This window comes from Podarcis liolepis (genome assembly GCF_965112155.1).
Source record: "Podarcis liolepis genome assembly, chromosome: 9".
In the NCBI taxonomy this organism is placed as follows: Eukaryota; Metazoa; Chordata; class Lepidosauria; order Squamata; family Lacertidae; genus Podarcis; species Podarcis liolepis.
The window spans coordinates 16,614,498-17,767,930 of NC_139564.1; the positions used below are offsets into that span (position 1 = coordinate 16,614,498).

The 1,153,433-nt window shown below is 43.0% G+C and overlaps 3 protein-coding genes and 2 long non-coding RNA genes across 21 annotated transcripts in view; 4 read left to right on the forward strand and 1 right to left on the reverse strand.

The window, feature by feature from the left end:
• Positions 1 to 34,400: 34,400 nt before the first annotated feature.
• On the forward strand, positions 34,401 to 102,487 carry MMRN1 (multimerin 1). Of its 4 annotated transcripts, none has more exons than XR_014515530.1 (9): positions 34,401 to 35,249; positions 54,955 to 55,074; positions 59,767 to 59,873; positions 71,623 to 71,733; positions 74,007 to 74,180; positions 83,038 to 84,990; positions 97,523 to 97,672; positions 101,225 to 102,282; positions 102,328 to 102,487. XR_014515530.1 is itself a non-coding variant. In XM_083458600.1 (8 exons), exons 1-8 carry the CDS (start codon positions 34,711 to 34,713, stop codon positions 101,644 to 101,646), a joined length of 3,576 nt encoding a protein of 1,191 aa, XP_083314726.1. In that variant the 5' UTR covers positions 34,416 to 34,710; the 3' UTR covers positions 101,647 to 102,487. The 4 variants fall into 4 exon arrangements, 2 of the variants coding, with proteins under 2 accessions (XP_083314726.1, XP_083314727.1); XR_014515531.1 differs by having other exon boundaries at positions 34,403 to 35,249; positions 74,010 to 74,180; XM_083458600.1 differs by having other exon boundaries at positions 34,416 to 35,249; positions 101,225 to 102,487.
• A 1,674-nt stretch (positions 102,488 to 104,161) lies between these two features.
• LOC310686033 lies at positions 104,162 to 106,286 on the forward strand. The gene is made up of 2 exons (XR_014515662.1): positions 104,162 to 105,423; positions 105,572 to 106,286. It is a non-coding gene; the product is annotated as an uncharacterized lncRNA (long non-coding RNA).
• A 17,748-nt stretch (positions 106,287 to 124,034) lies between these two features.
• LOC310686045 lies at positions 124,035 to 216,798 on the reverse strand. The gene is made up of 5 exons (XR_014515676.1): positions 216,677 to 216,798; positions 149,684 to 149,793; positions 147,638 to 147,714; positions 127,185 to 127,282; positions 124,035 to 124,545 (listed from the first exon to the last, which is right to left on the reverse strand). It is a non-coding gene; the product is annotated as an uncharacterized lncRNA (long non-coding RNA).
• Positions 213,528 to 918,129, forward strand: CCSER1 (coiled-coil serine rich protein 1). 8 transcript variants are annotated; one of them, XM_083458653.1, is made up of 11 exons: positions 213,528 to 213,963; positions 216,582 to 216,711; positions 339,215 to 340,607; positions 342,330 to 342,517; positions 395,638 to 395,731; positions 422,944 to 423,064; positions 514,970 to 515,180; positions 562,180 to 562,257; positions 588,020 to 588,103; positions 633,625 to 633,702; positions 913,788 to 918,129. In XM_083458653.1, exons 3-11 carry the CDS (start codon positions 339,257 to 339,259, stop codon positions 914,271 to 914,273), a joined length of 2,691 nt encoding a protein of 896 aa, XP_083314779.1. In that variant the 5' UTR covers positions 213,528 to 213,963; positions 216,582 to 216,711; positions 339,215 to 339,256; the 3' UTR covers positions 914,274 to 918,129. The 8 variants fall into 8 exon arrangements, 7 of the variants coding, with proteins under 7 accessions (XP_083314779.1, XP_083314782.1, XP_083314780.1 ...); XM_083458656.1 differs by lacking the exon at positions 913,788 to 918,129 and adding an exon at positions 641,010 to 641,331; XM_083458654.1 differs by lacking the exons at positions 213,528 to 213,963; positions 216,582 to 216,711 and adding exons at positions 216,940 to 217,342; positions 770,565 to 770,610.
• Positions 918,130 to 1,118,533: 200,404 nt separating this feature from the next.
• GRID2 (glutamate ionotropic receptor delta type subunit 2) overlaps positions 1,118,534 to 1,153,433 on the forward strand; it is an 818,982-nt gene continuing 784,082 nt past the window's right edge. For all 7 annotated transcript variants that reach the window (XR_014515533.1, XR_014515534.1, XM_083458633.1 and 4 more), the window contains exon 1: positions 1,118,534 to 1,119,532. Coding sequence is in view for 5 of the 7 variants with exons in the window: in XM_083458633.1 (XP_083314759.1) it covers positions 1,119,445 to 1,119,532 (88 nt within the window). In the remaining 2 variants the exon portion in view is untranslated. The remainder of the gene's footprint in view (positions 1,119,533 to 1,153,433) is intronic.

The window sequence follows — 1,153,433 nt, forward strand, 5'->3', positions numbered from 1 at the left end:
TGGAGATCATTCAAAGATGCCTCCTGTGGTCTGAACTGGTGGAGCCCTGCAAGAGCTGTAGCACATGGCAGTTTTGATTTGTGCATTTGGGCACTTTTATGCCACCCAAATTACCCCATTCCTCTAAAATGTGCCCTCATTTCCAAAGCTGTGAATGGAAAAAACATAAAGGCATGGGCTTGCCTGTTCGTCCAATGATACAGAGCTAATGAACCAAGGGTCATCTAGTCCAATGCCCTGCAATGCAGGAATGAAGTGATTGAGAAATGGGCCGCACACTCTTGTTCACCTCCTGCCTCAGCTATGAGCTCATGGCTGAATTACTTTAGGTAAGCTGCTTTCTCCCAGCCTCAGCTTTAACTCTCCAATCTGCAGAATGGGGATAAAGTTGACTTATTTTAAGACAGGGGTGAATTGCAGCTTCCGCCATCCCTGACCAAGCATTGGTCATGCTGGCTTGGAATTGAAATTCAAGAACAGGTGGAAGGTTCCAGGTTTAAGAAGGAACTGTTGTACAGATCACTGAGATAATTGATGGGAAATGCTTTGGGCACATAGCAACATTTATATCACAATTTTCCTAAGTATAACTCATAGTTTTGTCCTTTGCATTTCCATGAACGAAACAAAGTTTGAAGTGCAACCGTTTACAGGGTCCATTTCTACAAGAGCACTGATAGGATTTATTATTTTTACTGTTTATTTATTTACTGTTTACTGTTTATTTACTGTTTATTTTAAAAGATACAGGTTGAGGATGGGAGGACAGATCCTCAGTAGTATTAACCCCCCCTTGCCAGGTACTTAATAATAATAATAATAACATTTTATTTATATCCTGCCCTCCCCAGCCGAAGTCGGGCTCAGGGCGGCTAACAACAATAAAACAGTACAAAAGTACAGCTTAGAGATATCAATCTTCTGTTTCCTTCATTGGCATCATGCTGAACTATTAAACCGTCTCCTTCTGCATGACCAAACCAGGTCAGATGTATTGGTAGCCATCAAAGGCCATCAGTGCTCAATTCCAATTAGATATTTTCAGCGAAGATACTGCATGTCACTTCAGTGCTAAAGCACCTCCTGTCTTGATTATTGGTAAACAAATAATATTATTAATCAGGGGAGATATTCAACTGAATAGTTGCAAAAACAGAATGACTTCTGCTTGGGCAACAGACCTGTTTCCCCCAGTGGCGTCGCAATGGGGGTACGGGGTGCCCCAGGTGCCATGTCTGGGGGGATGACAAGAAGGCACCCCACTGGAGCTCACCCCGCCACAGCAGCACAAGCAGCCATCGTGTCGCTGCAGCCGCATTGGCAGATCCTCTGTTCGTGGCTGCAGCCACGAGCAGAGGATCCTGGTGCCAGCGGCAAACCGCTATGTACAGAGCATGTGCAGTGTCACACAAATGCGCTGTACTTAACGCCGCCACAGATGTGCTGTACATAGCGGTTTGCCACCGGCACCGCTCCCGTGCTGTATGGACAGCCATGGGATCCCTCCATCGCACTACAGCCGCATGTAGAGGATCTTCCGTTCGCTGCTGCAACTGCGAGCAGAGGATCCTGGCACCATCCATACAGCGCTGGAGCACCGGTGCCGGCAAACCACTATGTTCAGCGCATGTGCGGCGTCACTACGTACGGCGCACGCGTCGTGCGTAGTGACACTGCACATGTGCCCTAAGTAGCGACACCCTGCCCCGGGTGTTGCAACGCCTTCGTTCGCTCCTGGTTCCCCCTTCTCCTCCTTTGCCCCCCCAAAATCTGTTCTAGTTTTTTCTTGACCTTCTGGAGCAGGTTGGGGATAGCATGGGGTGTCTGGAGAGAAATGGAAGTCCCATAGTGTACAGTAAGTGGAATTAGTTCCGCTTGTGCAATTATTTCATTGAATACCACTCACATTCTTTAACTTTCCCCGTTGTTTGATTATAATTCTTCACATTGCAAGCAAGCAGTCATGTTCTTTTCTACATCACACAAAGTTTAACTCTTTCCCAAAGAACTCAGCAAAGTTTTCTATAGTTTCCTTCTCCATGTTCCTTCTGTCCTCCGTTTTTTAAGCAAAGCAAGTTCTCTTCCCGATAACAAAGTCATCCGGTAGAGCACAGCAACTAATCTTTCAAGCTTTATATAACCACCTCCTGTAGCCCTCTGTGTGTTTTTAAAGCAATTGTCTTACATAAATGTGTTTCATCTGGCTCTCAGGCAGCTCAACCATCAGGCAAGGGAAGGGAAGGAGTTTGAGGGAATATTCTTTTCTCTCTAACATGCTGGGAAGAGAAAGGATAAGAACTGTAATTTTTCTTGGTGGTTATTAGACAAAACGGTAGGAATTGGTGGATTTGTCATTTTTGGTTTTTCTTGGTTTCTCATTTTTCCAATGTTAAGTTCAGTTCTTGACATTTCCACATCAGTTTGTGATATACTTTTTTTTAAAGAGTCCTAATGCTAGTTCATCAGCATTTGGGTATGAATTTCGCCTTACACGTTTTGCTCTGCAATTTTGCCCAGTGTACACATTTTGCAGAGCAATTTCCCCTAACCTCTAGGTTAGATTTCTGCAGTGCTTTATATGTGTGGCTGCCTCTGGAGATGGTTCGGAAACTTCAGTGTGTGACAGATATAGGCTTCAATCCTATACACACTAACCTGGGAATAAGTCACACCACTGAACTCAGTGGTACTTTCTTCTGATTAGACGTTCCTAGGATCACACTGTTATTGGTGAAGCATACTTATTTTTCTTGAACAGTTTTAAACATTCTGGAGTATGAGATGTGGGAAAGGGAGAGGAACATATCTCCACAATTCAGCTTAATTTACATTTTATTTAAAGTTCAGTGCTCACAAAACCTCGTGTCTTCAGAAAGGTTGAATGTCTAGACTGTAATTATAGCTAGTCTCCCTGGCGTCTGGTACTTCCAGATAGCATCCCTAACTCGTGGGAGATGGTTCTCTTTTATTAAAAACCATACAAGATTCAGGCCATGAAAATGTATTTAAATGCAACTAAAATATGCAGTCCTCCCACCTCCCACTTGGTTTGACATAGGAAGCTGCCTTATTACAAATCATGATTTTGTCCATCAAATTCAGCATCATCTCCAACAGGTATGGGGAACCAGCAGCTCTCTAGATGTTGCTGGACCCCCATCCATTTCCTCCAAATGACCATTGACTGTGCTGGCTGGGGCTAATGGGGGTTGGAGTCTAATAACATCCAGAGGGGCCAGTGGCCTACAGCAGCCAACCAGATGCAAATGGAAAACCCACAAGCAGCACCTAAAATTTCAAGAAGCACAAAGAGGCCTCTCCACTGGAGGGGAGAGTGCTCTAGTGTCCAACCCTCTACTTGAGGTCTCCCACAGATGTCTGGGTGACCACTGGGTGACCACAGGATGCTGTTCTTAACAGGTATTCAGAAGCATGTTGTCTCTCGCTGTGGAGGCAGAACATAACCATCAAGTTAATTAGCCACTGATAGTCTTATCTTCCAATGATCTCCAGGTTTCAGTCAAGGGTTTTCCCCAGCCCAACTTGGAAATGCCAATAATTAGACATAAAGGATGTGCCTGAGGTCTATCCCTTCTCCCTTGCTGCATGCCAGTGGCTGTGGAGCTCAAGTGTGAAGAGCATTTGCTGAAGCTGATGAGAATTGTATCTCAAGTCACCAGGCTGGTGGGAGTTGTAGCTGGAAGGCACCTAGTTGGTAAAGGCTGCATTGCTCCAACTGTGCAGAAAGCAGCAGTGGCCAGCACAAGGGCAAGAAAAGAGACCTACAAAAAGGTAGATCTCTTTCTGAAATCATTGACCCTTAATTCCCAGTAACTCTTTTAAAATTTGTGTGACTGATGCATAAGGGATAGATAGCCCCAACCTCTTCATGTCTACTCAGAAGTTGGTTCTATTGAGATTAATTGGGTTTACACCCAAGCAAGTATGCACAGGATTGCAGCCTTACTTCCACCAACTCTGCCGTACCACTCCCCTCCTTTTTTAAACAATTACCTAACTGAAAACCCTAAATGCCGCCAGAAAGCCGATTTGCTTCTTTTTTGCTGAATTGTATTCTCAACTAACAAGATCTCTAGGGAACTGAGAGAACAATTTACTTCACTGGTTTTTCAGTGTTCTTCTCTCAGGGGAGGAGAAGCATATTCCTTAGCACAGTACAATAGAGAAATCTAGATTGCACATACAGATTCTAGGATTTAGATATAGATAAGTGCTTGTAATACCCCTTGTCCAAGCCAGGCCTGTAACTTCTACATAAAACAGTAGATGAAATATTCAAACATATGAAACAATGTGAAGTGCTGTTAAAGCCATCCAAAAGCACGTACATGGCAAATGTGCTGGGCGAGCCCTGCGAAGATGTGCATGAATGCATGTACACACTGTTAATATTTCCTGCACACCAGGAGCATATCTACACAACAGTGTGCAGTAAAGTGGCAAAGCACATAGATAACGTCCGCGGTTCAATTCCAGCATCTCCAAGAAAGATTCTAATATGAAATCAAGCTTGCAACCAGTGTAGACCAGTGGTAACCAACATAGCTGTTGCTGCACTCCAGTTCCCATCATCCTTGGCCATTGGCTATGTTGGCTGGGGTTGATGGCCGTTGTAGTCAAACAACAGCTAGGAAGACCCGTGTTGGTTATCTCAAGAACCCAGTATAGATGACTCTGAACTAGACGGACCAATAGTCTGACTTCACACAGCGCCAGCTTCCTAGGGATGCCAACTTTTCATTTCAAAAATTCTGGTCCATGAGCAGAGCTTTAGGGGGAAACCTGAAGCTGGTTGTGGGGTGAATCCTAGTGGACTCCATAGCAGCAGCGTGGATGCCAAAAACTTTCTGATATATGCATAGCTCATAGGAAGAGCTTTGTCTTTGCTCCTGAAGCTGGCGCTCAACAATAGAAGAAGAGTTTGGATTTGATATCCTGCTTTATCACTACCCTAAGGAGTCTCAAAGCGGCTAACAATCTCCTTTCCCTTCCTCCCCCACAACAAACACTCTGTGAGGTGAGTGGGGCTGAGAGACTTCAAAGAAGTGTGACTAGCCCAAGGTCACCCAGTAGCTGTGTGTGGAGGAGCAGAGACGCGAACCCGGTTCCCCAGATTACAAGACTACCGCTCCTAACCACTACACCACACTGGCTCCCATAGGATGTGCTGAGCTTGAGTTCTGCTGTAAAATAGGAAGCGTCACAGGCAAGTGGGTTGGAGAGCAGCCCCAGCTGCCAGTCTGAGGTGGCCACATTCTTCCGTCACCACCACTCCTCTCACAGCTGTGAGGGTGGGTGGCTGCTGGCTGAGGGAGGTAATACATGTGCTCTGCTGTCTCATCTTCCAGCAGCGAGCGAAATGCTAAGCTGGGGCTAAAATTCAACAACCTTGCTTCTGAGTGCACAAGGGCCCTAGCTTAATTATTGTTGTTGTTGTTGTTGTTGTTGTTGTTGTTGTTGTTATTTATACCCCGCCCATCTGGCTGGGCTTCCCCAGCCACTCTGGGTGGCTTCCTAAAAAATATTAAAATACTGTAATACATCAAACATTAAAAGCTTCCCTAAACAGGGCTGCCTTCAGATGTCTTCTAAAAGTCTGGTAGTTGTTCTCTTTGACACCTGTAACCTCGCTTCTCGCAATGAGGGAACCGGCAGAAGGCCCTCGGTGCTAGACCTCAGTGTCTGGGCTGAACAATGGGGGTGGTGACGCTCCTTCAGATATACTGGACCGAGGCCATTTAGGGCTTTAAAGGTCAGCACCAACACTTTGCATGTAGAAGGTCTCTGGTTCAATCCCTGATTCTGCCTGTTTCAATTTGCCTGGTTCAATCTCCAGGCAGGACTGGAGACCCTGGTCTGATATCCCATAGAACTGCTGCCATAGACAATACCTAACCAAATGGATCAGACTTACTAGGTTTTTCTGTAAACATACTGCTGATTTTGACCAAAAGAAAATCCAACTTCTCTCAAAAATTGTTGGCAACCGAGCTCTACATATGACCTTTCTTCAAAAAATCCAGGCTATTGTGCCAAAGTTAAAAGCAAAGCAGATCACAAACGACAAACAACCCAGCCAGTCTGCTTCCCTTTCTTCAAGTTTGATGAGAACTTTAAGAGAAGTCCCCTTTCCTTGTGACCCACAGGAATGGTCGTTCTCAGAGCTGGGGCTAAGACTAGGCTTCCAATACTAGCAATAGCTTTTTCCCTCTAGAGCAGTGATGGCCAAACTTGGCCCTCCAGCTGTTTTGGGACTACAACTCCCATCATCCCTAGCTAACAGGACCAGTGGTCAGGGATGATGGGAATTGTAGTCTCAAAACAGCTGGAAGGCCAAGTCTGGCCATCACTGATCTAGAGGATATATAATGAGAAACAAAAAATGGAGTACAGACCCGAAGTGTGATTATACACTTTAATATTGACACGGATGGAAGAATTTAGTCTTATTCAGTATGGAGTAATGGTGGTGGGAATTAACAGAAGTAAAATTAAAAAGAAAAAAAATATGGTTAAATAAATTAACAACAACAACAACAACAACATAAAATTATCTTGGACTTTTCATAGGAAAAAGAAATGAATGATTCTGAGGCACCCTGACTTAAATATTGTCTAACAGAAAGTGGAGAAGATGGATGTTCACATGGACAGAAGGTTTTAAATAACCATATTTTCTTTTTTTCATGTAACTGGTGGATTAAAAACCAGGAGTTCTTTTTTAAATCTTTTGCTAATGTTCCTTTTTCTGTTGTTTTCTTTATTTTATTATTCTCTCTTCCTCTTTTTCCTTTCTTTATTTCTGTTGTTGCTTCCATTCCCTTTGCTGTTTCTCTCCTTTGTTTTTTATTTATTTCATAGCTGAAGATGCTGCTGAACTCAAACTCCCATCAGTCCCAGGCAGCATGGCCAAGGAGCAGGGATAGTGGGAATTGTAGTTCAAGGGTTTCAGAGGGCATCTCAGTGGCTATCATGGGCTTAAGGCATTAGTTGGTCCCAATTCTTACCTTCCGCTTGAGAATAGTGACATTTTGGTCCTTGTGGTTCCCTTGCCTGAATGGACCCACTCCTTTTTTGCTCTCCTGCGCGTCATGTCCACACACTGCACATACAGTCTGACAACAGAGTGACTGCAGCGTCTTGCAGAGGGAGCCTTCATGATTTCCACATAGCCTGCTCTGTTCCAGATCAGTAGACTATGGACAGACAGAACAGAAAGCTGGCTCTGCGTTTAAAGCTGTCCGGGGAAATTGATAGTTTTGAAGAAATGAAAGTGATGCTTCTCAGCCAGATTTTATTCACATGCCAGGAGTTGTGGGAGGTCCCACTTGGGCTTCTAAATTGGTTTTCAGAAACCTGGTTTGAATTTCAAATATCCCAAATGCGAAAGAGTTCAGTGTTTTTGGTGGATAAATGAATGAGATTAGGACTATAAAGTATAAAGAGTGTGACTTTCTGTGATTCTGTGCAGGCACAGAAAATGAACATTGGTACTCAGCAGAGTATCTAACATCCTTAGAAGCTCAGCTTTCATTTTGCAAAAAGATAAGTTTCCAGCACCTCTGAGTCTAGGCTTAAAGGTATGCATTGCATTAAATAAAGATTTGCAAGAAAAACCTCAGAAGCCAGGAAAGAGTAAGGGAGCAGGACCACTTGTTAATTTGAAATTAATTTGATTGGTGCAAGGAGGGACATGTCAGCATGTTGCACAACATGCATGACTGACATCAGCATGGCACACAATGTGCCTGCACAGCATGTAATGTGTGCACATGACATCAGCACATCGTGTGGTGTATTACCCCTACCCCTAACCCCCCTCCAAGGATATTACAGGAGAGGCGACTTACAGGATTTTGTATTATTTGTGTGAGAGCTGGACCATAAAGAAAGCTGGTCGCCTAAGAATTGATGCTTTTGAATTATGGTGCTGGAGGAGACTCTTGAGAGTCCCATGGACTGTAAGAACCTATCCATTCTGAAGGAAATCAGTCCTGAGTGCTCACTTAGGCTCCAATACTTTGGCCACCTCATGAGAAGAGAATACTCCCTGGAAAAGACCCTGATGTTGGGAAATATAGAGGGCAAAAGGAGAAGGGGACGACAGAGGATGAGATGGTTGGACAGTGTTCTCAAAGCTACCAGCAAGAGTTTGACCAAACTGCGGGAGGCAGTGGGAGACAGGAGTGCCTGGCGTGCTCTGGTCCATTGGGCCACGAAGAGTTGGACATGACTAAACAATTTGTGTTTACACTCTCCCCCCTTCTAGAGGGAGTTTCCAGTTATTTTCTCATCATTCAAAGGAAGACGGTCACATTAGCCATCGGCCCTCCAGGAGCAGCATGAAAAGGCAGAAAATTCAGGTCCAATTTATGATGGTTGCATTTTTACTGTCAGGGAGGAGGGGAGAGGCACACGTGGGAGGCCTTGTCTCTTTTCTGGGGTGGTGGGCAGCAACATATCTTTGACGAGCCCTTTTTATGCAACCAAATACCCCTCTTTGCAAATCTCCACCACCACCCAAAGAATCCCTGGAAGAGGACCCTTGTTGCCCTCCCACAAATGAGACTGAAGAGTTTAGAGCTATTTTGCTTTAGTTTCAGATATAAGCTCTATGTGAGGCACCTCCAGACAGCAGATTTCAAGTTAGGTAGAAACTGGAGTTTATCCATCCGCAATATATCATGTAAGGTCTTGACCTCCAAGTGTGGGAGAGACCCATGGGCTGTCTGTTGGGATACTGCCAGGGAGACAAAGTCCATCATGGCCCCACGTCGCCTCTGGACGTCCATCGATCTCCCGTAGACACGCAGTATCAGCAATTAGTGACACGAGCTCCAGAAACAGCTTGCCACATTCCAGAGCTGATGCACGCTCTTATCAGCAGATAATGCACAGCAAAAGATGCACGCAGGAGAGCATTATTTAAGTTTATTCAGCGTTGGTCAGAACAAAGAAAGAACATGACCGCCTGCTTCAGTGTTCAGGCACCAAGAGAGAAACGAAAGCAACAGAAAACATAAACTTCCTGTGAACAGGAAATATGCAGACTCTGTGACTCACAAAAGCCTGCTCCCTTTCAAGGTGGAACGGAAATATACTAACACTGTCAACAGCAGTAGCCCACCTTGGATAGACTTGCCCATATTTTGTGTACACACACACACACACACACACACACACACACACACACACACTTTTATTGGGGGTTTTTAACATATCATTTCCAACAATCATATAACATAACTTCATATCTTACAAAATGTTTTAGACTTCCGTCAACACCTCTGTAATTTTTCGTTCTTTATCACTTATTCTGCATTTCTTAATTTCTCTATTACTCTTAATTATCATTAACTAATAACTCTCCGAGGGACGTGGGTGGCGCTGTGGGTTAAACCACAGACTTGCCGATCAGAAGGTCGGCGGTTCGAATCCCCACAACAGGGTGAGCTCCCGTTGCTCGGTCCCTGCTCCTGTCAACCTAGCAGTTCGAAAGCACGTCAAAGTGCAAGTAGATAAATAGGTACCGCTCCGGCGAGAGGGTAAACAGCATTTCCGTGCACTGCTCTGGTTCGCCAGAAGTGGCTTACGCCGGCTCCCTCAGCCAGTAAAGCAAGATGAGTGCCGCAACCCCAGAGTAATCCGTGACTGGACCTAATGGTCAGGGGTCCCTTTACCTTCACCTTTAATAACTCTCCTCATAGTCTTTCTTGCAATATTTCAAATAGTCCTCCTTACAAAACTTCTTGCAGTCCTACTAGCGTAATTTGTTCATTACAATTATTTTTCAAATAGTTCGTATATTTACTCCGACTTGCCCATATTTCCAGGACGCTGATGGCATGCCTGCTATTTTTACCCTGCTTTCTGATTTTCAGTGTCTTTCCTTTCCCCTCCCAGAAGGCTGAGGAAGTATGGGATGCCAGCGCTCTCTCCCTGGCATTCTGGGATAACTGGAGCGTAGGATTGCTCTGCCCCTTATTGATTCCCAAGCCAACTTGCTTGATGATATAAATCAAGCCACCCCCACCTTGACCCTGTGTTGTAAAATATTGAATCGGTTCCCCCATGATGCACTAGATAAAATTAGATCGTTGATGTCATTGAAGCTCACCCTGCTCACCCCAGCCGGGATGTTGCTCTGTGATTTACGTTAATCATTTTCATGGAGTCAGTCCAGCCCTTTCGAAATAATGACAGCCTTACAAGTGCTTAAGGAAAGCATGTCAGGGAGACTATTGTGAGTGATGTGCTAAGGATAAAGCACCAGACAAACCTCTTCTCGTTTTTGATGGTGAATGCAAACCTCCCCCCAAATACCCATCCAAATGAAGAGAATAATCATGGAGCAGAACATAACAGTTCCTGGTTTCTAAAATGAGTGCTGCTGGTGCTCAGAATGACAGGGACATAGGAAGCCCCTTAGCACCACCAGAAAGGGCTGGGAGAGTCCAATTTTAAACCCTTGGGAGCTGCTGTCAGTTATTGCAGCAGAGACTTTCTGCTGGCCACTAGGCAATGGATTTGTTCACCTGACTTGCCTCACCCTCCAGCCCTAGGAGACTTCACAAGAGAGCTGTTTTCAGAGGAAGGACTGTGAAGGTTGAGAGGCTTTGTGCTGGCCATCAGGCAATGGCTTTTTTCCAACCCTAGAATTCTTTCCCAAACCATGACTTTAAGAACAGCAGAAGCAGCTGGGAAGAGAGAACACGTGTTCAGGGAGACTTTAAGGGAATTCACACATTGCGTTCAACGGGTGTGTGAACTTATGTACACCAATAGCAGAAATGTATACTCATACAGTTATCATCTCATGTAACGAGTGTACGGTTTGTGCACAATAGCTGAGGTGTACACATCAACAAGTGTACACTCTTTCACACAAAGATATGAAGAGAATGATTGTACCTGCATTCAGTATAACACATGAACAAGCCATCTGTTTTAGCTGAAATAGGCTGAAATGGAGACAACCTATAATTCCACCCTGAAGAAATTCCAGTAGTCTTATGAGAGGGTGTTTTTTGTTTCCTCTTAAAGTTCATCAGATCTAGGGTGTCTTCTTTGCATCACTAAAAGTGGAGGATAACATAAGATATGGATTTGTATAAAATGTGCACTTGCTAATTTATATGTCTAGATGCAGATTTTGAATCTGTGGACCATCTCCTGTTTGCTATGTCTGAGAACATTTGCTCATCTTATTGTCAAGCTTGTAGCTTCCTTTTAAATTCCTAGGATGTTTCACCTGAGAAGAAACCTTCAAATTTGCTTCACGTTTGACTTTTGGTGAAATCTGGTGGCAGCAGAAGTGTTATGTGGAATACCCCTTATTTTGGATGCCCTTGAAATCCCCATAATGTTTTAACAAAATTAAAATATCCAAAATAGTTCCATTTTCAGTTTATGCAAAGTTTTTGGTGAGTATACTTGAGTATATAATGAAGCCCAATACCCCCCCCCGGGCAAAAAAAATCCTGTGTGGCTGCAATTGTAAAACTCTTACAATAATAAAGGTCAATCTGACTAGTCAGGTTGTTCATCTTATTTTCCCCACAGGAAATTCTCAAAGCAAACCCCCCCCCCCCACATAAAAGGTCTGAAAATACAGACAGGGAAATTTCGTAAATAGATCTTTTCATTTTGGAGGCTATGATTGAGAGATACGCCCCAGAGTTTCTTGGAACAACAATGAAGATACTTCAAGTGAACGGAAAGTTTCTCCAGGGAGGCTTTAAAATTGACTCCTTTAAAGTGAGTATTGATTCTTTTAAAGCCGTGATGTAGTAAACTACCATAATGGATTTGAAGGACCAGCAAAATACCAGAGAAATAAAGGTCAAAGGCTGAAATCCTAACCTTGATTACATAGGATTGTAGCTAAAATGTGTTAATTCTCCCCACCCTTCCATAAATAAACCTTCTTGGATCGCCATGATGATGTGATTAAGGCCCAGAACAAATTTGGTACAGCAGATCCGTGATTGGGCTCTCAACCCCTTTTAACTCAAAAGCAGCTGCAATGAGTTCCAATTTTGAACAGAGCATTGTTGCTTCAGAAGGTGGTGCTTAGCTTCTCCCCTGCCTGGCCTTGTTTTTCCAACCCAGATTTCTTACTGAAACTGCTATTAGCCCGGTGGTTTTTTAGGGGGAGGGGCAGAAGGGGTAGGAATAATAGATACTTGTATTATCATGCCGGTTCCCCACCCCAGCAGAGCTAATAGCAGCTCTGGGTGGGTGGGGTATTTAAAGTAGGAAAATGACACACGGGAAAGTGATTAACCACCTATTCTGTCCTCAGTACTGCTATGCTAATCAACATCGAAACTATCACTTTTTCTTTTAAAAAACCACACCCGTGTCTCAGACATAAGACACCATGGGAAATCAAATGTCCCTATGGCACGTGCAATTTTCCCGTGGCAACTGAGATCTTTGTATGGATCCTCGGTGATGACATTTTGCTTCTGTCAGTCAAGTAATTGGAAAGAAGGCTGGGAGAAACTTTTCTCTGACTCAGATTGGAAGGCCCAATTAGTAGTGCCCAGGTCATCTAGTACAACTCTACTCTTGGTACCTTTGCTTTCTGAATATAGGATTTTTTTTCCTGGCATGGTGCCCACATTGTGGATTTTCCTCCATAGTGGGCACATTCTCTTTTTGCTTCCATTAAACTGACATGCTGTCAGGCTTCGGGGAATCGAATCCCTCCCCCTGTGGCAGTAATTAAGTCAATCAAATTAAAAGAGCATTCTTACCAGATAGTTTCTTTAATAATCACAGCGAGAGACAAAGGAATGCATATCTCTCTAAAAACGATGTTGCCCCCAGTAAAGGTTCACCCCCTTTGTCCCCATTACTCAACATCACTCCTACGTCTGGTAATCTGAGCTTGTTGTCTTTGCGTTTTCTGTTCCATCACTCTCAGAGCCCGTCGAGTCCTAGGCGAAGGGGGGGGGTCAAGAATGCTGTCCAAGGACACTGAATCTGCCAGCCGTCTCTCCCCTGGTGTTTTCCTCTTCTAGCTGCTCCTCACCCAGTATTTCCCAGCTCCCCCCCTCCGGACTATGCCCCTCTGCAAACCACTGACCTAACAAGCCACTCTGTGAACGTATTAGCGCCAAGTGTGGCTCAATGAGAACTTACCACCCCCCCTCAAGAGTTCAGACAGCTGCAGAAAATTATGATTCTATCCTAATGAACCTGAAGCATATTCTTTATATTCACTCCACTTGCTGTATCTTTTCAGCCTGAACATTGCTCAACGGTCCTTTTTACCCAAACTAAGCCTTATGTTTCACTTCCACTATGTGGCGAAGAGACAGATAGCAGAAGCAGCTATAAATTCAAAAGATGGCAGATCTTTGAAGGCCACAGTCTTTTACCTAGGTGTGCTGGTCCCGGGGGGGGGGTTACCGTGAGGCGTGGTCAGAGTCTGGTCCTGGGACGAGGGTCTGGAGACTGTCCACCAAGGGCGAAGCAGGGTCCAAAGCAAGAAGCTGGGCGTGGCCGGGAACTCCGGAAAAACAGGTCTGGGTGCTGGCAGAAACAGGTTTCCAACACCGTTGCTCCCGCAACCTGGGGCTGGCCTGACTGGCCTTTATCTCCTCGGGGCCTAGGGCAGTCCCGGCCCACAGGTGACTCACCTCTCCTGGCCTTAAGGCAAGCACTCCTCCTGATAGAACTTAGTTCTCTCCGCCTCTCTGCCCTGAGCCTCTGCAGCTCAGGAGAGGCTGGAGGGTTACTGGACCCAGAGGCCGCCTCACCTTCCCCTGACAGGGCTGGGAGAGGAGCACCTGCAGGCAATGGGTCCTCAATCACCCCCGGAGCCAGAGTGGATTCATCTGGTGTCTGCTCCTGAGGATCCGACACAGGTACGGGCCCTTCATATTCAAGGCCCTGCCCCGGCTCAGCCGGCCCTGGAGGCGGGGACTCCCGTGCAGGCTGGTATTCCTCCGGTTCAGCCTCTGAATCAGATTCCCAGGCCATCACACTAGGAGTATGTCCCACCGAATTCTGTGTGCTTGACTTCTAAGCAGAAATGCACAGGGTTTCACGGTACAATATGTTCTGAGCACATATCAGTGGAGTCTGCTTGCAAATGCACTGATCCAAGGCAGCTTCACATTTCCTTATATGGTTGCTGCAACGAGTAACCATAGAATCATAAAACTGTAGAGTTGGAAAGGACCACAAGGGTCTTCTAGTTCAACCCCCTACAATGCAGGAATCTTTTTCACAATGTGGGGCTTGAACCCACAACCCTGAGATCAAGAGCCTCATGCTCTACCAAACTGAGCTATCCCTGGTGATCCATTGCTTCGATTTATTATTATGTTAATACTCCACTTTTACCCCCTCTACAATTCTGTGAGACACATTAGGCCAGGCATCCCCAAACTCGGCCCTCCAGATGTTTTGGGACTACAGTTCCTATCATCCTGACCACTGGTCCTCTTAGCTAGGGATGATAGGAGTTGTAGTCCCAAAACATCTGGAGGGCTGAGTTTGGGGATGCCTGCATTAGGCTTTGAGATAGCAACTGGCCCACCCCCTTTTCCTTCCTCCTCTGTCCTTTGGACCTTTTGCTTGTCCAAAACTAACTTCCATTCCATTTCCAACAGACAACCTTCCTTTCCTCTTCTAATGTATGGCAGAAACTCCCCCTGCCCTGGACCAACACAAACTTACTTTCATGTATTTCATTTTCCCCCAGTTAACAAAGCATCCACTCCCTTCTTGCTACTCTCCTTAGCCAGCCACTAATCTCTGCCCTCACTTTTGCCTTCTTCTAAGCATCCGTTACACTAATTGCATGGCTTCCAGCCATGTCAGGGGATTTTAGAGGATTTAATTCTAGGGGTGTGCATGTGGGGCATTGACCGCTGGGGTGGAATTCACTCATTAATTCTGGGATAGTACATGATGAGTGCAGTGCAGAATGCCTAAAGGAGTCCCTATAGTTCAATGGGGTGGGGAAGCGCTGTGTGAGGGGTTCTCTGTCTGCTCCAAACCAGTATGATTAAAAATAATGGGCTGGCAGAGATGGAGAAAAAGACAAATGTGTTGCTGTGGAGAAGAGGATATAGGCCAATGGGATCAAATTAAAGAAAGGGGATGGTAATCAAAATTTGGAAGAACATCTGGGTGGTGTGAGATGTTTGACAGTGGAACAGACCAGAGGGGAGTCTGGGGGAGTTTGACCAGTTTGCTCACATTGGCTGTTAAGCTGAGAGGGCGCTGCAGGGGGTGCCACAACAGTGATGTAAAATGGAAGGCAAAAGGTGGGGTGGGGACACCAATTTTTGGTATTGCATAGGATGCTGCTAAAATTTGAAAGCCCAAAGTCCACCACCAAACAGACTGTCTTGAAAGGTGGTTGCATGGACTCATTCAAATTTGTTTAGCAAAGGACGGGTGGTCACCCATCTGGGATGCTAGAACAGCAGTTGCTATATCATATTTTACAGCCCTTTTAAACAAACAATTCCATTTCTTTTAGGTAAGTCTAAAAAGGTAAAGGTAAAGGGCCCCTGACAGTTAAGTCCAGTCGCGAACCACTCTGGGGTTGCAGCACTCATCTCACTTTACTGGCCGAGGGAGCCGACGTTTGTCTGCAGACAGTTTTTCCGGGTCATATAGCCAGCATGACTAAGCCTCTTCTGGCAAACCAGAGCAGTGCACAGAAACGCTGTTTACCTTTCCGCCGGAGTGGTACCTTTTTATCTACTTGCACTTTGAAGTGCTTTGAAACTGCTAGGTTGGCAGGAGCTGGGACCGGACAATGCGAGCTCACCCTGTCGCGGGGATTCAAACCACCGACCTTCCAACTGGCAAGCCCTAGGCTCAGTGGTTTAGACCACAGCGCCGCCCGTGTCCCTTAGGTAAGTCTACAGTTGTTTAAATTGCAGTACACACACACAGTTCAGATTTTAAAACAAAACACTTCTGGGACATATCTAGGACATCAAGTAATCTGAGCCAACATGCCGAGGATTTTATGCATGCATACCCTGTTCAGACATTACAACTCTGCATGGACATCAGGTGGCAAAATACATTAGCTGGTGTTTTGTGAGGGACGGTATCAGAAAAAGGAAACGATACCTGTTTCAAAGGGTGCGATGGACTTCATGTGAAATTGGAGGAGGTGAGCACTTATCCATTCTTCTGTCCACCATTTTCCCCAACTGACATGTCCATCTGGGGAAAGCTTAAGCACACACACCATTTGCTGTGACCTTTGTGCAAATTATTTATAAAAGCCTTGCCATCTTTGAAGCATAAAAGGGACAACCTGTTTTTCCAGTTCTTTTCTTGCCACCAGATCAGAGGTGTCATCAGGGCAGGCGTTGTGGGGGGCAGAAGTCCGGGGGCCTACTCTGCAGAATGAGGGCCCTCCCCAAATGCAGTGCTGATGGTTTGCCATACTTTAAAATAGATTTACTATCTATACATTCCCATCTCAAGAGTCCCCTTTGCAAGACCCGGAAGTCCAGAGGTTATAACCGACCACTGGATCAAACATCTGGTTTCAGCAATAGATATGCATTTTGGTGACTACAGATGAGCGGGTTGAAATATGGAATTTGAAGGTTAATACAGTGGTACCTCAGGTTAAGTACTTAATTTGTTCCGGAAGTCCGTTCCTAACCTGAAACTGTTCTTAACCTGAAGCACCACTTTAGCTAATGGGGCCTCCTGCTGCTGCCGCGCCGCCAGAGCCCGATTTCTGTTCTCTTCCTGAAGCAAAGTTCTTAACCTGAGGTACTATTTCTGGGTTAGCAGAGTCTGTAACCTGAAGCGCATGTAACCTGAAGCGTATGTAACCCAAGGTAGCACTGTATAGACAAACAAACCAAAACTCCTTCTAAGCTATTTATGGTTAAATTTCACTAAATCTCTTGGGGAGGTGGGGGTTATAAATTAAAACGTATACATACATAACAATTTTTACCCATTTCTGTTGACAATCTGTGTTTTTGAAGAGAGAGAATTGTGATTGATCTGTTTATAAATCCTGTTGGTTCTGCTCTGTTCTAATATCGATCTAATAAATTAGCTGATGGCTAAATTAAAAATAAAACTATAAATCATTCTGGCAATTAGCACAAGCTGCTTAATGTGTGACCTGTGTTGCAGTTTCCATGCCAAATATGCGCTGTAACTGTTACTTTCATTTATGAAAAAATGCCGTGGAATGAGTTGCTTTAGCAGTATTTTATTGCTTCCAAAAAGGAAAGCTTAAAGATGTGTTTTACAATGAAATTGCAGCAGGCATCAATAATTTATTTTGATATTTCATTCACTTTTTAATTTCATTTAATAAAATGTATATCATTAATAACATAAATGTTATATTTATTAAATCTCTACACCACCCTTCATCCAAAGATCACAGGGCGGTTTACAACATAAAACCACAGAGTAATATCCCCCCCAACAATTTAAAAGGCCGTGGATTTAAAGAATAAAACATTACATTTTAAGGTGTACACTGAATATGTATTGTATCTGAATGCATGAAGTGCGGTTGCAGCAAATTCACATTTGCAAAATTCGTAGAAGTGCATTGAACAGAAAATGGAATTTGGTATGGTCAGCACACCAATCAAATCTATAGTCAGTAGCAAATCTGGGTTTACCACCATCTACTGTTGGGGTTGTTTTTATTTATTTATTTAATGTTGAGGGTCGTATTCAGTCGCTACCTGTAAGGCCCCGCATACTGGCCACCGAGATGGCAAAAGACAGCAGGAATGTTTTTTCTTTAGACTCATCTACATTATACATTTAAAGTAGTATCATACTACTTGAAGCAGTCTTGGCTTCCCCCCAAGAATTCTTGGGAACCGTTGTTTTTAAAGGTGTGTTGTAGAAGTTGGTCCTTCAGTTACCCGGGTCCCAAGACATTGAGATTAAAAAGTGTGCTATAATATTATTACCGTATTTTTCGCTCTATAGGACGCACCGGACTACAAGACGCACCTAGTTTTTAGAGGGGGAAATCAAGAAAAAATATATATTATCCCCCCCCAGCCCCAAAGAGCAGCGGACAGGCTGTGTACAGCCTGTCCACTTCTCCCAGAGCTTCTCGGGGCTGCAGGGGAAGCCCGGGTTCGTCCCCAGCCCCGAAGAGCAAAGAAGCCAAGACAGCATGCGGGATCCATCCCGCTAGCTGTCTTGGCTTCTGCCATAGCCACACAACCTCTCCAGCTGGGAGCTAAACCTCTCCAGCTCGGCTAAAGAAGCTAAGGCAGCGAGCACAATCCATCCCACTCACTGCCTTGGCTTCCTCTTTAGCCTTGCGCAGCCTCTTTAGCCCTGCACAGCAAGCGGGATGGATTGCACTCACTGCCTTGGCTTCTTTAGTCTTGCACAGCCTCCCCTGGCTGGAGAGGTTGTGCAAGGCTTTTCAACGAGGAGGGAGAAGGGACTGACTGGCTGCGTCAGTCCCTTCTCCCTCCTGGGGATAAGCCCACAAGAGCCGCGTGAAGCTTGTGTACGGCTCTTGGGGGCTTTTCCTGCCTGCCTCCCCCCCCCTGCATTCGCTCCATAGGACGCACAGACTTTTCCCCTTAGTTTTTAAGAGGGAAAAGGTGCGTCCTATGGAGCGAAAAATACGGTATGTATCATACTGCAAGGTCTTGAGATACACTACCATATCCACCATCCCTCTTCCTGGATCTTGTCCCCAAAGACAAGACCAACACAAAGCCAGAGGCATAGTTATATGGGGGACACCTGATTGCAGAGGTTCCCTAGGTATTCCAAATGAGATGGTGCAAATCCTCTGTGGTGTCCGCCTTTTCCACCTGGGTAACTTCATCACACTGTGAACTTAGCATTTCCCAGAGCCTTTTCTCTTTAAGGCTCCATCTTCACGCACACCCCCAGTTACCATAACAACCTAATGCAGCACATTTCCACTCCTTGATCTCAATTATAGTGTCTTTTCAAATCTGATTACCCAGTTTAACTAATAAACTGCTACATCCAAGCTGCTGGCTACTTTTATGTCTGCAGTTTTATTCAGTTTGATGGTAGAAGGCCGTCTTTTCATGTCCTCCCGAGCAAATTGGGAGGTGATGCTCAAAAGAGGCAATTCAAATTAAATTTCCATGCTGGCACACACATACACTGGCAACCCAGAGCATGAACTAGCTTCCTGAAAATGAGAACTGAAAACAAGCCACGTATACCAGCTTATTTCACATATTGGCTCCTGGGTTGGATTTTAACTATTAAATTAAAGGTCTGAACCATACTGGCAAATTAATTGGTTTAATAAAAGGGTTTTGTACAGCTCGATTCACTTCTCTCAATTCTTTGCGGTATTTCCATTTCTATTTCTTGTTCTGCTGCACTTTTCTTTTTTGGTATTTGTCTGTGTGGAACAATCCCATTTCTGACACCATGTGTTGGCGGCTGAAACTTGTCTAATGATTGAGGCTCCACACAGGTGATGGTAATACCTTTGGCACCAGCTTGGCTGCAGGACTTGCAGGAAGGAGGCATATGATGCGCCACCCAACTGTCTTAGGGGCTGCCCTCTGGATTTGTGTACGGTTTATTCCTTAGCCTTTTTTTCTTACAAGATGATGTGCTGCAAGGCAGCAGGGTTTACTCCTGAATATGCTTTCTCTTGAATAAGCATGGCCACAAGGCAGCAGAGATTTAGGATCAGAGTTTTCCTTCACCTAGATGGGTCACCTTCCCAGGTTGGTGAGCCTCATCTGCCCCACAGGTCCCTCAACAGAACATGCAGAAACTGCCTTCTTGACTACTTAAAGGTAAAGGGACCCCTGACTGTTAAGTCCAGTCACGGACGACTCCGGGGTTGCGGCGCTCATCTCGCTTTACTGGCCAAGGGAGCCGGCGTTTGTCCGCATACATCTTTCTGAGTCATGTGGCCAGCATGATCAAGCTGCTTCTGGTGAACCAGAGCAGTGCACAAAAACACCATTTACCTTCCCACTGGAGTGGTACCTATTTATCTACTTGCACTTCGTGCTTTCAAACTGCTAGGTTGGCAGGAGCTGGGACCGAGCAACAGGAGTTCACCCTGTTGTGGGGATTCAAACCACCGACCTTCTGATCGGCAAGCCCTAGGCTCTGTGGTTTAGACCACAGTGCCACCTTGACTACTTACACTAAAGAGTATTAAAAACTTGGTTTGCTGGTCCCAGCTGTACTGTGGCTGCTTCTCGGCCTCTGAGGGTACTGCAATGTCTCCATCCCCATTCACCTGCACTTCACCCTAAGTCTTTTGGAGAAAGACCATGAAGACGCTGGGAAAAAGTTTCTTCCTGAATCAGAATGTGGCATGACACTGTTTTAAATGACTAGTGCAGATGGGGCCTAAATCTGCACCATCTTCTGTATCACAGTCCTTCTCCCATTAACATTCTCTTCAGTGTTTGAGAGGCACCTTCCACTTGCAAATGAAATCCTTGTTACTAATTTTGCAACGTTTAAGGATCCGTTGTTCAGAAACTCTCTGCTTGTGCGTGTCAAGATGGAGCCCAATATGTGAGGGGTCAGGGCAACCGATCTCATTTGTTCATCCAGCTTCTCCTAGCTCCTAGCAGAAAAAAACAGAATGTGAACCATTGAAATAAAATGGAGGGCTTTCATCATTTTCTTACAAGTAGGAGTACAAACCAACGTATGCTGTGCTTTGCCTTTGTCCTCGGCTTTTACTGTGAGAGGTTTAAAAATACCAAGGAGCAGGTTCATTTAATAAGCTCACTGTCGTCATTTTATCACAGCCCTGAACTTAACTGAGCACACATTTTGCTTGAGGTCTCAAAGCGGAGCTTTTCTGGAAATGGAGAGTAATTTATTGGGCAGGGGAGGATATTTTGCTTGCATATTGCATTTGACATTTCATTGTTAAATTATTTTATTGCAGCGGCTCACTCAGTTTTATTGGGACATTTCAGTTAATCCTTGGCACTATAGCTATAGACAGCTAGGTGATAGATTTAGGTCATTCAGCAGTGACCTCATTATTTTGCTAAAATGGGATCCCCTCAGAACATAATGATGGGCAACGTCTTGTGATCCAGTTGCCATGAAGAGGCCACATGGCCAACATGATACCCTTCTTGCTGAACTACAGCTCCCAGTTGCTGACCACTGGCCGTGCTGGCTGTGGTTGATGGGAGTTGTAGTCCAACAATGTTGTCTGGAGGGCAACACTCCCCTTGAACTCTACAGGTCATCCCCAATCAACATGGAAGGCTTTCTTCCCACTGCCTAACATTTCTGCTGGCAACTTGTGGCATCGGGGACACATTATCATGTGTGTAAGTATAATAAAAATTTCTGTCTCAGAAATTCCAGACCCCTATCCCAATCGTCTTCAGACTCTGTTGATTGAGAGCGTCTTAACCTGCAAAGTTAGTTCATCCGACTGTTTCCTATATCTCACCATTATGAGAAAAAGCATTAGATCTGTCAGATGTTTCTTGCAATATTCACCCTTCGATGGAGGGTGCTTAGTTAAGAAAAAGAGACATCCTTGACTCTTTGACGTAAAGGCTTAATATGTACTCATCCTCTTGAGTGTGTGCCGTTCAACACAGCTAGTAAATAAAAAGCAACTAAGGTTTCCTGCTAGACCAAAAATATTGATTTTTATAGGCTCTTTGCCTTCCTCGCGGTGATACTGAGAAGTGGAAGGCAGTGATATATGGAACCTGGGAGGGCCAGAATCTCTATAATATGGTTCCTGATTTATGTGTCTGGTAACAAGTGCCGTAACCATGCCAGCGCAACAACCCCATCTTTTATGAAGCCTCACATGCTTCCAGCCACAATCCCACCAGCCCTTAGTGAGATGTGTGTTTTCTTCGACTGTCTCTCCACAGGCAGAAGATGGACACTGGTAAATCATACGAAGAGAGGTCATCAGTAAATCCAGATGAAGAACAAATAGGATGTGCTTGATTGTAACAAGAAATCACGTGCTGTTTGCTCAGGAGAAATGTGCTTTCACCTGCTTGAAAGAAGAACGGCCAGTTCATGAATAATGAAAAGGAGGAGTCATGGATCCACGCCTTTGTACTCTGCTTTCCATGTGAGAAACTGGGGTTTCTGTTTTGTGGTTCCTCCCTCCAATCTTTTCCTTTATGAGCTCGAGAGAATTATTTTGCCTCAAGCTTAAAGATGAAGAGTGGGTATCCTGAGCATGGCAGCATCTCTTGTGACACAAAGCAGAAGGCATCAGTGCCTCTGATGGCGGGCAGGAGCTTGAAGTACATTAGACACCATGAACAGCCACGAGTGTGAGCTTTTTCTTAATAAAAAACCTTATTTCCCGCCATCAACCTGATGTAGGAATGCGCGAGAAATTTAATTTGGTTCACACTGAAAACCAAATCTATCGAATTTGCATTTTCAAAACAATATGGGAACTGAAAAAAAGCTATCCTTCAAAAACGTGCACATATCTGAAATTTTGTGATGCGGTTCTTCAACCAATGTATACAAAAATGGATATATTAGTGGAAAGGGTGCCTAAAAATGATTGTGTTCACAAAGATAAAAATGTATTACATTAGGAGGAATTCCTTGCGAAAATGTGTACATTAGTCAAAATTGCATACAAAATTGTGCTTAGGAGAAATTCACACTAAAATGCTGGTGAATTTTCATGGGAACTGCAGTGCTTTAGCTCTATCAATTCTCAGAACTCCTAACCCCACAGCTTCCAGGATTCTTTGGGGGAAGTCATGACAGTTTCAAGTGCTATGATACTGCTTTAACTCGATAGTGCAGCTGGGTCCTGACTTTACATAGCCTTCTTGAACCATATTAGAAACAATATTGCACAAAGAATGAGCTTGTCTATTATGCAAAAGAATAGCAGCCAAATAGTTGGTATCTACTGCACTTTCCCACATTCTGTGCTTCTGAGGCTGATCATATTCAAAGCCAGCATTTGTTTCTCCATTAAATATGATTGAGGAAGGTGGTGAATGAAGAATAGTCCAGAAGAAAGACTTACGGCATATTTTATCATAGAAGTAACAAATCAGAGAAGGGCAGTGGCAGCGGAGGGGAGGGGAAAGGATCAATTACTCTTGTTATCCTTCCACTTCCAAGCATAGGCAACAGTAACTTATTTCTTATAAAGTTTGATGGACTATTCCATTTTATTAGTACTATTCATCTTTCTGATGCTATCTGATGTCAGCATCCTCACTCCTCTCCTTTGGAAAGTTAGCACTGATTGCAGGATTGTGTGTACATATTGTTGTTAAGGTTGTGGGGTGTCTGGACTCCCCCTTCTAATTCTGGGCCATGCTTCTAATTCCAGGGTGCCAGACATGTTGAATTTAACATGTTAAACTATAACCCAGGCTGGCTTTCTGATGAAATCATTGCCTTGAGAGATGGACCATTAAAAAAGCGCAAAGAAATGGCTGATGAAGAGACTCTCTGATTCAGAAAGCAAAGGGGGGGAAACCCCTCCCTGAGTTAGCAGAGACAAAAGGACAGAGTTTCAGGAGAGAGGGGCAGAACTGCAGTGTGCAGTGAGGTAGGTGGAAGGAGAAACAGTTGCATTTTGCAAGCTGGAGCGGAGGGGTTGGCAAGCAGAGCATCAGGTGGGCTTCCTGTTTTATGTTGCAGAGAGGGTGAGACCCGATGTTTGGGGTCTCCTGGAATCTGAGGCTGCAGCAATGGAAGGAACAGGGCCCTTGTGGGAATGTGAATGTTCTGCATTCTCTCCATTGTAGACTCAGGTTGTATATATGTGTAAATAAACCATATACTATAAAGACACCACAGTCTCTGCTGTGCCTCATTGTCCAAAAGGAAACTCAGCCCCTGGTAAACATGCCTGGTACCCCTGGAATCTCACACCGCTCAGAGATTGGGGTGGCTTGTAACAATATGAAAGCTAAATGACTGACCCTTTCCAATAACTTCAGCTAGTTTGGAGGATCATATCTCATCTTTTGCTAGCCCAAAGAGTTGCTTTACCCCTTTCTTTGCAGAAGCCACAATTAAACCAGGAAGCCTCTAATTAACCATAGTTTCCTGTTCTGGTGGAACCAGGAAACTATAGTTGCCAGCTTCAGAAAAAGCCAGGATGTTTAAACTAGCTTCACACTGTGCTTTAATATCTTGGCTTGTTTGAAGGCTGGCAACCATAGCATGCCTCTGAATACCAGTTGCTTTTGCTCACTTCCTGCTTCTGGGCTTCCCAAAGGCATCAGGTTCACCAATGTGAGAGACAGGATGGTGGCTTAGAAAGCTCTTTGGTCTGATCCAGCCGGACTCTTCTTAGATTCTTGTGAACTGTGGCCCATACATTACCATCTTATAAACAACCTTTGAACCCAGCTTCAATTAATACACAACTTTTTTGTACTCCCTCCTTTCTCCAAACATATGGTTTCATTTCTAGTCATCGGTACTAAGAAATGACGTTGGTGCTTTTCACAGTTCCCATCCATGCTGGGTGTGGAAGGACAGGGGAACCCCAAAACCCTTTCCAGAAACTTATTGCACCAGCTTGCATTCACTTCCCTTTCGTAAGCAGTAACTCCATCGTCTTAAGAAATCCTGTGTTTTATCTTTTGAGTGTTGCAATGGTGTTCAGCTATATACTATCTATTTTCTAAACCTCCTGCAAAGATCAAAATGTTCTCACTTCTCTTTTCATAAGAAGGGGGTGATGACATGTGATTGATTTATTGCTCAGATAAATCAGATAAATTCTTGGCGTCCAGCCCGCTTCGGCTGCTCTCGTGGCCAGGCCCCAGACTTCAAAGGCCACATTCCGAGGTTCTGAGCAAAAACGCAGAGATCAGCAGCGGCAAGAGAAAGCTTCAAAAACTCCAGTGCTTGCTTCAGTGTGCTCAAATAAAGTCCACTCAGGATCTTAGCAGCTAAAAGCAGTTTTATTTACAGCAAACTATCCATTGTCGAACAGCATCGTGAAAACACGTCCACTCTCCTCAAAAGCGAAAGTAGAGAGTCAGAACAAAGACTTGAGAGACTCGGAACTGACGTGGAGTCTCCCCCCTCCCAACAGTAGGCAGGGCGTACACTCTGAGCTGTTTAACCCTGTAAGCTCAGGTTCCCTTCACACCCCCTCTCGTCCTGCGCTACTGTGGGGAAAGTATGTACAGAACTTACCCCCAACTCCAAACCACCACAAAACTCCCCATGACGCTGGAAGCTTAAAGGTTTGGTAAAGCCATCGGCCAAGTTATTGTGACTGGCACAATACTTCAACCGGATCAAACCTGACTGAACACTCTGACACACATTTTGGAAACGTATGTCCAGATGCTTGGTTCTGGCCTTAAATTGCGCAGATTCAGCCAATTTCAAACAAGGTTGATTGTCTTCCCAAACCGTGATGGGCAAGCTACAATCTCCATAGATCTCTTGCACCAAGCATCTATAGAACTCTAGTTCCCGGCACAAATCTGACAGTGCACTGAATTCAGCCTCAGTAGAAGACAGCGCAATGAGACTTTGCTTCCGGGACTTCCACCCAATTAGTGACTTCCCAAACTTTACCACCAACCCAGACACAGACTTGCGGTCCTGTAAATTCGCCCAGTCACTGTCCGCATAGCATGTGAGCTTCGCCTCACCTTCAGCTGGCAGCTTAAGACAGAAGTCTTTGGTATGCTGCAGGTAGCGCAGTACCCGCTTGATACCGTGCCAAGCACTCACACTGGGCTTTGACGCTTCCCTACTTAGCAGGTTGGTAGCAAAGGCAATGTCCGGTCTGCTCCATTGGGATAGATACAACAGACTACCTAGAGCTGACTGAAAGAGCTCAGCATTCTCGAACTCTGCACTTTCTGCTTGCTGGCTCTCTTTCACGAAGTTCGTCTCCATGGGTGTCCAAACTCCTGCACAATCGGACATTCTGAACTTCTCAAGCAACTGCTCAATCTTGCCTTTCTGACTGAGCAAGAAGCTACCATCCTCAGTTCTCGCTATCTGGACACCTAGGTAGATCTTTACTGCACCCAGGTTCTTAAGCTGAAACTGTTTCCCTAGCTCTTTGGCAAACTTCTGTACCTGTTTGTCTGCCTTTCCAATATGGATGATGTCATCAACATAAAATAAAACCAGTTCCTGTGAGTCTCCTGATCCTCTAAGAAACAGGCAACTGTCAGCAAGACTCTTCCTGAAACCTAGCTTCTCCAAAGCTTCATTCAGGCACAAGTTCCAATTCCTGGCCGACTGCTTCAGGCCGTAAATTGACTTGTGTAGTTTCCACACAGTACCTTGCTCAATGCCCTCAAACCCTGGAGGAGGAAGCATGTACAGATCCTCCTGGAGGTCTGAGTTCAAGTAAGCAACATCCACATCAAAGTGATGCACCAGCAACCCTCTTTGTGCAGCGATGGCCAAGAGCAAACGTAGAGATTCACTCCTACAGGTGGGAGCATAAACTTCCGTATAATGCAACCCCCTGCGCTGCGTGAATCCTCTCGCCACTAATCTGGCCTTATACTGCGGTTCTCCTGTCGCTGTGGGCTTAAGACGGTAAACCCAGCGGCTACCCACTGCCTTTTTGCCCATCGGCAACTTCGTGAGGGAGAACACACCTAAAGACTCCATTGAGTTCATCTCCTTCTGCATCGCCTCATGCCATTTTCTGGCTTCTTCCTGAGGCAGTTTCTGAACATCCTCAAAACTCTCGGGTTCACACTGTGCCATTCCGACCCACACGCTAGTGACGGCAAACCTATCAGGAGGTTTCCCCTTGGTCGTCCGAGTTGATCGACGCAGCACTACTTCAGGAACCCCCTCTGACCCACTAGGGCCAGCCAGAACGTCCTTGGCATCAGAGAGCTCCCCCTCTGACTTACTGCGCCTTCTGGACTTCTCAGCCGAACCTGTGGGGGAAGATGGAGCACTGCGTTGCTCAATCTTCACAGCCTTGGGAGAAGTTCTCCCCTCTGCCTGCACTGGCTCTGGACTCTGAGCCACAGTAGCAGGTTCAACCTCTTCCTCTTCTTCATCAGCAGAGTCAAGCAGACTCTCTGACAGGATGTCAGGGTTCCCATGTATCCTTGCCCAGCCACTCTGCTCACAGAATTCAGCACTGTTGCTGAGCAGAATCCTGGACTGATTCCCTGACGGATACGCAAACCTCCAACCCTTGGTCCCTGGCTCATACCCACAAAAAATCATCTTTTGGGACTTGGGTTCACCTTTCTTGCGTTTGGCTTTTGGTATCAAAACCCACGCTTCACAACCGAATACACGAAAATAGTGTATTTTCGGTTTCTTTCCATGCAGCAAAAAGTACGGGGTGTCACCTACCACTGAATTGAACGACCTGTTCAGAATAAAGTTGGCCGTTCGCCAAGCCTCTCCCCAAAAACGCTGTGGGAGCCCGGCATCAAACAAAAGAGCTGCGGACATCTCCCCTAGAGTCCTGTTCCGTCTTTCCGCAATCCCATTCTGTTGGGGACTGTGCGGAGAAGTCAACCTGTGTTGAATCCCCTTTTTGCGGAAGAAACTTTGCAGTGCAGACCCGGTGAACTCCCCACCCCGATCGCTCTGAAAGTTTTGCACCCGTGTGGAAAACTGCAGTTCCACAGCCGCAATCCAGTCTTTGATTAGCGGTGCAGCTTCACTTTTGTGTCCGATCGTGAAGGACCAGGAGTTGCGCGTATGGTCATCAATCAGAACCAGCGCATATTTGGCTCCTCCCATACTGGTCACAGCCATCGGCCCAGACAAATCTGCATGAATTAACTGAAAAGCCCTAGTGGTCACCCTCTCAGACCTAGGGTATGTGCACGTTTTCACCTTTGCGGACTTGCAAGCTCTGCAATCTAGAAACTTAGCACATGATTTCATTTTGCACCCTTGCGTATACTCTGGGATCTTTTTCACTGACCCCCAGGACACGTGTGCCATGCGTCTGTGCCAGAGGTGAGCACACGCATCATGAACTGGAACGTTGGCACACTGTGCTTGCGCCTCCTCCGCGTCACCTGGACCTGCAAAAGAAGCATTCAATACAAACAACCTGTCTTTACATTCAACACTGACTAGGTGCTGTCCATTCTTAGAAATAGAGCACTTATTGTCTTCAAAACACACTCTGTAGTTCTCAGCAAGAAGTGCGCTGACAGACAGCAACGCGCAAGACAGTCCTGGAACAACATAAGCCTGGATTGAATCCTGTAAGAAAGAACAAAACAGTGAGCCAGTCTGTGTGAGCGGGTGTCTAGTTCCATCTGCTAAACAGACAGTCTTCCCAGAAGTTACAGAGGTGCAGTTCTCTAGGACTCCTGCAGATGGCACTAGATGATGGGAAGCTCCACTGTCTATGACAAAAGTCAGCACAGCATCCTGTTGACAACTCTTGACTGTAGCCATAGACGCTGCCAAATGTTTATGTTCAGTGTCTCTGCCAGCTGCCTTCGGCTTGCCTTTCCCACGCTTTGAAGAAGAGCCCTTTATCTGGTTGCTACGGGAGACGGCCTTCGGCTGTTCCTGTGCCTCCACTGGACATTCTCTCACCAGATGGGAGGGGGAGCCACAGCGATAACAGCGGCGGCGCGTAGCAACAGCTCTCACAGCTCCCTCTTCAGCCATTCCTTTGTTCCCAGCACCCCCACCTTTGGGTGCACAGCCTGGGCCTGCACGCTCCCCAGCACTCTGGTTGCGGGCCTCAACATCACACGGCCCCTCGGAGACAAAGCAGCTACTCCCAGCTGTAACTTCAGGAACACGGCCAGCAGCAGCCTCTGAGCTCTCAGCTTCCTCCCTGCTCTCGGCTTCCTCCCGGCCCTGGGCTCCTGCTGAGCTATCACACAGACTCCTCAGCACCTGCCAGGCGGCCTGAGCCGACTCAACGCCCTCCAGGTGGGGCAACAGCATAGCGTCCACACTTGCTCTCAACATGCAGAGCTCTCTTTGCATTCCCTGCTCTCTATCTTCCAGCAAAGCAGCCTCCAGATCTGCTACGCCATCCTCAGCAGCAACAGGCATGGGTGGGGCCGGCTCCTTCTGGGCTATACTCCAGAGCCCTGTGGCCAAAAACCACCCCCTTATTCTTCTAGACCAGATATCCCAGGACTGGGCTGTGAGCTTTTCAAATGGGACATCATAAAAGTCCTGGAGCTCAGCCATCTCCTCCCCCAGTGCTCCCATTGGGGCTTTGAAGTACTCACGCGTACCAGCCAGCTTCAACGGAGAGGCTCCCAGCGTCCCTTTGCAGCACACAGCATTGCAGCCAGCCTCCCTGCTTTCTCCCAGGCAGAGCCTCAAAGCAGGACTTTTGCCTCCGGCAGCAAAATCAGCAGCTTCTCAGCACACAGCACTTCAAAGCTTTCTCTAATTGCAGTAACTGACGTCCATAACCTGATAACATGTGATTGATTTATTGCTCAGATAAATCAGATAAATTCTTGGCGTCCAGCCCGCTTCGGCTGCTCTCGTGGCCAGGCCCCAGACTTCAAAGGCCACATTCCGAGGTTCTGAGCAAAAACGCAGAGATCAGCAGCGGCAAGAGAAAGCTTCAAAAACTCCAGTGCTTGCTTCAGTGTGCTCAAATAAAGTCCACTCAGGATCTTAGCAGCTAAAAGCAGTTTTATTTACAGCAAACTATCCATTGTCGAACAGCATCGTGAAAACACGTCCACTCTCCTCAAAAGCGAAAGTAGAGAGTCAGAACAAAGACTTGAGAGACTCGGAACTGACGTGGAGTCTCCCCCCTCCCAACAGTAGGCAGGGCGTACACTCTGAGCTGTTTAACCCTGTAAGCTCAGGTTCCCTTCACAGGGGGGGGGAGGTATTACATTATCAAAATATATTACAACCAAAACAAGCCCTGGTACTTTCCCCCAACTCTTTGTGCATATCCATATACAGTGGTACCTCAGGTTACATACGCTTCAGGTTACAGACTCCACTAACCCAGAAATAGTACTTCAGGTTAAGAACTTTGCTTCAGGATGAGAACAGAAATTGTGTTCTTGCGGCGCAGCGGCAGTGGGCGGCCACATTAGCTAAAGTGGTGCTTCAGGTTAAGAACAGTTTCAGGTTAAGAACAGACCTCTGGAACGAATTAAGTACTTAACCCGAGGTACCACTGTATTAAAAGAGGATTAGATCAATTCATGGAGGAGAGGGTTATCAAGGCCTATGAACCACGATGGCTGTGCTTTGCCTCCACAGTTCGAGGCAGCAATGCTTCTGAATACTAGTTGCTGGAAACCCCATCTCCAAAATTTGCAATACAGTTCTCCAGAAAGTGTTGTGTACCAAAAATGCAAATAAATGACTATACATTGGTGAAAATAACACCAAAATGCATTATATTAGAAGGAAATGCTTTGCAAAAATGTTCATGTAAACATAGATGACAAGAAAAGTTTCATGACGACTTCTTTTTCATTAAAAAATTGCCAATTGATGTGGAAATGTGAACTAAATTGAAAATTGGAAAAATGCAAAGCTGAGAGATCCTAGTACTGAAAGGAACCAAAGCTGTGGTCCTCCTCATGGCTACCCTATTAGAAGAGAAGAGTTTGGATTTGATATCCCGCCTTTCACTCCCCTTCAGGAGTCTCAAAGCGGCTAACAATCTCCTTTCCCTTCCTCCCCCACAACAAACACTCTGTGAGGTGAGTGGGGCTGAGAGACTTCAAAGAAGTGTGACTGGCCCAAGGTCACCCAGCAGCTGCATGTGGAGGAGCGGAGACGCGAACCCGGTTCCCCAGATTACGAGACTACCGCTCTTAACCACTACACCACACTGGCTCTCTTATGTGATACTGAAACCTTGAGGTGAGTAAAGAAGGTGTGACCTGCTGTGAAGTTGCATTTTCAATGAAGAACAGCTAAGAAAATGAAATAAAACCAAAACTGCCCCACAGATTCCCTTGTTGTTCCTCATCTCTTTCAAAACCCACAGAGTCTCTGCAGGGACTCTGGAAGAAGAAGAAGAGTTTGGATTTGATATCCCGCTTTATCACTACCCGAAGGAGTCTCAAAGCGGCTAACATTCTCCTTTCCCTTCCTCCCCCACAACAAACACTCTGTGAGGTGAGTGGGGCTGAGAGACTTCAGAGAAGTGTGACTGGCCCAAGGTCACCCAGCAGCTGCATGTGGAGGAGCAGAGATGTGAACCCGGTTCACCAGATTACGAGTCTACCGCTCTTAACCACTACACCACGCTGGTGTCAAAAGGTCGACACCAACCCTGCAGGGTGGGATCCTAGAGCGCTGAGCTCAGTAATCAAGCTGGCCATTGTCTCCATGTCAGGTCCATGTCTAGGAGACATATGCCAGCTCCACAACACACCAAACACCCCTTCCCCCTTCTTTTTCTGGATTTCTAATTGTGGGCTTAATTTCCATCCCTTCCCTTCTAAAATTGGGGGGAAGCTCTGTCCCCTGCACATAAGTTCAGATTGCTATAGCATCTACTTTGAGGTGTGCTTGAAATGAAGGGTAATTGATTGTAGCCTCGACTGCCGATCGGCCACCCTGAAATGCAGGCCTCTGGGCTTTTACTCCCCTGTCCTATTGTTATGTACTGAGTTGAATAGGATCGAAAATGCAGCAGTCTGATTGGTCCTAGAACAAAAGGATCCAAAATGCAGCAGTCTGATTGGTCCTAGAACAATAGGATTCAGAATGCAGCAGTCTGATTGGTCCTAGAACAATAGGATCCAAAAGGCAACAGTCTGATTGGTCCTAGAACAATAGGATTCAGAATGCAGCAGTCTGATTGGTCCTAGAACAATGCAGCAGTATGATTGGTCCGCAGGAGCCACCCAATCCATCTCCAGGTGGAAGTGAATCCACAACCTGATTGGCCTACAGGAGAATCCCGTAATTAGCCAATCACATGCAGCCCATTGTGTAAATAATGTATATAAAGCAGATATTGTGGGGGGACTTCTATTCCTCCTCACCACTATGAGCTGAATAAAGAAAATGAAATCCACTCTCGACTCCGAGTATATTTCACCTATTAAATCCTGCTTTCCCCCCCTCCAGACTGCCCTGTTACTTTTACCTACATAGCAATTACCCTTTTGTGGAGGTGTCTTCCAGGCTCAGAAACCTGAGTGTCTGGCTTCTGAAAGCACAAGGCCACATACGCATGAGGAATATGGGGCATCTGGCTCCGTTGTCACTGTCCTGGCTTCCTTCCCGTTTTGCCCAGCACATTATCGAACGTTACAGCTGTAACTTAGCGCAGCAGCTCTGCCCAGCTAATCGGAGTTGTTTATGTCTTCAGCAGCCTTCGCCCATTCCTGAGAAGTGTCGCTAATGAGATGCTGTCAGCTGCAGGGATGTGAGGAACCTCTTCCACTCGCCGTGGATAATTCAGGAGTCCACTTCAGCAGCTGCCCAGACTTGCTCAGAGAGAAGATGACTGCCTTTCAGTTACAATTAGTCCGTGCGCTCCACAATCTTTGGCAGGCTGCAACAAAAAGGCCCGCTTCTCTTTGCATTTGATCTGAATGACTGCGCCAGATTCTGGTGTTTTCACTTCAGTACCAAGCTGTACAGTGGGATGCAGATTGGGGAACTTCTATAGTTCAGCTCCATAGAATGCCTGCTTTGCATTCACATGACCTCAGGTTCAATCCCTGGTATCTCCAGAAAGATCCTTGACTGAAACCCCAGAGACCTCCTGCCAGTTTGTGTTAACAAGACTAGGCTAAACGGATTCACTATAAGGCTGCTTCCACGTACCTATGGGACCGCCTCTCCTGGTATGCCCCGCGGAGGACCTTAAGGTCCACAAATGACAACATTTTGGAGGTCCCAAGTCACAAGGTGGTTAGATTGGTCTCAGCTAGGGCCAGGGCCTTTTCAGTACTGGCCCTGACTTGGTGGAGCGCTCTGTCAGAAGAGACTAGGGCCCTGCGGGACTTGACATCTTTCCGCAGGGCCTGCAAGACAGAGCTGTTCCGCCTAGCCTTTGGTTTGGACTCAGTCTGACCCTTATGTTTCCCTCCCCTTATGGTTTTGATCTATGGGCTATTTTTAAAATGAGGCTGCATTTTAAACTGCATTTTAACCTGCATTTTAAATTGGTCCCCCCCCATTATGTTTTTACTGTAATTTTACTGGTGTTAGCTGCCCTGAGCCTGGCTCTGGCCGGGGAGGGCGGGATATAAATAAATTATTATTATTATTATTATTATTATTATTATTATTATTATTATTATTACCTGCCCTCTCAACACCAGCGATGCTGCAGCTTCCCTGGATGGTGATAGGGTGAGGTGAGGAAGGGCAGTGGTGAGGTCAGGGCTGTATGGGTGCACAGAATCACATAATCATAGAGTTTGAAGGGCCCCCAAATGCCATCTAGTCCAACCCCCTGCAATCCAGGAATCTCAACTAAAGCATCCATGACAGATGGCTATCCAACCTCTGCTTAAAAACCTCCAATGAAGGAGATTCCTGTGGGAGTCCATTCCACAACTGAGTGGACTCTATCAGGAGGTTGTGGACCAGGGCCAGATTTAGAAGCCCTCAACACTTAAAAGATTTTGGTTCCCCCATATATATCTAATTCAAAATATAAACAATAATAAACCGTAAAATAACGCCCCCCCCCCCCGGAAATGAAACAAAACCTACAGTATGATGGAAAATAATTGTTATTTGTGTATACAGTGGTACCTGGGGTCAAGTACTTAAGTACTAAATTCGTTCCGGAGGTCCGTTCTTAACCTGAAACTGTTCTTAACCTGAAGCACCAATTTAGCTAATGGAGCCTCCTGCTGCCGCTGCGCCGCAGGAGCACGATTTCTGTTCTCATCCTGAAGCAAAGTTCTTAACCCAAGGTAATATTTCTGGGTTAGTGGAGCCTGTAACCTGAAGCGTATGTAACCTGAAGTGTATGTAACCCAAGGTACCACTGTACTTCCACTTTATTTATTTATTTACTTTTTATTGTTGTATTTTAACTCCATTTATTGTGGGAGCCTTTTTTTGGTTCAGCTGCACCATGCGGTCTATGGTGAATTCGGCAATGGAAAATTTCTGTGGCGCCCCCTTTCCCTTGATGCACATTTTGCTTAATGGTTAATCCAGCCCTGTTATGGACTGGAGGTTTTTAAGCATATCCACTCTGGCCTCAAAAGAGTGCAAAAACAGCTACAGTGTGAGCAGGGCATCTGGGCTATTGTGGCAGAGAGAACAGAGTAGTGACATGTGCTCCTTGGGAGCTGTTTTGCATGTGCTTCAGCATAGGGATGTGGGACTTTAGGATTCCATCATATTGCGCAGGTCTCTCATGTTCTTTGCTGCTAACCAACGTCAAAAGGAAGTTACTCAGCACTTCTTATTCCCCACCCATCCCCCTTGAAGCGGTTTCATGGACAGTATATTTCCACGTTCTCATTGTGCCATTATTCCTCATCCTGTAGCTCCAACAAAGGCAGCCCTCTTTGCTTTCCCCTACAACTTACTGGCTCCAGAGCTCCAAGAGGTCGCAGGTCACAGAGGAATCCATCGAAACAGGAAAGGGAGCTTCCTCGGTCCAGCTTCAAGCACTCAAAAACCTGTTTCCTCTCTCCGCCACAAATAAAATCCCCAACCGGGGATTCACTGCAGGTTCATTGTGAAAGCGGCGGCTTTGAGACAGGGAAGTATCCAGAGTCTTCTATATATGAGAGAGTCGCTGCAAAGTTCTCACAAGCCAAGAGAATGAGGGAGGTATTCTTGCTGCTGAGCTTGCTGGTCTTGGGATGCAGCAGTGCAGAAGTCGAAGCAACCAGCGCACCTGCGGTGGAGAGCGAAGCGGAGAGCAGCCACCTGGGCTTGACTTCACCTGAAACGCAGGACCTCAGAAACATATTGGCAACCTCCCTGCCTCCTACTTCAGAGAAGCCGGATGCTTTGCTGAATGCAAGCCAAGAGGAAGGTGAAAAGCACAGCTCTCCTCTAGCCACGAAAGAGGCACAGGGGTTGCAAACTCCATCAGAGCAGAAGACACCCTTGGCCCTTACCGTAACTCCTAGCCCAGGGAATAACAGTGACGGCGGTTCTCCCAACGGGAAGCGATTCATCCTGCCTAGCAATGCAGGGGTTCCTCCACCATACCATCCTTGGAATCGCCTTCCTCCAAAGGAAGTTTCTGAGAAAAACCAAGGGACTATGGTGAGCAGGTCTTCCAGACACTCAGAAGATAGCAGCAAGCAGAATGCAGATCTCAAAAAGCCCAGCTTCGAAACCACCAGAGGAAAGTAAGCAGAACTGTTTAACTCTTTCCCCCCCTCCTCTTTGCTCATTGTACCTAGAGAACCCGACTCAACTCGTGGCATCCTGTGCAAGGCTCCTTCTAGTGCTGAATTTGGCCTGAATTCCTGGGATAAAGGCCTGGAAGTCCTGGAATTCCTGGGATAAAGGCCTGGAAGTAAGGTCATAGCTAAAGAGGGTTGGCTGCTCCAAATTGACAAAGTGCAGTGATGGGAGGAGTGGCTGTGATCCTGCAAGTAGTTACACTGTTTAAATCCTGTTGATTTCATCGGGAGATAAAGCTTATAGACCTACGTGCAGGATTTCAGCGAGAGTCTGTAGTGCAAGGTATTGCAGTATTAAAAAACAAAACAAACAGAAATTTAGTAAAGGGGAAGAGGGGTTTAGGAATGTCCTGTCCTGTGCAGTACCTGGTAACTGACAAATGCTTTATTGTTGCATTGGCAACATACAGAGAGAACACAGCAAGCCATTGTTTTGAGGACAAACCATGGTTTAGAATCCTAGATCCAAGTTACGGTGGCCAAGTTATGCACACGCTGACCACACCCCTCACAAGCCCTGCTTGGCACTCTTGACTGTATTTGCCTGACTTGAATACATAGTCTTGCTTACCTGAGTGGAGGACCTCTCCTCTTGGGATGTATAGGGTGTTCGGGGAGGGGTGGTAGGGGTTGAACACACATTGTTCTCCTTCTAGATAATATGTCGACCTTTGGTCCCCACCTGACACTCAGCTCTCACCTGTGGCTCCCAGAAGCTGTCTGCATGCGACAACAGCCACACCCCAGGAATGGCTCCATTTGGCTGGCTAAACCAGGTGAAGATAGGCAATGGGTTTTGAATGCTCGGTGAGTTGGAGTTGAGAGCCAGTGTGGTGTAGTGGTTAAGAGTGGTAGATTCGTAATCTGGGGAACCGGGTTCGCATCTCCGCTCCTCCACATGCAGCTGCTGGGTGACCTTGGGCTAGTCACACTTCTCTGAAGTGTCTCAGCGTCACTCACCTCACAGAGTGTTTGTTGTGGGGGAGGAAGGGAAAGGAGAATGTTAGTCGCTTTGAGACTCCTTCAGGTAGTGATAAAGCGGGATATCAAATCCAAACTCCTCCTCCTCCTCCTCCTCCTCCTCCTCCTCCTCTTCTTCTTCTTCCCCTGCATGAGGAGACAGGCTCCAGCAGACTGAGTGGACAAGACCAATAGTGGGTCCAATGGTCAAGAAGGCGGTTTTTGTATGTGCTGAAGTGAGGGGCAGATGGGGCTTTTCACCCTGGGAAGGTAGCAGTCTAGGAGAAGGAAAACTCTGATCCTAAACCTCTGCTGCCTTGAGGGACATCTTTGGGAGAAGTAAAGGCTAAGGAGTAAACCCTACACAGATCTGGAGTGGAGTCCCTTAGACCTACATCTCCTTCTGGCAACTCCTGCAGCCAAGCTGGTGCCAAACGTATTGCTCTGCTTTCCTTTGGTCTACGTGGCTGAGAGTTGGGTCTTGTTGTCTAGGCAGCCCAGGACCTCCATACACATGGCCCAGGCTTGCACCCCAGAGAGGTCACTTCTGCTAACACCACAGTTTGACTTCACCCTCAGAGGCACCCTCCACTGTCTCTCAAGACAGATAGATGCCAGCAACCACTCTCTCCTCTAAGAAACTTAAGATATGATACACATGGCTGTCTATTTCTCTGTCTCCCAACCTTTATCCTCAAAGCAACCCTGAGAGGTAGATTATGTTGCGAGGTGGAGATTGGCCCAAAATCATGCAGTGAGCTTCATAGCTCAGTGGGGTGTTTGAACTGGTGAACAGTCCTAACCAGATGCTCTTATCTAGAATTAGACAGATGACATCATTACAACTCCCATCCTCCCCAGGCAGCACGGACAATGGTCAGGGATTCATGGGAGTTGGAGTCCAACAACAGCTGGAGGGCACCACATTGAATACCCTTGCTCTAACCACTACACCACACTTCTGGGTGCTAATTCTAAGTTGTTTAAAAATCTGAGTCATTTAGCTGCTCTCAGGCCAGGGTTGCAATCCAACGAATGCTTCCTGGAGAGTACATTCTATCTGACCTAGTGGGAGCTACTTCGGACATGCATGGAACAGCTCCAAAGAAAGATGGATGCAACCCATTCTAATCACCCACTTTTTTATTTTCAGAATGCATTTGCCCGAATTACATGAATAACGACTATGTGGCAAAATTAAGCCATTTGTTCAGATGGTATGTGCAGGGACAATGTGTACAAATTATGAGAGCATTGAAATGCTTAGTGTTTCCCCCATGTGCATTTTTGCTGTTTTTGCCTGCTGAAATAATAGCATTATATTACAGAAATAAATTTAACACTATGAACCAGACCGGATATTAAAGGACTATAAGCCTGGAGATGAATCCAGCTTTGGAAAACATATTAAAATGTTCCGGAAAGCAGCAGAAGCCCACGGCTTGCACACTCCCATGTTTTGTAGAGACGTGGTAGGCTCCACAGGGAAACAGATGCAATGCAGGGTGTTAAGCAGGGGTACACAGGACAAAAGAATTTGGTCACTGCAACTTCTTTAGCCCCTGACTGGGGAAAGTGTGATTAATGGAGAAAGTGAGTAGAGAAGAGTTCTTCTTCCTCTCTCATAGAGCTTGTGGACATCCAGTGGAGATGATTGTTAGGTGTGCAGGACAGATCAAAGAAAGATTTTTTTCACAGAGTTAAACTATAGAACTCCCTGCCACTTGGATGACTCTAATAGAGGATTAGACAAAGTCTTGGAAGCCAAGGCTATTAAGAGCTACTAGCCATGATCTATTATCATGCTATTATCATGCCTTCCATCAGCTTTGCTGAAAAGCCACAAATGTTTGACTTCTTTCTAAATATGTCCACTGCTGCTGCCGCTGCCTATAAGGCCTCTGTAACTATAAGTGAGAGATTGAGATGGCGTTTTTTCCTCCTCCCTCCCCAGTCCCTTTTCCTTTTGTGAGGGCAAGGACTTTCTCGTTGATATTCGAAAGCTGCCCTGGGAGCCTTTTTGCTAGCTCTTTGCTCCTAGTTTAAGTATTCTGTCTCCCCCCTAAGCACAGAATAAGTCAGTCTTCCCTCAAGCAGGTGTTTTCCAGTTCTTTTTGACTGCAACTGCCACAGTCCCAGTGAGAATGATCATGTTGGAATGGGCTGATGGAAGTTGTAGTCAAAAACCTCTGGGAAGCACCAGGCTGGGGCAGGCTGCAATCAGGCCCCTTGGACCTCTCAGGTGCAATTACATTACAAACATTCCAGGTAACCTGACAGCCTTTCCTTCCACCACCTTTTCATGCACAGGGAGAAGGAGGTGCGATACAACCTGCCGCAGATAAATCAGAGCTATTTTTTTTAAGGGGATGTTAATTGCAGAAAACACACACCCGGTGGCTTACAAAACACACACAACCAAATCTAAGTACATGTTTTCCAAGCTTCCCTCACACGGGGAAGATTACTGGGTATCATCGTGACATCGTGTGCTTGTTGAACAGTGTGGGAAACATAGAGCCAAGAATCTAATTTGTCTCTCAAGACTCCTTTGACTGTGAAGGTGATGTTTAGCTATGAGATTATAATCACAGGGGGAGAAATATTTCTTTCTAATCTGGACCATCAATAGAAGCCTGGCAGTGGGTTGTGTTTGTTTTTTGTTTTGTTTTTGCCACCTTCCAAAGTGCTGCCGTTTAACATGAAAGCAGAGAACTCTTCTCTCTGAAAGCTGCCAGAAGTGTTCCTACTTTTCTTCTTGCTTCACTTCCAGCACCAAATTGTAGACTTTAAGAACTTTTCTGCACGCACGCTTCCATTCACACAAGGTATCCTAATGCTAGTGAAGGCAAGGTCTTTTGTTCCAAACTCCTCGACTCTAGCGATGCATCACAGCTGCTTGCTGTGCTTTGCAGAAGACGCACCTGCCTCATCCAGCGCCATTTGCATAATGAATACCTCACAGATGAGAAATTTAATGAACACTCCCCCCCCCCAAAAAAAACCCAATGTGAAGAAAGGCCTGTGATAAAGGTTTTTAGAAAAGGAAATGCGTCAAGGTGCATCCTTATCTTCTGAGAAGTAGCTTCTTATGTTGCCACCTGTTGGAAGATGAGAGCAATTTTTCATGCTAAGGAGCTCAAATTGTGCATGTTCTCCTGGTTAGGAGTCCCACACCTTAGAGCTAAAAGTTCCATCATCCTCTTTAATAATAATAATTTTATTACCTGTCCTTCGCCAACAGGTCCCAGAACCAAGTTACAAGAAGTTAAAGTTCAGTATTAAAATCAGTTAAAACAAATTGCAGTTACAAGGGGCTAGGGAGGGTCCTGAAAACATACTTTTAGAACTTTATTGTCTCAGAAAGTGAGGATGCAAGAGGGGAGGGTCAAAGTTTCAGGAAGCCCCCTCCTTATCTGCCTCCACACATCCTTGTCTGTTTCGTGGTCCAGTCACTAGGGATGGGCAAATCGTCAACTTTGGCTTCTCCTAGCTTCACATTTAAGATCAGTGCATCCTATTTCTCCATCTGTTTGTGATTTTTTAAAATAAAAAAACCAACTCATTAGAAATTTGTTAGGATCTTAGGGTACATTTCCCCTCTAATGCACACATTTTGGTAGGCATTTTTTTTACAGGCAATTCCCCCTAATATGGAACATTTGGGGATGTTATTTTCACTTAACATATGCAATTTAATGCAAGCGTTCCCCAAATATACAGATTTGTGTATACTTCTTTTTGCTCAGGAACCACCCTGTAAATCTTTGAGAAATGCAGATTTTGCAGGAGAATGGCATTTCTGTCCACATACAGTAATGTAATGGGAAGTGCAAACCAGGTAGGTCTGCATTAGAGTGCAAGCTGAACTGAATTTCTCCCCTTTCCTTACTTGACGCAGGAACACAGGAAGCCAACTTCTACTAAGTGACAATTGATATATCCAGCTCAGTTTTGCCTACACTGACTGGAAGCTTCTCCCTTGGATTTCAGGCTGGGGTCTCTCCCAGCCCCACCCTGAGATGCCACGGATTGAAACTGGCAGAAGCTATGCCACAGAGCTATGGCTCTGCCCCTAATAATAACTCCAGAGTGCCCAGATGAATAACCCTTTCTTTTGCTTGGCTTCAAGGCAGCATCATGCCTTGATAGCTGAAGCCAAATCAGAGTGACGGTAATGCATCCTATTCAGGCTCTGGAATCTTGAACAGATGAAGAAGTCTTCTAAGTACATAACTGGCTCCAAGCTGATTTTAGCCCCTCTGCTAATTGCCAGAGTAACTCCCCTTGACCTTGCAAGCCCAAGAATAGGCTGGAAAAGAGAAGCGAGTGTCCTTATGACCTGCTCTTTCTGTAATTTGTGGTCCTTATGGTTTCTGTGTTTCATATAAGTGCAAAATTGCAATTTGATTTTGTTTTTAATTTTTATTGATACAGCAATAAAAAAGAAAAAACACAAACACCAAATTACACACAGGAATAACCATAAACACATAATTTTCTTAACAAACAATAAAACATATATTGGTTTTAACTCTAAAGACCCAACCTCCCGTCTATTCCATATTTCGATTTCATATTACTTATTGCCAATACACACTTTTATCATAATGAAATCCCCTCTATACAAGATTGGATCCAAAAGCTGACAGAATATGCCAAATTAGACGGTCTATCAGAAAAAATAAAGAATAAATCAAAAAGGAATTGTTTCAAAATGGGAGGTTTTCAAAGAATATTTGAAAAATAAATATAGTAGTTTAAATTCTGTTGCAGCATTCAAGGAACTTCAGTAATAGTTGCAAAGTAGATATAAAAAATTAGATATATTAAGAAAAACTTTAATTATGCAAAATAGCAATTTGATTTCCTCCCCACCCCCTCATAATCAAGCAGTAAATTGTTGTAAACTGCTCTGTGATCCTCGAATGAAGGACCGTACGGATATTTAACTAACAAATAAAATCGTATAAAGTAAATCACTAACTAGACATTGTACCCTATCCTAAGATCATTACGATGAAGGGTATTTCAAAAATAAATATCGAGTAAATAAACACATTTATTAGCTCAAAACCTGCATGCCAATTCACTGCCTCAAAGCTTCTGCCTTAAACACCATTCATGTGTGCACACTTGTCTCGAAAACAGCAGTGGTTGACTCCCACATTAAATTTAGCAGTAAAGTAATTCCCTGTTGCACTGTTTACATAGTGGGTTCAGTTTTGCTCAAACCACTGCTGTTCCTCTATTTTTATGAGCCTGTCAATGCTGAAACCTACAATCACTCGCTCCCACCCAGCGTCACAGTCGCCCTGTGAATGGCACCATGGCAGCGCCAGGTGGCTGCTATATTAAATTTCTACAATCCAATACAAAATGAAAGGAAAGCACTGGGTGGCTTTGCCAGGGCTGTAAGAGCATCGCTTGCCTTGTCCTGACTCCATCAACCCTCCCCTGCCCACACTTGCATCAGGAAAACAATACAAGGGTGGCACCCATCGAAGTTGATCGGCCAGTGCAAAGACTTTTGGCTGTGCAGTCCAACTTTCTTTTGTTCTCCTCTCCCCTTGCAACCTCTAAATCTGTTCTTGGTTTTCCCCAGTTCTCTGGAGTAGCTTTGGGGAGGGCATTGGGGGTACATGAGGAGGGAAGAGGGAGGAGAGGTTTCATTTCACGAGTGCAAATCCTTGCACTATCAGATCTGATTCGTTGCCTACCACCCTATGTCTGTCGCATCAACAGCAAAGTATTATGGAGACCCAGTAAATACTCAGAGTCCCACTTTTGAGGCTGGGTCCTGCAAGGGGATCTGTTGCCTCCAGCTCTATTGCCATAGTTGCTCCAGAGGTGATGGAAACAGCAAGAGCATCTTCACACAAACCTTAGCAAAAGAGGTACCCCAAAGAATCTTGTTCTTTGGGGCTAGACCAAGTCCAACACAGGACTCCAGAAATGGCTTGAAAGCAGTAAAGAGATTTGATAGCTGAGCACTGATACTTCAGGTATCAAGAGCAATACCCATTGCTTAGAGGTCAAACAGGGGAGTCCTGTTGAACTCATGCTCTGCTTGCAGGCTGCCAGTAGGCATCTGGTTGGCCCGTCTGAAAACCTGATGCTTGGCTAGCCGCTAGACAAATCCAGGCTCTTCTGGAACCAAATGGCAATTATAGCAATCAAGGGGATGGAGCAACTATCCTCTGATGAAAGGCAACAGCATTTGGGGGCTTTTCAATCTTGAAAGCCGATGGGTTATGGCAGATTTGATAAAAAGTATATAAAATTATGTACGGCGTGGGAAAAGTGGACAGAGAGAAGCTCATAAGACTAGACCCTTGTGTCACCCACCCAAGGGAAATATACTCGGAGTCGAGAGCAGATTTCATGCTCTTTATTCTGCTCATAGTGGTGAGGAGGAATGGAAGTTCCCCCAGAATGTCTGCCTTATATACATTCTTTACACAATGGGGCCCACGTGATTGGCTAATTCCGGGATTCTCCTGTAGGCCAATCAGGTTGTGGATTACCTTCCACCTGGAGCTGGATTGGGTGGCTCCAATCAGACTGCTGCATTCTGAATCCTATTGTTCTAGGACCAATCAGACTGCCTTCTGGATCCAATTCAACTCTGTACATAACACCTAGGAAGCTGAATTTTAGAACATCCAAGACAGGTGAAAGAAATTTCTTCTTGCAAAGGCAGGTCTAGGGGAGCACAACCAGTGTGGTCACACTGGGTGCAGAGCTTCTTGGGTGCTACAGGGGGCGGATTTTGGTGTCACACAGAGTACCACGGAAATTTGAGACCCCCGAGGTCTCCGAGGTCCCCACTGCTTGAGCAAAAGATGGCTACTGTGCTCATGTCCAGCTTGAAGGCTTCCAAGAGGCCTCTGGTTGGCCAATGTGAGGGCAAAATGCAGGACTAGGTGGGCCTTTGGCCTGATACAGCAGGACTCTTGTGTTTTTGTCATGAGGTGGAAAATGTCGCCCTGGGTGGTAAAGTAACCACCATTTAAAAATAAAATAAAATGACAGCATCCTGGATACAGGAACCAGATGATTCACCGTCCAAACATTATAGCTGCTGCATGGACAAAGGGAACAAGTGATGAGAGAAAAGAAGCGTTTGCCACAATGTAGTACAAAGTGTCAAGGCCTCAAATCCTGCAGAAAACACATGTTATTTCCTTTCCATGTTATTAGTTATGTAGTACAACCTGTTCTGGAGCAGAAAAGCACATTTTTGGCAGGGGATCCTGTGAGGCGACTCATACCTGAAACCTTTAACCACTGCTTATGGTTTGGCCTGGTATTCCTAATCTGCCTCATACAGTGGTACCTCGGCTTACATACGCTTCAGGTTACATATGCTTCAGGTTACACACTCTGCTAACCCAGAAATAGTGCTTCAGGTTAAGAACTTTGCTTCAGGATAAGAACAGAAATCGGGCTCCGGCGGCGCAGCAGCAGCAGCAGGAGGCCCCATTAGCTAAAGTGGTGCTTCAGGTTAAGAACAGTTTCAGGTTAAGTACGGACCTCCGGAACGAATTAAGTACTTAACCTGAGGTACCACTGTACTGGGTCCGTCAGATATGAGGGATAGATGGGTTTGGTTCTCTAAGCAACATTTAAAGAAATAAAGGCCATTTAAGTTATTATTGTTTTTGCTGGATGCTACAGAGGTCCAGTTGTGAATTGTTATGCCTGTTCTGAGGTGTTCTCAATGTGAGATCTTCCAGATGAGACCTCCTAGATTTTTATTGTGTTAATAAAGTCCAACTGACCCCAACCAGAAACCAGGCATTTAATGTCACCGGTCCTATGCTGCTACCCTCGCTTTTACTTTCTGTTGATGACTTTTCATTTATTTTTAAAAGCCAGCAGGCCTAAAAAATATATTATTGAGTGGCTGGTCTTTTAGTGGTGGTCCTGTGTCGCTTTTAAAGGGTATTGTCTATGCCGCTGTACCCCCTCCCTAATGTTTTGTGATAGGGCAGTATTTAAATACTTCTACAAAGAAATACATAGCAGAAACTGCACCCCTTGTCCACATGGTGTGGAGATGCCCAGTTAAAAGCCCCTTTTGAGTTAGTTTTGGAAACCACACTACATTTCAAAAGCATGTATGGTTTTGTTATAAAGGTAAGCTAAAGATAAAGGACCCCTGGACAGTTAAGTCCAGTCAAAGGCAACTATGGGGTTGCGGCACTCATTTCACTTTCAGGCTGAGGGAGCTGGCGTTTGTCCACAGACAGCTTTCTGGGTGATGTGGCCAGCAGGACTAAACAGCTTCTGGCGCAATGGATCACTGTGACAGAAACCAGAGAGAATGGAAATGCCATTTACCTTCCCGCCACAACTGTACCTATTTATCTACTTGCACAGGTGTGCTTTTGAACTGCTAGGTCGGCAGGAACTGGGACAGAGCAATGGGAGCTCACCCCGTTGCAGGGTTTCAAAGCGCCCACCTTCTGATCGGCAAGCCCAAGAGGCTCAGTGGTTTAGACCACAGCTCCACCCGCGTCAACAACAACAACAAACATATTGTTATTATGCCCTCATCTGAATGGGTTGCCCCAGCCACCTGGGCAGCTTCCAGCAAATTAAAACATCAAACACTGTTTATTTACATCACCCACTATTTGGAATTAACCTCTGAATCATGGGCTATGGGCATAAGGAAGAGATGCTCTCAGCCGTGTTGTATTTTCCATAGGCTCATCTTATGCTCAGTATCATCAGCATGGTAACCCTTTGGCATGTGCTTTGAATGGATATCAGGCAGGCATATACCATACTGGCATTTAGGCCCCTGATTAAAACTCAGGCTTTCCCCTGAGAGGTGATCTGTTTATGTTTGATGTTCTCAATGGATCTGCTGCTTTGTGATAATATTCTTGACGTGTTCTCTGAATGCAATGTTATTGCTGATCTTACATTTTCATGGCTGTGATATCTTTTGATGGTACAGGGTTTTTTATTTTATTTTGCAAATAACTAAATAAATACAGTGGTACCTCTGGTTGTGAATAGGATCCATTCCGGAGCCCCGTTTGCAACCTGAAAGGAACGCAACCTGCGTCTGCACACATGCAGGTCGCCATTTGCCGCTTCTGCGCATGCATGTGACATCATTTTGCATGTCTGTGCATGCGCGAGCGGCAAAACCCAGAAGTAACCCTTTCCGGTACTTCCGGGTCACCGCAGGACGCAACCTGAAAAGACTTAACCTGAAGCAAACGTAACAAAAGGTATGACTGTAACAGGGATTCCCCAGCAAGGCTTGCCTGGCTTTTATCGTGATGCACTGTTGAAAAAATCATCTCAATTCAGAATTGCTTCAAAGAAAAGAAACTTCAGTTTTAAAAGGGGGGGGGGGAATCCTCCTATGTAGCAAGTGCAAGTCTTCCTCATGATCACTTTGCAAATGAGTCCTTGCCTGAAACAGTTGCTTTGGCATAAAACAGACACCAAAGACTGCTCCAAATGTTATGACTGTTGGAAGATCTCTTTTCCATGGCAACCTTCCACATGGAAGCAGAACCTTCTATACACACTTCTTAACCCATGTGATTCCTAAGGAAAGGGCACCAGGACTCCACAGAAAGTGTGATGCTCCTGAGTCAAGCGCTGTGATTTGCTGGACAAGCCCACAGTAAGAAACTTTTATACGTTGCTGCTTCTGCGTAATGCGCTGGCAGAGTGACAAGCTTTCCCTCTGTTTGAAACAGAGCTGAACCAAAATAGGAATGGATGCATATTGTTATTAGTTTTCATGTTATTACATTTCTATCCCACCTTTCCTCAAAGTGGCGTACATGGTTTTCTCTCCACTCTCCATTTTATCCTCACACCAACCCTGTAAGGTCACACTGAGAGATGGCAACTGGCCCAAGGTCAGCTAATGAGCTTCATGGCTGAGCAGGGATTTGAACTCTAGTCTCCAAGGTCCTAGTCTGACACTCTAAACCACTACGCCACGCTGCCATCTGTCCATTTCAGTTTGTGGGCCCACACAAAGTCAGGCGTGGGTGCAATAACTGACAGGTGATGGCTTAAACATGACCACAACATTATTAGGTTGCAGAACAGTCAGTTGTGGCGTCGTTCTGATGGTTGATGTTGCTTTAGCGCTGAGGGCTGGCCTCGTGGCCCCAGCAAGGGGGCATGCGCCTGCCCCAGACACATGGCACATCAAACAGTGGCAAAGCCTGGCTACATTTTCTAATGGATCAAGGGTAAGGAGCCTGCAGCCTGGGGAGAAAATCCAGCCCCGGCTCTGCTTTGCATGTTTTTGGGTGATGGGAGCTGTCTTTGAACTCTAATCCCGAGAGGTGTTTGAGTGCATTTGCGTAGAAAGTAGCCTACCTTTTGTGTAAAGGTAAAAGTTTCGTGGGTGAGACATGGGTGGTGCACAGAGACTAGGACTTGCCAATCAGAAGGTTGGTGGTTCGAATCCCTGGGACGGGGTGAGCTCTCGTTGCTTGGTCCCTGCTCCTGCCAACCTAGCAGTTCGGAAGCACGTCAAAGTGCAAGTAGATAAATAGGTATCGCTCCGGCGAGAAGGTAAACGGCGTTTCCGTGCACTGCTCTGGTTCGCCAGAAGCGGCTTAGTCATGCTGGACACATGACCTGGAAGCTGTACGCCGGCTCCCTCAGCCAATAAAGCGAGATGAGCGCCGCAACCCCAAAGTCGGTCACGACTGGACCTAATGGTCACGGGTTCCTTTACCTTTACCTTTAAAAGTTTCATAATTGGCTCCAAACACTTTTGCCTCCAACCCTGTCCACCACTCCCTTGTGGCCCTTGGGAAGTTGCACAGAAAGGAATGCAGCCTTGGAGTGGAAAAAGTTTCCCTGCCCCTGTGATAGGCAATGGAGGCATACCCCCCCCCCCAGTGCAGCCCTCCCCGCAGCCACTTTCATCTGGTGATGTTTGTTCACCTCTTAGAGAAAGAATTCTCTCTGAGCTGTGTGAACAATAAAATTGCATAAGACAATATATGTTAAAAAAAAAACACCCAGTGCATTAAAACAGCACAGCAATTAAATTCAAGGCAAACACACATCCAGAGCACAGCAGGAGACAAACGGCGCATGCATTGCTTATCCATTAAAAACTGTGCTTTCCTCCCACATTTCTGCTGCTGTTCAGACAGCAAGTTCAGCCGCCCCATCACACACTATTAATTTATCACTGTGCTTAGCATGCCATTAGGTCTTCCGCAGCTGCAGGGATTACAGGACCTGGTTTGTTTGTCGCTTGGTTTTTTTGTTTGCAAATTACCTGTGTTTGCATGACATGCAATATCAACTTGCATGCAGGGAAGAAATCTGGGGGTTATTGAACCACACCACTGTAAGCATGATTTTGTTGTTTCTCCTGCTAAGAACATAAGAAGAGTCTGCAGGATCAGGCCAGTGGCCTATCTAGTCCAGCATCCTATTCTCACTCGTCCTGAGGTTTCCAGCAACTGGCGTTCAGAAGCATACAGAGTCTAATATAGTGGAGGTACTATTAACTGCGTTCCAATGCTGTGGGAGCAGAGAACTCAAAAGGAGAAATAGCTCTATAAGACACTACTATGACACCATAATTCAACTTCCTGTTGTTATTAATATGATTATTATTGAATATAAAATTATAGAATTAAATACAGAATTAAAATATAAGAACTTTTTTTTCCAAAGCCTAATATAATAATATTGAGAGACTGATATGCTTGTGTGTTAGGGAAGGTTGCCATCTGCTGGGTAATTTTAGGAACACATGAACCATGAGTCATCATTGAATTGTAGAGTCGGAAGGTAGTCCAACTCTCTGCAATTCAGGAATATACACCTGCCCCATACAGTGGCGTAGCGTGGGGGGTGCAGGGGGGGGCCAGCCGCACCGGGCGCAACATCTGGGGGGGCGCGCTCGCACTCTGCCCCTACCTGCCCCTACCTGGCTCACTCACTCTCTCTCACTGCAGTGCTGGCTGTGCGAATCCGATCCGAGCCGCTGGGTCGCCGCCCACTGTGGAGGGGGTGGGTGCCAGGTGTGCGGTGCGGAGAGAGAGCGAGGGACTATCTTGGGGAGGGACAGTGCAGCAGCCGCCCAGCGCAGCGCTGAGCACGGGAGAGAACCACACCAGACCAGACCAGGCAGCAGCAAGAAGAAGCTGGCAGCGGCGGCAGGTTAGGGGTTAGGGGGGGCAAATTACTTGCCTTGCCCCGGGTGCTGACAACCCACGCTACGCCACTGGCCCCATATGGGGTTTTAACCTGCAACCTTGGCATTATCAGCACCACACTCTAACCAACTGAGCTACTGGTTTGATAGGAATTTTGAGGTCTTAGATATATGTTAAACATTCATACCAACCAAGCACGTACATAGATCAGCACAGGAAGACCGACCTGAAACCATTTTGATTCCCAAACTGAGCAAATGTTTTCTCTGCAAGGTCAAAGGAAAATGGGAAAGCCTCCCCATTGTCTTTTCCTTCACAAATCCTGTCTTAAGATATGAATAGCGTGCGAGGCTGTGACCTGGCTCAGGAACTAAGTATTTATCATTACAAAAGACTGGCCAGGCTCGCGAAGCTTTCCCCACCACTTACTTCAAATGCACACTAGAAAAAGACCAGCCTGATAACTTTTAAAAGATGCTCCGAAAGTGCTCGGAGCCTTTGACACCTGAGCTGTACATTTTCAGAACCCATCCCGTATTTTGTGGTTGCATTCTCTGTAATTTGGAAACTTTAAAAGCTGTTTTAATGTTGCGTTTTAAGTTGCTGTGACTCATTCTCTGGCCTTAGGGTGGGCAATAAATTTAAAGGAGGAGGAGGAGGAGAAAGAATATCAACAATAGTATCAGCAACTAGTGCAAATTCATAAAGGGAGCTTCAACACACATTATTAATAAGTGGGTAGTCATAAGGAATTGCTGAGAGAAAGTAGGGGGAAGTGCTGTTTTTGCTTCTGCCCCCCCTTCATTTCCAATACAATTAATTGATTGTTGGGGGTGGGATCAGGGAAAACTTTATCTGAAGTGAAACTGGGCAAAAACCACCCCGTTTTTTGGAGGGTCACTTGTCTCTTGCAAAAATGAGGGGGGGTTCAGAGGCCCCCATGTTATATGGCTGTGGATGGGTTTCTGTTGTGTTTTACCATGATGGATATGAGTTGATAGAGGGTAGGGCTGGGCAAATACATCGCTCTTGGGCCAGATCTACACAGATATAAAAAACGCTATGGAAATGCCATGGAAGAAAACCTGATTTTTTTTATATATATATATATATATGCAGGTTTTGGTGTCTTCGGGTGTCTTCCCGTGTAAGAGTTGGGGTGTCTAGGCGACGTTTCGACGAGGTCTCACTCGTCATCTTCAGGCTGGTGCTTTCGGCTTCTTGTTACTGGAACAGAGCAGGATCTCAGTGTTTGAGTTCCTATAAATACTGTTGAGGGGGTGTGGTGTATAGCCTCCAACGCTCTCTGTTCCAGTAACAAGAAGCCGAAAGCACCAGCCTGAAGATGACGAGTGAGACCTCGTCGAAACGTCGCCTAGACACCCCAACTCTTACACGGGAAGACACCCGAAGACACCAAAACCTGCATTCCTGTACCCGTGAAAATCTACGAAAGCAAATATATATATATATATATATATATATATATATATATATATATATATATATATACACACACACACACACACACACACACACACACACACACACAATTAGCCATTGAGCTTTACACCGCCATCTGGTGTCACATTTTTGTAATGCACTTATAATGTTATAATTGCAGCTGTGTAGCTGACTCCCTATTTTCTCTCTCATTTTCGAAGTCTTAAATCCAGTTCTTCTTTGCGGTTTGTTTGTTTTTAATTTAAAAATTCCTCATGAAAATTAATCGGCATCTGAATGCATCAATGTTTATCTTTTCCTAAGATACACATTTTCTATGCAATTTTTGTGTCTATATGCAATTTTTTTTGCATACTTTACCACATTGTATGGCTCCTGGCCAGCCCAATCCCTGCCAAGCAGTGCACGAGATTCTAAGGTGTCTTGGAACTCAACCAGGGCCTGTGTTCTGTTGGGGGAAATGAGGCGCGTTGGAGTCTGCGGTATCTTTGAAATACGATTTCTTTACACATACTTAGACTGGAAGCTTTCAATGGAGAGTGAGTTCACAGCATTCACATCTCAGGAGCAGCCCATCCTTCACAGCAGCACAGCACTGGATTCTCAGACATCTCCATGCTTCTTTCCCAACCTGCCAAGATGGTTCTGGCCTTCAGAGCAGCTCAGAGTCCTTCTTCCCCAACCTCTAAATTTCACATCACACACCCACCTCCTTGGCAACCTCGCCCTCGCCAGCAGAGCCTCCTGCCTGGTTGATGGCTTCCACTGATGAATTAATGACTTTCTCCCCCCACCTTTTGTCACTTTTAAAGACTTCTATCCCAGACCTTGGCCTGGAAAAGTAGCTTAGCCTGACATTGTCCCTCCCATACTCCAAATATTACCTGAATCCTAAAGGTAAAGGGACCCCTGACCATTAGGTCCAGTTGTGGCCAACTCTGGGGTTGCGGTGCTCAACTCGCTTTACTGGCTGAGGGAGCCGGCGTACAGCTTCCGGGTCATGTGGCCAGCATGACTAAGCCGCTTCTGGAGAATCAGAACAGCACACGGAAACGCTGTTTACCTCCCTCCTGGAGCGGTACCTATTTATCTACTTGCACTTTGACGTACTTTCGAATTGCTAGGTTGGCAGGAGCAGGGACCGAGCAACAGGAGCTCACCCCTTCGCGGGGATTTGAACCGCTGACCTTCTGATTGGCAAGCCCTAGGCTCTGTGGTTTAACCCACAGTGCCACCTGTGTCCCTCTGCCTGAATCCTATCCTTCCTTAATTTCTAACATTACCTAACATTCTAACCCTTGCACCCCCAAACTCTGCTACATCAGACCTGAAAAAATGTGCATTGTTTGCTTGAAGAATTGCATTGCGAAATTGGAAGAAGTGTGGATTTTGAAGGAAGGCTGTGTTTCTTATTCATGTTGTTTTGGAAAGTTTGGATGAGGTAGGCTCCCCTTCAGACCTGCAAGCTGGAAGGAGTCAGCCTGGAAAGAGAGCCAGTGTGGTGTAGTGGTTAAGAGCGGTAGATTCGTAATCTGGTGAACCAGGTTCGCATCTCCACTCCTCCACATGCAGCTGCTGGGTGACCTTGGGCTAGTCACACTTCTCTGAAGTATCTCAGCCCCACTCACCTCACAGAGTGTTTGTTGTGGGGGAGGAAGGGAAAGGAGAATGTTAGCCGCTCTGAGACGCCTTCGGGTAGTGATAAAGCGGGATATCAAATCCAAACTCTTCTTCTACCTCACAGGTACAGGCAGGAATTCAAGGCATTTGCTCTTGGCAAGAATAATGCTACTGTTATAGTGGTGCCCCGCAAGACGAATGCCTCGCAAGACGAAAAACTCGCTAGACGAAAGGGTTTTGCGGTTTTTGAGCTGCTTCGCAAGACGAATTTCCCTATGGGCTTGCTTCGCAAGACGAAAACGTCTTGCGTTTTTTGCAAGTTTGTTTCCTTTTTCTTAACACCGTTAATACAGTTGCGACTTGACTTCGAGGAGCAACTCATAGAACGCGGTGTGGTAGCCTTTTTTGAGGTTTTTGGTGATTTTTGAAGCTTTTCCAAAACTTTTCCGACACCGTGCTTCGCAAGACGAAAAATTTGCTAGACAAAAAAACTTGCGGAACGAATTAATTTCATCTTGCGAGGCACCACTGTACTAATAAATCCGGCGAAAGATGTTCTCATTTCGCATTAATAAAACTTCACATGACTGGCGCAGTGGTGGGGAGATGAAGAGAATGGGGGCACCCAGCCAGACTCAGCCAGGGTGGTCCAGGGATGCTGCAGGGATGCAGGCTGAGATCGATGGCTCCAAAACACACCAGCTTGTACCCAGTTAGGGCCTGTGCTGCCAACTGCACCATATGTGCAGAAGGTAGAAAAGTCTAGCCAACCCCTTAAGCCAGCAGACACTCCCTTTGGATTCTAGCACCACAGCCCGCCCTCCTAATATTCTTTTGCTAATGAGCATTCGGATTATCTCATTTCCCCCCTATCCTTGCAAGCTTGCTTTTAAAAAGAAAGGATATGGGTTGTTGGTTCTTTCCCCCCTCCTTCATCACCTTGCTTTCCCAAATGATCATTGTTATGAATGATCAAGGCTGGCTCCACGGGGCGATTTGGTCAAGGCATTTGCCAAGGCCCCAAGGCAGCTGCTCCAAAACACATCAGTGTCAGCATGTAATCGATGAGTTATGCCTGCCTTGCCAACTCTGGCATATGCACGGACGTCTAGCCAATGCAAAGGACCCATCATCAGGACACCGTCATCCGTTTTTACCGTGTACCCAGGAAGATTGGAGGCAGCCGGAGAGAATTCTCAGGCAGCAATACTCTGCCTCTTCCAGCCATGTGGGGTTTGTAGGCAGAGTGTTAGGCTTGAACTGGGGAGAACCTGGGTCCAAATCTCCGGTTGGTTGTCAGGCTCGCAGGGGACTCTGAGGCTGTGTGTCAGCCTGACCTACCTCCCTGGACCGTTGTGAGGACAAAGTTGTGGTGGCGGCGAAACAATGTTTAATGCCCAAAACTCCTTAGAGGAAGTGTTATGGTTAAAGCAGGCATGTGGAAACCTCAAACAAAAGGCTTCAAAGTTCATTTGAAAATGTGTTTTCTTGAGAGAGAAGACATTTGGAAAAGTTATTTTGTAAGAAAATATGTTTGAAAATACACATTTAAATGTGCATTTAAATGCACATTTTCATACAAAGTTCTTTTTTTTTTAAGAATTCAGATAAATGTGGAAACAGGATGAAATAGTGAACAGAGTTAAAAGTGTTAGATAGATGATTCACTCATTCCAAGCCTGATCAAGCAAAATAATAATAATAATAATAATTTTAAAATTGCCATATGCTTTTTTTCCTTTTCCTTTTCTAACTCGAAGGGAGAGATATTTACCTCCCTCCCTTCCCAGCTAAACACATGGAAAGTGTGTGTGTGTGTGTGTGTGTGTGTGTGTGTGTGTGTGTGCATCTTATCTGCTGCAATGTTAGAACTTTCTCTGAAATGCAACCCCAGTGGTGTGATATTCATAATATTGATGATAATGATGATGAAGATGATGATAATAACAACAATGGTAAATTATTATAGCACATTTTTATTTCACTTAAATTGCTTCTTTCTGACAACGCCAGAAGGGAAAAAAAGGAGCGAAAGGGACAGGGGAAAAGAAAATTACCCTCAAATCACATCTATAGGTTTACTGCAGGGAAAAGACCCAAACAAAGCTTCATACAGAAATATTGATTTTTATATACATGCATACCAATTAAAAAGAATTATTGCCCTGCTGCAGATCCCCTGGAGCCCCCACAAAGAATGGAAAAAGAAACACTAAAGGGACTAAAGGGGAAATGCATTGGCTCTGAAAACCATTACTCAATAGCTGAAGAGCGACCTTGTCAGAAAGTGAAAGCACAGCAGTATCCTTGCATTCCAGGGACAAACCCAGGATGGGGTGGACTTTAGTCTTTCAAATTTGAGGGACATCCTATGCAAGGCTGAAGTTCAGCACCCTCTCACCTTTCGTTCTGCTCAATTTATTCTGTCCTTGTTGAGAAGCCCTGCAGCGCCCCCTAGACTCAGCACCCAGGTCGCGCTGCCCTAAATCTGCCTTCGCTCTGGTGGCGACTTTGAATGGGGTCTTGGAGGAGTTTGGATTTGATATCCCGCTTTATCACTACCCAAAGGAGTCTCAAAGCGGCTAACATTCTCCTTTCCCTTCCTCCCCCACAACAAACACTCTGTGAGGTGAGTGGGGCTGAGAAACCTCAGAGAAGTGTGACTAGCCCAAGGTCACCCAGCAGCTGCATGTGGAGGAGCGGGGAAGCGAACCCGGTTCACCAGATTACCAGTCCACCGCTTTTAACCACTACACCACACTGGCACCTCCAACTCCTTCCGTCTGCATATTGTCACCAGAGTCATCACAGGTTGTTCCGAGAGAAGGCCAAGCTCTCCAGGCACCTTCCTATGCCTGCCTCATCGCTGCAGTGCAATGTATCACATTAAAAGGAAGGGAGATGCGTCGCCAACAAGGAGACAGATTTGCATAAAATTATGCAAACTGCTTATCTAGATATCCAGATGCAAATTTGGGGAAAAAATGTAGAATTTAACTAGAAATGCAATTCATCTTCCCACACAGTGACCAGGTATCCTCATGCCCACCTAGTTTGCCCAGGTGATAACTGTTGATGGGCAACTTCAAGTCTCCTTTGACTTTCCCTTTGTTTGGTCCTTTTATCCTTTATCCAAACCTTCAAATAGAGGACTGCCCTCTGTAAACAAGGACACACATCTTCCCTGGCAAACAGCTGCATCCAGGGTGGAGCCACTGGGAGGCTTGTTGACCTCCCTCGTTTAATTATGGCTATTTTGTAGGTGGAATTCAGAGCACAGTGAGGACCAGCAACTTGTCCATGATACTCACGGCATATGTAGCAACAGACAGTCACAGCATGGAGTTCCCCCAATTCCCATTTATCTTTTTTTTATTTATGATATCAATTGTGTACAATTTTGCTTTCCCTCCCTCCTATTTACGCAGGAACTGGTGTGCCTACGTTCACACAAGACTCCAGCCCACCATCGTGGTTGACAACATAGAAACGTATGCATCGGGCAGAGCCAAGCCATGTACCTGGATTGCAGGACCCTGCGGATCAAGGTATAGCTGTCTTCCACCCTACCTGTCCCAGTGGATGCCGGTTTTTATAAGCTTGCAAAGTGATGAATTGGAGGACTGGTCCATTGCAGCACACAGTCCTTTTATCAGGTAGAAAGTGATTGGCCCAAGGTCATCCAGCTGAACTTCATGGCTCATGACGGATGAGAACCCAGGTATCCCTCACCAACATTCAATGTACGAACCTCCACACAATCCTTTGCCAGCTAATTGTTGTGTGACTTTCAGCTGATCCTAATAAAATGGGTATTTTGCCATGTAACAACTTGAGAAGGGGCCTGCTGGATCATAGAACTGTAAAGTTGGAAGGGACCCTGAGCATCTAGTCCAATCCCCTGCAATGCAGTTATCCCATACAGGGATCGAACCTGCAACCTTGGCGTTATCAGCACCACGCTCTAACCAGCTGGGCTATCCAGTCAAAGGCCAAAGGCCATTGAGTCCAACATAGTGTTTTCATGATGGCCAACCAGATGCTTATAGGACTTGAGCGGGAAAGCCCTTTCCCCTCTTGTAATTCCAGCAGCTAGAATTCAGATGCTCCTTCTCTCTCTCTCTCTCTCTCTCTCTCTCTCTCTCCTATCTAACACACACACACACAGAGAGAGAGAGAGAGAGAGAGAGAGAGAGAGAGAGAGAGAGATCAGCACAGCTGCCTACAGACTCTTTGTGTGAGCGTAACTCCATGATGAATTCCTTGTGCATTTCAAAACTTACTACTGCACCACTGGTGAATTTCCCCCTGTACCTTACAAACCTGTTCCAAACACTCACCATTTCCCACTAGGTGGCAGGTTTGCATATACCTAAGAAACAACAGAGGCATCGGAGCAATTTAAAATCCAGACCATCTCCTCTCATAAAACTCATACCCTTTTTTTTTTCAATTTTCAAGTCTCTCTTGCTCAATCTGAGATATTCTCTGACCAAGAATGAGGAGAGAAAGAGAGAGAGAGATTGATTCCAGAGCCATTCTGTATTTCAACTGGGCATAGATTTGTGTCTCAGAATCTTTTCTTCTTTGAGTCAAGTCAGGCTATAGTATTAGTTTTAGCTCAGATTTTAACTAAAAGAGCTGAGTACAGGATAACAGATTTACAACCCAAGGCAATCTGAACAGTTTATTTATCCTTGCAGATCAATATATATGTGAAAGGGACTTTAAGGCATGATGAGGAAAATCCTTTGAAATACTCAGCTGGCAAACGACTTCTCTTTACAATGGCATGGTACATTCACGTAATTTTGCTTACTCATTAGCACATGGTAGTCAGGAGTTTCTCAACAGGAGTTTCAGCATCAAAACCAACACTCAGTTCAAGCATAGCGGTGGGGTTATTTCTTACATCCGAATGCAGGAACAACCACATCTAAGAAGGACCCTCTTTGCACATTATGCTTTGTTCTGCTTATGTTTTAAGGTAACGTGTGAATTAGACTGGACTCCCCTTCATTGGAGGCTTTTAAACAGATGGCCATCTGACAGGGATTCTTTACCTGTGATTCCTTCATTCAGGGAGTTGGACTAGATTTCTCTTGGGGTCCCTTTCAACTCTACAATTCCATGATTCTATGTGATGTACATGTGCTTATATCATAAAGATGATGGCTTTTTTCCAGGCAAGCGTTTCATCAATAAGGGAAAGGGAAGCCCCAATCCAACAGGGCTTATGTGGGAGAGCAGCAGCAGCAGCAGCAGCAAGTGAGCCTTCCAGGTCCTGTTACTCTGCCCATGTGAAGACTTTCTTGCCAGCCCAGTCGCCTCCCAGTCATCACTATGAAATCCCACCTTCTTCCACAGAAGCCACATTGTAATAATACCTCTGTGACTCGCCTTCCACACATATGTCCCTATTACAGACATATCCTTAGAAACAGCCAAAATAATTTACAAACAGTACAAGCGCAACTGAACAGAGGTTTTAAAAAACATACAAAACAAATGCCTGAGGCACAGATCTTTTCATTCAGCTGGAAAACCTACTGACAGCATATAATTGCTGTGAGGTTACTGCTGTGGTTTTAGCATGGATTCTAAAGCCAAGTTTTGTGTGTTTGAGTTTTTAATCAGGCTCAGCATAAATGGATAAAATGGATTATAATGTATAACAGGCATTGACTGGCAGAGGACAGCAGATGCCCTTCCACTAAGCTACAGTGCCTTCCCCAAACAAACATGGCTGCTGTACTACTTGAGCGCAAAGCCATAACTCACACACCGAGATGTGTGGACACCAGGTGCCCACAACTTGTGTTTTGCATTGTGAGATTCACTTGGAGAGCTATAGCCTTTCAGTATTCACCAGGGATAACTAAGTGCCCTCCAGACTAACTAACATGACCCATGGCCAGGGCTGATGGGAGATGAAGTCCGACAACATCTGGAGGGCACAATGATGACTATGACTGGCATGGGCATTATAAGGCAGTTGATGTCCTGCAAGTTCCTTGCCATGCATTCCAGATGTCAACACCACAAGTGTGTGTGCTTCTGCATCGAAGGCCTTCTTAGGCAGACCCCTTTGGTAAGAAATAAGTAGGAAGACACCTAAGTAGCAGTTTGCTTTCAGAAATCTCTGCGTTAATTATGTGTTCCTCTAGAAAACCAAGAAGGTTCCCGGGGACTCACTTGAGCGGAAGCGTTGAGTGGACATGAATATTTTGGAACTGAATTCCGTGCTCTTAATGACACGTATTTGCTGGGCTGCTTATTCATAGTCATGCTGAAGCGCAAGGCATAATTTTAGCTACTTAAAAATGAATATTTACCCAGTTTGCCCTTAGCCCACTGCACTCCCAAGCACTCATTTTTGCCCCCGCGAAGGGAATGAAAATTCAAACAGAAACCTCTGTGGCAAGGACTACAAATAGGATGGCTTTTTTATGTAATTTGCTTTTTAATTTAAGTTGTTGTTTCCCTCCTTTCGTTTTTAATGAGATTTTCCTTCAAGTAAGGAATGAGCACCGTCCTTTCCTATGGCATTTGTCACAGTCTTCTGGTTTCTCGAGGAAGAACCTGCAACCTCCTTTCTCTGCTTCATAAAGCACCTGGAGCAAGGACAAGTCAGACCAACAGAACATGATCCATGCCAGGGATGGGGAACTTCTGGCCTGGGCTCCACAGATGGCCCTCTAAGCTCTCTCTGTGGCCCCTGGGACTCCCCCCAAGCCACACACCCTTATTGGCCCTGCTTCCCACCTGCTTCTTGCCCTCCCAGATTCAAAATCACTGAGCATATTAACAAGAGGGGTTGGTGGCTATGAAACTGGATTTCAGGCAGTGCACATTGGGCTATTACGTTTTGCAGGGTTTAGGTTTTATTGTGTAAATGCAACCAGTGCGGGAAGACTTGGGTTAAAGTGGGAGGGTGTAATGGACTGGCAGGAGTCGGAACAATGGGAGGCACCATCTGGGGAACCCCCAAAGGTGAGAAGGCTCAGAGCCAGGGGGCTGGCGCTGGGATGACAGTGAGTGGCCAGAGGGAGCAGCCTGGGAGGAGGAGGTGTCGGAAGATGAAGAGGCAACAGGGTTTAATGAGCAGGGAGAGTCTGTGGCAGAGAGCAGTCCAGAACCAGAGGCAGAAGCGGAGGCTGGAGAGGAGGGTAGCCACGAAGCAGTGGTGGGTCATGCTTGTGGGAGGCATAGGTGTCCCACCCATGCTGCAACAAGCATGAAGCAGGAGGAGCAATGACAGGTATGCAGGCACAGTCTCCGATTGCTTGGAAAAAGCCCTGGAGAGGAGGAGACATAGCTGACTGTTGGGAGGCAGGAGCCTTTAGTCTTGGCAACTGCCTCATAAGGGCAAGTTCTACGGGAAGAGTTGCTGTACTCTCTAGACTTGACATCCTGAGCTGTCTTGTTTCTTTGAATAAAGACTTAACTTCACTGAAACTATGCAAGTTATTGCTGACTGGCTCCTGGCATCTGCTCCTGACAGAGGGGGGATCCTCGGGATTTGGTTTGTACATTATATAAGATGCTGACATCTACTATTCACCCCAAATTTCTGCCTTCCAGAGACATGAAGGAGTGCCCTTTCTTTCATGAACGTGCCTGAGCATTAAGAAAAGCCCCCATGGCTCTGCTTTTAATCTCTTTGGTGTCGATGGGTGGATGTTGACAGGAAACAGGGCCTTTTCAGTTGCGGCTCTTCATCTCTGGAAGACTCTCCCCAGAGACACCCCCTTCATTTCTTTATTTTATTTTTTGGTCAGATAAAACCTATATAAGCTGCCCAGGCCTTCTAATAGCTTGATATCTTTTTAGTGGGTTTATATTGCTTTCTTATTGCTCTGTTGTATCTTGTTATCTTTGTGGGATTTTTTTATTATAAAAAATATGGTTTTAACATTCCATTGCCCAACTTTGGAAGCTGCTCCAAGATCTTTCGCTGAAGAGTGGCTAAGTATTTTAAATCAATGCCTACATAAATAAATAAAACCACCCCCCTGCCTCAACTCTTAATTTCAGCTGTGCTCCTGAGGTCTTTATTTTCACTAGGTTTGACACGAGGCTGTTCTGTAAAAGCGTTTGCTTGTGGTCTTGTACAGGACGCAATCAATAGACTTCAAAAATAATCCCTCAGTGGCCTATTACTGATGTATCATCCTGTATCATGTCCATTCATCTGAGACAGAGCCCCGCTAACGTTTGCTTTCCAAATCACCTTGCAGCTCCCAGTCAAGGACTCGCCAAGCTTACAGGGTCAAACATATGATAGTGACATCACTGGACTGGAAGTGCTGCCCCGGATACAGCGGAGCAACGTGCCAGCCCAAAGGTATGGGAAGCGATGGAAATATTAACCCTTCCTGGCAAGCAATCTGACCTGGCTACAAAATGGCTGGAAGCAGGAGGGAATCTGCTTGCAGCAGATGGAAATGGAAGCCCTTCCAGATCAGGTGTGGGGATTCTCTGGCCCACCAGATGTTGCTGAACTACAACTCCCATCATCCCATGCTTGTCAGGTACAGTGAAGGATGCTGTCACGTTAGCAATGTTGTCGGTCTGTTTGGGTTCTGGATGTTTAATGGGGGTCACCTTTGAACAGGCAGCAGAATGTCTTGGATTGGCTCTGCGGGAGTCTTGGACAAACCAGGAAGAGTCTGGTCTTAATCCCAGCTGATCCTAATAAATCAGGCACAGCAAAGGAATGAATCTTCAGTATAGTATCACAGCCGCCAACTCCTAGGGGCCGAGGCACTTTTGCCCCATCCCAATTTATTTTCTGAGGGAACTGACCCCCCTCAATGTTCAGAGGGTTTTCATCTCCACCCCATGGCTCCTCAGAATGTCATGCACAAGTTGTCAGGATGTCATGTGATGCTGGCCACATGACACCAGGACATTGCATTGGACCCCCTCAATCATCCGGAGAAGATGGTGCCTCTGGTTAGTACGGTGGTTAGTTTGGCCCTAGCAGAAGAAGCCTGTCTGGTTCAAAGAACCATTTCATAAAGTAATTACTCAGCAAATGCCTCTTGTTTAAAAATTAATCCCCCTAGAGTAGCTTGACCCCCCTGACTTTTTAAGGTACGCTGTCTCTGAATGTATTTCAGCCAGAGGGCATACATTTAGACACTCAATCCCATTCCCATTGAAGTCAAACTAAATTTATAGCCGGGGCTTCATTTGGATTAAGATTGAGGCAGATGGCAAAATGCCACGCAGACTATTGCACCGACCTTGTGTGAAACATTGCCTGCTTGAGACAGGGAGTCCTGTATTTTACGACTGCGCCCGTGATCAAACATATGGCAAGTGTGTCGTGGTTTAACAGGCTTGCGACTGCTATTACTTGCTCGTGGCCTTATACAAGCTCCCCTTGAAAAATAAGATATGGCATCCACATACATATTTTAAATGGATGAATATTACAAGAAATGCCATTAGCTGCGGTAGGGAACTCAATCATCGGCGGTAGAGAAGAGGCTGTGATTAAAAATTTATGGGCAAAAATGTAGAGAAGTCACTGCCGTTCGCATCTAAGAGAAGGAAATCTTAATACTGGCGGCGGCAGCACGGGAATCCCCTGTGGAAACAAGAGTCTCTCTTATACATGGCTGAAAGAAGGTAGATGTTTTGGATTAACTCTAATGGGGACTGTTTGTTCGTCATGCTTTTACATCTGGGATCGCAGGCAACATGGATCTAAAATGTTTTCAAGGCTTCATAGAATCAAAGAATGGTAGAGTTGGAAGGGACCTCCAGGGATCATCCAGTCCAAACCCCTGCAATGCAGGAATCTCAGCTAAAGTATCCATGAAAGATGGCCATCCAACCTCTGCTTGAAAACCTCCAAGGAAGGAGGCTTGTTGCTCTTGTTATTACTGGGCAATAGCCACAGTTCCATGAGCATGAGTTTGATCTTGGGCTTCAGGTTTCCCTTTTGCCCCCCAACCCAAAAAAGAAAGCCTACTCTGAAGGGTTGGGAGATAATCCAGAAGAAAATAGGAGCATAGGCAACCACCTGACCATTGGTCCATCCATCTCAGTATTGTTTGCACTAACTGGAAGCAGCTCTATGGGTTTTAGGAAGGGATATTTAGCAACCCTACCTATAATAAATAATAATTTTTTATTTATACCCCACCCTTCCCCGTTCAAAAACGGGGCTCAGGGTGGCTAACAACAAATTTAAAACACTTAATTGATGCAACAAAAAACAGCATAAAACACAAATAACAATAAATTCAGAATTCAAAAATCAATTTAGGGGGAAAATCCATCCAATAAACATTAGGTGATGACCAGGGCTAGCTGGCTAAATTAGTCCAATTTGGGCTAGTGTGGAAACCAGGGGAGAATTAGCTGTGGGATCCCAGAGCAGGTAATCTTCATAAAAAGGGGAGGGGGAAGGAAGGAAGGGGAATAAAAGATCAGGCTAAGTTCAAGTTGAAAGCCAGGCGGAATAGCTCTGTCTTACAGGCCCTGTGGAAGGAGGTTAAATCCTGCAAGGCCCTGGTCTCATGGGACAGAGCATTCCACCAGGTCGGAGCCATCACTGAGAAGGCCCTGGCCCTGGTGGAGGATAATCTAACTTCCTTAGGGCCTGGGACCTAGAGATACTGGGGATTGAACCCAGAGGCTTCTGCATGCAGAGCATGTGCTCTGCTACTGAGCAAAGGCCCTTCCCTATGGGAAGTTGCAGGGGCCAGTCCAAAAGGAGGGGGCAACCAGAGAAAACAACATTTCCTTGCTTCACTTCCATGTGCTCTACAGGACGGAAGGTCTGCTTACCTGAACAGAAGGGATGTGCTGTATCCAAGCCATAGCAACCACTGTGATGTCCACCGTGGATAAGCAGTGCCTTGCTGGGAAATTTTATTGGGATTGATGAACTTGAGGTTGTCCTTCAGAGGTGCTGATTGGCTAAGACAGGGATGCGGAACCTGTGGTCCTCCGGATGTTGTAGGACTACAACTCCTTCCAGCCCCAGCCAGTGTGAGGAATGGTCAGTGGGGGTGATGGGAGTTGTAGTCCAACAACATCGGGAGGACCACAAGTCTAAGGTCACAGTACCACTGAAAGGAATGAGGGCTCCACAAGGGTATGGAAGAGCACACATCTTCCTAGTACATCTTCCTGAGGTTAATATGCCTCCCCTTCAACCATTTTTCTGGCCCACAATCTACCTATTAACAAAATGGAACACTAATGTGATAGTCCCTGCATCTGAATGAACCCTGAGCAGGTGCACACAGGTCAGCTAGTCAGAGTCTTCCTCACTATAGTAAGAGGTATTGAATTTCTATTTAAATTATATAGTTTCTAAAGTTGCATTTATGCATATAAATCAGGGTATGAAAATTTTAGGAAAGCCCTCTTCTTTGATGAAACATTCCTCCTTCTTTTTCGGCAAGGCACCGTGCCCCAATTTTGAAATTTGCTTCTCACCCACCATGTTGGCATCTCTCTCTCTCCCCCCTGGATGCAAATTCCAAATGGCAACAGGCCTTCAGATTCTGAAAGCCAGCAAAGTTTATTTAAGCAAAATCTCAAGGCAGGCTTGGAAGTTTCTGCTCAAGTGAGAATTTCAAGTGAAACTAGAAAAGTTAAAGTAAGACAAGTGAAATTTATTGGGAAGGTTCTGTCTTAGGAGCTACAGAAAACATAAATGCATGTTGCTAGCCCAAATGTGCTATGGATGTTTCCTGCCTCTTACAGTATTGGGAGTTGGAGTCTAACATCTGAGCTCCAATACGGCAGAATTTCTCTTTGGCTTCCCAAAATTTCAGAGGTCTGCTGCATAGTAACTCAGAGTGGGGCTTTCTGTGTGACTATCCCACTTCTGTGAAAAAGAATTCCTCTACTTACTGGGTACAGCTGAATACATGTTTGTTTTGACAAGTTTTTCGAGCTCAGTGAAAAAGTCTCTGCCTTTGGGGTTCATGTTGTGTTGTTTTTAAACCAAATCCTCAGTTGTTTACATGGTTTTTAAAAAACTGTTTTTTAGTTGTCTTTGCGGTATTTTTGCAAATTGCCTTGGGACCCATAGAAAAGGCAACTAATTAACTAATTAAATATAAATGTTTTGTTATAGTGGTGTTTTAGCGACTGTTTTTTCTTTTCCCCATGGCACAAGCTGTCACTTATGTGTTGTTTTTACCTGTATGGGCCTATGGCCGTAATAAATATTATCTATCTATCTATCTATAAATGTTTCTGAAAACCCACGTGGGAGTCCTTTCAACAGAACCTGTTTTTGTCAGGTGCAAAGAATTTTCAGTCCTGCGACTAATTCTAAACAGAAGACGAAAAGCTCAACATTTATAGACTTTTCCCAGTAGATGGCTGTATAATGTTCACAATAACAGGAGGCCAACTGCAGTATAGAGCAGCAGACAAAGGAGAAGAATTAAGAGTCTACAAGCCCGTCTACAAAATTCATTGGGGATTTATTAAACCGGTGTAAGCAGTCAATGAAACGACTTCTAAGGGGAATCACACTACTTTTAGATGTGCTCCCCATTATCAGTCGCTGTTGCAGAATGAGAGTTCCCAGAGTTCTCCGGGAAGAGGGATGGATGGTTCAACCACCCTGGGAACTGTAGCACCCTTAACAAAACACCACTTTCCAGCATTCTTTGGGGGAAGCCATGACTGTTTAAAGTGGTATCCTAGAGCTTTAAATATGTCAGATAGAATAATCATAGAATTGTAGAGTTGGAAGGGAGCTTGAGGGTCATTGGACTAGATGACCCCCCGCAAGGCAAGAATCTTTTGCCCAACATGGGGCTCAAACCCACAACCTGGAGATTAAGAGGCTCATGCTCTACCAGCTGTGCTAACCCAGGTGGTATGTTGTTGTTGTTTAGTCGTTTAGTCGTGTCCGACTCTTCGTGACCCCATGGACCAGAGCAAGCCAGGCACTCCTGTCTTCCACTGCCTCCCGCAGTTTGGTCAAACTCATGCTGGTAGCTTCGGGAACACTATCCAACCATCTAGTCCTCTGTCGTCCCCTTCTTCTTGTGCCCTCCATCTTTCCCAGCATCAGGGTCTTTTCCAGGGAGTCTTCTCTTCTCATGAGGTGGCCAAAGTATTGGAGCCTCAGCTGCAGAATCTGTCCTTCCAGTGAGCACTCAGGGCTGATTTCCTTAAGAATGGATAGGTTTGTTCTTCTTGCAGTCCATGGGACTCTCAAGAGTCTCCTCCAGCACTATAATTCAAAAGCATCAATTCTTCAGCGATCAGCCTTCTTTATGGTCCAGCTCTCACTTCCAACCCAGGTGGTATAGCCTAATATATTTTAATTGGAACATAGGAAAGTGCCATAGAACATATTTTCCTCTATCTAGCCCCATATCGTCTCCTCTGAACAGCAGCATCTCTCCGTGGTCTCGGGCAGGGATATTTCCTGCTACCTAGTCATTTGAATTGGAAATGCTGGGGTTTAAAACTGTGACTACAGAATGAAAAGCAGGCACTCTTTCTGTGAGCTTTGGCACCTCCTTGAAGAGCGGACCTGAAAAATACGAAGTGCAAGAGATACAAAGAGGAACTTATCAGATGCATGCTCACCCCAGAGTCACGATTGGCTGCAGCTATTAACTGTACACTCAGTGGCAAACCCATGCTTGCCTCTGGGTATTATGTGAAATAGTCCACCTTTAAAGGGTGCGTGCGAAGCTGAAAGGAAGAGAGGGGATTGTGAAATCTGCATCATATCTCAAAGCAGCCACCTAGCTGATTTAATTAGGAGGGTGCTGCAAGGATTGACTGGGGGGCGGGGGAAGCACCTTCACATTGGCAGCCCGTATATTTGGGAACAAAAGAATGGTAAGCGGAAGAATAAAAGGACATCCATCAGGTGGCCCTTTATCGCCGGAGAGTAACTGATTCCCCCCGTCACAGATTGTATCGTCACGCTGCCACCTGATAAATCCTATGTAATTAATTGGGATGAATGCAAGTATTTAACTCCTGTTGACAGCTACGGCCTTATGAAGATAACAGCGGCCACTGAGAATGTGAGCCGAGCCTCCAGCTTACATTGCAGCCTTGACTGCTGCTATGATAGGCTTTGAGGACAGCTAGATCTCACACGCCCCTGTGGAGCACCTAATTGTTGCTTTCTGCAATTACAGCAGATAGAAGGTATTTGTGTCATCTGGAAGGCTTGTTCGTCCTGGGGCTCCTGCATTTTGGATACCGTCATCCTATCTGTCAGTCAGGAAGGACGCGAGCCTGGGAGGTGCCTGAGAGTCAGCTAGGAGACACCTGCCAAAATCTTGTCTGACCCAGACCCTGGAAACACCTCTTCTGAGAAAGAGGCTTGGGGCCCTGATAAGAGCCCCAGTTCAACAGAAACTTGGAGAAATCCACAGTGGTTCAAAGGCAACACAAAGAGTCTCATTGCCACAGGATTGCATCCTCCTGGCCCCTCATCCCACCTGGCTGCCTTAGTAATCAGGGGTCTCCTAAGGAGGAAGGGTCCACATGGGATGAAAAATCTAGGGGCAGCTGAGGCAAAATCTGGGGCCTGATTCTGAAGAGCCCCAGTCTGCACAGGTTCCCCTGCAACAAGCACTAGCTGGGCCGAGTCAGAGGCTTGAGCCTGCCCTGGCTCCAGATGTGGGGATTACCTCGTTGCCTTCAGCTGGGCCATCACTTACAGCTACTCCACTACCGGTTTGGTCAGGAGAGGCTGAGGTGGCCTCTGGGTCTAGTAACCCACCGACGTCTCCTGAGCTGCAGAGACTGAGGTCTGAGAGAAGGAGAGACCTGAGTACTCGCAGGAGGAGTGCTCGCCTTTGGGTGAGACAGGGAGGTGAGTCAGTACCTGCCACTACCCCAGCAGAGATAAAAGGCTGCTGGATAAAAGGCCCCAGGTTGCGGGAGCAATGTTGCTGTTTGCCAGAACCTGCCTGTGATCCTGTGCCTGACCTTGCCTGTTTCCTGCCTCGTGTCCTGCCTTGGTCCTGTCGGACTGACTCCTCGCGGAACCCTTGGATTTGGGACCGGACCTGGACCGCGTTACTTGGGTTACCCCTGGGCCCAGCACAATAGGAACACAGGAAACTTCCTTATCCTGAGCCGGACCACTGGGCCATCCACCCTACCTGAGGATTCAACCTGGGACATCTCATGGACATCCAATGAGGCTGAATGTTGGAAGATTCAGGACAGATGCAAGAATGTACTTCTTCATGCAGCACATAATACAACTATGACACTCACTCCCACAGGAGGCAATGATGCCCACCATCTTGGATGGCTTTAAAAGAGGATTAGACAAAGTTGTGCAGGCCAAGGCTATTAACATCTACTAGCCGTGATGGCTATGCTCTGTCTCCACAGTTGGAGATGCTGGAAACCAGAGGGGAGAAAAATGCTCTTGTGCTCGGCTCCTGTCTGAGGGTTCCCCGCAAGCATCTGATTGGCCATTGAGAGAACAGGATGCTTGACCCGATGGGCCCCTTCGTCCTGATCCAGCCGGCTCTTCTTATGTTAGCCAGAGTGGCTAACAGCAGGCAAGATGGACCAGCTGTAAAAGGCATTGCCTCATATATTCAAAGTACTAGAGGAGGAAGCGACAGAGACAGAAAAAGTGCAAATGTGGGGTGCCTTCAGGAAACTTAAAGCTAGGTCCACACCTTCGAAATGCGGAAACGCACAAATGCTGATTGAATCAGAGCTTTTAAAATATCCTCTTTGCAACTGCTTGATCCTTCAGGTGACAGAGATACTAGATTTTTGAACTGGGTCCCAATATTAAGCTGCCTTTCCTATAACAAACAGCAGAAGGAGTTAGAAATCATGTCAACCGAGCGACAAACCTCAGCTCCCTTGTCTCTTTCTTCCTGGCAACCCTGTGACCCCCGAGGCATTTATCTGCAAACAGCAGCAAGCCCAGTGGATCTGTTGAAACTAAGATAAGAGGGCAGGGATGGAGAGTCAAACTATTTTCCTTAATCCTTTTGTACCTAGAGAAAGGTCCCCCTCTTTATTTAAATTCAGTTTAAGGTCATAGCTGAGATCCATGGTGACTTTTCTCTTTCTTCTTCCTCCCGTGCCCCCAGCAAACTCTTTCACTAGGCTCTAATATTTAGCAACCTTCTGTGTAAATATGTTGCTGTATGCTTTGCAACCTACCAAGCGAAGCACTGTTCACTCACCATGAATGGTGGTTCTCCAGGGGCTCAAACCTTCTGCCTTTGCTGCTGCTTGGGACTGTAAGAAGAGAAGGCTTCTCCGGCACCTGGCAAATGGCAATTTATATCAGGGGTTGTGCATTTGCCTTGGACTTGGGGGATCAGAAGTTGGGCAGGATGGTGTACATTGTAACTTTTTTGAGAGAGAATAGGCATGGTGACACAGAAAGACGTTCAGTGGTAGAGCATTTGCCTTGCATGCATAAATTCACAGGTTCATTTCCTGGCCTCTCCAGGCAGGGCTGAAAAAGACTCATTTTCTGAATGGCACTGAATCTGCCATTCAGTGTAGGCAATACAGAGTAGGACTGAAAAGGCAGATGATGATGATGATTTATTTATACCCCACCCATCTGGGGACCTCCCAACAGAATTAAAAGCACAATAAACCATCAAACATTGAAAACTTCCCTAAACAGGGCTGCCTTCAGATGCCTTCTAAAAGTCAGATAGTTGTTTATTTCCTGACCTAATGTGAGGGCGTTCCACAGGGCAGGCACCACCAAGAAGGCCCTCTGCCTGGTTCCCTGTAACCTCACTTCTCGCAGTGAGGGAACCACCAGAAGGCCCTTGGAGCTGGACGATGGGGGTGGAGACGCTCCTTCAGGTATACTGGACCGAGGCCGTTTAGGGCTTTAAAGGTCAGCACCAACACTTCGACCTGTGCTCGGAAATGTACTGGGAGCCACTGTAGGCCTTTCAGAACTGGTGTAATGTTCCTACCTGCTGCTTCCAGCAAGAGAACTGCTGCGCTGATCATTCCATGGAGATCTGCCAATTCTACTTTCTCTCAGCTTCTCAGCTTTCTGAGCTTAAGTTTCTTTTGGTTCATTTTCACACCCATTTGCATTTAAAAAACAAAAACGAAAAAACAAAAGATGTCTGCATGGAAATCTGTACACATTTAGTGTGCATTTCCAGATTAGACGTGCTTATTTCATAGGATAGCTGCATTGCATCCTGGTTCAGAATTTGCAAATTAGATAGGTCCACATTAGTATCTGCCCTGGATGACTTTCCCTCCACCCCCTAGGCTAGTGCACAATATAATTTTTCTCACAGTGACTGCTTTTTCTCCCCTGACCCACCCATGGGGGCTGCTTTCTGCCTGCAACAAATGAGTGATCTGACTCTTCTACCCTGAGCGGAACATAGCATTTTAAATGACAGCACAAGCTAGTGAGATGGCCAAGGTTCAAAACTACGTGGCTCATGATACTGATTTTGCCAGCATGTAATGCTCATTTTTAGTGAGCACCCTTCATTTGAAATCCTTCCTCTTTTCATAATTCCAGCTGGGATATATTTCAAGGATACGTGGAGATTTTGCTATGGCTCCGCATTCATCCTTCTTGGTGCTCAGAGCCAGCAGCCGCTGCTGGTGCCTGCTCAAATGCCAGCTACTCTCAACTGAAATGTGTATGACTTTGATTGATGAAATTACAAATGGGGATATATTTACAGAAGGATATCTCCCCCCCCCCCCCGACAACAAATGTGCTCAGAAATGTCCCGTGTGTGTGGCTGAGGTGGCTCACAGCTCACTGGTAGAGCTCTTTCTTTACAAGCAAAGGGCCTGAAGGTCAATCTCTGGTATGTCTTTATATGGCTGGTAAACATCTCTGTCTGAAGCCACAGAGAACTGCTGCCAGTCAGCTTAGAATGAGCTAGTTAATGAGATAGAAACTGCCCATCGCTGGCATATGGCCCTTGAAAGGTTGTCCCAAAAGTAATGCGGCCCTCAGACTGCGAAATATTCCCTACCCCTGCTCCAGGGCATTGTGGGAAATATATGGTGTTTCCAAGATGCCTGCCCAGTGCTCATTGGAGCATTGCTATTGCCTATTACCAGATAAGTCCTTCAGGGTCCATGGGCACCTACCAAAGCACATTATGTCAACAGATCCCTCAAACTGAGTCTGGCCTCCCCCTCCTCTCAGTATCCCAAAACAGCTATAACAGCTGAGTTCTGATTTGCTTGATACAACATGCACCTTGACGTCTCGACTGGCAATACAGAAATCCCAAGCATTGCAGCTTGGTGTCATCCTTACCATTGTAGTGAGATGTGCTGTGTAAACAGTGCAATAGTATATGCACAAATAAATGATAACCCATTTCCATAAAACAGAAAACGCATTGCCAGCACTGTGGCAATTTACTGTAGAATCCCTGCTGCTCACACTCACTGGAAAGGGCCTCTCTGAAGAGATCAGTTCAGAGTATTCTCAAGTATCTGGAGTGCAATTTTGTTCCTTCGTTATTAAAAATGATATGGTTCTCTTGCATGCCCCTTGGGTAACTGCTGAATACAGATTTAATTATTCTTCATTCTTATCTAGAGCACAGAGAGTGATATTATTAGTGATGATGGGCAAACTCCCCCTGTCTCGATTCAGAATGAGCTTGAGTAAAATGCTATATATATTTTCAAGATTGCTGGATAAATTATAGGAAATGCATCACTTTAGCTTGATTCTGTTTTGAGCTGGGCTCCATCGCACACTTGACAATGTCACTAGAAGCTTTACTAGTCCCACAATGAGAGATTATAATGTATCTCCCTAGAGACGGGAAGAACAGGGACTGGGACCAGGTGACCAGTGTGTGCCTATTTGGTCTGCTGTCCAGGTACTGACTGTTGATGGGCATCTTCAAGGTCCCTGATGCTCTCCTTTCTTAGGGCTCTTCAAGTTTAAACTGGACGTGGACTGGACTGCCAATCAAGTCAATAGCAACCTGACTTAATCAAACTAAAATTGACATTATTTGTCCTGCATTAGCGACTGGGTGGATAGTGCCATTTTGTAGCTTAGTCACTAGGTGGCACTGGACTTAGATGCATCTGAGCGGAGTCAGTTCTGTTCTTGCTTAAGAAGAGAGATAATAGAGTTCTCATCTATCTTCCAGAAGAGTGTCCTCAGCATTCAGTGACAATGAGAACTGGAGTTTTCAAATCACAGGCATTTTCAGGTTCCCAAATTCTCTCTCCCTCTCTCTCTCTCTCCATAGAAAGTCTGTTATATTCAGGAATGCTGAATTAACTGTACGCTGCCCTCTTAAATATAAACTCCCCTTTTCATGTCTTCTCTTAGAATAGGAAAAACCTTGCTGTGGGCCTGTGCTTGGGACATCAGCCAGGGAGCGGCACATAACCTGGTTAAATAAACCACTCAGTTTTCCATATCTGTGTGTGGAACCTGAATCCCATAGTGAACGTTTCACAGACAACACAAAGGTCAGCTAGGTTAGTCCAAGCCTCAGTAAGATTCTGTCTCTCTGTCCCCCAAAATTCCAGCAAATATCCACCCCCAAGTGTGCTGCAGATTTACATCTAGTAGCTCAGAAATCCGCTGAGCATTGTGAAAGGGCATAGCTGAATTCCAGATCTAAACCTCGCACACTTCCATGGCATTCCTAATACGGGCCCATTACCTGGATTACTCTTCCCCATGATCACTGGAGCTGAGCAATGGGCACGATGTAATTACTATGTGGGGCTTGCTCTATGCCCTTCTTTAAGCCTCCACTTCAACATTAATCTCGCCGCTCTCCAAGTGTTCCTAATGATAAGGGAGGGCGAACCTTGCATTAGCACGAGCTCCTGCAAATCACAATCAATTGCAACCTGAAGGAGACACTTATAATCCTCTCTGGTAAGAATTAAAGCCATTCACTATCCCCCACCAATATGGTGGCATAGCATGTGGTCCAGATGGGCAAAGCAGCTAACTCGGGAATCAGCACAAACGATTAGGATTTAGCTGACTAAGAGCTGGGGGGCACCGGAGTGCACCGGCGATGATATTGCCGCGTACTGGGTGAATTAGTCACGCCGAATGTTTCGCTCACCCTTATTCTTCTCCCCCGTTTTAGCCCAACAGGATCAATTGCTTCTACACAGCAACCAAGCGGAGAGCAACGCAGCTGTCGGCGGGGGGACGCCAGGGAGCCCAGAGCAGCAACAGCAGGATCCCAGCGACCCAGGTCAGCGGTTGTAATTACTGCAGTCCCTAACACAATCATTGTCAACACTATTTATTAAAACCAGAACAAAAGAAATCCCCCCGGCCACTGAAAGCGATGTGATGAAGCATTGGAGTCTCTTGCAATCTTGTTTTCCTTTGTGGGGTCTGCTCAGAAAGGTGAGGGGGCAAAACAGAATATTGATAGAGAATGGGCTTACACGGGCACCGCCGCACTTGGTGGGAAATTCATTTTCCAGGACGACATTATTGGATACAACAGCCCGATAAGGAACAACAAAAGCAATATAAAGTCAGGGGCTGCGGTGACATATGTTAAATGATTGCTAATGGCCAATCTTTTCTGCTGGTGGTTCCAGGGCCAGGGGCAAGGGCTCGTATAATCCGGCCTACACTGCAGCCAGGGAAGGGGACACCGTCAGGTGTCTTTCTCCTTGAGGTCTCTGTCTGTTCTCTCCAGGTGCATGAAGGTTGCGGGCAGGGCTACAGATGCAAATCCATGAGCAGAGCAATGAATGGGCATACATAACAGAAAGGAGCAAGGGCTTCGGCTTGCCTTGTCCTCTCCTTCTGGGTTCTGGTGCAGATTCGGGGAGAATGCAATGGGTAGTGATGACAGTGGCAAGGTGAGGACATCTGGACCAAGGGGCCTGCAAAACTGGGAGTGGGCACTGGCTGTTGGTTACTGTTACCATTATTTATTAAATCCGTAGATCACAGGGCAGTTCAAAACATAAAAATGCAAGACAAAAAAAACCCCGAAATACATAATAAAAACAAGAACAGAACAAACCAATAGCCCCCCTTGCCCTTGCCCCTACCCAGAAACACATTTGAAAGGGTACGGGATGTTAATCGGCTGAACACCAGGTTGAAGAGGGACATTTTTACCTGGTGCCTAAATGAAGGTGCCAGCTGAAGCTCCCTGGGGAGATCATTCTACAAATGGGGGGTCACTGCAGAAAAGGCCTGTTCTTGTGTTGCCACCCTCTCTTGCGGAGGAGTCACACAAAAGGCCTTAGATGATGATGATAGAGTCTGGAATGGTGCACATGGGAGAGGCACTCCTTGATGTACTGTGGTTCTTAGCTATTTAAGGCTTTATAGGTCAAAGCCAGCACTTTGAATTGTGCCCAGAAACTAATCAGCAGCCTGTGCAGTCGGGCCAGGATTAATACAACCTGCTCCATCTGTGAGCAACTTGGCTATTGAATTCTACACCAGGTGAAGTTTCCAAACCATCTTCAGAGGCAGCCCTATGCAGAACATGTTGCAGTAATATAACCTAGAGGTTACTAGAACATAGACAACAGAAGTTAGACGCACTTGTGCCACCAGCTGAAGCTGATGGAAGGCACTCCATGCCACTTGAGGCCATCTGAGTATCAACAACAGCAAAGGACCCAAAAGAACCCCCAAGCTGATTCCATTCAGTGGTCCAGAGATAACAAGCTGTGCTTTTTTGTGGTGCAATCTACTGTTCGCAGAAAGGCAGCTAGATCAATTTTGGGGGGTAAAATGCAGGAGTATAATGCCTTTGTTTAAACCAGAGTTCAGATAACTCATGCCCAGGGGCCAAATATGGCCCTCAGAATTCTTCCTAGGCCATGTCCCTTTCCCAAACCCCTGGCTATGCTCCTCAATAGCCTCAATCTGCACTCTCCTCAAGTGCTTTTGCACAGTGGATATGTCCTTGATCTGTGATAATGCATTTTGCATGCCTAGATGGAGGATAGGGAGCTGGAGTATGCAAAAGTCTCTGGTTTTTACTGTACAGAAGAAAGAGTCTTAGCTGCTGCTTCACCCATTTTTTCCTCAGGTCCCAACCACCATGGGCTTGTGGCCCCCAGAAGATTACCCACAAGGGAATGAAGGCCAAAGGGGGGGGGAGGCTCCCCATCCCTAATTTAAAAAGTAAAACTGAATCCTCCATAGAAAACTAACTAGGTGGAAGAAAGCTCCACTTAGGCTCATTAAATTTCTCTTAACTATTCCATATACTCTCCTGGAATTATAACTACTCTATAATGAATATGGATTATTCAGCAATTATTTGCTGCTGTGCTTGTATGAATGTCACTCATAGCTGAAGATACATGACAAAAATCAGAATGGCCCATTCTTATTAATGACTGCAGAAACTTTTCGTTTCTGGCAATTGCTCATGGAATTTGTTTCTGTGCTTGCTTTTTTTTTTTTTGGCAATTTAATTTAGTGACTTTCTTTCTTCCCTCTCCTTTTATTCCATTCTCCCTCCCACTAACCCTGACCTAGCAGTTGCGCAAAAAATGAATGAGCAGATTAGCAGCCAGGAGATGAGACTGACTTTGCTACAGAAGAAGGTTGACAACATTTCTGCCGTCGTGAGTGATGTGAGCGAGACACTCTCCTCTCTGGAAGGCAAAATCAATGAAGATAAGGGCAGAGACTTCCAGGCTTTTCTAAAAGGTAAAAGAAAGAAATTAATGCAATCACTCACCCAGTTAAAAGTGCCAGGGAAAGAGAAAGAGGAGGGAAAAGAGAGAAAGAAACTATTAGAAATGGACTTAGGCTGTCCTGTTCCATTATTCCACATTCTGCCAGGGAAGTACGTTTTCCTTTGTTCTGTTACTTAAAAAGAAAGAAGAAGAAGGAAAAAAAGGTGATTGGGCGTACCCCACAAGCCAAAGTGTTGAAGGTGGAATGATAAAGCCTTTAGCGCTCCTGTCATGGATGCTCATCCCATCCCTGGACGAACAGGTTGCGCAGAGTTTTTGTAGTTGTGTACGTAAGCGCCCCCTCTCATCTTAAAACAGTAAGTAAAGGGACATGACTAGGCATATTTGGGTCAAATCAGGCCACAACTATATTGACTACAGGTGTAAAGAGGTTTGGTATAGGTGTTGGGTAAAGCCACCACTTCCTGCCCACTCACTGGGGTCAACCAGAAGTGAGGGTGTCCTATGATCAACATCAAATAGCATCTCCCTCGCTGGATTGTCACCTGGGGAGTGCTGTGGCCCTAACCCCCATCTGGGCATCTGGACAGAAGCCGCTCCCTTGGACCCCTTTAACGGGACACCTCCTTTCTTTCAGAGTTGTGATGATTGCTATGAAGAAGGTGAAAACCACCAAGTTGGTGCCAATTTGCCAAGTGGGAAAATTCCTACCCGTCCCCAAATATAGCAGCCGACAAAATCCATAGCAAGGTCTTCATCACCAAACACAGCAGCAGAACAGAGAGGGAGGGTGGAGGATCCGACGACAAAGTGGCTGTTGAAGTAGGAGGTGGGGCCCTTTTTATTCAAAGGGGCGGATCCAAGAGAAGCCTGTGGGCCCAGTTGGGTCCGCCCCCTGGGAATGTCTCACTTTCTTGCCCACCCAGTTTCATGAGTAGGCAGAATCCACAGTCTGGATGGCAAGCTCAGCTTAGAAGGACGTGCTGCCACGCATGTGATTACAAGCGAGCACATTGCATCTGCAAAGGCCCCAAGTAATGTGCTGTGTTAAGTTGTGGGTGAACATATCAGACGACACAGGGATTCTTCAAACAGCTCTTCTTTATTCAGAGGCCAGAACAGAACTGAGCTGAAGGGCTCAGTCAGCCTGCTTATATAGAACTCCAGTACAACGTTACTGTAGCAACTTTCTAAAACTATCCAATCACTGAACGTCACTTTCGATCCTTCATTTGCATAACTATCTACAGTATCCCCCTGCTGGCCCAGGGTGAGAACTTCAGTACATAACATGCTGGATCTTCATTCAGCAGTTCGCTTTGTTTGTTGTCAACTGAATTTTGTCCCTGGGTCTTCGTTGTGCTGCATATTGTGTTCGAATGTCTATTGCCTTTGAGTAGTAATGCAGAAATAGCATACTTTTGAGCCTCTAAAAGCCCCTTGGAGACATCTTCATGCATTGCAGGTCCATTCCTTACTTGCCTCAGCAGTTTCAGAGCTCTGGATACTGCTCTCAAATAGCCCTGCTTTTCCCAGTCATATTTAGACCACCTCTCCCATCCATCCTGTTCCTCCCCCCACCCCCATCCTGGTGCATTTTATTGCTATGTGGCATTCTTGACCCTTGGGTATACGTCCAATATGGCTTCGAACATTTTCCATTTCCTGTCAGCTTCCTTCCCATCCATTTTTGTGTGTTCCCTGCAGGTTAATCTGTTACTTGCAACATGTACCTCTGGAAAAACCACTGTCAGATCTTATCCCACTTCCTTGCTGCATTTGGATTCACTTAAATTGTCAATTGCACAGTAAGGTTCTATGCTCACGCACAAAAGAAAATTACTATGATCATATGAAACCCAATCCATTTGACCCTTTGAAGACAGCAAGCCATGATCTACTTGCAGAAATTCCCAGATTCACAATCCCTCTGTGAACCGCTGCTATGCTAGAAAGAGCCTCTGTGTGTGTGTGTGTGTAAATTGTTGGAACCCCATCAAAGAAATACAGAATCATAGAGTCAGAAAGGACCACAAGGGTCATCTAGTCCAACCCCCTGCAATGCAGGAATCTTTTGCCCAATGTGGGGCTCGAACCCACGAACCTGAGATTAAGAGTCTTATGCTCTACTGACTGAGCTACAGCCTTATCTTCCTTCCCCTGTATTGCAGGAGGTTATACTAGATGATCCTCAGGGTTCCAACTCCATGATTCTGTGACATATTTCCAGCCTTTCCATGGAAGGCTTAGCACAGTTTACATGCTTCTCTCATCCAAACACAGATCACTTCCACACTCACTTGTTTCAGCAGTGCCCCAGCATTCTGTGTTCCTAAATCATTCACTGATACCAAACTTCCTGACAGATTTGTATCATTGGCTCCATAGAGGCAGCATTTTGCTTTAGATGCTTTTAAAATGAAATTTCCTTCCCATGTTACATCTGCTTTGTCCCAGGCTAACCTCGGATCCACTCCCTGTCTGCTGGCTTTCTCTTTGATTTATGTGAGTTATTTACAAATTGCATTATCCTTCTGACCACTTTGTTTTATGAAAGTGCTACTATTAGCTTCTTTTATTAGCTTTTCATTATAAGCCTGGGGACTTGACGGGACTTGATCCTTCTAGTAGCGCACACTGTGTGTATGTGTGTGTGTGTGTGCATGGAGACTGTGCTAGTGAAGTAGCATTGTGATTTTTCCTTTGAAAAGGCTTCCTTTTTCTGCAGCATGTTTGGGTACTGCTCTCTGCATTGTTCTGCCAGCCTTGCAGAGCAACACTACTATCAACAGAAGATTGATTCCCAACCTCAGCATCTCTTTCCCTCCAGCTCCTTATCCCCCAAAGGAAGATTTATTTCAACTTCTCTATATTCTTCTTTTACCATCTTTATGCCCGCCCCTACAGTCCAGTGATTACTTTCAATTTTCATGCAGTCCTAGCATGATTGCAAAATAGAATCCTGCAATCCTGCAACAACAGAGATGGGTAAGTTATGGCCCTTCAGATATTGCTGGACTCCTGTTCCTATCATTCCTTGACCATTGGCCATCCTGGCAGGGGCTGATGGGAGTTGGCATCCAAAGGAACTGTGGGTATTCCGTTGTGGGAATGCCCACTTCTCTAGCCATATGTCCCAAGGTTTAGATATGTGCTTCACTCTTTCCTTGTTGAAACTATTCGCACTTCCTCATCCTTCATTTTGGCCAGAATGTGCCTCTAGAATGTAGCCTATTTCATTTTGTCTTTTTTTCTTCTTCATTCCTGCTCATCTATGAGTTCTAAATTCATTCTTTCATTCATTCATTTATTGAATATGATTGATACATAAAATTGCATAAAATGGTCATATGAAGATGCCAATAAAATAAATAAAATGATCAAAATATAGGTAAAACCAACAGAGTTTAACAGCAATATACACGATGAAATAACCTGTCTGGAGAAGCTTGCCTGAACAAGAGTATTTTTAGCAGGCATCAGAAATGGTACAAATGCAAGGTCTGCCTGATATTAATGAGCTGGAGTCCAGAACATGGGTGTTTGGTCATTCCCAGAATTGGTGAGGCTCATTTGACAACAGTGAGAAATCAAGCCTTGAGTGTCATCGGCCCAGTCCTGTGGAACACCCTGACAATAGAGATTCAGCAGAGATTAAATCATGATTTATTGTTAAATTGCTTTTGGATTTTTCCATGGGAAGAAACAAACAAACTAATAGTAAATTTTTAAATTAAAAAATGGCCCAGTAAATTGTCATTCTGGGCACTCTCTCCCTTTCTTCAAATCACACTACTGTATCTATAGAATTTACTAATCGGTGTATCATGATTCTGGATTCCTGGATTGCAGAAAGTTGGACTAGATGACTCTCCGTATCCCTTCCAACTCTACCCTACAATTCTGAGATTCTATGAGAGCTTAGCCTACGCTAATGTAGCCTAAGCCAAGCTTGGAGGCCTCAGTGCCTTTCTTTACTTAAGAGTGCCCTTCTACTTCTTGCCTTCCTGTTTTCTGCCTGTATTAGATTTATGCTGGATCTGTCCCGCCTTCTGCATTTGTTCTTTGCAACCTTCCACCCTATTTTCAGAGATGACCTTTGCATAACCTAAGGGGACCTCTGAACCGTCCTCATTCCTCTCCATCCTTCCATTAAAAGTCAAATTGAGGAGAGCTGGGAGAGAGGGGGGTGATGACTTCTGCGAGCCTTGGTGGGTGGCAGGAGGATGAATGTCTAGCTGTGACATGCCACCATTAAACTCAATGAAGATACATAGCTAGGCAGAAAGAACAATGAGGTTGCTGCTGAATGAAAGAGCCATGTAAGCTTGACCCTAGTCATGGAATCTCTCACTTGTTTTCTTGCAAACAAGAAAGAAGGGAATGCCCTGGCAGTTTAAGAGAATATTCAATATGTGATTTCTTTTCATATGGAAATTAAGAGAGAAGTGACAACTGTTTTGATGTTCTTCTTTGCATTTTTGGGGGGAAATACGAAAACACCTGTAATCCACCTTGTTTTAAATGAATGAGTACATGGCCAAATGATGCGCGTGCCACCTTATGAAATCGCATCTTTAAGAAAATCACCCTCCTCCACCACCTACTTCCCATTATATTACTCAGCTGGAAAACCCTCTGGCAACCTCTTCATCTAAGCAGCAGAAGAGTTTGCTGGGTTATTTCACAAGATGCAATATGCATGTCAAGACTGACTTCTCTCCCACCCTCTTTCCCTAAAAATCTGCTGTTATTCTTTGGCTTTGCTGCTTTTTCAAACAGAAACACACGCAAGTGCTCAAAACTCAACTGCATTTCAATAACTATTATCGCTTCCAATGCAGCAGCCCCTTATATAGATAAATTTATCAGAAGAAGATCACTGTGTTGTTGTTTAAAAAACTCAGCAACCTCAGGACGTTTCAAAAGATGCCATCTAGGAGCACATCTGCCACCTGCAAGAAACAGACAAAAGAGGACTTTATCTGGCTTTGTTCCTTGCCATTCCATGGCTGCTTGCTCCATTGCCACATGCTTCAGATGACATGCTCTCAGCCCCCTTAACACACTGCAGCTCCCAGAATTCCTTGAGGGATGCCATGACTCTTTAAAGGGGTATCACAGTGTTTTAAATGTATGGTGTAGAAGGGGCCCTGGTCACATGCTGAGTTGTCAGTGTGTTAGAGAAAGGGAGAGGGCAGAGAACACAAATTCATTTTGGCACAGCTGCCCGGAAGTTGTTGTAGTCGTTTAGTCGTGTCTGACTCTTCATGACCCCATGGACTAGAGCACGCCAGGCACTCCTGTCTTCCCCTGCCTCCCGCAGTTTGGTCAAACTCATGTTGGTAGCTTCGAGAACACTGTCCAACCATCTCGTCCTCTGTCGTCCCCTTCTCCTTGTGCCCTCAATCTTTCCCAACCTCAGGGTCTTTTCCAGGGAGTCTTCTCTTCTCATGAAGTATTGGAGCCTCAGCTTCAGGATCTGTCCTTCCAGTCAGCACTCAGGTTGATTTCCTTCAGAATGGATAGGTTTGATCTTCTTGCAGTCCATGGGACTCTCAAGAGTCTCCTCCAGCACCATAATTTAAAAGCATCAATTCTTCAGCGATCAGCCTTCTTTATGGTCCAGCTCTCACTTCCATAGTCTACAGATAGAGTCTACAGACGGAGAAAACTCCTGGGTGTACAGATAGGTGTACAAAGCCCTATGCAACTTGGGTCCAGAATACCTTAAGTATCATCTCAGTCCCAACATATCCAACTGATGTCTGGGGAGTTCTGTTTCAGATGCTGCCTCAGCTACAAACTCAGTAGGTGGCCTCAGGCAAACCACTTTATCTCAGCCTATATGGGGGCAAGAACAGCAGCCTACTTCATAAGCTGCTGTAAGAATTGCTGAGGTGAAGTGCCTGGAGCCCTTGGAGCACCATGAAGCTTCCCTTTCAGACACTGAGCTCAAAGTTTCCTGCCTTCCTTTGTGCACTTTGTTGCACTTGTCAGCTGAAATATTTTGCTGTACTTGCATTCGGGTTAATGTTTCGGAATAAGGAGAATTGGGCCAAGGGTCTTATAAATCTAGGCTGTCTAAACACTGAACGCTTTGTTAGAGGAGAGCAGGATAAGTAAACAAGTACAAAGTTATGGGTTTTAGTGTAATTCTTCTCATCTTTCAGAGCTTTTCTGCCTGTAGAGCCCCACAGAAACATAATCTTCTGAGGAGATTATTTCATTTTAGTTCAGGGTGGCTTTTACTCTGTTAAACAATTAGTGATTGTTTAAGTTTCTTTAGCCAATTAGCACTGATTTAGGATTTGGCAAGAGATGAGGGAATTCTTTAATTGACCCCCACAAGACAAGTCTTTGTTTCGACATCATGTGGTCACATGCAATTCCTGTCACAAATCCCTCCTTGTATTCTGATTAGTTAAACCTTCTCTTTCTTCCCCTTTTCTTTTTCTGCCTCAGGTTAGGTGAAAGTTTGCAATTTTTTTGGTCATGTTGTTATACAGTACTAATGATTATACCAGCTTAAAACCTCAATTTCTACTTAGTGTATTATAGAATATTTCCCACGAAGCATGCCAAAGTGATTTACAGTATAATTAAAACGTATATTAAACAGTTACATCTATAACAACATTTTTTTTAAAAAAAACAACACCCCAAAGCAAATGAAACAACAGCACCTACATAAAATCAAATTTAGATATCAGCTGGGATAGACCTCCATTGAGAAGACGAACATCTTTAGCAGATGCCAAAATGCAATAGAGAAGGCTTCTGTCTGATATAAAGTGGAAGGGAGTTCCAAAAGTTCCAATTTCGGTATCATGCGGAATTATGATGGTATCTGAAGGGTGTTTTGTACTGCAGAATGCAGCAATCAGTTGAGTATGTTGGGAGTGGGAGGATATTTAAAGTATTCTGGTCCCAAGCTGTATATGGCTTTGTACACCAATGCCTGGATAGACAGAGAGATAGATCATAGATGAAAGATATAGATGGATATACATTGTTTTGCATTTTCCTTTCCATGTGATAGAGCATTATTATTATTACTATTATTTTTAAAAACTGCTATTCAACCATATTGTCACTTTAACCCATAATCATTGGTATTAAAGACGCAGCTGAATAGATTGAACTCAGATGCCTTTCTAAATCAAAGCTAATTCATCTAAATTATACTTGTTTGTTGTGTACTCTGTACGCTAACTGAAGAGGGTTTTCTCACACAGGGTGGATAAAAGTGTATATAAATACATACATCTGCCACTGTGTTGTTGCATTTAACTAAATATGAGCACTGCAGGTGCTTGTCACTCATACTCAGAAACTAAATATTCAAGATGGCTACAGTTATTGCCCCCTGTTTCAGCCCACACGTAGAAGGGAATAGTGAAATGTCCCTTATTCCTTCTAATATGGCTTTCTAATTCTTCAGTATGGAGTTCTTGACCTTTGGAGGTGTGGGGGATAATATTGCTCCTGCCACTGCTGCTTCATTGCCACTTTCCTGCGGAGAGTCATTGTGGTATGGCAGGAGATGCCAATGTAGTGCCCACCAGATCTTGTTGGGCTACAATTCATTTTACCTTGCACATTAGCCGTGCTTGCGAGCTGTAGCATCTTAAGAAATTTGTTGGGTCACAGCCTTTTGTAGTCTGGAACACGCTTCATCAGACCCATAATAATATGGGGGTTGACAACCTTTTTGGAATGCTGGGCACATTTTGAGAGAGTACTGGGGGCGCCACCCACAAAATTGCATCTGGGGTAGCGGTGGCATCGCACAACATTAAAGAGACAGCCGTCTCCGACAACCTTATGCTCACCATCAGAAGTCAGCTGTGACCTGCTGGTCCTGCTTCTGGAGATCACAAAATATTCATTTTACACATGTGTGCATGAGAACAGAAATTGTGCTCCGGCGGTGCAGCAGCAGCAGCAGGCCCCATTAGCTAAAGTGGTGCTTCAGGTTAAGAACAGTTTCAGGTTAAGTACGGACCTCCGGAACGAATTAAGTACTTAACCTGAGGTACCACTGTACCAGTATCACTGCTTAGAAGGTGCCTGCACATTTTGGCCCATAACTTTCTTTCTAGGAGAGCTAGAGACTTGATTTATTTACATTTTTTAAAAAAAAAAAAAATGAAAGTTCAGAGTCTGGGGCACAGTGCAAGACTTTGGTAACACCATGGGGTCCACAAGCACTGGGTTGGTGACACCTGATTTAATAAGTAGATTCCAGCCTATTCAATCTTGGGCCACAAAAATGTGTCTGCCTTTAAGGCATTACAGAATGCTGCTGCATGCTCTCCCCCCCCCACAAAAAAATTTCGCTTGCACCCTCTTGAAAAAGGCAGGGCAGACTAGCTCTGTTTTCTTTTTCACTCCGAAATAACAAAATTCAGGAGGTGCTTTCAGTGCTAATTAGGTGGCTGACAATTAAAATATCTTGAGAGCCTCTGCTGTCTTCCTGACAGTCCACCGTTTTCCTGGAAAGTTAACGGTGTATCTGCCTGAGTGATAGGTCTTTTAAATCTATGGTCTACTAAGCTAGAAGCCATGGTTACATTTCACCTTGTCATAGTAGTCTATAATTGCAGGGAACAGCATATTATGGCTTCTCCCTCAGGACAGCAAAACTGATTAAAAGGATGAGAGCAACTAGCACAAGCACTATTCAAACACAGAACCCTCTTGAGATTCAGCAACTGAAATATTCCACCGCATAAGAGGTAGGGAGAGTGTGATTGCTATACAAACATAGATACATACATAATGCTTAAGTATTGAATTTTTGCTCCCCTTTCTTTCCAACCTGCTCTTTATTTATTAAGGCATTGTGTCTTCCCCCCCTCTAGATCTCAAGTCCAAAAGCATTGCTGAGCTAGTCAAAGAAATTGTCAGAGAGCAGGTGAAAGCATCCCAGAGTGAAACACAAGAGACAGTGGCCCAGATTTTCAAGATTACGTCTGGTCTGTCTGCAGATCTTGAGAACATCAAACAAATGATCAAAAGCTTGAATGCTTCTCACAACAAATTGGCTGCAGATATAGAAAGCAGGCCCACGAGGATAGAAATCCTAGATATAAGGACCCAGATCCTCCATATTGAAGAGGATATAAGCATTACATGTGAGAAGCCAATTGAAGACCTGCAGGAACATCAGAGGTCAATAGAAGCAGCCTTGGAGCATCAAAGTTCAAGGAGCAACATATACTATGAATCTCTGAACAGGAGTCTGACTCAAATGAAAGAAGTGCATGAACAGCTGTTGACAGCTGAACGGATCTCAGACCAGAACATCCCAACAGCAGGGAACTCAATAACCGATAACCTTACAGATTACATGGTTGGTCTTCACGAGAAAGTGAAAACACAGAGTCTGATGGTTCTGCAGCTCTATGATGACCTCAGAGTCCAAGACAGCAAGATCAATAACCTCACCGTAGCGTTGGAGATCCAGAGAGATAACTTACATGGAGAGTGCAGCAGCATATTGTCCAAATGCCGGCGGGACTTCCAAACACGACTGAAGGGCATGGAAGAGAACATGCACTCCTTAAATAAAAGCATGGAGAACCTTGTGTTTCCCTTGGATGATAAGATGGACAAGATGAACGAGCAAATTAATGACCTCTGTTACGATATGGAGATCCTCCAACCCTTGATTGAGCAAGGGGTTCCCTTCAGCCTTACATCGGAATATGAGCAACAGATTGCAATGGAAGCTATAAGCAGAAAGCTGGAAAATTTAACCAGTGTTGTGGCAGGACTAAGTTCCACCTCTGAAGAACTCGTCAAAAGCAAGAAGGAGCTTAAAGATGAGGCTCAGGCTTACAATGAAATCTCTGAGAGGCGTATTAATGAATGTTTCATTTTAATAGAGGATGGCTTAAACAAGACCATGATGGTTATCAACAGTGCCATTGATACTATCCAGGATAACTATGTGCTCAAAGAAACATTGAGTACCATGAAGAATGAAACGAAGGCCTGCTGCAGTAGCGCTGAGAAGATGGAAAGCATATTGACATTAATACCTCGGTTTCAAGAGATGAATGAATCCCTTCAGGTGCTAGTCAATGAGAACAGGAAAGGTGTCTTTACTTCAAACGCCATCCATTCTTCTTCTTCATCATCTGGTGATCTCAGCATAGTTCGCCATAATCTAAATGCAACATTAAACCTGCAAGAGCATCATCATGACATTGGCCACCTGGATGGAAAGGGGTCACGCTCCACTCAGGAACATGAAGATTATGAAGGTCGCCTGGCGGCAGTGGAAGCAAAAATAGCCAAGTTTTTAGCAAACAACTGCGTCACAGTAAGAAACATCAAAGCTGCTTCCACGGAAAAGGATAAAGTGATCTCTCTTCAGGTTCAGGCCTTGAGTTCCAGAATCAGGGCGCTAGAAGCCAAATCCATACGCTTCTCTGTGACCATCCCTGTGTTAAACAAGACTGCCTATGAAGCACGGAACTTGTGTGAGGTTGTCTCAGGAAGCCTGAAGGGAATGAATGCCAGCATCCCCAGGTTATTGAAAGCCGCTCAACCAGACAACTTGCTATTTCAGAAAGGCTTGCAAGAGCTCACAGAATCCATGCTGGAGGTCAAAGCAGGAACAATCCTATCTAATCTAACCTGGTATGTAGACAAGTCCCTAGATGAGGCAGTGGACACTATTACCAAACGTCTGAAGGCAACTCCTCCTGTTTCTAAAAAGCCACTGCCAGTGAAAAAGATCCCAGTGAGCACAACCGCAAACCAGGCTGGACGAATGCAGAGAAACACAGACACTGCTTCAGAAGCAGGTAAGGCTTTCTAATACTACTACTAGTGGCGTTGCCCAAACTTGCAACTTATCCACACGGATTTCTGTAGGGACATAGGAAGATGCCTTATGGCAGCCTTTCTCAACCTTTGGGTCCCCAGATGTTGTTGAACTACAACTCCCATCACCCCTAACTAGCAAGGCCAGAGCTCAGGGATGATGGGAGCTGTAGTCCAACAACATCTGGGGACCCACAGGTTGAGAACCACTGCCTTATGGGAAGTCCATCTAGGCCAGTATTGTTGACACTGGTTTACACTGACTGTCCAAGGTTTCAAGCAGTGGTCTTTCTCAGTCCCATGTGGAGATGTCAAGGGTTGAACCTGGGACCTTTTGCATTCAGCACCTGTGCTCTGCCAGTGAGCCATGGCCCTTCCCAGCCGCTATAAGAATCAAATATTATGTTCTTCAAATGTTCTCGGTGCGGAGAATGAGATTCTGCACGTGAGCAGAGAGCCCTGGAAGCCAAAGCTGTAATTTGCACTGGGAGCAAATGTTTTTCCTCCCAGGAGGGTGTGAAAACATTGCATCCCCCTGGTCCACTTGGAACTAGCTGGCAGAGGCCATAACTAGTACACATAAAGCACATCACGCCACCACCAACATTTTGAATCCAGTTAAGTCCCAAGTTGAAATCCCCAGCAGATCTAGGTGGCCCCATAGAGCTGCCATCACTGTCACTTGTGGGAATGGTGAAAAGGTGGGGGCCCCACAATTCCTGTGTGTGACATTGGCATCGCTGTCAGGAGGGCAACTCAGTGGGATCGCCCCATTGCACCATTTGGTCCTGTGGAATCTCTGTTCTTGTGTTGTCTGTTGAATGAATCATAGAATCATAGAATCATAGAGTTGGAAGAGACCACAAGGGCCATCGAGTCCAACCCCCTGCCAAGCAGGAAACACCATCAGAGCACTCCTGACATATGGTTGTCAAGCCTCTGCTTAAAGACCTCCAAAATAGGAGACTCCACCACACTCCTTGGCAGCAAATTCCACTGTCGAACAGCTCTTACTGTCAGGAAGTTCTTCCTAATGTTTAGGTGGAATCTTCTTTCTTGTAGTTTGGATCCATTGCTCCGTGTCCGCTTCTCTGGAGCAGCAGAAAACAACCTTTCTCCCTCCTCTATGTGACATCCTTTTATATATTTGAACATGGCTATCATATCACCCCTTAACCTCCTCTTCTCCAATGGTGATGGCAGAAATTAGGCTTCACACAGGGGTTGGTAAATTAACTGCTGTTTGTGGGGCTTTAGTTAGCTCTCTGGCAGGACTCTTGATGTAAGGCTGCAGAAGGGTCTCACCAAGGGAACAGAGGAAGTGGAGGGTGTGCAAGGTGGGTTGTGCTTAAGGAACAGTGTACAGTTAATTCACTGTGGCTGAACAGCGCATTGTTCCATGGTGCTCTGGGGAAATCTAGTCAAATTGTTATGGAGTGTAAGGATGGAATTTGCATCCAGGTCCCTAATTTAGTAGGAAAGGATTGAGTGCGCTTTGCAAGGACTGTGGAAATATGGAATCCACGTCAATCCAGACCAAATTAGCACTAGTTTTTATACCGACCAAATAATCTGAGCTCAAATTTAAAACGATATTTCAGGAGAGAAGCCTTTGACAAAATGACATTGTTTTGTGCACAATAAGGTAAATTGGTGAACGGCAAAGGCATTTTTATTCTTTTATGTCCCCCGTCATCTTTTTCTTTATTTCCATTCCTTCCACCTCGGTGCACACGCTCAAGACATGCCTCGAGTCAAGTGCTTGCAGTTCATCTGATAATCAAGCACGCAGGAAGTTTAAAGTGGATTGGGGCTTCAATAATGTTTCCACTTTATTTCATATCTCGCTGCTTACTCATTCTGCCTTAAACCGCTGGAAGCATTTTCTGCGCAGCAGTGAAACAGCAGAAGTCAGCAGCTGTGTGGATGAAGTGCCTCGGCCTTTTTTGTGGGCAGAACAGCATCTTTCCATGCGAAACTTTACCATGTTCCAGCCAAAGCTGCTCCTTCACAACAGGCAGTATTGCATTCAACGCGTATATGTGACAAAGATTATTTCCAGGACAGTGGGAAGTGGGAGTGGAAATATGAAGCTACCTCAGTCCGCTGGTCCATCTAGCTCAGTATTCCTTATTGGCTTCCAAGGATCTCATGTAGGAGTCTTTTTTCACAACTGATACCTGACATTCTTTACTGGAGATGAGAGGGGTGGAATCTGTGCTTTTTTGTTTGAAAATCATGTACAGTGGTACCTCGGGTTACATACATTTCAGGTTACATAAGCTTCAGGTTACAGACTCTGCTAACCCAGAAATAGTACCTCGGGTTAAGAACTTTGCTTCAGGATGAGAGCAAAAATCGTGCTCCGGTGGCGCGGCGGCAGCAGGAGGCCCCATTAGCTAAAGTGGTGCTTCAGGTTAAGAACAGTTTCAGGTTAAGGACGGACCTCCGGAATGAATTAAGTACGTAACCAGAGGTACCACTGTACTTCACCAATGACCTATGGCCCAATGAATTGTTGCAGTGTTTCCAGAATATGCTATTCGGTTCATAGATTCATAGGATTGTGGAGTTGGGAGGGATCCTGAGGATCACTAGCCCAATCCTTTGCAATGCAGGAATATGCAGCCGTCATATACAGGGATCGAACCTGCAACCTTGGCTTTATCACCACCACGCTCTAATCAACTGAGCTATCCAAGTGAAGAGAATGTGCTCTTTTCTCTAGGTCAGGGGAGCCAACACAGTGCCTTCAAGATGTTGCTGGACTATAACTCTCATCATTCCTGACCATTGGCTGTGCTGGCTGAGACTGATGGGAACTGGAGTTCAACAATATCTACATTGCTTACCCCCATCCCTAAGTTCTTGCATAGCCTGCTGGTTTATGGTTCCCTATTGGTGCTTCCTTAATCAACGCTCATGGCCCATCGGGGAAGAAAGTTGTACTAACTTGCAAGGTGAGGGTTGAAAGGAGCAGGTTGCATGTTTTAAAATATGGGCAGAGAAGGAAGAAGGGCCATGAGCTTTTGGAGCTGGCTAGCCAGAGCCTAGGGCTTGCCAATCAGAAGGTTGGCAGTTCGAATCCCCATGACAGGGTGAGCTCCCGTTGCTCGGTCCCTGCTCCTGCCAACCTAGCAGCTCGAAAGCACATCAAAGTGCAAGTAGATAAATAGGTACCGCTCTGGGGAAGGTAAATGGTGTTTCTGTGTGCTGCTCTGGTTCGCCAGAAGCGGATTAGTCATGCTGGCCACGTGACCTGGAATCTGTACACCAGCTTCCTTAGCCAATAAAGCGAGATGTGTTCCACAACCCCAGAGTCGGGCACGACTGGACCTAATGGTCAGGGGTCCCTTTACCTTTACCTTAGCAATAGGCAGTCATGGTGGAGCTCAAGAATGCTATATGCTTTTGAGCAGACTGCTACTGCTATGTCTCTAACTCTGTGAGCGAGTGCACCTACCTAAGATGGTTGGATAGCACCTTGTACGCCTCCTTCCAGCAACTCCTGCAGCTAAACTAGTGCCGAACATATTGCTCTGCTTTCCTTTGGACCACATCCGTGAGTCATCTGGGAAGCCCAGGACCTCCATACACACTATCCAGGCTTGCACCCCAGAGTGGACATTTCGGTGCTGTTATTGCAGCTGTTTGACTTTACACCTGAAGACACACTCCATGGGCACCTGAGACAGACAGATGCCAACAACAAGTCATACCAGAATTGCCAAATTATCTATCTGGAATCCTTATACCAGAGTTCCAGCTTTGTCTGGGCTTCAATCAGAACTCTCAGACAGAGGGGGAGAGTGGTGGAAAACCCCTCCAATCTTACCATCCTCCTGCCACCTCCTCCCCTTTGTCTCTTGCAGCAGGGCTACACCTGAAGAAACCGTCACAGGAGGAGCACACCACTCAGGTTTCTTCCTGAGCAATTTCTCCCCTGCTTCAACAGACACCTGCTGTCTATCGCACCACCTAGCCTAGTTTAAACAGGTGGAGATTCCCCTTTCTCTGCTCTCTCTCTCCCAACCCCTTCCCCTCAGCGTTTTTCCACTCTAATTCCCCAGCCACACTGCCAGCAGAGAGCAGCCCGAGATTTACATATTCATTCATTAATTAATAGTATTTATGTGCCACCCATTAACCAAGTACCCTGAGCAGCTTACGGTAACAATAAAAAAACCATATAAAGGTACAATTCTAAACCGCAAAGTAGAATGCATAATGCAGCATTAAAAATTTCAGCAGCGGCAGCAGAGAATAAAAAGAACCCTCTCCGATGACAATTCCGAGCTTTACCTTGGCAAACTGAGAGGGGAGGAGGTGATCTCCTCCAACACTCTGCTGCTGTTGCTATAGGTGGTGTTGCTGTGGGGATGGTGGGGGCAGGGAGGCGAGGGGACCAGCCCTCGATGGGTCAACAAAAGCTTTAAGGCAAAGAAAACCACCTCTCTCTTCAGCCGGTCTGACACTCTCCCACTTTTACTACATGGTAGGAACTGATTTCAGGCTCCCCACCACCCGGGGGGGGACCCCGTTGGCATTATAAGCAGTGCACTGCCCTGATAGAGATGTCAGAGGATTCCATCAGAAATGAAAATGGGAGCAGAAATTCCATGGGGGTTCAGGGAAACATGAGATGGTTTGGTGGGCTGAAGCAGGAGGCAGGGACAGAAGGGGCTTTGCCCCCCTCAATATTTGCTGGCAGGGGGCCAAGCCCCCACCCCAATATCGAGGGGCCCCAAACACACCAGCCTCCAGCCTGCAAACAGCCTCCCTCTGTGCTCCCCATTCCTTCCGCTGATGCAACATCGCAGATGCATCAAGCGTCATGCACACGATGTCACACTCACACGACATGTACTGGGCCCCCAATCTTGGGCAGAAGTAATGCCTCTGGTACAATACCTCTTGAAACAGTCGTGCCTTTCCCCCCAAAAAAATCCTGGGAGCTGTAGTTTGGTCAGAATGCTGAGAGTTGTTAGAAGACTCTATTCTCCTTACAAAGCTATACCACTGAGCCTCTTGGACTTGCTCATCGGAAGGTCAGCAGTTCAAATCCCCACAACGGAATAAGCTCCTGTTGCTCTGTCCCAGCTCCTGCCAACCTAGGAGTTCAAAAGCACACCAGTACAAGTAGATAAATAGATACCGCTGTGGCAGGAAGGCAAACAGTGTTTCTGTGCACTCTGGCTTCTGTCATGGTGTTCCATTGCACCAGTAGTGACCAGTCATGCTTGCCGCATGACCCGGAAAGCTGTCTATGGACAAACGCCAGCTCCTTCCACCTGAAAGCGAGATGAGCGCCATACCCCCATAGTCACCTTTGACTGGACTTAACCGTCCGGGGGTCCTTTACCTTACACTTCTCAGAATTCCCTGTAAGGTGGGATTGATTCTTAAACCACTCTGTAAACTGTAAGTCTGTGATTCTAGATTCAGGTAGGTAGCCGTGTTGGTCTGACGCAGTCGAAATAAATAAGAAAATAAGAAAATTGTCCAGCAGCACCTTAGGGACCAACTAAGTTTGTTCTGGGTGCATTTTGTGTGCATGCACACTTCTTCAGATTCTTCTGTGAGTACTCTTAATGAACTACAGCTCCCAGAATTCTTTGGGTGAAGACACAACTGTTTAAAGTGGCAGCACAATGATTTAGATGTATGGTTTGAATGTGACCCTAAAGTCTCCCATGAACAGCTTGCACCTGGGCAGCAGACTGAGCAGGCACATACAGGTCCACACTTACCCATTATGCTGAGGTGTATTTCTATTTAAATTCTAGTACATTATGTCTAATGTTTGCATGGATAGATATAAATTAACACATGCACATTTTATGTAAATTGGTGCCTTCTCTTTTGGTGATGCCAAAATGGACACTCTAATTGCCTATCTTCATTCTCTCTCTTCTCTAAGGTAACCCATTTTCACAGATTTTCTTCCAGCGTTAGTCTATTTCTCTTTGAGAGAAGGAGAGGTGGACATATAGGGAGAAAGAGCAATTGGAGGTCAGTGCGAGGGAGAGGCTTGAGTTTTCTTTTTCCAATTTTTTTTGGTCTCCAGGCTTTCTAAACCACTTGCCGCTCTGACCCCTAAACCTTCCCCCCTTCTACTCCCATAGTCTGAGCCTCTAGAAACCCAACAAGCCTTCTGGGAGAAATGGAGGCCACAAAATATTTATTCATTCTTACATTTGCGCCTCACTATTCCACTAAAGAGTCTACATGGTTCTCCTCCTCTCCATTTTATCCTTGCCATGACACCCCTGTAAGGTAGATTAGGCTGGCCTGGCCGAGTGAGCTTCGTGGTTGAGTTGCGATTCGAACCCTGGTCTCCCACCGTCCTAGGCTACCCAATATGCCACGCCGGCTCTCAAAAATGTTTAGCTGTAAATGCCAACCGCATCCGGTGGCGTCCCAAACACCGAGGCGTCCACTGTTGCTTTGTTGTTGTTCGGTGCCAAAGCGCCTTTGTGAACGTCTTTTGCACTCTGAGTTTTAATTGCGAGAGATTGATCGTTACCCTAATTCAGTTTGACTCTCCATGCTTCAACTTTGCATATTCAGTGCAATAGGGCAGGAGACAGATGAAAGGGGTTTTTGTTGTTGTTTGCAATTTAGCGCAGAGGGAAAGCACTGACTCTGTCTCGGAAAAAATGGAGTAGCTACAAGAGCAGCAACTTCTTATTGCTGCAGTACCAGGGGCCCTCCCCAAACCGAACTCTTGTCAGTGGGAGAGAGGGCAGTACATGCCATCCCTGCTCATTCAGTCCTTAGGTCCCCTTAGGTGATGGACAAAAATAAGCCGTTCGGCCATCCTGAAACAAATTGAAATAGCTTCCCATCATTATTACATTGGTTCACAGACTATTGAGACAGAGGCAATGTGGATCTTTTATTTACACAGAGCTGATATGTGGCACACTGGCGGCCTCAAGGCATCGCCACACGATGCACATAGCATCCCCTGCAACATCCCCTCAAAAAGCTCGACTTTTGTGTCTGAATTTTTTACTTTTTGAAATATGGCAACCCTACTCTACCCCCAATAACCAGACAACATTCCACGTTGTCTGAGCTCCTTTCGGATTACTTTTGTCCTCTCTCACACATCTCTTTCCGTTTCCCGCTACACACACCACTAAAGAGGATGGCACCATTTGAGCCCGGATAGCTCAAAGCGTGGTGCAGGTTGCAGGTTCGATCCCCGTATGAAACAGCTGCATATCCCTACATTGCAGGAGGTTCAGCGGTTCTCAACCTGTGGGTCCCCAGATGTTGTTGGACTACAACTCCCATCATCCCTGAGCTCTGGCCTTGCTAGCTAGGGGTGATGGGAGTTGTAGTCCAACAACATCTGGGGACCCACAGGTTGAGAACCACTGGAAGGTCCTTTCCAACTCTACAATTCTGTGATTCTATGTAGAGGATAAACTCCATATTAGTATGTAGAACAAGTGGGACCTGCAACAAAATGTTGCAGTATGAAATCCTCCTGATCAGTGTTCCAGTCAATCCACAATAACCACGTCCAAGACACTTTGTTTCATTCCTGTTCCAACCCATCCATTTCTCTCTCTCTCTCTCTCTCTCTCTCTCTCTCTCTCTCTCACACACACACACACACACACACACACACATGCACACACAAAGCCAGTAGCATTCTATGGCTACTGAGCATGCTCAATCTTCATTGGGCTGTCTTGAGATATGGTTCCTCACCCGCTTTTTTGGTTTCTCACTCCCCCTGAAAAGCAGGACAGATGATCACACTAGAGAGGATAGGCCAAAGAGGGCTTCAAATGATGTAAAGGAAATTCACCTTAGTGTGGTACAGTGGTTAGAGTGTCAGACTAGGACCTAGAAGACCAGAGTTCAAATCCCCACTGAGCTAGAAGCTCATTATTGTATACAATAAATCTCTGTCCACAGAGACACCTAGATCACTGTTTTGGGTTTCTCTTTATCTTCATCATATCTTCATCTCTTTATCATATGGAAGTTGCAAGTGCCAGGGGTGTGGCTTTAGGACGCTGCCTAGGGTGGTAGTTGACATACTGCCCGAAAAAGAGGATATGCACCACTGTAAAAGAGGACCACCAATCTGCATAGAATTTGCATGTGCTAATTTATATGCATCTAAATGCAAATTTGAAAATAATTAGCAGAATTTGAATTTCACAGAAGGGAAGCCAATTACTTACCCATGCAAATCACTCCCCTCAAATCTTTAAGTTGATTTGCACCCCAATAAAATCACCCAAATAAGTTCTTACTCAATTAATTTATCACCGAGATCATCCAGAAATCAATCTGAAATCAATTTCCCTTTATTAACTACCCCCATTCAATTCAATCATCACATCATTACCCCACTAATAAAATTCAAAATAAATAGGGCGCACATTGTGATTCCCTTCAGGTGGTAGGGGGGGATTTTTATTGCTAGTCAAGGTGGCCAGTGGGTGGTCTATCTTTTCCTTTTCTGTCCCCACCCACATTAAAATAGAAGGCAAATTAACTCGGTGTAGGGGCAACAAATTCCCTGGAAAGGAAATGAAAATTGCCCTTCTGAGACGCAGACGTTGAGGTTTCAGCTCACAGAGCATCAGCAGTGAGTCTTTCTTTCGGCTCAAGTAAGTGGGGGGAAAGAAGAAGGAGAAAGCTGTACCATCCACTGGCACACCATCTCCTCCCATGTCTCTGGCACTGGACATAGGGAAAATCTATTCCTGGATATCCATTTAAATATTGGGCTATTTCATAGGAGAGAGGACACCTTACCATGCTGTCCCTGCCCCACTCCTTCATCCATGCGCTAGCATACACTTGCAGGAGACTAGAATGCACATTTATGTATCACAACAAAATAGGAAATGCATCGCTGGTGAAGAGGGTGGATATTTACATAAAACTTGCGTATGCTAATCTATGTGCGTGGGAGCCAATTTAGAAAGTTATTTCTGTATAGGCATAGCTACAAACTTAGAAATGATGGCTGTCATTTAAAGAGAAATACAGCACATCTCCATAGTGGGGAAGAGAGTGGCTAGGGGGCTCATGTGCCTGCTCAGTGCAGTTCTAAAGTCCTCACACTTCTTTCTTTTGGTACTTCTTCTTTACACCAGACTTGGGCTGGACAGCCCTTCAAAGGGAAGACTATCCTACAGGTCACAGTAGTGGGGATAAGCTGAAGAAGGGACTCAGAATGATGTCAAGGAGATATAATTTAGCTTACACTTTCCCCATGTTGTTGTGTAGTGGTTAGAGTGCCACACTAGGGCCTGTGAGACCACAGTTTCAGCCGGTGGGGTGAGGACAGCCCAACCCAGCCACTGCTCCTCAGCCTAACCTACTTCATAGGGTGGTTGTGAGGATAAAACGAGGGGCGCAAGAACCATGCACTCCTTGGAGGAAAAGGCAGTATATGCATGTCATAAATACATAAATGTGATGGGATTTTTGTTGCTGCTGCTGCTGTTATCAGGCAGCCTTAACCAAGCATTTTCCTTCCAGATGTTTTGGGCCACAACCCCAGCTGGCTGGAGTTGATGGGAGTTGTACAGTGGTGCCTCAGGTTACATATGCTTCAGGTTACATACACGTCAGGTTACAGACTCCGCTAACCCAGATATAGTGCTTGAGGTTAAGAACTTTGGTTCAGGATGAGAACAGAAATCGTGCTCCGGCGGCAGAAGGCCCCATTAGCTAAAGTGGTGCTTCAGGTTAAAAACAGTTTCAGGTTAAGTACAGACTGTCGGAACGAATTAAGTACTTAACCTGAGGTACCACTGTAATCTGAAACATCTGGAAGGAAAAAGCTTGGTCAAGGCTAAAATGAGGCATCTCCCATTTATGTGACCCTTACCTGTGGCCTGAAGCCATGCTGTCCAAACCTAGGTTTGCCCCCACAGTGAGAATATGCAGTAGCTCCTGGTGTGTATGTTGATTTCCTCTAATCTCTGGGCAAACCCTAAATATGAAGCTAAGTGAGGCAGCTTTTCCTCTTCTCCTCTTAGCACTCGAACTGCACTCCTACATTGCTTTATCCTGAGCCTTATTGTTGTGATAGATGAGATGCAATGTGTTCGCGGGGGGAAAAGCGGCGAGAGAAAATAATTACTTAAGTCGGACAGAAACTCCTTGGCGTGTTGCAGTCCATAAACCTCATCTGTCTACCCCCAGGAGCAGTGTGTTGTGGGGGGGAGGTCTCCCCCACTTTGCACAAAGCGCACAAAGCTTTGCATTCAGCCTGGCAAGCTCAAATCCATCACCGTCGAAGTGCTGCGACCGAGGAGCGCCATGGCATCTGAAATGACTGGGCTGGAAATTAAAGATAGCTCAGAGTGCCGATGAAGTGCCTGTGAAAAGAGGCAATTCCACACATCTGCCGGCAATCAGTGCTTATTCTGAAACACCCTTTTCATCACCCCACACCTAGCCTGCTTCTTGAGCGTTCCTGGGCTTTCTTTCCTTCAGGTTTCAGAGGCCGGCCCACTTGGCAATCTCATCGCAAGAATGTGCATACCCCTATTGTCACTGCGTAGGACTCTTAAGAGCTGGAATTGTTGAATAGTCTCCGGCAATTCAATTTGTCTAATCCCCAGATGACAGAGAGCTGTGATTTACAGTGGACAGTTCAAGGGGAAAGGGGAATTGTCCATCACACTTCAGCCCGGTTTATCCATGGCATAGAATTCAAGCGATAATCAAGTTTTACTGTGATTGTACCTCTTCAGTCTGTAGGGATGCGGGTGGCACTGTGGGTTAAACCACAGAGCCTAGGACTTGTCAATCAGAAGGTCGGCGGTTTGAATACCTGCGACGGGGTGAGCTTCCATTGCTCGGTCCCTGCTCCTGCCAAACTAGCAGTTCAGAAGAACGTCAAAGTGCAAGTAGATAAATAGGTACCACTCCAGCGGGAAGGTAAACGGCATTTTCGTGTGCTGCTCTGGTTTGCCAGAAGCGGCATAGTCATGCTGGGCACATGACCCGGAAGCTGTACGCCGGCTCCCTTGGTCAATAAAGTGAGATGAGCACCGCAACCCCAGAGTCAGCCACGACTGGACCTAATGGTCAGTGGTCCCTTTACCTTTACCTTACCTCTTCAGTCTATGGCAGGTGGGATAAATCTTTGGCCCTGCAGATCCTGATGAACTGCAACCCCCATCGGACCCTGCAAACATGACCAACGTCCAAGGATGATGGGAGTTGTAGTTCACCAACATATGGAAGATTTCCCACACCTGGCCTACAGATAGAAGCAGAGCCAGCCGGCCTTTGAAGTAGGGTGAGGTAGCTGCCTCAGGCGGCAGAAGCGCAAGAGATGGTGGTCCACCTGCCCCACCGCTTCTGCCACCAGCAGAATGCCCCCTCTCACTGGAAGCGTTCCAGTGTGTGGCGTTGTCTTCCCCACCCCACAGTGATGGGGAGGGGACATTCCAACGCACTATGTTGCCACTCGTCTTCCCCACTCCTGGGGCAAAGAGGTGAGCATCAAAGTCTTGTGGAAATCTCACCGAGTTTGGCAAGCATGTGTATGTTCTGGCATGCAGAGGAAGTGGAGGGCAGCAGTGTGGGGGCAGGAAGCGGTACATTCCTTTTTTCTCCTCAGGTGGCAAAACAGGGTGGGTCGCCTGTGTAGAGGAGCTCTTTAGTACTTGCTAGTTTGTAAGGTGGCAGAGGGACAGGCACACTTACCTCTGCCATGTCTATAATGCATTATCTCTACACCAATGGTGGCCAAACTTGGCCCTTCAGCTGTTTTTGGAATACAATTCCCATCATCCCTAGCTAACAGGACCAGTGGTCAGGGATGATGGGGATTGTAGTCCAAAAACCACTGAAGGGCCAAGTTTGGCCACCACTGCTCTACACAGACACCTGCTTGTGTTAAGAGCCTCCTTCTGCTGAAGTACACAAATGGTATGATTCAGGTTTCTGTATGCACAGATGCCCACCTCACATGGCATATTATGACTGGTAGAGCCTTTGCCCAGTCTTTAATTTCAAGATGCTTCCAGCTCTGCCCTAGGATAATTGCATAGCCTGGGGCAAGCGACTCAAAGGGAGGTCCCCATCTGTAAAATGGGAGCAGGATTGTAAAGCGCTAAGTAGCATATAAATGAGGGATAAAATACTATTTGACAGTATGTTTGGACATGGAGGCTGGGACTGAGCGCTTCCCTCATGCCTTGGGTTGGCAGAAATGAGGAGCAATTAGCCAGTCGAGACCCAGTCAATGGCAGCAAGCAGTGTCTGACTAAATTCCCCAGTGGCAAATAATATTAAGCAAAAACACCACTACCACACAATCCTGGGAAATGGTGTAATTTATATGCAAATAAACAATGGCGGTTGTCTTTCTCCCCATATCGCCTCTAACTTGAGATTCAGATACAGCTAGGGAAGAGTTGGGGTAGGAAGCTACAATCTGGAAGTCTTTGCAAAGCCTTCCCCGAAAGCTCCTTGCTTCTGTGCCTTCATGTCCTTCTCTCCCATTCAATGCAGGTGATTATCTGAGCTGCAGCAGCTCCCCGTGCCAAAATGGGGGGACCTGTGTCAATGAGAGGAAGAGCTTTGTCTGCGCTTGCCGCTATCCTTTCGGAGGAGCCAACTGCAGCACGAAGATGGTGGCGGAAAACGCTCCTACAAGTATAGGCGAGTATAAGTATGACCTAAGCCATCCCTTTGCCTGTGCCTCTTCTGCTATAGATCAGAGATTACAAGACCCAAGTTCTCTCTCCTAGTTCCTCTCGACAAAAGCTCCCCAGTGGCAGAGTCATGGCTTTCTCTCTCTCCTTTAAAGCACTCGGTTCATGATGAGAGTCCGCAATCCCCCCGTTTTGATGCGTCCCACATCACAAAGTATAAAATTTGATTTCTTTCACAAGCCTGTCCATAAAAATAATAATAATAGCAAGCAGCTCTATGGAGGGATTGAACAAGATGGTTGTCAGCCGAGCAGCGCTATCATAAATAGGCCAGAGCAAGCTGGCAATTTTTTTGTTACAGAGGCTGTGAAATTGCATTATTGGGAAATTACGCGTTTGACTAAGGCTGCGCCTTCCATTTCAAAATATAAATAAATAAATAAATAAAGGCAACGGACATTCGAGGTCTGTGTGTGCCGCAGAAGTTCCTTTCTCACATTCCCTCAGGAGGGGAGAAAATGGAATTGGTGCCTCTTGCCTGTGGTTCTTCATGAGTTCAGGAAAGGGTGTGAATCGCACTAGTTTATGTACAATGAGATGCATGTTGGCTCTGTTATGTACTGAGTTCAATAGGATTCAGAATGCAGCAGTCTGATTGGTCCTAGAACAATAGGATCCAGAATGCAGCAGTCTGATTGGAGCCACCCAATCCAGCTCCAGGTGGAAGGGAATCCACAACCTGATTGGCCTACAGGAGAATCCCGGAATTAGCCAATCACGTGGGGCCTACTCTGTAAATAATGTATATAAGGCAGACATTCTGGGGGAACTCCCATTCCTCCTCACCACTATGAGCTGAATAAAGAGCATGAAATCCACTCTCGACTTTGAGTATATTTCAGGCTCCATCTGCATAAAAGGGATCTCTGAAAAAGACTCATGCCTTCTTCGTGCAGCACATAGCTATGGAACACGCTCCGACAGAAGGCAGTGATGGCCAGCATCTTGGATGGCTTTAAAAGAGGATTAGACAAATATAATCATTTCACCATGTTGCTTGTTACATGTTCTCAGCACCATAGGTGCCGGCTCCCTGGGGTGCTGGGTGCCCAAGTACCCACAAAATTCCCCACGAAGGGGCCAGGCACCCACAAATTTCGGCCCAGAGCCATGCACACTCAATGGCACACACGTCCCTGGACACCCAGGGTCGTGGGGCCATGCTGGCACTCCTGCTCAGCTCCTTTGGACCATTTTGCACAGTGTGCAAGCAACAACTCGGAGCAGACACCCAATAGGGAGCCACAGGGAGTCTCATGAGGACAGGGTCAGTTCCAAGGTGGGTCCCTCCTTCATCACTTGGCAACCCTGGCAAACGTCCCTGAATGCAGAAGCAGCAGTCAGTGGCATCAGCCCTCCGATAGATCCACCATTTTTCATTTCCCACCGTAACTCCAATGAAGCATCATTCTGGGGCATTCTGGGAAATTAGAAGAGGAGCTCCCAGACTCAGCTGCCCAGGGCAGTCATTGGGGATGGGGGTAGAATCATAGAATTGTAGAGTTGGAAGGAACCATGGCGGTCATCTATTCCAACAGTGTGGGGATACCTTGTGTTTGATCACAGTCACATCTTCCATTTTAGGCATTCACCTCAAATTTATTAGATGTCTCCCTCCCAAAGTGATTTATGAAATGTCCCTTAAGTGAGTTACAACATTTGTAACAAAAATAATACAGTGGTACCTCGGGTTACAGACGTTTCAGGTTAGAGAAGCTTCAGGTTACAGACTCCGCTAACTCAGAAATAATACCTCGGGTTAAGAACTTTACTTCAGGATGAGAACAGAAATCATGAAGCGGCAGCGGCACAGCAGCAGGAGGAGGCCCCATTAGCTAAAGTGGTACCTCAGGTTAAGAACAGTTTCAGGTTAAGAACGGACCTCCGGAAGTTCTTAGCCAGAGGTACCACTGTAATGTGGGAGGAATTTGTGTCTGGGTTTGAGCTCTTACACCAATATAGACTCTGCTCGGCCACAAATCTTCAGTTGAGCCATCACAGTGACGCTTGCTATAAAAATGAGCAAGCTGAGATTTGCATTCGGAATACATGAAATCTGTGTTTTATGCCTCTCTCAGCCACAATTTTGTCGTTTCTCAATCATTTTTTTTTACAGTGGTGCAGGCATTGGTTTATATGCCACGGCTGAAGGAAACGAAACAAAGGACATTTTTATTTCCCCATTTATTATTATTATTATTATTATTAAGCTTCCAAATCTCTCCAATCTTTGCTTGTGAGCAAAATTTTGGGCATATGCAAGCATGTTACATTTGCAAAAATCTGTGACACAGCCATTGGGGGGGAAGAGAATGGCATGAAAGCTTTTCTTCTTAATAATGCAGCACAGTCAAGACTGAAATTTCCTTGCTGTTTCCGAAAAAAAGAAGCATTTTTTTCCCCTATTGGTGCGTTTGACGCTAATTGTGGAGAAAATTGCTTTCTATACAGTACTTAAGAATTCATTCCGCTTTTCTTCTTTAGCTTCTTGAGAACTTGACAGGAGGCCTGGGGGGAAAGTTTACAACCACCCCTGTGTCTGCAATACAGAGTTGATCCCATTTAAATAGGCAATTCCGCTTGAGGAGAAAACAACAAAAGGCAGATCTGGATGTTATGGCAGACGTGGGGTGAACGTCGAAAATAGCAGCCCTACGTGTAGATCTTCCTGCTCGCCTGTACTTACACTCGCTCCGTAACATGACAGCATTGTGCTGGTTTCCTCACCTTCTTGCTTTGTACTATTGGCTGCTGTGGGGCAGGCAGCAGGACGGAGTTCACAGTGAGGTAGAGGAGGGAGAAGGTGTCTTATCAGCCCAATGTATTTCAAGTCTTATAACTCTTCCTCAGGCATAAAACAGCTAAACCAAGGATAAGTGGTTGTGACCTTTAAACCCCTAAATGGCTTCGGCCCTGTATACCTGAAGGGCCGTCTCCATCCCCATCACTCAGCTCGGACACTGAGGTCCAGCACCAAGGGCCTTCTGGCAGTTCCCTCACTGCGAGAAGTGAGGTTACAGGGAACCAGGCAGAGGGCCTTCTCAGTGGTGGCGCCCGCCCTGTGGAACGCCCTCCCAACAGATGTCAAGGAAATAAACAACTATCTAACTTTTAGAAGACATCTGAAGGCAGCCCTGCTCAGGGGAGATTATAATGTTTGATGTTTTATTGTGGTTTTTATCATTTCTTGGAAGCTGCCCAGAGTGGCTAGGTCAACCCAGTCAGACATGAGGCATATAAGGAATAAATTTTTATAATTATTAACCATTAGCTATGCTGGCTAGGGTCAGAGGAGATTTTAGGATATTGCAACTTCGAGGTCTCCTCAACCTTCATTTCTGAGTTTCATTGGATGTTATAGGGAAGATGGAAAGAAATACTCATTTGTCCGGCAGTTTCAATAGCAGACCCATGATTGCCATAACATCTAGCTTCACTCAATGGTTCTAGCAAATGTGCTTATCTTTGCATTATGTTTGTCCCCCCCCCCCCCTTGCAGATTTTACAAAAGGATCTTACAGATATGCACCAATGGTGGCCTTTTTTGCTTCGCACACCTACGGAATGAATACTCCTGGCCCTATTCGATTTAACAATCTGGATGTCAACTATGGGTCTTCCTATGTCCCAGCAAATGGACGGTTCCGTGTGCCATACCTTGGCATTTATGTCTTCGAATACACCATTGAATCAAACAGCCCGCTTCTCTCAGGCTACCTAGTGGTCGACGGAATAGACAAGCTGGGCTTTCGGTCTGAAAACACAAAGGAGAACAAATACCTGGAGAGAGTGGTTACAGGAGATGCCTTACTGGAACTGAACTACGGGCAAGAAGTCTGGCTCAGGCTGGCAACAGGCTCTATCCCAGCCAAATACCCACCTGTCACTACATTTACTGGCTACATATTGTACCGCACATAAATTCCATTCTATAGAAAAGCGGTCACCCACAATGGAAACTCTTCTCCTTTGCTTCTAATAAAATTAACTCTTGTTTGAGGCTGCCATCTTTTCTTTTAACAGCTGCATGATAGGCAGAAACGAGGCATGAAACCTCTTTCCCAAATCAGCATCTTCGTGCTGTAGGAAGCAACATTCTGCCTGCCACACAGATGTTAAAAGCAGGGGAGGCCTTGTGGAAAATAGGTGATGAGGCCCATCTCATTAGATAGGAGTTACCTGAATGTCAAATTTTGAAAACGGCCAGCTGTCCCATTGCACCTTTGATTGGCAAAATGGAAGTATTTGTAAATAGGTCTCCCATAGTTCTAGGCACCCCATCAGCTGAATGTCTTCAGTATGTCCATTATTTTTATGCAGCTATTTTGCACCAGTATAAAAGAAATGTACAAGAAGTTATGCATGTTATCACCATTGTTTAAGTGAATTTGATTTCAGTTCCTTTCAAGATTCATGTGACGCAGGCCACCAGTGGGTAAAACTTAAGCCTTGCTTTTATGGTCCACCAGCCAGTTGTACAATAGTGGCTCAGGGTGGGGGCAGACATGTTATGTACTGAAATTCTCACCCTGGGCCAGCAGGGGGATACTGTAGATAGTTATGCAAATAAAGGATCGAAAGTGACGTTCAGTGATTGGATAGTTTGTATGCAAATGAAGGATTGAAAGTGATGTTCAGTGATTGGATAGTTTTAGAAAGTTGCAACAGTTACATTGTTCTGGAGCTCTATATAAGCAGGCTGACTGAGCTCTTCAGTTCAGTTTCTGTCTGGCCTCTGAATAAAGAAGAGCTGTTTGAAGAATCGCTGTGTCGTCTGATATGTTCACCCACAACTTAAGACATACACTAAGTTTTTAGGGACCTCTGAATGCATGCTTCACTCTGGAACTGAGCTTACTGCCCTGTCACACAAGGATTCATTCCTGGATTCCCTCCCATTTTCCTTCAGTTCAGCCTTTCACTTCAGCGTGTGGAAAGCTTTTTTGTTGTTGCTCTTGTCAAGCTACTGAGATTCCAAAACACATGTAGTGCCTACTGCAAATCACTCAGTAGATTCCTTCTGTCCACCCTGTCCTGGCATAGCCATTTGCTCATGTACTAGGCAGATCATGACGGCACCATTTTCTATTTTGGGAGGAAGCTGTTGGGATGGCGGGTGCCATCGAGCTGGGAAGGGCACCACCTTTGTCATTGGAATGGTTACATAAACAGACCAGCAGAATGAGACTGCATCACTGGGAGATTTTCCCAACCCAATGGGTCCACTTCTGTGAAAGGGGCGTGCTTAGGAAGCACCTAAGCTTTGGAATCCCGGGTCCAAAATGGCCAGATATCATTAGGTTTCACTCTTCATTTAGTTACATACAATACTTAGTTGAAGAAGCAATGTGCACATAGGCCAAATAAAACCATGCCTGCATATATACTCAATTGGCTTCTGTTTAGTCTCACCACTACCCTTTCATTTTTCTTTGTTCATACCCAAATTTGTAGCTGGTCAGACATGTAAGGTATTCACATTTTACTTTGAAAAGATTCCATCTAAACAGCAGAATTCCAGGAAGTGTAAATTCTCTGTAATTGCGAACGTCCTATAAGTTTTTAATAAATTGTGCGGTGCACACTGAACAGATTAAGAAATCAATCAGAGCACAAAAAGAAATGTGATGCTATGAGACAACTGAATGGAAGTAGTCAGGGCCAGGCCAAGACATTTTGGTGCCTGAGACAAGAGAGTGCCCACTCCCTGGTCCATGTGCAGAAACCAGCTGGGCTGCCACTTGAACCTTAACACTAGTGATGGAATAGTGTCATCCCATGCCGCCTGCCCAGCACCTCTTTCTTGAGGGGTACACCTCCTTCTGCCGAATGGTAGGGCCGGCCCTGATGGTAGTTTCTCTTGCTTTAAAAATAGCAGCAATAATTGTTGAGGTGGGGAGATATATATATATATATATATATATATATATATATATATATATCCTAATTCAAGGGCGTTATATGGTTTACACAGTACACCACTCACAGGGGAGAGCTTTGATGAAAACCTGATCAACAATCCATATATTTAATCTGCGGCTCGTAAATTAGACAATTAGTAGCACCAATTAAGGGGTTAACACATTCATTCCCCCCTCACTTCCTGCTGGGTCATATTCTCTGATAATGAATCCATGATGCCTAAAATGTTTGGCAAAAAAAAAAATGGGTGGGAGACTGCGGCAAAGGAACTGTATATTATTTACAACTGCTGTTGAGAATAACACTGGCTCAGCTCATGCTTTGCTTTTTTAATCCTGTCTTCTGTTTATAAAAGTAATCTCCAACACACCATGAACTCTGAATATATATATATATATATATATGCTTTCGTAGATTTTCACGGGTACAGGAATGCAGGTTTTGGTGTCTTCGGGTGTCTTCCCGTGTAAGAGTTGGGGTGTCTAGGCGACGTTTCGACGAGGTCTCACTTCCAACCATTTCTTTCATCAGCTGCACCTTATCTTTCTGTAAATACTTAAAATCCCCCATTTGTCACTAACCTATCCTAGCGTATCATTGAATTTTATCAAATGTCGTGCCCACATGGCTAAATCCCTCCCCACCCCTTGTATGACTTTGTCAGTTTAATAACCTGTTTAGCCCTCTTTATTCCTGCCATGGATAGGGCTAAATAGCGTGGAAATTACTCTGCGGATGAAATTCAAATGACCCACCAGAGACTGCGTCTCTCTCTTTAAATATGACTTTCACTGCCCTTCCTGCCCTCCCTGCTTAATCCTTCAAGCCAGGTCTCCATCTTCAGAGTTGCTAATTGTTTTCTTCTAAAGTCCATTTCTTGATAAGGCTCTCTTGTTGTATATTTTCCTCCCTGATACCAACAAATTTCGTTTCCCCAGAGCAGACCTATGACCTATAACCCTTTCAAATAAACGCATTTACTGAGAGTATACCTATAATGAAAACCACACCCAATTTGCTTATTGAAAAAATAACTCCTATACACACTTCTCCATAGTTGTCCTCTTGAAGCTTGTTGGTTACGAGTAATAATTTAACAGATGGCTATTAAGACAGCATAATGTTTCTAAGAGCGATGCAAGTCTTTTGAGAGTTCTGTTGGACACATCTTTTTATTATTCTTCTTCTTTTGGAATAAACAAGAATTAACAAAACCAAAAAAACACCACATCTGCAGTCTTTGTCATGTCGCTTTGTGTACATAACACACAGCAAGCACAATTTGTGGACACCTCCAGGTCCCCAGCATTAATTAATGGCCCCTTCAAATTAAGGCATCCCCCCAAAAATGAATATTGAGCAAATTGGCTTCTGGCTCCTCCTCCACCACCTATTAACAAATGTTACGTCTTCAACTCCTCCTCCCAGTCTGTTCCATCTCCCCCCTCTGACCGCACATCGCCTTCTTCCCTTGGGGGTTCCCCAGCTGGTGCCTCCCACCAGTCCTCTGCATCCAGCCAGTACATGACCACAACATCCCCTTTGCAGATGTCTCTGCTAACATGCAGTTAGATATAGGTAAGAGGTCCCATCACCCCCTGGAAAATAGAAGGGGAAGAAATGGAGGCAGTGAGAGATTTTACTTTCTTGGGCTCCATTATCACGGCAGATGGTAACAGCAGTCACAAAGTTAAAAGACACCTTCTTCTTGGAAGAAAAGCAATGACAAACCTAGGCAGCATCTTAAAAAGCAGAGACATCACCTTGCCAACAAAGGTCCATATATACACTGAAGAAGTGTATCTGAAGAAGTGTGCATGCACACGAAAGCTCATATCAAGAACTAACTTAGTTGGTCTTTAAGGTGCTACTGGAAGGATTTTTTTTATTTTGACTATGGCAGACCAACACCTATCTGTAAAAGGTCCATATAGTTAAAGCTATGGTTTTCCCAGTAGTGATATATGGAAGTGAGAGCTGAACCATAAAGAAAGCTGATCGCCAAAGAATTGATGCTTTTGAATTATGGTGCTGGAGGAGACTCTTGAGAGTCCCATGGACTGCAAGAAGATCAAACCTATCCATTCTGAAGGAAATCAGCCCTGAGTGCTCACTGGAAGGACAGATTCTGAAGCTGAGGCTCCAATACTTTGGCCACCTCATGAGAAGAGAAGACTCCCTGGAAAAGACCCTGATGTTGGGAAAGATTGAGGGCACAAGGAGAAGGGGACAACAGAGGACGGGATGGTTGGACAGTGTTCTCAAAGCTACTAATATGAGTTTGACCAAACTGCAGGAGGCAGTGGAAGACAGGAGTGCCTGGCGTGCTCTGGTGCATGGGGTCATGAAGAGTCGGACACGACTAAATGACTAAACAACAACGACAAGAGGGGCCAGCAGGAGATGTTATGTTATTTCCTGTTCCCTGCACATGAGAAGCTTATACTTCTTCTCTTCTTTGGCAATCACTCATAGCCAAGTAAGATTGTCTTCCATGAACACGGTCTTAACAGTGGGAGAAACTTATAAGCACAGCCTGAATAAGTCTATAGTTTAATATGGTCCCTGCCATCTATTGGTGATTCTGCAACAATACATAACTCCATTAATAAAACTCCATTAATAAAAAATAAAATAACTGGGATGGTGTCTGTTGTTCTTAAGCAAATTATAGATGCTTTCAGCATTGCTGGATCCCAAATTGATCTCGACTTGAATTCTGTGCTGATTTTCAGCTGGCAGTGCAGAGACACTGAAAGGAGAAACTTCTTTTGTCTGCTGATGTTCCCTTATCGGAAGGAACTAATTGGAGATCGTAAATCGCTAACAGTAAGCTAAGCCCAGCTTGCTGTGTCACCCATCAATTGCAATCCCATTAAAACAGCCCTATTGCAGCACACATCATCAGGTGCATAGAGATGCATTAGTAATGCTGTCTCTGTGGCAGCTGGATAAACCTTAGCATAATGCAAAGGTGATCGTCCCCAGCCCTGTTCCCATCATGATTAAGGATGGGGAGGAATTTGGTTTAGTTCACATTTCAATGTGAATCCATCTATTGGCACGTCCCAAGAACTAAAATGCAGCTGTCCTTCCAAGTTCACACCTCTGAATTTTGCAATTCAGTTCTAAAAGGAGAAGAAGAAGTCTATATTAGAGGGAAGTATGCATGGAAATGCAGACATTCATGTGGAAATGCAGCACGCCAAAAATGCATTAAATCAGCTTGCAAAAATGTGCACATTACGACAAAGTTGCATACAAAAAAAAAATGTACCTATTAATGAAAGGCACATTGAAATGCTGGTGAATTTTCAGGAGGATTTTTTAAAAATCCACAAACTGATGCAGAAATGTAATGAACTGAATTTAAAATGGGATAAATATCTGACCATGCACATTGCTACCAAGCCACACCCAACTGCAGATGTGGCTCCCTTAGTGCTGTACCATCAACTAGTGAACCATCCTAGAGTGTCTCCCAGAATGGCACCACAGCCCATTTCCTTCCTGGGTCCAGCTCACTTCTTTTACCATTACAGCAAGTCTAGGAACAGGGAAGGAGGGCTACTAGGCCTATCGACACCTTGGTCTCAGGAAGCATTTGTCATTGACCATAGCTGCAGATCAATAAAATCGGTCAGGCTAACCATTATGCAGAAGAGAGTGAAATCAATCACCCCAGCTTCCTGCAGATCTTTCTCTCCACCTTCCCAGCTTCCCCATTGCTACTGTCTTTAAGCATAAGTGCAAATAGCCTCTCCTGCAGCACATTCATTTTATGCTTTCCCTGATAATCCAAGTGTGAGCGCTTATCTCTTCCCCAAAGCTCAAAAAACGGTAGCCAAGTCCGGCATCCGGCACATAGCAGGCTGCCTCCTCTGTATATTTGGATAGCCCAATTACCATGGCAACATTTTTATCTGCTTTGGCTTTGACAAACCCATCCAATTTATCGTGGCGCTTTGCACGATTCTTTCCTCACTTATGCCAAGTGAGCCATCCTTGAAAGTGTTTGTCAGCATGTCACTTTTCCAAACACTTTGTTGCAAGCTGCAGGTTTTACAAGAAGCAAGAGATCCTATTTCCCTGGCTTAACAGTACCAGTTGCACACTTTATTTACAAGCCCCCAGTAGTAAAAAAATAATAATAATGAAAGAGAATGGGTGACTTTGAACATAGTTATCTGGACAGATGGCTACCTTCATGGAATAGAGATGTGCAAATCTGTCAATTTCAGTTTCTCTTAATCTCTCCTTTTTCAACTCTTCAGTTTTCCACATTTCTTGATCAGTTTGTGACTTTTTTAAAAAAAAGTCCTCCTAAAAATTAACCAGCATTTTATTTCAAATTTCTCCTCATATACACATATCCAATTTTCCTAATATACATGTTTTGCAAAGCAATGCTATTATTATTTGTCACTTTTTTTAAAAAAAAGTGAATTCAAAGTGACTTTTAAAACAACCCTTAAAATCAAGTATAAAAATCAGAGTGAAAACATCCTAAAATGCTCACCAAAAATGTATATAGACTCATAGAAATGTAGAGTTGGAAGGTACCCTGAGGATCATTTAGACCAACCCCTGCAATGCAAGGATCTCAACTAAAGCATGCATGACAAATAAATAAATGATGCTCCACACATATATATTAGCTTCACTAGTATGTGCATTAGTAAGCACACTTTAACTTGATATATCCAGTCTGGTATACACTGCTTGACGGGACTACTGCATCTCAGAAGTCAGAGAAGTGCAAATTTTGTAGGATGGCTGTGTTTTGGTTCACATATTGTTCTGGAAAGCATGAATCAGATTTACCTTTAAATGTAAACTGCACTGGATTTATCCCTCAACCTATCAATTCTTAAGGAAATCATCCCAGAGTGCTCACTGGAAAGACAGATCCTGAAGCTGAGGCTCCAGTACTTTGGCCACCTCATGAGAAGAGAAGACTCCCTGGGAAAGATCCTGATGTTGGGAAAGATGGAGGGCACAAGGAGAAGGGGACAACAAAGGATGAGATGGCTGGACAGTGTTGCTGAAGCTACCAGCATGAGTTTGACCAAACTGCGGGAGGCAGTGGAGGACAGGAGTGCCTGGCGTGCTCTGGTCCATGGGGTCACAAAGAGTCGGACATGACTAAATGACTAAACAACAACAAAACTATAGAAAGAATGGAGCCAATTGCAATATGTGGAGCCGTTCTCAATAACAAAGCTAACCTCCCAAGAAAGAAAAACCTGGAGGCTGTGATTGTGACAAGTAAATAGATGACAATGTGAAACACTAATTTTTGTAGTGAAAGTTGAAATGAACTTGATGGGATGTTTGTTACATTTATTTAAGAACACTGTGAAGTGTATGCCAGCAGGGAAACAAATCCCGGTGTTGCGCATTCTTACCATTGCAAAAATTCCGCTTACCTTCAGCGATAACATGGGGTTGCAGTACAGCGATGCCCCCAAATTCTCTACTGGCCCTTACAGCTGGGTCCCTCAGCTGGCAGAAGATGCAACAGCGTCTCCCGCCAGCTGAGGAACTTTGAATTTGGCCCGACAGCAGATTAGCCTATAGCAGGCGGGTTTGGGGACGGGCATGCTCTGGGGGGCAAGAGCTGAGTGGGCCCCTTGAGGACTTCACTCAGGTCTGCTCCCCAGGGGTTAAAAGAGTGCCAGTCCCTCAGCTGACACTCAGTCTGGAGACCGTGGAAATGTAATCAAAGACAGAACTGATTATTAAATGGACTGCACTTAATGAAGGATTCTGAAAACTACAAAAATCTAAATAGCCAGGCAATTTGGTACATTAGACAGATGATTGGTTTAAAGGTTTAGAAACAGATTCATGCTATTATGGAATGTTAGAGGAAAAGATAAAAATTGTAAGGTAATGCAAGGTGTAGATGGAGATGTTCACTTCCTTATTCCCTTACAGGGAAAGGCTCTAGCTCAGTGCTGTAGAAGTAGTCAGTTCACTCCCCACTCTTCAGATAGGTCTGGGAGTGACCCTGGCCTGAAAGCCTGGAAGCCACTGCCCATCCATGTAGACCAGGGTTTCCCAAACTTGGGTCTCCAGCTGTTTTTGGACTACGATTCCCATCATCCCTGACCACTGGTCCTGCTAGCTAGGGATGGTGGGTGTTGTAGTCAAAAAACAGCTGGAGACCCAAGTTTAGGAAAGCCTGGTGTGGACACCACTGAGCTGGGAGGACCAATGGTCTGACTCAGTAGAAGGCAGCTTTCACAGTTGCCATGAGTAATTGACTAACATTGCGTGGGTGTGGCTTCAAAAACTAATGGTTGGCGCAAGTTGGATGTAGAGTAAGTGGCAATGTGAAAATGCCCATTGACCCATCTAAGATCAGTACTGTCTACACTGAATGTAAGAGGAGGAAAAACTGTTAGGATTCTTGCTCTGATCCTAACAGAAGCTGCATGGTACAGTGGTGATTGTCTCTTATGTTTTAAACGTTTCAGATCTGTCCGATGAGTTGCTAAAACCTCAAGGACGGCCCCTCCCCATATGAACTGACCCAGACTCTGCACTCATCATCCAAGGCCCTCCTTTGTGTGGCTCCTCCACATGAGGTCTGGAGGGTGGTAGCACGAGAATGGGTCTTTTTGCTGTGGCTCCTTATCTGTGACCTTTAAAACTATGCATGAGGGGGTATTTTTGTGTTTTTATATTGCGTGAATTGCAGCACAGCTAAGGGACCAGTGCCTAAAAATGATTCCTACAGCCCATTTCTGTGAGGGTCAATTAATTAAGTAGCACCATCAGCACTGCATGTTTTGACTGACTCAGCTGGCATAAGCAATGGAAAGAAGACATGACATCTCTCCGCTCTTTTGAGTTCATAATCTGAATTTTAACAGGCAGCTGACAGAGGGAGGGTAGCTGTCTGGCTACTGATAACTTTCTGGGGCCACCAAGCTGGGCCCCACAGGTCCAAGACACTGTGGAAGCACAATGGTTACAGCACCTGGCATCCCTCCTCAGGCACAAGACTCCACATTTTCCATGGATAGTTTCCTCTCTCATTCTCCTATCCAGGCCTGCATAATTTGCAGGGTTCACCAAGATAAAGACAGCCGACCAGTGACTTGATCATATATATACTGTATATACAATGGTACCTCGGGTTACAGACGCTTCAGGTTACATACGCTTCAGGTTACAGACTACGCTAACCCAGAAATATTACCTCGGGTTAAGAACTTTGCTTCAGGATGAGAACAGAAATCGTGCTCCGGTGGCGCGGCGGCAGCAGGAGGCCTCATTAGCTAAAGTGGTGCTTCAGGTTAAGGACAGTTTCAGGTTAAGAACAGACCTCCGGAATGAATTAAGTACTTAACCCGAGGTACCACTGTATGCTCCTTTTCTTCCTTAGCAAAACCAGGGAGTTATTTACATGCTGGATATGACACACTACAGCTGAGGAGGCTTCAAGGACAGGATGGCCCACTGACAGAAAACATCCAACCGTGGCTAAAGGAAACCACTGCTGGTTGTATCTGTATGGTGCTGGTCCACCTATTCTCCATGTGCGCTTCAGGAAGATGGTAAGAAAGGTTGACTGTGTGAATAGTCCCCATTTGATTCCTGAGTCACCATTAGAAACTTGGTTCTATGTGCTTTCAAGGAAATGTTTCGAAAGCAGACACGATTTAAACACAACCCCCCCCCCCACGTCAAGGAAAGACGCCATTTCTCTGAGCCTTGGATCTCTTCTTCATACACAACAAAGCTCTAACGGGAGAAGGGAAAAGTAGCAAGTATTATATTAGCATTGTTAATTACGTGCTGACAGGGTACTTTGCATTTTACAAGACAAAGATAAAGACGCAGGTTCCTGGCCTGATGAGCTTGTAATGTAAAAATCAAACTCTCATCGACTGATCGTACTATGAATGTATCACCCAGTTACCTAGCAACTTCCAAGACCTGATTAACCCTTTTTTTAAAGGGTGTGAAACGTACAACACTTCGGAAAGTGAATTCCCAAGTGATTTTTACCTAATCTTACGCATGTCAGCTTTGTGCTTTCCCTGTCCTCAACCAACGGTTAACAGGAACTAGCCCCGACTATTAATCAGAATGTGATATTAACACCCGTGTGAGCAACGCCCCCCCCCCCAATTTCCCTTTTCTTCTCTATTACAAGAAGACCTTGAGATTATTTATTGTTCTACAGAGAAGTTTTGTCGTAGTTTTCAGTCCTTCCACACAACTCATTTGAGTTTGTTCACTCATTCGTTTTGCAGCGTTCTCCCCACCTGGTTGCTTCAGGACTGCTTGAATTTCTCCATCTTGTGTTGGCCCACGGATTATGTAGATACCAGCATCAGCTGGCAGGTAAAGGTGGCAGAGCTTACCTGACTTCATGTCACCAGCATCGCTGGAAATTACTGGGCAAGAGAAAGGATGAGATGAGGCAGTGGCAAGGTCAACACAGCATAGTGGTAGGTGACCTTTGACCCCCTGCTGTGAACTTGATTTAGACCTCCTATTTGCATTTGGGGGGAGCTCTCATTGATGAGAGTCAGAAATAGCTTCTGTTGAAATCTCCTCTTTGGATCAGGATCGAAGAGTCATGATGACCTTATTCCTGAGCAGTTGCAAGAAGCGTAAGAGCCAACTCCTAGGGGCCAAGGTCCCTTCAGCCCCACAAATAAAATATTTGAGGGGGCTGGATGCTTCCCAAAGTTGATGGGCATTGCCATTTAAATGGTGTATGTGCACTGTGTCTCAGGCACCATGTCATTTTATCCAAGTTGGCACCTCTGACAAGAAGCATTTTCCAGAGAGCACAGGTTTGCAGCAAATTCAGCTGCTGAGAAGGTGAAATCATATCTCAAAAGCTATTCTATTTATTACTGGGATATGTGTGGAGCTTCCCCTGAATCACTTAGAACTCCACAGAGGCCCTTTGTCAACACCATTCAACACAAGAAGGTTCATATGGCCATGCCAAGGTTGCAGTGGAGAATAGGAGGTCCAGGACAGTTCTTGACAGTAGGTAAAAAAAGATAAGGTCAAGGACGCCTGGACGGTTAAGTCCAGTCAAAGGTGACTATGGGGTTGTGGCACTCATCTTGATTTCAGGCCGAGGGAGCTGGTGTTTGTCCACAGACAGCTTTCTGGGTCATGTAGCCAGCATGACTAAACCGCTTCTGGTGCAATGGGACACCGTGACAGAAACCAGAGTGCATGGAAATGCCGTTTACCTTCCTGCCACAGCAGTACCTATTTATCTGCTTGCACTGGCATGCTTTTGAACTGCTAGGTTGGCAGTAGGTACCATAGAACGATATGGTCCATCCTAAGATGCCCAAGCATGTTGGCCTTAGGATACCAGCCCTGCTGGTTCAGGAAGGAGCCTAAGGAACCTGGCACACGCACACACGCACATGCACACACGCACCACTTTTCCTTTCAAGAAAAGTTAGCTGAAGGGAAGGCACCAGTTGTCTCCAGAAGGAATCCTCCTACAGAATGGGGAAGAAATCTCTATTGAGCTGCAGCCTTCCGCCTTGTTATCTGGAAGCAAAGGCAGGAGGGATAGCAATTAAAAACTCACATGACAAAATTGATAGACGCCTCGAAAAAGAGAGAGAGAGAGAGAATCACTCTCCACACTATCTAAGCAATCTGACCTCTGCAAATTGCCTTGCAGAGGTGGGGAGGAAGAGTTCAGTGACTCATTACTGTAGTTCTTATCTATTTTTCAGATCATGTAAAAGCACGTGAGGGAAGGTTGTTTATGATTATAGCCATGCTTTCTGCTTATATACTACCCAAAGGCAACAACACCTATTAAGTCTCAAGATATAGCACTAAATTCTTTACTCAATATGGGAAGCAACTTGTGTATTTCATTGGCATTGAGGAGGGATGGACAAATTTGCCAAGTTTGATTTCTCTCAGCTTCTCATTTTCAGGCTTAAGATCAGTTCGCCTCATTACCACATAGGTTTGTAAATTCTTTTTAAATGCACATGAACATTCATACACTTTACTCCTAACATACAGATTTTTGCATGCAATTTTGCCTTATATATATAATCTTTGCAAGCATAGAAGGCTTTTTCCTTGCTTTTGTGCATGTTATTTTGTGTTCCCTCTTCCACTAATACATGCAAGTTTCTGTGTATTCTTTGGTTGGAGAACTGCATTGTAAAATTCAGAGAAGCAGAAGTTTTGAAGAAGAGCTGTGTTTTGGTTAGCATATGGGCTCAGGAAGTATAATTTTTGTAGGCTCGGATTAAAATGCAAACTGAAAGAACTCCCCCACCTCTTAAATTGACAGCATTCAGCATGTGTGATGTCACAGGGACATAGGAAGCTGTCTTACACTAAAACCATTGGTCCACCTAGTTCCATATGGGCAGGCGCAGACGATGAGCTAGCGAGAGGTGGATGAAGAGGCTGGATGTGCTGCCCGAGGCAACTGCCCCACCTTGCCTCATGGGTGGGCCAGGACTGCCACCACTGTTGCTCTACCACTCCACCTTCCCTTTAAAATATGTTAAGACTATATTGCGAGCACAGATTAACTCCTATTAATAGGATGATGGCACGCCTTAGATACCCACTGCAGCTACTTGATTGGCATCCATTTCTTCAGTATCAGATCACCTTACGCATTGCAAATTCTATTTTAGCACTCCGGACAGTGCCAGAACTGCCTGTCGTGGAGAATCTCAATATGGAGCTGCCGCGCGAGAGATTAGCCATGGCACAGATTCCTTGGCAAGTGGATGCTTCTTAGAAATAACGGCATCCCAGCCAAGGCACTTAAGCACATCCAGATGGTGATTAGCCAGCCTCCTCAATCGCCTGCTTTGCTGCTGAAGGGAAGGCGTGGTTCCATAAGACAGGGCAATTGTGATGCCAACATTATTACCCTGTGCGAGAACAAAAGGGACCAGGGAGGGTGAAACACCCCCGTGTGAGATCTCCCTTCACAAAACTGCAGAGAATCCATTATGCAGTGTCACTGGAAGAAAAAAACAACCCCAATCCATGCATGGTCTACAAATGCAGAAGAATGAGATGGTAGGATCCTGAGGCAAGATGGAGGGTGGTACTACATGAGTAGAAAATGCTTCCGCATGGGGGAAAGAAACTCTGCAAGTAGAAAGTGAGGACATCAGAGAGACATGTTCCGGTCTTTTTCATGCTGTGCTAATTTTCTACTTGCAGAGAATTATTGCAACGTAGGGGAGCATTCAAAGCTATGATTCCCAAGTTGCACTCTGAAGCTCCTTCTTCCATCGTGGGGTTCTACAAGCTCTTTCTGCTGCAGGCAGATGGCTATGCCTTGTCCAGCCAGGGTCAGCTAAGGCGGCAGCCCCACAGACAACCCCACCTGCCCCACCGCTTCTGTTGCTGGTGCAGAAGTCGGTTCCAGTTCTCTGTCAGCGACGGAGGGGGCAGGGTGGGCAGAGAAGCAATACTGGCGGCAGGACAGGACAAGGTGGCACTTCCTGTTTCGCCACAAGTAACAAAATGGGACACGGCACCCCTGTGTTCAGCTGAAGAACAAGTTGCTCCAGCTGGTGCAAAAGGCTGAAGCTAGATTGTTGATAGAAACAGACTGCCACCAGCCCGTAACTCTGGTGCTTAAAAACTTAAACTTAGCTGCCTATATGCTCCTCTACCAGGATGAAGTTTGTTGTATTAATTTACAGGGCCCTTAACAGCTTAGGTTTAGTACAGGCTTCCTCAACCTCGGCCCTCCAGATGTTTTGAGATTACAATTCCCATCATCCCTGACCATGGGTCCTGCTAGCTAGGGATCATGGGAGTTGTAGGCCAAAAACATCTGGAGGGCCGAGGTTGAGGAAGCCTAGTTTAGGAATCACTATTAATGGTACCCCATGGTTGGCATGCACAGCTTATAATCACTAGGAGTCATGTATTGTATGTCCAATTTTATGGTACTTCCTTCCAGTCAAAGTCAGACAGACCCTCTCCCTATTGAACTTCCAGTGGCTACTGAAGACCTTTTCTTATTATTATTTCAGCAGGCATTTTAATCAGCAGGCATTCTGATTTTATAGTTTTAACATATTTATATCCTTATTGTATAAATTTACTGGGATATTCCTTTTAAGATGACTCTAATGAAGCTTCACATTGTCAAAATAAAGGGGCGGGACAAAGAAATAAGAGCAAACATGTAATTAATGGATTTCTTGTTGAAAACCAGAGACACAGAATGAAGCTCATGTTAATCCAAGTAATTCAAAGGGATGATGCAAGCTGGTTTTTTATCCTGTAGAAAGAATACATTTATCCTATATATCATGTATATATCCTTCCCAAAGCCACAGTAAATGTAGAAAAAGAAGACGACACATGTCATTAAAATCCAGTTAAACCACTTAGGTGGAAATAAGGTTTAGAAGCCCAACCTACTAGCAAAATCCAGTATAAACACCATGTCAACACTTCCAAACTGTGTGGGGTTCGATAGTGGTGCCAGTGTGGTGTAGTGGTCAGAGTGTTGGACTAGGAGCTGGGAGACTAGAGTTCAAATCTCCACTCGGTCATGAGATCCACACCCTCCAACATTTCTCCAAGGAAAATAGGGACGCCCTAAGGAAAGTGGGACATTCCAGGGTCAAATTAAAAACCGGTACGACTTCTGTAAATCCGGGACTATCCCTGATAAATAGAGTCTGGAAACCCACTAAGGTGAACTTGTTCCCGCTCACTTTCTCAGATAACCTGCATTGGAGGGGATTGGACTAGATGATCGTCAGGGTCTCTTCCAACTCTGTGGTTCTGTAAATATCTCACAGCTGTCCATGGAGGCACAGGTCAATTCTGTGTCCAGGGCAGCTGTTTATCAGCTCCATCTGGTATGTAGGCTGAGACCCTACCTGCCCGTGGACTGTCTCGCCAGAGTGGTGCATGCTCTAGTTATCTCTCCTTTGGACTACTTCAATACGCTCTATGTGGGCTACCTTTGAAGGTGACCCAGAAACTACAACTAATCCAGAATGCAGCAGCTAGAGACCACATAACACCGGTCTTTAAAGACCTACATTGGCTCCCAGTATGTTTCCGAGCACAATTCAAAGTGTTGGTGCTGACCTTTAAAGCCCTAAATGGCCTCGGTTCAGTATACCTGAAGGAGCATCTCCACCCCCATCGTTCTGCCCGGACACTGAAGTCTAGCGCCAAGGGCCTTCTGGCAGTTCCCTCACCATGAGAAGCCAAGTTACAGGGAACCAGGCAGAGGACCTTCTCAGTGGTGGCACCCACCCTGTGGAACACCCTCCCACCAGATGTCAAAGAGAAAAACAACTATCTGACTTTTAGAAGAAATATGAAGGCAGCCCTGTTTAAGGAAGCTTTTAATGTTTAGCAGACTGCTGTATTTAAATACTTTGTTGGAAGCTGCCCAATGTGACTGGGGAAACCCAGTCAGATGGGCAGGGTATATATAAATTATTATTATTATTATTATTATTATTATTATTATTATTATTATCATCATCATCATCATCATCATCATCATTATTATCTCACAAGGTTGTTGTGGGGATAAAATGGGGAGAACCATGTATGCCACATTGCGCTCCTTGGAAGAAAGGTGGGATATAAATGGAATAATATAGGGAAAGAAAGAATGAAAAAGAAAGTTTAACCCCATGACAGAGGGCAGCACCAAGCTGTCTGTGTCCTCACTTTCCCTGTGCATGGCTCATTTTAATAAATATATAAAATAATTTTTACAAGGATATTTTATGACTCAGCTGTCACAAAGGTGATGGAAGGCTTTCTCCCAAGCTACAGACTTTGCATTTCTTCCTCACTAACAACTGCAGCTGGACCATAAAGAAGGCTGATCGCCGAAGAATTGATGCTTTTGAATTATGGTGCTGGAGGAGACTCTTGAGAGTCCCATGGACTGCAAGAAGATCAAACCTATCCATTCTGAAGGAAATCAGCCCTGAGTGCTCACTGGAAGGACAGATCGTGAAGCTGAGACTCCAATACTTTGGCCACCTCATGAGAAGAGAAGACTCCCTGGAAAAGACCCTGATGTTGGGAAAGATGGAGGGCACAAGGAGAAGGGGATGACAGAGGACGAGATGGCTGGATAGTGTTCTCGAAGCTACAAACATGAGTTTGACCAAACTGCGGGAGGCAGTGGAAGACAGGAGTGCCCTGCACGCTCTGGTCCATGGGGTCATGAAGAGTTGGTCACGACTAAACAACAACAAACAACTGCAAGCATTAAATGCATATTCCTCATTCACACACACACACACACACACACACCACATCTTTCTCAAAAGCTGCACTTCATTGGGCCATGGCCACTCTTTTGTGCAACTGCATTTTAAAGCTTAAAAGTCAGTTTATTTTCCTCTGACTAGTTGCACTAATTACATAATAGAGGTGGCATGAATAAAGCAAAAGGTGGCATTAGGACGTCAACAAGGAGATGCTAAGGGGAAGTGAAAGAAAATAATAGATCAACAGACATAAAGAACTTTTATTGAGCACTAGAGGGGGAGAATTGAAACGGGTAAAAAAAAATTGCCATTCAATGCATCACTTCCTTAAAAAAAAATATCTGAATCTCTCTCTCTCTCTCCCTTTTCATGACAAGACGTGGATGGCTGAGGAGACATGCAATGCTTTTATCGGGAGGGATGGAAAGAAGATAAAAAGAGAAAAGTGTTAACTTCTTTTGTAGAAAAAGAAACACACATTTTTGACAGCGGATGTCTTAGCACAAGCAAGGAAAACATTGTTTTTGGCTGCTGGATATAAATCTGTAGAGGTAAAAGCCCATTGCATTGTGAGTAGAGTTGCAGCATATCTCTTCTTCTGCTCATTGAACAAAGATAATTGGCATGGTAATTAATTGGTTGGGCAATGTGTATCTCTGGAGTGTGTGCATTTGTATACTGTGTGTGTGTGTGTGTGCGCAAACACATTCTATTTGTCTTAAAATTAGGGGTGTCGCCTTTTCTCCTGGCAGCCCCTCCCCCCCAATTAATTGATGTAGCATTTTCTTGCACTGATAGGAGAGGGGGACTCCACCTGTTGAATTTCCCCAGGTTATTGTATAATAATGCAGCTATTGCATGCAAATGTCAATGACACAAGAGCTATGCTAGTTAAATAAAGCTCTTGAAATGGGAGCAGCGTCCGTTGCCAGAACAAGAGAGAAACTGCAGGATGTAGAGTCCAGTCCTAACACATGAAGTTAATGGGGGGATTAGGAGCTGGCACACAGCCCGTTTCGTTGGCCTCTGTTGTTGGAGAGGACTGCAGCTGTGTCATGGCGGAGGCCCCAGCTTTGCCCAGGCAGGTGGTAAGCTCCTCCCGATGGTTCTCCCACTGGTGGCAGGCAGCAGCAGCAAACTCTGAAATGGGACGTGGGTTGGAGGCTTGGTATCTGCTGGACTCCATTTCAATCCTGCAAATCAGGCCTTGCACCCCAAACAATCTTTGAAAAACTGAAGCATTTGTTTCCCCATCACTTTCCCTACTGCATATAGCTCAGATTTTGATTTCGGAAGTCCGTTTGTCGAGGCAAAGCACCAAACCCATTTTAATGGCACAACCTGAATGTGCTGGTACACGACTGAATCCCACCACAGACAGCCTGGCAGCGTCCAAGGTAATAAAAAATAATAGATTCTAAATATGCAAACGGCACTACATTAATGTTTAATAGCATTCCCATTTGTACAAACTTATTCTCTCCCCTTTTTTTTGGTCTTAATGTTGCCTGGCCCATTTAGAGAAATATATGAAATGGAATTGCATTATTTTCTAACCGGAGAGGATGCAATGAAATATGGGTCTGCGCACATAAAGTACAAAGCTACCAGGGTTGGAGATGCTGATGATTTGGAACTGGGTGGTGTGTTCTCCCCCCCCCCCCGCTTCTTCACCCCCCCCCCCAAAAAAAAGAAGGAAAAAAAGAAGACATCTAATTTGCTGCTCTTCTAGTTAAAATCATTGGGAAAAAGTGCTGACAATGACAGGCCAGAAACAAAGCTGCTTCTCAACTAACAACCTTAATGAGAAATTTTCTGTCTGGGTTTTGATCTCCCCCCAGCGTGAAGGCTGCCCTTTTGCAGACTTGCATTCCGATCATGAGCTCATGTATGCTGATAACAGCGTGCAGCCAGCCTCGACGTTGCTGGGCTTGTCTATTGTCGGTGATGGTATTGATTGTAGGCACGGTGTCATCCACGAACCTTGATATCTCCTAAAAGCAATGAAGGAAATCTTATTTTGTGCAGCATATCTAGACTTTTGCTCGTAAGTCCGTTTGCAACCGAGAAAACATTGCCGAGATCCTTTGGTAACTGTGGGTTATAGCTTGTTTGGTGATTATTCTAGGGGCTGCAAGGCTGGATTGGAGCATATGGGGGTCCTAAACTCTGCAACCGTATGCCCACTTACCTGGGTACCAGTCCCATTGAACTCAATAGGACTTGCTTCTGATAATATATGCAGACTTGCAGTGGTTAAATGTGCCCCTCTATTAATCAAGCTATTGATTGTATGTAATATATTATTTTACACAATACCATGCTATACCAAACCATACCATACCATATATCCTATTTGATTATATTATATTAATATAAGTACTGGTGGGGAGGGATGGATATCAGGAAGGAAGGGACCTCAAGAGTCATCTAATCTAACCTCCCGCAATGCCAGAATCTCAACTAAAGCAGTGATGACAGATGGCCACGCAACCTCTGCTTAAAGACCTGCAATGCTAGTGTGGTAGCACTAAATGCAGTTATGCATATAACAGGTTTGTTTTCAGATGCTGCTGGACTCCAGCTCCCATCCTTCCTGACCATTGGCCATGCTAGCCAGGGCTGATGGGAGTTGGAGTCCAGCAACATCTCAAGGGCCACAGGTTACCCACAACAGCAGCTTCAGGGAGACCAAACAGGATCAGGGCTGCAGCACCTGGAGAGGGGAGGGGTTAATTCTCATCACCTTTACAGAAACATCTGAAAATGTTTCCACCTCAAAGTTTCTAGGAAGCTTCCAGGAAATGATGGCAATGTGAATTTCCATCCTGGGGTTTACTAGCAGCATGTAGGGAAGGGTTTTGTTGGATCACGTGGAGGGGATGAGGGGAAATAAGCTGGTGGTGTGAATAGATGTTTCGAAGAAAGATCTCCTTAAGAATCACTAAATCTACAATTTCCTACTCAGAGTAGACCTATTAAAGTTAATGGACATGGGAAGCTTAAGTTCATTCATGTAAGTGGGTCTACTCTGAGTTGTTGTTGTTGTTTAATTTTTTATTTCCAAAACCGAAAAAAGAAAAATTACAAACATCAAATTCATTTTCTAACATAAACCTATTACATAATTAACTAAATTAAAATATACCTAATTACTCTAAACTTCTCTTTGCTGTATACAAATACAACACAGTTAGAAATTTTACATTAAAGCTTTTATATTATAAATAATATTTCAAATTCCCCTTCACCCATGTGTGATCTGTCTCACTTTTTTTTTTTTTACTTCTTCCGTCTTGTTGTGTTGTTATAATTTAATCATTGTTCAGTGGGTCTACTCTGAGTACAGCACAGCCTTGTTTCTCATGCTGCCCTAGTTGCTGGTGGCAAAATGAAAGGGTCATTTTGGCCATCATTCTCCCCAGTCCATTTTGACCTCACGACAACCCTGTGAGGTAGGTTAAGCAGATGGCCAGAGAGGGGAGGAGAGAGAGAGACTTGCCAAAGTTCACGCAGTAAGCTTGTGGTAGGAGTTGGGAGTGGAGGACTGGAACACCACACCGCTGGAATTTTGCCTATGGCTATTGAATGAACTCAGGGTTGGGGCGAAATTTGAACCAGAGGCTTCCTGGTTCCCGCTTGGAGAGGCTGTGCTACACCCCATCACACCGGCTCTCAGCTTTCCGTTTGCTCTGTGATCAGTTACATGCTGCCTGCCAACAATTGTAAATGATCACCAACCAGACGAATCTGACAGACTCTTCCCCGGAGATTCATGAACTGTGCTTTATAGCAGGCGGATGCACCACACCATCAAACTCAAAGAATGTAAACTGGGCGGCGGGGGGGGGGGGAGATGATTACAGCTGGAGCTGTGTGGAGAGGGAAGGAGGGGGGGGCAGAACAGAAAGAAACTGGAATAGAATGCATATTCGATTGGCAGCAGCATGGCCGGAGCTAAGGGTTGATGTGTTTGGGCATCTGCTGAGGGACAATACCTCAGCTGATGCACAGTGGCAAAAGTCCCCTCCAACCTGCTTGTTCACCCACCTCTGCCTCTCTCTCTTCCAGGCAGTGTTGGTGGTTCTTACGGAGGGAGCAGACATCCCTGACTGCTTGCTCATTTCATCTCTGAGCCAGTGTAGTGGTTAAGAGCAGTAGACCCGTAATCTGGTGAACCGGGTTCGTGTCTCTGCTCCTCCACATGCAGCTGCTGGGTGACCTTGGGCCAGTCACACTTCTCTGACGTCTCTGAGCCTCACTCACCTCACAGAGTGTTTGTTGTGGGGGAGGAAGGGAAAGGAGAATGTTAGCAGCTTTGAGACTCCTTTGGGTAGTGATAAAGCGGGATATCAAATCCAAACTCAAACTCCTCCTCCTCCTCCTCCTCCTCCTCCTCCTCCTCCTCCTCTTCCTCCTCTTCTTGTCTGTCAAGCAAGTAGATAGGACCAAGAAGCAATGAGGAGATGAAGAGGAGCAACAGGTAATAAGGGTAGTGAATTGGTAGTGAAGGAGAATCACCCATGCAGGGTTTCTTACCCAAGGACTCTTGCATTTCCATCCCACTGTTTCTTCAAGCAGCTCAGGGAAGTATATAGCCTGTGGTTCTTGCCCTCTCCATTTTATCCTCACAGCAAGGTAGAGGCAGAAAGAGTGACTGGTGTAAGGGCATCTGGTGAGTTTCATGGTTGCGTGGGGATTTCAACCCTGATCTCCCAGGCCCTTGTCCAATACCCTAGCCCCTTCCAATGATGTTGGAGGATTTCCCCTCACATATATCTGCAAAACTATCCCACAAACTCCATGCGCACCAGGATTAAATTAGTTTAATGCAGTAGTGAAGAATTGGATTCAGCTAGTGGACCAGATCCTTATCTCCCCAGGCTCCATGAGCCAGTTTTGACAAGTCTGTGTAACCACCTACCTGTCATTCTGCTGATGTCATGATGATAGCAGGTGATTGGCACCTGTCCAAGTTCAAAGGAGTTTGCTGTAAGTATCCATCAGCTGATGGATCCATTTGAATCCATTTGAAGATGTGCTTTCAGTTGCATAAAATGAGGCTGAGAGCTACAGGTTGCCCATCCCGATATATGTGTGTGTGAGAGAGAGAGATCATTGCACGTGACCCAAAGAATTCCTTCTCCAAAAAAGGCAGGTATTAATAGTTGAGGTGAAGGAAAGAGAGAGACAGAAGGTGCAGTTAGGCAAGTCCTTTTACTGGAAATTGACTTCCTAAAAAGCTATCTCCTCACATGCTTACTTGTTTCCCATTTTGTAGGACCTAACACAATAATAACAACAAATCTCCACCAGAACAAGAAAGAGCGGAAAACAGATGTCAGAGGAGAGAGCCAACAAAAGGAATGAAAGCCACTGCGCTATGCTGAGCATTGCAAAGTCCATGGGTTTCCACATGCAAAACAGGAAGTGACAGAGGAAGAACATTGTTTGGCAGCTTTTCTCAAATCAGATGAAAAATGGGGAAAGACTATGGGATTCAGGAGGGGTGGGCAAGGACGACAGGAAACAAACCTAGTTTACTGCTTAACAGGCAAGAATTTACACCATTTAAAAACTTCCGCAAAGATCACAGCTTATCATGAAATATATTGTATGCCTTGCTGGGTGAGACCAATGGGCCTTTCCCCCAGTATCCTGTCTCTGTCCAGAACCAGGTGTTCCAGATGAAATGTACAACATTACATGCTATTGACAACTTCCTATACATTTCCATCTCCCCTACAGTCATAGGCTTATGTAATTCTTAAGTATGAAGGGGCTGGCAGATTTATTCTATAATGCACTTAATCAGTTTTCATTGACTGACCTCCATTCTTCCCCACCCCACCCCTTTTAAAGTATTATAATAAAAAATAGTTTCTGTTCATTTATTATTATCATAACTGCATGCATAATTGTATCACAAAATGAATAAGAACAAACAACAAAACCTGACCCCTTAATAATCTTTTAAACATAATGTTACTAATCAAGAATTTACCCAAATAGAATGCTTTAAAGTTTCCTACCTGCTACAGTCAGGGGAAGAAGAAAGGGAAAAAAATCAATTCAACATTCTCTAAATACAGAAATATCTAATCTCTAGTCCAAAATGGTTATTCCAAGCCAAAATAAAGCAATGTCTTTAAGAAGAGAAAATAATTTGTCCATATCTTATCTAAACCGTTACCTAAATCACTTAGTTTATTCATACATGGAACTTCTAATGCTTTCTGTAGCCATTCTCTAACAGATGGAATTGTTGAATTTTTTCCCCAATATCATGCCAAGGTAATCCTTGGTGCAAGTAAAAGGTTGACAATCAAAATTTCACACTCTTTGAAACATTTGCATACAATATTCTGCATTTTCTCTTACATTTTACTTGAATTTTCAAGATGATTTCAACAAATAGACCACTCGCATTCTTCCAACAATCTTCCTGTTTATGTGAAATTATTGATCATTGGTTGGCACATTTGCCATAGAAACACAGGGAGTCTAAGTCTTTGCTTCAAGCCTGGCATTCAGCAGATCAGAAAGTAGGAGGATGCTATCTTTAAGAGTCTCCTGCAGCTAATCAGAAGCCATACCTTGGTTTTTGAATGGTTCCAGGAGTCAAACCAAGGTACCACTGTAAATAGAAAATACTACATCAAATTAAAGTGATCTCATGCATGCTTAAAACATGTCATGGGAAATGTGGGTTTGTCCACCTACCCCTGAAAACAGCAACTCCACAGCGTCTCTCCTGGCAGCAAAAACAAAACACAGGGCTGACCCAGGTTATTTTATTTACTGGACAAGATGGTCCCCAGTCATTTCACATACTGAAGCTGATCATAGTAGCAGCTGAATCTTATTTCAAGACTGGAGATGAAACCACGCTTTCTACCACACCAGAGAGCAGGAGGCTGGTTTATGATTAAGTCACTTGGGACACATGACTCTGTACTCCAACATCTCATCGCCACTCCCCAGCATCTTCTGCCTCACCCTGCCTAACGTTAGAGCTGGTCTTGACAAAATATTTGCCATCTTAGCATTGTGGCCCGAGTTTCCCCTAGAATCATAGAATCATAGAGTTGGAATAGACCACAAGGGCCATCGAGTCCAACCCCCTGCCAAGCAGGAAACACCATCAGAGCACTCCTGACATATGGTTGTCAAGCCTCTGCTTAAAGACCTCCAAAGTAGGAGACTCCACCACACTCCTTGGCAGCAAATTCCACTGTCAAACAGCTCTTACTGTCAGGAAGTTCTTCCTAATGTTTAGGTGGAATCTTCTTTCTTGTAGTTTGGATCCATTGCTCCGTGTCCGCTTCTCTGGAGCAGCAGAAAACAACCTTTCTCCCTCCTCTCTATGACATCCTTTTATATATTTGAACATGGCTATCATATCACCCCTTAACCTCCTCTTCTCCAGGCTAAACATGCCCAGCTCCCTTAGCCGTTCCTCATAAGGCATCGTTTCCAGGCCTTTGACCATTTTGGTTGCCCTCCTCTGGACACGTTCCAGTTTGTCAGTGTCCTTCTTGAATTGTGGTGCCCAGAACTGGACACAGTACTCCAGGTGAGGTCTGACCAGAGCAGAATACAGTGGCACTATTACTTCCCTTGATCTAGATGCTATACTCCTATTGATGAGGCCCAGAATTGCATTGGCTTTTTTAGCTGCCGCGTCACACTGTTGGCTCATGTCAAGTTTGTGGTCAACCAAGACTCCTAGATCCTTTTCACATGTACTGCTCTCAAGCCAGGTGTCACCCATCTTGTATTTGTGCCTCTCATTTTTTTTGCCCAAGTGCAATACTTTACATTTCTCCCTGCTAAAATTCATCTTGTTTGTTTTGGCCCAGTTTTCTAATCTGTCAAGGTTGTTTTGAAGTGTGATCCTGTCCTCTGGGGTGTTAGCCACCCCTCCCAGTTTGGTGTCATCTGCAAATTTGATCAGGATGCCCTTGAGTCCATCATCCAAGTCGTTGATAAAGATGTTGAATAAGACCGGGCCCAAGACAGAACCCTGTGGCACCCCACTAGTCACTCTTCTCCAGGATGAAGAGGAACCATTGATGAGCACCCTTTGGGTTCGGTCAGTCAGCCAGTTACAAATCCACTGAGTGGTAGCATAGTCAAGACCGCATTTTACCAGCTTCTTTACAAGAATATCATGGGGCACCTTGTCAAATGCCTTGCTGAAATCAAGGTAGGCTACATCCACTGTGTTCCCTTCATCTACCAGGCTTGTAATTCTGTCAAAAAAACGAGATCAGGTTAGTCTGACATGACTTATTTTTCAGAAATCCATGCTGACTATTGGTGATCACAGCATTCCTTTCTAGGTGCTCACAGACTGTTTGCTTAATGATCTGCTCCAGAATCTTCCCTGGTATTGATGTCAGACTGACTGGGCAATAATTATTTGGGTCCTCTCTTTCCCCCTTTTTGAAAATAGGGACAACATTTGCCCTCCTCCAGTCTGCCGGGACTTCGCCTGTTCTCCAGGAATTCTCAAAGATGACTGCCAGTGGTTCTGAGATCACATCTGTCAGTTCTTTTAATACTCTTGGATGCAGTTCATCTGGCCCTGGAGACTTGAATACATCTAAACTGGCCAAGTATTCTTGTACTATCTGTGCCTCAAGCTCCAGCCAATGAAGTGAAGGAGGGCAAAGAACTTGGAGCGTGACAACATCAAGTTGGACTTTTTTTTAGTAGACTTTTATGGGGAGTAGGAGGGGGAACTAGAGAAAAGGAGAACACTTGGACCTTAGTTTCATCCTTGAACTTGGTTAGCAAACTCCAGCCCTGAGAACAAGACTTCCATGGCTCCTGGGAAATGAAGGACCACAGCTGCAAATGATCTATCTGAAAAAGTGTCCCTCTCTGTGCTCTTTCATGTGGACTTGAAGCAAGAAGGGAATAATTAGAGGGCTTCTGCCAGCAGATCTGGGAAGTTGCAGCAGGACATATAGAAGGAGAAGGCAGTCAGGAGGTGTTTGCCAGCAGACCACAGGGCAGTTTACAACATAAGAAAATGGAGGGGTTGAGATTACACAGACATGTGTGCCTGATATCTACAAGCCATTTGGGGAATGCAGATCCTACTTGAAATGGTCAGTTCGGCGACTGCAGTCCCACAAGAATAGTAGAGATACATTTTCCTCACTTTTGATTTAGTGCTGCAATAAGTGGGAAAAGATGCCATCTGGATATAGCTTAAGGTCAGCAGGACTGAAGCTGTTCAGGACTTTCTAGGCCAAAGCCTTGTACTTTGAAATGCGCCAGGAGGCCAATGGTGATGCTGAAGCATGGGTTCAATGTGATTCCCATATTTTCCTTCAGAAGTGAATCGCAGCAAGGGACAGGTGCTAAAATAAACCAGAGGAAAAATGAAAACGTACAAACTATATACAGTCATTCATCTTCTGGCAGCCTGGGCGAAGCACAAGCCAGTGTCAATTTAACGAACTGAAGCTTTAACAGTGCCTTTTGAACTGCTTGAATTAACAAAATCAATCCTCATAAATTAAAGTATCATTGATCTATGATACAATTAAGTCCTATAATCCCCCCACCCACACACACACAAAAAAAAGCAAAAGCTATCAGCATATGCCGTGTCACCAAGCTACTTCCAACACTGAATTTTAACCACTGTTGGCTACCTCTCATGCCGGTCTGTGTAAAATTCCCATCTGGCACATGAAATGCTCACATTAGGATACAGTATTCCACTCACCCTCACTCTCCCCCTCCCATACACACCACCTCCATTTTTCAATTTAGGCTGACATCTGCTGGCCTAAGCTAATGGTTAGGCAAACAATGCTGAATGCAGCCCGGTTTCAGGAGGCATTTCTGCCTTTTGTCATTTCTGCTTTGAAACCACAACCAAACCTCTTAATTACGTAGGAAATTCACATGGAATAATAATTTGGGAAGCAGCAAGGGATGAACAATACCAGCCGATGAAAATGACGTTGACATAATGAATTATATGCATTGCAAATACAGCGCACTGTGTCCTTAATACAGAGAGTCAATAGGAACCATCATATATTGGCCAATTAAGCCTATACAGAGAGGGGCGATTTAATGGTACCATACTGGGGGTCATAATGGGAAGTCAGCACACACGCCCCCTCTTTTAACCTTTGCAGTCAGACTAAGGGAAGGGGGAGTGGCCTTTGTGGCTGGCAATGGCCTAGAGAGGTTTGATCCGACAGAGGGTAATTTAGGACAAAATGCTTGCCTTTCAGCCAAGTGCATGGGACATTTCCGGCAGTAATTAGTGGCAGTCCAAATGTAGAGGAACTAACTATAGAGAGAGACCTATGGCAGAATGACTGACAGGATGCATAAAAAAGCACAATTTCATGACAAGAAGATTGAGTCCAATGCGGCCAATGCGGCTTAAATCCCCAGTACTAAAAAGCCAAATAAGAAGTTCTTTAAAAACACACCCAAATATCATCAGGTCAAGTTGATATATACAGGTATACAGTGGTACCTTGGGTTACAGACGCTTCAGGTTACAGACTCCGCTAACCCTGAAATAGTACCTCGGGTTAAGAACTTTGCTTCAGGATGAGAACAGAAATCATGTGGCAGCAGCGGGAGGCCCCATTAGCTAAAGTGGTGCTTCAGGTTAAGAACAGTTTCAGGTTAAGAATGGACCTCCAGAATGAATTAAGTTCTTAACCCGAGGTACCACTGTACATCTATAAGGAACATAAGAAGCATTTGCCAGATCAAACCAAGCACATTTCTAGTCCAGCATCCTCTGGGCAACCCTGATGTCGATAAGAAGCCCACAGGTAGAGAGTCGCCCAATGAGAGAAAGAAGGGAGAGTCAGTTCCACAGTTCTTGCTTTGACATGAGAACTGAGCCCAAGAATAGTGGAACATTGTATTCAGGCTGGCTCTGGACCTTGTGCACCTTGTCTTGGGACTCCTTGCCCTCCCTCTGCTGAACCCCCTTGGCAGATGGTCAGTTGCAAGACTTTTGAAGTCCATGTGGGCACCCCCATCCACGGAGAAGGTCATGTTGAAACACTCATAGTCAGAGAGGTGAGAGTAACAAGGCCAGAATGCCTTTTTGTGAGAGGTGGGACTCTCCTCCGGCTAAGTGGCTCATACACTTTTAATAAAGGGAGTTTCATCAGGTGTAGCTCACACCGTTTGTGTAATGCTGAGATAAGAATAAGAAGAATGTATTACGATCACACCCAACTGTATGCTCTCTTTGTTTATTTAACTGTTATACATGGAAGCTCTGTTGTTTTAGTTCGGCGGAGGGAGGATTGGTTGCTCTCAGCCATGCAACTATTCTGTTCAGAAGTCAGCATTTGCCATGTTTGGGCATGTGCTCAAAGAAAGACGTCTGCAGCAGTGGGGCAAAAGCCACATACTGAATTCAGTTGGCCACAGATTTACAGCACAATCTTATGAGGTGAGGACTTTTTTTAAATAATAAAAAAGCATACTGAAGCACAAATGTGGAGAACTGAGAGTAAGACTGGAAAAATGAGAGAGAGAAAGAAACAGAAAAGGACATTCACCTATCCCTACTCAGAAGTAAACCTTATTGTGTTCACCGAGGCTTACTCACAGATAAAGTATCTATAGAATTGCAGTTTTAGAAGTCAGACTACTAAAACTTCACAATGGGTCCAAAAGCTGAAGTGATCATTTGAGAAAGCCATCAAATATGTCATAGGTAAAGGTAAAGGTACCCCTGACTGTTAGGGCCAATCGCAAACAACTCTGAGGTTGCGCACTCATCTCGCTTTACTGGCTGAGGGAGCCGACGTTTGTCTGCAGGCAGCTTCCGGGTCATGTGGCCAGCATGACTAAGCTGCTTTTGATGAAGCAGAGCAGCACACAGAAATGCCGTTTACCTTCCCACCTATTTATCTACTTGCACTTTGACGTGCTTTCGAACTGCTAGGTGGGCAGGAGCAGGGACTGAACAACGGGAGCTCACCTCATCGCGGGGATTCAAACCGCCGACCTTCTGATCAGCAAGCTCTAGGCTCTGTGGTTTAGACCACAGCGCCACCCGCGTCCCCCCAAATATGTCATATGCCAAACCGAATTCAAGTGATCAATGTGATTTCTTTTTTTAAAAATAAAATTATTATTAATAATTTTTTATTTGTACCCCACCCTCCCCGGCCGGAGCTGGGCTCAGAGTGGCTAACATCATACAAATAATACAATAAAATATCTTTCCACCTACGTTTATATGACACCCCCTTATTATTTTAATCCCTCTGATCCACTGTGATCTGCAACAGTTTTGCAAGCTGGTCTTGGGTTTTGCTATCTCACAACCTTTGAAGCAGCAATACCAGGGATTGATCTGAGGACCTTCTGTATGCAAGACATGTGCTCATGCACTGAACTGCAGTCTCAATCACAATAGCCAGTCACGAAAAATAAATGCAATACCTCTATTAATGCCTTCTGACTTCATATCATTCCTTGCTTGGTTAGCTATGAATGGGCCACTGAGCAAGCACTTTGAATGCCTCTCGAATGCGACAACATGCAAAATGAGCAGGGTCTGTTTCAGTAGCGTTATTGTCTCTAGGAACGGCAGGAAACAAACGTCTCAGAACAGAAGATCTACGCGGCCCTCTGCTTTGCGGCTTGCTTCTTCCAAAGTGATGCAGGAAACAGAGTGCTTGCTCAGTTACTTTTATCCCACTTTGCAGACACATATGTGCTCCCAAAATGGCTCACATCAATAAAAAAATAAAAGGAGATACAAGCCCTTCCCTCAGAGTCACAAATGAAAAAGACAAGGCTTCTAAGGGAAGGGGAGTGTGGTCGAAAAGTTAGAAGAGGGAGATCAGTTGGACAAGGTCAGAATAAAGTCATTTATGCAGAAGCGGATGTTAGAGTTGATGAGAGTGAAATCCCTGATCTAGACCTTGTGCAGAGTAGAAAATGAATTTGCTTTCCACCACAAGAATGAATTACAAAGTTGTACTGGAAACAGTCTTAAGATAGTTACAAATAAACATTACAAAGATACACAATAACACATTGTGCTTAAACAAGTAAGCAATGCTGCCCCATCAAAATTACAGTTCAGTAATTTTCCTCTCTCTGATCCCAGAGAGAGATCCTATGCAATCATCTTGTTTGATCACCATCGCTGAATTTTGCATCTACTGCTACTGGCTCTACCAACTAACAAAGGCTTAGTTCACAGGTTTCATTTCCTGCTGTGAGAGGCCTGCAGCTCAGAGCGCTGGACAATATAAAAACACGGAAATAAATAACATAGTAACAAACATAAACAATACCCCCACCCCAACAGTTTAAAAGGTAATAGATTGGGAGGAGAGGAATGTTTTCGCCTGGCATCTAAAGATATGTAATGAAGGCATCAGGTGAGCCTCCCTAGGGAGAGAATTCCAAAAGTGGGGAGCCACTGCAGAAAAGTCCCATTTTTCATTTCAGGGCTCTTGTGGAGGCACACAAATCAGGGCATAATGTGATGATCGCAGGATCCAGGGTGGTTCATGGGGAAGAGGCAGTTCTTGATGTATTATGATCCTGAGCCACAATCAGTGAGAAATAATTTTGAACTGCGATTAAGGAATCAAAGAATGGTAAATCTTCAGAACCAGATTGGTTCTGTGTGGAGTACTATAAACACTTCTCAGAAAATCTTTTTCCACACTTATTGGACTTATTTAGCACTATTCTTTCATGAGGACAGATTCCAGAGTCCACAGAATGCTACTCATTCCTAAACTAAAGATATTAAGCAATTAAATTCCCATAGGTCTACCACATTGCTTAATGGAGATTATAAGTTATTTTTACTACAATTCTAGCAAATAGACTCAACATATTTATACCATATCTCTTGACCAAGGCTAGTCTGGTTTTCTGTTGTGTGCAGGCCCTATCTGACAATTACTGAATTTTATTCATTACTGCATAAAAAATATATCTGCCAGGAATTATATCGAGGGGAGGTGCCAGTGGGCCAAATTTATGACTCTTGTTACCCTGCTAGAAATGGATCAATTTCATTCCTTTGGAAGATTTATTCAGTGGTGAGCATATTGGGCCTGTTCAGATGGAACGTTTTAGAAGAATTTTTTAGGGAAGTTAAAATAATTTGAGTATGTTTGGTAGTGTGTTTAAGGAAAGTCTCACATGACTCTATTTCTCAGTTGCAAAGTCTGTTACCTAAAGACCTATCTATGGGAGTCTGTCTGATATGATTCATGGGTATATTTCTACAGGTTAAAGACTTCCCTATTATCTATGAATTAAAGCCCAATCAATCTCTCGTGTTGTTTTATTCAAATGAGCGCTCATCATTCCCCATTGGTTTTTGTCCCTCTCTCCCTAGACATCATACTTCCGCCACTTGCTCAATATTATCCCAAATGTACTGATTGACATTAAGCTACTTGGGATGGACAATGATCATTACTAATATAAAAAAATGATTCATGGCTCCCTCACATTGCTAGTGCTTTAGCACTCATGTGGACACATCTGAGTTCAGTCCTGCTGTGTCTTCAATGCCCTCCCATCTTCTGGCATTATTACCCAGCATGAAACATGGTGGATCGAGCAGTCCTGTCCTCACCCTGCCACCCCAGACACCAGAGACCTATGAATGTCTTCATGGTCAACATCTAAATGATAAAGTTATTTCTGTGACACCCATGCTAAGCAAAATCCTTTAGCGTAATGCCACAATCTATAATCTTTGAGAATTCTTGGAGAGCAGGCAAATGTTGTCCCCATCTTCAAAAAGCGGGGGGTTAGGGGTTGGGGAGAAGATCCAGGAAAGGTCCTAGAACCGATAATTAAACAGGCAACCTGTGAGCACTTAGAAAAGGATGCTGTGATTATGAAGACACAGCATGGGTTTCTCAAAAACAAGCCATGCCAGACGACTCCCATTTCTTTTTCTGATGGAGTTACAGGCTTGGTTAATCAGGGGGATGCTGTGGACATAGTGTATATTGACCTCAGTAAGGTTTTTGACAAAGTTCCCATGATATTCTTGTGAGGAAGCTGGTAAAATGTGGGTTGAAAGAAGTAACTGTGGATTTGTAGCTGCTTCACTGACCGAACCCAAAGAGTACCCATTAATGGTTTCTCATCATCCTGGGGAAAAGTGACAAGTGGGGTGCCACAAGCGTCTGTCCTGGGTCTGTTGTTGTTCAATGTATTTATAAATGACTTGGGAGGGGATGCTCATCAAATCTGCAGATGACACCAAACTGGGAGGAACTGCCACAGAAGACAGAATCGGAATTCAAGATGACCTTAACAGATTGGAGAACCGAGCCCAAATTTCCCGTGCAGACAGTAGTATTCCAAATAAAAATACCACAAGGGGATCCTGTGATAACCGAAAGTATTATTTCTGTCTGTGTGCAGGAGACACCATGGTGAACCATGGAAAGGAGATGTTGTTAAATCCCTAATTGAACTGTGTGTGCAAAATGACTACCGATGCACATTAACATTTCTGAAGTTGCCATGGGAATGAAATTAGAAGTTAAGCAGTAAGGTATGTGTAAACACATCCATAGATTTTCTTGAACTTCTTTTGCAGCAGAAAGCGGGATGGTGGGGGGAGTATTGCTAGCCCATCCATCAGGTCGTATTGACACACTCAGTTGGAGAGAGGTTTGTCTGGCAAGGCCGTAAAAGGCAGAGGCTCAAAGGGGTGGAATGTCACGTCTAGGGCATTTCACATTACCATAGAATCCCAGAATGGCAGAGTTGGAAGGGACAACACAGATCATCTAGTCCAACCCCCTGCAATGCAGGAATCTTTCACCCAATGTGGGGCTTTAACCCACAGCCCATGAGATTAAGAGTCTTATGCTCTACCAACTGAGCTATCCAAGCTGCTAGTGTCCCATTTACATGCATGTTCTGACATCAGTGCAGGAGTCAGTCCAAATTACTCACTTTTTGCATGCCTCTTTTGAGTTTGGGGATCTCATTCTGCTCTGACCAGTTTCCAATGCTCATAAGCTTTCCCCTGCAACTCCTATAATGATAGACTGTCACCATCAGCTCCAGTCTTTTCTAGACATTGTTACTGTGGATTCTGGTGTTGTCTGTTTGTCAAACATTTGAAATTTCGATATTTGATATTTGACACCTGACATCCCATATTTGACTTGGACAATGTGTGGCATTTGACAGTCTGCATTTGCTACATTATAAGTTGACATTTGATATCCAGTGTTGACATTCAACATATGATAATATGGAGGAAGAATATTAGAGAATGGATCAATTCCAAACAGCACTAGGATGTTCTGTGGGGCAAATATAGAAGAATGAAGAATTCACTTATTCTGGGAAGTGTGACTTCAAAATTAAAATGTATGTGTAAGAATGCATCATGCACCACTGACTGGGTAAATATTAATACCGTAAGTTTCTATGTAGATATTTTTCTTTAATTGCAACAGTGGGCTTGAGAATTAATATTCAGTGCTGGTTACATACCAAGAGGTCACAGTGCTGTAACATTTCCCCCCACTTAGTATAAATCAGTCAGGGGGTATTCCAGCTTTAAATCACCTTTATGGATTGCCACAAATTTCCATGGTCAATCCAACTGCCCGGTCGAATTTCAACAAGTCCTATTTGTATTTCCACACTTCCTATTATTTGCAATGATTTGCTTCAGCCTCAGATCTCAGGTGGTTTTTGTACATTCTCATTAAACTCAACACTGAATTGCATCATAGGTCTTGTAGTCAACAGGTGCTCAACAACAGGTCTATTTAGCTTGCAGTTACATAACACCAACAGTTTTGCATATATAGTTTAAGATGACAAAGCAGTTTTGCAACTGTGACCTAAGAAGAATGTGTGTAAGAATTGCACTAAGGTTGTAGTTCTATGTACACTTCCCTGGGAATAAGCAGCAAGGATTTCTTCTGAGTAAATGTGCATAGAGTTATGCTATCAATGTTTTGTGCAACCTCCATTTGCCCAGCTGGTGTACTGTAGAAATCTAAAGGAAGCAACGTCAGCTTTAGTAAGTCAGCCTGGCATTTCAGAAGACAATTCTCTGCTAGCAAAATCCTAATTCCTATCCTGAATCATGTCTTACACAGACTTCAGAAAAAAATCTCTATAAAATGTCGTGACAGGCACTGTAGTTCAGTGAACAGCTTGTTGTCGAGCAGAGTTCAGATTGCATCTTAGTTATGGACTTACATTGCCCTTGAATAAGTCACTCAGCAGCAGTTCACTGTTGTTAAATTGGGAATAACTGGGTCCCATTATTTGGTGATCATGGTATCTCCCTTGCCAGGTAAGTACTTATCTGGTCCCATTATTTCGGGGCAATCCTGTCACCCCACCACCACTTTGCCCCTCTGCTCCAACAGTTGCTTACCACCCCCTTCTGCCCCCATAACACATGCACATGAATGCACACGAGGACCACAGTGACTCCTACCACACCACCTCCAGCCAAATTTCCTAGTAGTGGGACTCAGAACATCCAGAAACAGGTGCCGTTTGGACCATATGACGCAGAGGAGGGAGCATGGCTGCAAGGTGAGAGTGCGGCACCAAAAACCGTGCGTCTTTTGATCCTGTACTCTGGTGGGAGCCAGCTGACTCTCGCTGAGCTTGGGAGCCAAAACAGGACATCCTGGGAATTCTGGGATGTCCCAGTCAAATCAGGATGGTTGAGGGGTATGCAGCAAGTCCCCAACCCTGGCTCAGCCAAAGACACACCAGTGTAATTTGCTCATCCTAGTTCACCTGAAACTGGCCAAGCCAATGGCAGAAAGAGACATAGTGTGAATGTGGCAGGGGTAATACCAGTCAGATGACCTGGCCGACTGGCATAGAACAGTTTTAAAGGCTTATTCTCCTTTTTTCAGGCTTAGACTGAGCAGCTGCACCACTGGGTGGGGTTTGGATCTGGTGTAACTCTACACTGGCTTGATTTGCGCCAACTTGGCGCTGTGGTCTAAACCACAGAGCCTAGGGCTTGCTGATCAGAAGGTCAGCGGTTCGAATCCCCGCAACAGGGTGAGCTCCCGTTGCTCCGTCTCTGCTCCTGCCCACCTAGCAGTTTGAAAGCATCTCAAAGTGCAAGTAGATAAATAGGTACCGCTCCGGCAGGAAGGTAAACGGCATTTCCATGCACTGCTCTGGTTCGCCAGAAGTGGCTTAGTCATGCTGGCCACATGACCCAGAAGCTGTACGCCAGCTCCCTCAGCCAATAAAGCGAGATATGCGCTGCAACCCCACAGTTGTCCGCGACTGGACTTAACGGTCAGGGGTCCCCTTTACCCTTTACTGTTCATGGAGTTGCTCCCTAAGTGACTTTCTTAACACAGTCATTGCAAGGATGAAGCAAATAAAGGCTGCAAAACATGTTGAACACAGAAAAAGGAAATTAAGAATTCTTATTCAATAACAGCAGCCATTCCATTAACTTCAGTGATACTGTGGTGAATTATGCGTTCACAGGTCTGCTGTAGAGGTTTCCTTTATTTTTGGAAAATATAAGTTCTAGTCAATTCACTCAGCTGGACTTAAAACCAGAGTAAGAATCTGGCCAGCCGAATTTGGACCACACTCATGGCCCAAGGCAGCTGAGGTGCTCACAAAATGAAGCCATTCTCTTGGCAGGCATGCTCTGACCTGTGCATTAAGCCCTCTGTTTACAATGCTGGGTCGACTGGGTGCTTGTGTGCGGTTTGGCAGCTGCAACAAGCCCACAGGAGGAAAATCGCCTGAGCCAAGGAAGAAAGGAGTGAAATTCCCAATTAAAAGCTCCAACCTGCAACAGCTGCCCTCCCTTCCAAGGCTTTGCAACTTCACAGAAGTGAGAGTAACAGTGGGGTTTTCCTCTCGCAGTTACCGAGATCACGCAGCTCTCTTGACATTGACGCATTCACGGCCCTCGCTGTCTTTTACAAATGACACCTCTGACAATTATAAAAGCCTTAAGCGCAGGTAGATCTTTTCTTCTATAAATATCAATGCAATTTTCTCTCTGGCACATGGAACAGGGTGGTATTTTCACTCTCCTCTGCCTGGCTGAGCTCCCGTGTTCTGTTTAATTGTTAGTCAAAAGGGAACCGTGCTGGCTTTCTTTAGACTTTATGGCTCTCAGGCTTAAAGGGTTCTTCTCGAAGCCTCTCCTCCGCTGCCCCCACCCCCACCCCAGAAGCCCCCCGGATCCACACAAACATTTAATTTACAAAACTGACACATTAGCTCCAATGGCCTGCGAGAATAAATGAATAACGCTGTATGTTCGTTTGCCATACAACAGCAACATTTTCTCAAAGATTGTTTTTAATTGAAACCATTCATCATGTTGAATGTGGAACGTATTCATTAGAAAGCAGTGCCTTTGGAAAGGATGGGAGGCTTAGGAGATCACCAGTAATAGGAAATGAAGGGCCGCCTCACATCGTTACTTCCTCCAACATGGAGATTAATACACATGGCGGGGATGTGTGTGAAACGCAATGCGTTAGCGCTACTCAACTATATCTATTTCACTCTGGGCTGGCGCACCAGGAAGCCCGTTAGGAGCAAACAGTGCAGATTAACGGCGCTTGGGACAAGGACACCACAGAGCAGTGTAGGGTCTCTGACACATTGTTTTCGCAGGGGTTGGAGAATTGCTTGTGTTTTGAATACCCTAGTGTAACATTAGCTCTGCAACTTTAGGAGGAAATCCCAATTGTACTGCAAATAAGATGAAAATTCTTCTTAGGTTTCTACACGGGTATTAATCTTCATGCAGTAGGCCAAAATCGGTTGATACCCACTCCAAAAATCTCATCTGGTGGTCTAAATGGCACCCTTGGTGGTAGGCCACTAAACCTGTGCTAGTTAAATGCAGTTAAGCAGTGCATGTAGGCGGGGGCTCGCTAAAGCCATCCAATTCTCTCTCCCTCCGATAATGTTTGCTCAGAGTACCCAGGCCAGCCAGGTGAAAAGTACTGTGATTCAAGAATGGGATAAAACACACAATGAGACAAAGAGATACACATACATGGGGTTGTGTGTTCCCAACAGAAATGCTGAGTCAGATCATTGGTCCAACTAGCTCCATATCATCTATGCTGAGTGGTAGTGGAGTTATTTCCTAGCCCCACATGGAGATGGTGGGGATTGAACCTGAAACCTTCTGTGTGCAAAGCTATCACTGAACTATGGCCCTGTTGGAGCAGTCAGGAATCTTTTTCAGCTGGAAGAATATGGCAATGGCTCCACCACTTTTCATATACATGGAAATGTTCAGATCAGCCTGGACTGACTTTTGAGAAAACGGCCCTTAACCCAGATTTTGAGCATCTACTTTTCCCTCCTCCAATTGGAAGTCCTCATGATTCCTTGATGTCATCCATTTCATGAAGCTCAGGTTAGCTCCTGATCCCTTGCCTGATCTTATTTAGAGATATATATTTTTTAATTTAAAAAACCACCCAGTGTTTAACACTCATCTTCCCTTGACATTCATACCAATCTGCCGCTTGAGCAGGATCCTTCATATCCCCCTCACATCTCACTTTTACTGAAGTATGGTTGGTTACCAACTTTTGTGAAACCCTAGATGTGCAAAGAAAAAAAATGCTACTGAGAAATGTCATCAATCCTATCAAAAGTATCAATTCTCTTATGGATGTTTGGCTTGAATGAGACAATCCAGATTCTCCTCAAGCAGAAGTTTGATGGCAACTGTAATAACAGGAATGCTTATGCCAAAAAGAAGAGGGAAAAAGTAATGAGAGATGAAATGGCCCACCAAAAGAAGAAAATACTAATTCCAACTGAAATAGAATAACTAATGCTGAAGACAATATGATGCAGAGACCTAGCTCACATTCGCCCAAGTGATAAATGTGAAGCCTGACTTCAAGGTTACTAAATAAGTGCACTGTGTGAAATGTCTATATGCAATTCATCATGTCAATGAACAGCAAAGAGCCACTTACATCCCAGCCTGTCATGCCATATATTAGACACAAGACACAGATGAACCTAAGCAAAACATATCTCGTTGTCTTACAAAGGTGCAATCAGAAGTAAGGAGGATTTTAAAAAATAAATAAAAATCATTGAATTGTTTACACGGTAAGCTCTCCTGCTGCGGCAGGACTTTTGACAATAAATAAAACAGTAATTAGACTTATTGAAAAACGGCACATGTGAAACATGAAGTTTGGGAAGGGGCCACAGTTCCATGCTTTGCATGCAAAAGTTCACAGGTTTGATCTGTGGCATCTCCAGGTGGGGCTAAGAAAGAACCCGCTCTTAAATCCTGGAGAGCTACAGCCGGTCCGTGTAGACAAGACTAAGCTAGATGGGAGTTGGAGTTGAGAGTTGGCAATGTCCAGGGACAATGGAGTGCACCTCTAGGGGTGAAGTCAAACCGCTGTGACCCCCTGTAGTGGAAATGCGGAAGACAATTGTATTTTGAGGAGTTAGGTGGCATGTCCCTTTCCCTTTAACATCCCCAGTTTGATTCTTGTGTTTCACACACCTGTCGGGAGTTTCTTGGGTTCTTCTGTGTTGCAAATGTTGGCTGGATGCCCGGCTGCAGGTAGTGGGAGACTCTCAGCTGCTCTGTATTAATTCCATCTCAGGGTCCTGGGCTAATCATGAGTAATGCCAGGTGCACTTGATTACATCAAGGCAGGCTATAAAAGCCATAGGTGGGAGGGGTCCGGAGAGCTTCTGCCCAGATCAAAGGACCTGATGATGGGAGACCAACGGTCGGGGTCTTTCTCCTGCTGGTCTACCTGGGGCTCCGGGCACCTGAAGGGGAAATTGGGTAGCCCCTGTCGGGTATGTTTTACGTTATGCTTTGTATGCTTGCTGTTTATTTGTTAATAAAACTGTTTTGGTTTCTCTTCCACCTCCTCATTCCTTTTGTCCTGTTATCTTTGAAAACTGCTGTATTTGGCAGCACATCCCCTCAGGGCGCAAGCCTGGGCAGTGTGTATGGAAGTCCTGAGCTGTCCAGATGACAAGACCCTCAGTTTCACTGATGTGGTCCAAATGAAATCACAGCAATATGGTTGGCACCAGCTTAGCTGCAGGAGTTGCCGGAAAGCGGCGCACAAAGTGCCATCCAACCACCTTAGGGACTCCACTCTGCATTTGTGTAGGGTTTACTCCTTAGCCTTTTCTTCTCCCAAATATATCCCTCAAGACAGCGGAGGTTTAGGATCAGAGTTTTCTTTCTCCTAGATGGGCTACCTTCCCAGGTTGACGAGCCCCATCTGTCCCTCACTTCCCTCTACGGCACGTGCAGAAACTACCTTCTTGACCATTGGAGCCACTATTGGTCTCATCTGCTCAATCTGCTGGAGGTTGCCTTTGCATGCAAGGGCAAGTCCCTAAGTCACCAAGGGTTTGAGACCCACCAGCTACCCTCAACTGGTTTCGCCGGCCAATCAAAGCCATTTCCCAGGATGTGGTTCAGTATATGGCAGCTTCCTATTGTCCCTAAATTTCCAAACTAGCCCAAGGCATCCAAAGCCAAGCCAAGATGATGATGATGGTGATAATTTATTATTTATACCCCGCCCATCTGGCTGGGTTTCCCCAGCCACTCTGGGCGGCTTCCAACAAAGTATTAAAATACAGTGGTCTGTTAAACATTAAAAGCTTCCCTTAACAGGGCTGCCTTCAGATGTCTTCTAAATGTCTGGTAGTTGTTATTCTCTTTGACATCTAGTGGGAGGGCGTTCCACAGGGCGGGTGCCACTACTGAGAAGGCCCTCTGCCTGGTTCCCTGTAACTTGGCTTCTCGTAGTGAGGGAACCGCCAGAAGGCTCTCGGCGCTGGACCTCAGTGTCCAGGCAGAACGATGGAGGTGGAGACGCTCCTTCGGGTATACTGGACCGAGGCTGTTTAGGGCTTTAAAGTCAGCACCAACACTTTGAATTGTGCCCGGAAATGTACTGGGAGCCTTGAAAATGTCTTGTAAGATACAATGGGAGGCCAAGAGGTTGAGACCAGACTGTAGAATTCATACCATGTTTTAGAGACAACTGAAGAAGAAGAAAGACAGACATAAGGATTAGAAGGAAAGGCATGGAAGGTCAGTCAGCAACAGATCATGTTTTGATGGCTCTGCTCTGCTTTGAAAGAGGGCTGAACAAATGCAAGGGGAATAAGGCTAGCTGTGGTTGCTAGCCACAGTGGTTGTGCACTGCCTCCAAGGTCAGAAATAATAATGCTTCTGAATACCATTTGCTGGGAACCACAGGTGGAGAGAGTGCTCCTGTGCGCAGGTCCTGCCTGAGGGTTTTCCACACGCATCTGGGTGACCCCTGCAAAAACAGGATGTTGGACGAAGTCCACCATTGACCTGATCCAACAGGCTCTTCTAATGTTCTCATGAGATGAACAACATTGTTTTTGGCAGAAGACGAACTGCGGTGGAAAAGAAACAGTGCTGCATGCAACAAATATAGGATGGAAACGGGAAATGATGCCTTATTATATCCCATTCGTCTCACAAACATTTTACATTGCTGTAGCCTGACCAAAGGCCTGTTACATTTGTGTAGCCCATGGCCCACGTGAGTATTGCTGACTATCTGCTGATTAGGCAAGAAGGTGGCCTCGCTGCCCTGCATTTAGCTGATTAGATGGCCATTGCATGGCCAATTGAATGCAAATGAAAGATAAATCTATAGGACCGTGAAGGCTTTCCTGAGACTAGCTTAGGGGGAAATTACTTTTTGTTTCCTCTGAATCAGAGATGCACCGATGGCTCAAAGACTCAACATAACAGCCCCTGACATTTTTACCAGCTATACCCATTGAGCATAATAATAATACCTAGCATTTATGCAAATGTTCAGAGCACCTCACATCCTTTAAAGGATGATCCCCCAAACTCTTCTCATCCAAATTTCTCCCCAGATTTTGGAGTTCTGAATTACCCTGTCTTGTTCCCAAAGTGGAAATAATGCATTTAGGAATCTTCCATTGTTCTGTCTCCACAGACTCTAATTTTGTATATGGCATTATGTGTGCACAGTTTGCTTTAATCTTAGATTGCTTCAGTTCATTTGATCGTTTTGTGCCTTCAGCATTTCCAGTGTACTTGTGCATATTGGAAAAACACTCCGCCAAAGCAATCTTGATGGGATCATATACAGTAACTGATTATGTGATTTATTATGTTTTGTTCTTGTATTCCTGTATTTAGACTTCGATTTTTGTGTGAACCGCTTTGAGCACAGATTTACTTGAGGAAAAATGCAGTATATATAAGTAAATGAACAATGACAATGATTGCATCAATATCCTTTTGGTGTGATGGTTTATTTTATTAGATTTCACTGTTTTTAATATATCTGTATTGCTTTTATATATTTTGAGCTACTTTGTGAAGGCCTAGGGGCTTGTTACCAGATCTTTTCATGTGTCAATGCACACATGACCATGAATCTGTATCTTGCGTGTATATTAACAAAAAAACACTAATTTAAGAAATTACCAATACAAATCTTTGTATTGATCTTTTTTCATTTACAGTATTTTTTTAATTTCACAAGATTTATATATAACCACTTGATTGTAATAAAACTTCAAAGTGGTTTACAAAGAGATTTAAACAATAAAATTAGCAGTTTTAAAAAAAGGTGTTCAAAACAACTAAACATTTTAATAAATGAAAACCAAAGATGAGCTAAAAACTATGTTAAAACACATGCCAACCTACTACAGGTCTGGATAAAGGTAAAGGTAAAGGTACCCCTGCCCATATGGGCCAGTCATGTCCGACTCTAGGGTTGTGCGCCCATCTCACTTAAGAGGCCGGGGGCCAGCGCTGTCCGGAGACACTTCCAGGTCACGTGGCCAGCGTGACAAAGCTGCTCTGGCGATCCTGCACCAGTGCAGCACACGGAAACGCCGTTTACCTTCCCGCTATAAAGCGGTACCTATTCATCTACTTGCACTTAGGGGTGCTTTCGAACTGCTAGGTGAGCAGGAGCTGGGACCGAAAGATGGGAGCTCACCCCGCTGTGGGGATTTGAACCGCCGACCATGCGATCGGCAAGTCCTAGGCACTGAGGTTTTACTCACAGCGCCACCCGCGTCCCCAGGTCTGGATAGGCCTGCCTAAACAAACATGTTTTGTCAATAGGCAGGGAGATGAAGCATCAAAAGATTGATTTCTTACCAATGTGGAACTAGTATTAAGGGGCTTCTGTAACATTGCCAGTTCTGTAGATAAAACTGCCTGGGTGGGCATATCTGGGGTAAGGTGCCAACTTTGTGCGCTATGGACAGGTTTGCATTAGCTGTGATTGCCTTGTTTACTTTAGAGGCTTTAGTAATGAACAATGAAAATCAATACGTGGAGAGTCTGCAATAACCAGCACTGTTGTTGTAATTGCAATCTTTATTAAAGAATAAAATGATTACAGATTTTTTTTAAAATGGATTTGTGGTTTTCACTGCTCCTTCAAAAAGATAACAAATTGGAAAAGGGTTGATAAATACACAGGCTGCCCCCCACATTGCTTGGGTCACAATCCTAGATGTTATTGTGCAGAAGAGAGAGAGAGAGAGAGAGAGAGAGAGACTAGAGGTGGAAAGTTCTTAAAGGCTCACCCTTGCTATGGCAAGATTGACCAAAAAATCCAAGAAGAGGCTTCGCCCCCCTCCCTCCTGGTAAAACACAGCGACACCAGTGGAGGGAGGTCAGTTATGGGCCACCAAGCCTCCATGCCAACCATTACTGGTCCCACCACAATCTGTGAATTGGGTGCATCTGAAAAAGAGCAGTGTGGCGCATGGAACAGGCTAGCTTCTGAGACAAACCAATTTGGAGATGCCAATGTACCCAGTTAAATGAAAATCTTATCAGTGAACTTCAACAGGGATTTGAAAAGAGGTGTTCACAGAGGTCCAAGATAGAACATGAGTTTGGCGACATACCAAAATACATCTATTTATTTATTTATTTATTTATTTCATTTATATGCCACCTTTCCTCCACAAAGAACCATGGGACACATATGGGTTTCCACTCCCCATTTTATCCTCACAACAAGCGTAAGAGGTAAGTTAGGCTAATAGACCATGACTGGCTCAGAGTTACCGAATGAGCTTCCTGGCTGAGTGGGATATTGAACCCTGGTTGCCTGGGTCCTATTCCAACACTCTAACCACTCTTCTTCTTCTTCGGCGATCACTCGTAGCTGAGTAAGATTGTCTTCCATAAACACGGTTTTAACAATGAGTCCGTAAGTGACTGTGGAGGCCAATTCTGGACCCACACGTCCTTCCACAGTGGGGACATTGGTTTCCAGGCAGGAGTTGATCACTGTGTGGATTTGCCAAGTGTGCCTTCCTCCCTTGCGTCCTGAGTTTGAGTGTCTTCAAAGCCCATGACACTTTGGTAAAGGCTGTTCTCCAACTGGAGCACTTGCAGGCCAGTGTTTTCCAGTTGTTTGTTTTTATACTACATTTTTTTATATTTGCCTTGAGACAGCCTTTAAACCTCTTTTGTTAACCACCGGCATTACGCTTTCCATTTTTAAGTTTGGAATAGAGTAATTGTTTGGAAGACGAGCATCAGGCATCCACACAACATGACCAGTCCAACGAAGTTGATGTTGAAGAATCATTGCTTCAACACTGGTGATCTTTGCTTCATCCAGTACACTGATATTAGTTCGCCTGTCTTCCCAAGTGATGTGTAAGATTTTTCAGAGACACCGTTGATGGAATCTTTTGAGAAGTTGGAAATGGCGTTTGTAAGTAGTCCATGTTTCACAAGCATACAGTAAGGTTGGTAGTACAATAGCTTTGCAAACAAGCATTTTGGTTTCCCTGCGAATGACCCTAACCACTACACCACACTGGCTGTCCAAAAAGACATGGGGCTTTTCAAGTGGTCATCTGTCTGTGTGGGAGCTTCAACCAAAGAGCCTGCAGGATAGTTCAGTAGGTAGAGCACAAGACTCTCAATCTTGGGGTTGGGGGTTCGAGCCCCTTGTTGGGCAAAAAAGATTCCTGCACTGCAGGGGGTTGGACTAGATGACTCTTGTGGTCTCTTCCAACTGTACAATTTTATTATTACCAGACAAGTAATTACGCTTGCTTTTTTCTGCACTCTAGAACTGAACAACTGGTGCAACTCGGAAATTATGGATGTCAGACCTCTCTCAAAGAGGAAAAAGGGGGAAGCTAGTGTTTCCACACACTTTGATCATAAATGCATCCTCAACAAGCAGCACTAAATTACACTCATCCTTTCCGGAATAAATTTGACGCTGAAGCATTTGCGGGCCTTTTTTTGGCACACTCCAGCAACAACTGGATTGCTGCTATGGCATGAGAGGAGCTGTTGATCTCGACAACCTCAGCTAATTGGCCATTCACGCCGGTAGAAAGTCAGCCACGGCCGTCCTCGTTAAAACAGAAAGCCATTCGAGCACCAGGCGCTCCAAACATCTAAACACGGCTTTGGCGGATGGCCCTTGATGAGGGGAAGGAATAAGAACTCAGGCGGGGAGGAGGAGGGTTCGTCTTGCGCCTGTCTGTGGGAAGTGTTTACGAGAGCGCACTCTGAGAGACACGCATGGCAGGCATCTTTAAGCCAATCCGACTGAACTGATCAAAGTCCTCAGGCAGCCGACAAAAGCAGTCAAAGGGGCAAACGCAGAAACAAAAGCTGCAGAGTATGGGAGTGGAACAACTGCAATACAATACAACCTTATTAGAGTTTTGAGTTTTCTCTTACATGGGGTGGGGGTGAGGACTAAGGCTGCCTCTGCATGGTAGTTTATCCCATTTCCCCGACATTTGCCTCACTGTTAATTTCCGTATTCTTTTTTGAGATTTCACATGACATAAAAGTCACATCTATATTCCACTATAATGGAATAAAGTGCATGGTTGTTGTTGTTGTTGTTGTTGTTGTTGTTGTTGTTGTTGTTGTAATTTATCTAATGCCCTATACCCAGGGGTCTCAGGGCAGCTCACAGAATAAAATCAAGATAGAAAACTATAACATACCTAATAAAAATAAAAATAACAACCCAACAGCCCCCACACACACCCGCAACACACAAAAACACATTTTAAAAGGGCTTGGGATGTAAATCGAATCAACCAAGGGCCTGGTTAAAAAGGAACATTTTTTTGCCTGGTGCCTAAAGGTGTATAATGAAGGCGCCAGGTGAACTTTGCCAGTGTTCATTTCCACGTTATTTGATTCCCGCCCGCCCCCCCCACAAATCCATTTGTAGCCTTTTTAAACTGGAAAATTGCAGGAGTAAGGTGGTGAAACCAGCTCTGTAAGGGTGGTATACCAGCTCTGCCTTGACAGCGGGAGGTAGAAATGCTTTTGAATACCAGTTGCCGGAAATCCCAGGTAAGGAGGGTCCTCTTGCGTTTGGGTGCTGCTTGCAGCTTTCCCCACAGTCATCTGGCTGGCCACTGGCCTGATCCAGCAGATTCTTCTTATGTTCTTAAAGTACAAGTTAATTTCCAAAACCATAATCAATACAGAATGGCTCAACAGAAGAGTAAGCAGTCAATCAACATCCCAAAAAGCCTGGGTGAGAAGGTAAGCCTCAGCATGCCTCCTAAGCATATACAGAGCTGGCACCAGGCACAAACCTAAAGATAGGGAGTTTTGGGGTCTGGGTGACACAGCAGAAAAGGCCCTGTCACATGCCAGCACCTCCGAGGGCAATGCAATTGCTAGGAAAGTCTCCCCTGCTGATCAGAGTGGTGCATGCTGTAGTTCTCTTCCGCTTGGACTACTGCAATGCACTCTATGTGGGGCTACCTTTGAAGGTGACCCAGAAACTACAACTAATCCAGAATGCTGCAGCTAGATTGGTGACTGGGAGTGGCCGCCGAGACCATATAACACCAGTCCTGAAAGACCTACATTGGCTCCCAGTATGTTTCCAAGCACAATTCAAAGTGTTGGTGCTGACCTTTAAAGCCTTAAACGGCCTCGGTCCTGTATAACTGAAGGAGCGTCTCCACCCCCATCATTCAGCCCGGACACTGAGGTCCAGCTCCGAGGGCCTTCTGGCAGTTCCGGGCCTTCTCGGTGGTGGCGCCTGCCCTGTGGAACGCTCTCCCATCAGATGTCAAGGAAATAAACAACTATCCGACTTTTAGAAGACATCTGAAGGCAGCCCTGTTTAGGGAGGTTTTTAATGTTTGGTGTTTTTAATATTCTGTTGGGAGCCGCTCAGAGTGGCTGAGGAAACCCAGCCAGATGGGCAGGGTATACATAAATTATTATTATTATTATTATTATTATTATTATTATTATTATTACTCCTGGGCCAGCCAGTATAGGGGGAGAGAATTTCTGAATTGTGACTGGAAGTAGGCAGCCAGTACACCATCCTTGTCTTTCCTCCTTTAAACAAAATTAGTTTGTCCAAAAAATGTGCACATTTAAAGCATATCCTTTCCTTCAAATAATTCTGGCCACTGTAGCTTACCACTCACACTTGCCCCGTACCTAGAAAGCATGGATCCAAGCAGTTTTCTACTTCACACATTGGCACATGATCCCAATGCATTGCACACGACCCTCTCCCTGGAGAGTAGATGCAACCCCCTCCCTAGGGATCTATAGCCTTCCCATTCTGCTAATCTTTGAAATCAGCTGAATGGGAAGAGTGAAGGTCTATGTGCAAAAGCCATAATTAAAATGTCACCTGTTTGGTGATGGTTTGTGTCTGCTCTCTGCGCATATGCTTGACAATGACATGCTATCTTTAGAAAGGAGACGATTCTGCAAATCAAAACAAAACAAAGCGTAAACACCAACGCCTGGAGGAGGGAGGGCTCCCTTATGGACGGAATGAAGGATTGATAGAAAAGCTGCTTAAAAAGCAAAGTTATTAAAGCCCAAGATAATTCATGAGACAATTATAGCCAGAAGCCCCCTGCTGCATGGTGACAGCAAGCTGGAAAAAGTAAAACCAAGTACTGGTGACCCAATGGCCTCCCTTCCCCTAGAAATGCCTTGCACTATTATGCTTTGGGTGGCTCTATTTGCATTTTTCATTTGCTTCCCATCAGGATTCCTGTAGAGATCAATAAATACATTACGTGCCGGGAGGGAAAGCACTGGATTCTAGCTTGGGTGGTGTGTTTTGTGTGAGTGAGTTCCCCCCGCCCCACCACCCAGCTTTCGAAAACCTGTTCAGAAAGAGAAGTAGGAGAAGCTTGTAAGGCAAGAGCATTGTGGCTGGAAGAAAGAATAATCAGGACTTGGCTATGGTTTGAATTCTTCGTGAAAAGAGGATTTGGTAAGGGTGAAAGAAGTGAAGGAGATCACCAGTTCGCCATACAGCGGAAACAAAAGTTCTTAGCTTCTGGCAATTTCGCTTTCTTTCCAGGAAGCTAAAGCAACACATAAGGAGAAAACACAGTGGTCGGATCTGTGTTTTGTATACAGAAGATTCCAGATTTAGTCTCCGAAATCTCCAAGCTTGAGGATGGAGGTAGCAAGACCAGAAAGATGTGTGACTGGAAATGTCTCACTGGACTGATTGAACAGTCCTAAACTAAATGGACCATTGGTTTGACTTGGTAATACAAGGCGGTATCATGCCTTTATACTGTTCTTGACATGGATTGTCTGGCTGTCTTCGGCAACATAGCCGCAGATTCAGGATTTTACGCAAGGAGTAGATGGACCAAAAAAAGCTGGGTCATTGTGGTAGAGCAATAACTGTGGTAGAGCAATAGCTTTACATACAGAAAGTTACAGGTTCAATCCCTGGTAGGGCTGAGAATGTTCCCGGCCTGAAACCTTGGGAAGCCACTGTGACATGCTGGAGGTGAAATAGTTAAACAGGTTACCCTATCAGAACCCAGAGGGGGTGGAGTCAGAGGGACTATAAAACCAGCTGGAGGGGGAGTTTGTGGGGGAGTTCGTTGGGAGTTGGGTGGTTGGTTGGAGTGGGAGTGAATTGGGATAGAGTCTGTGGGTAGGTTGAGTTAGTGTAGCAAAATAGGCTGAGTCAGGAACAGTTAGGGGCTAGGCAGACAAGTAAATATCGGAGAGGTGGTTTAGTGAGTGAGAGCAGGTAGCGAAAGTTATAGGACTGGATAGGCACCCCATGATTGTAATTGACTGATACTGTTTGTGAAACCACACGCTTGTTAAACTGCAATAAATAAACAAAAGTTTATGTTTCAATTTAACCCTGAGTGGACTCAGTATTGTCCCAGGTAGGGCCTGGGTGGCGGTCACAAGAAATAAAGTGGTGGCACAGAGATCAATAGACGGTGAAATGTCCGAGGACCCAGTGTGATCGCCACAGCCACTGTCAGTCGGTGTAGACAAGACTGAGTTAGATTGACTAACGGTACAAGGCAGCTTCTTATCAGAAGATTGGGAGTGAAGGGTCATCGATGTGCAGATGACACCCCATTCGATGTGCAGATGACACCCCATTCGCTCTCTGAATTGGGACAGGCGGTTGAAGTGTCGAACTGGTGCTTGGAAATGGTGATGGGCTGGATGTGGGCCAATAAACAACTCAGGCTCCAAATATGTGAAAGACATCACCTTTCCTAAAGAACCCGTCAGGTGTTAAGACTGGCAGAGGAGTTTCACCACTCTTAGAATCCCCAGGGAGGGGGTGGCTGAGGTATCCTCTGTGGCAATCCCCAAGTTATGGAACTCCCACCCCACAGAGGTGTATCTGACATCTTCACTATACGGCTTTTAGCAAAGGGAGAAGACTCACCATTTTACCCTGGCCTGTGACTGCTGAAATGTGTGTGGTTTAAGTCCATCCTAGTCCCGTGACTGATTTGTGGGAGAGAGAGGGGTTTGGTTTGTGAACCAGCCTGAGATCTGCAAATGATGAAGAAGAAAAGTTTGGATTTGATATCCCGCTTTACCACTACCCTAAGGAGTCTCAAAGCGGCGAACAGTCTCCTTTTCCCTTCCTCCCCCACAACAAACACTCTGTGAGGTGAGTGAGGCTGAGAAACTTCAGAGAAGTGTGACTAGCCCAAGGTCACCCAGCAGCTGCATGTGGAGGAACGGGGAAGCGAACCCAGTTCACCAGATTACAAGCCCGCCTCTCTTAACCGCTACACCACACTGGCAGGTATACAAATTTAATAAATAAAACTGGTATTAATGTTGACTTTTAAATTGTTGTAGCACTCCCTGAGACCTTTTACATCCTATGTCCCATGCCACAAAAATTCACCGCCCACCGATAAATAAAATAGATCGGGGATGAAAGATGCAGGAGAGAATGTCGATGTGATTCTGAAGTGGTTTCATTGCATTCTGCTGCCGCAGCTATTTTGTTTAAGTGTGTGTGTGTACTCCATTGCAAGGCTCACAATGATCAGAGGGAGATGACAACATTGAAAATAAATTCTGATAGAATAATCTCCTTTGTTTATCCAGTTGCCTTTAAAGGGGTGGGGGGGGAAATGCCTCTGTACAGGTAGGAAATGCAAAACAGAGACCTGCAGGTCAGCTATTCTTCACATCTTAGAATCACGACATTTTCTCCAAAGAGCATCTTCTGACACAATGCTTTCAGGTCAGATAAGAATGGCAACCTGTGTCAGTCAAAATCTTGCAAGGCTCAGAAAATCCCAACTGTTTATCTCCCCCCACCCTCCACTTCTCTTTTGTTCCTGCGCTCATAGCGTGAAAGAAGCAGTAACTTTTCATTTTCTTTGCAGAGAAGAACAAATGCAGCACTCCAAAGTGAGATATCCATTTGAAAACGCTTCTTACTTAAACAATAGCCAGCGCTTTTGCTGAATTTAATTTTTCTTTAGGTTTCAACATCACCATATAAAAATATCCTCCTAGCACTGACTTTGCTTTCAAACAACTTCTTTTAATGTGAATTCTTGTGACTGAAAGGTGGGATCAAGACACTTTGAAATTCAAGCTTGTTTTCTAAAGTCGTCACCTCAAGCTGCATGGAGTTGCTGTTAGAGACTTTTAGAAAAGGCATGTAGGAGCATTGTAAAAATGACAAGCCGCCTCTTTTTAAAGACTTTGGTTGCAATCTTGTGGCATAGCCACTTACCTGGGAATAAGCCCTGTTGATTTCACAATGGAGTAAACATGTACAGTGGTGCCTCGCAAGACGAAATTAATTCGTTCCGCAAGTTTTTTCTTCTTGCGAGTTTTTCGTCTTGCAAAGCACGGTTTCCCATAGGAATGCATTGAAAATCAATTAATGCGTTCCTATGGAAACCGCTTGCCAGGCTGACGGTGCGGAGAAGGGCTTTTCTCCCCACCGCAAGCCTTCAGGACAGGTACGGGAACAGAGGGGAAGGGGCGCAGCGCTTCTCCTCTGTTCCCGGGGCTTGCGGTGGGAGGAGGGTTTTTCCTCTCCACCGCCAACATTCAGAACAGCATTCTGAATGTTGACGGTGGGAAGGAAAACCCTCTTCCCACCGCAAGTCTTCAGGACAGCCATCCGAAGGCTGGCACGGGGAGAAGGGCTTTTCTCCCCACCGCCAGCCTTCGGAGCAGCCTTCCGAAGGCTGGCGCGGGGAGAAGGGCTTTCCGCCCCACCGCCAGCCTTCGGAGCAGCCTTCCGAAGGCTGGCGCGGGGAGAAGGGCTTTCCGCCCCACCGCCAGCCTTCGGAGGAGGTCCGAGGACAGTGGGGAAGACGCGCTGCGCTTCCCCACTGTCCCGGAGATTTCCCTATGGGCTTTCGTCTTGCGAAGGAAGCCCATAGGGAAATTCGTTTTGTGAAGCGCCTCCAAAACGGAAAACCCTTTCGTCTAGCGGGTTTTCCGTCTTGCGAGGCGTACGTCTTGCGGGGCACCACTGTATAAGGTTCTGCTGTGAAGCAACAACTGCAGAAATAGATGTTGCCTTCATTGTCCCTCTTGAATGGGTGGGTAGTGTGTTGCTGTGTAGCCCTGTCCTTCAATCTCAGCTTTGGCCCCTCACACACCCTTGAACCCAATTCACCTCTTAGCTATATACAGCGGCAGCTGCAAAAACTGCCACACTTTCAGGCTCCACCTCCCAGTGGTAGGATATTCAAACGGTGAAGGATGTAACCACACAACCACACAATCTTTGTGCATTCAAAAGAACATGCATGGGCACAAACCCTGTAGGGGGGAATGGGTGCCCTGGCTCCCAATCATGTCTTTGCATGCCCCATAGCCATCTATGCCATCCTTCTCACACTGAGTCGGAGTGTCTGAAGGAGGCTTCTAACCATGTTCGGCTGGATGCACTTAGAAGCATCTTTGTAAACAAGAGCCCTGATAAACCAGGTTTCCTGATCCAGAAGCTGTTCTAAACCAAATGTGGACAGGAGCTTCTTCAGAAGAAGCTCAATGGAGGGAGGTTGGAGTGAAGTGCATGGAGATGTTGAGAACAGGACGGTCATGCACATTTTTTGGGGTTCATGAATTGGGCTGGAGTTATCAGCCCATTGCATATGGTGCAATGGCAAGCTAAGGAGCTCCTCAATGTGGAAGTGGGTTTTTGGAAGCTACCATGTCACCTAGATAGATTATGAATTGTGCACCTTTCCTTCATTATTTGAGCTATTGTAAAAAATGTTGAAGGGACACAGGTGGCACTGTGGGTTAAACCACAGAGCATAGGGCTTGCCAATTGGAAGGTCGGAGGTTTGAATCTCCACAACGGGGTGAGCTCCCGTTGCTCAGTCCCTGCTCCTGCCAACCTAGCAGTTCGAAAGCATGTCAAAGTGCAAGTAGAAAAATAGGTACCGCTCTGGTGGGAAGGTAAACGGCGTTTCCATGCACTGCTCTGGTTCGCCAGAAGCGGCTTAGTCATGCTGGCCACATGACCCGGAAGCTGTACGCCGGCTCCCTCAGCCAATAAAGTGAGATGAGCGCCGCAACCCAGAGTCATTTGTGACTGGACCTAATTGTCAGGGGTCCCTTTACCTTTACCTAAAAAATGTTGAAGAAGGGGTTGTCGCTCAGAACTTTACTCCCTACCATCTCCAGCTCAAAACTCCAGCTGAGAATCGACTTGCAAAACCAAAAACTGCTTTGACCTTGTATACCAACAAATGGAAAAGAGCGGGAGGTAGAGAAGGGCCTCCCACAAAGGACTTGAAAGCCAAGGCAGGACAACAGAAGAGCACTGAGGTTGCCAATGCAAGTTCCATTGAACTCAATGGGGGTTGCTTCTGAGTCAACATCCACAGAAACGCACCACAAACTGATTCATTTGCTGGTTTCAGCTGATTAATGACCGCAGCTTGAAAATAAATAAAAAAGATATGGTGTGCATTAAATCATGTCTCGTGAACATACACAGTATAGTGATGTTATTATTTTTATCTGCACAACTGATTTTAAAATCACACTGATTTTAAATTATAGAATTGGGAGAGGAACTCTGATTTATGCCCCTGCCAAACTCATGAACTCTGGGCTGATACCTATCCAGTTTTTCAAGAAAACCATTCAAGAAAAGGGGTTCCGAAGCCTTAAAAATCCCCCCTCCATCCCTGCAAGCTACTAAATTCCAGCTACTGAATCTATTTGTATTCAGCTACTGATTTGTTTATACATAAGTATGTCTTACATTGAACATGTTTTAGAAAAAGATTAATGGCTTGACATTTCACATGTTTCTGTGAGCTAATGTGTCTTAAACTGCGTAATTGTCCTTTTCCGTAATTATATCACAACTCTGACCATCAATTTTTCAGGGGGAAATGTCTTTGCAGATGTAGCTTTTCTGAATAGCCATGCTGATCTTTCTCCTTTTTCTTGCATCTATTATTTAAAACAGTGCCACTTTTGTATGTCTCTCTGTGTTGTGTGTGTGTGTTGGGGGATGTTAAAAAGAGCATCCACGTGTTCCATATCTTAATTCAGAGCCTTTTCAAAAATAAAACCTGTGTCTACTGAAGAAGGAATTGTTGTGTTCAGTTTTAATAAGTGTCAAGCACCACGGCTACCCTACAGTATATTACTAAAAGAACCAATTACATGCCATTGACTCCTTTCATGCTACAGTTTACCTTGATCAGAAACTGATGACTTGCCTACTGCAGACAGGAGAAGAAAGGAAAAGCAAAAACTCCTTTTGAAATAATCCTCATTGATTTCTTCTCTAATAACCATCCATTTATTGCTCAACTCGATTCCTCCATCCTCCTTCCATGTGCATATAGGGAACGAGAATATATTCATATCCTAGTTTGATCCTTCTGTGTTGTGAACCTATACGCCCTCCCCCTCCACCCTGCATGCTTTCATGCTGACCTTGGAGCAGGGCTGAGTTAATGATACAGCGCAGTCTTGAAATTAGCCACTTGCCCAAGGCAAGTAGCAATTCCTTCCAGGTGAGTAGCTTGTCAAACTCATTTGGCACACAGGTATGTGCAAGCTGGCCTTGATACACGCATGCGCTGCTGTTCACTTTCTCTCTCTCTCTCTCCATGCTGCCCTTGGGTGACCTCATCAAATCCCATGGTTTCCAGTAGCCCCACCCCCGCCCTGCTCCCATTCATATGAGCAGAGTTTGCACAGAGTTGGCCCAAGGACTTCATCAATCAAATGACTTCCTTGATTTATTAACATGTATTTTAGAGGGACGCGGGTGGCACTGTGGGCTAAACCACAGAGCCTAGGGCTTTCCGATCAGAAGGTTGGCGGTCCGAATCCCCGCGACGGGGGGAGCTCCCGTTGTTCGGTCCCTGCTCCTGCCAACCTAGCAGTTCGAAAGCACATCAAAGTGCAAGTAGATAAATAGGTACCACTCAGGCGGGAAGGTAAACGGCATTTCCGTGCGCTGCTGTGGTTTGCCAGAAGCGGCTTAGTCATGCTGGCCACATGACCCGGAAGCTGTACCCCGGTTCCCTCGGCCAATAAAGCGAGATGAGTGCCGCAACGCCAGGGTCGGCCACGACTGGACCAAATGGTCAGGGGTCTCTTTACCTTTATATACACATACAGTGGTACCTCGGGTTACATACGCTTCAGGTTACAGACGCTTCAGGTTACAGACTCCGTTAACCCAGAAATAGTACCTCGGGTTAAGAACTTTGCTTCAGGATGAGAACAGAAATCGTGCTCAGGCGGCACGACAGCAGCAGGAGGCCCCATTAGCTAAAGTGGTACCTCAGGTAAAGAACAGTTTCAGGTTAAGAACGTACCTCCGGAACGAATTAAGTACTTAACCTGAGGTACCACTGTATATATATAATGTCCAGTAGCACCTTAGAGACCAACTAAGTTTGTTCTTGGTATAAGCTTTTGTGGGTATCTGAAGAAGCGTGCATGCACATGAAAGTTTATACCAAGAACAAACTTCGTTGGTCTCTAAGGTGCTACTGGACATTTTTTTAATTTTTTAATATATATTTCTAGCAGTTATGAGAGCCTTTGCACCCCCAAACTCCAGATCTATAACAATATGATGCATACGACAATGCCATATTCTAAGTCTGACCTCCAGTCTCTCTAGCTCTGTATTGTTATGCATTGGCTGGCAGAAGCTGTGTGGGGTTTCAGGCAGGAGTGTCTCCCAGCCCTGCCTGGAGATGTCAAGGACTGAACTCTGCATCCAAGGCAGAAGCTCTTTGCCTGAGCTATGGCCCTTCCCTAAATGACATCACTCCTCTCACCTAAGGATGCAGAGTGGGGATGGGTCAGTACACAGTGTTTATCAGGACACAGAGGTAAATTTTACTAGATGTAATGCAGAGGGAGGAGCTCAATATTTGAAATACTGTTTGGGGCACATTTCTTGCAGTAATTAGTTCTGCCTTAATTACCTTTTTCCCCCCCCTCTCTCCTAGGTGGCTGATAACAGCATTTATTTGGCTCTGCTAATATGAAATACTTACTAATTCAATTGCCCACTTCATTTATTAATGTATCTGTATTCCTCAGTTATCTCTCTTCTGCTTTTCTGTTATTGCTGTCATCCTTATTAGCTGGCAATAAGTCATTAGGCATCTCCTCCTCCTCTCTCTTCCCCTCCTCTTGCAAGCTGTTACCCATTTGCTATGTTTATTTTCAATCCCTTCAATTTGCTCCACTTTTCCAATAGTTTTTTTTTCCTTTCAAATTATGGTATGATACAAGATGGCAGTGTTGTTTTTAGGTGTGTGGGTGTGTGGGTGTTTTTTTAAAAAAATCCCCCATTCCCCGCATAGCAGTGCATTCTTTTATTTTTATTTATTTGGACACCTCTTAAGATATCGTAACCAAATTTTGCATGATGGTTCCGAGATCAAGGAGCAGGCTTCAGACTATGTTCAGATACAATTAGGGACCTTTTGAATGGTGGGCTGAACCTTTCCAAACTGCACTGATGGTTTCTGGCACCAAGGAGCAGGTTTCGGTCTATGTTCAGATGCAATTGGGCGCCATTTTGAATCAAGATGGTGGACCGAACCTTTCAAAAATTTTAACCACCAATTTCTAATGATGATGATGATGATGATAATATTTCTACCCCGCCCATCTGGCTGGGTTTCCTCAGCCACTCTGGGCGGCTTCCAACAAAAGATTTAAAATATACATTAAAACATCAGTCATTATAGAATCATAGAATCATAGAATCATAGAGTAGGAAGAGACCACAAGGGCCATCGAGTCCAACCCCCTGCCAAGCAGGAAACACCATCAGAGCACTCCTGACATATGGTTGTCAAGCCTCTGCTTAAAGACCTCCAAAGAAGGAGACTCCACTACACTCCTTGGCAGCAAATTCCACTGTCGAACAGCTCTTACTGTCAGGAAGTTCTTCCTAATGTTTAGGTGGAATCTTCTTTCTTGTAGTTTGGATCCATTGATCCGTGTCCGCTTCTCTGGAGCAGCAGAAAACAACCTTTCTCCCTCCTCTATGTGACATCCTTTTATATATTTGAACATGGCTATCATATCACCCCTTAACCTTCTCTTCTCCAGGCTAAACATGCCCAGCTCCCTTAGCCGTTCCTCATAAGGCATCGTTTCCAGGCCTTTGACCATTTTGGTTGCCCTCCTCTGGACACGTTCCAGTTTGTCAGTGTCCTTCTTGAATTGTGGTGCCCAGAACTGGACACAGTACTCCAGGTGAGGTCTGACCAGAGCAGAATACAGTGGCACTATTACTTCCCTTGATCTAGATGCTATGCTCCTATTGATGCAGCCCAGAATTGCATTGGCTTTTTTAGCTGCCGCATCACACTGTTGGCTCATGTCAAGTTTGTGGTCAACCAAGACTCCTAGATCCTTTTCACATGTACTGCTCTCAAGCCAGGTGTCACCCATCTTGTATTTGTGCCTCTCATTTTTTTTGCCCAAGTGCAATACTTTACATTTCTCCCTGTTAAAATTCATCTTGTTTGCTTTTGCCCAGTTCTCTAATCTGTCAAGGTCGTTTTGAAGTGTGATCCTGTCCTCTGGGGTGTTAGCCACCCCTCCCAGTTTGGTGTCATCTGCAAATTTGATCAGGATGCCCTTGAGTCCATCATCCAAGTTGTTGATAAAGATGTTGAATAAGACCGGGCCCAAGACAGAACCCTGTGGCACCCCACTAGTCACTCTTCTCCAGGATGAAGAGGAACCATTGATGAGCACACTTTGGGTTCGGTCAGTCAGCCAGTTACAAATCCACTGAGTGGTAGCATAGTCAAGACCGCATTTTACCAGCTTCTTTACAAGAATATCATGGGGCACCTTGTCAAATGCCTTGCTGAAATCAAGGTAGGCTACATCCACTGCGTTCCCTTCATCTACCAGGCTTGTAATTCTGTCAAAAAACGAGATCAGGTTAGTCTGACATGACTTATTTTTCAGAAATCCATGCTGACTGTTGGTGATCACAGCATTCCTTTCTAGGTGCTCACAGACTGTTTGCTTAATGATCTGCTCCAGAATCTTCCCTGGTATTGATGTCAGACTGACTGGGCGGTAATTATTTGGGTCCTCTCTTTTCCCCTTTTTGAAAATAGGGACAACATTTGCCCTCCTCCAGTCTTCCGGGACTTCGCCTGTTCTCCAGGAATTCTCAAAGATGACTGCCAGTGGTTCTGAGATCACCTCTGCCAGTTCTTTTAATACTCTTGGATGCAGTTCATCTGGCCCTGGAGACTTGAATACATCTAAACTAGCCAAGTATTCTTGTACTATCTCCTTAGTTATTCTGGGCTGTGTTTCCTCTGCTGAATCATTTGCTCCAAATTCTTCAGGTCGGGCATTGTTTTCTTTATCAGAGAAGACTGATGCAAAGAAGGCATTGAGGAGTTCAGCCCTTTCTGTGTCCCCTGTTTGCATTTCACCATCTTCTCCTCTGAGTGACCCCACTGTTTCTTTGTTCTTCCTTTTGCTACGAACATACCCATAAAAGCCTTTTTTGTTGCTTTTAACCTCTCTAGCAAGCCTGAGTTCATTCTGTGCTTTAGCTTTTCTGACTTTGTGTCTACACGTGCTGGCTATTTGTTTGAATTCCTCTTTGGTGGTTTCCCCCCTTTTCCATTTTTTGTACACATCCTTTTTTAATCTTAACTCAGTTAAAAGTTCTTTAGATAGCCACCCTGGCTTCTTTAAGCACCTTCCATGTTTCTGTCTCATTGGTATTGCCTGACGTTGTGCTTTTACTATCTCCCTCTTAACAAACTCCCAGCCATCATGAACTCCCTTTCCTTTTAGTATTACTGTCCATGGGATCTCACCCAGCACTTCCCTAAGTTTTATGAAGTCGGCTTTCTTAAAGTCAAGAAATTGAGTCCTAGTATGCTTGGCTGCTCCTTTCCGCTGTATAGTAAACTTCAGAAGAGCATGATCACTCGCGCCTAATGATCCTTCCACTTCTACCCCACTAACCAGGTCATCAACATTGGTTAGGACCAGATCTAAAATGGCTGTTCCTCTTGTTGCTTCTCCCACTTTCTGGACAATGAAGTTGTCTGCAAGTTAAAAACTTCTCTAAACAGGGCTGCCTTCAGATGTCTTCTAAAAGTCAGACAGTTGTTTATTTCTTTGACATCTGATGGGAGGGCGTTCCACAGGGCGGGCGCCACTACCGAGAAGGCCCTCTGCCTGGTTCCCTGTAACTTTGCTTCTCGCAGTGAGGGAACCGCCAGAAGGCCCTTGGAGCTGGACCTCAGTGTCCGGCTTGAACGATGGGGGTGGAGATGCTCCTTCAGGTTCAAAAGTTCACTGATTTTGTTGTTGTTGTTTCTTGGGATCCCTGAAGAAAAGTGGGCACAAGGCTGCTAGTTCTCTCTAATATCAACTGGCTGAACCAGAGGAAGTAAGTGATGCAACGCTGTCACTATACTATCAGACTGGAACAATTAACCAACCCAGATTGCGTCTCCTGGGTGGTGGTTGTTTTTACCGAGGCATTCCTTGTGGCCTCGTCAGTAAATGCGTGGCTGATTGTCTCCCCCCACCACCCCCAAACACTGAATCCTGATTGATGGTAGGTGTCAGGCAGACACAAGATACAGGAATGCTGCTGGTAAACCTCCCTCTAGGGAGTCTTCTCTCCACTGTTGCTAATTCCTTTCTACGACTGTGAGTGATCAGATTGAAACCCAGAAGGAAGACCTCCCTCAAAGGAAATCAGCTTCACCTTCTCTCTCATCTCATCTCAAGCCCGAGTGCCTACATTTGACTGTCTTCTTTTCACTCTGCCTTCTGCAGCCAAGTATAAGTATGTATCGTTGTTATAAGTCCTTTCCATCATTCATCCAAATCACAAGGTAATTTCATTTATCCTCCTTTCCAATCCCTTTTCCTTTGGCCTCATGCCTTTCAGATCATAAGCTTGAGCCAGGGACTGCCTTGTCTATATTTGCAAGGTACGCTGAAAGCCTTTTTTGGCTGAAGAGTGTGACACAAGTGCTTTAAATTAGTAAAAGGTAAAGGGACCCCTGACCATTAGGTCTACTCGTGGCCAACTCTGGGGTTGCGGTGCTCATCTCGCTTTATTGGCCGAGGGAGCCGGCGTGCAGCTTCCGGGTCATGTGGACAGCATGACTAAGCCGCTTCTGGTGAAGCAGAGCAGCACACAGAAACGCCGTTTACCTTCCCGCCGGAGTGGTACCTATTTATCTACTTGTCCTTTGACGTGCTTTCAAACTACTAGGTTGGCAGGAGCTGGGACCGAGCAATGGGATCTCACCCCATCGCAGGGATTCGAACCGCCGACCTTCTGATCGGCAAGTCCTAGGCTCTGTGGTTTAACCCACAGCATCACCCGTGTCCCCATTTAAATTAGTAAATAATAATAAAAAGGCAGGTGCAAGTCAAAGTCTGCAATCCTAGAGGTGCTCACTTGGGGTGAGTCCCATTGAAATCAATGATATAAAGGATCAGGCTGCATTATGCCAAGACAGGCCACTGGTTCATCTACCTCTTTAATGCCTACACTGACTGGCAGCAGCTTTCCAATATTTCAAGCTGGGGTCTCTGCCAGCCCTACTTGTAATTGGTACAGAATAAATCTGGGACCTTTTGCATGCAAAGCATGCACTCTGCTACTGAGCTATGACCTTTCCCCAAAATGCCACCTAATGGCCGCTGGAGAAATACAATTCTACCCACAGCTAGGATCCCTACTGCTGTGTAAAAGTCTCATAAATGTATAAGTCTTGCTGTGTATAAGTGTTTGTGCCACCACCATGGGCGTAACTGGGCATAACGTAACTGGGCACAACGTAAGCAGCTCCAAGATTTGCCTTCTTTCCACTTTTTGGTTGAATGTGTATCACTCAAAAGCAAACAGTTGCCAGAATTACTGGTTATAAAGGAAAAAATTGCAAAAAAGCAAGCACAAAGTCACACACACACACCTTTTTTTAAAAAAACAGCTCCCGCAAGTCAAAGAAAAGAAAATGGCACGGGAGAAATTGCAGCCATTTAAGCTTTGCATCCCCTGGAACTGTGTCAACCTGTTCAGAGTTGCATAATTACATGCCTTGCCTTTTTGCTGGCACCAGATTTGGGAGCATGATGCTTTAGAGCAGACCCGCATTCAGGAAGTTGTTGTCTCTAATGCCAGAGAGCAGAAGCCAAACAGGCGAGCTGCTGTCTTGCTGCTTTATGCAGCTCCCTTGCCAGGAATGACCTTTTCTATTCTAAACAATCTTCGTTTCTTTCCCCTCTCCCTTTTTACAAATGCTTCCACGCACTCCATGACTTATTACAATGGTCTGCACTGCCAATGCTTTGTGCAAGGTATAAATTAGGAATGAGCCTATTTCACTGCATCGCCTCCCATTCCTGTTCCGTGCATCCGCTCTGCTCCAGATTCCAATCCACCTGCCTTCTCATTTAATTTGGATAATTTATTTGGGAACTGATGCAGGTGCAATTTGCTACTGTTTTGTATTTGTCTATCTCTCTCCCACCGCCCCTTAGTTTTCTGGTTACTGGTATGCTCCAAAGCATATGCACACAGACTGACTCACACAGCACACAAAAAGGGATCTCACTGCTGCAATTGTATGGTCACACTGAGATTCTTTTCTTTCGCACTGTGATTAAAACAATGTACATTATGTCCTGGTGTTCACAGTTCCTGAAAATGCAGCAACACATGCCCTAGCAACATCTAGATTAGACTGGATTACTGCAATGACCTCTATATGGAACAACTTCTAAATGGAGTCTTCAGAAACTACAGTTTGGCCCAGAATGTGATAGCAGGGATTATAGTGGACAGTCACCATCACTCATGGGATCTTATTGTAGTTGACCAGCAACACGTCTTTGTCTGTCTACTCCATGAGACGTCCGGAGGGTGGGAACATAAGAATGGGCCTTTTCTGTGGTGGTTCCCCATTTGTGGAATGCTCTCCCCAGGGAAGCTCCATATGCGTCAGGCAAAAATGTTCCTCTATAACCAGGGGGATACTGTAGATAGTTTTCACTCAGGTCCACATATCCAAATAAGGGATTGAAAGTGACATTCAGTGATTGGATAGTTACAGAAAGTTGTTACAGTTGCATTGTACTGGAGCTCTATATAAGCAGGCTGGCTGAACCCGTCAGTTCAGTTCTGTTCTGGCCTGTGAATAAACAAGAGCCATTTGAAGAATCGCTGTGTTGTCTGATATGTTTACCCACAACTTAACAGGTTCGTTCTGTATTTCAGATTCTTATTTTGTATTTTTATGCTGCCAACCACCTTGTGATCTTCAGATGAAGGGTGACGGTATATAAATTTAATAAATAAAAATAATAATAACAGCTGTGCTGCTTGTTAACTTGTTGCCAGGCAGTGCTTTTTTTCCCCTGGGGGTGTTCAAGGATATTCAGTACATACACCTTTTTTCTAGAAGAAAAGAACTGTTGCCAGGCACTAGACAAAGGGTTGGTTCTTAGGGTTTAAAGCCCTAACTTGATTGCTTGCGTCCTTCCATTCCAACCAGCTTGCTCAGCAAGATCTATTTGGGAAGCCTTTCTCTCTGCCCCACCTAAAGTGTGGAAGTGGTTGGGATGGGAAATAGGGAATTCTCAGTGGCTATACCATAGAACACTTTGCCCCATGGAACTCAGGTGCCTTCATCCGTGATTGACTTTTGGTGGCTTGCAAAAACTATTTTTTAAAAAAACTAGGGATGTCCCTGGAAAATAGGGACACTTGGAGGGTCCGCCATTGTGGCTAGTAGTCATTGTTATCACATTTTTAATTTGTGGTTCTTATATTGTTGCTATTGTGGTTGGATTTTGATACTGCAGTTTTAATTGATGCAAGCAATATTGTGCAATACAAGGGAGGGAGGTGTGTGTGTTGTTGTTTTTAAAGTTATATAAGTCATAAAGAAAGAAACCATTAGAAAGGCACTGAGAGCCGTGAGCAGAAAACTGCAACAAACCATGCATACCCAGGGATTTCAACCAAGTCCAGAAAACAAAAGCAGAAGACTGACAAGTTGTTGCATTGGTGCTGCTCCAGAAACAAGGTCAGACAAGTCAGAAACAAACCCCAGACTCCAGAGAAAAATTCAGATGGGGATAATTTCGTAAGAACCTTGTGTCAATAGCTCTGTGTCAACATATGAGGTTAATTGGCTTGCCGTTCCTGAATGGTAGGCTGGCACCCACCACTCAGCCTTGGGAGCCTTATAGGATGGGCAACTGCAACCAATATTAAGGCTCATGTGTCATTCACTGTTGCATGGAATTCTGATAGCCGCAGCTTGTCTCGCACTGGTTGGGAAACCTGCATTTGAGGAAATCACCCCTTCTACAATATTCAGGAGACTTGATTGTGTATCACTGTGAGGTCTGTGTGAACTGTAGGTGGGTTCCTACGAGGCAAGACACAGTGAGAACAGCAACAACCTTTATTGGACTAACAGAGCTGGACAACAGGGGCAAAGCAACTGCTTACATACATTTTTGAATGGGCCACTCCCACTCCCAATGTGATTGGCTGTCTAAACTTCCAAGCTGCGAATCATGACTCAGAGTTTAAGGGCCAATGGCAGAGGCCCAAATCCTGAAATGTTCTGTGATTGGGTATCATGTATCGAATCAGAACACAAGGGCTCAGAATCCTTAGTCCAGACTCGAGCTCAGGCAAACACAGACCACTGAAGACATCACACTGTGGTTCTTAGCTTACCTTGGCCTGCTTCTTTTTGCACATAAGAAAAACCTGCAGGATCAGGCCAGTGACTCATCTAGTCAATCTAGGAGTCTTGGTTGACCACAAACTTGACATGAGCCAACAGTGTGACGCGGCAGCTAAAAAAGCCAATGCAATTCTGGGCTGCATCAATAGGAGTATAGCATCTAGATCAAGGGAAGTAATAGTGCCACTGTATTCTGCTCTGGTCAGACCTCACCTGGAGTACTGTGTCCAGTTCTGGGCACCACAATTCAAGAAGGACACTGACAAACTGGAACGTGTCCAGAGGAGGGCAATCAAAATGGTCAAAGGCCTGGAAACGATGCCTTATGAGGAACGGCTAAGGGAGCTGGGCATGTTTAGCCTGGAGAAGAGGAGGTTAAGGGGTGATATGATAGCCATGTTCAAATATATGAAAGGATGTCACATAGAGGAGGGAGAAAGGTTGTTTTCTGCTGCTCCAGAGAAGCGGACACGGAGCAATGGATTCAAACTACAAGAAAGAAGATTCCACCTAAACATTAGGAAGAACTTCCTGACAGTAAGAGCTGTTCGACAGTGGAATTTGCTGCCAAGGAGTGTGGTGGAGTCTCCTACTTTGGAGGTCTTTAAGCAGAGGCTTGACAACCATATGTCAGGAGTGCTCTGATGGTGTTTCCTGCTTGGCAGGGGGTTGGACTCGATGGCCCTTGTGGTCTCTTCCAACTCTATGATTCTATGATTCTATGATTCTAGTCCAGCATCCTGTTCTCACAGTGGCCAACCAGAGGCCCGTGGGAACCCAACAATGAAGACATAAGAGGAACAGCACTTTTCCTGAGCTTTCCAGCAGCTGATGTTCATGCACAGTGCCTTCCAGACTGGAGGAAGGACATGCCCATCAGAATTAGTAGCCATTGATGGGCTTATCCTCTGTGCACCTTTGTTTCTGATTTCCCTCAGCCTTTGGGGGATTTTTCATTTGACCTTCCTACCTGGCCCAAACCTCTGCCCTTCTTTCTATCCATTCACCAGCTTCCTGCCCGCGTTTCTGTTGCACCCTCCTGCCTCCCCACCAGCCTGGATTAAACACAGTGGCTGTGTTTGATCGCCACTGTTGGAGGCGTCGTGCCTCTGAATACCAGTTTCTCAGGAATACAGAAGCAGGTGAGTGCCTTTGCACCCCTGTCCTGCTTGCAGGCATCCTATGGACATTTAGTTAGCCACTGTAAGAACAGGATGCCGGATTAGATAGTCCTTTGGCCAGATCCAGCAGGGCTCCTCTTGCGTTCTGCATCTGAGCCTATTTGACGCTGACGCCCCTGAACTTGCACACGCCATTCACATCGCAGCAGCTGGAGATACCAAAATGTTTGTCGCCATGGGAGGTCTCATTTCAGCTGAGCTCCGAAGCTACAGCATACTCATCACAGTGGTAAATCCAGCCTGCTTCCAACAAATATATGTTTTACCCTGTGTTTTTAGCTCGCTTGCCACGCTGCATAACCGAGCATATCTTTATGAGAGGCTCCTTATTTGCTTAATCCTCTCCCTTTGATACTCCTTCTTTCTCTTGCTCTCCTTCTGTTCTATTAACCCACTTGCGCTACCAGCTGAGTCTCAGCATTTGACAACGAGAAACGGGTGTTTGCAAATACAATTTTTTTCCCCTCAGCCCCAATCATCATAAAATTCCTCCATTGCCTTTTTCGCTTTGACATGCATTTTCACCTTAGAGAAGTCGCCATAGATATATATATGTATGTTTTGCTGGTATAGATGGATAATAAACTATTCTGACCTAGATTCTCCTCCTCCCCCAGTTTTTATAACGGAGCCCGTAAATGGATGTGACAAGATAATATTCTATGACTACAGCTTCCTTGACATCCGCTGTGCAAAATGCCTAAAATACCCACACTTGGACTGAACACTGATGCCGGTGGATTGCAGACGGGAAGTAAATCTACCTTCCTTTTGTTTTTCTTTAATGTTATTGAGATGATGGTGTGCGCATAGGAAGGCACCTGCTTCTTGCCATAGCTCAATTGAAAGGGCAAACAGTTGCAAAAGATGTATAATAGAACTAAATGACAGGGACTGTGCATCTTGAATTGCTGTGTGGAAGGAGGAATTTTAACAGCTATAGCTTTTCTCCATTTCTGGGAGGGAGGTCACACACACATACAGGCGCGCACACACACACACACACAGAGAGAGAGAGAGAGAGAGGCAGAGTGTTTCCAACCATATTACTAGGGAGTAGGGATGGTGAGAAATTCAGCTCAGTTCCTAGTCCATACTTTCCAAAACAATATGAATGAATGAATGAATGAATGAATGAATGAATGAATGAATGAATGAATGTTTATTATTACAGTGGTACCTTGGGTTACATAAGCTTCAGCTTACAGACTCTGCTAACCCAGAAATATTATCTCGGGTTAAGAACTTTGCTTCAGGATGAGAACAGAAATCGTGCTCCGGCGGCACAGCAGCAGGGGGCCCCTCCTTAGCTAAAGTGGTGCTTCAGGTTAAGAACAGTTTCAGGTTAAGAACGGACCTCTGGAACGAATTAAGTACATAACCAGAGGTACCACTGTACAGCCAAACAGCCAGGGCTTATTTTCTTTTTTTTATATATAAATTTTTAATTGGTTTTTCACAATTTTTATAAAGACAAACATTACACATCACAAACAAACATATAAACAAACATGTATAATTTCAAAATCTTTTTTCTTAAACCCTATTTCAGCGACTTCCCCATACCTCCCCTTTCTGCATCCCAGGTTCCAAATTAATTTCAGCAAATCCTACCCCTTAACTTTATCAAATTTTCCTTAATCTTTTCTTTTACTTAGTCTTTTACCGCTGTAATCCCCTTTTTTCCTAAAACCTCGACATTTTAGCATTCCTTGATTTTACAATATTTCTTAAGATAATTTTTGAATTTCTTCCAATCTTCATCCGCCGTCTCATTCCCCTGGTCATGGATTCTGCCAGTCATTTCTGCCAGTCCCATATAGTCTATCACCTTCGTCTGCCATTGAGCCAGGGCTTATTTTCAGCTGGAACTCACTGGAACTGAGTTCTGGCTTCTCTATGTTGTGTTCTGGCGGCTCTGCAGTGTTGTGGTGCCATCCGTCTGTGAGGTACTCAGTGCTGTATGATAAAGGCGTCGGGCAGTGTGGGGCTTGGGCTGCGCTGCGGAGGTGGCAGGGTGATTGTGGCAGCATGGTGGCGGTGGGCAGCAAAAGTTTTTATTTCTTCCCTGTGGCAGTGGGGTGAGCGGGCAAAGTCCTCCCCCTAAAAGGAGCTCAACAACTTAGGGGGGGGGTGTTCCTCCCTAAAAAGAGGTCAACAAGTTCCGGCACCTCTTTATCTAGAAAAATAAAGCCTGACCAAAATAACCATGATAACCATAAAATAGCCATCTTCCAAAATCTGTACTTCTCTAAATTTTGCTGTGCAGCTCTCCAACTGAGATACATGCACAAAAATGCATAAAAATATAGCTGCATATGTCAGTGAAAATAACATGCAAGGAGGCATTATATTAGTGCAAGCTGCTCTGCAAAAAATGCGTATATTGGGTAACATTGCATACAGAAAATAGGTATATTAGAAGAAATTCACATTAAAATGATTAATTTCCACAAGGCTTTCCCCCTCACTCAACTTCAAAACTTGGAAATTCTTTCACATGACACACACCTCCCCCCATTTGTATACATGTAGTCACAACAGGACAACATGTCTCTATACACACCAGGATGGGACACCAGACGGATGGGGATGAGCTGCTTACACTTCTTCGCTCTGTTCACTGGGCCTGTGTAGACAGACAAGAGATCTTTTCTAGCAGCTTCCTGTCTATGGAATGCTCTCCCCAGAGAAGCCCATCTGGCCCCAACTTTGTCATTTCAGCAACATGCAAAGATTTTTGTTTTTGTTGTCCTGGGCATTTGTGTTGCGCAAAGAATTGCGCAAACAATTGAACAAACAATTAGAAGTTTTTACTCTTGATTGTGGCGCTCTGGGTTAAACTACAGAGCCTAGGGCTTGCCGATCAGAAGGTCAGTGGTTTGAATCCCCGCGACGGGGTGAGCTCCCGTTGTTCAGTCCCTGCTCCTGCCAACCTAGCAGTTCGAAAGCACGTCAAAGTGCAAGTAGATAAATAGGTACCACTCTGGCAGGAAGTGGTTCATCAGAAGCGGCTTAGTCATGCTGGCCACATGACCCAGAAGCTATACGCTGGCTCCCTCAGCCAATAAAGCGAGATGAGCGCTGCAACCCCAGAGTTGGTCACGACTGGACCTAATGGTCAGGGGTCCCTTTACCTTTACCTATAGTACGTTCACATATTTTCTGTTACAAGCTGCTAACCCTGATGGCTGTTTTCCACCTCAACTCACAGAAACAGTATGCTTCTTCATACTTGTTTCTTCAGCCAGCTGCGCCTCAGCTTCACGATCTGTCCTTCCAGTGAGCACTCAGGGCTGATTTCCTTAAGAATGGAGAGGTTTTATCTTCTTGCAGTCCATGGGACTCTCAAGAGTCTCCTCCAGCACCATAATTCAAAAGCATCAATTCTTCGGCAATCAGCCTTCTTTATCAGCTCTCACTTCCATACATCACTACTGGGAAAACCATAGCTTTTACTATACGGACCTTTGTTGGCAAGGTGATGTCTCTACTTTTTAAGATGCTGTGTAGGTTTGTCATTGCTTTCCTCCCAAGAAGCAGGCGTCTCTTAATTTCGTGGCTGCTGTCACCATCTGCAGTGATCATGGAGCCCAAGAAAGTAAAATCTCTCACTGCCTCCATTTCTTCCCCTTCTTTTTGCCAGGAGGTGATGGGACCAGTGGCCATGATCTTCGTTTTTTTGATGTTGAGCTTCAGACCATATTTTGCGCTCTTCTCTTTCACCCTCAATAAAGCGTTCTTTAATTCCTCCTCACTTTCTGCCATCAAGGTTGTGTCATCTGCATACCTGAGGTTGTTGATATTTCTTCCAGCAATCTTAATTCCGGCTTGGGATTCATCCAACCCAGCCTTTCACATGATGAATTCTGCATATAAGTTAAATAAGTAGGGAGACAAAATACAACCGTGCCGTACTCCTTTCCCAATTTTGAACCAATCAGTTGTTCCATATCCAGTTCTAACTGTAGCTTCTTGTCCCACATAGAGATTTCTCAGGAGACAGATGAGGTGATCAGGCACTCCCATTTCTTTAAGAACTTGCCATAGTTTGCTGTGGTCAACACAGTCAAAGGCTTTTGCATAGTCAATGAAGCAGAAGTAGATGTCTTTCTGGAACTCTCTAGCTTTCTCCATAATCCAGCGCATGTTTGCAATTTGGTCTCTGGTTCCTCTGCCTCTTCTAAATCCAGCTTGCACCTCTGGGAGTTCTCGGTTCACATACTGCTTGAGCCTTCCTTGTAGAATTTTAAGGTAAAGGTACCCCTGACCAGTCCAGTCGCGGATGACTCTGGGGTTGCGCTCTCATCTTGCTCTATAGGCTGAGGGAGCCAGCGTTTGTCCACAGACAGCTTCCGGGTCATGTGGCCAGCATGACTAAGCTGCTTCTGGCAAACCAGAGCAGCACACGGAAATGCCGTTTACCTTCCCACCAGAGAGGTACCTATTTTTCTACTTGCACTTTGACATGCTTTCAAACTGCTAGGTGAGCAGGAGCTGGGACCAAGTAACGGGAGCTCACCCCATCACGGGGATTCGAACCGCCGACCTTCTGATTGGCAAGCCCTAGGCTCTGTGGTTTAGACCACAGTGCCACCCGCGTCCCTTCCAGATGACAAGGTACCATTTCCCAAATTCCTTTTGCTCAGCAACTATCCAAGGTGTGGAACCTTGCCCTTCTGGTCCCCCTCTCAACGGAAGAGAGATTGGAATACCCATCGCTTGGCAAAATAATAAGCATGATACATGATAATAAGGCCTTTGTGCAATTGAGATCATTTGTTTGGTACCAGGGAATTTATTATCCTTCCCTTCATCTGAGCCGCACTTGCTTCCTCACCACTCAAAATGAGGTTACAATTCCTTAATCAGAGTAAACTAGCAAATGAAGCCAGTTGAGCTTTATTATATCCCTCCTTCCATATTTTTCTTTTTCATCCTCCGTCTGGAAACACTGACATAATTCCTGTCTTCCAAGCTGCAGAAGCTGTCACCGGGAAGGAACGGCCAGGGAAGAGGAATTAACTTTTTCAACCCTTGCCTACGAAACCATATCTAGAGTTGTAGGATGAGGACAATAAATCCCATCTTATTATCTCACGCATGAAATGTAACTAGGCTAATGACCATATGGATCAGACTAATGCGAGCAGAGTTTAATTTAGTAAAGGCATGAATAAAATTGAAAATTCTTACTTAATTATCCAGCAAAGGAGCACATAATAGCACCGGGTGCAACAGGAGTCATCTTTTAAGCGGACTTCCTAACGAAATGAAGCCTAGGGGAGATGAAAGATATATTCCGCGGCGTGTCTGTCTGCGCCTTTATAAATAAAATGCCTTTGAATTTGAAAAAGCTTTGGCACAGAGGTGTCCAGGAGGACATTTTGAAACTGGCCTAGCCAGGTTGTTTACCACCTGTCTCTTCTCTTTTTCTGCTTGTCCTCAAATTTAGGCAACAAGCCATTTTACATTTGCATATATTTCAATTCATTTACATGTAAATGAAGAATGACAGGATCTTCTCCCAGCCTTCAGGGGGGTGACCATATTAACCTGGCTAAAGGTTCCCGACCACCACCAAAGTGGCTTAATTTATATGACAGTAGAGTTGACACTCGATTTGACTGAAGCATTATTTGGAAGTAAGTTTGGAGGTTCTTGCTTGGGTGACCTAGAGAGGACACTTAGAACTCTCAGGACACTTAGAACTCATGGTCATTCAATGATGCTGAATATTGGAAGATTCAGGACAGAAAAAAAGAAAACACTTCTTCATGCAACCTATTTTGCATTTTTATGCTGTGAACCACCCTGTGATCTTTGGACGAAGGGCAGTATACAAATAGAATACATAATAAAATAAATAACAGCTCATAGTTAAACTACAGTATAGAACTGTGTCCCTCAAGAGGAAGTGATAGCAACCAACCTACATGGTTTTGAAAGAGGATTAGACAAATTCATGGAGGACAGGACCATGATGGCGAAGCTCTGCCTCCACAGTTGGAGTGCTTCTGAATATTCAGTGCTTCCGAATACCTGTTGCTGGGTAACCACAGGAGGGAAGAAGGCTCTTGAACTAGAATCCTGTTTGTGGGCTTCCCACAAGCATCTGTTGGGTCAGATGGACCACTAACAGTGAAATATCTGGATGTAGGATTAGAAGCCAGTTGCCCCAAGAAATACTCTGTTTGACTTATATGTTTATTAGTATAAAATGGCACAAAACCTGTTTAGATTTGCTTCTCCAACTGTGTAAATCATGAGTGGGAGCATTAAGCCCAGGGGCCAAATGCAGTCCTTTGGGCTTTTCTATTGGGCCCCCAAGTGTCTCACCATCCATACCCACTTCAGACAGTGTGATAAATAACAGTGTTTGGTGGAAGATGAACTGCAGCAGAACAGAAACACTGCTGCATGCAGTGCATATGGGAAGGCAGGGATGGAAAGCAATGCCTCCTTGCATCCCTAGAAAGCATACAGGCCACCTAGTCACAGTCTTCCCCACTACAGTGAGATGTATCACATTTATATTTAAGCAGTTTTAATAATTCCTAGATTTGCACCTATATAAATTAGCATCTGTGTCCTCTTGTGTCCTCTCTCTCTCTCTCTCTCTCTCTCTCTCTCTCTCTCTCTCTCTCTGTGATGTGTGGACACCCTACTCCACACCTGAATTTTAGAGCAACCCATGTCACCCACATGCTAACATTTATTTATAGAACCTCGAGGGCTGGCAGGGGAGGAAGTGCAGCCAGGCTGAAGTTCATTGAAACTCTACAGTTTTGTCTTCTCTGCTATGCATGCATAAGTAATTACTGTGTGAATACAGATTAAGGCCTTTGCAAATTCAAGGATTATCAAAGCACTGGATCTTTTTTCAACTCTGCATTTGTCGAGAAGAAAAGAGCAATTCCTCCTAAAGCCCTACGATAAACTTTCTACAGGATTAAATAAGCAGGATCCTAAAACAAGGTCAGGGTCATGGGGAAGGTGGTCGTTAGTCTTCAAGGAAGAAATTCACATCATCCTTTTTTACAAAAAGTTTGCACTGGTGCAAACAGGCTTTCAGGTACAGAATTTTTTGGGTATCACTCACTTCCGCAGGAATGGGGACATTGGTCAAGTCTGGGCATAAGGAACAGCAAAGTGCCGCATTGTCTATATTGAATTGCTTGGTGACAAGTGATAGTAGCATTCAGATGCTCCTTGCAGACTTCACCTGAGCCACGCTTGCCTCCCTGCCACTCAAAATGAGGTTACCATTCCTTAATCAGAGTAAACTAGCAAATGTAGGGTTGCCATAGATCCTGAATTTCCTGGACATAGCTGGGATTTGGCCATTAGAAACAGTGTCCGGGCAGAAATCACTGAAATGTCCGGGAAAATCCGGACATACAGCAATTTCCTTTCCCCCCTTAAAAGTAGTTTATTATATCCATTCCTTCCCTCACTCTACCTCATAGGCACCGACTCCATGGGGCTTGAGGGGGCCCGAGCCCCCTCAAAAATTCGTTTTGGGGGGGGGCTCCGCCCCCCCAATAATCTCCGGCGCCCCTCCAGCAGAGCGCCATCGCCGCCCCTCCCCCAGCCCAAAATGCACAGGGGCGGGCTGCATGCCTCCTGCCCTCCCTCCCGAGCAAAAGCTCCACCCAATTTCCGCTCCGGAGCTGATTAATAGGCGCAGCACGCTCTCCCCTATTCGCTCACGAGGAGGCGGCGCCACTTTATTTGCATATTCATGAGCTTATTTATTATTCATGAGCTTTCCCGGGCCCCCCCCAATATTTTTATAAGTCTGCGTCCCTGCTCTACCTGGTCCACAGCACAGCACCACAAATCCAGTTCAGAGTGAGAGCACAAGCACTGCCCTCACTCTGAATGGGTGGGCACTTTCCCCTCTGTTCATGCCTCTCCAAACTGGTGAAAGTGGGTGCTTATCACTGTTTGGGAAAGCCTTCCTGAAAGGTGGCTAAACCCAAATGTGAATTGACCGTTACAAATCTAACACCATAGGCAGCTATTTCTTAGCTGTCTCACATCACCTCTCAAGCAACATATTTCTGTCAGGCCATTTTACACATTCAGCTGCCAGTCATCAGGTGTCAAGCGAACATGAAATGTGCAAGCACAGGCAAATCAAGCTTTGGGATGTTTGCAAAGGGTTACATCTTCTCTGAATGTGTTTGGAAACCTCTATTCTCTAATACAGAGGGGGATTTTTCTTTCACCGTACTGCCCAATGTCCTGGGGATCTTGATAGTGCATGAGATCTTTACTTCAAACACTTCAGAATAATTACGCTTATCAATGACCTTGACTAAGAAGGTTAGATCCTTTTCACTCATCTCCTGGTTGAGTGTTATCTTTTTCATGCAGCTTACATTAGCACTCAAGTAATCCATACAGTGTAATTAGCATGGAGTGGCCATAGGTTTTATATCCAGAAGGGGGAGGAAAAAAAAAAGGTGTGATTTCTCTAGTGTGTTTTGTTTGACTATCGGCTAATTGACTCCGGTCCCATCATCAACACCACATATAGATTACAACAAAGGCAGGACAGATGATAATACATGCAAAACACCCAGGGTAGTACTCTATTGTTCGGCACTATCAATACTAATACGAACTAATTTGCTCGCCAAACCTTAACTTCAGGGCTTTGCTTTCCTCTGCTACAAAGGCTCCATAAATGAAGGGTATTAAGGAGATCAGACCTCAGGGAGGACTAGATTGGGGAGCCTGTAAAATCTGTAAAGATGCCAGTTAAGCCATCTGTTAATAATGCTACTGCAATTTATTATATTCCAGGCCTGGAAACGCAAGAAACTTGGAGTTGAAAGAGCTTCGCCATCTAAACTAGCAGGTGTGGCATTTCAGATTCCATTTGTCTATTGACAGCCGGGAGTGGGGGGGGGCAGATTTTAGGTAGGGGGGGGGCAAGACTCAGCAATGTTCCACTCTTGGATTAATTCCATTATATTTCAAATAGTGCAGCAAACACACACACATCAATATATTTTAAGAGCCTGAGCTGTGTTTATTTTCTTTATTATACATTCCTACAACGACAGCCAATGTTATCAATGGGAAAAGAGGGTATCCTTTTTAAAGTAAAAAGTACATTGATTGTTCCACTCATTTTTGCATCCGGCCCTGTCATCCACCAGCATGTGGCCCCCAGAAAGTTGACCAGAAGGAAATGTGGCCCGTGGAACCTGAAAAATGTTTATCAGCCTTTTCAATGGATTTGCTGTACTTTCAGCATGCGCACCAAGCGCACAACAAAGCTCACCAAAGTGTGTATAACATGAGTTAAATACTCAGTGAATGAGCAAACTACGAAGATAGAAGATCCAGAGAAACACACACGCACACACCCATCCTCCCTAAGGGGTGTCCTTGCTATAAAACAGTGGTTCTCATTCTGTGGATCCCCAGATGTTGTTGGACTACAACTCCCATCATCCCTGAGCTCTGGCCTTGCTAGCTAGGGATGAGGGGAGTTGTAGTCCAACAACATCTGGGGACCCACCGGTTGAGAACGGCTGATGTAAGAGAACTGCATGCAGTAAGCAAAGGAGATGGAAATGGAGGGGATGAGTAGAGAAGACTCCTTGTCTTTGTTTTCCTATTGCCTCCTGAAACTAGACATAGGCACCCAGAGCTGTGTGCACCTGGAGGGTGGGGTGAGCATCCCCCCAGGGGGGTGCCACATGTGGCGAACAGTGTCCCACAAGGGGTACTGCAAGTGGCGGCCCAGGGGGGCGGAATGGCAATGTCACCCCCTCTCAGGGATGGCACCTGGGGCAGACTGCACCCACCGCACCCACCTTCTTCTGCCACTGGACCTAGCAGAGCCAGGTTCTTTGCACAGGAAGTTCTGGCTACATTAAAAAGAGCATGCAGTCCCACCTCAGTCATTTGGCTGTGCCTGCTGTTACAGTGAACACCTTTTGGCTCTTCATCTGCTTGAGAAAAGGTTAGGACAGAAGCCCTTGCCTTTGAAAGTGTTCTGGCTTCAGCCGAGCCCAATATTCGCAGCTTCAGTGTTCAATGGGTCAAGTGAGTGAAAACCTTCTGTCTTTTTAATAAGTTTATCCAATTCTTCAAAACGTTAAGAAAACAAACAATAAAAACATGCCATGCCAACTAATCTTATCAGGGCTTTCAGCTTGGATGTAAATAGAAATTGCAGAGTATTCAGATCTCGTATCAAGATGACAATTAGCTAGCCAAGAGATACCCACTCCATAGCATGGTGTGGGTCATTGGGTGCTTTATTATTTCCATTAATAAGGCTGATAAATGGCTACCACTCAGTGTCAAGCTGATCATGAGTGGTCCCCATAGGCGCCGACTCCATGGGGCCTGAGGGGGCTCGAGCCCCCTCAAAAAAATTTTTTGGGGGGCTCAGCCCCCCCAATAATCTCGGGCGCCCTTCCAGCAGAGCACCGCCGCCGTCCCCCGCCTCCTCCCCACCTGCTCCCTCGCCAGCCAGCCAGCCAGCCGCGCGCCCTAGTCGGAGAGCCCCGGCCGTCCCCCGCAAGATTAGGGAATCCCCGGGGGCGGGGGCTCCTGCCTCGCTGCTTCGCAGCACCACCGCCACTGCCAAGGCACTGCCGGGGGGAATTTCCTTCCTCCTGGCGGTTTCAGCCCCCGCGAGAACAGGGGAATCCCGACTAGCCACACCTCCCAGCCAGCCAATCGGCTGGCTGGGGGGGCGTGGCTTGCCCTATTTAGGGCCGGAGCCACTTTATTTGCATATTCATGAGCTTATTTATTATTCATGAGCTTTCCCGGCCCCCCCCCCAATATTTTTTATAAGTCCACGTCCCTGGTGGTCCCTGAGTTAGCCCACCCACGGAAGGCAGCTGAAGGACTCTCCTCAGCCTTGAAAGCTGCTCCATTGTCAAACTTGCATAAGCCAGCTAAAGTCAGCTTCCTGACCAGATGGAAGGCCAGTGTTTGCGGGATATTTAAAGTGCAGTCAAAGCAGTGATTCATATATTGCTAGATAGGCACATGATGGGAGCTGAAGCTCAGAGTTTTCCTGTATGTTTGCAAGAGAGAACTCTGTGAGAAACACTCCCACAGTGCCCTGACATTCTCCTACCTGCCTCGGCACATCCTCTCTTTCTCCTTTTCCATCTTCATCACCAAGCCAGAAATGTGAAAACATCTGCTACATCAGACACTATTTTAAGCCTGCCTGAACAAAGCTGCTGTGTCTGTTACTCTTCAACAAGTATTCTGAGTGAGTAAAGACCTGACGTGGGTGGCGCTTGTGGTCTAAACCACAGAGCCTAGGGCTTGCCGATCAGAAGGTCGGTGGTTCGAATCCCCGCGATGGCGTGAGCTCCCGTTGCTCGGTCCCTGCTCCTGCCAACCTAGCAGTTCAAAAGCACGTCAAGTGCAAGTAGATAAATAGGTCTGGCTCCGGCGGGAAGGTAAACGGCATTTCCGTGCACTGCTCTGGTTCGCCAGAAGCGGCTTAGTCATGCTGGCCACATGACCTGGAAGCTGTATGCCGACTCCCTCGGCCTATAAAGCAAGATGAGCACCGCAACCCCAGAGTCGGTCACGACTGGACCTAACGGTCAGCGGTCCCTTTGCCTTTAAAGACCTGATGGCTTATGGGAGGCCACTATGAGAACAGGATGGTGGACTTGATGTGCCTTTAGCTGGATCCAACAGGAATCTTATGTTCACAGAACTCCCAGTATGATGCCTGGATCCAAACCCTTTCCAGTAAAATAAAAGCAGCCGCTTGTGACTTAAAGCAGTATCTTGTGACTTAAAGCTGTGTCTTGTGACTTAAAGCAGTATCTTGTGACTTAAGACCTAAGTTAGAAGCAGAAGAAAACATGGGACACTTTAAACAGATTTGCCTGAATGAAAAGATCCCCTGTGTATTAAAGATGATGGCACCAATTTTATTTAACTCTTAAAGACAGTGGAAGAGTTGTCTCCTTCCGTGGCCCTTTCCTCAGATCCCAGAGGCTGCTGATTCATCATGAAATGTTCACTATTTATGGGCCAACGCTATGCTCCTTCCTGAAGGCTAAACATGAATCTGCATCCCACTGAAGTCCTTTTAATTACATTAAAATGTATGTGCATAAAACCGAAGGGGCCAGCATAATTCCTTTTAGTTCCCAGAGGCCGAGTTGCATAACATTGAGGCAGTGAAAAGTCTTTAAGTGTGGGGATTTATGCACATCAGAAGGAGGAATGAGATTAAATATCATTTCCTCTCCTAGTCACCTACAGTTAATGAAGAATAGCCATCGGAAAGTAAAAATTCTGGGGCCACTACTGCGGCCGAATACCCAAGTATAGAAGCAACCATATATGGACTGTGTCTGTGTTCCTTCAGTATTGGGAACAGCGGCCTGAGAGTCTGTTTACATACATCACATGGATGGAATGCAGACTCAGAAACCCAGATTGGATGAACACAAAGAAGAAAGGAGATTGTTGCATTTAGCTGAAAGCCAATGGAGAATTGGAGGAGAACAGGATCATATCAACATCTTACCTATTGCATCAAATTACCATTTCTGATTCTGGAAACACAATAATTGTGCTGCCACACAAATTGCTATCCATTACTATCTCCGTAGATCATAGGAACATACAGTTCACTATTGTCTACATTGGCAGTGGCTCCCTGGAATATCAGACAGGGGTTCTTCCCAGCCCAACTTGGAGATGCCAGGGATACGACCTGGGGCCTTCTGCATGCAAAGCAGATAGCTCCACCACAAGGCTACAGCCCTTACCTACCGAGTCTATGATTAGTTTATGCCTTGGCTATTCAAAGCTTCAAAAATGGTGGATGGAGCTTGGAATTATCCAAGCAACATGTCTACCAGGCTTACTTGCTACTTAATCATGGCATCCTAATCTTCCTCTGGTCTCAATTTGGCATGTCCTCCCTACAGCCAGTACTCACCTTGCTGGAGTCGGGTGGTTACTGCTTTCTGATGGTTGTTCCCCACCCCTCTCCATTAGCATCAAAAGAATGAGCTCAGGTGCAGGGCTTGGCCATGTGGTTACTTCCTGCACCCAATCTTCTGTCCATTAATATTGGAGATATTTAATTTAATGAGCTGCAAAACAGCACAAAGTTACATTTTATATATGCCTCGCATAGTTCAGCCTGGTGTGTTATGCCCTCTTCCAGGATTCACTATGGCTTTGATCACTGTCATCAGCTCCGTATCAGATGAACCAAGACCAAATCTCTGGGTTTGGGGTCAGCACACAGAGGTTCCAAAATGACAGCTAAGAGATGTCAGATTTAGTACAAGAAAATGCTCCCACACCTTCATTTATCGTGGAAATGGAAATATTTTGACAGTCAGTTCTTTGGATCACTGAAACACGGTGCTTGAAGAAATTGCATCTGCCAAGTTCTCCATCTACACAAATGCAAGACAGAGAGACCTCTGTCCTCTTGTTAGACGCACTTATATTTATTTTTATTTGTGTATTTATTACATTTATGTCCTGTCCTGTCACTAAAATTATGGACTAGGTGGCAATGAAATATGGAATAAAATGCCAAACCATCAAATACATAAAAACAAGGCAGGGAAACATATAAATAAAATCAATGAAACTGATAAAAAAACAAACAGTTAAAGTAATTGCGGCGTATTTGCAACAGCCATCAGAAGTTGCTTATGGCCAAAGGCCTGTTAGGATAAGACAACAACAATATATGGAGAGCCGCAAGTTCATTCTCCCTGTTCTAAGAGATGCTGGCTGAAATACTTTGGGTCCCTCATACTGGAGAGATCTGCAAGGATGTCATTGATTCTTGATTGGGAAGAAATACCAATGGATTTCACAGAATCACAGACACAGAACTGTAGATTTGGAAGGGACCACAAGGATTGTCTAGTCGAACCCCCTGCAGTACAGGGATCTTTTACCCAATATGGGACTCAAACCCACAACCATGAGATTAAGAGTCTCAAGCTCTACCAACTGAGCTATCCCTCAGGGCATGACCATCATTACCTTTCACAGAATCATAGAATCTTAGATTTGGAAGGGACCTAAGGGTCATCTAGTCCAACCCCTTGCAATGCCAGAATCTCAGCTAAAGCATCCATGGCAGATGGCCATCCAACCTCTGCTTAAAAACCTCCAAGGAAGGAGAGTCCATGACCTCCCAAGGGAGACTGTTCCACTGTCAAACAGCTCTCACTGTCATAAAGTTTTTCCTTATGTTTAGTCAGAATTGCCTTTCTTTTAACTTGAAGCCATTGCCTTGAGTCCTACCCTCCAGAGCAGGAGAAAACAAGCATGCTCCCTCTTCCATGTGACAGACCTTGAGATATTTGAAGATGGCTATCAGTCTCCTCTTTTCCAGGCTAAGCACACCCAGCTCCTTCAAGCACTCCTCATAAGGCTACGTTTCCAGACCCTTGATTGTCTTGGTTGCCCTGTTCATCAAACTGTCCTTCAAAATCAAGGCAACGTGTGAAAAGTAGGCATGAGCTCATGTGAAATAAGAGGCAGAAGACACTCAGTACTTGTTCCTGAGTCATCTGTCACTTTGTAAGAGCACAACAGTAAGTACGTCACTACGGCCCTCCTTGTCCATGTGTCAGGGACTGGATATCGGAGGAGCAATGGTGGAGACCGCCTCCCCCTTCTCCTGAACCTTCCCGAGAAGGGGAGGACAGTATAGATTTGCAACGGTGGTTTGCAGAGGGTCTCAGTTCCAAGAGAGAAGTGGGGCAAAGATGGGAAATAATGGGAGAAGCAGAGCAGGAACCGCTGGCAGACATGTTATCACTAGACCCCCTCCCCTTCTCCCAGATCTTGGTGAGCAATGAAAGTAGGAGAGCAGAGGGCTAAGAGACAATTGGCCCTAGGCAGCCACTGTAAGGGAGGTGGAGCTGTTGACAACTGAGAAGGGAAGGGGGGGAGGAGATTACTCGGAGCAATGCCATTGCCAAAGAGGCTGCATTTCTACGCCTCTCTCTGTGAATACAGTGGTACCTCTGGTTGCGAACGGGGCTCCGGAACATGAGCAGAACGCAACCCACGTCTGCGCGTGTGCGGGTCACAATTCGCCGCTTCTGTGCATGCATGTAACGTCATTTTGTGCGACTGCGAATGCACAAGCGACAAAACCCGGAAGTAACCCTTCCAGGTCGCCGCAGGATGCAACCTGAAAACGTGCAACCTGAAGCAAACATAACAAAAGGTATGACTGTACTGTATAAAACACATTGGTAAGGGCATCTTGTCTTTCCATTACTGGCAGCCTGCCGTAAGGGAGGGGGATCGGATCCCCTGAAGCCTGACAGGGTGTGTGGCAGTGAGCAGCCACCAGCTGCACACGGATGAGCACCAGTGCACAGTGGCGCACAGTGGCGGGCAGGCATGAGCCAGTAAGGTGGTGCGCAAGCAAATGGCATCGGTGGCAAGAGTGGGGCTGTTGTGAGGAGGCAAGCAGTGGTGGCGGCAGCAGATGGAGGTGGGAGGATGTTCCAGTTTCTTCTTGGGAAATGTTGGAGCGTATGCAAAGGGGAACGGGGATGGACTGCAGTGCAGCCTTGCCCTCTCTGTTGTAGCTTGATGGAATGGCTGCTGTCTTGTTACAGGTGATGGAGGTGGAAGCCTGGCCTCTCAACCTTGGTGATGATGGAGGCTCTACATCTCTTCCCTCGACAGGTGTGTATACACACACACCATTGTGATCACTGCACTCTTTGCTTGTCTCTTTTCTCTGTAACATGCTTTTAAAAAAAGTGAGGGATTGCAGGGGACAGCAAACCTTTTCAGCAGGGGCCGTTCCACTGTCCCTCAGACCTTGTGGGGGGCCGGACTATATTTTTTGCGGGGGGGGGGGGATGAATGTATTCCTATGCCCCACAAATAACCCAGGGATGCATTTTAAATAAAAGGACACATTCTACTCATGTAAAAACACGCTGATTCCTGAACCGTCCACAGGCCGGATTTAGAAGGCGATTGGGCCGGATCCAGCCCCCGGGCCTTAGTTTGCCTACCCATGGATTAGGGAGATGAAGAAATCAGGCCCCACATTCATGTGCAAATCCCAGTGTGCTGGCATTTCCTTCCAATAGGAGTTTGGGCCTCTGAGATGGGTAAAATCATATGCAACTGCTGATCTACATTTCAAGTTGTCATTCAGGCAGAGGATTAGGGCAGTGGATTCCCCACCAGGCCGTAAACGTAGCTGGATTTGCCCACATGGGAGGAACACCGAAGAGAAAGATGCAAACGAAGGATATATCCAGAAGGCAAAGATATTGCTGCTCCACATATGACTAAAGAATAACATTAAACATGAAGCGTGCAATGATTTCTTCCAGGATTTGCAAACAGCCTCAGTGGCATTTTTCTTGAGAATTTCTGCGGCTTCGTGGAGAACTCCCGAGTCAGTGTTGTAGGCCTTGCAGCCATGGGGGGGAGGCTCTCTTTTTTGCTTTTCAATTATTCCCCCCGTGTACATAACTAGTTGGATTCTGTTTATCACTTTGGTACCTACTACTAATCCCCATAGGCAGAGTAAGTGGGATCTTATCTTTCAGTGTTTTATTAGTCTCAGCTTTTGGTCTCCTCAAGGAATATATAATGAAATGACACCCTGCTCTGCCTATATAGATTGCTGAATTACAGGAAGACCTGCCACTGTTATGTCAATTTGACTCCGAGCTAACTTGTCCCAAAGGCACAGAGGGACAAAAAGAAAAGAAAAAATAGGTGTAATGGATCAGAAGGGAAACAGAACATACCATGGCTAAACAGCTATTCCCCTCAACAAAGACTTCAGTGTGTTTTATACCTCTTTGTTGAGTAGGGTTGAGGCAGAGAGTTGAATTTATTAACATTTAAGGATGAACCTACCTAATTCACACTTTTACAAAGCCACACGAGAACAGAAACACAACCGTCACAATTCCTCTGACTTTTTGCAATGTAGTTCTCTAGCCAAGTACTGTAATGTGTACAAAAATGTATATACTAGAGGTATGTATGTGTAAACGTGTATATATTTAGTGAAAATAACGTGCAAAATTACATTACATTGGGGAAAATCCCTTGCAAGAAATGTCTGTCTTAGGCAAAACTGCATACAAAAATGTGAATTTTTGGGGAAGTTTGCACTAAAATGCTGTGAATTTTTTTGATGACTCGAATGGATGAAGCTGATTAGCTAAACCCATTTCATTATGGCTTTAGACCTGGGCTTGGTACCAAAATGGCTTTGGTCACCCTGACTGATGGACTATATGCAGGAAAGGGACAAGGGAAGAGTGACCAAGTTGGATCTCCATGATTTCTCCATGGTCTTTGAAAGCATTTGGTTCTGTGGCTTGGGAGCTGGAGATACCATGGTGCTTCCATTCTCGCCTGCAGGACTGATACCAGAGAGTAACATTGTGAGATGTCTGCTTATCTTCAGGGCCCGGTTGAAAGCGTCAAGGGGTGGAGCTGTCCTGATCTCCATGTACCCTAAAGTGAGCTTCATGGAAGAAAACTAGGCTATAAATATAACAAACACATTCCTGCAAGCACTGCATGTTATAGTAGCTAGAAAATGGGACAGCAACTTTGAATGACAGCAACCATTTTTGAGTAGCAGCACACCTTATAGTTTTGGTCACAGGTTCACAGCCACTCTTTTTGAGGGAACTTAGCAACCAGAGCAGTGTTCATCCATATTAATCTGATTTTGTCAATTTCTTGCAAGAAGGTGGTTCTCTTCCTCCGCCACTGCTGCCTCAAGGAAAAGAAGATTCCTTAGACAGAAAAACCTGTTGGAAGCCCAGACCTTTCATCTCGAGAAAGGATTACAGCCTGAACCAAACAGTAAAGCAACAATTAAATATAAAACCTCAGCATTTTTAAGAACAAAGTTAAGGATATCTCACATTGACTCAGGCACCAGAAAGATGGGGAATTGAAAGCTAAGGCCTTAACAGATGTGGCCCATGATCAACAACGATAATAGGAAACGTCACAAATTGTTGCTTCTTTACAATTTACCCTCCATGCAACCAACATTTCAGGCCCAAATCCATATGGGAAGCAAGGAGTCACTGAGAGAAGGAAAAATGTCCCATGTTGTCCAGGTCCTGTATGAAGCATCTGAGTCCTACTGTACTACTAGAGGAATTCTCCTGTGATTTCACCCAAGTCTATTTGTCGCTTACGTCGTGACCTTGACATTGTTTGGCCTTGCTTTTCGCCAGTGTGGTGTGGTGGTTAATAGCGGTAGTCTCGTAATCTGGAGAACCGGGTTTGCGTCTCTGCTCCTCCACATGCAGCTGCTGGGTGACCTTGGGCTGGTCACACTTCTCTGAAGTCTCTCAGCCCCACTCACCTCACAGAGTGTTTGTTGTGGGGGAGGAAGGGAAAGGAGATTGTTAGCTGCTTTGAGACTCCTGAAGAGGAGTGAAAGGCGGGATATCAAATCCAAACAACTCCTCCTCCTCCTCCTCCTCCTCCTCCTCCTCCTCCTCCTCATCCTCTGCCTCTGCTTCTGTCGAAAGATGTCCCATCCTACCCCTTCCTTGAAAAAGCGAAGCATTCCATCTGTGGCTACTGCAGCCCATTTCCTTATTCCAAGATCAGACCTGCCCATGAACTCTTCTCAACAAGGCAGGAGCGGGCAAGCACAAGCAAGAGACATATTCTTCAGAAGGCATTTGCTCACTGAACCAGGAATGGCTGGCTGCTGAAGTTTGGGAGTGAAATCCATCTTCCACTTGCCAGTGATTATAGCGAAAGCCCCCTACAGTCCTGGGTATGAAACAATAAAGCGGTTTTCCCCTTCAGCAGCCCCCTGCCCGCTTCCTCTGCTACAAAGGTAAGTATTACATTAAGTCTCCAGACACTTACAACCCTCTGATTCCGGACTGACATATGGCTTAATTATATACTGTTTTGCACTCCCTGCGTCCCTGAGTGGAAGGAAGTTCCAAAGAAGCATTGAATGGAAAGACTCCTGTAGGATTTGTAGCGTTTTGTTATATCTATTTGTTCAGGGTTGTATATGGCGTGTTTTATAACAAACAAACAGAACAGGGTGGGAAACACAGTAAGTGAACAAACTAGCTGTGTTAGGGCCAATCCACATTAGGTTTTTGTAAATGAATACATAAATGGTCAACTTTAGACCCTATCAAACAACCCCAAGGCTAGAGGACTATAGGCTTCAGACATATGGCTCTGGCCACGCCCAGAAAGAAAATACATTCAATGAGGTACTGAGCTGTGAAGTATCTCACCAATCGGGTGGGGAGGAATTTGATTCATTTTGTAATTAAAGGTGAACTTTCTGAAACAACAGGCAAACTGCAGCACAGCAATTCTTCGAAATTCACACTTTTCTGAATTTGGCTATGCCAACCAATGCGTACAAAGCTGTGTATATGAAGTTAAAGTGCACATACAAATGCATGCATTAGAGAAATCTACAAAAATGCAAACGCAACACGCTGGCTAATAACTGTTAGTGAATATATAATAGGTTATGATGTCATAACCGATTATATATTCACTAACAGTTATTAGCCAGCGTGTTGCATTCGCATTTTTGTAGATTGTTACATTTTGCAACACAGGGATTTGTGTTTGCATTAGAGAAATAGCATACAAACATTCATGGTGTTAGTGGGAACTGCTTTGCAAAAATGTGCACATTAAGCAAAATTGTACATGAGAAAGGCTGTAGGAGGAATTGGCACTAGAATGCTGCTGGGCCTTCATAAGGATATTTATATATAACAGATGCAGAAATGTGGAGAAGCAAACGTAATACTGGGAGAAATGAGAAACTGAGAGAAACCAAAATTGACATATTTACTCATCCTGATTGGAAAGTGGACAGATTTCTACATATACAGTACGAGTGGGAACCTAGAATAAAATGCTGCAGCGTAAATTGCTCCTTGTCAAGGATATGAGCAATTCCCCAACAGTCAGTATTCCACGGCTACTGACCCCAACTCACCTGCATAGAATCCCCCTTAACTAGGGCTGCCATACTTCTGCGAATTGGGCTAGGAAACGGCATCCAGGCAGATTTTCGGCAAATTGGCAAAAATGTCCTGGAAAAGTCATGTATGGCAGGGGGTGTGTGTGGGTGTGTGTGTTAATACAGTGGTACCTCAGGTTAAGTACCGGTACTTAATTCATTCCAGAGGTCCGTTCTTAACCTGAAACTGTTCTTAACCTGAAGCACCACTTTAGCTAACGGGGCCTCCTGCTGCCGCCGCGCGATTTCTGTTCTCATCCTGAAACAAAGTTCTTAACCCAAGGTACTATTTCTGGGTTAGCGGAGTCTGTAACCTGAAGCGTATGTAACCTGAAGCGTATGTAACCCGAGGTGCCACTGTCTGTGTGTGTGTGTGTGTGTGTGTGTGTGTGTGTATAATCATTTAAAAATTCAAAAAAAAGTCAAAAGCTCAACAACTTTGAACCACCCACCCCCTTTGTCCGGATTTTCACTTTGGGGAATATGGCAACCCTCCCCTTAACGATTTCTTGTAGTTCCCCAGGCCAGATGATACTGCTGTCTTGTGTGTACTTCTTTGGCTCTATGAGCAATACTTACAGCCTGAACATTGGGAACAGAATGGTAAACCTACCTTTGAAAAATTCTGCTAAAATTGGAGACAACCAGCTTTTAATACAGGAGCTACAGTCACTGGGTTTTTTCCCCATTTTCTTTTAATGGTATCATAATGACATCTCAGATACCTACACAGACATGGTTACTAATAAATATCTGCTTTGTTGTATCTTGCAAGCACTTGAGTTTTTTGGGTGTTTGTGATAAAGCAGTTGACATATTTTTAAAGCATTTTATCACCAGGAAACATTTCCATATACTTTTTTACCTTAAAAGCATTGCAGTGCTTCTTAAAGCATTATACCTAACAACAACATATGTTCAAGATTATTCTGTTCTGCCTCATTTATTTATTAGTTCTCTCTGCCTGGACTGCTAGGATTTGGGCCTGGAATCCAGGAGAAGTTGTAGACTGGACCACCTCTGATAATATGATCATATGTTATATATTGGCATGACAAAAAGAGCAGTTAAGACTTAAGACCTGCATTTATTTGTGAAGGTAGATGTCGCATTCAAACTGGCAATACTTAAAAGGTGTTTGACCTTTTGGAAGCATTGACCTTATGGAAAAGTTGAACCACAAACTGGGACTAGGAAGAGAAACCAAGCACAAACACACATTTGCTGGAGAAGGGTGGTGCTTTTTTCTCTCCATTCACAAAACCAGGCAAAGGGCCTTCTCGGTGGTGGCGCCCACCCTGTGGAATGCCCTCCCATCAGATGTCAAGGAAATAAACAACTATCCACTTTTAGAAGACATCTGAAGGCAGCCATATTTAGGGAAGTTTTTAATGTTAGATTCCCCCCCCCCCCAATTTTTAATATTATGTTGGGTGCTGCCCAGAGTGGCTGGGGAAATCCAGCCAGATGGGCAGGCTATAAATATATTATTATTATTATTATTATTATTATTATTATTATTATTATTATTAAACCAAGTACCAGTTCCAAAGTTTTATATACTAACTTGTGAATTGCTTAGTAGGGACAGGTATAACAAATGTATATCGTTATAAGAAGAGATGTAATTTCAGCAATCCTGTATGTGTATGTACAAGAATACAGGTTTTCTGGGTGTTTTCATAATGTGTTTTTTTTTGGGGGGGGGTCTGTAGCTTTGTTGGGTATGGTTTGCCTTTGTTTCAAGAATATATATGTGATGGTTCTGAAAATAATACTAACACGTTAAAAAAAGAGACAAACTAGCAATACAAATTCCTCTATAAGTCTTTTTGTTTTTATTTTTGTTAATAATAATTTATTCATATAAACACATACAAAATACAGTAAAAGTAATAAGTCCAACCAATACAAATGCATGCAGAGGTAGAAAAAATAAAACGAAGATACAGTGGGGAGGTTGGGAGCAACTGAGAATATAATACACTGACAGCATTTAACTATCACATATTAAAAAGGGAGTTAGTCTTCAGACATGATGAAAGCAGGGTTGAAATCCTGAACAGTGAACTACCACCCGTTTCTGGTTACTGTATGGCTAAGGGAGTACTGTGTATACACAATGCCCTCAAACTTATTTGGATATCGAGTTGTAATCCTGTTCTTTCAGTTCTTTGGGAGGAATAGCAAATCATTCTGATGACAGTAGCGGCCATCTGTATTTCCAAGCTTTGGCGGGGGCAGGGACACCCTTGTTCCCGATATGAAACACCAGCTGAGCTGTAAAACTGGATTTCCTCTTCTCCTAACCTGATGGGAGCCCCGCTGTGCTGTTGTCATTAGCCTGCGTGGCAAGGACAGGCTTTCAGGCAGTGCGGTTTTTAAACAGGCAGCACCACTCTGCTGCATTAACTAGTGCAAAATTGATCCATCCCTTTAGCCCCCGAAAGGCGGCACGTGGAAAAACCAGCCAGAATTACTTTCCAGAGCCTCGACGTGAACCTTTCACCCACATGCTGCAATTGAGATGTTTTGCTAATGGTTGCAAATCCGGCTCTAAATAGCTTCTCTTTTTTCCCCACCGGCAGTGGCGTGCGGTGAGATTTTTCGTAGGGGAACAGTTGGGGCTAGCTTGCAAGGGCGATGGGTGGAGGGGCAATGTTGCGCATGTGAGCATCACGCCTCCCTAAGATGGGCAGAAGCTTCCTTGGCTTTGGGAAGGAGGCACCAGGGGAACATTTAGGGCAATAGTTTTCAATCCATTCAGTCCATGGTACCCCTGACCAACCACATTCTTTCTGCAGCTCCCCTGTGGGAGCCACCAAGGGGGCGTAGCAAGGGGGGTGCGGTAGGTGCGGTTACCTATCTGTAATTATTATTATTGTTGTTGTTGTTGTTGTTGTTGTTGAGTAAACGCTACACAACAGAAGTGGCAGGAGAGGTTGTGTCAGCATATTTACAAGCAGTTTATTCAGCGTACCTCAGACAAGAGGAAAAACATGTCTTCTCCCTTTCATGTCCAAGCAAGCAGCATAAGCAATAGCTATACACAAAACGGAAGTTCCCAGCAAGCTGTGCTGGAGTGTAAACAGGCATGTGACACACAACAGTCGTGCCTGTTCCTCTTAAGGTTGAATGGAATATTCTAACAGTGCCACCCCAGGTGCCCGAGAGGCTTTCTCCGCCGCTGGAGCAACTTACACTGAGATTCCATTGCAGGACATGTTAGTGGGAACTCCCCTGTTCTGCCCCAGCCATGTTCTGCCCCTACCCCTTTTGACACAGCTTTTGGCCTGTGTGTAATTGGGAAGTACATGCGTCAACAGCACGCAAGAGGGGAGGTTGGTGGCGGCGGCGGGGGGGAACCACATACTCCACCTTGAGTGCCCTGCAGAACAGATGGGATATCTTGAGGATGATGGACACTCAGCAGCCCTACATGCACGAGACACAACCAAGCAGGAAGTTCTCCTGCGCAAGCCCCTTTCAAATCATTGGGAAGCCAAGCAATGCTACTGCTCTGCTGGGCCGAGCTAACACACTCAACATGGAATCCCCTCTATTAAAACCCACACACCACACGGCTGCTTGTATGCACTGTTGGGATTTACTTGTGAGTAGGAAGCAGGAATCAGAGCAGCCCTCCCTGTTGGGCGGGAGGATGCGGGTGGCACTGTGGTCTAAAACCACTGAGCCTCTTGGGCTTGCTGATCAGAAGGTTGGCGGTTTGAATCCCCACGATGGGGGTGAGCTCCCATCGCTCTGTCCCAGCTCCCGCAGTTCTAAAGCATGCCAGTGCAAGTAGATAAATACTGTAGGTACTGCTGCAGCGGGAAAGTAAATGGCGTTTCTGTGCGCTCTGGTTTCCGTCATGGTGTTCTGTTGTGCCAGAAGCAGTTCAGTCGTGCTGGCTACATGACCCAGGAGGCTGTGTCTGGACTAACGCTAGCTCCCTCGGCCTGAAAGCGAGATGAGCGCCACAACCCCATAGTCACCTTTGACGGGACTTAACCGTCCAGGGGTCCTTTACCTTTATTTATTATTACTAGTGGTGGGCTTTATAGCCACGAGGGGCAATTGCTGGGAAGGTGTGTGGTCTCCATCCTTCTCTCTCCCTCCACACCACAGCCCAGCGGTTGCTTTAAAACAGAGCGCAGTGCCCACTCGTTCCTGCCCACCCTCTCCCTTCCACACCAGAGTCCAGCTGCCACGAGGGGAAGCACATACTGAGTGGTGCTTTAAAACAAGGCTGGAAAGGTGCCTTTCCAAATTGAGAGTGAATGGGCAGGAGGGAGAGAAGGAATCTCTGATTGGAAGACAGCAATCAGCACCAGATTAGGTGGAGGCCTCAGGTTGAGCTGGGGAGAGCGAGAGAGTGAGAGAGATTTGCAGATATCCTGGAAGGACCTGACTGGAAGAGGGGGAGAGGGCCTCCGCCACACCCCTGACCAATCATTAGGGCACCCAAGGGTGCTGGGCCACACAGGTTGAAAACCTCTGATTTAGAGGACTAGCCTAGTGCCCCTAGTCTACTGGCCGCACACCACTGCCCACCAGTACTAATAATATGCCAGTTTCATGGATCACAGCAAACATGCTAAGTTTATTAACAAATGCTGTTTGAGACAGTGGGTATCATTGAGCCAGAAAGGCATCCCTGATAAAAGGCACAGGCAATTTTAGGGGTGATGTAGTCAAGCCATAAAGGTAGCAGAGACAGAAATGAAGATATTGTAAGGTGCACACTCTCTCTGTGTGTTACTTCCTGGGCACTGCTTTCCTGCTATGAATCTTACATCAGGTTAGGGAACCTGCAGATTCAGACCCACAAAGTGTCCCTATTTTCCAGGGCCAGTCCCGGATTTACAGAAGCCATCCCAGTTTCTGAATTGACCATGGAATGTCCTCTTTTCCTTAGGATGTCCTATTTTCATTGGAGGAAATGTTGGCGGGAACTGGAGTTATGCGACCCCAGTGCCAAGTAACTATACAACCTTTGGTGATGCAGGAATAAAATTTAGAATTGGAACCCACGGAGGGAAGGAAGGAGGACTCAAGGTTCGAAAGAACCCTTTTCTTTTTTTAGTGTGCGAAAATGTTATGTTTAAGGTGTATAACCTTTATGTAAAACTAATAAAAAATTATATAAAAAACCAAAAACTATACCACTTTTGGAAGGCATCTGAAGGCATTCTGTACAGTTGTACCTTGGTTGACGAATGCCTTAGGAGCTGAATGTTTTGGCTCCTGAACGTCGCAAACCTGGAAGCTCCTGCAGCCAATTGGAAGCTACGCCTTGAAAGTCGAAAGGACTTCTGGAGCAGATTCTGTTTGGCTTCTAAGGTACGACTGTATAGGGAAGTTCTATTTTTTAAAAAGGTTAATTTTTTAATTATTATTATATATTGGAAGCTGTACAGAGTGGCTGGGACCACCCCACCAGATGAGTGGGGTATAAATAATAAAATTATTATTATTATTGTTGTTATTATTGTTATTATTGTTATTATTGTTATTATTGTTATTATTGTTATTATTGTTATTATTGTTATTATTATTATTATTATTATTATTGAATAGGACATCCCTATTTTCATTGGAGAAATATTGGAGGGTATGGCAACCTGTTCCCACATCAGTCAAACGTGAGGCTCGCAAAAAGGACCTTGCGGCAACAGCTCTCTCCCCTCACCTGCATTCCCCAGCAACTGGTATTCAGAAGCATGCTGCCTCCAAATTTAATTTAATTTACTGCAATCTGATCTGATGCTTCCAATGGCCCCTGGGAGATCTGTGGCATCTTATGGCTCCCCAGGGCCCTAGGACTGCAGGGTAAACAATTTCGAAATGTATTTTTATATTTGCTGTGTGCACACAAAGGAAGGTTGGGGGGGTTAAAAGTGTCCGTTAAATAAGACCAGGCCCTTTAATTACATGTTAGTTTTTGGCCTTGATATTTAGACATGAGTGGGTACCGTGCTTTCCCCCCCCTCCCTGCCGACCTTTCTTGCCTGATTTCCTCAAGGAAGCAAATAAAATAACACTGTCAAATATTTGTCCCATGCAGATTTTTTTAATGCTTCAGGCTGTAGAGAAGTTAGGGTCCAGCCCCTTTCACCACCCCAACTGTAATTCTGAGCTGAGCATATTAAGCCGGGCTTCCACTATATTTCCTGAAAAGGAATAGTCTGCAATTTGCCGTTTTTCATTAACTGACTGTAGTTCTCCCCCGGTATCTTCTTGAGCAGATATGATGAAATAGACAAACAGAGCTGAGCGGTGCTGAGTCAAGCGCCTTCCCATTTATACAGCCCATGAATGAAGATAAGTTGCGTCTTAAGGAATGCACAGCACCAGATCCATCACATCCCAGGGAAATGCATATACTTGCCTCCTGGATGCAGTGTTTAAATTATAAATGAACTATAACAATTTAAGTATCCCCTATGAATTAATCTGCTATTGCATCCAAACAGCCCTGATTATTACAGTCTCGTTTTGTGCATATATGGACACTGCCCATTTGTGTAACATAATCAAGGGGCAACATTCATCACCAGACACTTTAAAATAGTTTATTCTGGATTCACGTACAAGGGTGGCAGATGAGCTAATAAATAAGTGGGCTTCGGAAAAAATTGCTATGCACCGCCATAAGAAATATCCGCTGTTTATTCTGCCTGTTTAAATTCAGAATGCTATTGCGCCCTTATCCATACCGCCCTTAATTAAAGCTCAATCATTAATTTTAATTATAAACCACCCCGTTTTTAGGAGCCAATGTTCAGCTGCATTCCCCCCCCCCCCCCGATGGCCCCTGGCTAAAATCTACAGCTCAGGTTTTCACCTGAATATGTTAGCGAGACGTATTTCTTCTGTGGCACAGCACTAATGTGTGCAAGACTATAAGATGCCAAGGAGTGCGCACATAAGCAAAAGAGAAGATTGTGTTTCTGGTCTTAGGAGCTAAATGCTGCTGTTTTGTTTTGAAGACAATGAGAGCTGGAAAGGGGAGAGAACGGATAAGCAGAGAGACGAGAGAAACCCAAGTCATAAGAGGAGAGGAGGCAAGCAAGCAAGTAAGCAGTGGAGCATACAGGGCTCTGAAACATAGGATTTTATGAGCGGCCGGAGGGAGGGCAAACATTCACAATTGTTGTTGAGGGAAGGAAAAATACAGACCTAGCACACCCTTCATTTAACTTCAATGGCTCAGTGGTAGATGGAGGCTGTGGAGTGCAGCAGCATTTAAGGAATTGTGCTTGGTGCAGAGTCAGCTGTAGGAATCAAGGGAAGTGTTATGAGGAGAGCAACCTTCAGCGCATTGAGCACAAAAGTAAAGTGTAAAGACACAAGCCACACTCACACCATACATTTGAAGCATGTTGATACTACTTGCAGCAGTCATGACCTCCTCCAAAGTATCCTGGGAACTGTAGTTTAAGGGTGCTGAAAGGGGTTAGGAGACGCAGAAGTCCCTGGGAAGAAGGACTGGTTGTTAAATATACCGTATTTTTTGCTCTATAAGACTCACTTTTCCCCTCCTAAAAAGTAAGGGGAAATGTGTGTGCGTCTTATGGAGAGAATGCAGGCTGCGCAGCTATCCCAGAAGCTAGAACAGCAAGAGGGATTGCTGCTTTCACTGCACAGTGACCCCTCTTGCTGTTTTGGCTTCTGAGATTTAGAATATTTTTTTCCTTGTTTTCCTCCTCCAAAAACTAGGTGCGTCTTGTGGTCTGGTGCGTCTTATAGAGCAAAAAATACAGTACATTCTAGGCACACTTTGTTTAGTCTATGCATTTTGGTTTAGAGAACTGCACTGCTTAATTTGGAGATGTGATGTTTGAAGGGACGACTGTGTTTTGGGCCATGTATTCTTTGAAGAATTAGATAGATTTGCCTTTAAATGAGAACTGAATTGAGCTCCGCCCCCATCCCTGCCCAGAACCACCAAGAATTGTGACAAGTGCAAGGTTCCATCTCCCTGGCCCATTCCCATGCCACAAACACTGCCAGCAACCAGTAGAAAATAGCATAATTCTAACTTTCTTTGTGTAGCAATAATAAGCCACTGTCTCTCCTCATCATGATTCATTTTATACACATGGCTTGATTTAATGATGTATAGAGTACAACAAGGCTCTAGCATTTTTATGTGATTATATACTCTCTTGTCTGTCTCGGAGTTATTTTTTGCCTTACATATTTTTAACTTGTCCTAAGATTAATCATTGTAATGGTGATTGACATCATAAAGATGTCCAGCACGGCAAACGATGAATTGCCGGTTCAGTTGGATATGTTTCTATATTTATTTATTTCAAAACCCTGCCCTGTTTTCCTTTCCTTTCTAAATGAATTCAAAGTGGCTTATGAAATTGCATAATAATAATAATAATAATAATAATAATAATAATAATAATAAACAATAAACACAGTGATAAAAGCAAACATTCCAATTGACCAGGCTTCTTATCCCTGTGCTGAATACCATTCTTCCAACGAGGAAGAATGTCCCCTTCAGACTTAGCTAATCAACTTGTCAAATTGGGAGTGGCATCAGTCCATATGATGTCGTTAAGGAAGTAGGTCTCCAACCCTGCATATTTCTGCAAGTTCCTTTGCATGTTCAGAAATGAACACCTTGTGATCCCATCTTACAAACAACAAAAGAAGCTTCCTTATACTAATTCCGATCATTGATCCATCTAGGTAAGTACTGGCCACAACTGATTGGCATCAGCTCTCCAGAATTTAAGAAAGGATTCTCTCCCAGACCTACCTAGAGGTTCCAAGAACTGAACCTGGGACCTTCTGCAGACGAAACAGATGCTCTCCTGCTGAACTACAGGCCCTTCCCCATCCTTTCAGGTTACCTGAAAATAATTATTTCCTGTGACCTGACAAAGACCTTTTCAAGGTACAGCTGAGAAATTGTACCAAGGCCCCTTCCTCCTCCCCATCCACAGACATGCTTTCCGATTTATCTTATGTGTAATTAGAATGAAACTGCCTGTGAAAAGATTCATTATCTTTCTCTTTAAGGAGCGAACATGCTAAAGATTATGTGAGTGTATTTTTCCTAGTAGGGGGTCTCATCTTTACACAAACTTGAAGGCAGAGAAGACAACTGTAGTTCTTATCTTAGAAACAAGCCTGGGAATTGGCTTTGGAAGCTGAGATTCTACTCCTTTCTTCTACTCTGGGAGATGAAGTGAGCCATGCTAAAAAGAAAGTTTAACAGGTTTTCTCAGCAAGCACCAAGGAACCACCTCTGTATTGTTGACAATTTAAACTCCCGAGTTAAAAAGATGCGGGGGAGACATTACACTGGAATATTTTTACACCTCAGAGCTGAACATACACATTGTAAATAATGACTGCACTACAGTGATTTGCTAAGGAGATGCTTGCTACTGCATAATAAATATCGAAAATGAGATCATTTTTATCCAATTATTTTTGTTCATTATATTCAAGCCACAGTCGTAAGCACATTTTCTAGGGGCTAAATCTTATTATACTCAGTGGGATTTACTCCTGAGTAAACATGTTGAGGATTGGCATCCATCTGCCTCTAGAGACAATGGAATGTACCTCCGGGAGTGAAGTCAAACCACTGTTAGCAGTACCAAAATGACCTTCCTAGGAAGCAAGCCTTGGCAGTATGTCTTGGGCTGCCCAGACGACAAGACCCCCTCTCAGCCTCACTGATGTGGTGCAAAAAAAGCAGTGCATTATCTTAAGTTGTGGATGAACATATCAGTCAACACAGCGATTCTTCAAAGCACTCTTGTTTATTCACAGGCCAGAACAGAACTGAACTGAAGGATTCAGCCAGCCTGCTTATATAGAGCTCCACTAGAACGCAACAGTAACCATTTTCTGTAACTATCCAATCACTGAACGTCACTTTCAATCCCTTATTTGCATATGTGGACCTGAGTGAAAACTATCTACAGTATCCCCCTGCTGGCCCAGGGTGAGAACTTCAGTACATAACACATTACGTTTGGCATCAGCTTGGCTGCGGGAGTTACCAGAAGGAGATGTACAAGCTGCTAGGTAGGAGAACAATAGCCAGAGTAGTGTGGGTGAGCTGAGCTGGGACCAGGCTGGAAGATGGATACACAGAGGTATGCTTGCTCTATGCTGGAACGAAAACTGCAACTAACGGAGAAACAAGATCTGTTGGTGTGTTAATGCTATGAGCCCATCCCATCTTATGCTCAGGCTGTAAAGATGTGGAAATAAAACCATATATCCCAAAGTCTTTGCTGCCCCTCATTCCAGGGAAACCAAACTCTGGGTAAGCGCTGGAACCCCTGGGATCTCACACTACTCTGAGATTTGGGTAGTGCACAACAATAATTTCTTGGTCTTTAAGTTGCCACGAGACTTTCTCTAGTTTTATATACAGTTTATGGATTTGATCAGATTGTTTTATGCTGTATTTGAAGGTTGTTTGCTGTTAGCCATCTTGGGCACCATTGTGTGGGAAAGGCAGGCCGCTCATTTAAATAAAACCCACGATAATATACAAACCTTGTATCTGTTTCCAAGCACAGCCACTGTGGTGGCAGATGTCTCTGAAGGAGAGTGCAACAGCCTCCCTTATTTCCATCAACTCCCAACTCCAGAGGCAACTTGACTTGGAGCCATCATTTTTGGAATGTCTTGTTAAAACGATCAATTCAGCTTTATCATTAAACAACTTGGATCTTTTCCCATTGTGAAGTATCGATGGCAGAAACTTCCTCACCATGAAAAGAACCCACATGGTCCTTTCAGATAAGTCCTCCCCCCCCCCACTAATTAAAGTGGGGGAGAAATGGGTGGTAATTGCACTCACTCATTACTGGCAAGACGCCATGTGTGGATCATGAAATGACATATCTCCTCCTGTCTATTTGTGGAGCTTGTTTTTACAAACTCAAGTTAAACTCTCTTTCTCTCTCTCATACACACACAACACAACAACCCCACATAATATATGTAAGAATACTATCTGTGTCAGAAAAAAACGAAAACCAGTGTTGTTATCTTTAGGGAGAGTTATAATTATTTTTCCACTAAAGGAAAATAAGGCCAAGAAGCTTGCTTTTATGCCTTTCTACATCGTTGCACTCCAGCTCGTATTTCCATTCTCATATCCACACTTCAAACAAAATGCATTAGCACTTCTGCCACCGTCCGCTCCCCCTCCCCTTTTCACACCATTTAGGGTGCAAAAGTAAGTCTGAGGCTGACAGTACAGCCTAACCTCCAGTTTTAGTCAAACACAACCTAGGTTATCAGAGCTAATTCAAAAATCTTCACATGTGTGAGCCCTGTTGGGAAGTTTAGCAATTTCCCTCCCCCAAGACACACACACACACTTTTGGTTTTGCATGGGAGGAAAACACAGCCTGTTAGTGAAACGATATGAGATCATCTTTCTGTCTGCAGCAAGGCAGCACAGAGGAAAATGGAGCTATTTCTACTATTCACAGGAAAATGACTTTCTATTGTATGTGATTCTACATTGTGTTCCCACGTGCAGTTTTTTTTTTAAAAAAAGAATCTCAAGACTTTTTATTCATAAAAGGTCCTGTTAACGAAATTCAGTTTAGCATTTTGTCTGCTATTGTTGTTTCTAATTCTCCGGCAGCAAACAAAATGGGATGTAGGAACAGTGGCTGGAGATACTGGCTTTTCACCCATTTCATTTCAAGCAGTATTTAAGGCAAAGGGAAAATAGGCTAATTGCATTTCCACCTGAAAATAAGGTTGCTGTCAAATTTTAGAAATAAATGAAATGTGGCAACTTGGCAAGGACTCCTGGAGGGATATAACAGCATGCACAGGAAGTGTTGAGAGAACTTCTTCCCACACTGAGGCCTGGAATGCTTCTCAAGTTCTCCTCATCTAAATTGTCCCACAAATTCTTAAATTTATATGGAGCATTGTGCATGTACAGTTTGCCATAATGCTTGCTCTTTCAGTTTCTATGAATTTGCATATGCACATCCTATGGCTGTGGGCATGCGCATTAATAAAACACAGCACAAATTCTGGGTACAGTTGCACCAAGATTCTTTGAGTGTAGGTTTTCCCCCAGTGCACAGGAGTGTATATGCACATTAGGAAAACACTGCAGAAAAAAAAATTCTTGGTCTAGTGGTACATGCAATCACACAATAAGTTCTCCCTTGGCTATATTTTCTCTGTCTTCGTCTATTTTTCTTTCATTAAGTTAAGGTAAAGGTAAAGGGACCCCTGACCATTAGGTCCAGTTGACTCTGGGGTTGCAGCGCTCGTCTCGCTTTATTGGCCGAGGGAGCCGGCATACAGCTTCCGGGTCATGTGGCCAGCATGACTAAGCCACTTCTGGCGAAGCAGAGCAGCGCACGGAAACGCCGTTTACCTTCCCGCCGGAGCGGTAGCTATTTATCTACTTGCACTTTGACATGCTTTCGAACTGCTGGGTTGGCAGGAGCAGGGATTGACCAATGGGAGTTCACCCCGTTGCAGGGATTCGAACCGCTGACCTTCTGATCGGCAAGGATCTGTGGTTTAACCCACAGCGCCACCTGCGTCCCTTCATAAAAGTTATATACCACTAATTGTAAGGGGTAGGGGTGGGAATTCTATGTGTATATCAATGATGTACAGAGGCCAAAGGATGAAAATTCCCTGAAGTAATTGAAAGCTGGTCTGGATCCAATTCCAAAATGAAGTTTAGAATAAACTTCACATTAATCTGGAATTTGGAAGGTGTGGAATAAAGAGCAGAGTGAACCCATAGCACAAAAAAGGAAGAGAAGGGGGAAATCCTCTCTGACTGATGTGGGCTTGCTCTGAAAGCCTAGCACACTGTTGCTGCCCTCACTAGCTGTCCCCTTCCTCTCCTCAGTGCAATGACAACAACTAGTCAGTGAAAATATGCAGTAGTAATCCAAATGGGCATCATCATTGCAAATGTTGCATCAATGAATGGGAGGCAGCTGTGCACATGCATACCCTGTCCTCAACTTCCCTATGCGTATTGTCCTCTACCTTCCCCATCTTGAGTGGGAAAGGGTGCAGGAGGGGCCCTATTCATATTCACTAGTCAGTGGCAGAGTTACAGGTGAAACTAGAAAAATTAGAATATCGTGGAAAAGTTCATTTATTTCAGTAATTCAACTTAAAAGGTGAAACTAATATATGAGATAGACTCATGACATGCAAAGCATGATATGTCAAGCCTTTATTTGTTACAATGGTGATGGAATTTTTCAAGCTTCACCTGTAGCTGCATGGGCACCGAGAGCGGTGGCTCACGCTACCGCGCCCAGGGGCAGCAGGGCGAGCCCCCCACGGTCTGCCTTTTTGTCACACCCCTCAGAGATGGCACCTGAGGTGGACCGCTCCCACCACCAGCCCTTCCTACACCCCTGACTAGAGTGCAATGCCTTCCTGCATTGCAGGGGGCAAAATTGGATGGCCTTTTGGGTCATTTTCAATTCCACAATTCTATGATCCGGGAGCTAATCATGGTCCCCTGTGCAGAGGGTTCTACTTGCATTCCAGGGGCTTTGAAACTAGGACAAGAGTCAAATGTAGCCCAAAGGCTACAGGTTACCTACTTGTGTCCTAGACCACAGGAGAAGAGGAAGTGGGCAGGGAGAGAGTCCAGCAATTACCCTTAAGGGAACGCAGCACCGATTGGATCCCTAGCATGGCCAGAGAGCTTTCAATGCAGGGATGTGTTCAAATATCTGCACTCTGACATGGTAGTCCAAGGATGGTTGTACTGTGTGGGTTTCCCCCCTGAATGTAGGCATCAGCCTTGCACCCAACTATGAGACTCAGCATCCTGATGTTCAGCCCATGCTATCTAGATTACACTGTTCAAGAAGCAGAGGAGTGAGCTGTGTGTAAGAGGTGCCTTGAAAAGCTATGTTTCCAACGTATAATTACCTATACTTTTTGTGCACCTGCTGAGGTAAGAACCACTGCTTTAGCAGGTAGATCTGCTGGCATGACAACTCTTACAGAAGCATTTTTTAAAAAGAAAGAAAGAAACCCACAGAAAGGTGTGTTCTCCTGCCAACAAACAAGGCATAACTCCTCTTTATCATACAACTGTTGTGGTTTTTGCTTGATAATACTTACATACTGGAAGCCAAATCTACCCGCTGCAGAATATTCCATCATGTAAATAGGGCATATACACTTAGCAAGTGAAATGCGGTATGGCAGCTGAAACTCTATGTTTGCAACATCTCGATGAGGAAACGCAAAACCTTTTGTTCCAGGGAAATGAATGTTTTTCAAATCATCGTTCTGCAAGCGAAAAAGTCACTTCTGCCAGACTCACTACTGGTGGATGTAGTGAAAGGAAACCGGGTTTCCAAAACCAAATTTTCTTTTGCTCTGTGTAACCTGTCTGCCTCCCCGCAGTCATCACCTGCATTGCACTGCTGACTCACGTTCAGCTTGTGATCAGCTGAAACACCTAGGTCCTTTCCCCATGTACTGCTGTAATTTGACTCGTAAGCGAGTAAATAAACAAAAGAGCACATAAATTAGAGCCATGCAAATGTGCTTTTTATGTTCCTTGCTCTGGAATTCTGGGTGATCCCATCTGCAATACCAAAAGAAATGTACCTTGGTTTTAAGGCAGAATCACAGAGCTGGGCAGGAGCCCTGTAACGAAGGGATTTCAACTAAAGCATCCCTGACAGAGGGCCACTGAACCCTTGCTTAAAGACCTCCAAGGACAGCGAGTCCACCACCTTTCGAGGGAGTCTGTTCCGCTGTGAAACAGTCTTACCGTCAGAAAGTTTCTCCTGCTGTTTAGTCTGAATCTCCTTTTTTTTTAACTGGAAGCCATTGGTTCAGATTCTACCCTCTGGAGCCGAAGAAAACAAGCTTGTTCCATCTTCCATGTGACAGCCCTTTAGATATTTGAAGATGGCTATCATGTACAGAAACGTTTACCAAGTTAAGAGAGCATTTAGGAGCACAAATCCATGCAGCTTACCATTGCCCGAGGGACACAAACACTCACGCTTTTTAATTTATTTTTTTGTTAATGAACACACATTTAATATGCTGGTGCAGCTTACAAGTGGCAATGCTTATTTTCACGTCCCCATTTTTTTGTTTAATAACTATGCTTAGGAGTTATTTGACTAAGCTTCCAGGCATATATGCATAAAAACGAAGGCATGCAAATGTTAAAACAGGACTGTTGACACACGCCTGTGTAGTTTGGCGCAAGGTAGCATGGAAGAAGGCTGTTTTATTACCTTTATGCAATTTCAAGGTTGTCATGATAACTATGAAAATCTTATTCTAGGCCACGGCAAATAGGGGCAATAAATGTCAAGCAACCCTATTGCCATAAATTACCGGCAGCTCTGCAGATTTTGCAGGGCATTTGTGCATTCTGAGTTGCTGGATGCGGCGGATGTGACACGGAGACGAACTTCTTTGAAAACCTGCGAATGCCCTTGAACCTAGAAGCCAGCCTATAGGTTACCACCGCAGCATGCAACCATCAAGACTTTCTGTCCTTTTGAAAATAACGGCACAGGGAAAGCCAGCGTTTGATGTCACTCTCTGCATGTCTATGCATAGGGGAAACATCAATGGTGAAGCTATCTAGGATGACATTACAAAGCCTATCAGGCTCCCCGCTTCAGTATACATAAACTGGTCACCAGCTGTGATCTAGGTGAGGGAGGGGGAGCGAGAGAGCACACACTAGAGCATCCGTCTTTGTGCCTTCCTCTGAGGTCCCCACACTGAGCATATTCAATACTAAGGCTGCTGTTGAGCTGCTCTAGCCAGTTTTCAATGCCTTAATAAAAATGGGGGAAAACAAAACAAAACATAATATTCTTTAAAATGCCAAGGAATTTCTCCCACCTCAATTTGTCTCCAATTCAACAGGTACCGCAAGTTTTTTTAGTGCTTCAAAAATGTACAAAACCTCTTTGACTAGATATGACAGTGCCCCAAAACAAACAGACGCAAGTGAACTATGCCCATTGTAAGCGCATTATGCCAATGTCTGGCTTCTGAGAAGCAACTGGCTGCAATCCTGCATACATTCAAGCTGCTTAACAGCCACTGGTTTCAACGGCATTTAAGCACCTAACTATGTGCAGGATTGCAGGCTGCTGCAGTTATCGGTACCCAGCCAAAGATGCAGAGATGCTTTCCTTCGAGTTGTTCTGTATGCCAAGAGATAGCAGATATTTCTTATTTACTGCTTTGTCTCTGGAGAGCCTTCTGTAACTTGAATACTATCAACAAGACCTGACGGTTTCTAATCTAATTAACATAGCGTCTGCTGCTGTTGCTGCTGCTACTGCTGCCATGCCTTTGTTTCAAAAAGGAGGAAAGCTGACTATGTAAGTCAATCCCATCCATGCAACTTTTTAAGCTTAGTTTGTTTAAAGCCTCCATGGTGCTACAAAAGGTCCTGGATTTCATGAGGGCGTCTTTCCCCTGTGACATTTAAGGCATGGGAGGAGTCCCTGCAATACAGCTCCTTCTTATACTGCTGAGATTAGCACAGAGACATGGCCCCACCCACTTTGGGCTTGGCCGCCACCCACCACCAAATCCAGCCCCACCCATCATGAATGTGGTCCACCCTACTCACGTTTCCCCAAGGAAAGGCAACCTTCAATTTCCCCACCCGTTTTAAATGTAGTATTGCAACCTGACTTCACATCCCTTCCTACTAAAGGGATATGGTAACGTGCCCATTTTAGAGAAATAGCTACCTTCTTACCTTGGTAATCTTGGACCTTTCAGTTTCTCCTTACGGGTATCTCTTCTCATCTCTTATTCCCTGTGGACCAGCCATCAGACTCTGGTCTTGGGGGAGATGAAACAGGCTCCAGTGTTTGCAGGTCCACTCAAGACAGACCAAGGGTGGATCCATCTCCACTTGCAAAAGGAATAGTAAATCCCAATTGTGTTCAAGGAGCAATAGTGGGGTAGGAGAGCTGGGGGGGAAAACACCTGGCAACCAATGCGCCTCTTGGGTTTCAGATAGTACATGGGTAAAGGTAAAGGGACCCCTGATCATTAGGTCCAGTCGCGGACGACTCAGGGTTGCAGCGCTCATCTCGCTTTACTGACCGAGGGAGCCGGCATAATGTGGCCAGTATGACGAAGCCGCTTCTGGCAAACCAGAGCAGCACACGGAAACACTGTTTACCTTCTCGCCGGAGCAGTACCTGTTTATCTACTTGCACTTTGTGCTTTCGAACTGCTAGGTTGGCAGGAGCTGGGACCAAGCAACAGGAGCTCATCCCGTCGCGGGGATTTGAAGCGCCAACCTTCTGATCGGCAAGCCCTAGGCTCTGTGGTTTAACCCACAGCGCCACCCGCACCCCTGGGGAGACTAGTCTAAAAATCCACGTACATGGGTAGACTAGTCTAAAAACCCAGGGACCCAAGTAATGTATTTAGTATTAACTTTGGAGGTATATACTTGATTCTGACCAAACTAAAGTATAGATCAGGAGCGAAAATATACATCAGGAGGCTTAGCTTGGCTTTACACTCTTCCGCTTCCCCAAACTATTTTTTTTCCCAGTGACACCCCTGAACAGTCTTGTAGACACTGGTCTGGATGTGATGTCAATGCCTGGATGGAGGAATCTCCTGGGAACTCTATATATTCTGTGCTGAGTTTCATCATGGAAAAAAGGGAGGATTCAATAATGTGATAACGACCAACTACGTTTCACAGAACCATTTCCCTTCCCTGTGTTACTTCCCCTTGCATCCTAACCTTGGCCCTTAACTCCACCCCAGGACATCTAGAAACAAGCTGTTCATGCTCCTGATTGGATGCAGGAGTGGTCACAAGTAAATAAAGTCTACCTGGAAGAGGCAATAACTTTCCCCACATCAAAAAGTGGGAGCCTACCTGGGTTGCCCATTCAGGAGTAATCTCTGCAAATTGTGCAGATGGGTGGGACACTAGCATGAGCTGTATTTCCAATACACATAGGCCACTGGCAGTCAGATGGGCTGCCTGGCTGCATTAGAACTGCAAAAGAAACCACCTGGAAATATACATTTCCAAAAGCTTATCTTCATCCAGAACACCAAGCAGTTGACTGAAACAGACATCATTGTTCGACTCAAGAGAGATGCAAGTACGCAACCAGATTTTAAACATTCCTTTGTTTGTAACAGCTAAATAAGTTGCTCCTTTAAGGAGTTGATGGAGAATCTTGTGATGGTTCAGAGGTCTGCTGAGGTATGTAGATGCATTATGGTTACAAACGGAGAACTGTAGAATTAATTCCTGCATTGTTCAATAAACACTAAAATGAACACTGGTGCCATCAAGTCAGAGACTCCATAATACTACACTGATGATGATAACAAAAACTTATACTCCACCTTTTTACAATAATATACAAAGCAGCTTTCCCCCATGGTTCAGGTAAGCTGTGCACTAATTTTTTTGAGGTGTCGTATGTACATATCTGTTCATAATGGTTGTCATATCAGACTAAGACTGGGCTGATCCAGGGTTCAAATCTCCACTCAACCTTGAAGCGCTCTCTCTACGTCACAGGCTATCATACCCTCAAGGCTGTTGTGCAGATAAAATGTCTGTGTGCTTGTGTCTTTTTGCCAATGTGGAATTCAAGCTTCACCAAATGATCCATTTAATTCACAACAAATGTGGTTATTGCTCATCTATTGTGTAGGATCCAAACATCTCCCATCTAGGAAATCCCATCTCTTCATTATAGAGATGCAGCATTTTGAATGGCTGGGAAAGTGCAATTGTATTGCTGGGAATATGGGACATTTTGGCCTGGCTGGTGAAGCCACGGTGATCTAAAGTGCAGTCAGGAATGTGGTTCTATGACTGCAACAACCCACTTCTGTTTGCACTTTGAATGCTGAGTAAATGATTGCTGCTGCTGAGTGTATGTAGAGTTTCTCTCAGCTGCAGAGTCCATTGCAATCTGGAGCACTGTTGGGAGTATGGATGCATGGATATCACACGAGAGACACCTTTTGCACAATGCTAGCGGCAACACTGAGAATGAGCGACACACCACACTGCCATTGCAGTTGCACAAAGCTGTGTGATTCAAAAATCAGTACACATAGATGGACTGCCGCAGTCTCTGGAACTGGCTAATCTTCCTTCCTCCCTCGTCAGTTTCAAATGCAACTTGGCAGCTCTTGGAGGAAACTTCAGACTTTGCCTAGAGACTTCAGCTTGAATGGTCACAGAGCTCTGTGGCTGATAAACAGGGCTGTAGAAAGCAAAATTAAAACTCTGCAGCCAGGGGATCAAAGTTCTGAGGCGGGATAAGCTGAATTCAGTGAACATTATAAACCATGCAGCTCAGTACAATTTCCCTGTGTTCTCCTGCACTGAACTTCTACCTACTCATTCCTCTCCCTCCCCCCCCCCATGCATCTCACTGCCTGAAGGGACAAAAATATTATAGGCATCGCCATTGCTTATGAACAAGTGCCACAGAAGCAAAGAGTTATGCAGAGGGAGTGCTTGAAAGGACTGGTCTTTTCTGGGCTGGGGATAGGTGGGCAGGGATGCTATATTAACAACAAGGAGGATTAAGACATATAGTGTGGTGTGAAATGACAGGGATGGGTACAGGATCGTGGCAAGAAATGGAGTATGGCAATGAAATGCTGCGGTGGAGTACAAGGTTATTTGCAGAATACCCAGAAACCGAAATACCATATGTCATTGAAGCAGCTATTTGAAAGCTTTTCTAATAGGGGCTTTCTCTTGGACTTTTCAGGCTTAGGTGTCACCTTCTTATGAATGACAGCATTTCAGGGTCACTGGATTTGAAACATCGTCATTACAAGACAACTGAAATGTACTTCAAAGATTCGCCCGCCAGCAAAGAGGTGAGGCTGAACAGGATTCAATGGCCTAAGTCATTGGGAACTGCAAAGAGAGATGTGGAGAAACTGGGATTTTCTGGTGGCGAGAGGGTGTTTTTCGTTTTTTGCATGAAAGATGCATGCAAAACATTGAAAAGCACATTTTACATAAATGTGCACATTTTACATACAAAGTTCACACTAACAGCATACAATGGGATGGAACAGAATGCAACAAGACAGGATAGAGACCTATGACTGAGTACCAGAGAGACTAAAATGGGGCAGAATAGATGCCCATCCCATTCCTGTATGGGTCTGGGTTGACTGTGTTGCAGAGTTATTATGCCCTCTGCTTGCTTCCCCATTACTGAAGCGACCTCTCACTTTGACCTTGCAAAAAGCACAGGGAGAGATGTTCTTGCTTCATCTTTCCTTCCTCTTGTGTTTTGTCTGCCAAGAAATACTATCATGTTATTTATAGATATACTACTACGGGATATGTAAGCAAAACATCTGATGCATACACATCTGTTTGATGAATCAGACTTCACGGCTTCTGGAAATAGGAGGTGCGAAGCAAGATCGTATCTGCCAGGCCTGACGGTCTGGAGGCCAGAAAGCTGGAAGCAGTGAAGTTCTGAGCAAAGTCAGTGGACAGTAGAGACAGTTTGAGAGTACCTCAGCCTGTTTCCAATCAACAGGTTCCTCGGGGTTAAGAGCTAGGTTAGAATCTTTATAGGACTAGGTGGAACCCTTTGTGTCCATTGACCACCACTGAGTTCATATCAGCTACCCAGCCTTCCAGCTATCCACAGGGCTGAAGCACTGTGAAAAGCAAGCCAACAGGAAGCCTATCACTGTGGCACAGACAATGAGGTTAAGAATGGATGATTACCCCTGTGGTTGTCCCCCAAAAGTAGCAAGAGCTTTTGAAGGACTCCAATCAAACCAAACTGTTTTTACTATTAAATCATTTTGGGATGCTTTATGGGAAGCACTTAATTAGTTACCAATAACTGTCTCTCCTCATATGAACCTATCTGGACCCTTAGATCATCATCTGAATCCCTTCTTTGTGTGCCTCATAGAATCATAGAGTTGGAAGAGACCACAAGGGCCATCGAGTCCAACCCCCTGCCAAGCAGGAAACACCATCAGAGCACTCCTGACATATGGTTGTCAAGCCTCTGCTTAAAGACCTCCAAAGAAGGAGACTCCACCACACTCCTTGGCAGCAAATTCCACTGTTGAACAGCTCTTACTGTCAGGAAGTTCTTCCTAATGTTTAGGTGGAATCTTCTTTCTTGTAGTTTGGATCCATTGCTCCGTGTCCGCTTCTCTGGATGCCTCCCCCAAGGGACATCCAGAGAATGGCAACACAAGAGAATGGCCTTTTCTGTGGTGGCTCCCCACTTGTGGAATGATCTCCCTAGGGAGGCTCACCTGGCACCTTCGTTACATATCTTTAGGCCCCAGGCAAAAACTGTGAGGGTTATAATACAGGTCCTGAAAGACCTACATTGGCTCCCGGTATGTTTCTAAGCACAATTCAAGGTGTTGGCGCTGACCTTTAAAGCCCTAAATGGCTTCAGTCCTATATACCTGAAGAAGCATCTCCATCCCCATCGTTCAGCCTGGACACTGAGGTCCAGCTGCTTTTCTGTATGCATTTATAATTTTATTCTAACAAGAGCCCCACCTTAGGCCTCAGGCAAGCTCCACATGGGTCTGTCCCCATTCCGTCAGAGTGTCTCCACCAAACTCAGTGCTAAACCTTTAATATACAGTGGTACCTTGGTTCCCAAACAATGAAAACCGATAAGAGTTCCAGTTTTCAAATGTTTTCCGGAAGCCGAACGTCTGATGTGGCTGTCGGCTATTGTTTCCAGGGCACCTGCACCAATCAGAAGCTGCACCTTGGTTTTCAAACATTTCAGAAGTTAAATGGACTTCCGGAATGGATTAAGTTTGGTGCTTTTGTTTTTGCTATTTATTTTGCATTTTTGTTTTTGAGGCTTTTTTGGTTAATTTGTTTTTGTGACACTGTGGAACCCAGTTCAGCTACTGATTGATTGTTTGTGTGACTGCGGAAATGGATAAAAGCCCCCCATCCAAACAATGACTATCATCAGTGCAGGTAAGAAAATAAATAAATTATTTTTTATCATCTACAATATTGTCTTATATATTTTATAGTACAGTACATTGGTTATTGCTTTCATTTTATGGATCAGTGGTCTCATTAGATAGTAAAATTAATGTTAAATTGCTGTTTTAGGGGTTGTTTTTAAAAGTCTGGAACGGATTATTCCATTTTGCATTACTTTCTATGGGAAAGTGTGTCTTGGTTTTGGAACAGATTTCCGGAACGGATTAAGTTTGAGAACCAAGGTACCACTGTGCTTTTTCTCATGCTGATGATTTGGCTCATGGAATTGTCACCTGAAAAGCAGGTGTCTCCTTCTCTCAATCGCAGCACCTGTGGCCTCAAAGGCCTCCACAGAAGCTAAAGATTCTCCAACCTACACAAATTGCTGCGAGCTTGTTGCGTACCAGTCATAGCGAAAGGCAGATTTGGTAGGTCACCAGAAAACCACCCTGTCTGCTAGGATGATACGCAGGGACACTGAAGTGCTTCTTATTCCTGGATCAGTTCGAATCTGAAAATGGTTAACTTTGATTTGGCTATTGTGAAGTAAGTGGTGACTTTGGCTTTGATATTATGCAGTGGATCAAGTAAGAAGGCCTTTGGAAGGAGAATGCAGGGCGGTGAACTTAATGGTTCACAAAGCAGCTGACCAAGCTTCTTGTGGTCAGTAGATAAAAGGCTCCGGGAACTTCTAATTTAAGAAATGTAATTTCATGTGTGCAAATTCATTTTTAGAAACAGTTCTCTGTGCAAGTTTCTAAAGTTGTAAGCACCCGGGAAACGCTTTTTAAAACACTTGTCTCTCAACCTCCTCTTTCATGTTCCTTACATCTTGCATTATGCTGTGCTCCAGCCTCCCACAGCCTGATATGATTCAGTGGATGTTACATAATCTATGTCAGATTTATTATTCAGTAATACAAGGGAGAGGAGAACTGAGCAGCAAAATGAAGATAGGAGAAAGACGGGAGGGTTACTGCAGGTTAAGTACCTCTTAGAAAAGAACAACAGGAACCATTTCAATGGAATCAGTCTCTTTAGAGAGAATTATATGTGTGGAACCTGATTGCCTGGAGAGTGGAGGAGTGAGACCCCGACCCCACCAAAGTCAATGGGACTTTCATGAGCTTCAGTTTCAGTGGGGTCAGAATTTCACTCCACCTTTTAAACCACAATGCATTTTTAAAACCCACACCTCACCTATATTTCACAGTAATTGCAGCTGTTTTTACTCAAGGCTGCTTCTCTTTGCACTTTATAAATGCGGCATTATTAGAATGAGTGACACTTCAGAGTCTACATGTAAACAAAAACCTATTCTATGAAGGGTTTAGTTTTAGAAGCATAAACACAATGGGTTCCTTTGGAGACCTGTGAATAGCTGCCGTGTTTCCTTCAGCTCATGAGCATGCCAGGGAGCCACTTGGGTGCACAAATCATTCATACAAGAAATATTTACATGTATGCACATCCAACGGTTGTATCAAACTTAATGCTTAAACTATGGTTTAGGTCTGCCTTCCACACACTGGTGTCCTCCAGATGTTTAGGGCTACAACTTCTGTAAGCTCAACATCAAAAAAACGAAGATCATGGCCACTGGTCCCATCACCTCCTGGCAAATAGAAGGGGAAGAAATGGAGGCAGTGGGAGATTTTACTTTCTTGGGCTCCATGATTACTGCAGGTGGTGACAGCAGTCACGAAATTAAAAGATGCCTGCTTCTTGGGAGAAAAGCGATGACAAACCTAGACAACATCTTAAAAAGCAGAGACATCACCTTGCCGACAAAGGTCCGTACATTTAAAGCTATGGTTTTCCCAGTTGTGATGTATGGAAGTGAGAGCTGGACCATTAAGAAGGCTGAGCAAACCTATCCATTCTTGAAGGAAATCAGCCCAGAATGCTCACTGGAAGGACAGATCCTGAGGCTAAGGCTCCAATACTTTGGCCACCTCATGAGAAGAGAAGACTCCCTGGGAAAGACCCTGATGTTGGGAAAGATTGAGGACACAAGGAGAAGGGGACGACAGAGAACGAGATGTTGGACAGTATTCTCGAAGCTACTAACATGAGTTTGACCAAACTGCGGGAGGCAGTGGAAGACAGGAGTGCCTGGTGTGCTCTGGTCCATGGGGTCACGTAGAGTCGGACACGACTAAACAACTACAACGACCTCCGTGCAGCTGATGAGAGTTGTAGCCCAAAACATATGGAGGGGAATCAGCTTACAAAAGGCTGGTTTAGAGTTACATGCACGAACCTCAGACTTTTGACCTCCTCCTTCATCAGGTGTGGGCAGGATGCAGATGGGGACAGGCAAATCTGTCAATTTCCATTACTCATTTTTTCAGTCTTAAGTTCAATTCTCCACATTTCCACACTGGTTTGCATTTTTTCCTGTGATACTGACAACTCAACCATTCACTTCATGCCAGTTTGTAGTGTCCTGCAAATACTGTTTGCATGCCTCCAAAATATCCACAAGTCTTAAGAATTCACTCTATTTCATTTATATATGGGCTTGCAGTCCCACTAAATGATTCTCAGCATAACAACACAACAGAAACAATATTACAACTCCTTTGGTTCTTGATGGAACCATCAAGAAACACACACACACACACACAGAGAGAGAGAGAGAGAGAGAGAGAGAGAGAGAGAGGGAGGGAGGGAGGGAGGGAGAGGGAGATGTCTTTATATCATGTTGAAATTACTGTGGCCAAATGACTACATTCTTTGAAATTGTAGTTTTGAGTGCCATGTTGAAAAGCAACATTTTTCAGGACGCAACTGCAGATAGAGCCCTGATCCCTTGGACTGGAAAAGTCAAAAGGAACTAGATTGGTTAAGTCACATAATTGCATACCTTAGCTATGCATTGTGTAAATCCCTGGTCAGAAGAAATGCATGTGGGCTTTTTAGAAGAACCAGAAGCTAAGTGAGCAGTAACTTCTGCAACTGGCTTTCAAGTCCTTCTAGTAACATTAGAAGAAGATGGAGTATCGTGCCTAAACAGAGCGTATTTAGGAAGTGGGAGGAATTCTCAGCAATATTTAGAAGATCTTTCTTGGACACAATAAATATTAAAATGCAAAACAAAGACAAAAACAAACAGAAAGGTAGCAGATAAAGGAAAATAATTCTGGCCTAGCTTTTCCCCTGACAACGATACTTTTCTGTGTACAGAGATGTTGTGTGTATATGAGTAATATTCTGCCGTAACAACACAGGAAAAATCCTACTGTATCACATCAATGGTCCATCTGATTCAGCAACCTGTTTCGTAAGTGGCCAGCCAGATACCTATTGGAATCCCTTAAGTGGGACTTGAGGGCACAGGTGTTTCTCCCTAACAGTTGGCATTTAATGGCATAATTGTCTTTGAACCTTGACGAGTATCACGGGGGCTCCAGTTCACAGCAGACTGACCACCTGGGTGAGAATTTAGCCAATGTCTCCAATAATTACATAATAAATAGCTATAAATGTGTGGGTGAATATTGCGGAAAATGATGAGATAGCCAGCAGCATTGCCACGGGGATTCCATTACTGCTACTTTGCCATGAGGTGAGCATGCAGGTCCATTTTAATTGCCTCTGTTTCTGCACAATAAAGTTGTATGCAATTTTAAATATGCGTCACTGTTGCCAATTTTAAACATCTCTCTTACATTTATTAAACAGATCAAAAGAATATACAAACATAACACCCCCTCCTTCCAGCTGAAAATTCCAGTACAAATGTAAAGTTAATGAAGTCACTAGGGTACTGAGATGCATAAAAGTTAGACATACAATCTCAGAATGATCAGGGCCTTGAGAAATCATACACAGTCATTTGTGGTAAGCAATTGACCTAAGTAGGTGTGATTTTCCTGTGCCAGGAATGATTCATTTCATTCAGGGTTGCAAAATGAGACTCATTCAGCAACTAGCAAAAACTGAGAACAAACAAATATCACTTCTCCCTTTCTTAATTTTTTTTTAAAGCTTCCTTCCCTCACCCCCACTCCTGAGTGCAAAAGCTCGAATTGCAAACAGACTGTGTGGAATCTGGAATGATGAAAGATAACATTAATTTATGAATCATGATTAAATGAGACTCTGAGTTCATTGTCTTTGCCATCTGCATTCACAATGGTAAAAACATCCAAACTTTGTTTTATTAAAAAAAAAACCTTAAATAGTTTTCACTACTGCCCTTGTTTATTTAATTATTGCAGTATATGCAACATTTGAGTATATGAAACAGAGAAGGCAAAGTTTGCTGAGCATTCCCGGAATCTTCCGCACTATATCAGTTTGGTGTAAGGCAATGCTTTTAAGTTGGTCTAAGACAACAAGAACTACAAAATACACAAAGCAATATTTGTAGGTGGACAAGCATGGATGGCTTGCCTGATAAAAGACCACCTATTTTGCCCTTCATCAAACCAGATTCCTCTGCATCTATAGCATTTTTTCCTAGGGAGGCTATTTTGAAATGTGTTTACTGGGAAATAAATGCCACTGAACTCAGGGGAATTACTTCTGAGTAAACATGGTAGGAATTGGGCTGTTCCCTGCTCAAAGCCCTTCATGATGTCAGTGATCCTTACAACATCCCTCTAATGTTGGCCAACATTATGACCTAATCAAAGTTGGGTTCAATTCCATTCATGTCGGCAGAATGTAGGTATGACTAGCTTTAGCTAGATCAGGGTCAGTGCTGTGGAACTTTACAGAACAACAAACACAGAAAATATTTAGGGCCCTGCCACAAAGAGCTTACAATCTGAATTCCAATGGGGATGAGATATGGTGAAGAGATGGTGGTAACTGGGGAAGAACATGTAGTTTCACATATTTCAGCTTGGTTTGGTTTGGATTTCCAGTGGAAAATCTTGTTCTTTTTAATGACTATGATATACTCGTGTCTTATTTCTTCTCTACCCAGAAACGCCCGGCCAAATTTCCGCAATGAAAGGAAGCTGCTGTGTGGTTCTATGAAGAAAAAATCATTTCCAATAAATGACATCCATTCTGGTATGTTGGTTGCTGATGCTGTGGAATGTGGGGCAATGCTTTCAAAACAGGGATGGATGACCAACTGAAGAAGAAAATGGTTTTCTCCAGATAGGGGGAAGCTATAACAAATTTTGTTTGCTAAGAAGGGTATATGGTGTGTTAAGGGGTGGATAGTACCTCTGTTGGGGGACGCATTGTGCTCCTTCTGGGGTAATTTGTGTACCTTTGGTCCCAACCCTGCATTTAGCTCTCACCTGTGGTTCCTGGAAGCTGTCAACATGTGACAGAGGCCACACCCCAGGAATGGCTTTAACTCAGGCATAGGCAAACTCGGCCCTCCAGATGTTTCGGGACTACAACTCCCACCATCCCTAGCTAACAGGACCAGTGGTCAGGGATGGTGAGAACTGTAGTCTCAAAACATCTGGAGGGCCGAGTTTGTCTATGCCCGCTTTAACTGGCCAGCTAAACCAGGTGAGGGTAGCCAATGTGCCTCAAGCCCTCAGTGAGTTAGGGACTTCCCCAAATTGCATGTGGATTGAGCGGATGAGACCAATAGTGGGTCCAATGGTCAAGAAGGCGATTACTACACATGCTGTAGAGGGAAGTGAGGGGCAGATGGGGCTCATCAACCTGGAAAGGTAGCCCCACCAGGAGAAGGAAAACTCTGATCGTAAACCTCCATTCCCTTGCCAGATATCTTCAGGAGAAGTAAAGGATAAGGAGTAAACCCTATACAAAAAGACATTTGGGTGGCAGGCAAGCTGGTGCCAAATGTATTGCTGTGCTTTCTTTTGGACCACATCACTGAGGCTGAGATGGAGGTCTTGTCGTCTAGGCAGCCCAGGATCTCCATAAATACTGCCCAGTCTTGTGCCCCAGGGAGGTCACTGTACAATGCTGCTAATGCAGCGGTTTGACTGCACCCCAAGAGGCGTACTCCATTGTCTCTCGAAACAGACAGACGCCAACAACAACAAGGAAAAGAAAATGACTGTTCAAGGGTTGAAAGGAAGATTTGTCAAATTTAACATCTTTACATGGACGCCCCACCCCTGCAAAAAACACCAAAAACTATTACCTTGGTCATACCTGGGTGCACATGTTTTATTGATGTTAAACTTTTACAGTGGTACCTCTGGCTGCGAACAGGATCCGTTCTGGAGGCCCGTTCGCAACATGAAAAGCCCGCAACCTGAAGCGCTGTATCTGCGCATGTGTGCAGCGTGATTTGCTGCTTGTGCGCATGTGCAAAGTGCAAATTAGCACTACTGCAGTGAAACCCGGAAGTAACCGTTTCTGGTACTTCCGGGTCGCTGCGGGATGCAACCTGAAAAAACATAACATGAAGCAAACGTAACATGAGATATGACTGTACTGTTAAGCAGCACGCATTTTGTTATACATTCTGAGCACCTATGAAAGGATTGGAGTGAGCTGGAAAGTACACTGGTGGCCCCCGGACCAATCTCTGGAGAACAGAATGGCTCCTGGGGATGGGGGTCAAATTACATGTAACTTCTTTTGCTCAAAATGGCCTGTGATGGTGGCCAAATCAGGGGGTGGAGGGGAGTTTTTTTAAAAAAAATATATTATTATTATTAAACACACATTCACACCCACACTGTTTCTGTGGCTTTTTTCTCCCTCTGATAATCAATGTGGTAGAAAAGTTGAGAGTGCAGGATGAGGCCCTGGGGGGGGGGGCAGGTTATAAATCCCCACTCAGCCGTGAAGCTTACCAGATGACCCTGGGCCAACCTCTCAGGGTAACCTACATCGCAGGGTTGCTGTGGGGATAAAACAGGGAAGGGTGGAGAACCATGTACAGGACCCCGGAGGAAAAGGCGATATACAAATGTTATAGATAAATAGCCTTGTTGGAGGTCAGGAAATATCAAGAACAATACAGCTGCCTGCATTCCTCCCAGAGGTGAACAGCAGCTACTGGAGGAAGGTTATTTTGGCTTAGGGGGTGATGCTGAGGGAAGGGTTTTTGGGGGGTTTGTTTAGCCATTTCTTTTCTCTGTGTGGGCTAATTCCCTGACTTTAAAGAGCCCAATCCTCTACATGTCTACTCAAAAGCAAGTCCTCTTGAGTTTCATGGGGCTAATACGCAGGAAACTAGGAACACGGACTGCAATCAGTCTTCTCAAGCTGCTAATAGGCTTGAGGTAAAATCAAGTAAGTACCTGTTAGAACTGTGCTCTTAATGGCCTCTTGAAATTCTCTGCCCTATTAGTGGGCGAAGAAGTTGGGTGGGTGATTTTACCAGAGTGAGGAGAAATTCTTCAACCATTTATTGCTGGTGTGTGTGTGGGGGGGGGCTCACCATTAGCAGTGGGAGTAGCAAACTTTTTATCCTTTTAACCTAACGTTTTTTGCGGCTGCCAATGACAACAGAAGCAAAATGGCCGCCATTTTGAATCCTCCACAATGTCCTCGACTTGGAGTCCTTCCAAGGCACTGTGAGGGAAATATGGTGGCCATCACACACACACACACAAAAGATGGTGAGGAATACTTGGGGGATTTTTTTAAAGCAGCTTTTTATGGCTTTCATTTTCTGAGGGGAGGTGGGTGAGAAAAAGAAAATTCTCAAAAAAATTCTCTTCATGGTTAATAATAATGGGGGGGGGGGGGGAAACGGACAGGGAAATGTGTGCCAACCTCAACCCTATTCCTCCTGACCCCATTCTCCCCTTCCTCATAGATTGTTTTTAGGCAAAGGAAAATATATCTGGAGAACTGACTATGGATCCCTCACATCATAGTTAGTCTGTGAAATGCAGAAATTGTCCATGCCTGCTTTGGAATAAGGAGCAATATTGGTAGCAACATATACCAATACATTCGTGCCGGGAGCATATGCGGTGATAATTATTGAATGCGCTGAACTAGTGCACTTTTCCTCAGCTGGCGTTTGATTAGCTTTTCTTGTAGCTGCTTCCTGGTTAAGGAGGCTTTAAAAAAAAAAAAAAACCACCACAGCAAACCCTTTAACCACCTCACCTCCCTCACTTATGTACACATGCATATAAAACCCCAAGAGAGAGAGAAGACAAGGATAGTAAACATCCAAAGGTCATACAGATGCTGTTGTCTAGAAATTTTCTCTTCCCCTTGCACGGCCTGCAAAACACACAGACACACACACACACACACGTTTCATTCAATGGTTTTGGAGACAAGGAGTGGGAAATCTGGCGCATTCAACCCGCCTGTAAATTTTGATACTTTTTGCCCATGCAAAATATGGAAGGGTAAAAAGACCACAGCTTTTCACTCTGTTTCCACACCATAAGCACATTTAACCACCCTGCCAAAGAATCCTGGGAACTGTAGTTTAAAGCAGTGTTTCCCAACCGGTGTTCCGCGGCACACTAGTGTGCCGTGAGACACCGGCTGGTGTGCCGTGGGAGGAAGGCGGGCGAGTCGGGCGGTGAGAGGCGGCGGCGGCGGCGAGGATCCGCGTCGAGCCGGGGGTGGCTCCGCGGTGGTGGTGCCGAGCGGCGGGGCAGCGCGCGCAAAAGGGAGGAGCGCGAGACAGCGGAGGAGGAGGAGGCCGGCATGTCCGGGCAGCAGCAGCAACAACAGCAGCAGCAACTCCCGCCGCCGCCCCCTCCTCCGCCCGCTATCGCCGCCTCCGCCTCAGCTGCCCTCGCTCTGCTGCCTCCTCCCACCCCGGCAAGGGGGAGGGAAAAAACTTTCGCTTTTGTGCGTCCCTCCCGGCGTGACGCTGCGCGCTGACGTCACGGGGCGGGGCTTTAATGGTGGTGTGCCGCGAGATTTTTTTCCGGCTAACAGGTGTGCCGTTGCCCAAAAACGTTTGGGAAACACTGGTTTAAAGGTGCTGCGAACTGTAGCTCTCTGATGGGTAAACCTAAGCTCCCAATATTGTTTGAGAGTATATGTGTGCTTTAAATGTATGGTGTGTATGCAGTCCGGGTGAATTGATTCCAAAAACTCCATTACCCTTTACTCCCAATTTTGAGCCTGTCCTCCATGCAAAATATGGAACAGGGTGGGGTAGGGGGGAAGAATATAGCTTTTCACTCAGTTGATCCCAAACAACTGCTGTGGTTGCTGCATTGGGCTTCATGGTCACAACAGATCAATGCCGAAGAGAATGGCCACTCGCTGCATAAACCAGCAGTACAATCCTGTAAATATCTGTCAACCCAAGGAGTTCAGTGAGGCTTCTTGCAGAGTAAGGCTAGCTCTGGGTATTGCAACCCAATTGTCTGAGCCTCAGCTCCTTCCAGGTGACCTTGACTATGAAATGGCAAGGGCACAAGAAGGTCATACCATTTTATGCCAGAGCTAATTTGCAACAACCAGCACCTTTCAGGTTTACTGGATCAGAACCAATCTGGAATAGCCAGCATCCTCAGGTTTCCCCCGCCACACACAAAATGACCATCTTTTATTCTGAAACAGCTGACTTAACCCCTGCCTAGTCCTCAACTCGCAATCTATAATGTGGATTATTAAGAGTATTCCAGGAACACACAAACACACCTGAACCCTTTTTATAACCACCCTGACTGGAGCAAGCCTATTAAGGAGCAACTAATCTGCATTATTTCAGAGTTCACTCCTGAAGTGAAGCTGCCCAAAAGGTGTTATCCCCCCCCCCCTTTTAAGGATTTGCAAAGCTCCTGATTTTAGCACGCTAAAAAGAAAATGCAAACCAAGGCAGACACGCAAGAAAAAACAAACACGCAAACACACACACACACACACACACACACACACACACACGGGTTACACTGATTTGCTGGTCTTGGTTTCTTCTGCAGCTGTTGAAGCTTCTGCTGTGGCTTCAAGAAAAGGGAAGGAGGAGGCTGGCCTGGAAGCAGGAAGAAGAGAGCAAAAAATAATAATAAAAATGAACCTGTTCCACTCTCTGCTGACTCAGAGCTCAGAAAGGTGAGGCTTTCTTAAATCCTTCCTGTCAATCCCCTTCTTAAGAGGCTGATCCTGCGCTGGCGGCTGCTCTCCCCTCCCAAGCCGGCTCCGCAGTGCACTCCCAGCGAGGAGGTGGCACCGCGCAACCCCGCATGCAACGCGGCGCGCACAGCCCCACACTCTCTCTCCAGACACGCACCGCAAGCGCCTCCCCTTTCGTCCCTCCCCGCCGCCTTCTCCTCTCCCCGTCTTTCCTTGCCACAAGCAGCGCCGGCTGCCAATCCGCCTGCTGCTGCTGCTGCTGCTGCGTATCCTCTTCTGCACTCTCAACAGCAACAACATGAGTGCATGGGAAGCTCCGTTGGTTTCTTCTGCTGCAGAGCTTTTGCGCTGCTCTGGCTGCCTCTTGCTGGATTAATTGCTGCTGTTGCTGCTAGCCCTGGACCAAGGCTGGGGTGTGTGCGTGCGGGGTTTTTTTTTTTGCTTCCCCCCACCTCTCTTCTCCGTGGGCGCATATGGGAAAATTAAAAGGACCTCACCAACCACCACTTTGGTGGTAGGGAGCGGGGCGGCCAGGACGAGACTTCGCGCCCCCCTCCCCAGCACTCCGTGGCAAGAGCGCCCCCAAGACAACCACCAGCTGCCCAACCAGGTAGTAAATAACCTCCATGCGCCCCTGACTCGTGGCGCTGCTCGGTTTGGGAAAGCAGGGAAGGCACCCTCTCATAGGGCGGCGGGGAAGGGGGCGGCTAGGAGATGGAAGGTCAGGATTTTAGGAAGGGAGGAGGAGGGAGGCTGAGCTCCTCTGGGTCTTCCAGGCTTGCCCGCACAGCCAAGGAGGGCTGCGTTATTTTGGGAAGAAGCTTCCCATGCTTGCGATGTGGTGGTCGCGATTTTGCCTTGGGTGGGCGGATCGCGGAACTGGGGGAACAAGTGCACACGGGATCGAGGGCTGGAAAGTGGTGCAAAGGCTTGGTTTGTGTACTGTGGCTTTTCTGGTTTTTTTTTAAAGCTCGCTTCGAGTCCTGCAGGTAGATACGGGGCTGGGCAGGCGGTAGCGGCAGCTGATTGGGAGGAAAGGAGCTGGAGGAGGAGAAGGCGAGAGCTAGAAGCCGGTATGTTTATTGCACGCAGGGCAGCCGCGGCTACGAGGAAGGGCTCGCCGAGAGCCGCATTGCCTTCTTCCTGTACGCGCGAGGCGTGTTCGCTGGGATTGGACCGAGCTGGGCTCTCCTGCAAGTCGGCAGTGGCCGCAGCGGCGGCTGGGATTAGGGCGAGGGCAGGGCGCTTTGTGGCGGTGCAGTTTTGGGGAAGGGGCGAGGAGGGTGTGCGCGCGTGGAAGGCTCCAAGGCTTCATCGTGGACTTATGCAGGGGAAGAAGACGCCTGTTTTCTGGGGAGAGGGTTCCTTCCTTTCCGCAGCGGCTATGCAGCAGTAACATACATGCATACATATATATAGAGAGGGAGAGAGATTGGCAGCTGGGAGAGCCATGTGGATTCTCCAGCGTTGCCACATGGCACCTTCCCCGCCCCCACTAGACACTGTCACCTCTTGCCCCTGCCATCGCTGCGCCAGCCACACTCATCACAGCTATCGAGCTATTTGCCAGAGAACTGTTCACTGCCCATGCAATAAGACATGCTTGGGGTACATGTGTCATATTGCGGTGGGCATGGGGACGGTGGTGGAAGAGGCAGAACCGGTCATGATTTGTGGCTGGTGGCCAGCTAGATGTGGCACCAGGAAGAATGGTCAGTGGAGACTTTGTCACCAGAAGGGCATTGTGACCCCAAGGAAGTAGGGCAGCTCCCACTGCAGAAGGCAGCATGAAAGTGTGTGTGTGTGTGTGTGTGTGCTTTGACTGTGGAGCTCACACCTGTTTTGCCCAGGTATCACTTGGGGCTGAGTCTCGACCCAGTGTGGTGTGTCAAATAAAAGTCCTCACTGCCCAGTTCCAGTTTTTCATTCTATTTCATTCAACATAACATGAAGCAAATTCAGGCTGATGGGTTGTTGCAGAGAAGTGAGTTCCTGGAATAATATTTGAATGGGGAGACGGTGTCGACGGGTGATGACGCACTTGTTCCTGGATGGTTCCTTTTCGTACTCTGAACTATGATGCTCTACCTGCGCCATTTCCCATGGAGTATGGGAGCAGCTAGACATTGCAGCAGGCAGGGTAATTGCACGTGCAGTTTCAAGGGGGAAGAGAGACTTAGCATTACCCAGTGGTGTCTCGTAATGCATCATCTTAACACGAGCCACGAGGGTGGTGCTCTTTGGCGACTGTACTTTCCCAACACCATTAAGGAGAGACATCTTGCCAAGTAGTGGAGAGGATCGGTTTTCTTTTCCCATGGCGGAGCAGAGTTCCACTGAACATTCTTGTGGAACGGATTTCGCTCTGCTGGAACCTCGGAGATATATGAAGCCTGGAGATTCAAAATGACTAATCTATCAAATTTCTCCGTCGCAGTATTGCTCACCCTGCTCAGTATGCAGTAACTGTTGCCACATCAGCCCCTTTGTGAATCAGGCGGCGTGGGGGTGTTTTTCAGGAGGTCAGAAAGCATATTGGATAAAATGGAGGGGGAGGGACCGCTGCTCTGTGGTATAGAGAACATGCTCTGAATGCAGAAGGTTTCAGATTCAATCTCCTGAATCTCCAGGTTTGCTTGTTTTTAAAGATCACATACCAGGTGGCAGGAAAGTCCTCTGTCTGAGACCCTGATGAGCTACTTCCAAGTGACAGTACTGACCCAGAAGGACAAATGGCCTGCCCAGGTATAAGGCAGCTTCCAGTGCCCTTAATGAGATGAAGCAGAGAAAGGACGGGCCTGTAGCTCACTGGTAGTGCATCTGCTTTGCCTGCCAAAGGTCCCAGGTTCAATCCCCAGTATCTCCAGGTAGGGCTAGCAAAGGTCCCTGATGGAAATTCTGGAGAGCTGCTTCCAGTCAGTACTGAGCTTGATGGACCCATAGTCTGATTAAGTTTAAGGCAGCTTCCAAACAGTGGCAGATTAAACCCTGTGGGAGGCCCCTAGGCAGCTGAAATGGGGGGGGGGCTTGTGCATGTTCTCTAGTGGGATAGCATTGAACTAAGAAAGCTTGATTGTAATTTTCTTTTATGATCAAATCAATATTATTTTGGTCCCTTTGTGTGGGGCCCCTGAAAGTTGTGGGGCCCATAGGCTGGTGCCTGCTCAGCCTGCACTGCTTCCCATCTTCATAGAGAGCTAGGAAAGCCCCCCCCCCAATTGGGGAGGAGGGGTTCCAGGTAGATGAGGAAAGCAAGCACTGGCAATGCCCGGGTGACATTCCAAACGGGAGGATGTGGAGATGCAAGGTAATAGGGTAGGGGATTTTGGAACTGCCAGGGCAGGAGGCTTACAAACTGCTTCCATTCACAAAGTGTTTTGTAAATTTGAGGCTCTGCTGTATTTGCTACGCTCCCCTTTCAGCCTGACAGCATGTAGTAATCGCGCTTATTTTCGCCGATTTCCTTTTTCGTCATTTTCACAGCTGAATGTGACTACAAAACAATTGAAAAAAGCCGTCTCTCTTTTAAGAGGCGATTCAAAGCTAGACACATTCGTCTCTGTTCCCCCCTCCCTTTTTCCTGGTATATGTTGTACTTGAAGTGTTAAAATCCTCAAGAGACTGAGGTGGAGAAAGCAAGTGTGTGTGGGGAGGGGGATGAGGGGGTGGGAAGAGAGACAGACTAGGGGAGGTTTTTTTTACCAGCACTTACTTCAAACACTTTCTCTTGCTTATATATAAAAAGGGGATAAAAAGGAAGCATGTTCCAAAACCAGTCCAGGGCTATATGAAAGTGAAATATTAATGGGCTGGGAAAGCTTAGACAGCAGATAACTTTGCACAAAACCGTTTTGGAGGGATTCCGCCCTCCTTACAACTCCTTGTGGCATATGAAATTGTGTCTCTGTAGTACCAACGCAATTAAAAACTTCAGGGCTGCAGGATTTGTAATTATGGGGGTAGAATGATGTTGGCCAGTGGGTCATGATAGCAGATCTAATAATCTTTTCCATTGGAGAACATCTGTGATTTGAATTGTTTTTCTATTCTTGGAGGAAGCTGAAGACCAGATTGGCATGGAAGCGTTCTGAAGTGCCTTACCATGGGATTCCATTGAATTCCTTTGCAGGAAGCATTTGGCTTAGGACTTAGTTGCAACATAACCCCTTTCTGCTAACCTCACAAGTTCCTCAAGAGAGCAAGGTGCAGTAGTAACTACAGGAAGCATGAGACTGTCATTCTGATGAGACTCCAAAAGATTTATCCCCCTGGATAAATTCCAGCACTACATTTTATGCATTAAAATCCTCCTACGTGCTACTAAATTTATTCACTTACTCTGCCAGTTTCAAGATTGCTGCACTCTGTACTTTGTGGAACTGACTCTGGGTTGTATGCAGCTAAGCCCTATTCAGAGCAGACCTGTTAAAGTCAGTGAACCTAAGTTAGTTAGGTACTTCAGCGTGTCTGTTCTGTGTAGGACAAGCATTGAATGCCACCCATTTTGACGGTCATGACCCTGGGGTCGAATTCTCCTTCTTTAGAGGATGAGGGTTTGGAATCAGAAGGGAAATTGCACCCAGGACCAACCCCGGAAGTACTTCCAGAAGATGAGTCCACAGTGCCAGTGCCCTTCTAGTCCAAGGATGTCATAGAACTGTAGAGTAAGAAGGAACCACAAGGATCATCTAGTCCAACCTGCTGCAGTGCAGGAGTCTTTTGCCCAATGTGGGGCTCAAACCCATGACCCTGAGGTTAAGAGTCTCAAGGTCTACCAGTTGTCTCATTGCCACCCTTTGACTCTATCATGGAAGCCCCAGTACAGCCAAAGTTTCCCCTGCTCTGTCAGAGTAAGAGACTCCTGGAGCAAGGCTGGGCCTCTTAAACCAAAGAGGCATCTTTCAGTGAAGGTGGGACTTGCAACTGGGACAGAGCTACTCAGTCTAAGGCATGGGTAGGCAAACTAAGGTCCAGGGGTCGGATCCAGCCCAATTGCCTTCTAAATCTAGCCTGCGGACAGTCCAGGAATCAGCATGCTTTTACATGAGTAGAATGTGTGCTTTTATTTAAAATGCATCTCTGGGTTATTTGTGGGGCATAGGAATTGGTTCTTCTTCTTTTTTTCCAAAATATAGTCCGGCCCCCCACAAGTTCTGAGGGACAGTGGACCGGCCCCCTGCTGAAAAAGTTTGCTCCTGGTCTAAGGCTACTGCAATATCAGTGTGGTGCTTGCCTTGAGGGGCAAGCTGCACTTGCATCAGAACACTGACATCACTTTCACCTGCAGATGTCACATATGAAAAAAGGATAATGGGAAGTGATCGTCTCCCCGCCCGCCCCCCAAAGAATACAGCAACTTAGTGTTCTGGCAAAGCCCTTTAAGGAATAGGTGCATTTATGTCTTGGTGAAATTATTGGATTGGTCCGGCACTGGAGGATCTCGGGGCTATTTCAGAATGCATGGCATCTGTAAATATAGCTCAGAGTGGTAATTGGCTGGAAGACTGCCACTGAGGTTTAATCCTGAAGTTAATTTGGGTAAGAGTTTGACAGAAAGAGTGGTCTGGCAGATATAAAATACTGGATTTGAAGTGGTGCAGCAATAAAACTGCTGGCACTTTTTCAAAGCTAAGCTGGCTCTGGTGTGGTTTCACATTGGATGGGGGACTGAATGTTGTGATTCCTGCAATGCAGGTGGGTTGGGCTAGATGATCCTCAGGGATCCTTTCAGCTCCGTGATTCTAGGGTATGGATTCAAAGCTTTTCTATTCAGCTCCACTGAGTCTTTGCTCAAAGTTCTTCCATCTTTAAAATGGGGATAATGCCTAGTTACATTCATAGAGCTGTGAAGGTAGGTGAATAAGATAATGATGGATCAGTTTTGCAACTGAGGTTATCAGAAACGGAGACTACAAGACAACCCCCGGTGGACATTTAAACACAAGGTCTAAAGAGACTAGTGGTCTATCCCTCCCTCAGCATTGTCTATATCAGGGGTGGGGCTCTTGATCTGACTGGTGGGCCAGAGACAGACCCTTAACCTTACTCATCTTGCAGTCCACATTTGACAAGTGGGTGGGGCCACACACCTGTCAGTCACCTGACATTGCAATGAAGTCAGATGACCTGCTTCGGCCTGCATGTTTTGTAATCGATAGTGGTGTCTGCCCTGTGGAATGCCCTCCCTTCAGATGTCAAGGGAATAAACAACTAACTGACTTTTAGAAGACATCTGAAGGCAGCCCTGTTTAGGGAAGCTTTTAAGGATTGATGTTTTTTATAATGCTTTTAGATATGTTGTAAGCTGCCCAGAGTTGCTGGAGAAACCCAGCCAGATGAGCAGGGTATAAAGAATAAAATCATCATTATCATCATCATCTGCAAGCTAAAGCACAGTGCTTTGCAAGGTCCAACAGCCACTGGGCCTTGCAAAAGCCAGTGGACGTAACTTTGCAAGCTTTGATGATCATCGGTGCCTGCAAACTCTCTTTTGGCCCAGCTGCATGCATCTTTACCTGCCCCACACCAGGTGCCATATATGATGTATGGCAGGTGGGCGTGACTTGTCTGAAACAACCTGTGAGCCAAATGGGGAGGCCAGGTAGGAGTTTCTCCCCACTGCTGGTCTCCACTGGTGGGCAGTGTCTTTCCAGGAATTCCAGTATGAGTCTTCCCCAGCCCTACTTGGAAATTCCAAGGTTTGAACCACTGAGCTGTTCCCGATATGCACTACTAAATTTGTCTAAAAACTGTTGCTTGTAGACCATGGTCAGGACTGCATCCAGGCTACCTTCACGACTTAGACCCCTCCAGCTTGCCAACCCTCAGAACTATCACACTGAAGTACCTGGCTACTTTATGGTACTCTGGAGTTCGGGGCTGGCTGGTTACTCGATGGCTTTTCCATTTTCCACAGCGGCAATAACTCGTGCTCCCTTTCGTGCGCCATTGTCATTGAGATGTGCTCAATTCTGTTTCCTTTGGCTTCCCTGACTTCGTGACATGACATGTGAAATGCAGCGTGCATAAGCAGCTAGAAGTCGCATGCACAGGGCTGGGTTTGCAGTCGGCCAGTTTCATCCATATACATCAGCGAGGGCCTGTAACGCTGGGGTAATGGAAGCTATAGATGTATATTATACACACAATTGAATAAATAACAGCTTAGCTATTCACTAGTTAAATTTGGGGCCATGCATATGTATTGCTTCTCGCCTGCCTGTCGTACTACATGTCAGAGTGTATCGCTCAGATACGGCAAGCCCGCATGCTCCGTATGAGTGGCAAGCCTAGCAAGATTTCCCTTTTGGATTGTAACAAAATACTTGTGCTTTATGTAGGAGGCTATTGCTTTTATCAGAGCCGTCATCTGTCCTACACATGATAGTCAGTTCATAATAAAGCCTGAGGATTGGGTATGAGAAAGAAAGACTTGTAGGCTGAGATAGAGGAAGCACCACAGCATGCGCAAAGAGGACATCCTGGGGGGAAACGCAAGGGAGAAATTGCAAAAATATCTACATTAAAATCTCCCTGTCTGCATTATGCGGGTTTTTTTTTCCCCATAGCAAAAATTAATTTAGATGGAGGAAAACTGAATAAGCTGCTGTGTAAGAATTGTGAGAATAAATGGATTTCAACGCACACAATCACCCATCAATGATTTGTCTGTAAATATCTGGACTTTTTTATTTTTTAACCTTGCTCTAGACGTTGGAGCACCTTAAGATGGAGACAATGAGCAAATGCAGGTGAATTAAAATCCCAGAGTCCTCAATCAAACGCACATTAGCAATAACATTCGGGGAAGAAGTTAAGGGCATAGGAATTTAGGGAACTGTATTGTATCAGGATGTTGGTTTATCTAGCTCAGTGCTGCCTGCACGACTGGCAGCAACTCTCCAGGGTTTCAGGCAGGGCACATCCCAAGCTCTACCTGGAGATGCAGGGGGTCGAACCTGGGATCTTTTGCGTGCAAAGCAGGTACTCTGCCAATGAGCTACATCCTTTCTAAGTCTGGTTGAAGCTCCTTGTGTTGGTGAGACCAATTCATGAGTAGGAAAGCACAGTGGTAGTTTTGATGTGCTTTGAAAACCTGTGAAACCTGTTAATCACATACAAGCGTGGGCCAAAAGAAATGATGGTGCACATTGTGGGTCAGTGATGCCTCATATCAAACCACTTTTTGTTCTCTTGCCTGTCTCCAGATCCTGAGCCTAGGTAGAACTTGAAGAAATAAGCACAAATCTTCATTGTCACCCCTCTGGCACGTTTAAGGGGTGCAGAATTGAAGTGGAAGAGGCATTTTGGGGCTTAAAAATTCTCCCTCGTTTTTAGACTGTAGCTCAGTATTGGAATAAATGCTTTCCACACAGAAGGTCCCAGGCCCAGTCCTTATGGGTGGGGATGTCTCTTTCCTGAAACCTTGGAGAGATGTTGCTGTGATAATGAGCTACAAAGATGGACCAATGGTCTGACAGGAATGTGCTGGCCGTGACACTTGTTCAGTTGCTTCCAGTCAATGGGAATGCTTCTGTTGACTTCAGCAAAGGAGAGGTTTCAGCCTTGGAATCTCCCCCTCTATTAATCATTCTGCATTATGCAGCCACCTGTTAAAAGCAGAATCAATCGTCGTCCCTTTGCAAGCCATTTGTTACTGACTCCACCATAGGTTAATGATTGCCAAAAGAAGAAGAGGGAAATCGTTTCTTTCTCCCTTTTTTTGGAACGAGGCAGTGAAAGAGTCTGGGATGATGAACAGACTGTTGTGTCTCGGGGAAACAATGGAAGCAGCCTGCCAGTCCGGTTCAGAGTCCAGAATTGTGTTATTTCTAATCGCTGTCATACCATTTGCGTGCGTATGTGTGTGTGCTCAGTGTTCCACGCGATAAGAACACCGATTGAGGTAATTCATCTTCGAGTCATGGGAGACAATATGAAGGCTTTAGATAAGGGTGTGCTGTGCACATACAAGAATGCATGCTGGTCCAGAAGCATAAGATGTTCAAAGATGTTTGGTGCATTGGCACAGGGAGAACCTTTTCAATGGCACATTGTGTCTGCCCTGCTGCAGGAGCTGGAGGCAATATTTGCCTGGCATCAACTTGAAATGTCAAGTAGCTGCTTTATCAGTGTGTGTACAAGTTTCTGAAATGCAGTGAATTTGTATCTAATACTGCAGCATGCCTGCCAGCAGTACCTGTGCAGCTGGCTTGCTATATAATCCAGCTGAAGCAGACCTCAAAAGATAACTAACGTGCACTGAATTTTGGCAGTGGGGTGCTATTATGTTTCCATAGGCATGCAATCCTGGTTCGGATGTAGCACTGGACCATAGTTTAGTGTTACGTGAATGAGCCTGCAAAAGCATTGGGCTTGTATGCTACTCTTTTCTTTCTCCTCCTTCACTATTGTCCCAAGGAGGACATAGGAAGTTTGCTTTTGGGGACGGTGGTGTGGGGTTGAACATTAAACATAGCTTATTGTCACATCAAAGAAAGACAGAACTGTCTGGCGTAGGGGCGGAAAACATTTTTTTTCCAGCCCAATTGTGTGTTTATACAGTAGGCTAGTTTCTACACACTTGTACATCTGTCTCCATCCAGGGAAGCAAGAAGCATGATCAGAGTTCAGGGATACTTTTCAGCCAGTCAGTAACACTCAAGGAGAGTGCAAAAGAGAATCAGTAGGATGCATGTGGCTTGGGGAGCGTCCTGATCAGTGCTCTAAGACAGAGGTGTGGAACCTTAGGCCTGTTGGGCAGTTGTGGCCCACCAAACAACTCCTTTTGGTCCGCCAGGCCATTTTGGGAAGCCCAGGCCCACCCAACCTACACCTGACATCATGTGCAAAGGAAGGGCTTCAAAGAAACAATTGAGAACTTAAAGTAGGCTCCCAATGGTTCCTTTGCCAGAGCAAGGTGCACTCCCACCTGCCCATTGAAAATGCTCCTTGCTCGACGAGGGGGAAGTAGCAGCCATGCAATGGAGGCTGCTTCTCCCTGCCAGTGCTGTTCCTGCTGCCAGTGTGGTATAGTGGTTAAGAGCGGTAGACTCGTAATCTGGTGAACTGGGTTCGCTTCCCCGCTCCTCCACATGCAGCTGCTGGGTGACCTTGGGCTAGTCACACTTCTTTGAAGTCTCTCAGCCCCACTCGCCTCACAGAGTGTTTGTTGTGTGGGAGGAAGGGAAAGGAGAATGTTAGCCGCTTTGAGACTCCTTAGGGTAGTGATAAAGCGGGATATCAAATCCAAATTCAAACTCTTCTTCACTTCTTCTTAAACCTCTGGTCTCCAAAGGGCTTTCAGAAAGCCCTGCACAGCATTTTGAACCTCTGGTTTTCGGAGGTTTAAAGCAACAGCACAGAAATCCCTTTGTAAGCAGCCTTGTGCTGCTCTTTTATTTCTCCTAGGGTCTACATGAACCAAGAAATAGCCCTGAATCAAGCCCCAGGATGCTCTGTTACATGCAAGTGTTCTGTTGCAGATGTCTGGGAATTTGCCGGCAGACCACCTGATGTGGAAAGAGTTCCCTGAACATAAGAAGTCTTGAAAAAGTAACCACCCTGTTAAAGCATTTGGCATCCTGACAGGCAAATGAGTACTTAGCTTTTCTTGCCAGCATAGCACTTAACCATGCAGATATAATTTTGCAGGATTGAGTTTTGCATCCCCTATGATCTTATATTTTGCTGTTTTATGATTGCAGAGTTGGAGGGAACTAAGGGAGAAATTCACCCCACCTCCCATGCGCAGGAACAAGATTAATTAAACCTAAATTCTTTCTGACAGATATGTATCCAAACTAATTTTAAAAACTTGCTGTGTCTTGAGGTCCCGGAACCTTTCCCGATAGTATTTTTCAATTTGCAGCCTGTTCTTATGGGTAGAACTTTTCCCCCTGATATTATTTAATCTGAATCTTTTTCCCCCTGCCGTTTAAGCTCATTACTGCTTTTCCTATCCTCAGTAGCAATACCGAGCAACTGGTTACCTTCCTACTTATCACAGCCTGATACATATTTGAAAACATCTGTCATGCCTCCCTAATGTAATCTCTCCTTAAGACGCAACTCTAAACAGATCTTTCAATAGTTTTCTGTCTGCCATTTGGGCCTGCTCTGAGATGTGTGCTGCTCTTGGCTTTAGACAAACAAACTCAGTTCTCTGTGTCAAGAAAAAGCAGGATTCTGTGCCCTGCATAATATAATGCGGATTAAACAAATACAGGTGAAATTATTCAACCAGAATAATTTAGGTCTGTTGCTGTTACTCAGAAGTGAGGAATATGGAGCAATTAAGCGCATGATTCATCAGCCTTCTGAAAGGTTTGGGTCTGGTCAACACTTGGATAGGAGTACCTTGGAATACTCTGTGTGATGCCTTTAACTCCATACCAGGGGAACGGTGGCCTTGATAAAGAATTCAGGCCTGCCAAGTTCCACCTCCAATGACTGGAAATCCTTCTCATTCCCCCCACTGGATATTACATGTTCATAAACAAGTGGTGACCATTTTGCATGAGGATTGTGTTCTTGGCCCCTGTATGCATGCATAAACCCATTCCACCCCATTCTAACCCCTGTTCTGCCCTCTTCCGGGTCCAAAAGGACCCGTGCATTGGCTGTCGTGCTGCCTGTACCATAAAGTTTAATTTTTGTATCCATACGGGCTAGAAACTTACTTGTAAAAAAGCCGCTGAACTATGGCAGATATGAATATCTGTATTGCTTGGGTGGAATATACACAGCTATTTTCATAATAACATCACCAGTATGCATTGGACTGGGGAATTGTCAGGTTCTTTACCTACATTTTTGATTCCCTGTCAGCTCTGTGCTTTCAGTTAAGTCTTCAGTGCCCTCCCGCTTTCCTTCATTTGCTATTTTGAAAATGGAAAATTTGCAAGGGTGCAGATTAAACAAAACTACCTGTGCACAGAGGGTTCTATCCAATGGTGGCTTTGCACTAGGAGAAGCACTTTCCCACGGTAAGACAGGCTGTTAAAGATCCACTCACTGTGTCATAACTCTCCTTCCACTCCCAGATGACCAGGCAGAAAAAATGTTTTGTAAACTGGAAGAGAGTTTGTCTTCTCCTTCCCTCTTGCAGGGCACCAGAGTGCCGCAAATGACTAACACAGCAAGTGAATATTAATGCATTTTTGTGAAGCTGCTAGCTTTTATGGATTTGTTTGCAAGGCTAGTAAATTGTGTATGGAGGCTAATAATAATAATAATTAATAATAATAATAATAATTTTTTAAAAAAATTATTTCTAACCCGCCTTCCCCAGCTGAAGCCGGGCTCAGAGCGGCTAACAACAATAAAAGTAACACAGTTTACCTAAAATCATATGCAGTTCTCTTTGCTGGTGTGAATAATGTGAGAAGCAGTTGGCCTAGGCAAACTCCTGTACAAAAGACAAGAGAAAGGAAGCTCTGAATTGGGGGACTTTAGAGTGCAGGTTGCTTGTTTAGCTGGAGGAAGGAAAGGTTTTAAGTTTGCTCCTGCATTTTTCTGGAAGGGCTGGTATGTGTCCCTGGCACAGCTCCGCTTGCAGCCAGGCCTGTTTTGCTTCCAGAATTTCAGTGGCTGGCTTCCAAGTCTACTCAACGCACACGCACACACCCGTCTCAATACAGCAAGTGGCAGATGTGCAGCATGGAAGATAGGAGTTGACACTACCGTACTGTAGGCTCGTGTCTGCAACCATCCCGCACCAATTAAGAACTCTCTGGAACCCAGAACAGTTTTCTTTTTCTTTTTTTGCAATTTGTTTTCTGACTGAGAGTATGGAAAGAGATTCAGCATTCATGCCCTGGAGAAAACAGGGATAATAAGTAGAATTCACAGTATTATTATTATTATTATTATTATTATTATTATTATTATTGCAGTTGTAATTGTAAATACATGTGTTTTTATAAGTACAGTGGTACCTCAGGTTACATACGCTTCAGGTTACATACTCTTCAGCTTACAGACTCTGCTAACCCAGAAATAGTGCTTCAGGTTAAGAACTTTGCTTCAGGATGAGAACAGAAATCGTGCTCCGGCGGCGCGGCAGCAGCAGGAGGCCCCATTAGCTAAAGTGGTACTTCAGGTTAAGAACAGTTTCAGGTTACGAACGGACCTCCGGAACGAATTAAGTACTTAACCTGAGGTACCACGGTACTGAGCTGCATCACCGGCAAGATACCAAAGCCACATTCACACCATACATTTAAAACACTGCAATACCACTTTAAACAGCTGTGGCTTCCAAATAATTATGAGGGCTGTAGTTTGCTAAGGGCACTGAGAGTTGTTAGGACACCCCTATTCCTCTCCCAGAACTACAATTCCCAGAGTGGTTTAGCAATCAATTCGTCTTCCCATGAAGCTCTGTGATGGGAATAGGGGTCTCCTAACCTCTCTCAGCACCCTTAACAAACTACACCTCCCAGGCTTCTTTGTGGGGAAGCCATGGCTGTTCAAAGTGGTATCACTTTAGCACTTTAAATCACAAAATTGTAGAATGGGAAGGCACCACGAGGGTCATCTAGTTCAACCCTGTTCAATGCAGGAATCTTTTGCCCAGTGTGGGGCTTGAATCCATGACTGAGATTAAGAGTCTCATGCTCTACCTTCCTCTTTCAACAAACCTTTAAAGTGGAGGCCTTTATCTCACTCTTTATCTGAATTGGTTTAGAAACTGTATTTACATATTTTACATGTTTTACTGATTATGATTTTATTGCTAAATTGCTTCAGGACTTACTGAAGTTTTCAGAAACAGCCCAAAGTGCAATATATTGCAGGAATCCAAGGGAGAAGTTAGTTTCCTCTGCTTTAGCGCAAACCACAGTTTACCGTTGCACCAAAACCCAGCAAACTATGGTTTATACTGGCTGTCTAAGCCAGGATTGCCTTCCAGCTTCAAAATGTTTGAAGCCAAAAATATAGCAACCTGTCTGGTTTGTATGTAATGACAAGCCATGGCTTGCACTACAATGGAAGTAACAAACTGAAGTGGTGTGTGACCTGAGGTGGGTGGAATAAAGAGCATAGGAGGACAAGTCTTATTCTATTAGCTCACGCTATGGTATGCTGCTATATCTGAACTGAGCTGCTAAGTGACTATTCTCTTCAGCACCAGACAGTCCCAAAAATGAACAATACCATTGCAAAATAGCATTTTTTGCCCAAACAGCTTTTGTTTTGCATCTTGCACAACTTGGCAAACTGAAAGGATACAGCTTTTCCAAGAAGTTCTAAGTCATCAGAGAAAGATATGAGGAAATTAAAGGATAATCCTACAATGGTATGTGTGTGTTCTAATAAAACAGAAAACTTTATAACCACAGGACTACATCTAAAACTGGAAATGTTGTTGACTGCTGGGGTAGCAAGTTTGGTAATGAGGCCAAGAAAAAATGTGCACTCATTTAAGTATAAATAAGAGAAGTGCCTTAATACTTTTGACTGCTTTTAAGTGTGGAGATAAGATGATAGACAAATATCTCCAAACAAATAAGGATGGTCATTTTTTTTTTAGCTTACGGCCAATTCAGAAGCCAGTGAAGCTTGAGCAATTGCGTCAGTTGGCACATTCACTCATTCAGAAATAAGCTCCTTAGAAACCAGCAAGATTTACTTCCACCTAAATGTGCTTGGGACTCTAGTGTAGTCTGATTGATTTCGTGCCTGTAAAGTTTAAGGACAAAATTTGGATTTTAAGGTGGCATATCCTCTGTGTAAAGGTAAAGGGATCCCTGTCTGTTAGGTCCAGTCGCAGACGACTCTGGGGTTGTGGTGCTCATCTCTATAGGCTGAGGGAGCCGGCGTACAGCTTCCGGGTCATGTGGCCAGCATGACTAAGCCGCTTCTGGCAAACCAGAGCAGCGCACAGAAACGCCGTTTACCTTCCCACTGGAGCGGTACCTATTTATCTACTTGCACTTTGATGTGCTTTCGAACTGCTAGGTTGGCAGGAGCAGGGACTGAGTAACGGGAGCTCACCCCGTCTCAGGGATTCTGCCAACGTTCTGATTGGCAAATCCTAGGCTCTGTGGTTTAACCCACAGTGCCACCCTATCCTGCATGTAGGGTTTCACAAATAACCCACACTGGTCCTGTTTTAAATGCCCGAGCAGAATTTTCACCTGTCTTCCCAAGACTTGTTAGTACAAACTGGTTGCTCTACAACCCTTCTTTGCAGATTTCTTGAGACACTTTCCACATCGACTGCACTGTTCTGCATAGGAACTGCCCTGATCATTGTAGAAGAATTTGGAGAGTATCCTGTGCTGCACTTGTAATTCATGTGAGGTGCTGGCTAGAAAGGTAAAATTTCTTGAAATTAAGAAGCTATAGGATGTTGCTGTTGTTATTTAAAGGGACTTCTTTTTAAGGTTGATATACTGTATATGCAGTGCTTATTTACGTTATTAAACCTAAACTTGTTTTGTTGCTTTTAACAACATAAAATCCAGGGTCCTCAACCTTTTCCGGTTCTGGGTACATATGAAAAAAATCTGTTGATGCATCACAAAATAGAACCATTTCACAGAAGAAAAACTGTCAATGCTCAGTATCCTTCCCACTGGCATCTCAAGGTAGGACTGGGAGAGACCTCTGTCTGGAAATCTGTAGAGCCTCTGTCAACCTTTAGACTGTGCAGTACTGAGCTAGATGAACAAATGGTCTGAGACAACTCTTTGTTCATAAGAGGAGCAAAGATCCATCTATTGGCTGCTCCCTCCTGCCAATCTTGTGGTAGGGAAGAAATCCATTGTATGAAGAATTCATGTTGTTTTTCCTGGCCTGAATCTAGTGACAATCATTGTGTAATGCCAAGTTCTGATGCTGCAGGAGTTAATTGGTAATACAGTGATACAGACGCTTCAGGTTACAGATTCCGCTAACCCAGAAACATTGCTTCAGGTTAAGAACTTTGCTTCAGGATGAGAACAGAAATCGTGCTCCGGCGGCACAGCGGCAGCAGGAGGCCCCATTAGCTAAAGTGGTGCTTCAAGTTAAGAACAGTTTCAGGTTAAGAACAGACCTCCGGAACGATTTAAGTACTTAACGTGAGGTACCACTGTAGTAGACAATATTTTTTTTCAAGGTCATTTGCCTGATCTTCTCTTTTAAGAATGCCTGATGAGCTGCTGAGGAGTCCTAAGAACTGTACTGGAAGATCATTTGCTGTAGTGTATTCTAATTACCAAGTTAAATTTTAGCCTTCTGTTCCAGATTTATGGAAGGACCCCCCACATGCCTGACATTTAATGAAAGAAAATGAGCACACTTGTGTTCAGCAACATATCTAAGACTCTGCCTGTTCCTGTGTCCTGTTATTAATTTGGACCACCAGCTTGAAATATTTGCACATCTCTCTTAGCCATTGGGTAGCTGTAGAAAAATGGTTCCTACATAGATAAGCTTTGCACTGTTGCACTAATCACATTATTTCTTCCTGTTCTACCAGCACGGCAACTCATATGTTGTCATTGGTACTGGCAATGGGATTGGTCCTTGCATTTGTTAGAACTCTGTTGTGGAGTCCAAAGTGGCTTGTCAGTTCTTCTCATCTTATGATGCATTAGTCAGACCTGAGATATCCTCAGACTTGTCCATCGTCCTACGTGCCATTCTCAGACATGGAAGGTGCCCAGTGGTGCAGTTTCAGTGTCTGTCCTTCAGTTTGTAGAACTGTTCATGTGGAAACTCTCTGAAGTCAAAGTCTAATTTATTTTGGAGGAAGCATCCGAGTTTAAGTTTTTGTGATCGCTTGATGCCTGGAAAGAAGCAGGTGAGGTTTGTTGAAGGATTTGATTTGATTTCTTTAGCATTTTGGGTGGGGCGAGATGAAAATTGCTTTCATTTGCCACTCCCTGTCATATTTAACTGGGACATAATACAGACAGGTAGTAATTTCTGCAGGTGTTTTTTGTCTGTTTAACTTGCTGCCAAATGAATTGTCATTTCGGAACAGATCCAACCAGAAATCCCTCTAAATTCTTCTAGAAGTGATTCTGCATTCTCAGGTCTGATTTAAGCCCTGGAGACTTAGTCATTTGGCATATATTTACACAAAATAGGCTTGGTTCTTCTTGCTTCTATGAGAAGGTGTAACACCACATTCCTGAAAGATCAGGGCTCTGCACTTGTCTCCAGTTATATCTTTTAAATGCACATAAATATTGGAATGCAAAGAGGTCGAACCTGAGCTACAGCAAACATCACCTTACGGCAATCTTCGTCAACCAGCATTGGCTGGATCTGACAGGAGTTGTAGTCATAATCAGCTAGAGCCAGGGGTGGCCCTAGCCTAGAGTTTTGGGGGGCCCTGGGCAAGAGAGTCATTGGGGGCCCCTAAAGGTATGGAAGCAAGCCAGGCATTTCACTTAATTCTATCCATGAATCTACAGTGAAAGTATTTATAAATGTATATATAACATGTACATAACATTTCATGTGTACGTAACATACATAACATGTCATGTATACATAACAGATTCTTTGTGTTCAATTTTTATTACAACTAGAGCTGAGAATATTATGTAAACACATGAACAGAAGTCATAAGGTACCCCAACATGTAATGCTCTTATGTAAACAGAAAGACCCAAAACAAAACAAAAACACTTAAGAAAGCATATTGTATGATATCGTGGCAGGAGGGACAAATGGTGAATTGATGATAGTCAGTTCGCTGATAAACAGTGATAAAGTAATTCATTATTTAAGAGTCAATCCTGTGGTACAGAGCTTTGCAAACTTATCATGTTGGTGATACACTTTTTTAGACATACATCATTTCACAACACAGTAATTCAGTTTTCCTAGCAAACTGGAGTTTAAACTCCAGCCCCGGGAGGAGCACTTGCACGACACATCTACACACTGCAGCCAGCACACATGGATAGTTCTGCTCTAGTAGATCTAGTAGAATTATCAGGTAAGAGTCAGTTCTCTAGCAAAGGGCGATGATGATGATCAAGGAGATGGAGCAACACCACTTTGAGGAAATACTTCAATATTTGGGGCTTTTATAGTTTAGGGAAAAGGCAAGGAAGAGAAGACAAGACAAGACAAGACAAGACAGAGGTGTACAAAATTAGGCATGGTGTCTCTAGTGTTCTCACGACACTAGAACTCATGGACCTCCAAGGAAGATGAATGTTGAAAGATTCAGAACAGACCAAAAGAAAGTACTTCTTCATGTAGCATATAGTTGCTCTGAGTTTTGCATCAGTGATGGCCACCAACTTGGGTGGCTTTGAAGCAGGAGGAGACAGGTATGGGCAAGCCCTGGTTCGCTGATGTACGATTGCACTGGCACACCAGGTTGGTCTGACTCTTCTTTTGATCTTGAGCAAGGTGTGGGCCCTACCTCCCACCTGGTCATTGCGAAAGTCTTTTGCATAGGCAGTGGTGTGGTTAGGCTACGTTGGACTTAATAATGTTTTGGGGCCTCCACCTCTTTAGATGGATATGTGCATCATCTCTCTTGCTACTAGCCATGATGGCTATGTTCCCGAATGGCAATTGCCAGGAATCACAGGTGGGAAAAGAGCTGCTGTGCTCAGGTCCTGCTTGTGCAAGTCCCATATGCACCTGGTTGGCCACTTCAGAATGTGTTACCGGTAAATCTGCCCTTCTGCATTGGGGTGGGTTCTCCTGGTCATTCTTCCAAGTGGGCCCCCCGGATCCTACCCTGAATGACTGCCCTGTGCATAGCTCACCCAAACCACAGCAAATGGGCTTGGGTTGGGTCTCAGACCAAGAGTGTGGGTGGCACCCTTATGCTGATTAGTGCTGGGAGATATATCGTCCAAAACTGGTTTTGAAGTCCATATTGTGATATCGGTTTCATAATTTTGGACCTTGCAGTATTTCATGAATCATGATATGTGTTTGTGTGCTATGCAAAAATCACAATGTCAAGCCAGTCAATGCTTCTCTTGTTTCCCGCAGCCCCTGTTAACTCTGCTGTTGCAGCTCTCTGCCCCTTGCAGGGGGGCAGCGAATCACAAGAGCAGGCGCTGGCAAAAATCACGATGCAGGAAAAAACCGTGAAGTCAGCCAATGCCTCCACATAGCTCCATCCTTAATTCAGACATCACGATTTATTGGTATATCGTGATGTTCAACTTGTGATATATCACAGTGTTGAAAACCAGATATGTCCCAGCCCTAATGCTCATGGCTTAGACCATTATATTCATTCAAGGGCATTTCAGAGCACAATGGCACACAGCATCAAGTTTTACGCCCTTCAATCTATTTACACTGCAGAGCAAAATGTGTGCATTGTGCATTTGTTGTCTCCATCTCTTTCTTCTAATAATAAGGAAAAAAATTCTCTTAATTGCTTAGTTTATTATAGCTGGCATTTCATTTTGTATCACACAAAAGACAAACAAACCCTGTAGTTTATCTGTCTCCCCCCCCCCAATCTCCTTTTATTCTTTTTGCCATGGGAATTTTAATAAATCAATGACAATAAGAACACTTACTGGAAAGTAGTAGATGCTTGAAAATTACTATTTTTATTTCCCATGGGTTAACACCTGCACATCAGAATAGAATCAAGCAACATATTATGTACAGTAAAAGGTTTCTGGCTACTGAAATGAAGAAGCCAATCCATTATAAAACAACATTAACTCTTTGTGCGCTGCTTTTGCTCTGCTTTCTGTGGGAAGCTGCCCAATGTACTCAGTGAATTTTCAGGATTAGGGGTGGTTTCGATTCAAGTCCATTTCACCCCTCACTTGCGGAGGAAGAAAGGAACAAAGAAATCTTAAGTAGAATTTTGACTCTACAACACTAGCGACTGGATGTATTCCAGACGTTGATAGGTGTCGTTTTTTATTCTGCACTTCTTTTAATGGGGGCCAGGTGACCATCTGCCATATCATCTGGGGTAAGCTATGGCCAAAAGGTGCAGTTTTTATCCTGCACATATGCAGAATTGGGTTATTAAGAAGGTTCCTGGCAGCAGAACCCCTTATGCATAATTTTCCTGGCTTACAGAGAAACAAAGCTTGGATGTCCTGTAGCTCCTGGCAACTCAAGTGGCACACGCTTACAAAAGCATCAGTTTGAAAGCGCTCTGTACCTTTTCTAAAATATCTTCCACCTACTTTAAAGCTGTTTCCAGCGAATAGTGGGTTTGCATAAGAGTGGGTCAGCCCCATAGGACTAAGGAATGAGCTCCATAGCTTAGTGGGTAGAGCGTGAGACTCTTAACCTCAAGGACGTGGATTCGAGCCCCACATTGGACAAAAGATTCCTCATTACAGGGGGTTGAACTAAATGACCTTCGGGGGTCCCTTCCAACTTTACCATTCTGTGATTCTTAGAAAGAGCATGGACATACTATAAGAATGTGTCTTAATGTTTAGTTGTCCCATATCCCAATGTCCCAATACATGACAGTATTTTGTGTTTTCCTTGCCCATTGGCTGTGAGGAACAAATAGACCTCCTCATAATGTAAGGATACAGAATATGCTGAACTTTTCATATTATTATTATTATCACCACCATCATCATTTATTTATGCAGTGCCAACAATGTACATGGCACTATGCACAATCAGAATAAGAATTCTATCCCGAAGGGCATACAAGAAATACTACTACAAGAAATAATAAAATAAAAACCAATAGTTTAAAATGCACAATTCACAAGCCATTACATCAGCTGTGCTAAAACAGCCGCACCAGTCTGAACTCCTCCTAGTATAGGGTCAACAAGGCTTGATCAGCTGAGAGCCACAGTCGAGAGCCCTTGAGCTTGTTCCTCTGGGCGGTGGCACCCATAAATACCTGAGGGGTGGGAGGAACAAACACAAGCTTGGAATACAGGCTGAAGTTTCTCAGGTGTTTCCCTTCTCTCTCATTGCTGCCTTCTCCTCCAACGAGGTCTTATGGAGGGAGAAGGAAAAACTTGATTCTGGGAGTCATAGTCCTGTGGATGGGGGAGTGATTATTCCCAGAGTGGTGTAAAAACCAACCCTCCTTCTTGGGAACCTCTGGGAATCATAGCTCTGTGAGGGGAACAGGGGTCTCAACAAACTACAGTTCTCAGGAATCTTTGGGGTAAGCCACAGCTTTTAAAGGGATATCATGGTGCTTTGAATGCAAGGCACAGATGTGGCCCTAATCACATGCAAGTAGCCCTGACTAGCGTAACTGGAAAGGATATTTTTTGCTTCTGAAAAGCATTCAAGAGCCTAATAATGCCAGTTTTTTGAAGCAATGTGTTTTGGACCCGTTGGAAGGCTGAATTCATCAAAATCTTGCTCTGTCAGTGTCCTAAAAGTAATAAACAATATGTCATTAAAATCAATATCGACCTTGCTGGGCTTTTCAGAAACTACCGTACTACAGTTACTGAAAAGCTGGGTTAATCTCTGACTAAATCCATGAGTAATTTGGGCTTTTACTGTGTTTTCAGCATTTTTCCCTAGAAAGCATGCCACAGACAAGGGAGGAGAAATGTTAAAATGGGCAGCTTTAGCAGCAATCTCTGGGTTTTAAGTTCTTAGAAGAACATTGCATCTGGTTTCCAGGCACGGTATCTAACACCCTTTCTTGTTATTACTAGATTATAATGATTTATAAAATGGATTTGTTGCACAAAGAGAGGGAGGGAGAGAAAACGAGTTCTGCCACAAAATAGTCTCTTAAAATAGGAGTTTGTTTGTTTAGAATATTGAATCCTTCGTGGGACCAGCACATTTTGCTCCAGTTTCTTCCCCCTATTTTACACTGTGACCGGGGACTGAAGCATTAGTCTGCATAAGTCAGAACTGTGCCACTGGTTCTTATCTTTGGCCTGGTGGGCTATGATAAATGGCTCACAGATGGTTATGGACAGATGTTGAAAAGAAGAGGGTGAACAGTTCACTCGCATCCTATCCAGCAAAGGTCAGGTGGGAAGAAAGAAGTTTAAGCATCAGGCGCATGCCGTAGAGTATTTGCATTGAGATTCTCCGTCTGAGCATCTGTCTGTGGGAAACCCAGTTTATGTAGGAAACAGTCAGTGATTGCCAGGTTGGACGTCTGAGTATCTTCCCCTCCTGGCTGTACTGTGTCCTTGCTGCCAGCACTCAGCATGCTCAGGGAGGTACAGGGGCAGGCCAGAACCCCAGCAGCCACCACCATCGCTGTCAACAGGCTGCTGCATCTACCATAGCTCCTCCTGCTGGGGTTTGCCAGGTACCAGCCGGGTGCCTGCCCACCAGAGCATCTTACATGGATGGTAGGGGGTGGCTTAGTTGCCATGTTGAACAGAGCGGAGCAGGTCTACCTCTGAACTCAGCTGTGTGTTAATGCTGCTGGCCGCCAAAAGCCTTCTGCTGATTCTAAGGATGCTCAAATCAATATATTATTATCCTGCTTTGAGGATAGAACGAGGTTGACCATGGGTTAGTTCTGACAAGGGGAAGAGGGTCACATTTCCTGCTGGGTATACTTCTTTTTTAAATTTTATTTTACAGTTTATTTTGACAAAGCAATATCCATAAATAAATGAGAATAAAAATGTGCACCCCACAACTGAGACCATTCCATTTCATTGCAACTACCCATTGGGTAATCTTCTCAGGGTCATATGCCAGAGGGTAAATGGGTGGAGCAACAGATGCAAATTTGACCTTTCATTTAATTTCGCTTTTAGTTCGTATACTGCCTTTCTGTATTACCATGCACAAAGCGGTTTACGAGCTGAAGAACAAAATGGACAGCAAACATCACACACCTAATAACGATCTGATCCAATAAAAAAAAATCATAATAAAAACATAACTTTAAAATAAATTTATAGTAAATAAAGCAATATCCAAGAATCCATTAGAATATAACAGTAAACAGTAAAATTAAATATCAGCAAAGAATAATCAGCTTACATTTAATAATTACAGTAAACTAATCAATAAAAATAACGGTGAGTTACAATGCATAAAATACCACAAAACGTAGAAATCCATGTAAAAGGATCAAAATGACAAACAAGGGCATACAACTTATATTACACACACTCTCTCTCTCTCTCATTCTTTTTTTCAGCAGGCTAGTTTATTTACAAAGAGGTCAAGGTAGCATACATTTTTCTCCCCATTTTATCTTCACAATGACCCAGTGAAGCAGGTTAGGCTGAAAGACAGTGACTGGCCCAAGATGGCTGGCCCAGTGAGCTTCATGGTTTAGTGGGGACTTGAACCCTGGTTTTCTGGGTCTTAGTCCAGCCTTCTAACCACTACACTATCCATGCAGGCACTGATTACACCCAGACCTGACTGGCAGTAGTTCTCCAGAGTCTCAGGCAGAGAACCTTTCTCCAGACCTATCTGGAGATGTCGGGGATTGAACCTGGGACCTTCTGCATGAAAAGCAGATGCTATGGCTGTTCCCACTAATTGGCTCACCATTCCTTCATTCCTGCTCAGAGCTGTGCTCTGGAAAAGCCAGCTGCTGACTAAGGACGAAGATGTCTAAGTGAATTAATGTTTTGGAAGTCTCTGTAAGTGTTTCCTGAAAAGCTAGTGTGAGAGGATGCTCTTAATTGCTATTTTAAAAATAAATGTGTCAAGACACTATTTTTGGCAGAAAAACGTTCCCACGCATATGGATTCCAGAAGTAACACCTTTAGATTAATTTAAGTGGGACTTTCTGAGCCTGAATCTGAGAGGGTTGAACTCCTGTCCTGAACAATTGGCTGTGAGCAAATTCAGGACTTTTTTGGCCTCAGTTCCCTACAGTGGTACCTCGGGTTAAGTACTTAATTCGTTCTGGAGGTCTGTTCTTAACCTGAAACTGTTCTTAACCTGAAGCACCACTTTAGCTAATGGGGCCTCCTGCTGCCGCCACACCGCCGGAGCACGATTTCTGTTCTCATCCTGAAGCAAAGTTCTTAACCTGAAGCACTATTTCTGGGTTAGCGGAGTCTGTAACCTGAAGTGTATGTAAGCTGAGGTACCACTATACTTGCAAATTAGATCTTTGGTGTTCACTTGGTGCTCCTGTCATGGACTGTGAGATACATTTTTGTGACTATCAAAAGCGGGGAACCTTCAGCTGAACTACAACTCCCATCAGCCCCATCTAGCATGCCCAATGGGCGGGATGATAGGAGTTGTAGTTCAGCAACATCTTGAGGGCCAAAATTTACTGACATTTGATCATCAGGAAGATGGAGACAGTGTGCAGACAAGCAGCCAGTTATATGCAAATTGGAAGGTTTTTTTCTGTGTTTTGCACAGCATGTTTGTATGTCCTACCTGAGTGAAGCGTTGTGTAGTGGTTAGAGCATTCAGCCTGCTGCCTTTCAGATGTTTCGGACTCCAGCTCCTAACAACCCCAACAAGCATGGCTGACGGTCAGGGATGGGCAGGAGTTTTGGAGGGCACTACATTAGGGAAGACTAGATTAGTGCATCAGATGAGACCTGTTCAAATCCCTATTAAGAAATGAATATCACATGGGCCAGTCATAAGAATATAATGGGAGCCAGTGGGATCAAGCCAGAAGCCCATCTAGTCTAGCATCCTGTTCTCACAGTGGCCAACCAGATGCCTGTGGGAACCAGAAAGCAGGACTGAGTAAAAGAGCACTCCTGCCTCCTGTGACTTCCAGCAACTGGTGTTCAGAAGCATTATGGCCTCTGACCATGGACACAAAGCCTAGCCATCATGGCTAGGAGCCATTGATTGCCTTATTCTCCATGAATTTGTCCAGTCCTCTTTTAAAGTCACTGCCTCCTATGGGAGTGAGTGCCGTAGTTCAATGACACACTGCACGAAGATGTGCTTTCTTTTATGTGTCATGAATCTTCCAATGTTCGGCTTTATTGTATGTCCATGAGTTCTAGTGTTATATGAGAGGGAGAAAAACTTTTTTTCTATCCACTTTCTCCAGGTCATGCATAATGTTACAGTGGATGTTCGGGTTGCGAACGTGATCCGTGCGGGATGCATGTTCGCAACCTGCTTCTGCGCGTCTGCACACGCGCGAGTTGCGACTTGGCGCTTCTGCGCATGCGTAAAGTGCAATTTAGTGCTTCTGCGCATGCGCGACTGCCGAAACCCAGAAGTAACCCGTTCCGGTACTTCCAGGTTTCGGCTGTCCGTAACCCGAAGAAACGCAACCTGAAGCATCTGTAACCCAAGGTATGACTGTACTGTATAAACTTCTGTCATATCACTTCTTCCTTGCCTTTTCTATAAGCTAAAATCTCTGTCTCTCCACCCCGCCCTCAGGCTGCCCTGCCTTGTGGGTTTACTACAAGAGCCATGTACGCCAGCTCGAACCCCTTATGTTCTTACGAAAGGGACATTTAGGCAGAGAAACAAGCTGGCAGTCTGACTGGTTGGGACTCTATGCTCAGCAATATCGGAGAGGGAAGAGATTAGACTAGTGAGCAAGGTTGGGAAACGAGCAGTTTCTGCAGACAAAATGCAAGGAAGATACAACCCATGCAAGGTTACTCATCCAATGAACCGGAATGCAAAATGATCGGATCTGAAGGAAGTGGCTGAAATCTGAACAGGTGTTTAAACTATGTTTGCTTTTTCTGGCCTCAGAGGTTGGTGGCACATTTGCACGTCAGCAGACTATGTCTAGGATGGAGAATTGGCAGTTTCCTGTTCAGATCTACACCTACATTTATGTTAAACTGGAATGAAGCATCTGTTTCTGGTGCACAAATAGCAACATGCATTGGCACTACTGGGGCGATTATGAAGGTGCATGTATTGTTAATCCACCCTCTTTAACAAATTACTTTTGTTGTTGTTACTACATTCTTTTCCTGGTTGCCAGTACTACCGTATTTTTCGCCCTATAGGACGCACTTTTTCCCCTCCAAAAATGAAGCGGAAATCTGGGTGCGTCCTATGGGGCGAATGCAGGCTTTCGCTGAAGCTTGGAGAGCGAGAGGGGTCGGTGCGCACCGACCCCTCTCACCCTCCAGGCTTCAGGAAGACATCCGCAGCCTAGGCAGCCCTGTGGGAGGTCCCGCAGGGATGTCTAGGTTGCGGATAGCAGCCTGCCGCCTGGCACGAGGGGTGCCCTGAAGCAGAGCGCCCCCCGCGCCGGGCAGACATCCGCAGTGTGGGGAGCCTTGCAGGAGTTTCCCGCAGGGCTCCCCACACTGCGAATAGCAGCCTGCCGCCCGGCGGGCGGGGCGCCCTGAAGCAGCGCGCCCCTTGCGCCGGGCAGACATCGGCCAGCCCCACAAGCTCGGGGGACAGTAGGGAGGCACAGCGCCGCCATCCCGCTGTTCCTCAACCTGGTTCGGTTTCCCCGACCTGCTTTTGGTGGGGGGAAATAAAGGAAATTCCCCCCCCTTTATTTCCCCACCAAAAAACTAGGTGCGTCCTATGGGACGGAGCATCCTATGGGACGAAAAATACGGTATGTACTTCAAAGGGACAGGTAGGGTTTCCAACAAAGGATGCAGCTATATCATGATTCACATTGAGAGAATGAATTCACTTATCAGTGTACAGGATATAAGTGAGATAAAGTAGGGCTGTGCAGAACTGGTGGTAGCACAGACTCTGGAGAAGGAAGCAGGAGGGAGAAGTAGCTGTGGAAAGGCTGTTTGACCAGCTTTGTGGTCTTACATGAGCTTTTCAGCACGTGGGTCTTTGACGAAGGAAATTTGTTAACCTGTTGTCATTGTATCATATCAGGTGTGGGGGACCTTTGGCCCTCCAGATGTTGCTGAACCACAACTCCCACCATCCCTGGCTATCGGCTGTGATTTCAGGGACTGGCGTGAGTTGAAGTTCAACATCTGGAGAGCCTGAAAAACAGACACTCCCTTGCCTTTGCGGAGGTCTTCAACAATAAAGTAAAAAATCCATTCCTCTGCACTGCAGCAGCTGACTAAGGACGAAGATGTCACACAATAAAAAAACCACACAGTTACTATAAAATAGCACAAAGAACACCCCAGACATACTGCCTCAGTTTAAACTGACTGATACAGTCCCAACCTGTCAGGTTGCTATCTTTGTGTATTGTTTTACCTATGGGTTGGGTTGTGACTTATGTGCTTGTTTCATGCTTTGGTTATGTGTCTGTTTAGGTATAGGAGGGACATGTCAGTAAGGCTTATTCTCTAACACTGTTTAAGTGGAAGCATGTATGCATTTTAAATCTGAGGAATGCAAATAGTTGTTTATCCTTCCTATGCCTATATTTTGAGTGGGGAAACTCAGAAAAGCAGAAATAATGCTGACTCGCCACAAAAAGAAAAGAAATAACTTGCGAAGGGCCACAGGTGGGCTTGTGTAATTTTGGTCAAAGAGCTGTAGAAAATAATGAAGTTAATGCTCTGCGCTACCAGCTGGGAATTGGATTGGATATGTATAGCTTTCAGAACATGTCTGATGGGAGAGTTAAAGAAATCTCAATGATGCTTCAAAAAGTAGTCCCTGGCCTTCCTCTTGTAGCATGAAAGGGTCAATTTCATTGGTTGGGTTCAGACATCACACTAAACCGTAGTTTAGTGTGATGAGAATGAGCCATAGCAATCTTTGGGCTTATGTGCTCCTCCTCCTGTGTATCTGTGAGGAGGAGATCTGAAGCTTTTGCTTCCAGTTCAGTTCACTGTTGCTTATTGCAGCTTCTGAACCCTAAGTAGTTGCTAATGTTGTTAAATCATGTTTTGCTTAAACAAACCAGCTTTGTAGCCCATCATTTTTGGTTAGCTTGTTTCAAACAAATCATCATTTGTTGGTTTGAATGACGCAACAAGCTTTGGGTAAACTAAACTGGAAGCAAAAGCTTCTGAACCTTTCCCTGCAGCCACAACACGGGGACAGAGGGCTGGAGCCTGTGGCTTATTTTCACCACACTAAACTGTAGCTTAAACACAGCATCCAAGCCGAGCCATTGAATGATGATTCAGCAAAAGCCTTGCTGAATCTTTTGGTATCCAATCGGGGGGGGGGGCAGGGGAGAGAAAGCATGTTGAATTGTAACAAGACTGCAGAGGAAGGTTGGTTGCCTCTATATACTAGAGCATGGGTAGCCAAACTAAGGCCTGGGGGCCGGGGCCGGGGCCGGCTCAATTGCCTTCTAAATCCAGCTCGTGGATGGTCTGGGAATCAGCGTGTTTTTACATGAGTAGAATGTGTCCTTTTATTTAAAATGCATCTCTGGGTTATTTATGTGGCATAGAAATTCGTACATTTACCCCCCCCCCAAAAAAAATATAGTCCAGCCCCCCACAAGGTCTGAGGGACAGTGGACCGGCCCCCTGCTGAAAAAGTTTACTGACCCCTGTCTAGAGTCTGTATGCTAATAGAGAGACAGGTATACAAGCCTTTTCAATAGGATTTTAACTCTATCCATCTTTCATCCTGTTACAGATAGGTAGCCGTGTTGGTCTGCCATAGTCAAAATAAAAAAATTCCTTCCAGTAGCACCTTAAAGACCAACTTAGTTAGTTTTTGGTATGAGCTTTTGTGTGCATGCACACTTCTTCAGATACACAGATACATGTATCTAAAGAAGTGTGCATGCACATGAAAGCTCATACCAAGAACTAACTTAGTTGGTCTTTAAGGTGCTATTGGAAGGAATTTTTTTATTTCATCTTTCATCCTGTTGTGCTTCCCTCCTTTTCTTTTTTTACTTATGTGTATCCAAGGCCAACTGATGTGTGTTTGCAGCCCCAGGTTTATGGAGCAGTAATGGTTAACTCTTATTGTACCTGTATATATTGCCCCATGGAATACAGCAACTTAGTGGTTGCACTTGGGGCTTTAGCTAAGAAAACTGTGCAGGTGAAAGGGTTAAGCCTTCCCTTCCCTGCCCACGCTGCAGTCTTTTTCAAAACTGGGCCTATTTCCAGGTACATTTATCATTTAATGGTCCAATCACAGATTGCCCATATAGTTTGGCTTTTTACAGTGAATCTAAAAAAGGTGTAATCATTAGAAGGTACCTAGTTTTCACCACTTGATCTGTTTCTGCTGCTCCAGGAGGTAGGACCTGAACCAATGGATTCAAATTACAAGAAAGGTGATTCAGACTAAGCATTAGAACTTTCTGATGGCAAGAGAGCTAATTGAAATTAGAATTGACTCCTTCATTGTAGGTTTGGAGGTTTTAAGCTGTGATTCCTGCAGATCAGGGGGTTGGACTAGGTGACTTTTGGAATGTCTTCCAACTCAATAATTCTCTTATTCTATTAGGGTACTACAGTTATTTAAATCAAATGATGTGAACACTGTATTGAGGGAACCATAGTGATTCCCACTCCACCCTTTAATCCAAAGGTTGTTTAGATAAGAGGGGACTTCATATTTTCAAATGTCCTTTCCTTTCAGAATGGTGGGAAGTAGACAAGACCGCTATGTGCCAAAACTGCTTGAGAGTAACATCTTTTTTGGTTGGGGGGGGGGGCATCGTTCCTAGACAACAGACAACCCATATGTTGTTCCATGCCTTGGCGCAATGTGATGCATTAAGACTGTCTAGGTGTTGGTCCACTTTGCCAAAAGGAATGGAGGACATATGGCATGCTTAAAAAAAACAAGCTGTCAATGAGCTCCCCATTTATATTATGCTTAATTTTACAGGGATTTATTTTTATTTAGCATACGTAGGTGTTCTGTATGCTGTTTGATTCCCTACTATAACAGCACAGAGTAGCACCATAAAAGTATAATTATGTAAACTGCAATTAAATTAATATTTGGTTATAGTCAAGGTTGATGCATGATATCCTTTTGGACTGAGGCCATGTCTTTCATGTGGTTTCCATATCAGTTCTCTTTTGCTCTTTAGCCGTATGATTAAAAAAGAAGGAAGATAGCGGGTGGGGGGCAGAGCGAAAAAACGCTCGGTTGAAATACACTTCTAATGACACAGCTGAAAAGCTGAATATTTTAATGACTTTGAGACTTAAAAAAACATTACTCCACTTCTCCAAATATTGATTTTAGAAAATGTGGTTTTAAATACTTAATCAAATGAGAATCCGTGCTAATAACAAAACCCCTGGAACTAATGTTAATGGAAACAGGCTTTGCTGCATTCCCATGGAAACTAACTGTTTTTGAGGTGATGGGGAGGGCATTATGTGAGGGCATGTTGTAGGTGTCAGCTAAGGTGTGTGGTGCTGGGGCGGGGAGGGCGTAGACCCTGCCCTGGTCTTGGTACATTCCCAGAACTTGTCCTATTTAGATCTGATAACTGAATTGCTTTTATGAAGACACAAAAGAGCTCCATGTAACTCTCATCACTAGGGGGTGGGGGGAAGAAAGGATGAATAAGCATGCCTTACATGAGGCATCACCAACTTGGTGTCTTCTTGATTCCCATGAACACCAAGGCAGCACTGGCTGGGGTTGATGGAAGTTGTCATCCTAAGCAACTGGTGCCTGCTAGGCTGGTGAAGTTGTCTTATGCGAATAAGTGTTGGGAGTAGGTATGTTGGAGAATTCCATCAAAAATGGAAATGGGAGCTGAAATAGCCACAATTTGCATGCCTGTCCAAGGCCAGGAACGGAAACTAGACAAGCCAATGGGAGCAGTATTTGCGATCATATTTTTTTTTAGTCCTCAAGCATTACATAAATGTAATTCTACGTATCGTTTTTGATGTTTCCCTTCAATGAAATGCATCAAAATTTATTATATATTTATGTTAGTTTCAGCCTCTGCAGACAGTGAGACAAATTGTATAGGTTTTACCAGAACCCAACCTGTAGCGGAACAGTCACAGCACTGACTGTGGCAAACACAGGAGGGGGCTGAAATTGCTTACATTTCTAGTTGAGAGGTTCTGGGCTTAGAACTGCTTCCTCACTACGGATGCAGGAAGGCATTGTTCTCTGTTCTGCCCTCAGTGGGTCACATACAGCAATGCTTCCATGCTGCTGCAGTTCACCTTCTGCAAAAAAAACCCCCAACGTTATTCATCTCACAGTCTTCTGTGGCGAAATTACATAATTTAGCTGTGTAAGTTACATTGTCATTCTGTTATTTCACATAATTCATTTCAGTCCAAAAGAAACAGTCCAAACTGGGGGAAGTATAATTGATTACATATAACTTGTGGGCTGAAATCGGCAACAGTGAATACTGATCGCAGTGAATACTGACTCACCTGTGCTACCTTAATCTGTATCATGTAAATGAGGAAGGCAACTTGAGAGAAAATTATTGTCCTTTCTTTGACTGTAGCTCAATGTCAACTTGGAAATTAGTGGGATTGCGGTCTTTAATGTCCTCCTTGCACCCTTTTCTGCTGTTACAGTATTTTTAATCACAGTTCTGTTTTGAACTTTGCGTCACTTGTCTGTTTATTTTATTGTGCTGTTTGCCTCCTTGATCTTAATGCAGTAAACCTTATAAATAAAAATTAATTTATTTTTCTAGGGTTTAGAAGAGATGGAAGCCCTATTCAGGTATTAAACCCCATTAGTGCATAGGTGGGGGGGGGCATTATCCCTATCATCACCCCACTTCTTGCTTCACCTCCCCGCTGTCCACACATTGTGGAAATATATTGGTTGGGAAACTTTCTGGATGAATGCCCATAGGATCTCCCTGTGATCTGCAGTAAAGGTTTCAGATGATGGGGAGAGCCTATGCTGTATTTCAGAGCACTGATGTAACACAAGGGCTAAGCTAAGATGTTGAGCTTTGAATCAGGGAATTCCTGCTTAAAATTGTGTACAGTGGTATCTTGGGTTAAGTACTTAATTTGTTCTGGAGGTCCATTCTTAACCCGAAACTGTCCTTAACCTGAAGCACCACTTTAGCTAATGGGGCCTCCTGCTGCTGCCGTTCCGCCAGAGCACGATTTCTGTTCTCATCCTGAAGCAAATTTCTTAACCCGAGGTACAGTGGTGCCCCGCAAGACGAATGCCTCGCAAGACGGAAAACTTGCTAGACGAAAGAGTTTTCCGTTTTGGAGGTGCTTCGCAAAACGAATTTCCTATGGGCTTGCTTCGCAAGACGACAATGTCTTGCGAGTTCCTGCTGGTTTTTTCCTCCCCCCCCCTTTTCTAAGCCGCTAAGCCACTTATCAGCTGATCCGATCAGCAGATAAGCCGCTAAAAGCCGCTAAAAGCCGCTAATAGCCGCTAATAGCGCTAATCCGCTAATCCATCAATGGGCTTGCTTCGCAAGACGAAAAAACCGCTAGACGAAGAGAATCACAGAACGGAGTCTTTTCGTCTTGCGAGGCACCACTGTACTATTTCTGGGTTAGCGGAGTCTGTAACCTGAAGCATATGTAATCTGAAGCGTATGTAACCCGAGGTACCACTGTATTGGATTCAGTGGGTGACTTCCAGCTTTTTAGCATCACCCCACCTTTGCAATATGGGGGTGATCTTCCAGGACTACCTTACAGGGTTGCAAAGGTTACCAAGCTAATGCACATGAAGTGCTTGAACTTGGAAAAGGGCTCTATCAGTTTCAACAGGACTCCTTTTACTGGGATTCAGTTTTCTCTGTACAGCAAGATATGCTGCTTAGTAAACAATGAGGCAGGTTTTTTGTTTTTGTTTTTAGAAAGGTGTTGCTCAGTCCTTTTGTTTAAAGCCAGCTTTTTCATTTTTACGGAAGCAAGAGCCTGATTAGCTGATGATGATGATAAATGGTGATCTCCTGGGAAGTCAGTTCTAATGATAATTATTTTCTATCAAATTTGCAAGCTGAAAAAATTAGTCCTGTGCGTTTATTTCATTCCTGTTTGCAATCATTTCCTGTGCACCTGAGTTAAGTTGGGGAAGGGTTTTTCCTTTGCACACTTTTGTTGTTGTTGTTTAGTCGTTTAGTCGTGTCCGACTCTTCGTGACCCCATGGACCAGAGCATGCCAGGCACTTCTGTCTTCCACTGCCTCCTGCAGTTTAGTCAAACTCATACTGGTAGCTTCGAGAACACTGTCCAACCATCTCGTCCTCTGTCTTCCCCTTCTCCTTGTGCCCTCCATCTTTCCCAACATCAGGGTCTTTTCCAGGGAGTCTTCTCTTCTCATGAGGTGGCCAAAGTATTGGAGCCTCAGCTTCAGAATCTGTCCTTCCAGTGATCACTCAGGGCTGATTTCCTTCAGAATGGATAGGTTTGATCTTCTTGCAGTCCATGGGACTCTCAAGAGTCTCCTCCAGCACCATAATTCAAAAGCATCAATTCTTCGGCAATCACCCTTCTTTATGGTCCAGCTCTCACTTCCATACATCACTACTGGGAAAACCATAGCTTTAACTATACCTTTGCACATTAGTGTGTTGATATTATAACTTATTTAGGGTTGACTAAATGCAAAGTTGTTGAGCTTTTCTGGCAGATGTATGGCAACCCTAACTTATTGCAAAGTGTGGCGTGTAACAATCCTGGAAGGCATGGCTTGTTTTTGAGAATCCTATGCTGAGTCTTAGTCATCACAGAATCCTTTTCTAAGTGTTCATGGACCAACCATTTAATTATTAACTATTTACTGAGACCTTTCGTGGATACCATAGCAAGTACTGGTGGGCACACTGGTGTGGTGCCATGTTGACAACCCCTGCCATCATTCCTTCCTGTGATTTATAGCCTGCTATCCCCCCCAAAGGAGCTGAGAGGGGGCACAAAGAAATGCATGAATAGTGCTGAATGTGGTTCTGACTTGGGAAAGTGTGGAAGTGGTGTTTATGCTCGCAGGACTCTGCAGCTTAGTGCAAAAGTATTTTAATGGGAAGTTGTTTCGCAGCAGCGACTATCATCTGCGGCCAATAGAGTGCCTCTGAAACTGCTGAAAACTGGGGGTTTTCTCCAGACGCTTTGTAACACTTACATATAACACATGTCTGGACTTCCAGCTAGTGTCCCTTTTTTATTTTTTTGCTTTCCTTTTGTCAAATGCTTATTTCAACCCAGTTCTACAGCTGCACGCTCAAGAGATCCTAATTGCTTTTTTTATATAAAAAAAATCATAGCTATTTGTTAGGAGCAAGTGTTTATTTAGCTGTCAATCAGTGTAATGGAGCAATCAATAGGTTTGGCAGCCTTTCATAGATAAAGATAAGCTGTGGGTGGCACTGGCAGCAGTTTTTAGTTCCCATTCTTTCCCCCCTTTTTCTTTTTTAAAATAACCCTCATGAACATAGAGCCTTTCACAAATACATATGGGTTTCCTTCCTCATTGTGTGAATAACTGTAGATCAATAGTAATGTCAGGAATTACTGGTTCATGGCACTTCGCCTTGCAGTATTGCACATTGCTGAAGGAGTTCTCCACCTTGACTTTCAGGGTGTTCCTACACTACAGACCTAAGCTGACTTATTAGTCATCGTCTCACTACAGTAGTACCTCGGGTTAAGAATTTAATTCGTTCTGGAGGTCCGTTCTTAACCTGAAACTGTTCTTAACCTGAGGTACCACTGTAGCCAGTGGGGCCTCCCACTGCCACCGTGCTGCCATCGTGCGATTTCTGTCCTCATCCTGAAGCAAAGTTCTTAACCCAAGGCACTATTTCTGGGTTAGCGGAGTCTGTAACCTGAAGCATCTGTAACCCGAGGTACCACTGTACAGGGAACCTTAAGGAAGTATTGTTCTGCGAGAGAGTGAGGGATCTCTGTAATTAAAAAGTGTCAGGAGCAGAGCTTCTTAGAAGGAAACTAGAGCTGAGCCAACATTTCTTATTCTTCCCTGGATTCTCCCCCACTTAGATTTCCCCCCTCAAAATAAAGGAGAGCGCTCGCTTGGCACAATTTTCCGGCAATATGTTCTGCCATCCTGCTTGTGAGGACCTCCATTTCCACTCCATAATCAAATGACACTAGTTTGAGGACAGAGCCAGTTCACCTCAGGCCTCAGGGCCTGATCCAGCCCTCTCTATCTGGGCCTCAGGACTCTCCTCAGCCCACACCCCTCATTGGCCCTGCTTCGTAGCATTCTTGAGTGTTTTAACCTGGCTGAAATCATAGAATCATAGAGGTGGAAAGGATCCTGAGGGACATCTATCCCAGCCCCCTGCAAGGCAAGAATCTCAACACCCTGTACCCCATCCAATTTGAAACCACACCGGACCCTGCTTAGCTTTGAAAATGTGCTGGCAGTTTTATTGCTGTTCCACAATTCTTCTTGCCTACCAGTGGTTCCCAAACTTTTTCGACTTGGTGCCCCTTTGGTTTCTTCAACTCAGGAACTACTCAATAAAAAGCATGATTCACACTAGCAGTTTGCATTACCCGGTAAGGAAGATCCTAACGCAATGATTCAATTCAAGATAGTAATAAGTAATGGCACAGTTACTCAAAATACTATTATTATTATTATTTTATCATAGAATCATATAACTGTAGCATTGGAAGGAACCCCGAAGATCATGCACTGCAGGAATCTCAACTAAAGCATCCATGACAAATGGCCATTCAACTGAGATTCAGTATGTTTTCTGGTCTACACTTTAGTCCACGAAGTGCTGACGAGGCCAGTTCATGAAAACTGAATTCCTCAAGCATCTTTACCACTCACGTCCCTGACAGGTGCACGGCCAATGCTCTTTGATGACCTCCCATGCAGCTGATATTCAGCAGCTGATTTATTGCTGTAGACGTAAATTTCACCCTAGTGCTTATATCTGCCTATGTATATTTTGCTTGCTATTTCTTCTCTAGTCTTCTGCAGGCTCGGATGAACAGCTTTTATTTTTCTGAGATGCTTTTAAATATTTGATGGCTGTTTGCATCTTTCTGCTGAATTTTCCTTTTCTCTTGACTAATTTATTTCATGTTTAGCCACATCGTTTGCTCGCTGGACCTTTTAGAGGGGCAAATGGAAGCAAGGGTTAATTGTGACCTGTGAAGGCTACACCGGTTGAAGGGACCATGGCTCAAAGATAGAGCAGATGGTTTGCAGCAGGGTGGATAAAAAGCAATGGTTCTTTAAAAACAAAACAAAAAAAACCAATGGATTTTTAAAAATTCAAATCAGATTTTTTTGATTTAAATCAGATTTGTTTTATTTAAATCAGATTTTTTTAAAAATAAAATGCTTTTGCAGGAAAAATCTTTCTAAAGATAGTTTTCTATTTAAGTTTACATTATAGTCCAAAGGCTATAATGTTTTCTTTTTTCCAAAACTCTGTCTAAGTTTGTTTTTTTTAAAAAAATGTTTAACCACATCAGTTAACAAACATGGATACATATGCTTTAATGTTATTGCTTTAGTTAAATAAATTGTTTAAATTGTTATTAAGGAAATGGTTATTTTTCTTCTTCCAATAGAGTACAGCAGAAAAGTTGTCCAAATATAAAGAGTTAACTTATTACTTATTAAACCTCACAATAATTTCATAATTAGCTGTCTATTATTTCTAACAGTATAACCAAATCAGTAATTTTTGATATAACTGTAAAAACTGCTCTTAAAATTTATTATTCCAGAAATGAAATCTTCTTCTGGTTGTAAATATTAAGATGATTACCACCAAAAATGAGTCTTTCTGTGAAAAAAATGATTTAAACCAGGTCTTACTGACTAGTGATTTAAATCGATTTGATTTGATTTAATCAAAATCCACCCTGCTTTGCAGGCAGAAGGTCAAAGTTCAATCTCCTGCATCTGCAATTAGGGCTGGGAATGGCCTTTTTCTGAAACCTTGGAGAACCACTGCCAGTCAGCGTAACCAGTACTGAGCTAAGATGGACCAATGGTCTGACACTGGTTGGCCATCTCTCATGGATGCTTCAGTTGGGATTCCTTCTTTGCAGGGGGGTTGGACTAGATGACCCTCGGGGTCCCTTTCAACTCTACAATTCTACGATCCTATGATTTTGTATAAGGCAGCTCCCTATGTTCCTATTTCAGTGTTCTTGCACTAAGATTGCCTCTAGTGAGGTCCAGTGCACTGTTCCTGCCACAAACATCCTGTTTGTCGTCGTCCCCCCTTTTTTTATATATATAAAAAAGAGATTTTATTGCACTTTGTCGCTGCCTTACATTGATATTGTTGTAAATCACTCTGGAAATATTATTAGAAATATTTTAAACAAATGGAAAACTACAAAACCGGCTTGCGTTTCATATTAACCCTTTTCTGCCAGTCAGACTGTGGTGTCTACCTGCAAAGAAGAAGAAAACGCTGAGGCAGACTGAAGCAGGGGTTAAACAGGGTAGGGGGACTATTTAAAAGGCTGGATAATTTAATAAGCAGCAACAGCCTGAATAGCGGTGCAAGCAGAAGATCAAGGTTATCGTGCTGCACCATGTCGACCAATAACTGCCTGCAGCCAACAGCTCTCCTCCCTCCCTCAATACGCCCCTCTTCCGTCTTCCCCAGTGTAGAATTTCACAGCACATATCAGGCTGTTGCAGGATTGTTTGGACTCCGAGTGAGGCAACACTTGCATAGGAGAAATATTGAGACCAGTCTAACAGCGATGGGGCCCTGCCCTGCCCTGAACGCATTTCACTATCCACCTGTAATCACGGGTGGAGATACTTGTCTCGAAAGGATGCAGCCGAAGATTAATGTTTACAAAGCGTGCCAGAGATGCAAAGTGCTAAATACTGTTATGTTCATCCCACATCATTGCTGGAAACATCACTTTGGCATGCCCACTCTTGCGGAGGGAGGGGGAGAGCCACCGTCTGTTTTTGAAGGCGGCGAGGGGTTTGCAAGTGGATTAAGCACTCTTAATCTCTGTGACAGTGCAGATGGGTACCTGCCTGAAGTTGAGGCAGTGGCCTTTTGGCAGCAGGCTAACTGACTGTCTGGCAGAGGCTATTAGAAGGAGACTTAATCGCACAGCTGAGCAGACTTTCAAGGTAAAAGGAAAGCTGTTTATTCTCCAGCGTGTGAAAGGCCTTTGGATTAGGGAGCCTTGTAGCAGGCGGTCTCCCTTGACACGGAGGGAAGCCACCCGTTTTGTAGCATGACAGGGAAGATCTGGGGTGGAAGGAGCCCGAGGCAAAATAGCAGCAGACAGCATTCCAGTTCTTAGTACTCGCCTTGTTGTTTGTGTGGACTGCCGTGAGCGGAGAGGTGCTTTCTCTTGATCTGAAATTTATGAAGACAAACTGGATGGCAGCCCACCCCCCTCTCCATCCTCTGAAGGAATTGCTAGTCAATTATATGGGGCGCAGAGTGAGTCAGCTTTAAAGAGTTTCCCCACGCAATGCAGATGAAACGTGTCACGACTATGTCTAAACCTCTTTTCTTTTCTTTTTGCGATGCTCCCCTCCAAGGCAATAATCGTCAATACTATGATATTCCATTTCGACTTTATGCATTGGAAGTGAAGGGTAGCTTTGTGGTAGGGGTTATACATGCGGTGTGGTTTATTCCCTATATGTAAAGGGGAGGAACCCAAGTTAGATGTATACAGTTGACTCACAATTTACACAAATTTAACTTGCAAAAATTTACTTAGCCCAAAAAATTAAAAAGGGCAGGCATCCCAGGAGTTGGTGGAGTCTGCAATTGCACTCACATTGGTAGTGCTTTTGGAGGTGCAGAGAAAGTGTGTTTATATGTGATTTTTGGCTTTACACTCTATTCCTGGAACATAATTCCTGTGTAAGTTGAATTGACCATGTATGTCCCAGTACAGGGGGAATGAGGGAGGGGGAGAAGCACATGAAATTTGCAAATACACACACACACACACACACACACACACACACACACACACACTGCTATAAGAAAATGGGAGTTGACTTTTACAACCCAGCTCCCATTCAAGGACCCCTTGAGGTCTACAACTGGTTAGAGAAAACAAACTGAGATGGAACCAGGTGTCGCAAGGCAGGCATATTGCATATCTCTTGCAACAGATTTTCCTCTGCCCTTGCAAGAAGGTGAGGAGGAGCCCAAAACAAAAGTGTGTTGCCATTTTTAGGCTCTCGGATAGTAACTGCCCTGACACAGAAAGACCAACCCCCCCAAAATCAGATGCATCACAAAATGGGTTGTACGTGTAAATCAGATCATGCTCAGAGTTTAAGTTTCTCCAACATTTTTACATGTCTGTCAAACAAGATGCCTTGCAATACCTGATAATTGCTCTTCCTGTCCTGTCTTAGACATCCTTTTGAAGTGGTGGATACCTTGATTCCAGAATCTATTGTCACAGACCTGTCTCCATTTATACACAGAAGATACCCTTTGGGCATCTTCTTGGCCATTGAACAGATACTTGTCAAACCAGTTTGTGAAAAGGCTACCCATCAGGAATTTCCTGCTGTGTGATCTGAGAGGGTCTCAGATGTTGACTAGGGGCTAAACATGGCCTCAGTATTGCTCTAGTCTATGTACTGTGTTGGCCCAGGTTTTATTGAATAGAATTAGTATTTTATCGAGAAATTGGTGTGCTTCATTTATTTAAAAAAGCATGCATTTCCAGGGTGAACATATGTATAAGTGAACATATGTATAACACCAACAGCATTGTAAAGAACACAGAATGGTGAAATGGTATTGCGTGGGCAGGTGTGGAGCTTTGCAGGATGATGTTGCACAGCAAGAGAACCCCAAAGATAAGGATGATAAAACAATGGAACGGGGGATGGAGTGAATGGAGATTCTGTGGTTGCCTGTGATATTTCTGCAACAACATTCCATGTGGCAATTGTTGTCATCTTGCTTTCTTATGTTTTGCCTGGTATAGTAACACTTGCATGCCTAGGAAACGGCATGCCAGCTCTACATTTGCTGCGCGTTGTTGTAACAATTATGCAGCAGAACAAAAACCAAGACAGAATCCATTGATCTGTGAGGAAATGTACTAGGCAGAAACACAGCTGTTCCTGATTCTCATCTTCTCTGCTTCCTGTGTGAATGTCTTGCCTGCCTTTGTAGAGATTCCTGTTCTCAGACCATCACAAGGGAATGGGTGGCTGGTATATTGGTCCCTAGCTGATGCTAACTGCACACTCCCAACTGCTTGGAGACACATACCATCAAGCAGGGCTGGCCCACCCTTGTGACTGCCTCAGGTGACAGATCGCGATGTAAATCTTTCCCCCCTTGTTCCTGATGTAGATCTTCCCCCACTCCTTCTTCCCTGGAGGGGGGAGGGGGCACCCATTTTGGGGTCTGCCTCAGGTGCCAAAATGTCTTGGGCCAGCCCTGCCATCAAATGTTGTTTGTACACAATAAGCGTTCTTGCTCAAAAAAAGCACAAGGAAAGGAGATGTGGCCTGTGCTTTTCATGGAAGCAGTTCCTAAGAGTGGAGATGGTGGAGGCCGCCCAGAGCAATAATAATAATAATAATAATAATAATAATAATAATAATAATAATAATAATAATAATTTTTTATTATTTGGCTGAGTTTCCCCGCCACTCTGGGCGGCTCCCAATCACATGTTAAAAACAGTACAGCATTAAATATTAAAAGCTTCCCTAAACAGGGCTGCCTTCAGATGTCTTTTAAAGATAGGATAGCTGCTTATGTCCTTCACATCTGAAAGGAGGGTGTTCCACAGGGTGGGCACCACTACCGAGAAGGCCCTCTGCCTGGTTCCCTGTAACCTCACTTCTCGCAATGAGGGAACTGCCAGAAGGCCCTCGGCGCTGGATTTCAGTGTCCGGGCTGAACGATGGGGGTGGAGACGCTCCTTCAGGTATACAGGACCGAGGCTGTTTAGGGCTTTAAAGGTCAGCGCCAACACTTTGAATTGTGCTCAGAAACGTACTGGGAGCCAATGCAGATTTCTCAGGACCAGTGTGAAGTGGTCCCGGCAGCTACTCCCAGTCACCAGTCTAGCTGCCGCATTCTGGATTAATTGCAGTTTCCGGGTCACCTTCAGTAACTCATAACTCATTCAGTAGCCATTGTTTCTTTGCTTGAGTTAATTTGAGGAAATGCATTTAAGAGCCTGTTTGCTAAGCTTGAATAGGAAAACAAGAATAACCACACATCAAGACCAAATGAATACAATCTTAACCCCAAGCGCTGGTCCGGGCCCAGCTTTTAAACTGCTTGTGTTGGCAATCTGGCCAAGTTGTTCCAGTGTGTGCAAAAGTTGCTTTCATCAGCTGGAGACTCCAAAGTCCCTGGCACTTAAATTTCATACATAAATTGAAAGTGTGTTGAGACAAACCCACTGAGGTGGGTCTGTGTCGGCTGGTCCTGACCCCTAGCTCCATGCAGTAAGGCTTCTGCTTGCATTAGGGGGTCTTATCTGTACCTTCCAATTTTTCAGGGTTGCAATTGTGCAACGTGAATAAATGCACATTGTGAAGTATGTGCAGAGTTCCCCCGCCTCTGCAGACAGCACCTTGCATGTATGCAGGATAACATGGGAATAACAGACATAATCTCTCTCACACCCCCAATACACACTCCACACATTCATCTGTCCATGCATACAGTCCATGCACACGGGATGTGAGCTGCACTGCAAGTAAATGCTTCCTTCTCTCTATGTCCTTTTCCAGGGGTGTCTTTTCCTTAATCTTCATGCTTTCAGCGCCATCCTCCCCAACGTATGAAGCACATGCTGAGGATAAAAAACATATGTGCCTCCCTTGTCACTCTCAAGTAATTTGCTGTTGAACTTTATCCCTCATTAGCTATTTCACAGGAAAAGTCAGCATCAGCTTATCCTGAAATGTCCTAATGAGCACGGAAGTCTGATTTCTGCAGGACGGCTGTATTGCCTAGATTGGTGCGTGCTGGGAGACCTGTTGAGGCATTGCTCTGCTTTGTTGCCCCCATTTTGCTGTTGTAAAGGAAGGCTCCTACCATGGGGTCAGTGCTATATGCAACTCAATTTAGGAGGGGAAAGTAGGTTTGATGTGATCTATAGCAGCCTTGTATTTTGCTGTAGGAAACGAGGGATTCCATACAAGTGAGGTAGGTCACACCCACACCAAACATTTAAAGCACATTTAATACGCATTTAAAGCACATAGCTTCTCCCAAAGATTCATGGGGACTGTAGCTTATACCTCACAGAGCTAGAATTCCCAGCACTCTTTATGAACTACAAGTCCCCGGAATTCTTTGGGGAAAGCCATGAGTGCTGAAGGTGGTCTAAATGTGCTGAAGGTGGTTTAAATGTGCTAAAGGGGGTTGTTGCATGTTTGAGCCCCATAGGGCCACCTACATTGCAGTGGGTTGGACTAGATGACCCTCGACCCTTCAAAGGGTACATTTCTATGACTTGTCTGAGTGGGCTGAAGAAGGAGGGGCAGTTTCCATGCTTCCATGGCCACAGACCCCTATCCTTGCTTTATATCCAGCATGGAAATGGGCTGCCTAGCAGAAGAGCTTCCCCTGCTCTGCTGTCAAAATGTGTTGCAAGCTGGTAATTGTTGTGGGCTTATTTGCATGGCTGATCAATCGCTTCTCAGGTCCCAGGCCCTGGACCAGTTTTCGTGGGAATGTTGTGCAACTTGTCTTTCAAACATGTGAAGCACTAAAAGCTGGCGTGCCATTGTGGTTAAGGGCTGAACCCTCCATCCACACATGCCTATAACTTGATTTCCGTCCACATGAAGTCTCAGTAATGGCAGCTGGAAGTGTGATCTGCTGCAAGTGAAAAGCACTGAGTTTGGACTGATGTGAGGCAGAATGCAAGACAAGCGTATGATGTTATTCTGAAATTGGGTTAAGACGTCTAATGATTACTGGTGGCAAGAGTGCCTCTGGACATGTGCAGAGCACACCCCATCACTGAACAAATTCATTTACAGACCATCATTTTCAGGCCAGAAGCAGGACTTCAAAGCAAGCTTGAGCCCCCACACCCCCTCTCCTCTAGCCACACCCACAACTGCCCCTGTTTCTCACCCTGAGTGTTTTCGCCTAGCTGGCAAAAGTCGTTCAACTCTAGCAATGCCTCTTGTCCGGATGGTAGATAGAGACAGGTGTGTAAGTCTGTGTAGGAACTAGCCTACTGTACAAAGGTAAAATTTGCACTTCTCACACCACCCAGTTTTGCCTTTGGGAGATTTTCCAGAAGTTCCTACCCCAGCAGTATATTGAGATTATTGCTCCCTGGGGGCTGACAACATTCTTCTACAGAGGAAATGAATGCCAAGAGATCATAAGCCAGGGAGTGAGGCTTGAAACATTGGGTTGACTTTCTTTGTGTGGACAGGGGTTATTTTAGGATAACAAAATGAAGATTTTAAAAGACCCCTCTGTATTTAGATTATGCAAACAAACCCTGAGTGTGATCGTGAAAGGAACCAAAGATTCCTCCTCCTAATTTGCATGCTTTGTGTAATTGCTGGCGATGAGGGCATTAATTGATTTATTGGTGTGATTAATCAATTAATTCATTATTCACCATTTTAAATTGTAGATTTTTAATTGGAGCTGTCCCTTGTGAAAATGACGTTGAGTGCTGATGGCACTGGTCTATATAATTTATGTGCACCAGGCAGTGATTTTTCCAAACAATAAATGCCTTGTCTGGATCATTTAGTCTGAAGAAATTGTTATCTTCATTAAATACACCTGTATGGGCAGAAAGGCAGCAGCCACATTTTTATTGACAAATTAATCTGTTTATAAGCGAGGCAGTTAATTGAATAGCAAAGACTTGGGTGGATGGGTTTCCTTCACTTGCAGCGCCTGTCTGGCTGAGCGCCATATTTTTAAGATCAGAAAGGAATTTCCCCCCAGCTCACATTTGATCTTGGATTGTTTATTCTGTTGCGATTTCACCTCCAGCATCCTTTCTTGACGATTCTTACTTGAATTACATGGAATGATGCACTCTGCAGGCAGCTGGTCTTCAGCACACTTTCCTTCTATATACGGCATGCTCACCTTGTCCTGTATGTCACAGTAAACCATGGCTAGTTCCTTACCATGATTACACCTTTCTGGTCTGTTTTTGTTCTTCCTTATGTGTATAGGAAACAATGCATCATCCCTGAATTAGCATTACATCTTAGCCAGGGATCGTAGTTTGTTTTACTCCAACATTCCACAATTAGTAAATTAAGAACAAACCTTTGGACAAAAGGCCAAGCCACGGATTGTATTTTGTTTCCTCTCAGCACAAGTGTGTAGGAGCAAGAGAGACCTGTTAGGAGTATTCACAGTAAACCATGACCTATGGTTTACTGTGACTTCCAAACTGAGCTCATGAGACTGCATACGTAAAAGGTAGGGATGGGTAAATGTGTCAGTTTCTGTTTCTTTCAGTTTCCATTTTCAGCTTCAGTTCAGTTCTCCACATTTGCACCTCAGTTTGCCATTTTTTTTAAAAAAAAACAACTCATGGTGAAAAATTAATCAGTGAATTTCTCTTACATATTTTTGCAAAGCAGTTCCCCTAATTTTTTGCACATCATTTTCAGTAATATATGCACATTTTATTACATTCATTTTTGTACATGTTATGTGGCTGGAGAACTTCATTGCAAAATTCACAGAAGTGCAAATTTAGAATGGTATCTTTTTTTCAGTTCTTGTATTATGCCAGAAAGTGCAGATTAGGTTTGACATTAAATGAGCTGAATCTAATTTACCCACCCTCCCCTGCCCCCAGTAAAGGCACACTAATGGTTTTGGGTCCAAGGAATTTTGAGAAAATACTGGGAGCACCATACCCACTGGTTACTCCTCTCTCTCTCCAGCCCCCAGACATAAAAGATGAAAAGTATGTGGATGCACATGCACATTCTTTGCTTTTTCCAGTAGCACTGAAGCTGATTCTCCAGTGATCGCATGATTTTAAGCAGAGTCCCCTTCAACCCCCCCCCCCCGAGTTTTCATGCGTAGACTGTATAGTAAAACATCATAGACCTGGTGTGTGCCAGCATCAGGAAAGCATTAAGCAATGGCTTTTCTTTCATGATTTTTACACAGGATGACAACAAAAGCACCAACAAGTCACAGAACACACCCATGCGCACAGAGGTGACCTAGGATTTGATAGTGGTTTTGAGGGGATCCCTTGTAAAAATTATGAGATTCCATAAGGATCAGAACCTCAGATTCATGTTTTTGTGCCAGGGCAGGTGTGGAAAGTGCTGGATTCCTTCTTTTTATAGTGCAGACAGATGTGACCCATTATTTGATGGTGGTTTTGGTGGAGAAGGTGTTGAAAATGGGCACTTTCAAGAGAATTTGTCTTACAGGATCTGGCTTTTGTGACTGTTTGTGAGGAAAGAAAACTTAAGTGGCCAGGGGGATGAAGTGGGGTGGAGAGTCAGATGGGACAGGAGAGAGACCATCTTGCATACATTTTCTGTCTCTCCTGACCCATCTGATTCCCCACCCCACTTCATCCCCCTGGCCTCTTAGTTTTCTTCCCTCAATTCTCCCCTTTCTCTCCTACCTTCTGAGTTGCGCCTCTTTCTGCTCAGCTGCTGATCTGAGCCTCAAAAAAGCACATGGAACTGAAAGAGGAAGAGAGACAGACTAGTGCCATTCCCACTTCCTTCGCCTTTTCAAAGGGGAAAAACTAACCACATTCACTATCTCATGATGAAGCGGGGAGGGCAGTGCATTGAGCAAGGAGTGGCTAGGAAATCAGAGGCCTCACTGGTTGCGAGGGGAAGTCTTCAAGGGCAGCACACTGGTGACCTCAAGCATACATCAAGTCTAGAACTGAGCATTTGGTCAAAAAATACCTGGTCCATTAGCCAGTGAAATACCATTTTAAAAATGGCCAAGGGTTCTTAATTCACCTTATTTGAACAACCACAACAAAAGAAGATACATACTTTGAATATCAACAGGTTTGAAGCGCATGTTAATTCACAAAAGCAAATTACAAAGCTGTTACTGAGAAACACTGGTTTCGATCCTAACTTGCCCTCTGCAAAACACAAGGGCTCTGCAACTGGGGATAGGTAAATTTTGCTTTGTCTCTCGGTTCCTTGTTTCTTTCCAGTCCTGAGTTTAGTTCTCCGCATTTCCACATCAGTTTGTAAATTATTAGGCCCCCACTAACATCCCTCAACATTTTTGTGCAGTTTTCTCGTATTATACACCATTTAGTATGCAATGAATTTTTGCATGACATTTCCACTAATAAATGCATTTTTTTAAAATGCACACTTCACTGTTGTATATGCAGTTTTGAGCACTGGAGAACTGCACTGCAGAATTTGGAGAAATGCAAATTTCAAAAGAGGGCTATGTTTTGGTTTGTGTACCATTTCAGAAAGTGAAAATTGGGTAGGATTGCCTTTAAAGGCTGCCTGAACCAAATTTGTCTCCTATCCCTCCCCACAACTCCTAGGGACCTATTTGTAAGAGTTCAAAGGGGTGGAAGGACCCTCTTGATGGGATTCCTCTGTTGGGATGCACCCTCTGCCAGAGCTTGAGTTATGGTATACCAATGAAATCAACTTCCTTTAAAAAAATCTTTTTGTAAGGAATTATCATAACCTTTAGCCACGTTAGCTAAGTTTTCTAAAATGTGAACAATTCACTGAACGGTTCTTCTCTTTAGCTTTTATCCTGGAACACCAGGGTCAGTGGCCTACAATTGCAAAACTGAAAGAGAAAAGTAATTAAAGCAGAAAGCACTAGGATCTCATGTTTTATGCATCAACCAGCATCTCCAGCTTTTCAGCGGCTACTGTTTTTATCTTAGAACAGAATCCCAGCCTCCTACAAAAGTTTTGCAGAACAGGCAGCCAGAAGACATGGCAGTGTAGCCAAAGGACTGGTTTAGCATAGTGGCTGAAAGGCAGAACTACAAATCGGCATGTCCCTGGTTTGAATCTTGCCTCTGCTATTATCTTGCAAGGCAGCCTTAGGCTGGTGAGTCAGTCAAATTTGCCATCACGAAACTGCTAATAATAATATTATTATTCGTTGGAAGCTGGGTAGCTTCCAACAAATTAAAAACATTAAGCACAGTAAAACATCAAACATTAAAAACTTCCCTTCAGGTGTCTTCTAATAAACTGAGAGATACATAGATAATCCCACGCACATTGGGTCCCACTTTGTGCTGTGGGTTTTTGTCTGATCCTTTGAGCTTCTAAAGCAAACCTAGAAAACTTATATGTAACATATTTGTCCAGTAAATAACAGGTTCTCTACTGTCCATTATATCTCAGCCTGCATCTTTCCATGGTGCAGTAAGGAAGGTAATAATGATGATTTACTTTGCAGGGCTGTTATAAAGATTACGACTAGGTCCTGGGTGAGGAATCTTGTTCAGTGTGAGGGCCACAATCCCTTCTAGGCAATGTCTCTAGGGCCACATGATGGGCGGGGCCAGAAGCAAAAGTGGGTGGAGCAACCAGGTTAATTTTACCTTTGTACAGTAGGGTTCTTTGTAGACACACTTGCACACCCATCTCTGTCATCCAGCTGGGCAAGCAAGCATCATCAGAATTCAGTGACACATTCCAGCCAGGCAAAAGCACTCCTGGAGGACCTCTAGGAAGGCTGGCAAAGAATGTGACTTAGAGAGAAGGGGTGTGGGCTGAGACTCCTCATCCTTGAGCTAGATAATGCACAATCGGAACAACTGAAAATGCTATACAAATATATCTGAAGAAGTGTGCATGCACACGAAAGCTCATACCAAGAACTAACTTAGTTGGTCTTTAAGGTGCTACTGGAAGGAATTTTTTTGTTTTGACTATGGCAGACCAACACGGCTACCTATCTGTATGCTATACAAATGTTAACCATTGTTTTTTTGATGTTGATACTGGTACTTACTGGCAGGGAATATAGTAACTGGCAGGTCCTTTGCCACCAGTGAGAATAGCTCGTGTTCCTCTTTGGAGATGATGGCAGTTCTGGAGAGGCTTTGCTGTGCTTCTAACTTTTCCCTTCTGTACTGCAGCTTCACAGCAGTATATGACACCAGTGCTGAAAGCTTTGTGTTCGTTGCCAGTATATTACCTAGCTAAGTTCAAGGTATTAGTATACAGTGGTACCTCGGGTTAAGTACTTAATTTGTTCCGGAGGTCCGTTCTTAACCTGAAACTGTTCTTAACCGGAAGCACCACTTTAGCTAATGGGCCTCCTGCTGCTGCCGCACTGCCGGAGCATGATTTCTGTTCTCATCCTGAAGCAAAGTTCTTAACCCAAGGTAGTATTTCTGGGTTAGCAGAGTCTGTAACCTGAAGCGTATGTAACCTGAGGTACCACTGTATACCAGTACAGCCCTAAATAGCCTATGACCAGGTTACCTTGCTCTTTATATACCACCCTGATCACTGATCATCCAGAGAAGAAGCCCTCTGGAAGAAGTCCAACAGTTATATTTGTTTAGTTTTTACCCAAGCGAAGTCTTTTAGCATAGTGTAGTTAGCACCATTGATTTGGAACACTGTTCCTGTTGAAATCAGTCAGGCACCTGGAGTTTATTGTTTCGCCAAGCATTTTTAGAGAATTACTGTAATTTGATTCAGTATCAGCCGCTTGTTCTGCATGTTACAATTCCATTGTACACCACCACAATATTTTTTTAATGAGTTGGTGGTTTCTAAATATCCAAAGAAAGATAGAAAAAAAAGGAGGGGGGAAGAAGGAAATAAGGAAGGAAGGAAGGAAGGAAGGAAGGAAGGAAGGAAGGAAGGAAGGAAGGAAGGAAGGAGGAAAGGTAACCAGCCTCCTACACAACAGCAGTTTTGGCCTCACTGAATATTGAAGAAGAGATGACTGATAATAGGAGGAGGTAGGGTCAAGATATCTATTTGGCTGGCAATATTTGATTGCTCAATGGACAAGCATCTCTACTCTTGTCTGGTCCACGCACAACAAAGTTGAACGCGGCCTCATCTAACCATGTATAGTGTTGGCCCTCCAAATGCTTGACATGCACATTTATGCAGATGTAATCAGTCAGTTGACTAAAACTCTGTACAATTCATCCTCCCCCCCCCCCCCTTCTCATTAGGCAACATCCCTGCTCAAACTGCTTTCCTTTGTTTTCTCTGGGCCAGACCCATCAGATTCACATCAAATTTCACTTTCAATGAAATGATTCTCTAACGAAGCAGCCAACAGTCCCTTTCCACCCCAAGTGAACTCTGGCGGTAGTTAGGTATGGTGCCTCCTTGTCAAGCATAGGTAACAATAGGCAGGAATAAAGGCTCTTGCGTAGATTCCTTTCACCATAATCTGTAAGATTGCAGTGACCCCTTCAATCTGCTTGTTTAGATTAGGAGTCTTAAAAGGCAGAAACGAATGTGCTGCTATGATTGAGGTCATGTAGCGTAAAACCAGTTCTGCTGTAATAAACCTTTTGTGTTCAAACATTTTTCTTGGTTCAGGTATGTGAAAAACTTTGGTGTGTGTGTGTGTGTGTGGGTATGGGTATGTGAAATGATCTTCTTCTGTTTATTCCAGTTGGTGGTGACTGTTTGAAAATCTCAGAGAGAACACTATAACTGAAAGCATGAGATGGGGAATTCAGACTCGAGGTTCCAGTTACCTCACTGGTTTGCTTGTTGCAAATACATCCAGCAGACTTGAGGAGCAGGACAAAAAGAGGTGTAAAGGGTTTTGAAAGCTGTCAGTTCCTTGTGTCGCTTCCAGGGAGAACTTCTGTTGTAAAAATGAGATAGCTGGATGCAGTCTTTTGAACTGAGAGTGGCAAAGGGGTTTTGAAGCAAGAGGACAGCTGCAGGGAAACTTGTGGGATGACAGTTCATTCAATCTGGACAAGATCAGGTGTTGTACATTGCCACTCTTGTCAGATATACCGTACTTGGAGCAGCCATCTTAACATGCTATACCAATAGCATGTCCTTTCGTTGCTCCTTCACTATCAAGTTCGAATTACAGGACAGTGTTGTGCAGTTGGTGTGATGAGCCAATTCCATATTATAATGCAATCCTGTTTTGCTATTTCATTTTATTCGCTTTTATATATATATATATATATATATATGTTTTCGTAGATTTTCACGGGTACAGGAATGCAGGTTTTGGTGTCCTCGGGTGTCTTCCCGTGTAAAAGTTGGGGTGTCTAGGCGACGTTTCGACGAGGTCTCACTCGTCATCTTCAGGCTGGTGCTTTCGGCTTCTTGTTACTGGAACAGAGCGGGATCTCAGTGTTTGAGTTCCTTTAAATACTGTAGAGGGGTGTGGTGTATTGCCTCAAAAGTTCTGGGCAGAGGGGAAGTTCCCAGGCTAGTGTTCTTTTCTTCTTTTGTTCCTTAATTACTTGAGGGATATCTTGAGTGATTTCTTGAGTGATATTCTGAGTACCACTTAGGTGGGTCATTAGGTGTGGATTAGTTGCTAAAGCCTTCGTGTCTTATATATACACCCAAAATTAAAACAAATACCATTTGCTTTCCCCCTTCTCTGCAACCCCTTGACCAAAGACGTCTGAAGGCAGCCCTTTTTAGGGAAGTTTTTAATATTTAATGCTGTATTGTTTTTAACACTCAATTGGGAGCCACCCAGAGTGGCTGGGGAAACTCAGCCAGATGGACGGGGTATAAATAATAAATTATTATTATTATTATTATATAACATGTACCAAAATTATCTTTCTGATGGTATGCTTCATTAATCCCGTACTAATCACAATGGAGAGGCATGATTCCCATCCGGTTCCATTTTTTCCATATGTCACTCTTAATTTATGGGAAAGGAACCTGTGGCCTTCCAGAAGTTGTTGGCCTCCAACTCCAATCATCCCTAGCCACCTGGACTGCCTCAGGGCATCTTGCTACCAATCAGATTGGACCGTACTGGTCTGGGTGGACCAATGACATGACTCAATACAAGGATATGTAGTTGCTTTGGTGCATTCTTGTCTTTAGGTGTTTGAATTGCCCTTGATTCCTCACCTTAAACCGTAGGACTGATTTGTGTTTGCTGTTCTTCTTCGTTTATGTGCTGGGATATGCAGTCATATTTAAGGGGCAGCGCACGCCTCCCAAACAGTAAAGCCATGCGTCATATGTGGTTGAACCGTGCCTCATTCTCTTTAAAAACAGATCTGTCAAAATCAAGGCTGCTGCTCAACGCTGGCGAAGGAACACAACACCGGCTGTTCATGGTTGCCTGCCTTCGCTCCCTTCTCTCTCCCCCGCCTCAGTATTGATCTGAAGCCCAGCTATAAATCATTCTATATTTAAACTAAATCATAGAGCAAATAATTAACATTGAATCTGCCTCTACTGATACAATCTAATGTCTATAAATGAAGCGATTGGTGAAAACCAGAGAAGGCTAGATTTGAACAATAAGTACCGAGACGTCAGGCTGGGAAGCTGTAAAACTTGCTGTAAGGAGCAGCCGCATTGTTTGAAGGCAGGCGTTTATGGGCTTGTCGCGTACGTCTCATTATGACATTTTTAAGCACCTGGGTTGTCTTCAAGGATACTAATTAAACATCTGGCGCATATGTAAAAATTGGCACATTTATGCATAACATATGATAGATGTATCCCCTCCCCGTTCCTTGCATGTCTGAAATATTTTAATCATGATCAAAGTTCTGCATCTCAAAATTGCAATACAGCAACAGTAAGGTCATCTACTAGGACAGGGTTAGTCACTGTGGTGCCCTCCAGGACTGCAACCCCAATTGTTCCGGTCTACATTTTTATTTTTTTTAAATTTATTTAGAGCATTTGTAAAACATATACACACACACAAAACACATTTTCAACCTAAAAGGCTCCCCCCAGAGTGGCTTACATACAGTCAAACAAGATGGTCCCTGCCCCACAGGCTTGCAATCTAAAAAATGCCATGACACACAAGGGGAAAGGGACAGGGAGGGAGGAGGTGACTGATAAAGCAGGTCTTTCAGCAAAGCTGCTGGAATAAGCCTGCTTGAATAGGCTGCTTCTTAATTTTTAATTGTATCATTTTAATATGGATATGTTTGCTTCCCTGGCCTCCTTTGAGAGGCCAAAAGTGACTGGGGCTGATGGAGAAAGTGTGTTCTCCTTCATGGAGAGCACGTGTTGCGGTGGGGGCAACAAGGCATCCCTCTGTTGCTGGGCGGGTGAGTATAGATGGCCACGAATCTGATTGGGCTCCTCATCAGTCGCTGGGGAGAATTTGATGTAGCAACGTTGAGTGACTGATGAGGGGTTATATATTCCCTACGTGCAACGTTGAGCTTCCTCTTTTCGCTGCACGCATTGGATCACCCGCCCACCCTCCCTATATTTAGGGCTGTTCTCAATGACCTTGCTATGCCTGTCATGGGGTCATCTGCTTTGGGGCAGGGGCCTGGTAGGAATTTTACCATTTGGCTGATTGGCTGGTGCCATTTGGTTTTTGCCTACTGCGTAGCAAATCGTCACAACTTGTAAGGTTGCTGTTAGGCATTGGTTAAATTTGGCTGGTGGAGGGGGTATGGTTGGCTATGCCTGCCCCTCCAATGCTGCTACTGCAAGGGTATTCTGTTAAAGGAATCCAGGGGCTCGCCATGCTCTTGTCCAAACTTCTGTCAAGGGGCTAGGGCCGCGCAAGAGCCCCTGGGAGCATTTGGGGAGAGGGGAGGGCCTGGCACCCAGCTCTATTCTCTCCCCAAAATGTTTTCCCTTATTGACCTTTGTAGGCTTGCGGATGTCAGTTCTGTTCCTACCTCTAAGTGGGAACAGATAGTCATTAACCAATGCCTAAGCAACCACTCACATGCTGTAATCAATAAAGTTGTGGCCAAAATTATGCCAAAAAACAAATTCTGTGTCAATTGTGTCTTTATTTGAGGGTGTCTTGGGGGTCCTTGACACACAATTGCAGTCCAACAACATTGGAGGGCGTGCCATTTTAGGGGGTGAAACCTAATGACCCTCAAAGAATAATAGAATTTTTGCTGGAGTGGGTTTCTAATACAGTTTAATGCACGTTTTAACTTTTTAAAATGCCATTATTTACTCTAGCAGCTTCTTGCAGCTCCCTTGATTTCATTTCACGCAACCCAGCACAGAGGAGGGCATGCAAATAGTGAGAACAGGCAAGGGCTAAAGTGATATTCTAGTATAGCTAATGAAGACACCGCTTAGCAACTCCTGTGACCTATTGGATGGCAGGGCTTACATATATGATCTTTTATCTAAAGTGACATGTGGACATCTACCTCAGAGAGTGGCATGATTGGTTGACAGGAGTGTTATTTGTCAAAGCAGAGTCCCTCTCCCAGTAAAACATACCTCGAGCAAAACAGATCAATTCCTCAACTCTAACAGATGTGCTTGCTCCGTAGCATGCGAATAATTTTCTCTACCACAAAGGAAGGTGGTATCCAATAGCTCTCACTCTTTCAAATATTCACGTGGTAGGTTTGTGTTACTCAACATGAGTGATGTTAACATTTGCAGTAACCCCAGGTCTACATATAAATCCCATTCCACATGTATTCCAACCCGCCCCCCTGCTCCACAAGAACAACAACAGTCCTACAGGCTGCATTTTTATCCCTTGAACTGCTTGGATTTAAGATAGATATCAATCAACACCTGGATAGCTCAGTTGGTAGAGCATGAGACGTTTAAACTCAGGGTTGTGGGTTTGAGCCCCACATTAGGCAAAAGACTCCTGCACTGCAGGCGTTGACTAGATGACCCTCATAGAAGTGTAGAGTTGGAAGGGACATCAAGGGTTATCTAATCCAACCCGCCCCACGGCAATGCAGGAATCGCAACTGAAGCATCCATGACAGATTTTAAGCCCCCAACCTCTACATAAAAACCTTCAAGGAAGGAGAGTCAGTCACCTTTCGAGGGAGTCCATTCCACTGTCAAACAGCTCTTACTGTCAGAAAGGTCTTCCTGATGTTTAGTCAGAATCTCCTTTCTTATAACTTGAAGCCATTGGTTCGAGTCCTATCCTCCAGAGCAGGAGAAAACAAGCATACTGTATTTCATTTTCCATGTGACAACCCTTGACATTTTTGAAGATTGCTATCATATACTATATTTTCCCCCTCCAAAAATGAAGGGGAAATCTGTGTGCGTCCTATGGGGTGAATACAGGCTTTCGCTGAAGCTTGGAGAGCAAGAGGGGTCGGTGCGCACCGACCCCTCTCGCTCTCCAGGCTTCAGGAAGCTATCAGCAAGCCTGGGGAGCCCGCGGGAGTTCCCGCAGGGCTCCCCACGCTGCGGATAGCAGCCTGCCGCCCGGGCAGACATCGGCTAGCCCCACAAGCTCGGGGGACAGCGGGGAGGCGCAGCGCCGCCATCCCGCTGTTCCCCGACCTGGTTTTGGGGGGGAAATAAAGGGAAAAATTTTCCCTTTATTTCCCCCCCCAAAAAATTAGGTGCATCCTATGGGACGAAAAATACGGTAGTCTCTCCGTCTCCTCTAAACATACCCAGCTCCTTCAACCGTTCCTCATAAAGCTTGGTTTCCAGGCCCTTGATCATCTTGGTCATCCTCCTCTGCACACATTCTAGCTTGTCCATATCATTCTTTAATTGTGGTGCCCAGAACTGGACACAGTACTCCAAGTGGGGTCTAACCAAGGCAGAATAGAGTGGTACTATTACTCCCCTTGATCTGGACACTGTACTTCTGTTGATAGAGCTAGAATAGCATTAGCACATTTTGCTGCTGCATCACACTGTTGACTCATGTTAAGCTTGTGGTCCACTAGGACCACTAAATCCTTTTCACATGTACTACAAATAATGCAGGTGCCCCCATATTATATTTGTGCGGCTGGTTCTGCCTGTCTAGGTGCAGAGCCTTACATTTGCCCTACTGAATTGCATTTTGTTAGTTTGGGTCCAGTTCTCCAACCCGTTAAGGTCATTTTTGAATCCTGATTCTGTCTTCTTCTCTTCCAACTCTACAACTTTGTGATTCTTTTATTCACCTTTCCCTCCCATTATCAGGACTGTGAGAAAATCTTGACTGTACAAAGCCCTTGTAGACTTCATGCAAATTCTAACTCGAGAAGTCTCTATTGAAAAATCGACATACGTTCCATGAGAGGAGGACCTAGGTGTGAACCTGCAGTCACCTTGAGATATATCACGTAATCATGCCTCCTTGCAAAGAGAATTGATCAAATTACACTCAAGTGACAGCTGAAGTCACTGTATGCTAAATATAATTCTCAGTTGTTGCTGGGCAGCTAAGTGCAATTTGCATCTGGATCAAAGGATGGAACAAGTCCAAAATAAATAAACCTGCATTCATCTGGATGTTGTTGGACTCCCAACTCCCATCTGACCTGCTATCATGGCCAATGTTCAGGGATGATGAGATTTGGAGTCTAGGACTAACTGGAGGACCAGAAGATCGCTCTCCCTTACAGTATGATCCTTTACTGCTCCCATATGTTGTAGGACCCACCTTTTAAAAAAAAAGTGGTTGCAGCCTGATTGGCTATGGGAAATATTTAGCAAGCATCCTGGGAAATCCAGGCTTGCAGTCTCTTCTTGTTGACTTCTGTCCATTCCTCCTTGGTTCCTAGAAGAATCCCATGTGTTAGCCTGACCTGCTGAATCTACTTCACCTGTTTCCATCTCTGTCACCTTGTTCTACAGAAACGGTGTATCTGATTCTTGCCCAAAGCACTCTGACATTGTCTTTGCTGCTTGGATAACCTCGGGCTTCATTCTGCAAAGGCTATTGGACCTATCCTGGCTTTTCTTTCCAAGACTGTCTCCAATTCCTGGCTATGGATAGTGTGACCAAAGTATTGCAGAGGCTGTCTCTGTCTGAGTCCAGTTTAAACTATCCAAAGGGCTTGATCACGGGGCTTTGAACCTGGATAGGAGACTGAGCAGGTACATAATGCAATATGCTATATTCCTATTTGAATTACAATAATTATTCCTAAATGTGTATCTAAACATATAAATTAGCATTTGCACATTTTATGCAAATCTGTCCTGCTTATTCCTCTCTTCTTGCTATGCATTTCTTCTCCTTTTTTGGTGTTCTGGGCCTGATTCCTTCCAGTGTGTTCTCCTGGAAAACACATCTCAGCTGGGATCTGAATTTGCTGTTTCCTTGGTCCACTCTCAGTCTGATCTACTGAACCACAAGGCACATCCTGGCTGCCCCATATATTTTAAATTGCTATGGGGGTGGGGAGGGTTGGGGGATGTGGTTGGAGAGCTGCAGAGAGCTTTTGCATTTACCGTTCTGGCAGGATATTAATATTGCATTTGCATTAATATTGTAGTACTGAAGCTTTGCCTTCTCCTTTCTGAGGCAAATCTTAATAACCTTTTCCTAGCCTAGCCTCTGAAAACAGTGGTTGAGCCGCTAAGAAGGTTTTATTTTCAGTTCCAACTCTTGATGGGTTTCTGGGTAATTTTCTCATGTTTGCTTAATTTAAGCCCAATGGTGTCGGCTAAATTAAGTTGCCTTCTCAGCAAATTACTTGCCTCAGCTTCTTTTCCCCTACAGACGCAACTTGGTGACAAGTGTGTGTCACGGGATGACCTTCCAGCTTTGTGTGGACTGATCCGAATCAATCAGAGAGATTTTTTCTTGGCGATATGGAAACAAAAATGCAGAAGTCTATTCATTCTGCTGAAATGCTGCAGAATCAATACATACCTTTCCCCATCCTGTTCCTTTCGCTCCACATCCATTGTAGCCTGCCATTTAAATGACAAAAGGATTCCCAGGGACAGTTTTCCATTGGGGAGGAAACTGCTAGCATTTACAAAATAAAAACCTGTTAAGCTTTCTTCTTGGCAAATCCCAGTCTGTGTTAAATATTGTCAGTTTCTTGGCCTATAACTCTGAACCCATTTATTTATAGGATTCTTCCCTCCCTGCCTGCCTCCCTCTCTCTCTCCTCCCCCAGCACATAAACATCAAGGAATGACAGTTTTGTTTGGCACATTACTTGGAGCTGTGGAGATTGACCAATTGTTGCGGACTATGGAAATTTGATTTTCACTTTGTGGAAGCTCAGTACTTCCCTGGTGACTCTAGAATTATATCATCGCAAAAGCACTTTTCCTTTTTTAAAAATAAATACATAAAGATGGCAAAAAAGATAAATCAAAATGTTGGTTGAAAACAGCAACAAATAACCATAACGGCTTCTTAGAAAATTCATTTCATGGAACAGGCTATCTTTTCCCTTCCTTTAAATTATTTTTTTAAGGTTCTGTGCATTCAGCTAACAGTGTGAACCTGTGTGTGTGTATGTATGCATGCATGTAATGTGATACCTCTGCTGGAGGACACGCCATGCTCCTTCTGGGGTAGTTTGTCCACCTTTGGTCTCCACCATGCACTCAGCTCTCACTTGTGGCTCCTAGAAGCTGTCAGCGTGCGACAGCATTCACAACCTGGGAAACAGTTTTGACTGGCCAGCTAAACCAGGTGAGGGTAGCCGATGGGTTCCCCTTGCATGTGGAGACAGACTCTGGTGGATTGAGCGGACGAGACCATAGTGAGGCCCAACAGGGGCTTCCGGTCCCACCTGCCTTAATGGAGGTAGCCCCCATGACAGTGGGGGTTAATGGAAATGATTCATTATGTAGCTGTTGACTAAGGGATTATTAGTATAACTGAAATGTAACTGATATTAATTAAGATTATTGAACGCAGTGATATAAAATTGGAAATGCACCCAGTCCACCATGCGGGAAGCCACTTTAAAATGTATTAAGTGGAAGTTGATGGGCATTCTGATAAATGTACAATTTGGGAATTAATTGTTATTGTTATAATTTGGCTATTACTGGGGGTATGATGGAAAACTAATTTAAAAAAAATCAAAAACTATATAGTGAGGTCCAATAGTTATTGAAATTGAGACTGCAGTCTTACCCCCATTTACCGGGGATCAAGCCCCATTGAATTCAATAGGATTTACTTCTGTAAATCTGGTTGATGGTGGCTAAGATGGAACTAGCCAGTGTTAGAAACTCATATTTATAAGCTGGGCTCCTTAAGCCAAAGTTGCAGTTGCCAAAACAGAATGTCTACTTGCCATTTTGAGGCAAGATGGCCCTAAAGTCTTATTTTTCAAAGGATGCACTGACGGATTGATTCTCAGTTAAACGCCTGGCTAGTTCAGATGACAACCTTGAGCAAGGTTAGGAACTTTGAGAACGTAAAGAAGAAGAGTCACTTCGCCCAGGGACAGTCCATATATTGGCCTATTCTGACCTCTTTTTCTTAATGCTGACTGCTCCTGCTCAGGCTGCACAGGGAAAGCAATTTGGTTCAAAGCTGGTCTCCCAGGATTGAGCAGTTAGTATTAGCAGCAGAATTTGCCAATCAGAGTAGATTAGTAAGGGAAATTATTAAGCTGGTCTATTTTCTCAAAACTCGTTTCCCATTCTTTACTAATGCTAAAGGACCTCTGGAAGTGCAAACCTCTTTTTGGAGTGATGCCCTAACCTAGTGTGTCAAGAAAGTGTTCAGTACTGGTGAAAGGTCATTAAGCTCTGAAAGATGCAGACCCAGTTAGTTGTTGTTTTATCCATTCTTTATTTTCTGAAAATCAATTAAAATATGTATTTAAAATGCATACGTGGCAATCATAGACTTTGCCTCAACACAGCTTATATTTCTGCAGAGTAAGGGATAATTACCCAGTTGGATCACACTGCTCTTTCTACCAGAAACTCAGGCTTTAGGAAAGATGTTCCACTTTGGAGTCATCAATCAACTTGCTGCCTTTCTTATACATTGTGTTTCAAGGTAAAATAAGAGTTTTTATTAAAGCAAGATGGCCTCTTTGTAAGCCTTTGAAAGCCGTTTGTAGAGGGGGCAGTTATTGTCTTGGTCAGAATCCCTTGTGATGCTTACCTTGTTATGGTTTAGAGCAAAGTTACTTGTTGCAAGCACATCTTCTTGTCACAATTAATGGAAACCGCATTGATTTTGAGTTATATTCCGGGTCCAATTAACGTTATTCTTCTGTTTTGATCTGCATGCACATTTTAAAACTTGCTCTTTTAATCCAGCTCCATAGTCAGGATTTCGAGTTTGGGGGTTCTTAAGAAAGTTGCTCTTAGTGAGCCCCCTCCTTGCCAATATTACCAGTGTTTATCTTGCACCTTATCTTTCTGAGTCCAATTTGCACCACCTCTCAAAAGGAGAGGATGATTCCTGTGGAAGCTACCTCTCCTTGTCCTTTATTTCTCTCATGGTAACTCAGATAGGGCAGCTGAACAGGCAGCAATAGCAAGGAAAGGGGGAGCGGCCACAGCAGGGTGTGGGGTTCCTCCTATAGCCAACCCCTAATACCAGTTTTATTTAATCTGAAATAAATGACAATCTCTTTTCCTGTTGTTCTCAACACTGCAAATGCTCATTGTTTGCTGAATGATCTTTTGCTTGTTCCTTGCCATGTGTCATGGCATTGTTGTAAAACATGGTGCTTCATCTGTCGATAAAATGTGATACCCACACAACATCACAACCCAAGACATTGTGCAGTGCATTGTGCATTGCTTGCAAGGAGGCATTCACAATTGTGTGTGTGTATAAAAGAATTCACATTCACATTTCCTCCTGGTGCGACTTTATAATTTGATCACACTATGCTTGTACCTCCTTGTTCCTCAACTTTCTTCTGTTAAAGTAGCTTTCCTCAAGTAGCTTTTGTGGGGTATCTGGTACCCACCAGATGTTTTGGGGGACCACTCCTGTGCTGGCTCCCTGGGGCTTATGGGAGTTGTTGCCCAAATTGTGTGAAGGGCACCAGGTTGGGGAAGGCTACTTGGAAATGAATTCAAGCTGTAATATATTCAATTGTGATAAAAGGAAAAAAATCAAATTTTGGTTTTATGTAGTCAGTAAATATATTGGTTAGCTTATTGCTGCCACAAATCTATGACGGAGCCCGAAAAGACATTTATAAAACATTTATATGAAATCAAACTTTATATATATTGCCTGCAAAATGCTAAAACATCTATCAGGCTATTAGGTTTTCCCTCATGCTTTTAACTGCCAACATAAAGTATCCCTTTTCTAATAGGTGACATATTCTGACTTTTCAACTACATCTGATATAAAAGGAAGACATGTTCATTTCTCAATGTTGGAGTATGACTAATGTTGGATGCAACCCTGAATGTATCCACTTCTGTATCCACTTCCATATTTCTGTATCCATATTTGTGTTTTTGCACCTTTTTAAAAACAAAACTCGGGAGCTTCACTACAAACTTTGGAGAAATGCTCAGTCTCCTTGGTAACTGGTTCCGATGTAAAAGTCTGGGAGATGTGAAACAAGCAGGTTCCATTCCAAACGTAGACTGAACTAACTTCTTCATCCTTATTAAGATTACTGGTTGTAAGAACGAGTGCTTTGTTGAAGTGAGAATTGGTTGGGGGGATCTGATGCGGGTAAGATGGGTATGATTGTTGAATGATTGGGTATGTGAGGGTTTTGTTTTTAAATTAGTTCCGTATAGTGAGAATGTAAATGATTTTGGTGATTGCATTATTTACATTTGAGGTTTTTTGTGGGGTATCAATATGGTTTGATTCTGTGTTTTTTATTTGTTTTACTTATTTATAGATATTGTATAATAATTATATAATAATGTTACATTACTACTACTACTACTACTACGGTATCTGAAGAAGTGTGCATGCACACAAAAGCTTATACCCAGAACAAACTTCGTTGGTCTCTAAGGTGCTACTGGACAATTTTTATTTTATTTATACTACTACTACTCTGTCACTGCCACTCAATACTAATTTTGCCGCTCTTATTGCTTTGTGTTTTACTCTTTTTCTAAGCCACCTTGAACTATATGATACTATTAAACTATGGTTGCATAGTACAGTCTTGTACATGTCTACTCAGAACTATGGCCAATTGAGTTTGGTGGGAATTACTCCCATGTAATTGATCGCGGTGTTGGTGGCGTGGGGACCAGCCAGCCAGTGCCGTTGGTGCTGGCAGTCCTTAAGAGCTCCATGCGGCCGTGATGCTCGCCATCTTGCCTCGCCAGAGATCCCAAGGATAGGTGCCCTTAAAAAAATAAAATGAAACTCTAATTGATTTTAACTGAAAATAAGGGAGATAAAAGAGGCCAGGAATGTTTTTGATCACATATTCCATATTGTATTCATTGCCAAGCTGGTGCCCCCATCACCAGAAGTTTTGGACAAGGGCTGATGAGAATTGTAGGCACTGAACATCTGGAGGGCCACAGGTTAGCTTGCTTTGTTAAAGTTTCTTTTAACACCCCTGGTGACTGGATCACCTGATTTTAGCAACTGTGGGGTGAGGTGGATAGTGGTTTAGCAGTCAATCCCGCTTCACATGGAACTCAGGGAATACAGTGGTGCCCCGCAAGACGAATGCCTCGCAAGACGAAAAACTCGCTAGACGAAAGGGTTTTTCGGTTTTGCGTTGCTTCGCTAGACGAATTTCCCTATGGGCTTGCTTCGCAAGACGAAAACGTCTTGTGCTTTTTTCTTAAAGCCGCTTGAAGAGGCGCAGTTGCGACGGACCGTGCTTCGCAAGACGAAAAACATCGCAAGACGAAAAGACTCGCGGAACGAATTATTTTCGTCTTGCGAGGCCCCACTGTAGCTCCATGAGGAGAATGGAGGTCTCCTAACAACTCTAAGCACTCATAACATACTACAGCTGCCAGGATTTCTTGGGGGAACCCGTGACTGTTTAAAGTGTGTTAAACATATGGTCTGAATTTGGTCCAAGTTAGAACATGTTTAACTTGCAACAAAGGTGTGTGTGTGTGTTGATAGAATTGATAATAGGCATGTGTCTTCATAGTACAGTTTTCGATGCCTAACACATTTTCATTTAGGAAAGCCCTTCCGGGCCTTTAATTTGATTATGTATGTTTGCTTTTAATTTTACTATGTTTTCCTTTTTGAAGTCTGTTTTTATTGCTATTTTTTATTGCTATTTTATACCCCTTTATGTAAGCTGCTTAGAGAGTTCGATTATTGTTAAGTGGACATATGAATATTGTTAAATAAAAAAACAAAAGCACAGTTCAGGCTTAAGTTGATGTGTGTGTGTTTCCATGAACTGGAACGGACGATTGCATGCTGCAGTGGTTCCTGGGAAACTTGGGGTTGCATTTAAATTGCGGTTGTAAACTTGCAGGTTGTTAATTCTCGGGGGACTTTAACCATAAATGCCCATCTCTTTGTCTTCAGTCACGGCATCTTTGATGTGTATGATTTATAGAACAGGCAGGAGCAAGTCAGATTATTAGAGCAGAGGACAAAGGCTGGGTGATAGCTCAATTGCCTTTCAGAATGACATTGGAAGAGTGATAAAATATTAAAACAGTCAATCCAAAGGGACTGACATCTGGAAGACGTGTTGATGTAGGGGAGAAGTGGCATGTTAAATTCTCATCTGGTGAAACCTTTGCCTACCTTTCTCAACTTGAAAGTATTCCTGGGTTCTTCTTTCTTTCTTTCTTTCTTTCTTTCTTTCTTTCTTTCTTTCTTTCTTTCTTTCTTTCTTTCTTTTTGATTTAAGGAACGACTGTTTCTGGTTCAGCTCTCAAAAACAGCAAATTAGGTGTCTTACCTGCAGCCTGAGTTGGTACAGCCTGTGTGTGGACTGTACCAATTCAGATGGCAGGCAGGGAGTTAAATGATTGATTATAGCTTGGTAATGTCTACACTGAATGGCAGCCATCATTCTCCAGAGTTTCACAAAGAGGTGCTCACAAAAGAGACCTCAGCCCCACCTGGAATCTCTGGGGATTAAACAGGAAATCTTTTGCATGCAAAACATATAGTCTACCACTTAGCCATAGTCCTTCCGAATAGCAACAACCGTAATACCAAACACCTATTTATGCACATTTATGCTAGATGTCATGGAAAAGGGTTCTAGATCGGCTTCTCCCTGCCATATTCGTTAACTAGTTGTGGGAACATTCTTTTCACGGGGTAGCATTTTATTATATAAGCCTTCAACCCAAAACCGGGATGTATGTCTCCTGGGATGCGTTCCCAGGAATGTCACATGACCTACACACCATGCTCTCACTCTGAAAACGCGCTTTTTGGGGGCTAGAGCACGGCCCCCAAAATGGCCGCCATGATCTTGCGTGGAAAAAGGGGATGTCCTTTTCCGCCCTCAGGGCACTTGGCAGGTATGTGAGACACAGGCTTATAGCTTCAACTGCTCAGACACCAAATGATGATGATGATGATAATAATTTATTATTTATACCCCGCCCATCTGGCTGGGCTTCCCCAACCACTCTGGGTGGCTTCCAACAAAATATTAAAATATAATAGTTCATCAAACATTAAAAGCTTCCCTAAACAGGGCTGCCTCCAGATGTCTTCTAAAAGTCTGGTAGTTGTTTTTCTCTTTGACATCTGGTGGGAGGGCGTTCCACAGGGCAGGTGCCACTACTGAGAAGGTCCTCAGCCTGGTTCCCTGTAACTTGGCTTCTCGCAGCAAGGGAACCTCCAGAAGGCCCTCGGTGCTGGACCTCAGTGTCCAGGCAGAACGATGGGGGTGGAGACGCTCCTTCAGGTATACTGGACCGAGGCCAGTATACAATACACATTTTTTTAAGAGTCAAGGGTTGCTTCTCAGATTGTGTTATAACATAATAAGAAGCTGGGAAGGGGCCACAGCTCAGTGGTAGAGCACATGCTCTGTATGCAGAAGATCCCAGGTTCAATTCCCAGGTAGGGCTGGGAGAGACTTCTGCCTGAAATCCTTGGGAACTGCTGTCCGTCAGTGTAGTTAATACTGAGCTAGATTGACCAATGGTCTGGCTTGGTATATGGCAGCTTCCTATTGTCCTAACACATCCAATAACATTTTTGAGTCAACCCCAAATTTCGAAAGATGTCTAAACATGCGGTCTTAAGAGAAACCCTATGCATCTCCTGAGCAGCAGAATTGCATTCAGAGTCCTGCTGTTTACTGATCAGTCTTGGATCTATCTACTCTGTATTTGCATATCTTTTCAGACCATGGGAATGGTGTTTAGGATTCATTCCATGCTTTTAGAATGCAACATTAGTGATTATTCAAGTGTGAAATTCGGTAGCTGGCACACAAATTGCCATGTTGAGATTCTCACCTTTAATTGAAAAAAAAAGAGGAAGTAGTTTCTGATAAGTTTTGAAAAAGCGTGAGAGTTTGTGGAATCTGAGGAGGCAGAGAGGCCTTCAAGTTGTCTTTTGTGAAAAGACCTCAATGTCCTGCATGGCTCCTTTTCCTTTTCCTATTCTTCATTTCATTTTCATACAGCTCTTTCTCAACATGATGAGCCCTCCATTGTTGCCCATCCAAGTGCACACATTTGCCCCACTGTTGTCTTTGGTTTAGCAGATTTTGGAAGCACCAATGGTCTCGGTCGAGACATGTGCAAGTTATTCTGCAAGTTTATTGGGGCTCCTTCATCTTTTTCCCCCTGTCTGCACTTACTGCACTTTATTAGAAGTCAGTATATAAAGTCCCCCTGAGTTCTTCTTTGAGGACACAGTTCCATTCCTGAGCCTGTGCAAAATATTTTCAGGGGGGGGGATATATCTCTTGAGTTAGGAAGGAAGCTTTGGCACTCCCTCTTCAAAAGCAGAGGTTAGCCCTTTGCTTGTGCTCAGATGGATAAGGCAGGTATCTCCCTGCCCAGTGCTCTTCAGAAAAGTGGTGTCCAAAGTGTCCCACCATACACCATACATCCTTGTTCCATGTGAGGGATGGGAACCTATGGCCCTCCAGATGTTAGACTAAAACTCCCATGAACTCCATCTAGCAGAGCAAGTGGTCAGGAGCAATGGGAGTTGTAGTCCATCGAGAACTGGAGGACACCCCTGCTTTATGCCTTTTGAGCTCTAGTGACATGGCTCTCCCGCCTTCAGAATAGCTTGAGCAACCCTGTCACATCATTGACAGCAGGTTGTGGCATGATGAGACTCTGCACGTTTGTTGTACATGTTGCCACTTCATTAGACGATTGCTAGAATTAAGCAATACTTTTCCAGTTCATCCCTTCCCAGACCTAGGCTGGCACTGAAAAACAAAACAAAACCCAAGCACACACTCTCTGCCCCGTCTATCCATTGGAAAATGGTTCCATTAATTAGTGGCAGAGTTCAGATCCGTTGTATGTGGAGATCCTTCTAATTGCATACTCAGACCTGCCCACTTTCCTGGATGGTGACATTTATGAATTTATTCATTGAAATTGCCACGTATCATCTCATCCATGGAAATGCTTTGTGTCGGAAACACAGCTGCATTATGATTTCTAATAATACATGTTAATTGATAAATGATAGGCGTGATCTCTTGTTTGCACCTTATTACACTTCTGTATTGAGAACTAGAGGAATATATTTTCCTGGGGCGTAGGAGGTACGGCACGGAAAGAAAGGTGCTTTTGGGTGGCATTTCAAAAGCTGCGGGGCTAAGCCCGTTCACTTCAGAGAGTGGCAGTGAAGTCACCTCCAAGTTAATATGCTTAGTGCCTGGTAACAAGACCCTCAACACTTTATTTATTAAAATATTTAGTAAGTAGTTTTGCTCTTGGGTTTCCCAATAGTTTGTTTGGAAGAAACAAACCACAAGTACTGGTTTGATTGTAATAGTACTACTGGGAAGAAGGGAGGGTAAAGTTGGAGTACTTGGGCTAATTTGCCAACCTAACCTGGCATTACACCTGAATGCGGCCCTTGTATTGTTACAAAAGCCTGCCCCTTTCTCTGCCAAGTAGTGGCCAGAGTGCATGGGGCCACACACACACAGTCTTCCTAACATTATGCCTATGCGTAGGCATCCAGTGGCATCAGAGACAGAACATGCATTTGGGATGGCCAATGAAGGAAGGTGCTTTAGGAACATAGGAAGCTGCCTTATACAGAGTCAGGCCATGGGCTCATCCAGCTCAGCATGCACTGACTGGCAGCTCCAGGGTTTCAGGCGGGGAATCCTTCCCATGCCTCCCTGGAATCTAGGGTTTGTACCTGAGGCCTGCCTGCGAACCAGATGGTCTGTCCCTTTCTCCCCACACATGTTGTGCAGCAATCAGGGTAAGCATATTGTCCAGTCTGGCCCAATAACACTGATGAATGTGAGATTCAAAACAAGGAGGCGTTTTGCTTCCCTCCGCAGTTGGTCAGCATCTGCTACCATGAGAGCCGTCCCTGGCTTATTAGGTGGGTTCTTGCTAAATCTGAAAATTAATACATAGCAGTAGTTCATTAGCAAGGTACAGAAACCCAGGAGAATATGATGTATTGTATAAAATAAAAAGAGGACATGTCTGTACAACATTCTAGCCAAAGCAGAGTGGTGGGCTCTGCACGGCCCATCACAGAAACGCTCCTGGTGTGTGGGGGGGTTTCTCATTGATTTCTCTCTTGCAAGGTTAATAATTTATTGGAAATAACTGCCCTGCTACATCCACAGTAAGTGGTTCTTGTTGCTGAAAGGCGATAGGGAAAGGAAAAGAGGCAGGTGCATTGTTCTGCTGCCTGAACATGTAGCACCTATTTCGGATCATTTGAGTATTACCCTATTTACATATGAATCCTCCTTCTGATTAATTTTCTGTTAATTTAACACCTATCGCTTCACTCAGCCGAGCCTATTTGACTTCATACCTTATAATCGCACTGTGTGCTAGATGGACCTTTCTATTCAGTTTCATTTTAGCTTTTCCGTTCCCTGGTGGAAACCAGACCTATAATGAAGAGGATGTAATTCCCTCCTTTGTTTGGCAGAGATTTTCACCCAGTATTGAACGCTCCCATCCTATGCGTGCGTTTTATTCAGTCAGTATAGGTGCGCACGCTACTGTACAAAGCAATTAAGTGAAATGCTTTTAATTAAAATGCTCTAGGTTCTGTAGTTAAGGTTTCTATGGAGTTACATATTTCCCCTAAGGCAAATGTCACTTCCATTGATTCTTTGGCTGGAATCCACCGTCTACTCACATTTATAGCACTTAGGTTTATGTTGATTTACACCAGCCTTCCTCAGCCTGGTGAACCCCCAGATGTTTTGCACTCCCACTCCCCTCAGCCCCAGCCAGCATGGCTAATGGTCAAGGATGATGGAAGCTGTAGCCCCACACATTGGAGGGCACCTGGTTGTAGAAGCCTGCTCTAACCAGTCAGGACCCGCCCCCTCTCCTAGGTCTTTTAAAGCCACAACCTCTGAGTCAGCATCTTATTCTGAGCAACTTGCCTTTGGTTAGGGTAGCCATGTGTCTTACTTTACAGATGACAATGCCCTCTATTTAAATGGCTGCCATAAGTAGCAATAGCACATGAACAAATTGGCTTCTGCCTTTTGAGAAGGTGTTGCACAGGGGACTGTAAACTCACCAGAGCCTGTCTGGTCTTGTGCAGGATTTGGTTGTTTCCCTTTAAATCAGTGGCTCCCAACCTCTTTTTTTTGGTCATACCCCACCTAAGCATCTCTAAAATCCTGGTGCCCCTTCCCTGTGACATATAATTCTTATTATTCAAAAAGTGAACTCCTATTCATGTGGAGGAAGCTTAAAAGACCATTCACTGTTAATAACTCATTCTCGAATTCCCCCCCTTAAAAATCAAATTGCCCCCCCCGTGGGTTGTGTACCCCACGTTGGGATCTATGGCTTTAAATAAAGCCCCCTTCATGAATTGATCCAGCCGAGTATTCAAAATTCCCCAGGCGCCGGGTGCATTTTGCTACTGGGCCCGGGTACAACTGCGACTTCGTGGAGATATCTGGACGCCAAGTTGGTAACCACAGTTTGAAAACCTCTGCCTTAAAGGTAAAGGTAAAGGGACCCCTGACCATTAGGTCCAGTCATGGCCGACTCTGGGGTTGCGGCACTCATCTTGTTTTATGGGCCGAGGGAGCCGGCGTACAGCTTCCGGGTCATGAGGCCAGCATGACTAAGCCGCTTCTGGTGAGCCAGAGTAACGCACGGAAACGCCGTTTACCTTCCCACCAGAGCGGTTCCTATTTATCTACTTGCTCTTTGATGTGCTTTCAAACTGCTAGGTTGGCAGGAGCAAGGACCGAGCAACGGGAGCTCACCCCGTCGCGGGGATTCGAACTGCTGACCTACTGATCGGCAAGTCCTATGCTCTGTGGTTTAACCCACAGCGCCACCCGCGTCCCTGGTTAATACAATTTCCATTTCTGCTGTGTGTGTTTCTCCTTCTTGCATGCTGGGACAAGTGAACTGTTGTAAGAGCAGGCTACAGTCAAGCAACGTAGTTGAGATCGTGGAATTGTAGAACTGGAAGGGACTCCGAGGCAACAGATTCCTTCATTGCAGGGGTTTGGACCAGATGAACCTAGCGGTCCCTTTCAACTCTACAATTCTTTGTTTTTATCATTCACAAAACCAGTCCCTCCCTGCCCAGGTTGTTGAGTAATCTTAATGTTAAGAGCATCAGTAATGCCACTCTGAATTAGGCCAGAGGCTCATCTAGTCTCAGATGCCAGTGGGAAGCCCACAAAAAAGACCCGAGTGCAACTCAAACTACTGTTGAGCAGGCGTTGCTTGCAGAGAAATGCTTTGCACATGACTGGGATTCAGAAGGCTCTTCCCTTTTGTTTTCTTCTGGGTTACGCATATGTAACACTAGCTGCACCATGTAATCTCAGTGCTCTGCTTCCACTGTTTTATTGTGTCTTTCTTGTAAACATTTTGCTGGACCTATTTTTAATAGACAAATATAGCCAAGACCTTGTGATTCCAAAAGTTCATTAGCCAGTTTAAAAGACTGTATGCTTTTGCAATAAATTAGCTGCACATGTTCTGTTTCTCCAACCCCCTTTTTTGTCTTCCTTTATTTTATACGGAAGCAAATAAGATTTTCTTGTAAAATAAATTGGCTATTGTTACAGGAATTGATTTGCTATAAATCCAGTCTTTGGAAGCAAGCTATTTAAGCACCTGAGTTTGTGTTGCTAGACAATACAGTTCCAGTAATGCGTGGATTGTTCTTGGGTATTAGCAACAGATTAGTAATTACTTATGCCACAAAACTAATGAGAGAAATGATTGTGCTTGAAGGGTTTCCCCCCTCTCCTTTTGCTAAAGAATTGAGATACAGTAATTTTTCACTTGAGTAAATCCACAATAGTTTAGCCTTTCTGACCACTGTGAATTTAGTTTATCATCATTGATTCTGTAAAGATAGTCCTTATTTACTTGCTTACAGAAATGAAGAGAGGGGAGGGGAAGCAAAATAGTCTGTATTGACCCATTGCTATTCTCCGGCCATCATTGCAATTTGGCAATGCCGTTAATGGCTGCTCTGGCCTCCCCAGCTGAAAAATTCAATAGAAACGAGAAAGCAAGTCACAAGTCGCTGGATGTAAAAAAGAAAATGTTTCTGCTCCAGATGAATTACAACAGTGTAGATTCTTTCGAAGCACTCAGCCCACTGAGGCTAATAACACTACTCCAGAGTAAGTAGTTTGTGATAGCATTCTGTGGGAGAGATGGGGAAACTGTGATGTTGATGGATTCCCAGTTCTCATCAGCCCCAGACAGCATGGCCAATGGACATTGATGATGTAGCTTATCAACATCTGGAGAAACATGGGTTTGTCACCCTGGGTTATTAAGAGTGCTACAGTGTTGTGACATCGGCAAAGCTTGTACCCAGGTGTGTATTTTAAGCAGTGTTCGAAATTAGCCAGGCGCCAGGAGCATTTTTCACCTGGCTTTCGACCACTTGCAACCAAGTGAAGATTCATGGGTGCCAGGAAGGCGCCATCTAGAGGTTTGCTTTTTCTGCTCAGCAAGATTGGAATAGGCCAATATATATGCGGACTGTCGCTGAATCAAGTGACTTTTCTTCTTTTAAGTCCTCAAAGGTTGTCATCTGAACTAGCCAGGTGTTAAACTGAGAATCAATCACAGTCAGTTCATCATTTGAAAAATAAGACTTTAGAGCAGTCTTGCCCCCAAATAGCAACTAGACATTCCATTTTGGCAACTGTAACCTTGGTTTAAGGAGCTATTGGACGCTTAGCTTATATATCTGAGTTTCTGACACTGATTTTAAGAGCCCTCTAACTGTTTTCTTCCTCCAGAAGTAGCACAGTACAGTTTGGCAAAATTGGCCATGTGGTATTGCTTTAAATGCACGAAATGAATCTTCATAAAGAAAAAACAAGTATGATGTGAGGGACCCAGCTTTCACATTTGATTTTATTTTCCTTTATTCAGTCTCATTTATTACTCACGCACAAATTGGCAGGCTTTTCTATTTAAAATGCACAGCTTCCTTCCTTAGTGCAAAATATACCTCCATTCCCCAATACAACTTGAAAATGGAAGGGTGGGAGGGAATCTGTGGCCCTCCAGATGTTGCTGTACTACAAATCCTATAATCCCTGACTTGGACTGATGGGAGCTTCAGTCCAACAACATCTGGAGGGCCATAGGTTCCCCATCCCTGACCATTCTTTTATATTCATGCCCTGCTTGGGGGTTATTTCCAACATGGAAGTTTTTGCTGCATGGAATTTTGCCACATGTGAAAATTAGCACTTCCCAGTTTCAGGTTAGTTACAGGCATCGGTCCCAAGTTACTTCCAACCTTGCTGATCTTGAAGCCATGGCTCAGAGAGAGGGAGAGAGTGTACAGTGGTACCTCGGGTTACATATGCTTCAGGTTAAATACGCTTCAGGTTACAGACTCCGCTAACCCAGAAATATTACCTCAGGTTAAGTACTTTGCTTCATGATGAGAACAGAAATCGCATGGCGATGGTGTGGCAGCAGCGGGAGGCCCGATTATCTAAAGTGGTGCTTCAGGTTAAGAACAGTTTCAGGTTAAGAACGGACCACTGGAATGAATTAAGACGTAACCAGAGGTACCACTGTATATGATTTAGATGCAGGAGGTCCCAGGTTCAGTCTCTGACATCTCCAACTCTGAGGACCTTAGGAAGAAACAGCATTGGGGAAGATTGTCAAAGGCTGCGTTAGACCTAAGAGCTGCTGGCAGAGTAGCCAATACAGATTGTCCAATAGCCTGAGAATATACAACAGTATACAACAACTTCATATTCCACAACTTCTTTGAAATAATAAAGATTATGTATTTTAAAACACACACACACACGTATGTATGTATGTATATCTATTCACACACAATCCACACAAGTACATAAAATCTTGGCCTACCAAACTAGCTGAAATATTGTGCATTTACCCAAATGGAGAAAAAATTATCTTTCTGAATATTTTAGCAAACAAAATGAAAATCCTTCAAGCACAAACATTTTTATAATTAGTTTCTAGCATGGTCAATTACTAACTGGCTGCTAATGCTGCTTAACAATCCATGTGCTATTAAAATTCATTTCCAGTTGCAATGTGTTTATCACTGTCCCCAATTCACCAAAGCACTTAACCTCAAGCAAGCAAGTTTTCCAGTTGAAGTAAATGGGACTACTCAAGTGTTCACAGCTGGAACAGTTTTAATTATCTTGCTAAGGGCAGGCAAGTTTGCTATCTTGCATGACTGATCCATTAACAACTGCTAGATTTGCACAGATAACAGTACAAAATTAGGCAGTGGGCATCTCCTTCGACTTGGCATTTATGTATGTAACCTTGATTTGTGTGTATATGTGCATGTGTGCCCTCATGCCAGATGACTTAATCTGGGGTCCAAAGATCATCTAATGGCTTTCATAAACCCAGTGGGATTTTAAACATTTCTTTTTACACAACAAAACGCTCCCACTGTGGAGCTTCCTCACTTCCAAAAGCAGTTTATCATGCTGTTATGTTAAACATACAATAGCATCAATATACATGGCACTGTACAGAGTTTCACAGATGGTAAGCCACTAAAGAGCTTACAGTCTAAATTTTGACTGTGGGTAAGTCAACAAAGGAAGAGGAAGGAGATACAAGAGAAAATGCAATCATATCAACATAGAAGGGAGGTTTAAAAGGTCAAGTCAGAGTTCCCCATTGCTGTTCTAAGCTGACAAAAAATGGCATTGCAACTTTTGGATGAGTGTTCAGTGGTAAATGGGTAGCCACGTGGCAACTCACACATTAGTCCAAAAGTTGCAGTAGTCCCAAAGACTTCCTTCCAGCAACTCCTGCAGCCAAGCATTGCTCTGCTTTCCTTTGGACCACTTCAGTGAGGTCGAGGGGGGGCTTCTTATTGTCTGAGCAGTCCAGGATCTCCATACACAATGCCCAGGCTTGCACCCTGGGGAGGTCACTTCTGTGCTAATAATTTAGAGATGCATTTATTTTTTAAAAATCAGAGATTCATATGGAAGCGGAATGGCAATACAGTGGTGCCCTGCAAGACGAATGCCTCGCAAGACGAAAAACTCGCTAGACGAAAGGGTTTTGCGGTTTTTGAGCTGCTTTGCAAGACGAATTTCCCTATGGGCTTGCTTCGCAAGACGAAAACGTCTTGCAAGTTTGTTTCCTTTTTCTTAACACCGTTAATACAGTTGCAACTTGACTTTGAGGAGCAACTCATAGAACGCGGTGTGGTAGCCTTTTTTGAGGTTTTTGGTGATTTTTGAAGCTTTTCCAAAACTTTTCCGACACCGTGCTTCGCAAGACGAAAAATTCGCTAGACGAAAAAACTCACGGAACGAATTAATTTCGTCTTGCGAGGCACCACTGTATTACTCAACCAACAACATGCAAAAGTTACATGGACTGGAGGTAGATTTACCCATTCTGAGCTGCAGATGGTTTGTCTCTTGGTCGTTTTATGTCTAAGGGAGGCATTGGGGTGTCACAGCATTAGAGCTGCTCCCTAGCTTTCTGATAAGCCACAGCAGGGGAGAGTGCTTTTTGGCTTCCTCTGGTCATCTGGTTGGCCACTGTGAGAACAGAATGCTGGACTTCACGGGCCTGGTGACCTGATGCAGCAGGCTTTTCTCAATGCCTCATTAATTTCCTTACAGTGTCTGTGGCAAGGCCTGGGAAAATGGCCCCGGAAATGTGGTGCCAAGCACCACCCTATGTAATTCCTGGTTTGGTTTTAGCAGGATTTAATCAGCCAGGGTATGTTCTGGATTGCAGCTTCTGGCTGCAGTCCTAAATGCAATTACTAAGGAGCAAATCCCATTATGCTCAGTGGGGCCTACCTCTCCCTAGTTAAACTTAAATCCTTATGCCTGTGCAACTGTGTGTGCATGTATGCAGACTGTGTTTCCAAGGGCATTTCGGGAAGTATTGGCTGCATTTTAAAAATAGATTTCTGTCAAAAGCCCAATTTTGTGCTGGATAAAATGTCAGGTGATGCTATGAATATACTTGATATTAATTATGTCAGATTGTTTGGCGGTATGAATAAAAAAGAGAGCAGTGTGCGAATGCCTTAGCTTTCCCCTCCTGAAAGTCTGGCTGTGACATGTTTTGATTTGCTCACTGACATGATTCATTTTAGGATTCCTGCATTTGCAATGGAAATGAAACCTACACTGAAGTGGGTGCCCACGTAATCTTGTCTTGAGCAGTTTCTTTAATAACCTTCTCTGGACAGATGCCTCCGTTTGTAAATTACTTATGGCAGAATACTGTATAGTGCAAATGTAAATAATGTAGAATTCATAAGGGACCCTGTTTTGTTTCCTAACGGCATGGCATCGCCAGTGCTGGGATTGCGTAGGAAACTTATGAAGAGCTATCCTTTCCTCTGCCCAGCCTGTTTTAAAACCTAATTTCTGCAAAATGTTGCCATATAATGTCAGGCATGTTTGACCCACAGTTTCCTTCTCTTTTTCTCTTCTTGTCTCTTGCCGTGAAGTTCAGTAGTAGTCAGTTTACAAGATGCTGTCCTCAGGAACACAGCCTGTGTGCTTCATGGCTGTGGGAAATTTGTGGGAAAGGATAGTTTATGGTGTAGCACAGCACTTAAGCGACTGAGCTACAAACAAAGATGCCCTTTATTCGAATCTTGCCTCTGCCATAAACAGGCTAGAATACCTTGTGCATGCCACTGCCTCTCAGCCTCTGTCCTCTGTCTGCAAAATGGAGACAATAATACAGTGGTGCCTCGCAAGACGAAATTAATTCGTTCTGCGAGTTTTTTCATCTTGCGAATTTGTCGTCTTGCGAAGCACGGTCAAGTTGCAACTGCACCTCTTCAAGCGGTTTTAAGAAAAAGGAAACAAACTTGCAAGACATTTTCGTCTTGCGAAGCAAGCCCATAGGGAAATTCGTCTTGCGAAGCAACTCAAAAAACGAAAAACTCTTTCGTCTTGTGAGTTTTTCGTCTTCCGAGGCATTCGTCTTGCGAGGTACCACTGTACTGACCCACCCTACAGTGTTGCTTGTAAGAATTACACAGTAATGTATGTGAATTGCTTCAGACACTCAGAAGAACCACATCAATGCTCAGTATAATTTCTAAGGAAATAAACGGAAGTTTGGGGGGGGGACCTCCAGAATAGGGACAGGGGAACAGCCCTGGGACACGTGAAATGACATCCAAATAGGGATTAAGAAGGCTTAGTGGTCACAGAATGCTAACTGACATTGGGAGGTGGGCATGGCGAACCAGGGGAATGGAATGGTGTATCCTGAAGAAGAGCATTGCTGGCTGACTTGAACAGTAAGCACACTGCAACATTTTGTTGCAGGTCTCACTTGTGATTTATTATTGGGCAAGAATCTTGGCACATGCTCAGTAGAGTTCCCTGTTTGGACGTTATTTCACGTGTCCCAGGGGTGTTCCCCTGTCCCTTTAAGCAGGTTTCAGGCATGCCTGACCTGGATATAGAAGGAACAGGAAGTGTACTGGAAACTGATGCGCAGCTGATACAAGACAAAGACAGACTGACAGAGTGCCTTATGTTCATGGAACTCCCAATCAACGTGGGAGAGACACAGGTCAGAGATAGAAATTATACAAAGAGGTCAGTGTGCAGTTTGCTTGCCAAGTGTCACAAGTTCAAACTCTGACATCTGCAGTTAGAAAGAATCTTGGAGAACGTGGAGTAATGCTACAGGGTGGAATGGACCATTAGTTTGACACTGGATTGGTTTGCATCTGGTTTTTAAACCAGAGTTAAGCTTAGCTGCAAATGTAGGTGGTTCTCCCATCATCCTGCTTCTACAACTTTCTAGTGACATTTGAGTGTCTTGGTGGACAGAATGCAGAAGAGGCAGTTCTTTGACCCAGCTAGGGAATCTTTTGTTCTCATGTAAATTTCTGCATGATTTAGTAAATTCATGGAGCAGCCCTCTAAGTAAACACAATAGTAAACACCAGGCAACATCAATGTCTTTCCTGTCCTTTGCGTGTTTGCGTGTTTCTAGTGCTGAAAGGAAAACATAAAGCTCCCTGTAGCTTTATAATCAAAATCAACTTGTACTGTACACCTATGATTTATAGTCCAGTGAAGGTGGGAGCTTTACAAAGGCTGAGCTGAGAACAATTAAAGTCTGAGAAATCCTTGCGTCAACAAAATACTTAATGGAAGTGCATGTCTGTAGAGGAGGGGTCAGGAAACATCCACAGACTTCCTTAAGTTAACTTGTCTTCGGATCCAAGGCTTTGCCTAAGCTTAGCTTTCCTCCCAAGGAAGATTGGGATTATAAGTACCGGTATACGGTCATTATTTTTCACAGAATTGGGGTCAGCTGATGGAATATTTAGCTGGGTGGTGGGGCAGATACAGCATAAATGGGGGTTTGGTTCCTGGCAGAGTGAGTATTTGCATATAGCCACAATTACCTTTGATAATTACCTTTTGACGTCAGGGGAAGAGGGAGAAGGGCTTCCCAACTGGTGGCTTTCAAGTGCAGGGAGCCCTGTGGTGAGGCTCTGCCCACTTCTCCACTTTCCAGGAAGTTATAAACTTCTTTCCCAGTTCTCTTGCAGAGAAGTGGCAGGGATGACATTTTTAATGTGAAACTTTTCTCCTTCGTTCCCCGCAATAAGGCCTGCTCTGCCCTCTCACCTTCCACCTGTTCCTTCCTGCTCACCTCCTTGAGACCCCCTTCCCAGGCTTTTGAGGTCTTTCCCCCAATAAACCCAGTGGCTGAAACCAAGCACGTAAATTTGTGTAAGTAAGATGCACGACTGTACTGTAACCCACAATGGAAGTTTAGTATTTGAGGCTTGAGGGATTAGTGCAGGGTGCTAATCAGTTGAGGGATCTGGTTTGAGAATCTTCTCTTGCGCCCTTTGCAGAAGAGTTTGGATTTGATATCCCACTTTATCACTACCCTAAGGAGTCTCAAAGCGACTCACAATCTCCTTTCCCTTCCTCCCCCACAACAAACACTGTGAGGTAAGTGAGGCTGAGAGACTTCAAAGAAGTGTGACTAGCCTAAGGTCACCCAGCAGCAGCATGTGGAGGAGCGGGGAATCGAACCCGGTTCACCAGATTACGAGTCCACTGCTCTTAACCATTACACCACACTGGCGAAGGAGAGCAGGGAGAGCGTTCAGTTGCATGAAAATTATGGTGTGCATCTGTTAACCTCAAGGCGAAGGTTATGCCTTTGACATCACCTTCAGTTCTGCATGCGAGGGGCCAGGTCAGAGCAGTGCAGGCATGCTTTCCCTCCTACTCCACTAATTGCACATTAGTAATTGCAATATTCCAGAGGTTTATTAATCATCTCTCTCACTGCACTGCTGAATAAGGTTTTTTTCCCCTCCGCAACTTGTTTCTTTTAGCTTACAGAGAGTTGTTAAAGAAGCAGTGTTCTTTAACAGCCCTGTCTTCTGCTCATCGTGCTGGCGTCTCGCATGGGAGCAAAGGCAGCATTCAGCCAGCAACTGAGCACTGTGTCTTTGGGTTAGTGCACACATATTTTGATGCTATGCCTGGATTGAATAATCGTGTGATTTCCTTTACTAGGCAGAGCTTACATCTCCAGAGCCCCTGGTATTATCCTTCATAATGCCCTTACATGCCCATATCCCTTCTTGTTGCTAGGTCTTGTGTTTTGCGGATTTAACTTTTACCTAAATTTCATTTAAGCCTGCTTTATCAATTTAAGCGGAAACAAACCAATTTCGTGTTCAATTCCATTATTTATCATGTGTACTGTGTTATTGTCAGAACAATGTGCACTCTGTGCTCAGAATGTGAAAATGCATGCTGTGGTAAGTCATTTCTATGGTAAGAAAGGCTACATTTTGCAAACAGCATTAATTAGGAAAATACTTCTTAGTTCCCTTTTCAGTACCTGTACATGAGTCTTAGGGTGCTGGTTTTTGTTCTAGCACTATTGTTTTTATAGAAGGGTCCCCGTGGGTCATCCAGTCCAACCCCATGCAATGCAGGAATCTCATCTGTGACAAATGGCCATTCAACCTCTGCTTAAAAACCTCCAATGAAGGAGAGCCCACCACCTCTAGTGAGCCAGCGTGGTATAGTGATTAAGAGCAGTAGTCTCGTAATCTGGTAAACCGGGTTCGTGTCCCCACTCCTCCACATGCAGCTGCTGGGTGACCTTAGGCTAGTCACACTTCTCTGAAGTCTCTCAGCCCCACTCACCTCACAGAGTGTTTGTTGTGGGGGAGGAAGGGAAAGGAGAACGTTATCCACTTTGAGACTCCTTTGGGTAGTGATAAAACGGGATATCAAATCCAAACTCCTCTTCTTCTTCTACTGTCAAAAAGCTTTTACTGTAGGAACGTTCTTCCTAATGTTTAGTCAGAATCTGCTTTTTTGTAACTTGAAGCCATTGGTTCTGGTACTACCATCCAGAGAAGAAGAAAACAAGCTTGCTCCATCTTCCATGTGGCAGTCCTTTAGATATCTGAAGATGACTATCATATCTCTTTACGGTCTCCTCTTTTCCAGGCTGAACATATGCAGGCCCTTCAACCGTTCCTAATAAGGCTTGGTTACCAAGACCTTGGTCGCCCTTCTCTGCACACGTTCCAGCTTGTCAATATCCTTCTTAAATTGTGGTTCCCAGAACTGGACACAGTACTCCTGCTGTGGTCTATATTGAATGAAAGCTATTTGTGAGCCTCTGGCCATTCTTAAATAAAACAAAATAAAATGGAAGTTGAGTTACACATCTTTCTTTGTGCTCTGTAGTAGGCTCCATTTTAGAATATCATGACAAACTGACTGCCTTACATGTTAGAAGCTACATCAATTGAGGGGGGCCTCCTTTTTCAGAGAACGGGCCATGCAGGGGCCAGATGGCAGTGATGGGTGGGGCGGGGCCAGGGGAAAGTGGGTGGGGCAACTAATGCAAATTTTACATTTTGCACATACTCTCACACTCCTCACTATCTTCCATCCAAGCCGACAAGAGGTATTATAAAAGTTCAAGAACACATTTCAGCAGACATAAACACTCAAAGGGGGTGCAATGTACAGCTAATGAAAATCATAGCTGTCAACCTTCCCTTATTTGGTGGGAAATTCCCTTATCCCAGTGCCGTGTCCAGCTGCTGTCCCTTATTGATGATGTCCCTTAAATTTCCCGGGTCTCATGCTCGCCCGGCTCAGGAGGGAAGCAGCGGCTCGGGGTCCTCCGTCATGAAAGAGAGCATGCGCACGAGCTGTCGCATTTCCGTCTCTCCCTTTTCTCCCTCTGGGGCGCGTCGTGAGGAAACTGGTGGTGGCGGGCGGGCAACCCCTCTCTTGTGAGACTTCCACTGCGCTGCCAGGGGAAGCCGGAGGCGGCGGCAGCAGCGGCTGAGGAGGCGACCTGAGGGAGGAGGAAGAGGAGGAGATGGGGAGGGACGCAGAAGGCCGGTGCTTCAGCGGCTGCCACGGCGCTGCAGCCGCCTCATGCCAGGCTTGTGGGCGGCGTGGGCGAGAGTCTCTCTTCCTCTCTCTCGGGCGGGGAAGGGCCGATGGAACTCCTCGTGCCAGGACGACGGCAGCCCCGATGTGCTGCTTAGCATACCCTCCAATCAGTGCAGCATCTTAATGTAGTGATTTCCCCCTCTGCATCCCTTTCATAACTCTATTTTTATAAATCATTTGTCCAACCATAGTTGAAATTTTTACTACAAGTTTTCTGTCAATCCTACCAATGTATGTAACTCTTTACAATAACTTTTCAGATAAATTATAAACTTTCCCCATTCTTTATTAAAGAGGTCCTCTTCCTGGTTTTTAATTCTGCCTGTAAGCTTTGCCATCTCGACGTCGTTTATCAGTTTTGTCTGCCACTCTTCTTTGGTCAGCGTTGTAGGATCATCTAGTCCAACCCCCTGCAAAACACAGTCAGTCGCAGCAAAAGCAGCATGGCTCCATCAGTGCCGGATTTATGTATAAGTTAAGCAAAATCCCTTATTTTGGCTGCTGATCCCTTACTTTCGAGGCTGCTGGTCCCTTATTTTCAAATCTGTAAGTTGACAGCTATGATGAAAATTGCAGCCTAGGAGAGTGGATGTAGCTGAGCCACATAGCCAGACGGAGAGGCCTAGAGGGCTGCAGTTGGTCTCCAAGCCTGAGGTTCCCCACCCTTGACATAAATGATCCATAGAAGCTGTATTCAGACAGGACAGGGTGTGCGAGACTTCTGCACATCTGCACTTTGTCTGGGCTCAAGCCTGACCAGTGGCGTAGCGTGGGTTGTCAGCACCCGGGGCAAGGCAAGTAATTTGCGCTCCCTAACCCGTGGATTTGCGCCCCCTAACCCGTGGATTTGCGCCCCCTAACCCCCAGATGTTGCACCCGGTGCGGCCGGCCCCCCCTGCACCCCCCACGCTACGCCACTGAGCCTGACTCTTGTAAAACAGATATCATGGGGAAATGCTGTGTGGCCATGCAGAGTAAAAGAAAGGGGGAGGGAAGTAACTTGCTTTTTTAAATAAAAAAACCTTGTTGGTTTTCCCTTTGTGCTTGTGGAATCCCCCCCCCCCCCATTGCCGTCTTACAACAATGCCTCTCACTCAACAAGAAAGTGAGCAATGAGATTTTAGATGTCAGTGTCATCAGAGATATTTCTTTTTTACAGTACAAAGTCCAGATGATCTGAATAACTACATTGCTTAGAGGCAAAATATTTCTATCCCTGTCAAGAGTGATGTAGATGCCAATTGACACTTCGTGTGTAGAATTTTTTTTTAAAGAGTTAATATTATAGGGCAGTACAAAAAATGAGAGAATCATATTGTGCGGATGCAAGAAACAAAGGCTCTAGAAATTTTAATCAAGATATGTCTCTCTGTCTCCCACTCTGAGGAGTTAATCTTCCTAAAATAGCCCTTTTGATGCTCATTCAGCCCATTATATTGATCACTTCATTGCTTCTGAGACACGGTCTGCACCTCAACCATTGATCTTTGACATTGTAAGACTTCTGTGGAAAGATACACTAGAGTATAACATTGATTTCAGTTTTATTGTTCTGTACCTTTGGATTTTAAAACACCCACCTAAGTATGAATACTTACCAAAAAAAAATGTTTTGACTGAATTGGAGATTTCTTTTTCTCTTCCTTTTTTTTACTGTCTCAGAATCTCTAATTGCCACGAATAAATTCTGGAATAATAAATGAAGTAACATTTTATTTCTCAAAATAATAACCCTTCCTTTCACCCCCACCAGCTCCAGGTATTAGTTGGTGCAGAAAGGTACACGTTCTCTTTGATTCAGGAGTATTTTTACTGACAGATTATAATAAAAAAGCAAGATGGTAACAGTTATTACTATATTATAGGGTTGTTGTTGTTGTTGTTGTTGTTGTTGTTGTTGTTTTTTAAAAAAATAAACTATATTGCAATATAGTCAGGGCTTTTATTCAGCTGGAACTCAATGGAACTCAGTTCCGGCACCTCTCAGGTGGGCGCCATTGCCATTTTGAGTTCCAGCACCTCTTTGTCTACAAAAATAGCACTGAATATATATTTTTAAAGGCATTGATGAAGTGACCCTGTGTTAGATTGCAAAGAGGTAGCTAGCTCACTTCTCAGAAGTGCTATCCAAGCATTTGCTCTATTAGAAAATTAAGTTTATTTATATGAGATCATGCACAGCAATGTTCTCAGTACATTAGAACCTTCATGAGCCAGAGCTGCTGTTATTTGAATGTCACTCTGCAACTTTCAGCATTGGCCCTTTTAAGTGCCAAATTGCATATTGCTCCCTAATTGTTTATGGGCCAGAAGCCTTTCTCTGTGCTTGTGATCCAGATGGTAGGAGTAACATTTAAGTGACTCCGCCGTTGAGTCTACAACATCCATCATTCTAAACGAGAGGGACTGCTGCTATGTCTGGAGTGGCACTATGTACTCTGTTCTGGGTGTATTGCCAGGTTCCCATATCATGAAAGCTGGTTCCCACATCACATTAGGACATTCCCACCCCCACCTTACACTCACTGTGGGGTTTCTATTAACAGCAAGCATCCTAACAGGTGAACCATTAGATCATTGGTATGAGGTGCAGCTCAGATTTCCCGGGTCGGTTTTTGGGGTTGTAAAAGTTTCTGCCTTCGAGAAACTTGAAGGGTCTTAGCTCAGTGGAAGAGCATCTGCCTTGCATGGCAGACAGTCTCAGGTTCAATCCCTGACATCTCCAGGTAGGGCTGGGAAAGAGTCCTGATGAGTATCAGCCAATGTACATTGACAATACTGAGCTAGATGGACCAATGGGCTGACTCAATGTAAGGCAGCTCCCTGTGTTCCTCAGTTCCATATGCTCACTCCTTAAGGTGTTTAGAGGGATGCATAAATGTGGGGAAAGCAGCCAAAGGTAAAACCACAGCATCAGAAAACCAGAGTGAAATCTAGCCCAAAACAAGCTCTTTAAATTAGTTCACTTGTGGTGATGGTTTTATTGTTTTTAGAATCTGTGTATTTTGTAAGCAGATTCTAAATTTTACCTTCTTGTGCGTTGCTTTGATAGCTTTGGCTGTTAAGCGATTTCTAAATCTGCAAGTAAATAAGGTACTATGATTTCAGACACCTAGACTGCTCTAGTTTGATTAAATTGTGCTTGTTTCTGCTGGCCGATGTTCCTTCAACTTCTACTTGCTATTATCCATAATGCCATCCCAGTTCTGCATTCATCTACATTTTTTTTAAAATGCATCCTTTTAAAATACATATTAATATATGTATTTAATTATATATATATTCTTTAGTATTTAGTTGTGTGCATTGATACATTTAAACCGACAGGAACATGCAGAATCTTTTGGACAGGTCCAACTAAGGATGTGGATCAGGTCGTTTTATATAGGAACTCCAGCACACCCCTAAATTTCCAGTGGAAGTTTCAGAATTGTATCAGTAACTACTTTTCCAGCTCAAATCTCTGAGGTATCTCCAGGGCAAGGTGTTAAAATACCAAAAATCTGTACCTTAATCACAACCCGTTTCTTAGCATATGCTATACTCAATAGTAAGAAAACTGGATTTTACCCATTGACGCTTAACAGCGAGCAGCACATTGTTGCTAAACTAAATAGCCTTATTGATTTATTTGTTTGTGTGTCAGGTGCTAGGGGATGTTGTAAGCAGTTCAATTTGATGCCAGTCACTCACTTCAAGCATTGATGTTAATACTGGCACTACTCCAGTTCAGGTGGAAAAGTGAAGGTGAACTAGCCAAATAGTGACTTACTGTCAGCTGCTGTTATTATTTCTCTGCAAAAATCCCACACTCTTTGGAATGAACCCTTGCAATGACTTGCTATTTTGAAACTTGATGCAGCCAGAGAATTTTGAATGGTGTTGCATTCCCTGCAAAGCTAAAACACTGACTGCTGAGACTGATCTGTCAGAAATAGGACTCAATCCACCAGGAAGATTATTTTGCAAAGTCTTGTTGAAAGTAATGGGGACTTTCTTGAGAGTATAGGGGACTACCGTACTCAGTACAGGAGAGTAGACCCATGAAAGTTAATGGCTGTCACTGTACACTTAAAGCAGTGTGATACCACTTTAAACGGTCCTGGCTTCCTCCAGATAATCCTGGGAATCCTGTATTTTGTTAAGGGTGCTGAGAATTGTTAGGAGACTGCTATTATCCTCACAGAGCTACAGATCCCAGAGTGGTTTATATGTCAAACCCTCTTCCAAGGGAGGAATTGTAGCTCCCTGGGAAAATAGGACAGCAAGGATCAGGATTGCCATTCTATTAAATCATTGATGTGGCCACTTTTAGACAACGATGTGTAATCCCCGGCAAAGAGCTTTAAAAGGCACAGAAAAGGGCAAAAGGGAAAATTTCAGGTATGGGTTGGATCAAATTGCACAAGACAAGGGCGGGACAAACCAGTACTTCTCCCCACCCCTCCCCATTGCTGGACCTTTGCAGTTGTTTGAAGAAAAGAGATTTTTTAATATGATTCCTCCCACCCAAGAATTGACTTCGCCACTTCTGTGTCCTTCAGAAAACATATGTATATTTCTAAAATTCGTATTCTAGTACCGTCATTGCTTCCCTTGGGAGGAAAGGCAAAATCATTTGGGATGTTTTTGTTTAGGAAAATGAAGTAGGGGCAATTGCGTGGGTGTTTCTTTCTTGGCGTACTAGGACGTGTGTTTGTGCATGCTATGAACCAATGAAACTGATTAGCAGAAGGTGCAAGAGAGGGGAAAGGAACACACATTACTTCAAACAACAACAAGTATATAATAATGCCTTGAATTTACTGCCACATTAAGTGCTGAAGGTCAGTAGTCGAAATGGCTTTTTGAGAGCCTTAGACTAGGCTCTTTGAAGTTGCTGCCCTCTGGAAGTTGCAACCGAGTTTTGCTTCATCTTGTCGTTTGTGTGGAGGGGACAAACCATGAGCCAGGGTTCAGATGGCATGCTATGCCAAACCATGGCTTCGTTTACGGCAGCAGAGCAGCAGCAGCAGCATGACTGAAGGAGGAGCAAAATGGTGATGATCTCCTCACTGGGAGCCTGGATGCTCACCCATTGGTGCTAAGCCATGTTTTGGCTTAGCGTTGCCTACAAATTGGGTCACAGAGTATTTGCTACAAAATAGAACTGTTACCTAATGAACCTAGCTCTTATCTCTGTGTGCTGTGTTCCACCTACAAGCATTTGCTTGTACAAATACTTCACGGTAGGCAGGGTCAGTTGCCCTAATACAGGCGTGGTGAAACTTGGCCCTCCAGATATTTTGGGACTACAACTTCCACCATCCCTAGCTAACAGGACCAGTGGTCAGAGATGATGGGAACTGTAGTCCCAAAACAGCTGGAGGGCCAAGTTTGGCCATGTCTGCCCTAATACATTCTCTTCTCTGCTGCTGTCATATGAGGGTAGGAAGGAAGGAGTAATTTGACTAACATTTTGAGTGGACTGCATATCCAAGGATGAATTTGTCATCCAGCACTTGTTAACAACACTTGTTAAATACACATTTTCAATTTGAAAATATGGATGAGAATGAGGTAGATCTGTGTGGGGAGAGCTTCTGAACTTCTTAGATGTTCCTTCTGGTGTGCTATCAAGTTTACTCTGTGTGTTCTCACTGAAAATAATCAGAAATGCCGCATACTAGGGGTTCTGTGATTCCTGTTGATTTTCCATTAGGAGAACTAAAATTGATATTACTTGACAATAGCCTTTTTTTGGAGTGCTTCTAAATTTAGCCTAACAAAGGACAGAGGAACCTACGATAACAGCGCGGTTGGTGATTTTACAGCGAGGGTTCTTGGAAGAATTAGGTCTGAACTGACTCAGCCAAACATCCTGATTTGTCCTTGACACTCCTGCCTGGAAACTCTCTTGCCAAAAGACCCACTGCAACCTTAATCGCATCTTTAGTACCTAGCCAGAATGTAAAGGAATTAGCATATCACAATTGGCCAGAGTCCTAAACGCTAAGCTAATTACCCTTGAGCTCTGGTGAGTGCAGATTAAAGCAGACAATTGAAGCCACAAACATGGTGGCTCTGAGTTCCTCTGTTCTACAAATAGCTTTTGACTGAATGCCTGCCTATTCTATTGTAGGATACAGAGCTTGACCCTGACTTTTTCCTGCTACCCCTTGTTGTGCTAATAGTTGAATTTACACCAATAGAGGGAGGGAAGCTCCACTTGGGAGGTTGTAGGGTGTTGTGGGGTCCTTAAAGCTACCCAAACAAGCCTGCTCAAATCCACCGAAGTCCTACATTTATTTTAAACTGTGATTTTCATTATTTCCTGAATGTTTCAAACAGCTTTAAAAAACCCTTACTACCGATAATCTTACCGTTTTGCTGTTTTTTAAAACTGCTTCAGAGGGTGCTTAGTTTTTTGTTTTAAGGATCGAGCGGTATATAAATTGTATTTAAAAAATAAGGTTGTTTCCTCCATTCCTGTTGACATTGCTTTTACAATTGGCCTTGGGCACTTGTTGAATACTACCTGCAACATCAAAGCAAGGGGTGCCCCCAATAATGTTTGCTACCCAATGTTTGGTGTCTGCTTATTTGCACGTTTATAAGCTGCTTCACAATAGCAGCGACAACAAAAAAGTTATTGAGTTTTATCCTAACCCTGGTTGATGTTATCCTAACCCTGGTTATTTTAACCCTGGTTATCCTAACTTTGGTTGATGTCCTATTCAGTGGGCGGAAGGAGGAGCTCCATGCAGGTGGAGTGACAACATTCTGCTGGCAAGGCTGAATGGAGAAACTTAACTATGTATTTGAAATATAGCCTTCCTACCATCTCTACCAGGGGTCAGCAACCTAAAGCCCATGGGCCGGAAGTGGCCCACGGAGGTCGTTTGACCAGCCCATGAGCCACCCAAACCAAGGTGCCCAATCGCGCGCTGCGGTAAACCGGCACAGCACGGCGTGGGGACTTGCTTCTGTGGCACCAGAAATCGCGCCTGCACACACGCAGACACCGAAAATTGCGAGGGGGCGCACTCACATGCACACGCGATCCAGCCCACGGGGGGATCTCCATGGGACCGATCTGGCCCAGGCAAGATAAACCTTGCCACCCCTGATCTGTACCCCTTCCAGGGTGAGGTGCAGATAAACATATCACACAAGTCAACTATAAAACAAGAAAACACATCATCAGGATCAAAAGAAGGCAGTTCAAAACGGAGAATCGTTGAGTTGGAGTGTACCCTAGATGCCATCTATTTCAACCCCCTGCCTAATGCAGGGTGCAACTGCCGCATTCCTGATGGATGGCCATCCCATCTCTGCTTAAACATCTCCAGTGAGAGAGAGCCTCTGGTCTTCTGGCCGGCTGCAAATCTTAGGGAGTGACAGCAGGAGAAGGCTACTGCCTTCACACTCTGCTTGTGCATTTCACAGGTGCATCTGGGTGGCCACTGCAAAAAACAGGTGGTAGGACTGGATGCTCCTTTGATCTGATCTTATCCTATGTTTATAGGTGTGTCGATGTTTATAACCTATTTTATGGTTATAGCTGTGACTCTCTGCCTGTGTATGGTCTGGCTAAGTCTAAATTTTCCGTAGTCCATAGGGGAAATCATGTGTAGAAAGGAGCCTGCTTGCAAAAGGGGGTGGTAGTGGAGGATCACTTGTGCAAATTAACAGATTATGACATCTGTTGATACTTAATCTTCTGCAGAACCAGTCAGTTATATGTTCAAGGAAAGCCATTCCATGCATACAGGGTAGGGTGGCCACCTCCTACTTATTTGAAGAGCTGTCAGAGGGTAGTCCTCTGTCTATTTGAAGAACTATCTGGTCCAAATCTAGTTTAAAGACAACACACCCTAAGAAGGGAGAACAACAGTCTGAGTAGGCCTAGAAGTCATTTGGTCCCAGTCCAAATGTATTGCATGCCCCTCCCTTTATAGAAACTATTTCTAAAATGGCACCAACACACACAAATTAGATTATTATTATTATTATTAATGGAATTTGTTAGTCACTTTATCTTGCCTAGGGTAATGCGACTTACAACCAAACAGACAGAAAACCCACATACTGTTTACAGAGGAAAGGTTTTGTCTCGTGCCTAAGGATTGCATTTTTAATGCAAATCTGGGTTTATTTGGTGATACCTAAGTAGTCACCCTAATAGAAGGCAACCAAGGAGAATGGGGTGGGAGTCATTTTAAGGGAGCAGGAGTCTATGGAAGTTCTGTTTATTATTTTTATTGCTGGTCTGTTCACTTTCAGAAGGCTTATTTTTTGCCACTCATTATGCAGCCATGAATATTATTTGGCCAAAGTTTAATACTGTAATATTTTCCTTTTGGGTGTGGAGGGTGTGTCTTTCTGTCTTCTTTATACTGAGCGAAAGGAGGTGCCACAGGGTGGAGAGTCCACACCGATTAAGCTGCTTTTTGAATTATTTCCTTTTCCTAACCAAATAAGGCTGCAATCCTGAGCATATGCTTCCCTGGAACTAAGTCTCATTGAATTCAGTGGGATTTACTTTCAAGTGTACTTTCCTTAGGGGATCAAGCTGTAAATCTGTTAACAAGCATGTTGTCTTGTTTTTAAGACGAAACAAAATAAAGGAAATGTGTGATGATACAGTCCTGACTATCATCTTGAATCGTCCATTGTACATTGGAGCTCCAACCCATTTATGGCTTCCTCAGTGAGAAACTGTGGAACTGTGAGTCATTGCACTTGGCAGAGGCAAGCTGTTAACCCTGTCAAGGTGGCATCGGTTATAAATACATGGTGTAATAATGGTTAAGAGAATGTCGCAGTGAAGAGAGTAGTGGATGGGCCTTTTTTTGAGTGGAAACAGATGCCCTGTTCAAGTGTTTAAGTAACTTGAAAGCTCTGCACGATAGGGGGCGGTGGGATGATGCAGGAAAAAGTACACTAGCTGTGTTCTCCATCTCCCTCCATGAATCTATCTTGAGCCTTCTTCCAGTCAGTTTTATTGGCTTTGCTCTTGTGAGGGAGAGTAAAAAAAAACCCTCTGTCCACCGTCTCCTCACTGTTCCTCATTAGTACATATAAACCTCTTTTTTTCAAGGACCACCTGTCTCCATACGAACCTACCTGATCCCTGAGATCATCCTCTGAGGCCCTTCTTTGTGTGTCTCCTTCACAAGAGGTCTGGAGGGCAGCAACACAAGAACAGGCCTTTTCTGTTGGTGGCTCCCCATTTGCTGAAGCCTCTCCCCAGGGATGCCCACCTGGCGCCTTCGTTACATATCTTCAGGCACCAGAGAAAAACATTCCTCTTCAATAAGTCTTTTAGCTGATTGATACCTGTAGTGGTTTGGAGTTACTTGTGCGTAAACTGTCCCCTTTTTGGGGCTTGGCTGCCTGGGTTAAACCGTCCTGACTACACAGCCCATCTCAGCGTGGCTGCCTCAGTCGCTAGCAGAATCTGTCTGTGGGCGTTTCTTAAACCGTTGCCAGCATAAGAGTTGTTTGACTCCCAATCGTCTCCGCCTCTCATTGCGCGGGAGTCTCCTGCGCAAGGAGGGCGTGGGTAGTGGAGGACCAGGGCTCTCCTCACTGACTTCCAAGGAAGAATCCCGGAGCCCTTCCACCTCTTCTCCCATTTGCTCTCCTGGATCCTTGGTGTTACGCTGATTTCCTTCCCCCTCCATCAAGCTGCGTCCCCCCCTAGTGCTTGTACCTTCCCCTGCAGAATCGGAGAGCCTCTCCTTCGCCTGTTGCTCTGATGTCAGTTTCCTGACAATACCCAATGCCCTTTTAAAAGTGTTGTGGGAGGGGGAATTATTGGTTTGTTGTTTTTCTTATTTTTTACTATGTATTTTGTGGTTTTTACATTATAATTTTATGTTGTGAACTGCCCTGAGATCTGTGGATGAAAGGTGGTATACAAATTTAACAAATAATGCTAGTAACAATAATAATAGCTGGCTGGCCACTGTGATAACAGGATGTTGGGCAAGATGGGCAATTGGCCTGATTCAGCAGGGTTCTCCTTACATTCTTACCTGTTCTGTATAGGGGAGATACTCCAACCCAGGGGTCAGCAAACTTTTTCAGCAGGGGTCCAGTCCACTGTCCCTCAGACCTTATGGGGGCCGGACTATATTTTGAAAATAAATAAACAAATGAATTCCTATGCCCCACAAATAACCCAGAGACGGATTTTAAATAAAAGCACACATTCTACTCATCTAAAAACACCAGGCAGGCCCCACAAATAACTCAGAGATGCATTTTAAATAAAAGCACACATTCTACTCATGTAAAAACACGCTGATTCCCGGACCGTCCGCAGGCCAGATTTAGAAGGCGATTGGGCCGCATTCGGCCCGTGGGCCTTAGGTTGCCTAGCCCTGCTCCAACCCGTCAATCACTTTGGTTGCCCCATTTCTGTGCCTTTTCTAGCTCTGAAGAGGAAGAGACTAGATTGGCAGTGCATGCTGTTGAGCAGCAATTTAAACCCACAAGTGCTTGCATGCAACAAGGCTGTATCGGAAGCTGGCTGCGAGTTATCAAAGAAGTCCAAGCAGGATAAGGAAGGTGGGGTAGTGCCTACTTATTTCAGTTAAATGTGCCCTTCCTTGTGTCTTCAAGCTATTGAATGTTGTTTTCTTCTTCTTCTTCAGGCAGGCAGGTGAGCTTGAGTCACTTACATCCTACCAAGCTCCTCTGTTGTCCGCATCCCCCGACTGTGAAATAGCGGCCGCTCTGTGATGTTCTGTGTGCAGTGCATTAAGAATTAAATAATAGGAGCTTGTGGCAGGCTTCAGTTCTTAGATAAGAAGGCAATTTGAAAAAGGGGGTGTCCTTTTATTGTGTGGGGTGGGAGGATGGAAATGAAAAGCATACTGGGTGGTATGGAATCACTCTGCCTGGAGTCGGTGGAGATCAGATATTCCATGGGGAACATTTGTTTAATTAACTGTAGCCAGAAGTTGTGGAAAGGGTCAGACGTCATCCGGTGGGGCGCGATTGCCTTTCCTAGTTTGAAAGAGTCATCTTCATTTATGCGCTTTTAGGCTCTGCATCGCTCCTATGAGGCTCTTGTTTGATGTAATATTTATAGGTGATTATGTTACCCAGGTTATTCACTCTTTTACCACCTCCTGTGCCCTTTTATGTTGAAGGCACAACTATGCTCTGTAAAGGAAGAGGAATCCCCCCTTTCTCAAAGATGTGTCAGTCTTAATGGCTCTGCTATGCTATTGGGCCAAGTTCAAGATGTGAATGTTAGCGTATAAAGTCCTTAACAGCTTGGGGCTGGTTAACTCGCAGTATTGCTTTACCCCATATGTGCCCACTTCACTACTTGGATCAGCAGAAATGGCACTGTTATAAGTGCCGCATAGTACACTTTCCACATTTGCAAGAAATTGTCTTTTAGCATGGCACATCTACACTTTGGAACTCATTGCCTATTTACACCAGGCAGGTGCCTTACCTGTATTCTTTCCAGGTCGTACTTGAAACATAGCTGCTCAGCCAAGCCTATCCAGACAAATGGAGGCTACAGGCGCTTTAATCTGTTTCGAATGTTGTTAAATACCAGTGTATTTAAGTGTATTTTACTGTTAATTTTAATTACGTGGGGCTACCTTTGAGGGTGGGATGCAGGTGGCGCTGTGGGTTAAACTACAGAGCCTAGGACTTGCCGATCAGAAGGTTGGCGGTTCGAATCCCTGCTTGAATCCCTGCTCGGTCCCTGCTCCTGCCAACCTAGCAGTTCGACAGCATGTCAAAGTGCAAGGAGATAAATAGGTACCGCTCTGGCGGGAAGGTAAATGGTGTTTCCGTGTGCTGCTCTGGTTCGCCAGAAGCGGCTTAGTCATGCTGGCCAGATGACCCGGAAGCTGTACGCCGGCTCCCTTGGCCAGTAAAGCGAGATGAGCGCAGCAACCCCAGAGTCGGCCATGAGTAGACCTAATGGTCAGGGGTCCCTTTACCTTTACCTTTGAGGGTGACTCAGAAACTACAACAAATCCAGAATGCGGCAGCTAGTCCAGTCCCTGGGAGTGGCTGCCGGGAGCATATAACACCAGTCCTAAAGGATCGACGCTGGCTCCCAGTACATTTCCGAGCACAATTCAAAGTGTTAGGGCTGACCTTTAAAGTCCTAAATAGCCTTGGCCCAGTATACCTGAAGGAGCATCTCCACTCCCATCATTTGGCCTGAATGCTGAAATCCAGCTCCGAGGGCCTTCTGGTGGTTCCCTCACTGCAAGAAGTGAGGTTACAGGGAACCAGGCAGAGGTCCTTCTTGGTAGTGGTGTCCACTCTGTGGAATGCCCTCCTGTCAAGCAGATAAAGAATTATATGACTTTTAGAAGACATCTGAAGGCAGCCCTGGATAGGACAGTTTTTAATGTGTGATGTTTTACTGTGGTTTTATAATTTGCTGGGTCAAATTATTTGCTGGGGCAACCCAGTCAGATGGATGGCATTATTATTATTATTATTATTATTATTATTATTATTATTATTATTATTATTATTATCGTATTTTTCGCTCTATAACATGCACCCGACCATAACACGCACGTAGTTTTTAGAGGAGGAAAATCCGTAGGCATGCCACTCGTAGGCATTCCCTCCATAACACGCACAGACATTTCCCCTTACTTTTTAGGAGGAAAAAAGTGAGTGTTATGGTGCAAAAAATACGGTAGTTTTAGTTTTAGTTTTGGTTTTAGTTTTATTGTGTTTTTAATATTCTGTTGGGAGCCACCTAGAGTGGCTGGGGAAACCCAGCCAGATGGGCGGGGTTTAATAATAAATCACTATTATTATTATTTTAGTTTTAGTTTTGTAACTGCAATGAGGTTTTATTGCAAACAAGCAGTATATAAATGCTGCTTAACAACCAAACAAATGTGAGTGGAAACAAAAGAAGTTCCCACCCAGCCCTCTCTCATGTTCCAGGTGTGCTGCTACTTCTGCAGGGGATCTGAGGAGATTGCCTTATAATACTGAATCAGATCATCTCTTTACCCCAGTGACAGGGAGCAGCTTGCTAACGTTTGATAACTTTGCCAGCCCCAGCACCTGAGATCCCTTTTAAGTAAAGGTGTCAGGACTTGAATCAGGTGGTGATCTTCCACGCATGCAGAATGTGTGCACTTGCATCAAGGGACAAACTAGATCTTTGTCTGGGCCACTTAATGCCCTTTTCTTTAGTTCCATGTGAGGCAATTTAAACTAGGGCTGTGGGACTGAGGTAGTGATATGGGAGGCAGCGTGCTTCTAAATACCAGCTGTTGGAAGCTGCAGGAAGGTGTGTGTGCTGTTTTACCTGTCCTGCTTTCGGGCTTCCCATAGGCTCCTTGGTGGCCACTGTGAGATCAGGATGCTAGACTAGATGGGCCACAAGTCTTATCCAGGAGGCTGTTCTCTTGGGCCATTTCCCCAACTTAAATTGACTGCCTGCCCAGAAGTATGGAGTGGGAGGGAAGGAAAGAAGCTAGGTATGTTATGTTCTTGTCTAAAGAAAGCTAGATCTGGCTTTAGAGAAAACTTGATCTGGCTTTTTAAAGTTCTGGTTGGCACAAATAGATACAAAATCAGTTTTGAGTCCACACAACCTGCTCTGTAGCAATTGAATAGGTGCCCCAACCTCATCTGCATCTGGCACAGATTGACACAAATCAGCCTGATTTGGACCAGTTGCATGAGCCTACTATTTTCTCCTACATGACCTGGCAGCTTACTGTCTTCATTTTCAATAAGGCTCGGGATGGTTTCCTGAAATCCCCCTATTCTGTGAGCATCAGGAGACAGGAACAATGTTTTCCTTCAAATACCGGTACTTTTGGACAGCTCCTTTGGGGCGTATGCCAATCCAAAGCAGCAATGATATCCTTCTAAGGGTGAGGCCTTCCTCCTCCTCTAAAACAGGCTGCTTCCAGTGGAAAGAAGAAATCTTAAATTGATCTTGGTGATGCTCTGCACCATGTCTGCAAGAAAGGAGCTAGAGCGGTGACCAAGATGATGTTTTCCCTCCTTCCCCCCGATTCATATAACTGTACTGCATTGTAGGATCGCTGTGTTTTCTAGTACCAAAAGAGAATGTACTCTTTTGGTGTTTGCACTGTTGGAGGACTGAGCGTTGGAGAGCTTAATGAATGCAGCTCCCAGAGCAGAGCACCCAGCAATATCTTTAGGGTGGAGTGGGTCTGCTCAGCCAATAATCCTTGCTATGGAAATTGGAGAGGGGAAGATACAAGCACACTGCTGTCCCTCCCTCCTTTCCGTTGTAAAATGTTGGTACAGTAGCCATGCGTTGATGAACACATCCTGCCCTCCTTTTTTCTGCTCCCCCTGCTCCGAGATCCCACTGCTCTGCTTTCCCTTACTCAGCAATTGCTGATCCATTTCTCCACCATATGTTCAGGCAAAATGGCAGATGTGCCGTGTAACAATTAACACAGCCTTCTGATTTGGGAGTAACATTAGGATCATTCATAATTAATTTTTATCATCTCGTTCTTTAAGGTGCATTTTGTCTTTGGCTTACTTGTGCTCAGGCTTGCTACTTTGGCTATGCAGGTACTGGCACCCTCTAGCCGAGATTGGCAAGTGAGCCACTGTCCCATACTGACAGCTTCTAGGAACCACAAGTGAGAGCTGAGTGCAGTGTGGGGACCAAAGGTGGACAGACTACTCTAGAAGCTGGGTCTACCCCTCCCCTAACACCCCATACACCCCTGTTTTGGGAGTGGGTGGTGTTTAAAACTTTTGTTGTTTAGTTGTGTCCTGCTCTTCATGACCCCATGGACCAGAGCACGCCAGGCACTCCTGTCTTCCACTGCCTCCTGCAGTTTGGTCAAACTCATGCTGGTAGCTTCGAGAATACAGCCCCACCATCTCGTCCTCTGTCGTCCCCTTCTCCTTGTGCCCTCCATCTTTCCCAACATCAGGGTCTTTTCCAGGGAGTCTTCTTTTCTCATGATGTGGCCGAAGTAATGGAGCCTCAACTTCAGGATCTGTCCTTCCAGTGAGCACTCAGGGCTGATTTCCTTCAGAATGGATAGGTTTGATCTACTTGCAGTCCATGGGACTCTCAAGAGTCTCCTCCAGCACCATAATTCAAAAACATCAATTCTTCGGCGATCAGCCTTCTTTATGGTCCAGCACTCACTAATTCTAGGCCCTTTATAGATAATAAAGAAAAAGTTTTAGTTTAGCAAAAACACAAATCTCTGAAATTGTTTTATGTTTCCCTATGTCTGTGATTAAACAAAATACAGGAGGGTGGTTCAAATGATCATTCTGGCATGTTGAAGAAGTGCATCACAGGAGCGGGAAGGCCATATGGGGTACCTCTACCCCAGTACTGTCACGCACAGTGACTGTGCCTTCTCCCTATCTTTGCATTTAGCGGGTGTGTGGAGTGACAGTTGTATATATACAGTCCCTTTCACATTGTGGAAGCTTGCTTTGGCCAGTCAGGATCCGGCAGGCCCTTTAAAGCCATAACATTTGACTTGGCTTCTCAGTCTGAGCAGCTTGCCATAGGAACATTGGAAGCTGCCTTGTATCGAGCCAGGCCATTGGTCTATCTAGTTCAGTGCTGTCAACACTGACTGGCAGCAGCTCTCCATGTGTTTCAGGAAAGAATCTTCCCAGCCCTACTTGGAGACGCAGGCGATTGAACCAGGAACCCTTGACACTCAAAGCATATGCTCTGCCACTGAGATGTGGCATTTTGGTATTGAGAAGTCCATGCAGATGGAAAGCTAGGATGCCAAGAGGTGATGGGCAAGCTCCCCCAGGCTTGACTTGTATTTGGTGTGTGTGCATTGGCCCATTCAGTGTTGAGGGGAATATTTACTGGATATCAAGTTATTTTAGTAAGTTGTGTAGTGAATGATGAGATAATTGTGATGTCGTTGGATGTCTTTGCATATTTGGATCTAAGACCAGGTACTTGGTAGAATAGTTTGTCTTAACTTTGTGGACGTAGCTTCTTTGAATTGCCTTGTGTCTTGGCGTAATAAGCACTTTACACTAAGTTATGTGGGAAAGGAGTTTTCATCACTGTAAACTCTGGAAAAGGCTGGCAACTGCAAGGAGAAGAAGGTGCCTTGCAAGGTTTCCTGCTTGGCAGGGAGTTGGACTCGATGGCCCTTGTGGTCTCTTCCAACTCTATGATTCTATGATTCTATGATTCTAACTCTGCTGATCACACCGGGATAGGTGTGATATCCAAATGCGTCATTCACAGTGCCCCCTTGCTGTAGCAGCATCTCTCTGGAGCATTGTGGGAAATTTAATTGGTACCCCAACCTACCTGTTTTGTAATGGTGGGCCCTCTGGGTGGGCACCTCACAGTGGTTTGCCCTCCTAAGGCACTCATGCCCCACCAACTGCCCAAGGATGTGTGCCGTGTGTTGGCGCTGAGCCTGACACCAGTCTCCTAGTCATCCCTCTGCACCTCAACAGCAAGGTGGCAGCGGATGCTCCTAAATCGAACACAGCCCCCATCACTCCCCATATAGCAACTGGGGAGCTGTCTTTTGAAAGATGCTTTGACCTTTTTCTTGCGTTTAGAATGGGCAGCTCCATGGAAGGTACGTGTCGGGGATTAGAGCAAGTGAAAGCTGGGTTGCTTTTGTGGAAGTAAATGAGCTTCCTTATTATTTTTGAATGCAGCTCCTGTAACTCTGAATTTATTCCTGCAGTAAGCAAAGGCGCAGCTAGGCAGTAGAAGGGGGTTAAAGGTACCCCGACTCATTCTCTTTCATTAGGGCTTTTTGTCAGCGGTTGAGCAGCTGTGAGTTTTTGTTGTCCGTCTCTCCCACCCCCTCCCCGCCCTCAGCTTTAGATTTCCTAATATGCTTTTTTCAAGGAAGGCCAGAGGAGCACAGACTCCTCACACTTTATTTTCTTTGTCATATTTGGCAACGTGGCACGGAGACAAGCTCACAAATATTTCCTTTTATTAAGTGGAAAAGTGGATTCGCTTTCTTTGTCTCTTTCACTCAATTGTTTCTCCCTTTTCATTATCTGTGTCTCCTCTTAAGGCAACTCATTCAGAATGCATAAAACATTGGGGGCAAAGGAAATATTTGCTCTCATATTATAGACCTGAGCCGAGTTTACCCCACTTACACATTTGGTCCAAGGTTTCTGAAGAGAAGTGTCCCTCGCTTTCCCCCTGCCCCACTCCACTTTTCATTTGCACTCTTAAAAATGCAAATTTCCCCATCATTGGCATATTCCAAATTCTTCCATACCAGTGTGATTGAATTGCTGCATCCATTGTTTTTCATTAGGCTAAAATTGGACATGGCAACGACATTTATATTGGGGGGGTGGGTGGAAAAGAGGAAGTATTGCAGCTGAGGGTTTTGCTGCAGGGGGGGGAAGTAAGGAAAGGGTCTTTTTAAAAATTATTCCTTTTAATGACCTGTGAAATTTTGCAAATTTAGGTAAGTCGCATTATTAGCCTTGTCAGTTTCTTCCACCTCCTTTTCTGCAGCTATTCCTTTAAGGTTCAGAAGATTGGTTCACACATTCAGCTAATTCATGATGGAATTGGTGGGATGCACAGTGGAACACAGGGACGCGGGTGGCGCTGTGGGTTAAACCACAGAGCCTAGGGCTTGCCGATCAGAAGGTCGGCAGTTCGAATCCCTGCGATGGGGTGAGCTCCCGTTGCTCGGTCCCTGCTCCTGCCAACCTAGCAGTTCGAAAGCACGTCAAAGCGCAAGTAGATAAATAGGTACCGCTCCGGTGGGAAGGTAAATGGCGTTTCCGTGCACTGCTCTGGTTTCCCAGAAGCAGCTTAGTCATGCTGGCCACATGACCCGGAAGCTGTATGCCAGCTCCCTCGGCCAATAAAGCGCGATGAGCACCGCAACCCCAGAGTCGGTCACGACTGGACCTAATGGTCAGGGGTCCCTTTACCTTTACGTGGAACACAGAAACACAGGAAACTGCCTTGTACTGAGTCAGACCACGGACTCATCTAACTCTTTTTGCCTGCACTGTCTGGCAGCAGCTCTCTGGAGTTTTGTGCAGGAGCTTTTCCAATCCCTGTCTGGAGATAACAAAAATGAAGCTCGGGACCCTTTACAACTCTTCCATTATGAGAATCCCTTGGGTAGGGTCTATTCTTCCATAGATCTGATATATGGGGAGGAGGAGAACGCATGAGTTACATGCTCATGTATGTCCTTATGCAGAGAACATAAGAAGCTGCCTTATACCTTGCCAGACTCTTTATCCATCTAGCATGCTATCATCTAACCTTGACTGGCACTGGAAGCAACTTTCCAGAGTCTCTTTCCTATCACCTGTTGTCTAGCCTTTTAAGTCAAGATTCTGGTGATCAGAAATGTTTCATTCTGGGAGCGAAACACATGCTCTCCTCCTGAGCTGTGGCTTCTTCCTCTGCATCACACTACTGTGTTAGCTCATATACCATTTTAATTGAATCTCATAGATTACTCCTGATTTTCTGTCTCTTCAGTTTGTCACAGGATGTAGCTAAGCTGGGATAGTAACTTATCTTGCTGGGTGTTAGCAGTGCCCAGTTACTTGAATGCAACGGCCACAGCTGTTCATTCCTAGAATGCCTCAGAAGCAGTAATATCAGAATAGATTTTGTCATTGTTCTTTGGCATTGTTGTTAGCTACCTTAGTAGGGCAGGGTATCAATTTGAAAGAAACAACGCCACATCAGCCCCTGATTTTGGGGCACACCTAAGGGGGATCATGACTTTTGAAAGCTGGGAACGACGTTGTGGCAACGTAGGGCTTGCCCTCACTCGTCCTGCTACTTTGCCCTGGGAAAACCCACTGTTTATCTCTGAATCAGAACAAAGGTCTGTTGGGTTTTCTGCGGATTAACATTTGTTCCGATTCAGCAGCGAGTGGGGGAGATTCTCCGCCAAAGCAGCGGGACAATCTAAAAACCGTTTGCATCTGTGTCTAGAAAACAGTGGCCAAGCCCCAGGTGGAGAGTGGTGCAGCAGTAAAACTGCTAGTACATTTGCAAAGCTAAGCAGGGTCCAGTATGGTTTCAAATTGGACCATGTATTGATATTCCTGCATTTCAAAGAATTGGACTAGATGACCCTCAGGCACCTTCCAACTCTACAATTCTGTGACTCCCAGAAAACATTTCACACCTGTGTTTTCTAGGCACGGGACAAGCAGAAGTGTGGACGAACCCTTAAATATCCAAGGGGTGTGTGTGTGTGTAATGGTAGGAATATATGATTATCATCGTTAAAAATGTGCTTCTTCTTGACCATCCACTTTTCTGTGTTGCTCCGGACTGTGCCAAGGTAGCTTTAAATGAAACTCGCTTTTTGGGAAGAGCATGCAATAGGAAGGTGAAACAATATCTCTCTCTCTCTATTTTTGTAAAGGGGGAAAAAAGCAAGAGAGCAGAGAGGGGAAAATTGGTTTTGCAAGGGCTCTTACTACAAAGCACTCAACCTGAAGAACCAAGTCAAGGCAGATGATTGTCAGACCATGCAGCTCATCAGACCATGTAAAAGGTCGATCCTATTCTTGAAGCGAGAAGGATGAAGTAGATGCTCTGTCTTCACTTTGCTAGTTCACAGTCGAAGAAACAATGCAGGGGCGGGAAGATGATTGTAGAGTACAGTGCTGCTGCTTTAAAGTTAGGGCGGCTTTTCACTTGAGCTATAAATATCGGAGCACAAAATGCGTGCTCAAACCCATCAATTGTGAAAGGCTCACGTGGGCATAAAGAGCTGTTCATGTCTTTAAAATACACAGAAGCAGTGACCTGGATGGGATTGGGGACCCCATTTCAATCCCTTCTCGCCTCTTACGAAATCCTTTATTCACCTTAACCGACTGTTGTTCTTAAACTCTCCCAACCTGGTGCCCCTTGCTCAACATAGTCTACTTTTGGGGGCGCAGGACTCATCAATAGCCGTCTCAGCCAAAAACACCTGTCTCCCAGCCTGTTAGATTTCCAGGAGTAGCAGCAGTTGTTGCTTCAGCTTGGGAAGTGTTCAGACCTGTGATTCCCCCAGCTGTAGTGTGAAGTGTAATAATCCATTGTAGGTGTGCGAGTGCTGCATTTTATCTTCTTTCTTGATTTTCGTGTCAGCCTCTACATTGTGGTGGCGGCGGCGGGAAGCAGTGTTCAGCCTAAGTGTCCTATTCCCTTCTGGAACACACTTTAGTGGGTATGGCCAGAGCAAAAAGTGGGTGGAGCAATATATACCAGGCTTTTTCCCCCAGCCAGAACTCCCCAGAACTCAGTTCCAGCACAGCTCAGTTGGGCGCCATTGTTGTTATAAGACAACAAGGTGTTCATGGTGATTTCTGACATCTCTTTTTCTAGAAAAAATAGCACGGAATACACACACACACACTACAGTGGAATAATGTCTACACCCCCCCCCCCTTAATCCAGGAAAACTAGAGTCAAGCTGGAGCCAGGCAAAACCATTGAAGGAAGATGTGAAATAACACCACTGAGGGGTGTGGCTTGTGGAAGTAGGGTGTGGTTGGAGAGTGTGTGTGGTCTCAGGAGATTCCCAAGGGCCACATAGAAAGCCTGGAAGGCTGCATTTGGCTCCCTTGGGCTGAGATTATCCACCCCTTCTCTACAGCGTTCGAAACTCCCATTGTTCTAGGTGCATTTTGCAACAGGGAATTTCATTAAGGCAAGCAGTTTGTGAGCTCTAGGAGCAGTACTGCGCCTAAGATTTCAGATTAAAACTGCCACTGCTGGAATGAAAGGAGGACCCTTTTCTGCTTTCCCACTTCCAGCCACTCTCTAAGGACTGGAGAAGGGAGCCTTATAAGAGTATTAGTAGGGCGGGCAGGGGAAGTACAGTGGTACCTTAGGTTACGTATGCTTCAGGTTACATACGCTTCAGGTTACAGACTCCGCTAACCCAGAAATAGTGCTTCAGGTCAAGAACTTTGCTTCAGGATGAGAACAGAAATCGTGCTCTGGCGGCGTGGCGGCAGCAGGAGGCCCCATTAGCTAAAGTGGTGCTTCAGGTTAAGAACAGTTTCAGGCTAAGAACGGACCTCCGGAACGAATTAAGTATTTAACCCGAGGTACCACTGTATGGCTTTGTTTTTTGCAGTCTTCAGATGAGGACTAGACCATGTGAAAAATGAATGTAAGATTTTAGCTGCAGTTTGTTCATTTTCAGCTTTGTATTCCTTTTTCCAAAAATGTGCACCTAGACATTCCATTGCAGCACCCATAGCCTAGATTTAAGGTGCCATTTAGCTCCTAGCTTTCATATCTCAGTTTCTAACACTGCATCTCTACATGGTCTCTTTTCAAACACAAACCTGACTACATTCACACAGCAGTTTATTTTGTTTCCCAGGCGTTAATTTCCACATTGTATTTGAACTTTCACACACTGTAAAAGCCGCTTCCAGAAAATAGCCCATGCTTGGCACTCTTTTCTGTGTTCTTTGCAAATGGATGTTTACAGAAATGGGTTCTTTAAGTTTTCACGGTGTTCATCTTTATTTCTGGAAATGGCTTCTATGTCGTTTGAAAGCTCAAATTAATAAGTGGAAATGAACAGCTAGGGAAATGTCAGGAAAATGAAGCAAACTGTTGTGTGAATGCATCCTGTGTTTTGTAGGTCGACCACTTAGGTTAGAAAGAAACCAAAATGTGAATGCAAAATATAATTCCCAGACTCTAAGAACACAAAGCTAAGAGCCTGTGAAAATTTCATAATCTCTCACCTTGTGTGTTTCAATTTGATTTCATCCTCAATTACCACTAGATTAATTAGCGCAACTTGATTTGATGTTTACGGTCACACCCTCTTTCAAAAGTGTTTTCAATAACTTACCCCTTTCTGCAAGCATGCCAGCCAATGGGGACCTTCCTTGGGTTGTACTTCTTCCGTGCAACAGCCCAATCCTCCACTTCCCAGATTGCATAGGTGTTTCTCTTTGAATAATGCTACCTTCTTATCTCTTTATCAAGGAGGGAATGGAGGAATTTCAGTGGCGCTCCTATCTTTATAATGATTGCATTTGAATATAATTAGTGCCTGCAAAAGGTTTCCCAGTAGGACTTGGAAAATCCTTTTCAACTTATCAATAGCTAGATAGGTCTCCCTTACCTATGTCTTTCACAACAACACATTTTAGGCGAAGATAAAAATACAGTACTTAAAAGACATGGGAAATGACTTTCTTTAGCAACCTTTTAATCAGGATTCCATGTTCACAGCCTAAAGTGTGAAATCCTCTTTTATGCCTCTGATTTTGGGAACTGAGAACCATATGGTATCTTGGTTTTGCATTTCTTAGATCTCTTTAATTGCATCTGCATAGCAATTAGGCTGGTGCATAAATTTGAAAAAAAAAATGCATTCATTTGTTCTTGCTGTGTAAGAGTTTTTGTTTGGAAGCACTTAAAGTAGTATAATCAGAGTATGACTAGAATTTCAGTGTTTAAATATCTGACTTTTTTAATATTTAGGTTTCCATTTGTCTTTCTTTTCTGCATGGTGTGATTGAATGACTGCAACGAATCCTGGATCTCAACACCCACACCATTATTAGTAACTTTTAAATTACTGCTTAAGAGGATGCTCTGCAAAGTTGTTCTAATGTTAGCTGAAGGACTATAACCCCACTCCCAGACATCCAGTGGATGTGATGCTTTGCCAGAACTCCAATGGTTAATTCAAACACTGCATTTGTGCTTCCTCTGGCCTATGTTTGCTTATGAGGTGGATGGATTTTTGCCTCAGTATTGGCTTCATGTAGATACTGTATTTCAAGGGAATGTGAACTTGTTGCATGTACATGAATGCAAAATACGAAATGGCTTTTAGTGCGTTAGTCCATGGATCATAGCAAAATAAATAGAATGTGTGGCATTCAACAAAAGTAATGGACTTAGTAATTGAAAGTAATGGGCTAAGATTAATTGATTTCAGTGAGTCTACTCTGAGTATGATTCAGTTGAACGTCACCCAGTTTCTTTTCCAACACACACCAGAGTCATAGAGGTGGTATTCAGCTAAGTTTTAATCAGAGTAGGCCTATTAAAAGTGGTAGACCTAGCTTAGTGATGTTCATTCATTTTAATGGGTCAACTCTGCTTAAAAGTTTGTTGAATACACTCCTTGGCCTATAGAGATGTAAGAATAAAAGATATGCATATTTTGTTTTTTAATGTTTCCAATAACTTGGTCAAATCAAAGCTAATGATCATGACCTACGGGTACAGTAAATTTTAAAAGCCAAATGAACAAAAAACACCTCACAGCAATCCCAATCCAGCATTTTTTTTAAAAAAAGTTGGGTTATCCTATTAATATTTGAGAATGCAGGTGCAAATTTCTGCAAATGCTCATCTGGAGTTCTGTTCACTCCTGTTGGCTTTTTATTAGGGAGAAGAGGGAATGAAATGGACCTAATGAATCTAGTTTAGACTTAATTCTATTTTGAATAAACCACAAGCGGGAATTGGCTTTTATTCTGTGTTTGAGCTTCTGTGAGCTCCCTTATTTTAGATGTAGTGTGCCAGAGGCGCAATTCCTCCTGATAAATGTTTTTTCTAGGTGAAACTGATGTCCAGTACACTAGATTCATAAGAACATAATTCACCTGCAATCTTTTTACCCATTTTTTCCCTAATCACATTATTAAATGGAATTAAGGTTTTAGATTACTGCTAACCTAGTTAAAAGGTAATCCCAGGAGAGGTGGACCTTGTATTTGGAATATGTTGTTGGGTAACGGGGAATTGGAGTTGGTATCACAATCCATTTCACAACAAACAGCCCGAGTTTGAGAAATGGCAGATATATCATAGTATCCAATACCCTGAGAATAATTTATTAAGCCTTGACGAGACTTGATGTAAATGGTGATATAATGATTCCCCCCCCCCCTTTATAGCATCTTTATATGCCCTTGTATTTTTCTCTTCAGCTGTAGACATGTGCTACAGCTTGAATATTTATGCTAGCCTCGGCAGTATTTTACAGCAATGTGGTTAGAAGTGTCTGCAGTGATATTCTACATGAACCCTACTGTTCTAATCAAAGACTGATCCATATTTTAATTTGCTTAATGTTACTAAAGTATGAAGGAAAGATCTGCCTGTCATTACTACTACTGAAGAGGCTGGACTCCATATTGGCTGTGTTCTTTCGCTGCTTTCAGAAGCCTCTGAATGCTAGTTTCTGGGAATCACAAGTCTAAAAAGTGCTCTTGGGCTCAGGTCCTCCTTGCCTGGTGGGTCATTGTGATGAGAGGGTGCTGGGTGGGCCTTCAGCCTGATGCAGAAGAGCTCCTCTTGTGTTCCTGACAAAGTGCTGGCACAAAGATAATTTCATAACAAACAATTCCACTCAGTGCCCAGTTAGGTTGACCGTGAAAGGAACAACTTTTAGAAAGGGTCAAACCTCTTTCCTCTCACCATCAACCTAATTGCACCAGCGTTGAATAGAATTGTTTGGTTATGAAATGATCGCGTTGCCAGGAGTTTCAGCCAGAAGAGCAATACAACAGACCCAGGAAGGCACATCTGGGCCCTTTCTTCTCTACAAACAGCCTGTCCTTGCTGCACTGCCAGGTGTTTTCGAAACTCCCCTGTGAAGCTCCATAATTGCTTTGGAACTCAGTCAGGGTTTTAGGGTTATTGTGTTCATTTATTTACAAGTGGGGACCTGAAACAAAAGGAGCACAGTGTGCTTCTATTTAAGGTGCCAGCCTTACCCCTTTCCAACAGACTCCATTCCAATAATCTTTTTGGTTTCCCACTTCCCTATCCCTCCAACAGTCAGTTTGCCTTCCAGGGCCAGCATGCTCAGTATGCACTGAATTGTTTTTGAGGTCCATCCCAGCAGAATCCTATGTTTGTTCAGTTGCAGTTGGAACTCCATCAGCCCCAACCAGCAGGGATGATGACAGTCATGCTCAAACAACACCTAGAGGGGTACAGGTTCTGTTTCTTGAACCTAAAAGAAGGTGACCCAGAAAAAAGCCAAAGTGCTTCTTAAATATATTCTTTAAAGTTGCTTGATTGGAAGCCACTCTTTTGGGTCATTTTTGCACCAAGCCACTCTGATCTATTCCCGTTACAGAGTACAGATTCACCTGTCACATCAGTTTTGCAGTGGGGGGGGGGAGAGAATCATTTGAGCTTCTCTAAGAGTGTCGTGTGGGGATCACAGGTAGGAGTTCTTTTTACTAGTTGCACATCATACCTGTCTGATGGTTCATTTCTAGGCCCAATGTAGCGTGCTCATGTCAATGTTTAAAGCCCAAAATGACTCCGGTCCCAAATACCAGAAAGACTCCCTTGTTCCCTACACTCTTGCAGGTGTTTAGATCAGCAGTTGCTCCACTGCCCTTATATTGTTTCGTGCTTGGCAGGGGGTTGGACTCGATGGCCCTTGTGGTCTCTTCCAACTCTATGATTCTATGATTCTAAGTTTATTTTTTTGGGGGGGATGGCAGCTTGGGAGAGGGCATTCTCTGTGGCAGCCCCTAAGTTGTGGATTTCCCTCCTCACAGAGCCTGGCACCTTCATTATATAGTTTTACCTTCACATACGTGTCTTCACGACCACCGTATCCTTCTGACTGTAATTTGTTGTAACTTTTTTCAATATTGAATTTTTAATTGTTGTAATCTGTCTTGAGACCTGATCAGGAAGGGCAGATAATAATGAAATAATAGTAATAACTACTTCTATAACAGCAACAACACTTGCTCCCATCTCCTTAAAAATTCTGGCTGGATTGTGTTTCCAAGAACTTGGGGATATTTCTGACTTTCTCTTTTGTGTTCGTCGCTACCTATCTATGACTCAGTACCTTAAATTGCTACAAGATTCCTAGAATATTAAAGTCATTATAAATAGAGGAGGTTTTAGAAGTAATTTATAAGCTTTAGCCTGTAGGTTTTGAGGGTAACCTTTTGATTGCTGCCTCTCTCTCTCCTTTTGAAAACGGGAAGAATTTGCAGATCCATTCATGAGGAAGAATAAATTATCCATGTTACACTTTCTATTCATATTTTCATCACAGGCAATTTTTTTAATATAAAAGAAGAGGTTTATGGTTTAAGTTAAAAATTTCCTCCCTTTGAATCTTTTTCAATATTTTTAATTTGATTTGAGTTTCGCAGTTAATGCTTGGAGCATTTAGAACAGGTCAGCTAAATCTAACATCACCACTTAGTCAAAGGATTTGTGTCTATTTTTAATTCAAACTGAATCAGTGTGCTTTATCTCTCTCTCCCCCCGCCCCCCTCATTTTTAAAACAGATATTTCTAGCGTTGATAGGATATGACATACATCTGGCATTTGCTCATGCCAGGGAAATATGAAGATGACATGTTGCGGTGGCCTGGCCGAGCCCCAGCAGGGGCGCTGCCATTAAAATTTCCCAAGTGGCCCCAGTGTCTCAATTCAACTAGGACAAACCATAGTTTAGTGGGAACAAACAAATGTATGGGCTGTCAGAAGGTGGCTGCTTTGCTCTTCACTGGTTGCTTTGCCAATGTGCAGAGCTAAGTCATACAGGGTGGGTCTTTTAAAAGAGGCCCCGTGGAACATGTATACTCTGTATCCATGGGGCCTCTTTTAAAGGACTCGCCCTGTATAATTAAACCCCAAACCTGGGTTTGTGGTTTAGCCCTCCCAGGCAAATTGTTTGCCCGGCACAGCTAAAGAAGAAGAAGAAGAAGAAGAAGAAGAAGAAGAATTTGGATTTGATATCCCTCCTTATCACTACCCTAAGGTAAAGGTAAAGGGACCCCTGACCATTAGGTCCAGTCGTGGCCGACTCTGGGGTTGCAGCGCTCATCTCGCTTTATTGGCCGAGGTGGCCAGCATGACTAAGCCGCTTCTGGCGAACCAGAGCAGCGCACGGAAATGCCGTTTACCTTCCCGCCGGAGCGGTACCTATTTATCTACTTGCACTTTGACATGCTTTCAAACTGCTAGGTTGGCAGGAGCAGGGACCGAGCAAAGGGAGCTCACCCCGTCACGGGGATTTGAACTGCCGACCTTCTGATCGGCAAGTCCTAGGCTCTGTGGTTTAACCCACAGCGCCACCCGCGTCCCATCACTACCCCAAGGAGTCTCAAAGCAGCTAACAATCTCCTTTCCCTTCCTCCCCCACAACGAACACTCTGTGAGGTGAGTGGGGCTGAGAGACTTCAGAGAAGTGTGACTAGCCCAAGGTCACCCAGCAGCTGCATGTGGAGGAATGGGGACACGAACCCGGTTCACCAGATTACAAGTCCACTGCTCTTAACCACCACACCATTTTGGACTAAAGCATGAGCCCAGAGTTGGACAACATGCTAAGCTAAATCACAGCTTCATGCAGCAACAAATACAGCAAAGGGGCTGCAGTTTTCTCTCCAGGAGCCCGTACGTTTGCTTTGGGGTGGGGGGGTTGGCTTAGTGTTGTGTGCAAACTGGTCCTATGTAAGTGACACTGGGATAAAACAGTGGCTCCATCATTACATGGTTTGATTTCAGTTCTGCTGCCACCATGAGGAAAGCCCATTGGGACCCACTGGCATGGATGAGGGACTACAAGAGGGCACTCTGCTGTGGACCACCACAAATCCACAATGTGGACCACAACACATCCACATGCATTCTGATGTATACACTTCAGTACTCCAATGTTTTGGAATTCATATTTTCATATTTATGTGTTCATCAGAATCCTATTACACACTATTCTGCTGTCGAGAAGAATGTGCCTATTGCCATGTGAACTGAAATCAATGAAATTGCAAGTGTGATGTTCACAAACCCCAAAGGAGGCTATTACACTGAAGGAATGAGGAGAAGGGGAATGGGGGTCAAGGAGGTGGGGGGGGGGAGAGACAATTACACTTCTTTAATCTGAAAAGCCAGGTTGTTTCAGGTATACCATTTCAGCTTTGTGGATGGTGAATTGAATTCATCAAGTGCATATCAATGAATTTACTATTAGGGGCATTGCCAGTGAAATATAGCAAGGAAGCTTATTATAGTAAAGGCCACTTTGGGTATTTCTGGTGCAACTTGACAAATTGCTGCATTAGTTTTCCTTTAACCAAACTAGAGATGGGAGCCAACAAGTAGCTTGTGAGCTGTAATGGGACCCCTAGCCAATTTTAGTTGGTTCTCAATAGTCCAACCAAGATGTGATCAAACATTGCCTAAGATTTCATGCGCAACATGGGGAAAGATATGTGAGAAATGCTTTAATGTTGCACATTTCTCTGGTTTTTGTATGTGTCTTCCAATCCAACAACCACACAGATTGGTTGCACTCAGATGTAACTACAAACCATGGTCTGTTACAAAAGCGCACCAAGGTTATGCAGAGGCTCACTCTCCTTTTACTTGCACGCTGAATGTCCCAGGTAGGAATGGGAAGGACCCTTGCCTGAAATCCTGGAGAGCTGCTGCCAGTTAGTGTATGCAACGCTGGGCTAGATGGCCCGGCTCAGTATAAAGTGGTTTTCTATGTTCTTGCTTTGTTCAAAAGTTAAATGAGAAACTGGGAGCTTTCTTTCACGGATCACAGTGTAGCTTACCATCTCATCTGGGTCATGGGGAAGTGCGGTTTGTGCAAACCATGGTTTGTGCACACTGTGAAAAGGGGGACAGACCACTGCCAATCTACCAAAGGGTCTAAACCAGAGATATCCAGTGGGTGGGGATTCCTTGCATCCCACTTGTCCTTCAGTCGTGTTGATTGCTTTTTGTGTTCCTCCTCACATTGAGTTGCAACACCTCTCTGACAATGATGTCATCAGGTAATTTACTAATCAGGAATGCGATCTAGGCTGCAGCCTGACTGTGAAATTTGGCACACCAGCCATTGGGTGCCTAATATGGACGATGCACAATAAAATGTATAATGAGTTGAGTTCACATTGCACGGCTTATTCCAGGGCTGAGTTAATGACATTACAGTTGCGCTGCAGGCAGATTTTTGGGATCTGTGTCTTATCGCTCATTGACCCATGTGCAAGAAGAATACATGAAAGGCAATGAAGGAGCTTTTAGCAGCATGTGTGAAAATGCTTTGTGGCTTCTGTGTGACCAGAGTTACTTTTGAAGATGTAATTTAAGCAGCTAAGACATCGAAGAGGCAGCATGAAAGTAGCTCTTGTGCATCAAGGGTGAAATTTAGTTTGTCCCAGTGTTACCTAGCAGACGCTAAATAATTTGAGTTGTTGACAATTGAGCGCTATCTTGTTTTAGCACTTGTCCCATATATTATACAGTGTTTTAGAAAACTTTAAAAACCAAGCAAACAACAATGTTGGTTCTTAGGCAATACTTAAAAATGTTTGTGTTCTGGAAAGCAAATCATTTTTTATTGTCTGCTGGTGCAAACGGATGCAGTCTGTTGGCTATATCCTAAATATTCTATAGACCCAAATACTAAAATTGCTTTGTAATATTAAAAGTGCTAAGAAAGGCATACCACATGTTTGATTTTTTTTGAAGAAATGGGGAGAAACTGGAACCACTGCTCCACCTGGTGGTAAAGAAAAGCACAAGCAAGTCTTTTAAGTTAACCTGAAAACAGTCCATAATAGCTTATGCCGTCAGAAATGTTTTAGTCTTTAAGGTGCCAGAATACATTCTGGGTTGGTTTGTTTTTGGCAAGACTTGAATGTGATACGATTATGCTGCTGCTTCACCTGTGGTGGCACTTTCTCACAGCCATCTATCTACCTAAAGGTAAAGGGACCCCTGACCATTAGGTCCAGTCGCGGGCGACTCTGGGGTTGCGGTGCTCATCTCGCTTTATTGGCCGAGGGAGCCGGCGTACAGCTTCTGGGTCATGTGGCCAGCATGACTAAGCTGCTTCTGGTGAACCAGAGCAGCACATGGACCCGCCGTTTACTTTCCTGCCAGAGTGGTACCTGTTTATCTACTTGCACTTTAATGTGCTTTCAAACTGCTAGGTTGGCAGGAGCAGGGACCGAGCAACGGGAGCTCACCCCGCCGTGGGGATTCGAACCGCTGACCCTCTGATTGGCAAGTCCTAGGCTCTGTGGTTTAACCCACAGCGCCACCCGCGTCCCATTGTATCTATCTATCTGAAGGGAAATAGTCCCTCTGTCATAGGCTGGTTGGACACAGAGGAATGGTGGGAGGAACCACCAAGGGAAGAAGGCTCAGAACTAGTGGAGTGGTAGTGGGACAACGATGAGTGGTCTGAGAGAAGACTGGGAAGAGGAGGTGTCAGAAGCTGAAGAGGCAACAGGGCTGAATGAGCAGGGAGAGTCTGTGGCAGAGAGAAGACAGAATCAGAAGCTGCAGCTGAAGCAGGAGAGTGGGGCGAGGGAGGTCAAGAGGCAGAGAAGAGTCAGGATAGTGAAGAGTCACAGGTATCTTCTGCTCCTGTGGCAACAAGCTCCCCTCCCCCTCTGACTCCCAGACCCAGGAGAGGTATGAAACGGGAGAAGCAAAGACAGGCTGCATGTGGGCTTCGCCTTTGGTTGCTTGGGGAAAGCCCTGGAGAGGAGGGGACTTAGATGGCTGTGAAGAGGCAGGGACTTTCAGCTGGTTTTCATGGAGGAAGACACACTAGGAATGAGCTGTTCTGCTCACTAGGACTGACACTCATCCAAGCCTGTGGAAATCGTGTTTTTTGCTATTAACTCCATCTTTGAATGGCGTGAATACTGGCTGGCTTTTGTGACACGTACCAGGCTTTGGGAAGCCCCTTGCAAATGTGGGACTTGGAGTTGTGGATGTGGCTGCACTCAGTCTCGCAGCAGCGTAAAGCTCTGATTTTGCTAGTTCTGGGCCAATCTGTCCATTTATGTCTTGGCAAGAGGAAGCTTCCTTCACATCTTCTTTGTTAGCAACTCTGTGACATGCTCTGGCACCCGGAGGCAGCTCCGCTCAGCAGCATGCATGGAGTAATAGTGGATTGATTTGTTTGACAATGTACAAACAAGCATGCACTTTCCCCAGCCGGGAAACAAAATCAGAGAACTCTCATTGCAAAGTGGGCAAGGGATGTTGCATGCCCTTGAAACGTTTCTCCTGCTTTAATACACATTTGTCCAAATTATGTATTTATTATTTCATTTTTAAACAATAATGTTTGGGAGGTATGGAATTCATCAGGAATATCGAAGCGCTGAGATTGATGGAGAGGGGATTTACACCGACTGACAAATGGATTTGAATAATTAGGTTACTTATACAGGGGAGACTCTGCAGCAGCTCCATAGAGCATAATGGAAATTGGTTTCTTGAACTATCACTATTTCCCCATGCGAGTGTACATGTTTACAGACTCGGGGAAAATAAATAGGGATAACTTGGGGGGCGGGGGATAGAAAAAAAAGACATTTTGAATGGGTTTCCCCACTTCGGTGATTCACTGCCCAGGTAGGAGACTTAGCATAGGTTCTGATCTGACCTGTAGGAAGGGGCAACTGGGTCGGAAAGGCCTTTTACATGCTCACCCTAAGCCCCTCATCACCTCTTCCTTCCTGTTTTGTTTATGTTACACTGCAAAGCAGCCTGGATCAACTCAGTGCTCCCCAGAACTCCTTGAGGGCACCTGATTAACAATCCCTGCTGTGAAATGACATGTACGTGATATCTGCGTCATGTCACTGGTTGGCCGTAGCTCAGTGGCAGAGTATCTGCTTTGCCTTGCATCTAAAATGATGTACCGTATTTTTCGCTCTATAAGATGCACCCGACCATAAGACACACCTATTTTTTAGGGGAGGAAAACAAGAAATAAGAAGCCTCCTGAGCGAAGAGGGAGTGCTCCTCCCTCTTCGCTCAGGAGGCTTTGCGGGGCTATCCCTGAAGCCAGGAGAGCTAGCGGGATTGGTGCGCACTGATCCCGCTTGCTCTCCTGGCTTCAGCGAAAGCAAGCCTCCTGGCTTTCCCCCGGCCTCCCGCAAGAGCCGCACACTCTTTAAAGGGAGCGCGGCTCTTGCGGGCTTTTGCGGGAGGTGGGGGAAGGGACAGAGCCGCACGCTCTGTCCCTCCCCCCACCTCCCACAAAAGCCAGGGATGAAGGCTTCCCGCTGCCCTGCGGAGGCTTCGCGTGGCTAAACCAGAAGCTAGAACAGCGAGAGGGAGCGCTGCGCAGAGCTCCCTCTCGCTGTTCTGGCTTCTGGCTTAGCCGCGCGAAGCCTGCATTCGCTCCATAAGACGCACAAACATTTCCCCTTACTTTTTAGGAGGGGAAAAGTGAGTCTTATAGAGCGAAAAATATGGTAGGTGCGCAGACTTCATTTGTGGCTCGCCAACACAAGGAGCTTCAGCCAGACTTTGACAACTTTGACTGTCTTGCCAGAGTGGTGCATGCTTTAGTTATCTCCCACTTGGACTACTGCAATGCGCTCTACATGGGGCTACCTTTGAAGGTGACCCAAAAACTGCAATTAATCCAGAATGTGGCTGGTAGACTGGTGACTGGGAGTGGCCACCGAGACCATATAACACCGGTCCTGAAATATCTTCATTGGCTGCCAGTACGTTTCCGAGCACAATTCAAAGTCTTGGTGCTGACCTTTAAACTCCTAAACAGCCTTGGTCCTGTATACCTGAAGGAGCGTCTCCACCCCCATCATCCAGCCCGGACACTGAGGTCCAGCGCCGAGGGACATCTGGCGGTTCCATTGCTGTGAGAAGTGAAGTTACAGGGAACCAGGCAGAGGGCCTTCTCGGTATTGGCGCCTGCGCTGTGGAACGCCCTCCCAGCAGATGTCAAGGCAATAAAAAACTATTTTACTTTTAAAAGACAACTGATTTGGGGAACTGTTTAGGGAGGTTTTCAAGGTCTGACGTTTTTTATATTCGGTTGGAAGCTGCCCAGAGTGGCTGGGGAGACCCAGCCAGATGGGCGGGGTATAAATAATAAATTATTATTATTATTATTATTATTATTATTATTATTATTATTCAAAGAGCCACAGCTCAGTGGTAGAGGAAATGCTTTGCGTGCCGGAGGTCCCAAGCTCAGTCCCCAGCATCTTGGGGAAAAGCCTTGTCTGAAGCCCTGGAGAGACTCTGCTCGTCAGTGTGTTCAGTACTGAGGTTAGATAGACCAATGACCTGACTTGATATAAGGTAGCTTCTTAGTCCAGCATCCTGTCCTGACATCCTGTCCAACCAGATGCCCGTGGGAAGCCTGGAAGCAGAAGCCAAGCGCTAGAGCTCTCCACACTCCTGCTGTTCTCAGCAACTGGAATTCAGAAACATGCAGCCTCTGTCCATGTAGGCAGAGCACAGCTATCATGGATTGCCTTTACCTCCATTAATTTGTCTAATGCTCTGTTAAAGCCATCCAGGTTGGGGGGGGGGGCATCATTCTCACCTGTGGCAGCGAATTCCATAGCTTAACAATGCAATGTACTTTCCTTTTTCTGTCAAATGCCCATGAGTTCTAGTGATGTGAGACAGGGAGAAGAGCTTTTCTCTTTCCACTTCCTCTATGCCAGGGGTCAGCAAACTTTTTCAGCAAGGGGCCGGTCCACTGTCCCTCAGACCTTGTAGGGGGCCGGACTATATTTTTGAAAAAAACCCAAAACGAGTTCCTATGCCCCCAAAATAACCCAGAGATGCATTTTAAATAAAAGGACACATTCTACTCATGTAAAAACGCGCTGATTCCTGGACCATCCGGGGGCCAGATTTAAAAGGCAATTGGGCCAGATCCGGCCCCCGGGCTTTAGTTTGCCTAGCCATGCTCTATGCCATGCTGAATTTTATAAACTTCGGCCATGCCTCCTCTTACCTTTTATTCAAAGTTAAAGGTAAAGGGACCCCCTGACCATTAGGTCCAGTCGTGGCCGACTCCGGGGTTGTGGCGCTCATCTCGCTTTACTGGCCGAGGGAGCCGGCGTACAGCTTCCGGGTCATGTTCATGTGGCCAGCATGACTAAGCCACTTCTGGTGAACCATAACAGCGCACAGAAATGGCGTTTACCTTCCCGCCAGAGTGGTACCTATTTATCTACTTGCACTTTGATGTGCTTTCGAACTGCTAGGTTGGCAGGAGCTGGGACTGAGCAATGGGAGCTCACCCTGTCGCGGGGATTTGAACCGCTGACTTTCTGATCAGCAAGTCCTAGGCTCTGTGGTTTAACTCACAGCACCACCTGCGCCAAACTTAATGTGCCCCAAATGCTGTAGTTTTTTTTCTTAGGGGAGTCACTCCATCTCCTTGATCATTATGGGTGCTCTTTTCTGAACCTTTTCCAGCTCCACAATCTCCCTTTTGAGATGAGGCAACCAGAATTTTACACAACATTCCACATGTGGTTGCACCCTAGATTTGCCATTTTTGCATACGCTTCACCCATGTGTATGCTCTGGTAGCAGTACCAGGGGTCCCTGCATTGGCAATGCTGTCTGAGGGTGATAGAACTACCCTTCTTAAGCAGAAAATATATTGCCCACTAATAAAGCACTTTAATTTATTTCCCTATAGCAATTGCATTTGGATTCTTCTTGTATAGAAACTGAAAAGGGAATGATTTTTGTATGAATAACATCTGAAATTGCTAACCAGGTGGAGAAACTATACTGTATATTGTTCATTTGTTTTGCACCCATTTACATTAATTTAACATTGTATTGTGCTCAGACTGAGCGCTAAGAGATCAGCAGCGTATAATCCTTCATTAATCATACTCAGCAATTAAATGCTCTTTTAAAAATACTGTGTTTTGCTCATTATTTGTCTTTCTGTAGATGCTTCCAGTATCATCATCACAATGGCCTGATCAAAATCATCCTCTTCTCCCCCGCCCCTTAGCCGCAAACACAGACAATTAAGGGCCCTTCTGAAATGCTGCCTGCCAGAGAAATTAATGAATTAAACAATGCACTTTAGCTGCTTTTGTCCCTTTATCCAATAAAAACCCCGGAGTGACTAGGGAATCAGATCCATTGCTTAAATAATTTGTGGGCAGTATTGAAACCTGTAAGAACAATGGACGTAATGAGATTAGAGTTGGTGCCCGTGGTCCATTGCCTTCTATCTGCTGCAGTAAAAAAAAAACAAAGTCTTCGCCACTTTGAGAAAAGGGCATCGCAGTTCTGTAAAGACAAAGGAATGAAATAAAAAGACGCTTGTCTCTCGACCCTTAGGAGTCCTTGATCCCAGAAGTGGCTCCCTGCAAAGAGCTTCATAGTCTTAAAACTTAAACATCGCATTCAGAACAGAACAGAAGCCTTCCCACTTAACTTGAACTAAGTTTGATGTTTCAGTTTCGGTGACCGTAGGGAGGACGGCACGTCCACCTTCTGAGGCTTATGGTAATTGTTTTTAATTTTTTAGAGAGATAAGTCTTTTAATGTCAGCATTAAGCGTAATGGTTACAGTTTATATACACAAATCAGTTCTTTTATTGGAGCCCTGATAGAGGTCTGCTTAACAGTCTTGTAGGCTACCAGACCCTCTGCTTGCATCTTCACAGTTTGAAGGCCGAGATCAGACTAAGACAGTTCCCACAGTTCAGTTCAGGAGCTGCCCACGTCCAGGTAACATTCTTCAACATGTCCTTGCACCTGATGTTAACAATCCAGGCTTTTATGAGGATGCTGTTGAGATTGGCCACCAGCCCTCTGGAGTGATGCGGGAAGACTCAGAAGCAGGAGAGCAGCCAGACATTGGTATTATTGGCCATAAGAGGCTGCCAGGTATAAGATGGAAGGAAAGAGGAGAATGTAGGATAAACAATGGTGAGTAAGGAACCAAAGATTGGAAGGGAACCACCCTAGGTGAAAGGCAGTATACAAATTAAAAATAAACATTCCTTTGGGTATCCCATGTGTTGGCATGGGGATTTAAAATGCTGTTACTTTCGGGACCCATGACAGGAGGCAATTCAGAAAACCTTTTAATTTTTTAAAAAAATATATTGGTTCAGTGTTAGCATTACAATTACAATTTTATTACAAGTTCAATTTCAGTTTTGTTGTTCTTTATTCTAGAGGAAGCAAATTCAAGATAGAAATCGATTTTCATGCCAACTCTCTTTGTAGGTTCTGGTGTGCTGAAATAATTTTTATGGAGATATTAATGAACTGAGACACAACACCATGGTCACCATGCACACACTCTGAGACTCTAACTGTGGTAATTAAAAAAAAAAAGTTGGAGAACTATTGTTAAGACAGAATCCTTTGGCCCCATGCATAGTTAACATATGATTTCACAGGAGCTGCTTCTTTCCTGGTGTGATTCCCTTGCTGCTCAAAAGTAGGTATGTTTCAGACAACCATGTAGGTGGCAAGGGCCAATCATCTGGGACTTTCCCACCTAATGGCTGCCTTCCATCTTGACTGCTTTCTTTGTTCAAAGGATGTCAACAAAGTAGGAAAGTGTTCACATCCTGTTTTCAGATGGTTTCTTATGCACCAGTTGGTGCATCTGTTTTTAGAGCTTTGGCAGCAAGGGAAACCAATCCTTCTCACCACTGCATCATCCTCATATTTCTTCCCAGCGGCAAACGGAGCAAGCAGGGTTCAGCTTTCTGCTCATTTAGCCAAGTCATTTTTCCAGTTTTCGTGAGAAACACTGAAGGTCTTCCCAGAGAGATTCTGTCGGGATTGCTTGTATGATGATAAAAGCAGAGCCGATGGCATTATCTGCTGTATTACGCACGTTCCTTTGCTTCCTACTAGAATGGAGAGAGATTTCCATTCTCCCTTCCATCTGTGTTGGATTGCTAAAGGATAGCTGGGATGTGTAATACAGAAAAGACAAATGGGTGAAGAATTCACTGTCCAATGCATCTACATGGCAACTGAGGATGAAAAATAAATGGATATTCAGTTCCCTCCGTGAGCTGCTCCTTTTGCTCATTTTTCTTTACCATTTTGGAGATAGCTGAATAACATGGTGGAGGTCTGGGAGGGGAAGAAATGCGTAATATTCTATTTGGAGTTTGGGAAATGTTATTATCTCATAATTCTGAAGGTATATCTATTTCTCAATGGCCCCGTGTTGCTTCCTCCACGGATGGTGGACGTGTAGAAGTTGCCTGACTTCAGCTTCTGTGGGAGCTTTTCCTGCAGCACATCAGCTCTCTGTAGCAAACACCTGGATTTCATGGGGTTGAATAATGGTAGCCTGGTGGGTTGATCAGCCATCAGCTGGGAATGATGGGAGTTGCAGTCCAACAACATCTGGAGAGCACCTGCATTGACTACCTTTAGCTTACTTTCTCCAGCACTGAAACATTGCTGTGCAACCTGTTCTTAAGTGATCAAACAACATTATAATCAAATGCTTGTTTGCTTTTGATGACTTTTGAAAGCTTGTTTTCTTTAGTTTAAAGTTCTATAAAAGTGGGAGCGGTGGATGGTGGGAAGAGAATCAACTTTGTGTTTTGCTGCCAACGAAGCTGAAACCTCAATAGAATCCACCTCAGGCTTTATTCAAACATCACCAGTGGGGTTTTTTAAAGATTAGCCGCCATTTCCTGCCTTCGCCTTTCATCTGAAGCTTCAAAATTGCTTTACCCATTCTTGATCTTTGTAAATCCTGACACTGTCTGCTTATTAGAAGGAAGCGCATAGATCGGGATTTACAGACATTTAACGCAGGATCAAGGAAACACACATCTGTGTGTGATTCAAAAATGGTCTGCTTTATCCTTGTGACTAGCATTTTGAGGTGAGATCCCTCAAAAATAATTCAATGGTCACAGCCCAGAATTTGAGATTCCGCCCCCCAAACCGCATGCAGCCTGTTATGTGTGACTATACATTCCAAGTAGGGATGCAAGAATTTCCTTTCTGTGCCCCAAAGGGACTCAAACTTTTGCCTATGCTTCAAGGAAATGCATGTGCAGGGGCAGTGCTTTCTATGGCCTCCTAGTGAGCTCATGCAAAATCTTTGGGGGTGTGGGGGGACCTGTTCCTTCTTCTGCCACCACCATTGCTAGGGACCTCCCAACTTAACCTAGGGCAGAGGAAGTGGGATATAATGATGGCGGCTCCAGCTCCTCAGCGAATCCTTTCTCCCCACTGAGGACTGGGCTGGGATATGTCCTAGTATCTTGCTAAAGCTCTCCAGGGCAAAGTCACCAGTTTCTATTGCACCATGGTGATTGACAGTATAATAATGATGGTTAGCTGAAAAAGATGCTTCTCATTGTGAAGATACACTTGTCCTGACTGAGGGCTGTGCTGTACAACTAGATGTCCATGTGAGCAGAAACTTCCCTGTCTATTTCAGTGTCAGGAAAATGGCCCTTTGTCAATACAAATATCAGGAGGGAGCAAAGTTTTGACTCTTGCAAGCCTTCCCTTTCATTACCTCCCTAGTGCATAGCCTTCAACTATACCTATTTTAACAGGTACGCTGCTTATTTTCTCACTATGTGCAATGCTTGCTGGTGTGCACTGAATTCTCACCTTATACTGTCAAGTGTGGCATTCAAAAATACAATTTTGAATGGGTTGTACTGGGGTTTTGTTTTCGCGTGTGTGTGTGTGTGTTGCAAGTGTGATCAGCTTGAACGTTGAAGAAGCTTTGCATTTGTCAGAGAGATGTTACATCACACACAAATTAACTATTTGTAATGTATGCATGGAAGCATGCTTTCTGGATTTCAAAGCAATGGAACAGTCTATTTCAAAAATGTTCTGTGGGAGCAACAGTGTCTCCAGCATTGGCCTGTGTATTGTGTGGTCTTGCTCTTTCTGGATTGTACTACCTCAAAATACAAGTGAAGGAATCACATACTGGAACGTTTCCCACATAAAAATCTATCTTGGACTACTGCAACATGCTCTACGTGGGGCTACCTTTGAAGGTGACCCGGAAACTGCAATTAATCCAGAATGCGGCAGCTAGACTGGTGACTGGGAGCGGCCGCCGGGACCACATAACACCGGCTCTGAGAGATCTGCATTGGCTCCCAGTACGTTTCCGAGCACAATTCAAAGTGTTGGTGCTGACCTTTAAAGCCCTAAATGGCCTCGGTCCAGTATACCTGAAGGAGCGTCTCCATCCCCATCGTTCAGCCCAGACACTGAGATCCAGCACCGAGGGCCTTCTGGCGGTTCCCTCATTGCGAGAAGTAAGGTTACAGGGAACCAGGCAGAGGGCCTTCTCGGTGGTGTTGCCTGCCCTGTGGAACGCCCTCCCAGCAGATGTCAAAGCAATAAACAACTATTTTACTTTTAAAAGTCATCTGAAGGCAGCCCTCTTTAGGGAAGTTTTTAATGTTTGAAGCTGTACTGTTTTTAATATTCAGTTGGAAGCCACCCAGAGTGACTGGGGAAACCCAGCCAGATGGGCGGGGTATAAATAATAAATTATTATTATTATTATTATTATTATATCTGGATGTAGAAAAGTAGCGTGTCAGGGAAGAGGCCGCATTAGAGGTTTTTCTTCCCCTGACACTCTAGCATTCTACTGGCAGAGACATTTTGATGCTGTGTTGCACCTGCATTTCCTGTGGTACAGGCAGTGTTAGGAGGTGGTATATGATATTTCTGAAGACGGTGCTTGGCCCTCATGTTGCTTGGCCCTCAAGAAACTTAGTGGAAAAGTTGGGAACACAGTTATCTGAGATCACTTGTGTGCATGTTTGTAACTTACAAGGAGAGAGCATGTTTTCCCTCTCCTGGCTCTTCTTTTGTCTGCGTTCCTGATAGATGGTGTTTATCCTCCATAAAATGTGTGCAGCTCTGTCTCAACATATGGACAATTCATTAGAAGAGTAAAATCTTCTATGTAAAGTGCTTTGCCAGCACAGGCAGCCTCTTATTTTATGAGTGGAATAGAGACCTCTGAGGATCATCCTTCCCAGCGTTACGTTCCTGTAGGACGTAACATGACACGGTGCGCTCATAAGTCCTGACGAAGGTCGGAGCTGCAGTTTTCTTTCCCCTCGGGGCTGCAATTCCGACTTCTGGTTCCGTATGCATAAAAATAATTATGTCCTTAAAAAAACAACACATACCAGAGGGAATCCACGGTGTCTTGCTGAATTAAAACCGGCAGTGCCAGCAGTTAAAATAATGAAATAAAGTCTTCTGTGGCCTTTTTTGTTGTTGCTGCTGCTGAAAAAGCAGCATTTTGGGGTGCTTTTTTCATCCAGGAATGTAGCATGAGTGGGAGAGCTGATGCAGTACAGTTGTACCTCTGGTTACGAACTTAATTCGTTCCAGAGGTCCGTTCTTAACCTGAAACCGTTCTTAACCTGAGGTACCACTTTAGCTAATGGAGCCTCTGGCTGCTGCTGCGCCGCCGGCACGCGATTTCTGTTCTCATCCTGGGGCAAAGTTCTTAACCTGAGGTACTACTTCCGGGTTAGCGGAGTCTGTAACCCGAAGTGTTCATAACCCGAGGTGTTTGTAACCCAAGGTACCACTGTATATTATAAGAGCTGGGAAGCCCCTGGTTCAGGTTATCCCTCAGGCAAAACTCCATTTTAGGTGGTCTCTTGTGAGCGCATGTCTATGAAGCTCGATATCCCATCTTTATTTCACGCATTAAGGCTGACTCCAGGTTGCAGTGGGGGGTCTAGCAAAATCCTAGAGTACCTAAATGTAACATCGCTTGGGGCATTAGAAATTAAAACTGCATCTTGCCCTGGGCTATGTTGAGTATCCTAGGGCAGGCAGCAGTGCCGGTAGGTCCTGCTAGGACCAGTATTTGCTCCAGGATCCTGGGTTCCCCACCAGTTTTGATAGGGATAAACACAGGTTAATGTTTTGGCTGTTAAATCCAGAACTCTCCCCAAGCTCTTGATCAGCATCCTTCCCTTTCTCCATCTCTCTTTCCCTTCCCTTCCTCTGATGCAAAGTCTCTGCTGTTATGTTCACACCATAAAGCAGTATGATACCAATTTTTAAACAGCCGTTGCTTCCTCCAAAGAATTCTGGGAACTGTAGCTTGCTGTGGGTGCAGAAAGTTGTTAGTAGCTCACAGAGCTACTTTCCCTGTGAAGAGGGATCTGGGGAACAGGGGTCACCTAATAACTCTCAGCTCCCTTAATTCATCATAGAAACAGAAAGCTGCCTTGAAATGCCTACTGAAACAGGAAAGTGTTTGTCAAGTGGCTGGAGTCCAGTAGGGAGGGAGTCGTGTCGATTCTCGGTCAGGAGTGTACAGAGTTCAGTTTTATGCTTACTGAGGCACCATCAGAGCTCTACTCTCCCGTAGCCTGCCCTGCCCTTGCCTGAGATCAGTGCTTTTGTAAGGTCCACAGAAATAACCTATGAAGTGCACGGAAGGCTTGAAACAGCTACATGAATGCTGATTATCTGATGCACACAGCAAACACCCATCTCTTTCCAAGCTGAAATGCTGCAGATTGATTTCAGCAAAAGTGACAAGACGAAATTTGTGGAAATAAAAAAGGCTGCGGAAAAACGATTACGTTCAAATTAGCAATTGTTCGACGGGGGGCGGTGGTGGTACAGTCTTGCAGTAAATAAATGAGTCGCTTTTGGGGTGTTGGTTAGTGTCTCGTGCTCATTCAAATCCTTACTTAGCTGGGAAGCTCCCTGGGTGATCCTTGGGATGCCAGCGTCTCGCTGGTTCTAGCCTCCTCTTAGGAGCTTTTTAAGATGAGAATTGCAAAGCACTGTGCACAGTGAAAACCACCATAAAAATGACAAATAATGATGGGAAACTGGAATATGAAAAGACCTAACATAAAGTTAATTTCTTCAGTGGGAAATAAACAGACTCCAAAGCTTATGTGTGATTATTGAGGCAATTTCATTTTTTTAGCTGTGGCAGTTTGGGTTGGATATTGTTGTTATGTGTTTTTGGTTGCAGAGTTTGTGGGTGCCTGGATTTAGCAACTGCTGAAATTTAATCAATGCTTGGAGAAATAAACTGGAAGTCAGACCCTTAATAGCTGGGCTCAGCTTCCCATGTCCAGGCCAGCCTGATAATGGCCAGAGTCATTAAGCAAAAAAAGAAAAGAAAAGGGGGGGCACAGGGAGATGGGTGATTAACAAAGCAGAGAATCTGTGCCAGCTGGGGAATGGGTGAGCTCAGAATCAGGTAGAAGAGCAAAGGTGAGTAGCAGAGTTTCAGGACTGCAGTTCGCCCGGTGTGCTCTAGGAAGAGGTTTTCAGTCAGTAAGTGGTGATGTAATGGAGAAGCAATCTAGGTGGCTGCCTAGTGCAAAGTTAGGAGTTATGTGACTGGAAGAACAAGGCAAGCTGCAGGGCAACAGGCAAGATGTCAGATGTCTGCTTGAACCCAGGAATGAGCCTATGGGAGAAGCAGGACTCTCTTGGAGCGCTGTGCTCAGGTTGTATACATGTGTAAACAAACCATATATCATAAAGACACCACAGTCTCCTCTGTGTCTCATTTCCAAAGGAAACATGAGCCCTGGGTAAGCGCCTGGAACCCTGAAATCTCTCACTGCTGTGGAGATTGTGGTGATGTGCAACATAAATTATGTTTTTAAAGCTGGCCTTCACAGCTTTTATTCAGCCAGTTGAGACAGCCCACCAGACAATGCCTCTAGTTTTGCAATCCTAGGGAGGTATCAAAAACAGGAGGTTTATTGAGCCCTGGTGGCCTCCATACATGACTGGTGCGGTAAGTTTGGCTTGGTAGACAATATGTTATACAGCTTATTTCTGGCTTTAGTTCTCAGATTTAGAATTGACTTTGAAGATCGTTGCGTTGTTTACATGGGTATTTATTCTGAGGTAATAGTTCTGTCATTTTCTTTGACCTGTGGTTTTTGCTCTGTCATCCTCATCAACCTGTGGTTTGTTTAGACAATCGAAGAGAGTAAATAGATAGCTTGAGCTTGTAAAGAATTAATGTTTATTTAAATGTGCGCTGCAAAAGCCCTGTTGTACAAGGGATAAAGCAAGCCTTATCTGAAGGTTGATTTAATATCATGAAAAATAGTGGTGGTATGTTTGGAATGAGTAGTTGAAAAGCAGATTTTATTTTTTTAATTTTTTTAAAAAAACCCTTGTAAAATAAATTGCTTTATTAGAAAGATTGGGAAGATTTCCTAGTTGCATATTTTGTTTTCTTTTTCAAAACATCAGTTTGATTAATCTGTATTCAGATGTACTTGTTAGAATTTAATGCTGGCTGGGGAGCAGCTCTCAGGGGCGAGGTGAAGAATGAATTTACAGTACTTAGGTAGAGACGCACACCATTTAACTTTATAGAGCCTAGTTTGCCTGGTTTCCTCAATAACTCCCTTATGGGTTCTCTCTTCTATAGGCCCATTGAAAAAGTACAAATGGCTCTAAAACAGCCTTTGCAAACCAGGCACTGCCTACTGAAGTTTTGGACTACAAGTCCCATCAGCAACACCCAACACAACTGGGCAACACAACAGCACAAAGCATCTGGAGGGGAGCCTGGTTGGCAAAAGCTGCTCAAGAGAATCAGAAAGCTGGAGTCTCTCCATTGCTTATTCAGTTCTCCATGGATAGCTGCTCATTTTTTGTTTGTTTTGACTGATACGTAAAGTTAACTCAGTGTTTCTCAAACTTGGGTTGCCTGCTGCTGTTGGACTACAAGCCCCATTGTCCCTGACCGCTGGTGCTGCTAGCTAGGGATGATGGGAGTTATAGTCCAACAACAGCTGGTGACCAGAGATTGAGAAACACTACGTTAACTGTAGACATACTTTTAAGGGATAATATCTGAATACAGTCGTCCCTTGGTTCTTGAATTTAATCCGTTCTGGGAGTCCGTTCGACTCTTGGAACAGTTTGAGAACCAAGGCGTGGCTTCCGATTGGCTGCAGGAGCTTCCTGCACGCAATTGGAAGCTGCACCGAACATTTGGCTTCCAAAAATCGTTCGAAAATCAGAACACTCACTTCCGGTTTTTGATCGTTTGGGAACCAAAACATACGAGTTTCAAGGCATTCAGCATCCGAGGTGCCACTGTATCTGAATTTTGCTGTTTTTTCCTGAGCCTGAAAGCAACAGTAACACATCTCTCCTCTTCTCCACTCATACAGATTTTAACATAGGCTGATCCTGGCCAAGGAATTGAGGTCCTGATGGGGGACTCAGGATCGAGGCGTTCGATCATTGTGTCCCGGCTGCCAATATTCAGGAGAAGTATTAGCCGGCGGCACGATTCCCTCCCTTCCTCGCCTACTTCTAGCAATACTGTTGGTGTCCACAGCTCTTCTCCCTCCAGCACCAACTCCAGCTCAGGTAGCACCGGCAAGCGCAGGAGCCTCTTCCGCACTCCTTCCATCAGCTTCCACCACCACAAGAAGGGGAGCGAACCCAAAGCCGATTCTCCAGGGCAGAACGTGGGCATTTCGAACGGTGCTCAGTCTGGCCACGGCACTTTGCAGAAGCTCGGTTTGGAGGAGCACGTGAAGCACAGAGGGAGGCATTCGGTCGGCTTTGGGAGTTCTCGGAGCAAGAAGATCACCAGGTCTTTGACGGAGGACTTTGAGAAGGGGAGGGAGCCCTCAACCAATAAAAACGTCTTCATAAATTGCATAAGGTCTGGGAAGAATGAAGGGGACGACTCTGGCTTTGCAGAGGACCAAAGCAGGGCTTCTGTTAAACATTCCTCAAGGAAACTTCTCCCCAAATCCTTCTCGACACACTACAGGTTTTCAAAGCCAGTCCCTCAAAGCCAGTCCATTTCCTGCGTGCAGCCATCTTCTTGCTTGTTGGACATTAAGCCCAGTGTTGAAAGTGAGCCTGTGTCGGCGAAGTCTTCTTCCCCGTGTTCTGCTGACATAATAGAATGTGCAGGCAGCTCTTTGCAGTCGCCGCTGCTCTCTGCTGACCTGACCACGGTCCAGACGCCTTCCGAGTTTCTAGCACTGACAGAAGATTCCGTCTCGGAGGTCGACGGACTGCCCAACTGCGGGAATTTGCACGGGGAAGCCTTTGCCCACAATGTTTCTACCTCTCAAATCTTCCTCAATCCCATTACTGCTGCTGCTGCTGCCACTGCTCCTCCTCTTCCTCCTCCTGTTCTTTTAAGGAAGATGGATCATGCAGAAAGTGTTCCTCATTGTGCTGTTCTATCGCCCAGAAGTCACAGGGCCAGAAATGGACTGCTCAATGAAAATAGTGCCATATCTGAAACCCTCGATTCTAATCGAAACCATGCAAAAGTATTCTTGCAAGAGCTTCCTGCTAAACAGACCAGCCATCCCGAAGAAGCAAACTCAGGAGCTGAAGCACAATTAAAACCCTTTGTCTTAAACCAGGGGGAAGTAACTGAATGTTCCCCCAAAGCACAGGGACTACCTAGAGACCAACAAGAAGTTAAAGCACCGGAACATATTAGAGAAACCATCCCAGTAATTGAGTCAAAGATTATTCCTTTGTCTTCAGAACCGCAGCCTTTTCAAGCCCAGCAAGCATATGAAATAAAAGGTACAAATAATAACTTTTCTGTTGTCTCCTATATAACTGGGTGGAAGTTTAAAGTACCGTATTTTTCGCCCCATAGGGCGCACCGGCCCATAGGGCGCACCTAGTTTTTTTTTGGGGGGGGGAATAAAGAAAAAAAATTATTTCCCCCCCCCCAGGCGCGGGGCTGGGGTGAGGGAAGCCCGAGCTTCCCCCGACCCCAGCCCCCTGAACAGGCTGCTATCCGCAAGCCTAGGGAGCCCGACGGGAACTCTCATTGGCTCCCAAGGCTTGCGGATAGCTTCCTGAAGCCTGGAGAGCGAGAGGGGTCGGTGCGCACCGACCCCTCTCGCTCTCCAGGCTTCAGCGAAAGCCTGCATTCGCCCCATAGGACGCACACACATATCCCCTTCATTTTGGGAGGGGGAAAAGTGCGTCTTATAGGGCAAAAAATACGGTATATTTAAATGGCATTCAGCTAGGGGCTGTCGTCTAGGCCTTTGGTGTCTGTGGACTAAAGTTCCTGGAGAAATGTCAAATGATGGAATTATGGTAACTTCCACTATTAGGGCCCTGGAAGAGTTGGCACTTTTGAAATGGCACAGAGTAGTGGATCAATATTATAGAAAGGCTGATTTGCAGCCCAGGGCCCAGATGGACAAAATTATTGTGCAATGCTTGGGTGGAGAACCTGTAGCCTTTCAGGTGCTGTTGGACTCCAGCTCTTGCCAGCCCAAGCCAGCATGGCGAATGGTTGGGGAGGCTGCTGGGAGTTGTAGACCTGTACCATCTGGACAGTTGCTGGTTCCCTACCTCTGATCTCGTGTTGAAGGGTACACATTCAAAATAAGACAAAATACTTAGGGGGAGCATGGGAGGGGAAGTAAATTACTATTCCTATGGCTTTCACCAGAGTGAACATTTTCTGCTCTGCACATTTCTTCCTTCTCTCCTGCCTCACTTTCTGTCTCTAAGATGCTCTGAGTTTGCATTACCCCTTTCTCCTGATTATCACTGGAGTCCATTTTGTCACCAGTTCCTGTCAAGATACAGGCATATTTTATGAATATTAATCTGTAGAATTTAAAGAAGCATTCGCTTGATTTACTAGCATTTTACAAAATTCACTGCGGGGAGGGAAAGGTTTTTGCAATACTTTATTTTCTTACATTTATACTTCGCTTAGGGAGGAACAGAGGAAGTTGCCTTATCCACCAGCTGAATGGCAGTAGCTATCCAGGGTTAGAGACCAGGGAAGCTGGGGATTGAACCTAGAACCTTCTGCACAAGAAGTAGATGCATTACCACTGAGCTACGGCTGTTCCCACTGAACCATGGACTTTCGTCTGATTATCTTCCATCATGGAACCCAAGGAGGCGTACATGGGTGTTTCTAGGGGTCACCCATCCAGGAACTGGCAAGACCCAGACCTGCTTAGCTTCAACAAGATGGCAGCCTCATGTGCCTTCAGACCATACCCTGGGACCAGTACAACCCCTCTTGCTTCTTGTTGCCTTCTCAGGAAGTGAATTATATAATCCGCGAATTCACCCAATCCTTCAGCATGTATTGGTGTCCCTCCTGTACATTTCTTGTCAGAATGCAGTGCTGTGGGCCTCAGTCAAGTTTCAACCTGCCACAGCTAATTTTATCAGAGTAACATGGCTTTGAGTTAAAGAAATGTTCAATAGCTTTTGTGGCATGTGTGCTGACTGCATCTCTCCCCTCCCCCCCTCATCCCACAGTGAATCTTGCTAGTAGTTTTAGCCCATACCGAGAAGGAAGATTCATAGAAAAACGCCTGAGATCCTCCTCAGAAGGCACTGCTGGGAGCAGCCGGATGATCTTGAAACCAAAGGATGGAAACCCAGAAGAAATGAACAGCTTGAGAAAGCAGAGAACGGGGTCTTCCTCATCTAAAATGAACAGCATGGTAGGTTTGCAGTACTTTAGCATTTGGGGACATTTTCTTCAGGTGATCATTACTTCTTTCCCTCTTTTTCTTAGTGACAAATGGGAAGTGGGGAAAGTGACAGCTAATGTGGTATTGAAGTTTACAAAGGAATGGCAGGGTCAGGTAGTGCTCGACGAAATTTTCACAAGACGTAAAATACAAGTGGAAATCTGTAAGGAGGTTGTGGACTCCCTTTGTCTTTGTTTGCTATGCATGTTTTGAGCTACCATCCCTTCAGGTTATAATGCTGCCAGCTCCAAAGTTGATTTTGCCACTGTAACTGGCTCTGCTCCAGCTCTGAGCCTGACTCTGTCTGTGGACCACCTGCCCAATTTCCTGAATAGGAGTGTGAAGCTGGGGAACACACCACATGAGATCAGATTTGTCTTCTTTATTCCTTTAACAGGTACATGTGCCACACAGAAAGGTGCATGGGGTATTGAACAAGGTGCCACATTCGTCAAGGCTGAAAGGCCAGTAAGGGACCCATCTAGCCAATAGTGCAACCATGCTTAGTTCAAACAGACAGAGGTGTTACATGCTCCGAGTTCTCACATATGGGAGGTGGGAAGGCGGCCGACCTTGGAAAGGGGTTGCGCTCCCCTGGAAGGAGCAGGATCAGAACTTGGGGATGCTCCTGGATTCAACATTGTCACCCTTGCTGGCTAGGAGCGTGTTTTTTCAGCCCTGCCTAGTTTGCTGAGAGACAACTCTGTCGGGCAGAGAAAACTCGGCCAAGATACTCCATTTTCTGGTAACTTCCAGATTGCATTACTGCACTGCGCTCTACGCTTTACCTTGAAGCCAACACAGAAAAATCAATGGGTTCAAAATGCAGCAGTCAGATTACTAGCTGAGGTTCTCTCTCGATCTCCCAGCTGCACTGGCTCCCAGTTAATTTCCAGGCCCAATTCAAGGCAGTAAACGACTCAGACCCCAAATACCTGAAAGACTGCCACTTTCCCTACATACCCTCTTGGGTGCTAAGATTGGCAGAGTGGACCTTGTTGGTAGCTCCTCTGCACTCAGAGACTGTGTGTGTGTGTGTGTGTGTGTGTGTGTGTGTGGAGAGGGCCTTCTTTGTGGCAGCCCCTAAGTTGTGGCACTCCTTCCCCACAGTGGCTCATCTGGCACCATCACTGTACAGCTTCTGGTGAATGCAGAAGATATTTTTGACACTTGAGGGGTGTATATTTTGTTGGGATACTGCCAGGGAGGCAAAGTCCATCGTAGCCCCCAAGCCGGCTGCCGGACGATCCATCGACCTCCGGTAGACAGGCAATATCAGCAATTAGCGACACGAAGCCTCAGAAATAGATTGCCACATTCCTAGGCTGGTGCACACTTTATCAGCAGAATTCACACAGCGAAAGATGCACCGCAGGAGAGCATATTTACAGACTTTATTCAGTGTTGATCAGAACAAAAGAAAGACATGACTGTCTGCGTCAGTCTTCTCCGACAGACTGAGAAATCGAAAGCAACAGCAAACATAAACATCCTGTGAATAGGACATGCGCAGACTCTGTGACTCACAAAGCCTGCTCCCTTTTAAGGTGGAACGGAAATATCCTAACATATTTTTAGGTCCCGCCTTATTCCTGTTGTTGTAAGTTGTTGTAAGTTGTTTTAACGTTCCAACTCTCCCAGGGACCTCAGGGTGAATGGTGGGCAATGTAGCAATAGTAGTAGTTTATGAATGCTTGGTCCATGGGCCATTCACATATCAGATAAATAGGTACAATACAAGAACCAACAGTATGAAATACTGCACAAAATCACATTACCACCTAGAACCATATAAAAACCTACATCATAACGATACTACGTAAATCACATGTAACATATATAAACCTTACATATTGTAAGGGTGAAGTTTAATACAGATAAAAACATTAGTTTTTTAAAAATATTATGGTTAAACAAGAGCACCCTGAAAGCAGCCAACTGCAATCTCATTAATATCTCTTTCCTGGATTTCCATTGCAGCTAGGGCAAAAAGAGAGACCTTGTGAGTTACCCTAAGATCAGTGCCTGACAAGAGGTACAAAATCTTTTCTGGAATGGTATTGGAATATAGTGGGTAATACAACAACAACAACAGAATACAATAACATAAATAAAGCTAGATATGAACAGTGATCCATCTAGTATAACATCCTATTTTTCATACTGCCCAACGTCTCTGGGAAGCACCCAAGCAGGGAATGAACACAATAACCTCTCATTATTGCTCCCCGACAACAGGATGATTTGGAGGCACACTTGTACTCTGCCTGCAGGTTGCCTGCAGCTATCATTAGTAGTAGTCGTGGATAGACTTTCCCTCCATGAATTTTATTAATAGTTTGTTTGAGCCATTTAAACTCGTGGCCAGCCCCCATGTCTTGTGGAAGCAAATTCCACCACTTCATCTTGTGTATACCATGAGCACCTTACTACATTGAAGCATTTGTTGAAGCCAGGAGGGAAATGTTGAATACAAAATGGACTTGAAGACCTTTGGAAAGTTGGGAGAAACAGGAGGATTAAACTAGCCCGCAGTGGAGTTTGATGTTTTTCCTGAAGAGGGCAGCATTGCCTTTATTTTAATTTATGTTTATTTATTTTTTAAGCTATTTTTGTAAATATAAATACAGTAGCTGGAGTTATCCGGTTCTTGGCATCTCCGAAGAAAGTGTTTTGTGCTACAGATGTTTTGCAGCAAGTGCTCTTCAGGCACAAAAGAAAGAGAGCCCTTTAAGATCCTTTTTGTTTTGTTTTGTTTTGTGTTGTTTTGTTTTGTCCTTGTCACTGGCAGTAAGGGATGGCTTCCCTTTGCCCTGAGCGGCAAGGGAATAGCTGGATCCAGAAGGACTGATAAGATAGCAGGTTTTGTCAGAATGTTAAGCTAGAGAGCAAAATGGGACCAATGTTGGATGGGGGAAGACATGAAACAGTGTCTAATGTGTTCTTTCTCGAAACGTCTAACGTCTAAGTATTCCTTCAGGAGTGCCAGCCGTTTTGTAGATAGCCTCGGAACTTGAGCTTGGATGCACAAGCATCAAATGAGAGTATGTGTTTGAAATGGAGCCCTCTGTGCCTGTTGTCCATCGTAACCTAAGCTTATTGCTAGGAGATCAAGAGACTGATCGAGTCAATTTCTATGCCGCCTTTTCACAATGATCCATGCCGAAAGCAGTTTACAACAAGCACACACTTATTACACTAAGGAGTTTAGGTTGGAGGGGAGCCAGCAGGAGAAAGCAGTTCGCAAAACAAATCAATAAATTAAAAGAAGACAAGAACCAACATTCTAACAAACATAAATCTGGTGTTACAGATGAAACAATCCTGACTTACATATATAAAAAGAAAGTCAAAGTTGATGGATGTGGGTCTTATTACACTTCAGGGAACCTTGGCAGCTCGGCTTAGATATGGTTCAGAGGTGGGAGAGATCCCTGTAGCAATAAATTTATGACTCCTGTGCAAGAAAAGACCATAGGTACCATGAAATACTCCCCAATGCCCTTCACTCCCACTCCCCAATTATTCAATCTATTTATTGGAGTCTTTTACTTCCTGCTTGCTTTTGGTCATTATATCACATAGATGGTGGTTGGCATTTCACAACACCTGTTTTCAAAAGTTTCTTCCTTGCTTCTCTCCAAATGGTCATCCCTGCAGTAATTTACCAATTCCACAAGATGTCAATGTTACTCTTATTTTCTAATGCACATCTCTCAGACACCGAAAGCTATACACCCTCAGCATCGGAGAGAAATGTGTGTGAATTAGTTAGTCCAGGCAAGCACAAATGTTATCAGTATGAGCTTCTCCACACACATGGATTTGAGCTTTATTCCAGTTATTTCCTCTATCTGTCTATTTATCTGAAGGTATGAGTCAAGTTTGCTTCCACAACCTGAGGAGAGAAGGATTGCTACTTATTTTAGCTCAGGCTTTGCAGATCCAGCAGGGAAGTAACTAATGGGGTCCTCCCAGCGTGGGTATGTTTCAAAATAAAGGCAGCGTACAGGCCTGGCATCAGCAGGTTTGCAGGTTTAAAAAGGAAATAAAAACACACAACTGGCTCCATCAGGCCGCTATATTTGTTTTGGCCAAATAAGTTAGTTTAATGTAATTGAGGAATGTAATGTAATTGAGGAAATGGCTGCCACCTACAGCAATCTGAGGACAATCTGAGGGCCTCATGCCTTCATGAGCAGCCTTCCAGGAGCAACATGTCAGAGGTGGGCAGAGCCAGTGGTGAAAAGCAGACAGAGCAAAGGATGTAATTGTCACCTCTTGTACATTCATGCAGATGTGAACAAGTCAGAGGTCCGTCCCCCCATCCTTCCCTCCACCCAGTCAAGCAAGCAACATTATTATAATTCAAGGACACATTCCAGCCAAGCTAAAGCACTTGGAGGAAGGTACAAAGCAGGACTGATGAGGAGTGTGGCCTGGTGAAGACGTGTGGCAGTGGGAGAGCACTGAGGGCTAGACAGAGAAGCTTAGGTAAAGGTAAAGGGACCCCTGACCATTAGATCCAGTCGTGGCCGACTCCGGGGTTGCAGCGCTCATCTCGCTTTATTGGCCGAGGGAGCCGGCGTACAGCTTCCGGGTCATGTGGCCAGCATGACTAAGCTGCTTCTGGCGAACCAGAGCAGTGCACGGAAACGCCGTTTACCTTCCCGCCGGAGAAGTACCTATTTATCTACTTGCACTTTGACATGCTTTCGAACTGCTAGGTTGGCACAGAGAAGCTTACAGGGCCACATTTAGCCTGAGGTGCTCCACTGTTGCCACCAAGACACTGGGCAGCCTGTCAACACAGGAACACAGGAAGCAGCCTTATACTGAGCCAGGGTATTGGTTCCTCTAGCTCACACCAGGGTTTCCCAAACTTGGGTGTGTGTGTGTCTCTCTGGCTGTTTTTGCACTACAACTCCCATCATCCCTAGCTAGCAGGACCAAATGGCCAGGGATGATGGGAATTGTAGTCCAAAAACAGCTGGAGACCTAAGTTTGGAAAACCCTGGTCTACTTTGACGGACAGTGACTCTCAAGGGTTTCAGGCAGGACTTTTTCCTACCCCTGTTGGAGATGTCTGGGATGGAACTTGAGACCTTCTGTGTGCAAGGCAGGTGCTCTTAAGGTGCAGCCCTGCAAATGAAGAACACATCAAAATAGAGGACTGTCCCTCTGCTCCTTCCATCAGAGGATGCTCTTATGTAAAGGAGGGCACATGGCCGCCCTAACATAACTTCATTTCCCTGCCTGCAGCCAGTCTGCTTTCTTTCAGAGAGGGTGCTGTGGTTCCTGGTTAGGATGCAAGCTGTCACAGCTGCTTTGCTATGAAAGGCTGAGCTGTATATTATCTGATTGAGAACAACGCAGAGCTTGTAGGCAAGCAGCACTCTGGACCTCATTTATTTAATTCAGCACAGGGAGCACTAACTTTCAGGTGTTATTAGCATAAAAACACTGCAAAACAGCGGCCTGGGACTTGAGTGTTCTATGCGCTTCTAATTTTAAGGTCAACTCAGCCAGCAGCATTAACGCTGAAAGGCACTCTCTGGAAAACAAGAGCCTCTAGCCGAGTAGCGTTGTTGTCAAAAGTCAGATCTGCAACACTTCGAACATTACAAAATTCAAGGTAGTTGGAGGCATTATTTGATGCGAGGGTTGTACTCTGTGTGTTTTGAAACTGCAACAGGAAGCCTGTGGTGGAGAAGGGCTGGAGTGGAGTGGGACAGCACATGCTTTGAATGCAGATGGACTCAGGTTAACTCTCTGGCATCTTTAGGTAGGGCTGGGAAATACTCCTGTCTAGAAATGTAGAGAGACATTGCCAGTCAGGGTGAAGAATCCTGGCCTATGGTCTGACTGGGTAGAAGACAGCTTCCTAGGTTGAGGATCTTGGCACAATTCCATCTCTACTTCAGATTAAATGTAGTGTTTTATGTTTCATTAGCTGTGTAGTCATAGAATTATAGAAGGAACCGAACCTGCGTTATCAGCACCACGCTCTAGTCAACTGAGCTATCCAGTCCTGTTTTCAGATTCTGCCAAGTCCTCAATGAGGGTTGCACACACTGGTGGATTTGTTCCTGAAAGGAATCACAATCCAACCCATCCATGAGAATAATCAAGAGAATTCATTTGGGCATGGCTGGTGGTACTTTTGACACATATGCTTTGCTCATAATTGGTTGGTATTTTAACCCAGAGATGTATAAACTGTTAGTACAATTCATGCAGCTGTAGTGGATTTCCTCAATAAGCATACCACTGTGATGTTTGAAGTGACTTTACTTGGTCAAACAGTGGCCTCTGGAGAACTCACAAAAGTGGAGTCCACAGGCCTATAAATTACCTCCAAATTAGCTTTACACATGCCGAGAAATGAAGTCATGTTCTCAGAGGGAAAGCATGCCTGCAGTATCAGAGCTGGGTGCTTGATTCAGAGGAAGAAGAGAAGAGTTTGGATTTGATATCCCGCTTCATCACTACCCAAAGGAGTCTCAAAGCGGCTAACAATCTCCTTTCCCTTCCTCCCCCACAACAAACACTCTGTGAGGTGAGTGGGGCTGAGAGACTTCAGAGAAGTGTGACTGGCCCAAGGTCACCCGGCAGCTGCATGTGGAGGAGCGGAGACGCGAACCCAGTTCCCCAGATTACGAGACTACCGCTCTTAACCACTACACCACACTGGCTCTCAGCCAGAAGAGCAGAGTGCCTACTGTCTATCAAGCTAACTCATGGCTAAGTTTTCTCCGTACATACATTCTTGTCATATTCTTAATACAGTCTGAATAATCAGATTCTCCTAACAATATCCTTAATGCCGTCTGAGTAAGGGGAATCATCAGTTTCTGCTTACACAACTATGGCACACTACTGTTCAGGCTGCTTATAACCACACCATGGAAATCCACACCAGCATAAAAGCTGATGGTGATTCTCTGCCATGGTTAGAGTTGGGTGGGTTTGGCTTAGCAAGTCAGTTTTCCCCCTGTCAAAAACAAACAAAAAAGTAGAAGGCAACTGGAGATGAAGAGAGACAGTATTAAGAAAGAATAACATCCAGAAGGGAAGTTACATAAATATAGCTTGTCAGGAAGTAGAATATGTTTTGCTGGCCACCTTTCTGTATTCTTTACAGGTGTATTATTTGGATGGACACAGCAGACCAAAAGAATTAGAGAAAACAGTTTGTAGAAGGGCCACTGAGGCAGACCAGATTTCTAGAACTGAGAGGCAAAAAAAATCTACCAAATGCTCAGCAGATTTTGCAAGTGCAACAAGCTAACATTGAGCAGGTTAATATTTCATCCAACAGGGAAGTCTGAGGGCCATTTTCCCACCAGCTGGTAATATATGCACTGTTTGCAATAAAACCTGACAGTGGCTTCTGCAGGAAGCAATCTGATTTTGCTATGGTGTGCATAATGGCATATATACCTTCTATGTTTTCATTATTCACATCTGAAATGCTTTCCCTTGGAATGGAATAGAGATGTGCTGTTTCTGTCACCCCTTCGCAGGACAGATCTGACAGGTGAGGCAAATTGATCTCATTACCAGAGACAGATTTTAAAGAATCATTCAAAAGGAAAAGGGGTGGGGTGGGGATAGAGAAGGTAATGTAATTTCAGAGAAAATCTTGTACCACCTCGCCACTGTCTTCTTCTATGCCTACTAAATGTAGAACCCAGCTCCCCCAAAGGGCTTCACACAACATACAAACAACTCATGGAATTTAGTAAAAAAACCCCACACTTGTCAGAATACTTTTTTCTGGGAAGATTTATGAGCTTATTTGTGTGTGTACACACACACACACACACACACACACACACACATTTAAAAGTATATCCTGTCAGAAACCACAATATAAAGCAATTCACAATTCAGCCAAATCAAAATATTTGCAAAACACCAAGACTGGCACAATAACTATTACAAAACAGCCATCAGAATTAAAACATCAAAATACCAGAAAGAGAAAATATTGAGCCTAAGGCCTCTTTAAGCAGTCATCTAAAACAGTGAGGGAGATTTTCAGCTTATTGGCAAAGCATCCCACAAAGTGGGCACCAGTACAGAAAAGACCCTAGATATGGTCACTATCAAGCAGGCCTCACAGAGTCGAGGGATGTGTAATCCAGACCTCAGATGGCATGTGGGGAGGCTTATGTGGAAGAAGGTGGAACCCAAGATATGCTATTCCCAGCCATTAAGTGCTCAACACATTAAGTGTTAACATCATTAAGTGGTTAACATCAACACCTTGAACTGGGTCTGGAAGCAAAGTGGCAGAAGACTATTGATGGCTGCTAACCATGATGGCTGTGATTTGCCTCTGCAGTTTGACGCAGCAGTGCTTCTGAATACCAGTTGCTGGAAACCACAATAGTGCTCTTGTGCTTGAATCCTGCTTGTGGGTTCCCCCCAGTCATCTGGTTGGCCGCTGAGAGAACAGGATGCTGGACCAGATGAACAATTGGTCTGATCCAGTAGGCTTTCCTTATGTCCTTATGTTCAATGTTAGACTTCGTCATAGTAGGTGAACCAACTAGTAGGTGAGCCAACTAAACTGGGGTGCATGTCCTCACCACACTAGCTACCTGCACATCTGATAAGAGCACCACGTCAAGGAGTACCCCCAAGCTATGAACCTGAACTTTCAGGAGGGGTGAAACCCAGAACATTTTGTACAACAAACCAAAATCAGTCAGTCCACCCAACAGCTTGTTCTGCCCCATCCTGTCCTTCACAGCCACCAAACAGCGGTTCACTGCTTTGGTTGCCTTCCTAGGATCAGATGAAAATGTCAGATGAGAGTTGGGTGTTTTCTTGTGCCAAACTAATTGGCACTGAATTTGGTGGGTCAATAGTCTGACATGTTTGGAATGAAAGAAAGGCTACTTCAATGACCAGGTCAGAGAGGTTCTGAACAGCACGCAGTTTCACGTGCAATGCTCTTCCTCACCTCCAAGGGAGAAGCCCCCTCAAAACCAAGTTGGTTCCAACTGACTCTCCAACCAGACAGATTGGAGATGGGGGGGATGCTGGCTGTCAGATGCTGCCAGTACCAATAAGCTGTGACAGCACTGCTCAGCATGCTGGTGCCTTTGCTATGTTTATTTTTCAAAGAAGCAGAGATACATGAATACATATCTTGAACGTACATGAAAGGAAGATCCATCCATCCAGCTATGGTTCATTAATCATCATAAGCTCTTTTCTTCTTTTTCCTTTTTAAACAAGAAGGGGCATGGCATGAAGCTAGGATGTTGAGTGTCTGGGCTATGCTGAATATGATGCTTTTCACTTGGACTCCTTCGCATTTCTACAGGTGTCAGAAAAGAACCGAAGCAGGGGTGCTGTGCTTGCATATATTGGGGTGGGGGTGGAGATGGAGAAGCTCCATTAATGTACGATGTCTTGCATAGAGTTCAGCGTTCTCAGGGGCCTTGCATAACAAAAAGTGATTGTGGCATTATAAAATTTTGTCAAGTGTTACACTGGTTTCTTGAAGCATCTTTATTGCAGCACTGTAGGAGGCCTGTAAGGTCTGTTGGCTAAAGAAGTTCAAAGACGTGCAGTTTTTCGACGTTATTTATTTTTATATCCCTTCCAGCAGAGTGTTGGATAAAAGGGCTTTGAGATACTCTGTTCTCTGGTTTTGTGTTTGTGTTCCGTTTATGTAAAGAGCTAAGCCAAGGTTCTACCTCCTTGTCTTTTATCACTTCCCTGCAAGCTAACAGAAGGAGCTGCCAGTCCCAAGTCCTGCACCGGGCTACCTGGTGTGCCAAAACGGAGCCACGAGTCCATGACAAAATGCACCGCAGATGCTTTGAGAGGAATGGTGGTGCGTGTTTTGAAGTGTGGTGAACCAGTTCATTGATTCACACTATATTGAAATGGAAATGTGTCTTCCGTTTCAGCAGATCATTGGCTACTCACGTATTGAGCAGTGGCTTAAATTGCTTTATGCTCGGTTCATTGTTTAGGGGATATGAATACATAGCTGGGCTCCTGTTAGCTCTTCAGATTGTGTGGCAAACTGATGGAAGAGTCATAAGGACCCTGTTAGTGGAGGCGGAATAAGGTTGTATTTCTGCATCAAGAGAACGAATTTTCAGGGGGAAGCCTTTGAAATTTTGTCCTGTTCTACAGCCTTAGAAGAATGCAGCTCTTAGTCACAAAACCCTGCAAGTGTTTATAAAGATTGAGTACTCTTAAAGTACATAACCAGTCAATTCAATATATATCTTGAGACATAAATGTCCTTACTTATTTCAATTTAGTTAGAATATTATATTTATATATCCCATCTCGAAGCAATTTACAGTAATGAAGTGCAAAATGTGAAATGCATAAGGAATTCAATAAAACATTACAAATATAAAAGGCTAAAAGTTTTTTCAGACATGGGAGCAGATTATAACATAGCACCAACATAAAAGAAAACCTGTCAACAACAGTTGTGTTAACTAGTACCACAAAAATACTTTGGTTGGTATTCATCTAAGCTGTACTCAGAGTAAGACCATTGAAATTGATGAGCATGACTAAGATGCATCAATTTTACCATGTCTACTCTGAGTAAAACTTCATTGCATGCCACCCTTTATACCTAAAACCGTTTGGAGCAGCAGGAAATTTTGAATTTTAAGATAATATGAGATAATGTTCTGGGCACCCATCATAATATGGCTACCATGGGAGGCATGGTGTAACACAAAAATAGAGAGGCTACAGTTGCTCCTTCTTCCCTTGCACCCAGACACCCTCACACTTACTGTGTGAGGTCACCGTTGTCGTGCTAGTCCTGATTGTGGAGATCCCACAATAATGATGTACACACTCAGTAACAACAACAGGGAGCCTGTTGTCACACAGACAACACGTACACACAGTCACCACATACCTAGAGATCACAGACACACTTGCATCTCTCTTACTTCTCACTTCACATGTACATCTCTCCCCCTTCCTCTGCCAAAGAGCATCTCCCACTCTCTTACACAGATCAAACATACACAAACCATGCGCCTCCACCACTCCCTCTCCCACAGACCACACATGCATCCATGCCTCCCCCTCCCACAGGTGTCAGTGAAGGCATTCGCTGGCAGCAGGCTGACAATCCCTGACCTAAACAGAGCTTTTAAAAACAGTTCAAGATTTACAGTATAATACAGCAGGTGATACACTAAAATAGCACTGGGGAAAACCACAGCTTTGAAATGCCTGAGAAGGAAGCTGCGTTTTTCACTGGCGCCGAAAACTAAGTAAAGTTGGCACCAAATGCATCTCCAAGGGGAGGTCATTATAGAGGTTGGGTGGCACCATAGAGAAAGCCCTTTCTTGGGCCACCACACCTTCCCCTGGTGGTGGAACAACAAGAAAGGCTTCCCTGGCCAATCTTAAAGCATGGCAGAGCTGGCCCACCCATGAGGCAGAGTGAAACAGCTGTCTCAGGCGGCAGAAACACAAGAGGAGACACCCCACCATTTATGTCGCTGGAGAAGCAACTCAAGTAAAGGAGGCTTCAGCAGTGGCAGAGCAGTGCAGCATTGCTGCTGTGCCGTGTTGCTGCGGGTCTCTCCCTGCCCCTAGGGGTGGAGGGAGGCCAGTGTCAAAGCTCTTTGGAACAACTCAGGAGCCAAAACATCTTGGGCTGCTGCTGAAGCATGGGGAGATTGGCAGAGAGAGCTGTGTTCCACGAGGCTTTGAATTGGGCTCAGAAGCATATAGGCTTTTGAATCATATAGTTGGAAGGGACCCAGAGCGCCATCTTATCCAACCACCTGCAATGCAAGAATCTCTGTTAAGCATGCTTGACAAATGGCCATCCAACCTCTGCTTTAAAACTTCCAATGAAGGAGAGTCCACAACCTTCAAAGGGAGCCCATAATTAGTTTCCATAATTAGCATTTCTGGATTTACTTTAGTTTTTAATGTAATGGTAGAAAATGGCTGAACATTGTTATGGTTCCAGGTTAAAGCTAGCCAATGCCTTGTGTGCTGTGCAATGTTAACAGCTAGCCAGGTTTTCCTCAGTACCCCTTGTTCTTTCCTACACTTAATATTATTATTTCCTAACTTTGCTTATATGACAAGAACTTCAAACCACCCTGTTGAACCCCATCCAACCAATACCATCTAAATATGTCAGAGCCATATAAATCAGCACTTGCCAGCTGTATGCAAAATTTATGATATGGGTCTGTTCTACGGCCTTGTTTATGTGTTTGGTTCGGTTTCCATTTTTGATATTGCCACTTTCTGGCCTTAACCTAAGGCCAGTTTAGATACAGCACCCATGATTAATAATAGAATGGGTAGCAGATGCACTGCTTAGCTTCATTATTGCATGCAGACAATGAAAAGGAGCACAGGACATCCATACTGAAACTGAGCTCTTAAATATCACTTGCCAATTTTGTGACATCTCAACTGTGTCATGAAAGCAATCCCAGTTTTTTTGGCCTCTCTTTCCAGTCTGATGACATTTAAGGGCTAGCTTTTTGAAGGTAACACAGATCTAAAGCTCTGATCAGGACATCTTGGGCCTTTTGAGAAGGGTCAGGACAGTGAAAGGCTTCTGTATAATTTCATTTATTTTTTTACTGCCTGAAGGCATTTGAGTTGTACCTGTTTTCTCACGATCTCTTAACACTATTCCTTCCTACAGATCAGAATAAACATAAGTATTGCATGGTTGTTCACAGGCTATATTCAACGGGCATTCAGTTTGTGTAGCTGTGCACATGAATACTTGAGCTGTGCACTTGCACAGGTATTAACATGAAATGTTCAACGAGTGTGCACTCTGTGTGCTTGCATACTCAGTACCTAAGCCATACGAATCTGCAGGTGTATACTCTCACACAAACACTTTTGTAGAGAAAGTGGGTGCCTGTTTTCAGTGTCATGTGTGAACCTGCCTATAGTTGAAGCAAAATGCTACTGATTTCTTGTGTTTTTAGTTATCTATTCGCTTGTCACAATGTGATTTATCACTTAGGGCCAATCCAGAGTGCTACTGCCTGTGTTTCATGAATATTTCTGACAACATTTAACAGCATTCACCCCCCTCATTCAGTTGTTTAGCAATCCCTTCAAAAGTGTTATGTTTTTAGTGTTTTGCATAAATCTCTGAAGCGGGGCCCATTGGCCTGTCCAAGGAAAGGGCTGCAGACTTCATTTGGAACCAAAGACAACCCCAGGTAATGGGCAGAAGGGCGAGCCATTTGGGGGGTGGGACTGATCCCTCACTCTTGGAACATTGAGCATAAAATAAAACCATTACTTACTGTTACTCAGCTGAAATCTATCTTCCAGCTTCTCAAGTTTATTTCCCCTAAGAAAGAGGCTTACGTTTTTCTGCCTCATTCCAGGGTACCTTAGGTGTAGGCTTTTGGATTTACCTAGCTGTCAAGGGTGGTATATATATTTTTCATTCCAGCAAATGTTTATTCAACACTCTGCAGCCTCCCTGGCTACCCATGCTTCCCGATCTGAAAAAGGCCTATGGGAGGAGGTACTCCATGATGCAGGCACCCAGGAAGGCTGCAGAGTGTAGACAACCAGAGAGATGATTTGTAGAATGACACTTACAAATAAACTCTGGACATCTTCACAGTAAGCTAAGTACAACAAAAACCCTGCACTCCATAGAAATCTCCTCTCCTCTCTGATAAATGCAATTTCTTTTCTCATTATTGGATGGAGAATGGATGTGGCGCCAGGGGGTGGGAATTCAAGAGAAATTTTCAACACAGGGCTACTTACCGTAACACAAACGGGATTCAAGGGATTCCTTTGATGGAAATTGCTCCCTGAGGCTACATCATCTTTGCATGCAGAGGTCCCAGGTTCAGTTCCCAGAGTCCCACTGGTGGTAGGGAGTAGCAGGTAGGGCTGGGAGAGAACCGTGTCTGAAATCCTGGAAAACTGCTACCAGGCACTGTAGACAGTTCAAAGGTGAATAACCCAACAGTCCCAACTCAGTCAGTCAGTCAATCAATCAATCAATCAATCAATCATTCAATCAATCAATCAGTAACTTCCTATGATTCCAACGCCACCTCCCTGGCTCCTTTTTCTTAAATCTCATAAGATTTTTATAATTGGTTTTGCTAACAAATCTTCAATCTGTTTATTTGAGGCAGCTGCCCATCCCTGGTGCACAATTGCAGATACATGACTTCCCCTGCCCCCTGTAGTTGTCCTTGTTAGCATATAAGCTCTCTGTCCACACACACCCTTATATTATTGGGTGTTTTGCTAGAAAGTTAACTGCAGAATTCTACAACACATTCTCACCTGATTTAGGGCAGCACCAAAATATATCAGCACTCCAACTCAAACTATTGATCAGGCCATGAATACAAAGGAAAACTTAGCCCATAAAGGTCAAGTATGATTTCTTCTTGCGAGGTTGCAGTAAAATATTTATTTGGTGTCAGACAGATAATGTACTCTAGCTGCTTCGATAAACACGGGGAATTCAGAAGGTTGTTTTATAAGCATGCTGCTAATGAATGACACTTTTCAATTCCTGCTGCTGTAGCGAAGGGGCAACTTTTATTAATCCAAAATGAACAACTCCTACTCCTACAAATAAGGATCAAATACAAAGAGAAATGAAGCACAGATTTCTCTTTGTTACCTTTGATAATTGGGATGCTCACATGTTATATTCAGCAAGTATATGGTCTGGGTACCTTGTGTACCCAAGTAGCAGAACAGTGTATTCATACTGTTAATCACACATAAAGGTCAAAGAATGTGCAGTGTGTGTACCTGCGTACACAGCTAACTGCAAATGGGCACCTGTGAACATGGAAATAAATCTCTCTAAAGCTGGGAGGTTGGATAACTCTATGGTTCCAATTCTTCCAGACAATGAATTTTGATTTAGGGAAGTTAGATCCTAGTACCGTGTTAAGAAGGGCAACACTTTGGAAAACAGCAACCGCAAATAAACAGGTTAAATATTTGTTAGCAAAACCAATTATAAAATCCATATAGGATTTAGGGAAAAGGAGGCAGGGATGTGGTATTGGAATCAATAGCACGGAAGAAAGATTGAATGTGATTTGGTGCTTGGTAAAGAAATCATTATCAAGCTTATTGCTACAAGAAACCCAATATAATTTGTTGCTAGATGGTTAATTTCTACTAGACTTAACACATTTATTCAGGGCCTTTTTTCCCCAGCCGGAACTCAGTTCTGGCACCTCTCAAGCAAGTGCCCTTAGCATTCTAAGAGAACAAGGGAGACGTTCGTGGTGAGTTCCGGCACCTTTCCCCCCAAGAAAAATAGCACTCATTTATTAATTGATTTTTTTAAAATTAAAAAAATAAATGAGTAACTGGTTCAATGACAGGAACACCAGGGTTGGTGGGGGGTGGGGTGGGCAGGGTAGCAGCAAGATTGCAGATACACTGGATAACCAATCAAGCCTTCTTGGCAGTGTGCCTACACAGTCCTGACTTTGCTGCTGCGCTGCCTCACCCTTTCACCTTCTTGGTGAGCAGCAGTCATGCAGCTGGCAGAAGAGTGGTTCTGCAGCAGCACCCCACCATGTTGACTGCTTCTGTGTGCAGAAAGGTGAGGTGGGCAGTAGAGACTGCTGCTGCTTACATTTCTCTTGGTCTCCCATTCACGTACCTAGAACTCTGTGGAAATTTAAGGATCGCGGGAGCAACCTAATCAAGAGAACTATTTGAGCATGTACAGTCATACCTTGGGTTACAGACGCTTTGGGTTGTGCAATTTCTGGTTGTGCACCACGCCGAACCCAGAAATACCAGAACAGGTTACTTCCAGGTTTTGGCACATGCGCAGAAGTGCCGAATCAAGACCCGTGCGTGCGCAGATGCAACGTGTTTTTCCGTACGGATCACATTCGCATGTATGTGCTAAGGCTTCAGATCTTTCCTGAGACACATGAAAGCAGCCTTGTGCAATCTGGTGCTCCCCAGATGCTCTTGGACTAGAACTCCCATCACCCCGACCACTGGCCGCACTGACTGCAGCTCATGGGAACTGGAGTCCAAAATACTTGGAGGTGAAAGACTGCACTGAAGGCATGTGCCACCTCAGACCCCTGGACTGTCCAGGTTATACGTAAACATGAGGCCCATAGCTTTTTGCCTGTGTCTGATCTGAAGACCAGAGCGGTGGTTTATGGCTGCTGCAATGCCAAGCAAAGCCCAGGGTTAATTATCTAGGTTCAGCAGTGCCTGCATGGATTCTAGGTGACTGGAGGGCCCCCACAGTTTGGTCTTGCCCTGGATGACATGAAATTTTTTTTTGTTAGAGGCACTCCCAGAGCTAACCACTTTGCTCTTGTCTTCAGCAGTGGAATCAGACATTAAGGATTACAGAACTGCGTGGGAGAACTTGGCAGGCAAAGACTTCCATTTTGTAGCCTCTGAACTAGCAATCAGAAGCATGTCCAATGAAACAAGGAATTCACAATGGGTAACTGATACTATCAGATGCAGAAATCTTCCTAGCCTGGAGTGTTCTGTTAAAATCCCTTTGCTTGTTTCCAGGCTTAAGATTATAGGTTTCCCTCCTCTTTTTTTGCTGTCCCTTCTATAGTATTTATCTTGCTGGAAATCTGTTGCAAAATTAATTAATTCTTCCAGACTTCCTAATTTAGAACCAAAAGAAAACAGTTGTGTGTGTGTTTCCTTCCTTTTTCTGTTTTGCTAGCATCCATTGTGTTTCTTCGAATGAGTAAGAAGGCTGAGGCTTGATTCTTAATCATGACTGATGCCTTCATGATTAGCAAAGAAGCCTGCAATCAACCCAGGGAGATTGGCCGGCTGCTCTTTTGTTCATTTCTGTCCAGCCTTTTTAGTCGAAAGCAACCTGCCAAACGTGCTTGGCCGAGGAGGTAGCTGTCTCTGCAGCGATCACACTGAGAAAATACAAAAGCGCTGCTAATTACAATACAATCAAAGCGCAAGTCCCCAGGCTCACCATGTTCGCTACGTACAAATGAGATTTTCTTTTACCATGAACTCTTTCTATTAGCGTATGCCACCTCTCAAAGTGAACCCTGTGCACCGATGGTTGCGGGAGCACTTTCGGCTTGACAGTTTGCGTTAGCAAGCATGGAAAGAGGATTGGGTGGCGGCTGTGTCGCGAGCATGAGCTTGGAGCCTAATAAAGCCTGGCAGCTTTGTACCTAGGGAAAAAAATGCAAATGACTTGGAGAAGTACTAAATTGTCAGGCTGAGAGAGCCTGGCCATCTATGAAACCAGCTCAAGAAGCTACTTAAAATATGGTGGGGGAGCTGGTGGCTCCTGGTCTGAGTCGGGCATGCACAGCTTGTGATCCACCATGCTGAATGGTGTCCATCAGTCAGTGTGCTCTGCCAATCCCATTTTCCCAACTTCGAAAGACAGGCAGCAAAAAGGATGTCACATAGAGGAGGGAGAAAGGTTGTTTTCTGCTGCTCCAGAGAAGCGGACACGGAGCAATGGATCCAAACTACAAGAAAGAAGATTCCACCTAAACATTAGGAAGAACTTCCTGACAGTAAGAGCTGTTCGACAGTGGAATTTGCTGCCAAGGAGTGTGGTGGAGTCTCCTACTTTGGAGGTCTTTAAGCAGAGGCTTGACAACCATATGTCAGGAGTGCTCTCATGGTGTTTCCTGCTTGGCAGGGGGTTGGACTCTATGGCCCTTGTGGTCTCTTCCAACTCTATGATTCTATGATTCTAAAACCAGGGAGACGATGAAGCTGTGCATGGCTGGTAAGCTGTGTTCAACTTGGTGGATTACAAGTTGGCTCTTAACAGAGGTTTGATTCACAGAAATCAGCATGTGAAGCTTATAATGGCTTGGGGTTAGCTATATCCCAATAACAGGGGCTTCTGCACAATATCCTATTTCCCAGTGCGGGTGCCCAGCACCAGTTATAGGAGCAGAATATAACTGTCTGGTGGCTCCTTCTGGCTCTATCAGTACCAGTCCTCTTACATAAAAAGAGCATGGAAGCTAGAAATTAAGTGGTAGCCGAGTCAAAGTGAATGTATGGAGAGGCCTACTAGATTTATTCTAGGGGCACATTCCATAAGGAAATGAGAGATTGCCCAGGTCACCCTTGCATCATTGACCTCCCTCCAGTGCCCCACTCTTAGACACCTCTTATCAATGAGATGGATAAGGGTGTCGAACTCACATGATCTTGGGGTGTTCTTCCTATTCCTGATCAGGGACGGCACAGATTGACAGTAGGGAAGCAATAATGTTGCTCTGTTGTGCATTGTTTGGGCTGGGCATCTCTCCCCTTGCAAAACAGGAAATTATTCCAGACCCTTCCATCAGCAATGGCTTCCCTATTATCTCATCAGGCTGTTGAAGCTGGGCTTGGTTTGCAAATGTTATTTATGCACACATCATTTTATTTGTATGCCGCCTTTCAATAGTTAAAACCATGTTCAAGACAGCTTATAACATGGGGAAAAATACAAAAGTAGTCATAAAGAATTTATAAAACATCCAAAAGTACACAACCAAATTGAATAATTTCCACATAAATCATAAGATGTAAAATAAAGGTACAAAATAAACAAATAATAACAGCCTCCTCCCTAAATAATACCGCAGCCCAAAAATCTGTCCAGCAGCCTCAGCTTTTGTAGCTGGAGTCACTAGGAGCCCAACGTTCCCAGGCCAGGTTGAAGAAGGCTTTCAAGGCAGGGAGCAGGTCTTCCAGGACTCACAGCCACGATTGTATTGACTGGCCTTTCAGTGGGGAGGCATTTGTGTGTATATGTGTGTGGTGTGTGTGTGTGTGTGTGAAACTATACAAGCCCATTCTAAAATACAGAATAAGCGTATTCTAGTTTGCTGTGCAGTCCCCAGGCAACATTCCTCTCCTGGGATGCTAGCCTACCAAGCTGTCAAGCTGGCCAGCTGTGGAGAGGGGGACAGGCGATCCCAAATGCATCTCTGAGCACCTGCCTCTTGCATGTGGATGGTGCCATTGTACTAAGTGCAGGTGAAATGAGTACACTGTGAGTATACCTGCATGTGTATGTATGTGTTTTCTCTACCGTGGCAAGAAATGAATATGCATAGACTTGCCTCACTCGTGTCAAATGATTGTGCCTCCTGAATTTTTAACCAATCCAGGTATTGCAAAGTGCTATGATTGGTGACCAAGCATGTCAAATATATCCGTAGCGTCCCCCCCCCCCAAGTGATTCCCTGGAAGATTTGAAAGTATTAAAGTATGTTGTCAGTGATGAATTGCGGAGCAAAGTGCAGATGAGATGGTCAAAGGGCAATCGTAAGATCCGCTTCTGACATGGAAATTGCTGCCCCGCCAGACCATCCATGAGAAATGCATTTACATTAATTAGTTTTTAAGCAGGTGGCTCACATTTCTTTTTGTAACAGAGCAATTCTCTGAAGTGTATTTTCTCCAATAATGAGGAACAGGAAGGGATGTTTCCTTAAGCATTTTTTATTTCAGCTGAGCTTTCTTAACAAGCAAAGGGTATGTCCCCAAATAGCACCCCAGAAAGTACTGTATCTTCCTAACCTCCTCCCAAGGCATTATCAAAATGGCTGCTGGTTTGGGATCCAGTTGGTATCTCTCTGTTGAGAGTGGGGCACTGGAGGGAAGTCATTTCGGTGATTCCCTTTTTCCACTTCAGCCCCCTGCTCTCTCCAAATCCCACAACTCTTGCTTCTTCCCTCTGCTGAATGCCTTCAGTCAATGGAGAAACACCAGCTGGATATTGCCTAACACAATTACTGTTCTTTTACTTTTAAAGTCTTGGGTAGCTTGATCTCTGACTACTTGAGGGAACATCTTCCTTCATACATACCGTATTTTTCGCCCTATAGGACGCACTGGCCCATAGGACACACCTAGTTTTTTGGGGGGCAAATAAAGGGAAAAAAATTATTTCCCCCCCCAGGCGTGGGGCTGGGGAAGCCCGAGCTTCCCCCGACCCCAGCCCCCAGAACAGGCAGCTCTCCACAAGCCGTGGGAGCCCAGCGCTGGGCTCCCACGGCTTGCGGAGACCTGCACAAAGCTAAGCCTGGGCGCGCTGAGCTCAGCGCGCCCAGGCTTCAGCATGCAGGCAACTCTCTGCAAGCCGTGGGAGCCCAGCGCCGGGCTCCCAGGGCTTGCGGAGAGCTGCGCGAAGCCTGGAGAGTGAGAGGGGTCGGTGCGCACCGGCCCCTCTCGCTCTCCAGGCTTCAGCGAAAGCCTGCATCCGCCCCATAGGATGCACACACATTTCCCCTTCATTTTTGGAGGGGAAAAAGTGTGTCCTATAGGGCGAAAAATACAGTATATCTGCTTATTCGCTTTTCAGAGCTAGCCCAAACTTTTGTTGTTGCTTTAGCTAAATTAAAAACCCCATGGAATTTTGTGTTACTTTAGGTCAAGTAGCATAATGATACTACTTTAGATTATCAAGTGGTTACCAGGATAGTATTTCCTTATTTTCATTTTTAATATTAGTAATTTCAACTGCTGTTGGTTGTTAGTTAACCACATATATTAATAGTTCTCTCAGTTCTGAGTGCTGCTCATTCTGAGGATAAAATGTTACGGATCAGAAATAAGAGGGGAAGCATTGCCAGGCTTGGAGTAGAAGTACCAAAAATAAAAATAAAAATAGAAAAACTTTAGGAAAAAAGCCCTTAGTGGACAACTGCCCCCCAAACGCAGCTTAGTGAGGACTGAGCATGCTTAATGGACAGAAAATACCTTACTACCTATAGAGAGGAGATAAAATGGAAACCCAATAGGATGGTTAGAATGGAGTATCGTACATGGCTGAGTGGGTGGGGCCCTGAACAGCAGCACTTCACACTACAACATTTTGTTGCACGCTCATCTTGACTGGACTAAATCTTATCCTCAGATTCCTGGCCACCATTATTGGCATGAATTTGTGTTGTCATTTAATCATCCAGTGAATGAGGTGATGAATCCAAAAGTATCCCAAATACATTCTTTTGCTGAGGTAACTGCACCTCAGTATTTTGTCACCTCAGAGGATTAGCTACAATGGTTGAGCCAACCTTGCCCCTTGAAGCTTCTAGAAAGGCCCTGTGCTGTCCATATCAGAGATGAAGTAAACTACAACTTGGAGCACCAACTAAGTAGCAGCACCATTTCCATGGGATTCCCTTCCCCAAGAAAGCCCCACATACCCAATGAATTCAGAAGTTTCTGGAGATTAGTGAAGCTTCTCCTGGTCTTCTTATTACAAAAGGCAAATTGGGCAAATCTGCCCCCCGCCCAGCTTGCTGAAATCTATGGTTTGGACATTTTTTGTTGTTGTTGTTGCTGTCATCTTATTGCTTTTAGTTATATTTTGAAACTTGTCCTCTGTCTACCCAAATTGGACAAAGAGGAGAGATAAATTTGAATGAAAAAATAAAACCGCTTTTTACAGTTTTAAAGGCAAAAAAACCATAAAACACTGGCTGCATAGCAAACTTCTTCATTTTTTATTATAGAAATGCTCAAAACTCCTGCAGCTTGTGAATTTATCGAGTAGCTGGCAGTGAAGTTAACTGAAAGAACACATTATTCTTCACCGAATACTTTTGCTGTGGTTTGTGTGTGTGTGGAGATCTTTACTTCTTCTTTTTCCAGCGGAAGATAGCTCCGTTAAGATTTCTCCCCTCTCCTTTCACACATTTACCACTTCATTTTATATTCTCTTTATCTTTCTACAATGATTAAATACTGTGTTGTGGCACTCATGAGAATAATTTGGATGAGCAAAAGCATTACTAATAGGGAAAAATTGCTGCCTCCAGCAAATACTTTCCCTTATTATTCAAAGTGCCACCTTATGAGAACACAATTAATTTCAGATCAGAACCTTCCTTTAACGATGCACTCATGTAATGGTGGGCATGGGTCATTTGCTCTCCCAGCCCAAAATATCTGATGGGCAATGAGGTGGGTTTTCTCTGTTGCAGTTGCTTTGCAAATCCCATTAATTATAAGCTGTTTGTTCCAACCTTGTGGTGGTGTGTGCTTTGAGGGCATTGCAACGAGATGGACAAGGATGTCGAACTCACATGAGTTGGAAACCCAAACTCCCTACTTGGCAGATTCCCTCCTCCTTCCCCATTGCTAGGGAATCCCACTGATCTGTGGATGGGGCAGGACAGGTAGCTGGCAGGGCTGCCTCCCGTTCCCTGGACTTTTAAGGGCAAAGGAACATGTGGTCCATTCTTCCTCTTAGACTGCATCCTGCTGATGGTGCTCTCCACATCCTCTTGGCCTTCAACTGACAGCAACCCCGGTCCTGAGCCATTCGGGATTGTGGGGTTCACAGCAGGTGTGCCCCTGTAACCCCTGATCGTCCTTTGGTCCTGACAAACCTTTTTTGCTCTGGCTACCAGCTTGCCCAAAGCCTCCCAGCTCAGCTGTCACAGGAGCACTGACATTTTACACAGATCAGAGAAAGGCAAGGTCACAGCAGCTCACTTACACTTAGTAGATTTATTAAGGAATCCTAGGAATCAACAGGAAACAAAGGAGACTCATGAAATATGCACCCTTAGCCATTGCCCAGACTGTCTTGCATCTCCACCTTCACTGTATTTCCTCTGAGTCAGGCCCATCCCTCTATGGTGAGTCCCAAGGGACCCTCTCTGTCCTTCTTTCGGTTTCTGCTCTGTTATGTGAAGCATGCGCCTAGTTCTGGGAGTGGAGGCTGTCAGGGGTGGCCTGTGAGGAAGCTACTAAGTCTGACTCCTGTCTTTGCTCTGTGCTGGGGCACCAGCTTGTTTCCCCGTTTGCCTCACCCTCCAAATTCCCAGTCTCCAGTACCTTCCAGCTCTTTCCCCTCCTCTGGGGTGTGACCAGCTGTCCATCACCAGGATCCTAGATCTACCGGTAAATCATCTTCCCCTGTGCTTTTTCCCTGGGGGGGCTCTTGGTCAGGCAGGTTCCACCACTCCTCCTCATCTAGCCGGTCCCTGACATCAGTCCAGACAGCTGCCCACAGGGCAGCCCTTGTTGAATGGTTACTTTAAATGTAAAGGTTCATCATTGTTCCACTCCATGTGTATGTCTTTAAGGGGCCAGAGCAAGGGCCAGAGCAAGATAACGAGACCCAGCTTTACAGCTGTGTAACATAGCAGGTGCTGCTGAGTTGTATTTGATTAAGGTGTGTCAGCATCTGGGTAGAGTATATAAGGAGCAGCACCTAGCTCTCCCATTACCCTGGGGGATGGGTTGGTGGTTGGGTCTGGTTTGTTAATGTATTTAGTGTTAATGGAGTTTTTGTTTTTCTTATTAAAACCTTCAAGTTATTTTTGAGTCCTTTCTTTTTAATGCATGCTCTCCCCAGCAAGCTCTCTGCAGCGTTACTATACTGCAAAAAGCCAACATCTTTGGTTATGGGCCCAGCTGCTGAGTGGATGACTGCATATTTTTGGACTCTGAGAAAGGTTTGAAAACTCCTTCTCCTGTTAGCGTAGTTTTTGTGGGTCTGGAAGAGTTCCAGAATGGTTGACCGGGTTCCTGAAGCTAAGGCTCTGGTCTTTCCACAGCTGACAGATGAGAACTATAGTTTATGGTCTTTTTGGGTGGAGGCGCTTTTGACCTCTAGAGAAGTATGGACCTATGTAACTGATGACCCTCCTAACCCTGTAACTAATGCTTGGTCGAAAGGAGATGCAAAAGCCAGGGCGATAATTAATTTGGCAGTCAGCGACCAGCAAGTAGTCCATATAAGAAATAAGAAAACTGCCAAAGAAATGTGGGACAGTCTTGCAGCAGTGCATGTTAGAAAAGAGTCAGCGTCTGCATTGATGTTTTTCAAGCAGTTGTACCAGACGAAGTTGCAGCCTGGTGGAGATTTGGCAGCACACTTGAGACGTCTGGAGGCAATACGCGGCGAATTAATTCAAAGGGACATGGAGATACCTGATATTCAGTATGTTTTTATCATCCTGTGTTCCCTTAATGAGGACTTTGATGGTATAGCTAGCCAGATATCTGCCGTTCCACCAGCACAATTAACTGTGGAAGGGGTAACGGCAAGATTAATGGGCGAGTTGGATAGAAGGGAGGCTTGTGTCATTAGCACTCCTGTTTCCAGAAAGAATGAGGAACGCCATATGCAAACGTGTGGTGATACAACTGCATTTAAAGCTGCAAAGCGTTGTTGGTTCTGCAATAAGCAAGGACATTTTGCAAAGGACTGCGGAGCCAAAAGAAAGAAAAGTACTCCCAAGCCTGTTTCTGTTCGTCAATCACGGTCGTCAGCCCAGCAGCCGGCTTCGTACAGTAGAGACAGAAACGAGCCGCGAGCTTTTCACGCTCGGACAAAAGATCGTAAAAGAATTAAAGGTGCCAAGTGGAAGTCTTTTGTTATCGACTCAGGAGCATCGCAAAATATCTGCAATGATCGAAGCTTGTTTATTTCTTTCGAAGAGGAAATTGGTAATGTACATTTAGCCAATTCACAAGTCCTGCAGTCGCTTGGCAGGGGTACTGTTAAACTTGACTCTTTAAACATTACAATAGCGAACTGCATTTACTGCCCGTCAGTGGACAATTTATTGTCAGTAAGGTGCTTTGCCCGTCAAGGCATAACTGTGCGTTTCTTAAAGTCTATGTGTGAGTTTTTCGAGGGGAACAAACGTCTATTGTATGCCCGGGAATCTGATGGTTTATATAGACTGTATTTTCGCACCTACTCCCAATCGCATATAAATTGCAGAGCAGCACAGTTAAGCCAGGGGTTGAGGAATGTAAGACCACATTCTGGGTGTGTCCACATGGCGCACAGAATTCTGGGACACCTGAATTTTGCTGATGTAATTAAGACAAAGAATATTGTCAATGGCCTCAACTTAAAACCATGTAAATTCTTTATGCAGTGTCTATCCTGTTGCAAGAATAAGATTAAGGTTGCACGCAAGGGTAGGTGCTCAGATAGGAAAGTAACTGAGCCATTTGAGCGTGTACATTGTGATTTAGTTGGGCCACTCCCACCCTCATTAGGAGGTTCTAAGTACTGGCTTACTCTCATAGACCAGTATAGTAGATATTGTTGGACTTATGCAATAGCTGAGAAGTCCCAAGCATTTGAGAAGTACAAGGTTTTTTGCAACTGGGTAAAAACACACTTTAACAAACCAATTAAGAACCTGTTTTCTGACCGGGGCGGGGAATTTGTTTCTGAGGATTTTGAGAAATTTCTGGAAGCGCAGGGGACTACTCATGAGTTATCTTGTCCCCGAAGTCCCTGGCAAAATGGGCTTGTTGAAGTTGTGCAGCGTGACCTGCAGGCAGGGGTTAAAACTTATCTGCACGATGCTAATCTGCCCAAAGACTTTTGGGCTGAAGCGCTCCATGCCTTTTGTTATGTTAGAAATCGCAGTTATCATTCTGGTTTAGATGTCACCCCCTATGAGAAGTTGTTTAAAAAACGCCCTAATCTGAAATACCTACGTATTTGGGGTTCAGATGTAATTATGCATTATCCTGCTAAGCAGAAATTGGGTGAACGTAGTGTTCAGGGAAAATTAATGGGCTACCAGCAGGGGGCGTACAGAATTTACATACCAGCAACTGGCAAATTTCATATTACCAGAAGCATGATACAAACTGTAAATTGGAATAGGGTTGCTGTTTTCCAAGATACTGATGGTATAAATGATACTGAGGAAGAAGAGGAAGAAGCAGCAGCAGCAGGAGAAAATGGTGATTCTGAATTAATAGAAAAAGACAAAAAGCCTGTTGAATCTGATAATTTGTTTGACTTAAAGTCACAGGCACCCGAGGGGAGGTTAGATTCTCTTGAGTTTTCTGACCGTGAGCTTAGCCTACAGGCACCTCTTCAGTCTGACAATGATGATTTACAACCTGAAACTAGTAGTTCACTTAGTCCCATTAAGTCTGAGGAGTCTGACTCTCCTTCCGGACTGAGACGTTCAGATAGAAAGAGGCAGAAGCCACAACGTTTTGCAGATGAACATTTTAATACTGTGTATGCCAATAAGGTGGTTTTTGAGCCAAAAAGCTACAGTGATGTTCAGAATTTACCTATGCACCAAGCTGTAAATTGGTATAAAGCTATGAACTCTGAGATAGCTTCTTTAAAAGAGCATAACACTTGGTCTCTTGTACCACAAACCCCAGATATGAGACTTATTGATTCAAAATGGGTTTATAGAGTTAAAATGAATGATAAAAATGAAGTTGTAAGGTACAAGGCAAAAATAGTTGCTAGAGGTTTTCAACAAATTCCAGGTGAAGATTATGATTTGTGTTATTCACTAAGTGTAAAATATGAAACAGTTAAGCTTTTGTTAAAAGATGCATCACAATGTGGAAAAGCCCACTACGCAATGTTTCTCTGCTCTTAAGAGAGTGGTAATGTACCTTAAACATACCAAACATTATAGGTTGCAGTTTACAAGAAGCACTTCCAAAGGTTACACATGAAAAACATGTACAAAGTATGCTTTATGTTTTTGTTCCACAATGATGAACCGCAGGGGAAATGTTGAATGGTTACTTTAAATGTAAAGGTTCATCATTGTTCCACTCCATGTGTATGTCTTTAAGGGGCCAGAGCAAGGGCCAGAGCAAGATAACGAGACCCAGCTTTACAGCTGTGTAACATAGCAGGTGCTGCTGAGTTGTATTTGATTAAGGTGTGTCAGCATCTGGGTAGAGTATATAAGGAGCAGCACCTAGCTCTCCCATTACCCTGGGGGATGGGTTGGTGGTTGGGTCTGGTTTGTTAATGTATTTAGTGTTAATGGAGTTTTTGTTTTTCTTATTAAAACCTTCAAGTTATTTTTGAGTCCTTTCTTTTTAATGCATGCTCTCCCCAGCAAGCTCTCTGCAGCGTTACTATACTGCAAAAAGCCAACAGCCCTGACCACTGAGTGTGGGTGGCTACAGATAACCTGCTGTCCTTTCCAGTTATACTTCCTTGCCCTGACCAGACCCCTATCAAAATGCAGGGTGACGTCTTTGCTCGTTAATCACAGTTTGGAACATATGTGCACCCATATGGACACATGTTGTGTTGACATTGTATTTATTTTTTTGTAGCAGGTACCAAAGATATGAAGACAGTTTCCCATTAAAAACATGAAGATAACTTAGAAATTAATGTCCTTGTGTCTGGTACAACCACGGATGTATTGCCAGGGAGCAGGCACGAATTGTTTCTCTGATGTGCTGCTGCTAACAGTGGCGGTGATTTGCAGCTTTTAATTGTGGCTAAGCGCTAATATTTAAATTTGTACACCTTTGCATTGCAAAACAAATTTATGATGCAGAACCCTGAGGCTTAAATTGGAGGCAATTATCTTTAAGATACAATCACACTACCCTATTTGTCCATGCACAGAACTGTAAAAATTGTCCTTCAATTGTTGTGGTGCTTCAAGATGAATTTTTGATTAGAGTCCCATTCCCCCACCCCCTTTAATACAAACAGACCACTGACTGAAAATCAAAATAACTCTTTGTTGGGAAATGCATCAAGGTCAGGACAAAACAGGATTTCTGCAAATTGACATGGGATATTATTTATTTCCTCTGGGAGGTTAATGCACCTTTTCAATCACTGGATGGCAGCAAAACCCTTTTCTGAGACTGGAAACTTTAGCAGGGAAAATGTATCTGTATAACAGAAAGACAGCTTGATTCTTTTTTAAAAACATCATAGTGTAACAACGACTTTCAATTAAAGCATAAATTATGAGTTCCTTTATTCTCTACTAATAACTGAGAGATAATGTTTTAGGAGCACTTTAGCCAGAGGAATATAGCAAACTGGTTCCGTGTGTAAATATTCCTTTGCAGTGGATGGGGTGAGGGGAGAAGGTATGGAATTCGAATATTAATAATAAGAATAAGAATAGTTTGTTTGCTTCCTATGAAATATCTTCAGGCAATTTCACACTGCAATAAAAACATTTACAAAACAATTGCACATATAAAAACAATTAAAACAATTGCATATATTAAAAACAATTTCAAATCATGTATAGAAATGGACTGAATTTTTTAAAAAAACTCCACTTAGAAGGCTTGTTAAACGTCTTCAGCAGGAACCAGAATGGCAATAGAGGTGGTGCAATGGAGATATTGAGAAAAAGAGAAAGGGCAGGTGCTGCCACAGTGAAGACCTAATTCATACAGAAGAGATGTTTTGATAAGATAGTATCTGCAAATTAGCCTCTCCTGTGGAACACAGTGATCACTTTGGTGTATAAGGGACAATATGATATTTTAGTTATTAATATACCACCCTATACCCACAGGTCTCAGGGCCATTCTGGTCTCAGGTATTCTGGTCCCGAGATGTATAGGGGTTAATACACTAAAATTGGCACCTTTAACTTAGCCTGGCAGCCAGTTGGCAGTCAGTCCTCCAGCACCAGCAAAATAAGATGGCAATATTTTGACCCTGTGAAAAGTTCAGCTGACACATGTTGTATTAGCTGCAGCTTTTGGGTCATCCTTAAGTGCAGCCCCATGTAGACAGCATTGCAGCATTCCAATTTAGAGGTCGCCAGTGCATGCAATACAATGGTCAGGCTATCCCAGTCCAGAAATGGATGTAGCTGTCTTACCAACTACAGCTGCTAAAAAGCATTCCTAGCCACTGTGGAAACTTGGGCCTATAGTGACAGAGATGGATACAGGAGCACCCACCGGGTATGAACCTCCATCTAAAGCAGGCAATTAACCAGTTACCTGCACTTCGGAACCACTCACACACTGTGCCACTCACCCATATGATCCAGGGTTGGCTTGTTGGCCCTCATCCAGCCCACAACTGAGTCTTCTCCTGGTTCCTAAATTACAGAGAAGTAGAGCAGGGTATCACCAATGTACTGATGGCATCTTGGCCCAAAACTCCTATTGCTCACACTCCCCTGGCTTTATGTAGGTGTTAAATAGCATTAGAGATGATACCCTGTGGCAGTCCCCCTGCTCAACTGCCAGAAGGCTAAGGGATAGCCACCAAACGCTATTCTCTGAAACCGCCCCTGGAGTTAGAATCATAAGCAGGGTAAAACTATGTCCCTAGCGCCCATGTCAGTTCTGAGGATGCCATGAGCAAAAGCTGCGGAAAGAGCAAATAAGAATAACAGTCACAATACCCATGTCCTTCTCCCTATAAAGGCCATTCGACAGGGTTACCAAGGCTGATTCAGACCCATAACCAGACCTGAAGTTGGATTGGAATGGATCAGTTGGGGCTTCCTTATTGCATGAAGTCCAGGAAAAGAATTGTGTGTGTGTGTGTGTGTGTGAGAGAGAGAGAGAGAGAGAAAGAAAGAAAGAAAGAAAGAAAGAAAGAAAGAAAGAAAGAGACACTTTTATTTCTGCTGATAATATTGTCATAGCAAGGATGCAGCAAACCTGTGGTATTATGAAAGTGCCACTATCTCATCTCAGGGATTGGAAATGTCTAAGATCGCTCAGCGGTAAAGAACCCTGACAGGTAAATTACCATGACAAGTGCAATCCGTATGTTTAAAAAAAGATGTGGCAAAATGCTTAAAGAGCTGGTAGTGTGGAAACAGAAGGAAGTGAGACTTGCAGTAGTTAATGCTTTTTTCCAGATAAAGGAGAGAAAACACATAGACACACACACAGGAACACGAAGTCAAGAGAAATGAATGGCAAGCAACCGAGACCCATCCCAGTTCACATTGATAAACATCTGGAACATGGCAGAACGTCACACACACACACACACACACCTTCTATTTCAGATTAGCAGCCATCATTCCTGATTTTTCAATAAATCAAACTATTGAAGGAAGGGTAGATAGGCAAGTCACTCACTTGGTGGCTGGTTAGTGTGGTAACCAATGAAACAGCTTTCAGTTTGTGTTTTCATTTGATTATCTTTTTTAATATGACCTACCTTCTGGACAATTGGTGTGTTGCATATAAATAAATCTGAGCCGTATCAAAACCTCAGTGCAGTTCTTGTGCAATGCTCATCATTAGAAGGGAAATTTAACTTCAGCATTTAATTTTTAATTCCCTATTAAAAACAGCCCATAAAATAAAATAAATCATGTCTTTAACTCAACAGTTCCATGGATTTCAAATTTTTTTCTTGCTGATTAATCAGGTTAAACTGATTAAGTTAAATTATCTCCAAGGTTCAACTGACTGACCTACTAAACAAAGTTTATAGCTCTTTATATGTAAAAAGGTATGATCCAGTCATAGTTAAATAACTTTCCATGCCATAGATTTACGTTATACCAGGGGAGGGGGACTTTGGCCTGATAGTGTTCCCAGTTTGATTCGTGAGACCATTCCTTGCAATCCAATCCCCTCTCCCAAACCTGACATCATATGTGACATCTGGTACGGGGCAGGTACCCATTAGCTACAAATGAACAATTGGGAGCTTAACATAAGCTTGTTGTGCTACTTCTGCCCATCAGATTATGGGCAGTGGAATATGCCATGTTCCAATAGCCCAAAGCAGTTTGCATTGCATTGCAGCTGTTCCAATGAAAATTTTGACAGGTGGAGGAGACAACCCTTCTCTTTGCATGCAGAAGATCCCATGTTCTGCCTCTGACATCTCCAGGTGGCTCTGGTGAAAAACCATACCTCTGCCAATAATTGTTGTCAGCACTAAGATAGATGGACCAATAGTGTTAGGACTCAGGTGTCTTCCTGTGTGTTCCACTGAGTCTACTTTATAGACTTTTGGAGGAAAGATGTTTCTGTTGGTTTCTGCTTTCCTTCACTGTGCAGCGAAAGGGCTTGTCACGAGACAGGTGTTTACATTCCACAGTCTGTACTGTTGGAGTTTCTCACGGGAAAGGGAGGCTGGATGTGACGTACACTGGTTTCCTGTTTTTCTCTGTGTGATTCTCTCCGAGCTGTTGAGGAGAGAGGATGCATTTTCTCTGCTCCGGCAGAGGCAAGATGTCTTTCTGTAATATACCTGCTTTGAACTATAAATAAAGCAATATAGAGTATGCAGCACGTACTCCTCATCCTTCCGCTGGGCACGAGACTCTGCTTTAAATCAACATGTGGTTATGGGCCCAGAAGTCGAATCGGAGTGCCGGCAAAGGATCGGAAAGCAGAGGGACAGATCAGATCGGAATCTGCTCTGCGCGTAAAAGTGATTGATGAGGTATGTGCTACTGCTCCGGGCAGCCTGCCAGCTTCTAGTTAATTGCTTTATGGCTGGACTTTGAACTTTTAAAGCCGTTTTGCCGGGAACAGGCAAAAGGCTCCCAGGCACAAGTCACTATGCTGGGGAAATCGAAAGTAACTTTTAAGTGCGCTTTTGGAATAAAGCAGCTGCAGCAGTGACGCAGCAAGATTTAAAGCAGCATATATGACGCTGAAGGCTAATGCCAGAGTCATGATGGCCCTTCAGGATGCTTGTGGGATTCCTAAGCTCAACAAGAAAAACTACCACGACTGGGTTCTGTATGCAGAGGCAATTCTGCGGAAAGAGGGTTTGTTTGAGGTGATTACAGACACCCCCCCAGTTCCAGTTACAGATGCATGGGAAGCTAAAGATTCCAAAGCAAGGGGAACTCTTACATTGATAGTATCCCCAGAAGAGCTCTGTCTATTGCGTGATAAGACCTCAGCCAGAGAAATTTGGGACGCTTTGAGAGAGGCTCACTTAAGGACAGAAGCTGGATCTACTATGTTTTACTTTAACAAGCTGCATAATATGGCTCTTGCTGAAGGTGGAGATGTGCGTTTACATCTGATGGAGATGCAAAATCTGAGACATGAGCTGCAACAGAGAGGACTCAACTTTCCAGAGGCTGTGTATTCTTTCATGATACTACAATCTTTGGGTTCAGGTTGGGAGTCTGTTGCAACCCAGATTGCTGTGCAGCCAACCGCTCAGCTGACAGTGGACTATGTAACTGCCGTGATATTGAATGAAGCAGATCGCCGGGGTGCTAGCTGCATGGGCAAGGGGGAGTCTTCACAGACGTCATCCCATAGTGCAGTGGAACCACCAGATGGCGCCAAAGCTTTGAAGGCAGTGAAATGCTACTCGTGTGGACGTCTAGGCCATATGAAGAGGGAATGCAGATATCCCAGGGCCAAGACAGAGCAGCGCAGCGAAAGCTCATCGCGTGGAAAAGGCCGAGGCAAAGGCAAAGGTCCGGTGTCTAGGACAACGCAGCACAAGGCTATGGTTTCACGCTTCACTCCAAAGGTTGCAGAGGTCCAGAAGACGTCTAGATCTTTCTTCGTTGTTGATTCAGCAGCAACCCACCATATGTGCAACGATAAGAGACTGTTTGTGTCTTTTACACCGCAGGAAGGTGCGATTCACCAGGCGGATGACCACACTATTCCCAGTAAAGGCTACGGAACTGTTGTTCTTCACAGTTTGGACTTATCGATACAGAATGTGCTTTACGTGCCAGACGCCAAACATAATCTGCTCAGCGTTGGACAGCTGAATGAGCGGAACATTGACGTGTCCTTCAAGAACAAGAAGTGCATCATCACAAAGAAAAATGATTATGTATTGCATGCTGAATATGTTGATCGTTTGTTTGTTTTGTATTATGATGATGTTGTGCAGGATGACACTTGTTGCATTGCAGGTTCTAACAAAAGTTTGCATGCAGAATGTATTCATGATTTTCACCGAAAATTTGGTCATTTGCATTTTGAGGCAGTATCTAAAATGCCTGCCTTAGTTGAAGGTATGACTATTAAACCCTGCAGGTACCACATGAAGTGCAAAGCATGCGCAGCAAACAAGGTGAAAATGGCTGCGAAAGGTAAGGTGTCTAGTAGGCAAGCTACAGAACCATACCAGGTTGTTCATGCAGATTTGGTTGGACCACTAGCGCCCTCTTTGGGTGGCAATAGGTACTTCATGGTTCTCATTGATGCATTTTCTAGATATATTTTTGTATACAATCTCAAGCAGAAATCAGAGGCTTTTCCTAGGTTCAAGGAATTCTGTGCTTGGTTGGAAAATGTGCATGGTAAGAAGATAAAGACTCTTTTCAGTGATCGCGGGGGAGAATTCACTTCTCAGCAGTTTGAAGCTTTTCTGACTGAGAAAGGAATTCAACACGATTTGTCTAGTCCTCGCTCGCCATGGCAGAATGGACTTGCGGAACGGGCAAATCAGACATTGCTTCAAGGGTTAAAAACCTTGCTGCATGATGCCAATCTTCCAGAGAGTTATTGGGCCGAAGCTCTCTCATGTTTTGTTTACAGTTACAATCGCAGGTTATCTTCAGCGATTGGTTGTACCCCCTATGAGAAGATGTTTGGCAAGAAGCCATACATCAAACACATGAAGATTTTTGGTTCTGACATGTGGGTTCACTCACCACAAAACTCCAAGTTAGACAAGCGTGGATTGCATGGTATCTTTCTAGGTTATCAGAAAGGGTCTTACAGAATAATGATGACTGACTCTAAGACAATTAAGCTCACGAGAAGTGTTGAGTACAATGCAAAGTGGGGGGAGAATGTGGGAATTTTCCAATGTTATCCTGATGACGGTGATGAGACTGAGGATAGTCAAAAGCAACCACAACAACCCACTGATGAAGGTTCTGAGTCTGAATCTGAAACTGAATCGGGTGATTCAGAGGATTTCAAGAGTGCGAAAGCCTCTATGCGACCCTCTGAAAGCTCTGATCAGGAATTGGAGGAACCATTGTTCACAATAGGTCGTTTTTCTCCCAAGAAGGAAGAGGAGAGTGTTGAAGACTTAAGGCTAATTCGAAGGTCACAGAGAGCCACAAAAGGCAAACCTCCAAAGAGATTTGCTGATGAATTTGCTACGATAGCAGTAACAGCTGTTAAAAGCTCCAAGAAGGTATTTGAACCTTCAAGTTTCCAAGAAATCCAGGGTTTGGATTCAAAGGAAGCTGAGCCATGGTTAAATGCCATGAAGGCTGAGCTTGATTCCTTAGAAAGGAACAAAACATGGGAGCTAGTTCCAGTAGTTCCAGGAATGAAACTGCTTGGAAGCAAATGGGTCTTCAAAGCGAAGACAGATCAAAATGGCAAGATAGTCAGACACAAAGCCAGATTGGTAGCCAGAGGTTTTGCACAGGTACCAGGTGAAGACTATCACGAGACCTACTCACCCACAGTGAGATATGAGAGCATTAGGCTTATGCTCAAGCTAGCTGCAGAGGAAAATCTATACATAATTCACCATGATATTAATACAGCTTTTCTGTACGGATCTCTGGATGAATCACTTTATATGCTTCCACCTGATGGCGTACAGGTAAAACAGGGATTTGTTTGTGCTCTGAAGAAATCCCTTTATGGTCTCAAACAAAGTGCACGGTGTTGGCACACAAAACTCACTGAAGTATTGTTTTCTCTAGGTTTTCAGCAAGGGAAAGCTGATCCATGTGTATTTGTCAAAGAGGAGGGGCAAAAGAAACTGTACTGTTTGTTTTATGTTGATGATTTATTATTCTTTTGGAAAGATGTCGCAATGTACAATAACGCCCTAGCTCAACTGAAAGAGCACTTTGACATGAAAGATCTTGGTGAGGTAAACAACTACCTATCTCTGGAAATAGAGAAAGATCAAGATGGTAACATTCTAGTACACCAGTCACGGAAAATTGCTGATGTGTTAAGTAAACTAAACCTGATGGATGCTAACCCTGTAGACACACCAATGACAACAGGTTATCAGGTAGATGACACTGAAGAAGCATTTTCTGACACTACACTGTACAGAAGTGTGCTAGGCAAGCTAAACTTCATTGCCAGATGTTCAAGACCAGACATTGCTGTTAGCTGTAATTTGCTAAACAGACAAGTCAACAATCCTAGTGTCAAGGATTGGAAAGCTCTGAAACGCATAGCGCGGTATATGAAAGGCACTATGCATTAAAGACTGAGACTTAACAATCAGAAGTCTGGTGGTCTTGAGATATTTGCAGATGCAAGTTTTGGAAGTGACACTACAGACAGGAAAAGTACATCTGGAGTTTGCTACATGTACAATCAGGGTCTGTTTGATTGGTCATGCAAGAAGCAAACAACAGTTAGCTTAAGTACTTGTGAAGCTGAACTGAATGCACTGTCTTATTCACTTCAGGATTGTGAATGGTTAGTACAATTGTGCAAAGATATGAAAATTCCTGTCAAATGTCCAATCCAGGTTTACCAGGACAACAAAGCATGTTTGGCTTTGCTGAAATCTGAAGGTTGTAAGCAAAGCACGAAGCACTTGCAATTAAAATTGCAGCATGCTAGGGAATGTATTCAGAAGGGACTCGTAACGGTGTCCTATATGCCAGGTAATGAAATTCCTGCTGATGTATTGTCCAAGATTGTATCAAGGGATCAACACTGTACCTATGTGCAGAAGTTGGGTTTGTACTGATATTGTACGAACACGCTGCCCAGTGATGTTCACAGAAAGGGGGAGGATGTTGGTTTCTGCTTTCCTTCACTGTGCAGCGAAAGGGCTTGTCACGAGACAGGTGTTTACATTCCACAGTCTGTACTGTTGGAGTTTCTCACGGGAAAGGGAGGCTGGATGTGACGTACACTGGTTTCCTGTTTTTCTCTGTGTGATTCTCTCCGAGCTGTTGAGGAGAGAGGATGCATTTTCTCTGCTCCGGCAGAGGCAAGATGTCTTTCTGTAATATACCTGCTTTGAACTATAAATAAAGCAATATAGAGTATGCAGCACGTACTCCTCATCCTTCCGCTGGGCACGAGACTCTGCTTTAAATCAACAGTTTCAGAGGCTCCCAGAGAACATTTGTTTGCCACCACCAGGACATAAAACATGGTAGTGACAGTGAGGTGCATACTTTCCGCTGGGTGTGCCTCCATTTTTGACAAAAGTTCTTATGAGACATCTTGATCAGCCTTATTTAAAAGTACTTGGCTTCAGCTATGCTCATCATTTGCAAAGGAAAAAAAAATCCTCTGGCTACTTTCAGTCTCCAGCTTGATCCCATTCAGTTTGACTGCTCTTGATGATGATGATGATGATGATTAAAACCCCATTGTGCCCATCATTTGCAACATGGGCATCATTTTGTCTGGCTTGGATTTGTTTATATATTTCAGGCATTTTTATCCTTGCTCGTCAGCCAGGGACTTACAGGATTGGGGCTAGGGATGGGTGAATCTGTCAAATGGAGTGATTTATGTTTATTTGGAAGCTGAAATTAAATCTTTCTGCAATTAATTGTCTTGATCCAAGTTGATAAAGGCTGGTCTGTGCTTCCTGAAAAAAAAGAAAGAAATGCAATCAGTTGTTAAATATTTGAAGCTGGAAAATAAGCAGGCTGCATGTTGACTTATAAACAACATGGACAACATTCAAATGAATATCCTTTTTTTAAAGTCGTTTGCATAGGAGTTTCTGTTTGTTTTTCTGTATCTTGGAAGTCACTCTTAACAGCTATGAAGATGAAGTAGAGCGTTTAGTGGCTCTTTTCTAGAAATGCTTATGAATTATTTTTGAGAGTATGGGACAGTAAATAACTTTCAGAGGTATAAAAAACTACTGAGCTTATCATTTACCCCAAGCATTTCAAGTAAAGGGCAGTAAACATTCCAGTTAATAAGACGATGTTCCCCATCTACATTTAATCTTCAACCAGACGTGGAGTTTTTATGCTTGTGGTTGTGCAGAGGATGACTCATTTGGAGTCAAGATGTGATATGTTATTCAGTGGCAAGCTACAGAACCCCTGGCAAACACTGCAATTCACTTGGATGTATATTTTCATCTGGCTTCTTGTAATGGAAAAAGATTATGAGTTCCTCCCCTCACATTTTCCCCCCAGCTTTATGCAGTTTTGCTAGGTGGCAAAGATTGTGTCACTCACAATAAAAGGTGCTGCTTAGTTATGAGCAACTGAATTAAAATGGCTGTAGTCTAGTGCAGGGGTTTCTAAAGTGTGGTCTGTAAATCACTAGTGGTTGAACAAACTTTACCCAGGTGGTTTTTCGGTGGTGACTTTGCAGCCCAGTGTAGTCATGTTGTATGTGAAGAATGGTGTGTGCTTGTGTGTGTGAAGAATGGCAGACACAGGAGCTGCTCTGCCCTTCTCACAACCCAGCAGTCCACAACAAAGATGAATAGGTTGGAACATAAAGGTAAAGGGGGAGGTGTTGTTCTTGTTGTTTAGTCGTTTAATCGTGTCCGACTCTTCATGACCCCATGCACCAGAGCACGCCAGGCACTCCTGTCTTCCACTGCCTCCCGCAGTTTGGTCAAACTCATGCTGGTAGCTTCGAGAACACTATCTAACCATCTTGTCCTCTGTCGTCCCCTTCTCCTTGTGCCCTCCATCTTTCCCAACATCAGGGTCTTTTCCAGGGAATCTTCTCATGAGGTGGCCAAAGTACTGGAGCCTCAGCTTCACGATCTGTCCTTCCAGTGAGCACTCAGGGCTGATTTCCTTAAGAATGAATAGGTTTGTTCTTCTTGCAGTCCATGGGACTCTCAAGAGTTTCATCCAGCACCATATAAAGGGGGAGGTGGCTCTGCCTTAATCAGAGGAATAAAACCATTGCTGGTGTCAAAACACAGAAAGATCCCAACTAGAGAAAAGAGTCAACCTTGGGTTCCCAGATGTTGTTGGAGTACAACTCCCATCATCCCTGACCCCTGGTCCTGCTAGCTTGGGATGATAGGAGTTGTATTCCAACAACATCTGGGAACCAAAGGATGAGAAGGGCTACTATAGACAGTACTGAGCCAGATGGATCAATGGTCTGAACTGTTATACAGTCATACCTCGGGTTGAAGTAGCTTCAGGTTGAGCGTTTTCGGCTTGTGAACCACAGTGACCCGGAAGTAACGGAACGTGTTACTTCCGGGTTTTGCCGCATGCACAGACACTCAAAATGGCGTCACACGGAAGCGGCAAATCAAGACCTATACATGCGCAGACGCGGGTTGCGTTCGCTTCAGGGTGCGAAGAGGGCTCCGGAACGGATCCTGTTTGCATCCAGAGGTACCACTGTAATGGGACATCCTATATTCCCAGTATTCTCTAGCCAGACTGGCAGCAGCTCTTCCTGGTCTCTGCAAATGTCTTTCCCATCAACTGCTACCTGCTGGCAATGCAAGGCATTGAACCAGTGATGAGACCAGAATAATTGAAGGAGACTAAAGTGAAGTTGCAAAGTGGCAGTACAAACCTGGTGGAAAGTGGTCTCAGCCAAATTTTCACAGACTTAGATTCCCCCCCCCCAAAAAAAAACCCCAAACAAACCTGCATATAAAAAGGGAAAAGTTGTTGTCAAACCACTATTTTGTGGGCATGGAACCTTTTTCAGTTTGAGGGGCACATTTCCAGCCAAGCAACCTTTTGGGGGCCACAGGCCTGTAGTGTGTGGTGCCAGATTCAAAAGTGCGCAGAGCAACAAATGTATATTTTATCTTGGTACAGTAGGCTTCTCTCTACACCCACACAGAAACACCTCTGTATCCTCTAGCCAGGTAACCTTGAGACATGAGATTTCAAGGACACATTCTAGCCACGCAAAATCACTCATGGAGGTTGTGAAGCAGAGCTGGTGAGGGAAAAGGTTTGTGGCTGAGGAGGGACTGTGGCCTGAGGAGAGTCCCCACCACCCCTGCAAATTATATGAAAATAACGGGAAGCGCCTAAGCTTGGTGCTTTATCTTCACTGGTTTTCATTGACACCAAAGCTGCATGACTCAAACTTGGTGGATAAGTATACTGACTTTAGTTTTTTTTTTAAAGAACATGTAACTTAAATCCCAATATGCAAAATATTTTAGAAAGAAATGTAACGGAAGAGTTATAGCTTGCCCTTTCTTGCATGTAGCTCATATAAGATCAGTCTTCCTCACATATCACATAGTTAAACTGTGGAACTCACTGCCACAGGATGCAGTCATGGCCACCAAATTGGATGGCTTTAAAAGGGGATCAGACATATTCATGGCTATCAGTGGCTACTAGTCATGATGACTGTGCCCTGCCTCTGTGGTTGGAGGAGTGCTCTTGGGCTCAGATCCTGTTTGCGAGTTTCCCACAGGCATGTGGCTGGCCACTGTGAGATCCCGACGCTGGACTACATGGACCATTGGCCTGATCCAGCAGATTTGGGGCGCCGTGATCTTCTGCAATTTCCTACTGTGATCTCCCTTGGAAAAAGCACGTTTTGGAGCTCTATGCAAGATTGCTGCCTGGAAAAAGTTGTTTTTCTGGGGGGGAAATTGCGGTGCAAAACCTCATGAGAATGGTCTCTGCTCTTGTGAGAGAAAAAAGGGGATGTCCCAGTAACGCCTTAAGGGTATGTAACTTACCTGTGTAGGCCTTTCTTGAAGACTGGTTGAGCTCTTAGTTTTCAGGTCTGTGGTCCATTGGAGTAGACTCTTTTGCACATTTGGTAAACTAGCTTGAAGGGGAAATAACAAAATCCTCCCTGGGCAAAAACTGGATTCATCCCACACCCTTCCCGCTGCTGCTTTTATTCATAAGTGGGAGGAAGCATGTCCATAGGATGCTGCGGCGTGCAGCATATAGATAGAAGGCACAGAAATTAATAATCCGTGTAAGAGCATAAATTCACAATACAGCTTTCAAATACTGAAAAGAATATCCAGAATGTTTGCAAACACACAGCCTTTGAGTAGTTTGGGGTATGTGCCTCTAGGTATGTGTGCACCCACACAATCCATTATTTCTAATAGTTGAACAAAATGTTATGTATGTTTGCAAACAGACAGTAATAACTGATTTAAGGCTGACATTCATTTGTAACGATAATTTCCTGTCCTTTACATTGTTTGCTTTGCTAGTTAAAAACGGAGCTTTGTAAATGAAATTTCAAGTGACCCTTTCGCTAGAGAATTATTAATGCAATGTTATAATAGATACACTATTACTTAATATTATTGGGATTCTGTCTGTTTCCATAGCAACCATGGGCCTATGTCTGCTCCACTAGTAAACATGGTATTAAATCATTCCTTGATAAAGGCTTTTTTTCCTGAAATGTCAGACTTTCATCCTTTACCATGCTCCCCTCTCTCAAATGGCCTTTTGTGTGTGTGAATGTGATGTTTGTAAAGAATGAGATAACAAAACTAGTGTGGAAAGGACTCTTGTTAATAGCCTTGTCTATGTATATATATGGTAATAGGATTGGGGAAATGGACTGTACCACTGCAAGTGTGTGTGTGTGTGTCATATTTTTGAATTCTCTGTGTGAGAAACAAAAACAAACAAGCAAAAAACAACAACTTACAAATATAAAAAAACCAGGATGACAGACAAATGCCTGGGATAGAATTTTTCTCCCTGTCATGTCAGTTTCCTGTCATTATTTAAAAAATTAGATATACATATATAAAATACATACATAAAATTACATGGAACACTCCAAGCTGAGGTAACTGCCTCAGCAACAGATATTTGGGTGTCATGACAAGGCAGTAAAGCACTAGCTATTTACAGTGCAACATATATTTGCCTAAGTAAGTCTCATTGCAATCTTACTGTTCAACAGGATTGTACCCTTACTATTGTACCCCTTACCCCTGTTTTGTTTGGTTTGTTCATGCATGCATACTGTTCATTACTGTTTTTGAGCAGTTCCCTTGTTCCCTTGCATGGTTGGGAGGCTGCTCTTGGTGGGGCTACACTCCCTCTAAATGAGCAGATGGATACACAGCATGGGAGTCCTTTGGGGTCCATTGCTGTTGCTTGAGGCTCAGGCTGCCTCAGTGGCCCGGAGTGCCTCCCATCTGCTTCGGCTGATGGCTCAGCTGCAGCCCTATCGGGAAAGGGATAGCATAACTTCTGTTGTCTACGCCCTGGTAACCTCTAGGCTAGATTACTGCAACGTGTTATATATAGGGCTACCCCTGAAGACGGTTTAGAACAGGGGTCGGCAAGGTTTACCATGCCTGGGCCGGTTCACTCCAGCAGAGATTCCTCCATGAGCCGGATCGTGCACGCAGCCGCGATTTCCAGTGTCTGTGTCTGCGCAGCCGCGATTTCAGGCATCTGAGCATGCGCAGATGTGACTTCCGGCACTGCGAAAGCAAGTCCCCATGCGCAGCACATGGGGACTCGCCGAGTGGGCGGCTCGGTTCAGGGGTGGCTTGTGGGCCAGTTTAACCTGATTAATCACTTGTGGCCCATGGGCCTTAGGTTGCCTACCTCTGGTTTGGAAGCTTCAGCTAGTGCAGAATTCGGTGGCCAGGATGTCCTCCAGGGCAAGGTGGTTTGAGCATATCACATCGAACCTGCACTGGCTGCTGGTTAGTTTCTGGCCCCAATAAAAAACGCTGCTTTTGACCTATAAAACAGCACCTCAAGGACCACCTCTCACCCACATGAACTGACCCGAACCCAGCTATCATCATCTGAGATGCTTATTCGTGTGCCTCCTCCACAAGAGGTCCAGAGAATGGCCACATCGGAACAGGCCTTTTCTGTGGTGGCTCCCTATTTGTGGAATGTTCTTCCCAGGGAGGCTTGCCTGGTACCTTCGTTACATATCTTTAGGTGCCAGGCGAAAACATTTCTTTATAACCAAGCTTGTGGCTAATTCATTAATCTATAGCCTTTTAAACTGTGTGTGTGTTTGAGGAGGGAATGTTATTGTTTCATTTGTTATTATGTTATAACTTTTATGTTTGTATAGTGTAAACTGCCCAATCCTCAGAGTAAAGTGTGGTACTTACATTTAATAATTAAAATAAATAATAAATAGATACTAGACGTCTAATGATGTTCACCTGCTTGAATAATTGGTATTCTGGTTTCCCCCTACACACACAGTTGAGATCCCCACGTGCCCCAGAGGATCCCCCAACTCTCCAGGTCATATTTTGAGGGTGTAGAGGAGGAGGAAGAGGAAGAAGTTCTGTTGAACAAATGAAGTCTGCTCATTCTATGTTGGATCTTTAATGTCGTTGTGGTTGTTGTTGTTGTTAGGAACGGAGAGAAGTGTTCCTTCCTCTCAGGTGTCAGAATAACTTGTCTGCCAACAACAGTAGTACAAAGCAGGCTGTAACAAAAAAATGACCCAAATATATATTTTAGAGGACCTTGTGGTACCTCGGGTTACATACGCTTCAGGTTACATACGCCGCTAACCCAGAAATATTACCTCGGGTTAAGAACTTTGCTTCAGGATGAGAACAGAAATCGTGCTCCGGCGGCGCGGCAGCAGCGGGAGGCCCCATTAGCTAAAGTAGTGCTTCAGGTTATGAACAGTTTCAGGTTAAGAACGGACCTCCAGAACGAATTAAGTAGTTAACCTGAGGTACCACTGTCGCTGCAAAACTGGGTTTCTTTCTGAATGTGTTGTTGTTTATTAATTACATTTTGTTATGAAAAGTATAATAGCACTGAAAAGTGTATGTGTTTCATACATATGCTGTGAAATAAAATAAATATGCTCAACAGGGACTTGCTACCAATTCTGGCTCTCTGATGACTATATCTGCATAATACATGTACTTGCCTCATTTGCATGTCACATTCTTAGATGGGCATATTTCGTATTTAATTTTCAATAAGTATTATGATTAAAGGCATGCGAGAGTACAGAAAGAAGCTGCTGCCAGATCTCTTGGGTAATGATAACGTTTATGACAATCACTTGACATGAAGTGGATGAGGTACAATGGCAAGTTCATGAAATGGATTGCTATGGACAGTTCACCAAGCTCCCCATTTGTCACAGTCAAAAAGCAGGTTTGTGACATGCTTGTCACTTCTGATATGTACTGAGAGACAATAAAAAGCTGTCATGGGTGGTTGACAGTATGAATGGATGGAGAATTTAGAAGAGGGCAGACAGGAGTTGAGACCTAATGGAGATTAATTTTTTTAAACAATGTTACTTGACCTAATCTATCCCCTGAACAATATTTTGGTTCAACAGTTGCTGGTTTTCTTTCTTTCAATATAAGAAAGAAAACCAATATTTTCCTCAAATGAAAATATTATTTCCGATGGGCAGCTTTGCAGGAAACTCCTTGTTCTGTTTAGCTTTGAATTTCTAAATTCTTTATAGTGATGGTGGTTATGATGATATCTGTAATCTTTTAGACTAGCATAATCTATTTACAGTAAAATAGCAGCTTCCGCATGCCTCCAGGCAGACAGATACCTCTTTAAATTAATGTTTCAAATCGGTGAAATAGGGCTAAGAAATAGCCAGCTGTTGAGGTGTGATGCTGGAAGCATTTATTTAATGCTGTCCCATCTGTTTTAGGGCACTGGATTAGTGCAAGGTGTGCAGTTTGGCTTCCGTGTGTTTATAAAAAGGGTTTGAATTGATATAATTATTGTGAGGCAGTGCAGTATATCTACTGTCAGCATCTTCCAAATGTAAGCATAGGGAAAACAAGCCAGGCAATGCATAGTAGTTTTCAGCCCCATTGATTTCATGAGGGTTTTATACCCACTTACTTGGGAGTAGCTCTATTGAACTCAGTGCAGAAAGAAGATTTAATGGAAGCTCTATGTACATGCATGAAGTGGAGGCTCGTCCATTAGGGTAAATGGGGCATTGCCCCACCAACCCTGCCCTCAGCCAGTTGCTACGAGCAGTTCAGGGGGTGCTCAGCAGGGAGGAAGATGGAGACAAAACTAGAATGAATTGGCTATATTGATCTTTGGCTCCAGGTATGCCTGTCATTGACTCTATCTATTATTTGGGCTCCGTGCCTGCCACCCCCGCCCCAGTCCCAATAGGTAGCAGCAGCAGCTTGTTGTTGTTTAGTTGTTTAGTCATGTCCGACTCTTCGTGACCCCATGGACCAGAGCACGCCAGGTACTCCTGTCTTCCACTGCCTCCCGCAGTTTGGTCAAACTCATGCTAGTAGCTTCGAGAACACTATCCAACCATCTCGTCCTCTGCCTCCCCTTCTCCTTATGCCCTCAATCTTTCCCAACATCAGGGTCTTTTCCAGGGAGTCTTGTCTTCTCATGAGGTGGCCAAAGTACTGGAGCCTCAGCTTCAGGATCTGTCCTTCCAGTGAGCACTCAGGGCTGATTTCCTTCAGAATGGATAGGTTTGATCTTCTTGCAGTCCATGGGACTCTCAAGAGTCTCCTCCAGCATCATAATTCAAAAGCATCAATTCTTCGGTGATGAGCCTTCTTTATGGTCCATCTCTCACTTCCATACATCTCTACTGGGAAAACCATAGCTTTAACTATACGGACCTTTGTCGGCAAGGTGATGTCTCTGCTTTTTAAGATGCTGTCTAGGTTTGTCATTGCTACTGCTGAATAAATGGGTTTTCCACTTTGAATGGTTTCCCTTATCTGTGTTAGGAAGAAAGCAACACTGTCTCTTTGTAGTTATTTAAAGAACAGAGTTAGGACTTTGCCAATTAAATTTCTATCAAAGCAGTGCTGCAATGACAATTTGGATAGTGGGGTTAAACAAAACAAGAAAATGCATATAATAATAATAATAATAATAATAATAATAATAATAATAATAATATATTCTGAGATTAATCACAGTTTGGAAAAGTTTTTTGTAGCTCTTCAGAGTTTTCTGCAGCTCACCGAACAAACACATTATTTTAAAAATCAACAAGCAGGAAACAAAGTCGCATGCTTCTATATGGCCACAGCTAATAGCTGGGAATGGCTGGCTGGAACCCTGAATAGGAGCACTCCTTTCAATAGAAATGATACAGGCAGGTCCCTCTTTCCAAACATAATGCATTCCCAGGAAATTGTTCATTAGGCAAGTGTTCACATAACAAGCTGGCAATTTTTATCATTTCCTATGGGAACATTTCTAATGCATGATTTGTACATCTCTTCCCCCACCCCTCCACAGTTTCTTCCTGAGCCAGGAAAACAGAGACAAAGGAGGGGCATGCAGGGTGACTTGGATCAGTCTAATATCTACCACAGTGTGCAAGAAGAAATGTCATTGAGGTGGCTCTGATGACTTCTTTGCTGCTGCAATGGAGCAAAGTACAGGCGACTACCATATCACACAGGGTTTCCGTTCCTGGCCCCCGCACGCATCTGCAGAGTGCACATAAGCGCCCCCTGCCATGTTACATCTTGTCTCTGTTACACTCTTCTATCCCTCTTCTTCCCTCTTCCAGGTCCAAAAGTACCTGTGTTTCAGTGATCACACGTCATATGGACATGCCTAAAATGGTCGCTTTTGCATGGAAGCTTTTGAATGGAAGCTTTTGCAGTCTCCAGTATGTTCCACCTCATGATAATCATATCCTGTTACATAATGTGTATTTTTGGCTAAATTCTGATGCTATTTTATATTGTTGAGGTCAATTTATTGCATGCACGGCACTTTTATTTTATTAATAAATATTAAAGTTGGGGGGACATTGTGGTACACAAATAAGCCATACCATACTACCATAGCATATTTCTCTTTCTTCTGGGCCTTTGAGTACTACTCTTAAACTGTTTGTCCACAGAAACAGAAATGTTGAGTAACCAAGTACTGCAGGATTTATATTTTTCTTCTGACAACCTCTCATACATTTCACTAGAAAACATGATTATTTGATGGCTGCATTCAGGAGCCGAATACATTTAATCTGCTCACAGCATATGAAAGGCATCCAGAAAGCTTTACATTAGATACACAGAGGTTCTTGGTATGTCAGCAGTGAAATCAGCATTTTGTAAGTCTTCTTCCTATTTCCTGGTTTTCATGTAATTTTATTTTCTCTTTGAAGTCTGTGGAAGAGTCCAGAAGGGGAAGCCTTTCATTATGCCCATGAATTATTCAGTTATGGTTCTTAGCGTTAACATTGCTTTAAATGGCTTAAAGGTTTTCCATTTTAGTGTTTGCGGGCTCTTTTTTATGACTGTGTGCCATGCTTCTCAGTTAAAATCTTTGAATTAGTTGTTGCTAGAAACACTTTCAGTCTTTAATTTGTATGATTGTGTTCTAAAAAATGTGTCCAAAACATTTCTGTTATCTGTGGAAAATCTTTAGGCATATACCATAATATTGTAAGTCATGTGTTGGTTCTCATGGGCTTGGCCTGTAGGTAAAATAGTTGAAGGGAAGGCATATCTGTTTTCTCTTTAAATTCTGCAATCTTCTTCATCTTCTTCTTCTTGAAACATATAGCACTGTGTGTCACTGCTCTCTGGTGAAAGGCTAGATAGAGTTAGAGAGAGCATGAGAGGCTCTGTGAATTTCCCACTGTGCGAGATCATGACATATACAGTGGTACCTCGGGTTAAGAACGCAATTCGTTCTGGAGGTCCGTTCTTAACCTGAAACTGTTCTTAACCTGCTAGGTTCCAGGCCCAATTCAAAATGCTAGTTTTGTCACTGAGAGCTCATCATCCCTCATCATCCCTCACAACACTTAGAGGACCAGGAATTCCCCTATCCCTGCCCTAAACTGTTTGGGATCAGGGTATCTCTGAAAAGCTGCTTGTTTCCATTCAAACTTGCCATTGCCCATGTTGTCATCGGGAGTCCTGTTCCAGGTACCCCCACATCTTGAGAGTAGAGGTTTGTACAGCTTCTCATTGGTGTTACTGTGTCTGGAACTTCTTTCTCCAGGAGGTCTTATCTGAATGACATATTTTCTCCTTTCACAGGCAAGTACCTGTAAAGACATTCAGTTTGGGGAAAGCCTTAAAGGGGAACGCGTCACAATGCACTATTTTTTTCTCCTTGTTGATATTGATAGAAGAAACATTGGTCTAATACCTGTCATAGTTCCGATCTTGTGGCTTGCCTTTTAAGATTTTACAGTGTTTTTGTTTTTGTTTTAATTTTTCTGATCGTAAGCCTCTCTGGATGCCTATTGCCAGGCAGAAGGGTGACATTTTAAACAAACATATAAATATATTGATCTCTCCACAGACTTTTACCAAAGTCCTCAATGTGGCATTAAGATGAACATAAACTGAAATCTCCTTGCCTGTGGTTTTAAAAGGAAGGTCAAGTTTGACAAGAATTATGATATAATGATATAGATTATTTATCCATAAGGATAGCAAATTTGAATATGAATATAGCCAAAATTTACTGCCAAACAAGGATCCAGTTAAAAGCTGAATAACTTGTTAATAAACATCTAGTATTAATGGGATGTAGATTCATTATAATGTTTGCAATCAGAGCACAGAATGTCACAAGCATTAGTCAAGACTTTGTAACAATATTGCTGTAATTGGATGGTAATTTGCATCATTTGAATAAGGGAACATTGAATCATAGGAAGGGACAAGAAATATTTTGTCTGCTGACAATAGTAAACAAGAAGCAGCTGACAAAAATGGCAGAATAAGTTTGAGACCATATCAATCACTGAACAAATGAACAAGATCTGGATCAAAATCTGTAAACAATGTTGTTGGAAGACCTACAGCATGTAAGTTAAATAAATGTGGCTCCATGCTGCGGCATGTACTGTTCATTTATAGAAACAGCAACTTCAGTTCCCAACATATCTAGCTATTGCACAGCACTGTCAGTGTCCAAGACCAGTACCTAGTAAGCAGGGACTATCAATATGGAGCAAGTGAGCTGGGCATTAGGTGCTCAGTGCAAAATTAACAGCATTGGTGTGTCCTGGGACCAACTATCAGATGGGTTGCTACAGCAGCACTACCACAATACAAATGTATGGTCAACAGATAAGGAATGAGTTCTAAATGCATACTTGGGTTAAAGGTGGTTCCCAGCCCTGAAAATGTTGAATCTGCTGTTTTAGAGGATATTGAAAGACCTCATCACTCATCACTCCCAGCTCCTCCTCTCTCTGATCATCTGCTGGGTCCAAGACTTCTCTTTCACTCTGAGTAGACTATTCTTCCTGAAGACACATCTGCTGATAGAGCCTCCTGACAGCCAAATACCGTATTTTTCGCTCTATAACACGCACCTGACCATAACACGCACGTAGTTTTTAGAGGAGGAAAACAAGAAAAAAATATTCTAAACAAAACAGTGGATGTATGATTTTTGTGGTTCATGCTGTGGCCACAGACATGTGATCTGACGGTGAGTTTGGGGTAGCCCAATGCAAAAATCCTGAGGATCCATGTGGGTCCATGCTTTGTAACCACGTTTTTGCCCCATTGCGGCCCCATGAAACAGTGGGTGCGTGTGTGTTTTTTGTGCAGGCTGTAGCCATGGACATGCTATGTGATCTGATGGTGAATTTGGGGTGACCCAGTGCAAAAATCCTGAGGATCCATGTGGATCCGTGCTTTGTAACCACGTTTTAAGTGGGGAGGGAAGGAAAAGCACTCAAGGGACAAGGAGCACACGTGGGGGGGTGTGGAGAAGGGTGCTGCTAATAATGCAGGAGAGGCTCCTCTCCGGCTTTGCTCCTTTAGAACAAGCAGGCTCTGCATCTCTCCCTCCTCCCCAGCAAGGAAACCACGATAGTAACCACTCTGAGACAAATCAAGAAAAAGTGCGACCAACACTCTCCCCCAACAAGCACAGTGAGGTCAACACACACACACACACACAGAGAGAGAGAGAGAGAGAGAGAGAGAGAGAGAGAGAGAACTGGCCCTAAAGTTGCAGGGCGCTGGAAGTCGAAGGGGCGCTGGGGGAGTGAATGGGAAGCAAGAGGAAAAGGAGCCCTCACACACAGAGAGACACACAGTGTGGATTCTAAAATCGCAGGAAGAGTGAATGGGAAGCAAATCACACACAGAGAGACACACAGAGTGTGGATTCTAACGTGGGGAGAGTGAAGGGGAAGCAAGAGGAGAAGCAGCCCTCACGCACACACAGACACACAGAGTGTGGATTCTAACGTGGGGAGAGTGAAGGGGAAGCAAGAGGAGAAGCAGCCCTCACGCACACACAGACACACAGAGTGTGGATTCTAACGTCGGGAGAGTGAAGGGGAAGCAAGAGGAGAAGCAGCCCTCACGCACACACAGACACACAGAGTGTGGATTCTAACGTCGGGAGAGTGAAGGGGAAGCAAGAGGAGAAGCAGCCCTCACGCACACACAGACACACAGAGTGTGGATTCTAACGTGGGGAGAGTGAAGGGGAAGCAAGAGGAGAAGCAGCCCTCACGCACACACAGACACACAGAGCGTGGATTCTAACGTGGGGAGAGTGAAGGGGAAGCAAGAGGAGAAGCAGCCCTCACGCACACACAGACACACAGAGTGTGGATTCTAACGTCGCAGGGGCGCAGGGAGAGTGAAGGGGAAGCAGGAGGAGGAGAAGGATAGCTCAAGCACACGCGCGCGCACACACACACACACACACACACACACACACAGCCCCTACAGTGCCTAATCCAAAATCGGCCAGCAAAAAACTGCAGGCAGGGACAGAGAGCATGGGGTTGTTTTAAAGCAGCCAACTCCCGCTCTGCTTTTCTCCCTCCTCCCCGGCTCCGCTAGCTGACAGGAGCCGCTTACACCCGCTTTGCTGTTTCAAAGCGAGCCACGGACTGCTCACGACTGCAGCAGATTCCCCCGCCATCTGTAGGCATTCGCTCCATAACACGCACAGACATTTCCCCTTACTTTCTAGGAGGAAAAATCTGCGTGTTATGGAGCGAAATTTACGGTAAGTGATCCTATAGTGACTCTATAGTGACCAAAGGGCCCCATGTACATGAAATTGTATGTGTGCGTATGGCATGCAAAATATTGCTTGTTTCCTTTTCATTTAGCTGTTGTACTTTGATATATGGGCACATGCACAGTAAAGAGAAGAGCAAAGCGCATGCACAGCCACTGTCCTGGAAAACGATAGTCCTGGCTTCAAAAAGTGCTTTCATAGAATCATAGAGTTGGAAGAGACCACAAGGGCCATCGAGTCCAACCCCCTGCCAAGCAGGAAACACCATCAGAGCACTCCTGACATATGGTTGTCAAGCCTCTGCTTAAAGACCTCCAAAGAAGGAGACTCCACCACACTCCTTGGCAGCTTTGCTTGCTTATGTTGTATTAAGCCTTGCTCATACCATTGTTTAGCCCTGGTTGTGCTACTTGTGGAAGGGGATTCATACTGGAATCTTTGTTAGGATGTGTATCCCATTGAAAGCAGTGATGTGCTGAAAGGTACTCCCATTCAGATCGCTTTCAGCCTCTGATTCCACCTCCTTCCACTTAGCTTGGGCAAGAATTTTGGTCTTGTTTTTGATAACATGTTCTATTCTAACATGGGTTAGCTAACCTTTTTGGACCTGCAGCCACATCTGCAAGCCAGAAGCTGATGGGGCACTAAGGGGACTATGGGAAGCTGCCTTATACGAGTCAGGCCACTGGTCCATCTAACTCAGTATTGTCTACACCTGAACTTCATATCTCTCCCAGCCCTACATGGTGATCTGAGGGACTAAATCAGGGACCTTTTGAATGCAGAGCACGTGCTCTACCACTGAACCACAGCCCTTCCTGAACCAGTGGTGTATTTTCTTAAAGCTGGATAGCTCAGTTGGTTAGAGTGTGGCGCTGATAACGCCAAGGTTGCAGGTTCGATCCCTGTATGGGACAGCTGCATATTCCTGCATTGCAGGGGGTTGGACTAGATGATGGTCAGGGTCCCTTCCAACTCCATGATTCTATGATTCAAGAAGGGCATGGCTGACTAGCTGGAACATTGAACAGGAACCCGGAGAGTTAAAAATGTGTCTAATCATTGTAGAACCCTTGTAATCTGAACCCAGATTTTTTTTGGGGGGGATTTCACATCAGAATTGGACAATTACCAAGCATTTTTTCCAACTCCCTTGCACTCTGTAGGTGTAGCACTTTGAGGCAGAAATGAATGGAAGCCTTCCTTTCTGCAACAATGAACTGCAACACACAGACACTCATTCATTCTTTGTATACACATTCTTTGTTTGACAATTGTTTTTGTTTGAAGATCACACTTTAATGAAAGGGAACTGTCCCAAGATACGTTGTTGAGAAGAAGGGGCAAGAAGGGGCAAAGCAGACTTTGGTTTCATTCTCCTGCACCACAGGGGTTAAATGCAGTTTTATGTGCCAAAGGAAGACACTGGGAGGAAGAAAGCTGTGTTTTTAAAAGTTTCTAAGGGGCTATTCCAAAGTCAATGGAGAGTTTTATTAAAGCTTTTGCTGAAGCGTTTGTCTGCAAGCAGTGATTAAGTCTTCCAAGGGGGAAAAAAAGAAAAAAGAAAAAGAAAATAAAAGAAAGGACATGTCAGCATTCATCTGTCAGCCTATCTTTGGAACACAGAGAAATTTTGTTTCCTTTTCTTCCTCCTTAACTAACAAAGCAATTTAATGGGAATACTTTGAATTAAGGCATTGTATGGGCTTTTTCCATATGGGCTTTTTTTTAAAGGAGGAAAATAGAAATTGTCTTGTAATTCTCTCTGGATGTGCTTGACAGCAATAGTGTGTGTGTGTGTGTGTGTGTGTGTGTGTGTGTGTGTGTGTTGTTGTTGTTGTTGTTGTTGTTGTTTTTAAAATAAAGCAGTTGTAAAAGTTTTTGGAGTTCAGAACAAATTATTTTGTTAACTGTGATGAATGAAGGGGGCAGCATTGAGAAGGTCGAGAAGGCAGACCTCAATAGCCTGATGGAAATTTTGCCAAACATGGTCTTGGGTGGTCAATGTGGCTGCAGAGGTGCTGATAACGGGGTGCAAGCCTCCCCCCAGTTGAAACTGCACAGAGAAGGTTGAGTAATGTGCTGGCACGCTTTTTGACGGCTTTGTTATTAGCTATCCCTCAATCCGCTCACAATGCATGGTCCTCTTTTGCCCAGACAGGGTTCCCTTGCCTGAGACGGGCATTAGTTTTTGGTTAGAAGGCCTGTGCTCCAGTATATTAGACTGGCTGCAGAGATTTGTGGTGAGTGCTTTGCTGCATGCCCCTCATGTAGCAGAAATGGCATTGGGTAGGATATAGGTATAAAGAAGCATAAATGCAAAAGAAGCATTACTCCACGTCCCACGAAGTGTGACAGAATTCTGGATTGGAACCCATAGCCTGCAGGGCCCTTTCCAAGCGCAATGTGATCAGGCTACTGAGTCATGCTTCTCAGCGCCTGAATGTGAATTCATCCAAGATGTTTCCTGAAATCGCTGTGCTAGCTCCCACTGAAGAAAGAATGCAAAATTAGACAGACCCTTTGCCTGATCTAGTAAGATTTTTCTGACATCATTATTTTTAGCCTCCCTATCAATGCATCTAAATGCTTTTATAAGTTGCCTGGTTCAGACTGCAGTTTATGGATATTGAAGGACAATGCTGAAAACACCATATTAACGCTCTCTGTTTCAGAATGGTGCTTCATCATATTCTCCTTATTCACCATAGATGTATCTTTTTATTGAAAAAACATTTCTAAACAGTTCACTATTTTTTTTAAAAAAACTTTTAAGTATTCGTGTTTTAATCTGTTTTAAGTTTATTGTTATTTTAACTTTTTGAAAGTATGAAATTATTGTTGTTAATTCGTATTATTTTTTATCATGTTAAAATATAGATAATTTTTCAGTTTTTAAGTTTTAAGACAGAAAACCAATGGCACACAAAGATCGCATATACACAATGTTTTATCATTTTAATAAACCACTGCAAAGTTGTTGCTTTCTTCATAATCAGTTAGGGATAGAGATGGAATCTGTTCTAAATAGATTTAAATAGATTTGATGGTTCTGACCTGATCAAACTTTGCCTGCGTCAAACTATTCCTGCACCAGGCACCTTTTATGCTCATGCATGTTTTCTTTTTTAAAAAAATCAACAAATTATATGCAAAAATGTGCATATATTGTACATATAATACATATAAAAGAGTGAAGCCCATGTAGCACTATATTTTTGTAGCTTAATTGTATAAGTATTAATACCTAAGTATTTTTATGCAGTTATATGCATTGTTGTCTGGTTAAGTTCAGGAAACTTGGAGTTCATATGTGTATAACATGCAAGTAACAATGTGTAGAATAATAATGTATATAATATGCTATTATTGTTCACCACTTCTTATTGAGATCAGGAAGCAAGATGGCAATTAGATAAAATTAGATGAGGATAAGCTTATCACTGAGATTTTCTGAAAATCCCATCCACACATTCAGTCACCTTCCTAAACTGTTATTTTGTTGGCATACTACAGGATGTTTTGAATAACTTGGGCTCCTGTGACCTGGATGAGGATGACCTCATGCTTGACTTGGAATTCCTGGAAGAACAGCATCACAGGCGTTCTGGTAAGCCAGGCTGATGGGCCGCATTTACAACTTGTCTATTTCTTTTGAATGAGATTTTGCTGAGTGCACTTTTTAGGAAGTGAGTAGTAAAATACATTTCTTTTTTTTTTTTTAAGAAGGGAGAGTGGATTATATATTTAGCCATTTTATGGTCTGAATAACCTCTAGCAGTTGCTATACAGGATATCATTCTCTTCACTTGAGATGCTAATTTCTTGCTTAACCCTATTCATAATGATGCTATTACTGGAGATCAAGCTGTTTTTCTATGGATCACTTCCATAGGCCAGTTTTCAAATGGTGGACTTACTTACCTTGCAGAAGAAACCCAATTGCTTGGTAATTGGAGACACATTAGTATTCCATATGCTTTTAATGCCTAATGTCTAAAGGTCAGACCTTGAAAAACCATCTTCTTCTTTTTTTGGTCAACATTGTTATGTTGCTAAAACTTTTTTCTAACCAGCTTTTCCACTAATATTTTTTAATTGGGGTCATAATATTTGAATTTCTGTCTCCCATTTAATTCTTGTTTTGTAACATTTGTTAAATTTTATCTGTTGTGTGTTGCTTTGGCCATCTCATTGAATGAATAGTTCGCTGGCACACCAGCTCCCAAAATAACATTCACACCCAAGCATGCCAGGAAGCATCTATTCTTATTTGAATGTTGCATTGAGCAATAATCTCCAATAGAAATATTAGTTGTGTCTAATCTCTTCCCAGTGGACTGGTTAATGTAGAGACACCAGCTACCCCTGTCAAATCCTCAGCAAAATTTCCTCAGGTGGTGTTTGCTGGGCATGCACAACCACACAGTTTGCCTCTGTTTTATTTCTTTAATGGGTTCTAACTATATTACACCCAGGGTCACATAAACATGTCCGGGAAAAGGTAACATTACTTTGAGGCCGTAAGAGGGAGAACGGCAAACACAACCCTACCCATTAGTTCTGTGCAACTCTCTTAGCATCCTTTTTGTCTGGAAGGAGTTGTACAGCGATAATACATGGAGCCTCTTCTGATAGCAGATAATTGTTCTTCATCTCAGCACCATGAGTGATTGAATGCTCCAATCACACACCTGTCACAGAGATGCAGCAGAGGGATCTACTTCAGCAGAGGCAGAACCAGAGTAAGAATGCAGCTTGCATTCCATGTCTCTACAGGACCACCTGCTTCCACCTTTATTTATTTTTGTGATTGAATACCCCAGGGTGGTTTTTAGACGCAGGCACACACCATAAAAACAACGTAAAGCACAACTAGGCTTCACAGAACACAAAGAAAAGCATAGCGCAGACTTGACAAGGTCTAGGAAAATAACAAGGTTTTAACTCTATGCCGAAAAGTTAAACTCGACTCCAGGTAGGCCCCCTTGATGTTGTGTTTCCCCATCACTTTCCTTATTGCAAATAGGGTGATCTTTTGGCAAAGCGCATTGTACAAAACCACCCAATCAACTTTATTTGTGCAACCTGAATTTGCCCGTATGTGATTGATGCCCACCTGAAACTAGTGACAATCTGGAAGCACCCTAACTTTTGAAGTGCACAGTAAAGATATAAATGTCAAAAAGAAAAATTCCTTATGTATTAAACTTAAATAGCTATCTCTCTTGCTTTACACCTCACTGAAACTTTCAGCTCAAACAACAGCAAAAACATTTGGCTTGCATTTTGACTGGGTGGAGACTTTGGGACTCCCTCCACCTCCAGTAATAGGGATATTTCGAGAGGGAATTAATTTAAAACTTTGGGGGTGGGGCATGCCATCTGCTGGGGCAGCAACATATCTTTTCCCGCCAGCTCTGCCTCCTGTGGTTGTGAAGCTCCTCTTGGCACAGGTTACTTTTGAGATTTCCTGCAAATAGGGCATTGATTTGGTGGGAGACGAGGATTTGTCTTCAATGATAGGCTGGTCTTGTCCTAACCCCGCCCAACAACTTTTAAATGAATAGCCTGCATTTATGGTCACCTACCTTGCAGGACTTGGGACACGGGTGGCGCTGTGGGTTAAACCACAGAGCCTAGGACTTGTTGATCAGAAGGTCGGCAGTTCGAATCCCCGCGATGGGGTGAGCTCCCATTGCTCGGTCCCTGCTCCTGCCAACCTAGCAGTTCGAAAGCACGTCAAAGTGCAAGTAGAGAAATAGGTAGCGCTCTGGCGGGAAGGTAAACGCCGTTTCCATGCGCTGCTCTGGTTCGCCAGAAGCGGCTTAGTCATGCTGGCCACATGACCCGTAAGATGTATGCCGGCTCCCTCGGCCAATAAAGCGAGATGAGTCGGCCATGACTGGACCTAATGGTCAGGGGTCCCTTTACCTTTACCTTTACTTTGCAGGACTACTGTGGAAAATTAACAGTCTATTCTTTGTAAAGTTCTCTGTATGTGGCATGGGGGGAAATGCCGTTGTGTAGAAGTGCTAAATATTTACTTGTAATCCTTTGGTGCTTCCCACATTCTGTCAATACTGAAATGCTTTAAATTGAGCCTAATATAAAAGACATGATCCGCCTTAGGGAGTGCCTGTTTATTACACCACATAAATTAGAAGATTACATGTTTCAAATGCACGAAAGGAATTGTCGTGACAGCGTCGTACGGCAGGTTACTGTTTTTATAGGGTGGAAACCCATCAAGTGCTTGTGCATAGAATCCTAGCATTAGTTTAACCTTGTTTCTTCTAGTCCTTCCTATTTAAATGTGTCTTGTATAATGCAAAACATTGATTTCTGAACTGTGCCTATGTAAATGAAGAGCTCATACCTCAGTGATGAAAGGAAGGGACCATTCAAACAATTGTGTAAGGGTGGATATCATTTGTACATGGCCAGAACTCAATTACTATGCCCTCAAGTTTGAAAGCAAAAAGTCTGAAAGCAAAAAGCTCTGGGTTCTCCTAATGTGGATTAAAGTAAAATAAAGTTAGCTGCAGTTCAGATCCAACCTAGTTTGTTCTATGTGCCAGGAAAGGTAGGGATAAAAAAAGAATAAAAGACTAGGGTTCTGGTATATGGGGCCTCAGGTATTGGACTAGACCTCCCATCATCCTTGACTATTGACCATGCTAGATGGGGCTGATGGGAACTGGAGTTACTTGGAGAGCCATGAATTCCTCACTCCTGAAACAGATCTATGTGAGGCCTGATCACGGTAGATATTGCCTCTTAGTGCACTTAACAAAAAGTAAAAAGAACAAATCTGCCCTGCTCACTGCTTTGTTTTCCAAAATAGTGGTTAGTTCAAAATTAAAGCAAAAGCTTTTGATCTCCAAAAAGGCATGAGAAAGGGGAAGAGGGGAAGGAGGGTTTGCTAGCTGAGGCTCACCACAGCTCTTCTCATAGCAGAAAATAATTATTTCCCACTGTAGCTCAACCTGGCCAGAACTTCTTAAGATGAAAGGGATATGTTCAAAAGGGAAGCTTCTGGGATTCTAAAAATCCCAGGGGGACTCTAAAAATCTCTACTGAATTGCCCAAGGGTTAAATTAAGCTTTAAGTAAAGGGGAATCATTCTTTTTATAGTGCAGTAGATTAGATTGTGTATCCAGCTAAATAAACCCAATTATCTTCTGATCCAGCTCTACCATTATGCTATCAGATAACAGGGAGGGGGGGATAATATAAAGCTGTGCATGCAGTCTAATTGATTAAATGTATGTTTTCTAGTCTTGGGCAGCACAACTGAACCCAGTGCAACTACCGTAACTACCAAGTACATGAACACAGAATTGCAGGGCATTCTCACAAGCACTGGAATTGCAGCCAGCTTTGCCTGTGGAACTTGCATATAAAAAAATTAGCACTCTTTGTGGCATTTTTAATGACAATAAATAAATAAATAAACATTAAATGAATCTGGGGGTTTCTTGCTTTAAAGTTTAGTGTTGTGCCACTGTGTTCATTTAATAACACAGTATAATGAGCTGGCAGTGTAAAATGCCAGTGAAATAATTAAGGTCTCTGGGTTATTCTTCTGCCAGGTGTTCATATAATAGGTTTCTCCCACTCCTTTAGGCACATGGTAGGACAGAAGTGCTGGTTTTTTTTAAAAAAAGGTTTGTGTTGTCCAGCCCAACGAATTCCAGCAATTCCTTATTAACAGATCACTGAGAGATTCATCAAATAAGGGATGCCCTAAACTGGCCTGCTTGGTGGCTCTGAGGACATTATGAAGCACTAAAATTGCATTGCAATTAACTGTTCCTTTCACCTTGCTTTGGACCATATTATTCTGTTCCTGTTGAGGTTCAGCTCTTGTTTTGATGGGCTTTCAGTGGGACCAACTGCTCCTCACTGTGGCCAGCATTCCTTTTGAGAGAGCCAATGGCTATCAGGGGCAGCTGATCATTCTCCTCAGCTGTGGCTGCTTTATTTCCTGCAAGAGCAGGTGGATGAACAAGAGGCCAGACTGGGCCTAATCTTCATTGCCACCAATAAGGGAAACTGAGTGGTTGTGGACTCTGTTGCTGTTTTCTTCAATGCTGCTTGCTCTGTTCCTGGAGGCCATAGAATGTGTATCATCAGGCAACTGCTGGGTCCCAGTATTCCAGCAGGGTCCACTGCTAATATCTGCTCAGGGTCCACCCTTAAAGCAACATTTTTTCAGTGGGCAACTAAGTCTGGGATCCCTTCTTAAAATTTACCAGAATGCCGTAGAATGATTCTTCATTGGAGTCACTGTGAGAAATTATAATGGTGGCTACATTGGAGGGCTGCTATTGGCACCTGCTGTTTCCATCTCCAGGTAAGCCTGTTGGAGTTGCCAGCTGATGAAGGAGGGTCTCGCCAGAGAAAGCTTTGCTGAGGGTCCCCTCCACTTTGAACTGGCTCTGTCTGCACTCATCAGAGAGCTGAGCCTGTCTGCAGCCCTACAAGGAGTGCCCCATTTAGCTTTCTTGCTCTACGCTGTATGAGATAGTCAGATGTTGTTGGGAACATGTAAAAAAAAATAAAAAAATTAGTTGCGTGATTAAACAGCAAAATAACTCTCCCATGAACTGCAACTGTAGTTTGCACTGCTGCAGAGAGCCACATTAATCACCAGGCAATAACTATCTGGCCTATTAGAAGTGGGTGAGATATTTTAAATGTAACACCCCCCCCCCCCCGGTTTTAATGCATCTATGTGGGGTTGCTTGTAAGTTGCTTTGGAAGAGCACACCTATATGTTTCAGCCCAGTGGCACAAATAGCAGCTGCAGTGAGATGATTTTGTGTTACTGTTATGTTAAACATAATCTAATCACGCATTTAAAAATGAAACAGTGGGAGGTCCAGTTATGAACACCCCCCCCCCCTTCTAATTCTCCTTTTTCAGCGAGTGGAGATTTTTAAAAGTAAATTTGTTTAGGATTTGGATGTTATTCAGTTTAATAACTGGCAGCAACAATAGCAATAAAATTTACTTTTGAAAGGAAAAGTTTTATTGGACATCCTGGGAGAAATCTTATAAGCCAAATATCCCCTAGGCCGCTGTCTGTTGGTATACAGCCAAATGAAAGTGTTGGCGTAATGACCCAAGGATGTCAATTAGGAATTAATTAAGGAGTTGCTAAATTATTTTTGAGTCTGATGAACAAGGCTGGGTGGAGAATGCTGCAGTGATTTAGGGGTTCCTTCTGCATCTATAAATTAAACCTGGCAGTATTTGTTAATGTTTCTAGTAAGGAAGAGCGCAACTGAACTGCAACGGAACCCTAGTGGCTTTGACTATGAAATGTGTCTCCAGAAGAAAACATTCCAGAACTTAATAGATTGCTTAAAAAGACAATTGAGTTATGTTGTTGAATAAACAGCAGAGTGGGAATGTGGAGAGAGAGTAGAGTAGAATGAACACAGTTGCACAAGATTTCATCAAACTCTAGTGTGAGAAAAGACAAATTTGGAATGCATTTAATAGGTTATGGGGCAGGACTATATAGACAGAAGGAGGCTTTGGTAAGCCCCATTATCCCTTGGCCTAAACAACCCTCTGTCATGTGCAGCTTGGGGAATAATATGAATAGGGTTGGCTGGCAGTGTATATTATGGACTTTTAATGCTGTAAAGTGGTAGGTGTAATGTGTATGGGTTGCTCGTGTGTAAGCTGCCGCCTCTCCAGGCTTTGTTGCCTTGCTAAACCTTTCAGTCTGGGCAGCCCTTCACTTCGTGGCTGCCTTAGTCGCTAGCAGAATCGGTCAGTGGGCGTTTCTTAAATCTTTTCCAACATAAAAGTTGTTTGACACCCAGTCTCCTCCTACTCTCTCTGCGCGGAAGTCTTCTGCGCAGGGTGGGCGTGGGTAGCAGAGGACCCGTGCTCTCCCCGCTGGTGTCCGGTGAAGAGTCCTGGAGCCCTTTCGCCGATTCCCCCATCAGCCCCTCTATATCCCTGGTGTTGCGCTGATTTGCTTCCCCATCTGTGGAGCTGCCTCTCCTCTCCCTGCTGGGCCCTTCTCCAGCATCATTTGAGAGCCTTCCCTCCGCCTCTAGCTCCGATGTCAGTTCCCTGACAGTAGGGAACCATTAAGACACCTTGTTAGGCAGGACTTTGGGAAGGTTTGCCGTATGGAGCTGCTCAGATAATTTTATTGCCTGCTTTTCCATCTTCTTGAGGTTCTTTTTTTATTGCAATATTTTGCATTGCTTTTTTAAAAAATGATTTTTATGTAATATATTTCTGCTCTGGGACCGTATGGTGAAGGGCAGACTGTAAATAAGGTAATGCCTGAATGAATTGATCTCATTTATGTCAAGCATTTCTATTTGTCATGGCAAGCCAAAATAGCCACCCTTGGGCTAGAGAGTATCCTGTGGCCATCTAGACATTGGACTATGGATCCCATCAGCCTCAGCCAGTATGGCCAGTGGTCAAGAATGGTAGGAGTTGTAGCTCAGCAACACCCTTGCTCTGTATCCCAACATGTCTTGACTGTGACCTATGCAACACAAGCAAGAACATTTAGTTAGGGCCACTTAGATTTAACCCATTTTTATTAATCAAGGTTGTACTGCCTCTGAATCTGGAAGATCTACCCTAGCAATAAAAGCTAATTGCTACTGACAAGATTTGGCATAGGAGTAGATGTGATTGTAGCTTCTTTTCACAGTTTAAAACAATATTTTTAAGTACCAGTTTTCAGTTATATTCCAGATGGAGACAGTTACTTGGCTGATGATGAGTCTAGTTGCATTTCAATACTAGATACATGAGCCTCAGTCTATGACATCACTTTCCCAGTCATTTTTTGAATTACAGGGTTGCCATATTTCAAAAAGTAAAAACCAGGACACCCCCAAAATTGTTGAGCTAAGATCCAGGACAAATCGGACATTTTCCTTTTAGATATTCCAGATGTATGGCAGCCCTAGGTTACAAGGTCCAGCAAAATTGACCAAAGTAATAAATTCATGCATAATTCATCTGGATGCTCGTCTAAGTGAGCAGCATTTGTAGTGCAGCCATTAACATTGCAGGGAATAAGGTAAAGGTAAAGGTACCCCTGCCCGTACGGGCCAGTCGTGTCCGACTCTAGGGTTGTGCGCCCATCTCACTTAAGAGGCCGGGGGCCAGCGCTGTCCGAAGACACTTCCGGGTCACGTGGCCAGCGTGACAAGCTGCATCTGGCGAGCCAGCGCAGCACACGGAAACACCGTTTACCTTCCCACTAGTAAGCGGTCCCTAATTATCTACTTACACTGGGGGTGCTTTCGAACTGCTAGGTTGGCAGGCGCTGGGACCGAGCAACGGGAGCGCACCCCGCCGCAGGGATTCAAACCGCCGACCTGACAATTGGCAAGTCCTAGACGCTGAGGTTTAAATAATTCCACTATTCACACAGAAGTACTTTAAGCAAGCTATAAGGATAGAAGGAGTATAGCCATATCACAGGTCAGAAAACAATACAGCAGGAGGAAATAATCTGCCCTGGTTATTGTGGTGCAATTAGATATGAAATACGCATCTCAATATAAAAGTTTTACGATTATAATTTGACTTTGTGATGCAGTATCTTGATTAACACCAGTATTATCACCTGTCAATTACTAAAAAGCAATGCAGTAATTAAGCTCTTGCATCCTTCTGGAGGTATAGTATGCCTGTGTATTTTAAGGAGTTCAGCAAAAGCAAAGACCCATTGAGATGAAAAATATAATCTTCACAGGTGCCCTGGGGCAGAGAAGAGAGACACTGTAATGAGCATCTCCCTCATTACGACAAATTAAGATACAACCACATTTGCTTAAAACAATTGCAAAGAGTTTTCAATTTTTTGGACAATAAACTTTTAAGAGCGTACCAGGTGCTAATACTCTTTGTATCTTTCCCAGCTTGGGGATTTATAAAGAGCTAAGACAGCCTTTCTCATCTAAATGGAAATGCCCAGAAGCTGATTTGGTACTAAAAAGTCGGCTATCGGTTCTCAATAGTATGTATAACTAGAGAAGTTAAAATATGAACTTCATAGTTGCTAGAATTAATTTGCTTTTTACTTTCCAACACAGTCATTCTGAATTTATGGCAAAACATTCTGTTATCCCCTTTCTGCTTTATACTGTTCTGTTCGGTTGGGAATATCCAAAACTCTGCTGTGCTCGGGGAAACATTTTGTGATAATGGATTAATACTGGATTATTATTCTTAATGTTCCTGTTTCATCCTGAAGACACCTTGCAATATATATTACATATTCTGAAGAAGGGTTTTTTCCCCCCTTTCAAGTTCTAGTAAGAAAATCCTGGGGTAAGAAGCCATGGTCTGTCTGGATACAAAGCAGCTTCGTGTGCTCATATATTCAGCATTAAAATAAAGAAATTTACTATTTTTCTCTGAATAGGCTTTCCCAGATGTCATTGGGCTACAGTTGCTATCATGTCTGGCCATTGACCATGCTGGATGGGATGATGGGAATTGTAGTCCAACAATATCTACTGCTTATAGGTTCGAGAAGGCTGCTCAAAATGCTCAAGCTCATGACTGATAATAGGAAGTACTTTTTGCACAACTCACTTCATTACAAAATGGTGTATTGCTTACCTGCTGATTATTATTTTTTTAGGGAGTAGACCAGGCTTCCTCAATCTCGGCCTCCCAGATGTTTTTGAGACTACAATTCCCAGCACACCTAACCACTGGTCCTGCTAGCTAGGGATAATGGAAGTTGTAGGGCAAAAACATCTGGAGGGCTGAGTTTGAGGAAGCCTGGAGCAGACAAATTCATAGATGATAGATCTTTTTTCAGAGCAATCCTATCCATGTGTTCACAGAAGTGAGTTCCACTGTAAGTGTGTAGGAGTGCAGCCTTAATTATTTTTAGCTGTAATCACTAGACACCAGCAACAGTTAAAGGAGATGGCTGTCCCTGTCACAAGCCACTTGTGAGCGTTCCAGGGGCATTTATCACCATCAAACCTTATAAGACTTAAAGAGGAAAGGGATAAAAGCTAATAGTTAAAAGTGATTATAACTCACATAAAACAGATAGAAACAAAAGGCAAGCCGTTAAAAGCGACTATAAGGGAGGGGCATTTGATTGGCCCCCTGCTTTAAGGCAGGTGTGGGGAACCTTTAGTCCTACAGATTTTGCTGAACCAGAACTCCCATCAGTCCTAGCAAGAATGGGCAACGGCCAGGGAAGACAGGAGTTGCAGTGCAGCAACATCTGGTGGGCCAAAGCCTTCCGAAACACACTTATTTAAAAGGCTTATATTACTTTATGAATTGATGCATGTTTATCTATTTGCCTGCTGTAAACCACCTATGACATTTGCAAAGTGCTGTACCACATATAAATGAAGTAAACAAATAAATCTGTCTAGTGGTCTTAGATTTTAGAGGTTCTGTCTAAAATAATTGGTCTTAATTAGGCTTGATCCATTAACTGTTTTGCTGATTTATTTGGATGGCAGTTACTCATTTGTTACTTATTAACTCACTTAGCTATCAAGATCATAGTGTCTTTGTGAAGTTATTCCCACAGTTACAAAGTGTCTGACAGAAGTCTTAGGGTTGCATCCAACATATTCATATTCACAGTATGAATTAGTCAAATACTATCCTTATAGTCTGATGAAATGTGCAAACTTATGGATTAGTTTTTTTAAAGGAATGAATTTCATTCCCTTGCCTTATAATGACAGGTGTGTTTTTTTCTAAAACATTTCTTTTTCAAAAGAAGAAACCTGATTTAATAGGCAGTAGAATGCCTGCTGTCTGCACCTTAACTACCCACATATTCAGCCATGAATGCAGTACTTCTGGCAAATAATAATTTTCTACACCGAAAGTCAACTCATTCTCATCCAGTAAATATTTGAGGGGGAGAAATATATTCAAGCCACCCGCTTCACATAGACTAGGCAATGGCTCATTAAATATCAACATGGTACAGAGTTTGTTTCAGGAAAGAGAAGGGAAATATTCTTGTCTCCATTAAAAAGAACATAATGGAAATCTGTATAAAGACATATTAAAGCACTGTAACTGAACACCGCCAACACCGTCAAAGTGAAATAAGCTGGGGAAAAATCTCAGTAGTAAAGATTTAATATTTTATTTACACAGATGCCCACACACATATAGATATAGATTATATATACACACATGGGAGCTAGCTAGATGTAGAGTGTCACTGGTAAAACAAGAGACTCTGGAACTATTCTGTTGTGAAGCAACCAGCAATCGACCATGGAAAAGACTCCCCCTGCCTCAGGAAGTTTATGTGGGTAGAAAGAGTTTTTACATGACATTCACATCCCAGGATGACTCACCTGACCCTCAAAATGTTGAGTTTCTAATATGTGAATTGAGTTTCTAGGGTGTGAATTTCATATAAGATCTCTTCCAACCAATATATAACCTGTAGGGTGAGTCTTGGGTGTTGATTGGGTGCCTGGTCAATTGCTGACTGATTTGCAATAGATTGGTTCCCAAGTCTCTTGTCATACCACTGACACTCTGCATCTAGCTGGCTCTCTTGTGTGTATATACCTAATCTATGTGTGCAGAGGTGTCTGTGTAAATAGAATATTAATCGCAGAAGCATGCTGGAGGTAACATCTAGTACTACAGGCAGTGCTTTTCCCCTAGAAAAATAAGTGCCAGTACTCACCATGAAGTTGTTACAATAAGTGCCACACTTTTAACAACAAAAAAGAGAGGTGCCGGTACTGCGTACCCTTGAGCACCCCCTACAAAAAAAAAAGCACTGACTACAGGTATGATTTGTTATTATATAATGGGTAGTTTTTTGCCTATTGTATCATAACAAATGATTTTTTTTTGTTATTGTTTATTCCACTTATATTTACGGTATGTTAGATTAATGATACTCCAATGATTTTTTTGTGCGGGGTCAGACTTAAATGCATGAACTTCTATCCCTAAATTTAACTTGATGAAAATCCAAGGTGCAGATTGTGCATGGAGGTAAAGCTTAGAAAGGTGGCTGTCCTCAATTTGTTTGAGGAAGAACCAGGGGCAAGCAGATTCCCTTTGCCAGTTCCAACAAGCTAAACATCATCTGCTCCCTGGGTGGTTTCCTCTGCTCTTGCTTATACTAGGATAGCCCCAGTGGTTTGCCTGGGTACATTGGGTCCCAGCTAGTGGAATTATGGTTTGTAGGAGTACACTGGGTGACATCTGATGGAAATTGTCCACCAGATCAAAAACAGGTGGTATGTACATATATGCATGGCCTAGATTTTGAACTTTTCCCATGGAGATGTTTTCAACAGTAACAAGAGCATTCTATGTAATGAAAATATATTTATGTTGAAATAAAGAAAGACATGCAGCTTTTATGTAGAAAAATGGCATTATTTTAGATCCATAAAAGAGCGTACCTTGTAATTTTAGAGGGGATATTGAACATATAAACCCCAAACACTAATATTCAGTTCATTTCTTATATATCATCTCCTAGTAGGTTGATATTATATTAGAACTATAATAATGCTTGCAAGCTATTGCAGTTTATATTTGGATTATGTTTGCTTTGACTGTAAAGGGTTTGGTATAGACTGTTTGTAATACTGGTGGGTTATGGACCAGACACAATAATAATTCATTTTCTGGGATTTCTGCCTTTGAGACTTCACTGCTTGTCTTATACTCTAAGTCTCAAAGTGTAATATCCACTTTTATCCAAGGGTTGGCAAATACCTGGAATAGATAGGCAAAGAAAGTCAGCAACGGATTAGAGTCTGGTTAGCTAATCTGACAGTGAAGGAAAATGGGGGGGGGGGCGGAGAGGGAGGGAGTTCCTCACATTGAGAGTGCATGTGTGCACAAGCAAATCTAGAAGCTCTGTAGCAGACACTAGCATAGAATTGGTTGTCTGCTATTACCTAATTTTTTTGGTTAGACCCCTGCATTTCTTCATCTGAAGCTCCACATGGATGACATAGACATCAGGAAACCAGTTCTGGGCCTTCAGGGCTCCCAGTCTTCCACATAACACCAAGTACTTGAGATGAATAAGACAACACCTCCACTATTGCTGGCCCATCACCTAGCTTTTCTTGACTTGAGTAACTTGATGTTAAGAGCAGCACATTTTCAAGCTTGTCTTCTTGTGTGTGCTGCTTCAAGCCCATTGATCCTACTTGGAATGGAATTCCATTCAGTTTTTCTGGTAAGATTCTAGAAGTCATTGGCCCTTCTCCGTGTTCTAAGTCTCCCACCACCCACTTCTACAGTTGTGGATGTGTCCAATAAAGCCTGCTGTTTCCCATGTGATCGTAATTCTTTATTCTCCATTGGGAACCTCAACCTCGTAAGTAGCCGTTTGGTAATAAGTACTGGCTGTACTTTCAGACTCCATGTTGATGATGTAGTTCTGTGCATACAAACTGAACTGGCAAAGAAAGACCTCCTGTACTAGGGAAACAACATCTGTTTGATGGTGGAAATCTGTGAGTACTTGGACTGGAGGTATTCCCAATCTTGGATTTGGTCTGCTGACACCAGCAAATGACAGTCAGTCATTACCTGCACACTTGCTACCTCAGTCTTCATAATTGTACAAGTGTGTAGTTTAGGCAAAGGCAAACCTGGCCCACCAGATGTTTTGGGACTACAACTCCCATCTTCCCTAGCTAACAGGAACAGTGGTCAGGGGTGATGGGAATTGTAGTCTCAAAACATCTGGAGAGCCGAGTTTGCCCATCCATGCCTGGTGTAGTTACTAACTGGTGAACTGCCTTTTGCTGTTATCAGTTACTCACACCTGTCTGCTTGCACAGTGCTGCCTCAATAATTGTTTTCTGTTGGTTTCTGGTGTGGACAGGAATTCCATTCCCTTTATGACTTTTCTGTAGCGAAAGCAAATAGTTTAATGGCTGCTGTTTGAGAAATTTGCCTTTCCCCAATTGCCAAGTCTTATATGTGTCTCAATTGTGTGTGTGTAAATAGTGCCCATAGTTGAAAGCATTAAAAAAAAATAATTCCTGCCTTTTGAAGTCGTGGGAAATCACTATAGCAGATGAAATGTCTCTGTGCTGTTATGAAATGAATGAAATGTAAGTGGGAGGCTCATATCTACATTGAGGAAATGTTGTGAGCAAGTAAGCATAAATGATGAGAGCAAAAGCTGCTATTTTTGTACAGTAGATTTATCCTCTGGTAGTGATGGTGAAACTGTCTTGCTTTGAATGGCTCCTGACTTGGCATTTGTGGACATAATCTGTGAATGTTCGAAAAATAGTTGTTGTTTTAAATTGGCTCTCTTGTACTTTTGGAAGGACAATGTATTTTGTCATGTTGTTGGAAACAGATACCTCCCAGCTCTAATGAGGAACGATTGAGGGAGTTGGGTATGTTTAGCCTGGAGAAGTGGAGACTGAGAGGAGATATGATAGCCATCTTCAAATATCTAAAGGGCTGTCACATGGAAGATGGAGCAAGCTTCTTTTCTCTTGCTCTGAATGGCAGGACCTAAACCAATGGATTCAAGTTACAAGAAAGGAGATTCTGACTAAATGTCAGGAAGAACTTTCTGACAGTAATCTGTTTGACAGTGGAACGGACTCCCTCGAAAGGTGGTGGACTCTCTTTCATTGGGAGTTTTAATGCAGAGGTTGGATGGCCATCTTTCAGGGATGCCTGAGTTGAGATTCCTGCATTGCAGGGGGTTGGACTAGATGACCTGGGGAGTTTCTTCCAACTCTACAGTTCTCTGATTCTTTAATCCACTCCACCAATTACTCCTCATAATACTTGGGAGCCGCTGTAGATGGTGTTCTGATGCAATAAAGGCTGATTCACTGCAGTTGGATCTTGACGGGTGTGGTGAGGAGCAGAGATCACATGCAGGGTCTGAGAGACAAATAGACCACAGCATTCAAGGAGAAGAAGAAGAGGAGGAGGAGGAGTAGTTTGGATTTGATATCCCGCTTTATCACTACCCGAAATAGTCTCAAAGCGGCTAACATTCTCCTTTCCCTTTCTCCCCCACACCAAACACTCTGTGAGGTGAGTGGGGCTGAGAGACTTCAAAGAAGTGTGACTAGCCCAAGGTCAACCAGCAGCTGCATGTGGAGGAGTGGAGATGTGAACCCGGTTCACCAGATTACGAGTCTACTGCTCTTAACCACTAAACTACACTGGCTCTCAGCACATTTCTTTCATATTTTGAATTATCTGCAAAAGTCTGTTCATAATCCTGAAGTCCCAGAGTGATGGTTCAACAGCATTCTATGCACATCTGGTTTTATAAATTGTCAGGGAACTGACATCTGAGCCAGAGGCGGAGGGAAGGCTCCCAAGTGATGCTGGAGAGGGACCCAGCAGGGAGAGAGGCAGCTCATCAGCTGGGGAAGGAAATCAGCGCAACACCAGGGATAAAGGGGGGCAGATGGGGGAATCGGCGAGAGGGCTCCAGGACTCCTTGCCGGACACCAGCGGGGAGAGCACGGGTCCTCCGCTACCCACATCCACACTGCGCAGAAGACTTCCGCGCAGGGAGAGTAGGAGGAGACTTGGCGTCAAACAGCTTTTATGCTGGAAAAGGTATAAGAAACGCCCACTGACGGATTCTGCTAGCGACTGAGGCAGCCACGAAGTGAAGGGCTGTCCAGACAGAAAAGGTTTAACAAGGCAACATAGCCAGGAGTGGCGGCAACTTACGCACGAGCAACCCCTATATTCATTACATAAATATACAACATCTATAGACGCTTGGCTTCTTAAATGATGGGATACTTGCATTAATGCTGGAAGATGCCAACACACTGCCTGCCTGATATAGGTTTGTTGTTGTTTAGTCGTTTAGTCGTGTCCGACTCTTCATCACCCCATGGACCAGAGCACGCCAGGCACTCCTGTATTCCACTGCCTCCCACAGTTTGGTCAAACTCATGCTGATAGAGAACACTATCCAACCATCTCTTCCTCTATCGTCCCCTTCTCCTTGTGCCCTCCATCTTTCCCAACATCAGGGTCTTTTCCAGGGAGTCTTCTCTTCTCATGAGGTGGCCAAAGTATTGGAGCCTGAGCTTCAGGATCTGTCCTTCTAGTGAGCACTCAGGGCTGATTTCCTTCAGAATGGATAGGTTTGATCTTCTTGCAGTCCATGGGACTCTCAAGAGTCTTCTCCAGCACCATAATCCAAAACCTGATATAGGTATGTTAGTACAATTGGCTATGTGGTGGTTTCAAGCTCAGGCTGGTTGTTATTCAGGTTGCTGTTCCTGTTGTCTGCCATGCTAGCTCCTATGGCAGTGCACTGTAAGTCTTACACACATGAACTAGTGCTTGTCAGATAATGAGCTAAATGTTAAAAGACCAAGAGTTCTCCTCTCTGTCCAGTCCCTGAAGAGGAAGATGACTCTATTATCAAACCCTTGTAGTGACCTTATCATGATTTTCTCATACATATTTATTGGTGTCCTAGTGGTATTCTGAAAGGATTATCTCCTGTCACATTTTTAATGCTGTCTGCTGGTGAACACCTTTTAATTGCAGATATTAATTTGCATTCAAATGGGAGGCATCTGGTTCAGCTTTGAAGTAAAAGACAATTTACAAGCTTTCCAAATGGATAATCTGGCACAATTTCATGAAACTTTATTTATTATTTCAGATAGGCGGAGGCAAGATGAATACAATTGTCAGATTATATCCTCCTTGATTTCTAATTAACAAAGTTATGTTTTCGTTTTTTATTATTATTATTATTATTATTATTATTATTATTATTATTATTATTAGGGTTGCACTGAATGTTCACCTTGAGCCTGAACTTGTGAGTTTTTGAGGGAATGCTCCCCACTCCCAGATTTAATCCTTCTGTTGGCAAGTGTTTGTGGCCAAATGGTTTTTCATTCTGCTGCTGATTTTCAGCCAATTTTTTCTTGTTTGATTTCTCTGTTGACTGGGATTGCTAGTTAGGAATCATGTACTGAATATGATGATGTTACTGTGCAACTTATCAAATCTGACTGTGTTCTGATGGCTGTATGGGCAAATGAAACCCATGAAGACTGAGGGCAGCTGTTTTTGAAGGCTACATCAGGGATCACTCACTTTCACAGCCCCGTACTGATCACATGGGTGAATTTTCTGCACAAGTAGATTTTCACAAAATAGGTCCTCCTTTGGACTCAGTCCCATAATCTCCAACATGACGCAGTGGGAAGCTGGGACACCCATCTTTTGGAGCACACTCCTGTGCAAGGGTATGTTCCCCCCGCCCCCCCCCAAGATGTTCCAATTTAATTTAATTAGTTGAGGGGTATGCAGTCCTGACCCATTATGCTGCGAAATTACAATATATCCATTCTCTGTTCTTTAGAAGCTTCGTGGCTTGTAATCTTGAGTAATTGGTTCATTTAATGCAGCTGCAAAGTTTGACATGCATGTAATTTTACATGCATGTATAATTGTATTTGGGGGGGGGGAATAACTCATGGTATCAGCTCATGAGATTTTCCTTCTTACACTTCAGGCTAAGTGCATCTATATTATCGCAACCTACCTCATGCATCATCCCCCCCTCCCGCCCCCCTGCGTAACAGCCACAGATAACATTTGTAAGTAGAAGTAGGCAGCAACTATCAAATATACAAATACATGCTTTGCCAAGTAGCATGCAGATGCTTATGATAATTTAGTTCCTTAATATGCATTGCCGGGATTTCAAAGAAAATATAGCCAGCGATGAATTTTGCAACTTTAACTAAGGGTAGCAGGACACAAAGTTATCACGAAAAATCAAACCACTTTGCAGAGGATGAATTTACCATTATCAACTTATACCTAACAGATCACCTACACTGAGGCCTCATCAAATTGTTCATATACGTACCCATCATGTATATTCTAAACTTATCACAGTACTTTTCCAAACCAGTGACAAAATGCAGACATAACAGTAAATCAGGCATAGGCAAACTCGGCCCTCCAGATGTTTTGGGACTACAACTCCCATCATCCCTAGCTAACAGGACCAGTGGTCAGGGAATTGTAATGCCAAAACATCTGGAGGGCCGAGTTTGCCTATGCCTGCACTAAATCATGGTTTATTGTTACAGGAACAAGTCTGCCGAAGCCTCAACCTCACATTCTTTCCCTTCCCCTCTGTGCACTTGATAAGGAGCCAGAGAGTTTCCATACCAATCAAAGTTCCTTGTGACATCCAAACTTAGATAACTGAGGTTTGTTCTAACTATGATTACTGTACTTCAGTTCCCAGAATCTCCAGACAGGGCTGGGAAAAACCCTTCCTGAAACTCTGGAAAGCCACTTCCACAGGGTAGACAATATACAGCTAGGTAGATTAATGGGATAACTCACTGTAAGGCGGTTTGCAATGCTTCTGTTCTATGCTGTTTTGGTATTTCTCTGTTGACTGTGGTTTTTGTCATGAAAATAATTGTGGTTTTATTTTTGTTTGTAACATGCTTTTGGAAATGTTGATTAAGGAGCATGAAAAACATTTTGAAAATGCATCCGTCGATATAAATGGATGACTGCTGCATGTTGTGGTTTGAAAAACGAGACGTCTGAAGATATGTGAAGGGTTTCAGCTAAACTTCAGGAACAGTTGTTGAGCCAGCTGTAGATAGCAAGTTTGATCCAGTGTGAGAGGGGTGTGTGTGTGTGTGTTTATTTTTAACATATGCTACATTCTTGTGTCAGGGATTGTATTAAAAAAATGTGAAATGCACAAAACGTATGCCTAATTGGGCATTTTTATTTTTTTAGATCAGACCACACTTTCATAACAATGGCTGTCAGGAAGCATGAAAAAGTATTCCTCTGTTGCCTAATTAAGCCTTGAGCTTTAGTAAGAAAAGTAGCCAAACAATTAATTAATGATTAAAAATTAACTGTGTGTTCTCTCTATTGATTTATGTGGATAATTAATATAGCAGCATTATAAGGTGTACACTGTCCTTCAGATAACTGTTGTAATAGATGAATGTTTTGCATGAAATTAGTTAAAATCGGCATTATTATTTCTGGTACAGAATCATGGAAATGACAGCATGTAAGTACAAGGTGCCATATTCTTCATTTTATGTCTCTGTGTGCATCAAATATGCCTTAATAATGTGTGTTGAAGAATTTGAAAAAGGAAGCTGCTTTTATTTCTTTAAAGACCTGTCATACTTTTTCATGAGGATAAATTATTTGGGTTTGAAATGCTACTTAAAATTCCCCAGATGATGAGAATATTTCTAAGAGACTTGGGTCAGGTGTATGCTGCGTCGCACCAGTTAACATCATCCAGAGGTTACAATTCTGTGGAGGTGAAGACTATTTAAGTTGATGGTAGATAATACTGTTTAAAATGAGATGTAGAAAGCTCAGGAGAAGTTATTGCAAAGGGGGAGAAATCAATAGACAGGGAGATTGGTTTGAAAATCTCTTCTATTTTAAACTTCTCTGATTTTCCAGATTTGAACTAATACACCACAGAGTATCTAATAACAGCAAAAATTGTCACAATGGTATTGCTCAGCACCTGAAATGTAATTGCACTGCAATGTTCAGCTATGTGGGCATAGAAAAACACCACACACACACACACACACACACACACAGACACGGACACAGCTCTACTTAGGGCAGAGCTTCCTCAACTTTACATGTTGGTGACACACTTTTTAGACATGCATCATTTTGCGACACAGTAATTCAGTTTTACTAGCAAGATGGAGGTTAAACTAACCCAGACTTCCTCAAACTCGGCCCTCCAGATGTTTTTGGCTTACAACTCCCATGATCCCTAGCTAGCAGGACCAGTGGTCAGGGATGATGGGAACTGTAGTCTCAAAACATCTGGAGGGCTGAGTTAGAGGAAGCCTGATAACCTTTTTCTAGCAACGGAAGGTGCACGGGGAGTGTTCGTGCAACACACCTACACACTGTAGCCATCATACTAATGTGTCATGACACACAGTTTGGAAAGCTCTGGCTTAGGGCCTAATTAAGGAAATTTCTTTTCTCTTAAGCAGGTGCTTAAATTTGATATTTTCAAGGCAGGATGAGCCCGTGAGTGGCTTGTCTTTGAGTACATTGACTGCTTTCTCACATTAGCACTAAGTCATTGTTTAAGTATGGTTTCTTCAACAAACTATGCATCATCTCATAGAAGGAACAAGCAAGCCACAACTTGTTTCTCCAAAGGTTGTTATCCCACCATTCTCCTTTCTTTGTGCCTTTGCAGACTGGTGAGCATTTGGGGTTGGGTGGTCAAGCAAACAGCAGTGAAGCAGTGCTGTTGCTCTCATACATAATGCCAAACCGTAGTTAAAACAAACCATGGTTTAGTTGTGAACATGGCTCATTAGGCTGTGGCATGATCAGACCATATATTTTAATGAATTTCCTTTGTTTAGACCACATATGAGTTTGCTAATGAAATCATTACCGAATGTGTATCTTTATTTAGAAACTTTGGTTTGGTTTGATGCTTTTTCTTTTTTCAAGTTGTATTTAATATGAATAAGACTATGGGACAAACGTTTCTTCACTTCAGTCTGTTTACCCCACAATACACATTGCATAGAATGCATCTAATGAGAAGCTTCGCTTTTACTTGGATGGCCTTTGCTCTACATTATGAATGACAGTCCTGTGTTGGAAGTTGTCTTCTGTTTGAAGGGCTGTCCAGTCTTGGGCCAGATCATTCTGTTTCCTTTTTTGTATCAGTTCTACATGTGCTCCATCATAGCTCTCCTGTAATGGATTTTTTTTTTTAATGCATGAACAATTTGCAATTAGATTGAACGCCTTGTGTACACATTCTTCCCCTAAAATTCACATTTCGTATGGTTTCCCATGCATTTCCTCTTAAATACATACTTTTGTCTGCACACTGTATTAAAATACCAAAACTGCATCACAGAATTCCGAGAACTTCATAAGCCTATTAATGGTTGGGTTCCTATCTGCATATAAGTCTGGGACAAGCAGATTAGGACTGTTTTATTTAAAATGTAAACTGAACAAATTTATCTTCTATCCACAGCCCAACCCAACTCCATAAGGGGTTTGCCCCTTATTTCTGAATATTCCAGCCTAATATAAATGAGCACCCAAATTCTTTCAGAAGAAATCAACTCCATAGAACCTGGCAGATTGCTGCTTAGGATCAGTTAGAGAATACAATGGCAGTTAATTATTATTATTAATATTATTTACTTATACCCTGCCCATCTGACTGGTTTGCCCCAGCCACTTTGTGAAAGTGAATGTTCACACAATTAATGGGTTTGTCACTAAACATTTCCAAGCCCGCCCACCCAAAAGCACTGTTTCCAGCCAAGAAATTGGGAAATATTCAGTGCAACTCTAGGTGCAATAAGATGTGTAAAATTTCTAGAATTTGGAACATTTTGCAATCACCTTTAAATATTTTCTGTTAAACTGCTGTTCCTTGGACAAATGTCAAGTATCAGTTTTAGACATGTTCCTAAATTCCAATCAACTAAGATGGTAATTGCACACTAGAGATTAAATCATGTTCTTATAAGTAGAGGTTTAGTGAACTAATTAGTAGTATGTTCCTAAATAAGTTCTAATAATGTGTGTGATCATGCACTCCAAAATGCAGCTAAATGTGTTTCAATGAGGTCCAGTTTAATCTGGGCAATTAAATTGTTAGTAAATTCGGCTTGTGCATTATAAGCAAAGAATTTTCTGGTTGCCCACTGGAAATCTTCTCTCCTTGAGACTGGGGCAGTATGTGAAGTCACATGGACAGTGGTACCTCGCAAGACGAATGCCTCGCAAGACGAAAAGCGTACAAGACGAAAGAGTTTTCCGTTTTTTGAGTCGTTCCGCAAGACGAATTTCCCTATGGGCTTGCTTCGCAAGACGAAACGTCTTGTGAGTTCTTGCGAGTTTGTTTCCTTTTTCTTAAAGCCGCTAAGCCGTTAATAGCCGCTAAGCCGCTAATAGCCGCTAAGCCGCTAATAGCCGTGCTTCGCAAGACGAAAAAACCGCAAGACGAAGAGACTCGCGGAACGGATTTTTGTCTTGCGAAACACCACTGTATTTGTGGCTTGGCTCGTTTTTGGATTCACAAAGACTTAGATGGCTTGAAAAGTGGTACAACATGTAAAAAAAATAATGTGTCTGTGGTTTCTTTTTTTCTTTTTCTTATAGTAGGCAAATGGGCTTGAGCAATAAAAAAGAATGATTTCTAGCAACCATTAGGCACAGTTGCAGGAAAGTCCTGAGAAACAGACCAAAATGGGCAGGGGGAGACCTTTCCCAAGGGTAAAAATACATACTTGCACCATAGAATCATGATGTCCACAGCAATTTGGCAGAATTCCTTCTTATTTGGGCTCAGAGCTTTAATATACCACAGACACATATAGCTCACTGGCAGGGATTATGCCCCCCCCCCTTTTCATAATGAGCAGGCCACAAAACATCTCACAGAAAACGATGCTGGAAACATTAAACTGTGACATCTTCCTGCATAATAATAGCTCGATGAAACGTAATCAGGGTTGTCTTTTTCCTATGCTGCCAAACCAGAAGCACCAGCATCACATTATCTCAGGACCTACCAACCCTTTAATGATATATCTGCTCTAAGCTCCATTACATAATGATGTGACATTTTGATAGTTTAATGCTAAGTTGTTCTTCTGTACAAGCTGAGTATTGAAGAGGAAAAAGCCCCGTTGGTTGTGTGCAATGTATGGGAGCTCATAATGTGGGTGTGCTTCCCTGTTCTTTGGATCACACCATAGAAATGTTTTTAATGAATTCTTGTTCAATTGTGTATTGCCACTGGTAAACCTGCTGGCAAAGAGCTGAGCCGCACTGAACTGGGGCAGCTCCTAGTGCTATCTGTCATGGCTGCAGTGTGGCCAGGTGTGTCACAACCTCATGTGTGGTTGACTGCACAGATTTCCTCTACCTGATTGACAGACTGTCTCCTGGTGGAGTTTTGATGAAAGGGGAGAAACCAAAGCAATTGCTCCACGTCACTGTATAGTTGAGGTACTGAACTCTAACTCTCTCTCTCTCTCTCTCTCTCACACACACACACACACACACAGAGAGAGAGAGAGAGAGAGAGAGAGAGAGAGGAAAGATGGAGGTACTACTATTTCAGTAAGTAGAAAATGACTGCATCCTTGCACCCACTTCTTTCCTTCATATCAAATTTCCTTCGCAAATTAGTGTTGGGAATCTGAGATTAGATACCCATGCAGTGGAATTCGCCCCCAGTTCCAGTCACCACACCGAGACAGCTTTAGGTCCAAAATAGCAGAATATTTTTTGCAGAATATAAGGTTTCAGTAATAGAGTTCTGGACATTGATCTATACATACAACTTGTAGCCTTTGCAGATATATGCACACAAGTATAAAGTATTTCTGTTGCTACAGCAAATCAAAACGTTGCACAGACAGACTCATTCACTTCACAAGACTGACTCCGATACACAGACAGACTCACTGACCGAAGAGCTGACATTCCCCAATCACTTACTGTATTTTTTGCTCTATAAGACTCACTTTTTCCCTCCTAAAAAGTAAGGGGAAATGTGTGCGCGCAAATGCAGGCTGCGCAGCTATCCCAGAAGCCAGAACAGCAAGAGGGGTTGCTGCTTTCACTGTGCAGCGATCCCTCTTGCTGTCCTGGCTTCTGAGATTCAGAATATTTTTTTCTTGTTTTCCTCCTCCAAAAACTAGGTGCGTCTTGTGGTCTGGTGCGCCTTATAGAACGGAAAATACGGTATATAGTTGGCAGTGGGCCATTACCATAGCAACTGGCTTGGCTGACCATGCACCTGTTGGCTTATCTCCTGCATGGGGTGCTCATGAAGGAAATTAACCTCTGCATTTAGTTCCTTCAACAATTAGCACATCATGTTGAAATGGTGGGAGGAGGGGTAAAAGAGGAAGTTATTATTTATATATTGGAAAAAGTTGAATAAAAATAAAATCTAAAACCCACTAAACAAACAAAAAACAGACATCCACAGCTATAGGGAACTGTACTGTATATACAGTGTGTTTGTTTTCTTTTGTACAGTAGAACTTCTTAACATCCCCAGAGGTAATTGGATCCTTTTGATCCTTGTAGTTTTCACAAGGGTCTGGCCAAAACAGTAGCTTTATGAATTTTAACATTATTCTGGATGCTTGCATTGCTCAGTTGTGACAGAAATGTCAGCAAAACGTAAGTTTCAATGTTAAAGTAAATAATTTGCATGTATACTTAAGCTTTCCAGGATAAAGGTCATAGAAACATGGAGAGCAGTATAGGATGGAATATTAAAAATTGCATTACTTACACATTCAGGGGCAAGTATTTTTCTATACCAAGTATAGCATTGAACAGCTTGATTTCTTTATGGATTTCACCATGATGGCGGCAGCACAAATCAATTGTCCTTGGTATCATTAAATCCAGCTATTAGGATGATGTAAGTCAGCATTTTCTCCACTGGGATCCTTTCTTGACAATACGAAGTAGATATAACTGTATTCTTTCGTGACTATTGTGAAAGAAGGCAGGAAAACAGATAAAGCTTCATAGGATGTAATTCATTTGGTAGTAATGGTCCTATTACAGTAATTACAATTTTGTCATTGTGACTGCAGTGTTTAAAGAACCTGGCCTGTGGCTTAATTGCAGATTTATAGCAACTAACCCTTTGGGGATCATTGTCGTCTGTAATCGCATTCTCGTAACTAATGATTTAAAAAACAGAAGTTCTGTAGCAATTCCACTGCTGCTAACCACCATCAGTTTCATTTGCTTCTGTAATGTTGAAATGTAAGATAAAATATGGGCCTGTTAAGGGTGCTATGTATGTTTGTATGTATTAAATTTTTACCTTGCAATGCTCAGCCCGCATAGGGTCTGGCCTCCACCTGCTTAAAGCAGAAGAAGAAAAATAATTCTCTCTCTCTCTCTCTCTCTCTCTCTCTCTCTCACACACACACACACAGAGAGAGAGAGAGAGAGAGAGAGAGAGAGAGAGAGAAATAACAACGCTGAAATATCAATGTTTTTAATTAAAGTCCTTTGGTACCCAATAATTGGAAAACCAAAGGTCCTCCTCAAGGGCCATTTCCCCTTACCATCCCAAATGCTGCCTCCGTCAGCATCCATTCCCCTGTCTGTCTCTGAGGGGGAGATGGGTCAGCAAGGCTCCCTCCACCAGTTCAGCTGGGGCGGCTGTCATTTGACATATTTGCTTTCCCTTTTCCCTTTCAAATAATGTATTTTAGATTGTAAGCTGTGATTTTAAACTAGGAACTGCTTTGAGTGCTTTGGCTGCAAGACAGCACATAAATGTAGGAACTCAATAAATTGCAGCTCTTTCCTAGTCTGGATAAATTCTTTCATTTGGCATGGGTGCCTGGGAGAGCGCCTCAGAGGATGACCTAAGAACCTAGGCAGATGTACATCAGACAAGACCCTCCTTTATATGTGGACTAAGGTTGGCATATGAGGTGAGGCAGGTGGCTCCTAAAGAGGGAGTCAAATCACAAGTGGGGTTTGATATGCTGGGATCAGAAGTGGGGAGGGGCCTACTGCACTCATATCCTGCTTATGGGCATCTGATAGGTGTTTTGTTGGCCAACATGAATTAGGAGGCTGAACTAGATGGGCTTTTGGCATGGTCTAGCAGCCAGGCACTTTGTAAGTTTTAATTATTTTATAACTTTTTCAGTGACGCAGTGCCCTCTCCATAGAGGCTCCCCTGGCACCCACACTGTGGTCTGTTCAGTGCCAGTTGAAAATCTCATTTTCCGAAGCCATTAATTTTTATATATGGACGTTTTATTCGTCATATGATCCCATTGTGTGTTATAATACAATAAAACGCAACACTGTTTTAAACAATAAAGCAACAAACCAATAGAGGACATTCTTTTTGACAGCCTCTAAACTATCCTCCTTTTCTGTCTGACACTTTTATTATATAGCTTTCACCTTTTGCTGATAGCACATCACATTACTCTATCCAGCTATCCATTCTGATTGAAAATAGTTTTAGCTGCTTTTAATCTTGAATTTTTATATGACTCTTCCATGCAACTCTTTCATCTCTGCTTGTTGTTATTTATTACATTCATATCTCACCTTTCCTCTAATGAGGGAGCAGTTTTTCTTTTCAACACCCCGAGAAGTAGATTAGGCTGGGAATTAGTAGATTAGGCAGTTACTGGCCCAAGATCACCAAGTGAGTTTAATGGCTGAGTGGGGATTTAAAAGCTGGTCTTCCATGTCCTGCTTCAAGACACACCTGCACCTCACTTTTGTGAGTGTAAACATCTGCAGCAGGGAACCTTTTGTATCAGTGGAGGCTGTATATGCAGTTGAGAGCTACAGTGATTGGCAGAGGCTTCTCAGGTCTTCCCAACCCTACTTAGAAATGCCAGGGATTGAGTTTGGAACTTTCTGGGCTGTATTCAACTCTCTGCTTGTTGTTCTACTCTTGAGTACAACTACTGCTGAATACCACCATCTGTATGCAAGGCAGATGCTCTCCTGTTGAGTTATGGCCTTTCCCCACCAGTGTATTAGTGTATTGGTGTATTAGTGGTGTCAGCATTTGGTACATAAACTGTGGAGCCATGAATTTTGGTTGAACTTGAGGACGAAGAAGGGCTGGCTGAGTTGCTACTTGCGATTGAACCTGATGCTGGAGAACAGTGATAGCTAGAACATAAAGGTCAAGGTTTCCTGTATGTTTGCCGGGAGATCATGTTTAACAAATAGCAGAACACTGTGAATGTTACTCTTATACCATCTTTGCCCCAGGGAGGTGACTCAGTGGGCAAAAGCTATAGTTAAGTACATGATAAGCAAGCAATAATTCAGTTATCTCAGCAGGGTTGCTAATTAGTGTAGGTTGCATTGGTTTTTATTATGCTACGTACCTGACCACTGGGAACTGTGTGGAATCTCCCATCTACTTTCAGATACATCTAACAGCTGTCAGGTAGTTATGATTCCCAGATGTCTTTAAAAGAAAGAAAGAAAGAAAGAAAGAAAGAAAGAAAGAAAGAAAGAGAAAGAAATGGTGCTAATAATGCTAACCCTTTCAATCACAAGTTCACCTTAGGGGAAATCTTTATGTTTGTGCTTCATGATAGGTTTTCCTTGCTCACAGTTGATTATCCAAGATGCTTTCATAGTTTGGGCCTTACTGGAAAAGACTGAAAAGAAGGCTATATACTTCATAAATGAGAACAAAAATAAGCATGGCATTAGTGCAGAGCCTTTGACCCTGTTTTTGCCATACAGCTCCCAGCAGAGCAAGTCAACATAGCCAGTGATTGGGGATGATGAGAGCTGTAGTCCAACAACATCCGCAGATCCACAAGTTAGCCACCCCTGCTTTAGTGTCTTGTATATACTTTCACACACAAGATGTATGAATACACAAGTTCCTTATAACTGCAAGTATAACAGCCTTTTAAAACCCAATGTCTTCCATGATTTGTGGTATCTTGCATGCTGAAATGGCATCTGAGCTCTGAAATGTAGCATTCAAGAGTAGCTGAGGCTTTAATGTGGACATCAGGCACTAAGAAGCTACATATGTCAGGACTGCTTAAACTTCCCATTCTCCCATTAATTCAGAGCTGAAGCATGCAACCGGCAAACTTGTGCAGTGAACCTGTTGCTGGACTATATCGCTTCAGACAGTTAGTGGAGAAGCCCATGTTTAAAATAATGTCGGGAAGGAAAAGCCAGAAATGCATTGGTGGTAACCAAATTACTGTTATTTTGCAGTTTGCCGGGAAGATTCACACCAGTCTATAGTCTCGTGTGCTGCTGTGCTGCTTACTCCCATTGAACCAACTGCTGAAGGAAAGAAGAAGGAACAGCCAAAAATGACTGAAGTGACCAAACAGTGAGTGAGACGTTACAATATACTTCTGGTTTGCTTAGCAAAAAGTGAGAATAAGTTCTGCCTATCAGGATTCACACACTGCATCTTCCTCCACTTACTTCTCAGATAACTGACTTAACAAGCGCTTCTGACTGTTGCTATGTATAGCAGAAAATTTAGGTTGCACAATTAAAGTTGTTTTGGTGCTGTTGCACAACAACAGAGTGTCTTATGCAGCCACCTTAATCTCTGGATGCTTGCCTTTTCCGGTTTATAATACTATGGGCCAGGAGAAGCTTGACAGAAGATGGCAATAAACACCCTGATTTCTTGAAGGGATGTTTCAACAAAGAAGGGGGTGGCTTTCCACAGCTGGTGGCCCAGCTTTGAAACAGCCTCCACACCAAGATTTGGCAGAGCATATAAACTGTGGCGTTTTCTCCCCCTTGGCAAGCTAAATCATTTTCCTTTAGACATTGCTATAAAGTTGTTTTATGGGTGCATTGTTGTCGAAATTTTCTGCAGAAGAAATGGTTTTATATGCCTATGGTATATTTAGTTGTGAGCTGTGATAGCAAAAGTAGGGCATAAATTAATAAAGATAATAAAATATTATTATTCCCTGTGTGTGTGTGTGTGTGTGCGCGCGCACACACACACACACACACACACACTACAAAAGCACACTGAACTGACAGTTTCAATGAACACCTACCTATAACCCACAAGATCCCTTTTCTAAATAAATACAGTCAGGTTGGATTCTACCAGTACATCCATGAAGATAGGAATTTGGTTCTTGGCCGGTTAGAGCTCCCTTTAGACTGGCGTAATACTCAAAATGTGTAGCCCCTAGTCAAAATGTGTAGCCACCTGATCTTGTATTCATGCAGCAGATTGAATTACTGGGTGGATAATATGGGAAGAAGCACAATTAACCACTGGAAGACGAAAGCCCAGTGAATGATGTGAGAACCATGAATATCATGTTTTGTGTAGGATCAAGTACCTTGGCAATGCAGAACAAGTCATACTTGTCTCCCTGATCTCCCATAGTACTTACTTCCCCCAGTGCAAATTTGTATTATATTTCTCCAACAGCATTTACAGGTGAGTTCAGAGGAAGATGAAGCGGAAAGCTAATAAGCTAGAGACTTTGAACACTTCAAGCCTAGATTATATTTTTTTCACACATACTACCCTGCTGTATGACATTTGTTCAGAGTTGATTTGTTGTTTGAATTCATAGAAATAAAACAATTTTTAAAAGCGCACTGACATTTGGGGCAAACATTCCAAGTCTCCTTGGTGTTGCTATGGTGACAGTTCAGCAAGCCTCTGTTGAAGGAATGCGGATGCTAAAACTTCTTGTGAACTTTATTTTAGCTTGGTAGGAAGCGCCAAACATATTCATAAAAACACACACACACACACACACACACAAAAGCCCAGAGACATATTGAGATGGCTACATAATGGAAGGGATGTGTCCTAGCTGAGAACACCAAAAAAGGAAGCTAGTTTGTGTTCTGGAAAATAAAGCACTTCTAAGTGTGGCTGATCACAGGCTGCCAGATGAAAGCTCATGCTGCCTTGCAAGGAACAATCTAAGGAATCTGGAAATACGTAATAAAGGTCTCTTGTATGCTGAGGATTTCAGTGAGACTATGCTTTGTTGCTTGATGCGATCAGCGTTGACAAACCACAATAATAAAATGTCAGTGTAACAGAGTGCAGCTCCACTGAGAACTGATTCACACAATCTATTTTTGTCTCCGCCATTTCCATGTTTATTTTGAGTGAGCTGTTATGCTGCTTCTTCTCCCTGTAGAAGCCTGCCCCTCTCAATATCTCTGAGAGAAGGGCAGTGCATGGGGATAATAAGTAATAATAATAATAAATTTTATTTATACCCTGCCCTCCCCAGCCAAAACTGGGCTCAGAGCGGCTAACATCAAATATATGACAAATTACCATAAAATCAAGAAATCAATTAAAATACATCCTACATCCTAAAATCAAGTCAGAATCAAAGTAAAATCCAATCAGGATGCAGGAAAGGGCCTTCTCTTTGGTAGCGCCCTGCTTTTGGAATGCCCTTCTATCCCAGATACAGCCGATACCTACTTTACTTTCTATTTGGTGCCAATTTAAAATGTATTCATTTGCCCAAGCAGATTTGTGATGGTGCTGGGCATTTTGTTTAGACTCGGGATAGAGCAGAGCCTACAGTATTAAAGGAAATATAGTAACTGAAAACTTCCCACATGTGTTCACATATGAAGGGATGAGGTAACAAATCATAGTTCTGCTGCTGTAGGAAATTAGGGGTGAGAGACTGGATTCCTGGACATTAATCAGGAAAGCTCTTTTTTAATTGGAAACTTTATGTCTTGGCACTCCAGTGGCACCACGGCACTACTTTTGGTAAGTTACAGTAACTTTCCTTTGCAGTACTGCAAGTACAGTGGTGCCTCGCAAGACGAAATTAATTCGTTCCACAAGTTTTTTCGTCTAGCGAATTTTTCGTCTTGCGAAGCACGGTGTCGGAAAAGTTTTGGAAAAGCTTCAAAAATCACCAAAGTCTTCAAAAACCTCAAAAAAGGCTACCACACCGCGTTCTATGAGTTGCTCCTCGAAGGCAAGTCGCAACTGTATTAACGGTGTTAAGGAAAAGGAAACAAACTTGCAAGACGTTTTCGTCTTGCGAAGCAAGCCCATAGGGAAATTCGTCTTGCGAAGCAGCTCAAAAACCGCAAAACCCTTTCGTCTAGCGAGTTTTTCGTCTTGCGAGGCATTCGTCTTGCGGGGCACCACTGTAACAGTGACCAAGCATATATGATGCAATGGTACACGGTGCAGAGGTTTAAAAAGACTGGCAAAATTAAATATCCTGGGAGGAATTAAATGACATATTATATTCACCATAAAACTGGTGATGAGGCTGAAAAGCAATTCCAGAGAGTTTAGATTTTGTTTCTCTTAATTGGTGCAAATAACATGACTTAACTAGTTGAACAAAGCCCCTTCAGTTCTTCAGATGCCCAGTTTGGGAGGATCATGTAGAGGGCCCTAATGTAACCATGGGGCCATCAAAATGGAGTTACATCCAATTCAGCTTTTCATTCTGCTATTATTATTATTGCAATGAAGTTTTTGGCATTTTGGTTGTCACTGGTGAGGAATCACAAGCCATAATGATGTCAGGACATAGGGCAAGTTGGGGAGAGGGCGGGGCTTGATACAGAGCTGCCATTTTTTTAATAGAAAACTTGAGAGTTTTGCTCCTCCTTGAAAACTTTATCCCCATTCTCCAGGGGATATGGTGCATGCTGTTTCTGTTTGTAATCTAAATTGGTTGTATTAAGTCTTCAAGTGTGTGATTGATAGGTCCCGGGTTGCAAGGTGAGATGGAAGGAAGTAGATAATTAAGCTGCTTGTGCATTATCTGGGCAGAAACATCGAAAGAGCTGCTTTACTGAACAGGAGAGCACCTTATCAGATTTGTTATTGTAATGAACTGGTGATGCTTTTTATTATGCTGTGTGGCAGCTGTTAACACTCTCATAAAACATATTGCCAACCAGAATAATGCTAAATTGCTGTTCAAACACAGCTATCTGGGAAGCCAAGGTTACCTTGATGGCACAACAGAAATAGTCCACTGATTTACGCAGGTAGCACATTTCCTTCTGTATGGTATTGACTTGGCTACATCTAATCTAGCTCTATACCCAAGAACTTTAGAGCATTTTCACAGCCTTCTGGGTTTTGTGTGTGTGTGATTGCCCAGTGCCAGATGCACAGCTGATTGCAATTTTACCTGCCACATCCGGAAAGTCCTGTATTAATTTCCAGCATGCACTTGACCCCCTACCCCTTGGCATGGTGAACAGCAAGTCTTGGTAATGCTAAGCTAATTTTACGCAGATCTTTTTACACAATGGTTTTTGACAAAATGCAATGGGAGACCACACTGCAGAATTTTGTGGACAAAATAAATTTCATTTCCCCTGTTAGTGTTCAGAGTTGTGTGTGACCACAGGTGTGCATATGTGACACAGTATATGGCACCTTGGAAAGCTATGCTTTCATTTTTGATAAAATGAATTACTAGGCTTAATTAATGCAGGTAAAAACTTGTAAGCAAATGAGCAAGCCTGGAAAGTACAGTGAGATTAAGCGATGCTTCTAAGGCTCTGGGCCAATGGTCACTAAAGCCTAATCTTCTTGGAAATTAACCTGCATCTCAATGTGCATGATTTATTATTAAACACAGAATTTGGGTTAAGAGAATACATGCAGTTTTGTTCTTTTTTGGCAAAGGCAATCCTTTGATTAAAACAAGAACCATTCATTGTATATTTTGATTTGCTGAGTGACAGACTCGGCTTACTAAGGATGCTCATAAAGTTGGTTTGGCTGAGGTCCCGGTATGAGTTTTGAGGGCTCATAAAGCTGACCTCGTAGAAGAGGTGAACATTACAGGGCTCCTGAATTATTTTCCAGCTTGGATTAAAAAATGCTGCCTTTATAGAAGAAAGATTTGGAATGCTATGGTTTACGACTCCAGATCACATTTTCTGGAAAATTGACCAGTGGACTTGGCATTTATGGATATTTTGACAATTTGTCATCAAGTTGATTTAATAACTTTTCCCCTCTGCCTCTCATTCAAAATACAGAATACAGTGGTGCCTCGCAAGACGAAAAGAATCCGTTCTGTGATTCTCTTCGTCTAGCGGTTTTTTCATCTTGCGAAGCAAGCCCATTGACGGATTAGCGCTATTAGCAGCTTTTAGCGGCTTTTAGCGGCTTATCTGCTTATCGGATCAGCTGATAAGCGGCTTAGCGGCTTAGAAAAAGGGGGGGGAACCCGCAGGAACTCGCAAGACATTTTCGTCTTGCGAAGCAAGCCCATAGGAGATTCGTTTTGTGAAGCACCTCCAAAACGGAAAACTCTTTCGTCTAGCGAGTTTTCCGTCTTGCGAGGCATTCGTCTTGCGAGGCATTCGTCTTGCGGGGCACCACTGTACCTCGGTTATGCCCACTGGCCCACCCACTCTATTCATCCAGCCAATCTACCCAATTCCCTTTAAGCAGAACTCACCTGCCTGGGCTGCATGATGATTATCTAGTCCCAACAGTGAAGTAAGACATTGAGGAAGGTGCCTCTCTTATTTCTCCTCTAGTGCACTTGGATTGAAGGTTTGACAGGGGCCTGGCAAATTCATTTGGAAAAATAGACCAAACTATTTCTGTTTTTTTCATCAATTAGTTCCTTCTGAGTCAATCTAGTGGAAGTCTGTGTATAAGTTTCGAATGCTTGTCTGTCTTGCTAAGAGAAAAAAAGTGAATTGCTGGGGGGGGAATTATTTTTATATGTATTACAACATAGGTATGGAATGCAATATTCATTTAATAATAAAGTACCTAATCTTGCAATAAAGACTAAATTATTACAATTTAGGAGGGAAATCTCACTATTTAGTGTATCAGTTACAATAATTAATGAATAACACTCAAAAATATGGATATGTAACACTTTTGCCATATTTATGTTTCAAACTTTGCACCATAAGGCTACAGTCCTTATGCACAAATGCCTAGAATTAAGTCCAATTGAACTCAGCAGGGCTTACTTTTAAGTAGATAAATAAAGGATTGATCTGTATATCTTTTTTTGTTGTTTTGGAATTCAAAGTTTTTGGTATTAATGCTCATAATTAGTCATAAATTTATTGCTAAAGAGAACAAGGGAATCCCAACACAAAGACCTAATGATTTCCCTGCGAAATGTAAAGCCTTTGAGAAGCAAACTAAAAAATGATGTTCAATGCAAATTGTCACTGAGCCCACCCTTTGTAAACCACGTAGGAATATCTGGAGAAATTTAATGGACTACAGGAAAGAGCAGAAACACTTAAGCATTAATGCTATCTGTGAAAGTAGACAAAATTAATTTAGTAATTTGGAACGTTGCAGCATTTGAATTAAAGTTCCCTCTCAATAATTACAAATTAGGTTGCAGAAACAGATTTTCAACTCAGCTGTGAGGATTAATCAAATACATTATTACAAGATGCTGTTTGCGAGTAATAAAACATTATAAAATTGAAATAATGCAATATGTGCACATGCGCACAAAGAAAACTAAGACAGCTCTTTCATGAGACGGACGTGTAGTGGATTAACAACACAAACTTGTGCATGTCTACTTAGAAGTAAGCCCCATTGAGTTCAACTGGACCTACTTTGTCAAGTAAGGAGGGATGTACCATGAGGTTAATTATCTTGCCATGTTGTATAATAGGTAAGTTCCCCAGGCAGCCACAGCAGCACTGGAGCTGCTTGTAGTTTTACATTTTATTTATTTGTAAATGAAAAGATTTCTATACCGCTTCTCACCAATCTGATTTCCTATATAATAGAACAAAATCGAATAAAAAACAATAATTTTCGTTAAAAGCAATAAGATCACTTCCAGTTCTTGACTGGACAAAGTTCAATTTGTTAGTTCTGGTATATAAAGCCCAGTACGACTTGGGACTTGGATACCTAAAATATCATCTCTCCCCTTGTATACCTGACCAATCACACTGCACAGTGCAGAAGAGGGTCTTCTGCAGATACCAACTCATCAAGAGGTCTGCTTCCCCCAGATAGGAATTGGGTCTTTAGTGTTATGGCACCTATCCTTTGCAATATTAGACGGTTACTATCTCTGTTGACATTTTGGTGCCTACTGAAGACCTTCCCCTTCAGCAAGCTTTTTAAACTAGAGATCTTTCTCAGTCTGCATCTGTATTGGAATTGTTTTTAGGAGGTTTTATTACTGCTTGTGTGTTTGCCACCTTGGCTCCTTTGGAATGAAGGGTGGGATATAAAGTTAATCATCATCATCATCATCTTCACTTGATCTATATCCAGCTTCCTTTTCCTCCCAAAGGAGTCTGTCACAATGACCAGCGGCTTCCTGTGAGCAGGGCCAATTGGATGGGACTTTGTTTTATTGATTATAGTTTAGAAATTATTTATTATAATTGTTAAGAGTTAATTTCTGTTTAATTTTTATATGCTGATATTTAATATTATTCTATACTATACTATTGGATTGTTGAAGATTACTTTGTTTACTGGTCTGGTGGGTCTTTTTCGAAGCCGGGTTAACAGACCAGCTCTGCAACCACATTTTTGCTTTCGCTCTTTTCTCTTTCGCTTCTTTCGGCACTTCCCCCTCCAGACGACTATCCATAATAATAATAATAATAATAATAATAATAATAATAATAATAATAATTTATTTATACCCCGCCCATCTGGCTGGGCCTCCCCAGCCACTCTGGGCGGCTTCCATAGAAACCAAAAATACACTAAAATATCACACGTTAAAAACTTCCCTGAACAGGGCTGCCTTAAGATGTCTTCTGAATGTCAGGTAGTTGTTTATCACTTTGACATCTCGTGGGAGGGCGTTCCACAGGGCGGGCGCCACTACCGAGAAGGCCCTCTGCCTGGTTCCCTGTAGCTTTGCTTCTCGCAATGAGGGAACCGCCAGAAGGCCCTCGGCACTGGACCTCAGCGTCCGGGCAAAACGATGGGGGTGGAGATGCTCCTTCAGGTATACTGGGCCGAGGCCGTTTAGGGCTTTAAAGGTCAGCGCCAACACTTTGAATTGTGCTCGGAAACATACTGGGAGCCAATGTAGGTCTTTCAAGACCATAGAGATCCTGGAGGTCTTACTATGCAGTTTGGTATACAGTGGGACCTTTGAAACTCTCTAGTTATCTCTATTTTTCTTGCGAGCCCAATGTTTACCAGTTTTGTGCGTGAGTAGGTGAGGTATTGGGAGCTCAGAGCCGCAACGTATAAATGCGCTGCCATCTTGGAACTTCCATTAATAGCATTCCCTTTCTTTTTTCTCCTCCTATGAAGAGGCTGCATCCTTATGTTTTAATGTTGTATTTTAATCTTTTTTTAAATTGTATTTTAATCAACTTGTTTTTATTATTGGTTGTTAGCCGCCCTGAGCCCGGTTTTTGCTGGGGAGGGCAGGGTATAAATAAATTATTATTATTATTATTATTATTATTATTATTATTATTATTATTATTTGCTTATTTTAAAGTTATGTTTTATTATCACATTTTTGTATTGGATTAGATTGTTATAAGGTGTAAATTCTTTGTTTCTTCAGCTTGTAAACTGCCTTGGGTATTGTAAAGCAGAAAGACAGTATACAAATTAAAAGTGATGCTGCTGCTGATGATAACCATACCTGCTTCTCAGCTGGTTGATAACTGAGTTATGAGGGCAGTTGGCCGGCCCCATGTTTCCAGTGCTCAGAGGCTTACAGCCACCACTTTTGATTGCACCAGAAGGAAGCAGCTCCAACCGTGTAGTGGGTACATGTGAAAAACTGATATGTGGCCTATAGAAACAGTATATATATATTTTTTTTACCATACCATTATGGGATGAGTATTGTTTATAGAAGCCAAAGTAAATTTGTGATTTGCTTGTCATGCATCATTTTAAAAATGAGAACATTTTTGGAAAGTCTAAATTTCTTTTTCATTGTGGAAACCTTCACAAAGGCAATGCAGTAATCACTGTTTCTGCAATATACTGCTGGTGGTATTAAAAAAAGGAAAGATAACACCTGAAAGTGAAAGTAAGATAACATGCATTATATAGAAATTGAATATAACTGCTGGAGATATTTTCCAGAGATAAAAATGAAGCATACAAAATGACAGTGTGGAGTCAAATTCCTAATAGATGATTGCACCATTTAAGTGTTTTTCCAATTTCCTCAGTTAAGTAGAACATTGAAGTGGATGAGCAATTCTGTCCTGTGTGAGCTCTTTAAATCCATGCTTAAAGCTGAACAGCCTTACAACAGGAACAGAGATCACTTGGTCCAGTTATCAGGATCTTACGATTTGGCTTGGATGAATGCCACATGTAACTACTGATCCACAGCCCCAGGCAGAGGGCGTATTCACAGTATTCCAAGTGTCTTGCCCCATAACAGTCCATCTTTCTTGACATGGTTTACACTGAACTTTATGAGCCAATAATTTGACCCACTATGATGACCACTTACAGGGCCAGTCCTGGGATCAGCATCCTTTAGAGCTTGCAAAGGCCGCAAACCTAGCAAGGGGCCTAATGATTTTGGAGCTCCTGGTTCTGCTCTTCTTACTTGCTGGCATGGTCTATTCACTTATTTCTTCTAAGCAAGTGATCATGACGGATGGAAGAAGAAGGAGCAGCAGCAGCCCTGTTTCACTCTGGGTAATAATATGCATATGGTGACCATAGAGAGAGGACAAGTCACTGGGCAACAGCCCCAGTAAAGTCATGGACCTTGTCAGTGATGGGGCCCAACAAAATAAATAAATTCCTTCCAGTAGCACCTTAAAGACCAACTAAGTTAGTTCTTGGTATGAGCTTTCGTGTGCATGCACACTTCTTCAGATACACTGAAACAGAAGTTGCCAGATCCTTCTATATAGTGAGAAGGTGGGGAGGGGTATTACTCAGAAGGGTGGTGGGAATGGGAGATTGGCAGATAGCTGAGATGAGCCTGTTGACGACTCTTAACGACTGCAATAGGTCTTACAAAGTCAGCTTGCCCAAGCTGGAACTGGCCCTGATAATTGTGCATTCTCTGGTGGTTTCTTTCTTGCTGCCTGTGTCCATCAACTGCTGTGCACCATGGTATGTTTATTGAATACAGTGGTACCTCAGGTTACATACGCTTCAGGTTACATATGCTTCAGGTTACAGACTACAGTAACCCAGAAATAGTGCTTCAGGTTAAGAACTTTGCTTCAGGATGAGAACAGAAATTGTGCTCTGGCAGCGCGGCGGCAGCAGGAGGCCCCATTAGCTAAAGTGGTGCTTCAGGTTAAGAACAGTTTCAGGTTAAGTACGGACCTCCGGAATGAATTAAGTACTTAACCCGAGGTACCACTGCACTCATGTTTTCTCTCCCTAATGCTGTGCCAGTTCAATTTTTACTTTTTCTGTAAACCACTTTGAGGTTTGCTTTTTACAAAAAAGAGTGGTGTATGAGTTTATGAAATAAAAATAAATAGATAATTTGGGGGAAATGGGGAGAGTAATGGAGGATGGGTGGCAAAGCTGGATGGGGAGAGATTCAGGAAGGACAAAAAGGACATTCTTCATTATGTAACACATATTTAAACTTATGCTAGTGATGGTCACCAGCCTAGATGGCTTAAAATCAGAAAAAAATAATGAAGATTAAAGGAATCAATGGCTCCTAGTTATGACTTATATTATGCCACTGCCAGTATCAGGGGCAACATGCCTCTGAACAACAGTTGGGGAACCACAGTGGGAAGCCAGATGGTGGGTTACTCAACAGTCCTTTGGTCTGATCCAACATTAAAATTGTTAAGTTCTTAAATGAAATCCAGAGGCAGTGCAGCTCTGAATTTCAGCTTTGGGGAGATAACTACTGGGATGATGGCTTGTGGGCTTTCCAGAAGCAGGTGAACATTAGAAGAACTCTGTTAGTTCAGACCAAAGGCCTAGTTCATCAGTGTCCTGTTTCCTACACTGACCAATCGGCTATACCTGTGAGGAACCCAAAAGCAGGGCATGAGGTACATCTGCCTGTCTGGTTGTTGGAAATTGAATTTTGGGAAAGATGGCCTCAAGGTCTGAACCAAGAGGGCTCTTCTTTGTTTTTATGGTGCTGACTAGCTCAGCTTCTCCGTTCTCCCAGACAATACACGTTCTCTGCTGACTTCTGGTCGCACAACACATTTCCAAATTGTCTGTGAAAGTAACAAGATGCTGAGCTTAAGGATGTTTAGAAAATATATTTTTGTTACTGAACGTTTAAAAGACTATGCAAATGATATGAGATACCATTCAAATAAGAAACAATTAGCAAAGGACACAAAAGGTCAGCATCTGTTATTAAGATAATATGTTATGCCAAATGGTTTACATTCCATGGAGATATTCTAGCTAATCAAATTCTGCTGTGTTAGTTCAGCTTTTGATCCCTTGAAAATAACAAATAATAATCAGCATTGTAATATTAGGACTAATCTCAACTAATCATTCTTTCAAAAAGTTTCTCTTTTAAGTGATTCCAATTGCTGCAAAATGGCCAAGATTCTTTTGTTTTACATTACTGGTTAATTGTTTGGACTTTTCATATCAAGTATTCTGTAAAAGTCTGCTGTGAACATGCATATATTCCTACAGTGAAACAAAATAGTTTTCCTATAATTTACAGTCATGGGAAAAATAAAGTATGCTCTTCGAATTCTGTGGTTTCGCATATGAGGATATAATAACAATCATCTGTTCCTTAGCGGATCTTAAAATAGGTATATACACCCTCCAATGAACATATTGCACTGTGTCATTTATTTAACAGCCATGTGTTGTTATCCGTTAATACAGCTTAAGGTTTGGCCTTTTTACTGATACTACATACTGACTAACCATTTTTTAAGGAATTGGGTACTGTATATGGTGAAGAAATGGCTGCACCATTATAAAATGCCAACATTACAATCTTGACACTCTATCTTGCTTCACTGTGGTTTAAAATATTCTCTTCCGATAATGTATCCTATTGCCAGGTGCCACAGCAAATGGACGAAGGGTCCACTTTAACTCTGTACATACCAGTAAGTGAGGACTGGATTGGCACACTATTGTACTGCAAATCCCCTAATTAGTGACAGCAAGCAAGGGTTTTACTTATATTTTTGACAGCCTCTTCAAAAATGAAATGCCCAAAAGTACTAAAAGGAAATAGTTTTGCTTTATGTGCATATTATCCAGTAAGAGACAGTGACAATGAAAATGTACTCCTAACTTCTTCCTTTCACTTTCATAAATGAAAAGCAACATGCTCTGCTGTCATTAACTGTTCAGTTTCTGTTAATTGGTTCTCGTGGGAAACTTGCAGATTCTGGCTAACACAATTAACTCAAGCTGGTGTCAATTTACTCTTGGCAGAAAGCCCAGGTCTGCTTGACCTAGAAACTACTCACTCTGATTGGTTAACGACCAGCACTCAACTCTGTTATCAAGGGATTGCTAGCTCAGTTTGATGTGAGGTGTGTTAGGAGTTAGAAGTGCTGTGTATGGTTTTGAGAGAGAGAAAGAGAGGATTTATTTTGCTTTTATTTGTATGCAGAAACTCTGCTGGTTTTATTTTTCCTTTTAATAAATCCTGTAAATAGTTCTTCTGAGTCTAGCTGACTAGTCATTACCGCCTCAACTAGCTTCCTCGCTGTGCAGGAAAACTCTGCTACGTTTGGGCTAAAGCCAATAGGGCTATGCCTGACACTCCAAAGTTCCATGATTAACTACCGTTAAACCAATCACTTCCATGCCTGTAACAGTAAGCAATTTCATAGTAGGATGTAGGTATTTCTTTTAAGGTGCTTAAAGTATTTGGCATCTAGTTACTTTTTGTTTCCTTAAGTCAGTCCTGTTAAACATATTATGTTAATAGTTTATGTATTTCTGTATGGCAGGTAGAGGACCCAAGACTGTAAAAATAGTATCTTGCATAAGGCCATTTAGTGATTGAGGTAGGATTTGAACCAGGGACTCCTGATTTCTAGCTCAGCCTCTTTGCCACATGTGGTCCACTTGTTTACTCTATATCTCTGCACTAATTTATAAGCTAAAAAGGTAAAGGACCCCTGGATGGTTAAGTCCAGTCAAAGGTGACTATGGGGTGCAGTGTTCTTCTTGCTTCAGGCTGAGGGAGCTGGCCTTTGTCCACAGACAGCTTTCTGGGTCATGTGGCCAGCATGATTAAACAGTTTCTGGGGCAATGGAACACTGTGACGGAAGCCAGAACACACGGAAACACTGTTTACCTTGCCGCCACAGCAGTACCTATTTATCTACTTGCACTGGTATGCTTTTGAACTGCTAGGTTGGCAGGAGCTGGGATAGAGCAATGGGAGCTCATCCCGTTGCACAGATTCAAACTGCTGACCTTCTGATCGGCAAGGCTAAGAGGCTCAGTGGTTTATACCAGAGCACCATCTGCATCTTTTTCTTCCATAGACAAACAGAAAAGTTGTTATTGCAAGTGAACCAAGAACTATATGTGGTTGTAAAGCTTCAATAATTCATGTAACATGGAGGGATAATAAATCCTTCATTTCCCCCATGCTCACTGTAGAGATATTAAGGTATGATCTATGGTAATTTATGTCACTATGTAGCATCTATGTAACAGTGTAAATACTTGGTATAGCACAATGCTTCACAAAATATAAGAGTGCAGATCCATTGTAGTAGCCATTGGGAAAATGAAATTTCGTTCTAGTGCACTGCCAGTGCCAGAATACCTTTGTATTACAGATCTCTGCAGCCATAATTATTGTAAGGGGCACACTTCAGATTTTTAGGTGTACAACTGATATATGAACATGTTAAATTCATGATCATGCAGGTGCAGATATCAGAGAGACGGTGTTTGCTGTGTCTCCTATTTGAATATAAACTAACTGAAGGCAAACCTGTGTTGTTGTGGTAGAATGTGTGAAATTTTATGCCTTTGAGCATAAGTCAGTGGCAGATGAGGTGGCAAGTCAAGAGTTGCTGTGTCACTAACTGTGGAATTGGGCCAGGCTTCAAATTATGGTGTTTCAGGTGGCCCAAGGTTGATTGCCCACAGAACCTGGAGAAGCCTGAAAAATCTCACCGAGCCTGCTTCCTGAGCATGGCCTGCTGGAGGAATCAAGAGTTTTCTGGGCTACAACACCTGCTGGGTGGGGATGCCACAGAAAGGCAAAGAAGTGTTTGTCAGGAGTCCAGGGGGCTGGCCCTTTAAGAGCCACAATCTTTAGATAAAGGGGCAGAGTTTGGGAAAGATGGACTTGAGGCCAACATTCATCAGACCACAGTCCTCATACAGCTTCTGCTTGCTGGAAGATGTCCATGGATATTGCCTTGTACTTGTGGGTACCTGGTACAAGTGGGTCAAAGCAAATGTAACTGTCAATAGAAAAGTATTCATTAATATATTAAAATACTGTGGATTGAATACCTGGTGAAGCTTGATTGATGCTGGATCGAAGCCACAAAAGGATAGGTTGGAGGAACCCATTTTGCGTTATGATTTCATGCATCTTGCCTGAACACTACTATATTCTTTTCCACTTTTGTATTTAAAACATAAAGAAAGCAAAAGTCACAAAGTGTTTGGTTCAAGTGCTCACAACTCTTTCGGAAGCAGCATTTACCTCCTCACGTTGGCTTAAGCCACTGATCATTTCACTTTTAAACAAAATAGTTGATCAATGGGAGCTGAAATCAATTGAGGTTGCTCAGGCATGTCTGAAGGCAGAATATGATCTATCTATATTTAATTAAGTAAATTGGAATGAAACCAAAGTAGATTGTTGGTTGCACTGTCCAGGCAAGAGCAATAGTACTTCAGAAGTCATTTAGCTACAGCACTGTGGAAATCTAAGATAATAGAGCTATTGTTGGGGTTTCAACATTTATACTGCTCATTGAAGTCCAAATTGAAAACCAGTTTTTCATGGGCGAGTTGAATAGAGACAGAAGCATGGACATTGATTTCAGTCAAAAACTATTGCAGAGGCACTGCCTTTAAATACAAACCATTTACTTTTGTGGCACAGCATCTCTTTGATTAAAATTTCATTATGTTTGAAAGATAATTATCCTGCACTCAGTAAAGAGGAGAGTTAATTTGCATTTTATAGGGAGTTCACTTGTATTTTTTGCCATTAAGCATATCATCCTGACACTTAAAAAAATGTAGGGCTAAAATTAATATACCTTAAAAGTTTTTGATTAGTAACAACAACAGAAAGTACTGAGTTGTGCATGCAGATTTTCCACATGGGAATTCTGAACTTTATATCCAGTCTATGTAGTTGAATAAGAGCTATTTGAAGATAAAAACTTTCCTTGTGGCTGCAGGACTCTTAACACTAGAGATATTGCTGGAAGTCCATCTTCCTTGACTTGGAATAGAAATTTTGGTAAATTGTAATGGTAAGCTCCTAACCGTTTATAGCAAGTGGTGTATTCCATGTGTAAGGATTAGGGTCAGCAGAATGCATTCTGCAAGGCTGGGAGCATCCTGTCCCCTTGCTATAAGAGAAGATTTCAGGAGGATGGGGAGAAGGGACGTAACACACACACACACACACACACACACACACACACACACACACACACTTCTCACGCTCCAGAAATGTTTCTTAGCTGTACTTTATAGCTGTAAGGGCTGAGATTAAGGGCTGCCTGCCTTTGTGTGGAGCATTCTTAATGTGAGCTTCTAAAATCACTATAAGGCTAGCTGCCTGGAGCACTCCTCTTAGTGACTGGGGATGCACAGCAACAATTTGTTGTGTTTCAACTTACATAGAGTAATATTCAAATAGTGCCAGGCACTAGAGTTCATTAAAGAAAACACACTTGAAATGTATAGTGTACCATCATTACAGTGTGGTGAAGTGGTTAAGGGTATTGGACTTGGACCAAGAAGATATAGGTTCAAATTCCTACTTGGTCATGAGGCTCACTAGGTAACTTTGGCCTATGACTATCTCAGCCTGGTTGTTTTGAGGATAAAATGGAGGGGAAGGAACCCCGTATACTGCCTTGAGCTCTTTGGTGGGAAGGAGAGACATAAATGTGTCCCTATTCCCTTCCCCCATGTTTACGTAACTGTAAAAGTAACATCTCAAAAGTGCTTATGTTAGTTAGCTGTTACAGAGAATGGCAAATGTGATATGGATCTATTAGATCAAATCAAGTAATGTTTACATCCTTTTTTGTAATTTGTACAATTTCAGTTCATATTTTTTTTCCTGTGAAGAACTCGGCTGCATAAATCGGAGTTTTGTTTTTGCCTTTGGGCTTGCATTAAAAAGTATCCCTGGTAACAATGTTGCTGCCATTGTTGCTGCCACAAGAATCTATAATTAAATTTATCTAAATGTTCTGTGCCCATGACAGTAAGCGAAGGACGAGAATAACAATTATTTTCTACAATATCTCTTGAGATTCAGTCAGCAAACGTATGCTTCAATTTTGCCTGCATTTGTCTTTGTAAAGCTGAACAGAACATGGCAGGACAGCATTTTATTGGGGGGCGAGGGGGGAGAATTCCCTTGATGAGTTTTCTGGATGATAGGCCTATCATTATACACTATTTTCTCCTTTGTTTCGTTCCATTATGACAAGTAATCAACAGTCCTCCATTTGGCATCTTATGTGCTTAGGGATGACTTGCACAATAGAAATACCTTAAAATGTCACTTACATAAAGGAGCACAAGAGTATAATTCCAGTTAAGGAAGTGAAATGGAATTTGTAGCAGAAAAGATGCTGAATCAAATTGCATGGTATCTAATTTCCAAAGATAGCTGTTGCAGCATGCTGAGTAACTGCACTGTGTTAGCTGAAACAGAATCCGGACAAGTCTATCTTCTTCCTCCACTTCCATCTTCTTTTGGTAATTGCAGCTGACTGTACTTAAAACCATAGTCCTTGTCACAGTTTGCAAAAGGGCAGCATGGAGATAAAGGAACTGTGGGGTTTTGTGCTTAGCCCTGCTTTTGATACTTCCTCAAATGCTGGATTTGTATATATTAAACAGAGTCCCTTCTCTAAGTGCCTCATCTGAAGGAGGCTTTGAGGGTGACGGCAAGGAAGAGGGCCTTCTTAGTTGTGGCTCCCCATCTGTGAAATGCTCTCTCCGCTGAGGTCTGCCTTCATTGACATTGGCCAAGTAAAGACTTGCTTCCCCCCAGGCTTTTGATGGACAAAACTGATACTGTTTTATTGTTAGTTTGATGCCAAAGTTTCCTCAGGTTCTTACAAGGAAGAGAGCCCGTTTTGTGTGTGTGTTGTATGAAAAAGTGTTAGTGTTAATTTCCTTTCTTTGTTCCTATGGTATAATGTATTGCTGTTTATATTTTATATATAAGATGCTTAATAGGTTTAATAAATGGTTAGTAATAATAATAAATTTGGGCTCAGGGCTACATATGTGACACTGCAGACCGTTTTTTACCCATGTTCCTATTTTTCCTTCTTTAGAATTCATAGCTACTGTTCTTGTAGCGGGCTTGTAGGAGACAAATGAACAATGTTATACAGCAAAAATGCCAACTCCCCTTCAGTTTTGCATTTGTCTCCTTACATGTGTACAGCACCCATAAAAGTATTGTTAGACAGTTTCACAGCTGTAATTGTGGTGGAAATGTAGGTGTAGGATGTGTTAGCATTCAGTTTCCGAGGAATAGTTTTCAGTGTGGGAGGTGAGCCATCTCGTAAAGAGTGAATGGGGATAAGATGCTGTTCATTGAGAAAAAGGCTGGCTTTGAATTCCAGGTGCTTATTGGTCAGGTTCCCTCTGTTGGGTTTCTCAATGGTGGTGAGCTTCCCACTATGCAGCAGTGGAGCATTGCTCCAGAATGCTGTAGTGCTGAGGCCAAGGAAGCTCAAGAGGCATTTGATGGAAAGCAGGAGGACAATATAGAACAGGAGCTGCATGACACTTTGGGGAAAGATATTTGTTGTTGTTTAGTCGTTTAGTCATGTCCAACTCTTCGTGACCCCATGGACCAGAACATACCAAGCACTCCTGTCTTCCACTGCCTCCCCCAGTTTGGTCAAACTCATGCTGGTAGCTTCGAGAACACTGTCCAACCATCTCATCCTCTGTCATCCTCTTCTCCTTGTGCCCTCCATCTTTCCCAGCATCAGGGTCTTTGCCAGAGAGTCTTCTCTTCTCATGAGGTGGCCAAAGTATTGGAGCCTCAGCTTCATGATCTGTCCTTCCAGTGAACACTCAGGGCTGATTTCCTTCAGAATGGATAGGTTTGATCTTCTTGCAGTCCATGGGACTCTCAAGAGTCTCCTTCAGCACCATAATTCAAAAGCATCAATTCTTCGGCGATCAGCCATCTTTATGGTCCAGCTCTCACTTCCATACATCACTACTGGAAAAACCATAGCTTTAACTATACGGACCTTTGTTGTCAAGGTGATGTCTCTGCTTTTTAAGATGCTGTCTAGGTTTGTCATTGCTTTCCTCCCAAGAAGCAGGCGTCTTTTAATTTTGTGACTGCTGTCACTATCTGCAGTGATCATGGAACCCAAGAAAGCAAAAAAACACACCACTGCCTCCATTTCTTCCCCTTCTATTTGCCAGGAGGTGATGGGACCAGTGGCCAAAACCCCTTTTGTCTCAGGCCTGTGGAGTGAGACCAGGGTCACCTTAGGACTCTGTGTTCTGCTCAGTGAATGCGCAGATGGCTGAAAGTGCCCTCAGTGAAGGGCTGATAACTGTTCCAGCTCCAGCAGTTTGCTTCTCCTTTGCCTTCTGCCTTGGTGGGCATGAATGGCAACACAGTGGATGTTGTAGTAGCCTTGCCACTTCATGAAACCCCACCGCTCCACAGCCCAGCCCACTGGGCTTTTGATTTTAGCCTTAACGTGATACTGCTTTCTTGTGCTGTGATTATGCCTTGCATATTTAGTCATAGACAATGCTATGGGCAGCCCAGGACCTCCGCACACGTTGCCCAGGCTTGCACCCCAAAGAAGTCACTTTAGTGCTGTTGATGCATCAAAAACAATGTGAGAGGCTGCAGTTACAAGTTACTGGTCTCTGCAGCCACAGTGTGCACTGTGATTCTCCAGTGGTTTGGCTTTGCTCCTAGAGGCGCACTCCATTGTCTCTTGAGGCAGATGGATATTAACGACAACTGGAAAAATTAAATAAACATAAGTGATTATGACAGTCATCATAAAACAATGATAAATCTAGATGCCCTTCCAGCATATGTTCTGTTCTGTTGACTGTGTAATAATAATCCAGTAACTAACTAGTGTCTTTTATTCATTATTTACTTCAGCTTTATCTTCTTTGAAATTACACCACTAGCTGTTTTATGCAGAATGAAAGCTTTCAGGTTTTACTGTAAATTTTACAAGCATGTCCCCTATTCACAGACATACCTGGGGGATCTGTTAAAAATAATGATTATGTACCAGCTACTAAAATATTGCTGTAATTATGCTTCTTTATATAAAGTTGCAATATCTAATTGTACATGAATAAGTCATACAAAAATATTATTGTTGTTCTTATCATCATCGTTATCATTATTATTATTGCACAATACATCCATTGTAATGTCCTTTCGTTGATGTTTTCATTGTTGGACCTAAACTGCAGAACTTAAAACATAAAATACTCAAGTGGGGAACATTCCAAAAGGAAGATAATAAAAGAATAAGCGAGGTTTCCTTAACTAGGTGCCCTCCAGATGTTTTAGCCTACAACTCACATCGGTGCCAGCCAGCACAGTCTGAACAGCATAAATTCTTTATATGTTTTGATTGTTGTGGGGTGGGTAGGTGAGGAAGGGAGGGCAGGTTAGTAGGTGAGGATATATCCAAAACTGTTGGAATTGATAATAATATATCGGCTCTAAGCTATTTTATCTATCAGGGCTGAATTCTTTAATATTGTGGTCTTAAGTAATGATAGGATTAATACATTTGTACTCCGCAATTGTAAAAGAAAACCACATTTGCTTCATAATACAACCTTAAACTTAGCGCAGCATAATGCTATTTTAGAAGTACGAACGAAGTTTTCATTTAACGTATATACTGAAGTATAAGCCAAACCAAATATAAGCTGAGGCACCTAATTTTAGCACAAAAAACTGGGAAAACTTATTGACTCGAGTATAAGCCGGTTCACCACACCACAAACCTCCTGGTGGCGGCAAAGATGGCGGAGAAGGAGCAGCCCGAAAGGACCCTCACTCAAGTATAAGCCAAGGGGGGCTTTTTCAGCATAAAAAAATGTGCTGAAAATGTCGGCTTATACTCGAGTATATACGGTACTCTGATATCTGCCTATGTAGCTGTTTATATTTGATTCTGGTGTTTCGGGGCGGGGGGGGGGGAATGAAGAGAGCATAGCAATATTGTCTGATGAGCCAGCTATGGCGTCCTTAGTTTGATCTCTAGAATATATATATTGATTCCTATAGAAAAAGAATTAATCAGCGTTATGCCTGAAAGGCATAAATGTACGACTTACAGAAAACCATAAAAAAACTTTAAATAGCTGTTAGGAAAACAGCAAAGGCTACAGGAGAGATACCTACACATCAATTTACAATGCCTGAGCGAATCGTATCCTATAATAGGTTATATATGGGGGCCAATTTTTTGAAGACCATTCAGAATAAAGCAGCTAGGTTAGTGGCTGGTTTCACTGGCTTTCAAAGAACTTCAAGGGCTTCCATTTTGCTTACATGTGCAATCAGCATTGGAAACAGCTTTTTTGGATCCAATACTCTATATGTAGATTGGGGCCTCTGCCCTATAAATCAGAGTTGATACATTTTTGCATATAATTTGCATATAATTATGTAATATGCAAATATATGTCCTCCTTTGCAGGTGGAGTGGAAGGTCAAAAATAAACCAGGGGGCCACACATCTGATAAGATTTCTGAGAGGTGTCAACAGATGTTTTTCTAAAATTGTATTTCCACACTAGAAAAAGCTTAGCCTATTAAATTTCTGCCTGCCACACAGCTATTAAAAGTCCAAGAGCCCTGCTTCCCAGCAATGGAATTCCTGTACCATGCAAAGAATTCACATTTTGCGAGTTGTAAACCAGTTATGTTGTTGCTGGTGCTGCCTCACTTGATGTTAGGATGGCAGTGATACGCTAAGAACCGGACCAGGAGTGGTATTTCAAATGCGGAGAGCGGGGTGTGTGTGCAGTGATAGATGGGAGGGTCAATAGAGATTTAAGCTGTGTCGCTGCCAGGTTTCAGATGCTCATTTATGGATACATAAAGATTAAACTTAAAAGGGAACAAGTGTAATCTAAGTGTTAGGTTGTGGGTTGACATAGCAGACAACACAGCGATTTCTCCAAAGCAGCTCTTTATTTTGTAAGCTGGAACAGAACTGACTGAGGAGCTCAGCCAGCCTGCTTATATAGAGCTACAGAACAATTGTAACTGTTGCAACGTTCTAAAACTATCCAATCACTGAATGTCACTTTTCGATCCTTCATTTGCATACAAAACTATCCAATCACTAAATGTCACTTTCGATCCTTCATTTGCATAACTATCTACATTATCCCCCTGCTGGCCCAGGGTGAGAACTTCAATACATAACACTAAGCATATCTACAGTATTGTGAAAATAAAAAAATTCCTTCCAGTAGCACCTTAAAGACCAACTAAGTTAGTTCTTGGTATGAGCTTTCGTGTGCATGCACACTTCTTCAGATACACTGAAACAGAAGTTGCCAGATCCTTCTATATAGTGAGAAGGTGGGGAGGGGTATTACTCAGAAGCGTGGTGGGAATGGGTGATTGGCAGATAGCTGAGATGAGCCTGTTGACGACTCTTAACGACTGCAATAGGTCTTACAGGAAAAGGCAAGGGGTGAGAAGGTGAAAAATGGCTTAGTCATGTATAATGAGATAAGAATCCAATGTCTTTGTTCAGACCAGGTCTCTCCATGGTTTTAAGTTTGGTAATGAGTTGCAATTCAGCAGCTTCTCTTTCCAGTCTATTTCTGAAATTCCTTTGTAGTAAAACAGCTACTTTGAGATCTTGTATAGAATGTCCTGGGAGATTGAAGTGTTCTCCTACTGGTTTCTCTGTTTTGTGATTCTTGATGTCAGTATTGTGTACTTGATGTACAGTATTGTGATTATTTATCTATACCTCATAATAGATCCATTTCAATTGGGGTTTAGGCCCGACTGTGGCACAGAAACTGCTTTGGTCACCTCTGTCAGGAGAAAGACAGGGGAAATGTGTCCTTGTAAATTCTTTTTGACCCATCAGTGGCTTTTGTTACCAACAACCATGGTATCCTTCTGGAGAGGCTGTCCCGAGTTGGTAGTGGGTAGCATTGCTTTGTGTGGTTCCGGTCCTTCTTGGATTGTCGTTTCAAAAGGGTGATGCTTGGGGAGTGTTCTTTGGCCCTGTGAATACTTCAATGTGGGGTCCTTCAGGATACAATTTTATCCCCCATGCTGTTTAACATCTACATGAAACAGCTGAGTGGCGTCTTCTGTTCTTTTAATTGCTCACTTCCCCCAGGCAGTTACCTCACAAGGAAATTGGTTATGACTTAATTAACACTTAAGTAATGTTAATTTCCTAGGATTTAGAGATGTCTAATACACATTTTATGATGTCTGCCTGACTTAATTAGCTCTCACATATACTAACTCTAGGTGCTTTGAAGTGGCTTTCACACATAATCTAATACACATACGGGTCCAGCGACCAGTTTTAGCACACCAGCCTTAATTAAGTTCTGGCACTAACTTGATCCAGAATTTAGGATGTCTTGCACCCCAAAATTCCTTATAATATATTTGAAGAGTCAGGAGGATTTTGAACATCACATGGCAGGATAAGATAAAGGTACCCCTGACCATTAGGTCCAGTCATGACCGACTCTGGGGTTGTGGCACTCAACTCGCTTTATTGGCCGAGGGAACTGGCGCACAGCTTCCGGGTCATGTGGCCAGCATGACTAGGCCACTTCTGGCGAACCAGAGCAACGCACGGAAACGCCGTTTACCTTCCCGCCAGAGCGGTACCTATTTATCTACTTGCACCTTGATGTGCTTTCGAACTGCTAGGTTGGCAGGAACAAGGACCGAGCAACGGGAGCTCACCCCGTCGCGGGGATTCGAACCGCCAACCTTCTGATCGGCAATTCCTAGGCTCTGTGGTTTAACCCACAGCACCACCCATAGCATCAAACAAATATGTGCTGCTCTCCCAAGCCCACATTCCTATCATGTTTGCACTTCTGTCTCAGCAGTGTATGTACTGACTTGGTCATGTACACAAAATGCAAGATGGCAGGATTCTCAAGGATGTGCTGTATGTGGAGCCAGCTTCAGGCACCAGGCCCGTTGGCAACCCAACTCTGCATTACAAAGATGTCTGCAAACGTGACACAAAGGCTGGCAATATCCACAGTGCCTGGAGACAGGTAGTCAGGCATGTATCCACAGCAGTGACCAGAGGAGAAATACCGCTGGGAGGAGTGCAAACAGAAGAAGATCGATGGTGCACCTGTAGCAGCAAAACCAGGCACCTGCATCTGCTCTACCTTCAGTGAAACATGTCTCTCCCGTATTGATATCTGTAGCCACCTCAGGCTCTGTAACTCTCCAGTGGTTTGACTTTCCTCCCAAAGGCACACTCCTCCATTTTCTCCCAAGGCAGATGGATGCCAACCGCAGTAGGATTCATGTCAGCCATGTAAACATTTCTGTGGCCACATATACACCTCTCCATCTGCAATGCAGACAAGCAAAGAGGCATTGTTAGAGTCCAAGGACACATTCCAGCCCAACAAAAGCACTTGGGGAGAGTACAGATTAGGGCAAAGGAGGGTTTTATTCTTGCAGAGTGGACATGGCATTGGAGAATCCTAAAGGATGGGTAGAGAACCAAAGAGGTTCATTTGGCCCCTGGATCTTTGGTGCATCCACCCAGCCTTACAATTTACAAAATCCCGATGCCATATACCATCCTGGATTGTACCAAATGCTGCTTAGAAAGTTACCTGTACTAGCAGTAAGTCTACTTGTTACATTTTTGAGAACAGCACTACTGGGTTTTGCATTATATCCTGTCATAACAGTGCTCTGATTCACATAACAATTGATGCCACTTATATGTTTCTACACAACAGTTGTTAGATAATAATAATAATAAATAATATTAATAATAAACAAGCACACAAATAAATAAATTATTATTTTTATTTATACCCCACCCATCTGGCTGGGTTTCCCCAGCCACTCTGGGTGGCTCACAGCATATATCGAAAAATACTAAAATATCAAACATTTAAAACATCCCAATACAGGGTTCCCTTCAGATTTCTTCTAAAAGTCAGCTGGTTGTTTATTTCATTGATATCTGAAGGGAGGGTGTTCCACAGGGCGGGTGCCACTACTGAGAAGGCCCTCTGCCTGGTTCCCTGTAGATTCACTTCTCACAGTGAGGGAACCGACAGAAGGCCCTCAGAGCTGGACCTCAGTGTCCGGGCTGAATGATGGGGGTGGAGATGCTCCTTCAGGTATACTGGGCCGAAGCTGTTTAGGGCTTTAAAGGACAGCACCAACACTTTGAATTGTGCTTGGAAACGCACTGGGAGCCAATGAATATCCTTTAGGGCCGATATTATAGTCTCTCTCTCTCTTTCTCTCTCTCTCTGTGTCTCTGTGTCTGTCTGTCTGTCTGTCAATTCTTGAACTATAAGCAGATATATTTTGCAGAGCTTTTCAACAATAGAATTTCATGCCTAGCATTATGGAATAAAGTTCATAGTTCCCCAGACATAACTGTGAAGGGAATACTGTATGTATAAAAGAGCCAGATAGGCAGCAGTGGAGAAAATAAAGAGAGAAAAGGATTCTCTGTACATCTTTTATTTTGATCAGGAACTGGGCCAGAAGGATTGAGTTTTTCACCTTTTGCATTCATTTCATTGCTCATGTAGGCAAACCTACAATAACACATAGACTATGGATACCCATAATCCATCTGGGGAGGACGCTTGCTTTTCCAGCATCTCGTTACTGGGGTCGCTCTTACACATTTCAGCACACTGTTTTCTTTGGAACATTTCAACCATATGTATAATTCTACATCCATTGTGACAGCATTGTTATTCTCTTTATCATTTTGTTATGCTGATGGTGTTGCCTTTTAATATTGGCATCATCCAAGAACTCCCATGAATGTCACTGAGAGTTCTGCAGAAAGTGGTATGGAGTCAAAGTTGTCATCCATTTTAGTTCATCTTGGCTGCTCTACATTAGGCTTTGATGTACATCAGAGCACAGTTTGTTGTAGTTGATGGTTCTGCAAACCTAGCAGGGTCCAGTTAAACAGAGAGATTTCCTGAAATCAACCCCCCCCCCCCCTCACGGTTTTCACCATAAGCACCATCTATATTGTGGTCTTGGCTTCAACAATGGTGAGCAGCATCTCCCCCCCCCCCACACACACAAAGTAAGGGCAGAAAGCTGCCCCTCTAAATTGACTTATGATACCATGTGCCTTCGTTCACTTATGCTTTCTTCCTCACATTAGAGTCTTGTGGGGAGAAATGGTATTCACTAGCTACTGGGAGCATAGTTGCCGTTGCTGGTAAGTTTGATCAATACTTTCCATCTGTTCATAACCCTGCCCTCCAGTTTGCCAAAATGCCCCCTTCTAACTTTGCATCCTGTGAACAGTTGGATAAGTTTGGGAACATTTTGGCTCAGAAGTACTACTGCTATTCCTGTTTTTTTTTTTTTTAATTTCCACGTATAAAGCAGAAAGTAATTAAATGAACATCCAGAAATACAAGTGTCTAAAATGATTCTGAATATATAAGACTACATTTATCAAATGCAGAAAGCTAAGCACTTGTAAAATTCCCACTTGGCAAAATGTGATTTTACACATAATGAACTGTTGCGTTTATTGTACTTTTTATTCATGTACAATAAATGAAAGCTGTTGCTTCCATTTGCCATGATTTCCTTTGGAAGCAACAACTCCCAAGACAGCAGAACACCAAAGAAACTGACGTTTATAATTGATTTTGACACTGTCTCTTTTACAATATTGTAATGTTTTCAATTTCTGTCTATGTAAATTTGAAATGCATGAATGTGTTTAGCATATTGATTATGAAATTCTTTGTAATCTTTTCCCCCATAGCCTGAAAATTAGGCAGCAAGATAATAAATTGATATTTGTGTTTTTAGGATGATTGTGTATTATCTTCAAATAATCTTTGCACAGCAAAGTCTGGAAAGGTGGTGTCTACTTCTACTCCAGTTTTAAGTATAACTATTTGGCAGAAAGCCAGTGATAGCCCCACTGATTTTACTTCAACAGAAGTTGCACTTATTTTTGCCCACACATTGACAAGTGGTAGCTACTAGGTTGATGATTTTTCACTTGTAGTACAATCCTAGGTATAGTTACACAAAAGAAGTTCTATTTGTTTTCATTGGGACTCACATTATAAAAGCAGCAGCGTTGAACTATTCATAAATTCCTATAGTCACATTTACCTTCACCCAAATGCTTGCCAGAAGAAATGTGTCTTCACTTGTTTCTTAAAATAAAATAATAAAAGGTGGCAGCTAGGTGCACCTCTGTGGGGAGAACACTCCACAGGTTTGGGGACACCACAGAGAAGGCGCTTCCAGTTCCACCAGGGCTGCACATTTTATCCTGTGCTGATACCACTGGTTGGGCCTTCTCCACCAACCTTAAGGTGCAGGCAGGTTGGTTCCAAATATTGGGAGGCTTCCAAAATTTTCAGGCAGCAATACTTCCAAAGACCAGTTGCTGGAAACCACAGGAGGGGCGAGTGTTCTTGTGCTCATGTGGTTTCCCATATGCATCTGGTTGGCCACTGTGAGAATAAGATGCTGGACTAGAATGGGCCATTGGCCTGATCCAGCAGCTATTCTTATGTTCTTACCTAGAATATCCTTATGGTGTGGGACTTCCGGGTTGGCGCGACTGGCTAATGGCGGATTCCCTCCGAGCTCCGGAGGGAATCGGCTTAGCGGGGGGCTGGGTCTTGCCGTGCCGGCGACACGGGGACCCTCAAAAACCACGGGCACGGAGCCCGTGGACATGGTGACTCGGCGGGCACCGAAAGCGCCCTCCCGACTCGTGAAAGAGCCTTTTTAAAGGCTACGGATCGGGTGTCAGGGAGCGGCGTGGTGCTGTGAGTCCTCCGCTTCCCCTGCCGAGCGAAGCCGCATGCCATTCTTCGGTCAGCGCTGACTTCTTCCTACCAAATTTGGACTTAAAAGCAACAACAACCCGTGAGTAATTGGAAAATTGGATTACAATATTTTTGGTCTTGGATTTGGCACGAGCGGGGGAGCCGGAAAAAAAGGAAGTCCGTCTCCCCCCTATTGTAAACTGTGCAAAGCAAGGACTGTTAACTAAAGTTGCGGGAAGAATTGGATAAGGATACTAATTCCATGGATTTAAAACGACTAAGTTAATGTGCTGGAGGCTAGAGTTTACTTTGTTTGAAATTAAGTACCATTTTTCTCAAGCCCGGGAGCAACCCGTGTTAAGAGCCTGCCGAGGATATACAGGAACCTTTAACAGCTGTCAAACTAGCTGTCAAAGTTGGAAAAATTGAAAACTGAAACTCTAACCGATTAAATTGCTGCAAAATATTGAAAACAAAGAAAGATTGTTACAAACAAATTTGACTTTTGGATCGGAAGGGAAAGGAACACTAAGTAACCAGAATCCCTCTAGAGGGGATTCTTGGACATTACAAGAATGGAACTAAAAAAGGGAATACAGGAAATACGTGCTGGCCTGGAGAAGCTGCCTTCTCTCGTGGGAAAGTGGTTAGAGATGAATGAGAAAGGCCTTGTTTTGTCTACGAGCCCTTCAAACCCGAAGTTATCTGAAAATATACCAACTGAATTGGAAAGGGACTCGTTGTTCAAAACACAGGCAGCTGGACAAGGAAAAGAACCAAAGATTGAGGAGGAAAAGACATCTGCCAAGCAAGAGGAGCTGAAAGAAGGGATGGCTGAGACATCACAGAAGAGAAAAGAGAGACAGAGATCTGCTAAGAAGAAATTCAAATTGACCAAGGTCAAAGTTGGACTATTTGGGACATATAGTATGAAACAACGTTGAAGCACCATCTTTAAACAAGTAGGTCTTGTTGGAAGAATCATGGTCAGCATTGAGAAAATACTTCTTCGATCCTGGGAGTTAAGTATGAGAGACTTTCGAAGAAATCGGCTGAAAGGGACTGTGAGAGATTTGCGTGCCTCGGACGTAAGATCACCAGGCTAAAAAGATGGACTAAATGTATTTTGGTTAAGGATTGAAACCGGGGAGAGAAGGGTGGGATTTAACAGTCAGAAGGGGGTCTGTATCTTTTTTCTTTTTTTTTATCTTTTGTGCTTTTGCAGTATAAAAATTATAGGTTTTTTATTGTTATAAGAATGGGGAATTCGTGGAGGGGAAATAGTGGCAGCCTTAGGAAAGGTATCTTTTTTAGTTTTACGCTTACATTTTTGTTTTTTCTCTCTCTATATATAGGGTTAAGGTACATATCTTAATAAAATGCTAAGGTATAACAATGAACTAAAGTTTAATTTTACTATAAAAACTATTTTAATTAAATTAGGGTTAAGTGATTTTAATAAACTATGTTTCAGGATATTAAGGGGAAAACTTGCTTGAATAAATAATTGGACTTGGAAAACAATAAGGGGAGACGTGGGGAAGTGCTGAAAAGAAGTTACTGAAAATGAGTGTTAAAAGGTGGAAATTTTCTTTGCTGTTTTGTGTTGTTGTGTTTCTTTTTCTTTTTTTTCTGGATTTTCTATTTTTTTTATCTCTTTATCTCTCTTTGCTGCTTTGTTATTTGCAACCTTTTGAAAATTTAATAAAGATTATTTTATAAAAAAAATAGAATATCCTTATGGTGTGTATAGTGATGCGAAATGAGAATATTCTCAAGAATGAGAATATTCTAGAGAATATTCTCTGCTAGAAAATTCTCCTGAGAATATTCTCCACGAACTGTTACAACCCACATTTAAAAAACCTAGTAAATAATAAGTCAAGCTGTGATATTGCCAGTGTAAGTAATGAATAATGATTTTTTTGATCCAGTTACATTACTGGGCATTGTGTCATTCACCATTGGCAGTTCTGAAATGTGAGCTACAGAAAACATTTTTTTTTTAGTTTTAAAAATGCTATTCATTTAATTTGATGAACATTTGAATTTGTATGTATTTCAACTCTATGCAGTAGCCTTTTTCTATTCTGGTGTGACCTTATTCTTAGCAATTCTATACCCTTGGCCATACAGTGTGACGCCTCCCCCCCCCCCAAAAGTAGCTTTAATACTTTATACATTTACCTAGTACCTAGGCCTGCCTATACAGTTATGTGTAACAGCATGTGAGGTGGCCTTGATTTAAACAGCTGACATTTCTGTATTTTTATTTAGTGCCAGTAACTGGTTTTTGCAGTGCCATTTACCAGAGATTGACATACTGAAATATATTATCATATAATGATAATATATTTAATGTTAATGGCTTCTTTTTTTATATGTATGCATATAGTTGTGTTTATCAAGCTGTGTTTTAGTCACCAAAACAGTTATTAAGTGTTAGAGATATTAGAAGCACAAAATAGCCTATGCATTAAAATTATATCATTTTCAATGCATTAAAATGAATATTCTCTGATTTTAAATGAAAATTCTCTAATATTCTCATTAATCGAGAATATTCTCTAAAAGATTATTTTCGAGAATTTAACATCACTGGGTGTGTATGTATCTGTTTCTGAACTTCAAAAATGTGCTTCGTTAAACAATAATGAAGTTTGAATCTTTGATTTCTTTTTAAATAGCATACACCTAGTGTCACATTTCAGGTACAACAAACTGTGTTTCATAGTCCCTTCAGTCTGAGAAGCGGTTTGGTATGTGCCACAGGAGTGGGGTAGAATCACAGAGTTGTAGCGTTGGAAAGAACCCCAAGGGTCATTTAGTGCAACCCCTGCAATGCCAGAAGAGATATTGATTGAGAATTTCAAGCCCTAAGGCCCCTAGGGCATATTGAATTGATTGCACAGTTCTTTGAACCTGGTCAAATTGTGAATTTCTGAGGAGAATGTAAGAGCAACGTAATCAGAATTGCATCAAAATAAGTTCCTGACTTTTATAAAGGATCATTGAAAGTCCTTCACACATCAAATATGTGGTGGGTATTTTTCTTTCCTTTTTTGGTCAAATCCTTTCCTTTCCTAACTGTGTCTGTGACCTTTAACCTGTGATTTAAAGAAAACAATTACAGGCTTTCTGAAATCAGTTTTGCATAAATATCATTCTTTCCATTCTGCTTTGCCAAATCTGGATCTTGAGACATAGCTGAAGGTGCTGACTGAAGTGTTTTTGTCAAACAGCAGCAGCTGTTCAGCAGTTCCTATTGCTTGGCTAATGCTTCGGGACCAGCAGATTATTTAGATTTCATTAACATTTAATTAGCCCACAGCACCTATGTCTTACCAAGTGACAGATGGAGGAAGAGAACAGAATGGCCATCTTACCGTTGTTTGGTTTTTTAATTTACTATTTACAAACTGTTCTCCTGAGTGTTGCCCCTGTATCATAATTTGGCATGAAGCTATTTTATACCTTAATTTAATTGGCTAATGGACAGCAAAGCTTATGCTAAAAAGTAACACATCTTTGTAACACCTTTTTTTTTGGAAAAATGTTTGATAATGAATCAGTTGGGTGTCCTTCAACATGTCAGTTCCTTGCTAGGAAGTTATAAATGATAACCAACCCCTCCCCGCTCCTTCAAATTATATCTAAACATACAAATTATTGTAAGCTTCCAAACTCAGTGTGTGGATTGAAATGATATTGGTTACCTGTGTGATGTGATCAGCTGCATAGTTAATATAGATTAGAGTAATGAGTTTGGGGTTTCAGAGAGAAATGCTTCCTGGTGTAAATATGAAAATTGCTATCAATACTTTGGAGTAGTTAATTTCCAAAGCAACACATAATTTGTCTGTAATGTAGAACAGCAGGAAATTAATTCCCATGAACAATTCTGCCGACCCTGTAGTAATTAGAGGGTGGAGGAGGAATGTAATTGTATTCCTACTTGGGTTACCTGAATTCCAGGCTTCCTAGTTTCTAGTTCTATGGATAATAATCTCCAGTTCCTTTTTTTTTTTAGACTGAACATTGGTGGGGTAGAAATATTTACTGGAAAACACATTGTGCAGGTAGTCATCAGGTTTTGTTGTTGTTTCCTCAAGACTCACTGAAGCTTCCAGAAATCTCCACTGCTGTCCTAGAGGAAAGGGGGTATCTGTTGATTCATCATATATTCAAGGAATGTAATAAATACAAAGTACTGGTCCCTTTTAACTGGCACTGTCCCTTGACCTGCTTGTCATCTCCCTAACAATAGCAATCAACCAGTCAATCATATCTGGAAACAAAGAGTGCGTAATCATTCTGATAGGTTTGGAAATAAGGCATTTCTAGAAGCTTGTGGAAATTGCTGGAAGTAGCCTTCCCGAACTTGATTTTATCAGTTAATTGGAGTCATTCTGCTGTAAGTTACACTCATTTCCATCCCATTATTTTTGGCAATTAGTTGCAACAGCAGGTAAAAGCTGTGGGTGGGGGGGAAAGGATTTGTTTTATGAAATAGCTATTATTTTCTTTGACTGAAAATGGGTGACATGAAGGTTCAGGTCCCTGCAGGTAAACAGATAACAGGTAACAAGACTCCAAACTCTGTCAGCACTTTTGGACATCTAACCATCTATTTTTATTTTGTAAATGTGGCAGGCAGCTTGGGGGGTTGTGGAGGAGGGAGTCTGTTTAACCAAGCAAAGCTTTGAAAAGACAGGTGTTGCCGCTATCCAGCGAAGTCCAGTTGTAAGTGAATTCTCTCATAACACAAATGGCTACCTGAGAAATCATTGACAGAAACAGCAGCTTCCTTGCCACCTGAAGTCAGATGAGCTTCACTGTAGTTAATTTACAAAGCCAACTACACGCCATAGTTTATGAAGCTGATTTGTTTCAACTAAATTTAGTTAACGTTAAGTTCAAAAGCTTCAGAACACAGTGGAAGAGGGGGAACACGTGAGCCTGGGACTTGCTGAGGCTTAGTCCCATACTGAACCATGGCTTGGCAATCACCTAAACACAGGCACACTCTGCAGTCTGAAAGACAAATGCTTGTAAGTATCAAACACAGAGGTCCGCTAAATCAGTGATTGATTTATTCCATCTGCTGTTGTGAGGGACAGGAATCAATCCACCAGCCTTACATGATACTAAAATAGTAGCTTTGGCACCTTCATGGCACTGTGGCTCTTTCTGGTAATGACATTGGGTCCCCTTCTTCCATTCAGTAACTTGGGAACAGGATAGCAGTCCATGCAAATTTAGGCCATTAAAAACAAAACAAAACCTGCTTCAGTTCCTTCCAAGGATATATTCAGTGGGCCTGATTCCTTTTCAGGGCAAACAGTATGGCATTTCTATTTCCATAGTTTAAAATTCTTTGTTTTGTAGTTACACATTAATCATACACAGTATGCCAGGGTAGCAACATGCCATTATCAGTTTTCCTACTTAGAAAAACAAAACGAAAATAAGAATCACAGTGGTCCTAGCTTCAAGCAAGGGCTGGGGGTGAAAAAAACCAGCAGCATAATGTGTGCATAGTGACATGGAATTCCTTCCATCATGAAAGAAACAGAAGCCACTGAGATTTCTGTAGAAGAGAATGTGACCAGCCCAAAATTGCTGTCACTTCCCTAATATATGAGAAAATAGGATAACAGTATCCCAACTGAGTCCTCATCCTTTTTTATTATTTTATCTCTCCCAGTTATTTTCCTTCCTCCATTGCTAGGCTTGGTCTAAAGAGATTATTCTATCACTGAAAATATTATTATGACAACTCATAGCTGTGTCCCCTGGAGCATATTTGCACATAAAAATTCTCTGTTTTTCTGAAATTAATCTCTGTAAAATTGGATAGTAAACAGAAGCGGGAACGCTCCTGGAGAAAAAGCTGTTGACTCTAGCAATTACATGTGCCATTTTAGTACTGCCAAAAGGATGATCATGTCTCAAAGCTACAGTCTATAATATGTAATGTATTATTTCTCTTTCGGAAATCCTTAAACACAATAAAATTCTTTGCTTTTTCCTTTGTTCAGCAGCTGGATTTTTTTGTTTTATAGAAATGCTCATCCACTACTACTTTATGCTTTTATTTGACAAGCTGATTCGTAAAGCAGAAGTATTTCCGTTGGGCAGGAAATCAATGACTTTTGTTCTCAATGACTCCCATGAAGCTCACACAAGGGCAGAGGACTTGGGAATGCATGGGTGTAACTTAGTTGAATTTTTGGCATGAGATATTTAATAGATCTCTCTCTCTCTCTCCCTCCCTCCCTCTCTCTCTCTCTCTCTCTCACACACACACACACACACAAAACTGAAAAACAATCAAAGTTATAGTCACATGTTTTTGCTTAGCCATTTTCTAATTATTTTATTTAAATCTTCTCCCTACTTATATCAGAAACAGTCAGTGACAAATTACTGATAATTGGTTGTCCACATCCTCTTACTGGCCCTCCAGATTGCATCCAAATTGTTCTAAGTCATACAATATATAGTCACATATATATACACACATAGCTTTTTGCTTTTAATTTTCCAGTGCAGTTTTTAACTCACTGGAGGGTTTTGATTACACCAACAACCCCCCAATGCCTCACCAAATAAGAACCCACCCATCTGCAGTCTTGCTTGACAAAATGTAAGGTTATGAAGAGCCTAGTAGGCTTTGTTACCTGCCTGGTGTAATGTACAATGCCCATATTATAAGTGTGGCTTATAATGCTGATGGAATACTGATATAGTTAGGGACTCTCATATTTCTGCAGAGTGTATTCCCTGACACCAGTGAAACAGCCAGCCTCTGCATTACTACAAGCTGATAATCATTAGACCTTGGCAACGCTTACCAAGTTCTATTTGTTGATCTTAATGTCCTTAGTATTTCAGATGATCTGAACCAGAGTTATTTGTAAGTAAGACATTAAAACTGGCTCAGAGGCTAACAGGCAGCTGGGGCAGATCCCTTGTGCTTAAAATAAATCCATCAGTCTGTTTTGAGTTGGTTGGCATCCTTCTCTCTCAGGAGACAGTAGAGGAGTGCACCTTTGGGGGTGAAGTCAGACTGTTGAAAAGTTGTAGTGCCTGCTGCGACTGTAAAGACTGATAAGGGAGAGACAGGTTTCCTTTCAGCTGGGGCAAATGAAGGCATCCAGTTGTGCTGCTGCAGATGTACCACAGCATTTTTCTCTCTCTGCGCTCCTCTCAGCGGTCATTCTTCTGTTCTGAGTACTATTGTAGGATCTTGAATGCTATAGAGATGTTCTGTTATTAGCCATAGTGACTTATGTTTACAACAAGCTACAAATAATTACTTATTTGAAGTACTAATTAAAAAAACCAAAATTGGCAGTACTGAGATACATTTGCAGGTGTCGGACAACATGCTGATATTTTATTGTGTAAAGTTAAATTCCCCTGTCAAGACTGAAGAACAGAGATTTCATTAAAATGTCACAAATGGCTATCATCTGTTTGACCAAATTAATGGCATTGTGCAAGTATAAACTTTTCAAACCCACTTTGGAATAAGTACATAAAATTATACAAGACTCTTAAAAAGCAAAACATACTATTTTTTCATCAATTTTCTTTATCACCTTATTAAATCTCCCTCCTGACAGCTAAAAGGAAATTACAGTGATTTACAGAGTGAATCTTTATCAGTGGTCGACAGGCAGGAGGGAAAAAAACCTGATAAGACCATACAAACAGTTATTTATAATAGCATTTAGCTGGAAAGTGGCAGTCGCTCAGTATTTGATTTATGTAATTTTTCAAGGCATTGGCAATACCTTCTGCAGTCCATCAGGCACCTTTTTATGAGTCTGTTACTGAACTCTTAAAAGTGCATTGGCTCACTGCAGAAAGAGCAAACATGGAGTACTTTGGTTGTTGTTAACTGATACTGCAGTCTTACATCTGATGTATAGTAGACACTCTAAGCCAGCAAGAGTGATTAACATGTGGAAAATGGTTTCCTTGAATGGATACATGGGGCTCAAAGGTTTATGGCACGGGGAGCAACTTCTGCCTTGCACAGTCTTCCAGCACCTGCCGGTTTTTCCAGGTGTGAACTGCTTGCCTTTTTGTCTCAACCCAGCAACTGCAGGAATACAAACCCGTGAAGAAGCCTTCTCCAATTGGTGCTTTGGCTCCTGGCTGTTCCTGTTGTTGGGTTAACACCATAATTTGCCACTTCCAACTTTTGCTGCATTTCAAAGCCAGACCAAGATTTTGCTGCCTGAAGCAAAGGGCAAGATGGTGTCCCTTTTGTTCCACGTGCAGAAGTTAACTGGGCTGGTGGTTGAATCTTACTAAAATACTGCTAGTAGAATAACACACACCACCTGCATCCAGGGGCAGCAGGCCAGCTTAGAGGTCAAAATCCGTTTGTAAACATACTAGATCTTCTGTCATTCCCTTCATCTTTTGGGGGTTTACCTACCTAGAATGGGACCATCAACTGTGGTTTGGAGGACATGTCATTTGGGAAGATTGACTGAATGCCACCAATAAGCTGCAAAGGAGACTACAGGTTGACGCCTAACCCTGAAAGAAGCTTTTAAAAAATACATAGGCTAGAGCAGAAGGTTGTGTGACCATGCCTGACCACCATAGACTAAACAAGTGGTTTGATTTAACTACCAAGGGGATTTTGATTTCTGTTCTTCCATGGCAGTGCCCCATCCTCGCCCTTGACTAACCTTGCCTGATGCACATCCCAAACCTCTTTCCTGCCAACGTGGCTGAGGCATTTTAAGATAGTGTTCTGCTTTGTGATAAATATTTATTGTTTAATTGTCCCATTTTCTGTGCATTGTCTTTATCAACATTACTTAGAAATGTGACTAATTAAGAGTTATAGAAATGTTTTAAATGTCTGGTTCTGCATTATCTTCTCCACCCGACACACCAGGGACACTTCCAGACCCTCACCATTTTCAGGTGGGATTCAGTCACATACTGGAAAATTCAGATTGCACAATTAAAGTTAATTTGGTGCTCTGCAAAATAAGACGGTTCCCCCCACCCACCCACCCACCCATTGAGATAAGGAAAGCCATGGAAAAATGCACTGGAAAGTTCTAGGTAACACTTCTTTTACACAACACTAGATAACCTCCCCACAATGCTCAGAATGAGTGCTCAGTAAATAGTTGAAAGCGTCTAACTTACCGTACCTGCAAAGTTTGTGCAAACAAATCAGGATAAGTGCTTAATAAGGAGATCATCTAGCATCAACTTGGGTCTTTATTACCTGCCTGTAAGGTAGTGGTGCCCAAACTTTATTCAAAGAGAGCCAGATTTGATGAAGTGAAGGGCCGTGGGGACCAACCAGTTATGTTTACCCCAAGAAATAAACTGCCACAGGGGCCGGATTAAAGGATTAAACCGACCGGCGGGCCGGATTAGGCCCCCAAAATGGACTTTGGACAAGCCTGCTGTGGAGGTGTTATGCTGCTTTAAACAAACCTATTAGTTCGCATTTCTTTTGACTCCTCAAAAAAGGACATACTGCATATCCTTTGTGTATATTCATGTATCAGGTCAAGTAAACAATAATAACAACTTGACCCAAAGTTTATTGAAGTATTATTGTTGTTTTTAGAGAAAGAAGGTTTAAACGTTGGTGGATTTGCAGCTAGAATATTTTAGCATTCTCATCATGACATGACTTTCTTACAATGTCAGTTCATGCAGATTTCTTTTCAGATGTATCTCCTTGTCTTTCCCTGGGAGGCCAAATTAAAAAGAACCTGATCAAATTCAGAATAACACCCTTAGTAACATGGCTTCTTTCAGACACAATTTGAAAGGTGGAGGTAGCAAATATTGGCCGTCAAGGAGTATAGAGGGATTAAAGAAAGAAAGAAATACTGTTGTTTCTTTCTCATTTTCTTCTGCTCACTTGGGACCATTTAAGCTGGATGAATGCAAATCACTGGTGGTGTTTTCTGTTTCTTGAACTTAGACCAGCAGAATACATTAAGGGATAAAGAAGCAGATGGGCTAAAATAACTTCGATGTATTTGTACCTTCGATTTCCCGAGGGAAGTAGGAATTGTAAGCATTGAGCAGGCAATCATATACACTAACTTCTTTTGTGATTGCTTCTTATGCTGGATCACTGTATTGAATTAATTTGGTTGTTGCTGATTAGGTTACAGTAGGATTAAACAGAATTAAATTTCTTGCCTAATGCCAGTAACGACCAGTGCTTCATAACCAGTCAGTAAAGTGTAACTCGTTGTCCAAAAGCCCCTCTAAGTTTAAAGTGATCTATCTGTACAGTTCTTGTGGAAAACTTGCCAAATAGTTAACAGGTTATTTTGGTGGATTATATTTTCAGATCATGGAATCATAGGAGCCACGACCTTTAGCAGGAAGGAGTGATGAAAAGACTACCTGTGCCCCAAGTCTCTTCAGCTCCCTTCCTAGTGTCTCATAGTCCCTTGCTATGTGTGTGTCAGGGAACTGCCATCGGAGCATCAGGTGGTGGAGGGACTCAGGGAGGAAGAAAGAGACTCAACAGCTGAAGCAGGGACCAGCAGGGGGAGGAGTGGGTCTCTGAGGGAATGCGAGCAGGAGGGAGGGCTCAGGGAAGCTTCCAGCGAGAACAGTGGGGAGGTATCTGAGTCTCCCATAGGGAGACCCACACCTCGCCGGAAACTGTCACGCCGTGAGTCCAGGAGACGCGTTTCCGTTAAGGAGCTCCTTTGCTGGAAACGCTTCCGCAGACAGCCACTGTCGGACTCTACTAGTGACTAGAGCAGACATGTCTGAGGAGCTCCGTCACACACGGAGGTTTGTGGGGTCGCACAAACTCTGAGGGAGCACGTTTTTACGCACAAGCAGCTAATCAATCCCTAACAGCAGTCCGACAGTCTCTGTACGCTGCCTGTGCAAGAGAAAGCATCATGAGCGAACCAACCGGAACCGGAGGAGCGGGGGCTGGAGCTGGTCCAAGCTTGGAAGATAGATACTGAGCGTTGGAGGTCCAACTGGCGCTGCAGACGGCGAGGCTGGAGGAGAGAAGGGCTCAGGATGCAGACAAGAAGGGGAGAGCCACTCAATTCCCCAGAAAGGTACCAGGATTGGTGCAAAAATTTGGGGGGGACCCCAAGGATTACCATGCCTTTAGGACAGAGATGCAATATGCCATTAATGTGCAGTTCGATGAGTTCCCTGATGAGGAATCGCGAGTTGCTTTCGTAATTGGGCATCTTGAGAAAGGGGCGAGAGACTGGGTTCGACCCCTAATGGCAACGCACAATGACATACTAAAGGACACGAGGAAGTTCTTTCGTGCAATGGATATCATGTTTTCCAGCGATATTGAGGAAGGGGCGGTGCGCAGACAGCTAATGGCTTGTAAGCAGGGAAGTCGATGTGTCCGTGAGTACTGGACTGAGTTTACCATGCTGATTCACAGACTGAGTTGGGATTTATCGGCGGCACCCATTCAAATGCTATTTGAAGAAGGTCTTTCTTCGGCGGTGAAAGACGAGCTGTCACGGAGCCCCAGGGCGGAGTCTATGGATCAGCTGACCAAATCTGCGCTGACCATAGGAGCGCGGCAGGAGGCAAGAGCCTTGGAGAGGCGGGAAGGGAGAGGGGAACGTTGGAAGGAGTTCCGCATTCCAGACATTCCTGAGCCAGCTTTCCCGCCGGCAGAGCCGATGGAAATCGGAACAGCGCGCGCGCGCGCATTTTCAAAAACCAGCGAGGGGGCTAAGAAGGAGGGAAAGGGCCCCCGGAAATGCTATCTCTGCCAACAGCCAGGCCACTTTGCCAGAGTCTGCCCCCAGAGGAAGGAATGGCAAGGGATGGTGGGAGCTGTTGAGGGGGGAGAACAGGGGGGAACGGAGCAGGTAAAAGCCAACGCCTGGTTGCCACAATCGGGGCACTGCAGCCAGGCCAAAGAGCAGTGAAAGTGCCCGTGCCAGAAGCTCCTCGACCTGCTCTAGTGATTGAAGTGTCGCTAGAGCTGCAAAATGGGCACCCCCTAAAAATAAAGGCGCTATTGGACTCAGGCAGCTCCTGCAATTTTATGAGCAAGGAGTTTGCTGCTGAACACCAGATACAGACGATTGATGGCAGGGAGTTGTTGGGAGGAGGAGTCAGCTTGCAGACTGTCCCAATGATAATGAGGGTGGCAAGACACACAGAACTGATAGCGTTTAATGTGGTCACCCTGGGAGGCGCTCCCATTATTTTGGGAATGAGCTGGCTAGCTCTACATGATCCGCTGGTTGGCTGGCATCAAAGAGTGGTGTCCTTTGGTTCAGCACATTGCTTAGAACACTGCAAAGGGGAAAAGGGTTCAGCAGGGGCCCAAGCCACCCTAGCAGGGACTGAAGTAATGGAGAAGGTGAAGGTACCACCACAGTATGCAGATCTCAGCGACGTGTTCAGCGAGAAGGAAGCTGACCAACTACCACCTCATAGACCCTTTGATTGCCAGATCAATTTACTCCCTGGAGCACAGCTTCCCGTGGGCAAGTTGTATGCCATGTCAGACAGAGAAATGCAGGAGTTGCGAGGGTTTATTGACAAGAACCTGAAGAGAGGCTTCATCAGAGAGTCCAAAGCAGCAGGGGGTAGCCCAGTGTTTTTTGTGGACAAAAAAAACGCGGACAAGCCGAGACTTGTATGTGATTTTAGGAGGTTAAATGCAGTGACTGAACCGGTGGCTTTCCCTATGCCCAGAATTGATGATATTTTGACCAGGGTGAGGAAGGGAAAGATTTTTACAAAGCTGGATCTAAGGGGGGCGTACAACCTGATACGCATAAGGAAAGGGGATGAATGGAAAACCACCATGTTTACCCCTTTGGGGGCATTTGAATACCTCGTTATGCCATTTGGATTACAAGCAGGCTCAGCGTGTTTTCAATCTTTTATGAACCACGTACTGGGCCCTTTGCTCTACAAGAATTGCGTTGCTTTCCTAGATGATGTGTTGGTGTATTCGGAGAATGAGGAGCAACATGTGAGAGACGTCAGAGAAGTGTTGAGCAGACTGCAAGCCAACAGGCTGTGGGTCAAACTGGAGAAGTGTCGGTTCCATACCAAGGAGGTGGAATTCCTGGGGTACCGCCTGTCAGACAAGGGATTGGCCATGGATCCCGGCAAGGTACAGGCAGTGCTGGAATGGAAAACACCCAAAACCAAGAAGGATGTGCAGAGGTTCCTAGGGTTTGGAAACTTTTATCGTAAGTTCATCCGCAACTTCGCCCATCTGACGACGCCCATCACTGACTGTCTCAGCAGTAAAAAGAAGTTTGTATGGACGGCGGAGGCGGAGCGAGCGTTTGAGGAGCTGAAAAGGGCCTTCGCCTCTGAAGAACAACTTCTGCATGTGGATTTACGAAAGAAGCTAAGGGTTGAAACAGACGCATCTGACAGAGCCATAGGGGCGGTGCTTCTTCTGCAGCCGGGGAAGGAGGAGTCAGAGTGGCGACCGTGTGCCTTCTTTTCGCGAAAGCTGAACAAATCCGAGAGGAACTACACGGTGTACGACCGAGAACTTCTTGCTATTCATGAGGCGTTCCGGAGATGGAGGCATCTGCTAGTTGGTGCACAACATAAGGTGCAAGTGTGCACGGACCATAAAAATCTAGAGTATTGGAGAACTGCGCGAGTGCTCAACCAAAGGCAGTTGAGATGGGCCCAGGAGTTCTCCAAATTTAACTTTGAGATTTGTTACGTGCCAGGCCCAGAGAATGTTAGGGCGGACGCTCTCTCACGCAAACCTGAATATTTGGAGGGGGAGGGAGCACCCGAAGAAACCCATATCATTCCAGAGGACCGCTGGGTGTGTGGGGCGACTTTGGTGGGGCAAAGGGAATTGGTAGAGGGTACGGTGCAGGATGCATACGCCCAGGACAAACTCAGGGATCTCAGGAGGGAGGAAGACAAATCTGGTGGTTTTGAGGAGAGAAACGGGGCATTGTATTATAAGGGAGCGTTATATATACCTGAAGGGGAATTGAGGGAGAAGGTACTCAAGCAGCTGCACGATAGCCCCACAGCAGGGCATTTTGGGCAACACAAGACCATGTGGCTGGTTACCAGGGAATTTTGGTGGCCCAAGGTCAGGGAAGATGTGCGGGAGTATGTGAGAGGGTGTGAACAATGCCAAAGAGCCAAGGGGGAGAGGCGGGCGCCGGCTGGTTTATTAGAACCACTGCCCACACCTGAAAGACCGTGGGAAGCAGTGGCAATAGATTTCATGACTGATCTGCCAAGGTCTAGAGGGAAAACAGCCATCATGGTTGTAGTAGACCTGTTAACTAAAATGGCCCACTTTATAGCCTGCTCACATGCGGTCACAGCAGAAGAAACAGCCAAATTGTTTGTAGAGAATGTGTTTCGGTTGCATGGCGCCCCCTTGAGGGTGGTTTCAGACCGAGGGAAACAATTTACTTCCAGGTTCTGGAGGAAGCTCATGAGCTTACTGCATGTAGAGGTTAATTTTTCAACGGCCCGTCATCCAGAAACCAACGGGCAGGCGGAAAGAGCAAATGGGGTTCTCCAACAATATTTGAGGTGTTATGTTAATGACAGAGAGAATGATTGGGTGGAGAAGCTGGCGTTGGCAGAATTTGCCTACAACAATGCAGAGAACGTGTCCACGGGGATGAGCCCCTTTTTGGCTAATCACGGGTGCCATCCCAGAGCCTTCCCAGGGGGGGAGGGGGAGAACTGGAGCGTTCCAGCTGCAGAACAGTTCGTTGAAGAAATGGAAGCGATCCATCGCCAGCTCCAACTCAACTTAAACAGGGCTAAGGAGGAATATAAGAGGCAGGCAGACAAAAACCGAAGGGAAGGTGAAAGCATCAGGGTGGGGGACCAGGTGTGGCTGTCAACCCAAGGGTTGCCGTTCAAAGGAGGTTGTAAGAAATTAAGACCCAAAAGGCTGGGTCCGTTTGAAGTCATGCAGCAGGTCAATCCAGTGGCTTTCAGGCTCCGGTTACCGAACCACATGAAGCTGCACCCAGTTTTTCACAGGTCGTTGCTGTCACCGTATAGAGGAGACAGTGAAGGGAGGGTCACTAGGGGACCAGCAATGGAGGAGAAGGAACACAGCTACCATGTAGCGGAGATCCTCGATTCCAGGTGGAAGGGAGATCAAGTAGAGTATTTGGTAATGTGGGAAGGGGAACCGGAGTCGGAAAACACCTGGGTTAGGGCAGAGGATGTCAATGACGAAGTTTTAATAGAGACTTTTCATCAGAGGTTCCCACGTAAACCTCAGCCTGTAGCGAGGTTCCGAAGGGAATACTTTGCCACCACCGACGAGGAAGAGGAGTTGGAGGGGTTCCCAGATTCTGAAGAGGAAGAGGATTCAGCGAGCCAGGACGACGATCGATGGAGGGAATTGTTCGAGACGTCGGAAGATGAGGAAGATTCGTTTCGGGGTTTTAGCCCTTCACCTCCCAGGGGAGAGGAAATGGGAGGGGGTGAGGGGGGCCCTGGAGGGGAGGTGGATGTCAGGGAACTGCCATCGGAGCATCAGGTGGTGGAGGGACTCAGGGAGGAAGAAAGAGACTCAACAGCTGAAGCAGGGACCAGCAGGGGGAGGAGTGGGTCTCTGAGGGAATGCGAGCAGGAGGGAGGGCTCAGGGAAGCTTCCAGCGAGAACAGTGGGGAGGTATCTGAGTCTCCCATAGGGAGACCCACACCTCGCCGGAAACTGTCACGCCGTGAGTCCAGGAGACGCGTTTCCGTTAAGGAGCTCCTTTGCTGGAAACGCTTCCGCAGACAGCCACTGTCGGACTCTACTAGTGACTAGAGCAGACATGTCTGAGGAGCTCCGTCACACACGGAGGTTTGTGGGGTCGCACAAACTCTGAGGGAGCACGTTTTTACGCACAAGCAGCTAATCAATCCCTAACAGTGTGGCAGTATTATTTGGACCCACATGAATCAGAAAGACTTCACAACTTCTCTGTCATAGCGTGAATATTTGCACCCGGAGGACAGCACATCTCTCTTGACTTCCTGTTTCCTCCTTTCCCCTTAGTAGGGAGTCACCTATCACCATCACTCGCCTCCTCCTCCAGTGTGACAGCCTGTGTGGTGTAGTGGTTAAGAGCGGTAGACTTGTAATCTGGGGAACCGGGTTCATGTCTCCACTCCTCCACATGCAACTGCTGGGTGACCTTGGGCTAGTCATACTTCACTGAACTCTCTCAGCCCCACTCACCTCACAGAGTGTTTGTTGTGGGGGAGGAAGGGAAAGGAGAATGTTAGCAGCTTTGAGACTCCTTAGGGTAGTGATAAAGCGGGATATCAAATCCAAACTCTTCTTCTCCTCCTCCTCCTCCTCTGGGGAGTAGCAGGAATAATTCTATGTGCTGTGCCTTGTAAAGGCTTCTTGGAGTGTTCTGATGTATGCTTCTGTTGTTCTCGAGTCTTCCCCTCTTGTTTATTGGAGCTTATTTTGATATTGTTGGGATAAGTTGCAAAGGCCAATCTATAAAACATATGGGAATTTGATTCTTCCTGGAGACTTAGGAGAACGTATCTGAAATTTTAGAGGTTTAGGCCTCTAACAGATGTACATACCAGGAAGGGTGAGCATATTGTGAGTACCCACAGCCACCCCTTTCAGACAGATGCTTAAATCGGAGGTGAGCCAAAATGTCTCCCATAACATGTTTTTTTCTGAGAAATAGCCTGAGATTTTTCTAGTGCAGGATCTGCAAATTTGCTGGGGGGGGGCAGTAGTCTACAATGCTGCAACCCCCCCCCCCCCGATTGTGAACTACAAGCAATGCTTTTTACGCACTACACCACTCTCTTATTTACAAAAACACACCACACTCCAAGGCATGCTCTCACATTGAAAAACACACATTACTGTCACAAATGCACATTACACATGCATTCCCTCCACCATGGACCATGGCACACAATCGTCTTCAGCTGAGAAACTAGCCACCCCACTGTAGACATGATTATAGTGCAGCACATAGACCCAGTTAAACATTACTTCCATCTTGAGAAACACAAACACTCCCATTGCAGCTATACCCCAGGAGACAAACATGGGTGACATACAGTCGGATCTGATACAATCTATGCAGAAACAAATTCCACTGTGATCAATGGGGCTTACTTTTGAGTATATGTTTGCAGCCTCTCTTGTATACTTTCCTGCATGAGTTCCAGAGGGACTGCCTACTGGCTTTTTTGTTTGTGGATTATGTGATTTAAGAACATAAGAGGAGATCTGAGGGACCAGACCTTTCATTAGGTATGGCTAAAAACAGTGTTCATTTACTCCATATTAGGTTCAAACTGAAGATAAGTGAAACATCAGCAATATCCTAAGAATGTTTAATTGGATGGATACTTGGAGATGATGGTGAGCTAAAAGTTCTCTCTGGAGAATGCTTGTGTCAAAATGTGGTGACAAAGGTGCAAAGCTACTGTTGGTTCCACCATCTCCTTTGGGCCAGGCTGTAAAAGGTTCCATAGTACCTAGAAAAGCTCTGATGGGTGGCACAATGCAGATGCAATGGAGACAGTAAAACAGGTCTTCTTTGTCACCTACCTTCACTGTCAGGCTTGATAATGAGCAGTGTCCAATCACATTCATCTGGATTCTTCCTCCACTTGCCTTCAAGCTGTCTCCCAGCTTGTTTCATTGCTCTAAGCTCTGGTGTATGCTGAGGAAGGAAGCAGGCTCCTTGGAGTGGGAGACCAATCATGCTCCAGGCCATTCACATATTCCACAAATTCACCAGGGCTTTGATATGAGCACCAGTTATATCAACCCAGAAAACACCACAGAGCCTGTTGGGAGCCAACTGGATCCATCAGCCTCTGAGTCCAAGGGCAGGTCATCTTCATAGGTCTCCTGCCTCTCCTTAGGGGTAAAGGTGCTGAAAGCCCCATTATCTTCCATTGTCTGATTTAGCCTCATGATCCCAGAGTGGGCAGGTACCCTCTGATAATTAGTTTGCCCCCTTCATTTCCCGATTGTTGGGGTTAATTGAAGGTAATGTATTTTTCACATCCAAGTTATAATCACAAAATGAAAGCTACAATCCTAAATATGTTTCTTTTAGAGTTATTTCAGTGAAAACCCATAGCACTTCCTCCAGAGGAAACATGTTTAGGAGGGTTGTGTTAATGTGAAATATACTCTTTATTTCTCTTTGGTACGAAGCTTGTGCTTTGCCACTTTCCTCTTCTACTCCTTCCCCAGCATTTCAACAATCTTTTCACACAACTTTCTTATTTATCTTTACTAATAAGGAACTAATGCATTATATAAAGTCGTAACATTGTTTCTATATATCTTACATTAGCTTACGTTATTACAGTCCATTTCTTATCTGGTGCTGCGATTTGTTTGGCCTCTAGACACCAAGTTATATTGACTCTGAACAAATATGGAAAAATTACAGGCACAAGTCAGCTCTGTAAACAACAGTTGTAATTTAACTGCAAAATTGAGCACAACCTTGTACTTAAAAGCACCAGGCTCCTTCCCCCCCTCCACCCGCCCCAGTTTTCATAATAACACTATTTAAGATTGTCTGTCAGATCGCATTAACATCACTGGAATATTATCCTGTACAGACGAGAAATGGACAGTGGGAAGAAAGTGAGAAATTCATTCATTCCAGTTAAGTGGAGGACTGCTTATTCTTTTTTCTTTGCCCCCACCCCCAGATAAGTTATAACAATTGTGTCAATAACTGGAAAGCCGTCAAGCTTCATGCTGCATAATCAAGTTGCTTTGATGCAAATAAGAGCGCTGCTTTTTTGGATGTTCAGTTGTTACCAACTGAGAGAGCGTTTGGGCGTAGAGATCGACAGGGTGGTATGCGCACACACAACGAAAGCCAAAAGCATCCTTTTTTAAAAAAATGAAATAAAATAACAACTGTTATTTAGATGGGTTTTATATTTATAATAAAATCAGAAATACTGGAAGATGGCAGTTGAGAACTTTTGTGGGAATGTTATAAACTAATTGTGGACATTAATACAAACCCAGAGTCCTTTACTGTGCCTGGTTTATGGTCTATGTGTCGGCAGTGGGGGTCAGTTATTTCCCCCCGAAGAAGCAAGCAATGCACTAAACAAATAAAAAAGGCACATGAGCTTTGTTTGTAGCATCATTCCCAAGGGCTTTCTGTCCAAGGAATGCACTCTTGCAGCTGAGAGCACTGGCAAGAGTGTTGTTTATGTGTGGGTAGAGCATTTAAAATAAAGGTATCCTTGGCTATCTCATATCAAGGTTAAGACCACTCAGCCCCCAAATGTAAAAATAAAAAATAAAAAATCTGACCCCAAAAACTGGGACTGGATCTGCACTCACTTTTTAAACGTTATTAGAACAATATTAAAAACATTGTTCTAAAATGTCAAGAGGGGAATAGTCCCATTTGGTTTCTCTTTCGCTATATCGCTTTTTCGTTATATCCAAATGCAGTCTTCCTAAGACATCCATTGCACAGTGATAGCGTTCATGTCAACAGTGCTTTGCACTTTCACACCACTAATTGAGTTTGCTTATTGGGCATACAAATGGAATGTTTATCTGCTTTGATAAGGGTGAAGGAGCATTGTAAAATTTGATAGTACAAATACTTTTGATGAATGGATAAATTAATGATAGAAAATTAAATATAAAAACAAAATCAAGTAATCCTTCTTAGTACCCTGCTGCTGTTTGTCATAGTGAAATTTTAATTAACATTGAAAATCATGCAACTGTAGCTATGTGTTTTTCTGCTTAAACTTCAACCGTTTTTATGAGTAAACCGAATACCAGGTAAAGGAAAAAAGAAAGGCAAAGGGTAGTGGTTAGCAAAACAAATCTGTATATATTACTGTAGTGATGTTGAAACCCTTATTTGCTTTCTGTGGAATACAAATTTACCCAGTTTATGATGCTCACTACGATGAATCACTATCGTCTACAAAATTTTTCTAGAGCTTAGAATGAAAACCGGGAATCTGCAAGTGAGCAGGGAATGACATTTGAATTAGTCTATTTTCATTCCAAGTCCTAAACACCAAATGTTGCTTGCAAAGAACACAGCATCTTTCCTCGCTCAAGGCTGGAAGGTGTTACTGCACTGGCACCATAGGGACTGAGCACCTGTACCATTGTGGATCTTTGCTTAACTCCACTTGTACTAAAATTGGTGCTCAGAACTTGAACAAAACATAAAAGAGATTTTAAATCAATTTAGTCTATTACTACTGACATTACAAGTCAATTTAGATCTCTTGGGGAGGGGGGAGCTCTTCTTTAAAAATACTAATAACTGGTGAAACATTTCTGAATTGAGACCAGATGAAGTTTTCTGGGCACATAGAATAATTTGTAGTTGAAGGGTGTTTCGATTTGATATAGACCCACAGGTTTGGGACAAATAAGAACATTACTAAAACTCAATTTACAGTTATTAAAAATGGTGTGTGTGTGCAGCAGATTTGAACAAATGCCATATCCTGACCCAAAGCGGGGTGTTTAGAGAGATGATAACTACTCTGAGGCATCCCAAACCAAAACAGTATGTTTGTGATGCCTTGATGATTTGGATTTTTTTAAAAAAACAAAACAAAACAAAAACTGCAGACAAGTGCCTTCTAAAGGGGGGGGGCAACCTTACCATATACCGTATTTTTCGCTCTGTTGGACGCACCAGACCATAGGACGCACCGGACCATAGGAGGGGGAGAACAGGAAAAAAAATATTATTTTTTTCTTGTTCTCTCCCTCTAAAACAAGGTGTGTTCTGTGCGTTCAAGGTGTGTTTCACCCGAAGCCTCCAGAGCCCACTTTGTTCTGTGTTCAATACCACCCATGAGTACAGCTAAGGGGAGGGGGGCAGGGGGGCAGCTGCCCCCCCTAGATCAAGTAACACAATAGAAATACTTAACTGACAAATCACGTCGGATCTGCCCCTAATAATAATAATAATTAATTTATTATTTATACCCCGCCCATCTAGCTGAGTTTCCCCAGCCACTCTGGGCGGCTCCCAACCAAGTATTAAAAGCAATACTAAATCCTGGCTATACCCATGGTACCACCTAATGCCACTGAATTGGTGATTATGAACAAAACCACTGGAAGGAAAGATAAAAAGCTTTCCCCCCTCACCCCCTGAAACATCAAATTTCAAGGTGCTTAGCACAAGAATCCCTGGACTTACTTTTCTGAAATCTGTCAGGTTTCTTTTCTAGGGGCACTAATAGAAGCACATTGGCATTGCTTTTGTGAGTGCTGCCCACTCTGTTTTATCTCCTGCAAGATGTTTTATAGAACTATGGAAACGCATAAGGAACATTATTAACGTATGAGAAGTAACATTTTTTCATTCCTAGAATAAAAGGTGATGACAGTAGACTGCTTTTTAATTTCTAACATACCAGGTTTGTGTGGGCTGGTTTCTAGTTACTCATTAATGAGGCAAAAGCAAGCTGAATATGCAAGTGTATTTTAAAAATATTACTCCACAAGACCCAGGCTGAACCCTACCACCGAAGGCAAGTATCTGAGATAATGAGCTGTGACTCCAATTAAGCCTTGAAAGTGGTTTTCTCTAAAACTACACTTTGGAGTGTCTGTAGTTTTTACTTTCAACATCCAAATATTTAAGAGAAGATAATGGAGCAATTTTTAGGAAATATATCCAATAGTTGGTTGATAAATTGAAAATAGTGTCAAGTTAAATTAATTTCCCATTGTGCCATGTTAACTTTAAAAGACACTATTATTTCATTCTAGTTTACATTGTAAACTATTTTTAAAAATGCAAATACATAGAGAAATTATAGTAAAGACTCTATTAAGATATAATTTTAGAATAATTTCCTCACTAGCGCATTGTCTTATCTGCATTAGTGCTCATTATTTGGTTTCATGTTGGCTAATTATAATATTTCTGTCCCTTAAGACCCATTAAACGCATTCTTGTAGTCTCTCTGCATCTCACATATACAAATTCATCCCCCAATCACTTGCATAAGTTTAATTTATACTAAACAAATCCCATGGCTGTGAACCAAATTACATTTTTCTCATCCAAATTACAGCAAAAAAGACAATTGATCTATGAGATCTTGTCCCAAGTTCTTGTCGTGGTTGGTGCAAATATACCATTGCAACCAATTTAATACAAGTTGCCATATGCCTGTTGCCCTGGCAGATTTTCTAATACACTTTTTCATTTTTTTCAGTTCTATAAAATTTATCCTGACAATCACAAGAGTGGTGGTGCTGGAGGAAAGAAGGGTCAGTGAACATTTCAGTGTCCCAATTGTAGAGTTTAATACAAATCTAAAACACCTTAACATATTAAGATGTGGATGCTAAGCAGCATCACATTACCACAAGCTGTAGAGGAGTATAGCCCACACCTTTGAGACTCCTTTGGGTAGTGATAAAGCGGGATATCAAATCCAAACTCTTCTTCTTCTACTACTACAGTGTGGCAATCCAAGGACATACTTGGAATTTGACTTGTGACACACCTGCCTGAAAAGTTGGCCACTCCATTCAGTGCTTTGTCGTACTGCATAACCAAATTCAGTACCCCCCCCCCTCAGGAAGCTAGGATAGTGGCTCTGTCTCAGCCTGCCAGCCACTTCTGCCCCCTTGCAAGTGCGTAAAACATCCAGTTGAAGTAGACATACATTAACTCTTCTGCATGCAGCACTGGTAGGAAGCAGTACCTACAGAAATCGTCCCGTTTGTAACATCAATAAAAATGGTTACTTCTGGGTTTGGAGCATTGTTGGAACGGTGGAAGTGAAGGAACTATGTATTGTTACTCCTTCAGGCCTTCAGTGTTTGTGAAAAGGAGAAGAAACATATATTTTGAAGTCTTGCATCAGCCTCTGTTGCTGGTTGGTTGTGGAAATGTTGCTGCACCCCTTGAATAATCAGTAGCTGTAACGCTAACTTTAGTTACATTAAATATGGTAAAGTTTTGCATCCTTTTAGATGAGTTCAGTCCAGCAATCAACTTTATCTGGATTGACGAGACTACATGAATATTGTGTTAACAATACTTTCTTTTACAGCAGTTTTGACAGTCTGCCACGCCAAGCTTTTTCTAGTGTGATTTTAAAGTTGGCATTTGTTTATACACTGTATAAAAATGACATTGTTTTATTACCCTTTCCTTTATAAATTTTATGTGACTTGCCAGTGACTTTTCCAGATGGGCTGAGAGAGTAGCTGACGTAAAATGACTGAGAGCATTTGTTAGACAGATGGAAGGTGTCAGGTCCTTGCAGATCCCAACATGGTGCTCAGCAGGAGAGCTGATTTCTTGCGAGTCAAGGCCCCACTTCCCACGTGTGATGGACACATGGACACAAATATTTTAGGTTAATGGGCTAAAAAAAGGCCACAACTTTATTGGTTACAGAATGTGAGAGGTATTGGCTTAGGCATTGGATCCGAACAGACTATACTTGACTCCTGCCCGCTCTGCAGGGAGTCACATGAGTGTTAACAACCTGTAGGGGGAGCTTGTTGATGTGAATCAACTGAAAGCTTTCCCCTAGAGTCACCAGGGGTCATGCCATGGCCCTAGCCACCACCTGGGCATTGGACAGGGACCATGACTGCCGGATTCCTTTAAACGGAATACCCTTCAAGGGGAGGGGTAGGTGATGGCCACAACCTCCCCTCCAACACACAACACCAATTCCAATGCCTAACCTCCACCCAAGCCAAAAGGTTCGCCGCCAAATACCCTCACAGCTGCAACCAGCTCCTAATGCCCTTGACGATATCAGACAACCACACATCATTTCCATGATCGGAAAAATGAATGCCATCGTTGTGAAAAAGAGTGACATCGCTGAACCTGATGTCAGCGTTCTCAGTCACTTGGCCATCCATTGTGCCTACTTTATGGGCCACCATGCGATTCAAGAGTTTCCTGGATTTGTCAATGGCAACTGGGCAACGACTGCTACGCCAAACACACCTCTTCAGAAGGGAGTATATTGCTGCCAGTTCATCGAGGTCCTGTTTTATATTCAATAACAAGTTCAAGCGCTTCCTGAAGACCAAATCATTCTCTCCCAGCTGAAAGATCAAGGCGTTGGGAGGACCGGACAATGCTGCTTTCACCTTCACCAACGGTAACAACTCTTCCCAGTGTATACCACGTCTTGCAATCCAGGAAACTCGAACTCTTGCTGGCAATCCAAGACTGATGCCCAAGCCGCAGTCTCTGGAACACACCCGGCCCAATAGAACCCAGAAGCTAGATAGCTGCTATTATCTGTGGTGCCAAAAGGCCTTTCTGTGAGCAACCTAATGGTTTTTGCAAATTGCATCTGATTTAATCATGTCTTTGATTTTAAGTCTGTTTCTTAATACCGCTTCTTGCGAGGTTTTCAAAAACTATTTCTTTCCAAAGATTTCCCACAACAGAATCATTACTTAAAAAAAGAAAAGAAAAAAGAGTGAGCAGCAGTTCATTCATTGCAAGGGGTAGAAAAGTTAAGAAAGGCCCCAATAGATTAAGGTAATAAAATTACTGTAAATGAGTTGATTTTTCTTCCAGTTCAGTAAATCTGACTCTGTTCCATTGATAGCAGAAATATTGGGTTTCCTGCCTGTATGTGGAAAACAAGCTCGGGGTACTGATCATCTTTAGATCATCTGTAAATAGGTCATGTGTGTGAACTTTAATTATATGGAAAGATTTATTAAGAACATAAGCACGCAAACACACATAGGAATTGCATGTACAACCTGCATTGAGCAAATGATTTAGTTTCTATTGGTACTTTTTCAGACACAGTTCTTTTCAAATGGCTTATATGTGTGCAGCAGTTTTGCCCAACACAAGGAAGACAAATGACAGAGGCAGAAAAGGCAACAAATGAGGACACAAGGGTTGCACTCCACATTGTTAAATCAATAACAATATGGCCATTGCTTTCAAACCTGTTTAGCTGATGGTCATGTCTGTTACCTAATGGGGTCAGGTATCTAATGGAGCAAAAGGAAACACTTATCCTTTTCCTTTATTTGGCTTTTATCTGCTTCTTGCTTTATGAGCCTTTAAAAGTCACAGGTCCTTACTTATTTACCTTTATGACTGCCATTCTTAGGTTCCTATCCTTTAAATGGCTGCTTTACCTTGAATAGTTGTATGGCAGTCCAGAGGCAAAGTGGACTTGTACATGGATAGCCAATAAGAGACTCCAGGAGGACAGATTTTCCCAAGCCTAGTGGCCTGAGGTTGATCCAGCTTCCTCGCTACAGCATCATTTGCCATCATCGTCAGCACCTTGTAGGAAGTACCTCCCCATCCCCCCCAAGGCTCCAGGAATTGTCAGAAAGGGGTGCTTGCAAAGTCAAAAGTAGGAACGGAATACAGTCACACTGCTTCTTACCTTGCAAGCCTGGCTGCAATGCCTCAGTTTCATTGCAGAAGGTTCTGGAAGTGATCACCTATTTTCAACCTGTAGTCTAAGAGGGATCATGTGATTCTTCTAGACCCTGCCATCTTTCCTTGAATGGGATTGTACTTCATCACATAGTGGTTCTTCTGACTTACTTTGTTTGTGCTGCTCCCCACAAAAGCAAGGGTGCTTGCTAAATAAGAGGATGCCATGGGGACTTCATGCAGATTCCACTTCACCCCAGCAAAGTTTAGAATTCCTCCAGAGCCCACAAATTCAGGTTAGGATTTAGTATGAAGAAATAGTTTGTTGCATACAAAATTAGTGTGCTATTATTATGGCTGTTGTACATCAGAAACAGGGTACATGGCTTCTTTTGTATTAAGAAAGGACCGGGCTGCTGGTAGTAACAGTTAATTAAATTATTGGCCAGCAATAATAATAATAATAATAATAATAATAATAATAATAATAATAATAATAATAATAATTTATTTATACCCCACCCATCTGGCTGAGTTTCCCCAGCCACTCTGCGGGGCTTCCAATTGAGTGTTAAAAACAATACAGTATTAAAGCAGTCCAGTTTTTTCAACAAATCAATAAATAAAATATGAGCTTTTTGATATGCAGTCTTTTAAAATAATATGCAATCTCATAAGGAAACATAGGAAGTCAAACAAGTACTGAACATACTCTGGGGAGAGAATGGGTTGTTTTTATGTGGAAAGGAATTCAGATTTTTGCAGTTTACCGTGTATGAATCCCCCCCCCCCGAAATATTAGCATAGCCCTCATATAGGATGAGAAAGTGTTCACAAAATGTGAACTAGTAGAAGCTAGTTTGTTAAGAAGCTTAAGGCTTGCTGCACAGCTAGTAAATCATTATTGTACACTAATTGTATAGGGCTGTATGCCCCATAAACCCATTTCCCTTCTTTGGGAGAAAAGTTATGCCCATTATTCGAGTACCACCATGCATAAGGAATTGAGCTGGTGTTAGTGGCAATTACTCTGTGAAGAGCTTAATTATCCCTAAACCCACATTGTGCAGTTTGGCCGATTGCAAATTTTAACTGCCGTCAGTAAGAGTGGGAAATCTGTAACATTAACAAAAATAAGTGTTGCTCTTTGCTCCGAAGAAGTCCAGCTGAATGTTAAAAATCTAACAATACTTGCCACTAGTTTTCCTGGGGCAAATAATAAACTAACCAACCTGTCATTCCCCGGATCCCCTCTGGATTCCTTTTTTAAAATGTCTGCAAGTGTGGCTGGTAGAGACCCCTGCCTGAAACCCTGGAGAGCTGTTGCCAGAAAGTGTCGACAAAACTGAGCTAGATGGACCAATGGTCAAGTTTATTATAAGGCACCTTCCTGTATTCCCTAAAGTGGAAGTGAAGAGGAAGAATATTCTTGGATGTGCAGGCAAACTTGGAAAGTTGTGGTATTCTGTAAATCTAACCAACATGGATTACCCATATAATCCTTTGGTTCCGGTGTATAGAACATAACTGAACTGCCCAGCCTGTGACTACCAGCGGTGGTGGAGCTTGGGGTGTCAAATTTCAGCGGCACCCTGTGTGACACTAAAATTCAGCACCCTCACCTCTTGCCTTCCACTCTGCATCATAGTTGCAGCATCCCTGAGGCTCCATGCCTAGTGCAATCGAACCAATTGTGCTCCCCTAAATTTGCCTCTGCCCCAAGCCCAAACACAGCTACTGAGCCATGGCAAACTATGGGGTCTACATAACACCCTGTTTGTGCGGCCTGTTTTGAAAGTTCTCAAGAACAGAGCTGGCTTGTGTTTTGTGTTCACCATTGTGCAGGTTTGTCAGTATGGTATGATATACTTTTGGTACAGACCATCTGTACAGCTTCGTAAATATGTGTATATGCCTACAAATCGAGAATAATACCCTTACCTTGCCCCCTTAAAAAGGATAGAGTTACACCACCAATTGCTTGTCATCTAAGGAAAACGTATTGGCTTGCCAGTTACCATTGATTCTCCCCCCCCCCTCTTTTTTGTGAATCATCAGGGTGCTTATGGAGAGTGGTGATGTGAGAAATGTCAAGGCACCAATCACTTGGTCTTGCTGAAAGGTTTTGTTCACAGTGGGAAATCATTTTCCTCTGTAAAGCATTTTTTATTGCATAGCCCTGTGCTGCTGTCAGCATGCCGGCTGCTGGATCTCCAGGTTCAAGGCTGATCTTGAGTTGCTTCTTGCTTTCAGACTGGAAGCTTAATTTCAGCTTGCCTACATTATCCTGTAAAAATCATCGCCTTAACATAATTTTAAAGGCAGACACAATGGTTCTTTAACACTGCCCTAATGCATGAGTTGTACTTTGGAAGCAAGACACTGGTACATTCAGACATGGACATTGTAGTGCTTCTGTCCCAATTTCTAACATTTCTTGTTGCATTATTAAACTCTGACTTTTTGATAAATACACTCCCATGTCACACTAAATTTCATTCATACCAGTAGGTGTAATGTAACACAACAGCAAACAACATTAGACCTCTTGCCACAACCTAGCAGTTTGAAAGCACATCAAAGTGCAAGTAGATAAATAGGTACCGCTCCAGCGGGAAGGTAAACGGTGTTTCCGTGCACTGCTCTGGTTCTCTAGAAGCGGCTTAGTCATGCTGACCACATGACTTGGAAGCTGTATGCCAGTTCCCTCAGCCAATAAAACGAGATGAGCGCCGCAACCCCAGAGTCGGCCACGACTGGACCTAATGGTCAGGGGTCCTCTTTACCCTTTTACCTATGATTCTGTTGCCCCATGATTCATCCATGAAAACAGTGGGGGAGGGGACTGTATGCCGGAATACTGCCCCATGGTGTGACCCAGGGAAACTGTGGGGAAATTACAGTGCAAAACTCCTGTGATTTTCCAGTTTAACGGGATTGCAAACAGGGTTTTTTCCCCCTGTAAGCAATTAACATTGAAAAATCCTTGCTAAACCTCTGCAAGATTCTGCTAGGTTTCCAGAAGTGGCTTTTACAATATGTGAAAGATCACATAAAAGTTATCAAGATAGGAAATGGGAAACTAGAATAAAGTGCTGTCTGAAGGCAGCCCAGGTAATTCTGAGCTCTGAAATTCAGGGTAAAATTCTTAAGAGGATATTTTTGGAAGCATGCTAGCAATCGCTCATTGGCAACCCATCCATCAGGATGTACAGGAGGAGCAGAAATGTTTTCCTCCAGTCTTCCTCTTCAACCAATCTGGCTTTTGGGGAAAAGGTTCTTTAAACTAAAGTTAAAGACAGATTAGCTTTATGGACAACTGCCAGTTGCATGTGCCAGACTTATCTTTGGTAATTCTGATCTCAAAGAATTGGTGTTCAGCCATTTTCTCCTGGCTTCCTTACTAGCATTTTAAAGATACAATTAAGGAGAAGTTATGCCTTCTGAATCAGTCTTGGCACAGCTACTTTCCTGGAATTTGCCTCTGTGGAAAGAAGCAAAGACCCATATATTCAAGTTGTTGCCCAGGGCACAATAGGGATGGATATGCTGCCACAGATCACGTTGCAAGTTAATTAAGTAGGCCCTCTGAGGCTGGGGTTGTTTAGCCAATTAATAAGTGTGAAGCATAGTGTGAGTCTGTCTAGAATCATTTTAATACAATACAGAGCCAGGAACCATCACCAGAACATGCTTCTTTGAATGAATACGTTATAGAATGCATTTTTTATTTAGGCTTAAACCTCCTGAGTCCTTCACTGTTCCTTGTCACCATTGGCCTAAAGCAGTGCCTGAGGATCTGTGAAAACTGTACAAAAATTAACATGAGTGTTTCAGATACTTGCAATATGCAGGGAATTTGTTTCCTGAGTGGCCTGTTGTGAGAGGCATATGGAGATAAAGATAATCAGACAAGTCCACTACAGGAATCCTACCACTTATGCGGGGCTTACATTCTGGGGCCCCATGCACATAAGTGAAATTGCGTGAAGTGGGGAGCACCCTCTAAAAGCCTATTTCCCCCTGCTCTCCAGCTCTCTCTCCAAACTCCAAACTCCAGTCTCTCTCTCTCTCTCTCTCTCTCTCTCTCTCTCTGTGTGTGTGTGTGTGTGTGTGTGTGTGTCTCATCTAGAGCTTACTGCAGAATTCAGGTCTTTGAACTGGAGCACGGATGTCCTACTTCTTGTGTTCCTCTCAGAACAGAATAGCATCATCTAGGCTGAGGAAATCAGGTGACACCAGCGCGTCAATCTTATTTCACTATCTGTTATAAAGTTCCCAGATCTACCGCGTCCTCTAATTCTGTGTAGTTTGTGCTGCCAGGATACTGGGTGCCTGCCACAATGTACATAAGACTCTGCAGTGTGCATAAGACTCAGACTATTTGTCTGTTTGGCCTAGTATTTTCTATATTAACTGGCCATGGCTCACCCGTCTGCCAGAAAGAAGTCTTCTCTGTCACTTGCTGCCGCCTGATCCTTGCAACTAGAGATGCCAGAGTTCAAACCTGGAACGTTTTGCATGCAAAACATATGTTCTTTCATTGAGCTATGGTACTTGCTTGTCCTTGGACCTGCACAACTCATACTTGACTTCCAGGGGCAAGCCACTGTTCTCTTAGCCTCACACCCTCCTCCCATCTGCAGTATTGGGCTAGCCCAGCCCTCTCTTATGGAGTTACTGTTAATGATTGCTAATGTACATGGAGTGCTTTGAAGGCGCAATAAAGTGTTGCAGTAATAGTTGCTGTTTACTGAAATGAGAAGGGAAAGGAGGAAGAGAAAAGCACAGTGAAGAGTGGTCATTAAGAGTTAGTTTGACTCCGCTTTTAGTAGGGAGGATTCAAGGACAATGCTTGATACCAGTCTTGCATGCTCCTTGCAATCATGTGGTATCTTCACATTTATATATAAGTTGCTTTTTGTGTGTAATCACTGGAATCAGTTCCATGTGGTCATGGGGAAGATAAGGAAGAGAGGAGGATGAGTTGTTGTAAACAAGCATGTAATGTCCTACTTTAGGTACAGCTGTTTAGAGAGTAGGCATGGACCATGCATACAGAAAGCACAGGTCTCAGCTGTTCTTGTCAAGTAGACAGTTCAGCTCTACTGGCCTTGGATTGATGAATATTTGGTAAGGCTCCTCTGTATGCACACTGTCTTTATTCTTCTTAGTAACATGAAATCCTTTATGGGAGAAAGACTGAGTGAATAAGCTAGAGAGATCTAGCATGGATAAGCCTGTCCAACCATGTTGCGTACTGAAATAATGGTCTATCTCCACTGTCTACTTGTGGTGGCTTTTGTGTTTCAAGTATGAATAGTGAGGGCACATAGAAAGGCATCTTGCAGCTTGCTGTCCAGCTTTAGCGATTTCACTGTCTCCACTGATTCTTCTAAACTGATGTTGCTATTAATAAAACATTTGAGAGAGAAGTGTAGACATCCATTGGGTAATATTTTCTTTATATTTTATTTCCCTCCCATAATTAGATTGGGAATTATTGTTAACTGCAGATTAAGAAGCTCAGTAGATGATAAATATAAAAAAGTGCAAAGAAGGAAGAAAATTGCATGCTAATATTCTGGGATGGATGTTACACTAAATTTGCAACACATTAAATGTGCAACACAGGAAACTGAATTCTGCAATAAGGTTAGATCATGCAGATTCTTTTATAATGGATTGCTTAGCATTCAGGGTAGAATCACTTCTTCCAGAAACTGCAGTATTTTGCCACAGAAATCAGGGGAGGAGGGAAGCCATGAATTTAGAGAGAGGTGGTAGGATACAGTTATCAACTTTCTTCTTCAAAAGTAGTGTCTCCTGTAGATGGGGCTGGAGCCAGGTGGATCAAAGGCAGAATATGAAATGTCAAGGAGAGAGCAATGGCATACCATAATGGTCTCTGACACCACATGCTCTCCCCTTTTTCTGAGACGCTTCTGAGAAGACCTGGAAATACGGAGCCAATTACCAAGCAAGCTGGGAGGAGCTCTCACATCACTAAATATAAGCCACACTCTGCAGTGAGTGACACATACCATGCTGAAAATTTGGCTTCCATTTCACTTCATACTGTGAAAAGCTTCATCCTCACATACTGTGATTTCTGACCTCGGCCTCTAAGTAATTTCAGTGAGAAAAAGCTTATAGCTTTCTCAGATAGAGAGAAAAGAATATACATTTATGGGTCACTTGAAAAGCCCAAAATCTATTGAGAGTGCCACAAATCTCCCTGATGCCCCTTCATCCTAAATTTTACATTGGATTTCTGAATTGGCTGAAGGGTGTTGTTACACTCTATAGATTCCAACAGGCTTTCCTTGCCACATGCAGAAGTAGCTTGGGAACAGAAGTGGTTTCTGCTTGGGTCAATTGCAATTTATGCTTCTTGATTTTCTGTCACATCAGGCTCTTGCAGAATGTAGAGGATGAAGAATGTTGTTTATTGCTCGCTCCCTCCCCCTTCAAACTTTCTGAAGAAAATAATTTCACTACCTGAGTGGTGAAAGACGGCCAATTTAAAAATAAAAATGACAGACTGGGCAGCCCTCATTTCTCTTGCTACAGAAAACTTGCAGAGCAAAATGGGAATACACCTCAGGAATACACCTAGCATAAAGAAAAGTGGCTTGTTATTCATGAACACCTTTGGAAAATTGAGGACAGTTGCAAGGCATGGCTATTATTTTATTTATTTTTATATCCGACAACAAAATTGATGCGCAGTTCGTAGCATAATATAACAAATGGGATGATTGTGAGTTTATACCTCTGTAAATGCCAGCATCAGGCATCAGTACTAGTCAGCAGAAAATGCTCCAAAGTCTCTGTGAAGAGACGCTACATAACTTATACCTAATGAATTTAAGATGTTTTCACCCTGGGCCAGAAAATTCAAATGGTGCTCTATGGAACTAAATATATATACGTGGAAGCCTAGTTATTATGTTGGATTTGGATGGAAGCCTAGAAACAGTGAGTATGATCAAGTCAAATTTAAACACTTTTGGGTATCGTGAACTGAAACTATACCCCTTTACAATGACGTCATGCGGAGGCTGCAGTGTTGGAAGGCATTTGGGCGAATTTGGTGGAGCAATGAGCATGAATGGCGTGTGGGTGGCAATTATGCTGCTGGTTGTGGTTGATGCCATTCATTATGAGTTTAACCAAAAGCATAGCCGAAAGCATGTATTCTGGAATCTTATTGACGGTCGAGAACACAAACACCCATGGAACCACAAAATGATGTTCTCTTCAAACCTAACATTTTTTGAAAGCAACTTTCATCTCAGCTCTACTTTTATACCCTGTTAACTTTAATCAGAAGTTCAGTCTGTGCTTCAGTGTGTCCTTTTGAAATAATTGTGGGTAAAGTGTTTTCCTTTGGCTGGCTGTGCACCACGTTTACTTACACAGCATTGATGTAATTCCAGTTTAATTTACTATGGATAGGCTGTACCTTAAGAATTTTTTTCATAATGCTACTTGGTATTACCTTGCCAAGTTGCTGCTTGGAGAAATGTTTAAATTGGAAAGCACAAATATATCTACAAGTAACGGGAAAAGCTAAACAGGGGCTGGTGGCTTCCTGATAATAATAATTTGTCTGAAGCAAATATGTTATCCCCAAAGCGTCTGGAACTTAGGTAAGCTTTTTATCTAAGTTGTGGAGCAGTCAGAAGTCAGCAAAAGGCATAATTCCTTTTTAATTTCGTGTCACACTTCTGATTTCCCCCCATTTGTATACAGTATAGCACTGCATCAGTTCATCACTTTTGTGACATCATAACCAAATAAGGCACATGCAGTGTGGTGCTCTTTATAGACTTTGAATCGGAAGCAAACCTGGTTTACTAGAGCACTTCTTAGGTATTTATATTCTGCTATTAAAATATTAGTATACCACTAACTCACATATAATTATACCAGGGCACATTTATTATTAATATAGAACAATGTCCATAAAGCAACAATATCTTCCTGAGCTCTGATTGCTAACCCATCCATTCAATCAACTATTATATTCTGCTTGCATACCAAGATTCCCCAAGTCTCCATTGCTCACTCAGCCAAGGGAGACTTAAAGTGTTTTTCCCAACTTCTCACCTCTCAGGTAGAGATGGACAAATCGGACAATTGTAGTTTCTCTCAGCCTCACATTTCCTCAAAGTTTAGTTTACCACATTTCCTCAGACATTTTCAATTTTTAAAAAGTCAGCAGGAAAACTCACATGCATTTTTATGTTTGGTTCCCCTAATGCATACACTTTTGCAAAGCATTTCCCTATAGCAGAATGCATTTTGAACAGTATTTTTATACACATACACATTTTCTACCTACCTACCAACCTACCTACCTACCTACCATCCTATCATCTACCTGGTACAGTGGTACCTCAGGTTACAAACACTTCAGGTTACAGATGTTTCAGGTTACAGACTCCGCTAACCCAGAAATAGTACTTCAGGTTAAGAACTTTGCTTCAGGATGAGAACAGAAATTTCGCGGCAGTGGGAGGCCCCATTAGCCAAAGTGGTACCTTAGGTTAAGAACAGTTTCAGGTTAAGAACGGACCTCCAGAACAAATTAAGTTCTTAACCTGAGGTACCACTGTATCTGTCTATCATCTATCTATCTATCTACCTATCATATTTTTCAGTGCATTTACATTGAAAAGATTGGAGAGGTACAAACTTAAATTTTCATTAAAATGCACACAGGGCACTTATATCCCCCAGCCCTACTTAGGAGTGCTCAACAGCAGAATTCAGCTGCTCAGCTCAGTAGCATCTTGTAGTTGGTGGTTTGCGTCATGGAGTCCAATGCAAGCATTTTTGTTTGATTAAAAAAGAAAACTTTGTGGCAGACTGAAACCCCTTAACCCAATTTCATGTAAAAGTCAATGAGGGAAATAAACCTTTGAATTTTTTTTAATGTAATTATTTATAAAATCCTATACATGTTTACTCAAATGTCAGTCCCATTTAGGTCAGTGGGGTTTGCTCCCAGTTAAATGTGCATAAGATTGCAGCTGTAGGTGTCAAATGGAATGCAAAGCTGCTTTCACAATCTCCTCCCAAATTTTCTGAAAAATGAAACCCTATTTTGTCCACACATACTTGCCATTTTACTCCAAAATGTCAATGCTTTTTTTTATAAATATTCATAAGTTGTTTGCTCTGAGCACAGAACTTCACCATTTTCAGTTTTCAAAAGCTACCTGTCATTTTCAATGGGAGAAATCAAAATTTCACGAACACTTCCAAAATATCACATTTTACATATGAATATAAAATGTTTGGGAGGCACACTTCATAATGGATTTCTTTAGAGATATGTTACCTTAAGAAATGTGAGAACTGGCTTGTCTTAATGTATAAGAATTGGGGAGGGAGAGTCTATCTTGCAAGAATAATTTGTTATTGATTTCCCTCTGCTTCTGACATTTTAGTCTGATGCAAAAGATAGGATGTTATGGTCAGATTAGCTTTTTCATGAACCAGACTTCATATCTAAAGAAACCACAGAAAGTTTGTCTGAATGTCATCAAAATTGTTCATCCAGGAGCTAGGAAAAATAATAATGTCTATTTGACTTCTCAATTTTCCTTTTGCTAAAAAAGCAATACACTAACAAAAAGCATGTTTTCCCCTCTAAACCAAGAAGCATGTTTAAACAATAAAAAACTGGCCTCTGCCTACCCATGTTTTAAACGGTTACCGTATTTTTCGCCCTATAGGACGCACCGGCCCATAGGACGCACCTAGTTTTCAGGGGGGGAAATCAAGGAAAAAATATGATCCCCCCCCCCGCAGCTCTGGGAGCAGCAGACAGGCTGCACGCAGCCTGTGCACTACTCCAAGACCTTCTCCCTGCTTTTGCAGGAGGTGGCGGAATTCCCCCACCTCCCGCAAAAGCCCACAGGAGCCCCGCGCGACTCCTGCGGGCTTTTCGACCAGGAGGGAGAAGGGACTGAAACGGCCAGTCAGTCCCTTGTCCCTCCTCGGGGAAAAGCCCCCAAGAGCGGCGCGCTCTTTAAAGGGTGCGCGGCATCCTGCAGGCTTTTCTACGAGGTGGGGAAATTCGCCCCATCTCCCGCAAACGCCCACAGGAGGGAATTCTGCATGCTTTTGCGGGAGGTGGGGGAATTCCCCCATCTCCCGCAAAAGCCCACAGGAGGGAGAAGGGACTGACTCGGCCAGTCAGTCCCTTCTCCCTCTTTGGGGAAAAGCCCCCAAGAGCTGCCCCCCGATCCTCTGGGGCTGGAGATGGGGGGGAGCGCTGCTTTCCCACACCACCAGCCTCAAAGAGCAGACTCTCCTGGCTTCAGCGAAAGCAACGAGAAGCCTCCGGAGTGCAGGCTTCGGAGGCTTCGTGTTGCTATCGCTGAAGCCAAGGAGCCTGCATTCGCCCCATAGGACGCGCACACATTTCCCCATCATTTTTGGAGGGGAAAAAGTGCGTCCTATAGGGCGAAAAATACGGTACCCTGTGGAGCCCCCACCCCGCTATCTCCAGCAGGGATAGACAGAGGGAAGAACTGTCCTGCTATATCTCCCTCAGGGATTTAAGATGGCTAAACCCATTTTAGTTATGCTTTCTAAACACTTCTGAAAGAGATGTGCAAATCTCAGGGTACCTCAGACTGATTTGAAGGGTATGTGCCTACTGCATCCACCCCACCATCACCCCCTCAAAAAAATGTGCATGAGGCCATCACCCTGGTAGTCCCCCCCAATGATATGCCCCTACACAGGGACTGCAAATGTGAGCAATGGATAAAACTAGTTACTGGTTGTCTTGGATCTTGGAAGTAGAGACTTGACAGAGATGTCAATCATGCTCTGAACTGTTGGGACTTTGGGGTGCACAGATTCTTCCTTGTGATTGTTATTCTTCTGTTGCTCCAGCATAACTCATTACATAAGTATTTTATTGAAAACTGCCTTAAATTTCTTAACACTCTTGGAAGAGGAAGCAAAACAAGGTTAGTGCTCTAGGTCAATGCAGCTCCTGAACCTTCACTGGATCTTACATGAAGAAAATGCCTTTAGGACTACCTTACTCTGTATTCAAGCAGATAATATGGAAATATTGTGCCTGCTGCTCTGTGGATATTTGAAACATTCTTGGGCTAAATCATAGGGATTTGGGCAGAAGTACTTACTCCTTCAGATCCAGTGCAAATATCCAAAGGAACCAACTCTACACCAGCCCACGCAGGGCTCACCCACACTTCCACTTGTCTTGTACCTAGAAAGCATGGGTCTGAGTGGGTTTTCTGCTTGTCCCATAGTTTCTAGGCATGGGTCAAAGAGGTTTTACATTTGCTCCAAAGCTTCCCCATGGAAAACATGCTCCTTACCACTGAATCAGGGACACGGGTGGCGCTGTGGGTTAAACCACAAAGCCTAGGACTTGCCGATCAGAAGCTCGGCGGTTTGCATCCCCGCGACGAGGTGAGCTCCCGTTGCTTGGTCCCTGCTCCTGCCAACCTAGCAGTTCAAAAGCACGTCAAAGTGTAAGTAGATAAATAGGTACCGCTCCGGCGGGAAGGTAAACAGCATTTCTGTGCGCTGCTGTGGTTCACCAGATGCGGCTTAGTCATGCTGGCCACATGACCCGGAAGCTGTATGCTGGCTCCCTCAGCCAGTAAAGCGAGATGAGCACCGCAACCCCAGAGTCGGTCACGACTGAACCTAATGGTCAGGGGTCCCTTTACCTTTACCTTACCACTGAATCAGAGCAAACAGCACTCTGCGGAATACCCAATTGCTGTTTGGTCTGATTCAGCAGTAAACCATGGGAAGAGTGGTGGGGCAAATGGAGGTGTGGGCAACTGCTACAACTGTAAAATAGTGGAGAACATTCTCTTGGTCCATGCACCCTGTGAGCTAGACCTCTAGCTTTCTTTCATGGCTTTCCCTCTGCCTGCTTTTGTTAACAGCGTCTCATTTTGTTTTGCACATTCTTTCTATGTGAAGCATTTTTGTATTCCGCACACAGACACACCTCCACCATATAACCAGCCTCTGCCTATAGCAGGCCACTTTGACTCCCCGAACTGTTCCTCAAACTTCACATCACTAATGGCATAATTGGACTTGGTCCTTCCTTCCTTTTGTGTGCAGGTAAGCCTGCCACTTCAGAGGGAATAGGCCAGAAGCATGTGCCATTAGAAACAGAGTGGTGGCTTTACCTGCCACCATACTGCCTATCTCTCCCTTTGATTACTTGGTTTGTAGAACATATTGCTGAAATGCAAGCTTAGTACATGCATGACGAAAGAGCACCCATTGGAAATCCTGGCGGACTTCCGTCTTCCAACTGTGTGGGCAAATCTGCTGTTAATTATTTGCTGCTATCCTGCATTTGTGTCACTTGATATTTTCCCAGTTGTTTTTTTCCGCTTTTGCTACCTGGAGAGTTCCCACTGCCAGCCTGCTAGGAAACCTTTTTTTTATTGCTAAATTGATGACTGCATTTTAAAAGAGTGCAGCGTTTAAATATTTAAGCATGAAAGAAATGTACTCAAAAGTTTCCCATGACAAGGGAATCCTTTAAAGTAGATTACAGAGGGAGGCAGCCTAGCAGGGCTTTTTTTCTTAGAATCCCAGGAACAAAAATAAATGAAAAATTGGGATTTTTAAAAATGGACTGAACTGTGGTTTATAGCCACCCAACAAACTCAGGCCCCTTTCTTTCTCTCTCTTCTGGGTGACCCTAGAGAATGCCAGAGTGACATATCTGACACAGGCCTTAACATTTAGAAGAATAAAAGCATTTAGAAGTGCTTCACAAAATGGCTTTAAGTGAAACAAACATCTCAATGTTTTATTTAGACTGTCTACCAAATCGTGAGCTGCATCCTATGCAAGACTTTTTATTTTCTGTTTGCTTCCGAAATTATCTGTAAATGACAAGTGCTTTAGAAAAAGAGAGAATTTTTTTCTTGGTTCTGTTTCTTAATAAGTTGCATCTAGTCATTTCATATTGTAACAGCTTCTGGCTGACTTCCTGTTGTTATAAATCTTATTCAAGAGTATTGTCTATTAATAGCACAAATTGGTTGGACACTAGTGGTTTAGGAGATAGTTGGGCTTGTGTGTTTTTGAGTGGAAAACCATCTGAGCTTGAGAAGGGTGAGATACCACACCTCTTCCAGTTAAAAAGGAGGAGCTATTACTTCCTTTGATCTGGACACTAGACTCCTGTTGATGCCTAGAATAGCAGGTTTTGCCTAAGAAGTCAAAAGCAGCAGCAAAACAAATAAAAACCCCCATAAAGCTACTGCAAATTTACCATTATATTTATGCCTAGCTAGTACATTTGCTTCTTAGCATCAGTCTAGAGGTGGTTTCCAATCTCACGGTGACATGTGTGAGTACACACAGGAAACAAATGTCCACGTTACCCTTACGGTACATACAAAAGGGAGGTGCATGATCAATCACTTTGCTGCCTCCTCTCACTGACCTTTGCAACATCACTAATTCCTTCTCTCTTGCTTGATAATCAATATTGTGGGTGTTTGGAGGAGGGGAAGAGAAATGAAACCCCTATGGATGTTATCCACAAGTATAATCCATTTTGTCTCTTTCTTTGCTTTCCACTCCACCAAATGCAGAAGGATTTTTTTTAAAAAACAAAACAAAAACAAAAACACTAGGATGAGCAAGTACTCCACTTTAGTTTTATGTATTAATGGGACAGATTTGTTAGATTCTTAAAAAAAAAGTTTGTGGGACTTGAAGGTGACATTTATTAAATGATACCAGGTGTTCATAGGGTGATCTCCTTTTTTTTTCTAAGCCATTGGCTGGAAGCACGGGAGATGAATGACCTTGCCAAGGTTAGAGTTATTGATTCAGGCAGGTAATAAGGGTTTCAGCCACAGTCTCACTAACATTTGTTTCCATAGAAACAGGTCGGGCTTACTCTGCAAGTCAGATGAGACGATACTGACACTTTCAGGAAAGGAAAAGAGATAAAAGCCACACAAATCAGATTTTTTTTGGGGGGGGAGGGGGTTATAAATAAATCTTGGCATGGGAATGACTTTTGGAGTTTACGTGGGGTGTGAAGGTCATGTAGGCAAACCTTGGCTTTTCATGCATTAACGTCCACCCAGACCACAATTTAAGCACGGTAAGAGATGACTGCACACCACTGCAAGCAGCAGAGATTAGGAAATAACCTGATGTAGGCTAGAATTTCCTATGCAGAGCAATAAGTAACTTAGTTAAGCAGAAGGAGGTCTGGAGGGTGGCAGCATGAGAGCAGGCCTTTTCTGTGGTGGCTCCCCGTTTGCGGAATGCTCCGCCAGGGAGGCTCACCTGATGCCTTCAATACATCTCTTTAGGTGCGAGGCAAAAACATTCCTCTCCTCCCAGGCCTTTGGCTAATTATATGGCCTTTTAAACTGTGTGTGATGATGGGTATTGTTTTTGTTTGTTACTTTGTTATATATCTTTGTGTTTTTATATTGTAAACTCTTCTGTGATATTCTGATGAAAGGTGTTGTAGAAATTTAAAATGAATGAATGAATGAATAAATAGCTAAAGTAATAAGAAGAGGTGGCTGGATCAGGCCATTGATCCATCTAGCGTCTTGTTCTCACAGGACAGTTTCTCAATATACATGTAAAGCACATTTGACGTACATGGCTTTTACAGGAGGTGGGTCACTGATTATTACTTATAGGCAAATCAGAATTTTCTTGCCCTCATAAGTATTGCAGTTGACTTTGCAAACCATGACTTGACATAAACAAGCAAACACACAGGTTCCTGCAGTGACGATTGTGGATGCAGCACTTTTCCTCTGGTTTTGTCACAGTTAAGCTCTGGTCCATTTAAGTGTTATGCTAGACCCTCCAAGTGTCCCTATTTTCCAGAGACGTCCCTGGTTTAGAGAAGCTGTCCCCGTTTCTGACTGATACCTGAATGTCCCACTGTTCCTTAGGATGTCCCTATTTTCATTGGAGAAATGTTGGAGGGTATGAAGTTATTCAGCTCCCCCGAGCTGTCTAAAGGCAATGTTATAGAGGGAAGATTTGTTAATGTTTAATGTTTTATTATGTTTTTATATGTTGGTAGCTGCGCAGAGTGGCTGGGGAAACCCAGTAAGATGTGTGGTGTATAAATAGTGAAATTATCGTTATGGAATGGGACGTCCATATTTTCATTGGAGAAATGTTGGAGGGTATGTTATGTTTGAAACTGGGTTTATGATTTGCCTTGCTCCAGACAAACCATCAGCAGTAAACCAAGACCAAAACCTTGAATGTCTGGAGTGAGAAACTATAGGTCTAGGTTCAGATGTAATACTGAACCAGACCCTAGCTTAACTCCTTTCTGCAGCAGCAGAAAGGAGCACAGTGGCCACTATTTTCACACTGCACACCTGTATGTTTGCTGATTTGCACTAAGCCATTGTTTGGAGCTGCAAAAACACATTCAGATTTCAAGGCCTGAGTTTGGGTTGATTCACGTTGAGTAATTGTTTCCTGCTTGGCAGGGGGTTGGACTCGATGGCCCTTGTGGTCTCTTCCAACTCTATGATTCTATGAATTCAGAATCTTCAAGTGCCGTAATAGCTTCACATAATAAGATGCCTCAGATTGCTGGCAAATGGCAAACTGGGAAGAATGGGCAAGAAGGATTGCATTTATCTGAAGAATTCCTTGCGGGTAATCTCGAACAGAACTCTGATTTTATTCGGCTTGATTGTTTCCCTGAATTTTCCTTTGCATCACATTGAGAGGGGATCTCTAAACAGACATTTCTTATGTGCTAATGAGTTTGCTTAAAGTGAACTGCTCATAAGGCAATAGTTGGCTCATTTCAGCACAGCTTCTTGTGGGAAAGCAAAGTCCAAGAACAATTTTATTTTGCTCACATAGTTCTTGTTGTTTTTCAAAGAGAGAAAAGTAGGTGGTAAGCTCTCGGCTGTAGTTATGCTATTAATTCTCCTCCTTGGTATTCAGCGATGCAGTAACTGCAAGGAAAGGCATTTCAGCCAAAGCATTAAAAGTTACAGGAAAACAGGTGTCTTCAGTGCACCAGTTATATCTTCTGATCATTATCACTTTCCTTTGCCATCTCATTTTCGGATTTAGTTGAACACTTGTGTAGCTCTAACTCAGTCAGTGATCTGGGGCTTGAAACCACTGCTCTTTAATTTGCTCACATCATCCTATTCAGCCATCTCCCTTGCAAACATTTAGGTCTTTGTTGCTTTCCAGTGCTGTGTTGCGCAGAAAGCAACTGTGATATCTTTTGGTGAATGGTGACATTTTCTGAGGAGAACAGCAGAAAAAATGTCTATCAACAATTGCTGTCCTTTATGGGAATAATGATTTATTAGTCTTTTAATACTTGGATGTAAGCTGCAATTTCTTTGTGGGTATACTCTGTCTGGCAGTCAGGAGGACCATGATCTTAAATGAAACTTAGCACTACTGTGGAAATATTGAGAAGAGTTGAGTTTAATGGCTATCATCCAATTACAGATGTGTTCATATCATCAGCACACCTGTCTTTAGTGATCTTAGTATGTGTGTGTGTGTGTTTGTTTGCTTTGTGTGTGTGTGTGTGTGTGTGTGTGTGTGTGTGTGTTACAGGCAGCAGAGGTCTGAAGGAAATGATAGGGTCGCAAACTGTTTTAGGTTGTAAAACTAAATAAATGTCTGTATTTCTTCAGTTGCCCACACCACCATAGAACAGTGGTGTTTTAATTTTTGGTATTAGCAAATTAGTGATCCATTCTATTTTTTAGGATAGCTGCACCACTTAAGGTAGTAAATCACTGCAAGTAGTTAAACAAAATCACTGGTCTAAAAGAAGTGCTTTTCGAAAAGAGTTTCTTCTTTTAAGTTCTTCCTGTTTAGTAAGGAAGAGGAGTGAGGAGGAGGAAGCTTAAACACTTGCCAGACCAATTTCCTCAGCTGTGTATCATATGAGTAAGAATATTCCCATAACCAACAACTAGCTACATTGAAGTTGTTGTTGCCTTAGTAGATCAGGTAAAGACAAATTTTCAAGTGTTCACTCAATAAGCCAGCCAGGGAACATGATTTACTGGCCTAAAAGTTCCTAATGGCATCAGGATGCAATCAATGTAGAGTAATAAATGAACCCTTAACACAAGAGAGTTTACACAAAAATCCAGATAAATAAGCAATGATGCTACAAATTGCATCCTAAGCAAGAGGTAAAGGGGGATAACTTGAGCTCTTCTACTACTGTGGCATTAGGCCAAACTAATTGCTGCTGCTATATATAATTCAAACTGAGAGAAATTGAAATTCACACCTGTTCCTTTTAAGCAAGGGGAGGGCAAATTTCCCCCCATCAAAGAATTGGCACTGTAGTTTCCTCCTCATAGAGCTACAAATCTCAGCAGCCCATAACAAACTACAATACCCAGCATTCTTTGAGAGGGACAGTGCACTTTGAATGTGCTTTAAAGTTAGTGGTGTATATAAGTAGTGCTAAGGGTATTTGGGGTGGAGTAGGGGTGCAGACTTTCCACTTACAGTTATATCTCTGGCCTCTGCATACCTCTCTTCTTCCATGTGCTTTGATGATGGGAGTTGTAGTTCAGTAAGGTCTGCAAAGCCACAGATTGTCCACCTGTAGAGCAGACAATACATGGAGAAATAGTCTAACAGCACAACTTTATTAATTGTATTATTTGCATTTGTCGGCCACTTCTCAGCAACATCCAACAATTAGGTTTAAATCAGTAAAGTAAGGCAGCAAATATAAAACGAATGCACTCTAAAAATACCAGGAGAAACATGTGAATGAAAGCTCCACAACCGCTCACATAAAACACACCCACACCCTATGATGAACTAAAAATTGACTGGCTGCCATGAAAACACAGACTAGTAGCGATATAACAAATATTCAGACGCTAAGTGGCCTGCATAAAATTTGATGAGATACAAGATGTCAAAAGACCCGAGATGAGAACAACAAGGACAACAAGAACAAACCTTCTTGACTTGGTGCTGAAAACAGATTTATGTAGGCACTAAGCAGGCCTCTCTAGGGACAGCATTCCACAATGTAGAGGCCACTACTGAGAAGGCTCTCTCCCTCAGTACCTCATATTGTGATGACTTACTTGTCACCATAAAGAGAATCCCCACAAAAACCCATATTGCAGGGGTGGGCAACCTGTGATATCCCACATGTCCAGGAATCAGAGATGATAATAATTGTTGTTGAGGAACATCTGGAGGCCTTTGAGAGGGCTGCTGGTGTACTACCCATGGCCCTACGGTGTCCATAATTTCTTGACAGGGCAGGGCTGTTTGTAGCCTGTATGTGTCAAAGGTTACTCAGCTGGCGCAGATGGTTTTAAGCTGTGTTCTCATTCCCTGTAGTTATCCTAGAGCTGGGCGCACCGTTTATGCATTCCTTTCATCAACTGAATTTTACAGCATAAAGGTTGCGGAATTAAAATGTATAACATGCTTCCATTTTAAATGCATTGCTTTCAGAGAAGAATAGTTAGAACTGATCTACAGCATTACTAAGTCATCTTTATCCATTTTCTTTTGGATTTATATTGTTATGCAGCGGACGGTATGTCTGTGTTGAGTAAATGTTCTTACTTTTTCATTGTTATGAATTTGAGAAAATTATACTTCCTGATATGTAGCATAAATGATTTCTTATTACTTTTATTCTTGGAGCACTGTGCCTCATTTCCCATCAAACCAACTGCGTGGATATGCTGCAAAGGTGGCGGGGAGGGAGGGGAACACATTGCGGAGTTAAAAAAAATTCTAATTTGATGGTTCATTTCCTGAAATTATTATGTGTCTCGGAGGTAATAATGATCAGTGGTGTATGCATTGCTTGTTCAGGAGCGAGACAGGGGGCATCTTAAGATGTGTGGGTTAATATGCTGCTCAAACAGATAAACTCAGTCATAATGCAAAAAGTATCATGACTGACATTCTTTACACCAGGCAAGGTAGAGAACCGGATCACCCAGCATAGTTTCAGAACAGCCATTTTGTTGGCAGATAGAAAAGCCATGGCCACACAGGCATAGCTGTCTCATGCTGCAATCCTAACACGTTTACTCAGAAGAACATCCTATTGAATTTAATGGGGCTTTCTCCTAGCTATGTGGGGTTAGGATTGCAGCCGTAAGAAGGAGACACAGAACATAGGTGGGTGGCCAGTTTTCACTGTGAACCCCTATCATATCCTGATGGCTCGGGAGGTATGAGGATAGCAAAGCTGTGATAACGGGCAGTGGAAATGTGATGTGTTTGCTCCTCCAGCATAATTATTGTTACTTAGTAAACATCGTTTTTGATGCAAATGGACAACAATGCTCCTGAATTTCCGTAGCAAACTCATTCCGTTCTCCCAGTTGTTCTTTCTTTGGCAGGTTTCATTTTCTGGTATCTGTATTCTATATTATCTGGATCCAATCAATCTTGAAATGATAGTGGGTTATATGAACCTCGCAGAGTGCTTATGTACATGATCCTTAAAGTAAACTGAAAAGTGGCATGAGCTTGCTCAAAATAGAGAAGTAGATGTTGTTCATACTGATCAGCAGAATTCAGAATTTTGGAAGTAATGCATGTGTGCATTTCACCATGCCATGTTCCATTCACTGAGGCTTGGGGTGGGATGGGGGCAGTGTTACAAAATACCTATGTGCCTGGTGAAGCTGCCACGTCAGGGCATGTGCCCAAAACTCAGCATACATGTGCTGCTGGTGTAGCAAAATGTTTGAAAGACTGAGCCATGAATGCAAGAAATCCTCAGTTCAAATCTTGCCAATCTACAATACAGCAAGGTTAATGCTGACCTACTCACCTTGCATGTTTATTGTAATCACCACAACAATATAATGTATTACAAAATCTACAAATTCTCTAAAAGTGTTTGGGCAAATGCTAATGTAACGGGTTAATTTTGAACTTCATGTCAATTGCTGCTGGGGTCATTCCTTACATTATCTTTGCCACATTGCAGCTCCTTCCATGCTGCCAGGTTATGTTAGAATTGGCTGGCATCTGTCTCGGGAGACAATGGAGGAGTGTGCCTTTGGGGTTGGAAGGTTACAGTGCCTGCTGTAGAGGCCGATACCGGAGAGACATGTTGCAGATGAAGGCATCTGGTTGTGCTGCTGCAGGTGCACCATGGTTCCTCTCTCTGTGCTCCTCCCATGTTAGAAACTGTTATGTACTGAAGTTCTCACCCTGGGCCAGCAGGGGGATACTGTAGATAGTTTTCACTCTGGTCCACATATGCAAATAAGGAATTGAAAGTGACATTCAGTGATTGGCTAGTTAAAGAAAATGGTTACTGTTGCGTTCTAGCTCTATATAAGCAGGCTGGCTGAACCCTTCAGTTCAGTTCTTTTCTGGCCTGTGAATAAACAAGAGCTGTTTGAAGAATCGCTGTGCCGTCTGATATGTTCACCCACAACTTAACAGAAACCATGTGAAAATTAGACCTGTGTCATCATATCTCTTAAATGCCAAGGCTCTTTTATGTTAAATTTCACCAAACATGAAGTACTTACGGCTAATGTGGCTCTCACTTCAGTAGGACAATGTGGGATTGGAAGCATGAACTCCGTAAAAGATTATTTTATCCTGCCTCTCTTCATTCCTCCTGTTGCAACCATCTCATACCACCCACAGGCTCAAGCAACAATCATTCTCCCTTTAACCATTCGAATGCTTTTGTGGCTGCTGTGTTACTTAAAAAAGGAGCAGCATCTGGAATTGCTCTGACACATTCTGGATCGCTGTTTGCGCTCATGTGAAAACAAGTATCTGGAATCTAATTCTTTCCAACTTGAGGAGGTCTATATAATTGTCTATATTTTCCCTGTATCTATATGGATTTATATTGCTGAATTCCAGTGACCTTCCCTTGCCAAAGGAAGATACTAGCTGCTAGATACCATCTTGTAGAGCGCTTTGAAAGAGGCTTAGCAAGAGACTTAGCAATCAGCAGGTGCCGAAAGACTTGTACAGCTCTGCATAGCACTGGTGCCTGCAAACCCCCTTTTTGGTGGAACCAGGTTTCTACCTGCCCCACACCCGATGCTATCTACGATATCAGGTATAAGACAGGTCAACATGGCTTGGCCAAAATGACCCATTGAGCCAAATGGGGAGGCCTAACAAGCCTAACTAGGTAAGGCAGAGATCTCCCATCCCTGTGCTAGAAGATGCAAAACACTCTGTTAAAGCCAAAATTGCCTCTTGTAGTTAATGAAGCTGGCCTTAGTCTTGTCATAATTTCATTTTACACCCAAATGCAGTCTTAGTATGAAAACAAATCTCTAGTCAGCCCCCCGCTGTTTCCTCTTCCTTTGTGAAGATTTGTGCTCTCTTTTTAGCCTTGTGAGGCCCTCTGGCATACAATGCTCAACAGGCAATTTATATGCTGCAGGGGGTGGAGAGAATAGGGTCCCTCAATTTGAATTTCCAACTTGCATCCTTTATTCAGGGGAGTGTGTTTGGCATATTTTCCACAGGGAGCAAACTGAACCACATTGGCTTTATATTAATCCATTAAGAAACGCACCTTGATGGGCTCTTTGATATTTATTGTATAGAGTGAAATGAATTTTATTGCTGCTATTTTTATTGTAGTTACGCTGAACTCTGCTTTAAAAAATTGCAGAGGGATAGAATAGGTTATGGGAATTGCTCTAACAAGCCTAGGAATCCTAGGAGTGGGAAATGACGTTTGCAACACTGGTTTGGAAGATATTTATAAAACCGAAGGCTCATGGAGTTCCAAACACAGAGGCTATATTGTATGTTAAAACATTAGCCTAAAGGTAATTCAAAGCATTTATTGGATTTTCTACATTCATCAATACTCCTTTGGATACTTAACAAGTCGAGAATCACATAATTGTTCACTTTGGCAACAGTTCTCCTTTTAAGCCTTGCCTACCCACCCCTACCCCCCTGGGTGAGGCAAGCATAAGTGAGGCAGGCAAGAGTGAGAATGAAGTACAGTGAGAAGTACAGTGTGCTTAATTTCTGTTAAAAGTGGTTAAATCTTGAAATAGTTGAGCTCAGATGGCCATCACAGTGAAATATAGGAGGTTCCTGAGGCGGCTGTTTATTTATTCATTCATTCATATGAAAAAAAAAGTCTACTGCATACTTCTACTTCCCATGTACCACTCAAGGTGGCTTTCAACAATTTAAAACCATGTTGCAATTAACATTTATTTAAATACAGAAATTATAGCAAAAAATACGTAAACATTATAAAGCAACACTGGAAGAGAGAAACTAAAAGCCTGATGGAATAAAAAATGTCATTATCAGTTAGTGAAAGACACCGAGAGAGGGAGCCATTATGCTTCATGGGGCAGGGTGTTTCATAGTGTTGGTGTAGTCATTCAAGAGGCTTGTGTCTTGTTGTTATCAAAAGCTGTATCTTCATTGTAGAGAGCGGGTCTCACCTTTTGATATTCATTCCTCATGCATCTTAGACCTGAGCCATTTAGAGTTTTAATATGGTCCCATGATTCCTGTGCTAGAACGAAAACAACCATCAGTCACCCATAATTGTGGAAAAATAAAATTATGCAACTTATCTACGTTGTGCAGATTTATGTCACCCTTTATACATTCTGCTGTCTGTAGTGATGGAAAGGGATAATATCTGCTCACCTGCGGCTGTGGGTGGGTGGTGTTTGCTGCATAACGTGGCCACAGCTGGTCTGGGGAGCCCACTATCTTCCTGTGTGGCAGGGGGTGGGGATGGCCACCTGGCATTAAAGGCCGCAGTGCAGCACCTGCGTGGCCAATCAGGGGCAAGGGCATATGGGCTGCACCCAGCCCACCTCTGGCCTATTTAAGGGCTTGGCCAGGTACAGGACCTTTTAGATTGCTGTGGGAGTCTATGACTTAGAGGTAAGGCCTTTTCATCCATATATCCCAGATGTTATTCATTCTATTGTCCATAGTCACAGAAAGGGATAAAGTCCTGGACTTAGGTGCCAAAGTCCTTCCCTGACAGCACCACTGAGTAGAGAGATTTCTGTATATTCATGTTTTGTGGAGGTTTTTTTTTTTTAAAAAAAATAATAATCTTATGATAATAAAGCAAGGAACAAGTAGGTTCTGTATTCCTCTCTTCCCTCATTTGGCACTTAATATACTGCACATGGGAAGAATCTGAGTGTTCAGTGGCTTCTCCCGGTTGTTCCTTTTTTTAAAAGCTGTCATGGTCTGTGTTAGATGCAGTTAAGTTGCTTGTACTGTAAATTTCATTTCTGTTCCTCTTATCGATTGTCTTTTCCTTGAGTGCTTTGTCTTTTCCCCTTTCCCTTTTTTAATGGCACTGTGAGGGGTTTCTTTTTTTTTTATTTCAACTTCCACGCTCCAGTTCATTTTGAGAAGCCTGTTTTGCTGTTTATTTGTCTTTGCTTTCCAGTGATTAATTTTAGAAGGAAGCAGCTGTGAATAGTAAATTGGCAATACAGAGTGGCTCTGGGGCTTTGGCAGTTGGTAGGATTTTCAAAGTGTGGAAATAACAGGTGTCTCATGTCATCACAGGTTTGGAAAGAAGTTCTAAAGCAAAACAAAACAAAAACACCTACCATGCATTATTTCTCTCTTTTTTTTCCATACTCAGAGGCAACAGTTAATGAGTTATAGCGCTGTGGACATCTGCATATAGATGACCTTCAGCTCCAAATGTAATGCACTGATTACATTTCCCTCTCAGGAACACATGATATTTCTTCCCATTTTGTACTCACAGTAAGCATATATGGTGGATTAGGTTGAGATATTGTAACCAAGGTTAAGCAATAAACTGCAGGAGTGTGTGGATATATGAATCTAGGTCTCTCTCTACAGTCCAAACCCGCCACTCTATCCATCACATGATAAATGAAAACTAGCCTTTGGACTACACATTCCCTAGTAGTGTTCAATCTGCATGGAGAAGGGCTGTAGCTCAGCAGAGCACCTGCTTTGCATGCAGAAGGTCCCAGGTTCAAACTCTGGCATTTCCAGGTAGAGCTGCCTAACACCCTGGGGAGCCACTGCCAATCAGTGTAGACAATTAAGCTGGGTAAACCAATGGTCTGATTCAGGGCTTATCCATACTTCTTTTGTCCTGTTGTGTCCCCCCAGGGAAAACCACTCTTTAGTGCTCATCGGAGCAATCGGCAATTCAGGTTTCTCCTGGATGCTGTTTGTTCCGATCTATCACTAAAGAATGGACTTTCCTTTGGAAAGGAGCGGGGCAAGGAGAAAACCACTCAGACCCATGCTTTTTGGGAATGCCACAAGCGGAGACCCTCAGTATAACGTGGTTTCCTATCCTGTGTACAAATATATAATTAATATTGCAAGAACAAAGGTATGTGTGGCACATGCATTGCAGTAACTGCCCTCACTTTAAAAAATAATAATTGGCATTGTCTATCATGGTACATATAGACCGTCAAATGTAGATCCATGGGTTTTCTGTGGTCTGTGCCCTTACGGGGCTGATAGTGTGACGACTTATCCTTCTGCTACTCCCGGTAGGATCAAGGGAGCTTATATAAATCTCTGCTCTTGGAGATTTACGAGCTAAGCGATCTTCATCTTTGATAAATGATTCAACCCTTCTGTTTTGAGTTGAAAGAACAACTGGAGTGAAAGGCAGTTCTCTCTCTCTCTCTCTCTCTCTCTCTCTCTCTCTTTCTTTCTTTCTTAAATCACAGTTGCGTTAAATGTTATCAAAGCTCAGTACTTTCCCATAAATAGATTGTCAGTTGGGCCAGCTAAGATTTAAAATTTTCTAAAGTTCAGAAATATTGAGATATATTTCCATAATCAATGATGAATCTGAATGCTGTTCTTGTCTCCGGATGGCAAGGTGGAATGCTGCATACCCAAGGGCATATATTTGCAGGGAAGCAGATTTCTCAGAGAGTCCTAGTGTATTAGTATGATATGATAAACACAGTACAATATGATGTGGGAGTACACTAGCCACTGCAGTTGGGTTTTATTGTAATTGAGATAATTGGAATTCAAACAGTTTAACTGCAGGAATTCTGCCTCACTTAATCCATGGATTGTGCCCCCATCAGAAGATAAAATAACTTTGTTTTGTCAGACTTTTTGAGGAGGTTGTGTAAGCTTCATAGAATGGTTGAGGCAGTTCCCCCCTCTCTCGCTTTACTGGAAGAGTGTTCCAAGAAGCTCTAAATCTTGGGCAAGCTCTTAAGTAGTAATGAATGGGTGAAAAGTATCCTCCCTCACCCTCTGCACTTTTTATCTCTAATTGGATATTACCTGTTCATAATCTCAGATCTCAAATTCTGACTCTCAGCTTTGGAAGTTAATAGAGGGATCTTTGTTTTATAGATTTCTTTTATATAAATAAGGTGATTTACACTCCTAAGCACTTCAGAACAATGGAGGTCATTGCCTTTTCATAAATTAGATATAGGTCTAAGAGCTGAACTCAAAAGTATAGCATCATAAGAACAATGTTTATTATTCAAGCAGTGCAACTGCTAGTTGATACCTTTTAATCCCATTAGCAACTTCCCTCATAGGAAAAAACACAAGGCTTGAAGCTCTTATTTTTATGTCATTTTTGGACTGATCAATTGAGATGATGCTTCCTTCTCTCCTAATCAGATCATTTAAAATCTGTCAATGTCTTCAGTGGAGTATCTTGGGGTAGCAGGTTTGGCGTTTTTAGGATTTTAAATAAAACATCAATACTTTCCTTCCAGACTATGTGACATCAAGATAATAAAAAGGTTGAATTAATTTGCTATTTGCAATATCACTTTCATCATCTCTCCACAAAGCAGGTGCAAAACAGTATATTTAATATAGTTGACGGCCTTATCTTAAGATTTGAACTTTCTCCCTTAGTGGCAAGTGTCTCTCACAGAATTCGTCATTCGTTAGGGGCTGACATCCTCTTGGGGAAATGATAGCAGAATAGGATTTTTATCATTTCTCCCCTCTTTGTGTAGAGCCAGACTTTGGCATCCTTGGCTTTTGTTTCACAGACAATTGAATACAGATTGGGATCAGTGTTTATGGCAACAAGTATGAGGGGAAACCTTCCCCTTTGCTTCTAGGCAGCTTCTGTTATCTGGTTTGAAATGTCGAGTATTCTTCAGTGAGCTAAAAGTGAGAGCAAGAGATAACATTTATTGTGGCATAAAGATGGAGCCAGATATTTGCACCAAGGACATTGTTTCCTCCATATTCTGTATGGTGATTTTAATGAAATATCCCCTAAAATGATCCTGGAAATATATCTCTAAATATAGTATTGTTATGCATTGCATATTAATATTGCAGTTTCAAGGGCAAGATTCAGGCTGTTTTTACACCGTGGTTCTTGCACCTATTGTGTTTGTAATGGGAGTATGAAAGTTACATTGGTCAGAATGTACATTTGCATTATTCAACCTGCTGCCCCTTCAGTGTCTCTTTTGCATTAGCAACATGACAGGTTAAAGCAGAGTAAGAGGAAAGCAGTGCTTGGCAGGCTGGTGTGCTTCAGAAAGAAATAATAAAAAATACGATTTCTAAAACAGGCAGAAAAATCATTAAGTCTTTTGCCAAGACCCTCAGCAATTTTCAAGTGGTTCATGGAGAAAGTAAAGTTTGGGTACTACCAACTTAGAATATTCTTCTTCAAAGTAATCTTTTATAAATTAGAAGAGTCTGAAAGCATTCAAAAAAGCCTAAATACCACCAGCACTGCCCCTCCCCCACTCCAGATTTTTTTTTTTTTAGGGTATTGTAGAATATCATCATTATGCTCTGGCCCTGGGTAATTGTGTAATATGAGAACAAAGCAATTAGGTTAATTTACACACTTAATTAGTTTATTGCTTTTTTGTGTGTCCCCTAACATCTTTGCTGAAAATTAAGCTTTGATTCCATTAATTAATAAGCATGTGCACATTTTGCAACACCTGTCTGGAAGAAACGCTCAGAAACAAATAGGATGGGGTTTCATTTCCCACTCTAAAATCATTCCATACAAAGAATGATATCATACTGCTTTTTTTCAAATCCATTTGGACCAGCTTGGTGCAACCTTCAATGAGCAGCTCACTTTATTTCCAAGTTGTGCAGTGAGAAATGGGTTATCTTTTTCATCGCACAGCATGGAAATGTAGTGATCCGCTCATGGAGGAAAAGAGCAGACTGCATCACGGACAGCTTGGCAGCAGGACTGAGCCGGACTCAGGCTGTCTTCCTCTCTCCTGAGCCATAATCTCTGATCAGAATCACAATCTCCCGATTTCAAACTTATCACAAATTTCACAGCTATTGCTGAAGGAAATCAAGTGGGCGCAGGCTGTGAAAAGGGCTGGAGGTTCCCCATCCCTGAGTTAGATGTTTCTCCTCATTGCTTGTTTTTATTGATTAGTGGCACTTATGATTTAGAAATTCTGCAAAAAGACAGAATAGGCCATTGTATTTTAGGTACCCATTTGTAAGAACTCGATTGCATAGTGTGACTGTACCTACACTTCGTATTCTTTGTATTCTTCATTGTATTCTTTTCGGCACATGCCAAAAACATTATTGTTTTAACAAAACTACCCAGATGCTTTGAAATGCTGATGCAAATTTTAATCTGTTTTAGTCTTTTAACTTCGGGTATGTTTTAATGTTATGATTTTATGCTTTAATCTTTTTGTAAACTGCTTTGAGGTGTTGTTTTTTAAACAACAACAAAGTAGTGTATACATTTTATGAAACAATAAATAAAGTTATTATTTATATGCCACCCATCTGACAGGGCTGCCGCTGCCACTCTATACATCTTCCAGCAAAAGATAAAAACACACTAACGCATCAAACACTTAAGGCTGCAGATTTTGGAGGGTCATTGAGCAAGAACTCTCCACTGGCCTCCTTTCTTCAGTGAGTCTTCCTCTTTACTGCAGCCTTTCCAGGGAGCTCTTATTCATGGTCCTCTTGCTGAGCTGGGGACCCTCAAGAAGTCCCTGACCATGGCTGTCTGTACATCATACATTTAAGTGGGGTAATGCATATTGACTGGTAAGAAATCCAGGTCTAATCTTTATAATTTATTACAAATTTTGCTTTTAAATGCTACCCAAAAGTAGCTCTTTGTGAGATCTCTACCCCGCCCCCAAATTATAATCCAGGTGTTTGCAAGGATTACTTCAAAGCAAGGGGACTTTAAAGAGAGCTGTTCAATGTGCCATTACATGTGGATCAGCTCACAAAATGAGACAGCGGAAATGGTTGCAATATTATTTGGAATAAAAAAAAATGGGGTTGAGTAGCAGCTAATCAGGGTGATGGGTGACTGCAAATGGTTATGAAAGAAACTGCAAAATAGTAGAAGGCAAGTTTCTTTGTGGGCCTTTTTGCATCTTTGAAATGGTAGCTTTTGTATTTAAAAATTGAACATCACAAAAATTTGATGCACCACTACAGAGAACACCCTGCAAGACGGGTTGCCTGTAATGTCAACATTGTTGACACTTCAGACAGGAACATTCCTATTATTGTCATTCATGCTGCTTCCTCTGCTCTTTAAACTTTCTGAATCCCTAGCTGTTCATTCATCATTTTGTCAGCTGCTTGCTCCAGAATGTGCCCTGTGACCCTTTGTGGGTGGGCAGGCACATCTCCTCTGGACTAACTTGGGCTACACTCCGCAACAGCCCTGCAAGGACAATGATGGTGATGTTTTGGCAGAAAGTTTAATGATTTGACATTACAGACAACCTGTCTTTCATGGTCTTCTATGAAGGGTTGCACCACATTTTTGTGGTGCTTGATCTTTCTCTTTTTTAATGTGGAGGTGACCATTCGAAAGGATATTTTGGCAGAAAGCTTTGCCTGTCATTCTGTTCTGAAATAAATCATCATTAAGATTTCTTAATGGATTTTCAGATATCTGAGATGCTGTTAGGTTTGTGAACAGCAGTTTGTATTTGCGTATTTTTTAAATAAAGGTAAAGTGGGAAGTTTTGGGGAAGTATAATAGCTTAGTGGTGGAGCACATGCTTTGTATATATGATGTTTGATTTTCATTTAAACCTGGGGTGTGTAACCTCTGACCCTCTAGCAGTGTTAGAAACTGAGATATGAAAGCTAGGAGCACCTTAAATTTAGCTTATGGGCGCAACAACAGAATGTCTAGGGACACATTTCTATAACAAGAATACAAAGCTGAAAATGAATGAGCTGCCCCTAAAATATTATGTTCATTTTTCACATGGTCTAGTCCTTCCCCTGTCCATATGCTTAAGACAGTCTCTTCTCCAGTCTTCAGAGAGTAGCTGGAAGTGGGGAGGCAAAAAAAGGTCCTCCTCTCCTTCCACTCTGCAGTTTTAATCTGAAATCTTAAGCGCAGTACTGTGATCAGAGGTCAGAAACTGCTCACACTAATGAAATTCCCTGTCGCAAAATGTGCCTAGAACAATGGGAGTTTCGAACACTGCCATCTAGATGCTGCTAGATGACAACTCCCAATATCCCTGGCTATTAACCATGTTGAATAGGCCTGATGGGAGGGCTACAGATTTTCCATCACCGTTTAAGTATTTTAGGTTGCAGGGCAGGGAAAGACCTGTGCTTGAGACCTTGTAAAGGCTGCTGATAGTCAGGGTGGACAGCGGATGAGCTGGATGGACCAACAACCTTTACTGGATACATACAGTTACCTATGTTCAACACCTCAGCTGCACTGTAGGAAAATAGGAAATGCATATATTCCATTTTTGATACTGTATCAACGTTAGGAGAGTTTACTTTATAAAAAGGTTATACATAACTTGTGCTTCTCCATATAACATTTATTTCCATCTTCCCTCTCCCAAAGCTAGACAGATCAACTAAACAATGTCTTTTAAATAAATCAGTTTATCTGAATCTGATTTTGGTCTGTCTCTTGGTCCCTTCCAGCTCCACAATTATATGATTCTATGTTTCTTTGGAGTCTCACACAGTCCTAGGTTCTGTCGCGCCCCCCCCCCCCCCCCCCGCAAAGCCTTACTGAGATATTATCAAGCAGGCCTCCCTCATTTTTCCAGGTCTTACAAACTCAAAGGCTACCTTTTTAGTCTTGGTTACATTTGTGCCTGTCTGAGGTCCTTTGTGTGATATTTATTATCTTTCCACAGGTGCCCTGTAAATATTGCTTCCTCCAAAGTATACCTGGGTGGTAATTAATAGTTTGAGCCAGTTTGAAGGAAGGAAAATTTGACATGTAGCAATATAGGCAGCAAAACCTTCTGTTGGGTTTTATTAACAGTGTCAAAACCCCATGTTTTGCTAGTTGTTTTATTTAGCAGAATATGGCATACATTATGCAAATTCATATGCTTATTGATAGGACTGCATGTTTCCTGCATGCTTTGTTAAATAATAATCAAAGACTAATGCAAACTATGAAGTTGTTCCATTGGGGGAGAGAGAAGCGCTAGGTTTCAATCTTTTGAAAAGGAATTGACAAGTTAGCTGTATTTTTTGTCTTCAAATCCATTAAAGCTCCTCTTTAACTGACCATAAAACAGGACTTCACATAAAAGATCTTTTAACAATAACATTATCTTCTTACTTTTTTATACGATCATGAAATAGGATGGTTTTTATGGATGCAGTTTTCTTCCTCACTGATTAATCAAATTACTTATATTATGGATGTGAGGAATCTTCAGCAATTAGACACAACTCTTCTACAGTGAAACCTGTCCCTTTCTTTTTTACTGACTTAGCCATTCCATTGTCTCAGTTATTCATAAAAACCTCATGTGATGTCTTGAATATTTTTGAGGGTGTGAACAGGAATTTGCATCCAAGTGCAGATTCTACCCTTTACTTTAAATGGGTTGCACATTCAGGCTGTAATCCTACACTCACAAGTAAGTAAATCTCATTGAACTCAGTGGAACTTACTTCTGAGTAAATAAAATACCACTGCAGTATCTTTTGGATTAAGTTAGGCTAGGTTAATTAAATTTATATATTGCATCCTACTACAAAATGTCCTGAAGCAATTTACACCAGAGTAAAGGTACAGTAGTAATAATACATAAGCATGGTCACACTTTGGTCAGAATACAAAGCATTTGGTTGCTAGTGCTGCTCAAATGCCTTGGTAAAATAACAACAGAAACCAATCTGTGGATTAGTTTTTTGTTGTCAGTGGGATGTACATTGAATGAGCACCCTCATTTTTTACTCCCACTCGTAGAAGTGTTTGTGCATTCAGTTGTTAACAATCCCTTCGTAATAGAAAGCAAATTGGATACAAATGGATAAAAAGTGGATTTAGGATAGGGAGACATGAGTCAGTCAATTTTGGTCAGTTTCACTTTTATCCATTTTCAATCATGTTTGTTCCATTCCATTTTGTGTAATAACAAGCAGAATTAGAACTGTATTCATTTATATTACAAGCATTTCTTCCCTAAATATGGATGCTATATGCATGCATGATGTTATATGTTATATGCATTTCGATGTTTCTATTCATACCTCCCTAAATATTCATGTGGTACGCATGATAAATATACAGTTTTGTATGCAGTTATATATCTGTATAGATAGATAGATAGATAGATAGATAGATAGATAGATAGATAGATAGATAGATAACTGCATTTGGATACATGCATTAGTCTGGGAACTGTGAATTAGGTCAGTTCTGCATTGAAATGCAGACTCAATTTGGGATAACCAGTGGAAATACAATATCTGTGGTGGAAAATGAACCATGCTGGAAATAGTTTATTTCACCTCCTGAGTGAAGTAGAGTAAAGGGCTGAAATAACTATTTACACAGAAATATGTACCTCTGAAGTCACTGCCAATTCAGATTACTTTACCTGTTGATGAAAAGCAAACTGAATTGAAAGAGAATCATCAATCTCTGGCAAGACCAGGAGCTCCTGACATGACCTCTTTTCTGACCCTGAGTAAGCAACCCAGTTTTTATTTTTTGATGGATGGAATTCATTGCCATCAGAGGTAAGGCAAGTGGTGTCCATTTCTCCAGTTTAAGAAGGTGTGGTTTTTTTGGGAGCTTCAGCAGTGAAGCAGTTCAGACCGAGAACTTATATAATTGCTGGAGGCTCCACCTGTTATTGGCTCACAGACAGGCCTTGATTCAGGTGGGTGCTTACATGTACTTCCCCTGCCTCCCCAAAAGCCATGTGCAGTTAGCTGAGCATTTTGCTAGTGACCAAAAAACCTCCTTCTGGATTACCATCAACCCTGATCTTCTCTCCCTAGAGATGATGGTTAGGTCTCAGAGTCAGCCAGGGCAACTGCTGTTGATACTTCCAGTCTTGGACCACTGATACCTGGGTATAATGTAGGGGTTGTCATTTTTTTGCAAATTCATTCAATGAGGGGTCTTAAAATATGTTTCTGGGTAACTCAAATCTGATAATATTTTTTGAATGGACAACATTGATAAGCCAACGTTTGTTGAAGAAGCACATAAACTGCTTTTGGAAAACCTTCTGAAAATGTCAGGTAATATTAAATAAAAATAAAAATAATATTAATATAACTGCAAGAACTTGGCAATCATTTTTAATGATTTTATACAATTTTACACACACATTCTACTTGCCAAACAAAACCAATTTATATTAATTTAGCCCAAATAGCTTTTGAATTCCCAAGTCATATCACAATTTTAGCACCTCTCATTTTTGAAAGTTGAAAGTTGAAAAATTCAACGCGCTCTAACAATTTAACAGTTCTCAAAGTTGTTGGCAGTCCAGCAATATTTTGAGGGCTCTGTTTCCCCTGTTTCCCCTCCAAGGAAAACTCAGGTTTCAGGGCTGCTTAGGACTGATCTCTGGCAGATTATCACCAGAGAAAGAGCCTTCTTGGATGTAGTGCCCATTTATGGAATTCCCTCTGCAGTGAAATAAGTTCATGGCACCAGAATTAATGTTTTGGCATCAAGCTATTTAATGGATTGTTATTTTATTATGTTTGTCCTGTAAACATATAAACAAAACAAATAAATAATAATGGGTAGAAAGAGAAACATGACAGTTTCCAAATAAGCAAGATAGTCAGCAAGAACGGGTGGGTGAAACAGTGAAATTTATTCTAAACAGGAACAGTTATTTAAGAACAAGCATGTTAGGGTAAAAACCAGAAACCCGAAACTCTGAATCAGGCAAACCGGAACATGGTTTACTTTCTGCCATGGGAGACTCAAAGGTGGATTTGGATGCTGAAAAATGGGAAGGAGTAGAAAGTGGACGACTTGCATTGCTTGTTGTTTGTGGTTCTTGGTAACGATTACAGAATTGGAAAATGCAACACACACACATGCCTCTTTTCGTGAGATGCATGTTCTTACTTTTGGAGTCATTAGTCTCGATGTATCCTTGCTGTTCATTCCTGTTATTGGGTTATATGGATTTTTCTACTCCATCCATTCAATTGCTAAGCGAGCCTAGGCATTTCTTTCAGCCTGTATATTCCTTCGGACAAATGTTTTCTCAGGTTTTTCTCTCTAGCAACGAATCCACTTAATTAATTTCTGGTCTGTGTTTTAAATCGGACCATGAAAAGGTCATTGCAGCACTTAGAGTCTAGAAATGTGTGTGGACATTTTAATTAATGCAGTAGAGACCATTAAAACAATAGACTTTAGTTCCATGGATGTATTGAAAGAATACTTAGACAGATTAGGACCAAGTAGAAGTTGTTGGGTTTTTTTAAAGAAGAAAAATGTTCCATATCACAACCGGATTAGTGCAAGAATGTCCAACAAGTTGTCCCACTGAATACAAGTTGCTGGGATTCCGAAGTGGGGGAAGTTCTGTTGCACTCAGATCTTTCTTATGAGCTTCACATAGGCAACTGGGTGGCCACTGTGAGAACAGGATGCTGGACTAGATGGGCCTGATCCAGCAGGTCTCTTCTTATTTACCCTGCCTTGTTGTCTGCAACCAGTCTTCTGGGCTGAGTTCTTTGTCATCTGGGCTTTTTCTGATGTGTGAGGAGACTCTTCAAACTCACACATGCTGGAACAATTTTCTGCTTCTACTTCAATATGATGAAAGACAGATCAACCAGTATAGTGTTAATATTCAAGATGGTTGGAAATGGAAAGAATTGAAGGACTGGAAAGCTGGAACTGTAGAGTGCAGAAAGTTTTCTGTTATGCTCAATTTAAAGTTGTTTCATCAAGGCCTTTAAGAATGTATAATGTGGAAATTCTTCCAACTGTTTGGACATTTCTTTCCTCATGCAAAGTCTTTGATTGCAAACTTCAAAGTATTTGATTGCAGGAGGATTTCATCAATGGGTGGAAAACTGCACAACGATTTATAAACAACCCTTGCTTGGGCCATTATAGAGTGTACATTTGTGTGCAGTGTGTGCACATGCATGCATGCATATTCTTCTTTTTTTAACCTGATTTTCCTCTCAGAGGTGACTTTGAAAAGTCACAGCATGAAAATTGGCAATAAATGATGCTCAGTGCTAAAAGCTGTAAAATGTCAAATAACATGCACCTTACCCCATACTATGCATTTTAATCATCTAGCCTGTCTGTCATACACATTTTCAAAGTATTAGCCCTTAACAAAAAGGGAAGTGTGGAGAGCTGGGAAAGCTGATACACAAGCCAGTTAGACTTGGTTATTTGGACTTGGCTTGATTTAACTCCATTGACTTCAGTCAGTGGAATGAAATCACCATAATTGAACTTGAATTGGTTTCTGGATCAGAATGTAAATTGGCTTAAATCAAATTTAGTATTATGGAAATCCAAAGACCTACAAGGGAGAATGAGGGAAGAGGATTCCACAGTAAAAGATGTGAGGCACTACATCCAAGAAGGCTCTTTCTCTGGTGATAATCTGCCAGAGATCAGTCCTAAGCAGCCCTGAAACCTGAGTTTTCCTTGGAGGGGAAACAGGGGAAACAGAGCCCTCAAAATATTGCTGGACTGCCAACAACTTTGAGAACTGTTAAATTGTTAGAGCGCGTTGAATTTTTCAACTTTCAACTTTCAAAAATGAGAGGTGCTAAAATTGTGATATGACTTGGGAATTCAAAAGCTATTTGGGCTAAATTAATATAAATTGGTTTTGTTTGGCAAGTAGAATGTGTGTGTAAAATTGTATAAAATCATTAAAAATGATTGCCAAGTTCTTGCAGTTATATTAATATTATTTTTATTTTTATTTAATATTACCTGACATTTTCAGAAGGTTTTCCAAAAGCAGTTTATGTGCTTCTTCAACAAACGTTGGCTTATCAATGTTGTCCATTCAAAAAATATTATCAGATTTGAGTTACCCAGAAACATATTTTAAGACCCCTCATTGAATGAATTTGCAAAAAAATGACAACCCCTACATTATACCCAGGTATCAGTGGTCCAAGACTGGAAGTATCAACAGCAGTTGCCCTGGCTGACTCTGAGACCTAACCATCATCTCTAGGGAGAGAAGATCAGGGTTGATGGTAATCCAGAAGGAGGTTTTTTGGTCACTAGCAAAATGCTCAGCTAACTGCACATGGCTTTTGGGGAGGCAGGGGAAGTACATGTAAGCACCCACCTGAATCAAGGCCTGTCTGTGAGCCAATAACAGGTGGAGCCTCCAGCAATTATATAAGTTCTCGGTCTGAACTGCTTCACTGCTGAAGCTCCCAAAAAAAAAACACACCTTCTTAAACTGGAGAAATGGACACCACTTGCCTTACCTCTGATGGCAATGAATTCCATCCATCAAAAAATAAAAACTGGGTTGCTTACTCATATATATCACATAACTGGATCCATTCTAGCAACATTTGTTTTGTGGCATTATAGTGATGACCTGGTAAATGTGAAGTCCTTGTAGGGTTGTAGGGTGGGGGAGATTTGTACCATGGTGTAAAATCAGTATAATACTTATAAGTGTAATATAATTATAAGTGTAATCCTATACAGACTTGCTAGGAAATAAGCTCCACTCAACTCAGTGACCCTTTCTTCTGTCTAAACATGAAGATGTTTGCCCTGGATAGTTAGGGAGTTGCATCTGTCTAGAACGAGACTGCAAACTACTGTCCTTCCTCATTGCAAACATGGCAGACTCCTTCACTTCAGGCAGCCCTTGCCCACAGAGAACACTGTACTTGTTTGAATCACTTCGAGTCACCCTGTGCTCATACAAAGAACCAGTAGAAGTGTGGTAAAGAAAACTCTTCTCGTTGGAACAATCTGAACTGACTGAAATAAATTACTCATGGATGATTAAAAACCTGGGCTCTGTTTTACCCAGACACTGGCATACTGCAATTAAAGCGCTGCAAATTGAAATTCTTCATTCAACCCATGACAGCCAACCTGTATGCAACTTGTTGATTTGCACCACCACTTTAGAATGCTGTAGAGTCTCCTAATTGGCTATTTGCGGCCTTTCTTAACCCCACAGATGTCTTACTTAGGCATCTTTTTTGTGGTTCAGTCACAGAGTTAATCTGCAGACATATGCCGCTCAAATTCAAGAATGCCAAGGTTTAGAACAGTGCAGGATTTTCTGTGAAAATTGGTTTTGTGGATCACCTTGCTGTGGTGCATAATTTTAGAAAAGAAAAGTAGATTGCCATCATGAGGGTAGAGCCTCTGTCTGATTTTACCTTGTGCAGTCCTTGGATTTGAAAGTTCTTTGGAAATAATAAATATGCTTCTTATTAAGTTGTTGGTTCGGGATTTTACCATCAGGGTACTGCTTAGGAATCACTACAGTATTCCTAATCTAACTATGATTTTGTCTAAAGTTCTGTTTGGGAATGGACATCTCTGACATAATGCCCACTGTGGCCTTTTGATCTGCTGGTAGAGCTTTTCTGAGGCAGACCGTTTTGCTTGTCTCTCACTTGCTAAGCTGGTGTCAAGAAGTGAAGGCACTAGGAGCCCATTGTTTGTACTCCAGCTCATTCTCCTGTGGCTTTGTTGCAAGCCCTGCTGATGAGAACTAAGAAGATTAAGCTAAGTAATCTTTGAATCTTGGTGTCGGTGAAGTTTAAATTCTTATAAACTGTCAAACCTCATAAATATGAGGATCAGTAAGAAGGAAATAAAAATCCAGAAAGAGTGGCTTACTTATTTACCTACACACACACACACACACCTGTAAAAATTTCAGCAATATGATCTGATGCTCAGCTTTTTGGCTGACATAGGAAAGTCACTGCAATGTAATGTGCCATCTCATTTTGATTTGGCATTGCTTCTTAAATATATATATATTTGTTCTCTTTTCCACCCCTCCCCCCATTTACTCTACTTTTGATTATCCAGTTTTCCACTCCTTCAAGAAAGTACCTACAAACTTGTGTCGACTATCTTTTTGCATGTTGAGTATGTGGCAATGTCCAACCGTATGCATCTGGTTAGGATACATGAGAATATGTGCCTGGCAAAGTCATGGCTGATTGTGCTATGAATTAACCTAAAGAGCAGAAACAGAGAATCTAATTCATGCAGCTCTTGGTGGGATGAGGGATGTAGGGAGAGGAAGAGGAGAGAGAAAGATCAGAAATACAACATAGGGTGGCCATCTGTCTTACTTTACAGAAGAGAGTCCTGTAGTTGAACTGCTGTCCAAAGAACCTTAAGAAGGGGAAACGGGGTCCTTGAACTTGCCTATCAGTAGTCAGCACCTAAAAAGCAGTGAGCAAGAACACAGGTCACCTTTCTTAGAATCATATAATTACAGAATTGCAGTGCAGGGATAAGCAGTTGTTCCATACAGGGATCAAACCTGCAAGTTATTAGCACCACGCTCTACCACGCATCTTCCCTCCTATGGTGAGATGTCTGGGTTTTTGGTTTTTTTTAAAAAAACCACTATTAGTATCTATGCATATAACTTGGCATGTACAAATATGTGCCCACTTTTGTTTTTTAGTTATTAGATATTCCATTTGCTTATGGAACCGGTTGTAGGCATTGCCTCACCCCTGCTTAAAATATAAAATGTGGAACCACAGTAATAAGGAAGTACAACTGATGACATACAATTAAGCTTCACTGACAGAAAGATTTTCAGATTATTTTGTGTTTAATCTTCTTAGTTCACATCCACTGTACTTGCAACACTGCCTCAATATAATAAGAGTTTCAAAGTGTGATTAATATCCATGCTCTTGAGGATCATGCCGGGTGGGGGAGGGGGTGCAGCTAAAGACTGAATGAGGGACTTTCCAATAAATCCTTGCACATGTTTTACCTCCAAACTGCTGATAGAAAACCAGCACTTATTTAACATTATTATTACATTTATATCCCACCTTTCCTCTTTGGTGCTCAAGGTGCCGTACATCGTTGTCCTCCCATTCCTCTCTCTCACAATAACTTAAACTCTTGTCATGCTTTTTGTCCTTAAAACTTGGCGCCATTCATGTATTCATCTCCTCTTGTCCAGGGCTTAAATGGTGTTTACTTTTAATGATTTAAAGTATAGAGATATCTTTTAGAGTGCATAAAGGAATTGTGTTGTGCTCTTTGAAGGCAGATCCAAGCAAACTGAACTGGTATCTTCTCTAGGTCTTTCACATCTCCTTGAACAAAACTTTTCACTGCACTGATGTTTCATCTTATCAGGTTATAGAGCTCGCTTTACTTAAATAATTGGTCTTAAAATAGGGTCACAGGCAACCTACATTCGGTCACACCAGGGGACACCACCTAATATTTTATTTTGTACTTTATGAGGAAGGACATGATAAAGTAGGATGATAGAGGGCTTAGGTAGAGATTGGGAGGGCAAAGAAAGACATATATAATAAAAAAGAAAAGAAAAGCGGCTGTTATATTCTGGTGTATCTTGACTTGAATATATTCCCCTTTGTTGGCCTTCCATTAGGCAGTGATTTACTGTAACTCAGAGTCGGCCCACCCATGTGGTGGGCTGAAGCAGCCTCCTCAGGCAATGGAAGCACAAGAGGTGGTGCCCCACCTGCCCCTGCTGCCAGAAAGCCCCAAGAGGAAGGTGTTCTGGGACGCGGCCTTGCCACTTACCTTCCTCTCCCCTTGTGGGACACCCCCTGCCTCACGCCAGCTTTGGCAAGAGGGTGGTGTTCCATTGTTCGGCATTGCTTGCTTGTCTTTCCTACTCCTAAGCTAGGGAAAATGAGCAACAAGACCTTGCAGAATGTCCGCTCTCACTGTGTTTTTGGTGACAGGGGGCTGTTCTGCTGGCAAGGGAAGTGGTGGGTTGGGTGTAGAGTTGTGGGAGAGGAGACGGGGGTGGGAATCACATTCCTGTTTCGCCTCGTGGAAAAATGGTGTAAATCATATTTCTTGCCTGGAAGTACTATTTTTCTTCTTTCCCTTTTTCTTTCACTTCTTTATACGCTTAACTTTCTTATGTTCATTTTGGATCTCATTGCCTCTAGATTTATGAATCAGCCCCTCACACTCTTTTAAGCAGTTTTTGTGTGGTTAATCTTGTTACATACTGTACAGCTGCTGAGTTTTTATTTAGATGCTTAAGACATTAAGATGATGTAGCAGGTTGGGTTACTGGTGGTCTCAGATATGAAAAATTGAAGCTAACTTATTTAAATTACGGCATTCTCTCCTGAAAACATTAGTATTGCAGCTAATGATCTTAACTTATATCTTGACAGGAATCTTTCTCTGAAGTTGTCAAAGGAAGTGGATCGAGGAGACGCGAGGTGCCCTCGTGTCAGCCAACTGGCTAGCAGCCCATCGATGGAGTGGCCTTTTGCAGCCATCGAAGATGGTGGAGGGATGGAATCTTTGCCCTTCCGACTGATGATGCAAGACTGTACAGCTGTCAAAACATTACTTCTGAAAATGAAGAGGGTTCTCCAAGAGGTAAGGGTTTAAATGACTGAAAGGCTGCTGTTTTTCTATGTTAATGGTGATGGAAAATACCAGAACTAACTACGGGAGGTTGATCTTCTGACATTTGCTTTTGCAAACTATTGATTTGTTGATTTAAAAAACAAAATGTCCATAGCTAAATTGTCCATAGCTGTCCAATCTTGATCATGATTCTTCAAGCCCCTGTAATACATTGACTTTTGAGAAGAATAGAGGGAAATAAAGTGCTCTTGTTGACAGCATGATAAAACAAGATGGAAAACTGAAAGGGAAAGGGAATTGGAGGAGGGGTTAAGATTGGATAGGAATTTAAAGAGAGATTAACTGGTAAGTAAAGTTTAATGGAAGCAGGCTGACTTGACTGACAATGGTCCCTGGCCACATGGAACATTCATTGTACATTACTGTTCGTCACAAGGCAAAGCAGTCATCTGATCACTGAGCCATGCGACTAGATTGATTTCCATCTGCCTCTGATGTTGGCATTGTTTTTAAACACTCTATCAAAGAGCTTGGAATCGATCTCACTCAGAAGAGCAATTGGTGAGCTATGTAGCAACTGCTTCCATTGGAAACTATTTTGTGAAAGAGATTATGTCCTGTTTCAGCCATATGGTTAATGTGATGTATATGAACCTACTTGTACCTCTTCTCTCCACATGGCCAAAAGATCTGCTTCTGTTTTCTACTAAGCACAGTTTATTGTTTCTTCTCAATCAAGGATGACAGTCAGCCATGGTTTATCCAAACTAGCTAGAATCAGAAACCTCAGTTTGATCTTGAGTTGTTTGGCCATATCATAGTTCAAACTCACTGTATTTTTGTTTCAGTTTGGACATCATGCCAGAGGAAGACAGAGAAGGTTGCGGGGAGTAAACAAGCTTAGTTTAGTTTATGCAGAACTAAGCTTTCATTTAATACTGTGTTCGGACACAGCTGATAGGAATTCTCTTTCTACAGAGGTAGATAGCCGTTTCACAAATTAAAGTCAACACTTGATATTGCAGTTATTACATGATGAACATGCAGATATTGAAACAGTTTATATTGTGGATTTCCCCTCCATTATTCATATTTTACAGAGCATGGAGAAATCACTTTTATAAAGTTTCCTAAGATGATGTGAAGTGGGTGTCTAATCTTATTCCGACTATATGAGTTCAGAAACTACTCAGTTTTTCAAAATTAAAACAAAAATAGAACCAATATCTAACACTTTGTGTGTATGTTATCAAAAGAGTCTCAGTATTTGCATGGTTGTATCAGGATTGTAGCAGAAGGAGAGTTAAAGGAGGACACAGGCATTATGCTGCCGGAAAGCTATGAGAAAGGACACCAATGCTCCAGTTCACAACTCCCCCCCCCCTTTCCCCATCATAGCTTACTCATGATCAAGAGTATATTCATAAACATGAGGGCTAGTATTATAAAAAGTGAAGATCTCTAGAATCTGAACCTGATCATAGATTTCAACAAGATCAAGGGAGCTTCCCAATAGCCAGACAGGTATTTATTGTGGGACTGGTGTTCTTCTTTTATGCAAGTTTTTCACAGCATCCATTTGACGTCATTATCATTAGAATGCCAGCCTGTATTTTGCCTCCATTTAATATTGATTTACCCTTTCATGAGGAAAATCCTATATATATTTAAAAAAAGAATCAAAAGCACCTCTTGCCACCTACCCGTTTGCAATATCAAAACCGCCTGTTTACCGTATTGAACTCCTGTCCAGAAGCACCTCAACAGCTCTTTATTTTGGTGATAAGATTTGGCATTTTATATGAAAGGAGCTTTTAAGAGATTGGTACATCTCTCTGTCAGCCCAACAAATATCACAAATGACTGGCAAATTAAGAGGCAGTTATCAGTTTATGAAATCTCTCCAGGTTTCTTTAGCTAACCAAGTTTGTAATTAACCAGTATATTGTTACTGATTTATTCAACGTCTTCATTTAAAGTAGTCACTTCTTTTTTTTAATCAAGTAATTCATGCTGGAAATGGGTAATTCCTTCATTACATGCTGCTTTAACATGCATTGAGTGTGAATTTTACAATAATAATAATAATAATAATAATAATAATAATAATAATAATAAGGCATCAGATTCTGATAGTAGTGTAGTCGACTTGGCAGTCGGTTTATTTCTTTTTAATGTTTGTCTCCCATTTACAAACCAAACAGTTTGCCAATATATAGTTCACTATTTTGGCTTTCATTTGTAGATGCAATGTTGATGAATGATGACTGTGAAGATTTTGGAATGGGCTGCAGTATCAACCGTTTTGATACGGCAGACATTCCTTATGGAAGTTAAAGATCTTCCAGCAGAATTCAAGCCATTGTAATGGTTTGTGCTACTTGTTTTTCTGCCAGGCAAACTGTCTGAACAAAATATCTATTAAAAGAGACTTAGCTGTGGGTGCATTACAGTGCCCGCACCAGCAGTTACTTCTTCATGAACTGCCCCAGGCAAGTGAATGTGACCACAGAATCGATCCACAAGAAAAAATATCCCTCAAATATGAAACTCTCTTTCAAATCTGCTGCCCATCTCTCCTTGTAGTCTACTGGAACTTTGTTGGTAAGAAGTCAGGGTGAACTAGATGAAGTGATGTGTGGCACAATCCTATGCATGCTTACTCAGGAGTAAGTCCCACTGTTTCCAAGGAGGCTTCTGCCCAGAAAAGTGTACAGTACATAGCATTGTAGTTTTAACTGAGTATGTGAACTATAAGATAAAGGAGAAGTAGTTGTGTGTTTCAGGGAGGGAGAAGAACAAGAGAACATCCTTGCCATCACCTCAGATAGCAAGACTTGTCATGCTCAGCTTCCTTTTGAGGTAGCCCAGGGATCCACCAAAATGTCCCTTGTCCATGCAACAGTCAGAAAAGATGCATAGGCAGTAAAACATTGCTTAGTTACAAATAGTAAAAACTTCTAAACTATTGGTATAGAAAAATGCTAGTTTCAAACTCTGTTCTGGTCTGAAAATGAAAAAGGCTGGTTAAAGCCATGTCTTGGAACAACCAGCTGAGAGCTCTTTACATACTAAAATACACATGGAGAGAGAGAGATAACAAAGTGGTGGCCCATTTCCTCACAAAGTTTGAAGTCGTGGCATTGGCTAAGCCTGACAGGACAACTTAGTCTATGGTTTAGTCTCTCCATGCACTAATTAGATTCAAGCATGCTAGAGTTATATGAGTTATATGAGGCCGGAACCCACACCTTTAAAGCATGGTTAAACCTAATGGGCAACATGTATGAAGAATTAAAGATTGAGAGTAGCAGGTTGAAGGAGAATGAAACAGCAACATCTGCCTGCTAAATGCCAGGCTCACACCTGGGTCTTAACTTCTTCTCCAGCCCCTTTGACATATATATTTAAAGGTAGAAAGCATAATGATGTAGTTGTTTGCCTACTTAAATGCTTAAGTGGCTAGAACAGCACAAAAAATAAAGTAAAATCAGCCCAGTTAATTCCCACCATCATTATCTCAATTGTCCATTATTAATTTGCTATTGTTGGCCATAATAAAGCAGCCAAAATGAGCCAATTCCCCGACCGAGTTTGCTGTGCATCTATTGTTGCCTCAGGCTTGTCATTTCAAATACACCTGAGCTTTCTTGGCAAAAAGAGCTGATTGTCCCAATAAATTGGCATATTTTGGAGACTGTATTGCAAATAATCTGCAAGCAACCGGAAGATTTTTCACACACACAAAAGTCCAGGAAAGTGTGGATTACACTCCGTCCTTTCCATAGCCTGTGAGTAATTTTGAGCTAAATGATGTGCTGCTTAATGACAGCAGAGATAAAAATGTTCCTGATAATGAGGAAGACAAAGTTTAATAATGTTAATGATAACAAGGCTCCTAATGAGTTCCCCAACTCTGTTAATAAAAAGCAATAGGAAATAGAAGTGGGATAAGAAAGGAGGGCACTACAGACAGAGGAGTTCCCGACCCATCTTATGCAGTAATTGAATCTCCTAACAGCTTAATGGGATTGAAGGAATTAAAATGTCAAGTTGTCAAACATAATTTTCTAATGTGCAAAGCAACACTAACTATGTATGCAAGAACTTAAAAGTAACTCTGTCCCCTTTTTGGACTTCATCCATATCTAATGTAGATTTAAAATGGGATTGTGACACATGTTAATATGTTTCACTTATTCTCTCATTTTGCGCTTCCCTTGTTTTTGGTCCAGAAGCTGCTGTATATGCAGAATGCAGCCTCCTGGCTGCTACTGGGAGATTCCCATCAACACCTGTTTAAAGATCTAAACTTGCTGTTGGAATTCCCTCCCTATTACCATTTAGCTAGTACCACTGGTACTTTGTTCAGATTCCTGCTCAAGATACTTAAGACTCTTCATTGTCTTAAGGCTTTTCTGTTTACACAGGGCTTTTCTGATGTGTAGCTCGACCATTGATTATTGTGTACCACTGTCCAGATGTTGACTTAAGTATTTATATTCTGTTTTATGGATGTGTTATGTTCATCACCTAAATCCTTTGTTTAATGTACAGTATATAAGGGACATGGGTGGTGCTGTGGTCTAAACCACTGAGCCTTGGGCTTGCCGATCGGAAGATCGGCAGTTCGAATCCCTGTGACAGGTGAGCTCCTGTTGCTCAGTCCCAGTCCTTCCAACCTAGCAGTTCAAAAGCATGTCAAAGTGCAAGTAGATAAATAGGTACTGCTCTGGTGGGAAAGTAAACGGTGTTTTTGTGTGCTGCTCTGGTTTCACCAGAAGTGGCTTAATCATGCTGGCCACATGACCCGGAAAAACTGTCTGCGGACAAACGTTGGCTCCCTCGGCCAGTAAAGCGAGATGAACGCCACAACCCCAGAGTCGTCTGCGACTGGATTTAACTTTCAGGGGTCCTTTACCTTTACCTTTTATATAACTCTATAAATAAACAGGCTCACTTTAAAGTAGGCATGGGGACCCTGTGGTCCTCCAGATGTTGTTGGACTCCATCTCCCATCAGCCCCAGCTTGCATGGCAAATGGTTGGGGGTGATGGGAGTTGTAGTCCAACAACATCTGGAAGGCACCAAGTTCTCCTTCCTGGCTTTATGGGGCAATGTTGGAAAGTGGCATAAGAGGGAAAGAGAAAAACTCTGAAGCAGAATAATCTGCCTTTCTCCCCTGCAGATGAAATAGGGTCAAATAAAATTAATCACAACGTTTAATGTACAGGAGAGGAAAATCTCAGGCAAGGCTGGAAAGAAAAGGAGCAGTCAGAAACAGTAGAGTCAGAAATTCAAGGATCCTCTGGAGCAGCATTAGGGGAAGCTATGATGTAGGGGTTAATGTGTTGTCCTAGTACTATGGAGAGACCCAGATGAGAATTCCTTTCTCTATCAAGAAGCACATTGCATGACCTTGGGCTATTCATTATCTTGCACCCAAACTTACTACAAAATGTTGTTGTAAGGCTAAATTGGGACTGGGTTGGAATGGCTAGCTAGTAGCTATAATAACTTCACTTTGCTGTGTTACATTTAAAAAACTGTGCTTGAGCAAGTTATTGTAGTATGCAGATAAACTTACTGGTCAATAAAGCAGTCCTTATTTATTACCAGTAGACAATCTAGCTCCTAATAAGTAGAGACACTCATTAGCGGTGTCTAGTACCACTCATTAATTCTCTGTGCATCAATGCCAGATACCAAACAGCGAATGAGAACTGGGGAGACAGAGTTAATCTTTGTTTAATTTCACAATATGAACACTTCTCCATCCAGTGTCCAGATTCCTGTTTCATTTATGGCAGATTGCCAAGCAAAAGTATTCTTCTTCTGCGCTCATATCTGAAAGACAAGATTCTTCCCCCCACCCACCCACACATGTCTTATTTCAAATCTGAAGGCAGATAACCCACATGGATACAAAGATACTCTGAAGTATTGCTCCTGTTACCTCGACAGACTCTGAACACCACAAAGCAAGTTACCAACGATACAGCTAGATGACTACCAGTTCGCTTATCTCTGCAGAGCAGGACTGAGATAGCTAAAATAACTATCTACCCATGAATCTCTCATATCCTTGAATTCTTTCTTCTGAGAAGATAATTTTTGCTCTTTTGCTATGGAGAGCACTGTTATTTTTATGCTAGAGAAAAGAAGAAAACAGTGCTGGTTCTGTCTTTAAAATATATATAAAGCATATTTTTATGCCAGATAGAGGAAAAGGCCTAAAGTGGTGATTTTGTCCTGAAACTTTTATACTGTTTTATTGTTGTTAGCCGCCCTGAGCCCGGCTTCGGCTGGGGAGGGCGGGATATAAATAAAATTTATTATTATTATTATTATTAAATATATAAAGTGTGACTGTCTGGCAATAAGGAGTCCATTACCTTTTCCTCTCAGACCCCATTACTCATAATTCTTTTAATCTTCCCATGTTGTTTTTGCATACTAATTTGGTTCTTTATTGAGATTAGCATTTCATCACCCTGGGACGAATATTTGTCCTAATTACTGCATCAAACTAAATCGAAACAACTAAACTTCCTCATTTCACGTGTGTGTGTGTGTGTGTGTGTGTGTGTGTGTTTAGGGTGCTCCACACACACAACTACACGCCACTGGTGGTAGCATAAATATAACTTGTAGCATTTGTTTCCTTCACTGTTTATGATTACAATTTCAAAGGCATAAGTTGGGGAAATAGCTCTATCGGACAGACAGCTTGCCCTTGGTGTCCCATCAGTGACAATCTGATGCCAGATGACTATTGGCAAATATAAAATGTCTTTATTTCCTTCAGTATTGGGCTAGATGGATAAATATTTGATGGATAAATATGAGGCAGTTTCCTATGTTCGAATCTAATTCTGGTGCATAGGAAAACACAGGTTTCCCCTTCTTGAAGTCTGAAGGAATAATGCCCATTTCACCACCTCATTCATCTGCATTTACAGACGAAGTTTGCTGATACAAGTACCATGATCCAAAGGAACGTCTTACATAACAGGATTTCACATTGCAATGTAATGTTTTTGTAGTTTTCACTGCTTTAGCTTCCACAGCCTGTGAGGCAATGAGTATTATAAATTAATAGCTTTTGGACTGTGGAAACCGAGCACCACAAGCAACGCTAAAATACTCATAGAATTGAATCATAGAATTGTAAAGTTGGAAGGGACCCCAAGGGTTATCTAGTCCAACCCCCTGTAATGAAGGTATCTCAACGAAAGCATCCCTGACAGACGGCCATCAAACTTCTGCTTTAAAACCTCTGGGGAGAAGAAGCCTACCACCTATTGTGGGAGTTTGTTCCACTGTTGTACAGCTCTTACTGTCAGAAAGTTCTTCCTGATGTTCAGTCAGAATCTCCTTTCTTGTAACGTGAAGAAACTGGTTCAGGTACTATCCTCTGGATCAAAAGAAAACAGTAGATGTACTGTAGATATTTGAATATGGCTGTCATATCTCCTCTCCAGGTTAAACATACCCAGCTCCTTCAACTGTTGCTCATAAGGCTTGGATTCCAATCCCTTGATCATCTTGGTCACCCTCCTCTGCACACATTCCAGCTTGTCAATATCATTCTTAAATTGTGGTACTTAGAATTTGACGCAGTATTACAGGTGTGGTTTGACCAAGGCAGAGTGGAGTGGTGCTGTTAATTCCCTTGATTGGGACGCTATACTTCTGTCACCACAAGTATAGCACCAGAGCTGGTGGGGGTCAAGAAGCATTTATCCAATGGTTCCTTCTTGAATGTGGGATTGGAGTGCTCCTGATACCCATTTTCTATATGTGAACTAGGAGAAGACTATGGTCGATGGTATCAAAAACTGGTGAGAGTTCTACTAAGAACAACAGGGTCCTTCCCCAGCCATCAGGCTGACCAAGGCATATTCAGGGTCAGGTTGAATTTCCTTGAGGATCAGATTTAGCCCACATGTTATTTTTTAGCCATCCCAGATCAAGACCACAAGCAAAGAAGGTCCACAAACTACAGTATTTTTGGTCAATGGCAAGAGTACTAAAATCTAATTTGCCAATAGCTACTCCATATGATCCATTGTTAATGTGTGGGCACATATAGTGTTAGAGGCTTTTATGTGCCGATATAAATTTTGGCAGCTGTTCAGATGCAACTTAAAAAGTGTTTTTTGCTGGTGGCTGTATCAAAATGTTCTAAACAATTATACTGTGGGATGATAAGGAAGCCCATTATAATGCAAATTGTGCTGCCGTTTTGTGACAAACTACTCTGTGTTCTTGTAAGAAAACGATTTGCACATTATCTGCTATTAAATTAGCCTTTCTAATTTAAAGCAAATATGATTACATTTCAGTTTGTGTTTCAAATAATTATTTCTGAAACTAGCTGTACTCCTTTCAAAAGTGCATTGCTTTAGAAGGTGGTGTTTCTTTATGACAAGTGTAAATGGAAAATAAATAAGAATAATAATAATAAACCCAAATGGTAGATAAAATTAGTTGCACTAATAGGGTGAAAAATCTGTGATGACAGGGACGCAGTGCTTCTGAGGCCTCAATTACATGTAAATGTCTCTTAAATGCTAGCAAGGGAAAATATATACAATATGTTTATTTCAGTAGGTTACATATACATGTTATTAAAATTCCCTGAAAAGGCTACAGCTACATGACGCTAGAAAGTAACAACATAGCCAGGGATACATAGAACTTGCAGCTTTCTGATTCACACACACATATTTATCCTTCCCTACACCACACTAAACCAGATGGGGGCATTGAAATAAAGGGGACTGGCACACATTTGACCACTTCTCTGCTTTCTCTTTCCAGAGGCTTGTTTTATTAGCACCCACCTAGCGTAGGAAAGTGGGGAGGTTGCTGTTGTGCTCATGTCCTATTTGTGGCCATCTGGGGTTGACTACTGTGAAAACAGGATTCTGGACTAGATGTACCTTCACAAGGTTGCTGAAATTTGCATCCTGCCCTCTGCAGCACCATATTTGTTTCTTGTGCTTATGCGAGAATGGGAACACCCAATTCACTGTATATGGGCCCTCCTACTGCACCCATTATTTATAGAGCTCTCATTGGTGCAAATGGCAGCCTTCCTCCCCATACATGGGGGTGTATGATTCTGACCGGCACCAAAGCAAAGTGTTGAAGCCCCTTCCCCATTGAGCATTTCCTTTATCTCTTCACCATTTCATCTGCTTTAAGAAAAATAAGGTATGCAAGGGCACATCACATGATAAACCACATGACTGGTTTGGCTCTTAGTCCCCTGATATTCCTTGGATGTGCTTGTAAAGCTATGATGTGGCCCTCCAGATGTTGGTGGACTGTGACTCCCTTCATCCCTGGCTATCGGCCATAGCGGCTGAAATATACTCGGAGTCGAGAATGGATTTCATGCTCTTTATTCAGCTCATAGTGGTGAGGAGGAATGGAAGTTCCCCCAGAATGTCTGCTATATATACATTATTTACACAATGGGCCCCACGTGATTGGCTAATTCCGGGATTCACCTGTAGGCCAATCAGGTTGCGGATTCACTTCCACCTGGGGCTGGATTGGGTGGCTCCTGTGGACCAATCAGACTGCTGCAGTCTGGACCCTATTGTTCTAGGACCAAACAGACTGCTGCATTCTGAATCCTATTTTTCTAGGACCAATCAGACTGCTGCCTTTTGGATCCTATTCAACTCAGTACATAACACCGGCCCTGAGCTGATGCCAATTAGCCACAGCTTCTCCACCCCTTCTGTCAAGGAGCCTCCTGTTTCATTAAGGGCAAAAGCATTGAGGCAAACCCAGTTCCACATGAGGAATATGCATGGAAAGAAAAATGTGCTTCATTTATGAATAATCTCCAAGTGAGGGAATTATTATTTTTACCCATAATGGGAAAGCTGTCCAGAAAGGCGTAGTGTGCAGGTAATCTCACTCCTTGACAAACCTACTTGTGCCTTTGGCACTTGCTTCAGCAGGTAATTCATCCAGACACTGACCTTGCCAACACGTCAAGGATTCCATTTCCTCTAAGGTTAACTTCTTCTTATATTCATTTAGCAGAAATATGCTTTCTGCCTTATAGCGGCTTTGTATGTTGTTAGGAAGCACAAGTGACATTGGGCACACTCCTTTCACAATTCTGACGCAACATGTGGAAAGACCATTCACACAATTCCCCCACAGTGAGGTGCATGAGTTTTATATGCATCTGGAAAGACTATCAAAGGCTGGTAGTTGTGATGGCTGTGCACCACCTCCAGTATTGGAGCTGGCAGGCCTCTGGATACCAGCTGCTGCAGAGACAAAGTTGTGTTCATGTCTTGCTTGCAAGCTTTCCATGGGCATCTAGTTGCCCAGGATGCTGAGCTAGATAGGCCTTTGACCTGAGAACAGGATGTTGAGTGAGATAGGCCTTTGACCTAATCAAGCAAGGCTCTTCTTAGCACTCATATCTCACATAGGGGTTTGAATGAGAAAATTCAGATATGTGTATGTGCACATCAGCATTCTTGTGCCCATAGCTGTCCAGGGCTGTGCATCTGGAGAGGATTTTAAGCCTGCCCTGCTGTTTTTCGTTTGTTTAAATTGTGCCTCTCCCAACCTGGTATTTTCTCTGGGGGAGGGGAGGGACAGACATTATGCATATAGGTGTGACCCTCTTTCTCAAGGAGAAACAATTAAAACCTCTCTTTCCCCGGTATTACAACTCTGATCAAATTGAGCTGCAGGATGGCACTGTGGCACAGAGCATAGGGCTTGCCGATCAGAAGGTCGGCGGTTCAAATCCCCACAATGGGGTGAGTTCCCGTTGCTCGGTCCCTGCTCCTGCCAACCTAGCAGTTCGAAAGCACAGAGTGCAAGTAGATAAATAGGTACCGCTCCAGTGGGAACGTGAACGGCGTTTCCGTGCACTGCTCTGGTTCACCAGAAGCGACTTAGTCATGCTGGCCACATGACCTGGAAGCTGTACGTCGGCTCCCTCGGCCAATAAAGTGAGATGAGCGCCACAACCCCAGAGTTGGCCACGACTGGACCTAATGGTCAGGGGTCCCTTTACGTTTTATATATAATATATACCCATGCTGCATCACTGAGACTTACCAAGCAAGCAGGACAACCAGAGATGTGGTCTATGAGATGTGCAGGTCTCAGGTTGTGAAGGCTTTGGGGGGCGGGGAATAGACAAATCAATAATTTGCATTGGACCTGGTATTTGGCACACTGGTACTAAAGTAAACGTGTCAGATGTCATAAAAGGGGGGGGGGAGAAAGATAGTAGCATATTATTTATCTGCATGCAACCCTATTTCATTTCGACCGTGTCACCTGGGTGGACATCACTGTCTCCTTGGCCTGACATATTGGCCTGGGCACTTCTCCAGGGGCTGGCTATTGGGCCTTTGCATCTTCTGGATCACAGATACAGAGCCTCTTTCCCTTCAGATGTTGCTGGGTGATGATTCCCATCACCCTTGACCTCTGTGCTGGCTGGGGCTGATGGGTCCAACAAATTTGAAGGGCCACAGGTTCTGCAATGCTATTGTAGATGCTGTTAGGCAAAGATGAACTGTGAATGAAACATGGCTAATGTAGCCAACCTGCTTTTATTATTACATGTGATTCTCAATTTTGCTGCCACTGATGTGTGTCATTTTCAATTGTTAATTTAGAGGAAACACACATGCAGAGAGAGAGAGAGAGCCAGGTTACTTGATTGCATGCTATAATTAGCTATTTGTGTCCTGATTATATTCCATAATTAATCAAATAACCACTGCAATACAGTGCTTATCAAGCATGTCCAACTTTCAATTTATGAATCCAAAATTGCCAGCTCCCTTGTAGTACAACTTGGTGCTCCTTCATCCAATCAAGGGTACTGCATAGAGAGGCTGACAGGTTGAAGTGTGAGTTGCAGTATAGCAGATGGCCAGCAGGTGGCACTCTTCATGCTTAGACAGTTTCTTAACTATTAAAGCATTTTGCGTCCTGGCTTGAAGACATAACTGCAGAAGACATTGCACGGAAAGCCAGAAATTGCTTTTGCCAGGGATAGTCACTTACACTGACAAAATGCTTGGGTGTGTTTTTTTATTATTATTTAAACTTGCAACAGAAACACAGCTCATACACTTAAAACTAGGAAAGTGTTTTGTCACATAACACAAAAGCTCCTTACGTTTCTGTAACACAAGTAACATTTTGCTGGCTAACGTGCAGAGATAAAACACTCGTGAACCTAATTTCTAGTTTATTTATCTTTAAGAGGGAAAAATAGCATTAAGTGGACTACACAAGCAAGAAACTATTAATCCCGATAAAGCAGTGTGAAGTAGTTTTGGATAGCAAGTCTCCTATGATCAGGCACAGCTTATTAAGAGAATATGTTGTGTTTTGAAAACACAATGCCAGATTCCTTGGAAAGTAGCATAGGTCATATGGTTACCAGATTTTTTTCAAGGAATCCGGGGACACATTTTTTTTCTTTTTCTTTTTTTCCTGTTTGAATGTCATGCTTCATTTTAGGAAAGGGTTGCCCAGAGTTCTTGACCTGTTTTTTTTGGGGGGGACCCCAAAGTTGTTGTGCGCACACTTACACACAAGGCAGACGGATAAGCCCGTCTACAAACACACAAATGCCAAAAAAACCGAGGTTGGTGGTTGGAGGGGAAAAAGATCGAGTAAAGGCCCTTGCTGGTCTTGGGAAAACACACATTAAAACACACACACAAGCCACCAGCTTCCCATAACCGGGAGACCACTGGAAGGCAAGTGCAGTCTCTATGGAGATTTAACTGGTGGTGGTGGTGTCTTGTTACCAGAGGTGGACAAACAGCAGACCCACACACAGCCCTCCTCACAAGAGAGGCTGCTGGTGCTGGAGGAAGCACGGAGAGAGGGAGGGAGGCTCCGTCTCCTGAGAACGTTTCAATCCCCCCCCCCTCCGTGCCCCACTCTCGGTGGGAAAGCAGCGCGGCACTGCTGAGTACAAGGGGCACCACAACACCTTCCTTGCCCCCCCCCCCGTTAAACTCACTATCTCCACAGTGGCCGTTGGAGGGAGAGGAGGAAGAGAAAGCAAAGGCACCCACCTGCCTGCTTGCCCCCCCCCCAGTTTCCCCCTCAGCCTTCGCTTTCGTGCCTCTTTGTTCCTGTGAGAAGCCGCTGCTACACTCCCTCTCTCTCTGTCTCGCAACACGACACAGCTCTTTTTCTATGCTTCTCCTCCTCTTCTGCACCACCTCAGCGCCTCGCTTGCCCCCCCCCCCCAACTCAGGCTCTCAGCGCCGCGGGCTCTTCTGCTGCGGGCAGCTCTGCTCCAGTTCAGGGCGAGTATTGATCGAGAAAGCGAGTCAGAAGAAAGCTCTCTGGCCCGCGCCTTGGTTTAAATAGCACCCACCTTCCAGCCAGCGGATTGGCTGGCTGGAACTTTGACATGGCCAGGACCTTCGGTGCTGCTCGCTGCCATGGCGCCCACCATGTTGCCTCGTCGAAAGTCCCCAGGCATAAATCCAAGGACATTAATTAAAATCCGGGGACAGATTTTGTCCGGGGACAGATTAGTGAATCTGGGGGCTGTCCCCAGGAACTGGGGACGTCTGGTAACCCTACTCTAGGGCAGAATATTGCCATCACATTACACCGCCGTTGAAAGAATTGCACTAGCTGCCTATTAGCAACTTGGCTAAGTTCAAGGTGGTACTACTGGCGTACAAAACCCCATACAGCATGAGACTGGGATACCTAAAAGATTGTCTCCTTCCTTATATACCCAGCTGATCACTGTGTTCTACAGAAGAGGAAATCCTACAAATACCAATCAGGAGGTCCATTCTGCACAAAGTCAGGATTAGGCCTTTAGTGTGGTGGTGCCTACCATTTGGAACATTCCTCAGGCAAATTATCCATTGTCTTTTCAGCATCTGTTAAAGACTCTCCTCTTTCAACAAACCTTCCAAGGGGAGATTTTGTGTGTATCTCAGTTGGTATCTGTATTGGATTCGAAGTTGTTTCTATATATGTATTTTATTTAAAAAAAAAAAACCTGTTAATAAATATTTTTTATTGCATTACGAAAGCCCATTGGAATACTTCCTAGGAAGTGATTCAAAAATTAAATAAATAATATTAACAAATAACATCTAAGAGGGTGTTTACCTGGAGATGCTGAGGATTAAACGTGTGGCTTCCTGCATGGCAGAACAGATGCACAACACTACCACAAAATAATAGGGATGGTCTGTTGTCTCCATGCCTTTTTCACAAACCTCCCGAAGCATCCAGCTGGCCACTGCTGAAAACACTGTTGGAGCCGATGGAATTTTGAGCTTATCTGGAAAGGATGTTCGTACATTTAGATTTCGATTGTCACTGCAAGGTATTGACCATGGCTAGGGTAGCACATAGGGATGCAGGTGGTGCTGTGGGTTAAACCACAGAGCCTAGGACTTGTTGATCAGAAGGTCGGCGGTTCGAATCCCTGCGACGGGGTGAGCTCCAGTTGCTCGGTCCCTGCTCCTGCCAACCTAGCAGTTCAGAAGCACGTCAAAGTGCAAGTAGATAAATAGGTACAGCTCCGGCGGGAAGGTAAACGGCGATTCCGTGCGCTGCTCTGGTTCACCAGAAGCGGCTTAGTCATGCTGGCCACATGACCCAGAAGCTGTACACCGGCTCCCTTGGCCAATAAAGCGAGATGAGTGCCACAACTGGACCTAATGGTCAGGGGTCCCTTTACCTTTACCTTTTAGGGTTGCACATCAGAGAGTGCTTTGTAGCATGCAGCTAATAAAATAAAAATGGAGAAAGAGGTTCTTCAAATAATAATTATTTTATTTTATTTATTTATTTCACAAGAATTACATACCGCTTGATTGTAATGAAGCCTCAAAGTGGTTTACAAAACGAATGAAACAAAAAAAAAATATCAGTAAAAAACAAAAAAAAACCAGTTAAAAGTAACTATTTAAAACATTAAAAAAATGATTTAAAAAATCAATAATGAGGTAAAAGCCTGATTAAAACAAATCAGCATTTTTTTTCTGGACAGGCTTGCCTAAACAACAACAAAATTTTAGCCACACTGAAAGATTGATTTCTTACAAATGCGGAAAAAAATATTATGTGGCACTTGTAACAGTGCCATTTCCGCAAATCAAAGTGATTGAGTGGGCAAATATGGGGCAAGATGATCTCACAAATAATCATATGGCTGGAAGGCTCTCAAAGGTCTTCCGATTCAACCCTCCCACTGAATCATTCATCCACCAGCTCACTTCAGTTCAAAGAGAGCTGAGGTGAGCTGGAGGGAATTCCTTGCAGTCCAAAGAGCTCAAGATGTCTCTTGTGTGAGAGTCTCTCGTGTCTGTGGATTGTGCCATTTTTACTACATAAGGATTCCCACCCAGCGAATGGTTTCGCTCTGATACAAACAATACAGAATTATCCTCACCCCTAAAACACGGAAGTTCTTCATAACTCAAAGTGCCTGTGTCTAAAACTTGCAGTGAATTATCAAGCGATAAAATATAGTGCTGTTTCCCCCTCTCATGCTTAAATCGGAGGTTAAATGCTGCTAAAACTGGATTTATGGTACTTTTATACCCCCCTTTCCCTTGCCTTCAAGGTGCCATTGCCAATCCAGATATCTTTTTTGGACAGCTGCTCCATTAGTGTCTGCTGTTAAAAAATATGAATGATCTTACCCTTGATCTAATTCTGTCACTTATTCTAGCCACATACTTCCCTTCCCCATTTTACATTGCTGGGACCCATCTTAGCCTTCACTGATACAAAGAATGGCATCCATTCAGTTATAGTTTCGGCGTGGAATTGTGTAACCATTTCATCCAATGCACCTTCTTGCAGCTAACGCTGCCCAGATCCTGCCACACACATGCACACAGCACAGAGGACTTTTAAACTTTTATGCCTCCCATTCCCTTTTTTTGTTGCTAGAGATTAGCAGCTATTAAATTTTGTTGAACGCATTAATTGCACAGCTGACTGCATCTATAAGACATTTTCTTAAATAACAATTCCCTTTTTCCTTGTGGCACAAATCAGGCACCTTCTTGATTATTTATACACACTTGCTTAGTGATGAGTAAGTGCTTGAAGGTGAGCTTCTCACCCAGGGCCAAGTTATCTGTCTGACCATTGAGAAAGCTCAGGCTTTCTCTGGTGGCCATGAGGCCAACAGCAACGTGCCCGATTCAAACGAGTGAATCCAGAGAGAGCAGGGAGGCATGGCTGCAGTGCCATGCAGTGCCAAGCACGGCCAGTTCTTGACTGCGTCCACCCCAGAGGCTTAAATTGGGCCTGCAACTTGTCTCAGCCTGCTCAGATCGTTGCTGGATTCGCCACACTCCCACCCTGAGTTGGTTGGTCCGGCCCAAAGGTAAGCAGGTCAGTGCTGGTTTAACCTTCCTATGGAATGTTTGACGCCTCTATTTGGGGCCAGGAAGGATGTTTTTTCCCCCTGCAGACAGATTGGCTGGTCTGTAGGTTTTCTCCTGCGTCATAGGAATTGTTAAGTAATTGGATAAGTAATGGATTAGGAGTGGATAAGGAGAAGGGGATGACAGAGGATGAGATGATTGGACAGTGTTCTCAAAGCTATCGACATGAATTTGACCAAACTGCAGGAGGCAGTGGAAGACAGGAGTGCCTGGCGTGCTCTGGTCCATGGGGTCATGAAGAGTCGGACACGACTGAACGACTAAACTACAACATAGTGGATTAGGCATTGGGTTGGAATTTTAGCTCAGTGGGGGTACCCTGCTAAAGGAGGGTGTTTCTGTCTGGGAGCCCACATGGGTCCAATGAGCCATAGCACCCTTCCCATTGGTGGACTTGAGGAATGACAACCTCAGCTCACTCATCAGCCAGCAGAAGGACTGTCTGAAGCAGAATCCATGCCCAGTGCCTTTGCCCAAGAGTGCTTACATCTGTAATCGATAAAGTTGTGGCCTATTTCAGCCCAAGTACTGCTTTCCTGAATCTTATTCCTTCCCTGGGCTTCCCTGGCTAGGCTGGGCACTTCTGTACCTGGGCACATAAATGCAGCTCAGTGTGAGCAAATGTAAAGCAATGCATCTTGAGGGGAAAGTCCCCACCCCACCCCTGACTTCACTCATATACTTCTGGGGTCTGAACTGCCAGTGACTGTCCAGAGAAGAACTCTTGGCAGTCATGGCACCCAGTGAAAATACTGATCCAGTGTGCAGCAGCTTAAATAGGGGTTTGAAAATGAAACAGGCAATATTATAATGTCATTATACAAATCTGTGGTGTGACTGTATTTGTGAATTTCTATTATGTTATATCATATTGTTGTTATTTATTGTTTGGAAGCCTCTTTGGGATTCATTTGAATGAAAAGCAGAAATGTAATCAATCAGTCAATCAATCAATCAATCAATCAATCAATCAATTCTGCTCCTCCACAGTGAGAGACAGTACACCAACTGCTGGTAATTACAGGCGGGGAGAATTACAAGAGTGTTGCACTCAGGCCCTGCTTGCAAACTTTCCACTGGCATCAGGTTTGCCCTGTGAGAGCAGGGTGCCAGTCCAGATGGGTCTTTGGTCTGATTCAGCAGGGCTGTTTCCTACAGAATTGACTTCTGAAATAAACAAAATCTGCACTGGAAAGTGCTGTGAAATAAGTCACGCTCTTCATAGATGTTGCAGCTTTTACACGTTCTAATGAGAGAGATAACTGGGGATAAAAATCCATCACCTTCAATCTGGCGAAAGATTGATACTTTGAAAAATGTGTCTTATCTTGCCAAGGATCATCTTTATGCTAATAAGAATAGCTTATAAAAATTGCCTATATGTAATTAGAAATTATAGACAGGGGGCCGCAACCTTGGAGTTCACATTAATACAGTCGTACTGAAAGCTGGCCAAAGTTCTTGTGTGCGTTGCTTCAGAGAAACAGTAAGAGAGGCAATTTACTGAAAGGGTATTTAATAACGCTGAATTCTTAATTGGCACTGTGGGTGGGTGGGAACTGTGTCCTTCCTTTATAGAATCATAGACTTGTGGAGTTGGAAGGGGTATGGTGGCCATCTAGTCCAACCCTCTGCAGTGCAGGAATCTTTCGTTCAACATACAAACCCACGACTGAGATTCAGATTCTCATAGCAGTAAAATGGGTATCATGTTAGGACAGTTGTATCTAACGTGGTGCTCTCCCATTATTCCCCAGCCAGCATGTGCATTCCAGCCATGTTCTTTATATGTTTCAAGAGTTAAGAAATTCCGGAAACGAGCTCATTTTATTCGGTTAGTTTAGCAGCCCCTTGTTGACTGTTTGTTTTTAGAGGAGCTTTAGAATGAACAAACCTTCCACAGGAACAGTGTCAGGTCTAGCATGATGTAAGTCAGTGTGACCTTGGGAATCATAAATTGGTCATTTAGTTCAATTGGTAGAGTGTTTGAAAGTACCTCCAAAAGGTTGCTCCTGGCAGCTGTTTGAATCACTGCCTAGCCCTAGACAGTTGTATTTTTTGGAGATCTGAAGATCAGGGTAGACCAACTACTTTATATGGTAGTAATCACTGGCCGATTAATGCCTGTCTGGAGATATATCCAAAGATCTATTCTAAAGATTACCCAATGGGTGTATCCAGATATCTAAATGAGAGTGTTATAAAGATAAGGGTCTGTATCCCTTCTCATCATGCTGAAAAATAATACAACAGTGCATCTGAAGTATTTGACTTGATATCTCTACCAACCTATGGAGAAATGACCATAGCCCAGTGGCAGACCATCAGCCTCACCTTGGTTCAATCTCTGGCATCTCTACGCAGGGCTGGGAATATTTCCTGTCTGAAATCCTTGGAGAGCCACTGTCAATCAGTGTGGACAGTACTGAGCTAAAAGGACAGCTTCCTGTCGCTCACTAGATCACTGTTTTCACAGATGTTTTGAACCTTCTAAACCAGCCAGATGTTATTAGACTACATCTCCCCACAGCACCAAGCAGCCAGTGTTCAGGGACAATGCGTGTTGTAGTCCAAAACATCTGGGTAGGGGCATCAGGGTGGGGAAGGCTGTTCTGAACTTAACCCGTCTGCTAGACCATCTCTCCTCCTCCCCAGTGCTGGAAGATCTTCAACAGCTCATGCCCTTCCTGGCCCTACATACCTCCCATCCCCACGTGCTGTGTGACAGGCCTGGAACCTAGTTCAGTTTCAGCAGTTTGGGGAGGGAATAAGCAGAACGAGTGTTCACATTATATCTCCTGCTTCATTGGAAGATTTGGGTTGCAATTGTGTGCTGTAGTTGGCTGTGGCTGAAAATGCCAATGTTTCTGCATAACACTGATGTGGAATGTGTAACTTTTAACACTCTTATTTTTTTAATCGACAACAAAACGAGCTGCATGTTATACCCCCTGTCCCTACTACAACGATGGCTCCTGGAATTCCTTCTTCCACACAACTTTTTAAGATGCAAGATGTCCTCTTTTCCATCTGGCCACTCCGCTTGTGACTTAGCAGAAGCAACTTACATTTACAGACAGAGGGTTCTGTCTGCTGCCATGTTCTTTGTCCCTTTTAATTATAGTTAAATCTTCACTCAAGAGATAGACATAACATGATTTGACAGAGCAAATATTTCAAGTAAGCATCCAAAGAAGTTCAAGCAGCCTATTTTACACAAACACAGCTGATGATGTAGCACTGCAGATTAAAAGCAGAATATAAAGGCACTGTAATATTTGATCTGAATGTGTTCGCTGCTGTCAAGCTACTCATCTGGAAGCATTTGTTCTTTTCTCTCTTTTTTTTTTTTGCAAACATGAAATAGAAAAGGATAATAGGATTTCTTAATGTTTCCGTCTTTGATGTATTCTGTTTGGAGAGAACCTAAATAGACGTTGAAGACATAATGCAAGATTAATTTTTATTCTTTTTTAAACAACAACAACAACAATGTTGTAGCAAACAAGCTCCCTCCTACCTTTATCAGAGAATATAGTTTACAACTCCCTTTTGCGACACAGCTAAGGATGCCATGAATAATACAAGCACAAGAGTTAATGTATCTGGTATTAAGGCCTCACAGCTGTCTCTCTTAAAAGAAAGGGTTTCGTGTGATGCAAGAGTGATGCTGAAATGAAATGCCCCCATCAGTGCTTGCATGGAAAGTTTAATCTCTGAAGTTGTCAACCATAACTTCTGTCGCTCAAATTTTAGCTGGAGCGAACTGTATGATTTAATGTAAAAGGGGTGGATCTGCAGTGTATTTTAAGATGTTACAAGGGACAGAGAGCTGCCCACTGCTCTGTTTCTCTGTATTACCTCTTGCCTGCAATGACCAATGCAAACATCTCATGACATGATGGAAGCACACCGTGTTCAATGTATGCATTCTCAGCTCTGTATCTGGCAAGTGTGCCATTTATTTATTTTAATTAAATTTGTAGATCATCTGTAGATCTCGGGGAGGTTCACAACATAAAATTACAATATTAAAACCACAAAATACACAGTAAAAATAAAGAGCAACAGCAAACCAATAATTCCCCCTCCCTCAACACATTTAAAAGGGCACTGGATATCGGCATTGTGGCAAGACGGAAGAAAAACCATGGCATCGAAACCACAGACTATGATCTTATTACCATAGAGTAGGCTAGGGAGAAGAATATGTCCAGCAAGAAAGTGCGTGGAACATTTTAAATGCAGCCGATTGCTTGGCAAAACAGCAAGCCACCCTTCCTTGTCAAAACAGCTTGCTTATTCAGCCGGGTGATTGGCTACAGTAAAGCCTTTAAAAACAACTCTGGCTGCCTGCAGTCTTCTCTAGTGCATGTGCTAGGGCTTCCTTGGAGATTATGCAGGAGACAACTTCATTTTGGATTGTATGGAAAGGTTTGGGGAAAACGTGGGTTAAAAGCCAGTGGCAAATGCAGAATAACTTGCAACCCCAACCTGAAGGTACAGGCAACGAAGCTTGTGGGTTTTTGCAGCACAATATTTATGTATGCTTGCCGATATTTATGTAGGGCTTGTTGATCGTATGGTTGGCGGTTCAAATCCCCGCGGCGGGGTGAGCTCCCGTCTTTCAGTCCCAGCTCCTGCCCACCTAGCAGTTCGAAAGCACCCCTAAGTACAAGTAGATAAATAGGTACCGCTTTATAGCGGGAAGGTAAACGGCGTTTCCGTGTGCTGCGCTGGTGCTGGCTCGCCAGAGCAGCTTCATCACGCTGGCCACGTGACCCGGAAGTGTCTTTGGACAGCATTGGCTCCCGGCCTCTGAAGTGAGATGAGCGCACAACCCTAGAGTCGGACATGACTGGCCCGTATGGGCAGGGGTACCTTTTTATTTATGTATGCAGGGATCTATTCCCAATATTTGTGTGATGCACTGACAGATAGATGTTAGTTTATATTCTCAGTTGAAACCATTGAAATCTCCTGGTATGCCCCATGGAGGGCCTTAAGGTACACAAATGTCAACATTTTGGAGGTCCCAAGTCTCAAGGTGCTTATATTGGTCTCAACTAGGGCCAGGGCCTTTTCAGTACTGGCCCCACTTGGTGGAACGCTCTGTCACAAGAGACTAGGGCCCTGCGGGACTTGACATCTTTCCGCAGGGTCTGCAAGACAGAGCTGTTCCACCTGGCCTTTGGTTTGGACTCAGTCTGACCCTTATGTTTCCCTCCCCTTGGTTTTGATCTATGGGCTGCTTTTAAAATGAGGCTGCATTTTAACCTGTATTTTAAACCCCCCCCCCCATTATGAGCCTGGCTCTGCCTGGGGAGGGCGGGGTATAAATAAAATTTATTTATTTATTATTATTATTATTATTATTATTATTATTATTATTATTATACCTTCTCCCAGAGTCCAAATAGGAGAGTTGCTTGTGTTGAGCTCTGTGTGTATGAACCTGTTTCAGGGAAGCACGCCTGCTCACTCTGGTTCTGTGTGTCAATTTAAAAATCACGATAAAAAAACGGGCTGAAACCTACTGAAACATCTGCTCCTGACTGGCACATGCATCAAAGTTTATCCAGTTGTTTCTCATTCAGCAGGTTTTCCTGGCAGCTCCACAATATGATCAGTGGCAAGATCAATGGGAAATATTCCTTTATTGAGAGTAGAAAAGCGTTGGCATAAATCCATTAGGCATTGGCGGGAGATTGAACTTTCTATTTCTGACACCAATTCTGTGACTTCCTTTCCACAAATAAATTGCTATAGTCCTTTATTAGTTATACAGGGGGCTGTATCAGTGCTTTCAGAGGCACAGATTTATTCATTGTTATTAATGCAGTTGTCATTCACGTACAACCAAAGATATGTCATTCTGTTGACAGGTATGAAAAAAGGAAATGTTCTATTTTTTTCCTTTACTGTGTTATGCAGTTTTTCCAATTTAATTTATTGTCTTTTCCATTTCTGTAAAAAAACAAACCGATGTCACACTGCGACCAATTTTAGAATTATGCTTTTAGCAAGCTCAATTAAGTTGTTTTGTGTATCTGTTTTGTATGTGAGTACAGTTTAGTGTGTGGATAAACAGAACCAGTACATAAAAGTATCAAGACTTCACTTGCCTTCTACCTTCAGTGATGCTAGAATCCATTGTTTGCAGCTTTGGAACCTGGAGGAAGAAAATGATCAAGAGAAGTTACAGGAGTCCAAATGCATGGTATATAATTATGCATAGTCCAACCATGATAGTTAATTATTCAAATTCAAAAGGGAACTCTAGCTCACATCAATATATTCAAATTTTCAACGTCCACTCCAAGCCAATTTGTCTTGTAGATGCACTGTGTTCAGCAATAGTTTCCTTCCATGACTCCTGGTTCCCAAATAATTGGATCACAGATCGCTAGTAGCTGATGGGTTGTTGTCAATCTAGTGTAGGGTGGTATTATTTGGACCCGAGAATAGATTTTTGTGTGGCAGACCCAGCCCAAGGCTCTTTGCTTCCTGAGGCAGAGCAGCAAATACTCCTCTCCATAAGCACCTAAGTCTAGCCAAGTTATTTTGGCACCTAAGGCAGAAATCCTTACAAGCACCTCTCCTTGGCATTAAAAGTACAATAATAAATTAAATATTTATTTGCTGCCCTTTTGTGAAACTTCAGAGTAGCTCCCTTAAAGCAGTATACCTAATGGTAGAGCTGGACGTATCAGTGGAGCTATGCTACAATGGCTGTATTTTGCCTCTGTGGTTGGAGGTACTACGCTTCTGAATACCAGTTTCTAGAAACCCCAGGAGGGAAGAGTGTTCTTGCACTCAGGTCTTGTATGAGGGTTTCTCACAGGCATTTGGTTGGCCACTGTGAGATAACAGGATGATGAACTATATGGGCCACTGGCCTGATTGACCAGGGTCCTTTTGTTTTCCAATGTTCGCTAATCATTGGAGATAACTAGAATTGCCTTGAGTCAAGGGATGTACAGAAGTACATCCCATCAAGTCAAAAAGATCCCATCTTCACCTCACTCCTCTGAACTAAAATGGAGAAGGAATTTATTTGGTCCACTTTTCACAACAGGCCAGCCCAATTCAGTAACCTAGGACTTGCTTGCAGATTGGAACACAACTCCCAGTCAGATGATTATTATTATTTTTGTAAATGCAACAACAACAACAAGCTGTATAAAACAAAATCTGTCAGGGGGTGGAGAATTTCTATTTTTTTCTCCCTAGACTCCCAACTCCCAATCAGATTATACACTTTCCCAAATTCTTCAATGATTTTCTATTATTATTTTTTTGTGAATGCAACAACAACAACAAGCTGTATAAAACAAAATCTGTCAGGGGCTGGAGATTTTCTATTTTCTTCTCCCTAGACTCCTACCTTGCCTCATTTTCTCTTGATGAAGCATCCAGTGCTTTGCTGGATTTGCAATGAATGGTGGTGGCTGTGCTTTTTTTCTAGAACAATAAGTGCCAGTACTCACTGTGAAGTTGTTACAGTAAGTGTCACACTTTTTAACAACAAAAAAGAGGCGCCAGTACTGCAAACCCATGAGTACCCCCTGAAAAAAAGCAGTGGGTGGTGGTGTATTGGCAACATTGTCTATGTCATTTCACTAGAAATGGAGTGTACTCCAAAACGCATAGCATTTTTTCCCACCTGGTTTGGATTTATGTCCACAGCTGCATTTGAAATCAACTAGTGATGTCTATTGAATATTTTAATGGGTTCCTAAGGGGTTTTATTTACCAGCATTAGGCCACAGTACTAGGGATAGGTGCTTCAAACGGATGCTCATCAAGAAGGCTCTGTTGATAATGGATGAAAAATCAACTTCACGCACATATTATCTAGAAAGAAGTAAGGAATTGGCAAAGGATTCCGCATACGATTGAGGATTGCAGAATGGTTTATTGCAATGCACTGTATGGTGGGCAGCTGTTGAATATGACTCAGAAACTTCAATGCATTCGAAATGCAAGGGCCACATGATTGGCTGGGGTTCAGTTAGATCACACATAAGGCTGTTTTAAAACAACTGTATTGGTTACCACTTCATTTCTGCTCACAATAGTGTTTTAGGCCCGAGTCTGGGCCTGAGTCTGAAGGGCTACCTTCTTCACTACAGACCTTTAAGATGAGCAGAGTAGGGCCTTCTTGGTAGTTCCACCACCCTCAGAAGCTTGGGGTGGCAGCAGCCTGGAAGAGAGCATTCTTGATGGCAGCCTCTAAGTTGTGGAACTCCCCACAAAAGAAATGTGTCTGGTAAATTCATTACTGTACAGTGGTACCTCGGGTTACATACGCTTCAGGTTACATATGCTTCACGTTACAGACTCCACTAACCCATAAATTGTGCTTCAGGTTAAGAACCTTGCTTCAGGATGAGAACAGAAATTGTGCTCCGGCGGCAGCAGGAGGCCCCATTAGCTAAAGTGGTGCTTCAGGTTAAGTAAAGTTTCAGGTTAACTGGCGGAAATGGCTGGCAGAATCCGAGACCAGGGAGAAGAGTCAGTGGAAGAAGATTGGAAAAAATTTAAAGACTATTTACAGAAACACTGTAAAATTAATGAATGTTAGAAGGATGCTGGAATGAAGTTATATGGCTTTAGCAGAAAAGCAGAAATGTTATAAAGAATTAAGTAAAAATAGACTGTTAATGGGCCAAAGGGGAAAAATAAGGTTAGATTGTGTTAAGATATAGGACAAAAACTGAGAAAGATGGAAAGGATTTGCTGAAATAGCTAACTGAACTAGAATACAAAAAAGGGAGGTGTGAGGAGGTCGTTGAAACAAGTAAATGAAAGACAAGATATGAAAATATTGGATGTGTTTTTAATTGTTTCTGTTTTTGTTTTTGTTTTGTTAAGATAAGCAGTGCTTTTTTGTTCTTTATGTATTGTATTGTTTTGCTTTGTTTAACTCCTTTTCTTCTTTTTGTAATTATTAAATTCTTAATAAATATTACTTTTTTTTAAAAAAGTTTCAGGTTAAGTACGGACCTCCGGAACGAATTAAGTACTTAACCTGAGGTACCACTGTATACAGTTTTCAGCAAATGCTATAGGTACACCTCTTAACCCTGGCCTTTGAAAACTGAGAGATATATTTTCTGGATCCACCCTATTTTTTGTGATTGATTTTTTATTATTATTTGTAACGGTAAATTTTTAAACTGTTTTAAAGTTGTATTTGAGACTGTTGTAACCCACGCTGGAACCTTAGGATAAAAGTGATCATCATAATCACCAACTGACTTTAAATAGACATCAGGAGATTTGACAAGTAGATTGTTCCACCCACCTGTCAAAGTTGGCCCATGCAGATGAAGTCAGATAAGTGATCTGGGCCAAAAAAGATTCTTAACCCCTGGACTGGATCATTTTGTACACCAATTGGCAAAATGTTTAATATGAAATTGTGAAATTTGTCTCCCGCCACAGTTTTGTTAGTGGTAGGGACCCAACCCTTTCCCTTATGAGTGAAATTGTAGGTCATTTTTACCACACTTAAACTAACATTTGGCAGTTTCCAAGGCATGGGATAAATAAAATTACTTCATGTGATATACCGAGTATCCTAGGGAGTGCTGGCCAGCTGCCCCATCATTGTTGTAGTTTGCATTTTTATGCAGAATACTATATAAAACACTGGATATTGTGCAGGGGTGCAGTTATCCCTCCTCTGAGGTCTTCCAGCCTACATTACTGATTAATTGTTACTACCTTTATCTTTTGAAGTTTTCAGCGTGATATAGAAGAGTAGGTGAAGTTTTTCTTAACCGAAATGTAACATTGTTTATCACTTCTTTACAAATAAGTACAGTGATGCCTCGCAAAACGAAATTAATTCGTTCCGCGAGTTTTTTCGTCTAGCGAATTTTTCGTCTTGCGAAGCACGGTGTCGGAAAAGTTTTGGAAAAGCTTCAAAAATCACCAAAAACCTCAAAAAAGGCTACCATACCGCGTTCTATGAGTTGCTCCTCAAAGTCAAATCGCAACTGTATTAACGGTGTTAAGAAAAAGGAAACAAACTTGCAAGACGTTTCCGTCTTGCGAAGCAAGCCCATAGGGAAATTCATCTTGCGAAGCAGCTCAAAAACCGCAAAACCCTTTCGTCTAGCGAGTTTTTCGTCTTGCGAGGCATTCATCTTGCGGGGCACCACTGTAAAAGCAATTTCAAGGTCAGTCATCAAATGAGCTAGTGTGAAAAGGGAAACTGTGTGTTTGTGGCTTCAATCAAAATAATAGTAATAATACTAAGCAAGCATTTGTATTTCTAGTAGGAATGAAAACAATGGCAAATATTTATGATGGATGAGTTGCTCATATTAGGAATGTAGTAACTAAGACAATATTTCATTTTTGAGGTTTGCTCCAATTTAAACAGTAGTGCTGTTTAGATTTTTAGAAAGCACACATATTAATTTCATTCTGAACTACTCTATACCGAAGAAGAGAAAAATAAGCCTTGTAAAAATTGATAATACTGCCATAGATTGCTAGTGCATCTGTTCTTGCCCTCTTTACCTTGTTTTAGTAGTTCACTAAAGAAAGTGCTAAGTATATTTTCACTGAATTGTCTTTCATGTTTTCTTTTTATTTGCAGGGGGACAACAGATCCAATTTCTGTGTTCCCAATCTCCACTTACATTCTCAGTCCATTTGACTGGTGTACAATTGGCCATCTGTCTAGGTACTATTACTTGGAATTTGACTCAGCACCACATTAGATGTGGGCACGGATAGCTTTGCAAATATTATTTTGTGGTTTTCCAAATCATAGCTAGTAATGAAAGCAATCCACCTGCCATATGGAACTTTGTCAAATGTACTTTCTAATGAGCTGCCGCACAAGAACGTCCATTCCAGCTAATTCCAGAACGCTGGGAGAATAACAGTACCATCCTTTCTAAAATGAAACAATACAAAAACTCTTCTGCTGCAGTTTTCATCCCCAGAATTGAAAGAAACATAAGCAGGAAATAAATAACAATTAAACTTCACAGATAGGGCAGAGCAAAGTGATTCAGCTAAAATGTGTGTGCACAAAGCTGATTCTGCTGAATTAAAATCTTAAATCTGTTACATGAAATCCCAGCTCTTATTGCTGTCTTGTGCAGGCAAAGAGCTATTGCACAGAGAAATTCATTAGTTTATGTGGTGTATTGGTTAGAGTAGGACTGGCAAGACTTCCTGTTCCAGTCTCCACTCCACCATAAAGCTCATTGGGTGAACTTGAGCTAGTCACTATTGCTGCGTATGTACCATAGATTTAAGCAATGTGCTTTAAATGTAGAGGGTGTGTGTGTACACACCATGTCCCTCAGCCTAATCCACATTGCAGGGCTCTTCTGAATATAAAATGTGGGAGGATCATGGATCAGAGGAAAATGCGAACACTTCTTTTACATTATATGGATGTATAATGTACAGCCCGGCTTCGGCTGGGGAGGGCGGGATATAAATAATAAATTATTATTATTATTATTATTATTATTATTATTATTATTATTATTACTACCGTAACTATTTATATTGGTAGATATCCAGGTGATTTGCAGTGGATCAGCAAAGATTTCCAGTTCCCGGTGATTAACAATTACCACCACCACCCCACCAAAAACTAAAGCATTTCTCCCTCCTAAATTAGGCTAAGTGGGGTTTTCTGGCAGTAGGCAGGGGCTGTTATTGTTGGGATACAGGAATGTGTGTGTGTATGTATGTATGTATGTATGTATGTATATATGTATGTATAGCTTCTGCAATTAGATAAAAAAATCCTGAGTGGAGCAAGATGAAGACTATGCTCCATTCTATGTCTTGAGCTTCTATTTTGGAACTGTTTCCAGTTGGTGTATCTCAGGGTTGTAGGGGAAAACCAATGTAGATCCTGCACACCTGCTTTAGGTTCCTAGTCCAGAAAACACCCAGCATTGCTGTATAGTCCCATTGTGGTTCCAGCAATATGAGTTTAATCTGAGCCTTGGACAAGGGCATTCTTTCACTATGTGTTGGGCGAAGGCAAATTAGAAGCAACATGTCCTGATTCTGGACCATGTGGCATACTGGACAAAGTGAAACTGACCTAGGTTCCTCTGGAAAAGTGCATGAGATTCTGGTTCAGGTTATTGTTTCAGGCAAGACTCTAGACAGGTAAGATCTGAAACAGCAAACTTCCCTTTGAACTGGAGATAGTGTTGCCTAAGGGCAAAGGTAGCACATGAATAGTCTCAAAATGTTGTCCTCATGGTCCCCCTTCAGCAAGTTAATCCATAGTAAAGAACCTCAGCTGTAAATTTCTCCCTAATAATTTGCTTTCGTAAGACTCTAAGCTTTAAGAAACTAAAGAACATGGCTTCAGACTCAAAGCCTCCAATTCATTTTAAGCGAGGACCCAGTTGGCAGCACCAGAGATTTACTATAGTAGCAGATATTTACTCTCATTAATATGGTAAATGTTTCCAAGATTTTACTACCAAATGTCTTTGTGCTGCATAGGAAGCCACTTTGCCCAGCTGGGAAATTTGTGGGATTATGTTACTATGACAATTGAACAATTACTGGGTACTGATACAAGTATATATGTCTTATTCTCTCCCATCCTCTTGCCTCAATAAGCTTTTACTGCTGTTTTAGTGCTGTACCTCCCAGTGTAAAAAATAAATTTTGTAGCTGGTGCAGTTAGTTGTCAATAGCTACCAGAGAGCAAGTTAGCAAGTTGACATGTGTTTTAGAGAAAATTGTATGATGCTTCACAGGACGCCACTGGCCTTGATCAAGCATTTATGCTAATCATATACGGGGAGAAGAGGAAAGAATTAGGTAGCCAGATGTGCCCACCCATCCACCCCAACCAGATGACTGCAGGTGTCAAAGCTAATCATGTGAATAATCACCCTGATGTGAACATGCACCGCTGGTTGCTCAGTGTGTGTTGTTCTTCTCCCACACAATGCTAATATCCATTTATGGGACTGCATCCAAGACTGAGAGGCCTCTTTCCCCACTTTGGTTACTTTGTTGGTTTAGGGCAGGCATGTCCAACAGGCATGTCTGAAAAGCTCAAGAACTCTGGCTCCCCCCAAAAAGCTCAACAACATTCGCTCCCCCCAAAAAGCTCAACAACTCTGGGTAGATGGTAGATTGTTGTTGTTTAGTCGTGTCTGACTCTTCGTGACCCCATGGACCAGAGCACGCCAGGCACTCCTGTCTTCCACTGCCTCCCGCAGTTTGGCCAAACTCATGCTGGTAGCTTCGAGAACACTATGCAACCATCTCGTCCTCTGTCGTCCCCTTCTCCTTGTGCCCTCCATCTTTCCCAACATCAGGACAAAGACAACTGGGTAGATTACTGCCAGTTGTTTTATACTGTGAGTAGATCGCAGTCTTTGGGGAGTTGGACATGCCTGGTTTAGGGCAATGCCTAGGGGACATAAGTTACAGAATATTTGTCTGTCTGTCTGTTCATCTATCCATCCAATTTTTATTTTTATTTTGGTTAAAAAGTGTGACACTAGGCTTTTTCCCCCAGCCAGAACTCACTGGAACTGAGTTCTGACACCTCTCTGGTGTGTTGTGGGACCTCTGTAGTGTTGTGGCATGGCAGCTCGTTGCTTGGGGCTGTGCGACGGAAGCTACAGGTGGTACGGCAAGCGGGTGTAGAAAAGAAGCTTTTTAAGGGGTGATCTATGTAGATAGGAATGTGTGAAGTGGGTGGATCTCTGCAGTTACCGACTGACTTAGTTCTTGGTGCTTGATGGGAGAACCCTACTGGGTCATAATTTTGAACACAGTAGGGACAGGACAAAATCTGCTTCTGATACGGAGGCTGTTGAGGACACTGCTGAGATTATTGACATTCTCCCATATAACTGAATCCCATTCCATCATGGGGAAAATTAATGTGCTGCACTCAAGGGCAACACAGTGATCAAGAAGCTATTTGCAAATGGCTGCAATGTACATTCCAGGTGGTGCACACACATATTTTTAATATTTAGAGAGGACCTGACCCAGATAAAATAAGTTAAATTTAAGTCCAACTGATTTAAATTTGATTTACGTACCCTATCATTTTCTTTGGACTGAGTATGGGGGCAGTAATAATATTTATTCATTCATTCATTCATTCATTCATTCATTCATTCATTCATTCATTCCCCGCTCTCCCCAGCCAAGACTGGGCGGTTAACAACCAATAATAAAAACAAGTTGATTGAAATATAACTTAAAAACAAAATTAAAATACAACATTAAAACATTAAAATGCAGCCTCATCACAGAAGGAGAAAGAAAAAAAGAAAGAGGGTGAAGGAGTCAAATCGACATAATGTTTAAGGGCAAATTAAAAATACTAATTGTGCATTATCATAATAAAAAATTCTGCAAAAATAGTGTCTTACACCATGTTTAAATCATATAGGGTATTAATGAATGCAATGCAGCATTGCAAGGTTGATTCTACAGCCCTGAAATGGTCCCTCCCAACTCTATTATTGTGTAAGCAGCTAATTAGATCAGTAACAACCAGAATTTGGCCAAATTTTCATGGGGATAAACTCTCTGTTTACTTTAATGTATTTGCATGTCTTTGTGCCAGCAGTGGTTTGTGTTTTTCCACAGAATTTACACTCTCTACAAACTGGCATCTGTACATTATTAGTAGATGTTAGTCATGTGTGCCCGTCTGGAATATGCAAAATGCTAATTGCATTTCCATAGCTACTAGGTTAAAGGAAGGGAATTCTCTCTTTAAGTGAACTTGTGGACCTGCAGATGTTGTTGGGACTCCAACTTCTATCAGTCCCAGCCAAAACATTCAAGTTCAGGGATGGTGATAATTTTTAGTTCAACAGGTTTTGGAGAGCAGCACATAGCCTACCCCTGTTGTAGCACAAACTGGATGTGATTATAATCACACAACTGAGAATGAGGGTTCAACCCTTTGCCCTCACTGCTGTTACAATATGAATCCCCTCCCTGTGATGGATATTTGCATTGGAAGGAAAGTGGCACCAGTAAAAGTTTATTCCTGATCCAGATATCAACCATGAGGCCCTAGAGTTTAAATCCATTATCTCCCTTATTATGGGCTTAATCCAGAGTAACTCCCCCTCCACAGCTGCTATTTGTTTGGGGTCAATCACTGCTGATTGTGTGATTACTGCCATGTTGTTTGTTTTTCTTCCATTGAAAACTTCCATTTGAACACTTGTTGAAATTCTGATATATAAAGCTCTAAAGCAGGAAATACCTTCCTCTTCACCCTCTGATTTTGCAAAACTGTAGGTAGTTTGCTGAATGTTCCAAGACTTACAAAATTCCATCATCAGACCACTGAATCTTCACAGAACATCGCATTCATGTCCTCTAACAGCCTTCCCTTGTGGCAGAGAAGGGTATTACCCTCCAGGCTCCAGCTCCCATCAGCCCTAGCTAACATGACCAGGGTTGATGAGAGTTGTGTTGCAGCTTCATCTGGAAAGCCACAGGTTTCCTAACCCTGCTTTATACAGTGGTACCTCAGGTTACATACACTTCAGGTTACATACGCTTCAGGTTACAGACCCCGCTAACCCCGAAATAGTACCTCGGGTTAAGAACTTTGCTTCAGGGTGAGAACAGAAATTGTGCTCTGGCGGCGCAGCAGCAGCAGGAGGCCCCATTAGCTAAAGTGGTACCTCAGGTTAAGAACAGTTTCAGGTTAAGAACGGACCTCCGGAACGAATTAAGTACTTAACCCAAGGTACCACTGTACTTACTTGGATTAGGTTCCAATTCTGTGTGCAGTTGGGATTCTTAATTTCCACTGACTTCCTGGCTTAGATCACAAAGTCTTCCAACTAGTAGAACCCTGAGGAGGTTGGACTTGCAGTTGCACCATCTGCTTAAACTTGGGAAAAGGAGGCCTCAAAATACCTGCTTGCATTTTGAAAAACATACCATAGCCAATCTGTTTTGTGTATTGGAAGAGTACTTTGAGGCAGGCAAAATGAGTCTGTTAACGATCGAGCTGGATGATATTAAAGCTTAATTGCAGAGCTTTATGATTCTTCTTATGCTTTTTTTATTTTTTACTGCATTTATTTATCTCTGGCGAGCACTCCCTCACATCCAGTCCAGTTTATTTACCTCATATTGAGAGACAGAAAACAGTGAGTGGAGGATCCCGTGGGACTAGTACTACTTGTAAACACTTTAATAAATGCCCATGTTTAATAGTGAGACAAGTTTAAGATTTGGCATGTCCAACAGGAATCCAGCATGATCTCTAGGAACATTTTGTTGGTCTCAATTTTCATAATGCGGCAAAAGGTTATTGTGGAAAGCCTTGTATGTTGAATAGCATAAAACTCTCTTAGTTCCAATTGTTCTTGCTTATGGAATACCACAGGCATCTCCTTGCAAACAACCCCTTTCATCAACTTTATTAATGGCAATATTTTCTTTAACTCCTTGAACTACTTAAAGTTGTTCTGTGTGTTTGGTGGAATTAGTTGATTTCTTCCATCGCTGCTATCAGTTAACGTAAGTACAAGGAAACACACACCTGTGTCCATGATCTGAATCTTACTGGCCCTCAGCCACCTTTATCCTGATTAGGTAGAGAACCTTCTATATTTCCCAGCAGTGAAATGTTCCTGAGTCCTTATACACTGGCTGCGGCCCAATTTTTAGTGGGACCAGGTGGCATTTGCCACAAGCATTGCATATAATTTTTGACTCCCATAGTTTATGTGCAGAGCCAAAGGATTTAGGTTAAGCAATTCCACTTAACTTCCCAGTTCTCTCACGCAAAAATCTGCAAGAGGCAATGCTCACATGATACCTCCCTTGTTTCAAATAGCATGATATCTCTCTCCCCACTGCCTGCCTCAGATACCTTTTTGGTGGCCTCTGAAATCTCATTCCTTTCCTCTGAACCTTTCATTATGACTAACATTTTACTAGTCTTTCATCAAGCCCAGTGCCCTTATTGCACACTATTCTCTTTGATTTTATTCTCTTTGATTCTCCTCTCCCTCCATATTATTTGATATCTGTGTCCTGTGGCAAGGACTGTGTTAATTTGCATAGTGCATCAATATCTGGACAAATAATAATTAGGGTTTGAAGTTTCAATATAAACTAGAGCTTCAAGGCACTTGCTTTTCTCTCTGAGCTGCTCTTAATCAGCTACCTAGCCTCCGAGATTATGCTGCTTTCCAGTTTTCAGGTGTATTTTTTTTATGAACACATTTACTTGTAAGTCACGAATCAGTGGCCCATGGTGAGAAAGAAATCTTTGTATAATTATCTAGTTAATTGTGGTCATGTACATGCCTATATTGGGTTCTCCAGCGTCTCATAAGGCATAACAATAGAGATGCGCGTCTTTTTAGAATTCCCCATTCAGTGGTGTAAAAACATTTGTTTTACTTTGGTCAGACATCAATGAGCAACGAAGCAGATCTGCTTCATGGAGCACTCTTTAGTAGGCAAGAGCTCTGGGCGACAACACTGTGCATATGTTTTCAGTGCATGCTGTTTACCTTTCTATTATTAGAACTTTCCACTTCCTCTCTGCTGCTCCAGGCCAGGAAAGAGGTTTCTGCACCACCACCACTGCTGAGCCAGAATCTTCCACCCCATTTACCACTGAAATATTGAAAGGAGAAAGGAAATGGTCTGAGACTGTTTAAGACTGCCAAAGCAGAGCTCTTTCTCCACCAGTGACTATTGCTCTGGCCCAGTCTTCTAACTATCATCCCTCTGTAGAGGATGCGTCAGATGATATTTCCCCCTGGTCTGTTTCACATGCCTAAAGGGGAGTGAAAGTACTAAGCATGCCCCCTTATCCTGTCTCTGACATCTTGGGACATTGATACAGGTGTACAGTGGTACCTCAGGTTAAGTACTTAATTCGTTCTGGAGGTCTGTTCTTAACCTGAAACTGTTCTTAACCTGAAGCACCACTTTAGCTAATGGGGCCTCCTGCCGCCACCGCACCACCGGAGCCCAATTTCTGTTTTCATCCTGAAGCAAAGTTCTTAACCCGAGGTACTATTTCTGGGTTAGCGGAGTCTGCAACCTGAAGCATATATAACCCAAGGTACCACTGTAGATCCAGATCACGTAAATAGACCCACATTACACAGTCAGTTACTAGGCCTTATCTGGGAAATTGAGTGTTTGAATGCAAAAGCCTTGCACAGACAGTGTCATAACTCAAGACCTGGGGATCTTGTAGTGCACTACATAGGATGTTGATGAGGACATGTTTCCTCAAGGGAGAACCATCAGTATCTTATTAGAAACCCTCTTTACTGAAAGACACAGATGTGCAACTATCCTCTGACTTAGAGGATGGGTTCCCACTTTATCTCTCTAGACTCACTAGAAAAGTAGAAAATAATTTTAGGGTCTTTCATCCAGTCAATTCCAGGGCGGTGGAGCTACCACACAGGCATCAGTTGGCTCTAATTCAGCCAACAAGACCCACTTGGAGCTGTCCAAGGCCCTCTTCTTGTCTCCTCTGCTTGACTTTGACCAGACACAACCCACTTCCATGTGAACCTCAAGCTCCCATGGAACTGGCAGACTTCCCAGAATGTTGGAGGCAGGACAGGCACAAACAACATTGCTTTCCTCCACGCCTATGGGGTGGATTGGGAGAGGTATTGTTGCATGTGGCTCAGTTCAATCTATACTGGAACAGGGCATTGCCATTTATCTATTGCACTCTCAGAGATCGAAAAAGAACAAATTGAGAAGGTGCTTGGGGCATTAGCCTACTAGATGCAACAGATGCAATAGTTGCTGACAACTTTCAAAACTGTGATAGTTTGAAATACTGATCAGAAATAAACCACAACAAAGGTCACTGAACCGGTCAAACTCGGGAGAAGTGGGAAGGCTTGAAGCAAATTCACAGACACAGGACTCTGAAGCAAGACAGGAACAGGCTGTTGCTGTGTGTCACTGCAGTAGAACCAATGCAGCAGAGCAAGTGCTGAGCCCAAGCCTTGACTACAGCAGCCAACGGGTTTCGTTCTGCTAGGCAAAAGCAGGTAACCAGACCAGTTCTGAAGTTTCACACAGTTTGACAATTAGGGAGTCTGATGTTGCACATGCCTGTTCCCTTTTCTGTTTGAAGTGTGTACTGTGTGGCCAGAGCTTACACAGTCCTAGGCAGCTCTCATGAAATGGGTTTCATAGCTCAGGTCCCAGATGCCCTGACACGAGGAAGTCTGTAAATAAGGCACTGCAGCAGTAGCCTTGTTTTCTGCAAATGAATATGTGTGGGTCTAATACGCTATAAGACCTCATTGGCATTCTGACAAATTATTTTCAAAGTGTCACAGTGCTTTTAAATTCAGAGGAAATAATGTGGGGGGGGGGGAACCCTCACGTGCCATTTCATAGAATAAATTCTAAGGAAGCTTCAACATTTGTTTGTTTGTTGCAGGTATTAGTCGCTCTACAGACCTAAGCCCTCATAAAACAGTGTACAGAGAAAAATAAAAACAATATAACTGCAGGTAGAACATGAAGCATTGGTTGGATACAGATAGAGAGGCATGAGAGTAGGGATGGAGGAGGAAACCATTTAAAGCAGATTTATGCATGGATTTTGGCAGTTCCAGCTGAACCCAGCTTAGCTTGCATTGGATTGCCTCTTGCGGCAAACACCTGCTCAAGTCTGAGCCACTTATGTGTTGCTGCTTTAAAAAGCAAACCAACTATACAAAAATATCTTATTGTATACATATAACATATAAAAGAATTGAGACTCACTATATTTCTGCAGTATGATTTTCTATTAATGTAAATTAATTAATTAAATTAATTTATATACCACTATATGCCCAACTAAGGGATACGGGTGGCGCTGTGGGTTAAACCACAGAGCCTAGGACTTGCCAATCAGAAGGTCAGCGGTTCGAATCCCTGCAACGGGGTGAGCTCCTGTTGCTCGGTCCCTGCTCCTGCCAACCTAGCAGTTCGGAAGCACGTCAGAGTGCAAGTAGATAAATAGGTACCGCTCCGGCGGGAAGGTAAACAACATTTCCGTGTGCTGCTCTGGTTCTCCAGAAGCGGCTTAGTCATGCTGGCCACATGACCTGGAAGCTGTACACTGGCTCCCTCGGCCAGTAAAGCGAGATGAGCGCCGCAACCCCAGAGTTGGCCACGACTAGACCTAATGGTCAGGGGTCCCTTTACCTTTATATGCCAGACTAGACCTCCAAGTGGTTTAGTCAGTTATATGTGCTGTTGTCTGTCTCTGTTTATGTGCTAGTCACTCTAGAAACCAATTGCATATAATCATAGAATTGTAGAGCGGGAACCTTTTCTGCAAGACTATCATGAGGGACTTTGTCAAAAGATATGCTATGTCCAGGACATTCCCCTGATCCACCAAGCTTGTAATTTGGATGGCCTTGGATGGCAGAGCAGCACTTAGCATTGCTTCCAACCCCCTCAGCCAGCTTTAAGGTTGCTCAATTAATTAAAAATTATAGTTCCAGTGACAAGCGGTAAACACAATACAGAAACTTCTAAGTTATTAATGGATTTTTAAAGAGCCTCAAAAACACATTCCTCTTCAATACATTTGAGAAAAGTTTCTTAATGAAGGTCTTTTTGGTATGACTTACCAGGGGGAAAGCTGGCTTTTAATCCCTTAGATTAACATAATGAGTTTGTTTATTTTTAGGCATGGGATGGGGAGTGTTTTCCGAGAAATCACTGACAGAAATTGCAAGCTGTACAATTTTAAACTAAGTGATAATTATGCTTTTCAGGGATTTATTTTGAAGTTTGAAACATTCTTTATTATAGTGTAGTTTCAGAGTTAATTGCGGGAGGAGAATAGTTAATAACTCTCTCCTAATTTTATCCACACCAATAGAACACTTGTGATAAATTTAGCTTAATTCCAAATATTTCATTTTTTTACATGCCATAATATTTGCAAAAAACCATAATAATATACATAAAGTGTAAAAATGTGATCATGTCGGGTATCTGCAGTTGGGGGGGGGGAGGTAGTATAATGTAAAATATCAGGAATAATGGTCAAACGTGCAATTTTTATTCATTAATATATTTCCTCTATTACTGTTTGGCTCCTGGGAATATATTAGAATAAGAATGACTATGCTCTGTAAATAATTACAGAAGAATGTGTGCAGTTATACCATGGCTTCTGTCTTCTTTTGGATTTTGAATTAAGAGTTTCCTGTCTGCTTCTGTCACTCAAGCAGGGCTGGTCTGCCCATGAAGCAAGGCGAGGCAGCTGCCTCGGGTGGCAGATCTGGACAGCAGCAGAAGGGGCAGCAGATCGGCCTGTTACCTTCTCTTCCATCCTGCCCTCCTCCAGCGCCATTTCCTCCCCTCTCATTCTGTTGGTGATATTAACTTTCCTCTATCGTTTCAAGGCTGATCTTCACTCTCCCCTTTCATTCTTCAGTCCCCTCTCTCATTTCAACTGGCAGGGGAGGTGCCATTTTGTGGTTCGCCTCAGGTGCCAAATGTCCTGGGGCCAGTCCTGATCTCAAGCCACAGTCAACAACGTTTGGAAGCCTCTTGTAATAATACCTTTATTGTTGTTGTACAACCTGTGTACAATGAAATTAATGAGCCTCCCTCCCCGCCCCCAAAACACTCAGTCTCGTTGCACTCTGTGTGCTTATCGAACAGCACACCACCTCCCAAGTCAATTTCGCTATGTTATTTCCCATTCAACAGCCTAACAGCCCACGGATAGAAGCTATTTTTTAGCCTGTTGGTACGGCTGATTATACTTCTATATCTCCTGCCCAAGGGTAGAAGATTAAAGAGGTGATGGCCAGGGTGTGAGTCATCCCTGAGAATTTTTCTCGCTCTCCTAAGGCAACTATCCCATGCGATGTCATTTAGCGGACTCAAGGGACAGCCCATGATATCATGATCTGTATTCACCACCCTTTGTAGAGACTTTCTGTCCGTGGCTGTCAGGCCAGCATACCACACTGTGATACAATATGAAACGACACTTTCTATTGTGGACCGGTAAAAGGAGTTCATCAATTGTTGTTTAACATTATTCTTTTGCAAGACCCTGAGGAAATGGAGTCTCTGTTGGGCCTTTCTGACCACCTGAGTTACGTTGATTTTCCAAGTGAGGTCCTCACTAAGGGAAACTCCCAGGAATTTAAAGGAGGAGACTCTCTCCACATAGCCCCCCCCCCCCGGATATACAATGGGGCAGGTTCCCCTCTTTTCCTCCAGAAGAGCATTCAGGTAAGAATGGAATTCCCCGGGATTTATCCACACACACACACACAAATTGTAATGGTTGTAGGAAGTGTGGGATGATCCAGAGCTCATCTATCAAGCCCTGTGAAGACTTGAGGGGATCCCATTTGGGCCCCAAAATGTTCAACCACTGGCCTCCAAAGCCTGGCTTAAGGAAGAATTAGTGGTGATCTCACATGCCCTCTCTCATGTACTGAAAGCTGTTAGTATCGGCAGATAAAAGATTGGGCTAACTGGTGCCACCCACTTACATATCCTTTTAGTGTCTCAGAGGGGTTGTGTGAACCCTTCTGCTATTGCTTGTACTTGTGAAATGCCCAGACACCAATGCAATGATTCACTCAACCCTGAAAATAAGGCCTTTCTGAATCATACTAGTACTAAATGTTGAGGGGAAATTTAAGCTAAATAAATGTTTTCAATCCTGTTCATTTGTATCCTTAGGGTTTACCCCAGTCTTATTGGACTGATGGTTTTCTTTTCTTCTTCTTCTCTCCCCCCCCCCCCTTCTGTAGTCTACACATAAGTGCTTTATGTTTATATTGTGATGACCATTGGCTATAGACGATGATAAAACCTGAAATGTTTCTACACAGTTCTGGAGGCCTAGAACCACTTTTGTTTATTTTATTTTTAAAAATTCTGATTGTGTAGAATTCAAGTTATTAATTGAGAGAGAGAGAAAGATCTTTCCTTCAACTTCATAAGTGGTATGAGTGGTTCTGTCAAATTTTGAATAAGACTTTAACTAGCAGTAATGGGTTCTGTGGCAATTACATGTTCAGAGGAATAATGTGAGAGTTTCTGAAACAGTGGTAATTCAGTTTCCTTTCTATGTAGACAGCTTTGAGAAGGTGAGATATTAGGGACAGTGTCGGAAATTGGAGACTCAAGCTGTGAACGTCAAATGCAACCGCAGGAATCCTTCATTTACTTGCATGAGTTCTCATATCCGTACAATATCTTGAAAACTTAGCTGCTGACATGGTGATTACCTTTGAGTCTCTTGAAGAATTTATACAATGCATGAATGAAAAAAAGATGCATGGAATGGTGTTAATCAAGTTGATATATCACAGGCAAGAAACCTCCAGCTCACAGACTCCATTTCTAGGCCTCTTCTGCCTCAGGGTAATTTTTATGTGAGTGAAGTGGTTGCTACTTCCTGCAGCTCCATTTCACACTGCTCTGCTAACAGCACAACGGGGGTTGGGGAGGCTTATAATCTGGTTACTTCTCACACTAACTTGCCCCACCAATTTAGGGGCTAGTAGAAGATGATGCTGTGGTGCAACTGTGCTATCTTCACCTCCAGTGAGTTGCTTTGCTGATGTTTAGCTTCTGGTGGCAAGGCAGCAGCAAGGTTGGCACTGTGCAAATGCCCCAGTGGAGGCAATAGGGTGCTCCTTCCAGTGCTCCTGCCTTAGCAACCTCGCTGCCGCCTCACCTCTCTTCCTCCTTGAAGCAGCAGTGATGCAATTGACAAGAGATCAGGTGAGCGCTATCACCCCACCTCACTGTCCAGTGCACATCACTTGGGAAGACAGGCAAACTACAGTGGTACCTCGGGTTAAGTACTTAATTCGTTCTGGAGGTCCGTACTTAACCTGAAACTGTTCTTAACCTGAAGCACACCTTCAGCTAATGGGGCCTTCTGCTGCTGCCGCACCGCTGGAGCATGGTTTCTGTTCTCAATCTGAAGCAAAGTTCTTAACCTGAAGCACTATTTCTGGGTTAGCGGAGTCTGTAACCTGAAGCGTATGTAACCTGAAGCGTATGTAACCTGAAGTACCACTGTAATGTCAGTGTAGTGGAAGAAGTAAAGATCACCAGTGTTGAAGCAATGATTCTTCAACATCAACCTTGTTGGACTGGTCATGTTGTTCGAATGCCTGATTATCATCTTCCAAAGCAACTACTCTATTCCCAACTTAAGAATGGAAAGCGAAATACCAGTGGACAACAAAAGAGGTTTAAAGATCCTCTCAAGGCAAATCTAAAAAAAAAAAAAAAGTAGTATACAGTGGTGCCCCGCAAGACGAATGCCTCGCAAGACGAAAAACTCACTAGACGAAAGGGTTTTGCGGTTTTTGAGCTGCTTCGCAAGACGAATTTCCCTATGGGCTTGCTTCGCAAGACGAAAACGTCTTGCAAGTTTGTTTCCTTTTTCTTAACACCGTTAATACAGTTGTGACTTGATTTCGAGGAGCAACTCATAGAACGCGGTGTGGTAGCCTTTTTTGAGGTTTTTGGTGATTTTTGAAGCTTTTCCAAAACTTTTCCGACACCGTGCTTCGCAAGACGAAAAATTCGCTAGACGAAAAAATTCGCGGAACAAATTAATTTCGTCTTGCGAGGCACCACTGTAAGCACTGATGACTGGGAAAGATTGGCCTATGAACACTCCAATTAGAGAACAGCCTTTACCGAAGATATTGTGGACTTTGAATAAGCACGAATTCAGGGCAAAAAGGAGAAAAGAGCTAAGAGGAATACACGTTTTGCAAACCCTCACTGTGTCCCCTCACCTATGTCCCCACTGTGGAAGGACGTGTGGATCCAGAATTGGCCTCCACCGTCACTTACGGAATCACTGTTAAGAGCGTTTCCATGTTAGACAATCATACTTGGCTACGAGTGATCACCAAAGAAGAAGAAGAAGTAAGAACTGCATCACTGATTTCTCCCAGGGCATTTCCTGCCTTCAGACATTGCCAGAACAGTGTGAGAAGAAATCATAAGAAGATGGAGTTTGTCTTGGGAAGCAGCTTGTTTCAGCTAGGACAGGACTTTGGGGGCAGGCATCTTGGCCCTGTTCAACATGATAAACAGCAGGAACCCTAAATGCATCAGGGCTACCTTACCACATTTAGGAGTAAATAAAGTGAAGTAATATGCATTTCCAGCTACAAAGATATGCCTCCAAAAGTCCAGTCATAAAATTACCAAACATCACCACTGTTTTGCTTCGTAGTCACTTTCTTATATCCTCAGTAAGTCTGTCTGTGTGTTCTATAAACATATAACAGTTGTGGCTAGTAAAAAGCTAATTGATTCTAGCACGAGAGCTTCTATAAATAGCTCAATTGCTTATCCAGGCATTATGGTATTTTTGAGTGGAAATACATGGGTTTCCTGAGCATGTGGCAAAAAGTGACATCTATGCCTTTTCGAATTAATCCTGTCCGTCACTGTCGGCTTCTAAATGTAACAGTGTTTTACAGCAATCCAATAGTGTCTCTGACTAACTGATTATGTTTATTAAAAACACATCAGTCACTTTTTCTCCAAATGGTAACTCCTACACTGAGTTATCAATAATAATTTATAAGCAATGTAAATTAGAGCCTGGTTAGCTTCCTACTGATCTTTATTTTATTATTTTCAGTTCAACATAGCTGAAAACACGTTTGATTCCAGAAGAAATGTTTGATACACATTCGCTCAACATGCACCTGTTGTTTAGTGCTAATTTCTCCTGTGCTCTACATTAAGTCATTAGCTCATGCCAGAAATTTTAAGCATAACGATCATTTAAAAGGATTGTCCCACTCTAGGTGGCTTACTTAAATCAGCTATGATGCCAAGATAGGTCTTGATTCAGTTTTCCCCAAAGAAGTTTGATTGGTGTCTGCTTTAAAAGAGATCCAAAGCACTAGTCTATAGTGCTCGGAGCCATCCCCAATTCCCTATAATAATTAGAGTCGCCTCTGGGCAGTTCACATTTATTCCATCAGTGGAAGGTCTGTAATGGAGCCTACCTCTCCTTTGTAAGGCACAAGAAGTACACATTAGTCATTTTGTGTGTGTGTGTTGCATTAGCCACCAGCCATTACCGCAAACCACCATCACATAAATCAAAACTATAAGCCTGGCAATTTAAATGAAGGAAGATGTTTTGCACCTGCACAGCTCCTGGGTCTTGGAGACCAGTGAGATCTTCTGCTTCTGCTATGATCTTGGAGCCGGGGCGGGGGGGGAGTCTGAAGCTGCCACCTCCATACCAGCAAGAACTACATAGTGAAGGAAATAATATTGATTAGTTGCTTTAAGTTTATTATTCATTTTGTTGTGCTTCTTTTTTTCGAGAAATGGCCACAAATGTGAACTGTGTAGTAACAAAAGGAACAATACAAGAAACATAATATATATATTTTTTTAAAAAAGCATAGACATGAATAAAATATCCTACAATTTCAGAAGGCATCCTAAAAATGCACAGAATCCTTGAAAAATGCACACAAAATGAGTTGTGCTTCCCCAAATGATAACAGGGCCTCCTCTTCTGGCCTCTAGCTGTGGATAGGTTGTTATTGGCAGAGGCAGTCTCTAGCCACACACCATGCATTTAAAGCTCATGACTTTCCCCAAATAATACTGGGGACTGTGTTGTGCCCCTCAGAGAGCTACAATTCCCAGCACCCTTCACTAACTATGGTTGCCAGGATCCTATGGGGGAAGCCATGTGCTTTAAATGTATGTCAGGATTATGACGTGAGTCCCAAGTTGTTGCCAGGAGTTTGGGCAGCGTGGCACAAGTCAAATGCAAAGCATAAGATTACACCACCCTCTAAAGGAGGGGTGGGGAGGCTTCCCTCCTCTCCCCTGTTGCCATATCCCCACACTACCCCAGTGCACAGATCATCACAAATTCAAGCGGATTTCCTCTCTCACCTCTCCCCCCACACATCCCATGCCATCTCCAAATCTGCAATGAGAAAGACAGCTATCTCTTGCCAGAGGTCTGAACTGACCACTTACAGAAGGGTCCCTCCCACCTCGCCTTCCTTTCTCTACCCATTTTAGATGCCCGTCCCATTCTTCCCACCTTGCCCTCCCTCCAAGCTCCTCTCTCCATCTGCATGGAATTAAGCGAAAGGGTACATATTTTCCATCCCTGTTATATGGTGCCAAGGAGTCTTAAGTAGGGATTCACAGCAGCTGGGCTTTGACAGCTTCCTTCTTATCTCAACAACAATCTTTTCCCGCTGCAACCATGGCAAACAGGCTGGGCTGCAGTGCCAGCATACCTGAGCCCTCAGCTACCCCCCAAAAGACCAAGCCCTATCCGTTGGGCCCTATTCATTGATTTATATATACATATATCCTGCTCTTCTAGTGTCTATATACTTACTTACAGTGGCTTGCAATAATTTTAAATTAGTCAATTACCTTTCGTAAGCCACCTTGGGACTAACTTTAAATAAAGATTTGCATTATTTTAGGGTCTTCCTAAAGCTATTCAGGCTTGCAGCTGTGAAGATGTATGTTAATGCAATAGATAGCTATTACTATTTCCTCTTACATTTTTGTACTGGAAATTGTTTCTTTATACATATGTGTGGGGAACAATCTGCTGAGACCAGTATTCAGCCTGGGTGGGCTGCAGGTGGGTGGGAAAAATGGTGCAAGATGCCAGACTCTACCTGATGGCTCTTAAGTCTCAAAGCAAGTCAAGGGGGGGGGGAGAAGAAGAAGAAGAAGAAGAAGAAGAAGAAGAAGAAGAAGAAGAAGAAGAGGAGAAGACTTGGAAGAAGATGTCAGTGGCATACTGAGGGAAGATAAAGGAAGTGGTGGGTTAACTCCTTCCTCCATGATAAGCAGGTCTTCTGTGTGGGAAGTGGAAAAGTGACTGCAATCTGTGTGCCTGGTGGTCTTCATTTTATTGGCAAAGAACAGCTGCTCTACACTTTGAGGCGTCTGGACACCTGGGACTGCAAAAATGTGTTGCAAGTTTTATGCTGCATTGTGATAAGGTTGAAATAAGTGTAATATACTTTTGAGTAAGAATCAGTGCTGAAAACCTTGCATCTGAATATAAATTTTATAGCACATTCCAGAATACCTGGTGTGTGTATTTCTGTGCTCTTGTACTCTGTCTCTCTGTATATCTATAATTATATATCTCTATATATTACTCTGTGTTTACCTTTATACCACACTGCTGTACTGCAAATTTATGTGTAGGCATGCACTCATGCATATAATATATACATTTTCTTCTGTTTTCATTTTTCAAGTTTGGGATTGAACTTCTTATATATTTCTGTTTGCCAGGAGTAATGTCCCTGCGTTTTAAGACAAGAAAGAAATGTAGAGTAGAGGTTATTCAGAACAGAATTAACTTGCTTAGGTTGCCATGTATTTCACTAAAGCTTTAATGAGCCATTTTGCACGTTTTAAATGTTGTGACTGCAATTATTCTCACTGCTTCATCTACTCTCCAAAGGACTTTTGTAATTTCAGTATGGAACCACTTTTGACAGGTCATTTTAACTTATTTAGCTATGGAGGCTTCAAGTCTGAATTTTGTATTACTTAAATATGTTCTCAATGAATGTCAGCATGTTAGACATTTGCACGTGATATTTAGCTCCTGCACAGAATTAAGGGTTCTTGCACCAGGCTATGGATGACACCCTTCTCTGTGAATATTGGGCAACTTACAATTTTATTGGTCGTTGCCCAGATCCTTCTGTAGCATATTATGCATAGAAAAACGAATAGATATCACAAATCATTTGCTGTGTAGTGTTTTATTAACAAGTGCATTACTTTGCAAACCTTAAGGTGTTTACTGTGGAGTTGTCCCATAAGCTTTCATGAAGAAATTCTTATCAAGATCAGTATGGTTATAAGTTACCATTGATCAGGTCCCAGTACTCAGCAGATGTGTTTAAATGTATCCATGAAAATGGAACGACCCCATTTCCTAACTATCCCAAAAAGCCCATACAAAACTTGCATGGTATACAAATGAGAGGATTTCTCCCTGCACTAAAATAAATATATGGCACAAGAACGCAAGAGAATTGTGACTGGCTCTTTTACTGTTCCTTAAAAAGTCTAACATTCTGAAATATTTATTCAGTCATATCCCATCTGCTTGCTGTACTCAACTTCCAGGCTGTGAACTTATATTGAACTAAATGACCAACAATACAGTTGAAGCAATCACCCTGAAAATAAGTTGGAAATGCACTTCCTCTCTTTAAATAGCTATAAAATACACAGATTGTCTTCTCCTTTCTTTAGTTATCAGGATTTATTTGTTCTCTTGCTTCTAATATCCACTGAAGATATTTTCTGCCAGTATTAACTTCTTGGATCAATAATTTTTGATGGCAATCTTGAGGGAAGTTGGTGTCTGGCAGCTATCATAGCACTGTAGTCTCTTGTTGAAAAGCAGTTACCACAAACAAAATTGGCTCTATCTTTGGGAGTGATGTTCACAAGACTGCACATATTTTATAGTACAATTATCTAGGGTGGCTGTCGTGCCCTCTCTGTTTAGAAAAATAGGGTCACAGCTTGAACAATCCAGTTTTATGAGTTGGAGCGAGAGGCAATAAGTTTTCACATACAGTTTATATCAGGGATGCAGAACCTGTGACCCTCCAGTTGTTACTGGACTACAACTCCCATAATTCCTGACCTTTGACTATGCTGGCTGGGCATAGTGGGAGCTGGGGTCCAACAACCTCTAAAGGAGCACAGGCTTCCCATCCTTGGTTTCTATTTTCTGAAAGAGTGGGGAACTGCTGATATACTCAGATATACTGTACAGTGTGTGATCTACCATCCACATCTTGTGCTTGACACTGCCAGCCAGGCCGCAAATTAAAACATCAGGCCTGATGCTTGTCAGTCATCCCCCTTATACCCCCACAAGTAAGAAGCAGGATCCTGAAGTTTGCTCTCGTTCCATATATTACATTTATATATTTTTATATTATATTGTTGTGAGGTGGGGGAGGGGGGAGTAGGCAGTTTGCCAAGACCCTTCCAACCCTTGGATCCAGCAAGTGTTAAAATATAAGCCAGGCTAGCTTCCTGATGAGGTGATTGCCTGGGTGATGGGCCATTAAGGGGAACAAAATGTTTCTATTGTATTTGCTAAAGGTGCTTATTAGCTTGTGTTTTTCAGTACTTAACTTTGAAGATCTTAGGCTGCAATCCTAACCCTACTTAAGTGGGAGCAAAACCCACTGAATTCAATAGGACTTACCTCTGAGTAGATATGGTTAGGATAGTGTTGCTCCTTATTTGCTACTCCAGATGGTGTTAAAATGCACCAAGAAAAATGCTCAAAGTAGAATGCTTGCTTCGGTTACAGGTTTTTGTATCATTATTCATTTTCTCTTCATTGTAATAGATGGGGTGCTCTCCTGGTCAAAGTACCACAGCTACACCAAGCACTTAAACAGTGGATTTGTCACAGGCTAATCTAGATTTTATTTTGCTTTTTATTGTAGAGTGCAGATATGAGTCCTGCAAGCAGTACCAACTCGCTTCCTGTCAGCCCACTTACTGAAGAACCGTTGCCATTCAAGGTAAATAGCTTTCATCAAGAGTCAATGATACTTGGGGTATTTGACTTAAACAGGTGCATGCTTCCAAGTACCCTGGCTATAATTGCATGCTTGCAAAAATCATGAGGAGTTGACTGATATACAGAACGGCAAAGGATATCCTGGAAGCAGACTTGCACTCTTCGTGAGACATTAATGTTAGGCAAAACTTTAAGCCCTGTTTAAGACTCCAGGATCTTAAACCCTGGATCTCAATTTCCTTATGTTTGCTTTTAATCAGTATGTATTGGCATCTATTAAAACTTCTGTTTGCCTGATCAGCAAGCAGATGGGTGTGTGTGTATGGCTGTTGTGGTGAGGCATCTATCCTTCTCTACACCCAGAGAGGAAGCTGCTTCTCTTATCTACAGGAATAGCTGCACCTTTTAAAACTACTGTGTGAGCAGAGACATCCTAATCAAAAACCTTTATTCTTCCTGATCAGCCAAACAGCCCTGGGTTATGTCTCCACTTTGTCAATAGGGCATGTTAGGTGAACATGGCATAATGCATGGCCCACAATTATTATTTTATGACATCTGCTGAAGCCATCATACTATCCAAAAGTACTTCTGTCACCCTGACGACATTTCTCTCTATTCCCTCTGGCACCAGGGTTGCTGCTTGCAGATGGGGTTTGCAAGTGGTTCAAGTCAAGTACAAACCTTATAGACCACAGTCCTCTTTATTTATTATTATTTATTTATTCCTTACATTTATTTATCCTCCAAGGATTTCAAGGTGGTGTACACGGTTCTCCTCTTCCCCATTTCATTCTCACAACAACCTTGGGAGATAGGTCAGGCTAAGAGATAATGACTGGCCGCACTTCATGACTGAGTGGGGATTCGAACCCTGCTCTCTCAGGTCCTAGCTCAACTCTCTAACCATTATGCCACACTGGCTCTCTTTGAAACACATTGCTCTGAAGTCACTCCTGTGCCATTGCCTGCTTTATCACTCCAGGTTCTGGATGACTTGGTGGTGACAGACTAGACTAGAGAATCTGTGGTCCTCCAGATGGCGTTGGACTACAGCTTTTATCTTCCCTGACAATTGTTCATGTTGACAAGCACCAATAGGAGTTGAAGTACAACAACATTCAGGGAGCCACAGATTCCCCATCCCTGCACTAAGCCGTCCCTTTGGGAATTTGACACTGATCCTTCTGGATGACTGCTTTTTTATACCTTCAATTTTAGGGTACTTGTTACCTTTCCAGCCATTGGGGCATGGACCTTACCACCTGAACCTAGGTACCTGACAGGCACATAGTATGCATGTATGTACAACCTAGGTTTCCCTTATCCCTCCATTCTTCCATCGTGGAACTCAAGGTGGCATGCCTTCTGTATGTTTGTTTAGCTTCATCTCAACTATGGTCCTCAAGTCAATGTCACGAATTTATATAAAGAGTGACTTTATATAAAGAATAACTTATGAGAAGGTGGTGATTTGTTGGCATCTGTTCGTTTGAAGAAGACTGAGAAGACAGGTGACAACTGTGTGTAGGCATACAGAGACACATTGTTGTATGCTCGTTTTAAAAAATAGCAGGATATTAAAAATAAAACCAGGGGTACATTTGTTTTGGCTTTTGAAGGGAAGACTTCTAGCTTTCCTGTGGAACTCATGTAAACATTGAGGTCAGGCTCAGGGGAGATTCATGTGCAACTCCCAGCCAGCACTGTTGAGGGCAAATAAAAGTAATATAAAATGCAACCATTTCTGTTATTGCTTGCTGACTTGCTCCAGGAGAGAGCAACACTGATTCAGCAGTAACGTGACTGAGTGATTTCATATGCAAAAACCCTTTCCAAATACTGTCAGTCTATAATAGTGGTTTGTGATGACAGGGAATGTATTACTCTGGCCAATTTGATAGTCGTACTTCCCAACTTCCCGTGAAGTGAGCAGTAATGTTTAGATGTTTAATTTGATTTGTTTTGGGCGGTTCTGAGAAAAGCAATTGTCACTTAAGAACAGGGTAGAAAAATTGGGCCTCTGTGGGATAGTAAACTATGGTTTACTTTTGAATTTGAAATAAGTTATAGCTGTCGCTTTGGAATATCGGTTCTGACCTAAGGAAAAGGAGGTGCCCTTTCAATGTGTTTGCTGTACAAGTGTGGGTGGCACTGTGGTCTAAACCACTGAGCCTCTTGGGCTTGCCCATCGTCAGGTCAGCAGTTTGAAACCACACGACGGGATGAGCTCCTGTTCCTCTGTCCCAGCTCCTGCCAACCTAGCAGTTCAAAAGCACACCAGCGCGAGTAGATAAATAGGTACTGCTATGGCAGAAAGGTAGTGTTTCTGTGTGCCCTGGCTTCCATCACAGTGTCCTGTTGCATCAGAAGCAGTTAGTCATACTGGCCACATGACCCAGAAAAGCTAACTGCAGACAAACACTGGCTCCCTCAGTCTGAAAGCGAAGATGAGCGCCATAGTCGAATTCAGCTAGACTTAACTAGACTTAGCTTTACCTTTACCTGTACAAACTAACTTCATCACAGATGACCAGGCTTTCTAATAAAGCTTATATGGACAGGCAGTATGGGATTCATAGAGCATGTGAATTCTGGGACATCATATCTGAAATCCAAGGAGAGAGAAGTGTGTGTGTGTGTGTGTGTGAGAGAGAGAGAGAGAGAGAGAGAGAGAGAGAGAGGGAGAGAGGGAGAGAGGGAGAGATTTACTCTTCCTTTCATACATTACTTGTTTTTTCCTTACAAGAAAACCTGTTCAAACTTTTTACAGCATATTGATTAAGATTTGGTAGGAACCTGATACATTGCTTTATGGGCTGGGTCTATCAGCAGATAAATGGCCTTTCCCTCTCTAAAAGAAGAAAGGTACAGATGGCATTAGGAGGTGGGTTAAATAGCTTGCTCCTGATATAAAACGTACAGAGCAAATGTGCGGCTGAGGCATAGAGGGACAAAGGTCAGCTTTCATATCTATGAATAGCACTAAAGCTGTTGCTCTTGCACATTAGGCCTGAGGACTCAATCACAGGAAATTTGGAATTAAAATCACCACTGTGCCTCCTACTGTGCCATTTCCTCAGCAGCTCATAACATCCTCAGTATTGCTGCATACCCAGCTGCCATCTATAGGGGGTCCTTCAGGCTTTTTATGTGGCATTGTTTTTGACACTCAGTCTGAAATATTAAAAAAAATGACATGAGAGCAGTTTGGGGAGCACTCAGAGGCGGCTCCATCTCTAGCTCAGTGCAAGAGGTGCCAGCTGGGCTAAAATTTTATTGAATGAATTAACAGAGCATTTTTCTGTGACTTCAGGTGGTAGTAAAAATAAGAAAGCAGGGCGGGGGAGGGGCATGTCATGTTGTACATAATTAGCAGCAGCAGCAAATAGAGACTGAAGACTCGGCCTCACACTTAGCCTTTTCGAGGCGAGTCAATCAGAACTGTACACATTACTTGAAATGCAGTTGCACCATAGATTTGTGTAGCAGCAATGTGATATTGCCAGTTATATTTCCAGTTCCTTTCTTAATGACCTTAGCATGGAATTTGCCTTTTTCACAGCCACCACACACTAGGTTAACTTCTTCATCAAGCTAGCAAGGTCTCACTCCTGGTCTATCAATATTATATATGCACATACACAGTAAGTTATTTGACAGAAGTTATTTAACAACAAACAAAACACAAGCCAGATTCTGATGTTGGTTTTTCAGAGATTACAGTGGCCAAGGCTGGTTTGGTACTTCAATGAATATTAGCTTTATTTACCAAATTGATATTGAAATTGACAAAGCTTGTTCTGATATGGGGGAATTGGTAATTCTTTCCAGTTTTTGCTAAGTTTAGTTACTCTGTTCTCGCCTCAGTATTTGACTGTGCTGATGCTAATCCCCCAAATGAGAAACAACACAATTAATAAAAGGAGATAATCCTAAGAAAAAGTATGGAAGTCTGCTGATAAAGCTCTCTTTCATCAAAGAGATCCCCACTAGATTCTGTCTTTGTGGCGGTTGTAGCCAGGTTACCAGCTTCAAATAGCAACTTCTGAAAAGAATAATCTAGCAGCCAGGATCACTTGTAGTAGTGGGCCACATTATCCATTTGGAAAGAATCTTTCCCATCAAAAGGGAAAGAATCCATAATATGTTTGTTGGTTTGAGAAATGTTTACCCATGTTTCCACTAAAATAGCCTCAATGAGGATTTCTGATCAAATTAAAACTGTCTAGATAAGGAAACTGTAAACTGGGGTAAATATTATGTTACCCATTAGGTTTCAGAAAGAAAGAATACTTAACATTAATGAACTTTATGTGCCATTGAAATCAATGGATTTAAAGTGTATAGTTGAATGCTAAATTCAGCCTTACCAACATGGTGCCTTCCTGCTATTTTGGGTGACAAATCCCATCAGCCCCAGTTAATACCTTGGAGTTGTAGTCCCAGGCAGCAGGAGGGCACCAGGTTGGGGGTGGCTAGCTTAAGAAAATGAAGTAATTTCAGTAGAATTTAGTTGTGGATAATTTTTTTTTATTGATTTCATCCTACATCAGCTAAAGGTCTGTCTTATCAGTGCATTCTGCGAATGTACAAAAACAATGCAGTGCATTCTTGGTACATTAATTGCAGACAGAAAGCATAATATTAAACTTGTTTTTCTGTATTACAGTGTTACAACACCACACATACACACACATGATTTTTCCTGAACAAGGTATTACAATAAATGAAAGGCATACATAAAGTCAGAAGAGTATGCATAATTTCTCCAGTAATCAATAAAAGTAGACCAATTTTCCTTTCAAAAAATAAAATAATACTTTTTGTTCTCTTTCTTTGCCTTGAGTATAATTAGTAAGTTTTGACATCACCGTCAAGCAGTTTATTTTCCCATTCAGAAGCCGACAGAAAATTATTTCCAGCATCTAGCATAACAGACTGTGGCTGTAACAGCCATGTATGATATCATCTCCTGATATAGTATGCAGTGTTCTTAGCATCCATCAAGAGAAAAAAATTAGGAACTGAACTCAATTTCTCCTTCATTATTCCCCCCCCCCAGTAAATGCATTGTTTTTTTTCCTTAGTAGTGCCAAAGATCCACCATAACTCTTCTTTTCTCCGCCCCCCCCCCTCACACACACAGAGAGAGGGAGAGAGAGAGAGAGGGAGTGAGGACACACCCAGCCACACACACCCACACCTACACCCCTACACACCTTTCCAGAATGCATTCCTATGGTCCCCAGGAGTTTGTCATAGAAGCCATAGGATTTAAAAATAAAAAAAAATTGAGGAGGGAACTCTCCCTCTGAAGGGGTGGGGTGGAGTCTGACCTCACAAGTCTCCTGCCTGCAGCTATGACAAGGTCCACTGTTGGTGCTTCCCTGGCCCAGGAACTTTGGCCCAACTTACAAACATAAAAACAAAATGGCTCCTAAAAATATACATAGCATCATGTGAAGAAGGCTGAGCACTCTGGGGGAGGCGGCCGTTGAAGCTATGATGTATGATGCCCACCAGGCCCCCACCCAGCCCATTTCCAACAAAGATGGAAGGGGCCGAAGGCATGTTGACCCACCTGCCTGCCAGCGTGAGCTCAGCCAGGCTTTGTATTTGGTAGTTTGTCTGCATTTGATTCTCCATTTCCTGACTCAGTCGGATTGTTCTGCCCATGTTCTAGGCACCCTACTAAGATCTGTGGGTATAATATACTACCTGTGCACAACTTTAGGACAGGTCTCCCTGAAGTTGGTATATAAAATGAAAAAAGTTACATTCCTTCTGTATGCATTCTTAGATGTCCTGAAGTTTGAAGAAATGTGGTTTTGGTTGGTCTTGTTTTGGTTTTGCTGAGTGTTCAAGACTATTTCTTAAGAAGGATACTGGAGAAAGGGGCAGAAATGTAATTCCACTTTAAGTCATGTCAGAAACTCTGCATTAGAACTTTTGTATTTTAGAACATAGAGGAATTAGTAAAATGAAGATCAGCATGCATGTGGCAATAGGTGGGCAGGAGACAAAGGACCCATAACAGAGGTAGCATACTAAGAGAGAAGAGCCAAATATTGTTTCTGCCTGCCTGCTTCTGATTTATGAACTTCCAGCATATTATGGTTAATACACATTTGGCTTTCCTCAATCCCAGTTTCATCATCAATCGTTATTCTGTGCTTGCCTTTCCAGTCTGGATTGGGGATCATCAGTAGCTTTATTGTTTTCTTTTGCCATCCCTGCTGTATGAGGATGAATGCAAGATTTGTTTGCAAAAAAATGAAAAAGGTAATTTGTTATCGTGACAAGACAAACAGAATTATCTTTCCATAAATTAAAATGAAATTATTATTGGATTTTATCTCTTTATAAAGCAGTCTGTGCCTCTCATTCAGAGAGGTCCTTGGAGTAAATGGGAATTAATTGGAAAAAAATTACTGAATATTATGAAGCTGTCACTTCAGCTTTCTAGATCAGCACTGCAGATATTAGAGATGCTGGGTGCATACCAACCATGCAGATGATTTCAGCATATAAATTTTGAGGCGGGAAGTTGATCAGCATCCATATTTATTTACTCTGCAAGGGCCTGCCACTCTTTTGCCTTGAAGATCATGCTTTCTTGAGGTTTTGCCATGTCCTTGCATAGAAATGAAGCAGTATTATCCTGCTTTTGAAAACAAACTAGTGCACTAACAGGTTGGTTATTCAACATGGATATTGATTATTTTTTTAAGCATAGATAGTTTAGATTTAGATGCTTTTAGATGTTTTAATTGTTTTCTCTCTTGTGTGTTTGCCGCCCTGGGCACCTTCAGGACGAAGGGTAGGGATATAGATTTAATAGTAAATAAATAACAAATGAGATGCTTTTTAGAAAATTAGGAGTAAAAACAGCCATGAATAGTAGGCAGATGAGCCCTGGAGATGTGAAGAATGAAATGGCAACATTGATTCTTGCTGGTTCCTGAGAATTCTGGGTGCTTGCTTTTCCAGGAACAGCAATGAGAGAGGGAAAGGGTTGTGCGGCTGGAAAACAGGACCAAATGATGTCAGCTAGTAAGCTCTGGGATGCTGAGCAGTCAGTCAGCTTCCTGTGATGGAGTTTGCCCCATGCTAGTTCTGGCCCCATGAAGCTAAATGTGACGCTACCCTTGTGCAAAAGCAGCTGGGACTAGGAGGAAGAGGAAGCCCAAGAACAAGGAAAGGAAAAATGGTAACATCTGCCCTGTGAGAAGGGGCATCGTTTCCAAGACTAGCTGACTTCAGCCAGTGAGCCATGGGCACTTCATGGAGCAGTGACAGCAAGGCTTCCTTCCTGTTTTATCCCCACAGATGATTGACTATTGCTTCCTGATGTGAGAGGGCAGGAACTGGAGGACAGGTTTACATGTGTGGCAGGCCAGAAGTGGTATAATTGCCTTATTCGCACAAGAGCTTGCTTGAGTGAGGGACATGTAGTAAGCTGAATGGGAGAGGTCACTTGGGCCTGTAGTGGCAGAGATGGATCAAGGCATAATGGGAGGTTCAACAGATTAATGCATTTTTCAGCTCTGGTACAAGGTAGGTTGAATAAATCTCCTGAAGGCTAGAAGGAGGAACAGCTTGCTTTATGGTTATATGAGAGCGATGCAACTCTGCAATAAGTAGCAAGCATGGGGCGATGTCTGTGACCAAAATTAAGTTACCTTATGTCCTATATATGTTGTTGGACAACAACCTTCAACTTTCCCGACCTTTGGATATACTTATTGGGGCTGCTGTGAGTTCCAGTCCAACAATACTTGGAGGGAACCACATTGGCAACCCCTGCTAGGAACAGGTGAATTGGCATAGTGTTGGATTTTTACTTTTATAAAAGATGGATCTGATGTATCATCTCTATGCCAGCTCCATCTTATAATCAGTCTCCCTCCATCCTGAAGATAACGGAGCTTTCAGCAGACTGACAGGTTATATTATGGGTAACATGATGTTTTAGTTCTACTTAATTTCATGCATATGAGGAATCATGACTGGCTGACAGCTTCAATGAATCCAGAAAGCACTGCCTTAAGTGACGTTTTGCATAAGGAAAAAAAAAGGAATAATAAAGTTGATTATAGGCAAGCAGAACTAATGAATGTAAAATGGAGACCAGAAGAACCAGCCACCTCCTCTCTGATTCTGATATTGTGGCTGTTTCTTTTTTCTTTTTAAATTTTGCCTACCTAACCTACTCACATTTTCGAACAGTAATATCTAAAGGGGCCATAAGATAAAATGTAAACTATTGTTTTCCTGAGTATGCTGTTGGTGGTGTTAATGTTGGAAATTACTGACTTGCTACGGAAATTTTGTCTAAATTTTTAAATAATTTGGGGGTCTCTTCTGACACAAAACTTGGGATGAATTTTGAAGGGAGCCATCCTTTATTATTATTAGTAGTAGTAGTAGTAGTAGTAGTAATAGTAGTAGTAATAGTTGTTGTAGTAGTAGTAGTAGTAGTTGTAGTAGTAGTAGTAGTATTCAGCTAATTTTTTTTCCAGAGGAGAGCCATTGAAATAATGGCCATGGCTAACTTAGGTCCATCAATTTCACTGAACCTACGCTGAGTAAATCTTAGTTGAATACAACTCTGTAATACAACTGTCTAATGAACACTTACCCAAGCAGTGCACAATATATGATTCTAAAAGCAAAAATTAAAATAAAGATTAGAAATCACGCCCCCCCTTTTTTTAAAAAAGCTACCAAATGCAAAGCAAAACATTTTTATCTGCCTTTAGAATGAAAGCAGAGACATCAGTTCATCTTCCCTCTGGGAAACAGCCAGCTATCATCTTTGAGTCTAGAGATTCCTAAAAACAGCAAAGTGTGTGCTGGTTTTACTTTTCTAGTTTATGGATGGAAAGGGGACAACACCATGCTATTGCGCTAATGATTTGAAAGAGCAAACTAAGGCACTTGCTTCCATTAGGGAAGGTGGCTTTTGTTCCACACCAAAACCCGTTGGGAATATCACCATTGCCCATTTTCACCATGAGAGTACTCCACGGAAAGCTTTTGTCTGTGAATAAGGGAAGGAGTAAAGGAGTAAATTATTGCTATATCAATTCTCTGAGGGTTCTATTATCTGGAACAAGGGAGCTCTGTGGCATTCTTTTGTACTGAGTTCTCAGGAGAGAGGAAACAGACTGTTCTAAGCTAGCCACTGGCACCCTTGGAAACCCTTTTTTCCAGGTATCAAGGGAGATTTGTCATAAAGCCCCCTAGAGCCTTCCCATTGCCCCCAAGGGTTTGTATACTTCTGGCAGCTTTCCAGCAACTATTCTAAGGGCTTTTCTCTCTGTGTGTGTGTGCTTCACATTTACAGTTTCAACATGGTTCCTGTTCTTACTAGTAGCTACATAAATTGGCCTTTGAATAAAAATCTGTTGTATTCTGTACAATAATATCCATTGCAGTTGGGGTTTTTTAAGGTTAAAAAAGCAAGAGAAGAAATTGGTTGTTAAAATATATATTTGAGGTGTGGAAGGTTGCTTATTAGTTTCTACCTGTATGCATGCTAATGCAGGGACTTTATATTGGTAGCAGAGCAGTCCTACAACAGGGGAAGGGGAGAGAAGAGACTATGAGGTGCAGGAACTGCAAAATCTATAGCCCTGCCAATTTCAACCAGTCACAGCAGATTTGTGCTGTGTGGGTGTGTGGAGGGAAAACAAGTACTGCAACTTCAGTATTGACATACTGCAACCCACCCACCCCCAACAGCAGGAGGGTTTTGGATCTGACATATCCAAAGAGTCCACTGATCCATTCTGGGATGCCCCCTTTTCATTATTACCACCTATGGCAGAGTGACAAGGGCAATGGAGGTTTCCACACCTGCAAGGCAAAGCTTGTGAGAGTGGACTTCCCTCTTTGCAGGGAGAGAAGGAGATCCATTATATGCTCTGGTCCTTGGTATGCTGTTCTGTGGACCATGGGATTGACTTCAAAGTAGCGCTAAGAAGATTGCTCTGTCAGCACAAGCATTTACCTGATGGAATGATCTCTGTTCTCTTCCATCTGCACACTTAGGGTTTTCCTGATCTCGCTGAGATTTAAGAAGGGGTGCACAGTGGGAGGAGCAGGGCCAGCCGAAGACATTTTGGCACCTGAGGAGAACCACAAAACAGTGCCTTCCTCCCCACCAGGAAGAAGGGGGGAGTAAAGAGTGAAGCCAAGAACAATGGGGAATAACGATCAACATTGGGACTCGCTGCCTGTGTGGACCCTGCCACCTGGGGCCATCGCCTCACCTTGCTACATGAGTGGAGTGGTCCTGGGGATGAGAAGCAGGGAAGCCCCATTGTGCACAGCTACCCATCCCCTTGAGTTTTGTGTAAATTAGTGTGTAATAAATGTCCTCTTGCAGGGCCAACTTGAACAAAAGCTTTCCCAGTGATTATGATGTTAGGAACGGTTCTCTATGGTGGTTGTATTGCATAAGGATACCTGTGGGGTTTTCGGTCATGCTATCTGGTTCAGAGACTCTTGATTTCATATTTGATGCTACAAAAACTAAATCAATTTCCATCTAGCAATGTAATCACTCTGTTATGGGAAGGGTGACTGCATACCCTCTGCCATTTAGTTGACCTAAGAAATAAGCTGCCTTTCAGGTTCTCCTCTAAAACATGAAAGCTGCTCCTCAATTAATGGGAGGGTAGTGCAGATCTGGAATTGTTTTCATGAACTTCACGCTGCCTTTTGAACTGTGTACATTTTAGATGTGCTGCCCTATGTAAATTAATAGGCTTATCATAAAATAGAAGAGGCTAAAATAGGTCAAACATGTGGGTGGATATGTTGCATTTGTTTACATGAAACAAAGTAAAGTACCGAAGAACCCTACTTCGGGTCACTGTTCTGGCAAGAGCAAAATGCACGCACAGCCCAGTCCTCAGTGACCTAAATCTCACTGGAAGGTATTCCCCAGGGTTTCTTGAAACACACATACCCTCCACAACACTTCATCTGTCACAGTTTAAAAAATGTTGCTACTGCCCTCATGTTTTAGATTCATTATTCCATTTTTTAAAAAGAGGGTGGATAAGTCCCTTTTGAGAAATGGTGTTGACTTGGTGATCTTTGTGATACTTTCTGTGTGCATTGTTGTGTGATCCTGTGAAGTCATGACATCTATCAGTCTTCCGAATCACTGCAACTGTTAGGTAGTTAATACATGAATGGAAGGTTCATTTCCTGCACTTATTATCTATGTCAAACAGGGAGTAGCAGTTGCAATAATCCTGTCATCTTCATCAGCCATTGATGATTTTATCTTAAGGATGGGAGTTTTGAGGATCATGCAAATGGGATTAAGAGCTTCCCTGCTGGTTTCAGGAAGATGTCTAGTCCAAGTGCATTAAAACAGTAGCAGAATTATTTAAACAGATTTTGACGTCACATTTAATAGTCTTCCCAAAGTAATTAGATAGTTATGACATTATGCATCTGTCAGGCCAATGCATGGCAATGGCTGCCGAAAGAAGGAAGCTCCTATGGGACAAGATAAATATTTGATGAACAACATGACCACCTTTATTTTCACTAGTAAAATCAATCTGCTTCAGTCTTCATATGCTTGCCACTGCAGGCAGTTTTGAAACATGCTAGCATGGTTGTTCTATCATATATTCTGCGCCATTATGGAGGGCAATAACATTTATTTAAGTTATTTATATCCTGGCTTTTAGGGTACAAACATTCAGAGGTCAGGTTACAACAACCAAAAGGGACAATATGTGCTAAAACCCCTATCATTTTTGTTGTGATGAGTGAGTTCAACGGCTTAGCAAGTGACATAAGAGGCCAATGAGATTTCTCCTGGCAAAATGAAACCTCGTTTCTGGTCAGGCTGCTTCGTCTCTACAACTATTCTCTTGAGTAAAGACCAAACTGCTATCATGACTGTCCATACCTGCCATACTTACAGTACATTATGGTTCACCAACTCACCTGCTTGTCATTAGGAAGGAGCTGTGACTCATACTTTGCATGCGAAAGTTCCCAGTCTCAAACTCTTCATCTCCAAGCAGAGGTCCTTGTTAGAAATCCCGGAGAGCTGCTGCCAGTCAGTGCAGACAGTACTAAGTTAGATGGACCAATGATCTGACTCAGTATAAAGCAGCTTCTTGTAATTATTAAGCCTGCTCAGCTTAGCCTCCTCATGCCCATTTCTCTGGTGATGGCAGCAGATAGCATTGCCCAGCATACAAGTCCCTCCAGACCACAAGCATTGTCATATTAACTTTTTAGGGTACTGCTTAGGTTTTAATACAATATTTGTATACCTGTATACAAAGGGCTGCCATTATCTTAATTTCTTCACATACCTAGTCCATACTTGGTGATGTACACACAGTGGTGGCTGGTGCCCATTGGGCTTAGTAGGGAGGCCAATGGAACCAATAAAAGGCAGAGCCAACTAATTCAGATTTTGTGCCCATCTTTCCCCCTGCTAAGTTCTACAAGCACAGCAGTGAGACTGAGGAGGAGGACTATCAGTGCCACCCCCTCAATTGGTTGTAAGAAAAAAGGGAGGCAGGTTTAGGCTGGCTGTGGGCAAGGCCTCATTTGTCCAAATATCCCAGTCTCCAATGTGGACACTGATTAAAACAAAAGGGGGGCACTCCAGCAGGTTTGCAATGTAATAAAGCATGGAATAAAAAGAAAACAAGCATGGAGAAAAGCATCAGGCTCCTAGTCCTCTTAATGAGAAAACTCAAGGCAATGGGTTTTTAAGAAGAAAGGATAGAGCCATTCCCTTGCACCACTTTATGAAGTAAGAGGACACATCAAATTCCCATTTATATCACACTCTTTTTGTATATTGGTCTAACACTGTACCTAACACTTATTTTTGCTTCAGGGGTTACTTAAAGGGTCAAAATAAATACAGATATTACATTGTAACTGTGAGATTCCTCTTGCTGATATTGATTCCTGCCACAAAAGCTACAGTTTCAGGTTAAGGAGGATCAAATCTCTGGGTTTATCTCATAATGATTGCCTGGCTATTGTGTTTATCTTGACAGAATCCTGGAATGCCCAGAGAACCACACTAAGAAAATCCATGTAGAATACACTATATAGTTTTTCACATCTAGTTTTCTTGCTGCTAGTGTTTTATTTGTTCATTTCAGAACATTTGTCTATATGAGCAAAAGCTCGGCGTGCTTTTAGACCAATTTCACTGAAATTTTTATTTATTTTGCCTGGGATCGGTAAGATTTCAGACCTTTCTATTTGAACAGTAGATCTCTGTGCCACATTACTAACTTAATTTGAAAGGCCTGACCCCAAAACTAAAGAACAAACATTATGGCTGTGCTATGCTATGCTAATCCCCATCTAGATTTAATGTTGAATCTCTGTGTTGTATCAAATCCAAGGAAAGTTTTGTTATACTTCATGCCATTTTCATCTCAATATGCACACATTCTTCCAGTAACTTATAGTGACTCATTTGCCATTCCATCGATACTGAAATAGGTACAATATAAAGTTATAAAACATTTATGAAGTCTAACTACTTGGAGCCAGTGCAGTGAAGCTCGTAAGAAAGAGTAATTCATCTTCTTTGTCTTTGGAGGATGAGCTGTTTTAAGGATCATGTCGAATTCAATAGACGTTGCCTGCATAATAAGACTGCACTATGATGAGTTGGATGAGTGCCCTATCAGTTGACTGTAAGCTGCCCTGTTTTGTCAAGTGCCTTACCTTCTCATCTGGATCTAAAGAAGATAACATAGCTGTAATTACATCATTCTCCAGAGGAGCAGAAAGCCACACAAGGATCTGATGGCTAAAAATGAAACCTCATCACCATTGTCCATGTGCCTAACATGGTTAGACACAGTACAAAAATTAAAAAGACAAGATACCATAGTGAAGGAAGCAAAGGGAGAAGGTGGTTCAAGTGGGAAAAATAAAGTAAAGGTTGAAAGATGTGCATAAAGGGGCACTCAAATGAAAATATAGGAGTCAGGTGTCATTTCAAAACAGGGGTCCAGATACAGCAAAAACAGAGATGACCGTGGAGTCATTTTTAGTAAAGAATCTTAAGATGGAGACGTGTGGAAACTATTGAAGTAAATGGTAAAAAGGCATAATATGTTGTGAACAAGTAAAAGAAAGATTTCAGACAAGCAGCAGCATTTCACAGGAACATAGGAATAAGTTAGACTTTTGATCCATCAAGTTCAGTATTGTCAACGCACACTGACAGCAGACAGAGGACTTTCACAACCCTACCTAGAGATGCCCTCAGTTGAACCTGAGACCTTATGCATGCAGAACAATTGCTCTAACCACTAAATGGCAACTCTTCCCTTTAATATGGGGCGTAGAACAATTCTATTTCTTTTACTGAGCAGTATGTTACCCTGCTTATACAGTATGCCTCTGATTACCAAATACTGAAGACAAATTACTATCACTACAAAGTCTTTGGCTTGTGAGGTTCAACCTGTTCGGCATGGGGTTGCACTCCTCCTAACTGAGTGGGCACACTGTTTGGGGGCACTATTATCACGAGGCAGAAGTGGCCTTGGTGGCATGGGATGCCTTCCCTCAGCTTCAGCTGGTTACCCAGCTACAACCTTCTCTGAACAGGGATAGCCTAGCTTCTGTTTATGCTCTTAACCTCTAGGCCAGATTACTGCAATGTGATATACGTAGGACTGCAGCTAGTGCAAAATTCATCAGGTACATTGCTAACTGGGACCAGGACATCTGAACATACTATACTGATGCTGGCCTGACTTCAGTGGCTGTCGATTGGATTCTGAACTCAGTTCAATTCAGTACAGTGGTACCTTGGGTTACATACGCTTCAGGTTACAGTCTCCTCTAACTCAGAAATAGTACCTTGGGTTAAGAACTTTGCTTCAGGATGAGAACAGAAATTGCGTTGCGGCAGCGGGAGGCCCCATTAGCTAAAGTGGTGCTTCAGGTTAAGAACAGTTTCAGGTTAAGAACGGACCTCCGGAACGAATTAAGTACGTAACCAGAGGTACCACTGTATGCTGGTTTTAACCTATAACTTAGCGACTGCATCACCCCACATGAATCTACCCAGACCCTGCATTCATCACCAGAGGCTTCCCAAAAGAGGTATAGCGGGTGGAAACATAATAACAGTTTTTTTGCGGTGGTGTTTCCATAACAGTAGAATTATCTTTTTGGAGAGATGTGCCTGAATCCATCATTATAAACGTTTAGGCACCAAATGTTGTTGTTCCTATGTACCAAGACATTTAGTTTTTAATTGGGATCATATGGTATGATGATACCCTAGCCTGTTGTAGGGTTCATCTTTAAGTAGAGTAGGAGCCATTATTTTATTTTCATTTTGCAGGATGAGCACATTTAGTAAATAGTGTTGCTTCTTCTTTTGCTGTTGCTTGAAACTGTTGCATTTCTATGTTTCTGACAATTGTAAGTCACTTTGATACATTTTATATAGTTTGTGATAAATTTATATAAATGATGGTGTTTACCTATAGCTTATTTTATTGCCAAAACAAAAACAGTTTTGTTACCAGGGTTTTTTTCTTTAATGCCTCCTTCCCTTATTTTAGCTCATGGTTGCTAGGCTGTAGCCTCTTCAGCCCTCCAAAACCTTTTCATCGTGGTATCTCTTTCTCTGATTCTCCTTTTCAATTACAGAATTCAATGATTCAGCATGCTCTAAAGAAGACCTTTCTATCTGTTTGTGTGGGCGACTGTTTGCAGCTCTGAAGGAGGGGTATGGGAAGCACATTCACACATTTTTTGCAGAGCTTCCGGTTACTAATTAACATTTTCATTAGAATATTTGAGTCATGGATGATTTGCATTAGGATTTATTATCTGACCTGCTAAACCTTCAGAAGCTATTACTGTCAGCATGTGCCATAATTACAGGAAGAGCCGTCTCTGTGCCATATCAACACCTCTGCTGTACTAAATCTTTTCCTTTAGAATCATTGCTGCCCATTTCATCCCAGAATTATTAGATCTGATAAATTATTTTATGTCAGATGCTGCCATGTCCATCTTTTTTAATACTATCCTTGCTCCGTAATATGTGCCTTTAGCCATACAGACTAATGAACGGTTCCTCGTATCGTCTGATTACTACTCTAATGTTTTCCAGGCATGCTTGTCGATGAGCTTGGCATATGAAGCAATTTCCTTCAGTAATAAAACTAATTAAAGTAGGCAGTCATCCACACAACACTCTTTAATGAATGATAATGAGCTCATTAATCCAGCCGCTCTTGCTCACCAAGTCCACTAGCTGGACCTCTTCAAAGGTCTGTCTGTAGAGAACTCTAGGCCTGAAAAAAGGGCAGTTACCTCAGGGTGATTTTTTTTAAAAAAAGAAAATCACATTTATTGTGGGTCTTATGGGTTAAAATTAGAAAGCATTGAGGCACACTGTGTCTTAAATGATATATTTAAAAATTAAGTGTAAGGTGATGTATGCTGGCTCAAATAACTAAGAAAGAGAAGTAATAAGCTGATTTTTGTTGGTAGCAATAAAACATCGTAGCACTTGATATAAATATTAACAGTGTGTGCCATTTTGTTGGCTGCACATATTGAGGTGTGTAGAATAAGTAAAAGATGTCTTTGTTTGCCCCAACTAGTTGTTTAAACTTGCCTTTTGTAAATTAACCTTCAATCTTACACTTTCAGCACAAAAATAAATAAGATTTATGGAACAGGTTCCTGCTTTAGCTCTTGTTTATCAGGAGGACAGAGGCAAACTCTGGGCTTCAGTCTCTTGATTAAATTACAGTTTGGCACACATTATTGGAGAATGAATAAGCAACAAATCAACTCAGGAACTAAATATTGGGTGTCTGCATGTTTGAAATCTATTGTTCTGTTCACTGGTTCTATGCACCCTGATCAGCCCATCATTGCTGATTATGTAACACTCTCCTGACACAATCTAATGTATGATGTTCTTCTTCAGTTGCCACTTTGGAACAATTATTCAACATGCTTTAGATGAAGACATACTGGCCCGGTCCAGATGCACAATTCCTGGCTTGCTAAAGATACTTTAGCATTCAGAAACGAGTGACAGTATCACATTGTCCCTCCTTGCCTCTCATGTTACTCAAGAATGTGGTGGAGGTCCATTTGAGACCTCGGAGGAGGCAGTTGACATGCACTGTCACCTTCAGGTCTGGTTGTAAGTAAGGAATCAGATGGGGGCTGGCTGGAGACAGACTGAAGTTAGTAGGGCAGTGGTCCACACACCCTAATCAGCCAGCTTCCATTGACTAGTGCAATGATGTCTACCCCAAAATAAGTCCCATTGCATTTGATTGCAGGTAGGTGAGTTTAGCTATGGTGGGTGGCGCTACGGTCTAAACCACAGAGCCTAGGGCTTGCTGATCAGAAGGTCGGCGGTTAGAATCCCCGTGACGGGGTGAGCTCCCATTGCTTGGTCCCAGCGCCTGCCAACCTAGCAGTTCAAAAGCACGCCAGAAGTGCAGGTAGATAAATAGGTACCGCTCCGGTGGGAAGGTAAATGGCATTTCCGTGCACTGCTCTGGTTTCGGTGTTCCGTTGCGCCAGAAATGGCTGAGTCATGCTGGCCACATGACCCGGAGAAACTGTCTGTGGACAAATGCTGTCTCCCTCAGCCTGTAAAGTGAGATGAGCACCACAACCCCAGAGTCATCTGTGACTAGACTCAACTGTAAGGGGTCCTTTAACTTTACTTTTTAAGGTGAGTTTAGGATTGCAGCCTAAACTCAACAACCTTGACCTGAACCCCCAAAAGGGGTAGATCACAGTCACTTGGGAGTTGGCCACCGCTGTTTCAAAGTTAAGGAACATAATCACATTTCTGTCTCAATAAATTATTACCTCTCCTTCCAACTGAAAGGTTTTTAAAAATTATAGTATTGTAAAAGTCTTCACTCAGATTCTAGTGAGATGATAGATAGACAGACAGACAGACAGACACACACACACACACACACACACGATCGTGCATAGCAGCTTTTAAAATCCAAATATATTAATTTTCTCTTCTTTTTAAATATAGCTTTTTAAATCCACATATTTTATGATGTAATCATCTTCTTAATGACTGTGTAGGAATTACATTGTCTACATTTATCCAAAATCAGTGATATTTAAAGATTGATAGAGCTGTTCAAAACTTAACAGTGAAGTATTACATTAGCTTAACAAAAATATATTTTCCAATGAAAAATACATCTCAATGTAAGGTCAGGATGTAATTGGAGTGCAGTTTGTGAAGTGTTGTGCACTGGAAAATGTAGTCTCACCAGGTATTGTTATTATTCTCTAAGCCAATAGCTATTGGAATCACATGGAAAGTTCATAAATTGCATTTTATTTAGAAAATGCAACCAGTACGTTACATTGCTTAAAATAAAAAAATTCCTTCCAGTAGCACCTTAAAGACCAACTAAGTTAGTTCTTGGTATGAGCTTTCGTGTGCATGCACACTTCTTCAGATACACTGAAACAGAAGTTGCCAGATCCTTCTATATAGTGAGAAGGTGGGGAGGGGTATTACTCAGAAGGGTGGTGGGAATGGGTGATTGGCAGATAGCTGAGATGAGCCTGTTGACGACTCTTAACGACTGCAATAGGTCTTACAGGAAAAGGCAAGGGGTGAGAAGGTGAAAAATGGCTTAGTCATGTATAATGAGATAAGAATCCAATGTCTCTGTTCAGACCAGGTCTCTCCATGGTTTTAAGTTTGGTAATGAGTTGTAATTCAGCAGCTTCTCTTTCCAGTCTATTTCTGAAATTCCTTTGTAGTAAAACAGCTACTTTGAGATCTTGTATAGAATGTCCTGGGAGATTGAAGTGTTCTCCTACTGGTTTCTCTGTTTTGTGATTCTTGATGTCTGATTTATGTCCGTTTATTCTTTGGCGTAAGGTTTGGGCTGTTTCTCCAATATAGAGAGCTGAAGGACACTGTTGGCATTTGATGGCATACACAATGTTAGACGATGAGCAATTAAATAGTCCCGAGATGGTATGTGTGATGTTGTTGGGGCCAGTAATGGTGTTGTCCGGGTGTATGTGGCAGCAAAGTTGGCATCTGGGTTTATTGCAGGCTCTGGTGCCAGTGTCCGTGTTAAGTCTGGTTGTAGTATTATTGTGGGTTAGGAGTTGTTTAAGATTGGGTGGCTGTCTGTAGGCAATGAAAGGTCTTCCTCCCAGAGCTTGAGAAAGAGAACTGTCATTGTCCAGGAGAGGTTGTAGGTCTCTGATGATGTGTTGTACTGTTTTAACTTGGGAGCTGTATGTGATGACTAGAGGTGTTCTGTTATTTTCTTTTTTGGGTCTGTCTTGCTAAGCCATGACTAAGCCATTTTTCACCTTCTCACCCCTTGCCTTTTCCTGTAAGACCTATTGCAGTCGTTAAGAGTCGCCAACAGGCTCATCTCAGCTATCTGCCAATCACCCATTCCCACCACCCTTCTGAGTAATACCCCTCCCCACCTTCTCACTATATAGAAGGATCTGGCAACTTCTGTTTCAGTGTATCTGAAGAAGTGTGCATGCACACGAAAGCTCATACCAAGAACTAACTTAGTTGGTCTTTAAGGTGCTACTGGAAGGAATTTTTTGATTTTGACTATGTGTTGGTCAACACAGCTACCTATCTGTAACTGTTACATTGCTTATTACTCAGTTTTGTTAACTTTCCATGATTATTATTTTTTTGGGGGGGGGAATAGAAGGAAAGATATTATTGTTGCTGTCATTTGCATAAAACAAACAAAAACGAAGCTGCAAATATTGCCCATTCACTTCTGCATACCTATAATAATATGTTCACATCTTTATCTATATGAGTCCCAATTCTAATTGCAGTCAAGAACCTAGGGTGGCAGTGAAAGTTCCTCACAGCACAGGAAATTGTGAGGTACCAAACTCTTTAGTGGGACACGGGTGGTGCTGTGGGTTAAACCACAGAGCCTAGGACTTGCCAATCAGAAGGTTGGCGGTTCGAATCCCAACATGGGGTGAGCGCCCGTTGCTTGGTCCCTGCTCCTGCCAACCTAGCAGTTCAAAAGCACGTCAAAGTGCAAGTAGATAAACAGGTACCGCTATGGCGGGAAGATAAACGGCGTTTCCATGTGCTGCTCTGGTTTGCCAGAGGTGGCTTAGTCATGCTGGCCACATGACCCGGAAGCTCCCTCAGCCAATAAAGTGAGATGAGCACCACAACCCCAGTCGGTCACGACTGGACCTAATGGTCCGGGGTCCCTTTACCTTTACGTTTAAACTCTTTAGTATATTGGGCTTTCATTGGGCTGTCCCACTGGTGAAACCAATGAGAATTAGTGTAGTGTCCTAAATAGAAATTTGGACTGAGACCTGATCACTCATACTAACATCAGTCATGATCACTCATACTAACTTCCTTCAAAGTTGTTGATTAGATTAAAAAAAAAAAAAAAAAAGGGTAACTCCATCTAGGACATAGGTTCTCAGAAGAAGGATGGGAAGGGATGAAGGGAAGGGAATGTAACAGATATGGGAACAGCTAACTCAGCACCTTCATGTGTGTTTCTTGGCAAAAATATAATTAGTATAAAGCAACAGCAAAGCAATATGTAGAGGTTTATATGCACAACATTAAAGCCAACATTTCTGGGGATTTTTCTAAATAGTATTGTGTTTTTGCTTTGATATTTGTTGTTCTAACATGATGCAAGTCTTCATTTGAGCAATAGCTTTCGAATCCGACATATGTTTAGATTTCAGAAGCTGCTACAGTCATAATGCATTGCCCCTGTGTATAGAGATGTGTTGGTTTTATAGCAATTTAAGTGGAAGCTTATTCTTTTTAGTGTGTTTGATGGAATAGTTTTACCACTTTGCATTACCATACATATGAAGGACCCTGGAAACATTTCCAAACAATATTTGTGTCGACATTTTTGAATTTTAAAATATAGACGTGCAATGTTCCCAGTCTTCCGGTTCCTATAATATGAGGTTTTATTATTTCATGGCAATGCATAGTGTGTAGAAGTTGTACAGCCGTTTGTGCCATATAACCACTGACTATCCCATCTGAGCTAAGAACACAGTAATTAGATTAAGTATAAGATTGATGTTTGATGGCAAAAAAGTGCTGCTGTTTTTGAAGTCTCCTTCGTGCCAGTCAAATTAAAGTAAAGTAAAGTAAAGTAAAGGGACCCCTGACCATTAGGTCCAGTCGTGACTGACTCTGGGGTTGCATCGCTCATCTCGCTTTATTGGCCGAGGGAGCCGGCGTACAGCTTCTGGGTCCTGTGGCCAGCATGACTAAGCCACTTCTGGTGAACCAGAGCAGCGCATGGAAACGCCGTTTAACTTCTCGCCAGAGCGGTACCTATTTATCTACTTGCACTTTGACATGCTTTCGAACTGCTAGGTTGGCAGAAGCAGGGACCAAGCAACGGGAGCTCACCCCATCACAGGGATTTGAACTGCCAACCTTCTGATCGGCAAGTCCTAGGCTCTGTGGTTTAACCCACAGCGCCACCCGCGTCCCAAATAAATAAATGGAATGATGTTAAACAGGGTGTAAGATGGGCATTTCTTCTAGCATCTAAAAGGATCATCCTGGTCTAATGAGATTCATGAAGCCTGTTACTTTCTATCAATGATAGATTTGGGGATAGATTTAAATAACAGCTTTTTTCCTCAGTTATTGAAGTTGGTGAGCATTTTGCAGCAATCATACTTTCAGAATTTGATATTTTCCAATTCTCATACAAAGTGACCTGATCAGTAACGTAATGATTGGAACATAGTTATCCACCAGATTTCATTCTTCTCTGAATGTTGTGATGCAGTTCTTCGCAGTTTTCTTTTTGGAGGAAGGCACATAAGAATGTATTTTGAGGGAAAATCCACACTGAAATACTTGTTGAAAACCCACAGAATTCCCAGCTCTACATTTCAGGGAGATGCAGGTGAATCTTGAACTCATGAAAAGAATAGCATCTTTCCTTTCCTCAGCCTGCCATCAAATGAATTAGAAGCCTAGCATTTTTTTTTAATGGAATTGGCTAAATATTGTAATTTTCTTACCGGGTATTAACATATGTGTTGAAGCATGCATTTCTTTCGCAATGCCAAGTTTTCATAATGCACAGTAAGAGGTAGCAGCGGTGTGAATTCAGTGCAAAAATAAAAAATAAAAAGATTATATTTGGCATTCCGGGCTTCTAGTTTTCAGCGGGAAAGGTTTCAGCGGGATTCTTTTCCATCCAGTGAATCTATGCTATTTCTTTTTCCTTTTTCTAATAACACTTGTTTAGTAAAATCTGTTCTCAACAGCAGGGATTGCACTAAGCCAGTAAACAGTCTGCTTAACATTCTATATTTTAAGGAATATTGTTCTAAATTTACTGTTCTACTTTGGCAACAGAATTGTAGTAAATTTGTTTCCTGTAGCACCAGGTTAAGTCTGCTTATGCTACTTTGTTGATTATGGTGTAAGCACAATATGTTTGCTTGTCCCCAAGTATACAGAAGTTTTTTTTTTTAAGAGCTTAGGAAATTAAAATGATACTTCTTGGTAATGCATATATAGAGTGTGCCGTCACCAACCCCATTTCAAGGTGATGTGAAACAACCATCACCACTCACAATTAGATGTGAAACATTCCAGCACACTTCTAGCTCGGCAGAATTAGACTGATGCAATAGAGCACTACTAGAAAGCTAGGTGCTAAAATAAATGTGTGACTTTTAAAAAGGTACACAAATTGTTACTGTGCCTGCCTATTCAACCCCTCCTGGTCCTTAGGGGGTGCAGATGGAGGGGATTCCGCCAGCCCCCTCCCTTCAGGCATCACCTCTCCCTCAGTTCCTGTCCTTCTTCCATCTCCACCTCCTGCCTTGCACCCTGCACCTTCTCCCCCATCTCCGACTGCTCAGATCCCTCCCCATCCTCCAGCTCTGTCTCCTGCCTTGTGGCAGGCACAAAATCCCATAAATCGCTGCCCCCTTCTTCTGAATCAGCCTTGGGCCCAACTACCTGTTTCACCCACTCCTTGGAGCCCTGCCAGTCCCTTCCAGTTGGTTCGTTGCAGGAAATGTATTTGAGCTTGTTGTTGGCCCAAAGCTCCTGAAGGTAATAGGGCCCTGTATATGTCCAGCTGTCCTTTGTCAGCAACAAATTGTCATTGTTTTTTGTGTTGAATGTATGCTATATGGTAATTTATGGACCTAATAGGTATCTAAAGCCATTTGCACATAACAAATAGGAGCCTACACAACACAAAACACTGTTGCTGTATGTAGGTTTTATTTTATTTGTTTTGTATCTTATATTTTGGAAATATACATCCAGGGTTTCTTTCCCCTTTAAATTTTCTTGTGGCCCCCAAGAGAGTGGGGCCCTAAGCTATAGCTTGTTTAGCTTATATGTAAATCTGGCACTGAGTAGAATTGCTGGTGGCCAGCAAGTCTCTCCCCCGCTCCCTGCCCTTAATATGAATCTATTTGCTTGTGTCTTTCTTTTCCCCTTCACCTTAAAAGCTTCTGTAACATATTGTGATGTATTTGACAGTAATGGTCCAGAACCAGCAAGCCTTGAAATGATGACCTGTTCTTCACCTCAGGTTTCCTGGCATTTGCTACTTTTAGGCCATTCAAAGTACACGACTAGCTCTCATGCGTCACTGTTGCCTTTTAACACTGATGTTGCTGCTTTGTAGACTGTGCGTAGTATCATTTTGCTCACTGTCGACGCTCATCTCATTATGCCCTTGCTCTATTGCTTTCCTGTTGATGGCATTTCATTGGTGAAATAAGTGCTTCTTAAAGTAATTGCATTCCTTGACAATGTTTTTCTTGGCTGATATCCAGCTGTCATAGAGTAGACCCATGGAAGTAGAGAGAGAGAGAGAATGCAATCTGAATTTCAAAGGTTTCCATCAGAAGGATGTTTTTTTATGAGAAAGGTCACTTAAACATGTGATGTCACTTGCATTAGGTTCACTGTACCACATACTATTGCTGCTCTTAATAGATCTCTCTTGGAAAAACATTATTCCTCTGATTTTCTAGGTTGAATAGCTGATATCAGTACACAGTCCCATGATACAGTCTGAAGGCACACAAGTCCTCCACTTTGCTGAAGCTAAACTTGTCTCGGACTGATCAGTTGGGAGCCACGAGCATGTCACCTTTGGCTCCATGATGGTAGAAAGGTGGAATATAGATATACAGAAATAAATAAAACAATGCACTTGTTAGTAGTAAACCACTGTAGTATTCTGATGGCATAGCTTCACTACAGACTTATATAGCTTTGATACCAGTTTAACTGTGATGACTTCCCCCCCCCCTAATAATTATGGAAAATGTATTTCATTTCATTACATTCATTGAGGAAGGGCCATCGCTCAGTAGAACATTTGTTTTATATGCAAAAGGACCCATGTTCATTCTCCAGTATCTCTAGGTAGGGCTGGGGAGGATCCCTTCCCAGAAATTATGGAGATCTGCTGTCAGAGTAGACAGTATTGATCTAGATCAGTGTTTCCCAAACTTGGGTATCCAGCTGTTTTTGGACTACAACTCCCATCATCCCTAGCTAGCAGGCTCAGTGGTCAGGGATTATGGGAATTGTAGTCCAAAAAAACAGCTGGATACCCAAGTCTGGGAAACGCTGTTCTAAATGGATCAGTGGTCTGACTCATTTAAAGCACCTATGACTTATAACTCACTTTTCATTACCAAGGGAAGGCCAAAGCCGCTAACCACCAGAAAACAACAAAATTAACACAAAATAGGGCATGTGTCAAAATACAAAACAAGTGCAATTTGTTGGTGGTGTTCTTTAGCAATATCCAGTCCCATCCCATACCCCTATAGAAGAGAAGGAGACAACAGAATATATAGCATACTGGTTTTGAGATGGGATAATGTTGGGGCTATATGTCCAATGAAATAAATCAATAGAACAACAGTTTCCCGATGTTTCCTGGGAAGAGGAAATGATTGTCGTGCCAGTTTAGGTCTGTAGTGCAGATACGCCCTGATAGCTGAGAACCTTGCTTTCATTTCTAGCCTTTGCACTTTCATGGACACCTTCTTTCAGTTTAATTTCATGCCTTTTGCCCAACCTGGCCCATGACCTGTGTTGTTTGAATCTCATTTAGAAGAAAACTAAATCAGCCACTGGCCACAACATTTGACTTGCTAGCAATATTGTTGCCTGTCATGCTGGTTTATTTCCTTTCATGGAAGGGTTGCTTCCTTCCTGTTTGTCGAATGCCTACATGTGCATCTTCCTGCTTTTTCCATCTGCAGTCTGATTTTATTTTATTTTTTTAAATAAAGGAATTCCAATAATGCATCCGAAGTGAAACTTCTGTAGTGTTGTTTTGTGTGAACAGAACTATGAAATTTTATGGCCATCTGTTCCTTCACTAAAATAAAGAGACGCCTGACAGGAGCTTCAATAAAGGGCTTAAAAGAATCAGACACTAACAAAACGGGCTTAACACACAGGGAGCTGTTCGCATTTCTGTGCATATAATATCTTTGGATGCATTAGGTTGTTTACCCTGCAAACTTAGACTATGTTATTAAAAATATTGCACATGATAGAGGGGCATTGACTTTCATTACTTGGATGTAATTATCTTGCACTGTGTGAAGCTGCCTTTTCTTGTCAGGAGCAAAGGAAAAGCACAAAGTCTATTATAACATCTCTTTTGATGTTTTTATAGGATATAATGAAAGATGAATGTTCGGCGCTGAAGCTTCAGCTGAAGGAGAGAGATGAACTCATTTCCCAACTGCGCGAAGAGCTGGTAAGCGAGAGGCAATGCTTGTTTTCTTTTGGAACTTGCTCGTAACTGACAAGGTCACTCGCTGGGACCAAGTAAATAAATAAATAAAGTTGGTGGTACCTGTTACAAAGCGGATAGCTTGGAGCCTGCTTAATCATTCACTTCTGATTCATGCAGGTTTTATGACCCTAAATATCTGGGGACTTGCCAGCCTTTGAAAGGGCTACTTACTACCTGGACACATAAATAGTGGTTGTTCTGCTTTAGAAGATTGTGTTGACAGTTGTCTTGCAGTATCAAGATGCATTAATCAGTGGTGAGAAGAAAGCTGCAACTTTCTGCGGCTCCTGTACGGCAACAGTTCTGATGCGGCTGTGCATGCGGATCTAGTGGTGAAATATCAGTGGTGCTTCCTAGTGACATGCTTTTATTTTCCCTGTTTCCATACATTATTATCTTTCTTTGGGCTTGGATTCAGACTTTGTCGTGCTTAGAGCATACCCAGTGATATCAATGGCACTGGAATTAGTCATGATTCCATTGATTTCAATAGGTCAGCGCTAAATCTGGATCTGTTGTATCATAAGCAGTACATTTTAAAACGAATATAAATTGACTTCAGTTAGGGTTAACCACATTGGACAAATGTGAAGGGTCTTGGGCACTGGCTGCTTTTTCACATCAGGGCAATTCCCCACTAAGCAGCCATGAGCTTGCATGGTGTTGCATGAGCTTCCAGGGCTCACGGCCAACTCTCAGTGCCTAAGAGCAATGGTAGGCAGGCTCCTAGTGTGCCAACTTTTGGGGTTCCTTTTCTTTTTGTTTCAGAATTCCTCAGAAAGTCTTCCTTCGTCTTTGCAGCAGCAGCAGCAGCAGCAGCAGCAGCAGTCCAGCCCTCTCTTGGTGAATTCCTTTGACAGGAATAAACACCTCACCCATTCACTCTTAAAGTCTTAATTATTTACAAACTGCATTACACTACTGGTCTACATATAGAATAAGAAACAGAACTATATACAGATTTCTGCTCTCTTCAGCCATCCAGCCAGAGAGAGATGCTTTCAAACTTTCACATATTATTTCAGCCACTGACCATCATTCACACACACACACACACACACACACAGAGAGAGAGAGAGAGAGAGAGAGAGATGGTCTCGCCCTGCCACATGCCCCAACTGTTCAAGGTCATGCTTCAAGGCTTGTTACAAGTTTGGCAATACACCAATACACCTACCACCAATACACTTTTGGCAATACACCAACACCTACCACCATGGTTGGTTACCACATTGTGGAGATCAGTGAGTTTCTCTTAACAGGCAAGCTCATCAGGCATGGACCAATTAATTTATTCCCATTTGTGCTCTCTGAGTAGCTGGTGGACTCCTTAGGCTAGTGTGTGATGTGGTGTGAGGGTCTGCAGCTACAGGGGGAGTAAACAGCAAAATATATTACCAGCAGACGTGTGGCTTTCACAGAGGATATTTGAGTGTTACCTTTAATTTGTGACCATACATAAACTTAACTGGCTATTTGGTTTCATCCTACATCTACAAAATATACATATACAGGATCTTTCTATATATTGTTTTAATACAGAGGTGTGTGTGCACGCCCGTAAACAATTTTCTATGCAAATTAATTCGGACTTCATTCATATTATGCGCGCACACAGAAAAAGTTCTTTGCAAGGATGAAAAGAGACTTCCCTCTACAATAAATACTGGTTATCTGTGTTCTGTTTTCAAATGTGGATACATTAAGGAATGATATATGGTGTAATTAGTATATAAAATTAAATGACAAAATGGAATACGGAGAGCATCCAGCTTTTGTGCATTGGTGGAGCGGCGATACAACATCAGTCTTCTCTGAGGCATATATTACAAAGTGGCTGGCAATGTTTGTCACTGCAGAATTATACTCTGCTGTTACAGTGAGCTTTGGCTTCCTTGGCATTGGTATCTGCTCACTGGGTAGAGAATCTGTTGTTTGTCACAGGCATGAGAACACGGTGCCAGAGTTTCATATTAGGCAAAAACCACATGGCTAAGGCCTGAAGGCGCATGAGCTCACCACTTTGCTGATGCTAAGCAGGTTTGAGTCTGGTCAGTGCCTGGATGCTGACTGCCTGGGAGCCACATGTATGCCACTGGACTGATTGATTGTGCCCCCCCCCAAAAAAAAATTAATGTGACCCAGAGTGACTTATAAAGTGAAACAAAAATTATAACTAAGTAGGTTTTGATACCTTAGGAAAGCTTTTTTCTTTTTTCTTTTTAATTTTTTATTGGTTTTACAAATTTTTTATAAACAATACAAACAAATAAAGAAACAAACAAACAAACATGTATAATTTCATATCCTTTTTTCATAAACCTCACTTCCTCCGACTCCCCCAAACCTCCCCTTTCTACATCCCAATTTCCAAAATTATTTCAGCAAATCCTAAACTTAATTTTATCAACTTTGTTCCTTATTTATTCTTTTCTTTTACTTAATCTTTTGTCGCTGTAATCTCCTTTTTTTTTCTAAAAACCTCAACATTTTAGCATTCATCAATTTTGTAATATTTCTTAAGATAGATTTTAAATTTCTTCCAATCTTCATCCGCCGTCTCTTTCCCCTGATCACGGATTCTGCCGGTCATTTCAGCCAATGTCATATAGTCTATCACCTTCATCTGCCATTCTTCCAGGGTGGGTAGATCTTGAGTCTTCCAATGCTTTGCGATGAGTATTCTTGCTGCTGTAGTAGCATACATAAAAAAAGTTCTGTCTTTCTTTGGCACCAATTGGCCGAGGAAAGCTTTTTTCAACCATGGGTCCCCAGATGTTGTTGGACTACAACTCCCATCATCCCTGACCACTGGCCCTGCTAGCTAGGGATGATGGGAGTTGTAGCCCTGCAACACCTGGGGACCCACGGTTGAGAAAGGCAGCCTTAGGTCTATGAAGGATGAAAGGTGGGATAGAAATGTAAGAATTTGTTTATAAAATCCGTGGGGGGGGGAATCATTGCTTGTTATTGAAAAGTTGCTTTTCATCCATAAGCCTCCCTAAGCAGGATATAGCAAAACAAGAGGATGACAATGTATTTAATGAATATCATGTTAAAATAAAGGGGAAATGATGCAGAACATATCAGATGCTACAAAGCATTTGTTTGTTTAATTGCTGTATTTATTATTATTTTTTCTGTTTTTATATAAGAAGCTTTGAGAGGTGTATAAATAAAGAAAAGTCAGATTTAAATATATAAAGGAATAAACACTCTCACACAGTGTGTGTGTGTGCGTGTGTGTGTGTGTGTGTGCGCGCGTGTGTGCGCGTGTGTGTGCGTGCGTGTGCACGCACATTAACCAGTTGGCACAGAGAAAATGAGTTCTAAAAAACAGAAGCCATCACTAAGAAGGTATTCTTATTATCTGATGTCAGTTTAGCCTCCTAACTTGGTAGAACCTGACAGTATGTGTTCAATCAGGGGAAAGAGGAAGATGTCAAGTGCAGAGCACTTATGGCTTTAAGGTCAGAATGGGCACCCTGAACCTGAAAAAATGCTGAAAGTCATTGGTGTATTGACCTGAAAGTCAAGAGGTAGTTGCAATGTATTTCTTCTAAGCAATGCCAGAAAACAAACAGACCTATGTTTTCTGGACCAGGTAAAGCTCAATAAAAGATTCTTCTATATGAGTGGCAAAAGAAAACTTAATGCTACTCAGTGGCCTTGCAATAAAATTCAACATTTCATGTGTTGATACTTGTTAGTGTGATAGAGGGAGGCTGATGGGGACTGTTGAACTCTATGGCTCATAGAATCAACACACCTTACTGAAATACCGAAACAAATACGGATTTCATGCAGAAAAGTGTTTCATTTGGACTATTCCTTAACAGTGTGATTCCTGTACTGATTTTTCACCATAATCACAAACATTGTAGCATTTGTGGTTTCCTTTATTCCACATCAGATTCTTTGTTTGTCCAGCGAGTTCAGTATTGTCAGTTTTGCCTGCCAGTGACTCTCCAGTATCTCGGGCACAGAAAAGGCTTTCCCATCAACCTGTTACCAGATCCTTCAAACGAAAGATACCAGAGATTGAAACTGGAACTTAAGGGTGCCTCTCAATGTGCATGGTTGAATTAACCCCCCCAGGATCCTTTGGAGCAATAGAGGTGCCACAGGCAATGACAAGTGACCCATTAGACTACATGCTGCTCCAGCTGCGCTTCTAAAACAGATTCCACTCCTAAATTACCCCCTAGATTCCTTGAAAAAGGAGCTGGCTTTGCATCACAAAATAAAATTATGGGAGGAAATGTATGCTGCAGCCAATTAGATTCTGAACATTTAATAGATTCTGCAGGAACTACCGTAGCAGCTGGGGAATATTGTGGGTGTCACTGTCTTAGCAAATAATGTTGAGAAGTTGCACATTGCAAGGGCTATTAGAGAATAGGCATCACTAGACCTACACCCCTGTAGGGGACCTATACTCAGTCTCCAGAGAGATTTGATCCTGCCCTTCATCCTCTTAGCTGTAGCTGCCTCTGCTCACCTGCAGTCTCTGGGCATGCAGTCAATAACTAGAGTGAGATACTGCATCGCTGTCTACCTGCAGCACTGTCTACAGTCCCTCCATGTGGTTTGGGCCCAGGGAGGGAGGAGAAATAAGTAGGCAGGGGTAACTTGGAGAGGAAGAGGGAGGACGCAACTGGAGGAACCTCCAGAACATGGAGCCAGCCCTGATTGCTACGGCAGTATATTGGCTGAGAAGTAAAAAGCCACCAGGTGTTGCTGGAATCAAGCTGGATACACTCCATCTCCTTTTGCAGAACATGAAAACCAGGTCCCTCACACTGACAGGAGGAGGTAAATGAGATCTTTCTGCCTGAAACCTGGTCTATAGAGAATATGCATCCACTGCAGCTGCTTCTTATGAGAAGCTTAATAAGTCAAGACAAGCTGTTGGAACATATGCAGTAGGCTGGGAGGTCCTAGGATTAATTTTAGATGATTAAAAAGATGGCAGGCATTAACATCTTTTAACTTGGCAATTTATCAGAGATCATGGGTATTAAAAATATTGGATAAGTTTCTCTTGAGAGTATATACGATAATCTCAGGCTTACCATTCCCCCCAACCTTACAGTATGCTGAGGGTAAAATTTTAGTTTAAAACAGTTGGTCAATTGGCCTTTGTACTACTGGCATTTTGAGCTATTTAGTATCGGAGTTGCACATGGCTGAGTGTCATAAAATTCAAAATATACTACGCTGGACGATTAACATGGACTTTTCCAAACTAATCAGGTCTTTGTGTGTGATATTTGGGACCAAATTCTCACTGGTGCTAGCAAATCTAGTTTACACTAACTGTACCTCTACTTCTCTGTAGCTTTATTAGTTTTAATATTTGTTAGAACTGAAGATTGTAAAAACATGGAAAATATGTAGGTACATGTGCTTTGAAGCAAGGTAGATAGAAATAGAAAAGTAGTTTTAATTCACCTCCAAATACATCTTACAATTGAATTAAATTTCACGCCCTTGAAACTTTAATGGCATGATAATCTCTGTTTGATAAGAGTAACTGTTGTACGCAAGAAAATCATATTGTGCATTCATCTTTTTGATAATTCCTTACTTGTTCTGCATTCTATTATAATTTTTGATCTTATTTCACGTTGGCTATTTTATGATCGGATATTAGAGGTCCATGGATGATTTACATAAGAAGAGACAGCTGTAAGTACTTTCAAATCTTCTTTCTTCCTCATATTTAGGAAACATCTGAGCAGAAAAGAAATAGATTAGGTGTACTTAAACATTATTAAAGTGTCAGATTCCTTTCCTTCTTTTTACAGGGAGAATTAATTGCACGTATTCCAGAAAAGGGCTTATCTCAGCAGTAATTACTCTTCAAGTCAACTCAGCAAGGCAGCTGTAGAGTGTGAAAATGACAGTATCCAATGATACACAATGTGGATTAGCCTCCCAATATCTCGCACTCTCTGAAGCGTTGATGAAAAGCTGTCAGCAAGATAGAATCTTTAATATTCCCTTGCACTTGTGGAGGTGATTCTGCATATTAGTTTAAGTCTCTATCACAAATGGCGTCATTTTGCACCACTCGGTGCCGGATGCAGATAAATGATTGTTGTGGCACCGCTGCAGGAAGAGGTTTCTGGTCTGACGCTGATTCCCTCAGACATGATTTGCATGGGAATAATATGGCAGGAGTTGAATGTGTCGGCAATAAAACTCTGTCCTTAAGTGTCTCCATCTAGAGATCTTACAATGTGACTTAAAACCCCTTTAATAATAATGCACCACATATGCTTGTCTTATGTTAAGGTGTCACCGGTAGACGGCTAGCTTCAGGAGATATGCACGATTTTACTGACAGGTCTCCTTGCAGATTTAGATAAATATGACCTGGCTTTACTTTGAAAGTGCCTTCATCTTTCTGTCACACTGAGGAAATGGTAAGCGAGCTGCGTGCAGATGAATGGGGTGAAGAGGCATGACATGTCTCTCTTTATTTCCTGATAGTTCAAACCCTATTATTAGATTCTGTTCGGAAATTGCTCACTGTATTACTTTTTCACGCTAGAACAAATAAATAATTTATGGCTTCCTTTTTATCCCACCCTTCTTTCTTTGTACCCCCTCTTTTTACCCTCTTATTTTACCCAACCTTTTGAGGCTGTTTAAGGTGAAAGAGAGTGACTCGCGCAAGATCGCCCACTGAGCTTAGTGGCTGAATGGGGATTTGAACCCGGTCCTCTGAAGTCCTAGTACACCAATACACCATTCTGGTGTTTCAGTTTTCTTCTTCTTCCTCACTACTACTTTACAATCTGCATTAACCCAGTTTTATATATGAGAAAGTGAAGCTGTGATCTAATGACTTGCCCATGGCTATTCATTCTGCCCATGGGTCGGATCTCAGCCACATTCTCTTGTGTCTGAGGAGTTCTTCATCCTGGCATGTTGGCTCCACATACTGTAGGAGCTGGAAGTAAGCAGGGTACAGAGAGATAGTGGTGGTTTGCAAGATTAGTGTGAATGCATCCCTGTTTGCTTCAAATGAAGTTTAATCTACAGTTCCCCAAGTTTAAGAGTACAAAAACCTATGTGACACTGATTATAATAATAATGCTGATTGCTTCCCATTAACACTAACGTGTCTGCATCCAAGCTTATGTGCACTTCCATTAGACTTTGTGACACACACGACACATCCTGGGGCTTTATTTGTGATGCTTGTGGAGGAGTCAAAAAAGGCCTGTGAATTCACATACAATGTTAAACCCAGAGTTTATTTATCTCTGCTTTATTAGAAGTGCAACTTATCTGAACACCTTTCTGCAATTTTGGATGCATGCAATTTACTCCTAATTTAAAAGTGTTGCATTAAGCGCCACAGGATCTATTCCAAAGATAGGTGCTTTGACACAGGAAGCAGGCTTGGTTAGATCTGAACCTTATTTCCATACAAATGTAAATATTTTTTTATCAGTGTTAAAATATGAGGGTATTCTATGCAAAGATAAATCATCCCTGAGGAGATGTAATATTATGGGCCAATCAGTCTGCAATACTGTTGGCCTTAGGGATGGGAGAAAATATGATAAAGCTGTAGAGAAAATTAGAAAGTGATTTTGGCCTCCCTCTAAATGGGTTTCCTGACAAGCACTGGAATATTCATTAGAAACTGATGATACCATTTCACAAGGAATTCTTCCTCCCTAATAGTCTCTTTTTCATAATGTATTATTTCCAAAATTGGTTGCTATTTTGTTTCTGTTTCTACATAGTATATAAATAATCTCCATGACAAATGGAGCTGCTTGAACAATAAGGATACAAAGGGAACAACAAGAAGTATTTGTATTTCTCTATAAATTTGACTGTGTGCTGCATTGTGTAACTCTGTAATTTTCTTCAACCTGAAAAGTCCTGGCTGGGGCACACATTTTACTACTTACAGACTATGGTCTGGTGGGAAAGTACCAGAGGGAGTTGTTGGAATTCATCTGTCTTGGAAGACAGTGCACTTTTGGGGGTGAAGTCAACCTGTTGGAAGGTTGCAGTGCCTGCTTTGGCTGTAGAGACCGATACAGGATCCAGGGTGTTTATGACTCTGACTCTGGAAAAGGGAATCTTACAATATCCTATATTCTGTGTGCAGTGATGGGGCCCTGTTGTGTTATTGTAGAGCATAAGCAAGTGTGCACACGAGGCAGTATGCAGGTACCCAGAGCAAAGATCATGGCTGCTTCACTCCTTCCCTGGTCTTGCTGCTGCCTCACTACCGAGAACTAAAATTGGCTTGGTTTAACATTTTGAGAGGTTGTAGTGCTGCAAACCTATGTACAGTTGACTCGGGGGGGGGGGGGTAAGTCTCATTGAACTTGGGGGGGGGGTTCTACTTAAAACCATACAACACAATGGATTACATGGGATACATGTTAATCTTTTGTTCTGTTAAAGCTCCTTGGAACATGGTTGATCATTAAGGTCTGTGAGCTGAATGGATCATTAGCTACTGCATTACATGTCCTTTCAAAATCTTTAACTCAGTAGTCATTTCAGCTATTGAACAGGGTTAGCAGGGATTGTTTTGGAGTTCCTTAATAACCAGCTGAATATGTCTCTCTCTAAGGCAGTTTAGAAACAGACATTTGGACCTATATATGTATTGGGTATTCTTTGTGGTTCCTTCAGGTTTATGGTTTGTCTTATAAATGACATGACAGGAGAGACAGTTAGTATTACATTCAAAATCATGAAACTGATTGATGAGTTATTAATTTTTTTAAAAAAAAACAACTTAAGTGATTTGAGAACTGCATATATAGTCAATCAGCGTTCTAAGCTACAATCCTAAATCCATTAGGCCATGTTGAATACTTCTGCATAGGCTGCGCTGTCCTGTATATTAAACTGATTTTGAGGTTTCCTCTCCTTGGATAATTGGACTTCATGCAATTTTGATATTCTAGTGTACATCAGTTTGTAATAACTTAATAACAATCTATGATCATTTTCTGAAAATCTGATTAAAGAGCATCAGATCCTGCTTACTAATTTTTAATTGGGTACTACATTGACTTTATAAAGCAGGACAAAGCCTGAGCCACTGGCTAATGGCAAATTATGAGATCATCTTGCTAATTTATTAGCTTTATGCATTTGGTTGGGTTTGTCTGGGGCATTAGCCTTTGATGTTGCATTAATTCTGTTCTCCAGGGCTGCGGAGAAGCAGCAGCCAATGATATGCCGCTCCAAGACCTCTCTGAGCAAGGAGATGGAGTGAGACCACATTGTTTTGCATTAAATTTTGCTGTATCATTTAATAACTCTACATTTAGGGGGGGGGCAATCTGGGATCAACTTAGAATGGTCACAATGAAAGAATAAGTATTTGCTAGCAAATGCCCATAATAATGACAGGTGGGTTGCCATTACAACTGAAGGGTTATATGTTATCTTGGAGTGGGGGAAATGGGGGAGCAATCTGTAGTAGTCCTATTGGTGCTATTGAGAGCTTTCCTTCCAGTGCAAAGAGCAGAAGTATTGTGTATCTAGAGGGACCCCCAGATTGGACCATAGTGGAAATGAAGGACTCCTCTCCCTATAATGAGGTCTTGACAAAGTTCACCCCAAGTACTGTATACTTCTTTAGACATATAATAAAATCATATAACTGCTGAGCAATTATTATCATGTCCTGTGAGCAAGCCCCACTGAACACACTTACTTCTAAATAAACATGCTTAGGATGCTGTTGTCATTTATAGATGCTTGTTTTATTTATTTGTGTTGCATTGCAGCCTATCCCAGAATACAACCAGGTCTGCCATGACTAGCAAGCATCACTGGGCAGCTGCTGAAGCAGTAGCAAAGCTTCTGTTGTTGTGCAAAGAATGTGGGGCAGAGAACTTGGCAAAACTCTCTGCTGCCCCATGTAAAGCCCCCAACTCCCCAGTAATTAGAATTGCTGCAAAAAAGTGCTATTATTCTACAGCCTTTCAGAGTGAAAACTAAAAATGCAGACAGAATGGATCAACCTAACATTTGTTTTGCCAGGTTAGCTAGGGCAGATTCATAGGACCGGCCAGTAAGAACAACATAACATTCCTGTATCTCTTCTTTTCATCCAGACGAGTGTTGCTAATGCATACACTTAATGGGAGGGCTGTTAATAAATCATTGGACCTGCTTCAGGTCTGGGTCTTATCTATCAAACATGGAATTTAATTCTCTGGAGCAGAGTTTGCCCCATCTTGTTTAATTTATGAAAATAGTATTCATCCCTTAAGGGACAAAGATATTTGCTTTCTTTCTCCCTGTGGTTTTTGAAACAGTGGGAGGACGTGGCTCATCAACACTCTTCTGCCAAATTTCTTAATAAATTGTGTTTTTCTATCTCTACCGCTATTTGATCTTTATTTGCCCTAGGAAGTGTTAATAACACTGCAACTTTCTTTCTTGCCCTCAGTCATAACACCAGTTGCTATACAATCTTTAACCAAGTTAGTGTGATTAAACTTAGGGCTCCATTGGAAATGTTCATGGGAAATGGTGGTGTGAAAAGGGACTTGGGGGTTGACTTTAAGCACTCTCCCAAAGCCCCCTAACCTGTTTGGTTTGGTTGCAGTTCACTCTTCTGCTCTGCCTCTCTTGATAGCTTCTTCTTCTCAGCTATGTAATCCAGGCAATCAGGGGCCACACAGCCTATATATTGACACCATACACTATCTGCAAATCAAATTTAGCTATGTGAAAATATGACAAAACTACACCAGAATGAGGACAGCACTTCTTCCCTTCATTCTTTTCATTTATGAGCACCAATTGCTGAAGCAGGGATGACATGTTTCATATCTATGTGTGTAATGTGTGCCTCCCTATTTTAGCTCAGTCCTTAAAAAATGAAAATCCTGTACGTAAAGACAGTTGTGGAGAAACAGGTCAATTGTCCATTAACTAAAAAGCCCATTAGCTTGCAAAATGATATCCTTCACTGTACAAATAAGGGAAAGACAGAGAGTTTTGACCCTGTTGGACTTAGGCTGCCCATTCTGCGTTCATAGCAGGGATGGGGCTGAATATAGAATTGAGAAGTTTGGAAGGTCTCACCTCATTATGAAGCAGCACTGAGGCCTTCAGAATTCAGGTCCAGTTCATGCTGGGATTGTCGCATCCCTAGCCTGTTTTCCCTGCTTGTCCACATCCTTTCAAGTTAGGTGCAAATAAAACACCTTGTCTTCAGGAAAAGAAAGAGGAAACTGGTGGTGTTGAGGACTGGCTAGAGACAGCAGAGGGCATCTTAATCCCACGTGCTTCATTATTATTCTAAAATGATAACCTTAAGCATGCTTAGAAACATAATTTCCAGTTAAGAGACACTTCTGCACCACCAGTTATGATTCCTTGATGTTCCTTTACTTAAAAACAGGAGGGGGAGGGAGCTGACATAGAAGAGCACATTTCACCCAATTTGTCCTTGTGTGCTTTCTTGGAAAAGCCTAAGAGCTACAAAGGTGTCTTGTGGGCATTCTCTAAGAAAGCTGAGAGAAACATTAACACACACAATGAACAGTTTCTAAGGCCAGCCAGTGGGAGTGTGCCCATCGCTATTTCTGAGGAAATATATATAGTGTCATATAGATAGATAGAAAGAAAGAGAGGGGGGGGCATCAAGGAATCGTAGAATGCTGAAAGTTGTTTGGCTGGTTTTAGTCCTGGGTGAAGAATGCCTGCAGGACACAAAAGTAGGTGGTCTTCCTTTCAGTGACCAGTGGGAGCTACTATTCCCAATCCCCATACAACACTTCTGTAGCAATGCTACATCACAACATACTTAAATTTCAACTAACACATTGTGGGAAGAAGAAACCATCCTGTCTGGTCCCTGATTGCTGTAGTAAAAAGAAATGCACTATTGTAAAAAAGAAAAGAAAAAGGCAATGCTGCCTCACTTTTACTGGAAAGACCCCAAGCTTCTGAATATCTTAAAACTTAGACTTTTTCCAGGGTCCTAGTGAGTTTCACCCCACATTTATCCACCATTTTCCTCTCCAAATACCTCCACACCAGGCATGTGGTTTGTGTCTGTGTCTAATCTGCTATATATGTCATCATATCACCCTCATGAATCATGGAAGGGACACCAAGGCTCCTCTATTCTATCCCGCTGCAATACAAAAATCTCAGCTAAAGCATCTGTGACAAATGGCCATCTAACCTCTGCTTAGAAACCTCCAGTGAAGGAGAGTATACAGGCTCCCACGAGGGTCTATTTCCTGATATTTTCTCAGAATATTTTGAAACTTGGAAGCATTGGTTTGGGTCTTGCCCTCCGAAGCAGGAGAAAACAAGTTCCTGCATCTTCCATGGATCAGGCCTTGAGATATTTGAAGATGGCTATAATATCTCCTCTCAGTCTCCTCTTTAACAGACTAAACATACGAAACTCACTCAACCATTCCTGATAAGGAATGGTTAGCTTCCCGACCTCTGATCATCTTGTTTGTCCTCCTCTGCATACATTTCAGCTTGTCAGTATTCTTAAATTGTGGTGCCCAGAAGTGGACAAAGTGCTTCAGGTGTGGTCTGACCAAGGCAGAATACAGCAGTACTATTACTCCCCTTGACCTGGACACTGTACTTATGTTGTTGCAACCTAGAGAAGCGTTAGCTTTTTCTGCTGCTGTTGCATCACACTGTTGACTCATGTGAAGCTGTGGTCTACTAACACCCCTAGATTCTTTTCACATGTATTACTGACTTCATATTTTGGAAACATACAATACAGAAAACAATCACTTGGCAATTGATGGTTCAGCATTGGAAAGAAAATTTTGGATTAGATGACCTTGGTCTAACCTCCAAAACCGTGTTTGTATTCCTTAGTACCACTGGGCTCTTTCTTTCCTTCAACTCTAAAGTACATTTTATGCATCCTAGACAAAGTGGAGACCAAGGGATTGTCACCCATGTTCTTTTAGAAATATGAAGCATTTCCCAGTCATATGTATTAGGTCTTTTGAAACTTGTGGCAAAATACTTATTAACAGGAACTTAAAGCCATTATCAGATTTTGCCCTTTCTTGGGAATTTATATGGCTGATTTCAGAGGTATGAATCAGCTGATTGCCTTTGTCTTGGGTGATTGATTAGTTTTGAAGTATTAATGTACTGTGCTGTTAGCATTAGCACAAGGGCTGCCGCTATTTTTCATCCTTGTACATCTTTTTAATAGGACCGTGAAATTACAGTACCTATGTTATGTATCGTCTGCCGGACAAGCTTCTTTTCAGTTCCTAATGTACTAATTCTTGATGAAAGAATCTGCCATTAGAGAGAAGAATGAGCTCTCACAGAAGGCTATTAAGGCCAAATGATGTGTTTTTAAATTCAGAAGGCATTCTAAAATATCCAATTTATTTGGACGCTGCTTTAGAATGTGTTTATTAAACATTGCACTTATTAAGTGCAAAATCTCTCCCTCTGCTGTTGTATTGGCGTCAATCTGAAGCTTGCTTGCTTATTTAATTTCAATCATTTTCTGCTTTTGGATCTGGGCTACACTCTGCTAAAAATCAGAATACAAATAAATCCTAGAAGCTCAGTCTGTATTCCTTTGAGCAAACAAGCTCAGTATTAATATCCAGTTTTAAAGAGCTCATAAAATGATTGATAGCACATTGGAGCAAATTTGACTAAGGCGATTAAATAATGGGAAAGAGGCTTCGCTTGAAGCTCCAGTGTTTCATTTATTACATTGATTTGGTAGCTGGGTAAAAAGTTGTTTTTATTATTTCTTTGGCTCAATTAAAGTTGCACTTTTTAAGTCATTCTTTCTTCACTACCCAGACCTAGTTGCAAATAGGTAGAGCCACAAATAGGTAGAGCCACAAATAGGTAGAGCCTATGTAGAATAATAATCTCTACATTACACGTCAAGCATTCTTCATGTTAAGAGCTATTTCCCAGATGGGTTAGATTCCTTGTTTTTGAAAATGTGCCCTGTGCAGTCATAATGTCTTTTACTGTGACTTACCAGAAAGAGAGAGTTCACTGTGTGTGCTAGAAAAAACAACAACACTGTTTAGCAAGGGAAATGACCCAGCTGTAGTTAAACACAATGAAATCCCATGGTTTTCAGTGGAAGAAAGCTGAACATATGTTTCTTAACTCAGAGAAACTTGCAGCCTATCCAATGCATGTTTGCTGAATCTCATGCTCTATTGGAGCTTGCTCAGTAGGACTTACTTCAAAGTAAGCATCCATAGGGTTAGATCCCTGGTCTTTGGCTGAAAGTGTCTGTTACAACAAAAATGCCTATTAATATTATTATTAGTTAAACTTGGTGATATTTTAAAATGCACAATGTATATAAGGGTCTCAAGACTTCCTAGATAATCCTTTGGTGTAAATCTGCTTTTGGAAAATTCTGTTTAAACCAAGAGTTTCCAGGAAAATTTCTTCTTTATACCTTACCTTACTATTATCCTTTACATCCTCCTACTTGACATTTGATGGAGTAGACTACCTCCAGAAATGTTCTATAAATAGCACAGTTCTTCTCAAGGAGCTTGGGAGTGAAGTTTTTACTCTTATGACTAATTAAGCATTTGAAAATGATCACATATAGAGACGATGTCTTTCACACCTCATCTGCTTTATGTGAAAATAAGTATGATCCTCCCTGCCTCAGTCAGGTGTCTAGATATTAAGCTAGTACTGGCAAGTCCATCATATAGTCTTTGGAATTTCACTCCTCCGTCCTAGATTTATTTATTTATTTATTTCATTGATATACATCACACCTTTCCTCCATGGAGCTTGTAGTGGTATACCTGGTATACCCCCCTGCAGATTTATCCTCCCAACACCCTTGCAAGGTAAGTTAGGCTGAGTAACTGATCTCCCAATGTGTATACAGTGGTACCTCGGGTTACATACGCTTCAGGTTACATATGCTTCAGGTTACAGACTCCGCTAACCAAGAAATAGTACCTCGGGTTAAGAACTTTGCTTCAGGATGAGAACAGAAATTGTGCTCTAGTGGCGCGGCGGCATCAGGAGACCCCATTAGCTAAAGTGTTGCTTCAGGTTAAGAACAGTTTCAGGTTAAGAACGGACCTCTGGAACGAATTAAGTACTTAACCTGAGGTACCACTGTAGAAGAAGAAGAAGAAGAGGAGGAGGAGGAGTTTGGATTTGATATCCCGCCTTTCACTCCCTTTAAGGAGTCTCAAAGCGGCTAACATTCCCCTTCCCCTTCCTCCCACACAACAAACACTCTGTGAGGTGAGTGGGGCTGAGAGACTTCAGAGAAGTGTGACTGGCCCAAGGTCACCCAGCAGCTGCATGTGGAGGAGCGGAGACGTGAACCCGGTTCCCCAGATTACGAGACTACCGCTCTTAACCACTACACCACACTGGCTCTGAAATAAACTGTGTAATTGATCCTTCCTTCTATAGTAGCAGTACAGTGTTTAAGTATTTATTTATTTGCATTCAGTGAGGCCTACTGCCAGGTAAGTGTGTGTAGCACTGCAGTCTTACTTTGGGAATAACGTGGTAATTAACACGGGAATAAGCCCAATTGAACAAAGCCATATTTCCTTCCAAGGAGGAATGGGGGAGAAATTTGGTTTGGTTTGCATTTTAATGCAAATCTACCTAATTTGTTCTTCCTAAAACAGTGCACAAGCCAAAGTGCAGCTAACCTTCAAAATGCACACTTCTTCAACTTTTTATATTGATTTTGCAAAAAAGTATGTATTTGAGAAAAGTATGCAAATAATTTCATATGCATTATATAGAACATACACTGAATCAGGCAAAGTTGCTTGCAGAAATGAATCTTCGTGAGCATTTTTTTAAAAATAGTAAATTGACAAACGGATGGAGATTGATGACTGGAGTAAATGACAAACTAAGAGAGAGAGCAAAATTGACAGATTCATCCATCCCTACTTCCAAGTAAACATGCACAGGTTTGTGTTGCTAGCCAGTCGGAAGCTAATGAACTTCATTAACACTTCACTGTTTTCAGCTAGAGTTCAAATGATGACGTGAGAGTTTCCCAGCCATTTTAAAAGATGCTAAAATTGCTTTATTCTGTTCCATAGCTATGTATGCTGTTCAAACCATAAGAAATGGTTCTTCAGTTAAAATGAATCCACTTACCTGAGCAGCTTCCTTCCCCTCCCTCCCTCTCACTTTACTACCATGGACTGTAGACCAGAACTGAAGTCTTTGTACTGTAAGAAAGCATTTCTTTATATCGACAAACAATGAATAGTGAGTGGGATGAATTATACTCTCTGCTTAATGCCTCCTGCATTGTGCCAGCTACTTTTAGGAGAAACTGATTCAGCAGACTTTTAAGACGCTCCTTTATGGAACCAGAAGTTTATGATGAGTAATTATCTAAATCAGCAATATCTGTCATTGCCATTACCCACCTGAGCTTATTCCAGAGGGAAAGGGCTGTATCTCAGTGGCACAGTATATTATTTTCATGCAAAAGTCACTTGGTGGAACCCCTGGCAGATCCACTTATGAAAACTCATATAGCAGTACTATTGGGGGAGGGAGAGACCACAAGAGACTTAAAAGTGTGCAAGTGAGATCTGTAACAAAATGTTGCAGTATGAAGTGTTCCCCTTCAGAGTTTCAGCCAGCCAGGCTTTCTTCCAAGATGCTGTATTCCACCCCACCACTCATTTTCCATTCCTCACCCTCCAACAGGCAACTAGCATTCTATGTCCACAGAGCATGCTGGGTCTCCATTAGACTGTTTTTAGCCCTCCGTACCGTTTTAGATCCCTAGTCCCCAAAATATGTTTTGCTTCTGCAAGTCTAGTGATCTCCCCAAGCCTGCCACTGCCTCCCTCTTGTGCACAGACAGCATCTATTAGGCTAGCAGGACAGGTGCTCAGGGAATTAGTGCCTCATGGGGCTTCCTTACACTGACGGACATCGATTGGGGGTTTAATTCTTCCAAGGCAAATGTCATTCCCATGGATGGGCACTTGGGAAGGATTGCCTGCCTAGTAGGATACAGGCTCTGGCAATGTATTTAAGCTGAAAGCACACCTCCCTGGCCCACATCTCCACAGCTCTAAACCTGGTTCCACTTCCTCAGTGGTGTGTGGGACTGACTGATTTGTTTTACTTTAAGGAAGCTGTGGACAGTTTTTAAAGCTCTGTCATTGGAGGGTGTGTGTTTAACCCTTCTCCATTCACTGTACCCTTGCTGTAAAAGCCTCCCTCTCAGCTGATCTTTGCCACAGTTGGTCAGGAGCGCTAATCACAGGTTGCTGGGGTTGTGTGTGTTTTTTTTTTGGGGGGGGGTAATTTTGATCAGGGCAGTGGGTTAAAGGCCTCCTCTTGCAGCACCACCTAACTGATCAAGTATGATCTGATTGCATCTGTTTTGACCATCACTCAAAGTGAACTCTTGTTTTTCTACTGCTGCAATAGTTAATATACATACTTTTGAGCTGATTGTTTTCAGAGAGTCTTGAAAGCAGAGGAGAGGGTTTGGTTTCTGGCTGATATATGTATTTTTTAATGAAAGAAGAGCACAGCTTTGTTTGAAATGTGATAGTGGAACATTTCATTATGGGAAACTACCAGCGTAAATATTACTTGCGTTCAGTTCCAGCAGCATGTTGTTGACCTTTCTTGCTGAGTCGGTCAACTCTGCTGTGCTGCTGTTTCAGGGCTGGTCCCCCCCCCCCTTCAAACCATTCCATGACAGTGGGCTGCAACGCATTGTTAATGAAGATTATTTGTCTTTGTGTATGTTGGAGGTAATATAATCAGTGTAATTGGGAAGTAAGGAAATCTACGCTCTGCGTTCTGGTTTCTCCTCGGGGTTTCTTTGTAGCTTGCTGTTCCTGTAAAACAGATTGTAATTCGACCTTCTGTATACAGATTATTTCAACTGGCAGGCAAAAAAAGAAAAAAAAATCTGTCATTATAAGCGGAGACCCGTAAGACAACCATATTGTAGCACAGTAATTGGAAATGTTCAGCCCTGCTCAGAGTCTGAACTACTGGAGCAGAGAGAATGAAATTGTACTATGAAGGTGGCTAAGTGACCTGCAAGTGTCCAGCCCAGTGGTAGCGTTTAATCAAAACTTCTCGTTCTACCTTTCACCTCTATTCCTTGGCCTTCCTGCAGACACGGATGGGAGAGAAAGCATATGCAAAGGGGGATCTTCCTGTGGGAGCTTCCTACAGGCATGGCAGAGAGATCAGATGACAGACAACACTGCGTCTGGAACCTGCAGTTTCCTGAGCCCTATCCAGATATTACACACCTGAAGGAGAGGTACAAGTACAAAGGAACTGTAGGACTCTGCCATTGTCGTATAGTTCCCTCTGGTTTAGCTCATGCTCAGGACAAACATCTGTAGCAGGGAGCTTGCGGCATAGAATATTGATACAGTATGTTATATCACCCCAACCTCCTTTTCTATGGTATTATGTATTTATGTACCCCTCCCAATGTACTGTAAGCTGCTTGGAGACCCTTTGGATGACAAGCAACTAATAAGTTTAATGAAATAAATAAAGACGAGGTGGGGACAGGCTCTGGAGTACGGATTCAGCCTGTTTTAGGACTGGGTTGTCTTTCACATGAAACGACAAATTAACAACTTGGGCGTGTTTCTGGATGCATCTTTATATTTGCATGGCCAGCAGTTTGTTTGCTCAGCTTAGGCTGGTGTTCTAGCTACAATCACGCCTGAGGAAGCTCGTTCAGGACACGGCAACATAACAGGTCTTAGCTACCTTAAGACTGGGTTACTGCAATGCACTCTTCATGGAGCTACCTTCGAAAAGTGTTTGGGAGCTGCAGTTGAACAAAAATGTAACAGCAAAGATCATGGTAGGTAGCCGTGGTGGTGTGACGCAGTCGAAATAAAATAATAATAATAAAAATTATCCAGTAGCACCTTATAGACCATGCATGCACACGGAAGCTTATACCAGAACAAACTTAGTTGGTCTGTAAGGTGCTACTGGACACTTTTTTTATTTATTATTTCAGCAAAGATCATGTTACACCTATTGTGCAACATCTGCATTGGCTGAAAGCATTCTCCTGGGTGCAATTCAGAGGGCTCATGATTGAAGTCATAAATGGTCTGAGGGACACCTGAGGGATCAGCTTCTCTCATATCATTCTCCCCAATCTATAATATCAGAAGGAGAAGCCTTTTTCTTGTGGTGGAAGCACGGTCGATGACAACAAAAGATAGGTCATTCTTAATGGCTGCACCGTAACTCTGAATACTCTCTCTCATGAAGATAGCCCCCTCTCTATCCACCTTTTGCCGACTGAATTTTTTTTAAAAAAATTAAGTAGCTTTTTGTGTTTTCTGCCAGCTCTGCTTTTTAAACGTATGTTGATGTTGTGTATTTTGTGCATTTTTATATACTGTGTTTTTAAATTGAGGTAAACCACCCTGAGTGATGTGTGGGACATTTATTTATAATTAAAATAAAACCATTTGTTGCTTGCTTTTTTGTAGCAATGCATTTTTAGGGAAGAGGGACAATTCACCCCCACCTCCAAGGAGTCTGGTGTTACCTCCCTCTTGGCGGTGGATAGTAATGACACTTTTAGTATATATACACAAATAACATTTCAGGAACTTTATGTTCGACAGGAATCAGAATTGTTCAAATAGTACCTTTTATAGGATCAGCCATGAAGATATCATTTTCAAATTGCTAGGAACTTTACTTCAACCCACATAATCAATGCAGCTACTACACATTCTTTTTCTTAGACAGAATGTGTAGGTTTTTTTGCTGCGCATAGATACTTGTCAAAGGTAGAGTGAAGTATTAGCTACTGCTAGATAGAACAAAGAAGATTGGATTAATAAAAGTTCTTAGAAAAGCGATTTTGATGTATTGTACATGCATTCCACACAGCTAATTGTGTGGAAGTAACAAATGTCAAGTAATGCAATGAACTGAAACTCCTTCATTATGGCATAATTGTGTATACATGAAAATTAAAACGTTATAAAATACTTCTTTATTTCAAGCAGTTGGTTGAATAGTCTTATTTGGTTTGGGTTGGCCAATTGTCATTCAATGTGAATTAATTATAATCTCTTTGAATCATTTCTAAAAATCTGTAGCCACGTCTATCTTCGCCAGACATCATCTGATATATCCAGGCATAGATGCAAGGCTCCTTGTTTGGGTTATGTCAGCTGGAAAATAATGTGTAATTCCTTAGGATTTTTATTTATTTATTTATTTATTGGTGTGACTGATTTTAAGTAAAATATAAAAAAAATACATGTGAGATCCTCTGGTAATGGAGGATAAAGATGGGTATATGAGTGTGCATAGAAAGCAGCCTACTGTACAACAGTTAAATTTACATTCATTGTTCCAGTCACATTTGCCTCTTGCCCCACCCACCAATAGAATGTAGCCCCAGATGGGAACGTAGCGCTCAAGGTGAAAAGGTTTCCTACCTGAGCAGTAGCTTAGGAGGTACTATTGCGTTTCACATGGTTGGATTGTGATCTTCAGTTTGAGGGAACATTGAAAATCATGACCCAGAAGCTTGCATGGCTTTATATATACTTTTCAGTGCAATTAGCATATTTTGCATACAATTTGCATCGGTGTGGAAGATATTGGTTCAGCTGTTAGGGAAACTGCCGTTTTTATGCCGCCTGCTAATTTGCATGATTTTCTATTAAGAAAACGTTGTTGAAAAAGTTTGCATAATGTTAGCATGAGCGTAGCAGGACTTCGCTGGTGGATTAACTTGCTTTTCTTTTGCGATGCCATTTGTGCAATTTCCAGAGCGAGTTTAAAAGCGGCAGTTTTCAGGATGTTTTGGAGATGATCATCTGTCATATGAGATCTCATTTTACACTTGTTAAGCTTCTGCAATGAAAATATTTGCTGACAAATGTGCACACGCCCACAAAGAAGCATATGCCGCTGGAAGTGTTTGTATTTGAATGTGGCTGAAGGCCAGTAGGATAGAATTGCAAGAGTGGACCAAGCAGTGAACTGTCAGATGGAATGCAACACCATAACTTCCTATGGGAACTTTGCCATTGACTTCAGTGATATGTGTATTGTACCTCCAATGCCTGCTATATGAGTTGATCGGCTTTCCAGCTTCATTTTCAACTTCAAACAGGGGTGGACAACCTCTGGCCTGGGCACAGATGCGGCCGTCTACACCTCTCAGTCTGGTCCTTAGGACTCCCTAGTCCTGTAAATGCCAATTTACAGGGGTGTGTGGGTGCCTGTAAAAACTAACCTATTGCATAAAGGTAAAACACACACACACACACTCATTGTTCTGCCGAGTTTTGCCTCAAGTCACCCCAACGATTGGCAGGAAACCTCCAAAAGGTTGCTCAAAAGTGCATGTGCCCCTCAGACTGAAAAGGGTCTCCTTTTTCGATTTGAAATGTTTACCTGTTGCCCTTATGTATTTCTGCTCCCAGGCTGGATTTCATCCCCCTCAATTTAATTACAGTGGTGCCTCGCAAGACGAAATTAATCCGTTCCGGGAGTCTCTTCGTCTTGCGGTTTTTTCGTCTTGCGAAGCACGGCTATTAGCGGCTTAGCAGCTATTAGTGGCTTAGCGGCTATTAACGGCTTAGCGGCTTTAAGAAAAAGGAAACAAACTCGCAAGAACTCGCAAGACGTTTCGTCTTGCAAAGCAAGCCCATAGGGAAATTCGTCTTGTGGAACGACTCAAAAAACGGAAACCTCTTTCGTCTAGCGAGTTTTTCGTCTTGCGAGGCATTCGTCTTGCGGGGCACCACTGTAATTTATTATATATTGTTGATTATAAAAATAGAAAAATTGGAAGGCCACTCTAATCAGTTAGATTTGTTTTCTAGCACACTGGACAATGATCTTGAACCCGTTTTCTGTCTGGATTCTATTTCATTTGCTTTTAGAATGGACCATTATATATAAAAAACGCCAAGTATTCACATTCCTGTGTGGTGTTTTAGGTAAAGATCTTTCTGGAAAAGAGGTATATAGATTTCAAATAACGATAATAAGAAGAAAAGGAACCTCAACGGGCAATTCTTTAAACATTAAAATTTAAATCAATAAGGTTTAAAAGCAACCAAAAAGTTCAAATCAGAATAAACTACCGGTAGGTACAATGAATGACAAATAAAGCACAAGCTCTTAGCTGAGTGTCTATGCCTGGGGCTACCAGGATGCAACGAGCTTCTGTCCCTCCTAATGATGTAATGTAAACAAACAAACAAACAAAAAACAAAATCATGGCTACCTCCATGTGACATTTGTAGCCACAATTAGAACTGGGGTGTATGAGTCTGTGTATTTCAGATCTCTAGCTTTTTTTAAAAAAATGTATTTTTATTAAAGATTTTCTTGGTTTACAAAAGTATGTGCAATGTCTCTCTCTCTTTTCCCCCAAGTAACAATTTTTACTGATCATTTTCATTTGTTGAGACATTAGGAAGAAGAGGAGGAAAGATGGGTGGGGTTGGGTGGCGATGTTTCTATTATACTTAATATATGTGGGGTTTTGTGTCAGTGCCACTTGTGCAGGTTCTCTGCTATTCACTTGTGTTCCTTTGGTGGTGAGAGAGGTTGGGGTTGGCCTAGGGTGTGGTTGTTTGTTTGTGGTTGGCTGTGGTGATCTTTGTTTTCATGTGTGAGTGGGGCGGGTGGGTGTTTTGGATCAGGTTAGCCATATTGATTTGTATGCTGTTGGTGGAATTTTGTCATTGTCTTGTTGGGCTGTGTGTGAGATAAAGGGGAGCCATAAAGGCGTCTTCTGTTTGTCCCCGTGTAGATCTCTAGCTTTCTAATGCTTTCCAATATTAAATTCAGGTCTCCACATTTCTGCAAAAAGCTGTGTTGTTGTTGTTCAGATCCACATAAAAATTTATCAGCATTTTGACCAATGTGCACATTTTTGGAAGAAATTTCCCCTAACATTTGCATTTTTTGTACATGTTGCCTGGTTGCAGAATAGTATTGCAAAATTCAAAGAAGTGTAATTTTGTTTCTCTGCCATTTTTATGTGGCAGGCAGGCTTTGTAACTACTTGGCTACAAACCTGTTGAATTGTTTGTTTGCTTGCTTGCTTGCTTGCTTTCAAAGACTTCAGTTAGATAGTTTTGATCTTTTGTATTATTTCCGAAAGTTTTCTATACTGTAATTGTTTCTGGCCATCGTGTCGCTTTTGATATTGCTGAGTGACATTTTGCAACACTGGGGTTTGCTTGTTTACTACTTACTGCTTGCTTGTTTATGCAGCTCTCAGACCTCATCATACTATAACTTGGAAAATCTGAAGACTAACTACATTCCAATTTACACATTCATTCAGAGATATGGGTCAGGGTTGTTCAATTCGAAATACGGGTCGATTAAAATATTCAAGCATCTTTGCCTAGTACAGAACTATAAGCAGCTATAACTCATTTCATTTGTATGTTTTTTTTTCAAGGAAAAAGAAATGTTTTAAATGATATTAAGAAACTATGGGTGTTAGCGAGTAGACGCTTTGAAATCAATTGAGCTAAATAACTTAACCCAGTCAATTTCAAAGGGTCTACTCTTAGCTGAATACTCTTAGCTGAAACAGCCTATGATAGAGGCTGTTTACCTCTTCCTAAACCACTAGAAAATAGAAGTTTGGTATATTTGTATTGAATCTCTATGAAACTGTTTGTAAATTTTATTAGGTAATTAAGTACTTTTTACCTTCCTGAAGCATCCTTATCTTTAGTTACCAAGACCATATGTTTTTTGCTTCCAGGGAAAAAAATGAAATCTATAATCTGACCTGTTGAAATTTAATAAGCATCCTAATAAGGGTGATAAGAAAATCGATGTTTTCTGTATAATCTTCTTCAGAAGAGCAGAGATAGGTCCCTCTAAATATCTTTATATTTTTAAAAGAATATATTTTTCATTTGCTAAAATGCAGTTTTGAAAGAAATCCTAAAGTTGTGATTGAATTATTCAGATTTTGGACCAAAATACACAAACTTGCTTCATTATTGAAGTGCTCGATGGTTGAATACTTTACTATATTGCTTCTGCTGTAGATAGCAAGTAGGCAGTTGATATATGTAGGGTATGCACAAGCCCCATGATTTCATAGACTCATAGAATTGCAGAGTTGGAAGGGATCCTGAGGGCCATCCAGTCCAACCCCCTGTTGTGCAGGAATCTCAACATGTCCATGGCCCTCAAGAAACATAGAGAAATATTATATAGGAAAACTTAGAGGTGTATTTCAAAAGAGAAAGAGCTTTTTGGGAGACACTGGTCTGACTCAGGGGTTAGGGTTGTTGACACCATACTTCAAGTTGCAGGAGGGCTGCAATTCACAACAAACAGCTGTGCACATCTGGAAGGCATCCAGTTGGGATAGGGATAGGATGGTTTATCATTAGAATTGTAAAACTGTGTGGGTCAGAGAGATGGTTGGAATAATAATAATAATAATAATAATAATAATAATAATAGTTGTTGTTGTTTAAATAGATATAAAATGATTCAATACAAAATCCAAGACTGTTTCCAAGTACTCTTCCCTGATTTGTATAGTTAAAACTATGAAATATCTTTGCAATTTGAACAAGTGATGTTAGTGGGAAATTTGCCCTAAAGCATTTGTTTCTGTTGGTTTGTTGAACCATTTTTTTCCTTCACCACATGCACAGTCAAAATAAAATATCTGTCTCCATTGACCAATCAAGTGGGGAACAGATAAAAAATATCTCCAGGGCAAAGTCTTTATTTACTTGGTTCATTAACAGGAAAAGATTTCACAAATTGTGAGGCGGGGGGGGGGAGTGTCAGAAAAAGGTAATTTATAATGCGGATAATTTCTTATAAGTTATTTTATATCAACAACTACTTGACTATGAGCAATATTATTTATTTATATGATTATTTATTGTTGCTGGTATTATATGCTGGTATTATTCTCAACTACTAGAGAACCTATTTCTTACTTGATTCTTATGTAGCTCAAGGCCACAGATCTATGAAACTGGCAGTTCATTAGCCAGACAGGAAGCAATGTGTTTCAAGAAATTCTTAGGTGATTTCTCAAGACTCAGGCTGTGTTTGTGCCTATTCCCCTTCAACATTAGTTTCTGATTTGTTCCTGATGTCAGAGATTATACTGCTCCTCTTCCATCACAATAAACTTCTCTTTTTCCTTTGGATTTTGTTGATGCAAGCAAAGTAAGACGTTAAATCCTGGTACAGGCTACATCCTTCAAAGGAATAACATTTCCATCTGCCAACTGGAGTGTCATTGAACTGTTCATCAGAACTCCTCAGAAAGGTGATACAAATCTGTGAAAAGGATTAGATCCATACACTCCTGAATACATCAATCTCTCTACACGCACTCACTTCTCTCCTTTAATCTACTACAAGCAACCTAGTTATTCCGAAATAGCACACAGCAGGCTGTATCTCAGTGTTTCTCCAAGTCTGAGAAAAGCTTGGACAGGGCGATAGAAGCTGCGCGTCACAATTTCAGCGGTCGCAACTCCCTCTGAGACGGAATTCTTAAGGAGATTGTCACAAGTAGTTCTGCCTTTTTACTGCTGGGTGTAATAGTGGGAAAGAGGTTGCACGTTTGAATGTTTTCCAATTTGGCCACCTGACCCAACACTCAAAAGGACTGACTCTCTAAGATTAAATTGTTTACAGCTCAGTCAGTAGAGCATGAGATTCAATTTGAGGGTCATGGGTTCAAGCCCCATGTGGGGTGAAAGATCCCTGCATTTCATGAGGTTGGGCTAGATGATCCTTGTGGTCCCTTGATTGATTGATTGATTGATTGATTGATTGGATTTATATACCACCATTTCATGCAGATCTCTGCCAGTGTGGTGTGGTGGTTAAGAGCGGTGGACTTGTAATCTGGTGAACCGGGTTCGCATCTCTGCTCCTCCACCTGCAGCTGCTGGGTGACCTTGGGCTAGTCACACTTCTTTGAAGTCTCTCAGCCCCACTCACCTCACAGAGTGTTTGTTGTGGGGGAGGAAGGGAAAAGGAGATTGCTAGCCGCTTTGAGACTCCTTTGGGTAGTGATAAAGCAGGATATCAAATCCAAACTCTTCTTCTTTAGTCCCCTGTTCAGGATAATTTGAAGAGAGACTGGTTCCAGGGAAGTTCTACTAATGGTACCAATTCATTACTTTGCCACACCTCAACGTATTTTCTCTTTGGTTAATGTTACATTGAAACATGTTTTGTTTTTGTTTTTAATAAAACAACAACAACACTGCCTTTCAACCTGATCCTTCATATGTTTATTGGGAAATAAGTCCCCCTTAGGCCTACTTCACCTAAGTAAATGGAGTCAAGAAACAGCTTATTCAGACACATGAACAGTATGTGAGGAAAAAGCATTTACAGGAGTCTAGCATATTGGACAGAAAGCTAGGGTACAAATTGTCCCCCTTTTTGCCTTGTTTGCTTTGTGAATGTCTGGAGATAATTGTGCAATCTTCCATATGTAGTCTGAAGTGGTACATCCCAGAAACAGTTTTACACCCTCATCTGCTGCATACGCGAAGTTGAGTGAATTTGCTGTATATTTCATCCTTAGCTTAGAATCATAGAATTGAAGAGTTGGAAGGGATCCTGTGGGTCATCTAGTCGAATCCTAATGTGCAGTTCCCCACCCATTTTGAAACCATACCGGACCCTGCTTAGCTTTGTTTAGCTTTGCAAATGTGGTAGCTATATAGGTCCTTCTAACATTGGCAGAGTAATATGGAAGCTCTGGACAACGTGGGAGGAGCCACAGGACCGGAGACCTTCCAGGTTATGAATGGGACAAAGCTGACATTAGAGAACCCAAAACTGAGACTTCTCCCTCATGGACCAAGACTTCTTACTGTGGTTATGGGGGGAAGGAGCCAAACTGTTCTGGTTCCTCCTTCAACATCTTCATTATTATTTACCTAGGAGCAGGGGATAATGTTGATGTGGAGAAGAGAGTCTTCCTTTGCCCCAGCAAAATAGTGGAAAGGATCTTATGCAATAAGCATAACGTAAGAGGGGGGCTTTGGTTATAATTAAAACTCTGTGGCTGTAGCTCATTGGTAGGAAACGTGGAAAGATCCTAGGTGACATTTCCAGTTAGAGCTGACAGGGGGACCTTGTATAAAACTATAGGACAGAGGCAGACAGTGATGCCCTCCAGGTGTTATAGACTATAAAATCCCATCAGCCCCAGCCAGCACACCAAGCGGTCAAAGATGATGGGAGTTGGATTCCATAATATCTGGAGTGCACCGGACTGGCTACCCCTGTCCTAGGGGTCAGTGCAGACCAGGCTAGAGGGACTGGTGGTGTGACATGTTATAAGGGAACTTCTATCTTCTTTGGGAAATTGTTTACTTGATTGAAGCTCAGCTACAATTGTTGCTCACAAGGCCCTTCGGTACACCCAGAGACAAAAACAGGTGGGAATGTGATATTGTTCCTTCCCTGATCGTGCTGCGTAGGCTTTGAGCAACTCCAAGGTATGATAAAGTAAGACATGGTCTGTCAGGTTTATTGAACAGAAGTTAAAGCGTGTGGAGCATGTGAGAAATTAATAGATGTAGAGCTAACAACAGAATAACTCTTTGCCCATCAGCAAAAAATAAAAACTATACTTTATGTGCAGCATTATCTAAACTCTCAGCATGGAAAAAATAAATAGATTCTTTTCTCAGCATGAAAGAAATTATATTTATGTCCATTTTGTTTTCTTCCACAGAAACCCAGGTTTCTTTTGGTGGTGGTTGTTTTAAAGAATCCCTTGCATTCTTTGGGGCCAAGCAACACTAAATAAAGTTGGCAAGCTACAGGGGGTTGTTGTCACTAATGGTCTTTTATGAAAAGTTGTGCTAACTTCCACATCCATTTTAATCTTGCCTTCTGATGCATTTCTGGCTCTCAGAGAAAAGACTGATTATATCATAAAACCATGTTGTTCTGAAATGTATCTGTGCTATCACTGGAGAAGGGTAGTGGTATAGCTAATAGTGCCACAATCATGTCAACTCAGAATCTAACCCCACTGGGTTCAGTGGGTCTTACTTCAAGGAAAGTGGGCATAGGATTTCAGCCTGAGCTTTTGTGTCACATTAGCATTTACCATTTCCACATTTTCTGTATCGTGCCAGTTCTATGTTTTGAGAGACTGTTGGGTAAGATATTTTCAGTGGAACCTGAGTAAGCCCACCTTGTCCTTGCTGCTTTTGACACATTTACTTGCCTCCTCTCCAATTGGTGCCACCTCCCAGAGAGAGGCAGAGGACAAGGCCTGTGGAGGTTCGCTTACTCCCTCCTTGCTCTGCGCACTACTGACTGAGGCAGCAACAAGAGGAGGAGGAGAAGTCTCCAGGGATGGCTAGTGGCAGAGGCAGTTTTGGGGCAGTGCAACCCGTTCCACCACATGGGGCACCAACATTAGAGGGCGCTGCTGGCCTTTACAACTATAATATAGTGAATTGAGCAGAATGGAAAACAAAAGGTGGTGGGGGCACCAAATTTTGGCCTGGCAGAGGGTGCCGCTGAAATTTTAAAGGCCACAGGTAGTGGTCCCCATATTGCAGTACACTGGTGCCTCAGGTTACAAACACTTCAGGTTACAGACTGCGCTAACCCGAATGTAGTAACTCGGGTTAAGAACTTTATCTCAGGATGAGAACAGAAATCGTGTGGCGGCGGTGTGGCAGCAGTGGGAGACCCCATTAGCTAAAGTGGTTCCTCAGGTTAAGAACAGTTTCAGGTTAAGAACGGACCTCTGGAACGAATTAGGTTCTTAACCAGAGGTACCACTGTATGGGCTTTGGCAGACGCCCAATGATGTGGACCCCTGATGTCATCCCTGTTCCTGTGTTTACTCCTTCTCCAGCGATGGAGGCTTTGATCCAGATCCCTGAGATGAGGAGAGGTATTTGTTGTTAAGCAGCAGAACTGGGGCTATGGTAGGGATGAGTAGATTAGTCCATTTCAGTTTCTTTCCTTAACATGTTTTTCCATTATTAAGTTTGGTGTTCCACATTAGTTTGCAATTTTTTAAAAAATGTTATGAAAACTACTCAAAGTTTTGGGTGATTTCTTATTTGTGAATTTCAACCTTGCTTAATACACACATTTTTAACAAGCAACTTTCTGTGGTGCCTTCCTCACTGTGAAATGCCCTGCTTGACCAGTTCTATAGGGACAAAAGTTTTATACTGTGAGATTGCTGCCGCTGCAACATTATTGCTATTTATTATCATTATTTTGTGGGTCTTTACAACTCCGTCCTGCAATTAGATTGTTGTTTGTTTGCACAGTTTTAATTTCATTGCCTTGCCATGAAAAGTATCTAGTGGAGTGTTTACTCGGGGGGGGGGGGAGCGGGACCTAAGGGTTGCATAGTCTGATAGGTGATTTTTGTCCGTCCGTCCCCCCCGCCCAGGGCTGTGCCCCTTGGTATGCCTCTGCAGCTATGACTTAATTCTTAATGACAGGGATCAACCACAGACAGGGAACAAGCTCAGAAACCCTGCTTGCAGTGGTGTCCTGAAATGAACCTTTTCATTTCTCTTCCTTCCTTCCATAGGAGCCATCTCCTATGGGTTGAGGCCCCTTTACCCCTCCCTCCATAAAATTATTGAAGGGGCAGGCCCCTGCAAAATTGATGGGCATTGCCATTCAAATGGTTAAAGTAAAGGTAAAGGACCCCTGGACAGTTAAGTCCAGTCAAAGGCGACTATGGGGTTACAGCGCTCATCTCGCTTTCAGGCCAAGGGAGCCGGCGTTTGTCCACAGACAGCTTTCCAGGTCATGTGGCCAGCATGACTAAACCGCTTCTGGCACAACGGGACACCGTGACGAAGCCAGAGTGCACAGAAACACCGTTCACCTTCCTGCCGCAGCAGTACCTATTTATCTACTTGCACGGGTGTGCTTTCAAACTGCTAGGTTGACAGGAGCTGGGACTGAGCAACGGGAGCGCACCCCGTTGCGGGGATTTGAACCGCCAATCTTCCGATCGGCAAGCCCAAGAGGCTCAGTGGTTTAGACCACAGCGCCACCTGCGCCCTCTCATTCAAATGGTATGCATGCTCCATGTCTTGTGATCAATTATTCCCTCCCCTCCCCCCATTTTACTCAAGTTGGTACCCCTGCTTTCTTCCATTCAAGTATATGGATGTCATTCACTCCTATTGGGAAAAGTTAAAAGTGCTACATCTGGGGAGAATTTTGCAGTGAAGGAAAAACTTGCTCACCAACTCAGATACTGAAAAGAACCCTGCAAGGAGCTGCAAACCTCCCCAGAATCTTTGCAATATACATATTTCCTCCTTCCCTTTATATATGCTCACTTCCTATCACAATGAAGGACATTTTGCTGGAAGTTGATCTATTTTGTATTTAAGCTTCATAGCTTTTAAATATGATTGTGATATTGTATTAGTACTACCAAAGGAAAAATTGCCAGGCAGCAGCCTTTATCATATATTTATACATTTTCCCTCAACTGGTATCTCTTCCCGCTTCCATTGTGTTGACCTAACATGGGGAATACAATTTCACATAATTCTCAAAGTGATAGGCAGCTGTTCCATCAATTACACTTTATCCAAAGACAATACTAAGAAAGAGATTGGAATTTTGCTTCAGTCCACCATGTAATATGAATTTTAAAAGTTTAGATTCTGCATCAGGTTCTAATAATGAAGTCAAATATGTGGTACTTACTTAAGAAAGAAATGAGAGCTCAGAATGCTGCAAATCTATTTTTAGACAAGCACTGAAACAGGCACTTTTCCCCAGCACACATTTTGCTATAAGTAATAGCCAGTAATGGCTAAGGACCATTCACATGAAGCAAGATGAAGTTTTCTGAGCACTTAGTTCCACATTTGGGTCCTGCTGCAACATACAGAACGAGCAATTCCCAAAGATATTATGTAGTTGTAGATCATAAACTTTTAGCTTAAATTAAACATCACAGCTGGTTGCTTTAATGTGATGCATTATAGCACAAATGTTTCAGCAGCTTGAATAAAATGAACCATGCCGCCAGTTCAAAAAGAAGAAAAGAGCGAAGGTCAGTCTGCATGATGCCCAGTGACTTGCATCATTTGCTTGCTTGTTTGTTTAGCAACATTGGTGTATCCCACTGAGGTCTGTTTAATGGAAAATAGAAAAGTTGCAGTTCAACAGAGAGTGTTCAGGTAGAGGTTTCACATACCAAAACGATTCCTCCAGCTGGTTTTTGGTGTTGTCGTTGTTTTACTTTATCAACCCAATGAACAGTCTTATGTGGAAACGGCAAAAATGCCACAGTCAAAACTTTTATTGTAACTTTACATGCTCCATTTCTGACTGTTAATAGGCACTGTAAGTATCATTACAAAATGCAGAACAGCCCTTTGCATCTCTCTTCCTTTGCAAATTGAGCTTGCATTATAGGATTAAACCATTTGATTCTCTGGGCCCGGGATGGAGAGCCATTTTCAGTCCAAGGGCCCTTTTTCCTCTGGGGCAACCTTCTGAGGTCCACAAACCAATGGTGGGTGGAGCCAGAGGCAAATGTGGATAGAACAAGAAATTTCACCTTTGGGTAATAAGAACATAAGAAGAGCCTGCAGGATCAGGGGCCCATCTAGTCCAACATCCTGTTCTCGCTGTCACCAGTCAGGTGGCTGCGGGAAACCAAAAATAGGATTTGAGCATAATACCACTCTTCCCTCCAGTGGTGGGCAGCAGCGGAGGAGGAAGCCATGGCGGCCAGTGACAGCAAAGAAGCTAGATCTGCCACCTGAGGCAACTAATGGGTGGGCCGGCTCTGCTAGTGGGCCATGCCTGCACCAGGTTTTTCCAGGGATCTTTTGCGAACATCAGAGTGGGTCCCAGGGAGTGTTTTTTGTAGGTTGCTCCTAGATGTGACTTTCCAGATGATCTTCGAAACAATATTTCGCAGAAGGATTTTGTGTCCTGAAACTTATTTTCAATGTTAACTCCTTGAATCACCATAGATAGGATGTGGAGCTCTTCTCTTTGTGCTGTCCAACATATCATGATAGTTTACCCTAGCTGGAGAATTTGTGCTCCTGATACTTACTACTCCATCAAAGGAGTGTCATTTCTTGGAACCTGCTAAATGAAATGAGAAGTACTGGAGATAGTCCCTGGACATGTAACTATCATACAAGCAAAACAATTGTGGAGCAGAGTGGGGGAGTTACTCCAATGTGACTCCTTTTCTATAGAAAGAAACTGTAAGTCATAAAAGGGATAAATTGACAGGAGCCTCCACTTACAAATGTTCAGTGAAGCTACCTTTAAACTTAGAATTGTCCAGTAACAGCTGTGCTCTTAGTTGAAACAATTTCCCTGCCTCCAAATGTGACAGATGACTTAAGAGTTCAGTGCAATATGAAAAACAAAATTTGCTTTTGGGCCTCTGGAACTGTATTGTAATGCAAATTGCATACCAATCCCCACAGATTGTTAAAACTGTAGGTGGCTTCAGAAATTGCAGCACTGAACTACAGATTTTTGGGCTTGTGACAATTAAACCACAAAAGGAAGAATGCTACAGTTCTCCACAGTTGAGAATGATGTGAAAAGAACACTTGAAATGCAATTCCTATGGGAAAATCTCAAATATAAATATCAATCATTATCACAGGGCTCTTCTTCTTCTTAGCCAATAAATTTTAATACAGGGGTAGAACATTTGCAGAAATTTGTGGCTTTGAAACTGCATATATATGTCAGTGGCCCATTTAAACAAGTCATCTGAACCGAGCAAGGGGCAGGGGAAATCAGAACCAGGCATGAAAAGTTATGCACTTAGTATCAACACATTAATTAATAATCATGCGGGAGCACTTTTTTCCTTAAACAATAAATGGAACAAAGGTATTTCTCATAGCTGACTCATTATGAAAGGCAAAAGAAATTAAAATGTGTGTATAACAGACCTTAAGGTAAAGGTAAAGGAACCCCTGACCATTAGGTCCAGTCATGGCCGACTCTGGGGTTGTGGCGCTTCTCTCGCTTCGTTGGCCGAGGGAGCCGGCATACAGCTTCCGGGTCATGTGGACAGCATGACTAAGCTGCTTCTGGCGAACCAGAGCAGTGCACGGAAATGCCGTTTACCTTCCCGCCAGAGCGGTTCCTATTTATCTACTTGCAATTGACCTGCTTTCAAACTGCTAGGTTGGCAGGAGCAGGGACCAAGCAATGGGAGCTCACCCCGTTGCAGGGATTCTAACTTCTGACCTTCTGATCGGCAAGTCCTAGGCTTAACCCACAGCACCACCAGCGTCCCTATAACAGACCTTAAACTATGCCTAAAGTGGTTCACAGCATGTCAAAGGAACAATACATTGAACAATCCAAAAACCTATCATGAAGAATTACAAATAATTATTAGAATGTTGGTCTAGAACCTGGGAGATCAAGGTTCAAATCCCCATGGGGCTATGAGGTTAACTGGTGACCCAGTCACTGCCGCTCACGGGCCTGTTGTGGAAAGTCAATGAGGAAGAGGAGAACCATGTATGCAATACACAAAGCTTTCAAAAAAATGCCTTTGGGGTTTGTTTGTTTTAACAATATCTAAAACATACCATAGTTGCCCTAAAATATTTTGTTCATGACTTTATGCCAAACCACGAGCATTCCTGCATGCTCCTTGACTTTGGACCAGACCCTTTAGGAGTTTCTGTAAGAAGCATTGGCTTGAATCCTTTATATGCAAATCTAATGTGAAATAGAGCAAAAGGTCCTTGGAATGAACATTTGATTGCTGGGGCCCCAGGGACACACAGCATCTGCCAGTGCTTTTTAAAAATGTGAAAATGTAAACAAAAATTGTGCATATGTTTAAAATCGGTTATTTTGTCCTTGCAACTTTCATGCTTACAGAAATGTTCTAATTAGAGGGGTTGGGGTGATCTCAAAGGGTTCATCACTTTGGTTCAAGAACTGGGCAAAGTTTAATTCAGGATCCATTTTAACTAAGCTTGTTTTCTCATCTGTATTATGCACAGCTGGACATAACACCGCTGTCTGTTCCTCCCCTCTTCTGAAACCGGGCATGCTAAGCCCGCCAAATGAGTTTCTGTATTTCAGCTCCCCTGATAATTTTTGTTTTTATCTCCATCACTGCAAAAGTTTGCTCTTTACCAAACATAATTAAACCTCTCAGTGAGTTGCTCTTGTAGAGCAAGAACCAAATCCTCTTATGCTGAAAGGGGATTGCACTTCCAGGATGCACACAAACATTTCGAACTTGGAGCTGAGCTGAAACGATATCCAGTGACTTTTTTGCACATAGGCAAGAGCCCTTTTCCCTCACTGGAGGAGCCATTGTGGTGCCAGTGTCAGTCCCACCCTCCCCCAGCAGTGACCAAAATAAGGTGTGATGAAATAAACTCAAGAAGACAACAGTATGGGTTCAAAATGGCCACAGCTTTATTCATTACAGATGTAGGTGGATTTTTGGCTCAGGCATTGGGTTTATATTCATTTTAGCCTCCTACCAGAGGGCTGAAACTTTTCAGGGTTGTGCCAAGGATCATGGCCTCCACAAGATGCTGTTCTACTGAGGTGACCATCCTAAGGCCACTGCTGGAAACTCTATGGCCCGTCTGTCCCCAAGCTTGGCTTCTGTACAGACAGAGACTTCCACCAAGACTCCTCTAACAGGGCACCCTGAGTATGCTGCTGGTTCTGGCCAGGGTAACACACCACATCAGCTAAAAGCTTGAAGACTAGGACTCAACTCAATTTTATGATTCACTATGGGGAAGGCAAAACCTTTAGGCCGGCCAATTTGGCTACAGGGAATTTCCTTCCCAGCTCCGAATATGACAACTATTGGCAACCATAGCAAGGTCATGAAACGCAAGAGATTGAATCATGGTTAGATAGAGGAAAACCTAAGGAATACACAATGTTAAAGCAGCAGCCTGGAAAGGAGGTATGTTTAAAATACACAATAAATAATTGACCAGGAATGTAATAAACAGTTAATGTTAAAGGAGAGAGAGAGGGTTTGCTCTCCTGCTGACCGTGCTGCAGGAGCCACATGCAGCCAGCTTTTATACATCGCAGTATGCAACCAATGCCTGGTCAGCCAGCAAGGCCCTGTCTACCAGGTGATTCTGATTCACCAATTTAAATCCCCGCCCCCCGGCAGGCAGATTCGCTCTGCTGTCCAGTCGATCAGGGAAAATTCCCAAATGGCAAGCCAGACATCTGGGATGTGGTTGCCTGGGATGGTGGCCGAACCTACGTGGCTGCAAATGCTGCCCACCCAGGGAAGAAGTAAGCGGCCATTTTTATATAGTCATTTCACATGAATGTAGAATGAATGTGTAGAGGGAGTAGCAGGATTGTAAATGCAAAATATGGGTGGAATTCAATGTCAGACCTTCCATCTACATAAGAGTTTCACCTTGCTCGATAAAACAGTCCCCTCGCTCTTCCCCCAGTGTGCTGTTCTTGGGATTCCCCCAACCACCCCAAACCAAATTGGGGTGTGTTAGAGAGGGGGAGAAAGACCTGTTTTGCACAGGGCTTCCACTGATGGTGCTTGTTAGGTTACTCCAACCCACTGTCCCTACCCCTTAGCTTCATGTGTGCACATGGTCTATGCAATTACTGAATGGTCATAGGCTTTGTGCACTATTGGGGGACCTTGCTTTCTGAAGAGTCCCTGTTCATGCATGCAGCTTCTGCATGTGGGGGCCCCATATCCACAGAGCTTTTCAAAAGAGGGCTAAACTCTGTTTTTTATTAGTGGTGTTCTTTGTGTTTGTGTGTGAGTCTTCTAATCAAAAGATTTCTGCTTCTGGGCAGGGGGCAGGGTATCTAAGCAACCCATGAGACAGTGCATTTCATTGTTAATTTCATTGTACACAGGTTGTACATTGACAATAAAGGTGTTATTATTATGAGTTGCATGAGTGGAACAGAGTGCCACTCATGCAAAAGAACCTCACTTTCCTCTCTTCCCTCCTCTAGTTTCCTGCACACCTTCAGCATCTTCTCTGGAGTGTTGTCATACCCTCTGGAGCAGATTTTGGATCCACTCACACATCATAATTGAATATTGTAGCTTTAATACAGCCATGTTTTTAAACTGGCCTGGTAGCCATAGGAAGCCTTTGGTGTGGGTGAGACAGATGGTTCTTTCCCTATTCGGCCAGCCTGGTTGGTTTCCATGCTAGGTGCAGAGAAAATAAAGTTTATTTCCCCACAACCATCACAGAAATTTAGCAGGCCTGCAGAGGGAGACGGATCATTCCATCCTTCCTACACCCATATGCTTTGTAGAAGGCATTTCCCCCCACTAGCCTGCCGAAAGGTCATATGTTGTGTTAATAATACTTCCATCTAATACATTTGTTACTGAATCATAGGAAAATCACTAATGTTTGAGGGAGAGCACATGACTAAACACAGCAGAATTTCTGTGTGTCCTGGGAACACTTATGCATTTTTCATGCATGTTCCGTCCATCCATCATTATAATTATCCCATTTTGGTATCACTTGTACTTGTGGCCTTTCTGGTAGACTTTTATAGAAATCTGTCATTACTTTTGCATGAACAACACTCTTTGGTACCATCAAGTTAATAATACGCTGGACATTCATAGGCATGAAACTCAGTGCCAGTCTGCCTCTGATAATGAAAAAGATGCACCAGCCTTTACTATAATTTTTTTTGCACATATTTCACAGCTAATGGGTGAATCCTATGGCCTGTGGTCCATTGTTAGTTAACTCTCAAGCAGTGCTGCTTGTTTCAGCCAAGGCTACTCCAAAATAATGGGGTATGGATAGCCATCTGTGTTTCTGTCTTTTCCACTTTGCCTTTGAGAATAAATACGCTGGCTCTTTGACCTTAGCAAAGGATTTAAGTACAAAATCACATTTTGTTCAGGAACTCTTATATCTAATCATACACTGAATCAGTCCACTAGCAGTAAGTGTTACCTCTTTCATTAGTAGTTGTAAAAACATAAGTGAATAATATCTTAATATATCAACTGTATTTAGCCCAGGCAGAAAATGAAAGTGAACATGTAATTAACTACTATAATCTAATGCAAATAAAGATTGCCTGGATAACTTCAGGTTATATTTTAGCAGCATTGTGTCAGAATAATCTATTTCAATAAGTGTTTAGTATCATCATCATTACATATTTGTTAAGATGAAAATATGGAAACATGTTTTTATGTTAAACGAGAGAGATGCATCCAAAAGATCCAGTTGCTGGGATCTCAAGGTCCATGACTCTCAACTAATTAAATAATGCTTAAGCTATTAATCACCTGCCTCTTAATTAATTTGTCAATTGATTAAATTTAAGCCATTTTGGAAATTGCTGCATCTTCAGTATAGGTATTTTTGGTATACTGAATGAATTGTTAAGTCCTCTGTACGCAATTTTCATCATGGGGCAGGGGAGAGTGGAGTTCTGCCTCCTTACAAGTTTTCTGCTGACCCCACCACACCTAGTCTCTCCATCTTGGGGTAAACGTCAATAAAGGGGAACCTGCTGTCTGAATGTAGGCTCTCCCTGTGATTGAGAACCCTTTGGGATCAGCCATTCCCAATTATGGAGAGAAACTGTAGACCATGTGTGTATTGTAGGCTTCACTTTCCAGACATCCTTCCAACCTTATTCATGGATGGCAGGTGCAATGCCCTTACCTGTGAGGGTGGGGCACAGCTCAGCTATGGAGGAGGACACCTAAGGAGGACTTAAAAGGTAACAGGATGCTGGACCAGATAGGCCTTGGTTCTGATCCAGCAGGATTCTGTTCTAATAAGAAAGAGTAAGGAATAGATTGGGAAACAAGCCGAGTGCTTGAAAGGTGCTGTTAAATGAGCTGAGGACTCTGCTTAGATAAGGGTACAAAGGGAAAGGAGACAGGATCACCTGGCTAGAAGAGTAATTGACTGTTTATGATAGGCTGCTGGCTGATTGTGTTTCAGACATGGCAATCCTACTTCGGTATTTTGCTGGCTGGGGTTTAATGAACTGGTGTTGGCACAGACCACTGTTTCCCAAGTTCAGATGCAACAACAAAGTGTTGGGAATGGTAGCTTCATATCTCCCCACCTCATGTGTCAAGGGGAGGGCTGGAATGAGCCAGCCCAAGCTCATCCCTCCTTGTTCATGCAACAATGAACCATAAACTGATAGAAAGCTAGATCTGTCTTTTGAGGGCTATTTTTTTTTTTTACACACAGGCCAATGTTTCCCTGTTGAATGTTGTTAAAATTAACAGTGTTTTGCTTGCCATACATTTAGTGCTCTCATGTCCTAGTGCTTAGAAAGACAGAATGGATGGACGTAAATTTTAATGAAAACTTCCATTTTCTTTCGCTTTCCTTCATAATTGAGCTTACCGCGTCTTGATATCCTCCCGTCTCTGAGCTAGGTAGGCAGTAAAATATTGGAAGCTCAGAACAGTGAGATTTAATTAATGTCAAGAGTCATCAATAAACATTAGTTGCAATTGGAATAAGCTTAGTGTAATGATTTCTACAATCTAACTGACTAATGCACCTGCCACTAAAATCTATCTGGAAAGTGACTGGCATTGGCCTCACTAACATTGCAGTCAGAGATTTGTACCAAATGGCCAAAAAGGCTTACGGACCCAGCATGGCACTTTGGCTAATGTCATTACCAACCTTACCTCTGCTAATAATGCATTAATTTATGTAGCTGGGAACATTGATCTTCCACCTTTTTCACTGAGTTTACTAAGCAACGAAGGCTTCAGTTACGATCTCCCTTTCTATCTTTAGGCCTGACGAACACCCACCCCCCAGGAAAAATTATTTGAAAAGTTTGGGGAGGAACTTAACATTATTGGTTTTCTTTCACCCCTTACTTTTAACCATATTTCTGCTATCAGTTATTGAGCAGCTAGCATATGATTAAAAGGGACAACCTCTGACACCAGAAAATGATACCCCACACCCAAATTTTATTACATTTTATTGTTGTTATTTGTTATGGTGTAGTGTGGTGTAGTGGTTAAGAGTGGTAGACTCATAATCTGGGGAACTGGGTTCGCGTCTCCACTCCTCCACATGCAGCTGCTGGGTGACCTTGGGCCAGTCACACTCCTTTGAAGTTTCTCAGCCCCACTCTCCTCACAGAGTGTTTGTTGTGGGGGAGGAAGGGAAAGGAGAATTTTAGCCGCTTTGAGACTCCTTCGGGTGGTGATAAAGCGGGACATCAAATCCAAACTCTTCTCATTACATTTATATCCCACCTTTCCTCCTGCAGCTTGGAGGGTATGCATGGTTCTGCCTTCTTTCCCCCATATCACACCTGTATGCACATATCTACCTTCTTGCTCATTTGTGGGTTGTTGTTGTTTGTTTGTTTTGGTCATACCTTGATGGTTGTGACCTCTTCATCAAACACTTTATTATGATTTGAACTTCTTTGGTAAGCATCCAGGCAGAAAATGTCTTATGACTATATCTGTACTCTTCTAACATATGCATTGCATATGGATTTTTGCCTCTTTTTAGCCTGCCCTTTCTAATCTAGCATTTTATTTCCACTATGATGGTGTTTCGTATTGCCTTTTTGAGTTCCAGTTATCCAACACAATTTATTAAAAATTGCTTCTGCTTTCCATCTCTTCAGAGCTATGATTCAGTAATTACAAAACACTGCAAGTCATATTCAGTATTAGGTCAACTCCTGGCATGCTCTCCCTTCCCCTCTCTCATACCTCTTCTACTAAATATCTGTCCTTCAGTCACCTGGAACAAGTATAGCAACGTCCATTCAATCATTTCTGAAGTATGGTTGTGTGAAGGTGCAATGTTCTCATCATCAACAAAACAAAACTCTGCTTTAATGTAATGCATAATGTTGATACCTAACCCAGAGCAGACCCATGGAAATCGACAGACTTAAGTAATTTGTGTCCATGGATTTCAGTTGGTGTACTCTGACTGTGACTTAATTAGTTATCGTCCAATAATATGTGCTACAGTTTCTATCAATGTGATCTGCTCAATATTCTGAATGAAACAATAGAGGAAAATTAAGAGCATCATTTCAGATAAGCTCCTGTAACTAAAAGTGCAACTCATCAAGCAGATTAAAACTGATTTGTCTGACTGAAAGTATTACCACAATTAATTGATCAGTAGTTCAATGTATTTACAAAAAAAACAACACAAAACACAGTTGGATGTCTCTGTTAGAAACCACACCACATTTCCAAGGCTCGTAAGTCAATGGTAAAGTGCATACTTTGTATACAAAGTGTTCCAAGTTCAGTCCCTGGAATCTCCAGATAGGGCTGGGGAAGGGTTTCCTGTCTGAAACCCTGGAGAGCTATTCTGAGCTCAGTGGGCCAACTATTACACAGTTAGAAAAAGCAGCACAGTTCCCAGGAGGATCTGTTGCTATAGCTTTCTCTCGTTTCCTCTGTGCCCTACCCATATTTGGACTGGGCACATAAACAACAGGTATAGGAAGATCCTTATGTGTATAATGATTTAGAGGTGTAAACAGCTCTTTAAATGCACCCTTGTTTTCTTATGTTCCTAGTGTATTTTGTTTCCTGTGTTATCTTCTTGCTTGATACACCTAAACTTAAGGAGTAAGTTCAAAATAGATTCCTCATCAGAAATGTGTGTGTGTGTGTGTGTTTAGGAAATGGTGAATAAAATCATGTTCAGGTAGAAGCCATTACCCATGAATATAAATAGTAAAGGAAGTCTTTCATGTATAATGCATCATAGAGAGCAGCTGCTGCTATTTATAATGCTCATAATGAGAGACAGGCAGTCCCATCCTAGGGTACTCTGATGCCAATAGCCACTCTGCCAAAGCTACACCAGCATTACTTGATATACATATATGTAATCCTGTGTTCTGCCAGGAGCAAAGTAGAAAGCAAATTAATACAAGCACGCCCAAGGGTTACTCCAGCAATAGCAACGCCAATGACTGCTCTCATATACAGTGGTACCTCTAGATACGAACGGGATCCATTCCGGAGCCCCATTTGCATCTAGAGGTAAACATAACTGCGCACGTCGCTTTTCGCCACTTCTGGGCATATGTGTGACGTCATTTTGAGCGTCTGCGCATGTGCAAGCGGCGAAACCCGGAAGTAGTGAGCTCCATTACTTCCAGGTTGCTGAGGAGCGCAACTCGAACACGCTCAACTCGAAGCATATTTAACCCGAGGTATGACTGTATAACATGTCTGAGATCACACACCGTTGTGTTCCTATTGTACCTGTTCAGGGAACATTCCAGCTATCAAATGGCAATGGCAAGGAAGCCATGATGATGATTGGTCATTGAACCCCTTCTGTGTACTCTTCCTATGTACATGTGTATTCCCAGGAAGAACCCAAGGTACCTGTCTTTAGACAGAGAAGAGAGAATTACCATCCCCAGTAGCCAGCCATCTCTATAAATCCATTTGGAGGAGGCCAGCATGTAAGACTCAAAGGCCACAGGCCCACCACGAGAAGGGTTCAAGTTTTGTTGAAATACCAAGGATTCAACAGAGATAATGTTCTCTACAGCAGGTGCTGGGAAAGACTTCTGCCTGATACCTTGTAGCATCACTTCCAGTTACAATAGACCAGACATGGGGAACCTGTTCCTCTCCAGATATTGTTGGATCTCAGTGTCCTTCATGGCCAGCCAACATGGTCAGTGATCAGAGATGACAGACTCTCCCTCTCTTGGGGATTTTTCATGTTGGTACAGTGTGTTTGGTGTTTTCTGTCTTTCTGGCACATATACATGAATGATCTCCCCCAGCAATTTCTAGATCAACTCTAGAAACCAGAGTCAGATGTCATACATTTTCTATTACTGGGGAATGATCAGGAGCTCACCAAGTTAGTGGCTAAATATCTCTATTTGATTTTTTGTTGTTGAAATACTTCAGGCGTCTGATCTCCCTGGAGACCAAGAGATATGACGCTAGACTGCTCTGCCTCCTTTTTTTAAGCAAATGTTTTGTGCCACTGGGGAAGTGGTAATTCTGTATTGATTTGTTTTGGATGTTGTATGTGAGTGATGCAAATAAAGGTTTTACGATACGATATACATGAATGTGAGTTTCTCTGTTGTTTGTGATACAAACCACATTCGTGAAATCTGGTTATGGTGAACTGGATATTAGCTAGTCTCATCACTACCTACAGCCCATCTCTATCCATGTGTTGTCATTATACTCTCCAACTAGTGTTGACGATTGGCCTTTTGGTTGTACTGGAGATGGGTAGATATTAGTGATTTGCCAACTCAAATATTTGCTGCAAGTAAATAGGATTAAAAGATCACGCTTCCTTCTAAAGATGATTCCAGTGTGAGCCTCTAGCACAGAGCTTTACAAACTGTGTGTCGCAACACATTAGTGTCGGCTGCAGTGTATAGGTGTGTCATGCGACCACTCCCTGCACTTCTCCCAGGGATGGGAGTCAGCAAACTTTTTCAGCAGGGGGCTGGTCCACTGTCCCTCAGACCTTGTGGGGGGGCTGGACTATATTTTTTGAGGGGGAAATGAACAAATTCCTATGCCCCACAAAGAACCCAGAGATGCATTTTAAATAAAAGCACACATTCTACTCATGTAAAAACACGCTGATTCCTGAATCATCCGTGGGCCGGATTTAGAAGGCGATTGGGCCAGATCCAACCCCCAGGCCTTAGTTTACCTACCCATGGGTTAGTTTAACCTCCGGTTTGCTAGTAAAACTGAATTGCTGTGAAATGATGCAGGTATAAAAAGTGTGTCACCAACATGAAAAGTTTGGAAAGCACACTCCTAAACATACAGTGGTACCTCGGGTTACATACACTTCAGGTTACATACGCTTCGGTTTAGAGACTCCGCTAACCCAGAAATAGTACCTCGGGTTAAGAACTTTGCTTCAGGATGAGAACAGAAATAGTGGCGCAGTGGCGCAGTGGCAGCAGGAGGCCCCATTAGCTAAAGTGGTGCTTCAGGTTAAGAACATTTTCAGGTTGAGAACGGACCTCTGGAACGATTTAAGTACTTAACCCAAGGTACCACTGTATTGACTGGGGTGCACATCTAACAAACACTGAACTGTAATTGTACAAGCTGCAAAATACAAACTTATTGGCATTTAGAAAAGTGATTCCCGAAATCTGTGCCACAATAAAAGCTGAAGTGTGCCTTGAAAAATCAAGACACTTTGTAGATGAACCTGCCATTCAGTGCTTTGGAGAGCAGGAATGTTGCTATTTTAAGACAGAATTGAGGAACATTTTTTGAGTAAAGTGCGAAACTTTTGGTTTTAATCTATTCACCCACAAAACCCGTGCCTCAAGATGCTGGTTCACAACATGTGCTCTAATTTGTGGGGGAGGGGGGATCTGTTTTAGGATGTTATGAAGCTTAGCATTTTATTAGCCACTGATTGATACAGAGCCTGTTGCAGAAAATTATATTTGCAGGCCAAATTGTCACTTTTCTGAAGTTCATTTACGCCAGGGAAATGTTTTATGACTTTGTTTAGAACCCATGATACTATTCAACGTTTCAAATAACCAGCACATGCCCTGTAAACTTGTTCCTGCAATTTTGTATTCAGTAGTTAATAATTTAACAAGCCAAAGCTACAAAAGTGACAAGGCTTAACACATAAGAAGAGAGGTAGGGGTGTGTGTTTGTGTGTGTTTAACAGAAATAATAGCCTGTAGTTGAAAAATTCACAAGAGTGCTAATAAAACAATTACAGTGGTAACTCGGGTTACATATGCTTCAGGTTACATACGCTTCAGGTTACAGACCCCGCTAACCCAGAAATATTACCTCGAGTTAAGAACTTTGCTTCAGGATGAGAACAGAAATCGGGCATCAGCGGTGCAGCGGCAGCAGGAGGCCCCATAAGCTAAAGTGGTGCTTCAGGTTAAGAACAGTTTCAGGTTAAGAACGGACCTCCAGAACGAATGAAGTTCTTAACCCGAGGTACCACTGTATCTGATATTAGATATGAAAGTTCTCCCTGTTCTTGGTGAACAAATCTGCTTCCCTTATTGTGGCCTCGAGATTTACAGCAGCCACACAGTTCTTCCTCCTCCTGTGGACAGAGCTGTAAACCCAGCACTCTTCCTGGTTCACCAAGAGCAGAGAGGTTGTGGGGGCTGGGGAGAGTTCTGAGGGCCAGATAGGAGAGGCATGGAGGGCCTCAGACCTGAAGTTCCCCATCCCTGGTATAGAATTACTTTCTTCTGTCTTTCCCTAATTTCCTGTCATTCAGTATCCTTTGGATGACAGGAGCTGAGGGTTGATCGAAGGGAAGGAATCTGCTGAACTGGACTTGGAACAAGCAGACAGGAAAGATTGCTCTGAAAACAAGAGTCATGAATGTGCTCTGTTGGTCTGACAAGAACTGAAAGATGGTCTGGAAGCATTTATAGGCAATGTTGACTAAGCAGAAGTCAGTAAGGGTAAAACAGAGCTCAGGGTACCAAGGACAACTCAGAGTTATCTGCATTTTCCATTTATTTTATTTTTTTAATGCATCAAAATATGCTTGCATTGTATATTTTTGAGAGAAAATGTGTTCGCAAATGTGTGTTTTGAAAGAATGTACTAAAAATAGAGAGTTTGCATTCAAATGGAACTATTTGACATTAGCAGACTAGCATAGAGACAGGATAGGAAAGATTTATTTATGAGCAAACGCATACAAAAGTGACAGAGAGAAAACAGGCTGATTCATTTGCCCTTAGATGAGATGTCAATGGAACTGAGGTTGATTAGAGTCTGAAATGGATAATGCATTTCCTAATCAAATCAGCTGAGAAAAATGAACTAAGGAATCCATATAGGGGTTACATAAACGGGGAGAAATAAAACCTAGGAATAATAATAATAATAATAATAATAATGTGCTTTTCCCCTTATGTACCATGGAAGCATATATTTCTCCCTCAGTTTTCATCTCTGCAGTTTTGTTGTGTTTTTGTATTCCCTTGTCTGAACAATTGGAAACCAAGAGTCCATGCATCTTCACGTTATATAACAGATGGTTTAGTGTGTAAAATTCTTGTAACTTCTCCAGAGAGTAAGATTGCAGATTTTTATTTTTATTTTTAAAAATGTTTTTAAGTCTTAAATCAGTTCCCTGTGAAATGGTCCTTTGCAAATCATGCCAGTGGTGGTCTCCCTTTAACATTGCATCTAATATATGATCTCAGCAGCAGACTAATAAATGGGCCAGCAAAATAGCATCAGGGGAACAAATTTTACCTTGAGAATAGTACTATAATAACTCCTGTTTCCCAGCAACCTGTTACTGTATGATATTTGGACCTCTTGTTTTTGGATGTTAGTAGCTGAAGAACCAAGGAGGAAAAATATGACTAACCTGGAGTGTTTTGTCTTGTCTTGTTTTCTTTCACAGGAAAAAGCCCAATATTTACAGAGGACTCTTGCCTCTCAAGTAGATAAATCCACACAGACTGAACTTGTAGGCCACGATGTAAGTAGCTGTTTTAAACAGTTTTTCTTTTATCTTCTGTATTGATATTTAAATCTCTACCAGCCTATTTTCCTTTGCTACTGCTGTGTCTGCGTATTGATGTAAAAGTGCAACACCATTCATCTTTCGCTCTTAAATGATTCTCAAATGCCTTCTGCAACAGAAAAAAAGAAGAAAATTACCAGCTACCTGCCAGCATACCAATGTCCTATTAATTGCTTGTTTTACCAACAATTCCCTTATACTCTCTAGAATTTGTGCAGGAATGTTCGTGGAGAATATGTATTAGTAGAATTTGAAGTCTTTCCCTATTTTCAAATATTGTAAAAAGCATTTACCTACTTATTAACAACTTAATGAACGTATTATGCATAATCACCAAAGACTAAGCCAGTCTTTTATTTCCTTTTTTAAAAATTGTATTACAAATGAAAGCTGAAGAAGTTTGCAGAGAAGTTTGCATTAATATTTTAATCACTGGGTATCAGCAGGGGATGTTGCTAGTAATTTAATTGAAAATTAGAATTTTTATCCTGGTGCGATTATGAACTGTGACTATCAAGAAAGTACTCCAATGTATTGGAATGATTAATAGAGCTGGCTTGCATGTGATATCATTCCCATTACAACCTCCCTTGAAAAGTATATTGGTAATCAAGGTTTGAAAGACAGAAGCGCAATTATTATCTACCGGAATGAACATGGTACTGTTACCTTTTTTAAACAGCATCCTCTAAAGTAGTTTCCGATTTTTGATGTAGGCTCATATGTGCTTTTGGGCAGTTCCATCGGTACTGAAGTTGTTGTGCGCATTTTACTTTTATGGAATTTCTGTTTCTCAAAGCAGAATTAATGAATAGGATAGCCCTATTCTGGTAGGTGTGCTAGGCATTAACCTTAAAGGAAGTCATCTTTTTGTTTTGTTGTCTTTCAAAGAAGTGGGAATCCTTGTTGCGACCGTATGTGAATGGCTGGCTCTGTGGACTAGCTCCCTGGCTTGCCCACTTTCCATTTGGAGTGGGATTCTGATTTGGGGCTGCCCACAAACAAGCCAGAAACCTAGTGTTCTTGGGTGAAATGGCCAAATGAGAGATCTGTAGAACCTGCATTTCCATCTCTGCATTCTGTGGTGGTACTGTTGTCTGCCAGGATCGTAGGCCAAAACATCAGCACATTGAAACTGATTCTTACGCTTATTTATTTATCACATCATTTGTGTGTTTATACATCTATATCCTGTCTGTTGATCTACCCTAAGGCATCAAGGAGACTAAATTAAAATTACCAAAAGCAAGAATAAAGCAGTTTTTAGAAACAGTATAATGATTCACCAAGGGAAACCTCTCAAAAGGGCACATATTCTAAGAAAGTTATTCATGGTGAACTCCCATTGAAATCATCCTTTGGGTCAGCAACAATGGCTGGTGGGAACAGAGAGTTCTTCATCACAGAGAAGAAAGCCCATTGCTCTTCATGACCTTGCCTGTTTCACCCAAAGGATGCACAAGTTTCAATAGGAAAACTAATTTGTGCAATTTCCAGTATTCGTTTAATTCTTCCTGGGTGTCAAGCTTGCTATTTGTGACAAGCCTTCCTATGAGAAAAAAATAGTTTAAAGGTCATTTGGGGGGTATTTTTTTTACCTGAATAAAAGAGACAATTTTCCAGGTTACTTGAGTTAACCTAGAAGTTTCAAAGTCACAAATGAACATTATTTTGAGGGTTTTACTTTGATTTGTGGCTATGTTTTCATCAATTTTTGTACCAGCCAAGTTTCAAGATTTTCCATTGCCATTTCCCTAGGGTTTCACAGTCAGGAGCTGCAACTGGATTGCCATATGTTTTACTCACACAAGTTAACAAATATCTGGATATGCATGCACCCTGATGTCACCAAGCTTAGTCGGTTTATATTATAAAGACACCTTGGAGAAAAGGCAGTGAACAGATAATGGGGAGAAATAAAACAGTACATTTGCTTGCATAAGCAAGGGAAGTATCGTTGATAACAGATTGATAAAACAAATGTCATGCAGCTAAGAATTGGGGTTTTTGGTACGTATATCTCTAATGCACTCCACCAATTCAGGGCTTTAATTTTAGCAGGGGAACTTAAAGGACGATATGCAACTAAGTTTTACTCAGAGTAGACACACTGAAATTAACAAACATGACTAAGTTATGTCCATTAATTTCAATAGGCTTACTCTGAGTAAAACTTAATTGTGTACCACCCTAAGTAAGGAATTATGTTACTATAATTTGGAACACAGCATTTCTTCCTGCATTGTAAATTGTTGTTCTGTTAAAGTATGGTGTCCTGAATATTTGACTAATATGGAATCCATTGCAGTTCAGTTTTGATTTTCCAGAATGCTCTGAAAACATTTGCAAAATGGCGTCATAAAATTAGTTTTGCCTATACTTATTTACCTTTCATTAAGACTTCACTTTGGAATTATGGACAACTATGATGTCTTCTCAACAGATTCCTTGAACTGCAATTTTGGTCACCTCTGTATTTGCTAAGCTAATTTGTGCCCCAGGATTTAGATATTTGGCCTGTGCATAGCATATTGATAAAGAGGGGGATTAATTAAAATAGGTAGACCTCATGTGTTCAAAGGTTGCAAAGGTTGTCAAGAGACCTCTGCCAGAAAATGAGGTAAAACAACATGTTGTTAAAAAAATAATAGTCCCATTTCTAAGTATACATAAAGATAATAGCCAAGCAAAACTTATTAGGTTGCAAAATGTGTGTGTGTGTGTGTGTGTGTGTGTGTGTGTGTGTGTAAAATAGGGAGGGAGAGAAAATTGCTAATGGGTAAGTGGTGAGCATATCTTAATAAATCAGTGTCAGTTTAACCTTCTTCACCTTCTTCTGTTCTTCAAAATCTTCTTTGATTAAGATATCAAGAAATGATTTCTTAAATTTCACTCGCATAATCAAAACAAAGAACAAAGATGCATGTACAGTTTGTAATGCAATTTCCAGTGGTGATGAGATTACATGAACCGATAGGTGCCTCAGTACCAAACCATATGTTAAGCAGACACAGATGCTATTCCTATGGTTGGGTATGATTTCCCTTAATCAAACGTAGTGCTTTTGCAACATCCTACTATTGGTTCTTCTGTCGGAGAACACTCAAGCACCTGCCCCCCAACCTTGGCCCAATGTCGTAGAAGATTCTGCAGCATGGTCCAGGGAACACACTCAGTTTGTCTCACCACCACCCTGCTCCCATCCATCCTGCATTTGTTTAAAAGTTTGTATGCGTATAGGCTTTGTCTGCTTTATAGAGGATCTTGCCTTTTCCCAGTTGTGAAGACAGAGCCTACATGTGCCCAGCCTGTATATTGACTCTGCTCAGAACTTTAGAGGAACTGTTTCAGAGACACGATCTCAATCTCACCCACTTCCATGATGCATGTATGGGGCAAATGTGCAGACTCAAACTGGCCAGATAACCGTACACAAACCTTCACTTCCCAGGTAAACCAAGAGAGAGTTTTCAGCACTTCACTACATTACCGTTCCCACAACTTTTACTATTTGGTTGAAAGCCATAACAGTTATGCAATTAAAATGATATGCAACCAACGTAAGTTGATAATGATATAGGTATACACACATACCTGAAGAGCAGCTTGACCAGCTTTTTCTAGTCACAGCAGGTTATAGTACATTAAAATACTATGATTTTGAAATGGAGAGTGCAACTTATAAGTTTGGAGCCATCACTATAAAAATTGGGCAAAGTCACACCAAAGTCATGCATTGTTCTGCCACCTTGAATCAAAATAGTATCTGACATCCAAATATCAATGAAGACCACTGTCCCCACCTTGGGAACCCTAATGCTGAATTTGGCGACGCTATCTGGAGAGGCAGCTGAAACTATATAAAAGCACAGGCAAAGTCATGCCAAAGAAGAGTTTGGATTTGATATCACGCCTTTCACTCCCTTTAAGGAGTCTCAAAGCGGCTAACATTCTCCTTTCCCTTCCTCCCCCACAACAAACACTCTGTGAGGTGAGTGAGGCTGAGAGACTTCAAAGAAGTGTGACTGGCCCAAGGTCACCCAGCAGCTGCATGTGGAGGAGCGGAGACGCGAACCCGGTTCCCCAGATTACGAGACTACTGCTCTTAACCACTACACCACCAAAGTGATGTTTTGGTCTACCATCTTGATTCTAATGGTGGCTGGTATTTGAACATTAACAAAGATCACTATCCCTCCCTTGGAAATCCATGTGCCAAGTTTGGTGGTGATATCTCAAGAGGTGGCCTAACCTATAGAGAACAAAGGGACAGAAACGTGACTTTGGATGTGGAGCTTTAATTAACATACATTAGCATGTCTTCTGTCAAATTGTTTGCCACTTATCCCAGTATAGTGAACATCAGAGTGTAGGGTTTCTTCGGCTGTACCTCATCATTGAACACCATCCTTGTGCAGTTTGCATTGGTCCCCCACTTTTCTATAGTACAGATAGACACAGCTCCATCTTATGTGGCCTCCACAACTGCAACTGTTGATTGCACTATTCTTTCTTGATCCATCTTTGTCTGTCCAGTCATTGTGCTATAGCCTGAGTGGTAGAAATATGTCTATGATGACACGTTTTGCTCCAGATGGATAGGGACTCTTGGATGCTGGCATTACTTTCAATCCAGAACACTCACCTTAATAATTATTAGAAATACCATCATTAATACTCCACTTCTTTCAAAATCTGATTATCTTGTAGAATTACTTTTTCCATTCCAGATAGTTGTATTCTTCCTCTTATTCCCTCTTCCTTTGGTGATCTGGAGGACTATATTTGTATTACACTTCATTCTTTTATGTTGTAACATGCAGCATATTATGCACCATCTTCAGCCTTTATCCATTTCAGCAATTTACAAAACAATGCTGACATGAGGGTACTGAGAAGCAGACTTTAAAGCATGACCATCATGTGCCAAGATAGGAGTTTCACCCAGTCAAAACATTATAATCTGCACATAGTGGTATGGGGAGGGGTCACTCATTCGACATGGCAGCTATAATCATCACCATGTTGTTGCAGTGGGTTGGATCCAAAGGCAAGAAGGAAACCAGCTTGCTACTAACTGTGGAAGCTTTCACAACAGTCAAGTGCTATAATAGGTAGGCTCATGAGCAGCTTTAATGGCTATGCTTGGGCAAGACGAAGTACATTGTTGGTTTCAATTGCGACATTTCAATGAAGTGTAAATTCCAAAAGTGGAAGACACCGTCTGCATTTAGAAAGCCTGAATGGATCCAACTCACTATTTGAAAAGAACTGCTCTTCATGATGTGATGGAAACCACTTCATGATCTCTTTTCAAATGGCTTATTGCACAGTTACAGCCAATGATTTCCCCCCAGACAAGGACTCAAGGCGACTTACAACTAAAATAGAAACAACTATTGGGGGGGGGGGAATCATTAAAAATATTGTGAAGACTGCTCAATATATTCCCCTTTTTGTATTTACCCTTCTCCACACCCATTTTTTCACCCATTTTCTACAACCCTCTGGTTTGTTTGTTTTAGCTAGCAGACATAGTTGGCAAAATAAATATATTTATATGAATAGATATTGCTTTGGACATTGAAACATAAATCACTTTAAGCCAGTGAACTATTTTACATGATGCACTGGGCAGTTCTGTGTTCCACTTATGGATATTGCTACAGCACATTCATGGTAAACTCTTTGTTGACAGCATTTAGGGCTAAATGCATTGATGCACAACACTCCCTTGTGGCTTCCTGGAAAGGAATGGAGTGTCTTGTCCTTGCCACCTGACAGAAATTCTGGCTCTGTAGTTTGTTGCCAAAAATACCATTATGTTTACATAGGATAACATCTGTTCCTGCCATTGTTCATCTCTTCTGCTGTTGTGGGTGCTTTCTCCTTCTGTGTCTTCCATATTTATTATGATAGTATTTGCAACATCTAAAATATGGTCCATATCTCAAAACGTATTAGCAACGCATGAACAATTTGCACTTACTGATTGGGTTCATAATTGCATGCCCATGTATTCATCTGCATTACTTCTGGATCTTATGTATAATATATGATTGCAGGTGAGCATGGGAGCATGTGCACATTTTTAATTCTTCTTCCTTGTTTTTGCATTTACCATATTACAAAATATTTTTCCCCAAACACTTGAAGATATTTTAAAGCTATTGCTTCACAGAGGTAGCTCTCTCTGTTGGCTTTTGAAGCAAAGCTGCATTTGGACGAAATGCAGTCATTCCAAGTGGATTATTTATCAGAATCTCACAGTGCTTCTACTCGGTGTCTAATGCTAATAGTCAACAGTGGTTTTATTTTTTTAAGAATAGTTAAAAAATGCAGTTAAGGTACAAGATGTGGCTTTCAGTGAAAACATGAGTTATCTCTTAACTCAGTGAATACATGAGTTATGTTTAGTGGGGGGGAAAGCCCAGTGATGTCTTATCTGTAATATTGGAAAACCATTAAAATCTTAAAATATAACAACAATAACCATATCTTAAATCAATGTCAAAACATTTTGTTTTTGACATCCATACAACAATTCTGTAAGGTTGGTCAGTCTTATTATTTACATGCTGAAGAAAGGTGATAGGGTGAAGCCCAGAAGTTCAGTTTCTGCAGCGATGCTTCCCTCCAAATGCTGTTGAACTCCAGCTACCATCAAACACACCCAGCATGGTCAGTGATAATGAGAATTGTATATGGAGGGTTGCAGGTTCCCCACTCTGGTTAAAGGGTCACATATAAGCTAAATTCAGATCAGAGCCTTCCTGATATTTATCATAACTCCTTATCCACAAACTCTCTAGACAAACACACTAGAAAAGTCTAAAACATGTGCAGTGTATGTTGAGTACACAGCCAGATTTCCTTTGCATTAGTCAGGTAATTGGATTCAGAGCAACACAAAGCTAATATAATGTTATTAATTTTCCTCAGTTCATCTTGTTTGTCTTTGGTGCTCAATTTCCCCCTAATCTGATTCTTCATATAGGTGTGGGATCCTTCTTCATTGAGATTCTCTAAATGTGCAATGTTTTAGTTAAAACATGTGTATTGGTATTTCACTGATTATAATAGTAAGCATGGTTATATTTGTTTTAATCATTATTATGCTTTGGCTTAAATATTTTAATACAACTTTTTAGGGCACAAAGGCATCTGTAACACAAATATTGTTTTATGTCTCTTCTACCAGTGATGCATGCAAACTTAATCTTTGAGACTTCATTTATCATATTTTTTCTTCTTTTTTAAAGGCCCTGTGGAATTCTTCATGTACTGAACGTTCAGTTTACAAACCAATCAGCATCTCATTGGTACCAACATTATTTAATTAAAATAACATATCCTTGGACACACACACCACATAGGCAATTAGTTTCACTTTGTTGCCTGTATAAAGATGAATCTGCCTTTGCCTTTGGGGGGTTTGCTGGGACAAAATGCCTTGCTCATTATAAAAAACAAGTATTCTTCACTATTCTCATTTGCATTAACAAATATTTGATTAAGTTATTACCAATAAATTATTACAGGCATTTGAAAAATCAAAATAAAGTATAATTTTATCTTCCATAACTTGTGTAGAGTTGTATTGTCCTTTGGGGTCAGTGGTAGTACACTTTGGTGGTTACCAAGAGCAACATTCAAGGGCAATGTTCCTGTTTTAGGCAGGAAACCGTTTTGGGCCACACCAAGTCTATTGTGACTTCTCATGTCAAAACAGGCAACTAAGCAGTTTAGAAAATATAAAAAGTGTCAGAAAGCCAGTTAGGTTATTGTTTCCTGTAAAATTCACATTTTGTGCACTTTTTTGTTTGGTTTTTTACTGAGACAGCCACAAAATTTGGAGAAGTGTAATCCAATGGATAAGTTTGGGACTAGCAAATTAGAGTGGTTTGGTTTACATGGACCAATACATGGATCTCTGTTGAGAAGCGTCCTCCCCAGAATTTACTATAATCAGGCAATATTAAGTAACTACAGGAGACATCACATCATCTAGTTTTATATTTACACTTTAGCATAGTTGCAACAAAACATCAACCAGTCTTTTCTTCTGTCTTCTTATTCTTACTTCTAGCTCATTTGTTGCTCTGCTAGCTGTCGATTCTCATCTTGAGCCTATTATTTTGTAAAGAATTTACTTGCATATGGAACACAATTTTGAACTCTCTCGGGGTTTTTTTCCAATTTCTCCTTCTTTACATAGCCAAACCCAATATACAGATCTTTTGCCTCTTTCTCTTGTACTACTATATCAGGAATAAGGTAGCTGTGGCCCCTCCTGATGTGGTACAACTCCCTCATCCCTGATCATTGGGGATGATGGCTGAGGTCGATTGATGGGAGTTGCAACTGAAAAACATTTGGAGGGCCACAGATTTTCCATCCTTACACTATATATAGTACAGAACGCTTATAAGAACATGGTGAGTTTTAGAATTTTAATGCTATCATGTCTTATAATCCAGTTAGTAACAAATACTGTTTCAAGGAGATTGAAAGAAACATCTCTTGACTGAATTTATTCTCTTTCTCTGTTCTCATTTTCTTCCCTTAACTTCTTTTCTGGTATCTGCATCTGATTGCATCTGTTATCATAGCTGGAAATACACCCTAAGCTCTACTCCAATGAGCTAAAGCAGGCTCTCAATGAACTCAATGGGGCTTGCTTTCGAGCAGACATGCATACGATTGCATGAGTAGAATCCAAGGCAATGCAGATTTCTCAGAAGTATGGCTAGACGTGATATAAAACATGGCATGACTGCATCACATCACGCTACAGGTAAGAACATCAGGAATACTCTGTTGGCTGAGGCCAGGATCAGGAAAGAAGGGAATTATACTGCAAGCGCACCTTGTTGACTATTCCTGATCTCGAAGAATGGCTTTATGGAGGAGAATTCAGTTTGTACAATCCCACACCAGCAGTCTGCAGTGGTACATTCCAGGAAATGTTTCATAGTTTGACGAATTATTTGCCTAGAAAGTATCTTGGGTTGCACTCTTGTGGTCCCTGGGAGGGCCATAGAATTTTGCAGAACTTCCACTCCTCAGGCAGAGAGGAAGAACATGCTGTCTAGCCAAAGAAGTCTTCCCACTGCAGCCAAGGAAACACCCACAGTGGTCCCTCCTCTGCTGTTGGTGCTCTGACAGGAGGAGAAAGGGGACCTGTGGGGTGGGGGTGGGGAAGCTTTGGATCTGTTCAATCTAAATCCCTCCTGTTCTCCTTAAGTGCCCCTGAGACAAGGGGAATACACCAGATCGCATATTTTTGTGTGCCCTCTCCAGCCACTGCCCCACAAGTCAGAATCTCCCACATCTTCTGCTCTGGCTGGTGAGAGACTGACAGGCTCAGAATGGGGTTGCTTCTGCCAGCACATGTTATTTCCACACATACCCCCCTGGGAGTGCTCTTCTAGCTCCAAATATACATTTATTTTTACTCAATGGAAAGAGCCTTGTAGCACCACTTCATTCTCCTTCATTATGGTTGACTGTATCATTGTCATCATCGCCATCCTTTGCATGCCTCTACTAGATGCGGGCAGAAAAGAATCTGGAAGAAGAGTCATTCCCCCCACCCTTTTACTGATGTGGGAAAGGAAAGCAGTTTGCTGGCATAAGTGAAAAAAGTCCTTGACTTCTGCTTTTACTAGTGCACCCACTGAGCATGAGAAGAAAAGCTTGCATCCAGATATTGCATAGATGTAATACAATGGGGGCGAGAAGACTGAAATGATAGATTGTGGTGCATTTCATACATTGCTCCACATCAGTGATGCATGTAATATGTGAGAGCTGACCTTGCAAACAGTAGTCAGCAGAGGGGTCCTCTGCATCAGTGGCTGATCACACAGGTGCTGATTATTTGGAGCAACTACATGTGTTCACCTACTCACACCACTCTGCAAACATTCATGCTGAACACATGGATGTCATGTAGCTGGAGCCACTAGGGGCTGCACTGTTCAGGACAGCAAGGACAGCTGATTTCTCTTACTGCTCCACGTGATAGCCGCACATGTAACATAAATAATGTGTGAATAGGGAGGATGAATAGACTATAATAGCCATCATTGTTTCATAAGGACAGTACCTGTGTAAATCTTGCTGCATCTGCTCTGAAAATACGGTTATCAATACAGGATGTTTTCAAGTAAGTTCATCATTTTCAAGTACTGAAATCCTTTTTTTTTTTAACTACCCTACTCTAAAGATATTAACATTGCGAATGTCATTACAATGCAAAGCTGGATATAATATTGCAGCTTTACTGCGATAATAAGCTTACATGGTATATTTTCTACACTAACCAGAAATCCCATAACAATTCTGATATATTTAATTCCATACTTATACACATTAAACCTTTTCAGATTCACACAAATGCATAAGGTAGAACTCAGATTTTTCCATTCCATTTTTTCATTAAATTCAGGAGATAGTCTATTTTATGGTCTAAATACCTTGATGGATGCTAGTGATATTCCAGCTTCAGTGGTATTCTCACATAATGGTACATTTGAGAAATACTGACATAACAAGACACCTTAATAAATTTTTTAATAAAAAATACATTTTCCTGCAAACTCAGAAGTACAAAATGTAGAAAAGGACCTTGGGATATAACATTCCTTTGAACAAAAGAGCTCTTTCACCCCTTTATTGTCTGTAATGATTCTATGGAGCACTTTTGAAATAATGTTTTAAGCAATAATTAAAACAGAGAGGAGAAGAAGAAAGAGAAAGGAGTAAGACAAAAAATAACAGAAAAGAAAGCAAGGAAGGTATCTGGCTGGGTTTCTTGGCCATTTAAAAGTGCAGGTCTCTTCAGTTCATGGCTGAAAAATCACAGATAGTAAGAAATCACTGGCTTAATGCTTGCACTTATGTAAGTATTTAATTTCTTTATTAATTCTTTAAAATATATTAATTTAACATATTGGCCAGAGGCTTCAAGCAAAATGGTAAACCCAAGTCACCAGCAACAATAAAAACCAAGCGGTCATTCACTGCATTGCAACGAAGCCAAAGATTTGTCTTCAGCTCCAAATCCCAGAAGAGAATCCCATCATCTGAGCATCACCACCATAAAGGCCCTGTATTTCAGAAGGTCTCAGACTCTCCTTCATTGGAGGTTTTTAAACAGAAGTTGAACGACCATCTGTCAGTGATTCTTTGTGTGATACGTGCATTGCAGGGAGTTGGAGGAGATGACCTTTCCTACTCCACAAGTCTATTATTCTGGTGATTCAAGGCCACCAGCCACATAACAGGCAGAGAGAAGACCCCAAGCCAACCCTCAAGGGAAGGTCAGAGTGAATTGGTAGACACATACAGGAAGAAGGTGTCCTAACATACCCTAGATATGATCCCAGATCATGAGAGCTTACAAGTGTAAAACCAGCTGTGAATTAAGCTTGGAAATCAGAACTGATAAAATTAAACATTGATTAACCTTCCCCTCTCTGTTCTATTTGAGTGTTTCATTGGAGGTTGTGGTTTGTTTGTTTTGAAGCAAAGGGCTGCATAGCAAACTTTTAAATGACCATGCACTGATGACATATTCCTTTTAGTTTGGGACTGTTAAAATAATATGATGTAATAGGATTTGACTGGGGCAAAATCCTAGTCAATGTCCTTTAAATGTACATATGTGGTTATCTCCAGAACACCCCAAACAAAAGTGGGACAAAAGTGAAGGGGGGAGAGCCTTTTAAGGTGAGAGCCAGTGTTGGGAACAATTTGTCTTCATAAAATGATATGTTTAAGAGTTCCTCTGGGTGTCTTGGATTACATCAGAATACATTTCGTTTGGTGGCTGGAAAGGCTGTAGAGGTGAAGGTGAGAAGTATACTTTAAGATTTATGGACGCAGAAGTTTCTGAAGACATAAGCAGAAGCAGGAAATTACTCAGTACTTTCCTTCTCTGAAGGTTGGCAATTTGTCCCATATGCATATACACATCAGACCCTAAACTTCAGAAAAAGTCTGAGGGATGAAGTAAGGTCTGGGAGTTGGGTTCACTTACAGAATAAGAAATGCATTGAGCTGTTTCTATTTGTTTCAATGATGTGTTTTATTGCTTCATAGCTCTATTCTTTTTGTAACACTTGTTTTATGTTTTGTACCCTACTCTGGTACCTGCAGATGAATGGTGGGTTATAAATGTTTTAAATAAATAAAAATTCCAGCAAGTGTAAGGTAAAGGTAAAGGGACCCCTGACCGTTAGGTCCAGTCGTGACCAACTCTGGGGTTGCAGCACTCATCTCGCTTTATTGGCCAAGGGAGCCGGCGTACAGCTTCCGGGTCATGTGGCTAGCATGACTAAGCCGCTTCTGGTGAACCAAAGCAGCGCACAGAACTGCCATTTACCTTCCCCCTGGAGCGGTACCTATTTATCTACTTGCACTTTGACGTGCTTTCGAACTGCTAGGTTGGCAGGACTAGGGACCGAGCAACAGGAGCTCACCCCGTTGTGGGGATTTGAACCACCGACCTTCTGATCGGCAAGTCCTAGGCTCTGTGGTTTAACCCACAGGGCCACCCGCGTCCCACCAGGAAGTGTAGTCCAAACCAATTAATGGGTATCAAATTACAGATATCGGTTTATTGTTTATTTTTCCTTTCATCTGGAAACAAGCAAACAAGCTCTTGGTGACAATTCATGTCCTTTAGTAGATCAGAACTCTTATCCTCTTTGTTTATGTTGAAAAGGAAATGGTATGAGTGATACAGAGATTTCCTTCCTCCCAATTTCTCCTTGGCTCATCGAGCTCTGAGTGACATCTCCCATGTGCCAAGTTCCTTCCTTCCTTCCTTCCTTCCTCCCTCTCCTCCCTCCCTCCCCCCCCCCGTGTTTTCTCAAATTTAGCAAGTTGTGGATGGAGGGAGTGAGGAGAGGACACATCCACCAAACCTTTTATGCAGTGATGGAGTTTGGGCTCTCAAATTTCACTGGCACCTTGTGTGACGCTAAAAATCAGCCTCCCCCTGCCCCCCATTTGTGCTCCTTTCTACAGCATTGTTTGTGGCACCCACTACAAAGTTGTGGTCACGCATTGCTCACGCTACCCTAAAACCACCTCTACTTTATTTGCTGTTCTTGATTGTTGCCATTCACTCTTGGAAATCTAAGGGTTTTTTAGTAGGGTAGGAGCTAAAAAGAATTTCACATCTAGCAACCAATGTGCCCCTTTGGTTTCAGATAGTACATGGGTAGGCAAGTCTAAAAAGCCCAGGACACACATTTTAACAGCCCTCTGGGGCTATGGTGCGTCACTTACCAGAAGTAAATTCATCATTAACTCTGGAAGTGTATACTCAATCCTGACCAAACTTAGCCTCTTGGTGCATATTTTGTTCTAGGGGGCTTAGTTTGGTCAGAATCAAGTGTGCACTCATCTGGTAACAATACAGAGGTATTGTATTTTGATTTAAATTATAGTCATTATTTCTAAGCTTGCATCTATACATATAAATTAGCCGCTGCTGCTGCTGCTGCTGCTGCTGCTGCTTCTTCTTCTTCTTCTTCTTCTTCTTCTTCTTCTTCTTCTTCTTCTTCTTCTTCTGCAATTCCATGTCCTCTTCTATCCTCTTTTTATTTCCTCTTTTTTGGCAAAGTGTTCTGAACCAGCCTGGAACTTGATTTGATGGCTCAGATGCACTCAGCTCCTGCTGTCTGCTGTGAGAACAGTATTATGGACTTGATGGGCTTTTGGCTTATCCAGCAGGGTTCTATGTCTCTTGAGAAGTGCAGTGCGTTTTTTTGTTAGCTTTTATTTAACTCTAATATTCCAGACAGTTCCAAGGCAGGCTAAATAACTACAGGTTCCAGAATTTCTGTTTAAAGTGAATGGCCTTAGAAGAGAGTTGGAATCTCAGCAAGAGCTTTAAACAGATGTCTCTTTTTTACAGATTATTAAGTTTGGGAAAGACACAATTCAAAGTGATTGTGTTTCCCTTTAAAACCCTAAATGTCTTTGGACCAAAGTACTGAAGGAACGCCTGCTCCCATACCAACCTGCCATTGAAATAATCTTAAAAGTCTCCTCCTTTATGGAATTTCCTCCCCAGAGAAGCCCAACATTGGTACCAACATTGGTTGTTGATGGCAATTTTATTATTATTATTATTACTTTCCCAGGCCTTGTAATGTATTAATGATTTTTGTAGTTTTATTCTTATTTTATCTGGTAAACAGTCCCAGAAATAGCTAGATCTTTTAAATTAAATAAATGAGCTTGGAATGAATTCCACTTTGGAAACCCTGCAGTTTGATTCAAACTCTTAAACTAGGTTATAATTTTGGGCAGAGCAGTTTAAAAATCTGCATTCTGGATTTGTAAAGATAGTTTGCTGTTCAAATTTCATTTTTGATTTTAAAGTGTTTCTCTTAATCTGAAATCTGAGGACGCTGCAAATCTAGTCAATAACATTGCATTATATGAATGTTAGAGTCAAATCTAAAGAAATAATGGAAGAAAAATGAAATTGGAACTACAGAGAGAACATACAGAAAAGGTGAGTACCCAGAAAAGGATAACAAGATGAATGGAAGGCTTTGAAGAGATCTATTATGGTAGTACAAGCCTAAAATAAATTATTTTGGTCTTCACTATTATTACCTTTTCATTTATGAGCTGTCATCCCCTGATTTTTTTTTTTTAAATCTCTAAGATTAACTTCTCTGAGAACTTCATGGGGTGAGTGAAGCATTATTTTTTTTATTACTGCTTTTGGTTTCTGAGAGTAAGGATAAATAACGATACCACCAAATTATAATGCAGTTGGTTAATATTATCTTTCTCCAAATCTAATCTAAGCACCAGAATGAAAATGTATGACTTTAATTAATGCTACTCTGCCTATCTAGGCTCGAAGGCTGTGAAGAGTTTATGATGCATCATAGCATATTTAAAGCTCCATAAAATATATTCTTACTGTTTATTTGAAAACAGCAAAGATCGCCATGAGCACAAATTGTACTCCACATGTGAAGAAATCATTGCACTGACAACAAGAAAAGGCATTTATAATGCCATTCAAAAAAATATTTTCATAGTTAATGAGTTATGTTTTTTGTGGTTTATTTAAAAGGGGAAAATATAGCTGGAGATGCATTACTGTGGCCTTCACACAAACTATGTACACCCAAACAAGATCAGGGAAATGTAATACTTCTCCTAATACATATCAACATCATTAGAGCCTGCTGGATCAGACCGATGGCCCATCTAGTCCAGCATACTATTCTTGTACAGTGGTACCTCGGGTTAAGTACTTAATTCATTCTGGAGTTCCGTTCTTAACCTGAAACTGTTCTTAACCTGAAGCACCACTTTAGCTAATGGGGCCTGCTGCTGCCGCGCCGCTGCCGGAGCACGATATCTGTTCTCATCCTGAAGCAAAGTTCTTAACCTGAGGTAATATTTCTGGGTTAGCAGAGTCTGTAACCTGAAGCGTATGTAACCTGAAGTGTATGTAACCACTGTACTGATTAGCCTATGGGAAATCCACAAAGGAAATCTATAGAGCTATTGTGTCAGGTTTACTTGAAGAACATAGCAATGGCATGGTCCATACTCAGAGTCCTTACAGTCATCATTGAATAGACAATTGCTGTAATAAACTACAAGCTCAAGGGGCCTAAAATATATGATAAGGCAGGAAAGTTCAAAGCCATGATAAATTTTATATGAATAGTGTGGACAGGTTGGATGGAGCATGGTTGTACACAGTGGAGAAGGTAACAGAAGGTCAGTTTGTTTTAGAAAATGTTTGGGTTATTATTGTTGTTAGTGAAATTGAGGATAGTGAAGAGACCATTTTGCTGAATATTCTCCAACTAATCAAGAATATTTTTGCTGGATTAGTTGCTGAATATTCTCCAACTAATCCAGAACGCGGCAGCTAGACTGGTGACTGGGAGCGGCCGCAGAGAACACATAACACTGGTCTTGAAAGACCTACATTGGCTCCCAGTACGTTTCCGAGCACAATTCAAAGTGTTGGTGCTGACCTTTAAAGCCCTAAACGGCCTTGGTCCAGTATATCTGAAGGAGCGTCTCCACCCCCATCATTCAGCCCAGACACTGAGGTCCAGCACCGAGGGCCTTCTGGCAGTTCCCTCACTGCGAGAAGCCAAGTTACAGGGAACCAGGCAGAGGGCCTTCTCGGTAGTGGCGCCTTCCCTGTGGAACACCCTCCCACCAGATGTCAAAGAGAACAACAACTACCAGGCTTTTAGAAGACATCTGAAGGCAGCCCTGTTTCGGGAAGCTTTTAATGTTTGATGTATTATAGTATTTTAATATTCTTTTGGAAGCTGCCCAGAGTGGCTGGGGAAGCCCTGCCAGATGGGCGGGGTATAAATAATAAATTATTATTATTATTATTATTATTATTATGCACGAAAGATGGAACAATTGTCATCACTTGACCATTGTCCATGCTTGCTGAGTCTGATGGGAGTTGGAGTCCATCCCTGCTATAGATGGAAGACTATGTCATCCTCTAGGATGGGTTAGAGGTTTGTCTTTTCTTATGTGACCTGATTTGATGGAAGTCAAATCCAGCATCTTTATTTATTCATTTATTTACTTTCCACTCTGCAATCTTCCAATATGGCTCAGGAGGACAAGTCTAGTGTTACTTCAACTGAAATTGGGCAACACAAGTTACCATATTGCAGTCATCTTTGGTTTCCCAACCTGAGGAAGTGTTCATAAAATATTTTATTCTCTGATGTATTGCCTTATATGATGCAAAGTAGGGTGAGCCAGAACTTAAAACAGGATTTGTATTGGGGATATGATAGGGATTTTTTGTAAATTAGGCAGTACTTTATGCTTCTCAATGCACCTTAGATTATAAGCATATTTAAACTGTAAGAGCTTAGAAGGGTGTTATGCCATTAGCATACATCATACACTCTATGACATACATAATGCAAATAATGGAAGCTGGATAGATTATCTTGATTTTTATCCTTGACCTGCTGCTATCTATCTAGTTATCTTAATAGAAATATATATGAGGACTGAATGCTGACTGTGTGCTGTATATACATTTTTAATATAGTGCGGTTTTAGAATTCATTTATTCATTTTGGGGGTAATGGAAGTTCCTGCTTGTTAAGAACAAAACAGAACATTAACATTAATGATACAACAGGAAGATGAAGCATGAAAGTAACTGATTATAAAAGGGATTTGGGGACAATAATGCATTGTTTTGGAGGAAGGAAAATATATTGCACTCAAATACCCGCAAAAACATTGCATGGAAATGCCACATCATACAGAAGATAAAATCCGAGAAAGGAAGGTGGCAATTTAAGGCTTTATTATGCAGTGCCAGCTTTGTAACTTGTGGGACAAATCTGTAAAGTCATTGAACAGATACTTAAGGCTGATTCACACATGTTTACTCAGCAATGAATGGAATCGTCAGGTTTAGAAAGAATTATGTTTAAGCTGATGTCAGATATTTTCAGAAAATTATCTCAGTGGTATTTAATTGTTGTTGTTGTTTAGTCGTTTAGTCATGTCTGACTCTTCGTGACCCCATGGACCACAGCATGCCAGGCACTCCTGTCTTCAGTATTTAATTAGTGGCAACTGTTTATATACACAGGTTGTCCAACGAACCTGTTTGTGTGAATGTGGCCAGAATACACCACCATGACCGTTTTAGAGATGAAGAAACTGTTTCATCACCAGTGAGCTAAGTGTATTGTGTTCTGCCCGTTGTATTGAGCTTCCATAAATTTTCATGAATTTCCAATATGGTGGCTGCTCCTTCAGTGATATGGCAGGCGAATCTTAGCTCAAAATAAGCTGATCAAAATGGCAGAACCAAAATACCAAATCGTGGAGTTCAAACGCTGGAGGCAATATAATCTTAGTATAGAATCGTTATCGAAGTGCAAAAGTAAAATTATTTACTAGAGGAGATGGCAGAGAGAGTAAATTATGGCTCTTCTAAATTGGTCAATGCTTTGGCTCAATATAAGGCAGCTTCATATGAGTTCAAAGCTTCACCAACTGCACCAGCTTGTTCGGAGTACCCCCAGGTTTGTTGTTGTTTAGTCGTGTCCGACTCTTCGTGACCCCATGGACCAGAGCATGCCAGGCACTCCTGTCTTCCACTGCCTCCCGCAGCTTGGTCAAACTCATGTTGGTAGCTTCGAGAACACTGTCCAACCATCTTGTCCTCTGCCATCCCTTTCTCCTTGCGCCCTCCATCTTTCCCAGCATCAGGGTCTTTCCCAGGGAGTCTTCTCTTCTCATGAGGTGGCCACAGTATTGGAGCCTCAGCTTCACGATTTGTCCTTCCAGTGAGCACTCAGGGCTGATTTCCTTCAGAATGGATACGTTTGATCTTCCTGCAGTCCATGGGACTCTCAAGAGTCTCCTCCAGCACCATAATTCAACCCCCAGGTATAACCTGGTTTGGGATGAGCATTTAGGGTACCATTTGGAGATTGTGCAATGGTACAAAATCTGGAGTTCCTGTTTTAGGCTAAAAGATCAGCAGAATCTTCAGAAGCTACACACAAACATCTGAGGTAAAATCTGAATAAATGACCTCCAGCCTACTGCAGAGAAATGAAGAGGCAAATACAGTAGTGAATGTTGTGTGCAATGTGGGAAAACTGATACGTGTCTTCATTGCTGTGGTAGGAGCATCTTGTAACCCAAAGATGTTGAGATTAAATATGTCTAACATGCAGTAATAACACTGTCCTGTTTGCAAGAATCCCAGACGACTGCTATTGACAGTGTAGCCCTGGAGCATCCCTTCTATAGACAGAACAGGACATGTCTGCCTGCCGCTATCAGACAGGTATGAGCTAAAGCATAGGACTTAGTGGTAATAGAGAATGTGACTTCATAGATGAAAGAAATTAGATTCTAAAATAAGACTCTCTCTTGCTATTTAGTGGTCTCTTTTTATTTTCACATGTTCAGTCCCCTGAAGCAGGGGTCTGCAACCTTTAAGACAAAAAGAGCCACTTGGACCCGTTTCTGAAGAAAAAAAAACTGGGAGCCGCAAAACTTGTCATTATAAAAATAACTTTTTTGTCACTTTTTATTATTTCTTTGTTTGACCCCTCAGAAGTACTCCTCCTCATAGAAATAAACGTTAAATTAACAAGTTACCTTTTTGTGTGTGTGTGTTCTTCACTCCCCTTCAAAACAGTGACCAGCGTACATGCCCCCTTTCAATGCAGTGACCAGCGTACATGCCCCTTACAATGTAGCGGGCGGGCGGGCGGGCGGGAAGGTGACGTTGGGACGGTGCGTGACTAACGCATGCACCGCCCCCATGCGACGTCACAGCCAGTACAGCACAATGCGCCTCCTCCCCTCGCTAGTATCCGCCCCGGAGCCGCGGCAAAGGTGTAAAAGAGCCACATGTGGCTCCGGAGCCGTGGGTTGCAGACCCCTGCCCTGAAGGAAAGAAAAATGCTCTTAATATTAATACTAGGTGCATAGCCTTATATTGGTGCTACTAAAACCTTCTCACACTTTATCATTTTTATGATGTATGTGGACATTTCTTCTGAGGAATAAAACCTTTGAACATTAATGTTTTGTCTTTGTAACTGATTGTATGTGATACATAGGCTGCAAATTCTATTGATTTTTTTTAGCTGAGTGGTTTTATTTATTTTCTATTAATTAATCATTCATCTTTCGGTTGCTATGATTCATTTGATATTTGTTTTCTGGGTACACTGTGCATCAACAATATGCAAGACTTTTGTATTTGCGTAAAAATGAATAAACAGAATGTGGTGGGTTTGTTTCTTTTAATAGTGTTAATATTTCTAGAGTTCTCCTGCAGTCTGTCAGGCGAATTAGCCTAGGCAAGTGATTCAAAGTTTGTCAGAATAATAAATTAATAATAATAAATTTTATATCCCGCCCTCCCCAGCCGAAGCCGGGCTCAGGGCGGCTAACAACAATAAAACAGTATAAAAGTATAACATAAACAACACTCTAAAATCATTCATTGTAAAATTAATTAATTCAGGCCACTGGCAACCATTGGGCCAGAGCTCCGCGAAGATTGCCGAGGGAGGGAGTCAGGCTGTGCCCTGGCCAAAGGCCTGGCGGAACAACTCTGTCTTGCAGGCCCTGCGGAAAGATGTCAAGTCCCGCAGGGCCCTGGTCTCTTGTGACAGAGTGTTCCACCAGATCGGAGCCACAGCCGAAAAAGCCCTGGCTCTAGTTGAGGCCAGCCTAACTTCTCTGTGGCCTGGGACCTTCAAGATGTTTTTATTTGAAGACCGTAAGTTTCTCTGTGGGGCATACCAGGAGAGGCGGTCCCGTAGGTACGAGGGTCCTAGGCCGTATAGGGCTTTAAAGGTTAAAACCAGCACCTTAAATCTGATCCTGTACTCCACCGGGAGCCAGTGCAGCTGGTGTAGCACCGGATGAATGTGATCTCGCAGCGAAGACCCCATAAGGAGTCTCGCTGCGGCATTCTGCACCCGCTGGAGTTTCTGGGTCAGTCTCAAGGGCAGCCCCACGTAGAGCGAGTTACAATAATCCAATCTGGAGGTGACCGTCGCGTGGATCACAGTGGCCAGGTCAGGGCGAGAGAGGTAAGGAGCCAACTGCTTAGCTTGGCGGAGATGGAAAAATGCCGCCTTTGTTATAGCTGCAATCTGCGCCTCCATGGAAAGGGAGGCGTCAAAGATTACACCCAAACTCTTAACAGACGGTGCTGGCACTAATTGCGCCCCCGCAAGAGATGGGAGTTGCCCCCCCAATCCCATATCGCCCCGCCCTAGCCACAGGACCTCTGTCTTCGAAGGATTTAGCTTCAACCGGCTCCCACGTAACCATCCAGCCACAGCTTCCAAACATCTGGTCAGTGTGTCTGGGGCCGAGTCAGGATGGCCATCCATCAACAGATAGAGTTGGGTGTCATCGGCATACTGATGGCAACCCAGCCCAAAACTCCGGACAAGCTGGGCGAGGGGGCGCATAAAGATGTTGAAAAGCATCGGGGAGAGTATCGCACCCTGAGGTACTCCACACACCAAGGAGTGGCGCGATGACAATTCCCCCCCAAGCGCCACCCTCTGTCCCCGACCAGAGAGAAACGAGCGCAGCCATTGAAGGACTGTGCCCTGGATCCCCACGTCGGCAAGGCGGTGGTCCAGAAGTTCGTGATCGACCATGTCGAAAGCTGCTGATAGATCTAGAAGAATCAGCAGCCCCGATCCGCCTCGATCCAGCTGTCTACGAAGATCATCTGTTAGGGCGACCAGAGCCGTCTCGGTCCCATGACCAGTGCGGAAGCCGGACTGGAATGGATCCAAAGCCGATGTTTCATCCAGAAACCCACCAAGCTGTTCGGCAACCGCTCTCTCAATCACCTTACCCAGGAACGGAAGATTCGAAACCGGGCGGTAATTGGATAGATCTAAAGGATCTAATGATGTTTTCTTTAAGAGCGGGCGCACCACTGCCTCCTTCAGTTCCCCTGGGAATGTCCCCGTGCCAAGGGACAAATTGATGATATCCCCCAGGAGGGCCCGCACCTCGTCTGGACACGCTCTAATCAGCCAAGACGGGCACGGGTCGAGAGGACAGGTGGTGGGCTTTCCAGCTCGGAGGAGTCTGTCCACATCGGCTGGGGATATCCGGTCGAAGTGGTCCAATACTGGACCCGAGGACAGTCGAGGGGCCTCCAGTTCCTTTATTGTATCCAAATTGGCAGGGAGGTCATGGCGGAGCAACAAGACCTTCTCCGCAAAGAAGCTCGCAAATGCCTCACAGCTAAGTGTCAAATTGTTATTTAAATTTGGCTGTCCCACAAGGGACGTTAAAGACCTGATTATACTAAATAATTGCGCTGGGCGAGAGCTAGCGGATGCAATGGAGGCCGAGAAGTATGACTTCTTAGCAGCCTTCACCGCCATCTCGTAGGTTTTCATAAAAGCCCTATAAGATGTTCTTGAGGCTCCGTCACGGGCACCCCGCCATACTCGCTCTAGCCGTCTGAGGTCCCGCTTCATTTTCCGGAGCTCCTCGGTAAACCAGGGAGCCCGGTTTCTGCGGGGTCGCAGAGGGCGCTTAGGTGCGATCTCATCGATGGCTGCCAGGAGCTGGATATTCCAGCCCTCAACAAGCTCAGTCAATGAGTCGCCAGGGGGAGCAAGGTCGAGCAAGGCCTGACGGAATCTATCAGGGTCCATCAGCCTCCGCGGGCGAGCCCAAATTGGCTTGCCACCTAAGCAGGGTGGGGGCGGAAAGTCAATCCTGGCTTTCAGAGCGTAGTGATCAGACCATGGCACCTTCATCGAAGGAGACATGATCACATCTATACCTACGCCAAAGATCAAATCCAGCGTGTGGCCTGCTTGATGCGTGGGGCCCGAAACAAACTGGGAGAGCCCTAGTGTCGCCATGGAAGACACCAGGTCCAGAGCCTGTGAGGAGGGAGTGGCATCAGCATGGATGTTGAAGTCCCCCAGTACCAATAGGTTGGGGAACTCCAAGGCCCAGCCGGCCACCGCCTCCAATAGGCCTGACAGGGTGGCTGCTGGTGCGCTAGGTGGCCGGTACACCAGCCAGACAGCCAAGCTCTCCTCGGAGCCCCACACTAGGCCAACACATTCAATGCCGGGGATCGATGGCGATGGTAGAGCCCTGAAAGGACAATCTTCCCGGATTAATAATGCCACCCCTCCCCCCCGGCCCACAGTCCGCGACTGGTGGAGGACAGAGAAACCCGGGGGCGCCATCTCTCGTAAGGTAACTGTTGCCCCTTCGCGCACCCAGGTCTCCGTCACACAAGCCAGGTCGACCCCCTGCGAGATAAAGAAATTTCGCAGGGTGGCGGTTTTATTGCCTATAGACCTGGCATTGCACAGCACCAGTGACGGAGGTGAGTAATCCTTGCTCACCCTACCCTCGTCCCTCGGGATGGGGCGCAGATTGGAAAGGGTACGAGCGTATCCATATCTCGATCCCCTTCGCCTGTACCATCTGCCCCCACCGCCATACCTCCCTCGCCCCTCCACGGTAGCAATCCCAGGCCTCATAGTGGCCTCCATTGATGGCAATTAATGTTATTCTTTCGCAGCCTAAAACAATAAAACAATAAAACAATAAAACAAAAACAACCCAGAAAGCAAGAAAACAATACAAATAAAACTGCAAAAATTACAAATTCATCAAAATCTAACAAATTCCCAAGCCCACCCAAACATCCATCCCACCTCCATATATAAAAAATCTAAAAGGAAAGGAAAATATTTTTTTAAAAAATGTTAAAAAGAACTCTGCACCCCCACGGGTCCTCCTGGGCAGTAGCAGCATCAGTGGCAACAACCATCCTTGTGATGCTCCACCCTGGGCCAGATAGTAGGTGGCAGGAGCAGTCCTTGTGAGGCCTGTCAGGCCCTCCCTGGGCCAGGTGGTAAGTGGCAAAAAGGAGCAGGGCCCTCAGGCACTCACACAGGGGAGTCCTCCTGGGCAGCAGGCAGCAGGCAGCAGGCAGTCCTTGTGAGGCCCCAGGCCCCGCCCCAGGCCAGATGGTAAGTGGCAAGAGCAGGGCCCTCAAGCACTCACTCAGGGGAGTCCTCCTGGGCAGCAGGCAGCAGGCAGTCCTTGTGAGGCCCCAGGCCCCGCCCCAAGCCAGATGGTAAGTGGCAAGAGCAGGGCCCTCAAGCACTCACTCAGGGGAGTCCTCCTGGGCAGCAGGCAGCAGGCAGTCCTTGTGAGGCCCCAGGCCCCGCCCCAAGCCAGATGGTAAGTGGCAAGAGCAGGGCCCTCAAGCACTCACTCAGGGGAGTCCTCCTGGGCAGCAGGCAGCAGGCAGTCCTTGTGAGGCCCCAGGCCCCGCCCCAAGCCAGATGGTAAGTGGCAAGAGCAGGGCCCTCAAGCACTCACTCAGGGGAGTCCTCCTGGGCAGCTATGAAAGGTTACTATGAACTCTAAATATAAACCCAGGCAAAATATGATATCAGGAGTATTATTCTTTCCACAAGGAACTGTGTTGCTATACTGGAGCCAAATCCAGCACTACTTTTAATAAAGTTATGATGCTGCTATATGTACCAAGTCAGTCTACCAGCATCTATTCTGACTGGTGGAAGTTTTCCCTAGTTGTACTGCCTAAGTTCTGAATTCTAGCTGCCTAAGTTCTGAATTCCAGTTGTGCTTGTGTCCTACTTGGGGTTTCCCATACACAGAGGCAGGACATCGTGTTTCACCCCTTGAGGCAAAACAGGAATTTGCCCCCCCCCACACACTGCTTCCATGCCAAAGGCTCTCTTACTGGGGTCACACGGCTGTGGTGGTTTCTGCCAAGATCTGTTGGAGTTCTTTTGAGATCTCACGAGTGTTCCACGAGATCCTATGAGATCTCGCCAGAAGCCAATGCAGCACAACCCCTGTGGTGGCAGAGGCAGGCCTGTGGGGGCACTGTTCTGTGCAATTCAATGGAACAAGGTGGCTGCTTTAATCCATCTGCTTTAAGGTGCACAGGTGGACCTTTGGCTAAACCCAGCAAGGCTCTTCTTACTTTCTTATTCCCTGCTGCTCTAAGGTGGATGAAACCAGAGAATGAACACATATAAATCATGGTCTCTACCGAAAAGCTCCAGCCCCTCTCCTATAAATTCACCAGTGTTTGGCAGTCCCAATCTCAATAGCCATCTGAAACAGCTTTGGACAAGTATCTTATATAGATGTGCATAGATGTTCTTACATGATAGAATCCAACCAATACATTTTTTTGTAAAAACAAACAAAACAAAAAAACCTAGCTTCTGCAATTGGTAGGCCTTGAAAGTTACCCAGAGCAGTAAAGTGTTCTAAAACTCTGTGTTAGCTTTCTGTTCATTCCTCATCCGTTGCCAGAACAAGCATGCTGACCTCTCTCAGATCTCCTCAGCCATCGGAATAAAAGAGTGTCATTCCAATGCACTCAAAGCCAGCAAGTCAATAGTTATTGCAAGAGAAAGATATAGTTTATATCCCACCATGGCACAGTTGTCTTGTTCAGTTATGGACTCAAACATTGCACATTGATTGGTTTTGCCTCTCTGCTTTGAAGTCGCAGCAGCAGCAGAAAAAAAAGTCTTCCATGAAGTTCTGGCTTGTACCTGACTTCCACATTCTAGCAAACAGTTGTGTGTCTCTGTGTGTTTTACTGCTGCTATAAAAATCCCAGCAGTGCAATGACACAGTTCAAGCACAATATTGATTTTGGGTTTATTCTAAACAAAGCTAAATGTTACATCTGATTAACGGTGCATTGGGTAATTTTAATTTGTAGGTGTAGTTTTAAACTCCATGTTTAAGAAGTTTCTCAATCCAGACAAGTTGATGGAAGTTGGGAGTATAATAATCATAGGGCTATTTTGCCACCAAAAGTTATATAACTTACCCCAGACAAAGGTCAGTAATCAGGATTCTTAAGGGTGTTTCACTCAACTAAATGTACGATGCAAACCAAACCAGCGTCCTGTTCCCAGCATGCAGTATTTCCTCAATTTAATATTAGTTACTGGAGTTATCTGGTGTGAGACAAAAGATCACCAGAGAGCCACGGGTTGGGATATGTGTGCCACTCTACTGTATAATTTTAATAGCATCACTCCTTCTATTAGCAAACTTATGTGGTGAAGGCCAGCATGACTGAAGCCAAAACGAGAAACAAGAGGGAGGCATCAGCAAGGGAACTCTATGGTTTGTAGAAGTACAATACTACTAATAAAAGCCCTCTGAGGGGGCATTCCCCCTCAAAAACAAAAGGCAGCCCAAGGAGAACTGAACATGCTTGGTTGTCACAGAATGCTAAGTATTAATTGGTGAAGATTGGAAATTGGTGAAGATTAATTAGAAAACTGGAGAGGGACAAGATGAAATGGAGTATGTAGAGGAGAACATGACTGGCTTGCTGGAACACTGAATTACTGTTAAGTCATGACAATATACTGCAGCATTTTGTTGCAGGCCCCACATGTTTCCATATAATTCTTATGTGTGGCTAATGAGTAAGCACGCTGGCTTTCATTACTGTGTTTTTAATACTGTACTGTGTAAGTAATTAGGACCAGACGCACTAGTAAATAAAACAGTGGTTGCTGAATGTAAATAGAACAATATTTATAGTGTAGCAAATAAATAAATACATTGGTTCATGCAAAGTCATTGCAGAAGTGTTTTCATTCTGTGTTTTTATTCCAAAAACATGTAGAAGAAAACTGCATTGGCCTTCGTTTCTGTCATATTCCAATAAACACAGAGTACCTGTTCTTCTGTGTTGACGGCAGATTTCATGCACACACATAGTGAGCCATGGAAACTGCATTACCAACACAGCAGGCCCTGGCACATGCATAAGCAATTAGACACAGAAATGATCATAATTGAATATCTCAACACTTTCTCCTACTATAGCTGACATGTCCCTCGCTAATTTATCTTCCTCTTTCCTTCCTAGAGAAATAGTCAACAGCTGTGGCATCAGACAGAACTTAATTTGGCAGCTGGAAAGCCCAGATGCCAGGCCCTGGAATTTACCTATAAACTTTTGGAAATATATATTTCTGGAAACCTTGTTGGGATCTGATGCCAATGGCCTTACTTGGCTTTATAAAACAAGCCTTTGCTAGTTAAATACCTGGCTTCCCTTCTGGAAGCCAGGCAGTTGTCCAAGACGGTAAATGCTGGTGTGTGCATGTAAGTTTTAAAACGAGAGTGAGAAAGACTAAAACTGCAATTCTCTGATCAGTTGGGAATACATATTAAATGTGGTAGGACTTGCTTTTGATAAGACTGGGTTGTATCTGCAATAGCAGCTTCCACAGGTATGGAGTGTGATCAAAAATGTCACTGCATAATAAAAATGTGCATATTTGATAGGGAAAAAAATTTGATCTAATAAATATTCCCCTTGTCTTGCTTTTGGGTTTTCCAGCAGCTCAGTTAAGCAGTGATTTCTGTCCAGGACTTGGATGGAAAAAAGGTGAAAATTTACCAGGCTGAAACACACATTAATGGAAATGCTTTACAATAAGAATGAAAATGAGCTGATGGAGAATCATGGCTCAGCCACAGACAATTTTGTACTGGGTTCGCAAGCTGAATATGAAAAATAAAGTGTGTGTTGACCTTCTGTTCAATTATAACTGGAGCAATTCGTGGCACTGAACAGCTCCAGTTTGTAGAAACCTCCAAATGCACATGAGTCACTGGATTATAAAAATATAGGAGGAGACCTTAACCTCTTTTTATGTGACCCCCGCCCTCCCCAACATCTCCTGAAGTTGCTTGGATCTAAGACGGAGGATTCTGCATTGCTTGTTACAGGATCAGCTTTTTGAAACAATGTTCTAGTCCGTGGTTTTCATTTATTTTATGGGAAACTGTAATGAAAGAGGTGACATTGACTTCATCCTGCCTATTACTGGAGCAAGCAGGATTCGCGGTTTATCTGTGCTTGCATATGTTATTACTTGCGCTAATTAATCCCATTTGCAAAGGCAAATTATGATTGGCATTTATCCTTAAAAATTAAGAGCTAATTACACAGAATATAATCTTCAAATTTGTATAAGGGGGAGCTCTGATTTTGTGTGCGGAAGAGAGAATGTTTAAGTAAATTGGCTCAATGTATACAATATTTGCATATGCTAATTAGTCACTGCTTCATTGTATTTGCCCCAGCAGGCGGGTTAAGTTCTCATTACTCAAGTTGCTGCCTTGTGAGTAAAGGCTGACAGCAGATCTGCTCTGAGGCTGGTCTAGAACGCTAAGCAAGCTGTGAATCCGTTTAATCCAACTGGCTGGCACTCAGATGAAAGAGCACCACTTTTATGATTAATGACCTTGATAGATTTTAGTGCAAACACTGTTTCTTTCAAAGGACTCAGATGTTTCTGAGTATGACTTTCAAAGAAGCATGAGCTGTAAACTATTTTTAGGGAACCAATGTACCAGTCGTCGAGATGGAGTACCTTAAGTTAAGCCAAAGTTTCTCAAGATTTTAAAGTTTACCCCAGCTCTTCGATTGTACCTTCTGCGTAATCAATCCAGTGTTGAAAACTAGTGCTATATGTTCCTGAGTGGAGCATGCAGAATTTCTTGTGTGTCGAGGTCCCCCAAGCCACCCCTAAATAATTCACAATTCGCACATAATTTTTGTTTAAGGTTTTTGGCATAATTTTGGCCACAACTTTATTAAAATACATAAATGTGAGTGGTTGCTTAGACATTGGATATGACTATCTATCTCCATGCCCAGGGACAGAACTGACTTCTGGATTCCAGCGAAAGCCGGTAAGGGAAAACAATATTAGGGAGAGCATGGAGCCGGGCACTAGACCCTCATCCCTCCCCCCCCCCCCCCCCGCATGCTTCCGGGGCCTTGCACGGCCCTAAGCCCCATTCAGGGATATGGACGAAAGAATAGCAAGCCCCTGGATTCTTTTAACGGAATTCCCTTTCCGCAGCAGCATTGGAGGGGCAGGCACCGCCAATCCTTACCCCTTTATTTAGAAGTCATTGGTCCATCAAGCCCAGTATTTTCTTCCCTAATAAACAGTTCTTCAGTGCGTCTGGTGAAGCATTTCCCCAGACCTTTTACTGAGATGCTGAATCCTAGACTAATGAATGCAAAACTCACGTTCTCTGCCTAAACTATGGGCTCTCTTGCTATATTCTCCCTTTCTACCTACCTATTTTGGTAGCCTCCCAAATAATATGTTTAATTCAGATCTGGTTTTGGTGCAACATTATGGTTTTTTTTTGCACTTCCTAAAATCATTGAGTATAGCTCTAATAAGAGAGGTGATCATACTATATATATATATATATATTGGAAAATGTCAGCTGGCTTTTCCAGCCTCCCTACATAAAAGGACCCGAAAATAATTTTAGTTCAGAAGTCTGCATCTGTGGAGTTCTCATTGACATCATAATGACTTTGAATTTCACCTGCATGCATTCTTTTAAAAGGGACTTATAAAAATTTCTCTCCAAAGGCTTCTTACTGAGTAGGTTATTATTTGCATAATATTTTGCTGCCAAGCCTTCGGGGTTACACAAATTTAATCACGATGGGAAAAGAGTAAGACTTCAATAGGTATTGGCAAAAATCTAACACTCCTGCACTTACTGAAGCTTATCTAAGAGTCCCAGGACAGATTCTTAATATTTTTGGATCTGCTCATGAATATTGACACCTGGTCCTGCACATTTTTATCTATTCTGAGTTTCTTCTTCTTTTTTCAAAAAAAAATCTCCCCAGTAAACTCATTTAGTCTGAATTAGAATTTAAGGTCATCTGAATTCTTTCCAAACTTTCATTAAAAAAAATTAAGGACTTTTGTTGTGGATTAATTAAACAGACAACCACACAAACAAACAACATTGACTGTTCTGCAGAGAAACGTTTAGGTCCCTAGATGTAAAGATGGCAACCCAAAGTCACTTTTACATTTCTAAAGTTGTTTGCATTTCTGAAACATTCTCCAGTATTGCGGTTCATGAATGTTATTAGACCATGAAGACACATTAACAGGCACCAAGGAAAGCAATTTGCTTATGGCAACACACCTCGTTTTCTTTTCTTTTTTTACCATCCTTCACATGCAGACTGATGCTATACCATTGTGAGTTTCCATGCTGGGTCCTTCCAGAGGCAGATTTAGGGCATGACTGGTTCTGCCACAGTGGGTGCCAAGCCTAGAGGATGCTGCAGGTGGGGAGGGCACCGAATTTTGGCTTCGCACAGTGCACTGCTGAAATTTGAAATAGGAAAGTCCGCCGTTGGTACTTCAGTTGCTGGAATGTGGAGTAGAGATGTGAACACTCACAGTGTGATGACACCTTAAAAAGGTAAAGGTACCCCTGCCCGAACGGGCCAGTCTTGACAGACTCTGGGGTTTGTGCGCCCATCTCACATCTATAGGCCGGGGGCCAGCGCTGTCCGGAGACACTTCCGGGTCACGTGGCCAGCGTGACAAAGCTGCATCTGGCGAGCCAGCGCAGCACACGGAACGCTGTTTACCTTCCCGCTGGTAAGCGGTACCTATTTATCTACTTGCACCCGATGGTGCTTTCGAACTGCTAGGTTGGCAGGCGCTGGGAAAGTCAGTCAGGAGTTACAATATAGTTGTGTAGCATATTCAGTTGTTGTGCAGGCAGTGGTCAAGCCTGGCACAAAATGAGGGTCCTTTTTCAGCCTGAAGGCTGCAATGCCACATTCTCATGGAGCGTAGGGCCAGGGGCAAAAGGTTTCACCTCAAAATATTTTTGTGGGAAATATTACACTGCAAAATATGTAGGATAGCATTCCCTTCCCAAAAAGACCATGGATTCTAGCAGTTATATGAATTTCTCCACACTGTCCTATTAAAAAGGAATATTCACAAGAGTTCCATATAGTCTAAGACCAACTTTTCCTTCCCTGAGGATGGGTGTTTTGTAGCCAGTATTTAAACATATGGAAGGAAGGGAGGTATTGTAATGGAGACTGCTTATACCATACTATTGCGATACATCTATCACCATTTTACAAGGCCCCAGTTTAACAAAGAGAGAGAGAGAGAGAGATAATCTGCACAATTTCTCCCAATCTGACATTCATGAAATGAACCTAGCCTATCCAAATTCATTTTCTGATCTTTGAGTTGAGTTTTTCCTGGAAATTTCATTTTGTGGTAATGCTCCAAAAGTACAGCTGGTGTTTAGATTTGCTTTTCAATAGAAAGAAAGAAAAGCCATGTTTCATTCAGAGAGCTTGTTTTCACTTGGGTCATTGAGATCCTACATACAGTATTTTAAGCTTTGCAGCTCCTGAAATGGAAATATTGAGGCTGTTGTATAATATCTGCTAGCAAGCAAGATGGCTGATCCTCACTTTATGGTTTATACTTGCCAAATTGCAAAATATACTGAAGAGCATGTGAACATAATGTTCTGTGCATTCCCTATGAGAAACTTAAGTGCTGGGGTCACCGCTTCTGAGTATTTAAAGGACCCACAGATTTGCTTTCAGCCAAGTTGAGTGTCTTGTTCTTGAGAAGGTTCTATGTTGTTGAGAGAATGTTTAATAATGTGATATCCACTTAGAAATGAAATTGCATTGAATTGTTGTTAAGAATATGTGTTAATTTTCTTAGGAAACTTACAAAAGCAAGCACCATAAAAAGATACAAAGCAGTACAAAAGCAGACGCGCCGCTGCAGGTTGTGCAGACGCGCCGCTGCAGGTTGCATTCTTTTCATGTTGCGAACGGGCCTCCAGAACAGATCCTGTTCGCAACCAGATGTACCACTGTACAAGTGTACAAACAGTACAACACAACACAATAGAACCTATGAACCTCTTCCTACATCCATCCAGAACTGGTTGAACATCACTCATCTGATCAGAAGATTCTCTCACTAAGAGTATTTCTGTCTTGTCTCAATTGAGTTTCAGTTTGTTGGCCCTCATCCAATCCATTACCACAATGAAGTACGAGTTCATCACATTTACCATCTCACCTGAAGAGGGCGGAACAGAATAATAGAATTCATAGAAGAATAAAAAGAGATGTGTGTCCCCAGCATACTGATGTCAGTGCTCTCCAAAACTCCAGATGACCACACTCGGAAATTTCATATAAATATGAAATAGCACGGGGAAACAAGACCAAACCCTGCAAAACCCCACATGGGAGAGTCCATGGGATAAAACAATACCCCTCCCCCATGGGGAGTCATCCCAATAAGTAGAAGCAACACCTCCCGCTCCCAACCCAAAAAGTCTCTCCAGAAGTTTGTCCTAGTCAATAGTATTGATAGCCACTTAGAGATCCAGGATAATCTACCTTTCACAATATTGTCTCTCCTGACAAAGGTAATCAAACAGGACAATCAAGCTGGTTTCTGTGCCAAAGCACATTCAAGAGTACTGGAGTCTGGTTAGCAACCACCCACTCAAGGACCTTGTGCCGGAAGGGGGTATTTGTCACCAGCATATAATTATTAAGGTCTTCCAGGTCCACGGTAGTGTCCCTCACCCCCAAGGAGCACTCTTACCCTTTGGAATTGATCATCTCTGGGTAACCAGATGTCTGCATCCTGCCAGTTGTTAAAAGCTATGAAGAACAAGTATCCAGTACAAAAGTAGTCATCCAGGCACCCTGTCTATGTCCTTGAACTGTACCAGCTCAACTGAAACTTGTCCAACCATACTGAGCAAGCCAATGCTCTGGAAACCTCTGTGATTTACCTGCTGTGGTGATAAAGCCCAGGTCCCAGTCAATGAAATCTATTTTATCCACAGAAGGCTTCACAAATGAGTCACAGTGGGCATTTGATGGCTCCAATGCTTCATTTGAGCCAGCATGTAATAGGTGCAGAACACCCCCCCCAAAAAAATCTCTACTATGTGGCATAAAGAGGATGGAGAGAGAGGAGAACTTTTCTCTACCTGCTTCACTGCCACCAAATAGGCTTGAGAATGAGCATTTAAAAGTGTTTACTTGTATTTGGTAGGAGTTTTCCTTCAGCTGTGTTCCAGCCATCTCCCAGTATGGCTTACTCCCATGTCCCTAGGCACAGAATTCCACCCTAAATGACCAAACCATGACATGGGTTATTGGACCCACCTCCTGCCCTGAAAAATGCCTAAAGATTCTCCTGGTTGGCTCCTGCTCATATTATTAGGTCATATAAGCATTCTTAGATAAAGGTAAAGAGACCCCTGACTGTTGGGTCCAGTCAGGGACGACTCTGGGGTTGCAGCGCTCATCTCGCTTTACTGGCCGAGGGAGCTGGCATACAGCTTCCGGGTCATGTGGCCAGCATGACTAAGCCGCTTCTGGCGAACCAGAGCAGTGCACAGAAACGCCGTTTACCTTCCCACTGGAGTGGTACCTATTTATCTACTTTGTGCTTTCGAACTGCTAGGTTGACAGGAGCAGGGACCAAGCAATGGGAGCTCACCCCGTCGTGGGGATTCGAACAGCCAACCTTCTGATCAGCAAGCCCTAGGCTCTGTGGTTTAACCCACAGCGCCACCCGCGTCCCATAAACATTTTTATAGCTATGCAAATAGCAGTGCATTAGACTTTACATTTGTGTGCATTTCAGATTTAATGATATGCATATATATATATTGATGTAAAGTGTATATGTGTTTGTGTGGATAAAGAAATTAAGTAAGAATCAGTTGCATCCCCAAAGGCACTTTCTTGAAGGAGATTTGCTTCCAATAAAATGCTTTTCAGATTGCTCTGTTGAACTGGTAAGGATAAGATACATACAGATGTACATCTCTTAATCAATAGTTCATTGAGGTAGATAAATCTCAATTTATCCAAAGGGATTCCTCATTAGATTGATTCCCAATACTCTGAAAACATATCCTGCCTCATTGCTAATTCATCAAATTGTGATCTCTTGGGGCTTGAGAGTAAGAAGAGCTTGATATAGTGCATCTTTGCTAGATATCCTCTCTTTTTTATGCCAAATGAAATAAACTATTCTTTGCGAGGTGATCATTTCTGGAATCACTTGCTGTTTAAAAATTGAAGGCTTCATCTTATAAACTGTTCTTGTCCAAGAACCTATCAGCAAAGTTACGTTTTGCCAGGAAGTCTAATGATGCCGTGTTTTGTGCCCATTTTTCCTGTCAGAAATTGGCTCGACCTAGCAGATGCATCCTGTGTTCAGATGCAGAAAGTGTTGTGTTGTTAGATTGTTAAGAACGTGCGCCTTATGCTGCCCTTTGACTCCTGCTATGGTCAAATCTGTACATCTGACAGACTCAGTACATCATGTCAGCTGGTTGTCTGGAGGCAGACTGTCCAAGGTGTGTCAGCCAGCAGTCAGGCCACAATCAGCAGCTTTGTAGAACCAGGTGGAATCCTAATTGTCCCTTGTATCACCACATCCCTTCTGTATTGGTAGCTGCAACATACAACCTTTATCACTGTATTGGTGGTTCTGCAGAGAGCTGGGCAGCTTCTACATTGTATGGCTCTGGTGTGGCAAAGAGTAAGTGAAAGGGCTGTGGCCCAGTGGCAGAGCATCACATGCAAAAGTGTCCATGTTCAATCCCCAGCCTTTTCCATGTCTGGCTGGGAAACCCTGGAAAGTTGCTTCGATTCAGTAGAATATACTGAGGTCGATGGACTATTGGTCTGACTCAGGCTAAAGCATTTTCTTATGTAGATAAGGTACTTGGGTTTTCCTGCCATAGTCCCTAGTTTGAGACTCCCACTGTCTTTACAGAGTGGGCCAAAGTACTCTGTTTTTGCTCCACCAGAACACAGTAAGAGCTGAGGGCAGCAGTGGAGTTAAGGATACAGAAGGAATGCTGCCAAGATTAAACCAGCCATCTTCAGCCTTGGGTCCCCAGACATTTTTCGACCGAGGCCACAGCATCCCTGAACATTGGCAATGCTGACCGGGGGTGGTGGAAGTCTAACTACATCCTGAAGAACTCTTCATTAAACAAGTGTATTCTGCCCATATTTCATGTTTAGGTTTGCCAGTCAACAAGAAGGAAATAGTCCAGGTAGTTTATTTTACCAGATTTTTTTGATTTTTTTTTAAGCATGGTAAAGCTTTGAGTAGAACGCAGTGGCATAATTTTCACATCATCTTTGTGCCTGAATTGTGTGCAACCCATACATGTGTAGCAGGGAGTCAGGATGTTGCTGTAGGCTGCAAAATATTTGCTTTTATATTCAGGTTGGACCATGGCATATCGGACGCAGTTGGGGAAAGCAACTTCACAGATTGCTCTTCTGCCCATTTCCGTATGTAGCTTCTTCATTTCACATGAGTGCAAACCTGGATACTTCTGGTACCTCTGCCAGGGCCAGCCACAGTGGTCTCCAGAGGTTGCTGACCTACAATTTCCACCATGCCTGCCCATTGGCCATTACTGGCTGGGGCTGCTAGGTGTATCAGTCCATAACTTCCAGTTGGCACCTTATTGGCTACCCCTCCTTTACGGTTCATTGCTGTCTTTCTGTAGCCCTGCCCTGCGTTCCCAACCCACCCCACAATCAGAATTTGTGAATTTAAGAAAATGGTGACTCCATTCCTCTTGATTCTGTTAAACTATCCTCTATCTATTTATCTCATGTGCCAGGCCGAAAGAAGATCCCTCTTTCTGCTAAGTAAACCAGTCTGATGAATAAGGCTTGTAGCTTGCTCCAAAGAGGCATATTACAGGACCCCTCTGAGAAAATTACACGCCAGCTCTGACTGAAATGTCATATGAGTCATTGATGAATGGGGCCTTTAGTGTGCAGTTGATGGCAATCAGACTGCCTTTCTGACAGCCCATAAGTAAATCATAAGTCAGCTTGGAAACTTTTTTTTTTTAATGTGCCCTTCAGTTATGGGCAGCTGTAAAGAGTAAAGGGCAACAGCATAATTATAGGCTTTCAAGGAATATAGAATGGGACAGGGAGGGGGAATCTTCATCTCCAGATTTAGAAGCTTAACATTGAACCTCTACCTCCAGAATGGCATGCAAATTATCATTTCCTGTAGGATATTATTGTAAATAATGGTAAGTGGTCAGCAAAAAGAGGAAGGGAGGGGGTTTTTTAAGGGGGGAGCTAGGGCTTTGATTGAAGCTGAACTCTAACTCAAGAGGCTATCTTTCCATCTCAAAGAGATGCTGAAGTGCTGATCAGCATACACAACTGCAAAGGAGACAATGCTTGAGCTATAAGTGCAGTTGGAAGTGCTTTGCACAAACACACAAGGGCTGTTTCCTTCCTCTCTGCATTTTCTCCCCTGAGCTTTGTGGCTGAATGGATTAATGTGAGGTGTGTGTCCTGTATGTGTGTGTAAAGTAATTAAGAACAAGGTGTTTGCAATAATGAGACACATGGGGTGGACCATTTTTTTCTGGCTGGTATTCAAAGTGCTGCTTAAGGTCGGGTAAAGGGACTTGCACCATCCATGCACTATTTCAGTTGCACTATTTCAGTCCGTCCCCGCATTAAATGCTTGAGCTGCTCCTCCATATCATATAGCAGGGATGGAGTACTCTTTCTTGAAGCCCAAGGACTATGCTCCCTTGTGATAAACCTTCTATGGGGTGCATTCCAGGGGAAGGGAAGGCCATAGGCAAAAATGGATAAGCCAACAGATGTGATACTCATCTATGAACAATAAGCTACATTTCAACCACTTAAAAGGTCAGAGGTTTGTAGACACACAGGGCACAGGGCAGCCAGGAAAAGGTACCCAAGTAGGCCAAGGAACAGGACTGGGGTGGGGCCTGAAGAGAAGAGGTGAAGCCTGGGAGAGTATCAAGGACCAGACAGAGAAGCTTGGAAGGTTGCATTTGTCCATCTATGTGTGAGGTTCTGTGCCCGCCTTGCACTAGAACTGCTGCACCCATCTTTCTGAAAATTGGCAGGCTTAATCCACTCTTTGCTTGCTAATTTCAGACACTTACTTTAAAAGGAAATAATGTTATAGTTGTTTTCAGATTGCCCATTATAGTCAGTGTGGGAAGGAATAGAGCTTCAGATTTAATAGATTGGATTTCAATCCAAATAATGAATGACACGGGATCTGAAAGAGTTCAGGCTTCTTTAAGACGCTACAGGTGAATCTTGTGATCATTGCACTCCCTGACCATTGTGCGTGACTTTACACTTGCTTACACTTAAGCTTATTTGGCATTTTAATGTTTCCCAAATTTGAAGAAATTCCTTTGGAGCTCTTCGCTGCCCATTTTTGCTGTCATCCACAAACTTGACCACTTCACTACTCACCCACTTCACTGGGGCACCCATTGATTACAGTCCTCCATTATGAGAACTATAATTTTTTTCTTACTCTTTCTGCTTCTTGTTCCTTATCCATAATAGCACTCCACTCAACCCATGACTACTGAGTGTACTCAGGAATTTTGGTGAAGATGTGTGTCAGAATCGAAGATAGTTTGGGTAAGGGTAGTGAAAAAATGTCAAAATCTGCAAGACGGGAGGGAAATCCCTACCTAGTCTTGCCTATAGTGAAATCTGAGGAAAATCTGGAGACCCCTACTCTGTCAAAGCATTCAAGAATTTATCAGAGGAAATATTTCTCCTTTCCCACATGCCTACCTATTACATGTAAGGAATATTATCAGTAGTCCAATATTATTATCCATAAATCTTCCATACTTTATCAACATTTGTGTCAACTGATCTGGGCCAAATATTTGATGAAGATAGGTTGGTATATATTTTTGCATATGATTCTATGTATATAATTTTATCTTTCTTCCATACCATTGATGGGAAAGCATCATCTGCTGCATCTGAGGGCAGCAGGCTAGCTTCAGAGGTACAGGGCAGGCTTTGTGAGCATCCACTGCCCCTCACTGCTCCCCTTCACACAATCCTCTGCCTGAGTCAGCCACTTCACTCTGACTAATGCAAGAGCTGGCCCTGCGTGCACGTACAAGTTATATTCTAGAGGACAGTTTAGATAGTCAAAGGGACTATGAAGACGCATCTCTCTTCCTTTCCCCTGCTTTGTGCATGTTCTATTTTTCTTCCAGTGCCTTTCAACTCTTCCAAAGTAATGTGGGCTGGAGGCCGTTAAGTTTGTTGTGGATGGAGCAACTACAAACAAACAGTGTGCTGAGGCAGCAAACTGTTCAGTTTCATGTGAGGTGCGCAGTGATAGATAGCAAGAATTAGCCTGCTAAGTGTCGCCTACTGACAGCATTCAGAATGGCAGGGCCTGGAAAAACACCTGAGGCCTTCTTGTGCATCTCCCGCTGTGCTCAGTGCAAGAGGGCTGATAAGAACGAATTTAGTAATTACTGCTGCAGGTATCTTATTAAAGCAAGAGACTCACTTTCAACCTAATTGCTCAGACTGTAGGGTTTTTTACATGCAGAATGTGGGTCTTTCAGAGCAAACACCACTGTGATGTAGCTTAGTTCCCACTTAAAAGGCTACTTATGCTTGCTATAATTGGCTGGGATTAGCTACATCACCCATTCCAAATGATTTTTTAAAAAAAATCTGCTTTGCTTAATCATTAAGTACAAGTCACTTTAAACAGTTGCTATAGCGCTTCCTCTAATAGCAACCTCAGGAGGTGTGTGCCAACAAGTAAAGCTCAAATGGGACTCTTCGGAAGCTGGGACAGGGTCGAACCCTGAGGCTTGCAGAAGTATAATTTAAAAACAAAGGTGAAGAGGCAACCATCCCCAATCAATTTAACGAGGACTGAGCATGCTCAGTGGCTGCCAGAAGAAGGAAAACGGAAAGCTGCCGGTGGGGGAGGCATGAGAAGCCCTGATCCAGCCCCTTAGAGTTTGTACATTCTGATGGAGAGCAGAGCCGGCTGGAAACCTGAGCACGGTCTCTCCTATTTGGAGGTGACTTTTAGGCCACATTCACAGCACACATTTAAAACACCGCTCCAGTCATGGCTTCTCTCAAAGAATTCTGGGAGTTGTCATTTGTTAAGGGTGCTGAGAGTTGTTTGGTGACCCGTTCCAGAGTGACTATTCCCAGAGTTTCCCGTGAAGAGGGATTGAAGAAGAAGAGAAGAGTTTGGATTTGATATCCCGCTTTATCACTACCTGAAGGAGTCTCAAAGCGGCTAACAATCTCCTTTTCCCTTCCTCCCCCACAACAAACACTCTGTGAGGTGAGTGGGGCTGAGAGACTTCAGAGAAGTGTGACTGGCCCAAGATCACCCAGCAGCTGCATGTGGAGGAGCGGGGAATCAAACCCGGTTCACCAGATTATGAGTCCACCGCTCTTAACCACTACACCACACTGGCTCTCTACTAAACGGCTCTGGGAATTGTAGCTCTGTGAGGGGCTACGCTCAGCATCCTTAACAAATGACAGCACCCAGAATTCTTTGGGGATTTTAAAGTGGTATCATAGTGTTTTAAATGTACGGTGTGGATGTGACCTTAGAATGCAATGTTTCGCTGCAGGCTCCATGACATTTATAACCTCTAATCGAAAGGTTTGTGGGTGGAAATTATAAACAGATCTACTATAGTCAGCTAAAGTTATTTAATGCTGGCAGCAAGCCCCTTTGAATATAAGGAAGTCCTTTCTGACTAAGCATCCATAGGGTGGTGCTATAGTTCTTTGTATGCCAGTGAACTCATTCTCTTTACCCCGTAGGCAGTGTGTGTCATAATAATAATAATAATAATAATTTATAATAACTTATTATTTATACCCTGCCCATTTGGCTGGACTTCCCCAGCCACTCTGGGTGGCTTCCAACAAGATATTAAAATACAGTAATGCATCAAACATTAAAAGCTTCCCTAAACAGGGCTGTCTTCAGATGTCTTCTAAAAGTCTGGTAGTTATGATTTGCTTTGACATCTGTTGGGAGGGCGTTCCACAGGGCGGGTGCCACTACCAAGAAGGCCCTCTGCCTGGTTCCCTGTAACTCGGTTTCTTGCAGGGAGGGAACTGCCAAAAGGCCCTTGGTGCTGGACCTCAGTAGTCGGGTAGAACGATGTGGAGATGCTCCTTCAGATATACTGGACCGACGCCGTTTAGGGCTTTAAAGGTCAGCACCAACACTGCGAACTGTGCTCGAAAACATACTGGGAGCCAATGTAGGTCTTTCAAGACCGGTGTTATGTGGTCTCGGTGGTCGCTCCCAGTCACCAGTCTAGCTGCCGCATTCTGGATTAGTTGTAGTTGCCGGGTCACCTTCAAAGGTAGCTCCACATAGAGCACATTGCAGTAATCCAAGCGAGAGATAACCAGAGCATGCACCACTCAGGCGAGGCAGTCCGTGGGCAGGTAGGGTCTCAGCATGCATACCAGATGGAGCTGGTAAACAGCTGCCCTGGACACAGAATTGACCTGCGCTTCCATGGACAGCTGTGAGTCCAAAATGACTCCCAGGCTGTGCTCCTGGTGCTTCAGTGGCACAGTTACCCCATTCAGGACCAGGGGGTCCTCCACACCACACCACCAAGTCCCCCAAGAACAGTTCCTCTGTCTTGACAGTATTCAACCTCAATCTGTTAGCCGCGATCAATCCTCCAACTGCCCCCAGACACTCACATAGGACCTTCACCGCCTTCAGTGGTTCTGATTTGAAAGAGAGATAGAGCTGGGTACATGGTTACACCTTCACTCAGCCTTCCTCAGCCTGGTGTGTTTCAAACGTTGTGGGTTTATAAATGCCATGATCTGTAACCTTTAGCCATGCCAGCTGGGGCTGATGGGAGTTGTAGCCCAACCCCATCAGACTGGGGAAAGTGGCCTTAGCTTTTGCTTTTTTCTCTCTGCATTGTACCAAACTAAGATCAGGTTGATATGGGTTGATGTATCGACAATGTTTTCATATAGACATCCTGCCTCTGTGCTGTGAAATGGACTGGGTGACCTTCTGGCTCTCAGTCTACACCTATCTATCTGCAGGAGCATTGATCTTTTTAAAAAAGAACACTAGATTTCTTAATAGGAAAAGAACTGGAATAAATTGGGCTGTTTATTCTCCATGAATATAGTGCCCATGCTCACTTAATTGGCATAATGGGCAGGTAGACTATTGTCATACCAGATGCAGCAACCTCCTACATCATTCTTAACAGTGACTTCAAACTAATAAACCAAATCATTAAGCAGGAGGATCCAGAGGTGGAAACATCTCTTTCCAGTTCTTTTTATTCTCTCTTCCACAATCCCCTGCTGTGATACGATTCTTTTTAGATGAGGCTCACAGGTTTTTGGAAGTTTCGCTAATGTATTTTCTCCCCCCACCTTTTTTTATCTTTGAACATTGATATTGCAGTAGCAAACATCTTTTTCTTAATAAACCACATTACCTTTCCTTCGGAGCTAAAGCATAAGCAAGATTCTGTGCTCTGTTTCCTCAAAGAGCATCATACGAAGTTATTTGTGCTTTTCTAACTGTGAATACACCAGCCCTAACAGATTTGCCACACACTTTGATTTGTGGTAAATGTCAGAAATAATCCACAGAAAGGTTAAGATCAACTGAGTGTATTCATTAACTCAGTTTTATATAGACATTTCTGGATACAGGAAATAGAATATCTGCAGCACTCTATAACATAGAAAATTAATTATTGGAGTTTGTGGATGGTCTTGTTTTCTTGCAGAAAGTGGTACTTGATGTACTTTCATGTCTACAAGGGGAGAAAAGAAAATAAAGTTGACATACACATTGGGGCACATACATGCATAATACTCATAATCCATAACTTGCTTGCTTTATTCATGTTATAATTTTGCAGTGCCTACTGTCTTCCCATGGAGAAACATTTGCTTTAGTCCCATATTGATCTCATGCCAAGTGACAAATCCCTCAAGCAACCCTGAATGCACATATTAGATAATTGCAGGATACTGTTAATTGAGTTACAAGCTCCTAGTCCTAGTTTGCACTGTTGTTTCCAGTAGCCTTTAAGATTCTATTGCCCCGCATATTATGATGTATGATGGGAGAACTTATACTACATTTCTCATAGAACTGTATTTAGATTTTCATCGTATGAAATTTGATGCAGCCCTTGAAGAGTAGTGTGAATGTGTTTATGAAAAATACATTTCCCCTCACTCCAGCCTGAATTTTGAAATGTACATAAAATATCTATTTTGGTGGGCTTAGAACAAATTCTTATTGTGCCTCAATTACACACCTCTGTAGCATTTTAATGTTAGTTCTGTAAGTACTTTCAGAGTGAATAGCTCAGCATAAAGTTTAAGGGGCTATTAAGTTGATTGAAATTCTATTGTTTGCACCTGGAAGACGTGTTTTTGCACATTGTTAGTTATAAAGTATTAATAAAAAAGGATAGTTTATTAGGTAATAATGAGGAAAACAGAAAGCATTTTAAAGGTAGCTTTAGTTTTGCTGGCAAATGCTCTGAAGAAGGGCATCAGAGTTCTTGAAGATCCTATCTGCATTCTGACGGCCAGCAGAATGTGCTCTGATGCACTCTCTGCACCATCTTTGACTGCTATCCATTGATCATAAAGGCAAGTGTAGTCTAGTGGTTAGAGTGTTGGTCTAGGACCTGGAAGATCAGGATTCAAATCCCAACTCAGCTACGAAACTCCCAGGGTGAATTTGGACCTGTCATTTTCCCTCAGCCTAATCTACCTTGCAGGGTCACTGAGAGGTTTAAATGGAGATGGGGAGAATCTTCAATGTATTGTATGAAAGATGAGATATAACTGTAATAATAAATAAAATAGTGGCAATATTTATAATATGGAATTATTCATTAATGATGGGAGTAAGTCAGAATTTGTGAGTCATGAACTGGTAGGACAATAGAGAGGAGGAAGAGGATCTTGGTGAGGGGTGTAGCCAGGACTGGGACACACTGAGGCAAGCGGAGGATGAGGGAAGAGAGGTTGGTGTAGGAAGTACTCACGGAGTGACGGCAGATGTCAAAGAGATGGAGGTCAGTGCACAGGAACCCGAGCAGCAGGACCCAGCACCAGAGCCAGAGGGGGCCCTGTCTGCGTGAACAGGAGACTGAGGCAAGCAAGGGCCCAGAGCTCAGCTCCTTAGTTGGCCAGGTGGGACTCGCCAGCTCTGGGAGAAGGTTCTGATTCCTCAGCTGGAGCAGGTGAGGGTCACATGCCTCATCAAGCCCAGATGCTGCAATCAGCATGCAAAGCACAGGTGCTCTGTCTGCTCAGCTGCCCATGTTGAGGGACCTCAGCTTCAATGCTGCAGGATCTCTGCAGGACTGTGCTTCGGTTTGGACTTTGGACACATGGATTGACCCTGGACTGGGACCTTGACATACTGACTTGCTGCCAGGTAGGCCAGGGGTTCAGGATATCGTGTAGTGATTTGTGTAAAAGATGGGAGCTTTTTAAAATGTAAATAGTTTCATTTATCCCTGGAGTTTTACTTTGCAATTACAGCTTTGAAGCATCCAGTCAGGTTTCTTGTACTTGTCATGAAATGAAGAAAGGCAAACTAAAAAACGGCCAAGGTTGTTGTGGCTGCAAGATAGTATCAGGTAAACTGCTACACTCCCTATAGCTGAGGTCAAGTTTGGCCTGAGGTGCAATTCAATTAGGATAGTTGACTTGTTGCAGATATTAGGGATTAGTAGATTTTCCTCATTCTGTTACTTGTTTGTTTTGTGAGTTCCCTCTGCTATGTATTTTGAATCTCCCAAATTCTGGTTAAAATATAATGATGGAATAAGAGCAACCCGCACCAAAACATTCAGATCCTTCATTTCTTTTCTATCTCCTCTTCATGTTAATGATTTCCATTGATAAAGCACCTCAAAACTACAGCCTTGATATGATTGTATGCACAAGGCTCTTTTTGTGCTGTGTTTTACTGATGGAAGTATGCATTAGTAAAACACGATACAAAAAGAACCTTGATTTACCAGACATGCAGTCAAATAATAATTCCCCAGTGCTTTGTCAGTTATACCTGCAAGCCGGTAATTTGCAGAAAGGAGGAAGATATGGATGTAGAAATAGAAGGCTATAGAAACATGTGAATACCTAGTGTTATCTTCAGAAACAAAAAGACAAGAAAGTTGAGGACACCTGTTGCATTTTGGAAACAAAACCAGGTGATTCAGAACTCCAAAAACCAAGTAAAAGTTTAGAAGAGCAGAATTTTGGGAGTATCTCTTAATTCATTGCAGCTGGGCTTGGTGAATGATACCCACAAATGTGCTGCCAAGGTTGGTAAAGACTGGGTTTCTTAGATTTGCTGTACATTTCTTTGAATAATAGTTAAAATTACTCAGGAATAATCAGTAAGGTGTAGAGAGGAAAGAGAACTTCCAGGTACCACATCACATGAAAAGGCCGTGGCCCTGATGAATTCTGCATATTCTGAGTATCGTTCTACATGCTTATGGTTATTTCTGTCCGATTAGTTCATTGTTTGTACATCATCTGTTGGCTTGTGTGTGTTTTTAGGAATTGGTTAATCATATAGTGGCCTGTTATTTTGCAGAAGTCCAGTGCTCCTTCCTGTCTAATGGGAAGGGATTTGACAAATTCTGCTGTGGCATATTAGGTACTATGCTAATTCGTGCATATAAAATCTGTAATTGCAGTGCACTTTTGGAAACTGATGAGTTTAAAAATAGATACAGCTTCTTTCACAGTACACCTTTACAATAGCAACGTCTGGGGACTACAATAACACAACCTCACATCCTTTATGCTTTTAATCAAATTCTGCCTTTTGACAAATGGCCATAGTATGTGAGAGGCACTTGGTTCTCCCATCTCATGAAATGTTCCAATATGTACAGCTGATGTTTCAGTGATGCATGATGGTGCACATCATTGCTCAGACACAATTTTGTATATTCTCTCGTCGAGCTTCTTCTAAGCAGGCTTGACTCTTCTGCGCCAACAATGTGAACATCAATGCAGATGGATATTTTTATTTTTATTTATTTCTATGCCACCCTTCATCTGAGGTATGCAGGGTGGTTTACAATATAAAAACACAAAAATACATACCACATGAACAAACAAAAACAATACCCCCCCCCCACGCACACACAGTTTAAAATCCCATAGATTGGTTAATTAGCAAAAGGCATGGGTGTTTCTGCCTGGTGTCTGAGACTGAAGTTACTGATCTTCTGTGGGTACTTGTTGTCAGGGTTCACCAAACTTGGAGGCCACCGTTGTGTCATTTTACTGTGTGGCATTATCCATGAATATAGCAAAAGAAGTGTCTTAGCCAAGTTTCTGATGCATATGTCTATGATCATAAATCAAAAGGACTTGGGCATCTAGGATCAATGCTAGCTGTAAGATAGCTGGCAAGAGCCTGAGCATCAAAGAAGGAATGAAGGCGAAGTAAGAAATCAATAGCTCATGGTCTGCTCCTTACATTTACTTGATAAGTCACTGTTTTTCAAGAGCTACTGGGTCTAGACCTGGAAGCCAACCTCCCTCTATGCAGAACTGCTCTGTATGAAGGCTATGGATTGAAGCATTTCCCAAGGGTAGTAAAGGGTTTCCAAGTGAATGACTCTGTCCACCAAGATTAGCTCCCCTGACTAGAAAAGCTTCCTGTTCAGGCTGGGACTTTCCTTGGGATTTTTATTTGGTTGTGAGTACTAGCTGACTTGATTTCCTCAGATTAGTCCCATCTCTTACCCCAGTGCTCAGATTTCAAGCGAATGGAGGGGTGGGGAGAGGCATGGTTTTGCTACAATGGGGAAAGATGGGACTTTTGGGTTTCATTAAGGACCCCTTACTTTTTTCCAGTAATTTGAGCCCTGTGCCACTCTTGACTCCCACTCAACAGCTGAACTCAGCTTGGACACTGATAGTGACACACTTCTTATTTTAACATGCATATGAGTGTGGCAAAAGTGTGATTCTGCCAAGCATGTAAGGGTCTTCTGAAGACCAGAAGTTGATAAATAAAAACCTTGGCATGCATTTCACTCCAGATCAAGGATTCTGGGATGCTCAAGAAAACCCAGTTGTGAAATATAACAAAGGCTGTCTCTTATTTTGATGCTTTCAAAAAACTGCCGAGTATGATAATGTTAAGCTTCCAGATGGAGACATTTTCCAGGTCAGTGATTTGAACTATCACTTCTGATGGACTAAGCACATCTACAGAACAAAATTGTGATTGATGGGAGGCTATCATTTATATATATATATATGGTTAACTTATTTTTTTACCCCTCCCTCCAAAGCAACTGATTTTCTTTTCACAAATTCACATGTATCTTGAACATTTTTTCCCAGTGCCTCCACTTGTGCTACTTGCCAGTGATTCCTTTTCTTCCAACATACTGATTATAGCAAATCATGAGTCCTCAAGATTGCCATTATGGTAGCTGTTGGCTGAGAAGCAAAAAGCCCATCGTTAAAGTGCACATCCACAGTTCATAAACTTAGCCATATTCTGCCTCGGGGAAAGAGGAAATCTAGCCCAAGCCTCTCAGTCTTAAATACCGTTAAGTGTGCCTTCAGAACTGATGCATCTGTTTAACTATGTACCAGGTACACTTTCAGTATTAAAGTCATCCTTTGACATTTTTACCTGATATCACTTTCCATTTGAAAATAGAAAAACCTTCCACTTTGCAATCGGAAGTTCTGCCAATACTAATGCTTTCAGAAATATCTACAACCCAGTTGGCTCATTCATCTTTGTGGGAATGGGAGAGGAAGCTGGCCCCTCAATTTCCCATAGGTGAATAGAGTAAGGCTGGTTCTACCATGTAGCAGAGGGAGGGAGCTGCTTCAGGCAACATATGCTGATGGAAGAGGGGGCGGGAGTTTCAACAAGATGTTTGAAGACAGAGCTGTGTAACACACACCTATGCCAGACAGCTGCTCTCAGGAGTAGTGGAGAATACTGTCCCAGCATGGAAGTAAGATTCAACTTCTGTACATGGAATGGAGCCATACTAAGGCTGAGCTAGAAGGTGTGAAGTTTGAATTAGGGGAAGCCACCCCTCTTTCTACATAATGTTTGCTGCCACTGCCAAATTACTCCTTAAAAGTCCCTAAAATGCACTACACATGAATGTGCCTGGGGCAGCATGGAAGGGGAGATTTCATCATCCTTAGCCTTCTTAGCCAGTTCTCAGGGATTCTGGGAATTTTTAGTCCAGTGACACTGGGGACCCCGGGCTTGAAGAACCCTGATTTGTGCCGTACCTTTGTAGACTTTGCTCAGATTTGGGCAAAAACATGGGTTTTCAGGACAAGGCCACTGACTATCTTGCTTCCCCTTTCGTTAAGAACCTATTTTTTCAGTTATTTCAGCCCCCAAGGCTGAAATTTTAAAAAGTACAGAATAATTTGTGTCATTGCTAATTATAACACCTGATGTTAAAATCTGGAGCAAAAACAAATTAATCCATAGCAGCAGGGTTTTGATCCAATGTCTGGTGAAATAGACTGGTCTTTGCTATTTGCCCAATGAGAGAGAGAGGTGGGGAGAGGGAGAGGGAGAGGCATCTAGGCATCCAAAACGAAGATGTCCCAATTTTTGGTGTCCCCAGGAGGAAAACGTTGTCCCATGTCAGCTCAACCTCTGAAGGTAAAGGGCAAAACTTTATAAGCCATGCCAAATGCACATTGATTTGTGAATGCTAAAATGTCTGTTACGGACTCAGTTGGTTATGAAGCCAAGTATGTACAGGGACCTGTCCAAGTGAGGATCCTTGTTCTGTAAAATGATCCTAAAGGGATCCTGGATCCCATATGCTATGTCAGTTCACCATCATAAAACATGAAGGGCACTTCAGGCAGTTAGGCCATCAAGGAGAGGGTTAGGACTGGAGATGAATTCACAGAGCTTGCAAATATAATCATTTGCTGTAGTTAATGGATATTTCTTTAAAAGTGTATATTTTAAGTTACAGATGAGGGAGTTGGGAAGAAATTGCGTAGGCCTGATGTTCTAGAATCCTGTGAATATGAAGGGATAAAGAGTCTTTGGAGAGCCATCGGGCATGGGGTGGGTTGCCTGCCCTTGACTGTTAGAAGCACTGTGCTTCTTCAGTTTCTGCCGTCTGAAAAGTTTACCAGACATTACTATTAAAGCATAAGACATAAAATACGGCAATTCTCCGGTGAGGAGAAAAACCTAGGATCAGAACACTCTGTATGTCATTATACACTACATCTCTTGGTGTAGATTATGCCGTAGCCTGAACTGCATCACTGGGACATGACAGTTGCCAGGTGTTCCTTCCCCGTTTGTTTTCAGACAAAGAAGGCCTATGAGGGACTATCTTAAATGAAGCAAAACTGATTCTGCCAGGATAAAAATTCCTATTTAGAAAAGTAAATCCCAGCTGTTGTGTAGGTAAACTGGCTCAGTGCAGATTTAATGTGAAGCTGCTGAAATAAAAGAAGCAACCACCAAAGCAGGTGTGTGGCCTTTAATACCAGTGAGAATCTTGTAAAGTTCTAAAAATGAAGTCAGTTTCTGATTATAATAAGCAGGAAGTGGAGATATCTAGAAATAATTGAAGGTGCCACAACCAGGGCCCGATTTAGGTTTGATGAGGCCCTAAGCTACTGAAGGGGCCCTTTATATGTCCAGCTGTCCAAATTGCCACTGTTTTTGTGTGTGTGTTGAATATCTGTTGATACCCTTAGTCTATACTGCCTGATCATCAGTCTACAAGCACTCTTTAATATTAGATAACAGATACAACAACTTGACCTACATTCAACTGTGCTGCACGGCAGTTTGCAGCTGCATGCTTCATGTTGCCATGCAACCATCCATGCAGAATGTAGGCACCCTATATAGAGAAATGAGCAAACCAGTGATAGTTTAGGGACCATTACTTACATTATAGGAGCCTACACAACACAAAACACTGTTGCTATATGTAGGTTTTATTTTATTTGTTTTTTATCTTATGTTTTGGAAATGTACATCCAGTTTTTTTCCTTTAAATTTTTTTTGGGGGCCCCAAGAGAGTGCTGCCCTAAGCTATAGCTTGTTTAGCTTATATGTAAATCCGGCACTGGCCACAACTCTGTGAATAGCAAGATGCAGTTCCAGGTTCTACCCACAGCATCCTCACTGCAAGGGGTCTTGGGAAAGAGCCCAGTCTGATAGCCTGGAGACCTGCTGTCAGTCAAAGTAGAAAAGAGTACATGGAGCAATGTCTTGATTAAGGGACCCTCCAGATACCTTTCTTATTGTGCATTCATGATGATTTGTGCACATGATTGTATTGGTATGTGTATTTCAGCTCGTTGCTGAAATCCTGTAAGTTTTTATACCACAAATGTTCTGGAAGCACTTTTGTCATGCTTTAACACAAAAATCCACCCTGCCCTCTGTAATTAAGGATTTTAATTGGGCTAATTGGTTTTCTCATGCTACTTCACTTATATCTATTGTTGTGATTTGATGGTTTTACTGGCCTGAGCATTGATGTTACTGGTTATTGTTATGGCAATGTTCTGATTTTAAAATTATTACTGATTAAATATTGTGACATACTGATGAAAGTTATCTTGGAAGAGTTTGAGCCTAAAAGATGATCCATGCATTGTTTAAATAAATAAATGTGTTAAATATAAACAAGAGCAAAAAAAAATAGCATAGCAGAATCATTTCCAGCGAAAATATAGTTTCTTCATTTTTCGGAAGAAGCAAGCCCTGTTAAAATGGATGATATCACTCCCAGTGGGTGTGTTTCTGGGACAGGTATACTAACTGAGCTTTGATATATGTAAGATCCAGTAACACAATCTGAGCTGGTTAAATATTGGAGTCCATGTTTTTTCCTCCATTGCTGCCCACGGGCAAAATTCAGCTCCTGACCTCTCCTGAACTGCTCTCGTCTGTCTCGTGCTTTTCCTGTGTTTGAAAGCAAACTTGTCCTAAGGCCAGAAGCATTTCTAGTTTTAGCATTCTTCACACTTCTATGTTTATTGCTACTTACTTTGCGAAAGATATTTCTAAGAATTCTTTTTGAACGAAACTGTGCTAAGCTTCATATAAAGGCAGATGAAACAGAAAGATGCCATTTATTCATAGATTCTTAGGGAATCTCTGTTTTGAGAGAAGTCAGTTTGGGTTGAGAAAGTGTGAATAAATATTTGTGTCACTGAGTATGTATAGATTTGTGCATCTGCAGCAGTATCAACCAAAAATATTTGAAGGTGGTGCCAATTTTCTCACCACTGACTTGGTTGGCCTTACCTTCCAATGGGTAATTAATTGAGTAGGAACAAGTCAGGTCCTGTGTTGCAGGATCATGTCCATGGGAAAGAAAACACTGCCTCATTGGGACATAGGTAGCAGTTTGGGTGATCCAGAGCTGTGGGATCAGCCAGTTTTCATAACCAAAGAATAAGTCAACTCTGGAAGACAAACCAAGAGGTAATATCAAAGAGCCAGCCAAGAATCAGGACTGAAGATGAAGTCAGGATGAAAGGTCAAACTAGGAGGCAGAACCAAATGATGATGATGCTGGAGCATCCCAGGGCTCAGAAAGACCTTGATATCCAACCAACTGCCCTTCCATGAACCTTCCTGTCCAGGGAAATACAGTAGCTGAGTGGAGTCAGACTAGGATCTGAAGGTTCTTTGTGGAGAATCTGCCACCTGCGATTCGGTGGTTCATCACATGGGGCAATGCACATGGGCCCAGCAGTTCCTGAAACTGGACATGGCCAAAAACAGGCTAACACCCGTCAGGAAATGAAGGCAAATCAAGGATGGAAGCAAAGGACAGAGGGTAGGTGTCCAGGTATGCAAGATGTTAAACAGTTAACTCATCAGGAAGGCAGAGCACTCAGCTATACAGCTGCAAATAATACATTTTAAGTGTGTTTTAAGTGCAATATACAATGTGACAAGTAGATAAATAGGTACTGCTATGGTGGGAAGGTAAACAGCGTTTCTGTGCGCTCTGATTTCTGTCACGTTGTCCTGTTGCGCCAGAAGTAGTTTAGTCATGCTGGCCACATGACCCGGAAAGCTTTCTGTGGACAAACGCCGGCTCCCTTTGCCTGAAAGTGAGATGAGCGTCGCAACCCCATAGTTGCCTTTGACTAGACTTAAATGTCCAGGGGTCCTTTACCTTTACGTTTTTTACAATGTGACGCTAGATGGCGATGGTGTGCCTTGTGGAAAATTCGATGTCTTTTTAAAAACGCTTCTTTAAAAAAGCATTTTCAGAACGTTTTTTTAAATATGTGTGTAGATTCCACCTGGTTCAGTACTAACTTAGGCCCTGCTGAGAAAGTAGATTCTGGGACTGAAGAGCATGATCAAGCAATGGGTTTTAAGTTCATGCCATTGGTTTCTGAGTCTCATGACCAACAAAGTCAGCTTGGACATGGCCAAAAGGAAAATTATTAATTGTCTTACTTGGTAATGCTCCAGAAATTGAAGAGTTGGCAGGCTGTATCTGCAGCTCCATCTTTCGGCCAGCTGTCCCAGCGGCATAAGTAGCTAGGACCTGGCTGCTGGGGCCATCGGTTTTAATCCCAGGGTGTGTAACATTCAGGGATAACAACTGAGTTAGGCAACATCAACAGAATTTCAATGAATACTGTAGCATCCTGAATACCAACTAGTTTATTGATGCATATGCGATATGTTGCTAAGTTTTAGGGGGATATTATTTCATGCATAGTGCACTGTGATTATAGTCTCTAGTTATGTATGCCCACATGGAATCACAGGGCTTTTCTGAACCTAAGTCTTGCCTTTTCTTATAAAGACATGGGACTAGTCAATGCATTTATATATATATATATATATATATATATATATATATATATATATATATATAAAGTTTTGCTGTTCATATTCATGTCTTAAGGGGAGACGTCTCCTTTCAACTGGTTGCTTTTATTGCTCTCTTTACAGTAGAATAACATTTTGTGAATTTAAGCTGTACATCATCTTACCATTGTTGAAAGGAATAGGTGGTGGTACAGAAGCAGGGTTGGGTGCACTGTGCCCTGTTTTTTTGGAAACAGACCACTAGTATTGAGCATGTTCTTGATTGCTTAAGATTGGCTGCCCTTAACAAGGTCTTAAATAAAATGCACTGGTGAGATTTATAATTTCCCAATACCATCCCTCTTTAAATTTATTAGGACTATTACCATGAGATTATTAAAATACATTAGTGCATTCACTGAAATTGCAATCCTTTGTGGTAGTTTAAATACAATAAATGTTTCTAATTAACTAATGCTCAAATAGCATGTAAATTTTTCTTATATCTTCTATTTTATATTAAATGAATTGGTTGTCTTGTTAACTATCATTATAAAATATATATTAAGGGTTAACAGCTATATTCTAGCTGCCCATTTATTAGCTAATTTCACAGTCTGTGTGAGTAATTTAATTTATACTGCAGAAGGAAACTCCGATTTAGAAAACTCTACTGGTTCCCATGCTGCACAGTGCTGTCTAAAGGAATGTATAGACGGCAGCTCAGAGGAGCCCAGTTCATTTACACTCAAGTAGGTTTACATGCACAGACAGTGCTGCATAGAAATATGTTTTTCCCCCCAAACCTGGGCTGCATTGGGTGTGCTATTTCCATTTTTGAGCAGCATAGTGGGAGATTGTGTATCCTGCATTTAACAGGATTGCAAGCAGAGAGCATGGTCCACTTGTAAATGCAAAGGCTTCCCAATGAATTTTAGTGGGGAGAAGGGAGACCAGTCTGAAGTCCCCACTCAGCCATGAAACTCGGTGTGATCCACCTCACAATTTCCACATGGGAATAAAACTGGTATAAAAGTAAAGGGGAAGTGAACCATGCATCCAATCCAAAGAAACCTGGAGAAAAGTCGGATAGGAATATAAAAATTAATTATGGTGGCGATGATGATAAAGAACAGTAATGCTCAGCTCCCTTCTCTTAAGCTGTCCTGATTCCATAATAAAACGCCTGACTTGCAATATCTCTCTTCGGGAATCCCGTCTGCATGCACAAAGGGACGAGTGGGAATGCATGGGATGAATCCTGCCCCCTTGACAACATACTGCTTGTAGTGATTGGTGTTAGTCTGAAGGGAGCTGCCTTCCTTATACATAGCATAGGAACCCTGGTCAATCAGGCAATGTACAAAATGGAATAAAAAAAGCCAAAAGACCCAAAAGATGTGGGAGCCATGAAGTCATGGCAAAGGCTTGTAGCGCCACCTGGTGCCTCGCTGACCTTGGTGACCTGCATGTCCGTGCCTTGCAGTGTATTAAGTGCATAACCTTATATGGGAATGGGTGGGTAAAAGCCATGACCGGATGTAGGTAACGTGAGACATTGGCAAACGGCCATGCGAGAGGAGAGAACAAAGGATAATAAAAGATACCAGAGAGGAGAGAAGTTCGAAAGGAGCTGCTCATACCATCCTGAAAATATTGCTGGCTCTCTGTGTCTTTATTTTATGCTAAACTGCGCCATATTTGACGGCTGGCTTCTGTCAAAAAGCAAAACAACGGGGGGGGGGGGAGGAAATAACAGAATCATAGAATTGTAGAGTTGGAAGGGGCCACAAGGATCCAACCCCCTGCAATGCAGGAATCTTTTGCCGACTGTGGGGCTTGAACCCACAACCCTGAGATTAAGGGTCCCATGCTTTACTGACTGAGCTATCCCTCCAGTTTAAAAACAAAAGCACCTTCCTTACAGCCAGTGCACAGGACCACAGCGCCTGCCAGCTTTCTCGTCCTTAATCTCAGTGTTGCCGCTTGTGGAATTCAGTAGGGGAAAGGATAGGGATAACATTAGAATTGGTTGACTCTGCCTGCCATTGGCCCTGGCTCCACCTTTTGCCAGTCTTCCTGCCTCCCCACTCCATGTATTCCTGCTTCTACCTGAAGATGGTTGATGTGGAAAATGTAACCCTGAACACACCTTTGTTCTTTGTTGGCCCAATGTTTTGCCATGAATTGTTCACTTGAGAAGAAGCCAGAGCACTGCATTCGCAAGAGTTCCAGATTCAAATCTTGTCATCTTTGTAGGTTGTTGCTTCCTGCTTACAGCACCCTAGCATTGCCTACTCTAAGCTTACACTTGGGCCAGTGTTGACCCAACACTGCCTTGTTCTTGCAAGTTCCTCAGCACAACACAATAATTTTGCAAATAAACAAATAAAACAATTTCAACGTCAGCACTCTTTTCAGAAGCTTTATTCATTTATTTATTGCAGAATTCTTATGTAAGCTCATTTCGCAGTGAAGACTTGAGCTGAGTCCGTGGTTTGACTGTTTCACAGCTAAATACTAAAATTTTCTACCACGTCCAGCTCGCTTAGCATAATATTAAAAATTACAGATGAATGTTACCAAGTTTCTGACATTTTTTGCAATGTATTTATTAAGGATGGTCGAGGAATAAAATCTGTGAATTCTAATATGAACTGGCTGGACCTGCAGTTTCAGGACTAATGTATCGATCAAAAAGTAGTTGCCCACCAGCTTTCATGCTTTATGGATGTTCTGACACTATTCTCGACTGCAAAATACATCAAAGTATGTATCGAAACATTTGTTCTGAGAGAAAACACATATAGATGTGGATTTTGAAAGAAAATAGTTCACAGCCGCATATTTTGGGAGAGAATATATTGAAAGGCCCTTGTGGTCTATTCCAACTCTATGATTCTATGAAATACATATTTTAATGCAAATGTGAATGCAACATTTTAAAATCCTTAGATTAATGCAGAAACAAGACCAAATGGACTTGTGAATGACAGACTTGATAAAGTCACATAGAATAAAATGTGCTTCAGCAGTTCAGTTGCTCCTTTGCCCTCTTAGGCTGCCCCTCCCATATTAGAATGCACATTCATGCATGTGGTAAAATGCTCCCCACTTAAACTGGCTTCCCACGGTTTATGTAGTAAGAAGACTGACCTGCCCATCACAGAGGATTTATACAGTCACACAATTCTCATTGACTATTTCCCCTGCCTTTCTTTCCTAATGTCACTTACAGTTAGTACTGTAAGCATTAATCAGTTTGATCAGTAAATGAATCAACTAAAGCGTCATTTGATTATCCGAGGAAGCCAGTTTTAATTATCGGACCTGTGAGATAACAGCATCCTTGCTTATTTCTGAAGCCTTTATGTAAGTAAACTGCTGCTGCAGATGAAGAACAAACTACAAAAGATGGTCTTTCTTTCTAACAAGCAGTCACATTTCATTATTAAACTACAAATGTCCTTGTTCTTTCCTCAGCGTCTCACAAATGAACTTGTGTTGAGGATTTCGTAATGCACACATCTCTTTAAACCTGGCTTAAATCAGTCAAAATATCTGTCAAGATACGCAACTGGTTAACAGTTCTGCTTTTGTTAACCATAGTATAAATTATTAAATCTCACTCTGTTTTTCCTCTCCCAAGTTTCTTACCACATATAAGAGATTAGCAGAATCTCTTCCATAACATAATGAGCCTATGCATTATAAAGAAAAACTTTAATTAGGGCAGGTTGAACACAAATATTACCATTTTTAAAGCCAAATTCATTTCTGGGCTTGTCCACTTGCTGCAGATTCTGCAGTCAAAGATTAGAGGATTTTCTTTTACAGATCCATTATATCCCTCCCAAGATGCATGCAAGGGCCTAAGGTTACGTGCATAGTGTTAAAGGGAAATTATTATATCAGTGTTATGAAACCTTAATAGGATAAGGATGACAGGTTCACATTCAGGGATCAAAGGAGCTCCGTCTCTCAGCAAGTCAGTCTCCAAACCTGGAAGGCAAAGAGAGAGAGGGGGAGAGATCAGACACACTTTTCTTTAAACAAAAGTTAATTCGCTTAGATCTTGGATAAATTTAGGTCAGAAAAATGTGTTCACTTTGGCGTTACTATTTGCTTACCCATTGCCAAGAGGTGTGCGATGGAAAGCTATCAATCACCCAGGCATAGAACAAGCAAAGTTTTTAAAAAACCAAACATTGAATATAATCCTTACCTCTTGGGATACAAGCTGGAAGTCTTACGTTTCTTCTTTTTTCAAACACTGCCCCCCCATGCTTTTCAAACTGCTAATGTTGAGCTAGGATTGAGAATACACTCAGTGTTGTGCACACAGAATGGCAGGGCTATTTAAATCAGGTGTGGGGACACTTTGACCCTCCAGATGTTTTTGAACTGCAACTTCCACCATCTCTGGCCATTGGCCATGCTGTGGAAATTGTTGTTTAGTCGTTTAGTCGTGTCCGACTCTTCGTGACCCCATGGACCAGAGCACGCCAGGCACTCCTGTCTTCCACTGCCTCCCGCAGTTTGGTCAAATTCATGCTGGTAGCTTTGAGAACACTGTCCAACCATCTCGTCCTCTTCTCCATGTGCCCTCCATCTTTCCCAACATCAGGGTCTTTTCCAGGGAGTCTTCTCTTCTCATGAGGTGGCCAAAGTATTGGAGCCTCAGCTTCAGGATCTGTCCTTCCACTGAGCACTGAGGGCTCATTTCCTTCAGAATGGATAGGTTTGATCTTCTTGCAGTCCATGGGACTCTCAAGAGTCTCCTCCAGCACCATAATTCAAAAGCATCAGTTCTTTGGCGATCCACCTTCTTTATGGTCCAGCTGTGGGAATTATAGGCCAGCAAAGTTTGAAGGCCAAAGATTCACCACACCTAGTTTAAATTGTGAGAAGGCTTTATTTATTTTTTATTTTGGTGTGTTGTCTATCTATACTGATGCCCTGTTTGGGGTATTTAAGCAGATCAGGGGGAGCACTTTGTGTGGCAGGCGAAGTTGCCAGCATCTTTTGTGGTGTGCAGACTTTTCAATATAGCACAACTCCCAAGGAGGGGTCCTCCAGCATGTGTGACAGGCTGTGGAGTTGCATAATGTGATGACTCTCCTTTGTGTCTCCCTAAAATTCTCACATATCTTAGCAAGAAACTAATTATTTGAAAGTCTGAGTAGATTGCAACAGCCAAATGGTCTCACAGTTAGCGACCAAGTATATAAATTAAAAAGAGAGCACACAGGGCCTGCAGGGGTTTGCCTGCCCTCTTTTTGCCAGACAGGTTTATTCCCTGAATGTCAGATAACAACTAAAGGACCTAAAGTTGGTGAAGTGTGGAGGGCAAACTAAAGAGAATAACTTGCCTAACTGTGTCACTCTTTATCATGTCAAGGTAGACGGGATAAGGAAAAAGCTCTCCTCTCGGATATCCTGAACGGCCTAGACACATATTTCATGTTTAGGGTGCATCTGCACTATAGATTTAAAGCAAGATCATACTACTTTAAACAGTCATGGCTTTCCCCAAAGAATTCTGGGAAGTGTAGTCTGTGATAGGAGGTGCTCACCTGTGTTCTTTGAGTCTTGCTTGATTCAAATAGAAGGCAGATGGCAGTAAATCTAGGTCTATTATTAACTCTCTTGAAACTACATAGTTCCTTCCTTTCTACTAGATATTTAAGTAACATCTAAGTAAGTTTAAATATATAAGTTTATATATATATATAATATATATATATATATATGAATTTTTGTCATCTTAATTTATAAGGTCCATGTTCTTATTACTTCTTACTGCTCTACATTGGCTGATGGGTAGGGGTGGGGGAGAAATTTGAATCAGTTCCCATCTAAAAGTGAAACCCACAAATCTACACTTTCCAAACAATATGGCAACCAAAACATAGCCATCTTTTGAAATTTGTACTTCTCTGAATGTTGCAGTGTAGTTCTTCGGCCAAGTAGCATGTACAAAAATGCATACAGTAGACTGAAGTGTGCTTAAAAATGCACGGGTTCATGAACGTAACGTGCAAAATGCACCCTATCAGAGGGAATTGCTTTGCAAAAGGTGTCTTGGGCAAAATTGCATATGAAAAACTGCAAATTAGGAGAAAATCACACTGAAACGTTGATGAATTTTAACGAGGACTTTTAAAAAAATCACAAACTGGTGTGAAAATGTGGAAGGCTGATCTTAAGATTGGAAAAAGGGGAAACTGAGAGACAGTGAAATTGACAGATTCGCCCACCCCTAGAGGTATAAATGGAAGGGTGTTTTTTGGGTTTTTTTGCTGGCCCATCTAGATGCTAATGGAGCAGAAACAGCATGGTAGTAATTGTGGACCTCAACAGAGCGCTTTCCTTCCTGAAAGGCATCTTTCTGTGATTCTGTGCAGGGTGTTTTACCTCGACGGCTGTGGTAATTGCTGCATACGCCTCAGACAGCTCAGCTGTGCTCCTTTTGAACACAGGTTGCCACAGCAACAGCTAGCAGCGGAGAAAGGTCTATTTGGCAAGCATTTCACAGCAGTGTTTGCTGTATAAAGCTGTTTACCAAGGAATTAGCAAGCTCTTAACACTGCAAATAGAAAGCAATCACCTGGCCTTTCCCTGCTCTTCTGCCCTCCATGCTAACCTCTGCTACTGGATATGGCATTCTATAAGTGGGTTAGAATCTCCTAAGGAAGAGTTTAGTTGTTTCCAGAGGAAACCTGTGAAAATTGTTTGAAGACTTCGTTGTCATTTCCACTCATTGCCCTATGCAACATGTCCAGTTTTCTTCATAGGAGGGAGGCTTTGTCATTCCTACGTAAAAAGAGTCCTGCTAGATCAGATCAGATGTCGATCTAGTTCAGGGGTGGAGAACCTCAGGCCTGGGAGCCCAGTGCAGCCCTCTAGGCCTTTGAAAGTGGCTTTGCAGGCACCGACAAAAACTATTTTGGCTGGGACAGGTTTTAGGGCAGGTGGGGTGTGACTTGGTTAAAATGGCCTTGGGGAGCCCTGGTAGAACTAATTCCCTGAGATGGGCTGGAGGTTCCTCACTCCCCTTACATTTCATCTCTGTTGAACTGCTGCAACCAAAGGATGCTAAAGTTGACCAAAGGTTGCTAAAGTTCTTCTGTATACAGTATAGCTCTTTGTGATATATGCATTGCTACAATGGTTTTAAGATACTAGTCAGTGCTCAGTAAGCATGGAGACATTGAAGGATATCAAAAATATAATAATCCTTTTCCTGTTAGAATAGGAAAGAGTTCCCATTAATGACTTTCCTCCTTTTCTTCCTTCCTTAAATACACACATAGCCATTATTAAATGAAATGCACTTGTGTTACATTAACGTGCAGCTCTAATGGAACCCTAAATGTATATTCTTCCATATTCTGATCAGGTTCTTTTCCTCGGCTCATTTTTACCTTTTAAAAAAGCTTTTACAGTAATTTTTTATTCGCCGTTTATTCGCAACCCTCCTCCAGCTCTATAGCCATTACAAACTCTCCATATTTCCTTGCTGAGTTCATCCATTATCCACATTGATGCTTGCTACCTGAATGTCAGTCTCCACACACACACACACACACACACACACACACACACACTCATGCACTCTGTGTGTGTGTGTGTGAGAGAGAGAGAGAGAGAGAGAGAGAGAAATTTTCAAGTAGCAAAATCTGTTCATGGCTGACATGTTGAATTTTTCATATTGCTTGTAGAAGAAAGAGTGGTTGGGAGACTTACACAAAGAGAAGGCTGTTAACGTTCATGCTATGGTTCAGCAGGTGACAAGGCTTCTGTTTTGGCTGAAAAAAACCAAAAAAAGAAGAAGAAGAAAACATGTTACAAGGCTAGCATTAGGAAGGGCTCTGTGTTCTTTCCAATCAGTTACATCTACATTAGTGCGCCTTTGCTCAGTAACAGTCAAAGTTAGAGCTTCTCAGAGGTAGTGCTTTTGACTCATTGCCTGTTACAGATCTATGGAATACAAGCAAATGGGAATCTTTTTGTGATTCATCTGCCAAGCCACGAGGGCCATAGGCAGCAGGTATGCAGGTACAGCTGGTGCAGTTCCAACAGCCATTTTCACCTTGCATTATTAGATTCTTTTTTCCATAGTGACATGAGTTTCCGAAGGGAGAGAAGGAGATGCAGCTTACATTAAAATTCGGCGTTTGTCAGTGTGTCCTCATAAACAGAAGTCAATTCACACATTGCATGTCTTTGACAGGTTATTTATGCACTTGCTCTGGATTACAGATACAGCAGGACTCCCTGTACTTCCATATTTTAACACCCTTGGTTCCTTATAGAATCTACTGAAAGGATATTCCATTTAGGGAGTAGCTGTAGTTCAGTGCCAGAGCTCGTATTTTTCAAACAGAAGCAGCAGTGACCAGTGGGGTGGGGCTCGTAGCATCATTGCTGCGTACACATCCAGAGCAGCATGGTGACAAGATCAGGGCTGTGTGGGCACAGCAGCTGGAGCTGCGCATTGGCTGCATCAGTGCTCCCGGCATCTCACAGTAGAGGCCAGAAAGACTCCCACGTGAACACTCTGGAGAGCTGCTGATTATGCTGCCATTTAGATAATAAGACACCCAATGATTCAAAATTATTTAAAAGCAAAAACATCCTACTACAAGAACTTGTCGTTCCACCACAGCTACTTGTGTGACTTAACAAAAGGCTTCGCACCTAAAGTGAAAAATTCCCACCTCTGCTTTCACTTGTTGGCAGAGGGTCTTGGTTCTGGATTTTCCATAGTGGTTGCACGCAGGACATAAGGGACAGAGGCAATCAGGTGGGGCAGCTCTAGAGAGGCAATCTCCCAACAGCAGTGCTTAGCAGGTCAGGGCTGGGGAGGTAGGTGGTCAGATCAGGGCAGTGCAAGTGTACCAGTAGAGTCAATCCTGTGCTCTTTCCAGTGCACCTGTGCTACTCTGACCTTGCATCCATCTTACCTTTTATCAGAAAGCAGCAGTGACATAGCTGTTGGGAGGTTGGCTCCATGGCTCTCCCACTGGCTACTATTTGAAACCATCACAGTGCATGGACAATCAAGAAGTGCCACCAGGTGAGAAAATCCAAGGGGCCTTAAACCAGGTTCTACTGAATCAAGTCTCTTCTACAGAGAATCTGCTAAGCTTATTTTCACACTGGCTGGATTTGAATCTAAAGCTCCTGAACACTCAGCATGATGAAATTCTATTGATCACCATGGGACTTCATGATGACTAAGCGTGCTTAAGACTGTGTGTTTAATTGGAATATACCAAATATGTTTAAGGTAGTGGAAGTAATAACCTTTGATTACCGAGGAAAGCTTTTACGTAAAGGGAAAGACAGATCCTATAACAAGAGCAGGTATGGTATGGTAACAAAGCTGACATGAAAGAAAAGAATATATTTTGTTACTGTGTTATAGAATCTCTTTTCTATTTCTATACCTTAGAGAACTTGAGCCTTTTATTTTATGTCAGTAGGTAATTTAAATGAGATTAAAGGATTATTCCAGATAGGCTTCAGTGGGGAGTTGATAAAATTAGACCTGCTAAGTGCTTCTGAGATATTGCTGAGTTCCCCCAATTTGCACTAAAGATTGAGCTGTTTCTCAAAGGTGTAGATATTAGTTTTTCAGGTGTAAAAAAAATTATACACCCGAGAAATCTGCTAAATCAGTCTATTAAGCAATAAAAGAATAACAGTCAAAACTGTGCGGATGTAAAGCGTGTAATCGTAGTATCGATAAACAGAAAAGAGAGAAAATTCATTGAATTCAGACCACTGAATTAGATATTCTGAATTCTTCAATATATAATGCTGTTTTATATTCAGTGAGCAATTCTTCAATATATAAGGCTGGTTTATATTCAGTGTGCAATTACATTGTATCTATGGGCCATTGCACATGCTTTGCTATCCTGTTAATCTCCCAGTTCTGCTTCCTGAAATCATTTAACTCAGGGATGGACAACTTGCAGTCCTCCGCTGGACTACAACTCTCCATCATCCTTGACCATTGGGCATGCTGGACATGGCTCTAGTTCAGCAATAGATGGAGGGCCATAAACTCCCTATCTCTGCTTTAACTTGATATGTTTAGCAAGCAGAAGCTTACAGTCATAACATGTGCTCTATCGTCAAGCTGTAACCCTTCCCCAAAACGTGCTAAAGGAAAGGCTGCTTAAAACTGCTTCATGTGGCAGTTATCACCATGTGAATGAGATTGTTTTAGTTAATACATTTGCAGAGATTGTTTTAATTATTACATTTAGAGGAGTGTGGTTGGTTTGGTCACACTTGGCACGGAGCCTCAGGGATGCTGCAGGGGATGCCTCAACTATTATTTAGAATGGAGCACAAGGGGGGCGGACTGTATTTTGGTATCGCATAGGGTGCCACTGGAATTGGAGGGCCCCACCAACATTTATACACACAACCAACCTCTAAGCACTCCAGGGCTCCCAGCGGTTACTCAGGGCTCAGTTTCCTTGGAACGAAGGTCAATAGAGACTGTGGTGTCTATGGGATATATGAATTTATTTCCACATATGTATACAACCTGAGCATAGGATGGAGGGGCTCACAGCATCCATTAGGTTTCCAGGGAGCTCCTCGAACCTTAGATTTGGGTCATGTACTGAGCAAGGCAAGACAAGCCTATGTGTTTTCCAATTTCAGCCAAGAACTCACATTCTGACTATTGTCCTTCTACTTTATGAGGTGATATTGTTTCCAACTAGGTAAGGATGGTTATTCCCATTTTCCTCTATAGCAACAGGGTAACCTCTTTGGATATGTAAATGACTGTGCCTAACTGGACAGCTAAGGCCATTACCTAAACAAACAAACTGGTTTGTCTGGTTCAGCAGGTTTCTTCTTCTAGATTCTAACCTTACAGATAGAGGATCAGGGATTTGAAAGGGACACACAGGTATTATTCAGACTGCCCTGTCCCCCTAAAAGAAACTTTTATAACAGCAACTCTCCACAGACACCCCCAGGGGCAATGTAATTCATTTACATTGTTAAGCAGCATAGATTTCTTCTTCTTCTCTGTTACAAGTGAGTCCTTCCCACCTGGCCAAAGGGAGTCTCTGTTCCCTCCAACATATCCTAGCTTTTCATGTACACCTATGCTAGCTTTTCACTTACTCTGAGAAATGTAGCCTTTCTCTATCTACTGATGCCCAGGGGATGGCAACATACTGTAGTTTGGAAGCTGACTTAGCAACAGATTTGGGGGTGGGCTGGGGGCTGTGATAATAACTTTTGAGAGGAGTTTTTTTCATTCCTTGAAAGCATTTTTTTTTTTTCTGGCCTGAAAAGATGTTTGAGGGCAAAGGTTTTATACTGGTCTAATCAGTACAGTAATTATGGATGTACTTTCCCCTCCCCCAATTGGGAAGGTTGATACCCTGATCAGTTGGCTGATCAGTAGTGTGGTCAGTTAGATAGACCTTTGGTCCGTACTGTTACACCCTGTAGATGGGGGGGGGGCAACTAGCACCCATTTATAGATCCAACAGGGCTTTTCTTGTTATTAAATACCTCGGTACTCCACATGCTTGGAGGCATGTGTTTGTTGAATGAGATAGACTCACCACCTGGCTGTGTGGGGAGACTCTACTATTGCAGAGGTCTCTGCTCCAGCCATTGGAAGTATGGGCAGGTAGAAGTTGTTACCAGCTGTATCTATGCTGGCAGAAGGGATAGAGCTGTGAGATAAGCCAGCCAAGGATCTACTGGATCCTAAATATCAAGTTGCCCAATCCAGACCAGTTTGTTGTGTTATCCTGAGCTGCAGCAGCAAACAACCAGCCTTTTCCGGCCCTCCTAATTCTGCCCTGGTCAGATGTGACAACTGGGACTTTAGGTGCAATAATGATTCTGCTGCTCTGTTAAACCCATCAGTGGTTAGGACTGCACCCTTCCATTGAATTTAATCCATTCCTGTCTTACAAACAGCTGTCTGTTAACAAAGCAGTGACATTGAGCATGTGTGCTTGTCCACTGCAGCAGCACATTGTTAACTTTTGGATGTCTTGACACTGATTTTGATTTATTTGCATGGATTCAAAGGAAGTTCTTTCCGTCTTCAAGTTTTGCTCATACTTGAACTGGCACATTAAAAGCCTGTTTTCATGAACTTTGCTTGTATTTTTCTTTACAATTATTTCATTTCTTACGGAGGCTGCTGGTAATGAGGGGAGCATGTCTTTCCAATTGACGCACTTCAAGAGGTGTTTTTCTCCTAATTTGTACAGCAGGAGTGACAGTGTTCCATATCTATCCATCAGGTGTAGAGCAGAAGGACTGGAAGTGATAGGGATCTTCACAGAAATGACTTTGTTGACAGCCTACTTGCATAACTAGAATATTCTTTACCAGCACAAATGCTTGGTTGGTGGCTAATTAGCATACCAGGTATGATTCCACTGGAAAATGGAAAAAGAGAGTCAAAATATAGGCCCTTTTCCAGGTTTGGGCCAAAACAAGCAAGTCAGCCAACCTATTAGCTGCTAATATTTTGAGATACTGTTTGGAACTGATAGAGTAAGCCCTACCTCATTCAGTTAGTTTTATGACTGAACATAGAAAAATTGAACTGTTCCCCCCACACTTAGTCCAGTCCAGCATCCTGTTTCTCACAATGTCCAATCAGAATCCATTGCCCGAGTCAGCCATCTTGTTCTAGCCATGATGGCTATGTTCTACTGGCGGTGGCAATATGCTACTGAATACAGTGGCTGGGAATGATAAGCAGGTAGAATCCTATTGCACTCAAGTCCTGCTTGTGACCTTCCCATAGGCATCTGGCTACTGTGAGAACAAGCTGCTACATTACATGCGTCTTTGTCCTGATCTGCCAGGCTCTTATTTATTATTTCTTTAATTTATTCTGCCTAATGGTGAGGCTGTCCTTTATAACTATAGTATCCAATTTAAAAGTTGGTCCTTTCCGTACTTTTAAAATGCTCATGTACTACCCAAACTACTTTATTCTCAAAATTATTTCCAGTCCTCAAGCCAAGGCTAATGTCTTAGAATGTGATGAAGTCTGAATACGCAGAGCTTAGTTGTAGTGATTGCTTGTTATAATGGACTCATTTGCTGCACTTCAAACGGGATATTTCCCATTGGGCATCCCTATGGATGTTCTTTAGTGTTTATTATTGAATGTTGATAATAAAGCAGTGCCCTGTGTCAAGGGAAAAAAACCACACATATATGCCATTTAATTACTGGAGGTAATGACAATGTCTGGAGATGGTTGGCAGCTATAGGGCGTTTAGCAAACTAGTAAATTCTATCAGAAAAAAATAATTGCTTGAGTTGGGTGGCAAACTTTGAATATTGCATGCCAGATAAATGAAGAAAAGATTAAAATATAATTTGATTTCTTTAAAAAGGACAAGAGGTTGGGTCCTTAATATTAATTTCAAATAAAATCAAATTACATTTGTTTATAGCCATATACAGAATAATCGTAAGTTTGTCATTGCGTAAGATGTCACTGAATTTCAGGGACTGTTATGCAGACGTTGATCATAGTCTTGAGTACCTTAAAATATAGGGTGCTTACTGAATCAAGTTTCCTTTAACTTTGTGGAAAGGCTTGTTAATACCTAGAGGCCTTCATTGTATTCTTTTAAAAAGCAAACCTACCCATGACAAACCACAACTTGCTGTTTATTGCATTCATGTTATTCTTCACTTTTCTCTCTCCCTCAACTTTTATATTGGTGACTGAACCACCCTGTGTACTGTCCTGAGACCTCTGGGTATAGGGCGGTAAATGTGCACTCTGGTTTCTGTCACCGTATTCCATTGCGCCAGAAGCGGTTTAGTCATGCTGGCCACATGATCTGGAAAGCTGTCTGTGGACAAATGCCGGCTCACTTGGCCTGAAAGCGAGATGAGCACCACAATAGTCGCCTTTGACTGGATGTAACTGTCCAGGAGTCCTTTACCTATACAGTGGTACCTCGGGTTAAGTATTTAATTCATTCTGGAGGTCTGTTCTTAACCTGAAACTGTTCTTAACCTGAAGCACCTCTTTAGCTAATGGGGTCTCCCACTGCCGCCGCGCTGCCAGAGCACGATTTCTGTTCTCATCCTGAAGTAAAGTCCTTAACCTGAGGTACTATTTCTGGATTAGCGGAGTCTGTAACCTGAAGCATATGTAACCTGAGGTACCACTGTAAATTCAAACAACAACAACAACGAAGAGTTGTATATCTCAGTGGAAAAGCATAGTCCAGAGAACGTCCCAGGTTTATTCCCTGGAGAATGGTTGCCGGACATTATGGGCAGTCCTTAGTCTGATGGGTCAACAGTGTGAAGACATAAGGCAGCTTTGCATGTTCCTGAAGTTTAAGGCATACTACTGCTGTGTGTGTGTGTGTGTGTGTGTGTGTGTGTGCAGGTTCTATAATATACAGTTCTTAAAATGAATAAAACTGTGTGGTTGCCCAACAGGGCTGCCTTTCTTAGAAACAGTTCAGGCAAACTCGGGCATGACCACCTTTATTTAAGGAGAATAGACAGGGAGCCCTCCTTAGCCTCCAGGTACATACTGGCTTCCTCTTGCTGCTTACTTCTGCAGGAAGTTCCCTCTCCAAGTGCTTCCACTTTTATTCTCTCTCAGATGCAAGAGTTCTGTTCTTACTGATCACCAGTTGGTGATGTGTACAGGATCTGTGCTTGCTAATGAGGCATCTCTTCCAAATGCAGAAACAATATAGTACAGTTCCTTCTGTCTTGGATGGCCCAGTTTCCAGTCTATGTGGGTGGGACCAATTGTTCTGCACATTCATCTGAGAGGTGTGGGTCAGGTCAGTTCAAAGTCTCTGAAATTCTTCAAACGTCCCAAGCTGATAGTGCCTTGCTAGCAAGTATTGCTCTTTAATCTGCTCTGCATGCCTATCTTCTTCTGCCAAAAGCTGGGAGGTACACAACAGGGAAATATTTTTGCTTGATATTTCAATATTGGTAAAGTGATTTTTCTTCTTCTTTTTTTAAGGGAAGATTTGGGGTAGAAACTGTTAGCAACTTCCAGTGCTTACAATCCCGGCACTTTGGAGTTAACTTCTAGGAACTGTTCAGTGTGCCAGATTGTGTGTGAGATGGGCATGCTGCTGCTGCTGCTGTACAATTTAAAACCGGAATCCTCCTGGGGCCTTGTCCTTCCCATACCTCTGCCAGGTGAACAAGAGCAAAGTTTGCCTTTAGCTAAATCAGTGGGGGATTCTGCACGGCCAGTTCTGGAAGTTACTTTGCATATCTCACTGTAATCACAGGAGGATAATTTAAAAGGGGAATGTTCTTTTGGACATTTAGAAAAAGGGTAAGAGAGGTATTTGGAAATACTTGATCTTTGGAACTTTGGTTGCTAAATAGACTGTACTGTGCAATGGATTGCTCTGGTGTCCCAGTTTAAAATGAGACCAGGAAGTCTCCCCCATCCATTCACAATATAGTCTCATGCTTTCTGATGTCCTGTTCAGAAGATTTAGTCACGCGTTAGACTAATGTGCGAGCAGGGCTGAACTAAGTAGTCATGCCCCTGATGTTATGCATGCTGACTAGCCCTATCCTGCATGATACACCCAAGAACATCTGCGGAGAGGGAGCCTTCATGAGGACAAAGACTTCCACATGTTCTGGAGTCCCGATTGTGCAGAGCTCCAGATTTCCTGCACAATCTGTGCGAAGGCTCCATCCCTGCAGACATTTGTGACATTCATGCTGTACTCTTAGGCACAAAGAGTTAGGGCTAGGCAATGCATGTGTGTGACACTGGGATGTGTAGCTACATAGCACAACCCCACTATTGTGTCGGTCAAGTGCAAGGAGACGGCAGTAACCATGAATAGATTTTTGTGTGGCCAGGACTCTGAATTGCCATCCTGGGCTGCTTGGACAAAAGTCTGGGGTATAAATCCAATGAATCATAATAGCTTCATCTGCTTTTTTGAAATGAATTCTTGCACTCAGCAGCTCCTCAAAGGCACCATATTCCTTATTGACCTGGTTCCATTTGCTCTATACTGAGGTTCTAGGAAAACATAATAGATTCTGCAAGCCTAAAGTCTGTTCTCCCCTGAACCTCACACTATTTCTGACATTCCCCACTATGTGTCATCTGTTCTGAAATACACGGTGCTCTTTGACTTTCTAAGTGTGTCATTTTGGTTTAAATATTCTATTTATATATTTTAGAAGTTTGACCAGTTTTAGGCACTGATTCCTGAAGAACTGACCTCAAAAGGTGTTTCATAAAAATGTGAATAAGTACACCAAGGACTTTTTAAAGTTCAAATATCTGATTCATTGAAAACCCTCCGAGGAAATTCAGACCTCAATAGCCACTTAGGAAATTAGAAGTATTTCTGATGAATGCCAGAGGGATAGAGAGAATGAGTGAGTTGTGGAGGAGTTGGGGATGTCATAAAAATAGTTATTAAACCAATTACCCTGCTCTCCTAAAAGTGTTACCATGTGGGAGTTGAATTTCAGTAGCAATCTCAGTAGGCTAGGTAGAAAGACACAAGCTGCCATTGAATTAGATAGTGTTCTATATCCTACCATTCTACTTCTGACTTTTTGAGCTGGAAACATTGAGTGGGCAGATACTACCCATCTAAATGTTTTGGACACCATTTCTCATCAGAGCCAGACATCTCCAGTGCTCAGGGATGATGGCAATTGCAGGTCAACAACACCTAGAAAGCGCAGGTTGTGGAAGGCCAGTCTATTGGATGAGAGAGCCTATTCCTAACAGGAAGTAACAATACAGTTCTACGCACACTCTACCTGGGAGTAAGCCCCATTAAATTCAGTGAGGCTTATTTCTGATTAGAGATGCATAGGATTACTTTATGGATGTGGAAATCAAGCTTTTGAGTAAAACGTATCCTTAGCTTTAAATGGAAAGGAAAAACAACCCAAACCTAATCATAAGGTGATATTTATTTCAAGACAAAGGGGAGAAGTGATTACCAGATTCTTTAAGCCACTTTACATATTCCACAGAAGTTACTCATGTGTCTTTCCCCCTTCATTTCTGGGTCCCATAGAAAGCGGAAGGTGCATATTTTTCCAATGCAGGGACAAAGTATTTGTCTCCCCAGAAGGGACCATTGAAAAGTGGGGGGCAACCAAAAGTGGAGGAGAGGAGGTGCAAGTTGCTCATACTTACTCCTTGTTCCTTCTATGGATTCTACAAGGAAGCCGCATGTTTATTTGCTCAAGCACATGCTGAAGAAAAGGATTTGAGTTACAAAAGGCCCTCCAGAGCCAATGCTATAAATGAGCTATATATGTTTCCTTTAGGAATATAACCATCAAAAGCCAACTCATTTGTAAGTACCTGGAGGGAAATGGAGTGATTGATAGCAGTCAGTATAGCTTTATAAAGACAAATCATGCCAGGCCAACCTAGTTTCCTTTTTTCTTGATAGTGTTAACATGCATGCTTAACCAGAGGAATGCAATTGGATTCTGGCAAGTTCTTTGACTAGTCTCACAGTTCAGTATAAAAACTCAGTGATTATGGAATAGAAGAAGGCTCCCTAAGGTTGTTTAAGCCATTACTTGGGCAATCTTATGTAAAGAAAAAGAAGACAAGGGTATTGTAGAGTTTAAAAATCAGATTCTTTTTCTTCCCTTGAATATTTTCAATCAAAAGTTGAGTAAAGTGTGTTTGATACTTTGTGAGGCTAGACCCCCATTGGATGATTTGGAATGGAGAAATGGCTGGGAAAGGGTCAAGCTCCACTTCCTGCTATCTTAATTAGTCTCCCTCCCTAAGACATAGTATTTTATTTTATTTTTTTTAAAAATGGCATTAGGAGGACCAAAAGAAGCAGCTTTATGCAGAGTCAGACCAGTATTGTCCCAGTACCATCTAGACCGATATTGTCCACACTGACTGACAGCAGCTCCCCAGGGTGTCAGCAGGATGTCATTCCCCAGCCCTAACTGGAGATGTCAGAATTTGAACCTGGTACCTTCTGCACCCAATGCAGAGGCTCTACCACTGAGCTGTGGTAATAGAGGAGTCAAATTGCTTTCAATTATTGCAAGGTGGCCATTCAGATGTCCCAAATAGAACACTAGCAACAAGTTTACTTTGTTATTGGATTTTCTATAAAAAGGGTACGTTCAAATGAAATGTGGGAAAATACAGGCTGGCATGTATGAGAAGCATTGATCCCACAACAAACAGTTGCCTGGAATCACCCTCTGTTATATACACTTGACTATAACATTACCTCTTAGTTGTTACATTTTTTAAAAGAAGAAATACATAATGAAGGCACCAGGTCAGCCTCCCTGGGGAGAGCGTTCCACAAACAGAGAGTCTCTGCAGAAAAGGCCTGTTCTTGTGTTACCACCCTCTGGACCTCTAGTGCAGTGTTTCCCAACCGGTGTTCCGCGGCACACTAGTGTGCCGTGAGACACCGGCTGGTGTGCCGTGGGAGGGAGGCGGGCGAGTCGGGCGGCGAGAGGCGGGGCGGCGGCGAGGATCTGCGTCGAGCCGGGGGCGGCTCCGCGGTGCTGGTGCCGAGCGGGGAGGCGCGCGAGACAGCGGAGGAGGAGGAGGCCGGCATGTCCGGGCAGCAGCAGCAGCAGCAGCAGCAGCAGCAACTCCCGGCGACGGCTCCTCCTCCGCCCGCTATCGCCGCCACCACCACAACAGCCGCTGCCGCCGTCCCTCAATCCCTCGCTCTGCTGCCTCCTCCCACCCCGGCAAGGGGAAGGGAAAAAACTTTAACTTTTGTGCGTCCCTCCCGGCGTGACGCTGCGCGCTGACGTCACGGGGCGGGGCTTTAATGGTGGTGTGCCGCGAGATTTTTTCCCGGTAAACAGGTGTGCCGTTGCCCAAAAACGTTTGGGAAACACTGCTCTAGTGGAATAGGCACACAAATAAGAGCCTTGGATGAGAATTGCAGGGTTTGGGTCAGTTCATACAGGGAGTTAGGAATGTTTATCAGTGTAATTTCCACTCATTGGCTCTAGTTATACCCATTGGAGTGGCAGAGAATCAGTCTGATCCATCTTCTGGCCTTCAGGTATTTGAAGACTGCTGACATGTCTCTCCATCCCACCCCCCGCCTTAATGGCCTCTTCTCCTTGCTAAATGTACCCCATTCTTCCAGCAGTTCATCACAAGACTTGGTTTCCAAACTCCATCCTTTTTGCCCTCTTCTATATATGCTCCAGTTGGGCAATGTTATTCTTAATACGGGGTGCCTAGAAATAGAGATGGCGATCCATGTGTAGTCTGACTACAGCAGAAGAGAGTGGAACTATTGCTTCTCCTAATCCGGAAGCCATGATCCTGTTTATGCAGGCTAAAGCTACATTTTTACTTTTCATTGTAACTGCTGTTTTACATTGTTGGCTCAATTTCAGCTTATAATCAATGAAGACACCTTTGTAGCCCTGGTTTCCTCCACCCAATGGCGAATTGCCAGAAATAGCCTGTGTTTAGGAAAATGATTCTCGGTTCGATTGCTAAGAGATATGTAGGCCAACCCTCAAAACCACAGGTTAGTATTCAAAGCGATGCTTTCTTCTTCTTGCATCCTGCTGTTAAAAAATAAATAAATGCATTTCATCACTAAGGTAGTGGTTATTTTTTATATACAGTTATAATATTATAAATTAATGTGTGTGTGTAGATAGTTATCGACCCTGAGCCTTTGGGAATAGGATGGGTTTAAAAAAAAATCTCAAGAACTCATACAGAAATGCAAAAAAGGGTGCTCTGCCTTACAGTTCTTGTTTGTTTGTTTGTTTGTTTGTTTGGTTGGTTGGTTGGTTTTTACATGATGAATCTCTGGGCATAAGAAACAAACGCCAAATTCATTTAATTGATTTTTAGTGGTTATATCCAGACTTAGGGCTTGTCAATACTTCTGCTTGTCTCATACCAAGAAAACATGGGTCCAAGTCGTTTTTTGTTTGTCTCTTGTTTTCTAGGCATGGATCTGAGCCCTACCACTTTCCCCCGGAAAACCCTCTCTTTAGCACTAAATCAGAACAAATTGTGGCAAACTTGATTTCTGTTGGTTCTAATTCAGTGCTAAACCATGATGAATGATGGTTTAGCAGGGAGCAAATAGAATGGTTTCCCAGGGAGCAAATGGAAGTGTGGAAGAGCTTAGTTTTGTTTAGAGTGGGTGACCTGAAATCAGTGGATCTAAAGTTAGACATTAATTTATCCTGTTGATTTCAGTGGGTCTACGCTAAGCATGACAGTGTCTAGCCCTAATTATTCTGAAGGCAACTGAACCTCAGCCTAAAACTATGTGTAAACAGATTTCCTGTTGGTGTGTTTTGAAGAATTAAAAATCAATATTCTATTTCTGATAGAATTGATAGGTATGGGCGTGTCCCCCTGCATCACACAGAGTGGTTCCAAGCTTAAAGGAAACTGCACTCTCTGTAAATGAACAAATAGCAAAGAATGACCATATGGACAAATAGTGTCTTCTGCAGTCCACAAACGGCTAATAGGAGACATAGCTATTGTCAACAGCATGGGTATGATGTCTGGAGGAAAGCATCATATTTTCAGATTTAGGTCCCATAAATTAGCTCTAAATCTTCATGCACTTGAGTAAAAAATGTACTAATAATGGAAATGATGCACATCCAAGATGAGGCAAAATGCACACATAATAGGTTTTTATGTGTTTGCCCGGAATCACGAAAAGTATAGATATTTCTAATGCAGGTTACTGGGTAATGAAGAAATATGTGTACACCAGCACATTCAGTAATCTAATGAATTTAGCATTCTTTTGGAAAATATATGTGTCACATTAAGGCAGGGTTGGCCAACCTGGAGCCTCTCAGATGTTGCTGAATTACAAATCCTATCACCCTTAACTGGTGGCCAGGCTAACTGGGTCTAATGGGAGTTGTAGTCCAACAACATTTGGATGACACCACGCTGGCTACCCCTGATGTAAGGGGCTCCCAGAGGCCATCTATCCACATTCATATCAGGTCCATACCGCCTTAGGTTCAGCCATTCCATAGAATCAGGTGTTCTCAAACCATCTAGAGGGCCCCATAAAGCATGGCTCTAGATAGCTCAGTTGGTTAGGGCATGGTGCTGATAATGCCAAGGTTTCAGGTTCGATCCCCGTATGGGACAACTGCATATTCCTGCATTGCAGGAGGTTGGACTAGATGATCCTAAGGGTCCCTTCCAACTCTACAATTCTATGATTCTACTTCTCTGATTCTATTTTTTGAAGCTGGAAATTAACAGTGTTCTTTAATGAAACGGGGGAAGAAATTCTTTAATCTGACTGGCACTAGCATCTTTTCAGTAATTAAGGTTCAACATCACTGCTGGGACATATGTCATGGTGCCCATGGCCATGATATTTAGTGATTTGATAAAAGCTCTTCTCTGACCCTGCCTCAGATATTGATGCCATGGTAATGCCCTGACATCTTTAATAAAAAAAGGAAAGTGTCAGAAATAGGTTAGTGCTTGAAATTCAGTCCACTGAAGCTTTCAACACAAGGCAGCGATTCTCCCTTTCATCAGTACTGTGGGAGGCCTGAGAGTGTGGTCCCTGCCTGCTGGAAAACCTGAATCATACACTTTTCAGCCGTGTCCCCAAAGAGCTGCAGTCAAAGGAAGTCAAGGAGCATTTTGGCGAAGTGCCGTGAGGGTCAGTGGCGGGGCAGATCTTCACGCAGAAGCTACCTCTCAAAGGGGGCGAAAGTTCAGGTGAAAAATGCTCATTACCCTTGTGAATTCCAATAGGGCGTTTTGATTCATCGTGCTTCTGCAGATAAGGCAATAAACGGACCTTGGCAACTGCTGCCACTTTCTCGCTGGATTGTTTCACTCTGCACCGGGACCTCCAGAAATGCGAGCCCCGAAAGAGAGTAGTCATTCATCATGCATGAAAGAATGATCTATTGCCTGGTTTTAAAAGCTTATTGAAGACAATGGGAGGCTTTTTATTGCCTTCAACTCTTTTCGGTTTCCTAGGCTTAGGTTACTCTCTAATTGTCAAATGCCTGGAGGGCCAATTTCTTTTGTTGGAGTAATTTAAAATAAAAATCCAGTACTACTTGGCTGTAAAAGAGCAAATGGGATCCCCACTAACTGGCAGCACTGGGTTGTGCATGGAAACCATTTGCAGAGGGGCATTCCTGGATGGACCACAGCCCAACAGATTCAGCAACAGGTGTTGCAGGAGAGCTCTGGGTGCATCACTCACCTTTCCTACTTTATTATACCAGGTGAATAATTTCACTAGTGCAGAGTACATTTTAACAAGATCCCTTTGAGCAACTCTTTCCTACTCATATTTCTTCAGACAAGAAATTTCTTGGAGCAAATCGTTCTTCTGGTATTGTCAGCCTGTGACTAATTGCTCTGACTTTTGGCTTTTTCGATGTGGTTTCTTTCAGGGAATACTGGTGAGCTGTGGCCAGCGGCAGCTGTTAATTAGGACCAGGCGAGGAAGTGTTCTTGTTTATCTTGCGAGAAACAGTTTACAAACCGTTTACGTTGTTTCTTTCAATACACCTTTATTCTTCCAGTTGCACAGAAATCATAATACCAATAAAAACAATGAAGAAACAAGCAAACAAAAAAACCCAAAAAAACCCCAAGCCACTAGGAATAAAAGGTGATAGGATGGAATAGAAAGGGTGGCAGCGATGAGATGGAAAGCCATATCGTGTACAAGTATTGATGTGTGAAATTATATTGTGAGGAGAAACAGATTAAATTTAAGCATTTATTTAGTTCCTAATGGAACACAGGCCACACCTGCACCATATACTGAAAGCCGTATTATTCCACTTCAAATAGTCATGGTTTCTTCCAAAGAATTCTGGAAACTGAAGCTTGTTCAGGGTGCTGAGTTAGGACACCCCTATTCCTCTCACAGAGCTGCAGTGTCCAGAGTCGTTTATCTGTCAGTCCTGGGTTCTTCCCAGGAACCTGTATCTGAGGTGTCAAAAGGCCCAGGGTGTGTCTTCCGCATATGACAAAAGCTGTACAATGAAGGAACCAGATGCACCTCTGTGGGGAGGAAAATCCATATCCTTAGGGGTTTGCCACAGAGGAATACCCTCTCCTGGATTAATACCCTCCCAAACTTCTGAGGGTGGTGGAACTACCAAGGGAGGCCCCTCTGTGAATCTCTGGGGGAAGAAAGTGCTCTTTCGTGTGGCTTCACTTTTCCTCTTTCACAACTGGGATCGCACAAGGGTGAATCCCCACGCAGGTCTTTTCGGTCTTCAGAAACTGCATGTTGCCTTATTGGGTCCTCATAACAGCCCCTTATGCTATTCTTAGCTATACAGATTTCTCTTCTTGACTGAGGAGAGTGTGTCAACATGTTAGGTGCATAATCTATCTCACCTGTCACTTGGTAAAGTGGCAATAATCACTTCAGTGTTTGTTCTCTTCTGGTGTTCGCACTCACTTGGTCATTAAGCATTCATGCCATTTTGTTAGGGTGCCTAAGTGATGAGAAAGCTTAACTACCCAAAAATGTAGGCTAGGGTGAAGGCAAGGGGTGTGCAGGTGCTTGAAAAGGGCAGGATGGGTCAATATCTAGACCAACCATCCTTGAAAATATATTAATTAGCCATTAGCAGTCTTCATTGGGAAGTTTGCAACACCTATTATGTAAATAGGGTTTTAATAGCATTCTTACGTGATAAAAATGGAAACCAAGTCAACAGTGTCAATTGCAGCTAAGCCATGTGTGACAGTATGTTAAAATGTTTGATTTCATTTCTATGCCACTTTTCATTCTAATGAATCTCAAAGCAGCTTACAAACAATAAATAGCAAAAACATAATAAAGTGTAATAGAACATTTACAGTCATTTAAAATAATTGATAAATCATCAATAAAGCTATTGTAATCTATAAAACACTTAACAAAACAGCAACTAAAAATAAGCTAAACATCACAATTACAGCAAAAGTCATGTTATTTGATTAACAAATCAATACTGCATGTATAATATATAAAGCAATAGTATACAATACAATACAAATACCTTTATTGGCATTACAAGTTAAGACATTTCAAATCACTGGGATAAGTTTAAAAGGGACAAGAGTGAGGCTGTTGAGGGTCACAAGGCACTCAATTGTTCTGCTCCACCCTGCCTATTCCCTAGAGGGATGATTCATTAAGAACCCTTTTGGGTAAGATGGAGATTAAAAAAGAAGCCACCAAGGCAGTAACGTCCTTGTCCCTCTCCGCTAGGAGGAACTGTATTTGGGTTTCTCTCGGAGCCATGGGTTGCATGTTGCTTAGCATCTGTTTGCAGAGTCTGCTGTGCAAAGGGCAGTCCAAGAGAACATGGTCCAGTGAGTCTGGTACTTCCTGATTGCAGGCACACAGGCGGGCTTGATAAGGAATTTGCGAATATCTACCTGTGGCCACTATGGAGGGGAAAGCATTTAGTCTTGTGACCATAAAAGCTCTTTGTTGGGAAGGAAGTAGTAGGTCTTTTAGGTAATTGGCACAAAATCCTTAAGAAGAAGTTATGTCTAAGGCCTCTGGAGAACACGGTCTCGGAGTGTGAGGAGACAAACACTGTTTTTCATGGTCATAAAGCCACTGCTTATAAAGCAATACAGTGGTACCTCTGGTTACGTACTTAATTCATTCTGGAGGTCCTTACTTAACCTGAAACTGTTCTTAACCTGAAGCACCACTTTAGCTAATGGGGCCTCCCGCTGCTGCTGCTGCGCTGCCACCACCGCACGATTTCTGTTCTCATCCTGAAGCAAAGTTCTTAACCTGAGGTACTATTAGCGGAGTCTGTAACCTGAAGCGAATGTAACCTGAAGTGTAGGTAACCCGAGGTACCACTGTATTAACATTAACAGACTAGCAACTAAGGAGTGCCCCATTTTGGCACAGATGCTCCCACATGTGTACTAATGTGTTATACAATCAGGCATTTTGGTTGAGATGACAAGACTGCTTTCAGCTCTTTTCTGTAACTTTCCCCTAAATACCAACAAATCAGTACGCTGTCAACACAGTGTTTTGCACATTTACTCAGAAGTGAGCCATATTCTGTCCAAAGGGACTTAACTCACTAATAGCTCTCTTAAGTATTCAGAATTGCACACCTATGTTAGTTTGAGGATTAAAATTGCATAAATAGAAGTTTTGAAAAATAATAATAGCAGATTTGAATTTCTCACTCCCCCCCCCCAATTAAAGACTCCTCACTGAAGAAATTTGCCGAAATTAATTTTCACCCCTTAAAATGATACACCCTAGCAGGATATACATTTCATAAAAGCTCAATGAAATATGCAGATGCAGCATTCCAGCAGTGAAATCAAGGATATATTGGACTCTGGGCAAAAAAATGCAGAAAAGAAAATGGGTCTTGGATTATAATGAATCATTAAGGAGTACAGAAAGAATGGAATAGCAAATAGGAACTGGTTGAAATCTGAATCTGGCAATGGACTTTTTAAAAAGACACCAGCTGATTTGGGTCTGCGGAAATAGAACTGGAAAACATCCAGTGAGTGCTGCATGTAAGATAGCTGTGTCATATCAGATCCAAAAGCCCAGGTGTTGTGCCACCCTCACTCCTGGTCCTTCATTACTAAATTTCCCTTTCATTTAATGACTGTTACAACCTGGGTTATGGACCTCAGGCTCACACTGGCCTTCCAGTAGCTCTCTTTCCTGCCAGGTGATCTCCAAGGGCTAGTGGATCCTTCACCCATGCTGCCCCAACCATCTGCGGAACATTATGTGCCTAATTAATTCATTGACTGTTTCAGGAGCTCATCTTATGACCCTGCCTAAACTCTGACATCAGACACTATCTCTGAAGAAATCAAATCCTGTTCCCCAAGGCTGCTGACCTGCAAAGTTTAGCAACTGGCCACAGAATTCAGTACACTGCCCTGGCATCGCTCTCTGCAAAATAACATCTGAGCGGGATGCAAATCTTGACCTGGTTGCCACTCACTTGAGTTTTGCAATTAAATGCTGCAGGTTATAGACCTGTGCACCATTTAGAAGAGGTACTCTACACATTAAGTACTTGATTCACAGCTTAAGGCTGAATTGACCACATAGCAATCAGTTGGCCCATCTATAAGGAAGGAAGTTTCCGTTTGGTGGGCCAGAGATTTTTGTTTGTTTAGAGAAAATAATTTTATTTCTTTAAAATGAAAAAAAAGTCATATTACTCTTTATTCGACTTGGGTCTTAAGTTAACTTAAGGAAGTTTACAGAACTTTCTCCCCTGCCGTCATCTCCATTCCCCCAAGAATCTCTCTCAAGGGTTCATGGGTCCTTCTAAACAATGTAAAAGCAAAACCCAGGTGGCTGCAAGGCAGGAGAAAGGAAGTGAGCGGAAAGCATATAAAACAAAGGTCCAGGAGTGACAAATGTGCGAGTGAAAGATAAGTTAAGAAAGAACAGTCCAAGATGAGAAAGAAAATGGAAAGAAATGGACAAAGAGCTCACGTAGCTAGCAATGAATTGATCTGAAATGACCAACACAACGTTAGGCTGTAGTGCAAAAGATAAAAACAACAAACTTATTTTTGCAAATATTGTTATTTCTATGCCACCTTTCATCCAAAAGGGCCCCCAAAGTTCTCACACAAATACAAAATTCAAGTAATAAGGGAGAAAATAGAACTTATAAAAATGTCAGGCAACAAGTCCCTACTTTTTTTTTTTTAAGCCTAAAAGCTAAATAGATCCATGGTCCTGCCAAAACACATAAGAGAGTTTCCCCCCCAAAATGGCAGAGAGAGCAGGAGCAAATCCTTAGGCAGCAGCTTTTCTGTATAATTGTCTTGGGTGGGGAGCAGGGCAGGTGAAAACCTTGCTGCTTGATGTTCCAGTACAGCCTATCCTCTTCAACTGTGTGTGTGATATTTGTGTGTGTGTGCACATGTCTGTGTACCGGGGAGCTAAAGTTGACAGCAGTTCTCTGTCTAGGGTTTTCATTCTGTGTACTTTGGCTCCTTTGGCAGGAAGATGGGATATCATTTTATTAATAATTTAAAAATGCACTTGGATTGATGCCAAGTGTGAAACATCCATTTCTGAGGGTGGGGTCATTAATAGTGATTTAGATGCTAAAATGTTTCAACATGCATGGCTGGGATCTCCATTTCAATTTTTACAGGTTGCAGTACAACATTGTCTACTAAAGGCTGCCTGGGGGTGTCAGGGAGCATATAATATCTGTACTAAATAAATAAATAGAATTGTTCAAGTCCTAATTTGTGCCCCTGGATCTCCATTTCCCATTTCATCTAGAACTAGCTCTCTCTCTCTCTCTCTCTCTCCTGTATTATATCTGGGAGAGGTATGTGTGTTTTGCATCTAAAATAAACCCAGTGTACATAAAACGACATCAAAATCCTGCTATTGTAAATGAATTCAGGACAGTAAGTATGTGCAAGAGCCAATGTGTGTGACACCTACCCATCCTGAGGTTACTGTTCTTCTGGGTGGGGGGTGGGGTATCAGTTTTATGTGCACCAAAACAGAACACACTTTAATTTATTTTCAAATTGCAGCCCCTCCATAAGACATCACATTTTCATTTTTGAGTAAGGAAAGAATGCCATAGAATGTAAAATGGGGAGCTGGCGCCATTCTCAAATTGCAGCAGTCCCTTGCGTTTGAGAGGGGAAGGAAACCTAATTCATTTTCGCTATATGAATGAAAGTGTGGCCAGTGAGATTTCGGCACCCCAGCGTCTGCAAGCTGTAGAAGGCATAAACCATGTCTTATCATTGGCATCAACTTCCCAGTCCAATAAGCCCTTAAAAAATGTAGGTCATCCAATTTGTGCACAATAGGCACAATGTGTTTAGAATGCCTATTACAGAGTGGAAATGCAAAGGACCGTAGTCTTTAGGAAGGATTTGTGCCAGTGGATTTCAACACTCGGGTAACCCTTTCATGGCTAATTGGTTTGCTGATGAAATCCTACTCATTGACCTACACCCAGAGTACTCAACGTGGTGCCCTCCAGAATGCATCCTAAGTGGCTTGCTCAAATGAACTATCAGCATAACCATTAATATTCAAAACAAATCTAAATGTAGTTTCAATAAGTACAATAAATAAAAAAATCCATGCAACATTGTGTAAAATAGTTACGAGCGAGCTAACCTAACTTAAGAGCATAAACAAAATAGCATTTCATAAAACAATACAAATAAAGGGAAAGGACCCCTGACCGTTAAGTCCAGTCGCGAATGACTCTGGGGTTGCGGCGCTCATCTCACTTTACTGGCCGAGAGAGCCGACGTTTGTCCGCAGACAGTTTTTCCACGTCATGTGGCCAGCATGGCTAAGCCGCTTCTGGCGAAACTAGAGCAGCGCACGGAAACACCGTTTACCTTCCCACCGGAGCGGTACCTATTTATCTACTTGCACTTTGAGGTGCTTTTGAACTGCTAGGTTGGCAGGAGCAGGGACCAAGCAACAGGAGCTCACCCTGTCGCGGGGATTCGAAACAGCGACCTTCTGATCAGCAAGCCCAAGGCTCAGTGGTTTACACCACAGCGCCACCCGCGTCCCAACAATACAAATAAGCAACCACAATTATCTATCTGAAGCTAAGCAGAAGAGGAAATGATACCAGTACAAAACCAAAGAGCAGTGCACAGAACATCGTTGCCTTATGCCACCGTTATCATTGCCCCACACAGCAGCCAATACCTTTCCTTCCACACTCTCCCAGTAAACATACACCAAACCAGACTGGGGACCATCAGCAAGGTCTCAGAGTAGTGCCTCACCCTTGTGATGATACCTGAAACACCAATCTCCAAATGGATTTTCAGTGTAGGGATACTGCCACAATGCCAGCACTACTCTACTTCCACGAACTAGTTCTGTTTGTAAACAAACAGATACTAAGTAATGTATGTAAATCCTTTTTTTAAAAGAGAAGGCCTGTATGGAGACAGAAACACGGGGGGGGGGGGTGGACAGAGGGAAATGAGGATGTTTATGCAGATAATGTATCAAAATCTAAATCTGGAGCCCTATTCAGACAAGATTTCTCTTTAGAAGCAATGGGTGCAAATGGAAATTTGATTAAAATACCAAACAAAGTGAGATATAACTGCAGTAGAATCATACAGTATAGTGCAGGGGTCAGCAACCTTTTTCAGCTGTGGGCTGGTCCACTGACCCTCAGACCATGTGGTGGGCTGGACTATATTGGGGGGGGGGTGAACGAATTCCTATGCCCCACGAATAACCCAGAGATGCATTTTAAATAAAAGCACACATTCTACTCATGTAAAAACACGTTGATTCCCGGACCGTCCACGGGCTGGATTTAGAAGGCATTTGAGTCGGATCCAGCCTCCGGGCCTTAGGTTGCCTACCCCTGGTAGTGTATTTTGAATAACTCATGTACGGAAGCTGCTCTTTAATGAAACGTTGCATACTGGTGCTGCTATGTTCATGGTTACTGTTGATGAGAATTTTGCTTTTGCCAAGAAGAGCAGTTTTTCCCAGTGGTTTTTGATATTTATTTTTGATGCATCTCTTCATCATCCCCTTGTCTTACCACAGTTCTAAGGGGTAGTGTGACTATAGATAAAATACTGTACTGGTGGGAAGAAAAAGACTTGGCCACTAACTTAAGTAATGATTCCCAAGCGATCAGGCAATGGTCTTAATGTCTTCAATTTTTTGCAGAAACAGTAGCAGAAACAACTAATAATTCCAATTATATTTTTTTTAGAAAAAGCTATATTTTAAAATATATATTTATGAAATAATAGGTCAGAAGTGATTTTTTAAAAATAAATAATAATAATCACATAATAATAATTTATTATTTATACCCCACCCATCTTGCTGAGTTTCCCCAACCACTCTGGGCAGCTCCTAACAAAATATTAAAAACATGATAAAACATCAGTCATTAAAAACTTCCCTAAAACGGGTTGCCTTCAGATGTCTTCTAAAAGTCAGATAGTTGTTTATTTCCTTGACATCTGATGGGAGGGCGTTCCACAGGACGGGTGCCACTACCGAGAAGGCCCTCTGCCTGGCTCCCTGTAACCTCACTTCTCACAGTGAGGGAACCACCAGAAGGCCCTCGGAGCTGGACCTCAGTGTCCGGGCTGAAAGATGTGCAAGAAGAAGTGGAACCACGAAACCATTCCTGCTCTTTGTTTCTGTCTCTAACATTGATATGGGCCAGATGTCTCATTGTCTCAGACAGATTTTCCTCCTTGGAGTGGCCTTTCACGTGCTAATTTATGTGCTTCCAGAAATAAGTAACGTATGGCAGTTCACAAAGATGAACGTAATGTACCAGCAAACCGTAAGAGAAAAGTCAGGAGAGAAAATTACAAAGCATTCTTTTCCCATTTATTTCCTCTGTGTACTTGTAGGATTACATCAAAACAGCTTTAAAAAGGAAGGGGATCAATTCCCCTTCAGTATTTAAAGAACTAAGAATATGTTCCTCTTCATTTGTTATTCCTGTCACCTGTACTGTGTTTACAATTCTGTTCTTTGTTGTTTGAATAGAAAGGGGGGGAGGGAAAATCAAATACCACCTGGAAGGTGGAGGCAGAGGTACACTGGAATGCTAAAATACATTGGATTTATTATAAGGCTGTTTTAAAACAGTTCTGGTTTACCATGCCTTGTTCAAACCCAGCATAATTACTATAGTACATCTTAACAAGTCAGTTAAGTTAAGTGATTCAGGTCTCATTTGAAGCCAAACCTTTCAAATTTGCACTTTTCTAAACAAATTGCCAGCCAAAACAGAGCGATCCTTTGAAATTCATACATCCAAATTTTGCTATGCAGTTCGCCAACTAAAACATGCATATTTGGGGGTGAGGGGTTTTGATGTCATCAGGGAAGTTGGTGGGTATTGCTCTGACCCCCAACTACCCCTTCTAAAAGCAATGGAAATTCAAGCTAACATCCACCTCCCTGTTGCATTTGGTGCAGAATGATCGCCGCTTTGTCTGGGGCAAAAAAAAGTTTATGGAAAGCTATTTCAGCATATAAAAGAACCCCAAAGGGACCCTGGACAATGGAGATACAGGGCCAACTATGATCCAGAAGTCCATGGTCCTCTCCAAGCTGGAGTTGATACTGGCAAGCTGGAACATGTGCAGAAGAGGGTGACCAAGATGACAAAGGGTCTTAAGAAGTTGGGTATGTTTAGACTGGAGAAGAGAAGATTGAGAGGTGATATGATAGGCATCTTCAAATATCTGAAGGGCTGTCACATGGAAGGTGGAGCAAGCTTCTTCTGCTCCAGAGGATAGGACCTGAAGTAATGGATTCAAGTTACAAGAAAGGAGATTCTGAATAAACATTAGGAAGAACATTCTGATCAACAGTGGAATGGACTACCTCAGAAGGTGATGAACTCTCCTTCATTGGAGGCTTTTAAACAGAGCTTGGATGGTCATCTGTCAGGGATGCTGGGGGGTCCCTTCAAACTCTATACAGTGGTACCTCGGGTTACATATGCTTCAGGTTACACACTCCGCTAACCCAGAAATAGTGCTTCAGGTTAAGAACCTTGCTTCAGGATAAGAACAGAAATCGGGCTCTGGCAGTGCGGTGGCAGCAGGAGGCCCCATTAGCTAAAGTGGTGCTTCAGGTTAAGAACAGTTTCAGGTTAAGAATGGACCTCCGGAACAAATTAAGTACTTAACCCGAGTTACCACTGTAGTGTTATCGCTCTAGAAGTCTCCTCCCAGAGCTATAATTCTCAGAGTGGTAAAAATAAGCCCCTCTTCCCAGAGAACTCTGTGAGGGGAATATGGTCTCCTAACACATTGGGCATGCAAAGAAATACATTCCTAGCATGCCTATCTCTGGATCACTGGGTAATGATACCCCCCCAAACTATTCAATCTGTGCATAGATTTCTTTTTAAATCCTGGTGAAATCTGTTTCACATACTAAAACTTTTTGAAGACTTTAATTGTGAATGGTTGCTGATTTTCAGTCTGCTGCTGTTTTGCCTCAGTACCTGCGCTGTGTTTTACATTGGCTTTATTCGTAGTCAAGCTGCCTTGAACTACCATTTAAAGGAAAGGCAGGGTAAAAAAAAAGAGAGAACTACAAAACTGAAGTAGACCAAGCTTCTTTGATTAGGGTTGCCAGTGCCTCTCAAATGCAATCTGGAGTGACTTTCTCTTCCATCCCTACTCAACACCACCCAGTCCCAACAGGGATCACAGTGTCAGAAGCACATCTGCACAGGCTGCCACTGGTGCTCCTTTCCACCATCGCCACCCCATTATGAGTACTAAGCAGTGTGGAAGCCAATGTCCTTGCAACTACCTATCACACTTCAAGGACCCTGACATCAGTATACCTGAAGGAGCGTCTCCAGCCCCATTGTTCTGCCCGGACACAGAACAATGATCCAGCTCCGAGGGCCTTCTGGCAGTTCCCTCACTGCGAGAAGTGAGGTTACAGGAAACCAGGCAGAGGGCCTTCTCAGTAGTGGCACCCGCCATATGGAACGCCCTCCCATCAGATGTCAAGGAAATAAACAACTATCTGACTTTTAGAAGACATCTGAAGGCAGCCCTGATTAGGGAAGTTTTTAATGTTTGATGCTTTATCATGTTTTTAATGTTCTGTTGGGAGCCGCCCAGATTAGCTGGGGAAACCCAGCCAGATGGGCAGGGTATAAATAATAAATTATTATTATTATTACATGACTTATTTTTCAGTGGATTTTTTTTTTTAACACTCACCTGTGTATAATGATTAAAGTCATTAGGCATGAGATATGAGAGGCTGAAAAAGATAATGACCAAAGTGCTGGCATCAATTGATGCTGCATTCATAATCTGGTGCAAATGTGTGTTATTTAAAACATCCGGGTGAAACATGCCAAGTTTCTTTCCTTTTCTTAAGGGAAACCCATTGGGCTTTTAGCGCACTGAAATATGGGGAAGCATCAAGTAAATACAGGAAGATGCTAAGTAGCTCTTGAGAGACAGGGAGAACACTTCAGTTCTTGTTGACTACATCTAGGTGTTGAGAAGTGATCAGCTGCTCACCAGAAACATTCGGTGCTTTATGCAGGATGAGAGTTTAAATGCCCTTTAAAATAATCCCAGTGGAAACATTTAAATGCAGAGGTAGCCTTGAGTTGTGGCAAGCAGAGAAAGAAAGAAAAAAAATCTCCCTTCCAAACGCTCTGGCGTCCTAAAATAGACACACTTGAGAGACAAGATTTTAAAATGGAAGAATGTGGCTCTTACATTGTTATTGATTGTGGGTATTTGAGTTAGCATAAAATCCAATAACCAGCTTTTGTACAAAGCAATTTGTGTGCAGCGATAGGGAAAAAATGCTTTAAAAATGGTACCAGTGTAGGTAAAATTCAGTGCACTTCCATATGCCTTCTTTTATATGGTAAAGAGGGAATCTGCATTGCCCAGCGACAATCCTCAGTCCATTTTCCACTTCTTCTTTTTCTGCAACAGGAAATCTGTAAGCACTTTGAAATGAATAAATTTGGAACTCACTCAGGAATTAGGGGGGGGGGAAATGAAGATGGGTGATGCATACTAATGCATTTAGTACACTTAGATATAAGTTCCCAGAAATCAGACAGAAAATGTTCTGTACTAGAAATGGAGTGTGTGTGTGGAGAGAGAGAGAACTCTTAACCAGGTCAAGGTACTCTCTGTAGCATTCTTCCAAGTTAGAGAAGTGCTTTCCCACGCCATCTTAAATAAAAATAAATCTGCCAAAGTCTGGAACAAAAAGGAACCTGTGCATTTTGGTAGAGTGCCCTCCCCTCCAAAAAATTATGAAGTTAAGTTCTGAAAATAAAATAGAAGTTGGTCTAAATACAGTAAACTATCTGATGCAATAGCCAATGAGTCTTTAAAATAAGTGTTTCCCAAACTGCTCCAGCTTCTCTGATGCCATGAAGTTACTCTAAGCCATACATATTTATCTTGGGGCAATAGGGATGATTGAAGAATTTGATCTTTGTGGATTCTGATTCTTAACTCCTGGACTAATGCCAGGAGCTATCAGAAGATCCGATTTTGCACTTCTCCACATGTTGCAACACATTTTTTTAAAAATGTATTTTCTAGAAAATACATATGTTTTGCAATCCCTGAATCAATTTTGCAACACAGAAGCAATAAGAAGCATTGTAGAGAGAGCTCCAACTTTGGAGATAGAGATCCAGTGTCAGCTTTACATGCCTACCAAGGTCAGAGCTTCAGCATCGCTGTGGCTGAGAAAGGGTCGTGCTGGGCTGGACTGGGGGTATGGGATGGCTTGGGTCTAAGGATCCTTCCCAGCCCTCTGATGTGCCCCCAAACAAATGGGGAAACTACAACAAATCATGAGGTGGCCTAGTTTCCTCCCCTACCAATTTTCTCAGGGGAGTGAAATTGTAAAACAAAATAAAGGGAAAGGATGGGGAAATACAACTGTGCCTCCTTTGCCTTCATTTCTGCCCTGCCAGTAAGAAGCTTTCAGTCCATTCCCCTCCACTTTGATTTTTACCTGTTAGAAATGTATATTAAGTAAAAAATGTTCAAATTAATACAGAAGCAGGGGGGACTGCACTAAATGAACAGATGCATGCAAAAGAGTCCTGGACCAGAAATAGATTGATTCATCCTTAAAGGGCAAATTCATGCTCAAAATGATGAGCTCGCCACTCCGTGATTGCAGCATCAAGTGATGATTTTTCTATGTGAACACAGCCATCTCACATCAACCACCTTAGACTGTGTCTCCATATCATCTCAGATATAGTAGTTTTTCAGTGGAAGAAGTTCATACATTCAGCTGCAAGTCACTGAGTGATAAGACACTAATTGATGTACCTATATGCATGATTCAGGCCTTAAGCAGATCTTTGAACAGTTCCTAGTCATAAAGAAAGTGTTTGAGGAAGCGTGTCTCTAAATGATTTAGCAGTCCAGAAAATACATTGACTTCTGAATCACATCTTGTCTGCTTACTTTGGGTAAATAAGACTAACACAAAGCTTAGAGAAAGTGACAGAACTTTGTCATTACAGGGTGCAAATTCTGCACTGAAGATGCTTTGAATGACATTTCTATTCTAATTTCCAGTGCATGCATTTCAGAAGTGAAGCACAGATCCTGCTAATGCAAATCCTTAAAAAAGAAAAGAAAAAGAGAGTTTGGAATGTCCATATATTAAGTTTGATTCGCCATTAGAAAAATTCATACAGTATTTCATTGTTGTAATATTTCAAACCGTGTGACTTCTTTTTTCTCTGCCAGTAGATTTCCCTGACTCAGAACTGCCTGTCTCATAATGAACTTGACAATGTGTAAACTGACAAATGCAGACTTAAATCTTTTCACAAATTAAGTTCCTGCCATCTGAATTCTCTTGGTTGTTTTCTTGCCGACTCAGCTTCACTGTGAATGTCGGGTTATTAGAGGAAAAGTAAATCATAAAGGAAGAAAATGTGGACTTTGGGGCTTGAGAGTTCTCCTTCATTATAAATCTGACTACAATAACAATGTTGGTTTTAAAACCAACCTTCCCCAACTCCGTGCCCTCCAGATGTTTCATACCACAATGGGGGAAGTTAAGTACTTAATTCGTTCCAGAGGTCCGTACTTAACCTGAAACTGTTCTTAACCTGAAGCACCACTTTAGCTAATGGGGCCTCCTGCTGCTGCCGCGCCACCGGAGCCCGAATTCTGTTCTCATCCTGAAGCAAAGTTCTTAACCTGAAGCACTATTTCTGGGTTAGCGGAGTCTGTAACCTGAAGCATATGTAACCTGAAGCGTATGTAACCTGAGGTACCACTGTACACATTTCTGTGTACATTTTTCTTTTTTAAAAAAACCCCTGAAGCTGCCTAGTAAACTTCAAAAAAGTGCAAATCAGGTGCATATAAATATGAGACCAGAAAATTAGGTTGGTTTACTGACTGACAGATTGCAAAATGAATGAAATTATCTTCCATCCTTATTTGCATGGCAGCAACCCAGTGGGCAAGAGCTGCACTCTGTGGGGCATTTGCAGCCTCTGCTCGATAAACATGAGCCAAGTAGGAGAGTGCCCCATGTTTCAAAGAAAGCAAATGCTGTCCTTTCAAAGTTCACCCAGAGTTTACTTTGTAAAAGGAAAGCCGTTCTGATTCTGACAGTTTTCCTCTCCCGTTCCCACCAACACCGCCTTGGCATTTAGCACTTCCATGTTCAGGTCCAAAGCCATCTATCAGACTAAAAGATATTTCACATTGTCTGCAAGCATTTATTTACTTATTTATCAGAAAATCTGTATTCGTCTCACTTTCCGCTTGTTTGAGTGTCCCCTGAAGCATCGCCCGATAAAGTGGTTCAAATTATTAAAGATGAACAAAGGAAAACCAACACAAACAATAACACAAACCAGTCGGTGAAAACCACATTGCATAGCGAGCTCACTGTCAAAGGGAGTAGGAAGAAAACATTGTCCAGCAGGGTAACTGAAGAAGATGGAATTGAAATACATTGGCAAATCCCCTAAGGGTGCACAAAGAGGCAATTTACCAAACTTCCACAACTTTGGTGCCAAGGTTCACAGCACCATACTGTGGAAGCTCACCAAATGGGCCCAGCTAGCAAGGAAGCTGTCTCATATCAGGTGCCCAAATGCCAATGATCAAGGTGATAGAGTGACTACTAGCCATGAGGGATGTGGTCTGCCTCCACAGATGGAGGCAGTAATGCTTCTGAATACCACTTGCTGCATATCAGAGGATGGGAGAGAGCTCTTGTGTTCGATTCCTGCTTGCAAGTCTCCCAAAGGCGCTGTGAGAAGAGGATGCTGGAGTAGATGGACCATTGTCCTGATCTAGCAGACTCTTATGATGTTCTCAGTTGCTGAGTAGAAGAGATCATTTCGGTAGGAGTAAGAAGGAAGAGAGTTATACTTGCTGAAATTTGTCCATCTGCGCAACTGTTAAATGTGCCAGGAGCTCTGATCTCTTTTGTATCAAGCTATGCTAATCTTCGGGACGCGGGTGGCGCTGTGGGTTAAACCACAGAGCCTAGGACTTGCCGATCAGAAGGTCGGCGGTTTGAATCCCTGCGACGGGGTGAGCTCCCATTGCTCGGTCCCTGCTCCTGCCCACCTAGCAGTTCAAAAGCACCTCAAAGTGCAAGTAGATAAATAGGTACCACTCTGGTGGGAAGGTAAACGGCGTTTCCGTGCGCTGCTCTGGTTCGCCAGAAGTGGCTTAGTCATGCTGTCCACATGACCCGGAAGCTGTATGCCGGTTCCCTTGGCCAATAAAGCGAGATGAGCGCTGCAACCCCAGAGTTGGTCACAACTGGACCTAATGGTCAGGGGTCCCCTTTACCTTTACCTATGCTAATCTTCAACAAGGATCTTCATTCTCTTCTTCGTTGCATGTGAATCTCCATTTGACTTATCCTCAAAACCCACTGAGAGAGTATAGAAGTTCTACATTACTAATTTTACAGAGCCGTATTGTTATATACCCTCCACAACTAAAGGTATTTGAGTTTGATTCCCCCCACCCCCAAAGATGGCTTGTATTTAATAGCTCACTTCAGTCTGTGATTAGAAACTGATATACAAGTTAACTTTGTAATGAGCTCCTATGAAATAGAAGTGTATTTAAAATGAAATAATAGCTTGGGTAAAATAGTGGGGTGGGGGTGATCAGAGTTTCGCTTGCATTGCGCTCATGCATGAGTCTTTGGTATAGTTCACTTTTCTTTTGAAAAGTAAAACTGTTAAAACACAAGGGCAAGATAATAGCTGTGACAAAAAGAGGGGGGGGCACACCATTTATGCCTAGCAGGTCAGTGGTGAATATTAACATACATTCCCCTTGAAAGCTTGATGATAACTGCTTGGGTGGCGGGAATACCAAGGTAGAGGGAAGGTTATGCTACTGAAAATTACTTGAGACAGCTTTTCATCAATTATCTGGTGAGAATTTCAGGCAATTGTGCTAAGGCACTTCATGGGTCAAGTAATAGGAGAAGTAAGAAATTAAGAAAGAAGGAAAGGAGCAGAAAGAAAGCAGTGGGATGTTGGGTCACCTATCGTGGACAGGGTGAGGGGAAAGAAGTTATCGCTTTGCTCACAGGGGTGAAGAAAAAGGCATTAGAAAAACTATAGGCCATATTTCTCCTCTCCAGGAAGATCCGACCTAGAAGTCTGGTATCCCTAAACAAATATATCTGGAAGTTATAAGTTGAAGAGGAGAACAGTAGGCTTGGACGTGCCTTTTCATTAGCTCACCTGTGCTCATGTACACACATGCAACATATCTCACAAGCATCAGGTGTCCTTCTGTCCTCATTATTGCTCATTACTTATGCATGTGTGTCTATAGATCAAAGGTAGTCAGTGTCATGCTCTCCAGATATCGTGGGCTGCTGCTCCCATCAGCCTCAGCCAGCATGGCCAATAGCAAGGGATGATGGGAATAGTGGTCCACAATATCTGGAACACTCTCCCATCAATGAGATGTCAATGAGATAATAACGATAAACTTTTAGAAGACATATGAAGGCAGCCCTGTAATGGGGAGTTTTTAATGTTTGATGTTTTGTTGTGTTTTTATATGTTTTGGAAGCTGCCTAGCATGGCTGGGGCAGCCCAGCCTGATGGCGGGGTATAAATAATAAAAAAATACTACTACTGCTACACTATTACTACTATTACCTCTGAGATAGAGGGTATAATATCTTTAACAGTGAACTCAGGTAGTGAGTCCAGAAAGGACTGGGGCCAAGACAGAGACACTAAGAGACAGGAGAGTGTGAAGCACACTCAGAAGGACCCCAAGATTTGAAGTTATACACAAAAGTTTAGAAACAAGAAAGAGGCAATCCCCTCAACCAAGGGCTGGTCAAGTTGGCCACCATAAAGGGTGTAGGCCCAGGTCTCCTCTTCTGCTCTGGGCAGCCAAGCAAGGTGATCAGGCTCCTCTGGGTGCCTCATGAAGGAATCTGATGAAGCACGAAAGGCAATGACAAGGCGTCCCCACAGTTCCTTGCCAAGGGCACAAGGGAACCTAGGTACACCTCAGCCCTCAACCCAGTGAGGGATGAGCATGTTTTGTAGCCTCAGAATGTCTAGCCTCAGATGGAAAGGGAAAAGGAAACTGGCTTGGGGAAAATAATAGAGATCCTTGCTTGAAGAGAACGGCTGGAATTCTGAATAGGTGCAATCCTTTCTTGTTAGGAATGAAAGCACCCTGTAACATTTTGTTGTAGGTCCCACTTGTGTTTGTGTGTAGATCTAGCTGTGATGATCCAACTGGGGAAAAAAATATTGTTATTCAAGCATGTATACTGTGGGTCAGTGTTGATATCACTGTCTACTGCCCAAAAGAAGATTGCACCTGAAATAATTTAATATGCACCGTTAAGATTGTGCTACATAACTAACAGTGACTACCATTATTTATATTGTGCCATCAATGCCTATGGCATTTTGCTGCCTAATGTAAGAGAAGAAAAAGAAGGCGACAAAGGTGCTTGTCTCCAGGAGCTTACAAAAGTTTACAATAAGGGAAGCAACTAGAGGGGATGACCTGAGAAGAAACTGTGTCCTTCTGTGATGAGTGCATTGGTGGGCAGGTACGGTTAACCCCATCCCACAAAGCTGGTAACAGGAATAAATCATGATATAGTTCTGAAGAAACATTGTCTACAAAACTAACCTATAGTTGGCTGAACTGGTGTTTGCACTGGGGAATGTCACTTTTAAGAGTTGACATGATGAAGCACAAAATTCAGATTGTTTGCCTTCCCCTGGGTTTACGACATCAGCACTAACAGTCGGAAGTAACTCAGCAGAATAAACAAAAATGTACTTGCAGTTCTCTTTGCATGCCTCTATTTCTAGCCTGTAATACTCTCGTACTAAATAATACAGGATGAACACTTGGCATCTGATTGTTCAAGTGCCCCTGTTCTTCTTTTAGCAAACATTTGAATCAAAACATCTTTATCTTCCCACTCTTAGCATTACATAAACCACTAGACTGAAATGTCTTTCAGGGAGGTCAAAGCCGAGCATTGCACTCTGGTACAACATGCCATAATATTTTCTTTAACCTGTAATAACTGTCTTGAGCTGATCCAGCTTATCGTGATGAAATGGGCTCAGACAGCCCCATTACACCTCCATATTGCTGTGCATTAGTAAAATGCTTGCAAGGATGGCCTCGTAAATAAACCACAACGGTAGTTACAAGTGAAAAGTTCAGGGAGCGTCTTCTAGGAAAACGTATGCTGGGATTCTGCTGTAAAAACAAGTCTCTGTACTTGGAAATTTAGTCTGGCATGGATGAGGGAACAGAAGCAGGAGGCAGATGTGACTATAATGTCACAAGACTTGCAAGCGATCCAAGGCATCCAGCGTTTTCTGGGTGTGACATTTTCAAATTGCAGTTCTCCAAGAAGTCCTTTAAGTGCAGTGCATATATTTATGTCCCCGGTTAAAATCTCTGTGTGTGACAGAAGGCATGAATGGTTGTATGTGTGCATTCCAGATTATCATATTTGTAAGTTCCCTCTCAGAGCACGATAGGCGTTGACATTGGTAAATTTGTGCAAGTCATTAAGGAGCAGTGCTAATGAAAGGCAAATCCTGGTGCTGGTTTTGCTTTCCAGTACTGTCAGCCAAAGGCTGAGGTGAGGCCGAAGCGTTTATTTTTGCAGCTGCTTCAAATTGTTGCTGGAGTGAAAGCTCACATTCTATTAATGTTATCATGCTGCCAGCAGATGGTAAGGTTTCAAAGCAGCTAGTCAGGATCCCTCCCTCCCTCCTTCCCTTGGAAGTTCCACATGTATCTGAACATCTCCAGTTTGCTATTCATGATTTTTAATGTTTGTAATTTTATTTTTTAAAATGTGGCATGTAGCAAGGAGAGTGACTATGGTAGCGGAGAGGAGAATAATGGTAGCGTAGAGAATAATAAAATATGGTCCTCGGCTATAGAGCATTACTAAATATTCCTCAGATTCAGGGATGACCCTACTATTAGGTAGAGTGAGGCATCTGCCTCAGGCGGCTAATGTTGGGGAGCAGGCAGTGGCAGAGACAGAAGGGCAGAACTGTGGTTTCACATGACCTGCCCTGAGTCCCCTAAGCTAACCTGCTGATGGTAGTGAGGAGAGGACATTGTCCCATTGGCAGGATTGATCTCATTGTAATTTTGAATTTTGTATACCACCTTGCTATATTTTTATGAAAGTGGAGTCTATACACAGAGAAATAGTAACATTTAACTGCCAGACTGGTTAAAATTTGGAGGAGGGCCTGCATACTATCTTCAGAGACCCTCCCCACTATATGAAAGTCTAGGAAGCCACACAAAAAAGAAACCAAGTTTTTAAAAATACATTTTTTTTTTTTTTACATTTTCATGAAGTCCACAAACACTATGCACCAGTATGTGATGCTGCAGATACCAATAAACACTGTTTTCTGGCTATTTCCCCCCTACTAGGGATGTTGGAAGAATTGGATATTTACATAATCTTGTCCAAAGTGACCAAATCTTGCTTGACCAATGTGTGGGTCAGAACATGGTCATCCACCAACTCTCACACTTCCTAAACATTCCCACGCATTTGCACATTTTAGTGAAACTGATGTGCCAAAAATGCATTTTATTAGAGGAAATTTGCGCAGAAATGCTGACAAATTTTCATGGGAATATTATATACAACACACACACACACACACACACACATACACACACACTGCTGTGGAAATGTGGAGAAATGAATTGAAGATGGAAAAGAATGAGAAATAATTAGTTCACCCCTACTACTGAGCAAGGCAGTCACAGATTTTCTGTGTAAACTGATTAATACCTGCAGCCTGTTTCAATCCTTCACAAAACAGGCTGAAGGAAAAATAGTAGAGGTGTGCGGTTTGAGAGCTTTAATGCATTCATTGTGTAAAATGCCGCTTTTGTCAAGAGGTTTAATGCTGTTCTTCACAGAACTAGGCTTTTAAGTGAAGAGGCATTTCAATGTTTCCTAGCTGCACCACATCACAGGAGAAAGTTAAGAAGCAGCAATACCCCCTTTCCCAAAAAAGGCTTCGTATTGTAGACTTGAACTTGGCAGTAAGGGTGGGTTCCTTCAAGCAGAGTGAAATTTGTTGTTATACTTTGTAAAGGAATGCTTTTTGATGAGTTCTTTTGAAACCATGTGTGTTGGTGAGTCATCCGCTGCATTTGGCTGTGTTGGCATTGCATTGCTGTTTTGACATGCTTTGTCCTTAGGGATATTTGGTGTTGCCAAAGAAATATCAAATATTTTCCCAGAAGGTAGAAGATGCCACAGACAGAGGAAAAAAGTATTAGTAGTTGCAATGGTGTCAGAACAGAGAGTCAGTGCAGCATATTATTTAAAACGCTGGATGAAGGCCAGGATGACCTGGGTTCAAACTTCAATTCTGCCATGAATATCACTTAAGTGAACTTGCGCCAGTTGTTCTCTCCCTGCATAACCTATCTGCTAGGGTTCTTGTAAGGTAATTCTTATTTTGCCATCCTGAGTTCTTTGGAGGATGTTCCTTTACCTACAAATAGGCTAGATAAAGATATATAAATAAATAATGTTGGAAGATATATTTCACTCACATTTTCCATTCCTTCATGGTATTGACAGAATCATAATATCATAGAATTGTAGAGTTGGATCATCTAGTCCAAACTAGTCCAATTCAGGAATCACAGCTAATGAATCTCTGACAGATGGCCATCCAACCTCAGTTTAAAAACCTCCAACAGCTCATACCATCAGAAAGTTCCTCCAAATGTTAACATTAGGAACATGTTAACATTATCTATTAGAGATTTTTCTTCTGTGCTCTGGATAACCACTTGTCTGTAACCTGTTGTTGTCATGCTTGTATTTCTTCTGCGGTAGCCTGATGAGACACATGAGGAGACCACTTTACTGAAGCTAAGCACATCTGGGGGTGGTCAGGTCCAGATTGGTCACTTCCTGAGGATAACATGTACAATGCCTTTGATTCTGTGGTGGAAGAAGGGCATTATATAGAAATCCAGAAGACGTCTCCTCTTGATACGATTTCTAGGTGTACCTTATGTTGTGATGGTAGTTGGTTGACCTCAGTATATGACATCCATGATGAATTTCTACATCCTGTTTCATGACTCAGGACACAAGACCAAACCCATGTTGATTACTTTCAGGCTCCTGAACCTTTATGGAAGGGGAGTGAAGGAGGTTGTTGGAATAAAGAGTCCTAGCCCTTGAAGTAGGTGCCTTGCTCTTAAACAACCAGCTGTAAATGAGTAGACAGAACTAGAATCTATAGAATCATAGAACTGTGGAATTGGACGGAACCCTGAGGACAATCTAGTCCAACCCCCTGCAATGCAGGAATATGCAGTTGGCCCAAACAGGGATCGAACCTGCAACTTTGGTGTTATCAGCACCCCTCTAACCAGTTGAACTATAGATGCCTGGAAGTTGTGGAAGCAGCAGCCTTTTCCCTCTTACAGCTGCCCTCTTCGTTTACACGCTCACTTTCACAGAGTTTTAGAACAAAGAAACTAGCCACCACCCTTCCAAGATGGCAAATATGCAATTCAATGCTTCTCACATGGTCTAAGGTTAAACACTCACATGTTAGCTGCTAGAGAACAATAATCAGTTAATTATCAACCGGTTAAAACTCAGAGAGAGCTCTTCTTGCTATTCTTTAGTTACAGTGGAATTTTCCAGTTGAACTCTTTCACCAATATATACAGTGGTACCTCAGGTTACAGACACTTCAGGTTACAGACGCTTCAGGTTACAGACTCCGCTAACCCAGAAATAGTATCTCGGGTTAAGAACTTTGCTTCAGTATGAGAACAGAAATTGTGCGGTGTTGGCGCAGCGGGAGGCCCCATTAGCTAAAGTGGTACCTCAGGTTAAGAACAGTTTCAGGTTAAGAATGGACCTCTAGAACAAATTAAGTTCTTAACCCGAGGTACCACTGTATAGCCATTTCCCTTTCAGTGTCAATTAAATGAATTTTACTTAATACCTAACACCAGGACTAGAACGTTTTCTAGCTTAAAATAATGTTTGGCCATCTTTTTGCCAAAGCATGACCATGGTTCAGCATTTTATCCAATGATATTAAATGTATAAAGGAGAGATATATCCACCTGCCTGGATATCCTGATACCATTGATTTTGATGGTTAATGTGTTCTTGAGACATTCAAAAGGAAAGTCACCTAAGATGAATCATATTTTGTTACATTTTATCATATTTCTATTGCTAGGTGCCTTGCTAGGTTCCAATTAGTGGAACAGTGGCATACAGATAAACAAAACAAAACAAAAGCATTTTCACTTCCTTGTAGGAATAGGCATTATAAGAAAAAAGGCAGCCTTCCCTGTTGGAAATGGAAGGAGAATTTTGCAGCATAATATTAAGTGTATTTTCTTGGAACTTAATCCAAATTTAACAGGTTTAACTTCCTTAAATCCTTAACTGCTTAAATTTCAGACACTTAGATCCTGAACACAGTTCACTTAAATTTTGATGCAAAGCTCTTTCTAAATACATTTTAATGTTGCTCCAGCATGCAATTGTGCCTATGTAGAAGCTTTACTTGTCATATTCACAGGAAACAGAAAAATCAAAACGATTATAGCATTTGCTCTTAAATTAAATATTGGGTAAAAATATATTTAACTGCTTTGGTCGATACCTCTGCTCTTTGAAGAAACCTGAAGTATTTTGATTTAATTATCTCTCACTTTTGCACATGTAAAAGAGAGACGCATTTTCAGAGCCAAACGTCTATTTGTTGTGATGATTACCTCCATCATGTCATATTTCAGCCAATACTTTAATATCCGAAAGGTCATCTAGCAAGCACGGATTTCCAAATAGACTTGCTGTACTTTGAAATGCAATCTACTTAAGCTCCCAAATTGTCTAAACATCAAGTAGGATTTCATTCAACAGGTGTGTGGTGGTTCATTTATATTTATATCTCAATTTATATGGTAATGTCACAAGCCATACTTAGCAGCACCTCATGAGAGCCAAGTCCCCTTTGAATTAGGCTGGTCTTTTTCAGCATATGTAACATTTAGTGCAAATGAAATGTCAAGTCAGATGGGGCATGGTACGGATCCTAGCCTTGGGTCATTGTCCCACTCAGGTAATTTTTTGCTCTTTGAGATGAGTATCCCTATCACTCTAAGATTAAAATACCTGCTTGTAATTTTCTTAAAAGGTAAGCCTAACTTTTCCATTATTCCTGTACCTTATTTCAGGAAGATAATAAAGTAAGCTTGCTGGATAGAGCAGAATAATCTTCAGCGTGACTTAGATAAGGAATTGGAGTTCCATAAAGAATGAATTTGGCTCTCTCTGGTTCAATATTCTGTAACACTGCATGGGGAACACAGTGGAATGGAAACAATCCATTTCTTCCTCCAGACACTCAAAACTGTGTAGCTGAAGGTCTGTTTATTCTTGATTCAGAGAATCTGAAAAATGCACAGACTTCACAGGAGGAATGCTAAAACATTTATATGCCTTTGCTACATGCAGCCATTTTCAGTGCCCTCTAATCCTCTTCTGTGAAAACCGTCCTGTTTGTCCGGTATAAACAAAAAAGGATATTGTTGACAGTTGATATTGAAGGATGATATTGGAGGATGCTCAGGTGAAAAAGCTCTTGATGGTTGGCTGATGCCATGGGCTCCAGTAATAGTGTTGCTAGAGTAGATTTAAAGTATGGTTGACACTTAAGTCTATTATAGGGCTTGACCCCTAGGTCACTGGTTGCATCAAGCCATTGAGCAGCACACAGCAGCTGCTGAATAGCTTTCAGGTTGTGGACAAAGGAAAATGACAACGCCCATCATCCCTGACCCTTTGCCCTACTGGCTGGGACTGATCACATTTGGACTCCCAGCAACCTATGGGGCTCTCTGTCTTGGGCACAGAAGGACAAACCTCCTCTGAAGACCTGCATGACAGGGTTGCAATTTGCCAGTGATGGCAAGTTTAGTGTGCATATAACAAACACCACAGACAGCTCAGTGGTAGAGAGTATGATCTGCATGCAGAAGATCCCAAATTCAATATTCAGCAGTTCCAGATGGACAGGCTTGAGCAAGATGGCCTCGCTGGGTGTAAGCCTGTTTCCTGCATCCTATGGCAGAGCTTTCATATCACCAACTCTTGAGTCAGCCCGCCTGTACAGTACATTTCACACATCACAGGTGGAATGGTCAAGAGGTAAGGCATGAGCTGATGTTCACACGTGTGAGAATCAGCCTTAAGTCATCGTTTCCATGCCTTATTAAACGGAAATATTTTACTTGCAAAGTATCATTGCGCAATGATAAAGAGTGCGGCAAAATTACAAATTAGCATTGGATCTTTCCCAGAGTCTGATTCAGTGGAGAGTGATAGGAAATGATTTGTTTAGTCTCTGTGGAGAAGCATGCCAGATGTCTCACTGTTTCAGCTGTCCCAGGCAATTAGAATGTGCAATGGTACTATTTCCAGCATTTGTTAAAGAAGCTGTACTCCTGCCCCCACTTGCCATAATGCACACAGGTACTTATGTCCTAAAAGTGTCACTGTGATCAAAATGTAGGTGGTTAGCAAAGGGTAAATATGCTCTTAAAACTAGGCATTCCGTTTCTCATTTTCCCTACAGCCTGTGACATTTCTGCATCCATATATCACGGATATATGCATTTTTATGCACACCTTTCTCTGATATGCTCATTTCTGTACACATTTTCTGGCTGGAGGACCTCAGCACAGAATCCTCAGCGTGGTTTAACAATCACTCTCCCCCCCCCACCCTGGGGAACACTGGGAATTGTACTTCTGTGAGGGGCAATAGGGGTCTCCTAACAACTCTATGCAGACTTAACAAATAATATTTCCAAGAATTCTTTGGGGGAAGCCATGGCTGTTTTGAGAGGGGCGATACTGCTTTAAGTGTGCAGTGCAGATGGAGCCCAAATATTAGCTTTCTTTTCCAAGGGTTTTGCTTGTGCAACCCAGTTGCTCTGTGCACACCTCATTGTATCACATTGTCACTTGTTTAACATTAAGTGGCGTTGCGTGTCACGTAGCAATTAAAAACATGAGCTATAAACTGTTAAGTTCTAGTTCATTAGGTATGTGTAGCAGCATTTACTCATATTATGCCCCTTGCTGCCCCTCCTTCTGGTCCCCCCTCTCTCTCCCCTATTCATTTTTATGTTAATCAGTTTTTTTTATATGGCAGGTCATTTAGCCATGCAATCTTCCTGTCTGGTGGCTGCAGAGGTATGACCCCAAAACAATTTTGGTTGACCAGGCCTATAAAATGGTAGCGATCCATGACAAGTCACCACATGGTGGCTCAGGTTTTCAGGTCCTCAGGTGTTAATTATCATGCTACTGCAATGTTCCCTAAAAGGGTGAGCAATGCCAGGGTCAGAATTACCCAGGTTTGGCTTCCTGGGAAATGAAAGCACTAGAGACTTAAGAAGGCATTTTTGTATTGTTTGATTTTCTTATAAATATGCACGTGAAGTATAGCTGGAAGGAAGAAGCATTTGCACTCCTAGTGGGCAGCAGATCTGCCACCCCAGCTGCATCAGATCTGAGGAAGAAACATTCCCACGCTGCCTTCAGCCAAGTCTCAGCTCATGTGATAGGAATGGCTATAAATAATAATTTCTGTCAGTATCTTTTGTTCATTGAACATGAAAATGAAATGCATGTTAAGTACTGAGCTGCAGGTTCTAATTAAGCAACCCAGTCCTTCTCTTCCTCTGACCTTTAGTTCTGCCCCAACTCAAAATGGACAGCCGTATCCTTTTCTAACAAGCCTTCCAGGCCCTCGCCTTCACCATGAACTTCATTGTCTTCTTCTAATCTAATCTAGGTTAGATTATTGCAGCACATTCCACGTAGGGCTGCCTCTGAAGACGGTTCAGAAATTTTCGCTGGTGCAGAATTTGGCAGCCAGGTTGCTCAGCGGGACAAGATGGTTTGTGCATATTGCACAGATCCTGGCCCAACTGCAGTGGATGCCAATCCAAACTTCTCTATACAGGGCTGCCTTCAGATGTCTTCTAAAGGTTGTATCTTCTTTGCTCGGGGGTTGCATAACTCCATGCCTTCCAACATTTCTTTGATGAAAATAAGGATGTCCTAAGGAAAAGCAGGAGCTTTTTGAGATCAAACCAGAAACCGGGATGGCGTCTGTAAATCCAGGACTGTTCTTGAAAAACAGGGGCACTTGGAGGGTCTGAGAGTGGCAACACGAGAACGGGTCTTTTCTGTGGTGGTTCCCCTCTTTTGGAATGCTCTCCACATGAAGGCTCGCGCCTTCATTAGATATCTTTAGGCACCAGGTTAAAACATTTCTTTTCAGCCAGGCCTTTGACTGATAATTAGCATTCTATGGCTTTTTACATGTGTTTGTGAAAAGGGGCTATTGTTTTGTTTTTGTTATGTTATGTATTTTGTGTTCTCATTTTGTGTTTTTATGTTGTGAGCTGCCTTGTGAGGTTTGGATGAGGGACACTATACAAATTTAATAAAGAAATAAATATTCTGCATGGGGTTGGTGATTTGGAGGAGTTTGGGTTAATTTGCCACATTACTTTGGGCGGTGGATAATTAGAGCATTGTGCCAGGTCTCTCCCCCCCTTCATTCTGTTTAAGAAGTTAGAAGTGTGAAATGTTGTTTACACAATCAGTGCTAATTTTGTAGTGTAAATAATTGCTCTGCAGACACTCCCTGCAGCCAGCTGTTGGCTGAATCTTAGAAAGCTTCTCATGTGTAGTCAGTGCAGATTAACAGGGAAATGCCGCACCAACCCTATTTTACTTTTGTTGTTTTTTTAATTAGCGGGAGGAAATTGCTGAAGTATTAAGCCTCACTAGTTGGAGGATTGTCAGATAAATGTTAAGCCCCACTATTTAGATTATTGTCAGATAAACTAATAAAGCATGCAACTCATATATGAGAGGAGGAAAACAGACACAACTTGAATAACTTTGTCAAGAGCTGCCTGTCTTTTATTACTGTTTGCAATGACAATTGTATTTCAAGTGTAAAATATTTTTAATAAGTTAATAAACTAACATATTTTAGATGGTTTTAAAACCAAACAATTCACCCAGCTCTGATCCTGTATGAACCTCCATTTATTTACTAGTAGGTCAACAATGGATGCATTGAACTCAAGGCTAATGTTCATATTTAGCTCCCTCTTGAGAAACATCCTGCTTAAGCTTCCTCTAAAGTTTGAGACTTGCTTCCCTCGACTTTTTTTTATATTTCCTTTTATGCATGTGTTTTTGAAACTTTAGTGGGAGAGACGTGTGTGCCTGGTGCCTTCTCTGACCACTGGTCATGACGGCAGGAGTTATAGTCCAATAAGACCTGCAGGGCATGGTGCTGCCTGCCTCTGTTTTAGTGTGCAATTTATTTAGAAGGGTTGGGATGGAAAGAGCTTTTCTAGGGATGCAGAAAAAACCTGTAAAATGGTATTGCGTTTCTCCATTGAATTGCAGTCTTCCCCTCTCTAAACCACAAACTGCTTGTGAATCTCCCCTCTGTTGCACATGTATGCTGAGGATGAAGAGCTCTGCTATTTCAGAAATAGGGCTGGATCTCTAGAAAGAAGCGTTTCAGTTTAAAGCACTGTAAATTTAAACAGCGAAAACAGGTAGAGAAAAACGGGATGCCACATCGCCATCTGGTGGCACAATGTTATATTGCATATACAACGCATGTAAATCGATTTCTCTGGACCAGTCTAGTTGAGTCCCTTACGTGTGTGGAATGGGTTGCATGGCTGAGTGGCCCTAAGCCACTCTTTTTTAGACTACTCTCCCTCCAAAGTGTTCAGGATGGTTTGCATTGAGTTATTTTTTATTTTATTTTCAGAGCAAACTTGTGCAGGTTTAGGCGAGGTATAATGAATTCTCTCCAGGGCCCCCTAAATTTAACTTCAAAGCAAGCATCTCTTCCCTCCACCAGCCCCAGCACTTGGGAAAATTTCTCTCCATTAGCAGTGAATAAGTATCACAGTTCTGTAGGGATTTGAAAAGGACTTCCTGGCCCATATCCAGCCCAATGCACCACACTGTATCTTACCATGGCTTCCTTGAGTGGCCTTGTCTTTAAACTCCATTTCCCCATCTGCCGAATAATAATATAGTACTAGTACGACTCACTGGGATATAGAGATCCCTCATCTATGGTGGAAATTCCTTCCAGTGAAGGATCCAATTCCATATGAAGTCCCCTTCCTAAAAATAAACAGCCTTTTCTGTTCTATAGAAGAAGAAAGTCACTAATCTTAAAAAAAGATATTTTGATTTTTGATGAGTATTGGATACCCCGTATTTTTTTTAAGCTTTTTGATACATCTAATTATTTTCAACCTAAGCCTCATAAAGTTTTCATGAAAGGAGAAGGAATGAGATTGCAACTAGAAATTGTATTTTAATAGAACATTGTTATTTAAATCTGTCTTTTTGATCACTGGAACTCTAGTTATTTTCCTCTTTCTTCCGGTACCTCAGTGGCATTTGTATTATGGTTCTTAGCTTCAGTTCCTGCCAGGTCTTCATTTTCCTTAAAAAGATAAAGAAAAAAGTCTGTATAAGTGGGGGTGGATAATTTAGGCTAAATTAAGCAAACTTATTTATTTTGCATGTAAGCTTGATTTGCATATTATGTTTTGATTGCAGGATTTTGATTTGCACAGAGCTTTCTGGGGTTTTCGGCATGATCTTGGGACACAGTGTGAACTGTAGGTCCATCCAGCTCAAAGCATATTCCAAACAGCTCTGTTCTGGGAGTACTTTGCAAACATCACTGAAGCAGCAAGTGGGTTTATGGATTTATTATGATGATGATTATTTAGGGCTGCCATATGTCCCGGATTTCAAAGGCGGAATTGGAGTCCTGGGAAAATTTTCGAAAGGCGGCGCTTTGTACTGGATCTTAGGAAGTCAATCAAAAAATCACGTCTGTTGGTGGTTTTTTGCGGGGTTTTTTTTTTGGGGGGGGGCAGTTTTGTAAAAAGAAAAGCTCACCAACTTTGGGGTGTCCTGGTTTTTACTTTTTGAAACATGAAAGATTATTGTTGCTGTTACTTAGGAGACACAAAGCTTCCATTTTGGAGATGAGGGTACTGTCCCCAGATTCCATCTTTAGCAAGATTCTTCCATGCTTTCATTCCCATGTAGATTTCTTTACAAATCACTCCACTCCAGAACCTGGGACATGCTTCTTTGCATCCATGAAGCTCCCTGGTCCACAAAGGACCTTGCATATTCCAAACAGCATATTTCAATTGAAGGGATATCTCTGTGCATGCACCTCTTTATGTGGTGCTTTTGGGGGGTCAGGGAGCCCCTATACATTCTAGGAAGTCCTGGGTCAGGGTAAGAAAGGAAGCCAATCTGCCCATGATTCAGTCATTCATTCATTTAGACTGTCCTTCATCCTGAAGGATCCCAAAAGGTTACATTCAAAAAGTTGCATCCAAACCAATAAAACTAATTCAGCAGCAGATACAAAAGAAGCCATACCAGGTTTTATAGGTACAGTTATTTGGCAAGTAAACCAAACTAGGATTCCCAGTATTAAATACATTTATTTCCTATCACACAGAGCCATGCCTTTCATCTCTCTCAAGCACTGAGCTTCAGTGCACTTCATACAAATGTTTTACAAAGCATAAGATCGAAAGCTAACACATTTTATGGGGTTTGATTTTGTATTGTTTACAGTACGCTAGAATTTAAGTTTCTGCTCCTTTGAGCACTCAGCATGGGCTCTTATTGACAGTTTTGGCGGAGGAAGTCCTCTGCTCAGATAGAGACTCTTACTTTTATTTATTCAGTTTTTAGCCAGCACCAATTAGGAAAAAACGAATTAATTTTCCCATCTGCAAAACAGGACAATTCAAATGACTCACACTCCAGGATCAAATGTGCATAGCATTTGCCCCATGGAAATAGCCACTCATTTTAAGGATTGTTCAATACTGTTTAAATACTAATAATTAATGCTGCTCTACACTAGCCTGTTGTTTTTGCAAAAGGGTGGTATATGAATACTTTAAAAAATATAATTAAAATAAATAATGGAAATTGCAGAAATTATTTTGACAATCACTATTAATATTGGTAAAAAGATAAAGGTAAAGGACCCCTAGACAGTTAAGTCCAGTCAAAGGCGACTATGGGGTGCGGTGCTCATCTCATTTCAGGACGAGGGAGCCGGCGTTTGTCCACAGACAAACTATGCTATATAAATACTATTAATATTATTTATATAGCATAGGGATCACCAGCCTTTTTAGGTTGGGGACGTATTTGGGTTCTTGAGCAACTGCCATGACCTCTGGTCACGTCAGTCTCCTCCCATATCAGGCCCACCCCAGAGACGCAGAAAGAGAAGGCAAACAAACACACAGCAGTTTTCCAAGTGATCTAGTTGAAAGTCAGATCCAGTAGAATAAATCTGAGCCTTGAAAAGCACATTTTGCTGAATTCGGAAAGTGGAAAGAGGACCCCTCTTCCAACCTCCTCCTCGAGCTTTATGTACCTCACAAGTGACGAAAGTTAAGCACCCTCACCACTTCAAGGCCAACCAGGCAGTGGAGGGCGGGGAGGGGGTGGTGCTCAGAGACTTCAGGGACACCAGGGGAGGAGAGAGACCTCAAAGCTGCTAACCTTTGATAGCACCATCAGTATACATGACAGTTTGTAAAGAAACATCAACAGAAGAATATAGATTCCCTGCCTTGATTTTAAGAGATCTTAAAATCTAATCTTGATGTCAACAGAGGAAACGTGAGAATAGGAAGTGAGAGGGAGAAGTTTAAATATAACCAATGCACTTGAGTGTGCTACGTTTCCATTGTGAGTAAAGCCCAGGAGGCCAACCCAAAGGCTTCAAGGAAGGAGAGGCTTTTAATGGAGGATTTTGGAAGAAGGAGGGTGGTGCCCATCATAATTCATAGATGTGGTGCTTGACACTCTTCTCGATTATCCCATGTTCATTAAACAAAAGTCTCTGGGGGGAAATTGAGTGTCCTCAATACAGCTGCATCTATTCTAAGTGACTTTTCAATATCAGAACTATCAGGGCTCTATTGAAATTGCACATATACAGCACATACACCACTCATTTCCCCTTCTAACAAATATTACTTTCTTATGTGGTTGAAGCAGGCAACAAATGAGACAGAAAGGACATGGGAATGCCCACTTTTAGGAAGTTAAAAGTCAAAACACTTTCATTGTATGCTTAATTCGTTTCATTTTATTTTTTGAAATAGTATTAAATTTTTCAAGATAGAGTAAAAAGTGAAATTCTTGTTACATATAATATTGCAGGGCATTATTTGCCCTGTTGACCTTATTGTACAGCTTTTTGACTTCCAAGTGAGTACATTAGTTAATTTCTAAACTTGCTTGCATTAAAATTCTTTCCATTTTCAGCAAACCTATCAGATGCACTAGTACACCCTTGACCTCTCTCTCCAATTTGGCTACTGGTTTTATTGCTCAAATCAATGAACACAAGCAACATTTGCCAGCTTGTATTCAGTTATTTCTTGCAGAGACAGCAACCCTGTACAGCCATACGGTATTAGAAGTAATTGCACATTTCATAAACAGGTTTAGTTTGTACTTTAGTGGATGTACCAATAAAGGTAAACTCAATGGCCACCTCTTATATCAATAAATCTTGATGACTCCACTTGGGAAGTCAATATCTGCTGAGAGATGCATTTCTGTTTGCACATTGCAGTTTAGAAATCCACTTTATAAATACAAAGGACAACAGGGCTAAGTGTAAAAATAATAATAATAATTGGTGGGGGCGGGGGCAAATCAAAAGCCATTTGTTGCATTTTCAAACATATTTTGGGACCTTAGCAAAATCACCAACAAAAACAATGAAGCGGAAGGATCTCATTTTTGATCCATGGGCTCTAATGTTCACATGTGGAGTCCTAGTGATAGCCTTCTCTGTGCACTCTCCAAATTGGATTTCAACTGCAATCAGCCCCAGCCCACAGGGCCAATGGTCAAGAGATAATGGAACTTGTAGCTGAACAACATCTGGAGAGTACCACATTGGTTACTTGTGAAATGAGGCCTGTTCAGAGCTTGACTGAGTACCAGGGTGGGACTCAGTTGTTATAAACTCAACTAAAAATCAGCCTGTCCCTGGCAGGGGCCCTCAAATAGCTTACCCTCCTAGGCCCCAGGCAAGTGTACCCGGCTACCCATCCCCTCTGCATGGGCCTGCCAGCAACAGAGAATTACCATAAGCACATGCAGAAGAATAGGATGTGTCTTATCACACAAGGCTTTACTGATGTCCAAAGATAAGGAACAACTCACTGGAATGTGAGAGCCTATGGGCTACCTATGGAACAGCCAATATGGAATATGCATGCAGAAGGTCCTAAATTCACTTCCTGGAATCTCCAGTTTAAAATACCATGAAGTGAATGGTGGGGAGATGTTTGTCTTAAGACCATGGAGAATTTTTGCCTGTCAGAACAGACCATAGTCTGATCTGGTATAAGGAAGCTCCTTTAGCCTTCCTATGCGTATGATCCAAGTCATAGTGACCCAGGACAGTCTTACTCGGCTACGACTGATCACCAAAGAAGAAGAAGTCCACAGCAGTCACCAAAGAGCAGCTGAATCTCTCTGGAATTCCTTGTTTTCTCAGACTTGACTATGCAAAGGACATCTACAGCCCATAAGTCAGTTGCATAATTTGTAGATTTTGCACCAGATCTTTCATTCCTGAGCTGATAGTATCAACGGTTCCATCTTACTTTATTTATTTGCAAAACTTTCTATACCACCACTGTTAAGAAATATATATATATGGTGCTGAACAGCATAAAATCAGCAATAGAGTAGGGAGCACATTCCAGTCTTCACCTCTGTAAGCAGGTGGATTATTTAATTTAAAACACATGCCTTGCAAATTGTATTACACTGCATTATTGTGTTATTTGCCCATTCTTCCGAAGCACTATTCAGAGGCACAGATCAATTGAGGAACTGTTTACTCTTGGTATATTGTAGAAAGATTAATGGTATTTTTTTACATTTATCTTCAGCGAGGAATAAGGTGCATAATAACTTCCACCTTAGGCAAGGAAAATCCAATGTGCCAAGTAATTGTAAGGCTGGTGTGCATACTGTGCTGTGCCATACTTTTCTCATACATTAGTACATATTTTACTTCACCCACAAGGTCCAAAGCATTTCAGCACCTTAAAATGTTCTTCTTCATCATCATCAAAAAGGAATGCCAGGTTTGCTGTGTGGTCTGTTGGTATTTATCAGCAACTGTCTCCAAGATTTATCTTGTTTTATCTCAGTTGTTCAGAGTTGAGCCAAAATCTCAGCCAGCCCCTTTCTGACCTTTTGTTGGTTGGGTACAAGTGAAAGGAAGATTCCACCCCCTAACCAAAACAGATCGCCTGGGGAGAGTAAAGGTAAAGGGACCCCTGACCATTAGGTCCAGTCGTGACTGACTCTGGGGTTGCAGCAGTCATCTCGCTTTATTGGCCGAGGGAGCCAGTGTACAGCTTCCGGGTCATGTGGCCAGCATGACTAAGCTGCTTCTGGTGAACCAGAGCAGCCCATGGAAACGCTGTTTACCTTCCTGCTGGAGCGGTACCTATTTATCTACTTGTACTTTGACGTGCTTTCAAACTGCTAGGTTGGCAGGAGCAGGGACCGAGCAACGGGAGCTCACCCCATTACGGGGATTCGAACTGCCAACCTTCTGATCGGCAAGCCCTAGGCTCTGTAGTTTAACCCACAGCACTATCTATTTACCCCCAAATTACTGGTGTGTATGCAGCTTACCTTTCAAAAGCCTTATGTGGTGGCCAAGCATTTCCCATTTTTCCTTGCCTTTGAAGCTTTTGGAGTAGCTTGGGAGTGACACCACATCACTTTATATTACATTGAGGATGAGTGAAGCTGTCAATTTTGGTTTCTCTCGCTTTCTCATTTTTCCGCTGTTAAGTTCACTTCTCCACATTTCCACATAAGTTTGTGGGCTATTTATCTACATTGTAGTGTGACTGTGACTCACTCTCTCTCTCTCTCTCTCTCTCTCTCTCTCTCTCTCTCTCTCGTTTACATCAGTGCATTCATCAGTATTTTCCCCAAAATTCCCCTTCCTGGACCACTTAAAATTGCTGAGGGTCTTGGCAGATCACAATGATTTTCCTGCATGTTATTTAGTAATAAAGTGGTACCTCAGGTTACATACGCTTCAGGTTACAGACTCCGCTAACCCAGAAATAGTACCTCGGATTAAGAACTTTGCTTCAGGATGAGAACAGAAATCACACAGCAGTGGCGTGGCGGCGTTAGCTAAAGTGGTGCTTCAGGTTAAGAACGGACCTCTGGAACGAATTAAGTACTTAACCCGAGGTACCACTGTAGTAAGGTGATGCATTCACTATCCACTCCTTTCAAGTACAAAGGCAACCTCTTTTCTTTACTTGGGAACTTCCCTGTCTCGCTGCCACCTGTGATTATATTCCTCTGAGGAAGGCAGAGTCTCTCCCCCCCCCCCACCCCACATCGCTTCCGGTCTGTTCTGCTGAACTTCCAGATGGATTGTTGGTTTCTAAGAATGATGGGAGCATCTGCTGTTCCCGCTTTTGTTCTCTCAAACATAGCTGCTTTCCACATAGTCACTGCTGTAGACTTGAAGGAATCTCATGGGCCACTGGTCCATCCACAGACCACACTTTGGAAACCCCTGGCATAGGCTCCATGTACCTATACAGAGTTGATGTGCCTAAGCCCATTGAAATCAACAGGCTTGGCCATGCGTGACACTTTGTTCTAAAGCGAGGATGAGTGAAGCTGTCAATTCTGGTTTCTCTCGCTTTCTCGTTTTTCCACTGTGAAGTTCGTATTGTCACTCATCATAAATTGTATTGCTTTATTACTTCATTAATAAATAACTAAATGGCCATATCAGTAATAACAATAACAATAATTTATTTATACCCCGCCCATCCAGTGTTAGTATTTCATGCCTCTGATGCTGCAGATGAGATTGTTGTAAATCACGTGCCTGTCTGAGAAGAGTGTGAGAAAAGGAAGACCGCTGCGGGTACTATTACAATGTAGTTTTGCTTTTATTTCTGTCTGTTTGTTCTCTCGGAGGTGGAGAGAACGGACGCCATTATGCTTTTGTCTGTACATAATAGTAGATTAGATCTATGATGTCTCGCTCTTCTTGCTGTGTTTTGCCAGAAGATTAGTGTGCATATAGCAGCTGGTATATGTCGCTGAGTGCACTGGAGAAGAGGGGAAATGTCTTTTCCAGAGCTGTGCATACTGGAGGATGCTCAGAGTTCCAGGAGCTTGCAGGTTCACCCCAGGGCATTTTCCAACAATTGGTAGCAGAGGATGGTTCTGGGCCATCAACCCTCTGGGGCAGTGTTCAGTAGGAGCCTGATGATTGGCATGAAGCTGAACGGAGCCGAGACAAACAGACCTGTATTCCAGCCTGGGTTTCCCCAGCTAGTCTTGGTGGCCCCCAACAGATTAAAAACAGAATAAAACTTCATATATTAAAAACTTCCCTAAACAGGGCTGCCTTCAAGAGCCCATAGAATATAATGGGTATATTATTCTTCCCATGTTCAAAATGGAACCCAATGCAGCAAATACAGTCAGAATTCACTGTTGTTATTCTTGCTTTCGGTCTGCAAATGATACGTAATTGATCACACACCACCCTCCATTTGCATTCAGTTTCTGTTCCTTTGCGTTGAATTAATGGGCTGTGACAATGTAAAGACAAAATAACGTACATAATTAATTGCATCAGTTGCAAAATTTTGCAACAGTGGCGACAAGATGAATGACATAGTTTTTGGCTGAAGTCTAATTGCAAGGGAAGAGAAACAGTGCTGCGTGTGGCAAAAACAGGGTGGAATAGAAAACAAAACCATCTTGCATCTCTAGGGTATATAGAGAACAGAACAATTTCAAGGTGTGTATTATTCTGCTCATCTTCACCAGTGTCCACTACTGACACCTTTCCACCTGCAAAATTATCAGAGCAGCTCCCTTTATCTTTCCCACCTGATGTTTATTTAGGTATATCAGGAGCTTTGCTTCATTCTGCTACCCCTCATGGGATCTGTAGGTTTCTGTGTTTTCTCCCCTGGGATCAAGTTAGTTGTTTTCCTGAACCAGCTGGTCCCCTGTTGCCTCAGGTGATTGTCTGTCTGGCTTTCTGTATTCTGGGTGAATGCTAAAAATGCAAATGACCATGGGTTTGTTTAATTTACAATAGGAACTCTTTATCCAGTTTTCCCTCTCCCTTTCTCTGTTTTATCCTTTGGACTGTGCTGCCTTTTTGTGTGAAGGATTGCTTCGTTTTGAAAATGCACTTTAGGAGATATAAGGTTATTTGACACAGTCTAGCAAGAAATATGAATTATGAAGAAATATTCATTTACCAAGTATGAATGTGATATTGCACATGAGTGCTAAATTCCACAGCTGTGTTTTATTAAAGCTGAAAGATAAAACATGTCGTATATACATAAATCCATAGAGCAAATGAATGTAAAATGTGTATTAAGAAAATATGCTTAGAAATGTGTATTTTGACAGAAAATATGATTAAATATAAACATTTACATAAGTCTGTAAATACCAATTTTTGTACTTTTTTTAATGTGCAGGTGAATGTGGAAATGAGAAAGACATGAGCAGATGTAGCACAGACTGGAAATGGATTGATTTACCTATTCCTTGTCTTGTGGCATCCATTACGTTGTGCAAATATAATGTCAGAACAAATATCCCAGACTCTCTAGGAAGAAAACCAAAGTGCTTTCTTCTGTGCTTACAGAATTTTGCACATTCTTTTGTAACAGATGCATATGCAAATTTTCATATTCAATGCCTTCAAAGATGCTGTGAGGCTGTGATCCCAAGTCTTTCCAAAGTGACAGGCAAGCAGACCTAAGCATTACACGAAATAAACCAAACATCTCAATCCTATGAATTTAAACTTTTTTAACTGCACAAATGAATGGCCGGGGGGGGGGGGGGACTTACTGATATAGGCATACTGGAATAGGCTTAAGAAAATGACTTGCTTGGAATTGTCTATCTGATGTGGGAATCTCAAACGATTTCCGTTTGCATTGGCTTGGGTTAACAGTGAGCCTTGCAGTGACAAAGATAATTTACATTGGTGATACCGGGTTATCTCATGACAGCTTAGTTATTGATGTGTAATGCAGCTGCAAGGGACAAGAAGTTCAGCTCTGGCAATGTAATGAGATGAGCGATAAGAGACAACATGATTAAAAAGAAGCAGTGGTCTGGGCAAATGTACGGGAAATTTGCAGGTAATCTCACCTATCTCCAAGGCCTGCACTGACCTAGATGTTTGTGTGCATGCACAGCCAGACAGATTATGGAAAGGTGGCTGTTCTATTCAGTAGACCAGACAGGGTAAACTCCTCTTCTCTCTCCCTTCCTCTGAATCCTCCTCCACAATGAGGAAAGGTTACAGCATTGGGGACTTTTTAGTTTAGAAGAACAGACCATGATAAAAGTGTGTAGGACTCTTCATGGTGTGGAGAAAGTGGGCAGAGAGATGTTTTCTCTCTCTCCTAATCCTGCAGCCCAATGAAGCTGAATTTAGGACAGACGAAAGATCGTTTGCCCCCCCCCCCACAGTGCCAAGTTAAACTACAGTTTCCATGATACCCTGGAAGCCACCAACTTGGGTTGCATCACAAGAGGATTAGACAATTTCAGGCACACTAAGGCTATGTGCTACTTCCACTGCCAGAAACAGTATGCCTACAAATATCGGTTGCTGAGAATAAACAAGTGTGGAGAGCGCTGTTGCCCTCAGGTTCTGCTTGTGGGCTTTGCACAGGCATCTGGCTGACTATTGTGAGAGCAGGATGTTGGGCGAGGTGGACCTTTGGCCTGATCTAGCAGGGCTCTACTCATGTCATCTCCTCTGTCTTCTGGACCTAGACATGCCATCTTTCTCTACTCGGAGCCAGTTCTTGTACTTTCTGCATCCCTTGCCTACCTTATTGTGAGCTGCATCCCTCTTACGACCCCCCCTCCCATGAGAAGCAGGCTCTTTGGATGTGCTGTCAGCAAAAATAGGTCTGGGCAGCTGCCAGTTTAATTTCCCAGAGTGAAGCTACACCAGGGGATTATGTGCCACCTGATGCCAATTAGAGTGTCCCGGCTGCTGCCACCGCCACCACAGATAAGCTTGCCAGGGATCACTGATACAAGTTGTGGGAGGAGGTCCTCCAGAGGGCACTTTGTGGAGGAGCTAGTCCTGAGCATTGTATCCATTGTTTCCCGTCAGCTTTCCATGGTAGTGGCATAGAAACCACAATGTGATTACATTCCAAAGTAGCACAAACTGTATTTTGGGCATGAACACCAAAATGAAAGTGAGAATTAAAACTTCTGAAAGGGGGGAGGGACTTTTGTGTGTACAGGAATCTAGAACCCTGATGGATGGTGAAAATCATGTTAATACAAAAGAAGATACAATAAACGTACAATCAATAAATCAAAACTATATGTATTTATTTCATAAAATTTATATACTGCTTAATTGTAAAAGGAAACTCCGCAAACAATAGCAAGATCACAAAAATGCCTTCCAGTCACACCACATGATAAGCATTCATGCTTATCATCACAGACACGGCTCCTGAGCATTCCACCCCCCTCAGCTAGTCGAATTTCCCACCTGGGATCAAGCCAATCCCAAATCAATTGTCCACGGAGAGTTAATTCCTTGGTCTTATCACACCCCAAAAGAGCCTCTTCCTTCTAGTGTCTTCCACTCCTGGGCCATCCCACTGGGGCTGGCCTGCCAGCAGTGACCTACAATCAATGCAGCCTCCAAATAGACAGGCTTCCTTCTTGGGAACCAACTGGTAGCAAAGTTGTTGCTGTATTTATTTGTTTATTTTAATTTTGATCTCACCTTTCCTTCAAGGAGCTCAGAGCAACAACGCACATGGTTCTCCCTGCCCTGGACAGCTCACTGGGTTACAGCATGGTGCTGAGAAGGCCAAGGTTGCAGGTTCCACCCCCAAGTGGGTTGGCTGCACATTTCTACATGGCAGGGTTTTGGACTAGATGATCCTCAGGGTCCGTTCCAACTCTTACAATTTTGTGATTCCCTGTCCTCAGGTGAAACACACCCCCAAGAAGAAACATCAAGGGAATCCAAAAGGGTTTAGATGAGGCTAGTGTGCTTTCTCAAAAGAATTTTGTACGGCCCCTGAGCTCTTTTTTCATGGATGACTCTAAAAATACAATTTTTTAAAAAGCAGGAGCGGGTGGAAAAATCAGTAAAATAATCAACGTCTTTCGGATTGAAATGCTTGAATGAATGGAAGGAATACAGTTAAAGGCACAATGCTGAAAATCCTTTAAAGTTGGAAATGTTGTGCAAGATATGCTGATAAAAGTTGGGCAAGATTTTCTGTGTTGCTCAAACCAGTGAAGTTGGTGCTTGTCCCCTAGTTTATTGGAGGCTGCTTTACAGACAAACCGTAATCCTCCCCCTTTCTGCCATTACTCTTTCTGAAAGCATCTCCTGTGTGCGATGAGCTTGTCACTACACATGCCTTGGCTCTCTGGAGTGTTCGTGTTGCTCATGTTGCAGTCTGTGCGGTAGGTTTCCTGACACTTGTCCCCACTGGAAAAGTGAGAGAATTAAAAACATAAAATATTAATCCAAGCACTGAACAAACAAATCTGTATCAGGTGGCCAGCATTGTCTTTTCCCTCCTATCACAATTTCCTTGCGTGTTAGCTTAAGAAGGAACACGTTCCTCTCAATGGGGTGGCTGTATAGAGAGTTTGTTGAAGTTATTGGCAATACAAGAACTTGAGAAATGGATCCCCCCTGCCTGTGTGTCTCATGCATCTGAGAACTTTCAGCATGAATTTGGGCGGTAGTGTTGAATGGTGCCAGCTGCAGCAGCAAGAGGGCAACTCAAAATCTCCTGGCAAATTCTAGCATCTGTGAATGTGTCAGAAATTCATGGGAGTGCATCCTCCTTGGAGCTCCTCCCCCAACTACTGGCAGTTGGCAGCCTTCATTTTATTTTTATTCTCAAAGCCTCTGTTCTGTAGCATTGCCTCCCTGAATTCCCCCCGCCATTGGTTGAAATGCTTCTCCCTATGTGAATGGTTGACTCTCCACCAGCCAGAGTGAGCACTGCACCTTGCTTTTGTTGCCACCAGGGGCAGTGTGTCCTGCTTCGCCACTTGAGGCAAAACAGGAAGTAGTGCCTTTCTGTGCCTTTCCTGCTCCCACCGCCATACCTGTTGCCACCGGCACTGCTTCTTTTCCCGCCCTTCTGCTTCTGCAATTTTGGGCAAATTTCTCATGAGATCTTGTGTGTTTGTGTATTATTTCGACTGAAATCAGTGTCGATACCAGTGGCATGCCAGTGCCAGAGGCAGCAGGGCAATTGCCGGGTTGCCACCTTGGGGGCTTGTGCTGCCTGAACTAGTTGCCTCAGTTTGTCTAATGGCAGAGCCGGCTCTGTTTACCACCATGATAGCTTTCCAGAGGAGAGACCTGTTGTCCAGCCTTCTGCTGCCCTCCTGCTCCACCGCTGCAAGTGGACAGAGGGTGGTTTTGCAGCTACCTGCTCAGCAAGGGTCAGGTGGCACAACAATGGACCATCCGGCTCCACCTTGTCCCATGAAGTTTCTGGTCATCTCTTGGTTATTGCTCATGACCTGCTTTGCAGGCTTCCCATGGGCATCTGGTTGCCCTAGGTGAGAACTAGATGCTAGATTAGATGGGCCTTTGGTCTGATCCATCTTATGTCTGATCAATTTGTCACTCAGGCACAGACTGACCTCTTGGAGTGTCCACTGTAGGACGGTCTGCTGGCCTGTTGATTTGTATCCAACCTGCAGCCCTGACACTCTGGGCATTATGTGGCCCTCCCTCCTATCAGGTTGGCCACCTCATGTAACCGCTACAATGGATAGGGGTGGAGATGCCCTGTACAGAGCTGACAGACCTCACATACATAGTAGACAGTCCCATTATTGTGGCAGCTTTTATGTTTCCTGTTACAAAATAGCACGCATTAGTGATGTTTAGTTTGGGTATGCTGGGTATTTTACTCCTTTTAGTTGCAGATTTTGTAAGTTGAAGTTTAAGTGTGTGTGTAAGAAATAGGTCATCCTTCTGTTTCTTCTCTTTTATGGAGAATCCACCATGATGATATGACACAGTGTGACCTGTAGAGTGTATCAGAGAGTTTTTAAAGGAGAGCAAGAGGCTAGCATATGACTCCCCAAAGCAGATGCCAATATATTGTTAATACGAGAGAACAGCGACTGAACTGGGATTTCACAAATCAGAGCAGAAAACGATTCTACTTCCATGGAAAGATGATGAATTGTGACTGCAGATTGTTTTTTTTAATAGTCTTGCAACACACCAGCCACTTTTATGGAAGTGCCAATGCTCAGATTAACTCATTCTGATTTTCTTGAGTGAATGAAGAGGATATTTCTGTCAAACTGTATTGTGGGAGGAGAAACAGAGAGGAATTGTTTGTTTGACTAGATATGAAACATCTGCAGCCATAATTGCTGATGCTGTATGAAAGTATAATGCTTGCTTCCAGTAGCAGAACTTTGTAGAATGCTGCTTGTGGAAAACAATAGAATGAAAGCAGAAGTTATTTCTTTTCATTGAGGGTTTAGTTGAGCTCCCTGTATTCCAGTGGGTTGGGCTAGATGACCCTCATGGTCCCTTCCAACTCTACAGTTCTATGATTCTATGGTTCATCTGGATATAGTAACACTATCTTTAGCAAATTTTAGACACTATCTTTAGAACTCTGGGTTCCATATAGTGTCCTTGCCACAACCCACTGTTGGGGTTGATGGATGCTTTACTGCAAACCGCTTGAAAAATTCACTTCCACCTGGCAGAGACTCCACATGAACATGTGTGCAATGCAGAGAGGTATTTATCACAAAGATGTTATGATAAGCACAAAGTCTGAATTGCATGGAGAATCCTCATGCAGCTGCCCACTTCTGTTGGGAATGTATTACAGTGAAATCTCACAGTGTTGCCTTTAGCCATTTGAGAGGAAAGGCTGTAGCTCAGGGGTGGGGTATCTGCTTTGCATGCAGAAAGTTCCAGATTGAATCCCTGGCATCTCCAGGTCAGGCTTAGAATGTCCCCTGCCTGAAACCTTGGAGAGCTGATGCCAACTAGCTTGGACAATAATGAGCTAGATGGACCAAAGTTCTGACTCAGTATAAGGTGGTTTCTTTGTTCCATCTGCAGCTTGCCTTTGAGGATGTTCCCTTTCTCTCTGGGAAGCTTTCCCCTTCTGATGAAGCCTATGAATAGTTCCCACTCTCTGTGACTTCTATAGAAAGAAAGATGACTGCAGGGCGACAGGGTGTAGGAGAAAGCATATATTGCTCTCATCCCACTCCGCCCCAGAAGTTCCAAAATGGGAGAGAACCGAATATGTGTCTGCGGGGAGAAGAGTCATAAGACTAATTCCATCCACTGCCACTGGTGATGGCACCGATACCACAGCGAGGGGTGAGGCCAAAGGCAAGCTCTTACTAATTCTTGGGTTGGATTTGGACAATAAGGCAATAAGCCTGGTATCAGGCCACCAGTGTGTTGGCAGCTTATTAAACCATGGAACCACCACTTTTAAGGAGAACTACAAAACTGAGCAGAGTTTAAATTGTTTTCATCCCTAAAGATTCTCAGTTGAACTCTTAGAGGATACATGCCTAGTCATCTGTTCATAACAGCCTTTGCATATACGAGCATCTGCAACTAAACCATGACCAGAGCCAGATGTTAAGTAGCAGGGAAGTATTGGTGGTTTTTCTTTGCTGCTATAAGCTCTTTTTCTTTTCTTTTCACCCCTCAAAGCACATGTTTTGCATATTAATCAGCATACTGCAGCCAGCCACAAGAGGAAACTGGATTCCCTCTTTGCTTTTTGCACATCAGTATCTTTCTGTAAATCAGTATCTACCATCAAATGTAGTTCTGAAATTTAATAAATATTCATCCAGTTTAAACATGGTAGACTAATGGGTTGCCTGGCTAAAATATGTCTCTGTTCTGTCATCTCCTAGTTCAGCAACCACCAACTTCTCTGGCTTGGTGGGAGGCAGGAGGTCAACATCTCCCTGGTCAAACAATCTTCAGACATCTGGGCTGTGCTAAATTGGAAGTGGAACTGCCAGCAGAATTAGGGGTGGGGAGTTCCATAGACTCTGGCTGCCATTGGATCTGTGGGTCAACTGTTGGTCACCATGTACCTTGCCAACCTTGCAGAGACCACAAGAACACTATTCCACTTTGCCTAATTTCTAATATATGATCCACCTAGTTTTGTGCTTGATTCTATGATTTAAAATACTCACCTCTTTGATAATGAAATTTCAAAGACTCTGGCTGAGTGTTTGTGTTTTGCCTAGTGGTTTACCTGTGTTAGTGTTTGATACAGCTCACAAGTAGACTTTAAAGAATGATAGAGAATGGAAATTGGTAACATTATGATGTAGTAGGAATGGGAGACCCTTGGATCTCCAGATTTTGTTGGACTACAACTCCCATCATTCATTAGTTTTATTTGTATTCTGCTATTACACACACACATCATAGCTGAAGGGAAGTTAAGTTCTCTGGTGGGGGATTCATGAGGGCTAGAGCAGGGATTCCCCCTTTATTTTTTATTATTATTAATAATATTTTTTCCCAGACAGGGACAATGTACCTCAAACGTTTTAAATTTGGGCCATGTGACATTCTTTACACCTTTACTGTATGTGTGCTTAAAAAACAAGATTCATACTATCTGTTACTACTATCGAAGAATTTTTTTATATCATACACATCGTGTTCCTTTATCTCACTAATATTATGTTTAATGCCTTGCATTTCTCTGACTATTATTACCCCACATTTATGCTGCCATCTGGCACTGTTCTTCATGTATAATAGGGAATTAATGTATATCATTACAGATTTTTGAACAGCTAGTTATAGGCAATGGCTTAATGCATGAAATAAACTAATCTCTAAAGGTCTCTCCCTCTCTCTTCCCCCCACCAAAAAAAAAAAATAGCTTTAAGTCCTTCTGCCAAAATGTCTTTTGAAAAAAAAGAGTATTCCGTTCTTTGGATAATAGTTTGTGAAACCTGTTTCCTAGTTATTTTTTTACAGTCAACAAAAATGCATTCAAAACAATAATTAAGGAGACTTTTTGGCATGCAAGCATTTTCCTTTGAGTATCTAACTATGGTAAGCAGATGTTGATTTTATGTCATTTAATTCCCCTCTCCAGATTAACAATGATGGAACTTCTTTGTTTTCCATTTTTAAAAACCCTTATAATATCATGTATGTATAAGATAGGACTACAGATATGTTTCTTAGATATGCAAAATGGCAAGCTCTGAAATATTTCAAAGTTACATTGGCCAAAAGCCATGCAGAGATTGTATGTAGAAACTCAGTGAGATGATTGGGCTTCCATCTGTCTTGAGAGACAATGGAGTGCGCCTCTGTGGGTGAAGTCAATCTGGAGTGTTAGCAGCACCAAAACCAGGTGATTCAGGTGTCCCTCTTGGGGAAAGGTAGTAGGCACTTTTCATGGTAATGCAAACGGAAACACAATCTAATTACTGGTGGAAGAGGTCCTGGGCTGCCCAGAGAGCAATACCTTTGGCACCAGCTTGGCTTCAGGAGTTCATGGAAGGAGGTGCACAAGGTGACATCCAACCATTTTAGGGACTCCACTGAGGATTTGTGTAGGGTTTACACCTTAACCTTTTCTTCTGAAGATATCCTGCAAGGCAGTGGAGGTTTATGACCAGAGTTTTCCTTCTCCTAAATGGCCCACCTTCCCAGGTTGATGAGCCCCATCTGCCCCTCATTTTTGTCTACAGCACAGGGGGAAACTACCTTCTTGACCGCTGTACCCACTATTAGTCCCGTCTGTCTGCTCAGTCCATCAGAGCAGGGAAAGTCCCTAGCTCACTAAGGGATTGATTGAGATCCATCAGCTACCTTCACCTGGTTTAGCCAGCCAGTTGAAGCTTTACCAGGGTGTGGCCACTGTCACCTGCCAACAGTTCTAGGAACCACAGGTGAGAGCTGAGTGCAGGATGGGGACCAAAGGAGGACAAACTACCCCAGAAGGAGCACAACGTGTCCCCCACCAGAGGTATTACCCCTTGTGGGACACCCCAAATAAATAAATAAATAAATAAATAAATAAATAAATAAATCCTATTAGTAAGGTTTGAAGGAATATGGGCTGGTAGTTTTATTTTGGCTCCAGGACTGCCTTGTCTGAGTTTGCTGTATCGCTTTCAGGAATTGGAGGAAGCTTGCAGGCTTACTCTATGTCCTGTGCAGGTCCAAGCACACAATCGATTAAACCGCTACCAGGAATTCATACATTTCCAATGCCACTTACTTGCAGTTCAAAGTGGAACTGAGGAAACCAATTCCCTCTTAACCTTACTTTGGAGGGAGAGGTGAAACACGAATAGTTAGAATTCTAATCTCTGCGTTTTGTGTTCCCCAGGTCTTTCTGCCATTCTGTTATATTGAAGCCCAGTCATTTGCATTTGAGAATTCTTCCTGCTTGTGTGTCCATCTGGCCCCTCCAAAATATCTGCATCCTGCATTGCCCCAGTTCTCTCCATGCCAGTGACAGAAGGGTGGCTTCATAGCTCTGCCCCACTCCACTGCCTGCTGCTGGAAACTACCCCACATTCTTGCCCTCTGGAACCAGCCCTGACTGGTCATCCTCCAGGGCAGATAGAATCCTCCAACTATATGTAGGTTATGATCTGAGCAGGCAGTCAGTATGGTAAGGTTCAGGGTTAAGGCCTCCAAATACTTAAAAAAACAACCAAAAACATATTCTAGTACTGACATTTTAGTGCCAATTTCCTTCATCTTTCATTGAGTGAAAAGTTAAATAAAAAAGAAATCTGACATGTCATGGATGCAAAGAAGTGTAAAGAGGAAGAAAGAGTGTGTGGCAAGGGGTGTGTGCAAGGCATCATCCAAAAGGCTTCAAGCATCTGACAGTGCAATTGCCTTTTGTTTCAATTTGAAGTCATGTCAGGATATCATTATGACTTGTCTTGGTGCTGCTAAGACTCTGAGTTGCACTCACGATGATTTTTCAAAACAACATTTATGAAGACATGTGCATTGTTAAGAATTGTCAAGACTACCAAGGAACTATGTCAGGGCACCTCGTCACAAACCACACAGGGAAGGCCTTGCTTCCGACAGTCTCTCTGCTATGTGGAGGAGAATCCATTTAAAAACAACAACTATGTTACACTTATATCACCTTTCCTCAAAGAATCTTGGGGTGCCAGAAGTGCTTCTACCCCTCCATTTTAATCTCACAACAATCCTAAGAGGTAGGCTACATTAAGACATAGAGACTGGCCCAAGGACTCTCAGTGAACTTCATGGCTGAATGAGGATTTGAAGGCAGGTCTCTCCAGCCCTAGTCTGACACTCTAACCACTAGGCTCACCTCTTCCCTACTGGAAAGGGTTGTAGCTTGGTGGTAGAGCACACGTTACCCTGGCACCTACAGTTAGGATTGGGAAGGACTTTGGCCTGAAATCTATCGGCATTTTAGCACAATATGTGCATCTGTATGCAATTTTGCCTAATATACTTGTTCCCCCCCCAGAGCAACTTCCCCTGGTGTAATGCATTTTTGTGGGTGCGTTTTTATTCATATTTTGGCCCAGCATACGCATTCTTCAATACTTTACTTGGTTGGAGAAAGGCATTGCAAAATTCAAAGATATGCAAAATTCAAAGTATGGCTGTGTTTTGGTCCACATATTCTTTTGGAAGTACAAGTTGGGTGGATTCACTTTTAAATGCAAATTGAATTGAATTTCTCCTCCTCCCTTATCTTCAGCTGCTGCTTGGCATGATAACCAGGAAGTGCTTTATCCCCACTCAAGCTGAGACTGATACAGAATCATATACTTCAAAAAAAAAAAAAAATAAATAAAAAAAAAATCTATAACTGGAGTGTCTTCAAAATGAAATTCCCAGTTTAGGGGGGGGGGGGAATTATTATCAATTTTCTTTATAATCATCATCATGTTGGTGATAGCAAGATGTGCCACTTTCCATGGTAACCAGTCAAAACCGTCTTTTTGAATAGCCACTTCATTGCTTAAACAATGATCTGTAATGATCAATACATGCTATTTGCCATCCCGAGAAACAGTTTAATGTTCTAGTAACCCCCCACAACCCCCCCCACAACAAATCATTTACTAAACTTGCTCTACAGCCCCCATGCCTCCTGGAAAGCCTTTCCTAAACTTCTCTTGCAGAATGCAAGAGAGGACAAGGAATGCTCCATGCGTGAGCATTTTTGCTGATGTTATTCACTGGATACCCCCAATATTGTTAGGAATTCACCTAATAATGAATACCCTTGACAGGCTTTCTTGGCATTATCCTGGAATGTTTTGTACTTTCATTTTTATTTAATAGACATGTATTTTGAAGAGCAACGTGTTCTCAGATAAACACAAACCCTGTTATATCTGCTTGCACTTATAAAGGTAAAGGTAAATAACCAACCCCTGGATGGTTCATTCCAGTCAAAGGTGACTATGGGGTGTGGTGCTCATCTCACTTCAGGCCAAGGGAGCTGGGGTTTGTCCACAGACAGATTTCTGTTTCATGTGGCTAGCATGACTAAACAGCTTCTGGCGCAACAGAACATTGGTACCTATTTATCTACTTGCACTGGTGTACTTTCGAACTGCTAGGTTGGCAGAAGCTGGGACAGAGCAACTGGAGCTCACCCCGTTGTGCGGATTTGAACCGCCAACCTTCCAATCAACAAGCCCAGGAGGCTCAGTGGTTTAGACCACAGCGCCACCTGCGTCCCTTTGCTTGCACTTAAACCATTTCAGCGAACAGTACAGGCCTATGCAGTCTGAGGTCTATTTTACTTTTAACTCTCAAGCATGGTGCTGAAGTGAGATCATTCTGTAATTTCACCCCCTTCTCAAACTCTTTTAATAATGGCTTGATGAAAGGGAGGGGGGAGATACAGAAAAAGAGAGGAAAGTAGGACAATTATTCAGATGAGCAACATGCTAGAGAGTGAAAAGTGAAATAAATTCCAAACTGTACAGCCTTGAACTGTTAGCTAAAATGGACAAAGGTAGCTATACAAGGTTTAGTGTCTTTTTTCATAGAAAGATCAAAACATAACATATTCTAGGATAATGCAGGGGGGGGATCAAGGCTATCGATTTTCATTAGGTGAATATCTAATGATATTCTTCTAAAACAGGATTGCTATTTCATTCCTTTCAGGAATGTAGCAGTACAGAAACAGATTAGAAAATGATGATACAGGTCACTGGATTAATTTATTTTTCCACCAACAGTTTCACAAGAAGGCGATTTATGTACCATTTGTTTCATAAATTGTTTGCATTGCACTGAATAACATTAGTGTATAGTATAGACACTTGCAGTATAGAACCTTATACTACAGAAAATAGGAACATTTCTCACTCTTCTGCAACTGACCCTCCTCAACCCCCTCTTTTTAGGACTGCCTCTGGAAAATCAGGACACTTGGAGGGGTGTGTGCCTATGACCTGATTCATGCAACATACAAAGGCAAACCTTGCATTAGGGAGAACACACATAGGTGTGGGTTCCCAGGAAGGAGCTTGCAACTAATTTGCTCCTTCCTAGTCTAGCAGTTCAAAAGTAGATAAATAGGTACTGCTCCGATGGGAAGGTAAACGGCGTTTCCATGCACTGCTCTGGTTCGCCAGAAGCGGCTTAGTCATGCTGGCCACATGACCCGGAAGCTGTACGCCGGCTCCCTCGGCCAATAAAGCGAGATGAGCACCGCAACCCCAGAGTCAGCCACGACTGGACCTAATGGTCAGGGGTCCCTTTACCTTTACCAGTCCTCTTTACTGCCGAACTGCACTAAGCTAAGTCAAGATTTGGTTTGGCATGTTGTCAAAACTGGGTCTTGTGGTGCTTATGCTCTCTCCTCACCCAACATGAGCTGTAGGTGAGAAAGAACCTTGGTGACAGCTTGAGAGAGCTCAACCAGGAGTCCCAGTTTTACCTAAACCTTGACTTAGCCTTAGCATAGCATAGTGCAGCTACAAAAGGACCAAGAGGGGCAAAGCAGCTGTAAGCTCCTCTCCAGAAGTTCATACGTTCACATGGTCTCACTATGCTACTAAGGTTTGGTTTACTGTGTTGTGCAAACTAGGCCTACATCAAACTGAAGTCTTTACTGGCCCGTAATGTTTTTAATCCATGCACAGAATGTGTTCGTACATCTTCATGCCCCTTTCCAAGTGCCTTGCTTGACTGCTGGCAGTCTTAGCCATTAGCAACATACTGTGTTTCCTTTCTCACCCCAGATATGTCAGATAAACGCCACCTTCCAAAGGTGAAGTGAAAGTGAAATTCTTAATGAATTTTTAATTTTTAAACCAGTTCCCTTGTACAAAGGAGTCCCCTTGGATTTCACAAGCAATATCTTGGCAAGGTTTGTTATTTGTAAAAATTATCCAAGGGAACACATTACTGAGTCTCTTGAGCGCAAAACACTAATATCTAATTTTAAAGCACATTTTTGCAAAATGTTAATTAGGCCATTTACAAAAATACACTATTAAATTTCCATTAAAGATTTTTTTTTAGGGCGGGAGAGCTGCTCAGCCTTGAATGTATTATATTGGCCAATATTTCCTTCCTGGGAAAGTGATTTGTAAGGTGAATGACTCCTTTTCCCTCACCAGTAAAGATCACTGTATCCCTTTTCAGATCTAAAAAGGGAGAAATAAATGTTCCTCTTGCTCCCCAAAGATGGCTTAATTAGTTTATACCTTCAGTTTAATGACCAGTGTACATAATTTAAAGTGCAAATTGAGTTTATCTTCATCTACTGCTCTTTGACATTTAATGTATTACATATTAGATTATAAACTGGGTGATAACTCAGTTGTTGCACCCCATATTATGTGGACACCAGTGGAGAATAAATAATTCTGAATGGAGTGAAATGTTCGGGGGGGGGGTGTGGATTGTGAAACATTCCCCATCCCTACCTCCAAAGAAACTCAACTGTGCCTTTCAAATCAATTCTTCCATGGCTTCTTTGTAGACATCACAGTCATAGAAGAAATGTGTTGTAGTACAGAATTATTGGGCAATGTGACAGCTTTTCCCATGCTGTGCTATTGTGCCAATTTTATTGTTTTTAGTTTTCTGCCATTTTGGAGAGGAGGAGTGAATACTGTCGCTAAGAGATGTTGCTCTTGACTTCTAGGACTCGCTGCTCCGTCCTCCCTCCCTGTTGTTCAGAACGGTTGCAAAGGGTACTCTGGACTTCTGGACTCATTTGTCCTTCCTTCTTTTTCCTTCCCTCTCCATTATCGGAGACACCAGGTCCCTTTAATTTTTAAAGGGCAGAATTTGTGATTATTCAGAGATGTAATGAAATCAGAACAGAGGTATGAGAGGTGTTGGGTGATGGCTGGTTTTTTGGTGGGCTTTTTTCTTTTTTTAAAAAATAACAGGGTCATTTGGAAAAGTTGGGTTCCCAGCCAGGCAATAACTGGAAGTGTGCAGCTCAGCAGTTGAAAACTCTAATGAAAAACTGGCCATGGAAGTAGCATGGAAAGAAGGGGAGGAAGTGAGAGGAGATTGCCTCTTGCTTCAGAATTCATGGAAACTTTGAAGAATGCTGTTCACGAGCCCTTCCAAAATCAGTTCATTAAACAGGCCAAATGTCCCTTTGGATTTTCCATGCATCTGGCAAGACCAGGTTTTTGCCAAAAAAAAAAAAAAGCCATGGAACTACGTGAATAGCTCTCAGACATGGAGAATCAAAAGGTGCAGAAAGCTAAAGTATGGCTGGGTCCTTACGCTGACTCATAAGTTCAGGCTGTGAGATAAGACTGTTGGTATAAGAAATGATTAATTTATCTATAAGTCAGTGGAACATGGGAGTTTGCAGGTGTGTGCGTGTGCATGTTGAAAGTCAATTGCAACAATCTGGAATGACTTCCTCATTTGGAACAGCCCCATTTGCCTTTTTGACACCAATGATTCAATCAACTTACCTTTTTAATTATACCAGCACCTGTTTGTTTCTCCTTAAGGGCAGGACATTTTCCATTCTCTGGCACAGACGAGGTGCTGACTACGTTTAAAATTAGCTTCCGTCCTCCGTCCTCTGTGTTTTCTCCATAATGAAATGATAGCAGCCCTCTTCAAGAGCCATAACTTGTATGGTAAAGGAGCACAAATTGCTATGCACAGATTGAAGCTACCAGTATGCTTTTTTACTTTCCTTCTGTTCCTTTCCTATCTCCTACTTTCTCTCTGTCTCTGCCTCTTTCTCACACACCAGTTACGATGGGATATTTTAATATCCTCCCAGTTTCAGAAACTGAGAGAATATTATTTGATTCCCTTTTAAAGTATTAACTTTTTTTCTCTATTTGTCATATATTGCCCTCCTTAGCTTTGCTCAATCAAATCATTTGTAAAGATGAGTCTAAATTATGTATATTTTTATGACAGTAATTTCTGAGGCAAGGATAAATACCTGTTGCTATAGCATCATCTCTCTTTTTTATCCACTCCATTGATTGTGGTATTTTTAAGCTACTGCTTATGTAGATAAAATTGAAACCATTCAAATAGAGAGCAATCCTATTTGTTTTATTTTAATTTTTATTGAGCAAAATGTATATGCCACTTGATTGTGAGAAAAACTATGAGACTTACATTTTTTGATTAAAAAAATAGTTAAAGCAGGTATGCAGAAACATTCAAAAGATGATTAAAACCAACAGTAGCTAAGAAGAGATAAAGCACATGTTGAGCATCCTGAAGCCCATAAGTTTTTATTGAGGTAGCTTCACTGATGGAAATGGCAGTGGTGGAAACACTGTGGAAACTCCAGCAGAGGGGACACCGAAAGGGTGGTTTGTGGGAGGGGTGTCAGGGTGGGACAAAGATGTGCAGGTTCTTAGGACATATCCCCAGAGTTAGAAACTACACCAGCCCAAGGACTGGTAAATTCCATCTCTTTAGAAGCAGGGGCAGGGTGGAAAACTGCCTCCCTCCGTCTTCCACTGGCTGGCATGAACCAGTAGAGCTTAGGCAATGGTAGTAATTTTGCCCTGTATCTCGCCCTGCCCCCATGCACATATGTGCTTACACACTGGTAGGATTGCTCTGGAAATGTTTGCACAAAATGCAATGTCCAGGGGTAAATTGGCACACTATTGTAGATCCATTAAGAAGACGTGCACACTATGCCCTTCTCTCCAGCCAACAAATGGCTACAAATGCAGCATGGCTCAGTTTCAGGACCACAAAGTCATTGCTAACCTTTGGGGCCACCTCCACCCTGTAGTGTCACCTAGTCCTCAACGCATCTTCCTTTGCCTTTATAACCTCTCAAGGGTCAGATCTCTCTCTAAATGACAATAGCTGATGTCCAACCTGAACTTCTCTTTTAACACAACAGTTTTTGGAGTTTTTTTGCTGAGAGACACTTATTATTTTTGTGGACTCTTCATTTATCACTCTGATTCTCTCCATTCCACAACACTTCTCAGAAACCATAATTGATTAGTTCCACCATTTTCTTAAGAAAAGATTATTTGCAGCCACTCATCTTCATTGATGTCACCTTAGAATAAAGCACTAATTAATCTCTGTCTGCCCTGCTAAGTTTTCAACCTAAACCCATAAATAAAGACAATAGTGATTAAAATCATTTGCACTTTAAGTCTCTGATCCTATAGATACAGATAGTTGCAGTGGAACAGAAAAAAAATTATCTCTCTGTCTCTGTCTCTTTCTTGCCAGTGTGATCCAGCGTAGTACAGCAGATGCTTTATCTTCATAACATAGCAGGTTTGATCCATGAAATCTCCAGTCAAAAGGATCAGATAATTGGACGATGCAAAAGCCCCTCTGCTTGTGTCCCCCAACAACTGGTATTTCAAGGTAGTACACCGCCATCTTGACAAGTGACCATTGAAACCCTGATCCTCCATGAATTTCTCTCACCCTATTTTTAGAAAGTTGTCAGAGTCTTTAAAGGTCAGCAGCAAGACGACTGGTGACAAAAAAAAAAAGCAAAGCTAAGGAGTATTCCCATTGTACTTGTCCTTCCGTTCAGCAGTGGGGAGCATGAGATGGAATGGGGCAAGAAATCCCTGTGATTGTTTTTGGTTGAATTCTAGGAAACGGGTGGCAATAAGGAGGACAGGAATAGTATGCCCTGAAGCAAAACGAAAGCTTCACCAGTGAGATAGCACAAAATAAAGTGCCAGTAGAAGTTCTTGGGCAGCAGCACTCAATATCTTACTTGATGGGATAACACCCCTCACCACCATATAGGAGTATTATTCTTGTGCGGGTGTGATTTCTGCTTTGTTTTTGCTTTTTGTTCTGTGTTTTGCGGTGACCTCTTGCCACAGCGAATGTGTGACTTAAACTGTTTGCTGAAGGGCATTTCTGTAGGAAGGTGGACAGCCTGTTGTCTGAAAGATCATATTCAAAACACTGGAGGAAAGATAATGATTCTGAGAGAAAAATCAGTCTTCAATAATCAAGCAAGGGTTGAAAGGAATGTATTAAGAGCAGATTCAGACAACTGCTAATGACATGGTAAATGCTTAAAAGCTGTTGGTTCTAGGTGCCATCTGTGGATATCAATCAAGAAGTAGGACTTGTATTGCCAAGGGAACACACAAGAAGCTAGTTTATGCCAAGTCAAGTCATTGGTCCACCTAGTTCAGTATTGTCAACACTGACTGGTAACAGCTGTCACGATATTTAGCTGGTGATACATTGTGATATTGAAAACCACATATTGCCCAGCCCAAGCCCCCATTCATGCAAATGAAACCCCAGCAAATGTTAAAATCCTAACCCCTGTGGATCAGGCCCACATATGCAGTCGCTGTCTGGGCATTGTGGAAGGTTCTTAAACTCAGACGTGTAATCAAAGTATATTTTTAGGATCTTTCACCTCAACTTTGCTAGCAGATTGCTGAAAACCGATGCAAATTTTTCTGAAAACATGCCAAGAGACTGCTAGTAAAATATTTACAACTAACTTTAAGATGGAAATATGTCTTCCTTATTGAGCTGTAACTTTGCTTTGAAATAGATTTGTAGAAGGAACAGATTTATTTTAGTACAAATGTCAAGCTGTTTTTGCTGTACATTCTCCAGGGGCTATTTTGTATTAATTTTTATTTAAAAGTGTAATTCTTTTTTTAAAAAAATGAGGGAAAGAAGAGCAGCTATCTCTCATTTCTTCTATATTGTGCCCTTTTATTATGTGCTGTGACATATGGACGTTATTTATTTTGAGTTATTTATTACAAACTCTGTAATTCAAACATATAGGGTACAGTATTTCAGGCACTATATATGGGCTGCAGTTTAATGTTTTTCTAAAGATATCACTTGGGAAGATATCTATATCTATATGGCAGTTATTGAAAGTGCTTGGGTAGCATTTCCAGGGGAGAAATTATGGGAGAAATATTTAAACACTCCTGTGCAATCTAGCTCCCAGAATCTACCCCCAACCCCCCAGCCAGCCTTACTTCCAGTCTTGGAACCATGAAAGGGAAAGAAGGGGGATGTGACTTTAAGGAGAGGTTGTAGAGGAGAATCGGGACCCTCCAGATGTGCTTTTTTATTCTGCAATCATGATCATTTGTGCACCTAATGTTAGCCACATCTGCGCTATACATTTGAAGCAGTATCATAATAATAATAATTTATTATTTATACCCCGCCCATCTGGCTGGGCCTCCCCAGCCACTCTGGGCGGCTTCCCCCCCCCCCAAAAAAAATTAAAATACTGTGCTACATCAAACATTGAAAGCCTCCCTAAATAGGGCCGCCTTCAGATGTCTTCTAAAAGTCTGGTAGTTGTTGTTCTCTTTGACATCTGGTGGGAGGGCATTCCACAAGCAGGGCGCCACTACCGAGAAGGCCCTCTGCCTGGTTCCCTGTAACTTTGCTTCTTGCAGTGAGGGAACTGCCAGAAGGCCCTCGGTGCTGGACCTCAGTGTCCGGGTAGAACGATGGGGGTGGAGACTCTCCTTCAGATATACTAGACCGAGGCCGTTTAGGGCTTTAAAGGTCAGCACCAACACTTTGAATTGTGCTCAGAAACGTATTGGGAGCCAATGTAGGTCTTTCAAGACTGGTGTTATATGGTCTCGGCGGCCACTTCCAGTCACCACTTTAAACAATTCAGCCAAAGAATCCTGGGAACTGTAGTTTGTTAAGGGTGCTGAGAATTGCCAGGTGTCCCCCATTCCTCTCAAACAGCTGCAATTTCCCTAGGAAAAGGTATTGATTTTTAAACCACCCTAAAAATCGCAGCTCCGTGATTTATTCTTAGCACCTTCTACAAACTATGGTCTCCAAGATTTTGTAGGGGAAGGCATGACTGTTTACAGCGATATGCTACTGCTTTAAATGTTCAGTGTAGGTATAAACAGCAGAACGTATCATTTGATGTAATAAACAAGAAATGGAAGCTGAGGGACGTCAACAGGGAGGGGGGAATGAAAAACGAATGTTTAGTATTGATATTGGATACAGTGGACGCTCGGGTTGCGTATGTGATCCGTGTGGGAAGCACATTTGCAGTCCGCAGCATTCGCAACCCACAGCGCTGCGTCTGTGCACACACAGGTCGCGATTCGGTGCTTCTGCACATGCACAAAGCGCGATTTAGCGCTTCTGTGCCTGCGCGGACACGGAAACCCGGAAGTAACCATTACGGTACTTCCAGGTTCGGCATGGTGCACAACCTGAAAACGCACAACCTGAAGCGTCTGTAACCTGAGGTATGACTGTATTTGTTTTGAAAATGGAAAATCAATAAAATCTTTAACAAAAAAAAATGTTCAGTGTAGGTGGTCCTGTATAAATATACCACTAATGCAGCATTATTACATCAATGACATCTTGCAGAATACAGCCTGCCCCACCCCCACCCCCCAAAAAACCCCACTCACCAGTCTGGAGAGGCCCTTGACAATTAGGGAAAGACTAAGCCCTACCTCATATTAGTTGTCCTCTAGGTAGTGCTGGATTGTGACTCCTGTCATTCCTAACCATTAGCCACGATGTCCAACAATATCTAGAGGGCTACAGGCTCCCTCTTTCTGATATTACCGTCTTCCTCTAGGTCTCAGTTGCATTACATTATCATTTATGCCTCATAACATTAATTTCCTCAGAGAGCCATTTTCTGACCAGTGTAGGCGATCAGTTCTCCGAAGCTGAGTTTCATTGCTCCTGATCTTGGAGCGTTTCCAGTTAATCATCTCCTTCCTGTTTTCAAATCTATATTTTACAAAACATTCCTTGTAATGAATGTTCATTTCAATAATATTTTAAGAAAGCAATCTGTTGCCTTTGATCCCCCCCCCCCGCCTTTACTGTAAATCCTTCTCATTGTGTGGGAAGAAGCTTCTTGTTATATAAGGATATGTGGACATTTATTTATGTATCTTTTGTTATAAGCAAAGGGTTAAGAGGGAGCCTTTATCTTTTCCTCAAAGGCCTGTTTTGTCTCAGGTCAATAAATGTATTTTTGCCAACCCACCAACATTTGTATCAATACTATTCCATTGGAGTGTGGCGATTTAGAACTGTTGGTTTAATGGCTTTTTATTTTGCTGTGCTAATAGTTTGAAGAGTCCCAAGGATATATTGTATGCATGGTGTAGGGTAGCCATTGCTAACCTGTTGCAGTCCAGGTGTTTTGAACTGCAACTCCATTAGCCTCAGCAGCAGTTTCCTAGAATTTCACATTTAAAATTTGGGTTACGTGGAATGTCACACCGTGGCTTTGTATTTTTAGTAATGCTCCAATCACTGCCTTTTCATTGCAGGGGTATTGAACACTCTACCATACCCTCCAACATTCCTCAGTTGAAAATAGGGGCATTTCTCCCTACCTCACCCAACTGACCCTCCTCGACACCCCATTTTTGTTCCGTCCCCGCAGAGCATTTCCTTTCAGAAAAATGCCGAGTGCCACCACCAATACACCAATGGGACACAGCACCCATGTCCTTCATGGTCATGAAAAAAACCCTTGTTCCCAATTTAATTTAATTTAATTCTTTGGTAGATTTACAAAAAGAAAAACAGACACCAATAAATTTTTGAGGGGGGCAAGATTATACATGGACGCACAAAATTAAAAAAAATCAAGACTCCTTGTGCTCTGCTCTGCTCTCCTTCCCCTTTTTTCCCACCGGGGGGCGCTCTGATTTTGGCAAGGAGGACACTCTGATTTCTCGCCCCCCCTCCTTTTTTGCCTCAAGTTTAAAAAATAACTGAAGCGAAACAACTAACTTGATGTGGATGAAATGGATGAGAATGGGTCCTTCTCAATTTGGTACAGTCTCTCTCTCTCTCTCTCTCTCTCTCTCTCTCTCTCTCTCTCTCTTTCTCTCTCTCTCTCTCACACACACACACAAGTTTATAACCTATAGATCATAATTTTTGAAATAAAGAGGAGCTTACACACATGCCACAATATTTTGCTGACAGTCACCAAAAAGCAATATATCACGATCCATCTTTAAAACACAAAACATATTTATATTGTTTCCTCCCCCAGAAGAGCAAGAATCTCTGTAGCCTAAGTTTATTAAATCACTTGTGCAAAAAAGCAACCTATTTGGATGAAAGAAGAAAGCTTGAAATAACTTGGTGAAATAGTGTTGGCTCTCTTGACGGTTTGTCTGAAGCATTAAGCATTCTATCTTCAGATATGTGAATATAAAATAATGCCATGCTTTGGTTTGACATGGATTAAAAATTGATACTGTTTTCAAGAAGATGATCTGAAGTTTGTCTTATGCCAACTGCTTTATTTTTTTTAAGTAACAAATGACTGACTGGATGAATAAAGCTGGAGAGAGAAACAACATAACCTGCTGCTTTGGTGTATAAAATCCTCATTCAGTCTGGCATGTCTTGGGCAATCAAACATACTTGCTTTAATATCAAGTGTCTGCTACATGGAGAGGAAGTACAGTTGGTTCAGCATAATTAAGCTCAGAGTGAAGGAGAGTGAGCATGCAGACAGACACTTGTAATGCTTAGAGGGCCTTTAACAAACACAGCCATTTAGTTCCTGTTGGAGAGGAAATGTTAACGGACATTCCTTCAATCCCGTACATGGTTATTGGAGATTGAGTTCCATTATTATTATTATTATTATTATTATTATTATTATTATTATTATTATTACTATTATTATTATCACAAACTGATCTGGAAAAGTAGAAATCTGAACATAAGGTTGCAAAAATTTGAAACCCAGAGAAACTGAAATTGGCAGGTTCCCTCATCTCTCTAGATTCACACCTTTGTTATACCTATATATGTGACTTACATTTACTTACAGTGCCTTATTCACAAATGGTTAAAGGTAAAGGTAAAGGGACCCCTGACCATTAGGTCCAGTCGTGACCGACTCTGGGGTTGCGGCGCTCGTCTCGCTTTATTGGCTGAGGGAGCCGGCGTACAGCTTCCGGGTCATGTGGCCAGCATGACTAAGCTGTTTCTGGCGAACCAGAGCAGCGCACGGAAACGCTGTTTACCTTCCCGCCAAAGCGGTACCTATTTATCTACTTGCACTTTGACGTGCTTTCAAACTGCTGGGTTGGCAGGAGCAGGGACCGAGCAATGGGAGCTCACCCCGTTGCAGGGATTCGAACCACCGACCTTCTGATCAGCAAGTCCTAGGCTCTGTGGTTTAACCCACAGGTTAGTCCACACTTAATGTACTCAGAGTCACTAATTAATCTGTTCTGTACTGATTTTGTACAAAATAAATGGTGTCCAATCACACTTTTGTTGTGACAAAGAAGAATTCAAGGTTGTAGAGAGCACAGGAGAGGGGTCCAAGCATGGGGTCCAATATTGGTGAAAGAACCAGCCAGCGCTGGTTAACCATATGCACTGAATCCCCAAATTGAACTAAGATTAGGAACCAGGCATTCACAATTTCAGAAAATGCCATGACATATGATCCTCTGGGTCTCATCCAACTGTACAGTTATGATTCTAAGATGGGGGCACTCCCTTGTTCATTTCAACAAATATTTTCAAGGAGAAATGTTTGTGTCCTAAGTCCTGACTCAACAGATTTTGCAAGCTAACCATTCCTCACAAAACGAATAAATTTTGAGCTATGGTAATTCAGATGTGGGGAAAACACAAAATAGAGGCCCTCTGCTGCCTTCCAGCAACATATCCACAACTGTTTTGTTGAACTTCAAGTTTAAGCAGCTGTTAATTAAGTTCAAAGCTTAAATCAGGGTTTGATGAAGGACTGTGCAATATGCATTTCCACTGCGGCAAAATGCATAGATAACTTTGGCAAAGCAAGTGAGTTTGAGTGAGATTGTACAATGGTTGTCAGCAGCCAAAGCACAGCAGACATAGATTTTAATAGCAGATCTGCCACTATCTTAGACTGTTGCTCCATAGCAGTCTTTATCGAAAAGGACAATTGATCAGCTAACGAAGAGCACCAACTCAGGTTCTGGCACTTCAGTACATATTACTGCATCAATAAATCTTCTGCTGTGTGCAAATAGACTAAAGTTGTTGATTTCACTTGCTTAATGCTTGTACTCCACAGAAGGCGAACACCGGCACATACTGTAGAAAAACTAGCATAGTATTACAATTCACTTTTGCTGTCTCCATCTGTCACAACGGAGCGTATTGAGCTTAAGAGGCTGATTTACATGACACCATATTTAGGCAATTACTCTGGACTCACTCATTTGGAGGGGAGAGTCTCTTCTGAACTTTCAGAGTGCAAACGATTCTGAAAGACATTTCTTTTGTATTTTTAAATCTCCTTTGTGTAATTAAATTGTAGCCTAATCCACCCATGTTCCTTTTATCATTCAGGGTTCAAGTTGGAATTGTTTAATTTTCATGCCTTCTACTTCCAAACCCACCAAGATCCTTAATTTCCCCCAGGATTTATATATATATATATGATTTTATTAAGACTTTTCATAATACATTGCAATAAGAAACAAACTAATCTAAACCAAAAAAGGAGAATACAAAGTCCTCTTTCACAAGATGAAAGAGCAGTTATCCCACACAGCATTTGTCCCACACAGAGAAAGGTGAACCTTCCCAGCTCTCACCTGGGAGCTTCCCTTTCTTCTCCCATCCTCCCACCCTGGGTCGGGAAGCATATAGAGACGAGTAGGGATTGGTACAAAAAGGAAGCTTGAGAAAATGTAAAAAATATTGTTGGGGGAATAGGAGGGCTGGAGCATAAAGGGAACTCGTGGTGGCATCTCAACAACCAGAAATCATTCTGTCCATTACCTCTAGGCTAGTTCTTTAAACTCCAGCAGCTTCTTCCAGTCACAAAGAGGATAAGAGACAGGACCAGCTTGTGACATTGAAATCATACCCACCACAATGCCTTTAAAAACAATGTGGGACACTGACCACTGGGATATTCCTCAGGGCAAGCCAGAAATGTGAATTGGTGATGCATAGATGCAGACAGCAGTGGTTTTTGTGCCAGAAAAATCCTGCTGCTATAATTGCAGAAATGGCTGCTGGTGGTTATATTCTTGTAACACCAAATCACACAATGTATTGCTCTGCGTGAGTGGTCCTCAGTAAGTTAAGGGCACTCGCCCTGTCTGTAAAACTTGTTTCGGCTTCAAATCGTTTGCAACAACACAAATAGATTTGTAATGATGCAAAGTTCAATGTGGTCAACGCAGCCTTTCTGTAATGAAAAAAACTTTCTCTAAACTTTAGCCTAAAGCATTTGCTATACTTTGTTTAACCAGCCTGGTGGTTACACATCCCAGTTTTATTGGTCACTGAAGAGACATCCTACTGTATGCTTATTAAAAGTTAATTACTGTAGCTTCAAGACACTGAATAAGAAGTATCTAATGAACTTTTAAATGGTATCAATTCCATAATTATTTACATCAGTGTTTATAGCTTGACTAGTTTTCAACTGTGACCAGGCAATGTATGGAGCACAGATGAAGGGACAGTTGAAAGAAATCCAGGTTTCTGATTTTTTGCAGAATTTGCATCTTCTGAACTTGTGAACTTATTATGTTTCTTTTGGAAATTTTTACCCCAGGGTACATTTATTTCCTCTAGGATTCATCTCTATAGTCTTCTAGCCGTTCTCCTTCTAGTACTTTTCTATTATCTGAAGCATATTAAGTTTTAATCATATGCAGCCTTTCTGTAGCAAACTTGCTATGTCTCTTGCTATGTTACCCAAGCGGAAGGATTATCCAGTATGTGCACAAGTCATTGTGATACCAAGCCATGCACCTGCGATAAAAATGAGTCGCACAACTAACTAAGATAGTTAGCTAACCCATGTTCAGATATCACAAGATCATAGAGTTAGATGGGGCCCAGTGAATCATCTTTTGCAGCAGTTTTCAAACTATATGCCTTCAGGAAATACTCTTGGTATCAGCTGGTCAGTCAGCAATGAATGCCCAGGTGTTGAAGTAGATACAGAGTATGTTGTAAGGCGTCTTCCAGTCTTCATGCTTAGGAACTTCAATTAAGTTTAACAGTAGTTTAAAGCCATAGTCTTCATTTGAGTGGTTAGGACAAGGGTAGCCAATGTGGTACCCTCCATATCTTGTGGACTCCAATGCCCATCTTGCATGACCATTGGTCATGCTGGCTGGGACTGAGGCAAATTGTAGTCCACCACATACGGCGGACACCACATTGATGTTTTATTGTGTTTTTAATATTATGTTGGGAGTTGCCCAGAGTAGCTGGGGCAACCCAGTAAGATGGGTGGCATATAAATAATAAAATAATAATAATTATTATTAATCTACTTTTGAGGATAATGAACACTGCCTATTCTTTCTGTATCTTTTCAACATTTTCTATGTGCTAGGATTCTTCTTCTCCACTGTACCAACCCATCTTCTTTTCTCTGGGCAAATCATAAGCAGTCCTTTTATCTTTCCTATCTTACTGCAACAAAAAAATTCACCTTCTAGACATTTTCTGATCTTTTGTATCTCCTCTGGCATTATTCTCGTCAACCTCCTTCTTGCACTGTGGTGTACTCTCCTCAACTGGCCTGGACTGAAAAAGCCATGACCCTTCCTGTGATCAGAGCAAGCCCCGGACTGAACTGGACAGGATTCAGATATGTGTGCGTTTTTTGCCACAAGATAGGGGGGAAAGAAAGAGGAAAGAAACCTTGTTATAAAACAAGGTGGAATTTGGCTTGGCGACTCCTTCTTTAGTGAATGTTCAAAATATGGTCACTGTCAATGTTAACATGTGACTGCTGAAAACCACACGTGAATTGTATGATTGCCTATTTGTGGCTGCATTCACACAGCAGTTTATTCCATTTCCCCAATGTTCCCTTAACTGCTCATTTCCCCATTATACATGAGCTGTCACATGGCATGAAATAAAGCAGAATATAGTGCAAGTTTAGCATTCATTTCCATGTTATTTGCCAGTGTGCTCCCCACCCCACCGCAGAAGAACATAACAGGAAATAGGCACCAAAGATGGACTATATTCTGTTATATTTCTGGAAGTGGCTTTTATATTGTGTGAAAGCTGAAATATAATGCAGGAATTAAAGGTTAGGTAGACACCAGGGAAACAGAACAAACTGGCATGTGAATGCAGCCTGCATCTATGCTAACTCTACATGTCCTGCTTTTTACACATGCACAAATGACTACTTAGATAGCTGTCAACATCCACTCAACCATCCCTGACATTTCAAACATTCACAGAAACTGAATTCTTGTGAAATGGTTGATGGTCACAAAATTTAAGGCATTCATGTAACACATTCGCCGTAAACTGTTGGAGACTGTGGGAACCTGATTGTTGTTTTAGATAAGCACTGTGAACCATTAGAGAACCTGGAAACAAACAGCGATCAACAACTTCAGTTAAGCATCTTGGGTAAAGGAACTTGTTCTCTTAAGGAGGCCACATTAATATGTAATCCATGCACACTCCTTTTCACTCAGCCTGATTTCTGACAAGTTTGAAAGTGCCTGTCATATGCTGTAATTTCTTTCCCTCTCCGGTAAACAAGATGCGTTATTTGTCGGAAGTCTCTCTCTTTCTCTTCCTCTCTTTTAGTGCCATCATTTCCTCGCCATTTTTAATTTGCTGTGACTATTAAATGCTGACACCCCTTGCTCCAAAAAAAATGTGTTTTATTTACAGGGCACAGCTTATGGAAGTGCTCCTGTTCCTTCTCGCAGGCAATTATGTGAGTCTCTTAAATTCTGCTCTGTGTTGTAAAGATGACTATATGTGTTCATGTGCTGTATAGCATGGCATGTTGATAGAGATGACACACCCCAAGGTCAATATGCAACCAGCAGTGTTGCATATTGCCTGTAACGTGTTTGTAGCTAACAACACACCCTTCTTTCCTTATTTGGTCTGTCCTTCGTCCAGCGCAGCTGTCATTGAGGGCAACCCCTGTGCTCCATAGAGCTGTGATGAAAGTTGGAAAAACTCCACGATGACTCAAAGTCTGAAGAAATATGCTTGTTTGGCTTGAGCCGTCATGCATTCTGTTGAAGCTGGTGCATGTCTTGCTCTCTAGCACCGTACGAAATTGAGGCTAGTTAAGGACCTTGTTTCTAGCTTCTTGTTAAATTTTCCTGTCCAATTACCCTCAGTCAGGCAAGCAAAATCTAAAACAACTTGTTAGGTCTTTTTTATTATTATTTTAAAATGCAGTTTTAAGCAGCTTCCAGTCAAGGCTCCGCCACCCTTGGCTGCTGTGGGGCCTTTGCTTCCGATTAACCTGCAGAGAGCACCTGCAATAATAAGCTACCTACTCCATATGAAAAGGTAGAATTTTGCAAGATCACAGAATTAGTTTTTCAGTTCTAATGACAGTGCAGAGTGAGTTACCTGCCAACCAACCTGCTTGTCTTAAGTTCAGTGTGTTACAAATGAGATCGGTGTAGGTTAAACATGCAGAACCTCCAAAGGTAGTCTGACTTTTAGAACTTTTTCTTTTTTCAAATCCCACTTCTGCCTCTTTCTTCCTCCCTTCCTCCCGCCCTCTCTCTCTCTCTTTGCCTTTCCCCATTAGCGTGTCCATTTGCGGGGCATCCATTCTGTTCCACATGCACATAATATGCTACAGCAGTGCACTGCATCAATTATGGTTATCGCACAATGCATCACAGCAATGAATGCCAATTTGCCAATTCATCATCACATGACATTGCTGGCTTCTTCACCAAGCGCAGTCCACTTGAAACAATGCTTCTGTTTCATTGTTGCCAGTCTTGTTGCTTGCATCACATTCACCGAGGCTGATAATATGGATCAATTGGGGTAAAAAAAGTGCTTAATAACATTTGTCTGCTGATACGGGTCTTGTGAAAACAGAAAGAATGTAATCTGTGTGATGACGCTCTCTCCCATGTGACACTATGGGAAGAGTTTGACTTTGCTAGATGGAATTACGGCTCCTGAGAAAGGATGGAAGGATTAACTGTGCTATTATTAATGAAGGTAGAAGGACATGAGGAATTACTCCTCGTTAAGACTCTGCTTTCTGAATGCCTGGATTAATTAAAGGAGAGGAGCTTTCTGTAAGGCGGTTGATGGGAACAAGATGTCCTCAAGGTGGAGATGGAGGAATTTAATAAGAGCTGGATTTTGAGATGTCGACACGCTTTTCATCCAAAGCAAACATGCCTGTCTAGATCTTGACACAGGATTTCATGGTCTTCAAAATTATTGGTAGATGCATCCGTGAGATTTCCCTTCACCTGATAGTTCCTCTAGTGGAATGATGCCACTATTGTATCATTACTTCCAGTAAACATGCAACCTCCTTGGTCCTGAGAAGATTATACAGTGAATGACGGTAGCTCAGAGCAAAGCTCTTGAGAAATGCTGCAAGTCAGCTCCAACCAGCCTTCCCCAGCCTGTTTTAGACTAGTATTCTTGATAAGAGTTTTGTGGCTTTTAGCTGGGCGCTCTCAATGATTTTATCACATATACTGCTTAGAGAGTCCAGTGATTAAATGGTCTGTATCAATATCTCTAAATGAACAAATATGCTTTCTATCAGCCCTGTCTACTGGCCATGCTGGCTGGGGCTGATGCAAATTACAGTCCAGGACATCTGGAGGGCACCTGGCTTAGGTAATACTAAACTAGAAGGAGCAATGGTCTGGCTCATCCTGCTTCCTATGATCTTGTGGATCCTATGATCATTAGTGAGCACAATGAAACAGTCAGTACTTGTAGGGATGCAGAAATTTCAGGCTGAGGGGCACTGACTCAATCTCTAGGTCACTTACACATGCAAAAGAAATACAGTGGTACCTCTGGTTAAGAACTTAATTCATTCTGGAGGTCTGTTCTTAATCTTAAAAGTGTTCTTAACCTGAGGTACCACTTTAGCTAATGGGGCCTCCCACTGCCGCCGCGCGATTTCTGTTCTCATGCTGAAGCAAAGTTCTTAACCCGAGGTACTATTTCTGGGTTAGCGGAGTCTGTAACCTGAAGTGTCTGTAACCTGAAGCGTCTGTAACCCAAGGTACCACTGTAAAGTTGAAGAATTGTGGCCCCAAAAGCTGTTATAATGGAGGCTATGAGCAAACTGGCATTGAACTGATACTCCAGGTAGATCCTAAAAGGGTAGATTCACCCTACTGTGTAGCAGAAGATTGCACACTCCTTGTATAGAGTTGCTGGGGGGGGGAGGGGGTTCGAGAAGAGGTGAAAGGAGGGGGGAAGTGTCCAAAAGTATGGTTTTCCAGTCAGGGGAGGCTTGCTTGCAGAAGGGGATGAGGTGATGAGAATTTGCAGAGGGGGTCAGAGAACAAGACCTCTTGACTCATATAGGCAGATTGACACTTCCACAAGTTCTATTCTCTCTCAGTCCTAGCCCACCAAAACATCACCTAGCTGCTATGATCTTTAGAGGAAGTCCTGCACTGCTGCCACTGGACGAGTGTGAGGAAGAAGCCCCAAACCCCTCCAGGAAATCTCTTGTGTTGTTTATTTACTGGTGCCTGCCTCCTATGTGCTTTGAGTAAAAAAGCAGGCGTGTACATGCTCAGTTACACAAAAGGAGCATTTGGCAAGGTTTTACTGAGCTTGTTGTCTGTCACTGGGACAGATATCTTTGGATATGTCAGAAGGAGTGCACCTGAAATTATGAGTACTTGCTGGTGGTTTTAATTGCCTGCACTTGTTTGTAAATGGTATAGCGAAAGGAGCTTCGGTAGTTCACTGGCCTAATGATTTTTCCAGGGGACAAATGATGATGTCTTTCTCTGTATTGCCTCATTTTATTGTGGGTCTTATCCTTGTACTTCCCAAGCTATTTGCTCTGATCCTCAAAATATGGAGGCTCTTTATGTTTGAAGCCTGCTGGTGGGTACAGGCTCAGAGGTCATATTCCTTTGACTGAGATACGGCATTCAAAATAGGTTCTGGTACTAAGACCTGCTGAGCTCTGGTCCTTGAGTCAAATTTTGTCCTTCAGCACTGATGCCAGACAGAATTTAGTAACTGCTCCAGAAAACACTTAACCTGGGAATAAACTAAAATTAATGAGACTTACTTTTGAATAGATGTGCATAAGAATGTGCACGATATCATGCTTCTGACCTGTTCCTTTAGTCCACCATGCTTGATATTTTATGTAAACCACTTTAGAGAACTGTCAGGACAAAAAAACCCATGCAGAAATGTTGTAAATAAATGAGGCACGCTTTTAAATTTTGGTCTGCAGGAACTTTTTCTGCTGTCACCTTAAGACTGAACAGACTGCAGACAGGGCTAAACTCTGCCCTCTCCCAGCCAGAAACATCTATTTCCCTGTTTTTAATTACATTCAGCCAGAGGAAAGACTTCTGTTTAACACAAAAGCTCACATGACACATTGTAAACTTTCACCCCGGTAAGTGCAGATGTCTAGATCAGAATTTATTAACGAAACAGAGTAGTCTTTCAGTCTCTCATTCAGCCTTAAAAGGATGGTTGTATGAGGTGTCTTAGAGGACTTTTTTAAAACTTACATTTGGAGACAGATATATCTGAGCAAATATTTTCTGTACGTATGAAGTAATCCAGGACTGAGGATCTGAGGGTAAGTGAGAGGGGACTCCATCTTATTCCTTTTAAAAGTTGGTTGGTGCATAATGCATGTGTGCGACTAAGAAAATACTTCTTCACAGAGTGCACAGTTAAATTATGGAATTTGCTCCTAAAAGCAATACTAATGGCCACCAACTTGGGCGGCTTAATAGGAGGATTAGACAGATTCGTGGAGAACGAGGCTAACTGTAGCTGCTAACCTTGATGGCTGTGTTCCATCTCAACTGCCAGAAATAAGATGTTTTGGAATACCAGTTCCTGGAAACTGCAGGTGGAGAGAATGCTTTTGTATTCAGGTCCACCTCCCATGGTTCCCATCTGCATCTGGCTGTCCACTGTGACATCAGGAGGCTCGACTAGATGGGCCACTGGCCTGAAGAAGCTGGCTTGGAGAAAGAATAGAAAGAGCATATGAAGAATTATATGCCTTTTCATATAAAGGGTAGATGGGATTTCTATAATACAATTGATTTTTGATAGAATTTTTTTTCCTGAAAACTTCTATAATGGGTGGGTGCTTTTTTTTTAAAGTGTTTTTTTGTGTGTGTCATGTAATGTGATACGCTGACACCCAGCAGTCAATTCTGAACCCTTTTCAGGTTGTGATGCAGATTCCAAGGCTAGACCTTGCTCAAATGTTGACCCAGAGGGTGTTTCCTTTAGTCCAGGGTACCTGGAGTAATTTGGAAAAGCTAGGCTCTGGAATTCAGCAGGACTCAGGAAGAAGGTTCTATGCTGCTGGGAGCAGAAGTCCAGGTTCCTTATATGCATAATGAGCAGGACTGTTCCATCTAAAGGCTTCCTACTGCCTTCTAATCACCGAGGGCAAAGCTGTACACCCTGTTTTTCCCTATCGTGGTAGGTCAATAGACTATGTCTTAACCTCAGATCTGGTGGTTCCATGTTCAGATCCTCAAAAGGGGAGTAAATAGATTTCAGCAAGAATCATAATTTGAAAAGTTTGAATTCCAGCATTATCTGTTCCTCAGACCCATTAGAATATATTTTTTCTGTAGAACCTTTTGGAGTTTAATTTTTCCTTTAGAATTTGCATGGGGGGGATAGATTGTGGGTTTATGCTAGAGAGCCAGAAATGTGGTCCTACGCATGTCTAAGTCTTACTGGGACTGACTTCCGGTTAAGTCAGTACAGGTGCCCCTCCCACTTACATGGGGCTTATGTTCTGCCTCCACAAATGAAAATCTCCTAATTTGGGAGTACCCTCAAAACACTCTGTAAACATCCTCTCTGCCACTGTTTCTCCAATCCAGTCCAAAGATTCTGTACCCTCAAATATCCACAACTAGAATAGAAACTTGGGGGCTGGATGGAGGACACATGGAGAAGTGGCTGCTGCTGCAATATCACATGCATCAGCTGTTAAGATGGGGAGGCTGAGCAGCCTAAAGAAAGCCCCGCTGCACCTCCCGTCTCTTCAGGGCTTCTTCTGCCCCCACTGATGTCCTCTTCAGGCTCCGGGGAAAATCTCCTCGTGAGCCACAAGGACTCTCCAGTTCTTTCCCGCCATTTCCAGGTTTGAATGGAATTATTTATATATTTCCCTGCATATAAACGGTTGCACATGAGTCAATCACATGCAACTGGGGGTGAGATACCTGTATAGGGTTGCAACCTCAATGGCGTTTTTAATTGTCCGTTCCTAAACTTGGGATATGTGGGAAGCTTTTAATTAGGATAAGGATTGGCTATGTCTCCAAGCTGAAAAAATTAATTTCCAAGTGTTTTTGTTCTTCCATGCTCCCACAGATATCAAAGGATATTTTGCCATTAATTTGGAGCATGGCCTCTTATCTTCCTTACAGTGGGCTAAATATATAGATGCCTCTAATTCTTCTCCCAGTGGTTGTGGTGTTCTTTCCTGTTTCCATGGAAACTGCTATTAGCAGAATGAAAGTTTTAAAAACAGCATTCATTCTAAAACACTGGAAACATACGTGAGAGAGTACCTGAAACTGACTTAGATCTCATTTGTAAAAAGTCATGCCATGTACCTTCTGTCGGATCTTTGGCATGTATATTTGGTTTTGTTCATTATCTTATTGCTTTGGTTTTTAAATCCCTCTTATTAGTCCTAGAGGCAGGCTAATTTAAAAATACAATTGTGTTGTATTCATCAAACAGATTTTCATTTAGCGCTTCATGCTTCTTAAAATTAAATTTCCCCAGAAAAATCAATGATTCGTATGAAGGGAAGAGACAATATTCATTAACCCGTGCAGTATCAGATTCTTTTTCCCTGCCCCTTCCTGGTAATTGTTGAACAAGTTTCTCTGTCAATCAAAACGGAAGTAGGAATAGGGTTTAGAATCTGCCAGGCGAGTTCTGCATTCTCACTGCTCTTTCTGTTTCCATGGAGACAGATATTGCCTGGGTGAAAATGAAGTAACCCTCATGAAGGAGTCCTAAACAATTTGAGGAGGGTGAAACAAATGTCCTCTAGACTTTGATAGAAGAGCACAAACCCAATCACTTCAACCCAGTCATTACATTCACTTCCTTCTAAAACTTCTGAACCATCATGTTTAGTATTATGAAGAACGTAGACCAGAATTCAAAGCACCATGTGCAGTGTTCCGTAAACAAACCACAGCTTTTCAGCCTCCCTATCTCTGCGGCAGCTCTCCTTTACCCCCTGAAAAGCCTCCTCAGTGTACAGAGGAATTCTGTTGCAGAATCCCACGAGGTACAAGGAACCGGTGTCAGAAATAACAATAACACACCACCTCATCTGTATGCCAAACTGATTTGTGCATGGGCCTACATGGGCTTACAAAGATTTGTCCCTTTCCAGTGGGAATTCACTTGTTAGTTGAAACTGTGATGTTTATTAAAATGCAAATATGTGTTTCATTACGTCTCATGAATAAATCAGTGTTTCCCAGGCCTGTCCACCTTCAGGAGACACTAGCTGTATTGACTCAAATTCATGGCCAGCCCGGTCTCTGCCAAGGGGTAGCAAGAGATTCCATGGGTCTCTGCATTTAACCAGGGTTGTGTTTCCATTTGGAAATCAAGGCACCAAGAAGCATGGTTTATTTTACACATATTTATACCTGAAGCCTTCAGTGGAGGGAGTGCAGAACATTATGTCTCAGGAGGGTCTCTCATTGCTCCTCTCACAGCTTCAGCAAGCTTGGGCCCAAAGCGGCAGCCAGTCTTGGTGCTGCCAGAGCCACATGGAATTCTGCCTACTTCCTTTTCCTTTTTCTCAGCAGCCTTTGAAGAAAACAACTGCACCCTTTCTGCTTCCAGCATCCCCACTTGGTCTTTGTGTCCTCCGTTTCAAAAGCATCCTGCAAAAGGCTCTGTCTAAAGTGCTTTTGCTGGACACAAATATTTTCACCAAATATTTTCAAATTGAATTACATCATTATTGTGTAAACACAAGCTAATGCAGTTTCTTTACCCACATGCTCCACTGCAGTCATCACCAGTCTGTAGCCTCCAGTTGTTTGGACTACAGCTTGAATCAGTCTCAGCTAGCATGGCTGATGGGATTTGCAGCCCAAAACATCTGGAAGGAACAAGGGTGGCAAAGGCTGTTGTACTATATTGGCAGGTCTGCAGTAAATTAAATTCATACTTCCGTGAAACTAGCTAAGGAATTCCCTTTGTGTCCATCCCCCCCATCAGTCAAGTTTTTTCTAGGTAAGTAAAATTGTTAACTACAGTGCAGAAACAGAGGAGGTACTTTCTAGTCAATTTCTGGGATTCCTTAATATTATGCACAAAGAAATGTCAGCTAGGGAGTAATCTAAAAGCAGCTGTTTTTGAATAACACGGGAGGTGTACCTAAGCGGCACAAAATCAATATGACTTAATACCTAGCTTTGCCTGGATTGTGCCCCTAATGTTCATTGCCTGCCTTCTTTGGAAATCTTAATATCTCATCGTGCAAAATTGTGCACATTTACTGCAAGTCTAATAATACATGGCTTGATCTAAATCTTCGTTTTGAAAATGTTTCTGGGTGTCAGGCAAAATAGAGAGAAGTGACTGGAATTATCCCATGAGCTTCTGCATTCCTGGAGCTTGTGTATATGGGAGCATGAAGGAATATGTGAAATTGTCTACTTCATGGGGAGTAATTTTTTTATGTTCTTTTCACAAAGATTCACAAGACAGCAACTTCACTGACTCCTCTCCAAAGTAACCTTGAAGCGCTTGCAGTCCTTGTAAGGAGGGTCTGTGGACAAACATATTGCCTTGCTAAAACTCAAACCGAAATATAACCATTAGATGAAATGCCCAGTGGTTATTCCAAAACAACCTCATGCATAATAGTGTAATGTTCTGATAGGGTGATATTTGGAACAAGCGAATGACCATCTCATTTATTCTTCAGATGGAAAGTTTAAAATGTTTTCATTTCCTTGGCCATGTGGCAGAGATATACCTTCCCCAACCAGCCCTTGCCAATCTTGTACCTTCCAGTTGCTTAAGACTGCAATTTTCAACAGCTCCAGTGTACTGTCTGGAACTGTTGGGGGTTGTGATCTAAAACAACTGGAAGGTGCCAGACTGGCAAAGGCATTTTTAAATAACTATGATAGCTGCTGATTTATTTATTTTTAACTGTGATTCTCCAATATTATTTTGTTTTCCCTTTTTGTTTCATAAGTCATCTTGGGGCTCCATTGAAAACGAAAGGTGAGATGTGTTGGATAAAGCAAAGGATGCTGTATTGGGCCACCTTAGAAATGATGTTTAACCATGTAAATAGCTGGTGCTTTGCAGACAACTTTCCTTTGATTCTGGCAGGAGTACATATAGTTTGCATAACGATCAGCCTATATAAGCAGCAAAGTATGTGAATTTCAATGTAGCCCTTTTAGAACGAGGATGGAAGTCGTGTTTAGAACACCGGAATGCACCTGGAACCCTGTGTACTGTCATTGGGAAAAAGCTGCTGGTGCTCTTTCGTCATTGAGAAAAAATTATAGGGGGGAAATCCTAACACAGATACAAGGAGAAACCCCCAGTTGTGAAACTTTATGAAATTCAATCAGGGAAAATGAAGCATTAGCCTGTTCCCGCTGTGATAAAGTTTCTATGAGACTAGAGGGACTGTGTGGATTGTGATTGAAGCTATCTGTGCTTTCAGTGAAAAATACTTCAGAGCTGAGCCCAAAATCTCTCCCAGTGCAAGTCTGCAGCTTTATTCAAGGGCTGTGAAAGGGTCTCCCTTATTTGTAGAGAAAACTGAGGACAGGGCCCCATTTAATGGTATAGGTGGTGTGGAAAATGTTGTAACGATGACCTCCCCCCCCCCCCCGCAGCTGCACCATGCCATAGGGAGTGCAGCAAGCAATGTGTAGCTGCTCTCTAATTCTGCTTCGTAACAGTGCCAAGAGGCCAATCTGCCATGTGGCAGAGTGACAAAGCCAGTTCAGAGCAACAAAATAAAACATTGCCTCACTCTTATTTGGATTTATGTCACCATCACATGGCCAATCAAGTATTGCTGTGAGATTGCATCTAAAGACCAAATGAGAGCTGTGATTCCTGCCCTTGTTCAGCAGCTTGCAGTATGCAGCTCAGGAAATTAATAATACTACAGTGGTACCTCGGGTTAAGTACTTAATTCATTCCGGAGGTCCGTTCTTAACCTGAAACTGTTCTTAACCTGAAGCACTACTTTAGCTAATGGGGCCTCCTGCTGCTGCCGTGCCGCCGGAGCACGATTTCTGTTCTCATCCTGAAGCAAAGTTCTTAACCTTAACCTTCTGGGTTAGCGGAATCTATAACCTGAAGCGTATGTAACCTGAGGTACCACTGTAATAAATTTTTATATATAGCCCGCCCTCCCCAGCCAAGACCGGGCTCAGGGTGGCTAACACCGAATATAAATACAGTAAAAACATTAAAAACAAAACAAACAACAGTTGATTAAAATCTAAATTAGAATACTGTTTAAAATGCAGCTTTTAAACATTAGCTTTTAAATGAAAGCTAATGTTAGGTACAGTAGCGGTGGGGAGAATATTCCTGAAATGCAGCAGCCATGAGCAAAGAAAGGGAAAACAAGATAAGAAAATCGTGTGTCTTCATGTGTGTGCATAATTTTCTTCGGTTTTTGAAGCCCTTGGGTGCCCACCATGCATGAGTTGCATTTGACTTCATATATCTCAGGTTTTCAGCCCTAATCTAACATGATCAAGAAATGCAACCCCAGAGGTGGGTCGTTCAAATGAAGCAGTGAAGCTGTGTAGATAGGCGTTGAATCTGAATCACACCAGATGCCATAAAATTCTATGGCACAGGATGCAGGCACTGGGGCAAGTGGGCAAGAGGCAAAACCTCTTTCTCAACCAAAGAACTCCCAGCAAAACACCCCCTGACATAGGAACCTGCCATTGGCCCCTCTCGTTCAGTACTGTCCATACTGGCTCACCAGGGTTTCATACAGGGGTCTGCCATGGACTGATCATGGGACCTTCTGATGTAAATCAGTTGTTCTACCACTGAGCCATGGCCCTTCCTCCTGGACTCAGCTCAACCCACCAACACCAATGTTTGTTGAATACGTTGTTCTTTCCCCTGTGAGATAATGAACGACATCCACTTCACTCCAGTGAAGGACAGCAGCTGAATAGTAAAACTTGCATTGTGAACTGGCAGTGGGTAGTTACTGACAAGTATGCCCCGTAGGTTAGGCAGCTGGTATTCATCTCAATCTATATGACATTTAGATTTTAGGGTGACAGATGTGTGTATTTTTGGTTGCAATGCATGAGCTTCTTCCCATTTTTTTCTTATTAAAAAGTGACAAAATTTCAGCACAGATCAGGAAAATATATAAGATGCACAATTTTTCAGTCAATTTCTTGTTTCCTTTTGCAATGTCTTAAACACAGTGAATAAAATAGAGCAGAAACCACCATCTCAAGGGAGCTGGGTTGAAGTTCATAGACTGTTAAATGAGTCCTGAACCTTCTTGAACCTTACCTTTCTCTAAGCAAGGCAAGCAAATGCAAACATTAGAACTCTGTTTGATCCAGCCTAAGAGTATTATATATTACATCAGTTTTCCTGTTTTATAAATATTACTATCTCTAGTAGGCACAATTGCATAAAGATGTAAGATAGATATATTTAAATATGCATGTACTACAGAGATGGATAAATGTCTATGACCAGTACCAGATATCACAGAGCATTCAAAAATGCATTACTATGCAATCAAATGTGCAACAGTCTTTGACGTAAGGGAATAGCAAATCTGTGTAAAGTGAATGTCCTGTCAATATAAGAGAGTGAAATTCCAATGCTATTTCTGCCCTTCATGCTGGTTCAGCTGCCTCTTATTGTCTACAATAAAACAGCAATAAAATAAGCAATAAACTAGCTGTGTGTCTTTGACATGAACAGCAATGGTGTATAAAGCGAGCCCATGCTGTCAGTGGTAATATAAAGAAAGCCCAATTGCAAATCTGTTCCCCCCATTTTTATTTTATTTTTTAAATTTGCCCTTCATGCTCCTGAACTGCAGCATATTGTGAAGGATATCCTTTTCTCAGCATGTAATGAAATGCATACAGAGCCCTGAGAGGCATGATGTTTATTTTCTTCTTTTTCTGGACTCGAGACAAAGGAGTTTAGATCAGGACAGCCATCTGTATTGTAAGACAGTGGTTGTCTGGGCATTTTAATAAAGAGCCAGCCAATGGCCTTTTGCTTTTGTTCCATCCTTTATCAGTAGGTCTTGACCCTTGGTCTGGAAATGAAACCACAGTTGTTGCCACCAGCACTGTTTTGAATTCTAGTAGTTAAGATTAATGGAACTCTGTCTTTTAGACTATGGTCCTGGGTCTAGCTCCAGTCATTATTTTAAAGGGTGTTTCTGTGGGACAAGGCACACACACACAAATGTAGATGGAGACTAGGGATGGAAGTATCTGAGAAGTTAAGCTTTTCTCATATAAATTCAGTTTGCCAACATTTCCACACTGCACTTAAAAAGAGTTTTCATGAAAAACTGTCAGCCTTTTCGTATGCATTTATCCCAATACACCGCATTTTAATTCAATTTTTCTTAAACTACATTTCTCAAAGCAACTTTCTCTAATATAATGCATTTTTAATGTTTCACTCATACATTAACTTTTTGATGCACACATTTAAGGCAATTTTATATGTTTTGTGGAGAGGGCAAGTTGTAAAACTGCATCACAGAATTCAGGGAAGTATGAATTTTGGAAGCTAGCTGTGTTTCTGTTTGAATGATCCTTCAGGAATTGCAAACCAAATATCTTCCTTATTCCTAATGGAGATACACTTTTGGAATTGTCCTTGGCATGTTCATCCAGTCCTGCACAATGCAGTGCAGATAGACCTGGGATGGCCAACCTTTTGGGGACCATGGGGACATTTCCAAAGTGGAGAAAATGTGCCGGACTTTCCTGTGCATGCTGCAGCTATGCCTACATCTCAACCTTGCACACATGTATGCTCAAACTTCGCCCTCACCAGCAATTCGGTTGGGAAAAAGCCTTGTGTTGTCTGCAATAAGAGACTTGTTTCAAGTGAATTTCAGCGGATAAACCTGTTGGGTACCAAGGAAGATATCTGCAAGTGCATGTCTGCTTGTGGGTGCCAGCATTCACACTCAGGCCTGGGATGGCCATACTGTGTGCCCATGGTCAGAGGCAGTACCCTTCTAAATACCAGTTGCTGGAAACTGCAAGAGAGGCAAGTGCTCTTGTGCCCGGGTACCATTTGTGAGCTTTCCACAGGCTGGCCACTGTGAGTGTAGGATGCTGTACTATATGCATACTTTCCAACATGTTCTGACCCAAAACCTGGAAGCACATCTTCCAGGCTGCACGCCTGGACGAGTCATGTGACCTGTGCGAGATTATGGCTCTGAAAAGAAGTCCATAAGATCCGCTCTCTAACAATGTGCTTTGTGACTTTTTGCAGCCATTATTCCTAAAATCATCTACTCCCTTGGCATTTTCCCCTCTTTCTCAAACTTGAAAGGACGTTGCTCATGCCTTATACATTTTTTTCTAAGCCATTGCTGTGTGCTGACACACATGCTAGAACACATTAAAATAACTTTTAATACCTTTTGCTGTGAATTAATGTGCATGCTAATGCACATTAAGACACTCTTTTAAAGCTGGGCACTGCTGCACATTAAAAGAATTTTAAATCCCTGCTGATGTGCACTGATGAAATTCCCTGTTAGCCTTTTTGTATCTTTCAAGTGCACTCACCCCATGTTTGTCCAGCTGCCCAAACCAGTTCAGTTTTGCACACTTGAAACAATTATAATTTGTTTTTAAAATGGTGGTGAAAGGGAAGTAAAGGGGATCGGTTGTAGAACTCTTGAAAGCACTTGGCAAATGAATAAGTTGTTTTCCATACTGAGAGTTGTGTCAGTGCCATAGCAATAAAGATTAGCAGTGCAATCCTAACCCCCTGGTATTTACTGATGGAGGGAGTTAGGCTATGGCAAAAATGACTGGCTGCTGATTTTCGCTAGCCTTTGCTGGTGTGTGTGTGGGGGGGGTACCACTGCAGAGACCCCATGGCACATGCAGAAAATGGAGTAATTAGAATGATACAGCTGGTGCTATTAATGCCAGCAGTTGGAAGCATGGGGCGATGAAACGGTGCTTTATGACAGGTGGGATGGGGCAGAGCAGAACTGGCTATGGTCACTAGACCCACAACTGTTACATCCCCATGGGAGGGACCCATTCCAGGCCTCTCAGTTATGAGCTGTGGGGAAAACTGTCCCCGCTTTTCATATAGGCCAGTCAGTGCAAGGGGCGGGGCTTCAGATGCAGTGGTGTATCTGCACCAGCTGACAGCGGGGGGCGTTGATTGGTTTTCTCTACTTTCTCTGTTGTTGTAGAGCCTTTCTGCTGGGCAGTAAACCAAACTGGTAATCATACCTGTCAACTTTCAGATTTGAAAATAAGGGATCAGCAGCCTCACCTGTCCCAGGGACAGTCTGCGGGATATCTAACAATCTGGGATAGCAGCGGGAAGCAGCGGGAAACGGCGCTGGAATAAGGGAATTTCTCTCAAAAAAAGGGAAGGTTGACAGCTATGCTGGTAATAGAGTTACCAACTTTCCCCCCACTCTCTGGATCCATATAAATGATCCTGGCATGAAGTGATATGAAAAGTGTTGCCTGCTGATTTTTTAGTATGATAAGGCACAGGAGACATGCTAGAAAGCAATAAATAGATATATAAATCCAGTGTGAAAGAGGTTGAGGGGCTGCTACCAGTGCCAATGTACAGATGCACATGGAAGTTAAGGCTGGCATACATTCAGATTTTCCCAGGATTTCAAAGGCAGAATTGACATCTGGGGGGAATTTCTGAAAGGCAGCGCTTTGTCCTAGATCTTTCAGGTTTTCTTGGTTTTTACTTTTTGAAATACAGTGGTACCTCGGGTTACAGACACTTCAGGTTACAGACGCTGCAGGTTACAGACTCTGCTAACCCAGAAATAGTACCTTGGGTTAAGAACTTTGCTTCAGCATGAGAACAGAAATCGTGCTCTGGCAGCGTGATGGCAGCGGGAGACCCCATTAGCTAAAGTGGTACCTCAGGTTAAGAACAGTTTCAGGTTAAAAATGGATCTCCAGAACGAATTAAGTTATTAACCTGAGGTACCACTGTATGGCAATCCTAATGGAAGTGAAGAGCCTGCTTAAGACAGGGCCCAAACTCACATGGAGAAATTATGTGCTTGTAGAACCCTTCTACATACTGGCTATCCAAAGAAGGACAAAGTCATCTTATGGCTTGCCCAATGTCAGTCAGTGGATTTATTTTCAGAGTTGGTCTAACCATCATGCTCTCTTCATAGGGGAAGCTTCAAAGTCATGCTTGACCAAAATTTGGCAAGAAGCATAAGATTCTAAGTTAATCACAACCAACTTTCCTCTTTACTCACTTTGGACAGACCTGAAACCATCTGCAGACTATTTTGTGCTCCATGGTTGACTGAGGAATCCAGTCTTCATGAATCATATACAAAATGACCTGACCGGCACTGTGCAGATTGGAGCTATCTTCTAAATGCCATACTTCTCCAAACATTGTGATGCAATTTATGCATATTGAAATATGCATTTGAATCCTTATTTTGAGAAACCTGGACACATTTAGATGCATATGAATTTTAATTTTTTAAAATACATATATATAGAGAAAGAAGTTTGTTTGTTTATTTTTTAAAAAATGATATTATGGCACAGGATAGCCATAATTACTTTAAATTGTGTTTATAAATGGAGTTTATGCAGGAGCAAAATTTGGCATACTGTATTGCTTTTCCTCCTATGGCAAAATGCATGACAAAAATGTAAGGTTTCTTTTCATAATTCCACCTGATGCTTGTGGACTGTTAGCATCTGGTCGAGAACAAAAGTTCTAGGTCTACCTCTGCTTCTCATACTCATTTGCTTTTCTGAAATACTGTCTGGTCATCTCTTCCTGTAACACTTCACAGATTTTGGATGTACGATTTCACATTAGTAGGCAGTAGTTGGGGGGAAAGGGGAAATTAGGCTAATGATATTGTTGCCTAATGGACTGGAAGGTCATGGAAGAATAATAGATGGTTTTTCAAAAAAAAGGGTGGGGGGAAGAGAAAGCTTAATTGCATATTTATTGAGTAAAACAGAATGGACTCCTCAGAGCTGTTACACTCTATCAAGTATGGGATATATGGTTTAACAACCTGCCTCATTAAGGAATTGTGCAGTAGGTAGAAATGATGGCTCTGGAGCCCTTGCTGACAATGGATATTTGTTTTATGACTGGAATGCTAAGGCTAGGAGACAAAAGAAGCTTAAATTTCTTAATTTATCTTGGACACATATTGTCTTTTCATTGCCTTTGAGCAAAGAATGTGAGCATTCAGAAATGACAGTGCCATATGGAATCCATGTAAGGAGAGACCTCTTTTTAACTGAACACAGCTCCAGGTCAGTGCTATTTTTCTAGAAAAAGAGGTGCCAGGATTCACCATGAATGCCTCACTTGTTCTGTTATAATGGCAATGGTGCCCACCTGAAAGGTGTCGGAACTGAGTTCCGGCAAGTTCCGGCTTCTGTACCCTGAAGAGCAGGATGGTGAATCTTGGGCCTGGCTGGCAATCGCAGTCTTCCAGACCTTTCTAACTGGTCCTCATGATTCTCTGAAGGCCACATCCTCACTCCCAGGCCACACTTTTCATGAGCTCAGAACCACATCCTCCTTGAGTGTTTTTGTCTGGCTGAGGTGTATATTTGAATTGTGATAATGCCCCTTGTTTGCCTGAATGGAGAGATGTGTATGGAAGTGGGCTAGAATATAGCTTGCTGCTAAGTGACATCTCCATTGTACTGGTCAGTATTTCTCTCTGGTCAAACCAACTTTTGCCCCTTCACCTGCTAAGCACTGGCATATGGCCGCAGAAAGTTTTCTATCAAGAAGGTGCCCTTAGGCTAAAAATGACCCTCTTCCCATTTAAGGTCATTGTCCTTCATTTGCTCCATTTTTGTGGCTGCAGAATTACATGTCTATGCCAACTTCTGTAAACGACTCTGTTGTCCGGCCAGTTATTTAATTGTGTTTTTAAGGTCTAGGGTTGCTGAATGATAAACTGGAATGATTTGTCCATCAACTTGCAATTTGGTATGATCTGTTTCTTAATGCTCTTTCCTATCCTAGAGCTGTATAAACCCCCTTCTCATAATAATTCAATGGGCTGCCAACACAGTCAGCAAATCCAGCTTACTTGCCAAAGCTTCCCACTTGTTGAAGCACACTTACAAACAGCCTTAAAGTGGAACTTTGGATATCTTGTGGATGAACTTTGGATCATATCTCATGAAAAAGCATGTATCTTTGGTGTGAATATATCTTGCATTGTGTGCATATACCAAAGCCAGTATCGCCATCTCTTTTTGAGCATTGACAGGGTGCTTGGTGCCTCAGCCTTGGGAAAGATCTTTGCCTTAATGATCTTATCCTGCTAGGAAATAACAAGGAAGTAGCATAAAGTGAGTAGGTGGAAACTGCTGGGTTTCTCCTTTTGTCAGCTGGAAGTGGCTCATATCTTAGGCAGGATATTGAAAAGGAGATCTGATAGATCAGTATTTTCATCTCTGCAGTTGGTTTGACTTTACTCTGGGCATCCTGCACGAACCTGCCAAAGTGGGGTGGTTGCTCTCTCAATATGAAAAGCAGATTCTTCAGTTACTATGGATTAGAGAGGGCAGAATGGATTAAGAACCTAGAAAGAGATGGTTATTATAGGCTCGCACCATGCTTATAGTTTTGTTAAGTGCTGATCTTGCAAGTGAACATGCGAGCATACAGTGATAAATACTCAATTCATTCTTTAAAAAAATCTTTTTACTAACTTTGTCAATTTATAGAGCACTTAATTACACTTGTCTCTAAGTGGTGATTGTCGTCTCAATACAGTGAAACTAAAAATGAGAACTATAAAAACAGAGTTCAATTCCCGAAGCCTGCTGGGATAAAAGTCTTCAGTAAGTGCTGGACATTCTGCAGCAAGAGGGTCAGTCTGATAATAATAACATAATAATTGATTATTTATACCCCACCTATCTGGCTGAGTTTCCCCAGCCACTCTGGGCGGCTCCCAATCGAGTGTTAAAAACAATACAGCATTAAATATTAAAAAATTCCCTAAACAGGGCTGCCTTCAGATGTCTTTTAAAAATAGGATAGCTGCTTATTTCCTTGACATCTGATGGGAGGGCATTCCACAGGGCGGGCAACACTACAGAGAAAGCCCTCTGCCTGGTTCCCTGTAACCTCACTTCTCACAATGAGGGAACCACCAGAAGGCCCTTGGCGCTGGATCTCAGTGTCTGGGCTGAACGATGGGGGTGGAGACACTCCTTCAGGTACACAGGACCGAGGCTGATCTCAACTGGGAGTTCCATATAATTGGGCACACAATACTGAACATGTGACACATGGTAGGTATGAATCAAGCAACTGAACTGTGGGGGAACCACTAACAGTGACTCCCCGGAAACTCTCAGTGAGCAGGGAATAAAAGGGATCAGGCGGTCCACAGCGTATCCTGGACCCAGGATACGTAAATTATGTATTTATTAAATTTATAAATTGCTTTATCTTGCCCAGGGCAACCTAAAATGACTTACAACTAGGGTTGTCATATTTCATGAAGTGAAAATCCAGACGATCAGTGGCTCGACAAAAGTTGTTGAGCTTTATTCGGGCGATTGCCATGAGTTGTTGACCTTGGGGCCCCCTGCTTGAGGCAATCACCTGCTTACCTCTCTACCCCCACCTCCCACTGGGCGCAGCCGCCGATTGCACTGGTCCCACCATCGTCACACTGATCACACAACAGGGAAGAGGCGGTGGCAGCTCCTGAGATGTGGGCTCTGGCAGCTCCAGTCCAGTACAGCTCCCGAATTCCACCTGGGTCTCTCATCAGGAGGCTCTGCCACCACCTCCTCTAGTGCTCCCAGCCCCGCCACTACTCAGACTTCAGACTCTGGAACCCCGGAACAGAGCAAGAACAGGAAGCAGCAGCAGCAGCGGCTTCCTTAGTGTCCGCTGCCAACCTGAGCCAGGAAAGACATGCACAGGTCTGGCAGCAACGCTGGTAGCATGAGGGCCTCACCTCCAGCCAAAGCAAGTGCTTCTGCTTCTGGGGCACAGTTAAACCTGCCCCCAACCCCAGGTGTTTACTATAAACTGCAAAAATCCCCCCCCCCCCGGATAGGAATATAGGCCCCCAAAAGAGGACATGCCCAGGATTTCCTAGACATATGGCAACCCTATTTCAACCAAACATACAGACACACAATTCAGCCCCACAATACATACATTAACACCAAGAGGAAAAATTAATATTTTGTTTGTCTGTTTGTTATATACCGCCCTTTAAAAAGAGATCCCAGGGTTGTGGATGACATTAAGAACGTATTTTATGGAGCGCAAAAAAAAATCACAACATAATACAGAGCATAATAATAGACAGCATACTAATAAAACGTTAAAGCATCCCACCCATGTCTGAAAGGCCATGGATAGTTAAAAGCCTTTTCAACAATTGCAAACTGATGCAGGAATGTATAATGTAAGCTGCCCTATGATCCACAGAGCAAGGGCAGCTGATAAATTAATTAAATAAAGATTGGGGAAAAAACCCGAGGGCTGGAAAATGAGAAACTGAAATTTACAGATCCACTTATGCCTGTCTCTGAGTGATAGATATGGTGTCCTCTGCAGATATCAGTTCTTTAATAAAGATGTGGTGCACTTTAGTTTTTAGAGAGAGTGTGTGTGTGTGTTTTAATGAGTTTGTCATCATAGAATTTTATGGATAATCCATAAAGTTTTGTAGCTGGCTGGATCTTGTCATGGGCAACAAGTACCAAATCATTCACAAAAGCAGTTCCACAACTGCTCCATGTTCTGTGCTATTGCCTTGGCTTCTGATGAGCAAGATGATGTATCTTTGGGTTGTAGAAATGGGAGATTATTGCTGTATCACCGTCATTGTAATTGCTGCTCTGGTGTGATGTTTTAACTGAGCTGGTGCCCTAAAGATGAATATTCCTACCCCTCCCAAAAAGGGGTAAAGAAAATCAGAAATATGAAATGCATAGGGAGTTTTGTTTGTTTGTTTTTTAGAAAGCAATATTTGTCCATTACTGGCATAAATGCAACTCATATTTCCACATATATTGAAAAGAGCTTTCCATAAAATGTAAAATAAAATGGAGCTGCTCCGTGTTTTATTGAGTGCTTACTGAATTTTAACCGTGGCACTAAAACATTTCATTTCAAATTTCTAACTCTAAATTCCCTCAGCTAAAATGCAATAGTTCTCAGCTATTGCAAAACAGCCATTCCCCATCTCAGCCACTTCTTAAAAAAAAAAAAGAGAGAGAGAGAGAGAGAGAGAGAGAGAGAGAGAGAGAGAGAGAGAGGGAGAATACTGGGACCAAGTCTATATTAAAATTCATCCCAGTCCTATTACTGAAGCAGTTTAACAGAAAATCAGGCAAGGAAATTTCTATCTCTTTCTAAATGGGAAAGAGAAAGGAAAGCGGGGAAAAAACAGCTGTGCTGCTGCAAAAAGCCTTCATAGTGCTCTCAGTTACTTTCCATCACTCCTTACTCAATTCATTTTAGAGAAGCCAAGAGGGCAAAATCTCTTTAGAAAAAGATGGCCTTTTAGGTGGTGTTGTGGTGGTTAATTTATATTTATCATTTTCTATCATTAATCTATTAATTTATGTTGAAAGATTCAGGACACAGAAAAGCACGTACAGTGGTACCTTGGCAGTCGAGCTTAATCCGTTCCAGGAGTCTGTTTGACTCCCAGAACCATTAAAAAACAAAGGTGCAGCTTTCGATTGGCTGCAGGAGCTTCCTGCACTCAGTCGCAAGCCGTGGAAGCCACATTGGACGTTTCGCTTACAAAGAACGTTAAAAAACCAGAACACTTACTTCTGGGTTTTCAGTGTTCAGGAGCCAAAACGTATGTGTATGAAGGTGTTCGAGAACCAATCTATGACTGAACTTCTTCATGCAGCTTAGAGTTAAACTCCCAGAGAAAGCAGTAACAGACCCTCCAAGTGTCCCTGTTTTCCAGGGATGTCTCTGATTTTGAGAAGCTGTCCCAGTTTCTGATTTGATCCCAGAATGTCCCACTTTTCCTTAGGCTGTCCTTATTTTCATTCAAGGGTATGGAGTTATCCAACCCCTGGAGCCACCCAAAGGTAATCCTGTATAGGGAAGGGGTTTTTGTTTTTTTAATGTTTAAAGTTCTATTGTGTTTTTATGTATGTTGGAACCTGCCCAGAGAACTGGGGAAACTAAATAAGGTGTGTGTGTGGGGGGGGGTATAAATAGTTAAATTATCATTATGGAATGGGACGTCCCTATTTTCATCGGAGAAATGTTGGAGGGTGTTCTTTAAAAGAGGATTGGAGCTATTCATGGAGAATAACGCTATCTATGGCTATGCTCTGCAGTCTGAAGCAGTAACCCTTCTGGGTACCAGTTGCTGAAAAGCACAGGAGGGGAGAGGGCTCTTGCGCTCAGGTTGCAAAGTTTCCATGCGCATCAGTGAGAACAGGATGCTGGACTAGATAGGCCATTGGCCTGATCCGATGTTTGTTTACAAAATGGCTTCTAAAGAGTTTACAAGGATGAAATCAATAATTTCCATTCTGTGTTTGTGACGAGAGTTGACATTAAAGGGACAGCTTGTGGAGTTCATCAGGCCTCTTCCATGGGTTGAATGCAAGAGGGATATTGTGGCAGATGAGAACGTTGGTGTGCAATGCGAGAAAACTACACCCTGAAGCTCTCAGGCCAACTACAGTCCTCCAGGTCTCTAAGTCTGGCCCTCAGGACAGTGCACAGAGCACATCCCATTTTCCAAGGCCGCAGCCTCAACAGCCCTACTCTGTCCTAGTTCCGTCACAGAGCTGCAGTCCCTGTGAAGAGGGATTGTTTGTTAAACTACACTAAACTGCAGCTCTGGGTGAGGAATAGGGATCTCCTTAAAACTCTGGTTTGAACTATGGTGTGAATGTGGCCCTACTGCAAGTGAGTCTCTTTTTTGTTTGGCAGAGACATATGCAAAATGCAGTGCAAAGGTTTAATTTGCCAAGAGCAAATGGATTGGGCAGTAAATGCTTGCACCAGCTGCCCAGTCCATGTAATTGCACCCTTCAACAAGTGACATTGCCCATGTCTTTCCCCCACCTCTCAGCGCCAACATGGAGATGATCTCAGTATGCCACATGCTAAGTTTCTCCCCGCTAAGCTTCACACCTGCTGGCTTGAAGTCTTCAATGAAAAATGATGACTCCTGCACACTGAATGGTATTGGGAATGACAGAGTCATCATTTTTCAGACTTATCGTAAATTCTCACATTATTTTACTGTCAGAGATTGCAGTTGTGAGCTTTTTCCCTGCTCTGTGCCTCCAGGGTTTTCGAAGGTGAGTTTCTGTAAAGAAATGTAAAAGCATAAAAAAGAAAACAGCAGCAGTGTACTTTTCAGTGGCATTAGTTAGCTTCTAAGATACTTTCTTCCTATATGGGGCCAGACAGAGGTGAAACGGGAGAATGTGTAGGTCAAGATTAGGGACAGGTGAATCTGTCAGTTCTTTCACCCTGTTGTTGTTTTTCACTCTTAAGTTCAGTTCTCCACTTTTTTTTAAGGGGGGGGGGAGTAGGGGCTCATGAAAATCCAGCAGTATTTTAGTGAATGTCTCCCAATATACACATTTTGGTATGTAATTTTCCTCAGTAAAATGCATGCTGTGTGTTATTTTCACCGATGTATACATTTTATGCACACTTTACCAACTAAATGCATTTGGGCACTTGATTGGAGGACTGCGCTACAAAATTTGGAAGGGTGTGAATTTCAAAGCTATATGACATCAGGTCAAGCTATTGTTTCACACTTTCCAGTGAATTTTCTAATCAGAAGTTTGATTCTGGGGGAAAGCAGTGGTGACTAATGTCCATTGGGACTGGTAGGGCAGAAGGCAGGGAGACCAACAGCAGGTGGCGCCAAAGCCAATGGCAGGAGGAGCCAACTAGCAGGTGGCGCCAAAGCCAATGGCAGGAGGAGCCAACTAATTCTAGCCTTGTTTCCATCCTCCCTGCTGAGTTCTACTGAGCCTGAGGAGGAGGAAGCTGACAGTCAGTGCCTTGGACTAGCTGTGCTGAAGACAGGAATGCAGGAGGTTGTTGGGGCAATGCCCCATTCATCCTAATGGACCAGCCTCCACTGGTAAGAGTGCCAATTCATTGTAATTATGCAACCTGTATTTTTGGTATGTGATTGAATCCCACCCTCAGAATAATGGCAGCCAGCACACTGCGCATTCTAATGACAATAGTAGTTGCCCTACCCTGATCTACCCAACTCATCTTGGGTTGGCATTGGACCCAAGTGGGGCCCTGGGGTAGTACTTGGCTGGTATTTATAGATAAACTCAACATGAGATTCAGCGCATTACAGACCTGGACTTGTGTGTTGGTGGATTTAAGCTTCTGATGAAGATAATCTTTGTAGGCATTACTGAAGTTTTGTTGTTTTAAGGACAAAAGCTTTAAAACAGATACAGTGTAGCAGGCATTGATTGATGTCTGCAGTAAGTCAGCATCAAGACTGCATAACCCTCAAGGTAGATATTGATTTTCCTTTTTTCTCCACAGACAATATTTCCTTCTTGAAATTGACTCAAAACACAAGTCAATAGTTGCTTAATATACAGTATTACCAAGTATGCGCTGTTAAGGTATAGATCCCTGAAAGTGTTTGCTATAATTATGCCATATAGGGGGAAATATCCTTTATACCATACAGAAGTAAAATTAAAGAAAGGAAAAAAGATAGCTAAAAGTAAAATTATTTTGGTGGCCTTGCTTATTGAGAAGAGGCTGATTTTTCTGTTGCTTTGGAAGAGTCTATAGGATATACATTTCAGAAGAAAGTCAAGGCATCTGCTGCTTGACATTTCTGCTGCCTTAGTTCTGATATGTAAATGGTAATCTATGAGCTTCCTTCTTTATAATAAGCCAAAGCATCTTATGCTTAGGATAATAACCAGGGCTAGTCAAACTAGAATCATGCCTGCAGTTAAGTTCCCTGAAGTTTTACTCCAGAATGAGTCCCTTTAAAATTGTCTGCAGCAATTCCTGATCACAGCATGGGAGGGGGGGGCTCACCTTACATTTGGCTATGTAAGCTTCTAAATTATGGACCGTAGAAAGTTGCCTTATCCTGCCTTATACAGACTCTTTGCCACGTACAGCATCACTCCAGGACTGTAGCTCAGTAACAGAGCTTCTGCTTTGCACCAGAGGCATAGCTAGGGGGGCAGGGGCACTAGGCACCACACTGCAGGGGTAGCACTTACCGCACGTCCGGCAGCGCACCTGAGCTATATGTTTCTCCTGGGAGTGGCACGGTGGTTCGGGCACCTTTAGAATCTACGCTGCCCGAAACAGCAGTGTGGGGCTTGCGTCTGCCCACTGCCCCACCCTCAGTCACCCTACAGCTGAGGCAGCAGCAAGGCTGCCCCGGGCACAGGGTAGCTAGCTACACCACTGCTTTGCATGCCGAAGGCCCCAGGTCCAATCCCCATCATCTCCAATTAGGACTGGAAGACAACCTTGCCTGAAATTCTGGAGAGCCACTATATAAAATACAGAGCTAAGTGGACCATTGGTGTGACTTAGTATAATAAATATTCCTATGCTGCTCCTGCTACATGATTCTTTTAACCAGAGATGCCAAGCAATGAGGGCACCCAGTGAGTTTCACAGCTGGGTGGGGATTCGAACCCTGCTCTCCCAGGGTCTAGTCCAACACTCTAACCATTATGCCACACTGGCTTCTGCTTTAACACAGCTCTGGTTCTTCTCCATATATGGACAATAAGGAAACGATGAAAACAGCATAGCAATAATATCCATACTGTGGCAGATCTCCGGGGCTGGTGTACAAATTCCGTCATCAATCTCTGTGTCTCCGGTTTCTGCTGGAAGGACTTTTGCCCTTCTTTCCAGATCATGTATTCCAACTCCTCCATTTCCTTAGCCTGCACAATTTCCTTAGTCTATGAAAAAATGGGAAGTCAAAGGAGGGACACCTACGCAACCCCAACTTTTGGCTTGGTTTGGCTCATGCAATGCATATGGCCATTTGCCAGAAGCATAACTCTGGTCTTGTGGTGGGACGTTTATCAATGCTGTTAGCTGCAGCAGCTGAAAAGTGCTCCTCCAGATGACCTGTTTATTGATCCTTCATCTCCATCTCGATTTGCTTACATAAAGTTTATGCAGTGTTTAGATGCTGCTGCTGAAGATTTATATACTGCTCCTATTTAAAAAAAACTCTCAAGTTTTCAATCTAAGTTAGAATAAACAGCAAGGGGGGGAACAAATAATTTTTTACATTCTGTAAAACACAATTAACAGCTAAATAGAACATCCCTTTTAGTATCCAAATTAACATTACACATAAAAATCAGCTCCAAAAATTCAGTGAAATGTACCCAGTCTTAACTGAGCATCCAACCCCGATGTCTTTGCAGGGAGGCTATAAAACAAGCATTCATCCTGATTTTTCTTGTGTGGTGTTTATACAGCTTCCCATTTGCTCACCCCATACTTTTCAGTGTGTTTCCTCCATACTTTCTTAACCACAACAGTGTTTTTATTCCCAGTTTTTCTTTTAATTAAAAATGGGTTTGTCATGCTAGGGCTCCGTGGCAATTTAATCCACTTTAGTTATACAAACCTAAATTTCTGGCAAACATTTGATTCCTTCCCACAAAAATAGTGGCAGTCAAGAGGCGCTCATTGTCACTTCTTGAACTTCCAGCCACAGCATTTGTTCAAGGACCTTCAAACCTGACAAATTAGGGGAGTTTGCATCCCATATCCTATTTCAACCTCTAGGTCACAGGGCCTGTTCTGTCGTTATCCATAACTGAGCCCTGACCACAATTAACTTCCTTCTGTCTGATTCCCAACTGTAGCCAATCAGCAACAATACTGCTGGACCCAGTTAGGATAGAAAGTAGAATGAAAGAGTATTGAAATAAATGTAAGGTTTGATTTTAAAAATGAGGAACAAAGAGTGACCTCAGCTTCAGGATTTTTTAAACAAGGACTCCTGCAGATTTTCTGGCTGTTGCATGTCTAGGACATTTCTGACACTGCTTGAATATTAAACAGCCATAATAGTAACTTCCCTTCTACACCCATGGCATGGCTTCTGCAAATGAGGTGTTCCTTAATATGAGCCTGCTCTTGCAAATAAATTGCACATTAAATGCAGTCTGAAGTTTGTGCTGTAAGCATGGTAAATGCAGCAGGCAAAAGGAGAGCTTAAAATAATACACATTATTACTTTCACAGCAGCTACGTCGGCTTTTTAAAAATGCCATTCAGACTTGAGAAATGATTTGATTTTACTGGTGTATATAAACACATCAGTGGCTTACTTAGGCTCATCCATAAATAAGATGTGATGTGGTTAGCACAAGAAAGTACTAGCTTCTGAGAACATGCAGCCCTTAGCTATTAACAGTGTGATATTCCGAAAGAACTGCTGAACTTCTTTGATTATGCATTGCCAAAAAGCCACTGTGCACTTCATGTGTTGGAGGGGAAATAGCAATTACTGGTCATTGGCATGCTGGTGAGAAGTAGTGCCCCCTTAAATCAAACATGCATAATACAGGGTAGCTGCTGGTAGCACCTACATTTTTTAAATTAGCTCCATGTTCATAGAGCATGAAAAAAGAGGAAGGTGTACATTTGCACAGTGAGCCTCTGTAGGCTTCAGGCATGGAATATGCAGCGAACCTATTGTAGTATTCTAGGCAAACACTTGAGTACCTTAATTGGCAATTATTGCACTTCAGAACATTACCGGCTTTCCCCTCATGAAGCCGCTGAAGTGTTATGGCATTCTAGCCTCGCTTCCTCCAGATGAAACAACCTTCCTTGGGCTCATTGAGGCATCCCATTGTGTCACCTACCTACTCTGCTGCTATTCTCGCTTCCACATGGATTCCCAGAGTTTTGTGTAACCAAACTGCTGGCGACATCTGTCTTCTGTGAGCCAAAGTCCCATATGCAAATGCAGCCGTTCTAAAGAGTTTCTACAATAGAAATGATGGATTTAAGATGAAGACTTCAATAATGACTAATCAACAATGTTATCAGGTCAGAAACAGGCATGTTGTGCATTGCGTGGGCACTGCTGTGGTTGCCTGACAGCCAGAACTAGCTGTGGAGTTCAATGGTTGACACTCGTCTTCCTTTGGGTGGGGTACAAGGGCTGAATTCACTGCCACACTTTCACACCCATCTCAGGCAAGTTGATTCAGTGATTGTCTCTTGGGGCCCACAACCAGTTTTTGAGCAATGTTTGCAGCTGGGTGCACAGATCCAGTGCTGGAAATGATGTTCACATCACATTTTTGTATGCCAGTCAACTTTATGGGAGCGGGATAATGGTTTCAGCATTTATGTATGAAGCCTAACTGTTTCAGAATTAAGAGTATTGTGGAATTAATGCAGCACACTCATTATGAGGTAATTTGGATGAGCTATAATTAAAAAAATACCAATTATTTTAATTACATGCACTTAAAATATGTGGCCTTCAGGGCCAGGATTATTTCTGGCATGGGCCTCCATGGTGAAAAATATAATGGCCCAACCCTGCTTGGAAAGCAATCAACCTGATCTACTTTCAGAAAAAGGGGATAGGTAGTCCAGCTCTCTATCACCTCAAGCTGTGGGTGTCTCTCTCTGTGGGTATATTAGAGGCAGTCTGGCGCAGTACAGTGGTATCTCGTGTTACAGACGCTTCAGGTTACAGACTCTTCAGGTTACAGACTCCGCTAACCCATAAATAGTACCTCAGGTTAAGAACTTTGCTTCAGGATGAGAACAGAAATTTCATGGCGGCGGCACAGCGGCAGCAGGAGGCCCCATAAGCTTAAGTAGTACCTCAGGTTAAGAACAGTTTCAGGTTAAGAATGGACCTCCAGAATGAATTAAGTTCTTAACCTGAGGCACCACTGTACAGCCTTTATGATTTTATATCTGGTGCCCTCCTGATGTTTTGGACTACTACAGACCCAGGCAGCTTGACTGTTGGCCATGAATGATGGGACCTGCAGTCCAGAAACATCTAAAGAGAATCAGGTTTGAATGCAGCCTTGAATTCATGACTGGTGTAGTCAATTTGGGACACCTGTATTCAAGTTCCTCCTTTGCCATTGACTCATAGTATTCTAGTCACCAGTTTTCAGTTTTGGGCCCCCATCTTTCAAACTGAAATGTAAGGGTATTGGCATGTTATGATACATAGCAGTAAGTTATGGTAGTAAACATCACTAAGTGTCACAGAGATACAGGGATATCTGTAGAGCCTTATACTGTACTGACGGAGCTATCCATACCTTTCTCTTTGTGCTGCTGCACACCTCGTAAATCTGTTTTGGAGGCTTGGGTTTACAGAACAGATTTAGGGGGCAAGGAGAGTGGGGAAGTTTGATTGTGCAGCTAAGGTTCCTTGTGAAATGGTTTGGTTGGATGCAATTTACAGGTTTTGCTCATCCCTACTGAATGAGGAGTCGGGTCGCGGGTGGCGCTGTGGGTTAAACCACAGAACCTAGGACTTGCCGATCAGAAGGTCGGCGGTTCGAATCCCCGCAATGGGGTGAGCTCCTGTTGCTTGGTCCCTGCTCCTGCCAACCTAGCAGTGCGAAAGCACGTCAAAGTGCAAGTACTGCTTCGGCGCGAAGGTAAACGGCATTTCCATGCGCTGCTCTGGTTTGCCAGAAGCGGCTTAGTCATGCTGGCCACATGACCCAGAAGCTGTACGCCGGCTTCCTCAGCCAATAAAGCAAGATGAGCGCCGCAACCCCAGAGTCGGTCACGACTGGACCTAATGGTCAGGGGTCCTTTTACCCCTTTACTACTGAATGAGGAAAGTACATAAATTCCATGTGAATTTCTCTTAGGGTATTAGCAATTGAATTTAAATGATAAATAATGTCTTAAACTAGAGCATAATTACATAAAACAAGCTTGTGGAACATGAAAATGCAGTACAGTTACTTTTGTCCTGATGACCTTTCCTTTGTGTTCTGTTTTATGCAGACATTACAAAGGAAAGAGTCAAGGAAGGGGGGCAGGAGAGATGAAAAGAAGATTTTCAGAATGAAATGAACAGAGTTTATTCCTTGTCAGCATTTTTTTTTTAAGTCTAAAATTATGTGTCAATGGAAGTTAGTTGCAATTTTAAGACACAATCTTCTGGGAAGTCCTCTCTGCTGCAATGAAAGGAAAATCATTCATTTCAGTGAAAGTTGCGTTGCAGAACTTCCCAGAGGAATGGGCCTTACCATTTTAAATATATTGCCAGGAATTATTTGTGCATATTAAATCTCACTTTGGCTTAAATAAAAAGTTCATAAAAGTTTCCCTAGCATGGTTCAAATGATATGAACTTGGCCAATAACTAATTAACTAACTTTCCACCTTTATGCTTTCTGCTCAGGAGTTTTTAATTGTGAAACCATTTGTCTGTAAACATTTTTGCTGAAATCTTCAGGATGTTTGGTAGGGAAGACATCAGGAGGAAGAAATGGACATTAGTTTGGGGGTTACAGTTAAGGTGATTGCATTACTTGCTAACTGTTTTGCAACTTTGTTCCTTCCGAGTGGGAAAGAAACTGAATTAATAAATAATACAAGTTGGACTGGTATACCTTTTGCCTTCTTCTTCTCCTTCTTCTTCTCCTTCTTCTTCTTCCAATTTTCAAAATTTAAGTGGTGTCTTGGCAGCTGAAGGCATTTCTCTCCTGAGGAATAGGCCCAGAAAACCCTTCAGAGTTTTGCTACCTGGTGACCTATCACTAGGTATGGGGAAAAAATGGTGGCCCCCATTCCCTAGGAACACTAGTACAATAACATGTAACTACATATCCAGGGGCTTTAGCAGACCTATTATCCTAGTGTGTGGCACCCACAATGCCAAGTCCTCTGCTCTGAGCTGCACCTTCACTTGAAGTACAGGCGGTGGCCATCTTGTGTGTGCCCAATTGATGCGTGACCACTGATGCTTGAGTACTTTTGGACCCGAAAGAGGGCATAACAGGGGGCATAACAGGGCATAATGAAGGCAGGGTGTAATGGGATGGAGCGGGATTAGGTGCGCTCTGCCAACACACTGGGGGGCCAGGAATGGAACCCCCACACAAAATGGGCCTGTATTACTGCTTTTTCTTTGCTACTTTTCTGAATTTGTATAGGCCTATACATGCTGTGTACAAAAAATAAAATAAAAATCTGAGTAAAAAGCTTTTGGTGTGGGGGAGCTAAAAAATGAAGCAGGGAAGACACTGGACCAATTAGTAACCAGAACAGTTAGTAAATAATGCGGTTGCCTCAAGCTAGAGAACATCTGTCCCCCCAACCCCAGAATCTCCCAGGATTTCTCTCCCACCTTCCATGTGTGCCCCCCCCCCAAAAAAGTGGAAAGAGGGTTTTGTACAGCCTTGTTGATAATAATGATGATAATATTTATACCCACCCATCTGGGCGGCTCCCAATAGAATATTAAAGACACTATAAAACATCAAACATTAAACAGGGCTGCCTTCAGATGTTTTCTAAAAGTCAGGTAGTTTATTTCCTTGACATCTGATGGGAGGGGGTTCCAAAAATGAACGTATTTACTAAACAGTTATAAATGTTATGTCCGAGGTGGCTACAAAAGGAAAAACCCTTAGTGTGTGCACTTTTTCTCTTAAAAATGGAATTTAACATTATGCTCCAGTTGATGGCCTGGAAAAACATTTCTTCACTGTAACATAATGTTTTCTTCAGCTGTCACTGCTGATCAGACAAATGCTTGTTCTTCATAATAGCATCGAAATTAAAATATGCTTTGTTGTTATAGTTACATCTTGGGATATATTTCTCTCTCTCTTTCAAATCAACCCAGCTAGTGGAAACAGCTTAGAGTATATTGAGTGTACTCAGACATTTAATAAGAAATGCGCTTTGGAAACCATTTCTGCAGCAAGGGTTATGTTGCTCAGGGATGCTCGAGACAGATTCGGGGTTTTTTTGCGAATTCCAAGTGGAAGTGAGTTGACCTGCACCTCTTTTAGACTGATGGGTGGATTGGATTTTAGTTATTGTCTGGCTTTTGCAGTTCTTTGTGCAGAAAACATATCAACATGTTACAAAATGCACATCTTGAGGAAAATATGCTTTTAAAAGTTGCATTTAATTGCATTTTATGAGGATTTAAATAATAATAATCATTGTGATTATTATTTCACAGCATTTGTACACTGCTTGATTGCGATAAAACTTATAAGCAGTTTATCCACACCCACACACCCAACAAAGGAAACTTAAAAACAGGTATTTAAAAACATTCAAAAGTTAATCAACAGAAAGCAAAAAGAGATTGAAACACATGTAACATCTGCATGCCTGGATGGGCTTGCCGAAAGAAAAATGTTATAAGCAGGCACTGAAAACAGTACCATGAAGGCATCTTTCTGATGTCACTAGGCAGAGTTGCAAAGTGTGTAGGAACTGCCACATTAACGATCCATTTCTTACATGTATTGACCGAGTATCATGTGGCACCTGTAACAATTGCAGTTCTGCAAGTCCAACTAGTTAAGTAGGCATATATAGTGAGCCCACATTTAAAAAATAACGATAGTATTTTAAAAGCAACACTTCATGGAATAAAAAGTAAAAGTAAAAATGTAAAAAAAGAAAAGAAAGGTATACTATGTCCCTATAAGCATGAACTATCAGTGTACTTATCTAATATATAGTTGCTGTTATTACCCAAATACACACACACACACACACACACACACACACAAACGTGTCCATGTAAAGTCCACGTTTATAAGCAATCTGCTCATAAGTGGCAAGTGTAGTCATGTCTTCAATCCATAGATCAAATGAAGCTGCACATTTATCTTTCCAGTGCAGCAATATCAGTCTTTGGGTCATAGTAAGGGCATAAAGAATCCATTTACCTTGTCCTATTGTCAAACTCCATATTGTAGGCATGTAATTCAAAATACTATTATCCTCTGAGAATTGTAACTTTTGTGCAGTCATATTTATATAATGCAGATGAATGTAGAAACAGACATATGGGGCTGGACTGCTTTGTTTATTCTTAATGTCACTTGGTTCTTCACTAGCCTTTTTATTGTCCCTTACTGAAGCAGAAATGTAACATGTAATTGCATTTTTATTCATAATTTATTTCTTAGTAGTCGTTAATATAGTTATCCACAAGGCCTATTAAAAAGCTTGGGTATAATTTACTTTTCAAGACAAATGAAATGCACAACCTCTCTCTTTAGTCTTCTCTGTTTTAGAGATAAAATGTTTTCCTCCTTAAAGGATAGGAGATTAATCTAATCTTATTTTCTTTTAAAGAGGAGGCTGCTAACATGATACCTGGAGAGTCATTCAAGATGATAAAAGTGCTTTTATTAGCACTACATTCCTGCACGCTCAGAGGCAGCACCAGTAGTGCACTGGAAAGTTTTCTTCCTTCTCTCATATTACTAGGACCCAGGGACATCGAAATGAAGCTGACTCCTGGAAGCTTCAGAACAGATGAAAGAAAGCAAATCTTCACACAGTGCATAGTTGGCTACCAACCTGGGTAGCTTTAAAAGAGGATTTGGGGGGTCGGTGAACCATGGTAGAAGCCTTTGTGCTGGAGGCAATATGCTTCTGGATCCTGACTGACTGGAATAATTAATTGCTGTTGTGCCCTGGTCCTGTTTGTGGACTGTCCATAGGCATCTGCTTGACCACTGTGAGAACAGCTGGACTAGATGGGCCTTTGGCCTGATCCAGCAGAGCTCTTCTTCTGTTCACACTGCTATAAGCCCAGAAATACCATAAGCTCATTAGGCAACCGTAGGCAAGCTGTCATCCTTGATTCTCAGACCCACCATCACTTTAAAGGGGACAATAGTACTGATTTACCTTCCAGAAGGTCTCGAAAGGTTTGCTGCAGTGTATATTGTTATGATTTTTTGGGGAGGAGGGGTCCTTCTGGCTGATACAGTGGTGCCTCTGGATGTGAACAGAATCCATTCCGGAGCCCTGTTCACATCCTGAAGCGAATGCTCCATACGTCTGCATGTGCGCGGGTCGCGATTCGCTGCTTCCGTGCATGTGCGTGACATCATTTTGAGCATCTGTGCATGCACGAGCGGCGAAACCCGGAAGTAACGTGCTCGGTTACTTCCGGGTTGCCGCAGAGCGCAACCCGAAAATGTTCATCTCGAAGCTATTCAACCCGAGGTATGACTGTACCTTCCAGTTTTGAGTTCCTGTACTCAGTGAAGGTTAGAGAAAGTTGCTAAACTGGCCTGACAGGTTTCTTTGTAAGATAGTGACCTTAGCTGGTTACTTTAGTACCCTCATGGCATCCCAAAAGAATGAGCTAGGTTACAAGACTAAGTGATGGTGCCCTCCATCAGGCTAATGGATACGCCTTTCCTCCACCCATTCCACCCAGCTACTATGTAGGTCGGAGAACAATAGCCAGAGTAGTGTGTGAGAGCTGAGCTAGAAACAGTCTGGAAGCTGGAGACACAGAGGCATGCTTGCTCTGTACTGGGTCCAAAGCTGAGACTGATGGGAAAGCAAGATGTTTTGGGGTTATTAATGCTGTGACGCCCTCCATCATATTCTCAGGTTATATACTCTATGTGTGTGTAAATAAAATTTAATACCCTAAAGGCTCCACAGTCTTCACTTACCTTCCATTCCAAGGAAACTTGGTAAGCGCTGGAACCTCTGGAGTCTCTCACCACTTGGAGATTTTGGTAGCATGTAACTGTATGAATCATTTAAAATATTATACAGTATTGTATACATGCCAGTCGACTTCTGTACACATGCACACTGACATGTAATGGAAGGCTGCATGATCGCCATGGTGTAGTGGGGAGATTATCTCGCCATTGTAAAGCTGGCCTAAAGGTAAAGGTAAAGGGACCCCTGACCATTAGGTCCAGTCATGACCGACTCTGGGGTTGCGGCGCTCATCTCGCTTTACTGGCCGACAGAGCCGGCGTACAGCTCCCGGGTCATGTGGCCAGCATGACTAAGCCGCTTCTGGCAAACCAGAGCAGCGCATGGAAACGCCGTTCACCTTCCCGCCGGAGCGGTACCTATTTATCTACTTGCACTTTGATGTGCTTTCGAACTGCTAGGTTGGCAGGAGCAGGGACTGAGCAACGGGAGATCACTCCGTTGCGGGGATTCGAACCACCGACCTTCTGATCGGCAAGCCCTAGGCTCCATGGTTTAATAATAATAATAATAATAATAATAATAATAATAATAATTTATTATTTATACCCCGCCCATCTGGCTGAGTTTCCCCAACCACTCTGGGCGGCTCCCAATCAGTGTTAACCCACTGTGCCACCCACGTCCCAAAGCTAACCTACTCCTCTCCTTTAATAAAAGGATGAGGTGCACCATCACTGCAGATAAAACAAGTAGTAAAAGCAGGTGGAAGAAGACAGCTTTTCTATGGGCGGGAGGGCAGGATAAGCTTGTTGGAGTCCATTTTGGATCTATCAGCTCCATTATGTACTGTGTTGGAATTTAAAAGGGGCTTCCTTGGAAGTGTTGGCAGTGTTGGCTGGAGGTGATGGGATTTGTAGTCCAAAATAGGTGGAGGATACCAGGTTGATGAAGGTTGACATGTATTATTTCATTTTTGACCTTACGGAAACCTTTACACCTTACACAAATTGCTCTATGAAAATAAATATATGATAGCTGCTTAGGCTCCCTCAGGATTCACTTGGAATTCAAGTGTGTGTATCTCATTAACTGCTGAGGATTCTGAACTGAGCAGTTTAAAGATTTCATTAAGCCACTTCTAACCCTGAAAATCTTTCTTCAAATAACAGCTAGATCTGTAGCTGAAGCCCACTGACAGCCAAACACTGATTATTGCTCCCATATTTAGATCGTCACTTCTTTAGTATGACCTACACTCAATATGTCCCCATGTGGACATATTTATATTTAAATAAATAGTTTGAATAAGGTTATCTGTGGATTGTTCTTCCTGACATGCTGAAATATGTTACAGTTGATTGGGTGGGGGCTGTAACTGCAAGAAAGGTTCATTGTGGGACTGTCACTTGGAAAAGTCATTGATTCTTTCCTCTGGTGGATAAGAGCTCAATGGTAGAGTATGTGATTTGAATGCAAAATGAGCCTCTGCCTATGATCTTTCTTGGAGAACTAGTTAGGTCCCTGAAGACTGGAGGTGGGCAAATGTTGTCCCCTTCTTCAAAATGTGAGGTGGGGGAAAAGACACAAGTAACTACCAACCGGTCAGCTTGACATCAATACCAGAAAAAGGTGCTAGAACAGATAATTAAATGGTTGGTCTGTGAACACTCAGAAAAGTGTTGTGATCGCTAAGATGGGTTTCTCAAAAACAAGTCATGCCAGACTTATCTCATTTCTTTTTTTGATAGAGTTACAATCTCTGTGGCTCAGGAGAACGCTGCGGGTGTAGCGTATCTTGATTTCAGTAAGGCTTTTGACAAAGTCCCCCATGGTATTATTGTGGAGAAGCTGGTACAATGTGGGTTGAACCAGGTAACTGTTAGGTGGATTTGCAGATAGTTGACTGACTGAATCCAAAGTGTACTCATTAATGGTTCCTCATCATCCTGGGAAAAGCGACAAGTGAGATGCCACAGAGTTCTCTCCTGGGTCTGTTGTTGTTCAGTGTCTTTATAAATTACTTGGATGAAGGTATTGAAGGGATGTCCATCAACTTTGCAGATTATGCCAAACTAGAAGGGGTAGCTAATGCTGCAGACCCCTGCCTGATACTCTGGAGAGCCATTGCCCATCATTGTTGACAATCCTGTGCTAGATGACTGATGGTCTGATTCGGTGTAACACAGCTTCCTATATTCCTATGATGCTCATTTGATTTCGCATCTGGATGGCAGTGACAGCATGCTTATCTCCATTCAAGAAGAGACATACATATTGTCTATTTCTAGTCCATGTGACTTGCTCACGTTCTTATGCCACAATGGAGGTTATGTGGTTAGAAGCAGAGTTATTCTGAATACCAGCTGCTGGACACCAGAAGCGAGGAGAATGCGCCTGCTCTCTCAGGTCCTGCTTACAGTTTCCCCATGGACATCTGGTTGGCCACTGTGAGAACAGGATGCTGGATTAGATGGCTCTTCTTATATTCATGTTTTTATTCATAATTTTGTTCCTTGCTTTTTCTGCATGAATCTCTGATTTAAAAACAATAATGTTAAAATGCATATTTAAATATGCTTATAAATATGTCCTTTTCTTTCTTGTTTTATAGGAGTATTTATAAGTTTGCCTATTTATTAAAAAATATAAAGGTGATGTAAAGTAGAGTAATTAAAACATCATAAATATAAAATAATAAAGCTATAAAATCAGAACATCCAGAATAAATTACCATAACCAAATCAAATTATTTCTTTTATAAGAATATTTGCATTTTGATGCATGTTTTCTCTCAAAATAGTGTTAAACATGTATGTCGTTATATGTTCTAAGAACTATAGCACAGCATTCAGAAAAGGCAAAAATGAAAATGCAGGACAAACCACGAATGAGAAGAAAAACTCACAAACATAGTCAAAAAGTTTAAACAAAATCAGAACAAAATTTAAAACCAGTTCCCCTTAGCAATTATGCAAAAGCTGCTAATGCATCTTTACAGCTTGGAATTCAAGCTTTGCAACTGATTCAGTTACATGAGATTGTATAGGTATATCAATGTCCACTCTGAGACCTCCCTGGGAGGGCGTCTTCTTGGTAAGGGACAAATAAATCTGGGTACAAGTTGCAGAGAAAGTAGCAATTTAAGACTGAAAAAAGGAAAGATTTGAACTCTAGCAGACATGAATAGATGTGCTTGTAAGGAACAACCATTCATTTTCTTAACGCAATCAATACAATTTGAGACACATGAAAAAGGAGTTGTATAGGTGAGTAATAGCTTTGTATTTACATTTATACACTCCATTAGCACACAGATTTAAAAATGATATTCTTCTCTTTTACAGGTGATTAAATAAATGCTGCAAGCTTTATGTTCAGACCCCTTTGCACAACATCAGCCTATGGGGTTCTCCAGTTAGCCAATGTTGTACCTCTCTAATACGATTTAATCTTGCTTAAACTGGACATTTTGAACAGCAAGAGAGAAAGAGAGAGCATGCAATCTCTCCAGTACCAGGTCTTCCAGGTCAATGAGAACATCCTTTAACAAATTCTTTGTGAAATAGAGAAACACACACTACAATAAAAAGCACAATGGCATTCTACAAAGCTAGTCCAAAACAGCAGGCAAGATTATTAAGAAATGCCCAGGAAACAGAATCCCATAGCCATGCTTTTCCTGTGCAATTGAGCACTTGCCTGGGGTTGTGCAAGGAAAAGGGACCAAGGAATATAGGAATGTGCCTTAAGTCCATCTAGTATAGTATTGTTCACTCTGGTTGGCAGCAGCTGTTCTATTTCTCTGACAGGAGAGTTGTTCTCATCCCTTATCTTCTTAATTTAAACTCAGGGGTGGGGAACCATTTTCATCCTGAGGTTCACATTCTCTCCTGGGTCACCTTCTGGGTCCATGTGGCAATAATGGAAAGGGCAAGAGGCAAATGTAGCCACAGCAATGGATGTGATTAAACACACCTCACTTTTTACTTCTCCTCACCCAACGTATGTAATGAAATGGCACAATAATGGAACTCCTAAAGTGAATGTTGAACTAATATGGGTAGGTATAAATTATTTTAAATTACAGTGACAGCAAAAGTGCAATTTATTGAGAAAAAACACAAATAAATACAGAATCATTCAGGTACTCACATGGACTATGAATCAGTAGGAGAAAAATAGAGGATTCCATATCCTAAATCCTAAACCTCTGATCATCATGAAGTTAACACTCTATAATCCACAGCAATCATTTATGACTATAAGCCTATAATCTTCTGAGAGTGTACTTACAGACAAAGATATGGCTTTTCAGAGCCTAGTGTACACACATATACACAATGCAGTAGATCCAGAAGCTTAGTCAGGATACTCTTGAAGAATTAAGCCTAGTTCTCATGAACAGCTCAAGGGAAACCTGTGACTGGAGGGGACGGTACTATTTCAGAGTCCAGGTGAAGGGCCATGTTATGGAATGCTTCATCACAAAAAATAAATTAAAGTGTTCCTACATGCAGAAAACTAACATGCTACTTTTCCAAGTGGCAAGAAGATTATTTGTATGGAGGAGCATTCATTCAAATGGACTCCCATCTGTAGACTGGAGTGGTACTGTCTAGGGAATTTTTATTCTTTCTGATGCCATTTAAGACAACTAGACCTAAGTTAGAGCAACATTCAGATGATGATAGATAGATAGATAGATGATAGATAGATAGATAGATAGATAGATAGATAGATAGATAGATATAGATAGATAGATAGATAGATAGATAGATAGATGATCGATAGATAGATCTGCTTGATCTTAACAGAAGAGGTAAATCACTTACAAACTCACTCATTCACTAAAAGAAAAGAAAAAATGGGAATTGCAAGTTAAAGCACTTCGGCTTCTTTTCCATGTCATGTGAGCAGCAATTGTATTCTGTAGGTGAGGAACCTTGGACAGTCGAACTCCAGCTCCCATCATCCTGACCGCTGGCCATGCTAGATGGGTCTGAAGGGAGTCCAACAACATCTGAAGACCACAGACTCTCCAGTCTTGTTCTAGAGTCTCACATACTGTGATTGCTTCCAACTTAGCTTCCGTTCACCACACTTGTCCTTGGTCTTTCACCCTCAATCCTCTCCTCCTGCAAGAAAGGCAAGACTTTTCCCATTTCCTTGAATTTATGATACAGTGATAAGTCAAGAAAAACACACACACAATGCTAGTATGTTATGCGTGACAAATAATAACTACAAAGGAGCAGAATGCAGAAATAAAAAATGATTATTTTATCTAGGCCATTTCTCAATAGATCTGTGTGAAATTTGGCCAGCTTACATCGCTTAGCATATGCATGCCAATGGGCAAATCATCTGGATTTTACTAGTATTTAAGAACATTCAGATTTTTAACATGATGAAGTGGAGTTTCATCTGTCTGGCTTAACTGTACATCTTGCTACATTTCTGCATCTGTTTGTAATTTCTTTTTTTCAAAAAACACACAAAACCCTCTCAAAAGGTCTCAGCATGTTAGTGCACAGTTCTGTTATACACATTTCTGTATGCAGCATTGTGTGATATAAATATTTTTTGCAAGCAATTTTTCCTAATATAATATATATTGCTGCTATTGTTTTCACTGACATGCATTTCTTCACACATTTTTTTTGTTGGAAAACTGCATTATAAGATAAAATCTAAGGGTAGATTTTGAAGGATAGCATTAAAATGCAAACTGAACCAAATTTCTCCTTCACCCCTAGCCATGAGCAGAGGGAATACATATTTATAATATCTATTACCTGCCCTTCACCCTAAAGTCCCAATGTGGGCTACAACAATTAAAACACAATATTAAAAACCGTTTCAAACAAATTGCTATCTTATATATAGATTGTGGTCATGCATTCAAAAGAAGTTCTCCGTAGTGTATCTCTTACTCCTGATGCACACACACATGTATTGTTATCACTTGATGGCTGTAAAGTGATGTACAGTGACTGTAAAGTGACTAACCACTTGCATGTGTGAATGAGGAACTGCAGATGTAATATCACAGGTAGAACTTTAATGTCATCAAGCACCACATCAAATACAACAAGGCTTTTCAGTGGAACCTCTTCACACGTTCAGCTTCAAGTCATCAAATGTACAATAACTAAGGGCAACGCAATCCATTGATGTACAAGCATGTGGAACCATCATTCCATAGATTGCACTTTTTCTTTTGATATTAATTCTCCCCCCTTATCTGAGTCACCACCGATTCCCTTGTGCAAGACCTTAATCTATCTGTTTTGTCTAATGAGCTGGTGAAGCTGCGAAAGAAATGGTACTAACCTTACTTTTATATGCAATTACTGATCTGAAATAAAGCAAATACCTGCAATTGCAGAGGGAGAAGTATGGAACTGAATTAATAGCAGAATTAGAACTGAAAAACTCATAATTTGGAAGACTGGAGAATTAAAATGATTTATTTGCTCTGTACCATCATAGGAACAGATACCGACTTCAAACTCAGACTTTTATAGTTCACTAGCAACAATGCCCATCATTATGCTTAGTAGATTGTGTGTGGAGAGGGCCTGGGGGTTAAATATTGCAAGTACAGTGGTGCCCCGCAAGACGAAATTAATTCGTTCCGCAATTTTTGTTGTCTAGCGAATTTTTCGTCTTGCGAAGCACGAAATCCCATAGGAATGCATTGAAAATCAATTAATGCGTTCCTATGGTCAAAAAAAGTCCAAACAAAGCCAAATTTGGTACAACAACAGTTTATTAACTGCTCTTTAAAGTCACACATACTGTAAAGAGCAGTTCAAAAATTTAAGGGAAAATAAATTAACTTTATAAACAAAACATGTCTTTGTTTTTAGTCAAAGAAAAAAAAGTCGCGAGACGTTTTCGTCTTGCGAAGCAAGCCCATAGGGGAAATTCGTCTTGCGAGGCAAATCGCGAACGGAAAAACCTTTCGTCTAGCGAGTTTTTTGTCTTGCGAGGCATTCTTCTTGCGGGGCACCACTGTACGTACATATGTGTGTGTGTGTGTGTGTGTGTGTGTGTGTGTGTGAGAGAGAGAGAGAGAGAGAGAGAGAGAGAGAGAGAGAGAGAGAGCCATACACACTGGAAGGAAATAAAAGTGTATACGTTGGGGTACCTTCTCCCAGATGACAACGTACAACCTGTTTTTCAGCACAATCTCATCCTCAGTTCAGAATTGTGATGGAATGCTGACAACCAGCTTTTTATAGATAGATGGATAGATACTCTAGCACTATCATTTCCTTAGATTGCTTTGAATTGAGTGCACTTTTCAGGTGTGTGTATGAAACTTTCCATCTGTGCTTAATGGGAGATGGTTGATTCCTTCTCCCACCCCCCACCCCCCGCCACCTTCAATGCATATACTCATTTTAAAGACCAAATTTAGATTTGCAATTCCATTATGATTTCCTTTTGACTCTGCTATATCAATCACATCCCATAATGAATTTTGAACAAGCTTTCACTTTGCTGACATTTGGACTTGGCAATTGATTCTAGGCTCAGCTGGAGCAATACGTTTTCCTTGCTGTGTACTTAGTGAGATCATATCAAGAATACTCTGAAAATAACCTGTGGTACATCTTGGCAAATCACAGCATTAGTGCTGTGTACTGTAGCTACATCAAGCAAACACAAAATAACAAGGGAAGAATTCACTACAGACCTGTAATAAAATGCAGAGTGCTGACAATTGTCACATAGAAGCCACAGGCTTGAAATGAATATCAGAGCAAGATAAATGTCATATGGAAATTTTGCAGGAAGCCTGCCTGAGGTTGACACAGTCGAGGAGAGGAAAATACCGTATTTAACCATGTATAAGACGCCCTCATGTATAAGATTACCCTTATATTTTTTTAACCCAAAATTAAGAAAACAAAACCCTAAAACAGAAGTGAAAATCTGGATGATCTGCGGTGGCAAGTTTATCTTGGGGGGGGGGGCAATCGCCTTCAAAGTTTCCAGCATGAGCTGCATGCAGTGCACTGTGGTGCAGAAGCAAAGGCAGTGGTTGGGGCACCACATGCTCCCCCTCAGTGGCAGCTGCTGCTGCGGGGAAGCGAGGGGAAGGAGGATCCCAGGCAGGATCCAGGGGGAGGCAGCGCCCACTCTGTGCTGGGCCATGCTGTCGAGCAAACTTGTGATGGCCTGGGACTTGGGCTTGGACTCAGAACCAGAGGAGTCTCAGTCTGCACTAGATCCTCAGCCTCAGGCATCATCTGAACCAAGTCTGGGGCCTGATCCTGAAGAGTCCCAGTCTGCACAGGTTCCCCTGCAACAAGCATCAGCTGGGTCGAGTCAGGGGCCTGAGGCTGCCCTGGCTCCAGATGCGGGGATTACCTTGTTGCCTTCAGCTGGGCCATCACTTACAGCTACTCCACTACCAGTTTGGTCAGGAGAGGCTGAGGCGGCCCCTGGGTCTAGTAACCCATCAACGTCTCCCAAACTGCAGAGACTAAGGTCTGAGAGAAGGAGAGACCTGAGTACTCGCAGAAGGAGTACTCACCTTCGGATGAGACAGGGAGGTGAGTCACCGGGGTTATCAGGACCGGCCATTACCCTGACAATGATAAAAGGCTGTTGGACCCTGCCGCAGGTTGCGGGAGCAACATTGCTGTATCTCCTGCCTGAGATCCTGTACCTGTCCTTCCCTGGTTTCCTGCCTTAACCCTGTCGGACTGACTCCTAGCAGAACCTACAGATTTTGGACCAGACCTGGACCGCGGTTCTTGGGTTCCCCAGGCCCAGCACAAAAATGAGCTGAGGAAGGTGGTGAGCGTGCTGGGGGCAGGGTGGGAGTTTGAGAGGGGAAGAGGCAAAAAAGGAAAGCCGGGCAAGGAGAGGTAGCTGAGACAGCTCTCAGCAGCGGCGGTGGCAGTTGCTCTCGATCTGGTGGTCGAGCCAGCGGGGGCTTCAGGTGGTGAGCCCAGTGCCAGCATGCAGCCCGGAGGGGGAGGAGAAAGGGGGGATGGCAGCAAGAGGGACTGCCTCAGCCCGCCCAAGCCAAAATCCCGGACATATGCTTAAATATTTTTAAAAATCCCCTGGCTGCCCATGTTCCGTGTAGAAGACAACTCCCAATTTTTTACTGGTTTTTTTTAGCAAAAAACCTCGTCTTATACATGGAAAAATATGGTATGTTTCTTTTTAAAAAGACATATAATGCCATTCTATTTACTTTAGAACTCATAAATGTATTGCTCATAATGATGAGTGAATAATTTAATAGTTAGTAGATGACAAAAGTGTAAATTGTTACATATTACTGGAAAAAAGTGGTTTTGGAACACACCCTTGATCTGCCCCTTTCAAGGTGGTGTGTGCTCTTTGCAATAAACACCCTCTGCTCACTCAGAGATATTTACAGTTCTTTATTAACATATGTACGGACAGCTACAGTTCCAAATCATGCATCTGAATCTGAGGAGTCAGATTTGGGGAGTGGCTTCTTTTGGTTTCTTCTCCAACACAGCAGGCGTGGGAATCTTGGGAGACATCTTTGATCCCTGCGTTTTAACTCTCTCCTTGCCTGTGCTGAAGGCACCGCTTCTCCTTCTGTTCCTGAACTTCCTGGTTGGTGACAGGGCTTTTCAGCATCAAAGAGCCCTGACGCCACTTCACTGCTCTCTGCCTCCCCCTTCCAAGTACCTTCCATCATTTCCCTGTATTTCCCTTCTGATTCTTCTTGCTCTGATACTTCCCCTTCCCTTGCCCCAAGGGCATTCCCTGTCTGTCCCGTGACAGCCCCCAAGATGATCCCTTCATGGCATAGTGTTGGAACCCTGACATCAGTTGGACCAAGGGCGGACCTCGGTAATATGCCATCCTGAGCGAGAATGAACCCCCCCCCCATATTTCTTATTTTCATCCCTTCCTCTCTCTTGCCTCCCGTTAGAACAGAGCATCTGAGGTTTCCATGGCTTGGAGGAGGTGTGATCCAACATCAGATCACCCTCTCCAGTGTTGGATACGGAGATCCAATATACCCAATACTCTCTGGGACGCCCACCCAGGGAATGTAGGTTTGTAGCGGTAAGAGGCCTATTGACAGAATGTTTGGGATTTTAAGCATTCTGCAGAACAGTGTTAAGAACTGGTACATATGAAATGTAAACCAAAGTTGCCACAAATAATTTGTTTATGCTACCACATCATGGTGCCTCCATGGTGAACCTGTGATGCAAGCAACATGTTTATCTTTTAAAAAGTTGGAAAATAATTTCATCAATTGCTTTAATGCTTATTCAGATACAGTAGTGCCCCGCAAGACGAATGCCTCGCAAGACGAAAAACTCGCTAGACGAAAGGGTTTTTCGGTTTTGCGTTGCTTCGCTAGATGAATTTCCCTATGGGCTTGCTTCGCAAGACGAAAACGTCTTGCGCTTTTTTCTTAAAGCCGCTTGAAGAGGCGCAGTTGCGACGGACCGTGCTTCGCAAGACGAAAAACATCGCAAGACGAAAAGACTCGCGGAACGAATTATTTTCATCTTGCGAGGCACCACTGTATATAACAAATATATACCTTTGTGTAGATCACAAAACATGAAAGACATAACCCAGGTGTGATTCCCCAACACAAAGAACTAATTGGTGGTCATTCGTAATGCGGAAAGGTAAACAGAAATTTCCTGTCAGATTCTCATATATCAAAGCTTTGCAGTATATTAGCTAGAAATTATGTGTTTTGGTATTATTTGACTTCTGTTCTAATCTTCAAATAATATGGTAAGATGCAGCACTATTTGAATTAAATGATCTCAGATGAAAAATAAAGAAATAAAGAAATCAAAGCACACTGTGAATTAAAAAGGTTGGTCCATTTTTTTTTGTTATTTGAGATCAACCCAAGATAAAATCCTACACATGATTCTACAGCTTGTGTGAGAACGGGGGATTAAAAATTTACTCTGTCTGATCTAATCAGGCCTGCACAAATTGTGGCCCATCAACGAAAAGCTGTCTACAACAACACATGGTTGGGCCCATCAGGGGCTTCATAAGCATCCAACATTTCAGAAACTTATTTCTGTAAGCATTCCTATCCTAACATTATAAATCACCGTCTGAGTGCCCTACCCCAGACGTGGAGAATATTTGGCCCTCCAGATGTTGGTGAACTACAAGCTCCCATCAACCATGGCCATTGGCCATGCTTACTGGGGCTGATGGGAATTGTAGTCCCGCATCAGCTGGAGTGCCAAAGGTTCCTCACCCTTGCTCCACCCTATAGTTATATATTATACAAGTGTCTTATCCACCTTGTGCCTTGTTTGCGCAGGATGGTGGTGGTGGTGCACCATCCGTGTGCAATGGGTTGACATGGCAAAGGAGCCAGACAGTGGGGTTGCTCCTGGTAAATTGTTGGAGCAGATTCAACTATCCTTATTTCTCTCTGTCTGCCAGATATGACACAACGGGGAAATTGTGAAGCCACATGGCAGGATACGATTCATGGCTGGTGGGCTATGCTCAGGTTTATTTATTTTGTTCATTTCATACATTTTCTATACCGCTTGATCATAAAAAAACCCTCAAAGCAGTTTACACAAAAAACACACACCACCAAATGATGAAATTATTAGTAAGAGCAATTGAAACATTCAATTCATTAAAGCAGGCAGGTTGGTAGCTCACAGATTTTGAAGGCCTGATCTAACACCTTTGTTTCCACATGGTACAAAATATTAACAATGGAGAAAAGAATAAATGGAAAGAACTGGTATCTACGGCCTTTTTCAAAAATTGCACTTAATCCTCCTGGAGCTGACTAATAAGACATTTTTCTATATAGCTAATTCCACTCTATCTGTGATGTTTCTGTTTGAAATTTTGTTGCCATTTTGTTCATTTGAATTTCCTGTGCAATTTATACTTTTTTTTCCAATTCCTCTCCATTTGTTTCTCATTTCCTCATCTGTTATGTTTTGTTATGCAATCGTGGCTACAGTTTGTGTAATCGTTTCTACCGTCTAAATCGTGGAGTTCAGGTATGAAATGGGTGAATGCTTATTTGGGCCAGTCATGAATGGCTTCTCAAACTGCTTCATGGTATAGCCTATATCAATTTGCCTGTTAGGTATTGCACTAGAAAGGGTCGGCAACATGTGGTCCATGGGCCAGATGCAGCCCACGAAGACCGTTTTACTGACCCACTAGCTGCCCCTGAACCGAGCCGCCCACTTGGCGAGTCTCCCGCATACTGTGCTAAATCGGTATGGCGTGGGGACTCGCCGAGCAGCACTGGAAATCACTTCTGCGCATGCCAAGACGCTGAACATCGCTTCTACACAGGCACAATTTTCAGCATCTTGGCATACGCAGAAGCGATTTCCGGCCAGTGCCGTGGGAATGCGCAGACGCAGTTTCCAGCGTTGCGCTGCATGGGCCCAACCAACAGACGATCTCCGTGGGAGTGATCCAGCCCATGGCCAGTAAGCCTTGCCGACTCCTGCACTAGAATTTGCAAAGCTTTGATATAAACCTTGCAAAAATTCCCATCCATATTGCCACTTTTTGTGTACATGAATTGGTGCAGCAGAAAGGGTGGAGGAAATTTTCCTCTCCCTCTCCCAAAATAGTTCCGAAGAAGGGAATTTAGATAGCAGAACCCATAACTTTCTTTTTTCTTTTTTCTTACTGATACCATCTCAAATCCAAATTTCAGGCAGGCTTGGGTGGAATTTCCAAGCATGGTTTGAATAACTACGATAGACTAAGCCTACTAAGTGATGATGATGGTGATTTCATTTTACTCAATCCATTCTGACTAAAAATGGCTATCCAGCCATGAATATTGCCTGCTGCAACAGAACTGGCCCTCCTCTTAGGCAAAGTGAGGCAGCTCCCCCATGGGGAGATGTTTGTAGGATTATCTGCTTCAGGTGTCAAAATAACTCAGCCAGTCTTGTTGGGTCGGCCGGGGGCTAGGACAACCCCCAGGCATACGGCAGGAACAATTCCAGCCTGTCTCTCCCATCAGCGTGCAGCTCTAGGGAGTTCCGAACCACCTTTCCCAACAATTTATAATGACTTATGTCTTGGAGACACTGAACACATATTCAGAGTCCAGCAGAGATAAATGCAGTCAGAGCTAGGCTGAGGTTGTAAGCACTAAAGCTACTTTATTAAGCATAAGGCAGAACAGAAGAAAACATGTCTCCTCTTTCTCATCTTCCTCGGAGAGTAGTCAGAAGTGAAAGCAAAAACAAACGGAAACAGAGTACAGTCAACATCCACTCTCGTGATTCCAACACTTGGTGCTGGAATGCATAACACAGACATGTGATGAACCAATCCTACATAATATCTGCACAGTGAGAGGAATAGAAACCCAACAAGTCTTAGGTATAATGCACCTTCACTTAGGGGGTCATTGGGGTGTCCAGTTTACTACCCATGTAATAATGGGCAGATTAATCAAACAAAGCTTTAATGCAGGAATTGCCAACATGGTGCTCTCCAGATATTTGGAACTACAAACCCCATAATCTCTGACTGTTGAGAAAGATGGCTGGGCCTGATGGGAGCTGTGGCTCAAAACATCTGGCAGACATTGTGCTTCAACTGTTGACTAAAATTCAGCCCGCAATATATTGGTTAAATGAAACGGAGTGGTTTATGACTTTAGAGGTCACATTGACATATCAGCTGTCTTCTCATCTGTCTTTGATTTTTAAAATGATATTTAAAGGTAGTTTGTTTACAAAGCTAACAGATAGTTTGCTTTTCAGGCTGAAATTAATATGCCTTTCCTCCTAGCAATATGAACCACAGATAAACTGAAGTTGACAGTTCTTAGTAGAAATCAATGTCAATGCATCCTTTAAAACTGGATCTTCCAAGGTACTGATGTGATTTGTTCATTTCTAAAGAATTTTCTTTAGGTTGCATCCAATACAAGTTAAGTTGTATATACTCTTGGCACTAGTTCATTTCTGAAGCAATTTCGGCATAGGTGTTAATAGGGTATATTTTGCATTGCCGGAAAGACTATTAAATGTGGCCTTTACTTCTTGCAGTGAGCTAGAGCTTTTCCTTAATAAATTGAAGGTAAAGGTAAATGGCCCCTGACAGTTAAGTCCAGTCGTGAACAACTCTGGGGTTGTGGCGCTCATCTCGCTTTACTGTCCAAGGGAGCCGGCGTTTGTCCACAGACAGTTTTTCCACGTCATGTGGCTTAGCATGGCTAAGCCGCTTCCGGCGAAACCAGAGCAGCGCACAGAAACACTGTTTACCTTCCCGACGGAGCGGTACCTATTTATCTATTTGCACTTTGACGTGCTTTCGAACTGCTAGGTTGGCAGGAGCAGGGACGGAACAATGGGAGCTCACCCTGTCGCGTGGATTCAAACCGCCAACCTTCCGATCGGCAAGCCCAAGGCTCAGTGGTTTACACCACTGAATAAATTGAAGTTGCCTCAAATTCATGAGGAACTGTTTACTCCATTCAGTATCAATATAGACAGGGTGAAGTAACCTGATTCAGGTGGCACCATTCAGCTAAGGTGGACCTCTGGCCTCATCCAGCCAGGCATTTCTTCTTAGTTTAGAATCCTACCACCATAAATGTCCAACATCTTTGCTTAAATTCATCATGAGTTTTGTTTATTTCATTTCCTGGAGATCTTAACATAATGTTTCTAGTTGTGCTTCAATGTTTTTTGTTCCTCAAAATGTATTTTTAGCTATTTTTCCCAGTAGGGAAATAAGCATTATTATTGATTGCTTAAAGGACAAAGAAGAATCATTATTATTATATTGTTGTTCTGTCCCTACATCTTTCTGAACTAACTGCAGTAACTGAAATGCCACTTATGAGTATTATCTCTGTATCATTGTTCTTTCAGAATTTTGTCATACCAGTGATGGGCATAGAGCTAATTAGTTATGCCTTTTTTCAGGATATAATTATACTGTCTGAAAATAACTGGAGCTGTGGGGGTGGGGAAACAGAGATTATTAACTTGATAGTTTCGAGAAACCTTTTATTTAATATTAAAAGTTTGGTTGTTAGTGACCACAGGTTGTGTCCAGAATAGACCCATTATATTAATGGACCCATTAAATTAAAAAGTGAGCTGAAGTTATTATGTTAGTATTCATGCACATATTTTTTCTTTGCTGGAATTGGGTTCATATAATTATTTGTCTCTGCGTTATTGGAGTTAAGTCAAAGCTATTGCTTTTGCCTGCCTTCGTGCTTTTTCAATGCTAATTTTTAAGCAGTTTATTAAATCAAAGTGAGTTTCTCCCAGATCAATGTATTCCTATGAGCCTTTGATAATTGGAACAATTACTTTCCCCCATTTCTGCTTGCTTGTGCTATTTAAGAGGATTTCGCTATGCATAGAGGGATTAAAAATGGAACTCACTGAAGCTTCGTGTTTCTCCTTGCAATACAATATCAAACTTCCCATTATTTGTGAGTTATTACCAACACTTCCCCATTCCTGGCTGTGATTGATTGATTGATTGATTGATTGACTGATTGACTGATTGACTGATTGATTTAAATCTTATCAATGCAAAACCAAAACTGACCAGTGAAAAACAGAAATACAGACAGAGGTGCTATCATATCTGACTGTGGACATGTTTATGTTGCAGCATGTTTCGAGAGGTTTAATAATAATTCCTTCTTCCCAATGAACCATGGAAACTGGGGTTCCAGAGGTGGGACTGTGGATCTCTCTCAGCATCTTACCAAAATACAATTTCCAGGATTCTTTGGGTGGAAACCTTGCTAGATAAAGCTTGACAAATGTTTATAATGCGGATGCTCTGGTTGTCTCACTTTCCTGAATTGTTAGGGCTTAGCTGCTTGTATCACATCTGGGTGGTTACCCAGATGTTGCTGAACTACAATGAACACCCATCATCCTTGACTATTGCTCATGGTGGCTGGGTCTAAGGCAGCTTGGAGTCCATAGAATCATAGAGTTCGAATAGACCACAAGGGCCATCGAGTCCAACCCCCTGCCAAGCAGGAAACACCATCAGAGCACTCCTGACATATGGTTGTCAAGCCTCTGCTTAAAGACCTCCAAAGTAGGAGACTCCACCACACTCCTTGGCAGCAAATTCCACTGTCAAACAGCTCTTACTGTCAGGAAGTTCTTCCTAATGTTTAGGTGGAATCTTCTTTCTTGTAGTTTGGATCCATTGCTCCGTGTCTGCTTCTCTGGAGCAGCAGAAAACAACCTTTCTCCCTCCTCTATATGACATCCTTTTATATATTTGAACATGGCTATCATATCACCCCTTAACCTCCTCTTCTGCAGGCTAAACATGCCCAGCTCCCTTAGCCGTTCCTCATAAGGCATCGTTTCCAGGCCTTTGACCATTTTGGTTGCCCTCCTCTGGACACGTTCCAGTTTGTCAGTGTCCTTCTTGAACTGTGGTGCCCAGAACTGGACACAGTACTCCAGGTGAGGTCTGACCAGAGCAGAATACAGTGGCACTATTACTTCCCTTGATCTAGATGCTATACTCCTATTGATGCAGCCCAGAATTGCATTGGCTTTTTTAGCTGCCGCGTCACACTGTTGGCTCATGTCAAGTTTGTGGTCAACCAAGACTCCTAGATCCTTTTCACATGTACTGCTCTCAACAACATGCAACATGTCCAACAACAAGCAAAGGGCTACAGGTTCCCCACCACCTTGTCACAAAGTGCTAGAGGAGGAAAGAGTCACATTAACTGAGGCACAAGACTTTTCTGAACCAGGAAGTATTAATTCACACTGCACAACTACATGAAGCAGTGGCAGCCACCATTTTGGCTGGTTTTACAAACGGATTAGACAAAAGTATGCTGGCTGCATACTACTTCCAGGTTCAGAGACAACATTCCAGGGACAGTCCCAGCCATCCTGGTTTCTGATTTAATCCTGGAATGTCCTGCTTTTCCTTTGGACGTCCCTATTTTCATCAGAGATATGTGGAGTTATATTACCCTTGTGCCAAGGAGATATGTAGCTATACAACCTTTCGAAGGCAGGCACTATTGGGAAGTTTTTTAAAAAATGTTTTATTATGTTTTTATATATGTTGGAAGCTTCCCAGAGTGGCTGGAGCAGCCCAGTCAGATGGGCATAGTATTAATAATAATAATAATAATAATAATAATAATAATAATAATAATAATATAGGTCATTCCTATTTTCATTGGAGGGTATGTTGCTGGGATTCACAAAGGAAAGAGAGCTACTGCCATGGGTTTCCAATTATTACCTGGTTGGCCAATGGGAACTAGATGAACCTTTGGTCTGAGAAAAGCAAGGCTGTTCTTGTATGTCTGGGACCCGTCAATATCATTTCCTAATAAATCTGTACATGACAGGTTTGCCAAGTTTAACTGATTCAGCTCTGTTTCCTAAAAAAAAAAAAAAATATTGCGTTGGAGCTGCATTCTTGTCATGGAGATTAGGACATAGTAGGCATTGTAAATGAAATCCCTACTGTAGCTATGAATAGCAATTCTCCGGAGAGAAATGCCTTGGTAACCAGAAAGCGGTGGGGTAATGAGGATAAAGGTGTAGGCAGTTTTGATACAATTAGGTCTTAAAATGTAAAAAGATGTGTGCCATGTGGGACCATGAATATTCAAAGGGAAAAAAGACGCTTCGAAAATAAGTCCTTCTGGCACAATGGGGAGAAAGTATTCAATACTTTCAGAAATTCCACAAATAGCAATATTCTATACACAAGTGGGGAAAATATAAGCAATTTGTTGGCTGTTTGTCTTGTTTGGGTCTGTGTTTCTCAAACAGTGGGCGACTTTTAGCTGGGCCTCAGTGCCACCGCCTGCCCAGTGCCTCCTGTACTGCCTTCTCGCACTGCCATAGCCTTTTTGACTAACCCCAGAAACTCATTGCATTCTGGGTAAAAGTGACCCAGAAGTTCAGAGGGGGAAAAGCCAGAGTAGATGTTAAAGGAAATTAAAAAGCGAGATAAAATGTTTACTGTTGCTTTTAATAAACTTAGAGAAAGGAAGGGGGTAAGAGAGCAAAGTTGTTTTAAGGAGGAAGTGAATGCAAGAGGACAAGGGAGGAGGGAAGAAAGACAGTGGCTGTCTGGGTGGTGGTGGAATATGGTACAAATTAAATGTGAAAGGATAACAGCAGAAGAAATTTCAGGAAATGGGAGAATGCATTTAAGAGCCATGTAGAGGAGGGGAAGGAAGATATGAAAGAAAAAGGCTTCCCTATTTAAAATCTCTGGATCAGCACATTCTGCTTAAAATAGGGAATATGTCACAGGACCTCCAGAGCAAAAGTCTGTACTCAGCTTGAAGAAATCTGAGCTATGGAACTGCCTGCGACAAGGAAGATGCTGTAGCAAAGAATTTAGCCATTTTTCAAAGATGGTTTGTTGGGTATCATTAGAAAATGATGACAGAAATAGCCAAGCTGCCTCCATCTGCCCATATACACCTTGCACTTCTGTAGGTTTGTAGGTATTATAAATGATATAGCTTCATAAAATGAAATGAGGCAAGGGGTCATAGTGGTTAAAAAAAAGAACTGTAATAATGTACTAAAAGTATGCAGTACAAATAATAATAATAATAATAATAATAATAATAATAATAATAATAATAACAGCAACAGTCAGTTTCATCATGCCATTCACTAAAATAATGCCTACTGCCTGACTTTCATTGTCTGATCTTTCTGCATAAGAAATCCTATTTTACTAACTTGTGCGTTCATTATTGTAGATGAACATCAATCACAACAACACATTTTCTTATACAACATGTTTTCTTATGCAGAGGTACATAATAGAAATGAAACAACTAGACAGTCAAATAGTAGCAGCAAAAAGTGAAGAGGTTCCTTTCAATCACACACATCCAAAGTCTGGCAAGCCACATAAAAGTTCACCATAATTTATCATTAGGTGAGGGTTACATCATCACAATGCATTAATTCAGCTAATGGGTTTGTCTTCAGCTGCAGAAGATTGCTGTTATTTTCTCCATTTCCCTGAGGCTGGGATTCCTTCCCTTTCATCAAGGTCCTGGAGTCTGTCAAGGAACCTAATTTTGGTCCAGAATTACCCCAATGACATGAGCAGAGCAATCCAAACTATAGGAAGCCAACATAATTCACAGTGGGATAAATTATGGTAGAGTAACCTGCCTCTATTCCAAACTCTGTTTTGGAACTAGGCTACCAACAGGTGAGAAGCCAGAGCCTGATAGAGGGAAACAAAAATTTTGATTTACACAACCCTTTTCGCCAGCTGGGTTGCTCGATCTCAGGCCACTGTATCTGTGGCTGAGCCAGGACAAGAGACTTCAGCACTGCAAGCATGCAGAATGAACAACAGCAACAACTTTATTTAAATATGCCTCCCATCTGACTGGGTTGCTGCAGCCACACCGGGTTATAAAACCACAGTAAAACATCAAACATTAAAAACTTCCCTAAACAAGGCTGCCTTGACATCTGATGGGAGGGCATTTACATTGCCTTCCCAAGTTATACAATAGAACAAGAACACTGACTTACCTAAGCCATCACAGGCACAAATACTTGAGCCTAATTTTCTGCAGTTGCTGCTGTTTGAGCACAATTCAGAGAAACTAAAGTGTAATTAAGCTTCACTAAAATCAATGTGATTTAAGAACTTAACAGGATGCTAATGTCCCATTGATCCAAACACACCTAACTTTGTCTGGTTTGTTCCTGTAGTCTTCGCAAAAAGGCATCCAAGTCTAAGAACCTCTAACTTCAGCTCAGAACCCAAGATCAGATGTTTCAAATAACATTGAGACAGGGATGGAATGCCAACACATCAAAATGGCTAAGCCACAGCAGCGTGAGATCCTAGCTCTGTGGTTCTCAACCTGTCACAGCAGTGGGATCTTTTGTGAGCAAGGTTTTGCAGAAAGTCTGCAAAAAGATATTGGCTCAATTCATAAGGCTTACTGAACTGTGGAAATGTAAAGTGAAAAGTGGAGGTTTATGGAAAAGTCTCAGAACAACTCAGCAGTATTGATGGCCGTTAGCTAGTTATTTCAGATACTCAGCAGCCTTTTTAACTGTGCAGTCAACCAGAATCTTAAGAAAGTGTGTGCAGTTCTTTAAAGGACGGCGAGAGGTCTGGAAACTAAAAGCCAGATTTACATTTTATTGCAGCTGGAGGCAAAATTTGCTGAGCCACCAAAGGAAGTTTAAAGACAATCAATAGAATAGATTCTGTCATTAAGTCAATGTAACAAGACATTTGTGGCACTGAATTTTAGAAGGCCACTGTCATCCCAGAAACCCCTTGTGACTTAATGTAAACTGTATACACTGTACAAACCTATTTTCTTCTGGAGGTAATATAAGACTATTTGTATATTGGACTATACTGTAATGTCAGACTTGAAGAAGTAGGGGTGGGTGGATCAGTCTAATTTTAGCTTGTGGAATAACTTTTCAATTTTGAGTCTGTTCCATCACATTTCTGCAGTAATGTGTGAATGTTACAAAAAGAAATACACAGGAAATTGTGGCCTCCTCAAAACAGAAGGAAATATTCACTGTTATGAGGTGACCCAAAGGCTGCCTTAAATTTTTCAATCTCACAAGAGGGACAAGGGTCCAGAGCACAAGTGGTCACATTGACAGATCTAAGCACCTTGTCCACATCCTTGAGCCTTACTAACTGAAACATGTCCAACACAACAGGACTAGACAGTGCTCTGGACACCTCTTAATATTAATCAACTCTAACAGTGGAGTCAAGGTCCTGGCAGATGCAAGCAATTTTATCCTCTAAATGGTTTGCAAACAAGTCAAGGCAAGTTGTTGTTGGTTCTGTCACTGCCTTCCGGCCAGCCTGTAAAAAGCCCCATTCTAGGTGACATTATGAGGATGCAATGGAGGCAGCAAAGAATGCCCTCTTTGTTGCCTTTACTTACTCTAGGTAGGTTCAGTGATGAGCCTTCACCAGTGTTCAATTGCATTCGACTGGAGTTTCCCTACACTCACATTCAAGTTTTCTCCCAGCTTGTATCCTCACCCTAAGGATTACAGCAGGGAGCCAAATGGGCTTTGTGAGCAGGAGACTGTGCCTAGGAGTGATTGTTTCAAAGGAATGAGCCATTCAGATGTTCCAGAAGTCACTATGTTCCCTTTCTGCCTTGAAACGGGTGACTTATAGTGCTGCAAAATTATAAAACCAGGAATCCAAACTAGAATATCTGAAATGTGTTAACAGTTTTAAGGCAGGCTCCATCTCTCTGGCTGGCTGTGGACATGGCCTCTTTATCTTCTTCTCTTTTGAGGCACTTGGGCTTACTTTACTGAAGCCAAGGGCTTCGCGGCATTGCCTCCTTGATGAAATCAGAGCTTCATTGCTTTAAAATGATAGCAAGCTGCAGTTCATCAGACTAATTGGAGATACTGTACAAGAGGTGAATACTGGAGGCATAGAAGAAAAGTGCTAATAACTCTCTGAAGTGCCCTTACCGAAGTCCCCAACCTCTGACAACCCCGGCAATGGATTATAGCCTTGCTGCAATTTGGTACTCAGGCTGAGAAAGTGGGTGGCAATTCACAACTATGGGACATGCCACTAGCACCTGATTGGCCTCTTTATCACTCAACCTCATCTAGTCCTGATATTTCCACTTAACATTTATACAGCAGTTTTTGTCCATTTAAAGGACAGTGCATACATTGTCGGTAATTATTGTAATGATGCTGTTAGGTTATTCAGTATTATCTCCTTAGGCAGATAGTGCTTGAGGCTCAGATTTGGGGGACAGAAAACTAGTTCAGCTTGTGACAGGTCAACATTTGAACAGGAGACTCCTGGTTTACACTCCTCACATGCCAAGTTCGCTATATAACATTCAGTGATTAATTTGCATATAGAGTATCCTATTTCTTATTTTAAAGATGTATATCCTGGCTTTTAATTGAATGACCCTCCAGATGAACATAATCACATAAGAAGAGTCTGCTGGAACAGGCCATGGTCTCCAACTGCAGTTTCTGGCAACCGCCATTCAGAAGATAGAACATATTGCAGATATTAATACTGCACAATTTGAAGAGACTGGAAGCATAAGAACTGACTCATTTTGGAAATAAATCATTGTCCAGGCCTGTAAAAATATTAGTCAAACTTTTACTGGCAAAACTCTTTAAAAACAAAACATAAGCATCAATGATACATCCAAAAATATCCCATACAATGTCTTGTGCTGTCCAGCACAGGCTCAGCATCTTGGAAAATATGAAATAATCCAAACAGACCTATAAGCAAAGATTTCTTTCTCCCTGCATTCTAGCCCTGTTTGCCATCTTAGGCTGTTTACTCTCCCTTCAAGACAGCTTCATTTACATCCTTACTCCATGGAGTTTGGGAAACAATGACTCAAAGGCAATGCTCTTCAAAATGGAGCTTTGCAACCTAATACCTTTATCACATGATCTAAGGTTACAGCACTCACATTTAGCTGCCGGAAAAACGATAATCAATTAGTTAATCATTAACTCAGCAAGAACTTAGAGTTATTTAGAAACAACATGGGAAAAACCCCAATGTTAGCAACTCTTCAGCAATACAGATTTAGCCATTTTCCATGTTAAGCCTTTATTACTACCTATACATTTTTCATTTCTGTGTGAATTAAATAAATTATACTTAATGGAACATAGCTATTGTGGATCATACAAAAACAAAACAAGCAAACCACTTCCTACACACATACACACCCCACAATGGGCTTAGCTTTCTGGCTAATAGATATGACCAGGTGTGCTTCTGCAATGCGGGGGCAATTAGCAGCTAGGGCAGTTTTTTCTTTCTGGCAGAGAGATGGAAAAGTAGCTTCCTGCACCTGCTCCTTCTCTGGCTGTTGGCTGGGTCCAGGCTGGGATGATCTTCCTAGGAGGCATGGGGGAAGTGCAACATCACAGTGACCTGTAGTCCTCTGACTGATGAACAAGGCCAATGTGTCCTCCTACTCTGCAATCCTAGGTCAACTGGCAAATTCTATTTGGGCCATGAATATGAAACCTAAGCACGACCGCATAGTGTTTATTGAATGCAGCTTTAAACAATAAAGTGGCACAGAGGTTGTCACTGATGAAGGTTTCTCAAGAGGCTGCTTGAACATCTCTTTGCCTCCCACGCAGAACTTGACTGTGGCCAAATGAAAAGCAACTGAACTACACTCTCTAGTGACTTCCAAGGCTCAGCAATCTACAAATCTCTATTTTCAGTTTGTTTTAAGGCAACAAAGTCTTCCTGTCAGATGATATTGGGCTCACTGCTGGCAAGTATTTTCTCATCCTGATAAGCCATGCTCTTTCAAGTTTGAATAATCCTTTCTTATTTTTTTTCAGATGTTGGGGGGGGGGAGAAGAGCTTTGATCTGATGTCTTTAATGGTTACAAAGGCAGTGTGGTTTGGGTGAACTTTGGAAATGCTTTTCATTGGGGCAGATTAAGGTTAAACTTGACTTGGAACTACTGAAACAAGGAAGACACTTAACATCTTGTGTATTTGAAGATTAGTCTCATGGACATGTCCTACTTGAAAGGACATCCTAACCTCCTTTGTAGATATTATGTGCCATTACTAGAAATACGAAAGTTGTATACCAGCTAATTACGATCAGAATGTGTTTTTTGATCATGTAAAGGACTGTGCTTTAAGGGTGAATTCACACCTTCAATTTGTTTTCTCCCATTATTAGATAATTGTCTGTCTTAATAAGAGACAAAATGAACCATGCGAACTGATGTGTGACTATAGACTCAGGCAATCAAGTTGATGATGATGGGCTAATTGGAAAGATCCGTTCAGTGTGCTTTTTGAGATTTTCAACTTAACGTGATACAATTTTGAGGGCTTTGGGTGTGACTATAAGTTTTTGAAGATGCCAGCCTGCAACAAAAATTAGAAACCCTGTGTTGAGTTCTCCCTCTGGGTGTCAGGGATTGGCTGGATGATGAGGAATGTTGGCAGGCTCTAGCCAGGGAACCTCCTAGAGAAGACCCACAGGAGGAAGGTTCAGAGCCCAGGGAATGGTGGTGGGACATTGAGGACAGGACAGAGGAGGAAGAGTGGTTGGAGGCTGAAGAGGCAAGAAGTGTTAGCAAGCAAGAAGAGATAGAGGCTGCAGAAGCACCCATGGATGTTGTCATTCCTACTATAGGAAGCTTCCCTTCCCCCTTGTCTCCAAGGTCACAGAGAACTTTACGAGCAGCAGAACAAAGAGCACAGGTGGCCACTCCCTAATATAGCTTAAGGCTGCTTGGGAAACATCTGGCTGAGGAGGAGGAGACTTAGGGGGACGTAGGAGGTGCGGATCATCAGCCCCGGCAACTGTTTCATAGGGACCAGTCATATTCAGAGGCATTGCTGCCTTGTATGCTGCTTCCTGGAATAAAGAGCTAACTTTTCTGCTCATCTCAGCGTCTTGAGTGCTGACCTGCATCTGAACCAGCCCTGATGCTGGCTAACCTAAAGTACCATTCTGTGCTGCGATACCATAATATTCTGCAGTAACCTGGTCAGCTTTGAAGAGGATTAGACAAATTCCTGGAGGATAAGGCTATCATTGGCTACTAGTAGCCATAGTAGCTGTGCCTCACCTTCACTGTCAGAGGCAATATGCCTCTGAATACCATTTGCTGGGAATTGCAGGTGGGGAGGGTGATTTTGCACTCGGGTCCACCTTGCAGGTTTCCCATAGGCATCCGGTTGGTCACTGTGAGAATAGGATGCTGGACTAGACCAGCTACCGACCTGATTCAGCAGGGCTATTTATTTATTGGAATATTTATAGGCTGCACTTCCATAAAAATACATCAAGGCAGTATACAGCATACTGTAAAACATCAGTAGAAGCATCACTGCATGCTGGTTGGTAAAAAGCAATTCAAATCACAAAGACTTGCCTGTTATTCAGACAGGCCTTTGCAATGTGAATTTCTTTGCTTAGGAGATAATAAAATAAGGCAGGAGTGATTGGTGCTGATGCTTAAATGGCAGGCAGTTCTACTGGGAAGAGCCTGTCCTGCCAAAGGCTTGGTCCCCAGTAAAGGCTGACTGAAACTCAGGGTGTGGAGAACCTCAACAAGTTCCCCATCAAAGGATTGCCATTTTTGAGGCAGAGGGTAAGGAGTTACGCTCTTGTGAGAAGTGAAGACACAGCACATGGATGCTCTTCCCTGTTGCAGCCAAGTGTCTCCTCTACCATGTACTTCTAGCATTAGATGGTGCCAACAAAGCATCCTCTTGAATCTGGATTCTCATGGAACGATGCCTTTGGGTTGCATTTACAGGCAGGTAGCTGTGTTGGTCTGCCGTAGTCGAAACAAAATAAAAAGATTCCTTCCAGTAGCACCTTAGAGACCAACTAAGTTTGTTATTGGTATGAGCTTTCGTGTGCATGCGCACTTCTTGGTATCCGAAGAAGTGTGCCTGCACTCGAAAGCTCATACCAATAACAAACTTAGTTGGTCTCTAAAGTGCTACTGGAAGGAATCTTTTTATTTTGGGTTTCATGTTTGCTTGTTTAAATTTGCTAAGATCTCGATTTGTCAGTGTAGATGTGTGATTCGCCAATGGAAAATGAAACTTGCTTCAAATGTTTTTAGCCGCATAATCCTATCTTTTCCCTACTGCCACGGTGACCTGCTTTTTTGACAGGCAGCAACACAATAGTTTTCGGGGAGAAAGTCCTAGGTGCTGGATATGAATTTTTAAACCTTTTGCTGCTTTCCCTCTTCAAGCTCCTTTGTCAAAAGGCTGCTCTCAGCCTTGCTACAGCCTTGAAAAATTGAGAGAGCCCAGCCCAGCCTGAAAACAGTGTCATTCCTTTTCACACTTCTCAGAGGGATGCCTTTTGTTGGCATTATTATTGCAGGCTGCTGTTCCTCCCTGACTAAATAATGCTGGGTTTTGTATTGATCTAAAGCTACAGTTCATGAGTTGCAGGTGCAGCAGAGAGATGGCTTTGTAGAGAGTAAAGTGTTTTTAATGCAGTTAACTGTGAACTGCTTTTTCATTTGGCAGTAGATTAAAATGGAAGTCTTGATTTATCACGCTGCCAAAATGGGTGGCCCCGTTAGGGAGTCCTCCTGCGTAAGCAGGGGAAAGGACAGCGGAAGAAGACGGCTCTCTGGCGAACTTGCGTTCACCCACAGAGACACATGCGTTAAGTGCTAGGAAGTGTTCCAGCAAAAGCTTTCCCCAAAGAAGGCAGCAGTTAAGATAATTGTTAGCCTTGTGAGATTTCTCAGGGGGAAGTCATTCTTCACCATCCCCATGCATTCCGTAGGGAAAACGAGTTGTCTTTATTTAAGCAAAACAAAACACACCCTCCGTATTTCTGATGATATTTGGTTGCAACTATATTCCACCCTGAATAATTCATACTTAATTTCCTTTCTCACACACTTTGGATCACATTAGATTCATGTGCACTATCTTCTTGCTAAACAATTTTGGACTGAACAATTTAGGGGAGGCAACATTTCATGATCGGCACGGCAGGATCAATCTACAAACTTGTGCGAAAAATGTGCTCAGGTGCAATTTATGCTGACTTGGATGCATCCTTCGCCAAAGTGTTTATGAGAACTTGTTTAAAGGGTGTATGTTTGGGGTGTGTGCACAACACAAGTTAACCTGGCCTGAGGGTTAATGCAGTATAATTCAATTTGAAATTTGTGGTTGGGCCTTGCGTGCAGGATGATTGCTGCCAATATTCATTCTACCCATATTTATTATTAATGCCTGTGTAAGGGATGACCACAGAAGCTCTTGACTCCTTTGTGTCTTTGCAGCTCTGTCTTTTAAAAATACACCATAATTTATTGTTATGTCTGAACTTTGGCATAGCTCTTGCTGGCATCTGTCTGTACTGAGGGACAATGGAAGAGTGTACCACTAGGGGTAAAGTCAAATCGTTGGAGAGTTAACAGCGCCTGATGTTGACTGTAGAGACCAATACAGGAGAAACACATTTTATTGCAGCTAGGACAGTTGAAGATGTCTGGTTTCAGTGTTGCAGATGCACCATGGCATTTTGTTTCTCTGCACTCTTCCCAGCAGTTATTTCTCCTCTGGTCACTGCTGTGGATACATGACCATACTACCTGTCTCCAGGATCTGCTGTCATCTGTAAGGGGTTACCACACAGTGGAGTTAATATTGTGATGTCACATTTGCAGACATCCTTATAACACAAAGTGGTGCCTGAAGCCAGCTCCCTGTAAAGAACATCCTTGGAGATTCTGCCATCTTCCATACTGTTGACATCAGCAAGCCAATTTAGATATCACAGAGACAGAATTGTGAACATGCTGGGACTATGGGCTTAGGAGAGCACAGCTTTGTTTGAGACTCTATGCTGCCATGTGATGCCCAAAATCTTCCTGGCACGGCGCATATGGAAGACATTGAGGCATCGCTCTTCATGGGTTTAAGTTGCCCATGACTCATTTCCATAAAGCAGTGCATTCAACATGCCAAGCCTTCATCTTGGTATTGGTCATTAGTATCATATTCCCCCATACCCTTTTGGAGAGGCAAGCCTATGAGGATGTCCTACTCAGCATCAATGGAAAAGTTGCTGGTTATGGTGGAGCCCAGGTGAACAACATTGTCTACCACCTCAATTGTGTGCTCACCAATGCTGATGTGTGGAGTGCTGGCACATCCTGACCCAAGTTGTTGGTATTCATCAGGCTAATGGTGAGGCCAAACTCTATGCAAGCTTGGGCAAAATGGTTGATGAGACACTGTAGAGCTTTCTTGGAGTGCCCTGCCAAGGCTTTATCATTTGCAAACACATATCCTGGATAAGCACCAATAATGCAGAAGTATTCACAGGGATGGTGGTAATTGCTCACATGTATAAGAAAATACATTGTGGAAAATTGCCCTTTGAGTGTTTTCTTTGCAACTTTTAAGCTGATTTTTTGTTTTCTGATTTGCAAGAGCTTGTTGGGATATGCTTATCATCCATCTCTCTTCAGGTCTTCAATATTTATATAGCCCAATGTTTGCATCTGTTAAAAATTATGCTTACAATAAATTCTCAGTGGCCCATGCACATTTTTCCCATCTAACATCTACCAACGCTCATATTGTTTTCAGTCATGCTGTCAAGATTTGATAAATCAGGAGAGAGAGAGAGCAGAAAACTACTTAAGTGAGAGAATTTACTTTTGTTCATGGAGGGTGTATTGGCTCCACATAATGTTCAGAGATAAATTCATTAGGTTAATATGCTACCAAGAAGGGAGTGGAGAGGAAGAGATCAATGAGCAACAAAATTAATCCCATTCTTTCTTGCATTTTAAACCAACTTCTCCTCCCTATGTAAAAGCTTTCTTTGAAAAAGCTATCCATTAGCAGTAAACAGATAATGGCTTCAGAAAGCAAACCTTAGAACCCCTTCGATTTCTATCTGCAGCAATGACTGAATCACCGCAGGATGCAAATAAACAGAGCCTTGCATCAGCCCCCAAGCCTTCGTGTGTAACAATTTTATATCAAAAGTTAACAGTAGGACAGTATCTTTCTTAGGCTCAACAAGAGTCATAAAGACGTGAGCAAGCTTTCAAGTTAACAAAGACTCTTCATTAGGGAAGAGTAAGTCTGTCACTTGTGCTTTTTCTCAGTTTTTCAGTCTTAAGCAAAGTTCTGCATATTTCCACATCACTGTTTTTGATTAAAATAAAAACATCCTCATGAAAATTCATCAACATTTTAGGGTGGGTTTCTTACAACAAACACATATTTTAATTTTGCCTAATACACATATTTCCCCAAGCAATGCATTTGTGTATGGAATTTTCACTAATATATACCTTTTTATGGAGACTTTGTCGTAATACAGTCATATCTTGGAAGTCGAACAGAATACATTCCGGAAGGCCATTCAACTTCCAAAATGTTTGAAAACCAAATTGTGGTTTCTGATTGGCTGCAGGAAGCTCCTGCAGCCAATCGGAAGCTGCAGAAGCCTCGTTGGATGTTTGGGTTCCAAAAGTACGTTTGGAAACTGGAGCAATCACTTCTAGGTTTGCGGAGTTCAGGAGCCAAAACGTCCAAGTTCTAGGGGGTTCCACAACCAAGGTACAACTGTACATGTGTTTTTGTACACAATGCTTGTCTGGAGAACTGCATTGCAAAATTCAGAGAAAAATGTGAATTTCAAAGCATGGCTGTTGTTGTTGTTGTTATTTCTCTGGTGGGCATGGTCAACCAGTTTCGTGATGTCCCCCAGATTGTGAAATTCCTTCCTCACTGAGGTGCACCATGGCTCCCTCCTTGCCAGTGCTTAAGTAGGTCTTAAAAACATGTCTCTTAAGACTGTTCTTTCAGAAATGTTTGTTTCAACAAAAGTGGTTTTGCATTATAATACAATTGGGTGATAATTTATATAGATGTTTGTTAATGGTTTTAATGAGTCTAGATATTTAAAGGCTTGTTAATATCACCACAATTCTAATACGTTAGATTTTATATTGTTTAATGCTGTTGTGAGCCACTCTGGGTGGATTATTTTTATTTGCAAATATATATCACTAATATTAAGAGGGGAAATATAATGGCAGTGAACAGCAGTAATATTATATTCATTAAACAAGTACATCACAAATACATCAACACAGAGGGATCAGGTGAAATTTAAGATGGAGCTTAGATGTCAATAAAATAGCCATGCAGTACTATGCCCAAAATGATGACTTATAATTACTTTATATTTTTAATAAATAAAATAGTAGCCATTGCATAGTAGAAAAGCATGTGAGTTAGAAAATAAAAATAGAAAACCAGGTAGAAGGTAAATGGGATGGAGTAGCCTGGAGTAAGCCATGGCTGGCCGGCTGTATTTGAAACCAGATTTTTCTTACCACACCCCAATTTTTAGAAATTTTACTTATTGTTTTGTCAGGCACAAGGCACCATTCAGATGGCCTTTTAGAGAAGTTCTCTTTAGCGTTGACCCATGTGGCGAGTCACTGGTGCTGATAAATAGTACTTTGCCATTTCCCCTCTGATAGTTGATTCCCCCAAACTTTCTTTCATCTCTGCTTACATTTATTCCTCCATATTAAAACACATCTGTAGATCTTTCAGAAAGTTGCATTGCTGAACAGTGAGAATGACAGCAGGGCAGAAATGGGGGGGGGGGAAGCTGTTCTCAACCATTCCCTTTGGAATTTAGTCACATGTTTTTCAAAGCTTAGTTCCACGTTTGTCAAAGCTTAGTCCCAAAGGGGATCATTTTTCCTCCTACCCAAGCTTGGAAGAAAACTCAATGAGCTGGTTTATGAGGCTGGGGAAGACAATTAATTTACTTATTCCAGCAGCAGCACCTATGACCCAACATGCGTACAAATTGTATCCTTTGCACTATTCACGGTACCACTGAGCCAAACATTTCTCAGAGATGTTTTCCTGAGAACATTTTTGAGCTTTTTCTTCTCCCTTGCCTATCAGAAAAAGGCCACTTGATAGAATTTTCTCATAACATTCCACATTTTTTAAAAAATGTGCCTGCAGTTTGACACACACAATGCCCTAGAATGATGCTTTGTGCCCATGTGTTGTGGGGGATGAAAAATAGTGACCAGGCTTCCCAAGGAGTTGCTGCTTCTGGAGCAGCAACAACAATGAATTCGTGGTTTGGTTTGGAGTGGGTGAACCTGTGCTATTGCCACTGCTAATGGCTCTGCTATCTGGAACTGGCAGCACATGGAATCTAATAGCATCAAGACAGTCACAGTTTCCTCATCCCTGGAGTAGGGTTTTGCATCTGAATGTCCACTTCTTACTAGATTGCGGTGGCCTGGGAAGCACCTGTGCATGTTTCGCATAAGTGGACAATAGCATAGCCCTGGCAGATTCTGATATAGGTTTTATAAAAGAGAGTGTCAGAAAATGAGAGTGTGAGAGAAAATCAGGTCTTACCATCCAATGCCCTTAATTTATGCATGTAACATGCAAGCATGCTTCCAGCTCCCGAATTCTATGATTCTGCCCTGCATTCTGCACAATACATGCCTGAAACCTGTTCCGTTTAATTAGGCTCCCACTTATGTTGATTGTCTCTCTCCCCCCCCCCCCACAATGACTGGATCTGAATTCTTTTTCTACAGTTACATTGTTTAGCCTGTATGTTCAAAGGCGGGGGGGGGGGGAATCCTCTCATATTTTTTTGAAAGCCCTAAAGGGAACTGTACTTTTGTTAGTCATTCCTGTGAACAGATGTGCACTGGTGAGCTTAATTGGGCTACAGCTGGTGTTGATGATGTGTGGCAAGAATAGACGGGCTGGAAATCTTGACATTGTGTATGTCATTGGCTTTTCCGTGTGTGTGTGTGTGTGTGTGTGTGCAAGTGTAAAGCATATCCAATGTAATATGGGCTCTATATTTCAATTTGGGAAAGGACTGTGGCTCTAGCAGTCTTCAGGTGTTAATCCATACCTGAATGGGGACAGTGGTGCAAGCATACTAGCTCTGTGCTCCTCTGATGCTGTTTCAATTGCCTTGCAGCTTTTGGATGATGGCTGTCCATCATAGGGAATCTTTTGAAACCCCGTGGGACAGGGGATGGGGGCAGAGCTTGTGTGCTTGTCCCTGCAGCCCACCCTACTTGTTCAATTGACACCATAAAATACACCCTAAAGAGGGCTATGACCAGTTGAGAAGGATTCTTCCTGTGGAAGTGCTACAAGTTAGATTACTCAGGCTTCAGTTATACATTTTATTCCAGTAGAAAGCTGGTCCTTATTCTCTTTGCTTAGATGAAGGTTTTGGATCATCATGGTGGATCCATGGTAGATGAGTGGCAAAATCTTGCTGAGATGAGTGACTGGGGTCCCCCCCCAATCTAGGACATTGGTGCAAAATTTGGTGCCTGGTCCAAATTATGGGTGAACCCTTCTTGATAGGGCAAACAAGTAGATGAAATTAGTTACATTGGAATTTCAGTTTTAATTCTTTTTTTAAAAAAGAAAGAAAGAAAGAAAGAAAGAAAGAAAGAAAGAAAGAAAGAAAGAAAGAAAGAAAGAAAGAAAGAAAGAAAGAAGCTTGTAGCCCTTGTGGTTGCAAAGACAGACCACAGAAGCAGAAATAAAGGGGGTGGTTAAATAACATTTCCAGAATCCAAAGCTGTCACTTCCCAAAGCCGCTAGCAACAGAATAAATTATGCAAATATTATATCAAGCTTTTCTTGGTGTTGAGTGCCAGTTACCTTGCCAAATAATATTTTTTTTCTCTTTTAGCACAAGTTGCACACCATTATTTGGATTGGTAAAAAAATGTTGCCCTGTGGCTTGCTCCCTGTTCAGGACTCTAAACATTCTATTCCATCCCCTGTTCCCTTGTTTTATGTTTCCCTCAGAGAGCATCAGCTAGTATTTTGAGCCCACTGGGCATGCTGTTTTTTGGAAGAAAGCTTCTTTCTCAAGGGTTCCCCTATGTTTGCTGATAGGCCTTATTGTGCAAGGATGCCTACATGGCTTAGACATACAACTGAAACCAGCTAAACTCCTGACTTTTCAATATTCAGCATCAACTTATGCAATTTATTCCGTGCAATTCTGTTGAGAACCTACCTTTCTGTGGTCTTTTTTTTTTTTTTTTGATCATCTCTCTTACTTGACACCTAGAAGAGAACTATACTGTTACATTCCCTGAAGAAACGCAGTAAAATAAAGTTTCAGTGACTCATTAAAGGAAGGTACAGGCGGTGTCTGCGCAGGAAAGCTTGCCCCAAGTTAAGTCTCAAAGAAAAACAGCAGTTAATGCGAGAGAATAGGTGTTGAAGATTTGAGGTTTCTAGGAGTTATGTAGAAGTATCCAAAATGCAAAGCAATTTTAAATGCTTCAGATTCAACAGATTGTTTTGAGTAACACCCTTGTTGGCATTCAAAACACACAGTGGAAAGAGGACATTAAAATTAAGGTGTGAGCTTAACTAATAATGGGATTTGAACAGGCGTATCTAAAACAGTGGAGCCAGAATGAACTCCAGACACTTCTTTTCTGTCCTCACAACCTTGTGTTAAGTAATGTGAAATTGACAGAGCATCCTCCAAGTGAAAAGTTCAAGCTGCCGCTATCAGAATAAAAAGTGTTAATACTCGCCTCTCCACACACACACACACACACACCCGGCTGAATATCATTTTTTTAAAAAAACATATCAGGCATTCTTCGAAAATTCATTGTTCCTTTCTTCGCCAGGGACTTTGCCACTGCTATGGTTCTTCGGCATTTTAATGCTCTCCTTCCAAGTAACATTTCTACAGGGAAATCTATGCCCATTCAGTAGCTGGTAGATAATTCAGGGAAAACCTAACACAAGAATTCTATTTCTGCTTGCTATCTATTTCATGTACAAAGATCTATCTGCTGCTTAATAATAATAAACCCCTAAAGTAACCCGCTATATATTTTGTATGCTTGTTCATTATCTGTGCATTTGGACATCTCTTAATATATCATAATAAAATTTTGGACAATTGTTCCTGAGTTCAAGGAGCAGATATTCTTATGTTCAGATAGAACTGGACACAATTTTGAAACAAGATGCCACACTAAACCGTTCACACCTGCACTGATTCCCCCCCCCCCCGCCAGCATTCCCAGCTCCTCATGAGTCATGTGTAAAATAAAAGACTTTTAAAGTATATTTTTATCACACTTTTGGAACAACTCAGTAAGAACTGTACCAATTTTACTTAAACTTCACATATTGCTTTACAAAACACCTTTTAAGACGAGCAGAAAGCATGACAAATTTCTGCCCCAAAGGAGTTTGCTTTTGAAATTTAGCATCTGTGCTCTGAAGGGAGATTGACTCTCTGCTGTGTTTTCCAGCTACAATACACATCAGCTTGCAAGATTGTGTAACCAAATATAAATTCCTATTAATATTACTACTGCCTTACTGCAGCTATTTGATTCCGCGGACTGCCCCCCCCCTTCCTCTTTTTTATCGCATTATTTTTTCATCAGACTTGCAAGTTCCCTTTAGATTTTGCCATGTTAGATTTGCGGCTTTGGAGACAGAATACTAAATGCTAACTAAAAGCGAAATCCCCATTCCTTTCGGTAAATAACTTGCGTATTGTGTTTTCCTTCAAGAATTACCAGAAAACCACCAGGGCCGTGTTTATTGTAATGTTCTCCTCTAACATGTCCATGAAACATCGATTCTCTTTTATGTGCACACTTCACATCCACTGTTGTGAAGTAGGTATTCCTCACTGTAAGTGGTATTTGTTGATGCTTAAAGGTTCAATGAATTATTCAGCCCCTTTACCCTTCCTGCTTTGCTGCACACCTATTGAGCCCTCAGCTGCAGATTCATATCAATAAATTCTGACTCGCTTTGCGGCTCCAATTTCATGCTTGGCCTTTCCTAACTACATAATAGGAAAAAATAAATAAATGAAATAAATAGAATGGGTACACAAATTGTGTTAAGTAACCACTTGCCTAACTCTTTACAGCCCTCTTTCACCAAAGTGGCAGGAATCAAACCATGAGGGAAAGGGAAAGAAATCAACACAACATGGTTGGCTAAAACCCCTTTTTTCACTTAACTTACATGTACATTTAAGCTGGAATCCAGTCAAAACTTGCTTGGGAGCAGGTGCTACTGAACTTAATAGGATTCAGTTCCCATACCATCCAAGTGTCTCTATTTTCCAGGGACAGTCCCTTAATTACAGAAACTGTCCCAGTTTCTGATTTGATCCCGGAAATGTCCCACTTTTCCTTTTTCCTCCCCTCCACGTCTCAGAGAACAATTAAAAGCGGTGGGTGTGTGTGGGTGGGTGGGTGGGTGGGTGGGTGTGCGCGCGCAAAAATGGGGTCTTGTTTAACCTGAAAATAAAATGCATGCACCATAAGAAGCAAATGGTGACACTGGCATACGAAGCCCTCCCTATAATTTTGTAGGAAAAGGTCACCAATCCAATTTAAATTCTTTAATTGCAATGCTTCAACAGCCAGTCATTTCTTAGGAAACACAGGACATGTTGGAGACTTACACTGTCTGCTCAGAAGTAAGTCCCACTGTATTCAGTGGAGCTTACTCCCAGGTAACTAGGTAAAGACTGGGCAGCCTTACACTGCAATTCAAAGCATTACTCAGAAGCATTCTCACAGTTTCTATTAGTATTATCATTAGTAGAAGAGAAGAGTTTGGATTTGATATCCTGCTTTATCACTACCCGAAGGAGTCTCAAAGCAGCTAACAATCTCCTCTCCCTTCCTCCCCCACAACAAACACTCTGTGAGGTGAGTGAGGCTGAGAGACTTCAGAGAAGTGTGACTGGCCCAAGGTCACCCAGCAGCTGCATGTGGAGGAGCGGAGACGCGAACCCAGTTCACCAGATTACGAGTCCACCGCTTTTAACTACTACAGCACGCTGGCTCTCAGTATATCTCACCTTTTCCCCTGACAGAGGCACAAGGCAGCTTACAGCTAAAATTCTGTTTCATTCTATTTATCTGTGGAAAGTGTTGTACACCAGGAGAGGCTGCCACTACCAAGGCCCAGCGATGGCTCTGAGGGGCAGGCAGAGGGCAGGGCTGCCCTGGGCAGAAAGAAAGGGGGAGCAGAGCGGAGAGCAATGAGTCTTAAGGTTTTTTTTGCTTTTTAAAAAAATGCTTTGTGCATCTGCGTCTAATTTTGCCCCTTTCTGACATTTATTTATTGGCTTGTGTTTTCCTTTCTGTAAATCTACCAAAGACTAAAATAAAATAAAATTGGGATTAAGGGGTTTTCTCTGGACAGTGTTGAGGGGGGGGGGCATGTGTGCTGTGTCCCATTGGTGTGGTAGTGGCAGCACCCACCCTCCTTCTGATAGAAAATGTTCACCAGGGGGGAAGGGGGGGCAAGGAGGGTCAGTTGTGGGGAGTGAGAGATGTCCCTATTCTCATCTGAGGAATGTTGGAGGGTAGGGTTAAGGCGGTTAAAACCATTTGTAGCAGCAGCTGTCTCTGCTTTGTAGCTGGTGCTGCAGCCAAGAGATTTAGCTGCAGGGGCAGAGATAATAAGACTGTGGCTGCTCTCAGCTGCTGGAGCTGACTTGCATTATGGTGAGTGGCTCCGCATCTGCAAGGGTAGAAGGAGAGAGCAGGTAAAGGTAAAGGGACCCCTGAATGTTAGGTCCAGTCGTGGACGACTCTGGGATTGCAGTGCTCATCTCGCTTTACTGGCCGAGGGAGCCGGCATACAGCTTCCAGGTCATGTGGCCAGCATGACTAAGCCGCTTCTGGTGAACCAGAGCAGCGCACGGAAACGCCGTTTACCTCCCTGCCAGAGTGGTGCCTATATATCTACTTGCACTTTGACGTGCTTTCGCACTGCTAGGTTGGCAGGAGCAGGGACTGAGCAACAGGAGCTCACCCTGTCACGGCGATTCGAACAGCTGACTTTCTGATCAGCAAACCCTAGGCTCAGTGGTTTAACCCACAGCGCCACCCGTGTCCACAGAGAGCAGGTAGTTGTAGATAATAGAGAACTGAAGTCTTTCCTCTTCCCCTTTTTCCTGGTCCTCTTCTTGCCACAAATACCAGTCTCTTGATTTCTGGACCAAATTTTGAAATGCACCTGTGTTTTCATCTGCACCTTAGGTTGAGAAGTGTGAATTTGATAGTTTCTCATTAAAATGGAAACAAAATCACATTTCTTCCTTACCCTTAGTGATATCATATGCCTTATCATTGTCAGATCTTGATTACAGATTGGTCTGCAATCAGTTCTATTTCATAAATATCTCTGTGGAATTTGCTTTACTTTTGACATAGCACTCTTAATGAGAATCCATATGGCGCTATGATTTTTGGCACAATGGACAAGCAATAACTCTTCATCGTTTAAATCAAAGTTCTTGCCTATCTTCAGTAAGGCCTAACAAGTCTTAACAAGTTAATATACTAGGGAATAAAATTGACCCATCATAACTCTAAATTACTTTTCCTCCCTTTATTAATTTTTGTTTCATTGGAGTAATAAATGAACAGCAGGGTTTGTCCTTTGCAGAAGTCTCAGATCTGCGGGAGTTTTACACAGAAACATTCACTCCCTCCCAAAGCACTAACAGACTTGTCAGGCAAATCTTTTAAAACTGGAGTTACTCAAGGGGAAAGACAGTAAGCCCTTTCAAAAAATGCCAGTGTTTTGGAGGAATGGGAATTGATATTTTTTTAAAAATGGAAAACAAACAGGAAGTACTCAGAACTTGCTTTGATAAAGTACCTCTCTTACATATTAATCTTTGGAAAGAAGAAGGAGTCCCGTCCCCCTCTAAAGAACTTCAACGATTCTTTCCCAATGAAGAAAGACTTCAAATTAGGTCATTCTATGAAAAGCAGCTTAACCAGGAATATTATTTTAGTGAGAGATGAGAACAAGATTCTCACATTCTAAAACCAGTATAGTTTAAGAGCCAGGGGTGACAACTTGAATAAAATATGGGGGGGCACACACACACCATTTGAATGACAATGCCCATCAACTTGGGGGGGGGCAGCCCCCTCAAATATTTTATTGTGGAGGGCCGAAGCCCCCGCTGTCCTTAGGAGTTGGCTCCTATGTTAAGAGCTATCTGATGTTATTTTTTATTTTTTATTAGATTTATATACAGCCCTTCATCATAAGATCTCAGGCCATTTCAATGAATAAAATACAGCATAAAAACTAGTAAATAAGTAAAACAAAACAACAAAGCAATAACCCCTTCCCTTCCCACAGATACATATTAAAAGGGTGTAGAATATCAATGAGTCAAAGGCCTGGCTGAAGAGGAATGTTTTTGCCTAAAGTTATACAGTGGACCCTCTAGTTACGTACCGCTCTGGATACGTAACTTTTGGGTTACGAACGCGGCAAACCCAGAAATGTATACTCCTGGGTTTTGCTACGGTCACATGTGCAGAAGTGGCACCTCTGCCTATGGACTTTTCAGGTTGCAGACGGACCCCCCCCCCACTGTTTATCTTTAATTTAATTCATATCCGGAGGGTCCACTGTATAATGAAGCTGCTGGAGCATTCTACAAATGGGGAGCCACTACAGAGAACATCCGTTCTCATGTTGCCACCCTCCAGACCTCATGTGGAGGAGGCACACAAAGAAGGGTCAAAGTCCACCATGGTTTATATGGGGAGAGGCGGTCCTTCAGGTATTGTGGTCCTGAGCCATTTAAAGCTTTATAGGTCAAAACCACTGTTATCCTGCAAAATTTGCACATGTCCACATTTTGCAATGCAGTTCTCCAGCTGTGCACATGTGCAGCTTTTGAAGGATGACTGTGTTTCAGGTGGAATTAGGTGGAGTCATCTTTAAATGCAAAATGAATTGAATTTCTCCCCCAACCCTAAGAGGAAGAGACCCCTCCCATTTTTTCTGACCTTTCTTTGGAACCCAATACAGAGGTTGTTGGCATGAGGTCTCCAGCACTCCCCCAAACCCATATAAAATGTTATTAAGAAAGATTATAAAAATAGAAGGGTCCTTTCTCTGCTGCCTGCCTGGTTGGGCCATTCCTTATCCTCCATCTCTCCCTTCTCTTCCCCTCCTCCTTACCAAATATTGGCCATCTCTATTGCAGCATCTTTCTTAAAATAAAAAGAAAAATGCACCAAGCAATGGTCCAAACAGTTGTGCCTGTCTCTTTAGTACTTCAAAGTGCCTCTGGAACCATGTGGGTATGACTGTTCCAAGTGCAGCAACACATTCTTACAAAGAAAATCAGATGTATCGCCTGCCCCTTATGATGCTGTCATTTAGTATTATTGGGCCCTGTGCCTGGTATTCTGGCCCGAGCAGAACCACTGGATATTATAAATGTTTTTCTAAGATTTATTTATTATTTCTATCATACCCACTTTTTTTTCTTTTCAATAAAAAGGACTTGTGACTTCTGCTTAAATTATTATGCATACAAACAGGACTCGTAGCATTCCAGAAGTTTGAAATACTCTAACATAACATTGGAAGGATATGAGCAATCCATATTTTTTTCCCCCATGGGAAGCTTCTGTTCAACCCATTGTTTTCTCTGTAAGGTGGAAGAACCTCCCCCCTCCCCATAACGCCGACTATCCTCAGTGTTGTTGGCCAGAACAAATATATCTGTCACAGCTAGGGAAAGGTACTTAGAAAAAATCATGTTCTATGCTACACTGGGTCTAGTGAAATAAACCGCATTCTGAAGCTAATGATACAAAACAGCATGTTTCAGAATTAGTATCATTACTGCTAACATTGTTCCTATGGACAGTATAGATTGCCGAGTCACCATAATAGCTTCTTTTGTAGTGATAGCTCTGCCACGGCAGGTCATTGTACTCTCACACACTTGAAGAAATGCACTACTTAGCACACTGGAGCTTTTCATGCTATTATGATAACTTTTCCTTCATCTTCCAGATCAATCTCTTACTGGATTTCATTGTTATTAAGTAAATAAAGGCTTAGATGGAGTCACTGTCTATTTAATCCATGACAGAATCCCAGCTCTGAAACAATAGCCCATCCATACGGCAGGAAACTACTTGCCAAATCCTCTCTTGTAATAGAAAGCTGTGCTGGTGTGAAGTTGTTGCTCCTAAAGAGCTTGGAAGTGCAGGAACTAGTGATGTGTACATGTAAAATCCAGGAGAGGTGCACATATCCAAATGTACCGGTCCCTACACCAGGGGGTGGAGATATTGTGGACTTCAAGATGTTGCTGGATTCCAACTCACATCAGCCAATCCAGGATGGCCAGTGGACAGAAATCGTGGTATCTGTAGCCCAACAACATCTGGAGGACTACTGGCTCCCAACAACATAGATGCTTGATACGTATAACCCAAGGGAGAGGAAAGAAGGAGAGGGGGGAAGTAACACTGCTAAATTGTTCACCTATTTAATTAAACCAGTGCAGGACAAGGGTCTAGAAGTAGGGGCCATTACTACTCTTGACCAGTGCTACCATGTTTCGGCATTTCCATTTTCATGAACCCATCAAGTGTTGTATAACATCTCCCTTCCTTATGTGATGCATGTCTTAGAGGAGACCTGGCTGCTTATGTAGCTTCATATCACCAAATGCATCGATTGCACAAAGACAACCTTTAAGCACTGTAACAATTTTTTTTTTTAAGTATTGGGTTTGGAGCCTGCAAATTAAGGCTTAGAAATGGCTCTCCATTCTTTTTTATACTATTTGTATCATTTGGTATTACATTCAAATTTCATATTGTATTCTGGAAATGCTATATAACTATATTAATTGGGATGGCAGACAATCAGCATCTCTGATCTTGTGCTTATGCAATGGCCTGGTTCATACATAAGCCTAAAAGATGGTTTATTAAACTATGGTTATGTGTGAACCCAGCACAGCAGTTTAACTATAATTTATTAATTAGAATTAAAGGTTGCTTGTTAATAAATGTTTGTACAGTGATACTTAAGGTTACAGATGCTTAAAGACTCTGCTAACCCAGAAATAGTACCTTGGGTTAAGAACTTTGCTTCAGGATGAAATCGTGCGGCAGCCACGTGGCAGCAGCGGGAGGCCCCATTAGCTAAAGTGGTACCTCAGGTTAAGAACAGTTTCAGGTTAAGAACGGACCTCCAGAACAAATTAAGTTCTTAACCTGAGGTACCACTGTAGATAGTTTATAAACCTTAATGTTAACTATAGCTTAGCATTTGGTGCAAATTGGGTCTCTTCCTTAAGGAGTCTTCACTACCCAAATGCTACAGACACAAGCGAAGAGCAGTTCTTCCTGGCTTGTGTCTCCTTTAATGGGAGATGTAATATACCAAGATGTGAAGTGATCTATTTCCAGATGCTTCATATTTAACTATGGTTAACCTTAATTAACTATGACCAAGGTTAACCATGGCTTAAGGTTATATGTGAACCAGGTCAATGTGGTGAGATTTGACATTCTGAAATGTAATTTAGGGGGAAAAAATGACTGAAAAATGTACATAGCTGGAAAATCAATATCTAAATGTATCCAGGATGCAAGGAAATGTGGTGTTTGCAGATAAGGTTTCCAAATCTCTTTAGTTTACTTTGCGTTCAAGTTAGGGAAGGGCAAATTAGTCTATTTCTAGTTTATTTCCAGTCTGTGTCACTTTTCCATGTGTAAGTCCATCCCATCCTGTTTTTGCATTAATTAGGATCTTTTTAAAAACAAAATCTGCATGAAAATATGTAATTAAATTTGCATTTTAAACTTGACATCTTAAATTGCATTGGCTGTCAGAGTATGCATTTTAAATTAGGATCACTTTGAATAGCTAAGTCAGCCAATCCCAGGCTGTTGACCTGCAGATGTTGTTGTTAATTTAATTTTAATACCACTCTATAGCTATAGATCTCCGGGTGGCGCACAACATAAAAAACATAGTTGTCAGACTACAAATCTCACCATCCCTGTCCATTGGATGTTCTTATGGAAGTTGTAATCCACAACCTTTGGAGGGCTCCCAGCTGGGGAAGGCTGCCTTAAGATAGACCCCCAAGGATTTTGCAGTTCCTCCCCAGTGCATAGCATATACACATCTGAAGGCATCCTGTTAGCTGGTTCATAAATGAAGATGCTGAGTAGCATCAGACACAGGAATTACCTCTTTTAAACCTTCTATTGATACAGGGCAAAGCCAGAGATCTTTAGACAGAGCTGTCTTCCATTCTCTGAGACACCTCTATTTACAGCTTCCTAGTGTGACCTAGGCCTAGTTCTCATGCACATGTTAAACCTTTGTCTGGTCTAGACTACCTCAAACTACAAGCAGAAGCTCCTCCAAACCTTATTCTCTGCAGAGATGGTGAACTCTAATTCACTGGAGGTTTTTAAGCAGAACATAGGATAGCCATATGTCATGTATGCATTAATTGATACCCCTGCATTGCAGGGGTTGAACCTTTGGTACTCCTTCCAACTCTACAGTTCTATGATTCTGTGAAATCCATTCACACAGAAAACTATCTTGTCAGGCAGGTTTCTACTCTATCATTGTCCTTTGAGAGCCCAGGCTCAGGTTTACTACTTCAATGAGAAATTGGCTATAGATTCACGAAGAATGCTTACCCCTGTGGTTTGTGTAGATGCTTACCAGTATTTCTCTTCAAACCACATTTCTGAAGGTGTGTTTAACCAAGACATATTGCAAGGTTAAAAAAATTGCTTCAGAAGTGAGTTCTTGCCGCTTCCAACTTTCTTTGCACATTATGCTTCCTAGAACGTGAATATGGCATTAAATTCCACTTTTGGAACATTAGTAGAAAGGATTGATTGGAGTCACATTAAATGAAGCATCCCAGTTGTAATCCTATAACCCTGAAACAGAAAATGCAAAAGAAAATAACACGCCATGCTTCCATAGGTCGTAAGTATCTTAATTGGCTGCATTCATGGCTTAATGGTGCTTTGGAGAAATTATACAAGTACCTTTCTTCAGTCCAGTAAAATTAAAATACATCTGACTGTCACAAGAGGTATTGTGCGTAGCCGAAAATAATCTCAGCGAGAATTCTACATAGCTTAGAGCCTCGCTAACCTTTGAAAGTCCCTAAGGGTTCTGAATATGCTACTTGCTTGATGCAAATGTATAACTGCTGTTAACATCACTAAAAGATGTGCATCAAAGGAGAATTACTATAGGCCTCTAGTAAAGCTGAATCTTTCCTCCTGTCAAACTCTACAAGTGCAGGGCATTAGGCTGCAGCAGTTAAAAGCTCCCCACAGAGCTTATTAATAGCTTCTCCTTAACCCCATCAATCACTATCCATTTGGGAATATATATTATAGTTGTGGCCTAAAAGTCTCTTACAATATGCAACACAACTGTCATGTTCTCTGGCCAGTTCAGAGGAGAAAGGTGGCATCTTCTGGGAAGCCATTGCTCCCCCCACCATACTCAGCTCCTGGACAGTTGAGACCAGACTCTCCCAGTTCAGAGGACACCTTTCTAATTCATCCCTTCCTGCCATACAGGCCAGTAATTACAGAATAGTGTAATTGCCCTTTAAAAAAAGATCACTCATTTGATGGGGCTAATAGGAGGTTGAGGGTAGCCAGTCTTCAGAAGGTACCAACACACCGCTGAAGCAACTAGCATTGTCCGCTGTGAGCTCTCCAGGGTGCTGATAAGTTGCCTTGTCTTGCATTAAACAACCAGGCCCTCTTCCTAGGGAACTCTGGAAATTTCAGCTCTGTGAGGGGAATAGATGTCTCCAGCACCCTTACCAAACTATAGTTTCCATGATTCTTTGGAGGAAGCCACAACTGTTTAAAATGATATGATACTGCTTTAAATGTACAGTGCAGATGGAACCCAACATTATATTCTCATAGTGGCCAACCAGATTCCTATGGGAAGCCAAGAAACAGAGCATGAATGTAACAGTGCTCTTCCCTTTTGCAATTCCAATCAACTGGTATTCAGAGGCAATATACAGTCTGTAGGCATGTAGACTGTGTGCATGATGAGCACCCTGAGATTAGGAGAAGGCAAAGCCAGTGTGATTTTTCCTTCCTCCTCTATGTGCTCAGCCTACCTGTTTTCTGACCGTGTATGAAAAGATTTGCATGTGGGGTGGTGGGAATGAAAAGCACAAATGAGATGAGGGAAGGCAAATGAGAAATGGTCAGATTGCAAGGCAGCACCAATTACATTAATAATATCCTCCTCCCTATGTTATTAGCCATATTAGTACACAGTAATTGCACATTCCTTCTCACAGCTTGGCATAATGTGGTTGTTTGCAGCCAGATTCTCCAAATATTTGAGCAGCTGCATGTTGTCTCAGTGTCTCTGCTATGGCAGCTATGCATGCAAATTCCGAGTACGCACCAAGCCACAAAAGAGCCTCTGATATAGTTTTACCATAGGCAACAGCAAAGATCTATTTGTACTTGTCCCACAAAGAAAATTGCAATGCAACAATTGGTCAAAAACCCAATTAAACATGTTTCCAACAACACTACACCGTACTGGAAACTGAAAAATGCTTTGCTAGCTATTGGGCACGGGCATGTGTTAGGGGTTACGTGCTGCTTTTCCGTGCTGATTTGATCAGTGTTCAGTTCAAGAATAAAAAGCACGGGCAGTACAAGGTGCAAAAGTGAGTCATAAGCTCAGATATTGGCTGTTTGACAACGCACATCTTTTAAAGAGTTCCAGCTTGCGTTGTCAACTAACTGTGTTTTGCTTGTGTGTTTGTATGTGCACTTCTGTTCAAAGGTAAGTTTTGACAGTGCATTTGAAGGGTGAGAAATGCTCCATATTTACATTTTTAAAATATTCATTATGTAAATGCCTGAAGCCTGTGGTTTTCAATTGCCTTTCTAGCAGTGGTCAAATGATGAAGGCAATCTGTTTAAACAAACTGGCATATAAGATAGCTTTTGCCGTATGTCGCACATTTGCCACTCCATCTGCTAGGTAATAAAGCAAGCAAAAAACCCAGCCTGACCAGTCCCTTGGGTGTTCTTGTTGACTTTTAGAAACCAAGCACCTTCTTTAACCCAATTTATTTATTTAGGGCTTTTTATAGCTATTGCTACTTTGCAATCCAAAGCAGGTATGTGAAAATAAACCAAGGCCTTTGGAAAATTGTCACACCAACTTGCTTCTCTTGGTTCTTTGTCCTTTGCCTCATGTGTCTTCTATTCATGCACAGTTTCACAAATGATTACCAATTTGTGCAGTTAGCAGGTGATTTTTTTAATGCGGAAATGTTGATACTATTAAGCCCTTGTATAAATGACCATATGTATCATTAGGAAGGGCATATAAAAAGCCATTTCTTGTCACGCTGCAATCATTTTATTCTTCCGGTGAGTGAAATAACTACTGTCTGGTTGTGGGTGCAAGTTGTCAGGCATTGAAGTGGGAATAATGTGATTTTGATAACTCATGTCCATGAAAGCCAATGCCACTGAACTGGCACTTATAAAGTAGGATTTAAGTTGAAAGAATAGTGTGGTTATGGTATGGGATGCATTAACCTCGCTACCACAATTACCCTGAGATATTTGTCACCTGTCCATCACATTATACTAAGAACAGACCATATGCATCCACTGAAATGGAAGACAGGACCGTAGGCAGCTGCCTTACACCTGGTCCATCTAGATCAGTGATGTCTACACTGACTGGTAGCAGCTCTCCAGGATTTCAGACAGGGAGCCTTTCAAGGTCTCACCCAGAGATGCAAAGGATTGACCTTCCTCTGAGCTATGGCCCTTCCCTATATAGATAAGGCTGTGGCTTACTTCTAGTGAAGCACGCTCAGCAAGTTACCTGATAGGCAAACATCACAGTGACCAATAGCACAATCCTAAACATGTCCACTCAGAAGTAAGGCCTATTGAATTCAGTGGAGCTTGCTTCCAGGAAAGTTGAGATAGGATTATATCCCTTGCGTCTAGTGTAATCGCTTAAAGTAAATCATGATTCCATAAATCAAGTTATCCGTACACAACCATCCCTAGTAATTAGGACCAGCCCCTATTGCCCAATACTTGTCCGTGTTAAATCAATACCCCTATTTTGGGATTTCTTATTTTTAAAAGAGAGAGAACTGGCTTATATTCTACCCCACTCACTTCTTGTAACAGCTAATCTAGATAGTAGACATTGACGAGTGTTCCAGGAGATCCATTGCTTTAAAGGTGGAAATTTCCCCATCAAGAGTGTTGTTGTGACTTCTTCAGCCTGCACCCCATGGAGGCTGGTGTTTTCATGCTTTAGGCACAGATTTATAACATTTTCATTGTCATTTAAAATAATTTTCTATGTTTCTAAACTTGATTGTAAGTCACCTGGAGACTGCCTTGTGTGAGGTGACTGACAACATCAATAAATGAACAAATCATGTTAAAACCCTAGCTCTTGAATTTTAGTTAGATACGAGATATTCTGGTGCTGATAAAGAGTATTCAGATGGCAGGAAAAAGCACTTCTGAAAATGGCTGAACTTCTCCGGCTCCACCCAAACAGCTGGCCTGTACTCAGTGATTATCTGGCCACACACAGTTCTGGCTGCTGCGCAGTCAGATTAAATTAGCAATGGAAGTTAGAGAGGAGCTGTTGTGTTTTACACTTGCGCTGACATAATTTCCAATGTCTTTCTATGTCTGTTTAATGTAACACATTCCATGTTCAAACCTGGAATCGTAAACCTTTGTTTTGTCTGCGGCTTTGCTCCTGAGCGGAAGCTCACAAAAAGAGGAAGCCGCTAACTGTGATCCATCACAATGTATTTTTTTCCTTTTTATATTACCTCTTTTGTACTTGAGATTGTATATTGTTGCTTCATGCTGATTTGTGTTTGGTTTAAATGTGCTGCATTTTATTTTGTCATGCTGCTCTGCAGTGAAAGGGAGCCAGCCAAATAGAGCTTTGTTCTATATTTTTGTTTGTTTATATACTGCATTTATGTTCCAATTATGAAAATGGACTAGTAAAGAAACCCCTCAAATCTCCTTTCCTCTCTAGTACAGATGCTTTCTGCCCTCTGGCACCAAGTAAAAAAGGATCTTAAATGAGTATACTCCTCAACTTATTAGTTATCACCTAATTACAAAGCTGTGCAGACATATCAATAAAACCAAGGTTCAGTTCATAGCATTTTTCTAGGCATCAACACAGAAGTTCATATTCTCATTAAATGACTGTGCAGTTGGGCGTTCTAGCTGGGCAAAATTTCTGTTGAAGAATAGTTGTGTACGTTATCTTTTGTAATGAACCTGAAGAGCCTCAGATGAAAGCTGATGGATAGTGATATAGCAGTGGATCATTGTCGTCATCCTCATCATTTATTAGAAATTTAGCCAGCAGTCTGTTCCCATCTCAAACTTCTGTGGCACTAACTGCACAATTAATTCTGCCATCACTTTCCAGCACCTTGCTGTGTGAATGATGCATTTGTAGTATTAGTCCTTTTCTGACATTCTAATGAGCAAGACTAAAGCTCTCTCTATGACTGGGAATTCTGATAGAGCACAGTTCACAGATTCATAGAATTGTAGAGTTGGAAGGGACCTCAAGTGACATCTAGTCCAGCCTCCTGTAATGCAGGAATCGCAGTTAAACAATGCCTGACAGATGGCCATCCAATCGCTACTTAAAAACCTCCAGGGAAGGACGTAGTTCTGAAATAGTTCGCCAAATAGCTCTTACCACTAGAAAGTTCTTCCTAGTGTTTATTCAGTATCTCCTTTCTTGTGCTTTTAATTCATTGGTTTGGCTCCTACTTTCTGCAGCTGCTACATTCCATATGACAGCCCTTCAAATAGGTGAAGATGGCTATCAATCATCTCTCAGTCTTCACTTCTCCAGGCTAAGCATACCCAACTCCCTCAACCATTCTTCCTCAGAACACACTTTCTATACTTCCATCATCAGGTGTCCTTTGCTCTCTGGCTGCCCAGCTCCTTCCCACAGAGGACTGAGTCATGGTCAACAGCTTTACCTGAAAAAAATGATGACACATTAAAGGAAAGCCATATCAAGCACAATTAGCTGTGATAGTCTTCAAGACTTGCCTTCAGAAATGTAAAAAGTGAGGATGCTTGCTGAATCTCTGCACAAGAATGGAGACACCAAGTGCCCAACTTCTAGTTGAGGTCAGTTGGACCTCTGGTGATTATTAACAGTGGATGATCTTAGTGATTTGGCTGGGATATAAAGGCTCAGGAAGTCCTTAAGGTATCCGAGTTGTTCAGGGCTTTGTATACCAAGTTGTTCAGAGTTTTATATATCAATGCAATAATCTTGAAACCAGCCTGGTAGGATACCTGGTAGGTAGCGAGTGCAGATGTTTTAGCAGAGATGTTGCATGTTGTCTGTCTGCCCCCATTAACTAGCTGCTGCACCAGCTAGACCTTCCAGACCAGGCCCAAGCACAGGCCCCACATAGAGTGCACTGCAGTAATCCAGTCTTCATGTTACCAATGCATGGACTACAGTGGCCAAGTTATCCTGATCTAGAAATGACTATTGGTGGCATAACAGTCAAACCTGGTGAAACGAACACCTCACCACCAAAGCAACTTGGGCCTCTATTTTGCAAATTAGATCTGAGCTGGTCTATCTTCTGAACATGAGCCTTTGTCTTCCCAGCTTGAGTGCTCAAGGCAATATCTCTGTTGTTGTTGTTTTTACTTTTTGAGCTGATGTCAAAATATGAAATCTAAAAAGCTGCCAACTATCAAAACATTTTCAAAAGTAAGCATGGACCAATGGTATCAAATAGTATGGGAAACAGCCTTACTGGAACAACTAACCAATAAACTGAAACTGACACGGGGACAAATAGAAGAAGATGTCTTCACCCCGGTATGGCACCCCTTTATCAAATACACAGCCCAACAAGACGACGACAAGAATCCGCCAACAGCATACGAATCAATATGGCTAACCTGATTCAAACACACACACACACACACACACACACACACACACACACCACTCACATATGAAAACAAAGTTCACCACAGCCAATCACAAACAAACAATCACACCCTAGGCCAACCCCAACCTCTCTCACCACCAAAGGAATACAAGCAAATAGTAAAGAGAACCTGCACAAGCAGCATTGACACAAAACCCCACACATACACTAAGTAGAATAGAAGCATTGTCACCTGACCCCACCCCCACTCACAATGCCCCCCTCCACCTCTTTCCCCCTTTTCTTCCTAATGTAACACAAATGTCTCAACAGATGAAACTGATCTGTAGAAAATGTAACTTGAAAAATAGACATTGCACATACTTTTGTAAACCAAGAAATCTTTAATAAAAAAACTAAAAAACAAAATTCAAAATTAAGAATGTCACTGTACGTTGGCCAGAAAATGCTTTTTGATATTAGCTGCCGACGATATAACATTGAAATGAGGTAGCTACGTAGGTTTCATGTTTGGTCAGTGTTTATTCTATTTAGTTCTTTTCCCCAAGGAGTTCATGATCCTCCCCACTCCATTTTATCTTCACAACAATCCTGGGAGTTTGGATAGGCTGAGGAAAACTCAGGGCTGGCTCCAGTTTTTTAGGGGGTCAGACCCTTTGGTGGCTCGTCTCTTCTTTTGATGGGTCCTCATGAGCCTGCCTGATAGTGGTGGAGGGCAGCAAAGCAACAGCAGCAGCAGCATAGGGATCTACCTCTGGCTGCTTTTATATATATCTATTCCATCTATTCCAGCAACAAAATCATCAAGTTTGCTGATGACACTACGGTGGTAGGGCTCATTTCAGGAGGGGATGAGTCCGCCTATCGGGACGAGGTGGAGCGGCTCTGTGTTTGGTGTGGAGAGAACAATCTGGCTCTTAATATGGCTAAGACCAAGGAATTGGTGGTGGATTACAGGAAAAAAAAGGCGGACATTCAGCCCTTGTATATCAACGGGGAACGGGTGGAGAGGGTGGCGGAATTCAGGTTTTTGGGAGTAGCTATCGATCAGGGCATGACTTGGAGCGCACATACCACTGCTCTGGTGAAGAAGGCCCAGCAGAGAATTTATTTCCTCAGACTTTTAAAGAAGAACAATCTGAGTGAGAGACTGCTGGTGTCCTTCTACCGAGGCTCCATAGAGAGCATTCTTACATACTGTATTTGTGCTTGGTTCTCCAGTTGTACAGCTAGGGAGAGGAAGGTGCTCCAGAAGGTCATAACCACAGCCCAAAGGATTATTGGTCATCCTCTCCCATCTTTGGAAGAACTGTACGGTTCCCGTTGTCTTAGGAAAGCAAATAACATCCTGCAGGATTCATCTCACCCGGGACACGGTCTGTTTGCACTACTGCCTTCTGGCAGGAGATATAGAAACATCAAGTCAAAGACAAATAGACTGAAAAACAGTTTCTATCCAAGAGCTGTGGCCTTTTTGAATGCTGTAACTCGATAGTGTGACCTGGGAGTTTGATGGGTGTGGTGTGGGTGTGGCTGGAATGTGGTTTGTTTGGTTGTTGTTGTTGTTTCGCTTTTGTTGTTTTAAGGGATGGCATCCAATTTCGTTGCACTTTGTGCAATGTTGCACTTGTGTAATGACAATAAAGAATCTATTCTATATATATATATATATATATATATATATTTGTTTTCGTAGATTTTCACGGGTACAGGAATGCAGGTTTTGGTGTCCTCGGGTGTCTTCCCGTGTAAAAGTTGGGGTGTCTAGGCGACCTCGTCGAAACGTCGCCTAGACACCCCAACTTTTACACGGGAAGACACCCGAGGACACCAAAACCTGCATATATATATATATATATATATATATACACACACACACACACACACATACACACACACACACACACACACATCTTGGTAGGGATTTCTTTTTGATTAATGCAGAAACAGGAGACCTTGGACTTAATCATGAACATGTGCAAAATCAACAGGGATTAGAAATGGCCTGCTCCATCCATCCCTACCTTGCATTGATCTAGCTGGGCTTTTCTTCTGTTCTTACACTCCACTTAGAACATAAAAAAGATAAAAGTGTCTCAGTTCAAATGCAGCGCTGAGGTAATACTTGTTCACACAGTTGTTATCAAGGCATAAGGCCAAAATACTGTCCCTTCTCATCTGTTCATCAAATAAGTCTTTCATTTAGTAGGATTCAGAGCTGTCTTTGAAACTACACAAACAAGGGTTTTTTGCCATCTCCCCTCATTTCTGTGCCTCAACGCTTCACTGCCATGGAAACAGTGTCCACAGCTCTGGAGCTTCTGCAGAAATTTGTGTCCCCCTGTCACCCAATGGGATTCTCTTGCTCTGCATTTCAAACTCTCCACCCATTCTACAACTCAGTATGTGATAAATTGGTTTGCAGCCAAGTACTCAGTCTCAACAAGAGCATGGACTGCAATGTCAGGTGGTTTGTTTTTAATATACTTAGTTCACCATTTAGAAACAGATGGAATTGTGGTGAAGTATTTAAGCGTAAAGTATTGTCTTTGAGCAAAATACTTCAGTCTGACACTCTCTAACTATGGCTCGGTATCTTTCTGAAGGATTGGATGATGATACCAAGACAAGATATCATAATCTAAGAGGTCTGCTGCCACAGGGAGGAATGTATATAAATGCTTAGAGAATGTCACTAAGGTGCTACTTCAAAAATAATTGCAGAATGCACAGATCATGGAATGGTCAGATGCCGAGAAAGTGTTATAAAGAAGTTAATTGGAAACAGATGGGAAGAGAATTCCAACAGCACAACCCCATTATATAAAACTATAATATGTGTAAGGCTGAAATATTATATTCAGTCCTTCAAAAAGTGATTTCACACACACACACACACACACACACACACACAGAGAGAGAGAGAGAGAGAGAGAGAGAGAGAGAGAGAAGCCCATTTTTCTACATGATGTTTTACAAAGGTAAGGTGGGTTGTTGCCCCAAACACCTTACAACAGAGGAAAGGGGAAAGGAAATGAAGGCATGGGTCAACATGGGAAGAATATGTGACAATTACATGTACTTTGACTTAGTAACGGCATGGAAGGGGTCACCAGTTTTTGGTACCGGTGGACACATTAGGAATTTCGAGAAAGTGTCACAAGCACCACTCACAAGATGGCTGTTATAAGCTGTATGAAATAATACAAAATGGCTGCCACAACTAAGAAAAAGCAAGAAAAGAGACACGAATTCAAAATGCTATGGGCATGCCCTCCATCAGTAGGAGGGGGGGGGAGAGGAGGAAGTGGCAACAGTTGCTCATGTATTATGGATTTTTGAGGGGATATTTACTGAGACTTTATAAAAGCACCAGGGGTCACCAGTGGGCACCCATTTGGCTACAACTAAGCCAGGTTCTTTGGCTTACTTATAATTAGGGTGAAATATAAAGGCTTTCCATAAAAGGTGAGATTTGAGAATGGAGTTTTAAAAAAATTAAGTGAGGTGGTTGCACTATTCGCTTCCAGGAGGCTGTTCCAGGCATAAGTGGGAAAGGGTAGAATCATTTCAGAGAAAGAGGCGACGTTCGAATGCCTGATGGAAGGCGAACTGCAGTGGATGGGAAACGCTGCTCCATGCAAGAGTATATAGGGTGGAGCAGGAAACAGTTCCTTCTAACAGCCTAGTGGTCATGGAATGTTCAACGAATGTTGTGGAATGAAACAGCCAGGGAGGAAAGGAAACAGAATGGCTGGAATCCTGAACAGCAGCACGCCACACTTTTTTGTGAGCCCCACTTGTATTCTTTAAGTAAAATCTCGCTTATCGCTTGATGCCATGTACTTTATTAGTTGCTTGAAATAATACCATGGATCCTGCAGCCTAATCACATTTTAGTACCATATTCATTCCAAAAACAATTAACACTTTCTTGGTTTTGTATAAGCCCCATAGTGATTGCAAATTAGAAGCCATTTGAGTAGTGAGGGTGCAGTGTGAACTTAGCGCAACCTTAATGCTTTTCCTCCACTGCAGTCATATTTCATCCTTAGTGTTTGAATTATTAAGCTTAATTGTCGTCTTGCTAAAGCCACCAAAGTCATATTTATGGGATTTATATGTGTCATGGGCTGATGACAGCTTTATGAGTGGAATTGATCAGAGCATCTTGATACATTTGTTACTTTCTTTTCCCTTTATAATGAAATGATGGCTTTTGCAGTAGGCCTTCAAAATTTTAATGACCGTTCTTCTTTGAAAACTTATATTTTATAAATCTACATAGCTTTGGATTTTATTCCACTGCTCATTTTCTAATGGGGTGATAATCCAGAAAATATTTTTCCTGCTAAGGTTGTTGAGGCAAAGGAGGAGATTAAGTTTATGTCTTAAGTTTACTGTGTCTTCCTGTGGAATCCAATCATTAATAATACTGGGCTTGCATTGAAGCTAACAACGATGTTCAAGTTCGTTACCTATATACAGAATATATATATGGAGGGGTTCACAGCATTAACGCCTAAAAAGGGTCTTGCTTCTTCCATAGCCGAAGCCTTAAGCAGAAACCAGCCGTGGCTCTTGCTTTGCCTTTCCAGCCCACCGCTTTTTTGCTCTAGGTCACATCACAGCAAACTCTGCCCTCTCATTCAGGCTTTGTTCTTCTAACTATCCAAGAGTTGGAGGAGGGGCCTAACCCATTTTGTGTCTGTCAATAACCCCCCTTTCCTTTGTTCTCTTAATGGCCCATCACCCAGGTGATGACCTCAACACAGGAAGTTAGCCTGGCTTATATTTTAAAACTTGCTGGATCCGGGGATCAAAAAGCTTGATTAGATTTTAACACCCACAAACTCATGACTATATATATATATATATATACATATATGCAGGTTTTGGTGTCCTCGGGTGTCTTCCCGTGTAAAAGTTGGGGTGTCTAGGCGACGTTTCGACGAGGTCTCACTCGTCATCTTCAGGCTGGTGCTTTCGGCTTCTTGTTACTGGAACAGAGCGGGATCTCAGTGTTTGAGTTCCTATAAATACTGTAGAGGGGTGTGGTGTATTGCCTCAAAAGTTCTGGGCAGAGGGGAAGTTCCCAGGCTAGTGTTCTTTTCTTCTTTTGTTCCTTAATTATTTGAGGGATAGTTGCTTTAGCAACTAATCCACACCTAATGACCCACCTAAGTGGTACTCAGAATATCACTCAAGAAATCACTCAAGATATCCCTCAAATAATTAAGGAACAAAAGAAGAAAAGAACACTAGCCTGGGAACTTCCCCTCTGCCCAGAACTTTTGAGGCAATACACCACACCCCTCTACAGTATTTATAGGAACTCAAACACTGAGATCCCGCTCTGTTCCAGTAACAAGAAGCCGAAAGCACCAGCCTGAAGATGACGAGTGAGACCTCGTCGAAACGTCGCCTAGACACCCCAACTTTTACACGGGAAGACACCCGAGGACACCAAAACCTGCATTCCTGTACCCGTGAAAATCTACGAAAACATATACATATATATATATATATATATATATATATATATATATATATATATATATATTTCTAAGTCACTTCGTGATGAAAGGTGATTGCAGGGGAGGATGGCTCCAGGATTTGATTTTATTATTTATTCTGGAGCAAAAGTGATTATATCATCTGCCAGAGCACCAGGGAATTCCTTGCAAGTAAATGAGGCTTTCTGATTTCTTTGTGAACGATTGGCATAGGGGAATTCAGAGAACAAACAGGGACTGGGAACGCCTTTCCTTTTCTTTGATGGCATTCCTAGATCCTAGTTGCAGTTTAAATGGTAACACTGCTTTACAATATTGTTTCCAGTTACTATGCCGCTTACCATAAACCATTATTTAGCATAGCAGCATCTTCGCTGTGGAACAGGCTTCCCCATGAAATTAGACAGGCATGGGTGACTTTCCATGGTATACTAAAATTACTTGCAATATTGAACATTTATTGTATTTTTTTTGCTTTGAAAAGCAGGGTATAAGTTCCTAAATAAATTAATGAAATAATAAATCAGTTGCGGATTTTTATGCACGAATAGCCTGATTTCCCCAACCCCCTCTGGTTCCCCACCACCAACTTCATTGTGAGCTTCAACATTTCTTGCTCCATTTCCCAGCTTTGCTCTTCTAATCCTTTACATATTTGTAATTTTTCAGCTAGCTGTACTCCCCGCACCCCCTCCAAACAGATTCCAATGTACTGCACATTATGACAGTCAAGGAGAACCTTTGTATCCATCTGTTAACTCTGCCGGCTGAGGAAAATTACCGTGTTCATTTCAAGAAGTGATTTCTTTGCTCCGCTGTATCTGGAAATTACACCTTACTTCCAGGTCATTTGTATGTGGAGGAATACAGAGTTAGCCTAAAAGCGAAGCAAGGCAGCATTAGCCAACTCAGCTTGTTATCTCTCTTGGATACTGCTAATAATGGAGGCTTCCCTTTTCTCTCTCTGCATAAGGCCCCTGATTCATAATTCTCTCATATCGCATTGCATGACATTTGCAATTAAAAGAATACAATGTGCCAGCTCCCAGGAGTAAGCCTTTGTGTATGTGTATTTCTACCCCTTTCCCCTTTGGTCAGAGTGTATCCACTACTTCGCCTCTTTCCTCCAGTTCAGTAATGCCCTGAAATGAATTCAGATTTGTCAGACAAGCCTGCTCCTCCTTTCATGAAGCTGTACTGACTCACTCACCCTTCCGGCACTGTGAACTTATTAATATTTTATACTCCTAATCCCTCCACCCCAAAGAGAGAGCGAGAGAGAGAGCCATAGAGCACAAAGCTGGGTAATGTGTGGGCAGCATGAAAGCCTCCATCTTTTCAGACTTTCCTTCAGAAACAGGAGTGGGGAGAAATTTGGGAATATTTGGAAGAGATGGGTAAAGCTGCTCCAATTTTGTGTGTGCATAGGACTGGGTTGTATTGCTTACTGTTTTATGGTGCATAGCTGTCAACCTTCCCTTTTTTGCGGGAAATTCCCTTATTCCAGCGCAGATTCCCGCTGCTTCCTGCTGCTGTCCTGGATTGTTAGATATCCCGTAGACTGTCCCCGGGACAGGTGAGGCTGCTGATCCCTTATTTTCGAGGCTGCTGATCCCTTATTTTCAAATCTGAAAGTTGACAGCTATGTTATGGTGTGAGGCCTGGATACTTTACTTTAGGGATGGGGATAAATTCAATTCAGTTCACATTCCAAGGCGAGCTTACCTAATTCACACTTTGAGAACCAAAACACACACGTCCTTCAATATGTACACTTCTCGGCATTTTGCAATGCAGTTCTCCAGCCAAATACACAAACACATATTCAACGGTAAAGCGTCCACATAAATGCATAGACTGGTGAAAGTAACACACAAAAATACACTATTTTAGGGGACAATGCTTTGCAGAAATTGGCATATTGTGCAAAATTGCATACAAATATTAAGAGAAATTCACAATAAAATCCAGTGAATTTTCATGAGGATTTTTTTTTAAAAAAAACACACACACGCAAACTAATGTGGCAAACCGCAGAACTGAATTTAAGATTAGAGAAATGAGAAAAACATATCTTACTTTATGTTCCTCCTTTATAAGGCTCAGCCTAGTCACAGCATACCCAGCAGAGCTGCTGCTGTGCATATATGGAATGGGATCAATAACACTCCTTAGGATGTTACCACACAATGATGTGACATTGTTACCTGGACTGCTGTAAGGGGATAGGTGGCTGGCCATCTTTTCCCATACAGAGCCCCTGGTAATGATAATGTTTCATCAAATAGCTATCTTCCTGGAGAATTAGTTGCCTTATTTCCCAAGTGTGTGACATTTGCGCTGCTAAGCACTCTGCCTCCATGCCACAAATCTATATTAAAATTAATGAAAAAAGGACCTTGCCTTCAGACTGCTATAAGTACTACAATACTCCCTCCCTTGCAAATGTTCATCATTCCCTCCATATATATATATAAGGCCTTACGAGTACATGCAAAAACATTGGCACATGTGTATTTTGCACAGCTGGAGTGTGGAGTCTGAAGACTCAGTCTAAATGCCTACTTAACCATGTAGTTCTTTGCCTGTTTTTCATTTAGACTTGAGCCTGTGGCAGATCTTGGACTGGCACCCCATGTGTACTCAGGAAAGAGATTTAGCTTGTATATTACCAGTGGCCAATGTGGCAACTGAAAGGAGACCAGCTACATTGGCCAAGGAAGCTTCTCTGCACTAATTGATTAGAGCAGATAGCATAATATTCCCTATTTACTATAAAGGCTTCCAGACAAGGCTTGTTTGCTGAGGCAAACTTCTGTTGAGGCTTCAGTCTCCATTGTCCTCTGCTTTCAACTCTTTGACTTTGCAACTCCAGCCCTAACTCTGGCTTTACTTTCAACTTAACAAGGCATAGTCTTGATGCTTCCTAACCTACTTCAAGGATAAATCCCATGTATGCCATTCTGAAACATGGGTTGCAAAAAATACCTAAAGCCCGTAGGCAAATTATGGTTTATCTCAAAATGTACCAAGGGAAGTCTGCAGAAACCACCAGCTTTGTGGCAGTTATGCAAAGGGTTAACTAGATTCTGGAAGAATATTATTCATGAGGTTTTCAGTGTACTCAATGTACTGTTTGTATGCACCATTTTTGTTTTGAGTAGGAGGCTGTTTAAAGTATTGAAAAATAGATCACTGGAATGTCAAACATATCAATAAAGAGTAACACTCCCTGTACCTTCTAAAATGGAGGAGGTAGTGTAAATGGTTGTGTAGATTGCAGGAAACAAGACTGCCAAAGACCCATGTACAGGCACTTGCCTGAACATGCAAGGGGTGAATGGAGGGCAGGGTATGTATTCAAGCCCTATCGCCAGTGCCCCTGTGAGCCTGGCTCCTCTCAGCTCTTCACACGTGGAGCATGAAGTTCTGAAATGGACTTCCACGTGCATTGAACTGAACATTAGAAGCCTCCAAAACAATCAGGAACCCGTCTTTACTTCCAGGCTTCTCTACCTAACCCATGGAGCTCTCTCCAACCACACTGCTCCCTGGACCCTGTGTATTTTAGAGGGGTTTCCTGGCTGGAAGGTGTCCTTGAAATCTGATGGTTTGTCTTGCTTCTCTGGATGGAAGAGAGAGTGAGAGCATATGTGTGTGTGCATTCGTGCATGCGTGCGTAAATTAGGCTACTGTATAAAGGTAAAATCTGCACTGGTTTCTCACATCGTTTTGTCTCTGGCCCTGTAGATGTAGCTCTTGGAAGGGAATGCAGCCCTCTGGATGGAAAAGCTTCCCCTCCTTTGACATAGAGGCTTCCAAGCTCATACAGCTTAGAAGTCCCTTTCCAATGTTTGCATTTAAGATGTTGAGATTTCAGAGGAATCCCACCCCTCCACCCCAATATGGGGATTTTGCTTGTCTACACTTTTATCCCTTGAATGTACCTTAAAAGTCTTTGTAATGTGTTTTTGAAGGCTTATGTGAACTGCTTGCAAAGCATTGTAGCCACTAAAGTGTTTCTCAGGCACAGATTATAGGCTGAGTTGGAGAAGTTCCCTCCCACCCACCCACCTCCAAAGCCCCTCGCCCTGTTTCTCCACCCCATCACTAACTAACTTCCTTGTACTTCCAACTCTGGTTAAAAGAGGAGGGAAGGGGGTTTCTTTCTCCCCTCTCAGTGGTGGACTTTGGGGGTCTCAAATTTCAGTGGACCCTCTGTGACGCCTTCCTTTCTACCTCATAGTTGCAGGGCCCCCTGCGGCACCCCCAAGGCTCCCCTAAATTTCCCTCTGCCTCTTTGCAGCTTGGCATGGCTGCTGGTAGAGCAACAAGCCAAGTAAGCAGGTGGCTGGAAGAGAGGATGGCAGGTGGGAAAGGGTTGTTTCAGGAGGATTACTGGAGAAAGTTGGGGGAGTAAGCAGACATTGTCATGCCCCTTGTGGCATCATTTGGGACATTGAAGAATTGGGCTGTGAATTCTATATCTCACCTTGAATTCTCTAAGATCAGTTCTGAGCCTGAACAGGGCAAATGGCTCCATCGCTATATCCATTTACTACTTCCTGCAAAAGAAATCAGCTGCACATTGCCACATTGCTCAGTTATGTGACTCTCTCTGTGCCTCAGAATCCTCCATCTCTGTTTCCAGATAGCAATTATCATATTGTTTCCTTTCTTGTTATTTGATCGTTATTCTGAATTGGGTCACGTATCAGTTGCTGGCACATTGTACCCCCTGGTCTTATTGCTTCCAATCGAGGTAATCTAGCTTTTATCTATCTGGATAATTTAAATTGTACATTACTCACACTCTAGCCTTTTTAAAGGCTGCTTTATTAGCAAAACCATTTCATAGTCCAGTTGTTCTTTCCGCAGTAGAAGAATCCTGCAATCTGTCCCGATACCTAACTTCTTATCCTGAGCATATTGAGTTTCTCTAGATGATGATTTTATTCTGTTTTACTTTTTTATTTTTTTACACTGTGTCCCTTTTTCAAGGACTTCTAAATTCTCCTTAACAAAGACAGGGACTTCCTGAGCAGTGTGGCCTCTCATCTGCTCCTGTGTGGCGGCTTAATTCCAGTTACCTATGTGCAGTGCATGACAAATGTTTCATTTTGAAGTCTGGCCTCCAAATCAAGTCACATTCCAAGGGGAAGAATAGACTTATTTCCCAGAAGCTCACAACTAAAGCTCAGTATGTATACCGAGGACAAATCTTGCAGAAAAGAGAAATAAAGGGTGGGGAGAAGGGAGTGTTTTCTCCAATCAATGCAATATATTCTGACCACTGGTTTCTGCTGGGAATCAGAGTCTCTGTATATGTGTGCCTCTCATCTCCTTAGAAGCCGAGTGCAAGTCTGTACTATTAAATACATTAACGCAGGCGTGGGGAATGGATGGTCTCTCCAGTGTAGTTGTATTCCATCTCCCAGACAGCATGGCCAGTGATCGGGTATTATGAGAGTTGTAGTGCACTAACATCAGGATGATCACAAGTTCCACACTTCTGCCAGTGGTAATGTCTACCTGTCTGAACTTCCAGTGGATACAAATATATTTATTATTTGATCTGGTAAGAACAGATAGCCCAAGGCATTTTGGGTCCTAATGCAAAAAATCCAAACAAGGCTCATTGCAATGATAAACAAGATTAAGCATTTCCCCCCCTGGTGTTTATCCAAAGAACCATTGCCTGCTCATCTATTTCTTTATACATACTATTTGACTATCCTGTAACAGAGGTTCACTGGGCATGCCTACTGTATAAAACCAGAAACCATCTAAAATAATCAGTTACAATTTGGGATAAAAATGCAACACAGCGGAGCAAAGAAAACACAACTTTAAAAGGACCACTTTAAAAACAGAGAGAAGCAGCACACACACACACACACACACACAGCATTAAGTAAATTAAAAATGGAAAGCAGGGGAATAAAAAGCCGTAGAGCAAACCTCCCTATTTAATGCAAGCATCCCCAAATTCGGCCCTCCCGCTGTTTTGGGACTATAACCCCCATCATCCCCAGCTAACAGGACCAGTGCTCAGGGACGATGGGAATTGTAGTCCCAAAACAGCCGGAGGGCTGAGGTTGGGGGTGCCTGCATTAAATGGGGAAGTTTGAATATTTGCCTAGTGCTGGAAAGACCTAAAAGGATTTGCCAGGCTCTTTGGAGAGGGAATCCCACAGGTGAGGTGGGGGCAGTGCTGAAAAGGCCCTTGCATGTAGGGCCACGTGCCCAGTAGCAGTGGGCAGGGTGAAGCTGGTCACCTGACCTCCTGTCACCAGCATCGCTGCTGCTCTAGGAGGCAGAGGAGGAGAGGTGGTGGTAAGGCAGAGCCAGTCTGGCCCTGCCACTGATGCATTTATTTGCATTATGCCCTGCCTGTCTCTCTCTATCTCTCATTAAGCATATGCATTGCAAGTGATGGGAGGTCAGGTAAACACCTGAATCCCATCCCACCAAGCACTACTGCATGTGCCTTGCAAGGGTACTCAAAGAAGCGTTTGAGATGATGACCTCAAGGCACCAAGAGGGACATGTGCAGCACCTACGCTGTGGAATTCCCTCCCTAAAGAAGTGTGTATAGCATCTTCATTGTATCAGTGCAGCTTTCGTCTTATGCTGAAGGCACAGCCCTTCACCCTGGCCTTTGGCACCCAATTCATATATAACTACCCACTTATTCTGATTATAAATTGTTTTAACTGATTTTAAAGTTAAAACAAAGCCTCTTCCCCATGGGGTTTTATGGGGAATTGCATGAAAGAATCACAGTAATACAAATTATAATAACAATGATGATTCGATATGCGGAAGGGAGGGATTCTAATAGTGGTGTGAAATAGGTTCCTATTTCACCTTCCTAACTTGAGCTGCACAAGATATACCAATCAAATAGTAATAATGCAGCATAGGTTTTCTACTCTATTGGGTTTTGTTATTTATAAGGTTTTTTAAATAATACGCTGAATAAGATACAGTGTTATATATTTACACACAGTATTTGTGAGGGTGAGATAAAACTTCTTCATGTTGAAATAGCACTGGATAGACTTTGAGGTATGATACAAGACTGTAGGGGGCATAGAATAGACTCCAAAAGAGTTATAGATTACAAACTTAGATTGCCTTGTCAAGTGTAGCCTAAAGCAAGAGATCATCTTAGACTTACCCTTGCCTGTGGCCATGAGATCATAGAGGAAAATGGGGAAGAAAGACATCTGTTTAACATGGGAGTATTTTTCTTATTCCTAGCTGTGAGTCCGGAATGACTGTTTTCACCAGCATCACTCAGACTACAGGAATAGCAAGAAAGCAAATTTAAAAGCAGCCTTACTTTTTATAGGACAATATTGTAGCCACCATTTCCTAACGTACCATTTTTCCATTACAGATTTTTCAGGTACAGAAGTGTTATTCATCTTACCATCACATTAAATTCTGAGGTATCTGAGTGAGAAGTCCATGACCTGCAAAGGACAAAGAAAAATAGTAATTAAATTCTGGTATTTGCTGAAACGCCTACTAAGAGCTGCTTGAACATTTAGCTGCTCAGAGAGTGATGGGGGTCAACTTTTTGAAATGGCATTTCTGCTCGCCTTTTCCATAGTGCTGTGTTTTGCTGAGTTCATTCATGTAGATATGGTTCTTTAAAAACTCATCGGCCTTTATAATTTATCACATAAAATTTGCACTAATAAAGTGGAAGGTTCCCTGTGCTCATATCTTACTTCCTGGGTATTTATGGGATGGCAGTGAGAGGAGCGGCTGCAGCTCATCCACTTTTCATGCAGAAGGTTCCAGGACTAACAGTCTCCACTCATCCGTAAAACGATGCTGACTTTATTCTTCCCCTTATGCAAATGATTTGGAAGAAAATGTATCTTTTCAGCTTTCATTACAGTTGAAGGAGCACCCCATAGATAAGAGGTGGGGAACCTGTGCCCCTCCAGATGTTTCTCAAATCTCACCGGCCCTAGCCAGCATAGCCCATAGTCCATATTATGATCACTCATAATAGGAGTTGTAGTCCATCAATATCTCGGTGGCATCAAGTTCCTCATTTCTGTGATTATTCCACGCATATGACCTTTCCAGCATAACATGGTGATGCATTTTGTCCTTAGGTATAAGAACCAAGCCAAAAGAGTGGCCCTGAGCACATCAACCATGGTTTTTATTGTAGATGGGGCAGAGTTGAAGCAAAAGTTCAAGATGAGTGAGCTTTAAAATTCAAGATGGGTGTGAAGAATCTGAGGACAAAGAACCCCCCTCAAGACTTCACCTGTAACCTGGGATCTATTTCAACCTGCCACTTTGTATGGCTTAAAACAACAACAACAAAAAACTACCATGGAGGAGGTTTCTCACTGTAGGAGGCAGTATGCCTCTGAATACCAGTTTCTAGGAATTATATAAACCTGAATAAAAAAATTCCTTCCAGTAGCACCTTAAAGACCAACTAATTTAGTATATAAACCTGGAGAGCACTGTTTTAGTCATATCCTATGTATCCTGTGGGCTTCCCTGAGGATACCTTTTAGTCCAACCCCCTGTTATGCAGGACTATCAATTAAAGCATTCGTGGAAGTTCTTCCTGATACTAAAAGCTGTTCAACAGCAGCACAGACCCCCTCAGAATGTGGTGGACTCTCCTTCAATGGAGGCTTTTAAGCAGAGGTTGGATGGTCATCTGTCATGGTTGCTTTAGCTGAGAATCATGGGCTAGATGGGTCTTTGGCCTGAATCAGAAGAATGTAAATTATTCTGTTAATCTCTGGGTCTGAGGTTGTGGCCTTGCGCTTATCTTTTTCTGAAAAGCCAAAGAGCATCTCAAGAGAACAGGGAAGAAATACATGCATCAGGTCTGTGTGGCTAACTATTCAATGATGTCTGATGTAGGTTTGCTTGGCGAAAACCCACTGTTTAAAAGCTCACACTGGGTTTCTAAATATAAAATAAAAAGTTTTTCCCCTAACCAAAAAAAGTATAGAACAATTAGTAAATGAGAGGTTTCTTTAAAAAAAATAATCAAAGAGGTTATTATAGTCAACAGTGGGTGGGAACCCATTTGTATAAGTCAGTATGCCATGTGATTCAAGTGCAATTGAAATTGTCACAGTTTTCAGTCTGTGAATAGTATGAATTTTAATATAATTATACCCTTGATAACCTCTCTCATTTTTTTAAAACACCTAAACCCTTGGAAATAAGTCTGTATTGATTTCAAGGTAGCTTACGTCTAAATAAATGTGTTTAAGATTATTATCCTCCTTCCTTTCATTCCTGAGCTTTAGCTATCCTTGAACAACTTTGACTAAACATATTAGCTTACATCTCAGTAACTCACCTTATAATTGAAGGGGCACGAGGGGGGGGGGAAGCATTCTGAATTTAGCAAACGGCATTAACTCAGCGCATTACAGAATTAACATTGTGAAAACTGTCTATGTCATTGTGTGCGGATGAAGTTCTTTATTGTAGCACCGTTAATTGCAAACCTGGCATTCCAGTTCAGGTTTCCTGGTGATCTGACACAAAGTAAAGTTAAAATAGTGTGTTGCTTGTAGAAGTTAATCGCAGAAACGATGTATTCTAAAAAGAAATGGAACGCATTGAAATTCCAAGTGTGTTTTGGAACAAATGATGGTATGTGCGTACAAGACAGTGAGCTGGTGCCAGGAGAGAAGAAAGATATCACCTAAATGAGTTAAGGGAAGAAAAATTATCGGGCTGCAGTAAGCCATCATTTAAAGGGAATGGATTTGGTGTGTATGTCTTACACAATTGTAAGGGAATGGTAAAAGGAAATTATGTTTCATTTGCAGTAACTCAAAGTCAGCTTACCCTGCTCAGCTTTTGCAAAGACTATAATACATATGCCAGATCACAATTAATCTAGCTTTCTGTGGTAAAGGATTGCTCATTTAGACTATTCCTCTGTACTTAGCATCTACAATGCAGTCTTGTTGCTATATCCAAAGAAGCAGATGATTGACCAAAACTTGGCAAGAGGTTCTGGGTGCCTGGGTGTTAAACTGAGGCGGACCTCTAGACAGCACCGGAGGCCTACTCTTTCTTTGTCATTACACTGATATCCCACCTTTCATCCTTGGAGCTCAATCTTATGTATGTGCATGGTTTTCCCCAATCCCCATATTATCCTTAAAACAACCCTGTGTGGTAGGTTAGGCTAAGAGACAGTGACCGACCCAAGGTAAAAGGTAAAGGGAGCCCTGACCATTAGGTCCAGTCGTGACCGACTCTGGGGTTGTGGCGCTCATCTCGCTTTATTGGCCGAGGGAGCCGGCATACAGCTTCTGGGTCATGTGGCCAGCATGACTAAGCCGCTTCTGGTGAACCAGAGCAGTGCACGGAAACGCCGTTTACCTTCCCGCCAGAGCGGTACCTATTTATCTACTTCCACTTTGACATGCTTTCGAACTGCTAGGTTGGCAGGAGCAGGGACCGAGCAGCGGGAGCTCACCCTGTCGCGGGGATTCGAACCGCCAACCTTCTGATCGGCAAATCCTAGGCTCTGTGGTTTAACCCACAGCACCACCCAAGGATACCCACTAAACCAGAGCCGGTCCAGCCATTAGGCAGAGTGAGGACGCTGCCTGAGATGGCAGAAGCTCCCCAGGTGGTACGCCCATGAGTGCCCTGCCGATACCGCTGCCTCCACCAGTGTTGGAGAAGTGCTGGTGCACTTTGGGACAAGATCGTGTCCATTTTGAGCAAGACATTACCCACAATCTGGACAATCTTGCCTGAAATTGGTGGTGACACGTAGTTCCATGTAAAAAATGAACCTGAGACTGTACTCCTTTTTTCAGGCATTCAGAATATGAGAATGGACATGTAAGGGAGAGGTGGCATTGTAGTGAAAGGCATGTCTCCTGAGCTATGCATGAAACCATGCATGCACAGAAAGTCCCAGAGAGCACCTCTTCCCTGCACACCTGTAAGCATGGATGCATACCCTCCAACATGCTGCAGAGGAAAATAGGGACATGTGTATTTGGGGGTTGTGTTCTCGTGGAAGCTGGGTGACTCACACAAGAGCATGACTCTCCAAATCATGTGTCTTTTGTGGCCAAAGTTCTGCAGAAGCCAAAACAGGACATCCGGGATCCAATCAGAAGCCAAGATGGTTTCTGTAATTCTGAGATCTCCAGCTCAAAGCAGGGCAGTTGAAGAGAATGAGAGTGTCTCTTTCTCAGTGTAGTACAGTGGCCAAACACTGGCTGGGGTTATCTTCAGATCTCATATAGCCTCTGTTTTAAAACAGCTGCAGGCCTAATTCAAGGTGTTCACATTGGTGTTTAAAACCTTAAATGACTCATGCTTCGAATACCACCCCTTTCCTACAGACACTCTCAAGTGCTAAATTATTTTAATTTCTATAACCTACTCTGGGACCTTGGGGTAAGGGGTGGGTAATACATTGTAATAATAATAATAATAATAATAATAATAATAATAATAATAATAATAATAGGCAGGGGCTGTCAACCATTTTGGGTCAGTGAGCTGATTTGAAATTTTAAGAAAGTGTCATGGACAGCGTTGCCATACATCTGGAATTTCCCGGACATAGCTAGAATACTGCAGTCGGAAGCAGTGTCCTGGCAGAATTTGCTAAAATGTCTGGGAAAATCCCTGTCGGCAGTGTCATTTTTGGTGATTTCCCTTAAAAATATCTCAAAAACTTCAAAAAAAAATTGCATTTTTTGCCAACCCCCCCCCAAAAAAAAACCCTCTACATCCTTTGTGTCTGGATTTTCACTTTAAAAATATGCACCCTAGCCATGGGCACCAGTCACTAATTGGTCTGCCATGGGAATGTGGCATAACGCTCAATGGCTGCTGTGGGGGCATGTGAAAGCAGTATCCATGTAGGAAGGGTGGAGTCAGTGCAGACAAGAGAGCTGGGCATGTTTAGCCTGGAGAAGAGGAGGTTAAGGGGTGATATGATAGCCATGTTCAAATATATAAAAGGATGTCACATAGAGGAGGGAGAAAGGTTGTTTTGTGCTGCTCCAGAGAAGCAGACACGGAGCAATGGATCCAAACTACAAGAAAGAAGATTCCACCTAAACATTAGGAAGAACTTCCTGACAGTAAGAGCTGTTCGACAGTGGAATTTGCTGCCAAGGAGTGTGGTGGAGTCTCCTACTTTGGAGGTCTTTAAGCAGAGGCTTGACAACCATATGTCAGGAGTGCTCTGATGGTCTTTCCTGCTTGGCAGGGGGTTGGACTCGATGGCCCTTGTGGTCTCTTCCAACTCTATGATTCTATGATTCTAAGAACGGAGCTGAAGGAGCCAATGGTCTCTTGTTACTGTGCATCTTTGGAGTGGATATTTACTGAAGTTTTTTGTGGGCACCATAGGAGGTACTGTTGGGCATGCTGGCACCCACTGGCACTGTAGTGGCACCTCTTGCAACTGGGGAAGCCGCCTTGCTGCCTTCCCCTCCTCATACTGTCCTTACCTGAAAGGGGCTTTTATAAATAGGTCAGTGTAGCCCTACATCCTAGTGATGTATTCTGCAGTTTGGGTAGTAAATCTTGGCTGAAATATAGTTGCTCTGGCTTGAATGGAGGCATTTAGTGATGGATAAGAACTCGCTGCAATCAGGGGTTGCTATCGGAGAGTAGCTGTCCCCTTGCTGTGATGCTGAAAACACATCACACAATCATGTGAGCTGCTATCAGCTGTGTCAGGTTGAAACGGCAATGTGTTTTGGTTAAAGGTGTAGTCAGGGTTTTTATTTTTTTAAAGGGCACTCACCAGAAGGGAGACATTCATGGTGAGCTCCAACACCTCTTTTTCTAGAAAAATAGCACTGGGCATAGTGAATATTGTTACCTAAATGGGTGGGTGTTTACATCTACTGCGAAATTAAGAGGGCTCCTTAAGCCTTCAGGATACAGTGGTTCCTCAGTTACGAACTTAATTCATTCTGGAGGTCCGTTCTTAACCTGAAACTGTTCTTAACCTGAGGTACCACTTTAGCTAATGGGGCCTCCCGCTGCCGCCGTGCGATTTCTGTTCTCATCCTGAAGCAAAGTTCTTAACCCGATGTACTATTTCTGAGTTAGCGGAGTCTGTAACCTGAAGCATCTGTAACCTGAAGCATCTGTAACCCAAGGTACCAATGTAGTTTTGATGTTATTTTTGCACTTATTAACCGTGTGAAGTGGTCGATGTGTCCTTATTGCCCTTAACACAGTTTTTAAAGCCCTGCATGTTTCGAAAGCATGTCAAAGTGCAAGTAGATAAATAGGTACCGCTCCGGCGGGAAGGTAAACGACATTTCCGTGCGCTGCTCTGGTTCGCCAGAAGCGGCTTAGTCATGCTGGCCAAATGACCCAGAAGCTGTACACCGGCTCCCTCGGCCAATAAAGCGAGATGAGCACTGCAACCCCAGAGTCGGTCACGACTGGACCTAATGGTCAGGGGCCCCTTTACCTTTTATGGCTGGGGGCTCTTTGCAAACAGACTTCCAACATTACACTTCTTCTTTGAACACCCTGGAAACTATGCAACAATGGCACTGCGAGCATGTACAGAGTTTTTGAGAAAACCATTAAGGACAATAAAAACCCCTTCACTAACTTGTTCAGTTAATGTGTTAGGTGCAGCCCCTCCCTGCTCCATGAAATTTATCTGAAAAAGCTATGGGGGGGGGGAGAGCTTTTTTCCCCCACTCCCACCCTCATTTGAATGGCTGAAGTGTTGTTAGCTTGGTGAAAAGGTTCAGCCCAAAAGCAGTTATAACTGACTGTCATTTTGCAGTTGGGGGGGGGATCTTTTCTAAAATTTTGCAAGCCTATTTCTGTTATATTTGTGATTTGAATTGGCTCTGTCCCAAGAACAAGATGCCTTTCCAAACCTGTCATTTATCTTCCTAGTAATCTTAGGCATTTACAGGGAGCCAATTACCTTGATACCAGTGATAAAAATTTCCATTTGCTTTGAAGATATATCCTTAGGCTCACAAAAGTATGTGTATGCTGCAGGAAAGCTCCGTCTTAATTTAATGGTGTTTGGTGTGGTTTTTTTTGCAGGAGGAGGATTGTAGTAAAATCAGTGGCTGCCAGTTTCCCAATGCAATATGACATTTTAACTATGCCTGACTCATATGGCAACAGCCCCTGCTAAACTGATATGTGACTCTCCAATATAGCTTTCAGATTTTTCAAATAGTATCATTAGGCTAAGGAGAATGGTATATAGCATGGGTTGATGAAACCAGTTTCCAAAATAGGTAAGGCTGAGCCACACAAAAAATATGTTAAATTAAAACAGTCTTATTGTGCTTTTTACATTGTGCCCTATGCTGCCTTGTGGTGTATAAGTGAAAAGTTGTGTGTGTGTGTGTGTGTGTGTGTGTGTGTACATCATCTTAAAAAAATAATAATTCAAAGAATACTATGAATGGGTTGCTGCTGTTTTTTTTTTTAAAAAAAGAAATGCCCCTAAAGGCGGAAGAAAATGTTAGTAGGCATCTGGAGAATCAACTCATGCAACAGCATCAAATCACTGTCTGATAAAGCAGAAGAGGCATGAACAGCAGGAATATTGAACATAAAATAATGTGTAATTCTTTTTTCACAAAATGGCAGTATTCAGCTGATACGTTTCTCTGCACACCAGTAATTCACTGTTTATAATCCCGTGGTTAACATGATATTGCTTGGGCTTTTGAAATAGGACTTTGAAACTGCAGGGCAACATACAGTCCCACTGAACTGAATGGCATTTACTTCTGAGTAGACTTTTATAGGATTGTGTTGTAAGGTGTGTTGCTTGTGTAAAAGGAGTACTTTTTTTTTCTCAGAAGAAAAAAATAAGTGACTCCAAGGCTACTAAATGCTTTTAAAAAAAAAATCTGTAAGAACTGTATCCAATGTCCCAGATCCATCCGAAATGAAGAAATCTGCTCGACAAAATGGTCTAGCTTTGGGATGATAAATGTACTTACAGGCCCTTTTGACAAGAGTCTCCATCTCTCTCTTGCTCACTCCTAGCCATCCAGATCACAATATCAAACTTAAGAAGATAACTTTGTGTTTCCACACACTTTTGTTGGTGGAAATGGCAAACATAACAAGCAGAGATGAGTCCATGAAAGAACCAGACTTCTAGCTTTTAAATGTAGCTTTCCCATTATAAACTTCTTGTAATTTTTGTTCAGTCCCAAAGATGTACATTGATAGACATTTAAACAACAGTAGCCAATGTGGTGTCCTCTAGATGTTGCTGAACTACAGCTTCCATCATTCCTGGACACTGGCCATTCTAGCTAGGCCTGATGGGAATTTGAGTCCAACAACATTTTCCCCAGCACTGGAATATGTGGGTGGATATTCTTTGCCATGAGTAACTATTTTGTATTGTTTTGTTCAGTTTTAAATGCACTGGCTGATTCTTTGTGTTTTAGCTGCTTCTTTATGCTGTTTTTTACACCCTATCTCTTTGAGGCAATTGTGTAGCTGTTGATTACTCAGTTAAGAACAACAATGGAAGAAAAATTAAAGATACAGGAGTATTGCTTCCTTTTGAAGTTGTGCTACCAGCATAAATTATTATAACAAGAGGGGGGGAAGCTATGTATCCCTTAGTGCAGGGATAAGACACCTTTTCAGCCCAAGGATCACATTTGATGCTAGTGGTGGGATGCCGTTCTATCCTCCAACCAAGAAGCATTGTCAGAGTTCAAGGTCACATTCCAACCAGACAAAAACACTCAAGGAGTGTACAAAGTGAGGAGGTGAGGGGTGTGGCTTGAGAGGGAATGTGACCTGGGGAGAGGCCTGGGGGGCCACATACTGCCCCTCGAGCTGATGTCCCCCCTCCCCCACTTTGCCGTGTGTTTACTATTGTTTGGGATGATTTTGAATCATTTCGATAGTGTGCCTATTTTGCTACAGGTGGGTGTACCAGCAATGGGCAGTTGTGGTTCGAGGACCCGATCCCCGCATAGTGGAATGAAAACACGAGGACACGTGATATAAGGTTAATGGGCAAGAAAAGGCCACAACTTTATTGATTACAGCAAGTGAAAAGGTATTGGCTTAGGCATTGGATTACGTCAGTTGACAGGCGGAGTCCGGCTCCCGACCACAACCACTCCCCTCTCTTGCAGGAGGAGAGTCTTTGCTTTGTCATATGAAGGGGACCATGTTTGTTTTCCCCATCTGTACAAAAGTCCTCTCCCAACAGGGGGGGAAATGTCCTTTGCAAAATGGAACTGCACCTAGATATGGTGCCTTGTCCCTTTAAAGTAGCTGTAGGGAACCTTTGGCCTCCCAGATGTCGCTGATCTACAACTTCCATAATCTCTGGACATTGGCCATGCTTGCTAGAGCTGATGGGAGTTATGGTTCAGCAACATCTGAAAAACCAAAGGTTACCCACACCTGCTTCAGTAGCGGACTTTGGGGTCTCAAATTTCAGTGGCACCCTGTGCAACACCAAAATGCAGGAAACCCCCTCCACCTCACCTTCTATTCTGTGTCATAGTTGTGGCGCCCCTCGCAGTGCTCCCAAGGCTCTGCACCCAGTGCAATCAAGTTGGTCTCGCTCCCCTGAATCCACCTCTGCCTGCTTTAAAGGATGCCAAGTAACCTCCATAATTGCAACCCAGCCTTCTGAAATTTCATAGGTGAAAGGCTCGCTTGACATTGAAGAGAAGGCCAATTCCTACTCTCATGCCCTTACAGATTCCTTGAGACCACTACCTCCAGTGAATAATATGTGATAAAAATATTACCTATGAACTTTTTTTTGGTCCTGTTGTTCTACCAGTTTGCATTACATGATTTTATTTTTCGAAAAACAATATTCCTAAAATGCAGTAGACTTGGGCTGCCGTCCACATATCTAATTAATGTCATGGCACAGCTCCAGTTGATTTGAATGGCTGCCGACAGGCCCTTTAATCAACACTTTATTGTGTTGTTAAAGAGAGTATATAGTGGCTGAAAAGTCCCGCCCAACCCTGCTGAAGCTTGTGAGCTTCCTTCCAATGCGTTCATTGGTTTTGGATAGAATTACAGTGAGAAAACATTGTTAACAAGTAGGCAGGACTGTTTTTAGCTGCCAGCTCCTGGCTGCGGCTTCCAAAATGCACCTCCTCAGTTATAATTATATATCTGTTTTAACCAATACATTTGCCATCCAATGTAAGCTGCAGCAGCAGTACGGTTCCAAAATACTGTCTGGCATGGCGTCTTGGCATCCCTAAGCTCTCCCCTGTTAGCTGTCATTAAAAACCCTTCTTCCCAAAAGGAAGAACCGAAACAACATTTAGACACTCCATCTGGAACACCTTAGTTTGCATTTCTCTTAGGTGTTTCCTACCTTTCTTGGCCACCAAAGTTTGATGTATCATAGGGCCATTGCCAGAGGCAGTCAGGACGGAGGGTTAATAAGCCTCTAACGAGAGTATAAGGGAGATTCTCAGAAGTTGTATTAATAAGTAGCAACTTCAAAAAAGAACCCCTCAAACTCAGAAGCATGGAGAAAAGAAATATGCCTTCCATTTTGCCCACTATTGGGCCTGTGAATGCCCGTTTTTGGGATAAATACAAAATTATGCAGAGGACCACAGTCCTCTTCCTTTTTGTACAATCACAAGGTCCTATGCCCTCTATCTACACCAATAATCCCTTTGTAGCTGCTGAAAAGGAAGAAAAAGGGTTAGGACAACTAAGATCAGGGTGGAATGCAGACCAAAAAGGATCATAAAGACCTCACCCTTTCTTTGTGGCTGCCACTGAGACATGGTGTGCATGCAGAGTCGGCATGTCAGGTATGTAGGTGCAATGAGCTGCTACAATCATGCAGCTCATTAATTCAAATGCTGAATGTGATTACACTGGAAAAGGGCTGGAAATCTAAAACTGTATCTCAACAAGACCAAGGTTTTGTGGGCTGGTCACCAGGTCCGGAAATTAAGTAGGGGGCCACTTTTGAGTGGGTTCACATTTGTCTGGACTGAGATACCCAAACTGGACCTGCACAAGGCATTGCTGAGGCTGTCACAATTACATAGATCAATTAACACCAGTGAAGAAAAGACATTGAAAGGAGGCTTTGAAAGACTATTTTCAGCAGCAAAGATTGAAGCCTATCAGTTATTTCAATTTTGTTGTGGTCAATGAGAATTGATACTAAGGAAGAAAGGAGAATAGGAAATGATAGTAAACCAATAAGAATTTCTTGGGCTCTGTGTTATTCCTCCTATTTCACTGCCACTAAGAGATATGATTCTGGAATACTTTTAGAGGACAAAATGATATTTTGGCAGGCTCAGGGAAATCTCTGAAATATTGGGAGAGAAATTGCATTCCAAAATTGTGGCATATTTATGCTTTGAATAAATGTTTGAGAATCATTTAATGTCTATTTGGCCTCCTGCGTTTGTGTCTCCTGAATGTAATAAATACATTTACCCCTCCTTTTATTTTCTGGCCTTTTGAGACCCCAGAAAGATATTTCCTTGCTTCCTGCTCTTTCAAATAATTTGCCATTGAGAAATGAGGGGACAAGGACTGCTTATTTGCTTTTTTCAAATCTCCTTTATCTTATTGAAATGCCTTCATGCATTCCAGCTACCCTTTAAGTATACCTGAAGCAGTGCTGCAATTACTACCCCTTTGCAAGCAGTTTGAGTTGTCAAAACATCCTTGCACAGTGGAATCTTATCCTCAAAATAGATAAAATTATCTGCACAGTAAAGAACTTGTCTTTTGTTACAAATGCAAATGCTGCCTTAACCTGCAGGTAATTCATCTAGAGTTGATGTTCCCACTTCATATTAACTTGCTGGTGCTTCTTTGGTGTTTTAAAATGGACTTCACAAAACAATTGAAGCAGATACCATGGGGTTGTTTGGTGTCTCAGCAATGCCCATCCTCCTGATTGTCTACACATGAGTCTGGAGCAGACTTCCTCAACCTCCATATGATGTTGGACTACAACTCACATCATTCCTGACCATCAGCCATGCTGGCTGGGGCTGGTGAAAGTTGTAGATCTTGTATTCATTTACAAAGCTCTGAACAACATAGCTACAAGGTACCTCAGGGACTACCTGTCTTAGCTTGGTCACTGAGATAATCTGCAGGAGAGTCAATGGTTGTTCTCCAAGTTGGTGAGGCTCATTAGACCTCAACAAGAAACTGAATCTTTAGTGCCATCAGGTCAATATTGTGGAATACTCTGCTAATAAAGATTCAACTTTTAAATGCTTACTGAAAACCCCTCTAACGCATCAGGCTTATGCAGGCAATTAAGTACACATATTTCCATAACAGTTAGCTGATTTATAATTTTAACATTTTATATGGTTTTAGGCACATTGACCACTGGTAACTCTCCTTGACATCAACCACACAATTGTACATTTATGATATTTAATAATGTGTTTTGAGGACTTTCTTCACAAAAACTTGGCTCATGAAAAAGATTCATGTCATCATTCAAGGAAACACTATAGGGAGGCTAGAGAAGAAATAACGGCAGAGCCCTTGAGCTTTCATCACATTAAGACAGCCATAAACCTTTTCATTTGGGAAAATAGTAGTTGCCATTTCCATTCCGCGAATTGGAGTGCCAGGCAATGGTTTCATAAATATTTTGACACATATTTCTTTGTTCTTTCTTTGTTCTTTCTTTTTGGCATAGAAATAAGTATTCATATTTCTCTCTGAAATTAAAAAAAAGACAAGAAACTACAATGTGGAATGTTTTGCACCACTATGACATAAAAGCCAGTGTTCTGCAGAATTCATGATGCTGAAAGAAATTGATGATCCAGAAACTAAAAATAATGCTGAGCCAAACCTACTTTCCTTAATTGTGCATTCTTTTTCTGACATCTCTCATTTTATGTGATTATCAGCGCTTACTGGGGCACTTTTCAATGCTACGCCTCTCTGGATAAATCTTCATCCTCCTCTTGCTCACACCGCCATTTTGGTGTCAGGAACTCGCATTATTTTGTCTATGATGTCACAACAATGCTTGTCTGATGCAATAATATCATGGGCTTATGTAAGCAAAATTACAGTGGCCAATACTGTGCCCTCCAGCTGTTGTCTGATGGCACCATGTTGGCTATCCTTGCCCTATGTGATTTTGTTTGCACAAGTCCATAGCATCATTACATCAGATAGTTCCCATAAGCCCTGATGGTTAGTGAATCAGAGTTGGCATCTAGCAACATCATTGATTACTTCTGACAAAGGTGACCCAACCAATAAATTTTAATTTCAGTGTGGGCAACTAAGGGCAGAGAGAGTTAGGCAGGATTCCCAATCACATGATGGAGTCTACAGCTTAAATGGTGGAGCCAATTACTGGTGAAGCCTACATGTGGGTCCTCCTTTAGACCTTCCACTCAGTATGCAAAGATTTGGTGGGGGAGCATTGAGGGCAGGGCAAATGTATGCATGTGTCTCCATTTCTCCTTCCTCTTGTGCTTGGAATGTTTCAGATGGTAACTTCTGAAGGCCTCTATAGATTGAACATTTTTCATGCCTTCCTCAGAACTATATAGAATAGAGAAACTCAGGTTCCCATGTGCAGTGGAGGCTCTGAATATTCCCAGAAGCCTTCATTGTATGGGGGAGCCATGGGATTATAGGGTGAGCCCCCTACTGTCACTGGTCTTTAGTGATTCTGGTTTCTCTCCCCTTGCATTTGGACTTAGTAAGTTTGGAAAAGTGTGGAAAAGATGGTATCTCTGGCAGCAGAGGATTGGTGTGGCAAAAAGGCTTGCCTTAGGCTGAGCATAGAAAACTTGAGGTAAGGGAAGAACTCATGTTTTCTCTGAGAATTCTCCAGGAAACCCTGGGAAGGCTATACTGATTACAAATCAAGATGGAGGAATTGCACTCATTGCTAATGCTAAGGAATAAATTGAAACTGAAGCTTATTTGTGATGGATAGGCCATAAGCCTCAGTTGCTGTGTGCTCCGTTCGCTGTCAGATATGACTCTGAATACCAGTTGCTGCGGATTGCAAGTGGGGAGAGTTCTGTTGCACTCAGTTTCTGCTTGAGGGCATCTAGTTGGCCACCGTAAAATCAGGACATGGTCCGCATGGGTCACTGGCCTGATCTAGCAAAGTTCTTCATTTTTTAAAATGTTTTTCAGTGCTTTGCAGTAATTTGTACTTTGCAGTAACGGATCAGAATTTTGTGCACAACTATTTCTCTGACTTAACGAGAAATGTTGAACAGCCATCCCCTTGAAGTCTGCAGTACAGGTGTGCTTTCTGTAGCATCAGCAGCTCCCAAACACAACTCTGATGGTGTACTAGCAACATGATCCACAACGCACTGACCTAAATGGGACTAAGTGGGTTTAAAGAAAAGCCTTTGGGCTGATGTTTGGGAGTTTAAGGTTGCAGTCCATCATGCACCACTGTTAGAAATCTCAACAGGAATATTGCCTTTAATGCGCATCCCTCAACTTAAGAGGGTTATGGGTCATGTCTTTGGGCTATTAGTGTGTGTGTGAGAGAGGTCACATTTCTGCCCCTGCTTCACGTTCTCGGAGCCTTTTTCACAGCTGTCTCTTTTCATGGCTGTAATGCAGAAGATGCTTACCAAGGATGAGATATTTAAAAGGATGAGATATTTTAAAGACTGCCAGAGGAAATGGAAGGCATAATATTGTAGTTCCTTTGCTGCAATCATTACATGCTAGTGAATAACAAAAGCTATAATTCCCATATAACCTCCAGGAAAGCTGTAAATCAAGGATAGGAAACCTGTGGTCCTCTAGATGTTGTTGGACTTCAATACCCATAATCATCAGCTTGAATAGCCAGTGGTCAGGGATTTATTTTATTCTCAATTGTTTTATTTGATGTTTTAATGTTTTGTAAACTGTTTTGAAATTTGTTCTTTAAAATATAAAGCGGTATAGAAATGATGATGGTGATGATGATGATGAGTCAATCAGCATTAGGAAGGCCACAGAGTCCCTATCACTGCTGAGAGATGGAATGTGAAATGCTAAGGGTGAAGTCATGTAGAATGATACATGAATCTGCTTGTTCTATAGATTTGCAAGGATCTGGCTTATTATTGTGGAGATCTTGAATGTAGCCACATCCACTCTGATCCTGTCCTTTAATCATACTGCCCGCTTCCTTCCGACAGCCTGAGTGCTTATTGTCAATCTTTTTGGATTCCTGGAAATTCCTCATAAGTTTGTCCTAAAGAATAACCCCAAATTCAAACTAAAATTAGCTTTAGGACATACTGTATATTATGGCAACTCTATTCCAAAGTACAGTGGTACCTCGGGTTAAGTACTTAATTCGTTCCGGACATCCGTTCTTAACCTGAAACTGTTCTTAACCTGAAGCACCACTTTAGCTAATAGGGCCTCCTGCTGCCGCCGCACCGCCGGAGCCTGATTTCTGTTCTCATCCTGAAGCAAAGTTCTTAACCCGAGGTACTATTTCTGGGTTAGCGGAGTCTGTAACCTGAAGCGTATGTAACCTGAAGCGTCTGTAACCTGAGGTACCACTGTATTATAAACTTTGCTTAGTTTTTCTGTCTCCTTTCTTTGCATAGCTCAACTGCTCTTAGACCCATGGCTCCAAAGGAAAGATTTCCAGTCTAATTACCATTCAGGGAGGAGGGGATGCATATAATCCAGATGGGGAGGCCTCATGGGCCACATCTGGCTCACGTGCCAGTGCTTTCCTCTCTTTGATCTATGTCTTTAACAGGCAGAAACCAACAGCTGCAAAGCTTTCCCCACAGCGACATCTCCATGCTGGGGCAAAAAGCATCACCTGTCAATTTCTCTATGATCTGCATCTGTTAGATGCTCCATCCTTCAGGAAGGTGGCAACACACCATCTTTTTGAAAAGGAGTCCTGTGGTTTAGTTTATTAGGCTGAGAGCTGGGTGACTGTTCTGTTTTCTTTTACACTGTCAGAAACGCCGTGGAACGTGATCAGAGGGTAAGCTGTAAAACTCCACCATTAATCCACCCTCTCCAGGTGGTGTTCCCATATTTAATGGCTTAATGACCTATTTGTTTCTTCAGAGGAGACAAGCACCTCTATTTCATATTTCCCCATGTTCATTAACTTTGACAAACTAATCCTTCTGCAAAGGTTGTAAGATGGGCCAGATCATTGTAAAGATGAAGATTTTAGTCAGGTACATAGATAATGCGATAAAATGAGTCAGGAATGCATTGGCTGTTTCTATGGGGTCGTAAATTGTGTTTACTTGGTTTCATTATTGAAAGAGGTGTTTGCTTGTACCTCTTCTGCACTGAAGTATGCTACCCGACAGCTTGTGTGCTCTTTCTAATGATACACGAAACAAAATTGTTCAAATGGGATAGGCCAGGTTCAGCTTCTGTGTTCCACAGGTGGGTGATTAGTGTTAGCTAATTATCTTAACAAGTTGTCAACTGATAAACAAGAGGATGGCAGATGCCCATAGAGGTTGGCTTGACATACCACTAGCTCACTGCTAGACTTCTCATTCACCATTTACAGGGTTTTTTTACTACGTGTTCCACATATAGCATATTCCTCCTAGGTACACATTGAAACCTGCATTTGCGTTATATTTTACAACGTGAAATACCTGTTCTTCCCATAAAATTCCATAGGAGACTCATAGAATATGAGCAGACTTTAAGTATATGTGTACTTTTAGTAGTAGAAACTGATTATGGTTTTATTGACCCATAATGATACTTTTCCCCCTATCCGTCAAGCAACCAAAGTTCAAATTCTGTTTTGGAAAGCATTCTGCGCTGATATGGCTATGAGTAATTTATATGTACATCTGTCAAAGTGCATCTGGACCCTTTTCCAACTCATCAGGCTAATGCAGTTAAGGAAGCACACCCGTTCTCTTATGTACTACATTTTTTAGTTGAACGCCCAACCATCCTCGCTTCCTGTCACACTCTTTAGTCTTCAGCCTGAATGCCAATGGCAGGGTGAGGCAAGTATTTGGACATCTACCTGCACAACAACTGGCCTAAAGACCAAAATTGTGTACCAGGAACTGCATTTTGACTGGGCCACAGATCCCCTCAACAGCAGGGTAGGAGATACCTGAGCAGTCGTCAGCAGAAGTAGATTAACAGTCACTACTGTAGTAAACAGAAAGATTAAAGCTGCATTTTCTGGCCTTGACGTCAGAATGTTCTCCTAATAGTAGAAGGAGCAAGGAAGATACCTGGTAGCAACTGTCATAGGGAATAGTGGAAGGGCCGGGGCTCAGTGCATTGCAGAATGTCCCAGGGTCAATCCCTCACATCTCGAAGTCGGGACAGGAAATAGCTATCTGGAACTCTGGAGAGCTGCTGCCACAATGAACTAGAGGGACCAATGGTCTCACTGAGTATAGGGCACATTCCTATGTTCCTTAACCCTGAAGATCTGATTCCTGGTTCAAACCTGAGAGGACAAACCATCATTTACTGGTCCATGGCACTTTTGCACCTCTGTACCCATGAATCCATTTTATTTGCATAATAATGTGTGGATTAAGTGCTACCTTGTTGTTGTAGGGCATTATTTTTATTATACCCTGCCCATCAGGCTAGGTTGCCCCAGCCACTCTACATAAACTGAAGCCCACAAACCTGTTCCATGTTATCAAGTGTCCTGACTCTGAGTATTGTGCAGTATGAACCTGTATTCTTATAAAGGTGGTGTTTCTTATTTAGTTGTCACAACTCTTGCACTTTCCACGATACGTTTATGACACACTGACCTTTTCTCTGGTCTTTTTTCTGTACTTGAGAAAGGTGGGCGGTCCAGTCAAGCAAGCTAGTGCATATGTTATTTGAAAGGTTACTGTGTTGCAGTAGATGATCTGACCTCGTTGAGTATGGAAAGTGAGGATGATTTCTCCTGGAGCAGAAAATGCCACGTTTCTCTGTCTTCAAAAAACTACTAATTTCTAGCTTGAATTGGAGATGGAGGATCTTGAGGTTCATTTCCAGAAGGAAATCCAGTTGACCTCGTTTGCCACACTTAGAGCAGGTACATATGAGAGAGAAAGAGAGAGAATATCGCTGTGCAGAGAATTTACAAGTGTTTCCCTCACTCCAACCACTCACAGGCACAATTTGAAGTGAAGGAGAATTTGTTTGGTGAAATGGCTTGGGAGCACAGTGGTAAAAACTGTCCACTAGGTGCTGTATGTTTTCTACATATCCGTGTGCTATCTGTGCCCTAAAAGCATTTGCCAGTGGGATTCTCTCCCTGCCCCCCCCCCGAGGTGCCTAATATTTACTCAGGATGAGAGATAGGATTCATGTATTATGAATCACAGAGTTATTTAGCCTCTAAGGAACTCAGGATTGTTTGCAAGGTTCTGTTTCCCCCATTTAATCCTCACAATGGAAATGTGATTGGTTCAAGGTCACCTTACAAGCTTTGTGGCTCAGTGAGGATTTGAACTCAGGCCTCCTTGGTTTAACTTACACACTATACTCTGTTGGTTCTGGTACCACTTCAGATGGTAGCGAGGGTAGAATATATTCTAATTTCTCTAATGTAAAAAACCCTCTCTGCACGTAATGCAACACATTTGATTGTTACTAGTTTGTTTCTGGGGCAACTGAAGTTGCTCAAGGTAGCATTTAAAGCCCTTAAACGACGTAGGCCCCAAATGTCTGAAAGATTGACTCCTTGCATGTAGACCCTTCCAGGTGTTAAGATCACCACTGGGCAGCTTTTGTCGTTCCTCCATCTTTAGAAGCTTGGAGTGCTGTTGGCTGTTGAATTCCTTCCCCGCAGAGGTGTGTGTGGCACCATAATCATCGAACTTTCATCACATGCTGAAGATGTCCCCTGGCCTATGATACATACTTTTAGGAACTACTCTAGTTCTGATTGTAATTGGTTTGCAACTGGTTTAACAACTGGGAACTCTGGGAATTGTAGCTCTGTGGGAGGAACTAGCAGTCTTTGAACAACTCTCAGAACTTTTGAAAGAAATTACAGTTCCCGGTATGCTTTGAGGGAACCCGTGGCTATTTAAAGTGGAATGATACTGTTCTAAGTGCAGATGTGACCTAAATATTGAACCAGGTTTATGCTGTGTGTTTCTTTTTAATGTTGTTGTAATCACTATACACACTGTGTATTAGCACGCCTCTCCTTGAACCATCCAGTACTCTAAATATCCCTTATTGCACAGTTAATTGTGTTTTAAAGTTTCAAATTATTTTTTAGAAAAGAAATGTGGGAAAAACCCACTCGTCCTCTTCCTTCAGGAATTCTCCTGAACCCATTACAGTTAATTCTTGGGGCAGTTTTATGTTTTCGTCTTCTCGTTTTTATGTTAGCACATATATAGTCTAACATAAAAATCTGCAGGGATAAACATAAAGTAGCAAAAGAATAAATACAATGGGCAAACATACCCAAATTTTAAAATGAACTTTTTTTTCAAACTACTAAAACTGCCAAAGTGGTGAAATAATAGAAGCTTATCAGTGCTGGAGGAAAAGAAAGAAAATAAATAAGGAAATCGATGCCCATAGTTTATATCAATTCTCTAATATAACCAGGCTCCAGTTTGCAAATAGCTGCTCTTGCAGAATCCCCATTCATTTCAATATGGACTGAGCTTCCCAACCATTTATAATGAAATAACGTTCCCTTGGTGGTATTGAGATGCTGATGGCAGATAGTATCCAGGAACTAATCAGGGGCTGAAGTGAGCATGAAAGTAAGTACCTTTCTATCTACCTATCTTATTTATAAAAGAAAACAAAACACGTTTTTATCCTGCACTTTCCATCTTAATGGGACCCTCAGGGCAACTAACTGTCAGGTGTATCATAAAATGAAAAAAATGCAATCAGTTTAAAATATCAGTAGCACAATATTAAAGCAGGAGGGGAAGCTAAAGAATTTTCCCTAAAGAGGAGAATGCAATGATAAATGGGAATCTAGATAGAAACATTTAGACATGGTGTCTTAATTTTGGACTTATCCACACTTATCTTTCCTCTGCGCTTTGGGAGGCAGCAAATATTTTATTGTGGAGGCCGAAGGGACCTCAGCCCCTAGGAGTTGGCTCCTATGTTTGGCGACATGTCAGAGCATTTATATAATGATTAGCAACACACGCACAATCTTCTCACAACAGCCTTGCCAGATCAGCCATTGCTTTCTTCCAGAGAAAGCAGGCATTACAGATCATTCATATTTTGCAGAACTGGAGCAACTATTCCTATGACAAATGTCCCAAGTTCAGTGTCTATTGCAGGTCCATTCCTTGATCTAGACCAGGATTCCAGAATGCTCTGGGCTAAGTATAGTGAAGTCCACTCCAGGACTTACAGAGAATCCTGGAAGGAATCTTTGCAGTTGTACAGAAAGGAAAAACTTGAGAATCAGTCTTCTTTAGTTTAGCTTTCTTTCCCCCCCCCCATCATCTTTTGTGTGTTCATGCAATCCCCCTGCCTTTGCACAAACAGACTTGTATGAATTGTGCCATTCCTTGGTGTGCCATGTTTCTGTCAGCCTGAGATAAGAGTAGCTGGCTATTATCTCCCCTTAAGAAGCCCCCGGGTAACTTTAATGGCCTGCCTGTACCATCTTCAGTGCTCAACCAGTAAAATATATTAGCTCACAAAGAGCATCCTCCTTTCTTCATAGAACTCAAGAGTATGATGAATCTTCTACTGATCTATGGCAGTGATGGTGGAGGGAGGAGGAGCGCAGGAGAAAGTCTGACTGGCATTCTGGGACAAAAAGAAAGAAGAGAGAAAGCAGATATTTTAGAAAGAGAACAGGGAACCTTATGGTTCGAACCAGCTCTTATTTAATACTATGCAAATCACTGTATCTGTCAACTGAATATTACATTCGCTTGTAATGAAGGAATTGACGTCTTGATAGAAGACAAGAAAGCACAAGGCATGTTTACAGTAATTTTAGCAGTTCACTAAATTAAACCAATTAAAACTTAATGTGTTGATCTGCATAGCCAAAAGCAACTGCTTCTTTTATGTCATTTGGCGTCTTAAGGGCTTCTTATATTCAAGATTCAACAGCAGTTCAGTCAGGGGCCATGCTGTCTGAGAGTGGTCTTTTCTTATGCAGGGATGCTTTAGGGGTCGGATGCTCTGCCTTGGTGCAGCGGGTTAAATCCTAAAACCTCGGCGGTGGTAGAAATCTTCCAGAGGCCTGAGCCAAAACAACTCACATTGCCTTGTCTCTGTTCAGAGGACCTTCTTCTTGTTCTCCTGTCTCTGGAGGAGAGGCTGGTGGCTAGTGGCAACAGGACTAGCTTGATGATAGCATCCCATACTCTGGGTGCCTTTCTTCTTGGTCCTCTTCCCAAGATTGATGAGCAACATCTCACTGCAGAACGTCCCATGCAGTAGATCCCAGATTTGATCCTTAGACTCTCCAGCTCAAACCATCAAGTCATGGGAACTCATCCTTTATGCCTGTGACCCTAGAGAGCTGCTGCTGGACGGAGCAGACAATATTGAGCTAAATGGACATTCATTCTGAACTGGTACGAGTTGGCTTTCTATGCTCACAACCACACCATCCATTTAAAGCACTTTCTTCTTCTTCTTCTTCTTCTTCTTCTTCTTCTTCTTCTTCTTCTTCTATCACTCGTAGCCGAGTAAGATTGTCTTCCATAAACCCAGTTTTAACAGTAGTCCGTAAGTGACTGTGGAGGCCACTTCTGGATCCACATGTCCTTCCACAGTGGGGACATAGGTTTCCGGGCAGGAGTTGATCATGGTGTAAAGGTAAAGGTACCCCTGCCCGTCAGGGCCAGTCGTGACCGACTCTAGGGTTGCGCGCTCATCTCGCTCAAGAGGCCGGGAGCCGGCGCTGTCCGAAGACACTTCCGGGTCACGTGGCCAGCGTGACGAAGCTGCATCTGGCGAGCCAGCACCAGCACCGCACACGGAAACACCGTTTACCTTCCCGCTAGAAAGTGGTCCCTATTTATCTACTTGCACTTAGGGGTGCTTTCGAACTGCTAGGTGGGCAGGAGCTGGGACCGAACGACGGGAGCTCACCCTGCCGCGGGGATTCGAACCGCCGACCTTTCGATCAGCAAGTCCTAGGCTCTGTGGTTTAACCCACAGTGCCACCCGCGTCCCGCATGATCATGGTGAGGGTTTGCCAAACCTGCCTTCCTCTTAGCAAGTTTCTCCCTTTCGTCCAGAGTTCAAGTGTCTTCAAAGTCCATGACACCTTTGGGAAAGGCTGCTCTCCAGTTGAAGCTCTCAGGTCAGTGTTTCCCAGTTGTCGGTGTTTATACTAATTTTTTTAGATTTGACTTGATACAGTCTTTAAACCTCTTTTGTTGACCACCAGCATTACTCTTTCTATTTTTAAGTTCAGAATAGAATAGTTGCTTTGGAAGCCGATAATTGGGCATCCGCACAACATGACCAGTCCATCGAAGTTGATGTTGAAGAATCATCACTTCAACACTGGTGATCTTTGCTTCTTCCAGTACACTGGCATTAGTTTGCCTGTCTTCCCAAGTGACGTGTAAAATTTTTTGGGGACACCGTTGATGGAATCTTTTGAGGAGTTGGAGATGGCGTTTATAAGTGGGTCCATGTTTCACAAGCATACAGTAAGGTTGGTAGTACAATAGCTTTGTAAACAAGCATTTTGGTTTCCCTGCGAATGCCCTGGTCCTCAAACATTGCACTTCAATCGGGAGAAAGCTGCACTCGCAGAGCTCAGGCAATGCTAGATTTTGGCATCAGTGTTGGCCCTTGTCGAAAGATAACTGCCCAGGTAGGGAAAATGATCGACATTTTCCACAACCACACCATCCATTTAAAGCACTCTTATACCACTTTAACAGTCATTACTTCCCCCAAAGAGTCCTGAAAATTGTAGTTTGTTAAAGGTGCCAGTATCACAGAGCTACAGTTCCCAGCCTCCTTAACACACTACAGTCACCTGGATTCTCCATGACTGTTAAAGGGGCGTAGGAGTGCTGTAAACGAATGGGGTGGATGTGACCTGCGTCCACAACATCCTTCAGGAAACTCACTCAAGACCTATTGCAGAGTCAAGTCCTGACACCTCCCCTCCCTAATCCTAACAGCTTATTTTCAGATCCCAAACACATTACAGTTAGCACCTCCATTTATTTTATCTGCCATGTCATTAGTTAATGGTGGTGCGCTTGTTTGTCACAAAGTACAGCGGATTCAATTTCCTCCCTCCGCCCTCTGTCGAGACACAGCCAGGCAGCTTATATCTCTTTTGCAGCTGGTGCTTCAGGTTTCTGAGCAGAACTTTATCTCCCTGTTGCAAGCGAGATCTGTGTTGACAAGAAAGACCACTGCCATTTGTTAGAGTCTCTGCTGTCAGCGCTGACTGAGTATTGCTTTCCTATTCTCCCCTTAAGCAGAAGGATGTGTGTGAGTGAGCATTTGTGTGTTTTAAGTAAACAGCAAAAGAGGCTTTTATAGATATATTTTGGGTAGATGATAGAATTTGTCATTCCCCCAACTCCTTAGTTTTGAAGCAGTCAATCAGCACATTTATCTGTAGACTTTGATATCATTTGCCTTCTGGTTGTTGTTACAGCAGGTATATTCATCAGATGAATATACTTCCTTCGGAATATATGGATTGTGGTTTTTAAAGCTGATCAGTGATAGTTTACAAAACCTTCCCCCTCCCAACTCCCATATTTTAATGTTATTTATTATTATGCTTCTATCCTGTCCTTTAATCATCAAAACAACTTTGTGATATAGGTTAGGCTAAGAGATCCTGACTGTCCCAAGGTCACTCAGTGAGCTACATGGGTGAGTGAGGATTTGAACCCATGCCTGCTACGTCCTAATCCAGCACCCTAACCACTACACCACATGGACTCTCCTTGCTGTCATTCTCTTATTTATGGGCTCATTTATCCATTGTTTCTGTTATATTTCATGATTAAATATTGTGACTAAACTTATTCCTTGTTTAGTATGAACAACTGACACACTAAGAGTGAGTGTCAGGGGATCAATATTGTGGGGCACCTGCCAATCCCCACACCCACACGTAGGTGGCGCTGTGGTCTAAACCACTGAGCCTCTTGGGCTTGCTGATCAGAAGGTCGGTAGTTCGAATCCCCGCGACAGGCTGAGCTCCCGTTGCTCTGTCCCAACTCCTGCCAACCTAGCAGTTCAAAAGCATACCAGTGCAAGTAGATAAATAGGTACTACTGTGGTGGGAAGGTAAACAGCGTTTCTGTGCTCTCTGGTTTCTGTCCCGGTGTTCCATTGCGCCAGAAGTGGTTTAGTCATGCTGGCCACATGACCCGGAAAGCTGTCTGTGGACAAACACCAGCTCCCTTGGCCTGAAAGCGGGATGAGCGCCACAAACCCCATAGTCACCTTTGACTGGACTTAACAGTCCAGGGGTTCTTTACCTTACCTTTTTTACACCCAAATGGGGCCCATAGCCAATCCTTGAAGCCCTCTGGCCCTGCTCATCTGCCTCCTCACTGACAGGAGTGGAACTTGGCCATATACAACCCTGTATGAGGTCATTTGACACCCTGCCTTCAGACCTTGCAGTGCCATCTTAAGACGGGCTTTGGGAAGTGGCTTGAGGGCTTTGACAGGGTCCTAGAGCTCTCCTACCTCCTTCCCAATGCCTGATTAGCACTTGCCCAGCTTTGGGAAGGAGGAAGGAAGATTTTTTAAAAAAACAACAACAACACATTTATCACAAAGTCTCCTATCCTTGCACTGACATTGTCTCACCCACCTGTATATATGCCAGCACAACATTGCCATTTTGATGGGCAAACTAAGTTCAGTTTGGAAATAGTTTGAATAAACTTGATTATTTAATCCAAATGATGTCAGACAGAGAAATCCAAACCCCCGACCAGCAGCTCTGAGTGTGTTGGGGGGGGGGTTCATAGAATCATAAGAGTTGGAAGGAACCACAAGGACCTGCTCTCACTGCGAGAAGCCAAGCTACAGGGAACCAGGCAGAGGGCCTTCTCGGTAGTGGCACCTGTGGAACACCCACCCATCAGATGTCAAAGAGATAAACAACTACCTGACATTTAGAAGACATCAGGGAAGTTTTTAATGTGTGGCATTTTAATGTGTTTTTAATCTTTGTTGGCAGCCACCCAGACTGGCTGGGGAGACCCAGCCAGATGGGCGGGGTACAAAGAAATTGTTGTTGTTGTGTTGTTGTTGTTGTCATATTCCAATCCCCTGCAATTAAGGAATCTTTTGCCCAACATGGGACGTTTGTATGGGTGTAGGTGTCCCTCTGATCAGAACTGCTCAGTGACACCAACAAAGAAGTGCCCCAATATTCCTGCCTCAATGGTGAGCACAAGTTACTGCTGAAAGTACTATCCCTGCCAACAAATCATTCTATGATTTTACCAGTGTAAGAGTCTTTCAGTGTAGCTGCCCCTGTTCTGTGGAACAGGATCCCTGTTGAGATATGACATGTGCTCTCTGTTTGTACTTTCCAGAAATATTTCTGATTCAACAAGCTTTCCCAGCTGGGTTAAAAGGTCTCTCTGCCTTAGGTGCTTATTGTTTTCAAACCTATCTCTAGTTGTCCTTTTTGTGACTGTTTCAGAAGCTTATTTTTAGTTGTTATTATGTAAATCACATTTAGACTCATGTGGATGGCGACTTACAAATTAGCATCATGGCGAGATGCTAAGGCTTAAAGTCTTCTGGACAGCTCAGTTAAGCTCAGTATCCCAAATGCTGAAGCTGTTCACAAGGCAAGTGGCATGATTTGTAAAGGCAAAAGTTATTAATGACATCTGTTAAAAAGTTGATTAAATTGAGCTGATCTCTCCTGCTAAGTGAGGCTTGATGCTTTCTGAACTGAGCCAGCAAATGATTTACACTGCAGTCATATGAACGTCTACTCTGATCTAGGGATGGAAGAACTTGTCCATTTTGGTTCTCCCAGTTTTTTGTTTCTGCAGTCTTAAACTCAGTTCTTCACCTTTTTGCACCAATTGCCATTAGAAAAAAAAATCCTCTTGAAAACTCAACAGCATTCTAGTGTGAATCTATCCTAATAATCACATATTTGTATGCAATTTTGACAAATATACACATTTTTGCAAGCAATTTCCCCTAATATGATGAATTTGCATGTTATTTTCACTAACATGTGCATTTATATGTACACCTTGCCCTAATACGTGGATTTTTGTGGAAAACTGCACTGCAAGTTTGGAGAAATGTTAATTTTTAAGGATGCTGGTGCTATGGTTCAATTATTGTTTCATCAAGTATGAATTAGCTGTGCTCATCTTTAAATACAAACTGAATTGAATTCCATCTCCATCCCAAAGATGTGAGTGTCACTGAGTTCAGGGGGTAAGTGTGTATGGGATTACAGCCTTAATCCTATGTGTATGGCTTTCTTTTCATTCAGGCCTATTTAGGGGGAAAGAATCACTATATGATTCTACACTGCAAGAACACTAGTATTAACCATAATCTTATCTCTTTAAAAAAACAAAAACAAAATCATCTGTATAAATATAGCCCAATTTCAGTCAAAGTCAAGGAGGATCTCAGCATCCGAAAGCAGAGGATATAATACATACATCAACTGACCAAGAATAAGGTTTGATATCAGTAGAAAAATAAGTTGCAAATCTTGTTTCCTGGAACGTAAGTGAGGGCACACATTTCAAGGTGTAACTAATCTAAATCCCTTTTACAATAATAGAAAAATAACAGCTACAGCAGTTGTACTCTGGGTGTTGCTAATGGCTATGAAAATTGCCTATTCTTTGAAGATATTTGTCTCGACTGAGAGTGAGATGTGAGCAGGGAAGAGCTATAGATGATTAAAAGAGGAAAATGCTGAAGAGAAGCATGTTAAAAAGAAAAGGGGGGAAAAACACATTATATTATAATGGGAGGATTTGATTCATTAGCGCATGAATCTCTTATGCTCTCTTGGTATTCAGACCAATCATACCTCACAGCTGGCATTTAACACAAGTCATAGCTCTATTTGGTGAGCAAAATGTGAAAATAACTTTTCTGAGCTCTTCCCTAACATTTCAGTTCGTGTGGATCATTTATTATTGGCTCCCTTGGTACTCTTGGCTTGGTGGAGAAACAGGCAGTGGAAAGAGTAGATCATTACATTTTATTGTGTAGATTGCGGAGAGCTTCGCCAGCCACCATGAAACAACACATAACAATTATGCAAGCTGAATGGACCATAAATTAGGAACAAAAGCAGTCTCCTCGTGCATGCGCAGCCTTCGAAGTTAAGAAATCAGTTTCAGGTAGAATGTTCTAATGAACGCTGAACACAAGGTGAGAACTTGATTCACCCAAGTGTCCTCCTGTTGAAGTCAGTTGGATGACTTGGGAGTAAGTAGGATAAGCCTCTTTCAGTGGGTGGGATATGCTTTTGCTACAGCAAAATCAATGTGCATATCAATGTTTTTAGCTTTTATTTTGTTTTAGCTTTGCATTGGTCTTTAAGTTGCTTTAAGTTTACTTTTTGTAAAACGAGAGAGAGAGAGAGAGAGAGAGAGAGAGAGACTAATACAGTGGTACCTCAGGTTAAGTACTTAATTCATTCCGGAGGTCCGTACTTAACCTGAAACTGTTCTTAACCTGAAGCACCACTTTAGCTAATGGGGCCTCCTGCTGCTGTCGCGCTGCTGGAGCCCGATTTCTGTTCTCATCCTGAAGCAAAGTTCTTAACCTGAAGCACTATTTCTGGGTTAGCAGAGTCTTCAACCTGAAGAGTATGTAACCTGAGGTACCACTGTACATCCAATAAATAACAGCAGCAACATGGACTGAAGCCCAAATAAACAAGCTGAAAGGACTCCAAGTGTTGCCTGATGGATGGAAGGAAGGAAGGAAGGAAGGAAGGAAGGAAGGAAGGAAGGAAATGTCTTGGGACTGGCATCTAACTTGGGACTGGCATCTAACTGGAGTCTGATAAAAAAAGATGCTAGTTTCAGCAGTGTGTGTGTGTATTGCAGAGAACGTACACAAGTTGATGAATGTAGACATTCACATGTAAGTGCTGCCAATCCCCAATAACTTTGAGGAATGTCTTAATATAGATATGTATTCCTCACATTCCAGGCGTATGCTGTGGAATGCCAGCAACAATACTAAGATAGGTGTCATCATTCGGGAATGCATCTCTATGAGTTTTTGAACATTCACAAAAGTCGTCTGGTATTTTCAGCGCTGTCCAAATTTCTGACATCTACTGCACCATATGTGTGCATAACTATACTTGTTTAGGGAATGTGCCCCCTCCTTTTAAACTTAAACATTATAAAAGCAATGAAGAATAACACAAGCAAAATAAAAATAAAATGCAACAATAAAATAAATCTAGAACTACAGAAGCAGGTTGTTAAAAACAACAGAAAATGCTAAAACAAAAATGTGAGCAGCCATAAATTTCAAATAAATACACCTCTTAAATAATATATAGAAACAACAAGCAAAACTGCATATAACTAATGATTAAACGACATGTTTCAGAGTCCAATACTTCAACAAATTATTCATGAAAATGCCCTGAAAAATAAAAAAAAACCCAGCCTTAATCCTAGTGCCCAAAACTCAGCAATGAAAGTGCCTGGTGACCTTCTCATGGGTGTGCTTTCCATAAATGACGATGTGGGGCTATTCAGAGAATGAGCTCTGATGCCTGATCCAGTTCATTCATACAAGGAGTGAGCCACGTGACTTCGATTAGACATGAACAAAGGGTAAATTGGAGGAGTTGTCTTTCAGGAATTGCCAGTGGGTCCAGGTGAAGGCTTTGGCTATGAACACTAGGAAACAGCTTCACTGAGGGCTGTCTGTGCCAGCTGTGTCTTGCCGCCCCTTAGCTCCCCAGAACACCAGCTTACAATGTGCCGGGTCAGAGGGATAGGCACCCATTTAGTACTTTGAGGCCTGACTGATCTTCCTGGCCAATCATAGAACATGGGTAGGCAAACTAAGGCCTGGGGGCCAAATCTTGCCCAATTGCCTTCTAAATCCGGCCCGCAGACGGTCCAGGAATCAGTGTGTTTTTACATGAGTAGAATGTGTCCTTTTATTTAAAATGCATCTCAGGGTTATTTGTGGGGCATAGGAATTTGTTCATTTTTTACCTTTCCAAAATATAGTCTGCCTCCTCCCCACAAGGTCTGAGGGATAGTGGACCGGCCCCCTGCTGAAAAAAATCGCTGACCCCTGTCATAGAGCTTTGACAAAAAACAAGATCTCTTTGAGCATCATCAGGCCAAGCTTGGAGAAGATGAACCAGAACTGTTCAAATCCAACTGTTCCACTTGGAAATTGGAAGTTGCTGGTTTGGCAAAGATCCAGTGCCCCAACCATTTATCAGGACAGCTTACAACCATGTCCAGAGTCTGTTTCGGGGGCTTAATCTGGCCCACTGGTCAGTTTAATCCAGCCTCTGTGGCAGTTCATTTCCTGGGGTAAAATCCTAAAAAAACCCTCAACAACTTCAACCCTTAAAAACATGAAAAACTAAAAAAAGCTTTACAACTTCAATCATAAAAAAAGCTCTTTGGTCGGCCCTCATGGCCCTTCACTTCATCAAATCTGGCCCTCTTTGAAAAAAGTTTGGACACCACTGCTGTAGAGTGTGTGTCTGCATTCAGCACTTGGTTGCTGCCCAGAGTTGAGCAATATAGTCATATCATCTCTAAGACCAAATAATATAATTGACGTTGCAGTATTTCTGTGTCTCAACATAAGATGTTATGGACTCTGAGCCAGCAAACCTCAGGTTTGGGTACAACTGTCACCTGATGGATCTCCCAGTTCATTAATGTAAAGCAATGAACAGGATATGACCCCACTTTGCACAACTCCTATGCCGCAAACTGTATACGTCCACAAAAATTAAGGCGATATTTATCCATGATAAATACAAAATAGGAAGTACAAAGCACAAGGGGGCTCTTCAGTAGTTACTTCTAAAAATAGATGGTCTCTATGGCAATATTCCACTATGCCCTTGAAGGTGAAAGCAGTTTTGCTTAGCAGAAGCATCTCAACACAAATGATGGCTCTTTACTAGCTTGATGCAATTGCCACTGTCAAAGCTATATGCTCTTAAGCACACAGACTAGACAAATGGTCTTTAACACAACAACAACAACTTGCAGTAGACTGTTTAAAATGCATTTAATGTATTCATTACATTAATGGTAGCATGTTTTCAGCCCATGTATTAAGCTAGGTTTTGCTGGAGAGTTAAGTCACAACTAACTGATTTGCAATTTCAGGAACGTTCTGCTACGAAAATGGTTTAGCTTTAGAAAAAGCAAATGTGGACGGACAGACAAAATGGAGAGGCTGCAAACAAGTGCTGCAAACTCCTTTCTAAACCTAAAGCACTGCTGTCCTCATAGCAATGGATTCTTCTCCATTTTCTGACTCAAACAATTCTGGGAAAGGTACAATAATAGGACCTAAAATGTGTCTCTATGCACACCATGGCCTCCAATATATGTTTCAAAGAGCAGGCAAACTCTGTCACAAACCCCTGGAGATGCCACTCATTAGGGCTCCACATCCGGCATTTGTTGCTGAGAAGTACATCATTAAACCAGAATTCACTTCTTCCACATTGTTGCTTCCAATGTTCTGGTAAACATCATATGGAACACCTCCCATGCTATATCACAGAGAGAGGGAAGCTGTAGCCTTCCAGCTGTTATTAGATTCCATCATCATAGCTGATGGTCAGAAATGAAGGGAGCTATAGCCCAACAAGACCACAGGTTCCCCATCCCTGCTATAATACTTACTTATGAAGGGACAGGTAAAAGTTTCTGCCTGCGTCTCCTTTGCACTTCCCCTTATTGCTTAGCAGATGTTTATTTAGAGTTGCAAACCCCGATTAAACATATAGTTGTGTGACTACCACCTATGTTTGACAGCCCTGGGTCCATCCAAGTGGACTGGGGAAATCCTGGGTTGCATTAAATCATACACAGCAACTCCTGGATCGACCCAAATCAGCCCTATTCAGTTTGTGATCTGGGATTTGATCAGAACTGGTGCGCAGCTCTACTGTTGATTCCCCTGAGTGAACACTTTATGACTGAAGAATCAACTTCCAGAAATTAGAATGTTTATGAATGTTCCAGGACATCACAGGAGATTAGTCAATGGCTTCTGCAGCACTGCAAAGCAGTTAGGCAGGTAGGCAACATGTGAGAGTTCCTTATAAACATGGAAGATTTTATGTACATGCAGTACACTAAATCTTAATGAATATAAATACAGGAATTTGTTGTAGTTGTAATATCTTTCCCAAACCCTTTGGCTCTAAGTATCTAAGCATGTTAACAGTACATTAAAGGCTGACTTTGCTATTGCAGGAAACACTATACAGCATCAACCAAAGCTCAAAATGAAATTAAAGTGCAAGCTTCGACACTTGGGTGTATGCTACAAATGGACCAGATCAATTTGCTCAATATATTTAGTCCTACTAAAAATATACTAATAACCGTGTATGAGGGCCACAAAATGAGTTCATGAAAGGAAATGGAAACTTGCTTAAGAACTCTATCCACAATGCCTTTTTGGAGTTGCTTGCCAGCTAAAAATATGTATTTGCTGCATTAAGGATGCTTGAAGAATTCAGTCTTTGAAATGCCAATGCAAATGGACCTGATATGCACCTCTTGGACTAATGTGTGGATCAGAACTTAATTATCCACCAACTTTTACACTTCACAAATGTCCCAGCGCAGTTCTCAACTAAAAACAATAATAATCAAAATACCTTTAATAGTCTTTGACTTCCACTTTGGTGGAAACATGGGATCAAATTAGGTGTGTGCAACAGAACTGGCCAGATAATTTTTTACTGGCCTTATTCAAATTCTTTAGGCTTCCCGCAAAATTCCCCAAGTGATTCACCTGATGGAGAACTCCTAAATTCACATCACATTTCAATTTTGGCAAAATGTCAGTGTCAAGCACCTTCTATCAAAGAAATGCTGGTGCTGAAAAGATTGAAAAAGTAACAAGAGCCAGACATTCAAGAGGTGTAGGAACACTAGACAGGTTTTATATGGAAAATTGAGAGATTGAAGAAGGCCACTCCACCCGCTACAGTCACTCTCATTGTCTAGGAAATACATTCCATCATTAAAGTGACGAATACCCCATCTGCACTATGCATTTAAAGCAGTATCATACCTGGGAATTGTAGTTTGTTAAGGGTGTGGAGAATTGTTAAGAGATCACCATTCCCCTTACAGATCTTTAGTTTCCAGAGTGGTTTAACAGTCAATGTCTCTTCCCAGGGAACTGTAGGAACTGTAGTTTTGTAAGGAGAATAGGGGTCTCCTAAGAACTCTCAGCACCGTTAACAAGCTGTCTTTGGGGGAAGCCGTGACTGTTTACAGTGGTATGATACTGCTTTAACTGTATGGTACAGATAGTACCTTAAGGCTTAGCGATCAAGGGCATTGAACGTCTACAATCAGAACATCATCGTGAGTGTGGGAAAACTTTGTTCTTGCTTCAGAAAGAAAACTGATCCATTTTCCAAAGTGAGGTGTAGCTTAGATTGCTGTGCCCAAGTACAAATCAGCTATTTTGTTCATTAGAATAGTTTCCTTCCTGCATAACCTCCCTGCAATATGGAACAAGTTCAACCTTGTCCCCTTGCCCTTTCAATATATATTCTCAATATGTATTCCCAGTTACATCACATCTTTTGATAAATGTTCTGAACATTAGTATTGACAGAGCAGGTTGTAGATATTTACTAGAACTCACGATGGGGAGAGAGGGGGAATTTATTTACCTTCTGCATTTCTGTGACATCTCTTCCCTGCAGCACTTTGATATCCCAAGAGCTCTTCCTCTCCATTATGAGACATTTTCATATCGGCTGAACACTGTAAGTCTTTGACAGATTAGCAAAGGCAAAACAAAGTCTCTGAAGTATGTTATGTTTAGAAGGCGATGAACCTGCAGAACAAAGAGTGGCATCCACTGCCAACCCCGGCTGAATCATTACATGCCTCAGCCTTCGGTCCTCCTGAAAGTGTAAAAAGCAATGACTACAGACTTTATTATGCAAAATGCATGCTACACCACTATTCACTCTGAGAATAGAAATGCAGGTTTCCTGTTCTTTGTTATGTTAGCTGACAAAACTGTTAGTATTTATCCACTTCTCTTTTGCCAATCCCTGCAGTGCTGGGAAAGTTGTACTCCTAATTGTGAGTGTAGGTGAGGTGCTTCACAAAGTCCAGAGACTTGCGAAGATAAGCCGGTATGCCTGCAGGTGTACTTGTGAGTGCATGTGGCAGGGGGCGGGGAAATGGGACTGTGCTTACTGATCTACATACACTATCACTACACCGCAGCATCCCCCAATGTGCTGCTCATTACATTACTTGGACTACAATTCCCATAATCCACGACCATGTTTTTGACTATAATTCCCATCATCCATTTACCATTGCCCATACTGGAATGGAGCTAATGGGAGCTGTAGTCAGTCCATAATATCTGAAGGACACCAGATTGGGTATGACTCCTGTACCCTCTGTTGCTCAGAATGTTTTACTAGCTTCTGGTCCATTATCACCTACTTGGTGCCGTGACTGAGAAGTAATATTGAACACTGTCATCACCAGTCATATTCTGATTTTATAACTATTGAAGGGCTGATATTTTAGTGTTGCTGTGCCTACACTTCAGAGCTCTCTTCCTGTGGCCATTAGTCAGGCACCTTCACTATTTTGTTTTAATAAAAAAGTTCCTTCCAGTGGCACCTTAAAGACCAACTAAGTTAGTTCTTGGTATGAGCTTTCGTGTGCATGCACACTTCTTCAGATACACTGAAACAGAAGTTGCCAGATCCTTCTATATAGTGAGAAGGTGGGGAGGGGTATTACTCAGAAGGGTGGTGGGAATGGGTGATTGGCAGATAGCTGAGATGAGCCTGTAGACGACTCTTAACGACTGCAATAGGTCTTACAGGAAAAGGCAAGGGGTGAGAAGGTGAAAAATGGCTTAGTCATGTATAATGAGATAAGAATCCAATGTCTTTGTTCAGACCAGGTCTCTCCATGGTTTTAAGTTTGGTAATGAGTTGCAATTCAGCAGCTTCTCTTTCCAGTCTATTTCTGAAATTCCTTTGTAGTAAAACAGCTACTTTGAGATCTTGTATAGAATGTCCTGGGAGATTGAAGTGTTCTCCTACTGGTTTCTCTGTTTTGTGATTCTTGATGTCAGATTTATGTCCGTTTATTCTTTGGTGTAAGGTTTGGCCTGTTTGTCCAATATAGAGAGCTGAAGGACACTGTTGGCATTTGATGGCATACACAATGTTAGACGATGAGCAATTAAATAGTCCCGAGATGGTATGTGTGATGTTGTTGGGGCCAGTAATGGTGTTGTCCGGGTGTTGTCTTTAAGGTGCTACTGGAAGGAACTTTTTTTATTTTGACTATGGCAGACCAACACGGCTACCTATCTGTATCTTCTTTTAAACACCTGTTTTTATTTCAGCAAGTCTATCCTGCATATAGCTTAGTTTTTTAATGTTTTGCGAATTTTATCAGTGTTTCATTGATAATTATTTTAAGTACACATTTTTTAACATTTTGGAAGCTTTTAGCTGCATTTTACAGATAATTTTGCTGCGTCTCATGATTAAATGGCCTATAAACCTTTCTTAATAAATACAAATAAATTGATCACATGGCCATCCTAAGTGCCCCAGTTCCCGGTATGATTCCATTTACAGTGGTACCTTAGGTTACAGTTGCTTTGGGTTACAGACGCTTCAGGTTACAGACTCAGCTAACCCAGAAATAGTACCTTGGGTTAAGAACTTTGCTTCACGATGAGAACAGAAATCGCGCAGCTAAAGTGGTGCTTCAGGTTAAGAACAGTTTCAGGTTAAGAACGGACCTCCGAAACGAATTAAGTTCTTAACTCGAGGTACCACTGTACAACTGTACAGTTGCCAGCTCTTGAAATAAAAGCTTCGGACAACTGGGTAGGAAAGGGGCAGACTCCAGACTATATGAACCCAAAGCCTAGCTATTTTGGTGTGTCCAAGAATAGCACAAACATCACGGTGACACAAACCCTGTCAGTGGCAAGTCAAGCAAACACTTTGCCCCTGGTCACACTTCCAGAGTTACTGAAATGCCCCCTGATTTCACAACCTGTAGGTTTTGAGGGACATTTTGATTCTCATTTTTACCGGCAGAATGCTGCAAAAACCTAGCAATAAACAAGCAATAACAGACTGGTACAGAAATGGGATGGGATTGACCTATGACTGGCATTACAGAAATGGATGGGATTAGGTTATGGACACTGGCTTCATGAATGGCTTTATAGGGGAGAAAGACGGTTGGGTTGGTCTGCTTCCATTTCATGTCAACTTTAAACAGACTGATCCACCCATCGCTTTTTCCCATTGGGATTCATGTCCTGATGAGCCAGGAGTTGGCAAGTCACTTTTAAATCTGGACCAGTTAATGGGAAGACAGAGCTCTAGACTCTGCCTGCCAGGTCTTGAGATAGAATTACTGAAGACAGAGAATATCTGAAAATTCGAGAGGTGGTGGGCTTAATCACTACCAACTTCTATGCATTTAATTCTTTCTGCTGCTTGAAGGGGAAATGCTTTGTGGTTTCCTGGGAAAGAAGAGGCATGTAACAGCTCCCTAAGGCACCATGTTTCCTGGGAGGTGATTAGGTCAGCAGGCTCTCAGGTCCTCTTGAGGTCAACTTTAATACAGAGAGAACGAGTGTATGAAAACTGTAATCGAGAAGGCTTTTCATCACAGCTTGTATCATGGAAAATTGACCATTACACCGAATAAGGCAACAGGGACATCTCCTTGCTGCAAGCTTTCCTGGAAAAGGTTATTAGGAAATATTGATTAGAAGTAATAATTACAATATGTTGGTCATAATGGCTTGACTAGAGGGAAAATAACTAAACAATTCATCTTTGGATTCCCTTTAAATTATTGTCCAGAAAACAATAGGGAAGTTTTTAATGTTTGATGCTGTATTGTTTTTAATATTCGGTTGGAAGCCACCCAGAGTGGCTGGTGAAACCCAGCCAGATGGGCGGGGTATAAATAATAAATAATAAATTATTATTATTAGAGCATTCTGCTAAAATGAGCTATGGAGTATACATCTCACTATGGTGGATATGTGCTTGCTACTAACAGTGCAAACCAATACTCTACTCAGGAGTAAGCCCCACTGAGTTGAATGGAACACCTCTCTCTCACACACAAATCTGCAGGTGTGTGTAATTCTGTCCTGCTCTCTAAACACAAAAGTGCCAAATGCCCTTAGTCTGCAAAGTTATGAATATATTTCAGAAAAGAAAATGCTTCTTTGTAACAAATTAATTGAGGTCTTTCATTAAACATGAATACACCTTTTGAAAAAATAACTGCATAGGCACTAATTGCTAAAATGAAGTGCATTACAATGTTGCCTTCCTTGCTTTTTTTTGAAGTAAAAAACCCCTCTCTTTTTTCATTTTTTTGCCAAGGGATATGGTGACTGTACTCCCTTTACGAAAAAGTTAATTAGAATTAATTCAGAATCTGATTGAAATTATACTGAGGCATTTGTAATTCCTTCAGAATTTTTCGTAAGGGTTGGCCCTGAACATTGAAACCACACTTTTCTTAATGCACAAACTAAACCTTTCCAGTAAGAATAATTGTTTTACATAATCATTTTATATAATAATGTCAGTGGGAATCTCTCCTGCTGTCCTGCCTCATGAAATTGATAAATTCAACTAATAAAGAATCAAAAGACTTGGCTGTGAATTTTCAGAAGAGCTAAGGTGGGGGCTTTGTTGTGAAAGGAGGTTCACAGCTTTTCTCATATAGTGCTGCTGCTTTCTTTTGTTTTCTTTTTCTTTTTCACAGTGCAATGGTTCTAATCAGCCATGAAGCTCTGTACACACAGGGGCTCCCTAGCGCTCTTCAACATCAGAGGATGCTTTAGGTGTCAAAAAAAAGGATGGGGGGGGAGATTACATGTGGCAATCCAGGCTTCATTTAACATATATTCCACAAATCTTAATACTCAGCAGTATAAATACCTAAAATGTCATTTACCTCAAGTAAATATTGCAGAGCAGAGGTTCCCAAACTTTGGTCTGTGGGCCACCAGTGGTCTGCAAACTTCATTTAGGTGGTCCATGTCATATCTGTGGGTGTTTTTTTGTCTGAATAGGGGAGATAGCACACCCATCACATTGGATATTCATAGTGATTTTCAGTTGTATTTCTATTGCTTCTTTTATTTCTTATATTGCATCTTTATTTGAATTCTAGTCGCACCTAGACTGCTGGCATCATCATCTACATTGTGTGGCACTAGTGTATGTGGGCGGTTGTGTGCCTTATTTTACAAAGTATTGGGTTGTCTCTATGAATGACTGCCAGAGGAAACTCCTCTAATTCAGAGAAGATGGCCACGTGGCCCTGCAGATGTGGTTTAACAGCCTCAGCCAGTGCGGCCTACAGTCAGAGATGATGGAAGTTATAGTCCAACAACATCTGGAAGGCCTCAGGCTTTCCACCCCTGATCCAATTAAAGTAGCCCTTTATTTGTTACTTGGATCAAGCTTGGTTTAAAGAAGAACCATCTCAATAGAGAGTAGAGTCCTTTGAAGCTGCCTATCCACAATTAGTACCTGTCTAGCAGAATGATAGACACCTGGTCACAGTCTTTCTCACTTTGGGGAGATGTAATTATATTCCAATTTTAGTAATTATTCCTAAATTTGCATCTATACATATAAAGTAGCACATACAAATGTGACCCAGATCTCTGTCCTCTTTTTTGGGGTGATGTATTTCCTCTCTTTTTTTGGCAATGTGTAGGCCAACGTGCACATGGAGTCAGCATGGGGCCTTCTGGGTATGTGTAGACTCCAACTCCCAGCAGGTCTAGCCAGCATTGCCAATGATCAGGGATGAAGGGAATTGCAGTCTGACTATATCTGGAGGGTACCATACTGGTCCATTCCAACACAGGGTTCTTTAGCAGATTCCACCAAGACCTCCTGACACTCGCCAGTGAGGTTATGCAATTCCCCCTCTCTCAGTGTTGTCTTATATCCTAGTAGCCACTTCACTGGCTGCTACCAATGAATGCTTGCCTGCTTCATTTAGATATTGTGAAGGTATTGACGGTTGTTGGTCATTTGATTACTGAGAGAAAAGGAGCTGGTAGAGAGGAAGAAATATTAAGCCAATTTCAAATAAAAGGCATTGGTGGGGGGGAGGACAGAAAAGAGAAAAGTCTCGGTGCTGATTGAGCTACTGTGCTGCATGTATATTAATGACATTATCCTTGCACAGTGACACATCCCATAGTACAAGAAGCATTTTGCATCAATCGTTGTCAGCCAGGTTTTCATTACAGTATTTACGAAAGCACTGCGTATCTTGAGCTGAATACAATTCATATTTTATGTATTCCTTTTTTATGATCGTAGGCACTGGCAATTATTAACACGCGGTGTCTCAGCACAGGAAATAGAAGAGCTCAATGTTGATTTAAAAGAAAGGGCTACTGTGCCATGTTCTCTTATCTGCTTCCGAGCAGATAGAAGGAGCCCAAGCAGTTTAATCTCAGAGCAAAACCAATCCTAGTTTTCCCCTCAGGTGCTGCATGCACAAAAAGGCAATAAAACAAAATAAAACGCTCCCACCCACCGAAACACCTATCTAAATAAATTGATGTCAGTATGAAATGTTCATTACTAATGTGATGCTAAATGAAGAGACTATTTCTTTTTACCAGACAGGTGAGGAGACACCATGGAAATAAGAGCAATGCAAACAAAAATATGAGGAAATTATTATGAACTCCTTTACCAGTCTTCCTACTCAATGAAGGAAGTCAGGTGTGCAGCCAGTAGGGGTTGCGGTTGGGGGAGAGGCTGGCACATGCTGCCCCATCTTCCCTCCACACTCGCCCACTCCCATTTCTTAATGCCTGGACAAAGCCTCTCTGTCTTTCTCAAGATAAGGATTTTCTTCACAGGGAGGTGCAAGGACTGGCAAGTTGGATGGTGAAATGGAAGGAAAGATGTAGGAGATAAGAGGCTGTTGAAAGGCTAATCCTGGTGAGTCTGCCATGATGAAGGGTTGGTTGGTTTTGCGTGTTCAGACCCAGAGACCTCCCCCCTAAATAAAGACACACTTGACTCAAATTTTAGTTTTGGTTTTTAGCAGATTTTAGGCCACAGCTTTATTGATTACAGAAGGTGAGTGGTTGCATAGGCTCTGGTTCGACTAGCTCCCTGCACCTTGCAGGCAGCACTGACCCAGGGCACCAGCATAAGTCAGCCAAGGGTGAACACCAGGGTAGGCAAAAAGCCGGGAACAGACTATGTTCACCACCCAGATGCCCCCCCTGGACTCAGGCATGGACACAACCCTCTCTCAGGGGTTGACCAAACCATTTGAGTCCCTGTCCCAATGACAGACGACACACGACGGCATAGCAAGGTCAATCACAAAATGCCCTAAAAGTAGGGAGAGGTAGGCAGGTGTTCCGAATGCACGAGCCGAAAGAGGAAGCTCTGGGTCACGTGCATAGGTATATATAGGTCCCCCGATCTGTTTGGACTGCGCCCCATTGGCCAGATTGAACCCAACATCGAGGGACCTACCAATCGGGTGTTGTGGCTGTTGAATCTTACCCACCCACAACACAGGAGGCTGGTCTCTAGGTCTCATCACAACACGTGCCCTCTTTAAGGGAAGACACGATTTAGCATGTCAGTGGCTGGGGCCTAGTGAGCAGCATGTGGAGCCAACTGAAGTAAAATCCTAACTGTCTGCTGTATAACTTCCTCTTCCCTGGTATCTCATTATAATGTCTGGCAGAATGTGACTGACCTTTAACAATAGGGCCATGACTGTGACCTCATAATGTAGCTGTCTGTCAAATATAATTTCAGGATTTGTTATTTTTTCATCAGGTACATTCTACTCTCAGTGCGCCCCCTCTTGCTTTCTGGTGAAAATATATCCGGAGATTTAAATGCAGTTAGGTTTAAAGCTTAATGGATATTATAAGGTAAATTGAAAAGAATATTCTATCCAAGATTTGAGGACATTGACTTATTAATAAGACTTTGTAATGAGACAGCTTTGCACTACTTTCTGATTCTAGCGGCTGTCTGACTTGGGCGCCTGGCATACATTTTGCTAAATCCAGTATTAAAGCTTCAAAACTGTGTTCTTCCATTTCCAAATGAAAGGTGTTAAATGGAGGTTATTTTTCAATTAAGCCATTTCTCTTTCAGAGAAATGTATGACTGGGAGACAGACCAGTAAAATATCTCTCTCTCTCTCTCTCTCTCTCTCTCTCTCTCTCTCTCTTTTTAAAGGGACATCCTTACAATGGCCAGAGCCTGTAGAAAGCAGAATCGAACTCCCTGCTTGTCAGCTGATGAGCAATCTAAATTCATTCTTGATTTTTGCAGAGATTGGCGGCACCAGTGATCTCCCCACGGGAAACTCACTTGTGCAGCTGAACCAACCATGACTGAACTCCCCGCCCATCAGCTGATGTGTGGGGAGTTCAAACCTCCTTTCTCCAGGGATTGGCTGTATAAGCAGCCACCCTCCTTCATCTCTGCTTACCCACAGACACCTAATGATGTCAGGTGTGCAGCAGATGGGCATTATCTGGGCAAAGGCAGATTTGGGGCAGCATGTCTGGTTCTACCACACTGGGTGCTGAGCCTGGGGGGGTGCTGCAAGGAACTGCAACTATAACATAGTGAATTGAGAGGAACAGAAGGCAAGAGGTGGGGATTATCGCCTCGCACAGTGCGCTGCTGAAATTTGAAAAACCAAAGTCTGCACCTGATTTTAGGGGAAATGGCCTAGTAGGCAAAATGGAGAGGCAGAACAGGTTAAATGTGCCCCACAGGCAGAGGCTCCCCACCCCTGTCCAAGAGGTGGTGTCAACTGAGATTATAATCTTTTGTATTGGTAGTGAATGGCCAGCTGGCATTTCTACAAATCACTGAAGATGCATGTCCAATGGATTTTGATGACTAGAAGTAGTAATGGGGTTGGTTTTTGAATGGGGGGGGGAGGGTGTGGAAATGAATGTTTCTGATTTGGAATCCTCAAGCCCTTGACCTTAGTTTTCACCTCTTCCCTTACCACTCAGATATACTCGGCACCAGCAGTGATGAAACAGTTGGAAAGGGTCTTCCATTGTGCTAAATGCTATTGCAGAAGCATCTTAGGGACCATGACCCCTGGGAACATTTGATGTTAGTCATACTCAGGAAAGACCCACTGAAAGTAATTTACATGACTAACTTTGGTCCATTCATGTCAGTTGGTCTATTCTGAGTACAACTTTGTCAAGCACAACCAATTGTTTGTTTTGATAGGTGGTATTTGGTTGGTGTGTGTGTGTGTGTTGGCTGCTGATTAATCATTGATATCGGAAAGAAGGCAGGTCATAATGCCAGTATTATTATTTTGACAGCTGCCATTAGACGAGTGTACATATTTTATGCCAATACGCAGGAGGGATGTCCATGCCTTATACCAATTCAGACCGCTGGCCTTTCTGTCTCAGCATTCTCCATACTGACTTGGCAGTGGCTTTCCAGAGTTTCCAGATAGCTTTTTCCAGCCCCACATGGGGATTGACAACTGTGCTTCCTTAAGAACCTTTCCCCAACAGATGCCAAAAAAACTAAAGTACTTGCATGCTAAAATAAGTTTGCACATTCAACATGTAAATCTGATTTAAAATTTTTTTAAAATAGTGTTAAAAATTTGGGTTGTGAATTGGGAAATTTCAGTAAATTTAAAATATTTTTGAATATTTCTTCCAGTTCTGGTTTCATTTGTGTCTAAATAGCCTAACTCTGTTAGGCTCATTGTAAGTCGTTGTGAGATAGTTTTAGTCCAGTAATAGGAATTCTGAAACCTGAAGCCTTGTTTTAGCTTGGGAAATTCATGTTACTTGGTTAAACTTTGCTCATAAAGCATTTGCCGGAGGATGATTAAATGGCCAGATTGTTTTCATTCTTTCTTCAGGGATGTCTTGCTCTCAGTCATTTTGTCATAAAAATTAAGAGCCAAATCAATTAAAAGATAGTTAGGGGGTGTTATTTTCCCCTTTCTTGTCATAAGCACACAACTTGCCCTTTTTGTAGGTCTTCTGATTTTACGGTTGTGGAATTGAACATTTGAGCTGAGGGATAGTTCCACTCATTAACATGACAGCTAATGAACAGGTCTTTGCCAGCGTATTCCTTTATCTGGATCCCAACAGTTGTTCTCTGTCTGGGAGGAGAAGCATGAACATCGGCAGTCCATCAAACCATGTTTAGAAGGGTGAAGGGGGAGAAGGATGTTTTATTTAAAAACACACACACAAAAACACTATACTATGCAGGGGTGAGTATTTCGAGCAACTCTGTTTCTTCTAACCCCTCCCCCCCCTTTTCAATAATCGGTAGCTTTCTTTCCAAAGCTCATTCTTTGAACTGTTACTAGGAATTTGATTTTGGGGATACAGTCCTTGAAAATAGATTAATCATATATGAATAAGTGCATTTGGTTATTATCATTTTCTTGAAGTGCTTTTAAATTATAATGTCAAAAACAAAGGGCATGATCCACCTTATTTTTTAGGTCATTATTGATCTTGTTAATCTCACATAAAGGAGACTTCCAACTGCTTTAACTTTGGGTGGGTTACACTTATACCCATACATATGGGGCTGAGTCAATTGTTTAAGACCACCTACAAATGTCCAGCTGAGATGCTTAATCCAGAATGTAGCTCTTAATGCGATTTGGTCAGGATGGAACATCTGAAGATGCCGTCTACTAAGTCAGAACATTTGCACATGTCCTTTGGATGTTTGTACATGTACAAGCATTTGTTCATATAGCCTCTGACTCACCAAGGTCTCGGGCAAAATGTCTTTCCCAGGTAGTTGTGGTCTACTATCTGTTGATACCAGGGACATGCCCAGGGACTTTCTGCATGCAGAAGCTCTCACCCTACCACTTAAATGTGATGCAATGCAAGGAGGTCAAATTGATAAACAGGGCATTAGAGTTTGTGTCAGTGATGATGATATCAATGAGTTACGTTGGGCTATTTTTGAGAAAAGTGGCAGATGCGTGCATCACTCTCACAACATTCTGATCATGCCTCTGACTGCTGCTGGATTTTGTAAAAAATATTATTACTGCTTCTCTTGCTTGCCTTTTAAATCCTAGTGCAAGACATAAAAATATTCTAATCTTTCTTTGAATGCTGGGATCCGACAGAGTTTGGGGATTTGCAGTGTGACGAGTTATGAGAAAGTTAATTTGAAATGTGATGACAAATAGCAGCAATAACATCCCACAAAATTTCCCCATTTGCTTCAAACGGTGAAAATAGTAGGAAAGATCTCCAGGTGCCTTGAAGAAGTCAACGTATATTAGTGAAAATACAAATAGCAGCGCATTTTTAAGAGGAAATATATTAGAGCTTTCAGCATTAATCCTTTAAAGTCCTTGCTGTTTCTCTTGGTATTTGTTAGAGTAGAAGCAGGGGGACCTTTGAACCAGATGCATGAGACCTGCTTATCTAGGAGAGGTTCCTGTGCACCTGGGGCCATGTGTAGATGACCAGACTATAATGGGCAGTGATTGAGACCCATATTACCAGCTCCTACTGGTACAGATGAATTTTCTGCATGGTTGCTTGGACAAAACTGACTCCATGGCTCCATACTTGCATGTAGTGAGCATAAAAATGCATATATCTGTGAGATTTTCATATACAAATGCATTATGTAACGCAGAATCACACTCAGAGCTGTGTTATGTATTAGATTTCAAGCCAACTCAAAAGGCATGGGAACCACCATAGAGCGGGCAGTAAGTAACTCATCTGTGTTCTAACCTACTAGTCTGCAACTCTAGTGCATCATAGCTTGTTCCAAGGTGGGTTGCCGCAGAAGCACTACCACCATGCAAAAATACAATAAAAGACTAAGAAATGGCTCTCCCAATGTGTTAAGTGGGCCCTGGGGCTGAAATACTATTCCTGTAACCCACTTTGTGCCTGGTAAGTTTTGTTAGGTGGTGAATCTGCCATCTCCTGGCACACTTCCAGTGCATCACCATATGTGATTTTGATGTACTGTGGTTTTTTTTACCAAGCATGGAGGGTATTGATGGAAAGCAGTGTTAGCTGATCAATAGGAGCAGAATTCAGGTGGTCGTGAAAAATGCAGTGACGGTATAGGTGCATCCTAAAATCAATAAAGAAGAGTGGTTCTTAATAAACTAAAATGAAGAACCATTACCCACTCCAGCTAAATTACATTCTGTGTTGGATCGTTCGCAGCACTGGGAGCTGGTGAGCATAAAAACAAGATGGTGCAGAAATCAAGCAGTTGACATAGTAATAGATGGAATATAGACCAAGGAGCTGATTTTACTGATTGGTAAATTAGAACAGCAGTTACATAAACTGCCAGGGCCACAAAAGCTGCTTGAAATCATTTAAGTATGGGAAAGTGTTGAATGGTTTCAGTTCTGTCTCCCTTCTTGGAGACATGTTAGATACTTTGCTTTCCTAAGTGGCATGCTGTTCTGGCGATTTTTCAGATTCAAGAAGTAAGTCAAAATGCGTGAACTTGGAAAGGTATGATTGAATGTACTGTGGTGCTTCTTTGGGGGAACCTTATGCGGGTCACATGCCAGTGGTTGGCAGAGTTAGAGGCAGCAATGGGTGACACAATAAATGTTTTACCTTTGTATAGTAGACTAGTTTCTACAGACTCTCTGTATCCCCCATCTAGACAAGCAAGAGGCATTATCAGAGCGCAAGGCTACATTCTAGCCAGGCAAAAGCACTCAGGGTGAGAGGCAGGGCCAGTGTTGTGTGTCTTTTCCCTGGGAGAGTAGAGGGAGAACTCCATGGTCCAGACAGACTGACCTGGAAGACTTTGTCCCCTGTGCTGAGGTTTCCCCAGTCCTGTTCTACATATTAAGCATTAGGCTTAATGCCTTAAGGAAGAAAAGGAGATAGCAGTAAAAGGAAAATCACAATAACCCTTTAAAAATGTAGCGTTCTCAACATCATTTTAGGCATGATTTTAGTTTCTCACAGGATAAGATCCAGAGTCCCCAGGAGTGGAACTCTGATCATGGGCTACTCCTGCTTGAAAGAAGCCATTTGTGCTGGTTCTTCTTCCTGCCTGCAGACACCCCCAAAGTTGCTCCATAGGCTTATGGCTTATGTTGGAGGTGGTATGGGAGGCTGCAGGGAGAGCTCTCAGGACTTCCTCCAGCAGTATTGCTTTTCAGCCTTTTGGCTAAGATGAAGTGTAGGACTTTCTCCAGCAGAAGCTTCTGCTGGATCTCAGTCCCTTCTGCACATGAAAAGAGCCCTTCATTTTGCAGAAAGCAAAACAGTTGAAAGGAGTTCTCTTCTGAAGACCACTCTGGGGTGAGGACTGAAATTATCTGCTACTCTCTCCAAATGTTAACAATAAAAGATATACAATTTTCTTCCACTACACAGTTGTCTTCTGGGGGGTTTTTCCTGGAAGCTTATTGCAAATGTTTGATCCATTTTGTTGTCATCAACATGTTATCTCAACCAGCAGGACCTGTCTATTGTAGTTCTTTTCATTTTGTTTTGATGTGGTTGTCCCCATTTGCCTCCTCTTGCACCTTTGCTGCTGCTCATACATTTGTGGTAATGTTTGCAAAAGCAAAAAAGAGGCACTGCACCATTACGGCTCCCAAGTGGGTCATCTGCCTGGGATTCAAGTGCCCACCTGCTGGTCTTCTCATAGAGCAGGCGTATGTGTAGTAGAACACTTCTCGGTATGGGATATTTCCACACACCCTTTACACATATCTATCCCACTAGGTTAATTCCAATGAAGTGCAGAATATGCCAATTTACATGGAGAAAATACCTGGAGTAGAGATAAGCTTAGCTAGCATTTATCCACATTCAACAGGATAGAAGTAGGCCCATCCAGTTGTCAGGAATAGGTCAGCAATAAAACACCTGGTGTCAGTGAAGTTAAGTCATTATTCAAAGAACGCAAAACAGCTCAGGCCTCGTGATCACTGCCCAGTAAGTCTTCTCTCAATGAGGCAGTTCCAAGGATTGAAGGTCCCTGCCTTCCTACCTCTCTCTAAGACTCCTCCCCCAGCAACCTGTGGCTCCTTTTCCTTGTCTCTCTTTGCTCCACCCTTTTCATTCCTCTTTGTGTTTTGGGAGTCGGGGGGGGGGGAGAGACTCCCTGGCTTCTCCAGCAGCCTGCTTCTCCTCTGCCTCCTCTCCCGGCTCTGCTTCTGCCTCGTGATTCTGGATTGCTCTCTGCCCCAGCCTTTTCCTACTCACTAAACCCTGTTGCTTCATTAGTTTCTGTTCCCTCTTCTCCCTCTGACCATTCATCATCATCATCCCACCACCAATCCCCTGGCTCTAAGTCTGCTTCCTTGGGGGTTATCCAGCTGGTGCCTCCCACTTCTTCCCTGCATCCAGCCAGTTCATGACACCACTAGACTAACTGAAACTCTTTTTTCCTCCCCTTGATATTGCTTGGCTTTTTCTGACAGAGAGGATCCTCAAAATAAGTCTCAAATTTTTATGTTAGGCAAAAAATAGCAAGGCTTGAAAGGGCTGGTTTGGGGAAGGGCTATTGTTCAGTGACAGAACACATGCTTTGCTTCTGGAAGGTCTAAAGTTCAATCCCTGACATCTCCAGGTAAGACTGGAGAAAATTCGTGTCTGAAATCCTGGAGAGCTACTGCCGGTCATTTTAGACCAGCTTTCTCTAGGCCTGTGACCACCACTTGTTTCAGGCTGCAACTCCCATCATCTCCCATCCAGGGTGGTCAATTGATAATGGGTGTAGTTCAACATATCTTTAGGGCACTAAGTTGGGGAAGGGTGTTGTGGTTAATATGGAGCTACATGGTCCAATGGCCTGACTTGGCACGAGGAATATTTCCTATGCGCTTGGATGAACATTCTTGATAGCTTTACCAAATTGCACCAAAAATGTCTACTGCAGCTCCTTAGAAGTGACTGCTCCACTAAAACATACCCAGCTCTGCAATGAGTGTGTGCCCTTCACTTGCCCAGTGCTTCCAAAATAAATAGCTGTTAATAAAAGCTAAGAAACAATAGAAGTAGAAAACTTACAAAGCATGCAGCTTTGGGGAACTCTGAACTTCAAGCACCGCAGATCAAAGCAGCTTTTGTGGCTTCCTTAGATTTAGTTTCAAGTGGCCGTATCTGAGTTCTTAAAAGAAGCAGAAATGAACACGTCAAAAGACATCCACTGTGCCGGTTTGCACTGAATCTAGGCTAATATTAGTTGGGTTTTTGAAGTATATGTAAATGCCAGATTGAAGTAGCAAACAAATTGGGAAAGGATAGAACAAACGCCTAATTATAGTGCCTAATAACTTAAAGGACAGAGTACAATGGACTCCTTTTACAGCTAGTTCTCACACATGAACTGGAGCTTTAAAACGGTAATGTTACTCTAGCTACTGAAAGGAGACAAACTGAAATGTGCTAATTGCGGTGCGAGTTATGACATACCTTTTAAAGAACTCCCTTGAAAGTTTGCATGGTCTGCATCTGGGGAACGAAGCATATTTAGGCTTCTCTCTGTCACTTCTTTTTTCTCTCAGCCTTTCATGCATGCATAGTTTAAGAGATTAGCATGAATAGATTTTCGAGTTGCGTGTATGAGAACCTGACATTGTGCATTGTGCTGTGTCTTTACAACAGAAGAGAAGCTTTGCTGGTTGAATTTTACCTTTCAGCAGATGAGCTTTCCTTTCTAAAAGGAAGGTTTTTAATGTGTCTTCTCTTGGGGGAGAAACATAATTGCAGGGACGGGACGGAGATTGCATCCTGGTGCTTCTTTCTAATTTAATATGGGTCAGCTTTGTGTGCAAGTGAGGGTTTTCCATGGAGAACATGGTTGGGACTCTGATCTCAGCTTTGGACCTGTTTTATGTTACAAGGAGGAGGGTGGGCTCCCACTTCACTGTGGCTCGATTTTACTCCTGTTCAAGAATTTATCAGAGTGATAATCATGCCATCATGAGGGTAGGATAACTGCTGAGAGTACTTTCTCTAATAATGTCACTAATACCTGGGGGAAGAGCAACATTGGTGTGAGAAGTAGCCTGACCTACCTAATTACTTTCCTTAGAAGTTCCATATAGGAAGCTGCGTTATAGCAAGTGAGATTTTTTTTTGTCACTGAGCCTGTATTATTTCTGTGACACAAACTTTGGGAAGAAGCCTAGTTCAGTGGAAGAGCATCTGTTTTGCATGCAGAACATACCATATTAAATCCTCTAGGGCGAACTGATAGAGCATCCATTTGAAATGTTGCAGTGCCACTGCCAATCAGTGTAGACAATGCTGAGCTAGATGGACCAACAGTCTGATTCAGCATAAGGCCATTTCCTGTGCAACTAAGACTTACCAAAAGGTCCCCTGGGTCTGAGAGGGAGATATTTCACATGTTATCTGATCCTGGAGTTATAGCATGCTCTCTACCACTGAACTATTACAGTGACGGCAAAAGTCCTCCATCCTTTGCTTAGTATGCCTAAGGATTTCTGACAGCTTTTGATATTTGTCTCTGTCTAAATCAGCCATCGGTGAAAATGCCTAGTCTGTTGCAAAGCTGCAGACATTACAGGGAACATTTTGCATCCTCCAAGCTGCCTTGCTGTTAATACATTCTGTTACTAATATTTCATCTCCTCCCTTTTTCTGTTTTCTTTGCCCCAGGCTACATATCTAAACAAAATGGTGAGCCAAACTCTCAACACAAAGGACAGAAAGTCAGCACATACACCCACCGAGGACCATTTTAGATATTTGCCGGGCAACCAAGTAACCTCCCACGAAAGCAAAAGCTGCCAGCTGTCAAGTGTGTGCCTCAGCAGCCTCCTGAAAGAAAAAGAAATCGTGGAGGTTCTCAAGCACACAAGAGAGACTTATGAAGCCCTGACTTCAGAGGTTAGCCAGAACGGCTTAGAAGGAGAAGCGCAAAGTGGCTTGAAGCCGACAGCCAAGGCCGAGAATCTCCCTGCTTTTCCCGGGGCTCCGAAAGATCAATCTCCTGTCCCTCGGCAACATTCCACTTTCATAGGGAGGCTGGGACAGCCTCCGAGAGGACCAATCTCCTTACACATGTACAGCAGGAAAAACGTTTTTCTTCACCACACCCTTCACACATCTGAGCTTCAGACTTTGGGCCAGCAAGATGGGTAAACGGAGTTGGCACGTATTTATTGAAGACAGAGCCCTACATCTGGCTTAAGGGGCCACGATGCTAATTTAAAACTGACTTTTTAAGTTCTCATCAGCTGCTACCTACATACTGTTTTGAAATTAACTATTGTTGTCTATGAAATCTAGGCGATCCCTGTAAAGTAAGGACTGGGAGTGGGGAGGTGGGAGGCTGGGTGGGGGCGGGGGAGGCTAGCATGACTTAAATGAGTAGTTGAATGTCTTGCGGAATTCACCCGAGTGTGAAATCCTGGATTTAAGGAAGTTGGTGACAAAAGCTCTACTGGCTTCATAGTGAATGGATGGGACCATCTCGATGGAACGTCCAAAAGACGCCCAATGTTTGTGTGTGTGTGTGTTTCCCTACCGTCAATCACTTGCATACCTAAGATTTCTGAACGCTATGTCAAATATAACATTCTGTTCTTTTAATAATGTTACTGTGAAAGTAGATGTGAGGAATGAATAGAGAATTTAGTAAAAGGGGAGAAAAAGAAACTCCCCCAATGGTACAAATTCAATCGAGGAGGTTTCAGTGGCCTGTTTGGTTGTATTTTGGTTTCATTTTGTACAGTGAAGCTTTTCTCACTCATCATCAGACACAGCCTGCTTGCGCTTCCCATCTTGGGCAAGAAGCATAACAGTTTATTGGGATACTTGAATGAGGTGATGAGCCTCCTCCCCACACTTAGAAACCTTTTGGAAAAAACCTAATGCAGCTGGCAGAAAGTGTGACAGAATGTCCATCCTTTGCACAGCTTATTCCCTTACATGCGATGCAACAGTGGCCGCCTACTCGAATGGTTTTAAAAGAGGATTAGACAAAGCAAGGTTATCAATGGCTGCTAGTCATGTTGGCTATGGTCTCTTTCCACTGTTGGAAAGAGGGTTGCTGGGAATCACAAGAAGGGAGAGTCCTATAGCACTCAGGTCTTGCTTGTGGAAATTACTTTACCAGGGTGATGAGTGGATTTCCCACACCAGACAATGTGTGTCCAAGTGAAAGCTGACCACTTTGTCATGGATAATACCATATGCCATGATGGTGAGTAATATACAATGTCAGTCATACTCAAAGCAGTCCCATTGAAATCAATGGACAAGTACATAATTTTCAGTGGGAAAATTCTGAGTATGGCTTAGTTGGATATCACTCATTATTCAGGGATTGATATAATATCTGTAGTGGGATACTACTTCAGTATTTGAGGCCAAGTTCTAGAGTTAGTTTGCCAGGCTTTTTCAGTATCTCTTTATTTGCACTTGTTTTTCTAAATCAGTATGTCAGTAAATGGAAACGGAAGTATTGGATGCCATCAAATTTAAGAAAACAGAAGATTTCTAAAGCTGCATTTGCCATTGATAAACCAAAATGCTGTAAGAGAAGAGTGCTTTGCAAGGGGCCACATAATTGTCTTTTTAGCATCATCTCATAATGGCATACAGAACACTGTTCTTAAAAGAACCAGAAATGATTCCACAGTAGCATACAAGGTCTTTGTCAATGTCTTTATCAGGCTACTTAGCTAAGGTGGCCAAAGGTGGCAATAAGGAATGTTAAGCTTTGTTGAAACATTGCATTAGATTCTCACCCCAACTGTTCTATATTCTGTGTTGAGAAGCAGGTGTGCATATTCAGATCCCCTTGCGTATTTTGAATTGTGAGCAAAAAAGCATTACGTGGAATTTAAAAAAGCACACACACACACACATCTAGAACACAGTTTTCCAGCTGACATGACCTGTGCTGCATTAGATCGTTCTTTGTACCTTTTAACCGTGGGTCAGAATATTCAGTTTTGTCAACTCTAGTCACCGCTTGAGAATGGAAATGGGATCCAGTTCATCCTTTCACCAACACCAACACCACTCCTGGCTAGGTGATTGGTGCTAATAAACCTGCTCCCATTGAGTATGTTTCTTGTATATTTCGTGTGGCGCTCCATATACACCACAATTCTATTCATGTGTTTGGGTGAATGTGTGTGGGGGGGGGCTTAAAGGGGTGTGGGAAAGCGCACACACATCTGCTCCCTCCATGGCTCTGCACATGCTGACTCATCTTCTGAGCTTTGCATATTGTGCATGAAGAGGCAAAGGGAGATTCTAACAGTGTTTAGCTAACTGTGCTTGGAGGTTTCCTTGTCACTGGGGACCCTTCATTATTCAGTATGCTTAGTATCAGAACACAGGAAGATCTGCAGTAGAGTCATCAAGAGTTGGGCCACTGGGGGCGGACCTTGTACTCATGTCTGCTTCCCACTTTAAGTGTGCATGCATTCACTCCAAATACATAAACAGAGCATCATGCGCAAAGCCTCAGTCTGGGGATCTAGAAATTGAGATCAATGAGCTTTGATATACCAATGCAACTTAAGAGCTCAAACTGGAAAAGTTTGCTGGAATCAGGAATCATACGAACAGATTGGCAAGATGTTTCTAATTCTAAAAAGCAAATTTTATGAAATGAAACAATATGAATAATGCTGAAATTAATGTTCCAAGGCTGCAAGGCTGTGCCTTGGAATGAGTCCCATACAAAAAAAGGTGATTCTTAGACTAAGTCTGTGTAGGATTGGTGTGAGAATATGCTTGAAAATACTTGATGACAATTCAAGTTACATACTGTTTTGTCAACTTGATGGGAGACATTCATTGTAGAAAATCTGGCAATTGCAGCAGAATAATTTAAATAAGTATTGATAAACTTCATCTTACATAATGTATTTCTCTTGGTCACATTCTGGCTACGATTGTTAAATACAACTCTATTGTATTTACAAGGATGCAAGTCCCATTTTATTGAATGGAGGTTATTCCCCTAGTAAGTGTATGTGGGACTGCTGCTTTTGGACCGCCAACTTACTAGGGAATAAATGCCACTGAACTTCTTGAGAATAATTTCTGAGTTATATGCATTAAAATGGCACCGTGAGAATATGAACTCCCTTTGGGTTTTCAGAGATGAGATGAAAGAGAATGGTTCAAATATTGGAAGAAAAATCATTCATTCTCGAGCAGATGGTGTGTTACTGTGTGGCTACCACATGTTCACTTGAGAGTATTTTTGGAGTCAGAGTGGCGTAGTGCTTAGGGTGTTGAACCTGGACCAAGAAGAAGAAGAGTTTGGATTTGATATCCTGCTTTATCACTACCCAAAGGGGTCTCAAAGCAGCTAACATTCTCCTTTCCCTTCCTCCCCCACAACAAACACTCTGTGAGGTGAGTGGGGCTGAGAGACTTCAGAGAAGTGTGACTGGCCCAAGGTCACCCAGCAGCTGCATGTGGAAGAGCAGAGACGTGAACCCGGTTCACCAGATTATGAGTCTACCACTCTTAACCACTACACCACACTGGCTATGTGGTGCCAGAATTAGGACCTCTACTTATATGAAACTCACTTACTAGCCTTGGGCCAGCCATGCATTCTCAGCCAATGCAACCTTTGAAGGGTTGCTGTGGTTTAAGCAGACAAAGTGATTATGATTTAGATTCACCCATCTAGATCAGAAAGGGTGGCCTGGTCCATACCTGTCATCACGACGCCACTCTGCTCCACAAGGCAGCATAAAAATCAGTGAAGTGTATTTTTAAAGCATGCTATCATTAGCATGATTTCAGTGTTCAGTTTCATGTTTTCCTCTTCTGTTAATGAAACAAGTAGACTGAAGAATATATTGGCCTACTGTTCATTACGGATTTCAGTCTCGGTTGTGGTAAGAGTTGCCCTATTTCAATTCTGCCCATTTTTTTGATTATCATTCCATAATCAAAGCAATTCTTTCCAGGATTCAAATGCACTATTTTACAAAAATAAAAAATAAAGCTGCATCTTCCATTTTATACATATATAATGCTTGTTTATTTCTCGGCTAGGCACTGTTTGGATTACGTTTTGTAAGCGGGAGGGGGGATAACTGTCTAAAGCTATGAAAAGGAAATTTCAAAATGCTACTATTTTCTTGACGGGATTTTTTTTTAAGCTAAAAATTATTGGTGAACAATTAAAGCAAGGGATAGCTGCTAGGCTTTTATGAAGAAGAAGAAGAAGAGTTTGGATTTGATATCCCGCCTTTCACTCCCCTTCAGGAGTCTCAAAGCGGCTAACATTCTCCTTTCCCTTCTTCCCCCACAACAAACACTCTGTGAGGTGAGTGGGGCTGAGAGACTTCACAGAAGTGTGACTGGCCCAAGGTCACCCAGCAGCTGCATGTGGAGGAGCGGAGACACGAACCCGGTTTCCCAGATTACGTGACTACCGCTCTTAACCACTACACCACACTGGCTCTTATCCACTTGTAGCTGTTTTGTATCAATATTTTTAGCATTGTTATAGGACTTCTTGTAATACAAACAGGCTGTTTTCCCTCCCACAAGGGTGGCAGCTGTGTACAGTGTAACGGTACCTAAAAAGCAAAGGTGCTTTTGCAACATCCTCTTGTGTATATTGTAACTCATAAGACAACCTTGTGGAGGCATTCTTTCAATGAATGGATTCCTTTGTACTGAAATCTCTAGTTTTCTAAGACAGTTCTCTGTATAAAAATGATTTATACATCTTTCCAAGGCTGTACATATCCAACCTTCTGACATCACGCAAGGGAAAAGGACTTCTTATTTTTTGGCAGATATGTCTCTCTCCCTCTTTTTTTCTTTTTTTGGAATATGTCTATAAAACAAAAGCTTAAGTCTTGTAAAACATCTAAGGCAAATTGCTTCTTCCAGAGCTGCTATCAACGAGTGTGACTTCCAGATCACAATGGCAATGTAATTGATATTTTAAGGAGAAGGGAATCCTTCAGGGAGAGAGAAATGGGTTTCATTTCAGTCAAACACCCTGCATTTTCCCCCTTTCTAAAAGCAAGAAAAGGTCCGGTGCAGATTCTAAACAAGCTTTATAAATTAGAAGCATATCACCACCACCACCACAATAATAATAATAATAATAATAATAATAATAATAATAATAGGAGTTATTCAGTAAACTCTATGGTGCTACCAGTAACTTATGCTATGTTATAATGGCTTCTAGGGCAGCATACATCCTTACTAGAAAAGTAAAAGTTTATCCTGACCATGTCCGACTGAGAAGACCTTAGTCATGACCTACTTACATCCCACCCAGTGACTTCTGCTAGAGCCTGCCCACTGAAGTATATGTAAGCAGAGAGTCAAAAATAGTTCATTCATATTTAGCTTGCCAAGCAGTGCACTGGCATACAGGTGAATTTATTCTAGCTACTACAACTAGGATATGCATAGCAATGGATAGAACAAGCTAGGTCCTTTTCATGTCATGTCAGCTTTGCTCAGTCATCAATTCCTTCGGTCCTCATTCGCTATGCAAAAGAAAGCACACACAAAAACCCACGCACACAAACCCTGCATGCAAATTGTACAATTAGTATGCACTTTCCCTGATTCTTCACCTGGAGGAGAAACGATGGACAGATCGTAATAGATAGGCCTCTTTTTTCAACATTAGCAATGAGCAACTATTTCCCAGGTTTCAAGCCCATTAATCATCACTTTCCAAGAATTCCAGATAATGTTTCCAAAGCAAAAAATAAAATAAGGCATGTTGTTCTTAGGTGATGTACAAGCCTCATATGATCTCGTTTATTTCAACCCATTTATCTTTCCCAAAAAGCCTTCTGCCTAATTCCCCAGTCCACATCCAGAAAAGAAACCAAGTTTCAGTATGCAATACTGCATATACTCGTATTCATTTCTTATTACCTTTAGGATTCCCTTTTCTCACCTGCTCTGTTGCCTTCCTCTACTGTCAAAATAAAGAGACTGTAAGCTCCTCGAGGGCAGGGACTATTTTTTATTTTATTTTTACTTATGTTACCCTGTGAAGTGCAATGTAGATTGATGGTTGTGCATAAATATTAAATGATGCTAATGTGGAGCCACTGAGGGGGACTGATTGTTTCAAAGTTTATTCAAGCATTACCTGCATTTTCATACATATAGCAAGAAAATAGATTTATACCAGGGTCAGACTATTTGTCCACTATTGTCTTTTCTAGGGGTGCAGAGGCCCTTACAATGTTCTTGGATTACAGCACCCATCATCACTGACCATTGGCCCTGCTGACAGAGTTGGAGTCCCACAAACATCTGCGAGGACACAGGTTTTCCCAGCCCCTGTTTATTCAGAATTGCCATGGCGCTCCAAAATCTCAAACAGAGCTCTTTTTCATCGTGTTACACCTACTCCTTTTAACTGAGAAATGCTAAGGACTTGCTCAGAGACAATCTGAATGCAAGGCATGTGCTTTACCACTCACCAATGCACCCAGCCACCCAGGGAAGGTTATAGATAAAAAAAGAATCCCGTGTGGCCTAATTTCATGAGCCATCTTGCAGATAATTCTTAGACTGAAGTATAATGGCTGCTTTGGCATCACAGCATCATGACCTGCCACCTCACACTGAGCGCTGCAGCTCATAATTGGACAGATGATTTCTTAATTATTACACACATTGGGTGGATGAGTGTTTAACTATCATGGCTGGCACTTTAGAGCTCACGAATTCTCCCCACCATCACTGTGGTGGCATGTGTACCATGGAAGGTCTCCAGCCCGGCAAAGAGCCTAAGAGACATTTGCCATTCAGATTTAGACTTCCCTGATGAAAATTGGATTTCATGTAGGGTACCAGGCAACAGCAGAGACCCACCAGACATTATAGCAGCATTTCCTATTATACAAACTAAACATACTAATTGATTTGGACAGCTTCATAATGTGATTGTTTTACCCTATGAGGATTTAAAATGGCTTGGTCACCACCACCCTTCACAATCTTCCTTTCTAGCAGTAATAAAAATGGCTTTGCTGTACAGGTGCAACAACACGTGTCTCCATCACAGTTTCTCCTCAGTAAAGGTAAAGGTAAAAGTATAGGACCCCTGGATGGTTGAGTCCAGTCAAAGGCAATTATGGGGTTGCAGCACTCATCTCGCTTTCAGGCCAAGAGAGCTGGTGTTTGTCCACAGACAGCTTTCCAGGTCATGTGGCCAGCATGACTAAACCACTTCTTGCACAACAGAACACTGTGAAAGAAGCCAGAGTGCACGGAAATGCCATTTACCCTCCCACAACAGTGGTACCTATTTATCTACTTGCATTGGTATGCTTTCGAAGTGCTAGTTTGGTAGGAGCTGGGACAGAGCAATGGGAGCTCACTCTGTCGTGGGATTCAAACCACCAACCTTCCGATCAGCAGGCCCAAGAGGCCCAGTGGTTTAGACAACAGCACCACCCATGTCCTCAGTACATTACCCTCAGCACTAGATGCCATTTTGCTTTTGCCTTTTGCAGCTGATTGGGCCCTTCAGAGGGTCTTTTAAAGACCCCCCCCCCAAAAAAATCTGTCAATATGTGCAAAAAAGGAGGCAGAAAGAGCTGGTGGGCAATAAACACGCAGCCCTCCCCCCACCCTTGTCTTGCTAAGTTGTCAGGTTTTGTTTTCCACTCCGTTTCCTTAAATAATCCCCTACACTTTCTTTTCGTGCTTATTATCCTATTATAGTAGCAGTGCTATACCTTGACACAGTTTTCCCCATCCTCTTACCCATAATATTCTCCAGGTTGCAAAAAAGAAAAAAGGAAGAATAAATACAAGTGGGTAACTACTGATATTTCCAGTGTCATTAAACCAAGAAACAAGACAAAACATTGAGCTCGAAATAAGTGAGCAACAGATGTTTTGCAGAAGCCTGATGGAAGGGATAAGAATGACAGATTGGTAGTTTGTTCTCCCTTCTGACGGTAGCAGCACAGCATTGTTCTCAGTCATATGCAATCAAGCGGAGCTTATGAGACATCATGTTCTAGTAAATTAAAAGAAGCAAAAGAATGCTATGACTTAAGGTGGGCGGTTATCTGTAATAGGGGTGCATGAGCAATTTGTTGTCACCCAACCTTACTGCTATCTGAGAGCAAGAAAAGCGATCTTCAAACGGACACTAATGATAATTTAGCTTTAGGGTGGGAAGGGAGTTACTACAGCCAAAGCTGTAGTATTAATCTTCTCTCCCTACTGAATCTGGTGTTTTTGCAAAGTTTCCTTCAGGAACCAACTCGCTGAGAACAGGATTACCTTTTCACTTTATTTGAGATCAAAGCATCTGAGGATAGAGTACATTGGATAAAGGCAAGTTGCATTGGGGGAGGGGATTAGAATCCTCTCCACCAGCACCCTTTCTTTGACTTAATTTATTTATATTAAATTTCTATCCTGCCCTTCCTCCTAAAGGAGTCCAGGTTGGCAAACTTCAAAGTCAAAGCTATACAATTTAAAACAAACAAAAAACATATTTAACTCACTTTGAAAACAATTTTAAACCATCTTAATTTAAACTATAGATTCTTAGAACATCTCAAAACATGTAAAAGCAATCAATTTCAAGGTTGCCATGGCCATCAAATGCCTGGGTAAAACAGAAATGTCTAAATCTCTCCTGGGAGTCAGTAGTGAGGAAAACAGACACTTCACCAAGGGCAGCATTCCACAAATGGAGAGCCATCACTGAGAAGGCCCTGTCACAGGTCAATGACAAACAGGCAGCAGCCAGAGGCAACTAGGGGTTGCGGCGCTCATCTTGCTTCCAGGCCAAGGGAACCAGCGTTTGTCCACAGACAGCTTTCTGGGTCATGTGGCCAGCAGGACTAAACCACTTCTGGCACAACAGGACACTATAATGAGTGCCAGAGCACATGGAAACCTCGTTTACCTTCCCGCTGCAGCAGTACCTATTTATCTCCTCCCGCTGGTGTGCTATCAAACTGCTAGGTTGGCAGGAGCTGGGACAGAGCAATGGGAGCTCAACCCATCACGTAGACTCGAACTGCCAACCTTCTGATCAGCAAGCCCAAGAGGCTCAGTGGTTTAGACCACAGTGCCACCTGCAAATGTAGCTATCTATGGGCTCATGCACACCTTTGTCCCATGATTTCTAGGCAAGGGTCCAATAGGTTTTTCTTTTGTCCCATGGCTTTCCATTGGAAAACACACAATTTACTGCTGAAATGGAACCTACATCAGTTAGGTTTTCTGCGGGTTGATGTTTGTTCCGATTTAGTAGTAAGTCATGGGTTTTCCTGGGGAAAGTAGTGGGACAAAAGAAAAACCTCCCTAACCTGTGCCTAGAAATCACAGGATTAATGGAACTAATTGCGGGACAAAGGGAAGTGTCCTCTGGGTAGCTAATAGCCACCGATTCCTTACCTTCCATGAAACACACAGCACAATCCTATACATGTGTACCCAGAATACAGTCCCATTGAGTTCACTGAGACTAATGAATTCATTATGGCAAAAAATTGGCACAAACATTAATGGACTGGACTTTGTCAGATGAATTATGTGTTAACCCCGTTTTGTTAAAAGCATTTTCTGCCTGCCAAAGTTCTACCTTCACTACTGAAGGTTGAAAAACAGTGCCTTTCTGTGCATCTGATCACTTTAAACTTTCATGCAGGGTACATATAAACAGATAACAGTGATATATGGGTGTTCTGTGTGGTCACTTGGGTATATTATAAGACATTTTAAAGGAGGGGAGCGGAAGGTCAAACAGATTTCTTAAGCTGCATCACAGAATGGTGTGAACAGTATAGGTTCTTTTGAACACTTTGACAACATTACTTCATAATTATTTTCTTTAGAGATTTTTAAAATAAAAGGTTTAAGGGTTTTTCAACATGCTTCATTAGGACCACTTCCACAAAAGTAATCTGTGGACTGCAGTGTTGCTGTTTTTGAAAAAAACAGCAAGCATCTAAAGTACAGTAAAGTAAAAATAAATTGCTTAAAATTGGCTACCCAAAATGGCTTTACTTTTTTTAAATGGTTTTGCTTTTCTTGATTAACATCACACTTGCCATACCAGTCATGTAAAACTATGCCTGGATTCTCAGGATTGCATAGGATTGCAGCCCTAACTTATCAGCGCGGCATGTCTTTGTCCTCTCATTCCATTTTAAAACATTATAGTTCTTAGCTGATTGCTACACAAAAATTAGGAGCTGCTCATTCTATTGACTTTTAGATAGGATGTTCCTGCATGGTCTATTCAGTTCTGCAGTGGGCTAATACTCAGCCAGACTGTTTTCATTTTCAGCATGGCTGTTCTATTGATTTAACTGCGTTTGAGCACTACACACAGCAATGGACTCTCAACTTACTGCTCAGGGGTAGCCAGAAATCTAAGACCTTCAGGATAATACTCTGCAAATACACAATGAAAATATATGACTTTTTGAGAATTCTGAAGTACACTAAGGATTTGAATTGCTAGACAATGACCCACTTTAGATATATAATGCTAGATAATTCTACTTGTCATTATTCCACAGACAGAGAAACAAGGATGTGACAGAGGGGACAGAAAGTACAGCCTTGTCCTTCAACCTTACATGATTGCAGTTCTATTAGGGGACAATGCCCAGACAGGACTATTCAGGGTTTGGTTTTTTGTAAACCTCTTTGAAGTTTCCCCCCTACATTCAAGTGGTATATAGATTTCATGAAATAAACAAATGACTATGGCAAAGAAAATGCAAATTGCCCAGAGATGGAAAGAAGATAAAGTCCCTTCCAGTGAAGAGTCGAAGATTAAATTGATGGATTGTGCCAAAATGGCAAAAATGACCGGAAGAATCAGAAATCAGGAAGGCTGAAATTTCAATAAGGAATGGGGAAATTTTATAATTTATCTTAAAAACTCTTGTAAACAGCTAAAAATGTTAGTAGGATTGGAATAACACTTGTAGTTTAAAGGTGATTATTGGACATAATGGAGATGTAAAAGATGTGGATTATCATAAAGCAGGAGGAAATTATTAACAATAGGACCCACAAAAGGGAGGAGGGAATTCCAGGAGATTCTTTGGAATCTTGTATTTATGTTGTATGTTGGTTATGTGATTGTAAAACTTTAATCTGAAGAGCAAATAAATAAATTTATAAAAAGATGAAGTGCAAATTGCTTAAGGACCCATGGCAGAGGTGGGACTTTAATCAAAGACCAAAAGCCAACACTGCATTTTATAAGGTCTCGAGACCCACTGAAATTTAAGAGACTCTCAAAGATGATAGCCTTGGTCTTATGCATCATTCATTCCACTTCTCTCCTTCCTGTTTGACGCAAGCTGCTCTTCATTATGTAGTTGTGAATGGATGCTTAAACAGGATGACCTGTCTCAAATGGGTATCATGTACCTATCTGCAGATAACTGTACAGTGGTGCCTCGCAAGACGAAAATAATTCGTTCCGCGAGTCTTTTCGTCTTGCGATGTTTTTCGTCTTGCGAAGCACGGTCCGTCGCAACTGCGCCTCTTCAAGCGGCTTTAAGAAAAAAGCGCAAGACGTTTTCGTCTTGCAAAGCAAGCCCATAGGGAAATTCATCTAGCGAAGCAACGCAAAACCGAAAAACCCTTTCGTCTAGCGAGTTTTTCGTCTTGCGAGGCATTCATCTTGCGGGACACCACTGTAGTACAGATACACAAATCCACCACCTTCAGTTTCACATTTTTCTAATATTTAGTTCAGTTCTCCACATTAGTTTGTTGTTGTTTTTGAAGTCCGTACGTAAATTCATTGACACTCCAGTGTGCATTGCTCCTTGTAACATTTTTGTATGAAATTTTGCTTAATATTGACTTTTTCTGCAAGCATTCTTCCCTTTAGAATGCCGCATCATATTATTTTCCCAATCACATGCATTTAATGCCCTTATCCCCCTAATACAGGAGTGGCCAACTCCCAAGAGACTGCAATCTACTCTGTTAAAAACTGGCAATGATCTAACCCCTTTTGGGGGTTCAGGTCAAAGTTGTTGAGCTTTTTTTTTTAGGAAGGAAAGCCCTGCTTTTTGAGGTGCAGGGCAAAAGTGCTGAGCTATTAACCATATTGAAGTCTTCTTCTGCATCTGAAGAAACAGAAATAAATGAGTTGTTTTAAACTTTTAGTGAAATGATAAAACTCTAATAATGGATTTCTTTCCCTGGCATTATTTTATGGATCATTTAGTTATTATTATTAACAGTTGGCATGAACTTGTAAGTAAATGATTATCTGTCAATTATAGTCTATTCATGGTAGGTTTGAGGGGAGAAAACAAAGATGCTATTTCTGGATGTTCAAAAACAAAGTTTCTGTTATGATAATACCCGATTGTCAAGCAGAACTCTGGCATTCGTGTATTAAAGGGTGGTTGTTGTCATTTTTCTGTTCTAAATGGGTTTTATTTAGTTATTTTTTCTTTTATCTCAAAATGAAAACTGTTTAATAAAAATTCTGTACTACTTTTGTTTTGCTCTCCTTTCTCTCTTTCAAATAATTTTGATTGCAGAAGCATAGAGTCAATGGATTGAGATCAGAGGCATTGTGTGGTGTTTGGTTTTAACTTTCAGCAATAATTAATGAAGGAAAATGAACAATGGACACCATGGATGATCCCAAAGTCGGCCACTCCAAATGAGGCTGTCCAGCCAGTTGCCCCCCAGACAAAGAAATTCATGAAACATCATAGATAGAACATACAAAAGAATCATCAACAGCACAATCTTATCCATGTCTACTCAGAAGTCCCACTGAATTCAATGGGGCTCGGTTCTAGGCAAGCGGGTATAGGATTACATCCTAAGTATAATCAACGAGATACCTCTCTCTCTCTGAAATGGCCCTTAATTACTCACAACTGAATGTGTTATCTGACTCCATTTGAAATACTTGTGCCTGCGATGATAACAGGCATATGAAAGTTCTATGCAAGAACTTTACACGTTGTTGTTGTTTAGTCGTTTAGTTGTGTCTGACTCTTCGTGACCCCATGGACCAGAGCACTCCAGGCACTCCTGTCTTCCACTGCCTCCCGCAGTTTGGGCAAACTCATGTTGGTAGCTTTGAGAACACTATCCAACCATCTCGTCCTCTGACGTCCCCTTCTCCTTGTGCCCTCAATCTTTCCCAACATCAGGGTCTTTTCCAGGGAGTCTTCTCTTCTCATGAGGTGGCCAAAGTATTGGAGCCTCAGCTTCACGATCTGTCCTTCCAGTGAGCACTCAGGGCTGATTTCCTTAAGAATGGATAGGTTTGATCTTCTTGCAGTCCATGGGACTCTCAAGAGTCTCCTCCAGCACCATAATTCAAAAGCATCAATTCTTCAGCGATCAGCCTTCTTTATGGTCCAGCTCTCACTTCCATACATCACTACTGGGAAAACCATGGCTTTAACTATATGGAACTTTGTCGGCAAGGCGATGTCTCTGCTTTTTAAGATGCTGTCTAAGTTTGTCATTGCTTTTCTCCCAAGAAGCAGGCATCTTTTAATTTCGTGACTGCTGTCACCATCTGCAGTGATCATGGAGCCCAAGAAAGTAAAATCTCTCACTGCCTCCATTTCTTCCCCTTCTATTTGCCAGGAGGTGATGGGACCAGTGGCCATGATCTTCGTTTTTTTGATGTTGAGCTTCAGACCATATTTTGCGCTCTCCTCTTTCACCCTCATTAAAAGGTTTTTTAATTCCTCCTCACTTTACACACAGAGAAGGAAAACTGATCCTAAACCTCCAGTGCCTTGTGGCTATACTCATCCATGAGAAAGGCTTTGGGAGTAAAAGCTGAGGATAAAATTGTGCCTGCTGTCTTGCAGGACATCTTTGGAAGAAGGAAAGGCTAAGAATTGTTTTTTTTTTATAAATGATATTTATTAAAGGTTTAAAAATTAAAAAAAGAAAAAAGGAAAACAACAAAAACAAATTACAATACATTAAAGAAAAAGCATAGAAAACAATACAACAATGCAACATTAAAACACACATCCAATGTTCCATAACTTTATCTTTCTTTTACTTGTTTCATCGACCTCCTCACATCTCCCTTCTCTGAATTCCCATTTCAAAATCTTCTTCAGCAATGCTTCACCTTCTCTCAAAACTTGTTTTAAATTATACGTTTCAGCTATTATGTCTCCGATTCTTCCCTTTATTATCAAATATTTAAGCTTGACATAATATTGTTCAAGTTTCACCTTTGTTCTTATAGACCAATTATTTTCACAGTCCTTACAGCTATGTCACTAATGCCATATTATCTTTATATCCTGCATCATTCTAACATTCATACAATTTACAATTGTTTTGCAAATAGTCCTTAAATTTCTTCCAGTCCTCTTCCACTATCTCTTCTCCCAGGTCTCGGATTCTGCCAGTCATTTCTGCTAATAATTGAACCCTACACAAATCTGGAGTTGAGCCCCCAAGACGGTTGGATGATACCTTGTACACCACCACTCCTGCAGCCAAGCTGGTGTCCCACATATTGCTCTGCTTTCCTTCAGATCACATCAGCAAGGCCAAGAGTGGGGTCTGGTCATATGGGCAGTGCAGGGCCTTCATACACACTGCCCAGACTTGTGCTTTGGAGAAGTCACTTCAGTACTGCTAATGCAGCAAAAAACAACGTGGGTGACAGCAGTTATGTGTTAGTGGTCTCTGTAGTCACAGCATCTGGTGTGATTCTCCAGCAGTATGACTTCACCCCAGGAGGTGCACTCCATTGTCATTAGAGACAGATGGGTGCCAGTGATGACAAGACCACATGTAAGCCACCATCTCACAAAGCAGTCATAAATCTGCAGGTGTCAACTCACCCTAATTCAACAGGCTTGCCAGACTTGAGATATAGTAGGGGTAGCCAATGTGGTTCCATTCAGATGTTGCTGTGCCTCAACTCACATCAGCCCCAGCTTGCATGATTGGTTGTTGGAAATGATGGAAACTGCCGTCCAACAACAGCTGGAAGGCACCGTATTGATTACCCCAAGAGGGATGATCTATCCCAGTGGTGCATGTATGGAGCTCTACTAAGCAAAGAGCTCCATGTGAGCAGAAGCTGTCCTAGGACTCAGCTATACAGCTGCAAATAAAACATTTTAAGTGTGTTTTAAGTGCAATATACAAGATGGAGATGGTGAGCCATATGGAAAATTCAATGTATTTTTAAAAACATTTTTTTAAAAAAAACTTTTTCAAAGCGGTGTTTATGTCTCTAGATTCCACCCTGGTCTTCCTCCTTCAGAACACTGAAGCATATAAAAATGGTTGGGATATTGATTTGTTTTTATGGTTCTCAAGGACAGCACCTTAAATAATCCACCAGTCCTTTTTAATAAAGCAAATATCCAGGCTAGATATTAATCTTCACATTCTGCAGCTGGTAGGCAGCTGTCTAGTAAAGTGACATTCGATTTCAATTAATTGCTATATTTAAGGGAACTTTGGGGAGCCACACTTTTAATACAAAGGGATTTGGGTTGGCTTATTTTCCTCACTTGTTTGTGTTAATCTTCATAGTAGGGTTACAAAACATTGGCTAAGTTTATAAGACAATGTTAATTGGTCGGCCCCCCCTCTCTTTTATTCTCCACTATAAATAACTATGGGTTCATTTACAAGCACTTTCCATGTCTAAGTACTCAATGGAGTGCTGCAAAATGAACCTGCAATTTAAGTGTGAAAATCAGAGCCCACTCAGAAAATAAGGCCTCTAACCTATTGTTATGGTTTCTAATTTAGTTCCCAGTTACATTGTGCTCATTTGAAATGGTTGTGTTGCTGGGAGCACATAAATTATTTGGTCTCACTTGTGAATATTGTTTAAACTAGAGGTGGGAACACGTTTTTCACCCCAAGTGGGTGCATAGGCTGAGAAGCAAAAGCAGGGAGAGCAATGGATGTGGCTCTTATCTTTATATAGTAGAGCACGTCCAAACCATGTAGAAATTAGAGGTGTCCTCCCCTCATGTGTCTCCATTCCCCATCCAAGCAGCATTGTATTTCATGCACAGTGTCCAGCTTCATTGAGCAGTACAAAGGGCCATCAGAAACCAGGATCAGTAAAAAGTATGGGGTTCTCTTTTAAAGGAGAGTTAAGCCCCACTTTCCCTGGAAGTCTCATGATGACCTGGAGATTTCCAGCGAAAACTGTGAGACCTACAAGCTCTGGATGTCCCCACCATCTGCCCAGGTCTGGCTGTGCAGTTCACACAAGATGTGAATTATCACAGTTCCAAACTGGCAAAAGCACTTCAGTAGGCAGCTCAATTCATAGAATCATGGAATCATAGAGTTGGACGAGACCACAAGGGCCATCGAGTCCAACCCCCTGCCAAGCAGGAAACACCATCAGAGCACTCCTGACATATGGTTGTCAAGCCTCTGCTTAAATACCTCCAAAGTAGGAGACTCCACCACACTCCTTGGCAGCAAATTCCACTGTCGAACAGATCTTACTGTCAGGAAGTTCTTCCTAATGTTTAGGTGGAATCTTCTTTCTCGCAGTTTGGATCCATTGCTCCGTGTCCGCTTCTCTGAAGCAGCAGAAAACAACCTTTCTCCCTCCTCTATGTGACATCCTTTTATATATTTGAACATGGCTATCATATCACCCCTTAACCTCCTCTTCTCCAGGCTAAACATGCCCAGCTCCCTTAGCCGTTCCTCATAAGGCATCGTTTCCAGGCCTTTGACTATTTTGGTTGCTCTCCGCTGGACACGTTACAGTTTGTCAGTGTCCTTCTTGTACTGTCAATTACTTCTAATGGACTTATGTCACTCGCTTCAAAATGTGGCAATCCAACCATGTGAGGTTTGGTGGCTATTCTGTTGGATGGACAATGGACCACTGCCCTGAAGTCCTGGACTAAGGACACCGCTGTTGGTGGAGGCAAAGTAGCCTTAGAGAAGAATCGGCAAAGGGAAATTGGTAGACGGGAGAAAGGTTAAGCGCCAAAAGGCCTCCAAAGCTGCTGTTTTTTGCATCCATGTGTCTCAAGAGAAATAGGACTTACAGGGATGAAGTCAAACCACTATGTTAGCAGCACCAAAGTGATCTCCCCAGGGCACAAGCCTGGGCAGTGTGTATGGAGGTCCTGGGCTGCCTGGATAAAACAACCCCATCATGGCCTCACTGATGAGATCCAAAGGAAAGCAGAGCAATACATTTGGCACCAACCTGGCTGCAGGAGTTGCTGGAAGGAGGCATACAAGACGGCATCCAACCGTCTTAGGGTATCCGGTTCCAGATTTGTGTAGGGTTTACTCCTTAGCCTTTTATTTTCCTGAAGATATCCTGCAGGGCAGTGGGGGTTTAGGATCAAAAGGTTGACGAGCCCCATCTGCCCCTTCAAAGCAGCGAGGAGCATGTGAATGGAAGATAAAATAAAAATATAACAAATGCAACATCAATCAACACAACACAAAAAAGCAAAATCATGAAATACCTGCCAATCAGATTGGACGTAGGCTCGTGAGCTGCATTCGTAATCTCAACACAGATGCAGCTTCCTAGAATTCCACCTCTCACTTGGAAACCAGTTTAACTCTCTCTCTCTTTCTCTCTCATGCTCCAACCTCTCACCTAGGAGCCAATCACTGCTGGGGGAGTTTTGGGGAAACCAGCAAAAAGATCTGTAGTACTGAAACTCCTGCTTCAGTGGGAAGACCACAGTATGACACCAGTCTCCAGGTTACAACCTGACAAGCAAAACTGCAGCTAAAGATTCAGCCATTCCCTCCAACCTGCCATCAGTGGAGCACATGCCCTCAGAGGGGAAGAGGTGGAAAGAGGTGTAGCTCAGTGGTAAAGCATCCCTGGCATCTCCAGGTAGGTCTGGGAATCCTGGAGAGCTGCTTCCAAACCACACTGACCTAAGCTGGACAAATGGCTTGATGCTACAAGTCAGAAGCTTCGTCTGTTCTATAATGTTCATGCCACACAGTTTTCTCAGTACTGGTAATTCTGTCAGTGCTGTTGATTTCATCTGCATAGTCCAGCATCTTACTTCCTCGCGTGAATTACAAATTACAGCATCGTCAGGAGAGAAAGTTAGCAAGCTGGGGACACAGAGGAATATATAACTCTTCCCAGCCCACCCCTCCTCCACACAGACACATCTGTTTTAAAGTTAGTTACCTCTTTTCCCAAGTCGTGCATCTTACAGTCACGCATAGTAATGTCATTTTAACAATAGATGTAAAATTTAATATTACTCTCCTCAAACTGCTTCAGCAAGTGGGCGTCTTTTCTAGAAGGCTCTATAATCACCTTCCTTTTTTGAAGGCTTCTTTTAGCAACTGTAGGACAGTTTGTCTTCTTCCCCATGCACTAGCTGATTTTTATTTTTGCTTTTTTTTGCAGTGAAATGTAACTTTCTAAAAAGGCTTCCTGCTGTCCACTGATCCTGTACCAGTTAACAAAGTATAATAATAATAATAATAATAATAATAATAATAATAATAATAATAATAATAATTTATTATTTATACCCCACCCATCTGGCTGAGTTTCCCCCGTCACTTTGGGCAGCTTCCAATCAAGTGTTAAAAGCTATACAGCATGAAATATTAAAAACTTCCCTAAACAGGGCTGCCTTCAGATGTCTTTTAAAAATAAGATAGCTGTTTATTTCCTTCACATCTGAAGGGAGGGTGTTCCACGGGGCGGGTGCCACTACCAAGAAGGCCCTCTGTCTGGTTCCCTGTAACCTCACTTCTCGCAATGAGGGAACCGCCAGAAGACCCTTGGCGCTGGATCTCAGTGTCCGGGCTGAACAATGGGGGTGAAGACGCTCCTTCAGGTATACAGGACCGAGGCCGTTTAGGGCTTTAAAGGTCAGCACCAACACTTTGAATTGTGCTCGGAAACGTACTGGGAGCCAATGCAGATCTCTTAGGACCGGTGTTATGTGGTCCCGGTGGTCACTCCCAGTCACCAATCTAGCTGCCGCATTCTGGATTAATTGCAGTTTCCGGGTCACCTTCAAAGGTAGCCCCACGTAGAGCGTACTGCAGTAGTCCAAGCAGGAGATAACTAAAGCATGCACCACTCTGGCAAGACAGTCCGTAGGCAGGTAGGGTCTCAGCCTGCGTACCAGATGGAACTGGTAGACAGCCGCCCTGGACACAGAATTAACCTGTGCCTCCATGGACAGCTGTGAGTCCAAAATGACTCCCAGGCTGTGCACCTGGTCCTTCAGGGGCACAGTTACCCCATTCAGGACCAGGGAGTCCCCCACCAGGGATGCCACCCTCCAGAAGCATCAGATCTACAAATCTCACGAATGAGGAACCTGTGGCTCTCTCCATAGGTTGATAGACTCCCAGCTCCCATCAGCCCTAGCCAGCAGGGCCAATGGTCAGGGATGATGGATGCTGCAGTCCTGCAACATCTGGAGGGACACAGATGTTAACACAATTTGCATCTGTCTGGATGCTTTTCCATTGTCCTAAAATGAAACAAGATGCGAGAACATTCTCAGAAAAGTTTGCAGCCTTGACTGCTGTCCAAAGATCAAGGGGGAAAGGAAATGTATGCTTTCCTCAAATCATTTTCTCTAAAGAACCCCGCTAGAATTTCATAGGATCAGTGAAAGCTCAAGGCAATATGATGCTCAGGACAGCAAACTGTAGTAAAAATGAAATAAGGAGCCGCAACCTGAAACTTGGGTTTGTTTTTCCTTGTTTTTATTATTTTGTATTTTTATGCTGTGAACCACCCTGAGATTAAAACTTACTTTACAAAAAACCCCAAACGAAACACCTTTACTTGGAAGTAAGCTTTGTTTCCAGGTAAGGCTGCAGCCCTATGCCTATTTACCTACCTGAACTCAATGGGACTTAACAGCACAATCTTGTACAAGTGTTGTATTTAAAATCACTGCTTTTAAGACAAAGCCAAATGAAAATGAGAACAAGCTCTTACACCTTGAATAGCTGTGTAGCAGCAGAGAAGGAAATTTCTGCAGGTGCAGATTGCAAGACCTGCTAACCTACTGAAATCCCTACATCTCCTGCTACACAATGACTGAATGTGCAGGAGCCCTGTCCTTGTTTGTATCTGCCCACCTTACATACCTAGGCTTGCCTCCGTTGCCCCTTTTTAAAATAAGTAAGGTGTTCTGCAAAGCTAGCTTTTCAACATTAAAACGACAAGCAAATGCATGATCAGCATCAGTCTCCCAAACGAGAAACATGGCATTTCCAAGTGACATTCCACATATAAAACTCAACTATATGAAGTGTGATTATTCAGTTAATGACACCCGTCAATATCCCTGCATTGTCGGCATCGTGACTAATTCAGGTGCTTTTCACACAGTATCTGCGTAAAACTTATCAATTTCATTCATTTATTTTATATTAGCTCAACTGAGCTAATTAGCTCAATTGCCAACCTAGCAGTTCAAAAGCACACAGTGCAAGTAGATAAATAAGTACCACTCCAGATGGAAGGTAAATGGCATATCCGTGCTCTGCTCTGGTTTGCCAGAAGCGGCTCAGTCATGCTGGCCACATGACCCGGAAGCTGTACGCCGGCTCCCTCGACCAATAAAGCGAGATGAGCGCCACAACCCCAGAGTCGTCCGCAACTGGACCTAAAGGTCAGGGGTCCCTTTACCTTTACCTATTAGCTTAGCTAGCCAAGAGAAATCTTGCCAATGATACAGGTACTTCTTTGAAACTGGGGTTTTTTTCCCTTCCCCTCCAAATAAAATGATGACCCAGTCAAGATTTGAACATGGATCTCCCCAGTCCTAGTTTGACACTCAGATCTCTTTGCCACTTTCATTCCACAGTCGAGTTGCAGCTAAATACAATCAGATCCTTTTATAAAGTTACACCATCCTCAAGTTTTAGAAATGGAATCTTGGAGTGGCTGTTTTATTCACATGCCTGCTTCAGAAATCAGCTCTCTGCTGAATGCTAAATAAATACAGAGCAATATAAGTGGGGATAGCACCCACACTTGTCTGTAGACGTTGGACAGTATGCAAATGTCAGTTTCCACATATGCTATTTATATTTCATTCTTTGATGGAAGCAAAAAACAACAACCCCCACAACACTACAAAACCTATCAGCTTTTTTCAAATAGCCACCAGTATTCATGTTTTGATTCATAAAGGAGAATGATCTCTTCAAGTTGTGATTACGAAGACTAAAATTCCACTACAATTTCCAAACACACCCCCATCCCCCAAGAAGAAAGGACATTAGGACTTAATACTTCATTTATGTTTCTTATTGGGCCAAGGGGACACAAAAGGCATGTTATCCAAGCTCGACTCTCCAATACTAACGTCATAAAATTATTATTTTTTAAATAAAAATCTTCACAAGTACTGCCTGTCAAACACTCTAAATCAGTGTCATCATTATTGCTAGTGAAAGATGGTTTGGGACAGATTAGAAAACTTCAGCAATTTCTCTAAGACATTAAAGCACTAACAGGATTCGGCAGTCCTAGGGAGAGATGGCCTGAGGGTCGCTATTAGACACATTTCTTTCAAGAAAGCCTGCGAACCGGGAACGTATTCTAAATGCGTAACAGAAGCCCTGGCAGACACGTATGTCTCTGGGCTTAGTTTAGTTGTGTAATGGCTTTTCGTAATGGCATGAGGAGAAAGGGCTATCATCTTTCAGAGAATTACTACAGTTAGTTTCCAGAAGCACCAGCAATTCTTCCGAGCTTTCATCTTTCTCTTAGCATAAGCCTTAGATTCCTTGGTGAATTAGTAGCACCGTAATAGAGACTTGAACCTTGGCATAGTAGTCATGGACCCTCCTGTTAGGGCATACCCGGGAGAATACTGAATCTACAGCCTCAAAGAAAGTCTGTTACTATTTCGGGCATCACAAAAACTAGGTGTGCGAGAGTGCAAGCACTTCCTTGTATTAATTTTAGGAAATAGAAAAGGCTTAGTCTGGGGTCTTCCCCCTATGTACTTGAGGGAAATGTTAAAGATCTCGAACTCATCGTTTGGCAACCTGCTTTTGTTCCTACCAAGTCTCATTGCATGAAGACTTGGAATAGGTAAAAGGTAAAGGACCCCTGGACAGTTAACTCTAGTCAAAGGCAACTATGGGGTTGCAGCGCTCATCTCGCTTTCAGGCCAAGGGAGCCGGCGTTTGTCCACAGACAGCTTTCTGGGTCATGTGGCCAGCAGGACTGAACTGCTTCTGGTGCAATGGAACACTGATGAAAGCAAGAGCGCATGGAAACGCCATTTACATTCCCACCAAAATGGTACCTATTTATCTACTTGAACTGGTATGCTTTTGAACTGCTAGGTTGGCAGGAGCTGGGACAGAGCAACAGGAGCTCACCCCATCATGGGGATTTGAGCCACCGACCTTCTGATCGGTGAGCCCAAGAGGCTCAGTGGTTTAGACCACAGTGCCACCTGCGGCCATGGGGTGTCATGGATATCTACAACAGTAATGAGTTTCCATCACATGGAAACTTGCTCCCCCAAGCTTTTGGAGATCACATTTAGATTATTTTCATCCTGTAGTGTCCATTTGCATTTTTATTTACATCTCTATTCTTTTATTACTTACTTACTATTTTATTGCATCAATATCCCACTTTTTTGTTCAAGGAGCTCAAGGTGGAATACACGATTCTCCTCTTCCTCATTTAATCCCTACAACAACCCTGAAAGGTAGGCTAGGGTGAGAGGCAGTGATTCACCCAAGGTGACCCAGTGAGCATCATAGACTTGGCCAAGTCAGGATTTGAAATTGCATCTCCCAGGTCATAGTTCAGTCTAGTTGACCACTACAGCACACAGGGTTTTATTGCTGCTTTTAAATGTACTTTATAGGTTTTGCAGCTGATATTGTCACTGTCACATGTATCTTTATTTTGACAAAGCCTTGGATTGCTTGGTAAAGTAGGCACCCTGGCACAGAATTAAACCTTAACACTGCAATCATGGCCCGCTCTATTGCAGCAACCTCAGGGGTCTGCCATATGTATATTACTTGGAGAGTACTTGTGATGGAAAGGGTAGCAACAGCATCACATTAATAAAGCTGCAAGTAGAACGCAGCTCTTGCTAAACGTGTTCCACCTTTTCAGGCTTATATCAAATGAGAAATAAACTAACTCCAGCTACAAAAGCTGAGGCTGTTGAAGAAGCCAAAGACAATCTTGGCTGTGATTCAGGAAGACCTGGGACTCAGCTACATTTGTAAAAAGAACCAAAAACATAAAAACCCCCAACGTTTTTAATTCATTCTAAACATGCAACACCAGATGGAGCCAGAGAGCAATATATATATGTGTGTGATTTTTACATAGCGCTTTTCTTTTGTTATAGCGATTTAATTTCTGACTTATTTATAGTGTTCTTTCCTATGTGCAAATCCACCCTTGCTCTCTGCCTTGCAGGTCTCCCCCACCCGCATCTGGCCTGGGAGAGTGGGGCCCTGATTGATTCCAGCTACAAAAACTGCTGAAGAAATTCTTAGGCTGTATTATTATTCAGGGGTTTTCATTGGGGTTTGTTGCTGCTGTTATTAATTTTTGTATTGTTGATATTATATCTTATGATTATGTGGAAATTATGTCAGTTTGGTTGTGTACACTTTAATATGTTTTATTTATTGTTTATGACTTTTGTTATGTTCATAATTATGTAAATCTTGTCATGGTGTAAGCTGCCTGGAGCAGGGTTTTAACTATGGGAAGGCAGCATACAAAGAAAATGATAGAATCATAGAATCATAGAGTTGGAAGAGACCACAAGGGCCATCGAGTCCAACCCCCTGCCAAGCAGGAAACACCATCAGAGCACTCCTGACATATGGTTGTCAAGCCTCTGCTTAAAGACCTCCAAAGGAGGAGACTCCACCACACTCCTTGGCAGCAAATTCCACTGTCGAACAGCTCTTACTGTCAGGAAGTTCTTCCTAATGTTTAGGTGGAATCTTCTTTCTTGTAGTTTGGATCCATTGCTCCGTGTCCGCTTCTCTGAAGCAGCAGAAAACAACCTTTCTCCCTCCTCTATGTGACATCCTTTTATATATTTGAACATGGCTATCATATCACCCCTTAACCTCCTCTTCTCCAGGCTAAACATGCCCAGCTCCCTTAGCCGTTCCTCATAAGGCATCGTTTCCAGGTCTTTGACCATTTGGGTTGCCCTCCTCTGGACACGTTCCAGTTTGTCAGTGTCCTTCTTGAACTGTGGTGCCCAGAACTGGACACAGTACTCCAGGTGAGGTCTGACCAGAGCAGAATACAGTGGCACTATTACTTCCCTTGATCTAGATGCTCTACTCCTATTGATGAGGCCCAGAATTGCATTGATGGTGATGGAGCTCCATGCAATTTGTTTGAAATGCCATTTGCATCTAAGAAATCAGCTTTTATAAGAACTGTGTTTCCACAGTGACCAGGCTTTGACTTATTTTGTCATTAATTTTTTTTTTAAATAGAATTATTTTGGGAAACTGGGGGAGGGGGGGAGAACTAATTCAAGTATACTTAGAATTAGAAAATGACATCATTTCCTATTGCAGATTTTCTTTTTTTTAATGCAAGGTAAATGAAATTTATATACAACAATTGGAAATGTTTGGAAAATTTGATATTTGCAAATTCCAGTTTGAAATGACCTGATTTGCACTTGTCAAATTCATGTTTTTAATGTTTGATGTTTTCTTATGTTTTTATGTGTGTTGAAAGCTGCCCAGAGTGGCTGTGGCAACCCAGCCAGATGGACGGGGTTTTATTATTATTATTATCATTATTATTATTATTATTGGATTGCAACTTATTGATCCAGTTTTGCTGTCCTTTAAATGGTGCGTCACAGCTTAGAATATATCATACAATCCATAAACATACATTTTGGAAAAGGGCACATTTAAATACATATTGTGTGAGAGGGAAAGTAAACATCTGAATCCAACTGAGAAAATGCACATTTTAATGTGTACTTGCATACATATTTATGTGTGCGCCTGTGTGAATGCATGTGTGTGCATGTTTATATATATATCCCCAAATATTAATGCAGTAGAATTATTGGGGGAAATATATGAAAGAGAAGCAAACCAGAAGCACATAGATTTGTCCATCTCTATTGACAAGACATATTTGCTTTGAAGCTGCAGTTTTATCCAGCAGGGCTCATACCTTTAGAGTGGCACAATATATACGCCCATCTTTCCCTTCCTCTATCATGGCCAATTCCACACAAATTCAGACAGAATAGAACTGACACCTCATCTTCACTAACCCTTTGGCAAGCCTGAGAAAGCTCCGGCAGAACGGCACCAAACTCGCCCTTTTCAACTTTTGTGTTTAAGTTGTGCTTTGTGGGGATTCCTGACTGAAAGCCTTTGATAGCCTAATTCTGACCATTTAATAAGAAAATGCTTTCCTTGGACCCAGCAGGCAAAGCTGGGAAACCCAGCCATCTATCATTCAGAAGGGCCCTCTGTCAGCAACCGCAGCCTACGGATTCCACTGCAGTGTGTTCAGTCCTCTTGTGACTTGCATGATAAAGGCTCTATTGCACTTCCTAAACAATATGTAGTTTATCTGAACAAATGTGTTAGCTCTTAACACTGCACTGCCTTTAATCCAGTTTCATGTCTTCAGTGAATGTAGGGAACTGGGTGTCACTCTGAGCTAGAACACACACTTTTAAGTTCTCTTCAGCGGTGCAATGGGTCAGAGCATCACGCTGTTAACCAGAAGGCTGGTGGTTCAAGTCCGCCCAAGGACGCCTGTGGACAGGATTCCAGCATTGCAAGGGGTTGGACTAGATGACCCTCAAGATCCCTTTCAACTCTACAGTTCTGCGATTCTATGATATGCCACTTGTCCAGGCTATTCCCCCCCCCATAGCTCAGGGGGAGAGCATCTGCTTTACATGGCAAAAGTCCTGGGTTCAGTTCCTCACATCTCCATGTATATCTATGAGAAACTCCCATCTGAAACCCTGAAGAGCCTCAGCCAATCTGTGTAGACAACAGTGGCGTACCAAAGGGGACCACAGGGGCGGTTGCCCTGGGTGCAAAATTGTTAGCGGCACAAAATGTCAACACCCAATGCTGCATCAATACAGCTGTGTGCTTCTGTTGCTGGGCTCAGTTGAAAATGGCTTCTCCATGTGAAACAGGAAATGACCTTTCCAGACAACAGAATCCAGACAACTCCTTTTCTTATCTCTGTGGCTGCAATTGGCTCCGTGATGCAGAAACCATTAGGCAGTTGAATGCACATGCAGATTCCATCTGTTTCCCTTCCATCTGTGCAGGCCCAGTCACTGGCAACCCACCCTACACCACTGGTAGACAATATGTCACTTCCTACTTTGTGAAGTCAAAAAATACAGGGGTGTCAGATTTGGTTGTAAGTAAGGCAGCTTCTTGGGACGTGGGTGGCACTGTGGGTTAAACCACAGAGCCTACGACTTGCCGATCAGAAGGTCGGCAGTTCGAATCCCCGCGACGGAGTGAGCTCCTGTTGCTCGGTCCCTGCTCCTGCCAACCTAGCAGTTTGAAAGCATGTCAAAGTGCAAGTAGATAAATAGGTACCGCTCTGGCGGGAAGGTAAACGGCGTTTCCATGCGCTGCTCTGGTTCGCCAGAAGCAGCTTAGTCATGCTGGCCACATGACCCAGAAGCTGCACGCCGGCTCCCTCAGCTAATAAAGCGAGATGAGCGCCGCAACCCCAGAGTCGGTCACGACTAGACCTAATGGTCAGGGGTCCCTTTACCTTTAAGGCAGCTTCTTAGCCCTCTTTTGAATAAATTTAAAACTCCAACAGACAAATCTCTAATTCTCCCCTTTGAAACACCCACCCACACCTGGTCTGAAATGCTCAGAAAGGTTCAGGGAAATTACACTGAGGCTGCAAACTTATACTTGCTTTCCTGGGAGTAAGGCCCAGTGAGCTCACTAGGACTTCTGAGTAGACAATGTACATGACTGAACTGTCAGCCTTCCAACATCACAGGCTTGGTTGACGTAATGTGGATGGTGCTGGGCAGGGTGAGAGTTATGGAAACTGAGGTCCTTGAGTACATCTTGAGGAGGCAGAGTAAACTCCAGGATACAATGCCAGACCCTCCAAGTGTTCCTATTTTCCAGGGATAGCCTGGATTTACAGAAGCCATTCCGGTTTCCAATTTGACCCTGGAATGTCTTGCTTTTCCTTAGGAAGTCCCTATTATTATCATCATCATCAGAGAAATGTTGGCAAGTATGGAGTTATCTGACCCCCAAGCCATCTGAAGGCAGCCCTGTATAGGGAAGGGTTTTTTTATGTTTAATGTTTTATTATGTTTATATGCATATTGGAAGCCGCCCAGAGTGGCTGGGGCAACCCAGCCAGATGGATGGGGTATAAATAGTAAAACAACAACAATTATTATTATTGAATAGGATGTCCCTATTTTCATTAGAGAAATGTTGGTGGCTATGCAATACTTGGTTCCCTCTCCTGAACAGAAGACACAATTAACGAGAAGGTAAGCCTGTGGAATTAAGCTCTTGTTAAAAGAAATTGGTAGTCCTTTCAATAAAGCATTATTTGGACTACTAGGGTAGCAGACTGGCAATACAGAGGGTGCTTTTTCTGTATTTATATGTGGGAGATGCTTGCTAATGGCTTCTGAAACCTAAAGCCGCAACTACATAGCACTATTGTAAAAAAAAAGAAATCAAAACCTTATTAGCCCTCTATTCTTTCTTCATTAAACTTACTGAGAAATTGCCTCTTTTTAAAAGTATTTCTTCGGAATCTACACTAAGGCAGTTTGGCATACATTTACCAGGTTCCCATTAGCAAAAAAACAACCCACCCTGATTTCATTCCTCCTCATTAGAGACAGCGAGTTACATTGCAGAATACAGGGAAGGATTAAAGAGTGAAGAGAACTGGAAAGAAATGGAAACTAAAGAAAATTGATGCACTGCTGCAACCAGAGTGATTTAAGAAAAGTCGTTTAAATTGCATTTCCCTTACCCATCCTGTCATTTGTTTTTAACTTCACATGACGTTTCGAATGGCTAAAGAAAACAAGCAGTAAAATTGGAAAGACAATACAAGGGTTTTTGTGGCAAGCACCAATTAATGGGTTTTAACCACCAATGTCAAACAGCCTCTGTAGAAAATTGGCACAGCACAAACACAGGGACTGACATCCAACTATGTCATTCTCAAAATAGATCAACGAATTTGAGTTACTTATTAAGTCCATTTATTTCAATGGGGCTACACTCGAGTATGACTAACATTATAATTTGAGCATAAATTAAGGTTATGAGACGTCCTCGTTTCCCAGGGACAGTCCCCGGATTTACACATCAGTCCCCATACAAAATCCATTGAAGCTGAAAAGTGTCCCTGGATTCATTGAAAAAAAATCTGGTAACCTTAGCATAAATTCTTAAGTTATTTAATGGTGGTGGTTAGATGGGCAAATCTGTCAATCTGAGTTCCTCTCAGCTTCTTGTTTTTGCCAATCTTATATTCAGTTCTTCACATTTCCTCATCTGTCTGTGGAACTGTTTTTTAAAAAGTCCTCATAAAAGCTCAACTGCATTTTAGTATGAATTTCTCATTAGATGCACATTAGATGTGTTGCCATACATCTGGAATTTCCCGGACTACTGTAGTCAGAAACAGTGTCCAGACAGAAATCGCTGAAATGTTGTATGGCCACCCCTGTCAGAAGTCTAGATTTGGGTGAATTTCCTTAAAAATAGCTCAAGATTTTGCAAAAATAAAAAATACTCAACAGTTGTTGTTGTTGTTTTTTTAAAAAAAGCTCAACAACTTTTGTGTCCAGGTTTTCACTTTTTGAAATATGGCAACCCTACCTAGTATTCTCATTTTTCACAAATCTATTTTCCTTACATTATTTTCACAAATATATGTGTTGTAATGCACATTTAATCTATGGAGTATAACATCCATTGATCAGGATACTAAACTGTTGATGCAGCCTAAAATAGCATTAGCTTTTTTAAGCTTCTGCATCACACTGCTGACTCATGTGAAGCTATTTGCCAATAAAGGTTTCAGAATGAGAGAGGCTCATGTTAAGTTTGTGGTTTTGGACCCCTAGATCCTTTTCACATGTACTACTGGCAAGCCAGGTGTCCCCCATCTTATATTGATGCAGCTGGTTCTTCCTGCCTAAGCGCAGAACCTTGCATTTGTTCCTATTGAAATTCATTTCATTAGTTTTGGCTCACTTCGCCAATTTGTTAAAGTCATCCTGAATCCCGAGTCTGTCTTCTGCCGCATTAGCATATTGCACTGCATATTGAAATACAAAAGGGACTACAGTATACATTTTAGAAGGAAAAGACTTGCTGTCAATTTAAGTTACAAATATTCTAGCAAGGGAGTTAAGCCACTAATCCAATTTAAAGTCAACTTGAGCCAATGCAACATATCTAAGAGTGACATTTATAGCATTAAAGAGCCATTCAATTCGTATCACAAGGTGCACATATGGGAGATTTAAGCGGGGGGCTGTCATGAATAATCCCATTAAGGGGCATTCAAATTATTGACAAAATATAGATTGCGTAGTGTGCGTAAGAATTTCATGTATCAAGTGTGTGAAAGGCAAAAACAGGTTGTATTTGCAGTCAGATTGTGGGGAATAACCCTCAGGTTGCGAGGCACAAGGGGTACTCTTGTTAAGTCAATTTTAATTGGTTATCAAAGACAGAAGGCAGATTCTCCCTTCTCTGCTCATAAGATGTGGCTTGCATGTTGAGATGCTTTGCGTGTCCAGATTTTGCTGAGCATGTGTGAAGGATTCAAGTATATTCAAAGTGTACATTCTGAGGAGGTACAGTCCCAATCATTAAGAACCCACAGGAACTAGACAGAGGTAGAGAGTTGCCCAAGGATTATTTCATGGTTAGAATTTACCACTTGGCCCCACTCACTCTATGGAGGCATGACAGCATTTTAAAAGCCCATGGAAGTTACTGCTGTCATGTTCTCCCACGTCACTTATTTAAGTTATTTTTGAAACTCCCAGTTGTACGTGGAATATGACTCAAAATGAAATCTGACAGCCCTTAAAAATAAATCAAGATCCAATTCATACACAGTGGTGGCACCGTTTTATTAAGGCTTTTTTTTTTTAAGCTGACCCATACTGAAATCCTTTTAACTACAATTTCTTTCTCTTACCAATATTGCTAGAAAAGAGAACGGAGGATGTAATTTAATACCAGAAAGATTTTGGGAAATGCCTCAACCTGAAGAGAGAAGAAAAAAATCTTTTGTAGGGAGGTTAAAATGAGCAAATAGCTGTTGAAGGAGCATAAGGTCAGCTTTCAGTGAGAATCAGAAAAATGCCTCCAACATAAACCGAGTATGTACCAAACCAGCTGGGAAATCAGAGCTATCCACAGTAATCAACCAGGATCGCACAGGGGCTCAGCAAACAAAATACTTTTGAATTAAGCCTTGTAACTTCAAGATATATCTCCAGTGCAGCAATAGGCGATAGCTGTGGTGGTCAAAGTAACCACTTTCTTATTTCTTATTTGTATTCTTGGCTATTCTCACCTTCAGCTTCAAGCATTTGGGAGATGTATGGTGGGGAAGCAAGATCATGTTGGCAGACTCTGCATTAGGCCAGAGATGGGGATGGTTAAGTCCAGTCAAACTTGATTATGGGGTGCAGTGCTCATCTCACTTCAGGCCGTGGTAGCCGGTGTTTGTCCACAGACTGCTTTCTGGGTCATGTGGCCAGCATGACTAAACCACTTCTGGCACAACAGGACACCATGATGAGTGCCAGAGCACATGGAAACCTCATTTACCTTCCCGCTGCAGCAGTACCTATTTATCTCCTCCCGCTGGTGTGCTTTTGAACTGGGAGCTGGGACAGAGCAAGGGGAGCTTGCCCCATTGCATAGACTCAAACTGCCAACCTTCTGACCAGAAAGCCCAAGAGTGGTTTAGACCACAGCACCACCCTCTCCCTACAGGGATGATAGGCCACCTGGAAATTACACAAAGTCTATAAATTAACAGAGGCCATCTATAAAGTAGTAATTCAGCAACATCAATAGATCACCAAAATCTGGACAGTAGTTCAAATGAATAAAACATTGAGACTATTCCCCAGTAGTATATTTGATCTAGGGGTGTTAGTAATTTAACATAAGCTTAGCATGAGTCAACAGTGTGATCCAGCAGCAAAAACTGCCCACCCACCAGCGGCAGAGGAAGCCGCTCAGGCGCCTGGGGCGGTGTGCCCAGGGGAGGGGCAAGCCACCTGCACCGCGGGGCCTCTGGGGTCTGCCTGCCTTCTCCCACTTAGCTGTCCTACAGCTGGGGGGAGGCAGCGGGAAGACCATTTGGGCAGCAAGGAGCCTGTACGCACCTAAGCCACTGTGTCTCTCCCAGGAGAGACGTGTTGCTCGGGCATGCTGCAGGCCCCGTGGTGAGTGCTGCCTGGCATTTTGTCACCCCCCCCCCATTCAGTGGTGACACCAGGGGCGGCCCACACCCACCACACCCCCTTCCTCCGCCCCTGCCACTCACCAGGTTCCAAGCAGTTGGAAGGGTTTACAACCCAGCATGCGGCACCACTATCTGCAAGGCCATGCTGCGTCGGTTTGCTGTTGCTCTGCCCCCTGGGATGACGCAGGGGATGCTGATTTCCCTCCAGAGGCCAGTTTTTGAACTGGTCAACCTGCATTGGGACAGGGGACAGAGCTTCAGGAGCAGACTGTGCCTGCTAAGGCTTCACTCTGGTCCGCTCCCAGGCCTTAAAAGGGACCCGGAGCCGACAGATATTGACAAGCTGGAACATGTGCAGTGGAGGGTAACCAATATGATCAAGGGTCTAGAAACCAAGCCATATGAGGAATGGTCAAGGGACTTGAATACTTTTAGTCTCACAGGAAATATGATTGCCATCTTTAAATATCAAAAGGGCCGTAACATGGAAGATGGAGCACGCTTGTTTTCTCCTTCTTTGGAAGGTAGGGCCTGAACCAATGGCTCCAAGTTACAAGAAAAGAGATTCCAACTAATATCAGGAGGAACATTCTGATAAGAGCTGTTTGACAATGGAATGGACACCCTTGGGAGGTGGCAGCCTCTCTAGTATTGAAGGTTCATCCGTCATGGATGCCTTAGTTGAGATTCCAGCATTGAAAAGGGGTTGGAATAAATGACCCTTAGGGTCCATTCCAACCCTAAGATTCTGTAATTCCTCCAAAAGCATCATTTTTATGAGAGCAGGAAGCCTCTAATATTGTAATGAAAAGAATATGTTAGATTCTCAAATTGTATTTTAGAGTACTATGAAAAATCTGTATTACTATTCAGTTTTGTACTTCTGTGGACCTGCTTAGTATTTCTGAAAGGTATTATGAAAATAAAAGAAAATGAGGAAAGAAATGCTTTTTTTTAAAAAAAGTAATAACCCCTGTTTTGCTAAAAATGTGCTATAATTTTTCAGGTGCTGAATCCACTTTTTGCTTAGCACAAATTAAACATGTCTATCAAATGCGACAGGCCAGCGTGCTGACTCCTGATTAAACGCGACACTTTTTCAATCAGCGACAGTATTCCTTGGAGGCCTAGCATGTCAAGGTCAAGCTCCGAGTCACAGGCTAGTGGCCCAACATGAATTGTTACTGTTGCCTCATATAACTTTTGACAGTGAGAAACTACCGGGAAATCTTAGCACCAAGAGCAGCAGCCGACTTGTCATTTTTGCTCCATCCACTGGAGTAGATATAGTCATGGCTGAGGAAGTGACTCTATTGAGTTTGACATTTGTAAAAGTCTGCTTGCCATCAAAACGAACCTCCAGAAAAGACGGAGATTGCATTAATGCCGCAAGGAAAATTTTGCAAGTAGAAAATCGGCGCAAATATAAACAAAACTAAATCACCAGTAACTATGGATGGTATCTGAGTGAATCATACTGAGCGGGTATGCTCCGGCGTATTTGGAGACCACCCAATAGTCTTTTTTAAAAAAGAATCCCAGTTCAGCTAGGAGAATCCCAGTTCAGCCTGCCATGGCTGCGGTCAGTGTACTTGGCAGGAGACCCATTGGAAAGATAGTGAGGCAGCCTTGACTCATTGACCCCAGTGACTCTTGAGTAGGACTTTGCTGGGTGAAGCCCATCCTCATCATTATTGGGTTGTAGGCAGTGTTGAGTCCTGCTCGAGAGGAAACCCATTGAAATAGGTGGGTAATAGATGGACAATGAATGGTAATAGTAATAAGAATAATACAGTGGCACCTCGGGTTACATACGCTTCAGGTTATGTGATTGACATTCCTGTAGTTGTTGTACCAAACAGATAAGTACAGCTAAAATATAAGCTAAAAGGTAAAGGTAAAGGTACCCCTGCCCGTATGGGCCAGTCGTGTCCGACTCTGGGGTTGTGCGCCCATCTCACTTAAGAGGCCGGGGGCCAGCGCTGTCCGAAGACACTTCTGGGTCACGTGGCCAGCGTGACAAGCTGCATCTGGCGAGCCAGCGCAGCACACGGAAACGCCGTTTACCTTCCTGCAAGTAAGCGGTCCCTATTTATCTACTTGCACCTGGGGGTGCTTTCGAACTGCTAGGTTGGCAGGCACTGGGACTGAACGACGGGAGCGCACCCCGCCGCGGGGATTCGAACCGCTGACCTGACGATCGGCAAGTCCTAGGCGCTGAGGTTTTATCCACAGCGCCACCCGCATCCCAAAAAATATAAGCTATTAGATCCCTATTCAGTATATAAAACCACTAAAAAAAATATGATACAGTGGTACCTCAGGTTACAGATGCTTTAGGTCACAGACTCCGCTAACCCAGAAATAGTGCTTCAGGTTAAGAACTTTGCTGCAGATTGAGAACAGAAATCGTGCAGCAGCGGCAGCGGGAGGCCCCATTAGCTAAAGTGGTGCTTTAGGTTAAGAACAGTTTCAGGTTAAGTACGGACCTCCGGAACGAATTAAGTACTTAACCCGAGGTACCACTGTAATGGGTAAAGGTAAATGAATATCCAAGAGGAGACCTATTGAAATTGAGGGCTGTGGCTGACTTGGGGGTCACTGGCCTCTAATGAGTCTTGTCCGAGTATGAAAAACCTGCTTATATTAGGTTGTAGCCAGTGTTAATCTTACTCAGTGTAGACTCATTGAATTTGATAGTCATGACTGACCATGTCATTGATTTCCAGTGAAGCCAGTTGGGGGTTAGAACAAAGCAAGATGGAGGTCCTCAGCAACCTTTGAATCCAAGTAAGGGGGGGCATCCCAGTGATGCACGCAGTGCCCCAGAATGAAACTCCTGTGTAAGTGGGGATTCCTCTTTATCCCACAGGGGAGCTATAGAAAGAATGTGATTGATCAAGGGAGCCATTGGCTCTAAATGGTTGAAACCCTTTGCTACTAGGACTCGAGAGTGACTTGTGAGAGCACTGATTGCCATGTTTCAAGAACTATTTTTGACAAAGTTGTTAAAAGCTTTTTTTAGTTTTGCTCAGTTGAGCTTTTTTTTTTTTTTTTTTTACAAGATCTCAGAAGTTTTCGAAGCAATTTTTCCAGGAAATTCACCAAACTCTACGCTTCCAACATGGGTTGTCCTATGCCCAGATTTTCCTGGACATTTCAGTGATTTTCACCCGGACACTGTTTCCAATGGTCGAATCCCCGCTATATCCAGACATATGGCAACCCTAAGCTCAAACCTCTTCACACACAGCTTCTCAGGTAGACTGGAGAAACCACAGACCTGATTACCCATTTCTTATCAAGGTAAGGGAAGTGGACATAGCTATGCCCAGCATAGCTAAGCCTATTGTCTTAATCATACTGCAGAGATTCTATGTCACAACACTGAGGGAGATTCATCATAATAATGGCTCGTAGGCAACTCCAGCAGCCTGCTACTCAGGGAAGGAATGTAGTTCAGTGGTGGAACACATGCTGTATATACAAAATATAGATTTGATCCCTGGGATCTCCCAGTAGGGCTGAGAAAGATTCCTGCCTGAAACCCTGGAGAGCAGCTGCCAGTCAGCATAGGCAATATTGATGTTGATGTGCCAATAGTATGAACTGTAAGTTCCTATGAGTGCTCTGAGAAATGCTACTGAATTAGTGGAGAGGGAACTGAGTTGCTTCTGTCTTTTTTCCACTGCATGGTCTGATGATATAGAGGAGTGGGGAAATACCACTGGAGCATCAGAACTTCCCAAGAACATCCACAGATCTGGACCTGGTTCCCTACAGACTCTTCAAGCCGATTTCCATGGGAACCTCTTCATTGGCGCTGTATTGTTCTACATAATCAATAGATCACTGCATTCAGCTATTCTGAACACAGAGCCTATATAAACACTGAGCAAATGATTTTTCAAAAAGCATGCTTAATGATTATGCTTTTGTAGGAGTAACATAACAAATCATTCACACATTGGTTATTGTGCCGTAGGTAAAAGCAATAGTGGGTACAATACACACTTCAGTTGTTCACGCCTCAGTTGTTGTGTAGGTGTGTGTGATACCATATATTAAAGCTACAACATTTGAAAGGTGGGAATGATTGCTGGAGTTTCTCGCATGCAAAATATTTAAATAAATATCATCAGATGCTGGTAGCCTTTTCATCTTGCAAGTAGATTTTCATCACCTTGGCAAACCTATTTGCTGTGTCCTGAACGGGTCGGGTTGCAATATGCTCCCTTCCTTGGAGGAACCTTTGCACAGAACCTAGCTTTCCAGCAAGACAAGCAGAATGAAAACAAAAGCCTATACTGCAGGCAGTAATCTATCTGTGAATGTGTAAGACTTTGCGGACTGATGTTAGAAGATCTGTAGGAATAATCCTGACGGGTGAAGAAGCCATTTCAGTGGAGTGGAGAGCATTTTACCCCTGTTAAGATGTGATGGCAAAGGCGATAGATGCTGAATTCTAAACAGTTTAGCCTATAAACTATACATCTGGTTTACTAGGCCAGAATTCAACTTTGAAATAAATGGGGCAAAAAAAGAAGAATAATGTGTCTGACTCCTGCCCTTGCACTATATAGGGTACAAATAATACGTACCTCAGTGAACTGTGCCAAATTATTTAATAATGCCATCTTCAATATTTAGGGCCAGAGTGAGGCAGCCATCCCAAGCAGCTGGTGCTGATGCTGGAGATGTGAGCCAGCAGCAAGGTGCGGAAGGAACTGTATGTGCTCCAAGGCCTGCCCTGTGCTATCTAAGGTAGCTTGCTGCCTTCAGGTGTGGCGAGGGATGCTGACCCATTGCCAGTGTTGAACTAAGATTCAACTTCTAGTCCAGCTGAGTTCCATATGTGGTGTGGGGGATGTTTCAAGTGGTGTTAATTATCATTAAAGATCAGGTGGGAGTATTATAAAACAATTATCTTTATTTAAACAAGCTTTCTTTAATTCCCAACTCTCCCTGCTCTCTCTGTGCTCATGCAGCCCAAGACTTCTGCATGGAAGTCGTCACTGCTCTTCTCTCTTCTAGTACCAGGAGGGGCTTGGAGACAGTGGGGCAGGAGATGGTGGGGATTTGACTGGCTTGCTCCTTGTCTGACTGCTCTGACTCTTTCTCTTCCCTTTGCCTTGGGTCCTGCCTCATAGGAGCACCAAACTCCATAAATCCCTGGCCCCCTCTCCTGGGTCAGACTCTGCCCCCCTTGTCTCCACCACAGCCCTGCCACTCCCTGCCAACCTTTTGCTTAGTTCCATATACATTGATACAGGGGGTGCCATCTTATCTTCCACCTACAGCAGCAAATATTTCAAACAAATATTTCATGATTTATTATTATACCTGAAGGAGCGTCTCCACCCCCAGTGTGCAGCCCGGACACCGAGGTCCAGCGCTGAGGACCTTCCAGCGGTTCCCTCACTGTGAGGTTACAGGGAACCAAGCAGAGGGCCTTCTTGGTGGTGGTGCCCACCCTGTGCAACGCCCTCCCACCAGAGGTTAAGGAAATAACTACCTGACTTTTAAAAGACATGTGAAGGCAGCCCTGTTTAGGGAAGTTTTAAATGTTTGAAGTTTTATTGTGTTTTTAATATTCTGTTGGGGGCCGCTCAGAGTGGCTGGGGAATCCCAGCCAGATGGGCGGGCTATAAATAATAAATTATTATATTATTATTAGGGTGGTTCTCAAAGTCATCAGTAAATCACACTGTTCTAAGTTGGAGTTACCGTATTTTTCGCCCCATAGGACACACTTTTCCCCCTCCAAAAATGAAGGGGAAATGTGTGTGTGTCCTATGGGGCGAATACAGGCTTTTGCTGAAGCCTGGTGAGCGATAGGGGTTGGTGCGCACCGACCCCTCTCCCTCTCCAGGCTTCAGAAAGCTCGGCGCAGCCCTAGGGAGCCCGGCGTGAAGCTGCGCCAGGCTCCCAAAGGTAGCGCAGAGCTGCCTGCGCTCCCAGGCTCCGCACAGCTCCGCGCAGCACCGCGCAACCCCCCAGCAGTGGTGTAGCGTGGGTTGTCAGCACCCGGGGCAAGGCAAGTAATTTGCGCCCCCTAACCCGTGGATTTGCGCCCCCTAACCCTAACCCCCAGATGTTGCGCCCGGTGCGGCTGGCCCCCCTGCACCCCCACGCTACGCCACTGCCCCCCAGAGCTTCGCGCTGGGCTCCCGAAGGTTGCGCAAGCTCCCAGAGCGATGCCGAAGCTGCCCTCAGCTTCGGCATCGCTCTGGCTCCTGTTCTGGGGGCTGGGGTCAGGGGAAGCCTGGGTGGGGTGGGGGAATAATATTTTTTTCCTTTATCCCCCCCCCCCCAAATCTAGGCGCGTCCTATGGGCCGGTGCGTCCTATAGGGCGAAAAGCACGGTAACTATTAGCAAAAACATTATCTCTACGGATTTGGTTGCGTGTCAGGCCTATTGAGCAGAGTGGCTCATTCCCAGTGGTCTTACTCCATGAAAATCAGCTGTCAAGACTGAAAGTCCCCACCTCCTCAAAGCAGTCTAAGTCCCCTCCTCTCCAGGGCTTTCCCCAAGCAATCGGAGACTGCATCTGTGTGCAACCAACCTCTCTTCTGCCCTTTTCATGCCTCTTCTGGTTCTGGGAGACAAGGTGGGAGGGGAGATTGTCTCAGCAGGAGGGGGGGGAAACCATGACTCTTCACCAGCCTGACTTCTCTGCCACTTGGCCTCCCTCCACCACTTCACCTGCTTCAGCTTCTGATTCTGAACTTCCCAGCTCACTAAGCCCTGTTACCGTTTCAGCTTCCGACATCTCCACTTCCCAGTCTCCTCTCTCTTCTCCCTCTGACCACTCATCATTGTCCCACAACCACTCTTCAGGCTCTGAGCCTTCTTTCCTTAGGGGTTCCCCAGCTGGTTGCTCCCACCATTCCTCTGTACCCAACCAGTCCATGACAGGGGAGGGGAGGAGCTCAGCAGACTATGGGAAGTGGGTGAAATCCCAGCAAAACAAGCATTATTCAGGTTTCTTACAAATAGCATCAAACATTGTGACCTTGCACCATTGTTGACCCCTCTAGCTCAGCATTGTCTGACTGACTGGCAGAGACTCTCCAGGGTTACCAGCTATTTTCTTTAACACCCAGTGTGCCAAAACAGGAACTTCTGACATGTCATATTCTGGGAAAATAAGATAGTAACATCCAGCCATGGCACCTTGCTTGCCCAGATGTCCACGTAGGAGGGGTCCCATATGTCAACCTTCTAAGGGCCACCAAATCCTGAAGTGACCCTATGTGTAGGTTGGCACCCTTACTGCCCACCCTAGCTAAGTGACGGAATAGAATTTGAAATACTTGAGGCTTCAAAACACCTAAATCTGGCCCTGTGTTTAGCATGAACATTTCCTGTGTTGGAATGACTGTTTCATTCCCCATCCAACCAGCCACCGCCCTTTGCAGTGTGCATCCTGCAGGGATTCTTTTATTCCCCCAGATAAATTAGTGGCATTGTTTATCATTGTCTTTTTCATCCGACAGTACATTTTTAAATTTAATAGTCGTTCTTTTATTTTTCTAAGATAATCTTTTAAGAGGATTTTCATGTTTGCAGGACTGACATGAGTTGATTCTCAGTAGAACTTTGATTAATGAGTTTAGTCATGCAGTATTTAGAAAGTAAGATGTTTTCCTACTATATCTTTTACCATTTGACCTGGCAGGGAAGAAAGCAGAGGCACAATTTTACTTAAGTAATCAAAAGAAACTGGCAGTAAATGCCAAAGAACTGATTAGCTGAAGAAAGGCTACCGCCAGTGGTGAAAATAGAAAGCATGTTTCAAGCCGAAGGCAATAATCATTAGTATAGTTATGACAGTGAGGTAAAATTTACAACTCCCGACTGGCAAATGAGTTCGTACTTGGAGTTCTGTAATGTGCTGAGCCAAAATGCCCCCGACTGTGCTACTGAATTCACAGGGAATAAAGTTTAAGGGGATTCTCTGCGTACATGTATGCTGGGGGGGGGGGGATGCGGTCTGTGGGCCACATTAGGCATGTCTGGCATCTCAATTTGGCCTCTGAGGCTGTTTTGACCAAGCCAGGCCCACTTAGCCTACATCTAATGTCGCAACACATAGTTAAAGATTTGCCCATACCTTCCAATGTTTTTGTCCCCCAAATCGGGATGTCCGATCCAGTGCTCTGGTGATTGTCAGCAGGGTCACTCCAGAGTGCTGGATGAGAAGACACTTTGGGGAACCCATACCGAGTGTCAAGAGTTCAGCCTACACTCGAGTAGGACCCTGGCAGAGACACATGGCCGACTGGCATGTTCCCTCCCTCCTGGTCGATCGTTCAGGAGCTTCATAAGCTTTCTTCTGCCCAAACATCACAGCGACCGATGCCAACCGACACCGGCACACTTAGGGATCCGCAAAGTCTTCACAACTTGCACGTGACAGACCTCAACAACTCAGCATTTTGGCTAATCTACTTTATTTACATATAAACACACGCGGAGCACTGCAACATGGCTCCCTCTCTTTCTAGCATCAGACAGCAAAGAGGAAAAAAACCAAGGACAATAGTACACGGTACACGGAACACAGTAACACAATATAGTAACACAAATAGTACACAAATACAGTAACACAAATAGTACACGGAACACAGTAACACAAACATCCTGTCTCAGTCACTTCCCACTCTGTGGAGTCAAAACATACACCATCATGTGATAGACAACAATCCCATGACTGCAATCATGGATCAGGAATTCTAACACTGAGAATGAGCACCAGACTGGAAGGCCCTCTGGTGCTCAGCAGGATTGTTGGCAGAGCACCTTCTGATTTGGCACAAGGACTCATGCTAGAGAACCAGAACAAAAAATGGGAGATTCCAGAATCCAAACAGAAGCCAGGAATGGCTTTGGTGATCCAGGATGTCCCACTTAAAATGGGACACTTGGAGGTGGGTATGGATTTGTTTCCCCCAAGATGTAGCAATGACCACCAACTCGGATAGATTTAAGACAGGATGAGACAAATTAGATAAGGTTCTCTGTAGCTACTAACCCTTGTGTCTATGTTCTAGTTCTACCGTCAGAGGCATTATGCTGCTTAAAGGCCGGTTGCTGGAAACCAGTCTATAAATTTAATCATATCAAAGCAATTTCCATTTGCTGGGAATGTTCTGCAGCGGCTCCCAGCTTATAGAGTGCTCTCCCCAGAAAGGCTTGCCTGGTACCTTCATTACATACTTTAGGGGCCAGGCAAAAATATTCCTCTCCTCCCAGGCCTCTGACTAAAGAAGCTATGGGCTTTTAAACTTTTTTGGGGGGCGGGCTTTTTTAACATGTTATGCATGTTGGCGTTTTTATATCCTTTAGCACTCTGTGATCCTCAAATGAAGGGCAGTATAGAAATTTAAATTCATATAAATGAATGTTGCTCAGTCCCTGCTCCTGCCAACCTAGCAGTTCGACAGCACGTCAAAGTGCAAGTCGATAAATAGGTACTGCTCTGGCGGGATAGTAAACGGCGTTTCCGTGCGTTGCTCTGGTTCGCCAGAAGCAGCTTAGTCATGCTGGCCACATGATCTGGAAGCTGTATGCAGGCTCCCTTGGCCAATAAAGCGAGATGAGCGCCGCAACCCCAGAGTTGGTCACGACTGGACCTAATGGTCAGGGGTCTCTTTACCTTTTTAAGAAGGGGAGAATGTTCAGGTCCTGTTTTCAGGCTTGTCATAGGCATGTGGGGCAGTAAAAGAAATGGCAGTGCTAAACAGGGTTTGCTCGCCAATCAGTGCCACTAGCAGAACCCAGTGCAAAACATTTTGCAAGTGTGGGCAATCTGCTGTGAAAGAACAGGTATGATGTGTTTCAACTGGTACTCGTCACAGCTTCCCACTCTTAGGCACTGTCTCTTCAGGTGTTATTTTGCGGGTGAATTTTATTCCATAATTATAAAATAGAAGATTATAGCTTACAACAATTTTTAAAACATACAATAAAAAAGTAAAAGAAGAATACAGAATATGAATATTAACGGTTGACAGGTGGGAACATCCCAGCCTACCTCTTGTTGGAAGAACATTGAAACACACCAACAGCCATGAATGTGTTTAGGATTAAGTTACCCATTTCATGATAGCCAATCAACCAAAATCAGGAAAATTATGTGGTTTATGGACCAGGCTGGCTGCAATCAGCAGTACATATGTTCGACCTTCTGCAACTACAGTGCAAAAGTGGAACATCTTATGATTCTAAAATCTCATGTTAAAAGCAAGTTTCTAGCCCCCTGCATCAGAAAAAAAAACTGAGCAGTGCCTCATTAAAATCTCAAGTCTATTAGGGCTGTGGGTTTTAGTTTCTTCCCACATATATGTCTAGCAAAAATTCTGCATATATAGCATGTTTTATTCAGGCTGTAGAACCAGTGCTTCAATAGTGGAGAGAAATTGGATATTTTCCCTCATAGACTACACAGAAACCCAAATGTTATAAGGGAGCTATCATATGATCCACAGACAGCTTATTCTGAAGTGTCTCAGTCACAGCTTAAGGGGTGCAGTACTGTAGCATTCATGCCTTTAGGATTGAAATGGAATGTTCTTGTAAAGCCTATTTACCACAATGGGATTTATTCATAAATAAATCATTTTTCAAGCATGCTTACAAGAAAATGTGTTTAGGATCACAGCCAAACATCATACTAGTATGGAGGGCTTGAAATGTTGGCCTCCTCTGCTTCCCAGAGCCAAGGGGTGATCTTTTATTTTTAATGTAACCAGCAAAGAGACAAGTCAATTTTCCAATATTCAAAAACTGTCTGTTATAGATCATGCAAAATGCTACTTTAACCTCCATTGTAGACTAGCTACTATTACAGTTTCTCAGTGTCAAAGTAAACTGAAGTGATCAGTTAACTACCCTGGCTCTCACCCCAAAACACTCAAGTAGGGTCTCTTACATGGATAAGAAAAGGATGTTTATTCAGGCAAGTAACAGTGCAGGTAACTTCATTTATAAAAATTTTAAGCAACAACAGGCCCAGGACAGAACCCTGCAACACCCCACTTGTCCCTTTTCCCCAGGCATATGAGGAAACAATAGTGTGGTCAGTAAACCAGCTACAAAGCCACCTAACAGTTACCTTGCCTAGTCCACATTTTACCAGCTTTTCTGCACTTTGTAAAAAGCCTAACTGAAATCAAGATACATTAAACCCTAAGCATTCCTCCGATCCACTAAACTTGTCGCTATAAAGAAATGAGATTTGTCTGGCATTACTTGTTTCTGAGAAGCCCATTGTCCTACCTTGCAGCAAAACAGTATGTCAAGTCCCCAGTCCAGGATCAATCCACATGTCCAAAGGAAAGCAGTCCTGCAGAGATCCTGGAACACTAAGATGACACAGCACCTCAGCTCTGCTGCCCTTTTATACTTTGCATGCTGATTGAGCATCTGGGCTTGATGAGGCATGTGACCTTCACCTGCTCCAAGCCTACTCCTGCTGAGGAATCACATCTCCTTCCAGAGCTAGCGAGCCCCACCTGGCCAGCTAGTAAGCTGGGCTGTGGGCCCTTGCCTGCCTTAAGAAGAAGAAGAAGAAGAAGAGTTTGGATTTGATATCCCGCCTTTCACTCCCCTTCAGGAGTCTCAAAGCAGCTAACATTCTCCTTTCCCTTCCTCCCCCACAACAAACACTCTGTGAGGTGAGTGGGACTGAGAGACTTCAAAGAAGTGTGACTGGCCCAAGGTCACCCAGCAGCTGCATGTGGAGGAGCGGAGACACGAACCCGGTTTCCCAGATTACGTGACTACCGCTCTTAACCACTACACCACACTGGCTCTCTTAGCCTCCTAGAGCACCCCACCTGCTACTCTCTACACTTCAGAGCCCACCGTGTTTGTGGAAACAAGGGCTACTCTGGCAATGGGTTGCCCCAGCAGTTTGTCCAAGCTTCAGTTAAGAATAAATGGAAACAAGAGCTTCTGAAGCACTCCTTGTGGCTAAACTAGAAGATGTTCTTAGCCTCCTGGGAGAGACTTGGCTGATTCTCAAATATCTGAACTATGGTAGAACTCCTGTGGCTCTCCAGATATTGCCAAACTATGGACCATGCTGGCTGGGGCTGATGGGAGCTGAAGACCAACAGCATCTGAGCAGCCACCGGTTTTCTACCCCTGGTTTAGGTATTACATCCAAAGCAGCCCCATGTCTGTCTATAGAAGGAAGACAAAGAAAATATGCCCAATGGCAGCTTTATCAGTAAATCTGCACCCTTCACATGAGAAAATGTAGTATAAGATGGACTGTTAGAGCACAGCAGCAGCAACATGACCTCCATGTTCACCTTGCTCACTGATAAACAGTAAGGATCGCCAACAGTTGACCAATATATTTATCAGAGCTAAGCAGAAGGTTACAAAATAGTGGTAACGTTTGGGACTGTCCAAGACTCCTTATCAGGCAAGATGTTGCCCACTAGGCACGGGGAAGAAGAAATATAAGAATGTAAAAATTAGGCTGGGTAGTGTAGCCTTAAGGTCAGTGTTTAGATTCAGCACCAAGATTGAGATTTCAGACTGAATTAGTTTCTGCTAGGTGCTACAGACACCAGGTTACACACCTAGGATTCTAGGATAATCATCTGAATGCTGATGCTAATGAGATCAGTTCATAAAACTATTCCAAAATACCTTAAAATGGTAATTTCTAGTCTAAGTCTTAAATATGAAGCAGCACATTATATGTTAACAGATTCAGTTTTAAAATCTCACCGTTCATTTGAGGCAGTTTTATTGGAATTATTTGGTATATTACTGTCAGCCTATTCACCTAAAGATATACCTTTGACAATTACTCTATTGTAATAAAATGCTATGTGTGGGGAATAGCTACAACTTTAGAAGTGCTTTATTGTACTGAGCTACATACCATTTTTATAAGGGAGAGAACAGCCTTTGTGAAAGTTCTATTACGCTTTCAATGAATTCATGGAATAATTCAATGAATAATGTATTGCTAATGGTGACTTGTAAATGGGGAAACATCAGCATTTTTTTATGTTTTACTCACTGTCACTGAGGAAAAAAAATAACATGGTATGCTTTATGGTATTGAATAAACTAAAATACCTAACTCCATCCACTGTTAACCTGAATAAACCCACTTTGCACAATTGTTTCTGTGGGAATGAAACGTGACGTAACCTTCAATATTCTATGTTACACATTAGATTATTACTTGAATATTTCATGAATCAGAAGTTTCTAGTAGAAAAATAAAATACTATTTCAGGTGTTGATTGGATTGCAATGTTTCTGGATTTGCAATCTCTCTTGGCATCAAGCAGTCATATGGCTACATTAAGGCAACTCTTTAGATATGGGTATGGATTCCCATTGGGGCTGATGACTGACACACCCACTCGGGACCATGATTTAAACTTCCCACAATGACCTGAAGCAACACTATGTAGTAATTTTAAAATCACGGCTCATAGGCTAGCTGCCCATCATTGGCACACGATAAACCCGTGGCCACTGTTTGGGGTAGGCACTGGTGAATTCTCCCATTTCAGTTTCTCTATGTTTCTCATTTTTCCAGTCTTAGAATCAGTTCCCCACATTACCACATCAGTTTGTGTCTTTTTTTAAAAAAAAAAAAACCACCACAAATTTATCAGCATTTCAGAGTGCGTATCTCTCCTAATATACACATTTTTGCTTGCAAATTTTATTTGCATATTCATCGTTTGTATTTATAAGCACACCCTTAACCAAATGGTCCCAGGGTGGCTTACAAAAATATCACAGTGAAAAGGAAATACAAATCACTTTGATGTCATAAACAGCAGCACAGAGCAGCAGTGCCTAATAGGCATTTCTCTTTCTCTTCCCCCCCCCAAAAAAATATGCCCTAATGAAATGTGTTTTATGTTATTGTCACAAGTATCTGTACTGTTATGAACACACACACACACACACACACACACACACACACATATGGTGGAGAGCTGCATCCCAGAGTTTGGAAATGTGTGAATTTCAAAGGATAGCTGCATTTTGGGTCACACATTTGAAGTGTGAAATAGATCCACATTAAAATGCAAACTGATGTGACTCTCGCTTCCATCCCTGGGAGGCAACCAATATAGGATAAGCTGAAACCCATGGGCATTGCTAGAGAGTAGCGCCAGAGGCCCGGATCACCTACATTAAAAAAAAAACCTTTGGTGACCAGGCACATTACAAACCACAGTTCCCGTGAGACCGTAAACATCCACTATCTTAATTTGTCTAGAGGCATCTATACATATAAACGAGCATATGCAAATCCGAATCACCGGCCTCTGCAACTTAGAGTGTGCTGCATCACCTGTTACATCTTCTGAGCAAACAAGCCCAGTGTTTGAGGGGTACCAATTTTGGAAGAACAGGTTTGACAGGGAAGCAGGAACAAATTGATAACTTTCAGAATGATCCAATGGCTCTTGCACCAGGGTAAGTATCACTGAGCTGGGATTTACATGTCAGGAGCTCATCCTACTCTCAAGTAGGACCCTGGCAGAGACACATGCCTGACTGGCATTTTCTCTCCCTCCGGATCGATCGTTCGAGAGCTTCAAAAGCTTTCTTCAGCCCGAACATCACAGCGACCGATGCCAACAGACATTGGCACACTTAGGGATTCGCAGAGTTTGTGCAGTTCGTGTAACAGAACTCAGTAGCTCAGCATTTAGCCAATCTACATTTATTTACATACAATACACTTGGAGCATTCTGACTTAGCTCCTTCCTCTTTCTCATCAGACAGCAAAGGAGAGAGAACAAAGGACAATAGTCCCACTTCACGGAACACAGTAACACAAATGTCCTGTCTCCATCACTTCCCAATCTGGAGTCAAAACATACACCGCCATGTGCTAGCCAACAATCCGATGACTGCAATCACGGAGCAGGAATCTTAACATTACATGGGTCCAGGATTTACACGGGTGCAAGGGCTACAGGTGCCAATGGAGAAACTCGCACTGATACAGGGTGTAAGCATGCTTTGTGTTCATGTGGCTTTTTTTCTTTCTTTTAACATGGGGTGTCTGATGGGGAATTTATGCATTTGGGGAAAAAACTGTTTCTTTATTTCTATTTAAATTCCTATACTGCCTTTCATTCAAGGATCAGAGGGCAATTTAAAAATTAAAGACACAAAAATGTGTAACATAGTAACAAACGAAAGCAATAACCCCCTTGATTATTCAGGTGGCGCTACATGTCAATGGACAGAGCAAGAATCACATGCTTTTTTTTAAGGCTGTAATTTACAAAAAAGAAAAAGGACTTTGCATACTTTGCATTAACTATTCCATTTGCTCCCCCAAACAACTTTGTGGGTGGGTGATTACTACTGCAGTGTTACAGATGGCAAACGAAGATCAAGAGAGCGTGCATTGCTGAGAGCCAACCAATGAGAGATGGTGATGCAAATATGTCAGCCATGGAATACATACGTTCATTCAAACTCCACGATAAGGCAAGACAGGTTTGCATCCCCACAGCAGATGGATTCTTTAATCTGGCCTACATCTTGCAACTGCACTCTTAATGTTAACACATTCCATTTTGAGCGATTCACTTCATTTGTCAAGCTGAGGTTCCGATAGCTTTTAAAATCATTAACGCGTTCATCTCATTTTTATCCTGTCTAAAGTGCATAAAATTCTGCTCAGCCTGTAGTGGAAGTATTTCTCCTGCCGCCGCACTCCTAATCAACGCCATCGTCACTGGAAGCACGGCATAAGAAATAGGTTCAGTCTCTTTTTTTGTCACTTAAAAAACACACTTATTAGGTGATCAGACCCATAATAATCTCTCTTATCATTGTCTCCTGAAAAGAAAAGGAAGAGAGAGAAAAACTCCTCTCATGGGCCTGATTCATCCATCACCATGGCAACATCATTGCTGCTCAAAACTCATTTCTTTGTGGCTGGGGCTTCCCACTGCAGCGATCTTTAATGCAACCTGCAGCTATATGGGTCTCCCCATAGTGTTTCCAGCCCCGCAGCTCCAAACAGAGGTTCAGCACTGGTGTGGGGCCTAACCACCCAAATTCAGGTGCTCCATATGGCGGCTGTCAGCATATATTACTGTTGCGACATGAGGAAGCGAGCTCTGGCTGACACCCGATCACCATGGTAACTTATGGATTAGGGCTTGGAAGCACAGTCACACATTACATTCACAGGAAGACTGTCATGATTTATTACACGAGGAACCTTGTTCTTTTCACATTGCATTGGTGGTAATTCGGAGGGAAACGCATGGCTGAGAGCTCTCGTCGATCTGCAGGGGGAAAGCCGCTGACGCTTGTGATGAGTTAATGTTGTGACTCACTGAGGAGAGAGATGGGGGGGGGCATTTTGCAGAGGAGTATAAAGCACACTGGGATCTAAAGTCAGCACACCTTTGGGCCAGGATGTTTTAGGAGCCATACACTTTTGGGGAGGATGGAGGGTTGAGCTATTATAAATGAGGGAAAGTGTAAATTATATCATGAGAAGAGAAAGATGGTAAGCCTGAGCCAAAATGGTCACCGACTGACCACTCCATTAGAGCTCGTGAACTGGTTTGGGGGCTGTGACTGAACTCTGACCCTGCTTCTGGGAGATGACTTGCTATGGTGACAGATCTCTCTCTCTCTCTCTCTCTCTCTCTCTCTCTCTCTCTCTCTCTCATTTTTCAACAAGTTCAGTCAGTGGTTTCTGCGGTGTGGCAACAAGAATAAAGCTCTGCTTTTGAGTTTCACTGCCACATGTAAAACCAAAAATGAACCTGTGGCTTTGCTTTATTTATTTACCTCGGTGGTACCTCGGTTTTCGAATTCCCGAGGAAACTTGGAACCTGAACGCTGCAAATCCAGAAATAGGTGTTCCAGTTTTCGAACTTTGCCTCGGAAGCTGAACATGCTCCTGAGCTTATGTTTTTACTGTTGCGCAGCAAATTTGAGTCCCCCGCATAGTAATTAAGGCTTTTCCCCTCCCGTTTAACACTTAAGCAGCAAATTTAAGCCCCCTCCCCCATAGTAATTAAAGGCTTCCATTTCTGATTGCAGTGTTCTGAGGTGATATTTGGTGCTTTTGTTTTTGCTAATTTTTGCGTTTTTGTTTGTGTGGCTTTTTCATTTTTGTGTCTGTGGCTTGTTTTTCATTTTATGATTGATTGATTGATTGATTGAGTGATTGATTGTGTGACTGCAGAAATAGATAGAAGCCCCCCATCCAAACAATGACTATCAACAGTGCAGATAAGAAAAAAAAATATTTTTAATTTTTATCATCTACAATACTGTCGTTTTTATTTTATAGTACAGTACAGAACATTGATTACTGCTTTCATTGTATGGATCAATGGTCTCATTAGACAGTAAAATTCATGTTAAATTGCTGTTTCAGGGGTTGTTTTTAAAAGTCTGGAACGGATTGATCCATTTTGCATTACTTTCTATGGGAAAGTGTGCCTTGGTTTTGGAACGCTTTGGTTTTGAAACGGACTTCCAGAACGGATTAAGTTTGAGAACCAAGGTACCACTGTATTGCATTCCCAACTAAACATTAGGAAGAATGTTTTGATGGTAAGAGCTGCTTGACTCCCTTGGAAGTTGGTGGGTGGACTCTCCTTCATTGCAGAGGCTTCATTTAGTACAACAGACCAATACAGTTACTGTTCCGGAAAACAAGTTAATGCAATACTCTTCTGACTTGGGGGGCGGTCAGGCATGGGTTTAAGCAGTTTCCCTCTTGCTCTGCTCCTTTCCCAGGGAAATCCCACTCTTTCCTTTAAATCAGAACAAACAGCAACCATCTGAAAACACAACTGCTGTTTGCGTGCTAAATAGTGTGCTTCCCCAGGAGAAAGCAGCAGCAGGACAACAAGAGGAAATGTGAATAAGCCTTTAAGGATGGAGAATTCACATTTCCTGAAACAATATATGAACTGAAACACAGCCATTCTTTCAAAATTCACACTTCTTTGAATTTTGCAATGAAGATCACCAAAAAGTAATGTGTACAAGAATGCATATGCTAGGGTAAAGCATGTATAAATATGCATATATTAAATAATGTAACATACAACATTATGTCAGACAAAGCTGCCTGCAAAAAGTTTGAGAAATCTTCATGAGGATTTCTCATGGGGAGGGTATCACAAAATGGAAATATAGCAAACTAAACGTAAGGCAGGGAAAAAGAGAAACTGATAGCAAAAACTGAAATTAACAGATTCACTCATCCCTAGTCACACTCCACTTGTGGCAGAAGCCCATCCGCTTGTTCAGACAGTTGAAGGAAAACCTTTCCCCAAATTATACAACCAGAAAAAGGAAAAGAAGAAATATTAAAAGGGTGGGGGGAATACTTTAAATGCCAGAAGAAATAAGGAGGAAATGAACAGGAAGAAAGACACTCTGATGAGAGTGAAGAATGGGGACATTTCAGGCACTGCTGGGAGCTACTTAAAATGAGGCCAGGGCCCTAGAGGTGTGGAACCCCAGGCCTGGGGGCCAAATGTGGCTGTTCCCTAGACCATATCCCTTCTCCTCAAGTCACACTACTTAGCAATCCTGCTCTGCAGCCTCGTCAATTGCTTTTGCCTGGCTGAAATATGTCCTTAAACTTTTGTTTGCTTAGCTTGAGGGATGTGCATACATGCAGAAACCTCAGGCTTTGTGTGGCTGGAATGTGGCCTGCTGTACAGAGGTAAGAGTTGCATCCATCCCTCTGCCCATTTTTGCCTCGGCTCCCATGCACCAATAGCCTGCGGCCCTCGGAAGGTTGCACACAAGGGAATGTGCCCCCCACCCATGGGCTGAAAAAGATTTCCCACCCTGGAGTATAGAATGGCAGCCTAAGTTATGCTTTCTTCTTTCCTGTAGAGAAATATCACAATGAAATGGAAGGCAGTGTGGCTTCTCCTGCTTCTGTTATTGTTGATTTTAATGAATCCAGGAGTTCACTAGCGGAAATGAAGCAGACTTTAAAACAGATGCACATAAATTTGAGAAGGGTAAATGTGATCTTGATTGCACAATGAGTAAGCTAACATGGCTTTAAGCCGAACAGATTTATTAGACGACATGCTTGCTAACAAAAATATTTCCAAGTCTCATAAAATATCAATGTAATCAAATAATTATTCCTCTTTATTGGAAATGTTAACCTAACAATGTTGTTATCTCCAAGTCTATTTGTCATCCCAGCACAAACATGAGAGCAATAATTAAACGTCTTTATGAGTTTGGTTGAGCACAAAGTCACTGGATAATTCTGAATGATCTATTTATAATTAAGGTTTGTCCTAATTAAATCCTCAATAATATATGCCATTGTCATAATGTTTTATATGTTTGAATCCTGAATTTGAGGTTCTGCTAGAACAAGTGGCTTCTAATAATAATGATAACAATGCAAAGATTAACAAAAGTTATTTCTTTAGCAATGGCTTGGCATTGTGTATTTCTGAAATAAGTTAAGATTGTGTTCTTCAAGTATGTTGCTTTTCAGTGCTGTTATGGAGCTAAATGGGTTTCTAAATTTGAAAATAGAAATGGAGCACTCATTTCATTTGTCACACATTGAGATTTGCACAGGGCAAGAGAGAAGAGTTGGAAGTGCACCATTGTGCAAATTAATTGAAACAAACAATGTAGTTTATTATACAAATCTCACATATATATGTACAAAATTCACATATACGTACATTAGTAACGGATATGACCTCAGCTATTTTAACACAGCATTTGAACATGGTTTGGCATGGAGTCTACTAGTTTTGAACAGTCACTGTTGATTTTCGGATCCCTGTACCACACTTGAATCAGCACCTGAATGAGCTTCTCCAAAGTCATACAGTCTACAGCACGGAGGCAACTTTTCCATATAGCCCACAAATTCTCAATGGGATTTACAGTATGTCCGGGGAATTCCCTGGCAAATCAAGTACCTGTATTTGCTGCACTTTCAATGTGTGACCGGGGGCTAGGTCCTGCTGCAATATCCCAGTACCGTCAGGATACCTCTTTTTCGGCTTTGGAATAACTCTCTTTCATAGAACCTCAATATATTGTGGCGAGAGCATCATTCCTTCTATCTGCTGCAGGCTTCCAACACCATAATGATCAACTGACTTTTCGTGTTTGAGTACAGAATTATGAGTAAGATAGAAAACATGCTTTGTTTCAATTAATTTGCACAAGGGTTTAGGTGTTAAAATACCACCCCAATGCAATTTCTCCTTCATATTTAATTCCTGTTATAAATATAGGTGGTGCAATATGCCACTCAGGGAGGCATTTCCAAGAGCAGAGGCCATGTTGCAAACCAGCTTGTTGTTGTTGTTTAGTCGTTTCGTCGTGTCTTACTCTTCGTGACCCCATGGACCAGAGCACGCCAGGCACTCCTGTCTTCCACTGCCTCCCGCAGTTTGGTCAAACTCATGCTGCTAGCTTCGAAAACACTATCCAACCATCTCGTCCTCTGTCATGCCCTTCTCCTTGTGCCCTCCATCTTTCCCAACATCAGGGTCTTTTCCAGGGAGTCTTCTCTTCTCATGAGGTGGCCAAAGTATTGGAGCCTCAGCTTCACGATCTGTCCTTCCAGTGAGCGCATTCAGGGCTGATTTCCTTCAGAATGCAGAGGTTTGATCTTCTTGCCGTCCATGGGACTCTCAAGAGTCTCTTCCAACACCATAATTCAAAAGCACTAATTCTTCGGTGATCAGTCTTCTTTATGGTCCAGCTCTCACTTCCATACATCACTACTGGGAAAACCATAGCTTTAGCTATACGGACCTTTGTTGGCAAGGTGATGTCTCTGCTTTTTAAGATGCTGTCTAGGTTTGTCATTGCGTTCCTCCCAAGAAGCAGGCGTCTTTTAATTTCGTGACTGCAACTGAACAGCAATAGAAGGTTGCGAAAAAGACGGGGCACAAGGAATTAGTATCATATAGAAACGTGCTATGCTGCTCTCTCCATCAGCCTATGAGATGTTGTAATACCTTTCAGTGTACTAATCCAGGGCTGCGTAACCTCCTCCCTGTGGGCCTAATCAGGCCCACCAAGCCTCCAGATTTGGTCCATCAGGCCATTTTGGCCAAACCATACCCAGCTGTCTTATAGCTAATATCATATATGTCATTTACAGCTAACATTGTATATATGTAATCTTTACCAGAGTAAGCTCCAGCTCGGGGGTAGCTTGGTATGCTGCCCCCTGGTAGCTCCTCTGAATGGATCCAGGAGGCCACCAACAGGTAGCATGTGACTGCCACGTTAAATCTGACAGGATCCCCTGGAACAATGCAAATTGGGTGCTCCAAGGCACGGTGAGAATTTTAAAATGGTAGCTTGCAGTGCATGCCAAGGAGGCCCAGGGAAGGCAAGAGTGATTATGGGTTCTACTGGCACACTAAGGCAATAAATTGATGATTATGATGATGTGCCTAAGGATGCCAGGTGCTAATGATAAGCCTGTTATTGTTAATTCATTCATCGCCTTCTATCAAATTGTCTCAAGGTGATGTCCAATAAAAACAGGGGGAGGGGGGGATTAAAAGAGCACACACCAAAACCCCCAGATACATTTAAAACAATACTAAACAAATACTCATGGCAAAGACCAACTGGGAAAGCCTGTCACAATAAAAATGTAATTTAATTGTTTCCAGAAAGTTCAAGTAGTGGGTTCCTGTCATATCTTGACAGGAAAACTAGTCCACAGAACAGGGGCATACACATTAAAAAGCCCTGCTATGAGTTGTTGTGGAGCAGGTTTCTGATATCTTGATCTCATCCTTGAGGACATATGAAATATTGGTCCAAGGGAGAAAGTTCTGAGTCACTCACCTAATGCCTGCTGGAGCATTCAGAAGACCAACTGGCTTTCTAAATAGTCAGCTTGAGGTTTATTTATCATGTAATCATCAGTGTTTCTTTTTTTAAAAAAGGCTATGTGATTTGCCCTTGTCAGAATGAATCAAGGAGAATTTCTTCAGTTCACACACAAATCTCCAAAACAATTAAAGACCTTTAAACATGAAAGTATTATTCACTAATGAGAAAAGCTCTGTTAATTTTAACCCTGCTCATGTCATAATAGCATACTGAATTGTGGTTAATCTTGATTATTTACATGTAAATCATAGGAAATAAAGAAGCAACAAATCTTCTCTAAGGAATTATGGACTAGCAATTATGGAACACAGGGGGAAGACTAATTAATGAAGTGGTACATCTTTAGAGAAATATAACTACCAGCAGCGTTCCCCCAACTAGTAATTGCATGTATAAATACCACAACCCTCGGCTTGTTAGTCAGTTGTAAAAGACCGTGAGATCTCTCACTAAAAATCAGTTCTATTGTAGGCTATTAGAGGTTAGGAGACTGGTGCAATGATTTGCAAAGCAAGAGAGAGTAACTTCACAATATATTGAAAGAAAAACTGGCATATATATATAGAGGAGAGAGAGACAGGGAGAGGGACAAGGACTGCCATGTTATGCATCAAGGGTGGGAAATCCATGGCCCTCCAGTTGTCATTGGATTTCAAATTGTTTCTGCTCCAGCCAACATGACCAATAGCTATGGATGATGGGAGCTGGAGTCTCACAACATGGGCCACAGGTTCCCCACCTTTGTGTACACACTTATTTGGGAGTAAGGTCCCCTGATCACAGTGAAGCTTAATTCTGAGTAAGCATGCACTGGGTTGCTCTTGCACTCAACATATGAGGTGGGGGATTTTAAAAATCCAAAGTCTCAGTTTTCACTGCTCAAAATCTGAATGTCAAATGTGATTGTTTTTACTCCACATTTTGAAATTTAAGAACTTTCCCAAATTATGTCCTGTGCATTGTTTCCATCTGAGATGATGGACCTTGTGGTCCAGTTGCATCATCTCTGGAGGGAATATATATATATTTCTAGAGAAACATGAGGCTGTTTCCCCTGGGGAAAGACAGAGGAGGTAGGCTGGGCAGACTGGTCAGCCACTGTGTTATTCAACTGCTACAGTAATAGGAAGTAACATATGACGTTGCCATACTGAACCAGACCATTGGTTGATCTGAGTCACTATTGTCTCCACTGACTAGCAACACTTCTCCAAGACACTAGACAGGGGTCTCTCCCAGACCTACCTGGATGCCTTACCTGGAGGCAAATGCTTGGTGAACCCGCTCTAGGGTTTCTGAACTTTCAGCTGTAATGCTTGATGGATGGAACAGATTTTTGGGACCAGTATATTAGTGTTCCCTGCCCCAAGTCATGTTGCTTACTGCCATTCTAAATAATGGATTGTTGCATATTCAATCTGAAATAGATTTGATGTTGAGATAATGGTGTAGCCAATATGTCAAAATGTATCTCATTCCTTCACAGAAGGGAAAATAAGAAGCCATTTTTCTAATCCCAGCAAGCAGTTTCTTGAAAAATTCAGAAACATTTATCTTTAACAAAAGGAAGAATTCATTGAGGTGTGCAGAAGGGGAAGACATAATTAAACAAAACATTCTGGAATCTATATCTTCAAAAGCAAATTACAATAACTCATTAGAGAGACGTCAGAATGCAGTGGTGGATCAAATAAATGCCAAAGTCTTAAATGATTCTAAGCAGGAATCAATTTCTGACCATGATATGACTCCAGCTAATCAATATATGTAATAAAGAAAAATAAATTAATGCCAAAGAACCAATTAAATTTGTTTTTATTCTCTTCCTAATAAATGAGGCCCTAAGTACATCCACTTTCATATTTACATACATGACCCCCGCCAATATATTCATTTGTGAAAGCCTGCCAGCAACAAATAACATTGTTTAAGGCACCTCTGCTATAACTACAATTTGCTAATCAATCTTTATGTTATTACAGAGTTTTAAAGTCAGTAGTATCTTTGTTCCAGGTGTAATGTAGGTTGTAGATATGCTAGAGGAGTGTTACAGAACTGTATTGTTCCTATGGACTGTATCTATGGGGATACACCAGTACCCTGCATATTGTGAAATGTATATGACAGATGGAGAACCTGTAGCCCTCCTCCATCTGGGATGGTCAATGCTAAAGGATGACGGGGTCCAATGACATCTGCAGAGCCACAGAATCCCCAACATCAAGTATATCATTGTCTGTGTACTGGTCCATACTTGTGGACTTAGAGCAATATAGATAATATAGACAATAATTGAGATTTTCCAAAATAAAAAAAATCCTTCCAGTAGCACCTTAAAGACCAACTAAGTTAGTTCTTGGTATGAGCTTTCGTGTGCATGCACACTTCTTCAGATACACACTGAAGATACACACTGAGTGTATCTGAAGAAGTGTGCATGCACACGAAAGCTCATACCAAGAACTAACTTAGTTGGTCTTTAAGGTGCTACTGGAAGGAATTTTTTTATTTTGACTATGGCAGACCAACACGGCTACCTATCTGTAACTGAGATTTTCCAGATTGCTTTGATCTGATCAAATATTTATTTAATAACCTTTTGGCTCAATTTGGAAGGGCAAACCAAGCTATTTTCTAAGAAAAACTGGGCCTGACTTAATTTTTTGCATGTTAAATTCAGAACACATTGCACTCCCAGTATAGGCATAGACTGATTACATGAGACCACCACTTTGTGGAAGCTAAACAGGTCAGTGCCTGCAATGAAGCTTGCCTGAGAACCACATTACAATGCCTTGTGTTCCATGATGGAACAATACATGAGTGGTGCAGCAATAAAGCCGCTAGCACATTTGCAAAGCTAAGCAGGGTCCTGTATGGTTTCAAACTGGATGGGAGACTGCGTGTTGAGATTCCTGCAGTGCAAGAAGTTTAACTAAATGACCTTTGGGAACACTTCCAACTCTACAATTATATGATAATATCACCACTAGGAATGTGATGAGATCCAAATGCTTTCTCCATCCCACCCCCATGCATCCTCGATCAGACTAGTGGGTCATCTACTACAGAATCCTGTTCCCTCAGTGTTTTCTGTCTGATGCTTCTGAGAAACCCACAAGCAGGACCTGAGTAAAATACACGTTCCTGAAGTTTCCAGCAATGGGTATTCAGAAGCACTACGGCCACAGTTGGAGGCAGAGAATAGGCACGGTAGCTAGTAGCTTTTAATAGTCTCTTTCCCCCATGGATTTGTCTAATCCTCTTTTAAAGCCACCCATCTCTGCCTTGTATCTTCCAATATTCAGCTTCATCAGATGTCAATGAGTTTTAACAACAACAACAACAATTTTTATTTATATCCTGCCCTCCCCAGCCAAAGTCTGGCTCAGAGCGGCTAACAACAGTAAAACGATAAAACATTCTAAAATCATTTCATTATAAAATTAATTCCAATCAAATTAATGGCAACCACTGAGCTAGAAATTCTGTGAGGATTGCCAAAGGAGGGAGTCAGGCTGTGCCCTGATCAAAGGCCTGGGGGAACAGCTCTGTCTTGCAGGCCCTGCAGAAAGATGTCAAGTCCCGCAGAGCCCTAGTCTCGTGACAGAGCGTTCCACCAGACTGGAGCCACAGCGGAAAAGCCCTGGCTCTGGTTGAGGCCAGCCTAACCTCTCTGTGGCCTTCAAGATGTTTTTGTTTGAAGACCGTAAGTTCCTCTGTGGGACATACCAGGAGAGGTGGTCCTGTAGGTACGAGGGTCCTAGGCCGTATAGGGCTTTGAAGGTTAAAACCAGCACCTTAAACCTGATCCTATACTCCACCGGGAGCCAGTGCAGCTGGTATAGCACCGGGTGAATGTGATCTTGCAGCGAAGACCCCGTAAGGAGTCTCGCCACGGCATTCTGCACCCGCTAGAGTTTCTGGGTCAGTCTCAAGGGCAGCCCCACGTAGAGCGAGTTACAATAATCCAGTCTGGAGGTGACCATCGCGTGGATCACAGTGGATAGGTCAGGGCAAGTAATAATATTTTAGTAATATGAGAGAGGGAGAAAAGTGTTTCTCTATCCACTTTCTCCATGCCACGCATAATTTTATAAACTTCTTATCTTGCTCGCTTTAAATTGTACTATTTGCAATTAATTTAATTCATTTAGACTGCTGTTGCATTGCATGGTTTGGGCACAGTCTGTGGATTCGGTCCAATGGGGCAATTAGTGATCACAGAAGATACTTTCCATTATTACCACCTCTTCTGATATTGGTTAGAATTCACAACCATTTCATAGGGCAGACCACATATTGTCTCCAATGAAAGGATGTCTTACACTGCTGTAAATTGTGATCACTGACTTCACACAAATCTCAACATAGTGCATGCATCTAAGGAATCATGTCTAGGGTCTTAGGAATTCCTCTTCCCCTCCTTCCAAATGCCCTCAACCTTGTGTCTCAGAGCTTCGGAGTTTTGCCCTTTAGAAACCTCAAGCAAATGGAGCATAAGGGCATTCAGGACTAAGTGCTCATCAGTGCTTGACATGAACATTCACTTCACTTCCGTGGCATCACAGAGAGATCTGTCATAGTTCAGTGCTGTTTTGAACAATGCAAGAGCCTTCTTGTAATTCCATGGATCCTGCTCTTATTTTCTCTTTTTGTATGCTTTTATAAAAAGTGACATTTTACTGAGGCACTTCATAGTTCCTAGGAAACACAAACTTTTCAGCATTGAAAGAGGACAGAAATCAAAATACAACAGAACATTCCTGGGGTGGATACATCAGGTCAGCCAATATTTCAGTCTCGAGCAGAGCAGAATCCCAGGGAGTACTGCTCTGTTGCCTTGTGATATGCTAAGCTGCAGCAAAATAATAATTAGTGATGGTGCTGAAATTATTTCCTGCCTTAGAAATATGAATTTGGCCAGCTCATAATGATCAGCTCAAATAAGAGGCCTGTATTACAATTCCAAAAGTAGTCTTACCGGCTCTGATTGCAATCTGAGTCAGGGAAAACCTTCAGTCTCCCTTGCTTTGTCCATCGTACCCCCAACACTCCTACCTCTCCCCCCTCCCCCTCCCAGGCCTGGATTAAAGCAACTGGATGACCTGGTCTAGGAGACCTTGATAGCAACTGATCATGAAAAACAAAACCTTGTTCTCTTCTTTATCTACTCAATTAAAGTAGAACATTGCTGAATTTTCAGCATCGATAAAAATATTGTTTATAAATTTAATAAGTTTACAAACAGGATTATGGTAGAATCTAAATTGGGCTCACTGCAAACATAGTAATTTTCAAAATTTTAGCAAAATAGCTTAGTTTTCCTGAGCCAGTACCAAGCCTGGCTTCAGTTCTCCCCACCCCTACTTCTGCTTCAAATAATAATGACGATATCCTGCTTTTCTGTAGAGTTCAAAGTGTTTCAAACGCATTTCCTCATTCAGGCTTAAAACAACTAGTTCCATATTTACTGAAGCCTAGTAAGTAGTGCCTTAAAGTTACCCTATGTGCTCGTGGCAGAGAGGTATCTGAATCTGGTAATCTGAATCAGAATCTCCTGATTCACAGAATACACTGTTAGCCACTATAGTACACTGCATTGATAAACATTTAGAAGGCCACAGTAAGGTACAAACTTACTCAGCAACTGCAGCAAGCCTGCTGTTTTTCCACTAAAAAAAAATGAAAGAAAAGAGGATTCTGTATTATTATTTTTTGAGTTATTGTGACAAGGTTTCCATATAGGAGGAAGGCCCTCAAACGTCTGATCAAATTCCAATCAAGTGCAGATGTATTTGTTTTCCTGGCTATGTTATGATTTGGCTACATAAATTACACATGCAGACTGTCTCAAACTGTTTCCCTCTAAGTTTAGGCCTGATATAGGGACTGGGGAGAAATGCAGTTCAGCTTGCATTTAATTTACCAAATTCTCATTTCCCAGAACAATGCATGAACCAAAATATGGCCATCCCTTGAAATCTGCACTTCTCTGAATTCTCCAGTCCAGTAATGTATACAAAAATACATAAACTAGGATAAATTGTCCATAAAATCAATATATTCATTAAATTAATGTACAAAAATGCATTACAGTAAGCCCACAACTGATGCACATTTAACTTGTGTGCATTCAGCTTTACAAGCTTGGCAAAAAATCTAAAAAAATTAAAAAGCAGTGGAAAGGGGATGGGCATCCAGGAAAAAAGATTTGTGGCAATCTCACCCGCCATTGAACCCAATGGGTTTTGACTATATGCAATTTTGGCTTTAGGTGCTATCACCAGAATGTAATCCCCATGTAATCCTAACAATGACATATTAGTGAAAAGTGGGATAAATTAACTGATGAATTTTCATGAGAACTTTTGAAGAAATGAATGATTCATGCATTAATGTGGAAATGTGGAGAAGTGAATTTAAGATTATAAAAAAGAGAAATTGAAATTGACGGATTTGCCCATGGCTATTCTGACACATTAAGGACTATAGTCTGTGAGTCTCCCCCCCCCCAAATTAGTAGTCTTTCTGTTTATCTACGTTTTTACCTATTTCTTTAACTTTTCAAAATAAGTGTTCACATAAAAAAGCAAACTTGAATTACAATTAGCTTTCTCAACATTCCCCCATCAGAGTGGCAACATTGTTCTTTTTCCTGCATTGGGTTCCAAATTCATCATGCAGCAAATTTTTAATAACTTGCCTCAGTGAACTTTTGGAGCAGGCTCTTCTATCTGTGAATTTTAGGCTCACAGTACATTGAAGAAGGCATAACGGATGGTTCAAGCTTGGGAATGAAGGCTGAACTCCTCTAAGCAGCCCCAGCAGAGTCGATGCTGCTCAGTGAATATAATCAAAGTCCTGTATTGTTATGACGATGTCAGTATCTTCTGACATATTTCACTTCAAAAGCCCTCCATCACCATTCATCCTGCACAAGCACTGACATCTACTCGTATACACTATTATTCTTCAAACAAAAGAACATAGACTGCAGATATCCAATTGCATAACTGAGTTCAAATAGAGAGAAGCATAGGAATACCTGTAGCTTTCAGTTCTAACAGAACAAAAAGTGGAATGCAGATCCATAGAGTTGGTGCCCCTGAACCATAGCCTGTAAGAAATTATAACAGTTTCTGAATCTAGGCCTGAACGTTGTGGAGAAGTAGGAGGAAGCAGAAGCCTAAGGAATGTCAGAGGCTCTGTTGATCAGGCAAGGACAAAAGCCCAGGCTCCTAGTACTTATATCAAACACAGCCATTCCACAGTCTTGATATTACCTGCAAAACACAGCAACTGATATTGTACAACACAGTTCACCCCTATGCAGAAGAGTTGTCTGAATTCATGGCTGGATTATCCCAGGAAGTTTATGTTGGGATACTGCCAGGGAGACAAAGTCCATCATGGCCCCAAGCCGTCTGCCGGACGATCCATCGATCTCCCATAGGCACGCAGTATCAGCAATTAGCGACATGAGTGTCTAGAAAATATCTTGCCACATTCTAGAGCTCATGCACACTTTATCAGCAGATAATTCACAGCAGAAGTCGCACTCAGGAGAGCATTATTTACAAGTTTTATTCTGCGTTGATCAGAACAAAGAAAGACATGACTGCCTGCGTCAGTGTCTCTGACACAGAGAGAAACGAAAGCAATAGGAAACATAAACATCCTGTGAACAGGACATGCGCAGACTCTCTGACTCACAAAGCCTGCTCCCTTTTAAGGTGGAACGGAAATATCCTAACAGTTTAAAGCTAGGTTCCAACATCATACTACAGAGTTTCCACTTCAAATCCTGACTCTTGGGATTAAGACTGTTTGAGCCATGGTTGCAAGTATATCCCCCTCCCTTCTCCTCCCCCAGTGTGCCCACAAGGAGGAGATGAGAAGCATCTAGTTTCCTGGTTCAAACTAATCACTGTTTCTTGTTACATCCAAACTGGGAACTAGAGTTGGTCTAAGCAATGGTTTATTGGAACAGGTCAAGATGAAAAAATCATGGTTTGATCTTGGCTTGCAATCGTAAACTGTAGTTAGTTTAAATCAGGAAGCAGGCGCTTCCAATCTTTACATCACGGTCATGCTGGAAGAGGACAGGGGATAGTGCTCACTCCTAATGTTCATAAAGGATCATTCCCACAGGGTTACTAGGTTTGAACCAGGCCAGAGTAACTGGATTCATTTTGCTGTTCCTACTCCATTATTTCCATTTCTTTCACTACAACCACTGGTCTTAAAGAACAAGGTGTGTATGTTATGGAGTCCTGTAGATGGATGCACATATCTAACTTTGTGAAGTTCCGAAACATTTGGTTTTCATTATGCTGAAGAGACTTCCATTACCTTAATCACCTTGCAGCAGCAAACCAAGACAAAAGGTGTTTCTGTTTTACTGGGAGGCAGAAGCACAGGATGCACGAACTGACGCAGCAACTATGAAGAAGCCTCACATTGGCGATGTTTATCTCCATGCTGCAGGCAAGAGAATATTGATTAATTGATCCGTCATTGTCAAACATATTCTGTATTCTTCAGTATTATATGCAAGCATACATGCTATGTCAGAACATGCATTAAAATAAACAAGTAAGATCTTCAACAAAATGTTGCCACGTGATGTACTCCTTTTCTGTGCCCTCTTCCAGGCTATGTCATTCCATTATTTCTCCCATCAATCAATCAATCAATCAATCAGCATTTTATGGCCACTGAACACACTCAGCCCTCATTGGGCTATTTGAGGTTTTTATCCTCTTTGGTTTTTATATAAAATACAAATACATACATATGTGTGTGTGGTTCCCCTGAAAATCTTTGGGTTCCCTGGGCCTTACAACACCTCCCTCTCAATTGAGAGCAATGCCAGCGTAGTTACATAAGCAGCGACACTTGTGCCTGAATGTTTGAAACAGAGGGAACTATTTTAATCACCTCACAAACTTTGCTTTCCAGGATGACACCAAATGTCTGCCTACTGTTCACCGTTCTGTCTCCAACTGCAAGCACCCTGATACCTCTTGGATGCTCACACACAGTCCGTTATGGAGAAAACATGTTGCATCCCTAGTTTCTGGTATACTGCTCTTGAATAGGAAGGCTTCATTTCAGTCAATTGTGGATAAAGCCATTGGTAGACCTAAGCTGGGTAAATTTGTTGAATCCTTTTCACATACTTTACAGAGCCTCGTGATAAGAGCAGCTAAGGGAACTCATTGGTGGGAACTATAGAGAAAAGTGCTTAAGAGAGGCTGTTTTTGTTTTGTTTTCAGTTTAGTGCTGTTTAATTATCTCATTCATAAATGATTTGGAACTGGGGTGAACCGTGAGATCCAAATTTGCAAATAATGACAAATAATTCATGCAGGCTCTCTGGGACCCAGGTTACAGGATGGCAGGTGTGATTCAGCGCAGAAATCAGTTAAGGTGCTGCTTTGTCCCAAATTGCAATCAAATCCTGACAGCGAGTGATGTCACTGGAGAAGGATGTCCTACAAATACTTAATCCTTCTTTGTAAATGGTGGGGTAATCTTTTCCTGGCTTTCAAACAGAGCAAAGACATAGCAAGCCTCATTAGACTAAAAGCCGCAAAACATATTTCTACCCAAGCTCTTGGATTAGTGGCTCGATTCATTGTAATAGTGGTGCCCATTAACATGTTTCCAATCCAACAGTCTGGTGCTCAGTTAATTCTGCTGCTGTACAACCTTTTGTACAATGTATGTTCCTTTCACAAAACACTTTGAATATAGAAGTGTGATGGATTTTGTTTCTTCCTTGATTTTATTTTTTTAATGCAAGGCTTATGCATATAATGGTATGGGTGCATGGCTAGCAGACATTGCCTCCTGCATATTGGTAATGCCTCCACTGGTTGGTACCTGTCGCAGGCAAAATTTAAAGCTGTATGATACCACTTTGATACCACAAATAATCCTGGGGGCTGCAGTTTTGTTAAGGGTGTTGAGAGTTGTTAGGGGAATTGGTGTCCCCTGACAGCTCTCAGCACTTTTAACAAATGACAGCTCCCAGAATTCCTTGGGGGATGCCATGACTGTTAAAAGTAGTGTCACAGTGCTGTAAATATACAGTGTAAATGTGGCTTCTGTGTAGGTTTAAACCATTGTGATTTAAGCTTCAAAATTGAGATGTGGAAAATATGGAAACAACGAGAAGACGCAGGACTGAGATGTGGTACATGCTTCAGGAATCCAGACCGTGGGGACTCCCGAAAAATTAATAATTATAATTTGGTCTTTTTATTTTAGTTTTTTATTTTAATTGGAGTATTATGATTGGATATATTATTTGGATGTTTTTTATTGGAAAATCAATAAAAATGATTAAAATAAAATAAAATAAACCATTGTGATTTTATCTGCTTTAATCGCCTCCACGCTTGGACTGCCTCCATGCATTTCTTTGTCGAAACCCTATTGAAATCCATCCAAGTTGGTATCCATCACTATATCTTATGGGAGCAAAGCTCACTGCTAAACTGTGTGCTGTATGTATAAGAGCTATCCCCCCTCACCCCTCAGTCCTGTACTTTCCAAAATTTAGCAACGTGGGCAAGACAGCAATACATTCAGCCTTCAGACTGACTATGAACAGAAGTGTTTGGGGGTGACAGTGTGGGCAAGGCCTTCTCCATGGCTTCAGTGCACACAGAGTGTGTGCAGGAGCCTGGCTCTGTGATTGGTAGGGCCTTGTAGGACTGGGGCGTTCCTGAGTTTGGCCTGGAAGGGCAAGGTGTGGCTGCACAGGTGAGGTGAGGCTTGGCAGAAAACTTGTAGCAACTGGTGGCAAGGTCTGGGAGGGGTAGAGAAGACCAGCATTTCCCTCTGGCTCTTTGCCACGCCAACATGCTGCCCACCTAGCTGTGCTTCGGCTTCCTGACTCCTGGTATCCTGACTCTTGCACCCTTGGCTTCCTGACCCCTGGTTTCCTGATTTGTGGACTCTTGGCTTCCTGACTCCTGGTTTCCTGATTTGTGGACTCTTGGCTTCCTGACCCCTGGACTGCTGACCCTGGACTGCTGATTCCTGCTTCCCAACCTCTACCCTGGTCCCGACATACCAAGCCGGGACTCCGACTGCCCGTGACACAAGGGTTCATTTCATTAGGCCCTAGTTCAGACGCACTACTGCCTCTGACTCTGGAGGCAAAGCGTAGCCATCACGCCTAGTAGAATTTATAGCTTTATCTTCCATTAATTTGTCTAATCCTCTTTTAAAGCCATCCAAGTTGCTTGCCATTGCTGCCTTCTGTGGGAGCGAGTTGCATAGTTAAACAACGAAGACATATTTATATATTTAGTTTGATGGATAGGAATTGCAGCCCTAATTCCAGCAGACCATTCTATTCTACAACGCATTATTAGCCTACTTTGATCCCAGTATCAAAATGCTCATGCTCTAGGGTGGCAGACTGGAATTTATCAGCCATCCTTAACTATTAGCTCCAAAATGATATAATATTTGGGTCAATCCCCTGCTATTATTTAATAGGGGAGAAATATCAGCTGTCTATTCATACTTCAGGAATTTTAATAAGTGCCACAGAACAGTTTATTTTATTAGTCCCAAAGTGAAGAGAAGTGGCTGCTCTGATGTCAGACCTTTAGATTAATAACAGGCTTTATAAATATGACAGGGTCATACGAATATGCCATCAGAACAAATGAAAGTAATTTATTCTTTGTAATTCTTTTTTTACAATTAAAAGGCTGCCAGAGGGCTATCCTTTAACTCATTTATTTTTTTGCAAGGGGAGGAGATGGGATATTCACCACTTTGCATATTTGATGCATATATAATAGTAGATGGGAATACTTATATTTGAATTATTGTTATTATTTCAATGATGTAACTGTATTACAAAGTGGAAATGATGACTGCCCCTTCTTCTGGCATCATACAGTTGCACCCAGAGCAGGGGTAGTCAAAATGGTGCTCTGCAGATGTTGTTGGACTATAGCTACTATCAGCCCCAACCAGTAGTGTCACTGGCCAGTGGAGATAGAAGTTGTAGTCCAACACCTAGAAGACACCAAGTTGTCTACCCTTGATCTAGAAACCCACCAGAGCTTTTGTGTTTTATGTCATGTTCTATGATAGCATATGCTTCTCTCCATATTAGAAGAGTCACAACACTGGGGGTGGTTTGCATCTTAGTTTTACTTAAGAGTACAGCCAGTGAAATCAATAAGCATGACTAAGTTAGGTCCATTAATTTCAGTATGTCTACTGTGAGTAAAGCTTAGCTGAATTATAAATAAATAAATAACACTCTATATAAACTTGCCCACCCAAGAAAATATCTACCACTGATTTATCCTGTCAGGAAAGACCAAGAAATTAGTAGAGTGGAAGCACAAGCTGTTGAGTTTCTCTTCATGGGCTGCCATACAACAGGGAACTGAGATCTCCAGCCTGCTGATCTGCATCTTTTTTATTAAGTATTTGCATGACTTTGTAGTCCAGTGACAGCACTCACTATCAATGCATGCTTTGTAAGTCTGCCAAAAGTAGTAGCTGCTATCTCAATGTGAGCACTGAGTTCCTGTTTGAGTGAAAGATTAAGGGTCACTATGGATTTGAGGTACCAGAGAGTATTAACTACAGTACCTCTAGAGAAATATTGTTTGTGTAGCATTTTGTCCTATGCCTGTCATTTTCTTAATGCATTTCTAATCATGAAGGAGAAGCGTGTACGCTTCATGGTATAAACTGAAAAAGCAGTTCTTTAACTGATGACCAGACAAGAGATGGGAGAATTGCGGTTACTTTTCTTTCTTTCTTTCTTTCTTTCTTTCTTTCTTTCTTTCTTTCTTTCTTTCTTTTTAAAGCAGCTGTGGTCATCCCAGAATTAGAGCAAGAACATAGAGCTGGGGTGTATGTGTGTTAATTATTTGTATTTCTTTTAAAAAACCAACCATATATCCCACACTTTGTCAAAAGACCCCAGGCTAACTTACACACACACACACACACACACACACACACACACACACAATAATGGTGCAATGTAACCCAGTTTACTAAAACATCATCCACTTGCCCATAGATTACAATACTGGACAAACCTTAAGATTTAAAGGCTGTTTAAAGATACAGATCTTTAGCTACTCAGGGAGGTATACCCACTGAAATTACTGGAAATAATTACTGAGGTCCATTGATTTTTAATGAGTATACTCTGAGCAAAGCTTACTAGAATATCACCCAACACTGTTTTGTGGTAGGGCCATATTCTCTGCCATGAAGACAAAGACCTCAAAACACACACACACAAAACTATATGGTTATATACCACTCACTTTTAAGTTTGAAATACATCATATGTATATCATGTGGTCTGCATGTAACACAGAGGAAGAATAGGGTTTCCCTTTATTTCTACACTACACATGAGATGTTGTGGTTGGGCATCTCTTGTACAGATGTGGCAATCACTAAAGATGTCCATATTGATTTTGCAGATGCCTATTATATCCAAAAGAACAGCTTTCATTTTTCTCTTTGGACATTTTTGGGCTTCCATGCTTTACATTGGGAGGTTTGGGGCACACATAAACTTTCCACGTGACAGCTTTATATCCTCCCCCTGAAGGTAAGAAAAAAATCTGATTACCAGAGAGCCTTAACCAAGAAAAACAATAACACCGAATACTGTAGAAAGCAAATGATTCTGGGAGCCATAGAGGATTACTTATGAACACAAAGAACCCCAGAGACAGCTTCAAGCCTTGAATTTCCAGATGGAGATTTCGATCTCAGCCATCTCTTGCAACCTTCTAAATTATTGTAGACTGAATTAGTCCACAGTGGTAGCAATATATTTCCTCAGTAAGGGACAGCTCAATGTTGAAGTCGATAGGAGTTCAGCCATTGACTTCAATTGAAACAAGCTCTGCCAAACCTTGAGGCTTTAAAGCCAGATAACTATGAGTTTAGGATGAGTGATTTTCAAGTAAACTAATGGATCAGAAGCAGGGCTTACACAAATTATTTGTTCTGTAACTTAGACAACCGCCCAAGTCCAGCACTTGTTCTGTATGTGAGTGTTGCTTGGCTTGATGAACATTCAGGGATTAATAGTTTGTGTGAAGTGACTGGTTGCTGGATGGAAAAGTTCTCACCCAAACAATATCCTTTTCTGCTTTTAGATTATACCTGCAGGGCAAGGAAAACTCCTGATCAAATTAACAATCATGGTCAATGCAGCAGTCGGTAACATGATGTCATTGTGGCTAGGCTATAGATGAAGTACCTTGGATAGCTCCATGACTAGCAACTTGCAGTGTGGAAGGTCAAGGCCAGACTAAGCTCGCACTGAAGCAAATCCTGGCATGTTTCACCTCTCTTGTAATAGGAGGATTGCCTCAGAGTTCTTAAAGGGCCTGTACTCAAAACCTTGAGCTTCTATGACACTTCAGGACCCTGGTGGGCCCCCAGGCACCTCTGGAGAAATGTTGAGTCATTTCAGTCTCTAGGGCAGATTGCCAGAGAACTCTATTTGACAGCTTGGGGTGAAGGGCTGCTAGGCTTAGCAACTGAGTCAGAAGATGTTGTTAGCCCCCTAGGCTAAGCTAACAAGGCAATGCACAGCATCTCATCTGCAGAAGGTCCCAGGGTCAATCCCCAGCCTCAACTGATAGACCAATGGTCTGACTCAGTATAACACAGTTTCCTATGTCCCCATGTTCCACTGGTACCCGGGACGAGGTGTCTGCTTTTCTTTGGAGTCCGACTCACTGAGTGTAGAGATGATTGCAAAATGATTCTCCCAAGCCAAAGTCAGATATGGACTTCAGGATCTCATGAAAGGCTGCATCAAATGAGAGAGAACCTCCGTTGTTCTTCAGCATGGATCAACATATGGGCAGGGAAGAATACCCAGATTTCTCCCCACACATGTCCACCAGCCCTTGCCCAAGACACCAACAGCCTCTTCACCCTAAAGCACATCCCCTGCCAAGTGGCCGCAGTGTTGGGAACACTTCCTATCCTTTCCTTCCTTCTCTCTTCCCCTGATATGTTGGGTAGCAACCTGCAGGATGCAAAACCCAGGGAAACATGGGAGATGTAATTTCCATACAGCCTCCTGCATTTCTATGTGACAGCTATTAGCAACAATAATTATGCAAAACTCCATGCTCAAAGGCAGCAATCCTTTGAGTACCAGACATTAGGGATAAACAAGAGGACAAGGTATTAATGCCATCATCCCCTGCTAGTATATGTCCGGAGGCATCCAGCTGTCCTACCTGGAAATAAAATGATGGATTCAATGAAACTTGGTCTGATCCAGGAAGATAGTTCTTAGGGTTTAAAGTTAACCTATTGCTGCTTTTTGTGCTGGGCCCATCAGCAGGAGGTACAAATGCCTAGGAGGTGCTTAGGTGTTCCAGATTTTCAAAGGTTTCATGTAGTGTTGGCATAAAAGTTCCATGCATCTAAGAAGCTATTCTTGCTTGCAGCCTGCACTCTGCTATTGATTCACTAATGTAACTGAAAATCCATAATTCTCAGCATGCATCCCTTTTCTGTAAGCAGTGCAGAAAGGTGATTCAGTTAGCAGATTGGCATCAAGTCTTCCAGAATGAAATGGTCCGTCCGAATATTGGAACATCTCCCCACCCCCTGGTGAACTTCTTTCTTTATAAAATGTTTCTGCTGTGTCCGCTGCAAAAGGGCACTCAATGTGACATTGTGCGTAAAACAATTATGAGAATAAAATAAAGGCAAACAAAACTCAATTATGTTAATTAACACAGCTATTTAAAAAAATCAAAATAAAGCCATTAGAGAAAACTACAGCAAACTTCAGGTACGTAATTCTAAACACGTACCTATTGTTAATAAGTATAGGTGCTACAACACTGAAAGCTCAGCTCATCACCAATGCAGATTTTACATTTTATGGGACTTTTAAAAGTGAAAATTCTGCAGATTGAAGCAGTCCAGGAGGTGTGTATGGGGTACGGCAATGGACTTGGCCACAAGCTGTTAAGGGCTTTACATACTAATATTAAAACCTTGAACTTGGCCCAGTAGCACATCAACAGCCATTCCAATCTTTGAGAAGGGGTGTACTATGCTGGTAGGTCCCTTTACTGTCAACAATAATGTTACAGCATTCTGCACAGCCTGCAGTTACTAGATCAGCTGTAAGGGAGCCCCACACAGAGTGCATTGCTATATAATGCTCTGCAATAATCCAGTCTTGAAGCCACCAGTTATGCCTGGACTACTGCGGAGAAGTTATCCCAGTTCAGAAATGACCACAGCCACTGTACCACTGGGCCTCCAAAGACATTATTGATCCAGGAGCAAACTGGTTCATTCAAAGAGGTAAAGACCAATTCCTCAGACACAGGAACAGCTCACCGCAGAGCCTCTGCCATTCCAGGATTTAAATTCCATTTATTCCCCCTCATCCAGCCCACCTCTGCATCCAGCATCAGTCCAGGACCAGCAAAACCTCTTGCAATTCAGATTTATGCAGAAATAGAACCTTCAGCATACTGGTGACACCTTGCCCTGAATTCTACTCGCCGCTCCCAATAGCAATTGATTACTGGTATTAAATAGCAATGGGGGGAAAATTAGAGCCCACAGAACCCCAGTGTCGGGGGGGGGGGAGTACTCTCCCAATGCTATTCTTGGGAGTTGGCTGCATAAGTAGGGCTAGAGCCACTGTGACTCAGTGCCGCTGTTACCCATCCCATGGAGCAGGTCCAGTTACCATGGTCAACAGTATCCAAAGCCCCAAAGACATAAGGAAGAAAGCGCAATGCTGCCCTCTCCTTGTCATGTTCTCAATAAAGGTGATTTGTCTAAGCCTGAATCCAGACTGGAATGAGTCTCAGCAGCATCTTGCATTGCCTGCAGTTGAGCCACCGTGCTCCTCTCCACCACATTCCCTAAGAAGGGGTATATGCAACTGGTCTGAATAATAGCCATCCAGCCTGTTTGTCAAAGCCTAGACTCTACAACTTCTCTAGAAAGACTGTTTCATGAAAGAGTGGGTTGTTTTGCAGTGAAGAAGTGCCGTAATTTATGCTTTCTCTAATGTGTATGTGCACCACTTAGAAGCTTGAGGAACTGAGTGGTATGTAAGTAGCTAAAGTAAAAATAAATTAAGTGTACGGCTTTGTGTTCAAAGACATGTACACTAGTGTAATGAGTATAACAATCATATTCATTAGAGATTTATGGTATGAATGGAGGAATGAGTGTGGGCCTGTTTTTAGGCTGAAGAACACCACTCTAAAATGGAGTCTCCTTAAGACTTGTGGGACTGATAAGGTTGGCAAGCGAAGTGAGGAAGAAGTGCTGAGCTCATGAGACCTGACTTCAAACAGGCCGATAACAAAGGACGTACAAACAGGCTGGCAACAAAGGACGGGTGTTGAGAAAGATTGACTAATGAGGATGTAATGAACTACGTAATAAACAACTTTGACAAGGAGCAGATGGCGATGAATCACCAGAGCTGGAATGTCTGACTGAAAGTATATAAAGAAGGGACTTTCCAGTGGAAAGGTGTGCCAGGTTCCCAGCGCTGCAACGCCTGCCACCCGTCCTCTTGCCATGGCCTGACCAGCTACTGGTGTAGAATTGGTGAGTATGATTGAGAATGCGTGTGTTAGGGACTGCAATTTTAATGTGTACAATAAAAATGTTTTGCTCAGTTGCAACTCCCTGGGTCTACTTGTGTTTCTTTCTCCTAAAGAACCAACTAAAAATTTGGATCCAAAAAGAACCTCTTTTTTGTAACACTAATGCAGGGTCCCCAATCACATGGAAGACGTTGCATGCACAGATTACACCCAGTGGCTTCTCCTTGCAAACTTCCATGTTATTGCACAGATGTGGGGCGAGGATGGCTGGTGGAATGGCCAATGGCAGGGACAAACTGGCAGGGACAGCACAGATCTCTTCTCCACACTCTAGTTAGTGGCAGAGCTTGGCATCTCAAATTTCATTGGCTCCCTGCACAATGCCAATATCCAGCACCCCTACCATCTTTTGCCTTCCTTTGGACTTTATAGTTTAATTATATTCATTCATTCATTCATTCATTCCCCGCCGATCTGGCTGGGTTTCCCCAGCCACTCTGGGTGGCGTCCAACAGAACATTAAATACAATAACCTATTAAACATTAAAAGCTTCCCTAAACAGGGCTGCCTTCAGATGTCTTCTAAAATTTTGGTAGTTATTTTTCTCTTTGATATCTGGTGGGAAGGCGTTCCACAGGGCGGGTGCCACTACCGAGAAGGCCCTCTGCCTGGTTCCCTGTAAATTGGCTTCTCGTAGCAAGGGAACTGACAGAAGGCCCTCGATGCTGGACCTCAGTGTCCGGGCAGAACGATGGAGGTAGAGACGCTCCTTCAGGTATACTGGACCGAGGCCGTTTAGGGCTTTAAAGGTTAGCACCAACACTTTGAATTATGATCGGGAACGTAGTTGTGACTCCTGCTGCAGTATCCCAGAAGCTCTGCCCCTGTTGCAACCAAACCAGTCATGCTCCCATAGATCTGCCTTTGCTCTAGTGCTTGAATGGCAGTGAACGCCCAAATGGGACTTACATTACATTTTAATCCTGCCCTTTCTCCAGCACACACACACTCACAAACCCAACTTAGAGCATCATGCAGAGTTCTCTCCCCTGCCTCCATCATTTTATCCTTCCCACAACCCTGTGAGGTAGATCTATCTGAGCGAGAGTTCAAAGTCATTCATAGCTGAATGAAACCTGGGTGTCTCACTACTCCTCATCTGACACTCCAAGCCCTCCATCTGAACTCCAGAAACAAGCATGTAATAATGGAGAAAATATACAAATAAATATAACACAAATAAAAATCCACGATCTGTTTTGTATACAAATACTTCCTTCATACATGAATTCTCCTGCTCCAGAGGCCTTAGGATATTAGCACTGCTAAGCCGAAGCTCTTATGAATGCAGTGAATATGCATAGGTATTTTAACTTACACTTTACATATTTATTAAAATATATATTTCAATAAAACACATTATAAAAATAATTGGATACATTTGAGGAAGAGCACCACTATTTATGAAACCTCAAGAGGAAAAGATTAAGCATTTTAATTTCTGAACCGATGAGCAAAAATTCTAAGGGATGTAATGTGATAAATGTTCATGAGACTTTCAGAGCAGATTATTTAGCACATCTATTTATTCATTGATTGGGGTTTTTTTTATAAGATAAAAATGAATCTGTTCTCTGGACCCATTTCGCAAATATGCCTTCATAAAATATGATACACGTGTGTTCTTTTTTAACTTTAAAATGTAGTTCTGCAGATGACTGATTTGCAGAGCATGGCTGAAAGTGGCAAACATTGGAAAACAAGAGCCTTTCTGGATCAGATGAAAGGGCCCACAAGTCAAGAACCAGGGGCCCAGGGGTCACATGCAGGCCTTTGGGATTTCTTCTGTGGCCTCCCATGTGTCTCCCTGCTGCCTCCCTTCCCTCTGTGGATTTTCCTGCACTGTGATGGACACATATGGACACCATAAAGGTAAGGAACGTACCCTCCAGCAACGGCTCCTCCTTGACCCCTTCCCCACAGAGCATTTCCATCACCACTACACCAAAAGGACATGGCACACACACCTTCCACTACCCTGAGAAAACCCCTTAATCCCAATTTTATTTTATTTTATTCTTCAGTAGATTCAAAAAAGAAAAAGACACAGCAATACAATAAACCCTATGTCCCTGAGCTCAGAATGAAAGAGATGTGGCAGAGCTTAAAATGGCTATTTACACTTTTAATGTTGTTGTTGTTATTTAGTCGTTTAGTCGTGTTCGACTCTTCGTGACCCCATGGACCAGAGCACACCAGGCACTCGTGTCTTCCATTGCCTCCCGCAGTTTGGTCAAACTCATGCTGGTAGCTTCGAGAGCACTATCCAACCATCTCATTCTCTATCGTCCCCTTCTCCTTGTGCCTTCCATCTCTCCCAACATCAGGTTCTTTTCCAGGGAGTCTTCTCTTCTCATGAGGTGGCCAAAAGTATTGGAGCCTCAGCTTCAGGATCTGTCCTTCCAGTGAGCATTCAGGGCTGATTTCCTTAAGAATGGAGAGGTTTGATCTTCTTGCAGTCCATGGGACTCTCAAGAGTCTCCTCCAGCACCATAATTCAAAAGCATCAATTCTTCGGCAATCAGCCTTCTTGATGGTCCAGCTCTCACTTCCATACATCACTACTGGGAAAACCATAGCTTTAGCTATATGGACCTTTGTTGGCAAGGTGATGTCTCTGCTTTTTAAGATGCTGTCTATTGTCACTGCTTTTCTCCCAAGAAGCAGGCGTCTTTTAATTTCATGGCTGCTGTCACCATCTGCAGTGATCATGGAGCCCAAGAAAGTAAAATCTCTCACTGCCTCCATTTCTTCCCCTTCTTTAAACACCTTTAATAGATCTACTAAAATACACTTTTGCCTCACATAGCTGCACCTAAGCAAAGGAAGGTTTTTCAGTGACGTCCAATGAAAGTTTTTGACTCACTTCTTTCTGCTGCTCCCGCTGCAGATATGCAGCCTAGCTTTGTCTCTCACGCTTAATGAGACAGGGAGAAAGTCACTTCTAGGTAGGGGATGGGCTCTGTGGACAGAACCAGATAAGGATCCTTCATGGCCTGCATGTTTGGCACTTCCTCTGAAGCTGCTAATTTGCTCATCGCTTGCTGTTTCATTGCAATTGAAGCCAGGCTGTATGATCTCATGCCACACAATATTCAACGGAGACAAGAGGGTAAGAGCAAAGGGGTGTGGGAGGCAAAGGCAAATATGCCGTAGGATGCCAGGCCCCAAGGTTCTGGCACCTAACACTATCTTCACACCCCTCACATGATGGTAATTGCATAGGCAGCAGGGAGAACGAATGAAAGGGGATAAAATTCTGCAAGCATTTAAGAGGAGGTTTCGGCTCTGGTTCATTGCATTTGAGATTTACATTTGTGGACATTTGGCAGCAATTTGTAAACTATTGAAATAATCAGAATGTAAATTGTAACTTGGAATTCTTTGTGCTATTTTATAAGCATAATGGGAGCCCATTACAGCTTAATTTGCTCTCTAATTCAATCTAAATTGTTATGCACATTTCCGCATCCCTCCCTCATCCCTCCCATTGATTTGCCAGCATTTGCGTCCCAGTCCTCAGACCTACCAGCTGTAGCTGCGTAGTTCCCCTGGCTGAAAATGGAAGGAGAGGCGACAAGACCAGCTTTGCCAACCTGGTGTCCTCTAGATCAGTGGTTCTCAACCTGTGGGTTGTGACCGCTTTGGGAGTCGAACGACCCTTTCACAGGGATTGCCTAAGATCAGAGGTTGGCAAGCTTTTTTGGGGGTGGGCTCCTCATCCTCCGACAGCCTCTGCCACTCGCAATGGCAGTCACAGGAGTCGTGCTTAGCAGAGTGGTGATGGCACAGGCGGCGGCAGCATGAGCAACGGCGGCAAACAGCTTGCTCTGATGAGGGACTGCTGGAAATGCGATCGGCCAGCTCAGCCCAGCCCCCTTCCTCCTCTCGGCCATGCGCAGCAGCCGCTCGCCCGGTGGTCAGGGCCTCAGACCAGGACACAAAAGTTGTTGAGCTTTCTTTGGCAAAACTGCTGAGCTTTGTAAAGTTTTGCCCAAATTTGTTGAGCTATGTTTTGGGGGGAAATCGGCAAAAACAACACTGCCGACATGGGTTGCCAGACGTCCGAATTTTTGCCGATTTTCGCCCAGACATTGCTTCCGACTGCAGTATTCCTGTTAAATCTGGGAAAACTTCAGAAAGCATTTCACTTATTTAAATGACCAGTTTGTGGAATTTGGTGGCCATTAGCATAAGTGGATTCAAAAGTGGATAAGGCAAAAAGGCTATCTCCACCTACCACTCATGGTGCTATTTGCAGCCTGCGATGTGCCTCACCATACCAGTTGCTATTGCCTTCATGTCCTGCTTGTGGTCTTCCCAGTAGCACTTGCTTGGTCACTGAGGGAAGCAGGATGTCGTATCCAACTAAGTTTTACTCTGAGTTGACCTGCTGAAGTTACTGAACCTAAGTTAGTCATACCCATCAATTACAGTGGGTATAACATTGGAAACAACCAATAATGTTCAACCTGATGGACCTTTGGGTCCTCTTATGGTAGTGGGATGTGGTTGCGGTGGTCTCACAAGCATCTATTGGATAGTGCTTATGATGCAATTCAAGTCTCCCTTTAAGAAACACAATGTCAAATAAGAGAAAATGCATCATTAAAGAGGACAAAAGAATTTCAAACAGTGAAAATCCAGATGTATGGCAACCCTAGCTAATGTATTTAAATAGATGTCAATTTTAGACATGATTGTTAAGATTTAAAATTAATTTTAAAAGAAATACAAGGCATCTCACCAGAGTGATGAAGTCTGTGACCAGGTGAGTTGTGTGCTAGCTCAGCCTACTGTTCACAGGTTAACTTCGAAGCTCTCTCTTCTTATGCTTCCAGCTGGTGTTGGACCAGACAGCTCTTCAAATAGCCTTTCAAAATCAAACAGAGAATTGCTTTCTGTAAAATATAACACATGGCCACCTTGTTTTCCTCCCACACCCCTGTCGATTTGCTACATATTACTTCCCAATTATTGCTAAGGAGTGCTCCCTTGCTATAATACTGAAGCGTGGGGGTGCCAATAGAGCCATTTTTAAAAGCTGCAAGTTTGAACGAGGTCATCCTCTCCATAGTTGTGCTATGACATTTTGAGGAACCTTTATACCAATGCCTATATCTTATCTAGCTAGCTATCCATCTATCTCTCTATATCTTTGTCTGTCTGTCTGTCCATTGTTCTTTATATCCTCACACACCCACCTTCACCCCTGCTCCTAAAACAGGCAGCCTGCAATTTTATTTGTAAAAATGTGAATGGCTGTGCAATCATATGCATATTTGTATGAAAATAAATCCTACTCTGTTCAAAGAAGCTTATACCTAAGCAGTGGCAGAGGAAGAGGGCGGGGGCGGACCACCCTGGGTGCCATCTCTGAGGGGGGGGGGTGACAAGAAGGCACCCTGCGGGGATCGTGCCACCGCAGCCACATGTGTTGGATCCCTCCGCCGCCACTGCAGCCATGAGCAGAGGATCCCTCCGCCGTCCATACAGTGCACGCACGGCACCACTGTACATAGCAGCACATGCGCTGTACATAGCGGCACTGTGCATGCACCACTGGGCGGTTTGCCCCACCCCACTGCAGCTGTGAGCAGAGGATCCCGCCGCTGCCACAAGCAGAGGATCCCGTCACTGCCTGTACACCGCACATACGATGGCGCCATACATAGCGGTGCTGCACATGTACCGCTGGGCAGTTTGTCCTGCCCCTGCCCTGCCCCTCAACACCCCGCCCCGGGTACCGGAGAGCCTTCCTTCACCCCTTTATCTAAGGTACATGAAATGAAAGAGTGCTGCAGCATCTAAATCCCATGTGCTCCACAGCAAGCCTGTCCCATTTACTGAAGACAGCTCCCATCCCACAAGTGACTGCACATGATGAACTAGTAAATATGTATACATGTCACAAAGCCATCCCAGAATGGTTGGGACATGCTTAGACTGATAAGGCTACATAGGGGCTACTTGTCTCTTGGCCAATTCCACTTCTGGAGGGTGTGCTAAAGGCTAATCTATTCACACCCAGAAAGCCACGTGTGTTTGCTTTCAAGCAATTTTCCAGGGGGAGATGAACAGACTCATGATATATTCCCCACCACCACCACTCGCTCAAATAAAGCCTCTTTCCCACCCATTCTATCATAGTTTTTAATCCCTGTCTTTCTGACCCCACCCCTCCAGCAGGAAAGAAGAACAGAAAACACCATTGTTGAAGTGTCTGCCTCTCCACAAGCCTGATCCTGCAGTGCTGGCTTCCTAAGGTTAGAAGCAAAAGCTGCTATCTTAACGCACGGCCCCATGTGCATAAGCACATGCGCCTTTCACACATCCTCCAGATCCCTTCAGCTGGAAATGATTGGTTTCCTGTCAGAATGCATGGGGAGGATGCATTGTTTACTTTCCAAAGACGACGGCCATTTGACCTTGGGCGATCAGTCCGCCGACAGTTCTGACTGCAAAGCTGACAAAATTAATGCCTCTGGGAGAGCTGAGCTCTAAAATCTAATTGACAGCTGCTTTCTTCTCCCTTCTCCTCCATAAAAAAAGAAAATAACTCATTTTGAAAACAAACAAACAAATGCAACCCAAAGGATATCAGAGAAACAAGTTTTAATCTAGTCAGAAACTCTAAGTTTATTAATAAGCCATAAAAATGAAAAGACAACCCCCATTGTGTGGAAACACTAAAGAGAAATGTTGGTGGGTGGGGGGTGAGAAAGATGGATCAATAAACAGCACTGCTAATAAAAAGATATGAACTAAAACAAAGGGCGAGAAAATATTTATATCCGTTTCTACACAAGGTATTAAAGGGTAGCCGTATCCTTTGCCTACAAAGTGGGATGGCAGTCTATGGATTGATTCATCAATTCATGGGGGAAAGGAGTGCCACAATGAAGCCTCTTCCGTAGGCTACTTGCCTTTTCCAGTACATTTGTACATAGAATGATCATTAGTGTGCTTCGGTTTTCTGTCTTTAGATTTCCCTCTTAGGAGCTCGATCTTGCACACATAAAGTTTACTTACTACCAGATAACGGTAGAAACCAATGGCAGGCAAAGGGGTAAGCGACAACTGGCACACAAACTTGTTTAATGAAGCCCCTCTGGGCCCAACTTTGGCAAAGAGAGCAGTATTAGGAGAAGCGGGTGGCTGCTTAACCCTTAACCAGCCATTTCCCCCATTCCAAAGTCTTGCAATATCCAAGGAGAGGAGATACCGTATTTTTTGCTCTATAAGACTCACTTTTTCCCTCCTAAAAAGTAAGGGGAAATGTGTGTGCGTCTTATGGAGCGAATGCGGGCTGCGCAGCTATCCCAGAAGCCAGAACAGCAAGAGGGATTGCTGCTTTCGCTGCTCAGCGATCCCTCTTCCTATTCTGGCTTCTGGGATTCAGAATATTTTTTTTCTTATTTTCCTCCTCCAAAAACTAAGTGTATCTTGTGGTCTTTTGCGTCTTATAGAGCGAAAAATACAGTACATTGCAGGTATTTATTCTGAGCCCCTGTCCCCACCCAATCAAATTGGCTCTAGCAAAAAAGGTTGGGAGAGATTTAGGGTCATTTCTAGGTCAATTGGAGGCCAGCTTCAGAGAACTGATATATCACTATTGAAAATATCAGGAAGGCCTGAACATTTGGGTTCTCTGGATTTCCTAGAGATCAGTCAGAACACATTTTCAGAACTTTCCCAGAGTTATTCTAAGGCTGCAATGCTGTTCAACTCAGGTTAAATCCTATTTAATACACTGGGACTTATTTGCAAGTATATAATGCACAGAACTGGGCTGCAGGAATTGCAACCAACAGAGATTTATTTGGTTGTGTGTTGAATGTTATTTTACTTTCTGGACCCCAGTGTGGTTTTGATTTAACATATTCATTCATACACACAGGAAGATCACATCTGACAGGCATTGAAGGCTACAGAGTTGGATGCCCCAGAATTCTTTCTGTGCTGTAAAAGTCACAATCTGATTTAAAAAAAACCCACATGTCAATGGTTACAACAGAATTTAAATTATAACACTATACTTTCATTCATATTTGGAGGTGAACTGGATTTCCTTTATCACAATGTGATGCACGGTAGGTTTAATCTGATGAAACACCAGCAAAATGTCAGTTTCCTCTGAGATAGCAAGGATCATTCAATCACATGGGGGACAGAGAGAGACAGATTGAGATTTTCATCTACAGCTTCTTGGAAGTTGATTTTAATAAGCTTTCTGTTGTCATCCAGAACCTAAATATTTAACTGCTCCTTCTAATATATAATTTAGCTTTGTTTTTAAAGTGTTTTAAGTAATGGACTTTCTGGTTCCTCTCATGATAGCAATTTTAGGTTAAGACCCACTTACACACATATATATTATTTAGTGCATGCATACCCCACCTTTCTTCCTTCTTAGAACTCAAGGCAGCAAACAGAGAGTTGCTAGGTCTCCCATTCAGCCACTGACCAGACTCAGCTTTACTTAGCACCACCAAGGTATGTGCTTGTGTGTCCTCAGATCATAACCTGGTAGGGATGCCCCAACCTGGAGTAATGTGGTCAGTGGTACAGACATTGCAAGTTGCTCTCACATTGCTCCGAGAACACTGAAAGGGTTCTTTCTATGTAGCTTCACTGATGATCATTTACACTGGGACCAGTCACAGTATGGTAGGGCACATGACAGTGCTGGACAATGCTCAAGTTGCTACCACAGTTATATAATAATAATAATTTATTATTTATACCCCGCCCATCTGGCTGGGTTTCCCCAGCCACTCTGGGCAGCTTCCAACCAAATATTAAAAACAATACAGCATCAAACATTAAAAACTTCCCTAAACAGGACCGCCTTCAGTTGTCTTTTAAAAGTAAAATAGTTGCTTATTGCCTTGACATCTGCTGGGAGGGCATTCCACAGGGCAGGCGCCACTACCGAGGAGGCCCTCTGCCTGGTTCCCTGTAACCTCACTTCTCGCAGCAAGGGAAGCTCCAGAAGGCCCTGGGCGCTGGACATCAGTGTCTGGGCTGGACGATGGGGGTGGAGACGTTTATTCAGGTATACTGGACTGAGGCCGTTTAGGGCTTTAAAGGTCAGCACCAACACTTTGAATTGTGCTCGGAAACGTACTGGGAGCCAATAAAGATCTTTTCAGTCACCAGTCTAGCTGCTGCATTCTGGATTAATTGCAGTTTCCGAGTCACCTTCAAAGGTAGCCCCACGTAGAGCGCATTGCAGTAGTCCAAGCAGGAGATAACTAGAGCAAGCACCACTCTGGTAAAGCAGTGGGCAGGTAGGGGCTCAGCTTGCATACCAGATGGAGCTGGTAGACAGCTGCCCTGGACACAGAATTAACCTGCGCCTCCATGGACAGTTGATGTGGCTCATTGGGAGGGAGGCATCAAGCAGAGTATGCATGTACTGGTCACTGTCATTAACATGGCAGGGCTGGGACATCCCTCAGACCAGCATGGCTGGCACTGTTCAGACCAGTATGACAGAGGCCCTTTACACTCAGGCTAGGTGACAGGAAAGACAAGCCTAGCCAGGCTAGAGGCAGAGGTTCAAGTTTATGGAGTCCAAGTTTGGGGTAAAGAGTGCAGAAGCAGTGGAGCTGCATGGGACTGTGCAGAAGCAATGGAGCTGTCCCAGTAGGGTGGCACGCCAACCCACCAAGCTTTTAAAGATGGGGCAAGGTGAGTTTGCTCATGAGACTTTCAGGCTTTGTGAGACTGTGGACCAAGCTCATGGTCTGTTCCCAGTGATGGGAACTGTGCCCTCCACCCCTAGGGGAATAGTTGATACCCTCTCTGGAACCTATTGCTGCACTCTTCTCCCTGCAAGAGAAAAGTGAATGTGTGTGTCCTGCTTCCCCATCCTGAGCTTACCTTATCCTGCCTTTTTGGTGGGCAAGACTGCACTCCTCTTAAAGAAGCAGGTTCATAGTTTGGGGAAACTCCTAGAACCATGATTATTGCTTAATGCCCAGGTTTCCTTAATGGGAAGGAGTACCTATACCTGGCTTCAACTGGTGGATCAACTAAGGCATTAGAGGTGTGTCCCTCACCAACTCTGTATCTTTTCCCATGCCATTAGATAAGCCATATTTTCCACCCAGCTTTTAGCAGCTAGTTGGTTCGGTCATTTTTATGGTGTTTTTAATTATGCTGGTTCTGTAATTTATTATAATTGCTTTAGTGCATTTATTATGTATTCTGTTAACTTATTCTTTGCAAAGCACCCCATAACCAATTTTTGGTGGAAAAAGCTGTACATAAATAAATAAATACCCCCCCCCCAATACCAATGCTCCATTCAGTGTGCTATGGGCATGGGGTGCAATCACTTTCAATGCCTTCCCTATTCAGTTAATAGGTCCACAAGCAGATTGATCTACAGTGCTAGGATTAAAATGGATTTAGATTTAGACAATTAATCTAGAGAAAGCAGCTTTAATTAAAAGGATCAAGTTTATTTGTCCTTTCTTCTTTCACTCATTATCACAGTCCAAGTCACATTTGAAATATTGTGCTTCAGTAGCCTGGTCCACAAAACAGTTAAGTCAGAACCAAACTACACAATAAATTTATGGTGCATTCCATGGTTGGGTGCCATGGAAGGCTTGAAGGACACACCATCCAGGAACCCTGGTGAGAACTTTATTGCCTCTCTCCAGCAAGATCAGAACAGTAATAGAAAGCTCTTGACCTAATCCAGAAACAATGAAATCCAGTTTCGGCTAATGGCTACATCCTACATACAGCGAGATAGCATCCTATGCTCACCTGCAAGGTCTCACTGGAATAGGGAGAAACTATTTCTTCTTTATTGATTTATATTCTGCCTTTCTGCTCAACAAGAGTCCTCACATAAGGGCTCACATAAAAAGCAAAACAAACAATATAAAACCTTCTAAACAGTAACATTAAAGGCAACCAATCAACATTAGCAACTATAAAAGGCAGCATAAAACAACTAGTAAAACAACTTTAGAAGGAAAGTAGTAATCAATTTGTCAGTGGTTGCGAAGAACCAGTAAAACTGCAAACAGTGGCAGCAAACTAACCCTACAGTACGGAGTGTGGAAGTGGCTTTTGCCTCTCCCTCTCCCCCCCCCCACTTTTTCCATTTAAAGACAACTTTTCCATTGACCTTTGGTTTTGGTGGATCCAATCCCAGTCTTCACAAGCCTCCAATATGCCCTTTCACATACCCATGCCCACTGGCAACATATGCATGCCCAGAGAATTTCTTGGCCATACCAGGGACTCCTCTGGAGATGTCCACTTGTATATATTCCTAAGACCCCTTAAGGGTCCAAGGGGTCTAGCTTGCTGGATGATTGTTTCTCTGGTCCAAGACTTGATTCCGTATGTTTTATACTGCTTCTATTGTGTGAGATGTTCTGAGAATATTTATATGGAAAGGGCAGCACAGACAACGGGCAGCAAAAAAGCAGGGTATGTATATATAGAAGTGTGTTTGGCTATGGTCAGCCAGAAAGCAAAATAACATGACCAAATTCTGCAATAATAAAACTCCTCCACTTCCCCAAATTTGAAACAAAACCTCACTCCTGTATCTCAATAAATTTCTACAAGATCGGCTCAATAAAAATATATCCAATTTCTGCTCTGCAGAGTCTCAGAAGGCCACAAGAGCTGTATATATTTTATTGAATTCTGCCTGAAGCATAGATTTGTAAATGAGAAATTATCTGTTCTTGAAACCCTGCAAGATGGTACCATTTTATCTAGCAAAATATGATGGTCTAGGATGCTCCCCCCTCCCCAGTTGCTGGAATCTGAAGACTAAAAATGGCAGAGATTGCCCTACATGGAGGATCTTAATGGGTAACTAAATGCTGCAGCATACCAATGACAAGCAATGCAAATGGCTTTTAAGAATGTAGATTTGCAAGGACGTGGGAGAATATTACTATTTACTATTTTTGCAGCATTAATAGACAAGATTTGGGGACACACATACAAAGAAACTCATATACTACTGTACCATAATCTTGCTTTTCTGTGCTGTTTTCATATGGTAATAACAGAAAAGCTTGTCAGATGATATTGCCATGTTTCGTTTTCAGAATAGCCAAATGGCTACATTCAGGCTCCTGAGGCTATGCATGAATATCAGTGGGAATAATGCTTCATCTATTCCTGGACCAAATAGGTGTTACATATACAAACAGGTATTACATATATTTGAAACATACATTGGCTGGAATAGGGATAGGAATACATTCAGCCTGATCTGATTTTAATGTGAATCCACCTAATTTGCACATCCTGAACCAATACGCAAACTGAAACGCTGCCATTCATTGAAATGTGCACTTCTCGAAATTTTGCAATGCAGTTTGCCAATGGGGTGGGGTGGCTATATTAAGGGAAAGTGTGTACAAAGTAAATATGTTTATTAGGAGAAATGTGAGTGAAAACAAATACAAATTTTGTGTGGCTTTTAAAAACAAAAATTTGCAAACTGATGCACCCATAAGATAAACTGAATATTGGGGAAAACATAGAAAATGGAAAAAGTTGAAATTGACAGATTCTTCCATCCCAAGATATGATGCTTATCTCATGGCATGCACAATATGTAAATAAACAAGTAAAATTAAAAATAAATAGCATTGGAGCAGTAAGGACAATTGGGACAATGGCATGGGGAGAAATGCCCACTCCATGGTTCCAATCAGCAATGCCTCTACCACATACCTCCTTTCTGCAGTGAGAGAGAAGGTCCCATTAGCACCAATGGGAATACAGCCAAATGGAAGCCCAAAGTTATTCAGAAGGAGGAAATTAAAAGTAACCCTGCAGTAACTGTGGTTTTGTGGGGAGCATTTGCGTTAGAGATACCTGACCTCTTTGCAAAACTGCAAATCTTGGCTCAGAGTCATCATGGCACAACAGGCCTGAAATTACTGTTTGTTGTTATGATTTGTTTAAAATATTTTAGGCACCCTCTTAGTTGGGCACCATTGCTATTGTAATAGAACAAGGGAGATGTTCGTGGTAAGTTCGGGAACCTCTTTTTCTATATTATGCATGTAATAAAATATATTCTTATTAAATATATATCTATAAAAATACAATTAACATAACATAACATAACAACATAACAACATATTTATGGACCCTTGCTTCCTTTTTAATGTGCTGTGTGGAGTAAGAGTACCTGTAATCTCTTTTTTCCCCCAGCCTAAGCATCTCAGGTAGAGTAGACTACAAATCCAATAAATAAATAATACATCAAAAAGCAGATTTTTTTTTTCATGTGACCTAATGCGATGCAACATTCCACAGCACCCACCCAACTGCTTCATAACTGGGAAAAGTTATACAATAGTACCTTGGGTTAAGTACTTAATTCGTTCCAGAGGTCAGTTCTTAACCTGACACTGTTCTTAACCTGAGGCACCACTTTAGCTAATGGGGCCTCCTGCTGCTGTCGCGCCACCGGAGCCCAATTTCTGTTCCCATCCTGAAGCAAAGTTCTTAACCTGAGGTACTATTTCTGGGTTAGCGGAATCTGTAACCTGAAGCGTATGTAACCTGAAGTGTATGTAACCTGAAGTGTATGTAACCCGAGGTACCACTGTAGATGGAACACAGCAGAGCATAAGAAGAGTTATAGATTGCTACTGCCTATGCTTGCCCCTGTAGCTTTCTCCAAGGGGCTGTAGAACTGAGCCGGCAAGGAAGGGAGAACATATCCAAGTCAGATGATCAGTGGCTCCCTGTGGAAATGTCACTACACCTCCCAGACCAAAACTGCCAGACAGCCGCTATCATCAAAGGCATGCCTGTCGACTGATGTTTGTATACTGAAAAAAAAAAAGGAAAGGCCAAGCACACTTGCAAGCTGGCATACGAGAGAAAATCAAAGAAGTTCAAGGGAAAAGAGATACACAAGGCTGGCTGTTTTGATATCTCTCTTGGAAAGCTTGGAAATGACCAGAGACAGGACAGTGCTAGCAGCAGCCTTCCAGAACCTGCTCGTATTTTATATATATTCCTAGTTGGCTGTACTATCCTGAAGGCTGGAGGGCGGGGAGCGAGAGTTGACAATTTAAAGTGAGATGATGTAACATGTACATTGCACATCTGTTCACATGACAGAACTCACACTTGGATGCATTCATGTGAGTCATCTATTGAAAGCAATGCAGCGCAGATCAATAGCTGAGAGACTTCCCTGCTTGAAACCTCAGAGAGCTGCTAGACTAATGTTCTCGGTACAGGACAGCTTTCTATATTCCTATTCTATATTGTAACTAAGTCAAACCCTGCATAATTGAAGTATTCACCTATTCTTCCCTTGTATTTCCTCCCTTCCTTTTTTGTTTCCCTATATCTAATCTAGATAAGCCCCTTGGGGTAGCTTCATGTTATAGCTAATTTTTTTCATGGAAAGCATGGCCTCCATGGGCCTGTCCCTGAATAAGTCTGGCCCAACTCATAGCCGTGGACATGCCTTAAACCTGGTGTTCACCTCTATGGATGTTGGTGATCTGATACTAAGTAAAAGCGAAACGAAAGAAGTGCCATGGTCAGATCACTTCCTGATGCAACTGGACTTCTCTGTGACCCTTCCCCTCTGCAGGGAGGTGGGACCGATGCGGATGGTCCACCCCCACCACTTAATGGAACCAAATGGTTTCCAAACAGTGGTAGGGGATGCTTTATCCCATGTTGATGGCTTTTCAGCTGATTCCCTGGTGGCCCGCTGGAATGTGGAGTTAACCAGGGCTATTGACTGTTTGGCTCCGAAGCGCCCTCTCCGATTGCATAGAGCCCGGACAGCGCCATGGTTTTCCATGGATCTGAGGGCAATGAAACAATTGCTGAAATGGCTAGAGCACCGGTGGCGGATAACTCATTCTGAAGCTGACCGGACACAGGTTAGAGCTGAATGTCGAGCCTACCAAGTGGCGATAGCGATGGTGAAGAAGACTTTCTTCACCGCCTCTATTCCATCTGCAGAAAACAGCAGCAGGAGACTCTTTCAGGTGGTTCGCAATTTAGTGGAACCACCTGCTCCATCGGGGCCCAGTAAGGGCCACATGATCTCCTGCAATGATTTTGCAAAGTTTCTTGCAGATAAAGTCGCTCAGATTCAGAAAGAGGTAGACTCCACCATGGGAGCAGGGCCAGGGCGGGAGAGTGCTAGAGTCCTATCTAGTCAAGTTGCATGGGATCAATTCCAATCTGTTACCTCCGAGGTTGTGGACAGGCTGCTTGGATGAGTGAAGCCAACCACCTGTCTCCTTGATACTTGCCCATCCTGGCTTATAAAAGCTAGCTGGAAAGGGCTGGGTGATGGGCTTTGCAGGGTTGTGAATGCTTCTCTCCATGAGGGAGTCTTCCCAGATCTGCTGAAAGATTAAACCACTTCTTTAAAAACATCTCTAGACCTGGCCAATATGGCCAACTATCACCCAGTCTCAAATATTCCATTCTTGGGCAAGGTGGTATCTGAACAACTCCAGGCATGTCTGGAAGAAGCAGACCATTTGGATCCCTTCCAGTCGGAATTCAGGCCTCATCATGGGGCTGAAACTGACTTGGTTGCGCTGGTCGATGATCTCCAGCGGGCTAGGGACAAAGGTGAGAGCTGTTTCCTAGTTCTGCTGGATCTCTCAGTGGCTTTTGATACCATCGACCATAACATCCTTCTGGACTGTCTAGAGCAGTGTTCCCCAACCAGCTGTTTTTGGACTATAATTCCCATCATCCTTGACCACTGGTCTTGCTAGCGAGGGATGATGGGAGTTGTAGTCCAAAAACAGCTGGAGGCCCAAGGTTGGGGAACACTGGTCTAGAGGGGCTGGGAGCTGGGGGCACTGTTATACAGTGGTTCTGCTCCTTCCTCCTGGGCCATGTTCAGAACGTGGTGGTAGGGGATGAGTGTCCTGGGCTCTCACTTGTAGGGTGCCTCAGGGTTCTGTTCTCCCCCATGCTTTTCAACATCTACATGCAGCCACTGGGAGAGATCATCAGGGGGTTTAGGTTGGGTGTTCATCAATATGCGGATGATACCCAGGTCTACCTCTCTTTCAAATCAGAACCAGTGAAGGCAGTGAGGGTCCTGTGTGAGTGAGTGTCTGGAGGTGGTTGGAGGATGGATGGCGGCTAACAGATTGAGGTTGAATCCTGACAAGACAGAAGTACTGTTTTGGGGGGACAGGAGGCAACAGATTGAGGTTGAATCCTGACAAGACAGAAGTACTGTTTTGGGGGGACAGGAGGCAGGCAGGTGTGGAGGACTCCCTGGTCCTGAATGGGGTAACTGTGCCCCTGAAGGTGCACAGCCTAGGAGCCATTTTGGACTCACAGCTCTCCATGGAGGCACAGGTCAATTCTGTGTCCAGGGCAGCTGTTTACCAGCTCCATCTGGTACACAGGCTGAGACCCTATCTTCCTGCAGAGTGTCTTACCAGAGTGGTGCATGCTCTAGTTATCTCTCGCTTGGATTACTGCAATGTGCTCTATGTGGGGACTACCTTTGAAGGTGACCCGGAAACTACAACTAATCCAGAATGTGGCAGCTAGACTGGTGACTGGGAGCGGCTGCTGAGACCACATAACACCGGTCTTGAAAGATCTACATTGGCTCCCAGTACGTTTCCAAGCACAATTCACAGTGTTGGTGCTGACCTTTAAGGCCCAAATGGCCTTGGTCCAGTATACCTGAAGGAGCGTCTCCATCCCCATCGTTCTGCCCGGACACTGAGGTCCAGCACCCAGGGCCTTCTGACGGTTCCCTCACTGCGAGAAGCCAAGTTACAGGGAACCAGGCAAAGGGCCTTCTCGGTAGTGGTACCTGCCCTGCAGAATGCCCTCCCACCAGATGTCAAAGAGAAGAACAACTATCAGACTTTTAGAAGACATCTGAAGGCAGCCCTGTTTAGGGAAGCTTTTAATGTTTAACAGACATTTTAATACTTTGTTGAAAGCCGCCCAGAGTGGCTGGGGAAACCCAGCCAGATGGGCGGGGTATAAATAAATTATTATTATTATTATTATTATTATTATTATTATTATTATTATTATTAACATTGCCTCACTGTAATATCATCGTGTACCCTTTTATAACTACAGTTATAAAATAAGAATGAATGATGGTTGCTGTGGGAACTGTAACTCTGATTAAACATAATGCTGAAGGATAAGGTTCTTTAAGGTGGTCAGCTCTGAATACTTAACCCTAAATTTGCTTCATTTTTAGTTTCTCTTGGGCATCTAAATGCTTCTATTCTTAGGAATCTGTAGTCCTTGCACATGGGCTTCTATCATACAGTATATAACAAGAATGTAATGCAGTCAGTGAGGTCATTGTGATAGATCTTCCTGCTCTAAGATATTATGGTTCTAGAAAGCATGAAAAGAACAAGCCTGCTGTGTCTGCAAGTTAGAATCATCAGTTGTCAAATGCAGCCCCAGAAATGTGTAGATAGGTTTGAGTTGAAAGAAAATATATTGGTGGGTGGGGGAACCAGTAGGATCCCCATTAGCAGAATCTTAATCCTCAGGAACTCCTACTCATCAGAGTTCACTGCCATTTCAAAATATTGTTCCATTGATACAAAATTAAACTGTGTACGTTTTGAGGAACCCTAAATTTCGGAGAAAGACAGGTCATGTGGCTTATTTCATATTACACTTGAACAGAAAGGTTGCAACTTCACCATGCTTGAATCCAAGCAACACAGCAAGATTTAAAAATTATTCACTCTCCGTGGATCCAATGAGCGAAAAGGCTAGTGGTGTTGGCTACACCAAGAGAACGATGGGTCTCAGTCTCATCCCATCCCACCTAGAGAAGAGTCAGGCAAATAATTTTCTCTTTATCTGGGCACTTAATTTGAATGATAGTATTTTGATAGTATTTTGGCCTCTTAGTGAGATGGGATCAGTAAGTCGTGATCTGTTTTATCTGTTTATCTGCAATTTTCTATTTTTATTGGATGTTCTTAATTGGTTTTAATGTAGGGAAGTTTGAGTCGCCCTGTAAGAAAAGCAACTAATGAATATAATAAATAAATAAATCAGCCCATAGTATGTTGAAGTTTCTTCCAAATCAAGTCCATTCTATTTGTCTCATCTTTTCAGGACAACAGCCTCCATCCAGAATTCCATATAATGATGGATGATTCAAGGCAATTTGGAATTGGAAATGGAATCCAATTCCAAATGGGATTCAACAAAACAAGCTATTTAAAAACAATGTCAGAAAGCATCAGCTTCTCAGCACTGTTCTAAATTTATAACCTCAAGTATAGATTACCATCATTTGCTTTTGCCTGGAACTTTCCTTGAAGTCTACTAAGAACAAAATTAAGCTCTGATACACATTACACTCCCTGTTTTCCCTTCTAGGACCAATTCAAAGTGATCCTTTTAACTTATAAAGTCTTAAACGATTTCCATACCAAAAAGGGGGGTGGGATAGAAAAGAAAAGGGGGGAAACTGCTTTTTTCTTTTTTTCATTTTCTTGTTTTGGCTGAAAAGTGATGCATTGGATTGATAGATCAAATGACACAATAAATTGCTTTCTTTCTCTTTGCCTGGCTTAATTAGTCTATTAAATATTTCAGTAAGAAAGGATCTCATCTGCGGCTTTGTAACTAATTGACAGCAGACTAGAAATTCTCTTTGTAAAGCTTTCTTAAAGAGCAATAAGACTGCTGTGTTTCTTTCAATAAATGTAAGAGGCAGTTTTAAAGTTAGGAGGAGGTGGAACCTGAAATGTGGTGGGAGGCTCACAATACAAAGTTATCCCCACTGAGTCCAACAGGGCGTACCATTTTGTATGTGTGCATAGGATTTTAACTCTAATCATTAAGACTTCTTCTCTGATGCATCACAAGCTAGGTCATGTATCAGGATATACAAGCTCCTTCTCCTCTCTCATTTTATTCTCTCTGTAAGCTGTCATGAGACAGACTGAAAAAAGAAGAAAGGAGTATATTTTTTAAGAAATAAATAAACAAACATGCGAGAAAACCATTTCAAAAGCTCAGCTTTCAAAGGTAAGAGAAAAGGGCTTTGGGAAACAGAGTGGCTGGGGAAACCCATTATTATTATTATCTAGAGGTCAATCTGGGATAACACCCCCAAAAAAGGTCCATGCAACTTGTGAAAGGTACTCATTTAAATTTGGTAGGATTCACTGATGAGCCTCCAACTCATTTGCACTTGTTTTGTATAAGAGTTAGACCTCTAATCCCTCCTTTATATGTAAACAGAACAGATATTGGCTTACAATATATGTAAGAATCCCACATGTCTCATTAGTCCCTTGGTATGAAATAGAACCTCCTTGCCTTCAAAGGAACAAGCTCCATACATTTCTGAATAAATCACAGTGGCAACTACAGTTTGTGATTGTAAGATGGCGATTCCTGAGCAATGACTCATGGGGAAATGCAACAGAAATCTTCCTTTAAGGCAGGATTATTTATTACTTATACCGTGCCCATCTAACACGGGTTGCCCCAGCCAATCTGGATGACTTCCAGCAGAATATACAAAAACGGAACAGAATATCGCACATTAAAAGCTTCCTGATACAGGGCTGCCTTCAGATGTCTATGGAATGTTATAGAAATATCTATCTCCTTGACACCTGATAGGAGGGCATTCTACAGGGTGGGCACCACTACCGAGAAGGCCCTCTGCCTGGTTCCCTGTAACCTCACTTCTCGCAATGAGGGAACCACCAGAAGGCTTCAGAGCTGGACCTCAGTGTCTGGGCTGAACAATGGGGGTGGGGGTGCTCTTTCATGTATACAAGGCAGAAGCTGTTAAGGGCTTTAAAGGTCAACAGCAGCACTTTGAATTGTGCTTGGAAACGTACTAGGAGCCGATGTAGGTCTTTTATCACTGCTGGCTGCTCCCAGTCACCAATCTAGCAACTGCATTCTGGATTAACTGTAGTTTCCAAGTCACCTTCAACGGTAGCACCACATAGAGCACATTGCAGTAGTCCAAGTGGGAAAGAACCAGAGCATGTACTACTCTGGAGAGACAATGCACAGGCAGAAAGGGACTCAGCCAATGTACCAGATAAAGCTGGTAAACTGCCGCCCTGGACATAGACTGTATAACACAATGCAGTAATGTAACGTAGAGGTTACTACAGCTTAGACAACAGAAGTGATCAATCAAACCAAGGTAAAGATGCATTGGAAACACCCTCATAGAAGATCTGCCTGCTCAGAGAGGGTTCTTCAGTCTTACGGGGGGCTATCAAGGCCACACTACCAGTTTTGTCACAGTGGCACACTGTTTTGGAGCCACCGCTCTCTGACAAGTACCTCTCATGTAATGCCTACCCTTGAGGGTATTCTTTGCTAATTTTAATTGCTGCTTTCAATGACTCATGCAGAAACCCCCATTTAGCCGCAACGAAACCATCTCTTTACACATTAACAAGGGAAGGCAAGAATGCAAACCTTAAAGGGCTTCTGGGAGGGAGGGAAAGAAAGAACACACACACACATACACCACAATGAATATAAAGGGAAGGATAAAATCAAACAAACCACCAGCAAATTGAGAGCAAGTTGGAGAAAGGAGGAGAGCTAGCTGCCAACAATTAGAAGGAATATATTCAACCTCTCACCTCTACCTCACCGCTTTAAAAGCAAGACTGTTAATGAAACAGCAATAATAATGGATATATGGAACACAAGACACAAGTCATTAACTGTATTGGGCTTTGGTGGCACCCAGTGCCGGATTTACATATAAGCTAAACAAGCTATAGCTTAGGGCCCCACTCTCTTGGAGCCTCCAAAAAAATTCACTATAAAATATACTTCTTCTTAATTGTATTTCAGTTCAACAATTACTTTGATAAAATACATATTTTGTCATGTGCAAATGGCTTTAGATACTTATTAGGTCCATAAATTACCATATAGCATATATTCAACACAAAAAACAGCAACAATTTGTTGTTGACAAAGGACAGCTGGACATATAAAGGGCCCCATTACCTTCAGTAGCTTAAGGCCTCATCAAACCTAAATCTGGCCTTGGTGGCACCATATGGAAACTAATATGCTGGGGGTGGGGAGCGCCTGCATTAAAAGTAAACAGCTTATTAGAGTTGAAACAACAAAAGAGAAGGCAAATGCCAAGCAAGCCAGTGTGGTGTAGGGGTTAAGAGCGGTAGACTCGTAATCTGGTGAACCAGGTTCGTGTCTCCGCTCCTCCACATGCAGCTGCTGGGTGACCTTGGGCTAGTCACACTTCTGTGAAGTCTCTCAGCCCTGCTCACCTCACAGAGTGTTTGTTGTGGGGGAGGAAGGGAAAGGAGATTGTTAGCCACTTTGAGACTCCTTAGGATAGTGATAAAGCAGGATATCAAGTCCAAGCTCCTCCTCCTCCTCCTCCTCCTCCTCCTCCTCCTCTTCTTCTTCTTCTTCTTCTTCTTCCTCCTCCTCCTCCTCCTCCTCCTCTTCCTCCTCCTCCTCCTCCTCCATGCCTTCTAATGATAGTTGTTTCAAAGGCATCCAGAGATGGGGTATGCCAGGGGAAAATGTGTTGACATGATTCTGAGAAATGCCATTCTGGCCTCCCTAAGACTCATGCAAAACTCGTGGTCAGGAAAGCATAATGTACCTTTAAGTCATCCATTGTGCTGATGATTCAACTTTGGCAGGACATAATGTGGAAGAAGCTCACTTATTTGGCTTGCTATATGCAATGAATAAGCTACTTGCTCAGTCAGTGTCAATACATGTCTTTGTTTTTGTCTACTAAGTCTTGGGGAGCACAATGACTCAGCATTCAGAACTCATCGAAGCAAATGGGGAAGCAGAAAATTCCCAACAGTTTTGACAGTACGCATTTCTGTTGCATAGATGAAAAGTGAAAAAGAACGGGAGGATTGAAGTGGTCAGAAGTTGCTGCAAGGTGAGGCATGGATCTCTCTCTGGGAGCAAGAGTCCATCCAGTTTCTCCCATTCATATTATGGCTGCTTGCCTGAGCCTTCCTAGGGTTTAAGGGTTGCTTACTTTGGTCATATGACAGACATGTTCTCCCTTCAAGTAAAGTTGAATTAACATCTATCGCATGGGGACACCCTGGAGAGACAGATCATAAGCTTGTTCATCATGGCAGATCTTCTCTGCTACAAACTGCTGCTACTTACCATCTCTGACTTCTCAGATTTCCTCTCCCGCTATGAGAGCTGCAGGTCAGGTTTCCTGTGATGCGTCATCAGGTAGCTTAACTCACTGAAATGGAAGAACACCTGCCTTCTGCTTTCTCCCAAAATGGAACCTCTTGCTTATGGCAAACTTCTCTTTACAGCATTCCAAATGCAACACCTTCACACTCAGTATTTTACGTACATTAAACTTATAACTTCAACACCCTGTGCTAGAGCATACAAATATATGAGCAGGCCTGCTGGTTCAAGTCAAAGGCCATTTAGTTCTGCATTCCTGTCTCACAGGGGTCAGCCTATGGCAAACCTGTCAGCAGGGATACCCGCAGTGGGAACAAAACATATCCCCCATGAAATGGTCTAATCCTCTTTTAAAGTCATCTAAATTGGTGGTCATCACTACATCTTGTGGGAAATGAGTGCTATTCTCTATTATGGAAGAGTTGACATTACAGTGGTACCTCTGGTTAAGAACATAATTCGTTCCGGAGGTCCGTTCTTAACCTGAAACTGTTCTTAACCCGATGTACCACTTTAGCTAAAGGGGCCTCCTGCTGCCGCTGCACGATTTCTGTTCTCATCCTGAAGTAAAGTTCTTAATCCGAGGTACTACTTCCGGGTTAGCAGAGTCTGTAACCTGAAGCATTTGTAACCCAAAGCGTTTGTAACCCAAGGTAGCACTGTAAAGCTAGTGAACATTTTGTGTGGATGTGGGCAGTTCTTAAGAATGGCCTTTCAGCAGAAATAGATGGCTAGATTTTATTATCCAAAATCTACTCATGCCCAACTTAAAAACATCCTTCAGCTTGTTTGCTCAAACAAATTATTAATTTGGAAAGGGGGGAAAAACAACCCAACATTTAATGTAACTGGAGCAGATGTTTTTAAAAAGGAAAAAAAAAAGCCACTTCACAAAACATTTCTTTAGTGGAGAAATGCAATAGGAATCAGAAACAGTGACATTGACAACGGTCTCAAATGTGTTTTCTTCCTGCTTTGGGAATGCTGGAACATGTGGAGGCATAAGGCTTGTGTCACTGGTGAAACATACACTGTTTTAAACCAAGACACGATCCATCTGCTTCAGAAGTGACTGTACGATTATGTGTCTAAATTCACAGACATTCCTTTAGTGTACAGGGATCCATGATGTATTCAAAAACAGCTCAGGATTTCCTTGTACAGTATAAAGCAAATAAGGTTACCCTCCTTTTCTTTTACCAGCTCGTTCTCCTAAGCCTTTAGGAACAATTTGACACTAGTAGGTGATGAAGCTCATCACTGTGCCGTGAGAGTCCAACCAAGTGAAGAAGTGGTAGTGGCCCCCGCCCTGTGGAATGCCCTCCCACCAGATGTCAAAGAGAAAAACAACTACCAGACTTTTAGAAGACATCCAAAGGCAGCCTTTTTAGGGAAGCTTTTAATGTTTAATAGGTTATTGTATTTTAATATTCTGTTGGAAGCTGCCCAGAGTGGCTGGGGTATAAATAATAAATTATTATTATTATTATTATTATTATTATTATTATTATTATTATTATTATTATGTGGGGTCTTCTGGGAGTCTGCAGCGAAGCTGGTGCTTTGTTACTTGTTCACAAATGATCTGGATTCAGGAGTGAGGATTCAGGTGGCAATGTTTGCAGATGACACCAGCTTATTCAGAGTGGTGGGAACTCTGGAGTAAGAGCAAAGAGTGCCTCCCTTTTAGAAAGAAGTAATAATAATACAGTAATAAAAAGTCTAGTAGAGTCTTTCAAAGCCCTTCCTCGCCATTTGCTTTTCTCCTTTTGATTTGCAGTCTAGATGTTTAGCAGGGCCCCATGCATGTGTGCTGCTGAGTAATGCCTAAACTCATATTTTACAGTCCAGTGTGTGCCTGTTCAATGATGTAACACTTTTTACCTTATGTTCAGTGCCTAAGGCTGTTGTACTAATCACAGAGCGTTAATCTGGATGAAGGTGACAGCTCACGGCTTTAAAAGTCTTAGGACAGAAAGGTGTAGAGAATGCTAGCAGCAGCAGCAGCAGCAACTAATGCTTCCTCTCTAGAAATGGAATTTTACCATTTCCCCTCTCAGAGCTGTAAAATAATTTTCTGTTTACTGAACAAACAAATAAAATATAAAATAAATAAAATAAAATAAAAGTAAGTCCCAGGCCCATATAAGATTCAAAGAAAATTCTCAAATCAGGAGGCTGGGATAAAGCAGTTTACAGGAAGAGGGAACACAGCAAGATGAAAATTAGTTACTCAATGCAACCTAGGTAACCCTCCTAGAGTGTGGCAATAACAACAACAACAACAATTTATTATTTATACCCCGTCCATCTGGCTAGGTTTCCTCAGTCACTCTGGGCAGCTCCCAACAGAATATTAAAAACACAATAAAACATCAAACATTAAAAACTTCCCGATACAGAGCTGCCTTCAGATGTCTTCTAAAAGTCAGATAGTTGTTTATTTCCTTGACATCTGATGGGAGGGCATTCCAAAGGGCGGGTGCCACTACCAAGAAGGCCCTCTCCCTGGTTCCCTGTAACCTCACTTCTTGCAGTGAGGGAACTGCCAAAAGGCCCTCGGGCTGGACCTCAGTGTCTGGGCTAAATGATGGGGGTGGAGATGCTCCTTCAGGTATACTGGTGATCAGCTACTATTCTGGATCTATTCTGGGATTTGCCAAGATCTGAAACAGATACAGAGTATCTGCCTACTTTGAGTCACTAGACCAGGAGTGGGGAACATCTGGCCCTCTGGATGTTGCTGAATTACAACTGCCATCAGCTCCAGCAAGCATGGCCTAAGGACAAGGATGAAAAGAGTTGCAGTTCTGCAACATTTGGAGGGCCGAAAGTTCCCCACACTTGCACTGGGACCCCGGCACATACAGTGCTACATTGGGTTACAAACACTTCGGGTTACAGTCTCCGCTAACCCAGAAGTAGTACCTTGGGTTAAGAACTTTACGTCAGGATGACAACAGAAATCGTGCAGCGGTGGTGCAGCGGCAGCGGGAGGCCCCATTAGCTAAAGTGGTACCTCAGGTTAAGAATGGTTTCAGGTTAAGAACGGACCTCCGGAACAAATTAAGTTTGTAACCAGAGGTACCACTGTACTGATGATGGCCTTGACACAACACAGCTTTTTGAATGAGTTGAGGACTAAATAGCAGAAATCAGGTCCTCACTGCCACTGCTGTATCCCCCACATATTTGAATTGTCATATTGTGGGCAGGGGGTGGGGAGAGAGAAAAGGTGCATGTGATTAAATTCCTACCTCTACATACCCTTCAAACTTACAGAAACCCAATTATGCCTTGTGTTGGGTGATCTTATTGCCAATATGTAGTGCTTTTTTTCTTTAAAAATGTTTAGGGGTACTCTCCTTTTCCTACTCATATTGAAATGCTGCCCTTCAATGAGGCCCAACTTAGATTCACAAAATGTTTAGGGGTATGCGTACCCCTGCATCCCCCCCAGAAAAAAAGCACTGCCAATATGAAGGCACAAAATAAATAATGGAATATTTTCCAGCAATGACAGTTTTGTTGATGAATGGAGGCCCTTTTCAGACAATTTAGAGAAATATTATAGCATGATGAACTCGCAAACAGGATTTGAAATATGAGCAACAGAAGGAAATAGTATTGAAGTAATGCTGTGCAGCAGAGGGGGAGAAGTTAAAACACCATGGAAAATGGGATAGGAAGTTGGAAAAAGATAAATTTATGTATTGAAGTCTATATGTTAAACTTTTGAAAACTTAATAAAAATTTATTTCGAAAAAAACCAAACCAATAATGGAATCTTTTCTTAGCTAATGCAGTCCTCACAGAGGATTGATATCATTTTCTGTCACCATTTTACTGGAGATCTAGATGAGAAATCGATACATACTGTTGAACAGGTTGCAATGTCCTTCTCAACCTTCTCAGGTAGCCTGACTAGTTCAAGCCAGAAGGTACAAATGACCAGTTTTTTTAAAGTGAGCATCCTTCAGCAAACTTTTCATAACGGAATGAAACATATATAAATATGCCAAAAGGAACAGATGTTTGGGCTTGCATGTTTCCTTCTTCCTTTGCATCTTTTATAGCTCTTCAGAATATGCAAATGTCTGAGAAACCAACCTGTAGGAGGGCAGTGATTATTCAGGCTTGTTAAACATCTCACTAAAACATTTCTCATAGTAAAATAAATTGTGGAGTGTTAGGAGGAGAGTGGTTCATTTGTAGAAAGATGTGCTACATACCCAAAGCACAACCTCCAATGTTGTCAGTCAATTCTTTAAGTATTAGCCATTTCCCCAATACAGTTGCCCTGATCCAGACTCCTGTGTGTGCTCAAATGTGCATACAGAGTTCCTGCACATGTGGAAAGAGCTGACTCTCAGAATGAAGTGGCCTTCTGCAAAAAGTCTTGAGGTAGACACACTGCTGATAGCAGTAGAAGTTGTGGATAATAGCAACAGTGCTCTGATCAGTGCTGTGGTTTAAATTTCTCATAATGCCCCTGATATAACGCAGGTCCAAGACATTGTGTGAAAACAAAATGGCAGCTCCCAACCCCATCTACCTGATTCTGACCACAGTGCAGGATTTTTCAGGAAGGGGTTCTGAGGAACTGAAGCAAATAGTAGGGATGAGAAATAATGTTCTAGGCCTAACAGACAAAACAAAAACCAAAAACACCCGACAAATTGCCATGTCTCAATGACACCCGCATGAGAATCCTAGAAATGACAGGCTAGTTAGCTTAATAGCTTTCCCAGGACAACTGGTGGAAAGTATTGTTAAAGATAAAACAACCTAGCAAATGGAAGAACAAGCCTGGCTGAAACCAAACCAACGTTGCTTCTGCGAGGGTAAGCCCTGTGGCTATATGGAAAGACCTCTATCGACATGCTTCAGATTCCAGGCATGTTAATATATCACAAAAGCTACCCTTCCACAACGTGGTACAACTCCCATCATCCCTGACCATTGGCCCAGTGGTAGTCCAAAATATCTGGAAGGCAACAGATTCTGTCTGAATCCAACAGCAAGAGTGAGCTAGTCACATTAGATTACATGTCTTCAGATGGGGGTAGGCAGGTGCACACAGAGACAAATCTCAGCTGCCCCCTGACAATACTTAAAGGAAATTTCAAAAACTCTTGCTCTTCTTTTTAACAAAACATATTATCCTTAATAACACCATTCTGAAGAGTCGTGTCCCTTCCAGGAAACATCTACTATTGTTCTTTTGATTCAATCTGAGAACACCGTGTGCTCATGAATGTGGAGATACCAGCTCTTTGTGAGTATTTATAGGTTCTCAGAGTCCTCAGACAGGATTATGGGACTGGGAAGCTGAACAACTGGGAAATGTGTATGTATGTCTTAAATCAAACCCATTAGCATTAGCAAGTGGCTTACAGTATTTAGTCATGCTAGAAATGTCTGCCAGTGCAAAGTAAGAAAATTGTCTCAATGAGATTACAAATTAGAATCTTGGGGTCTTGGTAGCAACAGAGGAGAGATTTGTTCAGTTCACACTTCAATGCGAATCTACTTGATTTACATTTTCCAAATCAATACACAAATTCAATACACAAGCTGAAGTGCAGGTGACCCTTCAAAATTCACATGTCCCTGGATTTTGCAATACAGTTATCCAATGAAAACAAAAATGCAGATATTGGGGGGAAAGTTACTTCCAGTCTCCACTCTATTTTGGTCTAGTCTCTCTTCCTGTTTCAGCCCTTGACACCTTATCCCATGCTGCCCAACCCTCCAGATAGGCTATTTATTGGGTACTGTGGACTGCACGAGACAAGAGGAGATGGGCAAATCTGTGAGTTGTATTCAGTATGGAGCTAAGAATCTTTCCATCAGTGCAAATATTTTTCCTTTCAACCTAACTATCTCCCCCCTCCCCCCTTTGTGTGCTCCCTAAATCTGATCTGAGGTCTTCTCCAACCAATCCAGTGCAGATTTGGGGGCATCATGTGGTGCACACAATGAGGAGAAGTGGAGAAATCCTTTTGGGCTAGCACTAATCTTTGCACTAGTGCAAAAAATGAGTTTCTGAGCATCCAAGTCTCTCTCTCTCTCTCTCTCTCTCTCTCTCTCTCTCTCTCTCATAGGTAAAAAAAAATGAGTCCTGGGAACCATGCACAAAAAGAAAATATATTGCTAGGGCTACACAGTGCTATAAGAAGTCTGTTCCACAACAGTTCCTAAAGGACTTTGTGAAAGGGGTTGGGCATGCTCTCGTGAAAGCAGATGGATGTTTTCATTTGTTAGTAGACATCCACCTCCAGATCCAGCCCTGTGTATAGAAACCCCTAATATAAATGGATCCCACAGTGTCCAATCAATGATATGAATTCCAGCACATTTACAAGTATCCCATGCATTAAGATCAGTAATTATTATAAATGTGATGCTAATTAAACACATGTCTTAAGCAGCAAAAAAACAACAGATTTGTCAAGATGCTTTGAGCAGCCATCTGGTTTCTAATATTAAAACTCTGTCATCTTTGTATAATTAACATTAATATTGTGCGATTGTACTTAAGTCATATGTTTGGTAGTAATGTGAAGAAGCATTGACAAATGCACCAAAAAAAACCCAACCCCACGGATTTTTTTAAAAACTGCAGAAATGATAGGAAGTACATCAAGAAAAGATTTCATTAAGAATCTCAGCTTTTGCTTTTTAGTCCTTTAATAATGGGTGGGAAAGGATATATGAATGAGGTTTAATAAAATAGACAGTAAATGAATTCAAAAGTGTATGCCAGTACCTGGATTGGAATGGGTTAAGATAATCAGATTTCTCCAAAAGTACTTTCAACTGTTGCAGAACAATACAGTGGTAACTCGGGTTAAGTACTTAATTCGTTCCAGAGGTCCATTCTTAACCTGAAACTGTTCTTAACCTGAAGCACCACTTTAGCTAATGGGGCATCCTGCTGCCGCCGCACCACTGGAGCACTATTTCCGTTCTCATCCTGAAGCAAATTTCTTAACCCGAGGTACTATTTCTGGGTTAGCGGCGTCTGTAACCTGAAGCGTATGTAACCTGAAGCGTATGTAACCCGAGGTACCACTGTACTCTTGATCACCTACTTGATGAAGGAGGAAATTATTATCAGATGTTAGTTTTCATAACCAGTGGGGTCAGAGTGGGCTTCTCCAGGAGTGGTCAGTTCACTGCCACCAGTGGAACCGGTCACACCTCTGGATGTAAATCCACCTCTGGATGTAGATCAACACCTGAACATCATCACATTCACTTCAGAATCCCTGATTGGCAGGACTGTGACATTTAAAAGCTCTTCTGAAAAAGCAGCAGGTGATCAGGAATCCACTGACTGTGAACAGGCCTAAAAATGCACAAGAGAGTTGCAATAACTGGTTTACAGAAACCCTCCTCCCCCATGGCAACTTTAGCATCCCAAACCAAACCTGATGGAAATTCAGGGCAACGTTTTGAAGACTCTATTGTTGTTCTTTCTTTTTTCTCCTCAAACGGGGGAGGTTATAACATTTTTTGGCCCAAGGGCCACCTTCACCCATGGCCACATTCCAGCAGCAGCATAGCCATCCCACATGCAGTCTCACACCCCTACACAAACAAGACACACACAGAGAAATAGGGCACAACAAATGCACACCGCACACACTGGTGCACAGTCACCTTTACTCAGCTGATCTATGCCGTTCAGCTGGGCAGGGTAAGTACTGCACCCTCCCAGCTCATCAAATGATCAACCTGACAAATGGATAAGAGATGATCTACACCCTCGCCACTAACCTCTACTCGCCCCAGTGCAGTGTCTTCTTCAGCCCTTAATGTCATGAATTAGTTGGGTCTTACAGCTAGAAGAAAATGCTTGAGGGGCTGGTTCAAGCCCCTGGTGTTGAGGATTAGCCACCCCTTTTCTAGAAGCCATAGGCAACTAATAAATGTATTCCCTTCTGAGATTCATTATCTCTGCATATGGAGGATGGCTTTGGTAAGACTTACAAAAAAGATGGACTATGAAAGCTGTGCCCTTGTTTTGCTTTCCGGTCCTATGCTCAACTATGGTCTGTAACTTCTCCCACCCCAAATATCCAATGGCTTCAGAGGGACTGAAACATCCGTCTCCTACACGACAGGCCAGCAATCTAGCCACTGCGTCATTGGCTTGCTGATTTATTTATGATGTTTCCATCTCCACCCTTCTCTTCAAGCAGCTCAGGGTAGTATAGAAGGTGATTATCCTATTTTGTCTATCAACTTCATTCTTGACTGATCTCAGCCCTGTATTATTAAAGAAGCATTCCATCTGTAGCAGCACAATGCTTTGAATAGAGATGAACTGAAGTTGTAAAGTTCAGGAGCAACAGGAGTGCTTAGAAAGCTGTTTTGCCTCATGTCATTACAATGATAAATGCCATTCATATAAATCAAGTTTCACTCTAAGAGATGTTAAGATCTGGATTTCAGCTCGGTCCATTAAGTGTAAAAGAAGGTGGGAGGATTCAGAAAGAGAGAATGAGAAGCAGGAGTGATCCTGCCTGAGAAATAATGAGCCCAATAACCTACCCCCCCCCCAATGGCACTACTGTAAGATACAATAGTAGAAGATATATGGACAAATTTATGGAGCCAGTGTGGTGTAGTGGTTAAGAGCGGTAGTCTCGTAATCTGGGGAACCGGGTTCGCGTCTCCGCTCCTCCACATGCAGCTGCTGGGTGACCTTGGGCCAGTCACACTTCCCTGAAGTCTCTCAGCCCCACTCACCTCACAGAGTGTTTGTTGTGGGGGAGGAAGGGAAAGGAGAATGTTAGCCGCTTTGAGACTCCTGAAGGGGAGTGAAAGGCGGGATATCAAATCCAAACTCTTCTTCTTCTTCTTCAAATTTAATCTGCTCAAGAAGCTAGAAAGGCTTCAATAAAAATCTAGGTAACTAAACTATGGCCATGGCAAGTTTCTGCACACTAGGATAACTTGGGCATCTGCACCATCCCACCAAGAGGACAAGATAGTTTGGCCATGCATCCATGGTCAATGTATGATAGAATTTACTTCTTTGTTCCATCTATTTATTAATTGCTAGTTCAAGGTGGAGCCATCACAAAGCAATGCACAGAGAGAAGCAAATTAATAGAAACTCCTGCAGAAACAGGCAAACAGACACATGAAAGATTTGGAATTAGATCACAAGATTCTCTTAAGAAAAGGCAATAGTAATAAACTTAGGTTTAAGGTCCTTTCGGATGCCAGAACTGAAGGGGACAAATGAATATTAACTGGGAGGGGGTTCCACAGCTCTAGTGCCACTACCAAGAGGGCCCTATCTCATGTGCTTGCCAGCTTGACAGATTTCGCAGCTGAGCACACAAGCAGTACTTCAGATACAGACCTTAAATTACAGACGGGATCATTTGGGTGCAGATGGTTCTTTAGATAATCTGGTCCCAAACTATTTAGGGTCTTAAAGATTAATACCAGCCCTTTGAACTGGAACTGGAAATGTGTTTTTGATATAGGCTGCTTTCCATATAGGCTCAGAAAAAGATAGAGAACTGATCATGGTAGATCCACATGTTTCTTTCATGGCCATATCAATATCCATGCAATATCCATAATCTAAAGGTTTGTCCACACTTCTGCTTGTCCCATGCTTACTAGTGGTTTTACAAACATAGATAAATACATACATAGATAATTTTATTTGCATGCTGTCTTTCCAGTGTTCAAACCATGCTCAAGGAAGCTTACAACATGGGGAAAAAATTACATAATTGCAACATTCTTATTTATCTCCCTTCTTATTTATTCTGGCTCTGGAACCTTTAGCAATCCAAATCCAAGCAGCCACAGACATCAAGGGAGTGGAAATAAAAGGCAGAACCTATAAATTAGGGCTGTTTGCAGACGACCTAATGGTCACAACACCAGACCCCATAAGTACAGCAACCTCCCTAATCAGAGAACTCAACACATTTGCAATGGTGTCGGGCCTACAGGTAAATTTTACAAAGTCAGAAGCAATGTGCTTCAACACCCCTCCTCACACCTAAAAAGAACTCACTAAGGTCACCAAAATAAAATTTTGCCACACCAAGTTCAGATACCATGGGGTACAAATAACCAGAAACCTCAATAAATTGTACCTCCACAACTACAAGCCCCTGTGGCGACAAATTAACAAAGACCTAAAAAGATGGAACAACATGAATTTCACTCTCTCAGACAAAATAGCCATGATCAAAATGATCACCCTCCCAAAACTAACCTACCTAATCCAAACCCTCCCAATCTGGATCCCCCCAACCCAACTCCGCAGTTGGCAGAGAAAACTACACTCTTTTATCTTCTCACATAATTGTAACATAACAAAAGCAGTCATATAGAATAAATAAAGCAGAAAAACCCCACAACCTTTGCTTTTGCCCTGCCCCTTTCTTCTGTAAAATCCTTTGTTTAGCACTACATATCAGAACAAACAGCAAGAAAACCCAATTGCCGTTTGTTCCAATTCAGCACTAAGCCATGGGGGAAAGCAGCGGGGCAAATGGAAGTGTGGCTGAGCCCTAAGGCTACCATTATAGTTTAGCTATTTCCTTTTCTCTTGTGATAGGTTTTTACCATATAAAAGCAAAAGATGTTCACTGTTCAGAGACATTACAGCGGCATATCATCTTCCCCACAGAGTATGAATGTTGACTGGTTCATGGCTGAAGTGTGGGTGGAACCTGCAGGAGTTTGTTCTGATCATCCTCAAGTGTCTTCTGACTGAGTGTCTCAATAACACAGAGGGTCTGCCTGAGTTCCACACATGGCTGTATTGATTTCATCATCAGATTGTCCTTTAGCCTTGGCTATGAGCAAATACTAAAGTTTACACAGGATGTTGGGTTTTTCACATTGTGAAGCTCAGTGGGGATCTGGTATGCATTGAATAGACAGGCCAGTACCCCACTATTTCAGCGTATCTTTTGTCAATGCCAGGACTGCAGGATTGATCGGATGTCGGTGTACATAGCAAATGTCTCATTAGAACATAGGTTCCCAGCTGGATCCCCTCATGCCCTAATTCAGTGTTTTCTTTGTTATCCCATGAAGGAAAATGTTCTGTGTGATGTTCCATGACAAAACTAGTCCAAACATAACGCCCCCTGCTCGTATTCCTCTTTTTTAAAAACAACAACAACCAACCCAACCACATGCAGGTATGTGAAGTTAATTGACTGGCTGTTCTTCCCCACTCTTTACTCTCTTTGGATTGTTTGAGCTCTCTGTGGTTGCTTTTCTGGACCAACCCATTCTATCTTTCTCTCTCACACACAGACACCCTTTGTGTTCCCCCTTCTATTTATCTCGTCTGGTCCTGAATTTACTCCTCTGACCCTTGAGTCAAAAGAAAAGCTGCTGGGGAAATAAGAAGAAAGAAGATTGCTGATTTATCTCTTCACCTAAATCCAAACAGGCGAGTCATTAGAGCAACGCAGTGCAGGGACAATAAAATAATAACCTGCTAGGACCATACAATGTATTGGAGGAACTTTTGAGCTAAACAAAATACACACAACTTGTTCTCAAGCTGGTTTCCTTTAAAAAAAAATTGAAAATGAAGAACTACAAGCAGAAGTATCAAGGATATGGTATCAAGTCCTGTCCGCAGTCAGTTTCATTTTTAAAATGGAGGCATGGAGGAAGCTCTTGTAGATTAATCTGGTTGGGAATTCATGTGGTGCCATAACAGGTTGATTCTCTGGCTATTCTCATATTTCCCTTGTGCAGAAAGTTACACAAGCTGTTGCACAAGCAGAGCAGCATGGGTAACTGTATCAAGTTACCCTAACAGTTTGTAGCATGTTCTTCCTCCTTAGACCAAGTTTCATCTTCCAAGATGGTGGGTAGGGGGGATGGTTTTGTTACATTTATGGAATGTCAGATCAACCAGGTGCAATTTTCTAATGAAATTTATGGCATTAATCCTGCAATCTGTGTCAAGGTTTCAACTATAGAGAAGATGTCACAGACAAAACCATATTTTGTCTGGGTGTTTAGGGATTACTTTTTATCCACAATAACCTTTAGAGTGGCAAAGCTGTAAATGATTACCAGTCATATTCGAAAATGAATGAGTCCCTAGTGAGGAAGCAAAGAGGCCAAAGAAGAGGCTATTTCTCATGATCTATCCAGTTTTTTCAAACAAAGAGGATATTTCTCATGATCTGTGCTATTATTATTGTTTATATTTTGAGCCATTTAAAAAGAAAAAAAAGGAGAAGAAAAGAAAACATCATATAAGATTGGGTTGGTAATGTTGTTCAGGAACTATTTGAGCTTGTTAATATTATGCCATATTGGTGCCAAAAGCCATTGTACCAATAAATATTAATTTAACAACTGATGGTGCTGAAAACCAGGGGGGGGTGAAACACACAAAGAAATGCTTAACTTCAGATGACACAGTCACTTCTACAGAAATCCCAATCTTATTAGCAAATTCCCTCCAGCAAGAGAGATTCAACAGGGTTAGGGGCTGCTGTGATCTCCTTAGCCTTATTTGTCAAGGGTTGTTAGGAAGACATATAACTGTGAAAGTGCCTTGTGTCATCATCAGCAGAAGCCCTATGCCTGTCTACTCAGCAGTAAGTTCCACTGAGGCCCCTGAGCCTTCCGCTTGTCCTGCTGTTTCCCCCCAGGGAAAAGCTCCTATTTACCTCTGAATGAAGCAAACGTCCATTGGATTTTCTATGCGATGACGTTTTGCTCCAATTCAGTGGTAAAGAGAGGATATTCCTGGGGTAGTGTACCTAGAAAGAACAGGGCAAGCAGAAAACCTCTTGGCCCCATGCTTTCTAGGCCAGGGACAAGCGGAAATGTGGACAGCCCCTTATTCTCAAGTAAGCATGCATAAGATTGCAGCCTAAGCATGACATCGATTAAGGGGAAGGACTTCAGCTCAGTGGTGAAGCATGCAGAAGTTCCCAGATCTAATTCCTGTCAACTCCACTAGGCTGGGAGAGGCTCCTGCCTGACACTGTGGGGAGCACCTGCCAGTCAGTGCCGAAGATAATGAACTACATAGACCAATGGTTTGGCTTGGTTTAAGGAAGCTTCCTATATTCAATATTATTTATAATGAACCCAAAGAACAATGTTGCTTTTGTTGGGATGTCCTCCTTCACCCTGTCACAGTCTGTTGCTTCTTACCACAAAGATGGAGCTCTTGACCCACCCCCTCCAGCACCCTTCTTTAAAAATCTGAATCTGACCCACTTTACTGCTCAGAACTCTTGTTAGCTGGCACAAAGTGCCCAAATGAGGTTTCCTGCAGTGAGCATTTTTGTATTCACTGTTACATTTTTCTAAGATACAAAACTAACTGAGCAGGTTCTTGCATTCAAGGTGAATGGCCAAGATTTGGCTGAGCAACTGCACACCTGTCCCACATTTGTTCTCCCTTACCAGCCTTGCCCATGCATGAGTTAATTCACAGAACTATGATTATATAATTCTTCATTGTTTTGGAACAGACTTGACGATTGGCTGTCCCAAGCATCTTCAAAAGGTCCTGCAGGAAACTGTAAAGAGACATGGAGCCTGCCAATGGCCCGTCTAGAAGAAGAGGAGTTTGGATTTGATATCCTGCTTTATCACTACCCTAAGGAGTCTCAAAGCAGCTAACATTCTCCTTTCCCTTCCTCGCCCACGACAAACACTCTGTGAGGTGAGTGAGGCTGAGAGACTTCACAGAAGTGTGACTGGCCCAAGGTCACCCAGCAGCTGCATGTGGAGGAGCGGGGACATGAACCCGCCAGATTACGAGTCTACCGCTCTTAACCACTACACCACACTGGCTCCAGCATCCTGTTTTCACAGTGCCCAAACAGATGCCCGTGGGAAACCGGCAAGCAGGACCCAAGCACAATAATAATAATAATAATAATAAATTTTATTTATATCCCGCCCTCCCCAGCCGAAGCCGGGCTCAGGGCGGCTAACAACACTAAAATAGTGCAACATTATAAAACATCATAAGAATTAATTAAAATCAAAATTGATGGCAACCATAAACTAAAGTATTGTAAAGATTGCCAAAGGAGGGAGTCAGGCTGTGCCCTAACCAAAAGCCTGGTGGAACAGCTCTGTCTTGCAGGCCCTGCGGAAAGATGTCAAGTCCTGCAGGGCCCTTGTCTCTTGTGACAGAGCGTTCCACCAGGTTGGAGCCGCAGCCGAAAAAGCCCTGGCTCTAGTTGAGGCCAGCCTAACCTCTCTGTGGCCTGGGACCTTCAAGATGTTTTTATTTGAGGACCGTAAGTTCCTCTGTGGGGCATACCAGGAGAGGCGGTCCCGTAGATACGAGGGTCCTAGGCCGTGTAGGGCTTTGAAGGTTAAAACCAGCGCCTTAAACCTGATCCTGTACTCCACCGGGAGCACTCCACAAGAGCACTCTCTTCTCCTGTGGCTTCCAGCAGCTGATATTCAGAAGGATATGTGTGTCCATCCATGGTGACAGATTGTAGATATGGGATTGGCAGTGGAGATCTGGGTGTACACTCGGCATCACTGCTGCTTACTTCAATGGGGCTGTGGCAGGGCACTTCCATCAGCTCCATTAGTCTGGGATGGTGGCAGCTGCAGTCCAGAAACATCTGGAAGGCCTTAGGATCTGCATCATTGCCTCAGAACAGTGGTTCCCAATTAGCTAAGTACTGCAGAACCCCTGTTTTTCATATGCCAAGCCAGGGACCCCCTACTATTGAAAAAATTGATATCTCTATGGTAGTTTTTGTTATGTGAATGGTGGCACAGACCCCCTGGCTTGGTTACGCAACAACCTGGGGGTCCATGGACCACCAGTTAGGAACCTCTGCCTTAGAAAACTGCTGCCAGGCAGAATAGACATCATGAGACTAGTTGGACCAATAGCATTAGGCATCTTCATCAGGTCACATCTTGCCTCAGAACTGTTAGAGTTCCATGTCAATCACTACAGAAACAAAGATTGATTTAAAAAGTTTTAATTAGAAAATAAACCTTGTGATATTAGTAGGGACTTTTTAAAAAAACTGGCTTAAGACTAAACAGGGTCCTTTTATTACAGCACATTCATTAATAATCCTCTGTGTTAATTTAATTTAATCCTACAAGATGTGCCTGTTACAAGTTTTATTTATTTAGATTTATATCCTGGCCTTTCCTTCCTTCTAAGGTTCTTGACTTCTTTCATAAATATTTCAGTGTTCTGGATACACAAATATACAATGATTAATTAGAAGCCTCTCCGTCTTCAGTACACTGGCTTCTAAAAAAACACACCCTGTGAATTAACACTTCAGCTTTCAGGCAGGCAAGAATAACTGTTCTGAGGGTTTATAGTAACAATTTATTTCAGCATGTGAATTTCATTTGACAAGAGCCAGCAGTATCCAGTGGAAAGAGCATCGGCTGTGATCTGGAGAGAACTCAGTCAAGTGGGGACAGTAGTTTCAAGATGCTATGAATGGACTTGGGGACCGGCTGACAGTAAAGATGTCACTATACACAAGAGTAGATCTCAGTCAAGGCATATGTATGTATCCTCCAAAGCAGACTCCAAAGTGATTTCCATAAAAATGTACATTGGTAATAACAACTTCTTCTTCTTCTTCTTCTTCTTCTTCTACTACTACTACTACTACTACTACTACTACACACCGCCCATCTAGGCAGCTTATAGCATATATAAAAACATAGTAAAACAAAATAAATAAGACATCAAGAAGATATAATTTAAACATTATAATAATTCCTTAAAATGCATTATCAACAGTACAAAAAAGAAGCAAGTTGGGAGGAGAAGAAAAATCAGCCTCCAGAGTCTTTTAAGAACAAATGGGCTTTCACCAACCAGCAGAAAGGCACTGACATCACAGTCACTCACGATTCCAAGAGAAAGGAGTTCCACTAAGAAGGTGCTGTTCTGGGTCCCAGTGCAATAAGCAACACTTATTGGCCAAACCACCAGTAGGGCCCTTCAGCTAATCTCTGGACACAGGGTGATTGGTATGGAGAGAGACAGTCCATGGAGCCTCTTGTCTTGCCAGAATTCAAACTACCACTGTATCTAGACACTGGCAGCGGCGGACTTGGGTCTTTCAGATTTCAGCAGTGCCCCGTGTGAGTCCAAAATCTGGCACCCTCCCTCGCCTTCCATTCTACATCACAGCTGTGACGCCCTGCAGCACCCCCTAGGCTCAGTGCCCAGTATGGCGGAACCAGTGACACTGTCCTATATCCGCTTTTGACACTGCTCCAGGTCCTCCACAGCCATTTTTGATTCAGTTGCTCCAGAGAAATAGAGTTGGGCATCATCAGTGTACTGATGACTCCTAACTCCAAAACTCCTGATGTTCTCTCCAAATAGTGTTATGCAGGTGTTAATTACCGCTGCATACTGCCCTGTGGCATCCCATTTCTCAAGAGCCAGGGGACTGAGAAGTACTCATCCAAAGTTGCCTTACATACTCATCACCTGTAGACAGTCCAGTTTGATACCATGGTTGATGGTATCAAAAGCTGAAATCTAGTAAGAGCAACAGGAACTCCCTCCCCCTGCTATTCCCTCACTCAAAAGAGGTCATCCATCAGATGTCCACCAAAGCAGATTTGCTTTCCAATCCTGGTCTGAACTCAGATTGAAATGGGTATATCAGTGTTTCCCAAACTTGGGTCTCCAGATGTTTTTGGACTACAATTCCCATCATCCCTGATCACCGGTCCTGCTAGCTAGGGATGATGTAGTCCAAAAACAGCTGGACTGTAGTCCAAACACAGCTGGAGACCCAAGTTGTAGTCCAAAAACAGCTGGAGACCCAAGTTTGGGAAACACTGGTATAGATAATCAGTTACCTCCAGGAATGCCTGCAGTTTTGTCACCAAAACCTTCACAAGTACCTTGCCCAAAAAGGGGGCATTTGTTACAGGGAAGTATTTGCTTTTGAGTCCAGGGAGGGTTTTTTCCCCCAGCAGTGGCCAGTCCATGACTTCCTTCAAGGCATCTGGCACCACCCCCTCATCCAAAGGCATGTTCACCAAACCCTGAACCTGCCTGGTTATGCCCCAACAACCCAGGGGGGCAAGGGTCATGAGGTTACATCACTGAATGTGTAATCACAAGCACTCTGTCCGCATCATCAAGCTGCAAAAATTAAAGCTGAACCCACGTAACATTACTTGATGTTGTATTGGAAGCATCACTTGGAACTGCATCAATTGTGGCATCCAGATTGTTATAAGAGGAATGACTCTGTCCTCGAGGTGCCCAGCAAGTAATTCACAGAGGGTCACTGGGGTGTCCCTAGCTCCATCCAATGATATAGGTGTCAACAGCCTATGAACCATCCTGAAGAAATCTCCTGGACACAATGGACGCGGCGAATTAAACCCTGGTTTCAGTTCTCGTATTGTTTTGGAAAATGTGAATTAAGTAGTTTTGCTGTTAAATGCGTCATGAAACAAATTTATCTCCTATCCTTACTCCAGGCTAAACACAGCAATCTACATGTGGGTATGTGTATGAATATGGCTCACCAGCATTGATGAAAACAAAAAGTAGTGCTGTTGCCTTCTGTGCTTCATATCCTATCTTGCAAAGTCCCTCCCCCAATGAAACCACGCTTACTCTATCTTCTTTACAGCTACAAGTCTGAGCTTGTGGTGCTTTGATTACTGGTACTGTTCTCCAATACCCAAAAGCTGCATTTCCCTTTATTGAATTCTGTGCCATCAACTCCTGTTCTCTCTCCTTTAACTTCGCTAAATGATGCCTCTTCTTCCTCTGTCTACTTTAATGTTACACTAAAAGAAACTTACTTGGGTTTCAAATGGAAGTTTTTAGTACGCCTTAAGCTCTCTTTTTCCACACTTTTGAATTTGTACTCAAAATGTTTCCTGAACTCCAGCTTTGGAACTGCTTTCGGCACCCAGCAGGAAGGGAATTAATTCTCATCTCTCAACTCACACAAGAAGGCTGTATTTTACTTTCTTCTAAAACTGGTCTCTGTGAATGCATTCCTATGTGTGTCTGTGTGTGTGTGTGTGTGTGTGTGTGTGTGTGTGTGCATGAGAGAGAGAGAGAGAGAGAGAGAGCTCTCCCTCTCTCACTTCGAATTCTAATGCAGTCCAGAAGTTTTCTGAAGGTCGCATCCAATTTAAAGGTTCTAAAATTAACCAACTTTTAGAAACCTGGAGTCTGGCGCTCCTTAGCATTAGCCTTTTCTGCTTCAGTCCTACCTCTTCGTTTTGAGAACATTTCTTTCCTTCTTCCCTTTAAAGAAAGTGAAGCGTCCATCTGGCAGTCTAGCCTGCTCTATAGCTAAGGTTCTACCTAGGTTATGTTTTGAACAATGCGTAATAAAATAGGCCATTAAAAAATCAGACAAAATAAAAATGTGCATGTACAAAAAAGTAAGTCTTAAACTTTAAATCAGGTCACAAAACACACAAGTGCGCCCCCCCCACACACAATGAAAACAATTTGAAGAGAAATGCCTCCAAAAATTTATCAGGAATATCTGGCAAGCTTGGGTTTGGGGAAACCCAATGACAGTGCTATTCTCCATCAACACACTCAGTCTTTATAAACTTGGGACATTTAAAACTATACAAAAAAGGCACTTTTGGCACTCATTTATCCAGCTTGGAAAGCCTATCAGAGAGAGAAAAGTATCTTCAGCTTTTTTTCCTGAAAGTGGAGATAGTGGGCACCTTGACAGGAGTGCTTTCCCACAGAACAGGGGCAGCCAGCCCACACTAAATAATGACTATAAATAGAAAGCAGACACATCTTATCACAATAGGGAAGACTGCAACTAGATGTGCCTGTTAAGCTTGCTATTCAGGTGACATCTGTTGGTGGGAAAATTCAAGACACTTCTGGCATTTCCTTATCAGAGTTCTTTAACTTCAGACCAATGTTGGACCAGAAGACTTCTTCAAATAGAGGACTCGTGAAGTATGGCATGTGGCCAGCCTGTGAATGACCAAGGAAAGCTGAAATTTTCCATGACGGAAATTCCTCTCCCTGTTTGTATCTTTAGACATGCTGAGCATCACTGCTTCACTCTTGCCTAGGTTCTGTTTTCAGTTGGCTCAACTCCCCCTACTGTCAAAATCCAACCAATCATAAGTAAGCAATAAGGCTGCAAGGATCCCAGGATGAAACCTCACAGTGAATCATGATGTTTCTCTTTTGTTTTAACTGCCCACATCAAACACCACTTGAAAAAGGAGGCATAACAGCACACCTTAAAAAGACTCCTTAAACAACATAGTGTTTTGTCTCTTTGGCCTCTATAATATGAAGAAGACATTAATAATACAGAAGGCCAGGATAACCCATTTTTCATCTAAGAAGTTGGTTGCTTTATACCCGTTCTGAAAGCTTCCACAAGTATTTAGTGAGTCCAGTGACTCAATATACTCTTCACATTCTACAAAAAACCTTTTCCCCCTGAGTGTGTTCTTGGATTAGTAAAGGAGTGGCCTGTGGTTTCAAACTGAGAAGAGGTCAGGTGATGGTAGTGGTGGAATTAGCCATTTAACTTTTTGCTTTCTATCTGTTCACTTGAAATATGTGGGCATACACACAGAGAGAGACACTTTTCTTTCTGAAAAATAAAACAGTACAGGTCTCCATAGTTCCATGTCTTGTACAGCCCATCAAACTTTAGGTCCTTTGCTTATTCTGATTCAGAAACCACAGAAAGCCACTTCACCCAATAAGAGAAAGCATTGGATATATGTTGTTCTGAAGCAAGAGTCTTCTAGCTTCCTTCTGGAAATAACATCCTAATTAGCATAAATTACCAATCTCCTTCCTCCAATACTTCTTGGATTAGGAAGAATGGCTTTCACATATAGCAGAGGTTTTCAACCTTTTTGAGTCCACGTCTCCCTTGACCAACTACATTCTTTCTGTGGCACCCCTGTGGAGTTCAGGAGCCCAATTATGTCACCCCTTCCCTGCAGAGCTGGCAGCGTCTCATCCTTTTTCTGACACCCTTCCTTGTGGAGTGTTCCCTCAACCTCCTCTCCTCTCCCCTCTCCTTGGGAGTCCTCTGGGCAGCCGCTGCTGCCATTCCTGATCTCTGAGCTCCCCCCCTCCGCCTCAAAAAGAGGTGCCTCCTCACACTGCCCCACAGGGGCCTGGGACTTGTCTGTCCTTTCCCAACAGCAAGGGCTGGTGGACTGGCTGGCTAGGCTCCCTCACCCATTTGCTTGTTTACTCAAAGGCTGCCTCAGCTGCTGGCAACCAGCACCCCCTGGCCAGCCCCAGAGGTACCACTCAGTTGTGGAGCTTGTAGACAGGGCTGCTGCCTTGGGGAGGCTGAGATGCAAGAAGGCATGGGGGGGGGGAGGAAAGAGGCAGGCAAGCCAGTGTTGCCCACAACACCCCTAACCACCATTCAAGGCACCCCAGGGTGCCATGGCACACTAGTGGAAACCATTGGCATATAGTGTTGCTAGCTGACTAGGCTATCATTAGCCACAATGCCTTCTCCCTTTTTTCAATTAAACCACTAGATCAGCCTTTGTAAACCTGTGCTTTCCAGATGTTTTGGAGCACAGCTCCCATCAGTCCAGTCACTATGTGCTGGGTAGGGCTGATGGGCATTGTATTTCCAAGGAAACCAAGATCCCTGAAATGTCTTGCTATCGCTCGGCAGAGATTGGGGTGGCCTGTAGCAATATAGACACCTAACTGAAGTATGTGACACAAATACATTTTGTAATATCTGTATAATCAGCTTCCTCTATAGAAAAGACTCACAGCTGCATCTGCATCCAGATAGCACAGCTATTGCCCTGCATCCCTACCCTCATTATAATTCCCATGTAACGAGAATATGGAAAGAGAGAGAAGGTTACTCGTTTTTATAGAGCACTGTATCTTTTTGGCAGCAACAAAACCATTTGCACATATTATTGAAATTAGGAAATTAGATCTTAACCTCTAATGTGTTTTTAAACATAGCTAGCATGCAAGTAACCAGCTGGACTGGCTGCAGATCCAAAACAGTGTGGAATAAAAAATGTTTTTAAATCCTTAATTATACCAAGTGTAAAGACTGATCTTTATGGAAAGGGCAGGCAATACACAGCCTCTCGTTGCCCTAGGACACTTCTGTGCATCTCATGAAGGTCAGTCTCATCCTGGGAAGTCATAGCTATCTTCTTTTTAAGTAAGAAATAAAGCAAGCAAGGCTCTAGATCTTGTGAATGTGAGAAAATATTCAATTTAATGGTCATAACACTGAAGACAATGAAACAATCAAGGGTGGGTGGGAGAGTGTCCAAACCAGCTTTGTTTGCCATCTTTCATAATTTGGGCAATCAGGATCTCTTAAAGACACATTCATGTTTTTCACATTATGAAAATTATATCACTAGTGCCACATGCTGGAGGAACTGGACATGGAGGAAGCGACTAATTTCCTTGATGAGCACAGATCACCCCATGTATGAGATAAGCCAACAGGCGCAAGGTCAGCCAAGCCAATTGCTATGGTCACAGCCCAGTGCTGACTATATAAGTGATTAAGGCACATCAGCTCAGTGCCAGGGTCTTGTGCTGTGTGTCAGGGTCAGTCAGTGAGTCTTGCAAAGTGAGTCAAAGTCTGTGTTACATTTAAATTGCTGAAGCAGCAGAAATACTTTCAACTTGTATATATCTGCATCTGTATCTGTATCTGTATCTGTATCTGCAAAGCCTACAAGCTGTATGTATATACCAATGTCCAGAACTGTATTACTGAAGCCTAATCTTCTGCAGCAATAAACAATTTTAGATATGAAGCTGCCTCTGTGTGGTGACTGCAGCTGGAGGCAACTTCCATTGTCTGTTTATCTCACCTCAGTTTCCCAGCACCGCATCCCTGCCAACTGCATTTTGGGGTCTGCAAACTTGTCCTCCACTTCTAAAATATTACATGTGAATGTTATGCAAATCTTAAGTCATGCCGCAACCACCCCATCCCCAGAACTCCATAGTTCCTCTAACATGGGGTGGCTCTCCTGTGGATATGCAGGTGTTTGTGGACTTCAACTCCCACAGCACGGCCAATGGTCAGGATGATGGCTGTTGTAGCCACAGGTTAGCCACCCCACTCTGACATGTGCGAAGAGCTTGTATGGGAGACAGCATTGCCATTCACGGAAATGGAGGAGGCTGCTCTACACATCTCTGGTGCCATTTAAGGGAGGGAAATTGGGGGGCTGGTTTCAAACCACATGTGGTCACGTTTCAGATGGGCCTGTCTACGTGGCAGTCTCTACATTCTACATACTTGGCTTCTGAATGGTGCACCCCTACTTAATCTGAAACTCCTACCCCAATTTTGGAGGCATGGTTGCAGTGTGTTACAGGGATCCATTTCATAGAATCATAGAATTGGAAGAGCCCTTGAGGGTCTTCTAGTCCAACCCCTGCAAGGCAGGAATCTTTTGCCCAACCTGGGGCTTCAACCCATGACCCTGAGATTAAGATTCTCATCATGCTCTACCAACTGAGCTATTTAGATCCCACATCTCCAACCCTAACAAAACTGCATCTCTTTCCAGCATCTTTTTTTTTTTTTTTTGCAGTGAATTAACTACCCAGACAGATTATAGTAGTTAATTCACCACTTATTTTCTCCTTCTTTCCCCCACTCACTTTAAAATCACCTTTGAATGCTCCTGGTGTTACTTGCCTTAGGCTGTTGTGACCTCATTGGCTTTTATGCCTCTGAATACCAGTGGTTGGAAGCTGTAGGTGGGCAGAGTGTTGTTGCATTCATGTGCGACTCGCTGGCTTCCCAAAGGAATCTGGTTGGCCACTGTGAGAAGAGGATGCTGGACTAGATGGGCCATTGGCCTGATCTAAGAGGCTTGTCCCACCCCATCAGTCTTCCCTGTGATGTGTTTGATAGGATAAGGAAAACAGAGGATGGAAAAGAAACTCTTGCAATCTCTCTCTTAAAGGTACAAATCCATATATTGCACAACAGAGACCTCGCAGCTAATTCCCATTTTCCCTAGTGATACATTAGGAAGCTTGTGGGAGACCTTGCTCAACAGCTGTTAAATGAGGGGAGGCAGCTGCTCATTGATGCCTCCGACCCTCGCCTGGAACATGGACTCTTCAATTTAGAAGTCAAGTCCTAGTAGCAGGTTGGGGAGCACCATTTGCACTTACGACTTCAATGCACACCACAAGTGAGCAACCTGCTTCTGAACATTTGTCCCTTAACGCCGTTCTTTTATTACTATGTCTCATCTGAGGAACTCCAAGCCCTTTATTAACAAACATCAATTTAGCCTTACAACTGCTCTGTGAGATCAGCAAATGTTGTTAACTCCATTTCTCTTGACGATAGGAACACATAACTGATGTAAATATTAAAACAAAACAACGCCTACCAGGCACACAAAACAGTACATTGCATATCACATTTTCCTGGTGGATGGAACAAATAGGTTTGGAGGAAGTTTTGCTGCAAATCTTAGTGCACTCCAGTGATGGAATGATAATCCATGGGAGAAATTGATAAAACTAGGAACATGCTGCATAAACATATCCCAGAATTCATTGAAAATAACACTGGGTTATAATTCTAAAGGGGTATAATTAATAAAAGCACCAGCTCCTTGTCCTTGTGTTTAAAATGGCTGTATGCCATTGCGTGTGGAGGTCCCCAAGCCACCCCTCAAAATAATTCACAAATCACACATAGTTTTTGTTTAAGGCTTTTAGCATAATTTTGGTCACAACTTTATTAAAATACATAATCTGTGAGTGGTGGCTTAGGCATTGGTTATGACTAGCTGTCCTCCCGCCTGGGACAGAACTGACTTTCTGAACTCCCTCGGAAGCCAGTGAAGGGAAAACAATGTTGGGGATCAGTTGAGCTGAGTGACAGTCCCTCACCGCTCACCCAACCAGCTCCCCAACGCTTGCCGGCCCTGGTCCCATTTCAGGGATTGGACGAAATCATGGCAAGCCCCAGGATTCCTTTAACAGAATTACCTTCCACACCACCATTGGAGGGGCAGGCCCAGCCTATCCTGACCCCTCCTCCACCAATTTTTATAACCAATGACTAACCACAACCTTACAAGTTGTGACGAATTGCTAAGTAGTAGGCAAAAACCAAATGGCACCAGCCAATCAGCCAAATGGACAAAATTCCTACTAGGCCCCTGCCCCAACGGCAGACGACCACATGACAGGCATAGCAAGGTCAACCGGAACACAGGGCGGGCGGGTGATCTGATGCACTCTGCGAAAGAGAAAGCAAAAGCAGAGTGCCCCCAATATTTAAAGCCTTTGGTCCCACCCACCCAATTTGCAACATGCAATTTGCTCCAGCAACCCGGTCATCCAATCGTTGCTTCAGGCAATAACCATTTAACCTGCCTGGCAACAGAGGGTTGGCCTGGCAGACCCCACCGCAACACGTGCTCTCATTTTAGGGAGAACACGCTTTATCTTGTTGTTTTCCTGTAAATATATATATATATATACCTATGAAGTTCAGTCCCTTGCCTCTTTTGTTCCCCACCTTTGAAGCATCTCCAGTTTTGGTTTGCCCAAACCAAAACATGCTATGCTCTCACTTCTGTTTATGACACTGTGACATGGCTGCTTTTCTGCCATTGAATGCCAAAGACTCCATCAGCAAAAAATAAATAAATGTGCATTCAGGTCCAGCAGGAGAGACAGACATGACATAGTGTCATCCATTTTGATCCATAACGGCTGCTCTACTGTGTGCATAAGACATGCCATAACTGCTGGGGGTGACATATGTAGGCCTAGCAGTGTCCAGATTAATATCACTGCTGTGAAATTCCCTTTCAAAACTGGCTCAAGTTAACTTTGAACATGGATTTTACCATTGCCAATCGCAAAGGAGGGAAAAGGGAGCGGGGAATGAAATCTCATGCTGGTTATATACCTCCAGTATCAAAGGCAGCATGCCTCTGGGTCCCAGTTATTGGACATCATGAGTGGGAGACAATGCTCATGTCCTTCTTGTGGACTGCAGTGATGGCTACCAGATGAGATGACTTTAAAAGGAAATTTGACCAATTTATGTAGGATAAGGATATCAATGATTCCAAGCTATGCTGGCCAAATCCCATTTTGTACCAGAGGCCAGGCACCTCTAAATAACAGTTACTGAGTGGGAGAGTGTTGTGCACTCATGTTGTGATTGTGGACTTCCCACAGGCATCTAGTTGGCCACTGTGGGAATAGGATGCTGGACATGACAAGCCTTTGGTCTGATCCAGCAGGGCTCTTCTTATGTTCTCAAGAGTGAACACATATGGAAGAATTCATTGGCCCAGCATGTTCAGAAATATATTTCTCTTTAGGAGCACTTAAAAAACACACCATTGTACTCTACGGTACTGTGTAACCATTTGATTGCAAAGCATATATACATTTTTGTGCACCCTTGCAATTCCATCTCCCCACCCCACAACCAAAGATGCTTGCATGCATGTTAGAATCGATGACTTCAATTCTTCCAGTTCTAAAATTCTAGGATTGACTAATTAATTGTTCCAGGTGATTTTTTTACCCTGGGAAAACAGAACACAAGACAAAACAGACCCCAGCAAAGCAATTTTTAGATGCCCCTTCCAGCAAGACAATCCTGTCTATACCTATAATGTTAAATACGGGATATTGTGCAGTTGTTAGTGGAAAGTCACTAGCTGGAGTATAACACCTCCTTTTAGCACTGGCTAAAATGTGCTGGTGGCACTCTTGATGTGTTTGTACAGAAATGTCCTTAGGTGAAATTGTTTTCTTTCCCTAACCTCTGGTTGAAGAAGCGAATGAGTGACTCTCATTTTATACTTCCACACTTTGTGTCATCAGCCGCTGGAAAAAGTATTAAAGGTTACCTACTTGTTTCTTGGCTTGTGTGCATGAAACATGTAAGCATGATTTAAGGTGACATTGAGCCTTCAACAGAAACAATTATTGGTGTGAGAAGTTCCAGTTTCAACACTCCTCCCTGTTTCTTTATCTGTATACAGACAAGAGTGGTGTGTGGGTGTGGGTGAATTCCTTTTCAGTTATATTCTTTCTGATGTGGTGCCGATCCAGCAGTGGTCTTAGTGTAGCAATTCCAGACTTGCATCCTGAAGTTGGCTCCCCGCCTTCCACACATTAATCTGGATGCTTAAATTGGGGGTTTGTGCAGACCTCTATAGGAACATAAGAGGTTGGCTTATACTGAATCAGGTCCTTGGTCCATCTATCACAGTCTCTCCCAACCCTACCTGGAGATGCTGGGGATTGAACCTGGGACTTTCTGCATGCAAGGCAGGTGCTCTACCACTGGGCTATGGCAGAAGTACCCCTCCACCTACTGCAATTTCCGGCAACTGGTATTCAGAAGCATGCTGCCTCCAAATTTATGCTTAGACACTACTGGGCATTTTTGGAACTAAGTATTCTATGCTCCTTCATCTCCTTTGGCAAAGCAATTTTTAAGCATGTAAATTGGACTGATTCCCATTCATCTCAGAGTACTGCTAGTCAGTTGGCAACTGCCTTCCCCGTCCTGTGACCTCGGCATCTTTTAAATGGATATGATGGGGGACAGAATGGGGGTGGGGGGGCTTTGATATGCAAAGCATGAGCTCTAAATGTAGCACGGAGCTACAGTTCCTCCACCAATGCCTCATTTTCGTTTTCAACATGCAAGGCAGCCATCCTGGCACCGGCATAAAATTAGTTTTGCTCAATGGATTCCTTGTCATGCATGCGCACAAAGCTTCATTTGCGTCCAATTTGAATTTTTGTTTTCCTCTGGTGACTCATTTTGGTGCATCTGTGTTTATGCTATAACCTGTGGATAAGGCATGTTTTCCTAGCTGTGAGCTGGCTGAGCTTCTGCTGATAGCTGCCATGTGCTGGATTATTCTTGCATATAACTCCGCTTAGGCTTCCATATCATACTTAGTAACAGAAATCCCACATTTCGCCCCTAAACTGCCCCTTCAGAAACACCCCCAGGGCCAATCCTACTGTTAAACAGAATGATGCGGCTGTCTTAGGTGGCAGGCGCTGGCTGGCAGACAGCAACGGTGAGGTGTTGGAGACCAGAGCTCTGTGTGCTGTGCAGCTGGCTCTACAACTCCTTACATTAGTCTCCTGTCCTCAGGTGTGGTGGAAGATGCTGCCCAGTCATCAAGGCTGAAGTCAGATTCCATTACCAGTCTTGGTGAAAAACCATCTGGTTGGTGGAGTTCATTAGGGTAAGTGAGGTACTGCCCTACTAAGCTCAGTCTGCCGCCAGCCAGCCCCCTGCCTTCTTGCAAGCAGTAGTCTAGGGGGTGCATTGCCTGTTAGCTTCTGAGTCTCAGTGTTGTTCTTGTAGAACTCAGCAGGGAGGATGATGGTTGGCCAGTGTGCAAATAGGATGCTGGACTGGACGGACCACTGGCCTGAACCAGCAGGCTCTTCTTATGTTAGGTGGGTTGATGAAAAGCTAACACAATCAGCCACAGATCAGTTTGCATACGCAAGGCCAGATTAGCTTGAAAAAGCTGAGAGTTTTGAGTGCTTCCCTCCCCCTACTAGAGAATCTTCCTATGTGTTAACTTCCAATTACTTGTAATGCTGAAATGAAATTTCACACACACATTTGAAATTGAGGGTGGAATGGGGAGAGATCACATTCAGTAATGAATGTTTCACTCTGGAAATTCAATTTTAAGGCTACAGTCACATATATCCATTTACCTGCCCACTGAACTCAATGTGGTTCACATCTGAATAGACATGTATGTGATTGGTTTTTTTGTTTTTGTTTTAAACTTTATGGGGGTATAAAAAGAAAAGAGATGCTGAGACTGTAATTCAATGTGCACTAAAGCGAGGTGATTTTAATTGAATTCAAAAGAACCCATTTCAAGTAAATATTTCACCGGATCATGTTGAAGCATTATAAAGTATCAGACTACCAATTTCAATATTTTTACATATCTTTTTCTAAAATGTCTAAACCCAGCAGCATCTATAATTCACCCTGGGGGAGGTGTAAATTGCTGAGCACTCTGTATAGCATTAAGAAGTTTCAAAACAAAACATAACACAGATCATTGCAGGATTCCTTACCCATAGGCTTCACTTGAGCAACAAGACTTGGTAATTTGGAGAGTTTGGGAGAATTTTGCGAGTGTCCTGAATGTTAAGCTTTCAAGAGCTGAAATGGATGGTAGGTAGCAGTCGTTAAGAACGGGATTGTCCTTTAATGTGTGAAATCCCACATAGCAGATGGGCTCTGCTAATGAATTTTAATTGCTCCACAGGAGTCTCTTATTGTGCCACTCTTGGGGTTCAGTCTTCTCTTTAGAGAACCATTTCTCTAATGGTTTCATGCAACTATTATTATGTCAGTAAGTCAACCCTTAGTATCTTTTCTGGGTTTGTTGTTTTGTTGTTTTCCTTTCTTGAATTGCTCTTATGAATGCTGCCAAGCTTTTGCCTTGCCATAACTAGAATAGCTGGTGCAATTCTTAATGCATGCAAGTCAAAATATTGTTACCTTATGCTACCCTGCATTTTTGCAGAACAAAAAGGAGCATTTTGGAAGATCTCTATGTTTTGGGGAGACCCACTAAGGCAACTCTTTTGCAATCATGAAAGGAAGTTCTAAGTAATCATGCAATTTCTTCAAACAGTCTCAAAGTTGTTGCTGATCAGTACCTATTATAAGCTGGGTGACCCATCTATATCAAGTGTGAGATCGTATGAGTTATTCCAATGATAATTAACATTTAGTACATCGTCAAAAAACCCCACAAACCCTCCAAAGCTTTGTTTTGTTTACTGAATAAGAAAACCTTTTGGAAATAATCAATAACCCCCCATTGCTACCGCCTGCAGATTTGCCTCTGCTTGAATTATATTTGGGCAACTTATTGTGAGTTTCCTTCACAGAAGGTTGGTGGCGGGGGGGGGGGGGGAGAAAGATAACATTTTTTGAGAATTCTAAATGGGTTTATATTATTTTGGTACATGCACATTCTCACAATGTGCAAACCATAGTGCAGGAGTGGGTAGATGTGTGCACAGCTGTGTGTTGCATAAACAATTGTGTAAGATTCCTGCTTGTCATGTGTTATGACATTCTGGCCCCTGACTGGTTGCTGGAACATAAAAGAAGAGGAGGCCTCAGCAGCTCTGTTGGCATTGGAGGCAGCAGCAACCAGGATGCTGGCCACGGTCTCACACATCACGTGATAGGCATCTGCTGCCGTGGACCAGATACCTGCTGCATCCATCAGGCAAGGTCTCTTCCACCTGCCTTGCCCTGGGACTCCTCATAAGGGAGCTGGTCCTGGAGGAAGAACTGTGAGGGGAGAGACTTCATCAGGCAAGGCCTCCTTCCACCTGCCTTGCCCCACCCTCTTGTCTTTGCTTATCAATCTGTATTGTATTATTTCATGTACTGTGGCTTGCCATTGTTTTATTGATTATAGTTTAGAAATTATTTATTGTAACTGTTGAGTGGATTTCTGTTTAACTTTTATATGTTATTATTATTATTTAATACTATTCTAATGATGGTTGAATGCTACTTTTTTGATGTAGGTTGCCTATTTTAAAGTTATGTTTTATTATTACATTTTTGTATTGCATTAGATTGTTATAAGATGTACATTTTTCGTTTCTTCAACTTGTAAACCGCCTTGATTATTGTAAGATAGAAAGACGGTATACAAATTAAAAATGATGATGAAATGCTGATAACTGTATTAACCTTACATTTAATCCTTTTTCTATCTTCCAAAGGCATTCTTCTTTCGCATATACTTTATTTTATGTCACCCTGGAAGTATTGCTAAGTCTCCTTGAGACTCTTTTATGCAAGATGATGAGGAAATGAGATTCACAACAAACAACAACATTGCAATTTGCCCTTTATTTTCTTACCTCTCCATTCTGTTTTAATTCTAACATTGCTGTATGATAGCCACTGTCTGGAATTGCTCCTACACACACACACACACACACACACACAGAGAGAGAGAGAGAGAGAGAGAGAGAGAGAGAGACATACACCCCCCCCAAACAGGGAGTTCACCACAATCCAAACAGTCTAAAACTACCTCAAAAGTTCAAAAAAACTTGTTCCATGTCTGCACTGATTCTGCATCATGCTTTCTTCTCTCTCTGTACCTTCTCTTTCTTATTTCCCCTCTGTAATTCCCCCTCCCTTTTCTTATAATTTTAAAACTCCATTAAAATTGTTTGTAAAAAAAGAAAAGAAATAATTACACAGTATCATGAAAGGTATGGGTCAGGAAAGCCATATGAGCCTATATGGTACCCTAGAAGATAATTAAGTACACATTTGAAGTCAGCATGTTGTCAAAAATGAATAGGGAAATGTATATGTGAGCCAAGTTCTGGCAAAAACATAGACAGTTTTTCAATTTATTTTCTCCCCTCTCCCTCTCTCTTCTTCTTCCCTCCTTTTTTCTTTTCTCTTTTTTGGCCTGGAGGAAAGAGCACATTAAAATATTATAATTTGTTAAATGTAATGAATGAGTAGCTAAAGTGAGTCCTGAGTGTTTTGAAAGAGGATCTTTTGTGCCCTTCTGAAATATGTTTGGAGCTATTTTAGTCTAATCCAAACTGACTTGGAAAGGTTGTGGGGCTTTTACTCATGTTCTCGCAAAGATCTCATTTCCATTTTCTGAAAACATGACTACAGTGTATTTTTCATCAAAAACTCAGCACCTGTGCAGGCAATCCAAAGCCAAATTTGAATCTTTTGAGACTTCCAAGTTATGCCTGACCCACCAATCTATCAGATGGCTTCTTTTCAGGAGGCTCCCATACCTTCTTTGTGGAAGAAGCTGTATCAACTTAACAGATATTTTAGACACACTAATGATAATAACGCTTTGTAATGATGATGTTTCTTCCACCTGCCAAATGACAATGTATCTTGCAGTTGGATATCATCTTATATCACCCCAAAGAAGTTAAGAATGCTAACCTTTTGTATTCCAACTCTAGAATGGATTAATTTTTAATATGGCACTTGAGACTGTTCCCAAGTATTGCATACTTTTTTTGTGAGCTTTGCTTTCCGGAAAGTCACACTGGATTGCCCAGCAAATACCCCAGTCAAAACCTGCTCATTTTCCTGGAAGCTAAGCAAGCAGGTTTTCAAAAGATTTTGACCTAATACAGACCTTACTGACGGGCAAGTAGTTTTGTTTTCATTGCAGAAACTTTGCTCTGGGACCAATTAATGTTGGACATATATTGTGTTTGTGGTATGAAATGATACCAACTGATATTTGGCTTAAACTGGCCCTCTGTGGTCACATGTAAGAGGTTTTCACTTCTTGTTTGCTTTAGTATTTCTAATTCATTTTTAAAATGGTTTTCTCATCAGGTTAATTTTATGGCATGTCTGAACCAATGGGAGGCTGAATGACTCAGGAAGTCATACACTTGACCGTGCTGGTGTTGCTATGGTAACCCAGTGCATCTGCCGTTCTTATCTCAGAGCATGCAGGTGTGGGAGATGTGCTCCTCAAGACATGAGACCAAGCACTGTGTCATTGAACCCATTGTTCACATGACACCAACAGTCTCCACCCAACTCAGCTGAAACCTGGTTAGTGCCAAATTGACTCAATTCAGTTCAAGATCTGGCACTGCTGAGCCCTAGCATGACAAACTTCAACAGAAATCCTTATTTCACTGGCCAGCTGCCTGCAAGGTGGTATATGACTACAGTGGAAAGGGGCTACTTGGTGGTGGCACCCCAAGTGTAGAATGCTCTCAGGTGTTTCACCTAACAGCTACAGTGATGTCACATTAGCACCATGCCAGGTCCTTTAAAAAATAATAATAGTCCCTGGCCTTTTCATCCTCCCTGTATTGCTTATATGCTGCTGGTAAAGGTAAAGGACCCCTGACAGTTAAGTCCAGTCGCAGACGACTCTGGGGTTGCAGTGCTCATCTCGCTTTACAGGCCAAGGGAGCCGGCGTTTGTCTGCAGACAGTTTTTCCAGGTCATGTGGCCAGCATGACTGAGCCGCTTCAGGCGCAACGAAACACCGAAACCAGAGCAGAGCACGGAAACCCTGTTTACCTTCCTGCCAGAGCAGTAGCTATTTATCTACTTGCGCTTTTTGGTGTGCTTTCAAACTGGTAGGTTGGCAGGAGCTGGGACAGAGCAATGGGAGCGTACCCCATCGCGGGGATTCGAACCGCTGACCTTCGGATCGTCAAGCCCAAGAGGCTCAGTGGTTTAGACCCCCTGTTTTTAATTCCACCAACTGCTTTCATAGCATCCTTCCATTTTGTTGCATTTCAAGTTTCCTTTTAAAAATTTGTTTTACTGCCATGTTAACTTTTGGTAAGCCACTCTTGGAACCTGTCGAAATGGCAGGGTATACATCAAATGAATAAAAATTGTTTATTTGTTTATTTTTATTTTAAGTATCCTGTGCTGCTTCAGCAGCTTCCGAGGTATGAATCATACCAGTGCCTTAAATCCATTAATATTGACTTGCTGTGAAATAGTGTGGAGAATTGTTTCCTTACCTCTCAGGATTTATGCTAGAACAGGTTGTTGTAGCATGGTGGGCTTTTCATCATCATCATCATCATCATCATCATCATCATCATTATTATTATTATTTAGAATACAGGTATGTGTGTGACAAAGAGAATTAGGTAAAAGAAACACATGCTCCTTCTACTGATATGGGCATGCCAATTTGCAGTGGAAACACAGCAAAGAAAGAGCTCATTGCAGTGCTAAGGCTATTTGAACATCTTTGCTACAAGTGCAGTTGCCTTCACAATTTCACTGTGATTGAAATTCAAATAATTTTTATTTTATTTAATTCTTTTAAAAGGTCTCATAGAAAGAGCAGGGCTATTTCTTCACAATCCTTACTCACCCCAAGAAAGAGACTGGGAAGGAAATGTGGGCAGCCATGGCACCATCCATCAGCTCATCTGGAGGGGGGGGGGCGGGGAATTGCTATTTACAGCAGGCAAAGAATCAAGTGGCAAACCTCTCTGCTAACATTACAAGGTCCAGGGACAAAAGGCAAGGTGCGCTGACTGCCTCAGGTGGCAGAATTCACAGGGGTAGCGGATCCCAATGTAGATCTTTATTCCCCTTTGTTCCTGGCATCAATCTTCATTCAACCCTTCTTCCCTGCCATTTTGTGGTTCGCCTCAGGTGACAAAATCTTTTAGGCCAGCCCTGCAAAGTCCATTAAAAAAAAATAATCCTGAAGGATGAGACCACTGCTGGCATCTGCATGTGCTTTATATGTGTTTAATATATTTTAACTGTTTTTTAATTTGGAATTTTAAATTGTTGTAACCCATCATGGGAACTGCAGGTGAAGGGCCAGCAATTAATTTATTTTAATTTAATGTAATACTAATGCTAATGCTAATACTAATACAGTGGTACCTCAGGTTAAGAACTTAATTCGTTCTGGAGGTTCGTTCTTAACCTGAAGCACCACTTTAGCTAATGGGGCCTCCCGCTGCTGTCACGCCGTTGCTGCGTGATTTCTGTTCTCATCCTGAAGCAAAGTTCTTAACCCAAGGTACTATTTCTGGGTTAGCGGAGTGTGTAACCTGAAGCGTATGTAACCTGAAGCGTCAGTAACCCGAGGTACCACTGTATGGGACACTTGTTTGATTGCCTAGAACAGATGATTTCCTCCTTCCACCAACTTTTTTTTAAAAAAATTAAAATTGAACCAGCATGAATATAGCTGGAAAGTTATATAGCTGCCACTGTGGAGTTTTTGTTTAAAGCAGCGGCTAATTAGGCAACAACACATTTGTGGCTGCAGCCCCAAGATTGGAAATAGCATGCTACCGGATTCTGTGTACAGTGGTAACTTGGGTTAAGAACTTAATTCTGGAGGTCCGTTCTTAACCTGAAACTGTTCTTAACCTGAGATACCACTTTAGCTAATGGGGCCTCCCGCTGCCGCTGCACCACCGAAGCACGATTTCTGTTCTCATCCTGAAGCAAAGTTCTTAACCAGAGGTACTATTTCTGGGTTAGCAGAGTCTGTAACCTGAAGCATCTGTAACCCAAGGCACCACTGTACTAATACTAATAGTGTAGTTTTGACCTAGGACAGCTGCCCAATGGAAATATCTCAATCATAAAGTTGAACAAGACATATTCTACTTTAACTGTAGTGGCTTTCACCAAAGAATCCTAAGAATTGTAGTTTGGAGAAATGTTGAAATCCTTCCAAAAGAAATACATTTCCCCAGGTTTCCCAAGAAGAGGAAATGATCATTGATGCCATTTATGTCTGTCGCATAGATCTGCCATTGTTACATTTGATCCCAATAAAATATTAGATTTATCTCAGGGTGGTTTTTATTTGCCAATTATTGATATCCTCATGAGAGTCTATCCAGCACCTTTTATCTTAATGGTTTTTTGCTGCTTCGCCCCAAGTTGTCATCTCCCCTTTAAGACAGAGAAAGGAAAAGGTGTGGGACTGCCCCCCCCAAGGCTTTTTATGTGCATAAATGAAGATAAAATAGGTTAGTGTTTCAGGTTAAACTGTGGTATAAAAAATAAAAGGCAGAGAAGTTACGAAGCCGTTGTCAAGTCTTGTTTTATTCAACCTGGCGATTTAAATTGACAACCTAATGTTACACTCTCGCTGCATTAACAGCGCCATGCAGGTGTAGGCACAAAAGGCAGGTGCTCATATCCTTTAATTGTGACATTCACTGAAAATTACCCAGGTTTAACAGCAGAAAGGAGGTTTATTTGAGGAGCAATGAAAAAGGAAATTCACCATAAACGGAAGACTGGCAGATGAATGCATTTAGAAGTAGTCATCTCCACCTAAACCCATTCCTGCCTAGCTATTCCCCTTTCATAAGAACATAAGAAGAGCATCCTGGATCAGGCCAGTGGTCCATCTGTTCCTGCATCCTGTTCTCACAGTGGCCACCCAGATACCTGTGGAAATCCTGCAAGCAGGCGCTCTCCCATCCTGTGGTTTCTAGCAGCTGGTATTCAGAAGCATACTGCCTCTGACTGTGCAGGCAGAGCAATACTCACTATGGCTATTAGCCATTGATAGTCTTTCCCTGGAGCCATCCAGGTTAGTGGTCATCATGGCCTCTTGGGGTAGGGGTAGGGTTTATTTATGTACTGCTTTGCAGCCCAAAGTCCCTCAAAGCAGTGAGTCAAAGGTCTGCTTTAAGGATGAGTAGGTGATTTGAACCCAGGTTTCCCCAATCCTAGTTTGGCACTACAACACAGCCTTGGCCAACCTGTCATCCAGGGCCGTCTTTACCCGGGGGGGGTATGTGTGTGCAAGGGGTGTGGGGCACCCGGGTGCCGAATTCTGGGGGGCACCAAATATATACCTAATCTATACCGGTCCCTCTCAATCGGCGTCAGTGAAAAGCAATGGAGTGAAAGCACCCGCCCCCTCCTCCGTTGCTCTGTTACTCTGTAGCGTCAAATATTCCCAACGAGTCAGGAAACAAAAGCAGTTATTTCTGCTGTGTTGTTGTTAAAAAGGTCAACAACTTCGGCTTCCCCCCTTAAGAAATTTGGGGGTGGCTAAACTAAATTTGGGGGCGCTGGGCGGTTATTTACACCCCAGCAGCACATATGCGAAAGATGGCCCTGCTGGCTTCCTCCAGAGATGAACCAGGTTTGCAAAAGCCGATCTAACACTAAACCACACAGCATTTTTTTAAAAGTATTATTACACAGCAACTTGCTATGTAAATGCCACCACTGCAACGCTCATTCTGCACTTAGAAAGGGTGATCTGAGATTCTCACAAAACATTCCTGGGGCTTTTTAACGCTATGTGAGGAAAACAGAGCTGAGAAAAAGAACAGAGAAAAAGAACAGCCCCCCCCTCCCAAATCTGGAAAGGCCACGCAAAACCTCTCCTAGCTTCTTGCCCATGGTTTGGAGAGTTGCAAATAGGGGAAAGCCCTGCAGAGGCCATCTCTCCTGGCTATAAAGGTCTATCAGAAACAGCAGGGCTGTTCCTTCATTCTTCTTACTGACCGCAGGAAAGGAGCTGGGAAGCAGAGGCGGGTAGACATAGAGCCTCCCGTCAGCTCATGGGGGGTGGGAGGAATTGCTACTTCCAGCAGGCAAAGAGTCAAGTGGCAAGCCTCTGTACTGGCGTGGCAATGGCCATAAAAAATTGATTCCGCAGTTGCTAGATTTTCATTGCAAAGCTCTCTGCCCTCTTTGGCGTTGTAAAAGCCACCGTTGTGCAAATGGAATGCGCCTATTGAATGAAAAGTGCCTACCGAACGAGTAGCTAATCTGCTCTCAAACAGCACTTTTCACCGACGCTTAAAAGAGTCATTTTGTGAGACAACCGTTTGTCTCAGGTGCTGCTTCAATGATGAATTCTTTGCTGGTAGTCAGCTACAACCGAACATTGTAAGAACAAGACCTGGTTCACACATAACACCAAACCGTGGTTTTAGTGTTATGTGTGCAAGCCTCAAGGGTTACACATTTCCCGCCCCCTCCCTCCTGCTTGGCGCAGCTGCAAGGGCATCCGAAGTGCTAGCTTCTGTTTTCAACTTCCTTGCTATATCCAAAGCCAAAAGGAAACTCAGGGCTCATCCAGTGCAAGCAGAGGTGTGGACAGGGCCGGATTTAGGTTTGATGAGGCCCTAAGCTACTGAAAGTACAACTATTCGACTCAATTCAGAGTAAAAACAACAAAGCGTTCTGGAACCTAGTGTACGGAGGACTGAAAGCCGAAAATCAACTAATCCAACCACCAATTGCAGAATCCAAATGGTCCCAATACTTTACATCTGTATTTAATAATCTACACAGTGAACTTAAAGGAAATGAGACCGCTATAAATAAAATCAATAAACTCCAGGAGTGGCCAAGGGTAGAAGAAGTGGAAATTAGAGAGATAGTTAAAAATTTCAAATCGGGGAAATCGCCTGGGCCAGACGGTCTACCAATAGAATTATTCAAGACCTATATAGATTGGTGGGCAGAACCCTTAGCTCAATTGTTTACTCTCATAGACAAAGATGGGATCATACCTGAGATATGGTTAAGATCAATAATTATCCCAATCTTTAAAAATGGCGACCCAAAAGAACCAAGGAACTATAGACCGATAAGCTTACTATCAGTGATAGGGAAAATCTACGCTAAGCACCTTCTATCTAAACTCCTTACATGGATGAAAAATCTAAATTTACCAGGGAAAGAACAAATAGGTTTCTCCAAAGGTTGCTCTACATTAGACCACTGCCTTATACTTATGCATTTGGTTGAAAAATATAGATCCCAAAGGCAATCTAAGATATATGCTGCTTTTGTAGATTTTCGTGGTGCATTCGACTCAATTGACCGCCCAAAGCTGTGGAGGAAACTCGCAGAACTAAAAATTGATCAGTGCTTACTGATTCTGATACAAAATCTATACTCTTCCAATGTCTGTCAAGTCAAACTCAACACCATAGGTCACCTTTCATCAGATATCCCAAACTCGAAAGGGGTAAAACAAGGATGTATTCTTGCCCCCTTTCTATTTAACTTATTCTTATCAGACTTGCCAGATCATCTTCAAAAAATAGAATCACATGCCCCTAAACTTAATCAGAAACCAGTTCCTCTCTTATTATATGCAGACGATGCAGTCCTACTATCACTAACGAGCTTGGGTCTGAAACGTCTTATATCTTCTCTGACCCTTTACTGCGAATGCAACAAACTCTCTATAAACTATGAGAAGACAAAAATTTTGGTCTTCTCGAACGGTTGGAAACTAGAGAAATGGAAAATAAGAGGGCAAGAAATCCAACAAGTAAAAACCTATAGGTATCTGGGAATCTTATTCCAGAGCAATTTAGGGTGGGCAAATCATCGCACAAATGCCATAAAACAGGCAAAGTGCACCTCATCAGCAGTTGCCCGTTTTTATTATCAGAAAGGTAATCAATTTATTCCTGCGGCCAATCAGATATTTCAAACAAAAGTGCAAGCCCAGATACTCTATGGAATCCCGCTATGGGTCCAAGCATATAACAGTGATTTAAATAAGATTCACTCCTGCTTTCTGAGACGTATTCTTGGACTCCCAGCTGTGATCAAATATGAAACAATGTGTGCAGAAATAGGCATACACACAATGGAATACTGGGCATGGTCCACCTCAATAAAGTACTGGTTACGCTGCCACTTTCGCTGCTCTCCATCAAGCCTGCTCGCTGATCTGCTCAAAGACTCCTATAAATCAAGATGGTATCAGTACCTCGAAAAAAAGATTGAATCTTTAGGCATCGAGCTGGAGCCCCTGTACAATTCTAATGAGCAATACATTTTCCATAATATCCTAGCTAGACTAAAGGATGTCGAGAGACAAAATATTATGGCAGCTGTAAACAAAATTTGCTCCCCCATATTCTATGATTTAAATATCTTAGATAGCAGAGTCAATTACGTTACTAAATTAATAATCCCAGCCCAACGCAGGGCTTTTATGCTGGCCCGGTTGAATGTTTTTCCCTCAGCATTTGTCTGGGGAAGATATCAAAACATCCCTAGAAACAAGAGATTCTGCAGATGCTCTATGAATGTCCCGGACACTGTAGAGCATATTCTCTTTCATTGCCCATTGTACAGTACGCTCCATCAACGCATGCTGTCCCCCCTTTTGGGTGGTCTGGAACCCCAGCAAGGTGAATGTGTGGGATTCTGCCTATCTGACGTTGACCAAAGGATAACGGCGGGGGTAGCCGAGTTTTTGGCTGCAGTCCTCCAAGGAGCAGGTTAACAAGGAAAACCACTGATTCTATATGTATATATATATATGTTTGTAGCCAACTGCTGCCTTTTTATATATACTTCAAGGCTTTTACATGTTATTTTCCTTTTTACGGTTTTTATTTGTATAATGCCTAATAAAGGTTTGATTTCACGAAAGTAATGGGGCCCTTTAAATGCCCAGCTGTCCTTTGCCATGCAACCAGTCCATGCAGAATGTAGGCACCCTATATATAGAAATGAGCAAACGAGTGATATTTTAGGGAGCAGGCTAGCAGGCGGGGCCCATTACTTACATCATAGGAGCCTACACAACACAAAACACTGTTGCTGTATGTAGGTTTTATTTTATTTGCTTTTTATCTTATATTTTGGAAATGTACATCTAGGGTTTTTTTCCCTTTAAATTTTTTGAGGGGCCCCAAGAGAGTGGGACCCTAAACTATAGCTTGTTTAGCTTATATGTAAATCCGGCACTGGGTGTGGATAATGGGATTTGCAGATACTTGTAAAAAGTGTGGGTCAGATTCACTTAATGTGTCCCAATCAGTAGAACACCTGCAGGAGGACTTCTGCTGGTGCAACAGGGCTTTCCCCCATCAGTCAAAACTGGTGGAGGTGGGCTGGTCTAAATAATCCCTAGAACACTGTGTGGAAGGAGGAGGAGGGGATCAATCTATCCAGCGAATAGCAATGCTTGTGCAGCCCGAACATCTGGAAGGGTTCAAGGTCCAATTCCACTCTATGTTTTATACAGTAGAAGCTGCCCTATTCACATGTTATATAACCTTAGGTACTCTTCCACCCTCTTAATATGTTAAGATAAAAAAGGGGGAAATCCAGCTCCTCTTTCAAGTTATTAGGGGCCATAAATTTTAGCTTCAGAATCCACTTTATTTATTGTCTGAGCAAAAGGTTTTTTTCAATTGTAAATCTACATAAAAATACCTTTAGAGATAACAGTTAATATGCTCAGAGACAACAGCAATATTTTCTTGAACATGTCAGTGAAACCCTACGGAAGATCAAATGCATGATTGAAGTAAATGTGCTTTGTTCCAATGGTTAATGTGGAAACAACCATTTTCATTGTAACAATTACACCTATTGGCTCAGCTATACAGCTGCAAATAAAACGTTTTGAATGTGTTGTAAAGTTCAATATGCAATTGTGACACTAGATGGCAACTGTGAGCTATAGCAAATTCAGTACATTTTTCAAAACGATTTTAAAAAAAGCATTTTCACAACGTTTTTAACACATGTGTAGATTCCACCTTTGCTTTCCGAATGAGTTCAGAAACAATGTGTTAATTTTGTCATAAATGCATATTTGGGTAAATGAGTTTTCCATTCCTCAACTGTGGAAATCTCTTTTTATCCATTACTTAGCACAAAGAATTCTGGCTCTGCTTATACAACAATTAGTCTATTATTTCTTAGCACAAGGCCATCTCTACCACAAATGGATAGTTCCAATTGCATTTCCAGCAGAGAGGATTGCAAGTACTCATAATTCTGTCTCATTTTGGGAGCAATATATTGCATCTGGGTATCATTTTATAGCACAAAATGTAGAAAGAATGCCACATCTTCAGATATTATTTTCTGAATTTACTTAGTGAAATTTAGAGGTCACTAACTGCCAAGAATACACTCCTCAGTTGCTAAGTCAAGACCGCTAACACAACTAATAAAAAAGCGTACACAATGCCAACTGCAGATTCATACATTCTTCATTCAAACATGGTACAATTAATGCTGACACTATGTGTGATATCTATTTAACTTTATGAAGTCAAATAATGGTATTGATTAAGTGCAGAGTTTTTACAGGAAAGACTGGAGAAAGACTTCAGTGTAAATAACTTTGAAGGAAGGGTGTAAGGTAAAGGTAAAGGTACCCCTGCCCATTACGGGCCAGTCTTGCCAGACTCGAGGGTTGTGCGCTCATCTCACTCTATAGGCCGGGAGCCAGCGCTGTCCGCAGACACTTCCAGGTCACGTGGCCAGCGTGACAAGCTGCATCTGGCAAGCCAGCGCAGCACACGGAACGCCGTTTACCTTCCCACTGGTAAGGGGTCCCTATTTATCTACTTGCACCTGGGGGTGCTTTCGAACTGCTAGGTTGGCAGGCGCTGGGACCGAACGACGGGAGCGCACCCCACTGCAGGGATTCGAACCGCCAACCATGCAATCGGCAAGTCCTAGGCGCTGCGGTTTTACCCACAGCGCCACCCGCGTCCCTAAGGAAGGGTGTAGAATACACATAAAGTTGATTACTTATGCTTTATATATTATCACCCAGCAAAGAGGTAAATATTCTTTTGGCATCCACCTAAAATTTGCTATGCTATTACAGTGTGATAATCCTATGCATGTTTACTTGGAAGTGAGTCATTCTGTGTTGTTTTCAATGAGCCTTTGTTGTTGTTGTTTAGTTGTTTAGTCGTGTCCGACTCTTTGTGACCCCATGGACCAGAGCACGCCAGGCACTCCTGTCTTCCACTGCCTCCCGCAGTTTGGTCAAACTCATGCTGGTTGCTTTGAGAACACTATCCAACCATCTCGTCCTCTGTCATGCCCTTCTCCTTGTGCCCTCCATCTTTCCCAACATCAGGGTCTTTTCCAGGGAGTCTTCTCTTCTCATGAGGTGGCCAAAGTATTGGAGCCTCAGCTTCACGATCTGTCCTTCCAGTGAGCACTCAGGGCTGATTTCCTTAAGAATGGATAGGTTTGATCTTCTTGCAGTCCATGGGACTCTCAAGAGTCTCCTCCAGCACCATAATTCAAAAGCATCAATTCTTCGGCGATCAGCCTTCTTTATGGTCCAGCTCTCACTTCCATAAATCACTACTGGGGAAACCATAGCTTTAACTATACTGACCTTTGTCGGCAAGGCGATGTCTCTGCTTTTTAAGATGCTGTCTAGGTTTGTCATTGCTTTTCTCCCAAGAAGCAGGCATCTTTTAATTTCTTACCCCCTTGTAAATTGTTTGAGTTGTTGGGTGTACTGTACATAGATGCTCAATTAAACAGTTAAGGTCACCACAGAAAACAACTGTTTAGCAGAGTTGCCTTTACTATACCAGCACCAACCTACATTACTCTACATAAACACACTATTTACAGATGTTACAAGTAGTCTTCTCTCTCTGAGCCCAGAGAGGGTTCTTTCCTTCAAAGTCCTTGCTGTGTCAAAGTCCTTAGTTCAGTTGCTTGCAAAGTCTTGCAACTGATAGAGTCCTCTGAGTTCTGAAGTCTGGCAATTTTCCAACTCCTTCCTCTGACAATCTTTTCAAAAAGACTTCAGTCATATCCACAGTTCCAAAGATAGCCTTCAACAATTCATGCAATCTCCAAACACAACCCTCACAGTAAGCTGTAACCCGAGCCCTTTTATACACAAAGTTACTTTCCAAATCTGCCCAGTAACACATAAAGTAAGTCACAAGATGCATAGTGGGGTTTGAGCCATCTCTGCTGACTCATGGAGAATTGATGCATTAACTGAATGCCTTCAGGACCTGCTCCAGCTCGACTTTTCCCTACACTAAAAGGGCAATTCTACCATCATTTGCCCTGCAGGAAGGATCTTGATTATTTTTTTTTATTAGGAGATGGGGTAGAAATTCTGTTCCCGTTTAAAGTCGAAGCTACCTAGTCTGCACATTTCAAAACAATACAAGAATCCTTTGAAATTTTCACATTTTCAAACTTTGCAACGCAGATCTCTAGCCAGGTTATATGTACAAAATGACATAAATTTGATGAAATGTGCATAAAAATGCATATATGAAAACATGCATTGAATTAGGAAAACTGATTTGCAAACAAGTGCACGTTAGGCAAAATTGCATCCAAAAATGTGTATATTAAGAGAAAGGTGCACTAAAATGCTGATGAATTTTTCATGAGTCTTTTCTTTTATAAAAAAAAATAAATACAAAATTGCAATCTTTTATGGAAGTATGGAGAACTGAAAAAGAGAAATTATGAGGAATCAAAACTGACAGATTCACCTGTTGATACATTCTATATATTGATATTGCCTGTTATTGTTTAACGGAATGGAAAAATGCATCCAAGTCAACTTGGAAGGACATATCCTGAAAGTTGGGATATAAATAATTGTAATCAATAAGGAAATAATACAAATTTTGCCAGAGCCTTCTGGAAAGAGACTTGCTGCATCTCATTTTCCATTGTGATATGCAAAAGACAGATCAGCACAGGAGGAGATTATTCCTAATTTCAGAAGCACGTCTCTGAAATAAGAGAACATTTGAGAGCTTGATCTGACGATAATCACTGATATCAGTGAAGAGTAAGCCTCTACTGCACTGGAAGGCAAAGGAATGTTCTCTTACTACTTGCATAGATGTGTGTCTGAGTATGTCTTAGTCTAATTTTCCTTTCTGCCCACCTGCCATTGAGCAGCTTAGTTTATTTCGTACACACGATTGGGAGGAAGCAATCATTTCCTAGATGCTGAGATGTGCTGAAGGAAGACATCAAACATTCTGAAGTTTGAACCTTTGATTCCAGGTTGCTCAAAGGCATCAGGCAGCAACTACAGATTTGCTACACATTAGAATAGCCTGGGTTAGGAAATGGGGGTGATTATAAGATAAAGTGCACAAAATTGAAGCCTTCAAGCCAGATCTGTCTCTCAAACTGTATTCAAAAGGACACCGCGTCACCCTTTCAAGTAAAAGTATTCGGCTATGCTTTTAAAACCATACGCATGGATTCAATTATCATTTATATGGGTATGATTCCTTTCATTCCAAAGAAACAACATGATGCATTGAGGCAACAACGCTCCAAACACCTGCTTGGGGTAGGGTTGGCTGGTCTGGAACATGAAACAGTCCCTGTGCCTTTAAAAGTTTCAGAGATGGAAGATGTTCACCTGATATCAGGTATGAGGTTTTCCCATCACAGTGCTGTAGTAATGGAAGAAGCTACAGCTAATGAAAACTCTCCTTTTATACAAAGCTTAGTATATTTACAGCACAAACTTACTGTAGTAGGTTTCACCCCAGTTTAACTCTCATAGCTTCCCCCCAAGACTCCAGGGAGTGATTCTTTGTTGACACTAGTGTGCAATCTCTGCTAAATATTTCTCCTTCTCTCCATAGACTTGGTTCTTTTGGGACAGCCAATGACTTTTAAAGCAGTTGAAGTCTGTAATGTAGACACAGTGTATTAAAGATAGAGGAGCTCTTACAGAGCAGAATATCAATAGAGCAGGGGTGGTACCCAATGTGATGCTCTGCAGATGTTGTTCGACTACAACTCCCATCGGCCCCACCCAGCGTAGCCATTGGTTAGGGATGATAGGAATTGTAGTCCAAAACATATGGATGGCACCACATTGGCCACCTGTAACTTATAAGGGATATAACATTGTAAACCTGCATTTATTTAGTACCGTGAGTGCCCCACAGAACTACAAATTTATATTTCTTTCTTTATCATTTCATCTTATATGCATATAATATGCATGTACGCACAGGCACACGCAGAGCAAGACTGGTATATGCACACATACAAATTAGGTAATGATAAACAATTAGAAACTATAAAACATGTAACAATAATGTAGACTGTAATGGAATTAGTGAAACAAAAAGGCCTGGGTGCTTTAATCTAATTGAGATTTTATCCCTGTAATTTTCCTGCTAAAGGAAGTTTTCAGCTTAAAGAAAATTAAAATGCGTGATTACTTTAGAAGCTGATTAAGCTCTTGCATTTGTTCCAAGACAAAGAGAGAGGTTGAGAATGATAAGCTGGTCAGTATCTCGTGTAATAGAAATTGAAGAATAGTCTTGGCAAGAAACAGGATGGTATTTATAAACACTCCAGGGTATTGGGAGCTGAAACAAGTACCCACAGTAGTATAGTTTGAAATTACGTCAGATATTTTCCAAGCATAGGAAGAGAGGAAGTTGTCTTCTACTGAATTAGACATTTTGTCTACTCAGCTCAGCATTCTTGACACTGACAGGCAGCAGCTCCCCAGTGTTTCCCAGTCCTACTTGGGGATGTCAGGAATTGAAGCTGGGACATTTTGCATGCAAAGCAGATGCTCTAGCACTGTGCTACAGCTCTTTCCCAGTGGAAACGTAGAGTAGCAGAGCATAAATAATGTCTGATACTCCATTATGGTTGGCTGCAGGCTGTGCACAGATCTTCAAAGCTGTTGGATTTTGCAGTGCAGTTCTCCAACCAAATTACAAATACATGTGCATAAAATGCATATGCATATGAAAATAAAATACCAAAATACATTATACTGGCATAAATTGCATAGAAAAATGTGTTTATTGGGAGAAATACCATGCTAAAATGCTTGTTGTCGTGCAGACATTTTTAAAAATTCACAAAGTGATGTGCAAATGTGGTATATTGAATAAAGATTGGGAAATTGAGAAACCAAGATAGACAGATTGATTCACCCTCTGGTGTTTTTTTGTAGCCCAAACAACACGTGTTATACACAAGAGGTATCAGTAGACTGGGGGGGGGGAGGAGAGCCCAATTCATGTAAATGTACCCAAACAACCTTTAGAAAAATCCTTAAGCTCCCCACAAAAAAGAACCCACTGTTGGGCTGCTGAATGACTACGTATTGTGGCAGTGGTAGGAGGAGGTAGAAAGTCAAAGCAAGAATAGGAAGCACTCCAGCTTCCATCATTTTATTGATGGTCCTACTTGTCATGGTTAATAGTCATTGAGGGACCTCCATGAATGTGTCCATTGGACAACATCCCACCATCATCCTGCAGATAACAGCTGATGACAGCACAGAGCTTTCTGGCAAAAAAAGGATGCTCTCCAAAGGAGCAATTTCCTCTTCTCACTCCAAAGACAGTGCAGAAAACACCACAAAATTGCTTGAGTTCCTCCTTTCACCATAGGCTGCAGGGGCTCAGCAGTTGCTGATCTCTCCTGCTGTTACACTGGAAACAAAGTGATCACACCTTTCAGCGGCTAGGAAAATATGTGCCAAAGGCAAAGAAAGAGAAGTTCTCCTTTATGCTGCTGATGCCAGTGCTAGGTAAGCAAAATAAACAATATAATGCACGGCTGCTGATGTAGATACAGCAATATCTCATATTCTTGGCAGGCTGGCCAAGTCTCTCCTTCTAGAACGTCTGTCAGCTGAAATCCATTTCAGAAGGCTGTGGGCAAACCCTAGCAAGTTTGTCCTAGCTAAATCCAACTGAAATTAATGGGACTTGGGGTTAGGTTAGGTTAGGTTAGTGTCTGGGAGCCGTGCTACAAACAAAATAAAGGGAAGTACAATTCTGTACTGTAACAAACATCAGGTAGGAAAGGCTTGTGTTTTTGAATTCTCTTTCTTGTTCAACACCCCTCAAGTAAACTAAACAAGAGCATCAGAGAGGTACTTACTACCAGTGGCCAGGCAAATACAATCAAACACATGTGAGAGGAATAGGCATGAATTTATGTGAAAATACTGATAATAGGTTGCCCTATTATGTAGTTTAAGGGTGCTGAGAGTTGTTCAGAAACCCCTATCTCCTCAAAGGCCTACATTTCCCAGTGTTCCCTGGGAAGAGGGATTGATAGTTTTTTTTATCAATATTTTATTAGGTTTAAACAATAAAAAAGTTCAGAAAAATACAAAGACAGAGAAAATACAAAGTTACAAAATACAAAAATACACACTTTAAACACGAAAAAAGAGAAAAAAAGAAAGAAAAACACATATAGGAAAAAAACAAAAATTCCCTCTTCCTTAATTTCATCTTTAGTTAACTTATTTTCCTGACTTCCTCACGTCTCCCGTTCTTGTATCCCTTTTGATAATTAGTTCAGCAAATTCATGTCCTATTAGTTTATCTATTATTAATCCAATCTTACACTTTGCCTTGTTGCTAGAGCCCCGGCAATTCATTTCAATGTCATCAGCATTCAAAAATTTTACAATATTTCTGCAGATAATTTTTAAATCTCCTTCAATCTTCTTCCACCAATTCTTCTCCCTGGTCTCGGATTCTGCCAGTCATTTCCGCCATCGAGGGATTGATAGTTTAACCACTCTGGAAATTATAGCTCTGTGTGCACATATGCACACACGTGTATACACACACACACTGCAGCAGAAGGGGACCAGCAGCCTTCACCAACCTGATGCGCACTCGATGTTTTGGATTACAACTCCCATTAGGCAACTGTAGCCCTAAAACATCTGGAGGACACAAGGCTGATGAAGGCTAGCCTACAGGTTGGGGTTTTAAGGCTGCCACTTAAACCAATAGTTCATTCTGTTTGGCGAGAACCCCTGACAGCCTTCCTTTGCTAGAGTAAGAATGCTAATCAATAGATCATTGACATTAACAAAGGCCTTGTGTCTTGAAGGTTTTCTGTTCTAAAGCAACAACTCAAATAATCCACTAAATGCGTTGAAGAGTAAGAAGTTCCAGGAGATTTGTTGTCAAGCCATTTTACCTGAAACCAATAAATTAGATAACACATTTTTATTGATTCTTAAATGAGGCATACCTAATGCACTCATTTCTCGTGTGCTGTCTAGAAATGCACCATCTACTTTTGCCCCCATATCAGGTAGATCAGAGGTTTCCAAACTGTGTGACACAACACATTAGTGTTTCAGCTGCAGCGGGCAGGTGTGTCACATGATATGTGTCCATATCTCTTATAAGGCATTAGTTTAACCTCTGGTTTGCTAGTAAAACTGAATTACTGTGTCACAAGATGATGCATGTCTAAAAAGTGTGCCACCAACATGAAACGTTTGGAAAGCACTGAGGCAGACGTTGGCTTCATCCACATCTATACATATATACCTGAGCTCATTCATTCATGCATTCATCGGCTGGTGTTTTTATCTCATTTTTCAGATCATTATTGTCACCCAGAATGAGTCACATCAGGAGAGAAAGGGAAGGCAGGAGGGAGTGGGGGGAGAGTGTGTTTGTGTCCTTGCCAATGGGTTTACAATCTATAAAATTGTATTAAAATATTGAGTGAGAGATTAAGGACCCATCAATTTTGGCCTCTCACTGAACAGCAATGATCCAGTCATTTGTTGCATTTATATTTCTCCCACATAATTTAAAGTTGATTTGTGCAGCAAGTTGCATTTTTTTATATTCCACTTTTCTTCCAAGGGACGAGAGGTGTTGTACATAGTTCTCACCTCCCCATTTTATTCTAACAACATGCCTGTGAAGGAGGCTAGGCTCAGAAACAGTGGGTGGCCCAAGATTACCCAGGGAGCTTCATGGTTAAACAGGGATAGGAACACTGGTCTCCTAAGAAGAAGAAGAGTTTGGATTTGATATCCCGCTTTATCATTACCCTAAGGAGTCTCAAAGTGGCATAGGCGCCGACTCCATGGGGCCTGAGGGGGCCCGAGCCCCCTCAAAAATTCATTTGGGGGGGCTCTGCCCCCCAATAATCTCAGGCGCCCCTCCAGCAGAGCGCCGCCGCCGATCGCGCGGCTCTGCTCCTCGGCTCAGCCTCCCTCTCGCCTTGACGTCACGGCGCCCAGCTACGGTCTGTCCGCCCCCCCCTCCACCGACACCACCCCCAAACACACACACACACAACCTGCCCAGCGTGCTCCTAACGAGCGCCCACCTGCCAGCCTCAGTGTGGCTTCTCTGGTTCCTATTATGAATGTGATTTCTGCCTCTCTGTGTATAGAAGGCATCGACAAGGATGTGTGCCCCCTTTCTTTCTTTCTTTCTCTCTCCCTCTCCCCCCTTTCTCTCTCTCTCTCACACATACACACCACAGGGAAAGGCGAGTGCTGGGAGGTGGGCGGGGGGGGAGAGTGGGGGGTGAGGGGAGAGGCGGCAGCAGCAGCAGCAGCGGGGAGTAAGGGAGAATAGCGATATAAAATCAATTGCGGCTGGAGGGTGAGCGAGAGTTTCAGCTGGGCTGTAGGGCGGGCGGTGAGAGGGGGAGAGTGTGAATCTGTGGGGAAGGCGAGAAGGAAGGAGGGAGGGATAGGGGTGAGATTGAGAGAGAGGGAGGGAGGAGGGGTGGGGGAAGGAAGGAAGGAAGAGTTGGAGGAAAGGAAAGAAATGAATGAAACAGGAAGCAACGAGAAGGAAAGATGGAAAGGGTTGGAGGAAAGGAAGGAAGGAAGGAAGGAAGGAAGGAAGGAAGGAAGGAAGGAAGGAAGAGAGAGAGGGGTGAGATTGAGGGAGGGGGTGGAAAAGGAAGGAAGGGGGGGTAAAGAGAGAGGGAAGGAAGAAGGGAAAGAAAGAAAGAGCAGGGAAGGGTTGGAGGAAAGGAAAGGAATGAATGAAACAGGAAGCAATGAGAAGAAAGGAAGGAAGGAAAGGGTTGGAGCAAAGAAAGGAAGAAAGGAAGGAAAAAGGAAGGGAGGGAGGGTGAGATTGAGGGAGGGGGTGGAAAAGGAAGGAAGGAAGGAAAGAGAGGGGAAAAGGAAGGAAATAAGAAGCAATGAGACGAAGGAAGGAAGGAAGGAAGGAAGGAAGGAAGGAAGGAAGGAAGGAAGGAAGGAAGGAAAATGAATGAAATAAGAAGCAATTAGACGAAGGAAGGAAGGAAAGAAAAAGCAGGGAAGGGTTGGAGGAAAGGAAAGAAAGGAATGAAATAGGAAGGGAGGAAGGAAGGAGCATCGAAGGGTTGGAGGAAAGGAAGAAAATGAATGAAATAAGAAGGAATGAGACGAAGGAAGGAAGGAAGGAAGGAAGGAAGGAAGGAAGGAAGGAAGGAAGGAAGGAAGGAAGGAAAGGAAGGAAGGAAGGAAGGAAGGAAGGAAGGAAGGAAGGAAGGAAGGAAGGAAGGAAGGAGTACTTAGGCTATGTCTCTTGGGACAGGTTAGCTGAGCTCCTGAGCAAGCGCCCCGTGCCCCGCCTGCCCTCTTCGCCCCTCGGCCCCGTCTGCCTCCGCCCCCGACTGTATCAGGACCCCCGCCTCCTCCCCACCTGCTCCCTCGCCAGCCAGCCAGCCAGCCGCGCGCCCTAGCCGGAGAGCCCCGGCCGTCCCCGTCGCGCAATCGGCTGGATCTCCCTTCAGCAGGCCGTGATCACAACTCGGCCCAGGGACCCCCCAACAGCGGATCTCCGGCCCAGCTGAAGAATCCAGCAACAAGCCCCCTCCTCCCCAATCGCTCCGCCGAAATACGCTCCAAAACCCCCCAGATAGGCCGCCGGCCGCCAAGTCTCGTGGCGCCCTGAGCGAGGGTCTCTCCCCAACACCGCCACCTCGAACTGCGTTCTCCCGGCTACCCGAGCGAACCAGCGGCAGGACCCCGGTATGGGCCCCCCCAATATTTTTTATAAGTCGGCGCCCCTGCAAAGTGGCTAACATTCTCCTTTTCCCTTCCTCCCCCACAACAAACACTCTGTGAGGTGAGTGGGGCTGAGAGACTTCAAAGAAGTGTGACCAGCCCAAGGTCACCCAGCAGCTGCATGTGGAGGAGCGGAGATGCGAACCCGGTTCACCAGATTACGAGTCTACCACTCTTAACCACTACACCACACTGGCTCTCTAAGCCAACACACTTGTTCCTGCTTTGCTTCCTCTAGGAATCTTGATGGTCACCTGAGAACAGGATGCTGAACTAGACGGGGATTTTGGCCTGATTCAGCAGGGCTTTTCATATCTTTTCATTTTGTCCTCTTTTTCTTGGTATGTGCTTTATGAGAAAATAAAGGTGGGAGAGAGCAGGAATTTCCAATCAACGTATTATCAGAAGATGTGTGGACATCTAGGGAGGGGCACGAGGAGGAGCCACTAGCAGGGGGAGCCATCCCAGCACCCTTTGTTCAGGGTCCAGTCTGACATGGAGCCAGTACCGATTCAGCTTGGTAGACAAAAATCTGTAAATGGCCACTTTAAAGTCCCTTTTACAACTGAAGCTGCCAAATCACTAAGCAACCATTTGAGCTTGACAGCCTAATGTTATAAACAGAATTTTCAATCATCCTCAAAATTCTAAAATCATTCAAATGAATCTGTCAATTTCCAGAACCCCCTTCTTACAGCAGTATTTCATTTTAAAAGTCCAATTTAATATCCCGGCACTCTTCTGAGAATAATGCCTGCATTTCAGTCAGATGTTCAGGCTTCCATTGTATTTACAACCCAGCCTGCTGGAGGGAGCACACATAATTAGAGAGGCTTCCAGGGCTCTTATCAGCAAAAGAGATCTGAAAGGTGATGAAATTAGATAACCCAGGAAACAGTTTAGACCTTTCTCCAGACAATAGCTGTAATTTATATGACACAGGAGCGATGTGTAAAGCTTTGCTTTGTTAATTCCACATTTACACAGAACACACTTTGATGACTCCCTCCCAGCAGACTGCTTAAAAGCCTGGCCCTGCAAACACAAAGGGTTTTGTTTGTGTCTGGAATTAAATTTCGAAACCACTGCTTGAATAAATGTCACAGCCGTGGATAGACTTTGGAGGTTTGGGGGGTGGGTTGTGTTTTTCCCCCTTATTTCTTTTCCGCTTGGATCATTGTTACTTTGCTGCAGGTTCCTTTTGTTTGTAGTTATGGTAGTAGACTTGGGACAGTTATAAAGGTAAAGGGTAAAGGGACCCTTGACCGTTAAGTCCAGTCATGGACGACTCTGGGGTTGTGGCACTCATCTTTCTTTACTAGCCGAGGGAGCCGGCGTTTGTCCTCAGACAGCTTCTAGGTCATGTGGCCAGCATGACTAAGTTGCTTCTGGTGAATCAGAGCAGTGCACAGAAATGCTGTTTACCTTCCTGAACTTTGATGTGCTTTCAAAGTGCTTGGTTGGCAGAAGCAGGGACCTAGCAATGGGAGCTCACTTTATTGGCCGAGGGAGCCAGCGTTTGTCCGCAGACAGCTTCTAGTCATGTAGCCAGCATGACTAAGCTGCTTCTGGTGAACCAGAGCAGCACACAGAAATGCTGTTTACCTTCCCGCCGGAGCGGTACCTATTTATCTACTTGCACTTTGATGTGCTTTCGAACTGTTAGGTTGGCAGGAGCAAGGACCAAGCAACGGGAGCTCACCCTGTCACGGGAATTCGAACCACCAACCTTCTGATCGGCAAGTCCTAGGCTCTGTGGTTTAACCCACAGCGCCACCCACATCACCCACATTATAGCTGATGTTAATTTAGAAAGTATATATGCAGCAACAAGTCATTTCAGACCCTTGACTGTAGGAAAGGGGGTGGCAGAAATAGACCAGGACACCATGTGAACAGGTAGAAATAAATTTGTGCCCTTGGCATACATGTGAAACCCCAATCTGACATGCAAATCCATAGTAAGCTCTCAAAGAGGGAGGCAGCATTTCTTTTATCTCTGCTCTTAGCGCTGTGGGTCCCACAGTGCTGAGATATGACATAAACCTTTGTTTGCTACCCTTCTAAAAAAACAGGCAGAGGCTTTTTGTGCCTGCCTATCTTTCTTCTGCCTGCTGTCTTTGAAAGACGGAGCAGAGGCTTATCTCTGATATTAGCTCTGTAGGTACCACAGTGCTAGGATCAGAGATAAGAGAGCCATCACAGCACTAATACTGAATATAAGACCTCTGATCTTCGCTCTAAGTGCTAAACACTCCACACTGATGTCAGGTGACTGACAGCTGGGCATGATTTGCTCAAAATGGTCTCATGGGCCAAATCCATTAGGCCTTCAGGCCCTACTGATGCATTGAGTGTTATGCTATGTTGGATCAAGCCAACTGTCTACATTTTTCGACTTTCATTGGGGCATGGCTATGGGAGCTGCCATGATGAGCTCCCATACTTCAAATTTTACCACTACACCATTGGGCTGCAACCTAACTGTGGGTCACATCAGACAGAAGAAAACCAACAGCTTAGAACAGCCTTTCCATACCTGGTACCGTCCAGATATCTTGGACTACAACTCCCAGCTCCAGCCAGCACTGGGAGGGCAACAGGTTGGGAAAGCCTGGTGCAGAAGCCACCAAAACTGACTTTCTAATGCAGGCTTCCTCAAACTTGGCCCTCCAGATGTTTTTGGCCTACAACTCCCATGATCCCTAGCTAGCAGGACCAATGGTCAGGAATGATGGGAATTGTAGTCTCAAAAACATCTGGAGGGCCAAGTTTGAGGAAGCCTGTTCTAATGGATGGTTCGAAAATAACCACCATTGTTAAACATTCCACCAATGATGACCTGAAGCAGAAGCTTCATAAGGAGGACTCCAAGACAAGGGCACATTTTACATTGCCAAATGTTCTATCAGCATCATCGGGGGAAAGAAAAGAAGGGAAGCAATTCAATCATATATCCACCAGAGTAAGAGATACAGGAGTAAAACACACACTAATGAGCATTTTCTTGGCAACACAGGAGTCAAAATTGGGGCTTGTGGCAGATGCTTGCAGCAGCTGACCTTTTATTAATGCTGGTCAGTTGCACCATGCTTAATTGGCTCCAAGAGGTGGCAATTACTATCTTGCTAGGTTCCAGGTTATATATTCCCAAACCATTAGGCCAAGAGTAAAAGGGGCTAAGGAAAATAAAGAGTGCAAATAATGACTTTTCCTGAGAACATCAGTTGAGAGATTATCGTTATAGAAAGGTGTCATTCATGCACACCAAAATCTTCCACACAGAGTAGGCCCACTGACTCAGGTACATGAGAGGGATCAGGCTGGTGGAAGTTGGTACATTGGGGTTAAAGGAGCACTTTTAACTGCTGGCTGAGGACAGCCAGCCATGGGATGGATGAACCTGTCACTGGCTCTGGCTCCACCTTCCGCTGGACTCCCTGCCTTTCCAGTGAGTATCAGCCACTACTGTCAAAGACCCATCTAGTCCAACATCCTATTCCCACCACGCACAACCCAAAAATCCACAAGGAAGACCAGGTGCAACTGTACTCTTCCCTCTTACAATTCCCAGTTACTGATATTCAGAGGCATACTGCCTTTGGCAGTGAAGGTAGAACAGAGCCATCTTGGTTATCAGACAGTGGCAGAAATTTATATGCTGTTGAAAAATCTGTCGCCCTGCTCCTGAACATTGCCTGAGGAACCTCCCAGTGTTATTTCACCGGCTCAGCTCATTAGTTCCTACAGATGGCTGCATTGCATTGTTGGTGCTGCTTCACGTACAAGATTTTAGAGCATTCAGACTGGTTATGTTTGCACAGAAGTTCTGCAGTTGCACATTACTTCATCTTTTCTACCTTCCATAGTTTAATACTATATATATTCTGTATATGTATCATTTTCTTAAGCCATCCAAAGTAATAATTTCTTTTAACGATCCCTTCATTGAAATATTTAAAGTTCACCTGTAAATGGCACTATAAATTTAAAGCACAGTGCTACATTATCAGGCATTAAATCTAATGTACTGTACAATGTAGCCCACCCTATGTTGTAAACCAAAATCTGTGCTGCTGAATCTGAGCAGGCTGGGTGATGGGTCCTGAGCACCAAGCTATACACTTTAACTTGTATTGTTAAGCTGGTTTAGGAGTTTGCATTTAAAAGTAAGCCAAATTAACGGACATTTCCGAAAACAACACATGCACCGAAACACAGGCTTCCTTCAATATTCACCCTTCTCTGAATTTTGCAATGCAGTTCTCTAGCCATGTACTGGCTGTAAACTGAATAAAAGTGCGTAATATTTGGAGAAGCTGCCTTGCAAAAATGTGCATATTAGGGGAAATTGGAAACAGACACACTTAATTCAAACTAAGTGGTGAATTTTCACGCTGACTTTCAAAAAAAAAAATTAGACTAATTTTAAAATGTGGAGAATTTAAGACTGCAAAATGAAAAACTGAGAGAATCCCACGAAGGCCCCATCTGCACTATACATTTAAATCACACTTATACCACTTTAAGCAGTCTTGATTTCCCCCAAAGACTCCTGGGAACTGCCCTTTGTTAAGTGTGCTGAGAATTATTAAGGCAAAGGTAAAGGGACCCCTGACCATTAGGTCCAGTTGTGGCCGACTCTGCGGCGCGCTTCTTGCTTTATTGGGTGAGGGAGCCGACGTACAGCTTCCGGGTCATGTAGCCAGCATGACTAAGGCACTTCTGGCGAACCAGAGCAGCACACGGAAACGCCGTTTACCTTTCCGCCGGAAACGTGCTTTCGAACTGCTAGGTTGGCAGGAGCTGGGACCGAACAATGGGAGCTCACCCCGTCATGGAGATTCGAACCACCGACCTTCTGATTGGCAAGTCCTAGGCTCTGTGGTTTAACCCACAGCGCCACCCATGAATTGTTAGGATATCCCTATTCCCATCATATAACTACAAATTCCAGAGTAGTTTAACAATCAGTCTCTCTTCCCACAGAACTATGGTAATGGTAGCTCTCTGAGAGGGAGAGAGGACTCAGTTCAGAATCTTTCATATTATTAAGATTATTAAGATATGATGCCACATACAGATAATAACACACCTCTCAAGTGCTCTGACAGGGAGATTCTAAGCTTTAAAAGCACCCAAAACCCAGCTATGTTATCTAGCTCCCATCTTTATGGAGGGAGTCTGTTGCAGAAGCCATGACTATTTAAAGTGGTGTGATACAGTCCTTGCTGGTGTCACATAATGAAAAAGAGATTGTGCTACAAATCACTGTGTGAATCTCACTTCCTCTCTGTGTCTCTGCCTCCACCCCCTCTGGTCATTATGGGGATGAAAATACTGATCAACCTTACCCTACAGGTTTAAATATATATATTAAGTATTTTGAGCACTCTGATGTGCTATATAAATGCTAACATCAAAATCTTATGCCTGTTTACACAAAAGTCCCACTGAATTCAAATGGTGTGCAACAAGGTTTCAGCCTGAGTTTTGTTACCTCTAGTATTACTATGACTGTGATCTTATGTAGCAACTGTGCTACTTTGTGTGGAGTTTCAGTTGCTACCCATCATTGCCCTCGTATGCCAGGAAGCAGTAATGTCAAGGGGAACATCAGTCGGCACTTTGTCACGGGATGATTACTCCTGTTGAATCCCATGACCGCCAATGAACAGCTGCGAAATATTCTGACTTGCTATAGGGTTGATATATCTATTCTACTTCACCCCCCTATGGCAAGTCAGAGATGGACCATGGGCTCAGGAGTAGGGCATCTGTTTTGCATGTAGAAGATCCCAGATCCAATCTCCAACATCTGCAAGCAAGGCTGGAATGAAACCTTGCCTGAAATTCCAGAGAGCCACTAACATTCCATGCAGTCAATACTACCCTGGCTGGACTAGTGGTCTGACTCAATTCAAGGCAGCTGCCTATGTTCAGGGTTATTAAGGCATAGGAGTGCTTGCTTACTAAAGTTGCAGCCATATCTTTCTTACTGACTATTCTACAGCTTATCCGACACATTCACCCCAATTCCCCAGAGCCAAAATATCAGAGAGCGGAAGGCACCGCACTGCTGTATGTGAAGGGTCACTGGGCAGGACAAACAATGTGTTCAGGGAAAGCACCCCAGATGGCTTGAGCGATAATTAATAGCTATTGTTAATGTTCATAATTACTCACTAAAAATTAAAGACTCCGAGCTGTTTCTTACTGTTCAGGGTAAGGCTAATGGTTGTGAGTCGTTAAGTTGAGGGGGCCATGTAAGTGTTCAGACGCAGCGACGTGCCTTCTAACAGAAGCAGCCCTACATTTCTCTTCTTTAAAGCACATCGGTATTTAAAAAATAAATCTCAACTGTCAGGGAATTTCCATTACACCGGACTGAGAATTGAAGGTTTTTTTTAATGAGTTCGCTATAATGGATTGTATGTTTCTTAAATGATCACTTTAGTTATTGCAAATACCAAATGCAAAAGGTACTAACTGACAAAATTACCAATTACGATCATGAAGGTAATTGTTTTCCCTGGAGATCTAAGTCTTCTTTATGGGATTCTGCAACCCAGTTGTGCACTATAACAGATATGTGTCTATGTGCGTGCATTTCCTGCCTCTTCCTTAGTTCTTAGCAATAATTCACATTCAGGTCTGGTTCCTTTGTTCTCCTTGAGAACACTGAGCACACCTGTTTCCTTTTCTATCCTAAATTCATGCCAAGTTTTTTTCTTTAAAAACAACAACAGTAAGATTCATGGAAATGACTTGCAATGCTTCAGAAATATCCCACTTTTCCTTTAAAGAGGGTATGCTATTCACAGGGCCTTCGGCAAATAAAAGTGGGTAAAAGGAACAGATTGCCAGAAGAAAGAGGAAAGAAATTGGTAAAATAAAAGTGTTTTATATCAGCACATTCTGGAATAAATATGGGTATATTTCTGTACTTGTCCTTAAAGCTGTATTTAGGGTGGGCAACCCCACCATGACTACTATTCCTGATTGAACTTGGGCAAATCCCTTGGGGCTTTTCCACACATACATTTTATACAGCTCCCAGCCTTTTTTATTTTCTGCAACACTACTTGAAAATTCCCAGTGATATACCACTTTGAAGGGGAGGGGAAACAGGCTGAAGGCTCTTTAAAATATATTGTTCAGACGGACTTCAGTTCCTCAGGCAACCATTCTATGAGCTAGGAGAAGGGGAGGTAAAGGCAGAGAGAGGGAGGGGGAGCTTCCATTCATTGTCTCAGGCTGCAGACCTATACATACTTTTCTAGGAGTAAGTCTGACTGAGCTCAGTGAGACTTATTTCTGAGAAGACATGCATAGGATTGCACTGACCAGGTTGAAGATACCCACAAAAAACTCTGATTAATATTTCATTCATTCGCTTGTTCATTTTCTAATAGATTTTATATATCACTCTCTTGTAAAACATCAGGGTGATGTAAAACATGTAAAGTACTACAAAGCCATCACTAAAGTGATTGGCTACTGAAAGGGCATTTTAAACAATTGCCTAAGGCTGTTGGCATGAAAGATCCTCCAAGAGATGTCTGAAAGTCAAAGGCAAGGATGCCTGCAAAATCTCTGCTGGAAGAGTGTTCCACAACATGGGACCTGTGACTGTAGGAAACTATCTTATGCTGGTCCAGCTAGCTCAGTGTTGCACACACTGACCCTCACATCGCTGGATCATCACTGACGGACAGTGGTGGCCCTTCATAGGTTTCTCTGAACTTTGGACAATCCACATGCAGAGTCTGGAAACATTCCTCTTATCCCCCTCCCATTGCCCCTCTTGCCATTTCTATAGGTCTATATTTGTGTAAAGATTTTTATCCCACCAACATGGCTCCATAGAGCTGCCACAGCAGTTTTGACAATTGAATTAAATTAAATCTAAGCAGCACTTTGCTGCCTGCTGGGAAGCACAACACAACACCACGTAAACTGCAGCGTTGGTAAGGTGGGCCACCTTACTGTGTTTGGTACAGTGGCTCTCAAGTTATATAGGCTTGTTCTAGAGGAGGGCTACAGATGTGGTCCTCCAGATGTTGTTGAGCTACACTCCTGTCAGACCCAGCCAGTCAGGGATCATGGCAATTGTGGTTCAGGAAGATCTGGAGGGCCACAGGTTCTCATCCCTGTCCTAAAGGAAGCTGCTTGAACTGCACAGACCAGTAAGGAAGAAGTTGATGGGAACATTTTTTGGGGGGCGGCAGCAAATAAAGTACTTCCCCAAACTAAACATATGCCTGACAGCTCCAGCAGAGTGTCATAACAAATATTTCTCCAGGGCTAAATGTAGCCATTGTCTACAGAGAACCAAATATCAAGCAATTTCCCACAGCAATTCATTGGTCTCTCTTATCTTTAAATGCCAGGTGGCAGAGATTATATTTGCTCGTCTCTTTTTTATTTTTACACTTTCTTCAAAGAGGAGTTGATCTTTTGTTGAAGATCTGATGGAAAACCTGTTCAGCATCTTGCTTTGTATTTTAAGCATGGACCCAAGAACACAAAATTGCTACACGGGGGTCTTCCCATTGGTGGTCACTACATTTTGCCTTCTGATAGTAGTAGCCAGACAAGTTCACAAGCTCAGCAGCCCAGTGGCGCTCTTTTTCACATTGTTTGTACAGTGGTACCTCGGGTTACAGACGCTTCAGGTTACAGACTCCACTAACCCAGAAATAGTACCTCGGGTTAAGAACTTTGCTTCAGGATGAGAACAGAAACTGTGCTCCAGCAGCGTGGCAGCAGTGGGCGGCCCCATTAGCTAAAGTGGTATCTCAGGTTATGAACAGTTTCAGGTTAAGAACAGACCTCCAGAACGAATTAAGTTCTTAACCCGAGGTACCACTGTACACAGAATCCAGTAGCATGCTATTTCCAGTCTTGGGGCTGCAGCCACAAACGTGTTGTTGCCTAATTAGCCGCTGCTTTAAACAAAAGCAGCAGCAGCCATATAACTTTCCAGCTATATTCATGCTGGTTCAATTTAATTTTTTTTTATTAAAAAAATGTTGATAGGAGGAGGAAATCATCTGTTCTAGGCGATCAAACAAGTGTCCCATACAGTGGTACCTTGGTTCTCAAACGCCTTGGTTCCCAAACACTGAAAACCCAGAAGTAAGTGTTCCGGTTTTCAAATGTCTTTTGGAAGCCGAACGTCCGATGCCACAGTCAGCTATTGTTTCCAGGGTGCCTGTACCAATCAGAAGCCGCGCCTTGGTTTTTGAACATTTTGGAAGTCAAACAGACTTCCGGAATGGATTAAGTTCGAGAACCAAGGTACCATTGTATTTGGTGCTTTTGGTTTTGCTATTTATTTTGCATTTTTATTTTTGAGGCTTTTTCAGTTAATTTGTTTTTGTTACTGTGTGGAATCCAGCTGATTGATTGATTGATTGATTGATTGATGAATGGATGGACTGATTGTGCGACTGCGGAAATGGATAAAAGTCCCCCCTCCAAACAATGACTATCATCAAAACAAGTAAGATTTTTTTTTCATCATCTACAATACTGTCTTATTTGTTTTATAGTACAGTACATTGATTATTGCTTTCATTTTACGGATCAATGGTCTCGTTAGAGAGTAAAATTCATGTTAAATTGCTGTTTTAGAGGTTGTTTTTAAAAGTCTGGAACAGATTAATCCGTTTTGCTTTGCTTTCTATGGGAAAGCGTGCCTTGGTTTTGGAATGCTTTGGTTTTGGAACGGACTTCCGGAACGTATTAAGTTTGAGAACCAAGGTACCACTCTATTACACTGGAATGAAAACAATGCCCCATGTGATGAATGCAATGGGGAAAATAAAACAATGTATTCTTACAGGTCTATGAGGTGGTCTGCAGCGCTGCCTTTCTCTCTCTAAAATTTATGTTCTTTAAACTTTTTTAAAATTAAGGGTCATGTCATGACACAACAATGGACATCACTGGATATGTTGCCACCCTTTATGCGCACCCATGCTTCTGTTCCCCCATGATTCACCCATGGCAGGAAATAACTGTATCCAGGACTACCAGTTATGTCATGGGAGCAAGTAGTGGTGTGATCCATGAATAGTGCACTGCAAAACTCCCATGGGTTTTCTGGGTTAACGGGGCTGCAAATGGATTTGTATCTGGAAGCAATTAACATGGAAATAAGTGCTGAACTTCCACTAGATTCTACTTGGTTCCCAGAAGCAGCTTTTCCGTTGTATGAAAGAACACTCAAAACACGGATACTATTAGGTAAGGAAACGTTGAGAAAAGGGAATAAAGTGCTGTCTGAATGCAGCCTCATCGTGTCAAGAAAATGTGGCGCGATACACCCACAAGGAAACACCAGTCTGGAAGGGCAGCAGTGTTAGTGCTATTTGTGATTATAACAACATTTTCTTGCACTCCTCTTGTGTAAAAAACAACAACACACACACACACAGAAAAAACAAAACCTGCCTACTTTTTACCACAATTCCAGAGGAAAGGTATTTCATGTCCTTTCTTCTTGAGATACCATCGCAACTTTAATTACTAGTTTGTCACTGTCCCTCGGGGAGGGGGAGCATCTCTTGTCATCTTGTCACCAGTTGTGTCCTCTTATCAGTCTTTCCTTGCTTCCTGACCTCCTCCCGAGTATGCCAGATCCGTTACAACATCACCACCACATTGCCTATAATTGTTTTCCCCCTTCAGGCTCTACACAACTTGTCTAGATGAGATTTTTGTTTACTCTCCTCCATCAGGGTGGGGGTGGGGATACATCCTGGGCCAAATTCACGGCCATACATAAGCAGGTTGGTTTGGCGGCTGTTCCTCCGCCACACGGACTCCGCTCTTACAATGGAGCTATTTTTATGTATATCTCTCAAAACATTTAATCAGCGCGAAAACACACCACACCTCCCACTGCAGAAAACAGAAAAGGTTAGTGAAATAAAAGGTGTGAGATCTACAGAGAAAAAAAGAGGAACACTGTTAAGTAAAGGTCAGCAATTTTAAAGGTCATATTAAATAATAATACTGTAAGGGCAAATTTTAACCAACCCTGTTTAACTTTAAATGCACAGGCCAAAGCTCCTTGGTGAGAAGTCTGTAGCTTAGGGAAATATGCGTGAGGGAGTATATCTTGATAGTCTTCAGTGTGTCTTATTTCTCTTCCCCTTAACAGACACCTAACCTTTCTATAAGGAAAGCTTCTGCGAGAATACCACCATATAGATATCTCACACTATTGGCTATGAAGGGCAAGTGTCAAAGGGTATTCTTTGCACTGAAAATTACAAACGAAACCATGAAATAGAGGGGAAATAATTAAATGCAGTGGTGCCTCGGGTTAAGAACTTAATTTGTACTGGAGGTCTGTTCTTAACCTGAAACTGTTCTTAACCTGAAGCACCACTTTAGCTAATGGGGCCTCCCGCCGCTGCCGTGCTGCCGCCGCATGATTTCTGTTCTCATCCTGAAGCAAAGTTCTTAACCTGAGGTACTGTTTCTGGGTTAGCTGATTCTGTTACCTGAAGCATCTGTAACCCGAGGTGCCACTGTATACTCTTATACCTCTTTTTTAAAACCTATTCAGTTTTCTAGTGTAGTACAGTGGTACCTCGAGTTACAAACGCCTCAGGTTACAAACTCCGCTAACTTAGAAGAGTTACCTCGAGTTGAGAACTTTGCCCCAGGATGAGAGCAGAAATCGTGTGCCGGCAGTGCAGCGGCAGCAAGAGGCCCCATTAGCGAAAGCATGCCCCTAGTTAAGAACAGTTTCAGGGTAAGAACGGACTTCCAGAACGAATTAAGTTTGTAACTAGAGATAAGACTGTAGTATCTGATGAACTATCAAAATAGAATCATTGAATTGTAGAGTTGGAAGGGACCCTGAGGGTAATTTAATCCAACACCCCACAATTCAGGAATGACTGTAATTTCACTTCTGTCACTTCTGAATCCTGATAGGAAAAGCCATTTTTTTATACAGTGGTACCTCAGGTTAAGAACTTAATTCGTTCTGGAGGTCTGTTCTTAACCTGAAACTGTTCTTAACCTGAGGTACCACCTTAGCTAATGGGGCCTCCTGCTGCTGCTGCCGCACCACCGCCACACGATTTCTGTTCTCATCTTGAAGCAAAGTTCTTAACCCGAGGTACTATTTCTGGGTTAGTGGAGTCTGTTACCTGCAGCATCTGTAACTGGAGGTACCACTGTATATATAAAAAAATCTATTTTAGTATTTTCATAATAAAACATCCTGTGTGACACTGAAAAGAATACTTCCAGAAATACACAAAACATGGCTATCAACACTTTCAAAAGTAATCCCAGAATGTCCTTCCAGAGAAGATCATGGGATATAGGAGTCATGGGTACACAACCAAAGGTTTGCATGGTAATTCCATTATTGTGATATTGTAACCTCTTCTGCACCAAATCCTTTGTATTCTTCTGATTTTTTTTAAAACTTTGCAAATCATTAGTGCACTCATTAAAACTAAAACTTCCTTCTGTTGAGTGTTGCTAATAATACCGGTGGTTTCTGACTAACCTAGTAGCCATCATAATATTGCAATACATAATATCCTTATCCCGGTAGCTTGTATTGGTGCCGATTGTGGCATTAGGAACTATTGTAACTTTGAGCTCAGCCAGAAAGATGCTCTAGAATAAAAGCTGCCAGACATCCGGAATTTCCTGGACATTGCCGGGATTCAGGAAAATGTCCAGGAAAATCAGGCCATATGGCTGCTCAAGCCAGATGTGGGTGGTGGCTACAGCTGCATCGGCAGCGACAGTTCCGTGGCCTCTCCAGTCCTGACTGGACTTTCCCATATGATGTGGCTTGAGCAGCTGTTGGGGGCTGCTGCCACCACTGGGGAAGGCCTCAGACAGGCCCCAGGAGAGGTCATGGAGCCGCTGAAGCAGCCACCAGCCTTTCAGTTGTTGCCTGAGCCTCCCCCGCAGCAGCAGCAGTAGCAGCAGCCCCAATGGCCACCCATGTCCCCTCTGGTGTGGCTCAAGCAGCCATTGGGGGCCGCCGCTGTTGTGGAAGGGCCAGGCGGGACCAGAGAGGCCGCGAGGTGATGAGCCTCCCTGCCCGGGCCCAATCTCAGGTGTTACCTTGCCAGTGAACACTTGGAAGCCAAGGGCCTGAGACGGGAGAGTCAGCTCCATAGTGGAGCCCGCTCCGTGACCCAGAGTCACTCCTGGCACAGCCAAGCAGGAGCCTTATACAAACAGGGTCCCAGCAAGCTGTTGGGATACTGCCAGGGAGACAAAGTCCATCATGGTCCCACGTCGCCTCCGGACGTCCATCGATCTCCCGTAGACACGCAGTATCAGCAATTAGCGACACGAGCTCCAGAAATAGCTTGCCACATTCCAGAGCTTATGCACACTCTTATCAGCAGATAATGCACAGCGAAAGATGAACGGAGGAGAGCATTATTTATAAGTTTATTCTGCGTTAGTCAGAACAGAGAAAACATGACCGCCTGCTTCAGCGTTGAGGCACCGAGAGAGAAACGAAAGCAACAGAAAAACATAAACTTCCTGTGAACAGGAAATACGCACTCTGTGACTCACAAAGCCTGCTCCCTTTTAAGGTGGAATGGAAATATCCTAACACAAGCCACACAAGCTGGAGCGGGTGCTGGAAAGGAGTGGGCAGTGCCAGATTTACATATAAGCTAAACAAGCTATAGCTTAGGACCTCAATCTCTTGTGGGTCCCAAAAAAATTTAAAGGGGAAAATACCTGGATGTACATTTCCAAAATGTAAGATAAAAAAGCAAATAAAATTAAACCTACATACAGCAACAGTGTTTTGTGTTGTGTAGGCAACACAAATGGCTTTAGACACCTATTAGGTCCATAAATTACCATATAGTATATATTCAACACAAGAAACAGCAACAATTTGTTGTTGACAAAGGACAACTGGACATATAAAGTGCCCCATTACCTTCAGGAGTTTAGGGCTTCATCAAACCTAAATCCGGCCCTGGGAGTGGGGCAACAACAAGAGGGAAAAAAACCTCCACTTGGCCTCTGTGTCAAGGGTAGGTCTGTCCGGGAAGACCATTTTCAAAATATGGCAACCCTACTCCAGAGTCTGGGTTCTTTTTAATCTTTAAAAACCAGATGTTGATCTCATGAGTGTGTGTACCATAAGAGGGCCATCAGTTGTGGCCCATGAGGAACAGTAGAGTCGCTGTGACACAAACACATGTGCACACAAATACATGCACGAGTCCTACTTTTAATGGCACCCTGTTTAGTTAAGAGGGTAACATTGTTCTCATGGAACGTTTTCTTTAAATTTAAGGAAGCAGTGTGCCGTATACTGGAATCGTCATAGCAGATGGAGAGGGGAAAAGAGCAACAGATCTATTGAATTATAAAATTTACATGTGCAATGGCTAGAATTTGAAGGGTAACACAAATTGCAAAAAGAGAGAGACTTTCCTGCAATTTAAATTGCGAGACTAACTCAGCAAAGGTTGCAATTGAGAAAGGTGTTGAGTTCACTGCATAAATTGCTAGCAAAGAAATGTTCACACAGCTGCAGCAATGTTAGAACCCCTCCTTCACAGCTTCTCTTAATTTGAAGACAAGACACAACAACATGTAGCTTGCTCTGAGAAAAAGTAAGAAAGCTCAGCGTAAATGATGCTGTTACTTTTTATTGACACCTTTCATTGGAAATTGTACTACTGTCACAATATATGACTAAACCACGAAATGAAGGCTAACAGCAAGAACTCTTTCTGCCTCCCAAATTAGCAAATTCATTTCCTATCATCCAGCGTTTCAGAGATGAATGTAGGGGCACCCATCTGTGTGCACCCATCACTGCATCAAGGATCACATCCTGAGCCACCCTTCTTAATTATATGATGCTGATGTTTTCAGTACAGAAAATGCCACACTTAGATTTTATCTATATTCTCTGTAAGTGTAATGGAAATGGATTGAGCACATACATTTCCCTTGGAGCTGTCCAATGTCCTTTTCACATTGGGCTTTGCTTTCACTGGATCCCTCCTTTTTCCTCCATGGGCCTCAAATTCCCTCAGAACTTTATATAAGTCTAATGCATGGAGAAGGAGTAGGCCCATTTTTACCACACATGTACACAAACACCACACCACAAGCTCCACCATCCCTGTCTGCAGTGTTTACATATCAATTGTTGGCATTGAGGTCCTAGGTCTCAACATGATCAGGAGTTCATGATTGTGTAGAAGCCTACACATGGAGATGTCTAAGTATATGGGCTTCCCCTTTGCAGTCAACATGCAGATGTTAGGTCAAGGCCAGCAAGGTGCATGGAATTTGGGACAGGACCAGGAGGTATAGTCCTGCTCCGTGTTACTGTGTTCAAAGGACCCTCTAAGATGCTAAACTGCTAACATGTGAACTAGCAGTAATAATACATAAAGCACAACTATATCTGCTTCACTATATGGATAACAAGGTTTTAAGAAAAAAGAGCAATAGAAGAATCCATGAATTTTCTCATCTTGTAACATTTTCCTATGGAAATTGATTGTGCAGTTACCCCATAAATGTAGGTGGGGAACCTCAGGCCCAGGTCCAAATGTGGCCTCTCAGACCTCTCTGTTTAGCTCCTGGGAATCTCTCCAGTGCACACATCCCACCTGTTAAGTCGTGGGTTGACATAGCAGCCGGCACAGCAATTTCTTCAAGTAGCTCTTTATTGTGGTAAGCTGGAATAGAACTGACTGAGAACAGCTCAGCCGGCCTGTATTTATAGGCAGCCGGCTGTCAACATTGTAACCACCACAGCCCAGAGTTCCCGCCTAAAATAACTGCCGCGGACCTGAGTGAAAACTATCTACAGACCTGAGTGAAAACTATATACAGTATCCCCCTGTTGGCCCAGGGTGAAACTACACTACATAACACCCCTCCCCACCGAGATAAGGCGTTAGTTACAATCGTAATGGTTTTCTTATATACAGCACTACGCGTAATGGTTCAAATAAGCACAAAAGCCTATCGGTTACATTTCCCATACTTAGACCAACAGTGATACCTGTCCCATGGTGTTGCCTGGACTGCTTCAGGCGCAACCAACGCTCGGGCCGTCTCAAACACCTCAGGCCCACAGAGGCTGAGGAATAGGCCCCGCTTCCGATCCTTTGATACTGCTGTCAGCTCGTTGGCTTGGAGGTAGCAGTCGAACCGAGCGAGGTAGGAGTCCCATGATTCAGAGGCTGGCGCAAACGGCGGTAGAGGCACAAGTGAAGCCATGATTCCGATGCCGGCGTGAAGGGCGATGGATGGAACACAGTGCTCTAGCCAGAACAGTCAGCTCTGAATTGGTTCTGCCCAGTGATTTCGCTCAGTGATTTCGCTCTGTGATTCAGCTCAGTGATTCAGCTCAGTTCAGAGGCTGGCCGCATCTGGCTGTGCTCTGATGTCCATCTATCTCATCCTCGTCGCCAGTGTTAAGTCGTGGGTTGACATAGCAGCCGGCACAGCAATTTCTTCAAGTAGCTCTTTATTGTGGTAAGCTGGAATAGAACTGACTGAGAACAGCTCAGCCGGCCTGTATTTATAGGCAGCCGGCTGTCAACATTGTAACCACCACAGCCCAGAGTTCCCGCCTAAAATAACTGCCGCGGACCTGAGTGAAAACTATCTACAGACCTGAGTGAAAACTATATACAGTATCCCCCTGTTGGCCCAGGGTGAAACTACACTACATAACACCACCAACCCTTGTCTATGCCTTCCCCACATACTTTTGCATGGCTGGAATGTGCTCTTGAACTGTAATACTGCCTCTTGCTTGCCTAGATGGAGGATGGAGTGTGTGTGTTGTGTAGAAAACCCAGTATTTTGCATAGCCAGAATGAAGCCTGCAGCACACAGGTAAGAGTTGCAATCACTGCTCCATCCACCTCTGGCCCCCACCTACCCCTGGCATGCAGGGTCTGGAAGGTTTTCCATGTGGAAGCGCAGTCCTTGAACTAAAAACCCTAAACTAAAGGAAAGGAAAACAAATACATTCTCAAAGGCAAATATAGACCTTGTAAGAGGTCTGGCTCATTTCATGCTGATGCTGACACCCTCATGCTCAGGAACCTCAGGCCATGAACTAAATGTGATCCAGAGTGGTGTAGTGGTTAAGAGCGGTGGACTCGTAATCTGGTGAACCGGGTTCGCTTCCCCGCTCCTCCATATGCAGCTGCTGGGTGACCTTGGGCTAGCCACACTTCTCTGAAGTCTCTCAGCCTCACTCACCTCACAGAGTGTTTGAAGAAAAAGAGTTGGGATTTGATATCCCGCTTTATCTCTACCTTAAGGAGTCTCAAAGCGGCTAACATTCTCCTTTCCCTTCCTCCCCCACAACAAACACTCTGTGAGGTGAGTGAGGCTGAGAGACTTCAGAGAAGTGTGACTGGCCCAAGGTCACCCAGTAGCTGCATGTGGAGGAGTGGAGACGTGAACCCGCTTCACCAGATTACGAGTCTACCGCTCTTAACCACTACACCACACTGGCTCTCCTGGGGACGTTTTCCAAGCAACACGCCCTTTCTAGCTACACCCCTGGCTGACTCTGCTTTGGGAGTGTTTTTGCCTGGCTAGAATGTCCCCTTGAATTCTGACAATGCCTCATGTTCACCTGGATGGAGAATGGAGGTGTGTGGGTTGGTGTAGAAACTAGCCTACTGTGCAAATGTTGCATTCATTGCTTACACCCACTTTTGCCTCTGGCTCCACTCACCAATGGCATGTGGCCCCTGGTAAGCCTACCAGGGAGAGAATGTGGCTCTCAGGCTAGATAAGATTCCCCAGCCACACCACCACCCTTACAACTGATGCCATTGTGTTTCTGTGTAACACTCCTCTATTTTACAGTAGAGTGTATAATATGTTCTGAGCAGGACACTGTTTCTTGTTTGTGCTGCAACACCGAAGTCATGCTGATGGATTAGATTTTTTCAGTTCAAAGGAATTTCACATTTAGTGTAAGAGGGCTAATGCTGATATGCTTGACGTTTCCTTTTGTCTTCGATAGGGCTGGATGATCCTATGGTCCCAGTATGCCAGCCAGCTGCTTTGCTAGGGCTAATACCAGCATAGTGTAATCACTCAACAAGAGGCAGAGTCAACAGTAAAATAATAGCTACTGAAACAAATGCAAACATCAAAAAACCAACAGACATGTTCACAGCATCCCTGGAAGAAAAACCATTGCAACCGCAACCATAATACCATCTGCTGATAAAGCCCCCACTTTACCTGTGTATGAAAGGTGTCAATTGCCATACAGCAATGGATGATTGTGTTAGGATATTTCCGTTCCACCTTAAAAGGGAGCAGGATGTTTGTGTCACAGCCTGTGTATTTCCTGTTCACAGGATGTTTCTGTTGTGTCTTTGCTTTCGTTTCTCTCTCTCTGTGCCTGAGACACCGAAGCAGGCAGTCATGTTTTTTCATTGTTCTGACCAACGCTGAATAAACTTGTAAATAATGCTCTCCTGTGTGCATCTTTCGCTGTGTGAATTCTGCTGATAGAGCGTGCATCAGCTCTGGAATGTGGTAAGCTATTTCTGGAACTCGTGTCGCTAATTGCTGATACTGTATCTACGGGAGATTGATGGATCGCAACGGAGACGACGTGGAGTCATGATGGACTTTGTCTCCCTGGCAGTATCCCAAAAGATTGTCCCCCATGACACCATCCTAGGGACACCATCTCCCTGCATACAAGGCAAAACCGGCAGCCTGAAAAAGGAGAGCACCAGCCTCAGGCTTGCACACACTGAATATGCATAAGAAACACGGAGGCTTCCTCCGCAGCAACTAACTCCATAAAATTAAAAGCACATCACATTTGTACTGCTCTCCTTGTGTTGGAGCAAAGCATTGCTCAGGGAAGAAAGCAGCTATGTTTGTACACCCCAAATAATGGAAATTGCATTGCAAGCTCTCAGCAGGCAACACCATGGATAAGAGCAATGCAAAGAGAAATGATGGCAAGATTCCTGGCCAGGATATATATAGGAAAGGATTAGTAAGTGCATTTCCATCCATGTCACTTTTTCACGTGTTCATCCGTATCTTCACTGTCAGTGAAGCCTTTGAATACCAGTTGCTGAGAATCACAAGTTAAGAGAGTGGTGTTGCGTTCAGCTCCTGCTTGTGGACTTCCATAGGCATCTGGCTGGCCAGAATGCTGGACTACATGAGAAATTACCGTAGGTCTGATCTAGTGCAGCACTTTGTTTGTTCTTAAGACTGTTCTGTCCTGTTCTTGCGTTAATCTGCATTTTTTTAAAAAAAAATCCATGCAAAACTTTTCACTTAAATAATGTTTTAAAGCATCAATAGTATTTCAAAGTATTGGTTTTAAAATCCACATAATCGTGGCATTTAAATAGCATATTTAAAGTGTTTTGTGTCAAAATACTGTACACACTTTAGGATGCATATTGGTACTTATTTGAAGCCAAGGACTGTGACAGGACATTTTGGGCAGTACAGAGGTCAATGGATAGCTTAGTGATGGTTGCACATTAGTCTGAAGGGCGCAGATGAGGTCATTGTATATAAGGATATGCAAAGATCAAATTTCTTAAGCATCCCTAGGTGTATACTGCCGGAAATGCAGCAGTGGAAGACATGGTCTTCCCCAGGCTCTCCAGTGGGAGAAGATATAGACAGAAAAGAGGCGATCTCATATTAGTTTTCATTGCAATGTTTACATATCCAGTACATATACCCCTATTTGTAAAACATGTATTTGCAATCCCATACCCACTTACCTGGAAGCAAGCCCCATTGAACTCAGTGAGGCTTCCTTTTAAGTTGGAATATAAAGAATCATGCTGGTTTCTCAGTTAAAGGTAAAGGTAAAGGGACCCCTGACCATTAGGTCCAGTCATGGCGGACTCTGGGGTTGCGGCGCTCATCTCGCTTTATTGGCCGAGGGAGCCGGCGTACAGCTTCCAGGTCATGTGGCCAGCATGACTAAGCCACTTATGGCAAACAAGAGCAGCTCACGGAAAAGCTGTTAACCTTCCCGCCGGAGCGGTACCTATTTATCTGCTTTATTTTACGTGCTTTCAAACTGCTAGGTTGGCAGGAGCAGGGACCAAGCAATGGTAGCTCACCCCATCATGGGGATTCAAACCACCGACCTTCTGATCGGCAAGTCCTAGGCTCTGTGGTTTAACCCACAGCACCACCCGCGTCCCAGTTTCTCAGTTACTATAAAGTTAATAATATTAATATTAATTTATGTATACCCCAACCACTCTGGGCTGCTTCCAACAAAATATTAAATACAATAAAACATCAGACATTAAAAACTTTCTAATAATAATAATGATGATGATGATGATGATAATAATAATAATAATAATAATAATAATAATAATAATAATAATAATAATTTATTACTCAGTCTGAACCTTCAAGATAAGGCTATAAATAAAAATGAATGAATAAATGTGTTCAGAGATGTTGGAAGTCTAACAATAGAAATATAGGCAACTACCTTTATACAATATGACAGTTTTCTTTAAACATGAGCCTTGTCCTTGAACACTGCGTTGCATAACAGAGAATATTTTTAATTAATAACACTATTTATTAATGCAATATTTTAAATTTAAAACCCTGTGAGTCTTTCATAAGAAACCATTGTACTCAAGTGACTGGATTTTGAACATAGGTGTTATATGATGAGAATGAAAGCTTTGTCACAACTGGCCACATCAGGCCTGTTTAATTTTCAAAGGATGCAGGTGTAACTTATGCCTTGACCTAGTATCACCTGAATGGTCTGGAATGAAGCATCAGAAATAGAGATGTAAGGAAGCATTCTTTACATAGTGGGGCGAGAACACAGACTTGTTTGATCTAAGCTGCAGCTCAGATGGAGCGAATGCCGCAGGATTGTGTCTTCTGTGACTTTCAAGTCATAAGTAAGGTGTCAGGAACAGGTCAGTAATAAAGCACCTGGTGTCAGTGAAGTTGACTCTTGATTCAAAGAAACTAAAACAGCCTAGAGATCGCAGCAACTCTTCCCAGTAGGTCTTGCACCAATGACTCCAGTTGTGAGAACTGAAGGTCTCCACCTTCCCACCTCTCTCTAAGATTCCTCCCCCATATCTTTCCCCAGCAACCTGAGGCTCCTTTGCCTTCTCTCTCTTTGCTCCACCCTCTTCATTCCTCTTTGTATTTGGGAAGACCATGGGAGAGGGGAGCTGGTCACAGCAGGAGGAACTCCCTGGCTTCTTCCACACTCTGCCACTTGGCTTCCCTCCTCTCCAGCCTCCTCTTATGCCTCCGTTTCTGGACTGCTCTCTGCCAAAGCCTCTTCCTGCTCATTAAACCCTGTTGCCTCTTCAGCTTCTGAACATTCTCCTCTCAGTCAGCTCCCTCTTCTCCCTCTGACCAGTCATTGTTGTCCCACCACCAATGCCCGAGTTCTGAGTCTTCTTACCCTAGGGAGTTCCCCAGCTGGTGCCTCCCACCACTCCTCAGGATCCAGCCAGTCCATGACATAACAGTGGGCAACTCTGTCAACTTCAGTTTGTCTGTTCTTCCACATTTTCACGTCAGCATACTTTAAAAAACAAGTCTTCATAAAAGCTCCTAATATGCAAATTTTATATGCAATTTGCACTAATCTACTCATCACTGCAAAACAATTTCCCATGATATCATTCACTTCTGTATATTGTTTTTACTCATATATGCAGTATCTTTTTCTGTACTTGGCAGGAGAAGTGCAATGCAAAATACAGTGAAGGTTGTGTTCCAGTTTGCATGTTGTTTTGGAAAGAAGACACCTGAAGGCAGACCTGTGAAGGTAAATTTTTAATGTTTGATGTCTTACTGTGTTTTAAATTGTTGGAAGCTGCCCAGAGTGGCTGGGGCAACCTAGTCAGATGGGCAGCATATAAATGATAAAAAATATTATTATTTGCGAATTAGGTAAATTCGCCTTGCAATGTGAACTGAATCAAATTTATTTCCCATCCCTAGTCACATGAGCTGCAGACCAGTTTTCCTTCATTTGTATTTCATCTATGGTATAACAGGGGAACCAATTGTGGCACCTGCTGATCTCTGGCTATGTCGCCATGCCCTCAGGCGCTGCACACTTTTCCCTTGAGGTCACATGGCTCCCGTCCAGCAAGCCAGCAAACCTCCAACAAATTACTTTACTCACACCCTGTACTATGAGACTGAGGCAAAGGTGCCAAGTGCACTTAGATGGCTGCTCCATTGAAATCTGTAGGCATGCTTCCAGCTATGGAGCACACAGTCCAATGGATAATTATTCAGAGAATAGTTGGACCAATATGCTACTGAAATTTGCCTTTGGATTTCTGAAGTCCCATGATGAACAATCAGATTATATATGCTGTTCTTCCCTTTTCAGAGCTACATTCTTTTAATGGCAAACTTAAGGAACCACAAGTGATGCTTATGAAGGCTGCATGGTAGATAGAGAGCATGTAAAATGTGTAGGGGTTGGGAAACCACTTGGTCCTTTTGAGTCAAAGCCAACCAAGACGCCTTCAACCTTGGGGCTGAATCAAAATGGCCACTCTCTACTACAGCCTTTGCCAACATGGTGCCCTCTAGATGTTTTGGAATCCAACTGCACTTGCAGGGGCTGATGGGAATTGTAGTCCCAAGCATCTGGAAGGCACCAGATTGTCCTCCTGCCATGTCTTACTGCCATGTGGCCTTCGTTATTATTTCACCCAACCTTTATCAACATGAAAAAGAGGCAGTAACCACTGTTGGCTGGGGCCACAGAAAGCACCTGCCTATTTGTCTCTGAGCTTAAAATGATGTTTCCAAGGCTGCTCAGGTTTGGGATTTTCCAGCTGTCTCAGCATGCTCATTGGCATCCCTTCACTGCTGGTTCTACTCCTGCCCCCCGCCAAATGTTAGAAGCACTTTTCTGGTAAAGGCAGTAAGAGGCAAAGAAACCTCTTTTGATTTTTGAGTCTTCCTTTCCAATGCTCAAATAACCTTTCAAAGGGTTATTGCTGCTATTCTGCGAATGGGATTCAATCACACACTTGCAAATTCAGGCTGCACCACTTGTGCATAAAAAATAGACTTGTTGCAGTAAAGATAGTGATGGGGAAATTCACTAGATTGTATAACCTCTGCACAAACAAATCTGAATGAATGCTCCATAAGCAGCTTCCGTTCTACAACCTCGTTACAAACTGTAAACAAATAAGGATGATTGTTCAATAAACAGGATCCCAAAGAATGCTGAAAAGCCCAAGTTGTGTCATTCGGGTAAGGGAGCTGCACATTACTAGGAATTATTGCCTTAATGGCTTTCTCTGTTAGATGTAGTGACTATCCCTTTGCATGGGTTCAGCTTTGCCCTCCACAAAAGAGTAAGGTCCTTCCTGCCCATAATGCTTTGCACTGAACAGACTGCTGGAGTGGGTCATTTGTGTTTAGTATTATAGTGCCAGCTTATTCTTTAGCTGTCTTTTATACAAGTGCCAAGTCAGCTCTTTCTGTGAGCTGGCAAATACCCAACGTCATGAATCAGTCCAGAAAATAAGGGGGGAAATAAGTCACGAAGAAGGGAAAATTCAGACTATAAAATCAAATGCAGGAGGCTCACTAGATAACTTAATACTAAGTTAATGCCATATCCACAGAACTGATACAACAAGAAGTTCTGCATTTTTGCCACTTAATGTAACTGATTCCAGATGTGAAAGTGTAACACTGCAATTAATTTATTAGCAGTCAGCTCCAAAGGATGCTCCAACAGCAGAATTGATGCAACAAATCCATTTTCTTTGGCGAATGCATCCTCAGATTCCCAATCCCCCCCCCCCCATTTCCTGAATAATTTTATATCTGTATCTATGCAATAATTACAGAGGTGGTTGCAGTTGGTATAATTCTGATGAGCACCACACCCTGTAACAGCAAACTCAGGTGATGAATACCAACAGAATTGGAACCACGAACCCTGTATGGTGACTTCTGTCAGGAGAGAGACAGGGAAAATAAGTCCCTGTTAATTCTCCTCGACTTCTGAGTGGCTTTTGATGCCATCAGCCATGGTACCCTTTTGGAGCAATTGTCCCAAGTTAGGAGTGGGTGGCACAGCTTTGCACAGAATAATGTGTACCATAGAGTTATGAGCTTGTGGATGCCAGACTCCTGTGTTATGAGTTTCAGACTCCCCTGTGTTTCTAAGAGTCTGACACTGAACCTCCGGATTCAGCAAATGTTAAAATATAAGCCAGACCAGTTTCTTGATGAGGGAATTGCCTGCAGAGATGGACCATTAGGAGAACAAAATGAAGATGATGAGCCATTAGGAAAGTGAAAGAGAGGGAGCTCTGTGCCAGATGGCAAATGGGAGGGGCCCCCTCTCAACTCAGAGTTAATTAGAAGACAAAGGCAGAGTTTGAATTAGACGTTTTTGGTTGGTATGTGATCTGAAGGGGAAAGGTTGCAATCTGGTAAAGGCTGCAAGCTAGAGAAAGGGTTGGGGAGCCACGGCTGATGTCTGTTTGAATCCACAGCTGCAGCTATGAGAGAAGCAAGACCCTCTTTGGGTATTAATGCTGTGAACCCCTCCATCATAGGCTCAGGTTGTATGTATGTGTAAATAAATCATATATCATAAAGACACCACAGTCTCCGCTGTGCCTCATTCCCAAAAGGAAACACAAAGATGGCTGGGTAGGGTAGCTTGCAACAATATTATTGGCACAAGTGCTTCGTTATGTTGTTGACAGCAAAATTAATATCTCTGGCGGTGTTAAATCAAATGATTTCTTCACTATTGCATGGGAATGGTTCAATGAATGCAGCTCTGTTTTTACAGGTACAGTGGGGTAGGCAGGGAAGGTTTTAGTGTGGGATGTTGTATTGTGCTTTTACTATTTTTTGTTGGGACCCACCCAGAGTGGCTGGGGCAACCCAATCAGATGGGCGGCATATACAGTGATACCTCAGGTTACATACGCTTTGGGTTACATACGCTTCAGGTTACAGACTCCGTTAACCCAGAAATAGTGCTTCAGGTTGAGAACTTTGCTTCAGGATGAGAACAGAAATCATGCTCCCGCGGCGCGGCAGCAGCAGGAGGCCTCATTAGCTAAAGTGGTGCTTCAGGTTAAGAATAGTTTCAGGTTAAGTACGGACCTCCAGAACGAATTAAGTACTTAACCTGAGCTACCACTGTATATATATATATGCTGAATCACACATGAGCATTAATTATCAAAATGCCTGTGGGTCAGAGAGCAAGTCTGTGAAGTGTAAAGAGAATGAATTGGTGCAGGAAAAGTGAACTGGAGGGGAAAAAACATTGAAGCCAAAACAAGTATTGGAAAAGATTCTTGCTGGACATACCAGCCCCCTAGTCCACAGGCCACCAACGTTGCACCCACAGCTTTTTCCTGCTGAAATCAGATTTGAAAAATGCATTATACTGTAGCCAATGGAATATGCTGGGGAGTTTGCCCATGACGGTTTCTCAAGTTTGCAAATGTGAGCCGGGGGAAAATATTGAAGATAAAGCAAGCCAAGGATGAGCTGATTTCAGAACTATGTTTCACACAAGACAGAAGGCAGAGATGAACTCAAATGTACTTCTCTCACCCCGCCCATACCACCTGTCCCAGAACGCTCGCTAAATTCTTCTGGCAACGAGGGACAAACTAGACAGAGCTAGTGCTGTGCCAAAATCTCTCCTCCAATTTCTCAAAACTTTTCTTCCCCTTCAAGGAAGGCTTCCATTCTGTCTGTCCCACCCATCCCGATTCTATGCATATACAAATATGCACACTGATCTCCTGCACACGAGAGAGACTCCTGTTCCAAAGTCATGCAGAAAAGCATTATGGCCATAGACTCCACCTCCCATCACATACCTGCCAAATATATGGACAGTGCCCCAATTGCCCCATACATTTATAGCACCGTTGATACCACTTTAAACAGTGATGGCTCCCCACAAAGAATTCTGGGAGATGTAGGTTTGTTGAGGTGCTGAGAGTTGTTAGAAGGCCCTCTTCCCCTCCTGGAGCTCATACCCTCCAACATTTCCCCAATGAGAATAGGGACGTCCCATTCCTTAATGATAATTTTACTATTTATACCCTCCCCCCCATCTTGTTGGGTTGCCCCAGTCACTCTGGGCAGCTTCCAACGTATATAAAAACAGAATAAAATATTAAACTTTTTTTAAACTTCTCTATATAGGATTGCCTTCAAACATCTCAGAAATCAAAAAACTCCATACCCTCCAGCATTTCTCCAGTGAAAATAGGGACATGCTAAGGAAAAGTGGGACATTTTGGGATCAAATGAGAAACCAGGACAGCTTGTCTAAATCAGGGGCGTCCCTGGAAAATAGGGACACTTGGAGTGTCTGAGAGCTACAGTTCACAGGCTGCTTTAACAATCAATCTTTCTTCACAAGGAACTCAAATTGTAGCTCTGGGAAGGAAATGGGGGTCTCCTGACAACTCTCAGCACATTAAACAAACTACAGCTCTCATAACTCTTTGGGGAGAGCCATGGCTGTTTAAAGTTGTTTCATAGTATTTTAAATTTGGCCATGACCATAGCTCATGCCTGTGGTGAGGCTAGCCTCAACAATTCTGTGTCCCTGCTCACATGTTCTCTCAACATATGGTGGGCGGTTTGAACTCACTACAACAGAATGCTGAGGAAGTAGACTGGAATATGCCTTTTCAAGCTTCAGAGCATCTTTGAATGCTTTTTCACACACACACACACACACACACACGAGAAACTCTCCCTGCAAGTACAATCTAGCATGAAGCCGCCAACCTTTTAGGGCCCATAGGCACATTTCAAGCCAGAGAAAATGTTGTGGACAGCACACACACAACAACTAAGTGTACACCACCACCCAGTCTACTGACTATAACATAATGCTTCTTTCAAGCCTACTTCTTTGCCAGGGGCAGCTGGAGTGAACTTATAAGGAAAGCACCTGCAGATGTATGTACATCCATGGGTACCACGTTGGCAACCCCAATCTATCACATCAGGCAGAGCCAGTGTGGCATAATGGTTTAAGTGTTGGACTAGGACCTGGGAGAGCAGGAAAAAGAAGGTACTTTTAACCATATGTGGTGGGAATGTAAGAAAGTGAAGGACTTCTGGGAAATGGTTTTTTGTGCGTGTCTTTGGTAAATGAGGCAGAAAGTCGAAAGTCCTTTAGTGAAACAGTAGGTATACATATCGGTAATACCTAGGTATATATATATTTCGTTTTTCTAGCTTGATCAAAATTATTTATTATTTCATAACAGGTAGATAGTTAAGAGCTTAGGCAGTTTCAGAGGCGGATGCCTGGCACCCCCCCAGAATTCGGTGCCCGGGTGCCCCACATCCTTTGCACTCCTGGGTAAAGACGGCCCTGGTGGAGAGGAGGAGGAAGAGGAGCCACCACCAGTGCAACAGAAACATGCGATGTCTTTCTCTCTCACACACACACCTGTACATAGTACATGTGACATCACACACACTACGTACAGACGTGTGACAGCGCACGTCCATATTGCAGTGGCGGGCACCCACAATCCTGAGGGTGAGGTGGCACCCCTGGTAAAGGGAAAGAAAAACTGGATTAAGTCCTCCATATTATAATGGAGTAATGGATTCAAGTGGGTGTTCTGGTTGAGCAAATATAAAACCTTCAGCCAGAAAAGATAAGAATGGCTGGAAATGAACAAGGCATTGCTGGAGTGATTTGATTCATTCAGGCAAGTTGCTAAAATGTCTCCAGGGCACCGGATGAGCAGGAGAGAGGATCCTTCACAGGGGATAGAGGTCAGTATCCCTTGGAGGCAAATTGACCCATAGGAATAAATGAGTGTATCTGTGACCACCCCTTGCAATTGACAATACTCAACAACACAGACTTTTCCCCAGTCCCATTATGGGAATTTGTGCTGGAACTGCAGCTACATTAATACACCTTTCTTCATTCAACTGGAACACCAGTTGTACACATGCTCAGAGTTTCAGGGAAGCTTTGCTTCCTAGGACTCTCAGATTTGCAATGTCCAATAATTGGAATATTCTGCTGTTACAGTTCACTTTCAAGTGGATAAAACTGGTAAGCTTTTGCTGGTAGAGTATATTACTGCTGATACCATCCATTATTAATATCGAGAATTTACTGTTTACCTGGTGGTAGGGATGGAGGAGAAATTCTCATATATATACACACATATATATAATTTTTTTAATTAGTTTTTGCAAATATTTTAAACATAACATTCAACTTATATATAATGTAGAAAACATTTGGCTACAGCAGCCTGAGACTTCCCTCCTACTCGATTAATGGTTTTCCCACTTATTATCTAATGCTGCATTTTGGAATTATAATTATTACTATTAAATCTTAATTGCAAATCAACAATTTTTAAATTATACTTTGCAATAATTGATAAAGTTCACCTTACAAAACTTTTTGCAACTCTACTAGCGAAGTTAGTTGTTTACAGTTGTCTTTGGACAAGAAATTCAGTTCAGTTTGCATTTAAAGCCAAAGCAATCAAATTAGAACTTTCCAAAACAATTTAAACAATTTAAATATAGATATATGGGGAAGTGTGCATTAAAATAAATATGTTAGGGAAAATAGCACTTTGAATCAAGATGGCAGTCTGAACTTTTCAAAACTACACTAATATTTAGGTTTCTTGGAATTCCCAAGCAGTGCCAAGAGTGAGGTTGCTAGCAAGATTGAAATAGAGCACTTTTTCAAACACAAGCCAATGAATGGATTGGGCACAAGACAATGAGCTGGTCAATAGGATGAAAGCAATGGAATTTGATAACTCAATTAAATAGATGGGAAAGTGTGACCCTCTACCCATGTTTACTCCATATGACTGACTTGCCTTACTTTCCCCTTATACTGCCTTGTCCCTTACACACCAACCAAATCACTGTGGCCATGTGGAAAAGCCCTCTTGAAACGTCCCACAGTTATGTCATACCCATTTAGCTTCCAAGTACATGAAGACTTTTAGGGGCATCGGTATTTTGGAATGCTGTGCCTATTGGAATCAGACAGGCACCTCCAGTTTGATATTTTGTTGCTTGCTGGAAAGGTTCTTGTTTTGCTTTGCATCCTTAGAGAACTAATTTAATTCAGAGTTGGTCATTTGTTCCGTCTTTCATGATATTATAATGGTGTGATGTTTTAACGACTTTTTAATACCCTGCCATGATATCTTTTATGAGTTGGCAGTTTATAAATATTCTTATAAATAAAATTAAAAATACTTCCCAACTGCAGCCTCAAGCACTTTCTCAGGGTTGTATCCTATATTTGTCTAGCCATCTGTAGCACAACATAACACAATCCATCTATCAGTGCAGATGGAAATGTAGCAAAGCTGTAGATATGCCCACAACCTCTTAAAGCTGGGAACTATGAGAGAGAGAGAGAGAGAGAGAGAGAGAGAGAGAGAGAGAGAGAGATGTGAAATCATAGTGGGCTATACAAGACTGCATAATTTAGCACTAGGGGCTCAGCCAATTCCCTGGCAAAGCCGTCTCCAGAGTTTCTCTTGTAAGAGTGTGAAGAACACACCATATTCCAGCAACTATGTTCTGTGTTCATTACTAAGCTCAGCTTAGTAATTAAAAATGAACCATGTTGTTATTTTGTACACACATCTTCATATATATACCAATAAAAATGACCAGCAGTTTTGAAGAATCCTTGACAACAGGGTCAGGGAGCCTGTGACATTCCAGCGGATGTCGAATTACAACCCCCATCGTTCCCAGTCATTGGCCTTGCTATCTGGGCCGAGCCCAATATCTGTAGGGCTTTTTATGAAACCTGGAGGGTTGGGCTGATCTCTTGCAAGATGGCATCTCACCACAGGCTAGGTCTGGATGAACGAAGTATGAGAAGAGGAAAATGTTTAACTGCATAAGGCAATGTTGTGCTATCTAAAGAGCTACTCCACTTACACCCAGTGGAATGTTTGACTGCTGTCCTTTGAGCATTCCACAGACATCCCAAGTCATTTTACAAAGTGCTGTTTAAACCCAGTCTCAAGAAGAAGGTTGCTGGGGACAATAGGGAATTGCTGTTTGAGAAATGCTAGTTACATCTCCCATGGGTGAGTAGGACTAAGCATGTTGTTGTTTGAATCCAGGCCCACAACTGGAACTAGTGCTGTTATGGAGAGAGAAAATCATTGTCCACTTCCTAGCTAAACCAAAATCCTGTGCTTTTAAATTGAGCTTTGCCTGGGGTGGAATTTCCAGGCACTGTTAAAAGTAGCCACACACTCACAACACACCAGAGATTGAGGGAGAGAGAGAGAGAAAGAAAGAGAGAAAGAGCTTATCAGGTCTACAAAAAAACTCGTTTGGGTTAGGTGTTGGCAATCTTAGCAATTCTGAGTATTTTAATCAATCAATCCATTGATTAATAAGTGAAAGCACCATAGTTAATCAACCAAAAAGCCTTTCAATCTTTGACATTCCTGCTTTTTATGGGGCTCTTAAAAATCATCCTCTAGGTACAGAAATAATGAATCATAAAACAGCTTCATCTATTAATTGTACGTAGTTTCTGGAAGAAGATAAAGGCTAAACACCCACACCAGAGCTGTTCATGGTATGCTTGTGTCCACTCACATGCACATAAACATTCTGTGTAAGAACATTATCTCAGCTCCACTTCTGAAATTACATATATACATATATATAAGTAAGGCTCATTGTCGTAACTATACTGCTTAAGTTAAGGTTGAGTCAAAAGTCAGAGAATTTTGATACTAAAAACATTTGCTTATTTGTTTAAAGTGTTCCTCGTGATGTCATAATGTAGCCAAATCCAATGGCTATGTCAATCCAAATGATTTTATTTACTGACATCATCACATCAGACTTAGTGGCATGACATCATCCCATCCATTTTATTATCCCTGACTGGGTGAGCTCATCTATGCAATCAATTCAGGAAGTACCAGGAAGCAAAAGCTAGAGAAAGCAATGGTGCTGAACTGTATTGGAAAAAGATGAATAATTCACAAGTGTTTTTCAGCTCCACTGGATTGCTAGTTTCAACTAGAACATCTAAACTGGTGAATAATTGACACAGATACGCAGTGCAGTCTTAGTCATGTTTACTCAGTCCTGATATCTCCATTGACTCCATGCTAGAACACCTGAGCTTCCCATATTTCCATTTGTGTTTGTCTGCAAATGTATATATGCAGCACATGTAAGAACATAAGAGGAGGCCAGTGGCTTATCTAGTCCAGCATGCTGTTCTCCGTGGCCAGCTGGTGCCTGTGAAGTGGAGGTAAAACAATATCCACCAGGGTTAAAGCTTTATCCTTTGTCTAATCCTCTTTTAAAGTTCTCCAAGTTGGTGGCCATCACTGCCTCTTCTGGGAGCAAATTCCACAGTTTAGCAACCCTCTGCAAAAGAAGGCTGATCGCCGAAGAACTGATGCTTTTGAATTATGGTGTTGGAGGAGACTCTTGAGAGTCCCATGGACTGCAAAAAGAACAAACCAATCCATTCTGAAGGAAATCAGCCCTGAGTGCTCACTGGAAGGACAGATCCTGAAGCTGAGGCTCCAATACTTTGGCCACCTCATGAGAAGAGAAGACTCCCTGGAAAAGACCCTGATGTTGGGAAAGATGGAGGGCACAAGGAGAAGGGGGCGACAGAGGACGAGATGGTTGGACAGTGTTCTCGAAGCTACGAGCATGAGTTTGACTAAACTGCGGGAGGCAGTGGAAGACAGGAGTGCCTGGCGTGCTCTGGTCCATGGGGTCACGAAGAGTCGGACAAGACTAAACAACAACATGCTGTAACCTTTCTGCATATGTGAGGAGCATGGCCTTCTCTCACTCATCCACGTGAACTTTTGAGAGAATGTCTATTTTCCCTGACCCCAAGTGTGTGGACCGAACACTTCATACCAAAGTAGTCCTATTTCCAATCATAATGATCTAACCCATCCTCCTTCAAATTAAACTGATTTCGGCTATCAATGGGCAGTTGGGAACAGGCATGCCAATTCTAGAGGGGAGGGTGAAGGCAGCTCGGCCCCCATCAATATTTGTTTTATGCGCATCAGGTGCGTGTGATGTCACAAACGCATGTCGCAGGTCCAGTGGGCTGCTCCTCCAGAGCACTCGGCCTCCTGCATCTCACACATACACAACGCACCCAGCCTCCCCCCCCCTCAATGTTGGGGGCAACCTGATGCCTCTGGTTGCAAGTTTTTTATTCAGCATATTATTGAAAGGGAATTCTCAAAGGGAAATCTGAATATTTCAGTCTAGATATCTTGTTCCCCTTCACTTGGATGGTAGAGACTGAGGCGAGCAAGTGAGTGCTTGCCTACAAGGCACAGAACTTCAAACCATTTTTCTTTAGCTTCTACCTCCCTCTCTCTCTCTCTTTCTCTTTCTTTCTTTCTTTCTTTCTTTCTTTCTTTTGGGGTGAATTTTGAACTACATTTTCCTGCAACCAAGAACTTGGGCTTCCAGTTGTCTAGATCCACCTCTCTCATGGAACTATCTATACAATTTTCTTCTTCATATTTTTATTAAAGATTTCTTGGTTTGCAAAAGTATGTGCAATGTCTCTTTTTTCAAGTTAAATTTTCTACAGATCAGTTTTAGCACAAAACCTCCGGATAAAAACCTGGCAAACCAAAGGCTTATATCGCCTAACAGACTTCTACAAAAATAACAAACCCTTATCAACACAAGAAATATGAGACAAACTAGGAGACACCATTTTCTTCTTCAGCAGGAGGTTGGACTAGTAATTTCAATTTTATGATTCAAAGTTAAGTGCAAAATTAGTTTGTCCTCAAACCCTCGCCCCCTCCTGCCCAATATTTTCTACTTCTTAATAAAAGCATGTAAACTTTAGTTTCCTTAAATAACCATGTTATTTATATATCTGGGGATAATTTCACACTCAACTGTACTTGAAACTTGTTGAACCTATGCTATTAAAGGGTTTGGCCAACTGCTGTGCCAAAATCTGTCCTCCGGTTTTTCGAACATTTTCTTCCCATGAGAAAGAGGTGTCCATTTTCCTGTCTGTTTGTCAATGCACTTTAAAATTTCTTTATAATATTGGCAGGTGCAGGGTTGAGCTTATTTTATTGTTGTAAGGTGGCTATGGGTCTCTCCAGCATTTTGGACAGAATTTACCTCATGATTCTGGGCAGAATTTACCTCATGATTTCCCTAGAGTCTTAATCAAAGTGTGGGAAGCTAGGGAGGTTGCCTACCAAGCACGTGAGCTTGTTGCAGTCACTATTTTTGATTTCAAACGAAGTCCTGACTTTTTTAAAAAAGAAAAGAAAATCTGCACCAGTTTCTTTAGGAGTAAAACAGACTTCACTTTAAACAAAACTGAATGAAAAACAGCTGTCAGGCACACAGCAAACAATGTCCAACCCTTTGCAATGCAGGAATCTTTTGCCCAACATGGGGCTCAAACCCCAGACCCTGAGATTAGTAGTTCAGTCAAGTTTATTGCTTATAGCCAAAGGCTGCTGCAATGTATACAATGTCATTCAATAAAATATATATTAAGTAAAGTAAAGGTAAAGGGACCCCTGACTATTAGGTCCAGTCGTGACCGACTCTGGGGTTGTGGCGCTCATCTCGCTTTATTGGCTGAGGGAGCCGGCGTACAGCTTCCGGGTCATGTGGCCAGCATGACTAAGCCGCTTCTGGCGAACCAGAGCAGCGCACGGAAATGCCGTTTACCTTCCCGCCGGAGCGGTACCTATTTATCTACTTGCACTTTGACGTGCGTTCGAACTGCTAGGTTAGCAGGAGCAGGGACCGAGCAACAGGAGCTCACCCCGTCATGGGGATTCGAACCACCGACCTTCTGATCGGCAAGTCCTAGGCTCTGTGGTTTAACCCACAGTGCCACCCGTGTCCCTAAAATATATGCTAGCTTGATACAAAACTTAAAACATTTGTATTGTCATAACATGACCTAATCTGCACAAAACTATAAGACCCTGAGATTAAGAGTCTCATGTTCTCCCAACTGAACTATCCCAGCAGTGCTTGAAGGCACGATCCCACTCACCCATCAGGTGATGAGGAAGCGGGAATGTGCCTCCAACCCCCAGTTCTCTTTCAAACCTCTGCAGGGGGTGCCTGAAAGCCCTTTGCAAACATCCCTTTGCAAGAATGTTTACAAAAAAAACCCCTGTATTGTATGATTACCAGATTTTTTTTCAATGAATCCGGGGACACTGTGACGTTACCATATGAGAGTGCTGGAGGTGAAATAGTTAAACAGGTTGCCCAGTCAGGACCCAGGGGGTGGAGTCAGTGGGACTATAAAACCAGCTCTGGGAGGGACAAAGGGGAGAGTTTGTTGGGAGTTGGGTGGTTGGTTGGAGTGGGAGTGAATTGGGCTAGAGTCTGTGGGCAGGTTGAGTTGGTGTAACGAAATAGGCTGAGTCAGGAACAGTTAGGGGCTAGGCAGACAAGTAAATATCTGAGAGGTGGTTTAGTGAGTGAGAGCAAGTTATAGGACTGGATAGGCACCCCATGAATGTTATTGACTGATACTGTTTGTGAAACCACGCACTTGTTAAACTGCAATAAATAAACAAAAGTTTATGTTTCAATTTAACCCTTACTGGACTCAGTATTGTCCCAGGTAGGGCCTGGGTGGTGGCAGCGAGAAATAAAGTGTTGGCACAGGGATCAATAGACGGTGAAACGTCCAGGGACTCTGTGTGATCGCCACAGACACTTTTTTTTTACTTTTTTTTTTTAAGCTGAGTAGCAACAGGGAGTCAGTAGTGGGGATGGTGAGGCAAAAGACCCTGGGCCCAAGCACACATGCCTATTGTATCAAGGTGCAAAGCCCTTCTTTTGCACCCTGTGAAACATAAATGCCCAGAGTTTTTTTTATAAAAAACTGAGCAACGGTGCGCTGCCTGCCCGTGACTTCTGAACCTTCCCCAATCTCCTTCCCCCTTCGTTTTGACAGATCAGGGGAGGCTCAGGAGTCATGGGCATGCAGCCGTTGCCCAGGAGGGGCCAGCCTGGTAGTGTAGTTAGCTCTGGCTGGCTTCAGGAGCTGCTGAGGCTGCGGCTGCCACATTTCCCGGGGACAGATTTGCAAATCTGGGGCATTCCAGGGACAGAATTTGTCCAGGGACAGATTTGCAAATCTGGGGACTGTTCCCGGGAAACGGGGACATCTGGTGACCCTACTGTATGGAAGCACCTTATTTGCTTTTAAGTACTGGCAATCAGGGCTTCAAAGGGAAGCATCACCTGATGTCCCCATGTCACGTGGTTGACAGTGGGTGGCCACACCCACCTGTCAACTTAAGCAGAGGTGGGGAGATAATGATCTGGCCCTGCAGCCAGAGAAAGTTCCCTACCCCTGGTCTAAAGGGAATGCAGGAGGGGTTTGGCAAGTGGTAAGTATGGGGGACAGAGTAAGGGGAGGACTGGCTTTGGCTGTAGAGTAGGTGACGTTAGCAAGCAAAACACAGCCAAGTGAGCATGGTGGGAACTCATTTTCTTTCTGATGACTAGGGGTCATCAGAAAGAAAATCAGTGAACTATTGTTCAAGTGCTGGGCTTGTGTTTTTGATTGCTTCTTTGTCTTACCACAAAATGCTGATAGATATTGCATTTTGTTTTTCCAATTTTCTTTTATATATATTAGCTCTGTTCCAGTAACAAGAAGCCGAAAGCACCAGCCTGAAGATGACGAGTGAGACCTCGTCGAAACGTCGCCTAGACACCCCAACTCTTACACGGGAAGACACCCGAAGACACCAAAACCTGCATATATATATATATATATATATATATATATATATATATATATATATATATTAATGCTTTCCCTCTATGTTGCCATGAGAATCCCTTTTGGGGCAGAAGAGAAATTTATGAATTGTTAATAGCTCCTAGTTTCAACAGAATTTGCTTCCAAGCACATGCAGTTAGGAATAGGGATGGGGCCGAAATTGAGTTTGGATTGCAGGTTAGTGGAAACCTATCTAATTCACGCTCCCTGAAACTGCTAACCTTCCAAATTTGCACTTCTCCAGATTTTTCATCGTTTTTCTCCAACCAAAGAATGTGTGTTCAAAAATAAATGTATTGGGGAAAGTATGCATAAAAATGCAGAACATAGTGTATATATAGGAAAATGCATTATATTAGGGAAAGTTGCTTGCAAAAATCTGTACGTTACGGGAAATACTGATGAAATTTCACGGGGACTTTAACAATAAATAAATCACAAACTGATGCAGAAATGTAACATACTGAACTCAGCACTGGGAAATTGAGAAACGGAAAGAAATCAACACTGCCATACCCCTCCATCCGTCCCTACTCACAACTGAAGCATTTGCAAACACATACATTCCACCAACCATCTATTAGTGCACTCACTGTCTCCCACACACAAACCCCAAACAAACTGCTGCCATTTAGTACCTCTCAGTAACAGGTAAGTGGTATTAAACTGCACCATTCCAAAATATGGCATGGTATATGTCCGTGGGATTTAGGTTTGGGAAAGTTGGCAGCTTTAGACATATGTCATTTTTAGTGCCGTGCTTTCAAGTACTATTGAAGTGTATGGTTATAAACACACATCAGATCCGTAACATTTTAAGGGACTAAAGCTGTGGTTCTTAAAGTCTCAGACAGGTATCCCTGTGGAGGTTCAGGCAGTTAGCCAATGATCTTACAGTTTCTTTCCTAACCCTTCCTGAATTGGTATTTCATCAGAAAGTTTATTCCACTGATCAAAGAGCACAAAGTGATGTGCACGACCCTCTACCACCTGGTTTTACAAACAGAGCTTCTGTGGCTGAGAACAAATGCCTGTGGTTTAGAAATCCAACAGGCAACATTTGCTGCATTTCTGTGCAGTAAAACAAAAACAAAAAGCACACGCATTAGTGCAACTATTTCTTTATTGCCTGATAGGGTTAGTATCTATTTATGCTGCATTCACCTTTATTGGGTGTCGTTTCCCATGCACCCCCACACCAGCACCAGCAAATCTCTCTTATTAAGATCAAGCAATGGCACTGAAATAAGTACAGGGTAGAGGATGGATTTAATTACAGAAAGAACCGCAACAAGGGAAGTGCACCACAAAATTCAAAGAGAAATAATACAAGAGGATCTAACTGAACAATGATGAACTAGTTAAATGATGGCATCTATTAGGAAGGGTCAGGGCCAGCCCTACTATTAGGCAAAGGGGACATCCTGCCTCAGGTGGCAAGTGCTGGAAGTTGTGGAGTTGCAGTGAGTTGATGGAGGACTGAGATGTAAAAGCCAGGAAGCCTTCCCTGTGCCTCCTAAACCAGCTTCCTTCAGGAAGAGGTTCCCTCATTGCCAATATTGCAGTATGATTCAACTGATAGTCTGGTCAACTTCTGTACATGCAGTGGACAGGAGCTTTGCCTCAAGTTTGCCTTGGGCTGTCCCTGGGAAGAATGGAACCAGTGGTGGTTGGTCCAGTGGAGCCAGTGTGGTGTAGTGGTTAAGAGCAGTAGACTCGTAATCTGGTGAATCGGGTTCGCGTCCCCGCTCCTCCACATGCAGCTGCTGGGTGACCTTGGGCTAGTCACACTTCTCTGAAGTCTCTCAGCCCCACTCACCTCACAGAGTGTTTGTTGTGGGGGAGGAAGGGAAAGGAGAATGTTAGCCACTTTGAGACTCCTTTGGGTAGTGATAAAGCGGGATATCAAATCCAAATTCCTCCTCCTCCTCTTCTTCTTCTAATGTGGCACTACCTCATCAACCTCTGTCTTCCTCAGCCAAGCCCCAACTTTCTCCCTTCTTACTAATATTCAGTCCAGCGGATGGCCCTGGCTGCCAGGTTTTCCTCCTTCTTGGTCTCAGTATTGCCTTTGTAGTGTTCAGCAAGGTGGAGGATGGGAACAAATGCAGAATGAGTTGGCTGTGCCAGGCATTAGCTCTGGGGCCACCTGTTGTTGACATCTCTGCCTTCCATCCTAACAGCTCCAATGGGTACCAACTACCACTGAATGCATCATAAAGCCCTCAACTGCAGGGGGCCAGATGACCTTAAGAACCACCTGCACACATACCAAGCTTGTCCAAGCTCAAGATTGGTTCCTCTGACCCACCTTTGCAATGGGATTCAGGAAAGAGGCATGGCTCAGTGACAGATGGTCCCAGGTTCAATTCCAAGCATCTCAGCTCAAAGCGACTAGATAGCATAAGTTGAGAAAGATCTCTGCCAGAGACCCTGGAGGTCCACTTTGTTAGACACCAATATAGATGTTCAATCTGACCTGGTATTGTCAAGTACTACCTTGTCAATGTGGCACCATAACTGCAGTATTTGCTCCTCAGACAGTTATGCCCTGCTCTCTCTTTGTCTGTTTGTAGGCTATCTCTGAAAATAGTTTTCATGTTGCAATCTCATCCCTACTTTCTTGAGAGTAAATCCTACTGAACTCCATGGATCTTACTTTTGCATAGACACATAATGTATTATTTTACTACTGTTTTAAGTAACTCCTGTTTTTTGTGTAGTGTAATAGATTGTTTCATTGATTTTTATATGGTTTCTCTGGTTTTGAGTTTTCAGAGCTGCTTTGCATATTCAGAAGAGCTGATTTAAAATAAAATAAAATATGGGGGAAATGCGGGCTTCTTTTGCAGCCGAATGACCTGGAATGTGTGGCTCTTTCATTTGCTGTATCCATTTACTCACAGCAAAAATAATATCCAATTTCCAAAAGCAGTAGTTCAGGAATTCCCATTGCAAAAAGAGGTTCATGTACGCTCAAATCAGAGAAATGTGTGAATCCTCATTTCAGAAGCTACAGCAGATGGTAGCTCCCTCTTCCTGTGCTTTTATTGTCCGCATTTTCTGCAAGTAGGATATCAGATGTTTTAAACTCGCCAAAAGGTGAAAAACCATAACACAAGCTATGATCTGCAGCAGTCAGGGTGAGGTTAAAGAAAATAATCACCGGGTTTTGATAAAGGAAAAGGTGTGTGTGTGTGTGTGTGTGTGTGTGTGAGAGAGAGAGAGAGAGAGAGAGAGATCAAGCATATTTCCATCACCTCACACATTTGCAGTAAACCACTTAGAGCTTTTGACAATTAAGGGGTATATGCTGTAAATTCTGTTAAAATAATGAATAAGTAAAAAAAAAACAACCATTGCTTAAGAGTTTAAAAGTCGAAACCTGTTTCTGGTGGAGAAATGAGCACCTTATCTTTAATTACACATACAGTGGTACCTCGGGTTACAAACGCTTCAGGTTACAGACTCTGCTAACTCAGAAATAGTACCTTGAGTTGAGAACTTTGCTTCAGGATGAGAACAGAAATCACACAGCCACGGTGCAGCAATGGCGGGAGGCTCCATTAGCTAAAGTGGTACCTCAGGTTAAGAACAGTTTCAGGTTAAGAACAGACCTCCAGAACGAATTAAGTTCTTAATCCGAAGTACCACTGTACGTCTAAAAAGTTCCATAAATAAATAAATTTATTTTAACCCTACTAGAAATAATTGAGAGAACAGTTAGATATATATTCTCCCTGAGCATGCTGTCAGTTTTGCTAGTTCTTTCTTAATTTATGACAGGAATACCATGGTTATAAGGTAAATGTCAGGTATAATGATGCTCTGTCTGCTATGGGTGGAAACCACTGGAAGAAAGAACTTATGTTTAATGCATCAAAGCCAGAAATTTCAAGCAGGTTATCCCAGCTACATCCATTGTATTTTTAACAATTGGGCTCACCCTTCTGAAATGGAAAACCTTGTAACATGCTAATAATAAAGATCATTGCAGCCAACGTTAGTTAAGGACACAATTACACTAAGAGGCAAGGGGAATAAGCCAGAGCAAGTAAAAGACACATTTCTACTGAGAGGAAAGGAATAACCTAGAGCTGGTTCCTGATGCTGTGATGGAAGGGCTCAAAAGCAGGTATGTCTAAATCCCTTGGAATATTGAACACATTACCCTTATTGGCATGAATCAAATTAATGGTTCCTTCACCCATACATGCTGCTGGCCACACTTTCATCCTCCTCTTCCTCCAAATCTCTTAAGATGGTGTACACAGTTCCACCCTCTTTATCCTCACAAGAACTCTAAGAGGTAGGTTAAGTTGAGGGTGGGATAAGATCACCCATTAAGCTTTGTGGCCTAGAAGCAATTTGAAATACATTTTCCCATCATCTAAGGCAGGCATGGCCAAACCTGGCCTTCCAGCTGTTTTGGGACTACAACTCCCATCATCCCTAGCTAACAGTGGTCAGGGATGATGGGAATTGTAGTCCCAAAACAGCTGGAGGGCCAAATTTGGCCATGCCTGATAAGGCCTGTGCTCTAACCATTATACCACACTAGCTGAGATTTCATAACTGCTGCTTCAAAAGTAGACTAGCATGTGTGAATGACCTGTCACATTTCAAATAACGTACAACCAGTGCTATTTTTCTAGAAAAAAAGAGTGGTGTCAGAACTCACCATGAACACTTCCCTTGTTCTCTTATAATGGCAATGATACCAACCTGAGAGGTGCTGGGACTGAGTTCCAGCTGGAAAAAAGGCCTGTGTGCAACATATGGAACTTTCAAATCATCACAAACGCAATGCTTCTTGACTGTGTCTGTTCTTATTTTTCAGTGCCATGTCATCAAGTGTTGAGTATTCAAGTAGTGGCATGTATATGAGAACTTGCTCTAAATTACAACCAGGTCTCCTACCCCACTCTAGATACGGCCTAGAAAGACAACCCATGGGATTTTCTTTCCCTATAGGTCAGGGATGGGGAAACTGTGCTCTTACGGTAATTTTGTCGCTGGACTAGAACTTCCATCATCCTTTGCCATTGGCATGCTAGTTGGGGCTGATGGCAGTTGGAGTCCAGCAATATTTGAAGGGACACATTAAGTAATAATGAGAGCCAGTGTGGTGTAGTGGTTAAGAGCGGTAGTCTCGTAATCTGGTGAACCGGGTTCACTTCCCCACTTCTCCACATGCAGCTGCTGGGTGACCTTGGGCTAGTCATACTTCTCTGAAGTCTCTCAGCCCCACTCCCCTCACAGAGTGTTTGTTGTGGGGGAGGAAGGGAAAGGAGAATGTTAGCCACTTTGAGACTCCTTAGGGTAGTGCTAAAGCGGGATATCAAATCCAAACACTTCTTCTTCTTCTTCTAATACAACACAAATAGGTGGGTGTACTTCATTTTAAAGAGATGAGCAATATCCTTCTACAGTAACAGATTACAACCTGCACGTGTCCCTTTAAGACAACCAGATCTCACCCTCCCTGTCCCTTTAAATATTACTGGGCAGCTGCTGAACTTTCTGCCCCATTTATACACCTGTTTCCTTAGTTACCCTGAGGACTTCCAGCTTCCATCAGCTACTCCTTTTTACAGTATCTTGATGGACAGCCACTCACAGGTAATCAGGCTTACAGCTAGTCACTTCTGCACAGCAAGTTGCATTCATGAAGACACAAGAGCAGGCTAAGGCATCTTCTTTGGTCAGTTGGCAATCCCGTCCAGTTTCTGTCTGCTTTAGCAAATAGAACTTGGCTTTACCCTTTGGTAGACAGAGGAAGGGATAGGCAAAGAAATGGCAGGGAGTGCAGTGGCCTCTCTAGCTACCTCTGAACACCGATGGACAAGCAGAGTATGGGGTTGGCACTGTGGCACAAACAGGCAGTGTTTACTCAGCAGCTCGAGTCACAAAAATGCTGGCCCATTCGCAGTTGTATTTACATCTGCCCCACCGACTTCCCAGCACCAGAAAAGAAAGGTCTCTGTAACATTCTCCCTACGCACAACACGCATGGAGTGAGCACAAGCAAAATGAGAAAATGTAAGGAATATTGCCTCCGAGCATAGGGTAAGCACACAGTCCACTTGTACGTACACCCCAAATCTGAAAACAGAGATTAGATTACTGCAACTCACTCTGCCTGGGGCTGCCCTTGAAAACAGTTCCAACCTCAACTGGTACAGCATGCCCTTGATTACTGACACGAATAAGCCACTATAAACACAACCACACAGCTTTTAAAACAACACCACTGGCTCCCAGTTTGTTTTTTATGCCCAATTCAAGGTACACCAATGGTCTGAGTTCCCAACTGAGTGGAAAACTGCACCACAGCATTCAGAGAAGTACACTTTTCAAATGCTAGCAGGGTTTTGGTGTTGGGAGTCACAGTGGCATAGCGTGGGTTGTCAGCACCCGGGGCAAGGCAAGTAATTTGCGCCCCCTAACCCGTGGATTTGCGCCCCCTAACCCGTGGATTTGCGCACCTTTACCCTAACCCCCGGTGCGGCCGGCACCCCCTGCACCCCCCACGCTACGCCACTGGGGAGTCATTCTGCAAAGAAACAGTAAAGATGTTTGTACCTTTAAGAACTGTTTCTGTGAGCTCTGGGCAGATTGGGTACAGCTGGTCATGACTACAAAAGGAGGAAAAGTTGCAAACCAATCAAATTTGCCTCCTGCCTCCAAAATCCCACATTCTTTTTCTTTCCCAAAACAAAGCTGGAGCAGTTGCCCCCCTGCACCATGGGCAGGTGGTAGTGGGTTGGTGCATTTTGCAAAAATAAAGAATACAGTTCTTTATATGCATATAAAAAGCCACACTAAGTAAGAGCAAGCAGTTGCTCCTTTGACAAGCTTACAAAAACAGGGGAGAAATGCTGATTCATATATAATCAGACAAATGATTTCGTCTTAACTCTGAATAGGGTCAGAAACTCCATATCTGCTTTAAGTCTCCATAGGAAAATAAACAGGGGAGGTGACATCCCTCCCCCCCCTTTAAAAGTATTGTGCAGTGGGGTGGCAGACACCCATAATGTTATAAGTTGTCGCCACTAGGGGGAGCTGCATGGTAGCATCCAAGCACTCAATGCCGCTGGAAAACCTCTGCAGTTTTCGTTCTCTTCCCCTGCCAGTTTATTCTCACTTTTATCACACACATGGCAGGCAGAAAAATGTGAGTAGGAGGGGTAGGAGAGGAGTTTACCACCTCTGCATAGTTAATGTTTCCATACCGCACACGGCATACTCTGTTACTATGTATATATGCCATGGATAACAGAAGCTGTTTTCTTAAGGCTCCAGCACACTCGTTGCATTGAAATGTTAGGATCTGTTTGCTGGCAGGTGGGGAGAGCTCTTGTCCTAGTGGCAAAGTGTGCACAACGGTGCTACGGAGAGTGAAGAGTCATTAAGTGTGAGGGGAGCCATTTGCCTTCTGGAGGCAACAGGGGGAAGATGAATTTCAGGTTGTTGTGGCTGTTGCTAGGTAAGATGACTGACTGCAGTTATATTGAAATAAACAGTTGCTTAAAATAAACAGTTAATAAGCAGCAGTGTCTGCTAAGAACAGATGTCGCCCCTCGACCCCAACTTGCTGGATTGGAACAACTTGCCGGTTCAGGCCAAAGCACACACACACACAAAAAAAACCATTTAAAACAACTTGCAATCATAAAAATAAAAGGTAAAGGTACCCCTGCCCGTACGGGCCAGTCTTGACAGACTCTAGGGTTGTGCGCTCATCTCACTCTAGAGGCCGGGAGCCAGCGGTGAGTCCTAAAACATGCACCTCAAGTGTCAAAAGCCAGGGTAAAGTCTTCAGTATTCTCTAGAAGCTACAACTAATCCAGAATGCGGCAGCTAGACTGGTGACTGGGGGCGGCCGCCGAGACCACATAACACCAGTCTTGAAAGACATACATTGGCTCCCAGTATGTTTCTGAGCACAATTCAAATTGTTGGTGTTGACCTTTAAAGCCCTAAACGGCCTCAGCCCAGTATACCTGAAGGAGCGTCTCCACCCCCATCGTTCTGCCCGGACGCTGAGGTCCAGCGCCGAGGGCCTTCTGGCGGTTCCCTCATTGTGAGAAGCAAAGCTACAGGGAACCAGGCAGAGGGCCTTCTCAGTAGTGGCGCCCGCCCTGTGGAACGCCCTCCCATCAGATGTCAAAGAGATAAACAACTACCTGACATTTACAAGACATCTTAAGGCAGCCCTGTTTAGGGAAGTTTTTAATGTGTGACATCTTAGTGTATTTTTGGTCTTTGTGGAAGCCGCCCAGAGTGGCTGGGGAAACCCAGCCAGATGGGCAGGGTACAAATAATAAATTATTATTATTATTATTATTATTGAAGCAGTAAAATGAAGGTGTCAGATGCATGCCACCATTCCTGTTCCACCCAGATTCTGAGGGCTCAGGAACTACCAAGAAGGTAACCTCTGCTGATCTCAGCACCCAAGAGAGTGAAGGAGGTCATCTTTCAGACATTTATCCAGCATCCTGATCTTACAGTGGCCAACCAGATACCTGTGAGATGCCCACATGCAGGACCTAGCACAACAGCACTACATCCCTCCTGCAGTTTCCAGCAACTGGTACTCAGAAGCATACCAACTCTGGCAGTGGAGGTAAGACCTAGCCATTGAACCATTTTGAAGTAAAGGGTTTCCGGCTGTGGTGCCCACATATGTAAGAAATGAAAACAATAAGAAGACCCCCCCCCCCCAGCATTCAGGGGTAGACATGAGGAGCCTGTCACTGACCACTGGAGTCTTCCTTCCCTGTTCCATTCCTCAGGTGGAAGGGAACTTGCTGTACTTATGCCCTTTGCCAGATCTTAAGTCTGCAGTCCCAAACAATTACTATTCAGTAGGACTTTATTCTAATTATACCTGGATTTTGCTGTTAGAGAGCAAATCTGTGCGAGTCTGCGTAGTACTAAGTGTCACTGAATTCAGTGGTACTTATTTGCAAGTAAGTGTGTAAAGGAATGTAGCCTTAGGGCAGTAAAGGTAAAGGGACCCCTGACCATTAGGTCCAGTCATGACCAACTTTGGGGTTGCGGCGCTCATCTCGCTTTATTGGCCGAGGGAGCTGGCGTACAGCTTCCGGGTCATGTGGCCAGCATGACTAAGCCGCTTCTGGCGAACCAGAGCAGCGCACAGAAACGTCGTTCACCTTCCCGCCGGAGCAGTACCTATTTATCTACTTGCACTTTGAAGTGCTTTTGAACTGCTAGGTTGGCAGGAGCAGGGACCGAGCAACAGGAGCTCACCCCGTTGCGGGGATTTGAACTGCTGACCTTCTGATTGGCAAGTCCTAGGCTCTGTGGTTTAACCCACAGCACCACCCGCGTCCTTCCTTGGGGCAGTAGCTCCCCCTAAATATAGGATTATACCTTTCATGTCCTCTCTGCTACCAAAAAGCAGAGCTCACAATAACACATCCACCAGAAGTTACAGTTTGCAAAGTCTGTCTTAGCTGTGACCCCACCGAGGGGATTGCATTACCACTAGGCCAGAAGAACATTCTGGCCTCTTGAAAGCTGGACAAGTAAGCAGCCTGCTCTAAACAGAGCTCTAAACACCAGCACTGAAAGGAAAGCAAAATCCATCACAGCAGTAATCTCCCTAATTTACTCTGATAACACCGATTGCTTTAAGCACAGACTGTACTTCATAACCTCTTTTCAAGTCCTGGTTAGCAAATCTGAAGGACACAGACTCTCAAGTTAGGTATGCAGGCTTGCCAAAGTAAAAATCTGAATGGTTCTCGTTGTGCATCAGACACAAAGTTTTCAACAGAGTAAATACCTCCAAGGGTTGCATGTATCACCTTTTCTATGTGATAACACTTACAGCCTGTCAGTCTATATTCCAAACTGACAGCAAATCCTTTTGCTGCAATTCCAGTTTTGGATTTACTTGCAGAAACATCAAAGAAGTGCATAGCTATCTGTTCACACACATGTTTAGGACATTGGGGAACAGATAAGACAGAAGTCTGATAACAAAAAGTGATATTTAGTATTTCCTATCTTCAATACATTTTGCTAGAGAACACACCCCTGAAAGTAATAGTCCCTCCACCCACTGTTGTCAAACAGAAACTACATGATTTACCAAATGCTTGTCATGAGCTAGCAGGACACCAAGGAAGGGGAAGTAGATCCTGGTGAGGGGTGCAGCCATGAATGGTACACACCAGGACAAGCAAAGATGAGGTGGGAGATGTTGGGGACTTACTCACAGGACATCAGAGAATATTGCAGGGGCAGCAGACAGTTTACAGGAGCCACTGGAAGGAGCCACATCACCAGAAGAGGAGGTGCCCCTGGACGTGGAAGACTCTGAGGCATCAGAACAGCAGGAAGTGCACTCCAGGCAGGCAAAGGAACACAGCCCTAGTGAACCAGGTGGAGATCATGGGGCTCGTTAGGTCTGGGAGCAGGTTTGTGGCCACTCAGCTGGCTTAAGCTCAGGGCAGGTGAGAACCACAAGCTTCGTCAAGTGGAGAGGCACAGCTGGAGCAAGCTAAGGTGCAGCAATCAAGATTGGGGAGGATAAAGGGGAAACAAGGCAGAGACTTTGAGTTTGCTCAACTTTCTCTGTTGGTGGACCATGGCTTGGCTGCTTTGGGAATGCCACTGGACTGTGACTTTTGGACTGGTCCCAGGTGTTCTGACCCGGGATCTTCTGCTGATGTGTGAACCTGACCTTGCAGATGAACTTCACACCTTGCTTGTTGTATTATAAAAGGACTGTCTGACTACTCTCCAGTGTTGACCTCGGGACTGTGGGCACTATCAGGACTTGTCACTGGGTACCCTGGGATTCAGAAAAATGCTGTTGGTGCCCAGAGTACTTATAAATAATAAAATAAAATAATAAAAAATAAGTATCTTGTAAAGGAGCATAGAGCTGTATTATGCCATAGGACAGTGTTTTTCAACCACTGTTCCGCGGCACACTAGTGTGCCGCGAGATGTTGCCTGGTGTGCCGCGAGATGTTGCCTGGAGGGAGGCGGGCGAGTCGGGCGGCGAGAGGCGGGGCGGCGGCGGTGAGGAGAGGCTGCCCAGCGCGGGGCTCTCACCGTCTGCCTGCCTGGCTGCCTGCGAGCTCGGCAGGCAGCGCCTCCGTCCGCAGCGCCCGCCTCGCGGCTCTCATTCCCTGCCCCTGCCAAAGCTCACCCAGCCAAGCCGCGCTCTCCTTCCTGCCTCGCTTTGCTGCCTCCTCCCCCCCACCCCCAAAGCTTGGAGGTTCCCTGGCGCCGACCCGCAGGTTTGACCCCCTTCTCACACCTGTTCGCGCTCCTTGCACGGAATGGGGCGGATGGGGAGGAACGGGGCTCGCCGCTGCCTCCGCTCGCCCTCCCCCCCTCCGCCGGCGATCCTGCGATTCTTGGCTTTTTGGCGGTTGGCACAGAAGGAAGGCAAGGGGGAGGGGAAAAAATTGAAACTTACACTTTCGTGCGTCCCTCCCGGCGTGACGCTGCGCGCTGACGTCACGGGGCTGTAATGGTGGTGTGCCTCGAGATTTTTTTCATGAAACAAGTGTGCCTTTGCCCAAAAAAGGTTGGGAAACACTGCCATAGGAAGTGACATAGCTTGATGACAGAACACATCTTTTGCATGCAAAAAATCTGAGGTTCAGTTTCCACCATTGCCTTGGGAGGGTTGTGTTCCTGTCTAAAGCCCTGAAGAGGTACTGCCAGTCAGTGCAGTAAACAGTACTGAGCTGGTCTCTCCAGAATGTTAAGCAGACATCTTTCGCATTATTATTATTATTATTTCACCTGCCAGGGATTGAACCTAGGACTTTGTGCATGCAAAGCTTGTTATCTACCATTGAGTTAGTCCTTCCCATCCGTCTCTGCCTTCAAACATCTAGCAGTACCAACCTTACTGCCCCACCTGATTCAGGACTGCATTTACCCATTTCTTGTTGTAAATAAAACCATGCTGTTTTTATTTGCACTGCTATTTTTACTTTTAGCCAATTGTATCTCAAGGACTTGCTGTGTGTAACAATGCTTTAAATGAATTTATATGTAGGAAAGTGTATGTGCCAACAGTTAAATGTACCATTCAGTAATTCTTGCTGTCAAATATAAAATACATATTAAAACTCTCCCTCCTTCCAGTTGAGCTGTAATAAAAACCACCCACAACACCTTTAAAAGGTGTTTCATGCTGGTTGCATATCGTGCTAAGCCAAACCATGGCTTAGTGTGAAAACACAGGCATGCAGGCTCAATGAGAGGAGACTGCGACCACTTTGCTCTTCCCCAGTCATTCTACTCCTGCACTGTGCTGAGCTAAGCCATGGTTTGGTTCAGCATGTCATCCAAACCTGGTCTCCTCCTAACCTTGTGGGTAGCATGAGTGCACCACTGGAGTCAATCTAGTGCTCACACAATGAATCTCACACTTCCACAACTTTGCCCCTGCCCTATCCCCTCAACACTATGCAATGCAACCTGAGTACAGATTTCAGAAAAGTACAAAGCTTAACTGAAAAATTTAGCAGTAGACTTGGTTCAACAATTAATGGAGAAATACCAAGAAAACTCTTGAGTCCCTGATATAAGTATGTTTGGTTGGTTCTCTGTGATATCTCCCCTGCCCTCCTCCCCAACAAAGCTGAGAATGTTATTTTGTGCAGGGAAAACTGGCACTCAGTTGATGGGAGCCCACCATTCTTGGCTTGTTCTGCACAGAGCTGCTTCATTTGCACATTGTCTTCCATTCTTGACATTAGGAGTCCAAGGAGGTTATGGGGAAGTCATTTTACAAATTTCCACATTGTCAGCATCGCTGATCCTTCCTCCAGCATGACAAACCAGACTTGCTTTGCAGTTGACTGTATATCTAAGGATATACAGACCCCCTTTTCTGTTGCGGCCATCAAAAGGAGAGAGGAAAACTAGCAAAATTATGACTAATTTCCCCCCAGCCATATCTATCCACTTACAAAATGATGCTCAAGGACTCCCAAGAAGAGGGGGCTGTGGTGAAAAATGGAAACAAGACACATTAAAAGTCCAAAAATAGCAGCCAATCTCTAGCAATAATAGGTGGGTCTTTCTGGCAGCTCTCCCGAGTTTAGATGGCATCAATAACAATTTGGGTATGACTGCTCTGCATTAATGATGGATGGGCTCTCTGCTTTTAGGGCTGATCGGTTCTTTGTGATCCCACCCTCCAATGCAAGAATACTGAGCTATTAAAAAGGGTGGGGGAGGAAAACTGGGGAGTACATTTTGAATTGAACACAGTAAAGGAAATGCTCTCTCTCTCTCTTTTGGTCACCTTATAACACCAAAATTCATTGCTACAGAAGGTCACTGAGTTAAATGCTGTGGTTGGAGTTTTTCAAAGGCTATGTTCATGACCGTTAACAAGATTTGCAACTGTGCATGCTAAATAAAAATAAGAATGAATCTCTAACTTCTCAGGTGACCTACTGGGATTCAGAAATGAATGCCTCCCTTGCCGCAGCCCAGAGGCTGCTTAAGCCTTCATTCCCAACGTGGCAACAAGGTGCTATTGTGTGTGCACATTACAAAGAGAGGTGATAGAGTGTAATGGTGTGAATGTTAAGCTGCAAGACAGGAAGTCTTCAGTTCAACTTTCAGCTCAGCCCACCATCTGTGATATGGTGATAATAATACCTGCCGTCTCTATAGGGCAATTGTACGGATTACCAAGATAATGTATGTGGAGTGCTCGGAATGCTTTAATGCACTATAGGAATGCTGCTTTCAGTATTATTATGTTAAATCTGTCTGCCAGAAGCAGGTAGTCACAGCAATTGAATCAAAGTCCCATCTCTAAACTGAAGCAATCCTGTCTTTCAGTTATGAGCAGGAAAAAATGGAGCCGCCTCCTCAATGGATCAGAACAAAGGGCCACCAAATTCTGGATGCAATAATGACCCTAAGTGTTGTGTTTGTGCATGTGTGCGTGTGCACAAGCACTAGGAGCCAATTCTCCAAGCTACATAGCACTTGGCCAAAGCAGAAACTGTACGAAGACTATGTGAGTTGGGATGCTAGTAGCAGAGCCCTGAATTTTCTTGATCCTTCGAGTAACATGATCCAAGAGGGAAGAGGGACATCATATAAAAAGAGGACTTGCCATGTGTTCTTCAGCTACAATGAGAACCTGGTTTCACAACTGAAATGGCAGATATGCAAAAGTGAATGTTGACTCAGCAGAAAGGCTTAATCCTCTTCCCTTACCTGTCCACCCATTGCTGCCTCCATCCTCTCAACTGAGAAACATTAACACACTTCTAGGTTTTTGAAATGGGAGGAGACTGTGTCCCTTCTTTGGGAGTCCTGCACCAAGTGAGATGATTGTCTGCTTCCTTTCCTCAGTAGTGGGGTGTGTGGGGCATAGCAGGCCTGTTCTCAACACTTCATTCTGATCTTCATAGAAATGGAGAAAGAGGAAAGCATGAATGGAGAAAGAGGAAAGCATCAGGTCTCAAGGTAGCGAAGAAGCAACCCTCCTTTGATCAGAGGCAACTAACTACAGTACAAGGTTTCAATGGAAGGGATAAATAGTAAAGATTTTTCTATCAAGGAGGAAGAAGTAAACCTCCTTTGATACTCGACATGTGGCTGCAGGGCATTTCTCCAGCTGGAGGAAGCACAAATAGTGGGTTGGCAAGAGGGTGGAGCAAGGATTCCAGAAGAGCGTAAGGTGAGCCCTGCTGCGTCAGACCAAAGGCCCATCTTGTCCAGCATCCTAGGGGAAGACCATAAGCAGGAACTGGGTTCAACAGCACACTCCCCACTTGTGATTCACAGCAACTGGTATTCAGAGAAATACCACTGTTGATAGTGGAGACATGCTGATATATATGCCTGTGCTCACCCTACTCCAGTTGCAAAGCTAGGAGGAAGCCGCAGTAAATTCCCATTTTATATTATGTCTGCCTCCACCCCACAAAAGCCAATCCCATGCCCGTCACACTCCCCTAGTCTGACTTAGAAATGAAGACCTCTGTGCCTCCAGGACAACTGATCGCTCCAGGTGCTTGCCACTTCTTAAGCAGAGTACAGTGGAAACAGCCTATTTCTATTCTTCATCTCCAGTGTAATATATACAGTCGATTTGCGCCTCATCCTCCTCCATACAGTTCTTCAATTACAAGCACTTCCACAACAGAAAACTCCTCATCCTACTGGAACAATAACATATGTTTAAATTAACCCTCATTTATGGAAATGTTAATGTTTACACTAAAAGTTCCACATTACACAGTTATGTTCCAGTGTGCTAATTGCCTCCTAACACGGGAGCCGACAGAAGGTTATAAATGAGAGTTTTATTGCTATGTTCAATTCCTCAGTAACTACAGAAACCAAAGCTCCTCAGATCAAACAAAGCAAGCATTGTGCCACACAAAATACAGAAGTGATGTGGCTCCCTTGGCTAGCTGCTGCTCCTTTGGGGCAAGCTCTTGAGCCTGCATGGAGTCACTGCTGTCTTCCATGAGAGGACATCCCTGCAATGGGCCATGGTTCAATTTCATAAGATGGAACCTAGATAGGACTAAAGGTTGGCATTGCTAGAAAGAAACTACCCTCACATCTAAATCCTTTTGATTTGCTAAGCTGAAGGAGATCACAGAATGGCTTGTTCCAAAGAGCAGGGCATTGTTGCTATTATTGGAGGGGAAACAGGCTGCATAAAAGGTACAGGTTGCAGTTCACGGCTTCCTCAATGCTTTGTGCTGAGTTTATCAACACAGACAGCACAAAAAGTGGCAAAACCACATTACTGGCAGCTCCCAGGCTCTGATTTATGGAGCTGAAATAAGCAACTCTTTCACTTGCTTACGGTAATGTATGAGTTTTTTTATAAATACTATTCTGCTTGTAGGTGAAGCTTAGATGGGATGCTGTCAAAAGAGCAATCCTGCCCCTAGTCCTCCACCCCACAAATAATATTTTGCAACGGAAAAGCATGTTGTGTATTGCCTTCCCACTGCTGCTGCACTCACAGTGGACTGTTTTAGCTACTGCCAAAGACTGGAACAGTTTGGGTCAGATTGACCTATGTGGTGCCCTCCAGATGTTGTTGAACTAGAACTCAAATCATCCTCTGCCAACATCTGGAGGATGCTACATTTGTTACTGATGAACTAGAATGACATGGTGATAGTCCTGGGCAAATGTAAGTGCCTGGCACAGGATAGACATCAGAGATGAAGCTGGTTGTGTGCAACATATACCTGCTAAGTAATCCCTCTTTCCAAGCACCACCCACCTAATTCCAGAGAGCAAAGGGACTCAAGGAATGGTCTCTAAAGAAAATCCTTTTTGCATTGCTTCTAGTGGGAAGGTTCAGTCCTCTAGGTCAGTGTTTCCCAAACGTTTTTGGGCAACGGCACACCTGTTTACCGGAAAAAAATCTCGCGGCACACCACCATTAAAGCCCCGCCCCCGTGACGTCATTCGGGGAGCCGGCGGCCCGGGCCTGAGCTGGAGAAGGAGAGGCGGTGCTTTTCGGCACAAGGCAATCGGCCTGGAATTGTTTCCCGCGCGCTGCGAAAGGGAACAGCTGCGGTCGCGCGAACCCTCCGGCGCTGGGAGGGGAAAGGGCGGAGTCGCAGAGCACCAGCTGGCCGAGCGGTTGCGCGCAGCGTTACGCTTTTGGAGAGCGTGCGGCTGCTGCTAGGGGATCCGGGGACGTGAGCAGGCCTGGCCCGACCCGGGTTGAAGGAGGACAAGGCGGCAGCGCGCCAAGTGAGTTCGGTTGCGCGCGACGGCCCCCGCTCCCCCCACCCCCGCCGGATCCTCGCCGCCGCCGCCTCTCGCCCGCCTCCCTCCCACGGCACACCAGCCGATGTCTCACGGCACAGTAGTGTGCCGTGGAACACCGGTTGGGAAACACTGCTCTAGGTATCCAGGTCCTAAGCTGTTCAAGCCTTTAAAGGCAATCACCTGCACTTTGAATTATGCCTGAAACGCTCATATCCAATGCCAGTTTCCATGGGGAGTCAGCCATGCTAGAAGCTCACTGAAAAGCTTGACTTGTGTATTTCGTCTGCCATAGTACATTGTTTCCCCCCTAAAATGCACCATTTGCTAGTCTACCCATAGGGTACAGTCAGCCCTGAAGTTTCCTAACTTCTACTTTGTGAAGCAGCTCTAAAGTGGGAGAACATTAAGCAGATATGTGAATGAGTTCTTAAAGCATATTCACCTGGACAAAAATGGTATTTTATATGAGCAATGGTGTTTCCCCAAAGAATTGTGGGAATGTTCATTGTGGCAGGAGAGGATATATTATTTATTAATATCCTTCCTAACTTGTGCTAGCAAGTTCCTTTACTTAGCAGAGTGTATTCCCGTTTACACAGCAAAAAACTAGTTGCAAACTCGTGTGAGTTTCTTAAGACAATACGCAATTCAAGCTGGCTTGTCCAGACTGAAATGTGTTCTTATATTTTCCTCGTAAGACCCCTTGAATCCCTCAAAAAATAATAAAGACACCACAGTCTTATTCATAAGCAATAAAGTTTACTCATGATCAGGCAGAGCACAGTGTGATCCCTGAAGGCAGGCTTTATGCTTAAAGTTACAAATGTATAAAAACAGGTTTACCCCATAAGGGAGATGACCTGAGGGACTGCTTGGCTGGCAGCCAGCAGTTCATTCCAGGAAGTTTGCAGGATGAAAGGAAAATGAAAAAGAGGGAGAGTGGCAGCATGCCTTGGTCTTTTACCAGGTTTGGAAAGGTCACACCCACCCACTAGTCATATGCAAGGAAGGATGCTCCAGACCAGGAGGAACAGGAAGTTTAAGCTGGCTGGACCAAACATTCTCTTGCATGTCCACTCTAGGAAAACAAGGAATGTTGTACTTGACTACTCTCAGTAGATTACATCCCACAAGAATAATGAGAATGGTAAACTGGTGAAAGTGCTAAGGAAACTTTGTTAGATGTCCCAACACATACATACACACATACATTTCCCAGGATTCCTTGTGAAACAGGCATGATGTGCTGGTCCGGGGGGAGGTTACCGTGAGGCGTGGTCAGAGTCCGGTCCTGGGTCGAGGGTCTGGAGACTGTCCACCAAGGGCTAAGCGGGGTCCAAAGTGAGGAGCCAGGCAAGGACGGGAACTCTGGAAGAACAGGGCTGGGTGCTGGCAGAAACAGGTTTCCAACGATGTTGCTCCCGCAACCTGGGACTGGGCTGACTGGCCTTTATCTTCTCTGAGTCCAGGGGCGGTCCCGGCCCCCAGGAGACCTGCCTCTCCTGGCCTTAAGGTGAGCACTCCTCCTGGGAGAACCCAGTTCCCTACGCCTCTCTGCCCTGAGCCTCTGCAGCTCAGGAGAGGCTGGAGGGTTACTGGACCCAGGGAGAGGCTCACCTTCCCCTGGCAGGGCTGGGAGAGGCGCAGCTGTAGGCAATGGGTCCTCAATCACCTCCGGAGCCAGAGTGGATTCACCTGGTGCCTGCTCCTGAGGATCTGGCACAGGTGCAGGCGCTTCAGATTCAAGGCCCTGCCCCGGCTCAGCCGGCCTGGAGGCGGGGACTCCTGTGCAGGCTGGGATTCCTCCGGTTCAGCCTCTGAATCAGATTCCCAGGCCATCACACATGACTGAAATCAGTGAAAGTCTGAGGTGAGTACCAATATGAGTTCTGGATATAACCACATATAAAAATATACAATAAATCATTTTGAAAGGTTTCACACTCCTTGAAAAAGATATGATGTCATTACACTGAGCCTCTTGGGCTTGCCAGTCAGAAGGTCAGCAGTTCGAATCCCTGCGATGGAGTGAGCTCCCGTTGCTCTGTCCCAGTTCCTGCCAACCTAGCAATTTGAAAGCACGCCAGTGCAAGTAGATAAACAGGTACTGCTGTGGTGGGAAGGTAAATGGCATTTCTGTGCACTCTGGTTTCTGTCACAGTGTTCCTTTGTGCCAGAAGCAGTTAAGTCACCCTGGCCACATCACCCGGAAAGCTGTTTGCGGACAAATGCTGGCTCACTCGGCCTGAAAGCGAGAGGAGCGCTGCAACCTCCTTGACTGGACGTAACCGTCCAGGGGTCCTTTACCTTTTTTTTTTACCTAGCATACCTTCCTTTCTCTCTAGGGAGCATAAGGCAGTATGCATGGTTCTCTTTCCTCCTATTTTATCCCCACAACAACCCTGTTGGGGTTAGGGACAGCAACTGGCTCAGGTCACCTAGCTCCTATCTGCAGATTTGAACCTGGGTCTATTCAGTTCTTGCACAGAGCTTTAACAGCTTCACTATTATTGGCTGTCTCTGTTTGCTTTTTAGACATGGAGCATTTTCTATGACAGGGGGAATTCCATCCAGCGGATAATTTTGTGAAAGACGTCCTTTAGTAATGTCTAATCTAGTATGGATTTATCTGGCACTTTAAACCAGCCAGAGGACACAGCTTGCTTTTAGATAAGGCATCAAAGCTCTTAGCATTAAAGTGAGAATTAAAAAGTTATCAGAGTTGACTAAAAGGGTTTCATCACATTTTGTACTCCACCTGCTGTGCATTGTACATAGTTAAAAGAGTACTTCTCCTACATACTCCCCCAAGAACCAAATTAGCATGTTATGTGAACTCTTTTATTTTGTGGAGAAGTCATAACGACTCCAGACAAAAAAGTTTCTTGGGTATTTATATTTAGTAAAGTTATTGCCCAGTGGCTTTTCCTCCTATATACATAAAATGGTAAGGCTGCTCTCATGCTGCAGTTCACATGGCTGCCAATTGGGGGCCATGCCAATTCCAGCATGATGACAAAATGGCAGGTAGGTAGAGCAAGCAGGTGGCCCAAGCAAGTTGTTAATTGAAGGTGGGGAAGCGCCTGAGAGCAATTTGTCAAAGTGCTCTCTGAAGCATCTCTCCCCTCTTTCAGAAGAGGCTGGGGGCAAGCTGTGATGGGAGAGGGTGGGGTGACCTATGAGGGGATAGGTGACGAGTGGGGTGAGATATAAAAGAAGGAGGTGGTCAGGCTTTTTAGACATTCTTTAGCATTTCTGTGGGTGTGAGATTTTGATGTGTGCTGGCTGAGAGTGCAGTGGTCCCCTCACCCTTGTTTCCAGTATAAATGTTTCTCTAAAACTGTGCAGCCTCCCCAGCTGCCTGCACTTCCTGGTCTGAGAAAATCTCACGGGAAGAGCTAGCTACCTTATGATGTGTCTTCTGTGCTTTAACAGAAGTGCAAGCACCTGCAATGGTTGCAGAGCACAGACCGCTGGTGAGATGGTTTGTAGAATGAAAGGAAAGGCGAACACTCCTGGACACCACAAAAGTAAAGTAAGCACACACACACACACACACAGAGAGAGAGACTAGCACTCCACTATGGCTTGTATTTTTAATATAGGATATCATGTATAGTTGCTACTTTTAGTTTTGCTAGGTGTAGTGTTCCAAAGCATGGTCTGAGGGCACACAGCGTAGAAGAAAGAAAGGATAAAATGGACCAAATAATTATTAATCTGAAATGTTTAAATACATAATAATGATTCATTATTAAAATAAAGAACTTCTGCCAACATTATTTCCATCTGACTTGAGGTGATTTTAAGGATTTGTCTCAGAAACATGCTCTTCCTGTGCCAGCCAACCCCGCCTCCGCGGTCAACTCAAAGTGTGTGTGTGTGTGCGTGTGTGTGTGTGTGTGTGTATACATATACATATATATGCAGGTTTTGGTGTCCTCGGGTGTCTTCCCGTGTAAAAGTTGGGGTGTCTAGGCGACGTTTCGACGAGGTCTCACTCGTCATCTTCAGGCTGGTGCTTTCGGCTTCTTGTTACTGGAACAGAGCGGGATCTCAGTGTTTGAGTTCCTATAAATACTGTAGAGGGGTGTGGTGTATTGCCTCAAAAGTTCTGGGCAGAGGGGAAGTTCCCAGGCTAGTGTTCTTTTCTTCTTTTGTTCCTTAATTACTTGAGGGATATCTTGAGTGATTTCTTGAGTGATATTCTGAGTACCACTTAGGTGGGTCATTAGGTGTGGATTAGTTGCTAAAGCCTTCGTGTCTTGACCTCTTGAATTTGTGAAGAGTTTTTCTGGGAAGATGGCTGTACTGCACTTAGTTGTGCTTTGGCTTGGCTTCGTGTATAGGGGCGAGCTGTGGTTTTGTGCCCTGTGCCAGCCAGATCTGTGTAGGGACTGGCACAGGGCACAAAACCACAGCTCGCCCCTATACACGAAGCCAAGCCAAAGCACAACTAAGTGCAGTACAGCCATCTTCCCAGAAAAACTCTTCACAAATTCAAGAGGTCAAGACACGAAGGCTTTAGCAACTAATCCACACCTAATGACCCACCTAAGTGGTACTCAGAATATCACTCAAGAAATCACTCAAGATATCCCTCAAGTAATTAAGGAACAAAAGAAGAAAAGAACACTAGCCTGGGAACTTCCCCTCTGCCCAGAACTTTTGAGGCAATACACCACACCCCTCTACAGTATTTATAGGAACTCAAACACTGAGATCCCGCTCTGTTCCAGTAACAAGAAGCCGAAAGCACCAGCCTGAAGATGACGAGTGAGACCTCGTCGAAACGTCGCCTAGACACCCCAACTTTTACACGGGAAGACACCCGAGGACACCAAAACCTGCATTCCTGTACCCGTGAAAATCTACGAAAACAAATACATATATATATATATATATATATATATATATATATATATATGGTCAAAGGGTAGGTAAGACTGTGATTTAAACAAGTAACCATTTCCCATTGGAAAATTCAGGTCACATCTGCAGTAAATTTGGTGGTCTTAGCTAAGTACCTGCCAAAACTATAATTCTACCATAAAGGTCTCTGAAATAAGGAGAGATCAAGAAAAAGACACTGGAAAAACAGGTGCCTGCATGGCACTGGAATGAACTGCACTGCTGTTGTTTGCAAATGTGCTATTTACCCAATCTGTTCAAGGCTTTGTGTGCTGAATTTCTGCTTTGAACAAGGCACTGCCCCTACCAACCATAGCCAGTTCCTACCCGCTTACCAAGGGGTGGTACTGGCTGTCCGCTTCTTCCTCAGTAGCCTCAGGGTTCATAGGCTCATAGAATTGTGGGGTTGGAAGGGACCATGAGGGTCGCCTAGTCTAACCCCCTGTGATGCAGGAGTAATCTTTCGCCCAATGTGGGGTTTGAACCCCTGACTCTGAGATTAAGAGTCTCATGCTTTACTCACTAAGCTATCCCAGCAGCTCATCAGGGAAATGGATGGAGGCATAACTAGAACTAGTTGGCGCTGACTGTCGTTGGCTCTGGTTCCACCTGCCGTGGGCCTCCTGCTTTCTGCCGTTCCAGTCTCAATGAGAACCAGCCAGGGACGCGGACTTAGAAAAAATATTGGGGGGGCCCGGGAAAGCTCATGAATAATAAATAAGCTCATGAATATGCAAATAAAGTGGCTCCGGCCCTAAATCGGGCAAGCCACGCCCCCCCAGCCAGCCGATTGGCTGGCTGGGAGGTGTGGCCGGTCGGGATTCCCCTGTTCTCGCGGGATTTCCGGCAGTGCCTTGGCTGGGATTCCCTTGGCCGGGGCTCTCCGATTAGGGCGCGCGGCTGGCTGGCTGGCGAACGAGCAGGTGGGGAGGAGGCGGGGGACGGCGGCGGCGCTCTGGTGGAAGGGCGCCCGCCCGAGATTATTGGGGGGGCTGAGCCCCCCCAAAAAAATTTTTGAGGGGGCTCGAGCCCCCTGAAGCCCCATGGAGTCGGCGCCTATGGAACCAGCCACCACTGGCTTTGGAATGACAAGGCATGCAGAGATCCAGGGTGGCTCCCAGCATTAAAAGTTTTCCTACATAACTCTGTCCAGTTGTTCAGACAAATGAATGCTTATATTAACATGGAGGGAGATAGCTGGGTCACACAAGCTGGATCCTCCCCTGCTGCCAGCCCATCCTCCAGGCTGTCCATCAGTTGAGGACAGAGGGGAAGTTTGCCAAACTCGTACAAGCTGCCCCCATGAGTTGGAACCCTGAGTGCACCATAAGCAGTCCTTCGTGTTCTTTAGTCCTCCCAATGTACCGACAGGAGTGATGCTACATCATGCATCTATATTTCTCCCCTCTAAGAAGGCCACAGCAGATGACCTCAGCACACTGCACTGTTCCCATTGTGGCATTTTACAGGTTGAAGAATGGGGAGGGTTGCTTGTCGCAGAAAAGCTCATCCCACATTAAAAAGTGAAGTTTAACTTTTGCCACCTCATCTTAACCATCTCCTAACCCCCACTGAGGGATGTGGGGGGCACTGTAGGTTAAACCACAGAGCCTAGGGCTTCCCAATCAGAAGGTCACTGGTTCAAATCCCTGCGACGGGGTGAGCTCCCGTTGCTAAGTCCCCGCTCCTGCCAACCTAGCAGTTTGAAAGCACGAAGTGCAAGTAGATAAACAGGTATCGCTCTGGCGGGAAGGTAAACAGTGTTTCTGTGCACTTCTCTGGTTCGCCAGAAGCAGCTTAGTCATGCTGACCACATGACCTGGAAGATGTATGCCGGCTCCCTTGGCCAATAAAGCGAAATGAGCGGCGCAACCCCCGAGTTGGCCACAACTGGACCTAATGGTCAGGGGTCCCTTTACCTTTACCCCCCACTGAAGATTACTAAGATTTGGTCTCATCACTTCCCTTCAAGATGTACAGGTCTATGCGTGAAGTATTCCTTAAGGTCCAGAATCCAGAATGATAAATTACTTTCTGCACATTTTATACAGATCTGTGCCCTTCCCCCCCAGAGACATATGTACATTAGATATTGGCTTCTGACACCATGCTTTTGAAACTTATAGGGTATACCAAACTGAAATAAAAACAAGAGCTTTATTATCTCTCTTGAAGAACAAGAAACTCCGCCCAGCTACAACTAAGTCTTGTGCCACCTAGTGACTAAGCCATGTAATGACACTGTCCCCATAGAGACTGCTGACATATGGGGGGAATTGTGTTTCTCCCCCTCTTCCCTGCTTTGGAGTCTAAACTAGAAAAGTAGCTTAACTAATACCCTTCCATGTCAGACAAACAGCAGCCAGGGGTTATTCAGGCTACCATTTTATGATGGAAAAACCACTGCTTTCCTCCTTCCCAGAATCACACGACCCCCTTCCTCCCTGGAGTAATTTCCCAGCTTTGAGATTCAATTGTGAACAAAACCTCATCAAAAACGTCGATAATTAAGCGCATATTAATAGCACGCTGGAGCCTTATTTTTATTCTCCTCCCTTCGGAATCAGCTGTCCTGGATACTTCCCCCTCCTTCCCACCCCGCTCCGGCTCCGCATCTTGAAGCCCTGCCCCTGATTCACTTTCCAAAGACTCCCAACTTGAGCTCTGCGGTGGAAGTTGCAAGGTTAAACGTGTCGAGAGGCGGAAGCCAACGCGCTCTAAACTAGGGCCAAAGAAATGCCCAGGTTCCTTCATCCCAACCAAAAGAACCCCCCACTTCGGTGCCCTCTCGCTTTCGGACTGAAGTGATCCCCCCACCTGAAATATGCTTTTCACACCCATTGAAGATCCCTCTCACCGGCCCCCTACCACAGACCAGCTTAGCAGGCGGCGCTGAAGCTATTCTAACGTTGCTTCTCCCTCATACACCAGATAGGGGGAGAAAGTGGTTGTCAGGAAGCCTGCCTCTCGGTTCTTCCCCTCTATCCCTCCTCTCTGGCTGATAGCACTCTCCTCTCTCTCTCTCTCTCTCCTAGGTGATCCATTTCTAAGCAACGTGCTAGCTAGCGGCGGAGCTGCCAACAGCTAGGGGACTCTCTCTCTCTCTCTGCATCCCACCAACCAAGCAAGCTCCAAACCGCCTCCTCGGCTGCTGCTGCTGCTTCTACTGCAGAAGACCATCTTCACAAGTCCCGGGGCTGCCGCTGTTTGGCTTCCTGGCTGCATCCAGCTCTCCGCGGAACTGCTATCTCGGGTGACCACGTTGGAGAGCCGTTTTCGCAGCGGTCGCTCTCTTCACTCCCCGCACCAACCAGCTGCAGGGGGGAAGCAAAAAAAGCGATCAGTTGCTTCTCCCCCTCCCCACCCCCTTTCTTTTGGTGGAGCAGGAAGAAGATCGAGATCTAGTTCTGCATTCCCAGCTGCATTGCCTTGAAGTTCACTTTGGGTGGTTTTGGTTTTTTTTTTTAAAAATCATCATCATCATTATTATTTTTTGGAGGGAAGCTTGGAGACGAAGAGCGCTCTCCCTCGCCACACACACACACTTTGCAAGGATCTAGTCCCTCGCCTGGGAGATTGGAAAGAAAAGCTGCAGCTATTATATATATTTTAAAATTGTTTTATTCCCCCTCCCTCCTTCTCTCTCGAGCACCGGCTGGCTGGCTGGCTGTGGGGGGCACTGGAAGGGTCCGTCGGTTTGCCGGTTGCAAGTTGCCCCACTGGAGTGGCGGTGGGGACCTGGCCTTGCGGATCGCTCCGGAGGAAAACAACCCTATATATTTAAAAGATATACCGTTGAAACATAACAATAAAAAGGCTGAGGATGGTGTGATCGACACAGGGACACGCCGAACTGCTTCCCGATTGACATCTCTGGCGGCGGCGGTGATGTGCTGGATGGATTTGCTGCAGCAACTCCCCACAACTCTGGTGATGCCCGGCCGCCCCCCGAAGTGACGCGGGGCTCGTTGCGAGAGGCTCCCCAACCAGCCTAGGGTCGGCTCCCTCTTGCAGCTTTTTCCTTTCCTCCTTAATTTTTTTTTTCCTTGGAGGATCCAACTGGGATTTAGAGGCTCCTCAAACTCTCGTCTCTCTTTTCTTGGGCTTCCTTCGTCCTTGCCGCTGGTGTGATCGCTAACCTCCTGCCCCCCCTCCTTACCTTACTACCCCCCGTTTCCCGAACCAACCACTCCTCCCCGCTTGCCCGAAGCGCAGGAGATGGAAGTTTTCCCCCTCGCTTTGCTCGTGTCCGTGTGCTGGACCGGAACCTGGGAAGCGGCGCTGGCAGATTCGATCATCCACATCGGTAAGGCGCGCCGGAGCTGCGACTGCAGCGGGCTTACTTCGCCGCCTTTCCCCGCTTTCCTCGCCAGCTTCCTCCTGCCTCCAGCTGCCCCGGGCAGTATTTCTCTCTCCCCCGCTTCCTCTTACTGAACGAAATAATAACCGCCCCCATAATCGGCTACGTTTCGTTTGCTGCATGGGTTTTCTAGATCCGAGCGCGAATATCTGTGTTGGGGAGTTTGCGGGGGGGGGGGGTTATTTTCCAGTCCCCTCTACAAATGAAGGTAAACAACCAGAGTTTGCTTTTTGCATAGTGTGTGTGTGTGTGTGTGTGCGCGTGTGTGTGTATGTGTGCAGCTAGCTCGTTCTCTCGAGCAGAAATCCCTCGCCCCAGGCTTCCCGCCGCTGCTAGCGGGGGAAGCCTGAAACGCCCCCCCCCATATGTATTATAAAGCTTGCAAACCTGCACCGCGCACACACGCACACTGGCCCCACGTTGCAACGCAACGTACGTCCGCCCCCTTCCCCTCCCCCCCCGTACGGAGGAACAGGTGGTTTGGCAACGTGCGCTCTTCCATTTGGCCAAGCAGATCTTCGCGAAAAGGGAGGGGACTGAGCGCCGTGGGGCTCAACCTCCCTCCAAACGGGCGGGAGGCAGGAATAGCGTCCAGTCTCTCCCCCCCCCCCCCAGCCAGGAAGCCCGCGACGCGGGAGGATCGTGGGCTCTGTAAAGGTTTATACGTTGACAGGGCCTCCCGTGCGCGCCCCATGGCCACCCTCTCCAGTGCTGGATGGATAGTGGTGTCCCCTCTTCCCTTTTAGGGGGGGGGGGAGGAAAAAGGCAGCGGGAGAACCAGCCCCGCTTTGCGTGCCTCTTCTCCAGCAAAGAGATGCAGCACGGCAAGGGTTAAAGGAGCCGCGGCTTTTCCCTTTACCCGCGCTCCCCCGAAGCTGCTTTTGGGCCCCACCTATTGGCAGCCGCGTTGACGGCCACACGGGGACTCGAGCGCGCGAGGAGGATGAGGGGCATCGCGGTGCTTCTGATTCACAGAGCTCTTTCTGCAGGGAGAGCAAGCCTGAAGCTCACATTTGCTAACCATTGGAGGGGGTGGGGAGAGAGAGAGGGAGGCACAGGAAATAACTCCATCCCTCGCTGGTTCAGAATCCTTGCAAAAAAAGAAAAAGAGAAAAATCATCTGGCCAGGGCTTTCCCCCATCACCATCAAACCGAGAGTATCCTCCAACTCTCTATCCCCATTCCCTTGCTTAAAATTTTTAAAATGCATCCGTGGGGGATGTTTTGCTTAGGAAAAAAATAAAATTAAAATGTGTTGGAGAGGAGGAAGGAGTCTCTCTGTGTGTGTGCGCGCGCGCGTTTGCTGGACTGCTTTGTAAGCAGCGCACGCAGGCAGAGAGAGCCTGGAACGAACGGGCTGCTTTGGCTCGCAAGAAGATAAGCGATCCAAACGTACTGGGGGTGGGGGAAGCCTCAGAGTCCCCCTGCTGGCTGGATGCGGAGCAGGGGGACAGAGAGCAGGCGCGCTCCTTTCAGGTACCAGCAGAGTCGAAAGTCTTGTCTCTCTTCGCTCACACTCCTCCCTCCCTCCCCCGCGCTCCAAAATGTGCACATCCCTGTGCTAGAAAGGTACAAATAGAGATCGTTCCCTGCTGTTCTGGGGCTAATGCCAAGCAGTCCCCCACCCCCAATAAATAAATAAAAACCACACAACTTGGTGTCTACCGGGGCTTCGTCGTTTGAGAGATGCTCGTTTGTAAACATGTCTGCCAGCCCTTGATTGTAATGCGATGTTTGAGGGAAGAGGATCAAGGTTGAGAAATCCCTGCTTTTGTGTGTGTGTGTGTGTGAGAGAGAGAGAGAGAGAGAGAGAGAGAGAGAGACCTCGCGCTATAGGATTTGGGCAGATTCTGGAGTGTAAGTTCGCTTAGAGTTTCTAAGGCAAGAGGAGTCCTTGCTTGAGTCTCTGAATATTATAGGAGGGATTGAAGGTTAGCAGCGTCAGACATCCTTTAGAAAAGAGGCAGAGAATGGTTTGTTCATTGCGTTTAAAAAGAGACAAAAGTAAATAATTTACTTTAAATGGTGGCTTGGGGGACAAGAGTTTGGGCTTTGTTACAACCAGGTGAAGTTGCAGCCTTCTCTGCCTATGGTGAAAGGTTTTGGAGCCGTTCTTGTGTTCCAGAACAATTATTTTCACCAGTGAATAGCTGGGTTGTGAGGTGTGCTGGGGGGAGAGACTCCCAGAGCAAAGACCCTTTTCTTTCTTCTTTGAGCAAACAGTTCCATGCACTGTTGCACTGTGGTTTTGCATCAAACAGCCCCTTCTCCCCGCCTCTCTTCACATTAATTGCTATTTATGTTTGCTGGATGCCCACTTTAATTATTTATCGCTGGCAAATACAGCACTGTGTAATTTATTTTTATTCCCCCCCCCCTTCTCTCTCTGGCTTTCTTGTAAGTGCCATTGGTGGTTACAAGCAGCAACAAAAGTACATTTGCTTAGAAAGGGGAGGGGGGAATCCAAAGTGGCTTCTCAGACAATTAATTTCACTTGGAAAGACAATTAGTACATTTGACAAGGGGATTAGCTTTTTTTATGGATGGCTTTATGTTGCCATGAAGCTGGCAAATTGATAATTGTCATCCAGAGCTCTCAATCTTTCTCTCCACCCCCTCCCTTCAATTTCCTGCAGGGTATGGAAAATAAGTAGCCAGGAAACAAACAACAATTTCGTGTTAAATTGGGTCAGCAGCTAAATGCAGCAATTCTTCCAAAAGTATAGAATTCATCTCTAGTTTCCAGGTCTGAAAATCTTGTGAGCTATGACTCTGGTGTATTCTGGCCCCCACCCCTTGCACAAACTCCTATCTTACAGAAGAAGCAAGAAAGAAGAACTCTTTTTGTTCATTTTAAATTTCGGGAGAGGGTTTACAGAGAGGGTGAAAATCAGTGTTAGAATCACAATGTTTCCAAATGAGGGTTTGCAAAGACAATGAGGGAAATGAAAGTTAAATATTCCCTTGGGGGAAAAATATTGAAGCAGCAGGTATAACAGATGTTCTGAATTCAACGAGGAAAAGACTGATGATTCCTCAATGTAATCACACTTCTAAAGTGTGCAAAAAAATAATTCAGTGTACCATACAGAGAAAAGTGTATATGTGTGTGTGTGTGTGTGTGTGAGAGAGAGAGAGAGAGAGAGAGGGTGAAAGTAACTGGGAATTCTCCAATATAAATGTAACTTGCATGTATTTCTCATTTGTTTACCCAACTATGTATTTGTATTTATACAGTTATCATGTAGGTTACCTGTTTAGAATAGGTATCCATGATAACAAACTCATCTCTTTGCCAGCCACCAGAATGGAAGCTAAGAGTTAGCTTTGGTAGTAACAGAATATAGATGCTATCTCCCCACCCCTCGCAAACCATACTCCTCTAATTAATATAATTATTCTGGTTATATTGAAGGGAATCCATGTTGCAGGCTATGTGTTTCTGAGCATTGAGAGTGTTTGTATAGTTGTATGTGTTTCTGCTGACTTGAACATTACAGAGGGGAGCAGGCAGTTCAGGAGGACTACATTAAGTATGCTTATGAAAATGCTAAAAACAATCACCTCCACTGGAGGTTTTTGGTTTTTTGTGTTTTTTGTTTGAAGCATGCACACTGAGGAAGAAGGGGTTCACTCTCTCATTTCTGACATTCTGAAACTATGCAATTCTGCATTATGCTGCTTCCTTGAGCCTATGCATTGATTGAATAATTTCATCAGACTCACATTACTTGATTGCTTAGAAGTTTCCTAATGATCTGTATGCTGTAGGAAGAACTCAAAAGCCGTGAGCGGAATGGCAATGATATTGTGTTTTATGAGGCTATTCAAAAAGTCGCTCTGATTTATGCAGCTCAAAAGCTCTGAAGTCTTTGAGATTAGCCACGCTGCCTGCTATTTTCTTCGTACATTGCTTGTCCTATACTCTTCACTCCCTAAACACAACAGGAGTTGAGAACACTGCTTTAATTAAGCAGGGATTAGCTGGCATTTCCACCCAAGTGCACAATTTATGTATGGCTCATAGCGGGTCTCATGTTCTAGTATATTTAGTGATATGTGAGTGTCCGTTGATTTGACCTCTAAGTCCTCCAATGAGAAGAGTGTGTGTGTGTTTCCATATGGGTGAAAAAAGATGAATGCATTTTCCAGGATAAACATTTTTTTCTTCAGATCAGCAAGTGCTGCAATGGCATGACCTCCACTCAACTGAAAGGGAGCTTGTGTGTGAATCTTCTACAAGCCCCATTCCAACAAATGGAGGATACACAGTGGTGGTAGATTGTGGGTTGCATTATCTGCCTCTAAACTTCTCATTAGCGTTGTTTGCCTGTAAGATTTACAGCACTCGTCCTGTGCACCTTTACTCCGAGCAAGGTCCCATTGAGATCAATGAGATTTGCTCACAATTGTGTAAAGGATTGCAGAGTTATTACTAAAATACTAGCACATTACTGTACTAGCATAGCATTTCAATGCTTTGCGTTACTACTAAAATCCCAGGAAAACTAGGATGGCCTTCTCCAATAGAAGTCGTGCTAGATGAATATAATTTCTTTCTTTGAGTTACAAGCTTGGGGGACAAAGTCCCCAATGATATTCTGATGGAGAAGCTGGTAAAACATGGACTGGATGAGGTCACTGTTAAGTGGATTTATTGTTTGTTTGTTTGTAACTAGATTTGTAGCTGGTTGACTGACTCACAGCCAAACTAGGACAACTTACTTTCCAAGCCTTACAATTCTGATCTTTGACTACATTACTATTTACATGCAGTACACATTTCTTGATCCCAAGATGCCCTGGCTAATAGGTAACATGTCTCTTTGGGTCCCAGAAAAAGCAATTTGTGGTTGACTCTAATCATCCTCTGTTCTATTTATGTAATTTGGATTTGCTAGCCCACTTGGTTTGAGGGATCAAGTACATTACTACCCATTTCCTTGCACATGCTTTGTACCTTTAAGTCTTGTTACAAGAGGCTTTCCCTGCAAAGGGAGACAGTCAATGCACAATTTACAGCATAAAGACCCATTTAAGTGAATGACTGATACCTTTGCTGGAAGCCAGTAATTTGCAGGGCTGAACCTGCCATGTAACAAGTTGATGTGACCAGCTTCAGGGAGCATCATGTGGTGTGGGATAGATGAAGGCAGGAATTTATGTCTGGATGGTGCTGCAAGACTTCTTAAAGTGTTGTCCTTAGAATGGGAGGTGGGTATTTGGACTTTGCTTCAAGCAGCAAGAATGTATTGTGCACTGCAGGTAACTGGACTCACATTACTCTTCTTGAAGGTGCTCAGAGTTTAGTGTATCAATAAATCCTCACCAGTTACCTCTATTTTAAATACGTAACATTGCCCATTTAGGGTCCTGGCCTCAGAGTCTGAAGCTGGAACCTAGCCTAGTGAGCTACCATGGACAGCGTAAAACAAGTCATCTGAGTGCTTGTTCAGTACTGAAGGTAATAAAGGCACTCAACATTGAGAGCTGGTGTGGTACAGTGGTTAGAATGTCAGTCTCGGACCTGGGAGACCATGGTTTGAATCACCATTCAGCCATGAAGATCACTGAGTGACCTTGGGCTAATCACTCACTCTCAGCCTAACCTATCTCACAAGGTTGCTGTGAGAATGAAACAGGGATGAGAACGATACATGCACTTAAAAACTGCTTGGAGGAACGGTGGGGCATAAATTAAATAGAAGTCTTTGGATTGGCAAGGCCTGGCACAAATACTAGAAAACTGCCCATTTATTAGTTGTGTTTACACCTCACATTTCTTCCAAGGTAGCACGTGTGGTTTGTCTCCCTCCATTTTGCCCTCAGGACTATCAAGTGATGGAGGCTAAGCTGAGAGATTGTGACTGGCTAGGTGGAAATTTGACATTACGTTCTCTCCAGTTCTGAAACAACACTAGCTTCCAAAGCACTTTGTCTTCTTGATCACCAGCTTCCAACTTGTGAGCCTGGTAATCCTTCAGGTTACACCATGGCCCTCATGTGGCCCCCTGACATTTCCTTGGTTTCAGTAATGGCTTGTAGACAATCCTTCGGTTGCTATTCTCCCTTATCTTCCACATATTCCTAAGGGATACTGGAAATAGCAACATGCTGAAGAGAGATTTGTCATGTTAATAGTTATTTGAGAGCTAATGGCTGTTGAAGGGAGAACCTGTTGCATTTTATTTGGAGCAGAAACAATAGGTTTCAGTCCGTTCTCAGTTAAATTTATTTCCATGATATTATGCACTACATGACTACAGAACATATGTATAATTTGTTTAAAAAATGGAATAAGCAGACCTGGTTCTCTATAGTGCCATTCTTTGTTCATCATTCCACATCATTGCTCTTTTTGTGATGCTGATAAGTTGTCTTACAGTAGCAAGCCAATCCAATGTCAGCATTAGCTGAAAGATAATCTATTAATTTAATTACAGCCATAACAGAGTGTGCAATTACTCTTCTAGAACAGCTAGAATGAAGTGATTCAGATGTATATTTACAGTATTAACCCAAATTTCTTAAATGACCTTCTAGTGCCAACTTGGAAAGTGGTGTGTGAAAAGACAGGAGGTGGGGATGTAAATTAACCAACTTTTTCTTACTCCTTTTATTGCTGAGTGGCTACACTTCTCTGGATGGTTATGAAGTAACCTTGCAAACCCATGGATGTTGTGTAGTGGTTAGAGTGTTGGATTAGGGCAAGGGTCAGCAAACTTTTTCAGCAGGCGGCCTGTCCACTGTCCCTCAGACCTTGTGGGGGGCCAGACTATATTTGGGGGGGATGAATGAATTCCTATGCCCCACAAACAACCCAGAGATGCATTTTAAATAAAAGGACACATTCTACTCATGTAAAAACATGCTGATTTCCAGACTGTCTGTGGGCTGGATTTAGAAGGCGATTGTGCTGGATCTGGCCCCGGGCCTTAGTTTGTCTACCCATGGATTAGGGTCTGGGAGACCAACATTCAAGTCCCCACTGCAATTTCAAGTGATAATATGCATGTGTGGATGGACAGATCTAACACCATGGATAGATCTTCCATAACATAGCATTTGAAATACAATGCTTCTCAATGGAGACAATTTGCACATGTAGCTGCCATTGAGAAAATAAGTGGTCTGCACATATGTGTGAACAAAGTCTGGAACTATCTAAATTCTCAGGAACTGACATGATTATGGCATTGCTCTTAATAAAAAGCAAAGAGATGGAGGCTTATGAGAGCTAGTGAACCTGGCCACGTGGTTGGCAATGATTGCACTTCTATTTAAATGTCACAGAAGGACCAAAATAGCATCTGAGCCTGGTAGACAAATATAGCTGCAGGCTGTGCCTTTTAGATGATGGATATCAGGAGAGAAACCCCATCATTGTAGTAATGTTCTGCAGTTTTGTCAGGATGAAAATTAGAGAAGTTGAATCCATCTTGTTTATCTTGTCTGAAGTAATAACTAGCTGAAGATGGGCCAATTCATATAAACCAAAACAAACGAACAAAATCTTCACATAACATGCCCTGGCTGTCCTTGGGGGATGCTTTTCGCATAGGGAATGTCATGTGTGACCTGGGCAATTAATCAGTGCAGCCATAGCTTTCTGGTGGTGATTTCTGCAATTGTGACAGCATCTTTTCCAGCTGTGACTATCACAAGAAAGTCTTCTGAGTAGGTGCAGTCAGAACTGTGGATTGCCCAGGTTACAAATATAACATTCTTCATAAGAATATGTTCCTGTGGATAGTTGGGGTAAATGCGTACATATCTTAAATGGTCTTGTGTATCAGTATGTCTGAGATATCAGTGAGGGCAGTTCATTGCTTTGCATTGCTGTTCGAGTTGAGCAGATGTTTTCTCCTTTTTCCCATCCTTCTCCATGCATGAGTTCCTCTAACATTTTTGAGGAAGTAACTTGTCAAAGATCCTGGAATTGGTGCAGCTGCATACCAGGGTCTGTGCAGCTGAAGAAATTCTATTTAAGCTCTTGATTTGCAATGCCAGGGTATTTTGTGCTCTGTCCTGCCAAGAATTGGCTTTCAGACCTTCTACAATTGAATCATTTCCATATCAGCTTCTTTGTTAGGAGCCCCAACACATTTGCCAGAGAATTGCAATGTATTGCCAAGGATTCTGCATCATGCTGCATCTAGGACCTCACTGTTGTCTCATCTGAGCTAACAGGATGGCTTAGAACACACCCTGCATTCTCACATGCAGTGGCTGCATACAATAAGGAAGATCAGTAATTAGGGGTCTGCCATGTTTCAGGGACGCGGGTGGCATTGTGGGTTAAACCACAGAGCCTAGGACTTGCCAATCAGAAGGTCGGCGGTTCAAATCCCTGTGACGGGGTGAGCTTCCGTTGCTCGGTCCCTGCTCCTGCCAACCTAGCAGTTCAAAAGTACGTCAAAGTGCAAGTAGATAAATAGGTACCGCTCTGGTGGGAAGGTAAACAGCGTCTCCGTGCGCTGCTCTGGTTCACCAGAAGCAGCTTAGTCATGCTGGCCACATGACACAGAAGCAGCTTAGTCATGTTGGCCACATAGCTGTACCCCGGCTCCCTCGGCCAATAAAACGAGATGAGCGCCGCAACCCCAGAGTCGGCCATGACTGGACCTAATGGTCAGGGGTCCCTTTACCTTTACCTTTATGTTTCTGGGATGTTTGCCACTATTACTGATCAAGAACGCTTAATTTGTTTCAGAGAACTGCCAAGTTTGCTCTTAACCAGCGTTTTCCAACTTGGTTCCCTCCAAATGTTGTTGGACTCAAACTCTCAAAGACCCAGCCAGCATGGCACATTGGTCAGGAATGATGGGAGCGGTAGTCCAAAAAGATCTGGGGGGAACCAGATTGGGAGAGGCTGCTTTGGACCATAACTGGAAGAGGAGGAAGCAGTATTGGGGAGCAAAGACCCTAATGGGTGTGGTGCTACTCATACCCTCCACTTCCATCACAGCACCTGTGCACAACATAGAGTTCTCTCATTTTTTCCCATGTAAACATGCTGGGTATTAGTGTACAGGATCGATGTGGCTCTCAGGTGTCCTTGCACCTTGCATATATTTATGCTGCGGTGCCCCTAACCTCATTGTGAAATGGAAACTGAAGATCCACAAGATATGGTAAACTTTCAAACAGCCAGTGATTAAAAGGACTTGACTAGACTGGAAAGCTTGAATATAGACTGGTTCTTGTTATTCTTATCACATGACTACTCCAGGTATGTGTGAACAGGAAAGCTTCTGCTGTATAGCTTTACATTTACTTTGCTATAGGTTAGAATTTGCTGGATTTGCTATGCGGCAAAAGCACTCCATATCCCAAAAGGCCAACATTTGCGGTTTCAACAAAGATAACATAGCAAATTATTATATTTATATGTGATGCTCAAATTATATTTCAGGGCTGTACTAGGGTGGTAAACACAGTGGTTTCAGCAGTTGTTGTCTGATTGGAATGAGATCTGTGAGAGCAAGGTTAAATTTAAAGTAGGTTTCCTGAGCACACAATGGACTGAGAATTAGAGATGGAGGGAGGAGGAAGATGAAAGGCAAAAAGTTTCTTGAAAGTTGTGCTAGGTTTATCTGACAAGCCATGCTTAAAAAAGAAATTGAAAAGAAAGATGAGGGAGGAAATGAAAGGAGAGGGAGAGAAAAAAAAGATATCAAAAGCAAAAAGTCCCCAGTAGGCAATAAGCTGAAGCTTGCGCTGGGGTATTGTATGGTATTTCTGCTACAGTGGAAAAGATTTAAATCAGAAATCTTACACATAGTATTTAGTAGAAAAATGCTGTGTGCATTTTACCAAGTTAGGCAACACATATAAGATAAATGATAATTATTCCTAATTATTATATATTCCTTGCTCATGAATAAATCAATCGTGATTAATAAAGCCTGGATTTGAAATGGACTGATAATTCTGAATTTTTATCAGGCAGACTAAACATAACTTAAAGGATCCAACATTTCTTTTTGCTCCCTGCTCTTATTTTACTTCATTGGCCGTTCCTAGGGCTGTCCAGCTTCCCTCAGCCTGGTCAAGAAATAGTCATAGGCTGTGTAGCAAAATTCTCCCAGAACTCCACTGCTAAAGTTAAACATCCCCCCCCCCCTTACATCTACCAACCACCCAAGTTGTACATGATGTTGGGATATGAAAAGAAAGAATCCCTCTTCAGGCATTGGCAAACATGTGTAGGTTGGGAATGTGTGAAGAGTCAAAGATATCTGCATGAATCCCACCCCATAATGTTCCCATAATGTGAAGTCACTTTCAGACCACAGGCAAAAAAATTAGGCAGAGCAATGAATGCAGCTCATTGTCCAATTGATTATATTCCAGCCATGCAAAACTCAGATGTTTCTGCGTGCACAAACATGCACACCTGTCCATCCATACAACGGGCATTGAGGATAAGGCTATCAATGGCCACTAGCTATGATGGCTATGCTCTGCCTTGATGGTTGGCATCAGCAGTAGGTCTGGTTTAACTCGCACAAGTGGGGAGAGCACTTTTGCACTTAGTTCCTACTTTGGTTTCCCCAAACCAAACAGTAGCTGGCCATTGTGAGAGCAGAATGCCACTGGCATCATCAAGCAGGCTCTTTTTATGTTTTTACATTCTCTGCCAATCTCTGCCAAGCAGCTACATGAGGTTCCAGGTGCTTACGGTATACTGGATTGAGTTTCCTTTGGGAAGATTGAGGCTCAGCAGAGGCTAGTGTCTTTAAGAAATATGGTTTACGAGCACATATTTACACCTGGAAGTTTGAAGTAGATGAGGTGCAGAACATTATACCCCAAGAGTGTCTCTCGTTGCCCCTCTCACGCCTTCAGCAAGGTTGGGTCCAAAGTAGCAGTCAGGCATGGCCATAGGCGCCGACTCCATGGGGCTTGAGGGGGCCCGAGCCCCCTCAAAAAATCGTTTGGGGGGGCTCTGCCCCCCAATAATCTCCGGCGCCCCTCCAGCAGAGCGCCATCGCCGCCCCTCCCCCAGCCCAAAATGCACAGGGTCGGGCTGCATGCCTCCTGCCCTCCCTCCCGAGCAAAAGCTCCACCCAATTTCCTTCGGAGCTGATTAATAGGCGCAGCACGCTCTCCCCTATTCGCTCACGAGGAGGCGGCACCACTTTATTTGCATATTCATGAGCTTATTTATTATTAATGAGCTTTCCCGCCCCCCCCCCCCCAATATTTTTTATAAGTCCGCGTCCCTGGGCATGGCTCCTAGTCTTTTAGTGCAGCTTCCTCCAGCCAGCACCAAGGTGGTTTTGCTTTGTCCTCCTTCTCTTTCCCAGCACACCTTTAGCCTCCAAACCCCAAGCCTCCTGTGAACTTTTCCTGGCACCTTCCACACACCCCTTACCTTGGCGCCCTCTGTTTTGCACAGACCTGAGCACCTTCCTTGATGTATAGATAGATGCCTGGGCATTGTTTCATAATGACATATATTTAACCAGCCTGGCCAGGCTAGTTTGCATAGTCTAAACCCAGTAATTTCCTTTAGCGCAGTTCAGGAGAACTACTGTGGCCTGTATACTTTCTCTTCAATATCCCAAATATTAGCTAGATTCTGACATTTATTGATTTCTTGGGTTTAGTGAGGTCTCTACCCCCCCCCCCCCGCAAACTTTTAACAATAGCAAGTGTTTTAGACAATATTGAGGCAACCAGTGTTGCTGTAGGAAGTAACCATGCCAACTAGGTGATTCAAGTGATAGGCGGTTGCAAACATTGTTGCTGACAATGGCAACCTGGTATATTGCCTAGCTAAGATATGAATAGGGATGCCACAAAGATCATTGATTCCTCCATTCCCTGTATGAAGCCTGAAAACTTGCCGGTGTGAATAAGTGCATGGATAGCAAACATTTTCATTGCATTTGTGAAAAATAAAAGCAAGAGGCTTAATAGTACAAGCTGTTGTGAAACAGAGCAACTGAATATGCCATGCATAACAGTGATTCCGTTCTGCATTAGAGTGCTTAGTAATATTGTGATTTCAAATGGGGAATGATGTGCAATTAGGTCAATTGCATATGTGAGGCATATAAACGGTTCATAAATGATTCCAATCACCCTGATTTTTAATTATGTGAGCAGTTGAGTCTCTGCTCAAACATAGCATAGAACTAAGTGTCAGTTCAGATGCCGACAATTTCTAGAAGAGATGCTGCCAGTTTTTGAACTGTACCAGTTGCAGCTGCTCATGTGTTGGCTTTGTCATTGCAGATGGCCCACACTAATGGATCGGACCTCCATAATCCACTGCCCAGGCTTGGGCCCAAGGGAGGTCACTTTGGTGCTGCTAGCACAGTGGTTTGAGGCGTATTTGGTTGTCTCTCAAGACAGATGGATGCCAAAAGTCTAGCAACCTGCCCAATGCTCAGAGTGGGGCAAGGAGGGCAACCCCACTCCCTATTAATCATGCTGTGCCATTTTCATGTGTGTGCATAATTTCCATTATTAAAGTGTGTGTTCAAGATTATGTGTATCTGCCACTGTGCTTGGAGGACAGTGCTGGAGGACAATGCACCAATGAATTGATGTGGAAAAGGATGTTCTCTGTGGTGGCACCTATATGATGGAACAGTCTCCGCTTAGAGAGTCACTGGGCACCTTCTGCAATGTGTTTCTGCCAGTAGTCGGAGACATTATTGTTTGCCAAGGCATTTCTGGACTCTCCACCCATCGCTTTTTGTTATTTATCCTTGGTCTACTGAATCATGCATAATAAATATGCATTTTTGGGAACTTTCATTATTTTGCATTGCTGTACACTGCTTTGACATATTTTGTAAAAAGTGGTATCAAGGTAAAGGTAAAGGGACCCCTGACCATTCGGTCCAGTTGTGGACGACTCTGGGGTTGCGACGCTCATCTCTCTTTACTGGCCAAGGGAGCCAGCATACAGCTTCCTGGTCATGTGGCCAGCATGACTAAGCCACTTCTGGTGAACCAGAGCAGTGCATGGAAATGCCGTTTACCTTCCTGCCAGAGCGGTACCTATTTATCTACTTGCACTTTGATGTGCTTTCGAACTGCTAGGTTGGCAGGAGCAGGGACCGAGCAATGGGAGCTCACCCCGTCGCGGGGATTTGAACCGCCGACCTTCTGATCGGCAAGCCCTAGGCTCTGTGGTTTAGACCACAGCGCCCCCCGCCCCCTAAAAAGTGGTATAGAACTCTTTAAATAATTATTCTCATCATAATCCAAGCATGTGTGCTGATAGATGCAGACTTTATCTAATGTTCACTTCTTTGCCTATGTTTTTGGAGACAACATGATTGCAGAAACTAGGTAACTCATGTGTGCCTGCATATGCCTAGGTCTCACATGGCATTAAAGGCACAGTAGGTCAGCCCTTAGAGACTACCCTCAAAGGAGACAAAAATGGCACAGCAAATCCTTTAATGGGGAGCATGGTGGGGTCAAAAGCATTTCCAGAAGCATCGGATCAGAGCTATGTATCAGAATGGGAGGTCACTGACTTTTGAAAGCAATGCACAGCCACCTTTTTTTTTGGGGGGGGTGTCATTGCCTTTAAAAACACATCTGCATGAAATCTGCTAGGAAGAGGTGTGAATGTATTTCATAATGTAAAGAATGAAGCAGGAAGACAATGCCATAATTTTTGCAATATTATAGAAAGCAAAGCTGTGAAGGAGCTGGAAACAAAAGAGGAAAAGTCACTCTGGTCATTAAATTAGCAGTTGCTGCTCTCTCTTTCCGCCCTCCCCCACAAAAAAAAATATTTTTGCATGTTGTTAAGCCTGCCAACTGTTCCTAAGGCTGCAATTAATTGGCTCTTTGTATTGAGGAGAGTGCAACTGTTTTTAGAAAATACTAGGTTCATAGTCTCCTATCAATGCCACAAAGCAGAAAGGCAGCTTCGTGCTTTGTGAACGGTGCTGAGAATGCCGGGATTGTTCACGGTGGTAGCTTTGTATTCCAAGTGCGTTATGGAAATTGACAGTTTGTAAACTTGCGAGCTGTTAAAATAGCTCCTGCAACCTCTCCACTTTTCCTAATTTGGTTTTCAGAAAGTGCTCCCTTCCCTTCCTCTCATCACCTCCGGCATCTGCAATGAAGGAGAAAATATATGCTGTTTAGAGCTAATCCCTTTATGGTTTTTTCAGACAGCCCCACATATTACTGATGTTGCAAAGACTACTTTAGCCAAAGAGAGGCAGACCCACCATGATCTTTTGCTCTTGTTGTTTGATGTCATGCGCTACAGGGAAAAAACGCCCGATAAGTGCATTCTGAAGGGGTGTTCTCTTATCAGTCTGCTACTTATGCTTCCCGAGACCTTGGTTCAGCTGTTCTGGAACACAGGGAAGCACCATCTTTGATGGTTAATTGCTTGCAGATCTTAACGCGGCTGTTCTCAGCTTGCTCCCTCTGGTAAACACAGGCCTGCTGGATCACCATAGGCTACAATTTCTCCCGGTAGTGGATTGTTTAGTAATTGCATGAAGATAGGGAAAGAAAGTACAACCTGAAGTCATAGAAGTGCCAAGGAAACTGATGATGTGAAGGAAATGAAAGCTGTTGGCAAAACTAATAGAGAGGGTAACAGATACAGAACTGAGGGGTCTACTTCCTAACCCCGTCGCTGTCTTTTATAGGCAGCTTTCCATCTGTGTCAAATTTGTCTCTTGAATAGATCCTTTAACCACGGGGAGGGTGTTATCCATTCAAATGCTTCACTTTGGCTCAAGGGAACTGGCTTACTGGAGGACCCAAGTGACGATTGTGGCTTCCTCCCCGCTTCCTGGCTGCCTTCAGCCATCTCTCTCATGGATCCTGTTCTCATATCTGAGGGCTCTGGCAAGGCAGGAGTGCCTCTTGAATCCCCACAATATTTATGTACAATCATACCTTGGGTTGCGAACGCTGCGGGTTGTGCATTTTTGGGTTACGGACGTGCCGAACCCGGAAGTTCAGGAATGGATTACTTCCTGGTTTTGGTGTCCACTCATGTGCAGAAGCACTAAATCATGCTTTGCGCATGTGCAGAAGCACCGAATTGCATCACACGTGTGCGCAGACGTGGCGCTGCAGGTTGTGAACGCTGCGGGTTGCGAATGTGCCTCCTGCACGGATCTTGTTCGCAACCCGAGGTTCCGCAGTAAATGTGTTAAGACTTCCAAGATGGATCCCAAATGGAGGAGGGGGTCTGTTGCACAAATATTTTCCTCACTTTTGAAAAGTGATCATCTTTTGTCATGAGAACATACATGTCATCCTTTTTTGGTGTGTGAAAAATATGCATGCAGTGTGAGCACATTCTGTGGATTTTTGTATGGTTTTAATGTAATATTTTTTTCTTCTTGGTGTTTTTAAAATGTTGTAAGTCATTTACAGAGTCTTTACGTGGCAATAAGCGAAGGTATTAAATCGATTAAACAATGATGATGAGGATGGTGACCTGCATTAGCTTGGTTTAACTCCTCAGTTTCAATCAGACACCATTTATACCATACACTGGATGTGCTAGGATCAGTCAGTCATTTTATTTGTATGCCGCCTTTCCAAAGTTAAAGCCATGCCCAAGGCGGATTGCAACATATAAAAAAAATACATAACTACAAAAATAACAAAAGCAGTCATAAACAATAAACAGCATCAAAAAGTACTCGAACAGACTGAACAATTTCCACATACATCATAAGATCCCAGATGAAGATACAAAAAAATTAATGGCAACAACCGTCTCCCAACAAAGCCCCCTAAACAACGCCCCAGCCCAAGATTCTGTTCAGGAGCCTCAGCTTTCAATACTTTCAACAGTCACGGCCTTCTCCAAAGAATTATGGGTGCTGAGAATTGTTAGAAGACCCCTATTCCCCTCACAGCTACAGTTCTTAGAGTTCTGTGTGAAAAGGGGTTGACTGTTAAACCACACTCAGAACTGTAGCTTTGTAACAACTCTCAGCACACTTAACCAGCTCCCTGCATTCTTGGGGGGTGCAATGACTTTAAAGTGGTGTCATAGTGCTTTAAATATAGGGTGTGAATGTGTCTTCAGTCTTATATTTGGACTGTAGTTTATTTGTATGTGTGTGTCAATAACATCCACAGAATTGCAAGCAAATATTGAGGTTACTGTAGTTGTTAGCTGCAAGCGTGTTAATTTCTTGGCAGATGTGCACGTTGGCACCAGTTTACCAGTAGTTGCTCCCCCCACCCCCCGTGCCTACTGCTGTCTTCCAAAATGGAGCTATTAATGTGATTTTAATCAACTGAGCTAGCATGACAGATTTATAATTGATCAAGGGTCAGTAAGCAGGTTTTGAAGATGGAAGAGCAGCAATTGTGAAGGACACTGAAGGTTAACTCATCCCCCCCCCCCCGCTAATTTTACACATACCTCATTGAAACATACATGGTGGTAAATTGGAAAAACAATGACTTGAAGGTTATTTTCAGTTCTTTTTGGTAGTTCTGTGTTGCGAACCACATTTTCTCTTAGATCCTGAGAAAATCCTTAGCTGTGTGGGTTTTAAAAACTCGCTTCAGCTGTCCCTAATCCTCTTGGTGAATTTTTAAGAATTTTCTTTGAAATTGTGTTTGTTGGACTTCTTTATTTATTGGCTTACAGTTATTGTAATATTTTGTGCTTGTGTGAGCTCCAGAAAGTTATTTATACATTAAAGAAGCCCACTATGATAAATAAAATAGCAGACATCTGTACTGGAGTGTTTAGGTTTTAAAAAATAATATTGAGGCCTGAACAGTTCCTTTTTAGCTTAAATAGCTCAGCTGCTATGAAATTAAGCATGGCTTAGGAGCTTCTGCACATCACATCAATAGGACTTTGATACCCAACTGTCCTTTGCTACCAGCAAGTAGAAAAATTGGTCAGTTTCATGGAGGAGAGGTCTATCAATTGCTGCTGTCCATGATAGCTTAAATGAAACCTCCAGATAAAGAGACAGTGTATATATGAGTACCGAATGCTGAGGACAAATGAAAGAGGATGACCATCACCATCAGGGCAGTAGGAACGGTCATAGCTTAGTGGCAGAGCATCTGCTTTGCATGCCTAAGGTTGCAGGATCAATCCCAAGCATCTTCCCATGGAACCTTGGAGAACTGTTTCCAACCACTGTTGACAATGGACCCCTGATGGACCCCTGGTCTGACTTAGGGCAGCTTTCTATGTTCCTGGCCTGTGTTCCCTTAAATTTCCCAAGATGAGGATGGGATGCTGGACCTGTGGCATAGTTAGACCCCTCATGTGCTTCTCCTTTGATGAAATCTCTCATTGGACTGCAATAATGACTCTTGCTTGTCTAGATGGAGGATGGAGAAAAATGTGTGCCTTCCTGTCTATGCGTAGAAACGCCTGGCTTCTCTGTGGCTGGAATGTAGTTCATTGTTCTGTGCATTTTGGCACCACTGGCATGTGGCTGTTCATGAGGGGATGTGACCCCAGGCTAAAGAAAGGATCCTCATTCTGGCTGTATGTCTATTGACTGGGAATATTCCTTGCCTTCACCCTGAAAGAGTGGATGTTGTCTTACTCCCCCTTCACAATTGAGATCTGAAAAAAGTAACCCTCTTCAGATTTCTGGAAAACTGCGAGATGTGAGCAGGGCACGTCTTGCTCTTTGAGTCTCTGTGTACATGCTTAATTGTTTTGCTTTATCGAACACTGCTACATTTTGACTGGCTTAGTCCTTCAGAACATATGGGCCCATTTTGTGCAGGAAATAGCTGTCATTGGACATGTCGCTATGGTGGAAACTGCAGAATTGTGTTCTCTGACTTTGATCTCACTTAAGGGTAAAAAAAATAAAGCCTTTAAAAACCAATACCAAATTAAAGCTCATGGCTGAGAAAGGATAAATGGAGGCCTGTTTTTATGGTGACCTGACCCAGACAGTTTATGTGCTATGCCGTTTGCAGCATGCCGCCATCTCTTTGAAGTATTTCATCTATTTAAATGTTGATGTTTTGCCGCTAGCATAATTGGGTGAAGCGATGGTTTAGCAGAAGTGCTGACGAAAAGGTCTTCTGCAAAATGGAATTGCAGATATTGAAAAGGAGGGCGGAAACCCTTTCAGAAATCAGTGTAATTGCTGAACATTTGACATTACTCCTTCTCACTTTCTGTCCCCTCTACAGATGCATTACTGTCAGAGACTCTGCCAGGATGGTGATGCCTGGCTGAAAGGGTTCAATGGCTAGCTAGCCCTGTCTGTCTGTCTCTCCTCTCCTTCCTCAAGGGAAAAAAGGACTTACTTTAGAGAAGAGGGTAGCAGCGGGTGAGGGCCACAGTGCACAAAGGAAAGACCAGATGGCTTGTAATTTCATCATCCCTGAGAAGGAACATCATCCCCCATCAGAGGAGAGGTCTCCTATGTACCCTGGGATCCTCCATTACCTGCTACCCTATCATCTCCAGTATCTGAGTACCATTCTTATGAGTACCTGCTTGGTCACCTGAGAAGTCTTACCCAATAGGGCACTTCTTATGTTCCCTTCCCCAAGGTGTGACTATTTTCTGCTTGTGGGAGGTGAGGATATAAATGTGGGAAGGCTGGTGTTAGCAAAATGTATGACACTGCTTGAAGCGAGCTGTGTCCACCTCAGTTCTGCTCACTGCTATTCATTCAAGCAGGGATAATAGGGTTTGCACCACCATACCACTTTAAGAGGCTTCCCCTCCAAAATCCCCTCCAAAATCCCAGGAACTGTAGTGTGTTAATGGTGCTGGGTAATGTCAAGAGACCCCAGTTCCCCTCACAATTGCCAGAGTGGTTAAACAATCCCTTTCCCCAGGTAATTCTTCCCTTGTCTCCCCCTCCAGTTCCCAGCTTGCCCACAAAATTACTTCCAGGGGGTGGTACTTTATTCCACTGAAACTGAACATTCAATAGGTCTGTCTTCTGAGTAAACATAACTATGTCTACTCTGAAGTAAACCCTTTGAATCCAGTGGATCTTACTCCCAAGTAAGTGCAGTTAGTATTGCAGCCTAGATATTGTGTCCATTTCCGAAAATTATTTGGGAACTGTGCTGGGAAGAAAGCAGTCAGTGGAAGAAACAAGCACTTGAGGGAGTGTCGTAGGAAGAAGGGATTAAGGTTTAAGAGTTAGGTTGTCTGGCTGGTTGGAAGTTGTTTGGAAGCCATTAAGTGGTGTGTGCCTTTCAGCATTTCAATTCATCATCCAGGAGGGACTCAGAAGGCTTTAGAAAAATGGTTCAAATGCATTTTGCCACAATAAAAGAGACAACTTAGCCTCACTGTGCACATTCATACATTTTGGAACATTGCGCATGTGGCTTCATATTAACCTAATTCTCGCAGCAATTCAGCAGTAGCCGAGTAGAATCTCAACTTGTTAAGGGAGGAGGGAGATGGAAAAAGAAGTACCATTTCAGGAATTATTTGGTTCAACACGTTTTGCTTTATTAGGCTTTCTATCCTGCCATATCCAAGGCTTAGCTTGGGTTACAGCAACCCATATCCAAGGCATTGCTTAGGTTATAACTTGCCTCTTCCTGTGGCAACCAGATTCCGTAAGAACATTAAAACCACCTTTCTGGATCTTACGAAAGGTTCCTGTAGTCCAGTGTATAGGGCTTCCTCTGCCGATACCAGCATCTTGAACCCAGCCCAGTAGCTAATTGCCAACCACTGCAATTCTTCCAGCAGCGGCATAATATCGGTCCTTAGATGGAATATCACCATGATATTACGCCGCTGCTAGAAGAATTGCAGTGGTTGGCAATTAGCTACTGGGCTGGGTTCAAGATGCTGGTATCGGCAGAGGAAGCCCTATACAGCTTGGGACCAACATACACAAAATGTTGTCTCATCCTCTGCATCCCCAACCAATCACTGCATTCTGCAAGAGAGAGCATCCTACAGATACCATCCTATCTGTGGAATTGGGACTGTAGTGTGGCAGCACCTACACTTTGGAACTCCCTCCTGTTTCATATCAGACAGGTGCCTTCTCTATTCTTGATTGCAGAATAGATTAGACTCTCTACAGAGAGGGTTAAGTGGATGGCCTGGGGTGAGGAGTTGTGGAAAAATGCACAGTAAGCACACTAAATGCTATATCAGTTTGTGTCTCTCAGCTACTTGAGCAGGCATGTACAATAGAGTCGGTTACAGTGGTTAAGTGTCTTCTTCTCTCCTTCTTAACAGATTGCCCCAGAGTGAGCCATGTGTAGCTGGTGGAGAGTGGACAGCATTGTCCTCTCCACTGTCCTGATTAAACATGTACCATGCAGTTTCAAAATTGCCTTTGGTATTTGTGCTCCTTAGTGCTCTAAGATGTTTTGTTTGTTTCGCCATAAGAGCTATGTTCCATTGTCTATCCCACCATGTCTCTAGTGTTAAGTTAGTAGCTGTTTTCCAGTATTGCAATAAAAGTATTTCTAGCTACAGACATGAAAAAAATTAGTAGGTCCCTAAACAGTTAATTCTTGTGGTCATCTACAAGCCAGTTTAAGAAAGCTAGCCTTGAAATCAGGTTGTATTACCTTCCATGTAATAGTAGAACCTTCTTCAAATGCCATTTTCCAATACCATTGCACAGGTTGGCATTCCCACCACACATGGAAATGTGAACATAACAGTTGACATCCTCGAAACAAAATATAAAAAAAATCCTTCCAGTAGCACCTTAGAGACCAACTAAGTTATTGGTTATTGTTATGAGCTTTCATGTGCATTCATACTTCTGGGCACCTGCATGGCCCCACAGTATGCCAACATCTTCATGGCAGATTTAGAACAACGAACCTCTCTTGTACCTGTGATACAGTGACGATATTTTTATTATCTGGACACATGGTCAACAGACCCTGGATACCTCCCACCAGATGTTCAATGACTTTCACCCCACCATCAACCTAACAATGAACCAATCTATGCAAGAAATACATTTTTTGGACACTGGTGTATCTGAAGACGTGTGCATGCACACGAAATCTCATACCAATAACTAACTAAGTTGGTCTCTAAGGTGCTACTGGAAGGAATTTTTTTATTTTGTTTCGACTAAGGCAGACCAACACGGCTACCTACCTGTAACTAGTTGACATCCTCTCCAACATAAATGACCTGCATGAGAGCTTAATCTGTGGCATTTTGTGGGTGTGTGACGTCATCTCTGAATTGTTTTAAAACTATCTTCTCTCGTTTTAGCTGGCACTGACTTAAAAGGTCCCCAGGTTTGCCAGGCTGCTTAATCTTAAAGTCATTGGGCGCAGCTGACAGGGAAATTCTCCTACGCATTTGCTAGGACAGTTGCCAGGCGGGTCGTGCCATTTGGCTACTTGTGCTTTATACTGGGTACTCCGCTGAAATACTTCTCTGCAGCTCTTTAGATCTTGGAGAACATGAGGTGCAGTTGAGCATTATTCATGTTTTAGTATCTAAGTTATCTGCTCTTGGTTGAAGACGAGGAAGTTCTCGGGCTGGAAACTGGAGGTGATTTATGTGACTGGCTGGTATCCCCAGTAAGCAGGCGATGTAGAAGAGGGCCCAACACGACAGTGACGGATGTAACAAAGTCGCTGAAAAGAATGAACAGGTACAGGATTCTTTTTTCGTTGCAGTAACTAAAAAATGTATGACACCTTCATCCATTATTAAGCTAAAATTCATTTTCTCCAGTCAGAGGAGAGTTAATATTCCTTAAATGATCAGTGTTTCTTTTTTAGTAACTTTAGTAAGTTGAAAAGATATGTGTCACCCACGGTGGCTACTAGCCATGATGGCTGTGCTTTGCCGCCATGCCTGGAGGCAGCAATCCTTCTGAATTCTGGAAGCCACAGGAGAGGAGAGTTCTGTTGTGTTTTGGTCATGCTAGCAGGTTTCCCATAGGCATCTGGTTGGCTATTGTGATAACAGGATGCCGGACTGAATGGGCCATGGACCTGATCCAGCAGGCTTTTCTTATGTTCTTTGTGGCAAAAAAGAGAAAAAAGCAGAACTATTGGAGCAACTGTATAGCTAGCATTTGGTCAGAAGTAGCATGTGATGGCCTGGGAATCAGATTCAGAGGCTGAACCCGAGGATTCCCAGCCTGCACAGGATTCCCTGCCTCCAGAACCAGCTGAGCCGGGGCTGGGGCATGAGCCTGAAGGGTCCTCACCTGTGCTGGATCCTCAGGTGCAGGCACCAGCTGAGTCTGCTCTGGCTCCTGAGGGGATGGAGGACCCATTGCCTGCAGGTGCTCCACCCTCAGCCCCATCAGAGGAAGCTGAGGTTGCTTCTGGGTCTGGTAACCCACAGCCTCTCCTGAGCTGCAGAGGCTCAGGGCAGAGAGGCAGAGGGAACTAAGTTCCCGCAGGAGGAGTGCTCACCCGAGGCCAGGAGAGGCAAGTCACCAGTGGACCGGGGCCGCCCTATGCCTCGGGGCAGATAAAAGCCAGCCAGCCCCAGTCCCAAGTTGTGGGAGCAACATTGTTGGTAGCCTGTTCCTGCCTGCACCCTGTCCTGCTGTTCTGCCGGAGCTCCTAACCTCACCCAGCTCCCTGCCTTGGACCCAGCTTCAGCTTTGTCGGCCTGCCTTCATACTGTACCCTCAACCTCGGACTGGACTCGGACCTCGCCTCTCGGTTAACCCCCGGGACCAGCACATAGCATTTTATTTTATGCATTGCATTTTAACATGCTGGGCACCACCATATGAGAGGACGGTCAACATAATAATAAAATGATGATGTTGCTGCAGTGGTAACAATTTAATCTGGCCCTCATCTGTGTCTTAGCCTGACACAAGGTCATAATATTCTTTGCTTCCACTGCTAATGTCCTTGGTTATTTCCCCCCTCCCGCCCAAAAGTTTTAAGACTATCCGAAAACCAATCTCCTTTCAAAGTTTTCTGACTAAGAAACTTGCTGCTCGTGCAGTTTCCATCCTGGTGAACTCTGGACTCTGAATGTCAATATTCAATTGAAGTGGAGGAAGCTGTGTCAGGTAGTGGAAGAAAACAGATTTGGATGTGAACACCCATTAACAAAATCCCTTGAGAATAAGAGGGGAAATGGGTAGAATACCATCTGGGCTCTCATTTCAACAATAGGATGTCTTCAGTTTCTCCTTCTAAAAGTAGGTTTTGGCCTTGGCAATACTTTGGACTGAAATTAGGCTGGGTTTTTATGGTTGTTGTTTTTTTTTTTGCAAACTTTGCAGCCCCACCAGAAGAAGTGAGACACAGGACAGTGTAGGTTGGATAAGATGGGGAATCAGATGATGTAAAATTTTGCATAGTGTGGAGATCCTGCATAGGTGACCCTGCCCCCAATAGTAGAACCTAAGGTTATCTCATGAAGGTGAACGGTGGGAGATTCTGGACAGAGAAGAGGAAGTACATAGTATGGAATTTGCACATAGTATGGAATTTGCTATCACAAGGTGTGGTTTTGCCCACCAAATCAGATGGCTTTATAGGTGACAAGGCAAATCCATGGATGCTCAGATTATCAATGGCTACTAGTCATGATGGCAATATTACCTCCTAGATCAGTGACCTATGAATAGATCAGTGACCTATGAGAGCCAGTGTGGTGTAGTGGTTAAGAGCAGTGGACTCGTAATCTGGTGAACCTGGTTCGATTCCCCGCTCCTCCACATGCAGCTGCTGGGTGATCTTGGGCTAATCACACTTCTCTGAAGTCTCTTGGCCTCACTCACCTCACAGAGTGTTTGTTGTAGGGGAGGAAGGGAAAAGGAGATTGTTAGCCGCTTTGAGACTCCTTAGGGTAGTGATAAAGCGGGATATCAAATCCAAACTCTTCTTCTATTAAAACCAGTCACTGGTGAGCAGCAGTGGGAGAGAGTTATTGGCTGGTCATTATGGGATTAGATAGATCTAATGCAACAAGGACCTCCTAAGGTGTGTCTGTGACTTGCAGTACAGCGTGAGCTGGAGGACATGCAAATTTGTCCAGTTTCCTCACCCCAATCCTTGCTGCACTATGAGCTTCAGGCACAAAACTGCCTGCAAAGGAGTAGAAGCAGAATGTGCACACTTCACCCTTGTCCAAAGCCTACCCAGTCCCTGATGAAAGAGGGTCTAGTATTGCAAACCCCCAAAGAGACTGCAAAGTTAGCCTGGGGATTTGGTGACTGGAAGGTGTCTGAAAATATACTACTCATAGCGGATTGTGTATTTGAATGTGATAAAGTGTTCTCTGCAGCAAATATTCTCATAGCAGAGAGAGAAAAAAACCAATGTAGAAATATTATCCCTGATATGGTGTTGTCCTATCAGCCCAAGGACTGATAGCCAGTGTGGTGTAGTGCAGTCCATTCAGTCCCATTTCCATGCAGGTTCACCATAGGAATTCCTTTTAAAAAATTTAAACCTACAAAGTAGAAGGGGAAAGCACTTATGAGATGGGTGGTTATGAGGAGGCCTGAGGGCTGCCTCTCTGTCTCTCTAAAAAAGTAATATTAGCTGCCAAAGGGTTGTTAGCTAATGTGTGGGGCTCCTGGCGCCGCACGTGTTAAGATCTATGCAGTAAGTCCCAGTGGAAAAAATGGACCTTGATGTCACACAGATGTTCTCTGGGGAATCTTATAGATTTCCCATTCAGTTGTTCCTCAGAGCCTTAGGGGGAACTGCACATAAAACATACATAAAATACATTTCATGTTGGCTACCCTGGTATACAGCAACTTCTGTAAATACTCTGTAGTTCATCCTCACCAAGTGTTTGAGAAACTCACGAAGAAATGAACCACATAATGAGAGTCACAAACCCTCACATTAAAGGAGCTTGTCGAAACGTTCTTATGGTCTCTTTGGTAGGGGGGAAAAGTACCCATGAAATTGGTTATGTGAGCTTTCCCTTAGATCTCTGGTGATATAGAGTGATGATGGGGGGAAAACTTGTGAGAGCATTTTGCGTTCATCCCCAAAAGCTAGATACAGAATACTCCCTTCTAGACCATCTACTGTAAATAACGGTTCAGTATTTTATTTCTGAACATAAAAAGAGCGGAGTGGAAGTTTATTATAGAAAGATGTCAGCTTGATACCTAAGGGAATACGGAGGCTGCAAGATGATATTTATTATTTTCTGTAAAAAGAGGGATTTCGGCAGATGAGTTTATGTAAACCTTGTCAGTTTGCTGTGAGCCACATTGATTGGTACGAAACCTATCATAAAGCAGGAAGATTCATTAATGCAAGCTGTTGCACAGCACGAAGGAGTCCACCTACTGTATGTTTTGAAATTACTTACTTGTGAATAAATACCATATGGGCTGTGATTCTAGTTTCAGTCCACTGCTGTCAAAAATGATATGCAAAATTATCTGGTCAATGCTTGGAGATATCTAGATGAAAACTTGCCATGATTCTCAGAACTACGGGCACTACACATATCCAGTTTTCTCACTCCTAGAACACACACACTTGCTTTTAAAGATGAGACCAGCAGACCTGTTAATATCATAAGACAATAAAGAGAATCCTACTGCATCACGCCAAGGGTCTGTTGAGTCCATTGTGCTGTTTCCAACAGTGGTGAGCCAAATGTTTCTGGGAAGCCCAAAACATCTGTTCATCACCCCTCCACCCCATTCACGAACCATTGTTCTGAAAACCTACAACCTTTTCGATATGGAGGTTTGACTTAGCATCCATTAATAGATCTGACCCATAAATTTGTGTCATCCTATTTTAAAATAGCATGGGATCTCTTGAGGACCCGTGGGGAGCGGCATCCAGAGCCAATGGTATCAGCACTTTTAAATGCTCTACGAAATAGTTTAAATAGACAGTCTAGCATTATGATAGAGGGATGCAAAGCTTTTCTCTATCCACTTTTTCACATTGCATATAATTTTGCGCACCTTTTTTTCATGTCCCCTCTTAGCTTTTTTTCCTCCTAAACCAAATACTTCCTAATTCATTTATATCTCCCTTTTCCTTCAGAAAGTTTAGATTCGCAAATCACTACCATCACCATCCAGGTCCACACTTGTTTAACTTTTGTTATGCTGCAATCTTATGTGGTTTCAGAGCATTCATTGCACCCTGGGAAGGCATTGTGAGACTGTTATGGAATATGTGGTTGTCTGCAGTCCTGATTTTCTGATTTTTCTCAAGCAGGGAGAAGAGAATTCATTAGTGAGGGTGAGAACTATTTTCTCTCTCTCTCTCTCTTCCTTTCCCCATAAAGTTTGAGAAAACTGTTATGCTGATTAATTTCATGGAGTCTGTTAAGCTCTGATGAATCAATTCCAGCCTTTTCTATTATTCTCAGAGAGTGTGTGTGAGAGAGAGCACTAATTTGCAGTGATTGTGCACCATAATGAATCTTTTTTAAAAATGGTGTTAGAAGCCTATGGATGTAATGCTACTAATGGATTTAACGGGATGGTGCATTGCCTACATGCTGAAATTAAGAAGGAGCAGGTACAGTAGTCTTTGCTTGCTCCCACACCCTCTACCCCCCTTTTAGCTCATTAGCTTTCCCTTGCAGAGTGCTGCTGCATACATTTCAAAACACCCCTTGAATAGCTCCCAAGCAGGAGATTTATTCCCTCTTTTCCAGAGCATTTTGCAAATTACAATTAAAAAAATCACAAATCACATAGCACTGTATATTTGATACTATGAAGAGCATTATGCAATTGGTAGCAGGAGAATTGTGGAAGAGAACTAGTATTCAGTAAAAATGTGGGGAAACTCAGAACTCAGATAAGAAAATCATAATAATTTCTGTTTGAAGAAAGATGTGTGATGTGCCATGGGATCAGAGTGACTTTAGTTTGTTTTAGTGTGAATTTGGCAACTTTTGGTGCTTGGACTGTATTCAAGGCCATGCACTGTCCATGGAACAACTAGAGCTAATTGTATTGTTGTTGTGATTATTTATTAAATTTGTATACCACCCTATACCCGCAGGTCTCAGAGTGGTTACAACATAAAAACACAATATAAAAACACAAAATGCACAATAAAAACAAAACCAATCAAATAACCCTACCCCCCCAGCAGCCAAAGGCCTGGTTAAAGAGGAATGTTTTCCCCTGGTGCCTAAAGGTGTTTAATGAAGGCACCAGACGAACCTCCCTGGGGAGAGCATTCCACAAATGGGGAGCCACTGCAGGAAAGTCCCGTTCTCATGTTGCCACCCTCCGGACCTCTTCTGGAGGAGGCACACAAAGAAAGGCCTCAGAAGATGATCTCAGGGTCTGGGGTAGGTTCATATGGAAAGAGGTGGCCAGTGAGGTAATGGTATATCTGTCACTGGACCAACCACAAGGGCTGGCACCGCCCCTTCTGCCTCCAACCATCTCACGTTGAGCAGGAGGGTCTGAAGGGAGACTGTAAATATAGAAGATAGTTACAGGCCTCTTCACAACCAGGAGCCCTGGGTGGATAAGAAAAATAAATCTCTTAAGGAAAAAGAAGGGTTTGTGCTCTCCAATATTACCAGGTCCTGCTGGGTTTAATGTGATTATTTCACAAGTCATTACTTTTCCTCCAGCATTCTTCTTTGACATTGGGGAAAAAACCCCAAAACAACCCAACACCATGTTGAGCCATGATCCTACTAAAGACTTGGAGGCTACATGGTATATAGATTCTCTGGCAATTGGCACATGCTGACTAGGGCTGTGGCCCACTTTCACAGATCTCCTGGGTGCCAAATCCCCACCAGGATGTAGGAGCTACAGGTCTCTGCTAGATGTCATCATTTTCCTTCTTAGTACCATGGTAAATTGTTAAGAAGCTTCCAGCTTAAGGATTTCTATATACCACCTGTGTCTCTACATCACAACAGGAAGGTATCTCAGGCTGCAATTGTATACACACTTACGTTAAGCTGTCAGTAGGGGTTATTTCTGGGTAAACTTCTATAGGACTGCACTTACAGCTACCTTTAAGTCTTTTGTGGCAAAATGCAATAAATAAAATTAAATAGGTACTCTGATTTAGGGTTACCAAAGCTATTTGGTGTGATGGTAGGTCTGACTTCCATGCATGTTTGTGATAAGAACAGAGATGACCCATTGCTCCTTCCCCAAAAATGTGGTTTGTCCTGTGATTCAGCCTGCTAATCACATGGATCCATTTGTGTGAATACATCGTAAGCAATTGATTGTGGCACAAGTTGACCTAGGCTTCATCATCAGACACATTGAAATGCATGGAAAGGAAAAGGTTTTAGAGGAGGGGACTTTGACCTTTGGGGCCCAATGGCACATTTTGAAATTTAAGGATCTCATGGGCACACTAAACAACTCGTTTCACAGAAGAAAAGCAGTTGGTGCTCAGAACTTACCTAAACAGACAGAATACCACCAGAAACAAATAAAACACAGACAGAAAGTACCAGGCAACACCCCCTAAAGCAAACCAGCCCCATCAAAAATTAAATGGGTGGGGGCAGGGGGCCTTGCTGGGTGCTAAGAGGGGTGCCTGAGGATCTCATGGTATCCACAGACACCATGTTGGAAACCCCCATTTTAGGTCAGTGTTTTAAACAGTTGGCATCTTTGAACAATTTTGTTTTATATGTATGTTTGTATACTTTTGGTGCAACTCAGGGTGGGGAACCACTTACAGGACTCCATTAGCCCCAACTAGCTTGGCTAATGGTAAGGGGTGATGTGAGTTTTGGTCCAACAACACCTAGAGGGACACAGGTTTCCCATCCCTGGCATAAAGCCTACCTGCATATCCTCTCAAAGGAAAGTTTTTAAAAAGAGAGAAAAATATTTGCGGCAGTTGTTTGGAACATGGCTGACCATGCCACTGAAACAAAAACTGAACAATGGATCACCATGCAAAATTGCAATCTGCTTTTGAAAATCCCTTCGAATTTCAAAAGCAGTTTGCCATATGGTATATGGGGCAGCTGTTCAAGAAACGGAAGCCACTTAACACACTTTGGACATGCTGAACGAGTTACACCATCCCTTGGACTGAGGCCAAAACTCTGATACACACCCCATAAGGCTCCCTCCCCTTCTTAAATACTACTGTCATGCAAATAGGAGAGTGTTCTTAGAGTGAAATCTCTTTCCAGTCCAATAGAACAAATAGACCGTGGCAGAGATAAAGTGTGAGCAGAGGGTTGGAAGCCAGACATGCAAATTCTAATCTTGGCAGCCAATGCTGATGCCCTGTATTCTCCTGGGCATGTGTCTTAATCTTCCTGCTTTGTTTTATACATGTATAATAACAGGGATAATGCTCAGCTTCCTCTGAGTTTTGCTGAGGTTAATAAGCTGATGTATGTAAATTCCTTTGAAGCTTTGGCATGCAAACGATAAGCAAAGAAGTGGTGTCTTTTGGAATGTGACTGGGAAAAGATGGATGACCGTGCAGCGTAGACATGGGGGAGGAAGGAAAAGTCCAAGCAAAGGGGGAAAAGAAGCAGAGCACAGGCAAGTCACGCAGAAGAAAGATGTCCCCCTTTATCTTCTCTATCCGTGACTTCTGCTTGGCCTCCTCATCTATCAAGTTACTTTCTGTCTCGAAGAAGTAAGAACTGCTTCCCTGGAGTTGGTATGATGCTAAGCTGGGAAGCCTCTAATTAGAAGTCTAATCTCAAACACAGATGAAGAGGGTGGTAGAAGGCAAGCTCTCCAACCTCTCTGTAGAATAGGGATAATATAGAACTACCTTGATAGGTTATTGCCAGGATTACTGAGGTTATGCACATGAATGATTTGAACAGTCTACAGGCATTATGTTAGCATTTTGGCGAAGGCTGTAGCTCAGTGGAAGAGTACTATTTGCATTTGCATGCAGAAGGCCCCAGGTTTAATCTATGACATATTCATGTAGAACTGAAACTTTCCCCTGACTGAAACACTGCAGAGCAGCTGCCAGCTAGTCTCAACACTACCAAGCTAGATGGGTGAATGGTCTGATTTGGCTTCTAATGCCCTTTCTTATTGTTACATTTGTTTGTTTGTTTGTTTATTGCTCACCCTTCATCAAATCATCCCAGGGTCAATTATTTGAAATGAAAGCAGACCTGTTTTAGGTGTGATTGATAGGTGTGCAACTGCGCACACACGCACAGGGCCGAACCTGGAAGTGACCCAGAAACGTCATCAAAGACATCACTTAAGGAGCAGGATAGGATGGGAGTGAAAGCCAGGGTGGGGCAGAATGAGACAGGGGCAGAATGGGGTGTTTCAATTGCATTCCATTTCACGCAAGTGCACAATGATCCAGAATGCAACCCGGCTGAAAATCAGGTGTTGCCTGTATCACAATACAAAGGCAATAGACATTGAAACAATTAACCCAGAATCACAAAACTAAACAGAATCACAGGTTTGGATGAGGCCAACCCTGCTTGTCTTTGGATGCCTTTTGAAAACTTACTTATTTACCCTGGCTCTTAGCTTTGATCAAGGAATTGTAGAAACTTAGAGCTGGAGGGAACTCTGAGGATCTAGTCCAACTGCCTGCAATGCAAAAATATGCAGCCGTCCCATACGGGCGATCGAACCTGCAACCTTGGCGTTATCGGCACCCTGCTCTTAACCATGCGGAAGTATCTTTCTCCCTCTCTGAACTGAATATGATTTCGAAGTTTCGTTACTGTTGCTGGTTTTAGATTGCTTTTAAAATTATCTTCATATTCTTATATGCCACCCTGGGATTTTGAAGGTGGGGGGGACCCCAGCTAAAAGTGCTATAAACAAACAAACAGACAGACAGACAGACAGCGGGGTATCATGGGAGGGAAAACATCCACTCTCCCCAAAGCCTGGGTAGAGAGATGCATCTTGCATGAACTGACACTGAAAACTATACAAGAACTGTGCAAGATCCTTCTTAATCAGCATATAACCCACTCCTTCAACGATGAATTTACTTGACATCCCTCTCTGCCAGTGCTATACCTTCTACGTGCCTATGCTTGCCCAGTGTCTCCTTTGATTCTTTTTAGTTACTTAGAGAGCCAGCACAGACCCCTTCCTGCATTCTATTCTGTCTGCATAATGTATATTTTTCAGTGAAGCCCCCTAGGCAGGATTTTCTCCTCCTTTTCATGTTGTACTGTGCCTGGCATATTGCTGCTAAGAAAACATGGCACAGCCATCCTAGGAATATGCAACTTTAAGAATGAAGTTGTGTGATTTTGTTGGAATGTTCCCCAAGTCATGTCTAAAAGCTTCATGCTTGTCGAAAGGTAGCAAGTCAGGGAGGAGGATTCTAGCCAGCTAAGTCTGTAACCTGCTACTTTTTTATGTGCGCAGAGTTTTTCCACAAGGGAGAGCACTGAAATCATACTGTGCTCCCCATTTTGCATTCCAAATTAGTAGGGTCCCAGAATTGTTGTACTATGTGATATATCCTGAAATATGCAGCTCAGCTCTTACATTCCAGAATCATTTTATGCAAACAGTTACAACTGTTTCTCAGTAGTATAGTTGTTTCTCCGTCTTCTCATGGTCACAGCTATATTGAAAGAGTAGTACATGCAACAGGATGCTGTCAAATTTTATGCAGTTCAGTTTTGGCAGTGAATGCAGTGAGACAGAACATGTGTGGCAAATATATGAGACACCAACAGGAGAAGATGTTTTATATGAATTTAGCTGGGAGCAGAAAGATTACCAAATCAATCTATACTTATGTCTATTTCACTGGGGTTATTGCAGTGTGAACCCACATGTACTGGGAAGTCAAGGCCCATTGATTATATGTTGGTGGCAGATGCCAGCATTCAATATACACTTTACATTATTTTCTTCCTGTATGTTTGTGAAATCTGGATCACTTAAAGCAACCCTGATTTGGGGAATCAGTTTTTGGGGTTTTTTGGTGTTTGTTTTTGCTGCTTCACCTGCAGGAGATTTTTTCGGCTAGCTGAACGAACCAAAGGAGCAATTAATAATGTAAGAAGAAATCAAAACTCAATTTGTTAAATACAGAGTTCCATTTGTCACCTCTCTGTATCATTCCTCTGATGACCTAATCTCATGTTTTACTGGTCATCTTCCTTAACATATGAAGACGGAATATGTCCCCAGAAGTATAATTTTGACTGTTGGGGTGTGTGTGTGCTCAATTACAGATTTCTTAATGCAGGTAGGTAGCCGTGTTGGTCTGATGCAGTCAAAATATATATATAAACAAAAAAAATGGCCAGTAGCACCTTAGAGACCAACTAAGTTTGTTCTTGGTATAAACTTTCGTGTGCATGCACACTTCTTCAGATATACTGAAGATACACAGTGTATCTGAAGAAGTATGCATGCACACGAAAGCTTATACCAAGACTTCTTGATGGATTACAGTGATTTCAGAGGTGAAGGGATTATTTGTGAAGTTTTAGGACAGAAGCCTGCTCAGCTGCAGAGATGCATTCAGCGCACCTTTATAAGCAAAGATTTTACACTTCCCCTTACCTAAGCTTGCTAATGGGGTACAATTGGGAGAATTGCTGAAACCATTGAAATTTTGCAAATATTTGAAAAGAATGCTTGCAAAACCCCCATAATTCTTGTGGGGACTTTTAGGATCTGCTTCATCCATTCAATCAATGGGACAAAAGTTAGTTTCCCATTGATTTCATGGGGAAGGAGGGATGAATGCAAAATTAGACTTATTTTACATTTAAAGGTGAACCTATCTAATTTACACTTCCAGAAACAATATGCAAAACACAGACGTCATTTGACATTCACAGCTCTCCAAGTAATGTGGTCCTTCAAGTAATGAGTACAAAAATTAATATACTGGGGTATACTGGTCCTAGGGATGGTGGGGAAAAAGAGAAATGGAGGGAAACCAAAACTGACAGACTCACCCATCCCTAAAGGCAACTAAAGTGTGACAAACGTGGTGTGGACCCAACCCATTATTAGCATTCATTTTGCTTAATAGTGGTGTATTCCTGCAGCACCACGCCATTTAATGTTGCTTAATCAGGTATTAAATTACTGTGAAATTTGGAGCAGTGGTTCTATTTGTACACACTGAGGAAGCCTTTGTATCAAAGCTAACCAGGAAGAGAATGGGAACAAATCATATCAGTCCTTGTAGCTCTTGGCTTTTAATTCACTTAAACCATGAATTTCTGATTTTCCTTTTGAACTGAACAGAAAATCTTTCTGTTGACCTAAACTGATTTGGATTAATCCCTTAATTAGGAGGAGTGTTTTAGGAAATCTATGCTGTACATCCATGTTCTCACAAAACAGTCTTCTCAGTAGCTGCACCTTTAGAGAAGATTTTGTAGCGGCTTTGGCTATCTCTGCTGTAGCAGTTGCAGAAAGGTGATTTTTGTGGTGTCTTCTCAGGGCCCCGGGCAGCTGCTGTCTGTGTTCTGTGGGGAAAGTGTGGCTAAATTCAGCCTCCTCCATCCATTGGGCCCCGCATGCCTCTGTGACATTCCATTACATCACATTCGTACGAGGTATGCCTTCTAATCCAAGCAGTATTCACGGGCTTATTATGTTACTGGGTTAAAACTGAGACAAACTGCAGGCTCTCCCATTTTATTTTTTAAGAACATCTAGCTTACAATTGTACAGTTGGAAGGGACCACAAGGGTCATCTAGTCCAACCCACTGCAATGCGCAACATGAGGCTTGAACCCACAGCCCTGAGATTGAGTCTCATGCTCCACTGGCTGAGCTCTTTCTCTCTCTGGGTTCTCTGTAATGCAAATGCTGATGCATCCACAATATTGCAAATATTGATTGATCCTCATAAAAGGTGTTAACTTACTATCATTTGTGAATCAACCTCCCCTCCATGTGCTGCATTCCCAATCCTTCTTGGACCCCTCATGGCTGATTTTCAGAGGCTAAAAAATGTGCACAGATGCACATTGAATACTCGCATGCCTTATGTTTGG

Bases quoted from the DNA above. Each gene is read 5' to 3' on its own strand.
- CCSER1 (XM_083458653.1), top strand. From the start codon at position 339,257: ATGGGGGACTCAGGATCGAGGCGTTCGATCATTGTGTCCCGGCTGCCA. The intron at 395,732-422,943 runs GTAAGCCAGGCT...GTTATTTTGCAG, and splicing joins ACAGCATCACAGGCGTTCTG to TTTGCCGGGAAGATTCACAC. The intron at 515,181-562,179 runs GTAAGGGTTTAA...TTTTTATTGTAG, and splicing joins TGAAGAGGGTTCTCCAAGAG to AGTGCAGATATGAGTCCTGC.
- MMRN1 (XM_083458600.1), top strand. From the start codon at position 34,711: ATGAGGGAGGTATTCTTGCTGCTGAGCTTGCTGGTCTTGGGATGCAGC. The intron at 74,181-83,037 runs GTAAAAGAAAGA...CCCCCCCTCTAG, and splicing joins CTTCCAGGCTTTTCTAAAAG to ATCTCAAGTCCAAAAGCATT. The intron at 97,673-101,224 runs GCGAGTATAAGT...CCCCCCTTGCAG, and splicing joins AAACGCTCCTACAAGTATAG to ATTTTACAAAAGGATCTTAC.